Source organism: Triturus cristatus, chromosome 4_2, assembly GCF_964204655.1.
Source record: "Triturus cristatus chromosome 4_2, aTriCri1.1, whole genome shotgun sequence".
NCBI classification, from domain to species: domain Eukaryota; kingdom Metazoa; phylum Chordata; class Amphibia; order Caudata; family Salamandridae; genus Triturus; species Triturus cristatus.
In genome coordinates this window covers 981,030,269-982,183,701 of record NC_140586.1, presented here as the reverse complement: position 1 = coordinate 982,183,701, position 1,153,433 = coordinate 981,030,269, and the positions used below count along the sequence as shown (strand labels likewise).

General features: G+C 46.9%; 1 protein-coding gene across 2 annotated transcripts; it reads right to left on the bottom strand.

The window, feature by feature from the left end:
• Nucleotides 1-323,700: 323,700 nt before the first annotated feature.
• LOC146839206 (CD5 antigen-like) lies at nt 323,701-1,092,133 on the bottom strand. Of its 2 annotated transcripts, XM_085603219.1 has the most exons (8): nt 1,091,983-1,092,133; nt 974,335-974,408; nt 866,745-867,062; nt 721,170-721,484; nt 413,223-413,543; nt 394,504-394,536; nt 357,104-357,326; nt 323,701-324,248 (listed from the first exon to the last, which is right to left on the bottom strand). In XM_085603219.1, exons 2-8 carry the CDS (start codon nt 974,396-974,398, stop codon nt 324,197-324,199), a joined length of 1,326 nt encoding a protein of 441 aa, XP_085459345.1. In that variant the 5' UTR covers nt 974,399-974,408; nt 1,091,983-1,092,133; the 3' UTR covers nt 323,701-324,196. The 2 variants fall into 2 exon arrangements, with proteins under 2 accessions (XP_085459345.1, XP_085459344.1); XM_085603218.1 differs by lacking the exon at nt 323,701-324,248 and having other exon boundaries at nt 352,295-357,326.
• Between the last annotated feature and the right edge of the window lie 61,300 nt (nt 1,092,134-1,153,433).

Below are 1,153,433 nucleotides of genomic sequence, written 5' to 3'. Positions count from 1 at the left end.
ACTAATACCAAAACAAAGATTATCTAAACAAGAGCAACCAATGATAATCTACGAATTAAACCAGAGCAACAAAGAACAACCAAACTGAGCGTAACCCACTTAATACTTAACTGAAATGTGGAAGACGTCACCAAGGAGAACCCGTCTACGTCTCGCCGTACTAAGGTCTGCACCTCGGGTCCAAGACAGGGCGACAGTCAGGGCAGCGGTCCTCTGTAGCCGTCTGGGAACGGGAACCCTCGTGGAAGAGATCGTCGGGCCACTTTTACGACATGCAGGGATCGATGAAGCGGGGTACCTCCCTCCGGAATCTTCACACGAAACTTCTCGAACTTTTCAGGCTTTGGACCGGTACCGGATGACGTCGCCCAACGTTGGGCGCCAATTTGAGGTTCTGGACTTTTAAGAGTCCAGAGGTGTCAGGGAAACAACACCCAAAGACCCCTGAGTTCCTCCTGTCTCGGTGCACAAATAAACAGAGACACGGGCTTCTCGATGGTGGCGTCAAAGACCAAGGTTTATTTACTGCAGGGACACAGAAGTCATAGGAACCACACAGAGGCAGAATCTACGAGACTGTTCAAATTGCATTAAGTGGGTTACTCTTTAAATACACGCAAAATGTCTTTAGGCTACATTACACGAATATTTCTCATGCCCAACCCGGTATCCCAAACAAACAGTAAATAGACATCAAACAATAATTAGTCGTAGGATTTCGGTATTCGATCAGATCCCCTTGTCAGTTTTCCATTCTTTACCCGATCCTCCCCATCATAAAAATCGTAACCTCCCCATTGTAAAAGCCCAGAAGGAGAGGAGCAGAGCCAGGTGCAAAGGATTGAAAAGTAGGATAAGAGGCGTTTATGGATCATAAACGGGCATGGCTACCGTCTTCGGCCTTTCAGTCAGGACAACGGACACGAGAACCAGTATAGCAGGGCTGGCCTCAGGCAGGGGAGGCAGCTTGATTCTGCCTAGTCATGTAGTGTCAGCCTTTCTAGGGGCTCGGGCTTACGTGTCCTTAACAAGGTGACTCTGCCGGGGTCATCGCCCGTTCATTGACTATGTGAGGGCAAGAAACAAAATGGATGCCGTAACTAAAATGGATGCCATGACTGTACAACAGAATGCCCTATTTCTCAGTGAATTCATGCTAGTTGCGTAGCGAAAACACTGTCATGCATGTAATGGATCATTTGCGGTTCATTGGTACCAAAATCGTGTCAGTACTACGATACCGAATTCACGGGTTCGGATCGCTACAGAACCTCACAACCCCAGGGAGTGGTGAAAAACCGAAGGGGCTTCAGTGCTCATGCACCTCCACAGAGTGGTGTTGACCCGGTCCAGTAATGGAGCGCAGCCTTGAGCAGCCACCAGTAATCAGTACTGGCCTGGACAAGCCTCCCAGGAAGACCCACATCCCAGCAGGTGGTCCACAACCTCAGGAGGGAGGAGGAACTGTTCACAAGAGATTCATTTGACTAATACCTTCCTATGCTCACACTCTTGGGGCCAAAATGTCAGGGCGTTTGTCGGGTCAGAGAACAGGCCTGGGGCTTGAAGTCTTACAAGCCCTGTCCAGCTGTGCCTGGCCTTCTGCCATCTTAGGTTCTTCTTGGTGTCCTCAGCAGCTTGGTCACAATATGTTTGTTGCTGCCCCAGGTGGGCCACAGGTTCCAGGATGGTGCACATCGAGGGATCTGGATTCAGTTAACCCGGCCCTGACAGACGAAGAGCTCTAGGTCACAGCCGCCATCTTTACACACTCCCATGGTAGCAACCTGTCTATAGCTGCATAGTGAACACGTCTCCTGGGCCAAAACTTGCATCAAGCACCTCAGACCCCCCAGGGGTAGGAAGGGATCATGGGTGAAGGAATTCAAGTATGTCAGCACAAAGCATACACAATGATCATGCAGGAGTGTCCGGGTGCTTAGCTCCAGGCATCCTCCATCTACACTGGCTTGGCCACGCCTACTAATATCTGCTTTACATGCAGTTGCTCAGCTAGGCCCTGGCACAACAATTCTGGTCACATCACTGCCATTCCTAAATACCTCACTCGGCTCTCCCTGCAAAATGGATAAGACTTCCAAATGTCATGATGTAAAGGCAGATGGTGAGCAGTCTAAATATCGAAACTTTAATGTCGACCTACAATAATATCGAGTTTAGAATATCGAAGGGACAGAATATCGATGTCAAGAATATCTATGGACAGAATATCGACCCTAAGGTAAGTAATATCGATTTCATTTATATCGATGTTAGTAATATCGAAATTAGTAATATCAATATGAAATATATCGATGTTACTAATATACATGTCACTAATATCTATATTTATAATATTACTATGTGTTTTATTATGTATGTAATATGTATGTGTTAATTATTTTTTGTTAAGTGTTCTACTGGTTTAAAAATATATGGATACAATTTTTATATGTTAATAATGGTTTTTTAAAGTTAATTTTGTGTTTTAGTACTGTAGCGGGTTGTGGGTTTATAGGGGAATAGGGTGGGAAGTAATTTAATTATATGAATTTAATTATACATTTTTGGGAATTATAAATTAATTTTAAATAATTTTAGCGTTTAAATTCTGTAGCGGGTTGTGGGTTTATAGGGGAACAGGGTGGGAAGTAATTTAATTATATGAAATTAATAATAAATTATTAGGAATTATAAAATAATTTAAAATAATTTTTGCGTTTAAATTCTGTAGCGGGTTGTGGGTTTATAGGGGAATAGGGTGGGAAGTAATTTATTGTAATTAAGTAATATTTTTATTTATTTATTGGTATTGATAATTATATTATTGTTAATTAAGTATTAATTGGTAATTAATTATTATTAATTGGTAATTAGTTTTTATTAATTGATTAATTGATAATTATGTTAACTGTATTATTTTATTATTTGAGTGTTTTGTGTGTTTATAGGGGAATAGTGTTGGAAGTAATTGAAATCTAATTAAGTAATTATTACATTTGTTGTTGGGTATTGATAAGTAATTAATTGGAGATTAATTATTAATTGGTAAATATTTTAAATTATAATAATTTGGTTATGAAAAATAATTTATTGTTGATTAATAATCAATTGGTAATTAAACATGTTTAAATATTATTTATTGATATTTCTAATTAATATACTAAGAAGTAATTAATAATTGGTAAATAATGTATAATAACTAATAATTTGTGTATAAAAAATATGTAATTGTTCAATATATTTTAATTGGTAGTAATGTTTTTAATAAATATCTATTGGTATTTGTAAGTAATTTTGAGTTATTTAATAATTAAATTATTAATTATTTTAAAGAAATATTTTATTTATAAGTATGATATTTTTAACTTCTGAGCTATCCAACACTTGCCCTACTGTTGCACTCTCTGGAGTTAGAATAGTAATTTTCAACCCTACGCTATCCAACACTTTCCCTGCTGTTGCACTCTCTGGAGTTGGAATAGTAATTTTTACCCCTACGCTATCCAACACTTTCCCTACTGTTGCACTCTCTGGATTTGGAATACTAATTTTTACCTCTACGCTATCCAAAACTTTCCCTGCTGTTGCACTCTCTGGAGTTGGAATAGTAATTTTTACCCCTACGCTATCCAACACTTTCCCTGCTGTTGCACTCTCTGGAGTTGGAATAGTAATTTTTACCCCTACGCTATCCAACACTTTCCCTACTGTTGCACTCTCTGGATTTTGAATAGTAATTTTTACCCCTACGCTATCCAACACTTTCACTGCTGTTGCACTCACTGGAGTTGGAATAGTAATTTTTACCCCTACGCTATCCAACACTTTCCCTACTGTCGCACTCTCTGGAGTTGGAATAGTAATTTTTACCCCTACGCTATCCAACACTTTCCTTACTGTTGCACTCTCTGGAGTTGGAATAGTAATTTTTACCACAACGCTATCCAACACTTTCCCTACTGTTGCACTCTCTGGAGTTAGAATAGTAATTTTTACCCTTACGCTATCCAACATTTTCCTTTCTGTTGTTTTTTTTGGAGCTGGAGTAGTAGTTTTATTGTCTCTGCTATTTAATATATTTTTTGTTATTTTAGCTAATGTAGTATATAATTAATTTTAACAATATTAAAATTAAATGTAATTTTTTAAATTTGTTATACATAATTATTTAATTTTTATTTATGTTATTGTTTTATGTGTGTAATGTTATTGCAATTGTTAACATTTTTAAATAATTTATAATTTATTAAAATAATAATTAAAACATTATTAAGTAAGTATATATATTATATATTATATGTCTATGTTTAATTAATTTTTTATTAAATTATATTTATTAATTATTAATTTTTAACATTGTGAAATATATTTAATTATGTTTATTTTATTTATAAGTATTATTATGTTTATTTTACATATTTTTTATCACTAAAAAAATCCGATATTTTTAAAAACGATATTTTTGACATCTATATTTTATTTTCGATATTTTTGTACTTACCATGTTGTAGATAGGATGTCGATATTCTTGACATCGATATTAGTGTTGCGATATTTTTGTAGGTCGAATTTCTGACCTTCGAAATTTTGTCAGAGAACCAAGGCAGATAGCCTGAATGACAAGCTTCAACTCATTGCAGGAATACAATGAACAGAAGTGAACTAATCCTGGAAATCTCAGCATTCGAAACCACAAATATATCCAAAGAGGCTTCACCGCGCCGAGCTGTCAGGCTTTGGGACACTGTGCTCGATCCCATTAGACTAAATCTGAACCTCTCGGTCTTACTCAAAGATATGAGGAAACATCTCTTCAAAATGCATTTGCCAATGAATAGCAGTCCCATCTTTTCTTCTTCAACCCTAATATGAATGTAAGTGATATGTATCCTTTCCAGGTTGTGGGTAAAGTGTAAGGTGCTTGAGGCCTCCCTTGCAGACTGTCCATGATGTCACACCAGGTCTGTGAGGTCGCCTGCCGTTGAGCTGCTCTCAGGACGGCTGCCCATAGGGCTTGGTAGAAAGAGTCTAAGTGCTGTCAAAGGTTTTCCTCGGAATCGCTAGTTAACTTCTTTTTATTCATGTTTTGTTAACTGCAAGACATTGTAAAAAAAAAAAAAGCATTTGGTCCAACACAGATCCCGCTTCCTACTCCAGCATCTACTTACAGCAGTAATTAATAAAGGCGGTCTAGGAGCAATGTGCGGCTACAGGTACACATCCAGGTACAGACACCGACCCCCACTTCGTTCCCATCGAGGGCCATTCCCCCTCTGTGGGACCTGCTATCACTGGCGGCTTCAATCCATTTCATGGTAGTCCCCCCATTACCACCACATCCCCATCATTACCAGTGCTGGGTAAGATCTATACCTGTCTCTACCACCGATGAAACTGTCCCCACCGGTGTCCACAATACTCATATACTTGGGCAGACAATACGCTGCAGATGAATGTCCTGGGTTGACCACTGCCTCTCACGCGTTTGTCATTTTATCTGCTTTCACCATGTAGGAATCCTAGTCCTGGTCATATATGCATGATGCTATACCTGAAGCTGCACAAGATGGAGCCGCCTCATGTGCACAGCGAGAGGCTTCCTTCCCCCTCCTCTAGGGTTCCTACATCTCTCTCTCACCTATCCTTCAATGACTGTGGGGGGGGGCTGGGTATTTGTAATGAGTGTTCTATATATCTGGGACACTGCATGTTCACTCAAGAGGCTGCCTGGAGCCCACATTCCAAAGGCGCCTCCACATCTGTCTCCTCATGTTTGTCACTGAGGTCATGGTGTAGTTGTAAGTATCAGAAGAGTTGGCTGTATTTGAGTGGCCGCTATCGCAGGACGTTTCCCAGATGGAAGAATCCTGTGTGTGACCCTGGTCTCTCCCAAGTTAGAGATCCCCCCCATATCCCATTGTCTCCATCCCGCTGGATTCTTAAGCTGCACCAAGACAACAAATTGCAACAGAGGGGCTTCCAGTGCCTTCCCCCCACCCCCATTCCCATCTCATGGGTCTTATCGCCTTCCTCCACATTTCAGTCACTAAATCCATCAGGAACAGGGATGTAATCAGGCAGCCCTTGTTGTACAGTTGATACACATAACCCCACCCCCCCAGGTCCATCACCCTTCTGTCTTCTATCATGGCCAGTTCCTTCTAGAAGGGGATTGCCCACTCATTCACCACATGCATCCGGCCAAGCAGTAGTAAAACTTCACGTCAAGGAGCGCTATGCCCCCCTCACGCTAGCTTCTAGTCAGTGTCGTCAATAGCTCGCATCTTGGCATGAAAGGTTAGGGGCTGCACATACCAAACTTGTTTGTAAAGTGCAGAGCTCACTTCAGCGAAAGGGGAGACCCCATCAGTGCTCCAAATATTTACTGTACCCCTGCAGGTTCCACCAAGCTTTTTATTATGGTAAATGTTACATACACAGCCATCTTTGCTTATATCAGGGCAATCTCCCAGCCCGCCGGTGACTGCCACTGATTTATGCCATTTAATCCAGAATACTGAGTGTTTTCTGAGTATATGAAGAACTGAGAAATGAGTCTGCGAAGTAAAGCAGCGTCTCATCTGTGTGTAGGGAGATCGGTCTGGGTCGGGTCTGGTGGCTTATTGGACTAATGTGTCCACGGTAGAAGCCTGTATTTGATCTCATGGTCACAGGTTCAATCCTGGTAGGACCACTCAGCCTTTCATCCTTTTGAGGTCGATAAAATAAGTACTAATGAGCTGGGTAATGATCAATATCTATGAATCAGCGCCAAGATGCCCTTGGGTGAAGGTGCGTTTTTCAAATACACTGTTATGTGATCAGATGCCCAGTCTGAGACCCAGCTCACTCCCTGAATCTGGGTGTCTATCCATACCCAATGTACCAGCAGCTCCAGTGCCCAAACAGTGGGGAACATGGGCTACCTACCTGGTCCCTCTCATCAGACCAAACACCCTCGAAAGCACACGTATACATGGACCCTAGACAGATGTCTAGTCTATAAGAAGCATACAAAGGAAAGAGACCCCAGACCAGTTCATGGTTTCTGCAAATATCAAAGCTTAGGTCACTCCACAGAGCCTAATGTCCCGTGTCCATCTAAAGACATTATTATCGCTGGTTCTGATCTGCTGAATGACCACCTAAGGCTGTGACATGTGGACCCAGGGGCACGAGGACGGATGTGTTTATGAGCTGTGTGCTTCTCTCTCACCTGCTGGAAGCATCTGCAAGGTCCATGTTGAGGGATCGCCCTGTCTGTGATGAAGGACCCTCGTGGCCGATGGAATGTCCTTGTGAAGGCGTCCCATGCAGCATGACTCTCAGTGCTCCAATCACCTGGGGTCTTACTTTCTTGGATTGCCTTTGAGAATTCTTCCTCTTACAAGCCCATAGCAAAATGTCTGAATATTTGGCCCATTCCGAAGTGAGGTGGGTTTGTCATTGATGAAGTTCTGTAGCTCCTCCAAGGCATGTCCTGCCCTGTAGTGCTATACATTGCCCAGGACTGCTATAGGTCAACCAGGTGTATAGCAAAGGTTTAGGTTATGGCAGCAGCTGTGGTGGCCAGTAGTCCTTCTTCAGTTTCTACTCTTAGGATCCACCTTTGTCCCTCTTCTCTTTTGAAAGCCATGTGAGCTGTTTCCCCTCCTTATTCCGCATCTCATATAGCTGTGCTGTTTTATTCTATACTGGTTCTTGGATGCATCTTAACTAGTTACTGCACCATCAACTAGTTGTTTTCACCTATCCCTGGTGAGGTCCATCTGATGGGAGTGTTCGGGGGTGGGTCTGACTCCCTTCTGCAGGTGCTTTATAAAGCCAATATTTCCTTGATTTTTTCCCTGTTGTGTGTGAGGCCAATTGGTCCCTTGAGACCGTTTTATGTGTTTTATGTGCTTCCCAGATTGCCACTCTGGATGACACAGATTTTGTGTTGTCTTTTAACTGCAGCTCTGTGTCACTGGACAGGAGTTTCCAGCTGCTCCTGTCCATGAGCCCCAGGGATCAATGTCTCACTCTGTTCATGACCCAGGTAGTAAGCACAGTAAGTTGTGTGCATTTCAAAGAGTGCTCGGATATCACCTGGCCGGTATTGTGTGTCCTAAATATGTATCTCTGTGCCATCGGGACTAAGACTTCTGCGTATCCATCCGCTGTGACCGGACCGGTCTAGATATTGCCTGACCAGAGATCCATAAGGCGAGTGCTGAGGTAAAATGTGGAAGCCCCCTGTCCCCCCTTCAAGTGTCAACCCTCGGTAGATGTGGTTATCTCTTCTCTCATTGTTAGGATGACGTCACCCTTATTATTAATAGTGACTCCTTTACTCTAGCCAATCCCACATTTTTCCCAGTGTAGTGGTTTGTAGTCCAAAGGGTGAGTACCAAGAGGCCACCCATGAGTTAGTCTCCATTCCAGGTGCCTTCACTGCTGTGTAACATCCTCCCTGTCCATCCATGTGTCTCTGTCTGTCAACAGGAGAGACATGCACACTAAAGCACCGAGTGCACAGAAGCCGGAGACCTTGGATTTTATTCTTCGCAGCATGCAAAGAGGAAGATGGCTGCCAGTTCTGTGTGTGTATGCATGTTCAGTGTTCTAATTCTATTGTTTATAGGTTGCTGCTGTCTGGGGAGCAATAAAAGGGTAATTGTCTATTCTCTCAGTCTCTAGATGAGGGTTACTAGAGGGGTCTGACCTTCACACAGGACTGCGCAAAGGTGCTTGCCGCCTCCCTCATCTACTTTTTAACACCTACTGCTGCTATCAGTGGTGCTATCACTCATATATTGCTTTTATTTGATTTTACTTCTGTCACCATTGTTTTTACTTGCGGAGCTGTGTTTAATGCTCCAGGGGGAAGTGAGGGAATTTGCACTTGACAAGGACTCATGCTGGGCTGGCGCCGGGTCAGCATTCTAGCTACTCAACCCGACGCACAGCTGACGGCATAAATACGCCAGATGATGCAACCACGCCTCAATCACTAGAGGGATCTGACCTTCATACAGGATCACACTAAGGTGCTTGCCGCCTCCTTCATCTACTTTTTAGGTCTCGCCTAGGCAGCGCATGCGCTGTCTCGTCGAGAGATGCTGTATACAGTATTGTGGGGGGAGCTCCGCCCACTTTCTGCCCATGCTTTTGCTTGGCTCAAAACTGAAATGCTGCATTCTGATTGGTTGTCAGCGTATTAGTCCCGCCTCCTTACTGCCATGACGTTATGTCTATCCTTCCATGGCTATCAGTCCCTTTACTTCAGCTACTGTTTTGTTCCCCTGCCTCCCCCTGTTCCCTCCCGCAGTCTGTGACTTCACTGGCCACCACCACCCACCCACCCACTCCCGTTCCTGCCTTCTTCGGCGCCAGCCTTTTCGTTCACAATGCAATAGGACTCGCGTAAATACGAGTCCTATTGCATTTGTAAATGATTTTTTTTCATATCATTGGTTTCCTGCATTTGCACTTTCTTTTGCCTGACCTGTCCAGACGGCTATGTTGCGCATGCGTCGTCCCGCAGCCGCTAAACAGGCGCTCATGCGCATGAAGACAAAGGTGTTTACCACGAGAGCCTGGAGAGCAGTGCCCCCGACGGCAGAGGCGGGATCCGCACGCTTGTTTATATCCACTTCAACTGCTGCTGAGAGATGACTGCATACAATATGACGGGAGGGAGGCTGCGTGAGTCGTCCCTTCCCCGCCCCCGTGTGCAATGTGGCCACTTTAAAGTCCATTTTCCTCTTGCATATAGTATAACAGCTTTGCCCTTGTTGAATAGTTTTCCCGCTAAACGGATGAATGTTTTGCTCTTGTGAATATATTCAAATCCTTCCCACCTGGTGCAGCACTCTCAACACTCCCACCTCCCCCGCACTGGGGGGCGCATCGTGCTGCAGGGAGATGCGAATCCATCACATCAGGAACCGCGCGCTCCCTAGTCTGAAAGAGGCAACATCTCCTCTCCATCTTCAAAGAAGCACCTGGAGACGATTCCGTTTTTTGTCAGCGCTATGAAATCATTTCCGTCATTCATTGTGTGTAGTATAGCCACAAATTAACATCGAGGGTAAAACACCATATTATACGGTTTTCCAACTAGTGGCTTATTTACAAGCACCTTGCGCCACTTTTGCGTCACTTTTTTAGCGTGGGAAAAGTGACGCAAAAGTGGCGCAAGGGACTTGTAAATCTGCCCCTAGGTACGGACAGTGGCGTAGTGTAAAATGATTGCCCCCTTGCAAAATGTAAAGAGGGGCCATTTTGTCTCCCATAACTCACAGGCCTTGGACTTAATAGGGTCCCCTGAAGGGTTGTCCCCTGACGGGTGGGGGGAGGGGGTCTGTACTGCAGGGGCTGCTGCTGCTCGGGCCTGCGTTAAGTCCCTGGTCCATCTGTTTCCACGGATTGGGTGGTTTATAAGTGTATTAATTCTCAACTGAAATTTCTGCCTTTAATTCACAAGGCATTTTGATTCTCAGGACTCAGGTGCAGATTTACAATAACTGGCACATCCCTGTATATCAGCAGGGATGCGGCAGTTATTGTGCGCCACAGCCCCGCCACCATGGATGCACCTCATTTACAATGCGGCGCACCATGGGGCAAAAAACGGACAGATGCGTGACGCATCTGTGCCGTAAAGGCAGCGAATTGCTGGAGTTGCGTCGCAAGCGCGACGCAGTTCCAGCAAGGCTGTGGGGTGCCCTATCTTCACAATGCTGCATCAATCCTTACGCCTGCTTTAGGCAGGCGCAGGGTTTTGACGCAGCATGGGCCTAAAAGTGACTGAGTGAAATCTTGTAGATTTCACTCAGCAACTTTTAAGAGGCCTTCCTGTGCCGGAACGCCCCCCCCTGCGCAGGAACGCCTACTTCTGGCGCAGGGCTTTACAACGTGATGCGTCTCCCAGATGCGTCACGTTGTAAATATCCCGCAGCATGGCGCTAGTTTTGCGCCGCCGCTGCGTCACAAAAGTGACGCAACAGCGGCGTAAAAGAGGCACAAGGGGCTTGTAAATCTGCCCCAATGTTTCTGGCTCAACTATTCTCAAGGATGGATGAAGGGAGGGCAGCTTCATAATTTCAAGGGACTCATTACCAAATGCTGCAAAGTTGGCAGCCTCGCTACGCCTGACAGCGCCCCCGGTGGCGCTCTGGCTGCAGTGCTTCGCTCACTTCTGACAGCCCACTCGGCACCTCATCCGCATGGTATTTGGGTTTGGCTCTATTTTTGTTTGGGGTTTGGCAGTGAAACAGCAGCCGAGAGTTGTTTGTACACGTATTTCACAGATTGGTGGACACCGCTCTGAAGTCTGCGCGCGGGATAAGCACATTGTAAGGACATTGCACCTTCTTGTTTCAGCGAGCGTGTGTTTTGGGGGCCATTGGGGCCAATTGCAGGACCCCTGGGTCGTGCATGGTCGGGTCGTTTATTTAATATTTTTGGAAAGAATGCCATTATCTGTTGTGATCTCAATGAATGGGCAGACCTGATAACAGAGGGGCCACAGTGCGCCCAGTCGCAGGCCTCCTGTGAGTGACTTAATAACTCTCCAGTACAGCACGCTGTTCTACCGCAGACTTTAAAAACATTGCCAAAGCCAATAGCTCTAGCTAAGCACTTATGAGGTCCCGAAGGCGAGACCTATTGGGTATGCCAATGCTTTTTCTTTTATTTTAACTGTTGGAACTATAAACCACATAGGTAGTTCTGGCAGACACAGACCTGTGCTTTAACAATTTCACACTAACTTGCCCAGCAGGCGCTCAACCCATTGAGCCACTACAGTGCACATCCTTTTTGTTAAGCATCTTTTTCTTCCTTGCAGTTATGCTCTGTTTCCAAACTGAGCTGCGCAGCAGGTGCGTAATCCACTGAGTTGCCGTAGCAGACACCCTCTTTATAAAGCATCTCTTGGATGGTGGGTTCAAAGGCAGCAAGCAAGAGAGAAGCTGCTAGAATGAGATAGATACGTGGGCACAACCATTGAATGTCTGTGTTTAGTAATCGTTATTTCATTTCTAACAGCAGACCCTAATTGAAAGCATGCGTGTTCGTTGCCACTAGGGGCGGGCGGAATTTGCGAAATTCACTTTCGCAAATTATCGCGAAAATGTTAAAAATCTCCGCAAACACGCGGAAATATCGCGAAGATGCGGAAGTTTTTTTCCCGCCCGTTCGCGGTATTTTCTGCGTGGTCGCGGCTCGCCAACTTACCCATGCGGTCGCTCGCAGGCGCGGCCATCTTGTTTTCACTTGTCTCGCGGTGCATGGTCGCGAGAAGAAAGATGTGATCGCGCGACGAATGAGGTTACTGCGGGCGCGAACTGTCGCGAGAAAGCGCAAATGGCTACCAACAATCCAACATCTCGTGGAGAACGCGACCGGATCGGTAAAACTTGTCGGCGAACGCGGGGATTCAGGTAAGGCGATCGAGCGCACGCGAGAATGTATTATCTTACAGCGCGAGCAAGCAACAATTTTCCGGTAAAATGCGGATTGCGGGCTCTTTGACATTGTCGCACTCTCCACGGAATGCGAAAATGTCAAATTATCGCAATTTCCGCAAGCGGAACGGATTTTTAGCCCAGGCCTAGTTGCCACACTAAATGAAACAAAGGTGATATCGCTTACACAATCGATGCCCGCAGCAGATCTTGTCTCAGCTGCACTACATACAATAAATGTTGCTGATATCGTTTTAAAGGTGTGTAAAAACAGGTTTGCATGTTTGCAGTATGTACAGAAATACATTTTTCTTTCTTTCTTTAAAGGATGCTTAAAATGCCTTCTCCTTTAAGAATGTATGAAATTCTCTGCTAGAGTTAATATGCACAATATCTTAACGATTCGGTTTCAGCACATATGGCAATGCTAAATACTTTTAAAAGCGGTCCCAAGATAAAAAAAAACCAGCAGTTTGTTGCGGCATGCAAAATTATTTTAATTATTATAACATATTTGCTGGCCTATGCCTACAGCCTGCGTGTTAATTGGTTGATTCCCCGCCGCATTGCCCCCTTCGCAGTCTCTGCATTTAGTCACTCCAATTGCCGAGACCAATTGGCTATGCCAATGCTTGTTAACACAAACTGCTGCTATCACTTGTATCTAGTTTTTAATTGATTTTACTTCTGTCACCATTGTTTTACTTGCAGAGCTGTGTTCAATGCTCCGGTAGGGAAGTGAGGGAACTTGCACTTGATAAGGGCTCACGCTGGGCTAGCGCCGGGTCAGCGTTCTAGCTGCTGAACCCGACGCATAGCTGATGGCATATATATGCCAGATTGTTAGAATCCGGGGTCTCTGGTTGGCGCAGGTATGCACTTGCGACAAGCAGGGACCCTTTTCATCTAAGTCAGGGCAAAGGATCACCTCTTTAAAAATAACCCCTGCTCACCCTCTAGGTAACGTGGCGCGAGCAGTCAGGCTAAATTTCCAGAGGGCATGAGGTTAAGCGTTCAAGTTGTCCCACACAATAATCACCTCCCCACCCCACAAAGACACAAGGCTGTATTTCTGTAAAAATATATATTTTTATATAAGGATTTCTTGCAGGCAGGTTGCTCAAATACAGTTGTCTTGGTTACTCACAGTTCCAGTTACTTGCAAAGGCTTAAGGGCAGTCCACAGGTCTTTAAATGCCACAGTTCTGTGTAAAATAAGGTCTTTTGGGGGGTTGTGCGTTTCGTAGCGCTTTAAATCCGCTCTTTGGGGTTATTTTGGTACGTCGTGCCGTTTCCCACGCTTCTCGCGTGAGGTACGCGTCGCCAAGCCTTGAGCCAGACGGGCCGTACTGGATGGGGGCGCGTCGAACGTACGTTTGGCTTTGCGTGCTGAGTCTCACGCTTCACGTGTGAGCGCGGCTGATGTTATCCAATGCTGTACGGTCCGTACAGCCCAAGACACGCTCTGTACCCAGGCAGCAGCTCTCGCTGGTACGGGGCAGACTTCAGGGCCAGCACTCAGAACAGTACGGGGCGAACTTCCGCACCAGAGTCCCCAAGTATCCCCAAGGCATGTACGGGTCGTACAAAGGTAGTACGGACCGTACGTTCAGCGCGAAGGGGCGCAAAGGATTATTTCTTCACCGGGAATGTTCGTGGCGGGCTGCAGAGGCTGTACACGAATGTCCCACGTCGGGTCTGGGTCCTGGCTCCTCCGTGGACCGCGATGCTTCGTGGGGGCATTCTTCAGTGGCTCCACACACACCAACGAGGGCAGGAGCCGAGGGGGCAGCCTGGGGACAAGATCACAGCGCAGCGCGCTGTCGGCTTCGTCTGGTTGGGGCGAACAGTGCCCCACGTCCTCACGGTGATTTCTGCGGCCCGGGGGGGGGGGGTTGCAAAGCTCGATTTTCAGATAGGGGATCTCCTCCTCACTTTGCGAGTGACGGCTCACGGGGGTAGTTGCTCACGTTGTTTAGGCTGGTGGGCCCTCACGATGTTTACAGTCACTCCAGCGGCAGATGATCGCGTTGTTTAGGGAGACCAAGGCACAAGGTCTCTCCAGAGTCAGCGGTGTAGGTTCACCCACAGCAGTCTCTTCTCCTTAAAAAGGGGGGGTAGCGCCCAATGTTCCTGGGGCGCAGTTCAGGAGGCAAGTTCTCTAGCAAGCCCTTGGAGATAGTTCGGCACAAATTAAAACCAAGTCCTTTCTTTAAGTTCTTTTCCTCTCCTTCCAGCAGACAGGCACCCACTGCAGGCCAGTCTCTCAGGCAGAGAGACAGTACTCCTCCTTCAGCTTCTCCAGGTCCTTCTCCTTCAGGCAGAGGTTCGTCGTTGCGTAAACAGGACCTGATTTCTTAGGAGCCAGGCTCCTACTTTTATAGCACAATTCTTTTGTTCTTTAGTGCCAGGGGGCCTGGGCCTGGCTCAGTCCAGTTCTGGAGTACTTTGTTGTGGTGACTCTGCTCTTTCCTTTCAGCAGCAGGGCAGAGACATCAGCCGCTCCACAGGGGGCGGAGCCGGCTTTGTGCTGGCAGGGCACAGCCCTATTCAGAGTCAAGGTGTACTCCTCCCACCCATCCTGGTGTAATCTCTCTACCCACCACCTGGCAGCCAGCCTGTCTCTTGGAATTCCCCAGCCCTGCTCCTTCCCTGTTGCTAGGCAGAACACACACACACAGCGCAGAGGTGGACTGAATGGCCAGATCAGTAAATACTAACTTTCTAAAAGTAGTATTTACAAACGCAGGATATTAAAATAAACTTTACTAAAAGAAGTATTTTATTATTCTGAGTTCAGGCATACTAAACTTGACACTCTACCATGCTCTCTGAGTCCACTGGGGTCACAGCGTGTAGTGACTCCAGCAGCCCATTCTGTCCTATGGAGAGCAGGTAGCCTTCAATAGTGAAAAACGAAAATGGCTGTAATTCACTATTAAGACATGCCAAACACATCAGGGCATGTCCTACCTTATGCCAACAATGCACCCTGCCCTTGGGCCTACCAGAGGGGTGACTAATATGTAGTTAAGTGAAGGTTTGGGGACTGGCAAGTAGGTGCACTTGCGCAATCAGCGCGACAGTACCAGACTGCACGCAGGTTCTGCAGTGGCAGACCTTGGACACATTTTACTAGGCCGCTTCTGTGGGTGGCACAACCAGTGCTGCAAGCCCACCAGCGGTATTTGTATTTACAAGCCCTGGCACTCCTGGTGCACTTTACTAGGGGCTGACAGTAAACCAAATGAACCAATCATGGACGCCAATCAATGTATACATGTTACTATAGGGAGAGCATATACACCTTAGCACTGATCAGCAGTGGTAAGGTGCCCAGAGTCATAAATCAGCCAACAACAGGTCAGGAAAAATACAGGAGGAAGGCAAAAAGTTTAGAGATGACCCTGCAAAAAGGGCCAGGTCCAACACAACCCCCTTCCAGCCAAAACGCAGGGTAGACCAATCACCACCGTGATGGTCTTCCCTGCTTGGGGTGATAGAACAAGGACCTGGCCCGCAACTGCAGGGGCAGACTCCAGTTGTACGCCAATCTGAACCTATTGGACTCCCTCTGTCCATACTCTCAGGGCCCACCAAAGCAATCCATGGGGAACCCTTCTCCTCACCTGTGGACATCACCTGTGCAGCACCTAACCTTAACTGGCCCACAGGTGTGTCCCAACAGATAGACAGCAAAATGCTACAGTGGCCACTGACAGTAGTCTGGGATGAGACCCAGGCCTTATGCCTCTCAGGGCTCTCAATCCTCTGTGGTGCCAGGGAGAAGGGGGCAGTAGCCCCAGGTGCCTGGCACCCTTTGTCCAGTCTCCCTCCTGTCAGGCCAGGTATGACATCCTGGCACTGACCCACCTGCCCCAGGCCTGTAACCGGCGGCTGGACCAAAGACTGGGGTGGCCTCTCCCACACCCGGTCCTCCTCCTTGGGGCTCTGTACCCTCCCACCTGGAGTGGTACCCCCTTCCAGAATTGCCAGGGCACCTGTGGCAGGTGTCCTGCGCAATTCGCCCACCAGTTCAGGGGTTCTATCCTGCAACTGGGCGTCCAGGTCAGGGGGGACACCCTGAACCTGGCCCTCCAACCTAGGGTAAAAACCCTTCAGTTGAGCCGGGGTCAGAGGCGAGGACTCCCTCCCTCTGCACCCCCTTCCAGATGGCTGTACCCTCCCACCTGAAGCGGTACACCAAGAAGTCAGACTGGTAGGGACACTGATTACAGATGTCCCTCCCTCCAGGTCAGACAACACCTGAACCTGGCTCTCCAGCCTAGGGTCTAAACCCTCAGGCTGCACCGGGGTCAGAGGCGAGGACTCCCTCCCTCTGCACCCCCTTCCAGAGTACTGCACACTCCCAACTGGAGTGGTACCCCTAGAAGCAACTTGGGTCAGGACACTGATTACAGTTGTCCCACCCTCCAGGTCAGACAACACCTGAACCTGGCTTCCCAACCCTGGGACCAACCCATGCGGTTGAACGCTCACCTGGCGCACCAGGACTTCCCGGGGGCACACATGCCCCCCTGAGGGTGACACATAACTCATGTGTCGTGTGATAGTCTGCCTGGCACAGATCTCCCCACCCCTGTCCATCTGACAGTGCGCGAAGATCCCCCAGGACAGAAGGGGTGTCACCATGGTCATTCACTGGTGACGCAGCCCTTCTGGCTGGCCCCTGACCCACTGGTTCTTCCACTGGGGACTCTCTCCCCCTCTCACCCCTCAATCTGGACTTCTGCACCCTCCCAACTGGAGTGGTACTGCCAGACAACAGAACTGATGGAGGTCCGATTACAGACACTCCCAGCTCACCAGACACTAGGGCATCCCCCTCAACGGGCGGCCCATCAGGACAGCCTAGGCTCCCCGCCTGGTGTTCCCTTAAAGAACCATCCAGGCTCTGAGACTGGGTTTCGGGCACCTGGGGGCACGCAGCCCCACACTCACTCCTTCTCCACTGAGACAGGACGTGAGCCCCTATACCCCTCCCACTACCATGGGACCTAGCTGGGCTACTCTGCACTACTTCCACCACCCTGGGTTGGAAGATACCTGAGCCACTCCCCACGGGGTCTCTCCCCAATGCCTCTCCAGACCCCCTGGAATCCACCAAAAGGTCTGCCTCCAATGTGAGCTCCCTGCGGTCAGAGAACTCACTCTCCAACAGGCGTTGACATAGCTCTGGAAAACAGGGACTTAAAATATGCTCTCCCACAATTGGATCACACAGCCCCCTAGCCGGGTTAACCAAACTAGCCTACACCTTACCATCCAGTGCCTCACACACGTACTCCACACCACTCTCCTGAGACTGGCAAGACAGTATCTGACTGTCTTTGTCACACAACCCACACTCTTCTGGGCGGTCTTCACAGTCACCTACCAGGACTTCAATTTTGGGGGAACCCCTCTCCCTGCGCCTCTCATCTAGAGTCAGTAGAGTGTCCCTCCCTCCACTAGGACTATGAACCCCTGCGCCAGTTACCCTATTCGCTTCAGGGATACTGCGCACTACTGGAGCTACCTCATGCCCTTGAACCTCCTGGTGTATGTTAACCCCCTCCTTCAAGTCAGGCGCCATATCTCTGGGTGTGCGTACTACTCTCCCAGCACTAGAACATTCAATATTGCTGCCACCATCTGAGCTGGATTCCTCCTCCCACTCAGAAAAGCTCAACCTCTGAGCTACGCACCTTTCTTGCTGCTGGGCTGAGACACTCATGGCCTCAAGCCTCTCGAGCTCCATATCATATGTCTTCATTAAAAAGTCATGCTCCATTTGCATTTTCTTTTCTTCAAGAGACAGCTTCTTCTCTTCCAGAGCCAGTTCCAGTTTCGCCAAAGTGACCTCTTGTTCTCTTGCAGCCTATTATATAATATAACTATTAACTTGGAAACTGCGTATCAACTGAGCTCATCTCTCTCTGTTAGGGAGGTCGAAGTGGCATTGACACAGGGTACTCCCGCAAAAGCCCCGGGGCCAGATGGGGTACCCCTAGATATGTTTAAAGGCAATCCCCAATTATGGGCTCCATTGATGACAAATGTATCTAAATCAATAATAGTGGGTCGTATCCCTACTACATGGAAAGAGGCCGTGGTGGTACAAATATACAATAAAGGTAGCAGGAATGACCCTGTAGCAGGAATGCTACAGGCCTATATCCCTAATTGATGCAACATGTAAAGCACTGGGGAGGGTAATTCACGCTCATCTGGAAACCTGGGCTAATGACTCTGGTCTGGTTAGACATATTTTACCAGGCCACTTCTGGGGGTGGCACAACCAGTGCTGCAAGCCCACCAGCGGCATTTGTATTTACACGCCCTGGCACTCCTGGTGCACTTTACTAGGGGCTGATAGTAAACCAAATAAGCCAATCATGGAATCCAACCAACATATACATTTTACATAGGGAGCACTTGCACTGTGACACTGGTTGGCAGTGGCACAGTGCGCTGAGCGGCCAACACCATAAAAACACATGAGGCACAGCGACAAAAAGTGAAAGGGAGACTCACACCAAGGTGCCAGGTCTAACAATGCCTACTTCTTTTCAGTCCAGGGATCACCTTTGGGATAAAGAAAGTCTGTACTGAAATATTTGCTGATTCACCCACACTCGGGGACCTCACATACATATGGAATCCGTCTCCTTGCAATTCTTGACAGCCCATCTCCTAACTCATCTCATTGTAAGGACCCTTTCATGTTCTATGTCATCAAACCAGTGAAGTTACAGGGTAGGTTGGCTGTAGAATGACATGGCATATCAGCCCTTCATAAATTACACATTTGTATCATCCAGAGGTTTACAAATAGAAGAGGGTAGACAAACCTTGGAGATATTTCAATACAGACTAGATAGCAGAGTCTTGACAAACCATTGAATATGCCCTGGACTGTCTTTGAAACGTTGCTAGATCTCAAAACTACATGTAAAATCTCTTTAAGTGGTCCACCGCTGTCAGGTGAACCCCTCTGAGGGAGACTGACTATAGATGAGAATGGAAGAACATAAAGGAAAGGGTTACTAGATCAGTTATGAGGGAAATGTGCAATACAATTTTCCATGACTTGATTTCAATGTACAGAATAAACTTTAAATGCCTTCACTTTTGGCATCTTGATCTTAAAGACTAATGAATATATACTCAGTTTCTGGAGGTATTTTTGAAGGAAAGTGTGGGGATGTTTGTACTGGGTATAATCTTGCTTTGATGCAATGTTTAGTTTTAGATAAAAGTCCTTGAGGGGGAGACTGAGGAAGTTGCTTTCCACTGTCATGACCCACTAGCCTTGGAACCATATTAAATCAGGAATAAAATGCCCACAAGTGTATAACTCTCAATCGAGGTGTGGGAGAGCTATGTTGTCGCACGTGATTTTTAAAAGTTTGGCCTCTCTCTTCATCAACTTATGGGTCTGTTTGCCTCTTTGGGCTGCTCTCCACCTCCCTGCCGACCTGCAATAGAAAAAGGTTGTGAACTCTCCACAGCACAAATCTGGTTGCGACCTTTGCCTAATACCCAATCTGAGATACCAGGCAAACCGCTGAGGGCACTTATGAGACCACAATGTAATGATGAAAATACAGAATTGCATGATACACACTAGAATCCATTAGGACAGAGTTACCATGAAATAAGAGGGGTCCTGTGATCCTTGTGAACCATAATAAATCTCATGGGTGAGACTCTTAAACCCACTGGATGTAGCTCACACCGGCACAGAAACCGTGGGATCCCCCATCTGTTGTGTCCTGGTCCCTGTCCCTTAAAGGGCACATCACCCGCTGTGAATATTTATAGTGGGGGACTGGAAAGAGACTTTGAGAAGTCCCCAAGTCTAGACTGCATCCTGAGTGGAACTGGGAATCCACTGCCCAACACCTCACTCTGAGCTACATGACCTCCGAAATGTTACAAGTCTGCCTGCCTGGGATATTGGGGCCCCCCTGTAATCTGTATAAGTGGAAAAACCACATGGCTGAAATTATAAGCAGACTGGTGATGAACACTGGGGTGACCTGGGGGCTGGAAAAGCCATAAGACCATCCACCCACGAGTAATGCATACTCTCTCTTCCCAATACCAACCAATAAACAGGTGGCCCAGCAATTACTATTCTCCGAAGTAGTGGACCACTCTAAACCCACCCAGAAGACAAATGCTGTTGACCCCTCAGCTCCTGTTATGGATGGCCTGTCTAAGAAATCACAGCCATCGGCTCAACCCTAACCACCATGGACAGCAAGGTGACAGCCCTCACAGCAGAGGTCCAATCAAGGAGCCAGGAGGTCTTCATATTCCAAACCAGGGTAGACCCGGTTAACCAGAGACTGCACCAGATCAAATTCCAGTATTTAGTTTGTCCCAAAAAAGAGTCAGTTTGAGCTGACTTTCCACTTCTCCACTGGTTACCCATTGAGAAGCACATTCATTTTAAAGCCCTATGTATCGCTCCCAGGGCTCTTCATGGGGAAGGTCCTCAATTTTTTAGGCATAGTTTTCACTGGTACCTCCCGCTAAGATCTCTTCGCTCAGAATCAGCAGTTAACATCATTATCCCTAGAGCAAAGAGCAATGGGGTGGGAGACACTTCATAGGTAGCACTTCCCGTCTCTGGAACAGACTCCGCTTCCTTTTAAAAAAGGAAACAGACTAGGCCTGGACTAAAATTCTGTTCCGCTCGCGGACATTGCGATAATTTGACATTCTCATGTGCGCTCGATCGCCTTACCTGAATCCCCGCGTTCGCCGACAAGTTGTTGGATTGTTGGTAGCCATTTGCGCTGTCTCGCGACAGTTCGTGCCCGCAGTAACATCATTCGTCGTGCGATCCCGTCTTTCTTCTCGCGATCATGAACCGCGAGACAAGTGAAAACAAGATGGCCGTGCCCGCGAGCAACCGCATGGGCAAGTTGTCGAGCAGCGCAAAAAATACCGCGAACGGGCGGGAAAAAAACTTCCGCATCTTCGCGATATTTCCACGTGTTTGCGGAGATTTTTAACATTTTTGCGATAATTTGCGAAAGTGAATTTCGCAAATTCCGCCCACCCCTAAAACAGACCTCCTCACTGAACACATGGCTCTTTAAATTACAAGGATTCTTTTCAATCTCAGCCAGCCCGTTAGGGAGCCTGTGCACCTAGACACCCTTGGGTAGTAGTGTGTGCTTTATAAATCATTATTTCATTTCATTATTTCAATATGAGAATCCATATGATCGGGTCTGAGACAGTGATTTTTTGCAGGATAAGTTCACAGACATGGGAGATAGAGCATGATGTGAGAACTTCTGCATCTCTGGTGCCCTGAAAGACACAGAAAAAGTCATCATGCTCACTTTTGTGCGGGACCTGCTGCTTAAGCTCCATCATCGCCTTGTCTTTGCTTTGTTTGCTCTAAGTTGGTAGGGTATGCCCAGACGTGGGTCCCTTATTCACTTTGCCACTGGATTCAAGCTAGCCTGGCTGATGAGGGGTGTTAACCTGAAACTGGTCCCAGGATGCTTGTTTCCGGTCCAGGAAAGACATGGCAGTTCAGGCTGGACTGTTCCCATGAGGCACAGGGTCAAGACTGATTTGCATATAACTGTGTCTGAACGGGGGTGGCGTAGTGAGCTAAAGAATGATGATGGATTCAACCCAGATCTGTGACTGGAGGGGAGTGTCTAAAAAGATTCAGCGCTCCGTCCATCATCTCCTTGTGTTTGTTAAGCTCCTTTCCACTTCAACAGTTCACAGGGGCTGACACATTGACTTGATTGCTCTATGAACCCTTGACACTGATCTCCGCATTGCAAACCTCGCCAACAGGATCCTCAAAGCATTCCTAAACTTTGGATCTATCTGGCTCCCTGTACCCAGCCTCTGCTCCGTTGTGGTCGGCCTGAACTTTTGACTTTGTCCTGGCCTGTGGTGACCAGATATCCATTTTAACGCTTTACGCTCCGTTGCAATTTTTTTTTACTTAAAACCTTCAAAAATCAATATCTCAAGTACTACTTATCGGATTTTTGTCATTTTGGTCTGATTTTATTTATTAAAGTCAGAACTATTTTTCTAACTCGGTGTTGTATCTTTTTATCTGGTGTTTTCACTGTATTTCTGTTTGATGTTGTGCACAAATACTGTATACTCTGCCTTTAAGTTAAGCCTGACTGCTCTGTGCCAAGGTACCAGAGGGTAAGCAAAGGTAATTCAGAGTTTGCCTGTCACTTACCCTGACTTGGATTCTGGTTGCAGTTTGAACAAGATTCATATCCCAGTCAACTAACAAACCAATTTCTAAAAATGCTCCTCACAATTACTTGACATTTTGTGGTAATTACAACTTATTAAGCTTGAGACAATTACTTGGGCTGCACCCACCCCTACTGTTCATCCTGTTAATGCAAATGTTATACATCATGGCATGTAAAATATTCTTTGCCTCCCATTGCCTCCCTCTGGCTCTCTTTGACTCCCTTTCTCTCCCATTGCCTCCCTCTGACTCTCTTTGACTCCCTTTCTCTCCCATTGCCTCCCTCTGACTCTCTTTGACTCCCTTTGTCTCCCATTGCCTCCCTCTGACTCTCTTTGACTCCCTTTGTCTCCCATTGCCTCCGTCTGGCTCTCTTTTACTCCCTTTGCCTCCCTTTGCCTCCCTCTGACTCTCTTTGACTCCCTTTCTCTCCCATTGCCTGCCCTGGCTCTCTTTGACTCCCTTTCTCTCCCTCTGACTCTCTTTGACTCCCTTTCTCTCCCATTGCCTCCCTCTGACTCTCATTGACTCCCATTGCCTCCCTCTGCCTCTCTTTGACTCCCTTTGCCTCCAATTGCCTCACTCTGAATCCCTTTGACTCCCTTTGCCTCCCATTGCCTCCCTCTGACTCTCTTTGACTCCCTTTCTCTCCCATTGCCTCCCTCTGACTCTCTTTGCCTCCCTTTGCCTCCCATTGCCTCCCTCTGACTCTCTTTGACTCCCTTTGCCTCCCATTGCCTCCCTCTGATTCTCTTTGACTCCCTTTCTCTCCCATTACCTGCCCTGGCTCTCTTTGACTCCCTTTCTCTCCCATTGCCTCCCTCTGACTCTCTTTGACTCCCTTTCTCGCCCATTGCCTCCCTCTGACTCTCTTTGACTCCCTTTCTCTCCCATTGCCTCCCTCTGACTCTCTTTGACTCCCTTTGCCTCCCATTGCCTCCATCTGACTCTCTTTGACTCCCTTTGCCTCCCATTGCCTCCCTCTGACTCTCTTTGACTCCCTTTGCCTCCCATGGCCTCCCTCTGACTCTCTTTGACTCCCTTTGCCTCCCTCTGACTCGCTTTGCTGTTTTTTACAGATTGAAATTAGCTGGACCAAAAGCAATGAGGAAAGTATTTCTAGGTGCAGCAAGTCCTTATGTTGTGCTTCAAGTTTGTGGTATCTTTCGCTTGGTCTAAAGAGCACACATGGGCAGCATAGCGTTATACACTGAATAAGCATTGCATCAGGAGGTATGCTAGCTTTTAGAATAGGTAATGGGTAAAGACATAAATATGAATATGTCTGTTTGCAAATGTTTTGGGATGTCACTTGAGGATAAGTACCATATAGGCGATATGTGAGTCCCTGCTGTTTGTAAGGAGGACCTTGTAAGTCTGTGTGGATTTCTGTGACACAATACTAGATCAAGGTCAAAGGCTGACTTCCTTTATCATGTTAGGGACCTCTGAGGAAACTCCCTCTTCCTTATGTGTGGTAATGGATGTATTGTGTTCTTCTTATATCTTCCACAGAGCCACATGTTATATCCACAGTCTCCATCCTTCTAATAAAAGAGATCTGAAAACAGAAGCAAATGTGGAACTTTTATTTCTAAAATAGCTGCAATTGGTAAACACTTCATTCTAAACATCTAATGAATGTGGATTTTGAGGAAATTAAGTTAATAAAAACAGGTCTGAAATTCAGTCCACTCTCCAGCTATGTGCTCAGTGACCTGCGTTTCTGTCTTTCGGTCTTTGTGATGTGATACTGTAGACTGGCTATGCCATTGTCCTATTACAGGTGCCTGGTGGTGTCAGAAGTACAATGTAATACCAATATTACAGAGCAGACTTTCATCAGGCAGTGCAAGCTACCAGAACCTATAGAGACAGACAGATAAAAGCTGAGGCTAGGTTGGTGGTTGAATAGGGCAATGGGTTGCACAAAGGTTGTTCCCATATGAAAGGGAGGATTATTTTAGAGGTGGGCCCTTTGGAGGAGATGGACACCCTACTTACTGTGGAGATCCGGATTCATGAGAGGGCTCAGTCTGAAAGGAAAGGTTTCTCAGCTAGGAGAGCAGAGTAGTGGTGCGGAGGTTCATGAAGAGAGTAACCTGAAGGTGATACCTGCTGGCAGGGAGGGCCAGTGATGCTCCTGGCAGGTGAGTGCTTGCAGGATGGCCTCAGAGGCAGAGGGGGTTCCATGTTCTCCCCATAGACTGAGTGAATGCCTTCAGTGGCATGGTCAGTGGAATGCATGCCCTTATTAGGAGAATGGATTTGGAGTGGTTTATGCTCCATTAATCCTCATAGATGGTAACACTCTCAGTCACCTCTGAGTTACTCAATTGTCTGTATAGGCAGCGCCCGGATGTCAGTGCACATCATTAAAGAAGGCAATTGGTGGGTAGAAGAATGGGAATGAGTCAAAGTGTTTCTACGGGAAAGGTTCTGTGTAGGGAATGCTGCCTCTCAAAATAGCATAAACCAGGGGAAGATATTGAGGAGGCAATGCCCACACTGAGCAGGAGAACGCGTATGCAGGATACATACCACCAGTCGATTCCTCCCTAAAACATGTGTGTTCTACCCACCAGCAGTGTTAAAAAGCAGTATGTTACTTATAACGACTATGTCTGTCCGCAGTCCACAAGGGTCAGCGGGAGCGTAATCTCTCTGGGAAGGCTCCGACTCCTGTGGTTTGTGGTTAATATGTGTATCACAGTCAGAGACTGTAACCTTTAGCAAAGCAGAGCGGGTGCACATTTTACAGGTACCTGGTCTTTGGGGTCAAGAGGCATGAACTGACCACACATTATTTGGAATGGAAAAATTGTAGATAACTATAGAATCTTAGCTTCATTTAAGGGCTATTGAGACTGCACATGGAGATCTCTGGCCTGCACACTAGGCACACTGGGTAAGACCATGTGGTTCACCTCCCCTTTCAAGTAAAAGCCAATGGATGGTGTCCCTGGGATGCGATCGGCTTGAGAAGGGGCCGCTATTCCCCTCCTCCTAATTAACATACAGGGTCTTAGGGATGGAGCCCCAAGGCCATGACCAGCATGGGGAGGGGGCCCATGGAACCTCCCCTTATTTAAGGTAACCAGCCCCACAGGATGGTTGTCCCTGGGACCTTCAGAGGCCAGGGAAGGGGGCTGTGCACCCTCCGCCCCTTTTTAAAAAAATTGACTCTCGGAGATGAGCTTCCTGCACCCCAAAACGGAGTCAAGGAGGGGGCCCCACAAACCCCCTCCTCAAAAACATTTTGAAAAACAATGCCCAGAATTCCCCAGGAGTCCTATAGGATCATGACACAATCGCATCATTGTTCCCTATCCCTGCATCCCTAGTCTGCTGCACGTGTTTTTTGTTTATTTCAGGATAGTGGACTGTAATGGATGCCAGCTGAAGATTTCTCCATGTTGCTGATAGCCTCCTCTTTTCTCTGCCCTTGCACGAAGGATCACCCCAAAAATGTCAATGCTCAAATAAAAAAAAACACTTTTTGGGAAAATTCATCAAATTGCCCTAAGGTTATTAATAAAACAAAAGAGCATTTTCTAGTGAAATTCTGACCTAACTATAGCTCCATATGTTCACTGAAAAAAGCAAAGGTCAGTTGCGTGTCCAAGTGACTGCACTTCTCTGGAGCTCCTCTGCATGTCACTCGGGGCAGAAGCTGCTCTCCCCTGAGCCCTCACCATTAGATTTCAAACCAAGAGCGGCTCCTGAGTACTGCCCACCAATGACCAGAGGAAGCCCTTGAAGATGGGGTCCTGGACTGACTGATCAGTTGCACGGCCAAGATGGTGACCTCTGGGCAAGACAGCTCCAATGAGCAGGAATCTTCTCCTTGATTTCCCTCCTCCTCCACTGGACTTGAGGTGAGCGCCGCTCCCCACATCATTGGTGTTGCTTCCAGGGGCTCTGCCTGCATTCAACATGAAGCCTGCTCCCCTCTGGGGCCAATGCTGGTGCTGGTGCTGGTCCATGGCTACTGGCTACTGGTGATTGTGCGTTGCCCCCAGATCTTAGGACTTGTGACAACCAGGGTAGGGCCAGTGCGGGACCCGTGCCTCAGTGTCCACGACTAATAGCAGCTGTGCCTGGGCCAATGGGCCAAGGGGTATGAGAGAGCCCTGCTGTCAAACACCTCTTCTTGTGACCCAAGCCACCACCGTTGATAGCGCCTCCTCCTCTGCTCATCAATAGATGTATAGACTTGCAGTGTGCCACCTTCCCATGACCACCCCCTCTTTGTATCCAAGCCTCACAGGTTACTGCTGTACCGTTTGGCACTGTGGTCTCCCTCGCTGCTACTACAACGCCCCTCTGACCCACCGCCTCTGCCTAGACCCCTGCTCTCTTCTTATTTTGAGTAAGACACAAATCTTTGAGCAGCCGGCTTACCTGTGTGGGACTAGTGGCAGTGGCAAAGCACTTGACGAGCACTTCCTCCACTGGACCCGGAGCCCACTCATGATCCCACAATGTAACCCCCCCCAAAAAATGTCACTCTGAAGGATATGTTTGCCAACCATCTGGAGAAAAGACCAGATGAGGCCGGAGAAGCGCCTCTCACCGTTCCTCTCACTGTGGCGGAGACAAGGGCATTCTTGTAGCATTCATTTGGGACCCTTCGGGAAGACATTGCAGCCGTTAAGCAAGACACAGCAGCTACTGGAAAGGATTTCCGGTTGTCAAGATCTGTCTGACTACCCACCATCCAGTAAGATTGAAAAAGAAGATAAACACATGTTGGAGAACTGGCAAGAGATGTTATCATAAAAAGAACAAATTGTTAATTACAAGACTGTTCCTGAAACAGTGTAGTATTACATTGCAGAAATCCAACATGGCGGAAGCTGACTCCATCAGTGAGTTGGGTCAGTGGTCTAGACCTTCCAGGCTCTCGGCAACCCAGGTGCTTAATGCGCGGGTTCTGGAAAAGAACTGCGCACTTCAACCGTCTGCATGACGAAGCAGGTTGCTTCGTATTCGTGCGTCCCGGTTGTTATCACAGAAATTTAGTTACTCATAGCCTTAGTTTTGAGTAGCGTCTGGCGTCTCTAGTTTTTGTCAAGAGAACCTCCGTGTAGGTGAAAATTCTTCACGCATGCGCTACGTGGGACGAAGTAATTAATCTCCTCAGAAACAGCAAATAGAAGACTCCGAAAATACTCTACGTGTCAAGAACTCAAATATTTGAAGCGCTAGTAGCAGAGCTTAGTTCCGGTTGTTGCGGTGGTAAGAGGTGTCTTGAGACACCAGAAGGCTACCCGACATTGCCATTTTTCAATTAAAAGAGAAACACTCTAACAGGGACTACTTCATACTCTGCGTTGTCCACCCTGTGGTGTTGAAAATAGATGAGAATAATTAATTCCTATCTCCAACTAAATAAGCAGAAAACCTATTACCAAGAACTAGTTTAATAGCTGCTAATTGTACCTTGGGGTGAATACCTTTTAATAAATGAAATAATAAGCAGAATTCACGCTAGGAAACAGGAAATGTGTTCATAGTCTAACTTTCATTGCAGGTGCAGAATACACACTTCCCAAACCCCTACATAGATAGAGAGATGCAATAGCCTTGGGCCAAAGGGTAATCTAATAGTGCATTATATGAAAACAAAGATTACTTTACTGTGTAGTATTGTTGTTTATGAGACTTATTTATCCACTGCAGGCACAGCGTGTAGAACTGCCCGGACTCAGCTGATCCAACAGCGGGTACAACATATCATCATCGTCAGGCTTTCTCTCTTTGTTTTCCACTTCCTCTTTCCCTCCTGTTGGTGCGCTACCTGGAAGGTTGAAGTTTTTCAGGTGGTGGACTGGTAGTGGGGCATTGGGACTCATCTTCGGCCCCTGTGGTCCAGGTCTTGGCTCGTGACACCGGTGGGACTTTGGTGAGCTTGGTCAGAGAGTAGGCTCCTAGGAACAGACCATTGATTCCTGAACAAAGGAGACATTGGGAACTTCTGAAGCGGAGAGATGAAAATGATAGACATTCAATACCAACTAGAAGACTTTGAAAACAGATCTAGGTGGTCTAAAATGTGCATAAAAAGGGGTTTCCCTGCAGGCAGCCCCCGGCTATTTAGAAGACTATGCTGTTTGCTTGTTTCGCCATGTGGTCCCGGAACTGGCTGACCAAGCTAACACCCTCCCCTCCTTATCATACTTGACTGTACCCATGGGGCTGGATCCCAGCACGCTCTCTGAGGCAACCACAAGATATACTCACCTGTCTCCACTATTGTATCAGAAGGACACCATCAGGTCTGCGGTGTGCAAGAGAAACGCTATAGATGAGCCAATAGGCGTGAGCTTATTCGTGATCAGTCCTTTAATTTCTTTCTTTTCAAAATATGGAAATGCACAGAAAAACAGCCAACGCGTTTTGTTCCCCTTAATGGAACTTCATCAGGGCTGTAAGTAACAGATACAACATATAAATATTAACACGTATATCACATACAAATCAATATATACAAACATTTAAAAACATTTAAAAAAACATTTAGAAAACATTTAAAACACACACCACATAGATGACACTTAACCTAAACAAATCATATACACTCGAATACTATAAAGGAGAAATGATTTTACCAAACCAGGAGCATACTACATAACATATATAAATATACCAATACAATAAAAGTGCATAGTATAAACAGAAAAGAAAAGAGAAGAAAAAGGTGAGGGAAGGCGGGTGGAGGGGGGGGAGAGGAAGTAGGGAGGGGAGGGGGGGAGAGGAAGGGGAGAGAACAAGAAGAAACGAAAGAGGGGGGAAAAAAGACATATACAGCCACATATTATATGTAAACGTACAATAGGCTTTGAAATAACACATGTTGTGAGTACATTGACCCAGTTGTACATGAAGAATGTACCCAAATAAGATAGATCAAAAAAATATATATATATGTATGAGATGACTGTATAAACTCTCACCATAGTATGGTAACGGTTAGGTTTTTTACTGGTACTAGTCAGTGTAGTGGTCATCCGATAGTAACCAACGAGTCGAGTATAATTCGATATATCTAGAGGTAAGTGATTGACATATATTACAATCTCAGTTATTCCTTAGAAATAAATCCATTCCAAGCTACTTGACTGATCATCTTTGTGAAAAAGATGTCAGATATAAGTGGGGCCAGCCTTTCTGGCTTCAGTTCGTCTGTAACAACTATATACTATTGAAGAAGTGCAAATTACTACTGGATATGGAGACCCTTCTCAGAGAATCCTCCGTGCACTCCCCATCCCGTGGTCTGGCCTCCTCTCTCCCAGATCTGTGCCATTCTACTCATCTGAGAAAGAAGATGGTGCGCAAAACCCTCAGAGACAGAAAGCTGCAAAAAAAGAGTGGCATTGCTCCACCAACTGCAACACCGGGACAGTGCTTCGGGCCAGACAGGGAACCCTGAATGATTGAGCGTCTGCTGGCTGTCCTTGCACAGGTGAATTGGCAGAAGTTGGGGTCCCCTCCCTTTGAAACTCCAGGCCCCATGATTTGCAGCTGGCTGTCCTTGCACATTAAACTGATTACACATTCTGGTAGCGCATGTAGGTCTGGGCTGATAAGGGACAGAGGTGGCTCTCGACTTTGACTGGACATAGTGTGGGCCATTATGTAAGTGTGCAGTGCGCATGCAGTGTTCAGATTTGCTGAGTGTTGACATGTAGCACCTGACTCTGTGGTATTTTGGGAATGCACACCACTCCGGCCTAACGTGTGTTTTATTATGGCCAATCTCCTCGGACTTTTTGTGGTATCGTTGCCTATCTGAGGGATCGATCTGGGTTTTCCTTGTTCGCACAATTATCAATGGGCTAAGTGTAACCCTACCCGTGACCTTTCAATTGGTGGTTTTGGGTTTGGGTTGCAGGGCCTGCCTTGCCACATATTTCTGACTCTGGGTTGATGGGTAGGTCAACTTTGGTAGATTCAGCAGAAATGAAGCGAGTTTGTTCTTAAGTGTACATATAACATTAGATGAATTCAGGCCTCAGCCAGGCCCAAAGGGTACAAAGGGTACTCCCCTTCTACATACAAAGTACTAGAAGGAAGTTGGCACGGAAACTGCAAAGTACAAAGACAAGATTTATTAACCCTTAAGGGTGGTCCTACAGCCTACTCAACACTCTTCAGTATTGCATAGGGTAGCACAAAGAACTATCGAGCATGGTCCCCTTTTATACACAACAGAGGGGCTCATAAGTAGGCGGGTACAACATAGCACAAGATTTGTTACCTTTTATGGACATTTTCAATACAGAATCAATACATGGGTGGAGTTAACAATTCTGAGCCCGCGAAAACATGGTCAAGCAAGGACTAACTGATAGCAGATGTGGTCAAGTCTGGGCATGCGCCAGACGAACAAAGGGGCTATTTATAGACTGTTGCTGGGCAGATTGCAAGGGTAACTATCAAGGAGGTAGGACTTTTCTCGTGCAGAGCACGTGGAAGCATGACTATACAAAATTGAGTCCAGACATTAGTCAACATAAGGAGGAGAACTCGATTCAAGCAGAAATAATTCATGTCTTCAGTAAATGCTTAATCAAATCACTATTTTAGTTTCAACAGACGACCCTTTCAGCATTTGCTGAAGACATTCGGTTTACTAGGATAATCATCGTATATATCGATTTTCATCATTTCCGCCACCTCCTGATTTAGATCCTTCTGATAAGTAACATTGGCCACAGTTTTCTTATCATGAATACAAAAGGAAACACACATAGAACAAATCAAAGGACCACACTGTACACAAAGGCAGCAAGTGAATAAAATAGTTACAATAACACAAAGACCAGTTAGGACTTTCCATCCCCATGTAGTGATTAGTGTCCAAAACCAGCCAGAAAAGGTCCAAGTACCATTTTCAGTATGAATATCGGCAGCAATTTTATGCAATTTGTTTATGGCTGTATAAACTGATGGCGTGTGGTCAGGAATGAAAACACAACAACTACTTCCTATAATTCTACATGCTCCACCTCTATCGGCTAACATAACATCTAACACCATACGATTTTGTATGGCTAGAATTCGAGTAACTTGCAATTCTTCCGTAAGATTCCCAAGAGCAGTGGCAGCCTGATTTGTCACAGCTTCCACGACCCTTGTTAATCGTCGAACCTTTCTACTGTTTAGGGCAGCTACCACAAAGAAGAACAGTCCTAAGTTGAAATCAACATATTGCTGTAGGCTGGTGTCTGTCTGATCAACATCATCAATAGATAGAGTACGTTTATACCTATTTACAGTCACATTGTTTAATAACTTTAGGTCTTTGTGATAGGATGCAGGTGCTAAGAATACAGGGGGTAACAGAAATGCTACATAGCATACTCCGGACCAGCCAGCAGGTAAACGATAGTAGCCTTTATTTCCACACACAAAATAAGTATTGTGTGAGGCTAGAAAGGTACTGTTGTTTAAACCGTCTATATTTAATACAACAATACAATCACTAACACCAACAGGAATATAACCAAAACTCTGGACGCACAGATCTGCCTGTGCTTGGGCTACTAAGATAACAAACTTCTCGCACCCAACAGTGTCTCTAATGTTCGTAAAAATATAGGGAGTTGATTCATTATCCGGTCGATATTCTTCCCACTCTCATATTGTTCCATTGGCTTGTGGTTAGCCTTCTTTATCTTGGTGACATTCTTTATTAAGTCTAAAAAGTAATCGTCCCACAGTAGGCTTCCGAGTAGCAAAAAGCAAAGTATACCATGCTCTACAAGAGCCATTATGAGAAAAGGGAAGAGGTATAAACGGCGTTCCTCCTTTCTTCTGATGAGCTGGCATCATACCACATATCCAACAGTTCATAGCATTCGTAGCAACATGAGTATGATGCAACATCTGGATAAACGTATTGTTCAAATAAGACTGGCGATGCTTCAATTCTTGATACGGAAGGGTGTAAAAATAGTGCTCCTCCGGCACTGGAGTAGTCAAGACAAGTAACTCACGGGCTGGAGTCACTTTCTCAACAAACCATGTGGTTATGCCAACAGTAGCAACAATGATGAGAAAACTCATCGCACAAGAGATCTTCTTCTTCTCCATTTCGCAGCAATATCTTCCTGTAACTAAAAAGGTTGTCAGAACGCTTTTCCTTAAGCAGCCGTTGATTTCTTCACCAGCGGGCCAAGACAGGTGTCACTACACTAATGCAGGGCTGATCCCCCCCCTTGCCTCATTGGCTCTCCGTTTCACTAACTTAAGGGCTGTTCTGACAACATGTCGAAAAAAAAATCACTTCCTCAGCCTAAGATGATACCTCCTCACTCCAGGAGTCGCTTGGTCCGAGAAAAGCTCCTCAGTGTCGTTCGGTTCCGCAGCACGGCCTTTCTCCGCAGTCAGGATTTCTCGATGGTCGGTCAATACCGCAGGTTCCACCAATCCGGATGGCACTTTCCTGCAATGCGTCGAATGAATCCAGTTCTTCCGATTGGAAACTCGTACAGCTGTTCTCGTCGCCAATAGGACCTGCTCAGGACCGGACCATCTCGGCTCCAGGCTGTTCGTCCTCTCAAACACTTTGATCAGGACATGGTCACCAGGTCGAACATTATGACCTTCACCAGTGGACTGATCAGGGAGCGCTTCTCGAATCTGTTGATGAATAGAAACCAAGTTATCAGTTAACTGTGCGAAGTAGTCACTCATCATTATGCAAGGTATGTCATACACTAACTTTGGTTTCGGTGGACCCCAAATATTCATTGGGCGTCCAAACACGATCTCGTAAGGCGTGAGATCTGTCCGAGAATGCGGTATCGATCTGATTGACAATAATGCCAGAGGTAAAGCATCTGGCCAAGTCAAAGAAGTGGAAGCTTGGATCTTAGCGATCTTGAGCTTCAACGTCCCATTGTACTTCTCGCACTAATCCTGCAGACTGAGGGTGAAACACTGCGTGAAATTTCTGGGAAACTCCCAGTCCTTTCAGAACATACTTGATAACGTCTGCTATGAAATGGGGACCGTTATCACTCCACAACAGTCTACAAACCCCATATCGAGGAAAAAACTCCTTCAACAGCACCTTGGCCGTAGTAATTGCAGTATTGTCCTTCGTAGGGTATGCTTTATCCCACTTGCTGAAAGCACAAACCACTACTAGAACATATTTCAGATTATTACAGCGTTCAAACTGAATATAATCCATTTGCAGTATTTCAAAAGGTGCAGTGGGTGTTGCAAACCCTCCTGCTGGAGTTCGTGTCCCTTTCCCAGGGTTGTACTTCAGACAAATCATACAAGTCTGTACCACCCTCTTTGCTGTGCTAGCAATCTCTGGATGCTCCCAAACTTGGGTAAGCAATTTTACAATTGCGGAAGCTCCAACATGTGCTAGCCCATGTGCCATCTGAACCATAGGTTGTACAAAAGCTGTGGGTAACTTCCATTTATCCATCTGCTTATTTCTCCAACAACCTTCATCATCCAATTTCCCATCATTGGACCATTGCTCCCGCTCCTTATCAGAGACGGTACTCTGCATCTCTAGCACCTCTCTCCTAGCATCGTGCCATCTCTCCGTCTGTGACTTCACAACATACATTGCAGTTGAGCCGGGTTGCATCGCAGTCTCTCGTGCTACCCGATCTGCCATAGCATTCCCTTTTCCCACTTTATCAACCACCTTTCTATGTAAATTGCATTTAACTATAGCAATCTTCTTTGGATATGTGAGTGCAGTCAAAAGATTATGCACTAACTCTCCATTCATTATCTGTGTTCCATGTGACGTCAGAAACCCTCTCTCCTTCCAGAGTAGGCCGAAGTCATGCGCTACTCCGAAGGCATAGCGACTATCTGTATAAACATTCACACACAATCCTGCACTAAGCTCGCATGCTCGCGTTAATGCTATCAGTTCCGCTGCTTGGGCTGATTTCTGTGGTATGCGTGCTGTCTCCACTACTGTTTGTAATGTGGTAATTGCATACGCTGCTGAAGTCGTGCCATCTGGTAGCCTCAGACATGATCCATCCACCCACAATTCTCCATCTACATCTGTATTGGGCGTATCCTGGAGATCAATACGACCCTTTGTCTGTTCCTCAGTCACAAGGATACAATCATGTGCTGTTTGTGCTTCAGACTGAGTTTCCGGGAACGGCAACAATGTGGCTGGGTTTAACGTTGCACATCTCTTTAACGTAATATGAGGAGCCAGCAACGTCAGCTCATATCCCGTTAAACGAGCGCTAGTCAAATGCTGCGTCTTTGTTTGATTAAGCAGGGCATCAACAGCATGGGGGACTAAAACCAGCAACTTATGAGATAACACAATTCCCTCACTTTGACGTATTGACACAGCTGTCGCCGCAACTGAGCGAAAACAACCTGGCAATGCTCGGGCGACAGGGTCAAGTACTGCCGAGAAATATGCACAAGGGCGTTGCTTGTCACCGTGCATTTGAACTAAAACTGATAATGCACATCCATCTCTCTCATGTACATAGAATGTGAAGAGTTTTGTGTAATCAGGGGTGCCTAACACTGGTGCTGAACAAAGGGCTTGCCGTAATTGCTGAAAGGCAATTTCACACTCATTTGACCTAGGAAGAGGAATTGGGGTATCTTTAGTCAAAAGTACTAACAATGGCTTAACTATATAGGAGAACCCCAATATCCACTGCCTACAAAAAGAAGCAAGACCCAAAAATGCACGCACGTCCTTCTGCGTGGAAGGTACTGGCGTATCCAAAATCACTTGAATACGATCTGGTGTGAGTGCACGCCCCTCCTTAGACAAAAGGTGACCCAAATAAGTCACCTTTGGTCTACAGAATTGCAATTTCTTTTTAGACACTTTGTGATTATGAGAGGCCAAAAAGGAAAGCAAGGCTAACGTGCACTTTTCGCAAAGTTCAGGAGTGTCGGCCGCCAACAAGATGTCATCGACATATTGTATAAGGACTACACCATCAGGCAGAACAAAGGAATCCAATTGTCTTTTCAACGCTTGGCTGTAAATACTAGGACTCTCTGTATAGCCTTGAGGAATTCTACAAAATCTGTAAGATCGATTATTCAAAGTAAAACCGAAAAGATATCGACTATCTGGATGAATAGGAATGGAAAAGAAAGCATTTTTCAAATCTATCACAGAAAATGTGGTCGCCGTTGGCGGGACCAGAGTAAACAACGTCGTAATGTCAGAAACCACTGGATATTGAGGGATCACTATCTTATTCACTTCCCTTAAGTCAACAATAAAACGATAAACCCTAGCATCAGTGTCTTTCTTGAGAATGGGGAGAATAGGACTATTACAAACATTGTAGGAAACTTCCTCCACTACTCCCACAGCAATTAAATCCTGCACGATGCGTGTGAGTGCCTCCTCCCCCTCCTGTGAAATACGATATTGAGGGAGGCGTGGCAACACAGCACCCTCCTTGACACTAATGCGTACGGGCGGAATCACCATCCGTCCCACATCAGTATCCGAGGTAGCCCACAAAGTACTGGGAAGGGAAGCTAATGCAGTTTCCTCTGCCATTACACACATCCTCTCTGCCATGGGATTATTGTCATTTAGTATCACACGTACTCCATCAGGAGAACAACGGATCGTAGCTCGAAAATATTTGAGCATATCAAGACCCATTATGTTGTCAGGTGTGTTCGGGGCAAGCAAAAACGGACAGGGTGCAGAAAAGTGATCAACATGAAATGCAAGGGGTTGGGATAGAGGGCTTCGAGAGAGTGTACCATCAAACCCTACCGATGTAACCATTAAGCCAGATGGGGGAGCCCTCGGAACTAATTGTTTGGACAGCGCACTGCGAGTAGCTCCTGTATCAACCAGGAACCGATCAGTAGAACCCAGAACATTTGCTGTAACATACGGACCCTTCTGATCAACTGGCACTTCAACTGGTTCCAAACCCCACCCAACGCAATCCTATGCATGCTGCGAATCATGGTACCCAGAGCGGTCATGCCCAGACATTTGATACTGGTTTTGCCGATCAAATACATTAGGTCTATCTCGTTGCTGCACGTTAGAATCAAATCGAGCACGATCATTGGAATTCCCTCTGAAATTCGAAAAACCCCCTCTTCCTCTCGGCGGTCCCTGACCACGTCCCTGACGAGATGCATATAATACCGGACAATCCCTGGCCCAATGTCCCAACTGCTTACAATACGCACACTGATTCCTATTAACATCTGACCGACCCGAAGGGGAACCATAAAATCCTCCTCTACCTCTCTCATTACCCCGACGAGGCGGCCCATACACTTGCGCTAACATCACCTTAGTTTTTAAGTCTTTCGACTTCTTTTCTTCAATACCCTTCGCCTCTTGTTCCTGACGCTTGTAATACTAAGCCATAGTCAGGAGGGATGCCGGAGTCGATGTAGACCAAGAGCTTTCACTCGCTTTTAATCGAGCTGCTATTCCCGGTAATAAATTCGCCACATATTTGTCTACAAAAAGATGTCGACCTGTATCATCTGTAAGAGACTGACCACTTAAATCATGAAATGTCTCCTCAAAGCGCGTAAAGAAATCTGAAACTGATTCATTAACCTTCTGTTTACACGACGCTAACATATTCCAGTCAATCTTTTTAGGGGGGATAATCGTTTTCAATTTAGTTAAAATAGCGACTGGGAGATCTAAAATGATTTGGTGCGGTTTTTGCGCGGGCTTTCTCTCCCTATCTTCATCTTCAAGCTCGGACCATTTAACTTTAAACACACCTAAATCATCTACTTTCCGCACAGAGCGCCACATATCTGGTGGCAGAATAAGACCGAAGAACAGATCTTTATCTGCCAAAGTCATACTACACGAATTTAAAGCCCCCTCAACTTCCTCATAGAAAGCTGTGGGGTTCTTTTGGGGATCAGGCAACGTGTTCTTCAATGCCATAACATCAGCCCTATGCCAGGGAGTATAAACCCAATTATACACCAAATACCCTTTAGCATCGGGGAGGACGTATCTGAACTATTTCCTGCTCCCTTAGGGGGGACATACAAAGGCGCTGCTTCTCGCATTGGTTTAGCATGCACTAGATCGGTCTTATCTGAATGGGAGGCAGACGCCTGCTGGTCCTCCGCCTGCAACCTCAACCGCTCCTCCTCCTTGCATTGGCGCGCTTTTTCTCGCAGTCCAAGCATCACATCCCGTAACGAAAACAGCCGTTGAACCGCATCAGATACCTGGGAGGGGGAAAAGGTACCGTTACGTAATGCTCTAGAATCTAACACAACCTCCTGAGGTTCAAAAACATCTGAATATTTCCGAAAGGCCTCTACCACGTCATCAGAAAATGTTTCAACAAAATATAACTTCTCCTTATCCTGCCATTCCTCCAAGAATGATAATAATTCTACGCAAGATACTTTATTGTTGAGCGCACGTGAAGAGATTCTCCGAAGCTCAGCCATGCGTTCAGCCGATAACATAGACCGTGTGGTTACCTTATCCGAAGCCGACCCAGAATCCTGTGGCCGCGGAGCAGACGCGCCAACATAAGGGGGTGGAGAGCGATCTAGTAAATAGAAATCATCTTCAAGATTAGTAAGGACAGGATAAAGCGGCTGACAGACAGCATATTGGAACGATACTTGTAACCTACGGTCTTTCTCTTGCTTTTCCGCCAATTCTCTTTCCTCTCGACGCTTCGCGTCCTGCGCTCTCACATGATCATTCTTCCGTTGCTCTTTATCAACCAGCGCCTTCTCACGCTTCTCACGCTCACGCACTTCTTTCACCCATGACCGTACACACTCAAACATATCTTGTCTAGCACGTCGCTTACACATACACTGTTCCACATACTCAATCTTACGCATATCAAACGATCCATACAAAGGCCATCGCAACTCAGGATCCTTTTTGGTGTATTTCCTCCATAATGCGCTGTACATGATAGAGGAAAGACCATGCTTCACATACATATCCCTATTAGGAGTCCCCTCTGGAGGGGCTGGTGCAGATTCCTCAAGACTTAACCGGCTCCCAAAACAGCAGCACCACTTACGGAGTGCTGTTAAAGCAGGCATGCTCAAAAATAATGCAAAATGTGCAGTATTATCAAAAATGGCACTTAAACGTTGCGCCGTTCAAATTCAAACAATTCCGGAGAAATATCTCCACATTACCTGCCTATATGTGTTGCAACGCATATATTCTCACAGTAATCAACACAAAATATGACCGGTCATCACAAATCAAACTCAAATAGCCAACCCAGGCTTCAAAACTCGGAGCAAGTACCGTACAACCGTTCTTACCAATCAAGAGCGTCCAGGTTCCAACTGCCAAGTTCCAAAATTCGCCCAAACGGCTATCGCACGGCAAGCCGACAGAAGAGGTCTCAGTCGAGGACCGGCGCCACCCAGATGGTCAGTTCGGAAGGGAAGGAAGAAAAACCTCGGATGCCAGGACTAAAAGACGCCGCTAGCAGTGATCACATCCCCGGCCAAATTCCTCACCTTCGTCACGACCAGTCCTTTGAGCATCCGAGTCGCCGATGAGCCCCACGTGACGGGCGCCAGTTGATGAATTCAGGCCTCAGCCAGGCCCAAAGGGTACAAAGGGTTCGCCCTTCTACATACGAAGTACTAGAAGGAAGTTGGCACGGAAACTGCAAAGTACAAAGACAAGATTTATTAACCCTTAAGGGTGGTCCTACAACCCACACAACACTCTTCAGTATTGCATAGGGTAGCACAAAGAACTATCGAGCATGGTCCCCTTTTATACACAACAGAGGGGCTCATAAGTAGGCGGGTACAACATAGAACAAGATTCGTTACCTTTTATGGACATTTTCAATACAGAATCAATACATGAGTGGAGTTAACAATTCTGAGCCCGCGAAAACATGGTCAAGCAAGGACTAACTGATAACAGATGTGGTCAAGTCTGGGCATGCGCCAGACGAACAAAGGGGCTATTTATAGACTGTTGCTGGGCAGATTGCAAGGGCAACTATCAAGGAGGTAGGACTTTTCTCGTGCAGAGCACGTGGAAGCATGACTATACAAAATGGAGTCCAGACATTAGTCAACATAAGGAGGAGAACTCGATTCAAGCAGAAATAATTCATGTCTTCAGTAAATGCTTAATCAAATCACTATTTTAGTTTCAACAGACGACCCTTTCAGCATTTGCTGAAGACATTCGGTTTACTAGGATAATCATCGTATATATCGATTTTCATCATTTCCGCCACCTCCTGATTTAGATCCTTCTGATAAGTAACATTGGCCACAGTTTTCTTATCATGAATACAAAAGGAAACACACATAGAACAAATCAAAGGACCACACTGTACACAAAGGCAGCAAGTGAATAAAATAGCTACAATAACACAGAGACCAGTTAGGACTTTCCATCCCCATGTAGTGATTAGTGTCCAAAACCAGCCAGAAAAGGTCCAAGTACCATTTTCAGTATGAATATCGGCAGCAATTTTATGCAATTTGTTTATGGCTGTATAAACTGATGGCGTGTGGTCAGGAATGAAAACACAACAACTACTTCCTATAATTCTACATTCTCCACCTCTATCGGCTAACATAACATCTAACACCATACGATTTTGTATGGCTAGAATTCTAGTAATTTGCAATTCTTCCGTAAGATTCCCAAGAGCAGTGGCAGCCTGATTTGTCACAGCTTCCACGACCCTTGTTAATCGTCGAACCTTTCTACTGTTTAGGGCAGCTACCACAAAGAAGAACAGTCCTAAGTTGAAATCAACATATTGCTGTAGGCTGGTGTCTGTCTGATCAACATCATCAATAGATAGAGTACGTTTATACCTATTTACAGTCACATTGTTTAATAACTTTAGGTCTTTGTGATAGGATGCAGGTGCTAAGAATACATGGGGTAACAGAAATGCTACATAGCATACTCCGGACCAGCCAGCAGGTAAACGATAGTAGCCTTTATTTCCACACACAAAATAAGTATTGTGTGAGGCTAGAAAGGTACTGTTGTTTAAACCGTCTATATTTAATACAACAATACAATCACTAACACCAACAGGAATATAACCAAAACTCTGGACGCACAGATCTGCCTGTGCTTGGGCTACTAAGATAACAAACTTCTCGCTCCCAACAGTGTCTCTAGTGTTCGTAAAAATATAGGGAGTTGATTCATTATCCGGTCGATATTCTTCCCACTCTCATATTGTTCCATTGGCTTGTGGGTAGCCTTCTTTATCTTGGTGACATTCTTTATTAAGTCTAAAAAGTAATCGTCCCACAGTAGGCTTCCGAGTAGCAAAAAGCAAAGTATACCATGCTCTACAAGAGCCATTATGAGAAAAGGGAAGAGGTATAAACGGCGTTCCTCCTTTCTTCTGATGAGCTGGCATCATACCACATATCCAACAGTTCATAGCATTCGTAGCAACATGAGTATGATGCAACATCTGGATAAACGTATTGTTCAAATAAGACTGGCGATGCTTCAATTCTTGATACGGAAGGGTGTAAAAATAGTGCTCCTCCGGCACTGGAGTAGTCAAGACAAGTAACTCACGGGCTGGAGTCACATTCTCAACAAACCATGTGGTTATGCCAACAGTAGCAACAATGATGAGAAAACTCATTGCACAAGAGATCTTCTTCTTCTCCATTTCGCAGCAATATCTTCCTGTAACTAAAAAGGTTGTCAGAACGCTTTTCCTTAAGCAGCCGTTGATTTCTTCACCAGCGGGCCAAGACAGGTGTCACTACACTAATGCAGGGCTGATCCCCCCCCTTGCCTCATTGGCTCTCCGTTTCACTAACTTAAGGGCTGTTCTGACAACATGTCAAAAAAAAAATCACTTCCTCAGCCTAAGATGATACCTCCTCACTCCAGGAGTCGCTTGGTCCGAGAAAAGCTCCTCAGTGTCGTTCGGTTCCGCAGCACGGCCTTTCTCCGCAGTCAGGATTTCTCGATGGTCGGTCAATACCGCAGGTTCCACCAATCCGGATGGCACTTTCCTGCAATGCGTCGAATGAATCCAGTTCTTCCGATTGGAAACTCGTACAGCTGTTCTCGTCTCCAATAGGACCTGCTCAGGACCGGACCATCTCGGCTCCAGGCTGTTCGTCCTCTCAAACACTTTGATCAGGACATGGTCACCAGGTCGAACATTATGACCTTCACCAGTGGACTGATCAGGGAGCGCTTCTCGAATCTGTTGATGAATAGAAACCAAGTTATCAGTTAACTGTGCGAAGTAGTCACTCATCATTATGCAAGGTATGTCATACACTAACTTTGGTTTCGGTGGACCCCAAATATTCATTGGGCGTCCAAACACGATCTCGTAAGGCGTGAGACCTGTCCGAGAATGCGGTATCGATCTGATTGACAATAATGCCAGAGGTAAAGCATCTGGCCAAGTCAAAGAAGTGGAAGCTTGGATCTTAGCGATCTTGAGCTTCAACGTCCCATTGTACTTCTCGCACTAATCCTGCAGACTGAGGGTGAAACACTGCGTGAAATTTCTGGGAAACTCCCAGTCCTTTCAGAACATACTTGATAACGTCTGCTATGAAATGGGGACCGTTATCACTCCACAACAGTCTACAAACCCCATATCGAGGAAAAAACTCCTTCAACAGCACCTTGGCCGTAGTAATTGCAGTATTGTCCTTCGTAGGGTATGCTTTAACCCACTTGCTGAAAGCACAAACCACTACTAGAACATATTTCAGATTATTACAGCGTTCAAACTGAATATAATCCATTTGCAGTATTTCAAAAGGTGCAGTGGGTGTTGCAAACCCTCCTGCTGGAGTTCGTGTCCCTTTCCCAGGGTTGTACTTCAGACAAATCATACAAGTCTGTACCACCCTCTTTGCTGTGCTAGCAATCTCTGGATGCTCCCAAACTTGGGTAAGCAATTTTACAATTGCGGAAGCTCCAACATGTGCTAGCCCATGTGCCATCTGAACCATAGGTTGTACAAAAGCTGTGGGTAACTTCCATTTATCCATCTGCTTATTTCTCCAACAACCTTCATCATCCAATTTCCCATCATTGGACCATTGCTCCCGCTCCTTATCAGAGACGGTACTCTGCATCTCTAGCACCTCTCTCCTAGCATTGTGCCATCTCTCCGTCTGTGACTTCACAACATACATTGCAGTTGAGCCGGGTTGCATCGCAATCTCTCGTGCTACCCGATCTGCCATAGCATTCCCTTTTCCCACTTTATCAACCACCTTTCTATGTAAATTGCATTTAACTATAGCAATCTTCTTTGGATATGTGAGTGCAGTCAAAAGATTATGCACTAACTCTCCATTCATTATCTGTGTTCCATGGGACGTCAGAAACCCTCTCTCCTTCCAGAGTAGGCCGAAGTCATGCGCTACTCCGAAGGCATAGCGACTATCTGTATAAACATTCACACACAATCCTGCACGAAGCTCGCATGCTCGCGTTAATGCTATCAGTTCCGCTGCTTGGGCTGATTTCTGTGGTATGCGTGCTGTCTCCACTACTGTTTGTAATGTGGTAATTGCATACGCTGCTGAAGTCGTGCCATCTGGTAGCCTCAGACATGATCCATCCACCCACAATTCTCCATCTACATCTGTATTGGGCGTATCCTGGAGATCAATACGACCCTTTGTCTGTTCCTCAGTCACAAGGATACAATCATGTGCTGTTTGTGCTTCAGACTGAGTTTCCGGGAACGGCAACAATGTGGCTGGGTTTAACGTTGCACATCTCTTTAACGTAATATGAGGAGCCAGCAACGTCAGCTCATATCCCGTTAAACGAGCGCTAGTCAAATGCTGCGTCTTTGTTTGATTAAGCAGGGCATCAACAGCATGGGGGACTAAAACCAGCAACTTATGAGATAACACAATTCCCTCACTTTGACGTATTGACACAGCTGTCGCCGCAACTGAGCGAAAACAACCTGGCAATGCTCGGGCGACAGGGTCAAGTACTGCCGAGAAATATGCACAAGGGCGTTGCTTGTCACCGTGCATTTGAACTAAAACTGATAATGCACATCCATCTCTCTCATGTACATAGAATGTGAAGAGTTTTGTGTAATCAGGGGTGCCTAACACCGGTGCTGAACAAAGGGCTTGCCGTAATTGCTGAAAGGCAATTTCACACTCATTTGACCTAGGAAGAGGAATTGGGGTATCTTTAGTCAAAAGTACTAACAATGGCTTAACTATATAGGAGAACCCCAATATCCACTGCCTACAAAAAGAAGCAAGACCCAAAAATGCACGCACGTCCTTCTGCGTGGAAGGTACTGGCGTATCCAAAATCACTTGAATACGATCTGGTGTGAGTGCACGCCCCTCCTTAGTCAAAAGGTGACACAAATAAGTCACCTTTGGTCTACAGAATTGCAATTTCTTTTTAGACACTTTGTGATTATGAGAGGCCAAAAATGAAAGCAAGGCTAACGTGCACTTTTCGCAAAGCTCAGGAGTGTCGGCCGCCAACAAGATGTCATCGACATATTGTATAAGGACTACACCATCAGGCAGAACAAAGGAATCCAATTGTCTTTTCAACGCTTGGCTGTAAATACTAGGACTCTCTGTATAGCCTTGAGGAATTCTACAAAATCTGTAAGATCGATTATTCAAAGTAAAACCGAAAAGATATTGACTATCCGGATGAATAGGAATGGAAAAGAAAGCATTTTTCAAATCTATCACAGAAAATGTGGTCGCCGTTGGCGGGACCAGAGTAAACAACGTCGTAATGTCAGAAACCACTGGATATTGAGGGATCACTATCTTATTCACTTCCCTTAAGTCAACAATAAAACGATAAACCCTAGCATCAGTGTCTTTCTTGAGAATGGGGAGAATAGGACTATTACAAACATTGTAGGAAACTTCCTCCACTACTCCCACAGCAATTAAATCCTGCACGATGCGTGTGAGTGCCTCCTCCCCCTCCTGTGAAATACGATATTGAGGGAGGCGTGGCAACACAGCACCCTCCTTGACACTAATTCGTACGGGCGGAATCACCATCCGTCCCACATCAGTATCCGAGGTAGCCCACAAAGTACTGGGAAGGGAAGCTAATGCAGTTTCCTCTGCCATTACACACATCCTCTCTGCCATGGGATTATTGTCATTTAGTATCACACGTACTCCATCAGGAGAACAACGGATCGTAGCTCGAAAATATTTGAGCATATCAAGACCCATTATGTTGTCAGGTGTGTTCGGGGCAAGCAAAAACGGACAGGGTGCAGAAAAGTGATCAACATGAAATGCAAGGGGTTGGGATAGAGGGCTTCGAGAGAGTGTACCATCAAACCCTACCGATGTAACCATTAAGCCAGATGGGGGAGCCCTCGGAACTAATTGTTTGGACAGCGCACTGCGAGTAGCTCCTGTATCAACCAGGAACCGATCAGTAGAACCCAGAACATTTGCTGTAACATACGGACCCTTCTGATCAACTGGCACTTCAACTGGTTCCAAACCCCACCCAACGCAATCCTATGCATGCTGCGAATCATGGTACCCAGAGCGGTCATGCCCAGACATTTGATACTGGTTTTGCCGATCAAATACATTAGGTCTATCTCGTTGCTGCACGTTAGAATCAAATCGAGCACGATCATTGGAATTCCCTCTGAAATTCGAAAAACCCCCTCTTCCTCTCGGCGGTCCCTGACCACGTCCCTGACGAGATGCATATAATACCGGACAATCCCTGGCCCAATGCCCCAACTGCTTACAATACGCACACTGATTCCTATTAACATCTGACCGACCCGAAGGGGAACCATAAAATCCTCCTCTACCTCTCTCATTACCCCGACGAGGCGGCCCATACACTTGCGCTAACATCACCTTAGTTTTTAAGTCTTTCGACTTCTTTTCTTCAATACCCTTCGCCTCTTGTTCCTGACGCTTGTAATACTAAGCCATAGTCAGGAGGGATGCCGGAGTCGATGTAGACCAAGAGCTTTCACTCGCTTTTAATCGAGCTGCTATTCCCGGTAATAAATTCGCCAAATATTTGTCTACAAAAAGATGTCGACCTGTATCATCTGTAAGAGACTGACCACTTAAATCATGAAATGTCTCCTCAAAGCGCGTAAAGAAATCTGAAACTGATTCATTAACCTTCTGTTTACACGACGCTAACATATTCCAGTCAATCTTTTTAGGGGGGATAATCGTTTTCAATTTAGTTAAAATAGCGACTGGGAGATCTAAAATGATTTGGTGCGGTTTTTGCGCGGGCTTTCTCTCCCTATCTTCATCTTCAAGCTCGGACCATTTAGCTTTAAACACACCTAAATCATCTACTTTCCGCACAGAGCGCCACATATCTGGTGGCAGAATAAGACCGAAGAACAGATCTTTATCTGCCAAAGTCATACTACACGAATTTAAAGCCCCCTCAACTTCCTCATAGAAAGCTGCGGGGTTCTTTTGGGGATCAGGCAACGTGTTCTTCAATGCCATAACATCAGCCCTATGCCAGGGAGTATAAACCCAATTATACACAAAATACCCTTTAGCATCGGGGAGGACGTATCTGAACTATTTCCTGCTCCCTTAGGGGGGACATACAAAGGCGCTGCTTCTCGCATTGGTTTAGCATGCACTAGATCGGTCTTATCTGAATGGGAGGCAGACGCCTGCTGGTCCTCCGCCTGCAACCTCAACCGCTCCTCCTCCTTGCGTTGGCGCGCTTTTTCTCGCCGTCGAACCGCATCAGATACCTGGGAGGGGGAAAAGGTACCGTTACGTAATGCTCTAGAATCTAACACAACCTCCTGAGGTTCAAAAACATCTGAATATTTCCGAAAGGCCTCTACCACGTCATCAGAAAATGTTTCAACAAAATATAACTTCTCCTTATCCTGCCATTCCTCCAAGAATGATAATAATTCTACACAAGATACTTTATTGTTGAGCGCACGTGAAGAGATTCTCCGAAGCTCAGCCATGCGTTCAGCCGATAACATAGACCGCGTGGTTACCTTATCCGAAGCCGACCCAGAATCCTGTGGCCGCGGAGCAGACGCGCCAACATAAGGGGGTGGAGAGCGATCTAGTAAATAGAAATCATCTTCAAGATTAGTAAGGACAGGATAAAGCGGCTGACAGACAGCATATTGGAACGATACTTGTAACCTACGGTCTTTCTCTTGCTTTTCCGCCAATTCTCTTTCCTCTCGACGCTTCGCGTCCTCCGCTCTCACATGATCATTCTTCCGTTGCTCTTTATCAACCAGCGCCTTCTCACGCTTCTCACGCTCACGCACTTCTTTCACCCATAACCGTACACACTCAAACATATCTTGTCTAGCACGTCGCTTACACATACACTGTTCCACATACTCAATCTTACGCATATCAAACGATCCATACAAAGGCCATCGCAACTCAGGATCCTTTTTGGTGTATTTCCTCCATAATGCGCTGTACATGATAGAGGAAAGACCATGCTTCACATACATATCCCTATTAGGAGTCCCCTCTGGAGGGGCTGGTGCAGATTCCTCAAGACTTAACCGGTTCCCAAAACAGCAGCACCACTTACGGAGTGCTGTTAAAGCAGGCATGCTCAAAAATAATGCAAAATGTGCAGTATTATCAAAAATGGCACTTAAACGTTGCGCCGTTCAAATTCAAACAATTCCGGAGAAATATCTCCACATTACCTGCCTATATGTGTATATCGAGCATGTTCCCCTTTTATACACAACAGAGGGGCTCATAAGTAGGCGGGTACAACATAGAACAAGATTCGTTACCTTTTATGGACATTTTCAATACAGAATCAATACATGGGTGGAGTTAACAATTCTGAGCCCGCGAAAACATGGTCAAGCAAGGACTAACTGATAACAGATGTGGTCAAGTCTGGGCATGCGCCAGACGAACAAAGGGGCTATTTATAGACTGTTGCTGGGCAGATTGCAAGGGCAACTATCAAGGAGGTAGGACTTTTCTCGTGCAGAGCACGTGGAAGCATGACTATACAAAATGGAGTCCAGACATTAGTCAACATAAGGAGGAGAACTCGATTCAAGCAGAAATAATTCATGTCTTCAGTAAATGCTTAATCAAATCACTGTTTTAGTTTCAACAACATGGTGCGCATTAACATCGCATTTACCCACATTCTCATTGTATGCATACATGTATCATGGCATACATTGACATTGAATTTACTGATATTAACACAACCTAGGCTTTTCTCCATATACTACAGATGCCACACTTTGGCCGCTTTATTGGGGACACACCCAGGCTCTCTGGAAACGCCACATTTTTATGGCCTTTCTTACACCTGTAAGTTCATGATCGCAATACTAAGCATAAACGCTCCATGAAACGCCTAGTTCTCTTCAACTTGATAAGAGACGCTAAGTGCGATACAGGCCTTATCCTTGAAATTCACCTGCTTAACGTTGTCTGCAAACATTTGCAATCACGGTGGTTTGACCACCAATACTTTTCCTTGGGACCGGGGAAGATGGCGGGGGTGGGATTCTCCTGGCTACTCATTTCCCAGGAAATATTAATCTGAACTGCCAGGAAGAACCTCAGCACTCCAAGTAGAAATGAAGGGTCGCACTTTCACATTTGCAACCTTATGTGCCCTGAAAGAACACCAGAAGCCTTTTTTAGAGATGCAATAGACCATGTTGTTGAGACCCCGGACGCTGATTTTATCATAGGGGGAGACTTCAACATAATAGGACTGCTGCCCACATTACTGCAATGCAAGGTACAGCTCAATCTTTGGAAAGCATTTTTTGCAGAGCAAAGAAAGCCATGAGCTCCCCTGATCTTACTCCCCTAATCCGATGAACGGGGGCTCATGTTCTACCATCAGTAGCCCATGGAGCAATTGCCTTCAAAGATAAGATGACTACATGGCTGGATAGAGCACAGCCGGCCTGTTTCCGTAAAGTGTTTTTCTTGCCGACTGCCACCGCTCATGCTCAATTTCAGAGAGAATCCAATCTTTCCTCCCAAAAATGGATCCTGCAGGTGCAATTTATTGCATATTGTGTAAAGGCTAAACAAGCCTGGGAAAACACCTTTCAACGACATATCTGGACAATGATAAACACCGAGGGTCCACATGGTGTGAATATCTAGCTCATTGTGTTGAGGTATTGGATGCAAAAGAAATATGGTCTGCTTCAATATCCACACCAGCGGACTCAAGACTTTTAACAAAACAGGCAAATTTGCTGTCTGCCGACTGTGATCATGCAAACACTAAAAAAGTTAAAGCCTGCAAGCAGGCCTCGACCTTCTATGCCAATGTGTCCTTGCCATATTACCTGTCCTCTCCTTTAAAACCAATGCAAAAGCGACACTGATGAGGACGCGGTTCAGCCTGATCCCACTGTTCGCATACAAATACGGGCAAGGGTATAAAGAGTCTGTAGCTACCAAGTGCCGAGCTTGCGGAGCAGCAGAGGAATCATTAATTCACATATTGTGCATTTGCGAGTAATTGCGTCCACTGAGAATATACTGGCTCCGTCTAATTTGGCATCCTTTAAATTTACGAACATGTCACGCCGCTTTAGTTGAGTGCATAAGAGGTGAATCAGCGCAGAGGCCCGGGTCTTGAAATATTTGATGGCAATAAGGGCTTCTCTGGACTAACTTGGAAAGCTGGGACATCTTATGCACTCATTTAAGGTTTTTATGTTTATAGCAATAAGCAGTCACCTAAAGCCGTGTTTTCAGCACTTATCTGTGCATACTGTGAACAGTAAATAGAAATAGGACGCGCTTTAATTGTGTTCTAGGGCTGCTCGAATGATCCACGACTGATAATTAAAGGGAACCAAGACAGAAAAGTCACATTACAAATAAATACATACATTTTTATTTATAACCCTATTTAGTGTCAAGACAAGGTCTTTCAGGGTCTTTAAACAACACATGGCTGGCATTTTTCTTTTGGCAACCCTACTTTATATTCCTTTTCATGTAAATTTCAACTGTAAGGAATAGGCAGAGTGGGGGCCCTCTTTTTTTGGTCACAGCATGCCGAGGCTTTCAGGTGTCCACCTGCCGCAGGCCCATGGTTTGTGCTGCTTGCCTTCTCTTGTTATGCCTTACTGGCCTACGCTCTCCTGCTCCCACCTACCTGCACTCGCTGAAGCTACCTTGGTTGTACGGATGCTGCATCCTTCATGTTTGTCCATGGCATTACCCTGCATATGTCTCAGAAATCAACATGTTTATCTCTCTTTAGCTGTCTCCCCTCTCTCTCTCTCTCTCTCTCTCTCTCTCTCTCTCTCTCTCTCTCTCTCTCTCTCCTACCTCCCTCTCTCTCTCTCTCTCTCTCCCCCTCTCTCTCTCTCCCTCTCTCTCTCTCTCTCTCTCTCTCTCTCTCTCTCTCCTACCTCCCTCTCTCTCTGTCTCTACCCCCTCTCTCTCTCTGCTCCTCCTTTCATGGTATCACCTTGCCTGTTTTACCCCATCTTACTCTGGATTGCTTGCTGGCCTGAACGTCTGCATGTAGAGGCCCCCCGTTCCCACCACATCAAATGCCGTCCTTACCAATGGATTGCAGAGTCTTACAGTCTCCCAAAGGGACTTCCTGTACTTTACTGCCTCCGGTTATAAAGGTACATATTGTCTCAGCGACTCCTGTTGTCATGTCATTTCAAGGTATGGTAGACTGCATGAATTTATGCTTGCTGCAGTGCAAAGTTAGTGGTAGTATAATGGATATCAACAGTGAAACCCATAAGCCCACTCTCTGAGGTGTCACATCTGCTCTTTTGGGGACAGTACTAGCAGTGGGAGAGGCAAGGAAACAGAAAGCTCTTAGCTGAAGGCTGCCACGTGTTTAGCAAGAAATGTGCGACTGTGTTTATTTAAGGATACTTCAGGCAAGGTTTGTTGTATTATCCAAAAATCACCAGTAAAACCCAGAGCACCAGAACATACAGGCTGAAACCCAGAGCACCAGAGCACCAGAGCACACGGTCTGAAACCCAGAGCACCAGAGCACACAGGCTGAAACCCAGAGCACACAGGCTGAAACCCAGAGCACACAGGCTGAAACCCAGAGCACCAGACCACACAGGCTGAAACCCAGAGCACACAGGCTGAAACCCAGAGCACCAGAGCACACAGGCTGAAACCCAGAGCACCAGAGCACACAGGCTGAAACCCAGAGCACCAGACCACACAGGCTGAAACCCAGAGCACCAGACCACACAGGCTGAAACCCAGAGCACCAGACCATACAGGCTGAAACCCAGAGCACCAGAGCACACAGGCTGAAACCCAGAGCACCAGAGCACACAGGCTGAAACCCAGAGCACCAGAGCACACAGGCTGAAACCCAGAGCACCAGACCACACAGGCTGAAACCCAGAGCACCAGACCACACAGGCTGAAACCCAGAGCACCAGAGCACACAGGCTGAAACCCAGAGCACCAGACCATACAGGCTGAAACCCAGAGCACCAGAGCACACAGGCTGAAACCCAGAGCACCAGACCATACAGGCTGAAACCCAGAGCACCAGAGCACACAGGCTGAAACCCAGAGCACCAGAGCACACAGGCTGAAACCCAGAGCACCAGAGCACACAGGCTGAAACCCAGAGCACCAGAGCACACAGGCTGAAACCCAGAGCACCAGAGCACACAGGCTGAAACCCAGAGCACCAGACCATACAGGCTGAAACCCAGAGCACCAGAGCACACAGGCTGAAACCCAGAGCACCAGAGCACACAGGCTGAAACCCAGAGCACCAGACCATACAGGCTGAAACCCAGAGCACCAGACCATACAGGCTGAAACCCAGAGCACCAGACCATACAGGCTGAAATAAGTCACCTGACACACTGACCTGCAAAGCTACCCCACAGGACTGTACGGCACAGGTGGCAGGCCGGCAATGAAAAAGGAGGCTGCCACCCATATGCTCTATATATGTTTTATAACTTAGGTATGAGAGATGTCGACTCTGCATTTAAGCTTGCTCCGGCAAGGTTTATACAGCAGAGAATTAAGCAAGAAAACACTATGCACAATGTAATGTAATTTTATTTTTGTAAAGCGCGACTTACACTCCACGGAGCATCTTGACGCTGACCACTCATGTCTAAGAGGTGATTGGCCAGGGAGCTAGTGAGGCACCGGTAAGACAGTATCTGTGTCTCTGCGGGTTGGGTTTAGACTAGGGCTAAACAGGCTGTGTCTGTGAGTTTAAAAATCCATGTTTTTAGAGCCTTTCGGAAAAGGTTATCTGACGGGATCTGGCGTAGTTGGAGTGGTAGTTTATTCCAGGCCCTAGCACCCAGCACTCCAAGGGATTTTCCTCCTTTCGTGGCAGGTTGTGGTTGGAAGATCTGAGTGAGCGAGAAGGCACATATCTTCTAACCCTTTTTGACAGGTAGGTGGGACCCAGCTGGTGGTAGGACCTAAAGGTGATTACTAAGATTTTGAATAGTATCCTTTTGTGGATGGGCAACCAGTGCAGGATCTTGAGTGCTGCTGATGCAGACGACTTCCTGGGCCATCTCAGCACGAGGCGGGCGGTGGCATTCTGGACCATCTGCAGTCTATGCAGTACTGCTTTACTGGAGCCTGCATATAGACTGTTGCAGTAGTCCAGGCGAGATGTAATAAGGGCCACCGCCACCGTCTTTCTGGCTATCAGTGGGAGAAGGTCGAAGCATCTTCTGAGGCCTTTGATTATGCTAAAGCAGGACCCTGCCACAGCACCTGCTTGTTGCCTAAATGACAGGGCCTCGTCAAACCTAATCCCAAGGTTGCCGGCCGTAGTAATGGTGTTAGGGGGGACTTCTGCATCTTGTGGCCACCATGATTTGGGGGAGAAGAGGTTTTGTTGTCCGAATGGTAAAATTTCGGTCTTGCCCGAATTACATTTGAGATGGTGTTTTCTCATCCAATCTAATGTGGCGGTAAGACAATCTCTCAGATTTTCCTCTGCCTTTGTTGTATTGCTGTCTAATACGAGGATGAGCTGAGTATCATCAGCATAAGATATAGTGCTGATGTTAAAAGAAGTAATAAGCTCTATCAGGGGGGTCATGTACAGGTTAAATAGTACTGGGCTAAGACTAGAGCCCTGTGGTACCCATATTTTTAATGCTTTCTCCTCTGAGCAGTATTTCCCTAGTACCATGACTTGCTTCCTGTGGCTGAGGAAGTTTTTTAGCCATTCAAGAGGAACTCCCGCTATTCCTGATTCAGCTAGGCGGCCAATTAATACGGAGTGTGAGACCGTATCAAAGGCCGCCGATAGGTCGAGCAGCACCAGAACCGCCTTTTGTCCTTGGTCCATGGCCGTCTTCAGGGTCTCCGCCGTGTGTAGTAGTGCTGCCTCTGTGGAGTGTTTAGCCATGAACCCCGCTTGGTTGGGATGCAAGATGTCGTTTTCCTCCAGATACCTAGTTAGTTGCTTATTCACTGCTGCTTCCGTAAGTTTGAAGAGAATTGGGAGCAGCGAAATAGGACGGAGGTTTGAAAGTATAGTGGGGTCTGCTAGGGGTTTCTTTTGCAAAGGTTTGACAGCGGCTAATTTCCATTCGGGTGGGATGGCGGCAGTAGCCAGGGATGAATTAATGATGGCATTTATGCTCGGGTTTACTGTGTCCACAAGAGCATGTAGCAGCAAGGGAGGGCTGGGATCAAATGGGGAACCGGATTTGCTGGATAGAATAGCCTGACGGGTTTCTTCCAGACTAACATGGGTGAATTTGTTAAGCTGGATCTTCTCATTGTTAAGTCTTATGACTTCTACGAGGGGGGGTACTGGTGGATCTTGGAAGTCTTTGGTGAGATCGGATATGTTTTGTTCGAAGTAATTAGCGATTGAGTTACATAATGGAAGCGAAGGGGGAATCTCTTGTCTAAGAATCCTAGGGTTCATGAAGTCATCGACTAATTTAAAGATTTCTTTTTGTTTGCTGTTGGAGGAGTTTATGGCTTCTTTTGGCACTTTTAATCATTGCATGGTACTGTCTTCTAGATGTGTTATAGATTATGAGTTCTTCCTTTTCATATGCACGACGCCATTTCCTTTCTAGGGTTCTGACCTCTTTTTGTTTTTCCTTTAAGGGGAGGGAGAACCAGGGGGCGGACCTTTTATTCCGCTTTTTGCTCACTTTACCGGAATCCTCAGGCCCGCAAAATCCTGTGACCCATTTACAGAAGCTGTTATAATCTGTCTCCGTGTTTCCAGTCGGAGGGGGTTTACTATCCTCGGCAATTAGGTACAGGTTGGGAGTGTCCCTAATCTTTTCCCAGTCTTTCTTTGTGTGGACTTCGATTTTTATATGGTCCGTTTTGATCCCTTTCCTTTCTACAGTCAGTTTAAAGGGGACCAGCAAATGGTCAGTCCAGGTCTGGATACGGGGGGAGTCAGCTTTCATGGATTTGGTATTGGTGCAGATGCAGTCTAAAATGTGCCCCGCTTTGTGTGTGGGTTCTTTAGTCAGTATTATGAGTCCCAGGACACTGGTTAGATCTCTCAGCCATACTGCGTTGGGGTCCTCAGCCTCATCAAGATGGAGATTTAAGTCACCTAGTAAGGTAAAATGAGCAAATACGAGAGTGAGGTTGCTGAGTGCTTCTCCAAGACTTTCCAAGAAGTCATTCTGTGATCCCGGTGGACGATAAATTAAGGCTCCTGAAAAGGTAGTCTCCTCGTTTATCTGGATGCAGAAGCCCATGCTTTCTGCCCCCTTAATATCCGAGAGTTCGAACATGGTGCATTTAATGGAATCGCGGTAAATGATGGCAAGACCACCCCCTCTCTGTTCCTGTCTGTCCACCCTTTGAATAAGATAGCCTTGAGGAACTGTTAGGGCTATTACCGGATTACACCAAGCTTTGAGCCATGTTTCTGTCACGAAAAGCATGTCGAGATCAGTATCCGTAATTAAATCATGAATATGCGCCCCATTTTTGCACATCGATCTGGCATTGATCAGTCCTCCTTGAAGGAGGATTTTTTGTCCCGTGTTGGGTGGCCATGGTTCTGGGGTAAAATAAGTTCTACACTTGCAACAGCAGATTGGTCCTAGCCAGTTTTCAACGTTTATGGATTTGTGGCAGTATTCAGACTGAAAGTTTAAGGAGAGAATCTCTTCCCTGGTAAGAGTCGAAAAGTTCGCTATGGTGGACGAGGGTTGAACAACGTGGCTAGCCGTAGTCCCGGCCGCGGCACGGACGGGCACAGACGGGCTTGCCTTAGGCGCGCCTTCAGCGCGCAATCGGCGCGCCCGCTGCGCTCGCCCGCTGCGTGTCTGGAAAAGGCACATATTTATAGGGGTAGGATGACGCCTAGGGAGGGCGTGGCCTCAGAAAAGGGGCGTGGCCGTGGTTAGCGCCGGTAATGGCGGGAATGAGTTTTGTTGTTTTCGTTCCCGCAGCAGCGCTAAGATCCGCTGCGCGGGTGATGAGAGGAGCGTGAAATGCGGGTAAGAGAAGTCTTTGGTTTTAAAATTACACACAATAATAGTGACACTCAAATCTTAAAATGCGACAAACAGCCAAAACAAATCATCCCACACTGTGACCTGTCACACATAGCCTTTGGGGACGGACGTTATCGGCAGTGGGCGAGGCAAGAAAATAAGATAGCTGCCTTCTACCACTTCATACACGTTATAGGTGTTTGCACTTTTCAGTAATCACGCCGTGCATTCGAGCTTGCTTCAGGGTTTGCTGTAAGATCGGCCTACAGACTGCCAGAATGAACCAGCCCACACACTGACCTCCACAGCTACCCTTCAGGACTATAATGCACGGGCAGTGGGTGCGGCAATGAAAAGGGAAGCTGCAGTCCACTGGCTCAATATAAGGGGCCAATCAACACACTGCATAGATGTAGCTATGTTTTTCACCACACAAGGCGTTGATAGGCCAGGTGGTATGATTGAAGGAGAAACCAGACACGGCTTGTTTAAATCCAAGGGTCAGGGTCAGCGATCTCGGCCAGTAACTATAAAGTCAGTGCATTGGCCGGTCAGATGTAAGTAAAGGTCAAAGTATCTTTGAGACAGTGTGTGTCCTGTAGCGTGCGTGGGGTCGTCAATGATCTGGGTCAACCCGAGATTGCTCATGCTGTCGAGGAGGTGGGCGGTGTTGTTGTCTTTGGGGTTATTGTTGTGGAAGTTGAGGTCGCCAAGGAAGATGTAATCCTTGGAGTCCAGGGCTAGGGGTGCAAGGACGTCTGTGATGCTGTTGCAGACGTTAGAGTGCGTGTCCAGAGGTCGGTATGCCAGGGTGCGTCTGATGGTTTTCCTGCTGTCCGTGTGGAGCTTTAAGTTGAGATGTTCCATGGGGGTGGTGGCATTATCGGTGGTGGTGGTGATAATTAACACTGAAACATTGGATGAACCCTGGTGAACATTAAAAAGATTGTTCTCCTCCCTTCCTTCCCACTCAGGGGCATAACACAGGGCCGATAACCCCTGTGGGGCAGGAAACTCCAACCCTTCAAGGGTCCGCATCCCTTCAGGGAAGCCCCATTCAACCTAAACCCATGATTATCTAGGAGCTATAGGAGATTTAGGAGCCCCTCTCACATTCTGGGGGGGCCTATAGTTTTGCGTTAAACTACTGTTACTGCTAGAATACCTATGGATTTGACTTTTTATTTCCTCAGCAGCATCATTATGAAGCGGCCCTCTGGGCAAAGCCGCCTCTCTCCTACAAAGAGCACAGCTTGCAACACGATGAGCCACAAACAACCTCTCTAACCTTTCCACATTAAACAGACAAGCAGCTTCGAAAAAAAACATGGATTAATGTGTCAGCCTAACAATCCAGCGGCAAAACCAGAGATGTCCTGCCTTTCTAATTTCGAGCACTTCGGGTCTCACGCTTTCTGTTTAAAGACATGATTGATTTTGCATGGGAATGGCATGAGGTTTTATTAGCGCTGAATGAAAATAAACATAAAGAAAATACTAAGAAATCAATGTATACAACGTAATTCCACAGGTATGCATTAGCAGGTTTGTTAGTTTTTAAACATATTCCTGGAACAGGATAAAAAGCTTCTTTTGTTTTTTTTAGACCAAAAGGACACAGAGCTGCCCTCACTAAAATGATGAACACCCGAAGTGTACTTAGACATTTATCTGTCGCAGGTGCTTTCCTATTAGTGTAGCTTTCAGAAGAGCTATCTACCAATCAGAGCTCTCCGTTTCGTTTTATGGTAGCAGGTTCTGTGGAGATTATCATACCTTTGAGTGGAGCAAGTAATTGAAAGATTGTGTAGTAGATTAGCTACTAGGGGCAAAGAGGCCCTTCCCCAGATAGTTACAGTGAATTGGCTTGACGTGCTGTATTATCTCAAGAGGCGAGAGTAGAGGTGGAAGGAGGTGGGGGGCTTGGGGGCTGATATGATGAGTAGGATTGGGTGAGGGAGATTATTTAGCTTCAGAGCTGAGCTACAACTACACAGGGAGGTAATTACAAATTGAATGACATGTGATTTTGTAATTTTTTTTATTAAGGGTGCAATAGCTGCCAAAATGTGTGCTTAGTCTTGTGGAATTAGAAAATATTGGGCAACAGGGTTCAAGGCACGCATGGTGGTGAAAATAAAGCCCACACTGCAGGAGTCCACTTTTATGGCCAATTTCCTCTAGTGTCCAAATAGCAAACATGAAAGAAGCTGGAACAGTCCCAGGCCTCATCCCCGGCTTTGTTTTAATATGGTTCTGGGCGCAAACGTGAGTTTCTGCCCACGCTGGTATTACTAGAAGTGCGGTAATGCCACACACTTTGGGATTTCCACACACACACATTTCACCAGATGAAACCTGACAGAATGGGTCCATAAATGATATCTGAAATGTCAGAATCTCGGTCCACATCCTCTGTTTCCTCATTCGTCAGTCGAAGACTTGTAATATCAGGTTACATTTACGTTACAGAATTACTGAACACCTGCAGTGTTGGAAATTTTTGCAGAATTACAGTAGCCCTGCTCCTGCATCCCACGTGATAGTGTCTTTAGTGGCCAGTGAAAGAATGGGTTGATACTGTCCACACTACAGTCAGGAAACCAACAAACATCTTGATGTCGCACATTTTTTGCACCATCTGCTCTGTTTACACTGATAGAAGCAAGAGTGAAAGAATACATGCTAACGCCTGCTACGTCAGTGCGGCCACATTGCAGAACAAACTTTTTTTTTTTTTTAAGATTTTTTTTACCGGTCGGATTTTTTTTAAGAGATATTTGATTGCACAGACAATGGAGTAAATATATTTCTAAAGGGCGTAAAGGTGATATAACATCAAACCCTGGCAAGTTTTTTCTAGAAATGTACCGTTTCGTGGCAGCACAGCAGCAACAGTTGTACATAACAGTAGCAGGACACGGACATTGCAGCCAGCGGTAGGTGTCGAAAGCGACACATCAGCCACAGTCTTACCAGCCGGCCCGGCTCCAGGATTTTTCTTTGGGTGGGCCAAGGATGCGTTTGGGTGGGCCCACTGCGGCCCCAATTTGTCGTTTCTTGTGGTAGCCTACATGCCCTAGATTACATCATATCTACTTGCAAACAGTCATCATGATACAATGGATCGATTCTGTGTGCATACAGAGCATGTGGAGAGTAATTTGAAAGTAAGAGCAATGTCTGAACCTAAGTGCAAGGTGTGGGAATCACATCTCATCCATACTGGTGGGCAGGATATTTAAAGAGGGTTTGGCTGGGGAGGCACAAACTCAGGATTTAAAGCATAGCCTAGTGGTTGGGGGCTGGCTTTACTAATAAAAATGTATATCGGCCCAAACTCTTTTTACACAATAATCTCTGTGACAAAGGCAGTAACCCACTGAGCTATCCACATAAAATACAGCCTATCTGCATTCCAAAACTACCAACAGGCAAAGGATTGCTCTCCATCAGGATAATTAATCACCAGTAATCTGGACATTTTTATTGTTGTCTTGCATCCATGGCCATGATGATGATACAAACTATTTAAATGAAGCATACACGAAGCATGTGCAGATTTAAAAAATAAAAGCAAATAGTAACACATTCTCTTACCTACTCCATTGGTTAAACTTTGTGTCACAGCCTGATCTGATAAGCAGCTGCAGGGGTCAGGAAACGTGAATAGGAATAAACAAACCTATTTTCTCTAGCGCTGAACAGAAAAGGAAATATCCACACAGCAGGACGGTAGGCAAAAGTGGCAAATAAAGAATTTGGCCTTTCGCTATGCCCCTATTGTACATGCAGGACACAGCCCACCTTCCTAAAAGGAGTTGGGTGATTGGGGATGGGTGTGAGAAAGAGCCCAGGCCAAATCACTCAACCCCCAAAACAGGAAAGAAAACAACGTTAGGAGTAACGTTTTAAATTAAAGATGTCATTTTGTATTGGCCTTTGCGATGTCACTGCGAGGGCCGAGGCTCACGTTTGGGTGGGGTGGGCCTGGCCCACCCGGCCCCCTCTCTAGAACCGGGCCTGCTTACCTGTGAAGCGTAGCAATTTCAGGGGCCCCCAGGTCCGCTTTTGTTTTATTTCCACTTGTAGTCTTCACAGATTTTTTATCATCCCGCGCGCCGCACGCGGCAAGAAGTGAAAGTCCCTCGGTGGGCCGGGCATGCGCGTGCGCACCACCATACCAACCAATGAGAGGCCACGCCGCCGCGGTACCAAAAACGGTACCATTTATATAATGGAGAGGCCGTGCGGCTGACCGTGATGTGCACGGCGCGCACCATTTAATTTATGATTGAACTTCAATCATGAATTAAATGGTGCGCGCACAGACTTGAGGCTTGCTTCGATGGCCCTGCTGAGACTGAGTGAGGGGGCCCCTGGAGTGTGGGGGCCCCCCCACACTGCAGGGGCTGCGGGGGCCTGTGTTACGCCCCTGTTTGGTGCCATAAACACCCAGGTATGCATGCCTACACTTTCTTTTCCACGGCACACCACACTTCTGCAAGAATTGACTTCTTTCTCAGATCTCCCCGCATTAGAAGCACAAATACGGCAGCCTCCTTGACCCCAGAAGTTTCATCTGGAGAAGTCTCCCCAATGAATCCCATCAGGGGTCCAAATGGGCACATATTGCTGTAAATCCTAATCTATCTACTTTGGCGCAGGCCCTTACTCCTGCCTTGACAGGTAATACAGGATTAGATTCATGTTTATTTCAGTCCTGGATATCCAAAGTATGTAATACACTCTCCCCCCAGGAGAAGTGGAATAGGCATAAAAAACCTAAAACTTTAAAAATTCCTTGGTTTACGCCCCTACTGGCCCAAACGTATTTGCTTTGTAAACAACATGAGCGACAATGGAGAAAGTCGTATAATGTTGAACAAAAAACAGTGTTCAAAAAGAGCAGGAAAGCTTACTTTCGCCAGATTAAACTGGCAAAAAAATAATATTTTACTAATAAAATAAATGCAGCTAAGGAAGATCAGAAAACTATCTTTTCAATAGTGATGTCATATACAAAACCTAAAGCGGAACAGAAGGAGCTTCCGGCCTCGCAGAAACTGTGTGATAGTATTTCACTATTTTTTGAGGAAAAGAGATTTTCCAGTCTATAATCAGGATTCTGTTTTTGATCCTCTTTCGGTGGAAAGCTCTATCCCTATTTGCACTTTTGAATCAGTCCCATTGCAGCTGACTCTTGCGGCAATAGAAAGGTGTAAATCAGGCTCGCCATTGGATGCCTGTCCCCCGACGATTCTTCATAAAATACTTGAGACAGTGAATCCTATCATCAATCACATAGTCAATTCCTCCCTTAGGACAGGCATTGTACCAGACGAGTGGAAGCTTGCGCTGGTAAAGCCGCTAAAAAAGAAACAAAATATTGATTTGTCTGTACCTTCAAACCTTCGTCCGATCTCTCTCCTTCCCCTGTTAGGTAAAATAACAGAGACATTTGTTCATAAGGAACTAACTAAGTTCATTGAAGAGCAACAAATCCTCCATCCACTACAATCTGGTTTCGCCCAAAACACTCTACAGAATCGGCTCTCATGGAAATATCTGACACTCTTAAAATGATTGCCGATAAAGGTAAGCAAGCGGTCCTGATTCTTTTGGACTTGTGGGTTGCATTCCACACCATCTCCCATGATATTCTTTTGAAACGTCTCGATTGCAGCGGCATTTCCGGTACGGTATTCGAATGGATTAAGTTGTTCCTTTCTAACCGGAGACAAGCAGTTACCTTGGGTACGTTCCTTTCTATAGAACGTAACCTAACGGCAGGGGTTCCTCAAGGGTCCTCTTTAAGCCCATTATTGTTTAATATATATATGACCCCTCTTATCTCTTTGATTGGATCATTTGGGATAGAGGTCACATCATATGCGGATGACACCCAGATGATCCTCTCCATAGAGAATGGCTCCGTGGAGGCTGAGAATAACTTTAAAAGTTGTCTTACCACCGTTCTTCAGTGGATGAGGAATAATCAGCTAAAATGCAACACGGACAAAACAGAAATTTTCCCGATAGGGAAAGATGTCCTCTTCCAGCCCTCCAATTGGTGGCCCGAAGGCGCGACTCCCCCACCTGATGTGGTAGAAGTCGCTAAGAATTTGGGAGTACAATTTGACACCTCTCTCTCCTTCCAACCTCATGCCAAAGCAGTGGCTGGAATGTGCTTCACCCTGATTAAATCTTTAAAAAACGTTTTAATTTCCTCCCTTTGGCAGCAAGGCAATCTGTGGCTGTGGCTTTGATACTCTTGCGCCTAGACTATTGTAACGGTCTCCTTGCAGGAGTTAATAAAGCTATTTTAAAGAAATTACAGGTGGTGCAACATGCAGCAGCACGATTAGTGCTTAAACTTCCAAGAAGATCTTCAGCCTCTGCTGCCTTGAATAGTCTTCATTGGCTCCCGGTGCATAAGAGAATTCTTTTTAAGATTCTCCTGATCACCTTTAGAGCTAAGCTTAATGTGAGACCCAAATACCTGATGGCACGCTTTGTCCCATACACAACAACGAGACTCCTTAGGTGTTCTTCAGCAAATCTGCTTAAACTCCCCAATTTTAGATACAAATTGAAAGGAGGTAAGACTGCGGCTTACCTGGGTGCCAAAGCCTGGAATTTGCTTCCTGCTCATCTTAGGTTATGCAACACTGAATCTGTATTTAGGAAGGCCTTGAAAACCTGGGTTTTTAGTGCCTCTGACGAATGTTGTGTAGCTTTGATCTAATCTCTTGTAGGGCTCATGCTCACCGCTACTCCAGTGCCAGGATACTCCTCACAGAGTGATAGTTGCGCTTTACAAGTACTTCATCAAATTACCCCATCTGTTTTCCTCGTAACAGGGCACCACCCCCGTACCTGTGTGCCTTGATGGCAAACTCCTCATCTACACAGAAACAGTCACTGAGATCATGAACACCGTCAACTCCTTTTTAGCTACTAATGACACCCCTGTAACACCTATGGCATTGCTGTGGGAACTGTTAAGGGCAGTGATACTTGGACAGTTTATAGCTATAGCTGCCTGCCTCAATAAAGACAGACGCAACGACCGAGCTCACTTGAAAACCAAATTAAAGGACTTAAAAGGGGCTTATGGGCCTATATGCGATGTGATACCAACTTACTGAGGCGTGCAAGCAACTTAAGGCCCTGGACATAGATAGGGCAGAGTATGCTCTGCTTCACACCAAGCAGAAATATTACACTGAGGGGAGTTAAGCAGGCCGCCTGCTGTCTACCACCTTCGCTCCCAGCCTGTCCACCACAGAGGGGAGAGCCTTATGGGCTCGGAAGGTACCAATATCCATCAGGACAAACTTATTGTACGGGAGTTTGAATGCTTTGACACTGCCCTCTACACAGCTTGTCTCAGGTCCCACTGATCCACATCCTTATGGGAGACAGCTCCACCTTAGATAATTACTCCCCAGAACATCCTCATGGTTATACATTTCCTCCAGCTTGGCAAGGCTCCTAGGTAAGACAGCTATAGCGCAGGCTTTTATAAAACCTTTAGTTCAGTGCTAGCTCCCATACTGGTGCAATTATATAACACTTTTAGCAACACTGGTACTCTTACGGACACCATGCGACCTGCCACGATTACCGTAATCCCCAAGCCTGGTAAGGGCCCTGTGTACTGCTCCTTCTACAAACTTGATTTCACCATACTGTCTTGCTCCCTGTATGCAAGGTCTAGTGGATACCAATCAGACTGGCTTCATTCCTGAGAGAGGGTGTAGCAAAAACACAAAACTTATTTGCCATTTGCTGGACAAGACTGAACGCTTTCATATCCCGGCCCTCCTCCTTGCTATAGACGCAGAGAAGGCCTTTCATCGGGTGCACTGGCCATATCTTTACTCTGTGCTAACTCAAATTGGCCTAGGCTCATGGCTCTGTTGGGTCATGGCTGGAATAACCAAACTCTATATATTTTGGACTTTCCGTATTTGTGTAACATGTGTTATAAGTAGTGTAAAATGCGGCAGAACAGCTAATGTTCCAAGTGACTAAGAGATCCCACGTGAGACCCTTGTTTCCATTTAAGAACCTTGTTCCATGCCACACCCTTGTTCTATGCAGCACCTTTATTTCCATGTCACACCCTTGTTGCCAGGCGACACTTTTGTTGAAATGATTTCAGCATCTCGCAGTTATGCAAAGGAAACAGTTTAAAGATGCTACTTACCATTGAAGGTTCTGCACCGAATGGCTTCAAAATTTGTAGCTAAGCGCATCATTCTATAGGTACCCACTCTTTCTGTCCATCATAGGCAAAGTACTTAATAAAGCCTAGATATGAAAAAGAGAGTTCTGGAGGTCACAGCTTCTCTGTGCAAGCGCCAGCACAATGGAACTCTTGTCCAGATCACTTACGAATGTGAGACTTATCAAGCCTCGCAAGGCTGCATTGCATGGCCCTGCATGGTTTGATAGATCCAGAGTCACGCAAGAGCACCCTGCATGGCCCTGCATGGCTTGATAATTCTGGAGAAACGCAAGAGCACTCTGCGTGGTCCTGCATGGCTTGATAAATCTGGAGTAATGAAAGAGCACCCTGCGTGGCCCTGCATGGGTTGATAAATCCAGAGTAACGCAAGAGCACCCTGCGTGTCCCTGCATGGTTTGACAAATCTGGAGTAATGCAAGAGCACCCTGCGTGGCCCTGCATGGCTTGATAAATCAGGAGTAACGCAAGAGCACCCTGCGTGGCCCTGCATGGCTTGATAAATCTGGAGTAATGAAAGAGCACCCTGCGTGGCTTGATAAATCTGGAGTAATGCAAGAGCCCCCTGCATGGCTTGATAAATCTGGAGTAATGAAAGAGCACCCTGTGTGGCCCTGCATGGCTTGATTAATCTGGGGTAACGCAAGAGCACCCTGAGTGACTCTGCATGCCTTGATAAATCTGGAGTAACGCAAGAGCACCCTGCGTGGCCCTGCATGGCGTGATATTCTGGAGTAACGCAAGAGCACCCTGCGTGGCCCTGCATGGCTTGATTAATCTGGAACAACGTAAGAGCACCCTGCATGGCCCTGCATGGTTGATAAATCTGGAGTACGGCAAGAGCATCCTGCGTGGCCCTGCATGGCTTGATAAATCTGGAGTAAGGCAAGAGCACCCTAGGGGGCCCTGCATGGCTTGATTAATCTGGAGTAAGGCAATAGCACCCTGTGTGGCCCTGCATGGCTTGATTAATCTGGAATAACGCAAGAGCACCCTGCGTGGCCCTGCATGGCTTGATTAATCTGGAGTAACGCAAGAGCACCCTGCGTGGCCCTGCATGGCTTGATTAATCTGGAGTAACGCAAGAGCACCCTGCGTGGCCCTGCGTGGCTTGATAAATCTGGAGTAATGCAAGAGCACCCTGCGTGGCTTGATAAATCTGGAGTAATGAAAGAGCACCCTGTGTGGCCCTGCATGGCTTGATTAATCTGGGGTAACGCAAGAGCACCCTGAGTGACTCTGCATGCCTTGATAAATCTGGAGTAACGCAAGAGCACCCTGCGTGGCCCTGCATGGCGTGATATTTTGGAGTAACGCAAGAGCACCCTGCGTGGCACTGCATGGCTTGATTAATCTGAAACAACGTAAGAGCACCCTGCATGGCCCTGCATGGTTGATAAATCTGGAGTACGGCAAGAGCATCCTGCGTGGCCCTGCATGGCTTGATAAATCTGGAGTAAGGCAAGAGCACCCTAGGGGGCCCTGCATGGCTTGATTAATCTGGAGTAAGGCAATAGCACCCTGTGTGGCCCTGCATGGCTTGATTAATCTGGAATAACGCAAGAGCACCCTGCGTGGCCCTGCATGGCTTGATTAATCTGGAGTAACGCAAGAGCACCCTGCGTGGCCCTGCATGGCTTGATTAATCTGGAGTAACGCAAGAGCACCCTGCGTGGCCCTGCGTGGCTTGATAAATCTGGAGTAATGAAAGAGCACCCTGTGTGGCCCTGCATGGCTTGATTAATCTGGGGTAACGCAAGAGCACCCTGAGTGACTCTGCATGCCTTGATAAATCTGGAGTAACGCAAGAGCACCCTGCGTGGCCCTGCATGGCGTGATATTTTGGAGTAACGCAAGAGCACCCTGCGTGGCCCTGCATGGCTTGATTAATCTGGAACAACGTAAGAGCACCCTGCATGGCCCTGCATGGTTGATAAATCTGGAGTACGGCAAGAGCATCCTGCGTGGCCCTGCATGGCTTGATAAATCTGGAGTAAGGCAAGAGCACCCTAGGGGGCCCTGCATGGCTTGATTAATCTGGAGTAAGGCAATAGCACCCTGTGTGGCCCTGCATGGCTTGATTAATCTGGAATAACGCAAGAGCACCCTGCGTGGCCCTGCATGGCTTGATTAATCTGGAGTAACGCAAGAGCACCCTGCGTGGCCCTGCATGGCTTGATTAATCTGGAGTAACGCAAGAGCACCCTGCGTGGCCCTGCATGGCTTGATTAATCCTGAGTAATGCAAGAGCACTCTACCTGGTCCTGCATGGCTTGATAAATCTGGAGCAACTGAAGTTCGCGGAAATTGCTGCCTTGTGTTTCTCTGCTCCAGGGACGCATTTCAAGGGTGGTGCGTGGGTGTTTTCACTCATCCACTGTTAGACCAGTCATCTTTTGGTGTGTTTCCCCTGGCTTTGCCTCTGGTTTTGCTGGTTTAGTGTCTCTGCGCACTTTCTCACTTCTGTTCAGTGTTATAGTGCAAGTGCTCCTGTTGTAAATTGTGTTATGGGTTGGTGTTTCCATGATTGGCATATTGGATCAACTAGTAAGCCCCTAGCAAAGTGCACTGAGTGTGCCAGGGCCTGTAATTCAAATGCTGCTAGTTGGCCTGCAGCACTGGTTGTACAACCCACACAAGCAGCCCTTCAAAATGGTTCTCAGGCCAGCCACTGCAGGGTATGCACGCAGTTTGTAACTGCTATGTTGACCTTGTAAGTGCACCCACTTGCCAGGCCCTAATCTTCCTTTTTCTTACACGTAAGTCACCCTTCTGGTAGGCCCAAGGTACCCCTGTGGGCAGGGTGCTATGTATGTTAAAGTTAGGAGATGTACTTATAAGCATATCTTCCCTTTGGCATGCCTGGACTCAGAATGTAAAAATGCATCTTCTAGTAAAGTTGATTTTTATGTTCTGTGTTTGAAAATAACAGTTTTAGGAAGTAGGTATTTACTTGCTTAGCCATCCCGTGGGCCTCTGCTGGTTTATGGATTGACTATCTGGCTTTGGAGTGACAGGGGCTGGGGATGGGCATTCACTGTAGACAGCCACTGGGGGGGTAGAGGTGTCTCCTGCCTTGCCTGGATGAGTCAGGGCTGGGCTGAATAGACCTGGGCTGCATTTAGAGTAGTGGGAGGAGATTTCCGTGCACCTAAATGAGCTTGGTCTGCCTTACACTCTTCTGTATCCACCTCCTGCTGGGAAGTTGGGCCAGAGAGGACAGAACTGGTTTGGTCTGAGCCCAGAGTCTCTCTGCATGGGAGAACAAAGAGAACGTGAGTATTAGTATTGAGACCCAAACCCCAAACCTTTAGAACTTGCTGGAATCAAGGACCCTGCCAGGAAGAAGAGCTGGAAATACTGCCAGGAGGACTACTGCCCCTTTGCTTTGTTGTTGCTTTGTTTGGTTGGCCTCAATTTGCTATCTCTGCTTTGGGCAGTGAAAGGACTGGATTGAACTTTGTTTACTTGTGCTCAGTATTTCGAAGGGTTTGAATTGAGCTTGCCTCCTGTTCACGTCTCTGGAACAGCAAAGACTTCACCGACCTCTGGGTACCGCTTCTGGAACTGTTGTTTCAGTTGTCACATGGGGGGGGGGAAACTAGGCGATTCCCGTTACCAAGTCTGTTGCTGGCTCCGTGTCCTGAAGGCACTGCATAGGGCATCAACCACATCTCGCAACACAACCCTTGTCTCACCAATGATGACCATCGCCCTCAAGCCGCTTCTTGCACCGTGAACTTGGGGTACCGCACTCCGCACCACTTTCCTTCATTCAGCCGCCCTGGTCTCACCAACTCCGTCGCTGCACAGTGACTGCAACGTCCGTAACCACATCATGGTTTGGGGCAATGCTCACAAGTCTCACGATGCAGAGCCTCATCCCACACCGCAGTCTGAACCAACCAATGCCAGCTACCCGCAACAAGCGCTGTTGCCTGCACAGTGATCTGTTAGCACCGCAACGAGAACTGGCGTCACTCTGCAACGCAGCCCTGGTCTTACTGACGCCGCTGGACGACTGTCACCGACTCACTGACTGCACTGCGACTTGAAGACACCTTACGCTGCACCGCTCCACTTCACATCACAGCCACAACAGTTGCCACGACCGGCTCAAACCACTGAGTCAGAGGCAACACAAAGAGTACTGTCTACAAGTATGTTGATGCTCCTGACTGGCGTGGTCAGAGAGAACTGTTGGATTCTGTCATTTTCAGTGCCGCTGTATTACCGGACAGAGCTACCGACTTCAAGGAACTATGGGGCTCATTACGATGGCGGAACGATCGCCACCGCCGGGCCGGCGGTAGTGATCATTCCGCCATCGTAAGATTTACTGTTGGACAGGCCACACGAAGGGCTTGCTCCCTCCCCGCCTGACAGGGCCCAAGCCCCGGCCCACCAGGCGTGACCCCCGAGAATCACCCGCACCCCGTCTCCCGGCGGGACTCCTGCCCTCGGACCTCCATGTATCACGGGCCAAGCCACCACCGGCTCCCTCGGCCGGGTCAAGCCGCCATCTTGGGCCCTGCGCCACGAGGCCGCGTGGCCTCCCCCCGACCCTAACCCTGGGCCTGGCCGGTCCCGACATCCCGGCACCACCATCCACCCAGGAGGTGAGCGGACCACTTGGCAGGTCAATGGGAGAACGAAGCGCCAAGGACTCTCCCCCGCCAGGTGACGATCGCCTCCAGCTCCCCCAGGCACCGGCTCCACCCCCCCGCTGGGTGTCTGGACACCTTCATCCCGGACCCTCCGACCTCCAAGTGCGAGGGTCCGGACATCAAAGGGCACCTGCCCTATAACTGGAGCAGCTCCGGAGCAGGAAGGCAGTTGTATCCTGGAGTCGAGAGACACCGAGAGAACTCAGCCTTGACGGACTACTGGCGCTGCCGTAGTCCTATCTTGTGAACTATCGTCCTGCCGGCTGGCGCTGCCGCGGCCTTCTGCAACATCCTTCCTCGTCGGGACCTGCTGGCGCTGCCGCGGCCCGTTGTAACGACCATCTTCACCGGGACCTGCTGGCGCTGCCGCGGACCGTACATCAACCATCTTCACTGGGACCTGCTGGCGCTGCCGCGGACCGTGTATCGACCATCTTCACTGGGACCTGCTGGCGCTGCCGCGGCCCGTACCAGATAGACCACCAAGCTCGAGGATTGTGAGCTACCCACCATACCACCTCAACTACCAGACTGGTAACCGGACTATCCCGCTACCCCCTTTTCCCACTTTGAGAGACTTGAATCGAGGGGACCCCTGAGTCCAGACCTCCTTGTACCTTTCTATCGTACCGTAAGAAGTGCTTATAAAGAACGCTAACTCATCTCCTTGTGTGGTATCTGTCTGTGGGGGGGAAGTTATTTATCTGTACGATCGCTGGAGACGGCTCTCCTCGGAGACCTCTCCCCTTGTTCTCGGCCGACCCTCCCGGTCCGTCTAACATTTACCCACCACATATTAGGATGGTGGTGGGTATCGCGGCAGACAAAAAGTCCGTCCACCGCTTTTCCGCCGTTGGACTATGGTGGCCGTGCCTAGCAGGCACCATCTGCCATAGTAGGATCAGGGTAATGTATATGCCTTTCCATGGCCGCGATGCCACCATGGAAAGGCTGGCAGGGATTGGCTTTGGGGGCCTGTTATGGGCCCCCTCTGGGGGGATGGGAGGGGTACACTTGGGGGTACCCATGGTACTTCCCTGCAGTTCCCTGCACCACGTGGCAGGCACCGCGTGGTGCCTGCCACGTGGTGCAGGGGAATGCTGTGCATGCCCTTTTACCATTGCGGACGGTGCTGCAGCCAGCAGCAGCGTCCGCAATAGTAAAATGCCAGGATGGGCCCGCCATATTGACGGGTGCATCCTACTTGGGCCGGTGGGACCACCGCTCATCTGGCAGGCGGTCCATTCACCATATGATGGTGGCAGACTGATGTCCACCCGCCATCATAATGAGCCCTATATTTTTAAAGTATTCTACCATTAGTGAAAGACCTGGGAACACTTCAAAATAGCCTTGTTTTTCCTCTTTCTACATGTGCTTCATTCACACATAGCGAGAGGAAAATGCCTCTGAGGTGCAAAAAAAGTAATTTGTCAGGCCATCCTGTAGGGGTATACTCTTAAGCAAATATCCTTTAGTAAAGGCACATGAGCGAGTTCAAAGATTACACTTCCTCAGGCAGATGTTTCTAAAGTAACAGAATTTGTGTCAAATAGTCCTTGTATGTGAGTGGGAACACTTGAAATAAAACATAGTTTCAATTCACTTGGAAAACATAGAAAACATTTTCCTAAGAAGGAAGTCGAGCAGAACAAAGAACATGCGTGCAAACAAGCAGGACTGCATTCAATTTAGGCCAATACAAGCAAAGAATATTAAGTATGGAAATATACAATTTCATGGAGAAATAAAAGATTCAAACATTGTTTTCAGCTTATTTCCACTTAGAAAGAAGGCTAACGTCATTGGAAACAGCATGTGTAACTATTACGTATTACTGTATTTCCAAAGTACCAATGTGTGAAATTATTTCAAATAACTAATATTGTATCAGGTGAGTTACATTAGTACATATATGAAGATCATTCTCTGAAAATGTCAAAGCATTAGATTTAAATACATAGGTGCAGCACCATTTTCTCATTTCTCTTGGTGCCGTTTTCACAGAAGCAAAGATGGAGTTTTAGAATCAAACTCTCCATTAGCACATAATGGTGCCGATTCCGATCCGTTAAAAATATATTGCGTACGACCCGTGTCCGTATTTTTTTTACATACGAGTCGTACAAGTACCGCACAAATGGGCAAGTACGATTCGTACGTGAGAAATAACTACGAATAGCGTCGGGAAAAGTGTACGAGAGTGCGTCGGATAGTTTTTACGTCCGAATACCGTTGGTAAAAGTGTACGAGAGTGAGCCGGACATTTGTACGTGCAAATCGTAAAACACAAGTCCGAGCGCGCAAGTAGGATCCCAACCGTCCGTCCGAATACACAATCGCACGGAAAATGGCCCGTACGGAGCCAACGCTGTAGCACACATGTACACGGGTAAACGCATGCCCGTGTACGATCCGTACAGCCCCCCCACCCCCAAATATGTCAGCACCGTACACCACCCTGTCCGCACTGTACCCCAGCCCCGCTACTGTACGCGCCGTACCCCCCATGTACGCGCCGTACCCCCATGTATGCGCCGTACCCCCCATGTACGCACGTACCCCCCCATGTACGCGCCATACCACCGCATGTACGCGCCGTACCCCAGGCCTGCACGTGTACGCACCATACCCCCCATATACGCGCCTCCCCCCATGTACGCTCCGTACCACCGCATGTACGCGCTGTACCCCAGGCCCGCACGTGTATGCACCGTACCCCCCCATGTACACGCCGCAGGTACGCGTCGCACTCCAACACCGTACCCCAGCACCCTTACACAGCATCGCATATGTACGGATCGTACCTACGCGAAAAAGACTCATACAGACCCAGGACACTGTAAACCAGCACAAGGAGGGTCAATACAACTCGCAAAACACCACCAAACACGTCTACATGACTAAATACATCTCAATGACTGACCTGGCACATCCAAACAGGCAAACAGTGGCCCTAAATCACAACCACCTCTTATAACACACCCACCAAAATTCAAACACAGCCACACCCACAAATGGACCAATCAAAAGGGCCCACACTCACAAACCATGAGCCTTTGCAACAGACCCACTGCGGCCAGACCCCACACACAAACAACTCTACATTACTCATACCTTCACTACACCTTCACTCACACACCTTCACACAACCTCCTTCACAAACATCCCTCTCTTCACATTCACACACACACCGTCACATTCACACCCACACACCCACAACCATCCACACCCACACCCACACCCCACACCATGCCCACAGATAAGAATCCAAAGCACACAAGGGCGGAGCTGGACTTCCTTGTCTACGAAGTCATCAGAGTCGAGCCACAGCTCTTTAGAACATTGGTCAGACAGACCAGCATATCTCAAAAATCTGCCATGTGGCAGAGGATTGTCGATAATGTCAATGCTGTTGCGCCCATCCGAAGGACCAGGCATGAATGCCAAGCCAGGTGGTACGATCTGCGCAGGGCGGTCAAGAGGAAAATGAACAAAGAATATGCCCAGAGTAACATCACTGGAGGTGGGCCGCCCCGCAGACCCGTACACTACCATCCCTGGGAGGAGAAGGTGATGGCCCTGCTACCGCCGGTGGGAGTACACGGAGTCTAAGGAGTCGCAGAGCCTGGTGAGTACACAAACAACTTACGTAACATGGGGGCAATGGGGTCCACACCACATATACACCAAATGCACACAACTTCCCCAAAGCACTCACCGCACACAACCACAGTCAAAAACCAAGCACATTCCACTAACGACACCATGCACCCTTCACAAATCAAGGCAAAGCCATGTCCAAGGCTACAACAACCACAAACACAAGACTGGATGCCCGGGAGGGTGGGCCCCACAAAACACATTGTGAAAATGACACGCAGACACCAATGCCCTCAGCCCATATGGCATAGGTACACACCCATGCACAATGCACAGGGGCTGGCAAAGTACCGACAAGGTAGCTGACACTTGGCCCTGCTGTATGCAGCACAAGGCCCTCCTGGGACCACTGTACACTCAAACAACAACTCCACAAGCACAGGTATCTAGCACAGGAACTCACACTCACTGTCATGCCAGCATGCACCATGAGGGGACAGACACCTCAACTGGGAGACCCAATGACACTTCACACTACACACAACAGCAGGCCCGGTCACCCCCCCCCTAACACAAGCACACACCCCCGGGGCAGGCAACGGATTTACACACTCCCACAATGGACATGTGACACAACAAGACCAATCCATAGCCAAATAAGCATCATAGCCAACAATCTACAGGTCAAACACTCAGGAGAACCTCCCAATCTGTCCCCCGCAACATACCCATCCCCAAGTGGACATTGAGAGGAATGCTAGGCACATCCAACTACCTGGAGGAACTGTGTCAACTTGAAAATGAATGAAACATAGATGTTGCATGAAACACCATTAACATTGTCTCTCTCTCAAACACAGGGCAACGTTGTCGATCTCCCCCCAACCCTGGGGGGGAAGAATCACAGTCCCCAGCTCGGCGTGAAGATGACCCCACCGGCAGCGACGACTCTCAACACTCCGTGGATGACCCCGACCAACCTGGACCCTCTGGTGCCAAAGCCCCTGCAACACCTGCGTCAGGTATATCTGTGCCAACCACCACCCCCATTCCTGCCACATCCCAGGACACACCCAGGAGCCCTACTCGCACTGAACAACACAACCAGTCTGACCAGGAGGGACAAGGTTCTCCGGGAACCCAGGAGGAGGCAGCCAACCGTGCAAATGCCGTCCCGTAGACCCGATGTGCCCACAACGGCAGGCCAGGCTCAAGTGGGCAGGGGTGGTGGGAGTGGAGGCAGGCGGAGGCGAGAACCTGACCAGCCAGCTCAGGACACCGGTTTTTCACACATACGCAACCTCCTGGACTCATACCGGCGTGACAACAGAGGCATCAACCAGGTCGTGTCCAGACTCTCAGAGATGCAGGGGACCCTCGATAAGATAAAGAACCTGCAGGTCGAGCATCATGCCAGTCATCAACAACACCAAGGACGGATGGAGGCAAGACTGGCTGAGCTCCTGGCGGTGCACAGGGACATGAGCTAATCACTCCGTCAGATCACCCAAAGCATGGCCAACCCTCCCTGTGCCACCAGGCGTAGACCAGCACCAGACACAGGGAGGGAGGAGGAGGAGGAGGATTCGTCAGACGGAGCGTCCCAAACATCGTCAAGGCCTGCATCTGAGGGACCCCGGAGGAAGGTGGGTCGTCCACGGAAAAGACCGTGAGAGTCAGCGGACCATCCACATCTCCCAGGTCACCTGGCCTGGCACCTGGCCCTCTGGCGCAACAGCAGCACCTCATACAATGACATTCTCTGCCACATGGCCTTGCTGGTCACAGTCTGACCAATGATCACCAACACTGTGCCCTGGACTCTGATGACTTCCAATGCCAAGGATACCATCTCCCCCTGTGAACTTTGGATTCTATTCCCCTGGCAGAGCACCTAATTGCATCTACCAATACATGTACCCCACCGCAAATAAATATATTCCTTTGGTCATGAGATGTTCCTGTCATTTTGCATTCTTCAACCACATATGTGTGTGGAAATGTCAAACTATGCCTGAGTGTTGAACTAACTCCAGCCATCCATACCCTGGGATCAGAGTCTGGTACAGGACACACATGGGTCACAAGGTATCATTTAATGTAGGCATGGAGCACAACACTCACCTGTGATGGCCTCTGGCTGCTGAGGGGGGGCTTGCTAAACTGTGCGGACACACCTATGTGGTAGAGTATCATCAAGGCGTAGAGGTAATGGCTCATGTGGAGGTTCCCGTGGAGGGAGTCCCAGGTATGTGTGGCCAGGTGGGAGAACAATGTCCTGTATGCTGGAGTACAGTGGATGTGAAGAACGGTGGCAAGGGCAAGGTTGGATGCACGGAGATGGCCCAACGGGATCTAGGATGACAGACGTACAAGGTTGTTTTGGGGTTGGGGTTGTGGACTGCCTCCTGAGTGTGGGTGGGGAGTGTGGAGGTCATCCTGCAGCAGACAGTGATCCATTGCAGCTATCTATGGTGGACGGTGATGTGCCTAGGACGCAGGGTGTTGGAGCTGAGGTGTGCAGATGCACCCTGGATGTGGACAACTTTCCTGGGAGTTTGGATGTACTTGCTCCGTAGAGGGCAGGGCAGTATTTGACACAGATGTTGTCATGGACCTGGGGGATGGTCTGTCTTTTCTTGGAGTGGATCTATCTGTGGATCATGTGCATAATGCAGAGGGCATTGCAGCATGAGGTACAGATGCTGTGGACTAGCATGGCAAATGTGAGCGAGCCAAACATGATGCACACCATCTTGTGTGTGTGGCCACTGGGTGCTTGTGCAGGGCCCGCAGCAGCACGCTCCATCTCCTTGCAAAATGTCCAATTCTGCACACAAAGACTAGGATGTCAGAAGGACAACTGCAACAGGAGCGTGTGTAAAGTAAGGAGTGTCCAGTGTCACTTGGCACACCCAGAGACAATGCATGCACAATCACCAAAGAGGCATGACACCGGATCAGGAAACTGAAGGCCGACCTGCGCACAGGAGACACACCCTCAGCAGCTGTTGATGGCCCATTGTGTGGACCAACATGCAAAAAAACATACACGACCATGTACTCCATGCCCAATAGGGAGCCCAATCCATGAGCAACTGCATGCATGTTGCTAAACTACACATGGACTCCTATGCATAATCTACAACAACTATGCCAGATATGCCGCATGCAAAGTGGCAAGAGACCTGCATTGACAGAGATGAGGCACCTTGGAGTGTGACGAACACCTTTATTACTCAGCCTCACACTAAGGGAAATGCATCAATTGGAACAGACTCACAGGTCATTTGGCTGAACATGTGTGACCTACACTGGACACCCCCTTCAACACACAGATGTGGTAAATCCTACTGAGCTGGCACACAAGTGAAAGGGTTGAGCCTAACACCCCTTGCTGCACACGGAGAGTCTGCAATTCCCCAATGAGCCTCATGTGGGGAGGTCCCACACTATGTCCACCATTAGCATCCCGTATGTATCTGAGGGACGTTTTACACACATTGATGCCTTCATCAGAATCCACAAACCATTACAGATGACTGTCAGGAAGGGTGACTATCAATTCATGGGAGCCATGCAGAACATCATGTTGCCCATGGTGAGTCGACATGTATGCATGGTAACACAACATGCACAGGAACAGTCCCCACATATCACAAACACATACCACCCACAAAAGGCCTTGCTGCACTCCTTACCAAAAATGACTTTTCACCATGTCTGTGCATGTAACTCTGATCCAGCACACGTAGCAATACTCATGACGAATAGCAGGAGGGCAATGATGAAATGAGCAGACAACAACCGCAAGAACCTGGGGAGGACAGACACACAACAAGTCAGCGACGAGCTAGTAATCCGCAGAGATGTACATGTACTCTACAGGAATGATGTTGTCACCATGCTCTTAATAAATTTATTGTCCCAGCAGAAATGTGTGGAATGACATCGTCACTTTAATGACACATCAGAACACAACTCCAAGTCACTTAGCACAGTCAGCCAAACACACACATTGCAACACATGCCACACAAGGCTCCAAGCGTGCACACTCAGACACAGGGACTCACCATCATGAGAAGAAGTTGCGGATGTCCTCATCCTCATCCTCATCCTCATACTCACTTGCCCCGTGCCCAAGCCCTTCATCCTCCACGGGTGGATGATCCTGCTCATCGGGATCCAGGATGAGTGGCACGGCCTTCTCCACTGCCATGTTGTGCAGCATGCAGCACACGAGGAAGATTTTGCAGACCTTCACCGGGGCATATGGGAGTGCGCCGCCGGTCTTGTGGAGGCACCGGAAACTGCTCTTCAGGAGTCCAAACGTCCTCTCAATCACGCGCCTCGTCTGCCCATGGGTGTCGTTGTACCGGTGTTCTGCGGCTGTTCTGGGGTTGCGGAGAGGCGTCATCAGCCAAAGCATGTTGGGATAGCCAGAGTCCCCTACATGGAAATGACATGTGAAGAAGTGGGTCAGGAGATGCCGTAAGATACAAAGATAGCGCTAAACACAGGACTAACAGAGTATACCCACCAACAAGACATGCTCGTTCCGCGTGCAGCTGCAGCATCATTTCTGGCACCCTGCTACGCCTCATGATGTATGCATTGTGTGCGGACCCTGGAAAACCGGAACAGACATGGGATATCAGCATGTTAGCAAGACACACCACAAGGGCATTAATGGAGTGATAATGTTTCCTGTTCCGATAGACTACCTCCTGTGCCTGTGGTGGTACCAAAGCCACATGTGTCCTATCAATGGCCCCAATTACATGAGGCATCCCAGGGCATAGAACTGACCCTTGACACGTGTCAACTGCTCACGAGTGGGAAAGTGGATGAAGTCATCCAGGTGCACCAACATGGCTTCTAAAACATCATGCAGGACACAGCTGAACATTGTCTGGGACATGCCACCAACATCAGCTATGGTCAATTAAAACGTGCCGGTGGCAAAAAAATGTAGGGCTGCCATCACCTTCATCTTGGGTGTCAGAGCCGTAGGATACCTGTGTTGTGGTTTGAGGTGTGGTGCAAGCCAGCGGGTCAAGTCCTCTATCAACTCTTGCGAGAAGCGGTATCTGCGTATGCAGTCATGTTCATGCATGGCATCCAGGTCTGGCATTCGTCTGGGGAGAGGCAGTGCCCTGCAGAGATTTGGAAGGTATAACGAAGAGTGAGTACAGTACCACACCAATATCACTGAGGTGAGCACATGTTCAACAGCTAATACACATCTGCTTAATACAGAGTCTGGGCTGTGCAATACATCCAGGGACACGTAGGCCAGCCAGGTGATACTCCTACGAAGAGCCAGCCACAATAGTTGCATGGCAATGTTGACGTGACATGCCTTTAAAAAAGCTGTGGGCCAGTGTAAGTGACAAGCCAGACACATTACAGGAGTGACAGACATCCACATATCAGCATTTGAAGGATGTCATCTCATACAGACGGCTGGCGGGAGTCTAGACGCACAGGTCACATGCCATCAGAAAAAGGAGAGATAACACACATTTCCATGAAGGGGTACATGTCACAAAATGATAACACAGACATTGAGAGAACGCAGATATTGCCTCATGTCAGGAAGTCATCTTCGAACCATCATGACACATGTAACGTGTGAGTCCACATGTGGCATGGTGTGCATATATGTGTATCATGCACATATGCACACAGACACATGTTGGATGCTGCTACACCAACGGCAAGCTCATGGGAACACATGACACACACATGACATAGTCACATCATGGCACGCTGGTAATCACATGTCAGGTGCAATTACCCGTGTACCTGCCATCAGGGGACAGTTGCGGGTGTTGGTGACTGTGCCATGCCAGTGATGCAGTGCTTGACAAGTTTGAACTACATGAGCACATGTACAAGGTGTAAAGGGGAAGTGCACCACACAGTGCCCCATCACACATGACATGTGTACACAGGTCATCACACAACTATTGGGTTAACACATGAGGAGACATGTGCCACATCACTGCCTGGCTCACCTAGGCCCTACACATGAAGGACTGCACTGACAATGACTTGATGTACATCCTTGTGCGAGTCTGACACCTCCATTCCTTTCCTGTGCGCCTACTATCACCAGTGTAAGCTGTGAAATGCACCGTACACACGCTCTGATGGCGTGTGTACGGACTGTAGCACTTTGTCCTACGCCTATGGCACCACTACCATAGTGCTACGATCCATACCCGCGTGTGTACAGACCGTAGCACTATGGTAGTGGTACCATATGCGTACGCCATAGTGATACAGACCGTACTCACACATGTACGGCCCGTACATGCGCGAGTATGGTCCGTATCACTATAGTTGTGTTACTGTAGGCCCTAGTGATACGGCACGTACTCACGCGTGTACGGGCCGTACACGCGCGAGTACGGTCCGTATCACTATAGTTGTGTTAGCGTAGGCCCTAGTGCTACGGCCCGTACTCACGCGTGTACGGGCCGTACACGCGTAAGTACGGTCCATAGCACTATAGTTGTGTTACCATAGGCCCTAGTGCTACGGACCGTACTCGTGCGTGTACGGCCCGTACACACGTGAGTATGTGCCGTATCACTAGGGCCTACGGTAACACAACTATAGTGATACAGACTAAACTCACGCATGTACGGGCCGTACACGCGTGAGTACGGTTCGTAGCACTAGGGCCTACGGTAACACAACTATAGTGCTACGGACCGTACTCGCGCGTGTACACTACAGTCCCCTGTCACAGCCTGCCCTCTTACTCATGTGTGTCATCCAACACTGTGCACATTCACTGTGGGTTCATAATGGCTCTGCCTCTGTGGCATTGTTCCCTGGCCTAGGTAGTAGTTTTCACACGTGTGATACATTTGCCCACTGGACAGGGATACACCAGTTTGCTTGTGCAAACTCACACTGGGCAGTGCCTGTGTGGCTATTCACAACAATCTGTTGATGTTTGTTTGTGACCAATATGTTTTGCCAGCCATACAAGGTGATGTCGTGTTAATGAAGCTAGTTTTCATGCACAGTTATTGTAACCCTGAATAAGAGCTTTCACTTCTTGATTGGTATCAGTCACATTGACTCAGGTATGGGTGGGTGTGCGCGGGAGGGGTGTACATGTTCAACCCTGATGTTTCATTGCCAGTTCTGACTTATGTGTGATGATTCGCAGTACAGAAAGTCATCGAGCAGTGCCCCCGTGATGTTGGCAAGTGCTTGCTGTTGGTGCTTCATTGCCTGTGTCAGTTCTTGGCAATCATGTATCTTGCTTGGACATTTTTGGCACCTGTGTGTGGTTCAGATGCTACACAGTTGTGACTTTGTGTGCTGACATCTGTGGGTACATTCTGGCTTGCCATGAGGGGGAACCCACAGTACAGCTAGGCTTTTTTGATAAACAATTGCAGGCCCATTAGCTTATGCATTGTCCTGGGTGTGGACATGTGTGCCACGCCAGATGACAGTCAGGTCATATGTGTAGCCAACTGTGTGATCAGGTGACGGATAGTCATGTGACAAATGACATTATTCAAGTTGTTACTCTGGGAAAATGTACATTGGCACTCACTACACCTGTCAACATGTCTCAATGTTTCATATGCTTGACCTTGTTGTTTGGTTGTGAAGGACAATGATGTGCCTGCATGACAGATGTCTCCCAAGGAAGTGCACAAGACACCACCTTTACACATTCCAGGGACACGCTGGCACATTTTAAAGTAAGGCACAGTTTGGACAACACTTGTTTGGAGTTCATACATATACATGTTCCCACAGTGTGCTAGCATTTGGGTTAGTCCTTGGTTGTTGCCGATACCAACTTACGAGTGTCAAGTCATCCAGACCACCGTGGTGCCATGTATATATACTTACTGATACGCCATTTCTGCCTACCAGTGGCTGATTTGAATGAGTCTGGCAGCTCCGACAATGACTGTGTACATGTAGTTTGGTGTGCACCTCTTTGTGTGACTTCTGCTATACAGACACATGTGTGTTGTGTTCACAGAGTGCCACATTCACACATGCTAGACATGTCCATTGTGTAAAGGGTTGTGATTCTCCAGGAGTCACAATGTGTTTCTTTGGGGTGTCAAAAGTACTCACAGGTCTCTGAGTGTGGGGACACCTTCTGCATTGGCATGTGGTATTTGGCCTTGTGTGCGACAATACTGTTTGGTTCACAGTGAACAAGAGGTGGCATGCCTTCATAGTCTTGCTGTGCTCAACTGATCCCAGATACTAGCTTCTCATGATCTTGGGATTTCCAGTTTTTTGCTGTTGTGCCCAATTTTCATTGTTTCCTAGTGGCATGGTGGGTCAACCAACTGGGGAGTGCAGGGCTTACATATGTGAGGAGTATCCTAGATGTTACTCATGATGCCTTTCCTGATATGCACTGTTGGCTATTTTGTTTGGACTCATGTGTCAGATGTATCCAGGTGACTGATTTTTTCCTGTCTCTTCACCTTGCCCAAAGCATCATCGGAGGACACCGAGGGAGACACCGGCACGGACGTGTAGGAGGGATCGAGCACTGGTGCCACCACTGCTGGGGAGTCGGCGGAATCAAGTGGCACGGAGGGTGATGGGAGTGAGGCGGAGGACCTGCCCAGTACCAACACTGACTACGAGGCAGACGGGTCCGAGGCTGAGCTCCCAGAGGGGGCAGAGGCTGCTCCCACAGCTGAAAGCAGCAGTACTTCTCTTGCTACCCCCTCCATTCCCATCCACGCCCTCCCACTTGCTCGGGTCCCTTCTGTCCATGCTAGGCCACACCGTGTCTCCTTCGTGGCAGGCACCGCACCCCCTGCCCCTGTCCCCCCTGCTGCCCTCACTGCCGAGTCTGCGGACATTCAGCGGCAGTTGCAAGTTGGGCAGACATCGATCCTGACTGTCCTCCATGGCCACACCAGACTGCTGACCCTGATGGTGTCGTACATACAGGGCATGTCATCAGCGATGTCTGACCAACGGATGTTGCTGAGGTCCCTGAACTCGTCACTGACGGCAGTAGCGAGTCACCTGCAGCGCTGCGTCCCCCCCTACCCCTGCCCCATCCACAAGTCCCACACCCATGCCTGTCCCAGGCACACCAAGACATCCACACACACGCACCCCACCAGACAGAAGCAGCACACCACCACGTAAGGGCAAGCGCACACCTCCTGACACGCACACTCAGGGGGAAGCAGGCACACCCACTGGGTCTGGGGCGCACAGGCAGGCACGCAGCCACAGTCCTCGTCCACATGACTCACTCCCCAGTCCCTCCGATGTCACTCCCCTTGGCTCCCCTGCCCCAGATTCGGAGAAGGAGGCCTACTTTGCTGGGCTGGGCCTCAGCCCCACTAGTTCACCTGGCCGGAAACGGTCAAGGCACTCCACGGGTAGGGGAGTTAAGTTCCCCAGCCTATCCACCACCTCCCCCAGTAGCGCTGCAACCCATCCCTCCGACTCCCCCCCCCTCCTTGGGGCCTGTTGTTTCTCCGGGTGCAGGGGAGACACTTGAAGAACTGGCAGAAGTGTGCAGCGCCAAGCTCACCTCCACCTTTGGCGCTGCCCCACCCCCTGTGGTGGAGTCGTCCGTCCCTGCACCCACCACACCTACCCTTCCCCCTCCTGTCCCTGCGGTGCCTGGTCCTTCCCCATATGATGCCCTCCCCCAGTCGACGACACTGAGTCTTCTGTTGTGCAGACAAGCTAGGGGAGACGCATGGCCATATGTCCCCCCCAAGGACTGATGATATGGACTGGCCATTGGCCTTTGTGAATAGTCTCGTTTCCACATTATTATTTTCATGCTGAATAAAGCATTTTCTTTTTCTTTGGAAAAGTCTTGCATTTCAGGTATTGATGTTGATGCTGATGCTACAGGAGTTGGGGTTGTGGGCATGTGTTATGTTTCAGGGACATGTTGTAGTCTGCTGCTCATGGGGTGGAACCTGGTATCTGCGTGCCATCACAAGGTCTCTGCAAAGATTCTTTGTCGTGTATGCTCTTTGCGTTTGGAGACATTGTCCAAAGGAGTGTTCCTTCCTCTGTGGCACCTGACATCTTCCCTGCAGAGAGTTGCACAATAGTTGTGTCGCCCTGTGTCTATATTTCCTTTGTTGGTGATGGATCCCTTCAACTCTGGCCATGCCTGCTCTGCAATGTCTCCGGCTGCATCGTCTGTGCCATCCTTGGTACTCACTGTACTTGTGTATAGAGTATTTTGCCATGCCTTCATGGTGAATTTGTCCCTTTTCCGCACAATGCATGTGTGTAATTCCAGCCTAGCACACATATGGGACTTGTTCTGCTGGGTATTTGAACACCTGACTGACAATTGTGGGCATTGTATCTGTGGGAACTCCACATTCCTTCCATGACAGACAACATCTTGGTGGCTGGCCCAGCACCTGAACATTCCTATCAGTCCTGGGATGTGCGTGACAGTGTGTGTTTGCTTTGGCTCTCTCTGTTTGGTGGGCATTGACATGAGTATACAGTGTTGTTGCATGATCTCAGTGTGTGTATTGTGCTGCATCTGCCAGGGGTGGGTATGCATGTGGTATTTGTTCTCACACCCACATGTGTTGTGTCATGCAGTGGGGGAAAGACATCCATGCTCCTGGGAGTGGGACACTGCTGTCAGTGATATGTTGTTATGGCACTATCATCATTGTCCACAGTTAGGGATGCGTACATACACCCATGGAGTTGTGGTCATCTGATAATGATGTACAACCCCCCATGTCTCTGTCCACTGCTGGAAGTGATAGGCACCCACCCCTCATATATCTGGGCACTGCTGGGAGTGATAGGCACCCACCCCTCATATGTCTGGGCACTGCTGGGAGTGATAGGCACCCACCCCTCATATGTCTGGGCACTGCTGGGAATGATAGGCACCCACCCCTCATATGTCTCTGTCCACTGCTGGGAGTGATGGGCACCCACCCCCATGTCTCTATCCACTACTGGTATTCCTCTGTACCCACACACCCACCCACTTGCGCCCTTGCTGTGGTACACTGCTGTCCTGGGCATACACCACCCCCAAATTTACAGCTGATGTGCTGCACCAAGCCGTACACCTACATCCGTCGCGTGTGTACGCCTTATATCGATCATGTAATGGGACTGTAGGGATACGCGTGGTACGGCCGTACCCATGCTCTGGGGGGCGTGGGTATGGTCCGTTCCACCATTGTGGCGGTGACGTAGGGTTCCGCATCTTTATGCAACCAGTTTTCTGTCAAGAACAGGGCATCCGGCTGTTCATCACTAAGTAATACGTTAATTTCTGAGGCATGTTTTGGCAAAGACCTACAATTGAGGAGGAGCATTTTTAGCTGTGTCGTAGTCTGCTTTATGGCATACCACTGCGGGGAGTAGCCTAGCTTAAAGGGGCAGTTAGAACAAGCTCTGGGTCCAGTTATTAAACTAATCGAGTGCCAACACTTGTCTTTGTCGGGTTTACGTAATGCATACAACTGGGGCACTGGGTATATTAAAAGACCCGTAGTTGGGCCAGGGGTCCTGGCCCCAGATGGGTGCTGATGATGCAGACGGGCTTGCCTTAGGTGCGCCTTCGGCACACCAGCGGCATGCCTTCTGCACGCTTCCGTGCTGCCATTCGAATGAAGTAGTCAGTGACTCCGCCTCCTGGCCTGTGCCCCGCTTCCTTTCGCCGTCTCCCTCCACACAACCAGAACTTTCCGTGGTGGACCAGGGAATTGGCGTGAATGGCGTGACAGCGGCACATTTCTAAAGTGAGTAAAGCCTATATATAGCAATCATTTCAGCATCTACTGCCAAGAATATACCAGCAGTGTCAGTAGAAAACTTGTCTGCTACAATAGATATTTTTAAAATTTTGTGAGAATTCCGTTTCACTCTAACAGGTAGTATTAAAGCTCCCAAAATATCTCTCATTTTTCTCCTGAACTTGCATGTCTTTTAAGTCTTTGTGAGAGTCCTTTCATCAGACTGACCCTCATGATATATTTTAGTAAAAACTATTCCCATGTATCAGGACCATACCATTTTTAGACAGCCTGTAATTGGCATTCTTCACACAGATGTAAGAAACTCCAGGGAACACTGAGTCTACACCTGCCAAAAACATTCCCCAATTTCCCATAACTTGGAATGTGTGGTCACATTCGTTGGATCCAGCAAAGTTTACATTCGCTTCAGTTCTACTATTTAATATACATAGCGTTCCTCTATGTTGCCAATCTAAAACTATAGCAACTTTATTTCCTGTCATTTTGAAGTGGTATTTTTGTATGATTTGCAGCTCTAGCTATGATGTCTCTATGTTCATCTTCTATTGATTCTGCAAACTCCTTTTCTTCCTTGTCTAAATTGCAAGTTAAATTATCTTGATGTGCATAAGCAGTATCTAGGTTTTGCAAAGGCTGAAAGAATTCTCCCATCATTCCATTTGTGTTTGCATCTGACCCAGGGTTCATGTATTTCCCCACAGGCACTTCTGAAACTGTTAGGTCATAGTTAGAATAATAATACTGGTGTTGTCCTTTGTCACATAATAAGCTAGTTAATACACTGCAAGAATATCTATATGTTACAGGCAGGCGATGATAGGTCACCCTCTTAGAGACTGAAGAAGGCAATTGCAAGCATACATAGGGATCTCCAGCCTCCATTGACTCAACATGTTCATACAATAGCTTAGTAAATACATTCATTGAGAAATCACCAGTAGACAGAGCTCCATGCAGTGCCTTGTCAGCTAACATGCTCAGTCCGTTATGAGTTGACAAGGATGTCTTAGGCACCAAAGTAGACTTAGTCCTTGTTATATATACATGACGTGGCAAATTTAGACTGATAAGAAATACTACAAGTGTTATCGAAAACATAACAAATATACATGCACATATGAGTTTGCGTTTTAATGATACCGTCTACGGATCTATTGTTTCTTTGGAATCAGACCTCACAACTTTATTTGGTAAATTGAGATAAGATGTTAAAAGCATTTGCAGCAAATTCAAAAGTTTATTTCTGGTAAGGCTTCATTATGTTTCATATTAACACAGTTCACGTTTTTACTCACATTCTTGTAAATCCAGTCTCTATGTAGATGCGCAGTTTCTTTAATTCGGTAAAATTTCCCCAACACAGATTGACTCAGTCCTTCAGATTGGAATTGACTTCAAAGGTTAACTGGAACACAACATTTACACAAGGTGGCTCATGCAAACTTGGATTGTTGAAGCAAAAGGCGTGATATGCTTTTTCCCAGTCATTAGTGCCAAGTAGGTCCAGTCAGGTGCAGCGTGTGTTTGACTTGGCACCTTTGCTCTTTCGGACCTTCTCACTGACGGTCCTTCACCATCCTTGTCGCCTTGTTCAGACTGGTTAGAGACTTCTGTGATGGTTTGTGGTACTTTGCCTTCAGTTAGGATATGTCTCAGTCTGTCTTGTCTTCTGGGCCAATGGTCTCTGATTACCACTTGCATTTCAGGTGCACTGTTCCCTTTGGTGGGGTCAAATTCATGCCTAGTCAGCCCTTCCTCTTGGAAACCTTTGGTACTCATAAGAGGCGACTCTCTTGGACCCCTCTCAAGACCAATGCTCCATAGCGTGAGTGTCCTCCACAGCTCGGCTAACCTGAGACTGCTATGCCACTGTAAGCACCGGCACAACTGAAACAGGTGCTGTCTTCAAGAGGACATGGGACTCTGAAGGTGTATGTGGCATGCACTCAGTTCAGTAGAGCATCACATTTAACAGCAGTTGTGGTTACCAGAATAAGTTAGGATGGCCCACGCAAATGAGGCTCCAGAACCAACTTGCGTACGTGTTTCTTCACCAAGACCCAGTCACCAGGACTGAGGTCCTGGCACTGCTCCTGTTGAGGCAAAGTTTCAGTGTCCCCAACCTGCTGAGACACAGATCGTGCCACGTCAGCTAGTCCTTTTCAGTCATCGAGCATCAAATCATATGTAATATTCACCAATTGATTGGCAGGAACTGAAAGCTATTTCATAGGCCTTCCCATAAATATCTTGTGAGGGGCAATCCCATACTTCTGTCTGGGGCACTTCTCAGACTCAAGGGGCAATGCATCAAGCCATTTCAGAGAAGTTGAAGCACCCATTTTTGAAAACCTGGAATTCAGTGTTCCATTTATCTGATCCACTATTCCATAAGCTTCTGGACGATAAGAACAATGGAACTTCTGATCGATGTGTAATGCTGCACACAGCATCTTTAGAACCTCACTATTATAATGCGTCCTTTGGCCTGACTCCAAAGAAGTTGGAAATCTGAAATGTGGTATGAGCTTCCTCAACAACAATTTGTCTACAATTAAACTGTAATTTTGTCTTGTGGGATAGGCTTCCACCCATTGGGAAAATATGCAAACAATTACAAGCATGTACTTCAAACCGTTGCACATGCGCATCTCGATAAAATGAAGCTGCATTTGATTAAAAGGACCTCCCTATACGACTCATTGTGATTTGTGTCTTTTTCATGGGTTTTGTTGTTGACATACCACACAGCGATGATACAACTCCTTAGCTACTGGGTTTAAACCTAGGGTTGATCCATGTCTGGTAAAAGAGACGCATCATAGCATCCCTCCCGACATGTGCAGGACCATGATAGTATTGCGCAATGGGAGGCAGCAAACGCTCTGGTAACACAGGCCTTCCATCAGTGTGGACCCACACCTCATCTTCCTGCTCTGACCCATCTTTGTTTCTCAGTTTCTGTCACTTCATCCTGTAAATCCTTTCCTTCCTCTCATGTGTCTATGGTTGACAGCAGCAGTCTGCAATCTGTGACATCAGTGTTCTCTCCCAGGGGATCTCCATTGAATTTGAGTGCAATAGCGCACAGTCTCATCCGCATAGTGGTTGCCGACTATGACATCATCTTTGCCCTGCTGATAGGCAGCACACTTCAACACGGCAATTTGTGCAGGCAGTTGTAATGACAAGAAGAGGTTCCTCACGCTTTCTCAATTCTGAATGGGGGACCGAGATGAAGTCATGAATCCCAGATGGGACCACACCTGCCCTAATTTATGAATGACGCCAAATCCGTACTGACTGTCGATGAAGATAGTAACTCTCAATTGGTTGGAAATATTACAGGCATGTAACAAGGCAACCGACTCACCCACTTGAACAGAAAACACACCTTGCAGCAGTGAACTTTCAATCACACCTGCATACGCAGCTTTCAAATTTCCTTCAGCATCAAGCGAATAAGATCCATCAACAAACCACACATGTTCAGACAAAGGAGTATCGAGGACATCTGGTCTGGGTTATTACGTAATTCAGTCACATCCAAGCAATCATGATCAGCTTCATCGACCACAATCTCATTTCTAGGAAGAGGCATCAAAATCGCAGGATTTGAACTTGTGCATCACGTCAGTGTCACATTCTCAGTCCCCGAGAGGATCTGCTCATACTTGGTAAGACGGCGTCTAGTTAGATGTTGCGTTCGAGTATGAGTAAGCAACACCTGAACTGAGTGTGGTACATATACTTTCAGCAGATGTCCCATCATAATGTTCTCACTCTGTTCCAAACACATTCATGTTGCAGCACTAGCTTTTAAGTGGTGCATAGACAGAATATAGAGTTGGAAAAGTTGGCATACACAAATATCGAGTTGGAAATATCGTGATGCAGAAATATCAACAGCAAGAATATCGTGGTCAAGAATATCGACTTAGAGGTAAGAAATATTGCTTTTGGCAATATCGAAGTCATTAATATTGTTTGCAAAATGTTTATGTTTAAAATATCGATGTTGTAATTAGTGTTATGTATTTTAGAATGAATTTTAAATGTACGTGACTTCTTTTTTTGTATAAGTATTTTTTTTAAATATTTGTCAAATTTTTAGTAGTTATTAATTTTATTTTAATTACATTTCGCATTTTTTTAGTTCTGTAGTGGTTTGTGGGTTTATAGGGGAATAGGGTGGGAAGTGATTTAATTATAATGTATTAATATTTTTCTGATTTATTAATATTTATGTAATTAATATTTGTTAGTGTTAATTGTGGGAATTGATTTATTATTAATTAATTATAATTTTTTTTGGTTACTATTAAATAAATGGTCATTATGTTAATTGTGTCATTTTATGAGGCGTAGGGTGTAGGTTTATAGGGGAAAAGGGTTGGAAGTAATTTAATTATGATACATTTTAAAATATTTTGTATTTATTAATATTTATTTAATTTATATTTTCTAGTGTTAATTGTGGGAATTGATTTATTATTAATTAGTTGTTAATTACTATGAATGATTTATTTAATTGGTAATGATGTTAATTGTATCATTTTATAAGGGAATAGAGTGGGAAGTAATTTATTTATAATTCATTGATAATTATTTGTTAATTAATGCTAATTAATTATTTAACATTTAAATATGGAAATTTGTGTAATTCATTTTAGATGTGAGTTGTGGGGTTTATATTGGTAAAGGGTGGGGAGTAAATTATTTTAAAATAATTAATAAGTTCTCATTAATTGTTAATAATTTATTAATGTAAAATTAGTTATGAAAATTGTGTAATGATTTTTAGGTGTGGGTTGTGTTGGTTATTGGGGTATGGGGTGGAAAGTAATTTATGTTTCATTAATTATTTATTAGTTGATCAGTAATATGAATTCATTAATTGATAAATATTTATGGTAATTGTTTATTTTTATTGTGTGTGTTGTGGTTTTATAGGGGTAAGGTTTGGTGAGTAAATACATTTTTCTCTCTTTTATCATAATTTTTGTTAGATAACAATATTTGTTTAATTGATAATTAATTATGTTAATTATGGAGGTACACTTTTTAAAAATGTAGATGTGTTGTGAGTTTTGTGGTGTTAAAGGGTAGGAAATAAAAAAGATGAAATTAATGCTGATAAATAATTTCTGTGAAAAAAGTTATTTGTTTGTAAATTATTTTTGTGTCATTATAATATGCTTCTATCTTTTGTAATTTTTTATATTTTTATATATGTTATCTTTTTTTGTTTTTTAAGAATTTTGGGGTCCTTTAGGATGTAGGGTGGTGGGACCACCGCTGGTGCTGGCGGTGCGGAAAAATGCCTTTTTCCGCCCGCCAGCAGCGGACATCACCCCGCCATATTAGTATGGACAAACAAAGGCCAATTCCCAACCACCGTGGTGTAACGCGCACCGCCATCAAAGTGCGCCCGCCACCGCAGCGATGGGAGCCAATGCAGACTCACCGCCGTGTGGAACGACGTCCGCCCCGCTCCACAAATCAGGATGACTCAAACAAGCAGATGCACCGCAGCAGAGACACCGCCCAACCAGAGACGGCGGAAGCTCGACAGCGGAGCGCAAAACCAGAGCCCTGTTATGTTATGTTATGTCAATTTATAACGCGCACAGCTACTCAACAGAGTGTCCCGACGCGATCCAAGAAAAGGGGCCATAGGCTAAACTTTATCCAAAAAGATGAATTTGTAACTTTTTTTAAAAGATCACAGGATCATGAGTAGAGCGAAGCGCCAAAGGCAGAGCATTCCAGGCCAGTGCGGCCTTGCGCACAAAAGAGCTCCCATCCAGCCTCTGACATGTAAATCTAGGTGTCAACATCAGAAATTGGGAGGAGGACCGCAGCTGACCTGGTCACGACCGCCATGGACCCAGCTCTACACGTCTTTCTGGTGCTGAACCTGCTACATCACCAGGAACTCATGGACTGCCGGGAACGCCGCCACAGGTATGCAACAACACAACACACAGCACACGGTCTGACACAGGGTCCAAATCCTCATCAGACACCCTAGGGGGACAGGGACACATCCACAAGGGCACCTACACATCACCCACCTGCCACAAAGTCACCCTGCTGCATCCTGGACACACAGCTACCGCCACCATGCAGCAATGTCCCGGTCACCGCAGCGGCGAACACAAGCAAATACATGCACACAATGCAAAAGGCAGGGCTAGTACTAGGCATGGGCAGGGCACAAATACCACAGGGCCACACCCACAACCACCACACACTAGCACACTCCATGAAGGCACATGCCATATGCCCCTCCTGTGCACCCCATGCACAACAAGAAGTCATGGCAATACACACCCTGCACCACACAACAAGCAATCATGGAGACAGACAATGCAGGACTGGCTGCACAGGAACACACAACACACAGCACAGTAGCACAGGGCCAGGAAAACACACACAACACCACACTCAGGGAAATATCAATGAGGACAAGCAACAAATGAACACATACAAGGAATTAACATCCAAATGGACACACAGCCTGCACAGTCACACATACATACCACAGACTGACACACACACACATACACACCCCATATGCCAACAGCAATGGAGCACAACAAATAGGGAAACCAAAGTAGGGTGCACACAAATGGAAGGCCATGGAGACACACAACAAGCATGTGTACATCACATCAACACAAGGAACAGAGCACACCACCCTCACACCATCAAAGCACACATGGCTGGCACAGTCAGTGAACTCAAACCAGAGACAGCACAATGCAACAATACAGGGAGACAGCAAGGCAAACCACGTATAGGCACAAGGATGAAAGGAAGGCCCTGAAGTCCAACTGGTAACAGCCACACATCCATACAACTACCCCACAGGAGCACAACAGCAGCACTACACACAGGGTCCATTTACATACCTCAGGACTGACAAACTCCAGTAAAAAACTACACACATACCCCTCTCACATCAACCTCACACAACACCAGTGACAAACACACTGAAGGCTGGCAATACTTGACAGACAATACACACACAAACAACCACACACCCTGGGCTAAGCCACAGACATCACATACACACACACAGGGATGCCACCACAAATGTGGAAACAAATACAACAGACAAACACATAGCCCAACAGAAACACACATAGAGAGAGCCACAACAACATACATGCCCTGTGCAGCTAAACTGGGGCAAGGCAATGGGAGCACAGACACAACAGGATTGTACAACCTCATTACTCAGGAACAATGCACATACAACATACCACAACACACACAAGAAGTGCACCAGCACAGAACACAGTCACAGCAAACAAACAACAGATGCACAGGCAGAACAATCACATAGCAAACAAAGCACAATATCGGGGGATGCACACCAGGCAATCATAAGGCAACATACACACACTGCTCTGCATGCACAACAAGCGGTGTGTGCACACCAAGCATACCATACACACACAGACATCAGTGACAGAACAGCAAGCCATACAACACCATACAGCACAGCACAAAGACAACAGCACACCCAGGAAGTGAAGCAAAAACACAAACAACACACATACATACAACACAACACCCAATAGATGCACAAGTCTGGGACACAAAGGTGGAAACAACTTGACCACAGGACTGGGCAGCACACACAGTTGAACTGCATAGGAGCAACCATGACTAACAAAGAGCACCAGAACATCACACATGACCCATTGGGAAAATGCCCTGAGTGACACATTGACCCTGGACAAAGAACTGCACCACAAAGCACAGTGCCACAAATGAAGTCATGGGGAGGCACACACACATGCAAACCAAGGGGACAGCTCACACCAAAGTGAAGTGTACTGCATGTCAGTAGGGGACATGGCAGGAGTGTACCATACACAAAGAGATGGAGTACAGACCCACAATGGGTAGGCAGCTAAATGCACATATAGGGGAGGGCATGACAACACACACAACATGCCACACTGGAGGCAAGAAGGCACCATGTGACAGCAAGGCATGAGAAAACACAACCACAATGGCAGGGTGGAGCAGCAGGTCTGCACAGTCCCCACAAACAGCAACAAGACCCATGTATGTGCAGCAAAACACAACACTGACTTGCCAGTAACACTCTCTGCATACTCATAAGTGACAAAAACAACAAGTAGGAGTCAGACAGAACTGCAAGGACACACCAACACACTGTACAGTGCACAACATACAACTCACACATGGGCATACAACCACATCCACAGGGATGAACAATCAAATCAACAGGCACACAACACCTGGGTGACACATGTTTGTAGTTGACATTGCAGAGGCATGCACACATCAACACTCCCCACAAACTCACCCCCTTCACACTGCACACTGCCTGGCCATCCAAGAGCACAAACTGACAGTAAGCCATGGGACTAGGATGACTGGCCATCACAAGATGACCACACACATATACCACTGGGCACAGATAAAGGAAGAACACACATACATGATGACCCTGGACAGCCTGCCTGCAATACTGTGTGCAGAAACCCACTCTGTGCTGGCAGTGACCCCCCCTGACATGTGTACAATAGAGCCAACTTGAACCAATCAAGGAAATGACTACTGCTAACCATTCGAAATTGACACCATTGCCACCACAAGTATCTGGGTCAAAAAGAAATGAAAACCCTGTCACCCCTAAAAAAAAGAGAGTAAGTGAGCTCAACCATTGACCATTTTGAAGTGCCACACAGATCATGTGGCACAGTAAACCATATACACACAGAAAAAGAACTTTATTCAGTAAGGACACTGACAAAATAGACAACAGGAGCAACTGTCTTTATTCACATATTGCACAGATAGGTACCATGAGAAAAGAAGAGCAAGGCACAAGATCCAGAGCATGTCCATGAGAAGCTGCACAGGCAGGGGGCACAAAGCAGTGAACGACAAGGCCAGTGGGCCGGACAAAGTGCAGACTGAGTCCATGAGAAGCTGCGCATACAGGGGCAAAACAGAAAGGCCAGTAGCCAGTCCGAGGTGCTGAGTGAGTCCATAAGAAGCTGCACAGGCAGGGGGCACACAGCAGTGAACGACAAGGCCAGTGGCCAGTCCAGGGTACAGATTTAGTCCATGAGAAGCTGCACAGGCAGGGGGCACACAGCAGTGAACGACAAGGCCAGTGGCCAGTCCAGGGTGCAAACTGAGTCCATGAGAAGCTGCACATGCAGGGGGCACACAGCAGTGAACGACAAGGCCATTGGCCAGTCCAGGGTGCAGACTGAGTCCATGAGAAGCTGCACAGGCAGGGGGCACACAGCAGTGAACGACAAGGCCAGTGGTCAGTCCAGGGTGCAGACTGAGTTTATGAGAAGCTGCACAGGAAAGGTCCAATACAGCAGTGAAGGACGCGGCCGGTGGCCAGGACAAAGTGCAGACTGAGTCCATGAGAAGCTGCACAGGCAGGGGGCACACAGCAGTGAACGACAAGGCCAGTGGCCAAGACAAAGTGCACACTGAGTCCATGAGAAGCTGCACAGGCAGGGGGCACACAGCAGTGAACGACAAGGCCAGTGGCCAGGGCAAATTGCAGACTGAGTCCATGAGAAGCTGCACAGGCAGGGGGCACACAGCAGTGAACGACAAGGCCAGTGGGCAGGACAAAGTGCAGAGTGAGTCCATGATAAGCTGCACAGGGAAGGGTCCAACACAGCAAAGAGCAACAGGGCCAGTGGCCAGTCCAGGGTGCAGCCTGAGTCCATGAGAAGCTGCACAGGGAATGTGTGCGACTGTACCTTTCCATGGTCAGCAACACAGTCAGGGGGCAACAATGTGCAGTACAGGCCCACCTGTGTGAGACACAGGTGTGTGAGAGTGACTAACACTCAGACTTGGCTGTCAGGAGGACTGGGAGCTGGCTGTGTCTCTGGGACTGTTGAGGCACTTGATGGGGGAGAGAGCGGAACAGCTGAGGTAGAGCTATCAGTGGCTTGGCAAGCCGGAGGGCTGCTTGGACCAGGAGGTGTAGTGGCCCGTGGAGGTGGAGTTATGCAGGCGGGAGTCATGGTGTGGCTGGGAGATTGTGGAGGGGTGCCCTTCCACTTCAACAGGCACACTCACCACCACTGCTGCAGCAGGTGCAGGTGCTGACAGCCCCTCTGCTGATGTGCTGGATCCAGCGGAACGCTTTGCCTCTGGCCCCCTTCCCCTGTTTACTAGGTGTTACCCCTACAGTGCCCTCCGGCCCCTGCTTCACTGGGCTTGGAATGAGAGTCGAGGTGGTTGGTCCTAGGTGTAGCCTTGGCATGCACCACCTCCTTGGTGGGCACAGACACTGTATGATTATCTTTGTGCAATGCTTTAGGGGCAGGAGAGTCCTTGGATGGGGATGCCACTGAGGCATTTGTGCCTGAGGTCTGCTGCTTTTCTATTTGTCCACTGGTGTAGCCTGACAGGCTTTTCTCCCTGTGCTCTGGGGTGCCTTTGGTCTTCTGTGGGGATGGTGTCTGCGCCCAGGACTGCTTGGGTTGAAGCTGCTGTGTGATCCATGTGCTGTATCGTGACTTTGATGTATGTGGACCATGGTCACTATCGTCAGACGTGGCCACTGCCAGGGGGGTGAACAAACGGACTGGAGCTGGACTGTGAGTATGTGCCTGTTGCAGGGCAGATGTCACTGTTGATGACAAAGCCTGGACTGTCCGGTGCAGCCCACCCAAATCGGAATGTATGCCCTCCATGAAAGCAACCACCTGGGCCAATTTCTTGTTGTGGTCAATGAAGGCATTGAGGAGAGATGTCTGGCCTACACACAGCTGTCGCAAAAGGTCCACAGACTCAGCACTGATGGCAGCAGGGGGGACAGGGGCAGGGGCAGCAGTACCTTGGGTGAAGGACACTCTTCCCTTCCTACTGAGGCGGACACAGGCAGCACCAGAGGAAGTGGCTGGGAGGGTGGGCAATGGCCGCTGTGTGGTAGAAATTGATGCACAGTCCCCGTTCCCTGTGCCCTCAAACATGGATGCATACCCGCTGGCATCAGATGATGTGGTGCTTTGCGTCTCAGGCTGGGACTCCTCCAGCAGACTGCTGTCCCCCTCTTATGCGCTGGTGACATCTGGGTCACTGGGCTCCTGGGCAGCTGTGGTGCTACTTTTCACCCCCACTGGTGTCCGTCTCCTGTCCCTCCGTAACCACAGGTGATTCTGCATGGGAGAGAGAGATGTAGGGTCAGGTCAGTGGCAGCAACAGAACAAACATATGCAAACAATGCATGACAAAAGTTGACCAATCTACATGTTGCACACCACCCTGTGCAATCACATCGTGCCAACTCACTACATAGACTCAAGCAGTGCATGGAAACAGGATACTCAGGCATGAGTGAGCCATGTGATGACCACACAGCACAACACCCTGCTTGTGGCTCTGTTCAAACAGACACACAACTAGTTCTGAGCACACCTAGGGACATGATGGGGGCGCACTACTTGTTGCCAATGACAGAACTGGATGGAACAGGAGGGGAGAACACAGACCCAGACTACTACATGACAGTCCACAATGGACATTAGACCATGCCACCCACCATGTTGTACCTAAAGGGACAATATAATGCTGCACATTGCTGTCAGCTGTGTAGGCCTCCCCAATCTGGGTGCATGCAATGGACGCATTGATGTACGCACAGTCAGATTGGGCACACTGCAGTTCCCTCCCATGGGATTCCCAAGACTACACCAATGCAGAAGAAACCTTAAGAGCACAACTAAGTATGTAATGTGAAGGCACAGCATCCAAATCACCTTTGTAAGTACAGGTAGAGCACATGCATGCCACAGGCACCCAGGCCAGCAGCCACTTACATGCCACAGCATCACACTACCAACATCATAGGTGCAGGTGCCAGCACTGGCACAGGCTCTGTACACATGCAGCCACTCCCAGCCCAATTCAGACTCCCCAAATGCTCACCCCTGGCTTGCTGCTGATGCTGCTTCAAATGTGCAGCCAGCTCAGGCTGGGTCACCGCCAAGAAGTGCCGCATTAGTGGTGTCATACTGCAAAGTGCCAGATGCCCAGTGCGAGGACGCAGCCCCAAGGTCATCTCCGTCACATTCTTTGCCAGCCGGCTTATGTCATCCCATCTCTTGTGGCAGTGGGTGTGCCGTCGGTTTGAGCCCCCAGGTCTCGCACCTTCTCTGCAATGGCCCTCCACACGCTAGTGTACCTTGAGCTGCAGGCATGGGAGACAAGAGAGGGAAATGATCAGTGACACAGTGCCATGTACCAACATCTAGCAGTATAGCAGCAAGATCAAAATCATCACATGTCCAATGAAATTGGCAATCAGACTATAGTACAGCTCACATGGGACAACCGCATGGGAAAAGCTGATGTTAAAGCATGCAGGTATGAGGGGCAACACAGTCCCTGCACATCTCACGCACATGCAGGATGCCAGCACTGAAACACCCATGTAGCCTGCCATACTCCAATCCATTTTTGGCTTGAGCAACACATACATCACATGTCAACCTGTGTTTGGGGGTGGACTCACTGTGTCCAAGACTGCGCAACCCTCAATGTCCCTGCCCTGTGAATAGATGAATGTGTCACTGGTGTCACATTGAGGGACATGATCACACAAATACAAAATGCAATTCACAAGGGCAGTTGTGTGCAAAATACAGTGCTGAGATGGCCTATAGCTGGAGTGCAATGTGAAAAGGCTGATGTCATACTCTGTAAGTTGAGTGAGGTGTCCTTGTCTTTGTAGGCAGGGACTGTGCAGGCCAGCTGGGCTCACACTGAGAAGGACTACAGTGGCACACACAGCCATCCAGCCAAGCAATCACTGTCCTGACTACAGCATGAACAACCTACTGTGTCACTGTATGTCTGACAACACAACACAGGTCCCTCATACATACATGTGCAGGTAGGGATAGCTGTGGCATTGGGTACACACACCCTCCCACTGGAGACAGCATGTCAGGCAGTGCATGACACTACCCCACACTCCCAGGCACCAACTGCATCAGTCCAACTACATGTGTGGCCCCCTGCCCTACCCCACCACTGTTGAAGACTTACCATGACATTTGGGGCACCATATAGCCTTGTGTACTGTGTGAGCACCTCGTCCACCAGGACATCCAGCTCCTCACTCGTGAAGGGACTGGCACGGATCTTCTCTGTCCTTGCCATCACTGTGGACATGAGACAACAGCGGCAGAATTGGGTGGTGACGGTTCTCAGGCAGCAGTCCCTGGAGGCAGCAGCAGGTGAGGGGTCTCAGGCAACAGTCCCTGGATGTGGCAGCAGGTGAGGGGTCTCATGCAGCAGTCCCTGGAGGCATCAGCAGGTGAGAGGTCTCAGGGAGCAGTCCCTGGAGGCAGCAGCAGGTGAGGGGTCTCAGGCAACAGTCCCTGGAGGCAGCAGCAGTTGAGAGGTCTCAGGGAGCAGTCCCTGGAGGCAGCAGCAGGTGAGGGGTCTCAGGCAACAGTCCCTGGAGGCAGCAGCAGGTGAGGGGTCTCAGGCAGCAGCAGGTGAGAGGTCTCAGGGAGCAGTCCCTGGAGGCAGCAGCAGGTGAGGGGTCTCAGGCAACAGTCCCTGGAGGCAGCAGCAGGTGAGGGGTCTCTGGCAGCCGGCTCTGGTAGCAGCAGCAGGTGAGGGGTCTCTGGCAGCAGGCTCTGGAGGCAGCAACAGGTGAGGGGTCTCAGGCAGCAGTCCCTGGAGGCAGCAGCAGGTGAGGGGTCTCAGGCAGCAGTCCCTGGAGGTAGCAGCAGGTGAGGGGTCTCAGGCAGCAGTCCCAGAAAGCAGCAGCAGGTGAGGGGTCTCAGGCAGCAGTCCATGGAGGCAGCAGCAGGTGAGGGGTCTCAGACAGCAGTCCCTAGAGGTAGCAGCAGGTGAGGGGTCTCAGGCAGCAGTCCCAGGAGGCAGCAGCCAGTGAGGGGTCTCTGGCAGCAGTCCCTGGAGGCAGCAGCAGGTGAGAGGTCTCAGGGAGCAGTCCCTGGAGGTAGCAGCAGGTGAAGGGTCTCAGGCAGCAGTCCCAGGAGGCAGCAGCAGGTGAGGGGTCCCAGGCAGTAGTCCCTGGATGCAGCAGCAGGTGAGGGGTCTCACAGAAGTCCCTGGAGGCAGCAGGAGGTGAGGGGTCTCAGGCAGCAGAGTCTGTTGAGCAGTGGAAATGTGAGGCTCACTCCCACACATATATAGCCCTCTGGGGTCGTTTCAAAGGTGCCAAGCTGCAGCAATTCGTGGTCCAGGTCTGCCTCTTTCAAATGCATCCAATGGCCGCCCCGCGGTGGCGGAGCACGCCTACCGCGATCTTTAAAATTGCATCATGCCACCGCAATCATGGCTCCCATTGACTGTAAGGGCATGCTCCATGGCGGTGACACAATGCAGGGGTCCGAGGTGCGCTACCGTGATTTCAGTGCAGAGCATGCCGACCGCCATTTCCACATGTCTCCATGGCTCTCACTACCACACTTGTGTGAATGGATGTGCTGGTGACACACCGCCGGGGCTAGGCTGTAGCTACCACGATTTGGGTGCCATACAATGGCGATGGCCATCTGTCAAACATCAACAGTGCACAGTGCCAACATGTTCAATGGCACTTCATTGTGCACACGATGCCAATGTTTAATTTACTCCACTGATGGCTACACATGCCATGTTTGTGTGTGTGTAACGTAGATTTGCCTGTACCCACTCACATGTCACTTATAGATTTGATGTTGGTGTAGGCAGGACAGTGTTGTTCTGGACTGTACAATATGTACACATGTCAATGTGTTGAGGTCCAGTGACAATCACAGCAATGCTCGTCTCAATGAATGATGATCTATTTAGCATTGCCTCTCATGTCTGCTCATGAACACATTCGTCATTCCAGCGCCGAGTGTGGTCATTGTGTGGTGGATGTGTGCCAGTTTGTAATGACGCATTAAGGTGTGACTGGTACAGCAGCTAGGTATGAGACAGTGGTTTTGATTAGTTACACATATGCCGCATGCTATACTCCCAGGCGTGCCCATGTGAACTTTGGCCATATCCCTATGTGCATTCACATTGACCAAGGTGGTGTTTGAGGTACTTGTCTTGTGTAAGTTGACACGTGTGCCCTTTGTGTAGCTGAAGGTGTCCCTCCATGTAAGCTAGTCTCTTAGTCACTATAGATGTCAGTCATTGTTGTTGTTGTGTCATCCAGAACGTGATATTCTGTGTAAGCCTGGGCGTTGAACTACGCTCCGTTCGCGGAGCTTGCGAAGTTTTGGTAACTTCGCGCTTCGCGTAGAGCGCGAAGTTGCAGATTGCTACGCAATCTAGCGCGTAGCGTAGTAAATTTGCTTCCTCGCGCGCTCAATATTCATTCTCGCGCGCGCGGTAATGTCTTACCTTGATTCTGCGATCGCCAACTTGCTTTTCTGTCTGTTTGCGAGCGCCACGAGATTTGTACTATGGCTGCCCAAGCCCGCGAGAGTGTGCGCCCCCGAACACGTCATTGGTGCGCGCGAACTGACTTCCGGCGGCTGTTTTGGTAAGATCGCGATCCCGAACATGGAAAAACTGCAATCTGGCAAAGAATATCTCGCGAGCTTCATAAAACCTTCTCTAAAATGATCATTTTGCTCAGAAAACTCCTCAGATTGTGATCTTGCTGTAGTCTTTGTGTAAGAAAGAGTCCTTTAATTTTTTTAACACTTTTTTTTCAAGAGGAAGGAAGTGCCCCTGACACTGCAACTTCCTGTTCCTGTCCAGCAGGCTCCTCCCACGTGCTTTGTGCATGTGTTGTTCACTTTCATTTGGATTTGGAGCTGGAAGGATCACTTTTTGTGTCTGTCTGCTGCATCACACCATTTTTTTGGATTTATTTGAGGAATTTTTGATTTGAGATTTAATTTACGACAAGTAAGTTGGAGAATTGGTGTGATTGTTTCATTGGGGCTTGTTTGTACCTACATTTTTCTGGGATTTTTATTGTTTTTAAAAATTATTGTTGTGGTGGGTGGCCTGTACTACTTTCAATATGGGCCTAGTTGTTTTTCTCTGCAATTTCAGCCAGTAGGGTACCCATAGGTCCATGTTTTGTGGTGTCTGTAGAATTTCTACATCATGTAGGGCATGGATGGCATAGGATTGAAATGCTAAACGTGGCTGTGGTGTATTTCACTGTTGGTGTGTGTGTGTGATTTACCTTTGTTGGATGTGTGTGCTTGTGGCCTAGTAGTCTTCCACTAGGCCCAGAGGTAGTCAGCCTCCAAGCTGTGGTGCGTGATTTTGAATGTACAGTTGGTGTTGTCTGGTGATTTTCCTTTACTCCGCGGATGGCTTTGGATTTTGTTGCAAAAGGTGTGTTTGGGGTGCAATAGCATTTTTTGGGTGTGTGCTAAACAAATTGGGCTATTTTGGCCTGCATTTAAGGCAAGGGATTCAGCTCGCGAACTTTCGGTAACTCTGCACAGCGCGACAACGCGGACTTACAGTTTTCGTCATTTTTGCGCTCGCAATATGCGTGTTCGCGCACGCGAGAAAGCCTTTTTGTACAGTTCGCGATCCCGAACACGCAGCTTTTGCAATCTGGCAAACAATATCTCGTGAGCAACATAGACCCTTCTCGAAAACGCTTTTTTGTGCATTTCTGCACAAAAAACTCCTCAGGCTGTCATTGAGCTGTAGGTTTGGAGCAGGGAGAAGCTGTTATTTGTCTGGAAAACATTTTTATGAGAGGGATTAAGTTCCACAGACACTACAACTTCCTCTTCCTGTCCTTTCCAATCACTTTTTGTGTGTTATTGTGGTGGGGGGGCTGGGCATGTGTGTGGCGGCCATTTTGGGAAGGCATGCATTGTGCCTTTGCCATAGGCGTCCATTGACTGTCTCCCATTTCTTGTGGTTGTTGTGGGTGTGTGGCAGCCATTTTGTGAAGCCATCCAAGCAGTGTGCTTGCTTTTGCCATCCGGTTCCAAGCTTGTGGCCTAGTAGTCTTCCACTAGGCCCAGAGGTAGTCAGCCTCCAAGCTGTGGTGCGTGATTTTGAATGTACAGTTGGTGTTGTCTGGTGATTTTCCTTTACTCCGCGGATGGCTTTGGATTTTGTTGCAAAAGGTGTGTTTGGGGTGCAATAGCATTTTTTGGGTGTGTGCTAAACAAATTGGGCTATTTTGGCCTGCATTTAAGGCAAGGGATTCAGCTCGCGAACTTTCGGTAACTCTGCACAGCGCGACAACGCGGACTTACAGTTTTCGTCATTTTTGCGCTCGCAATATGGGTGTTCGCGCACGCGAGAAAGCCTTTTTGTACAGTTCGCGATCCCGAACACGCAGCTTTTGCAATCTGGCAAACAATATCTCGCTAGCAACATAGACCCTTCTCGAAAACGCTTTTTTGTGCATTTCTGCACAAAAAACTCCTCAGGCTGTCATTGAGCTGTAGGTTTGGAGCAGGGAGAAGCTGTTATTTGTCTGGAAAACATTTTTATGAGAGGGATTAAGTTCCACAGACACTACAACTTCCTCTTCCTGTCCTTTCCAATCACTTTTTGTGTGTTATTGTGGTGGGGGGGCTGGGCATGTGTGTGGCGGCCATTTTAGGAAGGCATGCATTGTGCCTTTGCCATAGGCGTCCAAACTTGTGGCCTAGTCGTACAGTAGGCCCAGGGGTACAACTCAGCAATCATCACGGCGGTTTTTTTTTCCTTGCTATTCTTCTTCCTAAGTGTACACTACACAGTACAAATACAACAGGATCCCTGGCCTTGTCAGTCTCTTAATGGCTGGCTATACTGTTGATGTTGTTCACTGACTGCATGAAATTTAATAATTGTGATGACCACCCACGAGACAATAATAAATTATATATTATATTATGGATCTTTTGACTGATGTTCTTCTGGCTTTTTTGCTTTTAGGTGCACAAAAGACAGAGGTGTGTCATCATCATCCACTGTTGTGGTGCCAGACCGACGTCCTGCTGCTGTAGTGTACACAACGTGACGTGTCAGCGACCTGACCAGGCATCTCTGCAACTTGTGCAACTGAGTGCTGTTTTGACATCTGTTGAAGATGCCCCCAAAGAAAGCAGGTAGCAGGTCCTCCGGTACCAAGAAAGTTGCCATGGAGAAGAAGGAACAGAAGAAGAAGGAAGTGTCACTTAAGTCTGGTGTGCCTCCCAAAACCTTTTTTGGTTCAACAAAAATGAGGCCTGCAGCAGCGGTGTCGGGGGGGCAAGCTGGGGGCAGCACCTCCACATCAGTGGGCCCAACCCACCAACCCATGCCCAAGCAGATGAGTGTGGAAGAGGTAGCCAGCCTTATGGTAGAAAGCAGTGATGCTGAGCCTGAACTAAACTTATCGCTATCTCAAAGTAGTACACAATCCACGCAGGAGGGAACATCATCAACACAGCAGATAAGTGGTCAACAGCCGCAGCTACCGCCCGCAATAGTAGCTGTTCCTCCTGAAGTAGGGGCAGTTCAGGAAATTGAGCCTCATGCAGAGGAAGAAGAGGAAGCCACTCCTTTAGAAGTTGCATTGGCTTTTAAATCCCCAGCAAGGAAAAGGAGGGTTAGTACATCAAGTTCTTCACCAAGCCCCCCTTCTGATGATCTAGATGTCACTTGGAAGCCACAAACAGAGTCTGAGAGGGAAACACATCACAAGAGCAGGCATGGCAAAAGGAAGGTTCCAGAAAGCCTTACACTTATGGATGTTGATGTAGAAGAGCAGGTTGATGATGATGATGAGCCAGTCATCACAAACATCACTCCCGGGCCTGAGGAGATGGAGAGCAACATTTTTACATTATCCAAAATGGATGCGAGGGATGTAGCACGCATACCTCCAACACAGGTAACACCAACACGACCTCCAGCTTCCATATTTACATTAGCAAAGGGCCGGCAGCGTCCTACATCCAGCACAACAAGCACCACCTCAGCAGAAGTAGGTAGTGGTCCTGCACAGAGTCAAATTCAACACACACCCTCCAGTTCATCCGGCATTGGAAGTGGGAGTGGCACCTCCAGCAGGAGACAAAAGTTAAGCTCCCCAGTGTGGGACTACTTTACGGTTAGCCCAAAGGAGGAGAACATTGCTGTATGCTCCGTTTGTCATTCCTCTGTTAGCCGTGGAAAGCTTGGTACAAACTATGGTACCGGAGGCCAAATGACCCATCTGAAAAAACACCACGCAATCCAGTGGGAGGAGCACCTTAGGCTCATCAAAACTGGAGCCATTGCTGTTGGGCATAAACGAGTAGAAAGTCCGCTCAAGGTGGAACAGGAAGAAGAGGGAGACATTCTCTGTGCTAGTGGTACACAAAGTAGCCCTGTCCCCAGCACTGCAGTGGTAACGCCCACATCCTCAGCCACATCTCATTGGCACAAGAGTAAGAGCCAGCCTGAGACACCAAGGAGTACTGCTGGGCCAAAAAGTGCGACGTCAACCACAGGAAGGAATACCATGCAGCCTACCATTCTTAGCATGTTTAGTAGGCCGGAGGGGCAGTACGAACGCAATCACCCAATAGCACGTTTGTACAATGCTAAGCTGGCAAAAATGTTAGCACTGGACCTTCTCCCTTTTTCTTTTGTTGAAGGGGTGGGTTTTCTTGAGTTTGTGACCACCATCTGCCCAAAATGGAAAGTTCCCAGCCGCTACTATTTTGCAAGAGTTGCTGTTCCAGCACTACATCACGATGTGCTGGAATTGCTTGGAAAAGCCTTAAAACAGAGTGCTGTTCAGAGTATACACCTGACAACAGACATGTGGACCAGTTGCCAAGCCACTGATTACATGTGCATCACTGCACACTGGGTCTCTTTTTCGGGTGTTAAAGATAAGATATCTGACGGCGTTGTTGACACCGCTGAGATTTTTAAAGACACTCGCAAACATGCAACTGTAGCCATGTTTGCAATGGAGAAATCTCATACTGCTGCTAACATTTTGGATGAGTTTAACAGCAAGGTGTTGGAGTGGCTGCGTCCAAGAGGTCTTACCATTGGTTTTGTTGCCACGGACAATGGCAGTAATGTAGTTCGGGCCATGAAAGATGGTGGGTATTTCAGGGTGCCATGTTTGGCACACTGCATTAACATTGTTGTGCAAGACTTTCTGAAAAATGAAAGCAAAGTCAGCAGCTTACTGACCACCTGCAGAAGAATATGCACACATTTCAACCATTCTTTTAAAGCCCTGAAGGAGCTGAGGGTGATTCAACGTGAGCATAAAATGCCAGTCAAAGCACTCATCCAAGAGGTGCCAACACGTTGGAACTCAACGTATTACATGCTTGAGCGTCTGTTTGAGCAGTACATACCACTTAATGCTTATGTCATGAAAAGGTCAGGGGATCCTACAGTGAAAGGCATGAGAGTTGAGATGACCCAATGGGACCTTGTCAAAAGCCTGACAGAGATGCTACTTCCTTTTGAGGTCTTCACCCGTGAAGTGAGCCGGGAGGACTGTACTATGGGCCAAGCTATCCCATTGTTGTACATGCTAGAGCAACAGCTGAAGGATGTGGCAGAAATGTACGCAGATGTGGATGACAAAGTAGAAGCACATTCTTTGGCAGACACCTTATCCGCTCGCTTATCTCACAATACAAGGCTTCAAAATAACATTCTGTCAGATCCACATTACATTACTGCCTCAATTTTGGATCCACGTTACAAATTATTGCTGCGCAGTAATGAAGTCATTCCTTTTTCAGAAGTGAATGTTGCCCAGTACAAAACTTGGATAGCTGAGGAAGCCACTGAGTTTGAAAACGAAAGGATCTTCATTAAAGGCCCGCCCCTCCAGGTCAGAAAAAGTACTGCAGGGCACCCAGAACGAAGTTCTACTTCAGAAGCCAAGAGCAGTGCGTTTGCCTCCCAGCAGTCAACACTGCCAGCAGCAATAACATCAACAGCACCAACAGGATCATCAGGCACATTTCCAAAAACGGCAGGTGATTGGTTTCTACGGAAAGGGTATTGCACATCAATGACTGATGCAAAGGCAAAAGAGGCCCAGGAAATCGGAGCACCCCTGAACATTGAGCGGATGGTTCAGGCCTATCTAGATGACACAACAGAGGTCTACATGGAGCAAAGCCCATTGGTGTATTGGTATGGGAAAAGAAGCCAATGGCCAGTGCTCAGCAGGCTGGCGATAAAGTATGTGGCTTGCCCTGTTGCAAGTGTCTCTTCAGAGCGTGTTTTCAGTGCTGCTGGTGCCATTGTTACTGTCAAAAGGACCAGTCTCTCGCCCAAAAGTGTTGAGAGGTTAACCATGATCAAAATGAATCAACACTTTATACCACCGGAGTACAAAATACGTGAATCACAGGAGGAAGAGGAGAGTGACTTTGATGACATAAGTAGTGGATTGTTAGACGTACTGCTGTCCGAACCACCAGAGTTTGAGGACGAGCTCCTCTTCCCTGGCAACTAGGCTTTCAAATTGTTCTCCCTTCCTTTATTTGTGTGTGACTGTGTGTATCTGTTTTTCTGGTTCAAAATCTACATTCACAACAAAGCCATCAACAGTCTCCTTTTTTTATTTCCCTATTGGAGTTGCACGTCTGTGCATAACTGTCCACTCCACTCCTCAGGGTCCTGCTCCATGTTCCTTACTCTCCCTAAGTACATTTCAAGCAAGTCAGACATTGGATGGAGATGGAGAATAGTACAATACATGTTGCCTCTAACAGTCCCTCCATAAGAAGTGAAACGTGACTCCACCTATATTCCATTTTGTTTCCAATCCGAAAGAAACTCATCACTGACTGCCAGAAGGCTAGGCAGGCATCAGATCAGACAGCCAAAGAGAACACCAAGACAGGTAATGAGTGATTATTGTGAATGATGGTGGCATGCATTGCATTGGATGCTGGCTGACTACGAAGAATTGTGCATGCCATGAAGTAGAACTATACTAGTTTACCGACAAAGTACAAGTGACTCAGGTGTGGTGACAGTTAATGTTTCCTTGCTGTTTAATAATGACCACATTGTACTCCTACCACTGCAGGTGCCGGCCAATATCCGTTGCAATTTGGTAATATGGAATATATTATAAACTTAATCAGTCACTACAGACTGAGTTGGTGTTGGAGAATACGTACCACACGGTCACCATCATTGAGGATGCTGAGCATACTATCTTTGCACACAGTCAGTTGGATTGGAGAAAATGTATGGAATAACGGCGTTTCATGGGCTGACATAAAAGGTAAAAAGTTTGAACAAGAACCACAGCAGACCTAGGCTAGATGTCCTTGTAGTGGTGTGGACTGGAGTAGAGTGTAGTGGTATGACGGACAGTGGCGCATTGATTTAGTCACTTCATTGGGAAAATTCTAGGTTGCTGCAGTGCATTTGACATTTCTCTGGCTCGGTCAAAATGTAAGTAAGGGGTAGGGTGCCTGGCCTGTGCCGCGGTTCTCCTGTCCTGTGGCTGTGCTGGCTCCTGAATCCTGTCCCGTTGTTGTTGTACCTTAATGCTTGCTGTAGAGTAGACACACTATGTAGCCTATCCAAGCTGCCTCAGTCTGAAAGTGTTCTCTCCAGAGTGTTGTCTTGCACTCCACTGTAATTGAGTTTATTGTTGTAAAGGCTGTAATTTTTCAATACCCAGTTTGTTTTTCCATCTACACTTACAGGCCGGCCTTTACCCTGTGCTACAGTGGGAGAAACGACTCACACGTACCTTACCAATACGCATCAGGCTTTTGATGGGCTGACATAAAAGGTAAAAAGTTTGAACAAGAACCACAGCAGACCTAGGCTAGATGTCCTTGTAGTGGTGTGGACTGGAGTAGAGTGTAGTGGTATGACGGACAGTGGCGCATTGATTTAGTCACTTCATTGGGAAAATTCTAGGTTGCTGCAGTGCATTTGACATTTCTCTGGCTCGGTCAAAATGTAAGTAAGGGGTAGGGTGCCTGGCCTGTGCCGAGGTTCTCCTGTCCTGTGGCTGTGCTGGCTCCTGAATCCTGTCCCGTTGTTGTTGTACCTTAATGCTTGCTGTAGAGTAGACACACTATGTAGCCTATCCAAGCTGCCTCAGTCTGAAAGTGTTCTCTCCAGAGTGTTGTCTTGCACTCCACTGTAATTGAGTTTATTGTTGTAAAGGCTGTAATTTTTCAATACCCAGTTTGTTTTTCCATCTACACTTACAGGCCGGCCTTTACCCTGTGCTACAGTGGGAGAAACGACTCACACGTACCTTACCAATACGCATCAGGCTTTTGATGGGCTGACATAAAAGGTAAAAAGTTTGAACAAGAACCACAGCAGACCTAGGCTAGATGTCCTTGTAGTGGTGTGGACTGGAGTAGAGTGTAGTGGTATGACGGACAGTGGCGCATTGATTTAGTCACTTCATTGGGAAAATTCTAGGTTGCTGCAGTGCATTTGACATTTCTCTGGCTCGGTCAAAATGTAAGTAAGGGGTAGGGTGCCTGGCCTGTGCCGAGGTTCTCCTGTCCTGTGGCTGTGCTGGCTCCTGAATCCTGTCCCGTTGTTGTTGTACCTTAATGCTTGCTGTAGAGTAGACACACTATGTAGCCTATCCAAGCTGCCTCAGTCTGAAAGTGTTCTCTCCAGAGTGTTGTCTTGCACTCCACTGTAATTGAGTTTATTGTTGTAAAGGCTGTAATTTTTCAATACCCCGTTTGTTTTTCCATCTACACTTACAGGCCGGCCTTTACCCTGTGCTACAGTGGGAGAAACGACTCACACGTACCTTACCAATACGCATCAGGCTTTTGATGGGCTGACATAAAAGGTAAAAAGTTTGAACAAGAACCACAGCAGACCTAGGCTAGATGTCCTTGTAGTGGTGTGGACTGGAGTAGAGTGTAGTGGTATGACGGACAGTGGCGCATTGATTTAGTCACTTCATTGGGAAAATTCTAGGTTGCTGCAGTGCATTTGACATTTCTCTGGCTCGGTCAAAATGTAAGTAAGGGGTAGGGTGCCTGGCCTGTGCCGCGGTTCTCCTGTCCTGTGGCTGTGCTGGCTCCTGAATCCTGTCCCGTTGTTGTTGTACCTTAATGCTTGCTGTAGAGTAGACACACTATGTAGCCTATCCAAGCTGCCTCAGTCTGAAAGTGTTCTCTCCAGAGTGTTGTCTTGCACTCCACTGTAATTGAGTTTATTGTTGTAAAGGCTGTAATTTTTCAATACCCCGTTTGTTTTTCCATCTACACTTACAGGCCGGCCTTTACCCTGTGCTACAGTGGGAGAAACGACTCACACGTACCTTACCAATACGCATCAGGCAGGCAGTGATACCCAAGATTGATGTGCGGAGTGTCCATGGAAGGGAGGACCAAGAAGAATGACGAGAATGATGCAACTCCTCATTTGGACCAGGATAATACAGTAACTTTAGTATCATCATTCGTCTTTACATTTATTTGCTTGCTTTTTTCTCTTTAATCATTACGACTGTGTGTTGTGGTTTGTTTGTTAATTGATCCAACTTTTTTTTAGTTTCCTTAGCTAGCTTGAAAAATGAAAGTAAGCCCGGTAGAGCAGGTAATTGGGTTCGGTCTGAGCTCTGAGGGCGTCAGACAGGCAAGGCAAATTTCAATTTCGTCCCTGACTGTACTGTCTCATTGGGTCATAGTAGTTATAGTACAACTCATTATCTCATTAACCATCAAGTTATCCTCCTCAGCATGCATGCATTTGCTTTCTCTCACTTCATACTTTGATTTCTTTGATAATGGATCATGGTCGTCTTACAAGATTGTGTTTTACTTTTGTTGTGTCCATGCATATTGTCTGTTTTTCTTTCTCAAACCTTTCCCAAAACCCCACTTCCCATCCAATCATCAATCCCTAACCCTCTTCCCCCGGGCTGTGTGATTTATATTGAGGTGTGATGTGATGACTATGTACACCAATTGATCACACGCTTGCTGGGGCAGATGTGGTGAAAGCAACAGTAATTGAATTTCAACTAAGGCAGGGCAAGGATCTTCTTCTGCTTGACCACCCATGCTGTAGTTTACTTTGTGTTCTGTTCCACTCCTCCTCCCTGAGTCTCAGTCAAGTGACTTTCTCTTTCTTTTTTCAAACGCTATTGCCAGTGTCTACTACTACCACCACTATAATGGCATCTACTCCGTCAATTTGGGAAACCAACCATGCAGCCATCAGTGTGCCGAACTTCATCATCAATCACAGGTAAGATAAGTTTGGTGGGAGGTATGGACTAGGAGGAGAGACTGACAGTACTATGACAATTAAAAATAACTCAGTGAGGGGTACTGCATCTATCGGTTTGTGTGTTACAAAATCGGCAGATCTTTTAAATCAAACACTGGCTGTGGGCATGCAGCAGCACGGAAACAAAGTAAACAACCATGTAACTTACATTGAATTCGGAAAACTGTAACCCACCACAAAAAACATTAACATCATATAAATAAATAGTAAGTATATTTTTAATATCCCCTAACAAAAATAAACTATCCCGCTCTGACCTAACCCACCCCCCTCCCTAACCCCAACGAAACGAAAGTCCAAAGTCCCAATGTCCGTTGAAATCCCCAACGCCCACAAACCCACCCACCAACAAAAGGAATTAAAAAAGGGGCAAACGACGAGGTCCTCTACTGTCGGCGGGCCTTAAGGTGTTTGTCCACCAGGATCTTGACCCGCTCCTCCATGTTCTCCTCCCAGCGGGCCATCCGGCGGAGCAGCTGGCGGCGAAATGCCCTAAAGTTGCTTCCAGGGTGGGGGGCAGCAGTGCTGGAAATCGAGGCGCGGCGGCGGGCAAATGCCGGACCACGGCGACGTGAAAGTGGAGGCCGGGCCTGACTGGGGCCCGGGGCATTGGAGGAGGCTGCAGCTTCAGCCGCCTCCTCCTCCTCCTCCTCCTGAGCCACCAGCCGGCGATAATGCTCGCAGATGGCCTCCAGTTTCCGGCGCCGGGCCCTAGCGGCCAACTCCTTCCTTGATGGTTTATTGGAAGGAGTATCATCTATATCAAAAAAGAAAAAGAACATGTTGGAGCCAATACTCTTAGCAAAACAGGAACACTAATCATTCAACACATAGTGTCACAGTATCACTAGCAAGCACAGTTCATAACATTTGGGATTTGGTGCTGGGGTAAGTATCTCTAATCCTACTTCCTTGGACTCTAACATTTGTGACCGTTTCAGACATTATTTATAAATATAATCGTACTATGTATGTACTGCGGTACACCAGTCGTGCTGTTCTTATCTGTAGTTTAGCCCAATTACATAACCTTGTTGTAGGCGGCATGCCAGGTCTATCAGCTAAGCTTGCACCCAAGAGAAACAGATATGAGCCACATGATGATGCAGACTCACGTTACTTTTATTTACTACTACTGTCTGCAGGTGGGGAAGCTCATCTTTTTGTCTGACGCCTTACGGCCGTTGGCACTGGTCATACTCTGTTACATGAGGGCAAATGGCATGCACAATTTCACTTACACCCTACCATGGGTACTACAAAAAGGCTGATTATTTATTTATCGGATCCAACGATCATTGCTTATATTCATATTATAGATGCTGCTAGTGCTAATACGATATACGACATCAGGTCGGTAGCGGTCGGTGGTGGGAGTGCTGCCGGTCGGTGACGTGGGAAGGTGCAGGGTGGGGATAGTAAACGATGGATTAAGGACATTCACAGGTAATTAAAGAATACATAAAAAAAAAAACATTGCTGCACACAGTAGCACACACTGCATCGCATTCGGCGGTGCAGTGCTCACCTTGAAAATAGTTTAATTTATTTTTATGTTGATTACCTGTATTTGGCCGTAACAGTAATACACAGTTTACTCGCCAGTGCCACCCACCCGTCCCCTCCCCATGTCGCCGCCCGCCAACAATCCCACCACCAACCGCTACTGCAGAGGGTACTTTGCTTTCATTGCTTGTGTAACCAATATACATAAACATTAAACAACAGATAGGCCACCCTTTGCAGGCTGGCTGCCCCAATCGAAAATACATTAATAATAATAGGTAGGGAGTGGTCCCCAGAGTGGGAGGAAGGGGTTTCCGCTTGATAATATATGACGTGCTTGCAAACTACTGCAAGTGTACTGTATGCTCATAATACTACCTTGATTCCTCTAGGCTTTGCTACTGTCGCGCAGTTTCTGTTACATTTTCTTCAAAGTTAGAATCTCCAGTGACACTTTCCACCTATACTGTCTCTTGGTGATAGTACATCCAGGCATACATCCATTAAAGTAAACGTCTATCCTTTTGTATATATCTCTTAACAAACCTTAGTTGGTTTCACCAACAAACACCCATGCTTCTGCTCCTTCCTTCCTTGCCTTGGCTTTGAGTTTGAACCAAAAACACCGCTGATTCTTGCTATCTAGTACTATCCACCCATACTGTGTCGCCCACCCAGGCAGGCATTCTTTCACCTTCCACCCATCCTTCAACAACCCATGCATCTGATCTTATTACTATCAGACTCCTATACATGCTTCCAACAACATATCCTTCTCTGCCGGTCAGTCATATTGTTTATCTCGCCCGTCCTTCCACCCTTAGTGCTTTCCCTCTATGTTCAACACATCCATGAAGGTCATCTGATCTGAGTTTGTCTTCTCCATAAAACATTCACAGCTGATTTTGGAATCAAATAGAAGAGGCCATTGGTTACTCTACTCACGCTGGTAATGCTACGTAAAGGGTGTCTTCTTCAACCGTTGTATAATGTCGCACAGTACAGTGAAATAGTGAACACAGTTCCATCTAGCTGTAATGTCAAGAAGTAATGAATATAACTTACCGCCGCCGGCCACTGCTGCTGGATCCCCCCTGGGCCCTGTGTCTCCTGCAGGTGCCGCCAGTTCGCCTGCCCCCTCCGGAATGGCTGCATCGCTGGCCCCGACGGCACTGGTGGATGGTAGTGTGCCTAGAAAAAAGCATCAAATTTTTTAGATGCCTGTAAACCTCCCCCTATTTTAAGTGTTCACTTGGAACATTGAACAAAAAGTTAATGCGATGCAACATACATCAGCACTAGACAGTAAGTACAGTCAGTAGACAGACACTAGTAGGATATGGTTCCACTTCCTAGGGTCATCTAGTCCTACTCTACTCTTTTGAAAGTTAGCCTGAGCCATGAGTAACCCTTTTAGATTCATCATGTCGACTACTACTCTTTTGGTGCATATTATACCTGCCAGCGTATTCATGTGCAGTAGATGCCTTTAAGGCCGCTTGACTGTTGCGTACAAGTGAAGAGGTCGAAAAAAAAACAACATATTGACTTTGTTTAGTTTATATTGCTTAGCCATCACACATACATGTTACACTTTTTGGCATGACTGCAAAATGCTAGCATCATTCACCAGTATACTATCTAACGGCTAACTCGCAGCGTTTTTCTCATATATCATAGGCGAAAGATTCCCTTCTACAAACCAGAGATTTACAGAGCATAGTGGATGCAAGATGATGTAACCAGTATTTCTACGTTCTACGGTGAGGGATCTTCCACAATTATAAAGATCTTGGCTCTTGTTCTTGTTGTCAATCATGCACTTGTAAATGTTTACTGTTTTAATTTTAGGCTTTTTGCTGGCTTATTGACTATGGCTGTCGTAAATTAAATTTCATATTAACGATGTACAGAGTTTGATACTTGTTTCAAATAAACCTTTTGAACTTACACATAGACTCTGTGGTATTTGGTGTGGTGGAGTGGACTTACACAAGTGTGTGAGCAAAATGGTGTTTGTTATTATGTTTTGGATTGTCTCTGTCTCCGTCATCATCAACATTGTGTATCGTCTTCGTGGGGGGGTCGGGAGTGGGACCCTAATGTGAGACACTATAGCTAGTCTGTTAGGGGATCCTGGGTTTTTCGGACTGAGGTGTGATCAGTAAGATCCAACCTCCCATCAGCACCATCCTATTTTGTTGTGCATAGTTCTGTATGTGGCTCTGCAGAATCCTAGACAATAGTAGTATCATGTACTATCCGATCAAAAATACTAGTCAAATATCTGGTTGGGCATTTTGTTTGTGGTAATTGTCAAAGCCTCAACATTGAGAAGACTTGAAGAGGACAACCCAAAGGACAGGACCCAGTGGCTAGAGCTATTGGTCAATCAGAGTTTTATTGTTGCAAAGAAAACCTTCTATTAAAGAGTGGGCAACTGTGCAAGCTTCGCTACACACAGAGTAATAATAGTAATAGTAGTAGTAGTATTAGTAGCACAGAGAGTCATAGCAGAGGGAGTTAGAAGCAACTTCGAGGCAGGGATAAACAGAATTAGTAAACAGATAGTCAAGGTCAAAGAAGTAAGCTTTTGTAAAAAAGAGATTCAGAAAGTGGAACCATAATTTAGAGTTTGGGAAAAAAAAGATGCAGTAACATAACATTTAGGGAAATATAAATGTCAATCTAACCAATGGAGGACTTACTGGGGCCAGCTGCAGGAGCCTCAGTAGAGGAGAGGTCCTGGGGTTCCCCCGCCGACTCCGACCCCGTCTTCTTGCCCCTGGGTGGTGCTGATGATCATGTAAAATATAATAAAGAAAGAGACCAACATTAAGGAGTGCTGTGAGAAAAATAATAAATCATTTGGAAAAACAATAAGTCAAAGAACATTTTAGGAAACAACAAGTGCAATAAAATTGACCTATCTAATCAGATGGATCGACTACTGGCTGCTTCCTAGTGCATTTACGGATCGTCTACTTATTTATGAACACTCCAGTGTTCCTTGATCATTCTGATTCCAAATACTAACAAAGCCTAGTAAGTACCACCTGACCTACACCACCTATTCCAGACGGGCCAATTGTTCACTAAGTCTGCACTTCAATTTTTTTCAGCCATCAAATGCATAGATGATGAGATGGAGGACACATGCATAGTTGCATACATTAGTGCATACATACAACAAATTGTGGGTTGGTTGCATAATGCTGATCTAGTTCTGCTACTGACTGACCATGCTAAGCCTACCACACACTAAACAAAGTACAAAAGGTTCGACGGAGGACTGGGGTAAGCAGCACTCAGTGACAGAGGATGCGTCACGCAGACCGCATAAAACAATTAGTAACTACTACTAACAAACTAAACCTAGTATCCAATATCCATCCACCACTATTTCACAGTAGGACAATGGAAGGACTAGAGTCTCTCTAGCAAATCGCATTACCTAACTTCAGTTCTGTAAAGTAAACTCTTACATAATCAGCATCAGCACAAGCTAGCGCAAACTACGTTGCAAACAAGTAAGAGTACCACCGTGCACCTGGGTCCTTAAATCAAAGAACATTTTGCTTTTTGGAACGTAATACCAGCAACGCTTGGCACGCAGCAGTAATCTTGTTGTTCATCTAATTTAATATACACAATCAGTTACTCACCAAGCCCGATGACCTCGACACCTAGCAGGTCCAACAGGTCCTGCTCCCGGTCCAGGATGTCGGACCACCGGTGAGCTAGCTGGTTGTGGGTGCGCCGGATCCCAGTGCACCGGAACACGGCCCGGCGCACCTTCGCCCACCGACGGTGCCGCTCCTGGGTAGCGTACCCGGAGCCGGGCCTGCCGCCTGCTGCCAAGGTCAAGGGGAGGAGGCGCTGGATGAAAAAAACAAGAGCCGCCACCTCCTCCTCCCCAAACAGTTGCCGGGCCTGCACCCCTGCAGGACGCATTCTGCCGCAAGGCAGGCGGCGCTTCTCTGCGCCTGCAGGTCCCTTGCCCTTGGGACTTGGTGTGCCCTTGGCCATGGTTCTGGGGTGGGTGGGAGGCGGAAAAGAAAAGTCCGAAGGGGAAAAAAAGTTAGGGGGAAGAAGATAGAAAGAACTTTATAAAAGTAACAAAAACACAGTAAAAGTAGAAATAAAATGCAAAATATAAACTGAGGCAAACAGAGAGATAGATAATAACTAAAAAAAGTCAGGAAAAAGGCTTTAAAGACAAAGGATTGCTGAGATAAAGGGAGGATACAAAAGTAGGCCCAGAAACATGGCATAGAGTGAAAAACAAGATGGCCGCGCCCATTCGCGACCGCGTGGGTAAGTTCGCGCGATATTTCTCGCGAACATGTACAATTTATCGCGAACAAGTAAAATGCGCTCCCGAACACGTCAATGCACATCGCGAACACGCTATCCGCGACCCGGAACAGGAAATAAGGCATCGCGAGCGGGCGGGACTATAGAAAAACAAGATGGCCGCGCCCATTGGCGACCGCATGGGTAAGATCGCGAGATATATCCCCCGAGCATGCAAACAGTTCCCCGAACATGCTTACCGCGCTCGCGAACAAGAAAAAGCCATCGCGAACAGGTTGCCACAAGCAACTACGCAAGCTCGCGAAGCTTCGCGAAGGTCGCGTAGCGCAATGACATCTTCGCGAAGCTTCGCGAAGCGCGACTACGCGAACTACGCCCAGGGTTAATTCTGTGCACATCTCATGATGTATTGCATTGACATGTGTCCACTATCATCTCAAATAGGAGGAGACCAAATTTGACTTGTCACTTGACGGTGCTGGAGGACATGGAGGATGTTGCGATCATATGGAAATGCCGCCTGGACAGAGCCACCCTGAAAACCCTGTCTGATCTGTTGGGGCCCCACCTGCAGCCCAGCAGGACATATCCAACAGCTTTCACCCCTACTTATAAGGTGATGGCAGCCCTGCATTTTTTTGCCACTGGATCGTTCCAGGAGACTGTGGCCAGCGCTGGTGGTATGTCACAACCCATGTTCAGCATGGTGCTGCGTACTGTCCACCATGATGCAATACAAGGACAGATACATCCATTTCCCATGGGGTGCTGAATTGTCAGCTGTGAAGGGAGACTTCTATCCCCTTGGACACATCCCCAATGTTGGTGGGGCCATTGATTGCACCCATATCGGTCTTGTGCCACCACAGGCAAGTGAGCACAATTACTGCAATCGCAAGCATTACCACTCCATCAATATGCAGGTGGTGTGCCTGGCAGATATGACCATCTCGCACGTGTGTGCCAAATTCCCAGGCTTGGCCCATGACTCCTACATCCTGCGGAACAGCATAGTGCCCCAGCTGATGGCTAATCTTCTTCCCGTGCGTGCATGGATTGTGGGTGAGTATGCCTAGTCGTGTGGCGTGCTGTGTGTGTGATCTGCTGCCCTGAGCCTCAGCGACGTTGCAATGTCTATTTGTGTTTGTCATACCTAGGTGACTCTGCATATCCCAACTGTCCCTGGTTACTGAGCTGTTGGAACCGGCCTTGTGGCATGGTCCTGACCCCCCTCTCCAGGCCGCCCGGGGACCACTTCACCTCGGGGCCCCCCTTTGGATTGTACGTGATTCCCCGCACCAGCCTACGCCACCCGGTTCACCCCGGCCTCGGCCCCAGCGAAGCCCCGACATCGAGGCACCAAGATCCGGCCAGGGGGCACCACGTGGCCACTCCACCGCTCCCGGAGGAGGGGAGTATCGATGGGACCCCCAACCGTCCTCCAACACCGAGGTGCGATCGCCTCCGGCCTTCCTGGGCCTGGCGCCTCTCCCGCTGGGCGTCTGGCCTCTCCCAGCCCGGCCTCTCCGCCCCCCCCAGGCGCAAGGGTCCGGACATCAAAGGGCTCCAGACCTATATCTGGGGCAACCCCGCAACCTGACGGCAGTTGTATCCCGGAGTTAAGAGCCCTGCTGATCGGATCGCGGCTTACCCTACGGAGAAAGACTCATCCTGGAACTGTACTCTGAGCCCTGCTGACTGCGTCGCGGCTCCACCTTGCTGAGAACAAGATCCTCACGGAACATCGGGGCCCTGCTGACGCCGTCGCGGCCCATCCTCGCTGAACGACCATCAGAGCCCTGCTGACCTCGTCGCGGCTCGACCGAAGCTGAACTACCATCAGAGCCCTGCTGACCTCATCGCGGCTCGACCGAAGCTGAACTACCATCAGAGCCCTGCTGACCCCGTCGCGGCTCGACCTCCGCTTGAGGCTTAAGAACTGGCGCAGAGTACTTCCATACCAGGCTGGTACTGAGACTGTCCCGCTACCCCGTCCCTACTAAGACATTGAGACTCTTTTGGATCCCTCGATCCCCCTGTAAATATTGCTTAAGGAACCGGCTATTATTGATAAAAGTGTATATACGTGAAACCGATACCGAGACCTGTGTGGTGGTGTTACTGAGCTAGTACGATCATAGGAGAAGGACCTCTCCTAGGAGGCTTCTCAGCGGCGCTCGGCTACTTCTTTGCAGTGGAAGGCTTCCCGGGGTGGTCCCCCTGACTCCCCGGCGGTCCGCCCTCCAACATTTGGTGGCCAGCGACGGGATCCGAGCCGGACGCAAATCGTACAAGCGAGTAACTCACCCACTACCTAGCCAGACGAAAATAGCCATGAGCAGCCAAGAGACCACCGCGACCGCAGAGTTCCAACAAGATTGGTTGAGAGAATACACCCACAAGGAACTGAAACAGTTCTGCAAGGACAAAGGTATTTCGACCACCGGATTGGGCACAAAAGAGGACATGCAAAAAGCCCTAAGAACCTGGGCAGAGTCCGAAGCCACTTCGCCCCAAGGTGACGGGACATCGGCCTTAGACGTAACACTGCAACCGACCGCGGCCCCGGCAACTGGGGGAAGAAACAACGCGGAAGCCGGCCTATCCCCAGAAGAAATACGAGAGCGGGAGCGGGTCCGGACCCATGAGTTAGCACTCGCACGACTCCGGCTGGACGGCGAACTCCTGCTGGCAGAAAAGAAATTGGCCCTAGAGCAACTACGGTTGCAAGATGAGATCGAGGAGAAGAAGCGGCACAGAGAACTGGAGGAGAAAAGGCTAACCATCGAGCATGAGCGGGGCCTCAAGGAGCTTGAACTTAAGTCCAAAAAGGGGGAGACCGGCACCCCCGGAAACAGGGACACTCCCCCGCTAACCGAGGCAAAAGTCCATATTCCCAAGGATGTCGTCAAAGAATACTACAAGAACGACGACATCCAGCAATGGTTCAAAGCATACGAAGTGGCCATGACCTCCCATCGGGTACCCCGGAAGGATTGGGGTGCCGGCCTATGGGGGCGGTTCCTCAGCGAAGGCCGAGACACCCTGATGCAGCTCCCGGACGACGTGATGACCTCGTACGACCACATGAAGGAGGCCCTGCTCACTCGCTACGGCCTAACCGCAGAAATGTACCGCCAGCGCTTCCGGGACTGCAAGAAAATCCCCGGTACCACTTGGGTGGAGTACGTAGACTTTTTCAGCAGAGCCCTGGAAGGGTGGATAAAGGGCAGCAAGGTTACCTCCTACGAGCAGCTGTTCGACCTCATTGTCTGGGAGCACCTCTCCAACAACTGCTTCGTCGAGCTAAGGCGGCATCTCCTCGACAGCAAGCTGACCGAGCCACGGAAGCTCGCCGCCGAAGCCGATCGGTGGGTGAACACTTGGGTCCCCCGGAACTCGATGGGGGATTACCAGTGAAGCACCGCAGGACCACCTCGCCAGCGCGGCGGAGGAGGAGGCTCAAACCGGAATCGAGAATTCCCAGCCGGGCCGCCCCAGAGCCCACCTCGGGGGCCGCCCGCAAACAACACTTCCCCAACCCTGGCCCGAAGGGGGACAACCCCCGCCAGACACGGAACCCGGCCAACAGTAACCTGCTACGGATGACAACAACCAGGCCATTATGCCAGCGACCCAACCTGCCCCGTGAACAGACGAAGCGGGACCACTGGGCCCCCTCCCCGACAGTTGGCCACCGCAGCCCTGGGGGAAGGTGACGGAGAGGAAGAAGACCCCGACGCTGGGTCCCCCGAGTGGGAGCCGGCTGCCATGTCTCTAGTATGCCTGGGCAGCCGAGAAATGGTGCCCCGAACACCCATCCCGAGCAACACCCAGAAGTATCAGCAGTGGGTCACCATTAATGGGCAACGGGCCGAAGCCCTCCTTGACACTGGAGCCAGTGTGACCGCTGTCCGCTGCCACCTGGTGACCCCCGAACAGATCTTGCCGCATGTACTGTGCCCCTTCCGGACAGACGACAACACCAAGAGCATGTGCCGGATGGCCCGGATTCCCTTCGAGTGGGGAGGAGTGACGGGCATGCTGAAGGTAACCGTCCGCGACGACGCTCCGGTGGACTGCCTCCTGGGGAACGACCTGGAGAGTTCCCCCTGGGCCCAGGTGGAGCGCCGGGAGCATCTCGGGATGCTGGGACTGCCCGAATGGGCCTGCGCCACCACCCGGTCCATGACTGCCCAACCAACCACAGCAGTGACTCCCGTCGAACTGGAGGGTCCCGCACCACCACCTCCCTCCGTCGGGGAGGAACCCGAAGAAGATGCCGGGCTAACCGAACTTCCCCCGGACGAGGTCGCCTCCCTCAGCGAACTCCCCGAATTTGCCCAATGGCGCCACGACGGGGGCCCCACCAGAGAACAGTTCCAGCAGGAACAGAAAACCTGCCTGTTAGAAGGCGACCTCAGAGGAGCCCGGAAGGGGTCCTGACTACCCTGAGACCCACCCTCGAGGTATCGTAGCCGGGCACTGGCGGGAGACTCCTCAGGGGGAGGAATCTCGTATCTAGGATCGTACACTTGGCACCACACGACAAAGAGACGCCAGACCGTGAGTTCTCAGGACTCAATCTTTATCAAATCAGATTCGTAGGATCTTTATGATCAGCACAGCAAAGCAAATATGTACAAGTAGAGCACGGGCTCACTGAGTCTCGGAAGGGGTAGGGGGTAGCGGGACAGTCTTTGATGATATGGATCAAATGCAGGGGCGTACCCGGCGCACAGCTCACAATCCTCGAGCTGGGGGGATACGATTGTCGTCGTTGGGGTCCGGCGGGACCGGGAGAGTCTGTGGGAGCCGCGAGTCACTCAGCAGGGCTCAGGCACAAGTTGGGAGGTCTTACGATCTTCAGGGAGCCGCAAGTCACTCAGCAGGGCTCAAGCACCAGTTCGGAGGTCTTACGATCTTCAGGGAGCCGCGAGTCACTCAGCAGGGCTCAGGTGTTTCCAAGGTCCAGGGGAGCCGCGACCACGTCAGCAAGGCTCTCGTCGTTCCAGAGTCGAATCTGCCGGATAGTCCCAGAGCACCCCTTGTTATAGGTCCACCCCTCTCTGATGTCCGGAGTCTGTACAGGCAGGGGTCTTGCCACCTGGGGGTCACTTGTCGGGGTTTCCTGCCATTGTCTTTTGATCCTTTCAGGGCCGGGTCGGGAGGAGTCCCAGACACCCAGCAGGCGTGGAGCCAGCCCTCAGGGAGGCCGGCGGGCCGATCGAAACCCATCGACCCAGGGGAGCTCAGAGGTGCGATGGAAACTGCTCCTCCTCTCTCATCCCATGGGAGCGCGGTGTCCTCCAGCCGGAGTGGCGCCTCTAGGCCCGGGTCGCGCTGGGGCCGGGCAGCCATCTTGGTGCATGAAGTGGGCACGCGGGCCCGGTGTGGCCGAAAGGAGGGAGGCCACGGACGGGGATGTGTGTGCGCTGGTGGGAAGGATCGGCTAGGCCGTGCGCTCGGGGGCTGCAGGGGTCAGGCTAGGTGGCGCGGGGACAGGGATGGCCATGCTATGAGGCCGGGTCTAACATGCGTCCCCCCCAGCTGAAAGAAGGAGAGAACTACCCATCTTCTTGGGGGTTCTCTTCGCTGAGGCGGAAGAACCGGGAGAGGCCGTCAGCGTTGGCGTGGTCAGTACCAGGGCGATGTTCTACGGTGAAATCCATCCCCTGGAGGGAGATTGACCACCGCAGTAGCTTGGGGTTTTCTCCTCGCATCTGCATGAGCCATCGCAAGGGGCGATGGTCAGTTTGGATTTTGAAATGGGTGCCGAACAGATAGGGGCGTAATTTCTTGAGGGCCCAGACTACGGCGAACGCCTCGCGCTCGATGGTGCTCCATCTCTGTTCTCTGGGCACCAGCCGCCGGCTGAGGAAGGCTACGGGCTGGTCTAGGCCTTGGTCATTTACCTGGGACAGGACTGCCCCAATGCCATGCTCGGAGGCATCAGTCTGGACCACAAATTCCTTGGAGTAGTCGGGGGCCTGGAGGACGGGAGCGGTACACATGGCCCTCTTTAGGGCATCGAACGCCTCTTTGCAGGCGGAGGTCCACTGCACTCTCTTGGGTTGCTTTTTGGACGTGAGTTCTGTGAGGGGACCGACAAGGCTGCCATACCCCCGGATGAATCTCCGGTAGTAGCCAGTGAGGCCCAGAAAGGCTCGGACCTCCGTTTGGGTAGTGGGTGGTTCCCAGGCTAGGATGGCGTCGATCTTGGGCTGTAGAGGGGCGACCCGGCCGCTTCCGACCTGGTGCCCCACGTAGACTACCGAACCTTTCCCAATCTGGCACTTGCTGGCTTTTACGGTGAGGCCTGCCTGGCGCAGGGCGGTTAGCACCCTCCGGAGGTGCTGGAGGTGTTCACTCCATTCGGAACTGAAAACTGCGATATCGTCTAGATAAGCAGCGCTGAACGTTTCAAGCCCGGCCAGGACTCTATTTACCAGTCGCTGGAAGGTGGCTGGGGCATTTTTCATCCCGAAGGGCATTACGCGAAAGCAATAGTGCCCATCCGGGGTGGAGAAGGTGGACCGCTCCTTGGCTCCCTCTGTGAGCGCAATTTGCCAGTAGCCGCAGGTGAGGTCGAAAGTGCTGAGGAACCGAGCGGCCCGAGTCGGTCAATGAGCTCGTCGGCTCGGGGAATGGGGTGGGCATCGGCTCGGGTGACGTCATTGAGTCCCCGGTAGTCCACGCAGAAGCGGAGCTCTGGGGCGACAACGGGGGCAGCTGCTTTTGGGACCAGGACCACGGGGCTGGCCCAGGGACTATCAGAGGGCTCAATTACCCCCAAGGCCAACATCTTCGAGACCTCGGCTTGAATGCAGGACCGGACCCGATCAGGGACTCGGTAGGCTCGGTGTCTTACCGGCGGGCTGTCCCCGGTGTCCACGTCATGGACACACCAGTCGGTGACTCGGGGGACCAGGGAGAATAGGTCGGAAAACTGCCCTAGGAGCTGGCGGCAGTCCTCTCGTTGCCGGGAAGTGAGGGGTGGGGAGAGGTTCACTCCTTCTACGGAGCCATCCTTCTCTTTGGTACACAGGAGATCCGGGAGGGGATCCGACTCCTCTTCGGCCCCGTCATCGGTGGCCAGCAGGAGGCTCAGTTCCGTCTGCACGAAGTGAGGCTTGAGGCGGTTCACGTGGAGGACCCGAACGGGGTCCCGAGGTGACTGAACGTCCACCAGGTACGTGACTTGGCTCTTCCGCTCAATCACTTTGAAGGGCCTGGTCCATTTATCCTGGAGGGCGCAAGGTTTCACTGGGGCCATGACCCATACCTGCTGGCCCGGCTGGAACTCGACCAGAGTGGCATTCTGGTCGTACCAGCGCTTCATCTCTTCCTGGCTCGCCTCCAGGTTGGCCTCGGCCAGCTCTCGGAACTTCCTGGTCTGGTTCCGGAGGGTCAGAACGTATTGGAACACATCTCGTGGGGTGTTCTGGGGCGCCGCCTCCCACCCTTCCTTAACCAAACTGAGGGGCCCTCGGACGGGGTGTCCATAGAGTAATTCAAACGGGCTGAACCCCAAGGACTTCTGGGGGACTTCCCGGTAAGCGAACAGGAGGCAGGGGAGCAGGACGTCCCACTTACACCAGAGGGGCTCTTCTAGGCCCGTGATCATCCCTTTCAGAGTCCGGTTAAACCGCTCCACTAGGCCGTTTCCTTGGGGATGGTACGGGGTGGTGAACTTATAGGACACTCCACATTGTTGCCACAGGGACGTCATGTATTTGGAGATGAAGTTGGTGCCGCGATCGCTCACGACCTCGCGGGGAAAACCCACCCGGGAAAAGATCCCCATCAGTGCCCGGCCCACCACGGGGGCCATGATGGTGCGTAGGGGAATGGCCTCAGGGTATTGGGTGGCGTGATCCACCAGGACAAGGATGAAGCGGTGACCTTGGGAGGGTGGGGGGTCCAGGGGCCCCACGATGTCGATCCCGATCCGTTCGAAAGGGGTACTGACGACAGGGAAGGGTTGGAGGGGAGCCTTGTGCTTTCCTCTGCTCTTCCCACTAGCCTGGCACGTGGGACAGGACTTGCAGTGGGCTTCTACATCTGCTTTCATTCTAGGCCAGTAGAAAGTGAGTCACGAGGCGGCTGTAGGTTTTGTCCTGGCCCAGGTGGCCTGCGAGGGGGACGTCGTGGGCCAAGCCCAGGAGGAAGTCTCGGAAGCGTAGGGGTACCACCAGCACCCGGCCGGATCCTAGCTCCACCGACTTCTGCTCACTGTACAAGAGGTCATTCTCCCAATATACTCGGTGCGTTCCGGTTTGGTCGCCCGCGGCCTGGGCCTCTGCTTGGTGCCGCGGCCCGACCAGGGAAGGACAGGTAGCTTGCTCTCGGCAGAACTCCTCATGGGTGGGGCCCCCCTCGTGGCGCCACTGGGCCAACTCGGGTAGATCGCCTAACTCGGGGACCTGTGCGGTGTCGGAAGGTGAGGGTTCATCGCTGGCGACTGACCCTCCCGGTGGGGAGACGGGGGGACCCTCGGCGGGGACCATTCTGTCTTCGTTGGTCGGGGCGTCTTCGACTTCCCCAAGGGGGGTTAGTCGGGCCGCCATAGATCGGGTGGTGGCGCACACCCACTTGGGGAGACCCATCATCCCTAATTGGCTCTTGCGCTCGATGTGCTTCCAGGGAGAACTCTCCAGGTCGTTCCCTAAGAGACAGTCGACCGGCTGGGAGGTTCTCACGGCGACCTTCAGTTTACCGACCACCCCTCCCCACTCAAAAGGCACCAGGGCTACCTTACACATACTTTCTGTATTGTCTGCGGAAATTACAGGGCAAAAGACATTGGGGAGGACCTGGTCTTCGTGGACTAAATGACTGAGGACACCGGTGATGCTGGCCCCGGTGTCCCGAAGGGCTTCTACTTGGTGGCCATTGATTGTGACGAGCTGCCCATATTTCTTCGTGTTGGAGGGCAGGAGGCTACCAGGGACCATCTCTCTATCTCCTAAGGATACTAGGGCCATGGCTGCGGGTTCCCACTCTACGGTTTCCTCAACCTCCTCCCCCAGGGCTACGTTGGCTATCTGTCTAGCGGGGGTTGCGGCAGAGGGGAAGTGGGGGGCCATGGGGCACTCAGGGTCGTTGGCGTAATGCCCGGGCTTCTGACAACGGAAACAAGTGATGGTCACCCGGTGCCCCCGTCTCCCGGGTGGTCCGGATACTGGTGGTGGGGGTGCCGGGAAAGGCGGAGGTTGGGTCTTCGGGGGACTAGACTGTGACTCTTTCTGCCCTCCCTGGTTCCCTCCCCCTCTCTGGCGGGGTGGTCCCTGACTGGCTCGGGGGTACTTTCCTACAGGGCCCCGGGAGACCCGGGTGTTGGTCCAGCGATCCGCTTCAACAGCCAGCTTCCTGGGATCTGTGAGCTTGCTGTCGAGCAGATGCTAGCGTAGTTCCACAAAGCAGTTCACAGCCAGGTGTTCCCACAACATGAGGTCGGTTAGTTCATCGAGGGTGGTGACTTTGCTGCCCTTGATCCACCCATCGAATGCACGGCTGAAAAAGTTTACATACTCCACCCAGGTGGTGCCCTGGATCTTCCTGCAGTCTCGGAATCGCTGGCGGTACATCTCTGGGGTGAGGCCGTACCTTGTGAGGAGAGCCTCTTTCATGTGGCTGTAGGAGGTCTGCAGGGAGGTTGGTAGGTCGAGCAGGGTGTCTCTTCCTTCGCTCAGAAACCATACCCACAACCCGGCCCCCCAATCCTTCTGCGGGACCCGATGGGAGGTCATGGCGACCTCGTAGGCCTTGAACCACTGTTGGATGTCATCATTTTTATAATATTCTTTGACCACGTCCTTGGGGATGTGGACCTTCTGCTCCGCCGGGGAGGCCGCCTCTCGGTTTCCCGGGGGCCTCCCGTCCTCGCTTCTTGCTTTTAGCTCGATTTCCTTCAAGCTGCGTTCGTGCTCCAGTTGGAGCTTTCTTCCTTTGTGCTCCCGTTGGAGTTTCTTTTCCTCTAGTTCACCTTGTACTCGCATTTGTTCCAATGCCAGCTTCTTCTCAGCTAATTTCAATTCGCCCTCGATTTTAAGTTTGGCTAATTCGAGTTCGTGATTGCGACTTCTCTCTCTGTCTGCGAGTTCTTCCGGGGATAGGCCCCCGTCTGGTACGAAGCCTCGCACCTGGTTGCTGCTGCTTTCGCCTGGGGGGGTCCCGCTTTGTCGTGGCGCTCCACCGCCCCTTCCGGGCGGGGGGCCCCGGAATCCACCCAAGCTTTCAGTGCTTTCTGCATATCTTCTTTGGTGTTGAGACCGGTGGTAGCGATTTTAAGTTCTTTGCAGAATTGCTTCAGTTCTTTGTGCGTGTACTCTTCTAGTTGTTCTGCCTGGAACACACTGCTGGTGTCGGTTTCCGCGGGACTAATGGCGCTTCCTTCTGCCATCTTTGTCGGTAGTGCATCAGCCGTTCACGGTACGATCTCTAGATTATGGGCCCGAATCCCACCGCTGCCACCAATGTTAGAAGGTGACCTCAGAGGAGCCGGAAGGGGTCCTGACTACCCTGAGACCCACCCTCGAGGTATCGTAGCCGGGCACTGGCGGGAGACTCCTCAGGGGGAGGAATCTCGTATCTAGGATCGTACACTTGGCACCACACGACAAAGAGACGCCACACCATGAGTTCTCAGGAATCAATCTTTATCAAATCAGATTCGTAGGATCTTTATGATCAGCACAGCAAATATGTACAAGTAGAGCACGGGCTCACTGAGTCTCGGAAGGGGTAGGGGGTAGCGGGACAGTCTTTGATGATATGGATCAAATGCAGGGGCGTACCCAGCGCACAGCTCACAATCCTCGAGCTTGGGGGATACGCTTGTCGTCGTTGGGGTCCGGCGGGACTGGGAGAGTCTGTGGGAGCCGCGAGTCACTCAGCAGGGCTCAGGCACAAGTTCGGAGGTCTTACGATCTTCAGGGAGCCGCGAGTCACTCAGCAGGGCTCAAGCACGAGTTCGAAGGTCTTACGATTTTCAGAGAGCCGCGAGTCACTCAGCAGGGCTTAAGCACCAGTTCGGAGGTCTAAAAATCTTCAGGGAGCCGCGAGTCACTCAGCAGGGCTCAGATGTTTCCAAGGTCCAGGGGAGCCGCGACCACGTCAGCAAGGCTCTCGTCGTTCCAGAGTCGAATCTGCCGGATAGTCCCAGAGCACCCCTTGTTATAGGTCGACCCCTCTTTGATGTCCGGAGTCTGTACAGGCAGGGGTCTTGCCACCTGGGGGTCACTTGTCGGGGTTTCCTGCCATTGTCTTTTGATCCTTTCAGGTCCGGGTCGGGAGGAGTCCCAGACACCCAGCAGGCGTGGAGCCAGCCCTCAGGGAGGCCGGCGGGCCGATCGAAACCCATCGTCCCAGGGGAGCTCAGAGGTGCGATGGAAACTGCTCCTCCCTCTCTCATCCCATGGGAGCGCGGTGTCCTCCAGCCGGAGTGGCGCCTCTAGGCCCGGGTTGCGCTGGGGCCGGGCGGCCATCTTGGTGCATGAAGTGGGCACGCGGGCCCGGTGTGGCCGAAAGGAGGGAGGCCACGGACGGGGATGTCTGGGTCGGGTGTGTGCGCTGGTGGGAAGGATCGGCTAGGCCGTGCGCTCGGGGGCTGCAGGGGTCAGGCTAGGTGGTGCGGGGACAGGGATGGCCATGCTATGAGGCCAGGTCTAACACTGCCCCTCCCTCGAAGGGGCCCGACGGCAGGCGGCCGCACAGGCCACGGGGGACCCAACGGGAACCCACTGGGTCTATTGGGACAATGACCTACTTTACAGCGAGCAGAAGATCGCAGAACTGGGGGCCGGTCGAGTGTTGGTGGTCCCCCTCCGATTCCGGGATTTCCTCCTGAACCTGGCACATGACGTGCCCCTCGCCGGGCACCTGGTGCGAGACAAAACCTACAGCCGCCTGGTGACCCACTTCTACTGGCCCCGAATGCGGAGGGAAGTGGACAACCACTGCCGGTTCTGCCCGACCTGCCAAGCCAGCGGGAAGACCGGGGGACGAGTCAAGGCCCCTCTCCAGCCCTTCCCAGCGGTCCACACCCCGTTTGAACGGGTGGGGATCGACATCGTGGGGCCCCTGGACCCCCGAACCGCCCTGGGCCACCGCTTCATCCTCGTTCTCGTTGACCACGCCACCCGATACCCGGAGGCCATCCCTCTCCGAACTGTGACAGCCCCCGTGGTGGGCCGGGCCTTGATGGGAATCTTCTCAAGAGTAGGGTTCCCCCGGGAAGTGGTGAGCGATAGGGGTACAAACTTTATATCCAAGTACATGCGGTCCCTATGGCAGCAATGCGGGGTCACCTACAAATTCACTACCCCTTACCACCCCCAGGGGAACGGACTGGTCGAGCGGTTCAACAGAACCTTGAAGGGGATGATCAAAGGCCTGGAAGAGCCCCTGAGGCGGAAATGGGATGTCCTGCTGCCTTGCCTCCTGTTCGCCTATCGGGAGGTCCCGCAGAAATCCCTGGGCTTCAGCCCCTTCGAACTCTTGTACGGGCATCCGGTCCGAGGGCCCCTCAGCCTGGTCAAGGAGGGCTGGGAGGCGACCGTCCAAGATGCCCCCCCCGACGTCTACAGGTACCTCCTGACCCTGCAGAACCAGACTCGGAAGTTCCGGGCACTGGCCGAGGCCAACCTCGAGGCCAGCCAGGAGGACATGAATCGCTTGTATGATCAAAATGCCTCGTCTGTTGAGTTCGAGCCAGGCCAGCAAGTCTGGGTCATGTCACCCGTGGATCCCTGCGCCCTTCAGGACAAATGGACCGGGTCCTTCAAGGTGGCGGCGAAGAAGAGCCCCGTCACCTACCTGGTTGACATGGGGTCACCAAGGAACCCCCTCCAGGTTCTACACGCAAACCGCCTCAAGCCCCACTTTGACCGAACAGAACTAAGCCTGCTGTTGGCGACCGACGATGGGGGTGAAAGCGACTCCGAGCCCCTACCCGACCCCCTGGGGTCCTCCGACCAAGACGGCTCAGTGGAGGGCATCAGACTCTCCACCACTCTGACCTCGGAGCAGAGCCATGACTGCCAGCAGCTGCTGCAACCCTTCGCTGCCCTCTTCTCCCTCACGCCCGGGGTGACTCCCTGGTGCGTCCACGATGTTGATACCGGGGACAGCCCCCCCGTGCGACACCGCGCCTACAGGGTGCCCAACGGAGTGCGAGCCTGCATCCAAGCCGAGGTCTCTAAGATGCTCGCCCTCGGGGTCATCGAACCGTCCGACAGCCCGTGGGCCAGCCCCGTGGTCCTGGTGCCAAAGGCCGCCGCCCCAGGCAACGCCCCGGAACTCAGATTTTGTGTGGACTACCGGGGGCTGAATGCTGTCACCAAGACCGATGCCCATCCTCTGCCGCGGGCAGACGAACTGATCGACCGCCTGGGAGCAGCCCACTACCTGAGCACCTTTGACCTCACCGCCGGGTACTGGCAAATCAGGCTCACCCCCGGCGCCCGTGAGCGCTCCGCCTTCTCCACCCCCGATGGGCACTACCACTTTCAGGTGATGCCCTTCGGCATGAAGAATGCCCCAGCGACCTTCCAGAGACTGGTGAACAAGGTCCTGGCCGGACTGGAAGCCTTCAGCGCCGCTTACTTGGATGATATTGCGGTGTTCAGCAGCCACTGGGCCGAGCACCTGGGGCACCTCAAGGAAGTCCTGGCCGCCCTCCAAAAGGCCGGGCTCACAATAAAATCCAGCAAATGCCAGATCGGCCAAGGATCCATGACCTATCTGGGCCATCAAGTGGGGAGCGGCCAGGTGGCTCCCCTCCAGTTGAAAGTAGATGCTATCCGGGCTTGGGAGTCCCCCGCCACCCAAACAGCTGTCCGGGCCTTCTTGGGCCTCACGGGCTACTACCGGCGGTTCATCAAAAACTATGGAGGCATTGTGGGCCCCCTCACAGAGCTCACTTCCAAGAAGCAGCCCAAGACGGTGCACTGGACACCCCGCTGCCAGACTGCCTTCGAGACCCTCAAAACGGCGATGTGTGCTGCCCCTGTGCTGCAGGCCCCTGACTACAGCAAGGAGTTCGTGGTGCAGACCGATGCCTTGGAGTACGGAGTCGGGGCGGTCCTAACCCAGGTGGACTCAGAGGAACTCGACAGGCCAGTGGCCTTCATCAGCCGCCGGCTGCTGCCTCGGGAACAGAGGTGGAGCACCATCGAGCGGGAGGCCTTCGCCGTGGTATGGGCCCTCAAAAAGCTCCGGCCCTACCTCTTCGGCACCCACTTCCGGGTCCAGACCGACCACCGGCCCCTGCGGTGGTTGATGCAGATGAGAGGCGAGAACCCAAAGTTGTTGCGATGGTCCATCTCTCTGCAAGGGATGGATTTTACCGTAGAACACCGGCCCGGCAACGACCAGGCCAACGCCGACGGCCTGTCCCGATTCTTCCGCCTTGGCGAGGAGAATCCCCAAGGAAATGGGTGACTCTCCCTGCCTTCAGCTGGGGGGGACGCCTGTTGGAACCGGCCTCGTGGCATGGTCCTGACCCCCCTCTCCAGGCCGCCCGGGGACCCCTTCACCTCGGGGCCCCCCTTTGGATTGTACGTGATTCCCCGCACCAGCCTACGCCACCTGGCTCACCCCGGCCTCGGCCCCAGCAAAGCCACCACATCGAGGCACCAAGATCCAGCCAGGGGGCTCCACGTGGCCACTCCACCGCTCCCGGAGGAGGGGAGTATCAATGGGACCCCCAACCGTCCTCCAACACCGAGGTGCGATCGCCTCTGGCCTTCCTGGGCCTGGCGCCTCTCCCGCTGGGCGTCTGGCCTCTCCCAGCCCAGCCTCTCCGCCCCCCCCCCAGGCGCAAGGGTCCGGACATCAAAGGGCTCCAGACCTATATCTGGGGCAACCCCGCAACCTGACGGCAGTTGTATCCCGGAGTCAAGAGCCCTGCTGATCGGATCGCGGCTGACCCTACGGAGAAAGACTCATCCTGGAACTGTACTCTGAGCCCTGCTGACTGCGTCGCGACTCCACCTTGCTGAGAACAAGATCCTCACGGAACATCGGGGCCCTGCTGACGCCGTCGCGGCCCATCCTCGCTGAACGACCATCAGAGCCCTGCTGACCTCGTCGCGGCTCGACCGAAGCTGAACTACCATCAGAGCCCTGCTGACCTCGTCGCGGCTCGACCGAAGCTGAACTACCATCAGAGCCCTGCTGACCCCGTCGCGGCTCGACCTCCGCTTGAGGCTTAAGAACTGGCGCAGAGTACTCCCATACCAGGCTGGTACTGAGACTGTCCCGCTACCCCGTCCCTACTAAGACATTGAGACTCTTTTGGATCCCTCGATCCCCCTGTAAATATTGCTTAAGGAACCGGCTATTATTGATAAAAGTGAATATATGTGAAACCGATATCGAGACCTGTGTGGTGGTGTTACTGAGCTGGTACGATCATAGGAGAAGGACCTCTCCTAGGAGGCTACTTCTTTGCAGTGAAGGCTTCCCGGGGTGGTCCCCCTGACTCCCCGGCGGTCCGCCCTCCAACATGAGCCCACTGCGGAATCCCAGGTCCCCGGCTGAAGTCCGCTACAATGAGGCCCATGGGAGGACACATTGTGTGGTGGAGCGTACTTTGGGTCTGCTCAAGTCACATTTCCGCTGCCTAGCCAAAACTGGAGGTGCACTGGCATACTCGCCCAGGAAGGTATGTCAGATTGTTGTGTCATGCTGCATGCTCCACAACCTAGACATTCGCAAGGAGATTCCCCACCTCCTGGATGATGGTGAGGACCCAAGTCCCCAGCCTGCAAACCAAACCGTGTCCGGTGATGAGGACAGTGGAGAGGAGGAAGGTGTTGACCTGCGTGAACAGCTCATCACCTGCTACTTCACTTGACGGTGGGTGTCAATGTGCAACATACCCATTGTCTGATGAGATTGCTGTTGTTGTGAAGGGGCATGTGAGAATTGTAGCATCAGCCAGTTGTAGACTCAGTGGTGGTTGGAAATGTTTCTGGGACATATCATTTGGGAACATCAGCAGGACGTGTATGTTGACACTTGGTGGCCATTGCGACATGTGCATGTTGGGTTATCCTGATGGTAGGGGTTGTGTGGTTGATGCCACACCCAGACCAGTGACAGTTGTTCTGTTGTGTTTCCCTAGGTGCCTTCGACTTTCATTGCCTACATACAGCCCATGCTCCTGATCATGTTGAAGACTGTACATCCTTCAATAAAGACGGAGCAGACACGACAACATGTGTGTGAGGATATTTTATTTACAATAGTGAGATGCGAGGGGGGTGTACATTTCCATTGGGGGGTGGGGTTTAGCAGTGAGTTGCCAGTTGTGGTAGATGAGATAGTCGAGTAGTCACCACATTGCTGTGGTGACCCAGTCCAACAGACAGATGCCATTCACAAGGCAGTGTGGGGAAGGACAGTACAAAAAGTCAATGCAGTGGTGGAGAGGGTTGCCATTATGGCTGGCTCCGTGACTGGCATCTGGCAGGTGCTTGGCCTCCAGATACTCCCAGGGTCTTCTTAGGACGGCCCCTTCATCGTTTGGCAGGGGGGGGCCCTGCTGCAGGACCAGTGGGGTCTGAGGACTCTTCCCTCTCTGTGGGCGCAGGGGAGGATGGTGAACTGTCATTGTGCGTCCCACCAGAGAGAGGTGGCGGTGTTGTCTGTGGCGCATGCCTGTCCCTCAGTACCGCCACTTGCTGGCCCAAGAGGTCCATGATTTGTCCCATGCAGGTGTCGATGGAACTCATAAGCAGGATGAGCTTGTGCAACAGTTCGTCCGACTGGCCCGTTCATCCCTGGTCCATTTTGTATGCACCCAGGACTCTGGTGATGTGTTCCAGGGAGTGGGTCCCAGCCTCCTGGTGTCGCTGGGTGACCCTGCCCCTCCCACTTGCCCTGCTCCCACAGACCTGTTGCCTCACCACTGTGGGCACCCGCATCCTCTCCCTGCCATCCTCCATCGATGGTGTGTGCTGGTCATCCTCTGGGACAGGGAGGGTGTTGAAGGCAGCACTGGTGGTGGTGGTGGTGGTGGCCGCACAGGCCGTGACAGCAGGGGTCTGCTGTGGAGTTGTTGTTGGCACAGATGTGGTGGGGGGACGATGGGGTCCTGGGACCTGTTGCTCCCTGGCACACCAGATGGGCCGGCCTCAAGCTCATCGTCCATGGAATCCTGGGAGTCAACATCCGCGAGTCCTTGTACCGGGTGTGGAGACTGGCTCTGCAGGTTGCTGGTGTTGTCCTCTGCAGTAAGTTCTTGGTCAACTGTGGGTCAGATGTGAAATGGTCATTGCAGTGCACCCAATAAGCTTTGTGTTAGCTGTGTGTCATTCACTTTTTGTACACTGCACAATTGTCATATCATTACATTTTTGACTGTGCAGTACTGTGCTTCCTGACATGATACAGTGGTACAGGCATTACTTGTCCATGGTGTGAGCTGTCTAGGCATAACATGCGACCTGTGCACTATTGAGGTTTACAGGGACTTATTGCCATCTAGGGCCTGGCACAACATGTGTTTAATTAAGAACTCGTTGTTTATTTGTCTGACCTAGCAGACGTCACATCTGGCCATGGGCTGGCCATTGTCATCTCCTGCATCCCTTTGTCCTGTCATGTGCATATCTTAATTTCTGCCACCACATATGCTTTCATATTTTTTGAATGGTCCTTGTTGCACTTGCCTCATGGTGATGGACATGTAACTAGGTGCTCTGCATGATTGTGACCTGACTTTCTACTACTTGTGCATTGGTGTGTCACACTTTGGTGACTGTGACAGTTTCCTTAGCTTACCTGTGTGCACACTGTGCTTGGCAATGGGGTAGGTATGCCTCTTTGTGCAATGAGAGGGCTGGTGTTGTCCTATGGCACCATTTAATTTGTGAAAAATGGGTGGGTGCACATACTGGCTACTTACCTGTAAGTTTGTTTGGTTACTGCAATGGCTTCCAACTGCTCCTGGGTGGGGGAGTTCTCCATCCTGGTGAGGTGTGGGACATAGGGAATGTTGGGAGAAGAGGTGCAGGCCTCCCACACACAAACACCCTCCCTGGGAAGATGTCTACCTACCTGTGAGTTTGATGTGGATTGTGTAATGGCCGACACATGTTTCTAGGTGGGGTGGGGGAGGGATCCATCTTGCTGATGCTGTGGGACAGGGGTCCTGGTGGGAGTTGTAGTGCTGTCTGTACGGATCACTGACATAATATCGACTACAAAAATATAGACTTACAAAAATATCGATGCCAAAATATAGAATACCAAAATATCGACTCCCTATCTCCAAACAGGAAAATACAAAAATATAGAATCCAAAATATCGTTGTAAATAATATAGTTAGTCAAAATATCGAATTTTTTAAATGTTTTAAAAGTAATGTAAAATCAATGAAATAATACATATAATTAACTGACACATACTTAAAAATACTTAAATAACATTAAAATGAATAAATAATTAATGTAAGTAAAAAAAAAAATTAATACATATATATTAACGTAATATTTATTAAAAATATTCAATATTTTCTGCGTAGGATAGCGGGCGGGTAAAATTTACTATTACCACTCCAGTAAGTGCAATAGTAGGGAAAGCGTTGGATAGCGGGAGGGTTAAAATTACTATTCCCACTCCAGAGAATGCAACAGTAGAGAAAGCGTTGGATAGCGGGAGAGTAAAAATTACTATTCCCACTCCAAAGAGTGCAACAGTAGAAAAAGCGTTGGATAGCGTAGGGGTAAAAATTACTATTCCCACTCCAGAGAGTGCAAACGTAGGGAAAGCATTGGATAGCGGGAGGATAAAATTTACTATTCCCACTCCAGTGAGTGCAACAGTAGGAAAAGCGTTGGATAGCGTAGGGGTAAAAATTACTATTCCCACTCCAGAGAGTGCAACAGTAGGGAAAGCATTGGATAGCGTAGGGATAAAAATTACTATTCCCACTCCAGAGAGTGCAACAGTAGGGAAAGCGTTGGATACCGGGAGGGTAAAATTTACTATTCCCACTCCAGTGAGTGCAACAGTAGGGAAAGCGTTGGATAGCGTAGGGGTAAAAATTACTATTCCCACTCCAGTGAGTGCAACAGTAGGGAAAGCATTGGATAGCGTAGGGGTAAAAATTACTATTCCCACTCCAGAGAGTGCAACAGTAGAGAAAGCGTTGGATAGCGTAGGGATAAAAATTACTATTCCCACTCCAGAGAGTGCAACAGTAGGGAAAGCGTTGGATAGCGGGAGGGTAAAAATTACTATTCCCACTCCAGAGAGTGCAACAGTAGGGAAAGCATTGGATAGCGTAGGGATAAAAATTACTATTCCCACTCCAGAGAGTGCAACAGTAGGGAAAGCGTTGGATAGCGGGAGGGTAAAATTTACTATTCCCACTCCAGTGAGTGCAACAGTAGGGAAAGTGTTGGATAGCGTAGGGGTAAAAATTACTATTCCCACTCCAGTGAGTGCAACAGTAGGGAAAGCATTGGATAGCGTAGGGGTAAAAATTACTATTCCCACTCCAGACAGTGCAACAGTAGGGAAAGCGTTGGATAGCGTAGGGATAAAAATTACTATTCCCACTCCAGAGAGTGCAACAGTAGGGAAAGCGTTGGATAGCGGGAGGGTAAAATGTATTATTCCCACTCCAGACAGTGCAACAGTAGGGAAAGCGTTTGATAGCGTAGGGGTAAAAATTACTATTCCCACTCCAGAGAGTGCAACAGTAGGGAAAGCATTGGATAGCGTAGGGATACAAATTACTATTCCCACTCCAGAGAGTGCAACAGTAGGGAAAGCGTTGCAAAGCAGTAGGGTAAAAATTACTATTCCCACTCAAGTAAGTGCAAAAGTAGGGAAAATAATAAATTAATATTTTGTTAACAATTAATTAATTATTAATACCAAAACAAGTATTACAATTAATTACCAATCACACAAGATTTAATAATTGATTATTTATAAATAACAATATATTTTTGTTTAATTAATTACCTATTAATAATTAATTAACAACCAATTGTTTTTCAATAACAAACATTAATAAATGCTAATAATACCAATTAATCATTAATTAATAATATATTGATTAACGATATACACAAATTATTTAAATAATTAATTTTTTACAATTATATTACTTCCCACCATATTCCCCTATAAACACACTACCCACTACAAATATTAAATAAATACAATTAATATAATTATCAATTAAACAATTAATACAAATTAATTACCAATTAATACAAATTATTTACCAATTAATAATTAATCAACCACCAATTAATTTTCAATACCAATTAATAATTAACTAATAACAATTAAATTACTTCCAACCCTATTCCCCTATAAACCCACAACCCGCTACAGAAGTAAAACGCTAAATTAAATTAAAGATATATTAATTAACAATATACACACATCAATTAAATAATTAATTATTTACAATTATATTACTTCCCACCATATTCCCCTATAAACACACTACCCACTACAATTATTAAATAAATACAATTAACATAATTATCAATTAAACAATTAATACAAATTAATTACCAATTAATACAAATTATTTACCAATTAATAATTAATCAACAACCAATTAATTTTCAATACCAATTAATAATTAACTAATAACAATTAAATTACTTCCCACCCTATTCCCCTATAAACCCACAACCCGCTACAGAAGTAAAACGCAAAATTAAATTAAAAATTATTAATAATTCCAATAAATTATTATTTAATGTATTATAATTAAATTACTTCCCACCCTACTCCCCTATAAACCCACAACCCGCTACGGAATTAAATGACACAAAAATAAAATAACATAAAATTCATTACTTTAAAAATATTCTAACATACATTACAATATTAATACATACTTTTAGCACATATACTAACACTTAAAACACTATAAAAAATTCGATATTTTTAACAACTATATTATGACTGTCGCTATTATTTACTTCTATATTATTGCAATCGATATTTCTTACCTGTTTTTCGATATTCTTCACCACTATATTTTGGTAATTCGATATTCTGTCCATTCTATATTTAAAACTCGATATTCTGTCCACTCGATATTTTTTTTTCGATATTATGTCTATTTACCGTCTGTACACATGCCCCCATGGTAATGTTGGTATCTATGTTTGGGGTGAATGGGAGTGGGTGAATGTTGGATCTGTAAGCCATGTTTTGGTGAGTGTGTGGTGCAGATGGATGGTATGTATTCTAGGTGGTGTAGCTTTGTAGTTGTGCAAGGCAGTACATTGCAGAGTGGTGGTAGTCATTTGTTTGTACTTACCAGACTCCACTCCGCCGGCTACTCCTGTGAGACTCTCTGGATGCAGTATGGCAAGCACCATCTCTTCCCATTGTGTGAATGGTTTTATTGGAATGGGAGGGCCACCGCCAGTCCTCTGAGCCAGCTCACGGTTCTTGCTCCTCCTCTCGTTGACCACCCTCTTCAGATCATGCCAACGCTTCATGATCTCCTTTTTTGATCTTGGGGTGGTCCCTACTGCATTGGCCATTTGGACTATTCTTGCCCACATTTGTGTCCTTGTGACTAATGGTGTCTGTTGGACCAGGGTACCAAAAAGCTGTGGTTCCACTCTGACTATCTCATCTACCATGACCTTCAACTCACTCTCAGTGAATTTGGGCATTTTCTGTGTGGCCATGGTGTGTGGTGTGCAAAGTGATTGTGGGTGCAGGAGTGTGAGTGGTGGTTGTGGTTGTACTGTGTATGGTGTGTGTTGTGCAGGGGGTTAGTTGTGCTGGTTTGGAGGTGGTGGTGGTGCTGTGTGTGGTGTGGCTGGTGATGTTGTGCCCTTTGCCTCTCCTGTCAGCTTTGGTATGTGTCCCTTCTCTTCTGGAGTTTTGCAAGGGATTGTGGTCAGGGAAGAGGCTGGTGTTTTACTCAGCTATGTGGGTGTGTCCAATTGGGGTGTTGCTGACAGGTGTGTTGTCCTGGAATTTGTATTTTTCGTTTTGCCATGTGGTTGTGTCATTGGGGTGTTTTGTGTATTTGGGGGGCATGGCTTGTTTTCTGTTTGCACTTTTTGGCCTTTTTGTGGGGTTTTGGCTTTGTCTGCCATATTTGTTACGGTTCGTCCGACGCGGTGGCTGTGCTTCAGCTCTTCCGCTGGATCTTCCATTCATCCCATTGTGCGACGGTCTGAGACAGTGGTACGTACCGCGGGATCGTCGGGGTATCCTAATTTCCGGTGTGGTGTCTCCGCTATACTTGCGGCGGGTTGGTGTTTTTCCACCACTATTCCGACCGCCGTGGACGGATTTTGGCCATCTGCACCCGCTACGGGTGGTTTTTCTTGGCTCGTTCCGCCACGGTCGGAATATTTTGGCGGTTAATCCTCATTTGGCCGCCGGTTTTCCCACAGTGCCGGTGTGCGGATGTTTTCCGCTTCCATGGTGGTCAGGGTGTTTTTCTGCCCGCCATCCTAATGGATCTTTTTGTGTTGTTGATATTTTTATTATTTTTTATTTTGAATTGACTCCAGTGGGAATATACATTTTTACCCCTCTGCTATCCAACACTTTCCCTATTTTTGCACTCACTTGAGTGGGAATAGTATTGTTTTACCCCTGCGCTATCCAACACTTTCTCCTCTGTTGCACTAAGTGGAGTGGGAATAGTAAGTTTTACCCCTCCGCTATCCAACACTTTCATTACAGTTGCACTCAGTGGAGTGAAAATTGTATTTTTTACCCCTCTGGAGTGGGAATAGTAATTCTTACCCCTCAGCTATCCAACACTTTCCCTACTGTTGCATTCACTGGAGTGGGAATAGTCCATTTTACCCCTCCAGTATCCAACACTTTTCCCTCTGTTGCACTAAGTGGAGTGGGAATAGTAAGTTTTACCCCTCCGCTATCCAACTCTCTCCCTACTGTTGCATTAACTAGAGTGGGAATAGTAATTATAAGCCCTCAGATATCTAACACTTTCCCTACTGTTGCACTCAATGGAGGACAAAATGTACGTTTTAATTTATAATATTTTTTTTATTAGATTTTATGTTATAGGTGTATATATACATTTATATATTCACTGAAAAAAACATAGGTTTTAGGAAAAGTTATAGTTAGTTGGACATTTCACTCATACAAAACCAGAGAAATACTCCTGTTATAGATAGTTCAGCTAACTATAACTCACGCCCCCACAATGCACTGCTGATGACGTCACATATTACATCACTCATGACATGGTCACATGGCCTCCCTCCTTAGGCCATTTATAGCCCCGGGGACCACATCCCCCGGGGCTGGCCTTTGCGTGTTTTGTTTATTTATTTATTTTAATTATTATTGGGGAGGGGAACCACGTGGCCCCCCTCCCGGGCCACTCCTTGCCCCGGGGACCCCATCCCCTGGGGCCTGTCCTCTCATTGAGGTCCGTGGGGGGAGCCCTAATGAGCCCATGGTCCCAGCCAGCTCCCCGCTCCTGCGGGAGCCGGCATTGCTTTTCCAAATGGGCAGCTGCTAAGATGCAGCTCCCCATGTGGAAAAGCAATCTGGCTTGAATTTTGGAAGAGAGAGCAGGTTTCCTGCTCTTGCTTCCACAATCCAAACCACAGTTTTCTATGACAGGGAGGGATTCGCGGCTCTCGTCCTGCCATAGCAAACTGCAGTGTGCCGGGGGTGGGCACCCCAGTACACTGCAAGAGCCGGCCCTGGGGGTGACGGTCCCCAAAGGGCCATCACAGGCTCCAGGAGGGGGCCCGCACAGCCCCCCTCCCTCCTAAAGCACAGCCCCGGGAGTGGTGGTCCCCCAATTAGCATTTTAGTGCCCCAGGTAGCTGGCGGTCCCCAGGGCGTGTGGAGAGGCTTGAGCCCCCATACAGGTTTCATTATATATTTAAAAAGCCCTGGGGGTGGTGGTCCCCAGGGCAGCACATTTTTTTTTACTTTCTCGGCCGGATTTGCGCACCCAGGTAAATTCAGCCGATTTAAAAAAAAGGCTTTTTTGGGCCCTGGGGGTCATTTTGGGACCACCTGAGCAGGCCTAGGAGGTCAGGGTGCTTCTACCCTTCCCCCTCTTCTTGTTTTGCGCATTTGTTTTACTGTTTTCTTGAGCCTCGGTTCTACCGATGCACAAGATGGCTGCCAACACTTCCTGGTTTGGAGTGTTAACAGCCAATTAGAATGTAGCTCGTGATCGGCAGGGTGACCGGATCCACTGCAGCCAGAGATATCGAAACTTTTATTTTTTGATTTTCTCAACAACTACTGAATGGATTTACACCATGTAAGAAAAAGAGTGCTTTTTGAGTCAAGCACTACTTTTTTGATAAATTTGGTGTAATTCCGTCCAGCGGTTCAAGCTGTAGATGTATCTAAAGTTTCCTATGGGAAATTGATTTTTTTACCTCTTTTTCTTGAATTTCTCAGGAACTACTGAAAGGATTGACACTATTTAACAAAAAGAGTTCTTTCTGCACCAAGGGCTACCTTTATGCCAAATTTGGTGTAATTTTGTTCAGCAGTTCGGGCTGTAGCCGTGTCCTACGGAAAATAACATGGAGGAAACACATTTTGGGACCCCCCTTTTTTCTGGCCCCCACTTGGCGAATCACCCCGAAACTTTCAAGATAGAAGCTGACTGGAACAGGCCATAAGTTTTGGAAATTTCGTGAAGATTCGTCAACCGGCGCCAAAGTTATTGGGAAAACAAAAATATATATCTCTTTTTGTCAATTTTTATATATTTATAAAATGTTAAAATAAATTCAAATTATTAGTTTATTCATTATTATATATATATATATATATATATATATATATTCACTGAAAAAACCATGGGTTTCACACACGTTATAGTTAGGAATTAGCATTTAAAAAACCTTAGAAATTCAATGAAAAAACCAAAGGTTTCACACATGTTATAGTTAGCTGGACATTTCACTCGTAAAAAACCAATGAAATTCCCCCGTTATAGTTAGTTCAGCTAACTATAACACGCGCGCCCGCAATGCACTGCTGATGACGTCACATATTACATCACTCATGACATGGTCAGTGACATCACTCATGACATCACTGATGACATCTCAAATGACATCACTGATGACATCACTGATGACATCATCCAGTGAACGGCTATTTTTCTGAAAATTAAATATGTTTTATATATGTATATCTCAAGGTCGATGGAAGAATAAATGGGTATATAAGTGTCTAAATGGATGATTTGTTTTTGAAAAATTGATTGTGTAACTCACTGATTAAGTGTATCATAGTGAATACATGGCTTAGTGAGTAATGTTTAAATATGTAAATATCTGTATCAGTCTCTCACTTTGTGTATAAGTAGCTGCATGGGTTGGTGAGTAGCTACATGGGTGTCTACATAGGTTATTAGTTGGTTTTTTGAGTATCAGTCTGAGTGTCTGCATGGTTCGGTGGGGGGTATTACGTAGTGCATAGGTGCATGAATGAGTGACTCACTGTTTGTATGTGTTGAACATAGCATGTGTGCAGGACTGTATGGGTGGATGAGTGTGTGTATGGGTGTGTTACTGAGTGAATGACTGTCTCAATAGTGTCTTTTTGAGTAACTACATATGTTTTAAACTAGTATATGTGACTATTGGTGTATATAAGTGAGTATATGTGAGAGTGAGATATTGAAAGAGTTCCTGTATGAATAAGTATGTGTTTCTATAAGTGATTGTTTAAAAGACTAAGTATGTGTAAGTTTCCGTAGAAGTAAGTGTGGTGGTGTGTGTATAACTGTATATGCAAGTAAATGTATGTTTGATTCTTTATTAGCATGAGTGACTATGTGGGTGAGTAACTCTATGGATGAGTGGCATTGTGTAACAGGATGTATAGGTGTATGAGTACATATGATGAGTGAGTACATGTATGAGTGACTGTACAGGACTGTTGGTGAATGAGTGGATGTGTATGTGGATCTTAGAATTACTGAAGAGGTTGTTGTAACTGGTATTGGTATGTCCATTGTTTTTACAATTTTAATTTCTATTTTTGAATGTGTGTATCAAAGGTTATATTAGGGGCAGAGGTGGTCTGCCACTCTATCACTAGGATGATGTCATCAGTGATGTCATCAGTGATGTCATTTGAGATGTCATCAGTGATGTCATGAGTGATGTCACTGACCATGTCATGAGTGATGTAATATGTGACGTCATCAGCAGTGCATTGCGGGCGCGCGAGTTATAGTTAGCTGAACTAACTATAACGGGGGAATTTCATTGGTTTTTTACGAGTGAAATGTCCAGCTAACTATAACATGTGTGAAACCTTTGGTTTTTTCATTGAATTTCTAAGGTTTTTTAAATGCTAATTCCTAACTATAACGTGTGTGAAACCCATGGTTTTTTCAGTGAATTTGCAAGGTTTTTTAAATGCTAATTCCTAACTATAACGTGTGTGAAACCCATGGTTTTTTCAGTGAATTTGCAAGGTTTTTTAAATGCTAATTCGTAACTATAACGTGTGTGAAACCCATGGTTTTTTCAGTGAATTTGCAAGGTTTTTTAAATGCTAATTTTTTTATTTTCTTCTATTTTTTAAACATATTTTTTTTTTAAATTTTCTATCCATTTTTTAAGACTATGGTTAAATTTTTAAAATTCTATAATATGTTTTTTTTTAAATATTTTATAAAATAAACAGGTAAAATTTATTAGCAATACATTTTTTCCTTTTTTTTAAATTTTTTTTTAGTACGCGTACCGTAAGCTTACGGTAAGCGTACGGTTTACGCAATGCCCGTAATTTATCTACGCTGTTTGCGTATAGTTACGCAATTTGCGTAGCCGCGCATACTCCGCGTGGGACGCGTACGCGTGTACGCTACACGCGCACGTTACGCGGAAGTGTCGGGTAGTGACTGTTATGCGCATGCGCGCAAGCGCGTGTCTTTTTTACGCGCATGCGTACTTTTGCCGTAAGCGCACCGTAAGCGTACCGTAAGCGTACGGTAGGTCATGTGATCATGAAACACAACTTTTGATTGGATGAAACTACTTTCAGTTCTAGAACTCTCCTACACCACACCCATTCCCCTCATTTCTGCTTGTGATCCCTTAGGAGAAGGAGCTGGGTTGTCTTTGTGATACGATGGCAGAACAGCAGAGCCCTTCTGAGAGTGAGGCTAGCACTAGCAGCACTACCTTGAGGCAGAGAGCGAGGAAACAAAAGACCTCTTATGTATGGGATTATTTTACTTTTCCTGAAGGCCAGCTAAAGGTAAATGCACCCTTAGTGACTTGCAAGCTGTGTCAGCGTGTACTTTCAAGAGGTAATCCTGACAGGAGGTATTCCTTTGGGAATCATACCATGATGAGGCACCTCAGGGATGTACACAAAAGGACACATGCTCGACTTACTGGAGGTAACCCTTCAGTAAGTCAACCAAGCACATCCACAGCAGCTCAGCCTGGACCATCATCTGCAGGGCTGAGTCCTTCTTCTGCAGGTCAGGTGAGCCCTTCATCTGTGGGGGGAGCATCTCCTTTTGCTGGCCCTCAGGAAATTAATCCTCGATTTCTGAGGGTTGATATTCGATGCGCCTCTTGTCATGATCTAATTTGTCATAGGGAGACCAGTGTTTCCCTAGTGAACAACAAAATAGATCAGCACACTTGTCGCAGAGACTAATTTTCCCAATCTTTCTTTCCTCTGTCCCTGCATGAACACAACGGCTCTTTTAAGAGCCAACCTTATCTTTCATCTTTTTTTTATATATGTTTTTAAAAACTTTTTTTTTTTTTTACCGTACGCGTACGGTGCGCGTAATTTTTTTTTTTTTTTTTTAAAAAACACTAAAAATCAATTATCACATTACAAGGTCCTTGAGAGACTACAATTATTATTATTGACTTACCATACCCACTCAAAAAAGCACCAAAAAATCGCTCCCCCTTTTTCCTACTAATGCAACTGTGAAATCACCAGAGCAAAACGCAATAAATCTCTGCCTGTAATTCCTATTTGCACACAGAGTCATGTTTTCACATTAGTCACAAAACAAAATTTCTTTGCCAATTTGAATGCACACTTACTGCTCTTTTTTTTTGGCAAGTGATAATCACTTTTACAGACTGACACATTATGAATCCACTTTTCAGATTTTTTTAAATGCACATGTCCAGACTGCTTCTTCAGACCACCACCATGTGTATCCTGGGTGACTGCCTACACTCCAGCAAGGGCAACCAGCCTTAGTGATGCTGAATGTCTTTGCATTACAGACTAAAACCTCAAACCCCACTCGCTTGTAAATACTGTGCATGATTATACATGGAAAGGAGCTGGGTGTGTGTTAAGAGTCTGCTTCTGCACCAAAAAATCGCTCCCCCTTTTTCCTACTAATGCAACTGTGAAATCACCAGAGCAAAACGCAATAAATCTCTGCCTGTAATTCCTATTTGCACACAGAGTCATGTTTTCACTTTAGTTACAAAACGAAATTTCTTTGCCAATTTGAATGCACACTTACTGCTCTTTTTTTTGGCAAGTGATAAACACTTTTACAGACTGACACATTATGAATCCACTTTTCAGATTTTTTTAAATGCACATGTCCAGACTGCTTTTTCAGACCACCACCATGTGTATCCTGGGTGACTGCCTACACTCCAGCAAGGGCAACCAGCCTTAGTGATGCTGAATGTATTTGCATTACAGACTGACACCTCAAACCCCACTCGCTTGTAAATACTGTGCATGATTATACATGGAAAGGAGCTGGGTGTGTGCTAAGAGTCTGCTTCTGCACCAAAAAATCGCTCCCCCTTTTTCCTACTAATGCAAATATAAAATTACCAGAGTTGTACACAATAAATCTCTGCCTATATTTCCCAACATGTGTAACCTGGGTGACTGCCTACATTCCACCAAGGGCAACCAGCCTTAGTGATGCTGAATGTATTTGCATTACTGAGTCCAACCTCAAACCCTTAAACTATTCATTTTTTATACCAATACACCTTAATTTATCGTGAAAACATAGTCCATATTATTTTACATGTTCCTCACATTTAAATTTCTCCCAAAACAGAAAATAATAAACGCAACTTCAACAAAAAGAATTACATTTCTATTATTCATTTCTTAATTTACCATATACATCCCCTCTCAAACTCTAACCTCACCTTTAAAATTAGTTAGTTGTGAAAGAAATGTGGCACTCAAACAGCAGATTATCAGAGCCAGGATCTCTGTTCTCTACACCTCTCTCCTCTCAGCAGAACCAGATAATGGCAAAGTTTCCCTCTCTTTTTCCACACATATACATGTAAGTTTCAAATCTCAGTGCTTCCCCCTTTTTTCCAAATGTAATCACACATTTCTATTGGTTGAAAACCAACCCTTTTCCAAAAGTACCCTGCCCCCAACTTGACTTCTGCCTAGTACCCTTCCCCCAACTTGACTTCTGCCTGCTACCATAGCAACAGCTCATGGAACACTGCTGTGTGGAGTCAGTTCAGAAGTTCGCCACACAATGTTTCAATTCCACAGAGCAAGAGTGCTTGACTTTTCAAACCTAACAGCAAATCCATAGTACTGTTCTTTGGTAACACATTTTTCTGTACCAATACAAAACATGCTTCTATTAATTTACACATACAGCCTAGTTTTTATTCTAGAATGGTATGAAACAGCCAATCAGTTCTTTTTGTTTTGAAAAAAATATGTATGCCTCCATTTCCAAACTGTCTTTCTTTTCATATTGCCATTCTACTGAAAGACACCTCCTGAGTGCATCCAGTTCTCCTTTGAAGATGTTCACAGTGTGGATTGTAGGGCACAGCTATGTCTTCTGGAGTGAAAAGTTTGCAGAGAAAACAGGTATGGTGAGAGACCTTGCTTTGCCAAATGTAGACATTAAATGGATTGGTCAGAGAGGGTTAAAGTGGCACCAATTGATGCCATTGGTGAAATCCTTCATGCAAATCCAACACCCTGACCTCATAATAGTGCACTGTGGTGGCAATGACCTAGGCACTTTGACTGGGGTAGGTCTGGAAATGCTTATGAAGGAGACCTTTGCACAACTGTTTTCACTTTTCCCTAAAACTGCCTTTGTGTTTTCTAACATATGCCAAAGGCAAAAATGGAACTGGTCCAATCATTTCTGTCCGCAGATTGACAAAGCAAGAAAGCACGTCAACAAATCTGTTTCTGCTTTCCTCCGTGACTATGGTATGGGTTCCATTTACCACAACAACTTGCGTTACGACATGCAAGACATTTATAGAGGAGATGGTGTGCACTTCAATGATGAAGGGAACAGAGTCTTCCTCTTGAACCTTAGACTCTGCATCGGTACTTACTTGTAGGTACCACAAAAAAATCACTTAATAAACACAACGGCTCTTTTTAGAGCCCCCTAATATCTAAACACTTAAATCTGAATTTCATTTCTTTTCTGTATTTTTTTTTTACTGTACGCTTACCGTAAGCTTACCGTACGCGTACCCCGTGATTTTTTTTAAAATCAATAAATGTTTTCTTTGTACTTTTATATATTATATTATTATATTACCACAGTAGGTAATATATATATATATATATATTACCTACTGGCGGTCGCCAGTAGGTTGTTATAGTTAGGACCCTGTTTCCATAGGAAATCCGCAACATTCTATTTGGAATAACTTTGGCGCCGGTTGACGAATCCTCGCGAATTTCTCAAAATAGGTGGGGCGCTACGCTCCGCTCCTACCCTGAAAGTCTCGGGGGGATTCGTCAAGCGGGGGCTGAGATAAAAGGGGGGTCCCAAAACGTGTTTTTCCCATGCATTTTTCCATAGGACCTTTAGACAGGGCTACAGCCCGAACGGCTGAACAGAATTACTAGAAATTTGGCAGAGAGGTAGTCCTCAGGTCAAGGAAGTGCCTTTTGTAGGTTTGGTGTAAATCTGTTCAGTAGATTCTGAGAAAATAGCCTTTAAATCAATATATATATCTGAGCCAGCTTACGGTACGCTTACCGTAAGCTTACCGTACGCGTACGGTGGCGTGCGCGAGCGCGATTCTGATTGGCTGTTAGATCTTAGTAAACATTCGAATCGGCCGAAACCAGGAAGCGGCGGCCGCCATTTTGTGTATTTCACTCCGGTAAAAAAGAGTGATATCTTGAAAAGGGGGCAAGGGAGAGAGTTACAGACCCCCTAACATTTGTAAGGGGGTCAAAGAAGGACAGAAAAGTACAAAGAAAACATTTATTGATTTTAAAAAAAATCACGGGGTACGCGTACGGTAAGCTTACGGTAAGCGTACGGTAAAAAAAAAAATACAGAAAAGAAATGAAATTCAGATTTAAGTGTTTAGATATTAGGGGGCTCTAAAAAGAGCCGTTGTGTTTATTAAGTGATTTTTTTGTGGTACCTACAAGTAAGTACCGATGCAGAGTCTAAGGTTCAAGAGGAAGACTCTGTTCCCTTCATCATTGAAGTGCACACCATCTCCTCTATAAATGTCTTGCATGTCGTAACGCAAGTTGTTGTGGTAAATGGAACCCATACCATAGTCACGGAGGAAAGCAGAAACAGATTTGTTGACATGCTTTCTTGCTTTGTCAATCTGCGGACAGAAATGATTGGACCAGTTCCATTTTTGCCTTTGGCATATGTTAGAAAACACAAAGGCAGTTTTAGGGAAAAGTGAAAACAGTTGTGCAAAGGTCTCCTTCATAAGCATTTCCAGACCTACCCCAGTCAAAGTGCCTAGGTCATTGCCACCACAGTGCACTATTATGAGGTCAGGGTGTTGGATTTGCATGAAGGATTTCACCAATGGAATCAATTGGTGCCACTTTAACCCTCTCTGACCAATCCATTTAATGTCTACATTTGGCAAAGCAAGGTCTCTCACCATACCTGTTTTCTCTGCAAACTTTTCACTCCAGAAGACATAGCTGTGCCCTACAATCCACACTGTGAACATCTTCAAAGGAGAACTGGATGCACTCAGGAGGTGTCTTTCAGTAGAATGGCAATATGAAAAGAAAGACAGTTTGGAAATGGAGGCATACATATTTTTTTCAAAACAAAAAGAACTGATTGGCTGTTTCATACCATTCTAGAATAAAAACTAGGCTGTATGTGTAAATTAATAGAAGCATGTTTTGTATTGGTACAGAAAAATGTGTTACCAAAGAACAGTACTATGGATTTGCTGTTAGGTTAGAAAAGTCAAGCACTCTTGCTCTGTGGAATTGAAACATTGTGTGGCGAACTTCTGACCTGACTCCACACAGCAGTGTTCCATGAGCTGTTGCTATGGTAGCAGGCAGAAGTCAAGTTGGGGGAAGGGTACTAGGCAGAAGTCAAGTTGGGGGCAGGGTACTTTTGGAAAAGGGTTGGTTTTCAACCAATAGAAATGTGTGATTACATTTGAAAAAAAGGGGGAAGCACTGAGATTTGAAACTTACATGTATATGTGTGGAAAAATAGAGGGAAACTTTGCCATTATCTGGTTCTGCTTAGAGGAGAGAGGTGTAGAGAACAGACATCCTGGCTCTGATAATCTGCTGTTTGAGTGCCACATTTCTTTCACAACTAACTAATTTTAAAGGTGAGGTTAGAGTTTGAGAGGGGATGTATATGGTAAATTAAGAAATGAATAATAGAAATGTAATTCTTTTTGTTGAAGTTGCGTTTATTATTTTCTGTTTTGGGAGAAATTTAAATGTGAGGAACATGTAAAATAATATGGACTATGTTTTCACGATAAATTAAGGTGTATTGGTATAAAAAATGAATAGTTTAAGGGTTTGAGGTTGGACTCAGTAATGCAAATACATTCAGCATCACTAAGGCTGGTTGCCCTTGGTGGAATGTAGGCAGTCACCCAGGTTACACATGTTGGAAAATATAGGCAGAGATTTATTGTGTACAACTCTGGTAATTTTATATTTGCATAAGTAGGAAAAAGGGGGAGCGATTTTTTGGTGCAGAAGCAGACTCTTAGCACACACCCAGCTCCTTTCCATGTATAATCATGCACAGTATTTACAAGCGAGTGGGGTTTGAGGTTTCAGTCTGTAATGCAAAGACATTTAGCATCACTAAGGCTGGTTGCCCTTGCTGGAGTGTAGGCAGTCACCCAGGATACACATGGTGGTGGTCTGAAAAAGCAGTTTGGACATGTGCATTTAAAAAAATCTGAAAAGTGGATTCATAATGTGTCAGTCTGTAAAAGTGATTATCACTTGCCAAAAAAAAAGAGCAGTAAGTGTGCATTCAAATTGGCAAAGAAATTTCGTTTTGTGACTAATGTGAAAACATGACTCTGTGTGCAAATAGGAATTACAGGCAGAGATTTATTGCGTTTTGATCTGGTGATTTCACAGTTGCATTAGTAGGAAAAAGGGGGAGCGATTTTTTGGTGCAGAAGCAGACTCTTAGCACACACCCAGCTCCTTTCCATGTATAATCATGCACAGTATTTACAAGCGAGTGGGGTTTGAGGTTTCAGTCTGTAATGCAAAGACATTCAGCATCACTAAGGCTGGTTGCCCTTGCTGGAGTGTAGGCAGTCACCCAGGATACACATGGTGGTGATCTGAAGAAGCAGTCTGGACATGTGCATTTAAAAAAATCTGAAAAGTGGATTCATAATGTGTCAGTCTGTAAAAGTGATTATCACTTGCCAAAAAAAAAGAGCAGTAAGTGTGCATTCAAATTGGCAAAGAAATTTCGTTTTGTGACTAATGTGAAAACATGACTCTGTGTGCAAATAGGAATTACAGGCAGAGATTTATTGCGTTTTGCTCTGGTGATTTCACAGTTGCATTAGTAGGAAAAAGGGGGAGCGATTTTGTGGTGCTTTTTTGAGTGGGTATGGTAAGTCAATAATAATAATTGTAGTCTCTCAAGGACCTTGTAATGTGATAATTGATTTTTAGTGTTTTTAAAAAAAAAAAAAAAAAAATTACGCGCACCGTACGCGTACGGTAAAAAAAAAAAAAAAAAGTTTTTAAAAACATATATAAAAAAAAGATGAAAGATAAGGTTGGCTCTTAAAAGAGCCGTTGTGTTCATGCAGGGACAGAGGAAAGAAAGATTGGGAAAATTAGTCTCTGCGACAAGTGTGCTGATCTATTTTGTTGTTCACTAGGGAAACAATGGTCTCCCTATGACAAATTAGATCATGACAAGAGGTGCATCGAATATCAACCCTCAGAAATCGAGGATTAGTTTCCTGAGGGCCAGCAAAAGGAGATGCTCCCCCCACAGATGAAGGGCTGACCTGACCTGCAGAAGAAGGACTCAGCCCTGCAGATGATGGTCCAGGCTGAGCTGCTGTGGATGTGCTTGGTTGACTTACTGAAGGGTTACCTCCAGTAAGTCGAGCATGTGTCCTTTTGTGTACATCCTTGAGGTGCCTCATCATGGTATGATTCCCAAAGGAATACTTCCTGTCAGGATTGCCTCTTGAAAGTACACGCTGACACAGCTTGCAAGTCACTAAGGGTGCATTTACCTTTAGCTGGCCTTCAGGAAAAGTAAAATAATCCCATACATAAGAGGTCTTTTGTTTCCTCGCTCTCTGCCTCAAGGTAGTGCTGCTAGTGCTAGCCTCACTCTCAGAAGGGCTCTGCTGTTCTGCCATCGTATCACAAAGACAACCCAGCTCCTTCTCCTAAGGGATCACAAGCAGAAATGAGGGGAATGGGTGTGGTGTAGGAGAGTTCTAGAACTGAAAGTAGTTTCATCCAATCAAAAGTTGTGTTTCATGATCACATGACCTACCGTACGCTTACGGTACGCTTACGGTGCGCTTACGGCAAAAGTACGCATGCGCGTAAAAAAGACACGCGCTTGCGCGCATGCGCATAACAGTCACTACCCGACACTTCCGCGTAACGTGCGCGTGTAGCGTACACGCGTACGCGTCCCACGCGGAGTACGCGTGGCTACGCAAATTGCGTAACTATACGCAAACAGCGTAGATAAATTACGGGCATTGCGTAAACCGTACGCTTACTGTAAGCTTACGGTACGCGTACTAAAAAAAAATAAAAAAAAAAGGAAAAAATGTATTGCTAATAAATTTTACCTGTTTATTTTATAAAATATTTTAAAAAAAAACATATTATAGAATTTTAAAAATTTAACCATAGTCTTAAAAAAAGGATAGAAAATTTTAAAAAAAAATATGTTTAAAAAATAGAAGAAAATAAAAAAATTAGCATTTAAAAAACCTTGCAAATTCACTGAAAAAACCATGGGTTTCACACACGTTATAGTTACGAATTAGCATTTAAAAAACCTTGCAAATTCACTGAAAAAACCATGGGTTTCACACACGTTATAGTTAGGAATTAGCATTTAAAAAACCTTGCAAATTCACTGAAAAAACCATGGGTTTCACACACGTTATAGTTAGGAATTAGCATTTAAAAAACCTTAGAAATTCAATGAAAAAACCAAAGGTTTCACACATGTTATAGTTAGCTGGACTTTTCACTCGTAAAAAACCAATGAAATTCCCCCGTTATAGTTAGTTCAGCTAACTATAACTCGCGCGCCCGCAATGCACTGCTGATGACGTCACATATTACATCACTCATGACATGGTCAGTGACATCACTCATGACATCACTGATGACATCTCAAATGACATCACTGATGACATCACTGATGACATCATCCTAGTGATAGAGTGGCAGACCACCTCTGCCCCTAATATAACCTTTGATACACACATTCAAAAATAGAAATTAAAATTTTAAAAACAATGGACATACCAATACCAGTTACAACAACCTCTTCAGTAATTCTAAGATCCACATACACATCCACTCATTCACCAACAGTCCTGTACAGTCACCCATACATGTACTCACTCATCATATGTACTCATACACCTATACATCCTGTTACACAATGCCACTCATCCATAGAGTTACTCACCCACATAGTCACTCATGCTAATAAAGAATCAAACATACATTTACTTGCATATACAGTTATACACACACCACCACACTTACTTCTACGGAAACTTACACATACTTAGTCTTTTAAACAATCACTTATAGAAACACATACTTATTCATACAGGAACTCTTTCAATATCTCACTCTCACATATACTCACTTATATACACCAATAGTCACATATACTAGTTTAAAACATAAGTAGTTACTCAAAAAGACACTATTGAGACAGTCATTCACTCAGTAACACACCCATACACACACTCATCCACCCATACAGTCCTGCACACATGCTATGTTCAACACATACAAACAGTGAGTCACTCATTCATGCACCTATGCACTACGTAATACCCCCCACCGAACCATGCAGACACTCAGACTGATACTCAAAAATCCAACTAATAACCTATGTAGACACCCATGTAGCTACTCACCAACCCATGCAGCCACTTATACACAAAGTGAGAGACTGATACAGATATTTACATATTTAAACATTACTCACTAAGCCATGTATTCACTATGATACACTTAATCAGTGAGTTACACAATCAATTTTTCAAAAACAAATCATCCATTTAGACACTTATATACCCATTTATTCTTCCATCGACCTTGAGATATACATATATAAAACATATTTAATTTTCAGAAAAACAGCCATTCACTGGATGATGTCATCAGTGATGTCATCAGTGATGTCATTTGAGATGTCATCAGTGATGTCATGAGTGATGTCACTGACCATGTCATGAGTGATGTAATATGTGACGTCATCAGCAGTGCATTGCGGGTGCGCGAGTTATAGTTAGCTGAACTAACTATAACGGGGGAATTTCATTGGTTTTTACGAGTGAAATGTCCAGCTAACTATAACATGTGTGAAACCTTTGGTTTTTTCATTGAATATATATATATATATATATATATATATATTCACTTAAAAAACCATAGGTTTCACACATGTTATAGTTAGCTGGGCATTTCACTCGTGAAAAACCAATGAAATTCCCCCGTTATAGTTAGTGCAGGCAACTATAACTCACGCGACCGCAATCCTCTGCTGATGACGTCAGATATTACATCACTGTATTTAGACACTTATTTACCCATGTCTTCTTCCATTAATTTTTAGCTATACATATATTACAAAATAATTTTTTTCAGAAAGACACATATGTCATCAGTGATGTAATATCTGACGTCATCAGCAGAGGATTGCGGTCGCGTGAGTTATAGTTGCCTGCACTAACTATAACAGGGGAATTTCATTGGTTTTTCACGAGTGAAATGCCCAGCTAACTATAACATGTGTGAAACCTATGGTTTTTTAAGTGAATTTGCAAGGTTTTTTAAATGCTAATTCCTAACTATAACGTGTGTGAAACCTATGGTTTTTTCAGTGAATTTGTAAGTTTTTTTAAATGCTAAGTTATGTATTTATTTATTTATTTTTAAGGTTTTTCACCGTGCGCGTACCGTGCGCGCGCTGTGGATCACAGAATTTTACCGTTTCTACCATGCGCGTACGGTACGCGCACTCCGTGAGTTTTCATAAAAAATTTAAAATACATTTTTGCCCTTGGGGGTCCTTCTGGGACCCCCTGACCAAGGCTAGGGGGTCAGGAACTGTCCAGCCTGCCCCCTTTACACGTTATCCACCTTTGTTTTTCACCCCCTCTGAGTGCGAGAGACAAAATGGCGGCCGACACTTCCTGGTTTCGACCGATTCGAATGTTTACTAAGATCTAACAACCAATCAGAATCGTGCTCGCCCACGGCGGCGTGCGCATACGGTAAGCTTACGGTACGCGCTCGGAGCGCGCCTATAGATATATATATTGATTTAAATGCTATTTTCTCAGGAAATACTGAACAGATTTACACGAGACCTTCAAAAGGCACATCCATGACCTGAGGGCTATTTCAAGTAATTCTGTTCAGCAGTTCGGGCTGTAGCTCGGACTAAAGGTCCTATGGAAAAATGCATGGGGAAAACGCGTTTTGGGACCCCCCTTTTTCTCAGCCCCCGCTTGACGAATCCCCCCGAGACTTTCAGGGAAGGAGCGGAGCGGAGCGCCCCACCTATTTTGAGAATTTCGCGAGGATTCGTCAATCGGCGCCAAAGTTATTCAAAATAGAATGTTGCGGATTTCCTATGGAAACACGGTCCTAACTATAACTATCTACTGGCGACCGCCAGTAGATAATATATATATATATATTCACTGAAAAAACCATAGGTTTCACACACGTTATAGTTAGGAATTAGCATTTAAAAAACCTTGCAAATTCACTGAAAAAACCATGGGTTTCACACACGTTATAGTTAGGAATTAGCATTTAAAAAACCTTAGAAATTCAGTGAAAAAACCATAGGTTTCACACATGTTATAGTTAGCTGGACATTTTACTCGTAAAAAACCAATGAAATTCCCCCGTTATAGTTAGTTCAGCTAACTATAACTCGCGCGCCCGCAATGCACTGCTGATGACGTTCCATATTACATCACTCATGACATGGTCAGTGACATCACTCATGACATCACTGATGACATCTCAAATGACATCACTGATGACATCATCCCGTGAATGTGTGTTTTTCTGAAAATTAAATATGTTTTATATATGTATATCTCAAGGTCGATGGAAGAATAAATGGGTATATAAGTGTCTAAATGGATGATTTGTTTATGAAAAATTGATTGTGTAACTGACTGATTAGGTGTATCATAGTGAAGACATGGCTTAGTGAGTGATGTTTAAATATGTATATATCTGTATCAGTCTTTCACTTTGTGTATAAGTGGCTATATGGGTTGGTGAGTACCTACATGAGTGTCTATATAGGTTATTAGTTGGTTTTTTGATTATCAGTCTGAGTGTCTGCATGGTTCGGTGGGGGGTATTACGTAGTGCATAGGTGCATGAATGAGTGACTCACTGTTTGTATGTGTTGAAGATAGTATGTGTGCAGGACTGCATGGGTGGATGAGTGTGTGTATGGGTGTGTTAGTGAGTGAATCACTGTCTCTACAGTGTCTTTATGAGTAACTACATATGTTTTTAACTAGTATATGTGACTATTGGTGTATATAAGTGAGTATATGTGAGAGTGAGAGATTGAAAGAGTTCCTGTATGAATAAGTATGTGTTTCTATAAGTGATTGTTTAAAAGACTAAGTATGTGTAAGTTTTTGTAGAAGTAAGTGTGGTGGTGTGCGTATAACTATATGCAAGTAAACGGATGTTTGATTCTTTATTAGCATGGGTGACTATGTGTGTGAGTAACTCTACGGATGAGTGGCATTGTGTAACAGGATGTATAGGTGTATGAGTACATATGATGAGTGAGTACATGTATGAGTGACTGTATAGGACTGTTGGTGAATGAGTGGATGTGTATGTGGATCTTAGAATTACTGAAGAGGTTGTTGTAACTGGTATTGGTATGTCCATTGTTTTGTAAAGTTTAGTCTCTATTTATGAATGTGTGTATCAAAGGTTATATTAGGGTTAGAGGAGGTCTGTCACTCTATCACAAGTATGATGTCATCAGTGATGTCATCAGTGATGTCATTTGAGATGTCATCAGTGATGTCATGAGTGATGTCACTGACCATGTCATGAGTGATGTAATATGTGACGTCATCAGCAGTGCATTGCGGGCGCGCGAGTTATAGTTAGCTGAACTAACTATAACGGGGGAATTTCATTGGTTTTTTACGAGTAAAATGTCCAGCTAACTATAACATGTGTGAAACCTATGGTTTTTTCACTGAATTTCTAAGGTTTTTTAAATGCTAATTCCTAACTATAACGTGTGTGAAACCCATGGTTTTTTCAGTGAATTTGCAAGGTTTTTTAAATGCTAATTCCTAACTATAACGTGTGTGAAACCTATGGTTTTTTCAGTGAATTTGCAAGGTTTTTTAAATGCTAATCCCTAACTATAACGTTTTTGAAACCTTTGGTTTTTTCAGAGAATTTGTATGGTTTTTTATATGCTAAGTTATGTATTTTTAATTAAAGATATTTTTTTTTATTTAAATAAAATTACTTTATATTCATTTATATATTATCTGTATTTTTTATAAATTATTTTTTTTAAAAATTCAATTTGGTTATTTTTTTTTTATTTAATTTTTTAAATTATTTTATGTCCACTTTTTTTTTTTTTTTCATAAATTCTTGGGGTGCGCGCTCTGAGCGCGCACCTAGTACTATTTCGTAAGTTTTTTATGAATTCCGGCGTACGTTATTTACGTACGCAAATATACTTAATGGTGCGCGCTGGGAGCGCGCACCCAGTACGTATGCGTACGTACGTACGCATGCGTCCTACGCCCTCGACGCGGTTTACTTCCGCATACGCTAAAATTATGCGCAATAACGGTCGCGTATACGCGTGTTCAACGTATGCGCGCTAGGTACGCGTATATGACGTATGCACCTGCGCGTTTACGCGTTCGTGCATACGTCATCACGGGGTGCGCGCACGGAGCTTGCGCAGTGCGCGCACCTCGGGTTTATACATAATAAAACAATATTTCTTATTGGTTATCATTACTTTCAGTTTCTGATTGTTTCAACACCACACCCAATCCCCTCATTGCAAGTCATGTGATCAAGAATCATCACTTTTGATTGGTTTGAAGTACTTTCTGTTCCAGATTCTTCCCAAACCACACCTACTCCCCTCATTATTAGTTCTGATTCCTTTGGAGAAGGAGCTATTCTGTTGTTGAGAGACAATGGCTGAACAGCAACCTACTTCAGACAGTGACCAGGACACTCTTGAGAGGCAGAGGAACAGGAAGCAGAAAGACAGCTTTATATGGCAGTTTTTCACTTTTCCAGAGAATGAGAAAAAGGTAAATGCACCGAAAGTTACATGTGTACTTTGTAAAAAAGTCTTATCTCGTGGGAATCCTAACAAGAAATATTCTTTTAGCATTCACACTATGTTGAGACATGTTTACAAAATGCATCCAGTATCTTATCGTCGAGCTTCTGGAGAAAACCCTCCACCTGCTCAGCCGACGACATCAGCAGCAGCTCAACCGAGCACATCTTCGGCAGCTCAGGGGAGCACTTCAGCTGCGATGGTGCCTTCACCTGTTTCTTTACCTCTTGTTGGTCCACCTTGTTTGGCGAGGTTGTCTACACGGTGCACTGATTGCGGTTCTCTTATTTCTGTGGAGGAGACCAGTCTTGATCTCCTTCAGAGAAAATTTGATGCGCATTCGTGCACTAGGCCATAGATGTTTTTTCTTTTTTTGCGTTTTTCTCTTCCTGTTTCCCTCCATTAACTCAAGGGCTCTTTTAAGAGCCACTTATAAACTTAACCAAACAAATTTTTTTTTTAGAAATTTTTTTTGAAATTTTTTTGAGGTGCGCGCACCCTGCGCGCACCCATGTTTTTTTTTTTTTTTTTTTTTTGAGAGACTACAATTAAAAATTGAAAATGTGATTGTAGAGAAGTAGAAAAAAAGGAACCATGATATTGGTGACTTACCATACCCACTCAAAAAAATATTTTTTCATTTATTGTTCTAAAAAATTGCTATAAAAATGGTTCTAGTTTTCGAAAATTTTCTATATCAATCTGAAAAAAAAGAAAAAAGTGCATAATTATACATGGAAAGGAGGTGGGTGTGTGCTAAGAGTCTGCTTCTGCACCAAAAAAATCGCTCCCCCTTTTTCCTACTAATGCAACTGTGAAATCACCAGAGCAATACGCAATAAATCTCTGCCTGTAATTCCTATTTGCACACAGAGTCATGTTTTCACATTAGTCACAAAACGAAATTTCTTTGCCAATTTGAATGCACACTTACTGCTCTTTTTTTTTGGCAAGTGAAAATCACTTTTACAGACTGACACATTATGAAACCACTTTTCAGATTTTTTTTAAAAAGCCCATGTCCAGACTGCTACACTCCAAAAAGGGAAACCAGCCTTAGTGATGCTGAATGTATTTGCATTACAGACTGAAACCTCAAAACCCCACTCGCTTGTAAATACTGTGCATGATTATACATGGAAAGGAGGTGGGTGTGTGCTAAGAGTCTGCTTCTGCACCAAAACAATCGCTCCCCCTTTTTCCTACTAATGCAACTGTGAAATCACCAGAGCAAAACGCAACAAATCTCTGCCTGTAATTCCTATTTGCACACAGAGTCATGTTTTCACATTAGTCACAAAACGAAATTTCTTTGCCAATTTGAATGCACACTTACTGCTCTTTTTTGTTGGCAAGTGAAAATCACTTTTACAGACTGACACATTATGAAACCACTTTTCATATTTTTTGAAATGCACATGTCCAGACTGCTTTTTCAGACCACAAACCATGTGTAACCTGGGTGACTGCCTACACTCCAGCAAGGGCAACCAGCCTTAGTGATGCTGAATGTATTTGCATTACAGACTGAAACCTCAAAACCCCACTCGCTTGTAAATACTGTGCATGATTATACATGGAAAGGAGGTGGGTGTGTGCTAAGAGTCTGCTTCTGCACCAAAAAATTCGCTCCCCCTTTTTCCTACTAATGCAACTGTGAAATCACCAGAGCAAAACGCAACAAATCTCTGCCTGTAATTCCTATTTGCACACAGAGTCATGTTTTCACATTAGTCACAAAACGAAATTTCTTTGCCAATTTGAATGCACACTTACTGCTCTTTTTTGTTGGCAAGTGAAAATCACTTTTACAGACTCTCACATTATGAATCCACTTTTCAGATTTTTTGAAATGCACATGTCCAGACTGCTTTTTCAGACCACCACCATGTGTATCCTGGGTGACTGCCTACACTCCAGCAAGGGCAACCAGCCTTAGTGATGCTGAATGTATTTGCATTACAGACTGAAACCTCAAAACCCCACTCGCTTGTAAATACTGTGCATGATTATACATGGAAAGGAGGTGGGTGTGTGCTAAGAGTCTGCTTCTGCACCAAAAAAATCGCTCCCCCTTTTTCCTACTAATGCAACTATGAAATCACCAGAGAAAAACGCAACAAATCTCTGCCTGTAATTCCTATTTGCACACAGAGTCATGTTTTCACATTAGTCACAAAACGAAATTTCTTTGCCAATTTGAATGCACACTTACTGCTCTTTTTTGTTGGCAAGTGAAAATCACTTTTACAGACTGACACATTATGAATCCACTTTTCAGATTTTTTAAAAAGCCCATGTCCAGACCAATACACCTTAATTTATCGTGAAAACATAGTCCATATTATTTTACATGTTCCTCACATTTAAATTTCTCCCAAAACAGAAAATAATAAACACAACTTCAACAAAAAGAATTGCATTTCTATTATTCATTTCTTAATTTACCATATACATCTCCTCTCAAACTCTAACCTCACCTTTAAAATTAGTTAGTTGTGATAGAAATGTGGCACTCAAACAGCAGATTATCAGAGCCAGGACCTCTGTTCTCTACACCTCTCTCCTCTCAGCAGAACCAGATAATGGCAAACTTTCCCTCTCTTTTTCCACACATATACATGTTAATTTCAAATCTCACTGCTTCCCCCTTTTTTTCAAATGTAATCACACATTTCTATTGGTTGAAAACCAACCCTTTTCCAAAAGTACCCTTCCCCCTACTTGACTTCTGCCTAGTACCCTTCCCCCAACTTGACTTCTGCCTGCTACCATAGCAACAGCTCATGGTACACTGCTGTGTGGAGTTAGGTCAGAAGTTCGCCACACAATGTTTCAATTCCACAGAGCAAGAGTGCTTGACTTTTCAAACCTTACAGCAAATCCATAGTACTGTTCTTTGGTAACACATTTTTCTGTACCAATACAAAACATGCTCCTATTATTTTACACATACAGCCTAGTTTTTAGTGTAGAATGGTATGAAACAGCCAATCAGTTCTTTTTTTTTATAAAAAAATATGTATGCCTCCATTTCCAAACTGTCTTTCATTTCTTTTTACCATTCTACTGAATTACACCTCCTGAGTGCATCCAGATCTCCTTTGAAGATGTTCACAGTGTGGATTGTAGGACACAGCTATGTCTTCTGGAGTGAAACATTTGCAGAGAAAAGAGGTATGGTGAGAGACCTTGCTTTGCCAAATGCAGACATCAAATGGATTGGTCAGAGAGGGTTAAAGTGGCACCAATTAATGCCTTTGGTGAAAACCTTTCAACATCTCCAACAGCCTAACCTTATTATTGTGCACTGTGGTGGTAATGACCTAGGCACTTTAACTGGGGTAGGTCTGGAAATGCTTATTAAGGACACCTTTGTGCAATTGATGTCGCTTTTTCCACAAACTGCCTTTGTATATTCTAACATATGCCAAAGGCAAAAGTGGAACTGGTCCAACCAATTTTGTCCGCAGATTGACAAAGCAAGGTAGCACGTCAACAAATCTATTTCTGCTTTCCTCAGAGACTATGGTATGGGTTCCATTTACCACAACAACTTGCGTTACGACATGCAAGACATTTATAGAAGAGATGGTGTGCACTTCACTGATGAAGGCAACAGAGTCTTCCTCTTGAACCTCAGACTCTGCATCGGTACTTATTTGTAGGTACCAAAAAACAAACAATAAACACAAGGGCTCTTTTTAGAGCCACCTTATATCTAAACACTTAAATTCGTTTTTTTTTTATTTTGTTTTATTAAGTTTTTTTCGGGTGCGCGCTGGGTGCGCGCACCCGGCGATATTTTTTTACAAAATATTAATCTTTTTTTTTTCCCTACAAGGTCCTACTTTGACCCCCTTATAATGCCTACTGGGTCTATTTCTACCCACTCTGCCCCCTTTTCAAGTTCTCCCCCTTTGTTTATCACCCCCTCTTTATGCGATAGACAAAATGGCGGCCGCCGCTTCCTGATTTCCACCGATTCGAATGTTTACTAAGATCTAACAACCAATCAGAATTGCGCTCGCGCACAGCGAGGTGCGCGCACCCAGCGCGCACTCTGCGCGCTTACAGATATATATATTGATTTAAATACTATTTTCTCAGGAAATACTGAACAGATTTACACCAGACCTGCAAAAGGCACTTCATGGACCTGGGGACTACCTCTCTGCCAAATTTCTAGTAATTCTGTTCAGCCGTTCGGGCTGTAACCCTGTCTAAAGGTCCTATGGAAAAATGCATGGGAAAAACGCGTTTTGGGACCCCCCTTTTATCTCAGCCCCCGCTTGACGAATCCCCCCGAGACTTTCAGGGAAGGAGCGGAGCGTAGCGCCCCACCTATTTTGAGAAATTCGCGAAGATTCGTCGACCGACGCCAAAGTTATTCCAAATAGAATGTTGCGGATTTCCTATGGAAAAGGGGTCCTAACTATAACTACCTACTGGCGACCGCCAGTAGGTAATATATTCACTTAAAAAAACCATAGGTTTCACACACGTTATAATTAGGAATTAGCATTTAAAAAACCTTGCAAATTCACTGAAAAAACCATAGGTTTCACACATGTTATAGTTAGCTGGACATTTCACTCGTAAAAAACCATTGAAATTCCCCCGTTATAGTTAGTTCAGGTAACTATAACTCGCGCGACCGCAATCCACTGCTGATGACGTCACATACTACATCACTGTATTCACTAAGATACTGTTAATAAGTCAGTTATACAACTACTTTTACAAAAAAAACATCCATTTAGACACTTAGGTGCCGATTCTGATCCTGGAAAAATTTTCCCTGTACAAATCGTATCCGTATTTTTTTCCGTACGAATCATACAAGTACCGTACAAACTGGCAAGTACGATTCGTATGGGAAAAAGTCCATACGAATCGCATTGGGAAAATTCCCCCACACGTCCTCGGGTAGGAAAAAGTGTCCAACATGTCCCCGGAAGATGATCCGTACGAATCGGAAAACTGAAGTCCGAGCGCGCAAGTACGTTCCGTCCCGTCCGTCCGATTGTACAACCGTATGGAAAAAACACCGTACGGAGCGAACTTCAATAGCAACCATGGAGACATGTGCCCGCATACGCGCCAGCCCCCCCCAGCCCCCGTAGGTATGCGCTGAACCCCCCTAGCCCCCGTATGTTTGCTCTGAACCCCCAGCCCCCCCGCGGATGTATGCGCTGAACCCCCAGCCCCCTGCGGATGTTCGGAGCGTACCCCCACCCGTGTATGTACGGAGCGTACCCCCACCCCACCCATATATGTACGGAGCATACCCCCACCCGTGTATGTACGGAGCGTACCCCCACCCCACCCGTGTATGTACGGAGCGTACCTCCATCCGTGTATGTATGGAGCGTACCCCCACCCGTGTATGTACGGAGCGTACCCCCACCCGTGTATGTACGTAACGTACCCCCACCCCACCCGTGTATGTACGGAGCATACCCCCACCGTGTTTGGCGCGTACATCAGTGGGGGGCTGGGGGTTCGGCACGTACATCCGCGGGGGGGCTGGTGGTTCGGTGCGTACATCCGCGGGGGGGGCTGGGGGTTCGGCGCGTACATCTGCGGGGGGCTGATGGTTCGGCGCGTACATCCGCGGGGGGCTGGGGGTTCGGCATGTACATCAGCGGGGGGCTGGGGATTCGGCGCGTACATCCGCGGGGGGGCTGGGGGTTCGGCGCGTACATCCGCGGGGGGCTGGTGGTTCGGCGCGTACATCCGCAGGGGGGCTGGGGGCTCAGCGCGTACATCCGTGGGGGGGCTGGGGGTTCGGGGCGAACATACGGGGGCTGAGGGGGGTTTGGTGCGTACTTACGGGGGCTGGGGGGGTTCGGCGTGAACATACGGGGGCTATTGGGGTTCGGCACATACTTACGGGGGCTGGGGGCGGTTCGGTATGAACATACGGGGGTTGGGGGGGGTTTGGTGCGTACCGGGCCCCCAATTCCGCTCGCATCGCGCCGTACTTCGCTTTCCCGGCACTTTTTGGGTGCCGTAAAAATATTGCCGTCCGGACTGTTGTTGGTACGTATCGTACTTCCTGGTTCATGAAACGCAGCCTGCATGCGTCCCGACGTCACGTCGGCGCTGTCCTGGATCACATTGGTATGTATTTTTACAGACGGTCGGTGTTTTTTCCGACTCGTACGGAAAAGGTCTTTCCGTACGAATCGTACTTGCAAGTTTGTAGGGTTTTTTTACCGGGTACGAGTCGGACGGAGAAAACGCTCCGACTGACGGTTCTTACCCGGTTTTTCCAGGATCAGAATCGGCACCCTATTTACCCGTTTATTCTTCCATTAACCTTTAGATATATATATATAAAAAATATTTATTTTACAGAAAGACAAATATTCACTGGATGTTGTCATCGGTGATGTAATATGTGACGTCATCAGCAGTGGATTGCGTTCGCGCGAGTTACAGTTACCTGCACTAACTATAACGGGGGAATTTCAATGGTTTTTTACGAGTGAAATGTCCAGCTAACTATAACATGTGTGAAACCTATGTTTTTTCAGTGAATTTGCAAGGTTTTTTAAATGCTAATTCCTAACTATAATGTGTGTGAAACCTATGGTTTTTTTAGTGAATTTGTAAGGTTTTTTAAATGCTAATTTATATATGTATTATTATATTTTTTATATATTTATGTTACAATAAAGTACCTATGTATATAGTTATGGATTGACTGTATCCTGTAATATGGAATGGCTCAGCACGGTGCGCGCCTATAGATATTTATGTACTTTTAACTGCATTTTTCTCAGAAACTACTGAACAGATTGACACCATATATGCAAAAGACACATGCCTGACCTGAGGACTACCTCTTTGCCATATTTCTAGTAATTCTGTTCAGCCGTTCGGGCTGTACCTTCGACCAAAGGTCCTATGGGAAAATGCCTGGGAAAAACGCGTTTTGGGACCCCCCTTTTTTCTCAGCCCCCGCTTGACGAATCACCCCGAGACTTTCAGGGTAGGAGCTGAGCGGAGCGCCCCATTAGTTTTGAAAAATTCACGAGGATTCGTCAACCAGCGCCAAAGTTATTTAAAATAGAATTTTCAGATTTCCTATGGGTACTCGGTCCTAACTATAACTATCTACTGGCGACAGCCAGTAGATAATATATATATATATATATATATATATATATATAGACAACAGAAAATGAGAAAGATCAATATGTTGCTTAATTTCAACTCAGAGTTCACGGATTACTGTTTGGAGTGCCCCTGTCTTAAAAGATATGTGGGCAGCACCATCCATCCAATGAGAAAACTAATTTTGGAGCACATGCGTTCAATAAGTAAAAAGGAGCCTACATATCTAGTAGCACGCCATTTCGAAAGCTTCCATAACAGTAACAGTAACCGTGATCTCATAAGATTCTTCTGTATAGACCAGGCCGCCAAACACGAAAGGGGAAGGGATAGAGTAAAAACCCTATGTAGAATGGAGTCGAGGTACATTATAGAAATCAATACCATGACACCCATAGGTCTCAATACAACAGAAGAACTCTGGTCACATTTAGAATGAGTGCTGACATTTAAGAACACCATCTCACGCGTAATCCTTAAAATAAGATCTTTTCAAAAAGGATTAGGATTTTCTGTACATGAGGGAGATTGATTTATTATTGATTCTTTTATTTTTATTTTTATTTTTTTCTGTGAAATATTTCAATATTGAGAGGTCTTGGACTAATTATCTTGAGAGGGACTGTTTTCTTTATTTAAAAGAGGGCGGGCCGGTTTCCTGGGTATTACTGCAGAATTGTATCAGTATCACCTGTGATGTCCCATTCAGGGCTTAATTAAGATGTCCAGCGTTTTACCAGAAATACAATGTTGTGTTATATATTACTTACATTTCTCTGATATGTTGGGAACTATCTGCATATGTATAAAAACATTGATTAAATCGCATGAAAGGAACGTTCTAAGATGGCCGCCACAAAAATAATGAATTTTAGGTAAAATGAGGCCATCTTTGCTGTTTACGAATATTGTTTACATGCACTGAACACTTTAAAAATGGTGAATTGATTCATGGCAGCCAACACCGAGGAACGCCGAAACGCGTCTGTTGGCAGGGGAGAGCATTTCTGCACTTTAAAACATCACATAAGAATTCCCGTGGGTGCCGTCTCTTGTTTGGGCCTTGGATTGTCTGAACTGTGCTTCCATATATATATACATATTATCTACTGGCGGTCGCCAGTAGGTAGTTATAGTTAGGACCAAGTTTCCATAGGAAGAGCATTTTCTGTTTTGCCGATAATTTTTGGCGTTGTTTGATGAATCTTCATGAAATTTTCCAAACTCATTCTTTGTTCATATCAGCTCCTATGTTGAAGGTTTGGGAGTGATTCGTGAAGGGGGGGGGCTGAGAAAAAAGGGGGTCCCAAAAGGTGTTTTCTCCATGCAATTTGCATAGGACACTTTAGACAAGGCTACCGGTCGACCGGGTGAACGGAATTACCCCAAATTTGGCAGGGAGAAGGGTCTTGGTCTAGAAAGCACGATGTGTTTATTTGGTGTAAATCCGTTCAGTAGTTTTGGAGAAATATCGATATTTACAGATATAGATATTTGGGAATTCTGCCATCTGATTGGCTGAGGCGTTACGAGCACGAGCTTGCTGCTTATTGGCTGCGAGCGGTACGAGCGGTTCCAACTAGTATGTGTTGGCAGGCATTTTGTGATTCTGTTGAAGTGAGTAAGGGGAAAAAAGGGAGAAAAAAGCAGGAAAGAGGAGGGTAGGAGCATTTTAACCTCTTTGGGGTGTTTAGGGTGTGCTATACAGGGTTTGCGAAGCAAACTACTCATCCTTACCAGTCTGAAAGTGCTGGGCTATGGAAATTAAGTGAGGTATTGCCTAGAGTCTGATGCTGCTAAGGTGAGCTGCTGCGGGACTCGGGGATTAAAGCGTGAGTCCAAACTGTGTCTTATGCTGTGAAGTCATGTGCTCTGGCCGCTGTGCCACATCTGTCCAAGTAGTGTCAGCATGTAGTCATACCTACTCGGAGGAACTTTTGTTTTGAACATTGTAACTGGTGTGTGGTGCTTAGGGGGTGTTATAAAGGGAATGCAAAGGTAAATTTGCACGTATCAAATCAATTCGGTGTTTGTAAAGTGCAAACTACTCACTCCTATGGGTATGATGGCACTGGGGGCATAAGCTGAGCTGCTGCTGGACTCGGGGATAAAGCCGCTGAACTACTGACCCCTACCGGTCTGAAAGTGTGGGGTACAGAAATTAAGTGAGGTATTGCCTAGAGTGTCATGCTGCTAAATTGAGCTGCTGCTGGACTCGGGGATGAAACCGTGAGCCCAAACTGTGTGTTCTATGCTGTGAAGTCATATGCTCTGGGCGCTGTGCCACACCTGTCCAAGTAGTGTCAGCAATATTTTATACGTAGTAGTAGGAAGTTTTGTTTGGAACACGGTAACTTGTATATTGTGCCTAGGGGGTGTTCTACAGGGAGTGCGAAGGTAAATCAATACGGTATTTGTAAAGCACAAACTACTCACTCCTGTGGGTCTGAAGGCCCGGGAGGCCGGCGTGGAAATTAAGTGAGTTATTAAGTGAGCTATTGCTCAGAGTCACATGGTGCTGAGCTGCTGCTGGAGCAGGGGATTAACCCGTGAGCCCTGTGCTCTGAACTCATGTTTTCTGGCTGCTGCGGCATACCTGTCCAAGTAGTGTCAGCATGTGTGCATACTTACTAGGAGGAACTTTTGTTTTAAACAGTGTGATGTCTGTAGGGTGATTGGGGGGTGCTACAGAGGGAGTGTGAAGTTCAATTGTGCCGTTTCGAATCAATCCGGTATTTGTAAAGTGCAAACTACTCACTCATACGGGTCTGCAGGTGCTGGGGGCTGGTGTGGAAATTAAGTGAGCTATTGCGCAGAGTCACATGGTGCTATCCTGAGCTGTCGCTAGAGCCGGTGATCAAAGCGAGGGCTCTGTGCTCCAAAGTCATAAGGTCTGGCTGCTGCGCCACAGCTGTGTGGAGAATAAATTTTGGCGAGGGTCCGGGAGTTGCCGTTACCTTGCCCTAAAATAGTGGGCCTAAGTTGTCAGTTATAAGGCGGCTCTAAAAAGAGCCCTTGAGTTTATTAGTTGGAGCTACATATAAGTGCGGATGAGCAGCTTCAGGTCATTCAGAAAAACTTGAGTTCCCTGATCTGTGTCGTGTACTCCATCACTTCTGTAGATATCAGCCATATCAAAACATATGTTGTTGTTGTAGATCGACCCCATTCTATGGTCTCTGAGGTATGCAGACACAGCTTTGTTGACATTCTTCCTAGATTTTTCAATCTGAGGACAACATTGGTTTGACCATTTCCTCTTCTGTCTTTGGCATATATTGGAATATACAAAGACAGTTTGAGGCAAAAGCAACATCGATTGACGAAAGGTGTCCTTCATTATCATATCCAAACCTACCCCAGTCAATGTGCCTAGGTCGTTTACACCACAGTGCACAATCATGAGGTCAGGGTGTTGGAGATGCAAACAGGTTTTAACCAAAGGCAACAATTAGTGCCACTTTAATCCTCTCTGTGCAAACTATTTAATGTCCACATTTTGTAAACCTAGGTCTAAGTCAATATGTCTCTGTTCTGCATACCTCTTGCACCAGAATACATAGATATGTCCTACAATCCACAATAGCATTTTGAAGGTATGGAAAGATGTCTGTAGCTCATGCAGTTCCTTCGTAGAGTAAGAGATATAAGTAAAGATGGGGAAAAATCATTTTTTTTCCCACAGAAAACGATAATTGATTGGGAGAAAAGAAGCATTGGGTACTAAAAACTAGGGTGCATATTAGTTGTGTGAAAAAGGCTGTTTGTCATTGGTTAATAAAAAACAGTCTAAACGTGGAGTACATCCGATAGGATGAAATGTGCTCAGCTCAACCAGACGTGCTACTTGTATTTGGAAGGTACATTTGGAACTTAAAACAATGCTGAACTTTTAACCCACAGGTGATGTTAAATGTTTGAGAATATGCTGAAAAAAAAAACTAACGTTAAGAAAATTTATGAACTTTTAACTTGCAGGTGTCGTAGAATGTTGCAGAAAGTGTGGTGATAAAATAGGTTGAACTTCTGACCTGTATGTGGTGCGGAATATTAAGAAGCTTTTCATATGGAAAATTCAAAATTAACCAATGGAGATGAGTTTTGGAATGTTGATGAAGGAATGGAGTATTCTGATTTGTTCTTTACAAGTATTTACATGTGGAGCGACAGATAAATTGTGCCATTACTGGTTCCATTCTTGATGAAAGCGGTGCATTACATGTACTGTGTGACAAATAAAGAATTGCATGCGTGTGTGACATTTGAAATCTGCATACCAAATACAAAGGTGAGGTAGAAATGAACAAGGTGTGTTCTGTAGTAGTGATTAAGTATTTGAGGTGACATTTTTTAGTTTGAAAGTATTTTTTATTTCAAAATAATTTACTGTTAGTAAAGTGTGGTGTTTCATATTGGTTATAAAATATGCATAAAGTTTGACCTGTTGTTAAATAAGAAGAAGTTTAGTTTGTCATCTTTAAAGGACTGTATGGTTTTGAAAATGAGGTACAGCGTTAATTTGGGTTTGCTAATGTATTCAGGCGAGATAAACAAAATGTCCCACGTTTGCAAATTAAACTTTTTGTGCAAATAGTGGGGAGGGGGGGGGGGTAGGAGATGTATGTGTTATTAAGTTAAAAGCGATAAAACCAAACCCAGAAATGTGATGTGGACAGGTTGTGGTCTCATTTTTGACACTCAGAGGTAGATTTGAATATAAGTCGAGGTAGGTTGTTGAACTGTGAGGCCGTCTACAGTGTTTGGAGATTACATGCAGAGGAGATGGAGATAGTAAAAGTGATACGTTACTTTTATATGTACGCATGGTTTGAATCATTTGATCATAGGTTGAGATATAATATGAACATGGTTTCCGGTTTGCATTTGGGTGTAGTTAATAGTTATAGTAGTTTATGACTAGTGAATAATAAAAAGGTAGATATACAAAAATATATGGTAGTAAACGTATTAATGATTGTCTGTTCTTATGAAATAGAAGTGATTGGGGAGTGTTTCTTTAGAAGAGATGTTTTATAAATGTGTGAAAGATAAAAAAGAAATGAAATTGTTCGGTGTATTTTCTGTATGACTTTCTTGACATTAGTAAACTACACGTGATTATAAGTGATACTAATTGTCAGGCTGTGTCCCTGTACTGAATATACGTAGGTGTTTAAGTGGTCCAGGTTTTACCGATGCTCAGCTTCACGAACCCTTTTGAGACAATTTTTTCATTCCATTTAATGTCCTTAATATACATAGAGTAAAGGGACGGTATATCAAAAGTTTGGGAATTACAACTTTGTTTACTCTCCCTCTCCCCATCCCCTGATGTACACTCTACAGAGTGTTTAAATGACTTTAGTAACATACAGATGTCTAGCTAGTAAAGGTGGTGTAGTGCCACTGGGTTCCTTTATAAACCGTGCTATGGGATGGTTTATGTTTTACCGGCCAAATTCCATGTTTGAATACTTTATGCTGATAAGCGTTCCGGCAGACACCTGTTAAATTTAAACCCGTGCATGGGTATAGTGGCGCTATTAGGAATGATGGGGGTTTCTGTTTGATTTTGTACGGTTAAGCAAGAGCGGGGTGGGGGTGGGGGAGGTGGGTATGTTGGTGATTAAAACACAGACTTTAGTAACGTGCAGATATCTAGCTACTAAAGGTAATGTAGTACCACTGGGAACATTAATAGAGCGGCCTATGGCATGGTATATGTTTTACCTGCAAATTTGCATATTTTAATACGGTTTGCTGATGAGCGTTTCGGGAGACATCTGTTGAAATAAAGCCTCTGTATGGCTATAGTGGCGCTTCCAGGTTTGCTGGGGCTCTTTGTTTTATTGCGTAAAGTTAAGCAAGGGCGGGTGTGGAGGTGGTGTAGTGGTACTGGGACTATTTTTAAACCGCCTTATGGTAGGGTGTATGTTTTACTTGCAAAATTGCAGGTTTTAATACCTTTTGCTGATGAGCATTATGGCAGACACCTGTTGAAATTAAGTCTATGTATGGCTATAGTGGCGCTAACGAGAGTGCTGGTGCTCGTTGTATGATTTCGTAAGGTTAAGCAAGGGCAGGGGTGGGGTGGGGGAGCTGGGTATGTTGCTGATTATAACACAGACATTTGTAACGTGCACATGTGTAGCTAGTAAAGGTGATGTAGTGCCACTGGGTCCATTTATAAAGTGCTCTATGGCATGGTATATGTTTTATCCGGAATTTGCATGTTTTAATACCTTTTGTTGCTGAGGGTTCCGGCAGACACATGTTGAAATATAAGTCACTGTATTGCTACAGTGGCTGTACCAGGTTTGCTGGTGCTCTTTCTTTGATTTTGTAAGGTTAAGCAAGGATGGGGATGAGGGTGGTGTAGTGGCACTGCGCCCATTTATGAACCGCTTTATGGTATGGTATATGTTTTACTGACAAATTTACATGTTTTAATACCTTTTGGTGATGAGTGTTCCAGAAGACAGCTACGCAACCCACACAACATTTCTGTGGATAACAAATCTTCGTGCTGATAGACACTGATAGACACTCTTGCACTGTCATAGAAGGCTGCCAGTGTTGATAGCAAATTATGAAACTTGGTGCCATTGTAGATTTAAATAGAATCTTGGACTATTTTTTTGTTACTATGGTGCAGTCAGGGCTTTAAATGGGAAAAAAAACTGGGGGCTGCTCTAAAAGGGGCGGGGCAAACATCTTAAAGGGATGTGGGCTATCCAAATAGGGGCATGGTCTAAATCAAGATAACTAGCATTGTGTGCTTAAGAAAATCTCCTCCAATTATCCTACCTTCGGAAAACACACTCTTTAAAGGATATCCCTTCCTCCTACAGCGTGGATCACCAAGCATGATGTCTCCACTTCTCAGTAGTGAGCAAAATGAGCATGTGCACATCGATGTGCATGCTCTCACTGCAGTCCAATAAAAATAAGAAAACTGACTACCTTTGCGAGGGCCGAAAATAGAGCCCGATAGAGACTCTTTTCGAGGCCCCCTGAAAATAACTGCTGGAGCTCAGACCCAACCCACTTAAAGCCCTGCATCCATCCATCCTAGGCACTGCGCCATCCAACCATCCTTCAATTCATCCACACTTTCCTACCTACATACATCTGTCCCTGCACTTATCCTAAGCATCTATCAGCCCACTCGCCTATGGTAAGCACTGTGCCATCCATCCAGCCATAAGCCCATATAGCCATACATACATCTGTCCCAGAACCAATCCTAAGCATCTATCAGCCCACCCATCTATCGTAAGTACTGGTCCATGCATCCATACATCCTTCCATCTATTCATACATCCATACATCCATCCATATAGCTTTCCATTCATCCATCTGGCCATCCATCCACTCGCCCTGTATTCAACTATCCGTCCTTATTTCCGTGCACCCTCCGCCCGTTCCTAAATACTGTGTATTATAGTCATCCACCCAGCCTCTTAAGGGGCCGAAAAGGCTGGCAATAAGCATTGACAGGCAGATGTTTCTGATAAAGAACAAGAAAGCTTTGAGTTGCTCTTTGTGGACCATAGTTCACCACCCTTCTCTGGTGGTATTTTAAACAAAGGTTGATCCAGCGAAAGAAATGTAAAGCAGCTTTTCAGTGTAAGACGTTAATTTAAAACATAAAGTTTTGTCTATTTCTGTATAGGAACACTGCTTTTAACTGGCCGTGACTGACAGATACTGAATACCTGTAGTTCTTACATTTGAGAGAGTATACCAGACAGCTAATTTGGGGTGGTGAGAACCTGCACTTCTATATTTTCATGTGAAGCACAGTATAGGAATATAAAGGTAATTCAGAAGCTACTATCTTCATATAAAAGGGGGTGTGAGAACTAAGTGAGCCAGGCAAAGCGTGAGTTTTTGTAGCACTAAAACAAGACACTGTGAAAGGTCAGAGCAGGGTCCTGCTGGAGTTGGCTGCCTATGGTTGTCTCCAGAGGCGCAACTAGAGCGAAATTTCGGGGGAGGCAAATTCTTTCAGCAATAGGCAGAGTGGGGATGTAGGGGCTCTAAAAAGGGGTGAAAAAGAATAGAGGTTCATTTACAAGCAAATGGTCTTTTGAAGACCTGTGAAGTACTCGGGTGCGGCTCTCTGTGTGCGCCCGGGAAGCTGTCTCAGGGAGTTCGGGGCAATGGGCGTTGCGCGCCTGGTGGTCTCTCTGCTAATCACCCCACGAAGATGTTGCTCCATGCGCTGCAAAAAGAGAAGGGATATCCTGAGAGAAAATGGCTCTCTTTAAAGGATTTCCATTCTCCTATAACGCGACTCACCTGGCATGATGTCTCCACTTCTCAGTAGTGAGCAATGTGCATGCTCTCACAGTCTCACTGCAGTCCAATAAAAGAAATTAAAAAACAATGGACTACCTTTGCGAGGCCCGAAAATAGAGCCCCATAGAGACCCATTTCGAGGCCCCCAAAAAGAAACTGCCGGTGCTCAGACCACCACAGACCCCCCCACTTAAAGCCGTGGGTGCAGTGTTATGTTTACAAAGTTCTAGACAAAGAATATGTGATCAATGTTTCTGTGGAACTGCCATCTTTCGAGCAATGTGGATGTCATGACAGGCACGTAGTGTTTCTGTGGTATCTCTCGTATTAATTTTTTCGTAAGAAACTAAAGTGATAGTATTGATTTGATAAAGGGTAACCACGAAACAGTTAAAAAGCGCACAGTATGGCAGGAATGAAAAAAGTGTAAACGCGTTAATAGGAATATTTGCTCATGCTAAGATGGAGCTTACTATTGTTTTCACTTACAATGCACACAGACTTATAGTCCTCTTTCTATGATTATGACAGGCAAACAGTATGTAATGGTGTCTCTTGCATTTCTAACGCTGTATGAACAAGCCACGGTGGTGGCGAAATGTGTCACGGCGGGTTTATGACTGAATTAAACCCCCAGTTTCATTTGGAATGAAGTCCGTTGTTTCTACGTTATTTGCTGTCTGAGAGCGCAAGTGGTACTTCGTTGTTGGGACATGTTAATTACCGGTTCTGCTCCGCCGGTCTCGCGCCACCCCTCAATAGATTGAGGACACCGTAAGGAGGATCTTGGATTACATATATATATATATGTTCTTTTCCCCCTTCTTTTTTTTTTTTTTTACCTTATTCATGTGATAATCGGTGATCAAGAGTGCGCATTGTTTAGATTTCATCAATGAATTGTTGCTTTATTTCAGAAACATGTAAACCCTGGCTATGATTTGTTATTAGCATTTCAGCATTAAGGGGCACTTGCCTTGTACTTTGTTTGCTATGATTTGCTTCGCTGTATATTATGTATCAATTTGATACATCAGCCTGGTTACTATTGTTTCTGATTTGTTTTCTTAACACCCTCAAGAGGACACACTCTAGGTTTGAAGTATTTTATTTATGTCTATTACCACTGAGCAATATGATTGGGTGAAGTTGGTTTTTTAATGGAAGGTCCGGCATCAGCGCGTCAGGTGATCAAGATCGCGGAGGCGATCGAAACGCGTCTGAGGCAGACACTTGTCTGACAAAAATGAAATAAACGTCGGAATTGAAACTTTGGAACCGCTTGGTGTTTTTCATTTGGACGACAGCATTGTGCATGGTGGAGAGGTCCATACCTGTATCCAACTCCCTTTGTTGAATTGGGGAGGTCAGGACTTTGTTTATATGTATATATATATATATATATATATATATATATATATATATATATATATATATATATATATATATATATATATATATATATATATATATATATATGAAATCTAAAAATTCTATTTTGAATAACTTTGGCGCCGGTTGACGAATCCTCGCGAAATTTTCAAAACTAATGGGGCACTCCGCTCAGCTCCTACACTGAAAGTCTCGGGGTGATTCGTCAAGCGGGGGCTAAGAAAAAAGGGGGGTCCCAAAACACGTTTTCCCATGCATTTTCCCACAGGATATTTAGTCGAAGGTACAGCCTAAACGGCTGAACAGAATTACTAGAAATTTGGCAAAGAGGTAGTCCTCAGGTCAGGCATGTGCCTTTTGCATATATGGTGTCAATCTGTTCAGTAGTTCCTGAGAAAATTGCAGTTAAAAGTACATAAATATCTATAGGCGCGCACCGTGCGTGCACGGTGCCGTGCGCGAGCGTAATTCTGATTGGTGGTTAGATGTCAGTCAACATTCGAATCGGTGGAAATCAGGAAGTGTCGGACGCCATTTTGTGTGTGGCAGTGAAAAAGAAAGATGGAGAACGTGAAAAGGGGGCAGGGTAGAGAGTTCCTGACCCCCTAGCCTTTGTCAGGGGGTCCCTGAAGGACCCCGAAGGGTGAAAAAAACACCGCACGGTGCGCACACGGGGAAAAACCCTTATAGAAGATATTAACTATGCTGTTCAACTTATCCAAATTCAACAAAAAAAAGCTGAGCCATTCCATATTACAGGATACAGTCAATCTATAACTATATACTTAGGTAGTTTATTGTAAAATAAATATATAAAAAATATAATAATACATATATAAATTAGCATTTAAAAAAACTTACAAATTCACTAAAAAAAACATCGATTTAACACCTATTGCCATATTTTCCGATTCTTTGTTGGTACACCATGTACTAGAATGACTACAGCCTCATTTTCCTCTTTCTCTCCAGGAATAGTTTCAATATTTTTCTTAAAATCCAAAGGTAAGTTCACCACTCGTCCTTTCAGCCCTCTTCGCAAGTCTGTTGGTGACAGTTTACCTGTTTTAGGCTCCATCCGAATTACAGTTTGAAAAGGATGAACAGATTGAATTAGAACCGGCTAATATGTATTCAATTCTGCCAGTTCCTCCGGAATAGCTACTAATTCTAAGTTATTATGTATTGCTCTAGCAGGCATTTTGTTCTCTTTTAAATTGGTGTAACAATACGTTGATCACTACCTAACTCACATCGACCTTCCACCAACAAGTAAGTTGCAAATTCTTCCCACTTACCATTGTTCTCCTTTTCACTTTTCAAATACAAATCAACATTCCTAGTTTGACTTTTAGAATGAGCACGTCGACAACATAGTTTGGTATTTCAGAACACACTACATTAAACTTTCCAATTTCATCTTCAAACTGAACAGTGGTAATCACTTTCCCATCTCCTTCAACATATGTAATTGTCAAACATTCACTTTCCATGGATTATTCTTCTGAACCAAAATATCTCATTTCAATGTCATCACACTTTTTTTGAACATCTGATAAAGAACCATGTAAAAGACCTGTATTCAGTTCACTTAAACATAATGCAGGACTTTTTACATAGTTTCCTTACAAACTTCTGCATTTCTGAAAGGTGTACTGCTAACATCCTCAAGTGAGAAAAAACACTTTAAAACACTTTTCTTGAAAGACAAGCCAGAGAATGCCAATGCTTCTCAGTATATTTTCTTACATTACATGGATCTAGTCCTTGTAACAAGGTAGAGGAGGACAGTGGCAGTGTCTCCCTATCCCGCTTGGCGTCAGGCTTCATTGCTCATAGCGGAGTATGTGGAGAGAGTTGTAGAACTTCTTTTAAAAATTTTTGCCACCCTCAAATAGTTGTTTAAACATTCCTTGTACTCTTTTTCATTTTGCACTATAAGTCACTGGCTGTTTTTAATATATTTTAAAATTGTAATTGTACATTGTTTACATAGCATTTTACAGACATACACTTACTCGCCATTGAACAAATCTTCTCAGATCTGCAGGGGCACTAGGGGCTGAATCGCGGTCTGTGCTCAGTGTTCAAGCCTGCCCGCCTGGGTCCGACTCGGTATCCATTACCGTTGAGCGGAGGGCGGGGCAGGTGAGAGCCAGACACGCCCACCAACACCGAGGCAGTCGAGCGGTTAGCGCTCTAGCAGCACTGGAGAAGGACTATTTAGCCAGTCGTCGACCCTAGCGTGCAGCGGTTGCGCGCAGAGGGGCACCTTCGACGGCGCCAAAGACTAGCCTAAGACCTGCCCGTCTGCGCCCGTCCGTGACAGGACGAGGCAAGGGGCAATGGGATCTAACATCATCAACTCATCAACGCCCCCTATGATAAGGAAAACCTACTCAGCTCAGGTACTACGACAACTGTGTGGGAATCAAGAGCTAAAATGTGGAATGGGAGGTAGTGTTAAATTAGAAGGTCCGTTTTCCTGCCGCCATTGTCGAGCCCAGTTTACTACATTCAGTCATAAGGCTTGCACTCATGAGGGTACAACTGTTCATACACCTGCTGTTAATACTAGTAAGAGTACAATTACAACTCCTACAGGAAGGAAAAACTTACTGTGCAATATAAGGTCGCTACCCAAGCATACTTCAGAGGTATGGGACCTAATCTCCTCTAGCGACCCGGATTTATGTTTCCTTACGGAAACTTGGCTTAAACCTCACTCAACTCCGGCCATTGCACTGGCAATTCCCACCGGTTATAAAATAATTAGACTAGACCGTCCCACGAAAACAGGAGGTGGGATTGCTATTATTCACAAACAAGAAATTAATTGTACCATGGTAACTGAGCTAACTACACCGGACATTGAACTACTGATTTTTAAAATCTCCTCTTCCCCTAAGAATATACAGATGGGTGCCCTAGTATATCGCCCCCCGGATCCATGTACGAACTTCTCCAACATTCTACTTGAGATCCTTGCCCCATATATCAGCAATGATAGAGATTTCCTTTTGGTAGGAGATTTTAATATACATAGGGAACAAAAAGATTGTAAAGAAGCACAGTCTGTACTACATGACCTTTCCCTACTTGGGTTAATACAACTTAATTCAGGGCCAACACATCAGGCAGGGCATACCCTAGACTTGATATTAGCTAACTTTCCTACAGTCACATGTCTATCCCCCATTCAAATCAGCTGGACTGATCCTTTTTTAATTGAATTTTATACTTCTCAGCACAAACATACTGTCCATGGACCGACCTCCCTTCCCAGCAAACGGCGTCAATGGCATAAAGTCAATAACTTCGGAGAATATTGAATGTGCCCTAAGGAAGTATGAATTAGCAACTAGGTTGACTATAGATAACATAGCTCCTTTGAAACAATTTAAACCTCGGCCTGCCAACCAACAAGAAATTTGGTTCTCTGATGATCTCAGGGCATTAAAACAAGCCGCTAGGAAGCTAGAGCAAGAGAAAATTGAGAGTGATAGGAATCACTATTGGGATTCTCTGTCTATTTATCATAAAGCCATTCGTGGGGCACAAAAAACTTATATAGCATCTCAAATTGCAGCTGCAGGAAATTCCCGAGGGTCCTTTATCAGGTATTACAATCTTTTGTCAAACCGGCTGCCTGTGAAAGCTCTGAGTTGGCGTTTCAACAGCTTTGTGATAAAATATCTTTATTGTTTTCAAATAAAATAGACACGATTTATGAGAAAATAGTCGATTCTAACAATGCCAACACTATTGACACAGCTCTTGTCTTTCACGACACAGAACATGTTCACAATGTACACTCTCTAGATACTTTTCCCCCTATCACTTCTAAGGACTTATTAGCATTAACCACTCAGATTAAAAGTGGTAGTCCAGATGACACTATCCCTGCCAGACTAATGCCTATTCTATCTGAACTACTATATCCTATGATTGGGAAACTTGTTAATCTGTCTCTTAATTCGGGTTCCGTCCCCAGAGAATGGAAGCGTGCGCTAGTAAGGCCCATTAGGAAAAATACTGCTATTCCATGGACTGAACTAGCCAACCTTAGGCCCATCTCACTGCTACCTTTTCTGGGGAAATTGACAGAAAAATATGTCAATAGACTCTTATCCGGCTACATTGAAATTGCGGGAGGCCTAGACTATTCTCAATCTGGGTTTAGGCCGAAACATAGCACTGAGTCCACCCTTCTGTCTGTAGTGGATGACCTACACATGTTCCAAGACAAAGGCTATTCTGTGATCTTAGTACTACTTGACTTGTCAGCAGCGTTCGACCCCGTGTCACACAACATTCTTATTAACCGGTTGTCGAACGTAGGAGTTAAGAATAAAGCCCTTGCCTGGCTGAGGAGTTTTCTTTCTGATCGTACCCAGACTGTCACCATGGGCACATACCGTTCTAGGGAGGTAGAAATTACGAAAGGGGTGCCACAGGGCTCCTGTCTGAGCCCAACACTCTTTAACATCTATGTGGCACCCCTGGCAAGAGTGATGCGCAAATTTGGTTTCATCCCCGTGTCATATGCTGACGACACGCAGGTCCTCTTTCCTTTCAAAACCCTTACTACGGAAATAAAGAACTCCTTCTCTGCAGGCATGAAGGCTGTAGGACAATGGATGTCCACTAACTACCTACAGTGCAACGTCAGTAAAACTGAGATTATGCTGTTCGGGGAAGCCAAGATATTGTGGACACCTGATTGGTGGCCTTCTGATCTTGGCACTGTCCCAGAACCTAAACAGGTCGTTAAAAATCTGGGGATCCGCCTCGATCAGGATCTGTTGTTAAAACAGCACACTCACTATGTTGCAGGCGTATGTTTTCATACCATTAGCCTGCTACGCAAGGTTTTCCCTTTGTTGCCGGACTCTTTTAGAAAAACCTTAGTGCAGGCCCTTGTTTTGAGTCGGATCGACTATTGTAATGGCCTGCTCCTCTCAGCCAACGAGGGAGTGTTTGCCAAATTACAGGTAATTCAAAACACTGCGGCTCGCCTGGTCCTCAATGCCCCGCCAAGAACAGCATCAAAGCCACTTTTAGAAAAATTGCACTGGCTCTCAATCCGTCAAAGGACAAAATTTAAAACATGCTGTTTCATTCACAAAAGCATAAATGGGCAAGGCCCCTCCTATCTGGAAAATAAATTTATTCCTTACACCCCTTCCAGGACCCTCAGATCGAGGAATGGTCATCTGCTGGCAGTGCCACGTGCCAAGAAGGCTAGACATGGTGGCAAAGCCTTATCAGTGGTGGGACCAACATTGTGGAATAGTCTCCCGCTAACCTTACGACTATGTCCCGAACATCTGAAATTTAAGAAACAACTTAAAACTTTGCTGTTTAAAAATGAGATCTAGCTCAGCCCTCTCTTGCTCTGTAATGAATGTTGGACAACTTGGCCCAAAAGCGCAGAGATACTCCAGTAGGAGTCGATTCCAGCGCTATACAAACCCATAAATAAATAAATAAATAAATAAATCTTCTGTTTAATACTTTTCTGTGTATATTCTCGTAGCAAATTTTGAATTATATCAATAGATTCCTGTCGAATACTACAAATAATGCTACAACCCCACTTATACACAGGAGCTTGTGTATGTTTCCCTTGCACTTCTTCAGCTATTAACTCTTCTGCACTTTTACCAACCATTTCCTCTTTCGGAAGGGGATAACCATCCTGAGCTGCGTAGTAACGACCTCCAGTATCAACTGCAAATGGTAAACTATTTTCCTGGAAGTAACTTTCGTCATTAAAAAAAGGTTCACTAGTAGAAGTATGTTTCCAATGTCCATTAAAGATTTTGCAAAAGTTGGTTCTGTTCACAAGTCTTTTTCTTCTACTTTTCTCTTTCAACACTTTCATTATTTTTTCCAACACTTTCATCCTCTGTCAATGAATAACTTCTGTTTTAAATTGAAAGCAGTATCCACAATACTTTCAATTCGCTGCTTCTGTGTGAATTGCAGCACTTTCTTTTTATATTTGCAGCATGTTTTCATTAAATTCTGAATCACTCTAGTTCGAAAAAGTCTCTGATGAATTTCTTGAAATTGTTTTTCTCTCCGGGTAACAGACACTGTTTCTTTATCATGTTCTCTTTTCCTGGTATTTGAAATTGAAGTCTGCTTCTATTACTTGAAAAATTCTTCTTTTTGCTTTGTGTCATGTTATTTTCATTAAATGTTCGTAATATTTTTTCAGAAATTGTCTAGTGTTTTTACCAGAAGAAACTGTTTGTGTAGTACTCTCATTTTTTTCTAATTGAAAATCTTTCCTTTTGTTCAAAAATATATATTTTTTCTCTTTCCTTTTTTTTCAGTTCTTCTAGGCATTTTCAAATTTTAATCCAAATGAAATGATTTTCTGAAAAAGAAACAATAGATTCAATTATTTTTGACTTCTCTTCAATATATTAAAATAATAACATACAATTAAATAAGTTCTACTGACGGCTTCCAGAGGCAATGCTGCAACATGATGGAGCAGGGCAGGGGAGCAGTAGGATGACGGGTAGTGCCATAGAACATACAGCAAGTATTTATTTAATTATTTACATACACCGTTACAATTTATATGTAACTGCACTACCTCGTACTTTCCACCTCTCCGCCACACCCACCACCCCACAGCACTCCCTCTGCAACCCACTGCAGACAACTTTATAGATAGTTTTTTTAAAAATTGTAATCTATGTACTTAGGATGATATTATCAACCAAACGGCACACACAAAAATGACCATTTATTAGCCTAACAATTTTATCTAGAACTTTGTGAACATAACACTGCACCCAGGGCTTTAAGTGTGGGGGGTCTGTGGTGGTCTGAGCACCGGCAGTTTCTTTTTGGGGGCCTCGAAATGGGTCTCTATTTTCGGGCCTCGCAAAGGTAGTCCATTGTTTTTTAATTGCTTTTATTGGACTGCAGTGAGACTGTGAGAGCATGCACATTACTCCCTACTGAGAAGTGGAGACATCATGCCAGGTGAGTCGCGTTGTAGGAGAATGGAAATCCTTTAAAGAGAGCCATTTTCTCTCAGGATATCCCTTCTCTTTTTGCAGCGCATGGAGCAACATCTTCGTGGGGTGATTAGCAGAGAGACCACCAGGCGCGCAACGCCCATTGCCCCGAACTCCCTGAGACAGCTTCCCGGGCGCACACAGAGAGCCGCACCCGAGTACTTCACAGGTCTTCAAAAGACCATTTGCTTGTAAATGAGGCTCTATTCTTTTTCACCCCTTTTTAGAGCCCCTACATCCCCACTCTGCCTATTGCTGAAAGAATTTGTCTCCCCCGAAATTTCGCTCTAGTTGCGCCTCTGGAGACGACCATAGGCAGCCAACTCCAGCATGACCCTGCTCTGACCTTTCACAGTGTCTTGTTTTAGTGCTACAAAAACTCACGCTTTGTCTGGCACACTTAGTTCTCACACCCCCTCTTTTATATGAAGATAGTAGCCTCTGAATTACCTTTATATTCCTAGACTGTGCTTCACATGAAAATATAGAAGTGCAGGTTCTCACCACCCCAAATTAGCTGTCTGGTATACTCTCTCAAATGTAAGAACTACAGGTATTCAGTATCTGTCAGTCACGGCCAGTTGAAAGCAGTGTTCCTATACAGAAATAGACAAAACTTTATGTTTCTAAATTAACGTCTTACACTGAAAAGCTGCTTTACATTTCTTTCGCTGGATCAACCTTTGTTTAAAACACCACCAGAGAAGGGTGGTGAACTATGGTCCACAAAGAGCAACTCAAAGCTTTCTTGTTCTTTATCAGAAACATCTGCCTGTCAATGCTTTTTGCCAGCCTTTTCGGCCCCTTAAGAGGCTGGGTGGATGACTATAATACGCAGTATTTAGGATCGGGGGCGGAGGGTGCACGGAAATAAGGACGGATAGTTGAATACAGGGCGAGTGGATGGATGGCCAGATAGATGAATGAAAAGCTATATGGATGGATGTATAGATGTATGAATAGATGGAAGGATGAATGGATGCATGGACCAGTACTTACGATAGACGGGTGGGCTGATAGATGCTTAGGATTGGTTCTGGGACAGATGTATGTATGGCTATATGGGCTTATGGCTGGATAGATGGCACAGTGTTTACCATAGACGAGTGGGCTGATAGATGCTTAGGATAAGTGCAGGGACAGATGTATGTAGGTAGGAATGTGTGGATGAATTCAAAGATGGTTGGATGGCGCAGTGCATAGGATGGATGGATGCAGGGCTTTAAGTGGGTTGGGTCTGAGCACCAGCAGTTATTTTCAGGGGGCCTCGAAACGAGTCTCTATCGGGCTCTATTTTCGGCCCTCGCAAAGGTAGTCAGTTTTCTTATTTTTATTGGACTGCAGTGAGAGCATGCACATCGATGTGCGCATGCTCATTTTGCTCACTACTGAGAAGTGGAGACACCATGCTCGGTGAGCCACGTTGTAGGAGGAAGGGATATCCTTTAAAGAGTGTGTTTTCCGAAGGTAGGATAATTGGAGGGGATTTTTTTAAGCACACAATGCTAGTTATCTTGATTTAGACCATGCCCCTACTTGGATAGCCCACACCCCCTTTAAGATGTCTGCCCCACCCCTTTTAGAGCACCCCCAGTTTTTTTCCCACTTAAAGCCCTGACTGCACTTTAGTAACAAAGAAATAGTCCAAGATTCTATTTAAATCTACAATGGCACCAAGTTTCATAATTTGCTATCAACGCTGGCAGCCTTCTGTGACAGTGCAAGAGTGTCTATCAGCACGAAGATTTGTTATCCACAGAAATGTTGTGTGATTTGCGTAGCTATCTTCTGGAACACTCATCACCAAAAGGTATTAAAACATGTAAATTTGTCAGTAAAACATATACCATACCATAAAGCGGTTCATAAATGGGCGCAGTGCCACTACACCACCCTCATCCCCATCCTTGCTTAACCTTACAAAATGAAAGAAAGAGCCCCAGCAAACCTGGTACAGCCACTGTAGCAATACAGTGACTTATATTTCAACATGTGTCTGCCGGAACGCTCAGCAACAAAAGGTATAAAAACATGCAAATTTCCGGATCAAACATATACCATGCCATAGAGCGCTTTATAAATGGACCCAGTGGCACTACATCACCTTTACTAGCTACACATGTGCACGTTACAAATGTCTGTGTTATAATCAGCAACATACCCAGCTCCCCCACCCCCACCCCTGCCCTTGCTTAACCTTGCGAAATCAAACAACGAGCACCAGCACTCTCGTTAGCGCCACTATAGCCATACATAGACTTAATTTCAACAGGTGTCTGCCATAATGCTCATCAGCAAAAGGTATTAAAACCTGCAATTTTGCAAGTAAAACATACACCCTACCATAAGGCGGTTTATAAATAGTCCCAGTACCACTACACCACCTCTACACCCGCCCTTGCTTAACTTTACGCAATAAAACAAAGAGCCTCAGCAAACCTGGAAGCGCCACTATAGCCATACAGAGGCTTAATTTCAACGATGTATCCCGAAACGCTCATCAGCAAATCGTATTAAAATATGCAAATTTGCGGGTAAAACATATACCATGCCATAGGGCGCTCTATTAATGTTCCCAGTGGTACTACATTACCATTAGTAGCTAGATATCTGCACGTTACTAAAGTCTGTGTTTTAATCACCAACATACCCACCTTCCCCACCCCCACCCCGCTCTTGCTTAACCGTACAAAATCAAACAGAAACCCCCACCATTCCTAATAGCACCACTATACCCATGCACGGGTTTAATTTTAACAGGTGTCTGCCGGAACGCTTATCAGCATAAAGTATTCAAACATGGAATTTGGCCGGTAAAACATAAACCATCCCATAGCACGGTTTATGGCACTACACCACCTTTACTAGCTAGACATCTGTATGTTACTAAAGTCATTTAAACACTCTGTAGAGTGTATATAAGGGGATGGGGAGAGGGAGAGTAAACAAAGTTGTAATTCCCAAACTTTTGATATACCGTCCCTTTACTGTAGGTATATTAAGGACATTAAATGGAATGAAAAAATTGTCTCAAAAGGGTTAGTGAAGCTGAGCATCGGTAAAACCTGGACCACTTAAACACCTACGTATATTCAGTACAGAGACACAGCATGACAATTAGTATCACTTATAATCACATGTAGTTTACTAATGTCAAGAAAGTCATACAGAAAATACACCGAACAATTTCATTTCTTTTTTATCTTTCACACATTTATAAAACATCTCTTCTAAAGAAACACTCCCCAATCACTTCTATTTCATAAGAACAGACAATCATTACTACGTTTACTACCATATATTTTAGTATATCTACCTTTTTATTATTCACTAGTCATAAACTACTAAAACTATTAACTACACCCAAATGCAAACCAGAAACCATGTTCATATTATATCTCAACCTATGATCAAATGATTCAAACCATGCGTACATATAAAAGTAACGTATCACTTTTACTATCTCCATCTCCTCTGCATGTAATCTCCAAACACTGTAGACGGCCTCACAGTTCAACAACCTACCTCGACTTATATTCAAATCTACCTCTCAGTGTCAAAAATGAGACCACAACCTGTCCACATAACATTTCTGGGTTTGGTTTATCGCTTTTAACTTAATAACACATACATCTCCTACCCACCCCCCCCCTTCCCCACTATTTGCACAAAAAGTATAATTTGCAAACGTGGGACATTTTGTTTATCTCGCCTGAATACATTAGCAAACCCAAATTAACGCTGTACCTCATTTTCAAAACCATACAGTCCTTTAAAGATGACAAACTAAACTTCTTATCATTTAAAAACAGGTCAAACTTTATGCATATTTTATAACCAATATGAAACACCACACTTTACTAACAGTAAATTATTTTGAAATAAAAAATACTTTCAAACTTAAAAATATCCCCTCAAATACTTAATCACTACTACAGAACACACCTTGTTGATTTCTACCTCACCTTTGTATTTGGTATGCAGATTTCAAATGTCACACACGCATGCAATTCTTTCTTTGTCACACAGTACATGTAATGCACCGCTTTCATCAAGAATGGAACCAGTAATGGCACAATTTCTCTGTCGCTCCACATATAAATACTTGTAAAGAAAAAATCAGAATACTTCGGGGCATATCAACAAGGGCTTTATCTCTGCCTTTTTGGCTTTAAAAGCCAAAAAAGCAGAGATAAAACTAGCACCCTATCAACAACAGGGTGCTAACACGCAAATTTGCATGTTAGCACCCTTTTACTCTACACTTCCCCTTGCATCTCTAATGAGATGCAAAGGGGGCGTTCCAGAGAAAAATAATAGGAGAAATGTCGCTAAGCGACATTTCTCCTATTATCAAGAATGTCGCTAACCCTGTTAGAGACAAAAAAGGCACCGCTAACCGCGGTTAACGCTGCTTTTTTACGTCTGGTAATTTTCCGACTTAGCCATGATATCCTATGGAAGGAGGATATCATGGCTAAGTTTGCCTGTCCCTAACAACAAGGTAACGTGAGATTATCGCTGGGTTTCCAGCGATAATCTCACGTTAGCCTGTTAGCGTGAGGATTTTTTTCGCTATTGAGATAAGCGTTGCTAATAGCACGCTATCTCAGCGATAAAAATTCACGCTAGCCGGCGATAATTATCCTCACGCTAAGAGCGCTGAGCGATAATTATCGCCGGGTGTTGTTGATATGCCCCATAATTTCTTCATCAACATACCAAAACTCATCTCCATTGGTTATTTTTGAATTTTCCATATGAAAAGCTTCTTAATATTCCGCAACACATACAGGTCAGAAGTTCAACCTATTTTATCACCACACTTTCTGGAAGATTCTAAGTCACCTGCAGGTTAAAAGTTCATAATGTTTTTTAACGTTAGGTTTTTTTTTCAGCATATTCTCGAACATTTAACAGCACCTGTGGGTTAAAAGTTCAGCATTGTTTTAAGTTCCAAATGTACCTTCCAAATGCAAGTAGCATGTCTGCTAGAGCTGAGCACATTTCATCCTATCGGATGTACTCCACGTTTAGACTGTTCTTTATTAACCAATGACAAACATGCTTTTTCACGCAACTAATATGCACCCTAGTTTTTAGTACCCGATGCTTCTTTTCTCCCAATCAATTATCATTTTCTGTGGGAAAAAAATGATTTTTCCCCATCTTTAAACATATCTCTTACTCTACGAAGGAACTGCATGAGCTACAGACATCTTTCCATACCTTCAAAATGCTAGTGTGGATTGTAGGACATAGCTATGTTTCTGGTGCAAGAGGTATGCAGAACAGAGACATATTGACTTAGACCTAGGTTTACAAAATGTGGACATTAAATGGTTTGCACAGAGAGGATTGAAGTGGCACTAATTGTTGCCTTTGGTTAAAACCTGTTTGCAACTCCAACACCCTGACCTCATGATTGTGCACTGTGGTGTAAACGACCTAGGCACATTGACTGGGGTAGGTTTGGAAATGATAATGAAGGACACCTTTCGTCAATTGATGTTACTTTTGCATAAAACTGTCTTTATATATTCCAATATATGCCAAAGACAGAGGTGGAAATGGTCAAACCAATGTTGTCCTCAGATTGAAAAATCTAGGAAGAATGTCAACAAAGCTGTGTCTGCATACCTTAGAGACCATAGAATGGGGTCGATCTACAACAACAACATATGTTTTGATATGGCTGATATCTACAGAAGTGATGGAGTGCACGACACAGATCAGGGAACTCAAGTTTTTCTGAATGACCTGAAGCTGTGCGTCTGCACTTATATGTAGCTCCAACTAATAAATTCAAGGGCTCTTTTTAGAGCCGCCTTATAAATGACAACTTAGGCCCACTATTTTAGGGCAAGGTAACGGCAACTCCCGGACCCTCGCCAAAATTTATTCTCCACACAGCTGTGGCGCAGCAGCCAGACCTTATGACTTTGGAGCACAGAGCTCTCGCTTTGATCACCGGCTCTAGCGACAGCTCAGGATAGCACCATGTGACTCTGCGCAATAGCTCACTTAATTTCCACGCCAGCCCCCAGCACCTGCAGACCCGTATGAGTGAGTCGTTTGCACTTTACAAATACCGGATTGATTCGAAACGGCACAATTGAACTTCACACTCCCTCTGTAGCACCCCCCAATCACCCTACAGACGTCACACAGTTTAAAACAAAAAATCCTCCTAGTACGTATGCACACATGCTGACACTACTTGGACAGGTATGCCGCAGCAGCCAGAAAACATGAGTTCAGAGCACAGGGCTCACGGGTTAATCCTCTGCTCCAGCTGCAGCTCAGCACCATGTGACTCTGAGCAATAGCTCACTTAATAACTCACTTAATTTCCACGCCGGCCTCCCGGGCCTTCAGACCCACAGGAGTGAGTAGTTTGTGCTTTTCAAATACCGTATTGATTTACCTTCGCACTCCCTGTAGAACACCCCCTAGGCACAATATACAAGTTACCGTGTTCCAAACAAAACTTCCTCCTACTACGTATAAAATATTGCTGACACTACTTGGACAGGTGTGGCACAGCACCCAGAGCACATGACTTCACAGCATAGAACACACAGTTTGGGCTCACGGTTTCATCCCCGAGTCCAGCAGCAGCTCAACTTAGCAGCATGACACTCTAGGCAATACCTCACTTAATTTCCGTACCCCGCACTTTCAGACCTGTAGGGGTCAGTAGTTCAGCGGCTTAATCCCCGAGTCCAGCAGCAGCTCAGCTTATGCCCCCAGTGCCATCATACCCATAGGAGTGAGTAGTTTGCACTTTACAAACACCGAATTGATTTAATATGTGCAAATTTACCTTTGCATTCCCTTTATAACACCCCCTAAGCACCACACACAAGTTACAATGTTCAAATCAAAAGTTCCTCTGAGTAGGTATAACCACATGCTGACACTACTTGGACAGATGTGGCACAGCGGCCAGAGCACATGACTTCACAGCATATGACACACAGTTTGGACTCACGCTTTCATCCCCGAGTCCGGCAGCAGCTCAGCTTAGCAGCATGAGACTCTAGACAATACCTCACATATTTTCCGTACCCCAGCACTTTCAGACCAGTAGGGCTCAGTAGTTCGTCCTAGTAGGTATAAACACTTGCTTACACTACTTCCACAAGTGTGGTGCAGCGGCCAGGGCACATGACTTCACAGCATAAGACACAGTTTGGGCTCACGCTTTAATCCCCGAGTCCCGCAGCAGCTCACCTTAGCAGCATCAGACTCTAGGCAATACCTCACTTAATTTCCATAGCCCAGCACTTTCAGACTGGTAGGGATGAGTAGTTTGCTTTGCAAACCCCTGTATAGCACACCCTAAACACCCCAAAGAGGTTAAAATGCTCCTACCCTCCTCTTTCCTACTTTTTTCACCCTTTTTTCCCCTTACTCACTTCAACAGAATCACAAAATGTCTGCCAACACTTACTAGTTGGAACCGCTCGCACCGCTCGCAGCCAATAAGCAGCAAGCTCGTGTGCGTAACGCCTCAGCCAATCAGTTGACAGAATTCCCAAATATCTATATCTGTAAATATCGATATTTCTCCAAAACTGCTGAACGGATTTACCCCAAATAAACAAATCGTGCTTTCTAGACCAAGACCCTTCTCCCTGTCAAATTTGGGGTAATTCCGTTCACCCGTTCGACCTGTAGCCTTGTCTAAAGTGTCCTATGCAAATTGCATGGAGAAAACACTTTTTGGGACCCCCTTTTTTCTCAGCCCCCCTTGACGAATCAACCCCAAACCTTCAACATAGGAGCTGATATGAACAAAGAATGAGTTTGGAAAATTTCATGAAGATTCATCAAACAACACCAAAAATTATAGGCAAAACAGAAAATGCTCTTCCCATGGAAACTTGGTCCTAACTATAACTACCTACTGGCGACCGCCAGTAGGTAATATGTATATATATATATATGGAAGCACAGTTCAGACAATCCAAGGCCCAAACAAGAGACGGCACCCACTGGAATTCTTACGTGATGTTTTAAAGTGCAGAAACGCTCTCCCCTGCCAACAGACGCGTTTCGGCGTTCCTCGGTGTTGGCTGCCATGAATCAATTCACCATTTTTAAAGTTCTCAGTGCATGTAAACAATATTCGTAAACAGCGAAGATGGCCTCATTTTACCTCAAATTCATTATTTTTGTGGCGGCCATCTTAGAAAGTTCCTTTCATGCGATTTAATCAATGTTTTTATACATATGCAGATAGTTCCCAACATATCAGATAATTGTAAGTAATATATAACACAACATTGTGGTGCCGATTCGGATCCGTAAAAAATTTCCCCCTTACGAATCGTATCCGGATTTTTTTCCGTACGAATCGCACAAGTGCCGTACAAACTGCCAAGTACGATTCGTATGGGAAAAAGTCCATACGAATTGCATTGGGAAAATTCCCCCACACGTCCTCGGGTCGGAAAAAGTGTCTGACACGTCCCCGGACGATTTTACGTACGAATCGGAAAAATGAAGTCTGACCGCGCAAGTACGATCCGTACCGGCCGTCCGATTGTACAACCGTATGGAAAAAACACCGTACGGACCGAACTCCCATAGCAACCATGGAGACATGTGCCCGCATACGCGCCGAACACCCTCCCCCAGCCCCCGTATGTACGCTCCGAACACCCCCCCCAGCCCCCGTATGTACGGAGCGCACCCCCACCCGTGTATGTATGGAGCGTACCCACACCCCACCTGTGTATGTATGGAGCGTACCCCCACCCGTGTATGGAGCGTACCCAAACCTGTGTATGTATGGAGCATACCCACACCCCACCCATGTATGTACGGAGTGTACCCCCACCCGTGTATGTATGGAGCGTTCCCACACCCCACCTGTGTATGTACGGAGCTTACCCCCACCCTACCCGTGTATGTACGGAGCGTACCCCCACCCGTGTGTGTATGGAGCGTACCCACACCCCACCCGTGTATGTACGGAGCGTACCCCCACCCATGTATGTACAGAGCATACCCCCACCCGTGTATGTATGGAGCGTACCCACACCCCACCCGTGTATGTACGGAGCGTACCCCCACCCATGTATGTATGGAGCGTACCCACACCCATGCATGTATGGAGCATACCCACACCCCACCCATGTATGTACGGAGCGTACCCCCACCCGTGTATGTATGGCACGTACCAACACCCCATCCGTGTATGTACGGAGCGTACCCACACCCCACCCGTGTATGTACGGAGCGTACCCCCACCCGTGTATGTACGGAGCGTACCCCCACCCGTGTATGTATGGAGCGTACCCACACCCGTGTATGTATGGAGCGTACCCCCACCCGTGTATGTATGGAGCGTAGCCCCACCCGTGTATGTATCGAGCGTACCCACACCCCACCCGTGTATGTACGGAGCGTACCCCCACCCGTGTATGTACGGAGCGTACACCCAGCCCCCCCTGTATGTACGGTGCGAAACACCACGACCTATGGATGGTGCGGACCAACACCCTGGCCGTGTCTGTACGCACCCTACCCCAGGCCTCTACACCAGCACCCTCACCCAACATCGCGCATGTACGAGTCGTACTAAGACATAGCAAAGGTCAGCACTGTACATCAACATGGCCGATGTACGCACCGTACAGACGCTAAAAACACTCGTACTCAACCAGGACAAAGCAAAACAACACAAGGCGAGTCAATTCGAATCGCACAACACCACAAAACATGTCCAACAAGCACAAATACAACCTATACACTGACCTGCAACTGCCAAACACATAAACAGAGGCCCAAAACACAACCACTCCTTATAACACACCCACCCAAAGTTCAAACACAGCCACACCCACAAATGGACCAATAAAAAGGACCCACACACACAAACCATGATCCTTTGCAACAGACCCACTGCTGACAGACCACACATACAAACAACTGCACCATACTTCAACCTTCACTACACCTTACACTTGCACTCCTTCACACAACCACCATCACAAACACTGAGGTTCCGTAGCGATCCGAACCCGTGTATTCGGTATCGTAGTACTGACACGATTTTGGTACCAATGAACCGCAAATGATCCATTATATACATGACAGTATTTTCGCTACGCAACGAGCTTGCATTCACCGAAGAATAGGGCATTCTGTTGTTAAGTCATGGCATCCATTTTAGATACGGCGTCCATTTTGTTTCTTGCCCTCACATAGTCAATGAACGGACGATGACCCCGGCAGAATCACCTTGTTAAGGACACGTAAGCTCGAGCCCCGAGAAAGGCTGACGCTACATGACTAGGCAGAATCAAGCTGCCTCCCTTGCCTGAGGCCAGTCCTGCTATACTGGTTCTCGTGTCCATTGTCCTGACTGAGAGGCCGAAGACGATAGCCATGCCCGTTTATGATCCATAAACACCTCTTATCCTACTTTTCAATCCTTTGCACCTGGCTCTGCTCCTCTCCTTCTGGGCTTTTACAATGGGGAGGATACGATTTTTATGATGGGGAGGATCGGGCAAAGAATGGAGAACTGACAAGGTGACCTGATCGAATACCGAAAACCTACGACTTATTATTGTTTGATGTATATTTATTGTCTGTTTGGGATACCGGGTTGGGCATGAGAAATATTCGTGTAATGTTGCCTAAAGACATTTTTCGTGTATTTAAGGAGCAACCCACTTAATGCAATTTGAACAGTCTCGTAGATTCTGCCTCTGTGTGGTTCCTATGACTTCTGTGTCCCTGCAGTAAATAAACCTTGGTCTTTGACGCCGCCATCGAGAAACCCGCGTCTCTGTTTATTTTGTGCACCGAGACAGGAGGAACTCAGGGGTCTTCGGGTGTTGTTTCCCTGACACCTCTGGACTCTTAAAAGTCCAGAACCTCAATTTGGCGCCCAACGTGGGGCGACGTCATCCGGTACAGGTCCAAAGACTGAAAAGTTTGAGGAGCTTCGTGTGAAGATTCCAGAGGGAGGTACCCCGCTTCATCGATCCCTGCATGTCGTAAAAGTGGCCCGACGATCTCTTCCACGAGGGTTCCCGTTCCCAGACGGCTACAGAGGACCGCTGCCCTGACTGTCGCCCTGTCTTGGACCCGAGGTGCAGACCTTAGTACGGCGAGACGTAGACGGGTTCTCCTTGGTGACGTCTTCCACATTTCAGTTAAGTATTAAGTGGGTCGTGCTCAGTTTGGTTGTCTGGATACGTTTGTTTTGGATTCGTAGATTATCATTGGTTGCTCTTGTTAGGATAATCTTTGTTTTTGGTATTGGTTCATTTTGGTAGGCCTAAGTTCTCTGCGCATTTTGGTTGGAATTTGTCTTCGTTTGTCATGACTAAAAGTAGTAATTGTTTCTTGTCCTGGTTACGTTGCAACGGGGATTCCCGGTTGGAGGATTCGTGTTCGGTTCCTCCGATTGGAACTCCTACATATGAGCTCTATTGTAAACATGGTGTGGGTCCTATTGCGTATAATGAAGTATGGGTTCGTTATACCAGAAAAGATGGTGTCCTTAGTTGGCCGCCACATGGTAGCTTCGAAAGTGAAATACTAGACAATCTAGAAATGAAGTTGTTTAAGAGAAAAGCCCGGCCGGCAATGTTTGATTCTTTTCGCGTATGGCGTAAAGAAGCCATACAGAGAGAATTTAGGAAGACGAAGAAAGAACAGAAAGAGAAAGGGTTGACTTTAATGGAGTCTGCTAGGCAGCTGCATGTCAACGAGACTGAGAAAGCAATGGAGATGGCGAATAGAAAATATAATTTGGCAATTGATAAATGTTACCCTGTATTGCCATCTTGTCCTGCTAAGCCGATAGAGGACCTTGAAAAGGATCCTCTGTTGTCTTACCTGTTGAGCTCACCTCCACCGTATGCACAGGGTATTACAGCACCACAGTTACTACCTGTTGTACAGCCAGCTGCTGGTCAGCCTGGAATAGGTGCTCCATTTCCTTTGATTCCAGCTCCTGTCCTTCCCGTGGTTAATGATCCCACGGCGCCCCCTCTTCCTGGGTCACCTATTCCGCCTTTGCCTGTTGTTTCGCAAACTGCTTTACCTACTACTCCCACCCTTACTATATCATCTGCTCCAGATGCCCTGTCCCCAAGCCCTGTCATTCTGACTCCGCTTTCCGTTCGTCGGAAGATAACCGACTCTGTAACTAACATCTTAACTCCTCTCTACAGGTCTTTAATTGGGACCCCCGTTTCTGACTCTATACAGAGACGTAGCCAGCTTCCTGGTCCCCAGGAACGAGAAATGTTAGATTCGACAGCTCTTAGGTGGATGTCGAAAGCTGCGAAGTATGATGCACGAAGAGTGTTAGACACCTTTATGCAATGGAACGAACCAACTCAACATTATGTTTTTGACGTGATGTGTTCTCTTGTGCGTGAAGAATGGGATGATGATGACTTAGATTCTGTCCCCTCTGATCTGATAAATGTTCAGCAGAAATTCGCCGCAGGAATGGTGATAGGTTCAGAAGTAGGGAAAGCGATAGAACTGATTTTAGCGTATAGGGATGATTCCCCTCTTCGAATGCCAAGGGACCATGATGGTTCACCGATTACTAGGAAAAGACGAGGTCAGTATCCGATGAGGGAAGTTCCGCCCATATGGCGTGACGCAGTTCAAGCTGATGCGAACTTGGGTATTTTAGCTGCTCCAGCACAATTCCAGAGAGTGTGGATACACATCCCTTGGAAGCGAGCTGAAGTATTAGCAGTAAAACAAGCGTTGCCAGACCCGCGTAAAAATCCTGGCGGTTATTATAAAGAGTTGACGCAAACAGTCCAAGCGTGTGTCATGAATTTGGCAGATATTGAAATGCTATTTGGCAACGTAGTGCCACAGCCTATATGGGCCAAGATTCGGCAAGAGAACCACCCAGTCGCCTTAGGAGGTGATTGGCCAGCTATTGTAGCGGCAGACGCACAACAAGTTGGTGGTGCTAAACCTGAACCTCTGATTGCTGCCTTACCTGGCAGAATAATTAATCTGATGAAAACGCTGATGCCAGCGTTACGGGTAAATTGGGATAAACTATCAGCATGCAAACAGAAGAAGGACGAAATCGTCTCCGACTTTTTCACTAGATTTGAAGAGACCTTCGTAGACCACAGTGGGCAAGATGTGAGTACTGAGGGAGGTCAGAGGTTGTTTGTCGATAAGTTCGTGTTTAATTTACTACCTGAGCTTAGTAATAAATTAAAGGATTCCGAAAGCGCATGGGCAGTATCGACGACAGCACAGATACTTGCAACTGCTCAGTATTACGAGAATAGAGAGAAAGAAGAGAAGGAAAAGTCAGAAAAGAAAACAAAAGATTTAAAGACTAAAGTACTATTGCAACAGGCATATCCGCCTCGCTCGAATCAGTCAGATTTACAGCAGCGATCCCCGTTTCAGCAACAGCCGCAATTCCAGCAAGGGACGTCCCAAAGATTTAATTATGGATTTCCTCGACAACAGTTAGCATGGAATCAGTGTGCCTATTGTAAAAAGGAGGGCCATTATAAGAACGAGTGTCCAGTACTGCACGCACAGACCAGTGGTGTCCCAGCTCAGAGAGGTAGTGTTGGGTCTATGCAAACTCCTAGAGGTAGAGGACGTGATACTATGATACCACAGGCCGATCGCCCATCAAATTATTTCGATCAGCGAAATGTACAACCTGCACAACCAGGTAGATCTTCACAGTATCATGTTGAGGATTACTATGATCATAATGAACAGATTCAGAGAAGCGAGTACTAGGACAGCCACAGGCAAAGAGAGGGAGCAGTATCAGTTCCAGTTGATCAGAGTGGACCTTATGTCGCAGTAGTTACATCAGGCGTGGTCGAACCGTTTCTGTTGGATACTGGTGCGGCAAAAAGTTCAATCATGCGTGCGAAACTCCCTGGCGCACCTTTGTCTGGCTTAACGAACACTTCAGTAGGTTTCTCAGGCGCCCCTGTTCACAATCCCGTTTCTAGTCCTTTATCAATCTCTGTTGGGCCATGCGAGCTAGAAGCACCCCTTATCCTAACAACCGGTTGTAATGAGAATCTGCTTGGTTTAGATCTGTTGAAACGCCTGCATGCGACACTGTACTGTTCTCCTTCGGGAGTACAGCTCACATTAGGCAAAAGAGTCATCTCTCCAATGTACATGTCGATGGATAAGCTCCCACCGGAGCTGCGTTCTCTCCCTGATACTCTTTGGGCGACTGGTCCTAACGATGTAGGCCTTTTGGAAATTCCCCCTTATGTGGTAAGTCTAAAAGCGAATGTTAGATTCCCACGAATCCCACAGTATCGGATTTCGAATGAAGGTGAACGAGCACTCTTACTGATCGTGAAAGACCTAATACAGAAAGATGTGATAGAGGAAACGAGAGGAAATGTCTGCAATAGTCATGTCCTGCCGATTTTGAAACGCACTGACCCTTCCAAACCTCCAATGTACAGATTTGTGATCGACCTCAGAGAGGTTAACAAAATTGTGATTCCGCAGTTTCCAGTGGTACCAGATATCACTGCATTATTGACGTTGATTCCTGCCTCGGCCTCATGGTTTACAGTAATTGATTTGAAAAATGCCTTTTTCAGCATCCCGATAGCCGAGGAAAGTAGAGACATTTTTGGTTTCTCCTTAGGAGGTCGCAGCTTTAGGTTCAAACGCGCTCCACAAGGCTATTGTGAGAGCCCTTCAATTTACAGCCAAGCATTGAAAAGTCAATTAGATGCCCTTGTACTTCCTCCTGGTGTTGCTCTGATCCAATATGTAGATGATCTTTTACTAGCTGCCGATGACAAGGAAACTTGCAAAACAGCTACAATTTCTTTATTACGCCATTTGTCCGACTTACATCACAAGGTGTCACCTTCTAAACTGCAATATTGTTGCCAAGAAGTGACCTACTTAGGTCATCTTTTGTCAAAGGAGGGAAGAAGGTTGACCCCAGAGAGAATCAAAGCAATTTCGCAGATGACTGTACCAAGCACACAGAGAGATGTGCCTGCGTTTTTGGGTATTACGTCATACTGCAGGCAATGGATCCCACATTTTTCTCTCATGGCAAAACCATTGGTAGCTCTGACTGGAAAAGGTGTTCCGAGCCCTTTGCCATGGTCTGATGAATGTCAACAGAGTTTCTCCAACTTACGTGATGCGCTGTGTTCAGCTCCTGTGTTGGGTACTCCTGACTACAGTAAGCCGTTTACACTATATGCCCATGAAAGAGAAGGTTGTGCATTAAGTGTATTAACACAACAATTTGGTGACAAACAGCGGCCTTGTGCGTATTTCTCATCCACATTAGATCCGGTAGCCAGAGCATTGCCAAATTGTTTGAGAGCCACAGCAGCAGCTGCAGTGTCTATTCGACAGTCTGCTGGACTAGTCATGAACAACATGTTAGTAGTCATGGTTCCACACGCTGTGGATACACTCATGAATCGAACGAAAACTCAGCACCTCACCAGTGCTAGATTATCAGGCTATGAGCTGACACTTTTGGCAAGCCACATTCAGATCAGGCGATGCAACACACTGAATCCAGCAACGCTGTTGCCGACTACTCAGGAGTCGAGTGATTCAGAGCCCCATGACTGTTGGTTCAGAACTGAGGAAGAGACAAAAGGTCGGATTGATTTAAAAGATACTCCGTTACTAGATCCAGACGGCATTTTATATGTCGATGGGTCGTGTTTCAAACTACAGAATGGTGATGTGACGGCCGCGTATGCAGTTACGACTTTGAGTACAATTGTGGAGACCGCAAGAGTGAGTCAGAATTCTGCCCAGGCTGCAGAATTAATTGCATTGACAAGAGCGTGTGTTTTAGCTGAGGGAAAGAGAGTGAATGTGTTTACTGATAGCCAATACGCCTTCGGCGTAGCACATAGCTTTGGACGCCTGTGGAAAGAAAGAGGTTTTCTCACGTCCCATGGGACTAAAATCCAACATGGACAGTTAGTCAGCGATCTATTGGAATCCCTGACCCTACCGAATGAAGTTGCGATTGTGAAGTGCAGTGCACACCGAAAGATTACGGATGATATTGGCCGTGGGAATGCGTTTGCTGATGAGGGCGCTAAAGAAACGGCCAAGAACATGACGAGCCGAATGTACGTTGCAACGTCTGCAAGATGGATTGCTGAGTCAGGGATGTGTGAGAATACGATTGAAAGTGTGAAGGCAATCCAGAATTAAGCAACTGAAAATGAGAAGAATGCGTGGAGGGAGAAAACGGGTAAATTGGATTCGAGTGGATGTTGGGTTGATCTGTCTGAACAGCAGCGTTGGATGTTACCTGATGCGTATGTGCTTGCAGTAGTCACGATGGCGCACGGAGCGGCGCACATCAGTTCGAAAGGGATCTGTAAAATGTTAGCTCCAGTATGGAAGAATGATGGAATCACTAAGTGTGCGGAAAGAGTGGTGAAAAATTGCATGATATGTTTGATGCATAATCCTGGTAAGGGAACCCCGACCCCAGTCGGTCATTTTGCTCCCCCTTCTTGCCCCTTTGAAGTGATTCAGTTGGATTATATCCACATGGACAGGTGTAACAATCTTAAGTATGTCCTGGTGGTAGTCTGTGCCTTTTCAAGATGGGTAGAGGCATACCCATTAAAGGATAACACTGCTATATCCACTGCCAAAATCCTCCTCAAAGAGTACTTCCCTAGGTATGGTATGCCACGGATTGTTTGGTCAGACAACGGAAGTGAGTTTGTAGGGAAAGTTATGAAGAGTGTGTGTGCGGGTCTGGGGATTGTACAGAAGTTTCATAGTGCGAATCACCCACAGTCAGCAGGTTTGGTTGAAGGGTACAATGGTACCTTGAAGCTGAAACTTGCTAAAATTCAATCTTCCACTGGTCTTTCCTGGCCAGACGCACTGCCTTTAGCTCTACTGTCCACCAGAGCGACTGTACACTCTCGAGTAGGGCTTAGCCCATATGAGATTGTGTTTGGTCGTCCTGCCAATGTTTGGGGAGTCCCTAGGCCAAAGGAATTCAAACAGATCGAATATCCTATGTTAATTGATTACCTTTTTGATCTGACTACTAAATTAAGCCTTATTCGTCAACAGGTATTTGAATCCTTGCCTAAACTGCCAGAGAGTCCAGGCCACACGCTGAAACCAGGAGACCAGGTGGTTGTACGGAATTTCGAACGAACTCGGAACCTCCAGCCAAGATTTGTGGGCCCGTACCAGGTGCTCCTGGCAACGAGAACTGCTGTACGACTAGCTGGGAAAAAGAACTGGGTACACGCTAGCCATACGAAACGTGTCCCTCTCCCACTCCCCTACGACAACTGGGTTAGACAGGGATTTGGTGTATCCGAGACAGAACCTGTTCCTAGGCTCATCCCTTTCAGTGATGCAGAGTACATAACGGACAAACAAACTGAAACGCAAAACTCTGACACCTCAGCAGGAACTGCTCTTTCAAACCCTGAACAGAGTGTTGTACAAAGTGAACAGTTATCACCTGTGGAGTCGAACATTTCTGCACCTGTAGACCAGCTATTTCAAGATCAGACAAGACCTGGAAAGTACAGATATAATCTACGTTCTCATGCTATGAACTAATGACGTTGCTTAATTACTTTTCTGTTTGAAAACTGTGTTGATCTTGTTGCATTCCATTCAGTCAGGAAGTTTGCTTTAATTTTTTATCTTTTTGTTTTTGCTGTTCTCTCACCTTGCCGTCTGGGTTACCGTAGGGTCGTAACGTGTGCCTTGTTTTAATTTGCAGGGAACCAGACACAAGGTCGGTTTCTTCTGTTTATTTTGGGAACTCCCAGGGTAAACAGAGGCAAGTTTTTTAACAGGTACAAACCATCCGTTGCGAACGGTTGTAGAAGATGGAGCTTCCTGAACTGCGACGGGTTAACGTCATAAATGTGCACAAGACCAAACTATATGATATATTATATAGCAAATGTTTCCTAATGCAATGTGCCCTGACACTTCTGATTGTTTTTATAACTTTGGTAGGCGGAATTATTTTTGGTATTCAATTGATCTTTGCACCTGTTACATCTACAGTATCTCCCCACATTTCTGTTTCCCCGACTATTGTTTCTATTCATTCTTTCCATCCTTTTCCTGCACACGAGCAAGCTCGACGCTCCGAGTTTATAAATAACACTTTCATTCAGCTCTTGCACCAACATCAACTAGTGGTAAACACAACGAACTGTTGGGTATGTGGCTTGATACCACATACCATGGATAAGGGTATCCCTTATCTAGTTCTGCCCTTTAGTTATAATGGATCATTCTGGGCATTTCAGACCATGTTCGCCTATGCTCTAGAGACCTATCCCCCACGTCCTCCGCGTTCCACTAGGTATAACTCCGCTAACAGAGCCTTGGTAAAGGGAATTACTGACATGGTTAGAGACGTCAATAACACTCCGTTTATTCCCAAGGATGAATTGTGAGTTTACATGGGGTGGAACATTACGGAATATGGCATTACTTTGGGTGAGAACAAACGTAAAAGCTCGACTCCGATCTGGGTCGTACCCCACCAAGGTCAAGTCTGCTTGCAAGGAAATGGGAGGAATCCGAAAGCTCGACTAGGGAAGAGTGACTGTATCGAAACATACGTTTTCCCGTCACAGTCTTCCCCTGCATTTTTAGCTGCTAAGGGTACCTACTTTGTTTGTCAAGACAGAGCATACACATGGCTGCCCGCTGATTTCTCAGGCTCATGTTATATCGCTCAACTGTTACCTCCGACATACACTGCTGCACCGGACTATCACAAAACCAGAGTTGTGAGAGGTGTTTTCAGTAAAGAAGATACTGCTGGCCAAGAAGCAGGAGACTTCTTCAAAGGTTTCCTTCCATTCTGGGGGCCTATGGCCAACAGTAGAAACTTACGTCAACTAACACGGGTAGTTGAATCCACTATCATCGAAACTGCGGGTGCCCTTAGTAACCTAACAGCTGAGCTTCAACCGGATCGCCTCATGACGTTACAGAACCGTATGGTCCTTGACGTGTTACTTGCAGATCGAGGTGAGGTATGTAAGATGATCCAATCAAGTTGCTGTGTTTTTATCCCAGATAATGCGCCAACGGTATACAAGGCCATCTCTAAGTTACACAAAGTCTCTGACTCCATTCATGTAGAGGAAGGTGACTGGTCATTAATGGGATGGTTCTGGAGTCTGTTATCTGCGTGGGGATGGAAGGTTCTGATGGTCACTGGTGTTGCGTTGGTATTTTTATTTTCGTGCTGTCTCATCATTCAGTGTGGTCCTGCCTTATGTAGCATTTGTGTTTCGTCATGCGTAAGAAGACCACCTGTTTTTAGAGATACGCCACGGGATAGAGTAATGCTACAGCAACATATCAGTGACCTGATGAACATAGAAATGGACTCTGACATAGAGTAAGCTATTGCCTATGTAAGGGCAAAAGGACGGTCTGAGGTTCCGTAGCGATCCGAACCCGTGTATTCGGTATCGTAGTACTGACACGATTTTGGTACCAATGAACCGCAAATGATCCATTATATACATGACAGTATTTTCGCTACGCAACGAGCTTGAATTCACCGAAGAATAGGGCATTCTGTTGTTAAGTCATGGCATCCATTTTAGATACGGCGTCCATTTTGTTTCTTGCCCTCACATAGTCAATGAACGGACGATGACCCCGGCAGAATCACCTTGTTAAGGACACGTAAGCTCGAGCCCCGAGAAAGGCTGACGCTACATGACTAGGCAGAATCAAGCTGCCTCCCTTGCCTGAGGCCAGTCCTGCTATACTGGTTCTCGTGTCCATTGTCCTGACCGAGAGGCCGAAGACGATAGCCATGCCCGTTTATGATCCATAAACACCTCTTATCCTACTTTTCAATGCTTTGCACCTGGCTCTGCTCCTCTCCTTCTGGGCTTTTACAATGGGGAGGTTACGATTTTTATGATGGGGAGGATCGGGCAAAGAATGGAGAACTGACAAGGGGACCTGATCGAATACCGAAAACCTACGACTAATTATTGTTTGATGTATATTTATTGTCTGTTTGGGATACCGGGTTGGGCATGAGAAATATTTGTGTAATGTTGCATAAAGACATTTTTCGTGTATTTAAGGAGCAACCCACATAATGCAATTTGAACAGTCTCGTAGATTCTGCCTCTGTGTGGTTCCTATGACTTCTGTGTCCCTGCAGTAAATAAACCTTGGTCTTTGACGCCGCCATCGAGAAACCCGCGTCTCTGTTTATTTTGTGCACCGAGACAGGAGGAACTCAGGGGTCTTCGGGTGTTGTTTCCCTGACACCTCTGGACTCTTAAAAGTCCAGAACCTCAACACCCCCTCATCACATTCACACACACACCTTCACAACCACACTCACACACCCACAACCATCCACACCCACACCCCACACCATGCCCACTAACAAGAATCCAAAGTTCACTAAGAAAGAGTTGGAGATCCTTGTCGACGAAATCATCACAGTCGAGCCACAGCTCTTTGGAACATTGGTCAGACAGACCAGCATATCCGAAAAATCTGCCATGTGGCAGAGGATCGTTGATGCTGTGAATGCTGTTAGGGACACCAGAAAGACCAGGCATGAATGCCAAGCCAGGTGGTACGATCTGCGGATGACGGTCCGCCGTAAAATGACGGACGAGAACAACCAGGCCAACATCACTGGAGGAGGGCCGGCCTGCAGACCGGTACACTACCATCCCTGGGAGGAGAAGGTGATGGCCACGCTGCCGCCGGTGGGAGTGCACGGAGTAGAAGGAGTCCGAGAGCCTGGTGAGTACACAAACAACTCACCTCACATGGGGGGAACGCCATCCACAACCCAAATCCCAATAATGCACGCAACCACCCAAAAGCCATCACCAGACACAACCACACTCCAAACACACGCACATGCCACTAGCGGCTCCATGCCCCATGCACCAAGCAAGGCCATGCCAAGTCACAGGCCACACAAAACACCAACACAAGACAGGATGTCCCCAATGCCAGGAGGGTGGCCCTCAAAATTAACATTGAGCAACTCAGAAGCAGACAACAATGCCCCCAGCCCATATGGCCTAGGGCACAGCCATACAAACAGTGTGTCCCCACACAGTACTGTGTTGCCTGCAAATGGTGGCCGCGTTGCACGATTACATGGGTATGAAGGCACAATTTGCACACAACAGCAGTTAATGAACAGGCATCACTTCAAAAGAGTGTCAGCACACACCACCACAGCAGCAGCGCAGACTCAAACACTCCGCCCAAAGGGTGCCTGGAGATTAGAAACAAAGCCACATGAACAAGTCAATGGCCTTTGAAAGACCTGCAAAATGTGTGTGCCCAGGAAGCTGGGCTGAGGTGACAGACAGAGTGAGGGAGAGGGGGAGAGAGAGGGAGGGAGAGAGACGGGGACACAGGGCGACGGACAAAGGGCGGAGGCTGACAGAGGGAGGGAGAAAGGGAGACACAGGGAGACGGACACAGGGAGGAGGCTGACAGAGGGAGGGAGAAAGGGAGACAGAGGGAGAACAAATCACCCTTGGGCGGTGTGGACATGTCCGCTCGTCAGCAGGTGGACTGTGTGCATGTAGACAAGGTTTGGCAGTGTTGTAAAGTGAAGCAACGATGTGATTAAGCATTTACTAAAGACATTAATTCCCCTCTTATAGATCATGTTTTCCCTGTTATGTTGACCGAAGTTCGGACTCCATTTTGTATTGTCATGCTTCCACGTGTTCCCCACGAGAAGAGTCCAACCTCTGTGTTAGTTGCTCTTGTAATCTGCCTAGTAACAGTCTATAAATAGCTCCTTTGTCCATCTGGCACATGCCCAGACTTGACCACATCTGTTATCAGTTAGCCTTGCTTGACCATGTTTTCGCGGGCTCAAGGAGTGTGTTAGCTCCGCCCACATATTGACTCAGTATCGAAAATGACCATAAATGGTAATGTTCTTCAGCCTCATGTTGTATCCACCCACTTATGAGTCCCTCTGTTGTGTATAAAAGGGGACTGTGTACGCAAGTTCTTTGTGCTACTCTATGCAATACTGAAGAGTGTTGTGTGGATTGTAGAACCACCCTTAAGGGTTAATAAATGCTGTCTTTATACTTTGCAGTTTCCGTGCCAACTTCCTTATAGATTCCATTACAGGAGAGCGAACCCTTGTGTCCTGCGGGCCTAGCTGGGGCCTGTATTCATCAATTGGCGCCCGTCACGTGGGGCTCATCGGCGACTCGGATGCCCGAAGGACTGGTCGCGACGAAGGTGAGGAATTTGACCGGGGACGTGATCACTGCCCGCGGCGTCTTAGCCCTGGCATCCCGAGGTTTTTCTTCCTTCCCTTCCGAGCTGACCGTCTGGGTGGCGCCGGTCCTCGACTGAGACCTCTTCTGTCGGTCTTGCCGGGAAAGCCGTTTGGGCGATTGTGGAGCTTGGCAGTTGGAATCTGGACTCTTGATTGGTAAGAACCGGTGTACGGTACTTGCTCCGAGTTTTTTGGAGCCTGATCTGGCTATTTGAGTTTGATTTGTGATGACTAGTCATATTTTGAATTTGTCTTTGTGAATATATATGCGTTGCAACACATATAGGCAGGTAATGTGGAGAGATTTCTCCGGAGCTGTGTAACTTTGAACGGCGCAACGATTAAGTGCCATTTTTCTATAATATTGCATATTTTGCATTATTTCTGAGCATGCCTGCTTTCAGCGCACTCCGTAAGTGGTGCTGCTGTTTCAGAAACCGGTTGAACCTCGAGGAATCTGCTCCAGCTCCCCCAGAGGGGACTCCTAATAGGGATATGTATGTGAAGCATGGTCTTTCTTCCATAATGTACAGCACAGTATGGAGGAAATATACAAAAAAAGATCCTGAGTTACGATGGCCTTTGTATGGATCGTTTGATATACGTAAGATTGAGTATGTGGAACAGTGTATGTGTACGCGGCGTGCTCGTCAGGATATGTTTGAGTGTGTGCGGTTGTGGGTGAAGGAGGTGCGTGAGCGAGAGAAGCGTGAGAAAGCGCTGTTTGATAAAGAACAACGGAAGAATGATCATGTGCGAGCACAGGAAGCGAAGCGTCGGGAGGACAGAGAGCAGACGGACAGGCAAGAGAAGGAGCGTAGGCTACAAGTTTCGGGTCAATACGCTGTTCGGCAGCCACTTTATCCTGTCCTTAATAATCTTGATGATGATTTTTATTTACTAGATCGCTCTCCGCCCCCTTATGTTGGCGCATCTGCTCCGAGGCCACAAGATTCTGTCCCGGGTCCGGGTAAGGTAGATACGCGGTCCATGTTATCGGCTGAGCATATGGCTGAGCTTCGGCAAATTTCCTTCCGTGCACTTAAGGGTAAGGTGTCCGTGGATGAATTGTTCCATACTTGGGGGTCGTGGCAGGATAGAGAGAGATTGTATTTTTTGAACCATTTCGCTGAGGAAGTGATTGCTGCTTTTCGGAAATATTCTAGTGTCTTTGAGCCTGAAGAAGTGACATCGGATGCCAAAGCATTGCATGATGGTGTTTTTTCTCCCTCTAAGGCTCCTGATACGGCTCGGCGGCTATTCGCCTTGCGGGACGCGGTGCTGGCCCATAGAGAAAAAGCGCGCCAACGAGCAGGGGAGGAGACGCAGTCGGATTCGTGTACTGCAGAAGGCCACTCATCCACCTCTCAATCAGATAAGAGCGATCTAGTGCATGCTAAGCCAATGCGCGAGGCGGCGCCTTTGTATGTTCCTCCTAAAGGAGCGGGGACTAGCTCGGACATTACCTCCGCCGATGCTAAGGGATATTTTGTGTATAATTGGGTTTATACTTCGTGGCATAGAGCTGATGTGATGGCATTAAAGAATGCGCTGCCTGACCCCCGCAAGAATCCAGCGGCCTTCTATGAAGAAGTCGAGGGGGCCTTGAATTCTTGCGTCATGACTTTAGCAGACATAGATTTGTTCTTTGGGCTTATTCTACCACCAGACATGTGGCGATCTGTGCGGAAGGTAGATGATGTTGCCACTTTTAAGGCTCGATGGTCTGAATTGGAAGATGAGGATAGGGAGCGGAAGCCTGCGCAGAAACCGCCCCAGAGTATTTTAGATCTCCCTGCTGCTATTGTGACTAAGTTGAAGACAATTATCCCCCCTAAAAAGATTGACTGGAATATGTTAGCTGCATGTAAACAGAAAGTTGACGAGTCAGTTGCGGACTTTTTTACGCGCTTTGAGGAGACGTTTCATGATTTTAGTGGCCAGTCGCTTACTGACGATACGGGTCGCCACCTTTTTGCGGATAAATATGTGGCTAATCTGCTGCCGGCAGTTGCGGCCCGTCTAAAAGCGAGCGAGAGTTCTTGGTCCTCCGCTACACCGACGGCCCTCCTGACTATCGCCCAGTATTATGAGCGTCAGGAGCAAGAAGCAAAGGGCCAGGAGGAAAAGAAATCGAAAGATTTGAAAACAAAGGTGATGTTGGCACAAGTCTATGGCCCGCCCCGACGGGGTAGTAATAGAGGTAGGGGAGGATCTTATGGTCCTCCCTTGGGCCGATCTGATTTAAATAGGAACCAATGTGCGTATTGTAAGCAATCGGGTCATTGGGCTAGGGACTGCCCGGTGTTGCATGCATCGCGTCAGGGGCATACCTCTAGTGGCCCGGGAGGTAGAGGGAGTTTCTCGAACTTTCGAGGGAATTCTAACGAACAGGCTCGTTTTGACTCTGCTGGGCAGCACCGAGATAGATCGAATGTTTTCGATCGCCAGCATCAGTATCAAGCATCAGGAATTGACCGGTCGGGGTACCATGACTCTCAGCATGCATAGGATTGCGTTGGATGGGGGTTAGAATCAGTTGAGGTGCCGGTCGATCAGAAGGGCCCTTACGTATCGGCAGAGGTTTTGGGCTCTACTGATCAGTTCCTAGTGGATACAGGAGCGACACGTAGTGCGCTATCTAAGCAATTGGTTCCGGGGGCTCCCCCATCCGGCTTAATGGTCACATCGGTAGGGTTCAATGGTACACTCTCCCGAAGCCCTCTTTCACAGCCCCTCATGTTTAACGTTGATTCTTTTTCTGCACCCTGTCCGTTTCTGCTTGCCCCGTACACACCGGACAACATTATGGGTCTTGATATGTTAAAGCATTTTAGGGCTACGATCCGTTGCTCCCCTGCTGGTGTACGGGTAATATTGAATGACAATTACCCCCGATCAGAACGGATGTGTACGATGTCAGAGGATGCGCTGTTAGCTACCCTCCCTCGTGCTTTGTGGGCAACTTCGGATACTGATGTAGGACAAATGGTGATTCCACCGGTCCACATCAGCGTCCAGGAGGGGGCGGTGTTACCTCGCCTCCCACAGTACCGTATTTCCCAGGAGGGTGAGGAGGCTCTCATACAGATAGTGCAGGATTTGATAACGGTTGGGGTAGTCGAGGAAGTCCCCTACAACATTTGTAACAGTCCGATTCTTCCTATACTGAAAAAGGATACGGATGCCAGAGTTTATCGGTTCATAATTGATTTGAGAGAAGTGAACAAGATCGTGATACCTCAATACCCAGTGGTTTCCGATATCACGACGTTGCTTACCTTGGTCCCGCCTACGGCGACCATGTTCTCAGTAATTGATTTGAAGAATGCCTTCTTTTCCATTCCCATTCACCCTGATAGCCGATATCTTTTTGGGTTTACATTGAATAATAGATCTTATCGTTTCTGTAGGATTCCCCAGGGCTATACAGAAAGCCCTAGCATTTACAGTCAGGCTTTGAAACGACAATTGGATTCTTTTGCTCTGCTCGAGGGGGTCGCCCTCATTCAATATGTCGATGACATCTTGCTGGCGGCTGACACCCTGGAGTTGTGTGAAAAAAGTACGTTATCCTTACTTTCCTTTTTAGCGTCCCACAATCATAAGGTATCTAGGAAGAAATTGCAATTCTGTAGACCAAAGGTGACTTATTTGGGTCACCTTTTGTCTAAGGAGGGACGTGCACTCACACCGGATCGTATCCAAGTAATTTTGGATACACCGAGACCATCCACACAGAAGGATGTGCGTGCATTTTTGGGCCTTGTTTCTTTTTGCAGACAGTGGATATTGGGGTTTTCGCACATAGCTAAGCCATTGTTAGCCCTTTTGACAAAGGACACGCCTATCCCAATCCCTTGGTCAGATGAGTGTGATACTGCTTTTCAGCAACTACGACAGGCCCTTTGTTCAGCACCAGTGTTAGGAACCCCTGATTATGCAAAACCCTTTTCGTTGTATGTGCATGAGAAAGATGGATGTGCATTGTCAGTTTTAGTGCAGATGCACGGCGATAAGCAGCGCCCATGTGCATATTTTTCGGCTGTACTTGATCCTGTTGCCCGAGCATTACCAGGGTGTTTTCGCTCGGTTGCGGCGACAGCTGTGTCAATACGCCAAAGTGAGGGAATTGTGTTATCTCATAAGTTGTTGGTATTGGTCCCCCATGCTGTCGATGCCCTACTCAATCAAACGAAGACGCAGCATTTGACTAGCGCCCGTTTAACAGGATATGAGTTGACACTTTTGGCTCCTCATATTACGTTAAAAAGGTGCGTAACGTTAAACCCGGCAACATTGTTGCCATACCCCGAAACCCAGCCTGAGGCGCGGAAAGCGCATGATTGTATTCTCGTGACTGAGGAACAAACAAAGGGTCGTATTGATCTCCAGGATACACCCTTTCCAGATGTAGATGGGGAACTGTGGGTGGATGGATCCTGTCTGAAGCTACCAGATGGTACGGCTTCAGCAGCATATGCAATTACCACATTACAAACGATAGTGGAGACAGCACGCATACCACAGAAATCAGCCCAAGCAGCGGAACTGATAGCATTAACACGAGCATGTGAGCTCAGTACAGGACTATGTGTGAATGTTTATACATATAGCCGCTATGCCTTCGGAGTAGCGCATGACTTCGGCCTACTCTGGAAGGAGAGAGGGTTTTTAACGTCACATGGAGTACAGATAATGCATGGAGAGTTAGTTCACAATCTTTTAACCGCATTGACATACCCAAAGAAAATTGCTATCGTTAAGTGTAGCGCCCATAGGAAAGTAGTTGACAAAGTTGTAGAAGGGAATGCGTTGGCAGATCGAGTAGCACGGGAAACTGCGATGCAGCCCGGTACTACTGCCGTGTATGTAGTGAAGTCACAGGTGGAAAGATGGCATGATGCGAAGGAGGAAGTGCGAGAAATGCAAAGGACCGCTTCTGACAAAGAGCGGGAACAATGGGCTACTGAGGGAGAATTGGATGATGAGGGTTGCTGGAGAAATAAGCAGATGGATAGATGGAAATTACCTACGGCTTTTGTACAGCCTATGGTTCAGATGGCACATGGGCTAGCACATGTTGGAGCTTCCGCAATTGTGAAATTGCTTACCCAAGTCTGGGAGCATCCAGAGATTGCTAGCACAGCGAAGAGGGTGGTGCAGACCTGTATGATCTGCCTGAGGTACAACCCAGGAAAGGGTACTCGAACTCCAGCAGGAGGATTTGTGACACCCACTGCACCCTTTGAGGTTCTGCAGATGGATTACATCCAGCTTGAGCGCTGTAATAATCTGAAGTATGTTCTAGTAGTGGTCTGCGCTTTCAGCAAATGGGTTGAAGCGTACCCTACGAAAGACAATACTGCGATGACTACTGCGAAGCTGCTGCTGAAGGAGTTTTTCCCCCGATATGGTGTTTGTAGACTTCTGTGGAGTGATAATGGCCCTCACTTTGTAGCGGACGTTATAAAGTATGTCTTGAAGGGTCTAGGCATCACCCAGAAGTTCCACGCCGTGTTTCACCCTCAGTCTGCAGGCCTAGTTGAGAAGTATAATGGTACACTGAAGCTTAAGATCGCCAAAATTCAAGCTTCGACGTCTTTGACTTGGCCAGACGCTCTGCCACTGGCGTTATTGTCAATTAGATCGGTACCACACTCTCGAACTGGCCTTACACCTTACGAAATTGTTTTTGGACGCCCAATGAATATTTGGGGTCCACCAAAACCTAAGGCTGTGTATGATGTACCTTGTGTAATGATGAACGATTATCTGGCACAGTTAACGGATAACTTGGTTTCTATTCATCAACAGGTCCGAGAGGCGCTCCCTGATCGGTCTACCGGTGAAGGACATGGTCTCCGGCCTGGTGACCATGTCATGGTGAAAGTTTTCGACAGGACGAACAGCTTGGAACCGAGATGGGTGGGCCCTGAGCAGGTCCTCCTCGCAACGAGGACGGCTGTGCGAGTCTCCAACCGAAAGAATTGGATCCACTCTCTGCACTGTAAGAAGGTGCCGCCCGGATTGGTAGAACCTGCCGTGCTGACCGATCAACGAGAAATCTTGGCTGCAAAGACAGGCCGTGCTGCGGAGCCAAACGCCACTGAGGAGCTCTTTCCGGACCACGCGACTCCTGGAGGAAGGCGATATCATCTTCGACCAAGGAAGTGAGTTTTCCAGTACCGGGACATACTGTCAGAACGGCCCTTGGGTTAGTGAAACGGAGAGCCGATGAGGCAAGTGGGGGGGATCAGCCTTGCATTAGTGTAGTGACACCCGTCTTGGCCCGCTGGTGAAGAAATCAACCGCTGCCCAAGGGGAAGAGTTCTGACAGACTTCTAGTTTCAGGAAGATATTGGGTTTTATTTTTGCTTTGATATGGAGAAAAAGAAAATACTTTGCGCATTAGGGTTCATGTTGACAGTAGCCATTGTTGGGATAACCACATGGTTCGTGGAGGATGTAACTCCCGCTCGGAAAATTTTTGTGTTGACAACTCCGGTGCCTGAGGAGCACTACTTTTATACATTACCGTATCAAGAATTGAAGCATCGACAATCTTACTTGAATAACACTTTCATCCAGATGCTGCATCATACCCACGTTGCTACGAATGCTACGAACTGTTGGATATGTGGGATGATGCCAGCTCATCAGAAGAAAGGAGGAACGCCATTTATACCACTTCCTTTCTCTCATAATGGCTCTTGTAGAGCATGGTATACCTTGCTTTTTGCTACTCGGAAACCAACAGTGGGACGATTGCTCTTCAGACTAAATAAGGAATGCCATCAAGACAAAAATGGGTATCCACAAGCGAATGGGACAATTTGGGAGTGGGAAGAGTACCGACCAGACAATGAATCCATTCCCTACATCTTTACGAACACAAGAGACACTGTGGGAAAGGACAAGTTTGTAATTCAAGTAGCACAAGCTCAAGCGGACCTGTGTGTCCAGAGTGTGGGTTTTATTCCTGTTGGTGTTAGTGATTGCATTACTGTTTTGAATATTGATGGGTTGAACAATAGTACCTTCTTAGCCTCCCATAATACGTACTTTGTGTGTGGAAATAAAGGTTATTACCGTCTGCCGGCTGGGTGGTCTGGGGTATGCTATGTATCATTTCTATTACCTCCAGTATTCTTAGCTCCCGCATCTTATCATAAGGATTTGAAATTATTAAATAATGTGACTGTAAATAGGTATAAACGTACTTTATCAATTGATGATGTAGATCAGACTGACACCAGTCTGCAACAGTATATTGATTTTAACTTAGGACTGTTTTTCTTTGTTGGAGCTGCCCTGAACAGTAGGAAGATCCGAAGGTTGACAAGAGTGGTAGAAGCTGTGACAAATCAGACTGCTGCTGCTCTTGGGAATCTTACGGAGGAATTACAGATTACTAGAATTGTTGCATTGCAGAATCGTATGGTATTAGACGTTATGCTAGCTGACAGAGGAGGAGCATGTAAAATTATTGATTATTGGAAGTAGCTGTTGTGTGTTTATTCCTGATCATACGCCATCAGTTTATAATGCCATCAATAAACTGCATAAAATTGCAGCTGAGATCCATACAGAAAACGGCACTTGGTCCTTTTCTGGATGGTTTTGGGCGTTAATTACTGCCTGGGGATGGAAGGTTCTAACTGGTCTCTGCATTATTGTAGCGGTTCTGTTTTCATGCTGTATCTGCGTTCAGTGTGGTCCTTTACTCTGCTCATTATGTGTATCATTTTGTATCCCCGATAAGAAAGCTATTGCCAATGTCACTTATCAGAAACGTTTAGCTAAGGAAGTAGAAGAGATGATGATAATTGATATATATGATGATTATTCTAACAAGCCGGATGTCTTCAGTAAATGCTGAAAGGGTCGTCTGTTGTAAAGTGAAGCAACGATGTGATTAAGCATTTACTAAAGACATTAATTCCCCTCTTATAGATCATGTTTTCCCTGTTATGTTGACCGAAGTTCGGACTCCATTTTGTATTGTCATGCTTCCACGTGTTCCCCACGAGAAGAGTCCAACCTCTGTGTTAGTTGCTCTTGTAATCTGCCTAGTAACAGTCTATAAATAGCTCCTTTGTCCATCTGGCACATGCCCAGACTTGACCACATCTGTTATCAGTTAGCCTTGCTTGACCATGTTTTCGCGGGCTCAAGGAGTGTGTTAGCTCCGCCCACATATTGACTCAGTATCGAAAATGACCATAAATGGTAATGTTCTTCAGCCTCATGTTGTATCCACCCACTTATGAGTCCCTCTGTTGTGTATAAAAGGGGACTGTGTACGCAAGTTCTTTGTGCTACTCTATGCAATACTGAAGAGTGTTGTGTGGATTGTAGGACCACCCTTAAGGGTTAATAAATGCTGTCTTTATACTTTGCAGTTTCCGTGCCAACTTCCTTATAGATTCCATTACAGGAGAGCGAACCCTTGTGTCCTGCGGGCCTAGCTGGGGCCTGTATTCATCAGCAGTGCGTTAACCCCCCCCTTTTTCCTTTGCTAAACACTGGGCCATGTGTCAATCTGTGCACGAGTACATCCCTGCTGCAGCCACAAACCTAACCTTACACCCAGTATACCCACTCACTGTGTTTGTTAATACACAGCCACAAATGCTTACGTTACCTACCTGCATCCTCAAATAGCATGGAAAATACACCATTTGCCCACGTACAGTGCAACACATAAGGCGCATCTGCATGGCTCGCTACGCCCGCTCACTACACTGCTGACTGCGTTAAAAAATGATGCATCAACTAAGAGTGTGTCACACATAGGTAAAGTGTTGAAAGCTGTGGCCAAGGGACATACCCATGCACAAGTGCACTGTGAGAGGAATGCTAGACATATCCAACTACCCAGAGGAACTGTGCCAACTTAAGTATGAATGACACATGGATGTCGCATGGAACACAATTAACATTGTCTCTCTCACACACAGGTCAACGTCATCGATCTCCCCCCAACACTGGGGGGGAAGACTCACAGGACCAGGCTCTGCCTCAAGAGGATCCCACCGGCAGCGACGATTCTCACCACTCCGTGGATGACCCCGACCAACCTGGCCCCTCTGGTGTCCAACCACCTACAGCACCTGCATCAGGTACAACTGGGCCAACCACCACCCCCATTCCTGCCACATCCCAGGAGACAAGCAGGAGCCCTGCCCGCACACCACAACGCAGCCAGTCTGACCAGGAGGGACAAGGTTCTCCGGGCACCCAGGAGGAGGCAGGCGACACCGCAAATGCCATCCCTCAGGGGTCCCGGAGACCCGATGTGCCCACAACGGCAGGCCAGGCGCAAGTGGGCAGGGGTGGTGGGAGTGGAGGACGGCGGAGGCGCGAGCCTGACCAGTTGGCTCAGGAACCGGTAATGTCACACATCAGCAACATCCTCGACACATACCGGCGTGACACCAGGGGCATCAGCCAGGTTGTGTCCACCCTCAACGAGATGAAGGGGACCCTCGAGGAGATGAAGACCCTGCAGGCCGAGCAACATGCCAGTCAACAGCAACACCAAGGACGGATGGAGGCAAGACTGGCTGAGCCGACGGTGCACACGGAAATGAACCTTTCACTCCGTCGGATTGCCGACACCATGGGCAACCCTCCCTGTGCCACCAGGCGAAGATCATCACCAGCCACAGGGAGGGATCAGGAGGAGGAGGAATAATCCGACGGAGCATCACAAGCATCGTCACAGCCTGCTTCTGAGGGTCCCCGCAGGAAGGTGGGTCGTCCACGGAAAAGACCGTGAGAGTCAGCAGAACATCACCATCTCCCAGGTCACCTGGCCTGGCACCTGGCCCTCTGGCCCAACAGCAGCACAGCAGCAAATAACATTCTCTGCCACATGGACTTGCTGGTCACTGTCTGACCAATGTTGACAAAGACTGTAGCATGGACTCTGATGATTTCCAATGGCAAGGATACCAACTCCCCCAGTGAACTTTGGATTCTACACACCCGGAAAGCACCTCTTGTCATCCCCCCCAACACGTACCCTAACACAAATAAAATTCATCACAATCAAGAGATGATGCCGTCATTTTGCTTTATTCCATTACATGTGTGTGTTGTAAAGTCAAAACATGCCTGAGTTTGTAAATAACTTCAACCATCCATACCCTGGGCTCTGAGTCTGGCACAAGACACACATGGGTCACAATGTATCATCCAATACAGACATGGAGCACCCTACTCACCCGTGATGGGCCCAATCAGCTCAGGGGGTGCCCGCACAACTGTGCCGACAGACCTATTAAGAAGAGCAACAGTCATGCGCAGAGGTCAGAGATCATGTGGAGTGTCCTGGAGTGCTACTCCCAGGTATGTGTAGACAGGTGGCAGAACCATGTCCTGCATGCTGGAGTCAGGTGGATGTGGAGAATGGTGGGCCGGCCAAGGTAGAATGCATGGAGATGGCACCATGTGGTCTTGGATCACAGTGCCACAAGGTTGTGTTGGGGTTGTGGGCTGCATCCTGAGTGTGTGCGTGGATTGAGAAGGTCATCCTGCAGCTGCCAGTGATCCATTCCCCTCATCTCTGTTGGACGTTGATGTGGCTTGGTCGCCGTATGTAGAAGCTGAGCTGTGCAGATGCACCCTGGATGTGGACAAGTATCATGGGAGTTGTAACGCACATGTCTGTAGAGTGCAGGGTAGGATTAGACACGGATGTTGTATTTGACCTGGGGGATGGTCTCACTTGCCTTGAGGTGGATGCAACTGGGGATCTTGTGCATAATGCAGAGTGTGCTGCAGCATGAGGCACAGATGCTGCTGAGCAGCATAGCACATGTGAGCAAGCAATCCATGATGAACATCAGCTCGTGTGCGTGTACACTGGGTGCCCTTGCTGCAGGGCCTGCAGCAGCATGCGCCATGTCAAGAAAACAATGCCACAAGTTGCACACAAAGACAAGGATCTCAGGAAGGAACCATGCAAAAGGTGTATGTCAAGGAAGGAATGTCTGGTTCAACATGGCACACACACACAATGGATGCACATGCAGCACAGTGGCCGTCGTGGAGACTGAAATGCCACAATACCTACACAGCCATGTACTTCATGCACAATACAGATCATAATCCCTGACAAACAGCTTGCATCTTGCTACTCTACACATAGACTCATAGGCACTATCCCTGATAACTATGCCAGACATGCCGCATGCACAGTGGCAACAGACAACCATTGACAGAGATGAGGCACCTTGGAGGCAGAGGGACACCTTTATTAGTCATGTGTGTCGGAATGCAAATGCAACTCTGTGAACACATACACAGGTCATGTGGATGAACATGTGGGACCGACACAGGCACCCCTCTTTGCCCCACAGATGCTGGAAATCCATAGAACTGGCACACAAGTGACGGGTTACAGCTAAACACCCCCTGCTGCTCACGGAGAGGCTGCTATACACCATTGCGCCACTAATGGGGAAGTCCCACACCATGTCAACCTGGTGCAACCCGTATGTTTCCGCGGGCAGTGTTACACACATTGATGGCTTCATCACAATCCACTATCCCATTACAGATGACTGTCACCAAGTGTGACTATCAATTCAGGTGAATCCAGCTCCATGTCATGTGCCCCATGGTGATTCTACATGTATGCAAAGTAACCAAACATGAACAGGAGCAGTGCACACACATTCAAAACAAATACCACACCCAAGAAACAGTGCTGCATCCCTTACCCTAAGGAAATTTTCAAACTTGTCCGTGCATGTAACGCTGAGTCAGCACATGTTGCTGTGTTCATGAGGAATCGCAGGACCACAACAATGCCACCAGCAGGCAGCATGCGCAAGTACCTGGGGATGAGAGACACACAAGAAGTCAGCCAAAAGAAGCACATCCACATGCATGGGCATGTACTCGACAAGTATAAGGATGGCAACATGCCAGCTGACAATGATGACTCTGGAAAAACATTCATCTATTGCACCATCACTCGAGTGACGCATCCAAACACACCTCTGACTCACTTGGCAGACATGCAGATGGACACACACATTGCAACACATTCCACACACAGCCCAATGCGTGCACACTCAGACACTGGAACTCACCACTAAGCAAAGAAGTTGCGTATGAGCCGACTCCGGATGTCCTGTTCCACCTCCTCCTCCTCCACATCACTAGCCTCGTCACCAAGCCCTTCATCCTCCACGGGTGGATGGTCCTGATCATCTGGATCCAGGATGAGTGGCACAGCTTTCTCCACTGCCATGTTGTGCAGCATGCAGCACACGAGGAAGATTTTGCAGACCTTCACCGGTGCATATGGGAGGGCGCCGCCGGTCTTGTGGAGGCAACGGAATCAGCTCTTCAGGAGGCCAAACGTCCTCTCTATCACTCGCCTGGTCCACCCATGGGCATTGTTGTAGCGGTGCTGGGCAGTCGTGCTGGGGTTGCGGAGAGGCGTTATCAGCCATGGCATGTTGGGATTGCCAGCATCCCCTACATGGAAACATCATGGACAAAGGTGGGTCAGGAGAAGCAGTAAGACAGGAAGATGATGCTAAATACAGGACTGACAGAGTATACCCTCCAACAATACATGCTCGTTCGTTGCGCAGCTGCAGCATCATTTCAGGCACCCTGCTACGCCTCATGATGTGGGCATCGTGTGCTGATCCTGGAAAACGAGCACAGACATGGGAAATCACCATGTTGGCAAGACACACCACAAGGGCATTAATGGAGTGGTAATGCTTGCGGTTCCTGTACACTACCTCCTGTGCCTGTGGTGGTACCAAAGCCACATGTGTTCCATCTATGGACCCAATGACATGGGGCTTCCCTCCCACGGCATAGAACTCACGCTTGACATCTGTCAACTGCTCAGGAGTTGGGAATTTAATTAACTCATCCAGGTGATCCAACATGGCCTCTAAAAAATCATGCAGAACACGGCTGAACATTGTTTGTGACATGCCACCAACATGAGCAATGGTATATTGAAAGGTACCCGTGGCAAAGAAATGTAGGGCTGCCATTACCTTCATCTTGGGCGTCAGTGCCGTAGGATACCTGTGTAGTGGTTGGAGGTGTGGTGCCAGCCTTGCCGTCAACTCCTCAATCAACGGACGGGGGAAGCGGTAGCGGCGTATACAGTCATTTTCCCTCAGGTCGGCCAAGTCCGGAATTGGTCGGGGGAGAGGCGGGGCCCTGCAGTAATTTGGAAGGGACAACGAAGAGTGAGTACAGTACACCAACAATGTCAATGTACTGAGCACATGTTCAACAGGCAATACACATATACTACATACAGAGTCAGGTCTGTGCAATATGCCCTGGACACGTATGCCAGGCAGGTGACACTCCTACCAGGAACCAGCTACAAACGTGGATTGTGAACCTCCACATGCCATGCCATTAAACTAGCTGTGGGCCACTGTTAGTGAACAGGCAGATGCATTACAGGAGTGACAGACATCCACATATGTGCAGCAGAAGGATGGTTATCGTACAGACAGGTTGCGGAACACTAGAGGCAGAGGTCACATGTCCTTGAAAAAGGTAAGACCACACACCTTGCCATGAAGGAGTACATGTCAAGACTGATCACACAATCATTGAGAGTACGCAGATATGTCCTAGTGTTGCAAGTCCATGTTCAATGCATACATACACACCTTACGTCGGATGACACATGTGGGATGGTGTGCGTAACAGTGTGCCATGCCCATCTACACACAGACACATGTTGGTTGCAGCAACTGCAGATGCATGTGCGGGAACACCAACAGCAAGCTTATGGGAACACATGACACACACATGACATAGTCACATCGTGCAACGCGGGTAGTCACATGTCAGGTATAATAATCCCTGTGTATGTACTAAGAGGGTAACTGTTCCTAAGAAAATAGAGAAAATCTAATGAATAGAGTGTGTGTCTGGTAAGTCAGGTCGGGTGTAGAGTGGATGTGGGGAATTTCTTCTTTGTAATATAGTGCCCTCACACACCCTTTCGGGTGTCATGCTTCATCATCGGGCGTTGCTCCTCGTGGGGGTGGCGCTGCAGTCCCTCACGGGCCCCGCGAGAGGGCTCTTTATCGGAGATCTTTTATGGAGATGCCGCAGTTGTGCATGCAGGTGTGTGGGCCTATAAAAAGGGAGGTGAGTGGGTGCGTTAAAAAATGCTATGTGGAGCCCAGAACCAAAGTATTTATTCACGGCCCCGTGTAGCACAGATTAAAAATAATCCTGGAGCTCCTCTTTGGAAAAAATAAATGAGGGCAGGTGTGTAGATAACTGCTGCTCTCAGGATGAGTGAGTGGGAATCCTATGAATATAGGGTCAACATGTTTCACGCATGAAAGCTGGTCTTTAAGGGATCCGTTCGCGCTTCGTCAGGACCGGGTAAATGGTGAAAAATAAATACACAAAAGAAAAATATTCTTAAGACAAGGTTCCAGGGAAGTGCTCTAATGTGAACCTATAGTACCTTATTGTTAAAGGGATAAAGCGTCCTCGCGCTGATAGGAACTCCTTCTTTTAGGAACCTATACCCAACCTGGTGAGATAAAAAAGAGACAAAAAAGGACACACATATGGACATACCGGAGACAAACACAACATTGCTGTAAATCATTGGTTCAGCTGTAGTTTCAAGTCTACAGGTTGTATTATGTCGCCAGGAATCACGGTGAGTATTCAATCACACAGGCATGCTCACATTAATAATAACATGCAGGAGAAAAGACCAGGTGCAATCGCATCATGGTCCCTGTGCAGTTCGCCGCTGTGTTGGGGTACAAGTTCTACAGGCAGGTAACAGTGATCTTGTGCCTATACAACCAATCCCGTTATGGCCAGCTGCTTGTGAACATAATCCTACAACAGAGCCGTGTGGGTGGAACAATATCGATGGTGGACAGAGATCGGGAGAAAGATGTCTATAAGCACGCTAAGTGTTAAAAGTGTGGAGCAAAGCTGGCGGTGTGTCTGTACCGTATTGAGCTAAAACGTGCTTCTTCCCATGATATGGGAAGTGGTAGTCATGCTAATTCTGAAAGGGGTATGCCTACCCTTCAAGTGCAGGGACTGGGCTCCGTCGGCGCCCCGGAGTTGGCAATCGGAGAGACTGTGGAAAGGGGACGAGGTTACTCTCCACCCATGTCGAAGCTGATCGTAAGCAAAAAGCTGGATACCAATTATTAATGGAAAAAGTATACTCACAAGTGCTCGATTAACCAAGGTGTGGAAACCTACCCCTCCTCCGTGTGCGCCGGGATTGATAAGGGAGGGTGGGAAAGGTGTTGGTTTAAATACACTACTTAATTGGTAATCAGCCCGGTGGTGGGGGCGGGTCTCAGCGTCTATGGGGGACGAGATGGCGTGATGATGTCAGAGTACAAGTGTGGAATGTCCAGTGAGACTGTTTAAAAAGTAGCGGCCATATTAGGAGGGTTACACCGCTGGGCGTATGCATAGCGCGGTGACGTCACACTGCATGTATGCGTGTTGGTTTCATATCGATGATATGTTAAATCAAGGTGGTGAGAAGGCGGCGGCCATCTTAAGCGGGGTATATCTCGCAAAAACGGGCTGGGATGTAATGATGTTGTGAATGGAAATAAATCCTCATATACAATAACTGTGTTCCGGTGATTAACGTTATATCCCAGAAGTTGTCAAACAGGCATATGCATAGCGAGGGTAGTTCCCTAAGTGTGTGACGCGGTGACGTCACTCTGCACATATGCGTGTTGGTTTTATGTCGATGATGTGCTCAATCAAGGTGATGGGAAGGCGGCGGCCATCTTGAGATGTATTTATCTCGCAAAACGGGCCGGGATGCACTGATGTTATGAGTGGGAAAATCCCTCAAATACAATAACTGTGTTTGGGTGATTAACGATATATCCCAGAAGTAGTCAAATATGATAAGCAGTGCGTGTGGGTCTGAAAGTTCCTTGGTTCTGAACATTATAACTGATCGGCAAAATACGCCTAATCAGGGTGATGGGAAGATAGCAGTCAGACAGGTTGTGCAGATTCCTTGGTTCTAAATCTTAAAAAGCACAATACTCTTCATGGGAGTGGTATCACAAAAAGGTTGGGGAGAAAAAGGTTGGGGAGAAAAAGGTTGGGGAGAAAAAGGGGGTCAAGGAGAAACCCTTATACAGGTAGTAGGGTTCATTCAGTAAACCTGTGACCCGACCTTTATCTAAGTGGTCTGTTTATGGTGTCAGGTTAGTTCGACCCATGGTATTTCATCGTTCAAGCCTATGGTGTCGCATTTTAACCTGTGAACCCATCGCTGTTCTTGCTTGAACAGAGTGTCTTTTGTCCAGTTGGGATTGGAGATGATGATGGTCCATCTCAAACTATTCGCAGTGTGTCCTTGTTCAGCAAATTGTGTTAATAGTTTGGTATGAGTCTTTCTGCGTCTTATTGTGCTCTTGTGTTCCCCTATGCGTATTTTGACTGCTCTGGTGGTCATGCCCACATATCTCTTATTGCAAGGGCAGAGTATTGTGTAGACACAGTTGGTGGTGTTGCAGTTTGTGTGTTTAGTTTGTCGCCAAGGTGTACTCAGGCCCAAGTCGATTTCTTTAGAAGTCGTGGTTTCTGCACAAGTAGAACTGGAACCGCAAGGGTAATGGCCTACTACAGGTGGTAAGGACCATAATGTGGGTTGACGCGTTAATTGTGGTTTGGGTCTCGTATGTACGAGATGGTCTCGTAGATTTTGCGTACGTTTGAATGCAAAGAGTGGTGGTGGGCCTGGTTCGAAAGTGCCCGAATTCAGTATTCCCCAATGTTTCCTGATGACCTTCTGTATATTGTTGGAACTGGGCGTGAATGTGGTGACACAGGTAATAGTGTCAAGTTCAGATCTTGCCTAAGTCTCTAAGAGGGCCGTTCTAGGATTGTTCCTAGCTCTCTTCTGTGCTTGGCGTATGATGTTATTCGGGTAGTGTCGTTTCTCGAGGTTCTGTCTGAGGAGATTAGATTGTATTTCAAATTCCTTGACAGTATCACAGTTCCTGCGGAGGCGTAGGAACTGGCCTACTGGGAGGTTGTTTCTGAGTGCCCGAGGATGGTGGCTTTCGTAGGTCAAGAGACTGTTTCTGTCTGTGGGTTTCTTATAGTTCGTGGTGTGTAAGTGGCCATTGTCCAATGAGATTAGTAAGTCTAGGAAAGGGATCTCATTTCGGGATCTAGTACTCGTGAACTTGAGGTACGGGTTCAGAGTATTGACCCAGTTGCAGAATGCGATGCATTGTTCTGCATCTCCTTTCCAAAATAGGACAATATCGTCGATGTAACAACGCCATAATAGAATGTGATCATAGTATGGATTAGTTACTCCGAGGATGTGTCGTTCTTCAAAATCGGCCATATATAGGCAAGCTAAACTAGGAGCGAATGTGCTTCCCATGCTCGTACCTTGTATTTGATGGAAAAGCTGTGATTTGAAGGCAAAGAAATTTTCTTTTAGAGCTAGGGAGGCACAGTCGCAGATGAATGAGATAGGTGTAAGGAAAGGCCAAGGTTCGATGTTACGAAGAGTGTTTTCAAGAACCTCTAGTGTGGCGTCCTGTGGGATGTTTGTATATAGGGCTTCTACGTCCATGGTCACTAGGAAATCTATTTTATCAGGATCAGGGAAGTGTTCTATAAGATTGAGAACCTCGGTGGTATCCCTAAGATAAGTGGGAGTTTTGCTCACCATGGGGCGTAGATAGAAGTCGCAGAACCTACTCAATGGTTCCAGGATAGAGTCAATGCCTGAAACTATCGGGCGGCCCGGTGGAGGGGTGACCCCTTTATGGATTTTGGGTAGTGTATAGAAGTAAGGGGTACGTGGGTCTTCAGTGATGAGGAAATTGGCTTCCTGTTGCGAAATCCAACCCTCAGCTGATGCTTCGGTGATCATGCTCTTAATACGAGTAGAAAGGCGTTTGGTAGGGTCCTCAGTGATTGGTTCATAATATGCAGTATTTGCCAATTGGCGGGTGCATTCTCCGTCATACGTATCTTGATCTTGGATGACGATGGCGCCGCCTTTGTCTGCTGGTTTAATTATTATGTCGCGGTCTTCTGTGATGGTTTGGAGGATAGTTCTTTCTTTTTTTGAAAGGTTGTTGTAAGGTCGCTTCTGATTCATAGCTCCTACGTCTTTTAGGACGGCTTGTTCATAAGTCAGGATCTCATGTGGTGTCATGGCCGCTGTAGGGGTAAATTTGGATGGTTTCTTCAGGCCAGTCTCTGTCGGTGGAGTATCAGGTTTGCCCTGAAAAAAAGCCTTGAGTCTGACTTTCCGAAAAAATTGGTGTAGTTCTTGATGTAACCGGAAAGAGTCTTCCTTGGGTGTAGGGACGAATCCCAAGCCTTTCTCTAGAAGTGTGGTTTCTCCTTCTGTCAGTTGCCTGGAGGAGAGGTTGACCACTAAGGTCTCTGTCCTCTCGCCTGACTCCGTAGCGTCATCGGTTCCTGGTCTTGCCATTGCACCGTCTTGTAACCTCCTCTTCTTCTGCCTCTTCCTTTGCCCCTCCCTCTGTTGTGAAAAGGGGGGTTCGGGAATTGGTGGAAATGAGTCAGTTGGAGATGGTGAGTTGGGGGTACGTGCCACATAGATGGTGGTCCCATCCATTGTCCTGGGTAGATCGGTGGTTGAAAGGATTAATGTGTAAATGGTGGTGGTGGAGGGTTCTGAAAGAAAGGAGGGCGTGTTGGTTGTCTCCCTCTGGCGTGCGGTGTGTACCGTTGCCCTTCACGACTAGAGTCACTACCGAATGATCCTGTTCTACTGGATCGATTACTGCTCCCTTCATCAGAAGTTCTTTCTCTTTGTTGAAACGTTTCAAGTCTTTTTGTAATTTAGTGATCTTTTGCTTGGTGAGAAAGTCTTTGTGCTCGTTCATTTCTTCGGTAATTTCGGCTAGTCTTGACTTAAAGGATGTAATCGAGATCCCTGTTTTAAGCCCGTTCTCAGCTATGGTTATCTGGATGAGAAGTTCGTCCGAGAGACGTTTTGCCGTGTTAATAATTAACACCAGCCAGTCTCGTGTGCATTTCCATGCAATTTGTGACCATTCTGTACGAAAGGTCAGGTCTTCTAAGAAAATCCTGGGAGGAAGGGTAACCAGGAGGCCATTAGGTGCTATATTTGCCCTCAGATACTCAGTCATCATCAATCCATGTAGGGCTGTCTTGATCTGTAGTTTCCTTAGTGAGAGTAAGGATTTCCAATCGTCTGCTTTGCTGCTTGTGGCTGCGCTGCCATCATCTGCTAAGAGTGATGGTGCACGTAAGATCTCTGCTATTGTGTCATCATCGAAACTGAGACCCACGGTGTCCATTGTAGGTAGTGGTCACAGGTGTTGTTTAATAACTCTCAAAGGGTTGTGAATGAAGAGAGCTGTAGTGTTGGTATGGATGAGGCTAGAGGAAAATATAGAAGAATTGGTCCCACGGCTAGCTGCCGTTCGTTAACTCGTAATACAAATAGAAGGGCAGTCCCCCCTTCTATTTGTATTACGACGTAATAATCCCTGTACCTGGCATCAGGGGACAGTTGCGGGTGTTGGTGACTGTGCCATGCCAGTGGTGCAGCGCTCAACAAGTCTGTACTACTGCACAGACAATGCCTTGATGTCCAGCCTTGGCCAAGTATGACTGCTCTATTCCTGTCTGTGTGCCGCCTGTCACCACTGTCAGGTGTGAAAGGCACCGTACATACGCTCTGAGGGCGTGTGTACGGTCTCTATCACTATGGAAGTGCTCGCGTATGTGTACGCCATAGTGATACGGACCGTACATGCGTGTGTACGGTCCCTATCACTATGGGAGTGCTCGCGTATGCATACGCCATAGTGATACGGACCGTACACGCGTGTGTACGGTCCCTATCACTATGGGAGTGCTCACGTATGCGTACGCCATAGTGATACGGACCGTACACGCCTGTGTACGGTCCCTATCATTATGGGAGTGCTCACGTATGCATACGCCATAGTGATACGGACCGTACACGCGTGTGTATGCTCCCTATCACTATGGCGTACGGATACGTGAGCACTCCCATAGTGATAGGGACTGTACACACGCATGTACAGTCTGTTTCAATGCATTTGGGGTGCCCTAGGGCCGTGGAACGCACCGTACCTGTGTTTAAACTTTGAAATCACATAGGGGACACATGAGGGACAAGTATAAGGGCCTAAATGCATGGTGGTTGTCATGGAGACCCAGTTTAAAGTTTGAATTTTTGCATCAGGTGGCCAGCAAAAGTTGGTTGTAGACAATATACTTTGTTGCAAAGTGGTTGTTGACTTGACATCATTCTCAATTTTTAAACCATGCAAAGCCACTCACTGTGGTAGGTTTAAAGGGATTGGAGGAGACGTAGGATGCAAATGTGACTGACCAATCACTCTGTACTCCTGTAAATGAAACAGGGCAGCAAGGTAGATATAAGGCAGCCAGGACCCATGAGAGAGCACTTGCCTGTACATCCTTTCATTCCACAAGACTGCTGCTGCTCGTGATTCCTCTGGCACTATGTCCAGGTCTGTGGAGAGGGCCCAGTCTTTCACCCAAGAGGAGAATGAGGTGTTGCTGGACGTCATCCTCCCACAGTACACCATGCTGTATGGTTGACCAGGGGAGCAGGTGAGTGCTGAGTCCACTAGCTTAGACTGTGCCCCTTTTTTGTGACTGTGACTTCTGGCATTGTGTCCAGGTGTGACAGACATGCAATGGTCTTTATAGTGGGTCCCAGGGGGGGAAGGCCTCATGTCTCCCATGCAGAGCATGCTGTAGTTCCTGTGTGCACTCCTCACTTGCATAGTGATTACTGTGACGATCACTGCATGGTGCATGCCACATTCAGCCTGCCTAATCCTCCCGGGAAAGTTGTTTCTACAGTCCTGATGTGATTATGTGGTCCCCCCAGTGGGACAGGTGGCAGTACCCACAGATGTGTGTTTGTTCAGTGTACCTGTGGTGAGAGTGTCCAAATGATGTGTTCGTCCCCTGGACATTGGTGTGTGTGTGTAAGTCCCCTGTCATGTGGGTGAGTGCATATGTGGAGTGATGCACCCCAGCTGCATGAGGGATGGATATACCCTGGCCATCTGATGTGAGCAGGGAGCAGTGCTGTGTGTCTGCCGTGCTGAGCCAGCCCCACACCTGTGACACCCCCCAGTCTAGTGGCACATGTGCAGAGTGAGGTTTGTAGCCGCAGTTGCCAATGGCAGGTGATTATTCTGTGCCTGTGTGTGTCTGTGTACTCTGCTGAGGTTGCGTCAGTGGGCTGGGGCATGTGACTGCTTAGAGGTGCTGTACATAATCCTGGTGTAGCTTGTGATGCACAGTGTGAGCCTGGATCATTGATTGTGTCGCACCCCTCCTGCCACCTGTGTACTTTCAATGCCACCTAGTTCATTTGCCATTCCCCAGGGGATAATGTCACTATGACAAAGGTGCAATGAGTTGGCTGCATACTATGGCCTGTTCAAACATGCATAATTTGTAATATGTGTGTCTCTGTGACATTGATCAGGTGGATTAAAGTATTGTCACTTTTGCATCCTCACAGGTAGGCGTCTATGCCAAGGGGAAGATCTGGAAGCAAGCCGTCAGTGCCGTGAGGAAGACGGAGGGTCGGAAGCGGCGCCTAGCCTAGGTGAGGAAACGCTGGCAGGCTATCCGGTGCTGGACGAGGAGGATCGCACGGGTTCTGCTGGGGGACTCACCTGAGAGCCACAAGAACCGTGGGCGCCGGCGTCTGACCCACATCCAGAAGCGTGCGCTGGCGGTGGTCTTCCCCGACTTGGATAGGCGCTAACAGGAGAAGCAGCAGCAGGAAGGGGGTAGGTACATGTGTGTTTGTTGTGTGTCACCAGCTTTTGGAAGTGCGCAGTTGCATGGATACACTGCCAGGGTTTAAATGTGCAGTGCAGATCCTGTTCCCCAAAGTAAAGCGGTGCTGTTCTTCCTCCATTCCCCTCCTTGCCATGTGTTCCCTGGTCTGTGTGTAGTCACTCTTGCACAAGGTTATCTAGGCTGACAGTTTATCCAAGTGCACAATGCTTGCAGCATCATGTTTGGGGGTGGTGTGTAACAGGTTTTGGGACCTTGCCTGTGCCATGTCCAGTTCAGTCATTGTGGGCTCCATGTTAGTTGGCACTGATGCTGAGTCCCGACATAGGAGTGTGTCTTAAGAGTGTATTGCCTTACTGCATGCATGTCCAATGTTGTGCCCTCTGACATGATGTGCTTGAGTGTGAGATATGCATAATGCAGGGATGGTGGCTTGTGTTGCAGTCATATCCATACAGGACCATGGAGGAGTGTGGACACTACAGTCCCCTGGGGCACCTTTTCCTAGGTATCATGTGTGTCATCCAACAATGTGGACATTTTCTGTTTCTTCGGCATAGGTTGGGCTCCGTGGCATTGTACCCTGGCCTCATTTGTATTTACGTAAACTGTGCTACATGTGTCCACTGTACAGGGTGACCCAATTTTGCTTGTGCATAATCACAGTGGCCAGTGCCTGTGTGTGTTGTTACGACTATCTGATGATGTTTGTTTGTCAATGATATATGTGGACAGGCGCACCAGGGGTATTTTGTGTACAATCAGGATTTATTGCAGGCCATGTGTTTTTATCCCAGAGTAAGAGGTGTAAGTACTTCCTCTGTCTCAATCACATTGTCTCAGGTAGAGGGTGGTTGGTGCGGGCAAGGCCTACATGTCAAAACCTGAAGTCTCCTTGCTAGGTCTGGCAAGTGTGTGATGTTTGTCTGGACATACACTCAAGGTGCAGTGACCCAGTCATGTTGGGCATGGTTTAGTGTATTACCTTTGCAGCATGTGCCAAAAATAAAAAGACATGGTTCCTGCTCATCCCTTTTTTGGCAACGCTGTGTGGTGCAGATGCTGTGCTCGATTGTCCACAGAGCCTGCCTCCTCTGTCCAATTTGATATCAAGTTATTTGCTGTTGTGTCATGCTCTCCATTGTTTCTCAGTGGCATTGATGAGTACAGGCCTCAGCCAGGCCCGAAAGTACAGAGGGTTCGCCCTTCTATATACGAAGCACTAGAAGGAAGTTGGCACGGAAACTGCAAAGTACAAAGACAAAGTTTATTAACCCTTAAGGGTGGTCCTACAACCCACACAACACTCTTCAGTGTTGCATAGAGTAGCACACAGAACCAGAGCACACAGTCCCCTTTTATACAACATAGAGGGGCTCATAGAGTGGGTGGGTACAACATAGAGCAAAATTCATTACCATTTATGGACATTTTCAATACAAGATCAATATGTGGGCGGAGTTACAATTTCATGAGCCCGCGAAAACACGTTCAAGCAAGGACTAACTGATAACAGATGTGGTCAAGTCTGGGCATGCGCCAGATGGACAAAGGAGCTATTTTTAGACTGTTACTAGGCAGATTACAAGAGCAACTAGCAAGGAGGTAGGACTCATCTCGTGCAGAGCACGTGGAAGCATGACCATACAAAATGGAGTCCAGACAATAGTCAACGTAAGGCAAAAGGACTCGATTCGAACGGAAGAATACATGTCTTCAGCGAATGCTTAATCAAATCGCTGTTTTAGTTTCAACAGACAACCCTTTCAGCATTTGCTGAAGACATTCGGTTTGCTAGGGTAATCATCATGTATATCAATCGACATTATTGATTTGACTTCCTTATCTAAACTCTTTTGGTAAGCAGCATTTTTATCGGGAATACAGAATGAAACACATAAAGAACACATCAGTGGACCACAGTGTAGGCAGAGGCAGCATGAAAACAAAACTACAACAATGATACAGAGGCCTGTCAAAACTTTCCATCCCCATGTGGTAATTAGTGTCCAGAACCATCCAGAAAAGGTCTAAGTACCATTCTCAGTATGAATATCAGCAGCAATTTTATGCAATTTGTTTATGGCTTTATAAACTGATGGCGTGTGGTCAGGAATGAAAACACAACAGCTACTTCCTATAATTCTACATGCTCCACCTCTATCTGCTAACATAACATCTAACACCATACGATTTTGTAGGGCTACGATTCTAGTTATTTGCAGTTCTTCGGAAAGATTCCCAAGAGCAGTGGCAGCCTGATTTGTCACAGCTTCCACGACCCTTGTTAATCGTCGAACCTTTCTACTGTTTAGGGCAGCTCCAACAAAGAAAAACAATCCTAAGTTAAACTCAACATATTGCTGCAGACTAGTATCAGCCTTATCGACATCATCAATGGATAGAGTACGTTTATACCTATTTACAGTCACATTATTCAATAGCTTCAAATCTTTATGATAGGATGCGGGTGCTAAGAATACAGGGGGTAACAGAAACGCTACATAACATACTCCGGATCAGCCGGCAGGCAAACGATAATAAGCTTTATTCCCACACACAAAGTAAGTATTATGGGAGGCTAAGAAGGTACTGTTGTTAAGCCCATCTATATTCAGAACAACAATGCAATCTCTAACACCAACAGGAATATAGCCCACACTCTGGACACACAGGTCCGCTTGGGCTTGAGCCACTTGAATTACAAATTTCTCATTTCCAACAGTGTCTCTAGTATTCGTGAAGATGTAGGGAGTCGATTCATTATCTGGTCGATATTCTTCCCACTCCCAAATTGTCCCATTAGCTTGTGGATAGCCTTCTTTATCTTGATGACACTCCTTATTGAGTTTAAAAAGTAATTGTCCCACTGTAGGCTTCCGAGTGGCAAAAAGCAAAGTGTACCAAGCTCTACAAGAACCATTGTGAGAGAAAGGAAGAGGTATGAACGGTGTTCCTCCTTTCTTCGGATGAGCTGGCATCATACCACATATCCAACAGTTTGTAGCATTCGTAGCAACATGGGTATGATGCAACATCTGGATAAAAGTATTGTTCAGATAAGACTGGCGATGCTTCAATTCTTGGTATGGAAGGGTATAGAAATAGTGCTCCTCAGGCACTGGAGTAGACAAGACAAGCAACTCACGGGCAGGAATCACATCCTCGACAAACCACGTGGTTACAGCAACAACTGCTATAGCACCAATGAAACCTATAGCACAATAAGTCTTCTTCTTTTCCATAGCACAAAGAACTCCGGTATCTTCCTGAAACTAAAAATGTTGTCAGAACTCTTTCCCCATAGGCAGCGGTTGATTTCTTCACCAACGGGCCAAGACGGGTGTCGCTACACTAATGCAGGGCTGATCCCCCCCCCTTGCCTCATTGGCTCTTCGTTTCACTAACCTAAGGGCCGTTCTGACCACATATCCCAATACTGAAGAATTCACTTCCTTGGTCTGAGGTGATATCTTCTTACTCCAGGAATCGCTTGGTCCGGGAAGAGCTCCTCACTGTCATTCGGTTCCACCTCACGCCCTTTCTCCGCAGTCAGGATTTCTCAATGGTCGGTCAACACAGCAGGCTCCACCAAACCTGGCGGCACTTTTCGGCAGTGCGTAGAATGTATCCAATTCTTCCGATTGGAGACTCGCACAGCCGTTCTCGTGGCCAACAAGACCTGCTCAGGACCAGACCACCTCGGCTCCAGACTGTTCGTCCTCTCAAACGCCTTGATCAAGATATAGTCTCCAGGTCGGAGAGAATGGCCTTCACCAGTGGACCGGTCAGGGAGCACTTCTCAAACCTGTTGATGAATAGAAACCAAATTATCAGTTAACTGTGCCAAGTAATCGCTCATCATTATACAAGGTATGTCATATACTGATTTCGGTTTCGGCGGACCCCAAATATTCATTGGGCGTCCGAAGACAACTTCATATGGAGTAAGACCTGTTCGAGAATGCGGTATCGATCTGATTGACAATAATGCCAGAGGTAGAGCATCTGGCCAAGTCAGAGAAGTGGAAGCTTGGATCTTACCGATCTTAAGCTTCAACGTACCATTGTACTTCTCGACTAATCCCGCAGACTGAGGGTGAAACACTGCATGAAATTTCTGGGAAACTCCCAGTCCTTTCAGCACATACTTAATAACGTCTGCTATGAAATGGGGTCCATTATCACTCCACAACAGTCTACAGACGCCATATCGAGGGAAGAACTCCTTCAATAGCACCTTAGCCGTAGTAATTGCAGTATTGTCTTTCGTAGGGTATGCCTCAATCCATTTGCTGAAGGCACAAACCACTACTAAAGCATACTTCAGATTGTTACAATGTTCAAACTGGATATAATCCATTTGCAATACTTCAAAAGGTGCAGTGGGTGTTACAAACCCTCCTGCTGGAGTTTGTGTCCCTTTTCCAGGGTTGTATTTCAGGCAAATCATGCAAGTCTGTACCACCCTCTTTGCCGTACTAGCAATCTCTGGATGCTCCCAAACTTGGGTAAGCAATTTTACAATTGCGGAAGCTCCAACATGTGCTAGCCCATGTGCCATCAGAACCATAGTTTGTACAAAAGCTGTGGGTAACTTCCATTTATCCATCTGCTTATTTCTCCAACAACCTTCATCATCCAATTCTCCATTGTTAGACCATTGCTCCCGCTCCTTATCGGAGGCGGTGCTCTGTATCTCTAGCACCTCTCTTCTGGCATCGTGCCATCTCTCTGTCTGTGACTTCACAACATACATCGCAGTGGAATCGGGTTGCATTGCAGTCTCCCGTGCTACCCGATCTGCCATAGCATTCCCTTCTCCCACTTTGTCAACCACCTTTCTATGTAAATTGCATTTAATTATAGCAATCTTCTTTGGATACGTTAACGCAGTCAAGAGATTATGGACTAACTCTCCATGCATTATCTGTGCTCCATATGATGTTAGAAATCCTCTCTCTTTCCAGAGTAGGCCGAAGTCGTGCGCTACTCCAAAAGCATAGCGGCTATCTGTATACACAATCACACACAATCCTGCACTAAGCTCACATGCTTGTGTTAATGCTATCAGTTCCGCTGCTTGAGCTGATTTCTGAGGTATGCGTGCTGTCTCCACCACTGTTTGCAATGTGGTAATTGCATACGCTGCTGAAGTCATACCATCTGGTAGCTTCAGGCATGATCCATCCACCCACAGTTCTCCATCTACATCTGTAAAGGGCGTATCCTGGAGATCAATACGACCCTTTGTCTGCTCTTCAGTCACAAAAATACAATCATGTGCTTGTTGTGCCCCAGGCTGAGTTTCCGGGAACGGCAACAATGTGGCTGGATTTAACGTTGCACATCTCCTCAGTGTAATATGAGGAGCCAACAGCGTCAACTCATATCCCGTTAGACGAGCACTAGTTAAGTGTTGCGTCTTTGTCTGATTCAGCAGGACATCAACAGCATGGGGGACTAATACCAACAACTTATGAGATAACACAATTCCCTCACTTTGGCGTATTGACACAGCTGTCGCCGCAACTGAGCGAAAACACCCAGGCAATGCTCGGGCGACAGGGTCAAGTACTGCCGAAAAATATGCACAAGGGCGCTGCTTGTCGCCGTGCATCTGTACTAAGACTGATAATGCACATCCATCTCGTTCATGTACATATAATGTAAAAAGTTTCGTATAATCAGGGGTGCCTAGCACTGGTGCTGAACAAAGAGCTCGTCGTAATTGCTGAAAAGCAGCTTCACATTCATCTGACCAGGGAAGAGGGACTGGAGTATCTTTTGTCAAAAGTGCTAGCAATGGTTTAACTATATATGAGAACCCTAATATCCATTGCCTGCAAAAGGAGGTAAGGCCCAAAAATGCACACACATCCTTCTGTGTGGAAGGTACTGGCGTATCCAAAATTGCTTGAATACGATCTGATGTAAGTGCACGCCCCTCCTTAGACAAAAGGTGACCCAGGTAAGTCACCTTTGGTCTACAGAATTGCAATTTCTTCTTTGACACTTTGTGATTATGCAATGCCAAAAAGGAAAGCAAGGATAACGTGCACGTTTCACATAGTTCAGGAGTGTCGGCCGCTAACAAGATATCATCGACATATTGTATAAGGGCCACACCGTCAGGCAAAACAAAGGAATCCAATTGTCTTTTCAACGATTGGCTATAAATACTAGGACTCTCTGTATAGCCCTGAGGGACTCAACAGAATCTGTACGAACGATTATTCAAAGTGAAGCCGAAAAGATACCGGCTATCAGGATTAATAGGAATGGAAAAGAAGGAGTTTTTCAAATCGATCACAGAGAATGTGGTCGCCGTTGGCGGAACCAGGGTAAGCAATGTCGTAATATCAGAAACCACTGGGTATTGAGGGATCACTATCTTATTCACTTCCCTTAGATCAATAATAAAACGGTAAACCCTAGTATCAGTGTCTTTCTTGAGAATGGGGAGAATAGGACTATTGCAAACATTATATGGAACTTCCTCCACTACCCCCACATTGATTAAATCCTGCACGATGCGTGTGAGCGCCTCCTCCCCCTCTTGTGAAATACGATATTGAGGGAGGCGTGGCAACACAGCTCCCTCCTTGACACTAATGTGGATTGGGGGAATAACCATCTGCCCCACATCAGTATCCGAAGTAGCCCACAAAGTGCTCGGAAGGGAAGCTAAGGCAATATCTTCCGTCATTACACACATCCGACCCTTCATGGGATTATTGTCATTTAAAATCACCCGTACTCCATCAGGGGAGCAACGCATCGTAGCTCGAAAATGTTTGAGCATATCAAGACCCATAATGTTGTCAGGCGTATTTGGGGAAAGCAAGAACGGACAAGAGGTAGAAAGTCTGTTAACATGAAACGCCAAAGGTTGAGACAAAGGGCTACGGGAAAGTGTGCCATCAAACCCTACCGCTGAAACCACTAAGCCGGATGGGGGAGCCCTCGGAACCAATTGTTTAGACAGCGCACTACGAGTAGCTCCGGTATCAACTAGAAACGGATCAGTACAGCCTAAAACAGTAGCTGAAATATAAGGGCCTCTCTGATCTACAGGCACTTCAACTGATTCCAACCCCCATCTAACGCAATCCTATGCATGCTGCGAATCATGATACCCGGGCCGCTCATACCCTGACATTTGATACTGATTTTGACGATCAAACACATTTGGCCTATCACGTTGCTGTACGTTAGGATCATACCGGGCACGATCATTTGAATTCCCTCTAAAGTTCGAAAAGCCCCCTCTACCTCTCATCGGCCCCTGGCCGCGTCCCTGACGTTGCGCATGCAGGACCAGGCAATCTCTGGCCCAATGGCCCGACTGCTTACAGTACGCACATTGATTTCTTGTGACGTCCGACCGACCCATAGAGGGGCCATAAAATCCTCCTCTACCTCTCTCTATGCCTCGATGAGGCGGATCATAAACTTGAGCTAACATCACTTTCGTTTTGAGATCTTTCGCTTTCTTCTCCTCATTACCCTTCGCTTCTTTTCTCCTGACGCTCATAATATTGAGCCATCGTCAGGAGAAATGCCGGCGACGATGTTGACCAGGAGCTTTCACTCGCTTTCAGTCGAGCTGCTGCTCCCGGTAATAAATTCGCTACATATTTGTCGACAAAGAGATGCCGACCCGTATCATCCGTAAGCGACTGACCACTAAAGTCATGAAATGTCTCCTCGAAACGCGTAAAGAAATCAGAAACTGATTCATCAACTTTTTGCTTGCATGATGCTAACATATTCCAATCTATCTTTTTAGGGGGAATAATCGTTTTTAACTTAGTCAAAATAGCAGCTGGGAGATCTAAAATAAGCTGGAGCGGCTTTTGCGCAGGCTTTCTCTCCCTGTCTATATCTTCTATGTCAACCCATCTGGCTTTAAAAGTAGCCAAATCGTCTACTTTCCGCACAGATCGCCACATATCAGGTGGCAGAATGAGGCCGAAAAACAAATCTATATCTGCCAAAGTCATAATACATGAGTTGAAAGCCCCCTCAACTTCCTCATAAAAGGCGGCTGGATTCTTACGGGGATCAGGCAATGCATTCTTTAATGCCATGACATCAGCTCTATGCCAGGGAGTATAAACCCAATTATACACAAAATACCCTTTAGCATCAGGGGAAGATGCATCCGAACTAGATCCCGCTCCCTTAGGAGGGACATACAAAGGAGCAGCCTCCCGCATCGGTTTAGCATGCACTAGTTCATCCTTATCTGACTGGGAGGAAGACGGCTGCTGTCCGTCCGCCTGCGAGTGCAACTGCTCCTCCTCCTTTTTCCGACGCGCTTTTTCCCGGAGCTGGAGCATCTCATCCCGTAGCGCAAACAATTGTCGAACCGCATCAGGCACCTGAGAGGGAGAAAAAGTACCATTACGCAATGCTCTAGAATTCAACACTACCTCCTGGGGTTCAAGAACATCAGAATATTTTCGAAAAGCAGCAATCACTTCATCAGAAAAAACAGCAGCAAAATACAACTTCTCCCTATCCTGCCACCCTTCCAAAATCGACAATAATTCTGCAGGGAATATCTTATCTGCGACCGCACGAAAATAAAGTTTCCGAAGCTCACCCGCGCGTTCAAGGGATAACATGGACCGCGTGTCTACCTTGTCTTTACCCGCTCCAGAATCCTTAACTGCCGGAGCAGACGCACCAACATAAGGGGGCGGAGAGCGATCTAATAAGAAAAAATCATCATCAAGATTAGTAAGAACAGGATAAAGAGGCTGCCGAACAGCATATTGACCCGAAACTTGCAACCTATGCTCTTTCTCTTGCCGTTCCGTCAATTCCTTTTCTTCCCGACGTTTAGCTTCTTGTGCTTTCACATGATCACTTTTCCTGTATTCCTTATCACTCAGCACTTTCTCACGCTTCTCACGCTCACGCACTTCTTTCACCCATAACCGTATACACTCAAACATATCTTGTCTTGCAGGCCGTTTACACATACACTGCTCCACATACTCAATCTTGCGAATATCAAATGATCCATACAAAGGCCATCTCAACTCAGGATCCTTTTTGGTATATTTCCTCCACAATTCGCTGTACATTATAGAGGAAAGACCATGCTTCACATACATATCCCTATTAGGAGTCCCCTCTGGGGGAGCTGGTGCAGATTCCTCAAGACTTAACCGGTTTCCAAAGCAGCAGCACCACTTACGGAGTGCGCTCAAAGCAGGCATGTTCAGGAATAATACAAAATATGCAATATTATAAAAAAGGGCACTTAAGACGTTGTGCCGTTCAAATCCAAATAACCCCGGAGAAATATCTCCACATTACCTGCCTATATGTGTTGCAACGCATATATTCACATTACTCATTCCAAAATATGACCGGTCATCACAAACAAAATCAAATAGCCAACCCAGGCTTCAAAGCTCGGAGCAAGTACCGTACAACGGTTCTTACCAATCAAGAGCGTCCAGGTTCCAACTGCCAAGTTCCAAAATTCGCCCAAACGGCTATCATACGGCAAGCCGACAGAAGAGGTCTCAGTCGAGGACCGGTGCCACCCAGACGGTCAGTTCAGAAAGGAAGGAAGAAAAACCTCGGGATGCCAGGACTAAAAGACGCCGCTGGCAGTGATCACATCCCCGGCCAAATTCCTCACCTTCGTCACGACCGATCCTTCGAGCATCCGAGTCGCCGATGAGCCCCACGTGACGGGCGCCAATTGATGAGTACAGGCCTCAGCCAGGCCCGAAAGTACAGAGGGTTTGCCCTTCTATATACGAAGCACTAGAAGGAAGTTGGCACGGAAACTGCAAAGTACAAAGACAAAGTTTATTAACCCTTAAGGGTGGTCCTACAACCCACACAACACTCTTCAGTGTTGCATAGAGTAGCACACAGAACCAGAGCACACAGTCCCCTTTTATACAAAATAGAGGGGCTCATAGAGTGGGTGGGTACAACATAGAGCAAAATTCATTACCATTTATGGACATTTTCAATACAAGATCAATATGTGGGCGGAGTTACAATTTCATGAGCCCGCGAAAACACGTTCAAGCAAGGACTAACTGATAACAGATGTGGTCAAGTCTGGGCATGCGCCAGACGGACAAAGGAGCTATTTTTAGACTGTTACTAGGCAGATTACAAGAGCAACTAGCAAGGAGGTAGGACTCATCTCGTGCAGAGCACGTGGAAGCATGACCATACAAAATGGAGTCCAGACAATAGTCAACATAAGGCAAAAGGACTCGATTCGAACGGAAGAATACATGTCTTCAGCGAATGCTTAATCAAATCGCTGTTTTAGTTTCAACAGCATGGTGGGTAAACCAACTGTGTGTTGCAGGGCCTTGTATTGTAGATGTTACTCATGTTGCTTTTCAGGCTATGCACTGTGACCTATGTAGATTTGACTCATGTGACATGAGACAGGAAATAATCAGACACCTATACACCTATTATTTCCTGTCTCTTCACCTTGTCCACAGCATCGTTGGGGGACTCCGAGGGAGACACTGGCACGGACCGTGAGGAGGGAGCAAGCACCAGTGCCAGCAGTGCTGTCTTGTCTGGCACATCGAGTGGCACGGAGGCCGAGGGGAGTGAGGCGGAGGACCTGTCCAGTCCCACGACCGACTATGAAGCTGACGGGTCCGAGGCTGAGCTCTCAGAGGGGGCGGAGGCTGCTCCCACAGCTGAAAGCAGCACTCCATCTCTACCCGCCCCCTCCATTCCCATCACCGGCCTCCCACTTGCTTGTGTTCCTTCCTGCCGTGCTAGGTCACCACGTGTCTCCTTCTTGCCAGGCACCGCACCCCCTGCCCCTGTCTCCACTGCTGCCGTGAATGCCGAGTCTGTGGACATCCTGCGGCAGTTGCAGGTTGGTCAGACAGCGATGCTTAATGTCCTCCATGGCCACACCCGAGTGCTCACCCAGATATGAGGCATACATGGAGGGCATTTCAGCTGCGCAGTCTGACCATCGCAACTTGCTGAGGTCCATAGACTCGACACTGACTGCAGTAGTGGGTCTCCTGCAGCGCTGCGTCCCCCCCCTACCCCTGCACCATCCACACTTCCCACTCCCATGCCTGTCCCAAGCACACCCAGACGTACCCATGCACGCACCCCACCAGACACAGGCACCACACCACCAGGGAAGGCCAAGCATACACCTCCTGTCACGCACACACAGGGTGAAGTAGGCACACCCACTGGGTCGGGGGGCAAACGGAAGACACGCAGCCAGAGTGGGAGTCCACATTACTCACAACCCACTCCCTCCAAATCCACTCCCCTCAGCTCTCCTGGCCAAGATTCAAACAAGGATTCCTTCTTGGCCGCTCTGTCCCTGAGCCCCAGTGTGACACCACCCTGCAAGCGGTCAAAGGAGTCCCCAGTCAGGGTAGTTGAGTCCCCCCCTGTCCACACGCTCCCCCAGTAGCGCTGCAACCCATCCCTCTGACCCCCCCCTCCTTGGGGCCTGTGGTTCCTTCGGGTGCAGGGGAGACGCTGGGGGACCTTGCAACCATGTGCAGCGCCATTCTCACCACCACCTTTGGCGCTGCCCCACCCCCTGTGGTGGAGTCCTCCGTCCCTGCACCCACAACGCCTACCCTTGCCCCTCCTGTCCCTGCGGTGCCTGATCCTTCCCCCCCACATGATGCCCCCCCCTGTGGAAGACAAGGAAGTCTAACATGTGCAGGCAAGCTAGGGGACACGCGTCCCAATGTGTCCCCCACCAGGATTTGAACTATGGACTGGCCTATGAGCCTTGTACATATTGAACTTTTAAAAGAAAAATATTTTGATCATGCTAAATAAAGCTATTTTTTTTTCCTTTGAACACTACTGCTTTTCTGGTATTGCTGTTGGTGGTGCTGCTCCATGATGTGGGGTGGTGATAATGTGTTAGGTGTCTGGGAAATGTAGTGCTGTGCTGGTCATGGGGTGGCCCCTGGTATCTGTGTGCCATCACAAGGTATTTGCTAAATATCTGCATGGTGACATTGTCCCAAGGTGTGTTCCTTCCTCTGTGGACCCTGACATCTTCCCTGCAGGGTGTTTTCAATATGTTGTGCTGAGTTGTGTCTACATTTGCTGGGTGTGTGACAAACCCCTTCTACTTTGCCATGCATGCTGAGCAATGTCTCCACCTGCATCATTAGTGGCATCCTTGGTGGTCACTGTACTTGTGTATGGAGTATATTGACACGACTTCATGTGGACATGTTCCCTTTTATGCACTATGCATGTGTGTACTCCCAGCCTCACACACATGTGTTACGTGTTCTGCAGGGTCGTTGTGCACCTGCCTGACAATTGTGGGCATTGTATCTGTGGGTACTCCACCCTGTTCTTTCCATGGGCACTGCTGGGAGGACTCTGCACCCACCCCTCCTATGTCTGGGAACTGCTGGGAGGGCTCTGCACCCACCCCTCCTATGTCTGAGCACTGCTGGGAGTGATAGGCACCCACCCCTCCTATGTGTGGGCACGGCTGGTGGGACTCTGCACCCACCCCTCATATGTCTGGGCACTGCTGGGAGTGATAGGCACCCACCCCTCCTATGTCTGGGCACTGCTGCGGGGGATAAGCACCCACCCCTCCTATGTCTGGGCACTGCTGGGGGGACTCTGCACCCACCCCTCCTATGTCTGGGCACTGCTGGGAGGACTCTGCACCCATCCCTCCTATGTCTGGGCACTGCTGGGAGGACTCTGCACCCACCCCTCCTATGTCTGGGCACTGCTGGGAGTGATAGGCACCCACCCCTCCTATGTCTGGGCACTGCTGGGGGGACTCTGCACCCACCCCTCATCTTCTGGGCACTGCTGGGAGCGATAGGCACCCACCCCTCCTATGTGTGGGCACTGCTGGGGGTGATAGGCACCCACCCCTCCTATGTCTGGGCACTGCTGGCGGGACTCTGCATCTACCCCTCCTATGTCTGGCCATGTACGCTCGGGACATACACGGGTGGGGGTACGCTCCGTACATACACTGGTGGGGTGTGGGTATGCTCCATACATACGGGGGTGGGGGTACGCTCCGTACATGCACGGGTGTGGGTACGCTCCATACATACTTGGGTGGGGGTACACTCCGCACATACACTGGTGGGGTGTGGGTACGCTCCATACATACGGGGGTGGGGGTACACTCCGTACATGCACGGGTGTGGGTACGCTCCATACATACATGGGTGGGGGTACACTCCGTACATACACGGGTGGGGTGTGGGTACGCTCCATACATACGGGGGTGGGGGTACACTCCGTACATACACGGGTGCGGTGTGGGTACGCTCCATACATACGGGGGTGGGGGTATGCTCCATACATACACGGGTGGGGGTACGCTTCGTACATACCCGTACCCACGCTCTGCAGGCCTGGGTACGGCCTGTACCCATGCCTTTGGAGCGTGGGTACGGTGCGTACCCCCATTGTTGGGGTGCCGTAGGGGTCCGCACTGTACCCCAGCCTTCAGAGCGTGGGTACGGGTCGTACCACGCCCACCCCTACGTCACTCCAACAATGGCGGTACGGGCCGTACCCACGCACTGAAGGCCTGGGTACGGTGCGGACCCCCAATGTTGGGGTGCCGTAAGGGGTAGGCACCGTAACCAGGCCTTCAGTGCATGGGTACGGGTCGTACCACGCGTACCCCTACATCACCCCAACAATGCAGGTACGGTCCATACCCAGGCCTTTAGAACGTGGGTACGGGCCGTCCCGCCATTGTTGGGGTGACATAGGGGTGCGCGTGGTACGACCCGTACCCACGCTCTTAAGGCGTGGGTACGGTACGTACCAGAATTGTTGTGTTGGCGGTTCGCGTCAACATCCACTTCTGTAGTGGCGGACGCAGGCGTTGCTGGACACGCCCCCACCCCCTCGAAGTGACCAGGCCCTGAAAGTTCAGGTATGTCCAGGGCATGTTTGATTTGTGACTTGGGTGGGGGTTATGTGTCCTGCCCCTGCCCCCCCTTTGCCCCTGCATGTTGTTCTGACCTTCTGCGGCATCTGCGTCAGTTCCTGTAGAGCAGGTGGACTGCTATGAGGGCCGGGATGACACGTAGGTTCGGGTCCATGGCTGTCCATCATGTACAGGTGCTCCTTGTGTGCGTCGTCCTGATTTATATAATCCGTGCGGGGTGACTTCGGTATGGATCGTGCTTCCTAGTTTGTGAAACGCAGCCTGAATGCGTCCCGACATCACGTCGGCGCTTTTCCGGATCACATTTCTATGTATATTTTAGTCGGTCGGTGTTTTGTACGATTCGTACGGAAATAGTGTTTCCATACGAATCGTATTTGCATATTTGTAATGTTTTTTAACCGGGTACAAGTCGGACGGAGAAAATGCTCCGTCCGACGGTTCGTACCCGGTTTCTCCAGGATCAGAATCGACCCCTGTGTGTCTGGTAAAACGCTGGACATCTTAATTAAGCCCTGAATGGGACATCACAGGTGATACTGATACAATTCTGCAGTAATACCCAGGAAACCGGCCCGCCCTCTTTTAAATAAAGAAAACAGTCCCTCTCAAGATAATTAGTCCAAGACCTCTCAATATTGAAATATTTCACAGAAAAAAATAAAAATAAAAATAAAAGAATCAGTAATAAATCAATCTCCCTCATATACAGAAAATCCTAATCTTTTTTTAAAAGATCTTATTTTAAGGATTACACCTGAGATGGTGTTCTTAAATGTCAGCACTCATTCTAAATGTGACCAGAGTTCTTCTGTTGTATTGAGACCTATGGGTGTCATGGTATTGATTTCTATAATGTACCTCGATTCCATTCTACATAGGGTTTTAACTCTATCCCTTCCCCTTTCGTGTTTGGCGGCCTGGTCTATACAGAAGAATGTTATGAGATCACGGTTACTGTTACTGAAGCTTTCGAAATGGCGTGCTACTGGATATGTAGGATCCTTTTTACTTATTGAACGCATGTGCTCCAAAATTAGTTTTTTCATTGGATGGATGGTGCTGCCCACATATCTTTTAAGACAGGGGCACTCCAAACAGTAAACCGTGAACTCTGAGTTGAAATTAAGCAACATATTGATCTTTTTCATTTTCTGTTGTCTATATATATATATATATATATATATTCACTTAAAAAACCATAGGCTTCACACATGTTATAGTTAGCTGGACATTTCACTCGTAAAAAAACAATGAAATTCCCCCGTTATAGTTAGTTCAGGTAACTATAACTCACGCGACCAAAATCCACTGCTGATGACGTCAGATATTACATCACTGTATTTAGACACTTATTTACCCATTTATTCTTCCATTACCCTTTAGCTATACATATATTACAAATATTTATTTTACAGGAAGACACATATGTCATCAGTGATGTAATATCTGACGTCATCAGCAGTGGATTGTGGTCGCGTGAGTTATAGTTACCTGAACTAACTATAACGGGGGAATTTCATTGGTTTTTTACGATTGAAATGTCCAGCTAACTATAACATGTGTGAAACCTATGGTTTTTTAAGTGAATTTGCAAGCTTTTTTAAATGCTAATTCCTAACTATAACGTGTGTGAAACCTATGGTTTTTTCAGTGAATTTCAAAGGTTTTTTAAATGCTAATTTATGAATGTATTATTATATTTTTTTAATATTTATTTTACAATAAGCTACCTATGTATGTAGTTATAGATTGGCTGTATCCTGTAATATGGAATGGCTCAGCTCTTTTTTTTTATTTTGATAAAGTTGAACAGCATAGTTAATATCTTCTACAAACTTATAAACACTTTAATTTTTTCTTTTTTTTTTTAAGGCTTTTTAACCGTGCGCGCTCGGTGCGCGCACTGTGCTTGCACCGTCATCGTACGCGCTCGGTGCGCGCACGGTGTACGCATGCGTACGTGCTCCGTGTGCGCATGCGTACGTGCTCCACGCACTCATGCATACGTCGTGCGTGCTCCGCGTGCGAGTGCTCCGTGCGCTATGTACGCGCGCTACGTACACGCGTGCTCCGTTCGCGCATGCACGCGTGCTCCGTACGCACATGCATGCGTGCACCGTACGCGCATGCACACGTGCACCGTACGCGCAAGCGCGCATGCACCGTACGCGCATTAGCGCGTGCTCCGTGCGTGCTCCGTGCGTGCACCGTGCGCGCACGGAGCGTGCTCGGCAAGTCATGTGATTAAGAAACAACACTTTTTATTGGTTCATAATAGTTTCACTTCCAGAATCTTCCAACACCACACCCATTCCCTCACTTTCTCTTCTGATTGCCTGGGAGAAGGAGCTGATCTGTTTTTGGGATACAATGGCAGAGCAGCACTCATCTTCTAGCAGTGAGGAGGAGACCTCTGTTCCACAAAGACAGAGGAAACAGAAGGATTCTTTTATATGGAGGCATTTTACATTTCCAGAGGGCCAGAAAAAGGAGAATGCTCCTAAGGTCACCTGCACTCTTTGTGGAGTTCTTTTATCTAGGGGAGACCCTACGAAAAAATACTCTTTTGGTATTTTTTTTATGATTAGACACTTCAAAAAACTGCATCGTGTCCATTATGCACGGGAGTGTACTCGAGCTGCAAGAGACAACCCTCCAGCAGCTCAGCCGAGCACATCTTCTGCGCCGGCACCAGCAGTACAGCCGAGCACATCTTCTGCGCCGGCACCTTCACCTTCTTCTGGACCTCTGGATCTGCGCCCTCTTTTTCACAGAGTGCAGATACGGTGCAATGCCTGCCATGCTCTACTCTGTATTGGTGAAACCAGTATCAACCTAACAGAGGAGAGGATACGGCAGCACACTTGCACCCCTCCATAATTTTTTCCTTTTTGTCCCTCTGTTCCTCTATCAACACAACGGTTCTTTTCAGAGCCACCTAACATCTGAACACTTAAACTTGATTTTTCATTCTACTTTTTTTTCAATTATTTTTACCGTCCGCGTACCGTGCACGCACGGTGCGCGCACCTCGCGAATTTTTGAAAAAAATAAAACTTTTTTTTTTACCCTTCGGGGTCCTTCTGAGAGCTCCTCACAAAGGCTAGGGGATCAGGAACTCTCTACCCTGCCCCCTTTTCACGTTCTTATATGTTTTTTTTGTGTTTTAAGGGTTTTTCACTGTGCGCGCATGGTGCGCGCACCCCGTGATTTAAAAAAAAAAAAAAAATGTTTTTTTCACCCTTCGGGGTCCTTCTGTGACCCCCTGACAAAGGCTAGGGGCTCAGGAACTCCCTACCCTGCCCCCTGTTCACGTTCTCCACCTTTCCTTTTCATTGCGACAGACAAAATGGCGGCCGACACTTCCTGATTTCGACCGATTCGAATGTTTACTGACATCTAACAACCAATCAGAATTTTGCTCGCGTACAGGCTCCGTGCACGCACGATGCGCGCCTATAGATATTTATATGCTTTTAAATGCAATTTTCTTAGAACATACTGAACAGATTTACACCAGACCTGCAAAAGGCACTTCCCTGACCAGAGGACTACCTTTCTGCCAAATTTCAAGTAATTCTGTTCAGCCGTTTGGGCTTTACCTTCGACTAAAGGTCCTATGGAAAAATGCATGGGGAAAACGCGTTTTGGGACCCCCCTTTTTTCTCGGGCCTCCGCTTGACGAATCACCCCGAGACTTTCAGGGTAGGAGCTGAACGGAGCGCCCCATTAGTTTTGAAAATTTCGCGAGGATTCGTCAACCGGCGCCAAAGTTATTCAAAATAGAATTTTGAGATTACCTATGGAAACACGATCCTAACTATAACTATCTACTGGCGACCGCCAGTAGATAATATATATATATATATATAAATATATATTCTAACTCAAAGTGCCCAAGCATATCTGGAGGCACACACCACTGCTGTTAACCACTGAAACACACCAACGGTTTAATTAAAATACAGCAACCAGCAAGATCCGGGATTACAGTCTTTTCGCCGACGCGTTTCGAGGATGTCACCTCTTCTTCATGGGCGACTGCATTACAAAGTCAATTTCGGAATGACCAGCACACCATTTTGTAGAGTTCCCGCCCTGAGTGGGTGTTGCTTAGTGCACAGGAGGATGCTGGTACAAGTAGTTAATTCCCTGAGTGGGGTTCCGATGACTTCTTTTCGAAGTTTACCCTGAATAGGGTTCCGAATGAAGGCACTGGTCTTGTTCTGCTACAGCAGTGGCGCCGAATAGGCAAGGATCAGTTCCCACCACGGCCTCTCCTCGTTTGAGACGGTGCTCTCCAGCGCGGCAGGGCTGCCGCGGTTTACATTCTAACTCAAAGTGCCCAAGCATATCTGGAGGCACACACCACTGCTGTTAACCACTGAAACACACCAACGGTTTAATTAAAATACAGCAACCAGCAAGATCCGGGATTACAGTCTTTTCGCCGACGCGTTTCGAGGATGTCACCTCTTCTTCATGGGCGACTGCATTACAAAGTCAATTTCGGAACGACCAGCACACCATTTTGTAGAGTTCCCGCCCTGAGTGGGTGTTGCTTAGTGCACAGGAGGATGCTGGTACAAGTAGTTCATTCCCTGAGTGGGGTTCCGATGACTTCTTTTCGAAGTTTACCCTGAATAGGGTTCCGAATGAAGGCGCTGGTCTTGTTCTGCTACAGCAGTGGCGCCGAATAGGCAAGGATCAGTTCCCACCACGGCCTCTCCTCGTTTGAGACGGTGCTCTCCAGCGCGGCAGGGCTGCCGCGGTTTACATTCTAACTCAAAGTGCCCAAGCATATCTGGAGGCACACACCACTGCTGTTAACCACTGAAACACACCAACGGTTTAATTAAAATACAGCAACCAGCAAGATCCGGGATTACAGTCTTTTCGCCGACGCGTTTCGAGGATGTCACCTCTTCTTCATGGGCGACTGCATTACAAAGTCAATTTCGGAACGACCAGCACACCATTTTGTAGAGTTCCCGCCCTGAGTGGGTGTTGCTTAGTGCACAGGAGGATGCTGGTACAAGTGGTTCATTCCCTGAGTGGGGTTCCGATGACTTCTTTTCGAAGTTTACCCTGAATAGGGTTCCGAATGAAGGCGCTGGTCTTGTTCTGCTACAGCAGTGGCGCCGAATAGGCAAGGATCAGTTCCCACCACCGCCTCTCCTCGTTTGAGACGGTGCTCTCCAGCGCGGCAGGGCTGCCGCGGTTTACATTCTAACTCAAAGTGCCCAAGCATATCTGGAGGCACACACCACTGCTGTTAACCACTGAAACACACCAACGGTTAGATTAAAATACAGCAACCAGCAAGATCCGGGATTACAGTCTTTTCGCCGACGCGTTTCGAGGATGTCACCTCTTCTTCATGGGCGACTGCATTACAAAGTCAATTTCGGAATGACCAGCACACCATTTTGTAGAGTTCCCGCCCTGAGTGGGTGTTGCTTAGTGCACAGGAGGATGCTGGTACAAGTAGTTCATTCCCTGAGTGGGGTTCCGATGACTTCTTTTCGAAGTTTACCCTGAATAGGGTTCCGAATGAAGGCACTGGTCTTGTTCTGCTACAGCAGTGGCGCCGAATAGGCAAGGATCAGTTCCCACCACGGCCTCTCCTCGTTTGAGACGGTGCTCTCCAGCGCGGCAGGGCTGCCGCGGTTTACATTCTAACTCAAAGTGCCCAAGCATATCTGGAGGCACACACCACTGCTGTTAACCACTGAAACACACCAACGGTTTAATTAAAATACAGCAACCAGCAAGATCCGGGATTACAGTCTTTTCGCCGACGCGTTTCGAGGATGTCACCTCTTCTTCATGGGCGACTGCATTACAAAGTCAATTTCGGAACGACCAGCACACCATTTTGTAGAGTTCCCGCCCTGAGTGGGTGTTGCTTAGTGCACAGGAGGATGCTGGTACAAGTAGTTCATTCCCTGAGTGGGGTTCCGATGACTTCTTTTCGAAGTTTACCCTGAATAGGGTTCCGAATGAAGGCGCTGGTCTTGTTCTGCTACAGCAGTGGCGCCGAATAGGCAAGGATCAGGTACCACCACGGCCTCTCCTCGTTTGAGACGGTGCTCTCCAGCGCGGCAGGGCTGCCGCGGTTTACATTCTAACTCAAAGTGCCCAAGCATATCTGGAGGCACACACCACTGCTGTTAACCACTGAAACACACCAACGGTTTAATTAAAATACAGCAACCAGCAAGATCCGGGATTACAGTCTTTTCGCCGACGCGTTTCGAGGATGTCACCTCTTCTTCATGGGCGACTGCATTACAAAGTCAATTTCGGAACGACCAGCACACCATTTTGTAGAGTTCCCGCCCTGAGTGGGTGTTGCTTAGTGCACAGGAGGATGCTGGTACAAGTGGTTCATTCCCTGAGTGGGGTTCCGATGACTTCTTTTCGAAGTTTACCCTGAATAGGGTTCCAAATGAAGGCGCTGGTCTTGTTCTGCTACAGCAGTGGCGCCGAATAGGCAAGGATCAGTTCCCACCACCGCCTCTCCTCGTTTGAGACGGTGCTCTCCAGCGCGGCAGGGCTGCCGCGGTTTACATTCTAACTCAAAGTGCCCAAGCATATCTGGAGGCACACACCACTGCTGTTAACCACTGAAACACACCAACGGTTAGATTAAAATACAGCAACCAGCAAGATCCGGGATTACAGTCTTTTCGCCGACGCGTTTCGAGGATGTCACCTCTTCTTCATGGGCGACTGCATTACAAAGTCAATTTCGGAATGACCAGCACACCATTTTGTAGAGTTCCCGCCCTGAGTGGGTGTTGCTTAGTGCACAGGAGGATGCTGGTACAAGTAGTTCATTCCCTGAGTGGGGTTCCGATGACTTCTTTTCGAAGTTTACCCTGAATAGGGTTCCGAATGAAGGCACTGGTCTTGTTCTGCTACAGCAGTGGCGCCGAATAGGCAAGGATCAGTTCCCACCACGGCCTCTCCTCGTTTGAGACGGTGCTCTCCAGCGCGGCAGGGCTGCCGCGGTTTACATTCTAACTCAAAGTGCCCAAGCATATCTGGAGGCACACACCACTGCTGTTAACCACTGAAACACACCAACGGTTTAATTAAAATACAGCAACCAGCAAGATCCGGGATTACAGTCTTTTCGCCGACGCGTTTCGAGGATGTCACCTCTTCTTCATGGGCGACTGCATTACAAAGTCAATTTCGGAACGACCAGCACACCATTTTGTAGAGTTCCCGCCCTGAGTGGGTGTTGCTTAGTGCACAGGAGGATGCTGGTACAAGTAGTTCATTCCCTGAGTGGGGTTCCGATGACTTCTTTTCGAAGTTTACCCTGAATAGGGTTCCGAATGAAGGCGCTGGTCTTGTTCTGCTACAGCAGTGGCGCCGAATAGGCAAGGATTAGGTACCACCACGGCCTCTCCTCGTTTGAGACGGTGCTCTCCAGCGCGGCAGGGCTGCCGCGGTTTACATTCTAACTCAAAGTGCCCAAGCATATCTGGAGGCACACACCACTGCTGTTAACCACTGAAACACACCAACGGTTTAATTAAAATACAGCAACCAGCAAGATCCGGGATTACAGTCTTTTCGCCGACGCGTTTCGAGGATGTCACCTCTTCTTCATGGGCGACTGCATTACAAAGTCAATTTCGGAATGACCAGCACACCATTTTGTAGAGTTCCCGCCCTGAGTGGGTGTTGCTTAGTGCACAGGAGGATGCTGGTACAAGTAGTTCATTCCCTGAGTGGGGTTCCGATGACTTCTTTTCGAAGTTTACCCTGAATAGGGTTCCGAATGAAGGCGCTGGTCTTGTTCTGCTACAGCAGTGGCGCCGAATAGGCAAGGATCAGTTCCCACCACGGCCTCTCCTCCTTTGAGACGGTGCTCTCCAGCGCGGCAGGGCTGCCGCGGTTTACATTCTAACTCAAAGTGCCCAAGCATATCTGGAGGCACACACCACTGCTGATAACCACTGAAACACACCAACGGTTTAATTAAAATACAGCAACCAGCAAGATCCGGGATTACAGTCTTTTCGCCGACGCGTTTAGAGGATGTCACCTCTTCTTCATGGGCGACTGCATTACAAAGTCAATTTCGGAACGACCAGCACACCATTTTGTAGAGTTCCCGCCCTGAGTGGGTGTTGCTTAGTGCACAGGAGGATGCTGGTACAAGTAGTTCATTCCCTGAGTGGGGTTCCGATGACTTCTTTTCGAAGTTTACCCTGAATAGGGTTCCGAATGAAGGCGCTGGTCTTGTTCTGCTACAGCAGTGGCGCCGAATAGGCAAGGATCAGTTCCCACCACGGCCTCTCCTCGTTTGAGACGGTGCTCTCCAGCGCGGCAGGGCTGCCGCGGTTTACATTCTAACTCAAAGTGCCCAAGCATATCTGGAGGCACACACCACTGCTGTTAACCACTGAAACACACCAACGGTTTAATTAAAATACAGCAACCAGCAAGATCCGGGATTACAGTCTTTTCGCCGACGCGTTTCGAGGATGTCACCTCTTCTTCATGGGCGACTGCATTACAAAGTCAATTTCGGAACGACCAGCACACCATTTTGTAGAGTTCCCGCCCTGAGTGGGTGTTGCTTAGTGCACAGGAGGATGCTGGTACAAGTGGTTCATTCCCTGAGTGGGGTTCCGATGACTTCTTTTCGAAGTTTACCCTGAATAGGGTTCCGAATGAAGGCGCTGGTCTTGTTCTGCTACAGCAGTGGCGCCGAATAGGCAAGGATCAGTTCCCACCACCGCCTCTCCTCGTTTGAGACGGTGCTCTCCAGCGCGGCAGGGCTGCCGCGGTTTACATTCTAACTCAAAGTGCCCAAGCATATCTGGAGGCACACACCACTGCTGTTAACCACTGAAACACACCAACGGTTAGATTAAAATACAGCAACCAGCAAGATCCGGGATTACAGTCTTTTCGCCGACGCGTTTCGAGGATGTCACCTCTTCTTCATGGGCGACTGCATTACAAAGTCAATTTCGGAATGACCAGCACACCATTTTGTAGAGTTCCCGCCCTGAGTGGGTGTTGCTTAGTGCACAGGAGGATGCTGGTACAAGTAGTTCATTCCCTGAGTGGGGTTCCGATGACTTCTTTTCGAAGTTTACCCTGAATAGGGTTCCGAATGAAGGCACTGGTCTTGTTCTGCTACAGCAGTGGCGCCGAATAGGCAAGGATCAGTTCCCACCACGGCCTCTCCTCGTTTGAGACGGTGCTCTCCAGCGCGGCAGGGCTGCCGCGGTTTACATTCTAACTCAAAGTGCCCAAGCATATCTGGAGGCACACACCACTGCTGTTAACCACTGAAACACACCAACGGTTTAATTAAAATACAGCAACCAGCAAGATCCGGGATTACAGTCTTTTCGCCGACGCGTTTCGAGGATGTCACCTCTTCTTCATGGGCGACTGCATTACAAAGTCAATTTCGGAACGACCAGCACACCATTTTGTAGAGTTCCCGCCCTGAGTGGGTGTTGCTTAGTGCACAGGAGGATGCTGGTACAAGTAGTTCATTCCCTGAGTGGGGTTCCGATGACTTCTTTTCGAAGTTTACCCTGAATAGGGTTCCGAATGAAGGCGCTGGTCTTGTTCTGCTACAGCAGTGGCGCCGAATAGGCAAGGATCAGGTACCACCACGGCCTCTCCTCGTTTGAGACGGTGCTCTCCAGCGCGGCAGGGCTGCCGCGGTTTACATTCTAACTCAAAGTGCCCAAGCATATCTGGAGGCACACACCACTGCTGTTAACCACTGAAACACACCAACGGTTTAATTAAAATACAGCAACCAGCAAGATCCGGGATTACAGTCTTTTCGCCGACGCGTTTCGAGGATGTCACCTCTTCTTCATGGGCGACTGCATTACAAAGTCAATTTCGGAACGACCAGCACACCATTTTGTAGAGTTCCCGCCCTGAGTGGGTGTTGCTTAGTGCACAGGAGGATGCTGGTACAAGTGGTTCATTCCCTGAGTGGGGTTCCGATGACTTCTTTTCGAAGTTTACCCTGAATAGGGTTCCAAATGAAGGCGCTGGTCTTGTTCTGCTACAGCAGTGGCGCCGAATAGGCAAGGATCAGTTCCCACCACCGCCTCTCCTCGTTTGAGACGGTGCTCTCCAGCGCGGCAGGGCTGCCGCGGTTTACATTCTAACTCAAAGTGCCCAAGCATATCTGGAGGCACACACCACTGCTGTTAACCACTGAAACACACCAACGGTTAGATTAAAATACAGCAACCAGCAAGATCCGGGATTACAGTCTTTTCGCCGACGCGTTTCGAGGATGTCACCTCTTCTTCATGGGCGACTGCATTACAAAGTCAATTTCGGAATGACCAGCACACCATTTTGTAGAGTTCCCGCCCTGAGTGGGTGTTGCTTAGTGCACAGGAGGATGCTGGTACAAGTAGTTCATTCCCTGAGTGGGGTTCCGATGACTTCTTTTCGAAGTTTACCCTGAATAGGGTTCCGAATGAAGGCACTGGTCTTGTTCTGCTACAGCAGTGGCGCCGAATAGGCAAGGATCAGTTCCCACCACGGCCTCTCCTCGTTTGAGACGGTGCTCTCCAGCGCGGCAGGGCTGCCGCGGTTTACATTCTAACTCAAAGTGCCCAAGCATATCTGGAGGCACACACCACTGCTGTTAACCACTGAAACACACCAACGGTTTAATTAAAATACAGCAACCAGCAAGATCCGGGATTACAGTCTTTTCGCCGACGCGTTTCGAGGATGTCACCTCTTCTTCATGGGCGACTGCATTACAAAGTCAATTTCGGAACGACCAGCACACCATTTTGTAGAGTTCCCGCCCTGAGTGGGTGTTGCTTAGTGCACAGGAGGATGCTGGTACAAGTAGTTCATTCCCTGAGTGGGGTTCCGATGACTTCTTTTCGAAGTTTACCCTGAATAGGGTTCCGAATGAAGGCGCTGGTCTTGTTCTGCTACAGCAGTGGCGCCGAATAGGCAAGGATTAGGTACCACCACGGCCTCTCCTCGTTTGAGACGGTGCTCTCCAGCGCGGCAGGGCTGCCGCGGTTTACATTCTAACTCAAAGTGCCCAAGCATATCTGGAGGCACACACCACTGCTGTTAACCACTGAAACACACCAACGGTTTAATTAAAATACAGCAACCAGCAAGATCCGGGATTACAGTCTTTTCGCCGACGCGTTTCGAGGATGTCACCTCTTCTTCATGGGCGACTGCATTACAAAGTCAATTTCGGAATGACCAGCACACCATTTTGTAGAGTTCCCGCCCTGAGTGGGTGTTGCTTAGTGCACAGGAGGATGCTGGTACAAGTAGTTCATTCCCTGAGTGGGGTTCCGATGACTTCTTTTCGAAGTTTACCCTGAATAGGGTTCCGAATGAAGGCGCTGGTCTTGTTCTGCTACAGCAGTGGCGCCGAATAGGCAAGGATCAGTTCCCACCACGGCCTCTCCTCCTTTGAGACGGTGCTCTCCAGCGCGGCAGGGCTGCCGCGGTTTACATTCTAACTCAAAGTGCCCAAGCATATCTGGAGGCACACACCACTGCTGATAACCACTGAAACACACCAACGGTTTAATTAAAATACAGCAACCAGCAAGATCCGGGATTACAGTCTTTTCGCCGACGCGTTTAGAGGATGTCACCTCTTCTTCATGGGCGACTGCATTACAAAGTCAATTTCGGAACGACCAGCACACCATTTTGTAGAGTTCCCGCCCTGAGTGGGTGTTGCTTAGTGCACAGGAGGATGCTGGTACAAGTAGTTCATTCCCTGAGTGGGGTTCCGATGACTTCTTTTCGAAGTTTACCCTGAATAGGGTTCCGAATGAAGGCGCTGGTCTTGTTCTGCTACAGCAGTGGCGCCGAATAGGCAAGGATCAGTTCCCACCACGGCCTCTCCTCGTTTGAGACGGTGCTCTCCAGCGCGGCAGGGCTGCCGCGGTTTACATTCTAACTCAAAGTGCCCAAGCATATCTGGAGGCACACACCACTGCTGTTAACCACTGAAACACACCAACGGTTTAATTAAAATACAACAACCAGCAAGATCCGGGATTACAGTCTTTTCGCCGACGCGTTTCGAGGATGTCACCTCTTCTTCATGGGCGACTGCATTACAAAGTCAATTTCGGAACGACCAGCACACCATTTTGTAGAGTTCCCACCCTGAGTGGGTGTTGCTTAGTGCACAGGAGGATGCTGGTACAAGTGGTTCATTCCCTGAGTGGGGTTCCGATGACTTCTTTTCGAAGTTTATCCTGAATAGGGTTCCGAATGAAGGCGCTGGCATTGTTCTGCTACAGCAGTGGTGCCGAATAGGCAAGGATCAGTTCCCACCACCGCCTCTCCTCGTTTGAGACGGTGCTCTCCAGCGCGGCAGCGCTGCCGCGGTTTACATTCTAACTCAAAGAGCTAGAGCAAAGAGGCTGACAAGGACCATGAATGTGGTGGGAGCATTGTCGAGTGCATATCCAGAGCGCAAGGGCGTTGTTGAAAAATTTTGGAATGCGGCTGCCCGAGCCGCGGTAACAGGAAGTGCACCACTTCAAATGGAAGGGCTTAGGTAGGCAAGATTCCTATCTGTGGCACGATGTTCCAGTGCTGAAAATAGCATGCAACCCCAGAGTGCCAACCTACTATAGGATATCACAAAGGTTTTAATGTAACAGAGGCTTAGAGCCTACTATAGGATGAACACTAATACTCACCTGAACTGCAAGTACCAACATGCACTTTGGCGATTACTGCAAGCCAGGCCCAATGTGGGTGGAGTCATTCAATAAAAAGGAGTGATTCAGCAGGTGAGCCTTCCTTGCCTCTGTTTAAACTCATGATGAAGAGGCGTTTACCTCGAAACGCGTCCAGTATCATTGCCAATGTGGGACAAAGGGCAAGCATGCTGAAAAGAGGCTGACAAGGACCATGAATGTGGTGGGAGCATTGTCGAGTGCATATCCAGAGCGCAAGGGCGTTGTTGAAAAATATATATATATATATATATATATATATATATATATATAAAAAAAAATATATATATACATATTCACTGAAAAAACCATAGGTTTCACACACGTTATAGTTAGGAATTAGCATTTAAAAAACCTTGCTAATTCAATGAAAAAACCATAGGTTTCACACATGTTATAGTTAGCTGGAAATTTTACTGATAAAAAACCAATGAAATTCCCCCGTTATAGTTACTGTAGGCAACTATAACTCATGCGACCGTAATCCTCTGCTGATGCTAATACTGTATTTAGACACTTATTTGCCCATGTCTTCTTCCATTAAATTTTAGCTATACATATATTACAAATATTTTTTTTTCATAAAGACACATATGTCATCAGCAGAGGATTGCGGTCGCGTGAGTTACAGTTGCCTACAGTAACTATAACGGGGGAATTTCATTGGTTTTTTATCAGTAAAATTTCCAGCTAACTATAACATGTGTGAAACCTATGGTTTTTTCATTGAATTAGCAAGGTTTTTTAAATGCTAATTCCTAACTATAACGTGTGTGAAACCTATGGTTTTTTCAGTGAATTTGTACGGTTTTTTAAATGCTAAGTTACTTTACACGCCCACTTAACGCAGTTCGTTCCGTGCGCGCACGGTGCGCTTCGCGCGCCGTGCGCGCACAGTGAGCACGCGGTGCACTTCGCGCACCGCGCGCCCACTTTATACGCAGTTAGTGCCGTACACGCAAGGTGGGCACGCAGTGCGCTACGCGCACCGCGTGCCCACGTTACGCACCGTGCGCACATGGAGGACATATTATGCGCTTCCTTGTGATAGGTAATCTGTTAAATTTCATTTGTAAGTGATGACAATAATATGCCATGCACAGAGAGTGTTTTTTTTTTTTTATTAAAATTTTTAGCGTAAGTGCACCGTACGCGTACGGTAAGCGTAATCGGCGAAATTTTCCAAAAATAAAAATTTACCGTTTTTGGCCTTGGGGGATCTTTGAGGACTCAACTAACATGGCTATGTGCATGGGCGCTGTCTAAACAGCCCCTTTATATGTTTTTTGCCTTTGTTTACAGCCCCCCCCTCAGAGTGCGAGAGAGAAAATGGCGGCCGCCGCTTCCTGGTTTCGACCGATTCGAATGTTTACTTAGATGTAACAGCCAATCAGAATCGCGCTCGCGCACGCCACCGTACGCGTACGGTAAGCTTACGGTAAGCGTACCGTAAGCTGGCTCAGATATATATATTGATTTAAAGGCTATTTTCTCAGAATCTACTGAACAGATTTACACCAAACCTACAAAAGGCACTTCCTTTGACCTGAGGACTACCTCTCTGCCAAATTTCTAGTAATTCTGTTCAGCCGTTCGGGCTGTAGCCCTGTCTAAAGGTCCTATGGAAAAATGCATGGGAAAAACGCGTTTTGGGACCCCCCTTTTATCTCAGCCCCCGCTTGACGAATCCCCCCGAGACTTTCAGGGTAGGAGCGGAGCGTAGCGCCCCACCTATTTTGAGAAATTCGCGAGGATTCGTCGACCGGCGCCAAAGTTATTCAAAATAGAATGTTGCGGATTTCCTATGGAAACAGGGTCCTAACTATAACTACCTACTGGCGACTGCCAGTAGGTAATATATATATATATTATCTACTGGCGGTCGCCAGTAGATAGTTATAGTTAGGATCGTGTTTCCATAGGAAATCTCAAAATTCTATTTTGAATAACTTTGGCGCCGGTTGACGAATCCTCGCGAAATTTTCAAAACGAATGGGGTGCTCCGTTCAGCTCCTACCCTGAAAGTCTCGGGTTTATTCGTCAAGCGGGGGCCCGAGAAAAAAGGGGGGTCCCAAAACGCGTTTTCCCCATGCATTTTTCCATAGGACCTTTAGTCGAAGGTACAGCCCAAACGGCTGAACAGAATTACTTGAAATTTCGCAGAGAGGTAGTCCTCAGGTCAGGGAAGTGCCTTTTGCAGGTCTGGTGTAAATCTGTTCAGTATTTTCGGAGAAAATTGCATTTAAAAGCATATAAATATCTATAGGCGCGCACGGTGCCGTGCGCGAGCGAAATTCTGATTGGTTGTTAGATGTCAGTAAACATTCGAATCGGTCGAAATCAGGAAGTGTTGGCCGCCATTTTGTCTGTCGCAATGAAAAGGAAAGGTGGAGAACGTGAACAGGGGGCAGGGTAGGGAGTTCCTGACCCCCTAGCCTTTGTCAGGGGGTCACAGAAGGACCCCGAAGGGTGAAAAAAACATTTTTTTTTTTTTTAAATCACGGGGTGCGCGCACCGTGCGCGCACGGTGAAAAACCCTGAAAACTAAAAAAAAACATATAAGAACGTGAAAAGGGGGCAGGGTAGAGAGTTCCTGATCCCCTAGCCTTTGTGAGGAGCTCTCAGAAGGACCCCGAAGGGTGAAAACAAAAGTTTTTTTTTTTTTAAAAATTCGCGTACGCGGACAGTAAAAAAAATTGAAAAAAAAGTAGAATGAAAAATAAAGTTTAAGTGTTCAGATGTTAGGTGGCTCTGAAAAGAACCGTTGTGTTGATAGAGGAACAGAGGGACAAAAAGGAAAAAATTATGGAGGGGTGCAAGTGTGCTGCCGTGTTGAAACTAAAACAGCAATTTGATTAAGCATTCACTGAAGACATGTACTCTTTACGCTTGAATCGAGTTCTTTGTCTTATATTGACTAATGTTCAGACTCCATTTTTTATGGTTATGTCTCCACGTGCTCTGCACGAGATGAGTCCTACCTCTTCGTTAGTTACTCTTGTAATCTGCCTAGTAACAGTCTATAAATAGCTCCTTTGTCCGTCTGGCGCATGCCCAGACTTGACCACATCTGTTATCAGTTAGTCCTTGCTTGACCATGTTTTCGCGGGCTCAGGATATTGTTAACTCCGCCCATGTATTGATTTTGTATCGAACATGTCCATAAATGGTAATGAATTTCACTCTGTGTTGTATCCACCCACTTATGAGCCCCGCTATTGTGTATAAAAGGGGACCATGTGTGCTGGTTCTGTGTGCTACTCTATGCAATACTGAAGAGTGTTGTGTGGGTTGTAGGACCACCCTTAAGGGTTAATAAACTTTGTCTTTGTACTTTGCAGTTTCCGTGCCAACTTCCTTCTAGTACTTTGTATATAGAAGGGCGAACCCTCTGTACCTATGGGCCTGGCTGAGGCCTGTATTCGTCATTTGGCGCCCGTCAAGTGGGGCTCATCGGCGACTCGGATGCTCGAAGGATCGGTCGTGACGAAGGTGAGGAACTTGGACGGGGATGTGATCACTGCCAGCGGCGTCTTTTAGTCCTGGCATCCCGAGGTTTTCTTCCTTCCCTTCCGAACTGGCCGTCTGGGTGGCGCCGGTCCTCGACTGATACCTCTTCTGTCTGCTTGCCGTGTGATAGCCGTTTGGGCGAATTTTGGAACTTGGCAGTTGGAACCTGGACGCTCTTGATTGGTAAGAACCGTTGTACGGTACTTGCTCCGAGCTTTGAAGCCTGGGTTGGCTATTTGATTTTGTTTGTGATGACCGGTCATATTTTGTAATGAGTAATGTGAATATATATGCGTTGCAACACATATAGGCAGGTAATGTGGAGATATTTCTCCGGAGCTTGTTTGAATTTGAAGGGCACAACGTTTAAGTGCCATTTTTGATAATACTGCATATTTTGCATTATTTTTGAGCATGCCTGCTTTTAGCGCACTCCGTAAGTGGTGCTGCTGCTTTGGAAACCGGTTAAATCTTGAAGAATCTGCTCCAGCTCCCCCAGAGGGGACTCCTAATAAGGATATGTATGTGAAGCATGGTCTTTCCTCTATAATGTACAGCGCATTATGGAGGAAATACACCAAAAAGGATCCTGAGTTGCGATGGCCTTTGTACGGATCATTTGATATTCGTAAGATTGAGTATGTGGGGCAGTGTATGTGTAAGCAGCGTGCAAGACAAGATATGTTTGAGTGTATATGGTTATGGGTGAAAGAAGTGCATGAGCGCGAGAAACGTGAGAAAGCGCTGAGTGATAAGGAACACCGGAAAAGAGATCATGTGAAAGCACAGGAAATGAAACGTCGGGAAGAAAGAGAATTGGCGGAAAAACAAGAAAAAGAGCATAGGTTGCAAGTTTCGGGTCAATATGCTGTTCTGCAGCCTCTTTATCCTGTCCTTACTAATATTGATGATGATTTTTTCTTATTAGATCGTTCTCCGCCACCTTATGTTGGTGCGTCTGAGGCAAAAACATTAAGGATTCGGTGGTGAATGCATACTTGGACACACCTAAACAACCTGACCTTAGGGATCTCCTGGGGCTGGCACCTGTATCTGGGCACCACAAATGTGGGCAATGCAAGGCATGTGACTTATGCTATGAAGGAACTACATTTACATATACTGGTAGAATATACAAACTTTCCCAGTTTACCAATTGCAACAGCATGAATGTTATATATGCCATCCAATGTCCCTGTGGACTCACATATGTTGGACAAACAACTCAGAAAGTGAAAGTCAGAATTTTGCAGCACATGAGTAAGATAAGATGTAAGGTACACGGGGCACCTATGGCTGAACATTATGCATCAAACAATCACTCTCCCAACAACATCACATGGTGGGTACTGGAAAAAATCATCCCTAGTAGCAGAGGTGGGTCGATTGCGAGGATTCTGAACTACAAGGAGTGTAGATGGATCCATTTGCTTAACTCGGTCCAGAATGGGTTGAACGAGATGGAGGAGATCTCGAAACAAATGGGCCTACTTTGATCAGCCCCCTATGCTCAGTCAGACCCATATCAGTATACATGAGTTTTTGACTAAAACATAGAACTGTCTGAGTCCTTCACTTATGTACGAACTTGCACCTTCTGGAATTTTCAAACTTCAGAGTACATCTTTGTAATTTCTATTTGCTCACATGAATGTACGACTTTATGTTATATGAATTACTGTTGTGAACCGTACAATGTAGCACGAATTACTGGTGTTATTGGTATCATGTTTTCGTACCTCGGCAAATTACCCGAGCACACTGTGAACCATGTATGGAGACTTGAATCTTATGCTGACCTTTAAGAGCAGGTGTTCGCACGGCGCCTTTCTTGCAAGGTATGGAGCTCTCTATACATCAGGATGCGTGCACCGGGAATCACTATTTTAATCATTGTGTTGTACTCCAAATGCTAGCAACTGCTAACACTTACTCTGTACCTCGATCTTTAACTGTGCCTCGATACTCTGCAATTGGTGTATGAGTTTCCACGAAGCCGAATTTCCTTATGTGACGTATTTGTTTACTTTGTTACCTTGGTAACACATGATGATTAGTCACGTTCGTTGGCGCCAGCGCCACGCGTTGCCTAGCAACCCACAGCGTTCGGCGTACACGAGCACGTTACTCTCGGCCTTTTATGCAGACTCACTCCGGACGCTGCTGCCGATTCAATCAGACGAGCCAGGACCCCCGGCCTGCCGCCCGATCTTCCGAATGAGGTAATTGAGATTCCCCAAGCGCCCGTATATTCTTAGTCCTTGCTCCCAGTTGGCTCTCAGGCTTTTAATTTTAATTTAAAGCTGATTATTGCTTCTTTGCAGTTAACTTCGGTTGAAGAGCCAATTTTGCCTATTACCCGCACTAAGGGATTAGAAGCGCCTGGATTTTAGACAGCACTTCGCATGAAATTAGGTGAGCGCCTACCCTGCACTATTCGACCCATTAATCGGCCGAGTTACAGCGGTTGTTTACTCTGATTATTCTAACGTCCCGTTATTTATGATTTCCTAGATGCAACCAATTTTTAAATACAACTGTGGAGCCCCGAATGCTACGGGACCAGTGACTCAACTGCTCTTGCATGCAACATAGGTGAGCAAGTCAGGCTCCCTCCTCACATTGATTGTGCTCCCCCCCCCCTTTTTGGGATATAATGATTTTAATTGATCCCGAATTATTTACAGGCCCTTCACCAACACAGAATACTTAACTGGAACCACATCCTGAGATTTTTGATGGATGTTTACCAACTCCACAGGCCCAGACTATTTTGAATTTCTATCATACTAAGGTGAGTTACCTGCCTCCCTTAGTACTTAGGTCCTTTCACTGATGCCAACACACCTGACTAAGTCCTTTTGTTACTCACAGGCCGTCACCCTTTATCCAAGTCCTGATGAAGACCCGCACTGACCTATCAAGAGTGCAGTACTAGGGTTGAAACGTCGACTATTATGTGGACCTTTAAATAGAATCTGCGCCACAAGGAAATCTTCCATCACGCAGCTTTACTATTGAACCCTCTGGCCACTTTCGAATATTCTCGATTTTAAACTACTGTACATATCACGTACACTGTCACCGAGCACTTATTATTCACTGTGTCACTTGTATCATTACACTATTGCTTGACGGCCTTTCATGAAATATCGATGCATACATATATGAATGACGTAATTTATATATAAAGAATTTGATTTGCATATGAACTGTCTTGTGTGTTGCTTACAGTAGAATATCGTATATTATCTGAATAATGCTTGACTATACCCAATGCGTAAAGTAATTTTTTCACCCAACGGAACCACTGTTTACCTTATAAGGTGCGTCTGCTCCAGCAGTTCAGGATTCTGGATCGTGTAAAGAAAAGGTAGACACGCGGTCCATGTTATCCCACGAACGCACGGGTGAGCTTCGGAACATTTCTTTTCGTGCGGTCACCAATAAGTTATCTTTTGCCGAATTACTGCCGTCCTTGGAAGGATGTCAGGATAGGGAGAAGTTGTATTTTGCTGCCGTTTTCTCTGATGAAGTGATTGCCGCCTTTCGAAAATATTCTGATGTTTTTGAGCCACAGGAGATAGTGTTAGATTCTAGAGCATTACGTAATGGTACCTTTTCTCCCTCTCAGGTGCCTGATGCGGTTCGACGGCTGTTTGCGCTACGGGACGAGATGCTCCAGCTTCGGGAAAAAGCGCGCCAGAAAAGAGAGGAGGAGCAGTTGAACTCGCAGGCGGACGGACAGCAGGCGTCTTCCTCCCAGTCAGATAAGGATGAACTAGTGCATGTTAAACCGATGCGGGAGGCTGCTCCTTTGTATGTCCCCCCTAAGGGAGCGGGAACTAGTTCGGACACGTCTTCCCCCGATGCTAGAGGATATTTTGTGTATAATTAGGTTTATACTCCCTGGCATAGAGCTGATGTTATGGCATTAAAGAATGCTTTACCTGATCCCCGAAAGAATCCCGCCGCTTTCTATGAGGAAGTTGAGGGGGCTTTAAATTCGTGTACTATGACTTTGGCAGATATAGACCTGTTTTTCGGCCTTTTTCTGCCACCAGACATGTGGCGCTCTGTGCGGTGAGTAGATGATTTAGCTGTTTTTAAAGCAAAATGGTCTGACATAGAAGATGGGGCTAGAGAGAGAAAACCAGCACAGAAGCCGCGCCAGCTTATTTTAGATCTCCCAGCTGCTATTTTGACTAAGTGAAAAACGATTATCCCCCCTAAAAAGATAGAGTGGAATATGTCAGCATCGTGTAAGCAAAAAGTTGATGAATCAGTTTCTGATTTCTTTACGCGTTTTGAGGAGACATTTCATGACTTCAGTGGTCAGTCGCTTACAGATGACACGGGTCGGCATCTTTTTCTTGATAAATATGTGGCAAATTTATTACCGGGAATTGCAGCTCGATTAAAAGCGAGTGAAAGCTCCTGGTCAACATCGTTGCCGGCATCTCTCCTGACTATGGCTCAATATTATGAGCGTCAGGAGCAAGAAGCAAAGGGTAATGAGGAGAAAAAGGCGAAGGACCTTAAAACTAAAGTGATGTTAGCACAAGTATATGGTCCGCCTCGTCGAGGTATAGAGAGAGGTAGAGGAGGATCCTATTGCCCTCATATGGGCCGGTCGGATGTAACTAGAAATCAATGTGCGTATTGTAAGCAGTCGGGGCATTGGGCCAGAGATTGTCCGGTACTACATGCGCAACGTCAGGGACGTGGCCAGGGACCGATGAGAGGCAGAGGGGGCTTTTCGAACTTTAGAGGGAATTCAAATGATCGTGTCCGATATGATCCTAATGTACAGCAACGTGATAGGTCTAATGTGTTTTGATCGCCAACACCAGTATCAAATGTCGGGATATGAACGGCCTGGGTATCATGATTCACAGCATGCATAGGACTGCGTTGGATGGGGGTTGGAATCAGTTGAAGTGCCAGTAGATCAGAGAGGCCCTTATATTGCAGCTACTGTTTTGGGTTCTACTGATCCATTTTTAGTTGATACCGGAGCTACTCGTAGTGCGCTATCCAAACAATTGATTCCGAGGGCTCCCCCATCCGGCTTAGTGGTTTCATCGGTAGGGTTTGATGGCACACTTTCCCGTAGCCCTTTGTCTCAACCTTTGGCATTCCATGTTAACAGGCTTTCTGCATCTTGTCCGTTCTTGCTTTCCCCGAACACGCCTGACAACATTATGGGTCTTGATATGCTCAAATATTTTCGAGCTACGATCCGTTGCTCTCCTGATGGAGTACGTGTGATATTAAATGACAATAATCCCATGGCGGGGAGGATGTGTGTGATGGCGGAGGACATTGCATTAGCTTCCCTTCCCGGTACTTTGTGGGCCACTTCGGATACTGATGTGCGACAGATGGTTATCCCCCCAGTCCACATTAGTGTTAAGGAGGGTGCTGTGTTACCACGCCTCCCTCAATATCGTATTTCACAGGAGGGGGAGGAGGCACTCACATCCATTGTGCAGGATTTAATCAATGTGGGGGTAGTGGAGGAAGTTCCATATAATGTTTGTAATAGTCCTATTCTCCCCATTCTCAAGAAAGATACTGATACTAGGGTTTATTGTTTTATTATTGACTTAAGGGAAGTGAATAAGATAGTGATCCCTCAATATCCAGTGGTTTCTGACATTACGACATTGCTTACCCTGGTCCCGCCAACGGCGACCACATTTTCTTTGATCGATTTGAAAAATGCTTTCTTTTCTATCCCTATTCATCCTGATAGTCGATACCTTTTCGGCTTTACTTTGAATAATCGTTCGTATAGATTTTGTAGAATCCCTCAAGGTTATACAGAGAGTCCTAGTATTTACAGCCAAGCGTTGAAAAGACAATTGGATTCCTTTGTTTTGCCGGACGGTGTGGCCCTTATACAATATGTCGATGACATCTTGCTGGTGGCCGACACCCCTGAGCTTTGTGAGAAGTGCACGTTATCCTTGCTTTCCTTTTTGGCATCCCATAATCATAAAGTGTCCAGAAAGAAATTGCAATTCTGTAGACCAAAGGTGACTTATCTGGGTCACCTTTTGTCTAAGGAGCAGCGTGCACTTACATCAGATCGTATTCAAGCAATTTTGGACATGCCAGTACCTTCCACGCAGAAGGACGTGCGTGCATTTTTGGGCCTTACCTCTTCTTGTAGGCAATGGATATTAGGGTTTTCGTACATAGTTAAACCATTGCTAGCACTTTTGACAAAAGATACTCCAATCCCTCTTCCCTGGTCAGATGAGTGTGAAGCTGCTTTTCAGCAATTACGACGAGCTCTTTGTTCAGCACCAGTGTTAGGCACCCCTGATTAGACGAAACTCTTTACATTGTATGTACATGAAAGAGATGGATGTGCATTATCGGTTTTAGTACAGATGCACGGTGACAAGCAGCGCCCTTGTGCATATTTTTCGGCAGTACTTGACACTGTTGCCCGAGCATTGCCAGGTTGTTTTCGCTCAGTTGCGGCGACAGCTGTGTCAATACGCCAAAGCGAGGGAATTGTGTTATCTCATATGCTGTTGGTACTGGTTCCCCATGCTGTTGATGCTCTGTTGAATCAGACAAAGACGCAACACTTAACTAGTGCTCGTCTAACGGGATATGAGTTGACGCTGTTGGCTCCTCATATTACACTGAGGAGATGTGCAATGTTAAATCCAGCCACATTGTTGCCATTCCCGGAAACCCAGTCTGAAGCGCAACAAGCACATGGTTGTATTCTTGTAACTGAAGAACAGACAAAGGGTCGTATTGATCTCCAGGATACGCCCTTTACAGTGGGTGGATGGATCATGCCTGAAGCTACCAAATGGTACGACTTCAGCGTATGCAATTACCACATTACAAACAATAGTGGAGACAGCATGCATACCACAGAAATCAGCTCAAGCAGCGGAACTGATAGCATTAACACGAGCATGTGAGCTTAGTGCAGGATTGTGTGTGAATGTTTATACAGATAGCCGCTATGCCTTCGGAGTAGCGCATAACTTTGGCCTACTCTGGAAGGAGAGAGGATTTTTAACGTCACATGGAGCACAGATAATGCATGGAGAGTTAGTGCATAACCTTTTGACTGCACTCACATATCCAAAGAAGATTGATATAGTTAAATGCAATGCACATAGAAAGGTGGTTGATAAAGTGGGAGAAGGGAATGCTATGGCAGATCGGGTAGCACGGGAGACTGCGATGCAACCCGGCTCAACTGCAATGTATGTTGTGAAGTCACAGACGGAGAGATGGCACGATGCTAGGAGAGAGGTGCTAGAGATACAGAGTACCGCTTCCGATAAGGAGCGGGAGAAATGGTCTAATGATGGAGAATTGGATGATGAAGGTTGTTGGAGAAATAAGCAGATGGATAAATGGAAGTTACCCACAGCTTTTGTACAACCTATGGTTCAGATGGCACATGGGCTAGCACATGTTGGAGCTTCCGCAATTGTAAAATTGCTTACTCAAGTTTGGGAGCATCCAGAGATTGCTAGCACAGCAAAGAGGGTGGTACAGACTTGTATGATTTGTCTGAAGTACAATCCGGTAAAAGGAACACGAACTCCAGCAGGAGGGTTTGCAATTACCACTGCACCTTTTGAAGTATTGCAAATGGATTATATCCAGTTTGAACGCTGTAATAATCTGAAATGTGTTCTAGTAGTGGTTTGTGCGTTCAGTAAATGGATCGAAGCATACCCTATGAAGGACAATACTGCAATTACTACGGCTAAGGTGCTGTTGAAGGAGTTTTTCCCTCGATATGGGGTTTGTAGATTGTTGTGGAGTGATAACGGACCACATTTTATAGCGGACGTTATCAAGTATGTTCTGAAAGGGCTGGGAGTTTCCCAGAAATACCACGCAGTGTTTTATCCTCAGTCAGCGGGATTAGTCGAGAAGTACAATGGCACGTTGAAGCTTAAGATTGCTAAGATCCAAGCTTCCACTTCTTTGACTTGGCCAGATGCTCTACCTCTGGCATTGTTGTCAATTAGATCGATACCGCATTCTCGATCAGGTCTCACACCGTATGAGATCGTGTTCGGACGCTCAATGAATATTTGGGGTCCACTGAAACCGAGATCAGTGTATGACATACCTTGTATGATGATGAGCGATTACTTGGCACAGTTAACTGATAACTTGGTTTCTATTCATCAACAGGTTCGAGAAGCGCTCCTTGATCGGTCCACTGCTGAAGGCCACACTCTTTGACCTGGTGATCATGTTCTGATCAAGGTGTTTGAGAGAACGAACAGTCTGGAGCCGAGATGGTCTGGCCCTGAGCAGGTCTTGTTAGCGACGAGAACAGCTGTACTAGTCTCCAATCGGAAGAATTGGATTCATTCTACCCACTGTCAAAAAGTGCCACCAGGCTTGGTGGAACCTGCGGTATTGACCGACCATCGAGAAATCCTGACTGCAGAGAAAGGCCGTGATGTGGAACCGAATGACAGTGAGGAGCTCTTCCCGGACCAAGTGATTCCTGGAGTAAGGAGATATCATCTCAGACCAAGGAAGTAAAGTTTTCAAGTATCGGGACATGTTGTCAGAACGGCCCTTAGGTTAGTGAAACGGAGAGACAATGAGGCAAAAGGGGGAGATCAGCCCTGCATTAGTATAGTGACACCTGTCTTGGCCCGCTGATGAAGAAATCAACGGCTGCCTAAGGGGAAGAGTTCTGACAGCCTTTTAGTTTCAGAAAGATACCGGAGTTCTTTGTGACATGGAAAAGAAGAAGATTTTTTGTGCGATAGGTTTCATTGGTGCTATAGCAGTTGTTGCTGTAACCACGTGGTTTGTCGAGGATGTGATTCCTGCCCGTGAGTTGCTTGTTCTGTCTACTCCAGTGCCTGAGGAGCACTATTTCTACACTCTTCCATATCAAGAATTGAAGCATCGTCAGTCTTATCTGAATAACACTTTCATCCAGATGTTGCATCATACCCATGTTGCTACAAATGCTACAAACTGTTGGATATGTGGTATGATGCCAGCGCATCAGAAGAAAGTAGGAACGCCATTCATACCTCTTCCTTTCTCTCATAATGGCTCTTGTAGAGCATGGTACACTTTGCTTTTTGCTACTCGGAAGCCTATAGTGGGACGATTACTTTTTAGACTTAATAAGGAGTGTCATCAAGATAAAGAAGGCTATCCGCAAGCTAATGGAACAATTTGGGAGTGGGAAGAGTATCGGCCGGATAATGAATCAACTCCCTACATTTTTATGAACACTAGAGACACTGTTAGGAGCGAGAAGTTTGTCATCTCAGTAGCCCAAGCACAGGCTGATTTGTGTGTGCAAAGTGTTGGTTATATTCCTGTTGGTGTTAGTGATTGTATTGTTGTCCTGAACATAGATGGATTAAATAACAGTACCTTTTTAGCCTCACACAACACTTATTTTGTGTGTGGAAATAAAGGCTACTATTGTTTGCCTGCTGGCTGGTCCGGAGTATGCTATGTAGCATTTCTGTTACCCCCTGTATTCCTAGCACCCGCATCCTATCATAAAGACTTGAAGTAATTGAATAATGTGACTATAAACAGATATAAACGTACTCTTTCAATTGATGACGTTGATCAGACAGACACTAGTCTGCAGCAATATGTTGATTTTAATCTAGGATTGTTTTTCTTTGTCGGAGCTGCCTTAAACAGTAGAAAGGTTCGACGATTAACAAGGGTCGTAGAAGCTGTGACAAATCAGGCTGCTACTGCTCTTGGGAATCTTACAGAGGAATTACAGATCACTAGAATTGTTGCATTGCAAAATCGTATGGTACTAGATGTTATGTTAGCAGATAGAGGTGGAGCATGTAGAATTATAGGAAGTAGTTGTTGTGTATTCATCCCTGACCACACGCCATCAGTTTATAAAGCCATTAACAAATTGCATAAAATTGCTGCCGATATTCACACTGAAAATGGTACTTGGACCTTTTCTGGCTGGTTTTGGACACTAATTACGACATGGGGTTGGAAAGTTTTGACAGGCCTCAGTATTATTGCCGTCAATTTATTTTCATGTTGTCTCTGCGTACATTGTGGCCCTCTGATGTGTTCTTTATGTATTTCATTTTGTATTCCTGATAAAAAGGCTACTGCGAATGTTATTTATCAAAAGAATTTAGATAAGGAAGTAAATGCAATAATGTCAATTGATGTACATGATGATTATCCTAGAAAACCGAATGTCTTCAGCAAATGCTGAAAGGGTCGTCTGTTGAAACTAAAACAGCGATGTGATTAAGCATTCACTGAAGACATGTACTCTTTACGCTTGAATCGAGTTCTTTGTCTTATATTGACTAATGTTCACACTCCATTTTGTATGGTTATGTCTCCACGTGCTCTGCACGAGATGAGTCCTACCTCTTCGTTAGTTACTCTTGTAATCTGCCTAGTAACAGTCTATAAATAGCTCCTTTGTCCGTCTGGCGCTTGCCCAGACTTGACCACATCTGTTATCAGTTAGTCCTTGCTTGACCATGCTTTCGCGGGCTCAGGATATTGTTAACTCCGCCCATGTATTGATTTTGTATCGAACATGTCCATAAATGGTAATGAATTTCACTCTGTGTTGTATCCACCCACTTATGAGCCCCGCTATTGTGTATAAAAGGGGACCATGTGTGCTGGTTCTGTGTGCTACTCTATGCAATACTGAAGAGTGTTGTGTGGGTTGTAGGACCACCCTTAAGGGTTAATAAACTTTGTCTTTGTACTTTGCAGTTTCCGTGCCAACTTCCTTCTAGTACTTTGTATATAGAAGGGCGAACCCTCTGTACCTATGGGCCTGGCTGAGGCCTGTATTCGTCAGCCGTATCCTCTCCTCTGTTAGGTTGATACTGGTTTCACCAATACAGAGTAGAGCATGGCAGGCATTGCACCGTATCTGCACTCTGTGAAAAAGAGGGTGCAGATCCAGAGGTCCAGAAGAAGGTGAAGGTGCCGGCGCAGAAGATGTGCTCGGCTGTACTGCTGGTGCCGGCGCAGAAGATGTGCTCGGCTGAGCTGCTGGAGGGTTGTCTCTTGCAGCTCGAGAACACTCCCGTGCATAATGGACACGATGCAGTTTTTTGAAGTGTCTAATCATAGAAAAAATACTGAAAGAGTATTTTTTCATAGGGTCTCCCCTAGATAAAAGAACTCCACAAAGAGTGCAGGTGACCTTAGGAGCATTCACCTTTTTCTGGCCCTCTGGAAATGTAAAATACCTCCATATAAAAGAATCCTTCCGTTTCCTCTGTCTTTGTGGAACAGAGGTCTCCTCCTCACTGCTAGAAGATGAGTGCTGCTCTGCCATTGTATCCCAAAAACAGCTCAGCTCCTTCTCCCAGGCAATCAGAAGAGAAAGTGAGGGAATGGGTGTGGTGTTGGAAGATTCTGGAAGTGAAACTACTATGAACCAATAAAAAGTGTTGTTTCTTAATCACATGAATTGCCGTGCGTGCTCCGTGCGCGCACGGTGCACGCACGGAGCACGCACGGAGCATGCGCGCATGCGTGTACGGTGCACGCGCGCATGCGCGTACGGTGCACGCGTGCATGCGCGTACGGAGCACGCGTGCATGCGCGAACGGATTACGCGCGCATGCGCGTACGGAGCACGCGTGTACGTAGCGCGCGTACGGAGCACGTGCGCATGCGCGTACATAGCGCGCGGAGCACTCGCACGCGAAGCACGCACGACGTACGCATGCGTACGTGGAGCACGTACGCATGCGCACACGGAGCACGTGCGCATGCGTACAACGTGCGCGCACCGAGCGCGTACGATGACGGTGCAAGCACCGTTCGCGCACCGAGCGCGCACGGTTAAAAACCCTTAAAAAAAAAGAAAAAATTAAAGTGTTTATAAGTTTGTAGAAGATATTAACTATGCTGTTCAACTTTATCAAAATAAAAAAAAAAGAGCTGAGCCATTCCATATTACAGGATACAGCCAATCTATAACTATATACATAGGTAGCTTATTGTAAAATAAATATTAAAAAAATATAATAATACATTCATAAATTAGCATTTAAAAAACCTTTGAAATTCACTGAAAAAACCATAGGTTTCACACACGTTATAGTTAGGAATTAGCATTTAAAAAAGCTTGCAAATTCACTTAAAAAAACATAGGTTTCACACATGTTATAGTTAGCTGGACATTTCACTCGTAAAAAACCAATGAAATTCCCCCGTTATAGTTAAATCAGGTAACTATAACTCACGCGACCACAATCCACTGCTGATGACATCATATATTACATCACTGATGACATATGTGTCTTCCTGTAAAATAAATATTTGTAATATATGTATAGCTAAAGGTTAATGGAAGAATAAATGGGTAAATAAGTGTCTAAATACAGTGATGTAATATCTGACGTCATCAGCAGTGGATTGTGGTCGCGTGAGTTATAGTTACCTGAGCTAACTAAAACGGGGGAATTTCATTGTTTTTTTACGAGTGAAATGTCCAGCTAACTATAACATGTGTGAAACCTATGGTTTTTTAAGTGAATATATTATCTACTGGCGGTCGCCAGTAGATAGTTATAGTTAGGACCACGTTTCCATAGGAAATCTGCAACATTCTATTTGGAATAACTTTGGCGCCGGTCGACGAATCCTCGCGAAATTTTCAAAACTAATGGGGCGCTATGCTCCGCTCCTACCCTGAAAGTCTCGGGGGGATTCGTCAAGCGGGGGCTGAGAAAAAAGGGGGGTCCCAAAACGCGTTTTTCCCATGCATTTTTCCATAGGACCTTTAGACACAGCTACAGCCCGAACGGCTGAACAGAGTTCCTTTAAATTTGGCAGAGAGGTAGTTTACAGGTCAAGGAAGTGCCTTTTGTAGGTTTGGTGTAAATCTGTTCAGTAGATCCTGAGAAAATAGCCTTTAAATCAATATATATATCTGAGCCAGCTTACGGTGCACTTACGGTAAGCTTACCGTACGCGTACGGTGCCGTGCGCGAGCGCGATTCTGATTGGCTGTTTGATCTTAGTAAACATTCGAATCGGTCGAAACCAGGAAGCGGCGTCCGCCATTTTCTATCTCGCACTCTGAGGGGGAGGAGGAAAAACAAAGACAAAAAACGTGTTAAGGCGATGTTTAGACTGCTACCAACCACCTAATCTTGATGAAGGTATCCCCTACGAAAAAAAAATTCTAATTGAAATTTTTTTAAAAATCGGCAATTACGCTTACCCTACGCGTACGGTAAAAAATTGTTACAAAAAAACAAATTATCCACACACTCCACACCCCGTGTGCAAATGGTGCTTGAAGGGCTCCATTTGTGCATGGCATATCAATTTCCAATTAAAAATTCAAACATTACCTTTCACAAGGAAGCGCATAATATGTCCTCCATGTGCGCACGGTGCGCGAAGCGCATCGTGCGTACATGGCCCATCCAGCGTAACGTGGGCCCGCGGTGCGCGTAGCGCACCGCGTGCCCACCGTGCGTGCACGGCACTAACTGCGTAAAGTGGGCGCGCGGTGCGCGAAGCGCACCGTGCGCGCACGGAACGAACTGCGTTAAGTGGGCGCGCACGCCACGAATGGCGTAAAGTGACTTAGCATTTAAAAAAACTTACAAATTCACTGAAAAAACCATAGGTTTCACACACGTTATAGTTAGGAATTAGTATTTAAAAAACCTTGCAAATTCAGTGAAAAAACCATAGGTTTCACACATGTTATAGTTAGCTGGACATTTTACTGATAAAAAACCAATGAAATTCCCCCGTTATTGTTAGTGCAGGCAACTATAACTCACGCGACCGCAATCCTCTGCTGATGACATATGTGTCTTTATGAAAAAAAAATATTTGTAATATATGTATAGCTAAAATTTAATGGAAGAAGACATGGGCAAATAATTGTCTAAATACAGTATTAGCATCAGCAGAGGATTGCGGTCACGTGAGTTATAGTTGCCTGCACTAACTATAACGGGGGAATTTCATTGGTTTTTTATCAGTAAAATGTCCAGCTAACTATAACATGTGTGAAACCTATGGTTTTTTCACTGAATTTATATATATATATATAGACAACAGAAAATGAGAAAGATCAATATGTTGCTTAATTTCAACTCAGAGTTCACGGTTTACTGTTTGGAGTGCCCCTGTCTTAAAAAGATATGTGGGCAGCACCATCCATCCAATGAAAAAACTAATTTTGGAGCACATGCGTTCAATAAGTAAAAAGGATCCTACATATCTAGTAGCACGCCATTTCGAAAGCTTCCATAACAGTAACCGTGATCTCATAACATTCTTCTGTATAGACCAGGCCGCCAAACACGAAAGGGGAAGGGATAGAGTTAAAACCCTATGTAGAATGGAATCGAGGTACATTATAGAAATCAATACCATGACACCCATAGGTCTCAATACAACAGAAGAACTCTGGTCACATTTAGAATGAGTGCTGACATTTAAGAACACCATCTCAGGTGTAATCCTTGAAATAAGATCTTTTAAAAAAAGATTAGGATTTTCTGTACATGAGGGAGATTGATTTATTATTGATTCTTTTACTTTTATTTTTATTTTTTTCTATGAAATATTGAAATATTGAGAGGTCTTAGACTAATAATCTTGAGAGGGACTGTTTTCTTTATTTAAAAGAGGGCCGGCCGGTTTCCTGAGTATTACTGCAGAATTGTATCAGTATCACCTGTGATTTCCCATTCAGGGCTTAATTAAGATGTCCAGCGTTTTACCAGACATACAGGGGTCGATTCCGATCCTGGAGAAACCGGGTATGAACCGTCGGACGGAGCATTTTCTCCGTCCGACTCGTACCCGGTTAAAAAACATTACAAATATGCAAGTACGATTCGTATGGAAACACTATTTCCGTACGAATCGTGCAAAACACCGACCGACTAAAATATACATACAAATGTGATCCGGAAAAGCGCCGACGTGATGTCGGGACGCATTCAGGCTGCGTTTCACGAACTAGGAAGTACGATCCGTACCGACGTCACCCCGCACGGATTATATTTTCCGGCAGCCAAAAACTGCCGGGAAATCAGGATGATGCACACAAGGAGCACCTTTACGTGATGGGCAGCCATGGACCCGAACCTACGTGTCATCCTGGGCCTCATAGCAGTCCACCTGCTCTACAGGAACCGACGCAGACGCCGCAGAAGGTCAGAACAACACCCAGGGGCAAAGGGGGGGCAGGGGCAGGACACATAACCCCCACCCAAGTCACAAATCAAACATGCCCTGGACATACCTGACCTTTCAGGGCCTGGTCACTTCGAGGGGGTGGGGGCGTGTCCAGCAACGCCTGCGTCCGCCACTACAGAAGTGGATGTTGACGCGAACCACCAACACAACAATTCTGGTACGTACCGTACCCACGCCTTAAGAGCGTGGGTACGGGTCGTACCACGCCCACCCCTACGTCACCCCAACAGTGCCAGGACGGCCCGTACCCACATTCTAAAGGCCTGGGTATGGGCCGTACCAGCATTGTTGGGGTGATGTAGGGGTACGCGTGGTACAACCCGTACCCACGCACTGAAGGCTTGGGTACGGTGCCTACCCCTACGGCACCCCCACATTGGGGGTCCGCACCGTACCCAGGCCTTCAGTGCGTGGGTACGGGTCGTACCACGCGTACCCCTACATCACCCCAACAATGCTGGTACGGCCCGTACCCAGGCCTTTAGAACGTGGGTACGGCCCGTACTGCCATTGTTGGAGTGACGTTGGGGTGGGCGTGGTACGACCCGTACCCACGCTCTGAAGGCCTGGGTATGGTGCGGACCCCTACGGCACCCCAACAATGGGGGTACGCACCGTACCCAAGCTCCAAAGGCATGGGTACGGGCCGTACCCAGGCCTGCAGAGCGTGGGTACGGGTATGTACGAAGCGTACCCCCACCCGTGTATGTATGGAGCATACCCCCACCCCCGTATGTATGGAGCGTACCCACACCCCAGCCGTGTATGTACGGAGCGTACCCCCACCCCCGTTTGTATGGAGCGTACCCACACCCCACCCGTGTATGTACGGAGCGTACCCCCACCCGTGTATGTATGGAGCGTACCCACACCCGTTCATATACGGAGCGTACCCCCACCCCCGTATGTATGGAGTGTACCCACACCCCACCAGTGTATGTACGGAGCGTACCCCCACCCGTGTATGTCCCGAGCGTACATGGCCAGACATAGGAGGGGTAGATGCAGAGTCCCCCCAGCAGTGCCCAGACATAGGAGGGGTGGGTGCCTATCACCACCAGCAGTGCCCACACATAGGAGAGGTGGGTGCCTATCACTCCCAGCAGTGCCCAGAAGATGAGGGGTGGGTGCAGAGTCCCCCCAGCAGTGCCCACACATAGGAGGGGTGGGTGCCTATCACTCCCAGCAGTGCCCAGACATAGGAGGGGTGGGTGCAGAGCCCTCCCAGCAGTGCCCAGACTTAGGAGGGGTGGGTGCAGAGTCCTCCCAGCAGTGCCCAGACATAGGAGGGGTGGGTGCAGAGTCCCCCCAGCAGTGCCTAGACATAGGAGGTGTGGGTGCCTATCACCCCCAGCAGTGCCCAGACATAGGAGGGGTGGGTGCCTATCACTCCTAGCAGTGCCCAGACATAGGAGGGGTGGGTGCAGAGTCCTCCCAGCAGTGCCCAGACATAGGAGGGGTGGGTGCAGAGTCCTCCCAGCAGTGCCCAGACATAGGAGGGGTGGGTGCAGAGTCCCCCCAGCAGTGCCCAGACATAGGAGGGGTGGGTGCCTATCACCCCCAGCAGTGCCCAGACATAAGAGGGGTGGGTGCCTATCACTCTCAGCAGTGCCCAGACATATGAGGAGTGGGTGCAGAGTCCCCCCAGCAGTGCCCACACATAGGAGGGGTGGGTGCCTATCACTCCCAGCAGTGCCCAGACATAGGAGGGGTGGGTGCAGAGTCCTCCCAGCAGTTGCCAGACATAGGAGGGGTGGGTGCCTATCACTCCCAGCAGTGCCCAGACATAGGAGGGGTGGGTGCAGAGTCCTCCCAGCAGTGCCCATGGAAAGAACAGGGTGGAGTACCCACAGATACAATGCCGGGGGATTGTCAGGCAGGTGCACAACGACCCTGCAGAACACGTAACACATGTGTGCGAGGCTGGGAGTACACACATGCATAGTGTGTAAAAGGGAACATGTCCACATGAAGTCATGTCAATATACTCCATACACAAGTACAGTGACCACCAAGGATGCCACTAATGATGCAGGTGGAGACATTGCTCAGCATGCATGGCCAAAGTAGAAGGGGTTTGTCACACACCCAGCAAATGCAGACACAGCTCAGCACAACATATTGAAAACAACCTGCAGGGAAGATGTCAGGGTCCACAGAGGAAGGAACACATCTTGGTACAATGTCAACATGCAGTAACAGCTTACATGAACAAAGATATTTAGCAAATACCTTGTAATGGCACACAGATACCAGGGGCCACCCCATGACCAGCACAGCACTACATTTCCCAGACACCTAACACATTATCACCGCCCCAAATCATGGAGCAGCACCACCAACAGCAATACCAGAAAAGCAGTAGTGTTCAAAGGAAAAAAAAATAGCTTTATTCAGCATGATCAAAATATTTTTCTTTTAAAAGTTCAATATGTACAAGGCCCATAGGGCAGTCCATAGTTCAAATCCTGGTGGGGGACACATTGGGACGCGTGTCCCATAGCTTGCCTGCACATTTTAGACTTCCTTGTCTTCCACAGGGGGGGGGCATCATGTGGGGGGGAAGGACCAGGCACCGCATGGACAGGAGGGGCAAGGGTAGGCGTTGTGGGTGCAGGGACGGAGGACTCCACCACAGGGGGTGGGGCAGCTCCAAAGGTGGTGGTGAGAATGGCGCTGGACATGGTTGCAAGGTCCCACATCTTCTCCCCTGCACCCGAAGGAACCACAGGCCCCAAGGAGGGGGGGGGGTCGGAGGGATGGGTCGCAGCACTACTGGGGGATGGTGTGGACAGGGGGGGGACTCAACTACCCTGACTGGGGACTCCTTTGACCACGTGCAGGGTGGTGTCACACTGGGGCTCAGGGACAGAGCGGCCAAGAAGGAATCCTTGTTTGAATCTTGGCCAGGAGAGCTGAGGGGAGTGGATTTGGAGGGAGTGGGTTGTGAGGAATGTGGACTCCCACTTTGGCTGCGTGTCTTCCGTTTGCACCCCGACTCAGTGTGTGTGTTCCTGCTTCACCCTGTGTGTGCGTGATAGAAGGTGTGCGCTTGGCCTTCCCTGGTGGTGTGGTGCCTGTGTCTGGTGGGGTGCGTGCATGGGTACGTCTGGGTGTGCTTGGGACAGGCATGGGAGTGGGAAGTGTGGATGGTGCAGGGGTAGGGGGGACGCAGCGCTGCAGGAGAACCACTACTGCAGTCAGTGTCGAGTCTATGGACCTCAGCAAGTTGCGATGGTCAGACTGTGCAGCTGAAATGCCCTCCATGTATGCCTCATATCTGGGTGAGCACTCGGGTGTGGCCATGGAGGACATTAAGCATCGCTGTCTGACCAACCTGCAACTGCCGCAGGATGTCCACAGACTCGGCATTCATGGCAGCAGTGGAGACAGGGGCAGGGGGTGCGGTGCCTGGCAAGAAGGAGACACGTGGTGACCTAGCACGGCGGGAAGGAACACGAGCAAGTGGGAAGCGGGTGATGGGAATGGAGGAGGCGGGTAGAGATGGAGTGCTGCTTTCAGCTGTGGGAGCAGCCTCCGCCCCCTGTGAGAGCTCAGCCTCGGACCCGTCAGCTTCATAGTCGGTCGTGGGACTGGACAGGTCCTCCGCCTCACTCCCCTCGGCCTCCGTTCCACTCGATGTGCCAGACAAGACAGCACTGCTGGCACTGGTGCTCGCTCCCTCCTCACAGTCCGTGCCAGTATCTCCCTCGGAGTCCCCCGACGATGCTGTGGGCAAGGTGAAGAGACAGGAAATAATCAGACACCTGTATACATATGTCACATGAGTCAAATCTACATAGGTCACAGTGCATAGCCTGAAAAGCAACATGAGTAACATCTACAATACAAGATACATATGTAGGCCCTGCAACACACAGTTGGTTGACCCACCATGCCACTGAGAAACAATGGAGAGCATGACACAACAGCAAATAACTTGATATCAAATTGGACAGAGGAGGCAGGTTCTGTGGACAATCGAGCACAGCATCTGCACCACACAGCGTTGCCAAAAAAGGGATGAGCAGGAACCATGTCTTTTTATTTTTGGCACATGCTGCAAAGGTAATACACTAAACCATGCCCAACATGACTGGGTCACTGCACCTTGAGTGTATGTCCAGACAAACATCACACACTTGCCAGACCTAGCAAGGAGACTTCAGGTTTTGACATGTAGGCCTTGCCCGCACCAACCACCCCCTACCTGAGACAATGTGATTGAGACAGAGGAAGTACTTACACCTCTTACTCTGGGATAAAAACACATGGCCTGCAATAAATCCTGATTGTACACAAAATACCCCTGGTGCGCCTGTTCACATATATCATTGACAAACAACCATCATCACATAGTCGTAACAACACCACTGTGATTATGCACAAGCAAAATTGGGTCACCCTGTACAGTGGACGCATGTAGCACAGTTTACGTTAATACAAATGAGGCCAGGGTACAATGCCACGGAGCCCAACCTATGCCGAAGACACAGAAAATGTCCACATTGTTGGATGACACACATGATACCTAGGAAAAGGTGCCCCAGGGGACTGTAGTGTCCACACTCCTCCATGGTCCTTTATGGATATGACTGCAACACAAGCCACCATCCCTGCATTATGCATCTCTCACACTCAAGCACATCATGTCAGAAGGCACAACATTGGACATGCATGCAGTAAGGCAGTAAACTCTTAAGACACACTCCTATGTCGGGACGCAGCATCAGTGCCAACTAACATGGAGCCCACAATGACTGAACTGGACAGGGCACAGGCAAGGTCCCAAAACCTGTTACACACCACCCCCACACATGATGCAGCAAGCATTGTGCACTTGGATAAACTGGCAGCCTAGATAACCTTGTGCAAGAGTGACTACACACAGACCAGGGAACACATGGCAAGGAGGGGAATGGAGGAAGAACAGCACCGCTTTACTTTGGGGAACAGGATCTGCACTGCACATTTAAACCCTGGCAGTGTATCCATGCAACTGCGCACTTCCAAAAGCTGGTGACACACAACAAACACACATGTACCTACCCCCTTCCTGCTGCTGCTTCTCCTGTAAGCGCCTATCCAAGTCGGGGAAGACCACCGCCAGCACACGCTTCTGAATGTGGGTCAGACGCCGGCACCCACGGTTCTTGTGGCTCTCAGGTGAGTCCCCCAGCAGGACCCATGCGATCCTCCTCGTCCAGCACCGGATAGCCTGCCAGCGTTTCCTCACCTAGGCTAGGCGCCGCTTCCGACCCTCCGTCTTCCTCACGGCACTGACGGCTTGCTTCCAGATCTCCCCCTTGGCATAGATGCCTACCTGTGAGGATGCAAAAGTGACAATACTTTAATCCACCTGATCAATGTCACAGAGACACACATATTACAAATTATGCATGTTTGAACAGGCCATAGTATGCAGCCAACTCATTGCACCTTTGTCATAGTGACATTATCCCCTGGGGAATGGCAAATGCACTAGGTGGCATTGAAAGTACACAGGTGGCAGGAGGAGTGCGACACAATCAATGATCCAGGCTTACACTGTGCATCACAAGCTACACCAGGATTATGTACAGCACCGCTAAGCAGTCACATGCCCCAGCCCAATGACGCAACCTCAGCAGAGTACACAGACACACACAGGCACAGAATAATCATCTGCCATTGGCAACTGCGGCTACAAACCTCACTCTGCACATGTGCCACTAGACTGGGGGGGTGTCACAGGTGTCTGGCACGGCAGACACACAGCACTGCTCCCTGCACACATCAGATGGCCAGGGTATATCCATCCCTCATGCAGCTGGGGTGCAACACTCCACATATGCACTCACCCACATGACAGGGGACTTACACACACACACCAATGTCCAGGGTAGAACACATCATTTGGACACTCTCACCACAGGTACACTGAACAAACACACAGCTGTGGGTACTGCCACCTGTCACACTGGGGGGACCACATAATCACATCAGGACTGTAGAAACAACTTTCCCAGGAGGATTAGGCAGGCTGAATGTGGCATGCACCATGCAGTGATCGTCACAGTAATCACTATGCAAGTGAGGAGTGCACACAGGAACTACAGCATGCTCTGCAATGGAGACATGAGGCCTTCCCCCCTGGGACCCACTATAAAGACCATTGCATGTCTGTCACACCTGGACACAATGCCAGAAGTCACAGTCACAAAAAAGGGGCACAGTCTAAGCTAGTGGACTCAGCACTCACCTGCTCCCCTGGTCGACCATACAGCATGGTGTACTGTGGGAGGATGACGTCCAGCAACGCCTCATTCTCCTCTTGGGTGAAAGGCTGGGCCCTCTCCACAGACCTGGACATGGTGCCAGAGGAATCACGAGCAGCAGCAGTGTTGTGGAATGAAAGGATGTACAGGCAAGTGCTCTCTCATGGGTCCTGGCTGCCTTATATCTACCTTGCTGCCCTGTTTCATTTACAGGAGTACAGAGTGATTGGTCAGTCACATTTGCATCCTACGTCTCCTCCAATCCCTTTAAACCTACCCCAGTGAGTGGCTTTGCATGGTTTAAAAATTGAGCATGATGTCAAGTCAACAACCACTTTGCAACTAAGTATATTGTCTCCAACCGACTTTTGCTGGCCACCTGATGCAAAAATTCAAACTTGAAACTGGGCCTCCATGATAACCACCATGCATTTAGGCCCTTATACTTGTACCTCATGTGTCCCCTATGTGATTTCAAAATTTAAACACAGGTACGGTGCGTTCCACGGCCCTAGGGCACCCCAAATGCATTGAAACGGACCGTACATGCGTGTGTACAGTCCCTATCACTATGGGAGTGCTCATGTATGCGTACGCCATAGTGATAGGGAGCATACACACGCGTGTACGGTCCGTATCACTATGGCGTACGCATACGCGAGTACTCCCATAATGATAGGGACCGTACACAGGTGTGTACGGTCCATATCACTATGGCGTACGCATACGCGAGCACTCCCATAGTGATAGGGACCGTACACACGCGTGTACGGTCCGTATCACTATGGCATATGCATACGCGAGCACTCCCATAGTGATAGGGACCATACACACACGTGTACGGTCCGTATCACTATGGCGTACGCATACGCGAGCACTCCCATAGTGATAGGGACCGTACACACGCCCTCAGAGCGTATGTACGGTGCCTTTCACACCTGACAGTGGTGACAGGCGACACACAGACAGGAATAGAGCTGTCATACTTGGCCAATGCTGGACATCAAGGCATTGTCTATGCAGTAGTACATGTGTCAGGCACAGGTGTGTCAGGCTGTGATGTGGCACTTAACTCCTGAGGTGTAAAGCCAATAGATGTGTGATGAGCTGTGTACACATGTCATGTGTGATGGTGCACCAAGTGCCACTCATCCCCTTCACTCCTTTGACATGTGTGCATGTAGTACAGACTTGTTGAGCGCTGCACCACTGGCATGGCACAGTCACCAACACCCGCAACTGTCCCCTGATGCCAGGTACAGGGATTATTACACCTGACATGTGACTACCCGCGTTGCACGATGTGACTATGTCATGTGTGTGTCATGTGTTCCCATAAGCTTGCTGTTGGTGTTCCCTCACATGCATCTGCAGTTGCTGCAACCAACATGTGTCTGTGTGTCGATGGGCATGGCACACTGTTACGCACACCATCCCACATGTGTCATCCGACGTAAGGTGTGTATGGATGCATCGAACATGGACTTGCAACACTAGGACATATCTGCGTACTCTCAATGTATGTGTGATCAGTCTTGACATGTACTCCTTCATGGCAAGGTGTGTGGTCTTACCTTTTTCAAGGACATGTGACCTCTGCCTCTAGTGTTCCGCAACCTGTCTGTACGATAACCATCCTTCTGCTGCACATATGTGGATGCCTGTCACTCCTGTAATGCATCTGCCTGTTCACTAACTGTGGCCCACAGCTAGTTTAATGGCCTGGCATGTGGAGGTTCACAATCCACGTTTGTAGCTGGTTCCTGGTAGGAGTGTCTTTTGGAAATAACAAGGACCCCCTGTAAATATTTAGGTCAATTCCTAGGACAGGGCAACAAACACAGTGAAAAGTATATTCCTAGGCAATCACAATTGATACAAATATCAGCCACTAGGTCAATTGATATAAAACTGAAAAGTTTTAAATCAATTGACCTAGTGGCTGATATTTGTATCAATTGTGATTGCCTAGGAATATACTTTTCACTGTCCTGGTAGGAGTGTCACCTGCCTGGCATACATGTCCAGGGCATATTGCACAGACCTGACTCTGTATGTAGCATATGTGTATTGCCTGTTGAACATGTTCTCAGTACATTGACATTGTTGGTGTATTGTACTCACTCTTTGTTGTCCCTTCCAAATTACTGCAGGGCCCCGCCTCCCCCCCGACCAATTCCGGACTTGGCTGACCTGAGGGAAAATGACTGTATACGCCGCTACCGCTTCCCCCGACCGTTGATTGAGGAGTTGACGGCAAGGCTGGCACCACACCTCCAACCACTACACAGGTATCCTACGGCACTGACGCCCAAGATGAAGGTAATGGCAGCCCTACATTTCTTTGCCACAGGTTCCTTTCAATATACCATTGCTCATGTTGGTGGCATGTCACAAACAATGTTCAGCCGTGTTCTGCATGATTTTTTAGAGGCCATGTTGGATCACCTGGATGAGTTAATTAAATTCCCAACTCCTGAGCAGTTGACAGGTGTCAAGCGTGAGTTCTATGCCCTGGGAGGGATGCCCCATGTCATTGGGTCCATAGATGGAACACATGTGGCTTTGGTACCACCACAGGCACAGGAGGTAGCGTACAGGAACCGCAAGCATTACCACTCCATTAATGCCCTTGTGGTGTGTCTTGCCAACATGGTGATTTCCCATGTCTGTGCTCGTTTTCCAGGATCAGAACATGATGCCTACATCATGAGGCGTAGCAGTGTGCCTGAAATGATGCTGCAGCTGCGCAACGAACGAGCATGTATTATTGGTGGGTATACTCTGTCAGTCCTGTATTTAGCATCATCTTCCTGTCTTACTGCTTCTCCTGACCTACCTTTGTCCATGATGTTTCCATGTAGGGGACGCTGGCTATCCCAACATGCCATGGCTGATAACGCCTCTCTGCAACCCCAGCACGACTGCCCAGAACCGCTACTACAATGCCCATGGGTGGACCAGGCAAGTGATAGAGAGGACGTCTGGCCTCCTGAAGAGCCGATTCCGTTGCCTCCACAAGACCGGCGGCGCCCTCCCATATGCACCGGTGAAGGTCTGCAAAATCTTCCTCGTGTGCTGCATGCTGCACAACATGGCAGTGGAGAAAGCTGTGCCACTCATCCTGGATCCAGATGATCAGGACCATCCACCCGTGGAGGATGAAGGGCTTGGTGACGAGGCAAGTGATGTGGAGGAGGAGGAGGTGGAACAGGACATCCGGAGTCGGCTCATACGCAACTTCTTTGCTTAGTGGTGAGTTCCAGTGTCTGAGTGTGCACGCATTGGGCTGTGTGTGGCATGTTTTGCAATGTGTGTGTCCATCTGCATGTCTGCCAAGTGAGTCAGAGGTGTGTTTGGATGTGTCACTCGAGTGATGGTGCAATAGATGAATGTTTTTCCAGAGTCATCATTATCAGCTGGCATGTTGCCATCCTTATACGTGTCGAGTACATGCCCATGCATGCGGATGTGCTTCTTTTGGCTGACTTCTTGTGTGTCTCTCATCCCCAGGTACTTGCGCATGCTGCCTGCTGGTGGCATTGTTGTGGTCCTGCTATTCCTCATGAACACAGCAACATGTGCTGACTCAGCGTTACATGCATGGACAAGTTTGAAAATTTCCTTAGAGTAAGGGATGCAGCACTGTTTTTTGGGTGTGGTATTTGTTTTGAATGTGTGTGCACTGCTCCTGTTCATGTTTGGTTACTTTGCATACATGTAGAATCACCATGGGGCACATGACATGGAGCTGGATTCATCTGAATTGATAGTCACACTTGGTGACAGTCATCTGTAATGGGATAGTGGATTGTGATGAAGCCATCAATGTGTGTAACACTGCCCTCGGAAACATACGGGTTGCACCGGGTTGACATGGTGTGGGACTTCCCCATTAGTGGCGCAATGGTGTATAGCAGCCTCTCCGTGAGCAGCAGGGGGTGTTTAGCTGTAACCCGTCACTTGTGTGCCAGTTCTATGGATTTCCAGCATCTGTGGGGTAAAGGGGGGTGCCCGTGTCGGTCCCACATGTTCATCCACATGACCTGTGTATGTGTTCACAGAGTTGCATTTGCATTCCGACACACATGACTAATAAAGGTGTCCCTCTGCCTCCAAGGTGCCTCATCTCTGTCAATGGTGGTCTGTTGCCACTGTGCATGCGGCATGTCTGGCATAGTTATCAGGGATAGTGCCTATGAGTCTATGTGTAGAGTAGCAAGATGCAAGCTGTTTGTCAGGGATTATGATCTGTATTGTGCATGATGTCCATGACTGTGTAGGTATTGTGGCATGTCAGTCTCCACGACGGCCACTGTGCTGCATGTGCATCCATTGTGTGTGTGTGCCATGTTGAACCAGACATTCCTTCCTTGACATACACCTTTTGCATGGTTCCTTCCTGAGATCCTTGTCTTTGTGTGCAACTTGTGGCATTGTTTTCTTGACATGGCGCATGCTGCTGCAGGCCCTGCAGCAAGGGCACCCAGTGTACACGCACACGAGCTGGGGTTCATCATGGATTGCTTGCTCACATGTGCTATGCTGCTCAGCAGCATCTGTGCCTCATGCTGCAGCACACTCTGCATTATGCACAAGATCCCCAGTTGCATCCACCTCAAGGCAAGTGAGACCATCCCCCAGGTCAAATACAACATCCGTGTCTAATCCTACCCTGCACTCTACGGACATGTGCGTTACAACTCCCATGATACTTGTCCACATCCAGGGTGCATCTGCACAGCTCAGCTTCTACATCCGGCGACCAAGCCACATCAATGTCCAACAGAGATGGGGGGAATGGATCACTGGCAGCTGCAGGATGACCTTCTCAATCCACGCACACACTGAGGATGCAGCCCACAACCCCAACACAACCTTCTGGCACTGTGATCCAAGACCACATGGTGCCATCTCCATGCATTCTACCTTAGCCGGCCCACCATTCTCCACATCCACCTAACTCAAGCATGCAGGACATGGTTCTGCCACCTGTCCACACATACCTGGGAGTAGCACTCCAGGACACTCCACATGATCCCTGACCTCTGCGCATGACTGTTGCTCTTCTTAATAGGTCTGTCGGCACAGTTGTGCGGGCACCCCCTGAGCTGGTTGGGCCCATCACGGGTGAGAAGGGTGCTCCATGTCTGTATTGGATGATACATTGTGACCCATGTGTGTACTGTGCCAGACTCAGAGCCCAGGGTATGGATGGTTGGAGTTATTTACAAACTCTGGCATGTTTTGACTTTACAACACACACATGTAATGGAATAATGCAAAATGACGGCATCATCTCTTGATTGTGATGAATTTTATTTGTGTTGGGGTACGTGTTGGGGGGGGATGACAAGAGGTGCTTTCCGGGGGTGTAGAATCCAAAGTTCACTTGGGGAGTTGGTATCCTTGCCATTGGAAATCATCAAAGTCCATGCCACAGTCTTTGTCAACATTGGACAGACAGTGACCAGCAAGTCCATGTGGCAGTGAATGTCATTTGCTGCTGTGCTGCTGTTGGGCCAGAGGGCCAGGTGCCAGGCCAGGTGACCTGGGAGATGGTGATGTTCCGCTGACTCTGACGGTCTTTTCCGTGGACAACCCACCTTCCTGCGGGGACCCTCAGAAGCAGGCTGTGATGATGCTTGTGATGCTCCGTTGGATGATTCCTCCTCCTCCTGATCCCTCCCTGTGGCTGGTGATGATCTTCGCCTGGTGGCACAGGGAGGATTGCCCATGTTGTCGGCAATCCGAAGGAGTGAACGGTTCATTTCCGTGTGCACCGTCAGGAGCTCAGCCAGTCTTGCCTCCATCCGTCCTTGGTGTCGCTGTTGACTGGCATGTTGCTCGGCCTGCAGGATCTTCATCTCCTCGAGGGTACCCTTCATCTCGTTGAGGGTGGACACAACCTTGCTGATGTCCCTGGTGTCACGCCGGTATGTGTCGAGGATGTTGCTGACGTGTGACATTACCGGTTCCTGAGCCAACTGGTCATGCACGCGCCTCCGCCGTCCTCCACTCCCACCACCCCTGCCCACTTGCACCTGGCCTGCCGTTGTGGGCACATCGGGTCTCCGGGAACCTTGAGGGATGGCATTTGCGGTGTCGCCTGCCTCCTCCTGGGTGCCCGGAGAACCTTGTCCCTCCTGGTCAGACTGGCTGCGTTGTGGTGTGCGGGCAGGGCTCCTGCATGTCTCCTGGGATGTGGTAGGAATGGGGGTGGTGGTTGGCCCAGTTGTACCTGACGCAGGTGCTGCAGGTGGTTGGACACCAGAGGGGGCAGAGTCGTCGCTGCCGGTGGGATCCTCTTGAGGCAGAGCCTGGTCCTGTGAGTCTGTGTGAGAGAGACAATGTTAATTGTGTTCCATGCGACATCCATGTGTCATTCATACTTAAGTTGGCACAGTTCCTCTGGGTAGTTGGATATGTCTAGCATTACTCTCACAGTGCACTTGTGCATGGGTATGTCCCTTGGCCACAGCTTTCAGCACTTTACCTATGTGTGACACACTCTTAGTTGATGCATCATTTTTGAATGCAGTCAGCAGTGTAGTGAGCGGGCGTAGCGAGCCATGCAGATGCGCCTTATGTGTTGCACTGTACGTGGGCAAATGGTGTATTTTCCATGCTATTTGAGGATGCAGGTAGGTAACTTAATCATTTGTGGCTGTGTTCTAACAAACACAGTGAGTGGGTATACTGGGTGTAAGGTTAGGTTTGTGGCTGCAGCAGGGATGTACTCGTGCACAGATTGACACATGGCCCAGTGTTTAGCAAAGGAAAAAAGGAGGGGGGTTAACGCACTGCCAAACATTGTCTACATGCACACAGTCCACCTGCTGACGAGCGGACATGACCACACCCCCCAAGGGTGATTTGTTCTCCCTCTGTCTCCCTTTCTCCCTCCCTCTGTCAGCCTCCTCCCTGTGTCCATCTCCCTGTGTCTCCCTTTCTCCCTCCCTCTGTTAGCCTCCACCCTGGGTCCGTCTCCCTGTGTCTCACTTTCTCCCTCCCTCTGTCACCCTCCTCCCTCTCTCTGTCTCCCTGTGTCCCCGTCTGTCTCCCTCCCTCGCTCTCCCCCTCTCCCTCACTCTGTCTGTCACCTCAGCCCAGCTTCCTGGGCACACACATTTTGCAGGTCTTTCAAAGGCCATTGACTTGTTCATGTGGCTTTGTTTCTAATCTCCAGGCACCCATCGGGCTGAGTGTCTGAGTCTGCGCTGCTGCTGTGGCGGTGTGTGCTGACACTCTTTTGAATTGATGCCTGTTCATTAGCTGCTGTTGTGTGCAAATTGTGCTTTCATACCCATGTAATCGTGCAACGTGGGCACCATTTGCAGGCAACACAGTACTGTGTGGGGACATACTGTTTGTATGGCTGTGCCCTAGGCCATATGGGCTGAGGGCATTGTTGTCTGCTTCTGAGTTGCTCAATGTTAATTTTGAGGGCCACCCTCACGGCATTGGGGACATCCTGTCTTGTGTTGGTGTTTTGTGTGGCCTGTGACTTGGCATGGCCTTGCTTGGTGCATGGGGCATGGAGCCGCTAGTGGCATGTGCGTGTGTTTGGAGTGTGGTTGTGTCCGGTGATGGCTTTAGGGTGGTTGCGTGCATTATTGGGATTTGGGTTGTGGATGGCGTTCCCCCCATGTGAGGTGAGTTGTTTGTGTACTCACCAGGCTCTCGGACTCCTTCTACTCCGTGCACTCCCACCGGCGGCAGCGTGGCCATCACCTTCTCCTCCCAGGGATGGTAGTGTACCGGTCTGCGGGGCGGCCCTCCTCCAGTGATGATGGCCTGGTTGTGCTCGTCCGTCATTTTGCGGCGGACCGTCCTCCGCAGATCGTACCACCTGGCTTGCCATTCATGCCTGGTCCTTCTGGTGTCCCCAACAACATTCACAGCATCAACGATCCTCTGCCACATGGCAGATTTTTCGGATATGCTGGTCTGTCTGACCAATGTTCCAACGAGCTGTGGCTCGACTGTGATGATTTAGTCGACAAGGATCTCCAACTCTTCCTTAGTGAACTTTGGATTCTTGTTAGTGGGCATGGTGTGGGGTGTGGGTGTGGATGGTTGTGGGTGTGTGAGTGTGGTTGTGAAGGTGTGTGTGTGAATGTGATGGGGGTGTTTGTGATGGTGGTTGTGTAAAGGAGTGCAAGTGTAAGGTGTAGTGAAGGTTGAAGTATGGTGCAGTTGTTTGTATGTGTGGTCTGTCAGCAGTGGGTCTGTTGCAAAGGATCATGGTTTGTGTGTGTGGGCCCTTTTTATTGGTCCATTTGTGGGAGTGGCTGTGTTTGAACTTTGGGTGGGTGTGTTATAAGGAGTGGTTGTGTTTTGGGCCTCTGTTTAGGTGTTTGGCAGTTGCAGGTCAGTGTATAGGTTGTATTTGTGCTTGTTGGACATGTTTTGTGGTGTTGTGCGATTCGAATTGACTCTCCTTGTGTTGTTTTGCTTTGTCCTGGTTGAGTACGAGTGTTTTTAGCATCTGTACGGTGCGTACATCGGCCATGTTGTTGTACAGTGCTGCCCTCTGCTATGTCTTAGTACGACTCGTACATGCGCAATGTTGGTTGAGGGTGCTGGTGTAGGGGCCTGGGGTAGGGTGCGTACAGACACGGCTAGGGTGTTGGTCCGCACCGTCCATAGGTCGTGGTGTTTCGCACCGTACATACAGGGGGCCTGGGTGTACGCTCCATACATACACGGGTGGGGGTACGCTCTGTACATACACGAGTGGGGTGTGGGTACGCTCCATACATACACGGGTGGGGGTACGCTCCGTACATATATGGGTGGGGTGTGGGTACGCTCCATACATACACGGGTGTGGGTACGTTCCATACATACACGGGTGTGGGTATGCTCCATACATACACGGGTGGGGGTGAGGTTCCGTGCGAGACAGAACAACACTTTTTGGGTGTTGTCGAATATGGACGAGTTTGGTATCTATGAACCGCAAATGACGAGTTTAGTGGGTGTGCGCGTTTTCGCTGCGCAGCCACGTATGGTTCGTCTCATTTTTGGGTTTGTCCATCCGAACCCTCGGGTTCCATTTTAGATACGGCATCCATTTTGTTTCTTGCCCTCAAGTAGCCAGCGAACGGACCTTGTCCGCTCTGTGACCCTGGGATTCCCAAGCTTACACGAAGGACACGTGTTTCTTTGAGGGTGACTTTTATGATAGGGGAATGACACGGCGAAGGCAGATGGCCCCGCTCGAGGCTCATCTTACCGTGCTGATCTATTGTTTCAGTCGTGCATGCATTGGGCACGAGGTCTTTGATCCTGCAATCAAGTTCCCGGTATCACCCTCTACACTGTTTTCTAAACTGTTATACATTCTTGTCTTTTACTTTGCATCTGTTTCTGTCCCCTCCTCTAATTCGTTATGGTCAGAATGGAATGTGCTTAATGTGCTTTTACAGTTGGGAACCGGCAATGCTGCTGTAATTATGTTCCGGCCTCCTGAAACATGAACACGACTCTTTTGAGGTTTATTGTGGGAACTGAGTTGTAACCTTTTTTTACCATGTTGTGCAATGGCAAAAACGTGTATAAAAGGAGCGATCCACTTTTACAATTTGAAGCAGTCTCCGAGAACCTACACGTTGTGTACTTCTTGTGATTTCTGTATCCCTGCAGTAATAAACGCTGATCTTTGACGTTGCTGGAAGTGTCCCGTGTCTCTGTGTTTTGTACGCCAGAACAGGTAACCCACGAAGGGTTCAGGTGTTGTCCCCTGGCACGGCTGGGTCTTGGAATAACCCAGTCCTTCAGTTGGCGCCCAACGTGGGGCGACATCAGCGGTACCGGTCCAAAGCCCGACGATCGTGAGGAACTTCGTGTGAAATCTCCGAGGGAAGGTGCACCCCGCTTCATCGATCCAGTTGTCGAAATAAGTGGCCCGAAGTCTTTTCCCGCGAAGATTCCCGCCTCCAGACGGCTGTGACGGACTGATGCCCTGACTGTCGACCTGTTTTGGCACCTGGCGTAGTCCTTTTGTACGGCGAGACGATAGACGGGCCTTCCTGGTGACGCCATTGATCTTTCAGTTAAGTATTTGTGGGTCGCTCCCAGAGTTATTTTGTTGTTTGCATGGTTCCATTGCATTTGTGGTTCTTAGTTGTTGGTTCTTAGTTGTTGGGTTTTATTTGATGATTGCAATTGCCAAAAACCGAGGGTCTTGCATTTTTGTGCGAGGACATCATAATTCGATAGCCCTTGAAGTTTGTAAACTCGGTTAGTGTGCACGATGCCTGGCCGTAGTACTTTGTTTGGTTTCCTTAAATGTTGCAGAACGGATTCCCGGCTGGAGGATTCATGCCCGATACCTCCGGTTGGAACTCCAATTTATGAGCTCTATAGTCGCCACGGCGTAGGTCCTATCGTATATAATGAATATTGGGTTCGTTACACTAAAAATGATGGCGTCCTTAGTTGGCCATCACACGGTAGTTTCGAAACTGCCGTCTTAGATAATCTTGAAGCTAAACTGTTTAAAAAGAAGGCTAGGCCAGCCATGTTTGATTCCTTCCGGTTATGGCGCAAAGAGGCCAAGCAGAAAGAAATCAAACAGACTAAGAAAAATAAGAGAGAAGGTGTTATTACGGTGATGCGAAATGCAGAACAGTATCAGCGAGACAAAGATGAGAAGGAGCAGGAAGTCAGTGCTAGACTTCAACATATGGCGGTGGACAAATGTTATCCGGTGTTACTGTCTAATTCTGATAAGACGGGAGAGGAAGTGATAGAAGATTCGTTATTGTCCTATCTATTGAAATCACCACCTCCCTATGCTCCAGATACCGTGGGTCCTATGATTCTTCCTATTCCTCAACCTGCTGTTCTGGCGGCTGCAGGTCAGCCCGTTGTTCCTCCTGCTCCCCCGAATCCTCTTGTGCCGCCAATTGTTCATCCTCCTTTACCGGCTTTTCTTCCTACTGCTCCTTTGCCAGTCCCTCCCCAGCCTGTCGTTCCCGCTACTCCTGCTACCCCGTCCACTTCTACTGTCTCTACTCCTACTGTTGTTGCTCCTGTACCTCCTTCTTCTTCTCCTTCTGTTCGTTGCCGTCTCCTTAATGCTGTTGCTACTCTTTATTCTCCGCTTTTTGGGCCAATACTCGAATCGACTCTTTCTGATGTTGCTCAGAGGCGCAGTCAGATTCCTGATGGTAGGGAACGTGAGTCATTGGTAAAACTGGCACGTAGATGGATTCGCCATCCTGTAAAGTACACTTCGCGTATAGTGTTTGAGACATTTTCTCAGTTTAATGCGCCCACACAAAGATTCGTGTTCGAGGAAATGTGTAAATCTTTGAGAGAAGAGTGGGATAATGATGCGGTTGATAATGTACCGCCCGAGGTCTCTGAGCTCCAGAATCAATTTACGACTGGTGTGATTGTAGGTGATAATGTTCGATGTGCTCTAGAACGCCTGTTATCTTTTCGATGTACAGTGCAACCTCGAGCATTATTTAAGGATGAGACTGCAGAGTGGATGTCAAAACCTGGTCAGTATCCTATGCGGGAAGTTCCCCCGTTGTGGATGCCAGGTGATCCTAATGCTAATCCTGCTGTTCCAGGACGTTTTCAGAGAGTTTGGATACATCTCCCCTGGAAGCGATCGGAAGTTTTGCAGGTGAAGCAAACTTTGCCCGATCCCCGTAAAAATCCTGCGGGTTATTATAAGGAGTTGTCCCAACTGGTGGATGCTACCGTTATGAACCTTGCCGATATTGACATGTTGTTTGGTAATGTAGTGCCTCAGCCGATTTGGGCGAAAATCCGTCATGAGAATCACGCGGCTGAGTTAGGCGGTGACTGGGCTGCTCTTGTGGCGGCAGATGCCCAGCAAGTTGGTGGGGCTAAACCTGAGGATAATTCTCCTTATGAAAACACTTATGCCAGCAATACGCGTTAATTGGGACAAGTTGTCTGCGTGTAAACAAAAGAAGGACGAGTGTGTCTCCGATTTCTTTACGAGATTCGAGGAGGCATTTATTGATCATAGCGGTCAGGACATGAGCTCTGAGGGAGGTCAGCGGTTGTTTGTTGATAAATTTGTATCGAACTTGTTGCCTGAACTCAGCAACAAGCTGAAGAATTCTGAGAGTTCGTGGGCTGTTTCTACCACTGCTCAGATCTTAGCCACGGCCCAATACTACGAAAACAGAGAGAAAGAAGAAAGCGAACGCGCGGATAAGAAAACGAAGGATCTTAAAACTAAGGTCTTATTGCAGCAAGCGTATCCTCCGCGCTCGAATCAAAATGACTCACAACAGCCAAGTCGATCACAATCGCAGTTTTCTAGATCACAGGTGCGTAATGACTCTTCTGCACCTCGCTTTGTGTTGGGGTATAATCAATGCGCATATTGTCGAGGTGAGGGCCATTTGAAGTTTAATAGTCCAGTTTTACATGACAGGAATAATGGTGTACCGGCTCGAGGAGGTTGTGGTGGTCCTCAACAGGCTTCATGTGGTAGAGGTCGCGGTGTTACTCAGAATCAGGCCGAGCGTTTTGCAACTTCGTTGGACTCGCAGAATTGTTTCGATCAACGCTATCTCTCGTCTGGTAGCTCTGCACAGTATCATGTGGATGACTATTATGTCGAGCGTGATGTTGATGCGGACGGTATCTACTAGGACAGCCGTAGACAGAGGAAGGGAGAAGTATCAGTTCCGGTTGATCAGAGAGGGCCTTATGTCGCAGTTGCTACATTGGGCGTAGTTGAGCCTTTTCTGTTGGACACTGGTGCAGCGAAAAGTTCCATCATGCATTCGAAACTCCCTGGCGCGCCTTTGTCTGGCTTAACGAATGTTTCCGTTGGATTCTCTGGCGCCCCCGTTAGCAATCCAGTTTCTAGCCCTTTGCCCCTTACAATTGGGTCTCATGAGCTAGAAGCTCCTTTGATTTTGACTACTGGTTGTGGTGAGAATCTTTTGGGCTTGGATTTGTTGAAACGGTTACATGCGACTCTGTATTGCTCTCCTGCAGGAGTGGAGCTTACATTGGGTCAGCGAGTGATCTCTCCTTTGTATTTGTCGATCGATAAGCTCCCACCGGAATTGAGTTCTCTTCCGACTTCTTTGTGGGCGACAGGTCCCAATGATGTGGGCCTGCTGGATATACCACCTTATGTTGTTCAATTGAAATTCAACGCGCGATTACCGCGCATTCCTCAGCATCGTATCTCCCTTGATGGTGAACGAGCACTATTAGCGATCGTTTACGATTTGATTGATAAAGATGTTATTGAGGAAACACAAGGTAACGTGTGTAATAGTCCTGTGTTGCCTATTTTGAAGCGAACTGATTCCTCTAAGCCTCCTGTGTACCGTCTCGTTATTGACTTAAGGGAGGTAAATAAAATTGTTGTCCCACAGTTTCCCGTGGTACCAGACATTACAGCTTTACTGACTCTGATTCCAGCCTCTGCATCATGGTTCTCGGTAATCGATCTGAAGAATGCGTTCTTTAGCATTCCGATTGCTGAGGAAAGCAGAGATTTGTTCGGCTTTTCATTAGGTGGTCGTAGCTTCCGGTTCAAACGCGCACCTCAGGGCTACTGTGAGAGTCCATCAATTTACAGCCAAGCTCTTAAGAGTCAACTCGATGCGTTCGTGCTGCCAACTGGTGCGGCCTTGATTCAGTACATTGACGATCTGTTGGTAGCTGCAGACACTGAACAGACTTGCAAAACTGTTACAGTGTCACTGTTACAACATCTTTGTGACTTACATCACAAAGTGTCACCTTCTAAACTGCAATATTGTTGTCAAGAAGTAACCTATCTCGGTCACTTATTGTCAAAGGCGGGAAGAAGGTTGACCCCTGAAAGAATTGCAGCAATTGCTCGAATGACTGTGCCAACAACTAAGAGAGACGTGCGTGCCTTTCTAGGTATCACGTCATACTGCAGACAGTGGATCCCGAACTTTTCACTGTTAGCGAAGCCATTGATAGCTCTCACGTGCAAGGGCGTTTCCACTCCCTTGCCATGGACGGAAGAATGTCAGAAAAGTTTTTCTGAACTTCGTGATGCGTTGTGTTCGGCTCCTGTGTTAGGCACTCCTGATTACAGTAAGCCATTTACACTATACATCCATGAGAGGGAAGGTTGTGCGTTGAGTGTTTTGACGCAACAATTTGGTGGTAAGCAGCGTCCATGTGCATATTTTTCCTCGACCTTAGACCCGGTAGCTAGAGCGTTGCCGAGTTGCTTGAGGGCGACGGCGGCAGCTGCAGCGTCTATTCGACAATCCGCAGGTTTGGTCATGGATAATATGCTCATAGTGATGGTTCCGCATGCAGTTGACACTCTCCTGAATCGGACAAAAACTCAACATCTGACGAGTGCAAGATTGTCTGGGTATGAGTTGACCCTTTTGGCAAGTCATATACAGATCAAGCGTTGTAATGTACTGAATCCGGCGACATTGTTGCCGACTAATATGGAATCAGATGATGTACCACCACATGATTGTTATTTACGAACTGAGGAAGAAACAAAGGGTTGTGTGGACCTGAAAAACACCCCATTGACAGATCACGATGGCAGTTTGTATGTTGATGGTTCTTGCTTCAAATTGCCGAATGGCGATGTGACGACTGCGTATGCTGTAGTGACGTTGAGCACGGTTGTGGAAACTGCGAGATTGAATCAGAATTCGGCGCAAGCGGCAGAGTTGATTGCGTTGACAAGAGCATGTGTTTTATCTAAGGGAAAGCGAGTGAATGTGTTTACCGACAGTCAGTATGCATTCGGCGTTGCGCACAGCTTTGGACGACTGTGGAGAGAAAGAGGATTTATGACATCGCATGGTACGAAGATCCAGAACGGACAGCTCGTGAATGATCTTTTGGATGCACTTACATTGCCTAAACAGGTGGCTATTGTTAAATGTAGTGCACATCGGAAAGTGACGGATGATGTTGGTCGTGGTAATGCATTTGCGGATGAGATTGCTAAGGAAACGGCTAAGAATCTTGCAACTCGAATGTATGTGACAAGTTCAACGAGATGGTCGACGGAAACTGGTATGTGTGAGGACACTGTCGAGAGTGTGAAAGCAATTCAGAACGAGGCCACTGAAGCTGAAAAGACCAAATGGAAAGAAGCACGGGAAAGTTGGATATGCATGGATGTTGGGTTGACTTGACGGAACGTCAGAGGTGGATGTTACCGGATGCGTACGTATTAGCTGTCGTGACGATGGCGCATGGGTTGTCACATATTAGTGCGAAAGGGATATGCAAGTTCTTGTCCCCCGTATGGAAAAATGATGGTATTACTAAATGTGCTGAGAGAATGGTTAAAAATTGCATGGTGTGTTTGATGCATAATCCTGGCAAGGGCACCCCCACTCCACCTGGTCATTTTGCTCCCCCTGTTTGTCCCTTTGAGGTTATCCAATTGAACTTTATCCATATGGAGAGATGCAATAATCTGAAGTATGTTTTAGTTGTGGTTTGTGCGTTCTCCAGATGGATCGAGGCCTATCCTCTTAAGGATAACACTGCTCTGTCCACAGCGAAAATCCTACTGAAGGAATACTTTCCTCGGTATGGAATGCCATGCATTGTGTGGTCAGATAATGGAAGTGAGTTTGTGGGAAGTGTGATGCAGAGTGTATATAAGGGCCTTGGAATTCGGCAGAAATTCCATAGTGCTAATCATCCTCAGGCAGCGGGTTTAGTTGAAGGGTACAATGGTACCCTGAAGCTGAAGCTTGCAAAGATACAAGCTACGACTGGTTTATCATGGCCTGATGCCTTGCCTCTGGCTCTCCTATCAACCAGGGCGACTGTACACTCTCGAGTAGGGCTCAGTCCATATGAGATTGTGTTCGGCCGCCCTGCAAACATTTGGGGAGTACCGAGACCTAAGGCCTTTGATAGTCTTGAGTATCCAATGCTAATTGATTATCTTCATGATTTGACCACTAAACTAAGGTTAATTCACCAACAGGTCTTTGAAGCTCTACCGGCGCAGACAGAGGGTCCTGGACATCAGCTCCGGCCAGGCAATTGGGTCGTTACCCGAAATTTTGGTCGAAAACGTAACTTGGAGCCTAGATTCGTGGGACCCTTTCAAGTCTTATTAACAACGAGGACTGCAGTTCGATTGGAAGGCAGGAAGAACTGGGTTCACGCCGGCCACACGAAAAAAGTACCGGTCCCCTCACCAACGGATGGTTGGGTGAGAACTGGGATTGCGGCAACGGAAACTGAGACCCCTTTAAGCTTTGTGCCGTTTAGTGATGCTCAACCTGTAGGAGACAATTTGTCGCTGCCAGACACACTTGTGGAGTCATCAGTTGTAGAGAACTCAAGGTCCGAATCATCTGATACACCAGCTGAACAATTGTTTGTAGAGCAGACTCGACCTGGAAGAAATCGATACTTTCTTCGTCCACGTAGCAAGGACTAATAAAATTTAGTTTTATATTTTTTTCCTTTTCTGTTGCTATCAACATTATGGACAATTACATCCTTACTTTTTGAGTCTTTTTATGTGCTTTTCACTGCTAAGAGAATTGTATTAAAACTGAACGTTTTGAGAAAACCTATCATCCGGGTTACCGTAGGGCCGTGCGGGTACTCCTTTCTGTTTAGCAAGTTTCTGACACTAGGTCGGTTACTTTTGTCGATTCCTGGGAACTCCTGGGAATTGATAATCGCTACTCAGAACGAAGTGCGTCAAGAACGTACGGACGGTTTTTAGAGGATGGCATTCTCTAAGCTGTTAGAAGTAGAAAGGATGTCGACGCAAAGATCAAGGTTGCGTAAGATCATGCGCACAAAATGTTTTCTGTTTCAGGTATTCCTACTGTTTCTGACTGTGTCTATGTTATTGGTGGGCGGAGTGTATTTTGGAATACAGTCGTTATTGCCTTCTGTTTCACCTACTCTTTCTCCTAAACTAAGCTCCGTCACCACTGTTTCCCCACATTCTTTTCATCCCCTGCCTCAACACGAACAGGTTAGACGTGCTGAATTTATGAATAACTCCTTCGTTCAACTCCTACATCAACATCAGTTGGTGATAAATACCACCAACTGTTGGGTGTGTGGGTTAATGCCACATACCATGGATAGAGGTATTCCGTATCTGGTTCTTCCTTATAGCTCCCAAGGGTCAGCTCGAGCATTCCAAACTATGTTTCGTAGTGCACTAGATTCCTACCCCAGTCGAGAGCCACGCTCTGTAAACTTCGGTCCTGGTCCGTACCACAAGCCTTTGGCGATAGCGATTGCGGATTTAGATAGAGATGTTTTTGATGCATCGCTTATTCCAGATGAAGAGGTGCAAGCCTATAAGGATCTGAGTGAGGCTGAGTATAGTACGTCAGTGGGTGATAGACAGCTCAAGAGTTCGTCTCCAATATGGATTGTACCACACCTTGGTAATTTCTGCTTGAAAGGGTTGGGTCGAAATCCGAGAGCACAACTTGGGAACAGTGCTTGTACTGACACGTATGTTCTACCGATGCTCTCTTCCCCTGTTTTTCTGACTGCTAAGGGCACTTACTTCATATGTTATGAACGCGCATATACATGGTTACCCCGTGATTTTTCGGGTACCTGTTATATTGCGAATCTTTTACCACCGACTTTTACAGTTGCCTCAGACTACCACAAGACTAGAATTGTGAGAGGCGTTATTAGCAAAGAAGAAACTGCGGGTCAAGAAGCAGGAGACTTCTTTAAGGGTTTCTTGCCGTTTTGGGGACCTATGGTCAATAGTAGAAACCTGAGACAGTTGACCCGTGTGGTAGAATTGACTGCTAACATAACTGCGAGTGCTCTTGGTAATTTAACAGCTGAACTTCAGGCGGATAGACTCATGACGTTGCAGAACCGTATGGTTCTAGACGTTGTTCTCGCAGATAGAGGGGGTGTGTGTAAAGTTATCCATTCGAGTTGTTGCATTTTCATCCCTGACAACGCTCCAACTGTCTACCAAGCCATCTCGAAGTTGCACAAGATTTCCGAGTCCATACACGTGGACGAAGGTAATTGGACACTTTTAGGATGGTTTTGGGGCTTGATATCCACTTGGGGTTGGAAAATTCTGATGGTTGTAGGGGTTGTTGTAACGTTTCTGTTCACGTGTTGTCTTTGTGTACAGTGTGGTCCTGCCTTATGTGGCCTTTGTGCTACAACGTGTATAAGACGGCCATCTGTTACCAAGGAGACATTGATGGATAGAATGATGTTCCAGCAGCAGCTGAACGACCTGATGAATATTGAAATCGATTCTGACATTGACTAGTGCTTGCCTACATGAGGGCAAAAGGAGCGTCTGAGGTTCCGTGCGAGACAGAACGACACTTTTTGGGTGTTGTCGAATATGGACGAGTTTGGTATCTATGAACCGCAAATGACGAGTTTAGTGGGTGTGCACGTTTTCGCTGCGCAGCCACGTATGGTTCGTCTCATTTTTGGGTTTGTCCATCCGAACCCTCGGGTTCCATTTTAGATACGGCATCCATTTTGTTTCTTGCCCTCAAGTAGCCAGCGAACGGACCTTGTCCGCTCTGTGACCCTGGGATTCCCAAGCTTACACGAAGGACACGTGTTTCTTTGAGGGTGACTTTTATGATAGGGGAATGACACGGCGAAGGCAGATGGCCCCGCTCGAGGCTCATCTTACCGTGCTGATCTATTGTTTCAGTCGTGCATGCATTGGGCACGAGGTCTTTGATCCTGCAATCAAGTTCCCGGTATCACCCTCTACACTGTTTTCTAAACTGTTATACATTCTTGTCTTTTCCTTTGCATCTGTTTCTGTCCCCTCCTCTAATTCGTTATGGTCAGAATGGAATGTGCTTAATGTGCTTTTACAGTTGGGAACCGGCAATGCTGCTGTAATTATGTTCCGGCCTCCTGAAACATGAACACGACTCTTTTGAGGTTTATTGTGGGAACTGAGTTGTAACCTTTGTTTACCATGTTGTGCAATGGCAAAAACGTGTATAAAAGGAGCGATCCACTTTTACAATTTGAAGCAGTCTCCGAGAACCTACACGTTGTGTACTTCTTGTGATTTCTGTATCCCTGCAGTAATAAACGCTGATCTTTGACGTCGCTGGAAGTGTCCCGTGTCTCTGTGTTTTGTACGCCAGAACAGGTAACCCACGAAGGTTTCAGGTGTTGTCCCCTGGCACCGCTGGGTCTTAGAATAACCCAGTCCTTCAGTGGTACGCTCCGTACATACACGGGTGGGGGTACGCTCCGTACATACACCTGTGGGGTGTGGGTACGCTCCATACATACACGGGTGGGGTGCGGGTACGCGCCGTACATACACGGGTGGGGGTACGCTCCGTACATACACGGGTGGGGTGTGGGCACGCTCCATACATACATGGGTGGGGGTACGCTCCGTACTTACACGGGTGGGGGTATGCTCCGTACATACATGGGTGGGGTGTGGGTATGCTCCATACATACACGGGTGTGGGTACGCTCCATACATACACGGGTGGGGGTACGCTCTGTGCATACACGGGTGGGGTGTGGGTACGCTCCATACATACATGGGTGGGGGTACGCTCCGTACATTCACGGGTGGGGGTACGCTCCATACATACACGGGTGGGGTGTGGGTACGCTCCATACATACATGGGTAGGGGAACGCTCCGTACATACACAGGTGGGGTGGGGGTTCGCTCCGTACATACACGGGTGGGGTGTGGGTACGCTCCATACATACACGGGTGGGGGTACGCTCCGTACATACACGGGTGGGGTGTGGGTACACTCCATACATACACAGGTGTGGGTACGCTCCATACATACACGGGTGGGGTACGCTCCGTACATACACGGGTGGGGTGTGGGTACGCTCCATACATACATGGGTGGGGGTGCGCTCCGTACATACGGGGGCTGGGGGGTGTTCAGAGTGTACATCCGGGGGCTGGGGGGGTGTTCGGCGTGTACATACGGGGGCTGGGGGGGTGTTCGGTATGTACATACGGGGGCTGGGGGGTGTTCGGAGCGTACATCCGGGGGCTGGGGGGGGATGTCTAGAGCGTACATACAGGGGCTGGGGGGGGTGTTCGGCGCGTATGTGGGCACATGTCTCCATGGTTGCTATGGGAGTTCGGTCCGTACCGTGTTTTTTCCATACGGTTGTACAATCGGACGGCCGGTACGGATCGTACTTGCGCGGTCGGACTTCATTTTTCCAACTCGTACGTAAAATCGTCCGGGGACGTGTCGGACACTTTTTCCGACCCGAGGACGAGTGGGGGAATTTTCCCAATGCGATTCGTATGGACTTTTTCCCATACGAATCGTACTTGGCAGTTTGTACGGCACTTGTGCAATTCGTACGGAAAAAAATCCGGATACGATTTGTACGGGGGAAATTTTTAACGGATCCGAATCGGCACCACAATGTTGTGTTATATATTACTTACATTTATCTGATATGTTGGGAACTATCTGCATATGTATAAAAACATTGATTAAATCGCATGAAAGGAACGTTCTAAGATGGCCGCCACAAAAATAATGAATTTTAGGTCAAATGAGGCCATCTTCGCTGTTTACGAATATTGTTTACATGCACTGAACACTTTAAAAATGGTGAATTGATTCATGGCAGCCAACACCGAGGAATGCCGAAACGCGTCTGTTGGCAGGGGAGAGCGTTTCTGCACTTTAAAACATCACGTAAGAATTCCCGTGGGTGCCGTCTCTTGTTTAGGCCTTGGATTGTCTGAACTGTGCTTCCATATATATATACATATTACCTACTGGCGGTCGCCAGTAGGTAGTTATAGTTAGGACCAAGTTTCCATAGGAAGAGCATTTTCTGATTTGCCTATAATTTTTGGCGTTGTTTGATGAATCTTCATGAAATTTTCCAAACTCATTCTTTGGTCATATCAGCTCCTATGTTGAAGGTTTGGGGGTGATTCGTCAAGGGGGGCTGAGAAAAAAGGGGGTCCTAAAAAGAGTTTTCTCCATGCAATTTGCATAGGACACTTTAGACAAGGCTACAGATCGAACGGGTGAACGGAATTACCCCACATTTGGCAAGGAGAAGGGTCTAGAAAGCACGATTTGTTTATTTGGTGTAAATCCGTTCAGTAGTTTTGGAGAAATATCGATATTTACAGATATAGATATTTGGGAATTCTGCCAACTGATTGGCTGAGGCGTTACGAGCACGAGCTTGCTGCTTATTGGCTGCCAGCGGTGCGAGCGGTTCCAACTAGTAAGTGTTGGCAGACATTTTGTGATTCTGTTGAAGTGAGTAAGGGGAAAAAAGGGTGAAAAAAGTAGGAAAGAGGAGGGTAGGAGCATTGTAACCTCTTTGGGGTGTTTAGGGTGTGGTATACAGGGTTTGCGAAGCAAACTACTCATCCCTACCAGTCTGAAAGAGCTGGGCTATGGAAATTAAGTGAGGTATTGCCTAGAGTCTGATGCTGCTAAGGTGAGCTGCTGCGGGACTCGGGGATTAAATCGTGAGCCCAAACTGTGTCTTATGCTGTGAAGTCATGTGCCCTGGCCGCTGCACCACACTTGTGGAAGTAGTGTCAGCATGTGTTTATACCTACTAGGACGAACTACTGACCCCTACTGGTCTGAAAGTGCTGGGGTACGGAAAATATGTGAGGTATTGTCTAGAGTCTCATGCTGCTAAGCTGAGCTGCTGCCGGACTCGGGGATGAAAGCGTGAGTCCAAACTGTGTGTCATATGCTGTGAAGTCATGTGCTCTGGCCGCTGTGCCACATCTGTCCAAATAGTGTCAGCATGTAGTTATACCTACTCGGAGGAACTTTTGATTTGAACATTGTAACTTGTGTGTGGTGCTTAGGGGGTGTTATAAAGGGAATGCAAAGGTAAATTTGCACATATCAAATCAATTCGGTGTTTGTAAAGTGCAAACTACTCACTCCTATGGGTATGATGGCACTGGGGGCATAAGCTGAGCTGCTGCTGGACTCGGCGATGAAACCGTGAGCCCAAACTGTGTGTTCTATGCTGTGAAGTCATGTGCTCTGGGCGCTGTGCCACACCTGTCCAAGTAGTGTCAGCAATATTTTATACGTAGTAGGAGGAAGTTTTGTTTGGAACAGGGTAACTTGTATATTGTGCCTAGGGGGTGTTCTACAGGGAGTGCGAAGGTAAATCAATACGAAATTTGTAAAGCACAAACTACTCACTCCTGTGGGTCTGAAGGCCCGGGAGGCCGGCGTGGAAATTAAGTGAGTTATTAAGTGAGCTATTGCTCAGAGTCACATGGTGCTGAGCTGCTGCTGGAGAAGAGGATTAACCCGTGAGCCCTGTGCTCTGAACTCATGTTTTCTGGCTGCTGCGGCATACCTGTCCAAGTAGTGTCAGCATGTGTGGATACGAACTAGGAGAAACTTTTGTTTTAAACAGTGTAACGTCTTTAGGGTGATTGGGGGGTGCTACAGAGGGAGTGTGAAGTTCAATTGTGCCGTTTCGAATCAATCCGGTATTTGTAAAGTGCAAACTACTCACTCATACGGGTCTGCAGGTGCTGGGGGCTGGCGTGGAAATTAAGTGACCTATTGTGCAGAGTCACATGGTGCTATCCTGAGCTGTCGCTAGAGCCGGTGATCAAAGCAAGAGCTCTGTGCTCCAAAGTCATAAGGTCTGGCTTGTGCGCCACAGCTGTGTGGAGAATAAATTTTGGCGAGGGTCCGGGAGTTGCCGTTACCTTGCCCTAAAATAGTGGGCCTAAGTTGTCAGTTATAAGGCGGCTCTAAAAAGAGCCCTTGAGTTTATTAGTTGGAGCTACATATAAGTGCGGATGCGCAGCTTCAGGTCATTCAGAAAAACTTGAGTTCCCTGATCTGTGTCGTGTACTCCATCACTTCTGTAGATATAAGCCATATCAAAACATATGTTGTTGTTGTAGATCGACCCCATTCTATGGTCTCTGGGGTATGCAGACACAGCTTTCTTGACATTCTTCCTAGATTTTTCAATCTGAGGACAACATTGGTTTGACCATTTCCACTTCTGTCTTTGGCATATCTTGGAATATACAAAGACAGTTTGAGGCAAAAGCAACATCGATTGACGAAAGGTGTCCTTCATTATCATTTCCAAACCTACCCCAGTCAATGTGCCTAGGTCGTTTACACCACAGTGCACAATCATGAGGTCAGGGTGTTGGAGTTGCAAACAGGTTTTAACCAAAGGCAACAATTAGTGCCACTTTAATCCTCTCTGTGCAAACCATTTAATGTCCACATTTTGTAAACCTAGGTCTAAGTCAATATGTCTCTGTTCTGCATACCTCTTGCACCAGAATACATAGATATGTCCTACAATCCACACTAGCATTTTGAAGGTATGGAAAGATGTCTGTAGCTCATGCAGTTCCTTCGTAGAGTAAGAGATATATTTAAAGATGGGGAAAAATCATTTTTTCCCCACAGAAAACGATAATTGATTGGGAGAAAAGAAGCATTGGGTACTAAAAACTAGGGTGCATATTAGTTGCTTGAAAAAGCCTGTTTGTCATTGGTTAATAAAGAACAGTCTAAACGTGAAGTACATCCGATAGGATGAAATGTGCTCAGCTCAACCAGACATGCTACTTGTATTTGGAAGGTACATTTGGAACTTAAAACAATGCTGAACTTTTAACCCACAGGTGCTGTTAAATGTTCGAGAATATGCTGAAAAAAAACCTAAAGTTAAAAAAAACTTATCAATTTTTAACCTGCAGGTGTCGTAGAATGTTCTAGAAAGCGTGGTGATAAAATAGGTTGAACTTCTGACCTGTATGTGGTGCGGAATATTAAGAAGCTTTTCATATGGAAAATTCAAAATTAACCAATGGAGATAAGTTTTGGAATGTTGATGAAGGAATGGAGTATTCTGATTTTTTCTTTACAAGTATTTATATGTGGAGCGACAGAGAAATTGTGCCATTACTGGTTCCATTCTTGATGAAAGCAGTGCATTACATGTACTGTGTGACAAAGAAAGAATTGCATGCGTGTGTGACATTTGAAATCTGTATACCAACTACAAAGGTGAGGTAGAAATGAACAAGGTGTGTCCTGTAGTAGTGATTAAGTATTTGACGGGATATTTTTAAGTTTGAAAGTATTTTATATTTCAAAATAATTTACTGTTAGTAAAGTGTGGTGTTTCATATTGGTTATAAAATATGCATAAAGTTTGACCTGTTTTTAAATAAGAAGAAGTTTAGTTTGTCATCTTTAAAGGACTGTATGGTTTTGAAAATGAGGTACAGCGTTAATTTGGGTTTGCTAATGTATTCAGGCGAGATAAACAAAATGTCCCACGTATGCAAATTATACTTTTTGTGCAAACAGTGGGGAAGGGGGGGGGGGGGGTAGGAGATGTATGTGTTATTAAGTTAAAAGCGATAAAACCAAACCCAGAAATGTGATGTGGACAGGTTGTGGTCTCATTTTTGACACTGAGAGGTAGATTTGAATATAAATCGAGGTAGGTTGTTGAACTGTGAGGCCGTCTACAGTGTTTGGAGATTACATGCAGAGGAGATGGAGATAGTAAAAGTGATACGTTACTTTTATATGTACGCATGGTTTGAATCATTTGATCATAGGTTGAGATATAATATGAACATGGTTTCTGGTTTGCATTTGGGTGTAGTTAATAGTTTTAGTAGTTTATGACTAGTGAATAATAAAAAGGTAGATATACAAAAATATATGGTAGTAAACGTATTAATGATTGTCTGTTCTTATGAAATAGAAGTGGTTGGGGAGTGTTTCTTTAGAAGAGATGTTTTATAAATGTGTGAAAGATAAAAAAGAAATTAAATTGTTCGGTGTATTTTCTGTATGACTTTCTTGACATTAGTAAACTACACGTGATTATAAGTGATACTAATTGTCATGCTGTGTCCCTGTACTGAATATACGTAGGTGTTTAAGTGGTCCAGGTTTTACCGATGCTCAGCTTCACGAACCCTTTTGAGACAATTTTTTCATTCCATTTAATGTCCTTAATATACATAGAGTAAAGGGACGGTATATCAAAAGTTTGGGAATTACAACTTTGTTTACTCTCCCTCTCCCCATCCCCTGATGTACACTCTACAGAGTGTTTAAATGACTTTAGTAACATACAGATGTCTAGCTAGTAAAGGTGGTGTAGTGCCATAAACCGTGCTATGGGATGGTTTATGTTTTACCGGCCAAATTGCGTGTTTGAATACTTTTTGCTGATAAGCGTTCCGGCAGACACCTGTTAAAATTAAACCCGTGCATAGGTATAGTGGCGCTATTAGGAATGGTGGGGGTTTCTGTTTGATTTTGTACGGTTAAGCAAGAGCGGGGTGGGGGAGGTGGGTATGTTGGTGATTAAAACACAGACTTTAGTAACGTGCAGATATCCAGCTACTAAAGGTAATGTAGTACAACTGGGAACATTAATAAAGCGCCCTATGGCATGGTATATGTTTTACCCGCAAATTGCGATTCTCCTATTACCATGACTAGAGAATCTGGATTTCATTAAAGACACGGAGGCTAACATTATGCATATTTCTTTTAATGCAGACTCCAAGCCGCATATATCGTAAAGCAAAAGTTCCAGAACGTTGACAATAATAAAAGGCATGAGACCATAGCAATCTGCCTCTTTTAAATGAAGTGTAGGGCAGGATAAGTTCTTAATATATAAGTTCCAGGAAAGTAGATAACTTCGATAATCTTCAGAGAAAGAAGGGGAACAGTAGAGATGAACATCCGAGCATCAGTAACTTGAAGATTAAGAAAGATTATCTGTAAAAAAGAGAGAGATGCAAGTAAATCTGGAATAAAGAAAGATGAAGTGAGGAAGTAAGCAAATTTGGTTAGGCATAGATACAACAAAGGTCAATCAACAATACAGTTCGCAAAACATTGATTGTAAAACATTAGAAATGTATGTATATAAATATCATAAAAGTATGAACTTAAGATATAATCTAATGTTAAAGAATCAAAGGGAAGCGGAGGGGGGGTATAATGTTAGCCTCCGTGTCTTTAATGAAATCCATATTCTCTAGTCATGGTAATAGGAGAATCGCAATTTCATTACAAGACCGGAGGCTACCATTATGCATGTTGGTAGCTTTGTAAGACAACGTCAGACATGTGAGAAATTGGTTTGCAATAATGTTGAGCGAAGGTACTAGCATTGGACCAATCGGCAGCTTTGAGAATATCGTCCAACTTACCTCCGGACCAGAAGGACTTACTGGCCATGGCACCTCGGATGGAATGGGGTTTGAATAAATCTAAATTTATACCTGCTAAGCTCATAGCAATTTTAACCCATCTAGCGATAGAAGCCGAGGAGATAGCCTTGTGAGGTTTAATGAAGGAGATAAGGAGCTGATTAACGTCAGGGGGACAAAGAGGGTTCATTCTGTGGTCATACTCTTTCAAACAACCTACAACACAAAGTCTTGGGCATGAGTCAAAACACGGGTAAAAAATAGAGTCAGACATCGTCTTGGTTCTTCTGAATATATCAAAATTGACACCAAACATGTTGTAGGACCTATTGGAGATTTCAAGGGCTTTAACATCCGAGACCCTATGGCAAGAAACTAGGCAAAGAAGGGTTGCAAGTTTAATAGAAAGATTCTTATTATTCAAGAGAGAATTATCAGGCCAGTTAGAGAAGAGATTGAGAATCAAATCCACATCCCAAAGAGATTGATATCTAGGTTTAGGAGGTCTCCTAAGTCTAATACTTTTGAGAACTCTACAAATAATATTATTTTTACCAATGGTTTTACCATTAACGAGAGCATGACCAGCGGAGATAGCAGATCTATAACAATTGATAGATCTATAGCTAAGCCCCTTTTCGAATTGTTCCACGAGGAAGTTAACTATGTCAACAATAGGTGCCTCCACGGACTCCAGGTTCCTCTCCAGGCACCAACGAACCCATAATTTCCAGATGTTATTATACCGGTAGTGAGTGCCGGGGGCCCAGGATTCTCCGAGGAGTGTAGAAGCTGTTGATGAAAGTCCTGTGAGATGGTTGGATCGCCTGACACTCTCCAGGCAAGAAGGTTCAGATTCCCTGAAAGAACCAGGGGATGAATTTGACCGTCTACGTCTGTAAGAAGGTCCCCGAGGGGAGGAATTAGGAAGGGAAGGTCGTAGGCAAGCTCCAGCGTTGTCGGAAACCAGGCCTGGGAGGGCCAGAAGGGAGTAATTAGGACGATGGAACAGCGTTCGTGTCTGATTTTCTGGAGTACTCTCTGAATCATGGAGAAAGGTGGGAAAGCATAACCGTTGGTCCCGATCCAGGGTTGAAGAAAGGCATTTACTGCTAGAGCACCGGGGTCTGGCATCCAGCTGTAGTAGTTCTTTAGTTGGGAAGTTAGTCTGCTTGCAAAGAGATCTAATTCCAGGGGGGCCCAGGTTATGTTGAGGGAGTTGAAAACAGAGGGATTGAGTTTCCAATCGGTGTGGTCCAGGAGGAACCTTGAGTTCCAATCCGCCGAGGTGTTTGTCTTCCCTGGAAGGTATTCGGCTCTTAGTGATATCTTGTGTTCTAGACAAAACATCCAAAGTTTCTTGGCTAGGTTTGAAAGATCTACAGATTTCGTCCCGCCTAGGCGATTTACATACGCAACTGCGGACATATTGTCCATCTTTAGAATGACAGATCTCCCTTGAAGCGAATGTTTGAAGCTCATTAAGGCATAGAGTCCCGCGGTTAATTCTAGGAAATTTATATGATGGGAAGATTCTTCCAGAGACCAGACTCCGCCCGTGTTCTGATCTAAGAAACAGGCACCCCAGCCATGGAGACTCGCATCGGATTCTAAGACAAATTCGGGGGTTGAGCCAAATATTGCTTTACCATTCCAAGCATCCAGGTTTTCCAACCACCAATTCAGTTCTAAAATCGCTTCTTGATCTAGGGAGACGCGATCTCCGTACCAGAGGCCCGAACGAAGGGCTTTCGACTTTATTCTCTGAAGAGCACGATAGTTTAATGGACCCGGGAAGATAGCTTGGATAGAAGAAGAGAGAAGACCGAGTAACCTGGCTAGATATCTTAGGGATAAGAACTGTTGATTCAGAACATATCTTATCTCCTTCTTGATTTTGGTTATTTTTTTCAGAGGAAGAAGAAGGAGACATTTCGTGGTGTCCACCGTGAAACCCAGGAATTCCAAAGATCTTGAGGGGGAGAGTATAGACTTTTCTTTGTTTATAATGAAACCCAGGTTTTCTAGTAAGTCTATTACGGTCTTCAGGTCCTGAATGATTTGAGACTGGTCTTGTGAAAGAATAAGAATATCGTCGATGTAAATGATCATCCGAATACCCTTTTTTCTTAGTGAAGAGGCGACCGACCTCATCACTTTGGTAAAGCAGCATGGTGCTGAAGATAGACCGAAGGGGAGAGCTTGGAATTGAAAGAGATGGTTTTTCCACAGGAATTGTAGGAAAGGTTGATGACATTTGGCCATAGGGATGGTAAAGTAGGCATCTTTTAGATCTAATTTCACTAACCAATCTCCCTGAGGAGGTGAATACCTTCCATTTTGAAATGCCTGTAGACAAGGTATCTGTTGAGTTCCCTTAAGTTTATGACGGGTCTCCATCCCTTGTCTTTTTTCTTCACAAGAAAGAGTGTGCTTATGAATGTTAACATTTCTAAGGGTACTTCTCTGATGGCGCCTTTCTGAAGCATTGAGGAGATCTCCTCTTCTATTATCTTTTCCTGATCTATGGTGAGAGGGATATCTCTCGGAAAAAAAGACTGAGAAGGGATTTGTGTAAAGTCTATTTAAGACCCATGGGTCTTGGGTTAACAATTTCCAATTCTGAAGGAAGAATCTGAGTCTCCCTCCCACTTTGATAGGAAGGTGAGCGGAAGGGGAAGAATGTAAAATTATACTTACTTTGAGTGGTGCTGTCGTTGGAGCAACCGCGTGATCTGAAGCTTCTGGATCGAAATCCTCTTCCTCTTTGTGGAAAGAACTGAGGGATGTTGGAGGGTTGGTACCCTCTTCCTCCATATCCTCTGGATTTAGGGTAGGGCCTTCGGTTGAACCGGCCGGAAGGAAGGCCCCTTCTTCCGGCCCTTCCAAAAAGGTTGTTGCTATTAAAAACCCCTTTCATGTTTTGCTGGGCCTTATCTAAGGCCGTGAAAGTAGACACGTATTTGCCCAGAGTCTTTATAAGGTGTTCACCAAAAAGAAGCCCTCTAGGGTTGAGAGAGGGTTCTTTATCAGCTAGGTCGCTTAGTTTAGGGGAGATTTTATTAAGGACTACTCTCCTTCTTTCTGAGTTAAGGCTGGCATTGGCGTTACCCAAAAGAATCAATGCTCTGATTAACTCAGTATTGAGGGGGGTCCCATTAATGGGGCTGACTTCCGCTATATCAGTAATCCTGGCTAATGGACCAAGGATATCAAGGACCCGGTCTTGGCATCCCTTTAGGGATCTTTCCATCCCTTTCCTCGGGTCCCTTCCGAGCTTGAATAAGTATTTGATAAGTTCAGGGTCCAAGTTTGGAGTTTGGCAGGTTTTATCATCTATTGCGGGTCTTGAGCATTCAGCCCTCAATAAGTTACGGGTATTTCTTTCTAGAGGAAATCTTAGCCATTTTTTAATGAACTTACTAACGTGTTCTTGGGGAAACCATTCGGAACTCCTAGGATGTTTTAAGTTGAGAGGAGAAAACATCTCTTCACCAAGGGGGTCAGTAATGTTGTCATTAGAAATAGAGGGTGTCTCTTCCTCGAAAGGTTGTGAATTAAACTCTTGGTCATCCTCGTCGAGGTCCAGGATATATTCATCTGGGGGGGGTAGATGAATCGTCATCAGTATCCTGAAATTCCTCATCTCCAAATTGGAGATCATTTTTATGAGCATTTCGATAGTTTGTGCCGCGAGGGACACTTTGATAATTTGTGCCGCTGAGGACACCTTTAGGATTTGTGCCGCTAAGGACACCCGCTGAGTTTGAGGTGCGGTGACCTCCCGTAAGAGTAGAGGTGCTGAGACCTTCCATAGTGCTCTTGGGGGTTGCATGATCAATATTTTTATATTTCTTAAGTCTTTTCCCCCTTATTTCGCTGAGATCTTCGTTAGGTAAGGATAGATCGATCTCAGTAGTATCGTATTCATGAGATCTTTTAGAGGTTATGGCACTAGAAAGGGTTTGAAACATACAGGATCTCATTTCTTTGTGGATCATGCTTTTAATTTTGTCGTTGTCAATGACAGGTATAAAGTTACCTTCATCAGATTCAACGTCAGACATTATGGAGATGACCAGGAGTATTGATATTGTAGCCCCTTTTTTTTAATTTTTTTTATTTTTTATTTATATAATATATTATTTGGCGATATTATTTTATTTATTCTTCTTATTTTAATCAAGTTTGGGTAATTAATGTTGGTAAAGGATCTCAAGAAACGAATAAATGAAGGGTTTTAGTCAAATAGGATGACTAATATGATTAAGTAATATAATAGTTAAAAATAGTTAGTCTCCGTGTAAAGTGAGGCCCAAAACGAGTGGAGAGCTAAGTTAAACAAAGTGTCGGTGAGGGATTTCTCAGATCGGGTATTCAACTGTCAAAAGCTTCACGAAGAGAGTAAAGGAGGAATGCACCTTAGCGGAGTTGCTGCGCAACGCGTGCGTTGCTAAGGTGCATTCCTCAAAGCAGCATTGACCGTGTTCAGAAATCGGCGCTCAAAGATCTGCGCTTACGGAGGGTTATCGATGCAGGAGACACGGAACGAAGGCTGAGGAAACGAGGGGGAGAACCATCGTTGGGGTGAGGCTCTCCCCCTGGAGAAAGGAAATAAATAAAGGCGCAGATTTAATTTTTAAAAAAGTCGGAAACAGGTATAGCCGATCTCCATAAATTGGCGATCAGTTGAAGGAAGAATATAGACAGGTAGGGGAGTTATGCCCAGAAAGGAGAGAGAGATAGCGAAGAGTATAAGGCAAAGTACGAGCGCGTTTTAGAGAGACATAATCACAACGATCAAGTAATAAAGGCAATATTATAAACAATATTCAGTATTAAACAATATGGCATGAATAATAAACAGTTTTAAACATTATCAGATTGAATTTAAACGTTAACAGATTGAATAGGAGTAGCGAGAAAATATAAAGTACTTATCTGCTTGGAGCCGCATTTAAAAGAGGCAGATTGCTATGGTCTCATGCCTTTTATTATTGTCAACGTTCTGGAACTTTTGCTTTATGATGTATACGGCTTGGAGTCTGCATTAAAAGAAATATGCATAATGGTAGCCTCCGGTCTTGTAATGAAATTTGCATATTTTAATACGGTTTGCTGATGAGCGTTTCGGGAGACATCTGTTGAAATTAAGCCTCTGTATGGCTATAGTGGCGCTTCCAGGTTTGCTGGGGCTCTTTGTTTTACTGCGTAAAGTTAAGCAAGGGCGGGTGTGGAGGTGGTGTAGTGGTACTGGGACTATTTATAAACTGCCTTATGGTAGGGTGTATGTTTTACTTGCAAAATTGCAGGTTTTAATACCTTTTGCTGATGAGCATTATGGCAGACACCTTTTGAAATTAAGTCTATGTATGGCTATAGTGGCGCTAACGAGAGTGCTGGTGCTCGTTGTTTGATTTCGTAAGGTTAAGCAAGGGCAGGGGTGGGGGTGGGGGAGCTGGGTATGTTGCTGATTATAACACAGACATTTGTAACGTGCACATGTGTAGCTAGTAAAGGTGATGTAGTGCCACTGGGTCCATTTATAAAGCGCTCTATGGCATGGTATATGTTTTATCCGGAAATTTGCATGTTTTAATACCTTTTGTTGCTGAGCGTTCCGGCAGACACATGTTGAAATATAAGTCACTGTATTGCTACAGTGGCTGTACCAGGTTTACTGGTGCTCTTTCTTTGATTTTGTGAGGTTAAGCAAGGATGGGGATGAGGGTGGTGTAGTGGCACTGCGCCCATTTATGAACCGCTTTATGGTATGGTATATGTTTTACTGACAAATGTACATGTTTTAATACCTTTTGGTGATGAGTGTTCCAGAAGATAGCTATGCAAATCACACAACATTTCTGTGGATAACGAATCTTCGTGCTGATAGACACTCTTGCACTGTCGTAGAAGGCTGCAGGCGTTGATAGCAAATTATGAAACTTGATGCCATTGTAGATTTAAATAGAATCTTGGACTATTTCTTTGTTACTATAGTGCAGTCAGGGCTTTAAGTGGGAAAAAAAACTGGGGGTGCTCTAAAAGGGGCGGAGCAGACATCTTAAAGGGGTGTGGGCTATCCAAGTAGGGGCATGGTCTAAATCAAGATAACTAGCATTGTGTGCTTAAAAAAATCCCCTCCAATTATCCTACCTTCGGAAAACACACTCTTTAAAGGATATACCTTCCTCCTACAATGTGGATCACCGAGCATGATGTCTCCACTTCTCAGTTATGAGCAAAATGAGCATGCGCACATCGATGTGCATGCTCTCACTGCAGTCCAATAAAAAAAAAGAAAACTGACTACCTTTGCGAGGGCCGACAATAGAGCCCGATAGATACTTGTTTCGAGGCCCCCTAAAAATAACTGCTGGTGCTCAGACCCAACCCACTTAAATCCCTGCATCCATCCATCCTATGCACTGCGCCATCCAACCATCTTTCAATTCATCCACACATTCCTACCTACATACATCTGTCCCTGCACTTATCCTAAGCATCTATCAGCCCACTCGCCTATGGTAAGCACTGTGCCATCCATCCAGCCATAAGCCCATATAGCCATACATACATCTGTCCCAGAGCCAATCCTAAGCATCTATCAGCCCACCCGTCTATCGTAACTACTGGTCCATGCATCCATTCATCCTTCCATCTATTCATACATCTATACATCCATCCATATAGCTTTCCATTCATCCATCTGGCCATCCATCCACTCGCCCTGTATTCAACTATCCGTCACTATTTCCGTGCACCCTCCGCCCCGATCCTAAATACTGCGTATTATAGTCATCCACCCACCCTCTTAAGGGGCCGAAAAGGCTGGCAATAAGCATTGACAGGCAGATGTTTCTGATAAAGAACAAGAAAGCTTTGAGTTGCTCTTTGTGGACCATAGTTCACCACCCTTCTCTGGTGGTGTTTTAAACAAAGGTTGATCCAGCGAAAGAAATGTAAAGCAGCTTTTCAGTGTAAGACGTTAATTTAGAAACATAAAGTTTTTTCCATTTCTGTATAGGAACACTGCTTTCAACTGGCCGTGACTGACAGATACTGAATACTAGTAGTTCTTACATTTGAGAGAGTATACCAGACAGCTAATTTGGGGTGGTGAGAACCTGCACTTCTATATTTTAATGTGAAGCACAGTCTAGGAATATAAAGGTAATTCAGAAGCTACTATCTTCATATGAAAGAGGGGGTGTGAGAACTAAGTGAGCCAGACAAAGCGTGAGTTTTTGTAGCACTAAAACAAGACACTGTGAAAGGTCAGAGCAGGGTCATGCTGGAGTTGGCTACCTGTGGTCGTCTCCAGAGGCGCAACTAGAGCGAAATTTCGGGGGAGACAAATTCTTTCACCAATAGGCAGAGTGGGGATGTAGGGGCTCTAAAAAGGGGTGAAAAAGAATAGAGCTTCATTTACAAGCAAATGGTCTTTTGAAGACCTGTGAAGTACTCGGGTGCGGCTCTCTGTGTGCGCCCGGGAAGCTGTCTCAGGGAGTTCGGGGCAATGGGCGTTGCACGCCTGGTGGTCTCTCTGCTAATCACCCCACGAAGATGTTGCTCCATGCGCTGCAAAAATAGAAGGGATATCCTGAGAGAAAATGGCTCTCTTTAAAGGATTTCCATTCTCCTACAACGCGACTCACCTGGCATGATGTCTCCACTTCTCAGTAGTGAGCAATGTGCATGCTCTCACAGTCTCACTGCAGTCCAATAAAATAAATTAAAAAAACAATGGACTACCTTTGCGAGGGCCGAAAATAGAGCCCCATAGAGACCCATTTCGAGGCCCCCAAAAAGAAACTGCCGGTGCTCAGACCACCACAGACCCCCCCCCCCCACTTAAAGCCCTGGGTGCAGTGTTATGTTTGCAAAGTTCTAGATCAAATTGTTAGGCTAATAATGGTCATTTTTGTGTGTGCCGTTTGGTTGATAATATCATCCTAAGTACATAGATTACAATTTTAAAAAAAACTATCTATAAAGTTGTCTGCAGTGGGTTGCAGAGGGAGTGCTGTGGGGTCGTGGGTGTGGCGGATAGGTGGAAAGTACGAGGTAGTGCAGTTACATATATATATTGTAACGGTGTATGTAAATAATTAAATAAATACTTGCTGTATGTTCTATGGCACTACCCGTCATCCTACTGCTCCCCTGCCCTGCTCCATCATGTTGCAGCACTGCCTCTGGAAGCCGTCAGTATTTATTATTGTTATTATTTTAATATATTGAAGAGATATCAAAAATAATTGAATCTATTTTTTCTTTTTCAGAAAATCATTTCGTTTGGATTAAAATTTGAAAATGCCTAGAAGAACTAAAAAAAAAGGAAAGAGAAAAAATATATATTTTTGAACAAAAGGAAAGATTTTCAATTAGAAAAAAATGAGAGTACTACACAAACAGCTTCTTCTGGTAAAAACACTAGCCAATTTCTGAAAAAATATTACGAACATTTAATGAAAATAACATGACACAAAGCAAAAAGAAGAATTTTTCAAGTAAGGAGAAGCAGACTTCAATTTCAAATACCAGGAAAAGAGAACATGATAAAGAAACAGTGTCTGTTACCCGGAGAGAAAAACAATTTCAAGAAATTCATCAGAGACTTTTTCGAACTAGAGTGATTCAGAATTTAATGAAAACATGCTGCAAATATACAAAGAAAGTGCTGCAATTCAAACAGAAGCAGTGAATTGAAAGTATTGTGGATACTGCTTTCAATTTAAAACAGAAGTTATTCATTGACAGAGGATGAAAGTGTTGGAAAAAATAATGAAAGTGTTGAAAGAGAAAAGTAGAAGAAAAAGACTTGTGAACAGAACCAACTGTTGCAAAATCTTTAATGGACATTGGAAACATACTTCTACTAGTGAACCTTTTTTTAATGACGAAAGTTACTTCCAGGAAAATAGTTTAACATTTGCAGTTGATACTGGAGGTCGTTACTGCGCAGTTCAGGATGGTTATCCCCTTCCAAAAGAGGAAATGGTTGGTAAAAGTGCAGAAGAGTTAATAGCTGAAGAAGTGCAAGGGAAACATACACAAGCTCCTGTGTATAAGTGGGGTTGTAGCATTATTTGTAGTATTCGACAGAAATCTATTGATATAATTCAAAATTTGCTACGAGAATATACACAGAAAAGTATTAAACAGAAGATTAAGTTTTTACAAGGACTAGATCCATGTAATGTAAGAAAATATACTGAGAAGCATTGGCATTCTCTGGCTTGTCTTTCAAGAAAAGTGTTTTAAAGTGTATTTTATCACTTGAGGATGTTAGCAGTACACCATTCAGAAATGCAGAAGTTTGTAAGGAAACTGTACTATGTAAAAAGTCCTGCATTATGTTTAAGTGAACTGAATACAGGTCTTTTACATGGTTCTTTATCAGATGTTCAAAAAAAGTGTGATGACATTGAAATGAGATATTTTGGTTCAGAAGACTAATCCATGGAAAGTGAATGTTTGACAATTACATATGTTGAAGGAGATGGGAAAGTGATTACCACTGATCAGTTTGAAGATGAAATTGGAAAGTTTAATGTAGTGTGTTCTGAAATATCAAACTATGTTGTCGACGTGCTCATTCTAAAAGTCAAACTAGGAATGTTGATTTGTATTTGAAAAGTGAAAAGGAGAACAATGGTAAGTGGGAAGAATTTGCAACTTACTTGTTGGTGGAAGGTCGATGTGAGTTAGGTATTGATCAACGTATATGTAAATATTGTTACAACAATTTAAAAGAGAACAAAATGCCTGCTAGAGCAGTACATAATAACTTAGAATTAGTAGCTATTCCGGAGAAACTGGCAGAATTGAATAAATATTAGCCGGTTCTAATTCAATCTGTTCATCCTTTTCAAACTGTAATTCGGATGGAGCCTAAAACAGGTAAACTGTCACCAACAGACTTGCGAAGAGGGCTGAAAGGACGAGTGGTGAACTTACCTTTGGATTTTAAGAAAAATATTGAAACTATTGCTGGAGAGAAAGAGGAAAATGAGGCTGTAGTCATTCTAGTACATGGTGTACCAACAAAGAATCGGAAAATATGGCAATTGGTGTGAAACCTATCGTTTTTTAAGTGAATTTGCAAGGTTTTTTAAATGCTAATTTCTAACTATAACGTGTGTGAAACCTATGTTTTTTTAGTGAATTTGTAATTTATTTATTTATTTATTTTATGCGATTTTTAGAGCGCGCAAATACCCTTAGGGTGTCTCGGCGCTGTAGTTGCAGGACTCTCCGGAGGAGGGGGGGGGGGAATTAGGCAGGGAACAACCATGTCTTTAGTTGCTTTCTGAAGTTAAGAAGGGTCGGAGCGATCTTAATGTTTAGAGGAAGGGCGTTCCATATTTTGGCCGTGGCAACAGCAAAGCGTTTGTCGCCCCAGTTGGCCCTTCTTGTACGGGGTACCATGAGTAGGTGCGCTGCGGATGACCGCAGAGTTCTAGTATGTTCGAGCCGTCGGAAGGCTTTTCTTAAGAATAAGGGTCCTTGATCGTGAATGGCCTTATATGCAATGCATAAAGCCTTAAACTTGATGCGGCTCCTCACCGGTAGCCAATGTAATTGTCTGATGTAGGGGGAGACTGATGCAAATCTCGGGATTGATAGCAGTGTTCTAGCGGCAGCGTTTTGGACAGTTTGCAGTTTATTAAGAACCTTTTGTTGTGTATTGAGTAACAATGCATTGCAGTAATCAGTTTTCGAGAATACTAATGTACTGACCAAGGTTTTACCTGCATGTGACGGAAGGTATGGGATTAGTTTTTTTATCCTTTTTAGTACGTGGAAGGAAGAAGAAACCACAGCATTGACGTGTTGCCGGAATGTCAATTTGTTATCGAAGATAACGCCCAAATTGCGTACCTTCGTCACAGGTTCTGGCGGTTGTCCCATCTGGTGAGGCCACCATTGAGGGGACCAGGTGGGTTGAAGCCTCCCGAATGTCATCACTTCTGTCTTATCGGAGTTGAGTTTAAGACAGTTGGATGACATCCAGGAGCTTATTGCCTTCATTCCCATTTGGAAATTGGCTGCTACTGAGATTCCGTCATTATGTATCGATAACACCAATTGGGTATCGTCAGCATAGGTAGTGAGGGAGATTCCACAGGATTTTATGACCCTCGCCAGGTCCGACACATAGATATTAAATAGTGTCGGACTTAGCGAGGATCCCTGAGGTACTCCACATGGCAAGGAGAAGGTCTGGGATGTGAAATTACCTAATTTCACTGTTTGTGGACGGTTCGACAGGAATGAGGCCAAGAGGTTTTTTGCTTTGCATGTGATTCCTATGGCTTCGACACGGTCGATCAAGGTGGCGTGATCGACCGTGTCGAAGGCCGCAGATAAGTCCAGGAGTACTAGAACTGCGGCTCCTCCATTATCCATTGTGGACCTAATTTCATCTGCTGCTTTCAGCAGTGCCGTCTCTGTTCCGTGGCCCTGTCTAAACCCAAATTGGGTATCATCCAGTAGATTATTGTGATGGATGTAATTTGACAGCTGAATATTCATGATCTTTTCAAAGATCTTTGCAGGGAATGGGAGGCAGGCAATAGGCCTATAACTAGCAGGAAGGAGAGGGTCTAGACTAGGTTTTTTTAGCAGCGGTTTGATTATTGCTTTTTTCCACTGCGGGGGGTATACACCGGATTCAAACATTGCATTGCAGATGGTGGTTAGGGGAAGGGCAATAACCTCCGAAATGAGGCTAAGGATGTTTGGAGGGCAAGGGTCCAAAGGTGAGCCGGATTTGGTTCGAGCAATCAGTGGTTGAATAAATTCACAGGAGGTAGGTTCAAAACCTGCGAATGAAGGGCCGGTGTCAACTGAGGAATGAGAGGGAATGGTCGCTACCACAGGTGTAAATGTGTTAAAGATAGCTCTAACCTTGTCCTCAAAAAAATTAGCTAATGTATCAGAAAGGGCTTGAGACCCTTCTGACTGAGGAACAGAAGGATTGGACAGGTAGGTTACTACTTGAAATAAGGTTTCTTAAATGCTAATTTATATATGTATTATTATATTTTTTATGTATTTATTTTACAATAAACTACCTATGTATATAGTTATAGATTGACTGTATCCTGTAATATGGAATGGCTCAGCTTTATTTTTTTAATTTGGATAAAGTTGAACAGCATAGTTAATATCTTCTATAAGGGTTTTTCACCGTGCGCGCACCGTGCGGTGATTTTTTCACCCTTCTGGGTCCTTTAGGGACCCCCTGACAAAGGCTAGGGGGTCAGGAACTCTCTACCCTGCTCCCTTTTCACGTTCTCCATCTTTGTTTTTCACTGCCACACACAAAATGGCATCCGACACTTCCTGATTTCGACCGTTGCTCGCCTAGAGATATTTATGTACTTTTAACTGCAATTTTCTCAGGAACTACTGAACAGATTGACACCATATATGCAAAAGGCACATGCCTGACCTGAGGACTTCCTCTTTGCCAAATTTCTAGTAATTCTGTTCAGCCGTTCGGGCTGTACCTTCGACTAAAGGTCCTATGGGAAAATGCATGGGGAAAACACGTTTTGGGACCCCCCTTTTTTCTCAGCCCCCGCTTAACGAATCACCCAGAGACTTTCAGGGTTGGAGCTGAGCGGAGCGCCCCATTAGTTTTGAAAATTTCGCGAGGATTTGTCAACCGGCGCCAAAGTTATTCAAAATAGAATTTTCATATTTCCTATGGGAACTCGGTCCTAACTATAACTATCTACTGGCGACAGCCAGTAGATAATATATATATATATATAACGGTGGAATTTCATTGGTTTTTTACGAGTGAAATGTCCAACTAACTATAACATGTGTGAAACCTATGGTTTTTTCAGTGAATTTGCAAGGTTTTTTAAATGATAATTCCTAACTATAACGTGTGTGAAACCTATGGTTTTTTCAGTGAATATATATATATATATATATATTCACTGAAAAAACCATAGGTTTCACACATGTTATAGTTAGCTGGACATTTCACTCGTACAACACCATTGAAATTCCACCGTTATAGTTAGTTCTGCTGACTATAACTCGCGCGCCCGCAATCCACTGCTGATGACGTCACATATCACATCACTCATGACATGGTCAGTGACATCACTGATGACATCACTGATGACATCTCAAATGACATCACTGATGATGTCATCCATTGACTATGTGTTTCTGATTTGTTTTTATATGTTTAATATTTAAAGGAAAAGGCCTGTCGAAGAATAAGTGGGTGTAAAAGTGAGTGAATGGATGATTTTCTGTAGTGCGTAAGTGACTCTATAAGTGAGTCATTAAATGAATCTTACTGCAGACTAGTGATTAAACTGTGTGAATGTCTGTATCTGTTTGTTTGTTGGTGTATATGTGGCTGCATGGTTTTGTGTTTAGCTATATGATTGACTATATGTGTTATTGATTGGTTGTATCTGTATGGGTGCTTGAGTGTATGAGTGGATGAGGTGTGTGTGACTTTGTGCATAGATGTGTGAGTGGGTGATTTTTTTGTTACATGGTTTTAAGAGTGCAACTGTGATGTATTGTATGATTGGGTGAGTGTATGTAAGGGTGTGTTTGGGATTGAATGTATATGTTAGTTGTACATTTTTTACAAACTACATTTGTGAAAGACAGTATATATATGTGTAATAGTATATAATTGGGTATATGTGAGTATGTGTGATTGTGACATTGACTTTATAAATGATTTTGAGAGTGACTGTATGGATGAGTGTGTGCTTGTAGCAATGATTCTATATTAGTGTAAGAATATGGTACTATTTTTATGAGAAATTGAACTTGAGTGGGTATAACTGCATAGGTGTGTAAATTTGAGTTTGTTAATTTGCATGACTGACTAGGTGTGTCAGTACCTCAATGGATGATTGGTAGTGTGTGAGTGTCTTCATAGGTGTATAAATGCATATGATAGTCTTGTACGGAGTGACTGTAAGTATAAGTGTCTGTATAGGTGAGTGAGTGGAGGTGCATGTAGTTCAAGAGTCAATGAATATGTTTTTTTTTTAGAGTATCTATGGTTTTAAAATTAGCCATCTGTAATTGTGAGATGGTGTTTCTTAATTTATATTATGGTGGGAGAAGGTGAACTAATTCATTACATTTTTAACGTCATCAGTGACGTCATCAGTGATGTCATTTGAGATGTCATCAGTGATGTCATGAGTGATGTCACTGACCATGTCATGAGTGATGTAATATGTGACGTCATCAGCAGTGGATTGCGGGCGCGCGAGTTATAGTTAGCAGAACTAACTATAACGGTAGAATTTCAATGGTTTTGTACGAGTGAAATGTCCAGCTAACTATAACATGTATTTTTTTTAACTTTAGTGAACCTTCAGGAACTCCCTGACAAAGAGAGGTGATGAAAATGAAGTAAGAGAAGGAAGGATTGAGAAATTCAAATATTTTTAACTTACCAGACTATCAAAATAACTTATTTAGAAATAAACATTTCTACTAATTTGCAAGGAAACAGTATTTCATTTTTTTATTTTCCTTTCTAGTTCTGTAAAAAAAGAAAAAAAGTATTAATATTCATCCATACATTTTATTAAACAGTACATTTTTTTACATATTTAACAAATCAATTTTTTGCCCTTTTTTTCTGTTTTCAGAATTTTTTAATTTTCACTTAAAATAGTGAAAACATTTGTATTCATCATTTAACAGCGGGCAAAAAAAAAACAATCTGAAAGATTGTTTAAAAAAGCCCCAAATCTATCCTCACTAAAACATACCTTGATAGAAATGTCACATACATATTATAAATATCTTTTAAGATCAATAACAATTTTCAAGAAATTACGTCTGTAAACCTTGTTGCAAAAGAACATATGCCAAAATAATATCTGTCAAAGAAGTCCACATTTGTTTGTTTAACTTTTCCTTGAGGCCAAATAGTTATTTTAAAATCCTTTTTCAGTGAAATCTTCAATTTTAATCCTTTAAAATTAAAATAATGCTTTCTTCAGATGCAGATTTTAGCATTTAAAATTTGGGTTTCAGAAAAATTAAGTAAGAATTGGGTAAATCATAAGGCAAACGTTGCTTAAAAATCAATTGGGAATCATTACACTGTGTCCATCCTTTTTCACATTTAAGATAAACTGTGTAATGACCAGAAGTTATAGAAGAACCGTCATGAAAAATTATTGCAACTGCTACAAAAGTTTTTCCAGATATTGATAATTGATTAGCAACAAACTTCTTCAGTAAAGTTTCCAATTTTGTTCCATCAGCTCTACAACGTTGTACCATTAAAATTACATACTGTCCATAATTTTTTTTAAATAACGTTGACAAAATTTCTGATTTACATTCAGAACATTCCTTGTTGTGATTAGCATCTTTAACTAATTTACTAAAAGACACTGATTTACTTTCTGGTAATGGTAAATATATGAATCTTTCAGAATCAACATTACTACTGCATGTGTTCATACAGTTTTCACAACAATGTTCCCATTTATAAGAGACACCAAATAAATGTTCTACTTCTACACCTTCATCTTCCAGTACCATCAGCAAATACATTAAGAATTCCTGTGCATCTTGCTGGACATTTTCTTTAAACTGTGTAGATCTAGAACATACATCTAAAAGATTTCTAACATCAGAAGCACTTTCTATTTTAGTTTTATCATTAGTCAGCTTCTCATAAAGGAGACTCAGCAGAGAACAGAATTTTTTTCCCTGATTTAGTATTATCTGCACTTGCAACATTTCAAGATAAAATATAACATTTAGCACTACATTTGCGTAGCAGTTGACACCAGAGCTATTTTCAAAATGACAACCAACAACCTCTTCAAAACTGTCCTTTTTCTTTTTCCTTGCAATCACAACACTCTCCTTTTGTTTTCTGTTCTGTACTCCCACATTACAGATATTCTCAATTCTCCTTTTCCGAGAAACAACACGTTTTTCAATCACAGGATACTGACCTAAATGAGGAGCATAGGTTCTTCGTAATCTATTATACTCCTTTACACAATTCGCAGCAGCACTAACTTTTGAGTCATCAAAGTCTATCATGAATAAACCAGATAATGTTTTCACTCGTGACAAAGCAACATATGCCATACCTTCTTTGAACACAGTAGAACCAATGTTTACAAAAGCACTATCTACAGTCAATCCTTGAGATTTGTGAATAGTTACAGCATATGCTAGAGAAAATGGAAACTGCTTCCTAAGTACATATAAGTCTTTCACTAGCAAAAAACGAACTGAACAACGACTAATGTCTTTAACCTCTTTAATCTGATCAAATTTTATTTTTAAAAATTCAATTCCATCTTTTTTCTGGTACTTCTCAAAACCCACATATTTTCCCATAGCTCCATTTACTAAACCTTTTTCTACATCCAAATTTCTCCTTAAAATTACTCGAGAGTTCATGCAAACATATAGATTTTTTTTTTAATCCAGCTGTTTTTGAAATGTTCTTCTCTAGAGAATCCAATTTATTTTTCAGTTTGCCTGTTAATGTAATAGTAATTCCTTCATGCTGAATTTTGTCCACTGCTTCCATTTTCTTAATCTCTTCCTTTTCCAATTTCAAAAGTTCCTCATTGAATATCGAGCATTCACGTAGTGTTGGCATTAAGCAGATTACAATATTTTTTTCAGCAATGTTCTTGTATATTTTCTCTGCAACTATTTCTTCCTTTGGAAATAAATTATGTAGCAACCGACTCTGTAATGCTTTTCTGCCAACTTCTGTGAGTAGTCCAATTCTGATATCTTTCAGAATATTTGCATAATCTTCATCGTTTGCTTGCCTCATATTGGTAGTAAGTTCTTTGTACTCAAAGAACGACCAAATATTCGCATTACCAATGCTTCCTAATGACTTCTTCGTGTCTTCATGTGTCACAGTATTAAACACTGGTTGTCCTTTAACTGGAGTGAGCTGTAGAAGATCCCCAAATACTATGACGTGTTTTCCTCCAAATAACACGTCATAGTCTCTCTTTAGAATTTGCTGCATTCTTAAATGCACAAAGGCAAGCATTAAGTTTGATACCATGCTTACCTCATCAATAATGAGAAGTTGCATCTTCTTCAACACTCTTGAAACTTCAAAGCATGCTTCTCCTGTTAGCTTGTGATATTGTATTTTGTTCTCATGCTCCACTGGTAACATTAGCAAGCGATGTAAGGTAATTCATTTTATGTTATATGCTGCTAACCCAGTTGGAGCAGTAACAACACAAGACAAAGTTGAATCTGTTTTTTGCTGTAGGTAGCTTCTAATGACTTTAATTAAGAAACTTTTTCCAGTTCCAGCTTGTCCACTCACATACATCCTGATTGGTTCAAATGATGTGCATGAGCACTCTTTATTTTCATGTAGTAATCCGTGATCAATTTTTTTTGTGACTTCTTCGTAAATTTGTTTTTGTTCTTCATTCAGTTGTTGTTCCAAATTTGGTAAGTCTATTGAATCTTCCTGAGCTTGATTCATAGCCGTTTCCACTTCAGTCATGGATATTGCAGCTTCATTTTCAACGATTGGTTGTCCAAGGGGATCTTGACTTAGCGTTCCTGAACTTTGGCTGTCTTGAGAACTGTCTCTAGCTACTTCAGCTGCAATTGTAGTTTCCTGTTCAATTTCTTCATTTAACATTTGCACGTAATTTGTGAAAGTACTGCATTCAATCGTATCTTTACATGCATTAAACGAATCTTCATAGCTATGAAATTCTCCAAGTAGTTCGTCCTCTGAACGCCATGGTTTAAACAGCTGTAAAAGTGCCAAGTAGTAAAATTCCTTTTTCTCAGTAGTGTCGCAACTCAGCTTCCTGTGATTAATCAAACTTCCTTTTGTTTGCTTCACCAAACATCCTTCCTCACCAATGACTTTATATTTTCCATTGTTGATGTCTTCTGTGGCTTTCCGTGAAAAAATGTAGTTCTGCAGTACTTCATAGAGACACATGTTCTCAAGATGACGACTTCTTTTTGGGTAATACGTGTCTAACATGTTTGATTTCAAAATATCTGTACTTTCCAGGTCGTTCTCTGCCAAATATTTAATTTCTCCAACAGATTTCAGTACCCGATTTCGCATTCCTGCAAGGCCTAAACTTACCCAAATTATTCTTCTGGATTTCGAGTACAGACTTGCAGATGATAACCTATCTGAGCATTCGTAGGATCCAATTTCTCGATGCGATAACATCTTTAAACTGAAACTGTATAGCTTCTTACTGACAGTCTTCTCGTGAGAAATCTCTTCCCACATTTCCTTCAATTCCGTTTTCTCAGATTTAGTGATGTACGATGTGACATACCGAGCAACAGCAATATAATTGTCAGCCACATACTGAATATCCATGTTAGCATTCCACATGGATAAAATGACTGGGTTGTAGTCATTTATATATTTTGACTCTTCTTTTCTTCTTAGGTTGTACGTATTGATCGGAGATTTTCTTGTAATGGTATGTCGCACAGCTGACATAAAACTGTTTACTCTTCCTTTTGAAAGAACAGGTCTTGGAAATCCAAATCGACATTTTGTGTAGAATTTATCTTTGCTCTTGTACTTTCGCCGACAGTATTTTCCACACCGATGACTTTGAAAACGTAAAACTTGCTCTTTTAACTTTTTCTCTTCTGTGCTTTTAGGTATAGCACATGTTGCATATTCTTCAATGAAACTTAAAACTGCACCATCAGAATCTGTTCCAAATTTTGAGGCATCCTTGATCCACAACAGCATATGAATATGAGGAGCACCTCTTGCTTGGTACTCTTTTCTCCAAAAGAAATCCACAACTTCTCCAAGAGGTGGATTTTTTTATTGCAGATGAAGGACATCATAGTCTCAAATCTATGATTGAAATATCTGCAAACATTAACCGGATACAATGAGCACAATTCTCCTGCTGTCTTGTATTGGATGTTTTTAATGTTGGAATTTGCCTCTCACAGAAAATCCAGTAAATCATCCCAAGCATACTCGGCACAGCTTAGGGTAAGGAACCATGTTGGAGTTCCTAAATTCCGTAACATGCATTTCAATTCTCCATGGCGTCGGTACCAATATTCATTTGTTCCACGCTGACAAGCCATCAGGTTGATTAATTGTGATTCCAAATGATCATCTCGCTGCTGCACTTTTTCCATAAAATCCTTAGCAGACACATTATGTAGATGTACTCCACTTTTTAAAATGTGATTTACTGCATAAGATAGTGCAGACAAGTCGCTTTCAAATAACAGATGGAACAAATAAGGAATACTTTGACGAAATCTTGAATCTTCTGCATATAATCTAGTAGTCCGATACTCAGAAGCTGGAATCTGTACTGGGCGTTCATCGTATCGTCCACCTTTTCCTGTAGGAAACAGCTGTGGAAAACATTGAGCTTCCAAGCTCTCCTCCCATACACTCACGGGAGTTCCTTTTGCTTTCTTCATCTGAAACAGCTCAATAGTATTTGCCATAACTTCTTTTGAATGAAGAGGATGTATGCTGAAATGTTCATAAATTGCTTCTTCCTTTGATTTGTCCACTTTTTCAATTTGTCCAGTTGGTGTTTCTGCGTCTTCTTGTAAATCTTCTTCATCTTCCTCTATATAAATTGATTTATACCATTTATTATTCCTTTTCAAATATAAATTTGCTCTTTGTACTTTCCGTACATCTACCAGCTCCTGCCAAATATTCTTATTCTTTGTAGGTACACAATTAACCAGAATAACTAATGGTTCAAATTTCCAAAGTATTGTTAAATGGTAGCGGCAGTTTCAGTCGATAACCTTCAAGTATTGCCCCGCGGTAATCGCCTCTTATACCCTTCGATAATTAACCAACAAAAGAGGCAGGCACCGGAGACTGGAAGGCAGGAAACAAAGTTTTATTCCGTCGGAGCTGAACACGTCAGATCGGACAGCAAGGTATCGTCTCGAGGTGCTCTAACCGCATCTCTCAGACCTGGTCTCTTATACACCATTTTATTACTTTATTACCGGTTTATCATACATGGCACATTCTTGAGATTGCTTTGATACATGAAAGAACATCCTCGGAATCCCCGGCTCAGATCCTCTCCCACACATAACTACAGTGGAAGTCCCCATCCCACCCACAGTAGGAGATGGCTATCACACAGCAGGACATTCCGCCAATTCCCGGGGGTGTGTGCGACTGGTCGGGTCTCAGGGGGTGGGGGCCTTGATCTACTGTAATCCCTTTGATGTGAGGTGTTTCCTTTACAGTAGGGGCAATAAATAGCATCCGCGGGGCTAGGTGATGGCCTGGGATCGGCCCAGACAATCGGGTGCAGAGGAAGGGGGTTATCAAAAGGATGTGTGACCATGTATGGGATGAAAGGAGGTGTTGGTCAGGCACGGGATGCGGTTCCAGGGCAGGGTCGCGCAGAAGGAGAGGTTTTATGGCTCATGCATGAGAGAGCGGGGGTGGCCAGCGTGCGGGGGGATGTTCGCAGCGCCTGGGGGACACGCTGGCGATCGGCAATGAGCGGGGAGAGAGACCAGGGTGCCTAAAATGGCTGCCGTGCGTTTTCTGTGTGTGGCGCTGGGGAGAGACAAGATGGCGCAGATAATGTTCAGTTACGAACTACATTTCCACAGTATCTGCATCAATAGTTTCCATATTTTTTTTCAAATCCACAGGCAAATACACCACTCTTCCTTTTAAACCTCTCAGTAAACCTGAAGGAGGTAATTTTCCGGTTTTGGGCTCCATACGTACTATAGTCTGGAACGGATGAACACATTGAATGAGTATAGACTCATACGTATTTAAATCAGAAAGTTCGGCTGGAATAGAAACCAATTCTAAATTATTATGTACAGCTCTAGCTGGCATTCTATTTTCTTCTAACTTGTTATAACAGTATTTACAAATACGCTGATCTTCGCCCAATTCAAAACAATTTTCCAGAAATATATATGTTGCAAAATCTTTCCACTTATAATTATCTTCATTTTCACTTTTTTTATACAGATCAACATTCCTTGTTTGAATTTTATAATGGCTTCTGCGGCAACAAATACAAGTAATATCTGGTCTTTCATTAGAGATGATAGTAAATTTTGTCATTTCATCTTCAAAATTTTTACTAACAGTGAGTTCTACATTCTCTTCCACATTTTCCTCAATAACTGTGTCCTTTTCTGCACTTTCTTGTTCTGGACCAAAGTAACAAAACTGAATCTCATAAGTAACCTTCACTACATCTGATACAGATCCAAGGAACAGAGCATTATTCAACTCATTTAACTTTACTGCTGGACTTTTAGCAAAATACAATGTTCTCACAAACTTTCTCATTTCAGTATGATGTACTGCCAGCATCCTAAAATGGTGAAAAACACTTTGACAAACTTTCCTAGATAGACAAGCCAGAGAATGTCCTTGCAAACCAGTATTCTCTCTCACTCTGCATGGATCTAGTCTTTGAAGAACCTTAATCTTCTGTTTAACACTCTTTTTACTATATTCTCTTAGAAAGTCACGTAATTTATCAATAGGATGTATGACGTTACAACGCACGCTTTTACAACACATGCCGTTACAACGCATTTTTTACAACGCAAAATCTGTTACAACGCAAGTCTTTACAACGCAAGTCTTTACATCGACTTGCAGTAGATGGCGTGCTAACATTAAAAAAGGGTAATTTACTATTCTAACTCCAGTCCACGTTGCAGTAGGGAAGGTGTTTGGATAGTAAACTACACTATTTTTAATGTTAGCACGCCATCTAGTGCAAGTCGATGTAAAGACTTGCGTTGTAATAGCATGCGTTGTAACAGATTTTGCGTTGTAATAGTTTCGTTGTAATGGTAGTGCGTTGTAAAAGTTGCGTTGTAAAGGTTGTTTCCCTTATCAATAGATTCCTGACGCACAGTACAAATACTACTACAATTCCAAGTGTACACTGGGGCTTTAGGACGTCTCCCCATAACCTCAGCAGCCATCACTTCTTCCTCATTTCTTGGAACCATTTTTTCCTTTTCCATCACACAACCTTCTCTAACTTCATATGCTCTACCATTGGTGTCAACTGCATGCAACAAATTATTACTTTGAAGATAACTCTCTTCATTAAAAAATGGTTCAGTACTTGAACTATGCTTCCATTCTCCCAAGAACACTTTACAAAAGTTACCTTTTTTCACTTCTCTTTTCCTTTTGCTTTGTGACTTCATTGCATTGACTAATTTATCTAATCTACGCATCCTATTCAAAATTAAAATGAAAAGTTTTCTTTTTATTTCCAAAGCCTTAGTAACAATGCTTTCTATGAATTTTTTTTTTTTAAATTAATTTGTTTTTTTTCTTATATTTTTTCACATCCTTTAGCAAATTTAACATCACTCTTCTCTGAAACATTTTTCGACGAATGTTTTTAAAATCTAATTTTCATGTTAAGTCACTCTTACTTACTTCTGATTGTACATTAGCCTTTGGTTTTTGCTGTTGACTCTGTTGTTGCTTTGTTCATGAAACACTGTTTGTTTTACATTTATTTTTTCCATTTTTTGTTTTTTTGAAGATATTTTTTAAGAAATCCTTAGTTCGCTTACCAGAAGACTTTTTCTTTTTGCCATCACAAGCTTTTCCTCCTATTTTTTTTTCCAGTTGTGTCCAAATATAGTTGTTGTTGCTTTTCTTTTCTCTTTCTTGTCTTTAAAGGCATTTTTTTATTTTTTCACTGTTGCTCAGCAATACCTGCAAGAAACTTAAAAAAAAAATACCTTTTTGTAATTATAATTCATTATATATTTTTTTTCTGCTTTTCAAATCCTATCATATGAGCTGACCCTTTCCTATGAGTGCATGTCTTATTAAATAACAGAAACATTCATTAAATCCTTGACAACAATTCCTGTGCGCACACAGCCTCATGGTGTGATCTAGGCAGAACACAGTATTTGATTGGCAATTTCAAAGCACATTTACTACTGTGGTAGAGCAAGTGATAAATACTGTAACAGCCTGACACATTTTCCTTATAGTTTAGAGAGGCAGAAAAGAGCACATTTCCTAACAGCTACTTCATACCATGAGCATGTGCAACCTGGGTGAGTGACTAGACTAGAGCAAAGGAAATGAGCCTTGGTGACGTTGAATGTGTTTGCGTTACACACTGCTATCTGAAACACCACACAGAGCTGAGTACTACGCATGGGAGTGTTGGAGAAGCTGCTGCGTGTGTGCAAAGAGTGTGTTTCTGGAGACTGTGTATTGTCTGGTGCAAGAGAGATGTGCAAGGAGACTTCCACAACTGCATTAGGGGTGGGCGAGATTTCCGTTCCGGCCGCGGAAATTGCGAAATTTCGACATTTTCGCGTTCCGCGCGGAACGCGAAAATGTCGAAACTTCTGCGATCCGCGGCCGGAATGGACATATGCAGGACAGGATTCATTCTGGCACGATGCTCCTGTCACAAAAATTAAACCTCAACAGGAAGCACTTACAGATATAAATAAAGCAGGTGCCCGAGTTGAAGTTCAAATTCAAGTAACGCATTAATCAGCACAAAACATTCGGGAGCTAGGTCGAGGCTGGGTAGGTGTGCTTTTCTCCCCATATCTACCCTCAAAAATTAGCTGTGATCCTTGATGGAGCTCTGTGCATCCGTGACTTTCTCGAGCGCTATCCCCGTGCAGTTCCTGACACCAGGAGGTTCTGTCTCCATCTGCTGCTCTGATCGGTCTCTGGCCCTAAATAAACAAGAGGCATGTGAACTGCATGGGAGCCCCGCTCGTTTGGCCCCGCTCCACACACCAGCGGTGTGAAACGTCTTCCCGCCCTTTCCCCCACTATGATGGACAGCTGACTCGAGGGGGCCCGTAGGCGCCGCGGCAACGTTACAGACACACATGGTCACTGTAGACAACTCTTGTGGCCCTTTATGCCCGGTCACAAAAATTAAACCTCAACAGGAAGCACTTACAGATATAAATAAAGCAGGTGCCCGAGTTGAAGTTCAAATTCAGTAACGCATTAATCAGCACAAAACATTCGGGAGCTAGGTCGAGGCTGGGCAGGTGTGCTTTTTTCCCCATATCTACCCTCAAAAATTTGCTGTGATCCTTGATGGAGCTCTGTGCATCCGTGACTTTCTCACGCGCTATCCCCGTGTAGTTCCTGACACCAGGAGGTTCTGTCTCTTCATCTGCTGCTCGGATCGGTCTCTGGCCCTAAATAAACAAGAGGCATGTGAATTGCATGGGAGCCCCGCTCGTTCGGCCCCGCTCCACACACCAGCGGTGTGAAACGTCTTCCCGCCCTTTCCCCCACTATGATGGACAGCTGACTCGAGGGGGCCCGTCGGCGCCGTGGCAACGTTACAGACACACATGGTCACTGTAGACAACTCTTCTGGCCCTTTACGCAGCTGTAATGTAGGAAAAAGCACTATACATTTACCCAACGAGGTAGCACTTACTGATTAGCCAGGACTCGGAGAAAGTACTCCTGTTGAGTAGAGGTATTGCACAAAACGGTGGCATCTTCTTGGGTAAATATGCAGGGCAGGATTCATTCTGGCACAATGATCCTCTCTCAAACGCGAACCGGAAGCACTAATCTCCGCGATCACGCGAAATATCACGAGATCGCAGAGATTTTGTGCCGTTCCGCGATATTTTGCGGAAGGCACTTCCGCAAATTCCGCCCACCCCTAAACTGCATGAAGACTGCAGGGATGTATGTAACAGTGCATGTGCGGTAAGGGTTAATTTGAGTTTTGAACATGTGGCAACTACCTGTGCATTTGCAAGTTTGAAAGGAAAATCTACCCTGTTGGTTTCAAATGTGTTAGCATTTGCCTCTCATTTGTGATTTAGTGATTTCTGCTGTGTGCTAACCACCACAGTTGAAGAACACAAGCTGTCCCTTTCCTGCAAGTGCATGTTTTACAGAACAACTGCAACACAAATTAAATCTCTGCCCACAATTCCTGTGCGCACACAGCCTCATGGTGTGATTCTAAGCAGAAAACATTATTTGATTGGCAATTTCAAAGCACATTTACTACTGTGGTAGAGCAAGTGATAATTACTGTAACAGCCTGACACATTTTCCTTATAGTTTAGAGAGGCAGAAAAGAGCACATTTCCTAACAGCTACTTCATACCATGAGCATGTGCAACCTGGGTGAGTGACTAGACTAGAGCAAAGGAAATGAGCCTTGGTGACGTTGAATGTGTTTGCGTTACACACTGCTATCTGAAACACCACACAGAGCTGAGTACTACGCATGGGAGTGTTGGAGAAGCTGCTGCGTGTGTGCAAAGAGTGTGTTTCTGGAGACTGTGTATTGTCTGGTGCAAGAGAGATGAGCAAGGAGACTTCCACAACTGCATGAAGACTGCAGGGATGTATGTAACAGTGCATGTGTGGTAAGGGTTAATTTGAGTTTTGAACATGTGGCAACTACCTGTGCATTTGCAAGTTTGAAAGGAAAATCTACCCTGTTGGTTTCAAATGTTTTAGCATTTGCCTCTCATTTGTGATTTAGTGATTTCTGCTGTGTGCTAACCACCACAGTTGAAGAAAACAAGCTGTCCCTTTCCAGCAAGTGCATGTTTTACAGAACAACTGCAACACAAATTAAATCTCTGCCCACAATTCCTGTGCGCACACAGCCTCATGGTGTGATTCTAGGCAGAAAACAGTATTTGATTGGCAATTTCAAAGCACATTTACTACTGTGGTAGAGCAAGTGATAATTACTGTAACAGCCTGACACATTTTCCTTATAGTTTAGAGAGGCAGAAAAGAGCACATTTCCTAACAGCTACTTCATACCATGAGCATGTGCAACCTGGGTGAGTGACTAGACTAGAGCAAAGGAAATGAGCCTTGGTGACGTTGAATGTGTTTGCGTTACACACTGCTATCTGAAACACCACACAGAGCTGAGTACTACGCATGGGAGTGTTGGAGAAGCTGCTGCGTGTGTGCAAAGAGTGTGTTTCTGGAGACTGTGTATTGTCTGGTGCAAGAGAGATGAGCAAGGAGACTCCCACAACTGCATGAAGACTGCAGGGATGTATGTAACAGTGCATGTGTGGTAAGGGTTAATTTGAGTTTTGAACATGTGGCAACTACCTGTGCATTTGCAAGTTTGAAAGGAAAATCTACCCTGTTGGTTTCAAATGTGTTAGCATTTGCCTCTCATTTGTGATTTAGTGATTTCTGCTGTGTGCTAACTACCACAGTTGAAGAAAACAAGCTGTCCATTTCCTGCAAGTGCATGTTTTACAGAACAACTGCAACACAAATTAAATCTCGGCCCACAATTCCTGTGCGCACACAGCCTCATGGTGTGATTCTAAGCAGAAAACAGTATTTGATTGGCAATTTCAAAGCACATTTACTACTGTGGTAGAGCAAGTGATACTTACTGTAACAGCCTGACACATTTCCTAACAGCTACTTCATACCATGAGCATGTGCAACCTGGGTGAGTGACTAGACTAGAGCAAAGGAAATGAGCCTTGGTGACGTTGAATGTGTTTGCGTTACACACTGCTATCTGAAACACCACACAGAGCTGAGTACTACACATGGGAGTGTTGGAGAAGCTGCTGCGTGTGTGCAAAGAGTGTGTTTCTGGAGACTGTTTATTGTCTGGTGCAAGAGAGATGAGCAAGGAGACTTCCACAACTGCATGAAGACTGCAGAGATATATGTAACAGTACATGTGTGGTAAGGGTTAATTTGAGTTTTTGAACAGGTGGCAACTACCTGTGCATTTGCAAGTTTAAAAGGTAAATCTACCCTGTTGGTTTCAAATGTTTTAGCATTTGCCTCTCATTTGTGATTTATTGATTTCTGCTGAGTGCTAACCACCACAGTTGAAGAAAACAAGCTGTCCCTATCCTGCAAGTGCATGTTTTACAGAACAACTGCAACACAAATTAAATCTCTGCCCACAATTCCTGTATGCACACAGACTCATGCTGTGATTTTAGGCACAAAACAGTATTCCTGGATAGTACCAGCACACCTTAAATTATGGGGAAGACATACTCCAAAACATCTTACAAATTCAAGGCAGATACATATCTTCCACAACATAAAATGTAATACACAACTTTTAAAGTAGAACGAAAATCTACCATGCTAATTTCAAATGTTTTGGCATTTGCCTCTCATTTCTTTCAAAGTGATTTCTGCTAAATGCAAACCATCACAGTTAAAAAGAAGCTGTCCTTTTCCTTCAACTGCAAGTCTTACTTTTCAACAGCAACTCAAATTAAATCTCTGACAACAATTCCTGTATGCACACAGACTCATGGTTTGATTGTAGGCACAAATCAGTATTTCTCATTGTTACCAATACACCTTAACTTATGGTGAAGACATACTCCATAATATTTTTCATATTCAAGACAGTTAAATATCTCCCAAACACAAAATGTAAAACTCATCTTTAAAACAAGTATCAAATTTCTATTATTTATATCAAAAATCACCACATACATCCCCTCTCAAACTCAAAACTTACCTTTAAAATTAGTTAGTTGAGAAAGAAATGTGGCAGTCACACAGCAGTTTATCAGACCAGAATCTCTGAGCTGAACACCTCTCTCCTCTCACCAGAACCAGTAAATGGCACAGTTTCCCTCTCTTTTTTCACACATATACATGTTAACTTCACATCACATTCTTTCCCACATTTTTTCAAATGGAATCACACATTTCCATTGGTTGAAAATGTCAACCCTTTTCCAAATGATCCCTTCCCCCAACATGACTTCTACCTGCTAGCATAGCAACAGGTCATGGAACTCTGGTGTGAGCAGAGAGATCAGAAGTTCAGCACACAATGTTTCAAATCCAAAGAGCAAGAGTGCTTGACTTTTCAAACCTAACAGCAAATCCAAACTAATGTTCTGTGGGTACACATTTTTTTGAACCAATACAATACATGCTTGTAAAAATGTAAACATGCAGACTAGTTTTAACTGTAAAATGATTTGAATCAACCAATGAGTTCTTTTAATTAAAAAAAAGTATGTTTGCCTCCATTTTTCATCTTTCTTTCTTTTCATACTGCCATTCTACTGAAAGACACCTCCTGAGTGCATCCTGATCTCCTTGGAAGATGTTCACAGTGTGGATTGTAGGTCATAGCTATGTCTTCTGGAGTGAAAAGTATGCAGAAAAAAGAGGTATGGTGAGTGACCTTGCTTTGCCTAATGTAGACATTAAATGGTTTGGTCAGAGAGGGTTAAAGTGGCACCAATTAATGCCCTTGGTGAAATCCTTTCTACATCTCCCACACCCTAACCTTATTATTGTGCACTGTCGTGGAAATGGCCTAGGCACTTTAACTGGGGTAGGTCTGGAAATGCATATTAAGGACACCTTTGTGCAATTGATGTCACTTTTTCCACAATCTGCCTTTGTATTTTCTAATATATGCCAAAGGCAAAAGTGGAACTAGTCCAACCAAATTTGTCCACAGATTGACAAAGCAAGGAAGCACGTCAATAAGTCTGTTTCTGCTTTCCTCAGAGACTATGGTATGGGTTCTATATACCACAACAACTTGCGTTACAACATGCAAGACATTTATAGAGGAGACGGTGTACACTTCAATGATGAAGGGAACAGAGTCTTCCTTTTGAACTTGAGACTCTGCATCGGTACTTACTTGTAGGTACCGTAAAACACTCAATAAACACAGGGACTCTTTTTAGAGCCACCTAATATCTAAACACTTAAACTTTTTTTTTTTAACTTTTTTTTTTTAATGTTTTTTCTCGAGTGCGCGCAGGGTGCGCGCACTCCGCGATATTTTTTTAAAAATTAAATATTTTTTTTTTGCCCTTCGATGTCCTACTATGACCCCCTGACAATGCCTAGGGGGTCCAGAACTCCCTACTCTGCCCCCTTTTTACGTTGTCCACTTTTGTTTTTAACCCCCTCTGACTGCGAGAGACAAAATGGCAGCCGACACTTCCTGATTTCGACCGATTCGAATGTTTACTAACATCTATCCACCAATCAGAATTACGCTCGCGCGCGGCGAGGTGCGCGCACAGGACTTGCAGAGTGCACGCACGCTGCGCGCTTATAGATATTGATATGCTTTTAAATGTTATTTTCTCTGAAAATACTGAACAGATTTACATCAGACCTGCAAAAGGCACTTCCTTGACCCTATGGCTATCTCTCTGCCAAATTTCATGTAATTCTGTTCAGCCGTTCGGGCTGTAGCTGCGACTAAAGTCCCTATGGAAAAATCCATGGGGAAAACGCGTTTTGGGACCCCCCCTTTTTCTCAGCCCCCGCTTCACGAATCATCCCGAGACTTTCAGGGAAGGAGCGGAGCAGAGCGCCCCATTAGTTTTGAAAATTTCGCGAGGATTCATCAACCGGCACCAAAGTTATTCAAAATACAATTTTGAGATTTCCTATGGAAACTCGGTCCTAACTATAACTATCTACTGGCGACCGCCAGTAGATTATATATATATATATATATATATATATATATATATATATATATATATATATATATTCCAATCGCAAATGCTCACACGTGTGAAGACGCCACACCCAACGTCAAGTTTTAACCCTTTTATTCAGTTGGCCCAACGGATGTTATTGAGTGGAAGGCAGAGCGGAACAGCATTTCGAATCAAGAACACCTACCTGATCCTGAATATCACCGTAACACGAACTACGAGTACCACCGTGCATAGCAAGTACACGCCCAGTGGGGCGGGATTAGAAACACCTGAAATCAAGAAACGAACATTGCACCTTGTTCCTGCCTCCAGAATACGCCAAGCCAGTGAACAAGGAACTCTTCTGAAACGCGTTTGGCAGATATTGGCGTTATTTTTCAACTGTGTAAGCTGGTTCCAGATTTGCTGCTGCCAACTGAATAAAAGGGTTAAAACTTGACGTTGGGTGTGGCGTCTTCACACGTGTGAGCGTTTGCGATTGGAATATATGTGGCCCGCTCTGGCCACGAAGATGCCCCCCTGCAGCAGTGCAGGTCCGTGTGCTTCGTTGGAGAGGCACCGTAAGGAACAACGCACCCATTCAGCGAGGCGCAAATAAAGCAGCCATCTGACCCCGCAGACCACAGTGGCCCAACGGATGTTATTGAGTGGAAGGCAGAGCGGAACAGCATTTCGAATCAAGAACACCTACCTGATCCTGAATATCACCGTAACACGAACTACGAGTACCACCGTGCATAGCAAGTACACGCCCAGTGGGGCGGGATTAGAAACACCTGAAATCAAGAAACGAACATTGCACCTTGTTCCTGCCTCCAGAATACGCCAAGCCAGTGAACAAGGAACTCTTCTGAAACGCGTTTGGCAGATATTGGCGTTATTTTTCAACTGTGTAAGCTGGTTCCAGATTTGCTGCTGCCAACTGAATAAAAGGGTTAAAACTTGACGTTGGGTGTGGCGTCTTCACACGTGTGAGCGTTTGCGATTGGAATATATGTGGCCCGCTCTGGCCACGAAGATGCCCCCCTGCAGCAGTGCAGGTCCGTGTGCTTCGTTGGAGAGGCACCGTAAGGAACAACGCACCCATTCAGCGAGGCGCAAATAAAGCAGCCATCTGACCCCGCAGACCACAGTGGCCCAACGGATGTTATTGAGTGGAAGGCAGAGCGGAACAGCATTTCGAATCAAGAACACCTACCTGATCCTGAATATCACCGTAACACGAACTACGAGTACCACCGTGCATAGCAAGTACACGCCCAGTGGGGCGGGATTAGAAACACCTGAAATCAAGAAACGAACATTGCACCTTGTTCCTGCCTCCAGAATACGCCAAGCCAGTGAACAAGGAACTCTTCTGAAACGCGTTTGGCAGATATTGGCGTTATTTTTCAACTGTGTAAGCTGGTTCCAGATTTGCTGCTGCCAACTGAATAAAAGGGTTAAACTTGACGTTGGGTGTGGCGTCTTCACACGTGTGAGCGTTTGCGATTGGAATATATGTGGCCCGCTCTGGCCACGAAGATGCCCCCCTGCAGCAGTGCAGGTCCGTGTGCTTCGTTGGAGAGGCACCGTAAGGAACAACGCACCCATTCAGCGAGGCGCAAATAAAGCAGCCATCTGACCCCGCAGACCACAGTGGCCCAACGGATGTTATTGAGTGGAAGGCAGAGCGGAACAGCATTTCGAATCAAGAACACCTACCTGATCCTGAATATCACCGTAACACGAACTATGAGTACCACCGTGCATAGCAAGTACACGCCCAGTGGGGCGGGATTAGAAACACCTGAAATCAAGAAACGAACATTGCACCTTGTTCCTGCCTCCAGAATACGCCAAGCCAGTGAACAAGGAACTCTTCTGAAACGCGTTTGGCAGATATTGGCGTTATTTTTCAACTGTGTAAGCTGGTTCCAGATTTGCTGCTGCCAACTGAATAAAAGGGTTAAAACTTGACGTTGGGTGTGGCGTCTTCACACGTGAGAGCGTTTGCGATTGGAATATATGTGGCCCGCTCTGGCCACGAAGATGCCCCCCTGCAGCAGTGCAGGTCCGTGTGCTTCGTTGGAGAGGCACCGTAAGGAACAACGCACCCATTCAGCGAGGCGCAAATAAAGCAGCCATCTGACCCCGCAGACCACAGTGGCCCAACGGATGTTATTGAGTGGAAGGCAGAGCGGAACAGCATTTCGAATCAAGAACACCTACCTGATCCTGAATATCACCGTAACACGAACTACGAGTACCACCGTGCATAGCAAGTACACGCCCAGTGGGGCGGGATTAGAAACACCTGAAATCAAGAAACGAACATTGCACCTTGTTCCTGCCTCCAGAATACGCCAAGCCAGTGAACAAGGAACTCTTCTGAAACGCGTTTGGCAGATATTGGCGTTATTTTTCAACTGTGTAAGCTGGTTCCAGATTTGCTGCTGCCAACTGAATAAAAGGGTTAAAACTTGACGTTGGGTGTGGCGTCTTCACACGTGTGAGCGTTTGCGATTGGAATATATATATATATATATTATCTACTGGCGGTCGCCAGTAGATAGTTATAGTTAGGACCGAGTTTCCATAGGAAATCTCAAAATTCTATTTTGAATAACTTTGGCGCCGATTGACGAATCCTCGCGAAATTTTCAAAACGAATGGGGTGCTCAAATCCGCTCCGGTCCTGAAAGTCTCGGGGTGATTCGTGAAGCGGGGGCCGAGAAAAAGGGGGGGCCCAAAACGCGTTTTTCCCATGCATTTTTCCATAGGGACTTTAGTCGCAGCTACAGCCCGAACGGCTGAACAGAATTACGTGAAATTTGGCAGAGAGGTAGCCATAAGGTCCATTTGGTGCCTTTTGCAGGTTTGGTGTAAATCTGTTCAGTATTTTCTGAGAAAATAGCATTTAAATCCATATATATATCTATACGCGTGCAGCGTGCGCGCCGAGTGCGCGCACTCGGGCGTCCGCGAGCGCACTTCTGATTGGTTGTTACATCTTAGTAAACATTCGAATCGGTCGAAACCAGGAAGTGTCGGCCGCCATTTTATCTCTCGCACTGAGAGGTGGCTGAACAACAAAGGCATAAAACATGTAAAGGGGGCATGCTGGACAGTTCCTGACCCCCTAGCAGAGGTCAAGGGGTCCTTGAAGGTCCACCAAGTGCAATAATTTTTTTTTTAAAAAAATCGGAAATTCGCCGAGTGCGCGTAGCGTGCGCGCACTATAAAAAAGGAAAAATTCCGGGAAGATAGCGCAGCGTGCGCGCACGGTCTAAACGTAAAAAAACAAATCGCATATACCCTTCACCCCGTGTGCGCATGCTGCTTGAAGCGCAGAGCCCGTGCATGGCATATTAGAGATTAGCATTTTCTGAAAAACCTCAAACAACAAAGCCCTTCATTTGTCCTCCGTGTGCGAACGGTGCGCGATGCGCACCGACCGTACATGGCCCATGAAGCGTAATGTGGGTGCACGGTGCGCGTAGCGCACCGCGTGCCCACCGTGCATGCACGGTGCTCAAAGTGCACCGTGCGTGCACGGCACTAACTGCGTAAAGTGGGGGCGCGGTGCGCGAAGCGCACCACGTGCTCACTGTGCGCGCACGGTGCGCGAAGAGCACCGTGTGCACACGGAACGAACAGCGTGAAGTGGGCGCGCACGGCACGAACGGCGTAAAGTAACGAAGTGAGCATTTTGTGAAAAACCTCAAACAACAAAGCCCTTCATGTGTCCTCCATGTGCGGACGGTGCGCGAAGCGCACCGCGTGCCCACCGTGCGTGCACGGTGCGCAAAGTGCACCGTGCGTGCACGGCACTAACTGCGTAAAGTGGGTGTACGGTGCGCGAAGCGCACCGCGTGCTCGCCGTGCGCACACGGAACGAACTGCGTGAAGTGGGCGCGCACGGCACGAATGGCGTAAAGTAACTTAGCATTTAAAAAAACGTACAAATTCACTGAAAAAACCATAGGTTTCACACACGTTATAGTTAGGAATTAGCATTTAAAAAACCTTGCAAATTCACTTAAAAAACCATAGGTTTCACACATGTTATAGTTAGCTGGGCATTTTCCTCGTAAAAAAACAATTAAATACCCCGTTATAGTTAGTGCAGGCAACTATAACTCACGCAACCGCAATCCTCTGCTGATGACATATGTGTCTTTATGAAAAAAAAATATTTGTAATATATGTATAGCTAAAAATAATGGAAGAAGACATGGGTAAATAAGTGTCTAAATACAGTATTAACATCAGCAGAGGATTGCGGTCGCGTGAGTTATAGTTTCCTGCACTAACTATAACGGGGTATTAAATTGGTTTTTTACGAGGAAAATGCCCAGCTAACTATAACATGTGTGAAACCTATGGTTTTTTAAGTGAATATATATATATATATATATATATATATATATATTCACTGAAAAAACCATAGGTTTCAGGCACGTTATAGTTAGGAATTTGCATTTAAAAAACCTTAGCAATTCACTGAAAAAACCATAGGTTTCAGGGACGTTATAGTTAGCTGGACTTTTCACTCGTACAAAACCATTGAAATTCCCCCATTATAGTTAGTTCAGCTAACTATAACTCGCGCGCCCGCAATGCACTGCTGATGATGTCACATATTACATCACTCATGACATGGTCAGTGACATCACTCATGACATCTCTGATGACATCTCAAATTACATCACTGATGACATCACTGATGACATCATCCAGTGAATGTGTGTTTTTCTGAAAATTACATATGTTTTATATTTGTATATCTCAAGGTTGACTGAAGAACAAATGGGTATTTGTTTTTGAAAAATTAATGTTTAAATATGTAAATATCTGTATCAGTCTCTCACTTTGTGTATAAGTGGCTGCATGGGTTGGTGAGTAGCTACATGAGTGTCTATATAGGTTATTAGTTGTTTTTTTGAGTATCAGTATGAGTGTCTGTATGGTTCGGTGGGGGGTTTTACGTAGTGCATGAATGAGTGACTCACTGTTTGTATGTGTTGAAGACAGCATGTGTGCAGGACTGTATGGGTGGATGAGTTTGTGCATGGGTGTGTTAATGAGTGAATGGCTGTCTCAATAGTGTCTTTATGAGTAACTACATATGTTTTAAACTAGTATATGTGACTATTGGTGTAAATAAGTGAGTATATGTGAGAGTGAGAGATTGAAATAGTTCCTGTATGAATATGTATGTGTTTCTATAAGTGATTGTTTAAAAGACTAAGTATGTGTATGTTTCTGTAGAAGTAAGTGTGGTGGTGTGTGTATAACTGTATATGCAAGTAAATGGATGTTTGATTCTTTATTAACATGAGTGACTATGTGTGTGAGTAACTCTATGGATGAGTGGCGTTGTGTAACAGGATGTATAGATGTATGAGTACATATGACGAGTGAGTACATGTATGAGTGACTGTATAGGACTGTTGGTGAATGAGTGGATGTGAGTCACACACACCCCACCCACCCACCCACACAGACAATCAGGCACCCATACAGATACTCAGACCAGCAATAAATAACTCATGTAGACACTCATGTAGCTACTCACCAACCCATGCAACCACTTAGACACCAACAGGCAGACTGATGCAAATATTCACACAGTTCAGTCACTAACCCATGCATTCAGGAAGACACGTTTAATCACTCACTTATACAGTCAGTCACACACCTACTAAATCATCCATTCAGACAGTCATACACCCACTCATTCTTCAATACACCTTGACCTATATATATATATATATTCACTGAAAAAACCATGGGTTTCACACACGTTATAGTTAGGAATTAGCATTTAAAAAACCTTAGAAATTCAGTGAAAAAACCATAGGTTTCACACATGTTATAGTTAGCTGGACATTTTACTCGTAAAAAACCAATGAAATTGCCCCGTTATAGTTAGTTCAGCTAACTATAACTCGCGCGCCCGCAATGCACTGCTGATGACGTCACATATTACATCACTCATGACATGGTCAGTGACATCACTCATGACATCACTGATGACATCTCAAATGACATCACTGATGACATCACTGATGACATCATCCAGTGAATGTGTGTTTTTCTGAAAATTAAATATGTTTTATATATGTATATCTCAAGGTCGATGGAAGAATAAATGGGTATATAAGTGTCTAAATGGATGATTTGTTTTTGAAAAATTGATTGTGTAACTGACTGATTAAGTGTATCTCTCACTTTGTGTATAAGTGGCTGCATGGGTTGGTGAGTAGCTACATGGGTGTCTATATAGGTTATTAGTTGTTTTTTTGAGTATCAGTCTGAGTGTCTCTATGGTACGGTGGGGGGTATTACGTAGTGCATAGATGCGTGAATGAGTGACTCACTGTTTGTATGTGTTGAAGACAGTATGTGTGCAGGACTGTATGGGTGGATGAGTGTGTGTATGGGTGTGTTAGTGAGTGAATGACTGTCTCAATAGTGTCTTCAGGAGTAACTACATATGTTTTAAACTAGTATATATGACTATTGGTATATATATGTGAGTATATGTGAGAGGGAGAGATTGAAAGAGTTCCTGTATGAATAAGTATGTGTTTCTGTAAGTGATTGTTTAAAAGACTAAGTATGTGTAAGTTTCCGCAGAAGTAAGTATGGTGGTGTGTGTATTACTGTATATGCAAGTAAATGTATGTTTTATTCTTTATTAGCATGAGTGACTATGTGTATGAGTAACTCTATGGATGAGTGGCATTGTGTAACAGGATGTATAGATGTATGAGTACATATGATGAGTGAGTACATGTATGAGTGACTGTATAGGACTGTTGGTGAATGAGTGGATGTGTATGTGGATCTTAGAATTACTGAAGAGGTTGTTGTAACTGGTATTGGTTTGTCCATTGTTTTGAAATTTTTAGTCTCTATTTTTGAATGTGTGTATCAAAGCTTATATTAAGGTGAGAGGAGGTCTGCCACTCTATCACAAGGATGATGTCATCAGTGATGTCATCAGTGATGTCATTTGAGATGTCATCAGTGATGTCATGAGTGATGTCACTGACCATGTCATGAGTGATGTAATATGTGACGTCATCAGCAGTGCATTGCGGGCGCGCGAGTTATAGTTAGCTGAACTAACTATAACGGGGCAATTTCATTGGTTTTTTACGAGTAAAATGTCCAGCTAACTATAACATGTGTGAAACCTATGGTTTTTTCACTGAATTTCTAAGGTTTTTTAAATGCTAATTCCTAACTATAACGTGTGTGAAACCCATGGTTTTTTCAGTGAATTTGCAAGGTTTTTTAAATGCTAATTCCTAACTATAACGTGTGTGAAACCCATGGTTTTTTCAGTGAATTTGCAAGGTTTTTTAAATGCTAATTCCTAACTATAACGTGTGTGAAACCCATGGTTTTTTCAGTGAATTTGCAAGGTTTTTTAAATGCTATTTTTTTTTTTTATTCTGCATTTTTTTCAAACATATTTTTAATTTAATTTTCTTATCTTTTATAAAGACTATGCTTAAATTTTTAAAATCCTTAAATATTTTTTTTATATATATTTTTTAAAATAAACATGTAAAATTTATTTCCAGATTTTTGTTTTTTTATAGTACGCGTACCGTAAGCTCACGGTAAGCGTACGGTTTACGCAACGTCCGTAATCTATCTACGCTGCTTGCGTATAGTTACGTACTTTGCGTAGCCGCGCGTACTGCGCGTGGGACGCGTGCGCGCTTACGCAACACGCGCACGTTACGCGGAAGTGCCGGGGAGTGACTGTTATGCGCATGCGCGCAAGCGCGTGTCTTTTTTACGCGCACGCGTACTTTTTGCCGTAAGCGCACCGTAAGCGTACCGTAAGCGTACGGTAGGTCATGTGATCATGAAACACAACTTTTGATTGGTTGAAAGTACTTTCAGTTCTAGAACTCTCCTACACCACACCCATTCCCCTCATTTCTGCTTGTGATCCCTTGGGAGAAGGAGCTGGTTTGTCTTTGGGATACGATGGCAGAACAGCAGAGCTCTTCTGAGAGTGAGGCTAGCACCAGCAGCACTGTCTTGAGGCAGAGAGCGAGGAAAGTAAAGCCTTCTTATGTTTGGGATTATTTTACTTTTCCAGAAGGCCAGCAAAAGGTGAATGCACCCTTAGTTACTTGCAAGCTGTGTCAGCGTGTACTTTCTAGAGGTAATCCTAACAGGAAGTATTCCTTTGGGAATCACACCATGAAGAGACACCTCCAGGATGTACACAGAAGGACACATGGTCATCTTTTTGGAGGTAACTCTTCAGAAAGACGAGCCAGTACATCCACAGCAGCTCAGCCTGGACCATCACCTGCAGGGCAGACTCCTTCTTCTGCAGGTCAGGTGAGCCCTTCATCTGTGGGGGGAGCATCTCCTTTTGCTGGCCCTCTGGAAATGAACCCTCGATTTCGAAGGGTTGATATTCGATGCACCTTTTGTCAAGATCTAATTTGCCATAGGGAGACCAGTGTTTCCCTAGTGAACAACAAAATAGATCAGCACATTTGTCGCTTTGAATAATTTTCTTATGCTTTCTTTCCTCTGTCCCTGCATGAACACAACGGTTCTTTTAAGAGCCAACCTTATCTTTCATCTTTTTTTTACATATGTTTTTAAAAACTTTTTTTTTTTTTTTACCGTACGCGTACGGTGCGCGTACTTTTTTTTTATTTTTTAAAAAAAACACTAAAAATCAATTATCACATTACAAGGTCCTTGAGAGACTACAATTATTATTATTGACTTACCATACTCACTCCAAAAAATATTTATTCATTTGTTTTTTTTAAAAATAGCTTTAAAAATGGTTCTAGTTTTCGAAAATTTTCTATATGAATCTGAAAAAAAAGAAAAAAATATTAATATTTTTAAAACATTTTATAATACAGTACACATATTTACATTTTTTTCCCAAAAATATTTTTGCCTTATTTTTGCTGTTTTCAGAATATATTCCATTTCACTATAAATTGTGAAAGCAATTGCATTCATCATTTTACAGCGGGCAAAAAAAAATAACAATCACAAAGATTGTAATAAAAAAGCCCAGAATCTCTTTTTACTTAAACTTAACATTATAGAAATGCATAATATTCTAAAAAAATATCATCTAATACCAATAGTTATTTCTTTAAAATACCGTCTGATATGTTTGTTTCAGAAGTATATTCACAATATTATATCTCAAAAAACTCCACAATACATGTGATTCCATTTTCTTTAGGCCAAATAGTAATTTTAAAAAAATTTTTGGAATAAATTTCCAACAGTAATCAAATAAAATTCTAAATTTTAATTTGTCCAGATCTCACCGATTCTCTGTTACATTTTGGTTCACGAAAATTTTTTGAATAATTTATTAAGTCCACAATAGAATTGGTTACTTTTCCGCATGGCCAAATAGTAATTTTTGAAATCATTTTTGAAAAAAATTCCAATGGCAGTCCAATAACATTCCAAAATTTAAATTGTGCAGATGTTACCGATTATCTCTGAATTATTGGTTTTACAAAGTTTCATTAAAAATTAAAAAAGTCCACATTACAATTGGTTATCTTTCCATTAGGCCAAATGATAATTTAAAAAATCTTTTTTCTACAAAATTGCAATGGTAATCCAGTAAAATGGTAAAATTATTTTGTCCAGATCTTGCCAAATCTGTCTAAAATTTAGGTTTCAGGAAGATTAGATAGGAATTTGCTAAATCAAAAGGCAAACGTTGTTTGAAAATCAATTGGGAATCATTACACAGTGTCCAACCTTTTTCACATTTAAGATAAACTGTGTAATGTCCAGAAGTAACAGTAGGTCCATCATGGAAAATTATTGCAACAGTTACAAAAGTTTTTCCTGAAATTGATAATTGCTGTCCTGTAAACTTCTTTATTAAAGTATCCAATTTTGAACCATCAGCTCTACATCGTTGCATCATTAAAATTACATACTGTCCGTATTCCTTTAAAATTAATGTTGAAAACATGTCAGATTTACACTCACCACATTTCATGCTATGATTAGCATCTTTAACTAATTTTGCAAAAGTAACTGTTTTACTTTCTGGCAATGTCAAATAAATAAACCTTTCATTATCAACATTAGAGCCACATATATTATAACAATTATCACAACTATGTTCCCATTTATAGGAGAGACCAAAAAAATTGTCAATGGGAACTCCTTCTTCTTCCACTACCTGAAGAAAATACATCAAGAATTCCTGTGCGTCTTGCTGTACATTTTGAGAAAACTGTGTTCGTCCTGAACATACATCTAAAAGTTTTCTAATTTCAGTAGCACTTTCTATTTGAGTTTTATCTTTACTCAGCTTTTGAAAAAGGAGACTCAGCTCTGAACAGAATCTTTTTCCCTGATTTACTATTATCTGCTCTTGCAAACTTTCCAGATAAAATGCAACATTCAGCACTACATTTGCGTAGCAATTGACACCAGAGCTATTTTCAAAATGACATCCTACAACCTGTTCTTCATTTTCCTTTTTCTTTTTGCTTGCAATTACATCACTCCTCTTTTTTTTCCGCTTCTCTACATCTTCATTACAGATATTGTCATTTTTTCTTTTACGAGAAACTACACGTTTCTCTAACACAGGATACTGACCTAAATGAGGAGCATAGCTTCTTCTTAATCTATTATACTCCTTTACACAGTTTGTATCAGCACTAACTTTTGAATCATCAAAGTCTATCATGAATAAACCTGATAATGTTTTCACTCGTGACAAAGCAACATATGCCATACCTTCTTTGAACACAGTTGAACCAATGTTCACAAATGCACAATCTACAGTCAATCCTTGAGACTTGTGAATAGTTACAGCATATGCTAGTGAAAACGGAAACTGCTTCCTACGTACATATAAGTCTTTCACAAGCATGAAACGAACTGTACAACGACAAATATCTTTAACTTCTTCTATCTGATCAAATTTTATTTTTAAACATTCAATTCCTTCTTTTTTCTGATAATTAATAAAACCCACAACTCTTCCCATAGCTCCATTAACTAAACCTTTTTCAACATCCAAATTTCTTAATAAAAATACGCTACAGTTCATGCAAACATATAGATTTTTTTCTAATCCAGCTGTTTTGGAGATGTTCTTCTCTAGTGAGTCCAATTTATTTTTCATTTTGCCTGTTACTGTGACAGTAATTCTTCCATCCTCAATTTTGTCCACTGCTTCCAATTTCCTGATCTCTTCCTTTTCCAATTTCAAAAGCTCCTCATTGAATATTGAGCATTCACGTAGAGTTGGCATTAAGCAGATGACACTTTTGTTTTCTGCAATGTTCTTGTATATCTTCTCTGCAACTATTTCTTCCTTTGGAAATAAATTATGTAGCAGCCGACTCTGTAATGCTTTTTTGCCAACTTCTGTGAGTAGTCCAATCCTGATATCTTTCAGAATACTTCCATATTCTTCATCGCTTGCTTGCCTCATATTAGTAGTAAGTTCCTTGTACTCAAAGAAGGACCAAATATTTGTATTTCCGATGCTTCCCAATGACTTCTTTGTGTCTTCATGTGTGACAGTATTAAATACTGGTTGTCCTTTAACTGGAGTAAGTTGCAAAAGATCTCCAAAAACTATGACGTGTTTTCCACCAAATAACATGTCATAGTCTGTCTTCAAAATTTGCTGCATTCTTAAATGCACAAAGGCAAGCATTAAGTTTGATACCATGCTCACCTCATCAATAATGAGAACTTGCATCTTCTTCAATACTCTTGAAACTTCCAAGGATGCTTCTCCAGTTAGCTTGTTGAATTGTATTTTGTTCTCATGCTCCACTGGTAACATTAGCAAACGATGTAAAGTGATTCCTTTTATGTTATATGCTGCTAACCCAGTTGGAGCAGTAACCACACAAGACAAAGTAGAATCCGTTTTTTGCTTTAGGTAGCTTCTGATGACTTTTATTAGGAAACTTTTTTCCAGTTCCAGCTTGTCCGCTTACATACATCCTGATTGGATGAAATGATGTGCATGAGCACTCTTTTTTTTCATGTAGAAATCCGTGATCAATTTTGTTTTTGATCTCTTCATAAATTTGTTGCTGCTCTTGATTCAGTTGTCTTTCCAAATTTTCTAAGTCTATAAATTCTTCTTGAGCTTGATTCATAGCCGTTTCCACTTCTTTCATGGCTATTGATGCTTCATTTTCAACGATTGGTTGTCCTAGGGGATCTTGACTGAGTGTTCCTGAACTTTGGCTGTCCTGAGAACTGTCTCTAGCTATTTCTGCTGCAATTGTAGTTTCCTGTTCAATTTCTTCATTTAACATTTGCAGATAAGTTGAGAATGTACTGCATTGTATACTGTCTTTGCAAGCATTAAAAGAATCTTCATAGCTTTGAAATTCTCCCAGTAGTTCATCCTCTGTACGCCATGGTTTAAACAACTGTAAAAGAGCCAAGTAGTAAAATTCCTTCTTGTCAGTAGTGTCACTACTCAGCTTCCGGTGATTTATCAAACTTCCTTTTGTTTGCTTCACCAAACATCCTTCTTCACCAACGACTTTATATTTTCCATTGTTGATGTCTTCTGCAGCTTTCCGTGAATAAATGTAGTTCTGCAACACTTCATAGAGACACATGTTCTCCAGATGATGACTTCTCTTGGGATAATAAGTGTCCAACATGTTTGATTTCAAAATATCTGTACTTTCTGGGTCATTCTCGGCCAAATATTCAATTTCTCCTACAGATTTCAGTACCCGATTTCTCATTGCTGCAAGGCCTAAACTTGCCCAAATTATTCTTCTTGACTTCGAGTAGAGACTTGCAGAAGATAACCTATCTGAACATTCGTAGGATCCAATTTCTCGATGCGATAACATCTTCAAACTGAAACTGTACAGCTTCTTACTGACAGTCTTCTCGTGAGAAATCTCTTCCCACATTTCCTTCAATTCTGTTTTTTCTGATTTCGTAATGTAAGACGTTACATATCGAGCAACAGCAATGGAATTGTCAGCAACATACTGTATATCCATGTTAGCGTTCCACATGGATAAAATGACTGGGTTGTAGTCATTTATATTTTTTGATTCTTCTTTTCTTTTAAGGTTGTAGGTATTCTTAGGTGATTTTCTTGTGATAGTATGTCTCACAGCTGACATAAAACTGTTTACTCTTCCATTTGAAAGAACAGGTCTAGGAAATCCAAATCGACATTTAGTGTAGTATTTTACTTTGCTCTTGTATTTCCGTCGACAGTATTTTCCACACCGATGACTTTGGAAACGTAAAACTTGCTCCTTTAACTTGTTCTCTTCTGTGCTTTTTGGTATAGCACATGTTGCATATTCTTCAATGTAAGATAACACTGCTTCATCAGTATCTGTTCCAAACTTTGGGGCATCCTTGATCCACAACAGCATATGAATATGAGGAGCACCTCTTGCCTGGTACTCTTTTCTCCAAAAGAAATCCACTACTTCTCCAAGAGGTGGATTTTTTTTATTGCAGATGAAGGACATCATAGCCTCAAATCTATGATTGAAATATCTGCAAACATTAACCGGATCCAATGAGCACAGTTCTCCTGCTGTCTTGTATTCGATGTTTTTAATGTTTGAATTGGCCTCTCGTAGAAAATCCAGTAAATCATCCCAAGCGTACTCGGCACAGCTTAGGGTAAGGAACCATGTTGGTGTTCTTAAATTCCGTAACATGCATTTTAGTTCACCATGGCGTCGGTACCAATATTCATTTGTCCCACGCTGACAAGCCATCAGATTGATCAGTTGTGTTTCCAAATGATCATCTCGGTGCTGCACTTTCTCCATAAAATCCTTAGCAGACACATTTTGTAAATGTACTCCACTTTTTAAAATGTGATTTACTGCATAAGACAGTGCAGACAAGTCGCTTTCAAATAAAAGATGGAACAAATAAGGAATACTTTGTCGAAATCTGGGATCTTCAGCATATAGTCTTGTAGTCCGATACTCAGAAGCTGGAATCTGTTCTGGACGTTCATCGTATCGTCCTCCTTTTCCTTTAGGAAACAGCTGGGGAAAACATCGAGCTTCCAAGCTCTCCTCCCATACACTCACGGGAGTTCCTTTTGCTTTCTTCATCTGAAAGAGATCAATATTGTCTCCCATAACTTCTTTTGAATGAAGAGGATGTATGCTAAAATGTTCATAAATTTCTTCTTCCTTTGACTTGTCCACTTTTTCAATTTGTCCAGTTGGTGTTTCTGTGTCTTCTTGTAAATCTTCTTCTTCTTCTTCTATATAAATTGATTCATACCATTTGTTATTCCTTTTCAAATACAAATTTGCTTTTTGTACTTTCCGTACATCTACCAGCTCCTGCCAAATCTTCTTATTCTTTGTAGGTACACCATTAACCAGAATAATTAATGGTTCAGTTTCCAAAGTATCCGCATCAATAGTTTCCATATTTTTTGTCAAATCCAAGGGCAAATACACCACTCTACCTTTTAAACCTCTCAGTAAATCTGAAGGAGGTAATTTACCAGTTTTGGGCTCCATACGTACTATGGTCTGGAACGGATGAACACATTGAATGAGTATAGACTCATATGTATTTAATTCAGAAAGTTCAGCAGGAATAGCATCCAATTCTAAATTATTATGTACAGCTCTGGTCGGCATTCTATTTTCCTCTAACTTGTTGTAACAGTATTTACAAATACGCTGATCTTCACCAAATTCAAAACAATTTTCTAGAAATATATATGTGGCAAAATCCTTCCACTTATAATTATCTTCATTTTCACTCTTTCTGTAGAGATCAACATTCCTAGTTTGTTTTCTATAATGAGTTCTGCGGCAACAAATACAAGTAAAATTTGGTCTTTCATTAGAGACTATTGCAAATTTTGTTATGTGATCATTAAATGTGTTAGTTACAGAGGGTTCTACATTCTCTTCCACTTCTTCCTCATTTACTGTGTCCTTCTCTGCACTGTTTTGTTCAGGACCAAAGTAACAAAACTGAATTTCATCAACAACCTTCTCTACATCTGATACCGTTCCTCGGAACAGAGCCCTATTCAATTCATTTAACTTTATTGCTGGACTTTTAGCAAAATACAACCGTCTCACAAACTTTCTCATTTCAGTATGATGAACAGCCAGCATCCTAAAATGATGGAAAACACTATTGCACACTTTTCTAGATAGACAAGCCAGAGAATGACCCTGCAAACCAGTATTCTCTCTCACTCTGCATGGATCCAGACTTTGAAGCACCTTAATCTTCTGTTTTATACTTTTTTTACTATATTCTCTTAGAAACTCTCGAAATTTATCAATAGATTCCTGACGCACAGTGCAAATACTACTACAATTCCAAGTGTACACTGGGGCTTTAGGACGTCTCCCCATTGCCTCATCTGCCATCACTTGTACCTCATCTCTTGGAACCATTATCTCCTTCTCCATTATGCAACCATTTTTTACTTCGTATGAACGACCTCTGGTGTCAACTGCATGCAGCAAACTATTACTTTGAAAATAGCTCTCTTCATTAAAAAAAGGTTCACTACTTGAACTATGCATCCACTTTCCTAAAAACACTTTACAAAAGTTTGTTCTGTTCACTACTCTTTTCCTTTTGCTATGTGATTTCAGTACATTAACCATTTTATCTAATGTACGCATCCTATTCAAAATTAATATGAATAGTTTCCTTTTTAATTCTAATGCCTTTGCTGCAATGGCTTCAATTTCTTTTTTTCTCTTATAAAACTTTGCCTTTTGCTTATATTTCTTCACATCCTTTATCAAATTGGACATAACTCTTCTCTGAAACATTTTTCTACGTATCTCTTTAAACGCTGTTTTTCTGTTTAAGTTTAACTTTTTAGTTGCAGAAGGTATATTTGCATTAACTAAATTCTCAATTTTTTCTTGTCCTTTTTGTTTGAAATCATTCTTTCCTGTACAGACATTTTGTACATTTTTCCTTTTTTTGAATATATTCCTTAGAAAATCTTTTTTTTGCTTACCAGAAGATTTTTTCTTCCTCCCAACATCAGCATCTTCTACTAACTTTGATCCTCTAGTTGTCTTCAAATATAGGGTTTTTTTTAGCGTTTTTTGAACTCTGGATTTTGTAGGCATCTTAAATTTTGTTCACTGCTCTTCAGCAAAACCTGAAAAAAACTAAAAAAAAAATTCCTTTATTATATTTAAATATATTACTACATTTCTTTTCACAATACTCACAAAACGAAATTTCTTTGCCAATTTGAATGCACACTTACTGCTCTTTTTTTTGGGCAAGTGAAAATCACTTTTACAAACTGACACATTATGAAACCACTTTTCAGATTTTTTAAAAAGCCCATGTCCAGACTGCTACACTCCAGCAAGGGCAACCAGCCTTTGTGATGCTGAATGTATTTGCATTACAGACTGAAACCTGAAAACCCCACTCGCTTGTAAATACTGTGCATGATTATACATGGCAAGGAGATGGGTGTGTGCTAAGAGTCTGCTTCTTCCCCCAAACAATCGCTCCCCCTTTCTATCTAATGCAACTGTGAAATCACCAGAGCAAAACGCGATAAATATATATATATTACCTACTGGCGGTCGCCAGTAGGTAGTTATAGTTAGGACCACGTTTCCATAGGAAATCCGCAACATTCTATTTTGAATAACTTTGGCGCCGGTTGACGAATCCTCGCGAATTTCTCAAAATAGGTGGGGCGCTACGCTCCGCTCCTACCCTGAAAGTCTCGGGGGGATTCGTCAAGCGGGGGCTGAGATAAAAGGGGGGTCCCAAAACGCGTTTTCCCCATGCATTTTTCCATAGGACCTTTAGAACGAGCTACAGCCCGAACGGCTGAACAGAATTACCATATTTAAACATTACTCACTAAGCCATGTATTCACTATGATACACTTAATCAGTCAGCTACACAATCAATTTTTCAAAAACAAATGATTTAGACACTTATATACCCATTTATTCTTCCATCGACCTTGAGATATACATAAATAAAACATATTTAATTTTCAGGAAAACACACATTCACTGGATGATGTCATCAGTGATGTCATTTGAGATGTCATCAGTGATGTCATGAGTGATGTCACTGACCATGTCATGAGTGATGTAATATGTGACGTCATCAGCAGTGCATTGAGGGCGCGCGAGTTATAGTTAGCTGAACTAACTATAACGTGGCAATTTCAATGGTTTTTTACGAGTAAAATGTCCAGCTAACTATAACATGTGTGAAACCTATGGTTTTTTCACTGAATTTCTAAGGTTTTTTAAATGCTAATTCCTAACTATAACGTGTGTGAAACCCATGGTTTTTTCAGTGAATATATATATGTATATATATACCAAGGTGTATTGAAGAATCAGTGGGTGTATAGGTGTCTGGATGAAGGATTTACTAGGTGCTTGACTGACTGTATAAGTGAGTGATTAAATGTGTCTTACTGAATGCATGGGTTAGTGACAAAACTGTGTGAATGTCTGTATCAGTCTGTTGTTGTGTAAGCTGCTGCATGGGTTGGTCATTATCTACATCAGTGTCTATATGTGTATTTGATTGGTTGCCTGAGTATTTGTATGGGAGATTGAGTGTGTCTGTGGGTGTGTGGGAGGTATGTGACTGTGTGAATAGATGTCTGAGTGGTTGATTCACTGGGTGTATGGGTTCAAGAGTGCATGTGGAAACAGCTGTATGGGTGGTTGAGTGTGTGTATGGGTGTGTTGGTGAGTGAACGGATATCTCAGTGGTACATGTGCAAGTAACTACATATGTAAAAGGCAGTGTATGTGAGAGTTGGAGTATATAAATGACTATCCGTGAGAGTCAGTGATTGTGAGAGTGACTGTATGGATGAGTGTGTACTTGTATGAGTGATTGTATAAGAGAGTAAGTATGTGTTAGTATATGTTTGAATAAGTGAGGTGGTGTGTTTATAACTGTATAGGTAAGGAAATGGGAGTATTAATGATTCTTTGCATGACTGACTAGGTGTGTGAGTAACTCCATGGATGAGTGGCGGTGTGTGAGTGTCTGTATAGGTGTATGAGTGCATATGACAGTATTGTATTGATGAGTGACTATATGTATGAGTGATTGTATGGGTTAATGAGTGGATGTGTTTAAACCTAAGAATCAATGAGTGCGTATGTAGTAACTGGTATTGGTGTGTCGATGGTTTCGAAAATGGTAGTCTGTATTTTACAGTGGGTGTATCAAAGATTATATTAGAGTGTGAGGAGGTGCATCAGATTTTGACGTGGATGATGCCATCAGTGATGTCATTTGAGATGTCATCAATGATGTCACTGACCATGTCATGAATGATGTAATATGTGACGTCATCAGCAGTGCAGTGCGGGGGCGCAAGTTATAGTTAGCTGAACTAACTATAATGGGGGAATTTCTATGGTTTTGTACGAGTAAAATGTCCAACTACTATAACGTCCCTGAAACCTATGGTTTTTTCAGTGAATTTCTATGGTTTTTTAAATGCCAATTTCTAACTATAACGTGCCTGAAACCTATGGTTTTTTCAGTGAATTTCAATGGTTTTTTAAATGCTAATTTCTAACTATGCCTACAAAGGTAGGACATGTGAAGAAAGAGGAAGAAAAGCACAGAAAGAAGCAAGACAAATGCAGAAAGAGGCAACAGAAGTCCAGAAAGACGAAGAAAAGTGCAGGAAGAAGCAAGAGATGTGCAGAAAGAACCAACAGAGGAGCAGAAAGTCCTCCTGTGCCCCCAACTTTTTAGTGACGGATACTGGTGGTAACTGACTCTGACTAACCAGGACCGGAGCCAGTGCTATGCTAAAAGACACTTAGAATACAGTGAAAACACCTACATACACTAGGGAACACTATGCTTTGGGATACCCCTGTAAAGAGCATGACCTCCTCTGTATTTGCCTGTGTCATTGCATGAGTACATGGGTTGTGACTGGATGATTAGAGTGCTGCAAGGACAGTGCATGGTGATTTTATCACTGCTTGGGTTTTAACTGAGTCATTGGATAAGTACATGATGCTGGATGGTTGATTGGAGGAGTGCATGGGTAGTGACAGAGGGATTTCTGGAGTGCATTGGTACCACCTGGGTAATTGGAGGATTGAATAAGTACTGTGTAGGTGGTTAGAGGTCTGCATGGGTAGTGCACAGGGGATTATAGTAGTGCATGTGTTAATGCGTGGGTCACTCCATGAGTACATGGGCACTGACTGGAAGATTAGAGTACTGCAAGGAGAGTGCATGGTGAATTTAGAATTGCCTGGGTTTTGGTGGAGTGATTGGATAAGTACATGGTGCTCGCTGGGTGATTGGAGGAGTGCATGGGTAGTGACAGGGCAATGGCTTGACTGCATGGGTACTGCCTAGGTTATTGTAGCAGTGCATGAGTTAGTGCATTCATTGCATGACTGCATGGGTAGTGACTTGATGATTAGAGTGCTGCAAAGAGAGTGCATGGTGAATTTATAAGTGCTTGGGTTTTGATGGGGTGATTGCATAAGTACACACATGTCCCATCAGGCCCCACCCCCTCCCTTCACCACTGTGCAAACACGCCCCCTGGTGGGTTTTAATTTGGGGGATTAATTCCCCTTGAATCCTGAGGGTTCCTGGGGGCCAAGTAGCCCACCATGTACCTCCAGTAAGCACGACAGAGCTGCGGTGCAGAGAGGTGGTCCGAGGCCACGCCCCTTTTTACACCTCTCTGCCACGCAACTCTGTGGCCCTTACTGGATGTACCTAGTGGGCTAGTTGGCCCCCAGGAACACTCAGGATTCAAGGGGACCTAATTCCCCAACTTAAAATGCGCCACAGGGCACGTTGGCATACTTATCAATCAGGCCACGCCCCCTCCCTGCACCACTGTGCAAACGCACCCCCGGTGCATTGTAAATTGGGAGATTAAGTCTCCTTGAGTCCTGAGAGTCCCTGGGGGCCAACTAACCCACCAGCTACCTCCAGTAACGCCACAGAGCTGCGTTGCAGAGAGGTGTAAAAAGGGGCATGGCCTCTGAACACCACTTTGCAACGCAGCTCACTGGCGCATACTGGAGGTACCTGGTGGGCTAGTTGGCCCCCAGGGACCCTCAGGATTCAAGGGGACTTAATCACCCAACTTAAAATGGGCCACGAGACGCGTTTGCACAGTGGTGCAGGGAGGAGCGGGGCCTGATGTGACAAATGTGCAAATGCACCCTGTGGTGCATTTTAAGTTAGGGGATTAAGTCCCCTTGAATCCTGAGGGTCCTTGGGGGCCAACTAGCCCACCAGGTACCTCCAGTATGCGCCAGGGAGCTGCTTTGCAGAAAGGTGTTCAGAAGCCACGTCCCTTTTTACACCTCTCTGCAACGCAGCTCTGTGGCGCTTACTGAAGGTACATGGTGCACACAAGAACATTTCTATCACTTAGTGGTACTGTTGATGACTTCTCACAAACAGCACCTCTAAAACACAGCAGACAACTTTCTCAGCGTATTCCACACTAAGATCGCCTGTACGTGTATGTATCTATCCAGGGATCTTAGGGCACCTTGGACCTGACAACAACTTTATCGTCTTTGCATAAAGTGCATCACCTAACCATGGACTCTAACCACTTCCCATAACCTCACACATCCAAATCACTTCCCTGCAATTTAAGCGTGGGCATTTGTAATGCGAAACCCTGTTGATACTCACACCACTGTTTTAAATCGTCTTCGCCTCAATCCTCCAGTACTGGCATCTTCAACAAAACATGTAGCTTTGGATTTGGGCAATACGGGCAAAAATGTGCTTTACGGATCTCAAAATATGGATCTTAGTGGAAACCCCCTCTTATCCTCACTTCATTCGACAGAAAACTATCTGATACGCTACCAGAATTACTGTTCAAGCATTTTGGGCCCTTTTTGTCATCTCTTGGTCCTCCAATGGACCTTGCTTTGTGCCGAGAGGGGTATGATATAGGGGGCTCTATCAGCCATCGAATGAGGGCCAGGAATTGGATAACTGCTCTTCAAACTGATAATTAAATTCATATATACGACTCTCAAAACTACAATATAAAAATAAAGGATTAGGTCTAGTGACCAAATCTCCTGAAGAAATTTAGATGGGCCAATATCATACAAACCAGTACTTCAGTTAAAGATATTTAGAACAACAACATTAGTACTCGATATCCAGAGATTTCTCTAATGCGATCCCTTCCAGTCGTCACTAAATCATATGATATGCACAATCAAATGAAAATAAACCATAGTAAGACAGAGGCAGTCTGATTTAGTTCACTTTTATCAAGATTTAAGGAGGCATTAGTACTTATGCATGATTCAGAATGCACAATAGCTTAATTAAGTCAAATTTGGCATAAAGTGACCAAAGCTCTGGAAAGTTGAGGAGGGGCCATGAGCTATGCAGGCTCAAAGCATTCCCCCACGAGGAAAAGAGACCACCAAGGTGCACACAGCGTGTGCGTCAGTCCGGAGTCCACAAAGGCACATCTGGATCCAAAGAATGGATCAGCAAAGGAAAATCCACAGGAATGAAAGCTCTCCCGAGAAAGGAGGATGAGAGTTCTTCTGTTTACGTCAAATCCGTGTATAATATAATCCACGCCTCCTTGGTCACCTCACTTGGTCAGACCGCTCAGTCCATTGGTCAGTTTGTATAGGGTGACTTGTCATGCGACATAAAGAAGACACACATTGTAGAAACATAGGCGGGTCAGAATATGTAAGTTGTCAGGCAATCCGGGAGGGGTAAACTGTTAAACAAAGATCCTTTAGTAAAGGCACGTGAGCAAGTTCAAGAGGACAGTTTCTCAGGCAGATTTTTCTTAAGTAATTGAATTTATGTCAAATAGTCCTTGTATGGGAGTGGGAACTCTAGACATAAAACATAGTTTCAATTCACTTGGCAATCTTAGAAAACTTTCCCCTGAGAACAAAGTCGAGCAGAACAAAGAACATGCGTGCAAACAGGCAGGACTGCATTCAATATAGGCCAATACAGGCAAAGAATATAAAGTATGGAAATAAACATTTTCAGGGAGAAATAAAAGAGTCAAACTTTGTTTTCAGCTTATTTGCACTTAGAAAGAAGGTTACTGTCACTGTAAATAGCATGTGTAACTGATGTATTACTGCATGTTCAATTATCAGGTGATTTACATTAGTACATATATGAAGATCATTCTCTGAAAGTTTCAAAGCCTCAGCTTTTAATACATAAGTGCAGCACCATTTTCTCTTTTATCTCTCGGTGCCGTTCTCACATAAGCAAAGATGGAGTTTTAGAATGAAACTCTTCATTAGCGCATAATATGTCATGTAGACTCAGTATTCTTTAATTCTTCACATACATTAATTCTTTAATAAGGATGGTTAATAAAATCTCCATAACTCGCTATTATCACTTTTCGATAATGCATCAAAAGAACACCCCATTGCAACTTAGTGAAATTGAACCTATGTTATTTTATTTATTATTTGTGTCTAGTCGACACTCTTCTGCAGGCTTTTATGATGCAGTACCCGATATTTCTTGAGATTTTCTCTAAGGTATAATTTGTGCACGTCTATCATGGTTTGTTCATAAGGTGTCAAAGTCGGTTTATTTGTCGTTTGCACGTTTAGCAGTTTTCCCACTGTATCACTACAGCGCAGGCGCCCTAGCGCCATGACGCAAGGGTGCCCGCATTGGAGCTTTGCAGCCAAAAGTGCGCCAGTGCAAGGAGAGGACAGGAATGCGTTGCATTATGTAAAATATGGTGCATTCCTGCACTTTCCCTTTCACTCAGCGCAGCACGGTGGCTCGCGGCGCTGCGTGAACGTATTATAAATCTGGGCCTGAGTCTCTTTTAGATTTTCCTTGTTGCTGCATCTATTTTACAAGCTTCGAGCCTCCATGGCAAATCATTTTTTATGCTTTATTGAACGGGCTATATTTAACTTATATATTGTACCTTTATATTTTAATAAAGCTTCATAGTTTACTCTAATTTACTGCTCTCAAATTCTCTTTTTGAGTCAGTCTTTTCTTTATGAATTTTGTTCTTATATGTTATTTTGAACATTATTCATAGAACACCATTCCCAACTATGCAAACTGGGGGCCACCAGATACAGATTATCTAAGCGCCATCACAGTCACAACTCCATAGCTGATGGTGTAAACTCTTCCAAACGGTTATGGTTGTCTCTAACTAAGGATACAAATATGGAATATACGCAATGGGCTCAAAGGCGTCGAATCCAGAGGCTGCACAGAGGTGGGTGGAACGATCTGAGTGGAATAGGAAGTCACATCTATTGGAATAGTGTGAGGAGTTTAGTACTTAACGTGGTTTACTCACTGAATTGAACTATCAAGTGACTAAAGGACTGATATTTGATATAGTACTACTTGAATTTGGAACTTGAATTTATAAAGTGCATAAAACCAATAGGCATCGAGCCGCTGTCGCCAAGTAAGGAACCAGAGGAGGGGACAATCCTAGTAAAGAGGATGCATAAAAACATCGGAAGGTCGCCCGAGACAATGAAATTCTACAGATAACTGAAAATGAAAAATAGAGTGTAATTCCAGCCTCCTAATATTTCCACAACTTGGGGGCATATGTATCAAAACCCGAATTTGCGAATCTCAAATAGCGATTTTTTGAGAATCGCTATTTGAGAATCGCAAAATGGGATGTATTTAAAAGATCGCTAATATTTAGCGATTTCTTAAAATTCCTTAATTGCGATTAGCAAATTGCGAAATCGCAATTAAGGAATACCTGCCCATTCATTTCTATGGGCCAGGAGACCCATAGGAATGAATGGGAAGTAATTCTCAAATTGCGATTCGCAATTTGCAAATCGCAATTTGAGAATAATTTCAAAGGTGCAAGGGTGTCAAGATGACACCCTGATGCACCCCTGAAATCAGCTTGTGTGGACATATGGCGCACATACATGCCCTAAGGGCATGTATGTGCGCCACGTGGCACTTATTAAAATTTAAAATAGTGCATGTTTAAAAGAATTCGCAAATTACCACCAACTAGAAGTTGGTGGTAATTTGCGATTTCTTACGGATTTTTCGCAAAACTTTGTTGCCTGTTACATTTCATTTAAGAAATCGCAATTTGCTATTTCTTAAATGCTTGCGAAAAGTTAGGAAATCGCAAAATTAGCGATTCCTTAAATTTGCGCTGAAAAATGGCTCATACATACCGTTTAGCGATTTTTTTATTCGCAAACGCTGTTTTTTGCGAATCGCAGCGTTTGCGAGTAAAAAATCGCTTGATACATATGCCCCCTGGTGACTACGACCGTGAAAGCTCGTTCTCCATCTCGCTTTCCAGAGCCTAGGAACTATCACCTTTCTCGGTCCTGCTGATCTCAAGGTCTAGTAGGAGCAGACCGGGTGAAGGTGGTCCTAAGATCACATGAGTCCTGTTGATGGCAAGCCTTACGTACAAGGCACAGGGATTTAAAAGCCGCCTGAGAGCCCTACAGCCCTCCCTGACTGAGGTTTTTTCAGGCAGATCCAAGACCACCGGATATCATCTGCATTTTGGATGACCTGAAGCTTATTCAACGAATACTGATTGGCATTGAATAAAGTTCATTAAAATAATCAAGGTGAGATGTAATAAGAGCTATGGATACTGACACCCTTAGCTCCCCAGGAAGAAAGGGAAACATTTTCTTCCAGGTCTTAATGATCCAAAAACAAGAACACAAACTCACCGTTCTATTGACCTGGGTATCAAATGCCAAAGTATTGCCAAAGATCACCCCAGATTCTTTGTCGGGGCCACCGCAACAGGCAGAGTGCCGCAGGTTTTCAGCCACCAACAGTCGGTCCAGATCAAATTTTCCATGCCAAAAACCACAATCTCAGCCTTCTCCCAGTTTTTGTTTAGCCAGTTCTCCCTCATCAAAATGCTGACTTCATCCATACAGGACCTAAACCTCCTGCCTTGCCTTCCCAATCATCAGAGATGAACACGATGATTTGGGTGTCATCTGCATAGGACAACACGTGGGAACCGAAGGAGTACACGAGTTTTGCATGAGGGGCGACACACAGGTTAAATAGAGTAGAGGGAAGAACCCTGCGGGACTCCACAGGGAATTTGGAAAGGTTTCGCTCTAAAGTCTGTGCAGCTGACTGTGAGAGTTCAGTTCACTAAAATGACTCCAGCAGCCTCAGCCCAGCATGAAACCAGTCTTGATGGTGTCAAAGGCTGCGGACAGATCAAGCATAGGTAAACTACCACTGCTGACAAAATAGAAAGGGGTGTTATTTCTGAACAAAATAGAAGTTTCTTCTTACACAAAACATGAAAGCCGCTGTGGCCTGCAGGTTACAAAGTGATTTCTGCAGCAAGCGCTTGACCCAATGAGCTATATTCTACCTTAAGTCTCAACGTCTAGCAGAAATGAAGTGATCCATGGGCTGAATGGACCTGACAGTATGAGTGCTGATGTGTGAGTGATGACAACAGACTTGCACGATCTGTAAACTAGCACATCATTTGTTTTAAGCATTGAAGTGGCAGAAACAAATGTCTGTTACTTTTGTATACATGTTGTAGCAACTTTCAGCATGTACCAAAACACATGAATAATTCAAATCCAAACACCCGCATATTTATAAATAGAAATTACTGCCTTGAAATAGGTAAATCAGTTCTGAACATGATTTACAGCAGCTCTTCCTCTAAGGAAGTGAATTCTAGAAATGATCAAAGACACACATCTACAGGCCTGCTCCTCCGCTGTTTAACTCAGCTCTATGGCTGTGGACATGTAGCTACAAACCACAGGAAAGACCTTCTCTGTGAAGGTATCTGTGTAGGTGAAGAGGTGCTCCTGGGTCTCAGCATTGAAGAAGGACACCAGCTCCCCCTCGTAGTCCAGGTAAACTCCAATGTGACTTACTAATGGTAGTGGTCTGGAAAGGTCAACAGGCATGGAACGAATCTTAGTAAGAAATTCATAGCGTGCCAAAACCCAGAAACCAATTTCTGGTTGAACTTTCGGTGTATTTGCATTCCTAGTAACAGACTGCCTGGCCACCCCCACATACCACAATAAAATAGAAAAAGCTTCAAGACTGTGTTTGGGCACCATCAGCTCCCAGTAATGCTTCCCAGAGGTGAAGCCTACAGTTCCAAGAACACAAGAAGGGCGCCGAAATCTCTCTGCATTCTTGGAAACATTTTGTTTAACGGGAAGCCCTGTGACTCGCTTTCCATCTGCAGAGATGTTGAGTGCAGGATGAGCTGTGCTCGGATCCAGGAAGATGGATTCTGAGGAGAAAAAGACAAGGTCACTCTGATGAGCTGTCAGGAGGACCTCCTTTTTTATCTGTCTTCACACCACTGAGCCCAGAAGCTTCCTTCTGTCATCCATCCTTCCATCTGTCTATCATCCCCCATTGTTCATCTGTGCATCCTCCTGTCTGTCCAGCTCCCATGTATGTCTGTAATCTATCCTTCCATCATCCCCCATTGTCCATCTACGCATCCTCCTGTCTGTCCATCTCTCAGGTCCGTCTGTCATCCATCTTCCCATCTCCCCATCATCCCCCATTGTCCATCTGCGCATGGTCCTGTCTGTCCAGCTTTCTCGTCCTTCTTATCCCTCTCCACCCTTCTGACCCCAGCAGCTTTCATCTGTCCATTATCCCTTCCATCTTCCCATCTCTCCATCATCCCCCATTGTCTATCTGCGCATCCTCCTGTCTGTCCATCTCTCAGGTCTGTCTGTCATCCATCCTCCCATCTCCCCATCATCCCCCATTGTCCATCTGCGCATGGTCCTGTCTGTCCAGCTCTCTGGTCCTTCTTCTCCCTCTCAACCCTTCTGACCCCAGGAGCCTTCTTCTGTTGTCCATCCTCTGATCTCTCCATTATCCACCATCTCCTGTCTGTCCAGCTCTCAGGCCTTTCTTTCTGATCTATCTCCACCCTTCTTAGCTCATCGACTTCCTTCTGTCAACCCTTTTACCTTGTATACACCACCCGTCATCCATCTGTGCATCCTCCTGTCTGTCCACCTCTTTTCATTTTTTGAGACAGTATAAATAAACACAAAGCATTAGAAACCTCTAAATCGAAAAATACTACCTTTACGATGACAAGAAAATCTGGAAATTCCTTCAGACATTTTCTATAAGAAAGATTATCTCAAGTTCACTGGGATCATGTTTGCTATATTTTTGTTCAGAAACAAATTCTCTCCCCAATGTTATCACATGACCTCTAGGTGGGTCAGACTTGAGGTATATCATTATTATCTACACTGGAAAAGATCAAGAGGAGGAGAAAAGACTGAAACAGGAGTGTGACTATGTCTAGATTCAACAGAAACACACCCTTGTAAATCCATGACTGAAAGGTATCTCTTGGTTCCTGTAGGAGTAACAAATCAAGTCAAATACTCTTTGTGCTCCATACAAGACCTCCTGAACCAAAGGGCAGGGCTGCATCCAAGACAGGCTCCCAATTACAACCATCTACGCAAAAGTGACTTCTATTACATCCAACCAACAATAGGCGACAGGACTTCATGCAGACACCGGCTTCCCATTACATTCATCCAACAATAAAGTACAAGACTACATGCAGACACTGTCTTCCTATGACATCAATGCAACAATAGGGTACAGGACTACATGCAGACACTGGCTTCCTGTTACATCCATCCAACAATAAGGGACAGGGCTGCATGCAGACCCCGGCTTCTGTTTGAATCTATCCAACAATAAGGTACAGGACTCAATGCGTTGAAGGTGTGCCGCACAAAAGAAGCAATGCATTGATTACGAGAGGCTGGGGTGCCAGGTCCTGTAGAGTTGTCGAGGATCCTGTCAACAAGGGCTTGCGATGCTGAGTCAGGCGTCGAGGATGAATTGCCCAGTCGAGGCAATGTGCCGGTTTTGAGGAGCTACGAGGTTGTGATACAGAGTCTGTCATCGTCATTGAGGCTGACATCGACAAGAGATGTGAGGGCCTGTGTCAAGGAAGCACTGAGCAGTGGCAGTACCGATGTGAAGACAGGCTTCCAAGTGATGTTGGTCTTAGCAACGGTTCCTATCCACGTGTCAACAGTGATACATGATATTGCTTTTTTCGAACATGATGAATACCCGAAGGCCTCTTGAAGCTAGTGTCTGCTATCCGACAGCACAAGTTAGGAACTTTAGTGAGAAAGTGAAAAGCCATGTCTTTAGTTTATTTCTAAAGGTCTCTAGATTGGACGGACCTCACAAAAATTGAGGCATCTGGTTCCCGAAGTGGGAAGTAGAGTAGACAAAAACTGCGCCGCCCAGGAGGCTCTGTAGACCCTTGGCACCACCACCTTTCAGGAGCCAGACAACCGTAAATGTCTATTTGGTGCACACCCACAAAATCTTCTCTTGAGGTACTCCGAGCCCTTTCAGTTAAGAGTTAAGAGTTAAGAGCTTTGTGAGCTACACATAAGGCTTTGAAAGCAACACTCTTTTTAATAAGAAGCTAGTGTAGTTCTTCCAAACTGTGCCTTTGAACTTGGGGGATAAGCTTCCATAAATTTCCCTGTGAGTTACCCAGGCATCATGCCTGCATCTCCCTGGCTCTTGTCTATCTACAGGGGGTATTCATTCTTTTGTGTGGAGGCAGCACATAGTCTATTGAAGTGTAAGTAGGGCTGGGTCCTGCTCCCTTCTCGCATCTCGCCAGTGATGGCTCATCCAGGTACACTTAAGCTCTCTCTTGTGTGTGGCTATCCAGGATGAATACACCAGGCCCAACTGTCAGCTGCACATACTCATGTGATCCAGAACAAGCTACAGGCAGTAAATGGCTAAGACAGGAAAATGCAACTTTATAAAAGTGGCATTTTCAAAATTGTAATTTAAAATCTAACTTTACCAAAAGTTAGGATTTTTCATTACGATTACAAGACACCAAACATAAACCACTAACCTGTTCCCATTTGGAAATAACAGCTTATTAAATGTTATAGGTTAACTCCAATGTTATCATACTGGAGGGTAGGACTTGCAGCAGTAAACAATGACAGTACCTGTGTACCTTAAATTCTGATTTGTGGAGCATTGCGGGTATCCACGCTGAAGATGCGCCGGGCAGCAGATACAATGCATTGGATCCGAGATGTGCAGAAACTCAGGTGTGATGTCCTGGCTTATCGTTTGGATCCCAGCAACAAGGGCTTGTGATGAAAAGTCAAGCATCGAGGGTGCATTGCACAATTGAGCTGATGCATCGGTTCCGCGGAGCTGCGATATGGAGTCTGGCATTCTCATTGCAGCTGCTGTTGATAAGAGATGCGATGGCCTGTACCTAGGATGCATCACGCAGTAAAGGTTCCAATGCATAAGACGAGCTGCGATGCAGGGTCTTTGCAACGGTTCCAATCCATGTAGTTGCGGCGATGCATCGGTTCTGCTCAGGGTTGCGCTGTGCAGAAGAAGAGATGAGTCAGTTCTCCTAGATCCACAGAGGCTTACAGAGCACCTTAGGCCCACTTCCAAGGGTCCAGGCCTGGGATGGCACCACTTGGCAAGGCAGACTCACAGAAGGCAGTGTCTAGTTGCAGGTGCAAGGTTGTTGGAAGTATATCGTGTCCCTGAGGCTTCAGATCAGGAACCCAGCCAACCAGCCTGAGGAGTCACTATGGTTTCTGGGTTCAAGAGATGCAGGTCCAGTCCTTTGCGCCCAGGCAAGAGGACAGCAGGCGGCAGGTCAGCACAGCAAGCCAGAAATCATTCAGAGCAGCATTTCAGCGGAATGGCAGTCCTTTCAGCAGCACAGCAGTCCTTCTTCCTGGCAGAGGATCCACAGGTCCAGAAGTGTATTGAAGAGTCTAAGGTCTAATATTTATACCCACTTGTGCCTTTGAAAGTGGGGCAGAAGCTTCCAAAGGTTTCCCTTTGAAGTCCCCAGGCATCATGCTTTTACTTCCTTGGCTCATGACTATCTGCAGGGGGTATGCATTATTTTGTGTGGAGGCAGGACATAGCCAATTCAAGTGTAAGTTGGGCTGGGACCAGCTCTGCCCTCCTATCCAACAAGTGATGGCCCATCCAGGCACACTTAAGCTCTCTTTTGTATGTGGCTGTCTCGGAGGAATAACCAAAACCCAACTGTTAGGGACATCCAGGCTACAGAAATAAATGGCTAAGACCGGAAAATGCCAAATCTATAAAAGTGACATTTTTCAAAATTGTAATTTAAAAGCTGACCTTATCATAATTTAGGAGTTTTCATTTCATTTTCCAAAGACATCAAACATGACCCAGTAACCTGTTCTCATTTGAAAATACAGCTTATTAAATGTAATAAGATAACTCCAATGTTATCCTAGGGGAGGTTAGGCCTTGCAGTAGTTGTAGGAAACTAGAGTATTATGTGGTGATGCTGAAGATGCCCAAAAGATGCTCCTTGGATTCATAATAATAAATCCTTAGCTCACTCCTGGTAGTGCAGCAGAGAGCAGTCAGGCTTTTCCAGAGAAACATGTGTTTAGCATTTTAGAGTACCAACATGGTAGATAAGTAATTGACATGGCTCAAATCCAACCCTAATTTATTAAAAAAACAGACTTTTATAAGAATTTAGAAATGAAAATGAACACAATTAGATGCATTGAACCTGAGTTATGGATTTTAGAAGAAATCATAAATCAGCCCAATTCGATGCTATAAACTTTGCCATTGCAGTCAAGGGGAAAAAGGTATGTATAACATTACAATGCAAACTAAACTATTCCCTGGTAATTCATATCTTCTAAGTAGAAAAACCTGGAAAGGCCATCTGCATTGGCATGGTCAGTCCCAGGGCTGTGTTCCACTGTAAAGCCCATACGGTGTTGGAAAATGGGCCACCTCAACAATTTTGGGTTCTCTATTCTCATCTGCATCAGCCATCTAAGAGGCATATGAATAGTTTGAACTTTGAAGTAGGTCCCAAACAGTTAGGGTCTCAGCTTCTTCAGGGATGAGACAACAACAAAGGCTTCCCTCTCAATGGCATTCCAACGCTGCTTTTTAGGGAGGAGTCACCTGCTGATATTGCCAACTGGTTGTTCCTGGCCCTCATCATTTCTTTGTGACCACACTGCCCCGATCCCATGTGCAGAAGGGTCTGTTTGGACAATGAACTCCTTTTCATAGTCGGGTGGCTTCAGGACAGGCGCAGACCACAAAGCCTCTTTTAGGGTGTCAAAGGCCTATTGGCATCCTGATTAACCCTGGGCAATTAACTTTGCTCCGGTAGCAGAGTTTGATGAGATTTGTTAACTATGCATTCATTTTTCAGTGTAATTATGAATGACATTTCAATAAATATGAGTGACACTTTCTTGTGAGCAAAATCAAGCACTGAAGAGGAGGGAAACATATAAATATTAGAAATTACGCCCATTTGAGCATCTAGAAACTATAAGAAAGTCACTGAACTAAAGTGCGCTAACAGCAGGCTACTGAAAACTGAGCAGAGTCAGACTGTGTGAATGTCATCCATTATTACAGTTAAATTATGAAAACGTCACACTTACCAATCTGAAACCTTGACATTTATGAGTGAATCAGTATGAAAATGTGCTCTAATCGAGGTGTATTCCTCTGCACCATCACGGTGACCAGCCTGCCAGGTGTCTTTGCAAACTTGCAAGCCCCAAGCAGTTTTCCATCAGTTACATGTTAATGTAACTATACAACATAAAAACATAGGATGTTCTCTGCAGAAATCAGAGGTTTGCCTGTGCCAGGTTACACTTACTCCAGCACTTTAAAAGTGGCACTTCATTCAAGGTCCAATCCGGCCTCCCATAATGTCTGGTTACTCTGCGTAGAAATGCTGCAAAGTTTTTTTTAAATGCTAATCTGTGGTCAGATTAAACCTTCCAAAAAGAGCTGCTTTCATCTATGAGTAATCAGTCTGTTTCTGGGATGCTAAAATCACAGTAAGATCCAGTGACCTACCCTCTAGTGCCTCCTCAGTGATCTTCTGTCTGAGGTAGGGTGCAACTGGGATCTAACATGTTTTAGGACTATGTGATCTAGACTGGCCTGGGCCGAAGTGTTTCGTCCATTTAGCCAGGAGTGTGAGGAGGGGAGATCCGAGCCTGAAGCAGTGTGTGCGGTGGTGCCTCTGATGCTCCCAGACTTAGGCCACAGCTCCCTGCGCCACCGCTCGTCTGCGGAGCAAGGTCTGTAGGTGCATTAATACAACACCTGCTGGACAGAAGGGGGATCTGAGGCCTCTTCTGTGTGTGTGTAAATTGGGCCTCACGGGCCTGCGACCAGCAGGCAGAGGCCCGAACTTGAGAGGCTGGATGAGGCAATATAGTAGACTGTTAGAGCATGCCTCTCGATGGACTCTAGTCAAAAGAGGAGCATTGAGGACCGCGGGAGGGCCAACAGGCGTTGGATGGCTGCGAAGGGACTGACCACAGTAACAGGTGGAACTACGAGAGATGACTGGAGCGCTAACCCTCTGAGGAGCAATAATTCATGGCAGTAAGGGGAGGAGAGATTATGTCTATGCACTCAGAGAGTGTATTGTGCGGTATCAATACAATGTCACCTGGGTATAGTAAAGCTTTCGGAAACCTTTGTCACTCATTTAGCAATTACTCATTGTAACACTCCCAATATTTGCGGGCTCTGGCTCATCTCTACCTGCCCTCTCGCGCGCTCCGCTCTGCCACTCAGGCGAAATTTTCGGTCCCAAGAGTTAGACGATTACGCATGGGCGGTCGCTCTTTTGCCTGCTTGGGGCCTTCCTTGTGGAACTCTCTCCCTGTGTCGCTTTGCACTGAAACTCTTTACAGCAACTTCCGTAAATGCCTAAAAACCTGGTTATTTAACCAATAATTTCTTTTCCTTCCCTTCTGTTCCTTACAGGCAGGCGTCGGGAAACCCTCTTTGGTAGCTGTTGCATCTGATAAATTCAAAAACCATAATATAATCAGTGCAGCTATATATCTATCTTGCATCTGAAGAAATCAACGCTCCGACACAGGTAAGAGTAACCAATACACCTAGGTCACAGGAGTTTCGGAACCTTCACAATTAACGTTTTTGTTTTTCATTCCGGTATGTCTGCTGCTGAAAGTAGCTTTTACCGCCATGTGAAAGTTTAGAAGAAAACAAGTAGGAATCAGCCTGGAAACATACTACCGCATGTTATTCCTTTAATACTTACTCATCGTTATTTCCGTTACCCCAACAACGAAACAGCAATGAAATTGGGCACTTAAGCGCTGTGGTGTCATCATGTTGGAATCTTAGACCCCGGCTTCTCCATGCAGAGCGGCTGTTTTTGCACATTGCTCCCAGTAGGGAGGCGGAGGTTATCCCGGTTCACAGCACCCACTCCAGAGCTCCGGTGTCCTTCTCAAGCCCCTAGCTCCCATCAAGAACCAGTCCTTGCATATGTCGCACTTGAAACAACTGACATCTTAGGGCTGCCGGTGCATGGCGCGCGCCTGCAACAAATCCTCGTGAGACCTAACTTATGGACATACCACGGAAATACGGCAAAATGTTGTGGGCATAGAAAAGGAACATTCATTACAGGAAAACCACACAGGGAGCTGTACTGCATAACGAAATTTACTGCATCGCATTTAGGAGACAGGGGAAGTGTAGGAAAGTGGGTTTCTGTTGCAGTAACCCCCCCCCCCCCACTGTTTGCCAGCCTACTGATGCACTTTTGCTTGGTGTGCCCTGGGTCCCTTCCAATCAGGTTCCCAGGGCCTGTGTTCTTTCCCCAAAACAAACCCAATAGGCATCTCTGAACACAGGTCAGCCCCTGGTAAATAGTACCACAGGTACCCAGGGCACTGTGACCAGGGAAGACCTCTAAGGGCTCCTGCACTTATTGGCCCACCCTTAGAGGTCCTGTATCCCACACTCATACACTGCCTTTGCAGGCTGCATGTTTTGGTGCAGAACTAAGTGAAGGGTTGACATGGCACACATTCCTGTGTGCCATGCCTACAACCCACTGCCCTGGCATAGATCACTCACCCCTCTAGTTGGGTGCACTCTACCAGTGTCGAGGGTACAGGTGCATGATCCCTGTAGTACCCCTATAGTGTCTAAGTCCATTCTTAGACATTGTAAGTGCAGTACTGCCATTTAGAGTATGTGGTGCTGGGAGTTTGGCATTACAAACCCCACAGCACCATAATGGCTACACTGAAAACTGAGAACTTTGGTATCAAACTTTTCAGCACATTAAACCCACACTGATCCAGAGTGGGATTTAATGAAAAATGCACACAGAGGGCATCTCAGAGATGCCCCCTGAAAACAAACCCACCTCTAGTGTCCCGACTGAGTGGCTGCTTAAGTTGCTATCAACAGACATGTTTCTGGACCCCGGGTCGAGAGCTTGCTGATCTCGGGGGTCTGAAACAATGCACATCCTGGGACGAGGTGCCGAGCCTCCTCCCCCAGGATGGGCAGGGTTCACGAAGGGGAAGCTTCAAAGGCCTGCTGCCTTTGAGAGCTACCCCAGACCACTTACTGCTTTCAGCAACTGGTCCCCACTGTTCCTCCCCTCAGGTGGGGGAGGCGAGATGAAGCACAACTCTGAGTCCCCGCCATCTTGAGGATGTGGGACCCAGCCAACCAGGGACAGGCTTGTGCCCGCCTACCACTGGAGGGTGGCACAATAGGGGGTGTACCCACCCTAGGGAAGGGACCCATTTGTCCCTGCCCTCTATCTACCTGTAACGCCCCTAAATCTAGTATTTAGGGGACACCCTGAACCTTGCTTCCTCAGATTCAGAAACGACAAGAAGAAAAGAAGAAGAAGAACGGAACAGCCGTGCAGTCAGCTAACAAGAGGAAGATGCCCACTGACTTGGTCCCAGCCCTACAGGCCGGTCTCCCCTTGAACTTGCTCCTCCGAAATCCCGGTGTGTCCTGCAGCCAGCAACCTCAAAAGCCCGGGGGACCTGCCTGCCTTCACTTCCAAAGACTGCTTCTCCCGTGAATACCGGATTTGTTCAACTGCAACCTCTGGCAGCAGCAGGAGACCACGAATCCAGCCCACTCTGCACACAACGAATACGGCCCAAGCTCGAGTGGGAAAACACCACGAGGAGGTCACCCCGGCAATCCTGAACCGAGATCCGTTGACCCCTGACCTGCCTCAAGCCTCCAGCTGACGCATGCAGTCTAAATCCAGAAGGCCCGCCTAACCGCACCCAGGAGCTGGTAAGAAGATCCGACCCCAAAAGGCACCCCTGCACCCGATGCCCCACAGTTTTGTGTGCCCAAACCGATGGTGCCTAACCAACCCCTAACTTCCCAACTTACCTCTCGAAGTGGTGGTCGCACCCAAAAGTCCTTCGTCTCCCTGCATGCAGTGCTTTTGCAAACCGGAGGTTCTCCATTGAAAACAACAGGGCGCCTGACGTCAAAACAGCACTCTGCGCCCGGCCGCCTCAGTGTCGCTGAGGGTGCACCTTTTGTGCTACTTTGTTTCCCCATTTGCCCTGACCTATACCCTAGGAGCTTTGCTCCCACAACCCAGTGGCCTGCTTGCCAGCAGCCACCAACCGGAAGCCCCCTATCCCCCTTGGGATAAAATTGAGCCTCAACACTCTGCACCTGGCTGCCCTAGTGCCACTGAGGGTGTAACAAGAGTGCATCACTGACCCTGGGTGACCCCTGAGTCTAACCCCAGAACCTGAACTCCCACAGTCGATAACTTACCTGTGAACCGATAACCTGTTTTTCCTCTATAGGATAACATTGACAATTTTCTTCCAAAAAGTTTCTAAGTGTGGAGTTTTGAAATCTAAAAATAATCTTTAAAAGTCACATGAATAACCAAAATGAATTTACTTACCTGTTTGCAGGAAATGTCCCAGTGGTGAATCTAGGTATCCAGCACTGAGTTAGAAAAGTAATGTAAAAAGTAACTTACATGTAATTTACTGAAAAAGCCTGTTCATTTCAATGTACTGTATTTACTAAGTATTGCAACCAACGGCATCCCCTGTGATTCGAACAAAGTACAATTCCTATTGCATTTTCAAACCGTTCTACAATTTACTGTAAAGTATTTAGGGGCATATTATCAAGGACCGGCGTTAAAATTATCGCCGCTTTATCGGCAGCAAACTGCCGCTAAAGCGGCGATAATGGGCTTGATAATATGCCCTTGAGAATTCCCATAGAAGCCCATGTTCTGGTGTCAACATGGGCTTCTATGGGAATTCTCTGCGGCATATTATCAAGCACATTATCGCCGCTTCAGCTGCAGTTTTCTGCCGATAAAGCGGCGATAATTTTAACGCCGGACCTTGATAATATGCCCCTTAATGCTTACCTGTGCTAGGCTTGCTTGGTTCAAAAAATAAAACAACAGTATATATTTTTATACAAAAACAATTCGCCTAGAGTTCAGTTCTTGAGTGTGTGAATTCCTTTATTGACTGAGTGTGTACATCAAAGTAAGGTTCTATCTAACTTTAACCTCTGCCTACCTCTGGGGTCACCTGGACTCTATACACACTATACCTCATTTTGATGTAGTATATGTAGAGCCAGTTTCCTACACGAAGCACTAGAAAACAGACGGCGACCACATGGAAATAATACTACACCAGCATTGATTAGCAGCACTGGTACCCGAGGAGTACCCGAGGAGGCGCGATGCCTGTTATGCGTGATTTTGCATTTCAGTGCGGTGATGCGGATCACCACACTGAAATGAGATAGTCTATCGGCAGATGCGTGGTACTTGGCAGGGCTGAATTAGGTGGCGTGGATTTAGACAAGCTGTGCACGCTACGGGTTTTATGTCATGGGGTATAAAGTGGACGTTTGTTTATTTTTCTATGTAAAAATAATATGGGCTGTTTCTTTACCTTCCAGTACATTTCTGAACAATTTGTTAAGCTAAATTGTATTGTTGCACCTTGTGCACATGCAGCAAAGAACAAGTGTGTGGCAGACATGCTAAAAATCATCCTAGGTCTCAGTATTAACTTCCAAAGCCCAACAATGCTGGCATAACCGAGAGCTAATGGCAGTGATTCGCAGAACCCTTTTCAGTATAGTTCTTATCAGTGTCTGGAAACAAACAGCTAAGGAAATTCTCATCCTAGAATGAGTTACTTGTTTGCTTTAAAATGACAGTTAGTAAAACAAGTAAGGGGCATATTTACTAGGACGGCGATAAATAAACGCAAAGGGCGCTTAGCGCTTGTTTATTTGTCGCCATCTATCGCAGGAGTTTATCGCCCCGGTAACGCGTTATTAACAACGCGTTACTCCAGGGCGATAATATTCCAGGAAAATGGGCCAACATAGCTGGAAAACCAGCGATGTTGCACCCAAAACGGAGATAGCCGTGGAGATATGACCCTGTGGTCGTATCACCATAATCCACCTCCCATGTTAGCTATGCCTTTGTCGGGAATTTAACAGACGTTAAATTCCTGCGTTAAGGCATAGTTAACGGGATTTAAAATATCGCTACCCCTCGTTGATGATATCACAAAGCTGTGGTAGCGATATTTTCCAATGGTGTTTTGTCAGGCACGCCTCCTTTGCATCTCATTAGAGATGCAAAGGAGGCGTGAACAAAACGGGAGTTGAAACAAGGAAACACATGCTAGCGTGTCCTTGCAAATAATGCGATATAATTATCGCTGCTTTTCGACCGAAAACGGCCGCAAAAGCGGCGATAATTATGTCTATAATTATACTATTCTAACACCTCCAGGTGCTCACCTCAGGGAAGGTGCTGGTCAGCGTTGTAATGGCTGCGTTGTAAAAGCATTGTGTTTTAATGCCTGCGTTGTAATGGATTTTTTCTAGGCAAACTGTATTAGTGACAATCGGTCGCCTGCAGGTCGAGTTATGTAAAACCCGCAGAGTGTTAAGGTGAGGTCCCAGTACCAAGCCACTACAGTCAGTTAAATTTTACCGGGCCTCAGAAGCCTCAGTGCAGAGTAGTCCTGGCTGTCCTTGGTGCTGCAGCAAAAGCCCTGGGAGAGCAGGGTTTATACCTCAAACAGCGCTAGCGAGAAAATTTGTGCAAAAGGTCAACAATGAGGCTACTGTCATGGTCAGTTGAAGGTGTTGCATGGTTCCCTCGTATTGCAGTGACGAGTAAAGGGAGTGGCAAACAGATTGGTCACCAAAAAGCCTTGGAGTGGAAAGGTCAGCAAATCAGTACTTCAGCGTCTGGAGGTACGGGGAGAACGTAGCCACCCTCAATTTCCTGGAGGTCAGGACTATGTTTCCCACAAACCATTGGATCATCTTTTTGGCGGTTCCTCTGGGGGCCCGATATCCAGCAATTGTTTGGTTACAGGAAAGTGTTTTACCTGTGTTTACAGGGGATTAGTGCCACAAGTCTAGGGGAGTCTGGAGGTACCTTTGACTCTCAAAGGTGTCCCTCTGTCTGGAGGAGGCGGTCTTTATTTCAGGACGAGTTGCAGTCTTGTATTTTCCCTAGTGTTGAGGCCAGAGCAGCATATCCTCCTGTCTCTTCTTTGCCTTTCATTGCAGTCTTCACAGATGTGTAAGCCTCTGGTGTTAGGGATGTCCCTTAAATCCTAGAGTTAGAGGCGTTAGGGGTGTGGGTGCAAGTGGCCAATGGGCTACTCCACCCCTAGGGTGACCACATCCAAGGATGTGTGTCACTCTTACAACCCAGGAATCCTCTATCCTGCTATTTCATAAAATGGCATAAACCTTCCTTGGCTGTACACACCAGGACCCCTACCTAGCGGTCTGGCTAGCCTTCTGGGGGTGTACGCCCTCTGGCTAACTAATCTTTCCATCAGCCTGGGTGCAAATACACCTGGGGATGGGGGGAGGGAAGATTCCTACTTTCGGAGTCGACCTGTGTGCATATCAGAGGCAGTGCATGCTTTGAAGCTCACCGCCTTGATGGGCCACTTCACCAGCCATCCTGTCAGGAAGGGAGGCATTACCTCTATAGCAGGGATTCTGCCCAGAAATAGCACTAAGTTTGGGACCATAGAACATCGGCAAGTAGGGACTGAGTCACCATAACACCTCAGTACCAATGAGCCGGTGCCTGAGTAGCTACAGTGCCCCACTTGCCCTCCTAACCTTACCAGAGAAACAAGTGAATTGGCACCCCAGAACACAACCCTCTCGACCCTCTCATGGATCACGGTAACAGGATACACCCTTTCGCTCTCTCACTCGTACCCGTCCACAGTAAGATAAATACAAGACACGAAGGAAGTTTACAATGTTTATTCAAACTATTGTGTCCTAAAATGCAGGATTTGTGCCTCGATTCGAAAACAATTACATATCAGATACACCATATAGGCCTGGGTGGTTAACTCAACTCCGTTCACAGAGTTTGCAGAGTTTTCTTCACTCCACGCTCTACGGAGCTTGAGGAGTGTAGAAAACTCACTGCTCGTGCTCACCAACGGTAAGATCAAGAGCATGAGCTGCCACTGGGGTAGAACTTCTACTCGAGCGGTAGGAAGATCAGTGCGAATGGCAGTTCACACTGCACTCCGCTACTTGCAGAACTCAGTAGAGTTTTTTTTGTCACTTCGCGGAGTTTCGTGCAGCAAAACTCGCGAACTGTGCCCAGGCCTGATTAGCATAGCTATTGAACCATATGCTTGAAAAAGCCCTGTCATGATATAAGACAGAGTAACCTAATCCCCCCTTGTCCTCCTGAAGCTAAATGATTATATATCAAAGATCTCTAGGATTAGTAGCGGACCCCATACCTTAGCATACACAGATGGACGTTCTACATCTCAGATGACGTAGTGATCCTGTCTCTGAACTCTCGCTCTATGAGTGTTTTCTTACTCTGTTATATGACAAGACATATGTGCTCCTAAACAGTAGCTGCGCTCTCATGCTATGTCATGGTGCTGGTGCCTGACCAGAGAGAATAACAAGGGGCATTGTTATTTGACCTTGCCTAGGATGTTCTAAATATCAGGAAAAGAACAGAACGTGAAGACATAGCAGGTTCCATGTTAAAGTAGAGTGTGGCACAAAGCAAGTGTGTTTACACAGTAACATGTGCAAGTGAAAATGCGGCCTACAACATGCACATTTAGGCTAACATAGGGAAAACTACAATGGGCCACGCAGGAAACACATGACACCTCCTTCCCAACCAGGCCTTTTTTTCTGACTCCTGGGAGCATTCACACTACCAGGCAGGAGCTCAGATTCCTGTATGGCAGCTGCAGACTGCCAGCCAGAGCAAAAGAAAGGTAGCGGCAAATAGGTGGGCAACTTCTAAAGTAGCAACCTGGGTGCATGCCACATAAGTCCTGACAGTAAAATCATGTCAGGTGTGAGGAGGCATGTTATTTGATACCACACATGACCCTATTTGACTATACCATAATGGAGCTGGCGACCTCCAGTGTGCCCGGACACCAGGTCATGTTATCCTATGTACTGCTGATCACTTTATTTAATGGAAAGGACTACAATAGGGACATATAAACTTGCATTTATATGTCCACACCTTTACTATACTGCACCCTGCTGTCTGGGCTTTTGAGACTTACCTTAGGTGACTGACATATATTAAAGACAGTGTTTTGACCTTGACACTCATTGTGGGTGCAAATTCAAGTTGGAGCAATTTGCACTGTTCCTGCAGTCTGCAATGACAGGCCTGGTACATCTGTTAACCTGGGTCACTCAGGGTGGCACATATAGTGGTTCAGGCCCTGGTGACCCCTTCAGCACCCATGCCCTGGGTACCCTTGTTACCCGTGGTAAAACATTTCTAGGGACTTATTAGGGGATTAAAGTCCTTGCCTACTGGGAGTACCAAGATGCTACTTCATGTTTAGGGAGAGAGCACTGGCACTGGGGCCTGGGCAGCAGGTTCCAGTGCACTCTCAGAGTCATAACCATCAGCATTGGGGCAAAAAGTGTGGGGGTGCTTTTCCCAGTTCACGGAAGGGATAGAAAACATCTCCAGATAATAATAGGGTTGACAGGAAGGTGCGATAGCAGAATATTGATACGTGTGGATCTGGTGAGGACTGCGGGCAGCAAGTCCTTGATACGCTATTTGCATAAGAAAATACTATACTTTTTTTTTCATTATCCTCCATTAGTTATTAGTAAGGAAGGGGGAAGAGAAGCGTTCACCGACAGCATTCAGTTAGTCTTAAGGAGACAAAGAATGCTGTGGTCTGTGGTAGATGCCGCCCAGAAGTCATAGGCATATGTATCAGGAGCTGCCATTGAAAGGAAGTGGAAATGCGCTTTAGATGTTGTCGGTATTGATTGCTACTGTGGGGTTGCAGACTACGCTGGGCTGACAGTGGGTGGGGAAATGCTACGTTGTCACTATAGGTTTAATTACATGAATCGCGCATTCTCTCTGGTGTTTGTCCTTGGGGTACTTGCTGACTGGTGTTTCACATGGGATCAGGTTTGCCTTTGACAGGAGGTATGGTCTAGTGGGGTGCATAGTGTAAATTAATGTTTGTGTGAGGAAACAAAAACTCGGACCCTTTGTACATTTAATATTATTGTGTGCATCATGCAGAGGATGAAAAGTAGCAGGAACAGCTTTGATGCCGTAGAGGCTAGCAGGAAGAACTGTTTTGGGGTGGTCAGTTGAAGAGATTGTTTAACATGTTTTAAACTACTACAGTGGCATTGGGGAGGGCAGCAGCTGAAAGGCTTTGTCTTTACTGGTAGGCAGTGGTTATATGGGGACAGGCCATCAGTCTTTCTGTCCGTGGTGGACAGGGGAGCAGTGGGCGGCGGTCACGGGTTCACAGTGACATCCGAGGGGTGGTTTTAAAGGCAGGTGGAAAAGCATAACTGCGGGTTTCGTAGGGGTGAGGGTACAGTTAATGGATGCGTTAGTAGCAGGCAATAAGGCAGTGGTCTGTGTTTGGAGGTGGTTAAATGAGCGGTCTTCGCTTGAAGGTGAGTCATCAAGTAGGAGAATGTGTTTGGTGGGCCGGCTGGAGGCAGTGTTATGTAACTTTGCTGGAGGGCGCAGCAGCAGTATTTACTGATGTATGTAAATCGCCTGATGAAAGGGCGGATGTGACCAATGGAGGAACCAGAATCCTTTTTTTATGGCTGGGGTGAGTCCCTGCAGTATGGTGGGTCGCTGACCTTAGAGCTCTTGACTGACACGGAGAATGGGGTACCCCTCCATGCACTTTGCAGGGGGGCCCCCTCAAGTTTTGTTACACCACTGAGACTGAATCATATGAACAAGAGAAATGCAGAGGTGGGATATATAAAGGATTTTTCCCCCGATATTTGCATGAGTCACATGAAGGTCAGATGAAGCAATGGAGAAGAGCTATGGTATTGAAGGTTTATACCCAGTGTTAATGGTTGAGGAGCAGTCAGGAAGCAAGTGTAAGGAGAAAACAAAACGTATGAATGTAACAGGATATGGTGAGTCAGATGATGAATTGTTGGAGGACATTTTAACAAAAAACCCTTCACTGTATCAATAAGGATCCAGTAAAGTCACCCCAAGTACACCAGTAATGGGAACGCCTTTAATTCCACAAATTTTACATGATACATCAGTTAATAGGGTGCTTCAAGATAAAGAAGTCATTTTAAAAATAAAATAGATAATATTTATGACTCCTTTCAGCCTTTACCAGAAATGTGTATTCTTCGCCGGTGAGATTGGAAGTGTTTGCAATCATTAGCAGGGAACAGGTGTTACCTTTATTGAAAGGCTTGAAGTCAGGCTCACCGCCTGATATAGCCCCTCCGTATGTGCTGGCGGAGTTAGCCATAGAATTTGTAAATCCCATAACGCAACTTTGCAATCTGTCATTAGTAACATCCTCTTTCCCAGCCAGCTGGGAAAAGGCTTTCATCAAACCTTTGCCTAAGAAACCATCGTTAGACTGCACCGATCTGCAGAATTACAGACACATCTCACTCCTCCCAGGATGCTCAAAAATCATGGAGACGCTGATAAACCACCAACTGTCGGATCATTTGGATCAGCATGGCCTGTTAGATCCCGCGCAGTCGGGTTTCCGGGCAGGTTATAGCACGGAGGCCGCTCTGGTGGAGGTAACAGATACCATCAGGTGCCTAGTGGATGGGGGGACCCCGACTGTGCTGGTCCTACTCGACCTGTCGGCAGCCTTTGACACCATCTCTCACAGAATTCTTTTGAAGAGGCTGCGGGAGATAGGTGTCATTGGAGGGGCATGGGAGTCGTTAAGGAGCTTTCTGTCAGATAGATCTCAGTGTGTACAGATGGACGTCTTTGATTCGCAGATCGCAGCGGTGGAGAAGGGGGTGCCGCAGGGCTCTATTTTGAGCCCCACATTGTTCAACATCTATGTGGCTTCGTTGGCTACCATTATAGAATCCTGTGGTTTTCAAACCATCTCCTATGCGGACGACACTCAGGTGTTAATCCCCATAGAAAAGGACCACTTGCTGACCAGAGAGAGATTTAAGAGCTGCATGATTAAAATCTCTAGTTGGACGAAAAACAACTATCTCCAACTTAACTCCAACAAGACAAAGATCCTTCTGTTCGGCAAGGCAGAAGAACTTTGGACGGATGAATGGTGGCCTGAAGCATTAGGCTCTCCCCCCGCCCACAAAAAATGGGTAAGAAATCTGGGCGTAACAATAGACAACAATTTATTCATGGAACAACAGGTTAAAACTTTAACACGAAAATGTTTTGGCCTGATGCGTACCTTGAAGAAGATTTTCCCTTGGGTTCCTCTCTCTACGAGAAGGGTTCTGATCCAGTCGCTGCTAGTCAGAAGACTGGATTATGGGATTGCGCTTCTGGTGGGAGTGAGGGATGATCTTTTATCGAGGTTACAAGTCGTGCAAAACACGGCGGCCCGTCTTGCTCTGAATAAACCTCCTCTCACGCCATCTGCCCCGCTCCTGAGAGACTTAAATTGGCTGCAGATCAGAAAGAGGGCTCTTTTTAAACTCCTCTGCCTAGCTTTCAAGGCACGGATAGGACAGGGTCCGGCATATCTCACGAATAAGCTGGTCTGGTACTCTCCGGTCCGTTGCCTCAGATCCAGTGGCCAAAGGCTGCTCCAAATGCCAAGAATCAGGAAAGTGAAGATGTTATGTTATGTTATGTTATGTTATGATAATTTATTTCTTCTATAGCGCTCGGCTACTCCCAGGAGCATCCCGGCGCTTTGCTGAAGAACATTGTCAGACACAACAGAAACGCAACCACAGAAAGGAGATAGAGAGAAGACCAGATTATCTGAAGAAATAAAGTTTATTTAGTGAACAGCCACGTTTTAAGCTCCTTTCTAAAGGCAAAGAGACTGGGAGCCTGTTTAAGAGAAAATGGTAGTTCATTCCACTCCTTCGGGACCAAGTAGCGGAAGGAGCGACCACCCATCCTTGTGCGCCTAATGACCGGGACTGTCATTTTGGATAGCAAAGATGATCGCAAGGCCCTACCCGGTACATATCGGGAGAGACGTTTCCTTAAGTACTTAGGGCCAGAGCCTTGTAGAGCCTTAAAGGCAAGAGTCAGGCACTTAAATTGAATTCTTTTAGCGATCGGCAGCCAGTGTAAAGCATTTAATAGGGCCGTAGCGCCAGTTCTTCTTGGGAGCCCGTAGATAGCACGGGCTGCCGAATTCTGGACCACTTGCAAACGTGTCAAAAGATATTTTGGAAGACCCAAAAGAAGCGCGTTTGCGTAATCCAATCGCGATCCGATCAGAGCCTGAACAATAGTCTTCCTATGCTGAATAGACAAAAGAGGAAGGAACTTTCTCAGCATCAGTAAGATGCCAAAACATTTACCTGAAAGGCACGAAACATGTGGCCCAAAGGACAATTCACTGTCCACAATCACTCCCAGGTTTTTAGCCTTAAGGGACACACTGTCAGGTGGAAACAAATCTTGAGGCCACCAGGCTTTCCAGTCTGGCTCAGAGGTGCAACCAAAAAAAAGCAATTCCGACTTGTCGGAATTGCACTTTAACCCATTGCACCTAAACCACTCGAAGACCGCTCCCAGACAATCCTTGATCTGTACGCCATCGAAAGTCCCGCCCCTGTCACAGGTGAAAAGGAGCTGGGTATCATCGGCGTAAGATATGATCTGGGCGCCAAAAGACTCCGCGACTGCTGCCAGAGGGGCCATAAAGATGTTAAATAGCAAGGGGCTAAGGATGGAGCCCTGCGGTACCCCTACCTCTAGCGGAGCCATATCAGCGGAAAAAGGGGGCGCCCAGATCATTTGTCGGCGGCCGCCTAAAAAGGATTTAAGCCAACTCCACACAGTCCCCCGAATGCCGCACTCCCAGAGTCTTACAAGGAGGCGGTCATGAGGGACTGTGTCGAAGGCCGCCGATAGATCCAACATTACCAGCATGGCCCTTCCTCCAGCGTCGAGCACTTCCCTGATGGCATCTGTGACCTCTAAGAGGGCAGACTCTGTGCTAAAATTAGCACGGAATCCAGATTGCGTGTCATGCAGCAAATCGTGCTCCTCGATGAAATTAGAAATCGTCCGATGTGCAAATTACTCGGCCACTTTCGCCAGAGCTGGGAGAAGGGAGATGGGCCTATAGTTGGCATGGATGAAGGGGTCCAAGGTGGGCTCCCGTTAGCAGTGAAGAATTCAAGAGTGGATTCAGCAGGGCATTTAAAGCAGGTGCCACTTTCCCCAGATGTTTAGCTGGGCACGGATCAAGTGGGGAGCCTGATTTCAAGCCTGACAAAAGCTCCAAAGAAGTGTCAAGGCAAAGGTGTGGAAAAAGTGAAAGAGAAGGGCCTAAGCTCTCCCTAAGTATAGGGGGGGATGAAGGACCCGTGGCCAACTGAGAGCTAGAGTGGAGAAGGGAGGCTTGAATAGTTGTAATTTTGCTGGTGAAGAAAGTTGCAAGCTGTTTTATCCATTCTTCAGAATGAGTATGAGATACAGTACAGATAGCAGGGGACGTAAAATCCAAAACTACTTGAAAGATTTCCTTGCAGCCATTTTCGGCCTCATCAATTCGTCGCTCAAAAGAAGCTTTTTTTCCTTCCAAATTGACTGATGGTAAGCTTTAGTTATTGCTCGGAATTTCGCTTTCTCAGTCAAGTCGTAGGCCCGTCGCCAGACTCTCTCCGCCCTTTTACAGCCCTGCCGCTGCTCCCTTAACTGAGAGGTGAACCAAGGGGCAGACGCTCTACGTTCGCCTTGTTTAATCTTAGTTTCGGGAATTAAGGTCTGGAGTCCTGCTGTCAGCCAATTCTGAAAGAGACTAAGATTCTCTTCCAAAGAACCCAAAAGAGGACATGGAAAGATAGCAAGGGCCTCAGATAGCATTTCCGCCGAAAGTAGATGGAAAGGGCGCGAGGTTCGCATGGTCTCTTTGGATTCTCTCACCCGAATAAGAGCAGTGGCAGGTACCGAGAAAGAGACCAAAAAGTGATCTGACCACAGTACAGGTTGTATAGATTTAATCACAATAGCTTTTGTAGAAAAAATCTGGTCAAGAATATGGCCTTTATTGTGCGTTGGCCTCATTAGAAACGGAGATAGTCCTAATGTAGTTGTAATGTCACTTAATTTTATTGCATCGGGGTCCTCTACAATATCCATATGGACATTGAGGTCCCCCAGAAGGATACAGTGCTCTGATCTAAGACAAGGGACAGAGAGAGCGACTTGTAGTTCATCAAAAAAAGACCCTACCGACCCCGGGGCTCTATACAAGAGGATCCCGGTACAAGCCTGGAGGGGGGAGAGCTGAAGGGTGAAGCCCAAGGCTTCGCATCCCTGAATATTTTCAACCGGAAAGGTTGAGCAGGGAATGTTTTTATTAACCACAAGAGCAACCCCTCCCCCTCTGCCAGATATTCTGTCCCTCCTGAAGATGTTATATTCCGGAGGGATGGCATTGGCTAAGTCAGGTGCAGAGCAATCACTCAGCCATGTCTCCGTAAGAAATAGGCAAGATATATCGGAATTATGTAATAAATTCCAAATATCAAGGGAGTGACCGATCATGGATCTAGTATTGAGAAGAAGGCATTGGTACGGGGGCGGAATATTGTCCGGCGCAGTTCTAGTAATGTGTGGAAGCCGCCACCCACAAGCAAGACAGCCTTTCCGAAAAGCACGGCTGCCCGGAAATGAGGGATGACATTGGCCACTAGGGGGGCGTAAGGCAAGTAAATCGGCCGTACTGTAACCTAACATATCCGCAACATAACACAGACGTATTACCTGCAGAGACAGCTATAGACACCTCTCTGTCCTGCCCCTGACACTCCCGAGACGCGGACGAGCGCAGACGGGCAGGACTCTGGCACGACTCCGGCGCAGGGAGGCGCACACCACTGCGCGTCACCGCTGCGTGTGCAGAAGGCTGGTTTAAATACACCGTCGGAGCCTGCACTGCCCGCCTACTCCCCCAAAATGGCGCCCAACATACACTTGGCAGTTCTCAAACCAAAATGGCTGTAAAGATCTCCCACACTTCCTAATAACGTGATCCGCCAAAGAGCGGTGTAATGCAAGATTTTTATAGTGCAGGTAAGCGGGTTCAGAATATGAATAAAATCAGGGAACAACAAAGAATATCAAATCAAATAGAGTACAAAGGGATTTGTATTTTAAAATAGCGCTAACGCTAACGCGTTCAAATCTGCAACAGGTATTGGTTCTGTCAGCTAATCAGCTGACGCGTGCAGCTGCCCGGTTTAAATACACCGTCGGAGCCTGCACTGCCCGCCTACTCCCCCAAAATGGCGCCAACATACACTTGGCAGTTCCCAAACCAAAATGGCTGTAAAAATCTCCCACACTTCCTAATGACGTGATCCGCCAAAGAGCGGTGTAATGCAAGATTTTTATAGTGCAGGTAAGCGGGTTCAGAATATGAATAAAATCAGGGAACAACAAAGAATATCAAATCAAATAGAGTACAAAGGGATTTGTATTTTAAAATAGCGCTAGCGCTAACGCTAACGCGTTCAAATCTGCAACAGGTATTGGTTCTGTCAGCTAATCAAGATGGGGGGGCGTGCCTTCTCTTTTCTGGCACGTAAACACTGGAATCTGCTGCCTTTAGATCTGCACTCTTGCACAGACCTAATTATCTTCAAGAAGCATTTAAAGACCTGGCTATTTAACTGAGCTGTTGGGTTCGCCGAAGTCTGCCTCCACTAGCGCCGAGAGATCCCTCTGGGGATGATTCATGCGCAATACAAATATAAATATTAATAATAATAATAATATTAAAGAAAGACAAGCATTAAATAAAAATAGAGAGGAATTAAAACAAAAAATAAGTCAATTGAATTTAAACAATTACATGTCCTGTTATCCCATTGTATGGAGATAAAATGAGCTGCCCAAAACCCCAAGCTGTAACAACTCCTTTGAGTAATCCTAGAAAGGAGATAGTAATATCTGATGATCAGGCCAGTTAGTGCGATTCAGTCATTTAATTAATGAACCTTCCAATAAGAGATCCTGTACTTGAAACCTCAAAAAGAACCACACCCAGTAGTTCAAAACAAAAGGGGTCTATGGTACCTACAGGAAGCAGAAGCACAACAAAGGTCACTCCAGAAGATTTAGAAAGGTGGGCACAGGGAATAGAAAAGCGAAGCTCAACTCCAAAGATTTTAGATATTTACCTACTGAAAATGGAAGTGGAAGCAATGAGAGCTGGAAATGTGGGAATAGAAAGGTTGAACCATTACAATGAAGAAGAATTGATGTTTATATGTAGGAGTATAACCAGAAATGCAAAATTATTTCATGAGAAATTGACAGAACTTGCTGCAGAGATTGGAGTAGATATAGGGAGATCGAAATTGGTACAGAAACCGTATCAAGTGGAGTTTACTGACAAGGATTTAGAGAATATGAATGCATCAGGTAAGAAGTTACAGGTAAAAGAGTTAATGAATATTTTGCAGAAATGGGGAGACATTGACAAGTGGAGAACTAGGAGGACAAGAAAGAAGGAGGAAGCGCAAGCAAAGGAAACATCATCTGCATTCTTGCTAAAAGAATCAGAAACGGCACTAAGATTGTGTCCCAAGAGAGAGGTTCCTGGAGGTGGTTATGTTCATGTTCCATGGAGTAGACAGGATATTTTGTCATTTACCAACGATTTGCCCAGGTTAAGAGAGATGCCCGTTGAATGGTACAAACAGGTTGAGAGGTTTGTGAAAGTTTCAAAGGTTCTGTTGAAGGATCTGGATGGGTTGTTTGATATTGTGGTAGCAGCTGAATTATGGACGGAGGTTAAGATCAAAGTTGAATGGCCAAATAAAGAGTATCTGGCAGATTCCAAAACAGGAGCACCATCAGAGGAGGTCATGAAGAAATATCACCAAGTAATTACTTTTCTGAAATTGAAAATTCCTCCTAGAGAGACAGATTGGGTAAAGATAGAGAGAATAACTCGAGAGCCACAGGAGCCTGTGCATGTATATTATGAGCAGTTGTTACAGGTGTTTAAGCAGTGCAGTGGTTTTGAGAATATTGGTGATAAGGATATGGGACATTTTGTGTATCGGTTTTTGTATGGTCTGAAACCGGAGATTAGTCAGATGATTCAGCAGCACTTGTTGTGCTGGCAGTGCAAGACAATAGATGACATTTTGAAATATGCAAAATATTGCGGAGACGACATTGAGGCAAGGCATAGAGAGCTAAAAGAGAAAATTATGTGGGCACACGTGAAATTGGCAGAACAGCAGGAAAATAAGTTGAACAGTCAGTGATAGTCGGGTGAAAGAGTAGGATCAAAATGATGATGCGGCGAATGGTGGTAAATTAAGAGGACGAAAAAATAGAGAGGAAGCGAAGAAGAAGTTTCCTTGTCATGCGTGCGGAAAGCTTGGACATTGGAAGAACAAGTGTATTCAGAATGGGCCAAATCAAAATTTTAATCCACAGACGCAGAATGAGGTGATTATTAATCAGCCGCGGCAGGTAGTCACTTCACAGTATCAGGTGCCACAAGCTCCTATGCCCAACTTTGTGAACCCTCAAAGATACAGTGTGAACACTGGATTTCAAGGAGAAAGTGGTAAGAAAAATTCTGCGGTTACGCAATATTTTTTGTAGAACAATGCTGATGAGACAGACTATGTACAATGACGGTGCCTGATGGGGAAGGTAGAGGAGTGCGTACTTGGCGCATCCTTGCTGGTAGATCAGCCAGGTCCATTTATTGATGGGAAAGTGGAAGGTAGTGATATCACCTTTCTATTGGATACTGGTGCTACCCGGTCTACTGTGATAACAGCAGACATCCCAAATCTTTCCCTCTCGGGAGAGTCAATCCAAGTTGTGGGAGTATCAAATCAGCAGATTAGAACCCCACTCACAAAGCCAATGGAAGTGCATATCGGAAACTTTAAAGACATGCATCAATTTGTAGTCTGTGACTCCACTCCAGTAAATCTGTTAGGTAGAGATCTATTGTGCAAAATGAACTGCACAATATAGTGCACGCCGGATGGTGTTGCTTTCCAAACCCCTGACGAAGATGTAATATATAAGATGATGCTTGCTAAGCAAGGCACTGAAGTAAATGAAATGTATGAATTGATGACTGAAAATGAATTACCAGAAGAGTTGAGAACAACAGTAAACCCAGAAGTGTGGGATTTTACAGGAAAAGTTATTGGGCTGATTTCAAATGTTGATCCAGTGAAGGTGATGGTAAAAGAGGGCGCAGTTTATCCAAACACCCAACAGTAAAAAATGAGTCCAGAAGTAAAAGCAGGAGTTGCTCCAGAAATTGACTGAATGATTAAACAAGGCATTTTAAAATAAATAAGGGGTAGTCCTTGTAATTCGCCTATAATGGTACTTAAAAAGCCTAGCGGAAAATACAGGATAGTGCAGAATCTGAGAAAGATCAACAAAATTGTAGTGCCTTGTTGCCCCATAGTGCCAAATCCAGCAGTGATTATTTATCAGATGCCCTGGAATGCAGGCTGGTTTACAGTAATTGATTTAGGCCAAGCCTTTATCTCCATTTCTTTGCACCCAGACAGACAATATTTATTTGCATTTAGGTTCAAAGACCGTGTCTTGGCATGGTGCCTAGTTCCCCAAGGGTATAGAGAGAGCCCCTCGATTTATATTCAAATCCTGAAAAAAATTCTAGAAACATTGGTCATGCCCAGAAATTCAGTCCTGGTACAGTATATTGATGACCTACTTGTGGCATCAAAATCACGAGAAGATTGTGTCACTGACACAATTGCATTACTGAATCATTTAGCCGATGGAGGACACAAGGTGTTTTTCGGAAAAATTACAGTTTTGTCAACAAGAAGTTAGATATTTAGGCCACAAAATAGAAGAGGAGTTAGAAAAGTGACTCTGGAAAGAATAAAATTAATCAAAGAAATGCAACTACCTCAGATGCAAAGGGAGATGAGAATGTTTTTCGGAGTAGTTGGGTACTGTAGGCAGTCGATTATTCGGTTCTCCCTGCGGGCAAAACCCCTGATTCAGTTAACACAGAAAAGAGCAAAGGACCCGATTGCCTGGAATGATGAGTGTGTGGAAGCGCTCGTGAAATTTCGAGATTGTCTTTGTAAGGCCCCAGCCTTAGGCCTGTCTGATTATATAAAAGAATTTGCACAGTTTTGTTGTGAGAGAGAAAGTTGTGCACTTTCAGTGTTGACTCAAAGACATGGATTAAGCCGATGTCCAGTCGCATACTTTTCTGCTACTTTGGATTCTGTGGCTTCAGCTTTACCTGGCTGCTTAAAAGCAGTAGCTGCTACTTGTATGAGTCTGGAGCAAAGTGAATCGATTGTGATGGGACATCCAGTCAAAGTATACGTCCCACATTCAGTTGCGATTCTTTGAACAAGAACTTGAACACAGCACCTCACCCCTAGTCGGATGAATAAGTATGAAAGAGTGATTCTGGGAGCAGAAAATGTGACAGTGATTAGATGTACAATGATGAATCCTGCCACATTATTGCCAGACCCATGTTGTGAAAAAGTGAAAGATGAAGTGGATCATGATTGTTTGGATGTGACTGAGATGTGTACTAAGCCCCACCCCGATATAAAGGAAGAGCCCCTGAAAGAGCCAGTTCATGAACTATTTGTAGATGGCTCCTGCATGAGAACAGAGGGAGGAGGACTCAGTGCAGCATACGCTGTTTGTAAGGTATCGGGGGTCATTGAAGCATCCTTCTTACCGGGAGTCAAGTCTGCAAAAGTGGCCAAATTGGTGGCCTTAACAAAGGCAGGTAAAATTGGGATAAATTTGAGAATAGCCATATTCACAGACAGTCAATATGGTTTCGGGGTTGTGCACGACTTCGGCCAGCTCTGGATGCAGAGCGGCTTTCTGACTTCTTCAGGATCTCCCATTAGAAATATAAAAAATTAATAGAATTGTTGGAAGCAATACAATTGCCAAAGGAAATAGCAGTGGTCAAGTGTGCTGCTCACCAGTCAGGAAGTGACTATGTGAAGGCAGGTAAAAGGTGTGCTGACCAAATTGCTCAATATTGTGCAATAAATAACATGGCACTAAACAGAAACGGTGAAACAAATAAAATCAGCTGCCGACTTATGCTTTTCTCACCTCGAGAGACATGGGATGAGCTTAGACAGTTAAAGGATAAAGTTGAGGCAAACGAAAAGGAAATCTGGATAAAATCAGGTTGTCAATGGAGGGCAGAAGATGATGTATGGGTATGCATCGATGGCAGACCGGTTATGCCAGACTGCCTACTCTCTCAAATGGCAAGAATGTATCATGGAGACACACATGTAGGTAGGGATGCAATGATTAGACTATTTAGACAGAATTGGTACAATCCAAAGTTCAGGGTAGTGGCAGAGAGTCTTTGCCAGAGATGCTTATTTTGTCAGCAGCAAAATCCAGGCAGGAAAACAGTGGTCAGTTGGGGAAAAATTGGAAAGGCAGAAGGACCATTCATAAGACTACAGCTTGACTTCATAGAGTTGCCTCTGAGCAATGGAATGAAGTATGTACTTGTCATAGTGTGCTTGTTTTCACGATGGGTGGAGGTACATCCCACTCAGAGAAATGTTGCTAAGTTACTGTTGAGGAAATTGATTCCTCGTTTTGGTTTCCAAGTCACTTTGGAATCAGATAGAGGACCTCATTTTAATAATGAGACAGGATTATTTGATTAATCTGTGAAACATTCAAAATTGAACAGAAACTACACTGTGCATACCGCCCAGAGGCTTCTGGAGTAGTTGAGCAACTAAATGGCACAATCAAGTCACGGTTAGGAAAAGTGTGTGCATCATCATCACTGTGTTGATGGGACTCCGAAGTATTCCTGACAGAAAAACATGATTGAGTCCCCATGAAATACTTATGGGATGGGCAATGAGACAAGCATTTATTCCTGGACATAAATTGATGAGTATAACTGATGATCTGGTATTGGACTATTGCAAAGGATTCGCTGACCTAGTGCGTTCTGTCTCTCACCAGGTTGGAGAAGATGCAGTTGCCAGGCAGCCAGCACAGGCGCATGATTTGAGTCGTGGAGATTGGGTGGTAGTGAAGAAACACGCCAGATAGTTGTGCCTAGCACCAAGGTGGGATAAACCACATCAAGTTATACTGGTCACTACAACAGCGGTGAAGTGTGCAGGTTTACCAAATTGGATTCACGCTAGCCATACAAAAAGAGATCCAGGCCCTACTGAAGAAGAACAACAACTGAGTGAACCATTTGAAACAGCTGAAGGTTGTTAAGTCAAAGACTCTAGAGTGATAGATTCTGAAGCAATGGATGAGGAATAACCAAGCACAAGTCAGGAAGGTTGGATACCAGTGATAGACATACCAGACGTTGTTATACAAACAAGTAGCAGAACCTAATTAGTGAGACAGGAAAATAGTGAGGACCAGATAGGTGTAGAAGAACACGCTCAGGAAGAAGTGAACAAAACTACTCGGGAACTTGAGCAGGACCAGACAGGGAAAGAAGAACAAACTCAAGCAAAGGCAAACAGACCTACCCAAAGACCTGAACAGGGACGGATAGGAGAAGAGGAACACGTTCAGGCAGCAGAAGAGCAAATTGCAGTAAGACCTGAACAGGACCAGTTAGGAGAAGAAGAACAAATTCAGGCAGAAGAATAACAACTTAAAATAAGACCTGAACAGGACCAGATCGAGGAAGAAGAACAAGTTCAGGCAGATAAAATCACAAATATAAGACCTGAACAGGAACAGTCAGTATGATTCAGAACAAGAACAGATTGTGCCTAAATATAACTAAAATAAAAGCGCTCTAGGAAAGACGAAGAGGGTGAAAGTGCAGTTCAAGTTAAAAGGGTCAGAAAAGGTGATAACCGTCTGAGTGGAGTCAGAGATTGAGATACAATCTGAGAAAAACAAATGAAAGACCAGAGCAGGTGAATGAGGTTACTAGTCAAACTCAGTCTGAACAGTCAACTGTGAAAAACACACGAAGAAGCGCAATACTAAGGATTTTGAACAATGAATACAAGAACCCTGAGTGAACCTATGAAATTAAGACGAGTTTGAGAATTTAGAATTAAGTGAGGAATCATGAGAAGTAGCTGCTGTACAGATTGATGAAAGAAAAGTGAGACCAACTTAAAATAAGAGCTTAAAACTCCAGCGTGAAGAAAGAGGAGATGCTATCTTTCAGATTAAAATGGCGAAAAATGAAGTCACTGAGCGACCGAAACGAAGTTTAACACGAAGATGCTGTAGAGCCTGCATATGTAGTATTTTATTAGTGATCTCAATATGGTTATTTCTATCGATAGCAGTACCTTTGTTAATGATAACAAATAAGAAAAATGACACACTTACTAATGGGAAAACAACTACAATAAAAGGAGATAGAGTAGAATTAGAAGCAGCAAATCAGACAGATTTTCATCACACAGTTTTAGATAATGACACGTCTTTAAATGTTTTCACAAAATTGTTATTTCAGTACGTAGATAAAATGGAGATTAGTGAGTGTTATGTCTGTATGAAATTTCCAGTGTCAGTATCAGAAGGAGTTACAGATCACCACTTACCATTAACATATGGTATTTCATGAAGCATTTTAGCCAGTCTGTTTTATGCAACGGGAAAACGTCAGTAATATTACTCAAACTTAGATGTAGTATTTTCAAAGCTTCCTATTAGAAAGAATATGAATCCAGTACATCTTAGTCAGGATGCACAGTTCATGGCTGAATTTTTCTTAACAATGAAGTCAATAGATGTAGTTAAGGCACACAAGAATAATTTAACATGTATATTGCGTGAAGAAGAGAAAGTGTTTATGAATTTAGTTAAGAAAAAGAGACAGGATTTCCCAAACGAAAGCTGCTGAACAGAAAACCCATGTACAACCATGGGCTGAGAAAGAGGTAATTTATGCAATTGGTAAAGCTCATGCTGCGATGTCCCTAGACTTTGTGAAGAAAGGGAAAACCTGCCTCCATAGATTAAAGAGATTATAATAATGTATATATTGGTTCCAGTGATTGTTCACATAACTTCCTAATTTTGGGAGGTTGGGGACTAAAAGAGGGAACGATCCAGTATTTCCTGGGGTTTACTACGTGTGTGGGAATATTGCTTACTATAGTTGCCTGCACGGTGGTATGGAAGCTGCTATTTTGGGATTGTATTTCCGAAAATTTACCATGTAAAAAGAATCACTGGAAACAATTAAAACACTAATGGACTAACACAGAGAAAGAGAGCTAGTTTTTTACAAATAGTAGGAAACATATTTGGTGCATTGATACCTTCAGTGGGAGTCATTCTGAATTCACAAGGAATCTGTCAATTGTCAACAGTAGTTAATCGTCTCTCGACTGATACTGCTGGGGGTTTCTTCATCATAAATGCAGAGATGGTTGCAATTAGGTCTGTAGTTTTACAAAATCAACTTGCGCTTGATATTTTATTAGCAAAAGAGGACGGAGTCTTTGGAATGCTGAAAGTTCAAAATTGGTGTACTTACATTCCTGTACAAAAGGGGGTGGTGATGGACGGAGAACCAGAACCAATCAAACACTCACACCCAGTCAACAGATCAGGGTTTGATCCATCACCGTTCTTTAGCCCACTCTGCCACGCCAGTTCAGACATGGCCATATGCAAATCAGTCTGACCCTGTGCCTCATGGAAACAGTCCAGCCCGAACTGCTAAGCCATGCCTTCCCTGGATCGGAAACAAGCTTCCTAGGACCGGTTTCTGGCATTTCAGCCGTCTTCAGCCAGGCTTGCTTGAATCCAGTGGCAAAGTGAGCAAGGGACTCACGTCTGAGCATACCCTGCCAACTTATGGCGAACAAAGTGGTACAAAAGGGGGTGGTGATGGACGGAGCATCAGAACCAATCAAACACTCACACCCAGTCAACAGATCAGGGTTTGATCCATCACCGTTCTTTAGCCCACTCTGCCACCCCAGTTCAGACATGGCCATATGCAAATCAGTCTGACCCTGTGCCTCATGGAAACAGTCCAGCCCGAACTGCCAAGCCATGCCTTCCCTGGATCGGAAACAAGCTTCCTAGGACCGGTTTCTGGCATTTCAGCCGTCTTCAGCCAGGCTTGCTTGAATCCAGTGGCAAAGTGAGCAAGGGACTCACGTCTGAGCATACCCTGCCAACTTATGGCGAACAAAGCGGTACAAAAGGGGGTGGTGATGGACGGAGCATCAGAACCAATCAAACACTCACACCCAGTCAACAGATCAGGGTTTGATCCATCACCGTTCTTTAGCCCACTCTGCCACCCCAGTTCAGACATGGCCATATGCAAATCAGTCTGACCCTGTGCCTCATGGAAACAGTCCAGCCCGAACTGCCAAGCCATGCCTTCCCTGGACCGGAAACAAGCTTCCTAGGACCGGTTTCTGGCATTTCAGCCATCTTCAGCCAGGCTTGCTTGAATCCACTGGCAAAGTGAGCAAGGGACTCACGTCTGAGCATACCCTGCCAACTTATGGCAAACAAAGCAAAACCAAAGGGAATGATGGACGGAGTGTTGAACATTGCAAGCACTCACCCCCAGTCAACTGATCTGGGTTTAATCCATCACCGTTCTTTAGCCCACTCTGCCACCCCAGTTCCGACATGGCCATATGCAAATCCGTCTGACCCTGTGCCTCATGGGAACAGTCCAGCCCGAACTGCCAAGCCATGCCTTCCCTGGACCGGAAACAAGCTTCCTAGGACCGGTTGTTGGCATTTCAGCCATCTTCAGCCAGGCTTGCTTGAATCCAGTGGCAAAGTGAGCAAGGCACTCACGTCTGAGCATACCCTGCCAACTTAGGGCAAACAAAGCAAAACCAAAGGAAATGATGGACGGAGTGTTGAACATTGCAAGCACTCTCCCCCAGTCAACTGATCTGGGTTTAATCCATCACCGTTCTTTAGCCCACTCTGCCACCCCAGTTCAGACATGGCCATATGCAAATCCGTCTGACCCTGTGCCTCATGGGAACAGTCCAGCCCGAACTGCCAAGCCATGCCTTCCCTGGACCGGAAACAAGCTTCCTAGGACCGGTTGCTGGCATTTCAGCCATCTTCAGCCAGGCTTGCTTGAATCCAGTGGCAAAGTGAGCAAGGCACTCACGTCTGAGCATACCTTGCCAACTTATGGCGAACAAAGCAAAACCAAAGGAAATGATGGACGGAGTGTTGAACATTACGTGGTGTAGTAGCACAATTTTTGCACTGTGCTATGTGCATCTTGCGTAGTGCCTAGTAGTGCATATTTTGCATGCTCTGTCAGCGAAGCGTAGTATTATGCCCACGCTTTGAAACCACTGGAGGTTGGCAGTATATGGGAAAGACAAACAAAAAGTATATTTTCAATAGCGACTTGGTTTTCTGATTCAGGGAAAAGTATTTTAGGTCAAAGAATTCTTCCAGTAGTTAGCATAATGTTGATAGTTTTAGTACTAATGATTTGGTACAAATGTTTTAGAAACAAAGGAGGAACATATGAAGAGAATGGAAAAGGAAAGAAAAGAAAGAGGGAATATGAGGAGATCCAGATGGGGGAGATGAATGGAAGGATATACAAAAAGATGAAAGAATTAGAAAATAAAGATGAAACTGAGAAAGAAAAAGGAGGAGACTGAGAATGAGAAATATTGAAAGTTGGCATCTGGTTAGGGATGGGCAATTTTGTGATGGCTCAAAAATGCCATCAGAGAGGGAATCAATGGAGCAAGGACTCGTAGAAATGAGACTTGCTCCGAAGCAATCCTCTTGTTTAGCTCACCAACATGTTATTAATTATGTTTTGTGTAAAACTAATGCGCACCAGATGAACACATGGGTTAGTGAATCTTGCCTATGTGTTTGTTAACACTAATAACACGAACGAAGGACTAGACAGCTTTTAACGAGGAAATCTTTATCGCGCATGCATCAACTGCATCTACGCACTGTGACGAAATATTGCTTGGAGGGAAATTGTTGCGCATGAGCAGAAGGCACAAAAATGAAGTCTTAAAGACTCGCGTGCAAGCCACCTGCTTAGCTGAAGCAAAAATAAGCTATTTTACTAATGCTAATGCGGGTAAGGTATTAATAAATAAAGTGAAATAGAGTAGAGATGGGTGGTATACAGTGAAACCATTTATTTTTTAAAGTAACATTTGTTTTTCTGACTTTATCACTAGTGCGCATTTGGGCCTCTTGTGTATAACTGAAATAAGCTGAGCCATGTGATGACTGCGCATGACTACTGAGAGTGAAACCGGAAGGATGACACAGAGTTTGAATAACAGTCAAGGTCGTAAAGTGTCCCAGCCTGAGAAAGGACGGTGAAAAGTTCAACTGAATGGACCTACATGTTAGATTTTTACCGAATGTTGCAGATGGAATGTGAATGCGGGCGGGAAAATAAAGCATGAATAACAATTAAGGGGATGGGTTTGTGAACAATGGTCTAATGGAGTAAAGTGATATGTAAGCATGGTGTGATGATCGTCCCCCTTGTAAGCATGGTGTGATGATCGTCCCCCTTGTAAGCATGGTGTGATGATCTTCCCCCCTTGTAAGCATGGTGTGATGATCGTCCCCCCTTGTAAGCATGGTGTGATGATCGTCCCCCTTGTAAGCATGGTGTGATGATCGTCCCCCTTGTAAGCATGGTGTGATGATCGTCCCCCCGTTCCTGACCAATTAGATTTCAAATTATTACGATATTGAAACTTTAGTGGGTGGTACATGAAGAACGAAAGGTATCATTGAGATAGCTTTAGTTAGTTAGTGAGCACAAGAGATGAAGATATGCTGAGCACGCGATGCTGTTTGTGAGCGGGAGATGCTGTTGCTGGGAGAGACGCTGTGAGATGCTGATGAAGAAGCCGAATGCAGAACCTTCTATCAGAATTTAATTGGTTTAGATAAGAAGATCGCAGAAGAATCTCGAGGAGGAAGAGAGTGTCAGAGACGGGTGCTACGCAACCGTCGGTATTAGCGAGGTCATCTATCCTGTCCTAAATCCTGTCCTGAAGTCTTTGTCACCTGATCTTTCCCGGGGGACCCTTAACAGCTATTTGGCCAGGGGGTTGGTCTTCACACCATTCTTGGTAATTATATTTTCACGTTATTTGCAGATGTTATTTTCTCTCTGTCTTCTCCGTTTCTGAGCATTTATCATTGTGTGAGTCCAAACTATGAGTCTGATGATTAATTCATTGAAATATTGTCTCCTAAGAATGATGGTGACTGCACTGTGTATTTGAGATGGTTGTGATTAAACAAAGAAGACTAGCTTAAGTTGACCAAAGTGATGCAGTACTCAAAGTAGTTCTGTCACAGACACCTTGTAGGTGTATTCATGAAGCCCTCACCCACCAACCTAGTTGGTGGCATGCTTCATCATCGGGCCCACCCAGTGACACCTAGTATGTCCCGGGTGTGCTACGACGCCTGATTACAGCGGAGCTGGTATATTGCTGAGAGTGCAGTGAGGTTGGGTGAATTGTGATTTAAAACGGCTTGGTGGTGGTCCCAGTACCCGAGGGTAAATTAAATTTTAATAACTGGGCCGACACCAGCGGTTAAAAGTAAGGCTACAGGACGTGTAAGGGTGGAGAGTTACTGCCCCCTGCGTCCTTCAGATGGTCGACATGTTTCAGCCAGTGCCTTAGAGTATTCTGGCTTTCCTCAGGACCGTTTTTAAAAGGGTGTGGTGAAAATAAAACAGACTTAGTGTTGTGGTACAGACTATGTGATACACTCACTAAGGCGTTTTTCTATGTGTGAGAGGGGGATTCCCTTCTCATGCATACCTGTACAAACAAACATTAAAAACAAGGACAAAACATTTGTAGAGAGAGTCAGTAGTCAATTTAGACATCCGGTCAACAATGCTTAGGTGGCCGGCACTATAGTGCATGGTGAGAGGACTGTAGTCGGCTAGGTGTGATGGTACTGGTGGTGCCATCAGAGTGAAAGTACGCCACTAATTAAGAGCGTGGTGTGGCTAAAACACGGAAATCACACTGAAGGTATGTGACTTAGTGTGGCAGGGTGCAAGGAAAATGTTCTTACGCTTTGGGTTATTAGCCAAGGCTTCCTGGAGGGAAGCGGTAAGGGGATGACCCTATGAGAGAAAAAGAGATAGGCTGTAGGGGTTAGGGACCTGTGAGGAAAGAAGCGCTTACCCAGTTTGTTGTTTGGAGGCTTGTCAGGATTGTCATACTCACAGTCTTTCTGGTCAGTGCCTGCCTTGTACCTGTTGTCCCGCCGTCGTCCTCCGGTAGAAAGAGCCTCTCGGCGTGTGGGCTTTTTATACTGAGGTTAACGAGGTAGCACCGCCCCTTGATGTAGTTGCTGCTCATGCTCGTAGTGAGATGGTTCACATGAATTTACTTTAGATAAAGGTTTTAAAATTTCCCAAGTCAGTGGTTATTTAGTTTAAATGAATAAGATGGAGTCAGTGTTAATTTTCACCATCAACTAGTTCAACTAATGGTCCATCGACCAGAGGAAAGAACTTTTTGATCAGTGAAAGGTTAGTTAGGAATAAGGAATAGCTAATTATGAATTGTGAAAATCATAAACTTTTACTCCAGCGGTATACTCAATTGTAAGTGTGTTTATGGGCCCAGGTGAGTATATGGTATTGGAGTATCTGTTATTGGTACGCCGCTGGATCACTACCATTAGACAGGGAAGAGTTCTGGGGGCCCTCGCCTGAGACGAATGTTGGGGGCCATTAGAAACCCCTTGTTTTTATCGTTGTTGTTGCTCGCCCCCTTCCCCTGCTGGTAGGTCTGAGCACCCTTCTTGTGGTCTTTCCCACCATAGGCATCTTTACACCCTGGTTCTAGCCCACCTGTCAGCTGCCTTCCCTAGCACTCTGGGAGAATACAACTTAGAATCCACCAAATGTTGATACAATTTCTCTTCGGTACAATTAGACAAAATGTGCTTGTTAGACCTGGAATCCTTGGCATGATTTCCCCTAACTGTCTGCCTTCAGAGCTCCTGTTTTTGCTGCTGACTTCATTTTTGCTGGAGTTAGGACTCAGTGCACTTTACCACTGCTAACCAGTGCTAAATTGCTTAAGTTCTTTCCCTAAAACATGGTAACATTATCATATATACAATTTGCATTTTCAATTTACCTATATGTCCCTAGTAAAGTGCACTACATGTGCCCAGGGCTTGTAAAATAAATGCTACCAGTTGGGCTGCAGCACTGATTATACTACCCACTGCAGCAGCCCTTCAAACATGTCTTAGGCCTGCCATTGCAGAGCCTGTGTGTGCAGTTTAAAGTGGCATGCGGACCTTGCAGGATAAGCCCCTGGCCAGGCCCAACAGTTCCTTTTTTATTACATATAATTCATCCATAGGGTAGGTTCTGGAAAGCCCCAGTGGCAGAGTGCAATGTATTTAAAAAGCTGGACAGATAGTTTAAAGTTTTAGAAGTTCTGAACACTTAAACTTATTTTCACTACGGCATGGCCTTTCTCTCCCACAGGTTGACATTAGGATTGCCTTATTTCATTTTACAAGTGTAATTTCTAATTGAGAAGAGATAAGACCCCCCAAAGTCTGGTGTCTCTTTTTTTAAAGCTTTATATAGCGCAAACCTGACCCTAAACTATTCGAGTGATTTACATGAGCACCAGTTACGTTACACAAGGACACATTCATTTTTGGTAAGCACAGGGATATTATTTGTTTTGCCCAGAATCACAGGATGTTGAGCCGAGACTACACCTGGTTCCCCAACTCCAAAGTTGGTAGCTCTGGCTGTTATACCACATTGTCTCTTGAATCACAATTTAAAATCACAAATTATGGTAAAGTTGCATTTTAAATTTCAATTCGGAAAATGCCACTTTTATAAAGTTGTCATAAATATAGGGGCTTGGCCCAAGACAGCTAGAAAGGGCCTAACAAAATTCAAAAACAAAAATAAACTAACCATCACTTTTTAATTGCTGTTAACATTTTCTAACAGACTAGAACAATTCAACAAATCAAATGGTCTGAAATATATATTTACTTGTTCATTTAGTTTTTGTCAAGAATATAACTCATGCATTTTTTGAGTCAGAACAAGGGTAAAGCCTTATATTTCCCGACATTAAACATACACTAGGGTTCACATTTCAAACATGAAAACACGACAGTTGTACAAAAACACATGATTTACAAACATTGGCCAAGTCTTGTTATTCTAAACGAGCAGCGCCCTTGGAGCTGATTTTACAGATAAATTCCTCCTCAAGATCACGGTGCTGCTAAACCACAAGGAAATATTACTGAGCCTAATAGGTAGTAGACATTTGATACAATTTCCTACGATAGACAAAATTAATTAACTACATGTCCCCAGTGGTCAATAATGCCGACGCGTTTCGAGTCCTATTATTATTGTTGGGATTCGCTTCAGGGCTTAGACTGGATACAAATCTAAAAGGAAAATTGAAAAATAAATCTGTGTTGGTAAATCTGGAAATACTTCAGAATCCATTGGTGGATGTGTGGTAACACCCTCGCTCCACCCATTGAATGCCTTCTCAGGGCAGTGTACCTCTGGGCCGTGACTTGCCCTTCGTTGTGTTACTCCAGAACCACCAAGCAATGCAGGGCCACACGAGGTGGGCTTGCGTGGCTCGTTGAACCTTATGTTAGCTTGCTTGATGCAAGGCCAAAGCAATCTATTAATATATGTGGCCCTTGGTTCCTAACTGCTCGTCAGCTTTCTGATGGAGCTGAAAAGCAGATATTCCAAATCTAGTAGAAGCGATTACACCACCGTTCATTCACAATCATGGCCACGTGCTAAGGGTGTGTCGGTAGGGACACAAGGGAAAGAGCTAAGCACTTATCAGTATGGTCAGTAGTATGAGCAAAACTGTGATAAGCTATTTAAGAAAAATGCAGAAACATTAATCAAAATATATCCTATGGCAAAACATGTGTAAATGTCTGCATATATTGTTGAAAATTAATTTACCTTTGTACATCTGTGGTTGAAGTTTCCTCTTCTCTATAAAGAGAAACAAATGAAGATACAATCATTAATCCTTGTTTTAAATAGAAATAGATGTCTGAACAATAAATGTGTATAAATGCAGACTATATCAGCAAAAGTCTCAGAGAATGTAGAGGAGAAATGATACAGTCTGTGCTGAGACGTTCCCTGGATCTCTTCACCAAACCAGCATGCTTAAGGATCAAAAGGTGCTTGTTCTAGACTCTCAGGCCCTGATTTACAATTTGTTAATGCAACACAACGCACCAAGACATCTTGCTGCACTGCATGGAAGGGAGAGGGCAGGAAGGCACCATATCTATCAAGATATGACGCATTCCAGTTCTCTGCCGAAGCTTTGCACACACTGCTGCCTAGTGTCAACGCAAACACCCTTACACCATGGTGCACGGGTGCCTGGTTTACAGGCAGGATTGTTTTTGTGTAGGAAGGTACACTTTCCTGCACAGAAACACTTGTCAGAGTTGTTTTCCTCTTTCTAAGTGTGCTGCAGAATGCTGCCCACTCAGAAAGAGAAAATAACGAGTAGAAGTAAAGATATTTCTTGTAGCATCTCCCCTGGGAAGGTATGGAATTCTGAGGCTTTCCCATGTCTACTATTATTGATTAATATTTTATGCCCTCCCATGACAGAATCATGCAGACAGCAACTTGCGCTACCTTGTCTTACTTCAGAATTACCAAGCCACTGAGGTCCACACATGGTGGCCTTGCGTGGCTTGGCAAATCTGATCTATGGATGGTGTTGCCCTTGCATCACCTTGTGTGACGCAAGGACAACTAATCTATTAATAAACCTGGCTCAATCAATCAATCATCGTCGTCGACAATCATTTCTAAACTCCAGTGTATTACAAAATTGAAATGTCGGAGTATGAAATGTTTTACTGACTTTTTGATAACAATTACCTTTGAGCACCAAAAAGTCACCTTTTAAATCACTTGCCTGGGTACCGGAAATCGGCTGATTTCCTATTACCCTGCCACCAACTCACTCACTGGTTTACTTTTCTCACTATTTACTGTAATCTTTTAGTTATTTTCTGCATTGTCTTCAAACATAAAACCCAATTTTTCATTGAACTAATTGTGGCACTTTAATTTACTCGAATTGAATGGGACCACTGTTCCTTTATAATAATCAATCAATCAATCAATCAATCAATCAATCAAGGCATTTGTATAGCGCGCTACTCACCCGGAGGGTCTCAAGGCGCTTGGGGGAGGGGGGTCCGCTACTGCTCGAACAGCCAGGCCTTGAGTTGCTTCCTGAAGGAGAGGTGGTCTTCGGTCAGGCGGAGGTGGATGGGGAGGGAGTTCCAGGTCTTGGCGGCCAGGTAGGAGAAGGATCTTCCTCCTGCAGTGGCTCTTCGGATGTGGGGGACGGCGGCGAGGGCGTGGCTGGTTGATCGAAGCTGGCGGGTGGGAGTGTAGAAGGTCAAGCAGTCATTGAGGTATCTTGGGCCTTGGTTGTGGAGAGCTTTGTGTGCGTGGGTGAGGAGTCGGAACGTGATTCTCTTGCTGACAGGGAGCCAGTGCAGGTTTCTCAGGTGTGCGAAGATGTGGCTGTGTCGGGGGATGTCCAGGATGAGGCGTGCTGAGGCGTTCTGGATGCGCTGGAGTCGGTTCTGGAGTTTGGCTGTGGTTCCGGCGTAGAGGGAGTTGCCATAGTCCAGTCGGCTGGTGACGAGGGCCTGGGTGACCGTCTTCCTGGTTTCGGTGGGGATCCATCGGAAGATCTTACGTAACATGCGTAGGATGTTGAAGCATGATGCGGAGACTGCGTTGACTTGTCTGGTCATGGAGAGGGAGGAGTCCAGGACGAAGCCCAGGTTGCGTGCGTGGTCTGTTGATTTGGGTGCGCTGCCAAGGGCAGGGGGCCACCAGGAGTCGTCCCAGGCGGAGGGTGATGATCCCAGGATGAGGACTTCCGTCATATCTGAGTTAGGTTTCTGGCGGCTGTTCATCATCCTCCGGCTACGTCTTTCATCCCTTCGTGTAGGTTGGTTCTGGCGGTGGCGGGGTCCTTGGGTGAGGGAGAGGATCAGCTGGGTGTCATCGGCGTAGGAGATGATGTTGAGGTTGTGTTGGCGTGCGATGGCTGCGAGGGGGCTCATGTAGACGTTGAAGAGGGTGGGGCTGAGTGATGATCCTTGCGGTACGCCGCAGATGACTTCGGTGGCCTCGGATCTGAATGGGGGGAGGCAGACTCTCTGTGTTCTTCCGGCGAGGAAAGGGATGATCCATTCCAGTGCCTTCTCCTGGATACCGATGTTGTTGAGGTGCTGTACTAGGGTGCGGTGGCAGACCGTGTCGAACGCCGCGGAGAGGTCCAGGAGGATGAGGGCCGTTGTTTCCCCGTTGTTGAGCAAACTCGGATGTCGTCGGTGGCTGCGATGAGGGCGGTCTCGGTGCTGTGGTTGGCCCGGAAGCCGGACTGCGAGTGGTCGAGGGATCCGTTCGTCTCGAGGAAGGCGGCCAGTTGTCTGTTGACGGTCTTCTCGATGACTTTGGCCGGAAAAGGAAGGAGCGAGATGGGGCGGTAGTTTTAGAGGTCGGTGGGGTCCGCTGATGGATTCTTCAGTAGGGCGCTGAGTTCGGCATGCTTCCAGCTTTCTGGGAAGGTGGCGGTGTCGAAGGAGTCGTTGATGATGTCCCGCAGGTGGGGTGCGATGACGGAGTCGGCCTTGTTGAAGACGTGGTGAGGGCAGGGGTCGGTTGGAGATCCTGAGTGGATGGAGTTCATCGTGCGGATGGTGTCTTTGGTGTTGACCGGGGTCCAGGCGCGGAGGGTGGTGGTGGGGGGCGTTGTTCCGGTCGTAGGGTGCGTCGGCTGTGTGCTGAAACTGTTGTGTATGTCTGCGATCTTGCTGTGGAAGAACGAGGCGAGCGAGTTGCAGAGGTCTTGCGAGGGCGTGATGTCGTTGTTTCCGGCGCTAGGGTTCGAGAGTTCTTTGACGATGTTGAAGAGTTCCTTGCTGTTGCGGGCGTTGTTGTCCAGTCGTTCCTTGAATGCGGATTTCTTGGTGCCGTGGATCAGCTGGTGATGTCTTCGAGTGGCGAGCTTGAGGGTGGTCATGTTGTCTGTAGTTGGGTCTCTGCGCCAGGCTTTCTTGAGGGCCCGGCAGTTCTTCTTGGAGTTCTTGAGTTCGTCGGTAAACCACGATGCTTTCTTGGTGCCGGGTCTGGCGGGGGGGGGTCTTCAGTGGAGCTAGGTCATCTGCGCAGTTGCTGATCCATCTCGTGAGGTTTTTGGCGGCTTGGTTGGGGTTCGTTGATCTGGCGGGGGGGTTCTGGCTCAGGGATGTGGTGAGCTGGTCGGCAGTGATCTTGTTCCAGCTTCTGCGGGGGACCATTTGCGGGTGGTGGTGAGTCGTGGTCTTTCTGAAGCAGAAGTGGACGCAGCTGTGGTCTGTCCAGTGGAGTCCGGTGGCGTGGCTGAAGGCGATGTCCTTGCTGGAGGAGAAGACGGGGTCAAGCGTGTGGCCGGCGTAGTAGGTGGTGGTGGTCACCAGTTGCTTGAGTCCGAGGTTGGCGAGGTTGTCCAGCAGGGTGGTGGTGTTGCGGTCGTTGTTGTTCTCCAGGTGGAAGTTGAGGTCCCCAAGGAGGATGTAGTCAGCGGAGGGGAGGGCGTGCGGGCTGATGAAGTCGGCGATGTCTTCGCTGAATTGTGTGCGAGGTCCCGGGGGTCTGTAGATGAGGGTGCCTCTGAGGGTGGTCTTGGGGTCGGTGTGGATCTGGAAGTGTAGGTGTTCGGCGGCTGTGAGGGTGTCTTCGGAGTTGGTCGTGATGCGGATGGTGTTCTTGTGGACGATGGTGATGCCTCCTCCAGTCTGGTTGGCGCGGTCCCTCCGGGTGATCTTGTATCCGTCCGGGATGGCGATGGCGATGTCGGGTGCTGAGGAGGCGTTCATCCAGGTTTCAGTGAGGAAGGCGACGTCTGAGGATGTGGTGTCGAGCAGGTTCCAGAGTTCCACGGCGTGTCGGTGGATGGAGCGGGTGTTGAGCAGGATGCACTTCAGGTGGGTGCTGCTGGTTCTCGGCTTGGCGGGTGCTGTGCCGGTCCTTATGCAGGTGAACTTGCAGGATTGGCAGGTGAAGGGTCCGTGGGTGCGTCTTGGGGTGGCTCTGCAGCAGCCGGGGATCCGGCCGGTGTTGAGTGCGATGAGAGTGGCGGTGTTGTAGGTCTGGCGGGTGGGCTGGCCTCTGCGGGGGCCAGGGGGTCCGGCGCTGGGTGGGGGCCAGGGATTCCGGCGCTGGGCGCGGGCCAGGCGCGGACGGGCGCAGACGGGCTTGCCTTAGGCACGCCTTAGGCGCGCCAGCGGTGTGCCCGCTGCGCGCGTCCGCAGCGCGGCCGCTGCGCGGCCTCCATATGAGTGGGAGAGGGAGGGAGGAGCAGCTGGGAGGTGGGAGCGGGGCGGCCAATGGGGTAAGAGTGGGCGGAGCTACGGGACGCGGTGGCGGGAATCGGGCAGCGAGGAGGGGGCACACAATCAGGGGTACAGAAAGCAAAAAAGTGGAACAGAAATCAGGGCACAAAAGGCAAAAGGCCACAAACACTCAGGGCACAGAAGGAAAAAGGGAGACAGTCAGTCAGGGCACAGAAGGCAAAAGGGGCGATGAGAGGCACAGAGACGACAGGAATATCGTCAAGGCAGAGGCAGACACGAGCGGCAGCGATCGAAATGCAGGTCACACAGGGGGCTGCGTGGCGGTGAGGGGAGCGACCTGCCTGGTGAACAGGCTCAGTCTATATACAAAGAAAGCCTGTTGAGTTGAACTGGCTTCCTCTGTAAGTCTTTAGATGTCCTGTCTGATCAATAATGTGCTCCGTGTAGTGCATACAAAATTAGAAAGATTGATTTAGAAGCAAGATACGCAAGTGTAGCTGCAAGGAATGTCTTATCTATCACGCAACAGACTGTCAATCAATCACTCTGGATGTATAAAGTGTGGCTAATCACCCAATAAGGTATCCTAGGAGAGGGAGGAGCGCAAGGTTCAAGCTACAGACGGGTGGGAAACCACAGTGGGAGAAGGCACGGGGGGAACAGGTAGAAGAGGGCGGAGGATGGATCCAGGGAAAGCGAGGGAGGGTGGAGGTAGTTCCTGAGGCAAAGGGAGAAGTGGGAGAGACAAGAGGAGCGAAAGCAGAAAAAGCAACAAGTCAATGCAACAATAACTGGCACAAATACAGGCACTAAACGACTAGGAAGGAACACAGAAGACTGAGCTGAGCTATGAAATGGGCACAAAAGACAAAAGGCACAAAATACAAACGGGCAATAAAGCAGGAAAAGCACAAAAGAGCACAAGAGCCAAAGCACAAAAGACAAAAGGGCACAGAAAACACATTTCAGAGACACCAAGCACAATACAGAAGAAAGGGCAGAAAAGGCAGAGTGCAAAGCACAAGTCCAAGCGAAGGTGGGAAGGATTTGGTGGAGCAGATTGAGAGTAGATGGAGAGAGAGAGAGGAGGAGCGCAGTGAGGTGAGGCCTCGTGGCAGAGAGTCGGGTCTGAGAAGGGCCTTAGACTGGTCGGATGCCCAGTCCAAAGTGAGTGTGATCTGGGGCCCAGGCACCTAGAAGAACAAGCAGTAAAAATACAATAGGTCTCGCCTTTTATTAAGTTAAAGCCATTTGGTTTGCTCTACAATACCATTAGCAAAGCAAATGGCTTTAACTTAATCAAAGGCGAAACCTATTGCATTTTCAATGCTTGTTATGTTATGTATGGCCCCTCAAAGTCATCTGCCCTTGTTTTTAACTGATCCTTCAGGACAGAGGAATACTAGGGCGAGCCATACATAACTTGGCTTCTCCGCCCTGATTTAAACATAAAAAACAAATCCGGCCTCTTGCTACCCTCTCTTACCCCCCTTTGGGCCCTCCCTCCCCCTCTCCCTGAGCTCTGCTCTATGGAGCAATCAGGTCACTTTGTTTCTCACTGTTGCCATGTCACAGCAGTGAATAACCATATTTCGGATACACTCTGCGTGATCCTGGCCCTGACATCCGTGCTTAGCAAGGACGTGAAGAGACACATCATTAAAAACATAAAATTGCCCCAATTCTCCAGGGAGCAGGCTCTTGTCTTTAAAGTTTATTTTAAACTGACAGTGCACCAAACACACTCTTCAGTTTGTGAACTCTGTGAAAAGAGCGTTGTGCTGCTTGTCATCAGATACGTCATGTGACCCGCCTGACACACATGTAATATTAATGGAGTATTCACCAGCCCAGTGAATGCCGCTGCCCGCGTCCCACGCAGTGGGACATCAGCAGGGCAGCTCTCTAGTGGCCGCCCGTCGCAGCCTTCCCCCTCTTCTGCCTCGCGCGCGAGGCTACGCCCAGGGAGGAGACCTCCCAATAGTGTGTAGGTGGAGGCGGGCCGTTGGGGGTGGGGGCGAGGCTAGCCCCCCTACTTAGGCGGCCCTCTCGCCCAGTTCCTCCTCTGCTTTCTGCGCGCCGCTCCAGCCCGGACACGCGTTCCCCGGTATGCAGGGGTCTCCTGTAATCTCGGCGTGAGGTCGGTGCGGTATTCTGAAGGGGTCGGCGCGGTATCCGGAAGAGGTTGGCGCGGTTGGAGTCTCGGCGCGGTTGGAATTCATTGAGGGGGCGCTGCCCCGCCCGTTGACCATGGGCCGCATGGGGTTTGAGGGGCATTTGCCCTGCTGGAGTGAAGCGCCCAGCGGTGGCTCCATGCGGGCCCGGTTTGCCAACTTATATCGGTGAGTGCATTTGTTGCGGCCGTTGGCTGCGGTCTTGTAGCAGGGCGCGGATATGTCTCGTTTAGCGGATTGGGCGTGGGGGGGACCGCATTGCATTGGTCACTGGTGAGCCCCCCCCCGCCTTTGAGCTTGTAAATTGGGAGATGCGTCGGGGTCGTGTTTGGGGCAGGCGGATGCCCAATTGTTAAGCGAGTGGTTGCGGGCACAAGAGTGGGTGGATTGGCGGCGGGCTCGAAGCGGATGGTCCGAGGTTTGCCAAATACTACTTCCGGGTGTTAATACATCCTGGGGGAGGAATACTCGATGTTAGCAGCATTCTCTTTCGTACTGGGCATAAAGATGTGCACTGATTGCGACAGCGAGGGTGGTTGAACGCACTCGGACTTGAGTGGCGAGATGCAGGATTCGTAGGGTGCGAAGGAGGATCGAAATATCAGGTGTGGCCATATAGGCCTATGTCGCAAGATGTAGTACCGACGCCTAGGGAATGGTGATTGCGAATCAGTTGTAGGGGTTCGTAGGCGCGGATATGTTGTCAGATTTGGGGGTCACTGATTAAGTAGCAGGAGGCTGGCTTCATTGGGGCTAATACGGTTTTTGTGAATTAGCAGGTGGCGTGGTGCAACGCAAATTTCGACGAAGTAGAGGGGTTCCGGGCGCTCGTGATGAGATAGGGCGCCGTTTTTCTGAAACACAGCTTCCTTTTATATATACGGATCCCAGCTTGTGAGTGGTGTGCTCGTGAGTAGCGTGAATGAAAACATGGGCAGGTTCCTTTCGTGTCTGCTTCTGAGGTGTGTGGGCACTGATGCTTCGAAGCAAACCCGAGCACGTTTTCTTGGGTATATTGTTCCCTGCGTGCGAGTGGGGTGAGCAGAAACTGCTACGAAAGCCCGAGCAGGTAGATTCCTCGTGTTGTAATGATCCCTGCTTCTGAGTGGTTTTTGTGTCTGTGCCGATATGTTGAAGGCATGAGATGTTTCCTTTGTTATTTTTTGCGATCCCGGCGTCCGAGGGGCATCAGTGGGGACGCGGTTACCTCGAAGTAAACACGAGCACGTGTTTCTTTGGTATAATGATCCCGGCGGGCGGGGTGTGTAGAGTTGACTTGTGTTTTGATCGCCCGTGATCTACCGGTGATGCTTGGCACCCACAATCCTCCCATGCCCAACTCTTCATTTTGGTGTGTCCCCTTGCGGCGGAGCGGGTGCTATGTGTAGCGCTCGGATGACGATTGGACTTGGGCGGGCTAGCGCGATGTCATAAGAACCTCAAGGGAGGTAAAGGAACAAGAGTGTGGGCGCTCTGTTGCCTGGTTGGTTCCGGCTCAGGTTCGCGCTGTATAGGCCCCGGATTGGGAAATTGCAGTGTTGGGTGTTTCTGGGATCGCTTGTTCGGGCTCCGGCCGAGCCTTCATGTTGGTTTTAGTATGTAGTTACGGTGCCCGTGTTCGGCGCTCCAGTGCCTTCGGGTCGAGCCTCGCTTTTTAAGATGTTCAAAAAAAAAAAAAAACCCTGCGGGCGCTTCTCATTATTCATGTAGGACAGGCAACGTAGTACTGTATGAAGTAATACTGGTTTCTTCAAGTAAGTGGTCTTTAGTGTGGTAATAGGACCGGGTCCGGTAGCTCAGCGAACTTCAGGGACCGGTGTCCGGCCTTTTGGTCATAGCTCCGATTACTCAGCCTTTCATCCAGGAGGTTGATTAATTGAGCACCACTGAGTTGGGTTACTAGAACCATCTGCTATTAAGTGCCAAGTAACCTAATTGCTCAGCCTTTCATCCACATGGAGTCTTAAAAATGAGTACCTTGGAGTTGGGTAACAATTGGCATGTTATTTAGTACCAGGTTACCTAATGGTTCAGCCTTGCATCCATTGGAGGTCGATAAATGGGTACCATTGAGTTGGGCAACAGGAACAATCTGTCTCAGTGCCAAGTTACCGTATTGCTCAGCCTTTCAGCCTCCTGAGGCGACATATGAGTTCCTTCGAGTTGGGTAATAAGGACCATTTATCATTTGCGCCAAGTTACCACGGGTGTACATGCTCCCTCGTTGTTATAAGTACTTGCGATTGGAGAGGTAGGGAAACCGTTTAAGATATGTCAAACAGTGTAGAATTCGTCTGGCTAGAAAGAAGGGATCGGGATTTCATTTTGCTCGTGTAAGCGCTCCACACTTTCTGGCCGAGTTAGCGCCATATTTACATGCATAAATTCCCTGTGGCTACAGAAGCTGCACACCGAAGGGAGAAGTGAAAAGGTAGGGAGCAGGGGTACAGAAAGGGCTTTGCAGGACTTGGCACTGTACACCTCCCTTAGGACAGGAGAGCAGGCCTTCTGTTACTGCCCAAAGGTGTGGAGGCTTCCAAGATGAGACTTGGCCCCTTCCACAACAAGAACTAATATTTGGAGTGCAATCATAATATGAATAGTCATTTTCAAGTGTTCTCTCCATGCCTACAGGCTTCTGGTTACTCTGTTCAGACACCAGCACCGTTACACACACCCCCGTTATATGTATACTGTATATTTACGGCGAAAGATGGCCATTTCTGGAAATTGTTGTATGTACTGCGTGAAGCCCTGCCCCTTGGCCACAGCATTACCGTTGTCCCCGCGAGAGTGTGAGTTTTACAGCATTTTAGTCATGTGAAGGAGACGAGCATAGTTGAGTAGACTGCCTCAAGTCGTTAGTTCTGACTAGGCACTTTTTTAAGAACTCTGCTTTTGTGTGTGAGATGATTTTCATCCGGCAAGGAAATATATGGGAAGATGGGAAGGGCCTTTAGGGGTCTACATATTCTGATTGGCACGAATTAGAAATAACCTTGACGAGGAAGGTAGGGGTCATGTTTATCATTGCCTTGTTTTTGTGATAGGTGATATTTGGCTTCATGAAACATGGGGCTGCATCACACAATTTGGTACTGAAGTAGTCGCAATGCAGCACAAACGGTGAACTGCAGCTATATGCAGGGGCTTTGAGTGGGAAGGCATTTGTGTAAATAGCTATTGTTAGATCCCTGGGAGAATCCAACATATTTGGAGAGGAAACCTTGCACATACCTCCATAAATTTCTTCATATTGGGAATATGAAGCAAGAAGTAGGGGTGAACTTTGTCTATATGCAGCAAGAGCTGCTCAGAGCCAAAAGTTGAACTGAAAGTAAATACAGAACATGGCCTCGCACGTCTCTTTTGGGACCCCTCGTGAGCCACCTGACCTCTTGGCAAACTGGAGCCACAGCTTCTTCGACTTGCACGTGGAAGATGGCCTGATGCTCTTGGGATTTTAACGTCGACTTTGCCTCGACACTTTCCAGTAATTAAGGAACGGTTTAGGTTGTCGGTGCCTCTATTCTAAAGTAGCGTGCTGGTGGTGAAGGGACAATAAATATGCCTTTAAAACTTGTTTTACCACATGTGCTGTGCATTCAAAGACAGGTCATGTGTCCCTTGTTGCAGTTTGGGTTAGCGGGGGTTTGATTTGCCTTCCTCCCATGCATTGACATGTCATGGCATTGTCGCTTGTCTTAGAGATTGGGTGGCGTTGCTTGAGTTCTACCGGGCGGGAACTGTCGGAGTACACGTGGTGAGTCGGCCACCTTGGAGGCATGCTCCTGAAGGGGTAATGTGTATACAGCATCCACCAAGGGGTAAGTGTCCTCCGCCACAGTAGATTACCTCGTGGGCCCGAATCGGGCATAGGGTGAGGGGCCCGTTTTGTTGTGTCCGTCAACGTCCCTTGTCCCGGAAGGAGATGTGATTTCCCGGTGATTGCCTGCAGTTGGCCAGGCAGGTTGACCTATTGTGTGATTTCTTGGTGGCCACTGCTTTACCAGCCTTTTGTGTACGTCGTTCATCGCCACCGGCCCAACATCGTACTCTGGTGGTTATGCATTGCAGATGTCCTTAACGTATTTGGTAACCCAGTAGATGTAGTAAATAGACCCTGGGAAGCAATGATCTGCCTGACTTTGCCTGGTCTCACCAACATTGACCACGGCTCTCACTGTGGGTAATGCACACCCTTCCTCGGGATGCGCTCGGGGCCCGTAGGTATCCCTGGTGCCTTCTGTTTCAAAAAATATTCACACTGAAAGGGCTTGGGAGTGTAAAACTTTAGTAAGTTTGGCTAGTAGTGTTGATGACCCGGCCTTACCATGCCTGAACGGAGGCATTTTTCAAGAGGATATGCCTGTTAGCCACAATGATGTCGCACTATCCTATGCACCATAGAGGCTTAGTCTACCCAGTACTGATGTGAGATGGGAGGTTGATTGGTAGTATTCCTGCCTCAGCGGCACTGGGGGGGGGTCTGGTTGCAATGCTCTGTTGCAATTGCAAATTAGGCCGAGTGGACTTGGAGCGCCTAGTGTTGAGTGAGTGTTAATGTTACCTGGTCGTTCTTGGCCTCCTGAGGGTAGGATGACCCAGCGGCAAGCAACAGCTAGGGTTGTTTTTGTGTGCTTCAGTGATCAAAAAAAAAAAAAAGCACGGGGGCCCTGGCTCACACGGTTGTGGGCAAAGATCACACACGCCACAGGTGCCGAGGCCTGCCCTGATGCCTGGCGTTGGGCTCCCAGGTTACCTCGGAAGGGCTAGGCCTTCAGATGCTGAAAGGATGTCCGTTGTTATTTACTCGATTGTTAAACGATGGGTTATTTCCTGGGTCATCCAGCGGGGTAGAGCATTAGGCGCTTGTCTTTCCATCGGGTCGGTTTGATGCGGGATGGTGGTTTTTGGGGCAGGTCACAGGCTGCTTCCTCTCGCTGTGTTTGTACTTCTAGGTGTGGTCGGGTCACGTGACGGAAGAGAGCAATCATCGCATGGTATAGCTGGGCATGAAGGAACGCCAGGCAAGATTGTAGCGTAGGCAGATAGTGGTACTTAACGGGGACTGGACGTTGCTCTCAATGGCATGCCGCCATGTTGGGGGACCATGTACCTAGGTCACGTACATCAGGCAGTGACAGGTGGACTGGGACCATGTGTACCAGAATATACAGGAGTGGTTCCCACCACGGTCGGTCAGATGGGAAGCTGTCATCTTGATTCTCACTGGATACCCTCACTCCATCACGCCTATTGTAAGCTGAGGATGCCTGGTGACGCTGTTAGACCTGCTATTAGTTAGTACACTCTCTGTTGTGCCTGGTCCGGTTTGTCTCGCATCAGGGTCAGTTTGGGGGTACTGGCAAGTTGTTTGCTCTACGGCTGAAGCGGGCGCTTCTAGAACAGGGCAAGATTGATTAGGCCAGGCAGCATGACAAAGGTCTTTTCGGCACTGACAGAATGGTGCAGGCTGCGAAGTAGTGCCATTACAGAACATGGATTTGTCAACATTCAGCTAGGAAATGATTAGCAGCAGGAAGGTATTAAACCATGGTGAGCAATTGGTTTTGGGTTCGTGCTCAACAGGAGCAAGGGAATTGCATTCTGTTCCATCAGGGTACGGGGAACGTCTATAGCACCAGATACTGTAAAGCTGCCATCTTCGCCCTGGGCTGGGGGATCAATGTCTTCCAACTTTGCAGCAAAACTCTGAGAAGGCAAAAGGCATACTTGCGATGGTGCAACGGGCACTCAGCAGTAGCGTTAGATGGGTCATCATACCCTGGTATGACGCAGTGATGAAACATAGGTTGTGGCCACACACGACCAGGCACTCGAGGGCAGCTGGGGGCGGGGGTGTGCCAGTGCCAAGAGGGTGCGGGTTGCCTGAGTATTGCTGCTGGCCTGGAGGGAGCACTACTCGGATCGCCACAAGGGCACGCTTTGTTTCATAGGAGGCTGAATTGTTACTCTTATGGCATGGTGCCAGTTGCTTTAGTTATGCGCATGTTTCTTGCAGTGTCAGAAACATTCAGAACGCAATGCTGGTGGTTAGCCTGTTGTCAGGCTGTTCAGAGGTATTTTAGCTCAGGCATGGCCAAGCATGGGTTATAGGCCGGTGGTCTGCCCTGGGATTCGTGTTAACAGGCAGGTGAAGCAGCAGAACTTGGAGGGGCTTGGGTTTGACCTCTGGATACTTGGGCGGAGCCTGGTTGCTCACTTAGTAGCCCGCCCTTGAGTTCGACGAAACAGGTACCTTTGATGTGAGTATCAGTACCGGGTAACTTCTCCCGCCCTCCAGCACTGGCTGGCAGCTATGCAGATTGTGGAAGTGGCCTTCCAACAGGGGCTTATGGTCCATATGATTAAGGGAAACACCGGGGTAACACTTTGGGTACTAATCTGCAGGAGAACACTTGGCTTTCCCAGTATTCAAATAGAGTAGCATTTTACACGTTGTTCTCCTCTGTGGTCACCCTGATCTGTCTCTCCCTGGTATACTAGCGGAATTTTGGGAGGGCAAGGCCTTACATTTGGTGGTGACTGATGGAATAGGATGGGCGTACTCCAACGGAGTGAAGGAGGAAGTAAGGCAGGCTTGTCAACCCTTACCTCCTCCCGCATGGGCACTGCCAGGCAGGAGTGTCTTGGCAAAGAGATTGTTATTTAGCCATGCAAAGGCAACCTTGGACCATCGCCTATTTTAGGTTTAAGGTCATTTCAGTCTAATCCACGGGGGAGTTAGAAAGGTCACGCCCTGGGCTGGTCACGTAGAAGGGTCAATAGGTCCATGCAAAAATTTATGGAGCGCAGGGGCATGGGCTTCATCAGACATGCATTGATCCAAGAGAAGGTTGAGGGGTACTACGAGAAGGATGGGGTGCACCTGTCCAGGGTAGGGATGGACATGTTCCTGCTCGACGTACAAGAGGCGCTAGCTAGCAAAGGATATCAGTAAAGCCATGGGGGGAAGGGGGGGCTCTGGCAGCGACGGTAGCCTCCCCAGAGCTGTGGCGGAGTTACAGGGCGATCTGGATGCAGACGGGTACAGTAAGGGTACCTCTGCGACAGGCGGTACAGTAAGGGTACCCCTGTCCGGCACAGTAAGGGTGCCCGAGCCAAGGTCCAGGAGCCGAAGGGGGTTCTGGGAAGACCGCGACGGCACCCCGTTAGCCCTTCGGGCGGTTGGGGGGCCTGACCAACCGGGGGTGTGCCACAACACGCTCCGCCCCTGTCAGAAGGGGCGGGAGTAGGAGACAGATCACGTGACCCAGTGGATGATCTGAAAATAATTATGTGCCACACTGCCGGGCATCGACCCACCGTGTGTGCTGGCTCACCAGGCGGGCGGAGCAGCTAGGGGCTGCTTGCCCTGGATTGCCCGTAAGATAACCCAATTTTATTGTCATACTATGTTGTATGAAATAAACCTGCAGCAGTTCTTCACCCACAAAGAATGTGTCAGTGTAATCATTGGGTGACGTCTGTGCATGCGTGTTGATTGAAGCGGATGACGGTGTGGTCACTATGCCGCTGCCCGCGTCCCACGCAGTGGGACATCAGCAGGGCAGCTCTCTAGTGGCCGCCCGTCGCAGCCTTCCCCCTCTTCTGCCTCGCGCGCGAGGCTACGCCCAGGGAGGAGACCTCCCAATAGTGTGTAGGTGGAGGCGGGCCGTTGGGGGTGGGGGCGAGGCTAGCCCCCCTACTTAGGCGGCCCTCTCGCCCAGTTCCTCCTCTGCTTTCTGCGCGCCGCTCCAGCCCGGACACGCGTTTTCCCACCCTTTCCGCTTACCCTGCGTGGCGCAGACAGCGCGTTATTGGAATATTTTAATATTTTCTTTTGCGTTGCAGGCGGAGTTACAGGGCGATCTGGATGCAGACGGGTACAGTAAGGGTACCTCTGCGACAGGCGGTACAGTAAGGGTACCCCTGTCCGGCACAGTAAGGGTGCCCGAGCCAAGGTCCAGGAGCCGAAGGGGGTTCTGGGAAGACCGCGACGGCGCCCCGTTAGTCCTTCGGGCGGTTGGGGGGCCTGACCAACCGGGGGTGTGCCACAACACGCTCCGCCCCTGTCAGAAGGGGCGGGAGTAGGAGACAGATCACGTGACCCAGTGGATGATCTGAAAATAATTATGTGCCACACTGCCGGGCATCGACCCACCGTGTGTGCTGGCTCACCAGGCGGGCGGAGCAGCTAGGGGCTGCTTGCCCTGGATCGCCCGTAAGATAACCCAATTTTATTGTCATACTATGTTGTATGAAATAAACCTGCAGCAGTTCTTCACCCACAAAGAATGTGTCAGTGTAATCATTGGGTGACGTCTGTGCATGCGTGTTGATTGAAGCGGATGACGGTGTGGTCACTATGTCCTGAGGGCACAGGAGACACAAATTGCGCCTTCAGCAAACTCTGTTGATAGCTCATTGGGTGAACGCACTGCTATAGGAACTCTTAGAGACTGGTAGTGTCAGATTCCAACAGTGAAAAATCCGTGCAGCACTTAGTGCTTTGAAGAGGAAATCAAACCGCTAGTAGTGTCTGGGTGGTGTATACCATCAGCTATTATGGCCACTGCTTTGAAGCCCTAGGCCGCCACAGTAAGCGCTATATTGAAAGTAGGCAATGATACTTTAACAACTTCAACAAAGGCATCAAACAACATATATTATTACAGCATTTTAATGTGGGGGTTTATTTAATCTGAGAACGGACCTTTCTTCAAATCATTACAAGTCAAGCGCTTACAATGACGAGGATATAAGAAGTGAATGGTTCCCACTCCCGGTTCAGTGGGACATGGGTGGACTTTCCATAAAATGTTAAAATGTGAGACCAATAATAGCTCCTAACAGCGCTCCGGAGGTGTCCCAGCGCCACCCCGCTAAGTTGTATTTGTGTCTTGTACTAGTACCGCAAATATCAGCCCTGGCAGAAGACATCTGGACTGGATGTACTGGTCACACTGCTAGAGGCCAGCCTGATGCTACTGTTAACTAAAGATATGTTCCCCCTTTCATCGACTTTATAAGGATGAAATGAGGTGGCTGTCACGGGCACTGATCTTCAGGATGTACACAACGCTGAAGCAAGTACCTAAACCCACTGAGGTATATTACCTGCTCATATGCGGTGAGAACATTTTGGGGGGACATTTGATGAAGCCATTGTGGAAATTACCTTCCTGAACCCCAAGACCCGCTGAGATTTGGAGGAGTGTTCCCAAAGCAGAACTGAAATTCTACACCTGGAATGCTCCTCCTTTCAATACCAACCCTCCCCCATCTGTTAGCCCCGCCCCTCTGCAGGGCCAGCAGATGCCCATTCACACTTTAACATTTCCATTTGCCCATTTCTGGATTTTCCATTTACAAGGAAGCGGACCCGGGCACTTCAGGGAAGTGAACACAGGTTACACCACCAGCACTCCGCGATGTGTGCTCCTGGGCTCTGTGAGTTGCCGAGTTCCTGTTTTCTCCCAGCCGTGTGCGCTCTGGCACTTCTGAAAGTGGGGAGGGCGCAGTCGGGAGGGGCCTGTCCGGCTGCGTGACACCTCTCCTGGTGGGAGTCATGGTCTCTCCACACCCCCTGAGTTGGGAGTCACTAACCAGCAGTGTCTTTGAAGGGAGGCTGCAGCAGCAGGGAGGGGCGAGACTTCCCACACCCCCATGCCCCCTGCCGTGCCCTTTGGAGCTGTGCACACCGCTTTTCACAAGTCCAACAATGCACGGTGGGAGGTGCCGGTGTGCCAGCCTGCCCGCTTGCCCAAACTTGTTACCTCCCACCCCCTTTTGAAATCAAACTCCCTGTCATGCGTAAGAGAACCCCGTGCCGAACTCTCGCCTGCCCTGCACCCAGCTCACATCACCAGGAGCAACGGTGCGTGGCAGCTCAGGGGATTCGTGCACCTGCTGCGAAGATCTGCCTCTAAGATGGCGCTAAGCAGGATCTGCAGGCCTCAGTATTGGCAGGACACCAGATTTCTTCTGCAAGGTTACTTATAACAGCGAAAATTGAACTACCTGCGTGCACCGATTTGTTTTACAAAACCCAGGCTCTACTGACCCAGAAGAACAGAAGCCCCCTACACTGTTAATGTTCTAACTGAAGGTGAGCTGCCACGGCCTGACACCACCCAATACTGTCCATACACTTACCAGGTTTGTGTAAAAAAGACACTCAGTGGCAGCGTTGTGAAGTTGTGAGTTTGTGGTAACAAGCACTGGTAATAAACAAGTGAGCTGGACAACCAACCAACAGGACCCTCAGCGAGAACAATGTGTTGTTTACATTGCATTTACATAGCGCTTATTACCCCAGACGAGGCGCTGCACTAGTCTCGTGTGTCCAGTGTTCATCTAGCCATTTGCGCAAAGAGCGAGATACACACAAACGCGGGGGCTAATTGTACTTGAGGTGATTTCACATTTTTGGGGCGCCAGTTTTGTGGGTGTGCTAAAGAAACAAGGAAGAGCCAAGTGTGTATGCTGAAGTCAGCGTATATTCATGATAGGTATAGGTGGTGTGAACGGAGGGGAACAAGCAGTCCTACCCAGGTATTGAAGGATGTGGGAGGAAAAAATGTTGATTCTCGGCTGCTTAGGAATGGTGTCTATGCCGTTGCTGACAGGCGGGTGAGGCCGATAGGTTTAAAGATTTTGGAAAGGAACATAAAGATTGCTGGAAGTTGCGTGCCGAAAAACAAAAGCGGGGCATCGGGTACATGCGGGTGTAACGGGTAATAATTGCAACAAGCACGCTCCGCTTTCACTTTCCTCCATCGCGAAAGCTTTCTTGTCCTTATGGGGCCATGTATTTGAAACACATTGCCCCATAAAGATAAGAAACCTTTTGCGATGAACGCAAAGTAGGCGAGGCAGTCCGAATGGGACGGCTGAAAAAGCTGAGCGAATACGTCACCAGGAGCTCTTTTCCAATGGCTGGCCACAGTTTAGCATAAACGGTAACACCGGCCAATGGAAAAGCGGAGCGTGGCTTAATGCCCCTTACAGAAAATACCTCATATCATTAAATCTCGCCAGCGAGACTGCGCGTGCGTGCAGCCTATGCTAGCGAGACCTACAAAACAATGGTCGGGCATAATTCTGGTCTTAATACTATTTCTTATGTCCATATTGGATGTGAGGCAAGAAATATGCTGAATGCAACAGAACATGAACAGTGAGCGTGAGCAGCCACTCACCAAATGTGCTTTAAGGTTCGGATTTTCCCCTAACTTAATCCATGTTTTAGCACTATTTTACTAACACAAAATGGATGTGAAGAAGCATTTTGTGTGTGGAATTTACTGAATGAAGCAGACTGTAAGTAGCGAGCGCAATCACCCACTGATGCTCAATAAATGTGCTCTCATGGCAGGATGTATCCTCCAAATTACGTGAGCTGGTGTACAGAAATTACTCCAATTACTCCGGCGTAATTAAAGTTCCGACACGGGCCTAGAAAACACCAATAAATAGAGGTAGGTAGATAAAAACAGACAGCTTCCTCATCATTATATAAACATTATTTTAAATAAAACAAATCAAAACAATTAAATGAAAAAAAAACACCTTAAAACTATTAACCCAGTTAAATAAAATCCCAGCCTTCCCAACTCTTTCCTTTCTGCTCACTCCTGTCTGTCTGTTCTGTCACTTATCCTTCTATCACCTTCCCTGTTGCTCCAACCATCACCAGCCCAGTTCACAAGGAAGCACGGATGCAAAGGGCTGAACATTCAAGGCCCCCAAACCTCCTTTCCAGATTTGGGGGTTTCTCCAGAAGTAGACAGTGTCTGACTGAAGATACCTGCTTGTTGATTGACTCTTGAAGCTCTGCTGCCTCCTCACATGCATGACCCAGTGAAGTTGTTGACATTTCCATTATATAGTAATTCCCTACCATGATGCTACAGTGCACAAGAAAGACACAGGCACTGTGATTGGCTGCCACTATCTGCCACTATCTGCATCCTGCATCACACTCTGGTATACCCATATTGATGTAAATCCAATCCAATCCTTCAGCAGTCATAGCATACTACATTCGTATCTTTTATGATATTAGTTTTCATAACCTAATTGTTCTTCTTGTATTTCTTCCTCTTACCTGCACATTGCACTCCAGCATCACTTCTCATGCGACAGGCGTTATGTCCCCACGCATCATGAGGACAGTCGAAGAAGGACGCCTCTGCTCCTGTGCATCGAATCTGACTCAGCCACACTGGGTGCCATCCTGCTCCAAACACTCTATTGCTATTTGGTGCTCTTAAAGCTGATCCGCATCCAAGATGTCTACAGACCACCTCAGCATCCTTCATATCCCAGTGAGAATCGCAGACCGTCCCCCATCGCTTCCCATGCCTGACCTCCACCCTTCCGTTGCATTCGTCACCAGCATTGACCAAGCGGATCTCATCGGCACCACCTGTGACCAGTGGAGAGAAGGGATCAGATATTGAGTACATTGACCACTTCTAGAAGGGAGACAATCAAAGCTCAGTAAAGAGATACAATATCTCATCGACACCACCTGTGACCAGTGGAGAGAAGGGATCAGATATTGAGTACATTGACCACTCTAGAAGGGAGACATTCAAAGGTCAGTAAAGAGATACAATATCTCATCGACACCACCTGTGACCAGTGGAGAGAAGGGATCAGATATTGAGTACATTGACCACTCTAGAAGGGAGACAATCAAAGGTCAGTAAAGAGATACAATATCTCATCGACACCACCTGTGACCAGTGGAGGGAAGGGAACAGATATTGAGTACAGTGACCACTCTAGAAGGGAGACAATCAAAGGTCAGTAAAGAGATACAATATCTCAACACCATCTGTGACCAGTGGAGAGAAGGGAACAGATATTGAGTACATTGACCACTTCTAGAAGGGAGACAATCAAAGCTCAGTAAAGAGATACAATATCTCATCGACACCACCTGTGACCAGTGGAGAGAAGGGATCAGATATTGAGTACATTGACCACTTCTAGAAGGGAGACAATCAAAGCTCAGTAAAGAGATACAATATCTCAACGACACCACCTGTGACCAGTGGAGAGAAGGGATCAGATATTGAGTACATTGACCACTTCTAGAAGGGAGACAATCAAAGCTCAGTAAAGAGATACAATATCTCATCGACAGCACCTGTGAACAGTGGAGAGAAGGGAACAGATATTGAGTACATTGACCACTTCTAGAAGGGAGACAATCAAAGCTCAGTAAAGAGATACAATATCTCATCGACACCACCTGTGACCAGTGGAGAGAAGGGATCAGATATTGAGTACATTGACCACCTCTTGAAGGGAAACATTCAAAGGTCAGTAAAGAGATACAATATCTCCTCGACACCACCTGTGACCAGTGGAGAGAAGGGAACAGATATTGAGGACATTGACCACTCTAGAAGGGAGACATTCAAAGGTCAGTAAAGAGATACAATATCTCATCGACACCACCTGTGACCAGTGGAGAGAAGGGAACAGATATTGAGGACATTGACCACTCTAGAAGGGAGACATTCAAAGGTCAGTAAAGAGATACAATATCTCATCGACACCACCTGTGACCAGTGGAGAGAAGGAATCAGATATTGAGTACATTGACCACTCTAGAAGGGAGACATTCAAAGGTCAGTAAAGAGATACAATATCTCATCGACACCACCTGTGACCAGTGGAGAGAAGGGAACAGATATTGAGTACATTGACCACTTCTAGAAGGGAGACATTCAAAGGTCAGTAAAGAGATACAACATCAGCAGTCAGCAGAGTTCACTGCTTCTCCCCCTGAGATCACAGATGGACAAACAGATCTGCGAAGCTGAGCATTGTCTCTGTAAATCCTGAATTTATAGCCCTAATAAGATCTAAAAATAGTCTGTGAATGAATCATGCCATTTAGAGATTCTGGCATATTAGCACAAGCTCACCATTAAATACATAATTATATTAAATGTGTATGAATAAGCGGTTGATAATACATGATGCAACATTAGTTACGGGTCTTAAACAATCATGTGCATCTGCAAAATAAAATCAGTTCCCTGAGGGATTTTTGGATGGATAACTTTAACAACATTAGAGTCTTTCCTAGAAGAAAATTAAAATATTATTAGACTATAAAATTCAGCAGTCTATAATTCCCACGCTGGTGGCTTGGTTTAGAGTTTGGCAGGTGGAGTAAAGGCAGCCAGGGTGGAATGCGCTGGAGTAAAGGTGGTCAGTGTGGTATGCGGTGGAGTAAATGCAGCCAGGGTGGAATGCGCTGGAGTAAAGGTGGTCACTGTGGTATGCGGTGGAGTAAAGGCAGCCAGGGTGGAATGCTCTGGAGTAAAGGCGGTCAGGGTGGTATGCGCTGGAGTAAAGGCAGCCAGGGTGGTATGCGCTGGAGTAAAGGCAGCCAGGGTGGTATGCGCTGGAGTAAAGGCGGTCAGGGTGGTGTGCGCTGGAGTAAAGGTGGTCAGGGAGGTATGCACAGGAGTAAAGGCAGCCAGGGTGGTATACTGCTGGAGTAAAGGCAGCCAGGGTGGTATGCGCTGGAGTAAAGGCAGCCAGGGTGGTATGCGCTGGAGTAAAGGCAGCCAGGGTGGTATGCGCTGGAGTAAAGGTGGTCAGGGAGGTATGCGCTGGAGTAAAGGCAGCCAGGGTGGAATGCGCTGGAGTAAAGGCCACCAGGGTGGTATGCGCTGGAGTAAAGGCAGTCAGGGTGGTATGCGCTGGAGTAAAGGTGGTCAGGGTGGTCTGCGCTGGAGTAAAGGTTGCAATGGGGTATGCGGTGAAGTAAAGGCAGCCAGGGTGGTATGCGCTGGAGTAAAGGCAGCCAGGGTGGTTTGCGGTGGAGTAAAGGCAGCCAGGGTGGTGTGCGCTGGAGTAAAGGCGGTCAGGGTGGTGTGCGCTGGAGTAAAGGCGGTCAGGGTGGTATGTCCAGCAATACTTCGCCCACCAAATTTAAAGCTCACTGTCGGCCCTAAGACCACTCTATGGGTTTACAAGAACCACCATTGCAGCGCTTTATACAAAGTCATTTAGAGTGGGAGTTTGTTAGTGGATAAGTGAAAACAAATAGCCCCGACACCAGGGAAGTTTTCTTCTCTCTCACAGTGTAGGTGTATTATTTTATTTTATATTTTTATTTTAATTGTCCCTCACTGCCTGGATATTTCTGAATTTGACAGACAGTTAAAAAAGCCATCTGACCACCCATTCTATAAAGGGTGGGTGGTTGAATGGCTTACCTCCAACGTCTCATGCTTTCTCTGGTCATCGCAGAAAGGTTTACTCTGAAGGAGTACATTTTGCTCCATTAGTGTAACCCTGGTGGTCCGCTTGGGTAAGCTGACTATGCGTTTGGCAGCCAACGTTTCTTATTTATTTTATTTTATTTATAAAGTTTTATATAGCGCGAACATGACCCACGGGGGTATCAGAGCGCTTTACAGTACATAATTCTCACAGGTTATACATACAGTCGGAAATCGCATGTAATACAAAAGAGGTAGACATTGGTGTTTGGATATAATTGGTGGCAAATAGGCAACAAAGTGTTAAATATTTAGGATGGTAATTTGTTCATTAGCAATTTTTTGAAGGTGGTAAAAGAGTAGATTCTACGTATGTCTGGAGGAAGGTTGTTCCAGATCTTTGGTGCGATACCTGAGAAAGCTCTGCACCCAGTTCTCTTTTTGTGGAAGGATTGAGGTTTTAGTAGTAGTGAGCTTGCGCTTCGCGTATGTCTGCAACCTCCCTTCTTACTGTTGCCCTTATTAATTCCTTTGTTTATAGCACTTATAGAATGCTTCATCCCATACATTCTGCAAATTTAGCTGTTGTTTACTATTACTTAGTTTATTGGTACTAAAATTATTCACCACAGAACCTGAAAAGCTGAGTTCCAGGTTCTGAGCTCATGATGTGTAGGGCACAGCAGACATCAGAGGTGAGCATTAATCCATTGCTGGGTGCTTCCACCTAAAGATAACACTCACTATGAATTTACAAAGTTAGAAAATTACAATTAGCCCTTGGGCAAGCCCTCACAAGTGGGCCATGGCCATTAAACTGGGTTGAGCTGAGGTTTCACAAATGAGCCTCACTGGACCCAGAACAGGTAGTGAGTTTATCAAAACTGTGAGGTCACACAACCGCACCCTATAATAAACCACATTCCTTGGACCGCACAGCAGAAAAGGTCACAAAGGTCAATTATTCCACTAAGGGCATGTTTTATATGTCGGTGGACAGGTTACTCCATTAAAATGGTGTTGGAAATCCCATTCGCCAAAATATAAATCCAATGGAACATAATGGAATTCATATGTTGGTAGACGGTTTATCAGTCATTTTTCTGATGGAGTAACCCGTTCTCCGAAGTATAAATGAGGCTCTTAATGTACCCTGGTGTTCCTATGCTGGAGGCACCTCGAACACACTGTGCAACAGCAAGCCATATCCCCTAAAACTACAGGATTCTCCTGAGTTCCTAATACAACAAGGAGAGCTGCTTTATGAAAAGGCCGATCAACAAGCTAGCCAGTCCCTTCCAGGCCTCCTGGGACACTGCAGTCCAATGTGCCATTTGTTTTGTGAGCATCAGACCCTAATGTGGCCCTTTGAATCAGCTGCTCGAGGTGGGTACATTTGTCTTTTTCTCCTTCCTTCTGTCGTGCCTCTAGTGGGCTCTTTTCTTAACAGGAGTGGGTGTTTCTACTGCACTTATGCGACACCCAAGGTTCCTAAGCCTACGCAGTCAAGTTGACTCCTGTCTACCAGGCATTTGCTCGTTTGCTGGTGTGGAAGCCAGCTGCTGCGGTCCTATCTTCCCCGTCCCACCTCACCTTCTCACACCATGGCTCTTTCAATTGTAAAGAGAGGGGTAGGAAACATGCAATCCGGATGCTCACTCAGGCTCTGGGGCTGTCATGTGCCCGAGTTAGGCCTGGAAGGAAATAGTGTCACTTTACATGTGCATGGTTCTTTCCTAAAGTTGCCTTCCCTTTGTCACATTGACCTTTGACACACATTTGCATTTACAATGCTTGGGTAAGTTTCTAAGAAACACTGACGTTGCTGACACAAAAGAACTTTGTGAGAACACTATCACACAGCCTTGGCATTAGGTGCAAGGCCCTCACATGCGTGATACAAATGTGTTTGTTATTTACGTCCATATAGCGACGCAGCTATCTGTAGAACGCAAACAATGGTTACCCGATCACAATCTCGGCCCGAGGCAAGGATGACATTTTCTATATATAGCCTTTTGTTTACTAACATAATGAGAGGAGACACTTCTGCTGACTTCGAGGGGTCCCTGCAAGCTGAGGTTTTCGATTAGCAGCTGACAGACACCTACCTGAGGGGTGTTCAGTTCGTGACCAAGATGGGCTCCAACATTGTTACCCACCAGGTAAAGGGGTTATATCCTCCAGAAGGGGGATTCGTGGAAGACCAGACATTCACACCCTAGAGACGTTGGTAAGGGTTTGCATTATAGACGTACACTGGATTGTTATAATGCCGTATTTGCATGCATATATCAGCTGTCTCCACAAGGTATTGGTTCTCTTTGTTTTATTCACTGTTTTGACACTCATCATAACCTTTGTCTGCTTCTGTCATATTTTCTACACAAGAATCACACCCTGGTGTTATTAGGCCTGGACCTAGCACATGTAGCACCAGTGGTGAAACACTGGCGTCTCAGCATGTTCTAATACAAACAGCGCCAGCTGCATCGATACCATCCTGAGAAAGAGAAATCTGTGCCTTCTCCCAATATTCTCTAGGCTAATGGAAAGACTGTGCTATTGGGCAATGTGATTTCGCCATTCATAAATAGGAACCCTCTCTCTGACTAGCAGTGATGCTTAGAAAAAAAGGTGCGAGCCCTGACAAAAAAGTATGCAAACCACCCTTCTCCATTGGTCCTACAACATCTATAAGTAACTAAACTGGCTCTAAACTTGTTCTTTACGTCCAAAGCGGAGTAAGCCCTACTGCATCTAAAAACCATAAGTGGATGAAAGAAATTGGCTTACTGGTTGAGGGGTTTAAAACTCTACTCAAGCAGCAACCACAATCCTTCTCAGAGTGAAGTCACAAGTAAACCCTAACTTAACCTGTACTTAACCCTCTGGTAGGTGGGCACAAAGCAGTCAGGCTTAAAGAAGAGGCAATGTGTAAAGTATTTATGCAGCAATAAAGTGAAAATACCACACAATAAGGATCCCACACAATTTAGAAAAATTGTGTAAAATGTATTAACCCCTTCGGTGCCCGCCCCTTTCCCCGCCCTGTGCCGGCCGTTGCATTAGCGGGCGGGGTTTGTGACGAGCTGGACTCGTCATGGGCACAGCGCCACCGCGGCCCATGACGAGTCCAGCTCGTCACGGGCACCGAAGAGGTTAAATAAATCAAGACCAAAACAATAATAATCCAATCTATAAAACAGCAGAAATGCAATTTTATAGATTTAAGTGAAAATCAAACCAAAAAGCACAAAAGAGCCAACTGTGGTAATCCGGTCACGCCAGACCAACCCATACTCACTAGTTCAGGCCGCGCATGATGGAGCGAGAATCACATGCAAAGTACGTTAGATCCAGGTTGCATAGTCAAACATCAAGGTTGCATCACGCAGCAGAGGAGTTCAAAGTTCAGTGCAAGGAGGTGCATTGTGCAGCATGGTTCCGATGGCCTTCGAGGAACGATGTGAAGAACTTGTGTGGAGATGTGTTGTGCAGATGCGGTTCTGATGGCTTGCTAAATGCAAAGTCTTTGCGTGGAGATGTGTCAGGCAGCGGCGGACCTGATGGGCTGCGGGCTGCGATTTCAAGTCCTACATCAGGGACACACCACACAGCAGAGGAGATACATTGATTCTGCTCTGGTTTGTGCTGTTCCGCACAGGTGATGTGTTGGTTCTGCTGGGACCACAGTTGGGTAGGCAGAGAACTTTTAGGCCCACTTACAAGGGTCCAGGAATGGGGTGGCACTACTTGGGAGTACCTGAATCACAGAGGACAGAGCCCAGGGTCAAGGTTGTTGGAGCCTGTCCTGTCCCTGATCAGGCGACCAGTCTACTAGCTCTTGCAGTCACTCTGGTGGTCCTGAGTTCAAGGTGCAGGTCCAGTCCCTTTCACTCATGCAAGAGGGAAGCAGAGCAGCAGGGCAGCAATCCAGCAGGGGAGTAGTCCAGTAGGGCAACAGTCTAGTAGAGTGGCAGTTCTTCAGCAGCACAGCCGTCCTTCTTCCTGGCAAAGTTTTCTACAGGTCTAGAGAAGTACAGAATAGGAGGTGTCTGATGTCCACCATTTATACATGGTGCCTTCTTTGAAGTGGGAGACGTTTCTAGAGAATTCCCATTGGTATGCTCACTTATCCTGCTTCCTCTTCACTAGATCCAGCCTAACTACAGTGGGTATGCTATTTTTCGTGAGAAGTCAGGACACAGCCTATTCAGTTGCAAGTGGGGCTGTGCCCAGCTCCGCACCCCATCCTGCCAGCAATGGCCCCTCCAGACACACCTAAGCTCTCTATTGTGTGTGGCTAGGTGGGAGTAAAGTTCATTTGCCAAATACACTAAGTCATGTTTTTTTTTTTTAAGAAGAAGAAGCTCTTTATTGTTTGATTTTAAAAACCATTTACAACTGTACATGCTAGTAATTTAAATAATCTGGTTTAGCTGTAATAAAATTTTAAAACAATTAATCAATAAAATACGGTTTGGTGATCGTAAATGTCTTAATAATTTTGTGATGCAATACGTAACCCTAGGTTTCATATAGTTTAGGATAAAACGTCTTTTAGTTCAGAATCTCAACTCTAACTGAAATGGAGTCTAGAAGTCTTGACGCTTTATGAACAAATTTCGCGAGTCCAATGTTTAACTTGGTGTTCACAGGGTTAAGGGCAGCCAATATTGCTTGACGGCAGGAGCGTACACCCAATTTTATACATTGGCCTCTCAATAACTGCCGTCTGGCTTGAAGTAGTACTGGGCATGCACAAACAATATGTTCCATTGATTCAGTTTGATAACCGCACAACCTGCATGCAATGCTACAGCCCAACTGGCGCCATGCCGGGAGATTCTTCAAAAAGGGCCATTCTCACATCCTCAAGGCTAAAAACTTTCGCTTCCAATAAAGTGCGTATGTGCTAGACAGATAGGGCAACTGGACACCCACTTCATAGTTGGCGATCACTGCCCAGGCATGTCCCCTCTTCAAAAGTGTTGTCCTGTCTGAATGAAAGGACCACAGCCTGACAGATTTCTTTATGACAGATTTTAACGCTGATGGGGAGAGATTTAAGTCCCATAGGTCTTTTGCGCCTAAAAGCTGCAAGCTATGATCCAAGTATTGTCGGTGTTTTTGACTGGTAGGCTTTTTCTGCATTTCCTGCCAGTAGGGCCTCCAAAGAACTCTCCCGGGCCTGACGCAGTCTATGGCACAGTTTAACAAAGGCACCTGCCTCCACACCGAGGTGATCTTGGAGTCCCAGTTCTAATCTCACCTGGGCTTTTGATGCAGATTTTGGCAGCCGGAATGCTCGTTTAAAGATTTTTATAATTAATTTGTTTATTAATTTACTGGTTGAGCCCTTGGTGATCTCATGACCATATGTTAGTGCGTTGGTTACTTTGGCTTTCATTACTTTCAGCATAGGTGTAAGACTGGGACCTAGTAGCTGGTTTGACAATTTAGCAGCGGCCACCTCTAGTGAGAGTGCTTTTGTTTGTAACGCTTCCTTGTGCTTGCCAAAGGAGCCGCTTGCCTCCAGGAAGATGCCCACATATTTATAACTGGAGGTTGAGTCCAGCTTTGTTTTATTGAAGAACCACCTTTCTGTTGTCCTTTTTTGCTTCCCAAAGGAGATAGTTTTGGTTTTTGACAGGTTTAGTTCTAGATGATTTTTTGTTGAGTATGGTAACAATTCGTCCAACAGCCTCTGTAGACCCACTTTTGTGTGGCTTAATAGCACCAGGTCATCGGCATAGAGTAGGTTAGTAATGCGGGTCCCGTCAAGTTTTGGGGGATGACAGTTTACTCTATCAAGTGCTGGGGAAAGATCCGATATAAAAAGGTTAAACAGGAGTGGAGCCAACACACAGCGCTGTTTAACACCGGTCACTGTTTGGATCTTCCTAGAAACATGGCGGCCTTCACCCAGCTTGATTTTAATCCAAGTTTCAGTATGAAGCTGAATTATTGCCTGCAGAAGAGACTGTGGTAATCCCCATAATTTTAATTTCTGCCATAACAGGCTTCTGGGTACGCGGTCAAAAGCTGCTTTGACGTCTACAAAGCAGCAATGTAGCTGTGTGTGTTGGCATGCTGCTTTATCCATCAAGACTGTTAGTGTTAGCAGATTGGTTATTGTCCCGGAGTTGGCTACGAAGCCCGTCTGATTGAAGGGGAGACGCGCGGTTGTTTCGGCCCAGGCCTGCAGCTCCTCTAATAAGATGTTTGCAAAATACTTGGACTCCACATCAAGAAGTGCAATCATTCGATAATTTTTTGGCTCGTTTCGATTTCCGCCTTTGTGGATCGGGTGAATGACTGCTCCTCGCCAGGATTCTGGAATCGTGTTGTTTAATCTGCAATGATGGAACAGCGGGGTTAAATAATCTGACCATAAATCGGTGTCGGATTTAAACATTGCTTGGGGGAGGCCATTCGGACCGGGAGCTCCATCCGCTCTTGCTTTCCTTATGTGGTTTGAGATTTTATTTTTTAGTACTGCAGGCAACACCGTAGGCTCAGGTTGAATGTCATTCCATTCCATAGGGTCCTTTTTTGCCGGGTCTTCTGAAGAAGTGGTTTCGGGCCGAGCTCTCCCCTGACTCTCTAGACTCAAGAGAGGGGACTTAAGGCATGCTGGGCTGGCAGAATCGGGACCAACTTTATTGTCGTGTATGTCTCCAAAATGGAGAGATAGAAACTTGCTCCAGTCTGCTTCGCTGATGTTTGCGCTGCAATGTCCGGTTACACTTTGGTTGTTCCTGTTCACTAAGGACCAGAATTGCTTCGGATTGGGATTTTTACTTTCGTGAATGAGCTTCAGCCAAAATCGGTCCGAGGCCTTTATTTTTTCCTTTTGAATGGTTGTTCTGAAAAGGGCTTGCGCTTGCTTGTAGTTATTAAAGTAGATTTTGTTGCTGGGGAACTTTCTTGAGAGACAGAGTGCTCGATTCCTCTCGGTTCTTAATTTCCTTGTGGCTTTTGAGATGAAAAATTGAGAGGTTTGGTTTCTCGGGCCCCTCCTTAGGGGAAATTCATTAAGAAGAAGATTTATGAGGGAGGCCCAGCCACTGACCACATGGTTATTTGTGTCTCGAGATTGATGTAACAAAACTCTACTTTTTTCCATCAGGGATGGAGCCATAGAATCTGACCACTTTAGCCGCTTGAGATCCTCTGAGTGGCTACCTAAGTGAGTGTGAGCCAATTCATGATGATATGGGTCGCCAGTGGATAGTGTTATTATTTGGGCCCTATGGTCACTGTCTCCCTGTTGGGCAATTTGGTAACTCTTGATCCTAGGCAGTATTTCTCTACTCCCTAAGGTAAAATCCAAAAAGGAGTGGGAACTTCCATTTGACTAAGTCCATGCGGGCGGAGTATCGAAAGGAAATCGCCCGTTCAATAAAGTAAAACCCAAGTTGTTGAACTGTGATCCCACATATTCCCCCAGTTTTGATGATTTGTTCCCAACGGGAATTGCCTGAGGTAGAAAGTGTGGGGGGGTTCTTGGAGGGTCCAGGCATATGTCGTCTACGTGATTAAAAAAGAGATTAGTGTTGAAGTCACCCGAGATGATGCTTGGTATGCTTCCATACTTGCTGATGAAATCGCAGATGGTATTGATCAGACTGTCCATTTTGGATTTTTTCTTTGTAGTGCCGGGGGGGATATAGACATTAAGAATTAGCAGCTGAGGGTCAATAATTGAGCTTCCCAGGTTTATTCCAGAGAGCCATTCCTCCGCGAAGTCAATCTGTTTGACACTTGTTGATATTTTTGTTGATACGTAGATCGAAAGACCACCCTTAAGACGGCCGAACTTGGACTGCCTGGAAGCAGATGTCCTAAACTCCAAGAAACCCACTATTGGGATACTTTCTCCTGCCCAGGTTTCCTGTAAAAGGATAACGTCGTGTTCTTTTAGAAAGTCAAGTATCGCTGGAGATTGTTTTTCCAAGCCAAATCCATTAAGTCATGTGATCCAGGAACAGACTGCAGGCACTGAATGGCTAAGTCAGGAACACGCCAAATTTCTAAAAAGTGACAATTTCAAAATTATCATTTAAAATCTGACTTTACCATTCAAGACAAATTATAATTACAATTCCAAAGACGTCAAACATGATCTGTGATCTGTTCCCATTCACAAGCTGGCCCTTAGAAAGTAAAATAATGCAATCCAATGTTATCCTATCGGAGAGACAAGCCTCGCAGTGGTGAGAAACAATTTTAGGAGTTTGTAAACATGTAAAACTTAAAAGAACATGTCCTAATTTTTAAATACACTGCACACTGTACTGTGGGCTGTGTAGTGCCTACCATACGTGCAATGTATATGTATTAAAAAGGAAGGTTTTGGTCTGGCATGTTTCTCAGACTGGTCTCGTCCAGGCATATGCTGGTCTCACACAGGCATTAGCTTTAATCTGCACTCACACACCGACAACTTTTGATCAGTAGATCATTTACCCTGCACTCACAAAGCCAATGTTATTCAGACATCCACACAGACGAGTTCCTCGCAATGCGCTCACAAAACATGGTGGATTGTGCACTCCCGCAAGGACATCGCTCACACACAGGTAAATCACTCACTAGGAAGGAGAACAGTTTGAACTTAGGCTGGCAGAGGAGGCACAGGTGGAGTATCTGGCGCCACGGATCACTGGTGTAATTCAAAGCTCTTGACTTAGGGTGGCAGAGGAGGCACAGGCGGAGTATCTGGCGCCACGGATCACTGGTGTAATTCAAAGCTCTTGACTTAGGCTGGCAGAGGAGGCACAGGTGGAGTATCTGGCGCCATGGATCACTGGTGTAATTCAAAGCTCTTGACTTAGGCTGGCAGAGGAGGCACAGGTGGAGTATCTGGCGCCACGGATCACTGGTGGAATTCAAAGCTCTTGACATAGGCTGGCAGAGGAGGCACAGGTGGAGTATCTGGCACCACGGATCACTGGTGGAATTCAAAGCTCTTGACTTAGGCTGGCAGAGGAGGCACAGGTGGAGTATCTGGCGCCACGGATCACTGGTGTAATTCAAAGCTCTTGACTTAGGGTGGCAGAGGAGGCACAGGTGGAGTATCTGGCGCCACGGATCACTGGTGGAATTCAAAGCTCTTGACTTAGGCTGGCAGAGGAGGCACAGGCGGAGTATCTGGCGCCACGGATCACTGGTGGAATTCAAAGCTCTTGAAGTAAGTTACACTAAAGCATCGGGGGCATATTTACTAACATTTTGTGTCATGGATGCACCACTTTTGTGGCTCATCAATGACGCAAAACGCTAGAAGATATTTACAAAGCCAATGGAGGGGCAATTTGCGCCGCCTAGCATGGCTTTGGAATAAAGAAAGTAATGCAGCTTGTGGTGCATTGCGTTACATTTCAATCTGGGAGTCTTTTCCTGGGTGGATCATGAGAGTTCCCATGCATCTACCTGTGGATTTCTCGCAATCCCAGATTTACAAAGGTTTGTAAACCTGGGATTGTTTGTACGCACTGCGCATCGCAGAAGGTTGGTGTAACAAGGAGAAAAATATTTTTTTCTCCTCAATATTTCCTCTTTCTGCAGCACACATAGAAAGAGGAAAATTCCTGTAGAGATTGTTTTTGTGCAGGAAATTAACTGTTCCTGCACAAAAACAATTCTCCTTGTAGGCAGGCACTGAGGTTCCGTGAAAACTGAACCCGTGTTTTGGAACTAATGGTACCGTGACGATTTCGGTATTAGTGGATTGCAAATGATGAGTTTAGTATGTGCGAGTGTTTTTGCAACACTGCACTTAAGGACTCGTCATGTATTGCTGGTTTTTGTGTTTGAACCTACGGGTTTCATTTTGTGCACGACGTCCATTTTGTATCATTGCCCTCACATAGTCAGTGAATGGGCGATGCCCGAGCGATAACCCTGGTCAGGTAACCTCATGAGGACACGTATTCCTTAGTGCGCGTTCTGCTGATTTCTGCATGACTTGGCTAAAACTGACTCTGCCGCCTGAGGCTGACCCTGCCACACTGGTTTTCTGCCTTGTTCTGCTTGAGCAAGATTACTGACCCTGGTACAATAGACCACGCTTCTTTTATTGCCCACAAATATGTCTTATCAGACTCTTCTATTTTCTGCATCTGTTTCTGTCTTTTCCTTTGCCCTTTTTATGATGAGGAGGTGACCAATTTTATTATGGGGCGGTCCGGCCTTTCGATAGAGGGATGTCAGAATTGCGTGATCGAAGGCTGGACACCTGGAGATGGGAATGCGATGTTGTGTGATCTTATTGTTTGTAATACAGAAACGGGAATAGTTGTAAACTTGTAGGAATGTTTGCCCGAAGCATAATATTTAGTATTTAAGGAGTGATCTGCTTTGTACAAATTGAGCAGTCTCCTTAGAATCTATCGTGCCTGATACTTCTGTGATTTCTGTTCCTGACTGCAGTCATTAAAGACGATCTTTGACGCCAGAGGAGGAGTCCCGTGTCTCTGTTTGTTTTGTACGCCAAAACAGGTAAACCCCGAAGATTTCAGGTGTTGTCCCCTGGCACCGCTGGGTCTTAGAATTAGCCCAGTCCTTCAGTTGGCGCCCTAGCGTGGTGCGACATCGAGCGGCACCGGTCCATGCTGGAAGATTGCAAGGAGCTTCGTGTGAAATTTCCAAGGGAGGTGCACCCCACTTCATCGATCCATGTATGTCGCATAAGTGGTCCGAAGGTCTTTCCCCGTGAAGGTTCCCGCTTCCCGACGGCTGCGAAGGACTGGCGCCCTGACTGTCGACCTGTTTTGGAGCCTGACGTAGTCCTTAGTACGGCGAGACGATAGACGGGTCTTCCTGGTGAGGTCATCGATCTTTCAGTTAAGTATAAGTGGGTCGCTCCCAGTCCTTAGGTTTGTTTCTTAGTTTTGTTTGGCGACTCGAGTCTTTGGTCCTTAGTTTTGGTTTGCATGGTTCCATTGCATTTGGTTTAGTTTGGTCCTTAGGATTATTTGGTAGCTGCAGTTCACAAAAACCGAGGGTCTTGTACATTTACGAGTGTATCGGTAGAGATAGCCCCTTGAAGTTTGAAACTCGGTTAATGAGCAAAGATGCCTAACCATAGTCTTGGTTTCTTGTCTTGTCTTGGTTGTTGCAACACGGATTACCGATTGGAGGACTCTTGTCCGATACCTCCGGTTGGAACTCCGACCTATGAGCTCTATTCGATGCATGGTGTGGGCCCTATCACGTATAATGAGGTGTGGGTCCACTATACAAGGAAAGATGGTGTTCTTAGATGGCCACAACATGGTAGTTTTGAAATTGCAATTTTAGTTAATTTGGAAGCGAAGTTATTTAAGAAGAAAGCCCGGCCGGCGATGTTTGACTCCTTTCGTCTGTGGCGCAAAGAAGCCAAGCAGAAAGGAATCAAACAGGCATAAAAAGATAAACGGGAAAAAGGTGTCACGATTATGCAAGCTGCTAGGCAGTTTAAGGAAAATGAAGAAGAGAAAGCGAACAAGATTTCCACTAGACAACATAACATGGCAATTGATAAATGTTACCCTGTTCTGCCATCATGTCCCGATAAACCAATAGAGGTCCCCGAAAAGGATCCTCTGATGTCCTATTTATTGAAGTCGCCACCTCCTTATGTACAAGGCGCTACAGCTCTTTTTCCCCCTGGTGTGCAACAAGCTGCTGGTCAGCCTTTGGTAGTTCCTCCTCCACCACTTGTTTCTGTTTCTGTTCCTGCCCCTGTTCCTCTGCTAGGTTCTGTTCCTCCGGCACCTCCTCTTCCTGGGTTGCCTCTTTTGTCTTTAGCCACTACACCTCACCTTACTACGTCTGTTACTCCTGTTTCGGTAACTCCTTTTGTTCCTTTGCTTTCATTGAATGCTGTCTCTCCTGCTCTTATGTCTCCTTCACCTTTTGTTCGTCGGCGAGTAACCGACACTGTCCCTAATTTTTTGACTCCTCTTCTTGGGTCGCATATTGCGCCCGTCGTTTCTGATTCTATGCAGAGACGTAGCCAGCTCCCTGACTCTGGGGAACGAGCATTATTAGATTCAATGGCTCATAGGTGGATTTTGAAACCCGATAGATATAGTTCTCGTATAGTATACGATACTTTTTCTCAATGGAATGAACCGACTCAGAGGTATGTGTTTGAGGAGATGTATAAGTTGTTGCGAGATGAATGGGATAATGACGAATTAGATTCAGTCCCTACTGAAATGTTCGAACTCCAGAGTCAATTTGCGAAAGGTATGATAGTGGGTTCTGCAGTTAGACATGCGTTAGAACGGCTTCTTGCCTATAAGTCTGTGCTACCCTCTAGAGTTTTGTTTGCGAATGATTCTTCGGCAACGAAGAAGTTAGGACAGTATCCCATGAGAGAGGTTCCGCCAGTGTGGCGTGATGCGGTACAGGCTGATGCGGCGAGAGGTTTTCAGGCCGCTCCAGCACATTTTCAGAGAGTTTGGATACATGTCCCATGGAAAAGGTCTGAAGTTTTAGCATTAAATCAAACTTTGCCAGACCCACGTAAGAATCCTGCCGGTTACTATAAGGAATTGTCCCAGACAGTGGACGCTTGTATCATGAACCTTGCAGATATTGAGATGTTGTTTGGCAATGTAGTGCCACAACCGATATGGGTGAAGATCCGCCATGAGAATCATCAGAACGAATTAGGTAGTACCTGGGCTGCTATTTTAGCTGCGGACGCTCTCCAAGTGGGAGGTGCAAAGCCTGAGCCCCTGGTATCGGAGTTACCAAATAGGATAGTTAATTTGATGAAGACTTTATTGCCAGCATTGAGAGTTAACTAGGATAAATTGTCGGCTTGTAAGCAGAAGAAGGATGAAAGTGTGTCCGACTTTTTCACGCGTTTTGAAGAGACTTTTGTGGACCACAGTGGTCAAGACATGAGTTCGGAGGGAGGCCAGAGACTATTTGTCGATAAGTTCATGTTTAACTTGTTGCCTGACTTGTGCAATAAATTAAAAGACTCAGAAAGTGCTTGGGCTGTTTCTTCGACGGCTCAGATTCTAGCTACGGCCCAATATTACGTGAACAGAGATAAGGAAGAAAAGGAACGAGTAGAAAAGAAAATGAAGGAATTGAAGACTAAGGTGTTGTTGCAGCAGGCGTATCCGCCTCGCTCGAATCAGAACGATTCGCAGCAACGTTCGCAATTTCAGCAACATACACAGTTTCTGAAAGTACAACTGAGACCGGAGAATTTTGCTCCTAGGCCTTTGTTAGGATTGAATCAATGTGCATACTGCAAGGAAGAGGGTCATTATAAGAACGAGTGCCCTGTTTTGCGACAACGAATGAATGGTATGCCAGTTCGGAGAGGTCGTGGTGGTTTTCAACAAGTCTCTAGAGGTAGAGGACGTGGTGTTGCGTTTTCTCAGAATGAGCATTCTCTTCCGTCACAGAAAATTGTTTTGATCAATCGAATGCGCAATCCGGTAGATCTCCACAGTACCATGTAGATGATTACTATGTCGAGGGCGAGAGGGTTGCGTATAATGATTGTTAGGATAGCCATGGACAAAGAGAGGGAGTAGTGTCAATTCCAGTCGATCAGAGTGGGCCTTACGTTTCAGTCGCTATGTTAGGTGTGGTTGAGCCTTTTCTGTTGGATACTGGTGCGGCAAAAAGTTCAATCATGCATTCTAAACTCCCTGGCGCACCTTTGTCTGGCTTAATGAAGGTCTCAGTAGGATTTTCTGGCGCCCCTGTTCGTAATCCAGTCTCTAGTCCTTTGTCCCTTTCAATTGGACCATGTGAGTTAGAAGCACCGTTGATTTTGACTACTGGTTGTGGTGAGAATTTGTTGGGTTTAGACCTGTTGAAACGATTGTATGCGACATTGCATTGTTCTCCTTCGGGAGTACAACTTACATTGGATAGGAAAGTGATCTCTCCTATGTATGTGTCGACAGATGGACTTCCACCGGAATTGCGTTCTCTCCCTGAATCTCTTTGGGCAACGGGTCCTAATGATGTGGGTCTTTTGGAAATTCCTCCATATGTTGTTCAGCTTAAACCGAATGTTAGATTACCGCGCATTCCACAATATCGGATTTCGAGCGATGGTGAACGAGCAGTCTTAGCGATCATCCATGATTTGATCCAGAAGGGTGTGATCGAGGAAACACGAGGTAATGTGTGTATTAGTCCTGTTTTGCCGATTTTGAAACGTACCGATTCTTCCCAACCTCCTGTGTATCGTTTCGTAATTGATTTTAGAGAAGTGAACAAGATTGTGGTTCCGCAGTTTCCTGTGGTTCCCGACATTACAGCTTTATTGACATTGATTCCTGCTTCAGCTGCCTGGTTCTCGGTGATTGACTTGAATTATGCCTTCTTCAGCATCCCGATAGCAGAAGAGAGTAGGGACATTTTTGGTTTCTCCTTAGGTGGTCGTAGCTTTAGATTCAAGCGCGCACCTCAAGGCTATTGCGAGAGTCCTTCGATATATAGTCAGGCTCTAAAAAGTCTGCTTGATACTTTTGTATTACCTGTCAGTGCTGCTCTGATCCAGTACGTAGATGATCTTTTAGTGGCTGCTGATGACAAGGCAACTTGCAAAGCAGCTACGATTTCTTTGCTACAGCATTTGTCTGATTTACATCATAAGGTGTCACCTTCTCAGTTGCAATATTGTTGCCAAGAGGTAACCTACTTAGGTCATCTCTTGTCAAAGGAGGGAATAAGGTTGACCCCTGAACGAATTAGAGCGAATTACTCAAATGACTGTGCCAAGCACTCAGAGAGAAGTACGTGCCTTTTTAGGTATTACATCATACTGCAGGCAATGGATTCCAAATTTTTCCTTGTTAGCGAAGCCTTTGTTAGCCCTCACGTGCAAAGATGTCCCGAATCCTTTGCAATGGTCTGATGACTGTCAGAAGAGTTTTTCTGAGTTACGCGGTGCGTTGTGTTCAGCTCCTGTGTTGGGTACTCCCGACTACAGTAAGCCATTTACACTATACGTTCACGAAAGAGAGGGTTGTGCGTTGAGTGTGTTGACGCAACAATTTGGTGATAAACAGCGTCCATGTGCGTATTTTTCTTCGACCTTAGACCCAGTAGCAAAAGCATTGCCGAGTTGTCTTAGAGCGACAGCGGCAGCTGCTGTGTCTATTCGACAGTCTGCTGGTTTGGTAATGGATAATATGTCAGTGGTAATGGTTCCACATGCAGTAGATACTTTATTGAACAGGACGAAAACTCAACATCTTACGAGTGCTAGGTTGTCAGGCTATGAGCTGACACTCTAGGCGAGTCATATTCAGATTAAAAGATGCAGTGTGTTGAATCCAGCCACATTGTTGCCGACTACTGTAGAGTCGAGTGATTCAGAACCACATGATTGTTGTTTGCGAACTGAAGAAAAAACGAAGGGTCGAATCGATTTGAAAGATACCCCTTTGTCAGATCTGGATGGTACTTTGTATGTGGATGGTTCGTGCTTTAAGTTGCCGAATGGTGATGTGACTGCTGCGTATGCTGTGACGACATTGAGCACGATTGTTGAGACTGCGAGAGTAAGTCAGAATTCTGCACAAGCTGCAGAGTAGATTGCGTTGACGAGAGCGTGTGTTTTGGCTGAGGGAAAGAGAGTGAATGTGTTTACAGACAGTCAGTATGCGTTTGGTGTTGCACACAGTTTTGGACGATTATGGAGAGAGAGAGGATTTTTGACGTCCCACGGGACAAAGATACAGCATGGACAATTGGTGAATGAGCTTCTTGAATCACTTACTTTGCCAAAGCAAGTTGCAATTGTGAAGTGTAGTGCGCATCGGAAGGTTACGGATGATGTTGGTCGTGGTAATGCGTTTGCAGATGAGGTTGCGAAAGAGACGGCAAACAACATGATGAGTCGAATGTATGTTGCGAGTTCTGCAAGATGGGTTACGGATGCTGGAATGTGTGAAAATACGATTGAGAGTGTGAAGTCAATTCAGAATGAGGCTACTGAGAGTGAGAAGAATGTGTGGAAAGACAGTACGGGTAAATTGGATTCGACTGGTTGTTGGATCGATCTGTCTGAACATCAAAGATGGATGTTACCTGATGCGTATGTGCTTGCAGTAGTTACAATGGCACATGGAATGGCGCACATTAGTACGAAAGGAATTTGTAAGTTGTTGGCCCCAGTATGGAAGAATTTTGGAATTTCTAAGTGTGCGGAGAGGGTGGTTAAGCATTGCATGGTGTGCCTGATGCATAATCCTGGCAAGGGAACTCCAACTCCAGCTGGTCATTTTGCTCCCCCGACTTGTCCCTTTGAGATCATCCAATTAGACTTCATTCATATGGAAAGGTGTAACAACCTTAAGTATGTCCTTGTTGTAGTTTGTGAATTTTCTTGATGGATTGAAGCCTACCCCTTGAAAGATAATACAGCCCTGTCCACAGCCAAAGTCCTTCTCAAAGAGTTCTTCCCTAGATTTGGCATGCCACGGATTGTATGGTCGGATAATGGAAGTGAGTTTGTGGGAAAGGTTATGAAGAGTGTGTGTGTGGGTTTGGGGATTAGACAGAAGTTACATAGTGCAAATCATTCACAGTCCGCAGGGCTTGTTGAGGGTTATAACGGGACTCTGAAATTGAAGTTAGCCAAGATCCAAGCAACTACTGGATTGTCATGGCCAGATGCATTGCCTTTGGCTCTTCTGTCCACCAGGGCGACTGTTCACTCTCTAGTAGGGCTTAGCCCATATGAAATTGTGTTTGGTCGTCCTGCGAATGTTTGGGGAGTCCCTAGACCTAAGGAATTTACCCAGCTCGAATATCCCATGTTGATCGATTACCTTTATGACTTGACTACTAAACTAAGTGCCATTCATCAACAGGTTTTTGAGGCTCTGCCAAAACCAACAGAGGGACCAGGACATAAGTTACAGCCTGGTGACTTCGTAGTCGTAAAGAACTTTGGGAAATCCAGAAACTTGGAGCCAAGATATATCGGACCATTCCAGGTCCTGTTGTCAACACGGACTGCTGTTCGATTGGCTGGAAGAAAGCATTGGGTGCATGCTGCCCATACGAAGCTTGTACCACTTCCTTTACCGTATGACAAGTGGATTAGACAGGGAATTGGCAATTCTGAGACAGAGTGTGTCCCTAGGTTTGTCCCGTTCAGTGATGCACAATTTGAAAGTCTTGACTCAACTAAACTGAAGAACACTGCTGTTTCACCTGGAACTGTGGCTTTGCCCCTGGATTTGAACATTACTCCATTTGAGCATTCACCTGAACAATTGAACACTGTTTTGTCATCTGGTCCTTTGTTCGAAGAGCAGACACAACCTGGAAGACATCGTTACTCTTTACGCTCTCATTCCAAGGACTAATAAAGTGAATACCCTTTCTTTGTTCTCTTGTGCCCCCTCTGCCCTGACAACTTGTTCTTGGACAATTGTATTCACCACAGCCAGGAAGTTTGCTGTATGTGTGTTCTTGAACCGGCCATCCGGGTTCGCCGTAGGGCCGTGACGTGTGCCTGGTTTTAATTTGCAGGTTACCAGACACTAGGTCGGTTTCCCCGGTTGGTCTTTGGGAATTCCCAAGGCTAACGGACGCATTTCTGAACAGGTACAAACCAACTGCCGCGGACGGCTCGAGTAGAGGATGGAGCTTCCTGAGCTGCGAGGTGTTAATACTGTGATTGAGCGTAAAGTGAAGATTCATGAAATATTGCACAACAAATGTTTCCTGATCCAGTGTGCCCTAATGTTTTTGGTTGTCCTGATAACTTTGGTGGGTGGAATGGTTTTTGGTATCCAGTTAATTTTTGTACCTGCCATATCTACGGTGCCTCCTCACGTTTCTTTTCCTGCTACTACTGTTTCTTCGCATTCTTTCCACCCTTTGCCTGAACACGAACAAGCTAGACGCTCTGAGTTTGTGAACAATTCGTTTATTCAACTCCTGCACCAACACCAACTAGTGATGAATATGACTAATTGCTGGGTGTGTGGTTTGATGCCGCATACCATTGATAAGGGTATCCCGTATCTAGTTCTGCCTTTTAGCTATAATGGGTCATCGTGGGCATTCCAGACTATATTCCTTTTTGCACTTGAGACCTATCCCCCGTGACCACCGCGTTCCACAAGATATAGCTCCAGCAATAAAGCCTTGGTGAGAGGAGTTGCCGATATGAGTAGAGATATCGATGCATATCCACCCATTCCTAAGGATGAGTTACGAGCTTATGTGGGTTGGAATGCGACTGGTTATAGCATTGGTCTGGGTGAGAAACAGCGCAAGAGTTCGTCTCTGATTTGGGTCGTACCCCACTCAGGTCATTTTTGTCTGCAAGGCAATGGTCAGAATCCGAGAGCCCAGCTAGGGAAGAGTGACTGTACTGAAACGTACGTTTTTCCATCACAGTCTTCCCCTGCGTTTTTGGCTGCCAAGGGTACATACTTTGTCTGTTATGATCGAGCATACACATGGTTGCCCCCTGATTTTTCGGGAACATGTTATGTTGCTAACTTACTACCCCCGACAAGATATAGCTCCAGCAATAAAGCCTTGGTGAGAGGAGTTGCCGATATGAGTAGAGATATCGATGCATATCCACCCATTCCTAAGGATGAGTTACGAGCTTATGTGGGTTGGAATGCGACTGGTTATAGCATTGGTCTGGGTGAGAAACAGCGCAAGAGTTCGTCTCTGATTTGGGTCGTACCCCACTCAGGTCATTTTTGTCTGCAAGGCAATGGTCAGAATCCGAGAGCCCAGCTAGGGAAGAGTGACTGTACTGAAACGTACGTTTTTCCATCACAGTCTTCCCCTGCGTTTTTGGCTGCCAAGGGTACATACTTTGTCTGTTATGATCGAGCATACACATGGTTGCCCCCTGATTTTTCGGGAACATGTTATGTTGCTAACTTACTACCCCCGACATTTACTGCTGCCTATGATTATCATAAGACCAGAGTTGTGAGAGGTGTTGTTAGTCAGGAGGATACTGCCGGTCAGGAAGTGGGGGACTTCTTCATGGGTTTCCTGCCATTTTGGGGACCTATGGTTAATAGTAGGAACCTGAGACAACTGACTCGGGTAGTTGAATCTACTGTTAATGTAACGGCTGGTGCCTTTGGTAATTTGACAGCTGAGCTTCAAGCGGATCGCCTTATGACGCTGCAGAACCGTATGGTTCTAGATGTTGTACTTGCAGATCGAGGTGGAGTATGTAAAGTGATCCAGTCGAGTTGCTGTGTTTTCATTCCGGATAATGCTCCGACAGTTTATGAGGCCATTTCCAAATTGCACAAGATCTCTGATTCTATACAGGTGGATGAAGGAGATTGGTCACTAACTGGATGGGTTTGGAATCTGTTATCTGCATGGGGATGGAAGATTCTGATGGTCATTGGGGTTGTTTTAGTTCTCCTGTTTTCATGCTGTCTCTGTGTACAGTGTGGTCCTGCCTTATGTGGCCTTTGTGCTGCAACGTGTATAAAAAGGCCGCCTGTTACTAGAGAGGTATTGATGGAAAGGATGATGCTTCAGCAACACCTCAATGATTTGATGAAAATAGGTATCGACTCAGATATCGATTAGTGCTTGCCTATGTAAGGGCAAAAGGAGGGTCTGAGGTTCCGTGAAAACTGAACCCGTGTTTTGGAACTAATGGTACCGTGACGATTTCGGTATTAGTGGATTGCAAATGATGAGTTTAGTATGTGCGAGTGTTTTCGCAACACTGCACTTAAGGACTCGTCATGTATTGCTGGTTTTCGTGTTTGAACCTACGGGTTTCATTTTGTGCACGACGTCCATTTTGTATCATTGACCTCACATAGTCAGTGAATGGGCGATGCCCGAGCGATGACCCTGGTCAGGTAACCTCATGAGGACACGTATTTCTTAGTGCTCGTTCTGCTGATTTCTGCATGACTTGGCTAAAACTGACTCTGCCGCCTGAGGCTGACCCTGCCACACTGGTTTTCTGCCTTGTTCTGCTTGAGCAAGATTACTGACCCTGGTACAATAGACCACGCTTCTTTTATTGCCCACAAATATGTCTTATCTGACTCTTCTATTTTCTGCATCTGTTTCTGTCTTTTCCTTTGGCCTTTTATGATGAGGAGGTGACCAATTTTATTATGGGGCGGTCCGGCCTTTCGATAGAGGGATGTCAGAAATGCGTGATCGAAGGCTGGACACCTGGTGATGGGAATGCGATGTTGTGTGATCTTATTGTTTGTAATACAGAAACGGGAATAGTTGTAAACTTGTAGGAATGTTTGCCCGAAGCATAATATTTAGTATTTAAGGAGTGACATGCTTTGTACAAATTGAGCAGTCTCCTTAGAATCTATTGTGCCTGATACTTCTGTGACTTCTGTTCCTGACTGCAGTCATTAAAGACGATCTTTGACGCCAGAGGAAGAGTCCCGTGTCTCTGTTTGTTTTGTATGCCAAAACAGGTGAACCCCGAAGGTTTCAAGTGTTGTCCCCTGGCACCGCTGGGTCTTAGAATTAGCCCAGTCCTTCAGCACCTTTGCACCATTGTGGAAGGGTGATTGTATTGGCACTAGGCTGCCTGAAGTAGATATGGCACTTCTCTGCCCTCTCCCTTTCACACAACGCAGCACAGCAGGTTGCCTTGGTACACTGCGTTGCAGGAATGTTAGTATATATGGACCCGAATGTCAACTGAGATTATCTAAGCTCCCATTAGCCACACTCAGACAAGCAATGCAGACTACGTGAGTCTGTTCTTAATGGACCTTTGCAAGGAATAGACTTGGCAACAACAATAAAAAAAATTGCCTTCTAAAAACCAAGGTGGTGATTTTGTTGTTTAGTGTAGTGCGAACATATGCTAAAAAAAATAAATAAAACTTTTAAGAAAAACAAAAGAAAAAAAGTTAAGTGAATGTGGATGGCATGTGCTTCAATAAAAAATTAAAACTAAAGCTTTACACTGGTCTGCCATCCTGGAACAGTAAAGAATGATGGAGTATGCAGAATGGTGGCACAGTTTTGAAACTTGCAGCAGTGACGCCTGGCGCTCTACAGAGGAAAGCTGTTGTCCAGTAGCAATGGAAGTGGAGTAGCTGGTGCTGTCACTACTCAATTATCACTAGTCTGCACTTGCAGATGAACTGCTGGGGTTGAACTTAACCCTGGGATTAGTGGGTATAGTGGGGCTATGTGGAGCGGCGCATGCGCGGACGCCCGCGCCTGCACATTTCTTACGAGAAATGCGCATGCGTGGGCGTCCACGCATGCGCATTTGTGAAAAGAAATTATCGGCAACGAGGAAGAGGGAGCCCCGGGACGCCGCGCTGCACTTAAGGCATTATGTTTAATTTTTCTATTATAGTTTACATTATTTTAAAAGGAGGGCAGGCAGGAGGCGGGTTGTGGGCGGCAGGCACCTCTGCTTCACCCTGGTGTGTGCGTAGAGCTGCCTGCTACGCCTACTTCGAAACCTGCGAAGCAGGCAGCGCTACGTACACTCCGTGGGCGAAGCGGAGTACTATGCCCAGGGTTAGTTGAACTAAAGGAAATTTCTCATGAGGTCAGACTTCTCTGGATGCAGAAGAACACAGAGTAAGCAGGCAAAATACTGTTACTCAGACTACCTGATGGCCCAAAGGGCAGCGATTATCTGCTAGCAGAGCCAAACACTGGTACAATGCCATCGGCTGAAGAGAGTTGATCCACTGCCCAGTAGTATGGATGCTGTTCTGAAGGGCTGAACTGATACATGAATGACACACAGTCTGATGAATAACCCTAGTGGGCTTACCTGAAGCCATTTTCTCTAAGCAATATTATGTACTAATTTTGAGAAAACATGAGACTGGTGAGACAGCTAAAACAGTCTTTTGGTCAGGCCTAAATCACACAGAAATAGATGGCGCACAGGGAGCAGGAGCGCAGGGACTCCTTCACTCACACGTTAGATGTACAGCACCGCTCAAGAGCATCACAGTCTCCCTTTAAAGACACGTAACAAATGTGGTACTACAGTACCACCAAGTATAAGCTTCCTTTAAAGACACGAACAAATGTGGTACTGCAGTACCGCCAAGTATAAGCTTCCTTTAAAGACACAAACAAATGTGGTACTACAGTACCGCCAAGTATAAACATCCTTTAAAGACACGTAACAAATGCGGTACTAATGTACCAGCAAGTATAAGCTTCCTTTAAAGACACAAACAAATGTAGTACTGCGGAGTTAGTTACAATTGGCACTGACAGCCTAGCTGTAAGTCCCAAATATATAGGGTATGTAGGTTTAGAGACCCACTGGACTTAATGCACTTAAGTGTGTACTACTGTGTTGCCTGCTGACATGTTAAAGGCAGAGCAGTTTTTTAGACTGCCTTTACATCATATTTATATACAAATTTGACTTTGAATTAAAAGGTACTTCCAACATTTCTACTACCTTATTTTTATATATATCACTCCTAACGTCTCCCCGAGGTGCCTCAGGGGTAGGGTGCCCTGTAATTATAAGCAGGGACATTATAAAAGATGTCTTATAAGCCTTAATGAGGGAAAAACTGCCAATTTCATTTCCCACCATTGTAGACAACTAGCTTCATAGGCTAACATTAAATATTTTGTTTAAGTATAAATATTGAAAGGAGTGAGCTAGAAATGCCATTTAAGGACTTAAATGATAGTTATGAAACAACCAACAGCTTGCCACTGTTTGATTTATAAAAACTACTACTGAAAATACGTTATAGAGCTTTCTTTTCCGTAAGCCAGAATCCAAGCTTCCAGCTGGCCTCTCCTGATTGGCCAGCCTCTTCCAGGCTGAGCCAGGCTCTTTTAATGAGGTGTGAAGTGGTCTGCTAGTGTGCGAGGAGAGGAGCACTGAAGCTGTAGAAGCAGAAGGTAGAATGAGGGTTGGGTGGCCAAACTGATATTCAAAGGGAGGATGACACTTTGGGATAGCACAGGCTTACCCCCGCTTCCTGCACCGCAGGCATAGGAGCCCATGAAAATAGATGAGTGAGGAGGTTGGAAGGAGAGGGTTAGAGAATGGATCTGCCTTAGCCACATCTAAATCTTCAGGAAAGACTTTCTCCATCTTGGATTTTGGAACAATAGTGCTTTCTGGGAAAGAAATGGAGGAAATGGTCTCTCCTGAGGGTGGCACCCTGTATTCCATTGGTCAGTGGTGCCCACCTGCTTGATGCCCAGGGACACAGCATAAATATGGAAGAGTTTCTAAGCAACTCAGATCTGGTGCCTGAAACACCAAGGAGAAGAAGGACACTCCTGCTTACACCCAAACGACTGAGCTCCGAAGGACTGCAGCTACTGCACAATCAGGTACTACAGCCCTAACGGCTTTTCCTGGCTTTACATGGATTAAGGAGTGGACTCCCTGAAATTTACAGGTTAAAAGAGCTCATCTGCATCATCTCCAGCAAGATGTCCCCATCCTGGAGTGCATTGACTGGACTTTTAAGGATTTGGCCAGGTGCATTGTGGGAATTGTTATCCCAAACTTCCCAGGACCATCTCAGAGCTTCATGACCCTTGGATTTCTGTTTTGGACACTTTGAACCCACAAGAGGAGCTTCAGGAAGAAGTTTCTGAAGTTCTGAGAAGTTTGGAGCAACTTTTGGAAGAAATTCTGTAAGGTGACCAATTCGACATCGAGAGTCAATCCGGGGACATCAAACCACAAATCAGCCTGAATTTTAAGTTCTTACTGCTGAAAGCTCCAGAGCTCAAGACCTTCAGGAGTTGACAAGGGTCTCCCTCTGGACCAAGTCGATGAAGCCACAGAGAATTCGGCCTGCTGGAGAGGCCCGCTCAACATCGAGAGAGAAAATCCTCAAGAACGGTTTCCAAGTGAAAGGTAAAATTTTGACCAAGGCTTCTCACTTAGTGTACCTGACCAGGGCTCCTTCGCAGTCAGCCTGAAACTTCGGCTTTGTCCCAGTCAAGTGTGACCAGATATCCAAAGTTTTACAACAAACAAATGATGGACGGAATGCTGACAATGCAGACATTCTCCCCCAGTCAAGAGATCTGGGTTAAATCCATCGTTCTTTTGCCCACTACACCACCCCAGTTCAGACATGGCCATATGCAAATCAGTCTTGACCCTGTGCCTCATGGGAACAGTCCAGCCCGAACTGCCAAGCCATGTCTTCCCTGGACCGGAATCAAGCACCCTAGGACCGGTTTCTGGCTATCAGCCGTCATCAGCCAGTATAGCTTGACTCCAGTGGCGTAGTGAGCACGGGACCCACGTCTGGGCATACCCATTCCACTTAGGGCGAAAGGCGTTACAACAAACAAAAGATGGACGGAATGCTGACAATGCAGACATTCTCCCCCAGTCAAGAGATCTGGGTTAAATCCATCGTTCTGCATTCTGTCCATCAATTGTTGTTTTTGCATTTGTCACCCCGAGTGGAAAGAGTATGCCCAGGCGTGGGTCCCTTGCTCTCCATGCCACTGGAAATCAAGCAAGCCTGGCTGAAGACAGCTGAAATGCCAGAAACCGGTCCTAGGATGCTTGTTTCCAGTCCAGGGAGGACCTGGCTTGGCAGTTCGGGCTGGACTGTTCCCATGAGGCACAGGGTCAAGACTGTTTTGCAAATGGCTGGGTTCAAACTGGAACGGCATGGTGAGCAAAAAAACGATGGATTTAGGCCCAGATCTCTGTACTGGGGTGAATGTATGACATTGTTCTGCAATCTGTCCATCAATTGTTGTTTTTGCATTTGTCACCCCGAGTGGAAAGGGTATGCCCAGACGGGGGTCCCTTGCTCTCCATGCCACTGGAAATCAAGCAAGCCTGGCTGAAGACAGCTGAAATGCCAGAAACCTGTCCTAGGATGCTTGTTTCCAGTCCAGGGAGGACCTGGCTTGGCAGTTCGGGCTGGACTGTTCCCATGAGGCACAGGGTCAAGACTGTTTTGCAAATGGCTGGGTTCAAACTGGAACGGCATGGTGAGCAAAAAACCGATGGATTTAGGCCCAGATCTCTGTACTGGGGTGAATGTATGACATTGTTCTGCATTCTGTCCATCAATTGTTGTTTTTGCATTTGTCACCCCGAGTGGAAAGGGTATGCCCAGACGTGGGTCCCTTGCTCTCCATGCCACTGGAAATCAAGCAAGCCTGGCTGAAGACAGCTGAAATGCCAGAAACCGGTCCTAGGATGCTTGTTTCCAGTCCAGGGAGGACCTGGCTTGGCAGTTCGGGCTTGACTGTTCCCATGAGGCACAGGTACAAGACTGATTTGCAAATGGCTGGGTTCAAACTGGAACGGCATGGTGAGCAAAAAACCGATGGATTTAGGCCCAGATCTCTGTACTGGGGTGAATGTATGACATTGTTCTGCATTCTGTCCATCAATTGTTGTTTTTGCATTTGTCACCCCGAGTGGGAAGGGTATGCCCAGACGTGGGTCCCTTCCTCTCCATGCCACTGGAAATCAAGCAAGCCTGGCTGAAGACAGCTGAAATGCCAGAAACCGGTCCTAGGATGCTTGTTTCCAGTCCAGGGAGGACCTGGCTTGGCAGTTCGGGCTGGACTGTTCCCATGAGGCACAGGGTGAAGACTAATTTGCAAATGGCTGGGTTCAAACTGGAACGGCATGGTGAGAAAAAAAACGATGGATTTAGGCCCAGATCTCTGTACTGGGGTGAATGTATGACATTGTTCTGCATTCTGTCCATCAATTGTTGTTTTTGCATTTGTCACCCCGAGTGGAAAGGGTATGCCCAGACGTGGGTCCCTTGCTCTCCATGCCACTGGAAATCAAGCAAGCCTGGCTGAAGACAGCTGAAATGCCAGAAACCGGTCCTAGGATGCTTGTTTCCAGTCCAGGGAGGACCTGGCTTGGCAGTTCGGGCTGGTCTGTTCCCATGAGGCACAGGGTCAAGTCTGATTTGCAAATGGCTGGGTTCAAACTGGAACGGCATGGTGAGCAAAAAACCGATGGATTTAGGCCCAGATCTCTGTACTGGGGTGAATGTATGACATTGTTCTGCATTCTGTCCATCAATTGTTGTTTTTGCAGATATCCAAAGTTGGCACTATTTTTTTCTAAGCACTAGAAAGTTTTTATATTTTATAAATTCATATCTCCGGTTGCCTACATTGGATGTTTGCTGTTTTTCTGTCTACTTGTTCATAAAAATATGACTTATTGTGTATTGTGTCTTATTTATTTAATGTATTGGTGTTGGATTTTCATTGTGTAGTGTGTCCTACTTATTTAATGTATTGGTGTTTTTAACTGCTTTGCAGCGGCGCGAATTCCCCCGCTGTGCGGGACAATTCCATGCGTGCGCAAATTGGACTGCCGCCGTCTATCCGACGCCCATGCCCACCGTGACGTTGGACGGCGGGGGCCGTCCTACGCATGGAAGAGGTTAAATGCTTTACATATCTGTTTTCTAAGTTATGCCTGCTGGCTTGTTGCCTGCTACCGTGTGTTGAGCAAAGGAATAATTTATTGAGACCTTTACTGACCCTTTTATTGCATAGTAGGTCCCTACTTATCACTATTATTAATCCACTTTCCAATGCACCTGCATTCTAGCTGGTTGCCATTTTGATTTTCAGATCTCCTTCCCTGGTGTAGCTCTGCTAATTTTCCTTCCCCCATCTGGCCACCCTGTTTCTCCTTTCTTTTGTAATCAGAGTCGGAGTTGCCTGAAGGTGCCTCTGGGGGGTACTGTGCCTGAGGATCTCGAGCCGTGAGACTAGTGAATGAATTACTCAATGTGAGACCAGAAAATCTGGGACCAATCCCGGCTTGGCCACTTGACCAAATTCTTTGATCTTAGGCAATTGTTTTACTGTATTTTACCTCCATGTTTATTTTCTTTTATATGTGAAAAAATGTATTTACATGAGGATCAGTGCTTTACAAAAATCTCTCTTGTGTTTGACTTAATTGACTATCAATCAATCAATCAATCAATCAATCAGATATTTGTAAAGCGCACTACTTACCCGTGACGGTCTCAAAGCACGGGGGTGGGGTGCTCCTACTGCTCGAATAGCCAGGTCTTGAGGAGTTTTCTGAAGGTTAGTAGGTCCTGGGTCTGCCGTAGGAGGATGGGGAGGGTGTTCCTGGTCTTGGCGGCGAGGTGGAAGAACGATCTGCTGCCGGAGGTTGCTCTTCGGATGCGGGGGACTGTGGCGAGGGTGAGGACGGCGGAGCTGGCGGTTGGGGGTGTAGAAGCTGAGTTGTCTCTTGAGGCATGTTGGACCGGTGTTGTGGAGTGCCTTGTGTGCGTGGATGAGGAGCTTGAAAGTGATCTACTTGTTGACGGGTCGCCAGTGCAGGTTTCTCAGGTGGGGTGTGATGTGGCTGTGGTGAGGGAAGGCAGGATCAGGCATGCAGAGGCGTTTTGTATGCGTTGCAGTCGTCTCGGGGGTTTGGCCGAGGCTCCTGCGTAGAGGGTGTTTCCATAGTCCAGCCTGCTGCTGACGAGGGCCTGGTTGACCGTTCTTCTTATTTCGGTGGGGATCCACCTGTAGATCTTGCGGAGCATGCAGAGTGTGTTGAAGCAGGAGGACGAGATGGCGTTGACCTGCTTTGTCATGGAGAGAGTGGAGTCGAGGATAAACCCTAGGTTGCGTGTGTGGTCGGGGGGTGTTGGAGGTGTTCCCAATGCGGTTGGCCACCAGGAGTCGTCCCAGGCTGAGGGGGTGGAGCCGAGGATGAGGACTTCCGTCTTGTCTGAGTTTAGCTTCAGTCGGCTGTTCCTTATCCACTCGGCGATGTCTTTTATTCCTTCATGGAGGTTGCTTTTGGCGGTGAGGGGGTCCTTGGTGAGGGAGAGGATCAGCTGGGTGTCCATGGCGTATGAGATGATGTTGAGGTCATGCATTCGGGCAACGTGGGTGAGCGGTGCCATGTAGATGTTGAACAATGTCGGGCTGAGGGATGAGCCCTAGGGTAAGCAGCAGATGATCTTGGTGGCTTCGGAGCGGAAGGGGGAGGCGGGTGCTCTGCGTTCTGCCGTAGAGGAAGGAGGTGGTCCAGTCTAGAGCCTTGTATCAGATCCCAGCATTGTGGAGGCGTGTGTGTAGGGTGCGGTGGCAGACTATGTCGAAGGCGGCTGACAGCTCCAGGAGGATGAGGGCCACAGTTTCTCTGTTGTCCAGCAGGGCCCTAATGTCATCGGTGGTAGCAATGAGGCCAGTTTTGGTGCCGTGGTTGCTGCAGAACCCGGACTGGGATGGGTCCAGGATGATGTTCTCCTTGAGGTAGCAGGTCTGTTGTCTATTGACGGTCTTCTCGAGGACCTTCGCCGGGAATGGGAGCAGGGAGATGGGTAGGAAGTTCTTGAGGTCCTTGGGGTCAGCCTTGGGTTCTTTGAGTAGGACGTTGATCTTGGCGTGCTTCCAGCTCTCCGGGAAGGTTGCTGTCTCGAAGGAGATGTTAATGGCTTTCCGGAGATGGCGTGCCAAGGTGGTGCTGGCTTTGTTGAAGATGTGCTGTGGGCATGGGTCTGATGGAGATCCGGAGTGGATGGTGTTCATGATTTTGATGGTGCTGTCGTCGTTTATGCCAGTCCAGGAGAGCAGGGGGTCGGTGCGGATGGTGGCCATGGGGGCGGAGGTCTCCGTGGTCTCCGTGGTTGTTGGGGCAGTCATGCCGTTGAAGCTGTCGTGGATGTCTGCAATCTTGCGATGGAAGAAGGTGGCAAGGGAGTCGCACAGGTCTTGCGAAGGTGAGATGTCGTTGGTTTAGAAGCTGGGGTTCGAGAGTTCCTTCACGATGTTAATGAGCTCTTTGCCATAGCTCCATGTAAAATAAGAACATAGCCCACACATATGGTGCACATGACATCTGACTTGGTTATTAATTCACTGGTGGTATTGTCATTGAAGTGGGGGATGGGGGCTGTCGGACTTACTTGTATCTAAGCAGCCAATACCAGTATCCTCAGGAGCGAAGAGAGGGCCCCAACTCTCCCCAGGGATACAGCCACCTCCAGTATGAGAATAATCCCTAGAACAGTGCCCAAGACCCCTCTGGAGGCAAGGGACAATCAGGGGACCACAGGGAGGACCACCAGCAAGGCCAGCGAATCCAGGAAGGGAGGAGCGGGATCATTAACCCAGTAAGCTGAAGTAGAGAAAATAACAAACAAGAGGCACAGAGACAGAAGCGAGCAACTCACTGATCCCTTATACAGTTAATATGACAGAAACAATGCTTGTCATTAAAGTGCGTCGTTAAGTTGTGTACCCTCTCATACTCACACAGGCACAATAGGGTGGAACGTGAAATAGCAGGTTTCCTCTGGAAGTATGCGAAGCAAAGTCCAGCCAAAATATCAATGAGCCAGGTCCTTCTAGAATATGCAGGATAATATTCAAAAGGCATACTTCTGCCAATAATGCCATACTTCAGTAGCTGCAGAATCTCTGTCAAAAACTGCTGGTTGAATAAAGTTTGTGTTGAATAAAAAATTTACTCTCTTCAAATAGCGAGAAATACTCGGGCAATTGTTCTGAAAATAAAGCGCTCTGTTTCCTCTATTGACGAAGGCAGAGCGTATTTCCTCTTGTTATAATCTTTCCGAGGGAAAGAGGAAATATCTTCGGAGTCCGTAATGGAAGTCGAACATGCAGCGCGAGCTTGAATATCTGCTCTTAATGTCAGCGGCTGTAATTCAGAATTGATGTGCCGGAAGAGACCTCCATCATCTGATTGTTAGTCAGTTACCGGGAGTGTTCCTTGAGCGCGCGCAGCGCGTCTTCTTGTTTTCAAGACAATGGGGGATTGCAAGTAAAGCCTCGGGAAGAAAGGGAAATCCAGCATACTCCCGGGGGCGTCTGAAAGGGGCGAGCAGGAAAAATTTCACGGGAACAGAGGACTCAACCTTGAAAGCGGGTCCAACAGAAATCCAACGGGGGAACAAGTCAATAAACCAGGTAGAAAAAGTCACGGTCAATTTCAGGTCAGGCAGAACGGCGTGGTCCACAAAACTCCAGAAAGCCAAGCAGAGAAGTCAGGGAGGAGCTTCATTTAAAAAGGGTCAATCAACCGAGGACCACCTCGCAGTGCAGTGTGGGAAGATACACAACCTTGTCTTCTTGAATGGTGCATTATGGGAGTGGTAGTGTCCTCACAGGAAGCAAGGACAGGGCACAGGTAGACTGATGGGTAACAGTGGCATGAATGTTTCTTAGCAGTAAAAATCAATTTCACTAAATGCCTCTCAATGCAGTGATGTAATCTGATGTACTAAGGTGAATGCTTGTCAAAGAAATATATTTTTTAATTTTGAAGACACTTTATCACATTTTAAATCATGGCTCAGTTTGTGCCTAGGCTCCTAGAGCCAAGATGGGCTCTTAGGGCAAATATGGGCTCCTAGAGCCAAGATTGGTTCCTAGAGCCAAGATGGGCTCCTCGAGCCACGATGGGCTCCCAGAGTCAAGGTGGGCTCCTAGAGCCAATGTGGGCTGATAGAGCCAAGAGTGGCTCTTAGAGCCAAGATGGGCTCCTAGAGTCACGATGGGTTCCTAGAGTCACGATGGGTTCTTAGAGTCATGATGGGTTCCTAGAGCCAAGATGGGCTCCTAGAACCAAGATAGGTTCCTAGAGTCAAGATGGGCTCTTAGGGCAAATATGGGCTCCTAGAGCCAAGATTGGTTCCTAGAGCCAAGATGGGCTCCTCGAGCCACGATGGGCTCCCAGAGTCAAGGTGGGCTCCTAGAGCCAATGTGGGCTGATAGAGCCAAGAGTGGCTCTTAGAGCCAAGATGGGCTCCTAGAGTCACGATGGGTTCTTAGAGTCATGATGGGTTCCTAGAGCCAAGATGGGCTCCTAGGGCCAAGATGGGCTCCTAGAGGCAAGATGGGTTCCTAGAGCCAAGGTGGGTTCCTGGAGTCAAGATGGGTTCCTAGAGCCAAGATAGGCTCTTAGAGCCAAGATGGGTTCCTGGAGCCAAGATGGGTTCCTAGAGTAAAGATGGGTTCCTGTAGCCAAGATGTGCTCCTAGAGCCAAGATGGGTTCCTAGAGCCAAGATGGGCTCCTAGAGCCAAGACAGGCTCCTAGAGCCAAGATGGGCTCCTAGAGCCAAGATGCGCTTTTAGAGCAAAGATGGGCTCCTGGAACCAAGATTGACTCTTAGAGAAACGATGGGCTCATGGAGCTAAGATGGGTTGCTAGAGCCAAGATGGGCTCCTAGAGCCAAGATGGGCTCTTAGAGCCAAGATGGGCTCTTAGAACCAAGATGGGCTCTTAGAGAAAAGATAGGCTCCTAGAGCCAAGATGGGCTCTTAGAGCCAAGATAGGCTCCTAGAGCCAAGATGGGATCATAGAGCCAAGATGGGCTCTTAGAGCCAAGATGGGCTCTTAGAACCAAGATGGGCTCATAGAGCCAAGATAGGCTCCTAGAGCCAAGATGGGCTCTTAGAGCCAAGATAGGCTCCTAGAGCCAAGATGGGATCATAGAGCCAAGATGGGGTCCTAGAGCCAAGATGGGCTCCTAGAGCCAAGATGGGCTCCTAGAGCCAAGATGGGGTCCTAGAGCCAAGATGGGCTCCTAGAGCCAAGATGGGGTCCTAGAGCCAAGATGGGCTTATAGAGCCAAGATGGGCTCCTAGAGCCAAGATGGGCTCCTAGAACCAAGATGGGCTCCTACAGCCAAAATAAACTCTTAACTCAGCTCTACTTGTTAATTTCTTGGCTCGCCCAGCTCTACTACAGTGCAGTAAGTAACAATTACTCAAGTTCCCTCCCTCTCAGTATCTCACTCTTGGGAGCAACATCTTGCTTAACGAGATTTAGGCTGGTTTCCACATTTTTCAGAAGAATAACGATTCAGGCTTCCAGATATAATGAGGAACAATTCTGCACCCCAAGCAGCTGCTTAAAGTTACCCCAACATTTTTCTTTAGCATAAAATTTAACAAATAAGACTCAAATCATTCATCATCCCTGTTCCAGCTCTCTGTCTTCAGTAGCTCTATGTTCTTTTTCTAACTTCCATTGTCTGCCCTCCACCCGTCAGGCTGAACAGTGATTACTGTCACTGTCTTGTCTTCAGAAGCCACCCAGCAGCATGGGCATGATGTCTTCTTTGACCTCTTCTGGTGTCAGGCAGCCTGGGCCGAACGGCTCCCTCTGAATTTACAAAAGTGAGCATGCGCACTGCTCGGCCATTGAGTGTGTGCGCAATGAGGCCTTTGCAGCTTCCCGCTGGGGCTTCAGTAGATTCTGCTGTTCAGAGTTTGACTTCTGCAGCTGAGGGGATTGGATGGACGGGGCTAACATGAAGCTCTCAGTGGTGTAAGAGCTCCTGTGGCCTGGTGGACAGTGTTGCTGGAACAATTTTGAGACTGTGGGTGCTGCCATCAATGTTACATCTCTGAGGTCATAGGGATTCCGAACAACCCAAGCATCACACAAAGTGCAAGTGTCACGATGAGCCACGCCCACTCAGCAGGAGAGAGTTAAGGGGGTAGTAGGTAACTGGTGTCGCTTTTAGGAGCGACCTGTCAGAAATATACTACTTAATCATGGTGTGGAGGCCACTGTCAGTTACAGACAGCACATGCTACATTGAAATGATCACTATATTTGCACAGACATACAATTTAACTGATACACTACAAAGCGCACAAACGATTATGTGTGGGAATTGGGTTGCAGCGAGCATTTGTCATTGGGGAATAATCAAGTAAAGTGTCTTGATTAGTTTTGACCCTTTTAAAATCTTTTTTTCAAGCACACTATAGAATTGGATAAAAAAGTGCTTCATTTGTGCCTTTCTGATCACTTATTTTTAAATATATGTCCAGTTCATTGATAGGCATTTATATGTTGTTGTGTGTTAAAAGAAAACTACCGCCAACGTCCTTTCCTTTCACACCAGCAAGATTTTCACATAGTTCACTTGCTCACACGTTACCGTAAGTGAAAGAAAAGTAATTACCAGTCTGTGTGTTAAAAGAATAAGTGAGCATTTGGCATTTGACCTCTCTTTCCAAACCACAGCAAGTGTGACAAGATAAAAACAAAATGTTCATTTTTAGTGCTGTCTTCACCTTTGGAAATCTAGCATGGGTATTATGTGCCCTCCCAGGGCTCAAGGGGCTGTGGTAGTGTGACCCCTCCCCCCTCTGGGCTCCTGTGCATTGCACCTGCTGCACCACTGGTAGCTCCACCACTGGCTGTTTAGTAAGCTCCTTTCTCAATTTGCGGAATGTAGGAGCAACATAAAAAGTAAGAAAAGAAGTCACATGATATCAAAGTGACTTCGCCTGGGGTTTCACGGGGGAAGAGACTGAGGAGAACTTGCTTCATGGCTGGTTCCTTCCATGGATGATATTCAGAGACTTATTCCACAGGAGGTGGCTGAGGCGTTTGTAGCGAAGGATCAGTCTAAAAGTAAGAATCCAGACGTGGAACCGGACAGTGGTGATGTTGACGCAGAAGAAGAGGTGAGAGGTGTGTTGTGCAACAAACTGATTATCAGAGGTTGTTCAACACATGAATGATAATCTCTCTTTACCTCAACCTGACTTAACTGGCCACGAAGATGACTTTTTCTTGCCGGATAAGAGGTGAGAACCAGAATCCCTTCCATTACATGATGCAATATGAAACATAGTGAGATAAGAATGGAGACAGATGGACACGCATATGTTTCCTTAGACCTCTCTTAAAGAAATATCTGATACAAGATTTTGCTGAGGAGTTTCCAGCCTCTGCAATTGAGGATTCAATGATGTCAAGTCTACAAACACAGGGATCTATTCTATTGGAAGATGCCTCCCTTTCTGACCCTCCACACAAAAACAATATAGACAGCTTTAAAAAGGACATACAATGCTTCTAACTTCTCCATAAGGGCAGATACATTTGCTAATTGATAGGTTCAGTCATTTCTCAGAGATTTGCTTAAGTTCTCAGAATACAAGGACCAGGGACATGAAGTTACACAAACCTTCTCCGTGATAAGGATGCCCTCAGATATATCTCACAACTCCCTCTCAGTGGCATCAGAATCAGCTAGAGAAATAGTTCTTACCCGGGGACACTTGCAGTTAAGATTGTGGTGAGCAGATGCCTCGTAAAAAGCACTACGTATGCCCCTGCCATTCACCGGGTAGAATCATTTTGGGTCACAGTTGAAAGAACTCCTCAAAAGATCAGTGAAGTGTTGGGGGCAAGTCCAAGAAAGCGCCCATGCGGTAGTACCTTCACAGAGCTTTGCCGCGCCGATTTCTACTTTGGCAGATCCTGGGGGAGTAGCCATCCCATAGTGCCGGCAATGGGTGAGAGATGCTTGAGGTGCTGACCTGGGACTCTGAACCCCCCCACCAAAAGGAGAGGCGGCACTAACCTGGCCTTCACCCAAAGCCCGGACTGGCTGAGAGGTAAAATGGCGGCTGAACAGCTGTGACCGAGCTTGAGTAAGGAACGAGACGGCATTGGAGATACATAAATACACCCGGGCATACCTGAGAACAGCAAGCACTGAAAGGCGCAAAGGTGAGATGGAGACTGAGGTGTGGGCGTGGGTACGTGGAGTGACTGCTGGCTGAACTGCAACACCCCCTCCCTGCGCAAGAGCCACATGAATACCGTGAGAGGCAGATGTCCCACTCTGCATCCATGGCGTTGAGAAGAGGAAACGAGCTAGCGGACTGTGACGGCTCAGATGCAGCCATTTGTAATGCAAAACTCCCCGCACAGCACATGGGCCGGCCCACACACAAGATGGCAGTCAGGCAATCTTGAAGCCTAGATTTACATGCAACAAAACATTGAACCAAGCCAGCACTGACCTGAAGCCCTTGCTGACTGAGGAGCATATTGGAGGTGGGGCGGTCCTGATCAGGAGGACCGTAAGCAAAAGGACCCGGAGGCCCTTAAGTGCATGCAGGGGCAGCTGTGACCTGGATGGACGCCGGTAGGTGCAAGAGCAACAGCGGAGTGGCTGGGTTGGGGGCATGAGGCCCACAGAGAGATTGCCCGCCCCATCTCCGCATCAGAACCAGGCTGGGATGCCTCAAGGCCTGCTGCCCCTAGCACTCCAGAGACACACAGTAGGAGAGGCAGCCCTAGGGCCTGGTGATAGCTCAACTGCAGCCGCCAACAGACAGTACAGCCTTCCCACAGCACCAAGGGTGAATAAACAAATAGTAACCGGACCCCCCTCTGCTACGACCACCACCGGAGACAGAGCTAGACACTGGAGGGTATTCAAGCACGGACGGGGAAGAGGAGGCCAATGCGTGGGAACAGTGTTATGGCTGTGGAACGGACTCCAGTCCTGGCCCCTCCCAGCAGAACAGTCCTTTGGTGGAATACCCCGGTGATAGCCCATACACGCATTGGACAAGTGTGGAGAGGAGAAAGGGACTGATCGAACAGGTAGCAGTCATGCCTTGGAGGCACGGACACCGAAGGGGCACTCCTGCGACCAGCAACGACACTTGGTGATAACACTGGATATAATTGGCTTACCTGACCCCCAGAGGGGAGCTCTAGCCAAAAGTGAGTCCACCATACTATATACAAAAAGGCCGGGAAAGCCCATTGAGGGGTAACTGCGAGCACACTGGACACAACACAGAGAGCATAATCTAGCCTGCCACCGCATAAAGTCCAGATACCATGGATGTCTCAATGGGCCCCTGAAAGGAAGGTGGTGGTAATGGGAACGGACCACCTGAGAGGCCACCCATCCTCGCTTCAACTTTGACCACTAATGCCATTCCAGAGGTGCAGGAGGGAACCGGCCAGGCCTCCAGAAGCAAGGGCAAAAGCACTCAACCAGGAACACACCAGAGAAGAGACACCAGAGTCAGAAACAATGACCTCAACCAGACCCAAAAAAGACACAACCACCATCAAAGACCTCCTAACCAAGGGCTCCACCAAGAAGACGAGGACGACGCCAGACCCGACTTCTCCGAATCGTGCTGCAGCTGGTCCTTCTGAGAGGCAAGAAATTAATGACGAGACCCCCATCACACGCACATTCATCAAAGCCCTTTTCAACACACTATGAGAGGAAATAGAGAACTTGTGTACAGAGGTGTCCAAAGAGGTCAAGGACTTACGCCATGAAATGAGTCAGTTGGAACAACAAGTGGACTCAGTGGAACAGTCGGGGGATGCTAGAGAGGAAGAACTGGAGAGTGCCACAGAGAGACCTTAGAACTTAAAGACCACAATGCCTACCTCAACTATCACTTGGAAGACCTGGAAAACATGCCCCGCAGATCCAACATCTGTATTAATGGCGTCCTGTTACAGGCTGATGCATGCCATCTGGAAGATTACGTACTGTGACTGTTCCGCCACATTGTTGCGGAATTAGGGGGAAGAATTGCCCTCTTAATCGTACACACAGGGTGGGACATCTTTCATCAGCGCCCAGCTCCCCACAAGACATTCTCACATGCCTCCACGGTTACGACAAAAGGAACTTATACTGGCTGCAGTATCAATCTCACATTGCATTAGAGGGAAATAAAGTCTGCCTATTCCAGGATCTGTCCACTATTACCCTACAACAACGTCCTCCTATGAGGCCCATAACAGAATTCTTGAGAGACAAGGGGGTGAGATACAAATGGGGGCATCCCTTTTGCCTAGTCTTTGCCTGGAATGGAGAAACTCAAATAGTCTGCACACCACCTGAAGCGGCGGAGATCCTGGGTCTAGAGCTGGAACATGCGCAGTCCTCCCAAGATGTGCAAATTAGGGGTTTGCTATCGGTGAGGGTGGTGAGGAGGAGAGACCATGGTGAGGAGGAGGGCAGCCCGGAGACACCAGAGCAGGTAAGTGATTTTCCTGTGTTTGGAAGTGGGCGCAGGGGCTAACTTCGATATGTCGCATCGTTGAAGTTTTTGCCTGACCTTCGCTTTCAAATGGAGTGCGGAGTTGGGAAAACTCCGCAAACTCCGCTGGCGGAGCGAAGTTTACCACACCCGGGCTGACTCAAGGCCTTTGACATGGATGCGGCAGAGCATGTGCTACTCTGCAAGCAACAGAGATATTACGCAGGGGGTAATATGGCTGGGAAGGTATTGGCCCATAGCTTGCGAGTGCAGGAACACTCCAGCCACATACATAGCCCGATAGACCAAGATCAAAAACTTAAAAGACAAGATGAAGACATTGCAAGGGAATTGCATAGATCAGACTCCACTGACAACACTATCTGAGCACACTGCAGCACCATTAGAGGCTGACATAACCAAGCAGGAGGTCCTGGATGCTATAGGGAAACTTAAGTTAGAGAAGGCAGTCAGACAGGATGGGTACATAGCCACCTTTTATATGCAATATGTAACACTATTGTCCCTGGTGTTTGTCCGGCTATCCAATTCCCTTAGCATTTCTGGGGAACTTACAGAGTCGATGTGCACAGCGATCATAACAGTCCTGCCGAAGCCACGAAAGGACCACCGGCGATGTGCGTCCTACTGTCCCATATCACTACTCAATGTAGATGCTAAGATTTTTACAGGAATACTGGCACACAGATTAGGAGAATACATGCCAGGACTGGTCGATCCTGACCAATCAGGATTTATACCCAGCCGTACATGTGGGGATAATACCAAGTGTCTCTTCCATTTACCAGATAAGGCCCAACAAGCTCAGACACCAACATTATTTCTGTCGATAGATGCCCAAAAGGCATTCTACTGGGTACATTGGCCATTTCTGCGAGTGGTGGTGGAGGCTTTTGGCCTGGGCCCTGTCTTTCGACAATGGTATTAAGGCTAGCTATGCGGACCCGTGAGTGCTGGTCTGAGTCAATAACTCTTTATTCCCTGCCTTCCCCATTTCCGGAAGGACGCTACAGGGATGTCAACTCTCACCACTCCTGTTTGTGCTCTACAAGGAGCCACTAGTGGAATGCATTCGAAGATACCCCCCTCATTGAGGGAGTATGGATGGGGGGCCAATCTCATAAGATAGCTTTATACGCAGATGGCGTTTTACTAGCCGTCACCAAACCTCGACAGTCACAGTCCCCATTGCCAGAGGAACTCACAGCATTCGGCGAGGTCTCTGGCTTCAAGGTGAATAACTCCAAGTCCCAAGCACTCAATATCACCATCCCGAAAGAGGAACAAGCATGTCTCGCTATAGACTTCCCCTTCACATGGACCACACGGGAATCCCATACTTGGGCATACACAAACTACACACTCTAGACAGCTCGGTATCCCACAACTACTCTGAATTATTGAAACCAGTGCAATCCCTTATCCAGTCCTGGCACGGGGCTCCATTTTCTGGTTAGGGCATATAGCAGCCGTCAAGATGTCTCTCCTACCAAAGATCCTATACCTTATGCAGATAATGCCACTGACACCGCCCATCTCCATTCTAAAGAAGCTACAGTCCACCATAGAGGCCTTCATAAGGGGCAGCAAGGACCGAGCATATCTCCAAGTGGCCAAAGGAGGACTGGGTACACCCCATCTCACAAGATACAACCAGGCCGCACAATTCCACTTCATGGTGAAGTGGCAATGCCCACTAACCAAGAAGCACTGGTGTTTTCTAGACCAGGCAGTAGCTGGGATACACATATGGAACATACCATGGCTCCCGCGTAAAAGTCGCCCGCTAGGAGTATATATGTCTCAAGTGGTCAGGGCCACAGTAGGAGTTTGACATAAGACCTGGTCTGCCAAACAACTCACAATACACAAACCTATATAAGGACTGATCCCTAGTTAGGTTAAGGGGCCGGGAGGAACTCGATGAGGGAGTGCACCCTCCCGTGTTTTAACACTATATCACTATAGGTACTCCCAAAGTGGACCAGTAGGCAAAAGAAGAACTTTTTTGCTATCAGTACAAGTGTTGGTATGCCCTATTTGAAGAAAATAACACCATCTAGGCGTGGGGAAGAAAGCAAGTCCTTTTGTTATTATTTTCCCTCACACACACTAGTGGTGTCCTGCTTCATCATTGGGACACCCCGACATCTAACAGTCAGGGTGGGCTCGACCAATATTTCAGGGAGCACTTGATGGATGTTTTTTTGGCCAGGGTGTATACAGATTAAAAATCGGCGTCAAACCCCAGTATCCCTTTATTCTTGGGTTTGGCACTGATGTTAAAAATATGATAAAGATAAGGGTTTTCTAGGGTTATTATGGTCCTAGGACCCTATTGCCAACATGTTTCTGTCCTTAATGCCCCGTAAAGGGTGCACGGACATTCATCAGGGCTTGTGCCCCCTGTGAAATTAGGGAAAAAAGACAGCAATTCTCTACACTATTGTATTTTAAGGGCAGATAGCTGCTCCTTATGATAATGTCATTCCGCATCGAAATCACTCCATCCTAATTTAGGAGAGGGTAAACGTCATGTGGGACCGCTACACTCAGGGTAGCCCTGTAGTCACACAGCCACCAAGGGTCCTGCCTCGTATGAACACCTAATCGGTATGGGTTCCCACAGCTTTCCAAGCCTGACTGTAGCGGTCTTACATGACGTTTACCCTCTTGTGCCCTTAACATACAATAGTGTAGGGAATTTCTGTCTTTTTTCCCTAATTTCACAGGGGGCACAAGCCCTGATGAATGTCCGTGCACCCTTTACGGGGCATTAAGGACAGAAACATGTTGGCAATAGGGTCCTAGGACCATAATAACCCTAGAAAACCCTTATCTTCATCATATTTTTAACATCAGTGCCAAACCCAAGAATAAAGGGATACTGGGGTTTGACGCCGATTTTTAATCCTTATACCCCCTGGCCAAAAAAACATCTCATCAAGTGCTCCCTGAAATATTGGTCGAGCCCATCCTGACCTTTAGACGTCGGGGTGTCCCAATGATGAAGCATGACACCACTAGGGTGTGTGAGGGAAAATAATAACAAAAGGACTTGCTTCCTTCCCCACGCCTAGGTGGTGTTATTTTCTTCAAATAGGGCATACCAACACTTGTACTGATAGCAAAAAAGTTCTTCTTTTGCCTACTGGTCCACTTTGGGAGTACCTATAGTGATATACTGCCAAACAACTCTCCACCCGATTTCCTCTCTCACCCCAATCATAGAAAACCCGAACTTCCCACAGGTGATGCAGGAACGGACCTACTCACGTTAGAATTTCAAATGCATTGGAGCTCTGTTCGATGTACAGGGCCTGATGGACTTTACAAGGGTGCAACAGGACTTTGTGTTCCTGTACACGGAGCACTAGCACCACATTGCAGTACAGCATTGGGTAACGCTACCAACAATACGGCTCTATGCAAGCAGGAAATTGACCCTATTCGAGTGCTGGCTTCTGTTCAGAAGAGATGACCGTCGCTTACTGTCGGATATATACACATTTCTAAACACCATAAGTAACCCCTCACACACACACTCGCCAGGAAAAGATGGGAGACAGAATGTGAATGCCAATTCACGGACATAGAGTAGACAGACATTTTACATCGCACCCGCATATTAGCCATTAGCGCCTCTGGTAATGAAACACTGCTAAAGATCGTCCACTACTGGCATTATACCCCAGCCCGCTTAGCTTAGTGGCAGAGAGGGAAAGATGACAAATGCTAGTGTCACTGCGCTCACACAGGCACACTCTCCTACCTGCTGTGGCACTGTCCCAAGCTTCACTGCTATTGGACGGACATCCTGGCGGATGTTGACCAGATGTTTAACACCGATATATCCCACTTCCCCAGCTATATGTTACTGAGACTGCCCAATGTTCAAACATATTCACTGCACTCTTCTAGGGGAAAGGCCATCACCCTGGTGCTATGCACAGCGAAGCAGATCCTGCTATCAAAATGGGGCACGGACACTGTCCCAATGCACACCAACTGGTTGCACAAACTCTGAGATGTATTAGGGATGGAAAAGTTAATGCCAGGTATAAGTCATTCTTAACCCAAATTTGAGAAAACATGGGGAAAGTGCATAAAACACCTATGCAACATATACTGCGAACTCATATGCCCAATATATATGCGTGTATTGCAACTCTGTTTTTCTTCCTATGTTGGACACATCCCTTGCCCCTCTCCCCCGTTTCCCCTCCCACTCTTCATATCATCTCGCCGGCCAGTGGATGTAGGCAAAGGAAGTTGTAGCAAAATCAATAAAAATGATACATCCCTAAAGGATCAGCGAAGGCCAGAAAATTGTTAATGTCAATCAAACCACAAAGTACGAGAAGGACATTTATTCACCAGATCATTTTTCCCCAACAATGCGAAAGAAAGCAGTTACAGCCCTTTTGAGGAAGGCGATGTGGCTGAGGAGTCCCTATCTCTGAAAAATCCTGGAATGACTTGAGCAGAACATTCACCTCCTCAGAAATGTTTAGTCTCTCTCAGAACATTTTTCAGCAAATTTGCCTGATATGTGGTCTCCCGAAAGTAGATAATTTTTCTTCAGACAAGAACAATCTCCTACCCAAATTTTGCTTCAGGTTTACAGCCCCATCAGTGTTGAAAGTGGATGTGTTATCAGTCAGATGGCCAAAGGGTCTACTACTTGTTTTCCCTCCTATTCCTTTAATCCAGACAGTTCAATTTGAACTTCAGAAGCAAAGAGTGGACGTTTTAGTTGTGGCCCAGAAGCGTTCCAGTAGACCATGGTTCCCTCTGCAGATTCAGACCTATTGATGCCCCACCTCTCCAGTTTTGCAAAATGTTAACTAAACTAGCTGGTATAGCATCCAATTTCATTTGTCCACAACAAGGGCTAAAGCCCTCCAATGCTTGGCATAAGATTTTGGAGTTGATGATCCCCTTGATGCTTGAGAAGTTGAGGCCAGTCCTCTGAGAGACCCTTTTCTCTCAAACCCCTCCTCTCAACCTGCAAGCCCTCAAATTAAGTTTCATTAATGATTGATGGAACTAACCAGAAATGGCTGAATCAAGAGAAGAAGGGAGAACGACTTAGAGGAGACCCACGTCCACCTGTGTGACAGGCTATTCACTGCCCTAGCATTTTCTCCTCTGCTGATCAGGCTCACAATTTCAAAATCTTTGTATTTGTCTCTGATGCACAAATGTCCAATACATGCATCCCCGATATCCAAAATACTTGACTGAAGATCCAAGGATGAATAGAAAAATGAACTAAAAAGAACATTTTCTGACTCACGCAGTCTGCTCACATTTTGTTGACTCCCTGAACGTGATGATGATGAACATATATAGCTTTTTGCGATTTTATATAAAATCATACAAGTAAACAAATAAATAACATTTCATCATATACATCCAAAAAAGAGCAAAATGCAGCTCCGCGTGCAAAAAGTCAGTAATAAAGCAGAATAAAAACATTTATAAAACAGTTTCATAGAAATACTTTACCAAATGCAAAAATCTATGATCTAATGTCACAAATTATAATGACTCCTTGGGAGAATGCTTAAAAATGGTCGGGAGGGATTACAGCAGCATGACCAAAAACAAAGGATACCCACTAAAAATGATCCAATATCTAGAACTAAAATCCCCAGGCAAAACCATAATACATTGAAACAACTTTTTGGTGTAGATAAAAGCTGTAAAGATAAAAAGGTGAGTCTAATTTGTCTCAATTCTGTGTATAAAAGGAAGGGCCTTATAAATGTATGCTGAAGGATATTAAATCTGGGGCAAATAAGAACAATGTGCATAGTGCCAGGGATTGAAACCTCGCCACCGACACATGGTGGTAAATCAATCATTTTAAACCAAACATCTTTTGTAAATAACAGCTGACGAAATATACCCAATCTAAAATATGTCTGCTGTTGGGCTGCCACCGCTGACTTCGCTTCCCTCCCCCTCCCCCTTTCCTATTTAATGGTGGCCGCTGCGAGTGTTTGCGAGCAAGGCCTCAGACCTCCTGACCAGAGACCTTCTCTCTCCCCAGCAGCTCCGCTGTTGGGCTGCCACCGCTGACCCTGCGTCACCTCTGCTAGTAGGTGATCAAGGCCCTCTGTCTGTCTCTCTGCTTGTGCCCGTTTTCTGTGCTGTCCTTGTTTGTGCCTGTTATTGTGCCCTTGGAGTCTTGTTATTGTGCTTTTTTTACTTTGTATCTTACTTTGTACTTTACTCTCTTTCCTATTGTTCAACCCCCGGAAGGAACAACAACTGCCAGCTGTGCAGGCTGAACTCCACCCATGGACAGTTCTCCTGCCCTCACTGCCGCCAGACCTTCACCACCCTCCGCACCATCACGGCCACCGCCCCCATGTCGTATGCCAACACCACCAAAGCCCTGAGGTGCATCCTCCTTAACATGCGATTCATGCACCGACATGCCGTAGAGATCTGGGACCTCCTCGACACCCTCTCGCCAGACGTCGCCTTCTTCACGGAAAACCTGGACCAACTCCACCTCCGCCCCGGACATCGCCACCGCCATCCCCCACAGGTATAAGATCAATAGGAAGGACCGCCCCAACTGCCATGGAGGAGGACTTGCCATCGCACACAAGAGCTTTATGATGGTTTATTTCCCTTATCGCCACTCTTTTTAGGGCTCTATGCTTTTTTATCTCACTACTATATCTGAATATTTTGTTTAAGACAGCAAGAAGAACCTTACAAGCCCTTGTCCAATTTTTATCAAGCCATCTACATGAAACTAAATGCTCAAGTGTCCAATTTTTATCAACCCATCTACATAAAACTAAAGGCTCCAGTGTCCCCAGCTTTGTAAGAGCAGAGTTAATATGAACACATACTGTGTCATAGGCCCTGATAGGGCTTAATGCCTTTTTATCTCACTATTATCTCTGGGTAATTTGTTTAAGATAGCAAGAAGCACCTTACAAGCCCTTGTCCAATTTTTATCAAGCCATCTACATTAAAGTAATGGCTCCAGTGTCCCCAGCTTTGTAAGAGCAGAGTTAATATATATATATGTTACCTACTGGCGGTCGACAGTAGGCAGTTATAGTTAGGACCAAGTTTCCATAGGAAGAGCAATTTTTGTTTTGCTTATAACTTTGGCGTCGTTTGATGAATCTTCATGACATTTTCCAAAATAAATTCTTTGTTCATATCAGCTCCTATGTTGAAAGTTTGGGGGTGATTCATCAAGGGGGGGCCGAGAAAAAAGAGGGGTCCCAAAACATGTTTTCTTCTTGCAATTTCCATATGAAACTTTAGACAAGGCTACATGTCGAACAGGTCAACGGAATTAACCCAGATTTGGCAGGGAGAAGGGTCTTGGTCAAGAAAGCACGTTTTTGTTTATTTAGTGTAAATCCGTTCAGTAGTTTTGGAGAAATACCGAAATTTACAGATATCGATATTCTGGGAATTCTGCCATCTGATTGGCTGAGGTGTTATGAGCACAAGCTTGCTGCTTATTGGCTGCGAGCAGTGCAACCGGTTGCAACTAGGAAGTGTTGGCAGCAATTTTGTGATTTTGTTGAAGTGAGTAAGGGGCATAAGGGCAAAAAAGAAGGAAGAGGAGGGTAGGAGCACTGTAATCTCTGTGCGGTGTTTAGGGTGTGCTATACAGGGATGCAAACTACTCATCCCACTGGGCTGAAAGTGCTGGGCTACGGAAATTAAGTGAGGTATTGACTAGAGTCTGATGCTGCTAAGGTGAGCTGCTGTGGGCCTCGGGGATTAAAGCGTGAGCCCAAACTGTGTGTCTTATGTTGTGAAGTCAAGTGCCCTCTACGTTGCACCACACCTGTGGAAGTAGTGTCACCATGTGTTTATACCTACTAGGACGAACTGCTGACCCCTACTGGTCTGAAAGTGCTGGGGTACGTAAAATATGTGAGGTATTGTCTAGAGTCTCATGCTGCTAAGGTGAGCTGCTGCCGGACTCGGGGATGAAAGCGTGAGTCCAAACTGTGTGTCATATGCTGTGAAGTCATGTGCTCTGGCCGCTGTGCCACATCTGTACAAGTAGTGTCCGCATGTACTTATACCTACTCGGAGGAACTTTTGTTTTGAATATTGTAAGTTGTGTATGGTGTTTAGGGGGTGTTATACAGTGAGTATGAAGGTAAATTTGCGTGTATCAAATCAATTTGGTGTTTGGAAAGTGCAAACTACTCATTTGTACTGGTCTGATGGTGCTGCGGGCATAAGCTGAGCTGCTGCTGGACTCGGGGATAAAGGCACTGAACTACTGACCCCTACCCGCCTCAAAGTGCGGGGTATGGAAATTAAGTAAGGTATTGCCTAGAGTCTGATGCTGCTAAATTGAGCTGCCTCTTGACTCGGGGATGAAACTGTGATCCCAAACTGTGTGTCCTATGCTGTGAAGTCGTGTGCTCTGGGCACTGTGCCACACCTGTCCAAGTAGTGTCAGCAATATTTTATACGTAGTAGGAGGAAGTTTTGTTTGGAACACGGTAACTTGTATATGGTGCTGGTAAGTGATCCGCAGCACTTGAAAAGGCAGTGCACCAAGGACACGCAGCAGACATGCAAGGTATAGGTAGATGTGAATGGAGTCAACCATGTGTTCGGGATGCCCTGCTATGCGTCAGTAGCTCCTCTTGTAGCTGCACTGGCTTGCCGTGTGCCAGTCTTGTGGATGAAATGGCACAGCTTCAGTGGCGTGATGAACATTGAGGGGGCACCCCTGCCACGTACATGGAGGGGCCCCACTCTGGATTTAATCCGGAGCTTTTGGATCTGAGTATTGTGCTGAGGGGGCCCCCTGCAGCTCGGGGTCCCCCTGCGCCACGGGGGCTGTGGGTGACTGTGTTACGTCCCTGCACAGCTTGGTGCAATGAACCAGGTCTGTGTGCAATGGGTGCAGGGCAGGGTTGTGGTGGGAGTACGTGTGAAGGCCATTTCACACACGCTAACTACGACAAAGGACTTTTGAGTGTGGGATGTCCACTTGTTTTTCTCAAATTGGGCAGAGGGTAGTGTGGGAGATGAATGCAAATATTATCGTATCTGTCAGGGGGGGCTGGCTACTTGAATGTTCCTGCTCAGAGAAGCAGATGTGTTAATGCAAGAAAGCTCAGACAAAGAACCTTTCATCTTTACAGTAACTTCTTTAGGTGCATTCATACAGGATGTGTACAAAGGCCGGATGTGGGTGTTGTGGGATGTCTGCCACCCTTGTCATCATGGATGAGATGCCCAGCACGTGGCACATGGGTGGGTTCACTGTGTGTTACATTGCCAAACAGCTGCTCCTCCCTCCAACGAGCCCTCACACTTTTGTACGCTGTTGTATCCCGTGCACTCCTACGGCACATCTTTGTAATGCCTATTTGCGAATGTCCATAGGCATTCCAATCACACCGTGACACTGCCGTTTGGAGGTGGTGCATGCCACGTTACAACATCGACTGCTGCGGCCCTTGTGGCGGCCACAGCAGAACACAGAGACACACTTACTGCACTTCTTGCACACGGACATGTGTGAGACACCCCGTTCCTTTTGCTGCTTGTGCATGGAGGAGGATGCCTGCGTAGCTACATCTCCAGGCTCACTATCAACACTGAGATGACATGGTAACGTCCGCAGAAGACAGCACACTGTGATGTTGCAGGGCCGGTGCCTATGATGCTAACACAATGACCACACGGACATACTTGCTCAAATGCGAGTTCAAGGGTGTTGGCGGTCCTGGGGTTATTGCGAGGAGTGTTATGGGCCTCTTGGGTATCCGTGTATCATGCTCATTGACTCTATGGCACCTGTGGGTGTTCATGTGTGGCTCTTGGCTGTGTTTCTTTTCATGCTGCAGGTAGTTGTCCTGTTTAACACCAGCAGAAAGCTGGTGCTAACGCGGCTTATCGCCGGAATTTGTTTTGCTTCATACTTTTTCTCTTTCGTTGTGAAAGTTGTGATGTGGTTTTTTCGTGTACAGAAAAATAAACGAACTGGGCAGTGTATCCCGTCAAGATCCAGCTCCTGACCCACTATTCCCAATCAATATAAATACAATAAGATTTCTTTATTGATTTTGTGTGTATACTGTAAATGCACCCACTACCACAGTGGAATTCAATAAAGGATTTTAGTAATTAGAATAGATCGCAAAGGTGAACCTTGTGTGTTTTTGCTCGGGAACACCTACTCTGCATCTCATTATCAGCACTTTAATGCAACTAAAGTTGAGATAAATCAAACACACTATTCAGAAGCTGGTGCAAACTGCAGACATCACCAGTATTCCCGCGATAACTGCCCCAAAATGTAACACCATGGTGGACACCACCACATAATAGTAATAAGAACGAGAAAGAGTGACACAGCACTTAAGTAACAAACAAAAACCTTATTGAAATTTAAAAAAACTCAACACAACAAGGTGGAAGACTCCTGTCGGGTCCATCAATGTCTACGACACAGTCTGGAAAATAAAGCACAAAATAAGGACGTGTGTAATGCGCATAGCAGAGGAGTGAGACATAAAGAAAGAGAGAAGGAAAAAAAAGCCAGAGAGAAAAAGAGAGGGAAGTAAAAAAAGGGAGTGAGAAAAGACGAAGGGAGAGATAGAAGGAAAGAAAGGAAGAGAGTGAGAGAGAGAGTGAAGAGAGGGAAGTGAAAGAGAGAGAGAGAGAGAGACACTGCCACCACTCCGCAGCCATGACCAAATAATTACCTGCTGCCACCAGAGTGTTTACCATTAGGTACTCCACGTGCCCGTCAAAGCTCCGCAGCCTGACAGATCGCACAGATGTCGCTGAGTCCTGAGTCATGAATGGCAGAGACCACATTAGCTTCTCCGTGGCCCGGCAGATTTCACACATGTCGCTGAGTCCTGAGTCATCGATGGCAGCAGCTTTTGGGGCCGCTAACCCTGTGCAACGCAAGTCAGCGCCACGTGGTGGTAGGCCGCTGACAGCCATACAACTTAGGGTGCGGCTAACCCTGTGCAACTCAAGTCGGCGCCACATGGTGGTAGGCCCCTGTCGGGCACATCAGCTTCAGGTGGCACTAACCCTGTGCAAGTCAAGTCCGCGTGACGTGGTAGTAGGCCCCTGATGGCCATGCAGCTCAGGGTGCGACTAACCCTCTGCGCAAATCTTCATGGACTCTTTCTGATTCAGACCCGTGGAGTGTCTGCCATCCAGTCACCACCAGCAATAAAGGATGTGACGTTGTCGATGCATTATATTTGTGTGGTTACATGGTCTGTGACGCATGTGCCGGATGGGTGTGGTGTGTGTGCAAACCTGCCCTCAGGGAGTGGCTGTGACATGTTGACACCCAGAGCACTGACCTGCACACCAACAGCGAGTACGCCTGCGTCAGGTAGGTAGGTGGGGGTGTGAAAACACGTTTTCTCAATGGATTTTCCATAGGAAACTTTAGACAAGGCTACAGGTCAAACTGCTGAACGGAATTACGCCAAATTTGGCAGGGAGCAAGGTCCAGAAAGCGGACTTTCCTGCATCAAGTGAAAATATAAAAGAAAGGTCTTGGGGCAATTTAATATACCAGAGCTCTGTTTCTGCAAGATAAATCTTTCAAACTGCCTCTTCCCAACATCACCACTTCGCAGCTATGCCGTTAGAAGCCAGTCCGTCAGCTCGCAGCTCTCTACCTTTGCGAGCTAGTACGCTACTGTGCCTGTACCTCTGCAAACTACTACGGTGCTGTTCCTTTGGGAGCAGACGGCTCGTAGTACTACATCTGTGAGTCGAGCGGACGGGCCGCAGTTGTCTCTCTGCAAGTCTGGGTGCAAACTGTTCATAACTCACACTACATAAGCATTGAAAAACCATTTTGTAGTTCAGTTCATCAGCTGGCATCTGTCTGGGGCATTTCTGAAAACATATTGGAGTTCTTTTTGTGAGAGATACCACTTTCACGCTACCTCTCCGCACATCAGCAGGTAATCTGGACTCTGTAATTAATGTATCAAGATTTAATTTTAATTGTGAGCCCTACTGACCGCAGTGCAGACGTATCATGAAAAGATGAAATATGTATAGAATACACTGTCAAAGTGTATGAGCCTGTGATGCTGCTTGGTGCGGATGGACCGCCGTGGGAGCTATGTCTCTTGCCTACTGCATCATCTGCAATCGTGACTGTATCTGAATTGTGAGTCCTGCTGACTGCAGTGTAGGCCAGATGTAGCGGTGACCAAGGGTCCACAGCCACATGCATAGGTTGGAGGTCACGTCCACGGACTTGGGGTCACTGCCATTCAGGATTCAGGACACAGTTACACATGTGGGAACAGCTTGTGTTGAACAGGGTTAGTAGCACCACGTGTCGCCGGCCTTGCATATGGAAATATGCCTAAATGATCAAAGGAAGTATGCTGCTGTGGTCGCTGCCACGGACTTGCGGTCACTGCCATTCAGGATTCAGGACACAGTTACACATGTGGGAACAGCTTGTGTTGAACAGGGTTAGTGGTACCACGTGTCGCTGGCCTTGCATATGGAAATATGTGTAACTGATCAAAGGGAGTATGCTGCTGTGGTCACTGCCACGGACTTGGGGTCACTGCCATTCAGGACTCAGGACACAGTTACACATGTGGGATCGGCTTGTGTTGAACAGGGTCAGTGGCACCACATGCCGCTGGCCTTGCATATGGAAATATGCCTAACCGAGCAAAGGGAGTATGCTGCTGTGGTCGCTGCCACGGACTTGGGGTCACTGCCATTTATGACTCAGGACACAGTTACACATGTGGGATCGATTTGTGTTGAACAGCGTTAGTTGCTCAACGTGCAGCTGGCCTTGCATGTGGAAATATGCCTAACTGATCACATGAAATATGCTGCTGTGGTCACTGCCACGGACTTGGGGTCACTGCCATTCAGGACTCAGGACACAGTTACACATGTGGGATTGGCTTGTGTTGAATAGGGTTAGTGGCACCACATGCCTCTGGCCTTGTATAAGGAAATATGCCTAACTGATCAACGGGAGTATGCTGCTGTGGTCGCTGCCATGGACTTGGGGTCACTGCCATTCAGGACTCAGGACACAGTTAAACATGTGGGATCGGCTTGAGTTGAATAGGGTTAGTGGCACCACGTGTCGCCGGCCTTGCATATGGAAATATGCCTAACTGATCAAAGGAAGTATGCTGCTGTGGTTGCTGCCACGGACTTGGGGTCACTGCCATTCAGGACTCAGGACACAGTTAAACATGTGGGATCGGCTTGAGTTGAATAGGGTTAGTGGCACCACATGCCGCTGGCCTTGCATATGGAAATATGCCTAACTGAGCAAAGGGAGTATGCTGCTGTGGTCGCTGCCAAGGACTTGGGGTCACTGCCATTTATGACTCAGGACACAGTTACACATGTGTGATCGACTTGTGTTGAACAGCATTAGTTGCTCCACGTGCCGCTGGCCCTTGCATATGGAAATATGCCTAAATGATCAAAGGAAGTATGCTGCTGTGATCACTGCCACGGACTTGGGGTCACTGCCATTCAGGACTCAGGACACAGTTACACATGTGGGATCAGCTTCCATTTTCCTGTCTGTTTTTTCCAGGTGAGTTATTAATGGCCATAGGAGATTTTTTTTTTTCTATTTTTCCAACACTCCCAGGCCGCTCGGGTTTAGTGTTATCAGCCACCTTCGCTACTTTTCTCTGTTCTTTTCCAATTGGGGGGAAAGTAGTACTACGTTTGTCTATGATACCTTTAGATGACTTTTCCAGGGCTTTTTTACCTGACATATTATTTGTTTTCGTTGAAATGCCACTGGTTGGAGGTTGTTCTGAGGGTTGTGTAAGAGGGGCGACTAGATCGACCATATTGTTTTTTTTCTGAGCCCTAATTAATTCATTTAAAGCCAGATTATTCTCTTGCTGTTGCTTACCCAGGTCGTCCAAATGTAGGGATATTAGTCTGGTTCTCTCTAATAAAGGAAGTAATAAAGACTTTACCATGGTCTCCATCTTAGTAAGTAATTCGCCCACCAAATCCTGACCAGAAAACAGCCCTGTAGTATTGGTAATTATAGGCAAATTAGTTGTTTCCAAAGATTCTAAAGCTATCGGCATTTGAGATTGAGATTTAGATTTTAATTTCTCCTTATTTGACAAAGATGGCATAGTGGGAGAATCTCGTCTCTTTCTTGCAGAGATGATTGTGCTAGATGTATGTTCACGAGGGGGAATCACGGAGGAATAAACACTCTCAAAATCCTTTGCCTCCCTTTCAATGGTAAAAAGGGAACTGGGATTGCCTGTGTCCTTTGCTACCGTCCCTGGGGAAGGTACATTCCCAATTCTACCCAAGGAAGATTGTTTACCAGTTAGCAAATCAAGTGAAAGGCGCTTCTCTGTATCCGCTATTTCTTTTTCCAAAACTGTAGACACACGTTTAAAAAAGTGATCAATAGTACCCGTTACCGGACCTTTAGAGGTATTGACTAATAGGGTGCGGGATTTCCCTCCATCTAAAGGCATGTTTCTAAACAGGTATATGGGGAAAAAGCATGAGATAGAAACAGTCACCGTATATAGTGGATATAATGCCAGCAGGAGGACACGGGATTGCCAAGTATGACGACAGACGGCCCGCCCTTTGGGACAGTGACCAGCAATAAGCTGTGGCGTGGGCGGGGCAGGCAGGGAGAGCGACCCAGGTGTTGCGGGTCTGGACCTCACGCAGGGACTCCTGGTACACTGAGTCCCTGCGGGTCAGCTCGCAGCCCTGTGGTCCCGTTCGTGCGCACACAGTCGCAGCAGCTGCACCACTGTTCGTTCACAGGAAGCAAGCAGGCCCAGCAGCAGTTGAAGAGGCCCAGCAAAAGTCGAGGAGGCAGAGGGAACGAAGCGGGACCCGCGAAGCGGGTCCGGCAAGGGGTAACGGCAAAGAGGTATGTCCAGGAAAAGATCTCCACTCGTTGCAAGCAGGACAATGATGACGGTTGCATAAGGAAATATGCCTAACTGATCAAAGGGAGTATGCTGCGGTGGTCGCTGCCATGGACTTGGGGTCACTGCCATTCAGGACTCAGGACACAGTCACACATGTGGGATCAGCTTGTGTTGAACAGGGTTAGTGGCACCACGTGCTGCCGGTCTTGCATATGGAAATATGCCTAACTGAGCAAAGGGAGTATGCTGCTGTGGTCACTTCCACTGACCGCAGTGCAGACGTATCATGAAAAGATGAAATATGTATAGAATACACTGTCAAAGTGTATGAGCCTGTGATGCTGCTTGGTGCGGATGGACCGCCGTGGGAGCTATGTCTCTTGCCTACTGCATCATCTGCAATCGTGACTGTATCTGAATTGTGAGTCCTGCTGACTGCAGTGTAGGCCAGATGTAGCGGTGACCAAGGGCCCACAGCCACATGCATAGGTTGGAGGTCACTTCCACGGACTTGGGGTCACTGCCATTCAGGACTCAGGACACAGTTAAACATGTGGGATCAGCTTTTGTTGAACAGGGTTAGTGGCACCACGTGCCGCTGGCCTTGCATATGGAAATATGCTTAACTGATCAAAGGGAGTATGCTGCTGTGGTCACTGCCACGGACTTGGGGTCAGTGCCATTTAGGACTCAGGACACAGTTACACATGTGGGATTGGCTTGTGTTGAACAGGGTTAGTGGCACCACGTGCCTCTGGCCTTGCATAAGGAAATATGCCTAACTGATCAAAGGGAGTATGCTGCTGTGGTCGCTGCCATGGACTTGAGTTCACTGCCATTTAGGACTCAGGACACAGCTACACATGTAGGATCGACTTGTGTTGAACAGGGTTAGTGGCACCACGTGCCACCGGCCTTGCATATGGAATTATTCGTAACTGATAAAAGGGAATATGCTGCTGTGGTCGCTGCCACGGACTTGGGGTCACTGCCATTCAGGACTCAGGAAACAGTTACACATGTGGGATCGACTTGTGTTGAACTCTATTATCTGGAGTATCACAACTTAATTTCCTTTGATTAATCAAATTTCCTTTGGCATTCTTTAAGAAACATCCATCAGATCCTATTACAGCATATTTCACTTTATTTATTTTCTCTGTAACATTTTTTATAAAACTATAATGTTGCAGTATTTCATATAGATGTATGATTTCCAGGTATGGATTTCTATTTGGATAGTATGCGAGGAACAGGAATTGAGTTATTTGCAACATGTTGTATGTCCATATTTGTATTCCACATCTTAACAATTACTGGATTGTAATCATTAATGTACTTTGATTCTTCTGTTCTCTTTATATTATAAGTATTTTTGGGGGATTTTCGAGTGATAGTATGCCTCACTGCTGACATAAAACTGGTCACTCTTCTTTGCGATGACTTATGGTGCATTGAGTTAGTAGTACCTTTGGCGCTCAGCATGTACCTACCCTGCGATGATGCGTTGTCCGGGAGGGCCGCATTCAGAGCAATTTTTTTGTCTATTAAATTCTGCTTCAGTAAGGCGAAGTGTCGATGTCTTGTGGTGCACTGAGTTAGTAGTACCTTTGGCACTCAGCGTGTACGTACCCTGTGATGATGCATTGTCTGGGAGGGCTGCATTTGGACCAATGTCTTTTGTCTATTGAATTCTGCCCCAGTAAGGCCACGTGGCGATGACTTGTGGTGCACTGAGTTAGTGGCATCTGAAGTAGTCAGCGTGGGTGCACCCTGCGATGATGCGTGGTGCGAGAGGGCCGCACTGGGAGCAATGTATCTTGCGTACTGCACTGCGTCATCTGCAATCGCTACTTCATCTGAATTGTGAGGCCTGCTGTCCACAGTGGAGATCGAAGACAGTAGTCTGTACAGACATAAGTCTGCGGTGCTGTGCTGCTGGGTTCACAGGGGGCCTGTGCCAAGGAGAGCCGCGGTCATGGCGGCAACCTCGTGGCAGGGTGAGGCCCGCCTCTCTGGCACAGTCGTTGGTCTTCACAGTTCACAAGTGAACCAAGCCCAGAGCCCCGGCCTATTTATTCACACTCTTACGCTGAAGTGGCATATGTGCCTCTGATCATTTGCTTTAGTTTATCTTGGTTGCTTTACTTTTTTTATCCCCTGATTTTACCTACCGCTCTGCTGGGCTTCTGTCCCCTCACTCGCACTTAATTTGTGGAAAACTCACCGCCATTCGGCGGGTCCGGGTCCCGGGGCTGGATAGCTGTGTGCGCCATCTTTGTTTGGGGTGAGTGTGTTCTTGCGCGGGCGCCATCTTGGAGCGTCCCGACGCTCGAGTTGTTTTGGGAGACGCCTATTTAAGGCGGACTTACATTGTCAATCGTTCTGATCATTGCTGCACTAGCGCAGGTCGCGCTGCCAGCGGGCTCTGATATTTTAAACTACCTTTAGTTTATCTTGGTTGCTTTACTTTTTTTATCCCCTGATTTTACCTACCGCTCTGCTGGGCTTCTGTCCCCTCACTCGCACTTAATTTGTGGAAAACTCACCGCCATTCGGCGGGTCCGGGTCCCGGGGCTGGATAGCTGTGGGCGCCATCTTTGTTTGGGGTGAGTGTGTTCTTGCACGGGCGTCATCTTGGAGCGTCCCAACGCTCGAGTTGTTTTGGGAGACGCCTATTTAAAGTCGTCCTCTCCCGCGCAGCGGGAACGTGCAGTGGGACGCCGTCGCTTAGCCGGAGTCGTGCCAGAGTCCTGCCCGTCTGCGCTCGTCCGCGTCGAGGTAGCGGGTGCGGGCTATGGACTCTGGCCTCCTGCCATTGCACCATCATGTGTAACATAGCGACACTCAGGTACGATCGTGCTGATCTCTTTTCCATAAGAGACAGTCTTCTGGCGTGTAACCATGTCCCTGTACCTCCTCTCTCGGGACCTTATGATTGTTCTTGCGGCTGTTTCTCCCTGGCCACACCCATGGGGGTGCGCCCTGCTGAAGGGACTGCCCGTGGCACTCACACGGATTGCACCGAGCAGGAACTCAATATATGGAGCTTGAATGTTAGATCTTTGGTCAAGCACCATCAGTCACTACGGGACATGATAGATACGGACCTTCCTGACATCATTTTTCGTACCGAAACTTGGTCACAGGACGCTGACACTGCCATTATAAATCTGGCTTTCCCCTCTACCTACACGGTGTTTACTCTGAACCGCTCGACTAGGGGAGGTGGTATAGCCATGGCGACTAAATCCTGCTTCCCAGCTGAGTGGAAGGCTTTGGATCTTCCAATGTGTGAAAGCGCCTCGTTTAAGGTAAAGGTCAGTCATCAATTTACCTTCAGTGGCGTGCTTATCTATCGTCCACCTGGGAACGACACTGCTTTCAAGGCCGCCCTTGCGGATGGGGTTAGCTCGCTGGCTCCTAGGTGTGCTAACTTTAACATAGTAGGTGACTTAAATATACATCTTGATCAGACGTCATCTCTATCCATCAGCTCCTTGTTAGCGGACCTGGAAGCGATGCAACTTAACCAACTAGTCACCTCCCCCACCCATATAGGAGGACATATACTTGACCCCTTCTTTACCACCTTAGTTCGGGCTAGATCATCTGACCCGATGGTGGTGGGTTGGACTGACCATCTGCTGGTTAAGGTGTCATGTCCCCTAGACAACCCGCAACTTAAACCTGTGGATAAACAGATCCTAAAGCGCAATTGGCGTAAACTCAAGTTGGAGGAGTTTGTCAGGATATTGGAGGCACAACCCCTAGGCAAACTGCAGAATGTGGAACAGGAATATGAACAGTTTTGCAACTGGGTCCTCACTGCCCTTGATTCTCTTATACCTCTGCGCTGGGCTAAATGTCACGCTAAAAATCGTAGCCCTTGGTATAATGAGACTCTTGCCGAGCACAAGAGAACCTGCCGGCAAGCTGAGAGGGCCTGGCGAAAATCCTTTGATCCCACGTTAAAATCGCTGTACTTTGCTCAGCTTAAGACCTATCACAGAGCTATCTGTCAAACCCGGGCCGCTTATTATGCAGCTGAGTTTTCCAACAGCCCTAACCCTTCTAAGTTAATCTTCAAGGTACTCAAAGACCTGATGGGGAAACGGGCCACCTCGCAAGAAATCTGCACGGACTCTCACTGTGAAAGTTTGGCATCCTTTTTCGTGGAGAAGGTGCAGACAATCTACCGAGGATTTATACCATCTGTTCCCGGGGATGCTCCTAGTGATGTGAAGGTCTCGGTGTCCGAAACTCTGTCCATCCTGCCGGCCATGTCTAACGAGGTATTTGACACTCTGAGCCTCAAAATTAAATCTGGCTCCCCCTTAGACCCACTGAAGCCGGAGTTCCTTACCCGTCTCCCGCCTCTCTGTCGTGAGCCCATTTTGGACTTGATTAATCTCTCCCTCAGTGAGGGCGTGGTCCCCCATCCTGGAAGCAAGCTGTGGTCAGCCCTATTCTGAAGAAACCCAACTCTGACCCCTTGCTCCTGGAGAATTACCGGCCCATCTCCCTCCTGCCTTGGACCGCCAAGGTCACTGAGGCACACGTGAATTCCATCCTGTCTGCCCACCTCTCTCGTAATAACATTCTTGACGAGAGTCAAAATGGATTCCGCGCTCAACACAGCACTGAAACTGCCTTGCTCTTTATGACCGAGCATCTGCGGTCAGTGCTGGATGCGGGGCAGACTGCGGCACTCCTACTGTTAGACCTGAGCGCCGCGTTTGACACGGTGTCTCATGACATTTTGATGCGGCGCTTGGAGGAAGTGGGTATTGGGCGGAAGGCTCTTCAGTGGTTCCGCTCCTTCCTCTCGGACCGGTTTTTCAAAGTAGCCATTCCACCTGGCCAGTCCTCTTTCCATTTTTTGGAACTGGGAGTCCCTCAGGGCTCTGCTTTAAGCCCCACATTGTTCAACTTGTATGTGAAACCGCTGGCTGCTGTCGTCAGGCAATGTGGCCTTACCATGACATCGTATGCCGACGACACGCAGCTGGCGGTGACACTCAGTGGGGACCCTGAGGTGACTGCGCCCAGGTTCCGTGCAGGACTTATAGCTGTGGCTAGCTGGATGCGTAGCAACTGCCTACAGCTCAATGCTAAGAAAACTGAGGTCCTGGTTGTAGGGAAGCAGGCGGAACTCTGGGGAGACCAGTGGTGGCCTTCCGAACTGGGGGTGTCCCCCATCCCAGCGGCCGAAGTTAAAAATCTGGGGGTTTGGCTGGATTCTAACCTTTCTTATACCAGCCATACAAAGAAGACAGCAGCTACCTGCTTTGGTATTCTGCGAGGACTGAGGCCAGTCCTCAAATTCTTTGACCCTCCCACTCGGCAACTGGTCGTTCAGGCCTCTATCCTTTCCCGGCTGGACTACGGGAGTGCCTTGCTACTTGGAGTCAACCAGGCTGAGGCTACTAGGCTTCAGAGGGTGCAGAACGCTGCTGCACGGGCCATTGTTGGCCTTCCGAGACGATGTTCTGTCTCTGCTGTTCTGACCTCCCTTCACTGGCTTCCGGTCAGACAGAGAATCAAATTTAAGGCTCTCTGTCTGACATTTAAGATTCTGAAGCTTTCCTCTCCCCCTGCTTTGGCGGGCCTTATTTCTTCATACGTCCCCACGCGGTCCCTCAGGTCTGAATCTTACCATCTGGCGATTAAGCCTAGGTTCAGGCTGAGTAGGATGGGAGGACGCTCCTTCCATGTTCTGGCAGCTGATCTATGGAATTCCCTTCCTTTACATATTCGCGCCCTAAATAGTCTGACTCTTTTTAGACGCGCCATTGAAACCCACCTGTTTGCCTCTGCTAATTGATTTCTCTTCTCCTCAGCTTTGACCTGTTGTGTTGTGTACTTGATCAGGCGCTAGGACGCCCCTTCGCTGGGGCAGCTGTGCGCCTAATAAAAGTTATTAACATAACATAACATATGTCGGACTAGCCCACTTCGGTTACCCTTACGCTTACAGGAGGGGACGATACAGCTACAAGACTGAGATAGTCCCTAGTGTTTGATGTAACATGGTTGGGTCTACTGTCCACAACACTACAAGCACCAGTAGTATTTGTGCACAGGGAGAGGTGTGTGTTCTGCATACTGAGAGGTGTCCATCACATCACCACTACACTTTGCATTGTTATTCATGGGTGAATTTCTTCCTTCACATATAGTTTGTTCACACTCATCCCAATATTCAGCTATTGTATGGCTGAGGGGCCATGCCATTTTCGGAAAGTTTGCTGTCTTTTCTGCACTGCCTCGGTGGTAGAGAAGTGGTCCTGAGGGGGGTGGTGGGTGTTGTGGCGTTCTTGGGCTTCATCAGTAGGTCTATGACATGTGTTGGTCTTCAGATGTGGCTCTGGGCTAGGCTCCATTTCATACTGTGTGTAGTTGTTTAATATTTCAGGCATTGTAATCAGAGAGGCCGATAAAGGTAGTAGCGTTGTGGTAATGAATCGCCTTAACTACATGACTGAAATAGAATGTCAATTGAGTAACAATCTGTGCCATAGGGAGATGGTTGGAAATCCCATCCCCATCCTTGCAGATATGATCATTGCAAGGTTAAATGAATGGAAAGATATCTGTCTTCTCACTGAGGACGAATTTCGATACCTGTGGATGGATTGTCCAACCTTCCACTGTATATATTTTTACCAAATATTCACAAGGGAGGGCAATTCCCCCCAAGGAGACCATCATGTCAGGGGTGGGATCACCCACTGAAAAACTGTCTGAATTCATAGACCTCAGATTACAAAAACATGTCCTCAATTTCCCATCGTATGTTAGGGACAGTAAAGATATTCTGGTGAAATTTAAATACTTTCAGTGGTCAGAGGAATTTATTTTTGTTACCTTTGATGTCGAGAGTCTTTACACTTGCATTGAGAGGAAATATGGACTGATGGTGGTGCAATCCTTCCTGGATATGGAGGGTGCTGAGCTATACGAATATTATGATTGTTGAGATGATGAACATTATATTGATGAACAGCTACTTCCTTCATGATAATCGCTGATTCCAACAGATATGGGCCCACGATGGGCTCCGGGTTTGCTCCCTTTTATGCCTGCCTCCGGGGGGTGGTATGAGAAGGAGCATGCCTGAGGCAAGGGTGCCTCCCCCTGGACAGAATTCATTGTGTTCAGGGGAGGTACATAGACGATGTCATCTGTCTATGGTCGGGGTCTGTGGACCAGTTGCAACAATATTTCTCCTTTATTAACAATAATGCATTTAATGTCAAACTCACTATGTCCTTCCACAAGGAGAGCATAATCTTTCTAGACATCAAATTCTACATTCAACATGGCACTATACAAAGTACACTGTATAGAAAGGAGACAGTGTGCAATGGAGTTCTGCCCGCTTCCAGTGCACATTCGAGTTCTGTCATTAGAAACATCCCCTTTGGTGAAATGACACGCATTATGAGAAATTGTAGCGAAGATGGTGCTTTTCAGGCAAACATCCTTGAGTCGAAAAAACGATTCCTAGGAAGAGGGTATGACTGTAGGATTTTAGAAAAAGCTGAATCTAGAATATATCAGACAGAAAGAGAGTGGACGCTTAGGGACAAACCCAGTGCCATGAAAGATACGACAACCAGCGGCAAAGCTAGGTGTGTCAGACAATATACTATGCATAGTGATAAGATATTCAATATCTTTAGAAAAAATTGGCATCTCTTGATGGAAATCCCTGGTCTCAAGAACTGTATCAATACCAAGCCAGCTATCACGTATAGAAGGGGGTTATCATTGAGGGAGTCATTATGCCCGAGCTATGTTACCGCACCTGTAAATAATGATACTTGGCTATCGCCCAAATCAAATGGCTTTTAGAACTGTGGAACATGCAGCATCTGTCCATGGGGCAGAAATAGAAGTAAGAACTTTTCGTACAACACTCCCAAAAGACATACTATTGGGCATTTTATAAATTGCAATGCTACCCATCTAGTGTATATTCTTGGCTGCCAATGCGGATTAATATACGTAGGCAGCACGATAATCTGCCTCAAGTTTCTTATACAGGAGCACCGCAGGGCATTAAGAAATAAGGATGACAGATATCCCATGACGGATCAGTACAATGGCAAACACCCTGAGGATGTCACCTTCTGGTTTCATGGTATCGACCATGTCCCTGTGAATAAGAGAGCTGGTAATAGGGAGCTATTACTCAGACAAAGTCAAAATGGATTTGCCGTTTGAAGGCTGCTATCCTTGGCCACAATACTAATGGGTAGATGCATTACTTTTTACAGTAAATTGCTGTTTTGATGTGCTTTATTATGATTATTGTAAGATTTCCCTTTTTAAACTTAACGTCTTTTCTGACAACTACCGCAACCCATTATGTTCTGTGGCTCAAGACCAAAAATGGCTAAATTCTGTATCCATATCTGTTTACTTTTTATCTTTCCTCTCATTTCGGGTGCATATTGGTCTATCCTTTTCTTCCTTCCATTTTGTACTCTCTGTGTCTACATTTGTAGTTCTTTGCATCACCTTGGGACAAATGTGTTCCTGGTCATGTATTTCATTTTATCTTGCTCTAACTCTCATTAGACTTGGAGCATATTCGAATAGTGGCCATTTACTGACTCCTGTGTATGTACTTAGGAGTGTATAGCCGCTTAATGGATACTCTCTTTAATTGTTTGATTGACCATGATTCCACATATATAATTTGGTTTTGCTATGACAGCAGTTAGCGGCCATACAAGCAAAGGAAGGTGTCATTTTGTTAAATTCTGTATGGCCAATTAGTTAGTTATGCCATTTGCTGTAATATTTCCATGACAGGTGTATTATGGATTTAACTGGATTCACATCTGTAGGAAGGTGGAATCTGACTGCATGGTTGCCCTCATTTTGTCCTGTTTTTTTAATGGTTTCTGACTAAGGGGCCGATTATGATGGTGGGCGGATCACACCCGCCAGGCCGGCAGAGCTCATCGCCGGGCCAGCGGGGGCGATCCGCCCGCCATGCTGACAGCAAAGACCCCCCCCCATATTATGATGGCTGGGGGGTCCGTGGCAGACGGAAAGGCTGTCTGCCGCTTTTCCGCCGGTCGACAATGTAAAATATACGGGATGCGCCCACCAGTGTGGCGGGTGCAACACAATTCGTATTGCGGGACCGCCGCACTTATGGCGGGCGGTCCCTTTTGCAGCTGCGATGGTGGGTGGACTTTGTCTGCCCGCCATCGTAATCTGCCCCTTATTTTGGCTGAGAACCTGCCATTCAGGTCCCCAGCCTATCTGCTTTCTCTGATAAATTGATTCCATGTCCTTTAGGTACACTCCAGATTAGATTCTGGGGAACCCTTGAGAGTTCCTAGTATATGGTATACTATGTACCCAGGGCACAGGTACCCCAGAGGCCTACCAGGGGCTGAAGCATGTATTATGCCACCCCTGGAAAGCCATGCAAAATGACACCACAGGTCTGCTACTGCAGCCTGGGTAAGGTGGTGCATGCAACCCTTACTGAGGTATAGGTTCACTGTACCTCACCTATCACTGCACATAGTAACCTATCAGTCACCGCTATGCAGGCCTTATCAATTCTGAAGGCAGGGTGCTTGGTTATATGTGCGAGGGTGCCCAGGCATGAGCTGAGCCCCTCTGCAGTCTTTGGCATCTCTTCTCCGGGGTTGTCAGTGGTGCAGCCTGACCATATACTCTTAAGTGCATTATAACCAAACGGTAAATGCTAACTTTGGACTGGCTGCACGGAAACATGTTATGTTTGGTGTCCTGGATGAAACTCTTAAGCTGAATCCTGGAACTTCAACACTCTACTAAAGACTAGAGGACTGAAGAAATCTCCCTTGGGGTCAAGGAGTGACTCCCCTGCTTGGCAGGCACCAATGAAGCATTTTTCCGGTCAACATCTCGAAAGCTCCCGCCAGACTCCCAGGAAGAGTATCTCCAGACATCTCAGAGTCTGACACGAGTCCCCAGCAAATCTGAGTCCCGCAACCCTTGTGAGTAGCATGGAACCGGAACTCCTGGTCACCGTGCACTTTTACAAGTACATTGACTTCTCGACATCTCTTGAAGTCGTGCTTGAGCTCACCTGTAGCCCCCACCTTGTGCTAAGAATCCACCAAAGATTGTCAGCCTAGTCACCAAGAGACACCCGTGGGCCACCATTTTATGTTTCGTCTTGAGGTCCCTTTGCGATCTCTGGTCTGTTGACTGGTGGGTCCCTGAGGGGGTAACTTTGATTTTCCTTGGGTTTCCCTGGTTGCTCCAGATGTGCCCCGACTCCCTACCAAGTGGTGAGTCCCTCAGACCTTACTGGTCTGCACCGAAGCATCTTTCTCCTTTCTGCATGGGTTGCTGTTGCCAAGGCTTGTTGTGTCCAATCCGGGCACCGATGCTGCAGAACTCGACATCCTTCGTAGGACAGCTCGCGTCCAGCTCCTGGTTGTCCTCAATGCCTCCTGGTCTTCGTGGCTGAAGAGTCAAAATTCACCTTCTTCACCTGAAATCACCCATCGGTTGGGATCCGCCTATCGCCTTCCTGGTCACTGGCAAGTGACCCAGACTCTGTTCTCTCTGCTTTCAGGTTCTTCTCAACTCTGATCCAGGCTTGGATGTATTAGGACACTTCGCATCTTCCCAGCAGCAGCATTTCTTTGCCAGCTCCCATTGAAATCGACGATGCAAACCGACACCATTTGACACCTATGCACCCGGCTTCCCTGTGTGAGGTAACACGAGTACTCCGGTGCTCCCGTGGGTATTGGCCCTAAAAATTCCTAAGTCCCAAAAGGTTTGGTCCTGACTCATTTTTAAGTGTCCCTAATCTTTAAAAATCCAACCGTGACTTTCCCCATAGAAGCTAACGGGAGCTCGCAGCTGTGTTCTCACACTGCACACGGCCCCCGTGCGTTCCCTGTGTCACTACTTTGGGTGGTTCCTTGGGGTCCCAGTGATTCTATGCGCTCTAGGCCTTGTGTCTAGTTAAGTCATGGTTCTTATACCACTATTTTGGTATATGCTTTGGCTCGTCCCTAGGGTCTGACGTGTATTTGTGCTTATTACTGTGATATTTGAACTGTAACTTATGTGTTTTGACCTCTATTCTCATAAAGAGTCTAGAAGGGTGTGTTTAGAAATAAATACATATATTTTATATATATACCTGGTATGATTTTCATTTATCCACGCAAGAGATTATAGACTGGTAAAACAAGCTGCTTTACATTCCTTCAAGACTTAGCCTGAAGGCTGCTCTCCATAGCTACCACTAGAATAGCTCTCAACAAAGGGAGTTACAGTTTGCGGTATACTTTGACGTGTTATGTTCTCTTTGACTTTCAGGTGACTCATGTTATACTTATAAATGAGGAACTTCCCCCTCAGGTCAGAAGCAGGTGGATATAATTTTATTATTCACCTCTAATCGTGATGTTTCGTGTTATTTTAACAAATTGTTTTTGTTTTAGTTTTTCTTTCCCCTTGGGATTATTGATGATCCGGACCACATTATTAATTGTACTAGTGTATTTACACTTTACTTCTATGTCGGTTGCAGTTAGAATTATCCATTAGATTTGGGTTGTTATATTTTGACATTGAGTGAAAGGGTGTTTTTGCAAGAATAAGATGGCGGCCATTCTCGTGGTCTTAACTGTTAAGGCTAGGCGAGCTTGATAGAGGTCTGACGTCATTACTTTGCGACGCGTTCATGCAACATTGCTTAAATTGATTTCGATATGGCTCATGGTTCAGACTTTACTTTGGGCGCACTTGCCGGACTTTGGGAAGGAGATTATCCAGATAAGCTGATTGGCGGTGCGGTGGCGCGTTGGTTTTGAGATTCTGTTCTGACATGGGTGCTCGCTTTTGCAATGTTTGTATTGGTGCTGGATGTTGGTGGGCAAAGACGATAAATGTGAGCAATGGTGGGATGGGGGCATTTAAAGTTTTTAAGCGTGGTCACTTTTCTCTATATTGGCCCCTCAGATCTTTGTACGGTGACATGGCTCCGCCGTGGGTTGTGCGGGACAATAATTGAATGTGGACTTTGTATGCATTGGCATACACGCTTTGTACATTTCTTATGTAACACTGTGCCCATCTTAATACAGACGGATATGTTTTATTCCATAAAGTGCTGCCACATATGACCTTTAGACTTTTATACTGCCTTATCATTGGCAGAAGGGATGAGCATCTATGTGTGGACATTGTGGTTACATGCCCTTATATGTACAAACAACATGGTTCTTACATTGCACTCTGCTTATTAAGGTACGGAAAGAATTGTCTTATAACCTTAAATATTGCCAGAAATGTCCCTTGTGCTTTTAGGTCATATAGTATAGGTTACAAGATATGTTCCTTTCTGCTTGCCTTTAATATTGGTCAATGTGGTGTTATTTACACAGACTGCAAAGCTGGATTTGATACATTTGGACCCGTATTGTGGGGCTCTCCTACGAATCTCTTCTTGTTGATCTCTGATATAAATTCAATAACGTGTTGATTATTGCACTCTTTATGCAAAGGTGAGACATGAGGCATAACGTTTTCAATTACTATTCTGAATCTTCCTGTGCTCTATTCTGTTCTTCTGTTTTTTCCCCTTTTCCTAAACATTGGCTTTTTGTGGTGTATGCATTTCCATTTATTTATTTAATCGGTAAAAATGTTGTATGTGTGGTGACAATACCATATGTTTATTAACTGTGGGTTCAATGTAAGTATTGTGTCTTTACATTTCTCTTTTTTCCTTTTTCTTTTCTCATTTGGATGTTATATGTGTGTGTATATATATGTATCATATTTGTATGTAATGCATATATATTTGTGGACCATCTTATGATGTTGTGATTTTAACTGGATAATGTGTGTCACTTTTCATGTAGCTTTTTTACCATTTTTTTTACATGTTTATGAATACATATGTATGTTATGTTTTGTCAGTTACTGTGTAAATTGTTTCAGCCCTGATGAAGTTCCTTCATTGGAACGAAACTCGATGGCTGATGGCCATTTTGTATTACCATGAATAATAAAAGAATTTGATGGACTTACTTCTATGGCTTTGACTTCTTTCCTGAAAATCACGGAGGAGTTTAATTACCATATACGTGAACAAAAAATATCCACAGGTTTCAGGGATGTTATAGTTAGAAATTAGCATTTTAAAACCTTAGAAATTCACTGAAAAATCCACAGTTTTCAGAGACGTTATAGTTAGGCTGACATTTCACCTGTACAAAACCAGAGAAATTCAGCCATTATAATTAGCTGAGCTAACTATAATTCATGCTCCACAATGCACTGCTTATGACCTCACATTTTACATCACTCAAGATATGGCCAGTGACATCACTGATGACATCTCACAAGACATCTCAAATGACATCACTGATGACATCACTGATGACATCATCCAGTGACTGTGAGTGTTTTTAAAAGTTGTTGAGTGTTAAATATATCTACCAAGGTGTATTGGTGAATCAGTGGGTGTATGAGTAGCTGTATGGATGACTCAGTGGCTGCATGACCAAGTTAAGTGAGTGATTAGGTATCTCGGTGAATGTATGGGTAAGTGACTGGTTATGTGAATGTGTGTATCTGTCTGTGAGTTAATGTTTAAGTGGGTGTATGAGTATGTTAGTGCGTATGTGAATAGCTATATGGGTGATTGATTGGTTGTCTGACTACGTCTATGGTTGTCTGGGTGTCTGTGTTTGTAGGTGAGGAGGTGTGTGACTGCCTGTTAGGATCAGTGAGTGGCTGTCAGGTGTCAGCAGCTCAAGAAGGAAAATAGAGCCCACTAACCTCTGTGTAGCAGCCAGCAGGGACGATGTCGCGAAGTATAAGCTTCCTTCGCCACCGGACACGTTCTCTCCCCAGGGTGTAATAGGATACAGCTATGAGGGAACGCACTCGGGGGACAAGGAACAGAAACACGGGTCTTCAGGGTCTTGGGCTTGAGGGTCTGGTCTATGAGGGAATCTCAACTTCCTGCATGAAGGACACAGAAAAACACATGTAGGGAAATGTAGCACTTATCTTACTCCTTCGCTCACCCTGTTTTCCCCCTGTCTAGTTCCCACTGTCATAGACGTACCTGAGAGTCTGGTGTCCCCTCTGCGAACCTTCTATGCTTATACTGTATACCTCACTGCAGACAAGAGAGCATCCTCTTGGCAATGTCGTCACTGTTAAATTCGGCACAGCGACCGGCAAACTGAATTACTGGTCTTAGCCCCAACTTCCACAGAGTCTAGGAAGCTGACATGTTCTGAAGCCCTTTGTGCAAGCGATAGTTAAATAGGAGAATGTAGGGGGGGTAATTTCACAATGCTCGAGACGGAGGACACAACGGGACCTGAGGGAGCTTGTGGAGCTCTAGAGAAACAAGAAGCGTGTACTTACAACTCGGCAACGAGTGAAATGCCGCCTGACCTCTTCAGAACGATGCGTGGAAAATCGGAGGCTCCTGTAGCAATCCCTCCGCTCTTGTGAAGTCCTCAAGGGTATGCCTTGACCGACCTCTGCAGAACGATGCGTGAAAATCGGAGGCTCCGGTAGGAATCCCTCCGCTCTTGTGAAGTCCTCAAGGGTAGTACCAGGGATAGTCCGCTTTCTCTCTTCGCGGGAAAGAGAGCGTCCGCTTGTAGCCAGGGTCCGGAACGGATTGTCAAGCGCCGTTTCGATGTTCCGGAAGTGTTTTTATGCACTTCCTGGGTTGTTGGTTCCTCACCCGGAAGCGGCCCAGCCTCTGGGAATTGTAGTCTTTCCACCCCTGTAGTGACGGAACGGGAGGGCGCGACCTTTGCGTCTTTGGTTTCGGCTCCGCGAGTGAAGGAGCATGACAGAACCCCCTCTTAAGGAACGCCGTCTCGGCAGTTGTCCTGGTTTACCTGGGTGAGCCTCATGAAATCTCACCACGAGATCCGGGAAGTGAAGGTTCTGTACAGGTTCCCAGGTTCTATCCTCGACCCCATAACCTTTCCAGTCTACCAAGTACTGAACCCTTCCCCTTATTAACCGGGAATCTAGGATGTTTTGCACATCGTATTCCTCTTGTCCTTCGATTTCCATTGGGGGGGGGGTCGTTCTGGCAATCGAATGTGGTTAGGGCACGGTTGTAGCAAGGACACATGGAATACGGGGTGTATTAGCCAAGATGGGGGTAAGGATAGTTTCATGGCTACAGGGTTGATGACTTCAACTATGTTATAGGGACCTATGTATTTGGGTTTGAATTTGTTGGCCCCCTTTAAATGTAATTTTTTTGTAGCCAGCCAGACCATGTCCCCCACCTGATATTCGGGTTCTTTTGTTCTTTTCCGATCTGCAAATCTTTTGTTTGCCGCCTGTGCCGTCTTGAGGTGTTGTTTCGCTTCCTGTAACACGGCGCGTAGATGAGCGTGATGTTCTTGTATGCTAGGGACCGGTGATTGGATAGGCCAATCAAAGGTGAGCATTTTGGGATGGTAACCGTACAAACAGAAGAAGGGAGAGCACCCCAACGTAGAGTGTTCAGAGTTGTTGTATGCAAACTCTGCCGTCCATAGAAGGGTGATCCAGTTGGTAGCGCTCTGAAGGGAAAAACAGCGAAGGTACTGTTCCATAGTCTGATTGAGGCGTTCAGTTTTGCCATCTGTTTGGGGATGGAAACTGGTGGACAGCCTGGCGTCAATGTTCATGGCCTTGCATAACTCTCTCCAAAACCTAGAGGTAAATTGGGATCCCCTGTCTGTGATGAGAACGTTGGGTATGCCATGTGGTCGCACTACATGCTGGAGAAAGACAAAGGCTAAGTCGGAGGAGGTAGGCAGCCCTTTCAGAGGTATGAAATGCCCCATTTTGGTTAAATGGTCCACCACTACTAGCACCACTGTGTATCCATTGCAGGGGGGCATTTCCACGATAAAATCCATAGAGACGGTGTGCCATGGTCTGGGAGGGATTGGCAAAGGGCGTAGGAGTCCCATGGGTTTAAAGCATCTCGCTTTTCCTTGAGCACATATCGAACACCCACTAATGTATTCCTTGATGTCTTTCTTGACTGTCGGCCACCAGAAGGAGCGTTCTATACTGGCAATGGTTTTGGAGGTTCCCAAGTGTCCTCCTAACGCTGTATCATGAGCCCATGCCAGGACCTGCCTCTGAAGACTCACCGTAGGTACGTATAGTGCTTGAGAGCGGTACAATAAGTCCTTAGTTATGACTCTGTTCTCGGGGTCCTCCTGGATCCAGGCCCGTACATCAATATCTACCAGGGACGTCTTTACTTCCTCGAGAAAGTTCTGGGAGGAGAGTACTGCTAGGGTTGAGTCTGCAATGGTACCCTCTGCTAGTATCAGGGGAGGTTCCTGCATTTCCGGGTCTCCCTGTTTTTCAAGGTCTTCAAAGCGGGAGAGCGCATCTGCCTTCCCATTTTAGGAGCCTGGTCTGTATTTAATGACAAAATCATAATCAGCAAAAAACAAGGTCCATCGAAGCTGGCGGGGTGTAAGCGCCCTAGCTGTCTTGAGGAACAACAGATTCCGGTGATCGGTGTATATTTCGATTGTGTGTTGTGCCCCCAAGAGATAATGGCGCCATTCTTCACAGGCTCGTTTGATGGCGAGCAATTCTTTGTCTGAGATAGAATAATTAAGTTCACTGGCAGTGAGCTTTTTAGAGAAGTAGGCCACCGGGTGTAACTGTCCCGTTTGGGGGTGTCGCTGGGATAATACCCCTCCAAGGGCGTACTGAGAAGCGTCCGTTTCCACCACGAATGGAAGAGAAGAGTCAGGATGTCTTAGGATGGGTGCCTGGGTAAATCTGGATTTCAACTCCTGAAATGAGTTTTCGGCCTCTTCTCCCCACACAAATGGGAAATGTTTTCTTAGCAACTGCGTTATGGATTGGATTACTTTGGAGAAATCTTTAATAAAATGCCTGTAATAATTTGAGAATCCCAAGAAACTTTGGACCGCCTTGACATGCTGTGTAGTCTTCCAGCGGGTGATTGCTTCCACCTTCGTGTCATCCATCTGAAAACCCTCTGCATTAATCACATAGCCGAGGAAGGCGACCTCCAGAATATGGAACAAACATTTCTCCAACTTTGCGTATAGAGAATGTTGCTGCAGTCTTTCTAAGACGGCCGTCACATGCTTGATGTGCTCCGTAAGACAGGGAGAGTAGATGAGGATATCATCTATGTACACCACGCAACAGACGTCCAAGAGGCCTCTCAACACCTCGTCCATAAAATATTGAAAGGCCGCTGGGGCGTTACAGAGCCCAAACGGCATCACCCTGTACTCAAAAAGCCCGAACTTGGATCGGAAGGCGGTCTTCCACTCGTCTCCGCTCCTTACTCTGACAAGATGATATGCACCCCTTAAATCCAATTTAGTAAAAAACCTGGCGCCTTTCAGCTGGTCCAAGAGTACCGGGATCAGAGGGAGAGGGTAGCGGTTTTTTACTGTGATTCGATTTAACGCTCGATAGTCTATGCAAGTCCTCAATTCGGCACAATCTTTCTTCGGAATAAAGAAAAGAGGGGACGATGCTGGTGAGGAAGAGTGTGTGATGAATCCGGATGCCAGGTTTTCGTCTAAGTAGTTTTTCAGGTATCGTGTTTCGGGCTCTGTCAGGGCGTAAACACGACTGCACGGAATGTCCGCTCCGGGAATTAAGTCAATTCGGCAGTCATGGGTCCTGTGTGGAGGTAGTTGAGTTGCCTTCTGTTTGTTAAAGTGAGACTGGTACTGCTGGTAGGCCTCGGGTAACCGGCTTGGTTTTTCAGGGATGGATGGGTTACACGCGTTGGCCATCAATACTGCGAGTGACGCGGAGTTGGTCTCTGGTCCGACAGTTTCTTCTGTGCAGTGTGCCTTGCAGTACTGGGAATTCATGGAGACCGTGCGGTCGGCCCAGCTGATCTGGGGGTCATGTAAAGTAAGCCATGGTATGCCTAATATGAGACGAAACTGGGGGGCATCGATTAGATCAAAAGAGATGCGTTCGTAATGCTCCTTCCCGAGTCGCATCAGGAGGCGATGGGTATGGCTTACGACGGGTCCGGATGTCAGTTCTGAGCCATCCACAGCTCTCACGTTGTCAGGGTACTTTTTTCGTTCACTTGCCACTCCAAGGTGTTGTGCGTATGTTTGGTCCATGTAGTTTCCCGTTGCCCCAGAATCTAGCAAGGCTTCTAATTGCACTGGTTTCGACCCTGTAATCCACAGGGAAATACCCACATTCAGATGTGCTACTGCAGGTTGCAGAGTGTTTGCGATGATGGATGAGATCGGTAAAGGTAAATGACCCGAACCAGAGATCTCTGGCTGACTCGGGTTTGCTAGTTTTCCGCTGGTTCCGGGCTCTCCATGGATGTGATGGTTTTTGGTGAGCTGCTCCGTTCGGGGAGTTGAGCTCGTGCTCGGCATTCCCGTATAAAATGCCCTCCTTTGCCGCAATATAAACAGAGTTTCATTTTTCTCCTTTTTTCTCTCTCCTCGGTAGTTACTAGTTAGGGGACCTCGGATCCCCCCAATTTGCATCGGTTCGGGTCCTTCAGTTCCTTTGGATCGTTCCTCCACGGTGTTTCTTGGGTGTGGAAAGAGAGGACGCATCTCTCCGCGACTCCGATCCCCTTTTCTCTCCTGAAGACGGTGGTCCAATTGGACTGTGAGATCTATCAGTTCTTCGCACGTGGGGGGCAATTGAACTACCTGAGCCAAAACGTCTTTCAGATCTCCTCTTAGCCCCTGGGTTGTTGGTTCCTCACCCGGAAGCGGCCCAGCCTCTGGGAATTGTAGTCTTTCCACCCCTGTAGTGACGGAACGGGAGGGCGCGACCTTTGCGTCTTTGGTTTCGGCTCCGCGAGTGAAGGAGCATGACAGTGGCTGAGTCAGTGGCTGTATGGGGTACTGTTGCATGTGTGGGAAGTTGTATGGGTGAGTGAGTGTCTGTATGGCTGTGTCAATGACTGAGTGCATGTGTCAGAATGGGTGAATAACTGAGTATGTGAAAGGCAGTATATGTGAGTGATAGGGTATATGATTGACTACATGCATGAGTGAGTGAGTGAATGTGAGAGTGGCTATATAGATGATTGCATGCTTTTGACAGTGACTGTATAGCTGAGTGAGTATGTGTTACTATTTGTATGAGTAAGTGGGTGGGTGTGTAACTGTTTGGGTGAGTAAGTGGCTATATTATTGACTGTATGGTTTAGTTTCTAGGTGTGTGTCTAGTATTTCTATTGGTGACTCACTCAGTGTGTGAGCAACTGTATGGCTGTATGGGTGGATATGTCTATGGCTGTATTAGTGAGTGATTGGGTCTATGAGTGGCAGTATGGGTGAGTGAGTGGATGTGTATATAGATAAATGAATCATTGAGTGGGTATGTAAGAATTAGTATGTCTCTGTGAATGGGTTTGTGAATGGTTGTGTGGGAGTGGAAGTGGGTGAATAAAAGATTGTATATGATTGTGAGTGGGTGCCTCGGAGTTGCTGTAGATGATGTCATCAGTGATATCATTTGAGATGTCACGCATGATGTCATCGGTGATGTCATGAGTGATGTAATATGTGAGGTCATAAGCAATGCATTGCGGGATGTGCAAGTTATGGTTAGCTCAGCTAACTTTAACTGCTGGTTTTGTACAAGTAAAATGTCAGACTAACTATAACGTCCATGTAACCTTTGTTTTTTTCCATGAATTTTGAAGTTTTTTTTAGCTAGCAGTCACATTTGCAGAGTCTGGAGAAAGGGCTCTTGTCCTCCAAGCAGTTCTCAGGAATTCTGTTGCATAGGACTTACAGGACATACCAGGAGGGCTTCTTGGCACCCAAGGTCCCTCTGGAGTAAAGTGGACTTCATTCCCCAACCAGTAGTGAGCCAGGAGGCACGTTTGCATGGTGGTGGAAAAAGGGGATGTGGCCCACAAAGACCTCTTAGCAATCCCACTGTGTGGAACTTACTGGAGGTAACAGGAGGGGTAATTGGCCCCCAAAGATTGCTGAGTCTGATAGCAGGCCATGCCCCCTTTGTCCACCACTCTGCAAACGTGCTTCCTGGTGCTCTTTTGGTTGGGGAAGAAGTCCCCTTCACTGCTAGGGATCCTTAGGGGCCAACCAGCCTACCTGTTACGTCCAGTAAGCCCCACACAGTGAGATTGCTAAAAGTTGGTTGCAGTCCACAACCCCTTTCTCCACCACTCTGCAAATGCACCTCCTCGTGTGCTCTTGGTTGGGGGATGAAGTCTCCTTGCCTTTGGAGGGTGTCTGGGGGCCAATTAACCATCCTGCTACCTCCAGTAACACCACAGAGCTTGATTGCTGAGAGGTGGTCCGAGGCCATGCCCTCTTTCTCCAATACTCTGCAAACGCGCCTCCTGGTGCACTGCTGCTTGGGGGATGACGTCCACTTTAGTCCTGAGGTCCTCAGGACACAAGAGGACCTCATTGCCCCACCAGCAGTGCACCAAGTGGGAAGTGATGAACAGTGGTGTAAAAAGGGGCGCAACCTTAACCACCCCTCAGCAATCCCACTGTGTGGGGCCTACTGGAGATAACAGGTGGGCTAGTTAGCCCCTAAGGACCCTCAGTATTGATGGTGAATTAATGCCCCAACCAAGTGCGCGCAAGGAGGTGTGTTTGCAGAGTAGTGGTAAAAGGAGGCAGGTCTCCCTGCGAGTTGCTGTCTTCATTTTTTTATTGTTTTAGGTGGGGGGCTGTGAGACCCCCCTTCCCTTTCTTCTTTTTGGGACCCGGAGACCCCATTCCCCATGGCCTGACCCATTTTTTTCATTAAATTAAAAATGGAGGGGATTCCTGCGGCCTGGCTAATTTTGTTTTAATATTTATTTTTAATGGAGGGGGAACCATTTTCATCCCTGGGGACCTAATCACCCAGGGCTTGCCCTTCAATTTATATATAAATATAAAATTTTGGCCCAGGGGACCCCTTCCCCTGTAACCAGGCCTTATCCATTTTTTTAAATAAGTAAAAAATGGGTATGGGGGCCGCACAGGCTGATATTGCCCCAAGGACCCCATTCCCAGGGGCATCGCCACGACATTGGGGACCACGAGGGAGCTTCAAGGTCCCTATGGTCCCTGCCAGCTCCCTGCCTCCTGCCGGAACCGGCATTACATTTTGGCAGAGGGAGCTGCCAACATGCAGTTCCCCTTGCCCAAACGCGATTCTGCTTTGCTTCATGGAAGTGAGAGCATTTTGAATGCTCTCACTTCCATGAAGTGAAGCAGAGTTTGCTATGGCATGGTGGGAGCAGTGCTCCTGCCATGCCATAGCAAATTGCAATATCCCGGGGGTGAGCACCCCGGAACACTGATGGAGCTGGCCCTGGGGGGTTTGTTTCCCAATGCCATTTACAGCTCCAGGAGGGGGGCCACGTGGCCCCCTCCTGTTTTCCACAGAGCCCGGGGAAGTGTCAGTTCCCAGGGCTCTGAGGAAGGGCTTGAGCCCAATCATGCACTCTAATTAAATATAGCACCGGGGAGGTGACAGTACCCTTGGCTGCACAGGGGGCCAAGTGCACCCCACAATTCTGAAAATTAGCCCGCGCGGGCCCCAGCATCATTATTTTTTATTGATCCAGGACCTGCCCCAACCGGACGGATTTGTGGATCCAACGTGAATCCTGTTGAATTTTATTTAAATAAAATGCTTTTTGTTGCCCTGGGTTTCCTCGTGGGACCCCCTGAGCAGGCCTAGGTGGTCAGGGTGTTTCTACCTTGATCCCTTTACTTGTTTTCTCACCTTTTTTTTGCCTTTTTTCTTTTGACTCAGTCACAAGATGGCTGCCAATGCTTCCTGGTTTGACAGCCAATCAGATTGCAGGCACGAGATCAGGAGGGATCGAGGATCCTCCACGTCCCAAGTTGGATATCTGAGAAATATTGAAATTTCCAAGGAACTACTGAATGGATTTACACTATTTAACAAAAAGAGTGTGTCTGAACCAAGAGCTACCTTTTTGCCAAATTTTAGCGTAATTCCGTTCAGCAGTTCAGGCTGTAGCCATGTCTAAAGATTGCTATGGAAATTAACATGGAGAAAGTGTGTTTTGGGACCTCCCTTTTTCTTGGCCATCATTCGACAAATCACCCCAAAACTTTCAAGACAGGAGCTGTGGAAATATGAATTTTTATGGTCAATTGTGTCCCCTATCTTAGACCCCAACGGCTCCATGTACATGCTATAAGTACATGTATGTTCCCTCCAGTTCCAGCTATGAAGACGCAAATACATGTGCGTCCAACGTCAACATGCCCTCTTTCAGATCCGCCATGAATGGGTCGAATATGCCATTCTTAAGTATGAAAGGCCACCGACTTTATGTGGTTCACTTTTCTAGTTTTGTAGTTCAGGCGAGTAGGCCCTGAATTCTGCCATCAAGCCTTTTTCTGCTTCTGCCTCTGAAATGCTCCAGCTTGGACCTGCATCCGTGTCCATGAACTTTGTCTTACTCCCTGCGCGGCTAACGGTGCCTGACACGGCCTGTTGCCTGCCAAAAACTGTATTCAGCCTTCAAGTTATCTGCTCCGCTCCTCATCCAATGCATTCCTGTCTAGTAGTTTAGGTAAACATCCTTCCAGCTACCGAGCAAAGGGCTCGGCCTCGCTGTCTTTTTGCAAGTAATTCATAGCCCCTGTTACTATGGAAGATTCCTGCCCCCTCGCATCGCATGTAGACACATAGACGCTTGTACACGCACTAACAGTCAGTATAGAATAGGATCTGTCCGAGAAGACCTTTCCTTCCAGATAATATAGTTCCTTAAACACAAGATATCAGATATGATTTAGGACTAGGTTGTCCTGACACCTCAGACTTCTGTCTCCACATGTAGGGCCAAATGTCAAGTTCCCTTCACCCTCTAGTTGTACGTCAATCACACGTCATGCGGCTGCGCGCGCATCTCTGCCAAATATTTCTGCTGACACTGCAGGATTCTCTTATGGATCCACCCACTTGTGACATCATTTTAGATGACGTTTCGAGTATACGCCTGTATTTACGCCTATTTTCATTACGTATGTGTATTCTTATCTGTATTATCAGCTGTTACGCCTCCTGCATCTGTCTTAATGCAATGCTTTTTATATATATATTGTTACTTGCCAATAATGTATTGCCTATCCCTTCCTGAACCTTCGTGGTGATGGAATAAGATTGCCTGGTTCGAACTATAATTCCTTTGTAAGGAATAAAGTCCTTTTTAGAACCTCTAATACCACGGATTCTGCCTCTTATTTTGACTGAGTTATTCTTACTAGACTTTACCGCATAAAAAATAGTACAGGTAATTTAAATATTTACCACATAAATTGGCGCCCGAACAGGGACACTTTCTCATCTCACGCGCCGGAGGTGCGTTGCAGGCCCGGTCTCCTGCCACAGCCGGACGGACAACAACGCGTACCCGCAGGATTTCCTGTATCTCCCTCTGACCAAGCGGGGGTGACTGAGGCTGCGATCAACACCCAGACGAGGCGGTGAGAAGTGCGAAGTATCCCGACCAGAGCCTAGCTGAGAGAGCAAGATCCGAGGTATACAGAGGCCCACCAGGTTCCGAAGTTCCGAGTCGCGTCGAGTCCAGTCCGGTCCAGTTCAGTTCAGTTCCGAGGCCTTCCGTTCCGTGCTACCCGGTGAGTACCGTTGCTGGGGAGGCAGTTAGACGTGCACATTAATTTGTGCCGGTCCTGACGGGTTTGGGTACACAGATCCGGTCTGCACTGTTTTAGCAGTGTATCTGTACTGTTTAGCAGTATATCCAGTATGTTCATGTATATAATTCAATATCATCTAGTATTAGTATTATGTCAGTAACTAGTTTTCTTCTAATTATCATTGTTCGTTAAAAGTTAAATGTTAAATGTTAAATGTTTTACGGTGTTCAAAAATTGTGGTATGAATGAGTGTTTATTATTGTGTTTATTGTATTCATTGTGTTCAAGTCCGGTTCAAGTAAGAATCAAGTAGCAAGGTTTAAAGATGCCGTTCTTTTCAAAATTAAGACAGATTAAAACTAGAAAAGGAGTACTCGAAGAAGCTGTTCCCATTCCACCTAGGGACACTCCAGGGTATTTTATGTATCATAAACATGGCCTAGATGCCGTATTATATCTTGACTTATGGGTGGACTACACCAAGGATCTAGCAGAAAGTCAGAGGTGGCCCGCAGCTGGGACATGGGATGCAGATTGCATCATGAGAGTAGAAGAAGAATTATGGAAAAAGAAAGCCAGACAGTCACAGAAAGATGCTATTGAGTTATGGCGTAAAGAATCGCATAGGCGCACAGAGAAAGCGCTCAGACTGGAAGAGAAAAGTAGAGAGAACTCAAATAGAGCCCGAGAAAACGTATTAGTTGAGGAAGGTATCCGAGTAAAAACAGAACAAGTAGACAGACAACGAAACACTTTTATGAATGGTATGTATCCTCTTTTGGCCGAAGGTTTACCTAAGGCCACCCCGGAAATACCGAAAGATTTGCCAACCCCATTACTCCCGATTAAAGTACATCCCAAGACCGCAAAAGATATTTTCCTTTCCTCCTATTTAAACGATGCAGCTCCCGAAAATGTTAATGATCCTCCACACACGCCACCTGTCGATGGTGCCCAACGCCGAGATCATCCGCCCCCACATCCGCAACAACAAACTCCTCCGCACAATCCCACAGGTCCATCTGTTTCCACCGCTTTTCCTGCATCCACAGTCTCTACCTTACACCCCACAAATCCTTTTGTGCTTAGTACCTCAGAAGGTGCGACAGCAATTTTTGCCACGCCACCATCACGAAGTAAATCGTCTCTTAGAGATTTAGCAAACCAATGTACACCCCAAATAGCAACGTCCGACATGTTTAAGGAACATCTTGTAGATTGTAGATATGATCCAGTGCCCGGTAAAAATGATAGAATGCTGCTATCATCACTACGTATACGACGAGCTTCACTATATTTAACGACGCTACCAGGAATGATTAAACATTTAGACAATATATATCGCTTTGTCCAAACAGGGCAAGGCCCTGAAAGTATTGACGAAGCCATGGAATACCAGAAAGCGGATATACAGAGACAACTGTTACGTTTCTTCATAAACTGCTTGATCAGAGACAGAGATAGGTCCGAGGTAGACCAGGATGAAATGCAAGTACTTACCCGAAGGGGTCAGAATATATCCGAGGGAAAACATGATAAACAGACATGTATAGCAGCTATGTGCCGAAAGATCCGCAAAGAAGTAGAGCGAACACATAAAGCCAGAATGGAGGCAGACAAAACTGAATCAGAGGGAGAGGAGGAGGAAGAATCAGAAATGCCCACAGGACAATTAGAAACGATAGCCTATGTAGGTAGGGGAAGACCTTGTAACAATACCAGATACTTTAATGACCCGACACGTCCAATACGTCCAGAATATAACAGACATTTTCAAGCCCCTATGTTAAATACTAAGTCCCCTGAACACTTATTCCAGGCTGCTGATAAATTACTCCGAGACCGAAGGGGGTATCATATGCTCGATTCTATGGATGAACAAGAATTAGCCAGGTCAGCAGTACAATGGGCTGACAGTTCTGAAAAATACAGTGAGGATGCGTTGGCACACACGTTTTTGAATCTTACCCCAGACGAACAGCGTTTAGCTGGTATATACATGATACAACACCTCCTTATATTATATAGAAGCCAACACTCCGATCCTGGTCCCCTACCTGATATACTGATAGAATTACTCACGAATAAATGGAGAGGTTCAGGTACTGATTTAATTAAAGAAATTCTAGAATATCGACACCAGTACATTGTCTTTGTATGCCCAGAACATGTTTCAGTTCCCCCCAAGTTGGAAAGAAAAACGTATCACATAGACAGACAGAATCCCTTACGCGAAGTGCACCCAATAAGAGGTGAAGACAATAATTTTAAACGCGTGTTTGTGTACGCGCCCATAACTAAAATTGAATTATTAGAAATGAAGAAAGTAGTGCCTAGCCATGACAAAGACCCAGCAGGTTTCCACCGTGAGATAAAAGACATGTTACTCATGGGAGAGTATACCTACCCTGACATTATGAAAATATTAAAAGTCCTATTACCCGCCGGTATTTACGAGAAACTCAAAGAAAAAGAATGGGAGGTGGGAGACCAAAAGATAGATTGGACAGCATTAGAAAACGAAGAAAAGGCCCGAGCTGCAGGTTCAGGGCTTGGGGAAAAGACTACAGCATTACCAGGATTATTAGTGCAGGTACTACCACGTTTATTAACCACGAAAAAGGAAGACTGGGGTGCAATCTCAGCCTGTAAACGAAAACAAGATGAAGACACTAGTGATTTCTATTCCCGATTTGAAAAATGTATTGGTATTAATAGTGGCATAAAAGCAAGTAGTGAGTCGTATCCACATCTGTTTGTGACAAAATTAGTTGAAAATTCCCTGCCCCAAGTTAAGAGTAGAGTATTAAAATTCGAGAGTACTTGGCAAGGTAACACACCGTCACAGATGTTACAAATGTTACAATATCATCACAATAGAATTAGAGAAGAACAAGAACATGAACAAAAACGTATGAAAGACACGAAAATGAAAATGCTTGAAGCTCAGTCAGTTCCAGCTGACGGTCATAAAAAGGGTATGACACAGTCCAATGACTCAGTAGGTCCTGTTAGAGGGACATGCAACTATTGTAAACAGCCAGGTCATTATATACACGATTGCGCAGGTTTGAAACATAATATCTCTACGGGTATAACAAAAGAGAGACCACGTCCGCCTAGACAGGATCAGATCCAACAACAATTACCTCAGAATATACAGCCTTTGCCAGCTGCACAACAGACCGAACCACAACAACAGCCACAGCCTATTGCTGCAATACAAAACACGACACAACAAATGTACCAGTATGCACAAAATGACTATCCAGAGTATCAACGCTACACAATAGCCTAGAGAGGGAAGTGGGCCTACCCCTTATCGAGGTTCCCGTAGATCAAGAGGGTCCTTACGTACAGAGTCAAGTATTAGGGAAAGACAGAAAGTTTCTACTCGATACAGGGGCAAGCAGAACCACTATCAGTCACAGCGAAGTCCCAGGGGCACCCCTCTCAGGCTCACAAAATATTTCCCTTGGTTTTTCAGGAAAGCCTACTATTAACGAAGTATCGCAACCACTTGCATTTACAGTCGGTCCATTAACACGGACTACAGATCTATTGCTTACGAAATCATGTCCAGAAAACTTGTTAGGTATAAAAACATTGAAGGCTCTAGGAGCTGTAATATGTTGTTCTCCGGAAGGAGTGCGACTCTTTTTGCGTGACTTTAAGGGTCACTACGTGTCTAGAGACATGGATCACCGGTTACAGAATCTACCTGCACATTTATGGGCACAAGGCCCCACTGATGTAGGTTGTATGCACATTACACCATATCGAGTCACACTCAAAACAGGAGTGATACTACCACGAATGCGACAATACAAATTACCGCCAGATGCTGTTGTGGCTTTACTGCAAATCATTGACGAGCACATCGCACAAGGAGTGGTTGTAGAAACCGACTCCAATATATGTAATTCCCCGATAATTCCGATTCTTAAACGAACTGATCCAAAAGCACCACCAGTATATCGATTAGATATTGATCTGCGAGAATTAAATAAATGCATTGTACCACAATACCCCGTGGTCCCAGATATCTCTTCATTATTAACGGCCATAGATTCAGAAGCAACGTTCTTTACTGTAATTGATCTTAAGAACGCTTTCTTTAGCGTCCCAATCGATCCGGAAAGCCAATATTTGTTCGGATTCAGTTTAAATGGACGAAGTTTTAAATTCACACGCGCACCTCAAGGATTCACAGAAAGCCCCAGCATCTATAGCCAAGCACTGAAAAGAGAACTTGACAGTATTCACATGCCAGCTAACACTGCCCTGCTTCAATACGTCGATGATCTGCTGATAACCGCACGAAGCGAACCTGAATGTGAAAAAGCATCACTGACGGTTTTACATTTCTTAGCCGACAAGGGGCACAAAGTGTCCCCTTCGAAGCTACAATTCTGTGTCCAGCAAGTTGTGTACCTGGGGCACTTGCTGTCCAAATGGGGGAGACAGCTCACACCTGATCGCATCCAGTTAATTGTAAACATGCCACCACCCAAGACACAAAAGGAGGTACGGGCCTTCATAGGCCTCACTTCGTACTGTAGGCAGTGGATCGCCCAATATGCATTTTTAGCTAAACCACTCATTCAGTTGACAACACAGGAGGCAGCGACACCGACTGTCCTCCCTTGGACTCAGGAACATACACAAGCTTTTGAAAACTTAAAGAAAGCTTTATGCCAAGCACCTGTTTTAGCAACGCCATGTTACAGCAAACGTTTTACACTTTTTGTTACAGAACGTGAAGGTACTGCTTTGTCAGTACTCACGCAGGAACAAGCTGGATCACACAAGCCATGTGCTTATTTTTCTAGTACATTAGATCCCGTAGCTCAGGCTCTTCCTGCGTGCCTGAAATCAGTCGCAGCAACAGCTTTAGCAATCAGACAAAGCGATGCCATAGTGTTAGGACATCAATTGACAGTACAAGTACCACACGCAGTAGAGGTTCTTCTGAACCGGACCCAAACACAACACTTGACTATAGCAAGACTGACGGGTTATGAATTAACATTATTCCAGCCACACATAGAAATCAGACGTTGTAGTACATTAAATCCTGCCACACTTTTGCCATTAAATGGAACAGACCCATTGGCACATGATTGTATTGAAGTTATTACTATTACGACGAAACCCAGACAAGACTTGACAGATATTCCATTATCAGATCCAGACCTGACATTATATGTAGATGGTTCATGCATGAGAACAAATACAGGAGAGTTAGTGGCCGCTTATGCAGTCACAACAGATACTGAAATTATTGAAACGAATTGTATCGATACCTTGTCAGCTCAAGCAGCAGAGCTCATCGCTCTGACACAAGCCTGTATTCAAGCCAAAAATAAGAAAGTCAACATATACACAGATTCACGTTATGCATTCGGAGTCGTCCATGACTTCGGCGTACTTTGGCGAGAGAGAGGTTATTTAACTTCTCACGGTGCCCACATCCAGCACGGTCCCCTTATTCAAGCTCTGTTAGATGCAATACATCTGCCTACTGCAATATCGATTATGAAGTGTAAAGCCCATACAAAAGTGACTGACATTATTTCTCAGGGTAACGACCTAGCTGACAGAACAGCTAAACAGACTGCTCAGAATCAGACTCATCCAACTGACACGACAAAGACAATAGTTCCGACACCAACACACTGCATGACAGTTAAGGATCCCGCCCTTGATGTAATTGACATACAGACACATGCTACACCAGAAGAAAAAAAGAGATGGACTGAATTAGGAGGGATCCAAACGGATCAAGGATGGATGACGAAGGGAAAATCTATATGGTTTCTCCTCGACTCAATGGTTCAGGTCATCATTAACACAATACATAGTCCAGCGCACCTAGGAGAGAAAGCTATGCTAGACAGTATTCAACACATTTGGTTCAATAAACACTTGCGAGCAGCAGCTAAACAGAAAGTACGTACCTGTATGATTTGTTGTCAGTTCAATCCAGGAAAAGGCGTACCTGTAGACCAGGGTGGATTTCAACCCCCCGATCACCCTTTTGAAGTCCTCCAGATGGATTATATCCAGATGGAACGTTGTCGAGGATTCAAATATGTCCTCGTAGTTGTATGCGCTCTTTCCCGGTGGACAGAGGCGTATCCCGTCTCAGATTACACTGCCCCGACTACTGCCAAACAGTTAGTTCGAGAATTCTTCCCACGGTATGGTTTGCCCCGTATCGTGTACTCAGATAATGGCCAGCCGTTCTCATCCGAGCTAATGAAACATGTTTCACTTCTGTTAGGCTACCAATGGAAATCCGACTGTGTCCGACATCCCGAGGCAGCAGGTCTCGTGGAGCGACATAATCAAACTCTGAAAATTAGACTGTCCAAAGTATGTAGAGAAAAAGGTGTCGACTGGATAGTAGCCTTACCAGTTGCGCTCTTTTACATGAGAATGGTAGCACATTCTCGAACAGGGCTATCCCCGTATGAGGTGATCTTCGGTAGACCACCAAATATGTGGGGGACGCCTATACCTCGTAAAATCACTGATGTTGACTGTAATATGCTGACAGATTACCTGGCTTCCTTGATGTCTGCACTACAATCTTGTCGTTCACAGGTAGCTGCAGCTTTTCCCGACAACACTGAGGTGAAGCCCCACGACGTGGTTCCGGGGGCCCTTGTGTTTGTGAGGAATTTTGACAGGAGGAGCCAGCTGGAGCCTCGGTGGCAGTCGCCGAAGCTCGTCTTATTGACCACAAGGACAGCCGTGAAGATTGAGGGACGTAAAGGGTGGTTGCACTCGAGCCACATCAAAAAATGTTATGGACTACCGTCCGACGTGAACCCTCAGCCCTGCATTCCCTCACAGACTGATTCAAAACTACCCCTGGTTGAAAAAACCGAGAGTGAAAACTATAAACTGAAACTAAGGTCTAGCAAGTCAGACAATTTGATTGTTTAAGTCCTCTCCAAGGTGAATCGGTTGAATTTGTCTCTGACATGTATCCTCTAGACCGAAATAGAGAGAGAAATAGACAGAAACATGCGTACTGTAAATCATTTCGTAGTCACTGCATAGTGACATTGTTAATTATGTTTTTTCTAAGTCTTCTGATTATTATTTCCAGTATATTATTACACATGTATTACCCTATTTCCAAGCGTGCTTTCAATGCTACTGCCGAACATTCTTTTAGTGAATTACCCCCGCATGAGTTGTCCTATAGATTTGCGCTGCGCAACAACACATTCATTAGTTTGTTACATCATTCTCATCAGATCAGCAATGCTACAAATTGTTGGATATGTGGCCGACTTCCTCCCTATCAGAAATACAAGGGAGTTCTGCCCCTCTTTCCGTATCCATTCACACACAATGGCTCCTGTGGAGCATGGTTTAGTTTGATTAATTCCCTAGATTCAAATACAGTAGTTTATCAAGACAATTGGGTATGGGGAAACCTGAACCTAGTTTTACTTAAAGTCTGCTACCCTAACAAGGAGGGACTTCCCAAAAGAACAGGAACTGATCTAGAAAATGAAGTATATGGATTAGGTAACTTTACACTTAATCTCATGATCCTGAATGTTGAATCCGAAGCCACATCAGTCTTGCCCACTATGTCAGTATTTCCAGTTAGAGGCGAATTATGTGTAAGAAAGAATGGTTCAATACACATGGGCCATAGTAAATGTACCACTGTAATAGAATTCAGTGATAAGGGCAAGTCTACATTTAGAGCTTCTCGTCACTCCTACTTCATCTGTGGTCACACCGCATACATACGCCTACCCCTAGATTGGGATGGTACCTGTTACATTGCATTCCTTCTGCCACCTGTTTTCCTAGCCCCGCCTGATTATCATAGGAACACCCATTTAGTACACAATAGACAGCAGAGAGATCTCCCGATTGTCGACTACACTGAAACAGCATGGGAAAAATACACAGATTTCAATAAAGGTTTCTTTCCCTACATAGGTACAGTCACTAATAGTAAGCTGATACGTAGATTAACTAGAACCCTTGAAGCAGTAGTGAATGAAACTACTTCCGCTTTGGGCAACTTAACAGAGGAGCAGTCTGCGATGCGGATTGTTGTTCTCCAAAATCGTCTTGTCCTTGACGTCATTCTGGCCGATAGGGGCGGAGCTTGTAGAGTCATCGGATCAAGTTGCTGTGTTTTCATACCAGAAAACGCGCCGTCAGTATATAAAGCCATAACTCGACTTCATAAGATCGTAAGCCAGATACACCAGAATCCAGGCACCTGGACTTGGTCCGGTTGGTTCTGGAGCGTGTTGTCAGCCTGGGGATGGAGGATCCTATCCTTCCTAGGTATTGGCTTTCTCATACTATTCAGTTGCTGCTTGTGTCTACAATGTGGGCCAGCGATTTGTGGTCTGTGTGCCACATCGTGTATCCCGCCTTCAAATTTTCATTCAAGATCTCGGAAGAAGAAAGAAGAACAAATGATGCTATATGAACAGATTGATGGATTGATGAAGATGGATATTTCATGAGGGTCCGTAGGGGACAAGGAGGGAATGTGGAAATATGAATTTTTATGGTCAATTGTGTCCCCTATCTTAGACCCCAACGGCTCCATGTACATGCTATAAGTACATGTATGTTCCCTCCAGTTCCAGCTATGAAGACGCAAATACATGTGCGTCCAACGTCAACATGCCCTCTTTCAGATCCGCCATGAATGGGTCGAATATGCCATTCTTAAGTATGAAAGGCCACCGACTTTATGTGGTTCACTTTTCTAGTTTTGTAGTTCAGGCGAGTAGGCCCTGAATTCTGCCATCAAGCCTTTTTCTGCTTCTGCCTCTGAAATGCTCCAGCTTGGACCTGCATCCGTGTCCATGAACTTTGTCTTACTCCCTGCGCGGCTAACGGTGCCTGACACGGCCTGTTGCCTGCCAAAAACTGTATTCAGCCTTCAAGTTATCTGCTCCGCTCCTCATCCAATGCATTCCTGTCTAGTAGTTTAGGTAAACATCCTTCCAGCTACCGAGCAAAGGGCTCGGCCTCGCTGTCTTTTTGCAAGTAATTCATAGCCCCTGTTACTATGGAAGATTCCTGCCCCCTCGCATCGCATGTAGACACATAGACGCTTGTACACGCACTAACAGTCAGTATAGAATAGGATCTGTCCGAGAAGACCTTTCCTTCCAGATAATATAGTTCCTTAAACACAAGATATCAGATATGATTTAGGACTAGGTTGTCCTGACACCTCAGACTTCTGTCTCCACATGTAGGGCCAAATGTCAAGTTCCCTTCACCCTCTAGTTGTACGTCAATCACACGTCATGCGGCTGCGCGCGCATCTCTGCCAAATATTTCTGCTGACACTGCAGGATTCTCTTATGGATCCACCCACTTGTGACATCATTTTAGATGACGTTTCAAGTATACGCCTGTATTTACGCCTATTTTCATTACGTATGTGTATTCTTATCTGTATTATCAGCTGTTACGCCTCCTGCATCTGTCTTAATGCAATGCTTTTTATATATATATTGTTACTTGCCAATAATGTATTGCCTATCCCTTCCTGAACCTTCGTGGTGATGGAATAAGATTGCCTGGTTCGAACTATAATTCCTTTGTAAGGAATAAAGTCCTTTTTAGAACCTCTAATACCACGGATTCTGCCTCTTATTTTGACTGAGTTATTCTTACTAGACTTTACCGCATAAAAAATAGTACAGGTAATTTAAATATTTACCACAGAGCTGACCTGAGTGGGCCATTAGTTTTGAAATTTTGAAAAAAAAAAAATATATAATAAGGCAATGCTATTTCGCAAATCCATGGCGATGCTGGAAGGGATTCGAAGCCGGGTGACCCCCGCTTCGATCGTGCCGGAGGACAGGCTTTGCTGCAGGTACTGCAAAGAACAGAGTACTGAGCACGACATAATCAGCATTTGACAGTTTTTGAAGGTTATACCCACTAATAGTGATGCCAGTATGATGAATAACTTTCGATATGAAGGCAGATGGATTTCACAAGATTCCCTGCAGTAAATATTCAATGAAATGCATCATGGGATTTGAAGTGCGAAACAAACTGTCACGTGACTTTTAATTGAAAAAAGCGCGCACGAATGCACTTTGCACATACAGACTCCAACCTGTGATCAAGGCGAAAGGTCGCCGAAACGCGTAAGGATATGGAACTTTGCTGCGCTGCTGTACCGGCAAATAAAAGCTTAACTCCGGTATTGGGCCTCACCTTTCTTTGTGATGAAAAGTCGATTAAGATGGGTCTCTCCGGGACCATTGCTGTGAGGCCGCCCTGAAGGGTCTGGGGCTCCTGTGCCTGGAGGTTTTGCTTTTGGATATTAATCTGGAGCTCGACTCACTCATCGCCAGGAACCTAACCAAGGCAATGCTATTTCGCAAATCCATGGCGATGCTGGAAGGGATTCGAAGCCGGGTGACCCCCGCTTCGATCGTGCCGGAGGACAGGCTTTGCTGCAGGTACTGCAAAGAACAGAGTACTGAGCACGACATAATCAGCATTTGACAGTTTTTGAAGGTTATACCCACTAATAGTGATGCCAGTATGATGAATAACTTTCGATATGAAGGCAGATGGATTTCACAAGATTCCCTGCAGTAAATATTCAATGAAATGCATCATGGGATTTGAAGTGCGAAACAAACTGTCACGTGACTTTTAATTGAAAAAAGCACGCACGAATGCACTTTGCACATACAGACTCCAACCTGTGATCAAGGCGAAAGGTCGCCGAAACGCGTAAGGATATGGAACTTTGCTGCGCTGCTGTACCGGCAAATAAAAGCTTAACTCCGGTATTGGGCCTCACCTTTCTTTGTGATGAAAAGTCGATTAAGATGGGTCTCTCCGGGACCATTGCTGTGAGGCCGCCCTGAAGGGTCTGGGGCTCCTGTGCCTGGAGGTTTTGCTTTTGGATATATATATATATATATATATATATATATATATATATATATATATATATATATATATATATATATATATATATATATATATATTCACTGAAAAAACCATAGGTTTCAGGGGTGTTATAGTTAGCTGGACTTTTCACTTGTACAAAACCATTGAAATTCCCCCGTTATAGTTAGTTCAGCTAACTATAACTCGCGCGCCCGCAATGCACTGCTGATGACGTCACATATTACATCACTCATGACATGGTCAGTGACATCACTCATGACATCACTGATGACATCTCAAATGACATCACTGATGAAATCATCCAGTGAATGTGTGTTTTTCTGAAAATTAAATATGTTTTATATATGTATATCTCAAGGTCGATTGAAGAATAAATGGGTATATAAGTGTCTAAATGGATGATTTGTTTTTGAAAAATTGATTGTGTAACTGACTGATTAAGTGTATCATAGTGAGTACATGGCTTAGTGAGTAATGTTTAAATATGTAAATATCTGTATCAGTCTCTCACTTTGTGAATGAGTGGCTGCATGGGTTGGTGAGTAGCTACATGGGTGTCTATATAGGTTATTAGTTGGTTTTTTGAGTATCAGTCTGAGTGTCTGCATGGTTCGGTGGGGGGTATTATGTAGTGCATAGGTGCATGAATGAGTGACTCACTGTTTGTATGTGTTGAAGACAGCATGTGTGCAGGACTGTATGGGTGGATGAGTGTGTGTATGGGTGTGTTAGTGAGTGAATGACTGTCTCAATAGAGTCTTTATGAGTAACTACATATGTTTTAAACTAGTATATGTGACTATTGGTGTATATAAGTGAGTATATGTGAGAGATTGAAAGAGTTCCTGTATGAATAAGTATGTGTTTCTATAAGTGATTGTTTAAAAGACTAAGTATGTGTAAGTTTCGGTAGAAGTAAGTGTGGTGGTGTGTGTATAACTGTATATGCAAGTATATGTATGTTTGATTCTTTATTAGCATGAGTGACTATGTGTGTGAGTAACTCTCTGGATGAGGGGCATTGTGTAACAGGATGTATAGGTGTATGAGTACATATGATGAGTGAGTACATGTATGAGTGACTGTATAGGACTGTTGGTGAATGAGTGGATGTGTATGTGGATCTTAGAATTACTGAAGAGGTTGTTGTAACTGGTATTTGTTATGTCCATTGTTTTGAAAATTTTAGTCTCTATTTTTGAATGTGTGTATCAAAGGTTATATTAGGGTGAGAGGAGGTCTGCCACTCTATCACAAGGATGATGTCATCAGTGATGTCATCAGTGATGTCATTTGAGATGTCATCAGTGATGTCATGAGTGATGTCACTGACCATGTCATGAGTGATGTAATATGTGACGTCATCAGCAGTGAATTGCGGGCGCGCGAGTTATAGTTAGTTGAACTAACTATAACAGGGGAATTTCAATGGTTTTGTACAAGTGAAAAGTCCAGCTAACTATAACAACCCTGAAACCTATGGTTTTTTCAGTGAATTTCTGAGGTTTTTTAAATGCTAATTCCTAACTATAACGTGCCTGAAACCTATGGTTTTTTCTGTGATTTTCAAAGGTTTTTTAAATGCTAATTTCTAACTATGCCTACAGAGATAGGACATGTGAAGAAAGAAGAAAAAATGCACAGAAAGAAAAAAAATAAGTGCAGAACGAAGCAACAGAAGTCCTCAAAGACGAAGAAAAGTGCAGGAAGAAGGATAACGTGCAGAAAGAACAAAAAGAAGAGCAGAAAGAAGCCTTGTTGCAAAATCATCCTGTACCCTCAACTTTTTCAGACGGATACTGGTGGTAACTGAGTCTGACTAACCAGTCCTAGAGCCAGTGCTATGTTAAAAGACACTTAGAATAAAGTGAAAACACCTACATACACTAGGGAACATTATGCGTTGGGGTCCCCCTGTGAATAGCATGACCTCCTCTGTAAGCCCCTAGTATATAATAGGGCAGGGGGATTAAAACTACCTCTTAAAACAGGCCACAGGGCGTTTTTGCACACGTTAACTCAGGCCCCGTCCCCTCCCTTCACCACTGTGTAAACACGCCCTGTGTCCGTTTTTAGTTGGGAGATTAAGTTCATTTGAATCCTGAGGGTCCCTAGGGTCCAACTAGCCCACTAGGTACCTCCAGTAAGTGCCACAGAGCTGCGTTGCAGAGAGGTGTAAAAAGTGGCACGGCCTGGACCACCTCTCTGCAATGCAGCTCAGTTGCGCTTACTGGAAGCACTTGGTGGGCTAGTTAGCCCCCAGGGGCCCTCAGTATTGAAGGGAAATTATATCCCCAATTTAAAACGTGCCATAGGGTGTGTTTGGACACGTCACCTCAGGCCCCGTCCCCTCCCTTCACCACTGTGTAAACGCGCCCTGTGGCTGTTCTAAGTTGAGAGATGAAGTCCCCTTAAATCCTAAGGGTCCCTAGGGTCAAACTAGACCACTAGGTACCTCCAGTAAGCACCACAGAGCTGCGTTGCAGAGAGGTGTAAAAAGGGGCTTGGCCTCAGAACACTTGTCTGCAGCGCAGCTCCCTGACGCATACTGAAGATGCCTGTTGGGCTAGTTGGCCCTCAGGGACCCTCAGTATTGAAGAGGAATTAATTCCCCAACTTACAACTCACCAGGGGGCGCATTTGCAGAGTGCTGCAAGGAAGGGGCGTGGCAAAATGCCAGTCTTTTATTTATTTTAATTTTTTAAGAAGGGGGGCTGTGTGGTTCCCCTTATTATTCTAATTTATTGGCCCTGATGACCCCATCCCCCAGGGCCTGTCTCCTAATTATATTTTTTTGACCCCAATCCCCAGGGCCGGCCACTGTTTTTTATTATTTTAAAAAAATATATATTTATAGACACACCTAGGACATGCTGGACAAACCGTACGTACCTATCACCATGACGATTTCCGTGATATTCATTAAAAGGCGACTATGCATACAATGAATCCACGTGGAATGTATTTACACCACTAGTGAAGCTCTGACATGTGTGATGCCCTACCGTGCCTAATCCCGGTAGACACCCTTGTCGTTTATTTATACAAACATGGGTAGCTATTGACGGGCACATTTAATACACATGCACACCAAGCCATTCAAAGGGGATTCGACAAAAATTCGACCAAAACTATGCTAGAAACGCCCCTCAAGGTTAATAAAACACACATCCACTGCCGGATGTATAATACTTTTTATTTTACTCTCTGGAAAGGGGACGAACATCACTTGAGAGTCACAGCGCGCTCCTGGCAGAGCCCAATGCTGTGTTACACCCACCATTGCCTGCTGAGTGCCACACACCTCTGTGTTGTATTCCACTAGCTAGTGCATATGCTATGACACTCTCTAGCCCATGTGCACTGTAACACCACCCCCGTGAATATGTCATGCACATTTGTCTTCGCACGGGTTATATTGCCCCATCTAACGTGCCTTCCTCGATGCCTATGTTATAACGCACAGTGCTATGCCATACATATTACAATCTGGGATCCATATCTTTGTCACAGTGCATATGCAACGTTACACTCCCCAGCACATATTTTATATTACAACTTTAGAGACTAGTTAGGTTACACAACACTGCCCTGTGCATATTACACTCCAAGGCGCATATCGCATAGCACGCGCTAGTGCCTGTGCTATTTCGCGCTCTCCAATGAATCTGTCATTGCGCACAATGTATTGCATATTATATTTCACGCCCGGTTCATCTTATATCACACTTTTTGGTGCATAGTTTATACCATACACTATATCTAGTTTTCATTTTCAATCGTGCTCTCAGGACTATGTTCTATATAACACTGTGTTCACCTACCCTTTTCACGGGCATTACATTTTGCGATTGGGGGTGGAGGGTCAGGGGGTGTTTCTGCCAAGTGAGCCCAGAGTCACAGTCACAAACGTCCTCTTCTTCCTGAATAAAAGTGAGATTATTCTGCATACTTGTTCATATTTTAAGTAGTTCGCACAGACACACGTTTTAAAAACAATAAAGTTCCTAATACCCGCCTTCTCTGAACAGTTAGCTTGCTGCCCCATCCCCCTCCTTCCTATCCTCTGTTGTGTGAATCCATGGACTAGCCTCCTCCTTCCTGCCATGCATGGTCTGATGTGCTGCCACTGCCCTCAATTTAGTATGATGTACCAGTCCACTCCTCCTGCCCTCCATTGCCCAATTCTATGCCCCATAATTGACCTCCTGCTTAAACTCTGTGCTTAGCTTGTTGCCCCTATTCTCCTTCCCCCTGCCCTCAGATGTCTTTGTGCATGCCCCTGCTCCATCCTTTTTGCCCACCATGTTCCATGGACCTGCCACTCCTATCTACTCTGAGTGTTCTGTTGAGCTAACACTCCCCTCCCACCTGCCTAGCATTGTCAGATGACTGTAACCTGTCCCTGCCACCTCCACCCTGCCTGTCCACATGCCATGCCCCTATCCTCTTCCTCCTGTCCTACATGGTCCATTGTACTACCACACCCTTCTGCCCTCCCTGGTCTGTTGTGCTGCAACTGCTCCTCCTGCCTGCCCCGTGCGGTCTGTTGTGAGGCCCCTTCCCCTGAACTTTCTTGTCTGTGCACAGGTCCTGACCCTCCCTTCTATCCTCCATCGTCCTTTTTGCATGCCCCTGCACCCTCCTTCTTGCCCATCATAGCCATTGTGCTGCCACTAACCCTCCCACTTGCCATGCATGGTCTTCTGTGCTGCCATGGCCCCTCCCACCTTCCCTGTGTGGTCAGTTCGCTGCCCCTGACCCCCTCCCACCTTCCCTCCATGGTCTGTGTGTATGCCATCACAGTCTCACTGTTGCTCTTCATGGTGTGTCTTGCTTCTAGTGCCCATCCTGCCTGACCTCCATGGCTATCTCGCTGCTCCTGCCCTGCCCCCTTGCCCCCAGCCCTCTGTTTACATGTGCAGACCCCTACTCCCTCCCTCCTGGCTTGTCTGTTCCATTGTAATGCCCCTGATCCGTCCCTCCTGCCCTTTATGGTCTGTTATGCTGCAGCTTTCGCTCCTGTCTGTCCATTATGTTCAGCTAGGTACCATTGCCTCTTTCACCTCTGTTCTCTGTTGTCCATGTGCATGGTCCTGTCCCCTCCCTATTGCTTTCTATGGATTGTTGTGCTGCACTCCCGTCCCGCATGTGCTGTGTGGTGTATTGTGCTGCTGCAAACCCTGATGCCTGCCTTGTAGGGTCAGTTTGGTGAACCTCTCCATGTCCCTCCTGTCCTCTGTTATCCGAGTTCATGTCCCTACCCCAATTCCTCCTGCCTACCATGATCCAATGTACCATACTTGCGAACATTTTGATCTTGGTAAGAGGGAGATTTTGAAAAAAACTGGGGTATTGATTTTCCCCTTTGAGTTACATTGAAAAAGAGGAGATTGTAGACAGGAGACAGATCAAATAAAGCCCATTTGAGCTTAAAAACATTGGACGTTTCCTGGCTGAATCTGGTCTGTTGGCATGTATGGTTGTACTACCATTGCCTCTTCCTTCTGCCCACAATGGTCTATTACATTGCCACAGCCTCTCTTGCAAGTCCTGTATTGTTGGTTTTTTGCCCCTGCCCCCCTTTCCACTGCCCTCCATAGTCTGTTGTGCTGTCACGGCCCTTCCTGCCTGCTCAGTGTGGTTAAATTGGTGCCTTTGCACCCTCCTACCTGCCTTCAATTTTCAGAGTCCGTGCCCCTGGCCTCTGCCTCTCAACAGTATCCTAATGAACAACTAGATTGTTAACATTCTATATTTATTACAAAAGTGTGGAACGCCTGACGTCATCTTGATGTAATCAAAACTGTAATACCTAGAGCATTTCCTTTAGAAATTACATATATGAGAGGGTCTTATTGGCATCAAAATTATGGTTAGTGCTCTAAAAGACTAAAATTAGGACATATTTTCTGAGTTTTCAAATAGCGACAAAGCACTTTTAAATTATTTGTTATTTTTATGTTTTTTTATCCAGTTGACAACTTGATTAAATGTTGCACTTAGGGGAGAGGATGTGGTGTTACTTCCAGAACTGCAGACTTTGCAACTGGGGAACCAGGTTGGAGTTTCTGCTTCAGCTCGACATTCTGTGATTCTGGTCAATTCACTTAGTCTCCCCATGTCCACAACCAAAATGAATTTGTTCTTGTGTGATGTAACCAATGCTCATGTAAAGCACTCCAATACCTGACAAGTCTGCACTATATAACACTGCAAAAACACAAAATAATAAGTGTTGTGCACACTTCTGTAATTGGGCTATATTTGGGCTACATCTGGGTGATTTTGGGCTACATTTGGGCTCTTTTGTCTCCGGTGGCCATCTTGGGAGATTTATTTGTTATGAAGTTTCCTAAGTTCCTCATGTACTGCAGTCTCCTCAGTAGGAAATGCTTTCAGTTTTTTACTTTCATTCCATCATGAAGGCATTCAGATGTGTCACACATTTGCCATAAATTCTGAATGTTAGCACTCTAGTTGCTCATTAGATCACTGTAGTAAAACTACTGTTCACCATGGAAGTCTGCTCCTGGTATTGAAAGTGCATGTTTCAGTCTGCATGTCAGAATTTTTTAATGAAATTGAAGAGGATTTGAGAAGTCACTCAAAATGTGCCCTACATTTTCTTTCTGCAGCACTAATCATACTTTTTATGGAAAAATTAACCCCCTCATTTTGTTCCTTTTTTAATTAAATGTTTTAAGAGTTACCACTTTAATCCAAGCAAGATTGCTTCAGGTGTGCCATACGTTTATCATAAGTAGGACTGTTAGCGCTCTAGTTGTTCTTTGGAACACTCTGGGAAGCTGCAGTAGAACACACAGGAATCAACTGACAGTCTCTGCCCTTGTTGGATGTACATGTTTTACTGAGAATGTCAGACTTCATTCTCACATGACTGAGAAAGATAATGTGAATTTACAGAAAATAAGCTCTCAGTTTAGCTTATAGATCACCTTCCAAACCTCTGTAAGAAAAGCATGAGAAAATATTTTTCTCTCAATCATGATATCTCAGCAGAAGGCTTTTTCACATGGTGAATTCACCTTAGAACATACCACAATTCCTAAAATGAGTATGGTACCATCAACAAATGATTTATAATGTAACTAAAGTCTTAAAACCTTCTATTAACTGCAATGCTTTTCAATGAGGTGCTATCATGTATATTGGTCCCAAGATGGCTGCCAACACTTCTTGGATGAAGTGCTGACAGCCAATCAGATCTCAGGATGAGATGTGGGGTTAGGCTCCGCCCACATATATATATGATTTTACTTTTGATTTTCTCAGGAAATACTGAACAGATTGACACCAGACCTGCAAAAGGCACTTCCCTGACCTGAGGACTAATTCTGTTCAGCCGTTCGGGCTGTACCTTCGACTAAAGGTCCTATGGAAAAATGCATGGGGAAAACGTGTTTTGGGACCCCCCTTGTTTCTCGGCCCCCGCTTGACGAATCACCCCGAGACTTTTTGGGTAGGAGCTGAAGGGAGTGCCCCATTAGTTTTGAAAATTTCGCGAAGATTCGTCAACCGGCGCCAAAGTTATTTAAAATAGAATTTTCAGATTTACTATGGAAACTCGGTCCTAACTATAACTATCTACTGGCGACCGCCAGTAGATAATATATATATATATTATCTACTGGCGGTCGCCAGTAGATAGTTATAGTTAGGACCTATTTTCCATAGGAAATCCGCAACATTCTATTGGGAATATCTTTGGCGCCGATTGACGAGTCTTCGCAAAATTTTCCAAACTTTTGGCCAGCTCCGCTCCGCTCCTTCCCTTAAAGTTTCGCATTGATTCGTCAAGCGGAGGCTGAGAAAAAAAGGGGGGTCCCAAAACACGTTTTCCCCATACAATTTCCCATAGGATCTGTTGTCGCAGCTACAGCCCAAACTGCTGAACGGAATGACACCAAATTTGGCAAAGAGGTAGTCCTCAGTTCAGACTCGTGCCTTTTGCATAAATGGTGTGAATCTGTTCAGTAGTTCCTGAGAAAATTAAGGTAAAAAAGTTAGTGACATCTATGGCCGTGGAGGATCCGCGAACCCTCCCGAGCACGAGCTGAATGCCAATCGGCTGCCAACACTCTGAATCAGGAAGTGTTGGCAGCCATATTGTGCCTCGGTAGAACCGAGGCATTGGAAAGTACAAAAAAAAGACGCAAAATGCAACAAGGGGGCAGGGTAGAAACACCCTGACCCCCTAGGCCTGCTCAGGGGGTCCCACAAGCACCCCCAAGGCCCAAAAAAATTGTTGTTTTTTTTAAATCGCGGGATGCGCATCCCGCTAACGAAAAAAAAAACGAAGCGTGGACTCCCGCGCTTTGTTTAGATTTAGCCCCCGGGGGGGCCAAGTCCCGGGGGCAATATGGTTTTATAATGGGGGGCCAAGAGGGGCCCCCCAGCCCCGGGGACCACCACCCCCTGGGGCTTATGTTAATGTATGCGGGGCATACTGGAGGTACCTTTTGGGCTAGTTGGCCACCAGGGGACCTCAGGATTGAAGAGGAATTAATTCCCCAACTTAATACGCGCCACAGGGCGTGTTTGCACATGTCACCTCAGGCCCCTCCCCCTTCCTTCACCATTGTACAAATATTCCTCTAAAATCAGCCGAACTACGAATTCCGATTTACTCAGCTGTAATCAGGAGAGAACCCAGTGCTACATCTTTTAGCCCAGCACTGACCCTGAAAAGTAATTCTAAGCGAACTTACCAGTAACTTGTATTTCCTTCCATAGGAATCCATTGTGTGGTTTTCACCAGAAAAGTTTCTAAGTGTCTATTTTCACAAACTAAAAATAGTCCTAAAAAATCATCTGTATGACTTAAACACATTCTTTCAACTGTTAACAGGAGGTTGGCCAGTGCTGGATTCAGGATCCACCACTGAGTAAGAAAAAGTAACAATAACACTACTTACCTGTTAGTGAATTTTCTGCCATAGGATAACATTGGTGATTCTATGGGAAAAAGTTTCTAAGTGTCAACTTTTAAAATACAATAATATTTCTTAAAAATCACTACTGTAACCAAAGCGCTTTTACTCAACTGTTTACAGGAGATGTCCAAGGACTGAATCTAGGATTCAGTCTTGTGGTTAGAAAAGTAATCCATAAAGTAACTAATTGCATTTAACTAGAAATTCACATTGAGCTCAATGTTGCTTTGTGTTTGAAATTGTGTTGCCCATTGCAACAACTGTAACTACTGTACTTAAAAGTCTGTTGCCTATTTGCCAAGTATTTAAACTAAAGTAATTAATTCTGAGAAAGTATATTTTGTATTGTAATGTATAATGTCATTAAAAAAATATATCTAAAAATAAATACTTTAAAAAATGTAGTAAATCAGTATAAAAAAAATCAGTATAACAATTAATACATTCAAAATTGTCATTTAGAAAACCTTTGAAATTCACTGGAAAAACCATAGGTTTCAGGCCTGATATAGTTAGGAATTGGCATTTAAAAAATCTTAGAAATTCACTGAAAAGACCATAGGTTTCAGGGGCATTATAGTTAGCTGGACATTTCCCTTATACAAAACCCTAGAAATTCCCCTGTTATAGTTAGTTCAGCTAACTATAACTCGGGCCCCCGCAATGCACTGCTTATAACGTCACATATTACATCACTGATGACATGGTCAGTGACATCACTGATGACATCACTGATGACATCTGAAATGACATCACTGATGACATCATTGATGGCGTCATCCATGTGATAAATTAATGCATCTTCTCACACCCTTTGATATACTCAATCAAAATTTCAGACGTCCATTCTCAAAACCATAGATACTCCAATACCAATAACTACATACCCACTCATTGACTCTTAGATCTACACACACATCCACTCACTCATCTGTACAGTCACTCATACTTACAGTCACTCAGTACAGGACTATCATATGCATTTATACACCTACATAGACACTCACACACCACCAATCATCCATAGAGGTACTCTCACACCTAGTCAGTCATGCAAATAATTAATCACACTCCCATTTACTCACCTATGCAGTTATACACACACAAGTTCATTTACTCATAAAAATAGTACCACATTCTTACGCTCTTATGCAATCACTGATACAAGCACACACTCATCCATACAGCCACTCTCACAATCACACACACTCACATATACCCACTTATATACTCTGGCACACATATATACTGCCTTTCACATATGTAGTTATTCACACATGTGCCACTGAGATATACATTCAATCACTAACACACCCATACATACACTCACCCAACCATACAGTCAATCACAGATGCACTCTTAAAACCATGCACCCATAGAATCACCCACTTACACATGTATGCACAGAGTCACACACACCCCACCAACACAAACACTCAGGCACCCAAACAGATACTCAGACAACCAATCAATAACCCATAGAGACACTCATATAGCTATTCACAAAACCATGCAGCCGCTTATACACCAACAGACAGACAGATACAAACATTCACACAGTTTAGTCACTAGTCTGCAGTAAGATACGTTTAATGAATCACTTATACAGTCAGTCACGCACCTACTAAATCATCCATTCACACACTTATACACCCACTCATTCTTCAATAGGTTTTTCCCAATATATATATTAAACATATTTAAAATTTACAGAAACACACACTCACTGGATGACGTCATCAGTGATGTCATCAGTGATTTCATTTCAGATGTCATCAGTGATGTCATCAGTGATGTCACTGACCATGTCATGAGTGATGTAATATGTGACGTCATCAGCAGTGCATTGCGGGGGCGCGAGTTATAGTTAGCTGAACTAACTATAACAGGGGAATTTCTAGGGTTTTGTATGAGGGAAATGTCCAGTTAACTATAACGCCCCTGAAACCTATAGTTTTTTCAGTGAATATATATATATATATATATATATATATATATTCACTTAAAAAACCATAGGTTTCACACATGTTATGGTTAGCTGGACATTTCACTCGTTAAAAACCGTTGAAATTCCCCCGTTATAGTTAGTTCAGATAACTATAACTCGCGCTCCCGCAATCCACTGCTGATGATGTCACATATTACATCACTCATGACATGGTCAGTGACATCACTCATAACATCACTGATGACATCATCCTTGTGATAGAGTGGCGTTTGCGCGACTTATAGTTATCTGAACTAACTATAACGGGGGAATTTCAATGGTTTTTTACGAGTGAAATGTCCAGCTAACTATAACATGGGTGAAGACCTATGGTTTTTTAAGTGAATTTGCAAGGTTTTTTAAATGCTAATTCCTAACTATAACGTGTGTGAAATCTATGGTTTTTTAAGTGAATTTGTAAGGTTTTTTAAATGCTAATTTATGTATGTATTATTATATTTTTTATATATTTATTATACAATAAACTACCTATGTATATAGTTATAGATTGACTGTATCCTGTAATATGGAATGGCTCGTTTAAAATGTGTTTTTTTTGTAAAGGTTTTTTCCCCATGCGCAAACTGTGCGTGCACGGTGTGCGCACCCCGCGAATTTTTGAAAAAAAAAAATGTTTTTTTCACCCTTCGGGGTCCTTCAGGGACCCTGACAAAGGCTAGGGGGTCAGAAACTCTCTACCTACCCCCTTTTCACGTTTTCCACCTTTCTTTTTCACAGTCACACACAAAATGGCGGCCGACACTTCCTGATTGCGACCGATTCGAATGTTGACTGACATGTAACCACCAATCAGAATTACGCTCGCACACGTTAAGGTGCACGCACGGTGCGCGCTTATAGATATTTATGTACTTTTAACTGCAATTTTCTCAGGAACTACTGAACAGATTGACACCATATATGCAAAAGGCACATGCCTGACCTGAGGACTACCTCTTTGCCAAATTTCAAGTAATTCTGTTCAGCCGTTCAAGCTGTACCTTCGACTAAAGGTCCTATGGGAAAATGCATGGGGAAAACGCGTTTTGGGACCCCCTTTTTTCTCGGCCCCTGCTTGACGAATCCCCCCGAGACTTTCAGGGTAGGAGCTGAGCGGAGCGCCCCATTAGTTTTGAAAATTTCACGAGGATTCGTCAACCAGCGCCAAAGTTATTCAAAATAGAATTTTCAGATTTCCTATGGAAACTCGTCCTAACTATAACTATCTACTGGCGACCGCCAATAGATAATATGTATATGTATGTATGTATATATATATATATATATATTTATATTATCTACTGGCGGTCGCCAGTAGATAGTTATAGTTAGGACCGTGTTTCCATAGGAAATCTGAAAATTCTATTTTGAATAACTTTGGCGCCGGTTGACGAATCTTCTCAAAATTTTCAAAACTAATGGGGTGCTCCGCTCAGCTCCTACCCTGAAAGTCTTGGGGAGATTCATCAAGCGGGGGCCGAGAAAAAAGGGGGGGTCCCAAAACACGTTTTCCCCATGCATTTTCCAATAGGACCTTTAGTCGAAGGAACAGCCCGAACGGCTGAACAGAATTACTTGAAATTTGTCAGAGAGGTAGTCCTCAGGTTAAGCATAATTCTGATTGGTGGTTACATGTTAGTCAACGTTCGAATCGGTCGAAATCAGGAAGTGTCGGCCGCCATTTTGTTTGTTTTCAGTGCAAGAGTGAAAAAGGAAGGTGGCGAATGTGAAAAGGGGGCAGGGTAGAGAGTTCCTGACCCCCAAGCCTTTGTCAGGGGGTCCCTGAAGGACCCCGAAGGCAGAAGAAAACATTTAAAAAAAAAAAATTTTAAATCGCGGGGGTGCGCGCACCGTGCGCGCACGGTGAAAAACAAAAAAAAAACAAAAAACATTTTAATACGTAGTTTATTGTAAAATAAATATATATATAGAAAAAAAGATAATACATACATAACTTAGCATTTAAAAAAACGTACAAATTCACTGAAAAAACCATAGGTTTCACACACGTTATAGTTAGGAATTAGCATTTAAAAAACCTTGCAAATTCACTTAAAAAACCATAGGTTTCACACATGTTATAGTTAGGTGGATATTTCACTCGTAAAAAAACAATGAAATTCCCCCGTTATAGTTAGTTCAGATAACTATAACTCGCGCGACCGCCACTCTATCACAAAGATGATGTCATCAGTGATGTCATGAGTGATGCCACTGACCATGTCATGAGTGATGTAATATGTGACGTCATGAGCAGGATTGCGGGCGCGCGAGTTATAGTTATCTGAACTAACTATAACGGGGGAATTTCATTGGTTTTTTACGAGTGAAATATCCACCTAACTATAACATTTGTGAAACTTATGGTTTTTTAAGTGAATATATATGTATATATATATATATATATATATATATATATATATATATATGTATATTCACTGAAAAAACCATAGGTTTCAGGGGCGTTATAGTTAGCTGGACTTTTCACTCGTACAAAACCATTGAAATTCCCCCGTTATAGTTAGTTCAGCTAACTATAACTCGCGCGCCCGCAATGCACTGCTGATGACGTCACATATTACATCACTCATGACATGGTCAGTGACATCACTCATGACATCACTGATGACATCTCAAATGACATCACTGATGACATCATCCAGTGAATGTGTGTTTTTCTGAAAATTACATATGTTTTATATATGTATATCTCAAGGTCGATGGAAGAATAAACGGGTATATAAGTGTCTAAATGGATGATTTGTTTTTGAAAAATTGATTATAACTGACTGATTAAGTGTATCTTAGTGAATACTTGGCTTAGTGAGTAATGTTTAAATATGTAAATATCTGTATCAGTCTCTCACTTTGTGTATAGTTGGCTGCATGGGTTGGTGAGTAGCTACATGAGTGTCTATATAGGTTATTAGTTGGTTTTTTGAGTATCAGTATGAGTGTCTGAGTGTTTGTATGGTTTGGTGGGGGTATTACGTAGTGCATAGGTGTATGAATGAGTGACTCAGTGTTTGTATGTATTGAAGACAGCATGTGTGCAGGACTGTATGGGTGGATGAGTGTGTGCATGGGTGTGTTAGTGAGTGGATGACTGTCTCAATAGTGTCTTTATGAGTAACTACATATGTTTTAAACTAGCATATGTGACTATTGGTGTATATAAGTGAGTATATGTGAGAATGAAAGATTGAAAAAGTTCCTGTATGAATAAGTATGTGTTTCTATAAGTGATTTTTTAAAAGACTAAGTATGTGTAAGTTTCTGTAGATGTAACTGTGGTGGTGTGTGTATACCTGTATATGCAAGTAAATAGATGTTTGATTCTTTATTAGCATGAGTGACTATGTGTGTGAGTAACTTTTTGGATGAGTGGCGTTGTGTAACAGGATGTATAGGTGTATGAGTACATATGATGAATGAGTACATGTATGAGTGACTGTATAGGACTGTTGGTGAATGAGTGTATGTGTATGTGGATCTTAGAATTACTGAATAGGATGTTGTAACTGATATTGGTATGTCAATTGTTTTGAAAATTTTAGTTTCTATTTTTGAATGTATGTATCAAAGGTTATATTAGGGGGAGAGGAGGTCTGCCACACTATTACAAGGTTGATGTCATCAGTGATGTCATTTGAGATGTCATCAGTGATGTCATGAGTGATGTTACTGACCATGTCATAAGAGATGTAATATGTGACATCATCAGCAGTGCATTGCGGGCGCGTGAGTAATAGTTAGCTTAACTAACTATAACGGGGGAATTTCAATGGTTTTGTACGAGTGAAAAGTCCAGCTAACTATAACGCCCCTGAAACCTATGGTTTTTTCAGTGAATTTCTAAGGTTTTTTAAATGCTAATTCCTAACTATAACGTGCCTAAAACCTATGTTTTTTTCAGTGAATTTCAAAGGTTTTTTAAATGCTAATTTCTAACTATGCCTACAGAGATAGGACATGTGAAGAAAGAAGAAAAAACGCACAGAAAGAAAAAAAAAGAAATGCAGAAAGAAGCAACAGAAGTCCTCAAAGACGAAGAAAAGTGCAGGAAGAAGGATAACGTGCAGAAAGAACAAACAGAAGAGCAGAAAGAAGCCTTGTTGCAAAATCATCCTGTACCCTCAACTTTTTCAAACGGATACTGGTGGTAACTGAGTCTGACTAACCAGTCCTAGAGCCAGTGCTATGTTAAAAGACACTCAGAATACAGTGAAACCACCTACATACACTAGGGAACACTATGCGTTGGGATCACCGTGTGATCAGCATGACCTCCTCTGTAAGCCCCTAGTATATAATAGGGCAGGGGATTAAAAATACCTCTTAAAACGCGCCAGAGGGCGTGTTTGCACATGTCACCTCAGGCCCGTCCCCTCACTTCCCCACTGTGTAAACACGCTCTGTGGCTGTTTTAAGTTGGGAGATTAAGTCCCCTTGAATCCTTAGGGTCCCCAGGGTCCAACTAGACCACTAGGTACCTCCAGTAAGCGCCACAGAGCTGCGTTGCAGAGAGATGTAAAAAGGGGCACGGCCTAGACCACCTCTCTGCAACGCAGCGCAGTGGTGCTTACTGGAAGCACCTGGTGGGTAGGTGGCCCCCAGGGTCCCTCAGGATTGAAAGGGAATTATTTCCCCAACTTAAAACGCGCCACAGGGCGTGTTTGCACACGTCACCTCAGGCCCCGTCCCCTCCCTTCACCACTGTGTAAATGTGCCCTGTGGCCATTCTAAGTTGAGAGATTAAGTCCCCTTGAATCCTAAGGGCCCCTAGGGTCAAACTAGCCCACTAGGTACCTCCAGTAAGCGCCACAGAGCTGCGTTGCATAGAGGTGTAAAAAGGGGCGTGGCCTCAGAACACCTGTCTGCAACGTAGCTCCCTGGCGCATACTGGAGATACCTGTTGGGCTTGTTGGCCCTCAGGGACCCTCCGTACTGAAGGGGAATTAATTCCCCAACTTACAACTGGCCAGGGGGCGCGTTTGCAGAGTGCTGCAAGGAGGGGGCGTGGCCTCCGGCGCGATGCCGGTCTTTTATTTATTTTATTTTTTAAGAAGGAGGGCTGTGTGGCCCCCCTTCTTTTTCTAATTTACTGGCCCTGGGGACCCCATCCCCCAGGGTCTGCTCCCTAATTATTTTTGTTGAAAAAAATTAATTTGGCCCTCCCAAGGTTTTAATCGGCCCAAGGGACCCCAACCCCCGGGGCATGGCCTTTTTTTTTTTTAATTCTTTAGGAGGGGGCTGCGTGGCTCCCTCCTCAGGCCACTTATGGCCCTTGGGACCACATACCCCGGGGCCGGCCTTTGGTTTTTAATATTTAAAAAAAAAATATATTTATAGAAACACCTAGGACATGCTGGACAAACCGTATGTACCTATCACCATGACGATTTGCGTGATATTCATTAAAAGGCGACTATGCATACAATGAATCCACGCGGAATGTATTTACACCGCTAGTGAAGCTCTGACGTGTCTGACGACCCACCGTGCCTAATCCCGGCGTCCCCGCCAGTGGGTACTCTCCAAGTAGACACCCTTGTCGTTTATTTATACAAACATGGATAGCTATTGACGGGCACATTTAATATACACGCACACCAAGCCATTAAAAGGGGATTCGACAAAAAATCGACCAAACTATGCAAGAAACCCCCCTCACGGTTAATAAAATAGACATCCACCACCGGATGTGTAATACTTTTTATTTTACTCTCTGGAAAGGAGATGAATCTCACTTGAGAGTCACAGCGTGCTCCGGGCTGAGCCCAATGCTGTGTTACACCCACCAGTGCCCGCCGAGTGCCTCACACCTCTGTGTTGTATTCCACCAGCTAGTGCGTATGCTATGACACGCTCTAGCCCATGGGCACTGTAACACCACCCCGTGAATATGTCATGCCACACTTGCCTTCGCACGAGTTATATTGCCCCATCTAACGTGCCTTCCTCGATGCCTATGTTATAACGCACAGCGCTATGCCATACATATTACAATCTGGGATCGATATCTTTGTCACAGTGCATATGCAACGTTACACTCCCCAGCACATATTTTATATTACAACTTTAGAGACTAGTTAGGTTACACAACACTGCCCTGTGCATATTACACTCCAAGGCGCATATTACATAGCACACGCTAGTGCCTGTGCTATCTCGCACTCTCCAATGAATCTGTCATTGCGCACAATGTATTGCATATTATATTTCAAGCCCTGGTTCATCTTATATCACACTTTTTGGTGCATAGTTTATACCATATACTATATCTAGTTTTCATTTTCAATTGTGCTCTCAGGACTATGTTCTATATAACACTGCGTCCACCTACCCTTTTCACGGGCATTACATTTTGCAATGGGGGGTGGAGGGTCAGGGGGTGTTTCTGCCAAGTGAGCCCGGAGTCACAGTCACAAACGTCCTCTTCTTCCTGAATAAAAGTGAGATTATGCTGCATACTTGTTCAAATTTTAAGTAGTTCGCACAGACACACATTTTAAAAACAATAAAGTTCCTAATACCCACCTTCTCTGAACAGTTAGCTTGCTGCCCCATCCACCTCCTCCCTATCCTCTGTTGTCTGAATCCATGGACTAGCCTCCTCCCTCCTGCCAAGCATGGTCTGATGTGCTGCCACTGCCTCCATTTAGCATGATGTACCAGTCCACTCCACCTGCCCTCCATTGCCCAATTCCATGGCCCATCATTGACCTCCTGCTTAGCCTCTGTGCTTAGCTTGCCACCCCTATTCTCCTTCCCCCTGCCCTCCGATGTCTTTGTGCATGCCCCTGCTCTATCCTTTTTGCCCACCATGTACCATGGACCTGCCACTCCTATCTACTCTGAGTGAATTGTTGAGCTGCCACTCCCCTCCCACCTGCCTAGCATTGTCAGATGACTGTAACTTGTCCCTGCCACCTCCACCCTGCCTGTCCACATGCCATGCCCCTATCCCCTTCCCTGCCCTCCCTTATCTGTTGTGCTGCAATTGCTCCTCCTGCCTGCCCCGCGTGGTCTGTTGAGAAGCCCCTTCCCCTGAACTCTCTTGTCTGGGCCAGGTCCTGACCCTCCCTTCTATCCTCCATGGTTCTTTGTGCATGCCCCTGCACCCTCCTTCCTGCCCATGATAGCCATTGTGCTGCCACTAACCCTCCCGCTTGCCATGCATGGTCTTCTGTGCTGCCATGGCCCCTCCCACCTTCCCTGTGTGGTCAGCTTGCTGCCCCTGACCCCCTCCCACCTTCCCTCCATGGTCTGTGTGTATGCCATCATAGTCTTGTTGTTGCTCTCCATGGTGTGTCTTGTTTCTAGTGCCCATCCTGCCTGACCTCCATGGTCATCTTGCTGCTCCTGCCCTGCCCCCTTGCCCCCAGCCCTCTGTTTCCATGTGCAGACCCCTATTCCCTCCCTCCTGGCTTGTCTGCTCCATTGTAATGCCCCTGATCCGTCCCTCCGCCATTTATGGTCTGTTATGCTGCAGCTTTCGCTCCTGTCTGTCCATTATGTTCAGCTAGGTACCATTGCCTCTTTCACCTCTGTTCTCTGTTGTCCATGTGCATGGTCCTGTCCCCTCCCTATTGCTTTCTATGGATTGTTGTGCTGCACTCCCGTCCCGCATGTGCTGTGTGGTGTATTGTGCTGCTGCAAACCCTGATGCCTGCCTTGTAGGGTCAGTTTGGTGCACCTCTCCATGTCCCTCCTGTCCTCTGTTATCCGAGTTCATGTCCCTACCCCAATTCCTCCTGCCTACCATGATCCAATGTACCATACTTGCGAACATTTTGATCTTGGTAAGAGGGAGATTTTGAAAAAAACTGGGGTATTGATTTTCCCCTTTGAGTTACATTGAAAAAGAGGAGATTGTAGACAGGAGACAGATCAAATAAAGCCCATTTGAGCTTAAAAACATTGGACGTTTCCTGGATGAAACGGGTCTGTTGGCATGTATGGTTGTACTACCACTGCCTCTTCCTTCTGCCCACAATGGTCTATTATATTGCCACAGCCTCTCTTGCCAGTCCTGTATTGTTGGTTTGTTGCCCCTGCCCCCCTTTCCACTGCCCTCCATAGTCTGTTGTGCCGCCACTGCCCTTCCTGCCTGCCCAGTGTGGTAAAATTGTTGCCTCTGCACTCGCCTACCTGCCTTCAATTTTCAGAGTCCGTGCCCCTGGCCTCTGCCTCTCAACAGTATCCCAATGAACAACTAGATTGCTAACATTCTATATTTATTACAAAAGTGTGGAACGCCTGACGTCATCTTGATGTAATCAAAACTGTAATACCTAGAGCATTTCCTTTAGAAATTACATATATGAGAGGGTCTTATTTGCATCAAAATTATGGTTAGTGATCTAAAAAACTAAAATGAGGACATATTTTCTGAGTTTTCAAATAAATTTTGAAATAAATTATTTGTCATCTTTATGTTTTTTTATCCAGTTGACCACTTGATTAAATGTTGCACCTAGGGGAGAGGATGTGGTGTTACTTCTAGAGCTGCAGACTTTGCAACTGGGGAACCAGGTTGGAGTTTCTGCTTCAGCTCAACATTCTGTGATTCTGGTCAAATCACTTGATCTCCCCATGTCTACAACCAAAATGAATTTGATCGTGTGTTATGTAACCAATGCTCATGTAAAGCACTCCAATACCTGACAAGTCTGCACTATATAAAACTACAAATACACAAAAAATAAGTGTTTTGCAAACTTCTGTCATTGGGCTACATGTGGACTACATCTGGGTGATATTTGTGCTGCATCTGGGCTCTTTTGTCTCTGGTGGCCATCTTGGGAGATTTATTTGTTATGAAGTTTTAAGTGTTACCAGTTTATTCCAATCAAGATGGCTTCAGGTGCGCCATTCTTTTGTCATAAGTAAGACAGTAAGCGCTCTAGTTGTTCTTAAGGACACTCTGGGAAATTCTGTCATCGGGCTATACTTGGGCTACATCTGGGTGATATTTGGGCTACATTTGGGCTCTTTTGTCTCTGGTGGCCATCTTGGGAGATTTATTTGTTATGAAGTTTCCTAATTTCATCATTTACTGCAGTCTCCTCAGTGGGAATACTTTCAGTTTTTAATTTTGGTGCCATCAAGAAGGCATTCAGATGTGTCACACATTTGCCATAAATTCTGAATGTTAGCACTCTAGTTGCTCATTAGATCACTGTAGTAAAACTATTGCTCACCAGGGAAATCTGCTGCTGGTATTCAAAGTGCATGTGTCAGTCTGCATGTCAGAATTTGTTTTTGAAATAGAAGAGGATTTGAGAAGTCAAAATGTGCCCTAATTTTTTTTTCTGCAGAACTAACTAATCATAATTTCTATGGCAAAATGAACCCCCTCATTTTGTTCCTTTGTAAATTAAATGTTTTAAGTGTTACCACTTTATTACAATCAAGATGGCTTCAGGTGCACCATACTTTTGTCATAAGTAAGACTGTTAGCGCTCTAGTTGTTTGTTAGAACACTCTGGAATATTCTGTCATTGGGCTATGCTTGGGCTCCATCTTGGTGATATTTGGGCTACATTTGGGCTCTTTTGTCTCTGGTGGCCATCTTGGGAGATTTATTTGTTATGAAGTTTCCTAATTTCATCATTTACTGCAGTCTCCTCAGTGGGAAACCTTTCAGTTTTTTATTTTGGTGCCATCAAGAAGGCATTCAGATGTGTCACACATTTGCCATAAAGTCTGAATGTTAGCACACTAGTTGCTTATTAGATCACTGTAGTAAAGCTACTGCTCACCAGGGAAGTCTGCTGCTGGTATTGAAAGTGCATGTTTCAGTCTGCATGTCAGAATTTTTTAATGAAATAGAAGAGGATTTGAGAAGTCACTCAAAATGTGCCCTAATTTTTCTTTCTGTAGCACTAATCATTCTTTCTATGGCAAAATGAACCCCCTCATTTTGTCCCTTTTTAAATTAAATGTTTTAAGAGTTACCACTTTATTCCAACCAAGATGGCTTCAGTTGTGCCATACGTTTGTCATAACTAGGACTGTTATCGCTCTAGTTGTTCTTTAGAACACTCTGGGAAGCTGAAGTAGAACACAAAGGAATCAACTGACAGTCTCTGCCCTTGTTGGATGTACATGTTTTATTGAGAATGTCAGACTTCATTCTCACGTGACTGAGAAAGATAATGTGAATTTACAGAAAATATGCTCTCAGTTTAGCTTATAGATCACCTTCCAAACCTCTGTGGGAAAAGCATGAGAAAATAGTTTTCTCTCAAACATGATTCATGATATCACAGCAGAAGGCTTTTTCACATGGTAAAATTACCTTAGAACACACCACAATACCTAAAATGAGTATGGTACCATCAAAAAATGATTTATAATGTAACTAAAGTCTTAAAACCTTCTATTAACTGCAATGCTTTTTAAAGAGGTGCTATCATGTATATTGGTCCCAAGATGGCTGCCAACACTTCTTGGATGAAGTGCTGACAGCCAATCAAATCTCACGATGAGATGTGTAGTTAGGCTCCGCCCAGATATATATGTGATTTTACTTTTGATTTTCTCAGGAACTACTGAACAGATTGACACCATATATGCAAAAGGCACATGCCTGACCTGAGGACTACCTCCTTGCCAAGTTTCAAGTAATTCTGTTCAGCCGTTCGGGCTGTACCTTCAACTAAAGGTCCTATGGGAAAATGCATGGGGAAAACGCGTTTTGGGATCCCCCTTTTTTCTCAGCCCCCGCTTGACGAATCACCCCGAGACTTTCAGGGTAGGAGCTGAGCAGAGCGCCCCATTAGTTTTAAAATTTTCACGAAGATAAGTCAACCGGCGCCAAAGTTATTCAAAATAGAATTTTCAGATTTCCTATGGGAACTCGGTCCTAACTATAACTATCTACTGGCCACCGCCAGTAGATAATATATATATATATATATATATATATATATATATATATATATATATATCATATATTATCTACTGGCGGTGGCCAGTAGATAGTTATAGTTAGGACCTATTTTCCATAGGAAAATCGCAACATTCTATTCCCAATAACTTGGGTGCCTGTTGACGAATCTTTGTGAAATTTTCAAAACTCATGGAGCGCTCCGGTCTGCTCCTAGCTTGAAAGTGTCGGGATGATTCGTCAAGCGGGGGCTGAGAAAAAAGGGGGGTCCCAAAACGTGTTTTCCCCATGCAATTTCCCATAGGAAACTTTAGCTGGGTCTACAGCCCGAACTGCTGAACGGAATTACACCAAATTTGGCAAAGAGGTAGTTTTTGGTTCAGAAAGAACCCTTTTTATTAAATGGTGTAAATCCGTTCAGTAGTGAGAAATTAAAATTTAAAAAGTTTTGATATCTATGGCCGTGCAGGATCCGTGTACCCTCCAGATCACGAGCTGAATTATAATTGCCTGTCAACACTCCAAAGCAGGAAGTGTTGGCAGCCATCTTGTGCCTCGGTAGAACCGAGGCACAAGAAAAGAGAAAAAATCCCACAAAAAATGAGAAAAGGGGCAGGGTGGAAACACCCAGACCCCCAGGCCTGCTTAGGGGTCCCAGAAGGACCCCCAGGGCCCATAAAAGCATTTAAAAAAAAGAAATCTGCGAGATTCGCGCACCCTGCGGGAATATAGGCCGAAATTTTAAAAAAGAAATAAGCGCGGTCTTCCGTGCTTTGTTAATATTCAGCCCCCGGGTGGGACAAATCCCGCGGCCAAAAAATGTATTGGGATTGGGGGCCCAAAGGGGCCCCCCAGCCCCGTGGATTGCCACCCCCGGGGCTTTTAAAACATATTGGCGGGGGCTCACAGCCCCCCCTGCCCCGGGTACCGCCATCCCCTGGGCTTATTCATTATGTGTGGGGGGCTCAAAGGCCCCCCAAGCCCCGGGGAATGCCACCCTGGGTCTTATCTAAAATATTTGCAGAGGGCTGATGGCCCCCCCAAGCCCCAGGGACTGCCACCCCTGGGGCTTGTTGTTTTTAAAAAAAACTTGTGGGGGGGTTCGAGCCCCCCACACACCCCGGAGACCACCACCCCCTGGGGCCTTGTAGATGTTGGGAGGGGGGCCGCGCGGCCTCCCTCCTGGAGCCTGTGGTGGCCCTGGCGACCACCAGCCCCCAGGGCCGGCTCCTGCAGTGTCCCAGGGTGCCCACCCCTGGGACACTACAGTTCGCTATGGCAGGGTGGGAGCCTCGCGGCTTCCGCCCTGCCATAGCAAACTCTGCTTTGGTATTTGAAAGAGAGAGCAGGAAACCTGCTCTCTCTTCCAAATACCAAAGCAGATTGCATTTCCACACGGGGAGCAGCTCCCCATGTGGAAAAGTAGTGCTGGCTCCCGCAGGAGGTGGGGAGCTGGCTGGGATCGTGTGTGCATTGGGGCTTACCCCACGGTCCCCAACGAGGTGGCCAGGTCCCAGGGGATGGGGTTTCCCGGCCAGAAGTGGCCAGGGAGGGGGGCCACGCGCCCCCCCTCCCGAATAATAATTATTTAAAAAAAGAAACAAACACAAAGGAGGGCCCTGGGGGATGGGGTCCCCGGGGCCATAATGGCCTTAGGAATGGGCCATGCAGCCCCCCTCCAAAAGAATATAACAAAAAAATGCTCATGCCCCGGGGAATGGGGCCCCCGGGGCACGGAATTGGGCATGAGAAGGGGGGCCCACGCGGCCCCCTTCCCCTTAATAATTTTTTTTTTAACATTGGGGGTCAGGCCCTGGGGAATGGGGTCCCCAGAGCCCAAACAAAGTAAAAAGAAGGGGGGCTACACAGCCCTCCTTCCAAAAAAATAAAGAAAAAAAGATACAAGATCGTGCCTAGGCCCCGCCCCCTCATGGATCCACTCTGCAAATGCCACCTGTGGCGCATGTTGGGGAATTAAATCCCCTTCAATACTGGGGGTCCCTGCGGGCCAAATAGCCCACCAGGAACCTCCAGTATGTGCCACCGAGCTGCGTTGCATGGCATGGCCTCTGAACATCTCTCTGCAACACAGCTCTCTGGCAAACACTGGAGGTACCTGGTGGGCTAGTTGGATAAAACATATGACACAACTAACCAGTGTAGCACGGGGGCTGTGATCCCATCTACTTTATAGCGCTTTGTCGCTTCAGAAGCAGCAACCCCAGCATAAGAAATCTACAAGTAAGTTTCTTAGTCGGAGGAGCAGGGATCAGTCCCATTTGTGAAAAAGTCAACCTTTTTGGCCCTGCTCAGCCCCATTTTTTGATAGGTGCTGGTAGTAACTGACTTCGATTGTACCCTGTGTTCCAGACCCAGAGCCAGTGCTCTGCTTTGAAGGCATATGGTGGAAAGGTATAATTATAATTGGCAATGACAGACCCCAGTAAGTCCTTTGCATATAGGGCAAGAGGGATTTAAAACTACCTATAAGTACCTAGTATATATTAGGGCAAGGAGGTTTGGAGTCCCCGTAGATTTCCCGCACTGGTGTGTGTACTGTTGTGTTGCCTGCTGTCATTTTAAAAGCCAAGCCTGCTTTGCAGACTGTCTTTAAAATGTAATTAGATGCAAATTCGACTTTGGATTTACAGGTACTTCCAAAGCCTCAAACTACTTATTGTTGCATACAAGTCACCCCTAAGAACTCCCCTTCGTGCCCCGGGGTAGGGTGCCTTTTACCTATAAGCAGGGATATTATAAAATATGTTTTATAATCCATGATGAGGGAAAATTTTGTTTTTCCCCCTTTGTATTAAATCGGTCAATAGCCTAACATTGGAATATTTTTTTAAAGAGTAAATATTGACAGGAGCAAGAGAAACCTGTAATTAGATGTATTGCAATGTTAGTTATGATAAATCCAACAACTTGCAACTGTTAGTTTTATAATAGCTATCACGGAAAATAAGTTAATAAACTTTTATTTCAGTAAGCCAAAATCCAGCTTCCCAGCTGCCTTCTCCTGACTGGCCAGATTCTGCCAGGCTTAGCCAAGCTGTCCTAATGAAGTTTGAAGTAGCCGCTAGAGAGAAAATAGATTTCCTGTGGGTGGAGAACTGTAGCTGCTGAAGCTACAGGCAGGAAGGGGGGAGGAGTAGCCAAGCTGGTCTTCAAAAAGAGAATGACACTTTAGGACAGGAACAGGCGAACTCCCAAATCCTGCTGCCCCAGCCATACAGGAGTCCCTGTAATTAGATTAGGGAAGGTATTTGTAGGAGAGGTTTAGAGATTCTTAGCCACATCAGTGGGTTGGCTAAGCCCCAAATAACTCTTCAGGAGAGATTCTTTCCATGTTGGATTTTAGAAGAATGGTGCTGTCTGGGGCAAGAATATGCCACAGTTTGTAGGAAGTGGTTATATCCCTGGGTATCACCCTGCACCCCATTGGCCAGGAGTTCCCCCCGCTTGACGCCCAGGAACACCAAATAATTATAGAAGAGTTGACAAGCAACTCAAATCTGCTGTCTAAATCTACAAGGAGAAGAAGGACTTCCCAGATGAAAATCTGATCTAAACCCCAAAGGTCTGCACTCTGAAGGACTGCACCTGCTGCACATTCTGAAACTACAGCCATAAATACTTTGCCTTGCTTCAAGAAGGATTAATGAGTGGGCTTCATGCAAGCTGCAGTTTAACAGAGCCCACCTGCATCATCTCCACCAAGAGTTGCAAGCCGGTAGTGAATCCAGTGGACTTTTAAGGATTTGGGCAGGTGCATTGTGGGAATTGTATTCCAGACATCCCAAGGACCATGTAGGAAATTCCAGGCCACTGGATTTGTGTTTAGGCCATTTGAACCCTCAATGAGACCTTCTGGAAGAAGATCCTGAGGTTTGTTGAAGTTTGGGAACTGTTTGGGTAAAAGCTCCATAAGGTGACCGACTCGACATTGAGAGTCAAGCCAATGACCTTCAATGGCAAACACCCCCAGATTTAAGGTTTTTCCCCCTGAAAGCTCCGGAGCTCCAGATATCCAGGATTTGACCTGGGCCTTGTGGAAAAGTCAAGTCGATGAACCTGCAGCAAATCCGGCCTGAAGAGGAGCTTCCACATCAAAGGGAAAAGCTCCAGAAACGTTTCTAAGTGCAACCCTTTCTCAGCTTCCTCACCTTCACTGAAGGTGGGGGTCCCACGGGGTTCGGCCCTGTTTAACATCTACCTCATTCCTTTAGCCGAAGGTGGCTTAATCACAGGGGGCCAACATCTTGTCCTATGCAGACGACACACAGTTGTTGTGTACGTGGAAGGCTAACGAGCCTTGCCTGGGTATGTTAATTAGTTCCTGCCTTGCAGCTGTCTTCGGTTGCTCGGCCTCTAACCAGCTGAAATGTAATGCTGGTAAGACAGAGCTACTCTTTTTTTGGTAAAGCGGCGGAGACTCCTTTACATGTCTTTTGACCAGCGGACGCTCCTGCCCCCTCAGCGAACAGCCTGGTGGTGAAAAATCCGGGGTTTAAATTGGACAACCTGCTGCTATTTCACTCTCAAGTTAATGCAGTAGTTGGTGCCTGTTTTGCTCTGTTACATCTTCTATGGAAAGTTTTGTTATTTCTGTCCAAAGCTTCCAGACAACAGGTGACTCAAGCTCTGATTATATCCAGGCTGGATTATGGGAACAGACTCTATCTTGGCATGCCTGGCTTTTTGCTGGACAGCTTCATCTTGTCCAGAGTGCAGCAGCCCATACCATCTTTGAGCTCCCTCAAAATTTGCATGCGTCAAACCATCTGAGGAGCCTGCACTGGCTCCCTGTAAGAAAAAGAATAATTTTTAAAATGTTGCTCATCACACAGAAAGCCCTTTAAGGGTAAGAACTAGGTTTCCTTAAATGTAGGATTTCCTTCTACTCTCCTCGTAGAAATCTGCGCTCTGCCAATCTGCTGTTGGCCAATGTTCCCCGTTTTTAAAAGTCCAGACTAGGAGGTAAGTCTCTCTGTTTCCTGGGGCCCTTCCACTGGAAGAAAATTCCTCTTCATCTGAGAAGCATTGAATCTACTCCACTGTTTCGGAAAAAAAATGAAAACATGGCTTTTCTCTTGCCCTTAAGTTTTCTTCTCCCATCCTACTATCGTTCAGTTTAGCGCCAGGACACTCTTTGGAGTAACAGTGCACTCTACAAGTACCCCCACATAGACATAGAAAGGTAACATTTTGACCAACGTCTCCTGATTAGTATTTCCTACCAGTGCTTTACCATGGTCAGCCTCAAACTTTGTCACAGGAAAGCATGACCAGATGTCCTAAATTGGCGCTATAGGTTTTTAAGCAGTGGAAAGTGCTTATTCTTTTAAGAATTCATATCTCCTGTTCCTTTGAGGAAATTCAATTTTCGATTTCGATCGTATTGACCCGCCATTTTGTAATCCGCCGCCATTTTGTGTTGCCCTCACTCAGGCAGCACAACGAACGAAGTCTTTTCTGGTTTTCCTGCAGTATCGTGTCAAAATAGCCTTCTGCCTCTGTTTACAAAGCTAGTGTTAGGGACTGGCCGAGTACACTAATCCCTGTCTGGTTTTTCTAATCCCTGTCTCAACTATCTGTTGGTTCACACTATTCTCTTCTGACTTTATCTTATCTTCTGGCCTTCGCTGTTCTCTGCTCGCATTCTCTCGTTTCACAACTGTCCTCCAAAACACACAAATGTATCTCGCCACCTGCAAGTCATTTGCAGATACGTTAATAAATTAACTCGTAAGGAGGAGAGGCTTCTTCGGGTTACTCGATACTTTATTTATACACTCTTTCTATTGGCTACATTTTGTTGTTATCCTTTTCTTATTGGTTCTTCATGTATGTATTGGGTGTATTTCTGGTTAATCTATATGCTATCTATATACTATATAAGATTGTGCGCCACGGAGTGAAGTGGCAGTCTCCTGAGAACATACCGTGTGTACTTCTAGGACAACTGTACTAGCTGCAGCTAATAAAATCTGATATTTTACGCCGACAGAGTGTCCCAGTGTCTCTGTTAGTTGAAGCAGGAGAACCCAGGAGATTAAGGCGTACCCTGCGCCGCCAGACCCATAAGGTTCTGGTTCTTCAACTGGCGCCCAACATGGGGCGGTTTCAGAGGTAGTGGTTCTGCCTGAAGGCCGTGAGGAACCCCGCAAGAAAATTCTGGAGGAATCGCGAACCACGTCAAGCGACCCCTGTATGTCGAAAGTTTTTCCGAAGGACTTTTGCAGCGTGGTTACTCCTTCCTGACGGCAACTGACGACTGCTGCCCTGACTGCCGCCCTGCCTTGGCCTTCTTTTTGGTGATGTATGGTAAGGCAAGATGATAGACGGGCCTCTGTTGGTGTAAGAAGACATCTTAGTTAAGTATTGGTGGGTCGCTCCCACAAGGTTCTTTGGTTCTTTGGTTCTATGTTTCTTAGGTTCTTTGGGTCTTTGATTCGGGTATTGCAATAACCGAAGCCGAGGGATAAGTACATTTGTGCCGTGTTAATTGATTTAACCCCCTTGATGTTTGTGAACAGTCCAGTGAAATAACTATGCCTGGTCTGACTAAGTTTAGGAAACTTTGTTGCTTTGGTTGTAATAGGGATTCCCGGCAGGAGGACTCTTGTCCGATTCCTTCGGTTGGAACTCCCACTTATGAGCTCTATTCCAAACATGGTGTTGGCCCCATTGCCTTTAACGAGGCATGGATCCGATACACAAAGAATGATGGTGTTTTAAAGTGGCCAGAAAATGGTAGTTTTGAGCCTGACATACTAGATAATTTGGAAGCTATTTTATTTAAAAGAAAAGCCCGGCCGGCAATGTTTGACTCTTTCCGCCTTTGGCGTAAGGAAGCCAACCAGAGAAAAATTAAGCAAGAAAAACAAGATAGGAAAGCACAGGGTATGACGATTATACAGGCTGCTCAGCAATTCAAAGATAATGTAGTTGATAATGCGATGGAAATTTCAGAGAGACAGCATCGTATGGCGATAGATAAATGCTATCCGATGTTGCCAGTTTCCCCTTCTGATAAAAGAAAAGATTTAGAGGAAGATCCCTTGATGTCTCACTTATTGAGATTGCCTCCACCCTATGTACAAGGTGCTAATGCACCCCCGTTGTTACAGCCTGTTCAGCCGCCAGCTGCGCCTCCACCTCCAGCGGCTCTTCCACATTTGCCCCCTCAAGTATTGCCGCCTCAGCCAGTTTTGCCTTCGACTCCTTTGCCTTCATCTTCTTTGCCTTCTGCTCCCCCGGTAATTACTGGTTCCTCTTCAGTCAGTTCGCCTAATACCTTGTCCCCTATACTTATATCCAATTCTCCGTCTATGTGTAAATGACTCACAGATACGGTCTCTGGTCTTTTATCACCTTTTCTTTGAGGCTTTAAATGTGTCTCTGGTTTTTTCTCGAAGACAGTCTCGTTGTCAGTTCCCAGCTTCCGAAGAACGGGAAAGGTTAGACTCTCTCGCTCGTAAATGGATTGAGAAGGGTCCCCAGTATAGTGTGCCCGACATTATACCTACCTTTTCACAGTGGAATGCGCCTACGCAGAGATATGTTTTCAATGTTATGTGTGATACTCTTGTTAAAGGATGGGAGGATATGGACTTGGGTTCGGTTCCTCAGGGTCTGTTAGATGTTCAGGCTGATTTTGATAAGGGACTCGTTGTGGGTTCTAAGGTTGAGGATGCTGTAAAGACACTTGTTACCTTTAGAACCTTATTTACCTCACAGACTTTTCTTGACTTCGATCCCTCGGTTAGGTTGACACTGAAAAATTACCCAATGAGAGAGGTTCCTCCAGTATGGAGAGAAGAGGTTGCAGCAGTAGGTGCTAATCAAGCTATTCCTGCTCACTTCCAGCATATATGGGTACATGTCCCCTGGAAAAGATCTGAAGTTTTGGTTCTTAAACAGCCTCTACCGGATCCTCGTAAGAACCCTGCAGGTTATTATAAAGAATTGTCACAAACTGTTGATGCCTGCATTATGAATTTAGCAGATATTGATATGTTGATGGGAAATGTTGTCCCACAAGCGTTATGGGCTAGGATTCGTAAAGAAAATCATGCCCAAGCATTGGGTGGCGATTGGGCTGCCATAACTGCCGTGGATGCAGCCCAAGTGGGTGGTGCGAAGCCTGATGCTTTGATTTCAGAACTCCCTGGTAGGATTATTACATTAATGAAAACGATGATGCCTGCCTTGAGAGTTAATTGGGATAAACTAGCCGCGTGTAAACAGAAGAAAGATGAGAGTGTCTCCGATTTCTTCACTCGTTTCGAGGAGACATTCATTGATCACAGTGGTCAGGATATGACTACGGAGGGTGGACAGCGGTTATTTGTAGATAAGTTCGTATTTAATTTGCTTCCCGAGCTTTCACAAAAGTTGAAAGACTCCGAGAGTTCATGGGCTGTCTCTTCTTCTGCCCAGATATTGGCTACTGCTCAATATTATGAAAATAGAGATAAAGAAGAGAAAGATAAGCAAGAGAAAAAGACTAAAGAATTGAAGACTAAGGTTCTCTTATCCCCCTCGTTATGCTCAGCCCCAGTTTCAACAGCCTCCACAGTTTCAGAGGGTGTATCAAAAGCCTGAGCCATATATTCCGCGACCTTTGTTAGGTCCTAATCAATGTGCCTATTGTAGGGAGAAAGGTCATTTTAAGAATAGTTGTCCGGTTTTATTGCAGCGCAATGGAGCACTATCTGCTCCACGAGGTCGTGGTGGCCTCCAGTCAGCAAATAAAGGTAGAGGTCGATGTATGTTGACCCAAGAACAGCGTTCCCTTCCTCCTCCTAATTCTGTGAACTACTTTGATCAGCAAAACGCTCGGTCTACACAGTATTACAATGAGGATTGTTATATTGAAGGCGAGAATGAAAGTCTTCATGCTAACTAGGACAGCCATGGACAAAGTAAGGGAGTTGTGTCGATTCCAGTAGATCAGAATGGACCCTATGTTAATGTCACTACAATAGGTGTTTCAGAGCCATTTCTTTTAGATACTGGTGCGATGAGAAGTTCTATCATTCATTCAATACTCCCTGGGGCAACTTTGTCTGGCTTAACAAATGTATCTGTAGGTTTTTCGGCGCCCCAGTTCGTAATCCGGTTTCTTGCCCTTTGCCAATTTCAATTGGCCCTTATGATATGTGTCTCTTAACGAATGGTTGTGGCGAAAATCTATTGGGCTTGGATCTATTGAAAAGAATACATGCCACAATATCTTGTTCTCCTTCTGGTGTATATCTTACTTTAGGACAGAAACTGACTTCTCCAATGTATTTGCCTAAAGATCAATTTCCACCCAAATTGCTCTCTCTTCCTGCAACGCTTTGGGCTACAGGTCCAAATGATGTTGGTTGTCTTGAGATCCCACCTTATGTTTTTACTCTCAAGCCCAATGCAGAATTGCCACGCGTTCCTCAATATAGAATCTCGACTGAAGGTGAAAGAGCGCTTTTGGAAATCATTCATGATTTGATTCAGAAGGATGTGGTTGAGGAAACGAGAGGAAACATATGTAATAGCCCTATTCTTCCTGTTCTTAAACGCACTGATCCTTTTCAGCCTCCTGTTTATCGCTTTGTAATTGATCTTCTCTTCGGAAGGTAATCAAAATTGTTGTACCACAGTTTCCTGTTGTCCCAGATATCACTGCGTTGTTGACAATGAAACCTTCTACAGCGGTTTGGTTTTCTGTTATCGATCTGAAAAATGCTTTCTTTAGTATTCCCATTGCCGAAGAGAGTAGGGATATTTTTGGCTTCTCTCTTGGAGGCCGAAGCTTCTGGTTAAGGCGCACACATCAAGGCTATTGTGAAAGTCCCTCTATCTATAGTCAAGCTCTTAAATGTCATCTTGCTGCTTTTTCTTTGTCGTCTGGTGCTGCTCTCATTCTGTACATGGACGACTTGTTAATCGCTGCTGATTCAGAAGATATATGTAAGAATGTGACTGTTGCAATATTGCATCACTTGTCTGATCTTAATCATAAGGTTTCACCTTCTAAGCTACAATATGTTCGCCGAGAGGTTACCTACTTGGGTCATCTCTTATCAAAGGAGGGAGACGATTAACCCCAGAACGTATCCAAGCAATTGCGCAAATGTCTGTGCCATCCACACAAAGAGAGGTACGTGCCTTTCTGGGCATTACTTCCTATTGTAGGCAGTGGATTCCTAAGTTCTCTCTGTTGGCCAAACCTTTGTTGGCACTTACTTTGAAAGATACACCTCAGCCCCTTCCATGGACTGACGAATGTCAGAGGAGTTTTACTGACTCACGTGCTGCTCTGTGTTCTGCTCCTGTACTAGGTACTCCTGATTACAGTAAACCTTTTACGCTCTATGTTCATGAAAGAGAAGGTTGCGCGTTGTCAGTCTTGACACAGCGATTTGGAGACAAACAGCGACCATGTGGCTATTTTTCGGCTACGTTAGATCCAGTAGCTAAAGCATTGCCTAGTTGTTTTAAAGCGACAGCAGCAGCAGCAATTTTCATTCGTCAGTCGGCTGGAGTGGTGCTAGATAATACTCTCATTGTTATGGTACCACATGCAGTGGATACTTTGCTAAACAGAACAAAAACACAGCATCTTACGAGTGCTCGTTTGACTGGATATGAGCTGACGCTCTTGGCTAGTCACGTGCACATCAAATGATGTAACACTTTAAATCCAGCTACTTTGTTGCCTCTTCCAGAAGAGAAAGGTGTTCAAGAACCACATGATTGTTTCCTCTGCACTGAGGAAGAGACAAAAGGTAGAATTGACTTAACAGATACACCATTAGTGAATCCGGATGGAACGCTATGGGTAGATGGTTCTTGTTTTAAGCTTCCTAATGGAGAGACAACTTCAGCCTATGCTGTTACTACCTTGCATACAGTCGTGGAAACAGCACGCATCAGACATAATTCAGCACAGGCAGCTGAACTGATAGCTTTAACCAGAGCGTGTGTGTTATCCAAAGGAAAAAGAGTGAACGTGTATACCGATAGCCAGTACGCTTTTGGTGTGGCGTTCAATTTTGGGCGTTTGTGGAAAGAAAAGGGATTCCTTACTTCCCACGGCACTAAGATACAACATGGTCAGTTGGTGACTGACCTTCTTGAGTCACTTGCTTTACCCACCCAGATAGCAATTGTGAAGTGTAGTGCGCATAAGAAGATTACTGACGATGTTGGTCGCGGGAATGCATTTGCGGATGAGGTAGCGAAAAAGACAGCCAGAGATGCTACAAGTCGCATGTATGTTGCAGGCCCTGCAAATTGGGTCAGAGAAAGAGGAATGTATGAGGACACAGTAGACAGTGTGAAATCAATTCAAGAAGAGGCTAAAGAGGAAGAATTGAGTAAGTGGAAAGAAAGTACAGGAATGTTAGATGAGATGGGATGTTGGGTAGAATTATCAGAGCACCAACGTTGGCTGTTACCAGATGCCTATGTACTACCTGTAGTTACTATGGCGCATGGTCCAGCCCACCTAAGTGCAAAAGGAATATGCAAGCTTCTGGCTCCAGTGTGGCAGAATGAAGGAATACCGAAGTGTGCAGAGAATGTAGTGAAACATTGTATTATTTGCTTAATGTACAATCCAGGAAAGGGAACCCCAACTCCAGCAGGTCATTTTGCTCCTCCGACCTATCCATTTGAGGTGTTGCAAATCGATTACATTCACATGGAACGATGCAACAATCTCAAATATGTTCTAGTGGTGGTATGTGCCTTTTCCAGATGGATAGAGGCTTACCCCCTGAAAGACAATACTGCTTTATCTACAGCCAAAGCCCTTCTAAAAGAGTTCTTCCCTAGATTTGGTTTGCCGCGCATTGTCTGGAGTGACAATGGGAGTGAATTTGTGGGCCAGGTCATGCAAAAAGTTTGTGCGGGTCTTGGCATCAAGCAAAAGTTCCATGCAGCAAATCATCCACAGTCAGCGGGTCTAGTGGAATGCTATAATGGTACTCTAAAACTCAAGCTTGCTAAAATACAAGCCAGTACAGGTCTTAGTTGGCCCGATGCCCTACCTTTGGCTCTTCTATCAACCAGAACAGCTGTGCATTCTCGTTTGGGACTTAGCCCTTATGAGGTGGTTTTCGGACGCCCAGCTAATATATGGGGAATCCCTCGCACTAAAAAGTATTCTGATATACCATACCCGATGTTAATTGATTATTTGCACGACCTCACAACTAAATTGCGTGTTCTCCATCAACAGGTTCAGAGCGCTTTGCCAGAGGCCTCCACAGACTCAGGTAATTCCATCCAACCAGGTGACTGGGTTTGTGTGAAGAATTTCCAAAGGACGAAGAATTTGGAGCCTCACTGGAGAGAACCTTGACAGGTTCTCTTAGTCACCCGTACAGCAGTAAAAGTTGAAGGAAAGAAGAATTGGATTCACGGAGTGCACTGCAAGAAGGTGCCTTTGCCTTTGCCCTTTGATCAGTGGGTCCGTAAGGGTACAAGTGACTCTGAAAGCGAGAAGGTTCCCCGATTTATACCTTTTAGTGATGCACGCTTGAATGGAACATTGTCAGAAAAAGAAAACGACAACATTCTCCAAGAAGCTGTACCGCCACATCTTCGTTTGAATACCACAAATCCACGAACATTGTTTCAGGATCAGACTGTACCTGATAAGGCTCACTACGATTTAAGACCTAGACTGAAAAAGAAAACTTGATATTCTCTCTTCTATGTAGTTTCTATCCTGGTTGCAGGGTCACGGTAGGAGTCTTGGTTGTGACCTGAGTAGTGACAATAGGTCTGCAGGACGTGCAGTGTCATAGGTCGGCAGATAATCATAACCAAGTGATTGAGGAAGATTGCCATGAGCATCCACTTAGAAGATGGAGACTACATTAGGAGTAAGAGAGAAGAAGAATAAGATGAAACAAAAATACTGTAAATTGATGTATAGTCGTTGTGATATAACTTTATGTGTTTTCATATTATTATGTATTTTATTGGCGTGTATTGGTTGGATTGTTCATGCTATGCAGCAAAAAGTTGTCCCTTCTTCTATCACTGTGCCTTCTTATTCTACTATCTCTCCACATCTATTTCATACAATTCCTCCACATGAACTCGTTAGAAGAACCAAATATTACAATAATTCATTTATCCAGTTATTACACCAACACCAATTAGTAATTAATACAACCGATTGTTGGGTGTGTGGACTTATGCCTCATACCACAGAAAAAGGGATGCCATATTTAGTCCTTCCGTTCTCTCATGAAGATTCCGCTTGGGCTTATTTTGTAGTATTCTCTAACGCCTATCAAAGCTGATTTAAACGACATGTCAGTTCTTATATTGGTGGACCAGATTTCAGTCATAGTTCATTGATAAAGGGAATGGTCGCTATGGCTAAAATCATGGAGAATAGTAACATTTCTATTGATGAGAGAAAAGCATATACTAATTGGAACGTCACTCATTATATCACTAGCCTTAGTGATAAGGTTAAACAGGGAAAATCTCCACCAATTTCGACTGTACCTCATCAAGGCAATTTCTGTTTGCAAATAAATGGCCAGACTGCTGACACCGTACAGAGAAAAAGCTTTTGTTCCCATACGTACATCCACTCATCTCAAAATTCGCCGCCGTTAGTACCATCCCAGGGCACGTATTTCATCTGTCACGATAGAGCCTATACCTGGTTGCCGACTGTTTTTTCTGGAACCTGCTATATAGCTTTTCTTTTTCCACCTACATACACTGCTTCTTCAAATTTTCATAAAAACAGATATGGCAGAGGAATTATTGATTCTTCCTTTTTGGGGTCCTATGGCAAACAGCAGGAATATGAGACAAATGGTTCGTGTTGTAGAGACTACCATAGACATCACTGTAGGGGCTTTGAGTAATATCACAGCGGAACTACAGGCGGATCGTCTTATGACATTACAGAACCGAGTTGCCTTAGATATTATTCTTGCAGACCGTGGTGGAGTCTGTAAATTGATCAAATCAAGTTGCTGTATTTATATACCTGACGATGCTCCGACAGTATACCAAGCCATCTCTAAATTACATATAATCTCCAAGTCGATTCATCAGGACGAAGGAGATTGGTCGTTATTGGGGTGGTTTTGGGGACTACGGTCTAAATGGGCATGGAAGGTATTAACATTCCTTGGAATGGTTTTGGCCATCATTTTCTCTTGTTGTCTCTGTATGCACTGTGACCCTGCCATTTGTGGCCTTTGTGCTACTATGTGCATCCCAAACCCTACGTCACAGAGAACACAGAATATTAAAATGATGTTGCAACAACAGCTTGATGACCTCATGGCCATTGACATCGACTCAGATTAACATGAGTCTGTGTATTATTGCCTGAGTTCTGGCAAAAGGAGGGTCTGAGGAAATTCGATTTTCGATCTCGATCGTATTGACCCGCCATTTTGTAATCCGCCGCCATTTTGTGTTGCCCTCACTCAGGCAGCACGAGGAACGAAGTCTTTTCTGCTTTTCCTGCAGTATCGTGTCAAAATAGCCTTCTGCCTCTGTTTACAAAGCTGGTGTTAGGGACTGGCCGAGTACACTAATCCCTGTCTGGTTTTTCTAATCCCTGTCTCAACTATCTGTTGGTTCACTTTATTCTCTTCTGAATTTATCTTATCTTCTGGCCTTCGCTGTTCTCTGCTCGTATTCTCTCATTTCACAACTGTCCTCCAAAACACACAAATGTATCTCGCCACCTGCAAGTCAGTTGCAGATACGTTAATAAATTAACCCGTAAGGAGGAGTGACAAACACAGTTGAAGGAGAGGCTTCTTCGGGTTACTCAATACTTTATTTTTACACTCTTTCTATTGGCTACATTTTGTTGTTATCCTTTTCTTATTGGTTCTTCATGTATGTATTGGGTGTGTTTCTGGTTAATAACTGTACTAGCTGCAGCTAATAACATCTGATCTTTTACGCCGACAGAGTGTCCCCGTGTCTCTGTTAGCTGAAGCAGGAGAACCCAGGAGATTAAGGCGTACCCTGCGCCACCAGACCCATAAGGTTCTGGTTCTTCACCTTACATTGGATTTTTTGTCATTTTGTTCTTACAAATATATCTATATCTATTTTCATAAATTGGAGTTTGGTTTTTATTGTGTGTTGTGTTTTACTTATTTAATGTATTGGTGTTCTTAAATGCTTTACACACCTGTCTCCTAAGTTAAGCCTGCCTGCTCTGAGCCAGCTATCAAGAGTTGAGTAAGGAAATAATTTATCAAGAGCTTGAATGAACCTTTTATTGTGTTTGTGGCCTTATCATTAGTGGTAGGTCCCTACTAATCACTGCTAAAAAAACACTTTTCAACACCCATGGGGCTTTTGGAACTTCCTAGCTAGTTGCCCCATTTACACTTTGCACCATTTCCCCCCAGTAAGGTAACAACAATGGGCAACTCCCCATGACATGAGCAAAGTCCACAGCAGGGGTTCCATACCTAGCACACGGGACAGATTGTGTGGTGTGTATGTTGTTCAATATCCTAGACGAGAGACACATTTGATGAATTTAAATATATTGTATTAGCTTGAAGCGTGCATTGGAGCTCACAGTGCGCACACCCATGGAGAGGGTCTCACCCAGCACCTCCTCCCATTTCCCATGTGCCTTAGGCACGATTCTCAACAGGTCCCCCCTCAGTGCACAGTTGGCGAGCTCCGGACAGTGTCCGTAGCATTTCCAGCATCCACAAGGGTAGTGGCTCTTCTGGAAAACAATTCCATATTTCTCAGGCATTGCCAATATCTTGGCATTTTGTAGGCCAATGCAAATGAAGCTATTGCTTCATCACGTTTGATAAATTGGGCGCCCATATAAAGATCTACTGATACCTTCCAACCCCCTTCCTGCCACTTCTTCACGGATATCACCTCTGCAGTAGTTGCAATGGCTTTAGCGCCCAAAGTGGTATATCATGCTCATTAGGTATGTGACACAGAACCAGTGCAAATCTTTGCTCCCACACCTGGCACCCATGTCATATCAGCATCTGCATCTCTGCTGGACCCGAGCTCCACACATTAGTAGCCCAGGGAGCTTATTGTCTCCATAAAAGCCCTTCAGAAGTCTCTTTTCGCAGTTATCTCCTTCATACAGGTAGTGTAACACATGTGGAAGGTGAGCTGCAAGATAAGAGAGCTCCCACCCATTTTCTCTTAGTGGCCCAGAGGAGGTCTACAATCAATTGATTTAATTCAAGAAAGTACGTCCTGAGGATCTCATGTAAAGTGACTGCAGGGTGTATAATGCTACCATCCTAACCAGTGAGGATCTGCCCATCAGCTGCTCCTAGACCTTTCAGCACTCTGCCCATATTTAAGTCCAAGAATGTCTGTTTTGAGTAGGCAATCTTGATGACCAGATAAAGTATCCCTTCCATTCCCCATGGAAGCCCCAGCACGGGCAATGCCTAAGGGTTAATTGCAGTCAGGCCACCTAATGGCAGCATACAAAGTTAGCTGAACTAACTATAACAATAGAATTTCTATGGTTTCGTATGAGTAAAAGGTCCACTAACTATAATGCCCCTGAAACCTATGGTTTTTTCAGTGAATGTCTAAGGTTTTTTAACTGCTAATTCCTAACTATAACATACCTGAAACCTATGGTTTTATCAGTGAATTTCAAAGGTTTTTTTTTTTTTTGAAAATTTTATTGAACAACAAATCAATTACAAGAATGGGCCTACAACCACCGGGGCCGGCCGCTAGATTCGGGAAGGATCATACAGAGTTTAAGGCAGTAGTCGACTCCCGGGGTCCAGCCCCGTACATGACTCCGGAAAGTCCTAGGGAAGCAGGATACATAGGTTTAACATAAATAACAAACAAAAACAAAAGGCGAGGCGTAAAGGCAAAAAAAGGTGGGTAAGGCTACATTCGGGGGACCCTACTTCTGATCTTCAAATAGCTACTAAAAGGCAGGAGTAATAATAGGTCGGGGGGGGGGGGCACGGGAGAGGAACGTCTATATTCGATCATCCCAAAAGTCGCAGGGAACCATCAAGGGTCAGGGGGACAAGGCAATGTCGGTGTCCACCAGGGGGGGAACACAGATACCCCCACGATACGCATTCCATTGCCCCCAGATTCTACCCCACGCCCCCGGCTTGCCACGAGCAACATACACAGTCTTCTCCCTGAACATGCACCAGTCCATGTTCTCCTTCCATACGGACACGGTGGGAGGCCGCTGGGAACCCCAAAGCTGCGCTATATCTCTCTTGGCAATCATGTTCCCCAGGGCCGCCCACCGAGTCTGAGCCGCGTTATAATCATTGGGCTCCCACACATTCAGGACACAGCGACGCACCTCCGGCAGCAGCACAACCCCGGTGACTTGTCCCATGACCACATGAATCCGACGCCAGTATTCCGCCACCTCGCGACACTCCCAAAGGATATGGAGAAAGGTGGCTCTGAGTCCACATCCCCGCTTACAGAGCCCGTCTTCAGAAAATCCCATCGAGACCAAACGGGGACCCGTCACATACACCCGGTGGAGAATCTTAAGTTGGACCAGACGGAGACGGGCTGGAATGGCCACTTCCTTGGGGGACGACAGTGCAGACTGCCAGTCCTCGTCGTCCAGTTCCACCCCATCCCCGCCTCCCGGAGGCGCACCAAGAGGTCAGCCCGATTATTGATAAGTTTTTTATAAATTAATGAAATAGTACTGTCGGGGACTTGACCATCGAGTATGCGGTCCTCGAGGGGCGAAGAAGCCGGGATATTGGTCCCCTCCTCAAAAACAGAGAGCAGGGCATGCCGAATCTGGGCGTAGCGGAAGAACTCCCTTTCCGTAAGTTCGTATTCGCTCTGGAGCGCCGCAAATGTTTTAACAGCACCCTTAACCCATAGGTCTCCCACTCTACTAATACCAATCGTGTCCCAACGTTCAAACCCCTTCGTTGTCCAGAGGCTTCCCAGGCGATCGGAGGCAAACAGAGGAGTAGCACATGTTACTCGCTCACTCCAGCCCAAGGCTACATTGGCCGCCTTCCAGATCCGTACCGCAATCTTAGTAGGGCCCGTAAGGGTCCGTCCCGCCGAGCTGGAGTAAAGTGCCCTGTTATAGTTCCCGCCGGGAAGCAGGAATTTATCCATTTCATACGCCGGATTCAAGCCAGGCGCATACGTGGCATGGTTTATGGCCGACAGCTGTGAGGCCCAATAATACCTGCGAATGTCGGGAAGCGCGATGCCCCCATCGTACCAGGGGAGAGTAAGCTTCGCCAGAGCGATACGCGCCCGTCCATCCCACACCAGTCTCCTCTGCAGGCTCTCCACCTCCCGAAAGTAGGACACCGGAATAACGTCGAAGGAGTTCTGGAGTGCATAGAGAAATCTGGGAAGGGACATCATTTTGAACAGCGCTGCCCGACCCAGCGGGGACAAGGGCAGCCTACACCACCGAGCCGTGTCCTCCCTCAAACGCCGAAGTGGAAGCAGGAGATTCTGCTCATAGCGAGCCACCGGGTCCATCGAGACGTATATTCCCAGGTATTTAAAGCCGGACAGAGATAATTGGATCGGAAGCCGAGGCGGCAAGAGAGGAGGGTCACCAGAGATAGGATAGACACAGGATTTAGACCAGTTGATCGTTAGACCCGAATTTCTCCCAAAGGAAGTCAGAACATCAAAGAGAACATTAAGCGACTGCCGCGGCGAGGTGAGATACAGGAGAATATCGTCCGCATACAACGAGATCCGATCCTCGAAGCCCGGGGCCCACCGGATCCCTCTGATCGAGGGCTCCCAGCGGAGCCAAACAGCGAGCGGCTCCAAGGCGAGAGCAAAGAGCAGAGGGGACAACGGGCACCCCTGCCTCGTACCCCTACCGAGATCGAAGGGCCGAGAGACCCGCCCATTAACTACCACCTGAGCCATGGGTCCCGTGTAAAGAAGCTTCACCCAGCCAAGAAATCCCTCCCCAAGCCGAATTTGGTCAAGACAGCCCAGAGAAATGGCCACTCGATGGTGTCAAAGGCCATCGTGGCGTCTAAAGAAACCAGCACGGCAGGTTCGGAGAGGTACTCCGCCCTGGCGAGGGCGCCATGAAGACGCCGCAAGTTAAGAGCTGTGTTACGGTGAGGGATGAAGCCGCATTGATCAGGATGAATCAAATCACAGATGACGCTCAACAAACGGTTGGCAAGGACTTTTGCCAGGATTTTAGGCTCTGCATTTAGCAGCGAAATAGGCCTGTAGGAGGCACAGCGGTCTCGGGGCTTACCTTCCTTAGGGATCACGACTATCGTTGCCAGACGTTGGTCGTCAGGAAGGGAACCCGCATCAAGGGACTCCTGAAACATACGACGGAGGAAGGGCGCGAGTTTATCCGGGCGCAACTTGTATAATTCAATAGGCAGACCGTTGGGACCCATCGCCTTGCCCGAACGAAGGGACCGAATCGCAGTTGCTATTTCATCTACAGACAAGGGGGCGTCCAGCTGCTCACGGTCTTCGACAGACAAGCCGGGCAAAGCAATATCCCTCAGCAGAAGGCGAGAGTCTTCTTCATCCCTATCAGTCACCGGGGAGTACACGGCCCGGAGGTGGTCAGCGAAACATTCCACAATCTCACCAGGCTCAGTCACACACACTCCATCCGCGACACACAGCTCCGGGACCACTCGGTTCACTCTCTCCTTCCTATCCAGCCATGCAATCAACATTCCCGCCTTGTCCCCGGCATCATACAATCGACCCTGCTGTTCCCTATACAACGTTTTGGCGGCGTCAGTGACAAGAGACCTGTATTCAAACTGTTTCAGGCTGAGGGCATGGAGCCCGCCCGGTGTGACACCCGCCTCCAAGGCCGACTCCAGCCCCGAAATGTCAGTCTCCAGCTTCACCACTGCCTCACTCTTGAGTTTCTTAGCCACCACTATCTGGGAGAGGGCGTGTCCGCGGATTACGGTTTTAAAGGCTTCCCACAGGGACATTGCGGACGACACCGACCCCTCGTTTTCAAGGAAGTATTGGTCCATAGCCTTAACCAGGCTGTCGCGAGTCATAGGGTCTCTCAGGTACCACGGGTTAATGGGAGCAATCCGCCCTGCAGACCGCGTCTCGGCGTCAAAGAGCAGCCACAGCGGGGAATGATCGGAAATACCCCGCGCCAGGTGCCTAACCTCCCGAATCCGACTAGTCTGTGCCGCGGGCATAAGGAAATAGTCTAACCTAGAAAGACTCCCATGTGCCCCAGAGTGAAAAGTGTACTGACATTGGGTCGGATGCATTAATCTCCAGCTATCTACCAGGCCGAAGGTATCCAGCAGGCCACCAAGCCATGCCTGGGCAGCGGGGAGGGCCCTGGGTGGGTGACGATCCAGGTCACCCGAAACCACTGAATTAAAATCCCCGCCCATAAGCAAAAGGCCATCCGGAAGTTCAAGCAGCATTCGACCCAAGTCCGCGAAGGTGGAGTTCTGGAGGCCCGGGGGGACGTAGACTGAGACCAGGGAAAGGGGCTGCCCCTCCCATCTCCCAGACAGACACACATAGCGCCCTCTGTCATCCGAGACTACCCTAGTGATATCCAACGGAAGTGAGGATCGCAGGAGAATGCCCGCCCCCCTGGAACCAGTTGTGAAACCAGAATGGGCCACGAGGCGGTATCCTCCCCTGTTCATTGCATGACAAACATTGCCCACCAGATGCGTCTCCTGGATAAACACCACATCAGGAGTAAGACGACGCAAATACTGCAGTACTATACCCCGTTTGATACGATCCCCCAACCCATTGACGTTCCATGACATCAGTCTCAACCCGTCCCCCCCCATCCCCTCCAATAGACCAAAGGCCTCCCCGTCAGTAGCACAGTTCCCGTATCTGGACAAAAATCAATACCTCGCCCTGTAAACGAAAAACACACAGCAAAACAGCCCCTCCCTCCCCCCAACCCCCCCCCAAAAATCCCAACTCCCCCCACCCTGCACCCCTGCGGGCCTGAAAACCCCCCCAACTTGCAGTGTGCCTGTCGCCCTACTAACCCCATTCTACGAAAAGACCCCGGAGGAGGAAAGGGATCCGTCCCCGCCCGCCCCCCACACTGGTCCTAGTGAGACAAAATGAACAAAAGAAGTAAAACCCAGATGAACAGTGCAAAATGGCAAAATCAAGGACCAAAAGTTACTCCAAAGGGGACCCGTCACCTACGACGCCCGCAGAGGGCCCGGGACGGTCACCTCTGTCCGGCAACGAGTCCAGCCAGTCACTCACGGCCACAGGAGAGTCAAAGAAGGCAGTCCGATCCTCATGTTCCACCCGGAGTTTTGCAGGGTAGAGCATAGAGTGCTTCAGGCCCAGTTCACGGAGACGGCGCTTCACCCCCTGGAATCCCATCCGCTGTTTCTGAACAAGTTGAGTAAAGTCCGGATAAAAGTTAATGGATGAGTTCTCATGACGCACCGGGCCGTGGACCCGTGAGGCCTGTAGAATCGCATCTCGGTCTCTATAGTGGAACAGTTTGGCCACGATAGGCCTCGGGGGGGCCCCCGGCCGTGGCCGACCGCCCGGAAATCGATGTGCCCGCTCCACGGCAAAGAACTTACTTAGGCCAGCAGGGGCCAACTGTTGGAGGATGAGTTCCTCAACCAGGAGGTCAACCGGTCGGCTGTCGGAGGACTCCGGTACGCCTATGACACGGATGTTGTTGCGTCGGGCCCGTCCCTCGAAGTCCTCCAGCCGCCGGGCCATCTGGTCGTTGACCGCCTTAATGTCACCAAGCGCGGCCTGCAGGTCCGACACATCCGTACAAAGGGTGGAGGTCCGCACATCGAGAGCCTGTACCCTCTCATTTGTTTTGGAGAGATCTGCCCAAATTAAGGTGACATCGATCGCCACCGTGTCGATTTTACGGGCCAGGGCCTCATATTGCGTGGCGATAGTTTCCCTGATGCCCTCAATGGCGCCCATGATGTCCTGCAGGGAGAGCTCCGGAGAGACGGTCGTGCCACCATCGACGGCATCCGGGGGGGGGCCGGTCGCTCCAGGGGACCCTCTGCCCTGAGTGTAACGGTCCATGTTGTTGGCCTGGACCGGTCCCCCGCGGAGAGAGGCCTTAGTCTTACGCCCCTCGGGGCCCCCCTTGCCCCCCATGTGGTCACGGACACCGAAGGGGATCGCCGATCAAGAGTCGTGGGGGGACCGGCACCACAGGCCAGCGCCTCACCATAGACCACAATATAGCGGTGCGGGGGGACCCAAGGCGACGGGCACTCTAGTGGCAGGTGGAGACAAGGCCTCGCGCAGAGGCCAGGGGAACACCCCGCCACATCAATTGCAGTCGCAGGCCAGCCCCCTGAAGTACGAAAGTGAAACCGAAAGTGGTAGAGCGGCCACTGGCACCGCACTGCAGCCGCTGTTGTTCAATTACGACACGGCTCCACGGTTCACCTTCGCCCCGGGCACCTCCGTCGGGTGGGTCCCAAAAGTTCGAACGACGACAACTCAGGATTCCCAGGTCCGATTCGAGTTCTGAAAAGAGATACGTGCTCATCCGGTCTTCATCTGCCAGATTCCACAAACCACATCAGGATATTCTCAGGATAAATTCCGAGGAGCAGCAAGGGTCCGGGGAGCCCTGTGCTCACGCGACCATCTTGGATGCGCGCTAGGCTCCTCCCTCTCAAAGGTTTTTTAAATGCTAATTTCTAACTATGCCTACAGAGATAGGACATGTGAAGAAAGAAGAAAAACGCACAGAAAGAAAAAAAAGAAATGCAGAAAGAAGCAACAGAAGTCCTGAAAGACGAAGAAAAGTGCAGGAAGAAGGATAACGTGCAGAAAGAACAAACAGAAGAGCAGTAAGAAGCCTTGTTGCAAAATCATCCTGTACCCTCAACTTTTTCAGACGGATACTGGTGGTAACTGAATCTGACTAACCCGTCCTAGAGCCAGTGCTATTTTAAAAGACACTCAGAATACAGTGAAAACGCCTACATACACTATTGAACACTATGCGTTGGGGTCCCCCTTTGATCAGCATGACCTCCTCTGTAAGCCCCTAGTATATAATAGGGCAGGGGATTAAAACTACCTCTCAAAACGCGCCACAGGATGTGTTTGCACACGTCACCTCAGGCCCCGTCCCCTCACTTCCTCACTGTGTAAACACGCCCTGTGGCCATTTTAAGTTGGCAGATTAAGTCCCCTTGAATCCTGAGGGTCCCTAGGGTCCAAATAGACCACTAGGTACCTCCAGTAAGCGCCACAGAGCTGCGTTGCAGAGAGATGTAAAAAGGGGCACGGCCTAGACCACCTCTCTGCAACGCAGTGCAGTGGCGCTTACTGGAAGCACCTGGTGGGCTAGTTGGCCCCCAGGGTCCCTCAGGATTGAAGGGGAATTATGTCCCCAACTTAAAACGCGCCACAGGGCTTGTTTGCACACGTTAACTCAGGCCCCGTACCCTCCCTTCACCACTGTGTAAACACGCCCTGTGGCCGTTTTTAGTTGGGAGATTAAGTTCATTTGAATCCTGAGGGTCCCTAGGGTCCAACTAGCCCACTAGGTACCTCCAGTAAGCGCCACAGAGCTGCGTTGCAGAGATGTGTAAAAAGTGGCACGGCCTGGACCACCTCTCTGCAACACAGCTCAGTGGCGCTTACTGGAAGCACCTGGTGGGCTAGTTAGCCCCCAGGGGCCCTCAGGATTGAAGGGGAATTATTTCTCCAACTTAAAACGTGCCATAGGGCGTGTTTGCACATGTCACCTCAGTCACCGTCCTCTTCTTTCCCCACTGTGTAAACACGCACTGTGGCCGTTTTTTAAGTTGGGAGATTAAGTCCCCTTGAATCCTGAGGATCCCTAGGGGCAAAATAGCCTACTAGGTACGGCCAGTAAGCGCCATTGCAGAGAGGTGTAAAAAGGGGCACGGTCTGCACCACCTCACTGCAACGCAGAGCAGTGGCGCTTACTGGAAGCACCTGGTGGGCTAGTCGGCCCCCAGGGTCCCTCAGGATTGAAAGGGAACTATTTCCCCAACTTAAAACGCGCCATAGGGCGTGTTTGCACATGTCACCTCAGGCCTCGTCCACTCCCTTCCCCACTGTGTAAACACGCCCTGTGGCCATTTTTTAAGTTGGGAGATTAAGTCCCCTTGAATCCTGAGGATCCCTAGGGGCAAAATAGCCCACTAGGTAGGTCCAGTAAGCGCCATTGCAGAGAGGTGTAAAAAGGGGCACGGCCTGCACCACCTCTCTGCAACGCAGAGCAGTGGCGCTTACTGGAAGCACCTGGTGGGCTAGTCGGCCCCCAGGGTCCCTCAGGACTGAAAGGGAATTATTTCCCCAACTTAAAACGCGCCACAGGGCGTGTTTGCACACGTCACCTTGAGGTTCCGTGTGGGACGGAACGACACTTTTGAGTGGTGACGAATATGGATGAGTTTGGTGTCTACGAACCGCAAATGACGAGTATAGTGGGTGTACGCAGTTTCGCTATGCAACCACGTATGGTTCGTCTTATTTTTGGGTTTGGTTCATCAGAACCCTCGGGTTCCATTTTGGATACGGCATCCATTTTGTTTCTTGCCCTCAAGTAGCCAGCGAATGGACTTTGTCCGCTTCGTGACCCTGGGACTCCCAAGCTTACACGAGGGACACGTGTTCCTTTGAGTGTGACTTTTACGACGAGGGAAATGACACTGCGAAGGCAGATGGCCCCTCTCGAGGCTCATCTTGCCGTGCCGGTCTATTGTTTCAGTCATGCATACATTAGACACGAGGTCTCTGATCCCGTTATCAAGTTTCCTTTATTACTCCTAACACTCTTCTCTAATCTGTTGTGCATCCTTGTCCTTTCTTTGCATCTGTTTTTGTCCCTTCTCCTAATGTGTTTACGGTCAGGATGGAATGTGTTTTATTGCAGAGAAGATATGTTTTTACAGTTGGGAACTGGCAATACTGTTGTAATTATGTTCCGGCCTCCTGAAACATGAACGCTACTCTTTGAAGTTTATTGTGGGAACTGAGTTGTAATCTTTGTTCACCATACTGTTCTATGGGAAAAACGTGTATAAAAAGAGCGATCCACTTTTGCAATTCGAAGCAGTCTCCGAGAACCTACACGTTGTGTACTTCTTGTGACCTCTGTATCCCTGCAGTAAATAAACGCTGATCTCTGACGTCGCTGGAAGTGTCCCGTGTCTCTGTGTTTCGTACGCCAGAACAGGTAAACCACGAAGGTTTCAGGTGTTGTTCCCTGGCACCGCTGGGTCTTAGAATAACCCAGTCCTTCAGTTGGCGCTCAACATGGGGCGACATCAACGGTACCGGTCCAAAGCCCGACGATCGTGAGGAACTTCGTGTGAAATCTCCGAGGGAAGGTGCACCCCGCTTCATCGATCCAGTTGTCGAAATAAGTGGCCCGACGTCTTTTCCCGAGAAGATCCCCGCCTCCTGACGGCTGCGACGGACTGATGCCCTGACTGTCGACCTGTTTTGGCGCCTGGCGTAGTCCTTTGTACGGCGAGATGATAGACGGGCCTTCCTGGTGACGCCATTGATCTCTCAGTTAAGTATTTGTGGGTCGCTCCCGGTGTTCCTTTGTTGTTTGCATGGTACCATAGCATTTGTGGTTCTTAGTTGTTGGGTTTTATTTGACGATTGCAATTGCCAAAAACCGAGGGTCTTGCATTTTTTGCGAGGATATCATAAATTCGATAGCCCTTGAAGTTTGTAAACTCGGTTAGTGTGCACGATGCCTGGCCGTAGTACTTTGTTTGGGTTTCTTAAATGTTGCAGAATGGATTCCCGGCTGGAGGATTCATGTCCGATACCTCCGGTTGGAACTCCTATTTACGAGCTCTATAGTCGCCATGGCGTGGGTCCTATCGTGTATAATGAATATTGGGTCCGCTACACTAAAAATGATGGTGTTCTTAGTTGGCCATCTCATGGTAGTTTCGAAACTGCCATTTTAGACAATTTGGATGCTAGACTGTTCAAAAAGAAGGCTAGGCCGGCCATGTTTGATTCCTTCCGGTTATGGCGGAAAGAGGCCAAGCAGAAAGAAATCAAACAGAGTAAGAAAAATAAAAGAGAAGGCGTTATTACGGTGATGCGAAATGCAGAACAGTATCAGCGAGACAAAGATGAGAAAGAGCAGGAAGTTAGTGCTCGACTTCATCATATGGCGGTGGACAAATGTTATCGGGTGCTACCGTCTAATGTCGATAAGACGGGAGAAGAAGCGATAGAAGATTCGCTATTGTCTTATCTGTTGAAATCACCACCTCCCTATGCTCCCGATGCTGTGGGTCCTGTGATTCCACCTCTTCCTCAACCTGCTGTTTTGGCGGCTGCTGGTCAGCCCACAGTTCCTCCTGCTCTCCCGAATCCCCTTGTGCCGCAGATCGTTCATCCTCTTTTACCGGTTTCTCTTCCTACTGCACCTTTCCAAGTCCCTCCTCAGTCTGTCGTTCCCGCTACTCCTGGTGCCGCGTCTACCTCTACTGCCTCTACCCCTACTGTTGCTGCGCCTGCATCTTCCTCCTCTTCTCCTTCTGTTCGTAGCCGTCTCCTGACTGCTGTTGCTACTCTTTATTCTCCGCTTTTTGGGCCAATACTCGGCTCAACTCTTTCAGATGTCGCTCAGAGGCGCAGCCAGCTTCCTGATGGTAGGGAACGTGAATCGCTGGTGAAAATGGCATGTAAATGGATTCGTAATCCTGTTAAATACACTTCACGTGTAGTATTTGAAACATTTTCTCAGTTTAATGCGCCCACTCAACGATTCGTGTTTGAGGAATTGTGTAAATCGTTGAAGGAGGAGTGGGATCATGACGTGGTTGATAATGTACCGTCTGAAGTTTCTGAGCTCCAGCATCAGTTCACAACCGGTGTGATCGTAGGTGACAGGGTTCGAGAAGCTCTAGAACGCTTGTTATCATTTCGATGTACAGTGCAACCTCGAGCATTGTTTAAGGAAGAGACTGCAGAGTGGATGGCAAAACCTGGTCAATATCCTATGCGGGAAACTCCCCCAGTGTGGATGCCAGGTAATCCTAATGCTAACCCTGCTGTCCCAGGCCGTTTTCAGAGAGTGTGGATACACCTCCCTTGGAAACGATCGGAAGTCTTACAGGTGAAGCAAACTTTGCCTGATCCCCGTAAAAATCCTGCAGGTTATTATAAGGAGCTGTCCCAATTGGTGGATGCTACTGTTATGAACCTTGCTGATATTGATATGTTGTTTGGCAATGTAGTGCCTCAGCCGATTTGGGCGAAAATTCGTCACGAGAATCACGCGGCCGAGTTAGGCGGCGACTGGGCTGCCCTTACGGCGGCAGACGCTCAGCAAGTTGGTGGGGCTAAGCCTGAACAGCTTATTGTGGATTTGCCCCAGAGGATAATTACCCTTATGAAAACGCTTATGCCAGCGATGCGCGTCAATTGGGACAAGTTGTCCGCGTGCAAGCAAAAGAGGGATGAAAGCGTTTCCGATTTCTTTACGAGATTCGAGGAAGCGTTTGTTGATCATAGTGGCCAGGACATGGGTTCAGAGGGTGGTCAGCGGCTGTTTGTTGATAAGTTTGTATCGAACCTGTTGCCCGAACTTAGCAATAAGTTGAAAAATTCTGAGAGTTCGTGGGCTGTTTCTACCACTGCTCAAATATTGGCTACGGACCAATACTACGAAAATAGGGAAAAGGAGGAAAGGGAGCGTGCAGATAAGAAAACGAAGGATCTTAAAACTAAGGTCTTATTGCGTATCCTCCGCGCTCGAATTTCAGTGATTCGCAGCAGCCAAATCGATCGCAATCACAGTTTTCCAGATCGCAGACACGAAATGACTCTCCCGCACCTCGTTTTGTGTTGGGATATAATCAATGTGCATATTGTCGAGGGGAGGGCCATTTAAAGTTTAATTGTCCGGTTCTCCGTGATAGGAACAATGGTGTGTCGGCTCGAGGAGGTCGTGGTGGTCCTCAACAAGCTTCACGTGGTAGAGGTCGTGGAGTTACTCAGAATCAGGCCGAGCGTTTTGCCACTTCCTCAGACTCGCAGAATTGTTTCGATCGACGCGAACCATCGTCCGGTAGATCTGCACAGTATCATGTGGATGACTGTTACGTCGAGCGTGATGTTGATATGGACGGTATCTACTAGGACAGCCATAGACAAAGGAAGGGAGAAGTATCAGTTCCGGTTGATCAGAGAGGGCCTTATGTTGCAGTAGCCCCATTGGGCGTTGTTGAGCCTTTTCTGCTGGACACTGGTGCAGCAAAAAGTTCCATTATGCATTCGAAACTCCCTGGCGCGCCTTTGTCTGGCTTAACGAATGTTTCCGTTGGATTCTCTGGCGCCCCGTTCGCAATCCAGTTTCTAGTCCCTTGCCCCTTACGATTGGGTCTCATGAGTTAGAAGCTCCTTTGATTTTGACTACTGGTTGTGGTGAGAATCTTTTGGGTTTGGATTTGTTGAAGAGGTTACATGCGACTTTGTACTGCTCTCCTATGGGCGTGGAGCTTACATTGGGTGAGAATGTGATTTCCCCTATGTATCTATCGATCGATAAGCTCCCACCGGAATTGAGTTCTCTTCCGGTTTCTTTGTGGGCGACAGGTCCCAATGATGTGGGCCTGCTGGATATACCACCGTATGTTGTTCAATTGAAAGTTGATGCGCGCTTACCACGCATACCCCAGTATCGTATTTCCCTTGATGGTGAACGGACACTATTAGCGATCATTTATGATCTGATCGATAAAGATGTTATCGAGGAGACACGAGGTAACGTGTGTAATAGTCCCGTGTTGCCTATTCTGAAACGAACTGATCCGTCCAAGCCTCCCGTGTACCGTCTAGTTATTGACTTACGGGAAGTGAATAAAATCGTTGTTCCGCAGTTTCCTGTGGTTCCAGACATTACAGCTTTACTGACTCTGATTCCAGCTTCTGCATCATGGTTCTCGGTAATCGATCTGAAGAATGCGTTCTTTAGCATTCCGATTGCTGAGGAAAGTCGTGATTTGTTCGGGTTTTCATTGGGCGGTCGCAGTTTCCGGTTCAAACGCGCACCTCAAGGCTACTGTGAGAGCCCATCGATCTACAGCCAAGCTCTTAAAAGTCAACTAGATGCATTTGTGCTGCCGACTGGTGCGGCTTTGATTCAGTACGTCGACGATCTGTTGGTAGCTGCAGACACTGAACAAGTTTGCAAGACTGCTACTGTGTCACTGTTACAGCATCTCTGTGACTTACACCACAAAGTGTCACCTTCTAAATTACAATATTGTTGTCAAGAAGTTACCTACTTAGGTCACTTATTGTCAAAGGCGGGAAGAAGGTTGACCCCTGAAAGAATCGCAGCAATTGCTTGAATGACTGTGCCGACGACCCAGAGAGATGTGCGTGCCTTTTTAGGTATTACGTCATACTGCAGACAGTGGATTCCGAATTTTTCACTGTTAGCGAAGCCATTGATAGCTCTCACGTGCAAGGATGTTTCGACTCCTTTGCCATGGACGGAGGAATGTCAGAAAAGTTTTTCTGAACTACGTGATGCATTGTGTTCGGCTCCCGTGTTAGGTACTCCTGATTACAGCAAGCCATTCACATTATACGTTCACGAGAGGGAAGGTTGTGCGTTGAGTGTTTTAACGCACCAATTTGGTGGCAAGCAGCGCCCGTGTGCATATTTTTCCTCGACCTTAGACCCGGTAGCTAGAGCGTTGCCAAGTTGCTTGAGGGCGACAGCGGCAGCAGCGGCGTCTATTCGGCAGTCCGCAGGTCTTGTTATGGATAATATGCTCATGGTGATGGTTCCGCATGCAGTTGATACTCTCTTGAATCGGACAAAGACTCAACATCTGACGAGTGCAAGGTTGTCTGGGTACGAGCTGACCCTTTTGGCAAGTCACATACAGATCAAACGTTGTAATGTACTGAATCCGGCGACATTGTTGCCGATTAATATGGAATCAGATGATGTGCCGCCACATGATTGTTATTTACGAACTGAGGAAGAAGCAAAGGGTCGTGTGGACCTGAAAAACACTCCCTTGACAGATCCCGATGGTACTTTGTATGTGGATGGCTCGTGCTTTAAGTTACCGAATGGCGATGTGACGACTGCATATGCTGTAGTGACGTTGAGCACTGTTGTGGAAACTGCGAGATTGAATCAGAATTCAGCACAAGCAGCAGAGTTGATAGCATTAACAAGAGCGTGTGTTTTGTCTAAAGGTAAGCGAGTGAATGTGTTTACCGACAGTCAGTATGCATTCGGTGTTGCGCATAACTTTGGAAGACTGTGGAGAGAAAGAGGATTTATGACATCGCATGGTACGAAGATTCAGCATGGGCAGCTCGTGAATGACCTTTTGGATGCACTTACATTGCCTAAACAAGTGGCGATTGTTAAATGTAGTGCACATCGGAAAGTGACGGATGATGTTGGTCGTGGTAATGCGTTTGCGGATGAGATTGCTAAGGAAACGGCTAAGGATCTTGCGACCCGAATGTATGTCACGAGTTCAGTGAGGTGGCCGACGGAGACTGGTATGTGTGAAAATACTATTGAGAGTGTGAAAGCAATTCAGAATGAGGCTACTAAAGCTGAAAAGACTAAGTGGAAAGAAGGTACGGGAAAGTTGGACATGCATGGATGTTGGGTTGACCTGACGGAATGTCAGAGGTGGATGTTACCAGATGCGTACGTATTAGCTGTTGTGACGATGGCTCATGGGTTGTCACATATTAGTGCGAAAGGAATGTGTAGGTTCTTGTCCCCTGTATGGAGGAATGAGGGTATTGCTAAATGTGCCGAGAGAGTTGTTAGGAATTGTATGGTGTGTTTGATGCACAATCCTGGCAAGGGCACCCCCACTCCACCCGGTCATTTTGCTCCTCCTGTTTGTCCCTTTGAGGTTATCCAGCTGGACTTTATCCATATGGAGAGATGCAATAACCTGAAGTATGTTTTGGTTGTGGTTTGTGCGTTCTCCAGATGGATTGAGGCCTATCCTCTTAAGGATAACACTGCCCTGTGCACAGCAAAAATCCTGCTGAAGGAATACTTTCCTCGGTATGGAATGCCACGGATCGTGTGGTCGGATAATGGAAGCGAGTTTGTGGGAAGTGTAATGCAGAGTGTGTGTAAGGGCCTTGGAATTCGTCAAAAATTCCATAGTGCTAATCATCCTCAGGCAGCGGGTTTGGTTGAAGGGTACAATGGTACCCTAAAACTAAAACTCGCCAAGATTCAAGCTACGACTGGTCTATCATGGCCTGATGCCTTGCCTCTGGCTCTCCTATCGACCAGAGCGACCGTACACTCTCGAGTAGGGCTAAGCCCATATGAGATTGTGTTCGGCCGCCCTGCGAATATTTGGGGAGTCCCGAGGCCAAGGGCTTTTGATAGTCTTGAGTATCCAATGTTAATTGATTACCTGCATGATTTGACCACTAAACTACGGTTAATCCATCAACAGGTTTTTGAAGCTCTACCGGCGCAGACAGAGGGTCCTGGACACCAGCTCCGGCCAGGCGACTGGGTTGTTACCCGAAATTTTGGTCGGAAGCGTAACTTGGAGCCAAGATTTGTAGGATCCTTTCAAGTCCTATTGACAACGAGGACTGCGGTTCGACTGGAGGGCCGGAAGAATTGGGTACACGCCAGCCACACGAAAAAGGTACCGATCCCCTTACCAACGGATGGTTGGGTGAGGACTGGGATTTCTGCAACGGAAACTGAGACTCCTTTGCACTTTGTGCCGTTTAGCGACGCTCAACCTGTGGGGAATGATTTGTCACTGCCAAACCCACATGTGGAGTCATCGGTAGCAGAGAACCCAAGGTCTGACTCCATTTCATCGAACACTGTTGCGCCAGCTGAACAATTGCTTGTAGAGCAAACTCGACCTGGAAGAAGTCGATACTTCCTTCGTTCAAGGACTAATAAAAATTAGTTGTATATTTGCTTTTTGATGCTATGAACATTATGGACAATTATATCCTTTCTTTTTGAGTTCTTATGTGCTTTTCCGCTGCTAAGAGATTTGTAATAAAACTGAACGTTTTGAGGAAACCTCTCCATCCGGGTTACCGTAGGGCCGTGCGGGTACTCCTTTCTGTTTAGCAGGTTTCTGACGCTAGGTCGGTTACTTTTGCCGATTCCTGGGAACTCCTGGGGATTGATAATCGCTACTCAGAACGAAGTGCGTCAAGTACGTCACGGACGGTTTGTAGAGGATGGCATTCTCTAAGCTGTTGGAAGTAGAAAGGATGTCGGCGCAGAGATCAGAGTTAAGGAGAGTTGTACGAACAAAATGTTTTCTGTTTCAGGTGTTCCTACTGTTCCTGACCGTATCTATGTTATTGGTGGGTGGAGTGTATTTTGGAGTACAGTTGTTATTACCTTCTGTTTCACCTACCTTTTCTCCTAAACTAAGCTCCCTCACCACTGTTTCCCCACATTCTTTCCATCCTTTGCCTCAACATGAACAGGTTAGGCATGCGGAATTTATGAATAACTCCTTCGTTCAGCTGCTACATCAGCATCAGTTGGTGATGAATACTACCAATTGTTGGGTATGTGGGTTAATGCCACATACCATGGATAGGGGTATTCCATATTTGGTCCTTCCTTACAGCTCCCAGGGTTCGGCTCGAGCATTCCAAACTATGTTTCGTAGTGCACTAGATTCCTACCCCAGTCGAGAGCCCCGTTCTGTCAATTTTGGTCCTGGGCCGTATCATAAGCCTTTGGCGATAGCGATAGCGGATTTAGATAGAGATGTTTTTGATGCATCGCTTATCCCAAATGAAGAGGTGCAGGCTTATAAGGATCTGAGCGAGGCTGAGTATAGTACGTCAGTGGGTGATAGACAGCTTAAGAGCTCGTCCCCAATATGGATTGTACCACACCTCGGTAATTTCTGCTTGAAAGGTTTGGGTCGAAATCCGAGAGCACAACTTGGGAACAGTGCTTGCACCGACACGTATGTTCTACCGATGCTCTCTTCCCCTGTTTTTCTGACCGCTAAGGGCACTTATTTTGTATGTTATGAACGCGCATATACATGGTTACCCCGTGATTTTTCGGGTACCTGTTATATTGCGAATCTTTTACCACCGACTTTCACAGTCGCCTCAGATTATCACAAAACTAGAGTCGTGAGAGGCGTTATTAGCAAAGAGGATACTGCCGGTCAAGAAGCAGGAGACTTCTTTAAGGGTTTCTTGCCGTTTTGGGGACCTATGGTTAATAGTAGGAACCTAAGACAGTTGACCCGTGTAGTTGAGTCGACTGCTAACATAACTGCGAGTGCTCTTGGTAATCTGACAGCAGAACTTCAGGCGGATAGACTCATGACGTTGCAGAACCGTATGGTTCTAGATGTCGTTCTTGCAGATAGAGGTGGTGTGTGTAAAGTTATCCATTCTAGTTGTTGCATTTTTATTCCTGACAATGCTCCAACTGTCTACCAAGCCATCTCGAAGTTGCACAAGATTTCCGAGTCCATACACGTGGACGAAGGTAATTGGACGCTTCTAGGATGGTTTTGGGGCCTGATGTCAACTTGGGGTTGGAAGATTCTGATGATCGTAGGGGTTGTTGTAACGTTTCTGTTCACGTGTTGTCTTTGTGTACAGTGTGGTCCTGCCTTATGTGGCCTATGTGCTACAACGTGTATAAGACGGCCATCTGTTACCAAGGAGACGTTGATGAACAGAATGATGTTCCAGCAGCAGCTGAACGATCTGATGAATATTGAAATAGATTCCGATCTTGACTAGTGCTTGCCTACATGAGGGCAAAAGGAGCGTCTGAGGTTCCGTGTGGGACGGAACGACACTTTTGAGTGGTGACGAATATGGATGAGTTTGGTGTCTACGAACCGCAAATGACGAGTATAGTGGGTGTACGCAGTTTCGCTATGCAACCACGTATGGTTCGTCTTATTTTTGGGTTTGTTCATCAGAACCCTCGGGTTCCATTTTGGATACGGCATCCATTTTGTTTCTTGCCCTCAAGTAGCCAGCGAACGGACTTTGTCCGCTTCGTGACCCTGGGACTCCCAAGCTTACACGAGGGACACGTGTTCCTTTGAGTGTGACTTTTACGACGAGGGAAATGACACTGCGAAGGCAGATGGCCCCTCTCGAGGCTCATCTTGCCGTGCCGGTCTATTGTTTCAGTCATGCATACATTAGACACGAGGTCTCTGATCCCGTTATCAAGTTTCCTTTATTACTCCTAACACTCTTCTCTAATCTGTTGTGCATCCTTGTCCTTTCTTTGCATCTGTTTTTTTCCCTTCTCCTAATGTGTTTACGGTCAGGATGGAATGTGTTTTATTGCAGAGAAGATATGTTTTTACAGTTGGGAACTGGCAATACTGTTGTAATTATGTTCCGGCCTCCTGAAACATGAACGCTACTCTTTGAAGTTTATTGTGGGAACTGAGTTGTAATCTTTGTTCACCATACTGTTCTATGGGAAAAACGTGTATAAAAAGAGCGATCCACTTTTGCAATTCGAAGCAATCTCCAAGAACCTACACGTTGTGTACTTCTTGTGACCTCTGTATCCCTGCAGTAAATAAACGCTGATCTCTGACGTCGCTGGAAGTGTCCCGTGTCTCTGTGTTTCGTACGCCAGAACAGGTAACCCACGAAGGTTTCAGGTGTTGTTCCCTGGCACCGCTGGGTCTTAGAATAACCCAGTCCTTCAACCTCAGGCCCAGTCTCCTCCCTTCACCACTGTGTAAACGCGCCCTGTGGCCGTTCTAAGTTGAGAAATTAAGTCCCCTTGAATCCTAAGGGTCCCTAGGGTCAAACTAGCCCACTAGGTACCTCCAGTAAGCACCACAGAGATGCGTTGCATAGAGGTGTAAAAAGGGGTGTGGCCTCAGAACACCTGTCTGCAACGCAGCTCCCTGGCGCATACTGGAGATACCTGTTGGGCTAGTTGGCCCTCAGGGACCCTCAGTATTGAAGGAGAATTAATTCCCCAACTTGCAACTGGCCATGGGGCGCGTTTGCAGAGTGCTGCAAAGAGGGGGCATGGCCTCTGGCGCGATGCCGGTCTTTTATTTACGTTTTTTTTTGTTAAGAAGGAGGGCTGTGTGATCCCCCTTCTTTTTCTAATTTACTGGCCCTGGGGACCCCATCCCCCAGGGCCTGCACCCCAATTTTTTTTGTCGAAAAAAATTAATTTGCCCCTCCCAAGGCCTTAATCGGCCCCGGGGATCCTAACCCTCAGGTCATGGCCTTTTTTTGTTTTTTAATTCTTTAGGAGGGGGCTGCGTTGCCCCCCTCCTCAGGCCCCATATGGCCCCGGGGACCCCATCTTCCGGGGCCAGCCTTTGTTTTTTATTATTTAAAAAAAATATATATTTAGAGAAACACCTAAGACATGCTGGACAAACCGTATGTACCTATCACCATGAAGATTTGCGTGATATTCATTAAAAGGCGACTATGCATAGAATGAATCCACATGGAATGTATTTACACTGCTAGTGAAGCTCTGAAGTGTCTGACGCCCTACCGTGCCTAATCCCGGCGCCCCCGCCGGTGGGTACTCTCCAAGTAGACACCCTTGTCGTTTATTTATACAAACATAGGTAGCTATTGACGGGCACATTTAATATACACGCACACCAAGCCATTCAAAGGGGACTCGACAAAAATTCGACCAAACTATGCAAGAAACCCCCCTCACAGTTAATAAAACACACATCCACTGCCGGATGTGTAACACTTTTTATTTTACTCTCTGGAAAGGAGACAAACCTCACTTGAGAGTCACAGCGTGCTCCTGGCTGAGTCCAATGCTGTGTTACACCCACCAGTACCCGCCGAGTTCCTCACACCTCTGTGTTGTATTCCACCGGCTAGTGCGTATGCTATGACACTCTCTAGCCCATGTGCACTGTAACACCACCCCGTGAATATGTCATGCCACACTTGCCTTCGCATGGGTTATATTGCCCCATCTAACGTACCTTCCTCGATGCCTATGTTATAATGCACAGCGCTATGCCATACATATTACAATCTGGGATCCATATCTTTGTCACAGTGCATATGCAATGTTACACTCCCCAGCACATATTTTATATTACAACTTTAGAGACTAGTTAGGTTACACAACACTGCCCTCTGCATATTACACTCCAAGGCGCATATCGCATAGCACGCGCTAGTGCCTGTGCTATCTTGCGCTCTCCGATGAATATGCCATTGCGCACAATGTATTGCATATTATATTTCACGCCCCGGTTCATCTTATATCACACTTTTTGGTGCATAGTTTATACCATATACCATATCTAATTTTCATTTTCAATCGTGCTCTCAGGACTATGTTCTATATAACACTGCATCCACCTACCCTTTTCACGGGCATTACATTTTGCGATGGGGGGTGGAGGGTCAGGGGGTGTTTCTGCCAAGTGAGCCCGGAGTCACAGTCAGAAACGTTCTCTTCTTCCTGAATAAAAGTGAGATTATGCTGCATAATTGTTCATATTTTATGTAGTTCGCACAGACACACATTTTAAAAACAATAAAGTTCCTAATACCCACCTTCTCTGAACAGTTAGCTTGCTGCCCCATCCACCTCCTCCCTATCCTCTGTTGTCTGAATCCATGGACTACCCTCCTCCCTCCTGCCATGCATGGTTTGATGTGCTGCCACTGCCCTCTATTTAGCATGATGTACCAGTCCACTCATCCTGCCCTCCATTGCCCAATTCTATGGGCCATCATTGACCACCTGCTTAGCCTCTGTGCTTAGATTGCTGCCCCTATTCTCCTTCCCCCTGCCCTCCGATGTCTTTGTGCATGCCCCTGCTCCATCCTTTTTTCCCATCATGTTCCATGGACCTGCCACTCCTATCTACTCTGAGTGTTCTGTTGAGTTGCCACTCCCCTCCCACCTGCCTAGCATTGTCAGATGACTGTAACCTGTCCCTGCCACACCCACCCTGTCTGTCCACATGCCATGCACCTATCCCCTTCCTCCTGTCCTCCATGGTCCATTTTACTGCCACACCCTTCTGCCCTCCCTGGTCTGTTGTGCTGCAACTGCTCCTCCTGCCTGCCCCGTGCGGTTTGTTGTGAGGCCCCTTCCCCTGAACTCTCTTGTCTGTGCCCAGGTCATGACCCTCCCTTCTATCCTCCATGGTCCTTTGTGCATGCACCTGCACCCTCCTTCTTGCCCATCATAGCCATTGTGCTGCCACTAACCTTCCCGCTTGCCATGCATGGTCTTCTGTGCTACCATGTCCCCTCCCACCTTCCCTGTGTGGTCAGCTAGCTGCCCCTGACCCCCTCCCACCTTCCCTCCATGGTCTGTGTGTATGCCATCATAGTCTCACTGTTGCTCTCCATGGTGTGTCTTGTTTCTAGTGCCCATCCTGCCTGACCTCCATGGTCATCTTGCTGCTCCCGCCCTGCCCCCTTGCCCCCAGCCCTCTGTTTCCATGTGCAGACCCCTATTCCCTCCCTCCTGGCTTGTCTGTTCCATTGTAATGCCCCTGATCCGTCCCTCCTGCTCTTTATGGTCTGTTATGCTGCAGCTTTCTCTCCTGTCTGTCCATTATGGTCAGCTAGCTACCATTGCCTCTTTCCCCTCTGTTCTCTGTTGTCCATGTGCATGGTCCTGTCCCCTCCCTATTGCTTTCTATGGATTGTTGTGCTGCACTCCCGTCCTGCATGCGCTGTGTGGTGTATTGTGCTGCTGCAAACCCTGATACCTGCCCTGTAGGGTCAGTTTGGTGCACCTCTCCATGTCCCTCCTGTCCTTTGTTATCCCAGTCCATGTCTCTACCCCAATTCCTCCTGCCTGCCATGATCCAATATACCATACTTGCGAACATTTTGAACATGGTGAGAGGGAGATTTTGAAAAAAAACTGGGGTATTGATTCTCCCCTTTGAGTTACATTGAAAAAGAGGAGATTGTAGACAGGAGACAGATCAAATAAAGCCCATTTGAGCTTAAAAACATTGGACGTTTCCTGGCTGAAACGGGTCTGTTGGCATGTATGGTTGTACTACCACTGCCTCTTCCTTCTGCCCACAATGGACTATTATATTGCCACAGCCTCTCTTGCCAGTCCTGTATTGTTGGTTTGTTGCCCCTGCCCCTATTTCCACTGCCCTCAATAGTCTGTTGTGCTGCCACTGTCCTTCCTACCTGCCCAGTGTGGTCAAATTGTTGCATCTGCACTCTCCTACCTGCCTTCAATTTTCAGAGTCCGTGCCCCTGGCCTCTGCCTCTCAACAGTATCCCAATGAACAACTAGATTGCTAACATTCTATATTTATTACAAAAGTGTGGAACGCCTGACATCATCTTGATTTAATCAAAACTGTAATACCTAGAGTATTTCCTTTAGAAATTACATATATGAGAGGGTCTTATATGCATCAAAATTATGGTTAGTGCTCTAAAAGACTAAAATAAGGACATATTTTCTGAGTTTTCAAATAGCGACAAAGAACTTTTAAATTATTTGTAATCTTTATGTTTTTTTATCCAGTTGACCACTTGATTAAATGTTGCACCTAGGGGAGAGGATGTGGTGTTACTTCCAGAGCTGCAGACTTTGCAACTGGGGAACCAGGTTGGAGTTTCTGCTTCAGCTCAACATTCTGTGATTCTGGTCAAATCACTTAATCTCCCCATGGCTACAACCAGAATGAATTAACATAAAGGAAACACTACGCCAACACTCGGCTGTACAGTGCCTCGCTACTAACATAATTGTTCATGTTCAACATCTCCCTTCCTTAACAAACAAATAACATAAAGCTGTGTCACTCCACAATATAATCATCATATCGTCTAGGCATTCTTATTTCTCTCCCTGATCTGTTAGAGGAGCATGTTCGTGGGCGCACTACGATTTGCGTGTTGATGGAACCTTGATTTCTGCTACACGCATGCTGATCTAATGCACACTTCCGCTTAGGCCTACTCCTAATTTGATCCATGGTGCTGGATGACTCACAGACTACAACACCGTCCTCCCCACCATTATTGTTTCTTGCACCATCATGGATGGACCTGCCCAGCTTGCTCTCCATGTCGTGCAAACCCTGGTCACCACTCATTGCGTCTTGCCATTCCAGAATGCTATCCTCGCACAAATCATCTTGCCCAACTTTCCCTCTCATTATTGTTTCTTCTTGGCCCTTTTTTAGCTTAACCACATGATCCTTACTCCACCATCCTTTGCCCTCCAAACAGACTGCTCCCTTGGTCACTTCCTGCACCCGTGTAGGGGGACTAAACACGGACTCTCCCTTCACTACCTTGTATGGTTTCTTTACCAGCAACCAATCGCCTTGCTCTATTTCTTTCACCTTGGCTTTATTTGCTGCATCCGCATACCTCTTAGCTTTTTCTTGTTTGGATATGACTCTCTCCCTGACATTTACCGCCTCATCTTGTATACCCTCTGTCTTTTCACTCACCTTGTACCACTAGTTGTATTTGGGCGTGAGAATACTGGTACAACTCCTTCCCCGCATCAGAGAAAATGGTGTGTGACCCGTGACATCGTGGGGAGTATTATGGTACGTGCATATTTTCTCACTAATGAATTCCTTCACAATTAAATTAGACGCAATGGCAAGCTGAACACCCTCCTTAATGAATCGGTTCATCTTTTCTACCTGTCCATTGCTCTTGGGACTATCCAACGGTGTTTTTCTCTTGTTTTATCCCCATTTTTGTGAAGAAATCAGTCATTCGTTTAGACACGAGTTGTGTCCCATTGTCCGACACTATGACCTTTGGCTGCCCTTCCATTGTGAAAATCTTTTGTAAAACCAGTGTCACTCACTCTGTGGTGACTGCTCGGACAAATTTATAGTGCACCCATTTGGAATAGTAATCAGTCAATACAATAAGGTACCTGCACTCCTCTGGTAGCAAAGTGAATGGCCCCGCAAAGTCTATAGCCACCTTTGTACAGGAACCTATCGGTATTTCCACCAACTGTAGCTCACATTTGTTCAATTTCCAGTGCTTATCAGCCTTCAAACACTGTTTGCATTTGTCTATGTATTTGCACACATCATCGCTCATTCCTGGCCACCAGTAATACATTTTTAAAAGATTTTTTGGAGCAGTGCTCCCTGGGTGACCTTTATGAGCTATAGTGATCAATTTCTCTCTCAGCCTCGCCAGAGGTATGAATAGATCATGTCGTTTCAAAAACCCGTTTTCAATCGTCAGCTTCTCGCTTACTTGTTGGAAGCTTTTCAGCTCGTGTTGCAGGTTCCGGATAGGGGGCCATTTGGACATCAGATGAGCCATCACTTTCTGAATAGTGTTGTCTTCCGTAAGACACTTCAACCATTCGTCTTCTGTGATTGAACCATTACACATCATTGCGGCATCCACCAATGCCACCACGCATTCGGTGTCATCAAGAGAAGTGTCATCTTGATCACCAACAGGCAGGCGTGACAGGCAATCTGCCCTGCTGTTCAGCCCACCTTTTATGTGTCTAATTGTAAAATGATATTCCTGTAGCTTAGACAACAATCGTATCAGACGCGAACTCGCCTTCCCGTTACCGCGGCCTTCTCCATCCATCATTGAAGTACTGGGAATTTTAAGCCCAGCGGTGCAGGGGAACACACCCTAAGACTTCGGGTTCTTCCTGTTTCAGACCTACAGAAACACAGAGTCTTCTGGGTGAAGTCAAAGATCAGTTTATTGGCTGCAGACCAATTACAGGTATCCGAGAAGTACAACACAATGTATGTTCTCAGGAGACTGCTTAAAATTACAGAAACGGGCTTCTCCTTAAATACAAAATATCATGCTTCAGGCATACATTCCTTGTTTTACGATATGGTCATTTACATGTATCTATTACAAACGAAAAGGCAGAGTCATGATGACCATCCCGCATTCCAGTTAAGCCAGCCCACAATTATTTACCCAGCGAGGCTCAGATCCCACATCAGATATCAATAGGCCCCAATAAACACGTGCATCTCCTGTTTGGAAAACAAGCCATAAAGCAGGAAGAGTCAGGTGTGAAAGAGATTAGCCGGAGGCTCGTGTGGGATGAAAAGGCTTTATGGTGTGTCAAACCCTGATGCTAATCACAGATGGCCGCAGGACGGGCAGCTCGTGGGACCGGACTGACCTGGGGCAGCGGAGCCAAGCTGCACAGGTCACAGAGAAGTCAAACAGAAAGTACACGTGTTCCAAAGGCCCGTACTTGTTTGTAATGTGTAGCCTATGTGAGGGCAACCCTAAGATGGCCACTGCTCTAAGAGGGAACCCACGTAGTCAATGTATAATATCGTATACACAGTGCATTCATAGCTAAAACGTTATACAAAGCACTTGTACATACCGCATTGACCATTCGCGGTTCGCTAATACCGGAATTGACAGGGGTAGGGCCCTGCCTCCTACGCGGTCCCAAATTTCAAAGTACGACATCATGTACACCAATGGCTTGTGGTCTGTGACAATCTGGAATACCTTTCCCCACAGGTAGTTTTTTAGTTTCTCCACAGCCCAGACACATGCAAGCGTCTCGCGTTCAATGGTACTATAGCTTTTCTCCGCCTCACTCAGCCTTCGAGATATGAAAGCAATGGTATTTTCACTCTGCCCTTGCAGCTGGCAGAAGACAGCTCCTATACCCTTTGCACTCGCATCAACTGTTACTACGTTCCTCAGGTCCGGATTGTACGGTTTCAGTGCTGGAGCTCCAGCAATGGTATCCTTAACAGAGTCAAACGCAAAGTCTTGCTCACCGGACCATGCGTACTTCTCGTTTTTGCGCAGCAACTTCCTCAAGGGCTCCACTTTGTTTGCGTACCCTTGGATGAACTTCGAGTAGTACTCACTTAGCCCCAAGAAGCATTTCAGGGCTTCCTTATCTTCCGGTCGAGGCGCATTCCTGATTGCGTTAACCAGGTTGTCCTTCGGCGCTATTTCTTCCGAAGTCAAGAAATGGCCCAAATACTCAACTTTGGGCTCCATAAACTTACACTTATCTTTGGATACTGTCATTCCTTTGTCTCCCAGAACTTCCAATGCCCTGCTCAGAAGTTCCAGGTGCTCTGCCCTACTTGCTGTATGAATCAAGATGTCATCCTGGAACGCCTCAACGCCCTTCATACCTCCAAACAACAAGTCCATCAACTTTTGAAAAACCCCTGATGCCGAGGCGAGCCCGAAGGGCAGCCTGACATACCTGTACGCTCCGAATGGGGTTATGAACGTGGTTAACCGTTTGGACTCCTCAGTCAAGCACACCTGGTGGTATGCCGACTTCAAATCGATTAACGTAAAGTATCTGGACCCCGAGGTAGACAACAGTATTTCCTGTATGTTGGGGAGTGGGTGGCAATTGACCAGTATGTTCTTATTCAAGGACCTAAGGTCTACACACAGCCTTATATCTCCAGTCCTCTTCTTTTTAGACACAACTATGGCCGACACCCATTCCGAAGCGTCCGCTACTTCAATAACGCCTTCGGATTTTAGGTCGTCCAAAACAGTTTTCAGCTCAGCCCTTACTGACAATGGTACGGTACGTACCTTATGTTTTACTGGCACTGACCCAACTTTTAGCTTTATTTCGTGCACAAAACCCTTCACCCAACCAACCTCATTCTTAAACACATTGGTAAAGGAGTTCAGAACCTTTTCAACGTCTTCTTGTTGTTTCTCAGTGTGCACATAGTTCACCCACTCTTCTCTCAACACTATAGGGTCGGAAGCCCCCGAAACCAAAATAACTCCAAATTTTGCTAGATCTTTCCAACCCACCAGATTCCTACCTTTTACTGCCACATATATTTTGGTGTCAATCGTCCTCCCTTTGAAGGTGAGCGTATCACAGAAGTAACCCTTCATATCAATTTCCTGCTCACCAAATGCTTTCGGGTTTACATCAGTCGCACATAAATTTACAGAGGGCCAACGTTTTTCGAACACTGTGTCAGATACCAAGGTTATGGGCGATCCTGAATCTGCTGTGAATGGCAACTCTACAGCCCCAATCAGAACAGAACCTATGGGACCCTTTATGTGACCGTCTGCCATATCTATAGACAAAACAATGTTTTCACTTTGATCTTGATCACAATCACTTAAAGCACTTATCCTCACATTCCCCCCAGATTTTCTCGTTGTACACAAGGCGGAATAGTGACCCATTTTCTTACATTTCATACATTTTTTACCCAGTGCGGGACATGTTTTGCAATCTGCCAGGTGGTCCTGCGAACCACACCTGAAACAACTCAAGGCCTTCCCTCCTGCTTTTTTGTCAGTCCAATTTCTTTCAGACTGCTTATGCTCATATTTTTTCTTTTCCTGCAAATAAAATACATTAGCGGTATTGCTAGTACTCGCTAATTCTTTAGTAGATAGTAGTGAACGCTCGATGCCCTTTGCGATATCCACTACCTCCTGCAATGTAGGATTTCGACAAGCCAACAACCGTTCCTGGACCTTTTTCGAATAGCAGTAAAACACTACCTGGTCCCTTATGTACGTGTCCGCCATGTCCTCAAATTCACAATCTTTCGACAGGACACGCAAACATGCTATATACTCTTCAATTGTTTCTCCTTCTTCCTGCCGTCGCAAAGCAAACTTGTGCCTTCCAACCATGATATTGATTTCCTCCGAGAACTCCTTTTCCAGCCGCTTGATAGCGTCCTGGTACTCAGTCAGAGGAATGAACACCCCTGGTGGACTTTCATACTTGGGAAGACTGTCAAAAATCTCTTGGCCCGCTTTACCTAGCAGCCCAAATAGTAAGGCCTTTTTGCGTTCAGCGTCGTACTTTTTTCCATCAATGGACACAATGTAATTTTCGAAGGCTCTCAGCCAACTTTTCCATTTCATACTAGGCCTGCCTGGTTCCTCAAGGAAAAGAGGCGGTACACAAATGTTATAGCTCTGAGCCATGGCACTGTAATTCCCTTGCAGCACCCCTTGGGCGCGGGAGTAGAGCGGAAAAGCACTCCGTCGCTCAACACACTCAAAGTAGAACAGTTTATTAACCCAACATGCAGCCCAGAGAGGCTTCTTGACGTGCTGTATAGATGAAAGCAAAAGCACTATGCCCAACAGCACTTATCACGTGCAAGCCAATCAAGTTCTACGCGCAGGGCAGGGAAGATGCACACCTCCATGCACCAGATTGAGCTGACGCTAATCTGCTCGGCACCCCGCAGGCACCGTCATGCGGCCCTGTGCGCCGTTACCTGGCGCGCATGCGTTAGGAAGCACACGTGCGCAGCACGTATTCTCCGGGAGATCACCCTCAGGTAAACCGATATGGCATCCGGAGCGCCCCAGAGCACGTGAGTGTGGCAGGGAAGCGTGGGAGTGGCCGGAATGGCGGTGATTGATCCCGACTGCAACTCTTCAGCTAGTAAAGCCGACCACGTGCTCCTCCTGGTATGCAGTCTACCGGCCGGCGTAATTCCCGCACCTCGGCAGCGATGCACTTATTTGAAGCAGAGGGGACTCCCAGTCAATCACGGAGTCGCCGCAGCACCGAAGGTAGTGTCCGCCTGTACGCGATGCCTCCAGCTCCGTCACCGGCTTAAAGACAACGGTCACCCCCGCCGTACATAGTCGTTTTTCCCTCGTGGCAGCCAAACCCTCGTCGCCAGTTGTTACGGCAGGAATTAGGAGATTACGCTGGTCATGAATGAACTTCTTTATTGAAGATAATGCACAGAGGCCCACGAGAGACCAGAACAATTGCAGCCGACTGGTGGATGCACAAAATGGCTACTAGTGACCTCCTACCGTGACGTCACATAAATACCTCCGAGACAGGGAGGGTACAAGCGGTGACGTGGTAGCAAACATAAAGGAAACACTACGCCAACACTCGGCTGTACAGTATCTCGCTACTAACATAATTGTTCATGTTCAACATGTGATGTAACCAATGCTCATGTAAAGCACTCCAATACCTGACTAGTCTGCACTATATAAAACTGCAAATACACGAAAAATAAGTGTTTTGCCCACTTCTGTCATTGGGCTATACTTGGGCTACATCTGAGTGATATTTGGGCTACATTTGGGCTCTTTTGTCTCTGGTGGCCATCTTGGGAGATTTATTTGTTATGAAGTTTCCTAATTTCCTCATTTACTGCAGTCTCCTCAGTGGGAATACTTTCAGTTTTTTATTTTGGTTCCATCAAGAAGGCATTCAGATGTGTCACACATTTGCCATAAATTCTGAATGTTAGCACTCTAGTTGCTCATTAGATCACTGTAGTAAAACTACTGCTCACCAGGGAAGTCTGCTGCTGGTATTCAAAGTGCATGTTTCAGTCTGCATGTCAGAATTTTTTTATTAAATAGAAGAGGATTTGAGAAGCCAAAATGTGCCCTAATATTTCTTTCTGTAGAACTAATCATAATTTCTATGGCAAAATGAACCCCCTCATTTTTTTCCTTTGTAAATTAAATGTTTTAAGTGTTACCACTTTATTCCAATCAAGATGGCTTCAGGTGTGCCATACGTTTGTCATAAGTAAGACTGTTAGCGCTCCAGTTGTTCGTTAGAACACTCTGGGACATTCTGTCAGTGGGCTATACTTGGGCTACACCTGGGTGATATTTGGGCTACATTTGGGCTCTTTTGTCTCTGGTGGCCATTTTGGGAGATTTATTTGTTATGAAGTTTCCTAATTTCCGCATTTACTGCAGTCTCCTCAGTGGGAATACTTTCAGTTTTTTATTTTGGTTCCATCAAGAAGGCATTCAGATGTGTCACACATTTGCCATAAATTCTGAATGTTAGCACTCTAGTTGCTCATTAGATCACTGTAGTAAAATTACTGCTCACCAGGGAAGTCTGCTGCTGGTATTCAAAGTGCATGTTTCAGTCTGCATGTCAGAATTTTTTTATTAAATAGAAGAGGATTTGAGAAGCCAAAATGTGCCCTAATTTTTCTTTCTGCAGAACTAATCATAATTCCTATGGCAAAATGAACCCCCTCATTTTGTTCCTTTGTAAATTAAATGTTTTAAGTGTTACCACTTTAATCCAATCAAGATGGCTTCAGGTGTGCCATACTTTTGTCATAAGTAAGACTGTTAGCGCTCCAGTTGTTCGTTAGAACACTCTGGGACATTCCGTCAGTGGGCTATACTTGGGCTACATCTGGGTGATATTTGGGCTACATTTGGGCTCTTTTGTCTCTGGTGGCCATCTTGGGAGATTTATTTGTTATGAAGTTTCCTAATTTCCTCATTTACTGCAGTCTCCTCAGTAGTAAATACTTTCAGTTTTTTACTTTGGTTCCATCAAGAAGGCATTCAGATGTGTCACTCATTTGCCATAAATTCTGAATGTTAGCACTCTAGTTGCTCATTAGATCACTGAAGTAAAGCTACTGCTCACCAGGGAAGCCTGCTGCTGGTATTAAAAGTTCAGGTTTCAGTCTGCATGTCAGAATTATTTTATGAAATAGAAGAGGATTTGAGAAGTCAAAATGTGCCCTAATTTTTCTTCCTGCAGCACTAATCATAATTTTTATGGCAAAATGAACCCCCTCATTTTGTTCCTTTGTACATTAAATGTTTTAAGTGTTACCACTTTATTCCAATCAAGATGACTTCAGGTGTGCCATACTTTTGTCATAAGTAAGACTGTTAGCGCTCTAGTTGATCATTAGAACACTCTGGGACATTCTGGCATTGGGCTATACTTGGGCTACATCTGGGTGATATTTGGGCTACATTTGGGCTCTTTTGTCTCTGGTGGCCATTTTGGGAGACTTATTTGTTATGATGTTTCCTAATTTCCTCATTTACTACAGTCTCCTCAGTGGGAAATACTTTCAGTTTTTTACTTTGATTCCATCAAGAAGGCACTCAGATGTGTCACACATTTGCTATAAATTCAGAATGTTAGAACTCTAGTTGCTTATTAGATCACTGTAGTAAAGCTACTGCTCACCAGGTAAGTCTGCTGCTGGTATTGAAAGTGCATGTTTCAGTCTGCATGTCAGAATTTTTTAATGAAATAGAAGAGGACTTGAGAAGTCACTCAAAATGTGCCCTAATTTTTCTTTCTGCAGCACTGATCATACTTTCTATGGCAAAATGAACCCCCTCATTTTGTTCCTTTTTAAATGAAATGTTTTAAGAGTTACCACTTTATTCCAAACAAGATGGCTTCAGGTGTACCATACATTTGTCATAAGTAGGACTGTTAGCGCTCTAGTTGTTCTTTAGAACACTCTGGGAAGCTGCAGTAGAACACAAAGGAATCAACTGATAGTCTCTGCCCTTGTTGGATGTACATGTTTTACTGAGAATGTCAGACTTCATTCTCACATGACTGAGAAAGATAATGTGAATTTACAGAAAATTTGCTCTCAGTTTAGCTTATACATCACCTTCCAAACCTCTGTGGGAAAAGCATGAGAAAATAGTTTTCTCTCAAACATGATTCATGATATCACAGCAGAAGGCTTTTTCACATGGTAAAATCACCTTAGATCACACCACAATTCCTAAAATGAGCATGGTACCATCAACAAATGATTTATAATGTAACTAAAGTCTTAAAACCTTCTATTAACTGCAATGACTTTTAATGAGGTGCTATCATGTATATTGGTCCCAAGATGGCTGCCAACACTTCTTGGATGAAGTGCTGACAGCCAATCAGATCTCATGATGAGATATGTGGTTAGGCTCCGCCCAGATATATATGTGATTTTACTTTTGATTTTCTCAGGAACTACTGAATGGATTTACACCATTTAAGTAAAAGGCACGAGTCTGAACTGAGGACTACCTCTTTGCCAAATTTGGTGTAATTCCGTTCAGCACTTCGGGCTGTACCTTCAACTAAAGATCCTATGGGAAAATGCATGGGGAAAACGTGTTTTGGGACCCCCCTTTTTTCTCAGCCCCCGCTTGACGAATCACCCTGAGTCTTTCAGGGTAGGAGCTGAGCGGAGCGCCCCATTAGTTTTGAAAATTTCACGAAGATAGGTCAACTGGCGCCAAAGTTATTCAAAATAGAATTTTCAGATTTCCTATGGGAACTCGGTCCTAACTATAACTATCTACTGGCGACCGCCAGTAGATAATTTAGTATACTATGTATACATGTGAAAATGTGTCGGTCCACCTGTTTACCTCGGTGGCACGGAAAAAATGGGTGAAGCTGACATCAGCACGCCGACGAGGTCCTCTTATGGCTCCTATTACGTCATACGGAGCCGTGCTATTATGACATCATCGTCGATGTGGGAGAGCTAGGAAAGAATTTCCGCAGAAAGCTGGCACAGGGTATATTCACCTAAGTGTTCAGGCTAGTCCTTTGGGAGCAACTGTTTATGTTGCCACTCCAGAAACCGAAACCAGTGATCTAAGGGCAGAGGCCCTGCAGATGGCACACAAGTTGGGGAGCCCGGTCGTGTGCACCGGCGGGGCAGCGAAGTGACAAGCACCACTACCCACAGAAAAATTAACAAGGGCACTGAATAACACAGGATCTTCTCTTTGTATCTGGCAGGAACAACAAGGTTAAAATGCCCTAGTTACAAAATGTCGAATTAGTGCTACAACGGTCTTCAATAGGATCTGCGATGGATGCCGCTTCTGCCTTCCGTACAGTGGAGGCGGCACATGGTTAACGGTCATACTGCGGTGGGACGCACACTCGTTGACCTCTCATGGCACTGCTCCACACTTCAGGGACAACGCTTTCCATTAGCTGTGTTTTCTGATGACGTGTCGTGCCTGCCCTGTCCAACAGCAGAACCCCTCTAGATCCAAACAGACTCTTCCACTCTCTCACCGGAAGTTTAGGGTAGTGCAGTGGTGTTAGTGCAATGGTGTTTGGGTAGCGTAGGGGGTTGTGCTGAAAGTAGTGTTTTAGGGTTCAGGGTAGTGCATTGGTGTTTGTGTAGTGTAGGGAGTCTTTCTGGGGGTAGTGTTTTAGGGTTTATGGTAGTGCACTGGTGTTTGGGTAAAGAACTGGGTCATGCTGGGGGTAGTGTTTTAGGATTTAGGGTAGTGCAGTGGTGTTTGGGTAGTGTAGGGGACATGCTGGGGTAATGTTTTATTGTTTAGGGTAGAACAGTGGTGTTGGTGTAGTGTAGGAGGTTGTGCTGGGGGTAGTGATTTAGGGTATAGGGTAGTACAGTGGGGTATGGGTAGTGTAGGGAGTAGTGCTGAGGATAGATTTAGGGTTTAGAGTAGTGCAGTGATGTTTGGGTAGGTTAGGGGGTCGTGCTGGGGGTAGATTTAGGGTATAGGGTAGTGCAGTGGTGTTTGGGTAGTGTAAGGGGTCATGCTGGGGGCAGATTTAGGGTTTAGGGTAGTGCAGTGGTGTTTGGGAAGTGTAGGGAGTCGTGCTGGGGGAGTGTTTAGGGGTTTAGGTAGTGCAGTGGTGTTTGGACAGTGTAGGGGGTCATGCGGGGGGTAGTGTTTTAGGGTTTAGGGTAGTGCAGTGTTGTTTGGGTAGAGTAGGGGGTCGTGCTGCGGGTAGTGGTTTAGAGTTTAGGGTAGTGCAGTGGTGTTTAAGCAGTATAGGGCATACTGCTGGGGTAGTGTTTTAGGGTTTAAGGTAGTGCAATGGTGTTTGGGTAGTGTAGGGGGTACTGCTAGGGGTAGTCGTTTAGGGTTTAGGGTAGTGCAGTGGTGTTTGGGTAGTGTAGGGGTTACTGCTGGGGGTAGTGTTTTAGGGTTTAGGGTAGTGCAGTGGTGATTGTGTAGTGTAGGGGGTAGTGTTTAAGGGTATAGTTTAGTGCAGTGGTGTTCGTGCAGTGTAGGGGGTCATGCTTGGGCTAGTGTTTCAGGGTTTAGGACAATGCAGTGGTGTTCAAGCAGTGTAGGGGGTCGTGCTAGGGTTAGTGTTTCAGCGTTTAGGGCAGTGCAGTGGTGTTTGGGCAGTGTAGGGGTCGTGCTGAGGCTAGTGTTTTAGGGTTTGGGGCAGTGCAGTGTTGTTCGGGAAGTGTAGGGGGTCATGCTGGGGGTAGTGTTTTAGGGTTTAGGGTAGTGCAGTGTTGTTCATGCAGTGTAGCAGGACGTGCTGGGGTAGTGCTTTAGGGTTTAGGGCAGAGCAGTGGTGTTTGGGCAGTGAAGGGGTCGTGCTGGGGGTAGTGTTTTAGCATTTAGGACAGAGCAGAGGTGCTTGGGCAGTGAAGGGGGTTTTGCTGGGGGTAGTGTTTTAGGATTTAGGGCAGAGCAGTGGTATTTGGGCAGTGTAGGGGGTCATGCTAATGGTGGTGTTTCAGGGTTTAGGACAGTGCAGTGGTGTTCGGGCAGTGTAGGGGGTCGTGCCGGGGCTGGTGTTTCAGGGTTTTGGGCACTGCAGTGGTGTTCGGGCAGTGTAGGGGGTCTTTCTGGGGCTGGTGTTTCAGGGTTTAGGGCAGTGCAGTGGTGTTTGGGTAGTGTAGGGGGTCGTGCTGGAGCTGGTGTTTCAGAGTTTAGGGTAGTGCAGTGGTGTTTGGGTGGTTTAGGGGGTCGTGCTGAGGCTGGTGATTCAGGGTTTAGGGCAGTGCAGTGGTGTTCGGGTAGTGTAGGGGGTCGTGCTGGGCCTGGTGTTTCAGAGTTTAGGGCAGTGCAGTGGTGTTCGGGCAGTAGTGTTTTGGGCGTGTAGGGGGTTGTGCTGAGGGAAGGTATTTAAGGGTTTAGGGTAGTGCATTGGTGTTTGTGTATTGTAGGGGGTGGTGCTGAGGGTAGTGTTTTAGAGTTTTGGGTAGTACAGTGGTGTTTGTGTCTTGTAGGGGGTCGTGCTGGTGATAGTGTTTAAGGGTTTAGGGTTGTGCAGTGATGTTTGTGTAGCGTAGGGGGTCGTGCTTGGGGTAGATTTAGGGTTTAGTTTAGTTCAGTGGTGTTTGGGTAGTGTAGGGCTTCATGCTGGGGGAGTGTTTTAGGGTTTAGGGTAGTGCAGTGGTGTTTGGACAGTGTAGGAGTCATTCTGGGGGTAGTGTTTTAGGGTTTAGGGTAGTGCAGTGGTGTTTGGGTAGTGTAGGGGTCGTGCTGGGGGTAGTGGTTTAGGATTTAGAGCAGTGCAATGGTGTTTGGGCAGTCTAGGGGTACTACTGGGGGTAGTGTTTTAGGGTTTAGGGTAGTGCAGTGGTGCTTGTGTAGAGTAGGGGGTCGTGCTGGGGTTAGTGTATTAGGGTTTAGGGTAGTGCAGCGGTGATTGTGTAGTGTAGGGTTTCCTGTTTTAGGGTTTAGGGTAGAGCAGTGCTGTTTGGGCAGTGTAGGGGGGTCATGCTGGGGCTAGTGTTTCAGGGTTTAGGGCAGTGTAGTGGTGTTCCGGCAGTGTAGGAGGTCGTGCTGGGGTTAGTGTTTCATGGTTTAGGACAGTGCAGTGGTGTTCGGGCAGTGCAGGGGTCGTGCTGGGGCTGGTGTTTAAGGTTTTTTTTGGCAGAGCAGTGTTGTTCGGGCAGTGTAGGGGGAAGTGCTGTGGGTAGCATTTTAGGGTTTAGGGCAGAGCAGTGGTGTTTAGGCAATGTAGAGGTCTTGCTGGGGTTAGTGTTTTAGGATTTAGGGCAGAGCAGTGGTGTTCGGGCAGTGTAGGGGTTGTGCTGGGGTAGTGTTTTAGGATTAAGGGCAGAGCAGTGGTATTCGGGCAGTGTGGGGGGTCATGCTGGGGGTGGTGTTTCAGAGTTTAGGCCAGTGCAGTGGTGTTCGGACAGTGTAGGGGGTCTTACTGGGGCTGGTGTTTCAGGGTTTAGGGCAGTGCTGTGGTGTTCGGGCAGTTTAGGGGGTCGAGCTGGGGTCGGTGTTTCAGGGTTTAGGGCAGTGAAGTGGTGTTTGGGCAGTGTAGGGGGTCGTGCTGGGGTTAGTGTTTCAGGGTTTAGGGCAGTGCAGTGGTGTTCGGGCAGTGCAGGGGTCGTGCTGGGGCTGGTGTTTAAGGGTTTTGGGCAGAGCAGTGTTGTTCGGGCAGTGTAGGGGGACGTGCTAGGGGTAGCATTTTAGGTTTTAGGGCAGAGCAGTGGTGTTTAGGCAATGTAGGGGTCGTGCTGGGGTTAGTGTTTTAGGATTAGGGCAGAGCAGTGGTGTTCGGGTAGTGTAGGGGGCTGTGCTGGGGTAGTGTTTTAGCATTAAGGGCAGAGCAGTGGTATTCGGGCAGTGTGGGGGGTCATGCTGGGGTTGGTGTTTCAGAGTTTAGGGCAGTGCAGTGGTGTTCAGACAGTGTAGTTGGTCATGCTGGGGCTGGTGTTTCAGGGTTTTGGGCAGTGCAGTGGTGTTCGGGCAGTGTAGGGGGTCTTACTGGGGCTGGTGTTTCAGGGTTTAGTGCAGTGCTGTGGTGTTCGGGCAGTGTAGGGGGTCGAGCTGGGGTCGGTGTTTCAGGGTTTAGGGCAGTGAAGTGGTGTTTGGGCAGTGTGGGGGTCGTGCTCTGGCTGGTGTTTTAAAGTTTAGGGCAGTGCAGTGGCGTTCGGGCAGTGATGTTTGGGTAGTGTAGGGAGTTGTGCTGAGGTTAGTGTTTTAGGGTTTAGGGTAGTGCATTGGTGTTTGTGTAGTGTAGGGGTCTTTCTGGGGGTAGTGTATTAGGGTTTAGGGTAGTGCAGAGGTGTTGTAGTGTAGGGGTCGTGCTGGGGGTGGGTATTTAGGGTTTAGGGCAGTGCAGTGGTGTTCGGGCAGTGTAGGGGGTCGTGCTGGGGCTCGTGTTTCAGGGTTTTGGGCACTGCAGTGGTGTTCGGGCAGTGTAGGGAGTCTTTCTGGGGCTGGTGTTTCAGGGTTTAGGGCAGTGCAGTGGTGTTCGGGTAGTGTAGGGGGTCGCGCTGGGGCTGGGGCTGGTGTTTCAGAGTTTAGGGTAGTGCAGTGGTGTTCGGGTGGTTTAGGGGGTCGTGCTGAGGCTGGTGATTCAGGGTTTAGGGCAGTGCAGTGGTGTTCGGGTAGTGTAGGGGGTCGTGCTGGGCCTGGTGTTTCAGAGTTTAGGGCAATGCAGTGGTGTTCGGGCAGTAGTGTTTTGGGCGTGTAGGGGGTTGTGCTGAGGGAAGGTATTTAAGGGTTTAGGGTAGTGCATTGGTGTTTGTGTATTGTAGGGGGTGGTGCTGAGGGTAGTGTTTTAGAGTTTTGGGTAGTACAGTGGTGTTTGTGTCTTGTAGGGGGTCGTGCTGGTGATAGTGTTTAAGGGTTTAGGGTTGTGCAGTGATGTTTGTGTAGCGTAGGGGGTCGTGCTTGGGGTAGATTTAGGGTTTAGTTTAGTTCAGTGGTGTTTGGGTAGTGTAGGGCGTCATGCTGGGGGGAGTGTTTTAGGGTTTAGGGTAGTGCAGTGGTGTTTGGACAGTGTAGGAGTCATTCTGGGGGTAGTGTTTTAGGGTTTAGGGTAGTGCAGTGGTGTTTGGGTAGTGTAGGGGTCGTGCTGGGGGTAGTGGTTTAGGATTTAGGGCAGTGCAATGGTGTTTGGGCAGTCTAGGGGGTACTGCTGGGGGTAGTGTTTTAGGGTTTAGAGTAGTGCATTGGTGTTTGGGTAGTGTAGGGGTTAGTGTTTTAGGGTTTAGGGTAGTGCAGCGGTGATTGTGTAGTGTAGGGTTTCCTGTTTTAGGGTTTAGGGTAGAGCAGTGCTGTTTGGGGAGTGTAGGGGGGTCATGCTGGGGCTAGTGTTTCAGGGTTTAGGGCAGTGTAGTGGTGTTCAGGCAGTGTAGGGGGTCGTGCTGGGGTTCGTGTTTCATGGTTTAGGACAGTGCAGTGGTGTTCGGGCAGTGCAGGGGTCGTGCTGGGGATGGTGTTTAAGGTTTTTTTTGGCAGAGCAGTGTTGTTCGGGCAGTGTAGGGGGAAGTGCTGTGGGTAGCATTTTAGGGTTTAAGGCAGAGCAGTGGTGTTTAGGCAATGTAGAGGTCGTGCTTGGGTTAGTGTTTTAGGATTTAGGGCAGAGCAGTGGTGTTCGGGCAGTGTAGGGGGTTGTGCTGGGGTAGTGTTTTAGGATTAAGGGCAGAGCAGTGGTATTCGGGCAGTGTGGGGGGTCATGCTGGGGGTGGTGTTTCAGAGTTTAGGCCAGTGCAGTGGTGTTCGGACAGTGTAGGGGGTCTTACTGGGGCTGGTGTTTCAGGGTTTAGGGCAGTGCTGTGGTGATCGGGCAGTGTAGGGGGTCGAGCTGGGGTCGGTGTTTCAGGGTTTAGGGCAGTGAAGTGGTGTTTGGGCAGTGTAGGGGGTCGTGCTGGGGTTAGTGTTTCAGGGTTTAGTGCAGTGCAGTGGTGTTCGGGCAGTGCAGGGGTCGTGCTGGGGCTGGTGTTTAAGGGTTTTGGGCAGAGCAGTGTTGTTCGGGCAGTGTAGGGGGACATGCTGGGGGTAGCATTTTAGGTTTTAGGGCAGAGCAGTGGTGTTTAGGCAATGTAGGGGTCGTGCTGGGGTTAGTGTTTTAGGATTAGGGCAGAGCAGTGGTGTTCGGGTAGTGTAGGGGGTTGTGCTGGGGTAGTGTTTTAGGATTAAGGGCAGAGCAGTGGTATTCGGGCAGTGTGGGGGGTCATGCTGGGGTTGGTGTTTCAGGGTTTAGGGCAGTGCAGTGGTGTTCAGACAGTGTAGGGGGTCATGCTGGGGCTGGTGTTTCAGGGTTTTGGGCAGTGCAGTGGTGTTCGGGCAGTGTAGGGGGTCTTACTGGGGCTGGTGTTTCAGGGTTTAGGGCAGTGAAGTGGTGTTTGGGCAGTGTAGGGGGTCGTGCTCTGGCTGGTGTTTTAAAGTTTAGGGCAGTGCAGTGGCGTTCGGGCAGTGATGTTTGGGTAGAGTAGGGAGTTGTGCTGAGGTTAGTGTTTTAGGGTTTAGGGTAGTACATTGGTGTTTGTGTAGTGTAGGGGTCTTTCTGGGGGTAGTGTATTAGGGTTTAGGGTAGTGCATAGGTGTTGTAGTGTAGGGGTCGTGCTGGGGGTAGGTATTTAGGGTTTAGGGCAGTGCAGTGGTGTTCGGGCAGTGTAGGGGATCATGCTGGGGCTGGTGTTACAGGGTTTTGGGCAGTGCAGTGGTGTTCGGGCAGTGTAGGGGGTCTTGCTGGGGCTGGTGTTTCATGGTTAAGGGCAGTGCTGTGGTGTTCGGGCAGTGTAGGGGGTCGAGCTGGGGTCGGTGTTTCAGGGTTTAGGTCAGTGCAGTGGTGTTTGGGCAGTGTAGGGGGTCGTGCTGGGGCCTGTGTTTCATGGTTTAGGGCAGTGCAGTGGTGTTCGGGCGGTGTAGGGAGTCGTGCTCTGGCTAGTGTTTTAAAGTTTAGGGCAGTGCAGGTGTGTTCGGACAGTGATGTTTGGGTAGCGTAGGGGGTTGTGCTGAGGTTAGTGTTTTAGGGTTTAGGGTAGTGCATTGGTGTTTGTGTAGTGTAGGAGGTCGTGCTGGGGTAGTGTTTTAGGGTTTAGGGCAGTGCACTGGTGTTTGTGTAGTGTAAGGGGTCTTTCTGGGGGTAGTGTATTAGGGTTTAGGAGAGTGCAGAGGTGTTGTAGTGTACGGGTCGTGCTGGGGGTCGTGATTTAGGATTTAGGGTAATGCCGTGGTGTTTGGGTAGTGTAAGGGGTCATGCTGAGGATAGATTTAGGGTTCATGGTAGTGCAATCGTGTTTGGGTAGTGTTGGGGGTCGTGCTGGGGGTAGATTTGGTGTGTGGGGTAGTGCAGTGGTATTTGGGTAGTGTAGGGGGCCGAGATGAGGGTAGATATAGTGTTTAGGGTAGCGCAGTGGTGATTGGGAAGTGTAGGGAGTCATGCTGGGGGAGTGTTTTGGGGTTTAGGGTAGTGTAGTGTTGTTTGGACAGTGTAGGGGTCATGCTGGAGGTAGTGTTCTAGGATTTAGGGTAGTGCAGTAATGTTTGTGTAGTGGAGGGAGTCGTGCTGGGGTTAGTGGTTTAGGGTATAGGGTAGTGCAGTGGTGTTTGGGTAGTGAAGGGCATACTGCTGAGGGTAGTGTTTTAGGGTTGAAGGTAGTGCAATGGTGTTTGGGTAGTGTAGGGGTACTGCTGAAGGTAGTGTTTTAGGGTTTAGGGTAGTGCAGTGGTGTTTTGGAAGGGTAGGGGGTACTGCTGAGGGTAGTGTTTTAGGGTTTAGTGTAGTGCAGTGGTGTGTGGTTAGTGCAGGGGGTTGTGCCGGGGATAGTGTTTTAGGGTTTAGGGTAGTGCACTGGTGTTTGTATAGTGTAGGGGGTAGTGTTTTAGGGTTTAGGGTAGTGCAGCGGTGCATTTGTAGTGTAGGGGGTCATTCTGGGGGTAACGTTTTAGGGTTTAGGGTAGTGCAGTGGTGTTCGGGCAGTGTAGGAGGTCGTGCTGGGGCAAGTGGTTCAGGGTTTAGGGCAGTGCAGTGGTGTTCAGGCAGTGTAGGGGGTCATGCTGGGGTTAGCGTTTCAGGGTTTAGGGCAGTGCAGTGGTGTTCGGGCAGTGTAGGGGTCGTACTGGGGTTAGTGTTTTAGGGTTTTGGGCAGTGCAGTGTTGTTCTGTCAGTGTAGGGGTATGTGTTAGGGGTAGTGTTTTAGGGTTTGGTATTCAAGCAGTGGTGTTCGGGCAGTGTAGGGGTCATGCTGGGGTAGTGTTTTAGGATTTAGGGCAGAGCAGTGGTGTTCGGGCAGTGTAGGGGATGGTGCTGAGGGTAGTGTGGGGGTCATGCTGGGGGTGGTGTTTCAGGGTTCAGGGCAGTGCAGTGGTGTTCGGGGAGTGAAGGGGGTCATGCTGGGACTGGTGTTTCAGGGTTTTGGGCAGTGCAATGGTGTTCAGGCAGTGTAGGGGGTCGTGCTGGGGCCTGTGTTTCATGGTTTAGGGCAGGGCAGTGGTGTTCGGGCAGTGTAGGGAGTCGTGCTCTGGCTGGTGTTTTAAAGTTTAGGGCAGTGCAGTGGTGTTCGGGCAGTGATGTTTGGGTAGCGTAGGGGGTTGTGCTGAGGTTAGTGTTTTAGGGTTTAGGGTAGTGCATTGGTGTTTGTATAGTGTAGGAGGTCGTGCTGGGGGTAGTGTTTTAGGGTTTAGGGTAGTGCATTGCTGTTTGTGTAGTGTAGGGGGTCGTGCTGGGGTAGTGTTTTAGGGTTTAGGGCAGTGCACTGGTGTTTGTGTAGTGTAGGGGGTCTTTCTGGGGGTAGTGTATTAGGGTTTAGGGTAGTGCAGAGGTGTTGTAGTGTAGGGGTCATGCTGGGGGTAGTGATTTAGGATTTAGGGTAATGCTGTGGTGTTTGGGTAGTGTAGGGGGTCATGCTGAGGATAGATTTAGGGTTCATGGTAGTGCAATCGTGTTTGGGTAGTGTAGGGGGTCGTGCTGGGGGTAGATTTGGTGTGTGGGGTAGTGCAGTGGTATTTGGGTAGTGTAGGGGGTCAAGCTGAGGGTAGATATTGGGTTTAGGGTAGCGCAGTGGTGATTGGGTAGTGAAGGGAGTCATGCTGGGGGAGTGTTTTGGGGTTTAGGGTAGTGTAGTGTTGTTTGGACAGTGTAGGGGTCATGCTGGAAGTAGTGTTCTAGGATTTAGGGTAGTGCAGTAGTGTTTGTGTAGTGTAGGGAGTCGTGCTGGGGTTAGTGGTTTAGCTCCTACCCAAAACGAGCCCAACTGCCGTACACATCGTAAAGTGGAAAAAGGCTTAACAATCAGCAGAGAGGGAGGAACATAGAGGAAGGCATTAATTTGTGGCCAGTGCAAACTCTGCTCGGGATTCAACGCCAGTACCTGTACCTGTTTGGAAGCTCCTCATCTCCCTCCCGCCGCCGCATTCACCAACTCCGCGGCCGCTGTGAGGAGGGAGACTCCATCTCCCAGGGTGCACAGCGCTAAAGGCGGAAGCCGACGTGACACCAAACGCGCCTGGACGCGCTACAAATTGCAGCACAGCCCCGGTGGAGCGGGCGTCTGCATTAATTTGTGGCCAGTGCAAACTCTGCTCGGGATTCAACGCCAGTACCTGTACCTGTTTGGAAGCTCCTCATCTCCCTCCCACCGCCGCATTCACCAACTCCGCGGCCGCTGTGAGGAGGGAGACTCCATCTCCCAGGGTGCCCAGCGCTAAAGGCAGAAGCCGACGTGACACCAAACGCGCCTGGACGAGCTACAAATTGCAGCACAACCCCAGCGTCGCGGGAAGCGCGCGGGCAGCGCCGGGCTAAGCCCGAGCAAAGGGCGGGCCGTCTGTGGCCGTCTGGGGCAGGAGGAGGCAGGGCTGGGCCACCCCTCTTGCGCGTTACCCAGTCCATCAAGGTACTGTGCCGCTTGTCTTATCCATCTTCTAACAAACAGTGTGACTGCTGCTTTCCATGCAGCGATAATCACTACCAAGGATTGAAAGTATTACTTTGTCACTATACTGTAGTATTGGTGTATTCTATAAGTATTGTTGGTATTGTCAACAACGTAAAATCTCATTTACTATCCGTGTATGGCCAAAAGGAAATCCATGGAGGGAGGTGGGGGTAGCTCCAACAAAAAGGGTAAAAAGGCCAAAAAAGCCACCCATGCGGCAGGCAATTGTGTGCTGGACAGGTATTGTCGATGATTGTCAAGTCCTATTGGAGGAAACTAGGCATCCATCTACTGTTGCGGGGGAACCAGTAGTAGATTCTCCTCCTAGCATCTGCAAGCGTAAGATCCCAAGTATGTTAAAAAAAAATAGACAAGTCCCATCTACAATATCTTCTCCCCCTATACCCAATGACCTCGAGCTTTGCCAAAAAGACCAGCAGGATATTTCGGATTCCATACTTAGTACTGAATCCCAATCCCTTATCACCCCACTTGAGCACTCATGCTCTAATAGGTTTGCTAATTTGGAAGGCTTAGATGAGGAAATCCCTGCATGCCAAGATCCCGGTCCACCAGTCTCTAAAGTAGTTCAGACTCCTAGTCCCCAGGGAATATCCCTGGAACAGAAAATTTACCAACTACTAAAAGAGATAGAACTGTTGAAAAATATAGTCTTGGAACTGAGTAAGAGGGTCTCTCCAATTCCTATGCAGATGACCATCCCAAGCAGCCCTAGGATTCCAACACCACTTGTACCCTCAATATCTGTTCAGCCCGGCCCTCTGCCAATCCCACACAGGGGGACCCACTTAGCTTGCAATACGACTGACCTTATTAGAAAGCCACCTTTGTCCTCTGTTAGTAGCAGTAAACCTTTGTATACGGACATTGTGAAATGTAAAAGAATTCATAACGAATTCCCTTCTATTTTGACTACATCTGAATCTGCTGGGCCTTTAAGACCCAGCCACCAGGAGGCCCAGGTTTGTTTTAGAGGCAATACTGCATCGAATTCTATCTCAGGTGGCCCTTTGGCCAATCCAAACATAGCTTACATGGTTAAGGTACCTAGACTTACTACCACCCAATCTTACGAAAATAAGGACTCCGTAAAGAATAAAGCCATACATTGGGTTAGGCATGTTAGGGGGTGGAGGTCAATCATTCGCGATGATATCATCAAGGCTAGAAGAATCTCACTCCACAATAGCCAACTCGATTGTATTGAGCTTACATTTTCTAGCACCATTCTGGCCGAAAACTTGGTCCTTTTGGAATACCGTACTTCAGCTCCAGACTATTCTTGTATTCAGATAAGGCGCACTCCACTCTGGGTTCTAAGAGGCCACGAGTCAGAGGGTAGAAATAGGGTTCTAAGCAACGATTCTAATTTGAACAGGGTAGACTGACTGGCCCAAGACTTATCCCTTGGTAATTCTGAGGAGTTGGATTCTATTGCTGCCGATCATACCAACGCACCACTCCAGAGCCCACCACCTTTTTCACTGTCCCTCTTGCCTTGTGAGATGCCCCTCTGCATCCCGGCAATTATAACTCCTGAAAATTCCATGCCATCTCTTAATTTTGTCTCATGGAACATTGCTGGGCTCCCCAAAAAAATCCTGATACCGGATTGGCACGACTTCATCAGTACGTTTGACGTTTGTGTATTCCAGGAAACATGGAGTATTATCCCTCTACACAAATCAGGATATACTACATATTACCTACCAGCTTCAAGCTCAGGGAAAGGCCGCCCATCGGGGGGACTACTTGTGTGGGTAAATATTAAGAATAACTGGTTGGTAGAGACCCACAATAGTGTTTCCCCCGATCTTCTACATTTGACTATAAAAGGTTCACTCGGCGGTCCCACCCTAGAACTATTTAACATCTATGCTAGAGGTACTGTGGGAGGACAGCCCTCCCAGACTGTCTCCGTCCTGGATCACGAACTAACTCTCGTCGATCCCCACTCTAGTATCATTATTTGTGGTGACTTCAATTGCACATTTGAACCCCTAGCCCTGGAAGATCTATTGGGGACCAGCGAGTCTGATCTCAATTGGGGCATTCCGCCCCTTGAGCTTACTCCAATTAAGAAATGGTCACAAAGGGCAATTCAATTGAATGCTCTCACCCAAGAGTTTAATTTACGAGCAGTGAACGGTAGATCTAAATCTGACAAGGGCGGTGCCTTTACATTCAATAGGCTAACCACCCCATCTCGCATTGACTATATCCTTGTTGATATTTATTTCTGGGGGAACATTGTCGACATGGTCGTAAAAAATACTATAGATAGCGACCATAACCCATTTTGCTTACAAATTAAAGATGTTTGGGTGACCCCGCACCATGCGAATAACCGACTTCCTTTGATGGCAACCAAAGAAGTATCATTGGCAGGATGCAATAGACGCCTCAAATGGCATGGGATCTCACAACACGAGGGGAAGCTCGCATCAATTAAAGAATTATTAGCCAGTAAACACACCGAGCTCTGTGAAGCCAGCAACAAAACGGATGATCCCCAACTCATATCTTCTCTCTATCATGATACTATCAATAAGATAGGGGAATTTTTTATTCTGGGTGAGAATTCTCGCTGTAAGGTGGACCCAGTGCGAGGCTCTAACCCATGGTATTCCAAAGAATGTAGAAGGGACAGAGTGACCTTGTCAAAAGCCCTAAGGAAACAAGATAGCAATCTAATCAAAAGGGCGAGACGCGACTATTCTAGATCTCTGACAGTCGCCAAACGAAATTGGGAGGAAATGCACTGGCAGGAACTAAAGGAGGCGACATTGAATCGAAATTCAACGGTCTTTTGGGACCTTCTTAACAGAGGCAAACGGGCCAAAATGACAAGTATCCCAAACCATATAACGGAGCTGCAATGGTTTAACCATTTCTCTGCTATATATGCGGGAGATACTGTCTCTGCAGTCCCTGTGGTGGCTGATTCGCCCCCTGCCGCAAATTTCCCAGCTGAGACTAATTTTGGGACTCAAGAAGTCATCTTGGCTATCAAAAGTATTGCGCCTGGTAAGGCGGCAGGCACAGATGGCCTACCAGGTGATCTTCTTCTACACGATCCAATCCCCTGGGCTTCTTTTATTTCCGTTGTCATGAACGCTATAGCTAAGGGTTCTTTAGTACCTGAGTCTTGGAAAGCTGCAGTGGTGATTCTCATTTATAAAAAGGGCAATAGGGAGGACCCTGCCAACTATAGACCTATTAGTCTAATTGACGTGATTCAGAAAGTGGTTGGCAGGGTTCTCCTTATGAGATTGAGGTGTTGGATTGAGAATGGGAATGTTTTATCGCATTTTCAAGCAGGTTTTAGACAAAAGGTAGGAACTATGGATCAAGTTTTTAGATTTTTTATGATATACTGGAAAGTGGTGATTTTAGGCAAAGGTACTTTATATTTAGCTTTTATAGACCTAAAGTCCGCTTTCGATTTAATTCCTCGTCAAAGACTGTGGCAGGTCTTATTCCAATTAGGTGTCCCCCAAGAGATCCTTGCGTTTTTAAAGCTTCTCCACGAGAACAATCATGCTAACGTTAGATGGGGTGCCCAGGGCCAGCTTACAGGGAGTGTCGCGGTGAACAGGGGGGTTCGCCAGGGCTGTGTTTTAGCCCCCACCCTGTTTTCTCTATATATCAACGGGGTGGTGGATTTCCTCAGAGAGGTCTCAGCTGATGCTCCAGTCCTGGCTGGCGAAAAAGTTCCCACTCTCCTGTTCGCCGACGACACTCTCCTGATTTCCAAATCCCCGGCTGGCCTACAACATTTTTTAAATAGGTTTGATTCCTTTTGCAAGTCCTATGGTCTCATCATAAATACAGAGAAAACCAAATTATTGGTTATTAATCCTCCAAGACGTTTTAGATATGCCTTTAGTCTGGATGGCACACCGCTAGACATCGTGGATTCCTTCGACTATCTAGGCATACGCATTGCAAAAGGGATGAAGTGGAGCTCGCACCTGACCAAGATGCTCCTATGCCACAAGAGGGTATCTGGTGCCATCATTAGAGAACAACATCTCTCTACCAGCCGACCAGTGGCACCGGCCCTCGTCGTATATGAAGCACAGGCATTATCTAGCTCTATGTATGGGGCTGAAATTTGGGGCTATGAAAATATCCATGACCTGGTCATGTCCGAGAATAAATTTATGAGGAATCTTATTTATGTTCCCACTTCATCACCACTAAAACCCTTGTTTTATGATTTAGGCAGACACTCCATTCAGAACATTGCACGCCTCCGACCTGTACTATTTTGGGCAAGACTCCGACGGACACCTGAACTTGCCAAATACGCTACAGGCTTAAGTGAACTTGCATTAGCGGACACTGGGAGGAGGTTAAAATGGATCTCCCATGAAAAAACAAATGCTGAGAACTATCGGTTATGATGACTGCTGGGAATCCCAGATACCCCCTTCGAAACAGGATCTTAAGAAGGCTTATTGGAGCTGGGTCAATGCAAGAGAGCTGAACATTGTAAAAATGGGGAAGTTGACCGAAGCATTTTTTGAGCATAAGCCTCTTTGTAAATTGGAACCCTATCTTGACTTCATTCAAACTCCTCTTGATAGATCTCTGTATGTGCGCTTCAGATTGGGGTCCCTTCCTCTTAATTGTGTTACTGCTGGCTGGAAGGGATTCTCTACTACATCTGCTGGTTGCCCGAGTTGTACAGCACCCAGAGAGTCTATTCCTCACGTTTTATTTGCCTGTTTCCACTACAGAAGAGCAAGAGCCAAGTGGCTGAGGCCGATCTGTAGAATGCTCGGTAGTCGTGACTACCGTATTGTGCTACGCATTCTACAAACAGATACCTCGTCCCTTACTATTGTCTGTGGCATTGCCAAGTATCTGGGTTGTGCTTGGTTATTGCGGAAGAAAAAACTTGCCCTTCATATGCACTAAATTACCTATGTGGTCAGTTTTTATTACTTGATATTTATCTACTATATGAATTTTGGGTCTTAAGCTTCCTGTACCTTGCACATATTGTTTTTATCTACTTTTATAGCCCTCTTATACTTACCCATGTTGATCAACTCTTTTATTGACTACTTGATCTCTTGTATATTATTGTATGTTGTGCTTTTATGATATGTTTTATTGAATAAAGCTTTACCTACCTACCTACCTAGTATAGGGTAGTGCAGTGGTGTTTGGGTAGTGTAGGGGTGCTGCTGAAGGTAGTGTTTTAGGGTTTAGGGTAGTGCAGTGGTGTTTTGGAAGGGTAGGGGGTACTGCTGGGGGTAGTGTTTTAGGGTTTAGGGTAGTGCACTGGTGTTTGTATAGTGTAGGGGGTAGTGTTTTAGGGTTTAGGGTAGTGCAGCGGTGCTTTTGTAGTGTAGGGGGTCGTGCTGGGGGTAACGTTTTAGGGTTTAGGGTAGTGCAGTGGTGTTCGGGCAGTGTAGGAGGTCGTGCTGGGGCTAGTGTTTCAGGGTTTAGGGCAGTGCAGTGATGTTCAGGCAGTGTAGGGGGTCGTGCTGGGGTTAGCGTTTCAGGGTTTAGGGCAGTGCAGTGGTGTTCGGGCAGTGTAGGGGTCGTACTGGGGCTAGTGTTTTAGGGTTTTGGGCAGTGCAGTGTTGTTCGGTCAGTGTAAGGGTACGTGTTGGGGGTAGTGTTTTAGGGTTTGGTGTTCGAGCAGTGGTGTTCGGGCAGTGTGGGGGTCGTGCTGGGGTAGTGTTTTAGGATTTAGGGCAGAGCAGTGGTGTTCGGGCAGTGTAGGGGATGGTGCTGAGGGTAGTGTGGGGGTCATGCTGGGGGTGGTGTTTCAGGGCTCAGGGCAGTGCAGTGGTGTTCGGGCAGTGAAGGGGGTCATGCTGGGGCTGGTGTTTCAGGGTTTTGGGCAGTGCAATGGTGTTCAGGCAGTGTAGGGGGTCGAGCTGTGGCTGGTGTTTCATGGTTTAGGGCAGTGCAGTGGTGTTCGGGCAGAGTAGGGTGTCGTACTGGGGCTGGTGTTTCAGAGTTTAGGGCAGTGCAGTGGTGTTCGGGCAGAGTAGGGTGTCGTGCTGGGGCTGGTGTTTCAGAGTTTAGGGCAGTGCAGTGGTGTTCGGGCAGTGGTGTTTGGGTAGTGTAGGGAGTTGTGCTGAGGGTAGTGTTTTAGGGTTTAGGGTAGTGCATTGGTGTTTGTGTAGTGTTGGGGGTCGTGCTGGTGGTAGTGTTTAAGGGTTTAGGGTAGTGCAGTGATGTTTGTATCATGTAGGGGGTCATGCTTGGGGTAGATTTAGGGTTTAAGGAAGTACAGTGGTGTTTGTGTAGTGTAGGGTGTCATGCTGGCGGTAGTGTTTTAGGGTTTAGGACAGTGCAGTGGTGTTTGTGTAGTGTAGGTTTTTTTTCTGGGGATAGCGTTTTAGTGTTTAGGGTAGTGCAGTGGTGTTTGGGTAGTGTAGGTGGTTATGCTGGGGATAGTGTTTTAGGAGTTAGGGTAGTGTAGTGGTGTTTGGGTAGTGTAGGGGTCATGCTGGGGTAGTGTTTAATGGTTTAGGGTAGTGCAGTGCTGTTGGTGTAGTGTAGGGGGATGTGCTGGGGTAGTGATTTTGGGTTTAGTAGTAGTGCAGTGGTGTTTGTGTAGTGTAGGTTGTCGTGCTGGGGGTAGTGTTTTAGGGTTTAGGGAAGTGCAGTGGTGTTTGGGTAGTGTAGGGGGTCGTACTGGGGGTAGATTTAGGGTGTAGGGTAGTGAAGGGGTATTTGGGTAGTGTAGGGGGTCGTGCTGGGGGTAGATTTAGGGTTTAGGGTAGTGCAGTGGTGTTTGGGTAGTGTAGGGAGTCGTGCTGGGGGAATGTTTTAGAGTTTAGGATAGTGCAGTGGTGTTTGGACAGTGTAGGGGTTTGTACTGGGGGTAAAGTTTTAGGGTTTTAATGTAGTGCAGTGGTGTTTGGGTAGTGTAGGCGTTCACGCTGGGGGTAGTGGTTTAGGGTTTAGGGTAGTGCAGTGGTGTTTTGGTAGTGTAGGGTGTACTGCTGAGGGTAGTGGTTTAGGGTTTAGGGTTTAGGGTAGTGCAATGGTGTTTGGGTAGTGTAGGGCGTACTGCTGGGTGTAGTGGTTTAGGGTTTAGGGCAGAGCAGTGGTGTTCGGGCAGTGTAGGGGGTTGTGCTGGGGGTAGTGTTTAGGATTGAGGGCAGAGCAGTGGTATTCGGGCAGTTTGGAGGGTCGTGCTGGGTGTGGTGTTTCAGGGTTTATGGCAGTGCAGTGGTGTTCGGGCAGCATGGGGGGTCGCACGGGGCTGGTGTTTCAGTGTTTTGGGCAGCGCAGTGGTGTTTGGGCAGTGTAGGGGGTCTTGCTGGGGCTGGTGTTTCAGGGTTTAGGGCAGTGCAGTGGTGTTCGGGCAGTGTAGGTGGTCGTGCTGGGGCTGGTGTTTCAAGGTTTAGGGCAGTGCAGTGGTGTTCGGGCAGTGTAGGGGGCCGTGCTGGGGCTGGTGTTTCAGGGTTTAGGGCAGTGCAATCGTGTTTGGGCAGTGGTGTTTGTGTAGTGTAGGGGGCTGTGCTGAGGGTAGTGTTTTAGGGTTTAGGGCAGTGCAGTGGTGTTTGTGTAGCGTAGGGGGTCTTTCTGGGGGTAGTGTATTGGGGTTTAGGGTAGTGCAGAGGTGTTGTAGTGTAGGGGTCGTGCTGGGGGTAGTGATTTAGGGTTTAGAGTAGTGCAATCATGTTTGGGTAGTGTAGGGTGTCGTGCTGGGGGTAGATTTGGGGTGTGGGGTAGTGCAGTGGTATTTGGGTAGTGTAGGGGTCGTGCTGAGGGTAGATTTAGGGTTTAGGGTAGCGCAGTGTTGATTGAGTAGTGTAGGGAGTAGTGCTGGGGGAGTGTTTTAGGGTTTAGGGTAGTGTAGTATTGTTTGGACAGTGTAGGGGGTAATGCTGGAGGTAGTGTTTTAGGATTTAGGGTAGTGCAGTAGTATTTGTGTAGTTTAGGGGGTCGTGCTGGGGTTAGTGGTTTAGGGTTTAGGGTAGTGCAGTGGTGTTTGGGTAGTGTAGGGGTAGTGCTGGGGTAAGTGATTTATAGTAGTGCAGTGGTGTTTGGGTAGTGAAGGGTATACTGCTGGGGGTAGTGCTTTAGGGTTGAAGGTAGTGCAATGGTGTTTAGGTAGTGTAGGGAGTCGTGCTGGGGGAATGTTTTAGAGTTTAGGATAGTGCAGTGGTGTTTGGACAGTGTAGGGGGTCGTACTGGGGGTAAAGTTTTAGGGTTTTAATGTAGTGCAGTGGTGTTTAGGTAGTGTAGGGGGTCAAGCTGGGGGTACTGGTTTAGGGTTTAGGGTAGTGCAGTGGTGTTTTGGTAGTGTAGGGGGTACTGCTGAGGGTAGTGGTTTAGGGTTTAGGGCAGAGCAGTGGTGTTCGGGCAGTGTAGGGGGTTGTGCTGGGGGTAGTGTTTAGGATTGAGGGCAGAGCAGTGGTATTCGGGCAGTTTGGAGGGTCGTGCTGGGTGTGGTGTTTCAGGGTTTATGGCAGTGCAGTGGTGTTCGGGCAGCATGGGGGGTCGCACGGGGCTGGTGTTTCAGTGTTTTGGGCAGCGCAGTGGTGTTTGGGCAGTGTAGGGGGTCTTGCTGGGGCTGGTGTTTCAGGGTTTAGGGCAGTGCAGTGGTGTTCGGGCAGTGTAGGTGGTCGTGCTGGGGCTGGTGTTTCAAGGTTTAGGGCAGTGCAGTGGTGTTCGGGCAGTGTAGGGGGCCGTGCTGGGGCTGGTGTTTCAGGGTTTAGGGCAGTGCAATCGTGTTTGGGCAGTGGTGTTTGTGTAGTGTAGGGGGCTGTGCTGAGGGTAGTGTTTTAGGGTTTAGGGTAGTGCATTGGTATTTGAGTAGTGTAGGGGGTTGTGCTGGGAGTAGTGTTTAAGGGTTTAGGGTTGTGCAGTTATGTTTGTGTAGTGTAGGGTGTCGTGCTTGGGGTAGATTTAGGGTTTAGGGTAGTGCTGTGGTATTTGTGTAGTGTAGGGGTCATGCTGGGATAGTGTTTTAGGGTTTAGGGCAGTGCAGTGGTGTTTGTGTAGCGTAGGGGGTCTTTCTGGGGGTAGTGTATTGGGGTTTAGGGTAGTGCAGAGGTGTTGTAGTGTAGGGGTCGTGCTGGGGGTAGTGATTTAGGGTTTAGAGTAGTGCAATCATGTTTGGGTAGTGTAGGGTGTCGTGCTGGGGGTAGATTTGGGGTGTGGGGTAGTGCAGTGGTATTTGGGTAGTGTAGGGGTCGTGCTGAGGGTAGATTTAGGGTTTAGGGTAGCGCAGTGTTGATTGAGTAGTGTAGGGAGTAGTGCTGGGGGACTGTTTTAGGGTTTAGGGTAGTGTAGTATTGTTTGGACAGTGTAGGGGGTAATGCTGGAGGTAGTGTTTTAGGATTTAGGGTAGTGCAGTAGTATTTGTGTAGTTTAGGGGGTCGTGCTGGGGTTAGTGGTTTAGGGTTTAGGGTAGTGCAGTGGTGTTTGGGTAGTGTAGGGGTAGTGCTGGGGTAAGTGATTTATAGTAGTGCAGTGGTGTTTGGGTAGTGAAGGGTATACTGCTGGGGGTAGTGCTTTAGGGTTGAAGGTAGTGCAATGGTGTTTAGGTAGTGTAGGGAGTCGTGCTGGGGGAATGTTTTAGAGTTTAGGATAGTGCAGTGGTGTTTGGACAGTGTAGGGGGTCGTACTGGGGGTAAAGTTTTAGGGTTTTAATGTAGTGCAGTGGTGTTTAGGTAGTGTAGGGGGTCAAGCTGGGGGTACTGGTTTAGGGTTTAGGGTAGTGCAGTGGTGTTTTGGTAGTGTAGGGGGTACTGCTGAGGGTAGTGGTTTAGGGTTTAGGGTAGTGCAATGGTGTTCGGGTAGTGTAGGGCGTACTGCTGGGTGTAGTGGTTTAGGTTTTAGGGTAGTGCAGTGGTGTTTGGGTAGTGTAGGGTGTTAGAGAAGGCGGCCTCAGAGGAGACAGGGAGGTTACCTGAGCACCCTGAGACCTACCCTCGGGGTATCGTAGCCGGGCACTGGCGGAAGACTCTTCAGGGGAAGAGTCTTGTGTCTAGGATCGTACACGCTGCACCACACGACAAAGAGACACCACACTGTATGTTCTTGGGAACAGATCTTTATCTAATCAGCTTCGTAGGATCTTTATGATCAACAAGGTGGATATGTACAAATAGAGCACGGGCTCAAAGAGTCTCGGTAGGGATAGGGGGTAGCGGGACAGTCTTTGGGGATCCGGATCAATGCAGGGACGTACCCGGCGCACAGCTCACAATCCTCGAGCTGGGGGATACGCTGTGGTCATTGGGGTCCAGCCGGACCGAGGGAGTCTTTAGGAGCCGCGAGTCACTCAGCAGGGCTCAAGCACAAGGTCGGAGGTCTTACGATCTTCAGGGGAGCCGCGAGTCACTCAGCAGGGCTCAAGCACAAGGTCGGAGGTCTTACGATCTTCAGGGGAGCCGTGAGTCACTCAGCAGGGCTCAAGCACAAGGTCGAAGGTCTTACGATCTTCAGGGGAACCGCGAGTCACTCAGCAGGGCTCAAGCACAAGGTCGGAGGTCTTACGATCTTCAGGGGAGCCGCGAGTCACTCAGCAGGGCTCAGGTGTTCCAAGGTTGCAAGGAAGCCGCGACCACGTCAGCAGGGCACTCGTCGTTCCAGAGTCGAATCTGCCAGATAGTCCCAGAGCACCCCTGTTATAGGTCAACTCCTCTTTGATGTCCGGAGTCTGTGTAGGCAGGGGTCTTAGCACCTGGGGGCCGCTTGTTGGAGTTTCCTGCCATGGTGTCCTCTGATCCTTTCAAGGCCGGGTCGGGAGGAGTCCCAGACACACAGCAGGCATGGAGACAGCCCTCAGGGAGGCCGGAGGGCTGATCGAAACCCATCTCCAAAGGGGAGGTCAGAGGTGCGATGGAAACTGCTCCTCCCTCTCTCACTCTGTGGGAGCGCAAAGTCCTCCAGCCGTGGTGGCGCCTCTAGGCCTGGGTTGCACTGGAGCCGGGCGGCCATCGTAGGTGCATGAAGTGGGCACGCGGGCCCTGTGGTGCTGGGAAGATGGAGGGCACGGACGGGGAAGTCTGGGTCGGGTGTGTGTGGGTCCTGACGGGAAGAACCGGCTAGGCTGTGTACTCGGGGGCTGAATGAGGTGCACGAGGTCAGGGGGTGTGGCTAGGGGTCAGGGATGGCCATGCCACGAGGCCGGGTCTAACATAGGGCGTACTGCTGGGGGTATTGTTTTAGGGTTTAGGGTAGTGTAGTGGTTTGTGGGTAGTATAAGGGGTTGTGCTGGGGTAGTGTTTTACTGTTTAGGGTACTGCAGTTGTGTTTGTGTAGTGTAGGGGGCACTGTCTTAGGGTTTAGGGTAGTGCAGTGGTGCTTGTGTATCGTAGGGGGTCGTGTTTTAGGGTTTAGGGTAGTGCAGTGGTGTTCAGGCAGTGTAGGGGGTCCTGCTGGGGCTAGTGTTTCAGGGTTTAGGGCAGTGCAGTGGTGTTCAGGCAGTGTTGGGGGTCGTGCTGGTGTTAGTGTTATAGGGTTTTGGGCAGTGCAGTGGTGTTCAGGCAGTATAGGGGTCATGCTGGGGCTAGTATTTTAGGGTTTTGGGCAGTGCAGTGTTGTTCGGGCAGTGTAGGGGGACGTGCTAGGGGTAGTGTTTTAGGGTTTGGGGCAGAGCAGTGGTGTTCGGGCAGTGTAGGGGTCGTGCTGGGGGTAGTGTTTAAGGATTTAGGGCAGAGCAGTGGTGTTCGGGCAGTGTAGGGGGTTTTGCTTGGGGTAGTGTTTTAGGATTTAGGGCAGAGCAGTGGTATTCGGGCTGTTTGGAGGGTCGTGCTGGGGGTGGGGTTTCATGGTTTAGGGCAGTGCAGTGGTGTTCGGGCAGTATAGGGGGTCGCACTGGGGCTGGTGTTTCAGTGTTTTGGGCAGTGCAGTGGTGTTTGGGCAGTGTAGGGGGTCTTGCTGGGGCTGGTGTTTCAGAGTTTAGGGCAGTGCAGTGGTGTTCGGGCAGTGTAGGTGGTCGTGCTGGGGCTGGTGTTTCAAGGTTTAGGGCAGTGCAGTGGTGTTCGGGCAGTATGGGGGGTCGCACTGGGGCTGGTGTTTTAGTGTTTTGGGCAGTGCAGTGGTGTTTGGGCAGTGTAGGGGGTCGTGCTGGTGTTAGTGTTATAGGGTTTTGGGCACTGCAGTGGTGTTCAGGCAGTATAGGGGTGGGGCTGGGGCTAGTGTTTTAGGGTTTTGGGCAGTGCACTGTTGTTCGGGCAGTGTAGGGGGACGTGCTGGGGGTAGTGTTTTAGGGTTTGGGGCAGAGCAGTGGTGTTCGGGTAGTGTAGGGGTCGTGCTGGGGGTAGTGTTTAAGGATTTAGGGCAAAGCAGTGGTGTGCGGACAGTGAAGGTGGTTGTGCTGGGGTAGTGTTTTAGGGTTTAGGGCAGAGCAGTGGTATTTGGGCAGTTTGGAGGGTCATGCTGCGTCTGGTGTTTCAGGGTTTAGGGCAGTGCAGTGGTGTTCGGGCAGTATAGGGGATCGCACTGGGGCTGGTGTTTCAGTGTTTTGGGCAGTGCAGTGGTGTTTGGGCAGTGTAGGGGGTCTTGCTGGGGCTGGTGTTTCAGGGTTTAGGGCAGTGCAGTGGTGTTCGGGCAGTGTAGGTGGTCGTGCTGGGGCTGGTGTTTCAAGGTTTAGGGAAGTGCAGTGGTGTTCGGGCAGTGTAGGGGGTCGTGCTGGGGCTGGTGTTTCAGGGTTTAGGGCAGTGCAGTCGTGTTTGGGCAGTGGTGTTTGTGTATTGTAGGGGGCTGTGCTGAGGGTAGTGTTTTAGGGTTTATGGTAGTGCATTGGTATTTGAGTAGTGTAGGGGGTTGTGCTGGGAGTAGTGTTTAAGGGTTTAGGGTTGTGCAGTGATGGTTGTGTAGTGTAGGGGGTCGTGCTTGGGGTATATTTAGGGTTTAGGGTAGTGCTGTGGTATTTGTGTAGTGTAGGGTTCGTGCTGGGATAGTGTTTAAGGGTTTAGGGCAGTGCAGTGGTGTTTGTGTAGTGTAGGGGGTCTTTCTGGGGGTAGTGTATTGGGGTTTAGTGTAGTGCAGAGGTGTTGTAGTTAACCCCGGGCGTAGCACTACGCTTCGCCCACGTAGTGTACGTAGCGCTGCCTGCTTCGCACTTTCCGAAGTAGGCGAAGCAGGGCAGCGCTACGCACACGCCGAGGGCGAAGCATAGCTGCCTGCCACCCGCCACCCACCTCCCGCCTGCCCTCCTTTTAAATAATATCAGCAATGAAAAATAAATTAAAGTAAAGCGACTTAACTTAAGCGCGGCGTTTCCGGGGCTCCCTCTTTCTAGTTTCTAGTTTCTTCTGGCAAATGCGCATGCGCGGACACCCGCGCATGCGCATTTCTTGCGAGAAATGCGCGGGCGTCCATGCATGCGCATTTGTCAGAAGAAATTAGAAACGAAGAAGAGGGAGCCCCGGAGACGCCGCGCTTAAGGTAAGTCTCTTTACTTTAATTTATTTTACATTGCTGACATTATTTAAAAGGAGGGCGGGCGGGAGGTGGGTGGCATGTAGTGGGGCTACGCGAAGCGCGTAGTGTGCGTAGATTTGGGCACACTACGTGCTGCTTCACGTAGCCCCACTACGCCCACTACGCTCACCCTTAGTTGTAGTGTAGGGGTCGTGCTGGGGATAGTAATTTGGGGTGTGGGGTAGTGCAGTGGTATTTGGGTAGTGTAGGGGGTTGTGCTGAGGGTAGATTTAGGGTTTAGGGTAGCGCAGTGTTGATTGGGTAGTGTAGGGAGTAGTGCTGGGGAGTGTTTTAGGGTTTAGGGTAGTGTAGTGTTGTTTGGAAAGTGTAGGGGGTCATGCTGGGGGTGGTGTTTCATGGTTTAGGGTAGTGCAGTTGTATTTGGGTAGTGTAGGGGGTCGTGCTGAGGGTAGATTTAGGGTTTAGGGTTGCGCAGTGTTGATTGGGTAGTGTAGGGAGTAGTGCTGGGGAGTGTTTTAGGGTTTAGGGTAGTGGAGTATTGCTTGGACAGTGTAGGGGGTAATGCTGGGGCTGGTGTTTCAGAGTTTAGGGCAGTGCAGTGGTGTTCGGGCAGTGTAGGTGGTCGTGCTGGGGCTGGTGTTTCAAGGTTTAGGGCAGTGCAGTGGTGTTCGGGCAGTATGGGGGGTCGCACTGGGGCTGGTGTTTTAGTGTTTTGGGCAGTGCAGTGGTGTTTGGGCAGTGTAGGGGGTCGTGCTGGTGTTAGTGTTATAGGGTTTTGGGCACTGCAGTGGTGTTCAGGCAGTATAGGGGTGGGGCTGGGGCTAGTGTTTTAGGGTTTTGGGCAGTGCACTGTTGTTCGGGCAGTGTAGGGGGACGTGCTGGGGGTAGTGTTTTAGGGTTTTGGGCAGAGCAGTGGTGTTCGGGTAGTGTAGGGGTCGTGCTGGGGGTAGTGTTTAAGGATTTAGGGCAAAGCAGTGGTGTGCGGACAGTGAAGGTGGTTGTGCTGGGGTAGTGTTTTAGGATTTAGGGCAGAGCAGTGGTATTTGGGCAGTTTGGAGGGTCATGCTGCGTCTGGTGTTTCAGGGTTTAGGGCAGTGCAGTGGTGTTCGGGCAGTATAGGGGATCGCACTGGGGCTGGTGTTTCAGTGTTTTGGGCAGTGCAGTGGTGTTTGGGCAGTGTAGGGGGTCTTGCTGGGGCTGGTGTTTCAGGGTTGAGGGCAGTGCAGTGGTGTTCGGGCAGTGTAGGTGGTCGTGCTGGGGCTGGTGTTTCAAGGTTTAGGGAAGTGCAGTGGTGTTCGGGCAGTGTAGGGGGTCGTGCTGGGGCTGGTGTTTCAGGGTTTAGGGCAGTGCAGTCGTGTTTGGGCAGTGGTGTTTGTGTATTGTAGGGGGCTGTGCTGAGGGTAGTGTTTTAGGGTTTATGGTAGTGCATTGGTATTTGAGTAGTATAGGGGGTTGTGCTGGGAGTAGTGTTTAAGGGTTTAGGGTTGTGCAGTGATGGTTGTGTAGTGTAGGGGGTCGTGCTTGGGGTATATTTAGGGTTTAGGGTAGTGCTGTGGTATTTGTGTAGTGTAGGGTTCGTGCTGGGATAGTGTTTAAGGGTTTAGGGCAGTGCAGTGGTGTTTGTGTAGTGTAGGGGGTCTTTCTGGGGGTAGTGTATTGGGGTTTAGTGTAGTGCAGAGGTGTTGTAGTTAACCCCGGGCGTAGCACTACGCTTCGCCCACGTAGTGTACGTAGCGCTGCCTGCTTCGCACTTTCCGAAGTAGGCGAAGCAGGGCAGCGCTACGCACACGCCGAGGGCGAAGCATAGCTGCCTGCCACCCGCCACCCACCTCCCGCCTGCCCTCCTTTTAAATAATATCAGCAATGAAAAATAAATTAAAGTAAAGCGACTTAACTTAAGCGCGGCGTTTCCGGGCTCCCTCTTTCTCGTTTCTAATTTCTTCTGGCAAATGCGCATGCGCGGACACCCGCGCATGCGCATTTCTTGCGAGAAATGCGCGGGCGTCCGTGCATGCGCATTTGTCAGAAGAAATTAGAAACGAAGAAGAGGGAGCCCCGGAGACGCCGCGCTTAAGGTAAGTCTCTTTACTTTAATTTATTTTACATTGCTGACATTATTTAAAAGGAGGGCGGGCGGGAGGTGGGTGGCATGTAGTGGGGCTACGCGAAGCGCGTAGTGTGCGTAGATTTGGGCACACTACGTGCTGCTTCACGTAGCCCCACTACACCCACTACGCTCACCCTTAGTTGTAGTGTAGGGGTCGTGCTGGGGATAGTAATTTGGGGTGTGGGGTAGTGCAGTGGTATTTGGGTAGTGTAGGGGGTTGTGCTGAGTGTAGATTTAGGGTTTAGGGTAGCGCAGTGTTGATTGGGTAGTGTAGGGAGTAGTGCTGGGGAGTGTTTTAGGGTTTAGGGTAGTGTAGTGTTGTTTGGAAAGTGTAGGGGGTCATGCTGGGGGTGGTGTTTCATGGTTTATGGTAGTGCAGTTGTATTTGGGTAGTGTAGGGGGTCGTGCTGAGGGTAGATTTAGGGTTTAGGGTTGCGCAGTGTTGATTGGGTAGTGTAGGGAGTAGTGCTGGGGAGTGTTTTAGCGTTTAGGGTAGTGGAGTATTGCTTGGACAGTGTAGGGGGTAATGCTGGAGGTAGTGTTTTAGGATTTAGGGTAGTGCAGTAGTGTTTGTGTAGTTTAGGGGGTCGTGCTGGGGTTAGTGGTTTAGGGTTTAGGGTAGTACAGTGGTGTTTGGGTAGTGTAGGGGGTACTGCTGGGGGAAGTGGCTTAGGGTAGTGCAGTGGTGTTTGGGTAGTGAAGGGTATACTGCTGGGGGTAGTGTTTTAGGGTTGAAGGTAGTGCAATGGTGTTTGGGTAGTGTAGGGAGTCGTGCTGGGGAATGTTTTAGGGTTTAGGATAGTGCAGTTGTGTTTGGACAGTGTAGGGGGTCATACTGGGGGTAACGTTTTAGGGTTTTAATGTAGTGCAGTGGTGTTTGGGTAGTGTAGGGGGTCAAGCTGGGGGTAGTGGGTTAGGGTTTAGGGTAGTGCAGTGGTGTTTTGGTAGTGTAGGGGGTACTGCTGAGGGTAGTGGTTTAGGGTTTAGGGTAGTGCTGTGGTGTTTGGGTAGTATAGGGAGTTGGGCTGAGGATAGATTTAGGGTTCAGGGTAGTGCAATCGTGTTTGGGTAGTGTAGGGGGTTGTGCTGGGGGTAGATTTGGGGTGTGGGGTAGTGCAGTGGTATTTGGGTAGTGTAGGGGGTCTTGCTGGGGCTGGTGTTTCAGGGTTTAGGGCAGTGCAGTGGTGTTCGGGCAGTGTAGGTGGTCGTGCTGGGGCTGGTGTTTCAAGGTTTAGGGAAGTGCAGTGGTGTTCGGGCAGTGTAGGGGGTCGTGCTGGGGCTGGTGTTTCAGGGTTTAGGGCAGTGCAGTCGTGTTTGGGCAGTGGTGTTTGTGTATTGTAGGGGGCTGTGCTGAGGGTAGTGTTTTAGGGTTTATGGTAGTGCATTGGTATTTGAGTAGTATAGGGGGTTGTGCTGGGAGTAGTGTTTAAGGGTTTAGGGTTGTGCAGTGATGGTTGTGTAGTGTAGGGGGTCGTGCTTGGGGTATATTTAGGGTTTAGGGTAGTGCTGTGGTATTTGTGTAGTGTAGGGTTCGTGCTGGGATAGTGTTTAAGGGTTTAGGGCAGTGCAGTGGTGTTTGTGTAGTGTAGGGGGTCTTTCTGGGGGTAGTGTGTTGGGGTTTAGTGTAGTGCAGAGGTGTTGTAGTTAACCCCGGGCGTAGCACTACGCTTCGCCCACGTAGTGTACGTAGCGCTGCCTGCTTCGCACTTTCCGAAGTAGGCGAAGCAGGGCAGCGCTACGCACACGCCGAGGGCGAAGCATAGCTGCCTGCCACCCGCCACCCACCTCCCGCCTGCCCTCCTTTTAAATAATATCAGCAATGAAAAATAAATTAAAGTAAAGCGACTTAACTTAAGCGCGGCGTTTCCGGGGCTCCCTCTTTCTCGTTTCTAATTTCTTCTGGCAAATGCGCATGCGCGGACACCCGCGCATGCGCATTTCTTGCGAGAAATGCGCGGGCGTCCGTGCATGCGCATTTGTCAGAAGAAATTAGAAACGAAGAAGAGGGAGCCCCGGAGACGCCGCGCTTAAGGTAAGTCTCTTTACTTTAATTTATTTTACATTGCTGACATTATTTAAAAGGAGGGCGGGCGGGAGGTGGGTGGCATGTAGTGGGGCTACGCGAAGCGCGTAGTGTGCGTAGATTTGGGCACACTACGTGCTGCTTCACGTAGCCCCACTACGCCCACTACGCTCACCCTTAGTTGTAGTGTAGGGGTCGTGCTGGGGATAGTAATTTGGGGTGTGGGGTAGTGCAGTGGTATTTGGGTAGTGTAGGGGGTTGTGCTGAGTGTAGATTTAGGGTTTAGGGTAGCGCAGTGTTGATTGGGTAGTGTAGGGAGTAGTGCTGGGGAGTGTTTTAGGGTTTAGGGTAGTGTAGTGTTGTTTGGAAAGTGTAGGGGGTCATGCTGGGGGTGGTGTTTCATGGTTTAGGGTAGTGCAGTTGTATTTGGGTAGTGTAGGGGGTCGTGCTGAGGGTAGATTTAGGGTTTAGGGTTGCGCAGTGTTGATTGGGTAGTGTAGGGAGTAGTGCTGGGGAGTGTTTTAGGGTTTAGGGTAGTGGAGTATTGCTTGGACAGTGTAGGGGGTAATGCTGGAGGTAGTGTTTTAGGATTTAGGGTAGTGCAGTAGTGTTTGTGTAGTTTAGGGGGTCGTGCTGGGGTTAGTGGTTTAGGGTTTAGGGTAGTACAGTGGTGTTTGGGTAGTGTAGGGGGTACTGCTGGGGGAAGTGGCTTAGAGTAGTGCAGTGGTGTTTGGGTAGTGAAGGGTATACTGCTGGGGGTAGTGTTTTAGGGTTGAAGGTAGTGCAATGGTGTTTGGGTAGTGTAGGGAGTCGTGCTGGGGAATGTTTTAGGGTTTAGGATAGTGCAGTTGTGTTTGGACAGTGTAGGGGGTCATACTGGGGGTAACGTTTTAGGGTTTTAATGTAGTGCAGTGGTGTTTGGGTAGTGTAGGGGGTCAAGCTGGGGGTAGTGGGTTAGGGTTTAGGGTAGTGCAGTGGTGTTTTGGTAGTGTAGGGGGTACTGCTGAGGGTAGTGGTTTAGGGTTTAGGGTAGTGCTGTGGTGTTTGGGTAGTATAGGGAGTTGGGCTGAGGATAGATTTAGGGTTCAGGGTAGTGCAATCGTGTTTGGGTAGTGTAGGGGGTTGTGCTGGGGGTAGATTTGGGGTGTGGGGTAGTGCAGTGGTATTTGGGTAGTGTAGGGGGTTGTGCTGAGGGTAGATTTAGGGTTTAGGGTAGCGCAGTGTTGATTGGGTAGTGTAGGGAGTAGTGCTGGGGAGTGTTTTAGGGTTTAGGGTAGTGTAGTGTTGTTTGGAAAGTGTAGGGGGTCATGCTGGGGGTGGTGTTTCATGGTTTAGGGTAGTGCAGTTGTATTTGGGTAGTGTAGGGGGTCGTGCTGAGGGTAGATTTAGGGTTTAGGGTTGCGCAGTGTTGATTGGGTAGTGTAGGGAGTAGTGCTGGGGAGTGTTTTAGGGTTTAGGGTAGTGGAGTATTGCTTGGACAGTGTAGGGGGTAATGCTGGAGGTAGTGTTTTAGGATTTAGGGTAGTGCAGTAGTGTTTGTGTAGTTTAGGGGGTCGTGCTGGGGTTAGTGGTTTAGGGTTTAGGGTAGTACAGTGGTGTTTGGGTAGTGTAGGGGGTACTGCTGGGGGAAGTGGCTTAGAGTAGTGCAGTGGTGTTTGGGTAGTGAAGGGTATACTGCTGGGGGTAGTGTTTTAGGGTTGAAGGTAGTGCAATGGTGTTTGGGTAGTGTAGGGAGTCATGCTGGGGAATGTTTTAGGGTTTAGGATAGTGCAGTTGTGTTTGGACAGTGTAGGGGATCATACTGGGGGTAACGTTTTAGGGTTTTAATGTAGTGCAGTGGTGTTTGGGTAGTGTAGGGGGTCAAGCTGGGGGTAGTGGGTTAGGGTTTAGGGTAGTGCAGTGGTGTTTTGGTAGTGTAGGGGGTACTGCTGAGGGTAGTGGTTTAGGGTTTAGGGTTTAGGGTAGTTCAATGGTGTTTGGGTAGTGTAGGGCGTACTGCTGGGTGTAGTGGTTTAGGGTTTAGGGTAGTGCAGTGGTGTTTGGGTAGTGTAGGGCATACTGCTGGGGATATTGTTTTTGGGGTTTAGGGTAGTGCAGTGGTTTGTGGGTAGTGTAGGGGGTCCTGCTGGGGCTAGTGTTTCAGGGTTTAAGGCAGTGCAGTGGCGTTCAGGCAGTGTAGGGGGTCGTGCTGGTGTTAGTGTTATTGGGTTTTGGGCAGTGCAGTGGTGTTCAGGCAGTATAGGGGTCGTGCTGCGGCTAGTGTTTTAGGTTTTGGGCAGTGCAGTGTTGTTTGGGCAGTGTAGGGGGACGTGCTGGGGGTAGTGTTTTAGGGTTTGGGACAGAGCAGTGGTGTTCGGGCAGTGTAGGGGTCATGCTGGGGTAGTGTTTAAGGATTTAGGGCAGAGCAGTGGTGTTCGGGCAGTGTAGGGGGTTTTGCTGGGGGTAGTGTTTAAGGATTTAGGGCAGAGCAGGGGTATTCTCACTGTTTGGAGGGTCGTGCTGGGGGTGGTGTTTCATGGTTTAGGGCAGTGCAGTGGTGTTTGAGTAGTATAGGGGGTCGCACTGGGGCTGGTGTTTTAGTGTTTTGGGCAGTGCAGTGGTGTTTGGGCAGTGTAGGGGGTCTTGCTGGGGCTGGTGTTTCAGAGTTTAGGGCAGTGGTGTTCGGGCAGTGTAGGTGGTCGTGCTGGGGCTGGTGTTTCAAGGTTTAGGGCAGTGCAGTGGTGTTCGGGCAGTATAGGGGGTTGCACTGGGGCTGGTGTTTTAGTGTTTTGGGCAGTGCAGTGGTGTTTGGTCAGTGTAGGGGGTCGTGCTGGTGTTAGTGTTATAGGGTTTTGGGCAGTGCAGTGGTGTTCAGGCAGTATAGGGGTCGTGCTGGGGCTAGTGTTTTAGGGTTTTGGGCAGTGCAGTGTTGTTCGGGCAGTGTAGGGGGACGTGCTGGGGGTAGTGTTTTAGGGTTTAGGGCAGAGCAGTGGTGTTCGGGCAGTGTAGGGGTCGTTCTGGGGGTAGTGTTTAAGGATTTAGGGCAGAGCAGTGGTGTTCGGGCAGTATAGGGGGTCGCACTGGGGCTGGTGTTTCAGTGTTTTGGACAGTGCAGTGGTGTTTGGGCAGTGTAGGAGGTCTTGCTGGGGCTGGTGTTTCAGGGTTTAGGGCAGTGCAGTGGTTTTCGGGCAGTGTAGGTGGTCATGGTTTAGGGCAGTGCAGTCGTGTTCGGGCAGTGGTGTTTGTGTAGTGTAGGGGGCTGTGCTGAGGGTTGTGTTTTAGGGTTTATGGTAGTGCATTGGTATTTGAGTAGTGTAGGGGGTTGTGCTGGGAGTAGTGTTTAAGGGTTTAGGGTTGTGCAGTGATGGTTGTGTAGTGTAGGGGGTCGTGCTTGGGGTAGATTTAGGGTTTAGGGTAGTGCTGTGGTATTTATGTAGTGTAGGGGGTCGTGCTGGGATAGTGTTTTAGGGTTTAGAGCAGTGCAGTGGTGTTTGTGTAGTGTAGGGAGTCTTTCTGGGGGTAGTGGATTGGGGTTTAGTGTACTGCAGAGGTGTTGTAGTGTAGGGGTCGTGCTGGGGGTATTGATTTAGGGTTTAGTGTAGTGCTGTGGTGTTTGGGTAGTATAGGGAGTCGTGCTGGGGGAGTGTTTTAGGGTTTAGGGTAGTGTAGTGTTGTTTGGACAGTGTAGGGGTCATGCTGGAGGTAGTGTTTTAGGATTTAGGGTAGTGCAGTTGTGTTTGTGTAGTTTAGGGGGTCGTGCTGGGGTTAGTGGTTTAGGGTTTAGGGTAGTGCAGTGGTGTTTGGGTAGTGAAGGGTATACTGCTGGGGGTAGTGTTTTAGGGTTGAAGGTAGTGCAATGGTGTTTGGGTAGTGTAGGGGTACTGCTGGGGGTAGTGTTTTAGCGTTTAGGGTAGTGCAGTGTTGTTTTGGTAGTGTAGGGGGTACTGCTGGGGGTAGTGTTTTAGGGTTTAGTGTAGTGCAGTGGTCGGTGGTTAGTGCAGGGGGTTGTGCTGGGGGTAGAGTTTTAGGGTTTAGGGTAGTGCAGTGGTGTTTGAATAGTGTAGGGGGTAGTGTTTTAGGGTTTAGAGTAGTGCAGCGGTGCTTTTGAAATGTAGGGGGTCATGCTGGGGGTAAAGTTTTAGGGTTTAGGGTAGTGCAGCGGTGTTTGTGTAGTGTATGGTGTTGTGTTTTAGGGTTTAGGGTAGTGCAGTGGTCTTCGGGCAGTGTAGGAGGTCATGCTGGAGCTAGTGTTTCAGGGTTTAGGGCAGTGCAGTGCTGTTCAGTCAGTGTAGGGGGTCGTGCTGGGGTTAGCGTTTCAGGATTTAGTGCAGTGCAGTGGTGTTCGGGCAGTGTAGGGGTCATACTGGGGCTAGTGTTTTAGGGTTTTGGGCAGTGCAATGTTGTTCGGGCAGTGTAGGGGTACGTGCTGGGGTAGTGTTTTAGGGTTTGGGCAGAGCAGTGGTGTTCGGGCAGTGTAGGGGTCGTGCTGGGGGTAGTGTTTTAGGATTTAGGACAGAGCAGTGGTGTTTGGGCAGTGTAGGGGATGGTGCTGAGGGTAGTGTTTTAGGATTTACGGCAGAGCAGTGGTGTTCTGGCAGTGTCGGGGTCATGCTGGGGGTGGTGTTTCAGGGTTCAGGGTCATGCAGTGGTGTTCGGGCAGTGTAGGGGGTTGTGCTGGGGCTGGTATTTCAGGGTTTTGGGCAGTGCATTGGTGTTCAGACAGTGTAGGGGGTCTTGCTGGGGCTGGTGTTTCAGGGTTTAGGGCAGTGCAGTGGTGTTCGGGGAGAGTAGGGGGTCATGCTGGGCTGGTGTTTCAAGGTTTAGGGCAGTGCAGTGCAGTGGTGTTCGGGCAGTGTAGGGGGTCGTGCTGGGTCTGGTGTTTCATGGTTTCGGGCAGTGCAGTGGTGTTCGGGCAGAGTAGGGGGTCATGGTGGGGCTGGTGTTTCGTAGTTTAGGGCAGTGCAGTGGTGTTCGGGCAGTGGTGTTTGGGAACTGTAGGGGGTTGTGCTGAGGGTAGTGTTTTAGTGTTTAGGGTAGTGCATTGGTGTTTGTGTAGTGTAGGGGGTCATGCTGGTGGTAGTGTTTAAGGGTTTAGGGTAGTGCAGTGATGTTTGTATCGTGTAGGGGGCATGCTTGGGGTAGATTTAGAGTTTAGGGTAGTGCAGTGGTGTTTGTGTAGTGTAGGGTGCCATGCTGGCGGTAGTGTTTTAGGGTTTTGGACAGTGCAGTGTTGTTTGTGTAGTATAGGTATTTTTTCTGGGGATAGCATTTTAGGGTTTAGGGTAGTGAAGTGGTGTTTGGGCAGTGTAGGTGGTCGGGCTGGGGATAGTGTTTTAGGATTTAGGGTAGTGCAGTGGTGTTTGGGTAGTGTAGGGGTCATGCTGGGGTAGTGTTTAAGGGTTTAGGGTAGTGCAGTGCTTTTGGTGTAGTGTAGGGAGATGTTCTGGGGGTAGTGATTTAGGGTTTAGTAGTAGTGCAGTGGAGTTTGTGTAGTGTAGGGGGTCATGCTGGGGGTAGTGTTTTAGGGTTTAGGGTAGTTCAGTGATGTTTGGGTAGTGTAGGGGGTCGTACTGGGGGTAGATTTAGGGTTTGGGGTAGTGCAGTGGTGTTTGGGTAGTATAGGGAGTCGTGCTGGGGGAGTGTTTTAGGGTTTAGGATAGTGCAGTGGTGTTTGGGTAGTGTAGGCGGTCATGCTGAGGGTAGTGGTTTAGGGTTTAGGGTAGTGCAGTGGTGTTTTGGTAGTGTAGGGGGTACTGCTGAGGGTAGTGGTTTCGGGTTTAGGGTAGTGCAGTGGTTTGTGGGTAGTGTAGGGGGTTGTGCTGGGGGTAGTGTTTTAGGGTTTAGGGTACTGCAGTGGTGTTTTTGTAGTGTAGGGGGTACTGTTTTAGGGTTTAGGGTAGTGCAGTGGTGCTTGCGTAGTGTAGGGGGTTGTGTTTTAGGGTTTAGGGTAGTGCAGTGGTGTTCAGGCAGTGTAGGGGGTCATGCTGGGGGTGGTGTTTCAGGGTTCAGGGCAGTGCAGTGGTGTTCGGGCAGTGTAGGGGGTTGTGCTGGGGCTGGTGTTTCAGGGTTTTGGGCAGTGTAATGGTGTTCAGACAGTGTAGGGGGTCTTGCTGGGGCTGGTGTTTCAGGGTTTAGGGCAGTGCAGTGGTATTCGGGCAGAGTAGGGATTCGTGCTGGGGCTTTTGTTTCAGGGATTAGGGCAGTGCAGTGGTGTTCGGGCAGTGGTGTTTGGGTACTGTAGGGGGTTGTGCTGAGGGTAGTGTTTTAGGGTTTAGGGTAGTGCATTGGTGTTTGTGAAGTGTAGGGGGTCGTGCTGGTGGTAGTGTTTAAGGGTTTAGGGTAGTGCAGTGATGTTTGTATCGTGTAGGGGGCATGCTTGGGGTAGATTTAGGGTTTAGGGTAGTGCAGTGGTGTTTGTGTAGTGTAGGGTGTCATGCTGGCGGTAGTGTTTTAGGGTTTAGGACAGTGCAGTGTTGTTTGTGTAGTATAGGGTTTTTTTCTGGGGATAGCATTTTAGGGTTTAGGGTAGTGCAGTGGTGTTTGGGTAGTGTAGGGGGATGTGCTGGGGGTAGTGTTTTAGGGTTTAGGGTAGTGCAGTGGTGTTTGGGTAGTGTAGGGGGTTGTACTGGGGGTAGATTTAGGGTTTAGGGTAATGCTGTGGTGTTTGGGAAGTGTAGGGAGTTCTGCTGGGGGAGTGTTTTAGGGTTTAGGATAGTGCAGTGGTGTTTGGGTAGTGTAGGGGTCATGCTGGGTGTAGTGGTTTAGGGTTTAGGGTAGTGCAGTGGTGTTTTGGTAGTGTAGGGGGTACTGCTGAGGGTAGTGGATTAGGGTTTAGGGTAGTGCAATGGTGTTTGGGTAGTGTAGGGCGTACTGCTGGGTGTAGTGGTTTAGGGTTTAGGGTAGTGCAGTGGTTTTTGGGTAGTGTAGGGCGTACTACTGGGGGTATTGTTTTAGGGTTTAGGGTAGTGCAGTGGTTTGTGGGTAGTATAGGGGGTTGTGCTGGGGGTAGTGTTTTAGGGTGTAGGGTACTGCAGTGGTGTTTGTGTAGTGTAGGGGTACTGATTTAGGGTTTAGGGTAGTGCAGTGGTGCTTGTGTAGTGTAGGGTGTCGTGTTTTATGGTTTAGGGTAGTGCAGCGGTATTCAGGCAGTGTAGAGGGTCGTGCTGGGGCTAGTGTTTCAGGGTTTTGGGCAGTGCAGTGGTGTTCAGGCAGTATATGGGTTGTGCTGGGGGTAGTGTTTTAGCGTTTAGGGTAGTGCAGTGTTGTTTTGGTAGTGTAGGGGGTACTGCTGGGGGTAGTGTTTTAGGGTTTAGTGTAGTGCAGTGGTCGGTGGTTAGTGCAGGGGGTTGTGCTGGGGGTAGATTTTTAGGGTTTAGGGTAGTGCAGTGGTGTTTGAATAGTGTAGGGGGTAGTGTTTTAGGGTTTAGAGTAGTGCAGCGGTGCTTTTGAAATGTAGGGGGTCATGCTGGGGGTAAAGTTTTAGGGTTTAGGGTAGTGCAGCGGTGTTTGTGTAGTGTATGGTGTCGTGTTTTAGGGTTTAGGGTAGCGCAGTGGTCTTCGGGCAGTGTAGGAGGTCGTGCTGGGGCTAGTGTTTCAGGGTTTAGGGCAGTGCAGTGCTGTTCAGTCAGTGTAGGGGTCGTGCTGGGGTTAGCGTTTCAGGATTTAGTGCAGTGCAGTGGTGTTCGGGCAGTGTAGGGGTCGTACTGGGGCTAGTGTTTTAGGGTTTTGTGCAGTGCAATGTTGTTCGGGCAGTGTAGGGGTACGTGCTGGGGGTAGTGTTTTAGGGTTTGGGCAGAGCAGTGGTGTTCGGGCAGTGTAGGGGTCGTGCTGGGGGTAGTGTTTTAGGATTTAGGACAGAGCAGTGGTGTTCGGGCAGTGTAGGGGATGGTGCTGAGGGTAGTGTTTTAGGATATACGGCAGATCAGTGGTGTTCTGGCAGTGTCGGGGTCATGCTGGGGGTGGTGTTTCAGGGTTCAGGGTCATGCAGTGGTGTTCGGGCAGTGTAGGGGGTTGTGCTGGGGCTGGTGTTTCAGGGTTTTGGGCAGTGCATTGGTGTTCAGACAGTGTAGGGGGTCTTGCTGGGGCTGGTGTTTCAGGGTTTAGGGCAGTGCAGTGGTGTTCGGGCAGTGTAGGGGGTTGTGCTGGGGCTGGTGTTTCAGGGTTTTGGGCAGTGCATTGGTGTTCAGACAGTGTAGGGGGTCTTGCTGGGGCTGGTGTTTCAAGGTTTAGGGCAGTGCAGTGGTGTTCGGGCAGTGTAGGGGGTCGTGCTGGGTCTGGTGTTTCATGGTTTCGGGCAGTGCAGTGGTGTTCGGGCAGAGTAGGGGGTCATGGTGGGGCTGGTGTTTCGTAGTTTAGGGCAGTGCAGTGGTGTTTGGGCAGTGGTGTTTGGGAACTGTAGGGGGTTGTGCTGAGGGTAGTGTTTTAGTGTTTAGGGTAGTGCATTGGTGTTTGTGTAGTGTAGGGGGTCATGCTGGTGGTATTGTTTAAGGGTTTAGGGTAGTGCAGTGATGTTTGTATCGTGTAGGGGGCATGCTTGGGGTAGATTTAGAGTTTAGGGTAGTGCAGTGGTGTTTGTGTAGTGTAGGGTGTCATGCTGGCGGTAGTGTTTTAGGGTTTTGGACAGTGCAGTGTTGTTTGTGTAGTATAGGTTTTTTTTCTGGGGATAGCATTTTAGGGTTTAGGGTAGTGAAGTGGTGTTTGGGCAGTGTAGGTGGTCGGGCTGGGGATAGTGTTTTAGGATTTAGGGTAGTGCAGTGGTGTTTGGGTAGTGTAGGGGTCATGCTGGGGTAGTGTTTAAGGGTTTAGGGTAGTGCAGTGCTTTTGGTGTAGTGTAGGGAGATGTGCTGGGGGTAGTGATTTAGGGTTTAGTAGTAGTGCAGTGGAGTTTGTGTAGTGTAGGGGGTCATGCTGGGGGTAGTGTTTTAGGGTTTAGGGTAGTTCAGTGGTGTTTGGGTAGTGTAGGGGGTCGTACTGGGGGTAGATTTAGGGTTTGGGGTAGTGCAGTGGTGTTTGGGTAGTATAGGGAGTCGTGCTGGGGGAGTGTTTTAGGGTTTAGGATAGTGCAGTGGTGTTTGGGTAGTGTAGGCGGTCATGCTGAGGGTAGTGGTTTAGGGTTTAGGGTAGTGCAGTGGTGTTTTGGTAGTGTAGGGGGTACTGCTGAGGGTAGTGGTTTAGGGTTTAGGGTAGTGCAGTGGTTTGTGGGTAGTGTAGGGGGTTGTGTTGGGGGTAGTGTTTTAGGGTTTAGGGTACTGCAGTGGTGTTTGTGTAGTGTAGGGGGTACTGTTTTAGGGTTTAGGGTAGTGCAGTGGTGCTTGCGTAGTGTAGGGGGTTGTGTTTTAGGGTTTAGGGTACTGCAGTGGTGTTTTTGTAGTGTAGGGGGTACTGTTTTAGGGTTTAGGGTAGTGCAGTGGTGCTTGCGTAGTGTAGGGGGTTGTGTTTTAGGGTTTAGGGTAGTGCAGTGGTGTTCAGGCAGTGTAGGGGGTCATGCTGGGGGTGGTGTTTCAGGGTTCAGGGCAGTGCAGTGGTGTTCGGGCAGTGTAGGGGGTTGTGCTGGGGCTGGTGTTTCAGGGTTTTGGGCAGTGTAATGGTGTTCAGACAGTGTAGGGGGTCTTGCTGGGGCTGGTGTTTCAGGGTTTAGGGCAGTGCAGTGGTATTCGGGCAGAGTAGGGATTCGTGCTGGGGCTTTTGTTTCAGGGATTAGGGCAGTGCAGTGGTGTTCGGGCAGTGGTGTTTGGGTACTGTAGGGGGTTGTGCTGAGGGTAGTGTTTTAGGGTTTAGGGTAGTGCATTGGTGTTTGTGAAGTGTAGGGGGTCGTGCTGGTGGTAGTGTTTAAGGGTTTAGGGTAGTGCAGTGATGTTTGTATCGTGTAGGGGGCATGCTTGGGGTAGATTTAGGGTTTAGGGTAGTGCAGTGGTGTTTGTGTAGTGTAGGGTGTCATGCTGGCGGTAGTGTTTTAGGGTTTAGGACAGTGCAGTGTTGTTTGTGTAGTATAGGGTTTTTTTCTGGGGATAGCATTTTAGGGTTTAGGGTAGTGCAGTGGTGTTTGGGTAGTGTAGGGGGATGTGCTGGGGGTAGTGTTTTAGGGTTTAGGGTAGTGCAGTGGTGTTTGGGTAGTGTAGGGGGTTGTACTGGGGGTAGATTTAGGGTTTAGGGTAATGCTGTGGTGTTTGGGAAGTGTAGGGAGTTCTGCTGGGGGAGTGTTTTAGGGTTTAGGATAGTGCAGTGGTGTTTGGGTAGTGTAGGGGTCATGCTGGGTGTAGTGGTTTAGGGTTTAGGGTAGTGCAGTGGTGTTTTGGTAGTGTAGGGGGTACTGCTGAGGGTAGTGGATTAGGGTTTAGGGTAGTGCAATGGTGTTTGGGTAGTGTAGGGCGTACTGCTGGGTGTAGTGGTTTAGGGTTTAGGGTAGTGCAGTGGTTTTTGGGTAGTGTAGGGCGTACTACTGGGGGTATTGTTTTAGGGTTTAGGGTAGTGCAGTGGTTTGTGGGTAGTATAGGGGGTTGTGCTGGGGGTAGTGTTTTAGGGTGTAGGGTACTGCAGTGGTGTTTGTGTAGTGTAGGGGTACTGATTTAGGGTTTAGGGTAGTGCAGTGGTGCTTGTGTAGTGTAGGGTGTCGTGTTTTATGGTTTAGGGTAGTGCAGCGGTATTCAGGCAGTGTAGAGGGTCGTGCTGGGGCTAGTGTTTCAGGGTTTTGGGCAGTGCAGTGGTGTTCAGGCAGTATATGGGTTGTGCTGGGGGTAGTGTTTTAGCGTTTAGGGTAGTGCAGTGTTGTTTTGGTAGTGTAGGGGGTACTGCTGGGGGTAGTGTTTTAGGGTTTAGTGTAGTGCAGTGGTCGGTGGTTAGTGCAGGGGGTTGTGCTGGGGGTAGATTTTTAGGGTTTAGGGTAGTGCAGTGGTGTTTGAATAGTGTAGGGGGTAGTGTTTTAGGGTTTAGAGTAGTGCAGCGGTGCTTTTGAAATGTAGGGGGTCATGCTGGGGGTAAAGTTTTAGGGTTTAGGGTAGTGCAGCGGTGTTTGTGTAGTGTATGGTGTCGTGTTTTAGGGTTTAGGGTAGCGCAGTGGTCTTCGGGCAGTGTAGGAGGTCGTGCTGGGGCTAGTGTTTCAGGGTTTAGGGCAGTGCAGTGCTGTTCAGTCAGTGTAGGGGTCGTGCTGGGGTTAGCGTTTCAGGATTTAGTGCAGTGCAGTGGTGTTCGGGCAGTGTAGGGGTCGTACTGGGGCTAGTGTTTTAGGGTTTTGTGCAGTGCAATGTTGTTCGGGCAGTGTAGGGGTACGTGCTGGGGGTAGTGTTTTAGGGTTTGGGCAGAGCAGTGGTGTTCGGGCAGTGTAGGGGTCGTGCTGGGGGTAGTGTTTTAGGATTTAGGACAGAGCAGTGGTGTTCGGGCAGTGTAGGGGATGGTGCTGAGGGTAGTGTTTTAGGATATACGGCAGATCAGTGGTGTTCTGGCAGTGTCGGGGTCATGCTGGGGGTGGTGTTTCAGGGTTCAGGGTCATGCAGTGGTGTTCGGGCAGTGTAGGGGGTTGTGCTGGGGCTGGTGTTTCAGGGTTTTGGGCAGTGCATTGGTGTTCAGACAGTGTAGGGGGTCTTGCTGGGGCTGGTGTTTCAGGGTTTAGGGCAGTGCAGTGGTGTTCGGGCAGTGTAGGGGGTTGTGCTGGGGCTGGTGTTTCAGGGTTTTGGGCAGTGCATTGGTGTTCAGACAGTGTAGGGGGTCTTGCTGGGGCTGGTGTTTCAAGGTTTAGGGCAGTGCAGTGGTGTTCGGGCAGTGTAGGGGGTCGTGCTGGGTCTGGTGTTTCATGGTTTCGGGCAGTGCAGTGGTGTTCGGGCAGAGTAGGGGGTCATGGTGGGGCTGGTGTTTCGTAGTTTAGGGCAGTGCAGTGGTGTTTGGGCAGTGGTGTTTGGGAACTGTAGGGGGTTGTGCTGAGGGTAGTGTTTTAGTGTTTAGGGTAGTGCATTGGTGTTTGTGTAGTGTAGGGGGTCATGCTGGTGGTATTGTTTAAGGGTTTAGGGTAGTGCAGTGATGTTTGTATCGTGTAGGGGGCATGCTTGGGGTAGATTTAGAGTTTAGGGTAGTGCAGTGGTGTTTGTGTAGTGTAGGGTGTCATGCTGGCGGTAGTGTTTTAGGGTTTTGGACAGTGCAGTGTTGTTTGTGTAGTATAGGTTTTTTTTCTGGGGATAGCATTTTAGGGTTTAGGGTAGTGAAGTGGTGTTTGGGCAGTGTAGGTGGTCGGGCTGGGGATAGTGTTTTAGGATTTAGGGTAGTGCAGTGGTGTTTGGGTAGTGTAGGGGTCATGCTGGGGTAGTGTTTAAGGGTTTAGGGTAGTGCAGTGCTTTTGGTGTAGTGTAGGGAGATGTGCTGGGGGTAGTGATTTAGGGTTTAGTAGTAGTGCAGTGGAGTTTGTGTAGTGTAGGGGGTCATGCTGGGGGTAGTGTTTTAGGGTTTAGGGTAGTTCAGTGGTGTTTGGGTAGTGTAGGGGGTCGTACTGGGGGTAGATTTAGGGTTTGGGGTAGTGCAGTGGTGTTTGGGTAGTATAGGGAGTCGTGCTGGGGGAGTGTTTTAGGGTTTAGGATAGTGCAGTGGTGTTTGGGTAGTGTAGGCGGTCATGCTGAGGGTAGTGGTTTAGGGTTTAGGGTAGTGCAGTGGTGTTTTGGTAGTGTAGGGGGTACTGCTGAGGGTAGTGGTTTAGGGTTTAGGGTAGTGCAGTGGTTTGTGGGTAGTGTAGGGGGTTGTGTTGGGGGTAGTGTTTTAGGGTTTAGGGTACTGCAGTGGTGTTTGTGTAGTGTAGGGGGTACTGTTTTAGGGTTTAGGGTAGTGCAGTGGTGCTTGCGTAGTGTAGGGGGTTGTGTTTTAGGGTTTAGGGTAGTGCAGTGGTGTTCAGGCAGTGTAGGGGGTCATGCTGGGGGTGGTGTTTCAGGGTTCAGGGCAGTGCAGTGGTGTTCGGGCAGTGTAGGGGGTTGTGCTGGGGCTGGTGTTTCAGGGTTTTGGGCAGTGTAATGGTTTTCAGACAGTGTAGGGGGTCTTGCTGGGGCTGGTGTTTCAGGGTTTAGGGCAGTGCAGTGGTATTCGGGCAGAGTAGGGATTCATGCTGGGGCTTTTGTTTCAGGGATTAGGGCAGTGCAGTGGTGTTCGGGCAGTGGTGTTTGGGTACTGTAGGGGGTTGTGCTGAGGGTAGTGTTTTAGGGTTTAGGGTAGTGCATTGGTGTTTGTGAAGTGTAGGGGGTCGTGCTGGTGGTAGTGTTTAAGGGTTTAGGGCAGTGCAGTGCTGTTCAGTCAGTGTAGGGGGTCGTGCTGGGGTTAGCGTTTCAGGATTTAGTGCAGTGCAGTGGTGTTCGGGCAGTGTAGGGGTCGTACTGGGGCTAGTGCTTTAGGGTTTTGTGCAGTGCAATGTTGTTCGGGCAGTGTAGGGGTACGTGCTGGGGGTAGTGTTTTAGGGTTTGGGCAGAGCAGTGGTGTTCGGGCAGTGTAGGGGTCGTGCTGGGGGTAGTGTTTTAGGATTTAGGACAGAGCAGTGGTGTTCGGGCAGTGTAGGGGATGGTGCTGAGGGTAGTGTTTTAGGATATACGGCAGATTAGTGGTGTTCTGGCAGTGTCGGGGTCATGCTGGGGGTGGTGTTTCAGGGTTCAGGGTCATGCAGTGGTGTTCGGGCAGTGTAGGGGGTTGTGCTGGGGCTGGTGTTTCAGGGTTTTGGGCAGTGCATTGGTGTTCAGACAGTGTAGGGGGTCTTGCTGGGGCTGGTGTTTCAGGGTTTAGGGCAGTGCAGTGGTGTTCGGGCAGTGTAGGGGGTTGTGCTGGGGCTGGTGTTTCAGGGTTTTGGGCAGTGCATTGGTGTTCAGACAGTGTAGGGGGTCTTGCTGGGGCTGGTGTTTCAAGGTTTAGGGCAGTGCAGTGGTGTTCGGGCAGTGTAGGGGGTCGTGCTGGGTCTGGTGTTTCATGGTTTCGGGCAGTGCAGTGGTGTTCGGGCAGAGTAGGGGGTCATGGTGGGGCTGGTGTTTCGTAGTTTAGGGCAGTGCAGTGGTGTTTGGGCAGTGGTGTTTGGGAACTGTAGGGGGTTGTGCTGAGGGTAGTGTTTTAGTGTTTAGGGTAGTGCATTGGTGTTTGTGTAGTGTAGGGGGTCATGCTGGTGGTATTGTTTAAGGGTTTAGGGTAGTGCAGTGATGTTTGTATCGTGTAGGGGGCATGCTTGGGGTAGATTTAGAGTTTAGGGTAGTGCAGTGGTGTTTGTGTAGTGTAGGGTGTCATGCTGGCGGTAGTGTTTTAGGGTTTTGGACAGTGCAGTGTTGTTTGTGTAGTATAGGTTTTTTTTCTGGGGATAGCATTTTAGGGTTTAGGGTAGTGAAGTGGTGTTTGGGCAGTGTAGGTGGTCGGGCTGGGGATAGTGTTTTAGGATTTAGGGTAGTGCAGTGGTGTTTGGGTAGTGTAGGGGTCATGCTGGGGTAGTGTTTAAGGGTTTAGGGTAGTGCAGTGCTTTTGGTGTAGTGTAGGGAGATGTGCTGGGGGTAGTGATTTAGGGTTTAGTAGTAGTGCAGTGGAGTTTGTGTAGTGTAGGGGGTCATGCTGGGGGTAGTGTTTTAGGGTTTAGGGTAGTTCAGTGGTGTTTGGGTAGTGTAGGGGGTCGTACTGGGGGTAGATTTAGGGTTTGGGGTAGTGCAGTGGTGTTTGGGTAGTATAGGGAGTCGTGCTGGGGGAGTGTTTTAGGGTTTAGGATAGTGCAGTGGTGTTTGGGTAGTGTAGGCGGTCATGCTGAGGGTAGTGGTTTAGGGTTTAGGGTAGTGCAGTGGTGTTTTGGTAGTGTAGGGGGTACTGCTGAGGGTAGTGGTTTAGGGTTTAGGGTAGTGCAGTGGTTTGTGGGTAGTGTAGGGGGTTGTGTTGGGGGTAGTGTTTTAGGGTTTAGGGTACTGCAGTGGTGTTTGTGTAGTGTAGGGGGTACTGTTTTAGGGTTTAGGGTAGTGCAGTGGTGCTTGCGTAGTGTAGGGGGTTGTGTTTTAGGGTTTAGGGTAGTGCAGTGGTGTTCAGGCAGTGTAGGGGGTCATGCTGGGGGTGGTGTTTCAGGGTTCAGGGCAGTGCAGTGGTGTTCGGGCAGTGTAGGGGGTTGTGCTGGGGCTGGTGTTTCAGGGTTTTGGGCAGTGTAATGGTTTTCAGACAGTGTAGGGGGTCTTGCTGGGGCTGGTGTTTCAGGGTTTAGGGCAGTGCAGTGGTATTCGGGCAGAGTAGGGATTCATGCTGGGGCTTTTGTTTCAGGGATTAGGGCAGTGCAGTGGTGTTCGGGCAGTGGTGTTTGGGTACTGTAGGGGGTTGTGCTGAGGGTAGTGTTTTAGGGTTTAGGGTAGTGCATTGGTGTTTGTGAAGTGTAGGGGGTCGTGCTGGTGGTAGTGTTTAAGGGTTTAGGGTAGTGCAGTGATGTTTGTATCGTGTAGGGGGCATGCTTGGGGTAGATTTAGGGTTTAGGGTAGTGCAGTGGTGTTTGTGTAGTGTAGGGTGTCATGCTGGCGGTAGTGTTTTAGGGTTTAGGACAGTGCAGTGTTGTTTGTGTAGTATAGGGTTTTTTTCTGGGGATAGCATTTTAGGGTTTAGGGTAGTGCAGTGGTGTTTGGGTAGTGTAGGGGGATGTGCTGGGGGTAGTGTTGTAGGGTTTAGGGTAGTGCAGTGGTGTTTGGGTAGTGTAGGGGGTTGTACTGGGGGTAGATTTAGGGTTTAGGGTAATGCTGTGGTGTTTGGGAAGTGTAGGGAGTCGTGCTGGGGGAGTGTTTTAGGGTTTAGGATAGTGCAGTGGTGTTTGGGTAGTGTAGGGGTCATGCTGGGTGTAGTGGTTTAGGGTTTAGGGTAGTGCAGTGGTGCTTTGGTAGTGTAGGGGGTACTGCTGAGGGTAGTGGTTTAGGGTTTAGGGTAGTGCAATGGTGTTTGGGTAGTGTAGGGCGTACTGCTGGGTGTAGTGGTTTAGGGTTTAGGGTAGTGCAGTGGTTTTTGGGTAGTGTAGGGCGTACTACTGGGGGTATTGTTTTAGGGTTTAGGGTAGTGCAGTGGTTTGTGGGTAGAATAGGGGGTTGTGCTGGGGGTAGTGTTTTAGGGTTTAGGGTACTGCAGTGGTGTTTGTGTAGTGTAGGGGTACTGTTTTAGGGTTTAGGGTAGTGCAGTGGTGCTTGTGTAGTGTAGGGGGTCGTGTTTTATGGTTTAGGGTAGTGCAGCGGTATTCAGGCAGTGTAGGGGGTCGTGCTGGGGCTAGTGTTTCAGGGTTTTGGGCAGTGCAGTGGTGTTCAGGCAGTATATGGGTTGTGCTGGGGGTAGTGTTTAAGAATTTAGGGCAGAGCAGTGGTGTTCGGGCAGTGTAGGGGGTTGTGCTGGGGGTAGGGTTTTAGGATTTAGGGCAGAGCAGTGGTTTTCGGGCAGTGTAGGGGGTTGTGCTGGGGGTAGGGTTTTAGGATTTAGGGCAGAGCAGTGGTTTTCGGGCAGTGTAGAGGGTCATGCTGGGTCTGGTGTTTCAGGGTTTAGGGCAGTGCAGTGGTGTTCGAGCAGTGTAGGGGGCCGTGCTGGGGCTGGTGAGTTTAGGGCAGTGCAGTCGTGTTCGGGCAGTGGTGTTTGTGTAGTGTAGGGGGCTGTGCTAAGGGTAGCGTTTTAGGGTTTAGGGTAGTGCATTGGTATTTGAGTAGTGTAGGGGGTTGTGCTGGGGGTAGTGTTTAAGGGTTTAGGGTAGTGCTGTGGTGTTTGTGTAGTGTAGGGGGTCTTGCTGGGGTAGTATTTTAGGGTTTTGGGCAGTGCAGTGGTGTTTGTGTAGTATAGGGGGTCTTTTGTGGGGTAGTGTATTAGGGTTTAGGGTAGTACAGAGGTGTTGTTGTGTAGGGGTCGTGCTGGGGGTAGTGATTTAGTGATTAGGGTAGTGCTGTGGTGTTTGGGTAGTGTAGGGGGTCGTGCTGAGGATAGATTTAGGGTTAAGGGTAGTGCAATCGTGTTTGGATAGTTTAGGGGGTCGTGCTGGGGGTAGATTTGGGTTGTGGGGTAGTGCAATGGTATTTGAAAAGTGTAGGGGGTCGTGCTGGGGTAGATTTAGGGTTTAGGGTAGTGCAGTGGTTATAGGGTAGTGTAGGGACCTGTGCTGGGGGAGTGTTTTAGGGTTTAGGGTAGTGCAGTAGTGTTTGTGTAGTTTAGGGGGTCGTGCTGGGGTTAGTAGTTTAGGGTTTAGGGTAGTGCAGTGGTGTTTGGGTAGTGTAGGGGTACTGCTGGGGGAAATGGTTTAGAGTAGAGCAGTGGTGTTTGGGTAGTGAAGGGCATACTGCTGGGGGTAGTGTTTTAGGGTTGAAGGTAGTGCAATGGTGTTTGGGTAGTGTAGGGGTACTGCTGGGGGTAGTGTTTTAGGGTTTAGGGTAGTGCAGTGGTGTTTTGTAGTGTAGGGGGTACTGCTGGGGTAGTGTTTTAGGGTTTAGTGTAGTGCAGTGGTGTGTGGTTAGTGCAGGGGCTTGTGCTGGGAGTAGTGTTTTAGGGTTTAAGGTAGTGCAGTGGTGTTTGTATAAGGTAGGGGGTAGTGTTTTAGGGTTTAGGGTAGTGCAGCGGTGCTTTTGTAGTGTAGGGGGTCAAGCTGGGGGTAAAGTTTTAGGGTTTAATGTAGTGCAGCGGTGTTTGTGTAGTGTAGGTGGTCGTGCTGGGGATAGTGTTTTAGGATTTAGGGTAGTGCTGTGGTGTTTGGGTAGTGTAGGGGTCATGCTGGGGTAGTGTTTAAGGGTTTAGGGTTGTGCAGTGCTGTTGGTGTAGTGTAGGGAGATGTGCTGGGGATAGTGATTTAGGGTTTAGTAGTAGTGCAGTGGAGTTTGTGTACTGTAGGGGGTCGTGCTGGGGATAGTGTTTTAGGATTTAGGGTACTGCAGTGGTGTTTGGGTAGTGTAGGGGTCATGCTGGGGTAGTGTTTAAGGGTTTAGGGTAGTGCAGTGCTGTTGGTGTAGTGTAAGGGGATGTGCTGGGGGTAGTGATTTAGGGTTTAGTAGTAGTGCAGTGGTGTTTGTGTAGTGTAGGGGGTCGTGTTGGGGGTAGATTTAGGGTGTAGGGTAGTGCAGTGGTGTTTGGGTAGCGTAGGGGGTCGTGCTGGGGGTAGTGGTTTAGTGTTTAGGGTAGTGTAGTGGTGTTTTGGTAGTGTAGAGGGTACTGCTGAGGGTAGTGGTTTAGGCTTTAGGGTAGTGCAATGGTGTTTGGGTAGTGTAGGGCGTACTGCTGCGGGTAGTGTTTTAGGGTTTAAGGTAGTGCAATGGTGTTTGGGAAGTGTAGAGGGTACTGCTGGGGGTAGTGTTTTAGGTTTTAGGGTAGTGCAGTGGTGTTTGGGTATTGTAGGGTGTCGTGTTTTAGGGTTTAGGGTAGTGCAGTGGTGTTCGGGCAGTGTAGGAGGTCGTGCTGGGGCTAGTGTTTCAGGGTTTAGGGCAGTGCAGTGGTGTTCAGGCAGTGTAGGGAGTTGTGCTGGGGTTAGCTTTTCAGGGTTTAGGGCAGTGCAGTGGGTTTCGGGCAGTGTAGGGGTCGTACTGGGGCTAGTGTTTTAGGTTTTGGGCAGTGCAGTGTTGTTAGGGCAGTGTAGAGGTACGTGTTGGGGGTAGTGTTTTAGGGTTTGGGGCAGAGCACTGGTGTTCGGGCAGTGTAGGAGTCGTGCAGGGGTAGTGTTTTAGGATTTAGGGCAGAGTAGTGGTGTTCGGGCAGAGTAGGGTGTCGTGCTGGGGCTGGTGTTTCAGAGTTTAGGGCAGTGCAGTGGTGTTCGGGCAGTGGTGTTTGGGTGGTGTAGGGGGTTGTGCTAAGGGTAGTGTTTTAGGGTTTAGGGTAGTGCAGTGGTGTTTGTGTAGTGTAGGGTGTCATTTTGGCGGTAGTGTTTTAGGGTTTAGGACAGTGCAGTGGTGTTTGTGTGGTGTAGGTTTTTAGGTCTCGCTGAGCCCCAGCGCTTGCGCTGGCTCGGAGAGACATTTTGTATCTGGGAATTTTCAAGTGCTGCCTGTGGCCTAAAGCTTGAGTGCACGCGAGTGTGCACGCGCGCAGCCGGCAATCACTGATGCGCACGCATCACTCGCATGCCGTCCCGTCCTAGCGATCGCGATCACTTTCGCTTTGATCGCGATCGCTATTACTTTCGCTTTCACGGCCGCGCGGCCGTTACTTTCACGGCCGCGCGGCCAATGCTTGTTAAAACTGGCGCTGTAATGACTACCTTGTACTTCCAGATTCGTTGTAAAGTCTTCTCGAGCTTTAGTCTTGATAGTAATAGATGTTTCCTGTCATTAATATATGACTAGCATGTAGTCAGTATTCTGTAGGACTTCAATAATAAATGCAGAAAAACAGTCAATTTATTCTCATGATTCTCCCGTAACGGATAAAATGCGTGCTGTATTACGTCAGATTTCCAGTATGTGCCGGGGTATCATCTAACCTAAACCAATGGACCCGATAAGGCATCGTGCAGCACACTCTTCAATTTTAAAATAAGATTGAAATCATAAAAGTTAAGGTAATGCGGCTATTGTAAACTTTCTGTACCACTGCTATCAAGGTCCATCATTTGTCTGGTGAATGTGAATGTCCATCTCAAGGGAGCAGCCAGAAAAATACATTACCCTCCCCCACACATGCACTTTTAACCATCTCCCAAATAGATCTGAGTGAAGGGGCGAGGCTAGTGAATCCAGCAGTAATTCAGGAGATTGCTCTTCTGAGGGAATTCAACAATTCTTTAATTTCCTTTCATTCTTCTCTCTCCGTTTCTAGTCCTTCTTTCTCTCTCTCTCTCTGTCATTCTTCCTGTCTTTTTACCTCTTGCTTTTCTGTCTTTTTCCATCCTTTTTGTGCTTTCTTCCATCCATCCATCCATTCATTCATCCAAAGACTCATACAGCCATACATCTATACATCCATTAACTTTCTTTCTGTCTTTTCCATCCACCCATCCTTACTTCTCTCCATCTTTTATTTTCACCCATCCTTTCTTCTCTACATCCTTCTTTGTCATTTTTCTTCATTCTTAACCCATCACCCATCCTTCGTTACATCCATCCACTCTCCATTATCCATCCATCCATCCATCCATCCATCCATTTCTTACCTTCCCTCTTTCCATCAGTCACTCAATCGCATCTTTCCATGCATTCATTCTTTTCTCCATCCATTCCATCCATATCCATCCTCCTCTCCATTATTCCATCCATTATCCATCCTACTTTGCATCCATTCATTCATTCATCCATCCTCTCTCTTTCTCTTTATCTCTCTCCCTCTCCTCTCCTCACCCTTCCGTCCTCAGACTGCAAGAAGTCTATTATATCAGCTCCTTGGACATCAGAGAACCCGATCATAGATAATGGAGCCATAAAAACAACGTAAAAGTTTCATTTTACACAGCATTGCCTAATGACATCCACCCCGGCTTAAGCTGCTAAAGTGGCGGGTTATTGACGCTTGTGGTACCTCTCCAGTCCTGCTAATGAGCAAATTCAACAGATTAAGTGCAGGAGAACAATCTACTACAGTAGTGCAGGGTCTATTTTCATAGACAACGTATCACTGTTGATTTTACAATACGGGGCAATACTCATAACATACTGGATGGCTTCCAATTTGCTTCTCTTATCTGGACTGTAAATAAATAATGCACTTGTAATTTACACCATATAATCTATGCTATTCTCCCTTGGCAAAGCTGCTCCCCCCCTCCTCCAGAGATTTATATCCGCAGCCCTACTGCTTCCAGCTGTTTGCCATGTTAGGTGTTTTGCTACGGATGGGGAGCGGAAGAGAGTGAGGGCAAAAGCCGTCGGATGCCGTCCTTTACTTTAATTTAGTAGGACTACTATAAGTGCTTTGGACCTAACAGGCAAAAGTGAATATATCCCTCCAATGAATGCAGTCGTATAGTCATATGTAAATATTTCGAATTGAATTAGCAAAATAAGCTGCAGCCTTCACAAACAAGTAAAATCAATGCGTCCTTTGCCGCAATGCTCCTTAATAAACCCGTCCACAGAATAATGTGAAAAAGCTCCAACTTCCTTAACGCTTTCCCTTCTACAAAATCATTAATTATGCAGCCTCTTTGTTATGGACTGGGCATACTATTATGGATACGCCAAGGCTGGAACACATACTCTTCCCATGAAGAGTCTAAGACCCTAACCACGATGGCCGCTCCCTCAGAGGGATGCAGAAATTGCCTGGCTTCATATATGCGATTCCTCAGTCTCCTCTGCTGGCAATCCATTCACTCAAGGTAACATTAATTAAGGATATGAATGCATAATACCAAGCAATATTTATGAGGATTGCATAGCTACTGCATGGAAGTTTACAGCCTTTTCATCACCATTGTTTATGTTGGCTATAAGAACAAGCATTGGCATAGCCAATAGGTCTCGCCTTTGGGACCTTATAAGTGTTTAGCCATGCAGCACTTGATGTTGTTGCACCAAGGATATTGTGCTGGATAACTAAACACTTATAAGGTCCCAAAGGCGAGACCTATTGGCTATGCCAATGCTTGTTTTTCTGGGGATTGCGTTTTAGGGTTTAGGGTGGTGCAGTGGTGTTTGGGTAGTGTAGGTGGTCGTGCTGGGGATAGTGTTTTAGGATTTAGGGTAGTGCTGTGGTGTTTGGGTAGTGTAGGGGTCATGCTGGGGTAGTGTTTAAGGGTTTAGGGTAGTGCAGTGCTGTTGGTGTAGTGTAAGGGGATGTGCTGGGGGTAGTGATTTAGGGTTTAGTAGTAGTGCAGTGGTGTTTGTGTAGTGTAGGGGGTCGTGCTGGGGATAGTGTTTTAGGATTTAGGGTAGTGCAGTGGTACTTGGGTAGTGTAGGGAGTCGTACTGGGATAGATTTAGGGTGTAGGATAGTGCAGTGGAGTTTGGGTAGTGTAGGGGGTCATGCTGGGGGTAGATTTAGGGTTTAGGGTAGTGCAGTGGTGTTTGGGTAGTGTAGGGAGTTGTGCTGGGGGAGTGTTTCAGGGTTTAGGATAGTGCAGTGGTGTTTGGACAGTGTAGGGGGTCGTACTGGGGGTAAAGTTTTAGGGTTTTAATGTAGTGTAGTGGTGTTTGGGTAGTGTAGGGAGTCATGCTGGGGGTCGTGGTTGAGGGTTTAGGGTAGTGCAGTGGTGTTTTGGTAGTGTAGGGGGTACTGCTGAGGGTAGTGGTTTAGAGTTTAGGGTTTAGGGTAGTCAATGGTGTTTGGGTAGTGTAGGGCGTACTGCTGGGTGTAGTGGTTTAGGGTTTAGGGTAGTGCAGTGGTGTTTGGGTAGTGTAGGGGGTTGTGCTGGGGGTAGTGTTTTAGGTTTTAGGGCACTGCAGTGGTGTTTGTGTAATGTCGGGGGTACTGTTTTAGGGTTTAGGGTAGTGTAGTGGTGCTTGTGTAGTGTAGGGGGTCGTGTTTTAGGGTTTAGGGTAGTGCAGTGGTGTTCAGGCAGTGTAGGGGGTCGTGCTGGGGCTAGTGTTACAGGGTTTAGGGCAGTGCAGTGGTGTTCAGGCAGTGTAGGGGGTCGTGCTGGTGTTAGTGTTATAGGGTTTTGGGCAGTGAAGTGGTGTTCAGGCAGTATAGGGGTCGTGCTGGGGCTAGTGTTCTAGGGTTTTGGGCAGTGCAGTGTTGTTCGGGCAGTGCAGGGGGATGTGCTGGGGATAGTGATTAAGGATTTAGGGCAGAGTAGTGTTGTTCGGGCAGTGTAGGGGGTTGTGCTGGGGGTAGTGTTTTAGGATTTAGGGCATAGCAGTGGTATTCGGGCAATTTCGAGGGTCGTGCTGGGGGTGGTGTTTCAGGGTTTAGGGCACTGCAGTGTTGTTCGGGCAGTATAGGGGGTCGCACTGGGGCTTGTGTTTCAGTGTTTTGGGCAGTGCAGTGGTGTTTGGGCAGTGTAGGGGGTCTTGCTGGGGCTGGTGTTTCAGGGTTTAGGGCAGTGCAGTGGTGTTCGGGCAGTGTAGGTGGTCATGCTGGGGCTGGTGTTTCAAGGTTTAGGGCAGTGCAGTGGTGTTCAGGCAGTGTAGGTGGTCGTGCTGGGGCTAGGGTTTCAAGGTTTAGGGCAGTACAGTGGTGTTCGGGCAGTGTAGGGGGTCGTGCTGGGGCTGGTTTTTCAGAGTTTTGGGCAGTGCATTTGTGTTCGGGCAGTGTAGGGGGTCGTGCTGGGGCTGGTTTTTCAGAGTTTTGGGCAGTGCATTTGTGTTCGGGCAGTGGTGTTTGTATAGTGTAGGGGGCTGTGCTGAAGGTAGTGTTTTAGGGTTTAGGGTAGTGCATTGGGATTTGAGTAGTGTAGGGGGTTGTGCTGGGGGTAGTGTTTTAGGGTTTAGGGTAGTACAGTGGTGTATATGTATTGTAGAGGTTTGTGCTGGTGGTAGTGTTGAAGGGTTTAGGGTAGTGCAGTGATGTTTGTGTGGTGTAGGGTGTCTTTCTGGGGGTAGTGTTTTAGGGTTTAGGGAAGTGCAGTGGTGTTTGGGTAGTGTAGGGGGTCTTGCTTGGGGTAGTGTTTTAGGATTTACAGTAGAGAATTGGTGTTTGGGTAGTTTAGGGGGTCATGCTGGGGTAGTGTTTTAGGGTTTAGGGTAGTTCAGTGGTGTTGGTGCAGTGTAGGGAGTCATGCTGGGGGTAGTGGTTGAGGGTTTAGGGTAGTGCAGTGGTGTTTTGTTAGTGTAGGGGGTACTGCTGAGGGTAGTGGTTTAGAGTTTAGGGTTTAGGGTAGTCAATGGTGTTTGGGTAGTGTAGGCCGTACTGCTGGGTGTAGTGGTTTAGGGTTTAGGGTAGTGCAGTGGTGTTTGGGTAGTGTAGGGCGTACTGCTAGGGGTATTGTTTTAGGGTTTAGGGTAGTGCAGTGGTTTGTGGGTAGTGTAGGGGGTTGTGCTGGGGGTAGTGTTTTAGGTTTTAGGGCACTGCAGTGGTGTTTGTGTAGTGTCGGGGGTACTGTTTTAGGGTTTAGGGTAGTGTAGTGGTGCTTGTGTAGTGTAGGGGGTCGTGTTTTAGGGTTTAGGGTAGTGCAGTGGTGTTCAGGCAGTGTAGGGGTCGTGCTGGGGCTAGTGTTTCAGGGTTTAGGGCAGTGCAGTGGTGTTCAGGCAGTGTAGGGGGCCGTGCTGGTGTTAGTGTTATAAGGTTTTGGGCAGTGAAGTGGTGTTCAGGCAGTATAGGGGTCGTGCTGGGGCTAGTGTTCTAGGGTTTTGGACAGTGCAGTGTTGTTCGGGCAGTGCAGGGGGATGTGCTGGGGATAGTGTTTAAGGATTTAGGGCAGAGCAGTGTTGTTCGGGCAGTGTAGGGGGTTGTGCTGGGGGTAGTGTTTTAGGATTTAGGGCATAGCAGTGGTATTCGGGCAATTTGGAGGGTCGTGCTGGGGGCTGGTGTTTCAGGGTTTAGGGCAGTGCAGTGGTGTTCGGGCATTGTAGGTGGTCATGCTGGGGCTGGTGTTTCAAGGTTTAGGGCAGTGCAGTGGTGTTCAGGCAGTGTAGGTGGTCGTGCTGGGGCTAGTATTTCAGGGTTTAGGGCAGTACAGTGGTGTTCGGGCAGTGTAGGGGTCGTGCTGGGGCTGGTTTTTCAGAGTTTAGGGCAGTGCATTTGTGTTCGGGCAGTGGTGTTTGTATAGTGTAGGGGGCTGTGCTGAGGGTAGTGTTTTAGGGTTTAGGGTAGTGCATTGGGATTTGAGTAGTGTAGGGTGTTGTGCTGGGGGTAGTGTTTTAGGATTTAGAGTAGAGAATTGGTGTTTGGGTAGTGTAGGGGGTCATGCTGGGGTAGTGTTTTAGGGTTTAGGGTAGTTCAGTGGTGTTGGTGTAGTGTAGGGGGTCTTGCTGGGGGTATTGATTTAGGGTTTAGGTTAGTGCAGTGGTGTTTGGGTAGTGTAGGGGGACGTGCTGGGGCTGGTGTTTCAGGGTTTAGGGCAGTGCAGTGGTGTTCGGGCAGTGTAGGGGTCGTGCTGGGGTGGTTTTTCACAGTTTAGGGCACTGCAGTCGTGTTCGGGCAGTGGTGTTTGTGTAGTGTAGGGGGCTGTGCTGAGGGTAGTGTTTTAGGGTTTAGGGTAGTGCATTAGTATTTGAGTAGTGTAGGTGGTTGCGCTGGGGGTAGTGTTTTAGGGTTTAGGGTAGTACAGTGGTGTTGGTGCAGTGTAGGGGGTCTTGCTGGGGGTAGTGTTTTAGGGTTTAGGGTAGTTCAGTGGTGTTTGGGTAGTGTAGGGGGTCGTACTGGGGGTAGATTTAGGGTTTGGGGTAGTGCAGTGGTGTTTGGGTAGTATAGGGAGTCGTGCTGGGGGAGTGTTTTAGGGTTTAGGATAGTGCAGTGGTGTTTGGGTAGTGTAGGCGGTCATGCTGAGGGTAGTGGTTTAGGGTTTAGGGTAGTGCAGTGGTGTTTTGGTAGTGTAGGGGGTACTGCTGAGGGTAGTGGTTTAGGGTTTAGGGTAGTGCAGTGGTTTGTGGGTAGTGTAGGGGGTTGTGCTGGGGGTAGTGTTTTAGGGTTTAGGGTACTGCAGTGGTGTTTGTGTAGTGTAGGGGGTACTGTTTTAGGGTTTAGGGTAGTGCAGTGGTGCTTGCGTAGTGTAGGGGGTTGTGTTTTAGGGTTTAGGGTAGTGCAGTGGTGTTCAGGCAGTGTAGGGGGTCATGCTGGGGGTGGTGTTTCAGGGTTCAGGGCAGTGCAGTGGTGTTCGGGCAGTGTAGGGGGTTGTGCTGGGGCTGGTGTTTCAGGGTTTTGGGCAGTGTAATGGTGTTCAGACAGTGTAGAGGGTCTTGCTGGGGCTGGTGTTTCAGGGTTTAGGGCAGTGCAGTGGTATTCAGGCAGAGTAGGGATTCGTGCTGGGGCTTTTGTTTCAGGGATTAGGGCAGTGCAGTGGTGTTCGGGCAGTGGTGTTTGGGTACTGTAGGGGGTTGTGCTGAGGGTAGTGTTTTAGGGTTTAGGGTAGTGCATTGGTGTTTGTGAAGTGTAGGGGGTCGTGCTGGTGGTAGTGTTTAAGGGTTTAGGGTAGTGCAGTGATGTTTGTATCGTGTAGGGGGCATGCTTGGGGTAGATTTAGGGTTTAGGGTAGTGCAGTGGTGTTTGTAAAGTGTAGGGTGTCATGCTGGCGGTAGTGTTTTAGGGTTTAGGACAGTGCAGTGTTGTTTGTGTAGTATAGGTTTTTTTTCTGGGGATAGCATTTTAGGGTTTAGGGTAGTGCAGTGGTGTTTGGGTAGTGTAGGGGGATGTGCTGGGGGTAGTGTTTTAGGGTTTAGGGTAGTGCAGTGGTGTTTGGGTAGTGTAGGGGGTTGTACTGGGGGTAGATTTAGGGTTTAGGGTAATGCAGTGGTGTTTGGGAAGTGTAGGGAGTCGTGCTGGGGGAGTGTTTTAGGGTTTAGGATAGTGCAGTGGTGTTTGGGTAGTGTAGGGGTCATGCTGGGTGTAGTGGTTTAGGGTTTAGGGTAGTGCAGTGGTGTTTTGGTAGTGTAGGGGGTACTGCTGAGGGTAGTGGTTTAGGGTTTGGGGTAGTGCAATGGTGTTTGGATAGTGTAGGGGGTACTGCTGGGTGTAGTGGTTTAGGGTTTAGGGTAGTGCAGTGGTTTTTGGGTAGTGTAGGGCGTACTACTGGGGGTATTGTTTTAGGGTTTAGGGTAGTGCAATGGTTTGTGGGTAGTATAGGGGGTTGTGCTGGGGGTAGTGTTTTAGGGTTTAGGGTACTGCAGTGGTGTTTGTGTAGTGTAGGGGTACTGTTTTAGGGTTTAGGGTAGTGCAGTGGTGCTTGTGTAGTGTAGGGGGTCGTGTTTTATGGTTTAGTGTAGTGCAGCGGTATTCAGGCAGTGTAGGGGGTCGTGCTGGGGCTAGTGTTTCAGGGTTTTGGGCAGTGCAGTGGTGTTCAGGCAGTATATGGGTTGTGCTGAGGGTAGTGTTTTAGCGTTTAGGGTAGTGCAGTGTTGTTCAGGCAGTGTAGGGGGTCATGCTGGGCTGGTGTTTCAAGGTTTAGGGCAGTGCAGTGGTGTTCGGGCAGTGTAGGGGGTCGTGCTGGGTCTGGTGTTTCATGGTTTCGGGCAGTGCAGTGGTGTTCGGGCAGAGTAGGGGGTCATGCTGGGGCTGGAGTTTCGTAGTTTAGGGCAGTGCAGTGGTGTTCGGGCAGTGGTGTTTGGGAACTGTAGAGGGTTGTGCTGAGGGTAGTGTTTTAGTGTTTAGGGTAGTGCATTTGTGTTTGTGTAGTGTAGGGGGTCATGCTGGTGGTAGTGTTTAAGGGTTTAGGGTAGTGCAGTGATGTTTGTCTCGTGTAGGGGGCATGCTTGGGGTAGATTTAGAGTTTAGGGTCGTGCAGTGGTGTTTGTGTAGTGTAGGGTGTCATGCTGGCGGTAGTGTTTTAGGGTTTTGGACAGTGCAGTGTTGTTTGTGTAGTATAGGTTTTTTTTCTGGGGATAGCATTTTAGGGTTTAGGGTAGTGAAGTGGTGTTTGGGCAGTGTAGGTGGTCGGGCTGGGGATAGTGTTTTAGGATTTAGGGTAGTGCAGTGGTGTTTGGGTAGTGTAGGGCGTACTACTGGGGGTATTGTTTTAGGGTTTAGGGTAGTGCAGTGGTTTGTGGGTAGTATAGGGGGTTGTGCTGGGGGTAGTGTTTTAGGGTTTAGGGTACTGCAGTGGTGTTTGTGTAGTGTAGGGGTACTGTTTTAGGGTTTAGGGTAGTGCAGTGGTGCTTGTGTAGTGTAGGGGGTCGTGTTTTAGGGTTTAGGGTAGTGCAGCGGTATTCAGGCAGTGTAGGGGGTCGTGCTGGGGCTAGTGTTTCAGGGTTTTGGGCAGTGCAGTGGTGTTCAGGCAGTATATGGGTTGTGCTGGGGGTAGTGTTTTAGCGTTTAGGGTAGTGCAGTGTTGTTTTGGTAGTGTAGGGGGTACTGCTGGGGGTAGTGTTTTAGGGTTTAGTGTAGTGCAGTGGTCGGTGGTTAGTGCAGGGGGTTGTGCTGGGGGTAGAGTTTTAGGGTTTAGGGCAGTGCAGTGGTGTTCGGGCAGTGTAGGGGGTCGTGCTGGGTCTGGTGTTTCATGGTTTCGGGCAGTGCAGTGGTGTTCGGGCAGAGTAGGGGGTCATGCTGGGGCTGGAGTTTCGTAGTTTAGGGCAGTGCAGTGGTGTTCGGGCAGTGGTGTTTGGGAACTGTAGAGGGTTGTGCTGAGGGTAGTGTTTTAGTGTTTAGGGTAGTGCATTTGTGTTTGTGTAGTGTAGGGGGTCATGCTGGTGGTAGTGTTTAAGGGTTTAGGGTAGTGCAGTGATGTTTGTCTCGTGTAGGGGGCATGCTTGGGGTAGATTTAGAGTTTAGGGTCGTGCAGTGGTGTTTGTGTAGTGTAGGGTGTCATGCTGGCGGTAGTGTTTTAGGGTTTTGGACAGTGCAGTGTTGTTTGTGTAGTATAGGTTTTTTTTCTGGGGATAGCATTTTAGGGTTTAGGGTAGTGAAGTGGTGTTTGGGCAGTGTAGGTGGTCGGGCTGGGGATAGTGTTTTAGGATTTAGGGTAGTGCAGTGGTGTTTGGGTAGTGTAGGGCGTACTACTGGGGGTATTGTTTTAGGGTTTAGGGTAGTGCAGTGGTTTGTGGGTAGTATAGGGGGTTGTGCTGGGGGTAGTGTTTTAGGGTTTAGGGTACTGCAGTGGTGTTTGTGTAGTGTAGGGGTACTGTTTTAGGGTTTAGGGTAGTGCAGTGGTGCTTGTGTAGTGTAGGGGGTCGTGTTTTAGGGTTTAGGGTAGTGCAGCGGTATTCAGGCAGTGTAGGGGGTCGTGCTGGGGCTAGTGTTTCAGGGTTTTGGGCAGTGCAGTGGTGTTCAGGCAGTATATGGGTTGTGCTGGGGGTAGTGTTTTAGCGTTTAGGGTAGTGCAGTGTTGTTTTGGTAGTGTAGGGGGTACTGCTGGGGGTAGTGTTTTAGGGTTTAGTGTAGTGCAGTGGTCGGTGGTTAGTGCAGGGGGTTGTGCTGGGGGTAGAGTTTTAGGGTTTAGGGTAGTGCAGTGGTGTTTGAATAGTGTAGGGGGTAGTGTTTTAGGGTTTAGAGTAGTGCAGCGGTGCTTTTGAAATGTAGGGGGTCATGCTGGGGGTAAAGTTTTAGGGTTTAGGGTAGTGCAGCGGTTTTTGTGTAGTGTATGGTGTCGTGTTTTAGGGTTTAGGGTAGTGCAGTGGTCTTCGGGCAGTGTAGGAGGTCGTGCTGGGGCTAGTGTTTCAGGGTTTAGGGCAGTGCAGTGCTGTTCAGTCAGTGTAGGGGGTCGTGCTGGGTTTAGCGTTTCAGGATTTAGTGCAGTGCAGTGGTGTTCGGGCAGTGTAGGGGTCGTACTGGTGCTAGTGTTTTAGGGTTTTGGGCAGTGCAATGTTGTTCGGGCAGTGTAGGGGTACGTGCTGGGGGTAGTGTTTTAGGGTTTGGGCAGAGCAGTGGTGTTCGGGCAGTGTAGGGGTCGTGCTGGGGGTAGTGTTTTAGGATTTAGGACAGAGCCGTGGTGTTCGGGCAGTGTAGGGGATGGTGCTGAGGGTAGTGTTTTAGGATTTACGGCAGAGCAGTGGTGTTCTGGCAGTGTCGGGGTCATGCTGGGGGTGGTGTTTCAGGGTTCAGGGTCATGCAGTGGTGTTCGGGCAGTGTAGGGGGTTGTGCTGGGGCTGGTGTTTCAGGGTTTTGGGCAGTGCATTGGTGTTCAGACAGTGTAGGGGGTCTTGCTGGGGCTGGTGTTTCAGGGTTTAGGGCAGTGCAGTGGTGTTCGGGGAGAGTAGGGGGTCATGCTGGGCTGGTGTTTCAAGGTTTAGGGCAGTGCAGTGGTGTTCGGGCAGTGTAGGGGGTCGTGCTGGGTCTGGTGTTTCATGGTTTCGGGCAGTGCAGTGGTGTTCGGGCAGAGTAGGGGGTCATGCTGGGGCTGGTGTTTCGTAGTTTAGGGCAGTGCAGTGGTGTTCGGGCAGTGGTGTTTGGGAACTGTAGAGGGTTGTGCTGAGGGTAGTGTTTTAGTGTTTAGGGTAGTGCATTTGTGTTTGTGTAGTGTAGGGGGTCATGCTGGTGGTAGTGTTTAAGGGTTTAGGGTAGTGCAGTGATGTTTGTCTCGTGTAGGGGGCATGCTTGGGGTAGATTTAGAGTTTAGGGTAGTGCAGTGGTGTTTGTGTAGTGTAGGGTGTCATGCTGGTGGTAGTGTTTTAGGGTTTTGGACAGTGCAGTGTTGTTTGTGTAGTATAGGTTTTTTTTCTGGGGATAGCATTTTAGGGTTTAGGGTAGTGAAGTGGTGTTTGGGCAGTGTAGGTGGTCGGGCTGGGGATAGTGTTTTAGGATTTAGGGTAGTGCAGTGGTGTTTGGGTAGTGTAGGGCGTACTACTGGGGGTATTGTTTTAGGGTTTAGGGTAGTGCAGTGGTTTGTGGGTAGTATAGGGGGTTGTGCTGTGGGTAGTGTTTTAGGGTTTAGGGTACTGCAGTGGTGTTTGTGTAGTGTAGGGGTACTGTTTTAGGGTTTAGGGTAGTGCAGTGGTGCTTGTGTAGTGTAGGGGGTCGTGTTTTAGGGTTTAGGGTAGTGCAGCGGTATTCAGGCAGTGTAGGGGGTCGTGCTGGGGCTAGTGTTTCAGGGTTTTGGGCAGTGCAGTGGTGTTCAGGCAGTATATGGGTTGTGCTGGGGGTAGTGTTTTAGCGTTTAGGGTAGTGCAGTGTTGTTTTGGTAGTGTAGGGGATACTGCTGGGGGTAGTGTTTTAGAGTTTAGTGTAGTGCAGTGGTCGGTGGTTAGTGCAGGGGGTTGTGCTGGGGGTAGAGTTTTAGGGTTTAGGGTAGTGCAGTGGTGTTTGAATAGTGTAGGGGGTAGTGTTTTAGGGTTTAGAGTAGTGCAGCGGTGCTTTTGAAATGTAGGGGGTCATGCTGGGGGTAAAGTTTTAGGGTTTAGGGTAGTGCAGCGGTTTTTGTGTAGTGTATGGTGTCGTGTTTTAGGGTTTAGGGTAGTGCAGTGGTCTTCGGGCAGTGTAGGAGGTCGTGCTGGGGCTAGTGTTTCAGGGTTTAGGGCAGTGCAGTGCTGTTCAGTCAGTGTAGGGGGTCGTGCTGGGGTTAGCGTTTCAGGATTTAGTGCAGTGCAGTGGTGTTCGGGCAGTGTAGGGGTCGTACTGGGGCTAGTGTTTTAGGGTTTTGGGCAGTGCAATGTTGTTCGGGCAGTGTAGGGGTACGTGCTGGGGGTACTGTTTTAGGGTTTGGGCAGAGCAGTGGTGTTCGGGCAGTGTAGGGGTCGTGCTGGGGGTAGTGTTTTAGGATTTAGGACAGAGCAGTGGTGTTCGGGCAGTGTAGGGGATGGTGCTGAGGGTAGTGTTTTAGGATTTACGGCAGAGCAGTGGTGTTCTGGCAGTGTCGGGGTCATGCTGGGGGTGGTGTTTCAGGGTTCAGGGTCATGCAGTGGTGTTCGGGCAGTGTAGGGGCTTGTGCTGGGGCTGGTGTTTCAGGGTTTTGGGCAGTGCATTGGTGTTCAGACAGTGTAGGGGGTCTTGCTGGGGCTGGTGTTTCAGGGTTTAGGGCAGTGCAGTGGTGTTCGGGGAGAGTAGGGGGTCATGCTGGGCTGGTGTTTCAAGGTTTAGGGCAGTGCAGTGGTGTTCGGGCAGTGTAGGGAGTTGTGCTGGGGTTAGCGTTTCAGGGTTTAGGGCAGTGCAGTGGGTTTCGGGCAGTGTAGGGGTCGTACTGGGGCTAGTGTTTTAGGGTTTTGGGCAGTGCAGTGTTGTTAGGGCAGTGTAGAGGTACGTGTTGGGGGTAGTGTTTTAGGGTTTGGGGCAGAGCACTGGTGTTCGGGCAGTGTAGGGGTCGTGCAGGGGTAGTGTTTTAGGATTTAGGGCAGAGCAGTGGTGTTCGGGCAGAGTAGGGTGTCGTGCTGGGGCTGGTGTTTCAGAGTTTAGGGCAGTGCAGTGGTGTTCGGGCAGTGGTGTTTGGGTGGTGTAGGGGGTTGTGCTAAGGGTAGTGTTTTAGGGTTTAGGGTAGTGCAGTGGTGTTTGTGTAGTGTAGGGTGTCATTTTGGCGGTAGTGTTTTAGGGTTTAGGACAGTGCAGTGGTGTTTGTGTGGTGTAGGTTTTTTTTCTGGGGATTGCGTTTTAGGGTTTAGGGTGGTGCAGTGGTGTTTGGGTAGTGTAGGTGGTCGTGCTGGGGATAGTGTTTTAGGATTTAGGGTAGTGCTGTGGTGTTTGGGTAGTGTAGGGGTCATGCTGGGGTAGTGTTTAAGGGTTTAGGGTAGTGCAGTGCTGTTGGTGTAGTGTAGGGAGATGTGCTGGGGGTAGTGAGTTAGGGTTTAGTAGTAGTGCAGTGGAGTTTGTGTAGTGTAGGGGGTCGTGCTGGGGATAGTGTTTTAGGATTTAGGGTACTGCAGTGGTGTTTGGGTAGTGTAGGGGTCATGCTGGGGTAGTGTTTAACGGTTTAGGGTAGTGCAGTGCTGTTGGTGTAGTGTAAGGGGATGTGCTGGGGGTAGTGATTTAGGGTTTAATGTTATGTTATGTTATGTTACTCCGCACTTTTTGAGCGCACGGCTACCCCAGAAGGGTGTCCCGGCGCTTTGGCAAAGTGACCCAGAGAAACACGAAACCAAAGGGAAAGACCTCCTACCGTCACACTAGATTACTTAGTAAAAAGCAGAGTTTTCAACTCCTTCCTAAAAGCCAGAAGATTATTCGCTTTCCGAAGGGAAAGTGGGAGCTCGTTCCACAGGCAGGCTGTCACATACTGGAAGGAGCGGCCTCCCATCCGGACGCGTTTAACCACCGGCACCTCCGTTTTAGCCAGGTCCGCTGACCTCAGCAGCCTCCGCGGCACATAGAAGACGATACGCTTCCTCAGGTAGTGAGGGCCAATCGCATGAAGGGCCTTGAATGCCAGAGAGAGGAGCTTGAATCTGATTCTCCCCAAAATTGGGAGCCAGTGCAGCCTAGCCAAAAGCGCAGAGGCACTAGCTCTCCTAGGCAACCCATAAATAACTCTGGCCGCCGAGTTCTGGACAATCTGCAGTTTGGATAACAAATACTTAGGTAGGCCTGCAAAAAGAGCATTTGCATAATCCAGGCGGGAGCCCACAAGCGCCTGGACAACCTTCCTACGATACTGCAGTGAAAGTAGGGGAAGAAATTTCTTAAGCATCTTAAGGATGCTGAAACATTTCCCTGCTAATCCCAGGATGTGTGGACGAAAAGATAGAACATCGTCAAACACCACTCCAAGATTTTTTACCTGGGAAGATGGCTTCTCTGGGGGGGACATGTCCTGGGGCCACCATGACTTCCAGCCCGGATCAGGGGCACAGCCGAAAAAAAGCAGCTCAGATTTGTCTGAGTTGCATTTCAGGCTGTGCCGCTGGAACCACGCAAAGACTGCACTCAGGCAGTCCTTAATTCTGCCGCCGCTAAAGGCCTCTCCCTTCCTGCAAGTGAACAAGAGCTGGGTGTCATCAGCATATGAGATGACCCGGGCCCCAAATGCCTCCGCTACCTCCGCAAGAGGGGCCATGTATATGTTAAAGATGGTAGGGCTCAGGATAGAGCCCTGGGGCACCCCCACCTCCAGCGGAAGCATTTCGGCCGAGAACGGTGGGGCCCAGATCACCTGTCGACGGTCGGCAAGAAAGGATTGAAACCAGTCCAACACCATCCCTCGCAGACCAATCTCCCTAAGTCTTGAGAGAAGGCCTGCGTGTGGGACGGTGTCGAATGCCGCCGATAGGTCCAACATAACCAACATAGCCTTTCCCCCATGATCGAGCGTCTCCCTGATGGCGTCGGTGACCTCAACCAGAGCCGTCTCCGTGCTGTAATTCGCACGAAAGCCGGACTGGGAGTCATGCAGCAGTTTGTTGTTCTCAATAAAGGTGGTCAGAGTATGCTGAACATGTTTCTCCAACACCTTCGCCAGAGCAGGGAGGAGGGAGATTGGTCTGTAGTTCAGTGGTGTTTGTGTAGTGTAGGGGGTCGTGCTGGGGGTAGTGTTTTAGGTTTTAGGGTAGTGCAGTGGTATTTGGGTAGTGTAGGGAGTCGTACTGGGGTATATTTAGGGTGTAGGACAGTGCAGTGGTGTTTGGGTAGTGTAGGGGTCATGCTGGGGTAGTGTTTAAGGGTTTAGGGTAGTGCAGTGCTGTTGGTGTAGTGTAAGGGGATGTGCTGGGGGTAGTGATTTAGGGTTTAGTAGTAGTGCAGTGGTGTTTGTGTAGTGTAGGGGGTCGTGCTGGGGATAGTGTTTTAGGATTTAGGGTAGTGCAGTGGTACTTGGGTAGTGTAGGGAGTCGTACTGGGATAGATTTAGGGTGTAGGATAGTGCAGTGGAGTTTGGGTAGTGTAGGGGGTCATGCTGGGGGTAGATTTAGGGTTTAGGGTAGTGCAGTGGTGTTTGGGTTGTGTAGGGAGTTGTGCTGGGGGAGTGTTTCAGGGTTTAGGATAGTGCAGTGGTGTTTGGACAGTGTAGGGGATCGTACTGGGGTAAAGTTTTAGGGTTTTAATGTTGTGCAGTGGTGTTTGGGTAGTGTAGGGAGTCATGCTGGGGGTAGTGGTTGAGGGTTTAGGGTAGTGCAGTGGTGTTTTGGTAGTGTAGGGGGTACTGCTGAGGGTAGTGGTTTAGAGTTTAGGGTTTAGGGTAGTCAATGGTGTTTGGCTAGTGTAGGGCGTACTGCTGGGTGTAGTGGTTTAGGGTTTAGGGTAGTGCAGTGGTGTTTGGGTAGTGTAGGGGGTTGTGCTGGGGGTAGTGTTTTAGGTTTTAGGGCACTGCAGAGGTGTTTGTGTAGTGTCGGGGTACTGTTTTAGGGTTTAGGGTAGTGTAGTGGTGCTTGTGTAGTGTAGGGGGTCGTGTTTTAGGGTTTAGGGTAGTGCAGTGGTGTTCAGGCAGTGTAGGGGGTCGTGCTGGGGCTAGTGTTACAGGGTTTAGGGCAGTGCAGTGGTGTTCAGGCAGTGTAGGGGGTCGTGCTGGTGTTAGTGTTAAAGGGTTTTGGGCAGTGAAGTGGTGTTCAGGCAGTATAGGGGTCGTTCTGGGGCTAGTGTTCTAGGGTTTTGGACAGTGCAGTGTTGTTCGGGCAGTGCAGGGGGATGTGCTGGGGATAGTGTTTAAGGATTTAGGGCAGAGCAGTGTTGTTCGGGCAGTGTAGGGGGTTGTGCTGGGGGTAGTGTTTTAGGATTTAGGGCATAGCAGTGGTATTCGGGCAATTTGGAGGGTCGTGCTGGGGGGTGGTGTTTCAGGGTTTAGGGCACTGCAGTGTTGTTCGGGCAGTATAGGGGGTCGCACTGGGGCTTGTGTTTCAGTGTTTTGGGCAGTGCAGTGGTGTTTGGGCAGTGGAGGGGGTCTTGCTGGGGCTGGTGTTTCAGGGTTTAGGGCAGTGCAGTGGTGTTCGGGCAGTGTAGGTGGTCATGCTGGGGCTGGTGTTTCAAGGTTTAGGGCAGTGCAGTGGTGTTCAGGCAGTGTAGGTGGTCGTGCTGGGGCTGGTGTTTCAGGGTTTAGGGCAGTACAGTGGTGTTCGGGCAGTGTAGGGGGTCGTGCTGGGGCTGGTTTTTCAGAGTTTAGGGCAGTGCATTTGTGTTCGGGCAGTGGTGTTTGTATAGTGTAGGGGGCTGTGCTGAGGGTAGTGTTTTAGGGTTTAGGGTAGTGCATTGGGATTTGAGTAGTGTAGGGGGTTGTGCTGGGGGTAGTGTTTTAGGATTTAGAGTATAGAATTGGTGTTTGGGTAGTGTAGGGGGTCATGCTGGGGTAGTGTTTTAGGGTTTAGGGTAGTTCAGTGGTGTTGGTGCAGTGTAGGGGGTCTTGCTGGGGGTATTGATTTAGGGTTTAGGTTAGTGCAGTGGTGTTTGGGTAGTGTAGGGGGACGTGCTGGGGCTGGTGTTTCAGGGTTTAGGGCAGTGCAGTGGTGTTCGGGCAGTGTAGGGGTCGTGCTGGGGTGGTTTTTCAGAGTTTAGGGCAGTGCAGTCGTGTTCGGGCAGTGGTGTTTGTGTAGTGTAGGGGGCTGTGCTGAGGGTAGTGTTTTAGGGTTTAGGGTAGTGCATTGGTATTTGAGTAGTGTAGGGGGTTGCGCTGGGGGTAGTGTTTTAGGGTTTAGGGTAGTACAGTGGTGTATATGCAGTGTAGGGGGTTGTGCTGGTGGTTGTCAAGTACCTGTCCCAGAAATTCAATCTTCCGCAGGAGCTGATGATAGTTCCGCAATTCCCAAACTCCGCAACCAGTGTCATATATTACTCTGACAGCGAAGAGGGGGAAAGGGGATTGGGAAGAAAAGAGAAACGCCACGTTTTCTTTCTGCGGACAGGACTGCTTCCTCTCAGGGGTGTTCTCCCTGTAAAAAAACAACTTTATCAATTTCTATATGTTCATTTCTAGTCTAATTTCCAGCCCCTAGAATAATTACCTGTCCTAGCTTGGTGGCTAATGCTTCTTTTGTAAATATGCTTTCTACTAAGCCTCCGTTAATCTGTAATTCTCCGGCTAAGTAGACATCTAAGGTAGAAAATACAAATACTAGATATTAGATTAAGTCTGGATATCTCTCTCTCATCTCTCCCTATCTTTAGTTCTTTATTTCCCTTACACTGCTAATATCTAACGATGCGTTGTATCTTCTTCTTTGGTTTTGTAGATGTTCGAGGTCATCAACTTGGCGAAGCTCCAAGATTGTTCATTCCATTAGGGTAAAACTTCGCTAATGTCGGTAAGTATCTTTATACATATTATCTACTGGCGGTCGCCAGTAGATAAAAACCAATTAAGAGAGGGGGACCCCTAAACACACAATAAGGAACCGGTATACACGGGGTAAATAGCAATTACTGAAGAACAAAACGAAACCGGTCCAGCAGATATATATTCGGGCCTAAAGAATAGGTACCTGATAAACTACAAAACTAGACTAGACTGGAAACGAATGGACAGATTGGATAACATAAAACACCCAACAAAGGTTATGGATATAAAAATATATATCTCTTATATTTGTTTATTTTTTAGTTGAATTATTATTATCAATTTTTACAAAAATTCAGTCAGGTAAATACATACATAAATATTGAACATACAATCAAAACAAACCAATGTACATACATATAGATCAAACACATATTTCAATGCCCCACTCAAGAATCAAATTCATACACACACGCAATCAATCCAGACAACATTCAACGCAACAATTCAGCTGGAAGATGGAATAAGCTATCCTTAGATGCTCCGATGGATGTTGTAGTTAGTGTATCATCCAGAGATAGCCAGATGGTACTCTAGGGAGAAAGAGAGGTCAGCGAATCAAGCGCCAACGCGCGTTTCGGGATAGGACCCACAGGGGGGCCCCAGCTTCATCAGGGCTAGACCAAGGGTAGTAGGGGGCAAGAACAAGACTAAAAACTAAACCCTCGATATGGGAGTAGTGACGTAGATATCAATCTGCGGAGAGTATATGCGAACGCGGTCATGCGTCAAGAAGTTGGAATCCAGACGAGTTCATATAAAAGAGATTCGCTCCATTTGGCTGGAGTGTGGGCGTTCGATGTATGCAACAGTCAGGCACACCGCATATTTAATCATCAGCAGTGGCGCCGTACAAGGAGGAGCGCAAGGGCTTCCAAGCTGGTCTCATGGAGCTCAGGAGCGTGAATATACAGGGTCTCCAATCGATAGATGGGCGGCCAATTACCGAAACCGGTGAGGCTTCTGAGACGTGTCAGCAACGCTTTGGCTAATAAAGGATCCGGATCCAATGTTTCCTCAATCCTGCGGAGACGGCAACAAGCAGCATCGGACATACCTTCGCTCAAGATGCCGCTTGTTGTCGTCTCCGCAGGATTGAGGAAACGTTGGATCCGGATCCTTTATTAGCCTGAGCTAATTACCTCCATCAGAGTTGCAAAGAGGATTGAAAGGAAGAGTTGTGTATTTACCATTAGATTTAAGGAAAAATGTTGAAACTATTGGTGTAGATCATGCAGAAAATGAGCCACTAGTCATTCTAGTTAATGGTGTTCCTACTAAGAATAAGAAAATTTGGCAAGAGTTAGTGGATGTTAGAAAAGTGCAAAAGGCATCATTGTATCTGTTAAAAAATAATGAGTACTATAGAAATGTGTTTGTAGGAGAAGAAGAAAAAGATTTAGCAGAAGATACTGAAACATTAAGTGGACAAATAGAAAAAGTGGACATGTCCAGATGTGAAGAGATCTATGAACATTACAGTGTACATCCACTTCATTCCAAAGAGGTGATGGGGAATACAATTGAGTTGTTTCAAATGAAAAAAGCAACAGGAAATCCCATGAGTGTATGGGAAGAGAGCTTAGAAACTCGTTGTTTCCCGTAGTTGTTTCCAACAGGAAAAGGTGGGTGATAGGTTGAACGTCCTGTGCAGACTCCTGCATCTGAATATCGGACAAGATTATATGCAGAAGATCCAAGATTTCGACAATGTATCCCTTATATGTTTCATCTTCTGTTTGAAAGTGACTTGTCTGGACTTTCATATGCAGTAAATCACATTTTAAAAACTGGAATGCATCTGCAAAATGTAACTGCAAAGGATTTTATGGATAAAGTGCATCAGAGAGATGATCATTTAGAATCTCAGTTGATTAATCTGATGGCATGTCAGCGTGGGACTAATGAATATTGGTACCGTCGTCATGGAGAACTGAAATGCATGCTACGGAACTTGGGAACTCCCACATGGTTTGTTACACTAAGCTGTGCTGAGTATGCTTGGGATGATTTACTTGAATTTCTTCGAGAGGCAAATTCCAATATAAATAATATTGAATACAAGACACCTGGTGAATTGTGCTCTTTGGATCCTGTCAATGTATGCAGATATTTCAATCATAGATTTGAAGCTATGATGTCTTTTATCTGCAATAAAAAGAATCCTCCTCTTGGAGAAGTTGTGGATTTCTTTTGAAGAAAGGAGTATAAAGCAAGAGGTGCTCCTCACATACATATGTTGCTATGGGTCAAGGATGCCCCCAAATTTGGAACAGATTCAGATGAAAATGTTTTGTCTTTCATTGAAGATTATGTTACATGTGCTGTACCAAATAGCAGAGAAGAAAAAAACTTAAGAGAACATGTCTTACGATTTCAAAGCCGTAGGTGTGGAAAATACTGTCGACGAAAGTACCAGTCAAAGGATAAACTCTATACCAAATGTCGTTTTGGATTTCCACGTCCTGTATTAGCCAAAGGAAGAGTGAACAGTTTTATGTCAGCTGTACGACATACCATCACAAGAAAGTCTCCGAAAAACACCTACAACTTAAGAAGAAGCGAAAAATCGAAATACATAAATGACTACAACCCAGTTATTTTATCCATGTGGAACGCTAACATGGATATTCAGTATGTTGCGGACAAGTCCATTGCTGTTGCTCGATATGTAACGTCTTACATTACTAAATCAGAAAAGACTGAATTGAAAGAAATGTTGGAAGAGATTTCTCACGAGAAGAGTCTAAGTAAGAAATTATACAGTTTCAGTTTGAAAATGTTATCGCATCGTGAAATTGGAGCATATGAATGTTCAGATTGGTTATCATCTGCAAGTCTATATTCCAAAAGTAGAAGAATCATTTGGGTGAGTCTAGGTCTTGCAGGAATGCGAAATCGGGTACTGAAATCTGTTCAAGAAATTGAATATTTAGCAGAAAATGACCCTGAAAGTACAGATATTTTGAAAACCAATATGTTGGACACATAGGGGCAGATTTACAAGGCCCTTGCGCCAATTTTGCGTCACTTTTCCCATGTTAAAAGTGACGCAAAAGTGGCGCAAGGGGCTTGTAAATCTGCCCCATACTATCCAAAGAGAAGTCATCATCTTGAGAACATGTGTCTCTATGAAGTGTTGCAAAACTACACTTTTAATCGGAATATTACAGAGAACATCAACGATGGAAAATATGGAGTGATTGGTTTGGAAGGATGTCTGGTGAAACAAAGGAAAGGAAATTTAATTAATCACAGAAAACTGAGTTGCGACACTGTTGACAAAAGGGAATTTTACTATTTAGCCCTTTTGCAAATGTTCAAACCATGGCGTTTTGAACTGGAATTACTTGGAGATTTTCCCAGCTATGAAGATTCATTTAATGCTTGTAAAGATAGCATACAATGCAGTGCTTTCGCAAATTATGTGAAAATGTTGAATGATGAAATTGATCAAGAAGCTACAATTGCAGCTGAGATTGCTAGAGACAGTTCTCAAGACAGTCAAAGTTCTGCTGCACTCAAGATCCACTTGGACAACTGTTGGACTTGGCCCTTCTGGCAGGTTCACCCCTGGACTTTTTGGCTTTTTATTGGTGACTTGGTGTGGTAATTTTTTTGGTTTCTGCGCACTTTCCCTGTGTCCCAGGGTAAAGTGCGTGCGTGCGCTGAGTGCATGTGGTGAGATAGGCCTGCCCTCCCATAGGAATGCATGGGGAATGTATGTGTCCCTAGTAGTTCCTGATGCGTGGGGTGTGCAGGCCCGAGTTTGGTATGTGCGGACTCGTGGGAGTGAATGCTGCGCGATGATGTGTGCGGCGTGCATGTACCTAGTGTGGAAGTGCCACTTCTAGAAGTGGGCACTTCTGTGTGCAGTGTGTCTGTCGCGTGATTGGCTGGTCGTGTCATGTGACGGGCTAGGGATTCCCCAATGTCAGGATGAGTCACCCAGTGGTGAATGGGGAGATCAGCAGCTAGATGGGTGGGAGGAGTCCACCTGGGTCCTGAATAGGACAGGGTTTTCCAAACACAATGCTGGCCCCGCCCCCTGTGGTGCGACTGACGACCCTAGCCCTGCCAGTCAATAGAGTGAGGGGCTGAGCACATCAAGGGTGCTCCCCAACCAGCTGCGACTGGTTTTCCCCCTCACCCTGAACCCAGAACAAAGGGTTTGCCTGTATAAAAATGGGGCTGTGTCCCCACAGAAACTGTTCTTTGCCAGGATCCTGCCTGAGGGGGGCTGCTGCTGCTGCTGGACCAGAGGACCGCCACTTGGACTACCTCCCTGCCTGGAGGCCCAGTGAGCTGGCTCTGGGTCCATCCTTACCCCCCCACCCCTGCCCTGCTGTATGCAGGGGAGAACTTGCCTGGACTTTTGCTGTTGTGTGCCTTAAAGCGCTGGGAGCGCTCTATTTTCCTCTAAGTGCCTGGAAGTGCTTCTCCCTGCCCTGCAGCGCTAGGAGATCTCGGGTTGGCCTCTAGCGCAAGGAGCGCTTTATTTCAACAAGCCGGTGCCCACCCGGCGTTGGCCCCGTGTTCGCTGACATTCACGTCCCCTGGCAGGTGCCCACCCTGCCAGGGACATTGGCGTTCGTTGGCGGGTGTCCACCCCGCCGCATATTACGTATTTCGAGGGAGCCTACCCCTCTCATTTGCAAAATCACTGCCGCGACCCGGCGACCAGGAAGTCAGGCAGCCGTGGGGACGACGTGGGCGTGCCCTTGAATCAGGAAGCGACGGGAGCCCACCCCACGCTCCTGCGACGGCGACCCGGAAGAGAAGCAGGAGTCCGGACGGAGGGCGGGAGCCTACCCCGTCTCCGTCGGCGAAGGAGAGCCTGCCGAAAACAAGAAGTCCCGGAGCGAGCAGGAGCCTACCCTGCGCCCTGGGAGAAGCACCGAGACCGGAGACGACGCGGGAGTCCCCGGAGAGCGCCCGGTAAGTACCAAGGGCTGGGGGACTCCGCGCCGGTGTGAGGGTCTCCGCCGGTAGACGGCATCTCTGTGTGCCTGCTCGCACCGAGGCACTACAAGTGCCGGGCGGCCCCGGAAGGCAGTGGGCCGCCCCCACGACATTGGGGGCATTGTTGTTTCGAGCACTAGGCGCCCCGACCACGGGGGCAGTGTTTTCAGAGCCGAGTGAGGCTCCAACAAAGGGGGCAGAGTCCTTGAGCCCTCGAGAGGCTCCAACGGAGGGGCCCATTGTTTCGAGAGCCCACGAGGCCCTCACGCTTGCGGGGGCATTATTTGTTAACGAGTCCCCCAAGCGGGACTCCAACGAACGGGGCACCAGTTCTTCCATGATAGAGCGGCCCCCGGTGGCAGCGGGCCGCTCCCCCCTTGCCCCACAAAGTTGTTTAGAGCCCTGACAGGCTCTAGGGGGCATTTCATTTGTTTAGAGCCCAGAGAGGCTCCAAGGGCGACAGATTGATTTAAAAGGCACAGTGGTGCCCACGCTCCCTGTTCACAGTTGCCCAGCACTTAGTGGGCAACTGCTACGTTTAGGTTGTGACCCCCTGAGTTTGGGACTGTGCCTCCTGCGCAGTCTTGCCCCTGACTTTGTTGGACGCCGGGCGTCCTTGCCCCTTCAAGGCCAGTTGGCCCAGGGACTGCCACAGTAGTGGCTAATGTGAGTTTTGGCGCCATTGTACCTTTCCTGCACCTCTGAATGTGTTTATGCGTCATGTGCTTTGCTTTACACCTCTGAATGTTATGCATCATGTGTTTATGTGCTTAGACCCCTACAGGTATTGTGATACTTAGGTGGTTGTTTTCTCCCTAGTACAGGTGGTGCTAGTGAGGTCCTGATTCCCTGCGCAATATTTGCCTAAGGTGGTTAGGGTTGCGTAGGTGGTACTTACCTGATACCAGTAGCTACTGGTTGGGTGCTACATGTTCTATTTTAGTGCTACAGTGATTGTAAGTGCTATGGTCTACAGTATTATTCCTATGTTCTAAAAAGTGCTAATTCCGGACAGTGGTCCATGTGGCCCTGTCCCCTGTACATATAATCCCTTGTAAATTCTGCCCGTGCCTGTTGGCACATTGTAGAGTGTGTGTTTTTATCTAATGTGTTGTGTATAATACAAAGGCTATTTTTTTATAGAATACCTTGTGTGGAGTTTCCTTTGTGGTGGGCCTTGGGTGTTGTTGCTGGGTGCGCGCGCAAACGCTTTACACATCGCCTCAGGGATAAGCCTGTCTGCTCGTGCCAAGCTACCAAGGGGGTGAGCAGGGGTTATCTTTGGTGTGTAACTCCCCAGCCCTGACTAGAGTGGTGGTTTCTGTCTGGCTTTGGCGCAAGCCCTAGCCAACCAGAAATCGCCATTTCTAACATTGGTGATCAGCGGTGGGATTTGGACTTGCGTTTGCGCTGTACCGCAGCGGCAACTGGCCGCACTACAAAACTCTGCATTTAGATAAATCACATGGTATAGGGATTATTGTTCTAAGTTTGTTTTTAATTGTCATTTCTTTGGAAATGTGGTTTTGTGCACTGTGAGTTAGGTGTCCCTAGCTCGGGAGGGTAGATCATCCCCCTTAGTGCATTGTGTTTCTGGATTCACCAGAGGGTGGGATCCAGTGGTGGCAGCGTAATAGTGTCCTGTACATTTGTCCCCCGCCCTGCGCCCAGAGTTGGTACCTGTGTCACGTGGTGGTCAGGTTGAGGAATCAGGGGTGGTAGAAACTGCCTTACCAGTCCGAGGGGAGGGTTGTGTGTGTGGATGAATGGTGTGTGGCACTAGGCAAGTGAGTGTGAGTTCTCTGGGTTAGAGAGCTTGCTGAATCTTTTTGTGAATTGTGTGCTCCTGTGTGAAACTCAGACCCCTAGGTTCCCTGTATAATTGTTACCATAACGTCCGCCAGAATGGAGCCTGCTTGTGATCCCTATGAGCTAGCTTGGCGCCAGAGGCAGGAGTTAGAAAGGTACTGTACAGAGGAAGAGTCAGAAGAGGAGGTAGAGGATGACAATACCTGGACGCCAGTAGAGAGTGAGGACCCCATAGGTAGGGCGTCCCTTGCTGGGTCCAGCGTAGGAGGCAGCGCCTCATCCCTTTCCCTGTCCCCAGAGGAGTGGGAAGATAGGAGGAAAGAAAGGGAGCACCAGCTGGCGTTAGAGAAGCTCAGGTTAGAGCATGCTCAGGCTATGGCGCAGCTGGAGGCCAGGAAGCAACAGCGAGAGACTGAGTGGGTCTTGGCACGGGAGAGGGTAGAGGAGGCTGAGAGGGCCTCCACCAGAGGCAAAGTAGCTCTGGAGGGTAGACTATCCCCTGCGCGCAGTTTTACTTTTATGGGCTCCCCAGGGAGGGTTGAGTCCAGTGGTAGTAGCGATGTAGATTCCAGTGTAGGAAATCCCAATCCCAGTCCCCCCAGTCTGGTACCTGTTCCCCAGGAGGAGGAGTTAAGGTTGAAGTTCAGGGGCAGTAGGAAACTGTCTCACCAGTCTTGGGAGGAGTTTGTGGATGAATGTGAGGATGCACTGTTTGATTGGATAAGAGTTCCCGCAGAATCTGATTATGATAAACTGTGTGATCTGATTCTCAGAGAACACCTGCTCAATTGTTGTGCACCGGGGTTGCGCCAACACCTGTTGGGGTGTGGGGTGTCTGCCCCATTTGAGCTTGGAGATGAAGCAGAGCGCTGGGAAAGGGCTAGAGGTTCTCTAGAGTCATTAGGGAGTGACTCCAAAAGTAGTGGGTCAGGTATCTTCCAGCCCAGCGTGGTGGAAGAGGCTCAGTGTAGCCCAGCTAGGTCCCAGGATAGCGAGGAGGGTGTAGGGGCTCACTGCCTGGCTCAGTGGAGCAGGAGTGAGAGGGTGACCGAGGGTCCCCTGACGTACGAAACCCTGCCTCAGGACTTGGATGGTTCCATGAGGGAACACCAAGTTGGGGACCTAGGCTGTCCTGTTAGCCCATTTGAGGGAGATCTCCTGGTGAGTAGAGGACCTGGAGCACCTGTAACCAGGGCTCCTGTGGTTCTAGAGTCTGGCAGTACCGCTCCGGTAGGGAGGGTACAGGAGTCCAGTGTGAGGAGTGATTGGGGGATGAGTTTCCCAGTGGAAGAGCCTGTGGGTCAGGGACTACCCAGTTGGGCTAGGATCCCGTGTAGTGACCAGGGTGGCACCACTTCTGTTCTGGGGGATCTCCGCGCACTGTCAGGTGGACAGGGGACGGGAGATCAGCGCCAGACAGACAGTCGCTCGACATATGTGTCCTTTGATAGCCTCAGGGGGATGGAGTGGAAATCCCCAGAAGTCCTGGAGTGCCAGGCAATTATTCCACCAAAGGTTCTAGGCCGGAGGTTGGGAGGCCAGGTTCAGGATCAGCCTGACCTGAAGGGTGGGACGTCTGTAATCAGCGTCCCGACCAGTTCTTCTTCCAGAGGTACCGCCCCAGTTGGTAGAGAGCAGGGTTCTGGAAGGGGGTGCAGAGGGTGGGAGAGCCCACCTCTGCCCCCGGTACAACCTGAGGGGTTAAACCCTGGGTTGGAATGGCGTTCTAGGTGTACCCCTCGCCAGAGGAGGAGGAACCCTAGGAGAAGAGGTAGGGGGAGGAGAGCCTTCCCTGAGACTCCTGGTCCGCCTGAGGGTGTAGACCCTAGGCTGGAGAACCAGTGGCAGTCTAGTCCTGTCTTTCAGAGAGGAAGAGTGGAGAATGGCCGCTATGTGCCAGGGGTTACTACCCCCCACTCTGTGGTTAGGCAAAGACCAGTGGCACCTGGGTGGCCTAGGGCCTGGTCTTGGCCGCGGACAGCTTGGGAGTACCAGTGGGGTAGCCCAGTTGGTCCAGACAGTGGTGTTAAAAAGAATTCCATGGGTTCACCGTGGCGTAGAACCGGAGGGTGTCCATGCAGTTGCGGGCCCGCGTCCGTGTTCTATCGCCCCAAGCAGGGAAGTCCATCACGGTGGTGATTGGTCTGCCCTGCGTTTTGGCTGGAAGGGGGTTGTGTTGGACTTGGCCCTTCTGGCAGGTTCACCCCTGGACTTTTTGGCTTTTTATTGGTGACTTGGTGTGGTAATTTTTTTGGTTTCTGCGCACTTTCCCTGTGTCCCAGGGTAAAGTGCGTGCGTGCGCTGAGTGCATGTGGTGAGATAGGCCTGCCCTCCCATAGGAATGCATGGGGAATGTATGTGTCCCTAGTAGTTCCTGATGCGTGGGGTGTGCAGGCCCGAGTTTGGTATGTGCGGACTCGTGGGAGTGAATGCTGCGCGATGATGTGTGCGGCGTGCATGTACCTAGTGTGGAAGTGCCACTTCTAGAAGTGGGCACTTCTGTGTGCAGTGTGTCTGTCGCGTGATTGGCTGGTCGTGTCATGTGACGGGCTAGGGATTCCCCAGTGTCAGGATGAGTCACCCAGTGGTGAATGGGGAGATCAGCAGCTAGATGGGTGGGAGGAGTCCACCTGGGTCCTGAATAGGACAGGGTTTTCCAAACACAATGCTGGCCCCGCCCCCTGTGGTGCGACTGACGACCCTAGCCCTGCCAGTCAATAGAGTGAGGGGCTGAGCACATCAAGGGTGCTCCCCAACCAGCTGCGACTGGTTTTCCCCCTCACCCTGAACCCAGAACAAAGGGTTTGCCTGTATAAAAATGGGGCTGTGTCCCCACAGAAACTGTTCTTTGCCAGGATCCTGCCTGAGGGGGGCTGCTGCTGCTGCTGGACCAGAGGACCGCCACTTGGACTACCTCCCTGCCTGGAGGCCCAGTGAGCTGGCTCTGGGTCCATCCTTACCCCCCCACCCCTGCCCTGCTGTATGCAGGGGAGAACTTGCCTGGACTTTTGCTGTTGTGTGCCTTAAAGCGCTGGGAGCGCTCTATTTTCCTCTAAGTGCCTGGAAGTGCTTCTCCCTGCCCTGCAGCGCTAGGAGATCTCGGGTTGGCCTCTAGCGCAAGGAGCGCTTTATTTCAACAAGCCGGTGCCCACCCGGCGTTGGCCCCGTGTTCGCTGACATTCACGTCCCCTGGCAGGTGCCCACCCTGCCAGGGACATTGGCGTTCGTTGGCGGGTGTCCACCCCGCCGCATATTACGTATTTCGAGGGAGCCTACCCCTCTCATTTGCAAAATCACTGCCGCGACCCGGCGACCAGGAAGTCAGGCAGCCGTGGGGACGACGTGGGCGTGCCCTTGAATCAGGAAGCGACGGGAGCCCACCCCACGCTCCTGCGACGGCGACCCGGAAGAGAAGCAGGAGTCCGGACGGAGGGCGGGAGCCTACCCCGTCTCCGTCGGCGAAGGAGAGCCTGCCGAAAACAAGAAGTCCCGGAGCGAGCAGGAGCCTACCCTGCGCCCTGGGAGAAGCACCGAGACCGGAGACGACGCGGGAGTCCCCGGAGAGCGCCCGGTAAGTACCAAGGGCTGGGGGACTCCGCGCCGGTGTGAGGGTCTCCGCCGGTAGACGGCATCTCTGTGTGCCTGCTCGCACCGAGGCACTACAAGTGCCGGGCGGCCCCGGAAGGCAGTGGGCCGCCCCCACGACATTGGGGGCATTGTTGTTTCGAGCACTAGGCGCCCCGACCACGGGGGCAGTGTTTTCAGAGCCGAGTGAGGCTCCAACAAAGGGGGCAGAGTCCTTGAGCCCTCGAGAGGCTCCAACGGAGGGGCCCATTGTTTCGAGAGCCCACGAGGCCCTCACGCTTGCGGGGGCATTATTTGTTAACGAGTCCCCCAAGCGGGACTCCAACGAACGGGGCACCAGTTCTTCCATGATAGAGCGGCCCCCGGTGGCAGCGGGCCGCTCCCCCCTTGCCCCACAAAGTTGTTTAGAGCCCTGACAGGCTCTAGGGGGCATTTCATTTGTTTAGAGCCCAGAGAGGCTCCAAGGGCGACAGATTGATTTAAAAGGCACAGTGGTGCCCACGCTCCCTGTTCACAGTTGCCCAGCACTTAGTGGGCAACTGCTACGTTTAGGTTGTGACCCCCTGAGTTTGGGACTGTGCCTCCTGCGCAGTCTTGCCCCTGACTTTGTTGGACGCCGGGCGTCCTTGCCCCTTCAAGGCCAGTTGGCCCAGGGACTGCCACAGTAGTGGCTAATGTGAGTTTTGGCGCCATTGTACCTTTCCTGCACCTCTGAATGTGTTTATGCGTCATGTGCTTTGCTTTACACCTCTGAATGTTATGCATCATGTGTTTATGTGCTTAGACCCCTACAGGTATTGTGATACTTAGGTGGTTGTTTTCTCCCTAGTACAGGTGGTGCTAGTGAGGTCCTGATTCCCTGCGCAATATTTGCCTAAGGTGGTTAGGGTTGCGTAGGTGGTACTTACCTGATACCAGTAGCTACTGGTTGGGTGCTACATGTTCTATTTTAGTGCTACAGTGATTGTAAGTGCTATGGTCTACAGTATTATTCCTATGTTCTAAAAAGTGCTAATTCCGGACAGTGGTCCATGTGGCCCTGTCCCCTGTACATATAATCCCTTGTAAATTCTGCCCGTGCCTGTTGGCACATTGTAGAGTGTGTGTTTTTATCTAATGTGTTGTGTATAATACAAAGGCTATTTTTTTATAGAATACCTTGTGTGGAGTTTCCTTTGTGGTGGGCCTTGGGTGTTGTTGCTGGGTGCGCGCGCAAACGCTTTACACATCGCCTCAGGGATAAGCCTGTCTGCTCGTGCCAAGCTACCAAGGGGGTGAGCAGGGGTTATCTTTGGTGTGTAACTCCCCAGCCCTGACTAGAGTGGTGGTTTCTGTCTGGCTTTGGCGCAAGCCCTAGCCAACCAGAAATCGCCATTTCTAACATTGGTGATCAGCGGTGGGATTTGGACTTGCGTTTGCGCTGTACCGCAGCGGCAACTGGCCGCACTACAAAACTCTGCATTTAGATAAATCACATGGTATAGGGATTATTGTTCTAAGTTTGTTTTTAATTGTCATTTCTTTGGAAATGTGGTTTTGTGCACTGTGAGTTAGGTGTCCCTAGCTCGGGAGGGTAGATCATCCCCCTTAGTGCAGCCTGTCTGCTCGTGCCAAGCTACCAAGGGGGTGAGCAGGGGTTATCTTTGGTGTGTAACTCCCCAGCCCTGACTAGAGTGGTGGTTTCTGTCTGGCTTTGGCGCAAGCCCTAGCCAACCAGAAATCGCCATTTCTAACAACAACCAATTGTTGAAAATGAAGCAGCGATTGCCATGAATGAGGTGGAAACAGCAATGTATCAAGCACGATAAAATGCAATATAGTTAAGAAACTTGGAAGAGCAACTAAATGTTGAACAGAAACAAATATATCAACAGGTGAAAGAGCAGATTGACCATGGATTACTTCATGAAAAGAAAGATTGCTCATGTGCATCCTTTCAACCTATCCGAATGTATGTGAGTGGTCAATCTGGAACAGGAAAGAGTTTCTTAATTAAAGTAATTACAAGTTATCTGCAAAAAAAAACTGAGTCGCATTTGTCTTGTGTTGTCACTGCTCCAACTGGGTTGGCAGCACATAACATTAAAGGAATTACTTTACATTGTTTACTAATGCTGCCAGTAGAGCATGAGAACAAATTGGAATACCACAAGCTATCTGAAGAAGCTTGTTGTGAAGTTTCAAGAGTTCTGAAGAAAATGAAACTTCTCATTATTGATGAGGTGAGCATGGTCTCAAACTTGATGCTTGCCTTTGTGCATTTAAGAATGCAGCAAATTCTTAAAACAGAGTATGACGTGTTATTTGGAGGAAAACCCGTCCTAGTTTTTGGAAATCTACTGCAACTGACACCGGTAAAAGGACAACCGGTATTTAAAACACTTGCCCATGAAGATACCAGAAAGTCTCTTGGCAGTGTTGGTAATGTGAACATTTGGAGTCATTTTGAATACAAAGAACTGACAACAAATATGCAACAGGCAAATGATGCTGAATATGGAAGTATTCTTCAAGATATAAGAATTGGAATTCTTTCATAAAAAGGGAAAGAAGCTTTGGAGAGTCGATTACTTTGCAATGTCTTTCCAAATGAAAATGCAGTTGCTGCAAAAGTGTACGTGGAAATTGCTAAAAATAAGTCAGTGATTTGCTTAATGCCAACACTGCGTGAGTGTTCAATATTCAACGAAGAATTATTAAAATTGGAAAATGAAGAAATTGTCAAAATGGAAGCCATCGATAAAATACTACATGAAGAATTCACTATTATTTTAATGGGTAAGTTGAGATCAAAACTAGATTGTTTAGAAAAAAAAATATCTAAAACTGCTGGATTGGAAAAGACACTGTATGTGTGTGTAAACTGTCAGGTAATTTTAAGGCGTAATTTGGATGTAGAGAAAGGTTTAGTTAATGGTGCAATGGGCAAAGTGGTGGATTTTGTTAATTATCAGAAAAAAGAAGGAATTTAATTTTTAAAAATTAAATTTGATCAGATTGATGAAGTTAAAGAAATTGGTCGTTGTTCAGTTCGTTTTTTGCTTGTTAAAGATTTATATGGCCGTAGGAAACAATTTCCATTTTCTCTGGCATATGCAGTGACTATTCATAAATCTGAAGGATTAAGTGTAGACAGTGCATTGGTGAACATTGGATCTACTGTATTTAAAGAGGGTGTGGCATATGTTGCTTTGTCGCGAGTCAGAACATTATCTGGTTTGTTTTTGATTGATTTTGATGAGACAAAGGTTACTGCAGATGCAAACTGTGTAAAAGAGTATAATAGGTTAAGAAGGGTGTATGCTCCAAATTTAGGTCAATATCCTGTATTTGAAAAGCGTATGGTTGGTCGAAAAAGAAGGTTAGAGAATATCTGTTCTGAAGGTATCAAGAAAAGAAAAGAACAAGATAATGTTGTGATTTCAGGTAAAAAGAAATTGGACATTGTTGAAGAGATTGTTGGTTATCGGTTTGAAAATAGTTCTGGTGTCAACTGCTATGCTAATGTAGTGGTCAATGTTGTTTTTTATCTTGAAGATTTCCAAGAGCAAATTATGGAGAATCGGCAAAAAAGATTTTGTTCTCTGTTGCACTCTGTTTATGAAAAATTGACGACAGATAAAAGTAAAATACAATCTGTTTCAGATGTTCGTAATCTTTTGGATGTGTGTTCGGTTCTACACAATTTACACAAAATATCCAACAAGATGCCTAGGAATTTTTAATGTATATGCTTACCATTTTTGAAAATGAAGGTGTGGAAATAGAAAATATTTTTGGCCTTTCTTACAAATGGGAACATCATTGTGAAAATTGCATGTATACATGTAGCACCAATGTAGACACTGAGAGATTTCTGTATTTAACATTACCAGACTGTAAATCAGTGGCTTTCAATAAATTAGTGAAAGGTGCAAATCAAAACAGGGAGTGTAGCCAATGTAAATCAGAAATGTTATCCACATTATTGTTAACAAAATATGGAAAATACATAATTTTAATGATACAACGTTGTACAGATGATGGAAGAAAATTGGATACTTTAATAGAACAATTTGTAGCAGCACAAATATTAATATCAGGAAGGACTTTTGTAGCAATTGCAATAATGTCATGTCATGAGTGATGTAATATGTGACGTCATCAGTAGTGCATTGCGGGCGCGCGAGTTATAGTTAGCTGAACTAACTATAACGGGGGAATTTCAATGGTTTTGTACGAGTGAAAAGTCCAGCTAACTAGAACGCCCCTGAAACCTAAGGTTTTTTCAGTGAATTTCTAAGGTTTTTTAAATGCTAATTCCTAACTATAACGTGCCTGAAACCCATGGTTTTTTCAGTGAATTTCAAAGGTTTTTTAAATGCTAATTTCTAACTATGCCTACAGAGATAGGACATGTGAAGAAAGAAGAAAAAACGCACTGAAAGAAAAAAAAGAAATGCAGAAAGAAGACACAGAAGTCCTCAAAGACGAAGAAAAGTGCAGGATGAAGGATAACGTGCAAAAAGAACAAACAGAAGAGCAGAAAGAAGCCTTGTTGCAAAATCATCCTGAACCCTCAACTTTTTCAGACGGATACTGGTGGTAACTGAGTCTGACTAACCAGTCCTAGAGCCAGTGCTATGTTAAAAGACACTCAGAATACAGTGAAAACGCCTACATACACTAGGGAACACTATGCGTTGGGGTCCCCCTGTGATCAGCATGACCTCCTCTGCAAGCCCCTAGTATATAATAGGGCAGGGGATTAAAACTACCTCTTAAAACGCACCACAGGGCGTGTTTGCACACGTCACCTCAGGCCCCGTCCCCTCACTTCCCCACTGTGTAAACACGCCCTGTGGCCGTTTTAAGTTGGGAGATTAAGTCCCCTTGAACCCTGAGGGTCCCTAGGGTCCAACTAGACCACTAGGTACCTCCAGTAAGCGCCACAGATCTGCATTGCAGAGAGATGTAAAAAGGGGCACGGCCTAAACCAACTCTCTGCATCGCAGCGCAGTGGCGCTTACTGGAAGCACCTTGTGGGCTAGTTGGCCCCCAGGGTCCCACAGGATTGAAGGGGAATTATTTCCCCAACTTAAAATGCGCCACAGGGCTTGTTTGCACACGTTAACTCAGGCCCCGTCCCCTCCCTTCACCACTGTGTAAACACGCCCTGTGGCCGTTTTTAGTTGGGAGATTAAGTTAATTTGAATCCTGAGGGTCCCTAGGGTCCAACTAGCCCACTAGGTACCTCCAGTAAGTGACACAGAGCTGCGTTGCAGAGAGGTCATCTTGCTGCTCCTGCCCTGCCCCCTTGCCCCCAGCCCTCTGTTTCCATGTCCAGACCCCTATTTCGTCCCTCCTGGCTTGTCCATTCCATTGTAATGCCCCTGATCCATCCCTCCTGCCCTTTATGGTCTATTATGCTGCAGCTTTCTCTCCTGTCTGTCCATTATGGTCAGCTAGCTACCATTGCCTCTTTCCCCTCTGTTCTCTGTTGTCCATGTGCATGGTCCTGTCCCCTCCCTATTGCTTTCTATGGATTGTTGTGCTGCACTCCCGTCCTGCATGGGATGTGTGGTGTATTGTGCTGCTGCAAACCCTGATGCCTGCCCTGTGGGGTCATTTTGGTGCACCTCTCCATGTCCCTCCTGTCCTCTGTTATCCAAGTCCATGTCCCTACCCCAATTCCTCCTGCCTACCATGATCCAATGTACCATACTTGCGAACATTTTGAACTTGGTAAGAGGGAGATTTTGAAAAAAACTGGGGTATTGATTTTCCCCTTTGAGTTACATTGAAAAAGAGGAGATTGTAGATAGGAGACAGATCAAATAAAGCCCATTTGAGCTTAAAAACATTGGACGTTTCTTGGCTGAAACTGGTCTGTTGGTATCTATGGTTGTACTACCACTGCCTCTTCCTTCTGCCCACAATGGTCTATTATATTGCCACAGCCTCTCTTGCCAGTCCTGTATTGTTGGTTTGTTGCCCCTGCCCCCCTTTCCACTGCCCTCCATAGTCTGTTGTGCTGCCACTGCCCTTCCAGCCTGCCCAGTGTGGTCAAATTGTTGCATCTGCACTCTCCTACCTGCCTTCAATTTTCAGAGTCCGTGCCCCTGGCCTCTGCCTCTCAACAGTATCCCAATGAACAACTAGATTGCTAACATTCTATATTTATTACAAAAGTGTGGAACGCCTGACGTCATCTTGATGTAATCAAAACTGTAATACCTAGAGTATTTCTTCAGAAATTACATATATGAGAGGGTCTTATTTGCATCAAAATTATGGTTAGTGCTCTAAAAAACTAAAATGAGGACATATTTTTCTGGGTTTTCAAATAGCGACAAAGAACTTTTAAATTATTTGTAATCTTTATGTTTTTTTATCCAGTTGACCACTTGATTAAATGTTGCACCTAGGGGAGAGGATGTGGTGTTACTTCCAGAGCTGCAGACTTTGCAACTGGGGAACCAGGTTGGAGTTTCTGCTTCAGCTCAACATTCTGTGATTCTGGTCAAATCACTTAATCTCCCCATGTCTACAACCAAAATGAATTTGATCTTGTGTGATGTAACCAATGCTCATGTAAAGCACTCCAATACCTGACAAGTCTGCACTATATAAAACTGCAAATACACAAAAAATAAGTGTTTTGCACGCTTCTGTCATTGGGCTATACTTGGGCTACATCTGGGTGATATTTGGGCTACATTTGGGCTGTTTTGTCTCTGGTGGCCATCTTCGGAGATTTATTTGTTATGAAGTTTCCTAATTTCGGTGGCTTGGAGCCGCGGATGGCGGCCGTCTAGCTCGCGAGCTCCGCATCGGAGCCCAAATTTCTCCTGCTTGAAAGCTGCCCGGGGCCCCCGCACGACTCAGCTGGTGGCGGAGTGGGCTGGGCTCACTCAGCGTTGCTCCGAAGACCCGTGGCGACCGATAAACGGAGATCTGCCGTGGGCGGATCTGGCGGGGTTGATCAGCGGCGAGGTGCCTAAAATGGCGGACTGGTGACGAGGCGGAGACCCGGAGCTGCCTGGAGCGGATGGGCGCTGGAGCTCGGCACAAGAGCTCAGAGGTCGGCGGATCGGGACCCCGTGAGTGCCGGGACGCGGAGATTGGCTGCCGGACGACAGGGGGCATTGCGCCCCTTTGCCCCGTGCCCGGCCCGTAACGGGACCTTGGAGGCGGTGCTGAGCCCGAGGGAGGTTGAGTGGAGACCGCGCCTGCGGGCCGCCTGGGGGCCCGTGCGAGGGAACTGACCCCTGACGGCGCCCGGAACCCTGACGTCCTCCTGGTCTATGAGGACCTGTGACCCGCCGTGGCCTGCCCACTGCGCACCCGGGGTGGATTGAGGGCCCCGTGTGGCCCCGAGGCCGGAGACCTTCGGAGCCCTGCTGGGGGCGACTGAGGTGAGGTGCGACGCGCTGCTGTGGCCGCCGGAGGCGGAGGGTGTGCTTTCCCGGGGGCCCGGCTCCCGCGACTGATGACGCCTGGCCTGTGTTGAGCTGGGGGGCCGGTGGGGTCCTTGTCACCAGGCGGACCTGCAGTGGGCGCCGCAGTGAGGAGACGGCGAAGCTCGACATGGCCGGAAGGACTGGTGCCTATGACGGGGGCTCAGCAGGCGGGAGTGGACGTGGCTTGCACGGGGACGGCTATCGGGCCGGGTGCGTCCGGCGGATCGGGGCTTTATGCGGTGGGGCTGATGAGGACAGAAGCCTAGGCGGAGATGGTAATCGGGGCCTGCACATCACCCCTGCAGTATGGAGCTGCCTGAGAGGTGTCGGGGGGGCCCGCACATCGCACTGCGCTCCCTGGCGGGGAGGCACGAGGCGAGGTCGCACGAGGACGGAGGGACCCCCTCAAGGATCGAGCTGCGGAGGGAGAAGGCACCCCGCTGCTCTGCCCCGCGTTGCCTGCTGCCCATCGGGGCTGGAGAGGTGGGGACAAATTAGGACGTGGTGGATTGAGGGCCCGCGGAGGGTCGTGCGGGAGGGGTGGCAGAGGAGAACCGTGAGAATTCGCTGTCGTCGGCGACCCCTCCCGGTGACGGCTTTTAGTGGCTCTACAGCTCCATAGAAGTGGGAGACCCCCCCTCCGCGGGGACACACTATGGGGAAGCCCAGAGGGAAGAAGGAGGGTGCACAGCAGCAATCAGACACTGAGCTCTCAGGTCAGGGCGAGCCGGAGGACCATGGCCAACTTCGCGACCCGCGCCTGCAACAACAACTCGATAACATCCTGGCGGCGATCGTAGACACCAAAACAACACTGCAGCAGGACATAGCACAGGTGGCGACGGGCCTCGGGCTCCTGAGAGCGGACCATGGCAAGCTGGTGGACAGAGTCTCGGAGGTGGAAAAGACGCTTCAGGCAGTGAGTCCACTGCAAACCACTCTTCAGGCAACTATGTCGGATGTCCTGGTCCGCGTTGGGGCGCTAGAGAAGAGAGCGGAGGAGGTGGAAGGGTGCAACCGCCGGAACAATGTCCGCGTCGTGGGGCTTCCGGAGAAAACGGAGGGAGATGATATGGTGGCGTACCTAGAAGATTGGTTCCAGACGGTGGTGGCTCCGGAGAGCCTGTCGTCCTTTTACTCGCTGGAACGAGCGCACGGGGTGCCTGCTAGACCTTCTCAGCAGGGCCGACCCCCCCGGCCCGGTGGTGGTGAGGCTCCTACATTACCGGGACCGAGACCTTCTACTCCAGAGAGCACGTACGCATGGGCCCTTCCAAGTAGGGTACAGCAAGGTAACTCTGTTCCCGGACTATACCTATGAAAACCAGCGGCGCCGCTCCACCGTCCTCGCAGTTAAAAGAGAATTACGAGAGGAGGGCCTGCAGTACGCGCTGCTGTTCCCAGCCAAGCTACGCATCATTCTGGATGGATCCTCGCACTTTTTTGAGATGCCAGATGACGCCTGTGCATGGCTGGAATTATACAGAGCAGGAAAAGATGGTACGGGGAGCTCTGCACGGACCCCGGAGGGGGCGCTACAGCAAAGAAGATCGCGGAGGCCCCGACGCAGCCGAGGAAGCGCGAGGGGCCCGCTTTCGCGGGAGGCGGAGGCAGAACGGAAAGATGCGCTGGATGCGGCAATGGCGCTGACGCGATCCCGGGGCCACTGCACTCCAGGGCGGACAGGCTCGGACACTGGCAGGGATAGCTCTGCTGATGCGGGCTCGGAGTCAGACAGTGTACACCTGCCATCGGTTACACCTGCCACGGCGGACAGCATGCTGGATGAGGCTTAGGCCTGATGCGGGACTTCCTCTTGTGGACCATCCTGGCCTCGCTGGACTTTCCACTGCAGGTTTGATGTAGGAGGGAGTATGAGGGGCGGCGGGGAGCAGGAGGGAGCGGCTGCCCGTACTGACAAATGGGCCGGGGAAGCCGGCCGGACTGTGAGACTGGACATGGCATGAGCTCCTGTGTATGGCCGGGTGGGATGGTTGAATGCTGCGCTGGGTGGAGGGGGGGCTGAAAAACGAAACAGACAATGGAAGCCGGGGAGCGTGGGGGGGGCCCGGGTGTGCTAGGCTGTTAGGGGCTCGGCGGGATACAGCGCTTTGGAGGACTTAAGGCGGCTGTCCGCTGGTAACTGATCCCCCCTCGTTGCCCATAAGGCATGCCCACAGTGTCTGCTGTCGGGTTTCACAATTGTTTCACTGGTATTATGGTTTGGATGGGAGCTAGATTGATGTTACTAGGTCCTGTTCTTGGGAGGGTGGGGGCGTTGGGTCTGTTGGGGAACTGTTGGGGAGGGATCCTCACTGACGGCATAGCGGCGGAAAGCTCTCGATTCAGCAGGATGCTATGGGAGAATGGCTGATTTAACGAATTTGAGATGTGTAACCTGGAATGTGAGGGGGCTCCATACTATGATGAGACGGCATAAGGTCCATGCTTATCTAATCCGTAGGGGAGTCCATGTAGCACTACTCCAAGAAACTCACCTGACAAAGGCAGAAGGGATGGCGCTGCAGCGTAGATGGAGAGGACAGGTTTTCAACACCACGTATTCTGCGTTTGCTAGGGGGGCGTTGATCTGGGTTAGAGCGGGTGTCTCGTTTCAGGTCACTAGGCAAGTGGTTGATCCTGAGGGCATGTACGTGGCTGTTGAGGGGAAGCTCAGGGGGAGGGATATTGCCTTTTGCAGTGTATATGCGCCCAATGTTGACCAGTTGGGCTTTCTGGCGAAGCTGTCCGGCGCTTTGGCTTCCTACCTAGCGAGCCCACTGGTGATGGGGGGAGATTTTAACTCTGTTATGGATGTCTCTCTTGATGGGTCTCACCACCTCTGGCCGACTCACCGGTGCATCGCTTGACCAAAGGTAGGCTCGACTGGCAGGTGCGTTGGGGCCTGATAGACGCTTGGAGAGCGCAGCACCCGAGAGATCGAGACTACTCGTATTTTTCTAGCATGCATGAACTACATGTACGCTTAGATGCGATATTGTGCTCCCCGACAGTAATGCCCGCTATAGTACGCACTGAATATCTAAGCAGAACACTCTCTGATCACAATCCTCTCCTCATCAGCATGGATTGGATGGCTGAGTCTCGTGTGTTCCTACTTGGAAACTGAGACCGGAAGCGCTGGACGACCCACTGTTCCAGGCAGCGCTGGAAGAGGGCATCACACAGTACTTTGCGGAAAACGCGAACACGGCTGAGACAAGGGCGACAGAGTGGGACGCCTTTAAAGTTGTAATCAGGGGGCTCTGCATAGGGAAACATGTGGGCATACGGAAGACGCTTTTGGACGACTTGGCTAAGGCGGACTCCGCACTGCGAGAGGCGGAAAAGGAGAGACCTGGCCATCCTGAACTACAGGAAAGGGTTGCCGCAGCTAAGGTAGCGGTGGCTGTTGAGGTGGAACGTTTGCGCTGCTTTGATCATAGACAATACATGATGAGGGCCCACGCGGAGGGAGATAAAGCGGGGACATTATTGGCTTGGTTAGCCAACCCCACCAGAAGGAGTTCCCCTATCCTGGCTTTGGAGAGAGCGGAGGGAGAGTTGGTTTACACCCAAACTGAAATCATGCAGTGTTTTAAGCGCTATTATGAGACGCTTTATAAGAGTAGATTGGAGGATGGGGACCCCGCCGGTGACACTTTCTTGGATGAGGCCACGCTGCCGGGACTGGACCGGGAGCAGGCTTTGGACTTGGGTAAAGACGTAGAACCGGGTGAAATACGAGCTGCCATCAAGCGCATGGCCCGCAACAAGACACCGGGGCTAGACGGATTGCCCATAGAATTCAATGGGAAATACATTGACTTGCTGGTTCCGCGGCTCCAGGAGGTCTATAGAGAAGCTAGAACATTGGGACGGCTACCCCAATCGATGCGCGAAGCACTGGTGATCCCGTTATTGAAGCCGGGTAGGGGAAGTAAGAATGTGGCCTCATATAGGCCATTGTCGATGCTAACCACCGACTATAAAATATTGAGTAGTGTACTGGCGGCCCGATTACTACAATATATGCCCAACCTGATTCATGAGGACCAAACTGGTTTCATACCACAGCGTAACACGACTGCGAACATCTGGAGACTGGTGCGGTTACTAGACGATGATCACCCAGAAGCCCCACAGCCTATGGTACTCTCGGTAGATATCGAGAAGGCTTTTGATAGCTTGGAATGGGGATATTTGTATAAAGTATTGCGAAGGTTTGGATTAGGGGCGGGCTACCTCCAATGGACGAAAGTATTATATACTTCGGCAGTGGCTAGAATGCGAGCGGTATCATTTGTTTCACCGAGATATCTGGTTGAACGCGGGACGAGGCAGGGTTGCCCGCTCTCCCCGCTACCGTTCGCCTTGGCGGTGGAGCCCCTCACGGCTAAGTTTCGGACGGGCCGATAATACGGGGGTTTAGATGGCAGAGACGGGCGACAGCATGTTTCGCTCTATGCTGACGACCTTTTGCTATTCCTCGAAGACGCTGGTGGGGCCCTAGCGGGGGCGGAGAGTTTACTATCAGATTTTGGGGACATATCAGGTCTACGAGTTAATTGGGCTAAGACGTGCCTGTTCCCGGTGCGACAGGGGGAGGCTAGGCCGGATGTGTCTAGAGCGGTCCGCTGGGAACCAACCTGTCTGAAGTACCTAGGGGTACATATTTATCATACGATGGCAGATATACTGGAGGGGAATGTGGGCCGCAGCGTACGGGCCCTGAAGGGGAGTATGGCCTTTTGGGCCACCCTCCCATTATCGGTGACGGGCCGCATCTCCCGTCTGAAAATGGTGGCGCTCCCTCGCTTATTATACTATTATAGGACGCTTCTGGTGTGGATACCCAACTCCATGTTCCGGTTGCTGAAATCGATGGTGGTGTCTTTTTTGTGGGGTACGGGCAGGCGTAGAGTGGCGCACGCAACGCTTCAACGGCCCAAGAATGAAGGAGGGCTGGCGGTCCCCGACTTTGAACTATATTACTTAGCGGCGCAATTGCAGATCTTCACCCAAAATGTGGCGCGGGTGTTCCGCGGTCCAGATGCCGGACGAGATGGGGGAACACCACGCCACGTCCTTTCCTACATTGCCCTGCAGCAGAGGCTCGACACCCGGGACCTCCTTACGGAGGAGATAACCTTTAGGCTCTGCTGGAATCGCTCCCAGAGACGTGCGGGGGTGTTACACCCGTATGCGCCGGAGATGCCACTGGGGGATGCTGACTGCATTGCCACACGGTGGAGACTGGTCGCAATTACAACTTTGGGAAGAAGCGGGACTGCAGGTGGCAGGAGACCTTTATGAAAACGGGGTTTTACTGCCCTACCAGACTCTCCAAGAGAGGTTTGATTTACCTCGGGGAGGCTTCCTGTTGCACGCAGCGCTTACCAGAGCGATGCAGGCACACTGGAGGGAGGGGCTGATGGAGCCTAAGACGTCGATGGCCTGCCAGTATGTTATGATGGCAGCAGGAACTGTTAAGGCGGTTACGTGCCTATACTCTAGAATGCTCCTCGAAAACCTACAGCCTCTAGCTGAACTTCGGGGGAAATGGGAGAGTGATCTCGGCAGAGCTATCCCTGAGACGACCTGGGCACAGATAGTGAGATGGGCTTGAAAGAGCACGAGATATATGCTGTGGTCTTGCCCAGCGCTGGGGCTTTACTGGACTGAGGTGGGAGATACCCTGAATGAGGTAACAGAGAGGGGATTGGAGTTTGATATGGCTGTTAGTGTACTGCACTGGTTCCCACACACGCCCAAAACTAAAATAACGAGCAAATTCATAGACATGGGCCTAATATTGGCAAAACGAGAAATTACGAAGAGGTGGAAGGCAACAGTGGGGCCCACTAGTAAACGATGGAAGGGGGAATTTCTTAAATGGGCCACCAGCGAGGGCGTGCTGCGGTATCAATGGGCCCATAGGCGCAACGATGAAAAGGCGCTAGAGGCGGCAGCTGCGTGGGAGGTGCTAGTGCAGGCACTGCGAGATTATGAGCCAGGCGCGGAGGGAGATGACCGCCCCGGGGTTGAGGTGGTGCCCCCGGAGCAAACTGGGCACATCACATAACTCGACACATTGGTATTCCTTGGGCTGTACGACATTAGAGGGCAGAGATGGTCGCATGCGTTGGTGAGGAGGACTGAGGGAGGGGGAGGGAATTTAGAAGTTTCGTGGGGGTTAAGGGTAGAGGTTTTGTTATGTAGCTTATTGGTCTATGCGTTGAATAGATAGGGAGGGAATTTTATGGCCCTGCTTTAAGTATTGTATAATGGGCGGGGGGTCTTGTACTTCATTTGTAGAACGTATGGTGAAACAAATTTTGCAAGGTTTTATATGTGGTTGTGTAAAAAAACAATAAACTATGTTTAAAAAAAAAAAATTAAGTTTCCTAATTTCCTCATTTACTGCAGTCTCCTCAGTTCGAAATTCTTTCAGTTTTTTATTTTGGTTTCATCAAGAAGGCATTCAGATGTGTCACACATTTGCCATAAATTCTGAATGTTAGCACTCTAGTTGCTCATTAGATCACTGTAGTAAAGCTACTGCTCACCAGGGAAGTCTGCTGCTGGTATTCAAAGTGCATGTTTCAGTCTGCATGTCAGAATGTTTTTTATGAAATAGAAGAGGATTTGAGAAGTCAAAATGTGCCCTAATTTTTCTTTCTGCAGAACTAATCATCATTTCTATGGAAAAATGAACCCCCTCATTTTGTTCCTTTGTAAATTAAATGTTTTAAGTGTTACCACTTTATTCCAATCAAGATGGCTTCAGGTGTGCCATACTTTTGTCATAAGTAAGACTGTTAGCGCTCTAGTTGTTCGTTAGAACACACTGGGACATTCTGTCATTGGGCTATACTTGGGCTACATTTAGGCTCTTTTGTCTCTGGTGGCCATTTTGGGAGGCTTATTTGTTATGATGTTTCCTAATTTCCTCATTTACTACAGTTTCCTCAGTAGGAAATACTTTCAGTTTTTTACTTTGATTCCATCAAGAAGGCATTCAGATGTGTCACACATTTGCCATAAATTCAGAATGTTAGCACTCTAGTTGCTTATTAGATCATTGTAGTAAAGCTACTGCTCACCAGGGATGTCTGCTGCTGGTATTGAAAGTGCATGTTTCAGTCTGCATGTGAGAATTTTTTAATGAAATAGAAGAGGATTTGAGAAGTCACTCAAAATGTGCCCTAATATTTCTTTCTGCAGCACTAATCATACTTTCTATGGCAAAATGAACCCCCTCATTTTGTTCCTTTTTAAATTAAATGTTTTAAGAGTTACCACTTTATTCCAACCAAGATGGCTTCAGGTGTGCCATACGTTTATCATAAGTAGGACTGTTAGCGCTCTAGTTGTTCTTTAGAACACTCTGGGAAGCTGCAGTAGAACACAAAGGAATCAACTGACAGTCTCTGCCCTTATTGGATGTACATGTTTTACTGAGAATGTCAGACTTCATTCTCACATGACTGAGAAAGATAATGTGAATTTACAGAAAATGTGCTCTCAGTTTAGCTTATATATCACCTTCCAAACCTCTGTGGGAAAAGCATGAGAAAATAGTTTTCTCTCAAACATGATTCATGTTATCACAGCCGAAGGCTTTTCACATGGTAAAATCACCTTAGAACACACCACAATTCCTAAAATGGGTATGGTACCATCAACAAATGATTTATAATGTAACTAAAGTCTTAAAACCTTCTATTAACTGCAATGCTTTTTAATGAGGTGCTATCATGTATAGTGGTCCCAAGATGGCTGCCAACACTTCTTGGATGAAGTGCTGACAGCCAATCAGATCTCAGGATGAGATGTGTGGTTAGGCTCCACCCAGATATATATGTGATTTTACTTTTGATTTTCTCAGGAACTACTGAACAGATTGACACCATATATGCAAAAGGCACATGCCTGACCTGAGGACTACCTCTTTGCCAAATTTCAAGTAATTCTGTTCAGCCGTTCGGGCTGTACCTTCGACTAAAGGTCCTATGGGAAAATGCATGGGGAAAACGTGTTTTGGGACCCCCCTTTTTTCTCAGCCCCCGCTTGACGAATCACCCCGAGACTTTCAGGGTAGGAGCTGAGCGGAGCGCCCCATTAGTTTTGAAAATTTCACGAAGATAAGTCAACCGGCGCCAAAGTTATTCAAAATAGAATTTTCAGATTTCCTATGGGAACTCGGTCCTAACTATAACTATCACCTTCCAAACCTCTGTGGGAAAAGCATGAGAAAATAGTTTTCTCTCAAACATGATTCATGTTATCACAGCCGAAGGCTTTTCACATGGTAAAATCACCTTAGAACACACCACAATTCCTAAAATGGGTATGGTACCATCAACAAATGATTTATAATGTAACTAAAGTCTTAAAACCTTCTATTAACTGCAATGCTTTTTAATGAGGTGCTATCATGTATAGTGGTCCCAAGATGGCTGCCAACACTTCTTGGATGAAGTGCTGACAGCCAATCAGATCTCAGGATGAGATGTGTGGTTAGGCTCCACCCAGATATATATGTGATTTTACATTTGATTTTCTCAGGAACTACTGAACAGATTGACACCATATATGCAAAAGGCACATGCCTGACCTGAGGACTACCTCTTTGCCAAATTTCAAGTAATTCTGTTCAGCCGTTCGGGCTGTACCTTCGACTAAAGGTCCTATGGGAAAATGCATGGGGAAAACGTGTTTTGGGACCCCCCTTTTTTCTCAGCCCCCGCTTGACGAATCACCCCGAGACTTTCAGGGTAGGAGCTGAGCGGAGCGCCCCATTAGTTTTGAAAATTTCACGAAGATAAGTCAACCGGCGCCAAAGTTATTCAAAATAGAATTTTCAGATTTCCTATGGGAACTCGGTCCTAACTATAACTATCACCTTCCAAACCTCTGTGGGAAAAGCATGAGAAAATAGTTTTCTCTCAAACATGATTCATGTTATCACAGCCGAAGGCTTTTCACATGGTAAAATCACCTTAGAACACACCACAATTCCTAAAATGGGTATGGTACCATCAACAAATGATTTATAATGTAACTAAAGTCTTAAAACCTTCTATTAACTGCAATGCTTTTTAATGAGGTGCTATCATGTATAGTGGTCCCAAGATGGCTGCCAACACTTCTTGGATGAAGTGCTGACAGCCAATCAGATCTCAGGATGAGATGTGTGGTTAGGCTCCACCCAGATATATATGTGATTTTACATTTGATTTTCTCAGGAACTACTGAACAGATTGACACCATATATGCAAAAGGCACATGCCTGACCTGAGGACTACCTCTTTGCCAAATTTCAAGTAATTCTGTTCAGCCGTTCGGGCTGTACCTTCGACTAAAGGTCCTATGGGAAAATGCATGGGGAAAACGTGTTTTGGGACCCCCCTTTTTTCTCAGCCCCCGCTTGACGAATCACCCCGAGACTTTCAGGGTAGGAGCTGAGCGGAGCGCCCCATTAGTTTTGAAAATTTCACGAAGATAAGTCAACCGGCGCCAAAGTTATTCAAAATAGAATTTTCAGATTTCCTATGGGAACTCGGTCCTAACTATAACTATCTACTGGCGACCGCCAGTAGATAATAACTACACCTACTAGTAGGATATTAAGACTTGATTCTCACTCGTTTCAGTCTCTGTAAATGTATTGTTTATTTCCAAAAACACAATGCTGATACTAGGTCTGCCCTATGCTGACTAAGACAGTCCTAGAAGTTTCTTCTTTGGTTGCCTTCTGGTGATTAATGTCTCTGTAAATGGTCACTCTACCACTGAGGTCTAGATAGTTACTAAGAAACGCTCTAGTTCCTATACTCCTTCTTCATGGTAGCCGGAACCTGAATCTGACTCGCTCCCTTGATTATGCTCTGACTCCGGAAGCTCAACAATGGATTTTTCTGGAATTCTCCTTGTCAATATTCGAAAACGTTGCACGTACCGCAGCCGCGGAAGCTAAATAACTGCCGTGAACCCCTTGCTCTACTCACGACTCTGGAATTTCTCACAAATGAAACGCCGCAAAGGAGATGCGACCGTTTCACAGGATTCTTCAGTTGAAGTGCGCAGTTTGCCGCGAGCGAGGTCGCGAGCACAGCTGCGCTTGAGTAGTGGAGAAACACTAGACATGCACATCACTCCGCCGGCGGCCATCTTGGAATTCCGCCGCGAGAGAAGCATTCGTCTATTGAACAAAAGGGAAGACCAACCATTAGGTAGGTATTTTTGTGATCTACCCAAACGGCCCTGATGACTCTTGCAAACTACAGGAAAGAACTTTAGACATATAGGTGGCTTGGTCTGAACAGTCCTGACAGTGGTAGTGTTTAAGGGTTTAGGGTAGTGCAGTGATGTTTGTGTAGTGTAGGGTGTCTTTCAAGGGGGTAGTGTTTTAGGGTTTAGGGTAGTGCAGTGGTGTTTGGGTAGTGTAGGGGGTCATGCTTGGGGTAGTGTTTTAGGATTTAGAGTAGAGCAGTGATGTTTGGGTAGTGTAGAGGGTCATGCTGGGGTAGTGTTTTAGGGTTAAGGGTAGTGCAGTGGTGTTGGTGCAGTGTAGGGGGTCTTGCTGGGGGTATTGATTTAGGGTTTAGGTTAGTGCAGTGGTGTTTCAGTAGTGTAGGGGGACGTGCTGAGGATAGATTTAGGGTTTAAGGTAGTGCAGTGGTGTTTGGGTAGTGTAGGGGGTCGTGCTGGGGGTGGTGTTTCAGGGTTTAGGGCAGTGTAGTGGTGTTCGGGCAGTGTAGGGGGTCATGCTGGGGCTGGTGTTTCAGGGTTTTGGGTAGTGCAGTGGTGTTCGGGCAGTGTAGGGGGTCTTGCTGGGGCTAATGTTTCATGGTTTAGGGCAGTGCAGTGGTGTTTGGGCAGTGTAGGGGTCATGCTGGGCCTAATGGTTTAGGGTTTTGGGCAGTGCAGTGTTGTATGGGCAGTGTAGGGGAGGTGCTGGGGGTAGTGTTTTAGGGTTTGGGGCAGAGCAGTTGTGTTCGGGCAGTGTAGGGTGTTGTGCTGGGGTTTGTGGTTTAGGGTTTAGGCAGTGTGGGGGGTCATGTTGGGGTGGTGTTTCAGGGTTTTGGGTAGTGCAGTGGTGTTCGGGCAGTGTAGGGGGTCTTGCTGGGGCTAATGTTTCATGGTTTAGGGCAGTGCAGTGGTGTTCGGGCAGGGTAGGGGGTCGTGCTAGGGATGGTGTTTCAGAGTTTAGGGCAGTGCAGTGGTGTTCTGGCATTGTGTTTGGGTAGTGTAGGGGCTGTGCTGAGGGTAGTGTTTTAGGTTTTAGGGTAGTGCTTTGATGTTTGTGTAGTGTAGGGGGTCGTGCTTGGGGTAGATTTAGGGTTTAAGGTAGTGTAGTGATGTTTGGGTAGTGTAGGGGGTCTTGTTGGGGGTAGATTTAGGGTGTAGGGTAGTGCAGTGGTGTTTGGGTAGCGTAGGGGGTCGTGCTGGGGGTAGTGGTTTAGTGTTTAGGGTAGTGTAGTGGTGTTTTGGTAGTGTAGAGGGTACTGCTGAGGGTAGTGGTTTAGGGTTTAGGGTAGTGCAATGGTGTTTGGGTAGTGTAGGGCGTACTGCTGCGGGTAGTGTTTTAGGGTTTAAGGTAGTGCAATGGTGTTTGGGAAGTGTAGAGGGTACTGCTGGGGGTAGTGTTTTAGGGTTTAGGGTAGTGCAGTGGTGTTTGGGTAGTGTAAGGGGTACTGCTGGGGGTAATGTTTTAGGGTTTAGGGTAGTGCAGTGGTGTGTTGGTAGTGTAGGGGATTGTGCTGGGGGTAGAGTTTTAGGGTTTAGGGTAGTGCAGTGGTGTTTGTGTAGTGTTGGGGTAGTGTTTTAGTGTTTAGGGTAGTGCAGTGGTGCTTGTGTAGTGTAGGGGGTCATGCTGAGGCTAGTGTTTTAGGGTTTAGGGTTGTGCAGCGGTGTTTGTGTAGTATAGGGGGTCGTGTTTTAGGGTTTAGGGTAGTGCAGTGGTGTTTAGGCAGAGTAGGGAGTCGTGCTGGGGTGAGTGTTTCAGGTTTTAGGGCAGTGCAGTGGCGTTCGGGCAGTGTAGGGATCATGCTGGGGCTAATGTTTTAGGGTTTTGGGCAGTGCAGTGTTGTAGGGGCAGTGTAGGGGAGGTGCTGGAGGTAGTGTTTTAGGGTTTGGGGCAGAGCAGTTGTGTTCGGGCAGTGTAGGGGGTTGTGCTGCGGGCTGTGCTTTATGGTTTAGGGCAGAGCAGTGCTATTTGGGCAGTGTGGGGGGTCATGCTGGGGTGGTGTTTCAGGGTTTAGGGCAGTGCAGAGGTGTTCGGGTAGTGTAGGGGGTCTTGCTGGGGCTGGTGTTTCAGGGTTTTGGGTAATGCAGTGGTGTTCGGGCAGTGTAGGGGTTGTGCTGGGGCTGGTGTTTCATGGTTTTGGGCAGTGCAGTGGTGTTCGGGCAGTGTAGGGGGTCGTGCTGGAGCTGGTGTTTCAGAGTTTAGGGCAGTGCAGTGGTGTTTGGGTTGTTTAGGGGGTCATGCTGGGGCTGGTTTTTCAGGGTTTAGGGCAGTGTAGTGGTGTTTGGGCAGTGTAGGGGGTTGTGCTGGGGCTGTTGTTTCAGGGTTTAGGGCAGTGCAGTGGTGTTCAGGCAGTGTAGGCGGTCGGTCTGGGGCTGGTGTGTCAAGCTTTATGGCAGTGCTGTGGTCTTTGGGCAGTGTAGTGTGTCATGCTGGGGGTGGTGTTTCAGAGTTTAGGGAAGGGCAGTGGTGTTCGGGCAGTGTAGGGAGTCATGCTGCGGCTGGTTTTTCAGAGTTTAGGGAGGTGCAGTCGTGTTCAGGCAGTGGTGTTTGTGTAGTGTAGGGGGCTGTGCTGAGGGTAGTGTTTTAGGGTTTAGGGTAGTGCATTGGTATTTGAGTAGTGTAGGGGGTTGTTCTGGGGGTAGTGTTTTAGGATTTAGTGTAGTACAGTGGTGTATGTCTAGTGTAAGGGATTGTTCTGTGGTAGTGTTTAAGGGTTTAGGGTAGTGCAGTGATGTTTGTGTAGTGTAGGGTGTCTTTCTGGGTGTAGTGTTTTAGGGTTTAGGGTAGTGCAGTGGTTTTTGGGTAGTGTAGGGGGTCATGCTTGGGGTAGTGTTTTAGGATTTAGAGTAGAGCAGTGGTGTTTGGGTAGTGTAGGGGGTCATGCTGGGGTAGTGTTTTAGGGTTTAGGGTAGTGCAGTGGTGTTGGTGCAGTGTAGGGGGTCTTGCTGGGGGTATTGATTTAGGGTTTAGGTTAGTGCAGTGGTGTTTGGGTAGTCTATGGGGACTTGCTGAGGATAGATTTAGGGTTTAAGGTAGTGCAGTGGGGTTTGGGTAGTGTGGGGGTCGTGCTGGGGGTGGTGCTTTTGGGTTTAGGGCAGTGCAGTGGTATGCGGGCAGTGTGGGGGTCATGCTGGGGGTGGTGTTTCAGGGTTTAGGGCAGTGCAGTGGTGTTCGGGCAGTGTAGGGGGTCGTGCTGGGGCTGGTGTTTCAGGGTTTTGGGTAGTGCAGTGATGTTCGGGCAGTGTAGGGGGTCTTGCTGGGGCTGGTTTTTCATGGTTTAGGGCAGTGCAGTGGTGTTCGGGCAATGTAGGGGGTTGTGCTGGGGCTGGTGTTTCAGAGATTAGGGCAGTGCAGTGGTGTTCTGGCAGTGTGTTTGGGTAGTGTAGGGGGCTGTGCTGAGGGTAGTGTTTTAGGTTTTAGGGTAGTGCATTGTTGTTTGTGTAGTGTAGGGGGTCGTGCTGGGGCAGTTAGGGTTTTATGGTAGTGCAGTGATGTTTTTGTAGTGTAGGAGGTCATGCTTGGGGTAGATTTAGGTTTTAATGTAGTGTAGTGGTGTTTGTGTAGTGTAGGTGGTCGTCCTGGGGTAGTGTGTTAGGTTTTAGGGCAGTGCAGTGGTGTATGGGTAGTGTAGGGTGTCATGCTGGGGTAGTGTTTTTGGGTTTAGTGTAGTGTAGTGGTGTTGGTGTAGTATAGGGGGTTGTGCTGGGGGTAGTGATTTAGGGTTTAGGGTAGTGCAGTGGTGTTTAGGTAGTGTAGGGGGTTGTGCTGAGGATCGATTTAGGGTTTAGGGTAGTGCAGTGATGTTTGGGTAATGTAGGGGGTTGTGCTGGGGGTAGATTTAGGGTGTAGGGTAGTGCAGTGGTGTTTGAGTAGTGTGGGGGGTCGTGCTGGGGGTAGTGGTTTAGTGTTTAGGGTAGTGTAGTGGTGTTTTGGTAGTGTAGGGGGTACTGCTGAGGGTAGTGGTTTAGGGTTTAGGATTTAGGGTAGTGCAATGGTGTTTGGGGAGTGTAGGGTGCACTGCTGGGGATAGTGTTTTGGGGTTTAAGGTAGTGCAATGGTTTTTGGGTAGTGTAGGGGGTACTTCTGGGGGTAGTGTTTTAGGGTTTAGGGTTGTGCAGCGGAGTTTGGACAATATAGGGGGTCGTATTGGGGGTAAAGATTTAGGGTTTTAATGTAGTGCAGTGGTGTTTGGGTAGTGTAGGGGGTCATGCTGGGGGTAGTGGTTTAGGGTTTAGGGTAGTGCAGTGGTGTTTTGGTAGTGTAGGGGGTACTGCTGAGGGTAGTAGCTTAGGGTGTAGGGTTTAGGGCAGTGCAGTGGTGTTCGGGCAGTGTGGGGGGTCGTGCTGGGGCTGGTGTTTCAGAGATTAGGGCAGTGCAGTGGTGTTTGGGTTGTTTAGGGGGTCATGCTGGGGCTGGTTTTTCAGGGTTTTGGGCAGTGCAGTGGTGTTCGGGCATTGTGTTTGGGTAGTGTAGGGGGCTGTGCTGAGGGTAGTGTTTTAGGTTTTAGGGTAGTGCTTTGATGTTTGTGTAGTGTAGGGGGTCGTGCTGGGGGTAGTTAGGGTTTTATGGTAGTGCAGTGTTGTTTGTTTGTTAGGGGGTCGTCCTGGGGGTAGTGTTTTAGGGCCCGATTCACAGAATTAACTTAAGATAAAATCCTAAACTTAGTACCATTTTGGTATTCACAGAATGCACTTACTACTTCTGGTATTCACAGAATGAACTTACTACTTTTGCGATTCACAGAATAAACTTACTACTTTTGCTATTCACAGAATGGATTTACGACTACTAACTTTACGTCCGCACTCGGGCCGGAGGTGGGGATTCCGGCCAGTGGCAGGGATTTAACCATGGCCAAAATCTCCACCTCTGGGCCGGAAGCTCCGCCTTTGGCCCGGAAGCCCCGCCTCCGGGCCAGAAGCCTCGTCTCCGTGCCGGAAGCTCCGCCTCCGGACCGGAATTTCCAGCCCGAGTGCGGACGTAAAGTTAGTAGTCGTAAATCCATTCTGTGAATAGCAAAAGTAGTAAGTTTATTCTGTGAATCGCAAAAGTAGTAAGTTCATTCTGTGAATACCAGAAGTAGTAAGTGCATTCTGTGAATACCAAAATGGTACTAAGTTTAGGATTTTGTCTTAGTTTGTTCTGTGAATCGGGCCCTTAGGGTTTAGGGCAGTGCAGTGGTGTTGGTGTAGTATAGAGGGTCGTGCTGGGGGTAGTGATTTAGGGTTTAGGGTAGTGCAGTGGTGTTTGGGTAGTGTAGGGGGTTGTGCTGAGGATAGATTTAGGGTTTAGGGTAGTGCAGTGATGTTTGGGTAGTGTAGGGGGTCGTGCTGGGGTAGATTTAGGGTGTAGGGTAGTGCAGTGATGTTTGGGTAGTGTAGGGGTCGTGCTGGGGGTAGTGGTTTAGTTTTTAGAGTAGTGTAGTGGTGTTTTGGTAGTGTAGGGGGTACTGCTGAGAGTAGTGGTTTAGGGATTAGGGTAGTGCAATGCTGTTGAGGTAGTGTAGGGCATACTGCTGGGGGTAGTGTTTTAGGGTTGAAGGTAGTGCAAAGGTGTTTGGGTAGTGTAGGGTGTACTGCTTGGGGTAGTGTTTTAGGGTTTAGGGTAGTGCAGTGGTGTCTGGGTAGTGTAAGGGGTACAGCTGGGGGTAGTGTTTTAGGGTTTAGGGTAGTGCAGTGGTGTGTTGGTAGTGTAGGGGATTGTGCTGGGGTAGAGTTTTAGGGTTTAGGGTAGTGCAGTGGTGTTTGTGTAGTGTTGGGGTAGTGTTTTAGTGGTTAGTGTAGTGCATTGGTGCTTGTGTAGTATAGGGGGTCATGCTGGGGGTAGTGTTTTAGGGTTTAGAGTTGTGCAGCGGTGTTTGTGTAGTGTAGGGGGTCGTGTTTTAGGGTTTAGGGTAGTGCAGTGGTGTTCGGGCAGTGTAGGGGGTCGTGCTGGGGCTAGTGTTTCAGGGTTTATGGCAGTGCAGTGGTGTTTAGGCAGTGTAGGGGGTCAAGCTGGGGTTAGTGTTTCAGGTTATAGGGCAGTGCAGTGGTGTTTGGGCAGTGTAGGGGTCATGCTGGGCCTAATGGTTTAGGGTTTTGGGCAGTGCAGTGTTGTATGGGCAGTGTAGGGGAGGTGCTGGGGGTAGTGTTTTAGGGTTTGGGGCAGAGCAGTTGTGTTCGGGCAGTGTAGGGTGTTGTGCTGGGGTTTGTGGTTTAGGGTTTAGGCAGTGTGGGGGGTCATGTTGGGGTGGTGTTTCAGGGTTTAGGGCAGTGCAGAGGTGTTTGGGCAGTGTAGGGGGTCTTGCTGGGGCTGGTGTTTCAGGGTTTTGGGTAGTGCAGTGGTGTTCGGGTAGTGTATTGGGGTCTTGCTGGGGCTGGTGTTTCAGGGTTTAGGGCAGTGCAGTGGTGTTCGGGCAGTGTAGGGGTTGTGCTGAGGCTAGTGTTTCATGGCTTTGGGCAGTGCAGTGGTGTTCGGGCAGTGTAGGGGGTCGTGCTGGAGCTGGTGTTTCAGAGTTTAGGGCAGTGCAGTGGTATTTGGGTTGTTTAGGGGGTCATGCTGGGGCTGGTTTTTCAGGGTTTAGGACAGTGCAGTGGTGTTCAGGCAATGTAGGGGGTTGTGCTGGGGCTGTTGTTTCAGGGTTTAGGGCAGTGCAGTGGTGTTCAGGCAGTGTAGGCGGTCAGTCTGGGGCTGGTGTTTCAAGCTTTATGGCAGTGCAGTGGTTTTTGGGCAGTGTAGTGTGTCATGCTGGGGGTGGTGTTTCAGAGTTTAGGGAAGTGCAGTGGTGTTCGGGCAGTGTAGGGAGTCGTGCTGGGGCTGGTTTTTCAGAGTTCAGGGCAGTGCAGTGGTGTTCGGGCAGTGGTGTTTGTGTAGTGTAGGGGGCAGTGCTGAGGGTGGTGTTTTAGGGTTTAGGGTAGTGCATTGGTATTTGAGTAGTGTAGGGGTTGTGCTGGGGGTAGTGTTTTAGGATTTAGGGTAGTACAGTGGTGTATGTGTAGTGTAGGGGGTTGTGCTGTAGTAGTGTTTAAGGGTTTAGGGTAGTGCAGTGATGTTTGTGTAGTGTAGGTTGTCTTTCTGGGGGTAGTGTTTTAGGGTTTAGGGTAGTGCAGTGGTTTTTGGGTAGTGTAGGGTGTCATGCTTGGGGTAGTGTTTTAGGATTTAGAGTAGAGCAGTGGTGTTTGGGTAGTGTAGGGGGTCATGCTGGCGTAGTGTTTCAGGGTTTTAGGGTAGTGCAGTGGTGTTGGTGCAGTGTAGGGGGTCTTGCTGGGGGTATTGATTTAGGGTTTAGGTTAGTGCAGTGGTGTTTGGGTAGGGTATGGGGACGTGCTGAGGATAGATTTAGGGTTTAAGGTAGTGCAGTGGGGTTTGGGTAGTGTAGGGGGTGGTGCTGGGGGTGGTGCTTTTGGGTTTAGGGTAGTGCAGTGATGTTCGGGCAGTGTAGGGGGTCTTGCTGGGGCTGGTTTTTCATGGTTTAGGGCAGTGCAGTGGTGTTCGGGCAATGTAGGGGGTTGTGCTGGGGCTGGTGTTTCAGAGATTAGGGCAGTGCAGTGGTGTTCTGGCAGTGTGTTTGGGTAGTGTAAGGGGCTGTGCTGAGGGTAGTGTTTTAGGTTTTAGGGTAGTGCATTGTTGTTTGTGTAGTGTAGGGGGTCGTGCTGGGGCAGTTAGGGTTTTATGGTAGTGCAGTGATGTTTTTGTAGTGTAGGAGGTCATGCTTGGGGTAGATTTAGGGTTTAATGTAGTGTAGTGGTGTTTGTGTAGTGTAGGTGGTCGTCCTGGGGGTAGTGTGTTAGGTTTTAGGGCAGTGCAGTGGTGTATGGGTAGTGTAGGGTGTCATGCTGGGGTAGTGTTTTTGGGTTTAGTGTAGTGTAGTGGTGTTGGTGTAGTATAGGGGGTTGTGCTGGGGGTAGTGATTTAGGGTTTAGGGTAGTGCAGTGGTGTTTAGGTAGTGTAGGGGGTTGTGCTGAGGATCGATTTAGGGTTTAGGGTAGTGCAGTGATGTTTGGGTAATGTAGGGGGTTGTGCTGGGGGTAGATTTAGGGTGTAGGGTAGTGCAGTGGTGTTTGAGTAGTGTGGGGGGTCGTGCTGGGGGTAGTGGTTTAGTGTTTAGGGTAGTGTAGTGGTGTTTTGGTAGTGTAGGGGGTACTGCTGAGGGTAGTGGTTTAGGGTTTAGGATTTAGGGTAGTGCAATGGTGTTTGGGGAGTGTAGGGTGCACTGCTGGGGATAGTGTTTTGGGGTTTAAGGTAGTGCAATGGTTTTTGGGTAGTGTAGGGGGTACTTCTGGGGGTAGTGTTTTAGGGTTTAGGGTTGTGCAGCGGAGTTTGGACAATATAGGGGGTCGTATTGGGGGTAAAGATTTAGGGTTTTAATGTAGTGCAGTGGTGTTTGGGTAGTGTAGGGGGTCATGCTGGGGGTAGTGGTTTAGGGTTTAGGGTAGTGCAGTGGTGTTTTGGTAGTGTAGGGGGTACTGCTGAGGGTAGTAGTTTAGGGTGTAGGGTTTAGGGCAGTGCAGTGGTGTTCGGGCAGTGTAGGGGGTCGTGCTGGGGCTGGTGTTTCAGAGATTAGGGCAGTGCAGTGGTGTTTGGGTTGTTTAGGGGGTCATGCTGGGGCTGGTTTTTCAGGGTTTTGGGCAGTGCAGTGGTGTTCGGGCATTGTGTTTGGGTAGTGTAGGGGGCTGTGCTGAGGGTAGTGTTTTAGGTTTTAGGGTAGTGCTTTGATGTTTGAGTAGTGTAGGGGGTCGTGCTGGGGGTAGTTAGGGTTTTATGGTAGTGCAGTGTTGTTTGTGTAGTGTAGGTGGTCGTCCTGGGGGTAGTGTTTTAGGGCCCGATTCACAGAATTAACTTAAGATAAAATCCTAAACTTAGTACCATTTTGGTATTCACAGAATGCACTTACTACTTCTGGTATTCACAGAATGAACTTACTACTTTTGCGATTCACAGAATAAACTTACTACTTTTGCTATTCACAGAATGGATTTACGACTACTAACTTTACGTCCGCACTCGGGCCGGAGGTGGGGATTCCGGCCAGTAGCAGGGATTTAACCATGGCCAAAATCTCCACCTCTGGGCCGGAAGCTCCGCCTTTGGCCCGGAAGCCCCGCCTCCGGGCCAGAAGCCTCGTCTCCGTGCCGGAAGCTCCGCCTCCGGACCGGAATTTCCAGCCCGAGTGCGGACGTAAAGTTAGTAGTCGTAAATCCATTCTGTGAATAGCAAAAGTAGTAAGTTTATTCTGTGAATCGCAAAAGTAGTAAGTTCATTCTGTGAATACCAGAAGTAGTAAGTGCATTCTGTGAATACCAAAATGGTACTAAGTTTAGGATTTTGTCTTAGTTTGTTCTGTGAATCGGGCCCTTAGGGTTTAGGGCAGTGCAGTGGTGTTGGTGTAGTATAGAGGGTCGTGCTGGGGGTAGTGATTTAGGGTTTAGGGTAGTGCAGTGGTGTTTGGGTAGTGTAGGGGGTCGTGCTGGGGTAGATTTAGGGTGTAGGGTAGTGCAGTGATGTTTGGGTAGTGTAGGGGTCGTGCTGGGGGTAGTGGTTTAGTTTTTAGAGTAGTGTAGTGGTGTTTTGGTAGTGTAGGGGGTACTGCTGAGAGTAGTGGTTTAGGGTTTAGGGTTTAGGGTAGTGCAATGCTGTTGAGGTAGTGTAGGGCATACTGCTGGGGGTAGTGTTTTAGGGTTTAAGGTAGTGCAAAGGTGTTTGGGTAGTGTAGGGTGTACTGCTTGGGGTAGTGTTTTAGGGTTTAGGGTAGTGCAGTGGTGTTTGGGTAGTGTAAGGGGTACAGCTGGGGGTAGTGTTTTAGGGTTTAGGGTAGTGCAGTGGTGTGTTGGTAGTGTAGGGGATTGTGCTGGGGTAGAGTTTTAGGGTTTAGGGTAATGCAGTGGTGTTTGTGTAGTGTTGGGGTAGTGTTTTAGTGGTTAGTGTAGTGCAGTGGTGCTTGTGTAGTATAGGGGGTCATGCTGGGGGTAGTGTTTTAGGGTTTAGAGTTGTGCAGCGGTGTTTGTGTAGTGTAGGGGGTCGTGTTTTAGGGTTTAGGGTAGTGCAGTGGTGTTCGGGCAGTGTAGGGGGTCGTGCTGGGGCTAGTGTTTCAGGGTTTATGGCAGTGCAGTGGTGTTTAGGCAGTGTAGGGGGTCATGCTGGGGTTAGTGTTTCAGGTTATAGGGCAGTGCAGTGGTGTTTGGGCAGTGTAGGGGTCATGCTGGGCCTAATGGTTTAGGGTTTTGGGCAGTGCAGTGTTGTATGGGCAGTGTAGGGGAGGTGCTGGGGTAGTGTTTTAGGGTTTGGGGCAGAGCAGTTGTGTTCGGGCAGTGTAGGGTGTTGTGCTGGGGTTTGTGGTTTAGGGTTTAGGCAGTGTGGGGGGTCATGTTGGGGTGGTGTTTCAGGGTTTAGGGCAGTGCAGAGGTGTTTGGGCAGTGTAGGGGGTCTTGCTGGGGCTGGTGTTTCAGGGTTTTGGGTAGTGCAGTGGTGTTCGGGTAGTGTATTGGGGGTCTTGCTGGGGCTGGTGTTTCAGGGTTTAGGGCAGTGCAGTGGTGTTCGGTCAGTGTAGGGGTTGTGCTGAGGCTAGTGTTTCATGGCTTTGGGCAGTGCAGTGGTGTTCGGGCAGTGTAGGGGGTCGTGCTGGAGCTGGTGTTTCAGAGTTTAGGGCAGTGCAGTGGTATTTGGGTTGTTTAGGGGGTCATGCTGGGGCTGGTTTTTCAGGGTTTAGGACAGTGCAGTGGTGTTCAGGCAGTGTAGGGGGTTGTGCTGGGGCTGTTGTTTCAGGGTTTAGGGCAGTGCAGTGGTGTTCAGGCAGTGTAGGCGGTCAGTCTGGGGCTGGTGTTTCAAGCTTTATGGCAGTGCAGTGGTTTTTGGGCAGTGTAGTGTGTCATGCTGGGGGTGGTGTTTCAGAGTTTAGGGAAGTGCAGTGGTGTTCGGGCAGTGTAGGGAGTCGTGCTGGGGCTGGTTTTTCAGAGTTCAGGGCAGTGCAGTGGTGTTCAGGCAGTGGTGTTTGTGTAGTGTAGGGGGCAGTGCTGAGGGTGGTGTTTTAGGGTTTAGGGTAGTGCATTGGTATTTGAGTAGTGTAGGGGTTGTGCTGGGGGTAGTGTTTTAGGATTTAGGGTAGTACAGTGGTGTATGTGTAGTGTAGGGGGTTGTGCTGTAGTAGTGTTTAAGGGTTTAGGGTAGTGCAGTGATGTTTGTGTAGTGTAGGTTGTCTTTCTGGGGGTAGTGTTTTAGGGTTTAGGGTAGTGCAGTGGTTTTTGGGTAGTGTAGGGTGTCATGCTTGGGGTAGTGTTTTAGGATTTAGAGTAGAGCAGTGGTGTTTGGGTAGTGTAGGGGGTCATGCTGGCGTAGTGTTTTAGGGTATAGGGCAGTGCAGTGGTGTTTGGGCAGTGTAGGGGTCATGCTGGGCCTAATGGTTTAGGGTTTTGGGCAGTGCAGTGTTGTATGGGCAGTGTAGGGGAGGTGCTGGGGTAGTGTTTTAGGGTTTGGGGCAGAGCAGTTGTGTTCGGGCAGTGTAGGGTGTTGTGCTGGGGTTTGTGGTTTAGGGTTTAGGCAGTGTGGGGGGTCATGTTGGGGTGGTGTTTCAGGGTTTAGGGCAGTGCAGAGGTGTTTGGGCAGTGTAGGGGGTCTTGCTGGGGCTGGTGTTTCAGGGTTTTGGGTAGTGCAGTGGTGTTCGGGTAGTGTATTGGGGGTCTTGCTGGGGCTGGTGTTTCAGGGTTTAGGGCAGTGCAGTGGTGTTCGGTCAGTGTAGGGGTTGTGCTGAGGCTAGTGTTTCATGGCTTTGGGCAGTGCAGTGGTGTTCGGGCAGTGTAGGGGGTCGTGCTGGAGCTGGTGTTTCAGAGTTTAGGGCAGTGCAGTGGTATTTGGGTTGTTTAGGGGGTCATGCTGGGGCTGGTTTTTCAGGGTTTAGGACAGTGCAGTGGTGTTCAGGCAGTGTAGGGGGTTGTGCTGGGGCTGTTGTTTCAGGGTTTAGGGCAGTGCAGTGGTGTTCAGGCAGTGTAGGCGGTCAGTCTGGGGCTGGTGTTTCAAGCTTTATGGCAGTGCAGTGGTTTTTGGGCAGTGTAGTGTGTCATGCTGGGGGTGGTGTTTCAGAGTTTAGGGAAGTGCAGTGGTGTTCGGGCAGTGTAGGGAGTCGTGCTGGGGCTGGTTTTTCAGAGTTCAGGGCAGTGCAGTGGTGTTCAGGCAGTGGTGTTTGTGTAGTGTAGGGGGCAGTGCTGAGGGTGGTGTTTTAGGGTTTAGGGTAGTGCATTGGTATTTGAGTAGTGTAGGGGTTGTGCTGGGGGTAGTGTTTTAGGATTTAGGGTAGTACAGTGGTGTATGTGTAGTGTAGGGGGTTGTGCTGTAGTAGTGTTTAAGGGTTTAGGGTAGTGCAGTGATGTTTGTGTAGTGTAGGTTGTCTTTCTGGGGGTAGTGTTTTAGGGTTTAGGGTAGTGCAGTGGTTTTTGGGTAGTGTAGGGTGTCATGCTTGGGGTAGTGTTTTAGGATTTAGAGTAGAGCAGTGGTGTTTGGGTAGTGTAGGGGGTCATGCTGGCGTAGTGTTTTAGGGTTTAGGGTAGTGCAGTGGTGTTGGTGCAGTGTAGGGGGTCTTGCTGGGGGTATTGATTTAGGGTTTAGGTTAGTGCAGTGGTGTTTGGGTAGGGTATGGGGACGTGCTGAGGATAGATTTAGGGTTTAAGGTAGTGCAGTGGGGTTTGGTTAGTGTAGGGGGTGGTGCTGGGGGTGGTGCTTTTGGGTTTAGGGCAGTGCAGTGTTGTGCGGGCACTGTGGGGGTCATGCTGGGGATGGTGTTTCAGGGTTTAGGGCAGTGCAGTGGTGTTCGGGCAGTGTAGGGGGTCGTGCTGGGGCTGGTGTTTCAGGGTTTTGGGTAGTGCAGTGATGTTCGGGTAGTGTAGGGGGTCGTGCTGGGGCTGGTGTTTCATGGTTTAGGGCAGTGCAGTGGTGTTGGGGCAATGTATGGGGTTGCGCTGGGGGTGGTGTTTCAGAGATTAGGGCAGTGCAGTGGTGTTCTGGCAGTGTGTTTGGGTAGTGTAGGGGGCTGTGCTGAGGGTAGTGTTTTAGGTTTTAGGGTAGTGCATTGATGTTTGTGTAGTGTAGGGGGTCGTGCTGGGGCAGTTAGGGTTTTATGGTAGTGCAGTGATGTTTGTGTAGTGTAGGAGGTCGTGCTTGGGGTAGATTTAGGGTTTAATGTAGTGTAGTGGTGTTTGTGTAGTGTAGGTGGTCGTCCTGGGGGTAGTGTTTTAGGTTTTAGGGCAGTGCAGTGGTGTATGGGTAGTGTAGGGTGTCATGCTGGCGTAGTGTTTTTGGGTTTAGTGTAGTGTAGTGGTGTTGGTGTAGTATAGGGGGTCGTGCTGGGGATAGTGATTTAGGGTTTAGGGTAGTGCAGTGGTGTTTAGGTAGTGTAGGGGGTTGTGCTGAGGATCGATGTAGGGTTTAGGGTAGTGCAGTGATGTTTGGGTAATGTAGGGGGTTGTGCTGGGGGTAGATTTAGGGAGTAGGGTAGTGCAGTGGTGTTTGAGTAGTGTAGGGGGTCGTCCTGGGGGTAGTGGTTTAGGGTTTAGGGTAGTGCAGTGGTGTTTAGGTAGTGTAGGGGGTTGTGCTGAGGATCGATGTAGGGTTTAGGGTAGTGCAGTGATGTTTGGGTAATGTAGGGGGTTGTGCTGGGGGTAGATTTAGGGAGTAGGGTAGTGAAGTGGTGTTTTGGTAGTGTAGGGGGTATTGCTGAGGGTAGTGGTTTAGGGTTTAGGATTTAGGGTAGTGCGATGGTGTTTGGGTAGTGTATGGCGTACTACTGGGGATAGAGTTTCAGGGGTTAAGGTAGTGCAATGGTGTTTGGGTAGTGTAGGGGGTACTGCTGGGGGTAGTGTTTTAGGGTTTAGGTTAGTGCAGTGGTGTTTGGGTAGTGTAGGGGGTACTGCTGGGGGTAGTGTTTTAGGGTTTAGGTTAGTGCAGTGGTTTTGTGTAGTGTTGGGGTAGTGTTTTAGTGTTTAGGGTAGTGCAGTGCTGCTTCTGTAGTATAGGGGGTCATGCTGGGGTAGTTTTTTAGGGTTTAGGGTTGTGCAGCGGTGTTTAAACAGTGTAGGGGGTCGTATTGAGGGTAAAGTTTTAGGGTTTTAATGTAGTGCAGTGGTGTTTGGGTAGTTTAGGGGGTCATGCTTGGGGTAGTGGTTTAGGGTTTAGGGTAGTGCAGTGGTGTTTTGGTAGTGTAGGGGGTACTGCTGAGGGTAGTGGTTTAGGGTTTAGGGCAGTGCAGTGGTGTTCGGGCAGTGTAGGGGGATGTGCTGGGGCTGGTGTTTCAGGGTTTAGGGCAGTGCAGTGGTGTTCGGGCAGTGTAGGCGGTCGTGCTGGGGCTGGTGTTTCAGGCTTTATGGCAGTGCAGTGGTTTTTGGGCAGTGTAGGGCGTCGTGCTGGGGGTGGTGTTTCAGGGTTTAGGGAAGTGCAGTGGTGTTCGGGCAGTGTAGGGGGTCGTGCTGGGGCTGGTTTTTCAGAGTTTAGGGCAGTGCAGTCATGTTCGGGCAGTAGAGTTTGTGTAGTGTAGTGGGCTGTGCTGAGGGTAGTGTTTTAGGGTTTAGGGTAGTGCATTGGTATTTGAGTAGTGTAGGGGGTTGTGCTGGGATAGGGTTTAACGATTTAGGGTAGTACAGTGGTGTATGTGTAGTGTAGGGGGTTTTGCTGGTGGTAGTGTTTAAGGGTTTAGGGTAGTGCAGTGATGTTTGTGTAGTGTAGTGTGTCTTTCTGTGGGTAGTGTTTTACGGTTTAGGGTAGTGCAGTGGTGTTTGGGTAGTGTATGGGGTCATGCATGGGGTAGCGTTTTAGGATTTAGAGAAGAGCAGTGGTGTTTGGGTAGTGTAGGGGGTCATGCTGGGGCAGTGTTTTAGGGTTTAGGGTAGTGCAGTGGTGTTGGTGCAGTGTAGGGGACGTGCTGAGGATAGATTTAGGGTTTAAGGTAGTGCAGTGGTGTTTGGGTAGTGTAGGGGGTCGTGCTGGTGGTGGTTCTTTTGGGTTTAGGGCAGTGCAGTTGTGTGCGGGCAGTGTGGGGGTCATGCTGGGGGTGGTGTTTCAGGGTTTAGGGCAGTGCAGTGGTGTTCGGGCAGTGTAGGGGGTTGTGCTGGGGCTGGTGTTTCAGAGATTAGGGCAGTGCAGTGGTGTTCTGGCATTGTGTTTGGGTATTGTAGGGGGCTGTGCTGAGGGTAGTGTTTTAGGTTTTAGGGTAGTGCTTTGATGTTTGTGTAGTGTAGGGGGTCGTGCTGGGGGTAGTTAGGGTTTTATGGTAGTGCAGTTATGTTTGTGTAGTGTAGGGGGTCGTGCTTGGGGTAGATTTAGGGTTTAATGTAGTGCAGTGGTGTTTGTTTAGTGTAGGTGGTCATCCTGGGGGTAGTGTTTTAGGGTTTAGGGAATTGCAGTGGTGTATGGGTAGTGTACGGGGGTCATGCTGGGGTAGTGTTTTAGGGTTTAGGGTAGTGCAGTGGTGTTGGTGTAGTATAGGGGGTCTTGCTGGGGTAGTGATTTAGGGTTAGGGTAGTGCAGTGGTGTTTAGGTAGTGTAGGGTGTTGTGATGAGGATAGATTTAGGGATTAGGGTAGTGCAGTGATGTTTGGATAGTGTAGGGGGTCGTGCTGGTGGTAGATTTAGGGTGTAGGGTAGTGCAGTGGTTTTTGGGTAGTGGGGGGTCGTGCTGGGGGTAGTGGTTTAGTGTTTAGGGTAGTGTATTGGTGTTTTGGTAGTGTAGGGGGTACTGCTGAGGGTAGTGGTTTAGGGTTTAGGGTAGTGCAATGGTTTTTAGGTAGTGTAGGGCGTACTGCTGGGGGTAGTGTTTTAGGGTTTAAGGTAGTGCAATGGTGTTTGGGTAGTGTAGGGGGTACTGCTTGGGGTAGAGTTTTAGGGTTTAGGGTAGTGCAGTGGTGTTTGGGTAGTGTAAGGGGTACTGCTGGGGGTAGTGTTTTAGGGTTTAGGGTAGTGCAGTGGTGTGTTGGTAGTGTAGGGGATTGTGCTGGGGGTAGAGTTTTAGGGTTTAGGGTAGTGCAGTGGTGTTTGTGTAGTGTTGGGGTAGTGTTTTAGTGTTTAGGGTAGTGCAGTGGTTCTTGTGTAGTGTAGGGGGTCATGCTGGGGGTAGTGTTTTAGGGTTTAGGGTTGTGCAGCAGTGTTTGTGTAGTGTAGGGGATTGTGTTTTAGGGTTTAGGGTAGTGCAGTGGTGTTTAGGCAGTGTAGGGGGTCGTGCTGGGGTTAGTGTTTCAGGTTTTAGGGCAGTGCAGTGGTGTTCGGGCAGTGTAGGGGTTATGTTGGGCCTAATGTTTTAGGGTTTTGGGCAGTGCTGTGTTGTTCGGGCAGTGTAGGGGAGGTGCTGGGGGTAGTGTTTTAGGGTTTGGGGCAGAGCAGTTGTGTTCGGGCAGTGTAGGGGGTTGTGCTGGGGTTTGTGTTTTAGGGTTTAGGGCAGAGCAGTGCTATTTGGGCAGTGTGGGGGGGTCATGCTGGGGTGGTGTTTCAGGGTTTAGGGCAGTGCAGAGGTGTTCGGGCAGTGTAGGGGGTCATGCTGGGGCTGGTGTTTCAGGGTTTTGGGTAGTGCAGTGGTGTTCGGGTAGTGTATTGGGGTCTTGCTGGGGCTGGTGTTTCAGGGTTTAGGGCAGTGCAGTGGTGTTCGGGCAGTGTAGGGGGTCGTGCTGGGGCTGGTTTTTCAGAGTTTAGGGCAGTGCAGTCGTGTTCGGGCAGTGGTGTTTGTGTAGTGTAGGGGGCTGTGCTAAGGGTAGTGTTTTAGGGTTTAGGGTAGTGCATTGATATTTGAGTAGTGTAGGGGGTTGTGCTGGGGGTAGTGTTTTAGGGTTTAGGGTAGTACAGTGGTGTATGTGCAGTGTAGGGGGTTGTGCTGGTGGTAGTGTTTAAGGGTTTAGGGTAGTGCAGTGATGTTTGTGTAGTGTAGGGTGTCTTTCTGGGGGTAGTGTTTTAGGGTTTAGAGTAGTGCAGTGGTTTTTGGGTAGTGTAGGGGGTCATGCTTGGGGTAGTGTTTTAGGATTTAGAGTAGAGCAGTGGTGTTTGGGTAGTGTAGGGGGTCATGCTGGGGTAGTGTTTTAGGGTTTAGGGTAGGCCTGGGCAAAAATTTCGTTCCGTTCGCGGAAATTGCGATAATTTGACATTTTTGCGTTCCGCGGAGAGCGCGAAAATGTCAAAAATTCCGGTTTCCGCAGCTTGGCGATAATTTGTTCCTTGCTCGCGCTGTAAAATGATACATTCTCGCGCGCGCGCGATCGCCTTACCTGAATCCCTGCGTTCGCCGACAAGTTTTCTTGATCCGGTCGCGTTCTCCATGAGATGTTGTATTGTTTTTAGCCATTTGCGCTGTCTCGCGACAGTTCGCGCCCGCAGTGACGTCATGCGTCGCGCGATCACGTCTTTCTTCTCGCGATCATGCACCGCGAGAACAACTCAAAACAAGATGGCCGCGCCCGCAAGCAACCACATGGGTAAGTTGGCGACCCGCAACCATGCAGAAAATCTCGCGAACATGCCGGAAAAAAACTTCCGCATCTTCGCGATATTTCTGCTTGTTTGCGATCATTTTAAACATTCTCGCGATAATTTGCGAAGGTTAATTCCGCAAATTCCGCCCACCCCTAGTTTAGGGTAGTGCAGTGGTGTTGGTGCAGTGTAGGGGGTCTTGCTGGGGGTATTGATTTAGGGTTTAGTTTAGTGCAGTGGTGTTTGGGTAGTGTATGGGGACGTGCTGAGGATAGTTTTAGGGTTTAAGGTAGTGCAGTGGGGTTTGGGTAGTGTAGGGGTCATGCTGAGGGTGGTGCTTTTGGGTTTAGGGCAGTGCAGTGGTGTGCGGGCAGTGTGGGGGTCATACTGGGGGTGGTGTTTCAGGGTTTAGGGCAGTGCAGTGTTGTTCGGGCAATGTAGGGAGTCGTGCTGGGGCTGGTGTTTCAGGGTTTTGGGTAGTGCAGTGATGTTCGGGCAGTGTAGGGGGTCTTGCTGGGGCTGGTGTTTCATGGTTTAGGGCAGTGCAGTGGTGTTCGGGCAATGTAGGGGGTCGTGCTGGGGCTGGTGTTTCAGAGATTAGGGCAGTGCAGTGGTGTTCTGGCAGTGTGTTTGGGTAGTGTAGGGGGCTGTGCTGAGGGTAGTGTTTTAGGTTTTAGGGTAGTGCATTGATGTTTGTGTAGTGTAGGGGGTCGTGCTGGGGTAGTTAGGTTTTTATGGTAGTGCAGTGATGTTTGTGTAGTGTAGGAGGTCGTACTTGGGGTAGATTTAGGGTTTAATGTAGTGCAGTGGTGTTTGTGTAGTGTAGGTGGTCGTCATGGGGTAGTGTTTTAGGGTTTAGGGCAGTGCAGTGGTGTATGGGTAATGTCGGGTGTCATGCTGGGGTAGTATTTTTGGGTTTAGTGTAGTGTAGTGATGTTGGTGTAGTATAGGGGGTCGTGCTGTGGGTAGTGAATTAGGGTTTAGGGTAGTGCAGTGGTGTTTAGGTAGAGTAGGGGGTTGTGGTGAGGATCGATTTAGGGTTTAGGGTAGTGCAGTGATGTTTGGGTAATGTAGGGGGTCGTGGTGGGAGTAGATTTAGGGTGTAGGGTAGTGCAGTGGTGTTTGGGTAGTGTATGGGGTCGTGCTGGGGGTAGTGGTTTAGTGTTTAGGGTAGTGTAGTGGTGTTTTGGTAGTGTAGGGGGTACTGCAGAGGGTAGTGGTTTAGGGTTTAGGATTTAGGGAAGTGCAATGGTGTTTGGGTAGTGTAGGGCGTACTGCTGGGGGTAGTGTTTTAGGGTTTAAGGTAGTGCAATGGTGTTTGGGTAGAGAAGGGGGTACTGTTGGGGGTAGTGTTTTAGGGTTTAGGGTAGTGCAGTGGTGTTTGGGTAGTGTAGGGGGTACTGCTGGGGGTAGTGTTTTAGGGTTTAGGGTAGTGCAGTGGTGTTTGTGTAGTGTTGGGGTAGTGTTTTAGTGTTTAGGGTAGTGCAGTGGTGCTTGTGTAGTATAGGGGTCGTGCTGGGGGTAGTGTTTTAGGGTTTAGGGTAGTGCAGTGATGTTTGTGTAGTGTAGGGTGTCTTTCTGGGGGTAGTGTTTTAGGGTTTAGGGTAGTGCAGTGGTTTTTGGGTAGTGTAGGGGGTCATGCTTGGGGTAGTGTTTTAGGATTTAGAGTAGAGCAGTGGTGTTTGGGTAGTGTAGGGGGTCATGCTGGGGGTAGTGGTTTAGGGTTTAGGGTAGTGCAGTCGTATTTTGGTAGTGTAGGGGGAACTGCTGAGGGTAGTGGTTAAGGGTTTAGGGTTTAGGGCAGTGCAGTGGTGTTCGGGCAGTGTAGGGGGTTGTGCTGGGGCTGGTGTTTCAGGGTTTAGGGCATTGCAGTGGTATTCGGGCAGTGTAGGCGGATGTGCCGGGGCTGGTGTTTCAGGCTTAGTGGCAGTGCAGTGGTTTTCGGGCAGTGTAGGGTGTCGTGCTGGGGGTGGTTTTTCAGAGATTAGGGCAGTGCAGTGGTGTTCGGGCAGTGTAGGGGGTCGTGCTGGGGCTGGTTTTTCAGAGTTTAGGGCAGTGCAGTCGTGTTCGGGCATTGGTATTTGAGTAGTGTAGGGGGTTGTGCTGGGGGTAGTGTTTAAAGATTTAGGGTAGTACAGTGGTGTACTTGTAGTGTAGGTGGTTATGCTGGTGGTAGTGTTTAAGGGTTTAGGGTAATGCAGTGATGTTTGTGTAGTGTAGGTTGTCTTTTTGGGGGTAGTGTTTAGGGTTTAGGGTAGTGCAGTGGTGTTTGGGTAGTGTAGGGGGCATGCTGGGGTAGTGTGTTAGGGTTTAGGGTAGTGCAGTGGTGTTGGTGCAGTGTAGGGGAAGTGCTGAGTATAGATTTAGGGTTTAAGGTAGTGCAGTGGTGTTTGGGTAGTGTAGGGGGTCGTGCTGGGGGTGTTGCTTTAGGGTTTAGGGCAGTGCAGTGGTGTGCGGGCAGTGTGGGGGTCATGCTGGGGGTGGTGTTTCAGGGTTTAGGGCAGTGCAGTGGTGTTCGGGTTGTGTAGGGGGTTGTGCTGGGGCTGGTGTTTCAGAGATTAGGGCAGTGCAGTGCTGTTCTGGCAGTGTGTTTGGGTAGTGTAGGGGGCTGTGCTGAGGGTAGTGTTTTAGGTTTTAGGGTAGTGCTTTGATGTTTGTGTAGTGTAGGGTGTCGTGCTGGGGGTAGTTAGGGTTTTATGGTAGTGCAGTGATGTTTGTGTAGTGTAGGGGGTCGTGCTTGGGGTAGATTTAGGGTGTAATGTAGTGCAGTGGCGTTTGTGTCGTGTAAGTGGTCGTCCTGGGGGTAGTGTTTTAGGGTTTAGGGCAGTGTAGTGGTGTATGGGTAGTCTACGGGGGTCATGCTGGGGTAGTGTTTTAGGGTTTAGGGTAGTGCATAGGTGTTGGTGTAGTATAGGGGGTCGTGCTGGGGGTAGTGATTTAGGGTTTTAGTGTAGTGCAGTGGTGTTTAGGTAGCGTAGGGGGTTGTGCTGAGGATAGATTTAGGGTTTAGGGTAGTGCAGTGATGTTTGGGTAGTGTAGGGGGTCGTGCTGGGGATAGATGTATGGTGTAGGGTAGTGCAGTGGTGTTTGGGTAGTGTAGGGGGTTGTGCTGGGGGTAGTGGTTTAGTGTTTAGGGTAGTGTAGTGGTGTTTTGGTAGTGTAGGGGGTCTGCTGAGGGTAGTGGTTTAGGGTTTAGGATTTAGGGTAGTGCAATGGTGTTTGGGTGGTGTAGGGCGTACTGCTGGGGGTAGTGTTTTAGGGTTTAAGGTAGTGCAATGGTGTTTGGGTAGTGTAGGGGGTACTGTTTGGGGTAGTGTTTTAGGGTTTAGGGTAGTGCAGTGGTGTTTGGGTAGTGTAAGGAGTACTGCTGGGGGTAGTGTTTTAGGGTTTAGGGTAGTACAGTGGTGTGTTGGTAGTGTAGGGGATTGTGCTGGGAGTAGAGTTTTAGGGTTTAGGGTAGTGCAGTGGTGTTCGGGTAGTGTATTGGGGTCTTGCTGGGGCTGGTGTTTCAGGGTTTAGGGCAGTGCAGTGGTGTTCGGGCAGTGTAGGGGGTCGTGCTGGGGCTGGTTTTTCAGAGTTTAGGGCAGTGCAGTCGTGTTCGGGCAGTGGTGTTTGTGTAGTGTAGGGGGCTGTGCTAAGGGTAGTGTTTTAGGGTTTAGGGTAGTGCATTGATATTTGAGTAGTGTAGGGGGTTGTGCTGGGGGTAGTGTTTTAGGGTTTAGGGTAGTACAGTGGTGTATGTGCAGTGTAGGGGGTTGTGCTGGTGGTAGTGTTTAAGGGTTTAGGGTAGTGCAGTGATGTTTGTGTAGTGTAGGGTGTCTTTCTGGGGGTAGTGTTTTAGGGTTTAGGGTAGTGCAGTGGTTTTTGGGTAGTGTAGGGGGTCATGCTTGGGGTAGTGTTTTAGGATTTAGAGTAGAGCAGTGGTGTTTTGGTAGTGTAGGGGGTCATGCTGGGGTAGTGTTTTAGGGTTTAGGGTAGTGCAGTGGTGTTGGTGCAGTGTAGGGGGTCTTGATGGGGGTATTGATTTAGGGTTTAGTTTAGTGCAGTGGTGTTTGGGTAGTGTATGGGGACGTGCTGAGGATAGTTTTAGGGTTTAAGGTAGTGCAGTGGGGTTTGGGTAGTGTAGGGGTCATGCTGAGGGTGGTGCGTTTTTGGGTTTAGGGCAGTGCAGTGGTGTGCGGGCAGTGTGCGGGTCATACTGGGGGTGGTGTTTCAGGGTTTAGGGCAGTGCAGTGTTGTTCGGGCAGTGTAGGGAGTCGTGCTGGGGCTGGTGTTTCAGGGTTTTGGGTAGTGCAGTGATGTTCGGGCAGTGTAGGGGGTCTTGCTGGGGCTGGTGTTTCATGGTTTAGGGCAGTGCAGTGGTGTTCGGGCAATGTAGGGGGTCGTGCTGGGGCTGGTGTTTCAGAGATTAGGGCAGTGCAGTGGTGTTCTGGCAGTGTGTTTGGGTAGTGTAGGGGGCTGTGCTGAGGGTAGTGTTTTAGGTTTTAGGGTAGTGCATTGATGTTTGTGTAGTGTAGGGGGTCGTGCTGGGGTAGTTAGGGTTTTATGGTAGTGCAGTGATGTTTGTGTAGTGTAGGAGGTCGTACTTGGGGTAGATTTAGGGTTTAATGTAGTGCAGTGGTGTTTGTGTAGTGTAGGTGGTCGTCTTGGGGTAGTGTTTTAGGGTTTAGGGCAGTGCAGTGGTGTATGGGTAATGTCGGGTGTCATGCTGGGGTAGTATTTTTGGGTTTAGTGTAGTGTAGTGATGTTGGTGTAGTATAGGGGGTCGTGCTGTGGGTAGTGAATTAGGGTTTAGGGTAGTGCAGTGGTGTTTAGGTAGAGTAGGGGGTTGTGGTGAGGATCGATTTAGGGTTTAGGGTAGTGCAGTGATGTTTGGGTAATGTAGGGGGTCGTGGTGGGAGTAGATTTAGGGTGTAGGGTAGTGCAGTGGTGTTTGGGTAGTGTATGGGGTCGTGCTGGGGGTAGTGGTTTAGTGTTTAGGGTAGTGTAGTGGTGTTTTGGTAGTGTAGGGGGTACTGCTGAGGGTAGTGGTTTAGGGTTTAGGATTTAGGGAAGTGCAATGGTGTTTGGGTAGTGTAGGGCGTACTGCTGGGGGTAGTGTTTTAGGGTTTAAGGTAGTGCAATGGTGTTTGGGTAGTGTAGGGGGTACTGTTGGGGGTAGTGTTTTAGGGTTTAGGGTAGTGCAGTGGTGTTTGGGTAGTGTAGGGGTACTGCTGGGGGTAGTGTTTTAGGGTTTAGGGTAGTGCAGTGGTGTTTGTGTAGTGTTGGGGTAGTGTTTTAGTGTTTAGGGTAGTGCAGTGGTGCTTGTGTAGTATAGGGGTCGTGCTGGGGGTAGTGTTTTAGGGTTTAGGGTTGTGCAGCGGTGTTTGGACAGTGTAGGGGGTCGTATTGGGGGTAAAGTTTTAGGGTTTTAATGTAGTGCAGTGGTGTTTGGGTAGTGTAGGGGGTCATGCTGGGGGTAGTGGTTTAGGGTTTAGGGTAGTGCAGTCGTGTTTTGGTAGTGTAGGGGGAACTGCTGAGGTAATGGTTAAGGGTTTAGGGTTTAGGGCAGTGCAGTGGTGTTCGGGCAGTGTAGGGGGTTGTGCTGGGGCTGGTGTTTCAGGGTTTAGGGCATTGCAGTGGTATTCGGGCAGTGTAGGCGGATGTGCCGGGGCTGGTGTTTCAGGCTTAGTGGCAGTGCAGTGGTTTTCGGGCAGTGTAGGGTGTCGTGCTGGGGGTGGTTTTTCAGAGATTAGGGCAGTGCAGTGGTGTTCGGGCAGTGTAGGGGGTCGTGCTGGGGCTGGTTTTTCAGAGTTTAGGGCAGTGCAGTCGTGTTCGGGCATTGGTATTTGAGTAGTGTAGGGGGTTGTGCTGGGGGTAGTGTTTAAAGATTTAGGGTAGTACAGTGGTGTACTTGTAGTGTAGGTGGTTATGCTGGTGGTAGTGTTTAAGGGTTTAGGGTAATGCAGTGATGTTTGTGTAGTGTAGGTTGTCTTTTTGGGGGTAGTGTTTAGGGTTTAGGGCAGTGCAGTGGTGTGCGGGCAGTGTGGGGGTCATGCTGGGGGTGGTGTTTCAGGGTTTAGGGCAGTGCAGTGGTGTTCGGGCAGTGTAGGTGGTTGTGCTGGGGCTGGTGTTTCAGAGATTAGGGCAGTGCAGTGGTGTTCTGGCATTGTGTTTGGGTATTGTAGGGGGCTGTGCTGAGGGTAGTGCTTTGAGGTTTGTGTAGTGTAGGGTGTCGTGCTGGGGGTAGTTAGGGTTTTATGGTAGTGCAGTGATGTTTGTGTAGTGTAGGGGGTCGTGCTTGGGGTAGATTTAGGGTGTAATGTAGTGCAGTGGTGTTTGTGTCGTGTAAGTGGTCGTCCTGGGGGTAGTGTTTTAGGGTTTAGGGCAGTGTAGTGGTGTATGGGTAGTCTACGGGGGTCATGCTGGGGTAGTGTTTTAGGGTTTAGGGTAGTGCATAGGTGTTGGTGTAGTATAGGGGGTCGTGCTGGGGGTAGTGATTTAGGGTTTTAGTGTAGTGCAGTGGTGTTTAGGTAGCGTAGGGGGTTGTGCTGAGGATAGATTTAGGGTTTAGGGTAGTGCAGTGATGTTTGGGTAGTGTAGGGGCTCGTGCTGGGGATAGATGTATGGTGTAGGGTAGTGCAGTGGTATTTGGGTAGTGTAGGGGGTTGTGCTGGGGGTAGTGGTTTAGTGTTTAGGGTAGTGTAGTGGTGTTTTGGTAGTGTAGGGGGTCTGCTGAGGGTAGTGGTTTAGGGTTTAGGATTTAGGGTAGTGCAATGGTGTTTGGGTGGTGTAGGGCGTACTGCTGGGGTTAGTGTTTTAGGGTTTAAGGTAGTGCAATGGTGTTTGGGTAGTGTAGGGGGTACTGTTTGGGGTAGTGTTTTAGGGTTTAGGGTAGTGCAGTGGTGTTTGGGTAGTGTAAGGAGTACTGCTGGGGGTAGTGTTTTAGGGTTTAGGGTAGTACAGTGGTGTGTTGGTAGTGTAGGGGATTGTGCTGGGAGTAGAGTTTTAGGGTTTAGGGTAGTGCAGTGGTGTTTGTGTAGTGTTGGGGTAGTGTTTTAGTGTTTAGGGTAGTGCAGTGGTGCTTGTGTAGTGTAGGGGGTCATGCTGGGGGTAGTGTTTTAGGGTTTAGGGTTGTGCAGTGGTGTTTGTGTAGTGTAGAGGTCGAGTTTTAGGGTTTAGGGTAGTGCAGTGGTGTTCGGGCAGTGTAGGGGGTCATGCTGGGGCTAGTGTTTCAGGGTTTATGGCAATGCAGTGGTGTTTAGGCAGTGTAGGGGGTCGTGCTGGGGTTAGTGTTTCAGGTTTCAGGGCAGTGCAGTGGTGTTCGGGCAGTGTAGGGGTCATGCTGGCGATAATGTTTTAGGGTTTTGGGCAGTGCAGTGTTGTACGGGCAGTGTAGGGGAGGTGCTGGTGGTAGAGTTTTAGGGTTTGGGGCAGAGCAGTTGTGTTCGGGCAGTGTAGTGGGTTGTGCTGGGGGTTATGTTTTAGGGTTTTGGGTAGTGCAGTGCTGTTCGGGTAGTGTATTGGGGTCTTGCTGGGGCTGGTGTTTCAGGGTTTAGGGCTGTGCAGTGGTGTTCGGGCAGTGTAGGGGTTGTGCTGGTGCTGGTGTTTCATGGTTTTGGGCAGTGCAGTGGTGTTCGGGCAGTGTAGGGGGTCGTGCTGGAGCTGGTGTTTCAGAGTTTAGGGCAGTGCAGTGGTGTTTGGGCTGTGTAGGGGGTCATGCTGGAGCTGGTTTTTCAGGGTTTAGGGCAGTGCAGTGGTGTTCGGGCAGTGCAGGGGGTTGTGCTGAGGCGGGTGTTTGAGGGTTTAGTGCAGTGCAGTGGTGTTCAGGTAGTGTAGGCTGTCGGTCTGGGGCTGGTGTTTCAAGGTTTAAGGCAGTGCAGTGGTTTTTGGGCAGTGTAGTGTGTTGTGCTGGGGGTGGTGTTTCAGAGTTTAGGGAAGTGCAGTGGTGTTCGGGCAGTGTAGGGGGTCTTGCTGGGGCTGGTTTTTCAGAGTTTAGGGCAGTGCAGTCGTGTTTGGGCAGTGGTGTTTGTGTAGTGTAGGGGGCTGTGCTGAGGGTAGTGTTTTAGGATTTAGGGTAGTACAGTGGTGTATGTGTAGTGTAGGCGGTTGTGCTGGTGGTAGTGTTTAAGGGTTTAGCGTAGTACAGTGATGTTTGTGTAGTGAAGGGTGTCTTTCTGGGGGTAGTGTTTTAGGGTTTAGGGTAGAGCAGTGGTTTTTGGGTAGTGTAGGGGTCATGCTTCGAGTAGTGTTTTAGGATTTAGAGTAGAGCAGTGGTGTTTGGGTAGTGTAGGGGGTCATGCTGGGGTAGTGTTTTAGGGTTTATGGTAGTGCCGTGGTGTTGGTGCAGTGTAGGGGGTCTTGCTGGGGGTATTGATTTAGGGTTTAGGTTAGTGCAGTGGTGTTTGGGTAGTGTATGGGGACGTGCTGAGGATAGATTAAGGGTTTAAGGTAGTGCAGTGGGGTTTGGGTAGTGTAGGGGGTGATGCTGGGGGTGGTGCTTTTTGGTTTAGGGCAGTGCAGTGATGTGCGGCCAGTGTGGGGGTCATGCTGGGGGTGGTGTTTCAGGGTTTAGGGCAGTGCAGTGGTGTTCGGGCAGTGTAGGGGGTTGTGCTGGGGCTGGTGTTTCAGGGTTTTGGGCAGTGCAGTGGTGTTCGGGCAGTGTAGGGGGTCTTGCTGGGGCTGGTGTTTCATGGTTTAGTGCAGTGCACTGGTGTTCGGGCAATGTAGGGGGTCGTGCTGGGGCTGGTGTTTCAGAGATTAGGGCAGTGCAGTGGTGTTCTGGCAGTTTGTTTGGGTAGTGTAGGGGGCTGTGCTGAGGGTAGTGTTTTAGGTTTTAGGGTAGTGCATTGATGTTTGTGTAGTGTAGGGGGTTGTGCTGGGGTAGATAGGGTTTTATGGTAGTGCACTGATGTTTGTGTAGTGTAGGAGGTCGTGCTTGGTGTAGATTTTGGGTTTAATGCAGTGCAGTGGTGTTTGTGTAGTGTAGGTGGTTGTCCTGGGGTAGTGTTTTAGCATTTAGGGCAGTGCAGTGGTGTATGGGAAGTGTAGGGTGTCATGCTGGGGTAGTGTTTTTGGGTTTAGTGTAGTGTAGTGGTGTTGGTGTAGTATAGGGGGTCGTGCTGGGGGTAGTGATTTAGGGTTTAGGGTAGTGCAGTGGTGTTCAGGTAGTGTAGGGGGTTGTGCTGAGGATAGATTTAGGGTTTAGGGTAGTGCAGTGATGTTTGGGTAATGTAGGGGGTCATCCTGGGGGTAGATTTAGGGTGTAGGGTAGTGCAGTGGTGTTTGGGTAGTGTAGTGGGTCGTGCTGGGGGTAGAGGTTTAGTGTTTAGGGTAGTGTAGTGGTGTTTTGGTAGTGTAGGGGGTACTGTTGAGGGTAGTGGTTTAGGGTTTAGGATTTAGGGTAGTGCAATGGTGTTTGGGTAGTGTAGGGCGTACTGCTGGGGGTAGTGTTTTAGGGTTTAAGGTAGTGCAATGGTGTTTGGGTAGTGTAGGGGGGTACTGTTGGGGGTAGTGTTTTAGGGTTTAGGGTAGTGCAGTGGTTTTTGGGTAGTGTAGGGGGTACTGTTGGGGCCGTGTTTTAGGGTTTAGGGTAGTGCAGGGGTGTGTGTGTAGTGTTGGGGTAGTGTTTTATTGTTTAGGGTAGTGCAGTGGTGCTTGTGTAGTATAGGGGGTCGTGCTGGGGGTAGTGTTTTAGGGTTTAGGGTTGTGCAGCGGTGTTTGGAAAGTGTAGGGGGTCGTATTGGGGTAAATTTTTAGGGTCCTAATGTAGTGCAGTGGTGTTTGGGTAGTGTAGGGGGTCGTGCTGGGGTAGTGGTTTAGTGTTTAGGGTAGTGTAGTGGTGTGTTGGTAGTGTAGGGGGTACTGCTGAGGGTAGTGGTTTAGGGTAGTGCAATAGTGTTTGGGTAGTGTAGGGGGTACTGCTGGGGGTAAATTTTTAGGTTCCTAATGTAGTGCAGTGGTGTTTGGGTAGTGTAGGGGGTCGTGCTGGGGGTAGTGGTTTAGGGTTTAGGGTAATGCAGTGGTGTTTTGGTAGTGTAGGGGGTACTGCTGAGGGTAGTGGTTTAGGGTTTAGGGTTTAGGGTTTAGGGTAGTGCAATGGTGTTTGGGTAGTGTAGGGCGTACTGCTAGGGGTATTGTTTTAGGGTTTAGGGTAGTGTAGTGGTTTGTGGGTAGTGTAGGGGGTTGTGCTGGGGGTAGTGTTTTAGGTTTTAGGGTACCGCAGTGGTGTTTGTGTAGTGTAGGGGTTACTGTTTTAGGGTTTAGGGTAGTGTAGTGGTGCTTGTGTAGTATAGGGTGTTAGAGTCGGGGATCTCTGGTTGGCGCAAGGTTGCCCTTGTGTCAAGCAGGAACCCTCTCCTCCACGTCAGGGCGCAGGATAATCCCTCGCGAATGACCCTTGCTCACCCTCTAGGTGCGTGGCGTGAGCAGCCAAGGCGATTCCTCAGGCGTTGTTGGTTAAGCACTTACAATCGTACACACAGTAAATACATCAATCCCCCCAGAAACGGACACCAGACTTGGATATATATAAAAATACGATCCTTTATGTAAAAATAAGGTATATATATCTCAACAGACTTATCACAAGACCAATACCGTTTTCGCTAGGCCACTAGGTTATACAGCAGGCAAATGTTCTGGGTTCGTAGTTTCAAATGGATACTTTGTAGTCTCTTTACTTGTAGTTCCAGTACTCACAGAGATCGACTCCTGCGAACGGGGAAATAAGGCGTTGCGGGCCCCGAGCCCGATACTGGAACTTCTTTCCTGATGTGGAGAGTCGGCACCGGTCGGTGCGACTCTCAGCTTGGGAAGTGTTCTTGGGTCCTCAATCAGCAGGTGTGGGCAAGTAGGCAGGCGCGGCCAGCGACCCTTTAGCACGGCGGTGCAGGAGGGTCTCCACAGCGGGGGCGGCGCGGCCTGAGATGTCCGGGGACAGCGAAGCGGGGCCGCAGGGCACAGTCAGTGCAGCTGGATGACCCGGCGTAGATCACAGTCGTCGGACGGCTTCCGGCAGGAGGGGTGATAGCGCGTTCAGCGCACTCCAATGGCAGGCGGTGACAGGGGCGCAGGCGGCCTGGCCCGGGGACAGAGAGCGGCTCCGGACGGAGCGGGGCTCTCACGGGATTGCGGCAGGCGAGCTCCTGAGTGTCACGGCCCTAGGAGGGGCGATGAGGGGCGCAGTCTCTTTTCCAGCGGGATGCCCACACGGCTCGGATTGGAGGATGAGCAAGAAGCACAGAGAACCCACTGTTCCTGGGGTTCAGTTCAGGGGGCAAGCTCAGATCAAGCCCTTGGAGAATGTTCAAGCACAAAGTAGCAAAGTCTTTTCAGTAAGTCTCTTCCTCTCCTTTCTCAGCAAGGCAAGCAGCAGGCCAGCTCCTCCAGCGTCTTCTTCTCCTTCTAGTCGGGCAGAGGTTCTTTGTGGTAAACAGGATTCTGATTTCTTAGGAGCCAGGCTCCTACTTTTATACCATGATTCTTTTGTTCTTTAGCGCCAGGGGGCCTAGGCCTGGCTCAGTCCAGTTCTGGAGCACTTTGTTATGGTGACTCTGCTCTTTCCTTTCAGCAGCAGGGCAGAGACATCAGCCGCCCCACAGGGGGTGGCGCCGGCTTTGTGGTGGCAGAGCACAGGTCTATTCAAGAGTCCAGGTGTACTCCTCCCACCCATCCAGGTGTCACCTCTCTACCCACCACCTGGCAGCCAACCTGTCTCTGGGGATTCCCCAACCCTGCTCCTTACTGTTGCCAGGCAGAACACATACACACAGCAGAGGCGGACTGAGATGGTTAGGTCAGTAAATACTAACTTTCTAAAAGTAGTATTTACAAACCCAGGATACTAAAATAGACTTGACTACAAGAAGTATTTTATCATCCTGAGTTCAGGCATACCAAACTTGACACTTCTACCATGCTCTCTGAGTCCACTGGGGTCACAGCGTTGGCGTGATCCCGGCAGCCCATTCTGGCCTATGGAGAGCATTCAGCCTTCAATAGTGAAGAACGAAAATGGCTGTAATTCACTACTAAGACATGCCACACACATCAGGGCATGTCCTACCTTATGCCTACAATGCACCCTGCCCTTGGGCCTACCAGAGGGGTGGCTAATATGTAGGTAAGGGAAGGTTTAGGGACTGGCAAGTGGGGGCACTTGCGCAGTCAGCGCGACGGTCCCGGACCGCGCACAGGGTCTGCGGTGGCAGACCCTAGACACACTTTACACGGCCGCTTCCGTGGGTGGCGCAACCAGCGCTGCAAGCCCACCAGCAGCATTGGCATTCACAAGCCCTGGCACCCCTGGTGCACTTTACTGGGGACTGACAGTGAATCCAATAAACCAATCATGGACATCAATTACAGGTACACTTTACTTAGGGAGCACTTGCACTGCGGCACGGATTAGCCGTGGCGCAGTGCCCTGAGCGGACAACACCAGCAAAACAGTCGAGGCACACTATCAAAAAGTGGGAGGGAAACTCACGCCAAGGTGCCAGGTCTAACACGTGTCCCCTCCAGCTGAAATGTGGGGAGAACTACCCTTGCCCAGGGGGTTCCTCGTCACTAAGGCGGAAATACCTGGACAGACCGTCAGCGTTGGCGTGATCTGTACCAGGACGGTGTTCCACCGTAAAGTCCATCCCCTGTAGGGAGATGGACCACCTCAACAGCTTCGGGTTCTCACCCCTCATTTGCATCAACCATCTGAGGGGCCTGTGGTCCGTCTGAACCCGGAAGTGAGACCCAAACAAGTAGGGTCTCAGCTTCTTCAGCGCCCAGACCACAGCAAATGCTTCTCGCTCAATTGCACTCCACCTACTTTCCCGTGGAAGTAACCTCCTACTGATGAAGGCTACGGGTTGGTCCCAGCCCTCCTCAGTCATCTGTGAGAGAACAGCCCCTACACCATGCTCTGAAGCGTCTGTCTGTACTAGGAATTCCTTGGAGAAGTCAGGGGCCAAGAGCACGGGCGCCGTGCACATGGCAGTCTTCAGGGTGTCGAAAGCTTTCTGACAGGTGTCAGTCCAAATCACGTTCCTGGGCTGCTTCTTGGAAGTCAGCTCTGTCAAGGGGGCAACGATCGTTCCATAGCCCTTGACAAACCTCCTGTAGTACCCAGTGAGCCCCAGGAAGGCCCTCACTGCGGTCTGCGTCTTGGGGGGTTCCCAAGCCAGGATGGTCTCGATTTTGGGTTGCAAGGGTGCCACCTTGCCACTCCCCACTTGGTGTCCCAAGTACACCACGGAACCCTGCCCGATCTGGCACTTGCTTGCCTTGATCGTGAGGCCTGCTCGGCGCAGAGCCATCAACACTTCCCAGAGGTGGCGCAGGTGTTCGGGTCAGGTGGCACTGAACACTGCGATGTCATCCAGGTAGGCGGCACTGAACGCATCCAGCCCAACCAGTACCTGGTTGACCAACCTCTGAAAGGTGGCAGGGGCATTCTTCATCCCAAATGGCATGACTCGGAACTGGAAGTGCCCATCTGGTGTAGAGAATGCGGACCTCTCTTTGGCCCCATCGGTCAAGGCGATCTGCCAGTACCCAGACGTTAAATCGAACGTGCTGAGGAACCGGGCAGCCCCCAGCCGATCAATGAGCTCATCAGCTCTGGGGATGGGGTGCGCGTCAGTCTTCGTTACTGAATTGAGTCCTCTGTAGTCCACACAGAACCGGAGTTCAGGTGTGGCTCCCGGCGCAGCAGCTTTGGGGACCAAGACCACGGGGCTGGACCAAGGACTGCTGGAGGATTCAACCACCCCTAGCGCAAGCATCTTGGAGACCTCCTCCTTAATGCAAGCTCTGACCCTGTCAGTTACCCTGTAAGCCTTGTGCTTTACAGGTAAGCTGTCTCCTGTGTCCACATCATGGACGCACCAATCTGTGACACCAGGAACCAGGGAGAATCGGTCGGAAAACTGTCCCAGCAAGTGGCGGCAATCTTCCTGTTGTTCGGGCGTCAGGGTGGGTGAGAGGTTAACTCCATCCACTGACCCATCTTTCTCAGAGACCACTAAGAGGTCAGGAAGAGGCTCGGTCTCCTCTTCCATTCCATCATCAGTGGCCAGCAGCATGCCCACTTCGGTCCTCTCTAAGTGGGGCTTAAGGCGGTTAACATGTAGGACCCTCAAAGGGTTCCTGGGAGTCTGCATGTCCACCAAGTAGGTGATAGGACTTTTGCGCTCCACAACCTCAAATGGACCTGTCCACTTATCCTGAAGTGCACACGGCTCCACTGGGGCCAAGACCCACACCTTTTGTCCAGGTTGAAGCTCTACCAGAGTGGCATTCCGGTCGTACCACCGCTTCATCTCCTCCTGGCTGGCTTCCAGATTTGCCTCAGCAAGTTGCCTGAAACGCCGAGTCTGGTTTCGGAAGGCCAGCATGTAACTATATACATTCTGGGGAGGTTTCCTGGGAGATTGCTCCCAGCCTTCCTTTACCAAACTCAGAGGTCCTCTTACCGGGTGACCATACAGAAGCTCAAAGGGGCTGAACCCTAGAGACTTCTGCGGCACCTCTCGGTAAGCGAAGAGCAGGCATGGCAAGAGGACGTCCCACTTACGCCTCATGGGACCGTCCAGGCCCATGATCATGCCTTTGAGGGTTCGGTTGAATCTCTCAACCAACCCATTTCCTTGGGGGTGGTAAGGAGTGGTGAACTTGTAAGTTACCCCACACTCCTTCCACAGGGATTTCATATATGTGGATATGAAATTGGTCCCCCTGTCGCTCACCACCTCTAGAGGGAATCCCACTCGGGAGAAAATTCCCATCAGTGCCCGTCCCACCACGGGGGCCGTCACTGTCCTCAGAGGGATGGCTTCAGGGTACCGGGTGGCATGGTCCACCAAGACCAGGATGAACCTGTTGCCCAGGGCTGTCTTGGGGTCCAGAGGCCCCACAATATCAATACCCACTCGTTGGAATGGCGTACCGACCACAGGGAAAGGTTGCAGAGGAGCCTTGTGCTTCCCTCCGCTCTTACCACTTGCCTGGCAAGTCTGACAGGTTCGGCAGTAGGAATCTGAATTCTTATGCATTTGGGGCCAGTAAAAGTGGGTGACAAGCCTGTCATAGGTCTTGTCCATCCCCAAATGTCCTGCTAAAGGCACATCGTGAGCCAGCCCCAGTAGGAAGGTTCTGAACTTCTGGGGTACCACCAGCACACGGGCTGACCCAGGTTCAGCAGCCTTAGGCTCGGAATACAGGAGGTCACTCTCCCAGTACACGTAGTGTGTTTTGGCCTGAACACCGTTGGCCTGGTCTGCAGCCTGCTGCCGCATACCTACGAGAGAAGGGCATTCTTTCTGCTCCCTGCAGAATTCCTCCCTGGAGGGACCTCCTTCTTGCTGCCAATGGGTCAGCTCAGGCAGATCTCCCAGTTCGGCAATCTGTTCCCCGGTAGGCTCCAGAGCATCCCCCTCAGGGTCTGCTTCCTCCTGGGCCGTGGGAACTTCGGGGGCCGGTTTCCCGCGCCTCCTGCGCCTTCTCCCTAAGGCCGGTTCCTGGACCTCTCCCTCAGGCTCCAGGACCCTCTCAACACCCCTACTGGCTGCCATGGACCGGGTGGTCACGCACGCCCAGTCGGGTAGACCCACCATCCTTAGATGCGTGGTCTTCTCCACCTTTTCCCAAGGGGAACTCTCCAGGTCGTTCCCTAGCAGACAGTCTACAGGCATGTCAGTTCTCACAGCGACCTGTAGAGTACCAGAGACCTCCCCCCACTCAAAGGGAACTTGAGCCATTGGACAACGACTCTCTACGTTGTCAGCATTGACAACCCTACAGTAGGCAATGGGGACAATTTGCTCTTGAGACACCAGGTGTTGCCTCACCGAGGTCACGCTGGCTCCTGTATCTCTAAGAGCCTCAACCTTCTTTCCATTGATGGTCACCACTTGCCCATATTTCTTAGTGTTAGAGGGCAGGTAGGTTACAGGGACCATCTCACTGTCTCCTAGCGAGACTAGGGTCATCTGCCCGGGACCCCCACCCTCCTGGACTGCTACCTCCTCCCCAAAGTTAACACTAGCTACTTGCCGGGGTGGAGCACCAGTGGGTGCGGTCTTACCAAACAGGCGACACTTAGGATCAGAGGCAATGTGACCCGGGTCACCACACTTATAACAATTGAAGGGCCCCTTTGGAACAGGTCTACCTGTCGGGGCCCCGTTCTGCTGCGGGGGTGGGGGAGGCTGAGAACCCTTCTGCTGGTTCCCTTGGGAATTACTTTGGGGGCCTTTTTGGAACCCCTTCTGTTTACCCTTGTCCCCCCCACTCTTCTGCTGGGGACCCTGCCCACCTTTGGCGGAGTCTCCCACTTGACCCTTGTGGACCCTGGTGCTGAGCCAGCGGTCCGCCTCCTCAGCAAGCTTCCTCGGGTTGGACAGCTTGCTATCAATCAGGTGCTGGCGTAGCTCAGGAAAACATTGACTGGACAAGTGCTCCCATGCAATTAAATCAAGCAGCCCTTGATAATCATTCACTTTGCTACCCTTCACCCAACCATCCAGCGCTCTGCAGAAAAAGGTCACATATTCCACATACGTACTCTCAGGGATCTTCTTGGTCTCCCTGAACCTCTGTCTATATAGCTCCGGAGTTAACCCATACCTGGTCATTAAAGCTTCCTTCATATGGGGGTATGAGGTTTGGAGATCTAAGGGTAAATCTAACAGTGTGTCACGCCCTTCAGCAAGGAACCTTCCCCACAACCCCGCTCCCCAGTCTTTCTCAGGGACCCGGTGTGAGGACATGGCCACCTCGTAGGCTCTAAACCACTGCCCTATGTCATCCTTTCTAAAATACTCCTTTACTACATCTTTGGGGATGTACACCTTGGACTCTACCTGCGCTGGTGGAGTGCTGCCACCAGAAGGAGCGGTGTCCAAACTTTTCGCCTTCAGCTCCAACTCCTTCAATCTGATATCATGATCCATTTGGCGTTGTTGTGCCTCCAGGGCCAACTTCTGCTTTTCCATTTCCATTTGTCCTGCCAACTTTGCCATCTCCATTGCATGCGCCCTGTCTGCTGCCCTGTCTGCCAGCTCCTCTGGCGACCGGACTCTGCTGGGCTCCTCCAGGTTGTCGGGTGGAACGATGTCCCCCGCATTCCGTGGGTCTCGTGACTCCTTCCAGGCTCTCAGCGCCTTGGCGTACTGGGTTCTCCTCTTGAATCCAGCATGGGGGACTCGGAATTTTACACTGTAGCCTTTCAATTGCTCTATCGTGTAGCCTTCCAGTCTCTCCCAATCCACCTCATCGATTCCAGAAATCACAGAGAGTGCTCTCCCAGCGGAGTGTGAGCCAGGCATGGTTGCAGTAATGGCAGATGTCTCAACAAAGTTCAACAAATGAAAACCTGTGGTTGCGTTATTTGGTCTGCTCTCACTATCTGGTGATTAATAATTCACTGTATGCAAATTACAAGTGCAAATCCGAAATCCCAACCGCTGCCAACAATGTTAGAGTCGGGGATCTCTGGTTGGCGCAAGGTTGCCCTTGTGTCAAGCAGGAACCCTCTCCTCCACGTCAGGGCGCAGGATAACCCCTCGCGAATGACCCTTGCTCACCCTCTAGGTGCGTGGCGTGAGCAGCCAAGGCGATTCCTCAGGCGTTGTTGGTTAAGCACTTACAATCGTACACACAGTAAATACATCAATCCCCCCAGAAACGGACACCAGACTTGGATATATATAAAAATACGATCCTTTATGTAAAAATAAGGTATATATATCTCAACAGACTTATCACAAGACCAATACCGTTTTCGCTAGGCCACTAGGTTATACAGCAGGCAAATGTTCTGGGTTCGTAGTTTCAAATGGATACTTTGTAGTCTCTTTACTTGTAGTTCCAGTACTCACAGAGATCGACTCCTGCGAACGGGGAAATAAGGCGTTGCGGGCCCCGAGCCCGATACTGGAACTTCTTTCCTGATGTGGAGAGTCGGCACCGGTCGGTGCGACTCTCAGCTTGGGAAGTGTTCTTGGGTCCTCAATCAGCAGGTGTGGGCAAGTAGGCAGGCGCGGCCAGCGACCCTTTAGCACGGCGGTGCAGGAGGGTCTCCACAGCGGGGGCGGCGCGGCCTGAGATGTCCGGGGACAGCGAAGCGGGGCCGCAGGGCACAGTCAGTGCAGCTGGATGACCCGGCGTAGATCACAGTCGTCGGACGGCTTCCGGCAGGAGGGGTGATAGCGCGTTCAGCGCACTCCAATGGCAGGCGGTGACAGGGGCGCAGGCGGCCTGGCCCGGGGACAGAGAGCGGCTCCGGACGGAGCGGGGCTCTCACGGGATTGCGGCAGGCGAGCTCCTGAGTGTCACGGCCCTAGGAGGGGCGATGAGGGGCGCAGTCTCTTTTCCAGCGGGATGCCCACACGGCTCGGATTGGAGGATGAGCAAGAAGCACAGAGAACCCACTGTTCCTGGGGTTCAGTTCAGGGGGCAAGCTCAGATCAAGCCCTTGGAGAATGTTCAAGCACAAAGTAGCAAAGTCTTTTCAGTAAGTCTCTTCCTCTCCTTTCTCAGCAAGGCAAGCAGCAGGCCAGCTCCTCCAGCGTCTTCTTCTCCTTCTAGTCGGGCAGAGGTTCTTTGTGGTAAACAGGATTCTGATTTCTTAGGAGCCAGGCTCCTACTTTTATACCATGATTCTTTTGTTCTTTAGCGCCAGGGGGCCTAGGCCTGGCTCAGTCCAGTTCTGGAGCACTTTGTTATGGTGACTCTGCTCTTTCCTTTCAGCAGCAGGGCAGAGACATCAGCCGCCCCACAGGGGGTGGCGCCGGCTTTGTGGTGGCAGAGCACAGGTCTATTCAAGAGTCCAGGTGTACTCCTCCCACCCATCCAGGTGTCACCTCTCTACCCACCACCTGGCAGCCAACCTGTCTCTGGGGATTCCCCAACCCTGCTCCTTACTGTTGCCAGGCAGAACACATACACACAGCAGAGGCGGACTGAGATGGTCAGGTCAGTAAATACTAACTTTCTAAAAGTAGTATTTACAAACCCAGGATACTAAAATAGACTTGACTACAAGAAGTATTTTATCATCCTGAGTTCAGGCATACCAAACTTGACACTTCTACCATGCTCTCTGAGTCCACTGGGGTCACAGCGTTGGCGTGATCCCGGCAGCCCATTCTGGCCTATGGAGAGCAGGCAGCCTTCAATAGTGAAGAACGAAAATGGCTGTAATTCACTACTAAGACATGCCACACACATCAGGGCATGTCCTACCTTATGCCTACAATGCACCCTGCCCTTGGGCCTACCAGAGGGGTGGCTAATATGTAGGTAAGGGAAGGTTTAGGGACTGGCAAGTGGGGGCACTTGCGCAGTCAGCGCGACGGTCCCGGACCGCGCACATGGTCTGCGGTGGCAGACCCTAGACACACTTTACACGGCCGCTTCCGTGGGTGGCGCAACCAGCGCTGCAAGCCCACCAGCAGCATTGGCATTCACAAGCCCTGGCACCCCTGGTGCACTTTACTGGGGACTGACAGTGAATCCAATAAACCAATCATGGACATCAATTACAGGTACACTTTACTTAGGGAGCACTTGCACTGCGGCACGGATTAGCCGTGGCGCAGTGCCCTGAGCGGACAACACCAGCAAAACAGTCGAGGCACACCATCAAAAAGTGGGAGGGAAACTCACGCCAAGGTGCCAGGTCTAACATAGGGGGTCCTGTTTTAGGGTTTAGGGTAGTGCAGTGGTGTTCAGGCAGTGTAGGGGTCGTGCTGGGGCTAGTGTTTCAGGGTTTATGGCAGTGCAGTGGTGTTCAGGCAGTGTAGGGGGTCGTGCTGGTGTTAGTGTTATAGGGTTGTGGGCAGTGCAGTGGTGTTCAGGCAGTATAGGGGTTGTGGTGGGGCTAGTGTTTTAGGGTTTTGGGCAGTGCAGTGTTGTTCGGGTAGTGTAGGGGACATGCTGGGGATAGTGTTTTAGGGTTTAGGGCAGAGCAGTGGTGTTCGGGCAGTTTAGGGGTCATGCTGGCGGTAGTGTTTTAGGGTTTGGGGCAGAGCAGTGGTGTTCGGGCAGTGTAGGGGTCGTGCTGGCGGTAGTGTTTTAGGGTTTGGGGCAGTGCAGTGGTGTTCGGTAGTGTAGGTGGTCATGCTGGGGCTGGTGTTTCAAGGTTTAGGGCAGTGCAGTGGTGTTCGGGCAGTGTAGGGGGTCGTGCTGGGGCTGGTGTTTCAGGGTTTAGGGCAGTGCAGTGGTGTTCGGGCAGTGTAGGGGGTCGTGCTGGGGCTGGTTTTTCAGAGTTTAGGGCAGTGCAGTCGTGTTCGGGCAGTGGTGTTTGTGTAGTGTAGGGGCCTGTGCTAAGGGTAGTGTTTTAGGGTTTAGGGTAGTGCATTGGTATTTGAGTAGTGTAGGGGGTTGTGCTGGGGGTAGTGTTTTAGGGTTTAGGGTAGTACAGTGGTGTATGTGCAGTATAGGGGGTTGTTCTGGTGGTAGTGTGTAAGGATTTAGGGTAGTGCAGTGATGTTTGTGTAGTGTAGGGTGTCTTTCTGGGGGTAGTGTTTTAGGTTTTAGGGTAGTGCGATGGTGTTTGGGTAGTGTAGGGGGTCATGCTTGGGGTAGTGTTTTAGGATTTAGAGTAGAGCAGTGATGTATGGGTAGTGTAGGGGGTCATGCTGGGGTAGTGTTTTAGGGTTTAGGGTAGTGCAGTGTTGTTGGTGCAGTGTAGGGGGTCTTGCTGGGGGTATTGATTTAGGATTTAGCTAAGTGCAATGGTGTTTGGGTAGTGTAGCAGGACGTGCTGAGGATAGATTTAGGGTTTAAGGTAGTGCAGTGGTGTTTGGGTAGTGTAGGGGGTCGTGCTGGGGGTGGTGTTTTAGGGTTTAGGGCAGTGCAGTGGTGTGTGGGCAGTGTAGGGGGTCGTGCTGGGGCTGGTGTTTCAGGGTTTTGGGTAGTGCAGTGGTGTTCTGGCATTGTGTTTGGGTAGTGTAGGGGCTGTGCTGAGGGTATTGGTTTAGGTTTTAGGGTAGTGCATTGATGTTTGTGTAGTGTAGGGGGTCATGCTGGGGGTAGTTAGGGTTTTTTGGTAGTGCAGTGATGTTTGTGTAGTGTAGGGGGTCGTGCTTGGGGTTGATTTAGGGTTTAATGTAGTGCAGTGGTGTTTGTGTAGTGTAGGTGGTCAACCTGGTGGTAGTGTTTTAGGGTTTAGGGCAGTGCAGTGGTGTATGGGTAGTCTACGGGGGTCATGCTGTGGTAATGTTTTAGGGTTTAGGGTAGGACAGTGGTGTTGGTGTAGTATAGGGGTCGTGTTGGGGGTAGTGATTTAGGGTTTAGGGTAGTGCAGTGGTGTTTAGGTAGTGTAGGGGGTTGTGCTGAGGATAGATTTAGGGTTTAGGGTAGTGCAGTGATGTTTGGGTAGTGTAGGGGGTCGTGCTGGGGTAGATTTAGGGTGTAGGGTAGTGCAGTGGTGTTTGGGTAGTGTAGGGGGTCGTGCTGGGGTAGTGGTTTAGTGTTTAGGGTAGTGTAGTGGTGTGTTGGTAGTGTAGGGGGTACTGCTGAGGGTAGTGGTTTAGGGTAGTGCAATGGTATTTGAGTAGTGTAGGGCGTACTGCTGGGGGTAGTGTTTTAGAGTTTAAGGTAGTGCAATGGTGTTTGGGTAGTGTAGGGGATTGTGCTGGGGGTAGATTTTCAGTGTTTAGGGTAGTGCAGTGGTGTTTCTGTAGTGTTGGAGTAGTGTTTTAGTGTTTAGGGTAGTGCAGTGGTGCTTGTGTAGTGTAGGGGGTCATGCTGGGGGTAGTGTTTTAGTGTTTAAGGTTGCGCAGCAGTGTTTGTGTAGTGTAGGGGGTCATGTTTTAGGGTTTAGGGTAGTGCAGTGGTGTTCGGGCAGTGTAGGTGGTCGTGCTGGGGCTAGTGTTTCAGGGTTTATGGCAGTGCAGTGGTGTTTAGGCAGTGTAGGGGGTCGTGCTGGGGTTAGTGTTTCAGGTTTTAAGGCAGTGCAGTGGTGTTTGGGCAGTGTAGGGGTCATGCTGGGGCTAATGTTTTAGGGTTTTGGGCTGTGCAGTGTTATACGGGCAGTGTAGGGGAGGTGCTGGGGGTAGTGTTTTAGGGTTTGGAGCAGAGCAGTTGTGTTAGGGCAGTGTAGGGGGTTGTGCTGGGGGTTGTGTTTTAGGGTTTAGGGCAGAGCAGTGCTATTCGGGCAGTGTGGGGGGTCATGCTGGGGTAGTGTTTCAGGGTTTAGGGCAGTGCAGAGGTGTTCGGGCAGTGTAGGGGGTCGTGCTGGGGCTGGTGTTTCAGGGTTTTGGGTAGTGCAGTGGTGTTCGGGTAGTGAATTGGGGTCTTGCTGGGGCTGGTGTTTCAGGGTTTAGGGCAGTGCAGTGGTGTTCGGGCAGTATAGGGGTTGTGCTGGGGCTGGTGTTTCATGGTTTTGGGCTGTGCAGTGGTGTTCGGGCAGTGTAGGGGGTCGTGCTGGAGCTGGTGTTTCAGAGTTTAGGGCAGTGCAGTGGTGTTTGGGCTGTGTAGGGGGGCATGCTGGGGCTTGTTTTTTAGGGTTTAGGGCAGTGCAGTGGTGTTCGGGCGGTGTAGGGGGTTGTGCTGGGGCTGGTGTTTCAGGGTTTAGGGCAGTGCAGTGGTGTTCGGGCAGTGTAGGCAGTCGTGCTGGGGCCGGTGGTTCAGGCTTTATGGCAGTGCAGTGGTTTTCGGGCAGTGTAGGGTGTCGTGCTGGGGGTGGTGTTTCAGAGTTTAGGGAAGTGCAGTGGTGTTCGGGCAGTGTAGGGGGTCGTGCTGGGGCTGGTTTTTCAGGGTTTAGGGCAGTGCAGTCGTGTTCGGGCAGTGGTGTTTGTGTAGTGTAGGGGGCTGTGCTGAGGGTAGTGTTTTAGGGTTTAGGGTAGTGCATTGGTATTTGAGTATTGTAGGGGGCTGTGCTGGGGGTAGTGTTTTAGGATCTAGGGTAATACAGTGCTGTATGTGTAGTGATGGGGGTTGTGCTGGTGGTAGTGTTTAAGGGTTTAGGGTAGTGCAGTGATGTTTGTGTAGTGTAGGGTGTCTTTCTGGGGGTAGTGTTATAGGGTTTAGGGTAGTGCAGTGGTGTTTGGGTAGTGTAGAGGGTCATGCTTGGGGTAGTGTTTTAGGATTTAGAGTAGAGCAGTGGTGTTTGGGTAGTGTTGGGGGTCATGCTGGGGTAGTGTTTTAGGGTTTAGGGTAGTGCAGTGGTGTTGGTGCAGTGTAGGGGGTCTTGCTGGGGGTATTGATTTAGGGTTCAGGTTAGTGCAGTGGTGTTTGGGTAGTGTATGGGGACGTGCTGAGGATAGATTTAGGGTTTAAGGTAGTGCAGTGGTGTTTGGGTAGTGTAGGGGGTTGTGCTGGGGGTGGTGCTTTTGGGTTTAGGGCAGTGCAGTGGTGTGCGGGCAGTGTGGGGGTCATGCTGGGGGTGGTGTTTCAGGGTTTAAGGTAGTGCAGTGGTGTTCGTGCAGTGTAGGGGGCCATGCTGGGGCTGGTGTTTCAGGGTTTTGGGTAGTGCAGTGGTGTTCGGGCAGTGTAGGGGGTCTTGCAGGGGCTGGTGTTTCATGGTTTAGGGCAGTGCAGTGGTGTTCAGGCAATGTAGGGGGTCGTGCTGGGGCTGGTGTTTCAGAGATTAGGGCAGTGCAGTCGTGTTCTGGCAGTGTGTTTGGGTAGTGTAGGGGGCTGTGCTGAGGGTAGTGTTTTAGGTTTTAGGGTAGTGCATTGATGTTTGTGTAGTGTAGGGGTCGTGCTGGGGGTAGTTAGGGTTTTTTGGTAGTGCAGCGATGTTTGTGTAGTGTAGGGGGTTATGCTAGGGGTAGAATTAGGGTTTAATGTAGTGCAGTGGTGTTTATGTAGTGTAGGTGGTTGTCCTGGGGGTAGTGTTTTAGGGTTTAGGGCAGTGCAGTGGTGTATGTGTAGTGTAGAGGGTCATGCTTGGGTAGTGTTTTTGGGTTTAGGGTAGTGTAGTGGCGTTGGTGTAGTATAGGGGGTCGTGCTGGGGGTAGTGATTTAGGGTTTAGGGTAGTGCAGTGGTGTTTAGGTAGTGTAGGGGGTTGTGCTGAGGATAGATTTAGGGTTTAGGGTAGCGCAGTGATGTTTGGGTAGTGTAGGGGGTCGTGCTGGGGTAGATTTAGGGTGTAGCATAGTGCAGTGGTGTTTGGGTAGTTTAGGGGGTCGTGCTGGGGGTAGTGGTTTAGTGTTTAGGGTAGTGTAGTGGTGTTTTGGTAGTGTAGGGGGTACTGCTGAGGGCAGTGGTTTAGGGTTTAGGGTTTAGGGTTTAGGGTAGTGCAATGGTGTTTGGGTAGTGTAGGGCGTACTGCTGGGGGTAGTGTTTTAGGGTTTAAGGTAGTGCAATGGTGTTTGGGTAGTGTAGAAGGTACTGCTGGGGGTAGGATTTTAGGGTTCAGGGTAGTGCAGTGGTGTTTGGGTAGTGTTGGGGGTACTGCTGGGGGTAGTGTTTTAGGGTTTAGGGTAGTGCAGTGGTGTGTTGGTAGTGTTCGGGATTGTGCTGGGAGTAGAGTTTTAGGGTTTAGGGTAGTGCAGTGGTGTTTGTGTAGTGTTGGGGTAGTGTTTTAGTGTTTAGGGTAATGCAATGGTGCTTGGGCAGTATAGGGGGTCGTGCTGGGGGTAGTGTTTTAGGGTTTAGGTTTGTGCAGCGGTGTTTGTGTAGTATAGGGGGTCGTGTCTTAGGGTTTAGGATAGTGCAGTGGTTTTCGGGCAGTATAGGGGGTCATGCTGCGGCTAGTGTTTCAGGTTTTAGGGCAGTGCATTGGTGTTCGGGCAGTGTAGGGGTCATGCTGGGGCTAGTGTTTTAGGGTTTTGGGCAGTGCAGTGTTGTACGGGCAGTGTAAGGGAGGAGCTGGGGGTAGTGTTTTAGGGTTTGGGCAGAGCAGTCCTATTCGGGCATTGTGGGGGTCATGCTGGGGTGGTGTTTCAGGGTTTAGGGCAGTGCAGAGGTATTCGGGCAGTGTAGGGGGTCGTGCTGGGGCTGGTGATTCAGGGTTTTGGGTAGTGCAGTGGTGTTCGGGCAGTGTATTGGTGTCTTGCTGGGGCTGGTGTTTCAGGGTTTAGGGCAGTGCAATGGTGTTCGGACAGTGTAGGGGTCATGCTGGGGCTGGTGATTCAGGGTTTTGGGTAGTGCAGTGGTGTTCGGGCAGTGTATTGGTGTCTTGCTGGGGCTGGTGTTTCAGGGTTTAGGGCAGTGCAGTGGTGTTCGGACAGTGTAGGGGTCATGCTGGGGCTGGTGTTTCAGGGTTTTGGGCAGTTCATTGGTGTTCGGGCAGTGTAGGGGCGTGCTGGGCTGGTGTTTCATGGTTTTGGGCAGTGCAGTGGTGTTCGGGCAGTGTAGGCAGTCGTGCTGGGGCTGGGTGTTCAGGGTTTATGGCAGTGCAGTGGTTTTAGGGCCGTGTAGGGTGTCATGCTGGGGGTGGTGCTTCAGAGCTTAGGGAAGTGCTGTGGTGTTCGGGCAGTGTAGGATGTCTTGCTGGGGTTGGTGTTTCAGGGTTTAGGGCAGTGTAGAGGGTCTTGCTGGGGGTAGTGTTTCAGGGTTTAGGGCAGTGCAGTGGTGTTCGTGCAGTGTAGGGGTTTGGGCTGGGGGTGGTATTTCAGGGTTTAGGGCAGTGCAGTTGTGTTTGTGCAGAGTAGGAGGTCATGCTGGGGGTAGTGTTTCAGGATTTAGGTCAGTGCAGTGGTGTTCGGGCAGTTTAGGAGGTCGTGCTTTGGGTGGTGTTTCAGGGTTTAAGGCAGTGCAGTGGTGTTTGGGCAGTGTAGGGGGTCATGCTGGGGTAGTGTTTTAGGGTTTAGGGCAGTGCAGTGGTGTTTGTGTAGTGAGCAGCACATGCGCTGTGTCGCTTGGCGAGACCTAAAAAGGATAGCACCAAGATGGCTGCCAACACTTCCTGGATTGAAGTGTTGGCAGCCAATTAGATCCAAGCTTGTGCTTGTGTAGTTATGTCGCCCCCCCAGATATATAAAGATTTTTTTCCTTTAATATCTCGAAAATTACTGAACGGATTTACACCATTTAAAAAAAAGTTCGCTTTATGAATCAAGCACTACCTTTTTGCCAAATTTGGTGTAATTCCGTTCAGCAGTTTCAATCAATCAATCAATCAATCAAGGAAATTTATAGAGCGCACTACCTACCCGTAGGGTCTCGAGGCGCTTGGGGGGGGGGGTGCCGCTACTGCTCGAACAGCCAGGTCTTGAGCTTCTTCCTGAAGGAGAGGTGGTCTTGGGTCAGGCGCAGGTCGGCCGGGAGGGAGTTCCAGGTCTTGGCGGCCAGGTAGGAGAAGGACCTTCCTCCAGCAGTGGTTCTGCGGATGCGTGGGACGGTGGCGAGGGCGTGGCTGGCGGATCGGAGGTGGCATCTGGGAGCGTAGAAGTTGATTCGGTTGTTGAGGTAGCTCGGGCCTTGGTTGTGGAGAGCTTTGTGTGCGTGGGTAAGGAGGCGGAAGGTGATTCTCTTGTTGATCGGGAGCCAGTGCAGGTCTCTTAGGTGTCCGGAGATGTGGCTGTGACGTGGGATGTCGAGGATGAGTCTGGCTGAGGCGTTCTGGATGCGCTGGAGTCTCTTCTGGATCTTGGCGGTGGTTCCGGCGTAGAGTGCGTTGCCGTAGTCCAGTCGGCTGGTGACGAGGGCCTGGGTGACGGTCTTCCTGGTCTCCGTGGGGATCCACCAGAAGATCTTCCGAAGCATGCGCCGGATGTTGAAGCACGATGAGGAGACGGCGTTGACTTGCCTGGTCATGGAGAGGGAGGAGTCCAGGATGAAACCCAGGTTGCGTGCGTGGTCTGTCGGTTTGGGTGCGGTGCCCAGGGCGGGGGGCCACCAGGAGTCGTCCCAGGCAGAGGGCGTGGAGCCCAGGATGAGGACCTCCGTCTTATCTGAGTTCAGCTTCAGGCGGCTCGTCGTCATCCACTCGGCTACCTCTCTCATCCCTTTATGCAGGTTGGCTCTGGCGGCGGCGGGGTCGTCGTTGGTCAGGGAGAGGATCAGCTGGGTGTCGTCGGCGTAGGAGATTATGTTGAGGTTGTGTTGGCGTGCGATGGCCGCGAGAGGGCTCATGTAGACGTTGAAGAGAGTCGGGCTCAGTGAGGATCCCTGAGGGACGCCGCAGATGACTTCGGTGGCCTCTGACTTGTACGGTGGTAGGCGGACTCTTTGTGTTCTTCCGTTGAGAAAGGAGACGATCCATTCCAGCGCCTTCTCCTGGATTCCGACGTTGCTGAGGCGCTGTACTAGGGTGCGGTGGCAGACCGTGTCGAAAGCCGCGGAGAGGTCTAGGAGGATGAGGGCCGCTGTTTCCCCGTTGTCCATCAGGGCTCGGATGTCGTCAGTGGCGGCGATGAGGGCGGTCTCGGTGCTGTGGTTGGCCCGGAATCCAGACTGTGATGGGTCGAGGGATCCATTCGTCTCGAGGAAGGCGGCCAGCTGTTTGTTGACGGTTTTCTCGATGACTTTGGCTGGAAACGGTAGTAGAGAGATGGGGCGGTAGTTCTTGAGTTCGGTGGGGTCTGCTGTGGGTTTCTTGAGTAGAGCGCTGAGTTCGGCGTGCTTCCAGCTCTCGGGGAAGGTGGCGGTGTCGAATGAGGTGTTGATGATGTCCCGCAGGTGGGGAGCGATGACAGCGTCGGCTTTGTTGAAGACGTGGTGAGGGCAGGGGTCTGTCGGAGATCCGGAGTGGACGGAGTTCATCGTGTGGACGGTGTCTTCGGTGTTGACCGGGGTCCAGGCGCGGAGGATGGTGGTGGGTGGCGTTGCTGCGGTCGTGGCGTGGGTCGGATGGGTGCTGAAGCTGTTGTGTAAGTCCGCGATCTTGTTGTGGAAGTAGGAGGCGAGGGAGTTGCAGAGGTCTTGCGAAGGGGTGATGTTGTTGCTTCCGGCGTTGGGGTTGGAGAGCTCTTTCACGATGTTGAAGAGTTCCTTGCAGCTGTGAGCGTTGTTGTCCAGTCGGTTCTTGAAAGCCGTCTTCTTGGCGATGCGGATCAGTTGGTGGTGTTTCCGGGTGGCAAGCCTGAGGGTGGTCCTGTTGTCCAGCGTGGGTTCCCTTCTCCAGGCTTTCTCGAGGGCGCGGCAGTACTTCTTGGAGCTCTTGAGTTCGTCGGTGAACCAAGGGGCTCTCTTGCTGCCGGGTCTGCTGGGCGGGGTCCTCAGTGGGGCGAGTTCGTCCGCGCAGTCGCTGATCCACTTCGTGAGGTTGTCGGCGGCCTGGCTGGGGTTCGCTGAGCTGGCCGGAGGGTGCTGGCTCAGGGAGGCGGCGAGCTGGTCGGCTGTGATCTTGTTCCAGCTTCTTCGGGCAGCCTGTTGCTGGTGGTGGTGGATCGTCGTTCTTCTGAAGGTGAAGTGGATGCATCTGTGATCCGTCCAGTGGAGTTCTGTGGCGTGGCTGAAGGCGATGTCTTTGCTGGATGAGAAGATGGCGTCGAGTGTGTGTCCGGCGAGGTGGGTGGGGGTGGACACCAGCTGCTTGAGTCCAAGGTTGGCGAGGTTGTCGAGCAGGGTGCTGGTGTTGCAGTCGTTGTTGTTCTCCAGGTGGAAGTTGAAGTCCCCCAGGAGGATGTAGTCGGCGGAGGGGAGGGCGTGCGGGCTGACGAAGTCGGCGATGTCCTCGCTAAATTGAGTGCGTGGTCCCGGAGGTCGGTAGATCAGGGTGCCTCTGAGGGTGGTCTTCGGGTCGGTGTGGATCTGGATCAGGTGTTCGGCGGAGGGTGGGGAGTTGTCGGTGCTGGTCGTGATGCGGATGGTGTTCTTGTGGATGATGGCGATGCCTCCTCCCACCTGGTTGGCGTTGCGATCCTTCCGGGTGATCTTGTATCCTTCTGGGATGGCGATGGCGATGTCGGGTGTTGAGGAGGCGTTCATCCAGGTCTCCGTGATGAAGGCGACGTCGGGGGCTGTGGTGTCGATGAGGTTCCAGAGTTCGATGGCGTGTCTGTGGACGGAGCGGGTGTTGAGCAGGATGCACTTGAGGTGGTTGCTGCTGGTGTTCGGCATGGCAGGTGCTGGTGTCGGGCAGGTCCGGATGCAGGTGAACTTGCAGGCGTGGCAGCTGAAGGGCCCGTGGGTGTGCTTCGGAGTAGCTCGGTAGCATCCCTGGGTTCCGCCGGTGTTGAGTGCGATGAGGGTGGCGGCGTTGTACGTCAGGCGGGTCGGTCGGGGTCCTCGGGGGCCAGGGGTCCTGGCACTGGGCGCGGTCCAGGCGCGGACGGGCGTAGACGGGCTTGCCTTTGGCGCACCTTCGGCGCACAATCGGCGCGCCCGCTGCGCGTTCGCACGGTCGCCATATATGGCGAAGTGCGCGGGTGGGCGGGGCAGCTGGGAGGCGGGAGCGGGGAGGGATACAGAAGGCAAAAAGGGGCGGGGCTTAGCGGCGGTGGCGGGAAGCGGGGAGCGGGGAGGGAACAGAGGGACGTAATATGACAAAACTGGCACTAAGGCAAAAAGACGAAAACACACACAAAAATGCAAACAGAACAAAATATGGAAAACAGACGACAGCAGGGCACAGGAGCAACCACGGACCTCGGGCTCGAGGGAGGGGGCGTGGTCAAGCGGCAGCAGCCGGGCAGCGAGGCACAAGCGGAAGGGGCACACGCAGCAGCTGGTGGCTGTGCGGCGCGGGGGTGTCCCACAAGTAGGTCACACTCACCTGCGTCGCACGGTCGCCATATATGGCCAAGTGCGCGGGTGGGCGGGGCAGCTGGGAGGCGGGAGCAGGGAGGGATACAGAAGGCAAAAAGGGGCGGGGCTTAGTGGCGGTGGCGGGAAGCGGGGAGCGGGGAGGGAACAGAGGGACGTAATATGACAAAACTGGCACTAAGGCAAAAAGACGAAAACACACACAAAAATGCAAACAGAACAAAATATGGAAAACAGACGACAGCAGGGCACAGGAGCAACCACGGACCTCGGGCTCGAGGGAGGGGGCGTGGTCAAGCGGCAGCAGCCGGGCAGCGAGGCACAAGCGGAAGGGGCACACGCAGCAGCTGGTGGCCGTGCGGCGCGGGGGTGTCCCACAAGTAGGTCACACTCACCTGCGTCGCACGGTCGCCATATATGGCCAAGTGCGCGGGTGGGCGGGGCAGCTGGGAGGCGGGAGCGGGGAGGGATACAGAAGGCAAAAAGGGGCGGGGCTTAGCGGCGGTGGCGGGAAGCGGGGAGCGGGGAGCGGGGAGGGAACAGAGGGACGTAATATGACAAAACTGGCACTAAGGCAAAAAGACGAAAACACACACAAAAATGCAAACAGAACAAAATATGGAAAACAGACGACAGCAGGGCACAGGAGCAACCACGGACCTCGGGCTCGAGGGAGGGGGCGTGGTCAAGCGGCAGCAGCCGGGCAGCGAGGCACAAGCGGAAGGGGCACACGCAGCAGCTGGTGGCCGTGCGGCGCGGGGGTGTCCCACAAGTAGGTCAGCTGTAACCTTGTCTAAAATTTTCTATGGCAAATTGATTTTTTTGACCTGTATTATTTGAATTTCTCAGGAACTACTGAACGGATTTACACCATTTAAAAAAACGCTCTCTTTCTGAACCAAGGGCTACCTTTTTGCCAAATTTGTTGTAATTCCATTTAGCAGTTCTGGCTGTAGTCGTGTCAAAAGTTTCCTATGGGAAATAACATGTTTTAAGACCCCACTTTTTTCTCAGCCCCCACTTGGCAAACCACCTCGAAACTTTCAGGATAGGAGCTGACCGGTTTTCAAAATTTCGCGAAGATTCGTCAACCGGCGCCAAAGTTATTGGGAAAAGAAAAAACTTTTTCCATATGGAAACTAGGTCCTAACCATAACAATCTACTGGCGACCGCCAGTAGATTATACAGATATATATATATTCACTGAAAAAACCATAGGTTTCAGGGCTGTTATAGTTAGCTGGACATTTCACTCGTACAGTGATGTCATCAGTGATTTCACTGACCATGTCATGAATGATGTGATATGTGACATCATCAGCAGTGGATTGCGGGCGCGCGAGTTAAAGTGAGTACAACTAAATATAACGGAGGAATTTCAATGGTTTTGTACGAGTGAAATGTCCAGCTAACTATAACAGCCCTGAAACCTATGGTTTTTCAGTGAATTTCTAAGGTTTTTTAAATGCTAATTCCTAACTATAACGTGCCTGAAACCTATGGTTTTTTCAGTGAATTTCGAAGGTTTTTTAAATGATAATATTTAAATGTAATAATAGTTATATGTATTTTTTATACTGATTTTTACAGTTTTTTAACTGTTTATTTTTACATATTTTAGTTTTTTAAATTACATTATATATTTTTAATATAAAATGGAAATAAAAATGTTTTTTAAAATATTGAAACTGAAATATTGTTTTTTTTGTTGAATGTATAAGTGCAGAACTATAGGTGGGTTTGTAAATTAGGATACTGCATGCATAGTGGATAGGGGTTTGAGGCAGTCCATGTGCTAATGCCTGGCTCGCTGTATGAGTATTTGCATACTGACTGAATGATTAGAGTACTGCAAGGAGAGTGCCTGGGTGAATTTATAAGTGTTAGAATTACTTTTCAGAATCAGTACTGGGCTGAAAGATGCACCTCTTAGGGCCCTCCTAATAACATGTGAGTAAATCGGAATTTGTAGTGCGGCTGATTTTAGATGAATATTTTAAAGTTCCAAAACTGCACACTTAGAAAAATTTGCAAGTTAAACCAGTCAATGTTAGCCTATGGTAAGAAATTCAAGTCACTGGTAAGTACGGTTAGAATAACTTTTCAGGATCAGTACTGGGCTCAAAGATGCAGCACAGAGGTCTCTCCATGTTCACGGGAGTACTATTAAACAGGAACAGTGGTGGGAGCACACCGCTACACCTCCCAGCAAGGTTCGCCCCTGGCATTGTTGTAAATGCAGTTTCAGTTACTTGCTTGCTTCAAGAGTGTTCGAGTGTTTTGTCACAGTTGGCGCAGATAGTGCTGCTCTCTAGACACGTGTTTCAGGTTCTTTAACCATCATCAGTAGAGATTACAGTCTTTCAAATGTGGAGTTTGCTGAGTAGGTTGCCAACATCTTTCTCAGGTCAGGTACGTCTCACAGGCATGTGGGTGCTTCATCCACGAGCTCGTCAGCTCAATGACTCTTGGGAGAACTATTAAACAGGAACAGGGATGGGAGCACACCGCTTCAAATCCCAGCAAGGTTCGCCTCTGGCATTGTAGTAAATGCAGTTTCATTTACTTGCTTGCTTCAAGACTGTTCGATTGTTTCGCGATAGTTGGCGCAGATAGTGCTGATCTTTAGACATGTGTTTCTGGTTCTTTAACCGTCATCAGTAGTGATTACAGTCTTTGAAATTTGGGGTTTGCTGAGTAGGCTGCGAACATCTTTCTCAGGTCAGGTACCTCTCACAGGCATGTGGGTGCTTCATGCACGAGCTCGTCAGCTCAATGACTCACAGGAATACTATTAAACAGGAACAGGGGTGGGAGCACACCGCTTCACCTCCCAGCAAGGTTCGCCCCCGGCATTGTGGTAAATGCAGTTTCGGTTACTTGCTTGCTTCAAGAGTGTTCGAGTGTTTCGCCACAGTTGGCGCAGATAGTGCTGACTGCTGATCTCTAGACACGTGTTTCTGGTTCTTTAACCGTCATCAGTAGAGATTACAGTCTTTCAAATGTGGGGTTTACTGAGTATGCTGTCAACATCTTTCTCAGGTCAGGTACCTCTCAAAGGCATGTGGGTGCTTCATCCATGAGCTCGTCAGCTCAATGACTCATGAGAGTACTATTAAACAGGAACAGGGGTGGGAGCACACCACTTCACCTCCCAGCAAGCTTCACACACTGGCATTGTGGTAAATGCAGTTTTGGTTACTTGCTTGCTTCAAGAGTGTTGAGTGTTTCGCCACAGTTGGCGCAGATAGTGCTGATCTCTAGACACGTGTTTCTGGTTCTTTAACCATCATCAGTAGAGATTACAGTCTTTCAAATGTGGGGTTTACTGAGTATGCTGTCAACATCTTTCTCAGGTCAGGTACCTCTCACAGGCATGTGGGTGCTTCATCCACGAGCTCGTCAGCTCAATGATTCACGGGAGTACTAGTAAACAGGAACAGGGGTGGGAGCACACCACTTCACCTCCCAATAAGGTTCGCCCCTGGCATTGTGGTAAATGCAGTTTCGGTTACTTGCTTGCTTCAAGTGTGTTCGATTGTTTCGCCACAGTTGGCGCAGATAGTGCTGATATCTAGACACGTGTTTCTGGTTCTTTAACTGTCAGAATTAAACATGAAGGGTACAGGTTGGGAGAACTTTTGGAATAACATACGAGGATGTAGAACCCCACAGAGGCCCAGTTGAAGCTTATTGGTCTCTCTTTTGGCCCTAAGACTCTGAGGCTTTACCTAAGGTACCCAGAGCAAACTTTCCCATGACCCCAAGTTGAGGTCCCCCTTCAGAATTGATTGAGTGGGCTGTGAGGACAGTAAAGAGCTAGTGGTGTTAGACATGGTATTACTTGGAATGCCCATCCCCAGTGTGAACTTAAATCTTGGGGGTGCACGAGAGCCATTAAAAACAACTTTGTTAGAAGGAACATCAAATAATCAGGGGTAAGAGAACGGAACAGAAATGTTTCTTGTTATCAGACTGCTCCTGTAGAGAGCCCACAAATTTCCCCACGGCCCCCACCATTTCCTCCACTTTGACCATTCTTTGAATAAGTGTCTCAAATATGGAAGAAATTTCAGTTTCCATATTATGGAGAAAGTCCTGTATCAGATAATTCTCTTGTGTACCTGTCAATTGACACCTTTCAAGACCTCTGTTAGCTTTATTACCAACTGGTGGATTATAAGGAGAGGGCCCCTTTTTATTTTTAGGCCTCGCCCCCTCTGCACACCCTCCCGTCTGTTTTAAAATTGGAACATGAACTTGTGTATGAGAGGGAGAAGCTGCAACCTGTGATTCCTGATATTGGAAAATTATTGGAAAATTCCTGTAAATTAATGTCCAAAAACATGCTATCCCTTTCTTCCAATGTCAGATCTGCCTCCTGGCAGGTTTGTATCAACTGTTTCGCAACACAATAAAGCACTCCGCATTATCTAAAAAAGATAACATGGTGCCGCTGGTTCTAGAGCTCCTATCAGTCACATTAATTACCTCCACTTTCCTCTTCCCCATGAGACAAAATAGAATTAATCAAAGCCTCAGAATTAAGGGCAGCAATCCAAAGATGGTTCGAGGTTGTAGGCTCCCCAGGATCCCAAAAAAGCAATAGGCCAACGATCGGGCATAAATGACCTGACAAAAGTCTTCTATGGCTTTTGTAAACATGTACAAAATCTGAGTCCATTGTCTCACATGTCTACTTCAAATGCAACTGATCAGTCAGAGAATTATAGCTTGTCCCAGACCTTACTTAAGAAGAGATAGCACGCTTGAAAGTGTAGTTGAGACAATGCACAAAGTCCACTATTGCACTTCTCCTCAATGCTCTTGATGAAGAGTGATCCAAAGATATACCAAAAACAACTGGAGGCACCTACTACTTCCCACCAAGGTGGGGAACCTGACCTGGCCTCTTCAGGCTGATGACTGTTGAAGATGGGTCTGCCTCGGCCCGATCTTGGATGGGGCGCATGCTTGAGCATGTCCCGGGTCAGGTGGCTCAGTGGACTAAGGTGTCTACTGCAGGGGCCTGTGTTTGACCTCATGGTCACAGGTTCAAATCCCGGCGGGTCCACTCAGCCTTTCATCCATCTAAGGTCAATAAAATGAGTACCATTGAGTTGGGTAACAACAAACATCTGTTATTCAGCGCCAAGATACCCATGGCGGTGAATGTGCGCTTTACAAATAAACATGTTATGTTATGTTATGTCCCGCACACATTCCGTGCCACTGTGAAACTGTGCCAGTTAAGTAATGCCAGATTGAGAATGAAATCCTTCCCCTGCCTCATTGTAGGGCTTACTGGGGCTTGTCGTGCTGTCCCAGCTTTGTTGTTGTGTCTTACACCACGAAGAAACTGTGCCAGTTAAGTAGCACTCGGATAGAGCTGAATTCCTCCCTCCTGCCTCCTCACAAGGCTTACTGGGGCTTGTAGTACTGTCTCAACTCCGTTGCTTCATCCCCTGAACATTACAGGCACAGTGAACACTGTATTCTGTGCCCGTGCAAAGACCTTGTCTAATATTTTTCTCACCAAGAGGGATCCTGTTCCCCCAATCTATTGATAAAAGCCCTGGACATGCTTGCCTCAAATGAATTTGGGTAAACTGTTCAAGGTTCTCATTAATGGCTCCCACTCAGTGGAGGATTTTTAACTTTGTGTTAGAGTCCAGAAATGTTTGCTGTAGACCCAACCAATGTCTCCAATATGTCAGACTTGTATCTGTGGTGACACCAGAGATGGAGTGGGAGATAATCAGACCCCTTTCTGTATGTTCTCGCTCACCAACCATCCTGAAAGATCTGGCTTCATCTTCTGACTCATTGTGACTCTCTTTCTGGGATCTAGCAAAGCTGAAGACCAATTGTTCAGCAGGAATCTCATTATTTGATGAAGAGGGAATCTTGACCAAGGCACAAGAAATAGAGTGACTTCTAAATCTCCTTGAAATTTCATCCAAGACACTATCCTTGGAGAATTTTGAAACATCAGGCTTTCTGCATGAGAGTGGATCTATTGAATTCTCCATTCTGGCAATGACACAACAGAACCCAGAGCTATTTGTAATCTGGCACCTATGAAGGATGGATCCTGTAAAGGGGATACGTTTGTTTATTCCCTGTTCACTAGAAATATATGTTTGTGTAAGATCCTGAGCACTTTTTCTGTATGACAAATCATTAGTTCCTCTGATACCGCTTGAACTCACCAGTCGACCAAAAATGGATGTATATAAACTTGCTCCTGATAGAAGATGTAGACAAGAGGTGCCAACACTTTTGCGAATACTCTAGTTGAGGATTCTAAAGCAAAATGGAGCACTCTGAACTAGAAGTGTTGATCTTTTATTGTGAATCAAAGAACTCATTGGTGAGATTGTCTGATTGAAACATGTCGATAGGCATCTTGCAAATCTATTGATGTAAGAAAATCAACCTTGTTCACTAAAGAAATGTTTGGCTGCAGAGTCACCATGCAGAACGTGTAGTTCTTACTCATGTATTTGCCTATTTTAAGTCTAGCACTTCTCTGAAAGCCTAGTTTCAGTCTAGCACTGGTCTGAAAGTCTCTAAAATGTTCTTGACTAGGAGCAACATTGAATAAGATCCTTTTTCTGGCTTTTTTTTTTTTAGACCAGCACTACTCTAGCTTTGTCTAGTAAAGGCTGTACCCCTTCTAGAAGGGCTTTCCTTTTGGTATTGTTCCTTGGATGTGGGTTACAACCAATCACGTGTCTGGAGTCCACTTCACATAATCCATAGCAGAGCCCTCTCTGATTACACCCAGAACCCATTGATCAGACACAGATTGCTTCCCAGATCATTAGAAAGTTCTGGATCTTTGCTCCCACAAAGTTCCTGCAAGATCCATTGTGATCAGGACTTCTTACAGTTTGCCCCATCTGCTTAGGGTATTCGCCATTGGTATAGGATTTTCTTGGCTGATACTTCTTCCTTAAATTTGAATTTTGTTCATAATTTCTCTTAAGTGAAAATCATTATCTGTAGGTCCAGGCCATCTGGTAAGACAACGATGTTTTGTTTTTGTATGGAAGCACATGCTTGTGATTTTTAAATACCTTAGTAATGAAGCTATCAAGCTGAGATCCAAATTGCATTTTGCTATCAAATGAAATCTTTAAGAAAGCAGTTTTCTGATGCTTCTGATTTCCACTTTCACTTTCATAAATTCCTTCACACTGAGTCCACAGACTCAGCTGACATTGCTCTAGTCTTGATTATGTCAAGTGAAATTGTGATTGTTGTTCCATTGCCATCAATAACTCTGCACAGTCCGTACCTTTATGAATGGCTTCTGATAACTTATCAAAGTCTCTAACCCTGGACTGCACCACATAAAAGTGTTGGTGCCATCTATCAGGGCACATTCTTGGTGGGAAAAAACCTTTCCCAAAGCTGAAACTACTTTCTTCTTTGTGGTCTCAGTTGGAAATCGATCCCCAGGATTCAGTGATGTTCTTCCAGTTAAGGTTGCCAGACTGGCATCCACCTTATTGGAATGAGCAAATGCATTATCTAATTGGTCCATCGTGTACAATTTCTGCAGGAACTTCGGAATTGAAGCCTTATCCAATTCCATCTATTCAGATAACCAGATCCCTAATCTTGCAGTGGGAAGGTATTGTGAGAGGTCGTCCTAACATCATGCGGGAACAAATCTCCTTCCTCCCCTCCCACTTGGAATGGAGGGAATCCCAAATTTTCACTCCAGTGAGCTGTGATGTTAGTATCTCCCTATAAAGACACACATATACCATACTATTTACCATATAATGTATGCTCTGGGGCCTTTTACAACAAACATTATTAGACACAGACATATTGAAAGAACATTTAGGTGTCATTTTCATCCAGGTGTCTACTGCCTGAGTCTGAGAGCTGTAGGACACATTTACTGTCATAATTGAGGACCACTTAATGGGATTCAGTGCTGAGCACAGGCTAATACTATGTGAATGTGTTTGGTTTACTGTGCTGCTTTGGTGCACTGTGTTTGGTGTACTGTGTTGGTTTGGTGTAGTGTGTTTGGTTTACTGTGTTGGTTTGGTGCACTGTGTTTGGTTTACCGTGTTGGTTTGGTGTACTGTCTTTGGTTTACCGTGTTAGTTTGGTGCACTGAGTTTGGTGTACTGTGTTGGTTTGGTGCACTGTTTTTGGTTTACTGTGTTGGTTTGGTGCACTGTTTGGTTTACTGTGTTGGTTTGGTGCACTGTGTTTGGTTTACTGTGTTGGTTTGGTGCACTGTGTTTGGTTTACCGTATTGGTTTGGTGCACTGTGTTTGGTTTACTGTGTTGGTTTGGTGCACTGTTTGGTTTACTATGTTGGTTTGGCGCACTGTGTTTGGTTTACTGTGTTGGTTTGGTGTACTGTGTTTGGTTTACTGTGTTGGTTTGGTGTACTGTGTTTGGTTTACCGTGTTGGTTTGGTGCACTGTGTTTGGTTTACTGTGTTGGTTTGGTGCACTGTGTTAGGTTTACTTTGTTGGTTTGGTGTACTGTGTTTGGTTTACCGTGTTGGTTTGGTGTACTGTGTTGGTTTGGTGTACTGTGTTGGGTTTACCACATGCATGACTAGGTGTTGTTTTCTGTGCTAATGATTGTAGTATTACAGCACTCTAAACAAACTGTTCTGGTATCCATAAATATAATTGTTAATCATGACGTGTATCAGACTCAATGTCTGTGTGAAGGGGAACAATAGAGAGCAATCCTAGCTACACAGCTGCTGATCACTGTACATGAAGGGAGGAAGTACAGTTTACTGTGGGGACCGGTAAATAGGTCACTCCAGGGATAAAATCCAGTGCTGCGACTATAAGAGGTGTCCATTCTGCAAGTCAAGAAGTTCCTTAAAGAGGTGACTCGTTACTTACTTTCAGAAGTGGGGGAATGATCATTCTAGACAGATCTGGGAGTGATCCCTCAGTACTCTGGAGAATCTAGCAGCCATGTGCAGAATGCTCTTCAGTGGTGCCAGATTGTGGGTAGATGCTGTGAAGTGAGTGCTCTGATAGTTTGGTGCAGAAGGGAGAGTCAGTGCCACTGAATCAGGGTGACTGTTGCCTATGCGTTGGGTGAGAATCTGTGAGTTTCTCAGAGGAAAGACAGGCTAGAACTTACACCTGTAGTTATTACAGTCAGACTATTGTTTGTTGTAATCTTTCACTTTGCATCTTGCCCGAGATATGTTCTTGCACTGTCCGTTCACTCCATTTTTTGAGCAAAGATAACTTTATTTCACTTGGATTCCATCCTTACCTGTACAGGTCACCCCAGCATCTCTTCCTGTAGGACAGGCATTGTGTTCCCCACCTTGTTGTGGGCACTTCCATAGAGCAACCTCATCTCCTGTGCATTGAACATTGCTCATCCTTACAGGCAGAGAACTCTTTCCAAATGTTGAATTGTACTCATGTTCTTGCACTGAAATACATCCGAGCTGTCTGCAGACAACTGAAGCATCCTTCAGATCCCAGGAATCATCACACACGGTCCCCCAAACTCCATTGTGCCTGACCTCCACTCTCCCAGAACAGACAGATGCGCCGTTCACCAACCGGACCTCATCAGGACCTAGAAAGACATGTGCAGAAGACACATCAAGCAACAGCGGCAACATCAGGTAATGTGTCAACATTTTACGTTTGTCTGAAAGGTTCACGGTACTTTATTTGTGCAAGATTAATAAAAAATCATTGCAAATCATCAGTCAAAACACTACATGTACAATGGGAATAGATCAATAAAAATGTCAAACACAAGAAACATAAGCCCAGTCCCTTTGTGCTTCATTGTAAATATTTGGGTAATAATTAGAGCAGGAACAGCAGGTAAAAGGTCATACTATTTGCATTCTATTCAAGCTCAGTTGAATTGTAGCTAAATAGTAAGAGAGTGGCATCTCCCAATGATAGTAAGAGTGCAGCTTCCCACAATAGTGAGCGTGCAGCATCCCACAATGATAAAAAAAAGTGTGGCATCTCACAATGATAGTGAGAGAGCAGCATCCCACAATGATAGTAAGAGTGCAGCATCCCACAATAGTGAGCGTGCAGCACTCCACAATGACAGTAAGAGTGCAGCATCCCACAATGATAGTAGGAGCTAGGCATCCCACAATGTGAGAGTGCAGCATCCAGCGATGATAGTAAGAGTGCAGCTTCCCACGATAGTGAGCGTGCAGCACTCCACAATGACAGCAAGAGTGCCGCATCCCACAATGATAGTAGGAGTGCAGCATCCTACAATGATAGTAAGAATGTGGCATCCCACAATGATAGCAAGAGTGCGGCATCCCACAATGATAGTAAGAGCGCGTCATCCCACAATTATAGTCAGAGTTCAGCATCCCACAATAATTTTTAGAGCCCAACAGCACCAACACCATAGCCCCCCTCAAGCTCCGACAGCACCAACACCATAGCCCCCCTCAAGAAGAACAACAACACACATGCCAAGAAATCCAGATGGTTTACCACCGAACTTTGAGACTCCAAACGCAAATGCCGCCACCTCGAAAAGGCCTGGAGGAACTCCAAATCCACAGAAGCCCACAACAACTTCAGAGCCGCCACCAACACCCACCACCAACTCATCAGAAAAACGAGGAAAAAAGCGATAAAAAAAAAAGACAGAATCTCCAAACACACGCACAACAGCAAAGAACTCTTCAGCATCATTAAGGAGTTCGCCCAACCCACCAGTGAGTCTACTGACTTTCTTCCCTCACAAAACCTCTGCAACAAATTCAGCACATTCTTCCACCACAAAATGAAGAACATTTACTACAACTTCGACGAAGGCAACCAACACACTGAGCCCTCACCAGCCACCCCCGACACCCTGAAGCCAGCAATTGACAATTGGACAGCCCTCACCACCGAAGACACAATGAAGACAATGAAGTCAATCCACTCCGGGGCCCCCACAGATCCCTGCCCCCATCACATCTTCAACAGAGCTGCCGACACCATTGCACCCATGCTCTGCCACACCATCAACCGCTCCCTGGTGAACACCTCATTCTTCAAGAAGCCCTTGGCAGACCCCACTGACCTCAAAAACTACAGCCCCATCTACCAGCTCCAGTTCCCAGTGAAAGTCATCGAGAAAGCCATCAACAGCCACCTTGCCAACTTCATCGACGAGCACAACATCCTCAATTCCTCCCAATCTGGCTTCAGAAAAAAACACATCACAGAAACCGCCCTCCTCGCTGCAACAGACGACATCCACTCCCTACTGGACAGAGGAGAAACAATCGCCCTCATCATCCTCAACCTCTCAGCTGCCTTCGACACAGTCTCCCACCGCACCCTAACACGCAGACTCCACGACCTTGACTGGATCCACTCCTTCCTCTCAGGCAGAACGCAGAGGGTCAGACTCCCTCCTTTCCTCTTGGACCCTACACCAACCACTTTTTGAGTCCCCCAGGGGTCCTCCCTCAGCCCCATGCTCTTCAACGTCTACATTGTTCCGCTCGACCCCATCGTCAGAACCCACGGACTCAACATTGTGTCATACGCAGCCGACACCCAACTCATCCTCTCCCTATCTAACAAACCCAACACAGCCAAACACATCTTTCAAGAAGGAATGGAAGCTTTCGCCAAATGGATGAAAAGCAGCTACCTACAACTCAAAACCGACAAAACAGAAGTACTCATCATGGGCCCAAACCCTAATGCCTGGATCGACACCTGGTGGCCTACCACCCTCGGAAGCCCACCTACCCCACACGGACCACGCATGCAACATTGAAATCATCCTGGACAAGCCATATCTCCCAGCACCTGCGCACACTCCAGCGGCTCCGCATCGAGGTTAAAATCATCTTCAAGATTCTCACCCATACACAAAAGTCCCTCTACAACATCGGACCGGCATACCTGAACAGCCGACTCAAATTCCACGCACCCCAAAGGACACTACGATCAGCCCAGCTCTCCAAACACCATGATCCCCCGCACCAGTTAGATCAGATCGGGAGGCCGATCCATTTCCTTCTTTGTGGCCAGAGCCTGGAACGCCCTACCGGCCCACCTCAGGAAGCCAACATCGCTCCCTACCTTCACGAGAAATCTCAAAACCTGGCACTTTGACAGACCCCCTCCTTGATGGACTGGATCCTGCACCCCACCCCAGTGCCTTGAGACCCTTACGGGTGAATAGCCGTGCTCATCAAACACCTGATTGATTGATTGATTGATTGATTGATTGATTGATTGATTGATTGATTGGGAGTGCGCCATCCCACAATGTTAGGAATAGCGCAGTAACCCACAATGATAGTAAGAGTGCTCCCATCACGTAATGTGAGTGCAGCATCCCACAATGATATTGAGAGTATTGCATCCAACAATGTGAGAGTGTGGCACCCCACAATGATAGTAAGAGGGCGGCATCCCACAAATTGAGAGTGTGGTGTCTCACAATGAAATTAAGAGTGCAGCATCGCACAACGATAGTGAGAGTGCGGCATCCGAAATGATAGTGAGAGTGTGGCATCCACAATGATATTGAGAGTGCGGCATCCACTAACGATAGGAAGACTGCAGCATTCTACAATGGTTTTAGAAGTGTGGCATCCCACAATGATAGTAAGAGTGCAGCATATCACAATGTAAGAGTGCGGCATCCCAAAGTGATAGTGATTGTGCAGCATCTAAAAATGTAAGTAAGAGTGCAGCATCTGAAATGATAGTCTGAATGTGTCATCCACAATAATAGTGAGAGTGTGGCATCCAACAATGATAGAAAGAGTGTGGCATTCTACAATGATATTAAGAGTGAGGCATCCCACAATGATAGTACGAGTGTGTTATCCCACAATGTGAGAGTACGGCATCCAACAATGATACTAAGAGTGCAGCATCCCACAGTGTGAGAGTGCCACATCCCACAATGACAGTATCAATACGGCATCCCACAATGATAGTGAGAGTGTGGCTTTCAAAATGTGAGAGTGGGGCATCCTGCTAAGATATTAAAAGTGCAGCATCCAACAATGTGAGAGTGCAACATCCCACAATGATAGTAAGAGTTCAACATGCCACAATGATATTAATAATGCAGCATCTCACAATGTGAGAGTGCGGCATCCCAGAGTTATAGTAAGAATGCAGCATCCTACAATGTGAGGGTGTGGTATTCCACAAAGATATTAAGAGTGTGGAGTCCCACAATGATACTAAGAGTGCAGCATCCCACAATTAGAGTGAGGGTACGGCAGCCCATAATGATATTAAGAGAGCAGCATCTCACAATGTGAGAGTGCAGCATTCTACAATGATAGTAAAAGTACAGCATCCCACAATGATAATAAGGGTGAAGCATCCCACAATGTGAGAGGGTGGCATCCCACAATGATAGTAAGACTGCAGCATCCCAAAATGATAGTGAGAGTGCAGCATCACACAATGAGAGAGTGCGACATCCCATAATGATAGTAAGAGTGCATCATCCCACATTGTGAGAGTGCAGCATCCTACACTGATAATAAGAGTGTGGTATCCCACAATGTGAGAGTGCAGCATCCCAGAATGATAGCAAGAGTGCAGCATCCCACATTGTAAGAGTGCAGCATCCCACAATGATTGTGATCGTGCAGCATCTGAAATTATAGTGAGAGTGCAGCATCCACAATGATAGTGAGAGTAATCAATCAATCAATCATAGCATTTGTAAAGTGCACTACATACCCGTGAGGGTTTCAAGGCGCTGGGGGGGAATGCTGCTACTGTTCGAAGAGCCAGGTCTTGAGGAGTCTCCTGAAGGTTAGAAGGTCTTCGGTCTGCCGTAGGCGGATGGGGAGAGTGTTCCACGTTTTGGCGGCGAGGTGGGAGAATGATCTGCCACCGCCGGTCACTCTTCGGATGCAGGGGAAGGTGGCGAGGGCGTGTTCTGTGGAGCGGAGCTGGCGGGTGGCGGTGTAGAGTCCGAGTTGTCTGTTGAGGTACGCTGGTCCTGTGTCGTGGAGTGCCTTCTGTGCGTGGGTAGGGAGCTTGAAGGTTATCCTCTTGTTGATGGGGAGCCAGTGCAGGTCTTTCTGGTGGGGTGTGATGTGGCTGCAGCGGGATATGTAAAGGATCAGGCGTGCGGAGGCATTCTGGATGCGTTGGAGTCGTTTCAGGAGTTTGGCCGAGACTCCTGCATAGAGTACGTTGCCGTAGTCCAGTCTACTGCTGACGAGGGCCTGGGTGACCGTCCTTCTAGGGGGAGGTGGACGCTCTGGGTTCTACCGGAGAGGAAGGAAGTGGTCCAGTCCAGGGCCTTCTCTTGGATTCCAGCATCGTGGAGGCGTGCTCTTAGTGTGCGGTGGCAGACTGTGTCGAAAGCTGCTGACAGGTCCAGGAGGATGGCGTCGGTGGCGGCGATGAGGGCAGTTTCGATGCTGTGGTTGCTGCGGAACCCAGACTGGGACGGGTCCAAGAAGTTGTTCTCTTCGAGGAAGCTGGTCAATTGTTTGTTGGCGGCCTTTTCGATGACCTTCGCCAGGAACGGGAGCAAGGAGATGGGTCGGAAGTTCTTGAGGTCTCTTTAGTAAGATCTCTGCGTACTTCCAGCTCTCTGGGAAGGTCGCTGTCTCAAAGGAGATGTTGATGGATATCTGGAGGTGGGGTGCGATGGTGCTGCTGGCTTTGTTAAAGATGTGGTGTGAACAGGGGTCTTCCGGGGATCCGGAGTGGACGGTGTTCATGATCTTGATGGTATCGTCATCGTTGATGTTGGTCCAGGCGAGCAGGCAGTTGGTGCGGATGGTGGTCGTGGGAGCGGAGGTGTCGTCTGTTGCCGGGGTGGTGATGGCGTCGAAGCTGTCATGGATGTCTGTGATCTTGCGATGGAAGAAGGTGGCCAGCGAGTCTCACAGGTCTTCTGACGGTAGGATGTCGTTGGTGTTGGAGCTGGGGTTGGAGAATTCCTTCATAATGCTGAAGAGCTCATTGATGTTGTGTGCGTTGTTGTCTAGGCGGTCTCTGAAGGCGGTCCTTTTGGCGGATCTGAAGAGTTGGTGGTGTTGGTGGGTGGTGTTTCTGTGGGCTGTGGAGCTTTCCGGTGTTCTTTCGCGGGTCCAGTTTTTTTCTAGTTTTCGGCAGGTTCGCTTGGAGGCCTGGAGGTCTTCGGTGAACCAGCTGGATCTCTTGCTGGTGTTGGTGTTGGGGGGCTTCTTGAGCGGGGCGAGGGTGTTGGCGCAGTCATTGATCCATTGTCTGAGGCTACGTGCTGCGGCGTCGGTCGGGTCAGCGGGTGGTCTCTGGGCGAGGGCGGTAGTTAGCTGGTCCTCGGTGATCTTGCCCCAGCTGCGGCGAGGCATCTGCTGGGTGCGGTGGTGTGTGGTGGGTTTCCGGAAGGTGAAGTGGATGCAGCGGTGGTCGGTCCAGTGGAGTTCGGTGGTGCGGTCGAAGGAGACGTGGGTGCTCGCTGAGAAGAAGGGGTCAAGCGTGTGGTCGGTGGACTGAGTGGGTGCTGTGACGAGTTGTCTGAGTCTGAGGTTGGCGAGGTTGTCGATCAGGGTGGAGGAGTTGCCATCGTTGTTGTTCTCGAGGTTGAAGTTCAGGTCCCCGAGGAGGATGTAGTTTGTGGAGGCGAGGGCGTGTGTGCTGACGAGGTCAGTGATGGAGTCGCTGAACTGCGGTCGGGGTCCGGGGGGGTCTGTAGATGAGGGTGCCTCTGAGGGTGGTGTTGGGTTCGGTGTGGATCTGGAAGTGCAGGTGTTTGGCAGTGCTGAAGGTGTCGTCGGGATTTTGAGAGTGTTTCTGTGGATGATGGCAATTCCTCCTCCTATTCCGTTGGTGCGGTCCTTGCGGGTGATCTTGTAGCCTTCCAGGATGGCTATGGTGATGTCAGGTGCTGAGGAGGGGGTCAGCCAGGTCTCCGTCAGGAAGACGACGTCTGGGGCATTGGTGTCGAGTAGTTCCCAGAGTTCAACAGCGTGTTTGCAATTGGAGCGGGTGTTGAGCAGGAAACATCTGAGGAAGTTGGTTTCCATGTTGGGCGGGTTGGTGGGCTGGATGCTGGTGAAGCTGCAGTTCCGGCAGGAGAAGGGTCCTTGGGTGCATTTCGAGGCGGCCTGGCAGCAGGTGCGAGATAGTCTGGTGTTGAGTGAGTGGAGAGTTCTGGAGTCGTAGAGTATAATTATGATTGTGGCATCCCACAGTGTGAGAGTGCGGCATCCAATAATTAAAGTAAGAGTGTGGCTTTCCACATTGTGAGAGTGTGACATCCCACAAAGGTATTAAGAGTGCGGCATCCCACAATGTGAGCGTGCAACATACCACAATGATGGTAAGGGTGCTGAATTCCACAATGATATTAAGAGTTTGGTATCTCACAGTGAAAGTAAGAGTGCGGCATCCCACAATGTGACAGTGCAACATCCCATAACGATAGTAAGAGTGCATCATCCTACAATGTGAGAGTGTGGCATTCCACAATGATAGTAAGAGCATGGCATCCCACATGTGAGAGTGCAGCATCCCACAATTATGGTGAGAGTGCAGCATCCCACAATGTGAGAATGCGGCATCCCACAATGATAGAAAGGGTGCTGAATTCCACAATGACAGTAAGAGTGCAACAACCCACAATGATATTAAGAGTTTGGTATCTCACAGTGATAGTAAGAGTGTGGCATCCAACAATGTGAGAATGCGGCATACCAGCGGCATACCACAATGATAGTGAGAGTACATCATCCCATAATGATATTAAGAGTGCAGCATCCCACAATGTGAGAGTGTGGCATCCCAGAATGATAGTAAGAATGCAGCATCATACAATGTGAGAGTGTGGCATTCCACAATGTTAGCAAAAGTTTGGTGTTCCACTATGTGAGAGTGTGGCACCCCACAATGATAGTAAGAGTGCACCATCCCATAATGATAGTAAGAGTGCATCATACCACAATGTGACAGTGCGACATCCCATAACGATAGTAAGAGTCCATCATCCTACAATGTGAGAGTGTGGCATCCCACATGTGAGAGTGCAGCATCCCACAATTATGGTGAGAGTGTGGCATCCCACAATGTGAGAGTGCGGCATCCCACAATTATAATAAGAGTGAAGCATCCCATAATGATAGTAAGAGTGCAGCATCTCACAATAATAGTAAGAGTGTGGCATTCTACAATGTGAGAATGTGGCATACCACAATGATAGTAACAGTGCACCATCCGACAAGGATAGTAAGAGTGCAGCATCCCGCTATGAGAGCGAGAGTATGGAATCCCATAATATTAGAGTGTAGCATCCCACAATGTGAGAGTGTGACATTCCACAATGATAGCAAAAGTTTGGTGTTCCACTATGTGAGAGGTCGGCATCCCACAATCATAGTAAGAGTACTGCATCCCACAATGATATTAAGAGTGTAGCATCCCACAATGTGACACTGCGACATTCCATAACGATAGTAAGAGTGTATCATCCAACAATGTGAGAGTACAGCATCCCACAATGATTGTATCAATGAGGCATTTACAATGAAAGTTAGAGTGTGACATCCCACAATGAAATTAAGTGTGTGGTATCCCACAATGATAGTAGGAGTGTGTCATCCCACAATGTGAGAGTGCAGCCTCTCACAATGATAGTAAGAGTGTGGCATCCTACAATGTGAGAGTGCGGCATCCAACAATTATAGTAAGAGTGCAGCATCCCACAATGTCAGGGTGTGGCTTCCCACAATGTTAGTATCAGTGCTGCATCCAGAATGATAGTAAGAGTGTGGCATCCCACAATGTGAGAATGTGGCATCCAACAATGACAGTATCAGTGTGGCATCCCAGAATGATAGTAAGAGTGGGGCATTTGACAATTGTAGTAAGGATGTGGCATCCCACAGTGTGAGAGTGCAGCATCCCACAATGATATTAAGAGTGTGAAATCCCACAATGATATTAGGTGTGCTGCATCTCACAATGATAGTAGGAGTGTGGCATTCTACAATGTGAGAATGGGGGATACCACAATGATAGTAACAGTGCGGCATCCCTCAAGGATAATAAGAGTGCAGCGTCCTGCAATGAGAGCGAGAGTACAGCATCCCATAATGATATTAGACTGCAGCATCCCACAATGTGAGAGTGCGGCATCCTATAAAGATAGTACGAGTGTGGCATCCTACAATGAGAGTGTGACATTCCACAATGATAGCAAGTGTGCGATGTCCCACAATGTGAGAGTGCATCATCCCACAATGATATTAAGAGTGTAGCATCCCACAATGATAGCAAGAGTCAAGCATACCTCAATGTGAGAGTATGACATCCCATCATGATAGTAAGAGAACAGCATGCCACAATGTGGGAGTGAAACATCCCATAATGATAGTAAGAATGTGGCATCCCACAATGATAGCAAGAGTACGGCATTCCACAATGATAGTAGGCATCCCACAAGGAAAGTGAGAGTGCAGCATCCCACAATGATAGTCAGACTGCGGGATTCCACAATGATAGTTACAGTACTGCATTCCACAATGATAGTAAGATTATGGCATCCCACTTGGAAGTAAGAAGCTCTGTAGTGTGAGATGTAATCACACTAAATGGAAAGGGAAGAAGTGCTGCAAAAGCAGATGTAATCACACTGGGCAGAAAGGGAAGACCTGCTGTAGGAGGAGGTGTAATCACACTTAATGGAAAGGGAAATAGTGGTGCAGTAGGAGGTGTAATCACACTGGATGGAAAGGGAAGAAGTGCTGTAGGAGGAAGTGTAATCACATTGGATGGAAAGGGAAGAAGTGCTGCCGGAGGAGGTGTAATCACACTGGATGGAAAGGGAAGAAGTGCTGCAGGAGGAAGTATCATCAAACTGGATGGAAAGAACAGAATTGCTGTAGGAGGAGGTGTAATCACACTGGATGGAAAGGGAAGAAGTGTTGTAGGAGGAGGTATAATCAATCAATCAATCAATACATTTATAGAGCGCGCTACTCACCCGTGAGGGTCTCAAGGTGCTGAAGGGAGGGGGGGGGTGTCGCTACTGCTCGAATAGCCAGGTCTTGAGGTGTTTTCTGAAGGTGAGATGGTCCTGGGTCAGTCATAGGTGCGCGGGGAGGGAGTTCCATGTTTTGGCTGCCAGGTAGGAGAAGGATCTTCCTCCGGTGGTGGTTCTGCGAATTCGTGGGCCGGTGGCGAGGGCGAGGCTGGCGGAGCTTAGCTGGCGGGTGGGGCTGTAGAATGAGAGGCGGTTGTTGAGGTATTCGGGGCCCTTGTCGTCTAGCGCTTTGTGTGCGTTGGTGAGGAGCCTGAACGTGATCCTCTTGCGGATGTGGAGCCAGTGCAGGTTTCTCAGGTGGGCGGATATGTGGCTGCAGGAGGAGGTGTAATCACACTGGATGGAACGCGAAGAACAGCTGTAGGAGGAGGTGTAATCACACTGGATGGAAAGAAAAGAAGTGCTGTAGGAGGAGGTGTAATCACACTGGATGGAAAGGGATGAAGTGTTGCAGGAGGAGGTGTAATCACAATGGATGGAAAGGGATGAAGTGCTGTAGGAGGAGGTGTAATCACACTGGATGGAAAGCGAAGAAGTGCTGGTGGAGGAGGTGTAATCACACTGGTTGGAAAGGGAAGAAGTGGTGGTGGAAGCGGTTTAAGAACACTGGATGTAAAGGGAAGACGTGCTTTAGGAGGAGGTGTAATCACACTGGATGGAAAGGGAAGAAGTGCTGTAGGTGGAGGTGTAATCACACTGGATGGAAAGGGAAGATGTATTTCAGGAGGAAGTGCCATCCCACTGGATGAAAAGAACAGAAGTGCTGCAGGAGGAGGTGTAATCACACTTGATGGAAAGAAAAGAAGTGCTGTAGGAGGAGGTGTAATCATACTCGATGGAAAGGGATGAAGTGCTGCAGGAGGAGGTGTAATCATACTGGATGAAAAGGGATGAAGTGCTGTAGGAGGAGGTGTAATCATACTGGATGAAAAGGGATGAAGTGCTGTAGGAAGAGGTGCAATCACACTGGATGGAAAGTGATGAAGTTCTGCAGGAAGAGATGTAATCACACAGGATGGAAAGGGAAGAAGTGCTGTAGGAGGAGGTATAATCACACTGGATAGAAAGGGATGAAGTGCTGTAGGAGGAGGTGTAATCACACTGGAAGGAAAGGGAAGAAGTGCTGCAGGAGGAGGTGTAATCACACTGGATGGAAAGGGAAGAAGCAGTGCAGGAGGAAGTGTCATCACACTGGATGGAAAGAAAAGAAGTGCTGTAGGAGGAGGTGTGATCACACTGGATGGAAAGGGAAATAGTGGTGCAGGAGGAGGTGTAATCACACTGGATGGAAAGGGATGTAGTGATGTAGGAGGAGGTGTAATCACGCTGGATGGAAAGGGAAGAAGTGCTGGAGGAGGAGGTTTAATCACACTTGATGGAAAATGAAGAAGTTCCTGTAGGAGGAGGTGTAATCACGCTGGATGGAAAGGGAAGAAGTGCTGTAGGAGGAGGTGTAATCACACTGGATGGAAAGAAAATAATTACTGTAGGAAGAGGCGTAATCACACTGGAATGAAAGAAAGGAAGTGCTGTAGCTGGAGGTGTAAACACATTGGATCGAATGGGAAGAAGTGCTGCAGGAGGAGGTGTAATCACCCTGGATGTAAAGGGAAGAAGTGCTGTACGAGGAGGTGTAATCACACTGGATGGAAAGAAAATAAGTGCTGTAGGTGGTGGTGTAATCACACTAGATGGAAAGGGATGAAATGCTGCAGGAGGAGGTGTATTCACATTGGCTGGAAAGGGACGAAGTGCTGTAGGAGGAGGTGTGATCACAATGGATGGAAAGGGAAGAAGTGCTGGTAGAGGAGGTGTAATCACACTAGATGGAAAGGGGAGAAGTGTTGTTGGAGGAGCTGTAATCACACTGGATGGAAAGAAAAGAAGTGCTGTAGGAGTAGGTGTAATCACACTGGATGGAAAGAAACGAAGTGCTGTAGGAGGAGGTGCAATAACACTGGATGGAAAGAAAAGAAGTGCTGTAGGAGGAGGTGTAATCACACTGGGTGGAAAGAAAAGAAGTGATGTAGGAGGAGGTGTAATCACACTGGAGGGAAAGAGAAAAAGTTCTGCAGTAGGAGGTGTAATCACACTGGAATGAAATTGAAGAATTGCTGCAGTAGAAGGTGTAATCACACTGGATGGAAAGGGAAATAGTGGTACAGGAGGAGGTTTAATCACACTGGATGGAAAGGGGAGAAGTGCTGGTGTAGGAGATGTAATCACTCAGGATGGAAAGGGATGAAGTGCTGTAGGAGGAGGTGTAATCACATGGGATAGAAAGGGATGAAGTGCTGTAGGAGGAAGTGTAATCACATTGGATAGAAAGGGAAAAAGTGCTGTAGGAGAAGGTGTAATCAAACTGGATGGAAAGGGAAGAAGTGGTGCAGGAGGAAGTGTCATCCCACTGGATGGAAAGAGAAGTTGTGCTGTAGGAGGAGGTTTAATCACACTGGATAGAAAGGGAAATAGTGGTGCAGGATGAAGTGTAATCACACTGGATGGAAAGGGAAGAAGTGCTGCAGGAGGAAGTGTCATCACACTGGATGGAAAGAACAGAGGTGCTGTAGGTGGGGGTTTAATCGCACTGGATGGACAGGGACGAAGTGCTGGTGGAGGAGGTGTAATCACAATGAATGGAAAGGGAAGAAGTACTGTAGGAGGAGGTGAAATCACACTGGCTGTAAAGAAAAGTATTGCTGCAGGAGGAGGTGTAATCACACTGGATGGAAAGAAAGGAAGTGCTGTAGGAGGAGGCGTAATCACACTGGATGGAAAGAACAGAAGTGCTGTAGGAGGAGGTGTAATCACACTGGTGTCGTACTTTAATATTCGGGACCGCGTAGGGGACAGGGCCCTACCCCTGTCTATCTTGGTATTAGCGAACCGCAAATGGTAAATGCGGCATGTACGAGTGCTTTATATATCGTTCTAGCTATGAATGCACTGTGTACACGTTATTCAGCTTCACTACGCGGGTTCCATTTTGGAAGCAGTGGCCATCTTGTCATTGCCCTCACATAGGCTATGATGGAGTTAATGCGGGCCTCACAGTACATGGGCTTTCCCTCTGACTTCTCTGTGACCTGGGCAGCTGGCTCTGCTGCCCCGGGTCAAACCGGTCTCACGAGCTCCCCTTCCTCCGTCCACCTGTGATTAGCATCAGGGTTTGACCCGTCATAAAACCCTTTCATTCTATACAATCCCCCGGCTAATCTCTTCCACACCTGCTTGTTCCTGCTTTATGACTTGTTTCCCAAAACAGGAGATGCTCATGTTTATTGGGGGGTCTATTTACTTCAAATGTGGGATCTGAACCTTACTGTGTAAATCATTGTGGGCTGGCCGAACTGGAATGTGGGATGGTCATCATGACTCTGCCTTTTTCTTTGTAATGTACACTTGTATATTGCCGTATCATAAAACCTAGGAATGTATGCTTGAGGCAGGGAAAAGCGTATTTAAGATGAAGTCCGTTCCTATGATTTTCAGCAGTCTCCTGAGAACATACACGCTGTTGTACTTCTAGGATATCTGTCATTGGTCTGCAGCCAATAAACGAATCTTTGACTTCACCCAGAAGACTCTGTGTTTCTGTAGGTCCGGAACAGGGTGAACCCAGAAGTCATAGGGTGTGTGCCCCTGCACCGCTGGGACTAAAATACCCAGTACTTCAGTTTGGCGCCCAACTCAGGACGATTTCAGCGGTACCAGTCCAAGCCAGAGGTTCGTGAGGAGCTTCGTGTGGAAATTCCGGAGGAAGGCCGCCACTTCATCGACCCCTGCATGTCGACGTGGTCCGAAAGTCTTTTCTGCGAGGTTCTCCGCGTCCCGACGGCTACGAAGGACTGCTGCCCTGATTAATCGACCTGTTTTGGACCCTTGACGAGTTTTGAGAGAGCGAAACAATCGAGAGAGTCTTCTGGTGACGCCATCGATCAGCAATATTCAGTTAAGTATAAGTGGAGCGTCTCCCATTTGTTTTGGTATCCTTCGGGATCATTTGAATTGGTACTTTGGAGTTTGCAAACGCCAAAACCAGAGGACTCGTGTATTCACGAGGCTATCGTAATCGATAATCCTTTGACGTTTGGATCTAGACTAGTGAGCGAAGATGCCTGGTTCTGGACTATTTGGTAGATTATTCTGTTTGGGTTGTGGAAAAGATTTCCAGCTAGATGAATCATGTCCGGTTCCTCCGGTTGGAACTCCAACTTATGAGCTCTATGTAAAACATGGCGTAGGCCCCATTGCATATAACGAAGTGTGGATCCACTACACCAGGAAAGATGGTGTTTTAAAATGGCCCCAAAATGGTAGTTTTGATACTGATATTTTAGATAATCTGGAAATTAAATTGTTTAAGAAGAAAGCCCGGCCGGCGATGTTTGACTCTTTCCGCTTATGGCGAAAGGAAGCCAAACAGAAGGAAATCAAGTTAGCGAAAAAGAATAAGAGAGAGAGAGGTATGTCAGTAATGCAAGCAGCTGTACAATTTAAAGACAATGAAGAGGAGCAAATGAATGAGCAATTGCACAGGCAGCGTAAGTTAGGGATTGACAAATGTTACCCAGCTTTGCCACATTCTAAGCAGGATGAGTCAGAAGAAAAGGAGAAAGATCCCCTGATGTCACATTTGTTGAGTTCGCCACCCCCGTATGCTCAAACTGCCACGGCGCCTCCACGGCTTGTAAATATGCCGCCTCCAGTGCATGTACTGCAAGCCTTGCCGCAACCGCCAGTTGCTTTGCAGCCGGTTCCTATTCCTGTAGCGCAGCCCTCTCAAGCGCTGCCAGTTGTGCTTCCAACTGCCCCCGCACTTCCTGCGACTTTGCCTAATCCAGTAACTGCCTCCCCTAACACTCTTCCTTCCACCACTCCAGTACCTGTCTCTACATCCTCTTTTCTTCCCTCTGTTTTTCCCCCTGTTCTCGCCTCAGCTTCTCCTTCAGCGCGACAGCGCTTAGCTAATGTGGTTACTACATTAATGTCTCCTCTCTTTGGGTCATCTGGTGCAACTCCTGGTGTACAGCGTAAGCAGTTGCGCAGCCAATTGCCTAACCCCGATGAGAAAAAGGTAATAGATCACATGGCGCGTAGATGGATCGTTTTTCCTTCACTGTATGATGTGGAATCAGTTGTCAACACTTTCCATCAATGGGATGCCCCGAAACAGAGATATGTGTTTGAGAAAATGTGCGAAATTCTCTGTGAAGAATTGGAGGATAGTGGTAGAAATCCAAATCCGCAGGAATTGTGTAGAGTGAGGTTCGATTTTGGAACTGGTATAATTGTGGACCGCGAAGTAGATAAAGCAGTTGCGGTTGTATTGTCCTTAAGGAATGACGATTGCCAACAGTCCTTGTTTGAGCAAGAGGTCCTTGTGGGGAAAAAGGCAAAAGCGCGACAATACCCTATGAGAGAAGTTCCCCCGGTATGGAAGGAAGCGGTTGCAGCTGTCGGTGGTAACCCCGCTGTGGCAGCGCATTTCCAGCGTGTTTGGGTGCATGTTCCATGGAAGCGCTCTGAGGTGTTAGCACTTAAGCAGTCCTTGCCTGATCCCCGTAAAAACCCAGCAGGTTATTATAAAGAGTTGTCACAGACGGCAGGGTCATGCATTATGAATCTGGCAGACATAGACATGTTGTTTGGTAATGTTGTTCCACAGCCTCTATGTGGGTCAATTCGTAATGTAGATCACAATGCAGAACTAGGGGATACATGGGCTAACATTGTTGCTGCTGATGCTAGACAAACGGGTGGTGCGAAACCAGAACCGTTAGTAGCTGAACTGCCTGGTAGAATCATCACGTATATGAAGACAATAATGCCTGCGATGCGTGTAAATTGGGACAAGTTATCTGCATGCAAGCAGAAGAAAGATGAGACAGTGTCAGACTTCTTTACTAGGTTTGAAGAAACGTTTATTGACCACAGTGGGCAGGATATGAGTACTGAGGGTGGCCAACGGCTGTTTGTGGATAAGTTCGTGCAGAATTTACTTCCTGACCTGTGTAAAAAGTTAAAAGATTCAGAAAGTTCTTGGGCTGTTTCTTCTTCAGCGCAAATACTGGCTACTGCACAGTATTATGAAAATAGAGATAAAGACGAGAAAGATAGAACAGAGAAGAAAACGAAGGAACTGAAGACAAAGGTCCTTTTACAGCAGGCCTATCCGCCACGTGGAGGTGGTAATAATTATAGGCAACCCCAAGGTGTCTATCACCAACCCCAACAGTTTCAGACAAACCAGCAAATGAACGGGTATTACCAACCACGTGTCCCTGTAGGTCCCAACCAATGTTCATACTGTAAAGAGGAAGGTCATTTTAAATACAATTGCCCTAAATTAATGCAGCGGAACGGTAATGCGTATGGCGCAAGAGGTAGGGGTGGTCAGCAAGCTCCTAGAGGCCGAGGGCGTGGAAGTGTTCCCCAGAACGCGCGTCCTCTGCCGCCTCAAAGTACCATCAATAGCTTTGATCAGCAAGCTAACGCGACTAGTAATACGGCACAGTATTATAATAATGATTATTATGCAGAAGACGGTGATGCAGAGAATAATGATTACTAGGACAGCCATAGACAGAGAGAGGGAGTTGTTTCAGTGCCAGTGGATCAGAGTGGACCGTATGTTGAGGTGACTACAGCAAATGTAACGGAGCCTTTTCTGCTAGACACTGGTGCTGCAAAGAGTTCAATCATGCATTCAAAACTCCCTGGCGCACCTTTGTCTGGCGATATAAATGTTTCAGTAGGTTTTTCTGGCGCCCCGGTTAGGAACCCGATTTCCAGTCCCATGTCACTTTCTGTTGGACCTTGCGAGCTGAAAGCACCCCTGATCCTGACAACAGGTTGTGGTGAGAATTTGCTGGGATTAGATTTGTTGAAAAGATTGCATGCTACATTGTATTGTTCTCCTTCAGGAGTACAACTCACATTAGGCAAGAAAGTGATTTCCCCAATGTATTTGTCTAAAAACACGATGCCACCTGAATTGTCATCCCTTCCGGATGCCCTTTGGGCTACAGGTCCCAATGATGTGGGCCTCTTGAAGATACCGCCATATGTGGTGACTTTAAAGGCTAATGTCAGACTGCCACGTATTCCCCAGTACAAGATCTCTAATGAAGGGCAGAAAGCATTGTTAGACATTGTCAGCGACTTGATTAATAAGGGTGTGATCGAAGAGACAAGAGGCAACGTTTGCAATAGTCCGATTTTACCTGTCTTAAAACGAACGGACCCTTCACAGCCACCTGTTTACAGATTTGTGATTGATCTTAGAGAGGTTAATAAGATTGTTGTGCCACAGTTTCCGGTTGTCCCTGATATAACTGCCTTGTTAACGATGATTCCAGCCTCTGCTGCATGGTTTTCAGTGATCGATTTAAAGAATGCTTTCTTTAGTATCCCAGTTGCAGAAGAGAGCAGAGATATTTTTGGTTTTAGTCTGGGAGGCCGAAGCTTCCGCTTCAAACGCGCTCCCCAGGGCTACTGTGAGAGTCCATCCATATACAGTCAGGCTCTGAAAGCGCAGCTTGATGCACTTGTTTTACCTAGTGGCGCTATCCTGATTCAGTACGTGGACGATTTATTGATCGCCGCGGATACTGAGAAGATCTGTAAAGAAGCCACATTATCACTGTTGCGCCATTTATCCGCTTTCCATCACAAAGTGTCTCTCTCTAAACTGCAATATTGTCGACAAGAAGTGACCTACTTAGGTCATCTCTTATCGAAGGAGGGAAGGAAACTGACCCCAGAAAGAATTCAAGCTATTGCACAGCTGAGTGTGCCGAAAACACAGAGAGAAGTGCGTGCTTTCTTGGGCATCACTTCATACTGTAGGCATTGGATCCCTAGTTTTTCCTTGCTGGCAAAACCTTTGTTAGCCTTAACATGCAAAGACACACCGAATCCTATCCCATGGTCTGAAGAGTGCCAGAAAAGTTTTGTGGAATTGCGTAATGCATTATGTTCAGCACCTGTGTTGGGTACTCCCGACTACAGTAAGCCTTTTACATTGTATGTTCACGAGAAAGATGGATGTGCGTTGTCAGTGTTAACACAGCCTTTTGGTGACAGACCGCGCCCATGCGCATATTTTTCATCTACCTTGGACCCTGTAGCAAGGGCATTGCCAAGCTGTCTGAGAGCGACAGCTGCTGCAGCGATGTCTATCCGACAATCTGCTGGTTTGGTAATGGACAACACATTGATTGTCATGGTTCCACACGCTGTAGACACATTATTAAATAGAACCAAGACACAACACTTGACCAGTGCACGATTATCGGGCTACGAACTTACACTGTTAGCTAATCACATACACATAAAGAGATGCAATACGCTGAATCCAGCTACATTGTTGCCAATTCCAGCAGACTCAGATGAGATTGAGCAACATGACTGTCTGTTCAGAACAGAAGAAGAGACGAAAGGGAGAGTAGATCTGAAAGATACTCCCCTGACTGAGTGTGATGGCACTTTATGGGTAGATGGGTCCTGTTTTAAACTCCCTAATGGTGACACGACTGCTGCATATGCTATCACGACTTTACACACGGTCGTGGAAACTGCACGAGTGCCACATAATTCGGCCCAAGCAGCAGAATTAATCGCCCTCACGAGAGCATGTGTGTTGTCTGAAGGAATGAGAGTGAATATATACACAGATAGCCAGTACGCCTTTGGCGTGGCTCATAATTTTGGGCGTTTGTGGAAGGAGCGTGGGTTCCTGACGTCACATGGAGCTAAAATTCAGAATGGCAAGTTAGTGAATGATCTCCTTGAGTCACTGACCCTACCGTTGCAAGTTGCGATCATGAAATGCAGTGCACACAGGAAAGTCACAGATGATGTTGGACGTGGGAATGCGTTTGCTGATGAGACCGCGAGAGAAACAGCACAGAATGTGAAGACTAGAATGTATGTTGCAGGTCCCGCAAGATGGGTTAATGATGTGGGAATGTGTGAGAACACAATAGAGAGTGTGAAGTTGCTTCAAGCTGAAGCCACAGAGGAAGAGTTAAGCAAGTGGAGAGAAAGTATGGGTAAGTTGGATGATAATGGTTGTTGGATTGATCTGACAGAACATAGGCGATGGTTGTTGCCTGATGCATATGTGCTTCCAGTGGTTACTATGGCACATGGAATGGCACATATCAGTACGAAAGGTATATGCAAGTTGTTGGCTCCAGTATGGCAGAATGCTGGGATTCCCAAGTGTGCAGAGAACGTGGTCAAGACTTGCATAGTATGCTTGAAGTACAACCCTGGTAGGGGAACCCCAACTCCGGCTGGTCACTTCGCACCCCCATCATGTCCATTTGAAGTTTTGCAGCTGGACTTTATTCACATGGAAAGATGCAACAACCTGAAATATGTACTGGTGGTTGTTTGTGCTTTCTCAAAATGGATAGAGGCTTATCCTCTGAAAGATAACACTGCCCTATCCACAGCCAAAGCCCTTGTGAAGGAGTTTTTCCCTAGGTTTGGGATGCCAAGAATGGTGTGGTGTGATAACGGAAGTGAGTTTGTGGGTAAAGTGATGAAGAATGTATGTGAAGGGCTAGGGATAAAGCAGAAGTTCCACGCTGCAAATCACCCCCAATCAGCTGGATTAGTAGAACGCTACAATGGAGCCTTAAAGCTCAAGCTGGCTAAAATCCAGGCGAGCACCGGTCTTAAATGGCCTGACGCTCTGCCTTTAGCACTCCTGTCCACCAGAATGACCATACACTCACGAGTGGGGCTTAGCCCTTATGAGGTCGTCTTTGGCCGCCCGGCTAATGTATGGGGCGTGCCAAGACCGGCGAAATTTAGCGAAATAGAACATCCAGTACTGCTCGATTACCTGTATGATTTGACTGTTAAACTGCGTGTTTTGCACCAACAGGTACATGATACTCTCCCTCAAGCCTCTGAGCCTCCTGGACACCCCATCAACCCTGGTACGTGGGTGCTAGTCCGAAATTTCCAGCGCAAGAGCAACGACGAGCCTCGCTGGATCGGCCCTCATCTTGTTCTTCTTTCGACAAGATCAGCAGTGCGAGTGAAAGGGAAGAAGCACTGGATTCATGGTACTCACTGCAAGGTAGTCCCCTTGCCTCTGCCATATGACCAGTGGGTCAAGGAGGGTATCGCCGACTCTGAGACAGACATTGTACCTCGCTTTGTACTATTCAGTGACGCACGCATAAGAGGCACAGTTTCAGACCAAGAGAGTGACAATATTCTGCAGGAAGTTGTGCCACCATCGAGTCGACTGGACACCACTGAGCCTGAACTTTTGTTCCGAGACCAAACAGCACCTGGCCGTCTCCGCTATAATTTGAGACCTAGGCCCATGGACAAATAAAGATTTCCTCATTATTTCCCTTTTGACATTTTTTGCTCTCCCATCTGAAGGACTTTCTTGATTTTTGTTTTTCGAACCACCCTCCGGGTTCTGCCGCAGGGTCGCGGTGCCAAGACTTTGGGGTACAGGCCGAAGACGCAAGGTCGACGGTTCTGGTTGGTCTAGGGCGTTTCCCTGGACTGACAGGCGTACTCCTTAGCAGAAGAAACTCATCCACCGCGAGCGGCCCGAGTAGAGGATGGAGTTTTTTAAGATGGAGAGACCGATTGAGGAAATGAACTTTAACGCAAGGATGTGTAGAATTGTAAAAAGTAAATGTTTTGTCTTTTTGTGCCTTCTTACACTGTGTAGCATAACGATGTTTATTGTAGGATTTGTGTTTTTCTCCGCTCAAAAGCCCATTGCACCCACTCAACAGCCTATATTTCTTTCTACTGCCTCCTCTCACTCTTTTCACCCTTTGCCTGAGCACGAACAGACCAGACGATCAGAGTTTGTAAATAACTCGTTTATCCAGCTCTTGCACCAGCACCAACTGGTAATGAATACGACCAATTGCTGGGTGTGTGGGTTAATGCCACATACCATTAACAAGGGTATTCCCTACCTGGTGCTGCCGTACAGTTACAATGGATCGTCATGGGCATTCCAAACCATGTTTCTCTATGCTCTAGATACATACTCCCCTCGCCAACCGCGTTCCATCAGACCCATCACCAATAATAAGGCTTTGATGAAAGGAGTTGCCGATATGAGTAGGGATATCAATGCATACTCATCTATTCCCAAAGAAGAGTTGAGACCTTATGTAGGATGGAACGCGACGGGGTATAGTATTAGTCTGGGTGAAAGACAGCGAAAAATCTCATCTCCAATCTGGGTCGTACCCCACATGGGTCGGTTCTGCTTACAGGGTAATGGTCAGAATCCTAGAGCTCAACTGGGAAGGAGTGACTGTACTGAAACGTACACCTTCCCGTCGCAGTTTTCCCCTGCGTTTCTAGCTGCTAAGGGCACATATTTCATCTGTCATGACCGAGCATATACATGGCTGCCCCCTGATTTCTCGGGCACATGTTATATTGCGAACTTGCTACCGCCGACATTTACTGCTGCCTCTGACTATCACAAGACCAGAGTTGTGAGAGGTGTGATTAATAAGGAGGACACTGCCGGTCAGGAAGCAGGAGACTTCTTCTTGGGTTTCCTGCCGTTTTGGGGACCTATGGTCAATAGTAGGAACCTGTAACAGCTGACTCGTGTGGTTGAATCCACTGTCAATGTAACGGCTGGTGCCCTTAGTAATCTGACAGCTGAGCTCCAAGCGGATCGCCTCATGACTTTACAGAACCGCATGGTTCTAGACGTTATTCTTGCAGACCGCGGTGGGGTATGCAAGGTCATCCAATCCAGTTGCTGCATTTTCATACCAGATAATGCTCCAACAGTGTATCAAGCCATCTCCAAACTCCATAAAATATCTGAAGCCATACACGTGGATAAGGGAGATTGGTCACTGGTGGGGTGGTTCTGGGAATTGCTATCTGCCTGGGGATGGAAAGTTCTGATGGTCATTGGAATGATCTTAGCCATTCTTGTCCTGTTCTGTCTGTGTATACAGTGTGCTCCCGCGATATGTGGCCTCTGTACTACCTTATGTGTAAGGAAATCTGTATCGAGGGACGAGCTAAGTAATAGGATGATGCTACAGCAACATCTCCATGACTTCGTGAACATTGACCTAGACTCGGATTAAGATGAGTATAGTGATTGCCTATGTAAGGGCAAAAGGAGGGTCTGTCGTACTTTAATATTCGGGACCGCGTAGGGGACAGGGCCCTACCCCTGTCTATCTTGGTATTAGCGAACCGCAAATGGTAAATGCGGCATGTACGAGTGCTTTATATATCGTTCTAGCTATGAATGCACTGTGTACACGTTATTCAGCTTCACTACGCGGGTTCCATTTTGGAAGCAGTGGCCATCTTGTCATTGCCCTCACATAGGCTATGATGGAGTTAATGCGGGCCTCACAGTACATGGGCTTTCCCTCTGACTTCTCTGTGACCTGGGCAGCTGGCTCTGCTGCCCCGGGTCAAACCGGTCTCACGAGCTCCCCTTCCTCCGTCCACCTGTGATTAGCATCAGGGTTTGACCCGTCATAAAACCCTTTCATTCTATACAATCCCCCGGCTAATCTCTTCCACACCTGCTTGTTCCTGCTTTATGACTTGTTTCCCAAAACAGGAGATGCTCATGTTTATTGGGGGGTCTATTTACTTCAAATGTGGGATCTGAACCTTACTGTGTAAATCATTGTGGGCTGGCCGAACTGGAATGTGGGATGGTCAACATGACTCTGCCTTTTTCTTTGTAATGTACACTTGTATATTGCCGTATCATAAAACCTAGGAATGTATGCTTGAGGCAGGGAAAAGCGTATTTAAGATGAAGTCCGTTCCTATGATTTTCAGCAGTCTCCTGAGAACATACACGCTGTTGTACTTCTAGGATATCTGTCATTGGTCTGCAGCCAATAAACGAATCTTTGACTTCACCCAGAAGACTCTGTGTTTCTGTAGGTCCGGAACAGGGTGAAACCCAGAAGTCATAGGGTGTGTGCCCCTGCACCGCTGGGACTAAAATACCCAGTACTTCACTGGATGGAAAGGGAAGAAGTGCTGGTGGAGGAGGTGTAATTACACTGAATGGAAAGGGAAGAATTGCTGTAGAAAGAGATTAAATCACACTAAATGGAAAAGGAATGAAGTGCTGTAGGAAGAGGTGTAATCAACCTGGATGGAAAGGGAAGAATTGCTGTAGAATGAGGAGTAATCACACTGGATGGAATGAAATAAAGTGCTGTAGGAGAAGGTGTACACAATGGTTCGAAAGGGAAGAAGTGCTGCTGGAGGAGGTGTAATCACACTGGATGGAAAGGGAAGAAGTGCTGCAAGAGAAAATGTCATCCCACTGGATTGAAAAAACAGAAGTGCTGTAGGAGGAGGTGTAATCACACTGGATGGAAAGAAAAGAATTACTGTAGGAAGAGGTGTAATCACACCGGATTGAAAGAAAGGAAGTGCTGTAGGAGGAGGTGTAAACACATTGGATCGAAAGGGAAGAAGTGCTGCAGGAGGAGGTGTAATCACCCTGGATGTAAAGGGAAGAAGTGCTGTACGAGGAGGTGTAATCACACTGAATGGAAAGAAAAGAAGTGCTGTAGGAGGAGGTGTAATCACACTGGATGGAAAGGGATGAAGTGCTGCAGGAGGAGGTGTAATCACTTTGGCTGGAAAAGGACAAAGTGCTGTAGGAGGAGGTGTGATCACAATGGATGGAAAGGGAAGAAGTGCTGGTAGAGGAGGTGTAATCACTCTAGATGGAAAGGGGAGAAGTGTTGTTGGAGGAGCTGTAATCACACTGGATGGAAAGAAAAGAAGTGCTGTAGGAGTAGGTGTAATCACTCAGGATGGAAAGGGATGAAGTGCAGTAGGAGGAGGTGTAATCACACGGGATAGAAAGGGATGAAGTGCTGTAGGAGGAAGTGTAATCACATTGGATGGAAAGGGAAGAAGTTCTGCAGTAGGAGGTGTAATCACACTGGAATTAAATTGAAGAATTGCTGCAGGAGGAGGTGTAATCCCACTGGATGGAAAGAACAGAAGTGCTGCAGTAGGAGGTGTAATCACACTGGATGGAAAGGGAAATAGTGGTGCAGAAGGAGGTTTAATCACACTGGATGGAAAGGGAAGAAGTGCTGGTGTAGGAGATGTAATCACTCAGGATGGAAAGGGATGAAGTGCTGTAGGAGGAGGTGTAATCACACAGGATGGAAAGGGATGAAGTGCTGTAGGAAGAAGTGTAATCACATTGGATGGAAAGGGAAGAAGTGCTGCAGGAGGAGGTGTAATCACACTGGATGGAAAGGGAAAAAGTGCTGTAGGAGGAGGTGTAATCACACTGGATGGAAAGGGAAGAAGTGCTGTAGGTGGAGGTGTAATCACACTGGATGGAAAGGGAAGATGTGTTTCAGGAGGAAGTGCCATCCCACTGGATGAAAAGAACAGAAGTGCTGCAGGAGGAGGTGTAATCACACTTGATGGAAAGAAAAGAAGTGCTGTAGGAGGAGGTGTAATCACACTCGATGGAAAGGGATGAAGTGCTGCAGGAGGAGGTGTAATCATACTGGATGAAAAGGGATGAAGTGCTGTAGGAGGAGGTGTAATCATACTGGATGAAAAGGGATGAAGTGCTGTAGGAAGAGGTGTAATCACACTGGATGGAAACTGATGAAGTTCTGCAGGAAGAGATGTAATCACACAGGATGGAAAGGGAAGAAGTGCTGTAGGAGGAGGTATAATCACACTGGATAGAAAGGGATGAAGTGCTGTAGGAGGAGGTGTAATCATACTGGATGGAAAGGGAAGAAGCAGTGCAGGAGGAAGTGTCATCACACTGGATGGAAAGAGAAGAAGTGCTGTAGGAGGAGGTGTAATCACACTGGATGGAAAGGGAAATAGTGGTGCAGGAGGAGGTGTAATCACACTGGATGGAAAGGGATGTAGTGATGTAGGAGGAGGTGTAATCACGCTGGATGGAAAGGGAAGAAGTGCTGGAGGAGGAGGTTTAATCACACTTGATGGAAAATGAAGAAGTTCCTGTAGAAGGAGGTGCAATCACGCTGGATGGAAAGGGAAGAAGTGCTGTAGGAGGAGGTGTAATCACACTGGATGGAAAGAAAATAATTACTGTAGGAAGAGGTGTAATCACACTGAAATGAAAGAAAGGAAGTGCTGTAGGTGGAGGTGTAAACACATTGGATCGAAAGGGAAGAAGTGCTGCAGGAGGAGGTGTAATCACCCTGGATGTAAAGGGAAGAAGTGCTGTACGAGGAGGTGTAATCACACTGGATGGAAAGAAAATAAGTGCTGTAGGTGGTGGTGTAATCACACTAGATGGAAAGGGATGAAGTGCTGCAGGAGGAGGTGTATTCACATTGGCTGGAAAGGGACAAAGTGCTGTAGGAGGAGGTGTGATCACAATGGATGGAAAGGGAAGAAGTGCTGGTAGAGGAGGTGTAATCACACTAGATGGAAAGGGGAGAAGTGTTGTTGGAGGAGCTGTAATCACACTGGATGGAAAGAAAAGAAGTGCTGTAGGAGTAGGTGTAATCACATTGGATGGAAAGAAATGAAGTGCTGTAGGAGGAGGTGCAATAACACTGGATGGAAAGAAAAGAAGTGATGTAGGAGGAGGTGTAATCACACTGGAGGGAAAGACAAAAAGTTCTGCAGTAGGAGGTGTAATCACACTGGAATGAAATTGAAGAATTGCTGCAGGAGGAGGTGTAATCCCACTGGATGGAAAGAACAGAAGTGCTGCAGTAGAAGGTGTAATCACACTGGATGGAAAGGGAAATAGTGGTACAGGAGGAGGTTTAATCACACTGGATGGAAAGGGGAGAAGTGCTGGTGTAGGAGATGTAATCACTCAGGATGGAAAGGGATGAAGTGCTGTAGGAGGAGGTGTAATCACATTGGATAGAAAGCGAAAAAGTGCTGTAGGAGAAGGTGTAATCAAACTGGATGGAAAGGGAAGAAGTGGTGCAGGAGGAAGTGTCATCCCACTGGATGGAAAGAGAAGATGTTCTGTAGGAGGAGGTGTAATCACACTGGATAGGAAGGGAAATAGTGGTGCAGGATGAAGTGTAATCACACTGGATTGAAAGGGAAGAAGTGCGACAGGAGGAAGTGTCATCACACTGGATGGAAAGAACAGAGGTGCTGTAGGTGGAGGTTTAATCGCACTGGATGGACGGGGAAGAAGTGCTGGTGGAGGAGGTGTAATCAAAATGAATGGAAAGGGAAGTGTTAGACCTGGCACCTTGGCGTGAGTTTCCCTTCCACTTTTTGATGGTGTGCCTCGATTGTTTTGCTGGTGTTGTCCGCTCAGGGCACTGCGCCACGGCTAATCCGTGCCGCAGTGCAAGTGCTCCCTAGGTAAAGTGTACCTGTAATTGATGTCCATGATTGGTTTATTGGATTCACTGTCAGTCCCCAGTAAAGTGCACCAGGGGTGCCAGGGCTTGTGAATGCCAATGCTGCTGGTGGGCTTGCAGCGCTGGTTGCGCCACCCACGGAAAGCGGCCTTGTAAAATGTGTCTAGGGCAGGGGTCTTCAAACTGTGGGGCGCGACCCCCAGGGGGGCCATGGAGTGATGCAAAGGGGGTCGCGCCTTCCCAGTCACACTTCTGCCCAGGCCCAAGGGCTTCAGCACCCCCACCCCTCCCCCCCCTTCCCCCGTCCTGTGTCTCAGCCCGGGCTGCTGCAGTGAAACTTGAGCTGCTGGGGGCTCAGCTGGGCAGTGTCTGGATTCCTATCTCGGGCACCCCCATGTTTTTTCACAGGTCTTTAAAGACCATTTAACATGCCTTTGTAAACTGCTTACAGAGGCTTAGGTTTTTTTGCTGGTTCCAGTACCCCCTGGGTCCCCACTGTGCCGTTTCCTTACATTTGGATTTTACATTCACTGTGGTAGTGTGAGAATGCATTTCATGGAAAGGAATACAAAGTTGGCTTTCTGGGGGCGCCGGCCGTGTGTGAAAGTTTATTGTGCTTTTGAAGCACCTGCTGCAGCGTTTCTTTCCCCGGCAATTACCAGGCCTCACATAAATGTCAAGATAACTCCTGTGATTAATTATCTTCCTGGAGAGAGATCAGAATGTTGTATAGTTGAGGTTTTGACTTGGGTGATGTTAGTGCAGAGGGTTAATACGCCTGCTGCAAAGAACGTGTACCAAGTAGATTACAGAGTGCGTATGATGTGAAGAGATCAGCAGGTTACTGCTTTCAAAAGAGACATCCTTTTGTTACTTGCAATTTATAACTTAAAGTCCTAATAGAGAATAGTGAGCTATTAACTTTCATCCTAGAACAGCATGCACACTACAAAGAATACATTATTAGACCATTGATTAATGTTGCAAAAAGGGTTAATTTGGCTAGAAATCAATTCTTGTTATTAAAGGAAACTCCCAACTATGCTGTTTCTTTTTCGACTCTGAGTTTGTGCTTCTCCACACCAAGCACTCTTGAACTATACTGCCTACCAGTATGGATGACATGTGACTCCTATACTTTTAGTCCTTTGGCTTATGTAACATTTCCTATACACTGATTTACACACTTATGATTGATTGTCTCTGTGTAATGTGTGTGTGATGCAAAGTGCTCGGACACCCTACACTGGTATGAGTGGCACTATATAACTAATTCAATGCATCTGAGAGTGTGGGGTTATGGAGACTTGGTCACTGTTAAAGGGTGCTAGTGAGAGAATCCGTGGTGGGGGTGGTCATTGTGGGGGGCACCAACAAACATGGTCGCACAGGGCACCACCAGCACTAAAGCCGGCCCTGGGAAGTATGCACAGATAAGCGCTGAAAATACCGCTTTAGGTGACTGTTTTTTTTTGTACCGACTGGGCCACCAAAATAATCTGCTGGCAACCCTAACCATAGGACTGGAATTTTGTTGCAGGATCAGCACATTATTTATTTCCTTCACCCTCGATCCCCGATTAATGCCGCAATAGTTTCACTTAGATCTTAAAGTCTACGCCCCGTCAATAACATGCTGAGTTACTTCATGGGTCTGGGAATGCACCCTGCATTCAGACAACTCATTCCTCATTCTCGCCCTTCATTGTCACGCTCACCCTGCACTCACAGTGATCACAATGCACTCACACTGATCACCATGCACTCGCACCATTCACCCGCTCACCCTGCACTCACAGTGATCACTCTGCACTCAAAATGCACTTGTCCTGCTCACACTATACCTCAACCTGCAGTCACACGAGTACACTACTCATCCTGCACTCATGTGACACTTCACTCACCTGTCCCCCTCACTACTCAATATGCAACTCACTCAAACAAGCCCATCAGTAATCATACATTCATTCATCCCATTCTGAACTTGCATCCGCACCCAAAATGAGAGAGGACAGCAAGGGAGTGAGAGAATTTGATTGAAGAGGTCAGGGATGAGGAGAAATGTGAATTGCCGAAGAGAAGTGTGGACACGCAAGAAGTGAGTGTGATCCAAAGGTGAGGGCTTCTGTTAGAACAAAGGGGAGATGTGAAAGAGGAATGGGGGGACTGGAGAGGTGTAAGATACAAATAGACAAAAATTTGAATGAAGAGACGAGGTGAATGAGAAGTGCTGAGGGGCACGAGTGGTGACAGGGCCAGAGAGGCCATGAGATAAATGTGAGAGACTGTTAGAGATGAGGGCAGTGAAAGGACAGAATGGCAAGAGGTGATTAAAGGTGAAGTGAGAGGTTGAATGGGGAGAGTTCAGAAGTTGTAAAAAGGGGTGAAAGAAAATGACCTGCAAAGTGAGAGAGGGATCCGGGGTTAGGAGAGGAGAGAGGTATGGAAGGGAGGGGGTGAGAGGGAAGCTGCATGGGTAAAAGGCTTAACTCTACACAAAACCGCCAGGGTTTTAAGGGACCCCTGCTTCTTCCGGTCAGGGCCAGGTGAGCTTCTAATGTGGCAGCACGTATTGCTGCAGAGTGGAAGGCCCTTCACAAAGGTTGACTTGAAATCTTTCTGATATTAATTGCTGTATTTTGGTTATAAATGGGTACTGATTGGGTGAAATCTTTCCTCAGCGTTACTGTGTGTAACAAATATCAAAATAATGAAGCAATGCTATCCCAAAATCCGCTGCATAACATAATATTATTTACATTTTCATCCCACGCAATTTAGTCAACAGGTTTAGACATTTTTGTCAAGAGGGGGTCCTTACGCCTCAAAATGTTGACAGGGGGGTCTCGGCATCCAAAAGTTTGAAGACCTCTGGTCTAGGGTCTGCCACCGCAGACCCTGTGCGCGGTCTGGGACCGTCGCGCTGACTACGCAAGTGCCCCCACTTGCCAGTCCCTAAACCTTCCCTTACCTACATATTAGCCACCCCTCTGGTAGGCCCAAGGGCAGGGTGCATTGTAGGCATAAGGTAGGACATGCCCTGATGTGTGTGGCATGTCTTAGTAGTGAATTACAGCCATTTTCGTTTTTCACTATTGAAGGCTACTTGCTCTCCATAGGCCAGAATGGGCTGCTGGAGTCACTACACGCTGTGACCCCAGTGGACTCAGAGAGCATGGTAGAATGTCAAGTTTAGTATGCCTGAACTCAGAATAATAAAATACTTCTTGTAGTCAAGTTTATTTTAATATCCTGGGTTTGTAAATACTACTTTTAGAAAGTTAGTATTTACTGACCTGGCCATTTCAGTCCGCCTCTGCTGTGTGTGTGTGTTCTGCCTAGCAACAGTAAGGAGCAGGGTTGGGGAATCCCCAGAGACAGGTTGGCTGCCAGGTGGTGGGTAGAGAGGTGACACCAGGATGGGTGGGAGGAGTTCACCTTGACTCTTGAATAGACCTGTGCTCTGCCACCACAAAGCCGGCGCCGTCCCCTGTGGAGCGGCTGATGTCTCTGCCCTGCTGCTGAAAGGAAAGAGCAGAGTCACCATAACAAAGTGCTCCAGAACTGGACTGAGCCAGGCCCAGGCCCCCTGGCGCTAAAGAACAAAAGAATCATGGTATAAAAGTAGGAGCCTGGCTCCTAAGAAATCAGAATCCTGTTTTACCACAAAGAACCTCTGCCCGACTAGAAGGAGAAGGAGACGCTGGAGGAGCTGGCCTGCTGCTTGCCTTGCTGAGAAAGGAGAGGAAGAGAATACTGAAAAGACTTTGCTGCTTTGTGCTTGAAACATTCTCCAAGGGCTTGATCTGAGCTTGCCCCCTGAACTGAACCCCAGGACCAGTGGGTTCTCTGTGCTTTTGCTCGTCCTCCGATTCGAGCCGTGTGGGCATCCCGCTGGAAAAGAGACTGCGCCCCTCATCGCCCCTCTTAGGGCCGTGACACTCAGGAGCTCGCCTGCCGCAACCCCGTGAGAGCCCCGCTCCGTCCGGAGCCGCTCTCTGTCCCCGGGCTAGGCTGCCTGCACCCCTGTCACCGCCTGCCACTGGAGCGCGCTGAACGCGCTATCACCCCTCCCGCCGGAAGCCGTCCGACGACTGTGATCTACGCCGGGTCATCCAGCTGCACTGACCGTGCCCTGCGACCCCGCTTCGCTATCCCCGGACATCTCAGGCCACGCCGCCCCCGCTGTGGAGACCCTCCTGCACCGCCGTGCTAAAGGGTCGCTGGCCGCGCCTGCCTACGTGCCCACACCTGCTGATTGAGGACCCAAGAACACTTCCCAAGCTGAGAGTCGCACCGACCTGTGCCGACTCTCCACATCACGAAAGAAGTTCCAGTATCGGGCTCGGGGCCCGCAACGCCTTATTTCCCCGTTCGCAGGAGCCGATCTCTGTGAGTACTGGAACTACAAGTAACATTTGCGAGAGACTCCAAAGTATCCATTTGAAACTACGAACAAAGAACATTTGCCTGCTTTATAACCTGGTGGCCTAGCGAAAACGTTATTGGTCTTGTGATAAGTCTGCTGAGATATATGTACCTATTTTTACATAAAGAAGCGTATTTTTATATATATCCAAGTCTGGTGTCCGTTTCTGGGGGGATTGATGTATTTACTGTGGGTGTGATTGTAAGTGCTTAACCAACAAAGCCTGAGGAATCGCCTTGGCTGCTCACGCCACGCACCTAGAGGGTGAGCAAGGGTCATTCACAAGGAGTTATCCTGCGCCCTGATGTGGAGGAGAGGGTTCCTGCTTGACACAAGGGCAACCTTGCGCCAACCAGAGATCCCCGACTCTAACATTGGTGGCAGCGGTGGGATTTCGGATTTGCACTTGTAGTTTGCATACAGTGAATTATCAATCACCAGATAGTGAGAGCAGACCAAATAACGCAGCCACAGGTTTTTATTTGTTGAACTTTGTTGAGACATCTGCAATTACTGCAACCATGCCTAGCTCACTCTCCGCTGGGAGAGCACTCTCTGTGATTTCTGGAATAGATGAGGTGCATTGGGAAAGACTGGAAGGCTACACGATGGAGCAATTGAAAGGCTACAGTGTAAAATTCAGAGTCCCCCATGCTGGATTCAAGAGGAAGACCCAGTACACCAAGGCGTTGAGAGCCTGGAAGGAGTCACGAGACCCACGGAATGCGGGGGACATCGTTCCACCCGACAACCTTGAGGAGCCCAGCAGAGTCCGGTCGCCAGAGGAGCTGGCAGACAGGGCAGCAGACAGGGCGCATGCAATGGAGATGGCAAAGTTGGCAGGACAAATGGAAATGGAAAAGCAGAAGTTGGCCCTGGAGGCCCAACAACGCCAAATGGATCATGATATCAGATTGAAGGAGTTGGAGCTGAAGGCGAAAAGTTTGGATACCGCTCCTTCTGGTGGCAGCACTCCACCAGTGCAGGTAGAGTCCAAGGTGTACATCCCCAAAGATGTAGTAAAGGAGTATTTTAGAAAGGATGACATAGGGCAGTGGTTTAGAGCCTACGAGGTGGCCATGTCTTCACACCGGGTCCCTGAGAAAGACTGGGGAGCGGGGTTGTGGGGAAGGTTCCTTGCTGAAGGGCGTGACACACTGTTAGATTTACCCTTAGATCTCCAAGCCTCATACCCCCATATGAAGGAAGCTTTAATGAACAGGTATGGGTTAACTCCGGAGCTATATAGACAGCGGTTCAGGGAGACGAAGAAGATCCCTGAGAGTACGTATGTGGAGTATGTGACCTTTTTCTGCAGAGCGCTGGATGGTTGGGTGAAGGGTAGCAAAGTGAATGATTATCAAGGGCTGCTTGATTTAATTGCATGGGAGCACTTGTCCAGTCAAGGTTTTCCTGAGCTACGCCAGCACCTGATTGATAGCAAGCTGTCCAACCCGAGGAAGCTTGCTGAGGAGGCGGACCGCTGGCTCAGCACCAGGGTCCACAAGGGTCAAGTGGGAGACTCCGCCAAAGGTGGGCAGGGTCCCCAGCAGAAGAGTGGGGGGGACAGGGGTAAACAGAAGGGGTTCCAAAAAGGCCCCCAAAGTAATTCCCAAGGGAACCAGCAGAAGGGTTCTCAGCCTCCCCACCCCCGCAGCAGAACGGGGCCCCGACAGGTAGACCTGTTCCAAAGGGGCCCTTCAATTGTTATAGGTGTGGTGACCCGGGTCACATTGCCTCTGATCCTAAGTGTCGCCTGTTTGGTAAGACCGCACCCACTGGTGCTCCACCCCGGCAAGTAGCTAGTGTTAACTTTGGGGAGGAGGTAGCAGTCCAGGAGGGTGGGGGTCCCGGGCAGATGACCCTAGTCTCGCTAGGAGACAGTGAGATGGTCCCCGAAACTTACTTGCCCTCTAACACTAAGAAATATGGGCAAGTAGTGACCATCAATGGAAAGAAGGTTGAGGCTCTTAGAGATACAGGAGCCAGCGTGACCTCGGTGAGGCAACACCTGGTGTCTCAAGAGCAGATTGTACCCAATGCCTACTGTAGGGTTGTCAATGCTGACAACATAGAGAGTCGTTGTCCAATGGCTCAAGTTCCCTTTGAGTGGGGGGAGGTCTCTGGTACTCTACAAGTCGCTGTGAGAACTGACATGCCTGTAGACTGTCTGCTAGGGAACGACCTGGAGAGCTCCCCTTGGGAAAAGGTGGAGAAGACCACGCATCTGAGGATGGTGGGTCTACCCGACTGGGCGTGCGTGACCACCCGGTCCATGGCAGCCAGTAGGGGTGTTGAGAGGGTCCTGGAGCCTGAGGGAAAGGTCCAGGAACCGGCCTTAGGGAGAAGGCGCAGGAGGCGCGGGAAACCGGCCCCCGAAGTTCCCACGGCCCAGGAGTAAGTAGACCCTGAGGGGGATGCTCTGGAGCCTACCGGGGAACAGATTGCCGAACTGGGAGACCTGCCTGAGCTGACCCATTGGCAGCAAGAAGGAGGTCCCTCCAGGGAGGAATTCTGCAGGGAGCAGAAAGAATGCCCTTCTCTCGTGGGTATGCGGCAGCAGGCTGCAGACCAGGCCAATGGTGTTCAGGCCAAAACACACTACGTGTACTGGGAGAGTGACCTCCTGTATTCCGAGCCTAAGGCTGCTGAACCTGGGTCAGCCCGTGTGCTGGTGGTACCCCAGAGGTTCAGAACCTTCCTACTGGGGCTGGCTCATGATGTGCCTTTAGCAGGACATTTGGGGATGGACAAGACCTATGACAGGCTTGTCACCCACTTTTACTGGCCCCAAATGCACAAGAATTCAGATTCCTACTGCAGAACCTGTCAGACTTGCCAGGCAAGTGGTAAGAGCGGAGGGAAGCACAAGGCTCCTCTGCAGCCCTTCCCCGTGGTCGGTACGCCATTCCAGCGAGTGGGTATTGATATTGTGGGGCCTCTGGACCCCAAGACAGCCCTGGGCAACAGGTTCATCCTGGTCTTGGTGGACCATGCCACTCGGTACCCTGAAGCCATCCCTCTGAGGACAGTGACGGCCCCCGTGGTGGGACGAGCACTGAGGGGAATTTTCTCCCGAGTGGGATTCCCTCTAGAGGTGGTGAGCGACAGGGGGACCAATTTCATATCCACATATATGAAATCCCTGTGGAAGGAGTGTGGGGTAACTTACAAGTTCACCACTCCTTACCACCCCCAAGGAAACGGGTTGGTTGAGAGATTCAACCGAACCCTCAAAGGCATGATCATGGGCCTGGACGGTCCAATGAGGCGTAAGTGGGACGTCCTCTTGCCATGCCTGCTCTTCGCTTACCGAGAGGTGCCACAGAAGTCTCTAGGGTTCAGCCCCTTTAAGCTTCTGTATGGTCACCCGGTAAGAGGACCTCTGAGTTTGGTAAAGGAAGGCTGGGAGCAATCTCCCAGGTAACCTCCCCAGAATGTATACAGTTACATGCTGGCCTTCCGAAACCAGACTAGGCGTTTCAGGCAACTTGCTGAGGCAAATCTGGAAGCCAGCCAGGAGGAGATGAAGCGGTGGTACGACCAGAATGCCACTCTGGTAGAGCTTCAACCTGGACAAAAGGTGTGGGTCTTGGCCCCAGTGGAGCCTTGTGCACTTCAGGATAAGTGGACAGGTCCATTTGAGGTTGTGGAGCGCAAAAGTCCTATCACCTACTTGGTGGACATGCAGTCTCCCAGGAACCCTTTGAGGGTCCTACATGTTAACCGCCTTAAGCCCCACTTAGAGAGGACCGAAGTGGGCATGCTGCTGGCCACTGATGACGGAATGGAAGAGGAGACCGAGCCTCTTCCTGACCTCTTAGTAGCCTCTGAGAAAGATGGGTCAGTGGATGGAGTTAACCTCTCACCCACCCTGACGCCCGAACAACAGGAAGATTGCCGCCACTTGCGGGGGCAGTTTACAGATAGGTTCTCCCTGGTTCCTGGTGTCACAGATTGGTGCGTCCATGATGTGGACACAGGAGACAGCTTACCTGTGAAGCACAAGGCTTACAGGGTAACTGACAGGGTCAGAGCTTGCATCAAGGAGGAGGTCTCCAAGATGCTTGCGCTAGGGGTGGTTGAGTCCTCCAGCAGTCCTTGGTCCAGCCCCGTGGTCTTGGTCCCCAAAGCTGCTGCGCCGGGAGCCACACCTGAACTCCGGTTCTGTGTGGACTACAGAGGACTCAATTCAGTAACTAAGACTGACGCGCACCCCATCCCCAGAGCTGATGAGCTCATTGATCGGCTAGGGGCTGCCCAGTTCCTCAGCACGTTTGATTTAACGTCTGGGTACTGGCAGATCGCCTTGACCGATGGGGCCAAAGAGAGGTCAGCATTCTCTACACCAGATGGGCACTTCCAGTTCCGAGTCATGCCATTTGGAATGAAGAATGCCCCTGCCACCTTTCAGAGGTTGGTCAACCAGGTACTGGTTGGGCTGGATGCGTTCAGTGCCGCCTACCTGGATGACATCGCAGTGTTCAGTGCCACCTGGCCCGAACACCTGCGCCACCTCTGGGAAGTGTTGATGGCTCTGCGCCGAGCAGGCCTCACGATCAAGGCAAGCAAGTGCCAGATCGGGCAGGGTTCTGTGGTGTACTTGGGACACCAAGTGGGGAGTGGCAAGGTGGCACCCTTGCAACCCAAAATTGAGACCATCCTGGCTTGGGAACCCCCCAAGACGCAGACCGCAGTGAGGGCCTTCCTGGGGCTCACTGGGTACTACAGGAGGTTTGTCAAGGGCTATGGAACGATTGTTGCCCCCTTGACAGAGCTGACTTCCAAGAAGCAGCCCAGGAACATGATCTGGACTGACACCTGTCAGAAAGCTTTCGACACCCTGAAGACTGCCATGTGCACGGCGCCCATGTTTTTGGCCCCTGACTTCTCCAAGGAATTCCTAGTGCAGACAGACGCTTCAGAGCATGGTGTAGGGGCTGTTCTCTCACAGATGACTGAGGAGGGCTGGGACCAACCCTTAGCCTTCATCAGTAGGAGGTTACTTCCACGGGAAAGTAGGTGGAGTGCAATTGAGCGAGAAGCATTTGCTGTGGTCTGGGCGCTGAAGAAGCTAAGACCCTACTTGTTTCGGTCTCACTTCCGGGTTCAGACGGACCACAGGCCCCTCAGATGGTTGATGCAAATGAGGGGTGAGAACCCGAAGCTGTTGAGGTGGTCCATCTCCCTACAGGGTATGGACTTTACGGTGGAACACCGTCCTGGTGCAGATCACGCCAACGCTGACGGTCTGTCCAGGTATTTCCGCCTTAGTGACGAGGAACCCCCTGGGCAAGGGTAGTTCTCCCCACATTTCAGCTGGAGGGGACACGTGTTAGACCTGGCACCTTGGCGTGAGTTTCCCTTCCACTTTTTGATGGTGTGCCTCGATTGTTTTGCTGGTGTTGTCCGCTCAGGGCACTGCGCCACGGCTAATCCGTGCCGCAGTGCAAGTGCTCCCTAGGTAAAGTGTACCTGTAATTGATGTCCATGATTGGTTTATTGGATTCACTGTCAGTCCCCAGTAAAGTGCACCAGGGGTGCCAGGGCTTGTGAATGCCAATGCTGCTGGTGGGCTTGCAGCGCTGGTTGCGCCACCCACGGAAAGCGGCCTTGTAAAATGTGTCTAGGGTCTGCCACCGCAGACCCTGTGCGCGGTCTGGGACCGTCGCGCTGACTACGCAAGTGCCCCCACTTGCCAGTCCCTAAACCTTCCCTTACCTACATATTAGCCACCCCTCTGGTAGGCCCAAGGGCAGGGTGCATTGTAGGCATAAGGTAGGACATGCCCTGATGTGTGTGGCATGTCTTAGTAGTGAATTACAGCCATTTTCGTTTTTCACTATTGAAGGCTACTTGCTCTCCATAGGCCAGAATGGGCTGCTGGAGTCACTACACGCTGTGACCCCAGTGGACTCAGAGAGCATGGTAGAATGTCAAGTTTAGTATGCCTGAACTCAGAATAATAAAATACTTCTTGTAGTCAAGTTTATTTTAATATCCTGGGTTTGTAAATACTACTTTTAGAAAGTTAGTATTTACTGACCTGGCCATTTCAGTCCGCCTCTGCTGTGTGTGTGTGTTCTGCCTAGCAACAGTAAGGAGCAGGGTTGGGGAATCCCCAGAGACAGGTTGGCTGCCAGGTGGTGGGTAGAGAGGTGACACCAGGATGGGTGGGAGGAGTTCACCTTGACTCTTGAATAGACCTGTGCTCTGCCACCACAAAGCCGGCGCCGTCCCCTGTGGAGCGGCTGATGTCTCTGCCCTGCTGCTGAAAGGAAATAGCAGAGTCACCATAACAAAGTGCTCCAGAACTGGACTGAGCCAGGCCCAGGCTCCCTGGCGCTAAAGAACAAAAGAATCATGGTATAAAAGTAGGAGCCTGGCTCCTAAGAAATCAGAATCCTGTTTTACCACAAAGAACCTCTGCCCGACTAGAAGGAGAAGGAGACGCTGGAGGAGCAGGCCTGCTGCTTGCCTTGCTGAGAAAGGAGAGGAAGAGACTACTGAAAAGACTTTGCTGCTTTGTGCTTGAAACATTCTCCAAGGGCTTGATCTGAGCTTGCCCCCTGAACTGAACCCCAGGACCAGTGGGTTCTCTGTGCTTTTGCTCGTCCTCCGATTCGAGCCGTGTGGGCATCCCGCTGGAAAAGAGACTGCGCCCCTCATCGCCCCTCCTAGGGCCGTGACACTCAGGAGCTCGCCTGCCGCAACCCCGTGAGAGCCCCGCTCCGTCCGGAGCCGCTCTCTGTCCCCGGGCTAGGCTGCCTGCACCCCTGTCACCGCCTGCCACTGGAGAGCGCTGAACGCGCTATCACCCCTCCCGCCGGAAGCCGTCCGACGACTGTGATCTACGCCGGGTCATCCAGCTGCACTGAATGTGCCCTGCGACCCCGCTTCGCTATCCCCGGACATCTCAGGCCGCGCCGCCCCCGCTGTGGAGACCCTCCTGCACCGCCGTGCTAAAGGGTCGCTGGCCGTGCCTGCCTACGTGCCCACACCTGCTGATTGAGGACCCAAGAACACTTCCCAAGCTGAGAGTCGCACCGACCTGTGCCGACTCTCAACATCACGAAAGAAGTTCCAGTATCGGGCTCGGGGCCCGCAACGCCTTATTTCCCCGTTCGCAGGAGCCGATCTCTGTGAGTACTGGAACTACAAGTAACATTTGCGAGAGACTCCAAAGTATCCATTTGAAACTACGAACAAAGAACATTTGCCTGCTTTATAACCTGGTGGCCTAGCGAAAACGTTATTGGTCTTGTGATAAGTCTGCTGAGATATATATACCTATTTTTACATAAAGAAGCGTATTTTTATATATATCCAAGTCTGGTGTCCGTTTCTGGGGGGATTGATGTATTTACTGTGGGTGTGATTGTAAGTGCTTAACCAACAACGCCTGAGGAATCGCCTTGGCTGCTCACGCCACGCACCTAGAGGGTGAGCAAGGGTCATTCACAAGGGGTTATCCTGCGCCCTGACGTGGAGGAGAGGGTTCCTGCTTGACACAAGGGCAACCTTGCGCCAACCAGAGATCCCCGACTCTAACAGGAAGAAGTACTGTAGGAGGAGGTATAATCACACTGGATGTAAAGAAAAGTATTGCTGTAGGAGGAGGTGTAATCACACTGGATGGAAAGGGAAGAAGCAGTGCAGGAGGAAGTGTCATCACACTGGATGGAAAGAGAAGAAGTGCTGTAGGAGGAGGTGTAATCACACTGGATGGAAAGGGAAATAGTGGTGCAGGAGGAGGTGTAATCACACTGGATGGAAAGGGATGTAGTGATGTAGGAGGAGGTGTAACCACGCTGGATGGAAAGGGAAGAAGTGCTGGAGGAGGAGGTTTAATCACACTTGATGGAAAATGAAGAAGTTCCTGTAGAAGGAGGTGTAATCACGCTGAATGGAAAGGGAAGAAGTGCTGTAGGAGGAGGTGTAATCACACTGGATGGAAAGAAAATAATTACTGTAGGAAGAGGTGTAATCACACTGAAATGAAAGAAAGGAAGTGCTGTAGGTGGAGGTGTAAACACATTGGATCGAAAGGGAAGAAGTGCTGCAGGAGGAGGTGTAATCACCCTGGATGTAAAGGGAAGAAGTGCTGTACGAGGAGGTGTAATCACACTGGATGGAAAGAAAAGTATTGCTGTAGGAGGAGGTGTAATCACACTGGATGGAAAAAAAGGAAGTGCTGTAGGAGGAGGCGTAATCACACTGGATGGAAAGAACAGAAGTGCTGTAGGAGGAGGTGAAATCACACTGGATGGAAAGGGAAGAATTGCTGGTGGAGGAGGTGTAATTACACTGAATGGAAAGGGAAGAATTGCTGTAGAAAGAGATTAAATCACACTAAATGGAAAAGGAATGAAGTGCTGTAGGAAGAGGTGTAATCACACTGGATGGAAAGGGAAGAATTGCTGTAGAATGAGGAGTAATCACACTGGATGGAATGAAATAAAGTGCTGTAGGAGAAGGTGTACACATTGGTTCGAAAGGGAAGAAGTGCTGCTGGAGGAGGTGTAATCACACTGGATGGAAAGGGAAGAAGTGCTGCAAGAGAAAATGTCATCCCACTGGATGGAAAGAACAGAAGTGCTGTAGGAGGAGGTGTAATCACACTGGATGGAAAGAAAAGAATTACTGTAGGAAGAGGTGCAATCACACTGGATTGAAAGAAAGGAAGTGTTGTAGGAGGAGGTGTAAGCACATTGGATCGAAAGGGAAGAAGTGCTGCAGGAGGAGGTGTAATCACCCTGGATGTAAAGGGAAGAAGTGCTGTACAAGGAAGTGTAATCACACTGAATGGAAAGAAAAGAAGTGCTGTAGGAGGAGGTGTAATCACACTGGATGGAAAGGGATGAAGTGCTGCAGGAGGAGGTGTAATCACATTGGCTGGAAAGGGACAAAGTGCTGTAGGAGGAGGTGTGATCACAATGGATGGAAAGGGAAGAAGTGCTGGTAGAGGAGGTGTAATCACACTAGATGGAAAGGGGAGAAGTGTTGTTGGAGGAGCTGTAATCACACTGGATGGAAAGAAAAGAAGTGCTGTAGGAGTAGGTGTAATCACACTGGATGGAAAGAAACGAAGTGCTGTAGGAGGAGATGCAATCACACTGGATGGAAAGAAAAGAAGTGATGTAGGAGGAGGTGCAATCACACTGGAGGGAAAGAGAAAAAGTTCTGCAGTAGGAGGTGTAATCACACTGGAATTAAATTGAAGAATTGCTGCAGGAGGAGGTGTAATCCCACTTAATGGAAAGAACAGAAGTGCTGCAGTAGGAGGTGTAATCACACTGGATGGAATGAAATAAAGTGGTGTAGGAGAAGGTGTACACATTGGTTCGAAAGGGAAGAAGTGCTGCTGGAGGAGGTGTAATCACAATGGATGGAAAGGGAAGAAGTGCTGCAAGAGAAAATGTCATCCCACTGGATGGAAAGAACAGAAGTGCTGTAGGAGGAGGTGTAATCACACTGGATGGAAAGAAAAGAATTACTGTAGGAAGAGGTGTAATCACACTGGATTGAAAGAAAGGAATTGCTGTAGGAGGAGGTGTAATCACACTGGATGGAAAGGGATGAAGTGCTGCAGGAGGAGGTGTAATCACATTGGCTGGAAAAGGACAAAGTGCTGTAGGAGGAGGTGTGATCACAATGGATGGAAAGGGAAGAAGTGCTGGTAGAGGAGGTGTAATCACACTAGATGGAAAGGGGAGAAGTGTTGTTGGAGGAGCTGTAATCACAATGGATGGAAAGAAAAGAAGTGCTGTAGGAGTAGGTGTAATAACACTGGATGGAAAGAAACGAAGTGCTGTAGGAGGAGATGCAATCACACTGGATGGAAAGAAAAGAAGTGATGTAGGAGGAGGTGTAATCACACTGGAGGGAAAGAGAAAATGTTCTGCAGTAGGAGGTGTAATCACACTGGAATTAAATTGAAGAATTGCTGCAGGAGGAGATGTAATCCCACTGGATGGAAAGAACAGAAGTGCTGCAGTAGGAGGTGTAATCACACTGGATGGAAAGGGAAATAGTGGTGCAGGAGGAGGTTTAATCACACTGGATGGAAAGGGAAGAAGTGCTGGTGTAGGAGATGTAAACACTCAGGATGGAAAGGGATGAAGTGCTGTAGGAGGAGGTGTAATCACACGGGATAGAAAGGGATGAAGTGCTGTAGGAGGAAGTGTAATCACATTGGATGGAAAGGGATGAAGTGCTACAGGAGGAGGTGTAATCAAACTGGATGGAAAGGGAAAAAGTGCTGTAGGAGAAGGTGTAATCAAAATGGATGAAAAGGGAAGAAGTGGTGCAGGAGGAAGTGTCATCCCACTGGATGGAAAGAGAAGAAGTGCTGTGGGAGGAGGTGTAATAACACTGGATAGAAAGGGAAATAGTGGTGCAGGAGGAGGTGTAATCACACTGGATGTAAAGGGATGAAGTGCTGAAGGAGGAAGTGTCATTACACTGGATGGAAAGAAAAGTATTGCTGTAGGAGGAGGTGTAATCACACTGGATGGAAAGAAAGGAAGTGCTGTAGGAGGATGCGTAATCACACTGGATGGAAAGAACAGAAGTGCTGTAGGAGGAGGTGTAATCACACTGGATGGAAAGGGAAGAAGTGCTGGTGGAGGAGGTGTAATTACACTGAATGGAAAGGGAAGAATTGCTGTAGAAAGAGATTAAATCACACTAAATGGAAAAGGAATGAAGTGCTGTAGGAAGAGGTGTAATCACACTGGATGGAAAGGGAAGAATTGCTGTAGAATGAGGAGTAATCACACTAGATGGAATGAAATAAAGTGCTGTAGGAGAAGGTGTACACATTGGTTCGAAAGGGAAGAAGTGCTGCTGGAGGAGGTGTAATCACACTGGATGGAAAGGGAAGAAGTGCTGCAAGAGAAAATGTCATCCCACTGGATTGAAAAAACAGAAGTGCTGTAGGAGGAGGTGTAATCACACTGGATGGAAAGAAAGGAATTACTGTAGGAAGAGGTGTAATCACACTGGATTGAAAGAAAGGAAGTGCTGTAGGAGGAGGTGTAAACACATTGGATCGAAAGGGAAGAAGTGCTGCAGGAGGAGGTGTAATCACCCTGGATGTAAAGGGAAGAAGTGCTGTACGAGGACGTGTAATCTCACTGAATGGAAAGAAAAGAAGTGATGTAGGAGGAGGTGTAATCACACTGGATGGAAAGGGATGAAGTGCTGCAGGAGGAGGTGTAATCACTTTGGCTGGAAAAGGACAAAGTGCTGTAGGAGGAGGTGTGATCACAATGGATGGAAAGGGAAGAAGTGCTGGTAGAGGAGGTGTAATCACACTGGATGGAAAGGGGTGAAGTGCTGCAGGAGGAGGTGTAATCACATTGGCTGGAAAGGGACAAAGTGCTGTAGGAGGAGGTGTGATCACAATGGATGGAAAGGGAAGAAGTGCTGGTAGAGGAGGTGTAATCACACTAGATGGAAAGGGGAGAAGTGTTGTTGGAGGAGCTGTAATCACACTGGATGGAAAGAAAAGAAGTGCTGTAGGAGTAGGAGTAATCACACTGGATGGAAAGAAACAAAGTGCTGTAGGAGGAGATGCAATCACACTGGATGGAAAGAAAAGAAGTGATGTAGGAGGAGGTGTAATCACACTGGAGGGAAAGAGAAAAAGTTCTGCAGTAGGAGGTGTAATCACACTGGAATTAAATTGAAGAATTGCTGCAGGAGGAGGTGTAATCCCACTGGATGGAAAGAACAGAAGTGCTGTAGTAGGAGGTGTAATCACACTGGATGGAAAGGGAAATAGTGGTGCAGGAGGAGGTTTAATCACACTGGATGGAAAGGGAAGAAGTGCTGGTGTAGGAGATGTAATCACTCAGGATGGAAAGGGATGAAGTGCTGTAGGAGGAAGTGTAATCACATTGGATGGAAAGGGATGAAGTGCTGCAGGAGGAGGTGTAATCAAACTGGATGGAAAGGGAAAAAGTGCTGTAGGAGAAGGTGTAATCAAACTGGATGGAAAGGGAAGAAGTGGTGCAGGAGGAAGTGTCATCCCACTGGATGGAAAGAGAAGAAGTGCTGTGGGAGCAGGTGTAATCACACTGGATAGAAAGGGAAATAGTGGTGCAGGAGGAGGTGTAATCACACTGATGGAAAGGGATGAAGTGCTGAAGGAGGAAGTGTCATCACACTGGATGGAAAGAACAGAGGTGCGTAGGTGGAGGTTTAATCGCACTGGATGGACAGGAAAGAAGTGCTGGCGGAGGAGGTGTAATCACAATGAATGGAAAGGGAAGAAGTGCTGTAGGAGGAGGTGTAATCACACTGCATGTAAAGAAAAGTATTGCTGTAGGAGGAGGTGTAATCACACTGGATGGAAAGAAAGGAAGTGCTGTAGGAGGAGGTGTAATCACACTGGATGGAAAGAACAGAAGTGCTGTAGGAGGAGGTGTAATCACACTGGATGGAAAGGGAAGAAGTGCTGGTGGAGGAGGTGTAATTACACTGAATGGAAAGGGAAGAAGTGCTGTAGAAAGAGATGTAATCACACTAAATGGAAAAGGAATGAAGTGCTGTAGGAAGAGGTGTAATCACACTGGATGGAAAGGGAAGAATTGCTGTAGGATGAGGTGTAATCACAATGGATGGAATTAAATAAAGTGCTGTAGGAGGAGGTGTACACATTGGTTCGAAAGGGAAGAAGTGCTGCTGGAGGAGGTGTAATCACACTGGATGGAAAGGGAAGAAGTGCTGCAGGAGAAAATGTCATCCCACTGGATGGAAAGAGCAGAAGTGCTGCAGGAGGAGGTGTAATTACACTGGATAGAAAGGGTGAAGTGTTATTCGAGGAGGTGTAATCACATTGGATGGAAAGAAAAGAACTGCTGTAGGAGGAGGTGTAATCACACTGGATGGAAAGAAAGGAATTACTGTAGGAAGAGGTGTAATCACACTGGATTGAAAGAAAGGAAGTGCTGTAGGAGGAGGTGTAAACACATTGGATCGAAAGGGAAGAAGTGCTGCAGGAGGAGGTGTAATCACCCTGGATGTAAAGGGAAGAAGTGCTGTACGAGGAGGTGAAATCACACTGAATGGAAAGAAAAGAAGTGCTGTAGGAGGAGGTGTAATCACACTGGATGGAAAGGGATGAAGTGCTGCAGGAGGAGGTGTAATTACTTTGGCTGGAAAAGGACAAAGTGCTGTAGGAGGAGGTGTGATCACAATGGATGGAAAGGGAAGAAGTGCTAGTAGAGGAGGTGTAATCACACTGGTTGGAAAGGGATGAAGTGCTGCAGGAGGAGGTGTAATCACATTGGCTGGAAAGGGACAAAGTGCTGTAGGAGGAGGTGTGATCACAATGGATGGAAAGGGAAGAAGTGCTGGTAGAGGAGGTGTAATCACACTAGATGGAAAGGGGAGAAGTGTTGTTGGAGGAGCTGTAATCACACTGGATGGAAAGAAAAGAAGTGCTGTAGGAGTAGGTGTAATCACACTGGATGGAAAGAAACGAAGTGCTGTAGGAGGAGATGCAATCACACTGGATGGAAAGAAAAGAAGTGATGTAGGAGGAGGTGTAATCACACTGGAGGGAAAGAGAAAAAGTTCTGCAGTAGGAGGTGTAATCACACTGGAATTAAATTGAAGAATTGCTGCAGGAGGAGGTGTAATCCCACTGGATGGAAAGAACAGAAGTGCTGCAGTAGGAGGTGTAATCACACTGGATGGAAAGGGAAATAGTGGTGCAGGAGGAGGTTTAATCACACTGGATGGAAAGGGAAGAAGTGCTGGTGTAGGAGATGTAATCACTCAGGAAGGAAAGGGATGAAGTGCTGTAGGAGGAGGTGTAATCACACGGGATAGAAAGGGATGAAGTGCTGTAGGAGGAAGTGGAATCACATTGGATGGAAAGGGATGAAGTGCTGCAGGAGGAGGTGTAATCAAACTGGATGGAAAGGGAAAAAGTGCTGTAGGAGAAGGTGTAATCAAACTGGATGGAAAGGGAAGAAGTGGTGCAGGAGGAAGTGTCATCCCACTGGATGGAAAGAGAAGAAGTGCTGTGGGAGGAGGTATAATCACACTGGATAGAAAGGGAAATAGTGGTGCAGGAGGAGGTGTAATCACACTGGATGGAAAGGGATGAAGTGCTGAAGGAGGAAGTGTCATCACACTGGATGGAAAGAACAGAGGTGCTGTAGGTGGAGGTTTAATCGCACCCGATGGACAGGAAAGAAGTGCTGGCGAAGGAGGTGTAATCACAATGAATGGAAAGGGAAGAAGTGCTGTAGGAGGAGGTGTAATCACACTGGATGTAAAGAAAAGTAATGCTGTAGGAGGAGGTGTAATCACACTGGATGGAAAGAAAGGAAGTGCTGTAGGAGGAGGTGTAATCACACTGGATGGAAAGAACAGAAGTGCTGTAGGAGGAGGTGTAATCACACTGGATGGAAAGGGAAGAAGTGCTGGTGGAGGAGGTGTAATTACACTGAATGGAAAGGGAAGAAGTGCTGTAGAAAGAGATGTAATCACACTAAATGGAAAAGGAATGAAGTGCTGTAGGAAGAGGTGTAATCACACTGGATGGAAAGGAAGAATTGCTGTAGGATGAGGTGTAATCACACTGGATGGAATTAAATAAAGTGCTGTAGGAGGAGGTGTACACATTGGTTCGAAAGGGAAGAAGTGCTGCTGGAGGAGGTGTAATCACACTGGATGGAAAGGGAAGAAGTGCTGCAGGAGAAAATGTCATCCCACTGGATGGAAAGAGCAGAAGTTCTGCAGGAGGAGGTGTAATTACACTGGATAGAAAGGGTGAAGTGCTATTCGAGGAGGTGTAATCACATTGGATGGAAAGAAAAGAACTGCTGTAGGAGGAGGAATAGTCACACAGGATGGAAAGGGATGAAGTGCTGCAGGAGGAGGTGCAATCACACTCGATGGAAAGAGATGACGTGCTGTAGGAGGAGGTGTGATCACAATGGATGGAAAGGGAAAAAGTGGTGGTGGAGGAGGTGTAATCTCACTGGGTGGAGAGGAGAGAAGTGTTTTTGGAGGAGCTGTAATCAATCTGGATGGAAAGAAAAGAATTGCTATAGGAGGAGTTGTAATCACACTTGATGGAAAGAAATAGGAGGAGGTGTAATCACACTGGAGGGAAAGAGAAAAAGTTCTGCAGTAGGAGGTGTAATCACCCTGGAAGGAAAGCGAAGAATTGCTGCAGGAGGAGGTGTAATCACAATAGATGGAAAGTGACGAAGTGCTGCAGGAGGAAGTGTCATCCCACTGGATGGAAAGAGCAGAAGTGCTGCAGGAGGAGGTGTAATTACACTGGATAGAAAGGGTGAAGTGCTATTCGAGGAGGTGTAATCACATTGGATGGAAAGAAAAGAACTGCTATAGGAGGAGGTGTAATCACACTGGATGGAAAGAAAGGAATTACTGTAGGAAGAGGTGTAATCACACTGGATTGAAAGAAAGGAAGTGCAGTAGGAGGAGGTGTAAACACATTGGATCGAAAGGGAAGAAGTGCTGCAGGAGGAGGTGTAATCACCCTGGATGTAAAGGGAAGAAGTGCTGTACGAGGAGGTGTAATCACACTGAATGGAAAGAAAAGAAGTGCTGTAGGAGGAGGTGTAATCACACTGGATGGAAAGGGATGAAGTGCTGCAGGAGGAGGTGTAATTACTTTGGCTGGAAAAGGACAAAGTGCTGTAGGAGGAGGTGTGATCACAATGGATGGAGAGGGAAGAAGTGCTAGTAGAGGAGGTGTAATCACACTGGATGGAAAGGGATGAAGTGCTGCAGGAGGAGGTGTAATCACATTGGCTGGAAAGGGACAAAGTGCTGTAGGAGGAGGTGTTATCACAATGGATGGAAAGGGAAGAAGTGCTGGTAGAGGAGGTGTAATCACACTAGATGGAAAGGGGAGAAGTCTTGTTGGAGGAGCTGTAATCACACTGGATGGAAAGAAAAGAAGTGCTGTAGGAGTAGGTGTAATCACACTGGATGGAAAGAAACGAAGTGCTGTAGGAGGAGATGCAATCACACTGGATGGAAAGAAAAGAAGTGATGTAGGAGGAGGTGTAATCACACTGGAGGGAAAGAGAAAAAGTTCTGCAGTAGGAGGTGTAATCACACTGGAATTAAATTGAAGAATTGCTGCAGGAGGAGGTGTAATCCCACTGGATGGAAAGAACAGAAGTGCTGCAGTAGGAGGTGTAATCACTCTGGATGGAAAGGGAAATAGTGGTGCAGGAGGAGGTTTAATCACACTGGATGGAAAGGGAAGAAGTGCTGGTGTAGGAGATGTAATCACTCAGGATGGAAAGGGATGAAGTGCTGTAGGAGGAGGTGTAATCACACGGGATAGAAAGGGATGAAGTGCTGTAGGAGGAAGTGTAATCACATTGGATGGAAAGGGATGAAGTGCTGCAGGAGGAGGTGTAATCAAACTGGATGGAAAGGGAAAAAGTGCTGTAGGAGAAGGTGTAATCAAACTGGATGGAAAGGGAAGAAGTGGTGCAGGAGGAAGTGTCATCCCACTGGATGAAAAGAGAAGAAGTGCTGTGGGAGGAGGTATAATCACACTGGATAGAAAGGTAAATAGTGGTGCAGGAGGAGGTGTAATCAAACTGGATGGAAAGGGATGAAGTGCTGAAGGAGGAAGTGTCATCACACTGGATGGAAAGAACAGAGGTGCTGTAAGTGGAGGTTTAATCGCACTGGATGGACAGGAAAGAAGTGCTGGCGAAGGAGGTGTAATCACAATGAATGGAAAGGGAAGAAGTGCTGTAGGAGGAGGTGTAATCACACTGGATGTAAAGAAAAGTATTGCTGTAGGAGGAGGTGTAATCACACTGGATGGAAAGAAAGGAAGTGCTGTAGGAGGAGGTGTAATCACACTGGATGGAAAGGGAAGAAGTGCTGGTGGAGGAGGTGTAATTACACTGAATGTAAAGGGAAGAAGTTCTGTAGAAAGAGATGTAATCACACTAAATGGAAAAGGAATGAAGTGCTGTAGGAAGAGGTGTAATCACACTGGATGGAAAGGAAGAATTGCTGTAGGATGAGGTGTAATCACACTGGATGGAATTAAATGAAGTGCTGTAGGAGGAGGTGTACACATTGGTTCGAAAGGGAAGAAGTGCTGCTGGAGGAGGTGTAATCACACTGGATGGAAAGGGAAGAAGTGCTGCAGGAGAAAATGTCATCCCACTGGATGGAAAGAGCAGAAGTTCTGCAGGAGGAGGTGTAATTACACTGGATAGAAAGGGTGAAGTGCTATTCGAGGAGGTGTAATCACATTGGATGGAAAGAAAAGAACTGCTGCAGGAGGAGGAATAGTCACACAGGATGGAAAGGGATGAAGTGCTGCAGGAGGAGGTGCAATCACACTCGATGGAAAGAGATGACGTGCTGTAGGAGGAGGTGTGATCACAATGGATGGAAAGGGAAAAAGTGGTGGTGGAGGAGGTGTAATCTCACTGGGTGGAGAGGAGAGAAGTGTTTTTGGAGGAGCTGTAATCAATCTGGATGGAAAGAAAAGAAGTGCTATAGGAGGAGTTGTAATCACACTGGATGGAAAGAAATAGGAGGAGGTGTAATCACACTGGAGGGAAAGAGAAAAAGTTCTGCAGTAGGAGGTGTAATCACCCTGGAAGGAAAGCGAAGAATTGCTGCAGGAGGAGGTGTAATCACAATAGATGGAAAGTGACGAAGTGCTGCAGGAGGAAGTGTCATCCCACTGGATGGAAAGAACAGAAGTGCTGCAGTAGGAGGTGTAATCACACTGGATGGAAAGGGAAATAGTGGTGCAGGAGGAGGTTTAATCACACTGGATGGAAAGGGAAGAAGTGCTGGTGTAGGAGATGTAATCACACAGGATGGAAAGGGATGGAGTGCTGTAGGAGGAGGTGTAATCACACGGGATAGAAAGAGATGAAGTGCTGTAGGAAGAAGTGTAATCACATTGGGTGGAAAGGGAAGAAGTGCTGCAGGAGGAGGTGTAATCACACTGTATGGAATGGGAAAGAGTGCTGTAGGAGAAGGTGTAATAAAACTGGATGGAAAGGGAAGAAGTGCTGCAGGAGGAAGTGTCATCCCACTGGATGGAAAGAACAGAAGTGCTGCAGTAGGAGGTGTAATCACACTGGATAGAAAGGGAAATAGTGGTGCAGGAGGAGGTGTAATCACACTGGATGGAAAGGGAAGAAGTGCTTCAGGAGGAAATGTCATCACACTGGATGGAAGGAACAGAGGTGCTGTACTAGGAGGTGTAGTCGCACTGGATGGACAGGGAAGAAGTGCTGGTGGAGGAGATGTAATCACACTGAATGGAAAGGGAAGAAGTGCTGTAGGAGGAGGTGTAATCACACTGGATGTAAAGAAAAGTATTGCTGTAGGAGGAGGTGTAATCACACTGGATGGAAAGAAAGGAAGTGCTGTAGGAGGAGTTGTAATCACAGTGGATGGAAAGAACAGAAGTGCTGGCGGAGGAGGTGTAATTACACTGAATGGAAAGGGAAGAATTGCTGTAGGATGAGGTGTAATCAGACTGGATGGATTTAAATAAAGTGCTGCAGGAGGAGGTGTACACATTGGTTCGAAAGGGAAGAAGTGCTGCTGGAGGAGGTATACAAACACTGGATGGAAAGAGCAGAAGTGCTGCAGGAGGAGGTGTAATTACAATGGATGGAAAGGGAAGAAGTGCTATACAAGGAGGTGTAATCACATTGGATGGAAAGAAAAGAAGTGCAGTAGGAGGAGGAATTGTCACAAAGGATGGAAAGGGATGAAGTGCTGCAGGAGGAGGTGTAATCACACTGGATGGAAAGAGATGAAGTGCTGTAGGAGGAGGTGTGATTACAATGGTGCAAAGGGAAGAAGTGGTGGTGGAGGAGGGGTAATCTCACTGGGTGGAAAGGAGAGAAGTGTTTTTTGAGGAGCTGTAATCAATCTGTATGGAAAGAAAAGAAGTGCTATAGGAGGAGTTGTAATCACACTGGATGGAAAGAAATAGGAGGAGGTGTAATCACACTGGAGGGAAAGAGAAAAAGTTCTGCAGTAGGAGGTGTAATCACACTGGAAGGAAAGGGAAGAATTGAAGCAGGAGGAGGTGTATTCACACTAGATGGAAAGTGACAAAGTGCTGCAGGAGGAAGTGTCATCCCACTGGATGGAAAGAACAGAAGTGCTACAGTAGGAGGTGTAATCACACTGGATGGAAAGGGAAAAAGTGCTGTAGGAGGAGGTGTAATCACACTGGATAGAAAGGGATATAGTGGTGCAGGAGGAGGTGTAATCACACTGGATGGAAAGGTGAGAAGTGCTGCAGGAGGAAGTGTCATCACACTGGATGGAAAGAACAGAGGTGCTGTAGGTGGAGGTTTAATCACACTGGATGGACAGGGAAGAAGTGCTGGTGGAGGAGTTGTAATCACAATGAATGGAAAGGGAAGAAGTGCTGTAGGAGGAGGTGTAATCACACGGATGTAAAGAAAAGTATTGCTGTAGGAGGAGGTGTAATCACACTGGATGGAAAGAACAGAAGTGCTGTAGGAGGAGGTGTAATCACATTGGCTGGAAAGGGAAGAAGTGCTGGTGGAGGAGGTGTATTTACACTGAATGGCAAGGGAAGAAGTGCTGTAGAAAGAGATGTAATCACACTAATTGGAAAAGGAATGAAGTGCTGTAGGAAGAGGTGTAATCACACTGGATGGAAAGGGAAGAATTGCTGTAGGATGAGGTGTAATCACACTGGATTGAATGAAATAAAGTGCTGTAGGAGGAGGTGTACACATTGGTTCGAAAGGGAAGAAGTGCTGCTGGAGGAGGTGTAATCACACTGGATGGAAAGGGAAGAAGTGCTGCAGGAGAAAATGTCATCCCACTGGATGGAAAGAGCAGAAGTGCGGCAGGAGGAGGTGTAATCACATTGGATGGAAAGAAAAGAAGTGCTGTAGGAGGAGGAATAGTCACACAGGATGGAAAGGGAGGAAGTGCTGCAGGAGGAGGTGTAATCACACTGGATGGAAAGAGATGAAGTGCTGTAGGAGGAGGTGTGATCACAATGGATGGAAAGGGAAGAAGTGGTGGTGGAGGAGGTGTAATCTCACTGGGTGCAAAGGAGAGAAGTGTTTTTGGAGGAGCTGTAATCAATCTGGATGGAAAGAAAAGAAGTGCTATAGGAGGAGTTGTAATCACACTGGATTGAAAGAAATAGGAGGAGGTGTAATCACACTGGATTGAAAGAACAGAAGTGCTGCTGTAGGAGGAGGTGTAATCACACTGGATAGAAATGGAAATAGTGGTGCAGGAGGAGGTGTAATCACACTGGATGGAAAGGGAAGAAGTGCTTCAGGAGGAAATGTCATCACACTGGATGGAAGAAACAGAGGTGCTGTACTAGGAGGTGTAGTCGCACTGGATGGACAGGGAAGAAGTGCTGGTGGAGGAGATGTAATCACACTGAATGGAAAGGGAAGAAGTGCTGTAGGAGGAGGTGTAATCACACTGGATATAAAGAAAAGTATTGCTGCAGGAGAAGGTGTAATCACACTGGATGGAAAGAAAGGAAGTGCTGTAGGAGGAGGTGTAATCACACTGGATGGAAAGAACAGAAGTGCTGGTGGAGGAGGTGTAATTAAACTGAATGGAAAAGGAAGAATTGCTGTAGGATGAGGTGTAATCAGACTGGATGGAATTAAATAAAGTGCTGCAGGAGGAGGTGTACACATTGGTTCGAAAGGGAAGAAGTGCTGCTGTAGAAAGAGATGTAATCACACTAATTGGAAAAGGAATGAAGTGCTGTAGGAAGAGGTGTAATCACACTGGATGGAAAGGGAAGAATTGCTGTAGGATGAGGTGTAATCACACTGGATTGAATGAAATAAAGTGCTGTAGGAGGAGGTGTACACATTGGTTCGAAAGGGAAGAAGTGCTGCAGGAGGAGGTGTAATCACACTGGATAGAAAGGGATATAGTGGTGCAGGAGGAGGTGTAATCACACTGGATGGAAAGGTGAGAAGTGCTGCAGGAGGAAGTGTCATCACACTGGATGGAAAGAACAGAGGTGCTGTAGGTGGAGGTTTAATCACACTGGATGGACAGGGAAGAAGTGCTGGTGGAGGAGTTGTAATCACAATGAATGGAAAGGGAAGAAGTGCTGTAGGAGGAGGTGTAATCACACGGATGTAAAGAAAAGTATTGCTGTAGGAGGAGGTGTAATCACACTGGATGGAAAGAACAGAAGTGCTGTAGGAGGAGGTGTAATCACATTGGCTGGAAAGGGAAGAAGTGCTGGTGGAGGAGGTGTATTTACACTGAATGGCAAGGGAAGAAGTGCTGTAGAAAGAGATGTAATCACACTAATTGGAAAAGGAATGAAGTGCTATAGGAAGAGGTGTAATCACACTGGATGGAAAGGGAAGAATTGCTGTAGGATGAGGTGTAATCACACTGGATTGAATGAAATAAAGTGCTGTAGGAGGAGGTGTACACATTGGTTCGAAAGGGAAGAAGTGCTGCTCGAGGAGGTGTAATCACACTGGATGGAAAGGGAAGAAGTGCGGCAGGAGGAGGTGTAATTACACTGGATGGAACGGGAAGAAGTGCTATTCGAGGAGGTGTAATCACATTGGATGGAAAGAAAAGAAGTGCTGTAGGAGGAGGAATAGTCACACAGGATGGAAAGGGAGGAAGTGCTGCAGGAGGAGGTGTAATCACACTGGATGGAAAGAGATGAAGTGCTGTAGGAGGAGGTGTGATCACAATGGATGGAAAGGGAAGAAGTGGTGGTGGAGGAGGTGTAATCTCACTGGGTGCAAAGGAGAGAAGTGTTTTTGGAGGAGCTGTAATCAATCTGGATGGAAAGAAAAGAAGTGCTATAGGAGGAGTTGTAATCACACTGGATTGAAAGAAATAGGAGGAGGTGTAATCACACTGGAGGGAAAGATAAAAAGTTCTGCAGTAGGAGGTGTAATCACCCTGGAACGAAAGGGAAGAATTGCTGCAGGAGGAGGTGTAATCACAATAGATGGAAAGTGACGAAGTGCTGCAGGAGGAAGTGTCATCCCACTGGATTGAAAGAACAGAAGTGCTGCAGTAGGAGGTGTAATCACACTGGATGGAAAGGGAAATAGTGGTGCAGGAGGAGGTTTAATCACACTGGATGGAAAGGGAAGAAGTGCTGGTGTAGGAGATGTAATCACACAGGATGGAAAGGGATGAAGTGCTGTAGGAGGAGGTGTAATCACACAGGATAGAAAGGGATGAAGTGCTGTAGGAGGAAGTGTAATCACATTGGGTGGAAAGGGAAGAAGTGCTGCAGGAGGAGGTGTAATCACACTGTATGGAAAGGGAAAGAGTGATGTAGGAGGAGGTGTAATCAAACTGGATGTAAAGGGAAGAAGTGGTGCAGGAGGAAGTGTCATCACACTGGATAGAAAGAGAAGAAGTGCTGTAGGAGGAGGTGTAATCACACTGGATAGAAATGGAAATAGTGGTGCAGGAGGAGGTGTAATCACACTGGATGGAAAGGGAAGAAGTGCTTCAGGAGGAAGTGTCATCACACTGGATGGAAGAAACAGAGGTGCTGTACTAGGAGGTGTAGTCGCACTGGATGGACAGGGAAGAAGTGCTGGTGGAGGAGGTGTAATCACACTGAATGGAAAGGGAAGAAGTGCTGTAGGAGGAGGAGTAATCACACTGGATATAAAGAAAAGTATTGCTGCAGGAGAAGGTGTAATCACACTGGATGGAAAGAAAGGAAGTGCTGTAGGAGGAGGTGTAATCACACTGGATGGAAAGAACAGAAGTGCTGGTGGAGGAGGTGTAATTAAACTGAATGGAAAAGGAAGAATTGCTGTAGGATGAGGTGTAATCACACTGGATGGAATGAAATAAAGTGCTGCAGGAGGAGGTGTACACATTGGTTCGAAAGGGAAGAAGTGCTGCTGGAGAAGGTGTAAAAACATTGGATGGAAAGGGAAGAAGTGCTGCAGGAGAAAATATCATCCCACTGGATGGAAAGAGCAGAAGTGCTGCAGGAGGAGGTGTAATTACACTGGATGGAAAGGGAAGAAGTGCTATACAAGGAGGTGTAATCACATTGGATGGAAAGAAAAGAAGTGCAGTAGGAGGAGGAATAGTCACACAGGATGGAAAGGGATGAAGTGCTGCAGGAAGAGGTGTAATCACACTGAATGGAAAGAGATGAAGTGCTGTAGGAGGAGGTGTGATTACAATGGTGCAAAGGGAAGAAGTGGTGGTGGAGGAGGTATAATCTCACTGGGTGGAAAGGAGAGAAGTGTTTTTGGAGGAGCTGTAATCAATCTGGATGGAAAGAAAAGAAGTGCTATAGGAGGAGTTGTAATCACACTGGATGGAAAGAAATAGGAGGAGGTGTAATCACACTGGAGGGAACGAGAACAAGTTCTGCAGTAGGAGGTGTAATCACACTGGAAGGAAAGGGAAGAATTGCTGCAGGTGGAGGTGTAATCACACTAGATGGAAAGTGACAAAGTGCTGCAAGAGGAAGTGTCATCCCACTGGATGGAAAGAACAGAAGTGCTGCAGTAGGAGATGTAATCACACTGGATGGAAAGGGAAATAGTGGTGCAGGAGGAGGTGTAATTACACTGGATGGAAAGGGAAAAAGTGCTGTAGGAGAAGGTGTAATCAAACTGGATGGAAAAGGAAGAAGTGGTGCAGGAGGAAGTGTCATCCCATTGGATGGAAAGAGAAGACGTGCTGTAGGAGGAGGTGTAATCACACTGGATAGAAAGGGAAATAGTGGTGCAGGGGAAGGTGTAATCACACTGGATGGAAAGGGAAGAAGTTCTTCAGGAGGAAGTGTCATCACACTGGATGGAAGGAACAGAGGTGATGTAGGAGGAGGTGCAGTCGCACTGGATGGACAGTGAAGAAGTGCTGGTGGAGGAGGTGTAATCACACTGAATGGAAAGGGAAGAAGTGCTGTAGGAGGAGGTGTAATCACACTGGATGTAAAGAAAAGTATTGCTGTAGGAGGAGGTGTAATCTCACTGGATGGAAAGAAAGGAAGTGCTGTAGGAGGAGGTGTAATCACACTGGATGGAAAGAACAGAAGTGCTGGTGGAGGAGGTGTAATTACTAGGCCTGGGTGAAAATTTCGTTCCGTTCGCGTAAATTGCGATAATTTGACATTTTCGCGTTCCGCGGAGAGCGTGAAAATGTCAAAAATTCCGGTTTCCACAGCTTGGCGATAATTTGTTTCTTGCTTGCGCTATAAAATAATACATTCTCGCGCGCGCGCGATCGCCTTACCTGAATCCCTGCGTTCGCCGACAAGTTTTCTTGATCCGGTCGCGTTCTCCATGAGATGTTGTATTGTTTTTATCCATTTGCGCTGTCTCGCGACATTTCGCACCCGCAGTGACGTCATGCGTCGCGCGATCACGTCTTTCTTCTCGCGATCATGCACCGCGAGAAAACTCAAAACAAGATGGCCGCGCCCGCAAGCACCCACATGGGTAAGTTGGCGACCCGCAACCATGCAGAAAATATCGCGAACATGCCGGAAAAAAACGTCCGCATCTTCGCAATATTTCCGCTTGTTTGCGATAATTTTAAACATTTTCGCGATAATTTGCGAAAGTTAATTTCGCAAATTCCGCCCACCCCTAGTAATTACACTGAATGGAAAGGGAAGAAGTGCTGTAGAAAGAGATGTAATCACACTAAATGGAAAAGGAAAGAAGTGCTGTAGGAAGAGGTGTAATCACACTGGATGGAAAGGGAAGAATTCCTGTAGGATGAGGTGTAATCACACTGGATGGAAAGGGAAGAATTGCTGTAGGATGAGGTGTAATCACACTGGATGGAATGAAATAAAGTGCTGCAGGAGGAGGTGTACACATTGGTTCGAAAGGGAAGAAGAGCTGCTGGAGGAGGTGTAATCACACTGGATGGAAAGGGATGAAGTGCTGCAGGAGGAGGTGTAATCCCCCTGGATGGAAAGAGATGAAGTGCTGTAGGAGGAGGTGTGATCACAATGGATGGAAAGGGAAGAAGTGGTGGTGGAGGAGGTGTAATCTCACTGGGTGGAAAGGAGAGAAGTGTTTTTGGAGGAGCTGTAATCAATCTGGATGGAAAGAAAAGAAGTGCTATAGGAGGAGTTGTAATCACACTGGATGGAAAGAAATAGGAGGAGGTGTAATCACACTGGAGGGAAAGAGAAAAAGTTCTGCAGTAGGAGGTGTAATCACCCTGGAAGGAAAGGGAAGAATTGCATCAAGAGGAGGTGTAATCACAATAGATGGAAAGTGATGAAGTGCTGCAGGAGGAAGTGTCATCCCACTGGATGGAAAGAACAGAAGTGCTGCAGTAGGAGGTGTAATCACACTGGATAGAAAGGGAAATAGTGGTGCAGGAGGAGGTTTAATCACACTGGATGGAAAGGGAAGAAGTGCTGGTGTAGGAGATGTAATCACACAGGATGAAAAGGGATGAAGTGCTGTAGGAAGAGGTGTAATCACACTGTATGGAATGGGAAAGAGTGCTGTAGGAGAAGGTGTAATCAAACTGGATGGAAAGGGAAGAAGTGGTGCAGGAGGAAGTGTCATCCCACTGGATGGAAAGAGAAGAAGTGCTGTAGGAGGAGGTTTAATCACACTGGATAGAAAGCGAAATAGTGGTGCAGGAGGAGGTGTAATCACACTGGATGGAAAGGGAAGAAGTGCTTCAGGAGGAAGTGTCATCACACTGGATGGAAGGAACAGAGGTGTTGTACTAGGAGGTGTAGTCGCAATGGATGGACAGGGAAGAAGTGCTGGTGGAGGAGGTGTAATCACACTGAATGGAAAGGGAAGAAGTGCTGTAGGAGGAGGTGTAATCACACTGGATGTAAAGAAAAGTATTGCTGTAGGAGGAGGTGTAATCACACTGGATGTAAATAAAAGTATTGCTGTAGGAGGAGGTGTAATCACACTGGAAGGAAAGAACAGAAGTGCTGGTGGAGGAGGTGTAATTACACTGAATGGAAAGGGAAGAATTGCTGTAGGATGAGGTGTAATCACACTGGATGGAATGAATGAAAGTGCTGCAGGAGTTGGTGTACACATTGGTTCGAAAGGGAAGAAGTGCTGCTGGAGAGGGGGTAAAAACACTGGATGGAAAGGGAAGAAGTGCTGAAGGAGAAAATGTCATCCCACTGGATGGAATGAGCAGAAGTGCTGCAGGAGGAGGTGTGATTACACTGGATGGAAAGGGAAGAAGTGCTATACAAGGAGGTGTAATCACATTGGATGGAAAGAAAAGAAGTGCAGTAGGAGGAGGAATAGTCACACAGGATGGAAAGGGATGAAGAGCTGCAGCAGGAGGTGTAATCACACTGGATGGAAAGAGATGAAGTGCTGTAGGAGGAGGTGTGATCGCAATGGATGGAAAGGGAAGAGGTGGTGGTGGAGGAGGTGTAATCTCACTGGGTGGAGAGGAGAGAAGTGTTTTTGGAGGAGCTGTAATCAATCTGGATGGAAAGAAAAGAAGTGCTATAGGAGGAGTTGTAATCACACTGGATGGAAAGAAATAGGAGGAGGTGTAATCACACTGGAGGGAAAGATAAAAAGTTCTGCAGGAGGAGGTGTAATCACCCTGGAAGGAAAGGGAAGTATTGCTGCAGGAGGAGGTGTAATCACAATAGATGGAAAGTGAGGAAGTGCTGCAGGAGGAAGTGTCATCCCACTGGATGGAAAGAACAGAAGTGCTGCAGTAGGAGGTGTAATCACACTGGATGGAAAGGGAAATAGTGTTGCAGGAGGAGGTTTAATCACGCTGGATGGAAAGAGAAGAAGTGCTGGTGTAGGAGATGTAATCACACAGGATGGAAAGGGATGAAGTGCTGTAGGAGGAGGTGTAATCACACGGGATAGAAAGGGATGAAGTGCTGTAGGAGGAAGTGTAATCACATTGGGTGGAAATGGAAGAAGTGCTGCAGGAGGAGGTGTAATCACACTGGATGGAAAGGGAAGAAGTGGTGCAGGAGGAAGTGTCATCCCACTGGATGGAAAGAGAAGAAGTGCTGTAGGAGGAGGTGTAATCACACTGGATGGAAAGAAAGGAAGTGCTGTAGGAGGAGTTGTAATCACACTGGATGGAAAGAACAGAAGTGCTGGCAGAGGAGGTGTAATTACACTGAATGGAAAGGGAAGAATTGCTGTAGGATGAGGTGTAATCAGACTGGATGGAATGAAATAAAGTGCTGCAGGAGGAGGTGTACACATTGGTTCGAAAGGGAAGAAGTGCTGCTGGAGGAGGTATACAAACACTGGATGGAAAGGGAAGAAGTGCTGCAGGAGGAGGTGTAATCACAATGGATGGAAAGGGAAGAAGTGCTATACAAGGAGGTGTAATCACATTGGATGGAAAGAAAAGAAGTGCAGTAGGAGGAGGAATTGTCACACAGGATGGAAAGGGATGAAGTGCTGCAGGAGGAGGTGTAATCACACTGGATGGAAAGAGATGAAGTGCTGTAGGAGGAGGTGTGATTACAACGGTGCAAAGGGAAGATGTGGTGGTGGAGGAGGTGTAATCTCACTGGGTGGAAAGGAGAGAAGTGTTTTTGGAGGAGCTGTAATCAATCTGGATGGAAAGAAAAGAAGTGCTATAGGAGGAGTTGTAATCACACTGGATGGAAAGAAATAGGAGGAGGTGTAATCACACTGGAGGAAAAGAGAAAAAGTTCTGCAGTAGGAGGTGTAATCACACTGGAAGGAAAGGGAAGAATTGAAGCAGGAGGAGGTGTATTCACACTAGATGGAAAGTGACAAAGTGCTGCAGGAGGAAGTGTCATCCCACTGGATGGAAAGAACAGAAGTGCTGCAGTAGGAGGTGTAATCACACTGGATGGAAAGGGAAAAAGTGCTGTAGGAGGAGGTGTAATCACACTGGATAGAAAGGGATATAGTGGTGCAGGAGGAGGTGTAATCACACTGGTTGGAAAGGTGAGAAGAGCTGCAGGAGGAAGTGTCATCACACTGGATGGAAAGAACAGAGGTGCTGTAGGTGGAGGTGTAGTCGCACTGGATGGACAGGGAAGAAGTGCTGGTGGAGGAGGTGTAATCACACTGGATATAAAGAAAAGTATTGCTGTAGGAGAAGGTGTAATCACACTGGATGGAAAGAAAGGAAGTGCTGTAGGAGGAGGTGTAATCACACTGGATGGAAAGAACAGAAGTGCTGGTGGAGGAGGTGTAATTAAACTGAATGGAAAAGGAAGAATTGCTGTAGGATGAGGTGTAATCACACTGGATGGAATGAAATAAAGTGCTGCAGGAGGAGGTGTACACATTGGTTCGAAAGGGAAGAAGTGCTGCTGGAGAAGGTGTAAAAACATTGGATGGAAAGGGAAGAAGTGCTGCAGGAGAAAATGTCATCCCACTGGATGGAAAGAGCAGAAGTGCTGCAGGAGGAGGTGTAATTACACTGGATGGAAAGGGAAGAAGTGCTATACAAGGAGGTGTAATCACATTGGATGGAAAGAAAAGAAGTGCAGTAGGAGGAGGAATAGTCACACAGGATGGAAAGGGATGAAGTGCTGCAGGAAGAGGTGTAATCACACTGAATGGAAAGAGATGAAGTGCTGTAGGAGGAGGTGTGATTATAATGGTGCAAAGGGAAGAAGTGGTGGTGGAGGAGGTGTAATCTCACTGGGTGGAAAGGAGAGAAGTGTTTTTGGAGGAGCTGTAATCAATCTGGATGGAAAGAACAGAAGTGCTGCAGTAGGAGATGTAATCACACTGGATGGAAAGGAAAATAGTGGTGCAGGAGGAGGTGTAATTACACTGGATGGAAAGGGAAAAAGTGCTGTAGGAGGAGGTGTAATCAAACTGGATGGAAAAGGAAGAAGTGGTGCAGGAGGAAGTGTCATCCCATTGGATGGAAAGAAAAGACGTGCTGTAGGAGGAGGTGTAATCACACTGGATAGAAAGGGAAATAGTGGTGCAGGGGAAGGTGTAATCAAACTGGATGGAAAGGGAAGAAGTGCTTCAGGAGGAAGTGTCATCACACTGGATGGAAGGAACAGAGGTGATGTAGGAGGAGGTGCAGTCGCACTGGATGGACAGTGAAGAAGTGCTGGTGGAGGAGGTGTAATCACACTGAATGGAAAGGGAAGAAGTGCTGTAGGAGGAGGTGTAATCACACTGGATGTAAAGAAAAGTATTGCTGTAGGAGGAGGTGTAATCACACTGGATGGAAAGAAAGGAAGTGCTGTAGGAGGAGGTGTAATCACACTGGATGGAAAGAACAGAAGTGCTGGTGGAGGAGGTGTAATTACTAGGCCTGGGTGAAAATTTCGTTCCGTTCGCGTAAATTGCGATAATTTGACATTTTCGCGTTCCGCGGAGAGCGCGAAAATGTCAAAAATTCCGGTTTCCGCAGCTTGGCGATAATTTGTTTCTTGCTTGCGCTATAAAATAATAAATTCTAGCGCGCGCGCGATCACCTTACCTGAATCCCTGCGTTCGCCGACAAGTTTTCTTGATCGCGTTCTCCATGAGATGTTGTATTGTTTTTAGCCATTTGCGCTGTCTCGCAACATTTCGCACCCGCAGTGACGTCATGCGTCGCGCGATCACGTCTTTCTTCTCGCGATCATGCACCGCGAGAAAACTCAAAACAAGATGGCCGCGCCCGCAAGCAACCACATGGGTAAGTTGGCGACCCGCAACCATGCAGAAAATATCGCGAACATGCCGGAAAAAAACGTCCGCATCTTCGCGATATTTCCGCTTGTTTGCGATAATTTTAAACATTTTCGCGATAATTTGCGAAAGTTAATTTCGCAAATTCCGCCCACCCCTAGTAATTACAATGAATGGAAAGGGAAGAAGTGCTGTAGAAAGAGATGTAATCACACTAAATGGAAAAGGAAAGAAGTGCTGTAGGAAGAGGTGTAATCACACTGGATGGAAAGGGAAGAATTGCTGTAGGATGAGGTGTAATCACACTGGATGGAATGAATGAAAGTGCTGCAGGAGTTGGTGTACACATTGGTTCGAAAGGGAAGAAGTGCTGCTGGAGGAGGGGTAAAAACACTGGATGGAAAGGGAAGAAGTGCTGAAGGAGAAAATGTCATCCCACTGGATGGAATGAGCAGAAGTGCTGCAGGAGGAGGTGTGATTACACTGGATGGAAAGGGAAGAAGTGCTATACAAGGAGGTGTAATCAGATTGGATGGAAAGAAAAGAAGTGCAGTAGGAGGAGGAATAGTCACACAGGATGGAAAGGGATGAAGTGCTGCAGGAGGAGGTGTAATCACACTGGATGGAAAGAGATGAAGTGCTGTAGGAGGAGGTGTGATTACAATGGTGCAAAGGGAAGAAGTGGTGGTGGAGGAGGTGTAATCTCACTGGGTGGAAAGGAGAGAAGTGTTTTTGGAGGAGCTGTAATCAATCTGGATGGAAAGAAAAGAAGTGCTATAGGAGGAGTTGTAATCCCACTGGATGGAAAGAAATAGGAGGAGGTGTAATCACCCTGGAAGGAAAGGGAAGAATTGCATCAAGAGGAGGTGTAATCACAATAGATGGAAAGTGATGAAGTGCTGCAGGAGGAAGTGTCATCCCACTGGATGGAAAGAACAGAAGTGCTGCAGTAGGAGGTGTAATCACACTGGATAGAAAGGGAAATAGTGGTGCAGGAGGAGGTTTAATCACACTGGATGGAAAGGGAAGAAGTGCTGGTGTAGGAGATGTAATCACACAGGATGAAAAGGGATGAAGTGCTGTAGGAGGAGGTGTAATCACACTGTATGGAAAGGGAAAGAGTGCTGTAGGAGGTGGTGTAATCAAACTGGATGGAAAGGGAAGAAGTGGTGCAGGAGGAAGTGTCATCCCACTGGATGGAAAGAGAAGAAGTGCTGTAGGAGGAGGTTTAATCACACTGGATAGAAAGGGAAATAGTGGTGCAGGAGGAGGTGTAATCACACTGGATGGAAAGGGAAGAAGTGCTTCAGGAGGAAGTGTCATCACACTGGATGGAAGGAACAGAGGTGTTGTACTAGGAGGTGTAGTCTCACTGGATGGACAGGGAAGAAGTGCTGGTGGAGGAGGTGTAATCACACTGAATGGAAAGGGAAGAAGTGCTGTAGGTGGAGGTGTAATCACACTGGATGTAAAGAAAAGTATTGCTGTAGGAGGAGGTGTAATCACACTGGATGTAAAGAAAAATATTGCTGTAGGAGGAGGTGTAATCACACTGGAAGGAAAGAACAGAAGTGCTGGTGGAGGAGGTGTAATTACACTGAATGGAAAGGGAAGAATTGCTGTAGGATGAGGTGTAATCACACTGGATGGAATGAATGAAAGTGCTGCAGGAGTTGGTGTACACATTGGTTCGAAAGGGAAGAAGTGCTGCTGGAGGAGGGGTAAAAACACTGGATGGAAAGGGAAGAAGTGCTGAAGGAGAAAATGTCATCCCACTGGATGGAATGAGCAGAAGTGCTGCAGGAGGAGGTGTGATTACACTGGATGGAAAGGGAAGAGGTGTAATCCCCCTGGATGGAAAGAGATGAAGTGCTGTAGGAGGAGGTGTGATCACAATGGATGGAAAGGGAAGAAGTGGTGGTGGAGGAGGTGTAATCTCACTGGGTGGAAAGGAGAGAAGTGTTTTTGGAGGAGCTGTAATCAATCTGGATGGAAAGAAAAGAAGTGCTATAGGAGGAGTTGTAATCCCACTGGATGGAAAGAAATAGGAGGAGGTGTAATCACACTGGAGAGAAAGAGAAAAAGTTCTGCAGTAGGAGGTGAAATCACACTGGAAGGAAAGGGAAGAATTGCTGCAGGAGGAGGTGTAATCACACTAGATGGAAAGTGACAATGTGCTGCAGGAGGAAGTGTCATCCCACTGGATGGAAAGAACAGAAGTGCTGCAGTAGGAGGTGTAATCACACTGGATGGAAAGGGAAAAAGTGCTGTAGGAGGAGGTGTAATCAAACTGGATGGAAAAGGAAGAAGTGGTGCAGGAGGAAGTGTCATCCCACTGGATGGAAAGAGAAGAAGTGATGTAGGAGGAGGTGTAATCACACTGTATAGAAAGGGAAATAGTGGTGCAGGGGAAGGTGTAATCACACTGGATGGAAAGGGAAGAAGTGCTTCAGTAGGAAGTGTCATCACACTGGATGGAAGGAACAGAGGTGCTGTAGGAGGAGGTGTAGTCGCACTGGATGGACAGGGAAGAAGTGCTGGTGAAGGAGATGTAATCACACTGGATGTAAAGAAAAGTATTGCTGTAGGAGGAGGTGTAATCACACTGGATGGAAAGAAAGGAAGTGCTGTAGGAGGAGGTGTAATCACACTGGATGGAAAGAACAGAAGTGCTGGTGGAGGAGGTGTAATTACACTGAATGGAAAGGGAAGAAGTGCTGTAGAAAGAGATGTAATCACACTAAATGGAAAAGGAAAGAAGTGCTGTAGGAAGAGGTGTAATCACACTGGATGGAAAGGGAAGAATTGCTGTAGGATGAGGTGTAATCACACTGGATCGAAAGGGAAGAAGTGCTGCAGGAGAAAATTTCATCCCACTGGATGGAAAGAGCAGAAGTGCTGCAGGAGGAGGTGTAATTACACTGGATCGAAAGGAAAGAAGTGCTATACGAGGAGGTGTAATCACATTGGATGGAAAGAAAAGAAGTGCAGCAGGAGGAGGAATAGTCACACAGGATGGAAAGGGATGAAGTGCTGCAGGAGGAGGTGTAATCACACTGGATGGAAAGAGATGAAGTGCTGTAGGAGGAGGTGTGATTACAATGGTGCAAAGGGAAGAAGTGGTGGTGGAGGAGGTGTAATCTCACTGGGTGGAAAGGAGAGAAGTGTTGTCGGAGGAGTTGTAATCACACTGGATGGAAAGAAATAGGAGGAGGTTTAATCATGCTGGATTGAAAGGGAAGAAGTGCTGATGGAAGAGGTGTAATAACACTGGATGGAAAGAAAATAAGTGCTGTAGGAGGAGGTGTAATCATACTGGATATAAAGAAAAGAAGTGCTGTAGGAGGAGGTGTAATCACATTAGATGGAAAGAAAAGAAGTGCTGTAGGAGGAGATATAATCACACTTTGTGGAAAGGGAAGATGTGCTGCAGGAGGAGGTGTAATCACAATGGATGGAAAGGGAACAAGTGCAGTAGGAGGAGGTGTAATCACACTGGATGGAAAGGGAAGAAGTGCTGCAGTAGGAGGTGTAATCACACTGGATAGAAAGGGAAATAATGGTGCAGGAGGAGGTTTAATCACACTGGATGGAAAGGGAAGAAGTGCTGGTGTAGGAGATGTAATCACACAGGATTAAAAGGGATGAAGTGCTGTAGGAGGAGGTGTAATTACACGGGATAGAAAGGGATGAAGTGCTGTAGGAGGAAGTGTAATCACATTGGATGGAAATGGAAGAAGTGCTGCAGGAGGAGGTGTAATCACACTGTATGGAAAGGGAAAGAGTGCTGTAGGAGGTGGTGTAATCAAACTGGATGGAAAGGGAAGAAGTGATGCAGGAGGAAGTGTCATCCCACTGGATAGAAAGAGAAGAAGTGCTGTAGGAGGAGGTGTAATCACACTGGATAGAAAGGGAAATAGTGGTGCAGGAGGAGGTGTAATCACACTGGATGGAAAGGGAAGAAGTGCTTCAGGAGGAAGTGTCATCACACTGGATGGAAGGAACAGAGGTGCTGTACTAGGAGGTGTAGTCGCACTGGATGGACAGGGAAGAAGTGCTGGTGGAGGAGGTGTAATCACACTGAATGGAAAGGGAAGAAGTGCTGTAGGAGGAGGTGTAATCACACTGGATGTAAAGAAAAGTATTGCTATAGAATGAGGTGTAATCACACTGGATGGAATGAAATAAAGTGCTGCAGGAGGAGGTGTACACATTGGTTTGAAAGGGAAGAAGAGCTGCTGGAGGAGGTGTAATCACACTGGATGGAAAGGGAAGAAGTGTTGCAGGAGAAAATGTCATCCCACTGGATGGAAAGAGCAGAAGTGCTGCAGGAGGAGGTGTGATTACACTGGATGGAAAGGGAAGAAGTGCTATACGAGGAGGTGTAATCACATTGGATGGAAAGAAAAGAAGTGCTGTAGGAGGAGGAATAGTCACACAGGATGGAAAGGGATGAAGTGCTGCAGGAGGAGGTGTAATCCCCCTGGATGGAAAGAGATGAAGTGCTGTAGAAGGAGGTGTGATCACAATGGATGGAAAGGGAAGAAGTGGTGGTGGAGGAGGTGTAATCTCACTGGGTGGAAAGGAGAGAAGTGTTTTTGGAGGAGCTGTAATCAATCTGGATGGAAAGAAAAGAAGTGCTATAGGAGGAGTTGTAATCACACTGGATGGAAAGAAATAGGAGGAGGTGTAATCACACTGGAGGGAAAGAGAAAAAGTTCTGCAGTAGGAGGTGAAATCACACTGGAAGGAAAGGGAAGAATTGCTGCAGGAGGAGGTGTAATCACACTAGATGGAAAGTGACAAAGTGCTGCAGGAGGAAGTTTCATCCCACTGGATGGAAAGAACAGAAGTGGTGCAGGAGGAAGTGTCATCCCACTGGATGGAAAGAGAAGAAGTGCTGTAGGAGGAGGTGTAATCACACTGGATAGAAAGGGAAATAGTGGTGCAGGGGAAGGTGTAATCACACTGGATGGAAAGTGAAGAAGTGCTTCAGTAGGAAGTGTCATCACACTGGATGGAAGGAACAGAGGTGCTGTAGGAGGAGGTGTAGTCGCACTGGATGGACAGGGAAGAAGTGCTGGTGGAGGAGATGTAATCACACTGAATGGAAAGGGAAGAAGTGCTGTAGGTGGAGGTGTAATCACACTGGATGTAAAGAAAAGTATTGCTGTAGGAGGAGGTGTAATCACACTGGATGGAAAGAAAGGAAGTGCTGTAGGAGGAGGTGTAATCACACTGGATGGAAAGAACAGAAGTGCTGGTGGAGGAGGTGTAATTACACTGAATGGAAAGGGAATAATTGCTGTAGAAAGAGATGTAATCACACTAAATGGAAAAGGAAAGAAGTGCTGTAGGAAGAGGTGTAATCACACTGGATGGAAAGGGAAGAATTGCTGTAGGATGAGGTGTAATCACACTGGATCGAAAGGGAAGAAGTGCTGCAGGAGAAAATGTCATCCCACTGGATGGAAAGAGCAGAAGTGCTGCAGGAAGAGGTGTAATTACACTGGATCGAAAGGGAAGAAGTGCTATACGAGGAGGTGTAATCACATTGGATGGAAAGAAAAGAAGAGCAGCAGGAGGAGGAATAGTCACAGAGGATGGAAAGGGATGAAGTGCTGCAGGAGGAGGTGTAATCACACTGGATGGAAAGAGATGAAGTGCTGTAGGAGGAGGTGTGATCACAATGGATGGAAAGGGAAGAAGTGATGGTGGAGGAGGTGTAATCTCACTGGGTGGAAAGGAGAGAAGTGTTGTTGGAGGAGCTGTAATCAATCTGGATGGAAAGAGAAGTGTTATAGGAGGAGTTGTAATCACACTGGATGGAAAGAAATAGGAGGAGGGTTAATCATACTGGATTGAAAGGGAAGAAGTGCTGATGGAATAGGTGTAATAACACTGGATGGAAAGAAAATAAGTGCTGTAGGCGGAGGTGTAATCATACTGGATGTAAAGAAAAGAAGTGCTGTAGGAGGAGGTGTAATCACATTAGATGGAAAGAAAAGAAGTGCTGTAGGAGGAGGTATAATCACACTTTGTGGAAAGGGAAGATGTGCTGCAGGAGGAGGTGTAATCACAATGGATGGAAAGGGAAGTGGTGTTTCATGAGGAAGTGTCATCCCACTGGATGGAAAGAACAGAAGTGCTGCAGGAGGAGGTGTAATCACACTGGATGGAAAGAAAAGAAGTGCAGTAGGAGGAGGTGTAATCACACTGGATGGAAAGGGAAGAAGTGCTGCAGGAGGAGGTGTAATCATACGGGATGGAAAGGGATGAAGTGCTGTAGGAGGGGGTGTAATCACACTGGATGGAAAGGGATGAAGAGCTGTAGGAGGAGGTGTTATCACACTGGATGGAAAGGGAATACCTGCTGTAGGAGGAGGTGTATTCACACTGGATGGAAAGGGATGAAGTGCTGTAAGAGGAGGTGTTATCACACTGAATGGAAAGGTAAGAAGTGCTGCAGGATGATGTTTAATCACACTGGATGAAAAGGGAAGAAGTGCTGTAGGAGGAGGTGTATTCACACTGGATGGAAAGGGATGAAGTGCTGTAAGAGGAGGTGTTATCACACTGAATGGAAAGGGAAGACGTGCTGCAGGATGAGGTTTAATCACACTGGATGAAAAGGGAAGAAGTGCTCTAGGAGGAGGTGTGATCACACTGGATGGAAAGACAAATTGTGGTGCAGTAGGAGGTGTAATCACACTGGAAGGAAAGGGAAGAAGTGCTGCAGGAGGAAGTGACATCACACTGGATAGAAAGACCAAACGTGCTGTAGGAGGAGATGTAATCACACTGGATGGAAAGGGATGAAGTGCTGTAGGAGGAGGTATAATCACACTGGATGGAAAGGGAAATAGTGGTGCAGGAGGATGTGTAATCACACTGGATGGAAAGGGAAGTAGTGATGTAGGAGGAGGTGTAATCACACTGGATGGAAAGGGAAGAAGTGCTTTAGGAGGAGGTGTAAACAAACTGGATGGAAAGGGAGGAAGTGCTGTAGGAGGAGGTGTAATCACACTGGATGGAAATGGAAGAAGTGCTGTAGGAGGAGGTGTAATCACACTGGATGCAAAAGGGAAGAAGTGCTGGTGTAGGAGATGTAATCACACAGGATGGAAAGTAATGAAGTGCTGCAGGAGGAGGTATGATCACATTGGATGGAAAGAGAAGAAGTGCTGTAGGAGGAGGTGTAATCACACTGGATAGAATGGGAAATTGTGCTGTAGGAGGAGGTGTAATCACACTGGATGGACAGGAAAGAAGTGCTGGTGGAGAAGATGTAATCACACTGAATGGAAAGGGAAGAAGTGCTGTAGGAGGAGGTGTAATCACACTGGATGTAAAGAAAAGTATTGCTGTAGGAGGAGGTGTAATCACACTGGATGTAAAGAAAGGAAGTGCTGTAGGAGGAGGTGTAATCACACTGGATGGAAAGGGAAGACATGCTGGTGGCGGAGGTGTAATTACACTGAATGAAAAGGGAAGAAGTGCTGTAGGAAGAGATGCAATCACACTGGATGGAAAGGTAAGAAGTGCTGTTGGTAGAGGTGTAATCACACTCGATGGAAAGGGAAGAATTGCAGTAGGAGGAGGTGTAATCACACTGGATGGAATGAAATAAAGTGCTGCTGGAGGAGGTGTAATCACACTGGATGGAAAGGGAAGAAGTGCTGCAGGAGAAAATGTCATCCTACTGGATGGAAAGAGCAGAAGTGCTGCAGGAGGGGGTGTAATTACACTGGATGAAAAGGGAAGAAGTGCTATACGAGGAGGTGTAATCACACTGGATGGAAAGGGAAGAAGTGCTGTACGAGGAGGTTTAATCACACTGGATGAAATGAAAAGAAGTGCTGTAGGAGGAGGTGTAATCACACAGGATGGAAAGGGATGAAGTGATGCAGGAGGAGGTGTAATCACACTGGATTAAAAGGGATGAAGTGCTGTAGGAGGAGGTGTAATCACAGCTAATGGAAAGGGGAGAAGTGTTGGAGGAGCTGTAATCACACTGGATGGAAAGAAAATAAGTGCTGGAGGAGGAGGTGTAATCACACTGGATGTAAAGGGAATAAGTGTTTCTGGAAGAAGTGTCATCCCACTGTATGGAAAGAACAGAAGTGCTGCAGCAGGAGGTGTAATCACACTGGAGGGAAAGAGAAAACGTGCTGCAGTAGGAGGTGTAATCATACTGGATGGAAAGGGAAGAATTGCTGCAGGAGGAGGTGTAATCACACTAGAAGGAAAGTGACGAAGTACTGCAGGAGGAAGTGTCATCCCACTGGATGGAAAAAACATAAGTGCTGCAGGAAAAGGTGTAATCACACTGGATGTAAATGGAAATAATGGTGCAGGAGGAGGTGTAATCACACTGGATTGAAAGGGAAGAAGTGCTGGTGGAGGAGATGTAATCACACACGATGGAAAAGGAAGAAGTGCTGTAGGAGGAGGTGTAATCACACTGGATAGAAAGGGATGAAGTGCTGTAGGAGGAGGTGTAATCACATTGGATGGAAAGGGAAGAAGAGCTGCGGAGGAGGTGTAATCACACTGGATGGAAAGGGAAAAAGTGCTGTAGGAGGAGGTGTAATCAAACTGGATGGAAAGGGATGAAGTGGTGCAGGAGGATGTGTCATCCCACTGGATGGAAAGAGAAGAAGTGCTGTAGGAGGAGGTGTAATCACACTGGATAGGAAGGGAAATAGTGGTGCAGGAGGAGGTGTAATCACACTGGATGGAAAGGGAAGAAGTGCTGCAGGAGGAAGTGTCATCACACTGGATGGAAAGAACAGAGGTGCTGTAGGAGGAGGTGTAATCACACTGGATGGAAAGGGAAGAAGTGCTGTAGGGGGAGGTGTAATCACACTGGATGGAAAGAAAGGAAGTGCTGTAGGAGGAGGTGTAAACACATTGGATCGAAAGGGAATAAGTGCTGCAGGAGGAGGTGTAATCACACTGGATGGACAGGGAAGAAGTGCTGGAGGATGAGGTGTAATCACACTGGATGGAATGAAATAAAGTGCTGTAGGAGGAGGTGTACACATTGGTTCGAAAGGGAAGAAGTGCTGCTGGAGGAGGTGTAATCACACTGGATGGAAAGGGAAGAAGTGCTGCAGGAGAAAATGTCAAACCCACTGGATGGAAAGAGCAGAAGTACTGCAGGAGGAGGTGTAATTTCACTGGATGGAAAGGGAAGAAGTGCTATACGAGGAGGTGTAATCACATTGGATGGAAAGAAAATAAGTGCTGTAGGGGGAGGAATAGTCACACAGGATGGAAAGGGATGAAGTGCTGCAGGAGGAGGTGTAATCACACTGGATGGAAAGAAAAGAAGTGATGTAGGAGGAGGTGTAATCACACTGGGGGGAAAGAGAAGAAGTGCTGCAGTAGGAAGTGTAATCACACTGAATGGAAAGAGAAGAAGTGCTGCAGGAGGAAGAGTCAGCCCACGGGATGGAAAGAACAGTAGCGCTGCAGGAGGAGGTGTAATCCCACTGGATGGAAAGGGAAGAAGTGCTGTAGGGGGAGGTGTAATCACACTGGATGGAAAGAAAGGAAGTGCTGTAGGAGGAGGTGTAAACACATTGGATCGAAAGGGAATAAGTGCTGCAGGAGGAGGTGTAATCACACTGGATGGAAAGGGAAGAAGTGCTGTACGAGGAGGTGTAATCACACTGGTTGGAAAGAAAAGAAGTGCTGTAGGAGGAGATGTAATCACACTGGATGGAAAGTGAAATATTGGTGCAGTAGAAGGTGCAATCACACTGGATGAAAAAGGGAAGAAGTGCTGCAGCCGGAAGTGTCATTTCACTGGATGGAAATATAAGAAGTGCTGCAGGTGGAGGTATAATCACACTGAATGGAAAGAAAAGACGTGCTGTAGGTGGAGGTGTAATCACACTGGAAGGAAAGGGAAGAAGTGCTGTAGGAGGAGGTGTAATCACACTGGATGGAAAGGGAAGAAGTGGTGCAGGAGGAAGTGTCATCCCACTGGATGGAAAGGGAAGAAGTGCTGTAGGAGGAGGTGTAATCGCACTGGATGTAAAGAAAAGTATTGCTGTAGGAGGAGGTGTAATCACACTGGATGGAAAGAAAGGAAGTGCTGGTGGAGGAGGTGTAATTACACTGAATGGAAAGGGAAGAAGTGCTGTTGGAAGAGATGTAATCACACTAGATGGAAAGGGAAGAAGTGCTGTAGGTAGTGTGGTACTGTAAATTTTCTGAACCATGTTGGAGGCATGGTCCTACCGTGCCGATTTTGGTATCAGCGAACTGCAAATGACTAACGCGGTATGTACGAGTGTTTCCGCCATGTTTCACTGATGAATTCACCGTATATGCGATACTACATATCGAACCCGCAGGTTCCATTTTAAAGCGGTAGCCATTTTGTGGTTGCCCTCACATAGGCTGCACTGAGGCCATGCCTAGGCCTAAAGGACACGTACACCTTCTGATGACTTCTTTGTGACCTGTGCAAGCTGACTCCAATGCCCGAGGTCACTCATGTCTGGCCGGTTCCTTTTACTGCGGCCAAATGAGATTAACATCAGGGCTTGACACACCATAAAGTCGCTCTTCCCACACAAACCCTAGCTAATCTCTTTCACACCTGACTCTGTTTCCTACTTTATGGCTTGCTTTACAAGGAGGAGGTGCCGAATTTATTGGGGGCTGCTGATATCTGATGAGTGTTCTGAGCCTCGCTGGGTAAATAATTGTGGGCTTACTGAGCTGAAATGTGGGAACATCATCATGACTCTACTGTTTCTTTGAAGCGAAAATATGCGAATGACCACTTGTAAAATAGGGGCGGTGTTGCCCAGAGCGTAATTTTGTGTATATAAGTAAAGACTGGTTTTTGGTTCGGGGGCAGTCTCCTGAGAACATACACCGTGCTGTACTTCTCGGATACCTGTGATTGGTCTGCAGCCAATAAATACGATCTTTGACTTCACCTAGAAGACTCTGTGTTTCTGTAGTCTGAAACAGGAAGAACTCGAAGTCTTCGGGTGTGTCCCCTGGCACCGCTGGGTTGGTTCTGAAAAACCCAGTACTTCAGTTGGCGCCCAATGTGGGGCGATTTCAGCGGTACCGGTCCAAGCCAGAGGTTCGTGAGGAGCTTCGTGTGAAAATTCTGGACGAAGGCCGCCACTTCATCGACCTCTGCATGTCGACGTGGTCCGAAAGTCTTTACCACGAGGTTCTCCGCGTCCCGACAGCTACAAAGGACTGCTGCCCTGAGTATCGCCCTGTTTTGGACCCTTGATGATTTGGTAGAGCGAAACAATAGACAAGTCTTCTGGTGACGTCATCGATACCTCAGTTAAGTATAAGTGGAGCGTCTCCCAGTTCTTAGTTTTGGTTCTTGGTTTGGTATCCCTTCGGGATCGCTTTGATTTGGAACTTGCAAGTGCCAAAGCCGAAGGACTCGTGTTTTCACGAGACTATCGTATTCGATAATCCTTTGAAGTTTGAAACTAGACTAGTGAGCGACGATGCCTGGTTCTAGTATATTTGGAAATTTGTTTTGTTTGGGTTGTAAAAGGGACTCCCGATTAGAGGATTCGTGTCCGGTTCCTCCAATTGGAACTCCAACTTATGAGCTTTATGTAAAACATGGCGTGGGCCCCATTACTAAGGGTGGGCGTAGTTCGCGAAGTAGCACTTCGCGAAGCTACGCAAAGTGAAGTTCGCACTACGCGAGCTACGCGTAGCACTTCGCGAACTGCGAAGTAACATGTTCGCACTGTGCAAGATGTTGTTTTCAATGATTGCACAGTGCGGACAAGCAACCGGCACTGTGCAATCATTGAAAATGGCATCTTGCACAGTGCGAGCTGTAGTTTTCTGCTGCTCGAGTAGATTTTTCCTCGAGCTGCAGCTTTCTCAACGCGAACTGGTAGTTTCTCATCGCGAGCGGTCGCGAGCATACGCGACCCCTCGCAATGAGAAACCTGACCTTCTCGCGTTGGGAATCTCGCCGGGAGGTTTATTTTCCATGCTCGCGATCGCGAACAAGGAAAAAGTCTCGCCAGGATGTCATTTTGCTTGCTCGCGGTCGCCAACTTGACGTTGAGGACCGCGAGCAAGCAAAAAATGACCGCAGCACTACGCAACACTACGCTACGCGTGTTCGCACTGTGCTACGTGCAGTTCGCGTAGTGCGAAGTAGCGCGAACTTCGCAAACTACGCGAGCGTAGCGTAGTGCTTCGCCCAGGCCTACCCATTACGTATAATGAAGCATGGATCCGATACACCAGAAAGGATGGTGTTTTAAAATGGCCCCAAAATGGTAGTTTCGACACAGAGATCCTAGATAACTTAGAAGTTAAATTATTTAATAAGAAAGCCCGGCCGGCGATGTTTGATTCTTTCTGCCTATGGCGAAAGGAAGCCAAACAGAAAGAAATTAAATTGGCAAAAAAGAATAAAAGAGAGAAAGGTATGTCCGTAATGCAAGCAGCCTTGCAGTTTAAAGATAATGAAGACGAGCAAATGAATGAACAGTTGCACAGGCAACGTGAATTGGTGATTGATAAATGTTACCCAGTTTTGCCACCCCTTCAGCAGGATGCGTCAAAAGAAAAGGAGAAAGATCCCCTAATGTCACATTTGCTGAGTTCGCCACCCCCGTATGCGCAGAGTGCTACAGCGCCTCCGCAACCTTTAAATGTACAGCCTCTAGTTAATTTGCCACAAGCTTTACTGCAGCCGCCAGCTCCTCCTCAGCCGGCTCCTATGCCTACGGTGCAGCCCTCTCAAGAGCCGCCGATTTTGCTGCCTATCTCTTCTGCACTTACTGCAATTTTACCTGGTGCATCAGCTGCCTCCCTTGGCGCTCTTCCTGATACGACCCCTGTACCTGTACCTGCACCCGTTTTTCTTCCCTCTGTCTTTCCCCCTGTTCTTCCCTCCCCTTCTCCTTCTACATGACAACGAATAGCTAGTGTGGTCACTAGCCTTACATCGCCTCTCTTTGGGTCATCTAGTACGACCCCTGGTTCACAACGTAAGCAGTTACGTAGTCACATGCCTGGTCCGAGAGAGAAAGAAGAACTGGACCGCATGGCACGTAGATGGATTGTTTATCCATCTAGATATGATGTAGAGTCTGTTGTGAATGTTTTTCATCAATGGGAAGCACCACAACAGAGGTACGTTTTTGAGAAAATGTGTGAATTCCTCTGTGAGGAATTGGAAGATAACGGTTTAGACTTAAGCCCGCAGGAGTTGTGTCAAGTAAGGTTTGAATTTGGAAAAGGCACGATTGTGGGTTCTGATGTTGAGAAAGCAGTGGCGACATTGTTGTCCTTCAGGAATGGGGACTGTCAATAGTCGTTGTTTGAACAGGAATTCCCTGTAGGGAAACAGGTAAAAGCGCGCCAATACCCGATGCGTGAGGTTCCTGCAGTTTGGAGACCAGGTGATGCGAATGCTAATCCAGCTGTTCTGCCTCATTTTCAGCGTGTTTGGGTACATGTCCCTTGGAAGCGATCAGAAGTTTTAGCGCTTAAGCAGACATTGCCTGACCCCCGTAAAAATCCTGCAGGATATTATAAGGAGTTGTCACAGACTGCAGAATCGTGCGTCATGAACCTAGCTGACATAGATATGTTGTTCGGGAATGTTGTTCCGCAGCCTTTATGGGGATTGATTCGTAATGCAGATCATGTCGCAGAACTAGGTGGCACATGGGCTAATATCATTGCTACAGACACTGCACAAGTTGGTGGTGCAAAACCTGAGCCCTTAGTAGCAGAACTCCCTGGTAGAATAATTAATTATATGAAAACTTTGATGCCGGCAATGCGTGTGAATTGGGATAAATTATCCGCATGCAAACAAAAGAAAGATGAAACGGTGTCTGTTTTCTTCACCAGATTTGAAGAGACATTTATCGACCACAGTGGTCAAGACATGAGTACGGAAGGTGGTCAACGATTATTTGTTGATAAATTTGTGCATAATTTGCTTCCCGAGTTGTGCAAGAAGTTAAAAGATTCAGAGAGTTCTTGGGCTGTTTCCTCATCAGCGCAAATACTGGCTACTGCACAGTATTATGAAAATAGGGATAAAGATGAGAAGGATAGAGCAGACAAGAAAACAAAAGAGTTAAAGACGAAGGTTCTCTTACAGCAGGCTTACCCGCCACGTGGAGATCAGAATAACTATAAGCAAGGTCAGAGTAACTATCAACAACCCCAACAGTTTCAGAGTAACTCGCAAAGGTTCGGGTATTCCCAACCGCGTGTTCCTGTGGGTCCCAATCAGTGTTCGTATTGCAAAGAAGAAGGTCATTTTAAGTATAGTTGCCCTATATTGTCGCAGCGCACGAATAATGCTTATGGCGCGAGAGGTAGAGGTGGTCAGCAAGCTCCTAGAGGTAGAGGGCGTGGGAATGTTCCCCAGAACGCGCGTCCTCTTCCGCCTCAAAATACGATGAACAGTTTTGATCAGCAGGCCAATGTAACTGGTGGGACAGCTCAGTACTATAATAACGACTATTATGCAGAAGATGGAAATGAAGAAGGTAATGATTACTAGGACAGCCATAGACAGAGAGTGGGAGTTGTTTCAGTGCCAGTGGACCAGAGTGGACCGTATATTAAGGTGACTACAGCGGGTGTGTCAGAACCCTTTTTGTTGGATATTGGTGCTGCAAAATGTTCAATTATGCACTCAAAACTCCCGGGCGCGCCTTTGTCTGGCGAAATGAATGTTTCAGTAGGTTTTTCTGGCGCCCCAGTTAGGAACCCGATCTCTAGTCCTATTCCCCTTTCCGTTGGACCCTGTGAGCTGAAAGCACCCCTCATCCTAACGACAGGATGTGGTGAAAACCTGTTAAGATTGGATTTGTTAAAGAGATTACATGCAACATTATATTGTTCCCCCTTGGGAGTACAACTTACACTGGGAAAGGAAGTGATTTCTCCAATGTATTTGTCGAAGAATAAACTGCCAGCTGAATTGTCGTCTCTTCCGGATGTCCTTTGGGCTACTGGTCCTAATGATGTGGGTCTCTTGGAGATACCGCCATATGTGGTCACTCTGAAAGCCAATGTTAAATTGCCACGCATTCCCCAGTACAAGATCTCTAATGAAGGTGAGAAAGCGTTGTTAGCGATCATCTATGATTTGATTGAAAAGGATGTAATTGAAGAGACAAGAGGCAACGTTTGCAATAGTCCGGTTTTGCCTGTTTTAAAACGTACTGACCCTTCTCAGCCACCTGTTTACAGGTTTGTGATCGATCTTAGAGAGGTTAATAAGATAGTTGTGCCACAGTTTCCAGTTGTCCCTGATATAACTGCCTTGTTAACTATGATTCCAGCTTCCGCTACTTGGTTCTCAGTGATCGATTTAAAGAATGCTTTCTTTAGCATTCCGATTGCAGAGGAAAGCAGGGATATTTTTGGTTTTAGTTTAGGAGGCCGCAGCTTCCGCTTTAAACGTGCTCCACAGGGCTACTGTGAAAGTCCATCAATATACAGTCAGGCTTTAAAAGCAAAGCTTGATGCGATTGTCCTACCTAGTGGTGCTACCCTTATCCAGTATGTTGACGATTTACTAATCGCCGCGGATACTGAGGAAATTTGTAAAGAAGCTACATTGTCATTGTTGCGTCACTTGTCTGCCTTTCATCACAAAGTGGTGCCAAGAACACAGAGAGAAGTGCGTGCTTTCTTGGGTATTACTTCATACTGTAGGCAGTGGATCCCAAGTTTTTCTTTGTTGGCAAAACCTTTGATAGCATTAACATGCAAAGATATACCGAATCCCGTCCCATGGTCTGAAGAGTGTCAGAAAAGTTTTTCAGAATTGCGTAATGCATTATGTTCAGCTCCTGTGTTGGGCACCCCCGACTACAGTAAACCTTTTACATTGTATGTTCACGAGAAAGAAGGTTGTGCGTTGTCAGTGTTGACACAATCTTTTGGAGACAGACAGCGTCCATGCGCGTATTTTTCGTCGACTTTGGATCCAGTAGCTAAGGCATTGCCAAGTTGCTTGAGAGCCACAGCGGCAGCAGCTGTGTCTATTCGACAGTCTGCTGGGTTATTAATGAATAACACGTTGATTGTAATGGTTCCACATGCAGTGGACACATTGTTGAACAGGACCAAGACACAGCACTTAACTAGTGCTCGATTGTCAGGGTACGAGTTGACACTGCTAGTGAGTCATGTGCAAGTAAAGAGGTGCAATACGTGGAATCCAGCTACATTATTACCGATTTCAACAGACTCAGATGAGATTGAACAGCATGATTGTCTGTTCAGAACAGAAAAAGAAACAAAAGGGAGAGTGGATCTTAAAGATACTCCCCTGGTTGAGTGTGATGGTACCTTGTGGGTGGATGGCTCGTGCTTCAAGCTTCCGAATGGTGATACGACTGCTGCATATGCTATCACAACTTTGCACACGATTGTTGAAACCGCACGTATACCACATAATTCGGCTCAAGCTGCACAATTAATTGCACTTACAAGAGCATGCGTGTTGTCGAAAGGAATGAAAGTGAACATATATACTGACAGCCAGTACGCCTTTGGCGTGGCCCATAGTTTTGGGCGCTTGTGGAAAGAACGTGGGTTCCTGACTTCGCATGGAACTAAGATTCAGAATGGTCAGTTGGTGAACGATCTCCTTGAATCACTGACCTTACCGTTACAAGTTGCGATTGTGAAATGCAGTGCACACAAGAAGGTTATTGACGATGTTGGTCGTGGTAATGCATTTGCTGACGAAATCGCGAAAGAAACAGCAAAAGATGTGGCGAATCGAATGTATGTTGCAGGCCCTGCAAGATGGGTTGGTGATGCTGGAATGTGTGAAGACACGATAGAGAGTGTGAAGTCCCTTCAAGCTGAAGACACAGAGAAAGAACTGAGAATGTGGAGAGAAAGTAAGGGTAGATTGGATGAAAATGGTTGTTGGGTTGATTTGTCAGAGCACCGGCGATGGTTGTTACCTGATGCATATGTGCTTCCAGTGGTTACGATGGCACATGGAATGGCGCATATCAGTGTGAAAGGGATTTGTAAGTTGTTAGCTCCAGTATGGCAGAATGCTGGAATTCCCAAGTGTGCAGAGAATGTGGTCAAAAATTGCATGGTATGTTTGAAATACAATCCTGGTAGGGGAACCCCAACTCCAGCTGGTCATTTTGCGCCTCCAACGTATCCGTTCGAGGTTCTGCAGCTAGATTTCATCCACATGGAAATGTGCAACAATCTGAAATATGTACTTGTTGTTTGCGCTTTTTCAAGGTGGATAGAAGCATATCCCCTAAAAGACAATACTGCGTTATCCACCGCTAAAGCCCTTGTCAAAGAATTCTTCCCTAGGTTTGGAATGCCGAGAATGGTCTGGAGTGATAATGGGAGTGAATTTGTGGGCCGAGTGATGAAGAATGTATGTGAGGGATTAGGCATTAAGCAGAAATTCCACGCTGCAAATCACCCCCAATCAGCTGGACTAGTAGAGTGCTATAATGGCACGTTGAAGCTCAAATTGGCCAAAATCCAAGCGAGTTCTGGTCTCAAATGGCCTGACGCCCTGCCCTTAGCACTCCTATCAACAAGAATGACTGTGCATTCACGAGTGGGACTTAGTCCGTATGAAATCATGTTTGGCCGTCCGGCCAATGTATGGGGAGTGCCAAGGCCGACAAAATTCAGTGAGATCGAACATCCAGTACTGCTTGATTACCTGTATGAATTGACGGCTAAATTGCGTGTCTTACATCAACAGGTCCATGATACTCTGCCTCAGGCCTCTGAAGCTCCAGGACATACTATCAATCCTGGATTGTGGGTGCTAATCCAAAATTTCAAGAGGACGAAAAATGATGAGCCCCGCTGGACCGGCCCTCACCTCGTTCTTATCTCGACAAGATCAGCTGTTCGAGTGAAAGGGAAAAAGAACTGGATTCACGGCGTACATTGTAAGAGGGTCCCTTTGCCTCTGCCGTATGACCGGTGGGTCCAGAAGGGTATCGCTGATTCTGAAACTGACACTGTGCCTCGTTTCGTGCCATTTAGCAATGCACGCGTGAAAGGAGCAAGCTCTGAGCAGGAAAGCGACGACATTCTACAAGAAGCCGTGCCACCATCACATAGATTGGACACCACAGAGCCTGAACTCTTGTTTCAAGACCAGACAGTACCTACAAGAAATCGCTACAATTTAAGGTCGAGGCCTATGGACGAATAAAAAATTATTTTCCTTTGATATTTTTTTTTATAGTACAGCTCTCTCATCTAAGACACTCTTTATTTTTTGTTTTTCAAACCACCATCCGGGTTCAGCTGCAGGGTCGCGGTGCCAAGACTTTGGGGTACAAGCCGGAGACGTTAGGTCAAAGGTTCTGGTTGGTCTAGGGCGCTCCCTGGACTGACAGGTGTACTCCTTAGCAGAAGACAATCATCCGCCGCGAACAGCACGATTAGAGGATGGAGTTTTTTGAGATGGAGAGACCTGATAAGGAAATGAATGTTAAGAGCAGAATATGTAAAATAATGAATAGCAAACGTTTTGTAATAATATGTCTGTTTGTACTATTTAGTATGATGATGTTTTCTGTAGGTTATGTATTATTGTCTTCTCAAGTGCCATTTACACCCACTATACAGCCCATACCTCCTCCTACTGTTTCCTCACACTCTTTCCACCCTCTCCCTGAACATGAACAAGCTAGACGTTCTGAGTTCGTAAACAATTCGTTTATTCAACTCCTGCACCAGCACCAACTAGTTATGAATACAACAAATTGCTGGGTGTGTAGTTTGATGCCACATACCATTAATAAAGGTATCCCATATCTAGTACTGCCGTTTAGCTATAATGGGTCATCATGGGCATTCCAGACTATGTTTCTCTTCGCACTTGAGACCTACTCCCCGCGACCACCGCGTTCCACTAGACCTAGCACGAACAATAAGGCCTTGATGAAAGGAGTTGCTGACATGAGCAGAGATATCGATGCATACTCATCTATTCCCAAGGATGAGTTGCGAGCTTATGTAGGTTGGAACGCGACGGGGTATAGCATTAGTCTAGGCGAGAAACAGCGTAAGAGTTCATCCCCAATTTGGGTCATACCCCACGTAGGTCGGTTCTGTTTACAAGGCAATGGTCAGAATCCAAGAGCTCAGCTAGGGAAAAGTGACTGTACTGAAACGTACAGCTTTCCATCACAGTTTTCCCCTGCGTTTTTGGCTGCCAAGGGTACATACTTTGTTTGCAATGATCGAGCATATACATGGTTGCCCCCTGATTTCTCGGGCACCTGTTATGTTGCAAATTTGCTGCCGCCGACATTTACTGCCGCCTCTGATTATCACAAGACCAGGGTTGTGAGAGGCGTTGTCAGTACGGAGGACACTGCCGGTCAGGAAGCGGGAGACTTTTTCTTGGGTTTCCTTCCGTTTTGGGGACCAATGGTCAATAGTAGGAACCTGAGACAACTGACTCGTGTCCTGGAAACCACTGTTAATGTAACGGCTGGTGCCCTTGGTAACTTGACAGCTGAGCTCCAAGCGGATCGCCTTATGATGTTGCAGAACCGTATGGTTCTAGATGTAATACTTGCAGAACGTGGTGGGGTATGTAAGGTTATCCAATCCAGCTGTTGTATTTTCATACCAGATACCGCTCCGATAGTCTATCAAGCCATCTCCAAACTGCATAAGATTTCCGAATCCATTCATGTGGATAAAGGAGATTGGTCGATGATGGGGTGGTTCTGGGGACTGATATCAGCTTGGGGATGGAAGATTCTAGTAGTCACTGGGATGATCTTAGCCATTCTTTTCCTGTTCTGTCTATGTATACAGTGTGCTCCTGTTATATGTAGCCTCTGTGTTACATCATGTGTAAGGAGACCTGTATCAAGGGACGAGCTAAGCAATAAGATGATGCTACAGCAACATCTCCATGACTTCATAAATATAGATCTGGACTCAGATTAGTATAGTTATTGCCTATGTAAGGGCAAAAGGAGGGTCTGTGGTACTGTAAATTTCGGAACCATGTTGGAGGCATGGTCCTACCGTGCCGATTTTGGTATCAGCGAACCGCAAATGACTAACGCGGTATGTACGAGTGTTTCCGCCATGTTTCACCGATGAATTCACCGTATATGCGATACTACATATCGAACCCGCAGGTTCCATTTTAAAGCGGTAGCCATTTTGTGGTTGCTCTCACATAGACTGCACTAAGGCCATGCCTAGGCCTAAAGGACACGTACACCTTCTGATGACTTCTTTGTGACCTGTGCAAGCCGACTCCGCTGCCCGAGGTCAAACCTGTCCGGCCGGTTCCTTTTACTGTGGCCAAATGGGATTAGCATCAGGGCTTGACACACCAAAAAGTCGCTCTTCCCACACGAACCCTAGCTAATCTCTTTCACACCTGACTCTGTTTCCTACTTTATGGCTTGCTTTACAAGGAGGAGGTGCCGAATTTATTGGGGGCTGCTGATATCTGATGAGTGTTCTGAGCCTCGCTGGGTAAATAATTGTGGGCTTACTGAGCTGAAATGTGGGAATGTCATCATGACTCTGCTCTTTCTTTGAAGCGAAAATATTCGAATGACCACTTGTAAAATAGGGGCGGCGTTGCCCAGAGCGTAATTTTGTGTATATAAGTAAAGACTGGTTTTTGGTTCGGGGGCAGTCTCCTGAGAACATACACCGTGCTGTACTTCTCGGATACCTGTGATTGGTCTGCAGCCAATAAATACGATCTTTGACTTCACCTAGAAGACTCTGTGTTTCTGTAGTCTGAAACAGGAAGAACTCGAAGTCTTCGGGTGTGTCCCCTAGCACCGCTGGGTTCTGAAAAACCCAGTACTTCAGTAGAGGTGTAATCACACTCAATGGAAAGGGAAGAATTGCTGTAGGAAGAGGTGTAATCACACTGGATGGAATGAAATAAAGTGCTGCTGGAGGAGGTGTAATCACACCGGATAGAAAGGGAAGAAGTGCTGCAGGAGAAAATGTCATCCTACTGGATGGAAAGAGCAGAAGTGCTGCAGGAGGAGGTGTAATTACACTGGATGGAAAGGGAAGAAGTGCTATACGAGGAGGTGTAATCACACTGGATTGAAAGGGATGAAGTGATGCAGGAGGAGGTGTAATCACACCTAATGGAAAGGGGAGAAGTGTTGGAGGAGCTGTAATCACACTGGATGGAAAGAAAATAAGTGCTGGAGGAGGAGGTGTAATCACACTGGATGTAAAGGGAATAAGTGTTTCAGGAAGAAGTGTCATCCCACTGGATGGAAAGAACAGAAGTGCTGCAGGAGGAGCTGTAATCACACTGGAGGGAAAGAGAAAAAGTGCTGCAGTAGGAGGTGTAATCATACTGGATTGAAAGGGAAGAATTGCTGCAGGAGGAGGTGTAATCACACTAGAAGGAAAGTGACAAAGTACTGCAGGAGGAAGTGTCATCCCACTGGATGGAAAAACATAAGTGCTGCAGGAGAAGGTGTAATCACACTGTATGTAAATGGAAATAGTGGTGCAGGAGGAGGTGTAATCACACTGGATTGAAAGGGGAGAAGTGCTGGTGGGGGAGATGTAATCACACACGATGGAAAAGGAAGAAGTGCTGTAGAAGGAGGTGTAATCACACTGGATAGAAAGGGATGAAGTGCTGTAGGAGGAGGTGTAATCACACTGGATGGAAAGGGAAAAAGTGGTGCAGGAGGAAGTGTCATCCCACTGGATGGAAAGAGAAGAAGTGCTGTAGGAGAAGGTGTAATCACACTGGATAGGAAGGGAATATGTGCTGGTGGAGGTGATGTAATCACAATGGATGGAAAGGGAAGAAGTGCTGTAGGAGGAGGTGTATTCACACCGGATGGAAAGGGATGAAGTGCTGTAAGAGGAGGTGTTATCACACTGAATTGAAAGGGAAGAAGTGCTGCAGGATAAGGTTTAATCACACTGGATGAAAAGGGAAGAAGTGCTGTAGGAGGAGGTGTAATCACACTGGATGGAAAGGGAAGAAGTGGTGCAGGAGGAAGTGTCATCCCACTGGATGGAAAGAGAAGAAGTGCTGTAGGAGGAGGTGTAAGCACACTGGAAGGAAAGGGAAGAAGTGCTGCAGGAGGAAGTGTCATCACACTGGATAGAAAGAACAAATGTGCTGTAGGAGGAGATGTAATCACACTGGATGGAAAGGGATGAAGTGCTGTAGGAGGAGGTATAATCACACTGGATGGAAAGGTAAATAGTGGTGCATGAGGATTTGTAATCACACTGGATGGAAAGGGAAGTAGTGATGTAGGAGGAGGTGTAATCACACTGGATGGAAAGGGAAGAAGTGCTTTAGGAGGAGGTGTAAACAAACTGGATGGAAAGGGAGGAAGTGCTGTAGGAGGAGGTGTAATCACACTGGATGGAAATGGAAGAAGTGCTGTAGGAGGAGGTGTAATCACACTGGATGCAAAAGGGAAGAAGTGCTGGTGTAGGAGATGTAACCACACAGGATGGAAAGTAATGAAGTGCTGCAGGAGGAGGTGTAATCACACGGGATAGAAAGGGATGAAGTGCTGTAGGAGGAGGTATAATCACATTGGATGAAAAGGGAAGAAGTGCTGCAGGATGAAATGTCATCCCACTGGATGGAAAGAGAAGAAGTGCTGTAGGAGGAGGTGTCATCACACTGGATGGAAAGGGAAATAGTGGTGCAGGAGGAGGTGTAATCACACTGGATTGAAAGTGATGGAGTGATGTAGGAGAAGGTGTAATCACACTGGATGGAAAGAAAAGAAGTGATGTAGGAGGAGGTGTAATCAAACTGGAGGGAAAGAGAAGAAGTACTGCAATAGGAGGTGTAATCTCACTGAAAGGAAAGGGAAGTAGTGGTGCAGGATGAAGTGTCATCCTACTGGATGGAAAGAACAGAAGTGCTGCAGGAGGTGGTGTAATCACACTGGATGGAAAGGAAAGAAATGCTGTAAGAGGCGGTGTAATCACACTGGATGGAAAGAAAAGAAGTGCTGTAGAAGGAGGTGTAATCACACAGGATGGAAAGGGATGAAGTACTGTAGGAGGAGGTGTAATCACAATGGATGGAAAAGGAAGAAGTGCTGGTGGAGGATATGTAATCACACTGGATGGAAAGGGAAGAAGTGCTGCAGGTGGAGGTGTAATCACACTGGATGTAAAAGGAAGAAGTGCTGTAGGAGGAGGTGTAATCCCACTGAATGGAAAGGGAAGAATAGCTGCATGAGAAGGTGTAATCACACTGTATGGAAAGGTAAGAAGAGGTGCAGGAGGAACTGTCATCCCACTGGATGGAAAGAGAAGAAGTGCTGTAGGAGGAGGTGTAATCACACTGGATGGAAAGGGAAATCGTGGTGCTGTAGGAGGTGAAATCACACTGGATGGAAAAGGAAGAAATGCTGCAGGAGGAAGTGTCATGACACTGGATGGAAAGAACAGAAGTGCTGCAGGTGGAGGTGTAATCACACTGGATGTAAAAGGAAGAAGTCCTGTAGGAGGAGGTGTCATCACACTGGATGGAAAGGGAAATAGTGGTGCAGGAGGAGGTGTAATCACACTGGATTGAAAGTGATGGAGTGATGTAGGAGGAGGTGTAATCACACTGGATGGAAAGAAAAGAAGTGATGTAGGAGGAGGTGTAATCAAACTGGAGGGAAAGAGAAGAAGTACTGCAATAGGAGGTGTAATCTCACTGAAAGGAAAGGGAAGTAGTGGTGCAGGATGAAGTGTCATCCTACTGGATGGAAAGAACAGAAGTGCTGCAGGAGGTGGTGTAATCACACTGGATGGAAAGGAAAGAAATGCTGTAAGAGGCGGTGTAATCACACTGGATGGAAAGAAAAGAAGTGCTGTAGAAGGAGGTGTAATCACACAGGATGGAAAGGGATGAAGTACTGTAGGAGGAGGTGTAATCACAATGGATGGAAAAGGAAGAAGTGCTGGTGGAGGATATGTAATCACACTGGATGGAAAGGGAAGAAGTGCTGCAGGTGGAGGTGTAATCACACTGGATGTAAAAGGAAGAAGTGCTGTAGGAGGAGGTGTAATCCCACTGAATGGAAAGGGAAGAATAGCTGCATGAGAAGGTGTAATCACACTGTATGGAAAGGTAAGAAGAGGTGCAGGAGGAACTGTCATCCCACTGGATGGAAAGAGAAGAAGTGCTGTAGGAGGAGGTGTAATCACACTGGATGGAAAGGGAAGAAGCGGTGCAGGAGGAAATGCATCCCACTGGATGGAAAGAAAAGAAGTGCTATAGGAGGAGGTGTAATCACACTGGATGGAAAGGGAAATTGTGGTGCTGTAGGAGGTGAAAAAATCACACTGGATGGAAAAGGAAGAAATGCTGCAGGAGGAAGTGTCATGACACTGGATGGAAAGAACAGAAGTGCTGTAGGAAGAGGTGTAATCACACTGAATGAAACGGGATGAAGTGCTGTAGGAGGAGGCATAATCACACTGGATGGAATGGGAAGAAGCGGTGCAGGAGGAAATTTCATCCCACTGGATGGAAAGAGAAGAAGTGCTGTAGGAGGAAGTGCAATCACACTGGATGGAAATGGAAATAGTGGTGCAGGAGGAGGTGTAATCACACTGGATTGAAAGGGATGTAGTAATGTAGGAGGAGGTGTAATCACACTGGATGAAAAGGGAAGAAGTGCTGGTGGAGGAGGTGAAATGTCACACTGGATGGAAAGGGAAGAAGTGCTTTAGGAGGAGGTGTAATCACACTGGAGGGAAAGAGAAGAAGTGCTGCAGTAGGAGGTGTAATCACATTGAATGGAAAGGGAAGAAGTACTGCAGGAGGAGGTGTCATCCCACTGGATGGAAAGAACAGTAGTGCTGCAGTAGGAGGTGTAATCACACTGGATGGAAAGGGATGAAGTGCTGCAGGAGGAGGTGTAATCACACTGGATGGAAAGGGAAGAAGTACTGGTGGAGGAGGTGTAATCACACTGGATGGAAAGGGAAGAAGTGCTGGTGGAAGAGGTGTAAACACACTGGATAGAAAGGGAAGACGTGCTGTAGTTGGAGGTGTAAAAACATTGGATGGAAAGGAAAGAAGTGCTGCAGGAGGAGGTGTAATCACACTGGATGGAAAGGGAAGAAGTGCTGCAGGAGAAAATGTCATCCCACTGGATGGAAAGAGCAGAAGGGCTGCAGGAGGAGGTGTAATCACACTGGATGGAAAGGGAAGAAGTGCTGTGCGAGGCGGTGTAATCACACAGGATGGAAAGAAAATAAGTGCTGTAGGAGGAGGTGTAATAACACAGGATGGAAAGGGATGAAGTGCTACAGGAGGAGGTGATATCACACTGGATGGAAAGGGATGAAGGGCTGTAGGAGGAGGTGTGATCAAAATGGATGGAAAGAGAAGAAGTGCTGGTGGAGGTAGTGTAATCACTCTGGATGGAATGGGGAGAAGTGTTGTTGGAGGAGCTGCAATCACACTGGATGGAAAAAAAAGAAGTGCTGTAGGAGGAGGTGTAATCACACTGGATGGAAAGAAAAGAAGTGCTCTAGGAGGAGGTGTAATCACACTGGATGGAAAGGAAAGAAATGCTGTAAGAGGCGGTGTAATCACACTGGATGGAAAGAAAAGAAGTGCTGTAGAAGGAGGTGTAATCACACAGGATGGAAAGGGATGAAGTACTGTAGGAGGAGGTGTAATCACAATGGATGGAAAAGGAAGAAGTGCTGGTGGAGGATATGTAATCACACTGGATGGAAAGGGAAGAAGTGCTGCAGGTGGAGGTGTAATCACACTGGATGTAAAAGGAAGAAGTGCTGTAGGAGGAGGTGTAATCCCACTGAATGGAAAGGGAAGAATAGCTGCATGAGAAGGTGTAATCACACTGTATGGAAAGGTAAGAAGAGGTGCAGGAGGAACTGTCATCCCACTGGATGGAAAGAGAAGAAGTGCTGTAGGAGGAGGTGTAATCACACTGGATGGAAAGGGAAGAAGCGGTGCAGGAGGAAATGCATCCCACTGGATGGAAAGAAAAGAAGTGCTATAGGAGGAGGTGTAATCACACTGGATGGAAAGGGAAATTGTGGTGCAGTAGGAGGTGAAAAAATCACACTGGATGGAAAAGGAAGAAATGCTGCAGGAGGAAGTGTCATGACACTGGATGGAAAGAACAGAAGTGCTGTAGGAAGAGGTGTAATCACACTGAATGAAACGGGATGAAGTGCTGTAGGAGGAGGCATAATCACACTGGATGGAATGGGAAGAAGCGGTGCAGGAGGAAATTTCATCCCACTGGATGGAAAGAGAAGAAGTGCTGTAGGAGGAAGTGCAATCACACTGGATGGAAATGGAAATAGTGGTGCAGGAGGAGGTGTACTCACACTGGATTGAAAGGGATGTAGTAATGTAGGAGGAGGTGTAATCACACTGGATGAAAAGGGAAGAAGTGCTGGTGGAGGAGGTGAAATGTCACACTGGATGGAAAGGGAAGAAGTGCTTTAGGAGGAGGTGTAATCACACTGGAGGGAAAGAGAAGAAGTGCTGCAGTAGGAGGTGTAATCACATTGAATGGAAAGGGAAGAAGTACTGCAGGAGGAGGTGTCATCCCACTGGATGGAAAGAACAGTAGTGCTGCAGTAGGAGGTGTAATCACACTGGATGGAAAGGGATGAAGTGCTGCAGGAGGAGGTGTAATCACACTGGATGGAAAGGGAAGAAGTACTGGTGGAGGAGGTGTAATCACACTGGATGGAAAGGGAAGAAGTGCTGGTGGAAGAGGTGTAAACACACTGGATAGAAAGGGAAGAAATGCTTTAGAAGGAGGTGTAATCACACTGGATGGAATGGAAAGAAGTGTTTTTAGGAGGAAGTGTCATCCCACTCGATGGAAAGAATAGATGTGCTGCAGGAGGAGGTGTAATCACACTGGATGGAAAGAAAAGAAGTGCTATAGGAGGAGGTGTAATCACACTGGAAGGAAAGGGATAATGTGCTGTAGGAGGATGTGTAATCATATTGGATGGAAAGGGATGACGTGCTGTAGGAGGAGGTGTAATCACACTGATGGAAAGGGAAGAAGTGCTATAGGAGGAGGTCTATTCACACTGGATGGAAAGGGATGAAGTGCTGTAGGAGGAGGTGTAATCACACTGGATGGAAAGGGAAGAAGTGCTGGTGGAAGAGGTGTAATCACACTGGATAGAAAGGGAAGAAGTGCTGTAGTTGGAGGTGTAAAAACATTGGATGGAAAGGAAAGAAGTGCTGCAGGAGGAGGTTTAATCACACTGGATGGAAAGGGAAGAAGTGCTGTGCGAGGCGGTGTAATCACACAGGATGGAAAGAAAATAAGTGCTGTAGGAGGAGGTGTAATAACACAGGATGGAAAGGGATGAAGTGCTGCAGGAGGAGGTGATATCACACTGGATGGAAAGAGATGAAGGGCTGTAGGAGGAGGTGTGATCAAAATGGATGGAAAGAGAAGAAGTGCTGGTGGAGGAAGTGTAATCACTCTGGATGGAAAGGGGAGAAGTGTTGTTGGAGGGGCTGCAATCACACTGGATGGAAAGAAAAGAAGTGCTGTAGGAGGAGGTGTTATCACACTGGATGGAAAGAAAAGAAGTGCTCTAGGAGGAGGTGTAATCACACTGGATGGAAAGGGATGGATGAAGTCCTGCAGGAGGAGGTGTTATCACACTGGATAGAAAGGGAAGAAGTGCTGGTGGAGGAGGTGTAATCACACTGGATGGATAGGGAAGAAGTGCTGGTGGAAGAGGTGTGATAACACTGGATAGAAAAGGAAGAAGTGCTTTAGAAGGAGGTGTAATCAAACTGGATGGAATGGAAAGAAGTGTTTCAGGGGGAAGTGTCATCCCACTCGATGGAAAGAATAGAAGTGCTGCTGGAGGAGGTGTAATCACACTGGATGGAAAGGGAAGAAGTGCTGGTGGAGGAGGTGTAATCACACTTGATGGAAAGGGAAGAAGTGCTGGTGGAAGAGGTGTAATCACACTGGATAGAAAGGGAAGACGTGCTGTAGTTGGAGGTGTAAAAACATTGGATGGAAAGGAAAGAAGTGCTGCAGGAGGAGGTGTAATCACACTGGATGGAAAGGGAAGAAGTGCTGCAGGAGAAAATGTCATCCCACTGGATGGAAAGAGCAGAAGGGCTGCAGGAGGAGGTGTAATCACACTGGATGGAAAGGGAAGAAGTGCTGTGCGAGGCGGTGTAATCACACAGGATGGAAAGAAAATAAGTGCTGTAGGAGGAGGTGTAATAACACAGGATGGAAAGGGATGAAGTGCTACAGGAGGAGGTGATATCACACTGGATGGAAAGGGATGAAGGGCTGTAGGAGGAGGTGTGATCAAAATGGATGGAAAGAGAAGAAGTGCTGGTGGAGGTAGTGTAATCACTCTGGATGGAATGGGGAGAAGTGTTGTTGGAGGAGCTGCAATCACACTGGATGGAAAAAAAAGAAGTGCTGTAGGAGGAGGTGTAATCACACTGGATGGAAAGAAAAGAAGTGCTCTAGGAGGAGGTGTAATCACACTGGATGGAAAGGGAAGAAGTGCTGGTGGAGGAGGTGTAATCACACTGGATGGAAAGGGAAGAAGTGCTGGTGGAAGAGGTGTAATGACACTGGATAGAAAGGGAAGAAGTGCTTTAGAAGGAGGTGTAATCACACTGGATGGAATGGAAAGAAGTGTTTCAGGGGGAAGTGTCATCCCACTCGATGGAAAGAATAGAAGTGCTGCAGGAGGAGGTGGAATCACACTGGATGGAAAGAAAAGAAGTGCTGTAGGAGGAGGTGTAATCACACTGGATGGAAAGGGATGAAGTGCTGCAGGAGGATGTGTAATCATATTAGATGGAAAGGGATGACGTGCTGTAGGAGGAGGTGTAATCACACTGGATGGAAAGCGATGAAGTGCTGTAGGAGGAGGTGTAATCACACTGATGGAGAGGGAAGAAGTGCTATAGGAGGAGGTGTATTCACACTGGATAGAAAGGGATGAAGTGCTGTAGGAGGAGGTGAAATCACATTGGAGGGAAAGGGAAGAAGTGCTGCAGGAGGAGATGTAATCACTCTGGATGGAAAGGGATGAAAGACTGCAGGAGGAGGTGTAATCATACTGGAAGGAAAGGGATGAAGTGATGTAGGAGGAGGTGTAATCACACTGGATGGAAAGGGAAGAAGTGCTGTAGTTGGAGGTGTAAACACATTGGATGGAAAGGAAAGAAGTGCTGCAGGAGGAGGTGTAATCACACTGGATGGGAAGGGAAGAAGTGCTGTACAAGGCGGTGTAATCACACAGGATGGAAAGGGATGAAGTGCTGCAGGAGGAGGTGATATAACACTGGATGGAAAGGGATGACGTGCTGTAGGAGGAGGTGTGATCAAAATGCATGGAAAGAGAAGAAGTGCTGGTGGAGGAGGTGTAATCACTCTGGATGGAAAGGGGAGAAGTGTTGTTGGAGGAGCTGTAATCACACTGGATGGAAAGAAAAGAAGTGCTGCAGGAGGAGGTGTAATCACACTGGATGGAAAGGGAAGATGTGCTGTATGAGGCGGTGTAATCACACTGGATGGAAAGAAAATAAGTGCTGTAGGAGGAGGAGTAATAACAAAGGATGGAAAGGGATGAAGTGCTGCAGGTGTAGGTGATATCACACTGGATGGAAAGGGATGAAGTGCTGTAGGAGGAGGTGTGATCAAAATGGATGGAAAGAGAAGAAGAGCTGTGGAGGAGGTCTAATCACTCTGGATGGAAAGGGGAGAAGTGCTGTAGGAGGAGGTGTAATCACACTGGATGGAGAGGGAAATAGTGGTGCAGGAGGAGGTGTAATCAGACTAGATGGAAAGGGAAGAAGTGCTGGTGGAAGATGTGTAATCACACTTAATGGAAAGAAAAGAAGTGCTGTAGGAGGAGGTGTAATCACATTAGATGATAAGAAAAGACGTGCTGCAGATGGAGGTGTACTCACAAGGCATGTAAAGGGAAGAAGTGCTGCAGGAGGAGGTATAATCACACTGGATGGAAAAGGAAGAAGTGTTTCAGGAGGATGGTGTAATCATAATGGATGGAAAGGGATAAAGTGATGTAGGAGGAGGTGTAATCACACTGGATGGAAAGAGCAGATGTGCTGCAGGAGGAGGTGTAATCATGCTGGATGGAAAGGGAAGAAGTGCTGTACAAGGCGGTGTAATCACACAGGTTGGAAAGAGATGAAGTGCTGCAGGAGGAGGTGATATAACACTGGATGGAAAGGGATGACGTGCTGTAGGAGGAGGTGTGATCAAAATGCATGGAAAGTGAAGAAGTGCTGGTGGAGGAGGTGTAACCACTCTGGATGGAAAGGGGAGAAGTGTTGTTGGAGGAGCTGTAATCACACTGGATGGAAAGAAAAGAAGTGCTGTAGGAGGAGGTGTAATCAAACTGGATGGAAAGAAAAGAAGTGCTCTAGGAGGAGGTGTAATCACACTGCATGGAAAGGGATGAAGTGCTGCAGGAGGAGGTGTTATCACACTGGATGGAAAGGGAAAAAGTGCTGGTGGTGGAGGTGTAATCACACTGGATGGAAAGGGAAGAAGTGCTGGTGGAAGAGATGTAATAACATTGGATAGAAAGAAAAGAAGTGCTTTAGAAGGAGGTGTAATCACACTGGATGGAATGGAAAGAAGTGTTTCAGGAGGAAGTGTCATCCCACTCGATGGAAAGAATAGAAGTGCTGCAGGAGGAGGTTTAATCACACTGGATGGAAAGAAAAGAAGTGCTGTAGGAGGAGGTGTAATGACACTGGATGGAAAGGGATGAAGTGCTGCAGGAGGATGTGTAATCATATTGGATGGAAAGGGATGATGTGCTGTAGGAGGAGGTATAATCACACTGGATGGAAAGCGATGAAGTGCTGTAGGAGGAGGTGTAATCACACTGATGGAAAGGGAAGAAGTGCTATAGGAGAAGGTGTATTCACACTGGATAGAAAGGGATGAGGTGCTGTAGGAGGAGGTGTAATCACACTGGAGGGAAAGGGAAGAAGTGCTGCAGGAGGATGTGTAATCACACTGGATGGAAAGGGAAGAAGTGTTTCAGAAGGAAGTGTCATCACACTGGATGTAAAGAACAGAAGTGCTGTAGTAGGAGGTGTAATCACACTGAATGGAAAGGGAAGAAGTGCTGCAGGAGGAAGTGTCATCCAACTGAATGGAATGAACAGAAGTGCTGCAGGAAGAGGTGTAATCACACTGGATGGAAAGGGGTGACATGCTGCAGGAGGAGGTGTAATCACACTGGACGGAAAGGGAAGAAGTGCTGGTGGAGGAGGTGTAATCACACTGGATGGAAAGGGAAGAAGTGTTGCAGGAGAAAATGTCATCCCACTGGATGGAAACAGCAGAAGTGCTGCAGGAGGAGGTGTAATCACACTGGATGGAAAGGGAAGATGTGCTGTATGAGGCGGTGTAATCACACTGGATGGAAAGAAAATAAGTGCTGTAGGAGGAGGAGTAATAACAAAGGATGGAAAGGGATGAAGTGCTGCAGGTGTAGGTGATATCACACTGGATGGAAAGGGATGAAGTGCTGTAGGAGGAGGTGTGATCAAAATGGATGGAAAGAGAAGAAGAGCTGTGGAGGAGGTCTAATAACTCTGGATGGAAAGGGGAGAAGTGCTGTAGGAGGAGGTGTAATCACACTGGATGGAGAGGGAAATAGTGGTGCAGGAGGAGGTGTAATCAGACTAGATGGAAAGGGAAGAAGTGCTGGTGGAAGATGTGTAATCACACTTAATGGAAAGAAAAAAAGTGCTGTAGGAGGAGGTGTAATCACATTAGATGATAAGAAAAGATGTGCTGCAGGTGGAGGTGTAATCACAAGGCGTGTAAAGGGAAGAAGTGCTGCAGGAGGAGGTATAATCACACTGGATGGAAAAGGAAGAAGTGTTTCAGGAGGATGGTGTAATCATATTGGATGGAAAGGGATAAAGTGATGTAGGAGGAGGTGTAATCACACTGGATTGAAAGCGATGAAGTGCTGTAGGAGCAGGTGTAATCACACTGGATGGAAAGTGAAGAAGCGCTGGTGGAGGAGATGTAATCACACTGGATGGAAGTGAAGAAGCGCTGGTGGAGGAGATGTAATCACACTGGAGGGAAAGGGAAGAAGTGCTGCAGGAGGAGGAGTAATCACACTGGATGGAAAGGGAAGAAGTGTTTCAGGAGGAAGTGTCAACACACTGGATGGAAAGAACAGAAGTGCTGTAGGAGGAGGTGTAATCACACTGGATGGAAAGGGAAGAAGTGCTGGTGGAGGAGTTGTAATCACACTGAATGGAAAGGGAAGAAGTGCTGTAGGAGGAGGTGTAATCCCACTGGACGGAAAGGGAAGAAGTGCTGTAGGGGGAGGTGTAATCACTGGATGGAAAGGGAAGGAGTGCTGGTGGAGGAGGTGTAATCACTCTGGATGGAAATGGATGAAATGCTGCAGGAGGAGGTGTAATCATACTGGATGGAAAGGGATGAAGTGATGTAGGAGGAGGTGTAATCACACTGGATGGAAAGGGAAGAAGTGCTGTAGGAGGAGGTGTAAACACATTGGATGGAAAGGGAAAAAGTGCTGCAGGAGGAGGTGTAATCACACTGGATGGAAAGGGAAGAAGTGCTGTAGGAGAAAATGTCATCCCACTGGATGGAAAGAGCAGAAGTGCTGCAGGAGGAGGTGTAATCACACTGGAAGGAAAGAGAAGAAGTGCTGTACGAGGCGGTGTAATCACACTGGATGGAAAGAAAATACATGCTGTAGGAGGACGTGTAATAACACAGGATGGAAAGGGATGAAGTGCTGCAGGAGGAGGTGATATCACACTGGATGGAAAGGGATGAAGTGCTGTAGGAGGAGGTGTGATCAACATGGATTGAAAGAGAAGAAGTGCTGTAGGAGGAGGTGTAATCACACTGGATGGAGAGGGAAATAGTGGTGCAGGAGGAGGTGTAATCACACTAGATGGAAAGAAAAGAAGTGCTGTAGGAGGAGGTGTAATCATACTGGATGGAAAGAAATGAAGAGCTGTAGGAGGAGGTGTAATCACACTAGATGATAAGAAAAGAAGTGCTGTAGGTGGAGGTGTAATCACACAGGGTGTAAAGAGAAGAAGTGCTGTAGGAGGGGATGTAATCACACTGGATGTAAAGGGAAGAAGTGCTGCAGCAGGAAGTGTCATGACACTGGATGGAAAGAAAAGAAGTGCTGAAGGAGGAGGTGTTATCACGCTGGATGGAAAGGGATGAAGTGCTGTAGGAGGAGGTATATTCACACTGGATGGAAAGGGAAGAAGCAGTGCAGGAGGAAGTGTCATCCCACTGGATGGAAAGAACAGAAGTGCTGCAGGAGGAGGTGTAATCACACTGGATGGAAAGAAAAGAAGTGCTGTAGGAGGAGGTGTAATCACTCTGGATGGAAAGGGATGAAATGCTGCAGGAGGAAGTGTAATCATACTGGATGGAAAGGGATGAAGTGATGTAGGAGGAGGTGTAATCACACTGGATGGAAAGGGAAGAAGTGCTGTAGGAGGAGGTGTAAACACATTGGATGGAAAGGGAAAAAGTGCTGCAGGAGGAGGTGTAATCACACTGGATGGAAAGGGAAGAAGTGCTGCAGGAGAAAATGTCATCCCACTGGATGGAAAGAGCAGAAGTGCTGTACGAGGTGGTGTAATCACACAGGATGGAAATAATATAAGTGCTGTAGGAGGAGGTGTAATAACACAGGATGGAAAAGGATGAAGTGCTGCAGGAGGAGGTGATATCACACTGGATGGAAAGGGATGAAGTGCTGTAGGAGGAGGTGTAATCACACTGGATGGAAAGGGATGAAGAGCTGTAGGAGGAGTTGTAATCACACTGGATGGAAAGAAAAGAAGTGCTGTAGGAGGAGGTGTAATCACACTGGATGGAGAGGGAAATACTGGTGCAGGAGGAGGTGTAATCACACTGGATGGAAAGGGAAGAAGTGCTGGTGGAAGATGTGTAATCACACTTAATGGAAAGAAAAGAAGTGCTGTAGGAGGAGGTGTAATCATACTGGATGGAAAGAAACGAAGTGCTGCAGGAGGAGGTGTAATCACACTGGATGGAAAGTGAAGAAGCGCTGGTGGAGGAGATGTAATCACACTGGATGGAAAGGGAAAAAGTGCTGGTGGAGGAAGTGTATTCACACTGATTGGAAAGGGTTGAAGTTCTGTAGGAGGAAGTTTAATCACACTGGAAGGAAAGGGAAGAAGTGCTGCAGGAGGAGGTGTAATCACACTGGATGGAAAGGGAAGTAGTGTTTCAGGAGGAAGTGTCATCACACTGGATGGAAAGAACAGAAGTGCTGTAGGAGGAGGTGTAATCCCACTGGATGGGAAGGGAAGAAGTGCTGTAGGGGGAGGTGTAATCACAGTGGATGGAAAGAAAGGAAGTGCTGTAGGAGGAGGTGTAAACACATTGGATCGAAAGGGAAGAAGTGCAACAGGAGGAGCTGTAATCACACTGGATGGAAAGGGAAGAAGTGCTGAAGTAGAAAATATCATCCCACTGGATGGAAAGAGCAGAAGTGCTACAGAAGGAGATGTAATCACACTGGATGGAAAGGGAAGAAGTGCTGTATGAGGAGGTGTAATAACACGGTATGGAAAGAAAAGAAGTCCTGCAGGAGGAGGTGTAATCACACAGAATGGAAAGGATGAAGTGTTGCAGGAGGGGGTGTAATCACACTGGATGGAAAGGGATGAAGTGCTGTAGGAGGAGGTGTGATCACAATGGATGGAAAGGGAAAAAGTGCAGGTGGAGGAGGTGTGATCACACTTGATGGAAAGGGAAGAAGTGCTATAGCAGGAGGTGTAATCACAGTGGATGGAAATAAAAGAATTGCTGTTGGGGGAGGTGTAATCACACTGGATGGAAAGAAAGGAAGTGCTGTAGGAGGAGGTGTAAACACATTGGATCGAAAGGGATGAAGTGCTGTAGGAGAAAATGTCATCCCACTGGATGGAAAGAGTAGAAGTGCTGCAGGAGGAGATGTAATCACACTGGCTGGAAAGGGAAGAAGTGCTGTACGAGAAGGTGTAATCACACTGGATGGAAAGGGAAGAAGTGCTATAGGAGGGGATGTAATCACACTGGATGTAAAGGGAAGAAGTGCTGCAGCAGGAAGTGTCATGACACTGGATGGAAAGAAAAGAAGTGCTGAAGGAGGAGGTGTTATCAAGCTGGATGGAAAGGGATGAAGTGCTGTAGGAGGAGGTATATTCACACTCGATGGAAAGGGAAGAAGCAGTGCAGGAGGAATTATCATCCCACTGGATGGAAAGAGAAGAAGTGCTGTAGGAGGAGGTGTAATCACACTGGATGGAAAGGAAAATAGTGGTGCAGGAGGTGGTGTAATCACACTGGATGGAAAGGGAAGAAGTGCTGTAGGAGGAGATGTAATCACACTGGATGGAAAGTGAAATATTGGTGCAGTAGAAGGTGCAATCACACTGGATGAAAAAGGGAAGAAGTGCTGCAGCAGGAAGTGTCATGACACTGGATGGAAAGAAAAGAAGTGCTGTAGCAGGAGGTGTAATCACGCAGGATGGAAAGGGATGAAGTGCTGTAGGAGGAGGTATACTCACATTGGATGGATTGGGAAGAAGCAGTGCAGGAGGAAGTATCATCCCACTGGATGGAAAGAGAAGAAGTGCTGTAGGAGGAGGTGTAATCACACTGGATGGAAAGGGAAGAAGTGCTGAAGTAGAAAATGACATCACACTGGATGGAAAGTGAAGAAGTGCTGGTGGACGAGATGTAATCACACTGGAGGGAAAGGGAAGAAGTGTTTCAGGAGGAAGTGTCAACACACTGGATGGAAAGAACAGAAGTGCTGTAGGAGGAGGTGTAATCACACTGGATGGAAAGGGAAGAAGTGCTGGTGGAGGAGTTGTAATCACACTGAATGGAAAGGGAAGAAGTGCTGTAGGAGGAGGTGTAATCCCACTGGACGGAAAGGGAAGAAGTGCTGTAGGGGGAGGTGTAATCACTGGATGGAAAGGGAAGGAGTGCTGGTGGAAGAGGTGTAATCACACTGGATAGAAAGGGAAGAAGTGCTTTAGGAGGCGGTGAATTTAACACTGGATGGAAAGGGAAGAAGTGTTTCAGGAGGAAGTATCATCCCACTGGATGGAAAGAAAAGAAGTGCTGTAGGAGGAGGTGTAATCACTCTGGATGGAAATGGATGAAATGCTGCAGGAGGAGGTGTAATCATACTGGATGGAAAGGGATGAAGTGATGTAGGAGGAGGTGTAATCACACTGGATGGAAAGGGAAGAAGTGCTGCAGGAGAAAATGTCATCCCACTGGATGGAAAGAGCAGAAGTGCTGAAGGAGGAGTTGTAATCACACTGGAAGGAAAGAGAAGAAGTGCTGTACGAGGCGGTGTAATCACACTGGATGGAAAGAAAATAAATACTGTAGGAGGACGTGTAATAACACAGGATGGAAAGGGATGAAGTGCTGCTGTAGGAGGTGATATCACACTTGATGGAAAGGGATGAAGTGCTGTAGGAGGAGGTGTGATCAACATGGATGGAAAGAGAAGAAGTGCTGTAGGAGGAGGTGTAATCACACTGGATGGAGAGGGAAATAGTGGTGCAGGAGGAGGTGTAATCACACTAGATGGAAAGAAAAGAAGTGCTGTAGGAGGAGGTGTAATCATACTGGATGGAAAGAAATTAAGAGCTGTAGGAGGAGGTGTAATCACACTAGATGATAAGAAAAGAAGTGCTGTAGGTGGAGGTGTAATCACACGGGGTGTAAAGGGAAGAAGTGCTGCAGGAGGAGGTATAATCACACTGGATGGAAAAGGAAGAAGAGTTTCAGGAGGATGGTGTGATCATATTGGATGGAAAGGGATGAAGTGATGTAGGAGGAGGTGTAATCACACTGGATGGAAAGTGATGAAGTGCTGTAGGAGAAGGTGTAATCACACTGGATGGAAAGTGAAGAAGCGCTGGTGGAGGAGATGTAATCACACTGGATGGAAAGGGAAAAAGTGCTGGTGGAGGAAGTGTATTCACACTGGATGGAAAGGGTTGAAGTGCTTTAGGAGGAAGTGTAATCACACTGGAGGGAAAGGGAAGAAGTGCTGCAGGAGGAGGTGTGATCACACTGGATGGAAAGGGAAGAAGTGTTTCAGGAGGAAGTGTCATCACACTGGATGGAAAGAACAGAAGTGCTGTAGGAGGAGGTGTAATCACACTGGATGGAAAGGGAAGAAGTGCTGGTGGAGGAGTTGTAATCACACTGAATGGAAAGGGACGAAGTGGTGTAGGAGGAGGTGTAATCCCACTGAATGGAAAGGGGAGAAGTGCTGTAGGAGGGAGTGTAATCACACTGGAGGGAAAGGGAAGAAGTGCTGCAGGAGGAGGTGTATTCACACTGGATGGAAAGGGAAGAAGTGCTGCAGTAGAAAATGTCATCCCACTGGATGGAAAGAGCAGAAGTGCTGCAGGAGAAGATGTAATCACACTGAATGGAAAGGGAAGAAGTGCTGTATGAGGAGGTGTAATAACACTGGATGGAAAGAAAAGAAGTGCTGTAGGAGGAGGGGTAATCACATTAGATGATAAAAAAAGAAGTGCTGCAGGAGGAGGTATAATCACACTGGATGGAAAAGGAAGAAGTGTTTCAGGAGGATGGTGTAATCATATTGGATGGAAATGGATAAAGTGATGTAGGAGGAGGTGTAATCACACTGGATGGAAAGCGATGAAGTGCTACTATAGGAGCAGGTGTAATCACACTGGATGGAAAGTGAAGAAGCGCTGGTGGAGGAGATGTAATCACACTGGATGGAAAGGGAAAAAGTGCTGGTGGAGGAAGTGTAATCACACTGGAGGGAAAGGGAAGAAGTGCTGCAGGAGGAGGAGTAATCACACTGGATGGAAAGGGAAGAAGGGTTTCAGGAGAAAGTGTCATCACACTGGATGGAAAGAACAGAAGTGCTGTGGGAGGAGGTGTAATCACACTGAATGGAAAGGGAAGAAGTGCTGTAGGAAGAGGTGTAATCACACTGGATGGAAAGGGAAGGAGTGCTGGTGGAAGAGGTGTAATCACACTGTATAGAAAGGGAAGAAGTGCTTTAGGAGGCGGTGAATTTAACACTGGATGGAAAGGGAAGAAGTGTTTCAGGAGGAAGTGTCATCCCACTGGATGGAAAGAACAGAAGTGCTGCAGGAGGAGGTGTAATCACACTGGATGGAAAGAAAAGAAGTGCTGTAGGAGGAGGTGTAATCACTCTGGATGGAAAGGGATGAAATGCTGCAGGAGGAAGTGTAATCATACTGGATGGAAAGGGATGAAGGGATGTAGGAGGAGGTGTAATCACACTGGATGGAAAGGGAAGAAGTGCTGTAGGAGGAGGTGTAAACACATTGGATGGAAAGGGAAAAAGTGCTGCAGGAGGAGGTGTAATCACACTGGATGGAAATGGAAGAAGTGCTGCAGGAGAAAATGTCATCCCACTGGATGGAAAGAGCAGAAGTGCTGTACGATGTGGTGTAATCACACAGGATGGAAAGAAAATAAGTGCTGTAGGAGGAGGTGTAATAACACAGGATGGAAAGGGATGAAGTGCTGCAGAAGGAGGTGATATCACACTGGATGGAAAGGGATGAAGTGCTGTAGGAGGAGGTGTAATCACACTGGATGGAAAGGGATGAAGAGCTGTAGAAGGAGGTGTAATCACACTGGATGGAAAGGGAATACGTGCTGGTGGAGGAGATGTAATCACAATGGATGGAAAGAAAAGAAGTGCTGTAGGAGGAGGTGTAATCACACTGGATGGAGAGGGAAATACTGGTGCAGGAGGAGGTGTAATCACACTGGATGGAAAGGGAAGAAGTGTTGGTGGAAGATGTGTAATCACACTTAATGGAAAGAAAAGAAGTGCTGTAGGAGGAGGTGTAATCATACTGGATGGAAAGAAACAAAGTGCTGCAGGGGGAGGTGTAATCACACTAGATGATAAGAAAAGAAGTGCTGTAGGTGGAGTTGTAATCACACGAGGAGTAAAGGGAAGAAGTGATGCAGGAGGTGGTATAATCACACTGGATGGAAAAGGAAGAAGTGTTTCAGGAGGAGTTGTAATCACAGTGGATGGGAAGGGAAAAAGTGCTGGTGGAGGAAGTGTATTCACACTGGATGGAAAGGGTTGAAGTGCTGTAGGAGGGAGTGTAATCACACTGGAGGGAAAGGGAAGAAGTGCTGCAGGAGGAGGTGTAATCACACTGGATGGAAAGGGAAGAAGTGTTTCAGGAGGAAGTGTCATCAAACTGGATGGAAAGAACAGAAGTGCTGTAGGAGGAGGTGTAATCACACTGGAAGGAAAGGGAAGAAGTGCTGCAGGAGGAGGTGTAATCACACTGGATGGAAAGGGAAGAAGTGTTTCAGGAGGAAGTGTCATCACACTGGATGGAAAGGGATGAAGTGCTGTAGGAGGAGGTGTGATCACAATGGATGGAAAGGGAAGAAGTGCAGGTGGAGGAGGTGTGATCACACTTGATGGAAAGGGAAGAAGTGCTATAGGAGGAGGTGTAATCACAGTGGATGGAAATAAAAGAATTGCTGTAGGGGGAGGTGTAATCACACTGGATGGAAAGAAAGGAAGTGCTGTAGGAGGAGGTGTAAACACATTGGATCGAAAGGGAAGAAGTGCTGTAGGAGAAAATGTCATCCCACTGGATGGAAAGAGTAGAAGTGCTGCAGGAGGAGATGTAATCACACTGGATGTAAAGGGAAGAAGAGCTGCAGCAGGAAGTGTCATGACACTGGATGGAAAGAAAAGAAGTGCTGAAGGAGGAGGTGTTATCACGCTGGATGGAAAGGGATGAAGTGCTGTAGGAGGGCGTATATTCAAACTGGATGGAAAGGGAAGAAGCAGTGCAGGAGAAATTATCATCCCACTGGATGGAAAGAGAAGAAGTGCTGTAGGAGGAGGTGTAATCACACTGGATGGAAAGGAAAATAGTGGCGCAGGAGGTGGTGCAATCACACTGAATGGAAAGGGATGTAGTGATGTAGGAGGAGGTGTAATCACACTGGATGGAAAGGGAAGAAGTGCTGTAGGAGGAGGTGTAAACACATTGGATGGAAAGGGAAAATGTGCTGCAGGAGGAGGTGTAATCACACTGGATGGAAAGGGAAGAAGTGCTGCAGGAGAAAATGTCATCCCACTGGATGGAAAGAGCAGAAGTGCTGTACAAGGTGGTGTAATCACACAGGATGGAAAGAAAATAAGTGCTGTAGGAGGAGGTGTAATAACACAGGATGGAAAGGGATGAAGTGCTGCAGGAGGAGATGATATCACACTGGATGGAAAGGGATGAAGTGCTGTAGGAGGAGGTGTAATCACACTGGATGGAAAGGGATGAAGAGCTGTAGGAGGAGGTGTAATCACACTGGATGGAAAGGGAATACGTGCTGGTGGAGGAGATGTAATCACAATGGATGGAAAGAAAAGAAGTGCTGTAGGAGGAGGTGTAATCACACTGGATGGAGAGGGAAATACTGGTGCAGGAGGAGGTGTAATCACACTGGATGGAAAGGGAAGAAGTGTTGGTGGAAGATGTGTAATCATACTTAATGGAAAGAAAAGAAGTGCTGTAGGAGGAGGTGTAATCATACTGGATGGAAAGAAACAAAGTGCTGCAGGAGGAGGTGTAATCACACTAGATGATAAGAAAAGAAATGCTGTAGGTGGAGTTGTAATCACACGAGGAGTAAAGGGAAGAAGTGCTGCAGGAGGTGGTATAATCACACTGGATGGAAAAGGAAGAAGTGTTTCAGGAGGAGTTGTAATCACAGTGGATGGGAAGGGAAAAAGTGCTGGTGGAGGAAGTGTATTCACACTGGATGGAAAGGGTTGAAGTGCTGTAGGAGGGAGTGTAATCACACTGGAGGGAAAGGGAAGAAGTGCTGCAGGAGGAGGTGTAATCACACTGGATGGAAAGGGAAGAAGTGTTTCAGGAGGAAGTGTCATCAAACTGGATGGAAAGAACAGAAGTGCTGTAGGAGGAGGTGTAATCACACTGGATGGAAAGGAAAATAGTGGCGCAGGAGGTGGTGCAATCACACTGAATGGAAAGGGATGTAGTGATGTAGGAGGAGGTGTAATCACACTGGATGGAAAGGGAAGAAGTGCTGTAGGAGGAGGTGTAAACACATTGGATGGAAAGGGAAAAAGTGCTGCAGGAGGAGGTTAATGTTAATGTTAATCCGCACTTTTTGAGCGCACGGCTACCCCAGAAGGGTGTCCCGGCGCTTTGGCAAAGTGACCCAAAGAAACACGAAACCAAAGGCACAAAAACCTACTACCGTCACACTAGGTTACTTAGTAAAAAGCAGAGTTTTCAACTCCTTCCTGAAAGCCAGGAGATTATCCGCTTTCCGAAGGGAGAGTGGGAGCTCATTCCACAAGCAGGCTGTCACGTACCGGAAGGAGCGACCTCCCATCCGAACACGTTTAACCACAGGCACCACCATTTTAGCCTGGTCCGCCGACCTCAGCAGCCTCCGCGGTACATAGAAGACAATACGCTTCCTCAGATAGTAAGGGCCAATCGCATGAAGGGCTTTAAATGCCAAAGTGAGGAGCTTAAATCTAATTCTCCCCAAGATTGGGAGCCAGTGCAGCCTAGCCAGAAGCGCAGAGGCACTAGCTCTCCTGGGCAACCCATAGATAGCTCTGGCCGCCGAATTCTGGACAATCTGCAGTCTAGATAACAGGTACTTAGGTAGGCCTGCAAAAAGAGCATTTGCATAGTCCAGGCGGGAGCCCACAAGCGCCTGGACTACCTTCCTACGATACTGCAGTGAGAGTAGGGGAAAAAATTTCCTAAGCATCTTAAGGATGCTGAAACATTTCCCTGCTAATCCCAGGATGTGTGGACGAAAGGATAGATCATTGTCAAACACCACTCCGAGATTTTTTACCTGGGATGATGGCATCTCTGGGGGGGACATGTCCTGTGGCCACCATGTCTTCCAGCCCGGATCAGGGGCACAGCCGAAAAAGAGCATCTCAGATTTGTCAGAGTTGCATTTCAGGCTGTGCCGCCGAAACCACGCAAAGACTGCACTCAGGCAGTCCTTGATTCTGCCGCCGCTAAAGGCCTCTCCCTTCCTGCAAGTGAACAAGAGCTGGGTGTCATCAGCGTATGAGATGACCCGGGCCCCGAACGCCTCCGCTACCTCCGCAAGAGGGGCCATGTATATGTTAAAGATGGTGGGGCTCAGGATAGAACCCTGAGGCACCCCCACCTCCAGCGGAAGCATTTCGGCCGAGAACGGCGGGGCCCAGATCACCTGTCGGCGGTCGGCAAGAAAGGATTGAAACCAATCCAACACCGTCCCCCGCAGACCAATCTCCCTAAGTCTTGAGAGAAGGCCTGCGTGTGGGACGGTGTCGAATGCCGCCGATAGGTCCAACATAACTAACATAGCCTTTCCCCCATGATCGAGCGTCTCCCTGATGGCGTCGGTGACCTCAACCAGAGCCGTCTCCGTGCTGTAATTCGCACGAAAGCCGGACTGGGAGTCATGCAGCAGTTTGTTGTTCTCAATAAAGGTGGTCAGAGTATGCTGAACATGTTTCTCCAACACCTTCGCCAGAGCAGGGAGGAGGGAGATTGGTCTATAGTTAGCGCATTGCAGGGGGTCGAGCAGAGGCTTCTTAATCAGCGGCAGAATAAGTGCGTGTTTCCATTGGCATGGAACCACCCCGGAGCTCAATGAGAGATTAAGCAGGGGGTTCAGCAGACTGTTCACCGCCGAAGCCACCTTGCCCAAGCATTTCGCCGGACAAACATCCAAAGGCGAACCAGATTGCAGCCTGGATAGCAGCTCAAGCGATGTCTCACAGGACAACTGGGGAAAAGCATGTAATAAGGGTCCAGTTTCAGCCTGCAAGGGTGTTAAATAGGTCAACTTGTCCCCTAACACAACGTCAGCCGATTGAAAATCCACCGTTGGAAAAGTGGCCTGAATCTTTGTGATTTTAGTCACAAAAAAGTCGGCGAGCTGTTTGATCCATTCTTCCGAATGAGAATGGATCGGGGTCCCTACTACCGGATTGACAAACTCCTTCACAATCCTAAAGAGTTCCCGGCTCGTATTATCCGCTTTATCAATTCTCTGCTCCAGATAGTTCTTTTTGGCTGCGGCAATCTGTTTATAATAGGATTTAATCGCACCTCGGTAATTCATTCGCTCCACAGGATCGTACTTGCGCCGCCACTGCCTTTCCAACTTTTTGCAGTCTTGTCGCATAGTACGTAAGGTGGACGAGAACCAAGGAGCAGAAATGAGATGAGGTGCTGTTCTAGTAAGCCTCAAAGGGGCCAACTCCTCGAATCTTGCCTGCATCCAGTTCTGTACCAGGATGAGATCAGTTTCCAGAACCCCTGTCACCGGACACGGATATTGGCAAAGAGCCTCGGATAGCATATCTGCTGTCACAAGATGGTAGGCTCTGAAATGCCGGGGACCTTCCTCTCGAGCCCTTTGACTAAGCCTCGCTTCAAGCACCAAGCCAAAGTTTATCAGATAATGATCTGACCAAAGGACCGGGAGTGGAGAGGACACCTCAATAGGTTTGGAGGCAAAGATCACATCTAATGTGTGGCCTTTCTCGTGAGTGGGGCTGTGGATAAAAGGGGCTAGCCCTAACATCTCTGTAATCTCGCGGAGTTTAATAGCCTCCGGATCTGTAAGGCAGTCCATATGCAAGTTTAAGTCGCCTAGTAACAAGCAGTGCGCCGAACGCATACAAGGTACAGATAAGGCCGACTGTAGGTCCTCAAAAAAGGATCCAATGGGTCCAGGGGGTCTATAGAGGAGAATACCAGTACAGGTCTGAGACGCCGATAGGTGGAGTGTAAAGCCTAATGCTTTACATCCGGCAATATTGCTCACCACAAAGGAGGAACAGTCAAAGACCTTATCCACTACCAGAGCCACCCCGCCGCCTCTTCCCTCAGTTCTATCCCTCCGTAAGATGGAATAGTTAGGAGGGACAGCACAGGCGATGTCGGGTTCAGAACCCACTCCCAGCCAAGTCTCAGTTAAAAATAAACAAGAGATCTTGGAGTGCGCGAGAAGATCCCATATATCTGAAGTGTGGCGAGGCAGGGACCTAGTGTTGAGCAGCGCGCAATGACAGTATTGCGGAGGGGTAGATGGACTATGGGTAGATGACAATGTGGGGAGCCAATTACACACGGGGCATCCCCTACCCAAACGGCGACCGCCAGGGAAGAGAGACAGACAAGCAGAGCGTGTAGGGCGCAAAGCATACAAAGACGCAGCGCTGTATGTAATCATCCTGAAGCTACAGGTAGGCACCTCTAATCCAGCAGACACCAGAGCCGTATGCCAGAGTCCGACCTCGTCCGCCGCCCAGACGCTGACGAGCGCAGACGGGCAGGACTCTGGCACGACTCAGGCGCAGGGAAGGCGCTCCGCTGCGCGTTACCGCTGCGCGAGACCAGCGAGCATTAAATAGCGTCGTCTCGGCGTCCCAGGTGACCTGGACGCTCAAAGATGGCGCTCGCGCTTTCTCCCCAATGCAAGATGGCGCTGAACTCAGTGAAACCCACAAACCTCCCGGTAACCCGGACCCGCCAAACAGCGGTGGTGATGCCAGATTATGGTGCAAGGTAGGGGCCAGGAGCGCGTTATAAAAGCAGGGGAGAAGGCAAAAATAAAAGAAACAAAACTCCACAGAACGGGGTATTTTAAAATCTAGGCTGAGCAAAGATGACACGCGACCAGCGCGACCAGCGCGAACAGCAGTGGGGCACCGATAGTATTCTAGCCCTCCAGGGCACTAAGCAGACTCACCTGCCGCTCAGCTCGCCCTAAATAGCTTCGTCTCGGCGTCCCAGGTGACCTGGACGCTCAAAGATGGCGCTCGCGCTTTCTCCCCAATGCAAGATGGCGCTGAACTCAGTGAAACCCACAAACCTCCCGGTAACCCGGACCCGCCAAACAGCGGTGGTGATGCCAGATTATGGTGCAAGGTAGGGGCCAGGAGCGCGTTATAAAAGCAGGGGAGAAGGCAAAAATAAAAGAAACAAAACTCCACAGAACGGGGTATTTTAAAATCTAGGCTGAGCAAAGATGACACGCGACCAGCGCGAACAGCAGTGGGGCACCGATAGTATTCTAGCCCTCCAGGGCACTAAGCAGACTCACCTGCCGCTCAGCTCACCCTAAATAGCGTCGTCTCGGCGTCCCAGGTGACCTGGACGCTCAAAGATGGCGCTCGCGCTTTCTCCCCAATGCAAGATGGCGCTGAACTCAGTGAAACCCACAAACCTCCCGGTAACCCGGACCCGCCAAACAGCGGTGGTGATGCCAGATTATGGTGCAAGGTAGGGGCCAGGAGCGCGTTATAAAAGCAGGGGAGAAGGCAAAAATAAAAGAAACAAAACTCCACAGAACGGGGTATTTTAAAATCTAGGCTGAGCAAAGATGACACGCGACCAGCGCGAACAGCAGTGGGGCACCGATAGTAGTCTAGCCCTCCAGGGCACTAAGCAGACTCACCTGCCGCTCAGCTCGCCCTAAATAGCGTCGTCTCGGCGTCCCAGGTGACCCAGGAGGTGTAATCACACTGGATGGAAAGGGAAGAAGTGCTGCAGGAGAAAATGTCATCCCACTGGATGGAAAGAGCAGAAGTGCTGTACGAGGTGGTGTAATCACACAGGATGGAAAGAAAATAAGTGCTGTAGGAGGAGGTGTAACAACACAGGATGGAAAGGGATGAAGTGCTGCAGGAGGAGGTGATATCACACTGGATGGAAAGGGATGAAGTGCTGTAGGAGGAGGTGTAATCACACTGGATGGAAAGGGATGAAGAGCTGTAGGAGGAGGTGTAATCACACTGGATGGAAAGGGAATACGTGCTGGTGGAGGAGATGTAATCACAATGGATGGAAAGAAAAGAAGTGCTGTAGGAGGAGGTGTAATCACACTGGATGGAGAGGGAAATACTGGTGCAGGAGGAGGTGTAATCACACTGGATGGAAAGGGAAGAAGTGTTGGTGGAAGATGTGTAATCACACTTAATGGAAAGAAAAGAAGTGCTGTAGGAGGAGGTGTAATCATACTGGATGGAAAGAAACAAAGTGCTGCAGGAGGAGGTGTAATCACACTAGATGATAAGAAAAGAAATGCTGTAGGTGGAGTTGTAATCACACGAGGAGTAAAGGGAAGAAGTGCTGCAGGAGGTAGTATAATCACACTGGATGGAAAAGGAAGAAGTGTTTCAGGAGGAGTTGTAATCACAGTGGATGGGAAGTGAAAAAGTGCTGGTGGAGGAAGTGTATTCACACTGGATGGAAAGGGTTGAAGTGCTGTAGGAGGGAGTGTAATCACACTGGAGGGAAAGGGAAGAAGTGCTGCAGGAGGAGGTGTAATCACACTGGATGGAAAGGGAAGAAGTGTTTCAGGAGGAAGTGTCATCAAACTGGATGGAAAGAACAGAAGTGCTGTAGGAGGAGGTGTAATCACACTGGATGGAAAGGAAAATAGTGGCGCAGGAGGTGGTGCAATCACACTGAATGGAAAGGGATGTAGTGATGTAGGAGGAGGTGTAATCACACTGGATGGAAAGGGAAGAAGTGCTGTAGGAGGAGGTGTAAACACATTGGATGGAAAGGGAAAAAGTGCTGCAGGAGGAGGTGTAATCACACTGGATGGAAAGGGAAGAAGTGCTGCAGGAGAAAATGTCATCCCACTGGATGGAAAGAGCAGAAGTGCTGTACGAGGTGGTGTAATCACACAGGATGGAAAGAAAATAAGTGCTGTAGGAGGAGGTGTAATAACACAGGATGGAAAGGGATGAAGTGCTGCAGGAGGAGGTGATATCACACTGGATGGAAAGGGATGAAGTGCTGTAGGAGGAGGTGTAATCACACTGGATGGAAAGGGATGAAGAGCTGTAGGAGGAGGTGTAATCACACTGGATGGAAAGGGAATACGTGCTGGTGGAGGAGATGTAATCACAATGGATGGAAAGAAAAGAAGTGCTGTAGGAGGAGGTGTAATCACACTGGATGGAGAGGGAAATACTGGTGCAGGAGGAGGTGTAATCACACTGGATGGAAAGGGAAGAAGTGTTGGTGGAAGATGTGTAATCACACTTAATGGAAAGAAAAGAAGTGCTGTAGGAGGAGGTGTAATCATACTGGATGGAAAGAAACAAAGTGCTGCAGGAGGAGGTGTAATCACACTAGATGATAAGAAAAGAAATGCTGTAGGTGGAGTTGTAATCACACGAGGAGTAAAGGGAAGAAGTGCTGCAGGAGGTGGTATAATCACACTGGATGGAAAAGGAAGAAGTGTTTCAGGAGGAGTTGTAATAACAGTGGATGGGAAGGGAAAAAGTGCTGGTGGAGGAAGTGTATTCACACTGGATGGAAAGGGTTGAAGTGCTGTAGGAGGGAGTGTAATCACACTGGAGGGAAAGGGAAGAAGTGCTGCAGGAGGAGGTGTAATCACACTGGATGGAAAGGGAAGAAGTGTTTCAGGAGGAAGTGTCATCACACTGGATGGAAAGGGATGAAGTGCTGTAGGAGGAGGTGTGATCACAATGGATGGAAGTGAAGAAGCGCTGGTGGAGGAGATGTAATCGCACTGGATGGAAAGGGAAAAAGTGCTGGTGGAGGAAGTGTATTCACACTGATTGGAAAGGGTTGAAGTGCTGTAGGAGGAAGTGTAATCACACTGGAAGGAAAGGGAAGAAGTGCTGCAGGAGGAGGTGTAATCACACTGGATGGAAAGGGAAGAAGTGTTTCAGGAGGAAGTGTCATCACACTGGATGGAAAGGGATGAAGTGCTGTAGGAGGAGGTGTGATCACAATGGATGGAAAGGGAAGAAGTGCAGGTGGAGGAGGTGTGATCACACTTGATGGAAAGGGAAGAAGTGCTATAGGAGGAGGTGTAATCACAGTGGATGGAAAGAAAGGAAGTGCTGTAGGAGGAGGTGTAAACACATTGGATCGAAAGGAAAGAAGTGCTGTAGGAGAAAATGTCATCCCACTGGATGGAAAGAGTAGAAGTGCTGCAGGAGGAGATGTAATCACACTGAATGGAAAGGGAAGAAGTGCTGTACGAGGAGGTGTAATCACACTGGATGGAAAGAGAAGAAGTGCTGTAGGAGGGGATGTAATCACACTGGATGTAAAGGGAAGAAGTGCTGCAGCAGGAAGTTTCATGACACTGGATGGAAAGAAAAGAAGTGCTGAAGGAGGAGGTGTTATCACGCTGGATGGAAAGGGATGAAGTGCTGTAGGAGGAGGTATATTCACACTGGATGGAAAGGGAAGAAGCAGTGCAGGAGGAATTATCATCCCACTGGATGGAAAGAGAAGAAGTGCTGTAGGAGGAGGTGTAATCACACTGGATGGAAAGGAAAATAGTGGTGCAGGAGGTGGTGCAATCACACTGAATGGAAAGGGATGTAGTGATGTAGGAGGAGGTGTAATCACACTGGATGGAAAGGGAAGAAGTGCTGTAGGAGGAGGTGTAATCAAACTGGTTGTAAAGGAAAGAAGTGCTGCAGCAGGAAGTGTCATGACACTGGATGGAAAGAAAAGAAGTGCTGTAGGAGGAGGTGTAATCACCCTGGATGGAAAGGGAAGAAGCAGTGCAGGAGGAAGTATCATCCCACTGGATGGAAAGAGAAGAAGTGCTGTAGGAGGAAGTGTAATCACACTGGATGGAAAGGAAAATAGTGCTGCAGGAGGAGGTGTAATCACACTGGATGGAAAGGGAAGAAGTGCTGTAGGAGGAGATGTAATCACTCTGGATGGAAAGTGAAATATTGGTGCAGTAGAAGGTGCAATCACACTGAATGAAAAAGGGAAGAAGTGCTGCAGCAGGAAGTGTCATGACACTGGATGGAAAAAAAAGAAGTGCTGTAGGAGGAGGTGTAATCACGCAGGATGGAAAGGGATGAAGTGCTGTAGGAGGAGGTATACTCACATTGGATGGAAAGGGAAGAAGCAGTGCAGTAGGAAGTATCATCCCACTGGATGGAAAGAGAAGAAGTGCTGTAGGAGGAGGTGTAATCACACTGGATGGAAAGGAAAATAGTGGTGCAGGAGGAGGTGTAATCACACTGGATGGAGAGGGATGAACTGATGTAGGAGGAGGTGTAATCACACTGGATGAAAAGGGAAGATGTTCTGGTGGAGGAGGTGTAATCACACTGGATGGAAAGGGAAGAAGTGCTTTAGGAGGAGGTGTAATCAACCTGGATGGAAAGGGAAGAAGTGCTGTAGGAGGAGGTGTCATCACACTGGATGGAAAGTACAGAAGTGCTGTAGGAGGAGGTGTAATCACACTGGATGGAAAGGGAAGAAGTGCTGGTGGAGGAGTTGTTATCACACTGAATGGAAAGGGAAGAAGTGCTGTAGGAGGAGGTGTCATCACACTGGATGGAAAGTACAGAAGTGCTGTAGGAGGTGGTGCAATCACACTGAATGAAAAGGGATGTAGTGATGTAGGAGGAGGTGTAATCACACTGGATGGAAAGGGAAGAAGTGCTTTAGGAGGAGGTGTAATCAAACTGGTTGTAAAGGAAAGAAGTGCTGCAGCAGGAAGTGTCATGACACTGGATGGAAAGAAAAGAAGTGCTGTAGGAGGAGGTGTAATCACCCTGGATGGAAAGGGAAGAAGCAGTGCAGGAGGAAGTATCATCCCACTGGATGGAAAGAGAAGAAGTGCTGTAGGAGGAAGTGTAATCACACTGGATGGAAAGGAAAATAGTGCTGCAGGAGGAGGTGTAATCACACTGGATGGAAAGGGAAGAAGTGCTGTAGGAGGAGGTGTAAACACATTGGATGGAAAGTGAAATATTGGTGCAGTAGAAGGTGCAATCACACTGAATGAAAAAGGGAAGAAGTGCTGCAGCAGGAAGTGTCATGACACTGGATGGAAAAAAAAGAAGTGCTGTAGGAGGAGGTGTAATCACGCAGGATGGAAAGGGATGAAGTGCTGTAGGAGGAGGTATACTCACATTGGATGGAAAGGGAAGAAGCAGTGCAGTAGGAAGTATCATCCCACTGGATGGAAAGAGAAGAAGTGCTGTAGGAGGAGGTGTAATCACACTGGATGGAAAGGAAAATAGTGGTGCAGGAGGAGGTGTAATCACACTGGATGGAGAGGGATGAACTGATGTAGGAGGAGGTGTAATCACACTGGATGAAAAGGGAAGATGTTCTGGTGGAGGAGGTGTAATCACACTGGATGGAAAGGGAAGAAGTGCTTTAGGAGGAGGTGTAATCAACCTGGATGGAAAGGGAAGAAGTGCTGTAGGAGGAGGTGTCATCACACTGGATGGAAAGTACAGAAGTGCTGTAGGAGGAGGTGTAATCACACTGGATGGAAAGGGAAGAAGTGCTGGTGGAGGAGTTGTTATCACACTGAATGGAAAGGGAAGAAGTGCTGTAGGAGGAGGTGTAATCCCACTGGATGGAAAAAGAAGAAGTGCTGTAGGAGGAAGTGTAATCACACTGGAGGGAAAGGGAAGAAGTGCTGCAGGAGGAGGTGTAATCACACTGGATGGAAAAGGAAGAAGTGCTGTAGGAGGAAGTGTAATCACACTGGAGGGAAAGGGAAGAAGTGCTGCAGGAGGAAGTGTCATCAAACTGGATGGAAAGAACAGAAGTGCTGTAGGAGGAGGTGTAATCACACTGGATGGAAAGTGAAGAATCGCTGGTGGAGGAGATGTAATCACACTGGATGGAAAGCGAAAAAGTGCTGGTGGAGGAAGTGTATTCACACTGATTGGAAAGGGTTGAAGTGCTGTAGGAGGAAGTGTAATCACACTGGATGGAAAGGGAAGAAGTGTTTCAGGAGGAAGTGTCATCACACTGGATGGAAAGAACAGAAGTGCTGTAGGAGGAGGTGTATTCCCACTGGATGGAAAGGGAAGAAGTGCTGTAGGGGGAGGTGTAATCACAGTGGATGGAAAGAAAGGAAGTTCTGTAGGAGGAGGTGTAAACACATTGGATCGAAAGGGAAGAAGTGCTGCAGGAGGAGGTGTAATCACACTGGATGGAATGGGAAGAAGTGCTGAAGTAGAAAATGACATCCCACTGGATGGAAAGAGCAGAAGTGCTGCAGGAGGAGATGTAATTACACTGGAGGGAAAGGGAAGAAGTGCTGTATGAGGAGGTGTACTAACACGGGATGGAAAGAAAAGAAGTCCTGCAGGAGGAGGTGTAATCACACAGAATGGAAAGGGATGAAGTGTTGCAGAAGGGGGTGTAATCACACTGGATGGAAAGAGATGACGTGCTGTAGGAGGAGGTGTGATCACAATGGATGGAAAGTAAAGAAGTGCAGGTGGAGGAGGTGTGATCACACTTGATGGAAAGGGAAGAAGAGCTATAGGAGGAGGTGTAACCACAGTGGATGGAAATAAAAGAATTGCTGTAGGGGGAGGTGTAATCACACTGGATGGAAAGAAAGGAAGTGCTGTAGGAGGAGGTGTAAACACATTGGATCGAAAGGGAAGAAGTGCTGTAGGAGGCAGTGTAATCACACTGGATGGAAAGGGAAGAAGTGCTGCAGGAGAAAATGTCATCCCACTGGATGGAAAGAGTAGAAGTGCTGCAGGAGGAGATGTAATCACACTGGATGGAAAGGGAAGAAGTGCTGTGCGAGGAGGTGTAATCACACTGGATGGAAAGAGAAGAAGTGCTGTAGGAGGGGATGTAATCACACTGGATGGAAAGGGAAGAAGTGCTGCAGCAGGAAGTGTCATGACACTGGATGGAAAGAAAAGAAGTGCTGAAGGAGGAGGTGTTATCACGCTGGATGGAAAGGGAAGAAATGCTGCAGGAGGGTGAGCAGTCTATATATCGACTTTTTAATATCGAGGGACATAAATATCGAGTCAAAAATATCGAATGTACAAAATATCGAAATAGATAATATCGATGTGAAAAATATCGTTTTTTTTTTTTTACTTATATGTCGATGTAAGTAATATCGTTAGTAATAATATCGACATGTGAAAATATCGTCATTGTGTGTTTAGTAAATATTTTGAAGTTGTTTGTATAAATAGTTAAAATGTATATAATATGAGAAATATTTATATTGTTTTAGGGGCGGGATGTTGGGTTATAGGGGATAAGGGTGGGGAGTGTTTTAAAAAAGTTAATTAATTTTTTTAATATATTGTAAAATTTAATTAGTAAATTTTATTTAAAATGTGAAATGTATATTTAATTTTAGGAGCGGGATGTTGGTTTATAGGGGATAAGGGTGGGAAGTGTTTTAAACATGTTTATATATTGTTTAATTTTAAAAAAAAATAATTAAGAAATTGTAAATTAAATTTAGAATTTTACAAATAATTTTAGGAGCGGGATGTTGGTTTATAGGGGATAAGGGTGGGAATTGTTTTAAAAATGTTTATATATTTGTTAATTTAAAAAAAAAATATTTTAGAAACTGTAAATTAAATTTAGAATTTTACAAATATTTTTAGGAGTGGGATGTTGGTTTATAGGGGATAAGGGTGGGAAGTGTTTTAAAAATGTTTATATATTGTTTACATTTTTTTAAAATTTATTTAGAAATTGTAAATTAAATTTAGAATTTTACAAATATTTTAGGAGCGGGATGTTGGTTTATAGGGGATAAGGGTGGGAAGTGTTTAAAAAATGTTTATATATTTGTTAATTTTTTATTAAAATTATTTAGAAATTGTAAAATAAATTTCGAATTTTACAAATATTTTTAGGAGCGGGATGGGATGTTGGTTTATAGGGGATAAGGGTGGGAAGTGTTTTAAAAATGTTTATATATTGTTTAATGTTTGTAAAAATTTATTTAGAAATTGTAAATTAAATTTCTAATTTTACAAATAATTTTAGGAGCGGGATGTTGGTTTATAGGGGATAAGGGTGGGAACTGTTTTAAAAATGTTTATATATTTGTTAATTTTTTATAAAAATTATTTAGAAATTGTAAATTAAATTTAGAATTTTACAACTAATTTTAGGAGCGGAATGTTGGGTTATAGGGGATAAGGGTGGGAAGTTAATTAAAAATGTTTATATATTTTTTAATTTAAAAAAATAATTATTTAGAACATTTAAATATAATTTAGAATTTTACAAATCCCATAATTTAATATAGATTTGAGTCAGAATAGTAAATTAATTAAGTTCAGTGTCCAGCACTTATCTTAATTAAATATAGACTGGAGTGGGAATAGTACATTTATTCAGTTCATTGTCCAGCACCTACTGTAATTTAATATAGTTTGGAGTGAGAATAGTAAATTAATTAAGTTCAGTGTCCAGCACTTATCTTAATTAAATATAGACTGGAGTGGGAATAGTAAATTAATTCAGTTCAGTGTCCAGCACATACTATAATTAAATATAGGTTGGAGTGAGAATAGGACATTAATTAAGTTCAGTGTCCAGCACTTATTTTAATTTAATATAGACTGGAGTGGGAATAGTAAATTAATTTAGTTCAGTGTCCAGCACCTACCCTAATTTAATATAGGTTGGAGTGAGAATAGTAAATTAATTAAGTTCAGTGTCCAGCAGTTATCTTAATTAAATATAGAGTGGAGTGGGAATAGTAAATAATTAAGTTCAGTGTCCAGCACCTACTCTAATTTAATATAGGTTGGAGTGAGAATAGTAAATTAATTATGTTCAGTGTCCAGCACTTATCTTAATTAAATATAGACAAGAGTGGGAATAGTAAATTAATTAAGTTCAGTGTCCAGCATCTACCCTAATTAAATATAGATTGGAGTGAGAATAGTAAATTAATTAAGTTCAGTGTCCAGCACTTATCTTAATTAAATATAGATTGGAGTGGGAATAGTAAATTAATTAATTTCTGTGTCCAGCACATACTCTAATAAAATATAGGTTGGAGTGAGAATATTAAATTAATTAAGTTAAGTGTCCAGCACTTATCTTAATTAAATATAGACTGGAGTGGGAATAGTTAATTAATTAAGTTCAGTGTCCAGCACCTACTCTAATGTAATATAGGTTGGAGTGAGAATAGTAAATTAATTAAGTTCAGTGTCCAGCACTTATCTGAATTAAATATAGAGTGGAGTGGGAATAGTAAATTAATTCAGTTCAGTGTCCAGCACATACTCTAATTAAATATAGGTTGGAGTGAGAATAGTAAATTAATTATGTTCATTGTCCAGCACTTATCTTAATTAAATATAGACTAGAGTGGGAATAGTAAATTAATTAAGTTCAGTGTCCAGCATCTACCCTAATTAAAAATAGATTGGAGTGAGAATAGTAAATTAATTAAGTTCAGTGTCCAGCACTTATCTTAATTAAATATAGATTGGAGTGGGAATAGTAAATTAATTAAGTTCTGTGTCCAGCACATACTCTAATTAAATATAGGTTGGAGTGAGAATAGTAAATTAATTAAGTTCAGTGTCCAGCACTTATCTTATTTAAATATAGACTGGAGTGGGAATAGTTAATTAATTAAGTTCAGTGTCCAGCACCTACTCTAATGTAATATAGGTTGGAGTGAGAATAGTAAATTAATTAAGTTCAGTGTCCAGCACTTATCTTAATTAAATATAGACTGGAGTGGGAATAGTAAATTAATTCAGTTCAGTGTCCAGCACATACTCTAATTAAATATAGGTTGGAGTGAGAATAGTAAATTAATTTAGTTCAGTGTCCAGCAGTTATCTTAATTAAATATAGACTGGAGTGGGAATAGTAAATTAATTAAGTTCAGTGTCCAGCCCATACTCTAATTAAATATAGGTTGGAGTGAGAATAGTAAATTAATTAAGTTCAGTGTCCAGCACTTCTCTTAATTAAATATAGACTGGAGTGGGAATAGTTAATTAATTAAGTTCAGTGTCCAGCACCTACTCTAATGTAATATAGGTTGGAGTGAGAATAGTAAATTAATTAAGTTTAGTGTCTAGCACTTATCTTAATTAAATATAGACTGAAGTGGAATTTATTAATTAATTCAGTTCAGTGTCCAGCATATACTCTAATTAAATATACGTTGGAGTGAGAATAGTAAATTTATTAAGTTCAGTGTCCAGCAGTTACCTTAATTTAATATAGACTGGAGTGGGAATTGTAAATTAATTAAGTTCAGTGCCCAGCAGCTATTCTAATTTAATATAGGTTGGAGTGAGAATTGTAAATTAATTAAGTTCAGTGTCCAGCACTTATCTTAATTAAATATAGACTGGAGTGGGAATAGTAAATAAATTTAGTTCAGTGTCCAGCAGCTACCCTAATTTTATATAGGTTGGAGTGAGAATTGTAAATTAATTAAGTTCAGTGTCCAGCAACTACTCTAATTTAATATAGGTTGGAGTGAGAATAGTTAATTAATTATGTTCAGTGTCCTGCACTTATTTTAATTAAATATAGACTGGAGTGGGAATAGTAAATTAATTAAGTTCAGTGTCCAGCAACTACCCTAATTAAATACAAATTGGAGTGAGAATAGTAAATTAATTAAGTTCAGTGTCCAGCACTTATCTTAATTAAATATAGATTGGAGTGGGAATAGTAAATTAATTAAGTTCAGTGTCCAGCACATACTCAAATTAAATATAGGTTGGAGTGAGAATAGTAAATTAATTAAGTTCAGTGTCCAGCACTTATCTTAATTAAATATAGACTGGAGTGGGAATAGTTAATTAATTAAGTTCAGTGTCCAGCACCTACTCTATTGTAATATAGGTTGGAGTGAGAATAGTAAATTAATTAAGTTCAGTGTCCAGCACTTATCTTAATTAAATATAGACTGGAGTGGGAATAGTAAATTAATTTAGTTCAGTGTCCAGCACCTACTATAATGTAATATAGGTTGGAGTGAGAATAGTAAATTAATTAAGTTCAGTCTGTAGTCGGAGTAGTATGTTAATTAAGTTTGGAAAATAGCAAATATTAGAAGTAAATATAGAATTGATTAGGAACAGTTAAATTCATTTGTTTTAATTTACTAAAAATCTGTAGATTTTAGTTTTGGTTGGATAAAAGATAGAAGTTATATCAGAATGCAAATTCCAATTTTTTTAATAAAATAGTAGAAAGGAAAATAAGATTTGTTTTATAGTTGTTGGAATGTATATTCATTAGAGAGAAAATATTGTTTATTATTACGCATATTCTAATAATTAAATCATTGAAATAAACATGTAATAAAATAATTAATATTTAACATTTGTATTATAGTCATAATTTTTTTATAATGGATATATATTTGTTTAATGTATATTTTGGACATGAATATATGAACACACAAAATAATTAAAAATAAAAAAATATGATTTTTATAGCTATTTAATATTTTTAAATTTATATTGTGTGCTCTCAAAATTTTTAGACTTTATTTGAATTTATAAGAAATTGTATGTTTTGAAATATATGATTAATATATTTTAATTAATAATATTTATATTACATAATTAATATTGAAATTCTTTACATTTTAGAATATGTATTTTTTTTTTTTTTGGTATGTTGTAGATACAATATATTAATTATATCATGTTCATCAATTTATTTTGGTAATATATACAGTTTTATTATTATATTAATAAAAATATTTTATTTATTATATTTATTTTTATACGTTAAATAATTTTCACATAGATAAAAAAAATAGGTATTCTTTTTGAGTATTTTATTTTAATGTTTTACTAATTTTTAAAGTAATGTGTAATGTTAAATAAATAGTTAGGGCATTTATTGGTATTTTTTTAGTTGTTATGTTTGTTTGGGTCTTTTATTTTGTAACCGCTCGCTGTTGTTTTGGGTTATTTTGGTCGAATCCAGGTCGCGGTCGGGAGCTGTTTCGCGTTTGAGAAGGTAAGAGTTATTTTCTTTATTATTAAATAGTTTTAAGTGTTTTGTGGAAGTAGTAATGTTGTAATAAGTGTGTATGGATTGATGTTTTAGAAGTTAGGGTGTTAGTAATAGTTTGTATACGGTTTTATAATTTACGTTGTGTTCCGTGTTTGTGGCTTTGTTAGTGTTTTGTTATTTCGGTGTGTTAAAGTTTTATAGTGTTTGAATAACGTTTGTAGTGATGTTTTTAGGTGCCTTATGTGTGTTTGTGTGTGGGTGGGAATGTTTGTTTCTCTTTTGTAGGTTTTACGGAGAAGATATTTTCGTCGGTTTCAAACACCTTATTTTTTTTAAAGGAAGTGTGTATTAGTTGTGTTTACTAATCTTTATTTTACACTTCCTTTATTGTTCGGGTTTCCAGGAGCGGTTATTTACCTTTTTAATATTTTTCGGGATTTTTATGGTTAATGGATAGTCGTTATTTTGGCGTACACGTTGTTTTCGATAAACAGTTGTATTTTTACATTTTATTTGGATTTTTTTTTTATACCTATGGATTTTGAACTATCTGGATTTATTTGGAAGGAATGTTATTATCCCATTGGAGCAACTACACAGGTAAGTTCATTTAAATATTTTAATTGTTGGTGGCCAAACCTTATATATTTAATATTGTTGTTGTGTACTTGGTTTGTTTAATTATGTTGTCTAAATATATGTCGATGTAATTGATTTATATATTTTAGACCACATAATTAAATATGTGATATAATAAAGTGGTTTATTTATGTTGTGATAGTTGTTTTAGTAGAATTGTGGGTTAATATTTAGGAAAGGGTTTAGAAGAGAGTTTGAGCTATTATATTTAAGTACTCAAGTCCTCTTGTGGATGGGTATAGCTGTACCTGTTGTTGTGGGTAATCATACATTTGAGTAGTTTGTCTAGATTGTTTTGGTTTTAATTGTAGGACAGATTGTTGCATTCTTAATTCTTGGAAACTTTGTTCCTTTTATATGGCAATTAGTAGTTTTTGTAGTGTTGGAGTTGTTCTCCCAGTATAAGTTAGGAATGCATTATGCCAGCCCTCGACGGCGTTGTTAGTTTTGGCTTGTTGGTTGAGTGTACTTACATATACATTCCACCAAGGTATTTGGAACTTGGGCTGACGTCTATGGCCTGATCTGTGTAGTCTCCCCACCCAGGTATCCTCAAAATAATCTAAGAGGGGAGATAACTTTACTTCATTTTGTTTGTAGAATGGACTTTCTAATAACAGATTGTAATGTTCTGCAACATCTGTGGTTGGTACATAAGCTAGTGCTGTTAGAAGTTTTATTTGATGTGCAAAACTTATGTTAGTGGCATATTCTACACTTAGTGAAGATTTTTGTAAATGTCTCCATATACATTGGTTTAGATGGAAGTAACATCCTTGGATAGCTGTATGGGGGTACAGTTTTAGAATGCAATTTATCATGGCTTGCTCAAAGTCTATGATAATTCTTTGAGGGTAAAAATCATTTGATTCTTGTTTTAGTTTTCCTAGCATTTCATTATATGTTGTGTTTTGTTTGTTAGGTAATAGTGCATAAATTAAAGGTATGGAAGTGTTGTGATATTGACCGTGTATTGTGTAAAGCTGGTAGAATGGTTTTGGGCATATTGTAAAGGTGCCATCCATCATCCATGTTTGGCATTGTTGCAGTTTAGTTATATTGTTTGCAGTAGCAAACATTATGATTCTTTTTTCTGTGCTTTTGTTATAAAAAAAATAAAAGGTTCATTATTGTGGGTGATAGTTAATTCTGGTGGAATAATGATCTCTTGAAAAGTTTTAGGGGATGGTATAGTTGTCGTGGTTGCTTTTTTGGTCCTAGCAATAGTTCTTTTTATAGAAGCAATTGATGGTAATTGGCCTCTTGCTTCTTTGGGCACTCTAGGTAATAGTTCTTTTAGGATTACACTTGTAGCAGTTTGTGAACCAGTGCTTAATTCTTTGATATTTTCAAGGGTTGATCTGACTTCTATGTCAGAGAGATTGGGTGGATGGTTATGCTCTCTTGTATATACTACAGTTGTTTCTCTTGTTGTTGCTCGTCCGTAGCATTTGTTAGAATAATATTTAGAATACTTCCAGTTCACTTTTCGGTCCGTCTGCTTTTCTCGGGTGTATGTGTAACCCATGTAACACAATAGGAATTTTCCTTTCTGCGAAGTTATAAATTGGGCTTCTTCTGTCATCGTGATGTGTTAGAAATCTGGAAAAAATGTATATGATAATATATGCAATAGTACTTTATATATTTCTATAAAAATAGGAAACAAAAAACTTTTTTATATATACTTACCAAGTGTTTTTGGTTGTATTTGAATGAAGATGTTGTTTGTAGACAAAATGCTGTTTAGTTGATGTAGTCTCTGAAAGTTAAAGAACATATATTGTTTTGGTTGGTTTAGTTTTTTAAGTGGGGTGGTATTGCTGTTTGGTATAGACTATATTTTTTTTGTTGAAACGTATTTTATTGTTTTACAAATCAACAACTCAAAAAACATTCCCCCGCCTTCACCTGTCCCGGTAGTACCACACATTTATCATCAAGACCAATTATTCAGGAGAAGGAACAACCTTCCCACCCAGTTATCTACCCCCCCTCCCCCACCCCATGTCAGTGTACCCCCGTCCCCTACCCCTCTTCCTATGTGCCCCTCCTCCCTAATAAATAAGATGTAGGAGCCCAACCTCTCCCTAAGCAAATGGAGCCTTCCCTCATGCCGAGTGGTATAGACTATAGGTGTTAATTTATACAGGTTTTTTTAAACTTAAAAAAGAGAACATGGATTTGTTTAGGGGTTTAGGATGTTTTGGGGTTTGAGTAGGATTTAATTAATATTTTATAAAGTATTTTGATAGTATACTTACTTTTTAGTGAGTCTTTTCTGGCAATCTTCAATATTTTCTTTAGCTGTTTGGAGTAATATCTGTAGTGGAAACATAAAGAGATGGAATATATAAGTAAGTTATTTATTTGAGTAAAGATAAATTAGTGTTTTAGTTTAATTTGGCAGTTTAGTTAGAAAAGAATATTTACTTACGTTTTTAGAATAGTAGTAGGATGTAGGTTTCTTCTGTTTAGCAGAGTTTCTTCTTCGTTCAATGCTTTGGTTTAAGGCACAGTAGAAGACTTGTTTTAATTGGTTTATATAGTGGTTTTAAATTGTTTCTTGAATGTTATTGGTTGTTTTCTGTATGTGGCCTTTCTATTGGATGGTTTAAATTTTTTTTAGTTAATTGGTTTCCTTTTATGGAAAATGCTAAGTAACAGTATATTTAGTTTTAAAGGAGGAGAGTTTTAAATCATTATATATAAAAAGATTGTTTATAATGTGTAGTAATTTTTTTTAAATGTGTTCGAAATGCAAATGTGATAATTATTTCAGTGTTTTTTTATTATGTTGTTAAATATTGAGATCGCTATAAATGTTATGTTTATGTTTAAGTAGAATCTCATTTGAAAATGTATGTTTTCGGAAAATATTGTCTTTATGTTGTTTAAAGTATTGGTTTTATTAGTATTAGAATTGTCGATATATTTAAAAAAACGATATTATTGATGTCTATATTTTGGTTATCGATATTTGTGACATGTGTCATATTTATTTACTCATGTCGATATTTAGGATTGCGATATTTATGTGTGCGATTTTTGTGTGATCGATATAATTGTATTACGATATTGTAGTGTCGATATTAGTGTAGTTTTTTAAATAAGTATACAATGTCGATATTTTTGATGTCGATAATATATTTGATGCGATATTTGTGTAGTTCGATAATGTGTCTGTCGATAATATGTCAGAGATCCCTGCAGGAGGAGGTATAATCACACTGGATGGAAAGGGAAGAAGTGTTTCAGAAGGAAGTGTCATCACACTGGATGGAAAGAACAGAAGTGCTGTAGGAGGAGGTGTAATCACACTGGATGGAAAAGGAATAAGTGCTGGTGGAGGAGTTGTAATCACACTGAATGGAAATGAAAAAAGTGTTGTAGGAGGAGGTGTAATCACACTGGATGGAAAGGGAAGAAGTGCTATAGGAGGAGGTGTAATCACAGTGGATGGAAAGAAAAGAATTGCTGTAGGGGGAGGTGTAATCACACTGGATGGAAAGAAAGGAAGTGCTGTAGGAGGAGGTGTAAACACATTGGATCAAAAGGGAAGAAGTGCTGCAGGAGGAGGTGTAATCACACTGGATGGAAAGGGAAGAAGTGCTGTACGAGGAGGTGTAATCACACTGGATGGAAAGAAAAGAAGTGCTGTAGGAGGAGATGTAATCACACTGGATGGAAAGGGATTATTGGTGCAGTAGAAGGTGCAATCATACTGTATGGAAAGGGAAGAAGTGCTGCAGCAGGAAGTGTCATGACACTGGATGGAAAGAAAAGAAGAGCTGTAGGAGGAGGTGTAATCACGCAGGATGGAAAGGGATGAAGTGCTGTAGGAGGAGGTATACTCACACTGGATGGAAAGGGAAGAAGCAGTGCAGGAGGAAGTATCATCCCACTGGATGGAAACAGAAGAAGTGCTGTAGGAGGAGGTGGAATCACACTGGATGGAAAGGAAAATAGTGGTGCAGGAGGAGGTGTAATCAAACTCGATGGAAAGGGATAAACTGATGTAGGAGGAGGTGTAATCACAGTGGATGGAAATAAAAGAATTGCTGTAGGGGGAGGTGTAATCACACTGGATGGAAAGAAAGGAAGTGCTGTAGGAGGAGGTGTAAACACATTGGATCGAAAGGGAAGAAGTGCTGTAGGAGGCAGTGTAATCACACTGGACAGAAAGGGAAGAAGTGCTGCAGTTGAAAATGTCATCCCACTGGATGGAAAGAGTAGAAGTGCTGCAGGAGGAGATGTAATCACACTGGATGGAAAGGGAAGAAGTACTGTACGAGGAGGTGTAATCATACTGGATGGAAAGAGAAGAAGTGCTGTAGGAGGGGATGTAATCACACTGGATGGAAAGGGAAGAAGTGCTGCAGCAGGAAGTGTCATGACACTGGATGGAAAGAAAAGAAGTGCTGAAGGAGGAGGTGTTATCACGCTGGATGGAAAGGGAAGAAGTGTTTCAGAAGGAAGTGTCATCACACTGGATGGAAAGAACAGAAGTGCTGTAGGAGGAGGTGTAATCACACTGGATGGAAAGGGAAGAAGTGCTGGTGGAGGAGTTGTAATCACACTGAATGGAAATGAAAAAAGTGTTGTAGGAGGAGGTGTAATCACACTGCATGGAAAGGGAAGAAGTGCTAGAGGAGGAGGTGTAATCACAGTGGATGGAACGAAAAGAATTGCTGTAGGGGGAGGTGTAAACACATTGGATCAAAAGGGAAGAAGTGCTGCAGGAGGACGTGTAATTACCCTGGATGTAAAGGGAAGAAGTGCTGTACGAGGAGGTGTAATCACACTGGATGGAAAGAAAAGAAGTGCTGTAGGAGGAGATGTAATCACACTGGATGGAAAGGGATTATTGGTGCAGTAGAAGGTGCAATCATACTGTATGGAAAGGGAAGAAGTGCTGCAGTAGGAAGTGTCATGACACTGGATGGAAAGAAAAGAAGTGCTGTAGGAGGAGGTGTAATCACGCAGGATGGAAAGGGATGAAGTGCTGTAGGAGGAGGTATACTCACACTGGATGGAAAGGGAAGAAGCAGTGCAGGAGGAAGTATCATCCCACTGGATGGAAAGAGAAGAAGTGCTGTAGGAGGAGGTGTAATCACACTGGATGGAAAGGAAAATAGTGGTGCAGGAGGAGGTGTAATCACACTGGATGGAAAGGGATGAACTGATGTAGGAGGAGGTGTAATCACACTGGATGAAAAGGGAAGATGTTCTGGTGGAGGAGGTGTAATCACACTGGATGGAAAGGGAAGAAGTGCTTTAGGAGGAGGTGTAATCAACCTGCATGGAAAGGGAAGAAGTGCTGTAGGAGGAGGTGTCATCACACTGGATAGAAAGAACAGAAGTGCTGTAGGAGGAGGTGTAATCACACTGGATGGAAAGGGAAAAAGTGCTGTAGGAGGATTTGTAATCCCGCTGGATGGAAAGGGAAGAAGTGCTGTAGGGGGAGGTGTGATCACACTGGATGGAAAGAAAGGAAGTGCTGTAGGAGGAGGTGTAAACACATTGGATGGAAAGGGAAGAAGTGCTGCAGTAGAAAATGTCATCCCACTGGATGGAAAGAGCAGAAGTGCTGCAGGAGGAGATGTAATCACACTGGATGGAAAGGGAAGAAGTGCTGCAGGAGGAGGTGTAATCACACAGAATGGAAAGGGATGAAGTGTTGCAGGAGGGGGTGTAATCACACTGGATGGAAAGGGATTAAGTGCTATAGGAGGAGGTGTAATCACACTGGATGGAAAGAAAAGAGTTGCTGTAGGGGGAGGTGTAATCACACTGGATAGAAAGAAAGGAAGTGCTGTAGAAGGAGGTGTAAACACATTGGATCGAAAGGGAAGAAGTGCTGTAGGAGGCAGTGTAATTACACTGGATGGAAAGGGAAGAAGTGCTGCAGGAGAAAATGTCATCCCACTGGATGGAAAGAGCAGAAGTGCTGCAGGAGGAGATGTAATCACACTGGATGGAAAGGGAAGAAGTGCTGTACGAGGAGGTGTAATCACACTGGATGGAAAGAGAAGAAGTGCTGTAGGAGGAGATGTAATCACACTGGATGGAAAGGGAAGAAGTGCTGCAGCAGGAAGTGTCATGACACTGGATGGAAAGAAAAGAAGTGCTGAAGGAGGAGGTGTTATCACGCTGGATGGAAACGGATGAAGTGCTGTAGGAGGAGGTGTAATCACACTGGATGGAAAGGAAGATAGTGGTGCAGAAGGAAGTGTAATCACATTGAATGGAAAGGGATGTAGTGATGTAGGAGGAGGTGTAATCACACTGGATGAAAGGGGAAGAAGTGCTTTAGGAGGAGGTGAAATCACACTGGATGGAAAGGAAAGAAGTGCTGCAGCAGGAAGTTACATGACACTGGATGGAAAGAAAAGAAGTGCTGTAGGAGGAGGTGTAATCACGCTGGATGGAAAGGGATAAAGTGCTGTAGGAGGAGGTGTAAACACACTGGATGGAAAGGGAAGAAGCAGTGCAGGAGGAAGTATCATCCCACTGGATGGGAAGAGAAGAAGTGCTATAGGAGGAAGTGTAATCACACTGGATCGAAAGGAAAATATTGGTGCAGGAGGAGGTGTAATCGCACTGGATGGAAAGGGATGTAGTGATTATAGGAGGAGGTGTAATCACACTGGATGGAAAGGGAAAAAGTGCTGTAGGAGGATTTGTAATCCCACTGGATGGAAAGGGAAGAAGTGCTGTAGGGGGAGGTGTAATCACACTGGATGGAAAGAAAGGAAGTTCTGTAGGAGGAGGTGTAAACACATTGGATGGAAAGGGAAGAAGTGCTGCAGTAGAAAATGTCATCCCACTGGATGGAAAGAGCAGAAGTGCTGCAGGAGGAGATGTAATCACACTGGATGGAAAGGGAAGAAGTGCTGTATGAGGAGGTGTAATAAAACTGGATGGAAAGAAAAGAAGTCCTGCAGGGGGAGGTGTAATCACACAGAATGGAAAGGGATGAAGTGTTGCAGGAGGGGGTGTAATCACACTGGATGGAAAGGGATTAAGTGCTATAGGAGGAGGTGTAATCACAATGGATGGAAAGAAAAGAATTGCTGTAGGGGGAGGTGTAATCACACTGGATGGAAAGAAAGGAAGTGCTGTAGAAGGAGGTGTAAACACATTGGATCGAAAGGGAAGAAGTGTTGTAGGAGGCAGTGTAATCACACTGGATGGAAAGGGAAGAAGTGCTGCAGGAGAAAATGTCATCCCACTGGCTGGAAAGAGCAGAAGTGCTGCAGGAGGAGATGTAATCACACTGGATGCAAAGGGAAGAAGTGCTGTACGAGGAGGTGTAATCACACTGGATGGAAAGAGAAGAAGTGCTGTAGGAGGAGATGTAATCACACTGGATGGAAAGGGAAGAAGTTCTGCAGCAGGAAGTCTCATGACACTGGATGGAAAGAAAAGAAGTGCTGAAGGAGGAGGTGTTATCACGCTGGATGGAAACGGATGAAGTGCTGTAGGAGGAGGTGTAATCACACTGATGGAAAGGAAGATAGTGGTGCAGAAGGAAGTGTAATCACATTGAATGGAAAGGGATGTAGTGATGTAGGAGGAGGTGTAATCACACTGGATGAAAGGGGAAGAAGTGCTTTAGGAGGAGGTGAAATCACACTGGATGGAAAGGAAAGAAGTGCTGCAGCAGGAAGTTACATGACACTGGATGGAAAGAAAAGAAGTGCTCTAGGAGGAGGTGTAATCACGCTGGATGGAAAGGGATAAAGTGCTGTAGGAGGAGGTGTACACATACTGGATGGAAAGGGAAGAAGCAGTGCAGGAGGAAGTATCATCCCACTGGATGGGAAGAAAAGAAGTGCTATAGGAGGAAGTGTAATCACACTGGATCGAAAGGAAAATAGTGGTGCAGGAGGAGGTGTAATCACACTGGATGGAAAGGGATGTAGTGATTATAGGAGGAGGTGTAATCACACTGGATGAAAAAGGAAGAAGTTCTGGTGGAGGAGGTGTAATCACACTGGATGGAAAGGGAAGAAGTGCTGCAGGAGAAGGTATAATCACACTGGATGGAAAGAACAGAAGTGCTGTAGGAGGAGGTGTAATCACACTGGATGGAAAGGGAAGAAGTGCTGGTGGAAGAGATGTAATCACACTGAATGGAAATGAAAAAAGTGGTGTAGGAGGAGGTGTAATCATACTGGATGGAAAGGGAAGAAGTGCTATAGGAGGAGGTGTAATCACAGTGGATGGAAAGAAAAGAATTGCTGTAGGGGGAGGTGTAATCACACTGGATGGAAAGAAAGGAAGTGCTGTAGGAGAAGGTGTAAACACATTGGATCAAAATGGAAGAAGTGCTGCAGGAGGAGGTGTAATCACACTGGATGGAAAGGGAAGAAGTGCTGTACGAGGAGATGTAATGACACTGGATGGAAAGGGAAGATGTGCTGTACGAGGAGGTGTAATCACACTGGATGGAAAGGGAAATATTGGTGCAGTAGAAGGTGCAATCACACTGGATGGAAAGGGAAGAAGTACTGCAGCAGGAAGTGTCATGACACTGGATGGAAAGAAAAGAAGTGTTGTAGGAGGAGGTGTAATCACGCAGGATGGAAAGGGATGAAGTGCTGTAGGAGGGGGTATACTCACACTGGATGGAAAGGGAAGAAGCAGTGCAGGAGGACGTATCATCCCACTGGATGGAAAGAGAAGAAATGCTGTAGGAGGAGGTGTAATCACACTGGATGGAAAGGAAAATAGTGGTGCAGGAGGAGGTGTAATCACACTGGATGGAAAGGGATGTAGTGATGTAGGAGGAGGAGTAATCACACTGGATGAAAAGGGAAGAAGTGCTTTAGGAGGAGATGTAATCACACTGGATGGAAAGGGAAGAAGTGCTGTAGGAGGAGGTGTAATCACACTGGATGGAAAGAAAAGAAGTGATGTAGGAGGAGGTGTAATCACACTGGAGGGAAAGAGAAGAAATGCTGCAGTAGGAGGTGTAATCACACTGGATGGAAAGGGAAATAGTGGTGCAGGAGGAGTTGTAATCACACTGGATGGAAAGGGAAGAAATGCTGGTGGAGGAGATGTAATCACACTGGATGTAAAGGGATGAAGTGCTTTAGGAGGAGGTGTAATCACACTGGAGGGAAAGGTAAGAAGTGCTGCAGGAGGAGGATTAATCACACTCGATGGAAAGGGAAGAAGTGTTTCAGGAGGAAGTGTCATCACACTGGATAGAAAGAACAGAAGTGCTGGTGGAGGAGTTATAATCACACTGAATGGAAATGAATGAAGTGTTATAGGAGAAGGCATAATCACGCTGGATGGAAAGGGAAGAAGTGCTGCAGAAATAGGTGTAATCACATTGGATGGAAATGGAAGAAGTGCTGTAGGAGGAGGTGTAATCACACTGGATGGAAAGGGAAGAAGTGGTGCAGGAGGAAGTGTCATCCCACTGAATGGAAAGAGAAGAAGTGCTGTTGGAGGAGGTGTAATCACACTGGATGGAAAAGGAAATAGTGGTGCAGGAGAAGGTGTAATCACACTGGATGGAAAGGGAAGAAGTGCAGCCGGAGGACGTGTCATCACACTGGATGGAATGAAAAGAAGTGCTGTAGGAGGAGGTGTAATCACACTGGATGGAAAGGGAAGACGTGCTTTTGGAGGAGGTGTAATCACACTGAATGGAAAGGGAAGAAGTGCTGTAGGAGGAGGTGTAATCACACTGGATGGAAAGGAAAGAAGTGCTGTATGAGGAGGTGTAATCACACTGGATGGAATGAAAAGAAGTGCTGTAGGAGGAGGTGTAATCAAACAGGATGGAAAAGGATGAAGTGCTGCAGGAGGAGGTGTAATCACACTGGATGGAAAGGGATGAAGTGCTGTAGGAGGAGGTACGATCACAATGGATGGAAAGGGAAGAAGTGCTGGTGGAGGAGGTGTAATCACACTGGATGGAAAGGGGAGAAGTGTTCTTGGAGGAGCTGTAATAACACTGGATGGAAAGACAAGAAGTGCTGTAGGAGGAGGTGTAATCACACAGGATGGAAAGGGATGAAGTGCTGCAGGAGAAGGTGCAATCAAACTGAATGGAAAGGGATGAAGTGCTGTAGGAGGAGGAGGTGTGATCACAATGGATGGAAAGGGAAGAAGTGCTCGTGGAGGAGGTGTAATCGCTCTGGATGGAAAGGGGAGAAGTGTTGTTTGAGGAGCTGTAATCACAATGGATGGAAAGAAAAGAAGGAGGAGGTGTAATCACACTGGATGGAAAGAAAAGAAATGCCGTAGGACGAGGTGTAATCACACTGGATGGAAAGTGTTAGAAATGGGGGTCTCTAGTTGGCAATGGCTGGCCACTGTCCAAGTAGGGACCCTTCTTCCTAAGTCAGAGTAAGCAGCCTACACCCTTTGACAACCCCTGCTCAACCCTGTGGTAACGTAGCACGAGCAGCTAGGCTTATCTCAGAGGCAGTGTGTGAAGCATTTATGACCATACACAGTAATATAATGAGGAACACTGCAAATGGACACCACTCAAGTAGTTATAAAAAATAGGTATATTTATATATCATCAAGAAGGCTTTATTTCGATATAATGAATATCTTTAAAAGCAATAGAAAAGGTAATACACAATAAAACAATAAAAAGGAGCCAATACGTAGAGAAGTAACATACAATTCATACTACAAGTGACACCAATAAATTAGATAAAAAGCCGTTAAAATACAAATTAAACAAGGTAAAAAAGCCTAATTGATCTGATGCGCCAAGCCCATCCTAGGAACTTTGCTAAGCCACAAGCAAAGAGAGGCCGTGGATCGATTTTCAGAATTCGTAGGGCCTCCTTGAAATGTCTTGTTCCAAGTTCTCTACAGAGTGGCTTTAACCATCTACTGCGGGGGACTACATAGGCCGGACATTCGAACAACAAATGGGGAACTGACTCTGTCCTATTCTCACAGAATGGGCAGCAAGAAATTGTCTGGGCCGGGGCTTTCCACCTAGAGGTCAGTTTCCCAACGGGAAGTAGACCTATCCTGAATTGCAAATATAGAGCCCTATCCCTGCGGTTTGTAATAACATCCAGGTATGGTTCGCAAAAGGGCACCTCCTTAACCAGAAGGAAATCCATGGTGGTCCTACACAAATTAGCATTGCTACTTCTACCATCGGCTACCCATCTCCAATATATCTCCTTCAGGACAGACTTGGGGGGGCAGTTCTGTTGTTCCAGGCTTCGCCAAGGCCAAGGTTGCCGAGGAGGCGCTTGACTTCCCTCAGCCAACAAATCTTAGGCCAGCCTGGCGACCCCAACACATCGGTTAAGCCATCCGCGTAGCTAATCATTTCTGGTACTCTCCAGATTCGTGCCCATAGAAGGAGGGGACGAAGCCTAGCCTGGTCACTAATTGGCCGAGTACCCATATCTAGAAGCAGTGGAAGGGTTGGGGTACTGTAGGGGAGCCCCATTAGATCTTTATGAAATTTACTTTCTGAACGGGATAGCTGGTCCACATTATGAACACCCCACTGTTCGGCCCCATAAAGTGCTGCACTAACACCCCGAGCCCTGTAGATATCCAGCATAGGAGCAATGGGTTTGAGGGTTGAGGCACGTTGTTCCTTAAGAAGGGCACCCACCACCCTCTTGTGGGTCAACAGCATCTTTTGGTGGTGACATTTCCAACTCATAGAGTCACTGAGACGAATACCAAGGAAATCGAACTCCGTAACCCTTTCGAGAGAAACGGAATCTAGAGTCGGTGGTTTAGCTATCTTTTTCGGTGGGTTAAGGACCATATACTTGGTTTTCCCTGCATTAATAACTAACCCCCTTGCATCACAGAAGGACTTGAAGCTAGTTAGCAGGCTCTTCAGGCCTACCGGGGTTTTAGAGATCAGGAGGGTATCATCTGCAAATAGGAGGGTAGGTATTCTTCTGCCAGCCAGGGATGGTGCATCTGCAGGATGATGCAGCAGGTGCTCCACCACTCCATTTACATACAATGAAAACAGAGTGGGGGCTAAAAAACATCCCTGGCGTACCCCTCTATTTACAGGTATATGTGCTGTTTTTTGCTCCTGGTTGCCCCACCTGATCTGCGCAAAGTTATCAGCATGCAGTTTTATCAGCATGCTTAATAAGTATGGCGGGATACCCTGTTCATCAAGCACCCTCCAGAGTTGGCTACGTGGGACCAGGTCAAAGGCAGTCCGCAAGTCTATAAAAGCGAGGTACTGCCTTTGCCCAGTACAACCACTTTCCAATACAGCATCATAAGCCGAAAAGATTGCTCTATCGTCCCCATACCCGATCTAAAGCCGGACTGGAAGTCGGATAAAATACCCTTTTCCTCAACCCACTGCAATACCCTGCCCAAAACCACTTTTCCCGCCACCTTCTGCGAGGAGTCTAAGAGGCTTATGGGGCGGTAATTTGCTGGGTCGTTCCGGCTCCCTTTTTAAAAAATTTGGAAGACCTCGGCGCCCTTCCATGAAGCCGGAAGGGTTGCCCCATCAAAACTAGCATTTAGTAGGGCAGCGATGAGTTTTCCCCACTCCTCCGGGTTAATACGTAGTAAGTCCCCTGGTATGCCATCCGGGCCGGCTGCTTTGTTGGGGACAAGACATTTAATCACCCCCTCCACTTCCTTGGCTGTGAACAGGAGCTCATCATTAAACTCACTGGATACTAAGGGGTGCCATACTGGCAGACTTTCCCCCTTACCCGGGACCGTTGTGTAGAGCTGGGAGAAACGGTCAAACCACGCGCACTCCGGTATGTTACATGTTATCATTGTGTCCACGGGTTTATCCCTGGCTCTTAGTAGTTCCCAGAAACCCTTCGCATCCTTCCTTAGGCTTGCGACCTTCAGGTCGTACCAAAACTGGTTCTCCCATTCTACCTTTGCCTTAGCTATAGCCCTCCTGTAATTGCCCCTTGTAGCACTAATCAGGGCTCCAATCTTGGATTTCACTGCCTTTATTAATTCCCTTTTGGCGTCGCCACATGCAGGTGAAAGCCACCCAGCATTGCCCTTCCTGCCGCCTCTCTTGTTTTCCCTTTTTCCCGCATTGTGGGCTAAAAATAAATCGCCTAATGCGTTCGTGGTTTGGGCAAACAGTGTGGGCACCTCCTGCGCACTGATGGAGGGGGAATCTAAACGAGGTATGACATTAGCCATTATGGATTTTACCTCCAGAATCTTTCCCTCATTACCAACAATATTCTTCCATTTCAGGCGCCTACCACAGTTAGAGGGGCAAACTTCATGTGTTGATCTCCACACATGTGAGATTGGGGGTAGGGAACTTCCCTTCCACAAAGGGGACAGAGACAGAGGATTGTGGTCGCTGTCAATGGATGGCAGGACCACCATATCCGCCAGGTAAGCCCACAGACGATAGTTCAGCAGAATGTAGTCAATCCATGAGGAATGCCCTACTCTGTTGAACGTATGGGCCCCCATTTGGTCTGAGTTAGATCTGCCATTAGTTGCTCTAAGGCCATGTTTCAAGCAGAGGGCATTAAGATCGATGGCACTTTGAGTCCATCTTCTAATTGGCGCAAGTTGCAACGGTGGGATACCTCTCCTTGCATCATCATCACTGGTGCCCAGCACGTCGTCCACAGCAAGGGGTTCAAATGTACAGTTAAAATCCCCAGCTAGCATGACGAAGGAATCAGCGCTACAATTTCTGAGTTCCTCGTCAATGCCAGTTGGGGAGAGAGTGGACGAGCCGCCCCTTGCACCTCTGACATAAATATTGAAGATTTCAAGGACTCTCCCTCCACAAGGCCCTCTCACTGATAGTCTCTGGAGGTCACTTAGTGGCCAAACATTTGATAGAGCATCGCAGGGAGATGCTTGCCCAAATTAGTAACCCTCCCGAGGGGCGCCCCTTCCCTCCACTTAATCGTATTGCAGGTACAAAATAGGTGGTATAGTCCATCTTATGCTGTGGTTCCAAGCACCATGTTTCCTGGAATAGGCAAATCCCAAACGATTCAATAAATGCATTCCAATCTGGTAAGCTTATATTCCGTGCAAGACCTGCTATATTCCAGCTAACTACCTTCAGGGACACACTGCCAGCTCCTCCCCACCCCATAGCTAGTTCACTTACCAAAGGGGCACTAGCAGTGGGAGTAGCCACCTCAATGGTGGGCGACGCCACAACATTCGAGGTTAAAATGACCCCTTCGAGCAGCTCCCTGCAGGGCAGAGGCGGCTCGAATACTTCGAGGCAGACCACCTATGAGTGCCCCCTAGAGATACTTAGTGGCAAGAGGGTGCTAGTGGTTAACCTCGCCGACTCCTCTTCAAGTATTGGACTATCAATTAGTGTCTCCCCAGGTGCCTCGTTATGCATCTCCCATATTTGACAGGTTGCGTGTCAATAATTTTGCCAAAACCGAACATGTGGCTGGCATGGGGTATTATTAAGTAGGCTAGGTTGGGAGAGGCTTCCACGAGTCTGTCTGTCGTCCCGGTCCTCCCACATAGGGGTTCCGACTAGCCTCGCTGGAAAAATTGGGGGATTAAAATAACTAAGGTCGCAAATACCAATTGGTCCCCCGCTACCTATTAGGCTATGCTCCCTCACAGGTCCGCTGCATACATAGCTAGCAACCCTTGGATCCTCAAAGTTTACTCTGATGCAATCCCCACTTATATTTTTTTTCCTAGTGCCAATCCAGCCAACTCTCCTTACGTGAATGATCCGACCCTCCCAAAATTTGGGCAAGGGTCTATTTTCTTTGAGCCAGAAAAGGGTCTTGTTATACAGTTCATCGAATGACTCACACTTACCCGGGCTAAGCACAGGCACCCCAGTCAACACAGCTACAAAGGGCTGGCATTCAGGGGGGAGATTAACATTGAGGACCCTCCCACCCTTAAGACCCTCACCTGTCTGCTGCATGTGGGCCTTTGCGGGTACAACTGGTTTAGATAATGGGATCTCGGGTGCACTAGAGGCTCCTGGGGTAGCGACTGTGGTAATAGGATTTGCTTTGCCAGGGAAGCCAGAGGCTGTGGAACGTGATGTCTTTTTATCTGAGGTGTTGATAACGGCCTTAGAGGGCTTTAATTTCTCTGCAGACTTGGTTACTGACTGCCCAGAGTTCCTGACTGTCCCTGCAGCCGTTGCAGTAGGGAGCAAATTACGGTCAGTCGCCTCAGATACAACTGTAGTAGTGCCGGCTGTAACAGATGTACCTTGTTGAGCTATAGGGGTCTCCCTGCTATCAGGTCCCCCCCTAGCCCATCCTCCCTAATTCTTAGCTGCAATTTAATAAATGATCTTAGGGAGAAAAAATTATCTAGAGTTGCCTGCTCCATTTTGTCCACCCTCTCTGATAGCCCCCTGATTTTGTCTAACACCGGAAGGAGTAAGGTTTTCATCATTTTCTCCATGTTTACAGTTAGGAGAGAATCTGGGGGTAGAGGCACTGCAGGGCCACCTGTCTGTTCTTTACAGAAACTAGCCACTAGCCATCCAGTTATACCCACCCCCTTCTCTTCCTGTAACGAGCTGGAAACCCGCCCTACTGCCTTGAGTGAGCCACCCGACCTAACACCAACCCACCTGGGTCTCTTGTGGTCTTTAGTCAGTCTACCTTTCCGTGGAGTGGGCAGTCTTTTCCTTTTAATGGGGGCTGGGTGTATTTCCGCCTGCACCACAAGGGTCGATGGGGGGGCGACATCGGTTGAATCGAAGGATTAGCCAGGGGCAACAAGGGGATGGCTGTCTTGCTAGCCATTAAATCTGGGGCCGCATTATTTTCAGCATGGAATGCCGTGGCCGTCAAAATTTCCAGTCCATCTATATTAGCTCTTAGGGCGGCCACCCGAGGGTGGTCCAGGGGATAAGGGGCAGGGACAGGTAGATCCAGTGCTCGCTCTGGAGAGGGAGCCAAGGCTATCGGGCCCAACGATGATCGTCTATCACCAGATGGACCTCGAGATAACCTCCGCTCAGCCATGGCGATTTCTTTGTCGATAACATTAGCCACACGGGTAATAAACTGATCCATGGTGCCAGCCATATCCCCCCCGCCCCTCCTCAGACCTTTTCCAGAGCGGGTTGACATTGTTAAGACGAGAACCAGCCCAGATGTAAAAACAAGCTCCCCAGCAGTGACCAAGGACCGCTGGGGACAAGTAATGATATGGGCTGCCTGATACCAACAGTCGAGATTTCAGGGGGGTGGCCCAGCCCAGCCTCCACTGGCCTCGGACGGCCACAGACGGCCCGCCCTTTGTCCGGGCTTCGTCCGGCTCGCGTCCCGCGTAGCGGATGCCGTCTCGTCTTAATGATGCGTCAAGAGTCTGTGGCGGGTGGGCGGGGAGGAGCACAGGTGATATAACGCACGGGCTCCTGGGATCCGGAGTCCCGTGCGATGCCTTCTCCCCGGAACAGCAATTTGTAGTAACTGAGGAGTCAATGGTATCGGAAATCGTGGTTTATTGTTGAAGATAAACAGAGGAGGCAGCAGACTGGAGAAACACCGCTTACAACAAACAGCTTTTTGTATGTATTCCAACAGTTACTAAGAATGCCCACACAACTTTCCCAGGCAACTGCACTAACATTCTGTTCTTAAAGAACTACACCATGCAAATGTAATCTAACACTAGATGAAGTACAATGTGGGGTATAACATATCCCCTTTTCTTCACTAAAAAAAAATAAATAAAAAAAATAAAAACAAAACATCAAACAGTCATCAAAAATACCAAATTGTACATTATAAACTATACAAACCACAACATAAAATCACTTGCAATTACGTCAAATTAATTTTCACTCCGGGAATACTCCTGTAATACTCCCAAACGCAATAACGTCCAGGAAATCTTCAATCAGAAATTTTCCTAAACGCTATAACGTTTAGGAATCGTTCTCATCCTGGTACTCCTTCTCAGAGAAGCTTGAGCATCAATAGTTTGATGAGATAGAGAAACATCAGCACCATTAGCACCAGTTCCCCTATTGCAAGAGGTCTCTTTAACTCGAACTCTAACGATTTTCCCTACATTCCACCAATTTCCATCCTCGACCTGTACCGCATTTTTACCGATACGAATAACCCGGACAGGTGGTCCGAATTTACTCATCCCCTTCTTTACATGAAAAGAGGATTTAATACGAACAAAATCTCCCACATGTACTTCAACCAACCCAGTACACTTCTTCCCATCAAACCATTTTTTTTGCTTGGCCTGTGACACATCAACATTTCTTTTAACAATGTTCATGAGATTATTCACATCATGAATCGATTTGATCCACTTATTCATCCACCCTGGTTTAAAACTGGTATTGGCTTTACGTCCTCTCAATAGCTCAAAAGGCGATACCTTAGTTGTAGAGTGAGGAGTCGTTCTATAGAACCAAAGCATGCTGTCAATCGAACCCTGAATGTTCACATTGTTATACTTTGCCCATCTAATACATTCTCCTACCACTCTATTCATGCGCTCCACCTGACCATTAGACTGTGGGTGATATAGCGAACTCCGCACATGTTTGATGTTGCACGATCCCATCCTCGTCGCCAATAATTTTGTAGTAACTGAGGAGTCAATGGTATCGGAAATCGTGGTTTATTGTTGAAGATAAACAGAGGAGGCAGCAGACTGGAGAAACAACGCTTACAACAAACAGCTTTTTGTATGTATTCCAACAGTTACTAAGAATGCCCACACAACGTTCCCAGGCAACTGCACTAACATTCTGTTCTTAAAGAACTACACCATGCAAATGTAATCTAACACTAGATGAAGTACAATGTGGGGTATAACATAATGCCTCACACAGCAGCACACCACAAGCAGAACCCCTCCTGGGGCAACAGCAGAGCAGCCAACAGGGAATGGCAAGGTAGGAACAATAACGAAGCGGGTTACTTTAAAAATGCTGCAAAAATAGTTCAAGATGCACAAAATGATGTTCAGTTCAATGCAGTGGTCTCTGCGACCCTTTTACTCACAAAGTATCTGGATTCCGTAGCAAAGCAACAAAAATGTCGCTAAGTAGTTGTAGCGATAAATTTCCTCACGCTAACCAGTGATGCGTTGAATCCTTACCGCAAGGGAAGATGATGCGCTGGGTTGCGGGCAGGAGAAAGCGACAAACTTCTTCACACTGAGCCGGTGATGCGATAAAATTCTTGCCGCTAAGGGAGGATGATGCACCGAGCCTGTTGCGTGTGCGATCTTGCTGCGATGAAAGAAAATGGTGCTCTGCGAGGGAGCGATGATCCTGATGCGATGCGGGGAAAATGGCGAACGCTCGGCGTCCGCGCTGCGATGAGCTTGATGCGACAATTTGGGATTAGCGAGCGCTTTGGGGCCCGCTAACAAGCAATGCGACAATCTTCGGGATAGCGGGCGTTTTCAGGCCCTCAGACAGGTGCTGCGACGAACTTCGGGATAGCGGGCATTTTCAGGCCCGCTGACGGGTGATGCGACGATCTTCGGGATAGCGGGCGTTCGGCGACAGCAGAGCGACGATTTTTCTCACGCTCACCAGCTGCAGCGGCCCGCTAACGGGGGTTAGCGACGATTTTCAGCACTCTTTTCTCAGCAGTAGAACTAGAGGCCCTGGAACTCACAGGAGCCTCACCTGCAGATAGGAATCCTCGCTGGGAGGACACAGGAGACTGGTGGTGAAGTTTGATGTGCCTGAGACTCCTGCAGGAGGCTAGCTCTCTTCTAGCCCTTGGGTGATTGCTGTAGCCACAAAATAAAAGTTCCTTCAAAGTCCTTTTCCTCTTTTTCCAAGTCCAGTAGTAACCACTGCAGGCCAGTCCCAGAAACAGCACACAAGCACAAGGACAGTCCTTCTCCTGCAGATTCGTGTAGTCACACGGACAGATGTTCTTCTTGTTGTCCAGGAGCAATACAAATTGTAGGGGTTTGGGCACAAATATTTATAACCCCAAAGTCTTTGTTCTTAGGGGTCACAAGTCTCTGAATCCAGTCCGAACCAGTTCTGCCCAGCCATGGAGCACTTTGTTTACCAGGCTGCGTCCTTCCTTTCAGAAAGAGGGGGTCTGCCCTCAGACGCACAGTGGGAGGTGGAGCCAGCATTCACCTTGCCAGGCACAGCCCTATTCAGGTTCCAGGAGCTACCCCTCCCCTCAATCCAAGGCAGATCTCTCTATTCAATCCAGGTCTGACTCAGCCAGCCCTGTCCCTCCAAAACCAGACAGCCAATACACATAATAGCAGAGCAACTGGAAGGCTTAGGCAAGAAAGTACCTATATTCTAAAAGTGGTAGTTTCAAACACAGAATATAAAAATAACCTTCACTAAAAGATGTATTTTAATATTCTGAGCTCAGGCATACTAAATTCGTTTTTCTACCATGTTCTGTGGGTCAGTTAGGACTATAGAATGTAATAGCCCAGACCTCCCATTCTGGCCTATGGAGAACAGGTAGCCTTACAGTAGTGAAAAACGAAAATGGGTGTAATTCACTACTAGGACATGCTACACACATCAGGGAATGTCCTACCTTACACATATAATGCACCCTGTTATAAGGGGGGCTTACAGGATGCCAAGGGAAGGTTTAGGGGCTGGGAAGTGGGTGCACTTCACTGCCAAGCTGGCAGTTCTGGACTGCACACAGACACTGCAGTGGCAGGTCTGAGACACACTTTACAAGCTGCTTCTGTGGGTGGCACAAACCAATGCTGCAGGCCCACCAGCAGCATTCGGTTTACCAGCCCTGGGCACACATGGGCCACGCTACTAGGGACTAACAGGTAAACCAAATAAGCCAATTATGGATGTACCAATTCACATGTCATCTTTACAAATGGAGCATTCGCGCTGTGGCACTGAATGGCAGTGGCACGGCGCCCAGAGCATATATAACCAGCAAAAACAGAGGAGACACAGCAAAAAATGAAAGGGAGACTCACGCCAATGGTGCCAGGTCTAACACGTGTCCCCTCCAGCTGAAATGTAGCGAGAACTACCCATCCCCTGGGAAGTTCTCATCACTAAGGCGGAAAAATTTGGACAGACCATCAGCATTGGCGTGTTCTGTACCAGGGCGATGTTCCACCGTAAAGTCCATACCCTGTAGAGAAATGGACCACCTTACCAACTTGGGATTCTCACCCCTCATCTGCATCAACCATCTGAGGGGCCTGTGGTCTGTCTGAACCCGGAAGTGTGTCCCAGACAGGTATGGTCTCAGCTTCTTCAGTGCCCAGACCAGAGCAAATGCCTCACGCTCAATTGCACTCCACCTCTGTTCCCGTGGAAGTAACCTCCTACTGATGAAGGCTACAGGTTGGTCTAGTCCCTCCTCACTCATCTGTGACAGAACAGCCCTCACCCCATGCTCTGAAGCGTCTGTCTGGACCATAAATTCCTTAGCAAAGTTGGGCGCCTGGAGTACGGGTGCTGTACACATGGCAGTCTTGAGGGCATCAAAAGCTTTCTGACAGGTGTCAGTCCAGTTCACAATCTTTGGCTGCTTCTTGGAAGTCAGCTCAGTCAAGGGGGCAACAATGCTGCCATACCCCTTGTCAAACCTCCTGTAATAACCTGTGAGTCCTAAGAAGGCCCTCACCTGGGTCTGGGTCCTTAGGGGCTCCCAAGCCAGGATGGTTTCAATCTTGGGCTGTAGAGGTGCCACCTGGCCACTCCCTACCTGGTGTCCTAAGTACACCACCGAACCCTGCCCAATCTGGCACTTACTGGCCTTGATTGAGAGGCCTGCTCTGCGCCATCAACACTTCCCAGAGGTGGTGTAAGTGGTCCTCCCATGAGGAACTAAATACTGCAATGTCATCCAGGTAGGCGGCACTGAAATCCTCCAGCCCAGCCAACACCTGGTTGACCAACCTCTGAAAGGTGGCAGGGGCATTCTTCATTCCAAAGGGCATCACACGGAACTGGTAGTGCCCATCTGGGGTGGAGAATGCTGACCTCTCCTTTGCCCCATCAGTTAAGGCGATCTGCCTGTACCCAGACATTAGATCAAACGTGCTGAGGTGCCGGGCAGCCCCTAACAGATCTATGAGCTCATCAGCTCGGGGATGCGGTGCGCATCGGTCCTCGTGACCGAATTGAAACCTCGGTAGTCCACACAGAACCTAAGTTCTGGAGTGTCACCAGGCGCTGCAGCCTTTGGCACCAAGATCATGGGGCTGGACCAAGGGCTGCTAGAGGACTCAATCACCCCCAGGGCAAACATTTTGGAGACCTCCTCCTTAATGCAGGCCCTTAACCTATCAGTCACTCTGTAAGCCTTGTGCTTGACAGGAGGACTGTCCCCGGTGACTACCTCATGGACGCACCAATCAGTGACACCAGGTACCAGGGAAAATAAATCCGGAAATTGCCCCAACAGCTGGTGGCAATCTCTCTGCTGCTCTGGGGTCAGTGTGGTGGAGAGGACCACACCCTCCACTGACCCATCCTTCTCTCCTGCACACAGGAGGTCAGGAAGAGGTTCACTCTCCTCCTCCATCCCTGCATCTGTGGCAAGAAGCATGCCCACTTCAGACCTCTCAAAGTGGGGCTTTAGGCGATTCACATTCAGGACCCGCAGGGGGTTCCTGGGAGATTTAAAGTCCACCAAATAGGTAACTTGACTTTTTCGCTCCACCACCTCAAATGGACCGGTCCACTTATCCTGGAGCGCACAGGGCTCCACTGGGGCCAGTACCCAAACCTTCTGACCAGGTTGAAACTCGACCAGAGTGGCATTCTGGTCGTGCCAACGTTTCATCTCCTCCTGGCTGGCTTCCAGAATTGACTCAGCAATGTTTCTGAAACGCTGAGTCTGGTTCCTGAAGGCCAGGATGTAGCTAAATACATCATGGCGAGGTTTCCTGGGAGATTGCTCCCAGCCTTCCTTGACCAGACTCAGAGGCCCTCTTACCGGATGGCCATAGAGCAGTTCAAAGGGACTGAACCCTAAGGACTTCTGTGGCACTTCACGGTATGCAAAAAACAGGCATGGCAAGAGGACATCCCACTTATGCCTCAGGGGCTCTTCTAGGCCCATGATCATGCCCTTCAAGGTCCGGTTGAACCTCTCAACCAGACCGTTACCTTGGGGGTGGTACGGAGTGGTGAACTTGTAAGTCACTCCACACTCCTTCCACAGAGACTTCATATACTGGGAGATGAAGTTGGTCCCCCTGTCGCTCACCATCTCTCTGGGGAACCCCACACGGGAGAAGATCCCCATCAGTGCCCGTCGCACCATGGGGGCCGTCACTGTCCTGAGCAGGAGGGCTTCAGGGTACCGGGTGGCATGGTCCACCAAGACCAGGATGTACCTGTTGCCCATGGCTGTCTTGGGGTCCAGAGGCCCCACAATGTCAATGCCCACTCGCTTGAATGGGGTACTAACAACTGGAAAGGGCTGGAGTGGGGCTTTGATCTTCCCCCCACTCTTCCCACTTGCCTGGCAAGTCTCACAGGTCCTACAATACGTATCTGAACTCTTGCGCATCTGGGGCCAATAAAAGTGGGTGACCAGCCTCTCAAAGATCTTGGTCTGCCCCAGATGTCCTGCCAATGGAATGTCATGAGCCAACCCCAGTAGGAAGGCTCTGAAGCACTCAGGGACCACCAGCACACAGGCTGACCCCGGCTCAGCAGCCTTAGGCTCGCTATACAGGAGACTGTTCTCCCAATAAATCAGATGTGAACCGGACATATCACCTGCTGCCTGGGCTGCAGCATGTTGCCGCATACCCTCAAGATAAGGGCAAGTTCTCTGCTGCTCACAAAACTCCTCCCTGGTGGGGCCCCCTTCCTGCTGCCACTGGGTCAGCTCAGGCAGGTCCACCAGGTCGGTACTCTGCTCCCCGGTAGGCCCCAGGGCATCCCCCTCAGGGTCTGCTCCTTCCTGGGCCGTGGGAACCAAGGGGGCTGGCTTCACGTGCCCCCTGCCCCTTCTCTCTAAGGCAGGGACTTGGGCCATACTTTCAGGCTCCAGGTCTCTTTGGCCGCCATGGACCGAGTGGTAGCACATGCCCACTCAGGCAGACCCAACATTTGTAAGTGAGCTCTCCTCTCCACCGTAGCCCACATTGAGTTCTCTAAATCATTGCCCAACAGACAGTCCACAGGCATGGCGGGCCTCACAGCCACCTGAAGAGTTCCTGAGACCCCCCCACTCAAAGGGAACCTGAGCCACCTCACATTGGCTCTCTGTGTTGTCTGCAGACACTACTTGGTAGAATGCATGGGGCACAACCTGCTCTTTGGACACCAACCAGGAGCTGACAGCAGTTACACTGGCTCCTGTGTCCCTCAGAGCCTCTACTCTATGGCCATTGATGGTTACCCACTGCCTGTATTTTTTAGTGTTATCAGGCAGTGCAGGCTTAGGAACCATTTCAAAGTCTCGTAGGGAGACAAGGGTCAATTCTACGGGGTCCCACCCACCTTGGGCACCCATCTCCTCCTCCCCCAGGGCTACACTAGCAAGCTGGCGGGGCGGTGCACGGGTGGTGCAGGAGTATCCCTTTGGGGACACTGGGGATCAAAGTATCTGTGGCCCACCTGGCCACACTTAAAACAAGTAGGGTGCCCCCTTGGAACAGGCCTACCTGTTGGGGGCATTGGCTTCTAATCCTGGGGAGGCTGGGACACCACTGCCTGGTTCCCTTGGGAATTATCTTGGGGCCCTCGGTGGAACTCCCTCGGTTTACCCCTGTCCCCCCCACCTCTCTGCTCGGGACCCTGCCCACCTTTGGCGAAGTCTCCCACTGGACCCTTGCGAACCCGGGTGCTCACCCAGCGGTCCGCCTCCTCAGCAAGCTTCCTAGGGTTAGTTAGCTTGCAATCTATCAGATGCTGGCGTAGCTCAGGAAAACAATTACTAGAGAAATGCTCCCATGCAATCAAGTCATACAGTTGCTCAAAAGTTTCTACTTTGCTGCCTTTTACCCAGTGCTCCATTGCTCTGCCAAAAAAAGACACATATTCAACCCACATGGTACCCTCTTCTTGCAGGTTCTAAATCTCTGCCTGTACATTTCAGGGGTCAAACCATAGCGGGTAATCAAAGCATCCTTCATGTGGGCATAAACCATCCTACTTTCTGGGGGCAGGTCCAACATGGTATCCCTCCCCTCACTCACAAAGCGTCGCCACAACCCCACTCCCCAATCCTTCTCAGGGACCCGGTGGGACACCATAGCTAATTCATAAGCGGCAAACCATTGCCCAATATCTTCACTTATATGAAAATCTTTAATAACCTCTTTAGGTATATGCACTCTACTCTCAGTATGCACTACTGGTATACTGCCACCAGAGGGGGAGATCTCTATACTCTTCGCTTTAATCTCCAACTCCCTCAAAATTCTCTCATGTTCAAGTTTCACTTTCATCAATTCAAATTCTAACTTCTTATTCTCTAGGTCTCTCTGACCATCCAATTTAAGCTTAGCCATCTCCATATTATGCCGCCTATCTCTCTCCCTGTCCTCCATCTCTTCTGGAGTCAGGCCCCTTGAGGACACACTAGTGCCCGGGCTGGACACTGCTAAAATTTCTTTCTGCTGCTCTCCTGCATTCTCTCCCCCCTCCACAGGCCCTTCCATATTCCTAGGGGCATCCGTGGCTTCTAACCAGGCCTTCAGCGCCTTGTAATACTCTTCCCTTCTAGTGAGACCTGTGATAGGGACTGTGAAGCGTTTGCAAAAATATTTGAGCTGCTTGGCATTGTAGGTTTCTAATTTCTCTTCTTCCCAGGAGAGATCCTCAGAGGCATTGGATCTGGGCTTGCCCATTGTAGCAATAACTGGCAATAACGATCAAAAATATAATCAAAAATCTCAAAAAGGTATGTGGTAATGTTATTGTCTGCACTCACTAGTAGTGTACACTATAATTACTGTATGCAATCATAAATGCAAGTCCAGATTCTCACCGCTGACCACCAATGTTAGAAATGGGGGTCTCTAGTTGGCAATGGCTGGCCACTGCCCAAGTAGGGACCCTTCTTCCTAAGTCAGAGTAAGCAGCCTACACCCTTTGACAACCCCTGCTCAACCCTGTGGTAACGTAGCACGAGCAGCTAGGCTTATCTCAGAGGCAGTGTGTGAAGCATTTATGACCATACACAGTAATATAATGAGGAACACTACAAATGGACACCACTCAAGTAGTTATAAAAAATAGGAATATTTATATAGACTTAATCACAAGACCAATAACAGTGAAACTCCACAATACTAGAAAAATAGGGCTACTTTAAAAATGCTGCAAAAATAGTTCAAGGTGCACAAAATGATGTTCAGTTCAATGCAGTGGTCTCTGCGACCCTTTTACTCACAAAGTATCTGGATTCCGTAGCAAAGCAACAAAAATGTCGCTAAGTAGTTGTAGCGATAAATTTCCTCACGCTAACCAGCGATGCGTTGAATCCTTACCGCAAGGGAGGATGATGTGCTGGGTTGCGGGCAGGAGAAAGCGACAAACTTCTTCACGCTAAGCTGGTGATGCGATAAAATCCTTGCCGCTAAGGGAGGATGATGCACCGAGCCTGTTGCGTGTGCGATCTTGCTGCGATGAAAGAAAATGGCGCTCCTCGAGGGAGCGACGATCCTGATGCGATGCGGGGAAAATGGCGAACGCTCGGCGTCCGCGCTGCGATGAGCTTGATGCGATGATTTGGGGTTAGCGAGCGCTTTGGGGCCCGCTAACAAGCAATGCGACAATCTTCGGGATAGCGGGCATTTTCAGGCCCACAGACAGGTGCTGCGACGAACTTTGGGATAGCGGGCGTTTTCAGGCCCGCAGACGGGTGATGCGACGATCTTCGGGATAGCGGGCGTTCGGTGACAGCAGAGCGATGATTTTTCTCACGCTCACCAGCTGCAGCGGCCCGCTAACGGGGGTTAGCGACGATTTTCAGCACTCTTTTCTCAGCAGTAGAACTAGAGGCCCTGGAACTCACAGGAGCCTCACCTGCAGATAGGAATCCTCGCTGGGAGGACACAGGAGGCTGGTGGTGGAGTCTGATGTGCCTGAGACTCCTGCAGGAGGCTAGCTCTCTTCTAGCCCTTGGGTGATTGCTGTAGCCACAAAATAAAAGTTTCTTCAAAGTCCTTTTCCTCTTCTTCCAAGTCCAGTAGTAACCACTGCAGGCCAGTCCCAGAAACAGCACACAAGCACAAGGACAGTCCTTCTCCTGCAGATTCCTGTAGTCACACGGACAGAGGTTCTTGTTGTTGTCCAGGAGCAATACATATTGTAGGGGTTTGGTCACAAATATTTATGCCCCCAAAGTCTTTGTTCTTAGGGGTCACAAGTCTCTGAACCCAACCAGAACCAGTTCTGCCCAGCCCTGGAGCACTTTGTTTACCAGGCTGCATCCTCCCTTTCAGAAAGAGGGGGTCTGCCTCAGACGCACAGTGGGAGGTGGAGCCAGCATTCACCTTGCCAGGCACAGCCCTATTCAAGTGCAGGAGCTACCCCTCCCCTCACTCCCAGGCAGATCTCTCTATTCAACCCAGGTCTGACTCAGCCTGCCCTCTCCCTCCAAAGCCAGACAGCCAATACACATAATAGCAGAGCACACTGGAAGGCTTAGGCAAGAAAGTACCTATACTCTAAAAGTGGTAGTTTCAAACACAGAATATAAAAATAACCTTCACTAAAAGATGTATTTTAATATTCTGAGCTCAGGCATACTAAATTCGTTTTTCTACCATGTTCTGTGGGTCAGTTAGGACCATAGAATGTAATAGCCCAGACCTCCCATTCTGGCCTATGGAGAACAGGTAGCCTTACAGTAGTGAAAAACGAAATTGGGTGTAATTCACTACTAGGACATGCTACACACATCAGGGCATGTCCTACCTTACAAATACAATGCACCCTATCATAAGGGGGGCTTACAGGATGCCAAGGGAAGGTTTAGGGGCTGGGAAGTGGGTGCACTTCACTGCCAAGCTGGCAGTTCTGGACTGCTCGCAGACACTGCAGTGGCAGGTCTGAGACACACTTTACAAGCTGCTTCTGTGGGTGGCACAAACCAACGCTGCAGACCCACCAGCAGCATTCGGTTTACTAGCCCTGGGCACACACGGGCCACGCTACTAGGGACTAACAGGTAAACCGAATAAGCCAATTATGGATGTACCGATTCACATGTCATCTTTACAAAGGGAGCATTCGTGCTGTGGCACTGAATGGCAGTGGCACGGCGCCCAGAGCATCTATAACCAGCAAAAACAGAGGAGACAGAGCGAAAAATGGAAGGGAGACTCACGCTAATGGTGCCAGGTCTAACAGAAAGAAAAGAAGTGCTGTAGGAGTAGGTGTAATCACTCTAGATGAAAAGGGATGAAGTGCTGTAGGAGGAGGTATAATCAAACTGGATGGAAAGGGAAGAAGTGTTTCAGGAGGAAGTGTCATCCCACTGGAAGGAAAGAACAGAGGTTCTGCTGTAGGAGGTGGTGTAATCACAGTGGATGGAAAGGGAAGAAGTGCTGTAGGAGGAGGTGTAATCACAATAAATGGAAAGGGATGAAGTGCTGTAGGAGGAGGTGTAATCACACTGAATGGAAAGGGAAGAAGTGCTGTAGGAGGAGGTGTAATCCACTGGATGGAAAGGGAAGAAGTGCTGTAGGAGGAGGTGTAGTTGCACTGATAGTTCATACAACTTTAGTTGGGAGCACTCTATCAAAACCTCCAAGAGAAGGGTGATCATGAGGTTGTAGATGGGGTTGTCCTGTACTCTCCATTGCCTGTTTTCTATTGAGTTTGGGTTCCATGGCAGTTGGAAGTGGTTTTGTAGTTCTTACCTGTGCAGTTCACTGCTGCATACCTCCTGTGATAACAAAAGCTCTGAACCTTTTTGGTGTAAGGACACTGCAGCAGGTTCTCTTCATCGCCTTTGCACTGGACATCAGAAATCACAACTCTGTCATTCTTTTGTGCCCCGAAGGCTGAGGCTGGAGGGACTGAAATTGGAACTCCACAGTCCAGCTCTTTACACACCACAGTGGCATCTTTCATGTCCCATTGCATGTCACAGACTCTTTCCCAGTCGTTAGTCACCGACACCTGTACAATCCCAGCACAGGGGGTTTTGGATCCTGTCAGTCGAACACTTGCTGTGTCTTAAAAGAAAGAGATACTATTTATAGATAAACAGTAATATTTATTAAACAATATCAAGACCTTTTTTCCACTGTCTACCATGATTAAAGGAATAGAGAGACAGCAAAAGAAAGAGGTATTAATCATACTTATGCAGACACTGATTACTTCTGAGGTCAGAGGTCAGTTCCTATCACACTGTTCTGTGTTAAAGAAGTGCCTCTAAAGTTTTGACACTTAAATCTTATTACATGCAATTAACTAATTTTCCAGCTCATGCAGAAAGCGCATGATCGGGAAAAAAGCCAGTAGACACCATCCAACAGATTAGTCCAACAGGATTTGTGACATAATCTTGGAATCAGTGGTAATTCTCTGATGCAGAAAGAAGATTTCATTCACAAACACATTTCTTATGTAAGGTTGGATAGACAATGGGCCTAAGGATGGAGAATGCACCTTCTGGATTCTCTTCAAGGCATGATTGTACCTTGTCCTTGTCAGTGGTTGAACATCCGTCAAATTTACATATTTGCATTATAATAACACCAGCAGCAACTGGTCTGGATCAATTTCCATCAATGATGCACAGTCCTTGGCAGAGGATTTTAACAATTTTTTTTCGAACTCATATTAACGATTTTTAGTGCATCAGACAGACAAATAAAATACAAAAATGTGCAACACAAAAAAGTTAATTTGTGACACACTAGTTTTAGAAACTAAATCAAAGACAGGGGTTAGGGATCTGTTATTCTTAGGAGTTCAGCTGCAGCTCTGAGAGAGAAAGCAAGTATGTTGACAAGAAGAGCGGGGAATGAACTTTCAAAACTACTTTTCAAGTGGAGAAAAAACGTATTCAATGGAATGGACATTATAACCCCATGTTGGACATGACCGTTTTACAGGGTCAGCCCCTAAGTTTTTGCTTTCACCCTCCTGTTTTCTGAACCCATTTCTGTAGGTTGTTAGGACTCTGAACACTTTACATCTGCTAACCAGTGCTAAAGTGCTTCTGGTCTCTCCCTTTAAACATGGTGAAATTGCCTACACCCGATTGGCACATTTAATTTACTTGCAACTCTCCAGTAAAGTAGTGTAATATATTCCCAGGGCCTGTAAATTAAATGCTACTAGTGGGTCAGAAGCACATGACAGGCTTTTCCCACATGGTGTGGGGCTGCCCAGTCATCCAACGATACTGGCTTAACATATCCAGGATCCTCCTGGAGGTGTGGGTCTGACAATTGAGGCCTCCTCCAAAATTGCCCTTCTTGGTCTCCTGGATGACATGGGTGGCCAGAGGGCTGACAGAACTCTGTAGGGCTGGGAAAGCTACTGGCAAAATGTGACATCGCCAAGCATTGGAAGGCGCTGTATGCCCCACTCCCCTTCATGAGGGAATGGAGAGCAGGTGTGGACAGATGTGTTAAATTAGAAGAACCCATCTACTTAGCACGTGGATGCCCCAAGAAACGTTCTGAACTTTGGGGCCGATGGTGGGCATACTACTGAGTCAGCATGGGGAGAGCCCAAGTTGGGGCAGAGGTTCCATGCAGAGGGGGGTTTATTGTAACTGGCCCCTCGGGTCCCCTTGAATTGATTGCAAAGTGTGTATCTTTTATGTGCTGAGTTTTCCAAAAGCAATAAAATGTTATAAAAAAATCTGAATGCTTTGTGCCAAACTAGCAGTGGGTTCAGCACAGGTTTATTTGGGATGTGTGTGTGACTTTACCCAAACACCAATGTTGGTTGCTGCTTGTGCACCACTTGTGTGCATTCCTTGGAAAGACAGTGATAGAGTGTGAGGGTAGGTTGTTATGTCAACAAGCAGATATCAGCTCTCCCTATTTTTATTCAGGTTCAGCACAATTACACACCAGCAATAAGTTTATGTTACGGATCTGAAAGCATTAGCACGTGAACTGTGTATAACCTCCTCCTCTGTAAGAAATAAACAACAAAGAGATAAAAGCAGTTCTACCCTTCACATCCCTTTCCCTCTGATTCAGTACCAATGTGTGCCCTTTTCTGTGTGTCGTGGAGCTGGCATGAAGAAGCAGGTAGGGCCCATCTGGCACCCAAAAAGCCGGATCCCCTCAGTATTCTTGGAGACCCCGCATCATTCCCTCCTACAGTGGGGTCTCAGTGTGGACCGGCGATGCGGGCTCCCAACGGGGAGTGTATAGGAGTGTCGGATTCAGGAGATATGAAGGTGTCTGTGTGATGGCAAGGATAGGTGCCCAGGCTCTGGCCATATCCAAAGTGCCCACTCTGCACCTGGCTTCTTGGAGTAGCATCCTCCCCTCACAACCCACCCATTGCTTCATCTCCCTCATCAATGTTGCTATTTGGCACCCCCGGGGGTCTTCCCATTTCTCACCCTCTCTTGCTCGGCTAGAATAAACACATCCTGAAATTTACTTGTGGCTTTGGTTTTGGCTGTGTGTGTAAACCGTCCTAGGAGGCAATGGCCTTGGGAATTAGGAATCTCCCTCCCTGTGACATCGGCATCAGTGGTTATGATTTCCACCCAGTAAGCCGCAAGCGAAGGACACGACCAGAACATGTGGAAGATGTGGGCTCCCACTTCGCCACATCTGCGGCAGGCCGCATCCGCCAAGTGAAAGTATCTCATGGTGGGCTCTGGTGTTAGGTATGATCAGTGACGGATATAATATGGGATCGGCTTAAAACATGCATTCCCAGACACCTTCAAAGTCCTCTATGGTGTGGTAGCCCAGTCCTGTGCCTCAATCGGGGTTCCCAGATCCTCCTCCCGTTGGAAGCGCAGGCGCTCCAGCAGATGCTGGAGGTTCTCCCGTATGGCCTTGTACTAACATAAGTAAATAAATAAATAAATAAATAAATAAATAAATAACTAAAACATGAGACCGCCTTTATGATGCTAGCTGAGAGAGCCGAGTGATGGCAGGTTCGCAGCACCCTCGGCGACAGCACCTCATTGTTTCCGTAACAACGACGTTAGTGCTCTGTGTAAGAGGAAATTGCCTTGCGGTAGATTGAATTCTGCTCAGAAGTCCTCAAACAGAAGCATTGTAGAGTCTTGAAATAGGGCTCCTACTTTTGTTGGCCCTTCTTTCAATCAGGAGTCCCGACCTCTCCAGCTTCCACCATGGAGCTGTTCTCTTAGCAGTAGAAGGGTTATATCCTGAGAGGAAGGAACCCCGCTATGTGTTTTTTGCAAGCATCGGTTTGAACACCTAGTGATCACTTGCAGCTATTTATTAAATATTAAAGATTTTGTCCCCCTTGCACCACACAAGGGAAAACAAGAGCGACACACCTCTTAAATAGATTTATCAAGCCACGCAAGGCCACCTTGCATGGTCATGCGTGGCATGATGAATCTTGAGTAACACAACACAAGGCAAATCACTGCGTGGTGTTACTCTGCCCAGGGAGGTATTCCATGGGTGGAGCGTAGGTGTTCCCACGCTTCCACCAATGGATTTCAGCACATTCCAAGATTTACCATTACTGGTAGACCTGGGAACGCATCAAAATGATACACATTCCAGGGTGAGGCATAACGAGGAAATATATCTTTATTCTGCAGCACACTTAGAAAGAGGAAAATGTCAATCAGGATTATTTTTGTGCAGGAAGATGCCCCTTCCTGCACAAACAGATTCCTGCTTACAATGCAGGGACCCTTGCACCATGGTTCAAGGGTGACTGCTTTGGCTGTAGGCAGCCCATTGCGAGCCAGAGCAGGGAATGTGCCGTATCCTATTAGATACATTGCATTCGTGCCCTATCATGCTGCACTGCGCGATTTTTAGGTCTCGCCTACGCAGCGCGCATGCGCTGCATAGGCAAAAAGACGTTTAGCCATCGCTTCGGCTTTGCAGCCAAAAACGTGCAAGCGTTCCATTGCCTTCAATGGCAACATGTGCACGTGTGGTGATTCACTTGCGGGAGCGCGCGGCGCCATATGGTAGCAATCAGCGCTCCAGGTGCTGCTCGCTCTCGCAAGTGAAATGCTTTCACTTTTGCCGACACTTTTTTTGTGTACAGCTTTTGATGCTCTCAGCCTACCTCTCCTGCTGAAGGCCAAGGCTGCCGGATCTTGATTCTCGTTTCTTCCAAGACATTTTGCGTACACGAAGACCGATTGTGTCTCTGGTATGTCGTAATCACTGTGGATTTTAATTTTAAAAGGTGCATCTGGCCTCACATATCAGGACCGGCAACGCAGAGCTTTCTTGTGTTTAGTCAAGAGCGCCATCAAGTGGGAAGTGAATGTTGAGCTGTATTTTCTGCAATTGAGAAAATACGAGAATATGTGCACTGTTTAGGTGGAGAAGCTGCTCAGCAAGCGCCTGATTCATACTTAATGAACATAAACATTGCAGAGTGATTTAAAAATATAGATGAACTACAGGATATCCGGGACGCCTAATTATGAAAAGTGTGTTCACAAACGCAGTCTAGAAAATAAATACGCGCCGGGATTCAGCACACGGGGAATGCCTATGATCGAAAAAGAGAAGACCAACAAAAACCAACACACAGTCCAAAGCTGCATCTACACATTCTTGGACTCATACAAATGCTGCATACAGTTACACCTCTAACACCAAAAATAGGTAGGATTATTCAGGTTGCAAAATTGCTCGTTAGCATATTGATGAAGCCCTCAAATATTACATGGCATGACCTTTGTTTACTGTGTTAGTGATATTATTGTAAATCACATTATGAATCGGGATTTCACCGCGGTTTAAAGTCAGGTTACGATGCAGATAGAGAGCATTGGCTGTGGGGCTAGACCTGGTAACCAAAAGCAGGCCTGGCAAAAATGCTCAGAGCAGCCCCGCTCCCGTTGTCTCCTTATTCGATTTCTCTCTTTCTCAGTCTCCCTTCTCTCTTGTCTTTCTTCTCCCTCGCTGATCACTTTCTCTTTACCCACCCATCTGTCTCGCTCTTGAAGCCTGCCCGTGCCTTTTGCAATTAACCTCCAGGAGCTGCATAAGTGACAGAGGCACCATTAATGGCCCAGGGCTTTCAAACCAAGCCTCCCAGGGTTTCAGCCCAACAGGAAAATGCCCGGTGAAATAAAAGGCCTGTCCGGCCCTGATTGGCTGGCATTGTGTCCTCACTGTACTCCCCAACCCTACACGTGCCCCTTCCTTTCAATTGACTTGTGTATGTGGGCAAGCACACACCTACCTGTGTGCCACTTACCTATGTGTTGCAGGTTTTCGGTCCTGCTTATGGGACCGCACCCAGATGTGCACTCACCACATCTGGCCAGGCGTGGCCAGAGGGGTTAAAATAAAAGGGGGTACACTGCTTGTGCTCTCTCTCTCACACAACTGCATCCCTGTGTTGTGTGCCAGTTATTGGAGGTCAGTAATTGCTACAATGTGTTCTGTCGGGTCAAAGAGTTGCTTAGTATCAAAGATATTAAATAACAATCACTTAAAGCTTGTAAGTTCAATAGATAAGTCCATTAAATGTCTCATGGTATATATGGCTGTTGTACAGTTAAATCACAGGACAAACAACGTAATTCAACAAGCATTGGCATAGCCAATAGGTTCACTTTTGGGACCTTATAAGTATTTAGTTATGCAGCACAATATCCTTGGGGTGACAACATCAACTGTTGCATGGCTAAACACTTATAAGGTCCCAAAGGCGTGACCTATTGGCTATGCCAATGCTTGTTTAATAATGCCCCGAGCTGTATCCTCGACAGATACTTTATAAATGACATGCCTTCTGTTTGGATGAAAAGCTCCCCATTTGTGACGGTTGTCTGCACAGCCACAGCCAGGACATCGTTATATAATTGAGTGCAAAAAAAGGCAAACAAGCATTGGCATAGCCAATAGGTCTCGCTTTTGGGACCTTATAAGTATTTAGTTATGCAGCACAATATCCTTGGTGCAACAACATCAACTATTGCATGGCTAAACACTTATAGAATCCCAAAGGCGTGACCTTTTGGCTATGCCAATGCTTATTTTTTATTATTGTTTTTTTTATTCTCCCCTTCCTTCGCGACCCCTATGCTCCCCCACCCCACCAACCCGCCCGCCACAATCGTAGCAGACACAGTGCAATACTGATTGTGAGGGAGCAGCAAAGATCGCAAAACTTTTCTCCCATTTGTTAGAAAGTGCAGTGCCTAATTATTCAACCACTGGGAGCGGTGATGCTTGCTTGTTCTTGGGGTTTTGAACGGTTTAAAACATCTAGGGGGTAACAGTTATTTTTTCTTTTTTAACTGGAGACCGACAAAGTTTGACATCTTTGGAGTGTGAATGATGTAAATGTGATCAGAGTGTGGTGGCATGTGCATACAGAAGAATGCACCATAATGTATGGGAGAGTATGTGGGAAGAGTTTGTTGTGATGAAGGGCTCTGGGTAGATTTTAGGAGATGAACCAAACAAAATCAGAGAACTTCAGTATTTCTACAAAGTTGAAGATTAGTTGTAATGGAGTGGGAATCTGTTATTGTGGTCAATCTGTCCCACATGCACTTGGAAATATTTTTGTAATAGTGTGCTGAAATAAAAAATAAAAAATAAAATAAAAGACAGCAAGATAGGACTGTCACTTAATGTGCCACATAATGGGGCAGAACTTGCCTTTTCTTGCCACATAAGCTTAGCAAACCCCTGCTGCATAAAAGCATGATCTGGTTATCCACTGCCACACAATCCAAGTGGACCTGATTGCAATGTGTGGGGTTTATGCCCCCAGATGGTTACGGGGAAATACATGTGGTCAAAGGGAATCATTTAGTGATCAAAAGGGGTCGCTGGGATGTGTAACAATGAAATAGGAACAACAAAAATCATTAGGACTGCCGAAAAGACATTCACGAGACACAGGTTAAGGGAGGTTATTTGACAAGAATTAAGAAAAGCGCTTCAATGCCTCGTCAGGGGTAGTAAGCGCTATATAAATGCAATTACAATACAATACAATGTTGGTGTTTATATGCAAACTTTGTCCCTGTAGATGTTATAGCTATTTGCAGTGTAGTTGTAATAGCATAATTTGCAAAATCGACGGTGAAGGTTTGTGGCATGATGTCGTAGCTGTGATCACAAAAGGCCCTTATTTTCTGCCGGTGCTCTGGATGTGAATTGCGGCGGTTGAAATTCGGATGCTGTTCAGTCTAACGCTCACTCTTGATTGTTCCCTTTGCCTTTGTGCTAAGTAAATAGGGCCATATCAGCAATGACCAGTATCGCGCTCATTATTGCGGTCGCAGCCGTTTTCTCAGAATGTTTCCAATTGCTGTTTTCAGCAAAAATGGCATGGTATGCACTTGTTGGCTTTTCCCCCTTTTTTTCTCTCATCGCTTCTTGGTTTGTGTGTGGAGGATGCTTCATAATGGAGTTCATTATATTGCTAAATATTTAATTGATTAGACACTGTTCTTGGTATTCTTCAGGTGACTCTATTGCCTGTCGCCTGTGTGAATTATGTGGAATAGTTTGACTCCTGGCTGCTGGTCTATGGTGTTTTTTTCACTCTTCCTTTATGGGCAGATTAAAGCTGCAGTTTGAATTTCCACCTAAAATACAATCTACTACGACTTCTATTAGTAGCTCCAACAGCGACACTGGAGAGATGGCTACTTCTGCTGCTCCACATACCTCTTCCATGCAGCCCTTCTGGAGTAAAACTCAGTCCCCCTCTTCAGCTACAAAGAGGTTAAAGCAAGACCCTCCTTCGCCTAACAAATCTCCATCTTCCGCCTCTTTAGAAATATTGCTTGAGGAGATGCGAGCATTGCTCCCTTTGTTGAGGAGACTAACAAGCGTATTTAGAAACCAGATGATAAATTTTAATTAATGGAAAATCATGTCTCCTTTGTGGAACAGCAGGTAGTGGACTTACAGGAGGAAACATCTAAAATTCCTCATTTGGAGCAGGAGGTTGGTCAGCTTAAAAAAATGTGGAGGATTCGTAAAACAGGAATAGGCAAAATAACCTCCGTATTTATGGTCTCCCAAAGCACTTGAAGGGGATTATTGTGTTTCCTTTTTTACCTCCTTTCTTCCAAAACTGCTGGACATGCCATCTTCTACCTCGCTCAACATCCAGAGAGCTCATAGCTAAGGTCTTTGTCTTACTTCTACTATATTACCTGCAAAACCAAAGAGGAATCATCATATTATTTCTAAAAAGTATATATTGGCTATTGGTGCTTGCTGGTTTTTGCTGCGGCCAAAGCTAAGAGACAAGTGTCCTGGTTGGGTCAAGGATCTTTCTGTCTCAGGACGTTTACAATGTCACTGCGGCCAGGAGAAAAGAGTTCCTTAATCTTCGTCCTTCTTTTAGAGCTTTAGGTGCCGGATATTGAAATTTTTGTCCCTGCATTCTTAAACTGACTTATCAGAACAATGCTGCTATATTTGAGGATCCAGCAGAACTCCAAAAATGTACACAAGTCCACACATCAGATGCCATGAAAACTGGTGGTCCTTCTTCATGTTGATTTCTTTAAGCCTGGGCGTTGAACTACGCTCCGTTCGCGGAACTTGCGAAGTTTAGGCAACTTCGCAGTTCGCGTAGAGCGCGAAGTTGCAGATTGCTACGCAATCTAGCACGTAGCGTAGTACTTTTGCTTCCTCGCGCGCTCAATATTCATTCTCGCGCGCACGGTAACGTCTTACCGTGATACTGCGATCGCCAACTTACTTTTCTGTCCGTTCGCGAGAGCCACAAGATTTGTAATATGGCTCCCCAAGCCCGCGAGAGTGTGCGATCGTGAACACGTCATTCGGGCACGCGAGCTAACTTCCGGCGGCTGTCTTGGTAAGATCGCGATCCCGAACATGCAAAAACTACAATCTGGTGAAGAATATCTCGCGATCTTCATAAAACCTTCTCTAAAATGATCATTTTGCACAGAAAAACTCCTCAGATTGTGATTTTGCTGTAGTCTTTTGTGTAAGGAGGAGTCCTTTAATTTTTTTTACTCTTTTTTTCAAGAGGAAGGAAGTGCCCCAGAGTCTACAACTTCCTGTTCCTGTCCAGCAGGCTCCTCCCAGTGCTTTGTGCATGTGCTGTTCACTTTCATTTGGATTTGGAGCTGGAAGGATCACTTTTTGTGTCTGTCTGCTGCATCATACCATTGGATTGGATTTATTTGAGGACTTTTTGATTTGAGATTTAATTTACTACAAGTAATTTGGAGAATTGGAGTGTTTGTTTAATTGGGGCTTGTTTGCACCTACATTTTTCTGTGATTTTCATTGTTGTTTAAAATTATTGTTGTGGCGGGTGGCCTGTACTTTCAATAGGGGCCTAGTTGTTTTTCTCTGCAATTCCTGCCAGTAGGTTACCCATGGGTCCATGTTTCGTGATGTCTGTAGAATTTTCAACATCATGTAAGGCATGGATGGCATAGGATTGAAATGCTAAATGTGGCTGTGGTGTATTTGACTGTTAGTGTGTGTGTGTGTGTGTGTGCGTGTGTGTGTGTGTGTGAAATACCTTTGTTGGATGTGTGTGCTTGATGTGTAACTTCTTTCCAATCCTTTCGTAGCCCTGTTGATTTTCATTTTTGGATTAAAGCTGTGTTGTTTAGCAGGCCTCCTTTGTCCCGTATTCTGTTATAGGCCTGCTTCAGTTCATTTTTTTCCATGGCCTGTTGTGACTGTGAGTGCCCATGTGGCTTGTGGCAATTTTGTGGTGGTAGTTTAGTAGTGTGTGCTTCTTTTTCCATAAATTTTCGAAAAGCAATGGGGTAACCCAGTATCCCTCAGAACCTGGGCAGATTTATATCAAAATTACAATAGTTCTGTCGGGTAAAACCATATCCTGCATATCCAATTGGATATGGTTTTACCCGACAGAACTATTGTAATTTTGATATATATCTTTTTCCATAAAGGCCTGCATTTCTTTTCTTTATTCCCCTTGGCTTATGCTTGTTGTTGTTGTGTCCTCCTGGCCATGTGTGTGGCGGCCGTTTTGTGAAGGCAGGCATTGTGCTTTTGCCGTAGGCTTACATTGATTGTTCCAAGCTTGTGGCCTAGTCTGCCAGTAGGCCCAGAGCTAGTCAGCCTAAAATCTTTGGTGCGTTATTTAAATTTACAGTTTGTGTTGTCTGATGATTTTTTTTTACACCATGGATGGCTTTGGATTTTATTGCAAAAGGTGTTTTTTGGGGTGGAATAGCAGTTTTTGGGTGTGTGTTAAATAAATAGGGCTTTTCAGCCAGTAGGTAACCCTAGGGATTCAGCTCGCATACTTTCGGTAACTCTGCACAGCGCGACAACGCAGACTTACAGTTTTCGGCATTTTCGCGCTCTCAATATGCGTGTTCGCACACGCGATAAAGCATTTTTGTACAGTTCGCGATCCCGAACACGCAGCATTTGCAATCTGGAAAACAATATCTCGCGAGCAACATAAATCCACCTCGAAAACGCTGATTTTGTGCATTTTGCTAAAAAAACTCCTCAGGTTGTCATTCAGCTGTAGTTTTGGAGCACGGAGAAGCTTTTATTTTTTTTTAAATATTTTTTATGAGAATAAGTAAGTTCCACAGACACTACAACTTCCTGTTCCTGTCCTTTGTAATCACTTTTTGGTTATTATTGTGTTGGGTGGCCTGAGCATGTGTGTGGCGGCCATTTTAGGAAGGCAGGCAATGTGCTTTTGCCATAGGCGTACATTGACTGTCTTCCATTTCTTGTTGTTGTGGGTGTGTGGAGGCCATTTTGTGGAGCCATCCAAGCAGTGTGCTTGCTTTTGCCATTCTGTTCAAAGCTTGTGGGCTAGTCTGCCAGTACGCCCAGAGGTAGTCATCCTCAAATCTTTGGTGCATTATTTAAATTTACATTTTTTGTTGTGTGTTGAATTATTTTTTTACACCGTGTATGGCTTTGGGTTTCATTGCAAAAGGTTCTTTTTGGGGTGGGATAGCAGTTTTTGGGTGTGTGTTAAATAAATAGGGCTTTTCAGCCAGTAGGTATCCCTAGGGATTCAGCTCGCGTACTTTGGGTAACTCTGCAAAGCGTGACAACGCGGACTTACAGTTTTCGGCATTTTCGCGCTTTCAATATGCGTGATCGCGCACGCGATAAAGCATTTTTGTACAGTTCGCGATCCCGAACACGCAGCATTTGCAATCTGGCAAACAATATCTCGCGAGCAACATAAATCCATCTCGAAAATGCTGATTTTGTGCATTTTGCTAAAAAAACTCCTCAGCTTGTCATTCAGCTGTAGTTTTGGAGCACGGAGAAGCTTTTATTTTTTTAAAAATATTTTTGAGAGAGGAAGTAAGTCCCACAGAGACTACAACTTCCTGTTCCTGTCCTTTGTAATCACTTTTTGGTTATTATTGAGGTGGGTGGCCTGAGCATGTGTGGTGGCCATTTTGTGGAGGCAGGCATTGTGCTTTTGCAATAGGCCTGCATTGTCTGTCTTGTATTCCTGACCTTTTCTTGTTTTTGTGAGTGGCCTGGCCATGTGGTGGCAGCCATTTTGTGGTACCAGCCACTGTGCTTTTTCCATAGGCCTCCAAGCTTGTGGCCTAGTTGTACAGTAGGCCCAGGGGTACTACTCATCAATCATCACGGGTGCATGGAATTTAAACAACTGTTTTTGTGTTGTGCGTTAAATTTCAACATCATGTATGGCTTTGGATGGAATTGTAAAATATGGCCTTTACTTTTTTTTGGGGGTAGATTTCACTTTTTGGGTGTTGTAAATAAATGCCTTTAGTTTTTATGTGTATATGTTCGTTGTTGTTGCTCCCTGAAGCTGCATCCATCCCATAAGATGCACACATTTTTATTTAGGGCAAACAGGCTGGACTACATTTATGTTTTTGTTCTTTGCTATTCTTCTTCCTGAGTGTACACAGTACAAATACACCAGGATCCCTGGCCTTGTCAGTCTCTTTAATGGCTGGCTATACTGTTGTTGTTCACTGACTTCATAAAATGTAATAATTGTGACCACCCACCAGACACTACGAAGTTATATATTATATTATTGATCTTTTGACTGATGTTCTTCTGGCTTGTTTGCTTTTAGGTGCACAAAAGACAGAGGAGGTGTGTCATCATCATCGACCGTTGTGGTGCCAGACCGACGTCCTGCTGCTGTACACGACGTGACGTGTGAGTGACCTGACCAGGCATCTCTGCAACTTGTGCAACTGAGTGCTGTTTTGACATCTGAAGAAGATGCCCCCAAAGAAAGTAGGTAGCAGGTCCTCCGGTATCAAGAAAGTTGCCATGGAGAAGACGGAACAGAAGAAGAAGGAAGTGTTACTTAAGTCTGGTGTGCCTCCCAAAACCTTTTATGGAACACCAAAAATGACACCTGCAGCAGCGGTGTCTGGGGGCCAAACTGGGGGTAGCACCTCCACATCAGTGGGCCCAATCCACCAACCCAGGCCCAAGCAGATGAGTGTGGAAGGGGTAGCCAGCCTTATGGTGGAAAGCAGTGATGTTGAGCCTGAAGTAAACTTATCGCTATCTCAAAGTAGTACACAATCAACGCAGGAGGGAACATCATCAACACAGCAGATAAGTGGTCAACAGCCGCAGCCACCGCCCGCAATAGTAGCTGTTGTTTCTCCCGAAGTATGGGCAGTTCAGGAAATTGAGCCTCATGCAGAGGAAGAAGAGGAAGCCACTCCTTTAGAAGTTCCATTGGCTTCCAAATCCCCAGCAAGAAAAAGGAGGGTTAGTACATCAAGTTCTTCACCAAGCCCCCCTTCTGATGATCTAGATGCCACTTGGAAGACACAAACTGAGTCTGAGAGGGAAACACGTCACAAAAACAGGCATGGGAAAAGGAAGGTTCCAGAAAGCCTTCCACTTATGAAGGTTGATGTAGAAGAGCAGGATGATGATGATGATGATGATGATGATGATGATGAGCCAGTCATCATAAACATCACTCCCGGGCCTGAGGAGATGGAGACCAACATTTTTACACTATCCAAAATGGCTGCGAGGGATGTAGCATGCACACCTCCAACACAGGTAACACCAACACGACCTCCAGCTTCCATATTTACATTAGTAAAGGGCCGGCAGCGTCCTACATCCAGCACAAGCACCACCTCAGCAGAAGTAGGTATGGTACTGCACAGAGTCAAATTCAACACACACCCTCCAGTTCATCCGGCATTGGAAGTGGGAGTGGCACCTCCAGCAGGAGACAAAAGTTAAGCTCCCCAATGTGGGACTTCTTTACGGTTAGCGGAAAGGAGGAGAACATTGCTATATGCTCCTTTTGTCATACCTCTGTTAGTCGTGGTAAGCTTGGTACAAACTATGGTTCCGGAGGCCAATTTACCCATCTGAAAAAACACCACGCAATCCAGTGGGAGGAGCACCTTAGTCGCATGAAAAAACTGGAACTATTGCTGTTGGGCATAAACAAGTAGAAAGTCCGCTCACGGTGGAACAGGAAGAAGAGCGAGACATTCTCTGTGCTAGTGGTACACACAATAGCCCTGTCCCCAGCACTGCAGTGGTAACGCCCACATCCTCAGCCACATCTCATTGGCACAAGAGTAAGAGACAGCCTGAGACACCAAGGAGTACTGCTGGCCCAAAATCTGCGACGTTGACCACAGGAAGGAATACCATGCAGCCTACCATACTTAGCATGTTTAGTAGGCCGGAGGGGCAGTACGAACGCAACCACCCAATAGCACGTTTGTACAATGCGAAGCTGGCTAAAATGTAAGCACTGGACGTTCTCCCTTTTTCTTTTGTTGAAGGGGTGGGTTTTCTTGAATTTGTGACCAGTATCTGCCCAAAATGGAAAGTTCCCAGCCGCTACTATTTCGCAAGAGTTGCTGTTCCAGCACTATATAACGACGTGCTGGAATTGCTTGGAAAAGCCTTAAAACAGAGTGCTGTTCAGAGTATACACCTGACAACAGACTTGTGGAAAAGTTGCCAAGCCACTGATTACATGTGCATCACTGCACACTGGGTCTCTTTTTTGGGTGTTAAAGATAAGATATCTGAGCTTCTTGTTGACACCGCTGAGATTTTTAAAGACACTCACACACATGCAACTGTAGCCATGTTTGCTATGGAGAAATCTCATACTGCTGCAAACATTTTGGATGAGTTTAACAGCAAGGTGTTTGAGTGGCTGCGACCAAGAGGGTTTACCATTGGTTTTGTTGCCACGGACAATGGCAGTAATGTAGTTAGGGCCATGAAAGATGGTGGCTATTTCAGGGTCCCATGTTTGGCACACTGCATTAACATTGTTGTTCAAGACTTTCTGAAAAATGAAAGCAAAGTCAGCAGCTTACTGACCACCTGCAGAAGAATATGCACACATTTCAACCATTATTTTAAAGCCCGGAAGCAGCTGAGGGTCATTCAACATGAGCATAAAATGCCAGTCAAAGCACTCATCCAGGAGGTGACAACATGTTGGAACTCAACGTATTACATGCTTGAGCGTCTGTTTGAGCAGTACATACCACTTAATGCTTATGTCATGAAAAGGTCATGGGATGAGAGTTGAGATGACCCAATGGGACCTCGTCAAATGCCTGACAGAGATGCTACTTCCTTTTGAGGTCTTCACACGTGAAGTGAGCAGGGAGGACTGTACTATGGACCAAGCTATCCCATTGTTGTACATGCTAGAGCAAGAGCTGAAGGAGGTGTCAGAAATGTACGCAGGTGTGGATGACAAAGTAGACGCATATTATTTGGCAGACACCTTAGTCGCTCTCTTATCTGACAATACAAGGATTCAAAATAACATTGTGTCACATCCACATTACATTACTGTCTCAATTTTGGATCCACGCTACAAATTATTGCTGCGCAGTAATGAAGTAATTCCTTTTTCAGAAGTGGATGTTGCCCAGTACAAAACTTTGATAGCTGAGGAAGCCACTGACTTTGAAAACGAAAGGATCTTAATTAGAGGCCCGCCCCCCCAGGGCAGAAAAAGTACTTCAGGGCACCCAGAGTCAAGTTCTACTTCAGAGGCCGAGAGCAGTGTGTTTGCCGCCCAGCAGTCAACAACACTGCCAGCAATAACATCAACAGCACCAACAGGATCATCAGGCACATTTAAAAAAAACGGCAGGTAATTGGTTTCTACGGAAAGGGTTGTGTACGTCCATGACTGATGCAAAGGCAAAAGAGGCCAAGCAAATCGGAGCACCCCTGAACATTGAGCAGATGGTTCAGGCCTATCTAGATGACACAACAGAGGTCTTCATGGAGCAAAGCCCATTGGTGTATTGGTATGGGAAAAGAAGCCAATCGCCAGTGCTCAGCAGGCTGGCGATAAAGTATGTGGCTTGCCCTGTTGCAAGTGTCTCTTCAGAGCGTGTTTTCAGTGCTGCTGGTGCCATTGTTACTGTCAAAAGGACCAGTCTCTCACCCAAAAGCGTTGAGAGGTTAACCATGATCAAAATGAATCCACACTTTATACCACCGGAGAACAAAATATGTGAATCACAGCAGGAAGAGGAGAGGAACTTCGATGACATAAGTAGTGGGTTGTTAGACGTACTTATGTCCGAACCACCAGAGTTTGAGGAAGAGCTCCTCTTCCCTGACAACTAGGCTTTCAAATTGTTCTCCTTTCCTTTATTTGTGTGTGACTGTGTATCTGTTTTTCTGGTTCAAAATCTAATCACAAGAAATCCATCAACAGTCTCCTCTTTTTATTTCCCTATTGGAGTTGCACGTCTGTGCATAACTGTCCACTCCACTCCTCAGGGTCCTGCTCCATCTTCCTTACTCTCCCTAAGTACATTTCAAGCAAGCCAGACATTGGATGGAGATGGAGAATAGTACAATACATGTTGCCTCTAACAGACCCTCCATAAGAAGTGAAACGTGACTCCAGCTATATTCCGTTTTGTTTCCAAGCCGAAAGAAACTCATCACTGACTGTCAGAAGGCTAGGCAGGCATCAGATCTGACAGCCAAAGAGAACAGCAAGACAGGTAATGAGTGATTAATATTGTGAATGATGGCGAGCATTGCATCGGATGCTGGGTGACTACGAATAATTGTGCATGAAGTAGAACTATACTAGTTTATCGACAAAGTAAAAGTGACTCAGGTGTGGTGACAGTTAATGTTTCCTTGTTGTTTAATAATAACCACATTGTACTCCTACCACTGCAGGTGCCAGCCAATATCCGTTGCAATTTTGTAATATGGAATATATTATACTTAATCAGTCACTACAGACTGAGTTGGTGTTGTAGAATACGTACCACATGGTCATCATCATGATGCTGCTGAGCATACTATCTTTGCACACAGTCAGTTGGATCGGAGAAAATTGATGGAATAAATGCGTTTCATGGGCTGACTTAAAAGGTAAACAGTTTGAACAAGAACCACAGCAGACCTAGGCTAGATGTCCGTGTAGTGGTGTGGACTGGAGTAGAGTGTAGTGGTATGAGGGACAGTGGCGCATTGATTTAGTCACTTCATTTGGAAAATGCTAGGTTGCTGCAGTGCATATGACATTTCTCTGGCTCGGTCAAAATGTAAGTAAGGGGTAGGGTGCCTGGCCTGTGCCACGGTTCTCCTGTTCTGTGGCTGTGCTGGCTCCTGAGTCCTGTCCCGTTGTTGTTGTAGCTTAATGCTGTAGAGTAGACACTATGTATCCTATCTAAGCTGCCTCAGTCTGAAAGTGTTCTCTCCAGAGTCTTGTCTTCTCGTCTTGCACTCCACTGTAATTGAGTTTATTGTTTTAAATGCAGTAATTTTTCAATACCCCGTTTGTTTTTCCATCTACACTTACAGGCCGGCCTTTAACCTGTGCTATAGTGGGAGAAACGAAACACACTTACCTTACCAATCCGCATCAGGCAGGCAGTGGTACCCAAGATTGATGTGCACAGTGTCCATGAAAGGGAGGACCAAGAGGAATGACGAGAATGATGCAACTCCACATTTGGACCAGGATAATACAGTAACTTTAGTATCATTCATCATTCGTCTTTAAATTTATTTGATTGATTTTTTCTCTTCAATCATTACGACTGTGTGTTGTGGTTTGTTTGGTAATTGATCCCTACAACTATTTTTTAATTTGCTTTGCTAGCTTGAAAAATAAATGTAAGCCCGGTACAGCATGTAATTTGGTTCGGTCTGAGCTCTGAGCTCTGAGGGCGGCAAATTTCATAATAATAATTTCTTACCTGTACTGTCTCATTGGGTAATAGTAGTTATAGTAAGTACAACTCATTATCATTAACCATCAAGTTCTCTTCCTCAGCATGCATGCATTTGCTTTTTCTCACTTTATACTTTGATTTCTTTGATAATGGATCATGGTCGTCTTACAAGATTGTGTTTTACTTTTGTTGTGTCCATGCATACTGTCTTTTTTTCTTTCTCAAACCTTTCCCAAAACCCCACTTCCCATCCATTCATCAATCCCTAACCCTCTTCCCCTGGGCTGTGTGATTTATATTGAGGTGTGATGTGATGACGACATTAAATGTACACCAATTGATCACATGCTTACTGGGGCAGATGTGGTGAAAGCAACACTAATTGAATTTCAACTAAGGCAGGGCAAGGATCTTCTTCTGCTAGCCCACCCATGCTGTAGTTTACTTTGTGTTCTGTTCTACTACTCCTCCCACAGTCTCAGTCAAGTGACGTTCTCTTTCTTTTTTCAAATGCTATTGCCAGTGTCTACTACTACCACCACAATAATGGCATCTTCTCCGTTAATTTGGGAAACCAACCATGCAGCCATCAGTGTGCCGAACTTCATCATCAATCACAGGTAAAATAAGTTTGGTGGGAGGTATGGACTAGGAGCAGAGACTGACAGTACTATTATGACAATTAAAAATAACTCAGTGAGGGGTACTGCATCTATCGGTTTGTGTGTTACAAAATCGGCAGATCTTTTAAATCAAACACTGGCTGTGGGCATGCAGCAGCACGGAAACAAAGTAACAAACCATGTAACTTAGATTGAATTCTGAAAACTGTAACCCACCACAAAACATTAACATCGTATAAGTAAAAAGTATAACATTTAATATCCCCTAACAAAAATAGACTATCCCACTCTGACCTAACCCACCCCCTCCCTAACCCCAATCAATGTCCAAAGCGAAACAAAAGTCCAAGATTCCCAATGTCTTAACAAATCCCCAACGCCCAAAAACCCACCCCCCAACAAAAGGAATTAAAAAAGGGGCAAATGACGAGGTCCTCTATTTTCGGCAGGCCTTGAGGTGTTTGTCCACCAGGATTTTTACCCGCTTCTCCAGGTTCTCCTCTAAGCGGGCCATCCGGCGGAGCAGCTGGTGGCGAAATGCCCTGCAGTTACATGCAGGGTGGGGGGCAGCAGTGCTTGAAATGGAGGCGCGGCGGCGGGCGGCTGCCGGACCTCGAAACTGGAGCCAGGGCATGACTGGTGCCCGGGGCATTGGAGGAGGCTGCAGCTGCAGCCGCCTCCTCCTCCTCCTCCGCCTGAGCCACCAGCCGGCGATAATGTTTGCAGATGGCCTCCAGTTTATCGCGCCGGGTCCTAGCGGCCAACTCCTTCCGAGTGTCAGGGTCTATCAGGTGCTCACCTGTTTGTTTCTGCAGAAGCGCTCTGAAACTGAAGACAAGGTCCACTACGTCCCCAACCTATACCGAGCCTATCAAACTCTAAGCCACAATGTAACGACTGGGGAAGAAGGGAAATAAAACAAGGAAAGTAGGGAAGAATCTCTCAGCTTATGGCACCAACCAGGAGTTATTCACACAAGTAGAACTAAAATGAGAAAACAAACAATAAATAACTCTACGGTCTGGACCTATACTAAACTACACCAACCCCCTTCTTGGTGAGGACCTTAAATCCACCCTTCTTCTAGCTATACCAGGAGACGTTCCACCACTCCGGGATTATAAACTACAATGGGAAAGGAGGGAGAAGTGAGTAACAACTACACTCTGCCTTTAGACCTTAGAATGATACCTATAAATGCTCATGCTTACCGGGCTAGTCCGGCGTGGTTTGTCTTTAACTTGTACATCCAGATATAAATAATAAATGAATTCAGGCTAGTCTTCCATTTGAGAAATACTTTCTTAGGTCATGCAAGAAGCCACTTGTATACACAACAGTACCTAATAAATGAAAAGAAAAGAAGGCAGCGAATCCTCGCTGTTACCGTAGTCCCACAAGTAATAGAATTGTCCACAGTTTCTTGACTCCTCCGTCAAAGGTGAGATGCTTAGTGGGAATAAACGGGGGGCGATAGGAACGGGAAATGACCTCCAATAGTCGATGGACACTAAAAAGGTAGGTCGTATGTAGCACGTGCTGATTTACACGGGATCCTGTACTATGCCCCGTAGCCGACCCCAACGCGAGTAGCAGTCTCACAACAAATGAGAGCAAACCCCGCGCAGTCCGAACGGCCGCCGGAACACCAGTCTGGCTGAAGTGCGAAATACTCGACGAGCCCCACACCTGCCTCCAGAACTACTCTCGCCCTGCAGTGCGCCACAAGGAACAACACAGAAACCGCCTGAGGTACCAAAGGGTAAGGGCCAACGGCAGCTATTTCGTAGGCACCAGAAACCTATTGTCCTCGGCTCAATAGGCGATCCAGCAATGAAACGAAGCTCTCGGGGTTCCACAGGATTGACTCTTCATTCGGAATTGCAGAGACACAACAACAGAACTCTATGGCTCAGGAAACGGAATTGACGCAAAGCGCAGTTTCCCGCGGAAGTCAGGCTTTTATAGCTTGCCTGACTTCCTCGCGCATGCGTGCTGGTTCGCCGTCCTCTGAAGACAACTGAGACGGCAATTGTGACAGTACACCCCTCCCAATGAGCCCTCCACTGGCCTAGGTTTGTCTGGATGTCTTCTGTGAAAGAGGCGCACCAGGCGAGGGGCATGCACGTTGCTGGCTGGCTCCCAAGTGCGCTCTTCTATGCCATACCCCTTCCAGTGTATCGAATATTGGAGTTTACGTCGAACTCTCCGGGAATCTATGATCTTCTCCACTTAAAATTCAAGTTCACCATCAATTGCCACTGGCATAGGGGTAGTTGGAAGCTGGGTACCTGGCTCCGCAGGCTTTAATAAAGACACATGAAAGACAGGATGTATTTTCAGAGATAGAAGGAGGTCTAACTTCATGGCTACAGGATTGATTACTTTGCAAAAAGAACAATCCTGTGCACACATACAATTAATTAAATCAAAATTGACATGAGTAAGTACAACTTGACAAAAGAAACATCCGCATATATATTAGTAATTCTGTTTAATATGCGTATCCAGCCGACACGTGTTTCATCGTGGGACGAGTAAACCACGACTCTTCAGGGCTGAAAAGAATACAAAACATTTCATGCTAAGACATGTGCCACAAGCCAAACGATTGCAAAAATTATATTACATAATCCAAACGTAGAATACCACGCCAATGCAGAGATAAAAAAGAAGAAAAACACCACTGCTTCAAGAAGGTACTGAAGTGCTGATAAGACAAAGGTATAGAGTAAGCCTGCACCACCAATCGGTGAAAAGACACAAAGAGAGGGAAGGAAGGAAAAAAGAACGAAATTATCCCCAATGCACCAAAATCGAATGAAAGGTACAAAGGCTATGTTCCCTGTGAGTACAAATTCCACAAAAATAAAATAAAACGTCCATACCTGAAGCTAATGCCAAAATGACAGTAGATACTGAAAAATAGAACAGTACGAACAAATAGTAAAACGAATGTGTGTTCATAGGTGCCAAGACAATAATCCAAAAAGCAAGTCTAAAAAACAGTAAACAAGAGTATCTTACCCCTCCACCGGTGATAATTCCAACCCGGTAGGGTAACGCAAAATGTAAGCGATGGGTCAGTAGATCTGAGCAAATAGGTATAATCTCTGTACAAATTAAAAATAACACACCCGATATAGATTGCACGAAAAATCGTATGTGATACGTAGGTCAGAAACCAAATACATAAATATTTCTTACCTCCAAAAATTCAGCAAAAACAAGGGTCTTAGATAGCTTCCAGCCGCCAGTCACGTAAAAATCAGTGGTAAAGACAACGTATCCTTAAATAGTAATTCCAGCCCGTAAGTGTCAGGCAACGATTTCTGCTAGAAAACGTCTATGCAAACAAGTGTCTGAAATAAAGACAAAAGCAGGAGCCAAAGTCAGGTAACGATAATGCCTCCCACAATGTTTAATCAAAGATAGAAAAGGTACCAAGTCAGCATCTATGTCGGAATCAAAAGAAACAAACAAAATTAGAAATTAATTCGGTACTTACAAGTAGAAAGATGTATCAAAACATCCTGGCGGCATCCATTCCGTATGCGAGTGAATTCGAGACCCGTAACCCGGAAGTGCTTATATATCAGGAAACGCCCAAACACTAGAACGTTGAATACGTATATTGAGTAGCACCGGAAGAGGACGGACCGTAGTGCGCTGTAGCCGATCGAGACCGAAGTGCCGGAAATAAAGGAAATTAAATCTACTCATAATTTATTTTTATTAGGATGACCCCCACAATATTTACATGATCAAGGCACCACGCACAATGTGTCGCAAGCTATTGTTTACCCGCCGTATGTATAAAAGAGAAAAACATCACAAAATACCACAGCTGCAAAACGCGAGTGGTACAAAGTAATCCCCTAAAAGAGACACGGTTCTCTAACCTCGATATAAGTCTCTAATGATCAAACAAGGGAAAAACAAAACTCGGAGCATACGGTGTAAAACAATCCATTAAGCTCATCTGAAAAATGTCAATCACAACCTGGAGCCAATCTAGTCTACGATAAAAATATCTGATTCAATCCCCTCAATAGAGGATAGAAAAGAGGGAGGTTAAAAGAGAGAGGCAGAAGAAAGAGAGAAGGAGGTAGGACAGTGAATACCAGTGGCATCCCCGTCCAGCATTAGTAAAACAAGAAACTAGTCAAAATGTATCACTATTTGTATATCCTAGACTAACACAAAGGTCAACTGAAACACGAAGTGTATGACATGTAGCGCATTCAATCACACATGACTGGACAGACAGTTATCAAACATTACACCAGTCAATGAAAAAATATATGAATACAGTAAGAAATTATACAGGATAAAACACAAGTGCCAAATCATAGGCACTAAAAATAGTTCAACAACAAGAGAGAGTATGTACTGAAGCACAGAGCACTTAAAACGTCATTGTTCTGAATTACATAAAATGAAGTAGAAAGTTCAATCCACAAGATATAGCAGAATTAAGAGAGTAAGAGAGTACATAAATTACAGCAACATTTACAAAAACTCAAACTTTCAAAGGCAATAGGCAGGCCGGAAAAAGGCAAGTATATGGAAGTGGGGACATGACAAATTTCGAATACAGTTGATGTCACGAAAACCAAATCACAGAAATAAAATAGCTAGATGGCATTTATCAACCCACATGTATATTGCATTTTGAGACCCAGCTATTATTATGTTACAAAATCAAAACTTATACAGGGCAAGGGAGCAACACACAGTATTGCAAACTAGCAGAAGGAGCAAAAGGAGCAACATCACATTACATCATTGACGGAACGGCTAGAGAGCCGAGACAAAATCATTGTGTGTATGTTCGTCTCAACCCAAGAAATATTGCATTTCTGAGTCATAATTGAGCCCGTGCTCACCCGTCTGTAGGCGCATTATCCACATAGCCTCACACTGTCTCAGGCGAAGTTCTCTGTTGCCCCCTCGCACCCCTACATCAATAGTTTCTATCCCAAAGAATTGGAAACCTTTCCGGCTATTCTGTGTAGAGCAGCTAGCAGTGTGTAGAGCTACTGGGTATCTGGCATCTCCCTCGTGAATTGCCCTGGTGTGTTCACCAATTCTTTCCTTAAGCGCCCTGATGGTGCTACCCACATATTGTTTCCCGCAATTGCACTCTATAATATAGACCACAAATTTGGTAGTGCAATTGATGTTGGATTTGATAGTGTATATGTTACCATTATGTCCAGCAAAAGATAGAGTCTTATGTTTCGCCCATCTACACACTCCGCAGCAGCCACATTTGTGAAAGCCCAATGTCAGAGGTGTAAACCAAGACTGTTTCCTTTGAACTTTTGGTACAGTAGGACTCAGTCTACTACGTAGATTGTAGCCTCGTCTGTATGTAATCTGTGGGTAACTGGTCAGGAATTCACGAAGAGAGGTGTCTGTTTGGAGAATACCCCAGTGTTTGTTGAGGCTCTTCCTCATGATGTGACTTAATGCATTATACTCAGTTATCATACGTATGTTGCGCTCTGTAGTAGCCTTATTGGTGGTTTTAGGTAGTAGGGTATTAGTGCGTTTCACCCTGGCTATTCTGTTTTCTGATTTTTTAAGAATTGAAGGTGAATAGCCCCGTTTCTGAAATCTCTGTTTCATATCTTTAATGCAATCTGCAAATTCCAACTCATCACTACAGTTGCGTCTGGCTCTTAAAAATTCTCCATAGGGAATTGCGTTCACCTGATGAAATGGGTGGTTACTGTGTGCATGTAATAAAGAATTGCAAGAGGTGCCCTTACGGAATAATCGACTGTTTAATTTGTCATCCTTTACAAAAAGTTCAACATCAAGGTATGTTACACTAGTAGTGCTATACTCCATGGTGAATTGTATTCCAAAGCTGTTGGTGTTAAGATAGGTGCAGAACCTCAACAGCTCATTCTCACTACCGGACCACACTAAAAGACAATCATCTATATAGCGGCCCCAATAGATGATGGAATTGATCCATTCTGTTCCATTAGGGCCCCAAATCCATTCCTTCAGGGCTGGAAAGAATACAAAACATTTCATGCTAAGACATGTGCCACAAGCCAAACGATTGCAAAAATTATATTACATAATCCAAACGTAGAATACCACGCCAATGCAGAGATAAAAAAGAAGAAAAACACCACTGCTTCAAGAAGGTACTGAAGTGCTGATAAGACAAAGGTATAGAGTAAGCCTGCACCACCAATCGGTGAAAAGACACAAAGAGAGGGAAGGAAGGAAAAAAGAACGAAATTATCCCCAATGCACCAAAATCGAATGAAAGGTACAAAGGCTATGTTCCCTGTGAGTACAAATTCCACAAAAATAAAATAAAACGTCCATACCTGAAGCTAATGCCAAAATGACAGTAGATACTGAAAAATAGAACAGTACTAACAAATAGTAAAACGAATGTGTGTTCATAGGTGCCAAGACAATAATCCAAGAAGCAAGTCTAAAAAACAGTAAACGAGAGTATCTTACCCCTCCACCGGTGATAATTCCAACCCGGTAGGGTAACGCAAAATGTAAGCGATGGGTCAGTAGATCTGAGCAAATAGGTATAATCTCTGTACAAATGAAAAATAACACACCCGATATAGATTGCACGAAAAATCGTATGTGATACGTAGGTCAGAAACCAAATACATAAATAATTCGTACCTCCAAAAATTCAGCAAAAACAAGGGTCTTAGATAGCTTCCAGCCGCCAGTCACGTAAAAATCAGTGGTAAAGACAACGTATCCTTAAATAGTAATTCCAGCCCGTAAGTGTCAGGCAACGATTTCTGCTAGAAAACGTCTATGCAAACAAGTGTCTGAAATAAAGACAAAAGCAGGAGCCAAAGTCAGGTAACGATAATGCCTCCCACGATGTTTAATCAAAGATAGAAAAGGTACCAAGTCAGCATCTATGTCGGAATCAAAAGAAACAAACAAAATTAGAAATTAATTCGGTACTTACAAGTAGAAAGATGTATCAAAACATCCTGGCGGCATCCATTCCGTATGCGAGTGAATTCGAGACCCGTAACCCGGAAGTGCTTATATATCAGGAAACGCCCAAACACTAGAACGTTGAATACGTATATTGAGTAGCACCGGAAGAGGACGGACCGTAGTGCGCTGTAGCCGATCGAGACCGAAGTGCCGGAAATAAAGGAAATTAAATCTACTCATAATTTATTTTTATTAGGATGACCCCCACAATATTTACATGATCAAGGCACCACGCACAATGTGTCGCAAGCTATTGTTTACCCGCCGTATGTATAAAAGAGAAAAACATCACAAAATACCACAGCTGCAAAACGCGAGTGGTACAAAGTAATCCCCTAAAAGAGACACGGTTCTCTAACCTCGATATAAGTCTCTAATGATCAAACAAGGGAAAAACAAAACTCGGAGCATACGGTGTAAAACAATCCATTAAGCTCATCTGAAAAATGTCAATCACAACCTGGAGCCAATCTAGTCTACGATAAAAATATCTGATTCAATCCCCTCAATAGAGGATAGAAAAGAGGGAGGTTAAAAGAGAGAGGCAGAAGAAAGAGAGAAGGAGGTAGGACAGTGAATACCAGTGGCATCCCCGTCCAGCATTAGTAAAACAGAAAACTAGTCAAAATGTATCACTATTTGTATATCCTAGACTAACACAAAGGTCAACTGAAACACGAAGTGTATGACATGTAGCGCATTCAATCACACATGACTGGACAGACAGTTATCAAACATTACACCAGTCAATGAAAAAATATATGAATACAGTAAGAAATTATACAGGATAAAACACAAGTGCCAAATTATAGGCACTAAAAATAGTTCAACAACAAGAGAGAGTATGTACTGAAGCACAGAGCACTTAAAACGTCATCGTTCTGAATTACATAAAATGAAGTAGAAAGTTCAATCCACAAGATATAGCAGAATTAAGAGAGTAAGAGAGTACATAAATTACAGCAACATTTACAAAAACTCAAACTTTCAAAGGCAATAGGCAGGCCGGAAAAAGGCAAGTATATGGAAGTGGGGACATGACAAATTTCGAATACAGTTGATGTCACGAAAACCAAATCACAGAAATAAAATAGCTAGATGGCATTTATCAACCCACATGTATATTGCATTTTGAGACCCAGCTATTATTATGTTATTATGTTACAAAATCAAAACTTATACAGGGCAAGGGAGCAACACACAGTATTGCAAACTAGCAGAAGGAGCAAAAGGAGCAACATCACATTACATCATTGACGGAACGGCTAGAGAGCCGAGACAAAATCATTGTGTGTATGTTCGTCTCAACCCAAGAAATATTGCATTTCTGAGTCATAATTGAGCCCGTGCTCAACCGTCTGTAGGCGCATTATCCACATAGCCTCACACTGTCTCAGGCGAAGTTCTCTGTTGCCCCCTCGCACCCCTACATCAATAGTTTCTATCCCAAAGAATTGGAAACCTTTCCGGCTATTCTGTGTAGAGCAGCTAGCAGTGTGTAGAGCTACTGGGTATCTGGCATCTCCCTGGTGAATTGCCCTGGTGTGTTCACCAATTCTTTCCTTAAGCGCCCTGATGGTGCTACCCAGATATTGTTTCCCGCAATTGCACTCTATAATATAGACCACAAATTTGGTAGTGCAATTGATGTTGGATTTGATAGTGTATATGTTACCATTATGTCCAGCAAAAGATAGAGTCTTATGTTTCGCCCATCTACACACTCCGCAGCAGCCACATTTGTGAAAGCCCAATGTCAGAGGTGTAAACCAAGACTGTTTCCTTTGAACTTTTGGTACAGTAGGACTCAGTCTACTACGTAGATTGTAGCCTCGTCTGTATGTAATCTGTGGGTAACTGGTCAGGAATTCACGAAGAGAGGTGTCTGTTTGGAGAATACCCCAGTGTTTGTTGAGGCTCTTCCTCATGATGTGACTTAATGCATTATACTCAGTTATCATACGTATGTTGCGCTCTGTAGTAGCCTTATTGGTGGTTTTAGGTAGTAGGGTATTAGTGCGTTTCACCCTGGCTATTCTGTTTTCTGATTTTTTAAGAATTGAAGGTGAATAGCCCCGTTTCTGAAATCTCTGTTTCATATCTTTAATGCAATCTGCAAATTCCAACTCATCACTACAGTTGCGTCTGGCTCTTAAAAATTCTCCATAGGGAATTGCGTTCACCTGATGAAATGGGTGGTTACTGTGTGCATGTAATAAAGAATTGCAAGAGGTGCCCTTATGTCAGGATCAGCAGAGCAGGCGCTACAGTGATCCCCAAGCTAAAAGGAGTAAGACTGGAATCTAAGATGGCCGCCGCTGTTGGAACGCGTGAGCAGCAAGTTAGCGCTCTAGCGTTCCAGGACAATTAGTAGGATCCAGGTGTCAGCCCGGTGGAGAGGCGCACTTCACCGGAGTCGTGAGGAGAAAGAGTCGTTATTTGTGCCACGCGTCTGAGAAGAGAATTCATCGTCAAGTTTTGAGAGGAAATCAAGTCCAAGTTTCCAGAGCACTAAGTAAGACTGTTCCGTAACTCCCCTCGGAGTATTAGTGAGAGTTACTTGCCTACGAAAAACGAACTTAGCGGAAGAAGACAAAACTCATGTTGTATCTCGTCATCCTAGAATAATATGTCATAGTATTAGTACCTTTTACTGTAATGAAGTTTGTGAGGAGAATTTTCAGTGACAACGAGAAATATACCTCTTACGTACCTCAGTAAAAAATCCAGTCAGCAGTCAGAGAAAGTTCCCGACTTTCAACCCACAGTGAATTGCCATTTTGAACTGATATTACCTCAGGGTAGTGAATAAAGAGAACCGTGCCTAGAATCATTATAGTGGGGCAGAACTCCCTCTTTAGTAGCGATTGACACGAGGAGGAATGAGAAAAGAGAAACATGGTAGCAGCATACAATAAGTAGAAGAAGAAGAAGAACCAGAATCCAGTTAGAGGAGCCGTCAGTGGTATCTAGGGTAAGCTAGTCTGTAGAAGCAAGAAATAAAAGCCTAGTAGAGGGAGAGAGAGTAGGATAACTAAGAGAGATCATTTGTATTGCAGAAAAAACTACACCACAAGGCGACACCACCACCACACAACAGAAGAGGAGCATCGGTCACTAAAAGTTAGGGTGGGTATAACCTAGGAATAGTCACTTAGGGCAGAGTAGAGATGAGAGTAGAGTAGAGCGCTTAATTAACGATTATTCTTTTCCTCACAGTACATCCACTTCAATCACAGCAGTGGAAGATAGGAAGAGCGACAACCCTCAAGAAAGAAAAAGACGTAGTGACTGTCTCTTCTCTGTCCAATTCCCCTTTCCCCCCACCGGTTCACTTGGGCTTACTTGTATCAATCGGCGAGTGGTCCAGAGAGCTGGGAAGGGGCGTTGGGAACATTCTGCTCCCGAGCGAAACCGAAGAGCACAGAACCTGACAGAGTGAAGTGCCCACGTTTTTTATTCGCTCTTGAGCAGAATGGCTGAAGGTTTGGACTTGAAAAAATTAGGAGAGGTTTTAGAAGGAATCCAAAGAGAGTTAATTTCCGTTAGAGAGGAGAATAGGGAATTGCGAAAGGAAACCACAGATTTAAACTTAAAAATGAGTGGCATAGCCTCGGACCCAAGTTTTAGGTACCCAGTTAATTCAGAAGGAGCTTCCAGTGAGTCTTCGGGCACTCAGCCTAAAGTTACGACACAAGTAATTCATTCCTTGTCACCTGTAATCCCCTTGGCGCCCCCAGAGCGTTTTAGTGGAGATCCCCAGAAGGCACAGGTATTTTTGACCCAATGTACGTTACATTTTATGTGTCGTCCGGCATTATTTCCCGATGCGCAGTCTAGAGTGGCCTTCATATTGTCGTACTTAAGTGGAGATGCGGCGTCTTGGTCAATGCCTCTGGTCACCTGCAACGCTCCATTGTTATATGATCTGGACGAATTCAAGAAAGAATTCCTTCGCATTTTTGACAGAAGAAGAGTATCCCAGGCCACAGACAATGAACTATTGGAAATTAGACAGGGAAGCAGAGACCTAGTAGCTTACTTGGCTCAATTTAATAAGTTGGTGGTAGAAACGGACTGGCCAGAGAACAAGAGAGCTGCTGTGTTTTATCGAGGCCTAAAGGACGAGTTGAAGGACGCATTAGCACAAGTACCCAATCGACCCACGGAGATATCAGCATTGATCGATCTAGTTTTAGAAATTGACTTCCGTCAAGGAGAGAGAAGAGGAGAAAGGAGGCGAGATTATCGTCCAAGTGTGCCTCGGTTTGATCGGGTGAGAACAGAAGGCAGTAAGGAAGGTGACGTTGCCCGTGGGGGAGAGCCCATGCAGATTGGGACAATTCGAGGTCCACTTTCCAAGGAGGAGAAGGAAAGAAGGAGGCTGAACAAGCAATGTTTATATTGTGGAGGATCTGGGCATTTTGTTCGGGATTGCCAGAAGAAGCCCAAGCAGAAGCCGGCGGGAAACGCCTTGCACCACCAGTAAGCGGAGTTGGACTGGTGGTTGCAGATGAAGAAACAGCTCCAAATGCTCATACCCTGGCGAATACCTTGCAGTCTGCAGCTTCCCACTTAATCTTAATGATGACGCTGCGTTACCGGGAACAAACATTACGGCGAGTCGCAGTGATGTTAGATTCGGGAGCAACAGGCAATTTCTGTGACCTGAAGTTCGCGGAAAAAATTGGATTGAGGGCCATCAAAAAGGAAAGAAGTGAGGCTGTTCGAGCAGTAGATGGCACAAATCTTTCATCTGGACCCATAGTGAGTCATACTGAAATCGTGGAGTTGGAATCTGAAGAAGGTCATCGAGAAGATATCCAATTCAATTTAATCGATGCTCCGCAGTTCCAATTAATCTTGGGGTTACCTTGGCTAACCGAACACAACCCAACGATAGACTGGGGAGCTCGAACGGTGTCCTTGAACTCAGAGTATTGCAAGGAACACTGTTATTTGGGAGGTCTCGGACATCCAGAAAAAACCCAGGCCCTTCTTTTAAGCGAAGGAAAATCCACAATCTGTGTGATCAACACCGTAGAATTACCTGAGGAATATGAAGAGTACCAAGATGTATTTAGTGAAATGGAGGCGGAAAGACTTCCTCCGCATCGAAACTTCGATTGCAAGATAGAATTGGAACCCGGATCCAATCTTCCATGTAGTAGAATCTATGCTCTAACTGAGAAGGAGGATGAGCACTTGAAGGAGTATCTGCACAAATATCTGGAGAACGGGTTCATAAGACCGTCGCAGTCCCCCGTGTCATCGCCACTTTTTTTTATTCCAAAAAAGAATGGGGAATTAAGAACCTGCATTGACTACAGGGCAATAAACAGAATAACGGTTAAGAATCGGTATCCCTTGCCCTTGATTTCTGTATTACTGGATCAGGTGAAGGAGGCAAAAATTTATACAAAATTGGATTTGAGAGGGGCCTACCACCTGGTCCGAATTCGGGAAGGGGATGAGTGGAAGACGGCATTTCGGACAAAACATGGCCTATTTGAATATCAAGTGATGCCGTATGGCCTATGTAATGCCCCAGCAGCTTTTCAGCATTTCATCAATGATGTCTTGAAGGAGTTTATCGATCGGCATGCATTGGTGTATATAGATGACATCCTCATTTATTCGAGCAATGTGGAAGAACATGAAGAGCATGTCAAGAAGGTGTTGCGGAAACTGCGAGAGCACCGTCTTTATGTCAAGCTGGAAAAATGCGCCTTTGGAGTATCATCCGTGGAATTTTTGGGTTTTGTGCACGCCCCCAGTGGGGTGACTATGGACGAGAGTAAAATCAAGGCAGTTCTGGAATGGGAATCTCCGAAATCTGTGAAGGAAATCCAAAGCTTTATCGGATTTGCCAATTTTTACAGGAGGTTCATTCAAAATTTCTCTCAGAAGTTAATTCCAATGACAAGGCTGCTAAGGAAAGGTGTCAAATTTGAGTGGTCAGAGGAGGCAGAAGAGTCATTCAAACAGTTAAAAAGAGATTTTACTTCCGCCCCAATTCTATTGCATCCAGATCCATCAGAGCCATTTTTTGTAGAGACAGATGCCTCCAATTGGGCCCTAGGAGGAGTGCTATCACAGAGACACAAATCAACTGGTCAACTGCACCCAGTGGCCTATCGTTCGAGGAAGTTGACGGCACCAGAAGTTAATTATACCATCACTGAGAAGGAGTTGTTGGCCATTAAGGATGCCTTCAAGGACTGGAGACACTACCTAATGGGGGCCAGACATGTGGTAACCGTTTACACAGATCACCGAAATCTGAAATTCTTGAAGTCTGCGAGAACTTTGTCACCAAGACAGTTGTGATGGTCATTATATTTTGCGGACTATGACTTCATAATTACTTACCGTCCAGGGGCTCAGAATGGTAAGGCGGATGCCCTATCTAGGAGAGGAACTGAAGAAGTCATGGAGGAGATGAAGGATCAGACCATCATCCCATCCGAGAAAATAATTGGAGCAGTTTTACGAGAATCACAGGACAAGAAGAAGCAATTCTCTATGACCAAAGAGGAATTGGAAGAATGGGTGAGAGAAGATTCTGGTCGAGAGGTTCGGGAAGGTTTACCATATCATCATGGGGTCCTTTACTTGCCGACAACAGAAATGCAGCAACAGGCCTTGAAGGAAAGTCACGATGATCTGTTGGCAGGCCATAAAGGAATAACTAAGACCGAAGATCTAGTGAGGCGACGCTTTTGGTGGCCCAGTTTGGCAAAGGATGTGCGACAATATGTGGCCACTTGTGACATTTGCGCTAGGGGAAAGCCGGAAAGGCAAGCTCCGCAAGGGTTACTTCAACCTTTGCCTACACCACCACACCCATGGCACACGATAACCTTGGATTTAATAGTAGATTTACCATCCAGTAAGGGTTATGATACTATTTTGGTGTGTGTAGACGCATTTACTAAGATGGCACATTTTGTACCATTGAAGGGAGTACCCACGGCAGTAATTCTGGCGCATGCCTTTAGCCAACACATAGTTCGAGCCCATGGCATACCCAGGGTGGTGATATCCGATAGGGGATCCCAATTTTTATCCCATTTCTGGAAGGCCTTCACTAAAAAATTAAGTATTGACTCTAGGTACACGACTAGTTATCACCCAGAGACAGATGGCCAAACGGAGCGCACAAACCAAGAGTTAGAGCAGTATCTAAGGCTCTGCTTATTAGAACAGGAAGGAGATTGGCCGGATTATCTGTGGGCAGCGGAGTTTGCTCACAATAATGCAAAAAACATGTCCACAGGTTATTCCCCCTTTTATTTAAATACAGGAAGACATCCCCATCAAGCTGTAGATTTTCAAGAGGTAGATGTTCCAGCAGTAACAAATTTAGTTGATCACATGACGAGAGTGCATTCACTAGCCACAGACAATTTAACCAAGGCAAAGGCGACTTACAAATTCCATTCTGATAAAAGAAGAAGGAAGGAACCTGATTTACTAGTTGGAGAGAAGGTTTGGCTAAACACAAAAAACCTTAGGCTCAAGGGGGTTAGGAAGTTTCAACCCAGATTTATAGGGCCTTATGAGATTGAGAAAAAACTAAGTACTGTAAACTATCAGTTGAAGTTACCCAAAGGATTGCGGGTGCATCCCGTTTTTCATGTATTCCTTATTGAAAAAGGTTTCAAGAGACCTACGAGTTAAAATACCCCCAAAACCAATCCAAACTGAATTGGGGGAAGAATTTGAGGTACAGCGAGTCTTGGACTCCAAGATACGAAATGGCCAAATGTACTATTTATTGGATTGGAAAGGTTATGGGCCCGAAGAAAGAGCGTGGGAAGTTTCTTCAAACATCCATGCTCCTCGTTTAATTAGGGAATTTCACAGGAGATTTCCTAATAAGCCTAGGATGGTAGGACGCCCTTTGAGAGGGGGTACTGTCAGGATCAGCAGAGCAGGCGCTACAGTGATCCCCAAGCTAAAAGGAGTAAGACTGGAATCTAAGATGGCCGCCGCTGTTGGAACGCGTGAGCAGCAAGTTAGCGCTCTAGCGTTCCAGGACAATTAGTAGGATCCAGGTGTCAGCCCGGTGGAGAGGCGCACTTCACCGGAGTCGTGAGGAGAAAGAGTCGTTATTTGTGCCACGCGTCTGAGAAGAGAATTCATCGTCAAGTTTTGAGAGGAAATCAAGTCCAAGTTTCCAGAGCACTAAGTAAGACTGTTCCGTAACTCCCCTTGGAGTATTAGTGAGAGTTACTTGCCTACGAAAAACGAACTTAGCGGAAGAAGACAAAACTCATGTTGTATCTCGTCATCCTAGAATAATATGTCATAGTATTAGTACCTTTTACTGTAACGAAGTTTGTGAGGAGAATTTTCAGTGACAACGAGAAATATACCTCTTACGTACCTCAGTAAAAAATCCAGTCAGCAGTCAGAGAAAGTTCCCGACTTTCAACCCACAGTGAATTGCCATTTTGAACTGATATTACCTCAGGGTAGTGAATAAAGAGAACCGTGCCTAGAATCATTATAGTGGGGCAGAACTCCCTCTTTAGTAGCGATTGACACGAGGAGGAATGAGAAAAGAGAAACATGGTAGCAGCATACAATAAGTAGAAGAAGAAGAAGAACCAGAATCCAGTTAGAGGAGCCGTCAGTGGTATCTAGGGTAAGCTAGTCTGTAGAAGCAAGAAATAAAAGCCTAGTAGAGGGAGAGAGAGTAGGATAACTAAGAGAGATCATTTGTATTGCAGAAAAAACTACACCACAAGGCGACACCACCACCACACAACAGAAGAGGAGCATCGGTCACTAAAAGTTAGGGTGGGTATAACCTAGGAATAGTCACTTAGGGCAGAGTAGAAATGAGAGTAGAGTAGAGCGCTTAATTAACGATTATTCTTTTCCTCACAGTACATCCACTTCAATCACACCAGTGGAAGATAGGAAGAGCGACAACCCTCAAGAAAGAAAAAGACGTAGTGACTGTCTCTTCTCTGTCCAATTCCCCTTTCCCCCCACCGGTTCACTTGGGCTTACTTGTATCAATCGGCGAGTGGTCCAGAGAGCTGGGAAGGGGCGTTGGGAACATTCTGCTCCCGAGCGAAACCGAAGAGCACAGAACCTGACACCTTACGGAATAATCGACTGTTTAATTTGTCATCCTTTACAAAAAGTTCAACATCAAGGAATGTTACACTAGTAGTGCTATACTCCATGGTGAATTGTATTCCAAAGCTGTTGGTGTTAAGATAGGTGCAGAACCTCAACAGCTCATTCTCACTACCGGAGCACACTAAAAGACAATCATCTATATAGCGGTAGATGATGGAATTGATCCATTCTGTTCCATTAGGGCCCCAAATCCATTCCTTCTCCAAACAGCCCATAAATAGATTAGCAAACGATGGTGAAAAACGTGAGCCCATTGCTACTCCTTTCACCTGTTTGTACCATGTGTTCTCAAATAGAAAGAAATTGTTATGAAGTATGAGCTGCATCATGGTAATCAGCATGTTATTGTGTAGCCAGAGTGTTGCTGGCCTATTTTCAAGAGTTTTAGTGACTGCTCTAAGACCTATTTCAGGATCAATACTGGTGTACAATGACACTACGTCCAAGGTGGCCAAAATCATGCCAGGTTGCCACTGAAAGTCAGACAAAATGCTAAGAATATGTTTAGTATCTTGTATGTAAGATGCTAGATTCCGTACCAACGGGCCCAAAAATAAGTCGACATACTCAGACAGTCTCTCTGTAGGTCCTATGCCAGAGACAATAGGTCTTCCAGGAGGAAATGGAAGTCTAGTGATAGTGAGCATGACACTGATCCTAACACCAAGAGGCAGGAGTCATCTTTTTTAAGGGAAGTAAGGACCATTCGGAGAGGAAACAGAGCCTCAAACACACGCACCACACAGGTCACAAAATACGTAGAGGGAGGAGAGGCGGAAAAGGGAGAATACAGGAGAAAACTATGTTCGGGCAACGAGCGGAACCCACTATAGATTCTATCTCTGAGGTTCAGGTTGTCAACTTATCATCCATGACACTCACTGCGGACATGAACTCATTGCTTAGCAAGGGCCTTAATTTCAATCCCACGGTCTCTGGCGATTTCTGTAGACTCAAAATAGATTTGTTTAAATTTGTTAGAGCTTTGAAATTGAAATTTTTTTTTTCTGATAATCCAAAAGCCAATAAAAGAGCTACTACAAAGTATTGTGAAGATGTCTTTGGTGTTCCCACTATTTGTGATATACAGGCCACTAAATTGCTCCTGTCTCTGACAGACATAGAAGAGTCTCCTTACACCATGGTCCAACTGCTAGATGAGCTCAATATAGATATTTCTAGTACTCCTGGTAGTGGTCTAAAAAATAAGTCCAAATGGGTACCCACACTTTCAGGGGGGAATGTGATTGATATCTTTTACAAAAGGGTGTTAGAGGATCTAAACTTGCATGAATCAAAAAGGAATAAGAGCAAGTGTGTTTTCAATGACAATCTAACATCAGGTGAACGTCAGGCACTAAAAGAACTTGTGGATAATGAAGACATCCTTATCAGGGAGGCGGATAAGGGTGGGAATGTTGTTATCATGAACCGGGTAGACTATAACAATGAGATTCTATCACAGCTTAGTGATCACTTATGTTATCATACTGTCACTCACAATCCTATGGGACATTTGACTACATTGATCAACAAACATCTCTCAGAGTGGCATACTGCAGGCCTTTTAGATGCAGATGAGGTGGCCTATCTGAAGGTCTTTAGACCTACTTTTCCTGTATTATACACATTGCCAAAGATACACAAACATCTTCCATTTCCTCCTGGAAGACCTATTGTCTCTGGCATAGGAGGACCTACAGAGAGACTGTCTGAGTATGTCGACTTATTTTTGGGCCCGTTGGTACGGAATCTAGCATCTTACATACAAGATACTAAACATATTCTTAGCATTTTGTCTGACTTTCAGTGGCAACCTGGCATGATTTTGGCCACCTTGGACGTAGTGTCATTGTACACCAGTATTGATCCTGAAATAGGTCTCAGAGCAGTCACTAAAACTCTTGAAAATAGGCCAGCAACACTCTGGCTACACAATAACATGCTGATTACCATGATGCAGCTCATACTTCATAACAATTTCTTTCTATTTGAGAACACATGGTACAAACAGGTGAAAGGAGTAGCAATGGGCTCACGTTTTTCACCATCGTTTGCTAATCTATTTATGGGCTGTTTGGAGAAGGAATGGATTTGGGGCCCTAATGGAACAGAATGGATCAATTCCATCATCTATTGGGGCCGCTATATAGATGATTGTCTTTTAGTGTGGTCCGGTAGTGAGAATGAGCTGTTGAGGTTCTGCACCTATCTTAACACCAACAGCTTTGGAATACAATTCACCATGGAGTATACCACTACTAGTGTAACATTCCTTGATGTTGAACTTTTTGTAAAGGATGACAAATTAAACAGTCGATTATTCCGTAAGGGCACCTCTTGCAATTCTTTATTACATGCACACAGTAACCACCCATTTCATCAGGTGAACGCAATTCCCTATGGAGAATTTTTAAGAGCCAGACGCAACTGTAGTGATGAGTTGGAATTTGCAGATTGCATTAAAGATATGAAACAGAGATTTCAGAAACGGGGCTATTCACCTTCAATTCTTAAAAAATCAGAAAACAGAATAGCCAGGGTGAAACGCACTAATACCCTACTACCTAAAACCACCAATAAGGCTACTACAGAGCGCAACATACGTATGATAACTGAGTATAATGCATTAAGTCACATCATGAGGAAGAGCCTCAACAAACACTGGGGTATTCTCCAAACAGACACCTCTCTTCGTGAATTCCTGACCAGTTACCCACAGATTACATACAGACGAGGCTACAATCTACGTAGTAGACTGAGTCCTACTGTACCAAAAGTTCAAAGGAAACAGTCTTGGTTTACACCTCTGACATTGGGCTTTCACAAATGTGGCTGCTGCGGAGTGTGTAGATGGGCGAAACATAAGACTCTATCTTTTGCTGGACATAATGGTAACATATACACTATCAAATCCAACATCAATTGCACTACCAAATTTGTGGTCTATATTATAGAGTGCAATTGCGGGAAACAATATCTGGGTAGCACCATCAGGGCGCTTAAGGAAAGAATTGGTGAACACACCAGGGCAATTCACCAGGGAGATGCCAGATACCCAGTAGCTCTACACACTGCTAGCTGCTCTACACAGAATAGCCGGAAAGGTTTCCAATTCTTTGGGATAGAAACTATTGATGTAGGGGTGCGAGGGGGCAACAGAGAACTTCGCCTGAGACAGTGTGAGGCTATGTGGATAATGCGCCTACAGACGGTTGAGCACGGGCTCAATTATGACTCAGAAATGCAATATTTCTTGGGTTGAGACGAACATACACACAATGATTTTGTCTCGGCTCTCTAGCCGTTCCGTCAATGATGTAATGTGATGTTGCTCCTTTTGCTCCTTCTGCTAGTTTGCAATACTGTGTGTTGCTCCCTTGCCCTGTATAAGTTTTGATTTTGTAACATAATAATAGCTGGGTCTCAAAATGCAATATACATGTGGGTTGATAAATGCCATCTAGCTATTTTTTTCTGTGATTTGGTTTTCGTGACATCAACTGTATTCGAAATTTGTCATGTCCCCACTTCCATATACTTGCCTTTTTCCGGCCTGCCTATTGCCTTTGAAAGTTTGAGTTTTTGTAAATGTTGCTGTAATTTATGTACTCTCTTACTCTCTTAATTCTGCTATATCTTGTGGATTGAACTTTCTACTTCATTTTATGTAATTCAGAACGATGACGTTTTAAGTGCTCTGTGCTTCAGTACATACTCTCTCTTGTTGTTGAACTATTTTTAGTGCCTATAATTTGGCACTTGTGTTTTATCCTGTATAATTTCTTACTGTATTCATATATTTTTTCATTGACTGGTGTAATGTTTGATAACTGTCTGTCCAGTCATGTGTGATTGAATGCGCTACATGTCATACACTTCGTGTTTCAGTTGACCTTTGTGTTAGTCTAGGATATACAAATAGTGATACATTTTGACTAGTTTTCTGTTTTACTAATGCTGGACGGGGATGCCACTGGTATTCACTGTCCTACCTCCTTCTCTCTTTCTTCTGCCTCTCTCTTTTAACCTCCCTCTTTTCTATCCTCTATTGAGGGGATTGAATCAGATATTTTTATCGTAGACTAGATTGGCTCCAGGTTGTGATTGACATTTTTCAGATGAGCTTAATGGATTGTTTTACACCGTATGCTCCGAGTTTTGTTTTTCCCTTGTTTGATCATTAGAGACTTATATCGAGGTTAGAGAACCGTGTCTCTTTTAGGGGATCACTTTGTACCACTCGCGTTTTGCAGCTGTGGTATTTTGTGATGTTTTTCTCTTTTATACATACGGCGGGTAAACAATAGCTTGTGACACATTGTGCGTGGTGCCTTGATCATGTAAATATTGTGGGGGTCATCCTAATAAAAATAAATTATGAGTAGATTTAATTTCCTTTATTTCCGGCACTTCGGTCTCGATCGGCTACAGCGCACTACGGTCCGTCCTCTTCCGGTGCTACTCAATATACGTATTCAACGTTCTAGTGTTTGGGCGTTTCCTGATATATAAGCACTTCCGGGTTACGGGTCTCGAATTCACTCGCATACGGAATGGATGCCGCCAGGATGTTTTGATACATCTTTCTACTTGTAAGTACCGAATTAATTTCTAATTTTGTTTGTTTCTTTTGATTCCGACATAGATGCTGACTTGGTACCTTTTCTATCTTTGATTAAACATCGTGGGAGGCATTATCGTTACCTGACTTTGGCTCCTGCTTTTGTCTTTATTTCAGACACTTGTTTGCATAGACGTTTTCTAGCAGAAATCGTTGCCTGACACTTACGGGCTGGAATTACTATTTAAGGATACGTTGTCTTTACCACTGATTTTTACGTGACTGGCGGCTGGAAGCTATCGAAGACCCTTGTTTTTGCTGAATTTTTGGAGGTACGAATTATTTATGTATTTGGTTTCTGACCTACGTATCACATACGATTTTTCGTGCAATCTATATCGGGTGTGTTATTTTTAATTTGTACAGAGATTATACCTATTTGCTCAGATCTACTGACCCATCGCTTACATTTTGCGTTACCCTACCGGGTTGGAATTATCACCGGTGGAGGGGTAAGATACTCTCGTTTACTGTTTTTTAGACTTGCTTTTTGGATTATTGTCTTGGCACCTATGAACACACATTCGTTTTACTATTTGTTCGTACTGTTCTATTTTTCAGTATCTACTGTCATTTTGGCATTAGCTTCAGGTATGGACGTTTTATTTTATTTTTGTGGAATTTGTACTCACAGGGAACATAGCCTTTGTACCTTTCATTCGATTTTGGTGCATTGGGGATAATTTCGTTCTTTTTTCCTTCCTTCCCTCTCTTTGTGTCTTTTCACCGATTGGTGGTGCAGGCTTACTCTATACCTTTGTCTTATCAGCACTTCAGTACCTTCTTGAAGCAGTGGTTTTTTTCTTCTTTTTTATCTCCGCATTGGCGTGGTATTCTACGTTTGGATTATGTAATATAATTTTTGCAATCGTTTGGCTTGTGGCACATGTCTTAGCATGAAATGTTTTGTATTCTTTCCAGCCCTGAAGAGTCGTGGTTTACTCGTCCCACGATGAAACACGTGTTGGCTGGATACGCATATTAAACAGAATTACTAATATATATGCGGATGTTTCTTTTGTCAAGTTGTACTTACTCATGTCAATTTTGATTTAATTAATTGTATGTGTGCACAGGATTGTTCTTTTTGCTTGGTTTTAGGTCAAATTTTATTTGTCCTACACAATTCGAGGGGTTTCAGGGGTCTCCCCTCCCTGTTTTGCACCATACAGACATTGAAGTTCACATTACCTACGTTTATGAGCAGAGCGCCATTTCTTCCTAATTTTTGAATACCCCGTTCTAACTTTTTAGGATTGATTACTTTGACAATGTCAAAAGGGCCAATGTATTTAGGTTTGAACTTGCAAGACCCTCTTAATTTTAAATTCTTCGAGGATAACCAAACCTGATCTCCTGGTGTATATTTAGGTTCTGGCCTTCTATGTGCATCAGCCCCTTGTTTATACCTAGCCTTGGCCTGTTCTAAGGCTAAATGGGTATTTTAGTGTATCGTTTGCAGTTCTTGTACTAACTCTATGGCTGCTGGGGTTGTACAAGAGGAGAATTTGGGGCAAGGTACAGTACGGGGATGATAGCCAAAGTTGCAAAAGGAAGGTGTGGATTTGATGGATACATGATAACCATTGTTATAAGAGAGTTCAGCTATCCACACCAATTCATCCCAATCTTTAGATGCTTGCAATACTTGGCTTCTGATATATTGCTCAAAACACTGGTTTACCCTCTCTGTTTGTCCATCTGTCTGAGGATGGTGACTAGACAACAATCTGACATCTACTTGTAACAGAGTACACATCCCTTTCCAAAATCGTGAAATGAACTGAGTGCCTCTATCTGAGACGAGGACTGATGGAAGGCCATATAAGCGAACTATTTGTTGCAAAAACACTGAAGCTAACTTGTTTGCTGTAGGAAGACCATGTAAAGGTATGAAATGGGCCATTTTAGTGAATAAATCAACTACCACTAAAAGTGTGTTATGTCCTTGTGCGGTGTGACGGAGCTCTACTATACAATCCAAAGACACTGTGTGCCAAGGATGAACAGGAGTAGGGATGGGCTTTAGCAACCACACTGGTTTTTGATGCGACACCTTGGTTTGAGCACATACATGACATTGTTGCAGAAAGCGTTTTGCATCCTTTCCCATGGTTGGCCACCAGAAATGTCTTTGTAGGTATTCTAGGGTCTTCTTGTAACCTGGATGACCTGCTATTGGGTAAGAATGGCACCATTCTAATGCTTGTGTTTGTAACTCCACAGTCGGAAGAACCAAACCTCCTTCTATGCAAATGTATCCAGATTCGGAACTGGGTATGTGTGTCCCTCTTAACTTGTCTATGTGTGTCATATCTTGCTCTTGCTTGACCTTGGCTAGAAACTCATCCTCAGAAAACAACCCTCCTATCACTTGGTTCTTAGGTATAATAAGAGGTGGCTCTGTCCTTGTTTCTTCAGGATCAAAACTAAGACAGGACAATGCATCTGCCTTTCCATTCTTCCTACCGGATTGGAAGCGAATTTCAAAATCATAGTCACTGAAGAATTGAGACTATCTTAACTGTCTAATGGAAAGTGCTCGTGCAGATTTCAGAAATTGCAGGTTCCTATGATCGGTTAGTACCGTTACAGTACGATTAGCCCCCAATAAGTACTGCCTCCATGCTTCAAACACCTTCTTTATGGCAAGCAGTTCCTTATCTCCTATGGTATAGTTTGCTTCCGCAGGAGTAAGTTTCCGCAAAAAAAAGCCACTAAGTGTAATTGTCCAGTGCTGGGGTCTGTTTGTGAAAGGACTACTCCCACTGCCACTTGGGAGGCATCAGCCTCAACAACGAATGCGTGAGCAGGATTCAGATGTACTTAAACCGGAGCCTGAGTGAATGCCTTTTTTAACGCCTGAAAGGCCTCCTCAGCTTCAGGGGTCCAGATGAATTTTACTCCTTTTCTCAGTAACTTAGTAATAGGGGACACCAAACCCGAGAAATTGCAAATAAACCGCCTATAAAAATTGGCGAATCCAATAAAACTCTGTGTTTCTTTGACTGACCATGGGGCCAGCCATCGATGAATGGCTTTCACCTTTTGGGGGTCCATACTTAGACCCTGTGGAGAAATGATGAATCCCAAAAAGGCTACCTGTTGTACGTGAAATAGACACTTTTCTAGTTTGCAAAACAACCTAGTCTCTCTCAGCCTTTCTAATACGTTTCTCACATGCTTTTGGTGTTCTTGAAGGGAGGATGAGTAGATTAACAAATCATTTATATAAGCTACGACATAATCGTCAATCATCTCTTTCAGTGTTTCATTGATAAAAAATTGGAATGCTGAAGGGATATTACAAAGCCCAAAAGGAATCACCAAATACTCATACAAACCGTATTTGGTGCAAAAGGCAGTCTTCCATTCATCCCCCTCCCTGACGTGGACTAAATGATATGCTCCACGCAAATCTAATTTAGTGAAGATGGTGGCATCCTTTATGCGGTCAAGAAGGGAGGAAATTAACGGTAAAGGATATTTATTCTTTATGCTCACGTTGTTTAATGCCCTATAATCAATACAGCATCTCAGACCGCCTTCCCGCTTAGGAATGAAAAACAAAGATGAAGAAGCAGGAGACCGTGAAGGTCGGATAAACCCTATCTGAAGCATCCTGTCCAGATATTCTCTCAAATAGAGCGTCTCCTTTTCTGTCAGCGAAAAAACCCTGCTACACGGAATACGTGCCCCTACCTGTAAATCAATGCGACAATCATACTCCCGATGGGGAGGGAGAGTCGTGGGTTCAGTTTCATCAAAAATGGATTGGAGATCCTGGTACTGTGATGGTAAAGATCCCTCTTCTGTGACAGTAGAGGCCACCTTATTGGATACCCGGTTCTCTAAGACCGGAATATGAGAACTGCAGTGGTCTGCACGGAATTCTAGAGTCATCTTTTTCCAATCAATTAAGGGGTTATGTAGACGTAACCAGGGTATTCCTAGTATGACAGGAAACTGAGGTGAGCTTATTAAATCAAAGCCCAAAAGTTCTTGGTGGCAAGGTTTTATATCCATAACCAAGGGAACCGTATTGTGAGTTATGGGGCCTGACTTTAAGACGCTCCCATCTATGGTCGTAACTTCTTCCCACATTTTCTTCTCCAAACTAGGAATATGTTTACTCTGTGCCCACAGTGCGTCCATAAAATTACCCGACGCACCAGAGTCTATCATGATCTGGACCTCTTGTACTCTATCGTTCCAAGAGAGAAAGGCCGTAATAAAGAAATGACGGGTACGACCCTCATATGTTTCTAAGGAGGAGACAAATAACCCAGAATTACCCGAGAACCCTGTCTCTCTAGGCCTCGGGTCCATTAGTTTTCCGATTTCTTGGTTAGCTTGGGCTTCACTGAACATTCTCGAAGAAAATGGCCTTGTTTACCACAATACAGACACGGTTTGTTATCTCTCCTTCTCTGTCTTTCCTCCGCACTTAAAGGTCCCTTCAATATGCCGATCTGCATAGGTTCTTGGTCTTCACTATTCTTTTCTGACTCTGCTTTTCTGTCCTTATACATGACCAGCCTATTGTCACTCTTACCACTTTCACGTCGCCTCTCACTGAGTCGATGATCTAGCTTAACGACTAAATCTATTGAGGCGGAACAAGACTCTGGAGGAACCACTACCTGGGACAGGGCATCTTTTAACTCCTCCCTCAAACCCTTATGGAATAGAGCGCTTCTCTTCTCTTCCGGCCATCCCGATTCTGCTACCAATCTATGAAATATGGTGATGTAGGCTGTGATATCTTTGCTTCCTTGTTTTAAATTCAGAAGTTCAGTGTCTACCGAATGAGTGAAGGTATGCCTATCAAAAACTTTTTAAGCTCTCTACAAAAGGCACTATAGTCATGTAGAAGCGGGTCGTTTCGTTCGATGAGAGGAATGGTCCAATTGGCTGCTGAACCACCCAAATACGATATAACAAAAGCCACCTTGGCTTGTTGTGTAGGGAAACAGGCGGCCCTACACATAAAGTGTAATTGACATTGGCTGATAAATGCGGCGAATTTAGCCGTGTCACCTAGGAACCTTTCAGGAGGGGCTAGGGGAATTGTCTGTGGAGTAGAGACATGTATTACAGATGATGACGCACTAGCACCTGGTCTGCTTGTATAGGTATCCGCTCTCCTCCCTCTCTGTAAGGCGTCTACTCGGGAAGCTAAAGATTGAGTTTCTGCTTGTAAGTTCCCAATCATATTAGCCAAATCGGCTAATGTCACTTGACTCGGGCAGAATATATATCTATTCTGTTGGGCTTTGCGTTCTGTCAGGGTCTATCAGGTGCTCACCTGTTTGTTTCTGCAGAAGCGCCCGGGAACTGATGACAAGGTCCACTACTTCCCCAACCCACACCGAGCCTATCAAACTCTAAGCCACAATGTAAGGTCTGGGGAAGAAGGGAAACAAAACAAGGAAAGTAGGGAAGAATATCTCAGCTTATGGCACCAACCAGGAGTTCTTCACACAAGTAGAACTAAAATGAGAAAACAAACAATAAATAACTCTACGGTCTGGACCTATACTAAACTACACCAACCCCCTTCTTGGTGAGGACCTTAAATCCACCCTCCTTCTAGCTATACCAGGAGACGTTCCACCAACTCCGGGATTATAAACTACAATGGGAAAGGAGGGAGAAGTGAGTAACAACTACACTCTGCCTTTAGACCTTAGAATGATACTTATAAATGCTCATGCTTACCTGGCTAGTCCGGCGTGGTTTGTCTTTAACTTGTACATCCAGATATAAGTAATAAATTAATTCAGGCTAGTCTTCCATTTGAGAAATACTTTCTTAGGTCATGCAAGAAGCCACTTGTATACACAACAGTACTTAATAAATGAAAAGAAAAGAAGGCAGCGAATCCTCGCTGTTACAGTAGTCTTACAAGTAATAGAATTGTCCTCAGTTTCTTGACTCCTCCGTCAAAGGTGAGATGCTTAGTGGGAATAAACGGGGGGCGATAGGAACGGGAAATGACCTCCAGTAGTCGATGGACACTAAAAAGGTAGGTCGTATGTAGCACGTGCTGATTTACACGGGATCCTGTACTATGCCCCGTAGCCAACCCCAACGCGAGTAGCAGTCTTACAACAAATGAGAGCAAACCCCGCGCTGTCCGAACGGCCGCCAGAACACCAATCCGGCTGATGTGCGGAATACGCGACGAGCCCCACACCTGCCTCCAGAACTACTCTCGCCCTGCAGTCCGCCACAAGGAACAACACAGAAACCGCCTGAGGTACCAAAGGGTAAGGGCCAACGGCAGCTATTTCGTAGGCACCAGAAACCTATTGTCCTCGGCTCAATAGGCAATCCAGCAAAGAAACAAAGCTCTCGGGGTTCCACAGGATTGACTCTTCATTCGGAATTGCAGAGACACAACAACAGAACTCTATGGCTCAGGAAATGGAAATGACGCAAAGCGCAGTTTCCCACGGAAGTCAGGCTTTTATAGCTTACCTGACTTCCTTGCGCATGCGTGCTGGTTCGCCGTCCTCTGAAGACAACTGAGACGGCAATCGTGACACCGAGATGGTTTTGTTGATGTGGAAGGAGTATCTATATCAAGAAAGAAAAAGAACATGTTGTAGCCAATACTCTTAGCAAATCAGAAACACTAAAATCATTCAACACATAGTGTCACAGTATCACTAGCAAGCACAGTTCATAACATTTGTGATTTGGTGGTAAGTATCTCTACTCCTACTTCCTAGGACTCTAACATTTGTGGGAGTTTCCGACATTATAAATATAATCGTACTATGTACTCCGGTACACCAGTCGTGTTTTTCTTATCTTTAGTTTAGCCCAATTATATAACCTTGTTGTAGGCAGCATGCCAGCTCAGTCAGCTAACCTTGCACCCAAGAGAAACAGATATGAGCCACATGATGCAGGCTCATGTTAGTTTTATTTACTTCTACTGTCTGCAGGTGGGGAGGCTCATCTTTTTGTCTGACGCCTTACGGCCGGTGGCACTGGCCAGACTCTGTCTGTTACATGAGGGCAATGCACAATTTCATCTACACCCTGCCCTGGGTACTACAAAAAAGGCTCATTATTAATCTGATCCAATGATCCTTGCTTATATTCATATTATAGATACTAATACGTTACGACATCAAGTCAGTAGCGGTCAGTGGTGGGAGTGCTGCGGGCGGTGACGTGGGAAGGTGCAGGGTGGGGATAGTAAACTATGGATTAAGGACAATCACAGGTAATTAAACAATACATTAAAAAAAAAAAATTTGAACGCACTGCATCGCAGTCGGCGGTGCAGTGCGCACATTGAAAATAATGTTATTTATTTTTATGTTGATTACCTGTATTTGGCCGTAATACACAGTTTACTCGCCAGTGCCACCCACCCGTCCCATCCACATGTCACCGCCCGCAAACACTCCCACCACCAACCGCTACTGCAGAGGGTACTTTGCTTTCATTGATTGTGCAACCAATAACCATAAACAACAGATAGGTCACCCTTTGCAGGCCGGATGCCCCAATCGAAAATACATTAATAATAATAGGTAGGGAGTGGTCCCAAGAGTGGGAGGAAGGGGCTTCCGCTTGATAATATATATATATATATATATATATTCACTTAAAAAACCATAGGTTTCACACAGGTTATAGTTAGGTGGACATTTCACTCGTAAAAAACCAATGAAATTCCCCCGCTATAGTTAGTTCAGATAACTATAACTCGGACGACCGCCACTCTATCACAAGGATGATGTCATCAGTGATGTCATGAGTGATGCCACTGACCATGTCATGAGTGATGTAATATGTGACGTCATGAGCAGTGGATTGCGGACGCGCGAGTTATAGTTATCTGAACTAACTATAACGGGGGAATTTCATTGGTTTTTTAAGAGTGAAATGTCCACCTAACTATAACCTGTGTGAAACCTATGGTTTTTTAAGTGAATTTGCAAGGTTTTTTAAATGCTAATTCCTAACTATAACGTGTGTGAAACCTATGGTTTTTTAAGTGAATATATATATATATATATATATTCACTGAAAAAACCATAGGTTTCACACATGTTATAGTTAGCGGAAATTTTACTGATAAAAAACCAATGAAATTGCCCCGTTATAGTTAGTGCTGGCAACTATAACTCACGCGACCGCAATCCTCTGCTGATGCTAATACTGTATTTAGACACTTATTTGCCCATGTCTTCTTCCATACATTTTTAGCTATACATATATTACAAATATTTTTTTTTCATAAAGACACATATGTCATCAGCAGAAGATTGCGGTCGCGTGAGTTATAGTTGCCAGCACTAACTATAACGGGGCAATTTCATTGGTTTTTTATCAGTAAAATTTCCGCTAACTATAACATGTGTGAAACCTATGGTTTTTTCAGTGAATTTGCAAGGTTTTTTAAATGCTAATTCCTAACTATAACGTGTGTGAAACCTATGGTTTTTTCAGTGAATTTGTACGGTTTTTTAAATGCTAAGTGACTTTACGCCATTCGTGGCGTGCGCGCCCACTTAACGCAGTTCGTTCCGTGCGCGCACGGTGCGCTTCGCGCACCGTGCGCACACAGTGAGCACGCGGTGCGCTTCGCGCACCGCGCACCCACTTTACGCAGTTAGTGCCGTGCCCACGTTACGCTAGATGGGCCATGTACGCACGATGCGCTTCGCGCACCGTGCGCACATGGAGGACATATTATGCGCTTCCTTGTGATAGGTAATCTGTTGAAATTTTTTGGGAAAATTTTCTGTGCTCTGATAAGCCATGCACAAATGGTGGCCTTCGGCCACCATTTGCACAAGGGGTGGAGAAAGTGTGGATAGTGTTTTTTTTATTTTTATTTTTTTACCGTACGCTTACGGTAAGCGTACGGTAAGCGTACCCCGCGAAATTGCCGAAAAAAAAATAATGCCGTTTTTGCTCTTGGGGGATGTTTGAGGACTCCCTCAACATGACTATGTGAGAGGGAGTTGTCAAAACATCCCCGTAACATGTTTTTGGCCATCATGTTTGATACATAACACTCAGTGCGGTAGACAAAATGGCGGACGCCGCTTCCTGGTTTCTGCCGATTCGAATGTTTACTAAGATCTAAGAGCCAATCAGAATCGCGCTCGCGCACGCCACCGTACGCTTACCGTAAGCGTACGGTAAGCGTACCGTAAGCGGGCTCAGATATATATATTGATTTAAAGGCTATTTTCTCAGAATCTACTGAACAGATTTACACCAAACCTACAAAAGGCACTTCCTTGACCTAGGGACTACCTCTCTGCCAAATTTCTAGTAATTCTGTTCAGCCGTTCGGGCTGTAGCTCGTTCTAAAGGTCCTATGGAAAAATGCATGGGAAAAACGCGTTTTGGGACCCCCCTTTTATCTCAGCCCCCGCTTGACGAATCCCCCCGAGACTTTCAGGGTAGGAGCGGAGCGTAGCGCCCCACCTATTTTGAGAAATTCGCGAGGATTCGTCGACCGGCGCCAAAGTTATTCAAAATAGAATGTTGAGGTTTTCCTATGGAAACGTGGTCCTAACTATAACTACCTACTGGCGACCGCCAGTAGGTAATATATATATATATATATATATATATATATATAAATATATATGACGTGCTTGCAAACTACTGCAAGTCTACTGTATTCTTCTGATAATACTACCTATATTCCACTACGCTTTGCTACTGTTGCGCAGTTTCTTTTACATTTTCTTCAAAGTAAGAATCTCCAGTGACACTTTCCACCTACACTGTCTATTGATGATGATAGTAGTAGTAGTACATCCAGGCATACATCCATTAAAGTAAACGTTTATCCTTCTTTTTTATATATCTCATACTTAGTTGGTTTCACCAACAACCACTTATGCTTCCGCTCCTCCCTTGCTTGCCTTGGCTTTGAGTTTGAATTTGAACCAAACAACGCTGATTCTTGCTATCTAGCGCTATCCACCCATACTGTGTCACCCACCCAGGCAGGTATTCTCTTTCACCTTCCACCCATCCTTCAACAACCCATGCATCTGATCTGATTACTATCAGCCACCTATGCATGCTTCCAACAACATATCCTTCTCTGCCAGTCAGTCATATTATTTATCTCGCCCGTCCATCCACCCTTAGTCCTTTCCCTCTTTGTTCAACACATCCATCAAGGTCTTCTGATCTGAGTTTGTCTTCTCCATAAAGCCTTCACAGCTGATTTTGGAGTCAAATAGAAGAGGCCATTGGTTACTCAACTCACGCTGCTAATGCTAAGTAAAGGGTGTCTTCTTCAACCATTGTATAATGTTCACTACAACTTAAAAAGTCGCACAGTACAGTGAAATAGTGAACACACTTCCATCTAGTAGTAATGTCAAGAAGTAATGAATATAACTTACCGCCGCCGGCCACTGCTGCTGGCACCCCCCCTGTCTCTCCTGCAGGTGCCGCCAGTTCTCCTGCCCCCTCCGGAATGGCCGCCTCGCCGCTGGCCCCGCTGGCACTAGTGGATGATAGTGTGCCTAGAAAAAAACAACGCACATTTTTAGATGGCTGGAAACCTCCCCCTATTTTAAGTGTTCACTTGGAACATTGAAAAAAAAGTTAATCCAACATACATCAGCACTAGACAGTAAGTACAGTCAGTAGACAGACACTAGTAGTGATATGGTTCCTAGGGTCATCTAGTCCTACTCTGCTCTTTTGAAAGTTAGCCTGAGCCATGTGTAACCCTTTTAGATTCATCATGTCGACTCCTACTCTTTTGGCGCATATTTAATTATACCTGCCAGCTTATTGACATGTGCAGTAGATGCCTTTGAGGCCACTTGACTGTTGCGTACAAGTGAAGAGGTCGAAAAACAACCCACTTATTGAGTTTGTTTAGTCCATATTGCTTAGCCATCACATACATGTTACACTTTTTGCCATGACTGCAAAATGCTTGCATTCACCAGTATACTATCTAACGGCTAACGCGCAGCATTTTTCTCATATAATAGGCGGAAGATTCCCTTCTACAAACCAGAGATTTACAGAGCATATTATATGATGCAAGATGATGTAACCAGTATTTCTACGTTCTACGGTGTGGGGTCTTCCAGAATTCAAAAGATCTTGGCTCTTGTTCTTGTTGTCATGCACTTGTAAATGTTTACTGTTTTAATCTTAGGCTTTTTGCTGGCTTATTGACTATGGCTGTAGTAAATTAAATTTCATATTAACGATGTACAGAGTTTGATACTTGTTTCAAATAAACCTTTTGAACTTACACATAGACTCTGGGTATTTGGTGTGGTGGGGTGGACTTACACAGGTGAGTGTGCAAAATGGTATTATTATGTTCTGGGTTGTCTGTTTCAGTCATCATCAACATTGTGTATCTTCTTCCTGGGGGGGGTCGTGAGTGAGACCCTAATGTGAGACACTATAGCTAGTCGGTCAGGGGATCGTGGGTTCTTCGGACTGAGGTGTGATCAGTAAGATCCAACCTCCCATCAGCAACATCCTATTTTGTTGTGCATAGTGGCTCTGCAGAATCACTAGACAAGCGTAGTATCATGTACTATCCGATCAAAAATACTAGTCAAGTATCTGGTTGGCCATTTTGTTTGTGGTAATTGTCAAAGCCTCAACATTGAGAAGACTTGAAGAGGACAACCCAAAGGACTGGACACAGTGGCTAGAGGTATTGGTCAATCAGAGTTTTATTATTCCAAAGAAAACCTTCTATAAAGTGTGGGCAACTGTGCAAGCTTCGCTACAGACAGAGTAATAATAGTAATAGTAGTAGTAGTAGTAGTACAGAGAGTCATAGCAGAGGCAGTTAGAAGCAACTTAGTTAGAGGCAGGGATAAACAGAATTTGGAAACAGATATTCAAGGTCAAAGAAGTAAGCTTTTGTAAAAAATAGAATTAGAAAGTGGAACCATAATTTATAGTTCGGAAAAAAAAGATGCAGTAAAAGTTAGGGAAATATAAATGTCAATATAACAACTGGAGGACTTACTGGGGCCAGCAGCAGGATCCTCGGTAGAGGAGCGGTCCTCCTGTGGTTCCCCCGCCGACTCCGACCCCGTCTTCTTGCCCCTGGGTGGTGCTGATGATCATGTATAATATAATAAAGAAAGAGACAAACATTAAGGAGTGCTGTGAAAGAAATAATAATAAATCATTTGGAAAAATAAGTCAAACAACATGTTAGGAAACAACTATTGCAATAAAATTGGCCTATCTAATCAAATGGATCAACTACTGGCTTCTTCCTGCATTCACGGATCGTCTACTTATTTATGAACACTCCAGTGTTCCATAATCATTCTGATTACAAATACTAACGAAGCCTAGTAAGTACCACCTGACCTACACCACCTATTCCAGACGGGCCAATTGTTCACTAAGTCTGCATTTCCATTTTTTTTCAGCCATCAAATGCATAGATGAGATGGAGGACACATGCATACATTAGTGCATACATACATACAACAAATTGTGGGTTGGTTGCATGATTCTGATCTAGTTCTGCTACTGACTGACCATGCTAAGCCTACCACTCACTAAATAAAGTACAAAAGGTTCGACGGAGGACTGGGGTAAGCAGCAATTAGTGACAGAGGAGGCGTCACGCAGACCGCATAAAACAATTATTAACTAATACTAACAAACTAAACCTAGTATCCAATATCCACCCACCACTATTTCACAGTAGGACAATGGAAGGACTAGAGTCTCTCTAGCAAATCGCATTACCTAACTTCAGTTCTGTAAAGTAAACTCTTACATAATCAGCATCAGCACAAGCTAGCGCAAACTAAGTTGCAAACAAGTAAGAGTACCACCGAGCACCTGGGTCCTTAAATCAAAGAACATTTTGCTTTTTGGAACTTAATTTACCAGCAACACTTGGCACGCAGCAGTAATCTTGTTGTTCATCAAATTTAATATACACAATAAGTTACTCACCAAGCCCGACGACCTCGATACCTAGCAGGTCCAACAGGTCCTGCTCCCGGTCCAGGATGTCGGACCACCAGTGGGCTAGCTGATTGTGGGTGCGTCGGACCCCAGAGCACCGGAACACGGCCCGGCGCACCTTCGCCCACCGACGGTGCCGCTCCTGGGTAGCGCACCCGGAGCCGGGCCTGCCGCCTGCTGCCAAGGTCAAGGGGAGGTGGTGCTGGATAAAAAAAAACAAGGGTGGCCACCTCCTCCTCCCCAAAAAGTTGCCGGGCCTGCAACCCTACAGGACGCATTCTGCCGCAAGGCAGGCGGCCCTTCTCTGCTTCTGCAGGTCCCTTGCCCTTGGCACTCGTACTTGGTGTGCCCTTGGCGATGGTTCTGGGGTGGGTGGGAGGTGGAAAAGAAAAGATAGAAGGGGAAAAAAAGTTAGGGGGAAGAAGATAGAAAGAACTTTATAAAAGTAACAAAAACACAGTAAAAGTAGAAATAAAATGCAAAATATAAACTTAGGCAAAGAGAGAGATAGATAATACCTAAAAAAATTCAGAAAAAATGCTTTAAAGACAAAGGATTGCAAAGATAAAGGGTAGATACAAAAGTAGGCCCAGAACCATAGCATAGAGTGAAAAACAAGATTGCCGCGCCCATTCGTGACCGCGTGGGTAAGTTTGCGCGATATTTCTCTCGAACATGCACTATTCATCGCGAACAAGTAAAATGCGCTCCCGAACATGTCAATGCGGATGTATGTCGTTACAACGCACACTTTTACAACGCATGCACTTACAACGCATTTTTTACAACGCACAATCCATTACAACGCATGACATTACAACGCAGGACACTACAACGCATTTTTAAAAACTACCTTTACAACGCATTTCCATTACAACGCATACTACCTTTACAACGCATACCATTACAACGCATAATATTAAATTGCATTTAAGGTAAGTATTAGATAGTATAGGGGTAAAAATTACTATTCTAACTCCAGGGGGTGCAACAGTAGGGTAAGTGTTGGATAGTATAGGGTTAAAAATTACTATTCTAACTCCAGGGGGTGCAACAGTAGGGTAAATGTTGGATAGTATAGGGGTAAAAATTACTATTCTAACTCCAGGGGGTGCAACAGTAGGGTAAGTGTTGGATAGTATAGGGGTAAAAATTACTATTCTAACTCCAGGGGGTGCAACAGTAGGGTAAGTGTTGGATAGTATAGGGGTAAAAATTACTATTCTAACTCCAGGGGGTGCAACAGTAGGGTAAGTGTTAGATAGTATAGGGGTAAAAATTACTATTCTAACTCCAGGGGGTGCAACAGTAGGGTAAGTGTTGGATACTATAGGGGTAAAAATTACTATTCTAACTCCAGGGGGTGCAACAGTAGGGAAAGTGTTGGATAGTATAGGGGTAAAAATTACTATTCTAACTCCAGGGGGTGAAACAGTAGGGTAAGTGTTGGATAGTATAGGGGTAAAAATTACTATTCTAACTCCAGGGGGTGCAACAGTAGGGTAAGTGTTGGATAGTATAGGGGTAAAAATTACTATTCTAACTCCAGGGGGTGCAACAGTAGGGAAAGTGTTGGATAGTATAGGGGTAAAAATTACTATTCTAACTCCAGGGGGTGCAACAGTAGGGTAAGTGTTGGATAGTATAGGGGTAAAAATTACTATATTATGCGTTGTAATGGTAGTGTGCGTTGTAATGGAATGCGTTGTAAAGGTAGTTTTTAAAAATGCGTTGTAGTGTCATGCGTTGTAATGTCATGCGTTGTAATGGATTGTGCGTTGTAAAAAATGCGTTGTAAGTGTAGTGCGTTGTAAAAGTTGCGTTGCAAAGGTTGTTCCCCTGTCAATGCACATTGCGAACACGCTATCCATGACCCGGAACAGGAAATAGGCATCACAAGCGGGCGGGACAATTGAAAAACAAGATGGCCGCGCCCGTTGGCGACTGCATGGGTAAGATCGTGAGATATATACCCCGAGCATGCAAACAGCTCCCTGAACACGCTCACCGCGCTCCCGAACAAGAAAAAGCCATCGCGAACGGATGCCCCAAGCAACTACGCAAGCTTGTGAAGCTACGCGAAGGTCGCGTAGTGCAAGTACATCTTCGCGAAGCTTCGCGAAGCGCGGCTACGCGAACTACGCCAGGGGTTAGATTTCTTTTTATCTGATACTGTTTTGTCCAGCTGATCTCAAACGTCCATATATTCTTATATGTTGGTTATTGTGTATATGATGGATTAATCTACGAGTTGATTTATTCGTCCAACATGTTCTTTAAATGTTTGAATAATTTCTCTTTGTTCTTTATTTTTTGTGTAAATCATCATAATTTGTACTGTAATTTATTATAGTATCCCCTTTTCTTCCCACTGATTTCTTTTGTTCATCTGCATATTACCGCAGCCCTCATGAGTGTATATTGTCCTGATGTGGTGTGGACTCCTTCAATCCGGGTGTGTCATCTATTCTTGTATCGTCACCACCCAATTCCCTTCTGTTCCCTTTTTCTTAGGTATGTATTCTCAGTCGGCCTGTTTGGACATGTACTGTCTTCTCTTCTTGTTCATTGTTTCCTTTTCATATTTTCCCTCTTACCTTCCTTCCTTGTCTTTTTCCTTCTCTGAAGTTTTTTTTCTCTCCCTTTAATCTTTCCCTCTCATTCCTACATTATGCTTCTTCTTTTCTGTCTTCTATGTTGGCTTTTTCTTATATCCGTTAATGTTTCTAAACAGTAATTCTCTTTATTGTGCATAGTTATTAGTGATAACATGGAATATTAAAGGGATCTCTTAATCCTGTTAAGCGACAGAGAGTATATCTCATCTAGGTAAATCTAATCTTGATCTGGTTCTTCTTCAAGAAACTCATCTTGTTCACTCTGAAGCATCGGAATTTAACCGGGCTCGGGCTGGTCATATTTTTGCTTCCCCATCACTGAATAGAAAGAATAGTGTTGTTATATTGTGTAAAATCCCTCAATATCTCTATGGTTTCTCAAGAAGTAGATGATAAGGGAAAGACAGATTATTGTGAATCATAATATAGATAATGTCCTCTTACTATAATGAATGTTTGTGGCCCTGCATTGCACAGAAATGTACACAATTCCAGGATCGATATTTTATCGCAGGAGGAGACTGTAATCAAATTATGGATCTGTTTATAAATAGACAATCCTTGGTTCAATTTGTGCCACATAAAATATATACGCAATTTCATTTTGCTATCTCCAAAGCAGTGATCCTCTAAGTACGGCCTGGGGGCCGCTTGCAGCCCTCTTGGTCTTCACATGTGCCCCCACCCCTGGTGAACAGCAGCTTGAGCAGCTCTTTAGTTTCTGAGCACTAACATTCAGAAAAACATGTTCAATAAATGGGCACGCATTAATTAACCTGGAAATAAATGCTTGCCTGTTTATTTAGCATTTTTTAGACCCCTGAACACAATCCCTGACCCACCCAGGCCCCCTACCACCACCCTGCTGGCATCAGTGTGGCTCTCGTTTACACCACAGACCATATTTTGTGGTCCCCGGGCAAATGTTTGCGAGTACCCATGCTCTAAAGGAACCTTGGTAGACTCCTAGAGATTGTCTAACTTTAACAGTGGCATATCACTGGCCTCCGTGGTTCCTGCGGAGCGTGGGGTCCCCCAATCTCCAGGGGACCACCTCAGCACAGTGCTCTGGCCGGAAAGCTCCTGATCGAGTCTGGAGGGGGCTCCTCAACGTGCCTTGCAGGGGAGCGCCCTCAAGTTTTGTTATGCCAGTGACCTCCACTGTGCAAGATTTTACTTTTTATTCAACTTCCCATGGCACTCTTTCATGATAAGACCACATATTTCTTTCTAAATCTCTTGCACAATACATCATACAGTCTTATATCACTCAAATTGTACTTTCTGATCAACCTATGGTTATTACAGACATGGATTTGGTTCCCCCTCATTCTCCTTTGCATAGATGGAGATTTAATAATTCTATATAGGGGACAGGAGTTGGCCTAACCGCTAGGGCGGTCGACCTCTAACCTGGGGAACTGGGTTCGAGTCTCGGCAATGACGCTGAACATCCTGTGATTCTGGGCAAATCACTTAATCTCCCTGTGCCTACCAAAAATGAGTGTGTGTCCTCATGTAACGTAACTGGTGCTATGTAAAGCACTCGATACCGATTCGGGTCAAGTTTGCGCTATATAAAACTCTGCAAAAAAAATAATATATATTGCAGGATGCTCAGTTTTCTAGTTTGTGTTTTTCTTTTGCCTCTGAATTCTTTTTCATTTAATGACAATGTAGATGTCTCTCCTTCCTTACTCTGGGATACGTTCAAAGCCTGGCACGAGATTTCATTTTAAATGATGTAGTCAAGAAACAGAAAAGTTGTTTACGAGAACATACGGTGTTGCTTTTGTCAATTAAATCTTTGGAAAATGAATATTTTTCCTCTAAATTGTCTTCTGACCTCAAAGCTTTGCTTCAAGGCAATTGCAATTTAATACTATTTCCACTGAGGAAGCTGACTCTATACTTCTTACGAATAATGGCCGTTGTTATGGTGGAAGAAATAAAGCTGGTATATTATTGGCATATATACTTTGGAAGAAAGGAGAGATACATTATTGACTCGATTTCAACATCATTGGGGCAATCCACGGCTAATCATCAGCCCATTTTAGAAGAATTTGTTATATTTAAAAAAAATCCCTTTATGCTCCTGAATTAGCTTCTCATCCTCCCACAATTGTGGAATATTTAGATCACACCCCTCATTCTGTTCCCGATGGACTTTGCATCTTTATACAAAACCTTAGTTCTGGAGAAATTGCTACAGCCTTAGGAATGCTAAGGTTGGAGAAAACTCTATGACCTGATGGTTTCACAGTGAAGTTTTTTCTTGACTGTTCTAATATTCTTCTTCCTTAGTTGTATTGTTTTTTTTTAAATCATTTTATTGTATTCTCTTCCACCTCTGGTACCTTTCAGGAAGCTATAAGTTGTCTTATTCACAAGAACGGTAAAGATCCTCAAGAATGTAAGAATTATAAACCTATCTCTTTGTTGAATGTTGATTATAACATTTTTGAAAAGCTCTTAGCTCTTTGTTTGGGATCTTTTCTTCCTCATTATATAGGGAAAGAACAATCAGGGTTTATCAAAGGGAGACATATCAGATAATGCTAGATTATTTCTTAGTGTTCTAAGTAAAGCTCCACCATTTAAAACTTCCCTTGCAGCTATGATGATAGATGCTGAGAAGGCATTTGATAGAATTAATTGGAAGTTTGTGTTTCATTCGTTACCATGGCATGGATACGGCCCTAACTTTATAGCAATTATTTCACTTTTGTATCATACCCTTCGGACTTCCGTACTTGTAAATGGTGTTGTATCTTCATATTTTCCTCTGTATAGAAGAGTAAGACAAGGTTGCCTACTTTCTCCTTTATTATATGTTTTAGCTCTACAGCTCGTTATCTCTTGAATCCGTCTTAATTCTTCTGTTTCTGGTTTTCCTTATGGTGATCGTCATCCAAAATTCGCTGCTTATGCAGATGACATTCTTCTATTTATATCTGACAGTTCTTTACCTCCTCTCTTCCATCAAATGTTCTTGTTTTGAAATGTTTCTGGATATAAAATTAATAAGGAGAATACGGAAATTCTTCCGCTTAATAAATATACTTTGAGTCCTTCTTATTCTGTTACTGGTTATCAATGGTCTACCTTTGCTAAGATCAAATATTTGGGTGTTTAGTTCACAAATTCTATTCCAGATACTGTAAAAAATTATTTTAAAGAGCTTAATATCAAAATCGATAATATACTCTCCTCTTGGAATCCTTTATTTTTATGTTGGTGTGGTAGTTCAAATTCTATTAGAATGTTGATGTCCCCTTTATTATTATATCTTCTTTCTATGTTGTCAATTCATATTACAAAATATTTTTTAGAACATTCATTCAATACTTCTTACATTTTTGTGGAAATATAAAAAGCCAAGAGAAGCTTTAGTAACTTTACAAAAGTCAAAATTAACGGGGGCGACATTTTCCACATTTGTATTACTATCATTGAGCTTTTGATTTACGTCAAGCAGCTCTTTGGACTCATCATTGTCTCCATTATGATTAGATATTGAAAAAGCTTCTCTTCTTCCTTTTACTTTTAAATAAGTGTTATCTCTCTCTTCTACCAAATTGTTTCTTCACTCTCCTCTTTTACTGAACACTGTATCGGTGATCAAATCTACATTCTTCCCACTATGACAACATATTTGTTTTGAAAATGCTGATATGGTACAACTCCTAAATTAAGATGAATAATATGCCTTTCTTTTGGGGTACTTGGAAGGACAATTGTCGGATGTGGGTATCTCAACTTTTTAATAATGATTCTCCTATTTCTTTTCCTCAATTTGTTCTTATGCATCAATGGCCTAAGTCTTTTTATAATCATTTTTTATCATTAATGAATGTGGTTCTTGATGTTCATTTTTCTTTACAGAATTCCTAAAGTTTAGTTGCTTTTGCTTCCGGAGTTACTGAAATTCTGAAAACAGGTCCTTAAGCATCGGCTATTGGTAAGTGTCTTTCCCTTCCAGATCCCTCAGAAACAAAATCCAAGTGTGAGGTTTTATAGGAAAGGGATCTAGGGGTTTCTTGGACTATCAGTTTTTTATTTATCACCAACTTAATTTTACTCCTTTGCAATACTTCACTTCTCCTTGATAATTCCTGTTAAATGTTGGCCTTGCAATTTTCCTGAGGCAAATTTTATACATAGACTAATTCATTGTCTTAACACACTTTCTTTCTGGCACATGGTTTTGTCTCAAGTCAAAAAGATTTTCAACGTGAATCACTCTTTTAATATTCCTTATGTTTTTTAGGAACATTGACAAATTATCTTATTCCTTTTTTCAGAAAGATCACTTATTAGATATTTTATTAGTGATTGTTTTTTTAGCTCCGCAGTTTTAATTGGAAAATGTCAGCTAAGTTATCATATACGGTATGGTGGGTTCACGTCATAGGTTGGATACCATGTATACTATGCCATGTTAACCTTCTCATAGTGTGAAATTGTTATGGTTGTGGTTACCTCTTAGTACGTTTCTTACCCAAGTTGACAGTGGTGTCCCAAGTGCTTTACCTATATTATCTGAAACCTTTTATCCTCCAGGAATATTCTATCTCTCTGTCCTCCTTTTACATGTAAATGCAATTTTAATGTTCTATTTATACAGGTGCTCTTTAGTTTTAGAGGCTAAAATATAGATGGGAGTGACGTTATTCTTTGCCATAATATTCATGATGTAGCATAAGATGTTTTCTTTTATCCTTTTATGTTTTCCTGTTCCCTCCTTCCCTCTTTCCCTCCTTCACTCATAAAATTATAAAGACTTTAATGGTTTTTCCCTAGCTTTTCAATACAGAATGTTCATTGGTGACTCATTATTTTTAAATTAATTTTTATTTGTGTTATGCTGTATATAACAGATTAAAAAAAGTCTTTTAAATACAAACTGAGGTAGGTCGGAACTTGCAACCCATTAGGTATCACAGTCATCACAGGGATGGTCGGCTGCTAGGCTTAACAGACCACCATGTCTGTGAAAGCTTTTTATTGAAGCAGTCTTTTGTTGTTAAAAACACATCCCATGTTCCTTAAAGGGAAATGGGATGCGTATGAAAAGAAAAAATGACATTTTGTGGTTAATTTTTAGTAGTAAGCAGTGGTCCATGGGACTACTGTCTGCTCTTAAAAATATTATTTACATTCTTAAAGTGGAAGGGGTTTGAATCGGTGGTAAAGTATTACAGTTTTGCAACCAGAATACAGTCACAAAACAGTAATACAAACTGTTAGACCTGGCACCATTGGCGTGGGTCTCTCGTGCATTTTTTTGCTGTTGCCTCATGTGTTTTTGCTGGTTATAGATGCTTTGGGCACTGTGCCGCTGCTGTTCAGTGTCACAGTGCAAGTGCTCCCTGTAGTAAATTAAAGTATGGATTAGTGACTCCATGATTGGTTTGATTGGTTTACTTGTCAGACCCTAGTACAGTGTACTGCATGTGCCCAGGGCTTGTAACCAATGCTGTTGGTGGGTTTGCAGCACTGATTGTGCCACGCACAGGAGCAGCTTGTAAAGTGTGTCTCAGGTCCGCCATTGCAGAGTCTGTGTGCAGTCTGGTACTGCCATGCTGACTGGGCAAGTGCACCCACTTGCCCGGCCCTAAAACCATCCCTTTTATACATATTAGTCACTCCTATGGTAGGCCCAAGGGCAGGGTGCATTGTATGTAAAATGTAGGACATGCCCTGGTGTGTGTGGCATCTCCTAATAGTGAATTACAGCCATTTTCATTTTTCACTATTGCAAGGGTACCTGTTCTCCATAGGCCAGAATGGGCAGTTTGGTTATTACATTTTATATTCCTAACTAACTCAGGTAACATGGTAGAAATTCGAGTTTAGAATGCCTGAACTCAGAATGATACAATACATCTTTTAGTGAAGTTGGTTTTAACATTCTGTGTTTGAAAATGCCTCTTTTAGAAATTAGGCATTTTCTTGTCTAACCATCCAAACCTGCCTCTGCTAGGTTGTGTATTCCTTGTCTGGAGTTTGAGTGACAGGGCTGGGGAATTCCAGGAGACATGGTGAGTCAGCCCAGTGGTGAATAGAGAGATCTGCATCTAGATGGGAGGGAGGAGTTGCACCTGGGACCTGAATAGGGCTGTGCCTTCCCTCCACAATGCTGGCTCCACCTCCTGTGGTGTGACTGATGTCTCTGCCTTGCACTCTGAAAGGAAAGAAGGAGACATGTCAACAAAGTGCTCCAGGACTGACCAGAACTGGTTTGGACTAGGCAAAGCCTCTCTGCCTTCAGAGAAGAAAGGGAAAAGGAGTATAAATATTGCGACCCAGACCCAAGAACTTTAGATCACTTCTGGGAATCAAGACGAAACTTTGCTGAGGAAAAGAACCAGGAAGCTGAAGGAGGAGACTACCTCTGTGCTGTGTGTTTGGGGGTTGGCCTGCAGTGGTTGCTTCATTGCCAAAGAAAGGAGAAAAGGACTGAGTGTGCTTTCTATCAACTTGAAGAAGAATCTCCAAGGGCTTGAACTAGAGCTTGCCTCCTGCCTGAAGTCTCAGGGATACAAGACTTGACCAACCAGCTCTCCCCTGAATTCCCTTGCTGGGAACTGAAGTGCCTGCTGCTGTGCTGGGCCTTCTGAGAGACTGCGTGTTGCTGGAGCTGGAAGCGAGACACAACAACGATAAGCGTGTCGCCGCTGCAGCCGCTATCATCGCATCGCCGAGGAAATGAGCCGCTGCTGCCGCTGTCATCATCGCATTGCCGAAGCGCGGAGCATCACCGGAGAAGCGGGACGCTGCCACAGAGGTCATTGTCGCATCACCGGAGAAGCGCGTCGCAGAGCCTGTCGCGGCTCCAAAGATCATTGAGTTGCCGCACGGCCATCTGGCTTGTCGCATCACACCAACGTTGTGGCATCGCAACCAAGGCGCCATTTTGTCGCATCGCACCGGAGGAGATTATCGCATAGAGGTGCCGGCGTGTCGCATCGCACCGGAGAGCAGTAAGAAACTGATGCATCAACTCCCCACACAGTAAGTAAAGCGAGCATCAACTCCCCACAGCAGTAAGGATCCAACACATCCACTCCCCTGTGTGTAAGGAACCGACGCATCACCTTCCCTGTAACCCTTTTGTTTTCGTTGCGCTACACATCTAAGGTACATTTAAAGTAAAGTGTTGCATTTACAACTTAAGAGATCCGAGCTATTTTATAACATTTAAGAGATTATGTTTGAGTACAGTATTGTGGATTTTTGTCATCTGGTTTTGTGTTAAGTCTATATAAAAATACTTATTTTAATAATACAACCTGTGTGGTGTCCATTTGTAGTTTTGTCACTGTATTACTGTATGTTTTTACAAATGCTTTACACACTGCCTCTGAGATAAGCCTGCCTGCTCGTGCCAAGCTACCAAGGGGGTGAGCAGAGGTTATTTTAGGAGTGTAGCCCCTTACCCTGACTAGACGCAAGGGTCACTATTTGTCACAGGTACCTATGCCAACTAGAGACCCCCAAATCTAACATTGGTGGTCAGTGGTGAGGATTTGGACTTGCATTTGTGATTCATATACAGTGATTGGTGTACACTACTAGGTAGTGCAGACCATAATGCAACCACATACTTTGAGAGAATTTTTCCTTGGAACTTCTTTTCTATTTTTGATTTCTGAGATCTACCAGTCTTTTTGCTACCATGAGCAAGTCAGCATCCATAGTATCTGTAGACATTGTGTTGGAAGAAGAGAGAATTGATACTTACACTGTGCCTAATCTCAAAGCTTTGTGCAAGAATTTAAAAATCTCTGTGAAGGGCCTCACCAAGAAGGAGGAATTCCAAAAGGCGCTGAGGGCTTGGGTGGAATCTAGGAAAGCCACTGTGCATCCTGAAGAGCCAACAGTGGAGGCAGAGAATTTAAATTGGCAGCTTGATAGGCCAGTGGGCCTAGCTGGAGGGAAAGCACCTTCAGGGGCGGGCAGCAGTGTTTCTTCTAAAGGATTGTCCCCAGGAGAGCTGGAGGACAGAGCAAAAGAGAGAATGCGTAAGTTGGAGCTGGATGGGCTAAAAATGAATGAGCAGAAAGACATAGAGAGCAAGAATATAGAGTTTGAAATGGAAGTAGAAATGAAGAAGTTAGCCTTAGAACAAAAGAGGATGCATTTTGAGCATGAGAGAGGATTGAGGGAATTGGAACTCAAGGCCAAAAGTTTAGAGGTTCCTCCCTCTAGTGGCAGCATACCGCCAGCGCAGGTAAGCAAGAGGTTACATCCCCAAAGATGCAGTAAAAGATTTCCACAAGAATGAGGATATTGGTCAATGGTTTAGGGCTTATGAAGCTGCAATGTTGGCCCACCGGGTCCCTGAGAAGGATTGGGGAGCGGGGTTGTGGGGCCGCTTTGTTAGTGATGGGAGGGACAATTTGTTGGATTTGCCTACAGAGGAGCAGATGTCCTATACCCACATGAAGGGAGCCCCAATGTCCAGATTTGGTTTGACCCCAGAGTTATACAGGCAAAAGTTTAGAAATTGCAGAAAACTGGAGTCTACCACTTGGGTGGAATATTTGTCTTTCTTTTGCAGAGCATTGGATGGTTGGGTGAAGGGTAGCAAAGTGGATAAGTTTGAAGCGCTCTATGATTTGTTAGCATGGGAGCACTTGTCTAATAACTGCTTTCCAGAGCTACGCCAGCATCTTATTGATAGCAAGCTGACTAACCCTAGGAAGCTTGCTGAGGAAGCGGACCGCTGGGTGAGCACCCGGGTCCAGAAGGGTCATTTGGGAGACTTTGCCAAAGGTGGGCAGGGTCCCCAGCAGCAGAGTGGGGGGAACAAGGGTAAACAGAGGGAGTTCCAGAAAGGGACCCAAAGTAATCCCCAAGGGAACCAAGGGAAAGGTTCCCAGCCTCCCCCTGAGAAGAAGGCAGTGGCCCTGACAGATAAACCTGTTCACAAGTGGTCCATGACCTGTTTTAAGTGTGGCCAGGTAGGCCACTGTTCTTATGATGCTAGATGTCCCTTGTATGGGAAGATAGCACCCATTGGTGCACCACCCCAGCAGTTGGCAAGTGTAGCCCTGGGGGAAGTGATGGGTGCCCAAGTTGGGTGGGGTACCGCAGAGATGTCCCTTGTCTCTTTAAGAGACTGTGAAGTGGTCCCCAGGACCCAGCTGCCTGATAACACTAAGAAATACAGGCAGTGGGTGACCATAAATGGCAAGATGGTATAAGCTCTTAGAGACACCGGAGCCAGTGTGACAGCTGTCAGTTGTCGGCTGGTGTCTGAGGAGCAGGTAGTCCCAAATGCATTCTACCCAGTTGTTGCCACTGACAACACAGAGAGCCACTTTGAGTGGGGGGGTCTCGGAAGTGCGGTAGGGAGGCAAGATGGCGGTCAACTGAGACCGTAGTGCGGTAGACCAGTGCTGGTGCTGAGCGTGGAGTAACAATTCAGAAGGGAAAGGCCCCCTATGGATTATTGATGGCATGAGGAAAATAAGTAGGCACTAACTGAATGTCTCAAAACGAATATACCCGCTAAAAAAATTCCCCGATGGTGCTGCAAACTATCAGAGCGTTAAGCTCCGTTTCAAAGTGGCACTCAGGAGCTTACCTAAAGACACTCGGAACACTCATCGGCCTCTCCGTTATCCGTTTCCTCTGTCGTGAGCAGCTGCTGGTCTCAGAGGGGCCGAAGGAGCTCTGTGGTGTCCGAACCAAAATAAACACTGCAGACGCAGGGCAGCTTTCACGACACAACGGCAAACAGGTGAACTCAGCGATGCCCCCAAAAAATGCTGGCCCCACCGCCGCTGCTAAGGCAAGGGCTGTAGCAGTGGCAGCGGCAAGACAGGCACAGCGCGAGGACGTCGCGAATGGAAAGCGAGTCGCTAAGGAAAGAGACGCGGGTCCCAGCGTCAGCGGCAAGGCTCTAACGAGGCAAGGAGCTGTATCGATGTGGAAGGGGAGTTTGATCACTCCGACGGTAGCTGACCTCCTTCTCCGCCACGCTCCGGGTGAAGTGCTTCCAGGTCAATCAAGTTTGCCAGGGAGCGCGGAGGCCGTGCCTCAGAATTCTGTGGCGAGTTCAGAAATCCTTGGAGCCACAGGTAACGAAGCAAGTATAAAAAGCTTTGATCAAGCCGTGGGGGAGATGATGGAGGATAATCTTTTTCTCAGAGCTGATTCACCAAATGCTAAGGAACCTCCTCAAGATGCCCCCTCTACTGCAATTCCAATTCAGACAACTCAGACAAACTTAGTCATAAATAGAAATTCAGAGAAAATGCTTCAAAATGTCTCCCCTATGCCTACTCTACAACATTTGAGCACAGCTAAAATCAACGATAAGGCTAAGGGACACGGGCCAACTCCTGTAGAAGTACCCGAGGCATCACCCAAGGAGACCGCGGCTGGCCCCGTTGGTAGAAAAGTGACCGTACAAAATCAAACGGCTATCATGCCCACTTTGGAGGGATTGAACCACTTAGTTGGTGTCCAAGATTTAACTATTGATAAAGCAGATTGTGCTGCTGTGACAAACAACAGGAAAACTGCAGATACGGATGCAGAAAAGGATCCAAGTGACTTCTACTCTTTCTCAGATGAGTATGAAGAATCAGACGGGACGAGCTCCATCTCTACTTGTAGCGATAATGAGGATGACTCTGGAGCTCAAAAAACAGTAGTCAGGAAAAGAAAAGGCCATCATGGTGCAACTGACTTGGCATGGGATTATACTCCTACTATACATCCTACACCGCAACAACTACAACAACAACTAACAGAATATACCCCGACTAATGCCTTGTGCCCCCCCACCAATCGGCTCCTCCTAGCTCTATGGATCTGCCCTCAGGCTCAGCGGCGACTTTAAATACAGTAATGGAGACTGTCCTGCAAGCTATCGCAGCACATAGAGAAGACACTGCACGGGATGGGCGCAAGGCCCAAAATGCTCTTCGTAAAGTACAAGGGGTCGTACGGAGATTAAACAAAACTGTTAGCACATTCGGAGATCGGCTGACTGACCTAGAGTCTCGCATAGTGTCCAATGAAACTGAGATAGCTACAAATCACGAACTAACAGAGGCACATGAAGCAGAGATCTCTGACGTTAGATGGAAGTTAGAGGACTTTGAGAATCGCCTACGCAGAAACAACCTTCGCGTTCTTGGAATCCTGGAGTATTCAAAAGGTGAGGATGTTCGGTCTTTCATTATCAGATTATTTCATGACTCCCTACCAGAACTGTCCTCATGGAATTGGGATATTGAAATACAACGGGCGCACCGGGTGCCTCTGCATCTAAAAGAGCCCACACGCCTGGGGGGGGGTATCCTCGAGCAATTCTGGTATACTTTGGTAACTTTCTCTTGAGGCAGGCAATTTCAGAGAAAGCAAGGCCAGAGGCAAAGCGTGTTAGTGGCACTATTTCCTATTTTGTGCGTCCTGATTTTTGCCACGCCACTGAGGAAAGAAGGTGGCGTCTTCGCCAGCTGATTAAACCCTTCCAAGAGAAGAAAGTGGTGGCATATCTGAATAACCCAGCTCGTCTCAAAGTAATTAATAAGGCGATAACAACATTTTTTACATCTGAGATCAAGGCTAAGGAATACTTGGATGGCTTATGATCTATATTTCTTTCTAAGATTAGTTTAGGCTTCTATTAAAGTCAAGTAAAGTCTCTGTGACATTGGTCACATTCATTACTGAAACAATATCTAAAATTAAGGTGTAAGATGTAAGATATGCATTTCAGCCACTTTTTTTAAGTATTATTAAAAGGCCGAGTATTAGGCTTTTCTAAACATAATGAGCTACTGATTTTTTTTTTTTTTTTTTGCAAAGGTTAACATGATGACGTGAAACTCCAGTGCCGGTCCATGGAACGCACATTCATCACATAAACTCTTATTGAGTCTAATAGCCTCACTTAGGGTGTGGGGAGTGGGGTGGGGGGTGGGGGTGCTGGGCCTAGGGGGTGGTAGGCGGGGTATAAGCTGGAAGGGTGGAATAAGCAGGGGGAAAAAAAGACAACTCCTTACGTACAGTGCTTTTAGAAGCAATAAAGACTATGCTATCTTTCTTTTATTATGAAGAGCGAATCTCTGAAATTAATTTCTTGATGCTATGGGGAAGCTAAAAATATGCTCTTGGAATGTGGCTGGGCTAAATGACAGAGTTAAAAGAGCCAGTATCTATGAATTAATTAAACAAGGGCCCTATGATATTCTTTGCTTTCAAGAAACCCATATTACATGGGAAGACAAAGATTTACTAAGAATCCCAGGGTACAATTTGGTAGCAAACACTTCACAGACTTCCAAAACACGTGGTGTGGCTATTTTCGCTAGAGGCTTCTTGGGACAAGCTAAACGTAAGCTAGTAGATGCTTCTGGAAGGTGGGTCATCATTGAACTAGAACCGGGAATTACAATCTGTTCAGTTTATGCTCCTAACTTAGATGATCCGCAGATATTTGAAGACTTAGAGCTTGAGCTCGCTTCTTGGCCCAAGGTATTGATATTGTGTGGCGATCTCAATATTTCTTTTAAACACGTAGGAATGGCATATAATCAGTATATGTCCACCTATACAGGAAGAAAACTTAAAGCTTATAGAGCGTTCTCCCAACTCAGAGAAAGCTTGGATTTAATAGATATCTGGGCTCTCAAACATCAATCGGATCCTGGATACACGTATTTTTCATTTCCACACAATAAATACGCACAAATTGATTATATGTGGGTGGTCAGCGATCAGTCATCTGGTGCAGAAATTGAGAAAAGTCCTAAGGTACTCTCTGACCACAATATGCTCACTCTAACCATAAAACTGTTTAATTTGCATAGGCCCCGATTCAATTGGACATTTGACAGAAAACTTCTGGCAAATAAAGAATATATTGATCACATAAAGATGTGGGTACAGGGATACTTTGACTGTAACCGTTATAGTACATCAAGGGTTATGGTCTGGGATTGTTTCAAGGCTGCTCTCAGGGGGGAAACTATGAGCTTTGTAGCCAAACTAAAGAAAGAGGCAGCCCTGGTTAACCAGCAGCAGATGTTGGAATTAGCCAAAGCAGAGCAGGAACACACAACCACTATAATTAACGGTGATAACGGCCAAGTCACATTACGTAAACTGATAATTCTGAAAACTGCGATTAACAGCAAGATCAATCAGAAAGCCGCAGAAACTTTCCAAACTAACCAAAATAAATTATACAAGGACGGTGAGAGGGTTGGAAAGCAATTCGCTCTTCGTACCCGACAAAAACAATCATTCAACAAAATCAATAATATCCATGCAAACGGTTTGATATATAGCGAACCTGCTAAGATAGTAGAGGTCTTTAAGGGATACTACGAAAACCTTTATAAGAACGAAGACTCTCTCGAGCTCGACGACTTGCAAGAATCACTACGGGGTTGTGGAGGGAGTAATATTCTTGACGCAAATACTAGAGAAGAATTAGATAAGGACTTTACTCTTGAGGAAGTACAAGTGGTGGTAATGGATCTTGCAGCTGGCAAGGCCGCCGGCCCCGATAAGATCCCCGTAGACCTTTCTAAAATTCTGGCATCAGTAATCATACCATTTATATTAGATCTCTGTATAGGAATTCAGGGGAATGGAATTATGCCTGTATCTTGGAAGGAGACTAATATAATGTTATTTCTCAAGAAGGGTAAGTCTCCGGAACTTCCTACCTCGTATCGCCCTATCTCTCTAATTAACTCAGATTCAAAAATATATGCAAAGGTCTTGGCTAATCGGCTCAGGAGGGTGGTTGAGCATCTGATCTCCCTGTGGCAGCATGGATTTATTCCTCATAAAAGAACCACGGATCATAACCGTAGGGTTATCTCATTATTTGATATTATGGCTGCGACGGGGGGGCGGATGTCCATGATCCTCCTTGATGCTGAGAAGGCCTTTGACCGAGTGTTTTGGAGATATTTGTGGGCAATAATGGACTTTAATAACTTTGGGCCCGGCTATGTTAAAGCAATTCAAGCAATGTATCAAGAACCAATTGCGAAAGTTCTGACGATGGGCCTAGAATCAAGAACATTTCAAATCCAAAGGGGCACAAGACAGGGGTGCCCCTGCTCCCCAATATTATTTGCCCTTTATATAAATCCTCTGATTGATAAAATATTGGCAAGTACTGCGATAACACCAATTAAAACAGGCACGCACGAAACCAAGATATTGGCTTATGCCGATGATGTGGCGGTTGTAACACCAAACCCCATTGAGGCAATAGAAGAAATCGAAAAAATAACTCCGTCTTTTGGAGTCATGTCCGGATACTCTTTGAATCGTGATAAAACTGTTGTTCTCTGTACCAATAACATTTTATTCAATGATCCCAGAAAGGCAACCAACGCAGTCTATTTGGGTGTCTGTATATCCCCACAAATTGAAAACATTAACAAACTTAATTACGACCCCATGCTCGCAAATATAAAAAAGGACCTTCTGAGGGTCAACAGCCTAAATCTCTCAATTATTGGTAGGGCCAATTTTGTAAAAATGAGCATTTTCCCGAGGATATTGTATTTCTTCAGCGCGATTCCTATTTTGTTTGAGGATAAGATGATTAAAGCTCTAGAAACACAAATCTCTAAATTTATCTGGGGTTACGGTAAAATCAGGAGATCCTCAAAATTCTTATCCCTTCCACAGGAGAGAGGGGGTCTGGGGCTACCGAACATAACTTTATATTTTTGGACTAGCCTTCTTCAAGGGATGTTTCCCCTATTTAGCATAAATCCATTATACTGTAATACAACCAGGACACGTATCCCCTCTATATATGAGTTAGCTGTAGGGGAGAAAGCAAAAGGGTTATTGTTGAGACAAATTGAGCCATCGTATTACAAGAAGGTTAAGTTCAAAATTATAGACAGCGCTTGGAGGGTATGAAAGAAAATTGTCAAACATTTTGATATCTCCAAAATCAATAGATATACACCATTATGGCATTCTTTCCTTCTCTCTAGGCAAGTCAATGATGATATTGCTAAAAGGTGGGAGGCCCTCGGGCTGGTATCAGTGGGTGACTTTCTAGACGCTCCGCCCAGCACGAGGTTCTCCAATCTTCAATTTAAATTTAATATTCCGACCTCAGATCTTTTCAAGTATATCCAAATAAACTCTATTCTCTCCACGAAGCTTTCAAACATTTCAATGACGAATGTTTCTATTTTCAAATTTATTGGGGGAAAGAAAAAATCTAGTATAAGCATACTTTATCAGTTGTTGTTGGAACAATACCAGGATGACTTGGAGAGAAAGGAATCACGCTGGGCATCCAAATTGAATAATCCAAATGTCGATATAGATAAGATCCTTTCCCTTGCCGATAAGGTTTTTCTAACATCAACTCTTAAAGCCCAATTTTATAAGACCTTATACAACTTATATTTTACACCGGCAAAATTGTTTTCATGGGGAAAAAGAATAGACGATAAATGTCCCAAGTGTGGTATAGGCCCGGCCCATTTAATAAATATGCTCACTGAATGTAGTAAACTAACTACTCTTAAAGTTAAAATATCAGACTTCTGGGAAGAGGTTTTTGGGCATAAAGTTCATATGTCTCCGACTCTTTTTCTGTTAGGCTATGATAATACCCTTGGCCACAGTATGGAGGAAGAGGTATGTTTGTTTCTGGGTGTGGCAGTATATAGATTAATATTGGCTACACGATGGAAGGATATCGATCCCCCTAACTTCCAAGTTTGGATAACCCGTTTCTTGGGAACAGCTAATCAAGAAATGGCAATTTATGTAGCCAAGGGTAAGAAGGCTAGACAACGGGGTGCCCAAATTTGGTTGCCTATCACCTCTTGGAAAGACAGGTTCTAGCTTATATTTTTCTGATTTTTTTTTTTTTGACTAAATGAAACGTAATATGGATCTGTGATATGCCTAAGCCACTTATGATCTAGTTGTTTCATCCCTTAGCAATGACTTATCATGTACTTCCTAATGTATTCTAAAAACGGAAATTGTGTTTTATATATTTTGTACGTAATGAAGTTGCCTAATAAAAAATTGAAAAAAAAAAAAGTGGGGTGGTCTCAAGGACTCTTCAAGTAGGCGTGAGGCCAGCCATGCCTGTTGAATGTCTGTTAGTTAACGATCTGGAGAGCTCCCCTTGGGCTAAGGTGGAGCGGAAAGCTAATTTAGAGATGTTGGGGTTGCCTGAGTGGGCCTGCGTGACCACTCGGACTAGGACAGCCGGTAAGGGTATCGAAGAGGACCTGGAGCCTGAGAAAATGGCCCAGGTACCTGCCTTTAAGAGAAGAGGTAGGGGGCTCAGGAAACTGGCCCCTGAGATTCCCACGGCCCAAGAGGAGGCAGACCCTGAGGGGGATGCCCTGGAGCCTACCAGGTAAGAGATTGCTGAAATGGGAGACCTTCCTGAGCTGACCCATTGGCAGCAGGAAGGAGGTCCCTCCAGGGAGGAGTTCTGTGAGGTGCAGAACAAGTGCCATTCTCTTGTGGGTTTGAGGCAGCAGGCTACAAACCAGGCAGCAGGTGATCAGTCTGGATCTCATTGGATCTACTGGGAGAATGGTCTCCTGTAGAGTGAGCCTAAGGTTGCTGAGCCTGGGTCAGCCCGTGTGCTGGTGGTACCCCAGCACTTCAGAGCCTTCCTACTGGGGCTGGCTCATGATGTGCCTTTAGCAGGACATTTGGGGCAGAACAAGTACTTTGAAAGGCTTGTCACCCATTTCTATTGGCCCCAAATGCGCAAGAGTTCAGACACTCATTGCAGGACCAGACAAGTGGAAAGAGCAGGATGAAGCACAAGGCTCCTCTCCAGCCATTCCCCGTGGTCAGTACCCCCTTCAAACGGGTGGGTATTGACATTGTGGGGCCAGTGGATCCGAAGACAGCCATGGGCAACAGGTTCATCCTGGTCTTGGTGGACCATGCCACCCAGTACCCGGCCCCCGTGGTGGGACGGGCACGGATGGGAATTTTCTCACGAGTAGGATTCCACAGAGAGGTGGTGTCTGACCGAGGTACCAACTTCATTTCTAAGTAAATGAAGTCCCTGTGACAGGAGTGTGGTGTGACCTACAAGTTCACCACTCCTTACCACCCCCAAGGAAATGGGTTGGTTGAAAGGTTCAACCGAACCCTAAAAGGCATGATAATGGGTCTTGAGGAACCTATGAGGCTTAAATGGAACGTACTCTTACCATGCCTTCTCTTTGCATACCGTGGGGTGCCACAGAAATCTCTAGGGTTCAGTTCATTTGAGCTTCTCTATGGACACCCAGTGAGAGGACCTTCAAGTTTGGTCAAGGAAGGCTGGTAGCAATCTCCCAGGAAACCTCCCCAGGATGTATATAGCTACATGCTGGCCTTCATGAACCAAACTAGGCGTTTCAGAAAAATTTCTGAGGCGTATCTGGAAGCCAGCCAGGAGGAGATGAAGCGGTGGTACGACCAGAATGCCACTCTGGTAGAGCTTCAGCCTGGTCAGAGAGTGTGGGTCATGGCCCCCGTGGAGCCCTGTGCGCTCCAGGATAAGTGGACCAGACCATTTGAGGTGGTGGAGCGCAAGAGTCCGGTTACCTACTTGGTGGACTTGCGGTGTCCCAGAAACCCCTTGTGGGTCCAGCATGTCAACCGCCTGAAGGCCCATTTAGAAAGGTCCGAAGTGGGCATGCTCCTAGCAACAGATGCTGGAATGGAGGAGGAGACTGAGCCTGTCTGCAACAGAGCAATATGGGTCAGTGGATGGAGTAAACCTCTCTGCCACCCTGATCCCTGAGCAACAGAATGACTGTCACTAGTTGCTGGGACAGTTTTCTGACCCCTAATTTCCAGTGTCACTGATTGGTGCATCCATGATGTAGACACCGGGGACAGTCCTCCTGTCAAGAACAAAACTTACAGAGTGACTGACAGGGTGAGAGCTTGCATCAAGGAGGAGGTCTCCAAGATGCTTGTGTTGGGGGTGATTGAGTCCTCTAACAGTCCTTGGGCCAGCCCAGTGGTCTTGGTCCCAAATGCTACCGCACCGGGTGTCATGCCAGAACTGCGATTCTGTGTGGACTACCGAGGGCTCAATTCAGTCACCAGGACTGACGCGCACCCCATACCCAGAGCTGATGAGCTCATTGATTGGTTAGGGGCTGCCGGGTACCTCAGCATGTTTGACTTAACGTCTGGGTACTGGCAGATCGCCTTGACTGATGGGGCAAGAGGGAGGTCAGCATTCTCCACACCAGATTCTCGCACTACCAATTCCGGGTTATGCCTTTTGGGATGAAGAATGCCCCTGCCACCTTTCAGAAGGTTGGTCAACCAGGTGTTGATTGGACTGGATGAGTTCAGTGCCGCCTACCTGGATGACATTGCAGTGTTCAGCGCCAGTTGGGAAGAACATCTGCACCACCTCTGGGAAGTGTTGATGGCGCTGCCGAGAGCAGGCCTCATGATCAAGGCAAGTAAGTGACAGATCGGACAGGGTTCCGTGGTGTACTTGGGACACCATGTTGGGAGCGGCCAGGTGGCGCCCCTACAGCCCAAGATTGAAACCATCCTGGCTTGGGAACCCCCGAAGACCCAGACAGAAGTGAGAGCCGTTTTAGGACTCACCAGGTAATACAGGAGGTTTGTCAAGGGGTATGGCAGCATTGTTGCACCCTTGAGAGAGCTGACTTCCAGGAAGCAGTCCAAGAGAGTTATTTGGACTGACACCTGTCAAAGAGCTTTTGATGCCCTGAAGACTGCCATGTGCACGGCGCCTAGGCTCCTGGCACCCAACTTCTCAAAAGAGTTTATTGTGCAAACAGATGCTTCAGAGCATGGTGTGGGGGCTGCTCTATCACAGATTAATGAAGAGGGCCTAGATCAACCTGTAGCCTTCATCAGTAGGAGGTTAATTCCACGGGAACAGAGGTGGAGTGCAATTGAGCATGAGGTATTTGCTGTGGTCTGGGCACTGAAGAAGTTGAGACCATACTTCTTTGGGCCTCTCTTCCGGGTTCAGACAGACCACAGGCCCCTCAGATGGTTGATGCAGATGAGGAGTGAGAATCCAAAGCTGCTGAGGTGGTCCATTTCCCTAAGGGGGATGGATTTCACGGTGGAACACCGACCTGGTACAGAACACGCCAACGCTGATGGTCTGTCCAGATTTTTCTGCCTTAGTGATAAGAACTCCTAGGAGGTAGGGTAGTTCTCCCCACATTTCAGCTGGAGGGGACACGTGTTAGACCTGGCACCATTGGCGTGGGTCTCCCTTCCATTATTTTGTTGTTGCCTCATGTGTTTTTGCTGGTTATAGATGCTTTGGGCAAGGTGCCACTGCTGTTTAGTGCCACTGTGCAAGTGCTACCTATAGTAAATTAAAGTAAGGATTAGTGACTCCATGATTGGCTTGATTGGTTTACTTGTCAGACCCTAGTACAGTGCACTGCGTGTGCACAGGGCTTGTAACCAATGCTGCTGGTGGGCTTGCAGCACTGATTGGGCCACCCACCGGAGCAGCTTGTAAAGTGTGTCTCAGGTCTGCCATTGCAGTCTGTATGCAGTCTGGTACTGCCATGCTGACTGGGCAAGTGCACCCACTTGCCAGTCCCTAAAACCTTCCCTTTTATACATATTAGTCACCCCTATGGTAGGCCCAAGGGCAGGGTGCATTGTAGGTAAAAGGTAGGACATGCCCTGGTGTGTGTGGCATGTCCTAATAGTTAAATACCGCCATTTTCGTTTTTCACTATTGCAAGGATACCTGTTCCCCATAGGCCAGAATGGGCAGTTTGGCTATTCCATTTTATAATCATAACTGACTCAGGGAACATGGTAGAAATTCGTGTTTAGTATGCCTGAACTCAGAATGATAAAATACATCTTTTAGTGAAGTTGGTTTTAACATTCTGTGTTTGAAAATGCCACTTTTAGAAAGTAGGAATTTTCTTGTCTAACCATCCAAACCTGCCTCTGCTAGGTTGTGTATTTCTTGTCTGGAGTTTAAGTGACCGGGCTTGGAAATTCCAGAGACAGGGTGAGTCAGCACAGTGGTGAATAGAGAAATATGTATCTAGATGGGAGGGAGGAGTTGCACCTGGGACCTGAATAGGGCTGTGCCTTCCCTCCACAATGCTGGCTCCACCTCCTGTGGTGCGTCTGATGTCTCTGCCCTGCACTCTGAAAGGAAAGAAGGAGACATGTCAACAAAGTGCTCCAGGACTGACCAGAACTGGTTTGAACTAGGCAAATGCCTCTCTGCCTTCAGAGAACAAAGGGAAAAGGAGTATAAATATTGGGACCCAGACCCAAGAACTTTAGATCACTCCTGGGAATCAAGACGAACCTTTGCTGAGGAGAAGAACCAGGAAGCTGAAGGAGGTGACTACCCCTGTGCTGTTTGTTTGGGGGTTGGCCTGCAGTGGTTGCTTCATTGCCAAAGAAAGGAGAAAAGGACTGAGTGTGCTTTCTATCAACTTGAAGAAGAATCTCCAAGGGCTTGAACTAGAGCTTGCCTCCTGCCTGAAGTCTCAGGGATACAAGACTTCACCAACCAGCTCCCTCCTGAATTCCCTTGCTGGGAATTGAAGTGCCTGCTGCTGTGCTGGGCGTTCTGAGAGACTGCGTGTTGCTGGGAGCTTGAAGCGAGACGCAACAACGATAAGCGTGTCGCCGCCACAGCTGCTATCATCGCATCGCATCGCCGAGGAAGAGAGCTGCTGCTGTCATCATCGCATCGCCGAAGCGCGGCGCATCACCGGAGAAGCGCGTCGTAGGGCCTGTCTCGGCTCCAAAGACCATCGAGTTGCCGCACGGCCATCGGGCGCGTCGCATCACACCAACATTGTCACACCAGAGAGCAGTAAGAAACCAACACATCAAATCCCCGCACAGTAAGGAAGCGAGCATCAACTACCCTGCGCAGCACTAAGGTACCAACGCATCCACTCCCCTGCGTGTAAGGAACCGATGCATCACCTTCCCTGCAACCCTTTTGTTTTTACTTTGTGATACGCATCTCAGGTACATTGAGAGTAAAGTTTTGCATTTACCACTTGAGAGAACCTAGCTAATTTATAACATTTAAAAGACTTTTTTTGAGTACAGTATTGTGGATTTATGTCGTCTGGTCTTGTATTGAGTCTATATAAAAATCCTTATTTTTATAATACAACCTGTGTGGTGTCCATTTGTAGTGTTGTCACTGTATTACTGTATGTGTTCATAAATGCTTTACACACTGCCTCTGAGATAAGCCTGCCTGCTCATGCGAAGCTACAAAGGGGGTGAGCAGGGGTAATTTTAGGAGTGGAGCCCCTCACCTGACTAGAGGCAAGGGTCCCTATTTGTCACAGGTACCTACCTATGTCAACTAGAGACCCCCAAATTTAACACATACCATACCAATTAATGTATTTGGAAGACATGTCTCTTCCAAATACCAAATTACAAAAGCAAAATGTGATCCGGTAACTTGGTACCGAATCGTCTGATGGCCTTTGTATACTGGAAAAATACTTTGTACATCTATCTCCATGATCTTCAAGTGGCTTCCCTAGGACACAAGATGCTCTGTCACCCAAACCCTAATCATCAGCAGACTGGACTATGGCAACACCCTCTACTCAGGGATCCCCACTCACCTTCTACAGAGACTTCAGACCATACAGAACATTGCAGCCACACTCATACGTCTGCAACAAACCCACATCACCCTCCACCTCAGAAAACTCCAGTGGCTTCCCATACAGAAGAGTTGTCAATTCAATCTGATGATCAATGCGTACAAGGCACTACACAACCAGGGACCCATCTGAGCTTCCATCAAAGTTCTAGACACCTACCTTCCGCATCACTCTCCCTCACGCATACCCCCACCATCCACTGAAGCAGAAGTGGAGGACGCTGATTCTCCTGCCTCACAGGGCAGACATGGAACAACCCCCTCCTGCAGCTACAAACCTCTGCCTCTCTCCTGGAAATTTGAAGGGCACTAAAGACCTGGCTTTTAGATTGAGCCTTTGGGCCCCACCAGCGCCGAGATAATCTCCAGGGTTATTAGCTGCACTAAGGACATCCTCTGATTGATTTTTTCCCAGCACGCTAGAGCACTGATGCAGATAAGGGCCATGATTACCATAATATAAACATAAATTATGCTCCGGTGGTGTTTTTTCCCTCTGAAGAGGACTGGTTCATTACGCTGTGGTGGAAGACTGTAGTGTAAACCATCGTCGCTGTGACATCTCTCTGTCTTCCTTGTTTCAAAGCTGTTCTTGTTCTTTAATCTGAACAGTCAGATCAATTACAGCCAAAGTCTTAGGTGATCAATTTATCACAAGAAAAAGGCGTATTTTAATTCTTCCCTTAACCCCTTGTCAAATGATAATGGTGAGCAATGGCTGCTGGCATGAAGTGCTGGAAGTTTACCTAAATCAAAGTAGTATATCTTATTCTCTTAAGATCACGGGAACTGTCTAAGTTGATCAGAATTTGGCACACTCGGGAGACAGGACCTGCCATGGAGCAAGATGGCAGATTCTTGATTACACTCCTTCCAATAGGAGGCCGGTGGGCTACATGAAAGAGACACCAGGTAGAGAAACTGAGATAAACTACCACATGCGCAGGGGATAAAGACACATCATCCTTTGTGGGCCACCTACAGCACAAAAGAGATTGTGGGAATGTAAGGGAAATCCAGAGGTTGGTGAGACACTGCTGCGCACTGTAGGCAGAAGGAACAAAGTCTGCTGAGTCGCGTAGAAGACAGAACCACCTCACGAACGTCAACTCAATTATCCATTTGACCACTTGTTTTTTTACTATGTTCTATATTACACTTATTATGTTATCCCCAGCCCTGAAGAGTCACGGGTGATTTCCCACATAACTAAACACATGTCGGCTGGTTTTCCTATGATGTTACTGTCTGAAGAAAGTCACTACTACATTAAAAAAAAGCATCCACTGGTGTCAACCGTTGTCATTATTTTGTGCTTGCGATACGATTATGATTAATTGACAGTCTTTAACATTTCCATAAACGTGTGCCCAGGATTTGGTCAGAACCAGGCAGGGTTATGTTATATGTATTTTGTAAAGTGTACTATCACATGCAATATTTGTGACACTATATTTGTGTCCACAAAATATGGATTTCCTTGATATTCTGTCAGACAACCAGGCCAGTCGCACAAAGAATGGTTCACTCAGTAATAAACCAGGTTTGACATCCACCAGAAAAACATTGCAAAAAATACCCCCCACAACATTGGCATAGTGACACAAAAAAACTCAAGGGGGACAACGTTAATGTTTTTATTACCAAATTACAACATAATATGTCAAGCCATGCTATAAGGAGGTCAAAGAATGAAAGCAACAGACGTGAGGTACAAAATCTGGATAAGTGGGTTTGACTGTCTAACAGAATGTAGGGAACCTGCTCAAGATGGTGGGTCCAAAAAATATCTTGATAACCAAGGGCCCTCCTAAAATCATAGGGGATGAACCGAGTCACTGGATGCCACTTTCAATGCAATGACAGATACACAGTGTACAAGCCATCTGTCTTATGACATCATCCAAGTAGTCCAGCTCACATGGTTGGATCAATTGATCGTACATTTCTCTATCACATCCACCCTCAACACCCCCCTAGACCAGACCAGCACCTCACAGGAATTGGAACGAGGAGGCCAAAAATCTTTGGACCACACACTCACTGCCTCTGCCCCTGATGCCTCTTCCACCTTTGAGGTGGCTGTCTAAACCTCCACTTATGGATCACTAATTGCACCAACATTGCCACCCCCTCAAAGCCGGCAGACCAGGGAGACCCAATGAATACACCTGCTGGACCACCCTGGAACTTAAGTACAAAAAAGTACATGCAAATGACTGGAAATGATCTGGCACACCAGCAAGGAGACAACTTCAAACTGTCTATCAACAAATACCACTGTCTCCTGGGGAAAGCAAAAACAGACTCCCTGGCCACCATCCTCAAAGCCAGCTTCAACCACAGCAAGGAACTCTTCATCAAAGAGTTCTCATACCCCCTAGCATTCGAACACACCATCAATCCCTCTCAGGAGCTGTGCGATACCCTTGCAGACTTCCTTCACAGCAAAATCTCTACCATCTATGAACATTTCAACAACGACAACCCATCACTAGTATCCACAGCCTTCTCAACCACACTGACTTAAACTCAAACCCAAAGATCAAAAAGTGGGATCATCTCACCACGCAGAACACCACTACCATCAATAGCTCAATTAACTTAGGAGCACCCAGGGAACCCTCCACCAACCACACCTTCAACCTGGGGAACAGCATAATCAGCAAGGGACTCACCTCAATCCTCAACACATCCATCACCTCTGCCTCCTACCCAGTGGAACGGAAACTCTTAGAAGTCAAGACACTCCTCAGAAAACCTTCTGCAGACCTGGAAGACCTCAAGAACTATCAGCACATCTCCCTGCTGCCTTTCCCTGCAAAGGTTCTGGAAAAAACAATCTGTAGGAGAGTAGGATCTGCTTCACATGGGTACCCTCACTTTTTTCTGGTGTTTCACTGTTTTTCAACCTTCGTCTGGCTGTGGCCCTGCTAATCAGGACCACAGCCTAGCTGCTTCCTCTCTAAAATGGTTTCCATGTACATTAGGTACATATCTAATTGGATTCTGGAGTGCCTTATAAGCCCCTAGTGTATGCTATACTATGTGCCTAGGGCATAGGTACCTCAGAGGCCTACCAGGGGCTGCAGCATAGATTATGCCACCCCTGGGAAATACTCCAAAATGACACCACAGATCTGCTACTGCAATCTGGGTAAGTGTGTGCTTGCACCCCTTACTGTGGTATAGGCTACCTATATCCACATATACATACAGACACATTTAATCTATAAGCCACTCCGATGGCAGGCCTTGACAATCCTGAAGGCAGAGTGCTTGGTTTTATGTGAGAGGATGCCCAAGCATGAGCTGAGCCCCTATGCAGCCTTCAGAAATACTTCCTTACGGCTGTTCTGTGATGCAGCCATAACATATACTTTTAAGTGCACTATAACCTCGGGGGTAAATGCTACCTTTGGGATGGCTGCATCAAAACATGTTGTGTTTGGTGGAATACTACCCACCCCACCAATGCTGGTGGCGGGGGTAGCATTCCACCCTTCTAGAGACATGTTCACACTGGCTAAACCCGGTAGGACTTTCCTGAGCCCTAGCATCACAAAATGGATGCCTCTGCCACAGACACGGGTCTGGCCTCCTGATGATGACCGAAACTCTGGCAGGGGAGGACTGGACAGTAGGTTTCCTGTCGAGGGGAGGTGTACCCACCTCCCCAGACAGGCTGATGTGTATTGGGGCTGGGCGGGAGCACTCTCTGGTGCTTTGAAGTCCTGCACTGGGGGCACACTCGGTGTCCCTGTGCATACTCCAGTTCAAACCGGTTGCAGGGGCTGCCTGCTGCTGCTCTGGCATGAAACTGGACAAAGGAAATGGGTGTAACCACCCCTCTTTCCTGGCCCACCCGTAGGTGGAGACTTAGAGTTAGTCCATCCCCTAAACTTAGTATAAGTATAGGAATCCAGTCCCTAGGACTTTAGATTACCCTGGACGAAACTCTGCAATGTACATCCTGGACCATCGACATTCTATCCTGACTAGAAGACTGAAGAGATCTCCCTTGGGGTCAAGGAGTGACTCCCCTGCTTGGCAGGCACCAAAGATGTAACTGACCAGTCTGCAATTCTTAGCTCCCGCCGGACGCCACAGTCTCTGCATCCCCAGAGGTAGGTTTCCAGACTTTCCCAAGGCTACCCTGAGTCCACAGCAAAGCTGAGGCCCATGGCTATCCTGGGTGACGTGGAACCATGACCCCTGGACACCATAAACTTTTGCAGCAACACTATCTTCCTGGTCCTCCTTGAAGTTGTGATTTGGGCTCTGAGTAGCTCCAGCCTTGAGCACCTCCTGCACTGAAGATTGTTGGCCTCCACTCCACGAGTGACCCGTGGGTCAGCTTCAAGTGCGACCGCTCAAGGCTCCTTTGCGATCCCTAGCCCGTTGGCTAGCAGGTCCCCATGAAGGCGACTGGTTCTCTGCTTGAGCTTTCCTGATTGCTCCAGACGTGCCCTTACTTTTCCTCACTGGGTGAGTCCATCAGACCTTGCTGGTCTGCACCGCAGTCCTTTCTCTGATTTCCAGTGACTTGCCATTGCCAAGGCTTGTTGGGTCCAATCTGGTCGCTGATACCGCAGCACTCGACAGACTTTGTGGGACAGCTCGAATCCAGCTCGTGGACTTCATCGACACCTCCTTTACCTAGTGGCTGAAGAGTCAAGACACCAATCAACTCACCTGAAGCACCCGACATCTGTGGGCATTGGTCCATCCTACCATAGGTCACTGGCTAGTGACACAGACTCTGTCCCCTCTGCTTTCAGGTTCCTTATATCCTAGATCCTGGCTTGGATCTCTCCGGACACATCTCCTCTTCACGGCAGCAGCAGTTCTTTGCAGGCTTCCATTGGAATCGATGACGCGACCCGACACGAAAAGACACCTATGCACCCAGCTTCTCTGGATGAGGTATCTCGAGTACTCTGGTGCTCTCATGGGTGCTAGCCCTAGAACTTCCTAAGTCCAAAAGGGTTTGTTCCTGACTCAATTAGAAGTGTCCCTAATCTTTAAAATTCCAACCGCGACATTGCCCGTAGAAGATAATAGGAACCCGTGGTTGTGTTTCCACACTGCATACAGCTCCAGTGGGTCCCCTGTGTCACTACCTTGGGTGGTTCCTTGGGGTCCCAGCGATTCTACAGGCTATAGGCCTAGTGTCTATTCCAGTCGTGGTTCTTATATCACTTTTTTGGTATATGGTTTGGTAGGCCCCTAGGGCCCAAACGTGTATTTGTGCTTTTACTGATGCTTGATCACTTGTAACTAAAGTACTTCGAACTCCAGTCTAATAAAGAGACTAGAGGGGTGTGTGTTAACCTAAATACATATATTTTAAATATATACCTGGTGTGGTTGTCATCAGAGTTTTAAGAACCTGGCACCCTTTCTGGACCACATTCTCACAAATTAAATGGTCATGACATAAAACAAACTTGGCACTAGACACTCCGATTGAGGAGGTCCAAGTAGAATGGTGGAGGGGATAGACATAGCATTCTCCTTTGAAAGACAGACCACATACTTGAGGAAGGAGCAATAAAAACTATCAACACCCATTGATCGATGCCTAAGGAAAATATTCAGACTTGTAGTTATTTTTGGTGTTTGATTGTTTTTTATTTCAAGAAGTTTGTATATTGTTGGTTAATCCCTAGATGGCATTAGTACAGGACCATACAGGGGAGTCAACTCTGATACTAATCAAACAACACTAAACACAATGCAGAGAGAGGATGGACAGTCAGACATGGTTGAACCCAAGCAGGACATAAACACTGGAACTGCGGCAAAATGTTCTTGTCACGCACTATTAAGCATACATCCTCATTAACAGTCGAATGTGTCATAATTCTTGAGCAGAACAAAATCAAACATAACACCCGAATATCACACTGACAGCCCTAGTCCTAGGTTTGAGCGTAGGCCTAAAAGCACTGAGAGTGGGTGACATGGGACATATACCCACAGTTAAAAGTAAAGGAGTACATCTGGTGCATAATGAAAAGATGTGTATAGCTACATATTGACAAGAGTAGAGAGAAGAATCCAAATACCACCAACTTAAAACATCTGAGTCACATAATCCCGATCAAATAACAGGAGGAATGTGGAAATAATGCTCCTTTCCCATCCCCTAGATTACGAAGACTCCTAAGGTACCCGCATTGCAACCCTTTGCACACACAGTCCACAGACAATCATGAAGCACCAAAAAAACAGGAGATTGTGACCTAACCGCTAAGGATACTGAGTAGGATCTTTAATGGCATGTTCAGCAGCAATATTCTAATAATAAATGCTTAGATGAAGCCTTAATTCAGGAGAAGCACCTACTCCACTGTGGAATGAGATTGAAAGGGCAGGGTAATTAAAATGTGCAGACACATCTACGCACACACAAACAGGCCTGTGGCAGAAAATATGGAGTGGCTATGCTAATTATGAACACTCTCTTCCATAAAGTACAGATGCCTTGGACAGACCTTGAAGGATGATACATGGCTGCAAAGCTCAGAACAATGGGGAAGGTCCTAATAGTGGGTACAGTATACCTAGCTAATATACAGAAGAAAACCTTTTTAACACAACTCATTAGACATATGATAGAGTTCAACAGAACCACAGCTGTGATAGATGGAGACTGGATCCTAACTTTAGATCCTTTACTTAACAAGACGCCCCCAGACCCACCAACAGATGACACAGGACAGTGTTAGAAGGACCGGATCCAGGCCTCCAGACCCACCAATAGATGACACAGGACAGTGTTGAAGGTCCAGGTCCAGGCCTCCAGACCACCAATAGATGACACAGGACAGTGTTAGAAGGATCAAATCCAGGTCCCAGACACACCAACAGATGACACAGGACAGTGTTGAAGGTCCAGATCCAGGCCTCCAGACCCACCAACAGATGACACAGGACAGTGATTTTGTACGTTTTGTATGTGTTGTTAGAGCTGCTGTCGCCACCGCGCTGCTTTGATTAAGAAAGTGCGCATATTTTAACAGATTGAGGAAATTGTTGTGTGCTTCCACATTGTGTTATATTTTAAAATACCTGAAAACTACCTCCATACTCGAACCGCGATCCCCGAGCAGATCCAGTTGTCCCCCTGCTCTCTCCCCTCAGGCCTCAGCCAATCGGCCTTCTAGGGGTGGAGACTGGAGGGGGGGGGGGCACAAGGGCCAAATGCAAAGGCAAGCCCGTCTGCGCCAGGTCGGGACCAGGCTGCCCAGCCGCTTTTCTATTTAGGTAAAACCCTGAGACAGCTACGATTCCCGGTCATACCACCTTCCCCCCCGGCACGGTCAAACAAGCCCTAGGGGCAGGTATCTCTTATTGTCCCTTTGGCGGGAGGGAGCATGAAGTTCCCTTTTCCTCCCACGACCATTGGCCACTAGCCCCGAGGAACGACACCCCGCTCCGGGTGACATACCTCAACACACGATCTATGGTGAAACATCAGCTAGACATTTTTATCTTACTGACCACTGAAAGGCCTGATGTGCTATTAGTCACGGAAAGCTGGCTCACCGCTGACTCCCTCCCAGACATCCTTGCTGCTCTCCCCCCAGACTATTACATTCTTAGCGCTAATCGCTCGTCTAGCTGCCCGGGGGGTGGGGTAGCAGCCATCATACGGAAGCAATTCAAATTTATTGCCACTGCCTCGTTAGTCCTGCCAGATGTAGACAACTTGGTCATTCATCTTGAAACTGAGACAGGTGCCCTCTTGCTTATACTCATTTATCGTTCCCCTAACCCCATGCCCATGTTCCCTATCTCCTTAAGCGAACAAATGACAAACTTGCTGATGCACCATACCAGAGTCGCTCTATTTGGGGACTTCAACTATTGGTTCAATGATGTTCGAGCCGGACCACATGCCACAGAATTATTTGAAGCCCTTTCTAGTCTCAATCTGCCTCAACATGTCACTGATTCCACTCACTCGAAGGGTCATACCCTCGACCATATCTGGACACATGATGTAGCCCTAACCAACCTTGTCATTTTCCCCCTGCATCTGGTCGGACCACCACCTGATCGACATTACCATCATAGTTAAAGGCAGGGTCAAAGCCCCCACTCTGGCAGGTGGGATATTGCGTAAATGGAGCTCCTATGATCGCCAAGGTTTCATGGATTTTCTGACTAGCACCTCTCCCATCTTTTATCCCGACTCTAGTATTGACGTGATGGAGGGCGATATCACCAATTGGCTACAGATAGCTAGTGACCGGTTCGCCCCTCTCACCAAATTTGCGCGCACCAGGCATGGCAACGCGCAAAGATGGTTCTCAAGTGACCTTAAGGTTCAGAAATTGAAGCTCCTCCAGTTAGAACGTAATTGGAGACGTGATTACTCGAACCCTGACGACTGCTCTATATAGCGGCCCGTAAAGAGTATAAAGGTGCGATATCTAAAGCCAAAGCCGCACATGTCTCTGACAGGATCCTTTTGGGCCATAACAAACCAAAAGAAATCTTCAAAATAATGAATGACTTCACCTCTGATGACAGAACTCTACCTACCTAGCTTCCCACCCAAGAGACCTGCAATGCATTAAATACCTTCTTCATTGAGAAAATTGTGGACATCAAGAACACCATCTCGCCCCCTATGCCTAGTGGATTGCTGGATGTCCCCGTCTATAACCCTCTGTCCCTTATCCACTTTCCGGCCCTTACCCCTAGTACCCTCTCCGAGCTCTCTACCCGCATTAAATCGGGGTCCCCCAACAACTGCTGCCCTCCCTCTGTTCTCAGGGAAATCTGTCTTTCCCTACCAGATAGCATCCTCTCCTTCCTGAACGCCTCCCTTAACTCTGGCAAGGTCCCCAGGGCCTTCAAGGAGGCTATATTGGTCCCCCTCCTAAAAAAAACAAGAGCGGACCCTGCTACTCTCTCTAATTACCGTCCTATCTCCCTCTTGCCCTATCTGTCTAAGAACCTTGAGGCCCATGTAACCACCTGTCTCTCAAAATTTGTCGAGAGCTCCAGCTACTGGGAACCTAACCAAGCTGCTTTTAGGCCGGCCCATTCCACCGAGTCCGTCATTCTAGCGGTGATGGACGTTTTGAGAGGGAATGCAGACAGAGGAACCGCGCAGGCACTCGTGCTCCTGGACTTGTCGGCAGCGTTTGACACGGTGGACCATAACATTCTTCTCCACCGTGTCGAGCAGGCCGGCGTCCATGGCCTCGCCCTCGAATGGGTTAAATCCTTCCTCACGGGCAGAGGACAGGCGGTTCGCCTGGGCCCTTATACTGCACCCAGGGCATCCACAGTTTGCGGGGTCCCAAAGGGCTCTTCCCTCTCCCCCCTACTGTTCAACCTATACCTCCGCCCTCTAATTCACTCGCTAAAGAGGTGGAAGATCACCGTCTTCAACTACGCAGATGACCTGCAGATTATTTTTCCCCCGGACTCCCCCGACTCCGCTGCTGTACTCCAAGCAGCAATGCTTCATATACAGCTGTGGAGGAACCAGAACCAATTAAAGCTCAACCCCGAGAAAACTGAGCTTATTCTGCCAGGAAAGAGCCTAGCACACTGGGGCCCTCAGTTCTGGCCAAGTGAGCTGGGTCCTGCCCCTACGCCTGCTAGCTCGGTCAAGAGCCTAGGAGTGCTTATTGACTCCGACCTCTCCCTCAAATCTCAGGTAGGCGCTGTGGTCTCATAAAGCATGTTCCAGCTACGAAAAATCCGCAAGATTTCCCATCTGTTGTCACATGCGGCGCTGGTACAAGTTGTGATCTCGCTGGTATTATCCCGCCTCGACTTTTCCAATTCCCTCTATCTCGGCTTACCTATAGTGTTGCTACGCCGCCTCCAAATGGTGCAGAACCAGGCAGCGAGACTTATCTACAAAACCCCGAAGTGGCAATCCGCAAAGCCTCTGCTGCACAAACTGCATTGGCTACCTATTGCACAGAGGGCAGCCTTCAAGGCCGGCTGCCTGACTTTCAAAGCCCTCCATGGCAACAGCCCAGACTTCATTAAAGCTCTTATTACGAAGCACCTTCCGGCTCGCAACCTTTGGTCGGCCCATCTCCATCTGCTGGCTGCCCCAACCTTTAAACAAAAAAAATTGGGCGGACGCAGATTTGCCCACCAGGCACCCAAGCTATGGAACCCCCTTCCTCTGTCGATCAAGACCTGCGGCTCCCTACTTAACTTTAGAAAATCCCTAAAAACCCTGCTCTTCACCACTCTGTACTCTGCTAGCGCCAGGAAACTTATGGTGTCAGTGCGCTTTATAAATGCTGCTTAAAATAAGATAAGTGTTTGGAGGACCAGATCCAGGCCTCCAGACCCATCAACAGATGACACAGGACAGTGTTAGAAGGATTTGTTCCAGGCCTCCAGACCCACCAACAGATGACACAGGACAGTGTAGAAAGACTAGATCCAGGCCTCCAGACCCACCAACAGATGACACAGGACAGTGTTGAAAGACCAGATCCAGGCCTCCAGACCCACCAACAGATGACACAGGACAGTGTTGAAAGACCAGATCCAGGCCTCCAGACCCACCAACAGATGACACAGGACAGTGTTAGAAGGACAGATCCAGGCCCCAGACCCACCAACAGATGACACAGGACACTGTTGAAGGTCCAGATCCAGGCCCCAGACTCACCAACAGATGACACAGGACAGTGTTGAAGGACCAGATCCAGGCCTCCAGACCACCACCAGATGACACAGAACAATGTTGAAGGAGCAGATCCATGTCCCCAGAGCCACCAACAGATGACACAGGACAGTGTTGAAGGTCCAGATCTAGGCCCCAGACCCACCTAACAGATGACACAGGCCAGTGTTGAAGGACCAGATCCAGGCCCCCAGACCTACCAACAGATGACACAGGACAGTGTTAGAAGGATCAGATCCAGGCCCCCAGACCCACCAACCGATGACGCAGAACAGTGTTGAAAGACCAGATCCACGCCTCCAGACCCACCAACAGATGACACATGACAGTGTTGAAGGACCAGATCCAGGCCTCCAGACCCACCAACAGATGACACAGGACAGTGTTGAAGGTCCAGACCCAGGCCTCCAGACCCACCAACAGATGACACAGGAGAGTGTTGAAAGACCAGATGCAGGCCTCCAGACCCACCAACAGATGACACAGGACAGTGTTGAAGGTCCAGATCGAGGCCTCCAGACTCACCAACAGATGATACAGGACAGTGTTGAAGGACCGGATCCAGGCCTCCAAACCCACCAAAGATGACACAGGACAGGGTTAGAAGGGCCAGATCCAGGCCCCCAGACCCACCAACAGATGACAAAGGACAGTGTTAGAAGGACAGATCCAGGCCTCAGACCCATCCAACTTATGATGAGGACAGTGTTGAAGGACCAGATCCAAGCCTTCAATCTGACTGACAAGGAATTTATTTCCAACAACACAGATACCAGGATGACACCAGATAGAATATTGGATTTATTACTGGACACTTCTCCCCCGCCCCATCCTCATGGAGAATGCAATCCACCCAACATAGGCTCCCTGGAGAGAAGTGACTTCTGAATACACACATAAGTACTTACACACATACACGTAAAAGTCCTTGCATTCAACACAACTATTATTTAGGCCTGGGCTGAGTTCCTCAAGCAGCGGAGTGAGGTAAGTTGCGCTGCTTGTGCTTATTTTTAGCACTAGGACTTTGTTATGTGCTGTAAAATCAGCACAAACGGCACCACTCACAGCGCAAGAGGGTGCATCTTCTTTCTGCCTCTCGAGTAGATTTTCTACTTGATCAGCAGCTTTCTCAATGCGAGCGGCAGGTCTCTCAATGCCAGCAGTAGTGACCTGCTGCGACCGCCCGCATTGAGAAATCTCACCAGGAGGTGGTCTAGCACGAGATTTTCCTTGCAAGCTAACTTAATGTTGGTGAGCTGCGTGAGAGGAATAGCTCCACTCCACGCCACTACGTGGGTGCTTTTCCGAACTCCGGAGCATATTATCCAGCAATTTATTGCTGCATTAGCGGCACTTTTATGGCGCTAACACAGTTTTTTCTGAATAATCGTTTACCAAGCTGTCGCTAACATGCTTTATCGACAGCTTTCCGGCGATAGCAGCCAATTTTATTATCGCCTTGTATGCCAGCAATAGTTATCGCTAATGACATGCAAAATAGGTGTTCCCTCTCAAAATTACTGAAAAAATGTTGCTAACACAACATCGCACTATTGGCAATGATGGCCCAGACTCGCAAAGCGATAAAAAAAGTCGCGCTAAGGCCCTTTAGCTGCAGGAACTTAAGACCAGAAAAAGCTGGTCCAAAAATGGTGATAAAGGGAGGTATATAAGGGAGACTAGCGCAGAGCCCCATCTGAAGACCGACTGAAGCCATGGAGGTACTAATCATTCATCTTTGAGCACCATGAAGGCAACAACCACCACCTCCCCTACCACCTCCCCCAGGACCACCACCGAGTCAGCGCCGCAGAAGACAGCAGGCCCTGGGCAGACATCTCAGCCTCGCAGACCTAACGCCAGAAGATGTCATTGCCCACTACAGGCTCAAAAGGACATCCATCCAACACATCATGAACCTGATAGCCCACAGGCTGACGCCACCAACACAGCGGAGAACCAACATCCCTCCGCAGACAAATCTGGTGGCTGTGCTGCACAACCAACAACGGCCAGAGTCAGCTGAGTTTCACAGGCAGACTTTTCAATCTTCCTCTCCACTGTCTTGGATGGCATACTCAGCCTGATACCCCAGCACCTTCACTTCCCCAACACTGTGCAGGAACAGAATGAGACAAAGCAAGGCTTTCATGCCTTAGCTGGATTGCCACAGGTGCTGGGGGCAGTTGACTGCACACATGTCCTATTTGTGCCCCATGTGGACAGCGCACACACATAAAGCAAAAGAAAGCACACCCATTCTATTAGTGTGCAGGCAATAGTGGACCACCGGGGCATGTTCACCAATGTTATAGCCAAGTTCCCAGGGAGAGTGCATGATTCCTACATCTTACGACAGTCCATCATAAACCAGCGCTTCCAGAATGGCACACATGGAAATGCAGTTCTTGTTGGTAAGTAATAACTGAACACACCACATCCCTCAACACCACATTCATGCAACTCACAATTGTGGGAATGTACATTTAACAAAATAACATACAAGATGTCAATCAACATGCCCACTTACCAGACACAACAACACAAGTTACTGTGGGAACTGTGGCTAGCTATGTAGACATACCATCCCCAAAGGCCTAGCCCCTCCGCCACTCATTTGCAAATGCGGGAGAGGTGGGAACTAAGTATTTGTGACGGAGGGACTCGACCCATAAGGAAAGTACGTACACAAGGCCCAGTGTGTCGGTGTTGTGCTGGACAGTCAGGAGTAAGCTGAACGCAGACCTGCCCATGTGGGCATATAGTGTGTTTCCGTAGTCCAGCCTGATGGCAATGTCTGTGTGGGTGACTGCCCTACCTGACAATGGGGGATCAATGTGAAGGTTGCATTGAGGATGCAGAGACAGCTGAAGCAGCTGCAGGGCACTGCGTAGACCTGTTGGTTCATGGAGAGGGAGGAGTCAAATACGGTGCTTAGGTACCTAGATTTGGGGAGGCTTGCCGAAGGTGTTGGCCCACCAGGTGATGTCACATGCTGATGGGTTGCTTACGAGGATGAGGACTCATGTCTCCTCTGCGTATAGCACCCCCCAGCTGTTGATCATCCATGTTGCAACTTACAGCAATACGTCCTGGAAGCCCAGTTTTGTGTGTGGACATATTTTTGATGGAAACTATGAGCTAGGTGTCCTTGTAGGTGGTGATGTTTAATGGTATCCTCAGTGTTGCACCAGTTCTTCTCCATGTGTCAGCAGATGCATCTGCCAACTTAGATTTTTTTGGGTGACCGAGGTGGCATTTATTGCACGCTGTATGTTGGAGTTGCATAGTGGGGCAAGTGTGTATGCGCAGTTTGAGATACATGTCTGTAATTTACGGTCTAGCGCTAGTGGTGCCGACTGCAGTGTTATGTGTGTTGCTGTTGATAGTGTTGGGTAGCATCTCCTCATTGACTCATCTCCAATAACTTTGTGTGGTTCCGGATGTGGTTTAGGGTGGCTTGGGGTTTACCGACGAGGAAGTGTATGTGTTTGTGGTCACTACAGGTGAGTTTTGTGGGGTTGATGAAATGGACGAACTTTACACATGCGAAGAAGGTGTCAAAGGTGTGCCCTGCCTAGTGGCTCAGTGTGGTGAAGATTTGGGACAGTCTGATGTCAGCAAACATTTCCCAGAGTGTAATGGATTTTGAGTAATCGTGGTATGTGAGTTGGAGGCTCCGCTTAGGAATGAGTACGCAGTGCAGGGAGTGGACGGAGTGGTGTCTGATTTTGTTGATGGTGTGGGTGAAGCGTTCCTGCCCTCAGTGGCCCCTGCAGGCAAGCGTGCGGCTGAGTGTTGCTTTGTGGCAGGTCTGTCCATGAAACTGCATGTGTTGTGCTGTGGGGCAAGTCTGGTGGCAGCAGCAGAACTGAATGTGAGCCATGTCTGTTGTGGCCTTTTGGCAGTTCAACGTTCTCATGGCGTTGACTGTGAGGAGGGCGGATGAGTGCTATCTCTAGATGGTAGCAGAGCCAGGGTGCCTGCTGGTGTTCATGTTATGCATGCGGATTTGCGCAGATGGCCTTAATATTGTTGCACAGAAGGAGTGCTAGTGAGGCTACCGAGCAGCGGACACAATCAAACAGGCTCGGGGGAGGGAGGATCAACTGTGAGGTAATGTAATTAGCATTGATGCTGGTAAATAGTCAGAGTTGACACATGGCTAACATGAATTCAAAAAGAGCACTAATCACACACCACAAAACTATCAACACTACCAACACAGCATGCATAACCACTAATGGACACATCTCTCCATCACATGTTACAGGTGATCAAGGATATGCACTCTGCCCATGGATGATGACACCCCTCCGAAACTCCACCACACAGGCCCAAAGGCAGTATAATGCGGCCCAGAGATGCACGCGGTCAATTGTGGAGCGCACAATTGGCGTGCTAAAGTTATGTTTTCGTTGCCTGGACATCACAGGTGGCAGACTGCTGTACAGCCCCGAAATGGTGAACAAAATCAAAATAGCATGTTGTGTACTGCACAATATCTATGTGCGCACCAATGCCCCATGGATTCAAGTGCCTGCTGCACCGGACGATGACCAGGATGATGATGAAGATAGGGCAGGAGCGATACACCCCACAGTTAATGCAGCAGGAACGGCCCGAAGGAACAGAATAATAAACAATTTCTTCACCTGAGCAAGTCAAATGTATATCAGTGCAAAATGACCCCAATCACGGTTTGTGCAAATAAAAAATACAACACACATACCCTGCCTGCATGTTATTCTCCTGATAAGTACATAACTCTGAAAATTGTGCGTTGCACAATAAGTGCAAATAATATCACAATAGTCAATTAATGGTGGGTATGTCCCTCAGTACAGAGATGCTTTTTAGTGTGTCAATTGTGCAAAAGTAGAGTTTTCAAAAATGTTGCTGTCATTTTGTGTAAATCATTAATCATAGGGTGTCCTCTGTGCTAAATTCATAATTGTAGTGTGTTGTTTGTGGTAAATGATTTACTTGAGTGTGTCTGGTGTGGTAAATAATGAAATGTGTGTGAAATGGGGTATAAGATGAAAATGGGCGTGAAATGGGGTAAAAGATAAAAAATGGGCGTGAAATGTTACTTAGCAAGATGTATTGGTATGCAGACTCACTAGATGCTTCCCCACTTGGTGTACACAGGGCTGCATCTCATGAACAGGCAAGGGGGCACATTGCATCTCAAGTTAATGTGCCACTTTGCCATTTGATGCAGCACTTATTTTGTGGTCTGATGTTGATCTTGGACTATATTGGGCTGAGTTTTCTGTGCACATTTCCAAATATGTGCGCCCGCAAATATATGTCTTGCAATGTATTGTTTGAGTCGGATGATATGTGCCTATGCCACCATGGACAAGTGTATCCTATTGTAGGGATTCTGCACATACACAGAACTATGCACAAGAAAACAGGACCTCAGTGAACAGGTGTGTACCACCTATCACATTAGTACCCAAAAACCCAATCGACTAGCTATAGTGTCTCATTCGGTCTCCTACAAACATCAAGGAGATACGAAATGATTAGACAACCCAGAACATAAACACTCCTGACTCACCTCAGGAGTTGCGGGAACAAGACACACTCTTTCGCTCACTCACACTTGTCCACAATAAGAATTGACAGAGTCACTGAAATAGTCCATCATTTTTATTTTAACTATTGTGCTCTGCAATGAAGTACACGAGCCACTACCAGTAGAAAAATGCATGAACTTAAAACAGTACGGATGTTTACAACACCATAGAATACGAAAGGAGAAGTCATTTTATAAAGACTGGGGAAACGTTAGGCTATTAGGCCAGGCCCCCCCTCCCCTTGGTAAGAAGTAGTTTATTTTATATAAAGGTAGATCTCTAGGCGCTGTCGGCAGACCCCCTACCTGAAAGCCTGGATATAAAGGTTACATCATAGGAACAGCAAAGCTCTTCTCCAACAGCTTTCTCTCAGTGTCTCAAAAAACATGTTGCAGTGCAATATTAAAGCACGAATCTCTAGCACTGCAGCTATGAGCACAATGTAAATCTAGGCACGAAGGACTGACCAGAACAGTATAATCAGAAGGAAACAACAAGAGGCATTGCTGATCGACTTTGCATATTATGTTCAGACCGTGCTCATGGAGAGGCAGAGAACATTAAAACAACTTTTAACATGCGAAGGGTGCAGACAGAGTGTCACAAAAACAAAAGCATTTAGTAACGTGTGCAAAATAAAAGCACGAGGCAAGCTAAGATTCTGCTAACTTAGCAAAGTCGACAAGGATACTAAGAAACACACGACACCCTCCCCCTGGTAGGTCCTTAGGACGTAGAGAAAAGAGACCAAACAGAGTTCACAATTTTGGAGTAGAAAAAAAACAAATTGGGAAAAAGTGAAAGTTCTCCCCAGAAAATGTATTCGTACTATGGCATAAGAGAATAACATATATCCATGACAGCCGAGTTGTGATGAGTAAGGCAGTCAATCCATGAAGGTTTGGGTGCAGAAGAATGTAATCCCTTCCGATAGATCTTCCCTGTCATCGGTGGAAAAAAGTGAGGACATCCAATTGAGTAAGTTGAAGGAACAAGCGTGCTCCTCTTAAGCAGGCGCTCCCATAGGATGGATCGGTAAACTTGCTTGGTATTCGATGAAACTATGTCACAGGAAGTGCTGCGCTGCTGCACAGATATCCCATTCATCCAAGATTCCTAGTAAAGCTGCACGTGTCTGTTGACCATCCACAAAACAAGCCTTGTCTACGGGACCCATCAAACGCCAGAAATCAGGGATTGAACACCACACCGTTTGATAGGCATAAATCCATCGTCCAATCGAAGGCGTAACTTCGACAGTAAAGGACAGGCTGAACGCAAGTATATTATGCAAAGCGAAAAGTCAACGTGTAACTGACGCTAAGCGTTGCCAAAGGCAAGCAACCAAAAGGCTGGTGAAGGCGTTCACGGTACAGTTGCAGCTGGACGGGTCTGTGTTGTGCCACAAAGCGAGCAGCCATTTCAAAGCACTATTATGAGAATCCGGATACCAGCTGCTAGCGCTAATATTAAGGGTAAACCTCCAAAGGAGCTAGAAAAGATGCAATGAATAAAAGCAGGTATTACTCCAAATATAGCCTAAAAGGAAAACACAAGACCAGATTCCACACATTTAAAAAAATGTGCAAGGCCCGTAGTGCCAGATGCATTAATTATTTTGTGTATGAGCTCCCGAAAATGGAGTGGGAGGCTGGTATTTAGAAGGGACTGTATTTCGCCAGAGGTCCGAGCCACCTGTACCTCGAAGGTTTCACGGGCGGAAGTCAGGGCCACCTCCTGTTGGAATAGCAAAGCTTTGAATCTGCTCAAATTTTCGGACTCTGTTTTCAAAGTCAGAATGGAAGGCCAAGGTGAGCTATCTAGACTCTCCCGCGGGGGTGCAAAAAGCACATTGCTACAGAAAGTCACGTGCTGGGAAACTGTTACTAAATACGGGATCCCGGCTTTTAAACCACTGCAGTCTTGGTTATTTAAAATAAGGCAACTGCCATTTGTAAGCAGAGTAAAAACAGGAATTATTGATGGCATTGGAGTCCAGACAGAAGAAACAATATTATCCAAGGTGTAAATGCGGGAAAAAAGCGTGTTAATACTATTGTCCACTAAAGCAAGGACTTTTTCTAAAGTTGCTTTATCAATTTGGTGCAGTCGGTAGGCTGCTTCCATCTGTGAAAGTTTCCAAATTTCATTGTAAGAGGCATTCATAAATCTCTACACCCTCGGATTATGAGGAGCCAAGAGAAAATCAGCTAAATCGTTATCATCTAACAAGAGGGAAAGATGTTGTTTCACAGATGCTAATATGGATCGTTCCACCCATTGTCGGCATAATTTGCCCACTGAATATGTTGTTACCGAATGTTTAAGAGTATAACGAGGGTCAGGTCGAGTTAGCATGAAACCAGGCATTACATTATTAAAACGCAACTGGCATGCATTTGTATGTATTGGTCAAACTATCCACCCCGATGGCTCAAGCTCAGAGACATTAAAAATGTTATTGGCAAGCAACGCTTATGCTAACTTAGCAATGTCGACAATGACCATAAGAAGCACGTGACAATCCGGGACATGATCCACCGTAATTGTGGGTATGCACTGCAATGTATTTAATTGTGCATGAGTGCCATTGGGCCCGTCCACCCCCGTCCCCCAAGTCCCTGGTTGTTACTCACCCACTTGTTGTTCTGTCTGGTCACGTTCAGCAGTATCCTGGCCCACAACTCCGACACTGCCTCATCCCTGATGAATCGGGACACCTGCTCCTCCAACTCATCCAGCTCCTCCTGTGGCGCTGGACTCCCGCCTCCAGTCTTCTTTGTTGCTTTCAGGTTGGCTGCTAGTTTCTCCTTGGTCTTGCGCTTAGTATCATGCCAGCGCTTCTTGCAGTCGTCCACTGTTCTCCTCCTCTCTCTGACGGCATTCATCTTGGACACACTGTCCTGCCTTCTTTCTTTTTTTTCTTTCCAATGTCACTGTGGAGGTGACAAACAGTTCTTGTTGGTGTTCAGTCACCTCTGCAATCAGGACCTGGTTTTCCTGCTGGCTGAACTTGGGTTTCCTCTTGGCCTTCACATGGGTCTCTGGCTGGTCCTCCTGGGAATTTGTGGGGTTGTTTGTGTCCTCTGCACTGGTCCCAGCTTCATCCATGGCTCCTCTGCTATTTCACAAATCTTTTTCTTTTTTTTCTGCTTGGCAGGCCTTTTGTAGTGTATTTTCACGCTGAACGTGAGAGATGCAGGCCTGGTGTCAATTACCGATCCGATTCAGGCGCTAATTGGCGCATCGCCACTTTTTTTACGTTAGCGTGAGGATTTTTATCGCCTTCGCGCTAAATCTCTCGACGGCCATTTCCACCAGAAAGGGAAGCTATCGCCTGTTGGCGGCGTGTTGCTAATACACCGCTAACATGGCGATAGATTCTAGTGTTCAACGGCGATAAAAATTCTCGCGCTAAACAATGATTGGCGATAAATATCGCCATTTGTTGCTAATATCCCCCTCGGTGTTTTCCACAGAGTGGGAAAAACTCAGCGAGCAGAGCAGAATTTTACCCCCAGGTCGACAACATGGCAGGAGCAAATGATGTGTGACTAATTTGCAGTTATCACTATGGGAAAGGGTGCAAGCAAAAGGGTTGTCACCCCAGATAAAATGATGTCCTTGGTATGCACCTTGTTACCTAGTAAAGCCCTCATGAACCAGATAGACACAGGGAACGTCATCTGGGGGTGGGAACCAAGACTGAAAAGTGACAAACTGTACAGCCATTCAAGTTATGGCACGCTGAGTGCGTGTCAAAAGGAGTTGCACAGCAATATGCACATAAGTGAACAATATTCACGAGTATTCCATGGTTTTATCAAATTCATCCATTTTATTCAATGGACAATCTCAGATCATGAAGAAGCTTGAAATACAGAAACTTTTTGCCCCTGACGTGATGGTTAAAAACGTATGATGATATTTTGAATAAAATGGATGAATTTGATAAAATCATGGAATACTCGTGAATATTGTTCACTTATGTGCATATTGCTGTGCAACTCCTTTTGACATGCACACAGCGTGCCATAACTTGGATTCATGATAATTGGCGTTTTTTTGGGACGGGGCGCACAGGAGTCCTGCACGCTAAACGGAAGAAAACAATGATGAAACTAAGCATTAAGACGATGAGGGTGTGCTTCAGGATTAACTTTTGAAACTGTACAGCCAAACAGAAGCAGGGACCTATGCCTCCCTGTTGAAAAATAAAACAGCGATATGATTAAGCATTCACTGAAGACATGCGCTCTTTATGTCTGAAACGTGTTCCTTGTCTTATATTGACCAATGTTCAGACTCCATTTTGTATAGTCATGACTCCACGTGCTTTGCACGAGAAGAGTCCTACCTCTTTGCTAGTCACTCCTGTTATCTGCCCAGCGACAGTCTATAAATAACTCCTTTGTCCGTTTCACATATGCCCAGAGCTGACCACATCTGTTACCAATTAGTATTTCCTTGACTATGTTTTCGCGGGCCTTGGAAATTGTTAAACTCCGCCCATGTATTGATTTTGTATCGAACATGTCCATATAAGGTAATGAGTCTTGCTTCGCGTTGTATCCGCCCACTTATGAGCCCTTCTGTTGCGTATAAAAGGGGACCATGTGCGCACATTCAGTGTGCTACTCTGTACAATACTGAAGAGTGTTGTGTAGGTTGTAGGACCACCCTTAAGGGTTAATAAACTTTGTCTTTGTATTTGCAGTTTCCGTGCCAACTTCCTTATAGTATTTTGTACGCAGAAGGGCGAACCTCTTGTACTAGCGGGCCTGGCTGGGGCCTGTACCCATCAATTGGCGCCCGTCACGTGGGGCTCATCGGCGACTTGGATGCTCGAAGGATTGGTCGTGACGAAGGAGAGGAACCTGGCCGGGGATGTGATCACTGCCAGTGGCGCCTTTTAGTCCTGGCATCCCGAGGTTTTCTTCCTTCCCTTCCGAGCTGACCATCTGGGTGGCGCCGGTCCTCGACTGAGACCTCTTCTGTCGGTTTGCCACGTGATAGCCGTTTGGGCGAATTTGGGACTTGGCAGTTGGAACCTGGATGCTCTTGATTGGTAAGAACCGTTGTACGGTACTTGCTCTGAGTTTTTTGAAGCCTGGGTTGGCTATTTGATTTGATTTGTGATGACCGGTCATATTTTGTAAAAAGTAATGTGGGAATATATGCGTTGCAACACATATAGGCAGGTAATGTGGAGATATTTCTCCAGAATTGTTTGAATTTGAACGGCGCAACGTTTAAGTGCCCTTTTTGGATAATACTGCATATTTTGCATTATTTTTGAACATGCCTGCTTTGAGCGCACTCCGTAAGTGGTGCTGCTGTTTTGGAAACCGGTTAAGTCTTGAGGAATATGAACCAGCCCCCCCAGAGGGGACTCCTAATAGGGACATGTATGTGAAGCACGGTCTTTCCCGTATAATGTACAGCACATTGTGGAGGAAATATACCAAGAAGGATCCTGAGTTGCGATGGCCTTTGTATGGATCGTTTGATATACGTAAGATTGAGTATGTGGAACAGTGTATATGTAAGCGGCGTGCTAGACCAGATATGTTTGAATGTATACGATTATGGGTGAAAGAAGTGCGTGAGCGCGAGGAACGTGAAAAAGCGCTGATTGACAAAGAGCAATGGAAAAATGACCATGTAAAGGCGCAGGAAGCGAAGCGTCGTGAGGACAAAGAATTGGCGGAAAAACAGGAGAAAGAGCATAGGTTGCAAATCTCGGGTCAATATGCTGTTCGGCAGCCTCTTTACCCTGTCCTTACTAATCTTGAAGATGATTTTTCTCTCTTAGATCGTTCTTTGCCACCTTATGTTGCTCCATCTGCTCTGGGAGTTAAGGATTCTGGTTCACTTCAGGAGAAGGTAGATACGCGGTCCATGCTATCATCTGCTCGCATGGGTGAGCTTCGGAAACTTTCTTTTCGTGCGGTCCAAAATAAATTATCTTTTGCAGACTTATTGCCGTGGTTACTGCCTTTCGGAAATATTCTAATGTTTTTGAACCTGATGATGTAGTATTAGATTCTAAAGCATTACGTAACGGTGTCTTTTCTCCCTCTGAGGTACCCGATGCGGTTCGACGGCTGTTTGCGTTACGGGACGAGATGCTTTAGCTCAAAGAAAAAGCGCGCCAAAAGAAAGAGGAGGAGCAACTGAATCTCCGGGCGGGCGGAAAGCAGTCGTCCATTTCCCATGCAGATAAGATTGAACTAGTGCATGCTAAACCGATGCGAGAAGCAGCACCTCTGTATGTTCCTCCTAAGGGAGCAGGAACTAGTTCGGATACGTCTTCCCCCGATGCTAAAGGATATTTTGTGTACAATTGGGTTTATACTCCCTGGCATAGGGCTGATGCCATGGCATTGAAGACTGCATTGCCTGATCCCCGAAAGAATCCTGCTGCCTTTTATGAGGAGGTTGAGGGGGCTATAAATTCCTGTACTATGACTTTAGCAGACATAGATTTGTTCTTTGGGCTTATTTTGCCACCGGATATGTGACGATCTGTACGGAGAGTAGATGATGTAGCTGTTTTTAAAGCAAAATGGTCTGACATAGAAGATGAGGATAGAGAGAGAAAAGCAGCGCAAAAGCCGCCCCAGCTTATTTTAGACCTCCCAGCTGCTATTTTGACAAAGTTAAAGACGATTATCCCCCCTAAAAAGATTGATTGGAATATGCTAGCCTCGTTCAAGCAGAAGGTTGATGAATCAGTCTCTGACTTTTTCACACGATTTGAGGAGACGTTTCATGATTTTAGTGGTCAATCACTTACGGATGATACGGGTCGACATCTTTTTGTTGATAAATATGTGTCGAATTTGTTGCCAGGAGTAGCAGCTCGATTGAAAGCGAGTGAAAGCTCTTGGTCCACATCGTCTCCGGCATCTCTCCTGACTATGGCTCAGCATTATGAGCGTCAGGAACAGGAAGCAAAGGGTAACGAAGAGATGAAGTCGAAGGATTTAAAAACTAAGGTGATGTTGGCGCAAGTGTATGGTCCGCCTCGCCGGGGTATTGAGAGAGGCAGAGGAGGATTCTACGGTCCCCCTTTTGGTCGGTCAGATGTAACTAAAAATCAATGTGCGTATAGTAAACAGATGGGTCATTGAGCCAGGGATTGTCCTGTATTACACGCACCACGTCCGGGACGTGACCAGGGGCTGACGAGAGGTAGAGGAGGTTTTTCAGGCCCTAGAGGAAATTCAAATGATCGTGCCCGATATGATCCTAATATGCAGCAACGTGATAGGCCTAATGTGTTTGATCGTCGAAACCAGTATCAAATGTCTGAGTGTGACCGCCCTGGGTATCATGATTCACAGCATGCATAGGATTGCGTTGGATGGGGGATGGAACCAGTTGAAGTGCCAGTAGATCAGAGGGGTCCTTATGTTACAGCAAGTGTTTTGGGTTCTACTGATCAGTTCCTGGTTGATACAGGAGCTATTTGCAGCACGCTGTCCAAGCAATTGGTTCCGAGGGCTCCCCCGTCTGGCTTAATGGTTACATCGATAGGGTTTGATGGCACACCTTCCCGTAGCCCTTTATCACAACCCCTTGCATTCCATGTTAATAAGTTTTCTGCACCCTGTCCGTTCTTGCTTTCCCCGAACACGCCTGATAACATTGTGGGTTTGGATATACTTAAACATTTCAGAGCCACGATACGTTGCTCCCCTGAAGGAGTGCGTGTGATTTTAAATGATATCTATCCTGTGACAGGGAGGATGTGTGTGGTTGCAGAGGATACCGTATTGGCTTCTCTACCCCGTACCTTGTGGGACACTGATGTGGGACAGATGGTTATTCCCCCAGTGCACATCAGTGTCAAGGAGGGGGCTGTGTTGCCACGCCTACCTCAATATCGCATTTCACAGGAGGGGGAGGAGGCGCTCGTGCAGATCGTACAGGACTTGATTAAGGTGGGAGTAGTGGAGGAAGTTCCATACAATGTCTGCAATAGCCCCATCCTTCCAATTTTGAAGAAAGACACTGATACTAAAGTTTATCGTTTCATCATTGATTTAAGGGAGGTAAATAAGATAGTGATACCTCAATACCCAGTAGTTTCAGACATCACGACATTGCTTACTCTGGTCCCGCCAACGGCGACCACATTCTCTGTTATCGATTTGAAGAATGCTTTCTTTTCAATCCCTATTCATCCTGATAGCCGGTATCTTTTCGGCTTTCCTTTAAATAATCGTTCATACAGGTTTTGTAGAGTCCCTCAAGGCTACACAGAAAGTCCTAGTATTTACAGTCAAGCATTAAAACGACAGTTGGATTCTTTTGTTCTACCTGAAGGGGTGGCCCTTATACAATATGTCGATGACATCTTGTTGGCGGCCGACACTCCTGAGCTATGTGAGAAGTGCACGTTATCCTTGCTTTCCTTTTTGGCATTGCACAATCATAAAGTATCGAGGAAAAAATTGCAATTCTGTAGACCAAAGGTAACCTATCTGGGTCACCTTTTGTCTAAGGAGGGGCATGCACTCACATTAGATCGCATTCAAGCAATTTTGGATACGCCAGTACCTTCTACACAGAAGGATGTGCGTGCATTTTTGGGCCTTACTTCTTTTTGTAGGCAATGGGTATTGGGTTTTTCACACATAGTTAAACCATTGCTAGCACTTTTGACGAAAGATGCTCCAATTCCCCTTCCCTGGTCAGATGAGTGTGAAAATGCTTTTCAGCAATTACGACAAGCCCTTTGTTCAGCACCAGTGTAAGGCACCCCTGATTATACGAAGCCCTTTACATTGTATGTACATGAAAGAGATGGATGTGCGTTATCAGTTTTAGAGCAGATGCACAGTGAAAAGCAGCGCCCTTGTGCATATTTCTCGGCAGTACTTGATCCTGTTGCCCGGGCATTGCCTGGTTGTTTTCGCTCGGTTGCGGTGACAGCTGTGTCAATACGCCAAAGTGAGGGGATTGTGTTATCTCATAAGCTGTTGGTACTGGTTCCCCACGCTGTTGATGCCCTGCTGAATCAGACAAAGACACAACACTTAACTAGTGTAGGATATGAGCTGACGCTGTTGGCTCCTCATATTACACTAAAGAGATGTGCAACACTAAACCCAGCCACATTGTTACCATTTCCGGAAACTCAGCCTGAAACACAAGAAGCACATGAATGCATTCTTGTAACTGAGGAACAGACAAAGGGTTGTATTGATCTCCAGGATACGCCCTTTACAGATGTGGATGGGTCGTGCCTGAAGCTACCAGATGGTACGACTTCAGCAGCGTATGCAATCACCACGTTACGAACAATAGTGGAGACAGCACGCATACCACAGAAATCAGCTCAAGCAGCGGAACTGATAGCATTAACACGAGCATGTGAGCTTAGTGCAGGATTGTGTGTGAATGTTTATACAGATAGCCGCTATGCTTTCGGAGTAGCGCATGACTTTGGCCTACTCTGGAAGGAGAGAGGGTTTCTAACGTCACACGGAGCACAGATAATGCATGGAGAGTTAGTCCACAACCTCTTGACTGCATTAACATATCCAAAGAAGATTGCCATAGTTAAATGTAATGCGCATAAAAGGGTGGTCGATAAAGTGGGAGAAGGGAATGCTCTGGCAGATCGAGTAGCACAAGAGACTGCGATGCAGCCTGACTCCACTGCAATGTATGTTGTGAAGTCACAGGCAGAAAGATGGCACCTTTTGAAGTCTTGCAAATGGATTATATTCAGCTTGAACGCTGTAATAATCTGAAATATGTTCTAGTAGTGGTTTGTGCCTTCAGCAAATGGGTTGAGGCATACCCTACGAAAGACAACACTGCGATTACTACAGCTAAGGTGCTATTGAAGGAGTTTTTCCCTCGATATGGTGTTTGTAGATTATTGTGGAGTGATAACGGACCTCATTTTATAGCGGATGTTATCAAGTATGTCCTGAAAGGACTAGGAATTACCCAGAAATTCCACGCAGTGTTTCACCCTCAGTCTGCGGGATTGGTTGAGAAATATAATGGCACGTTGAAGCTTAAGATAGCTAAAATTCAAGCTTCCACTTCTTTGACTTGGCCGGATGCTCTACCTTTGGCATTATTGTCAATCAGATCGATACCGCATTCTTGAACCGGCCTTACACCGTATGAAGTGGTGTTTGGACGGCCAATGAATATCTGGGGCCCACCAAAACCAAAATCAGTGTATGATGTACCTTGTGTAATGATGAGTGATTATCTGGCACAGTTAACTGATAACTTGGTTTCTATTCATCAACAGGTTCGAGAAGCGCTCCCTGATCGGTCCACAGGTGAAGGCCATAATCTCCGGCCTGGCGATTTTGTCCTAGTGAAGTCGTTTGAGAGACCGAACAGTCTGGAGCCGAGATGGTGCGGTCCTGAGCAGGTCTTGCTTGCGACGAGAACAGCTGTTCGGGTCTCCAATCGCAAAAATTGGATCCACTCTATACACTGTCGTAGAGGGCCACCTGGATTAGTGGAGCCTGCCGTATTGACCGACCATCGAGAAATTCTGACTGCGGAGAAAGGCCGTGCTGTGGAACCGAATGATACTGAGGAGCTCTTCTCGGACCAAGCGACCACTGGATCAAGAAGGTATCATCTTAGACCAAGGAAGTGAGTTTTTCAGTATCAGGACACGTTGTCAGAACAGCCCCTAGGTTAGTGAAACGGAGAGCCAATGAGGCAAGGGGGGGTATCAGCCCTGCATTAGTGTAGCAACACCCGTCTTGGCCCGATGGTGAAGAAATCAACCGCTGCCTAGGGGAAGAGTTCTGACAACCTTTTAGTTTCAGGAAGATATCGATATTTGTTTGAAAATGGAGAAGAAGAAGATTTTTTGTGCGACAGGTTTTATTGTTACCATAGCAATTGTTGCTACAACAACGTGGTTTGTTGAGGATGTAATTCCTGTCCGTGAGTTGCTTGTTATGTCTACCCCAGTGCCTGAGGAGCACTACTTCTACACCCTTCCATACCAAGAATTGAAGCATCGCCAGTCCTATCTGAATAATACTTTCATCCAGATGCTGCATCATACCCATGTTGCTACAAATGCTACAAACTGTTGGATATGTGGTATGATGCCAGCCCATCAGAAGAAAGGAGGTACGCCATTCATACCTCTTCCTTTCTCTCACAATGGCTCCTGTCGAGCATGGTACACTTTGCTCTTTGCCACACGAAAACCTACTTTTCAGACTTAATAAGGAATGTCATCAGGATAAAGAAGGCTTTCCACAAGCCAATGGAACAATATGGGAATGGGAAGAATATCGACCAGATAATGAATTGACCCCCTACATCTTTACGAACACTTGAGACATTAATATAAATGAGAAATTTGTAATTTCAGTGGCACAAGCCCAAGCGGACCTGTGTGTCCAAAGTGTCGGTTATATTCCTGTTGGTGTTAGTGATTGTATTGTTGTTTTGAATATAGACGGATTAAATAACAGTACATTTCTGGCCTCCCACAATACCTATTTCGTGTGTGGAAATAAAGGCGACTATCGTTTACCTGCCGGCTGGTCCGGGGTATGTTATGTGGCATTTTTATTACCCCCTGTATTCTTAGCGCCTGCATCCTATCATAAAGACTTGAAGTTATTAAACAATGTGACTGTAAATAGGTATAAACGTACTTTATCTATTGATGATGTTGATCAGACGGATACCAGTTTGCAACAGTTTGTTGATTTTAATCTAGGATTATTTTTCTTTGTTGGAACTGCCTTAAATAGTAGGAAGATTCGACGATTAACAAGGGTCGTAGAGGCTGTAACGAATCAAACTGCTGCTGCTCTTGGGAACCTTACAGAAGAATTGCAGATCACTAGAATTGTTGCATTACAGAATCGAATGGTATTAGACGTTATGTTAGCAGATAGAGGTGGAGCATGTAGAATCATAGGAAGTAGTTGTTGTGTGTTCATCCCTGATCACACACCATCAGTTTATAAAGCTATTAACAAATTGCATAAAATTGCTGCTGACATTCATACAGAAAATGGTACCTGGACCTTTTCTGGATGGTTCTGGACCTTAATTACTACATGGGGATGGAAAGTTCTAACTGGTCTCTGTATTATTGTAGCAATTTTGTTCACATGTTGTATGTGTATTCAATGTGGTCCTATGATATGTTCTTTATGTGTTTCACTTTGTATCCCCAATAAGAAAGCTATTGCCAATGTCACCTATCAAAAGAACCTAAAAAAGGAAATAACTGAGATGATGAGAATCGATATACATGATGATTATCTTGATTATCCTAGTAAGCTGAATGTCTTCAGCAAATGCTGAAAGGGCCGTCTGTTGAAAAATAAAACAGCGATATGATTAAGCATTCACTGAAGACATGCGCTCTCTATGTCTGATTCGTTTGCTTTTGTCTTATATTGACCAATGTTCAGACTCCATTTTGTATAGTCATGACTCCACGTGCTTTGCACGAGAAGAGTCCTACCTCTTCACTAGTCACTCCTGTTATCTGCCCAGCGACAGTCTATAAATACCTTCTTTGTCCGTTTCACGCATGCCCAGAGCTGACCACATCTGTTACCAATTAGTATTTCCTTGACTATGTTTTCGCGGGCCTTGGAAATTGTTAAACTCCGCCCATGTATTGATTTTGTATCGAACATGTCCATATAAGGTAATGAATCTTGCTTCGTGTTGGATCCGCCCACTTATGAGCCCTTCTGTTGCGTATAAAAGGGGACCATGTGCGCACATTCAGTGTGCTACTCTGTACAATACTGAAGAGTGTTGTGTAGGTTGTAGGACCACCCTTAAGGGTTAATAAACTTTGTCTTTGTATTTGCAGTTTCCGTGCCAACTTCCTTATAGTATTTCGCACGCAGAAGGGCGAACCTCTTGTACTAGCGGGCCTGGCTGGGGCCTGTACCCATCATCCCACACATGAAGCTTACACTGCTCATCCCATCTCCACATAGATACACATGGATCTATCACCCTGCCCCTCCCCCACTATGGATACCGTTAGAAAAAGGAATACTGAGCCACAGTAGAGGATTAAAATCAGATAAAGGGCCTGTACTCCATGACTATAGATCAAACGGCATCAACTATTAATCATCCAATGGCCTAGTTAGGTGGATGTTAACCAACCATGATAAAAGGAGTACTACGTTGGATGCACCAACTGTGTCCAACTCCGCCTAGAAGTCTTGCAGAGCCAAACAGAAATCACAGAGAGCACTTGTCACACAAGTCATCAGCATAATCTAGCTAGATGAGCAGAATGTTGAAATGAGGAGCACAACAAAATGTGGTGATGATGTCAGTTATGATAGACTATGAGAAACACTTTTCTTTCAACAGCTTGAAGTCAAAGATGTTCAAGATTCACTGACACGTCTCACTCAGTGTGGGCTTTCTCAGTGTGAAATATTTAATTAGTTCACTTATAGTTTTAGAAAGTTTGAGCCAGACCTGCAAATTTAAGAGATGCTAAAGAAGCAGATGGCAGCCTCCTCGGCAGCCTAGTTAAACAATGAAAGGGGGCTGAGGGGACATAGTCAGTAGAGTTTGGCTTCAGGACCTTTAGGATGGATCCAGACAAAAACTGTTTTAGACACAGTTCATCATTTCTTCTGGACTTGTCAAACCTTGGCTTCCCTTGCAGGGTTCACCTCCATGGACCATAAATAAGCCCCAGGAGGGGCATCTGCAAGTCAATGACAATGTAATTATACATTCATAATAAGCACTTCATTAGAAGAGATAAAATACCCCACTTGTTCTTGGGAGCACTTTAAGATTAATTAGCCCCAGAGTGGAAAGACATGAAGACCATGTGGGTATCAAGGCCCGGGTGCCTGCTGAGGGACGCCACTTTTAGGGATAGAGGGATCGTCCTAGGAGTGGATGGACATGCAGATCGTGTGGGTATCAAGGCCCGGGTGCCTGCTGAGGGAGCCCATTTCTAGGGATAGATGACTTTAGGTAAAGCCATGGTGCACGGGTGCCTGGGTTGGTGCTATGCAGCATATTATACACCAGTGCAAGGAAAAGACAGGAATGTGCAGTACTGTCTTAAATATGGTGCATCCCTGCCCTTCTCCTGTCATGCAGCACAACGCATTAAGGTGATTTGCTGCACTGTATGACATATTGGTAAATATGCCCCCAGTCTCTGAGTGGGGAATGTGCAGAGTGGAAGCGACAGCTCATTAAAAGCGTTTCTTGTGCTCCAGGTGCTCCTTGGGGTCTCAGGTGTGAATGGTGTTGGGCTTGTCTGGAAGCGTTACTTGATGAATTACTAGTACAAACAAGCCGTCTCGCTTGCACAGTCCTGGAGTCTCTTCATCTGAGGAAGCAGCTCAGATACATGCACTGCAGCAGACACTAATCTTATAGTTTAATGTTTTACATATTTCTTCACTCGGATTGGACTTGCATCACCAGTTCTGTATCACTGGATGACATTTAGATGTTAGGGGCATATCAACAAGGGCTTTATCTCTGCTTTTTTGGCTTTAAAAGCCAAAAAATCAGAGATAAAACTAGCACCCTATCAACAACAGGGTGCTAACACGCAAATTTGCATGTTAGCACCCTTTTACTCTACGCTTCCCCTTGTATCTCTAATGAGATGCAAAGGGGGCGTTCCAGAGTAAAATAATAGGAGAAATGTCGCTAAGCGACATTTCTCCTATTATCAAGAATGTCGCTAACCCTGTTAGAGACAAAAAAAGCAGCGCTAACCGCGGTTAACGCTGCTTTTTTACGTCTGCTAATTTTCAGACTTAGCCATGATAGCCTATGGAAGGAGGATATCATGGCTAAGTTTGCCTGTCCCTATCAACAAGGTAACGTGTGATTATCGCTGGGTTTCCAGCGATAATCTCACGTTAGCCTGTTAGCGTGTAGATTTTTATCACTATTGAGATAAGCGTTGCTAATATCACGCTATCTCAGCGATAAAAATTCACGCTAGCCGGCGATAATTATCCTCACGCTAAGAGCACTGAGCGATAATTATCGCCGGTTGTTGTTGATATGCCCCTTAGTGAGCTATATGTTGCACACTTTACCTCTGTGGTTAAGGTTAATTTCAACAGCCTATGATCTTCATTACATGACATTAATACCCTTCCTCAGACTGAGTCCGTACTCACCGAAGGCAGGCTGAAGGGCAACAACAATCAGGATCTGAAGAAAGCAAACACTCTTCACCAGCATCTTGGAGGCTCTGAAAAAAGAATGAAAAGACTAGTTTACTCTAGACTGACCTGGTTCATTCTCCATCTCTCAGTAACCCAGGATTTATGTGACTGCCAGTACCTCACTTTCAAACATTTTAGTCATAATAAAAATGAAGAATGGGCTGGACATTGAGGAACAAAAATGTGCATCTCACTCTTTTGACATGAAACCTGGACCATATGTGGAGCAGCATTAACCTTAATGCACTGACGCTCAGAAAAGAGAAGCATTTAAAACGAGATGGGAAGGGTAAATCCTTCAATCCCAAGCACGTATTACAGAAAAGTGGTTATTAGTTGAGAAGGGCATAAGGCCTTAACTTGTAATAAATCTACATGTGTTTCTTTACTGGGAACCAGTCAACTCATAGCAGCACTTGATTGTCTCAGTGCAGAAAATCAGAGAAGTCTAAGGCCTACTCAAGGGGAAGGTGTGGACTTGTAATCTCAATCCACTGGCAACCAACAATAACACTCAATAAATGTTTAGCCAAACAGTGCTGTTTCTTAGATTTATTTTATTTTATTAGAAATATACTTCTAATGCTGTGGATGAAAATTTCTTTGGATCCTGAACCTTCGATAACAACACTCGCATATATACTTCTTGCAACATCACAATATGAAGGATATTTAAATGGGGCAGGCCTACTGCCTTTATCAGGGTGTCACCACATTAGTAAAACCAGACATGCCATATTTTGAAATATCAACACCAATAAAATGAATATGGACAGCAACCATATTCAAATGGTAACCATTGCACTCTCAATACAATTAATGTCAATAAAACATGTTCCTACTACAGGCTGTGATGATAGCCTTGTATTGCATGCAAAATAGATGTTATTATTCCTCTGCATGTGCCTGCTGCTGGCTCGGGTGGCAGTGGCTCCTGGAGTCCAGTCCCATGAAGCCAGACACCTTCCATTGTTCTCATCTACCTTATTTTAAGCCATATTCTTGACCACCATTTTTGTGAATTTGTGCGTGTCTGACATGATTAATATATTATGGTGGGAGAATTTCCAAACTTCATTTCATTTTCAGCTTTGTCATTGCTTGTAGTGGATAAAGAGCAGCTGCGTGTGTGGGCAGAGACAGAACGGGTAAATAATATCTTTGCAATCATTTGCCTGCCATGTAGTAAGTTGTTTCTTCATGGGAGAGGACAGTGGTCTGACAGAACAGGGCAACCTCTTCTTTGTTATCCATGTCCCTGTCTTTGCTGGTGTCAAGAATTCCTGTCATACAAGGGAAACACGCCCTTATGTAAACAGGAGAGCTGTTACATAACTCAAGGAAAACACGCCCTTATGTAAACAGGAGAGCTGTTACATAACTCAAGGGAAACACGCCCTTATGTAAACAGGAGAGCTGTTACATAACTCAAGGAAACACGCCCTTATGTAAACAGGAGAGCTGTTACATAACTCAAGGAAAACACGCCCTATAAAGGGAGGAACCGGGAGGTACAACGCTGTCGGATATTGTGTTCACACCGACGTACCTGCTTCGTGAAGAGCAGTGTTCCGGAGTGGTGCTCCAGTAAGGCAAGAACGGAGGTAGGTCGAGTCGTTACTCCCTGGGCCGTGTCTTGCCCCATCGTCACCTGTGAAGGACCCGGAAGCTCTACCGGTCAACCATTGAGCTTCGCTTTTTGACTCGGCTGAGTCCAAGCGCAGTGGCGCTTTTGCTGGTTGGAGTCGTAACTCCCAGCCCGACCAGAGACACAGGGACTGCCAGCTGTAACGCACACCAGGAGGTGTTTGCCGCGTTACAGACTCGGAAGTCCACAGGATCGATCGAGCGGCTGCTCTCGGTTCAGTCTTCTTGCTTGTGATTGGGGTATCGGGGACGCATCACCAGGAGGTGACTCCGCGTCCCGGTGCAGTCTGAGGAAGAGGTTGAGCGGCTGCTCCCTTCAGGTAGAGACCCCGGCTGGGTGTTTCCCTGACTCCTCGATTCTCCCCAACACTCTTTGTGCCCCTCACAGCCTACCGATTGGCATTGTCGGCCATTTCATTTCTGCCCTCTGTTGGCATACGCCGGGATCGGCGTATATGCAGAGGACGGTTAGGACCATCCGTGCTGTGGGCTGGTAACGTACTTAGCCTGGAGGATTCCAGTGACTATAACTTTTGTTTGTTCTTTGTATTTTATTTGCCTTCATTAAAAGAACTAACCCTTCACAAGTGGTTGCGTCCTCATTGTCGTGTCTGTTAAACGATCCTGAGACGTTCAGGGCGTTACAAAATATCCGACCTTAATAACACTAACTGTCTCCCGGTCGATAACAGACATGGCAACACTTGATGATGTGCTGGCTGCTTTAGCGGCCATGCAAGTTGAAGTGGCTGCCTCTAGGCAAGAAACAGCCGATGTAAAAGCCAGACTGGATGCTATCCAATTGGACCCGCTCACGCCCAGCACCTCCCTGACGAACCAGACCCCTGCGGTAGTAGTGGAAATGCCGGTAGCCATCCCCTTGGCAACACCAGAGAGGTACAGTGGGGATCCTAACACAGTGCAGGTATTCCTCACACAAGTGGCGCTACATTTATCGTGCAAACCAAAGGCGTTCCCCACGAGTCAGGCTCGTGTGGCTTTCCTTATATCCTATTTGGCTGGAAACGCGGCACAATGGGCCGTACCTCTGGTGAGCAGGGACGACCCCCTCTTATGTGATTGGGGTGCTTTTCGCGAGGAATTCCTGAAGGTATTCGACAGAAGGGCTGACTCGTACACGGCGGACCGTGAAATGCTTGAGTTGAGACAGGGATCCAACGACCTGGTGCAGTATCTCAACGCGTTCCGAAGGCTGGTTGCGGAAACCAAGTGGCCTGTTGCTAAACAGACGGCGCTCTTCCATCACGGGCTGTGCGATGAGCTCAAGGACGCTGTGGCTCATATTGACCCTCAACCCAAGACATGTGAGGGCCTTATCAACCTGGTATTACGGCTGGAACATAGGCTAAGTGAAAGAAAGGGGGATCATGGGAGAAAAGGAAAATCCCTTCCATCCTATGTGACGGTGGGAAGTCCTGAAACTTCCACCGCATCCAAGGGAGAACCCATGGACATCAGCGCAATACGAGCGAGCCTCACAGCCACGGAGAAAGAGTCACGCCGTAAACAAGGATTGTGCCTATATTGTGGCAAAAAAGGCCACTACGTACGTGAATGCCCTGCCAAACCGAAGACGTCACGTTATCGGGCCAACCGGTCGGTAACAGCCGTGGTGGACATACCGGCGGAAAACTAGAGGACTCCAAGACCAGAGAAGGGGCATCTCGGAGTCACTCATCCATCCCTTCACTTACCAACTCGGTCACTAAGGGACAACGACACCTGTTTATCACGGTGCACGTGGGAGTGCATGACCAGTGGATACCCGTTGTGGCCATGGTGGATTCAGGGGCCACTGGCATGTTTATGGACCACAACGAGGCATGCAGGCTAGGGCTAGTGCTTCTTCCCAAAGCTGTACCCGAAGACGTCTATGCTGTAGACGGAAGGCGATTGGTGACGGGGCCCATCGGGCAGCACACGGGGGTCCTTCCGATGAGATATGGGTGGAACCATTTGGAACAAATCGATTTTAACATCATCCGAGCGCCCCAATATGGCGTCATATTGGGATTGCCGTGGCTACAGAAACACAACCCCTTTGTGGATTGGCCAACACATCGCATCGAAATGACGTCACCGTATTGCATCCTGCATTGTGGAATAAGAACGGAATCCCTTGACGCAGATGAGAGCCGGAGTCAGACGGTGGCTACAGCGGCAGAAAAAGATGTGGCTCTCCCCCAGGCTTATCACAGTTTTGAGGATGTATTTGATGAGGTGAAGGCGGAAGTGCTACCACCACATAGACAGTTTGACTGCCAGATCGACCTGGTGCCAGGGGCCAGCGTTCCCAGCGGCAGGCTGTATGCCCTGACGGAGCCTGAAAACGTGCATCTCCGGGGGTACCTGGATAAACTCCTCAAGCTAGGATTCATCCGCCCGTCCAAGTCTCCGGCCGCCTCGCCACTCTTCTTCATCCCGAAGGCTAATGGGGAGCTGAGAGCCTGTGTGGACTTTAGGGCATTGAATGCGATAACCATAAAAAATCGGTACCCCTTGCCTCTCATCAGTGTACTTCTGGAACAGGTCAAGAAAGCTCGTATCTACACCAAGTTGGATTTGAAAGGGGCATACCATCTGGTGCGCATGAGGGACGGAGACGAGTGGAAGACCGCCTTTAAGACCAGGTTCGGCCTTTTTGAGTACCTCGTCATGCCGTTCGGTCTGTGCAACGCCCCGGCAGCCTTTCAGTACTTTTTGAATGAGGTATTCAGAGAGGAGTTGGATATCTACGTGGTCGTATATATCGACGACATCCTCATCTATTCGTCCAGTGTGGAGGAGCACGTACACCACGTCAAAGCTGTGCTCCAAAAGCTGAGGGAAAACATGCTGTTTTGTAAACTCAGCAAGTGTGACTTCCACGTCACATCCGTGGAATTCCTCGGAGTGATGCTGAGTCCAGAGGGACAGGAGATGGCAGAACGAAAGATCAAGGCGGTGAAAGAATGGCCGGTGCCCCAAAGCGTGAAGGACGTCCAAAGTTTCATTGGCTTCGCCAACTTTTACAGGCGGTTCATAGATGGATTTTCAGGAGTGGTGGCCCCAATCACACAGCTACTGAGGAAGTCCAAGGAGTTTGTCTGGTCCCCTGAAGCGAACAAAGCCTTTGAGGCCCTGAAAAGCGCCTTTGGTAAGGCGCCGGTGTTGGCTCACCCCGATCCGGATCTCCCCTACGTGGTGGAAGCGGACGCGTCGGATGTGGCGCTGGGGGCTATCTTGTCCCAACGCAACCACGACACAGGGGTGCTTCATCCCGTTGCGTACATGTCCCGCAAACTCAACGACGCCGAACGCAACTACCATATTGCGGAGAAGGAGCTTCTCGCAATCAAGGACGCCTTCACCGAATGGAGGCATTGGTTGATGGGGGCAAGACATGTGGTATCGGTGTACACGGACCATCGGAACCACAGTTCATGACTGCCACTAGACACCTTTCTCCCAGGCAGCTGCGGTGGATGATCTTCTTTGCGGGGTTCAACTTCCGCATCACATATCGGCCGGGGACGGAAAACCGAAAGGCGGACGCCCTGTCCCGTCAATCTGCAGTTAAGGAACCATTGCCTGCGACCGAGCGTTCCATCATTTCCCCGAGGATGGTATTGGGGGTTATCCAACCGGATACTTTCCTGAGGGGAATAAAGAGAGGGATCAGGTCATTCGCATGGCGGAGGTGGCTCCTCAGTCACAGAGAATGGCAGCTGAAGGACGGGATACCCCTGAAGGGCAGGTGCCTATTGATACCCACGCCTAGGCTAAGGAAACAAGCATTCATCTGGTGCCATGACTCTCCATGCGCAGGTCATTTGGGCTTTGAAAAAACGGTGGCTAGCATGGGACGGCATTTCTGGTGGCCAACCATGAGAGTGGATGTCAGGAGGTGGGGACAGGAGTGTCCTACGTGTGCTACCATGAAGGCCGACCATGGCCGAACCCAAGGGCTCTTACATCCACTTCCAACCCCGGATAGACCATGGGATAGCATATCACTGGACTTCGTGGTGGGCCTACCGGTAGACCAGGGGATGACGGCAATACTGGTGGTGGTGGATTACTTGACGAAAATGGGGCACTTCATCCCCTGCAAGAGAGTCCCTACGGCCGGGGAATTGGCGTCACTACTCCTAAAGAATGTGGTACGACTGCATGGATTACCTGGGGTGATCGTGTCGGACCGGGGGTCGCAGTTTACTGCGCAATTCTGGAAGACTTGGTGCACTGCGCTGCATGTTAAGACCGCCCTGTCCACCAGCTACCACCCTCAAACGGACGGCCAAACCGAGCGCCTGAACCAAACGCTCAAACAGTATCTGCGATGTTTTGTGGACCAGGGCAGGGAAGAATGGGTCGACTTGCTATGGGTTGCAGAGATAGCCTATAACAACGCCCCTCACAGCTCCACACAGTCATCTCCGTTCTATAGCAACTATGGCCAACATCCCAGGTTCTTGCCATTTCTACATCCGTTCAGAGAGGACAGGATTCCCGCCACAGCGGACAGGGTGGCACACATAAAAGACACATTGATGCGCTCAAGGGCTGTCCTAATAGAGGCCAAGAGAAGATACAAGGCTGCGGCAGATAGGAAGAGAAGGCCCGGGCCACTGTACCGCACTGGAGACTACGTCTGGATATCCACAAGAAACATGAGGTTTCGAAAGAACAGTGTGTTCCATCCCAAGTACATGGGCCCCTATCGAATTACCAAGTGTATGGGTCCCGTGAACGTGAAGGTGTGCTTGCCCCAGTCATTGCGGATACACCCTGTCTTTCATGTATCATTGCTCAAACCAGCACCCTCCAAGCCGTCTGGGACACCTCGGCCGGTATGCGTGGAGTCGGAGGTGGAGTATGAAGTGTCGGGCATACGGGCGTCCAAATGGCGCAGGGGGAAGCTGTGGTACCTGGTTGCGTGGAAAGGCTATGGCCCGGAGGAGCATTCATGGGAACCGGCTGAAGGGGTTCATGCTCCGCGCTTGGTCTCCTTGTTCCATCGGCGTTTTCCTGCCAGCGCTGGACCCGTGGGGAGCCGCTGAGAGGGAGGATGTACTGTCAAGAATTCCTGTCATACAAGGGAAACACGCCCTTATGTAAACAGGAGAGCTGTTACATAACTCAAGGAAAACACGCACTTATGTAAACAGGAGAGCTGTTACATAACTCAAGGGAAACACGCCCTTATGTAAACAGGAGAGCTGTTACATAACTCAAGGAAACACGCCCTTATGTAAACAGGAGAGCTGTTACATAACTCAAGGAAAACACGCCCTATAAAGGGAGGAACCGGGAGGTACAACGCTGTCGGATATTGTGTTCACACCGACGTACCTGCTTCGTGAAGAGCAGTGTTCCGGAGTGGTGCTCCAGTAAGGCAAGAACGGAGGTAGGTCGAGTCGTTACTCCCTGGGCCGTGTCTTGCCCCATCGTCACCTGTGAAGGACCCGGAAGCTCTACCGGTCAACCATTGAGCTTCGCTTTTTGACTCGGCTGAGTCCAAGCGCAGTGGCGCTTTTGCTGGTTGGAGTCGTAACTCCCAGCCCGACCAGAGACACAGGGACTGCCAGCTGTAACGCACACCAGGAGGTGTTTGCCGCGTTACAGACTCGGAAGTCCACAGGATCGATCGAGCGGCTGCTCTCGGTTCAGTCTTCTTGCTTGTGATTGGGGTATCGGTGACGCATCACCAGGAGGTGACTCCGCGTCCCGGTGCAGTCTGAGGAAGAGGTTGAGCGGCTGCTCCCTTCAGGTAGAGACCCCGGCTGGGTGTTTCCCTGACTCCTCGATTCTCCCCAACACTCTTTGTGCCCCTCACAGCCTACCGATTGGCATTGTCGGCCATTTCATTTCTGCCCTCTGTTGGCATACGCCGGGATCGGCGTATATGCAGAGGACGGTTAGGACCATCCGTGCTGTGGGCTGGTAACGTACTTAGCCTGGAGGATTCCAGTGACTATAACTTTTGTTTGTTCTTTGTATTTTATTTGCCTTCATTAAAAGAACTAACCCTTCACAAGTGGTTGCGTCCTCATTGTCGTGTCTGTTAAACGATCCTGAGACGTTCAGGGCGTTACAGCTGGCCACGTGGTGGTGGCCATTTTGAGTAATCAGTGCGTGTGTTTGCCGTAGGCTGCATGTGTTCTTTCTTCTCCGTCCCTGCTCTTTTTGCTGCCATGTAGTAAGTTGTTTCTTCATGGGAGAGGACAGTGGTCTGACAGAACAGGGCAACCTCTTCTTGTCTCCATGTCCCTGTCTTTGCTGGCCACGTGGTGGTGGCCATTTTGAGTAATCAGTGCGTGTGTTTGCCGTAGGCTGCATGTGTTCTTTCTTCTCCGTCCCTACTCTTTTTGCTGCCATGTAGCAGTGACTATTCTGTGGCCAATGTGTGTGTTTGTCATATGCAGCCATTAGTTCTTTGTTTTCCTTGACTTCTTCTTTGCTGCTCATGCAGAGGTGGCCACTGTTTGCAGCCAGTGTGTGTGTTTGTCATATGCAGCCATTAGTTCTTTGTTTTCCTTGACTTCTTCTTTGCTGCTCATGCAGAGGTGGCCATTGTTTGCAGCCAGTGTGTGTTTTTGCCACAAATGCCGCCATTTTGACTTTGTGCTCCATGCCTCCTTCTTTGATGGCCATGCGATGGTGCGTCCATTACTTACTGATAAAGGCATTGCTCCTTGTCCTACTGCCTCGCCTTCCTTCTTAACCAATCAGGATCCCTTGCCTCCAATAGACCCCTCCCCTCTTTAAATTAAAACACCACCCACCCCCTCCCCGTCCTGTACATAAACAAGCCAAACCAGACACACAGCTGTTCTGTACTGGGAGAGCTGGAGGGACCATGAAGGAAGGCGAGGGAGTAGGACTAGTAGTAATGCCATTATCGGTAAGTAATGGACGCATTACCTCCCGTCCCTCCCTCGCCTTCCTTCTTAATCATTGAGACGTAGCAAGTAGATGGAAAAGGACAACTGAGTATTAAACACGCAGCGTAATAGAGTGCCCAGATCAAATACAGATTAAAACTAGGGAAAGAACGCACCACTCCAGTAAACAAGGACAACGGTTCTTGGAAAAACCTAGGGATCAAACCAAGAGCCACGAAAAGCCTAAATTGCTGCCCTGAACGCACACAGTACTGACTGACAGACCCATGTTAGCTCTATTCTGCAAAGACTGCATAGTCATAAAAAGGTTAAAGTAGGAACCACCTGTGTCCCCTAACACCAGATTACAAAGGCCTTCAATGCCTGGCAGAAGAATGCAGAAAAGATGACAACACCGACTCCTGCAAAATCTCGACCAGGCAAATCTCTCCATTGAAGACCCAGCCTGACAAGCGCAACTTTCTCAATGACCCCAGGGGAAGAGCCAGAAAGAATAGAGGAGACAGAACAACTGGAAGAGTCCACTTCAGACCGCTCCACAGCAACTCCAGGAGAGAGAGCCAATGCGCATGGGGCCATTGTAAAGCAATCAAATCACCTAAGCTCAGTCCTTCCCGACCCTCACCAGAAATGCCTTGAGCAACAGAAACGGCGGAAAAGGACACATCAAATGCTGAGGCCAATGACAAGTCAACCCGGCAAATGCCCAAGCCTGAGGACACCATCCCCAAGAACAAAACGTCTGCACCGAGGCATACTCTGGAGAAGCAAACAAGTATAACTCGGGCAGGCCCCACTCAGAAAAAACATAACAAACAGATCCAGGTTCTGGGAGAAATTTTGGGAGAATGGAAATCCCCTGCAGAAACGATCCGCCAGGACATTTGCCTCCCCCTGAATGAACAGAGCACTCAGCGAGAGAGCAGCATCCTGTGCCCACAAGAAGAGCTCCTGTGCAACAAGATCACGGACTTGGACCGGGTACCACCCTGCCCGTAGACATAAGGCTCTGCCACTCGATTGCCAGAACAGAATCCCTGGACCCACTCAGACTCCAGCAAAGACCCCTCACCCAGAGAGGGAGGCTCCCAATGTCACCAACAGCAGAGCAAAAAAGGGAGAACCCCTTACTCAAGATGATCCCTTTCCAACCACCATAGCAGATCCCTGCAGATCTGTGCTAATCACTGGAAATGGACCAGCAGATCGTGTGCCCCTGTTGACCAAACGTAGAGAATCCGGATGACCAAGCAGTGCAGGTAAACCTGGCCCAAGGACCCATGAATAAAGCCAATGCCAACAGACCCTGCACCCATAAGCAAACGACTGCCTGTGGTGCTGCCAGGGCCACCAACGACAGGACCTGATCCTGCAAGCCAACCAACTTCCAACCTGAAAGAGTCACTAGACCCCTGTGAGCCAGAAAATGTGCAAAGGACGAACATGAAATCCTGGGAGAGAACCAACGAAGAATTCACCCAATACATCAACAATCCATGCTCACTTAGGACTGCTACACCCCTTCCACATGAACCATCTATTGGGACTCTGTAGAGGACTTCACCAACAGACTGCCTAAAATAGGGAAGAATGCACACTTCCTTTACATGATTAATAGCCATCAGAGGAGCCACATATATACTCAGCGAGATGACATGAACCAAAGGAAAGTCCAAAAATTGGAAATTACCATCCCCAGTGCAAAACACAGAAACTGTAGAGAGGGGACTGTGACAGAGACAGTCAGTGAGTGTTAGACCTGGCACCATTGGCGTGAGTCTCCCTTCCATTTTTTCGCTGTGCCTCCTCTGTTTTTCTGGTGACAAATGCTCTGGGCGCTGCGCCACTGCCATTCAGTGCCGCAGCGCGGATGCTCCCTGTGTAAAGATGACATATGAATTGATGTATCCCCGATTGGCTTATTTGGTCTACCTGTTAGTCCCTAGTAATGTAGCCTGTGTGTGCCCAGGGCTGGTAAACCAAATGCTGCTGGTGGGCCTGCAGCGTTGGTTTGCACCACCCACAGAAGCAGCTTTTAAAGTGAGTCTCAGACCTGCCACTGCAGTGTCTGTGTGCAGTCTAGAACTGTCACCTTGGCTGTGAAGTGCACCCACTTCCCAGCCCCTGAACCTTCACTTGGCATCATGTAAGCCACCCCTATGGTAGGGTGCATTTTATGTGTAAGGTAGGACATGCTCTGATGTGTGTAGCATGTCCTGGTAGTGAATTACACCCAATTTCGTTGTTCACTACTGTAAGGCTACCTGTTCTCCATAGGCCAGAATGGGAGGTTTGGGTATTACATTCGATAGTCCTAACTGACCCATAGAACATGGTAGAAAAACGAATTTAGTTTGCCTGAGCTCAGAATATTAAAATACATCTTTTAGTGAAGTTTATTTTTAAATTCTGTGTTTGAAAATACCACTTTTAGAAAGTAGGTATTTTCTTGCCTAAGCCTTCCAGTGTGCTCTGCTGTTATGTGTATTGGCTGTCTGGTTTTGGAGGGACAGGGCAGGCTGAGTCAGACCTGGGTTGAATAGAGAGATCCGCTAACTCCAGTTTTTAACGCCTGATAAAAACCTGACTTAAACTGGAGATAAGTGGGTGTATATAAGGGAGAGTTGGCCCAAGCCTTCCCAGAACAGCCACAGAAGCCATGGAGATAGTCATCATGCAGCTCGGACTCCCACCAATGCTGCAGCAGCAACAACAACCACCACCGCCAATGCCACCACCACCAGGACCACCACCACCCATGCAGCGACGTAGAAGACAGTGCTCACTGCGCAGATGTGTCTACCTCACAGACTTAAGGCCAGAGGAAGTCATAGCCCATTACAGGCTCAAAAGGACATCCATCCAGCACATCCTGACCCTCATTGCCCACAGGCTGACGCCACCAACACAGCGGACAACCAATATCCCTCCGCAGACAAAACTGCTCGCTGTGCTGCACTTCTTGGCCTCTGGGACATTCCAACCAACAACAGACAGAGTCGTTGGAGTATCACAGGCATCCTTCTCAACCTTCCTCCCCACTGTCTTGGATGGCATATTCAGCCTGATTCCCCAGCACCTACACTTCCGGAACACTGTGCAGGAGCATATTGCCATCAAGCAAGGATTCCATGACATTGCTGGCTTACCACAGGTGATCGGTGCAATTGACTGAACACATGTACCATTTGTTGTGCCCCCTGCGGACAGCGAACACATCTACCGCAACAGGAAGCACACCCATTCAATGAATGTGCAGGCAATAGTGGACCACCGTGGACTGTTCACAAATGTCGTTGCCAAATTTCCAGGGAGTGTGCATGATGTATTCATCTTCAGACAATGCATCATAAACCAGAGCTTCCAGGATGGCATATATGGAAATGCATTGCTTGTCGGTAAGTACCAACTGAACACACCACATGCACAAAAAACACTATCATGTTGACCCATCTAGAGGGAGGATGTAAATACATTGCCTAGGTACTGATTGTGGGGGTGCACAAAATGCATGGGCTCATGTTAATGTATTGTGTATGAGGATGAGGTATACAGGCTCCACTGTGTAGAGCACGGCTACTCATAGTATGGCCCACGTGCTGCCAGCGGCCTGGCAAGCCTTTCTTGTTGGGCCATGGACCTTGCAGACATTGTACCTGTGTGTCATGTCTGCAGATTTCATAAGAGTGCCACCAAACACTGCCGCACCAGCGCAGACTCCGAGAGACTCTGCACCATGCGGGCTGTGCGAGTCCAGCGATAGTCAGAGTGGAGATGCATGTGCACCAAGAGGTGAAATATAACAAAAACATGTTAACAAGTAAATTGTCCATGAAAGACCTGTGAAGTACTGGGGTGTGTCTGTGTGTGTGTGACCAGGAAGCTGTCCCAGCCCAGGCTGCCAGGGGAGGAGGTGACAGAGGGTGACAGAGGGAGAGAGAGGCAAAGAGACAGAGGGAGGGAGACAGAGGATAGAGACAGAGGGATGAGTGCGACAGAGGGAGGGAGACCGCGGGCGACCGAGGGAGGGAGACAGAGGGAGGGAGAGGTAGAGAAAGGGAGGGAGAGACAGAGCGAGGGACGGAGACAGAGAGAGGGAGGCAGAGAGAGAGAGAGAGAGAGAGAGAGAAAGAGAGAGAGAGAATGTGCGTATGCCAGGTCTGGTGGCTCAGTGAACGAGGGTGTCCAGGGTCTGTGTCCAACCACATGGTCAGTTCCCTTACTCACTAGCCCTGCCCCGTTCCCCACTGACCCCGCCCCCACCGTGTGGCACATGTAGGAGGGTAGGATCTGCTTCACATGGGTACCCCCACTTTTTGCAGGTGTTTCACTGTTTTTTACTTTAGTCTGGCTGTGGCCCTGCTAATCAGGACCACAGCCTAGCTGCTTCCTCTCTAAAATGGTTTCCATGTACATTAGGTACATACCTAATTGGATTCTGGAGTGGCTTATAAGCCCCGAGTATATGGTATACTATGTACCTAGGGCATAGGTACCTCAGAGGCCTACCAGGGGCTGCAGCATGTATTATGCCACCCCAGGGAAGCACTCCAAAATGACACCACAGGTACGCTACTGCAACCTGGGTAAGAGTGTGCTTGCACACCTTTATTGTGGTATAAGCTACCTATATCACTACCTTATACAGACACATATAAACCTATAAGCCACTCCTATGGCAGGCCTTGACATTCCTGAAGGCAGAGTGCTTGGTCTTTTGTGAGAGGGTGCCCAAGCATGAGCTGAGCCCCTCTGCAGCATTTGGAAATGCTTCCTTATGGCTGTTCTGTGATACAGCCATACCATATACTCTTAAGTGCATTATAACCTCGCGGTAAATGACAACTTTGGAATGGCTGCATCAAAACATGTTGTGTTTGGTGTCAAACGCTTTGGAATGCTAACCCCCGCCAGTTCTGGCAGCGGGGGTAGCATTCCACCCTTCTAGAGGGGTAGACATGTTCACACTGGCTTTACCCGGTTAAACCCTTTCAAAGCCCTGGCATCACAAAATGGATGCCACTGCCACATACACGGGTCTGGCCTCCTGCTGTTGGAGGAAACTCCGGCAGGGGAGGCCTGGACAATAGGTTTCCTGTCAACACCTCCCCAGACAGGCGGATGTGTATTGGGGCAGGGTGGGAGCACTCTCTGGTGCTTTGAAGTCCTGCACAAGGGGCACACTCGGTGTACCTGTGCATAGTCCAGTTCAAACCAGTTGCAGGGGCTACCAGCTCCTGCTCTGGTGTGAAGCTGGACAAAGGAAAAGGGTGTAACCACCCCTCTTTCCAAACCCTCCCATAGGTGGGTCCCCAGAGTATGTCCAACACACTAACTTAGTATAAGTATAGGAACCCAGTCCTTGAGACTTTAGATTACCCTGGACAAAACTCTGCAACATATACCTTGGACCTTCAACATTCTATTTCGACTTGAAGACTGAAGAAATGTCCCTTGGGTTCAAGGAGGGACTCTCTTGCTTGGCAGGCACCAAAGAAGCAACTGTCCGGTCTGCAACCCTGGAGCTCCCGTCGGACGCTGAAGTCTTTGCATCACCAGAGGTGGATTTACAGGCTTCTCCGAGGCTACCCTGAGGCCACAGCAAATCTGAGGCCCGTGGCTATCGTGGGTGACGTGGAACTATGACCCCTGGACACCGTGAACTTTTGCAGCAACAACACCTTCCTGGTCATCCTAAAAGTTGTGCTTTGGGCTCCGAGTAGCCCCAGCCTTGAGCACAGAATGCTTTTGAGACACTGCCTGGGGCACACAAGGTGTCCCTGTCCATAGCCCGGTTCAAACTGGTTGCAGGGGCACTCAGCCCCAGTCCTGTGCCAAAATTCCGTTCCGCTCGCGGAAATTCCGATAATTTGGCATTTTCGCGTTCCCCGGAAAGCGCAAAAATGTCAAAATTTCCACAATCCGCATCTTCCTGGTAATTTTTTTCTTGCTCATGCTGTAAAAAAATACATTCTCGCATGCGCGCGATCGCCTTACCTGAATCCCCGCGTTCGCCGACAAGTTTTCCCGAATCCGGTCGCGTTCCCCACGAGATGTTGGATTGTTGGTAGCCATTTGCGCTGTCTCACGACAGATCACGCCGCATTAACGTCATTTGTCGCGCGATCACGTCTTTCTTCTCGCGATCATGCACCGCAAGAGTATGAGAAGATTGAGATCTCGAACACGTCATTCTCCACCGCGAGCGAGAGCGTGAGCACGCGGGCACGTCATATCGAACGCGAAAAGGAGAAAGAGACCCCGAACAAGTCATATCCAACACGACAGGGAGCGAGAGAACGCGATCAAGTCATTTTGTAAACGCCATCGTAAAGGTCCAAGCTATAAACTTCCTGTTCCTGTCCAGCAGGCTCCTCCCAGTTCTTTGTCCATCTCCTGCTCATTCTGCCTTTCGATTTGGAGCTGGAAAGATCACTCTTTTTGTCTGCTGCATCATTGCAATTGGATTTGAGGATTTTTGGAATAGGATATTTTACAAGTAAGTGGTTGTTGTGTCTGTTTGATTGTGGGCATTGCAGTTGTAACTACAATTTATTTTTGATAACTATCATCATTCCTTTTTATTTAAAATGTTGTGGGTAGGAGTAGTAGGCCCGAGCTAGTCATGGGCATGGCCTCATGGGTGTGTGCATGACGAAGCAACTGTTCCTTTGGTGTTTTTTGAATGTATTTAATTTTCAAGCATCATTTAGGGCATGGATGGCATTGGATTTAGTTCGGAAATGTGTTTTTTGGGGGTGGCCTTTGTGATGTTGTTGGGCCTGGCCTTGTGGCTGGTGGCCATTTAGAAGCCTAGGCCTGCAAGCTTGTCTGGCCTTGTCTGCCAACAGGCCTGCTTTCATACAGTAGGATCAGAGCAGGTAGCCACAGCTGTATTAATCAAGTGTTTCTGTGTGGTCTGTTGAATTTAGACATCATTTAGGGCATGGATGGCATTGGATTGAGTTGGGAAGTGTGTTTTTTTGGGGGTGGGCTTTCTGATGTTGTTGGGCCTGGCCATGTGGCTGGTGGCCATTTTGAAGCCTAGGCCTGCATGCTTGTCAGGCCTTGTCTGCCAACAACAGGCCTGCTTTCATCCAGTAGGCTCAGAGACTGAGCAGGTAGCCACAGCTGTATTAATCAAGTGTTTCTGTGTGGTCTGTTGAATTTAGACATCATTTAGGGCATGGATGGCATTGGATTGAGTTGGGGAAGTGTGTTTTTTTGGGGTGGGATTTTTGATGTTGTTGGGCCTGGCCATGTGGCTCGTGGCCATTTTGAAGCCTAGGCCTGCAAGCTTGTTGTCTCTTGTCTGGCCTTGTTGTCTGCCAACAGGCCTGCTTTCATCCAGTAGGCTCAGAGTAGGTAGCCACAGCTGTATTAATCAAGTGTTTCTGTGTGGTCTGTTGAATTCAGACATCATTTAGGGCATGGATGGCATTGGATTGAGTTTGTGAAGTGTGTTTTTTTGGGGTGGGCTTTCTGATGTTGTTGGGCCTGGCCATGTGGCTGGTGGCCATTTTGAAGCCTAGGCCTGCAAGCTTGTCTGGCCTTGTCTGCCAACAACAGACCTGCTTTCTTCCAGTAGGCTCAGAGGCTGAGCAGGTGGCCACAGCTGTATTAATCACGTGTTTCTGTGTGGTCTGTTGAATTTACACGTCATTTAGGGCATGGATGGCATTGGATTGAGTTGGCAAGTGTGTTTTTTGGGGTGGGCTTTCTGATGTTGGTTGTCTTAAAGACATGCTTTTGTTGTGTGTGTCTGGTGTGTGTTGGTGTGCAATGCATGCACCCTGGAGACCTTTTTGGGGCCTGTGAATGTTCGTATTTGCGTTTTGTTGCATTAAAAAGGCAGAGCAGTGTGCTTTAGCATGCATCCTTTACCTGGCTTTTATAGGCCTTTTGTCAGCTCCTGGTGTATCCCCGGCCCCCTGCTTGTTTGTGATTTGTGAGTGTCCATGTGGCTGGTGGCCTTTTTATGTGTTGGGGGTTATTAGTGTCCTGCTTTTGCCATATAGGCCTGCATGGTTTTCCTATTGGCTTACTGCTTCCATCCATCCACCCCCTTTGCCAGCAGCAGCTCCATGGATGATGAGATGCTCAAATAATTTAATGGCAAATAGGGTCCTCCCCACTTCCATTACATTTTTATTTTGGTGGTTCTAATTAACTTTCCTATCCTTCCTGAGTGTGTAGTGTGTGACTGTACACAGTAGTATAACATAGCCCTTGTGTAAAAAAAGTCAGAAATGCCTAGACTATATCTTTTGTTTGCACTAGTACAGTAGTAAGTAACTGAACCACAACAACAAATGCAACATTTCACTGATGTTTTTCTCCTGGCTTATTTTCTTTTAGGTGCATAAAAAGCCAGAGGAGGAGGTGTCATCATCATCATCACCCGTTGTACTGCCAGCCAGACAGAAGTCCTGCTGCGCATCACGTCCACGTGTGACCAGAACTTGTTGTGCATCTGCGTCCTGCCTGACATCTGAAGAAGATGGCCCCAAAGAAAGGTACCAGGTCCAGTACCAAGAAAGTTGCCGGTGAGAAGAAGGAACAGAAAAAGGAAGTGCCATTAACCACGACTGGTGGTGTGCCGGGCAATGTTTTTTTTGGCACCAAAGCGTTGTCCGGGAACCAAGCTGGGAGCAGCACAGCGGTCCAACCCCACCAACCTAGGCCCAAGGCCTTGAGTGTCGCAGAGGTAGCCAGTCTACAAACGAGCAGCGATGTTGAAATGTCATTATCGCAAAGTAGTACACAATCAACGCAGGTGGAAACTCCGCAGATAAGTGTGCAGCCGCAAGAAGAACAGCAGCAGCCGCAAGAAGAACAGCAGCAGCCGCAAGAAGAACAGCAGCAGCCGCAAGAAGAACAGCAGCAGCCGCAACAGGAACAGCAGCAGCCGCGACAACTGCCCATCATAGTAGTTGTTGCTCCTGACGTAGGGGCATTTCAGGAAATCGAGCTTCCTGCAGACAAAATGGAGCAAACCACTGTTTTGGAAGATCTATTATCTTCCAGACCATCAGCAAGGAAAAGGAGGCTTAGTCCATCATCTTCTTCTTCAAGCCCCGCTTCTGATGATCGTGATGCCACTTGGCAGCCACCAGCTCAGTCTGAGAGTGATGCACGCCACAAGACAATGCTTCTAAAAAGGAAGGTCCCAGAAAAACTTAGAGTTATGTAAGTAGATGTAGAAGAGAAGGGTGATGTTGATGAAGACGAGACAGTCATCACACACATCACTCCCACCCCAAAGGGATTGTAGACCAACATTCTCACCCTATCCAGAAAGGCTGCTACTGAGAGGGATGTAGCTGGCTAAAATGTTACCGCTGTACCTTCTCCCTTTTTCATTTGTGGAAGGGGTGAGTTTCCTTGAATTTTTGTCAACCATCTGCCCTAAATGGAAGGTTCCCAGCCGGTCCTATTTCGCAAGAATTGCTGTTCCGGCACTACATCATGATATGCTGAAATTGGTTGGACAAGCTTTGCAGCAGAGTGCTGTTCACAATATCCACCTGACAACAGACATGTGGACCAGTTGTCAAGCCACAGATTACATGTGCATCACTGCACACTGGGTCTCTTTTGTGGGGGTTAGAGATAAGCTATCTGAACGAGGTGCTGTTGACACAGCTGCGATTTTTAAAGGTACTCAGAAACATGCAACTGTAGCCATGTTCGCCATGGAGAAATCTCATACAGCTGCAAACATTTTGCAAGAGTTTCACAGCAAGGTTTTTGAATGGCTGTGCCCAAGAGAGCTTAGTATTGGTTTTGTTGCCACAGACAATGGCATTAATGTACTTAAGGCCATGGATCTTGGTTCCTATTTCAGGGTTCCGTGTTTGGCTCACTGCATAAACATTATAGTTCAAGACTTTCTGAAAAAAGAACCCATAGTCAGCAACTTACTGGCCATGTGCCGAAGAATATGCACTCATTTTTTTAAAGCTTGGAAGCAGCTGAGGATCATTCAACGTGAATATAGGATGCCAGTCAAAGCACTCATCCAGGAGGTGGCAACGCGTTGGAACTCAACGTATTACATGCTTGATCGTCTGTTTGAGCAGTACAGGCCACTCAATGAATATGTCTGGAAAAGAGGGGATGCTACTGTTAAAGGCATGAACCTTCAGATGGAGCAATGGAGCCCAATTAAATGCCTGACTGAGATGCTTCGTCCTTTTGAGGTCTTCACACGTGAAGTCAGCAAGGAGGACTGTACAATGGGCCAAGCTATCCCATTATTGCAAATGCTAGAGCATCAGCTGAAGAAGGTGTCTGAATCATACAAAGGTGTAGAGGACAAAAAGGAAGCCTATGACTTGGTGGAGAGCTTAGCCCGTCGCTTAGCTGAAAATACAAGGATAGAAAATAAAATGTTGTCACAAGAACATTACATTTGTGCCACAAATCGGGATCCACGTGCAAAATTTGGACTGAAGACATTCTTTGCTTTTTCAGAGATTGATGTTGCCCGCTACAAAACTTGTACAGCTGAGGCAGCGAGTAAGCTGGAAAAAGAACGGCTGCTAATTAAAAGCCCGCAAGATCAACCCACAAGAAGTACTGCAGCAGGGCATGCAGCATCAAGTGCAACTTTGTCGGCTGAGGGCAGTGCGTTTGGATCACAACACTCACCATCACTATCGACAACAGCAACAATAACTGGATCATTAGGCCCAGTAGAATCGTTAGACGATTGGTATGTACAGTTAGGCATTAATAAGCAGAGTGCTGATGCACAGAGAAAAGAGCCCGAAAGCTTACCAGCAGCACCCCTGAACATTGAACGGATGGTGCAGGCCTATCCTGACGACCCAATAGAGGTGTACATTGACCAAAACCCATTGCAGTATTGGTATAGGAAAAGGTCTGAATGGCCACTGCTCAGCAGGCTGGCGATAAGCTATCTGGCTTGCCCTGTCGCAAGTGTCTCTTCCGAACATGTTTTCAGTGCTGCTGGTTCCATTGTAACAGTGAGAAGGACCAGTCTCTCGCCCAAAAACGTGGAGAGGTTAACAATGATCAAAATGAATCATCACTTCATACCACCGAATTATACAATAAATGAAGCAATGCAGGAAGATGAGGACAGCGGCTCAGGTGACGGAAGTAGTGTGTCACATGATTACCTACTACTGGCTGAACCTCCAGAGTTTGAGGACGAGCTATACTTCCCTGACAATTAGGCTTGCACTTACTGTCTTCATCCCTTTTTTCCCCCTTTATTTGTGTGTCTGTCGTTCCGGTTACAAACTTGTGAATCACAACAAATCCATTACCACCGTCTTCTACTCTTCTTATTTAATATACAAGTTTCAGGTGTCTGCAATTTGACAGTACAGTCCTCTGAATCCAGCTCCTCCGCTCCATCATACTGAATCTCCCGCCTAAATCCGTTGCCCTCATGAATGATGATTGGATGATGGAAATTAGAAGAAAAAATAAAAACTTTCCTAGTCCCGCCAAAAGAAGTGGAGCATGAATCAGATGACTACTATAGCTATCCTCCTTTCGTCATTGTGCACTAATCATCTTTCTGCGGTACACACTAAACGTAACTCAAGGTGAATTTTCCCCTTCTTGCAAATCAGATATTTGTACTTCTCATGCAGCTTGATACATTGCTTTTAATTGAATACGGGAAGGGAACTCAATCTGCGCACTGAGTATGATTGACAACAGCACTGTCCATGATGATGATGGCGAAAAAGACGGCCCGTTAACTTAAGATGAGAAGGAACAGGTAATGACAATTAATGGCATGCATTGGACACCTGACTCTGAGCGATTGGTCTTTGTGTTTTCGTTGTTTGTTTGTTGTGCACAAAGTGAAGTCAAAGTGTACTAGTAGTCTTACTGTACACACTAAAGAGTGACTCAAGTCAATAATATTTCTACTCTTGTTGTGTAATAACAACATTTTACTTCTACTGCAGGCCGATCTTCACAGTCAGTCAGTACAAGTATCGGAGACGATTGATGGAATAATAACAAGTCAGGAGGACGTTTCATGAGTGGCATTAAAGCCTAAAGGTAAACACGTCAACAACAACCACAGCAGACCCAAATGACTGTATAGAAGTGGAGTCGAGTGTAGCGGTGGGATGACTGCGGTGCATTGATTTACTAACCTAAATTGTAAAATGCTATGTTTGGAATGGATATGTGCTTTGCCTTTGTCCAACTCTTTTAAAAAAAAAAAGTACTCTAAACGTAGGATGTGCTAAGCAACGTGCCGTCAGGCCTGTCACTGTGGGCATGCTCTCTCCTGTTGTTGTTGAAGGTCAATACTGGAAACAGACTTGAGTAGAGATGATGCATACATGCCGCCTCGGAAAGTGTTCTTGTTTCACTACACCATAACTATCCCCTTTGTTTTTCCATCTACAATTACAGGCCGGGCCTTGCCCTATACTTGGGAAAACATTACAATGCACACTTACCTTACCTATAAATTGACATTTTTTTCCAGCCGGGCAGTGGCGAGTGGCGACACCCAAGATTGATGGACGAGAGGACCAAGAGGAATGCAGAGATGCAAATCCAGTCCACATTTTTGACCAGGATAACACCGTAACAGTATCAACTTTCATCTTCTTTTAAATAATTTGATTCATTTTTTTGTCCACAATCTTTTCAACAGTGTGTTCTTGTTGTTGTTATTATGATCATTATGTTTGCTCTCTGTTTACGATTCATCCCTACCAATATTTAAAATTTCTATTTGCTATCTGTAAAAGTAGTAAGGGTGGAACAACAGAACAAGAAGTGTATGTAATCCGGGTCTCCTTATCAATCATCATCATGCATGCATTTCCTTTTTCTCCCTTAACATATGGATATGGTAGTCTTCAAAGATTGTCGTTTGTTTGTACTGTTTTTCACTGTCAAACCTTTCCCCAAACCCTCTTCCCATCCATTCAACAAACCCTAACCCTCTTCCCCCGGGCTCTGTGACTTATTGTCGAGGTGTGACTAAATTAAATGTACACCAATACTTAATCACACGCTTGCTGGGGCGGATGTGGCAAAAGCAACAGTACTTCAATTTCAAGGCAGAGCGACGATCTTCTTCTGCTTGCCCACCCATGAGTAGTATATTTTAGAGGTGATTTTATTTAACAAAGGAACATATACCTCAGCATTAATTGCCGGCATTGATTGGATTTGTTGTCATTCCTCATACACTGTAGGCCTAGTCAAGTGACTCGACACAACTATAGTTTGTAACTCTGTCTAGTAGGCTATCCCAACCACCATTATGTTTTGTTAAAATATTTTAGCATATTATTGTTGCTCTGTAAGTTCTGTACTGTACTTCCTTCTACTACTCCTCAAACAGTCTCTCAAATGCGACTGACTGTCTCATTTTCTTTTTTTGCAAATGCTGCTGCCCAGCCAGTGTCTACTACTACTACTATACTACCACCACCACCCCAATCATGGCATGTTAGAAAAAGGAAACCATCTTCACCATGCAGCCATTGCTGTGTCTAAGTTAAACATCAAGCAAAGGTAAGAGAATTTTGGGGGAGGCAGAATTAATAATGGACATGTTTTCAATTAATTCAATTTCACACACCCCTTTGAGTCCAGATAAAGAATGCATAGACTAGAGGAGAGACTGAAAGTACTAGTAGGACAACTCAATCAGTGAGGGGTGTCGCATCTATCTGTTTGTGTCTTACACAGTCAGCCAATTATTTAAATCAAACACTGGCTATGGGCGGGCCTGCACCAGCAAGGAAACAGTGTGATGTGAAACAGTAACCCCACCTACAAAAAATTAACAACATTGCATGTAACGTAGAAAAATAGATTTAATTTACCCTAACAAAAATAAACTTAAAACCCACAAAAGCTGACCCACCCCCCACCCTAACTCCAACCAATGTCTGTAAGAAAGTGCAGAAAATAGTCCAAAAACCAACGCCCAATTCCCACCCACCCAACCAAGAATTAAAAAAGGGGCAGAAGACAGGGACATAGGTGTGGGGCGGGATTGCAGGAGGACACGCATCTGCTCCTCTAGACGGGCGACGCGGCGTCTGAGGGCGCGGCAGTTGCAGCCACAGTGGGGGGGCACCAGACATGGTATTGCGGTGGCGGCGGGCAGCCGCCACACGGTGGTGCTGTACCACTGGAGTGCGGTGGCTGGGGCCCGGGGCACTGAAGGAGGCTTGAAGTGCTGCTGCAGTCTCCTCGTCCTCCTCTGCCAAGACCACCAGCCGCCGATATTCCTGCTGGATTGCCTCCAGCTTCCGGCCCGCGTTTTGGCGGCCAACTCCTTCCGATTAACTTTGGAAGGAGTAGCTGTGAATCAAAAAGAAAAAAACCAAGACAATTGTAAAATATACTCTTAGAAAAACAGTAAGACAAGTTAATTATACACATAGTGGCATGGTAGCACTATAAAGCACAGTACATAACATTTTAAATCTCGCCCGTCCTTCTTCCTTCCACCCGTCTTTCACTTTTTAGTTGAACACCAGGTGATCTGATCTGACTTTTAGTCTTCTCCATAAAACTTTCAATGAGGAGTTGAAATCAGATAGATGAGGCCATTGGTTATTCAATACTCCCGCCCCTATGCCAATTAAAGGGTGTCTGGTTCACTCTTCAAACGTTCACAACAACTCTTACTTACTTAGGACATCGGATGGCGGGCGGACTTTATCCGCCAGCCATCCTCACGCTAAAAAGGGCGGGGGTCACTTGGGGACAATTAGGATGCGCCCGCCACAGTTTTCTTACATTCTGGTGGGCGGTGCCGAAAGCCATGCTAAAAATACATGTTGTGCTTTTCCAAGCACAACGTGACAGGCCCCACGCAGAGCCTTCCACGTTGTGGTTTGAAAGGCAGGAGGGTACCATAACATAGGTACCCTCCATGGGGGCCCCCAAGCATACTCTGCGTGCCTTTCCGTGGCGGCCGGCTATACCGCCACATAAACGCATTCCAAAATGCAGATTATATGGCTGGCGGTGTGTTCAGACACCGCCACCATATTGAACCCTTTTCCGACTGGTCGACATGTTGGAGGTCTGACTCTTTTCTACAGGGATGGCGGTAGATTTGCCCCTGTGGGGTCGGCGGTGACTACCGCCGGCCTGGTTGGGGCAATCCGCCCGCCATACTAATGGGGCCCTAAGTCTCAACAGTACAGTATACATACAGTACACCCTTGCAGTGAGTGTAGTGTCAACAATAGTTAAGGATTATGAATCTAACTTACCACCGCCCGCCACTGGTGCTGGCCCTCCCCCTACCGCTCCATCATCGGTATCGGCAACTGACGCATCCTCCCCCTCCGCGTCGCCTTCACTGGCCACGGCAATGGTGGTTGTGGTCAGTAGTGCACCTAGAAAACATTACACATTTATTAGGCGTCATACACCTCCCCCTATTGGTCAGTAGCAAGATTGAAAAATGAGTTAATAGTATATAACACACATCACTAGTACAAATCAGGTAGTAGGAGAGAAGACACTAATAGTTATATATGGTCCACCCTAGGGTCATTCTAGCCTTTGCTTAGTTAGCCCGAGCCATGCAACCATTTTACCTTTGTGTCTTTTATTTTTGCACATGTGACGTTACCTTGCAGCTTGTTGTATAAGACACCTTTGAGCCCACATGACCTGCCTCACACTGCTACTGTCTACGCGCTGCGTACAAGCGGTCAACAAAAACATTAACAAGCCACTTTTTTTATGAATTACTGGTGTACTGTTAGTCCATACTGCTTATCCATAAATGCTACACTTTTTGGCACGGCTGAGAAATGCTTGCAAGTTACAATATACTAACGCGCACCATTTCATTTTTCGCATTACAGACACAAGATTGCCTTCTACGAACCAGAGCTTTGCAGAGCTTATGATGCAGCAACTACCAGTTCTAGGTTCTTCTAAGGTGAGGGTTCCCTTCACTCAGAGATCTTCATTTATAAATGTATATAAACTAAATTCCTAGGGGATGGTGGTGCTGCCTTCCACCACTGTTCAGTTATCATGATTTCCAACTGTATAAGTGTAACAATGTTTATTGTTTTAATGTTATTGATTTTACGGTTGGTGCTGCATTATATAATAGAACAATGTACACAGCTTCTCAATTCAAAATAAACATTTTGAACTTACATAGACTTGGTGGTATTTGGTGTGGACTTACACGAGTGAGCAAATTAAAGGAAGGGTGTGCATGTGCATTGCTTCCACGACTGAGAGGTTGGGTGTGTTATGTTCTGGGTTGTCTACTTGTTGGGTATCTTGGAGGGAGGGTTCGGAGACCTAATAGTTATGACAAGACACTACTATAGTCGTGCAGGGGATTGTGGTGGGTTCTGAATTTCTGATTGAGGTGTGTGAGGAAGTTCCAACCTACCATCACCAACATCCTATTTTCTTGTGCAAAGGTCTGTATGTGCAAAATCCCTACAACAGTAGTAGTATGTCCTATAGGCTCTCATATCAAATTAGTAATAAATCTGGTTGGGCATTTGTTGGTGTGAATTGTCAAAGCCTCAAGATTAACAAAGACTCAAGATCAATAAGACTAGAAGTAGTACAAGAGGACGACCCAAAGGACTGGACTCTATGGCTAGAGCTACTGGTGAATCTGAGTTTTATTTACAACCTTTCATATAAAGAGTGGCACTGGCCAACTGGGCAAGCTTAGCTACTACAGTACCGACAGACTGATAGTAGTAGTAGTACAGAGAGTCATCATAGCAGAGGCAGGGATAACAAGATTTTTGAAACTGTACAGATCGAAGGATAATTGTTGGTAAAAAATAGCATTGGGAAACTGAAACAATAGTTAGTGAAAAATATGGTGCAGTAAAAGCTATGGAATAAGAATTATTATTAAAAACAAGAAGACTTACTAGGGCCAGCAGAGGAGCCCTCGTTGGTGTCCTCCTGATGGTGTTGTTCTCCTGCCGACTGCCCACTCCCTGTCTGCCTGCCCCTGGGTGCTGATGAATAGGAAAGATATAAGAAAGAGACAAACATTGATAGATGGTGTCAAACAAATAAAATATTTTTAAAGAACGGTCAAAAAACACTTATGTAAACAACAATTGCAATAACTAAATTGACCGATCTCATCTGGTCAACAAGTAGTATCAGGGGATTCGCGGATCGACTACTTAAGTTACTATTTATCAACAGTAATCCAGTCTTCCATTCTGATTCCAGAATACTAAGTTACAACTAAGCCTAAGTACGACATACCACCCAACCTAGCCCACCTATTCCAGGCATGCCAATTGTACATTAAGTATGCATTTCCACTTCTTTTAGTCCTCAACAATGCATATGGTCCAATGGAGGACACATGATTACATTTTTTGTATACACCAAATTTTGTGTTGATTGATTGACGCTGATGTTCTGCTAGTGTTAAGCCAATTACCACCACTCATTGAACAAACTAGAAAAGGTTCTAATAAAGACTGGCGTACTAGCAGCACGTGACGTAACTGAGGGGGCATCACGCACACCACTAAAAAATTACAAAGTACCTAAACCTAAGTAGCAATCCGCCCCTATCTCTTAGTGACAGGACAAAGTAAGGACTAAAGTCACTATAGCATTACGTAACTAAATTTCTCTAAAATAAACTCTTACAGAATAACGCTAAGCAAGCGCAAATGTAAAGTTGCAAACAAGTAAGATTAGTAGCAGCGCAGAGGAGCACCTGTGTCATAACAATCATAGAAGACTTTTAAACGCAATTAACCTGGAATGTAAGCAGCAACATTCTAGCTTGTGGAAGAAAAAAAAGATATTCGCAAAATATAACACAGAGCAGAAGAACAGGCTCAAAGTAGTAATAATTAAATAGTTACTCACCAAGACCCTGGACCTCCACTCCTAGCAGGTCCAGCAGGTCCTGCTCACGGTCCAGGATGTCGGACTACCGGTGCGTCAACAGCGCCTGGATGCGCCGGACCCCAGAGCAGCACAACACTGCCCGGCGCACCTTCCCCCACGCTGTCGATGCTCCCGGAGGCCATACCCGGACCCAGGCTTGCCACCTGCTGTCAGGGTTGAGGGGAGGTGCGCTGCACAAAGAAAATGAGTGCAGCCAACTCTACCTCCCCAAATAAGGCCTGTGCCTGCACCCCTTGTGGGCGCCGCCTTCCACAAGGAAGGCGGTTGCGGCTTTGGCTGCGGTGAGCCCTACCCTTTGACATGGTTCTGGGGATGAGAGACGGGGTGGGAAAGAAAAGGTAATAAAATTTAAAAAGTTAGTAAAGGAAATAAATAGCAGGCAATAGAAAGAGTGAAAAAGTAGCTAAAAAACAAAAAAAAAGAAGACAAAAACAAAAAATATATAAGCAGGAAAATAATAAATAAAAAAGATTAAAAAAAAGTGGCTTCAAACAAAGGATTGGAAAGATGCAGGGAGGATTGAAAATCAGGCCACAGAACCATGCAATAGAGTGAAAAACAAGATGGCCACGCCCATTGCGACCATATGCGCAAGTTCGCATGATATTTTCTCCCCGAGCACGCAAAAAGCAACGCAAACAAGTAAAAGCGTTCGCAAACAGTAAATACGTACCGCGAACGGGCGCCAGCATGTATTGCGCGACCCGGAACAGGAAGTTAGCATCGCGGGCGGGCGGGACAAGTGAAAACAAGATGGCCGCGCCCGTGAGCAACCGCATAGGTAAGTTGGCGATCCGCGATCACGCAAAAAATCAAGCAAAAAATTCCAAGAACAGGCGGGAAAATAACTTCCGCATCTTTGCGATATTTCCGGTGTGTTTGTGGTGATTTTCAACATTTTTGCGATAGTTTACAAAAGTGAATTTCGCAAATTCCGCCCACCCCTACGCAAGCCCCTGCTCTGGTGTGAAACTGGACAAAGGAGAAGGGATGTAACCACCCCCACCCCAAGCCCACCCATAGGTGGAGCGTTAGAGGTAGTCTATCACCTAAACTTAGTATAAGTATAGGAACCCAGTCCCTAGGACTTTAGATTACCCTGGATGAACCTCTGAAACATATATCCTGGACCTTCGACTTTCTATCACGACTAGAAGACGGAAGAAATCTCCCTTGGGGTCAAGGAGTGACTCCCCTGCTTGGCAGGCACCAAAGAAGCAACTGACCGGTCTGCATTACTGAAGCTCCCGCCGGACGCTGAAGTCCCTGCATCACCAGAGGTGGATTTCCTGACTTCCCGAGGCTACCCTGAGTCCACAGCAAAGCTGAAGCCCGTGGCTATCGTGGGTAACATGGATCCGTGACCCCTGGACACCATGTACTTTTGCAGCAACAACACCTTCCTGGTCATCCTCGAAGTTGTGCTTTGGGCTCCCAGTACCCCAGCCTTGAGCACCTCCTGCACCGAAGATTGTTGGCCTCCACTCCACGAGTGACCTGTGGGCCAGCTCCAAGTGTGACCGCTTGAGGCTCCTTCACGATCACTAGCCCGTTGGCTAGCAGGTCCCCACGGAGGCAACTCTACTTCTACTTGTGCTTTTCTGGTTGCTCCAGACTTGTGCTTACTTACCCTTGCTAGGTGAGTCCATCAGACCTTGCTGGTTTGCACCGCAGTCCTTTCTCTGATTTCCTGCGACTTGCCGTTGCCAAGGCTTGTTGGGTCCTTTCTAGTCGCCGACACCGCAGCACTCGACAGACTTTGTGGGACAGCTTGTGGACTTCATCAATGCCTCCTGGACCTTGTGGCTGAAGAGTCAAGACACTCAACAACTCACCTGAAGCACCCGACATCTGTGGGCATTGGTCCATCCTGCCCTCACTAGCACATGACCCAGACTCTGTCCCCTCTGCCGTCAGGTTCCTTACATCCTAGATCCAGTCTTGGATCTCTCCGGACACTTCTCCTCTTCTCGGCAGCAGCAGTTCTTTGCAGGCTTCCATTGGAATCGACGACGCGACCCGACACCAAAAGACACCTATGCACCCGGCTTCCCTGGGTGAGGGTTTTGTCCTAGTTCGATTTGAAGTGTCCCTAATCTTTAAAATTTCAACCGTGACATTCCCCATAAAAAGTAATAGGAACCCGCATGTGTGTTTCCACACTGCATACGGTTCCCGTGGGTCCCCGACGTCCCTACCTTGGGTGGTTCCTTGGGGTCCCAGTGATTCTAGAGGTTATAGGCACTTTGCCTATCTCAGTCGTGGTTCTTATACCACTATTTTAGTATATGGTTTTGTATGCCCCTAGGGCCCAAACGTGTATTTGTGCTTTTACTGATGCTTCGACACCTGTAATTAAGTACTTCAAACTCCAGTCTCATAAAGAGACTAGAGGGGTGTGATTTATCTTAAATACATATGTTTTGAATATATACCTGGTGTGGTTGTCTTTTCATTTGATCATTCAAGAGATTATAGACTGGTAAAACAAGCTGCTTTACATTCCTTCAAGACTTAGCCTGAAGGCTGCTCTCCATAGCTACCACTAGGATAGCTTTCACATAAGGTTGTCTTTAACCTATCACCATAAGGGATTGTTTGGACTGATACGAGGTGCCCACTAGAACTAGTGGACAGCATATATCAGGCCACCTTCTCACAGCACACTGACACAAACCACACAGCAAATTTGGGACCAGAGAGAAAGTATGTGAGTACCCATTGTGTAGAGTAACCCCCAGTACCTGGCCATCTATTTACCTAATTAAAGTCATCTGGACTGGTATCCCAGTCCGGTGTGTGGTCGCATTGTTGATGAAGATGATCATGTTGCAGTTCTTGTTGCTGGTGACCTATTAGGGTGAGCCAACGTTTCATAAGTACTCACACAATTCTGAGGTTTGTCGTGACCAAGGTTGTAACAATGCACTTTGATTGTAGGAAGTTCAGAGTGTGGCAAATATGCATGCATATGCCGGAAAATGTGTCATGAAACCACCATACAGCTCCATTGGTGTTGACTGCAGTGTTGTTGATGCTGCTGTTGATGGTGTCTAGAAGCATCTCCTTTCTCACTCTGCCACACATATTTCTCATTCTCAACGCTGTTTTATGGTGTGTCATGTGGTTGCCCGATGAGCAAGTGGATGTGTATTCGGTCACTACTTGTGTGTTGTAATTGATCTGTCAAATGCTAATCCATTACAAATGCTAAGAAGTGTGCAAAGGTGAGCCATGCCATGTGTATCAGCGTGGCGAAGTTTGTGGACAGTCTGATCTTGTCGAATAAACCACATTGTGAATATGATTGTGAGAAGTTGTGTCATGTGAGTCTTATGCTCTGCTAGTGACAGATTACGCAGGCCAGTAAGTTTACGTTGTGTCACAAGTTATTGTTGATGGTGTGTGCCAACCTTCACTGTCCCCATTGGGCCCTGCAGGTGAGGTGACTGTGGTCTGTTCCTCCGTTTTAGCTCTGGACATACAATTGCATGGCTAGTGTGGTGTCACAGGTCTGCCATCAGCATGAGATGCATGTCTGAATGTCAGCTGTGCCATGTCATTTGAACATTCACATGGCGGTGACTGCAACGAGTGTGGATCAGTGCCAATGGATAGATGTAAGGAGAGCCAGGCTGCCTGTTGATGTCTGTGGTTTTTGTGCAGGTATCATTCCCATTTTGTACACTTGTAAATACACTTATGCAACCGTGCAGCAAACACCAGCAAAAAGGATGGTTTGAGGATCAACACTGAGGCAATGTAATCAGCATTGATGCCGCTAAATAGCCAAAAGCAACACATGTCTAACCAAGTCAAAAAATAGTAAAAATCACAATAGAAAAATATGTCAACACTGCCAACATAGTATGCCTAATGAATCATGTACACATCTCCCTATTGCATCTCATAGGTGATCAAGGATATGCTCTCTGCCCGTGGATGATGACACCAATACAAAACCCAACCACCCAGGCACAGAGGCAGTACAATGCTGCACATCGACACACACGTGGTATCGTGGAGCGTACATTTGGCGTGCTCAAGTCACGTTTCCGTTGCCTGGACATTACAGGTGGCAAACTGCTGTACAGCCCAGAAATGGTCAACAAAATCATACTAGCATGTTGTGTCTTGCACAACATTCATGTCCGCACAAATGCCCCCTGGATCCAAGTGCCTGCAGCACTGGGCGATGAACAGGATTATGATGAAGATCAACGAGGTGGCCCACACACCACTGACACTGCTGCTGGAATTGCCCGAAGGGACAGGATCATAAACAATTTCTTCACTTGAGCACATCACATTGTGACTGACAAAAACAAAGACGTGTATATGTAAAATTACCTCAAGAACTGTTTGTGACAATAAACAAACTCAACACACATACCCTGTCTGCAAGTTACTTTCCTGCATCAGTATATCACTATGAAATGTTACCATTGTACAATAATTGCAAGTAAGAGTCCAAAACTAAAATCCTGGTGTGTATGTTTCATCATCACAGAGATTTAATAGTGTGTCAATCGTGCACAACTTGACTTTACAAGGAGTAAAATCTGGCACACAATTCATCAATGTTTGTGTCAAATAGCATGCAAACCCTGATTCACAGGGTGTACTTTTCATTAAAAATTGAAACTTCATGTGTTTGTAAGTGCCAAATAATGAATTTCATGGTTAATTCGGTGTTAAATTTTCTGGACAAATCTGAAAATTGGGTGTGGAATGTTGCTCAAATCTGAGCAGTGGGTGTTGAATGCTGCTCAAATTGGAAATATTGGTCAAAGTGGGTTTGAAATGGAGCCAAGCCTGAAAATATATCTCTGCATGCATCCAAGACATTGAATGAGCCACCAGCAGAGCTCACATGCACACCATCTCTGGACACCTTCAGGAAGACCGTCAAGACCGGTCTCTACGTTGAACAAATCAGCTCATTGGCAGTATGACCCAACAGACAAGACGAACTATCTGACCATCTCCCTGCAACCCATGGTGGACAAAGTCACTGAGAGACACATAAACACCCAGCTGACTGGTTACATTGAAGAGAACTCCATCATTGACCACTCCCAGTCTTGTTTGGGTATCAAGCACAGCACCAAGAACGTACACCATGCTGACAATGCTTCAATATGCATGCCCATTGACCTGTGTCCCATTGTGGACAACACATCCTACTACACCTCTATGCAGCCACAAACACCCTCTCGCACACCACGCCCCAGATGCCAGAAACCACCACAAGGGGATACTAGGAACAGCCCTCATCTGGATCCACTCCTTCTTCCCTGCCATAAGCCAAAGGGCCCTCACCCACCCCTATCTCCTAAACCACAGGCAACAACTGCAGAGTCTCCTCCACCAGCTTCAACACCCGCTGTATGCTCACCAAGATCTACAGATCCCGACAGACACAAGGAAAACAGACATCTAGGCCCTCGTCAGCAGCAGACTTGACTACGGAAACGCACTCCATGCCAGAGCCACCAGCAAGCTCATCAACAGACTGCAAATAATCTAGAATGCCTCTGCACGCCTGATCCTCGATGTCCCGCGCTGCATACACATCACCCCCCACCTGAGGAACCTGCACTGGCTCCCCTCCGATAAAAGAATCTCCTTCAAACTCAGGATCCACGTACAAAAGGCACTCCACAAGACCGGACCGGACTATCTCAACAGTCGACTTTCCTTCTACGTACCCAACAGGAAACTCCGCTCCGCAGAACTCTCCCTGGCTACCATCCCATGGATCCGTAGAACCACAGCTGGAGGCAGATCATTCTCACACCGCACCGCCAAGACCTGGAAGACCCTCCCCCTCAACCTACGACAAACCGAAGACCTTCTAACCTTCAGGAGACGACTCAAGACCTGACTGTGTGACAAGTAGCAACAGCATCCCCACTCTCCCCACCCTCAGCGCCTTGAAAATCTTGCGGGTATGTAGTGCGCTTGAAAAATTCTTTGATTGATTGATTGCTTACTTGAGTACCACATGGAGCGTCACTAAGACACATGTTTTGCTATATGCACATGTCCCCACTCACTGCCATTGCTAGACAGCACGGGGTAAGCATATCATCCCACACAGACAACACACAGCTCATCCTCCCCCTCACGAATAACGCAGAAGACACAAAAGCCAGGTCCCAGGAATGAACGTCGCAGATCGGATGACACACCTCTGCATAAAGATCAACTGTGAGAAGACTGACCTCCTCATCTCCGCTCCATCCACATCCGCATGGGACAACCTCTGGTGGTTGTCTGCCCGCCCTCACTGACAGACCATGCACGCAAGTTTGGCATCATCCCAAATCCACCATCACCCTGCCCAGCCAGATCTACTCCATTGAATGCTACAGCAGTCTACAGATCTAACCAAATCCATCACAATGTCAAGTACCAATACCAAACTGTAGCTTCCACAGGAGCCGATGCGTATTCCTCAAGCCTCAAGCAGTTCAGAAATCAAAGGTAGAGGGTATCGATTTTTCTTAGTGACTGAATTTAAGGCCTGATAGTCGATACACGTTCTCAACTTGCCATCGTTCTTCGGAATAAAGAAGAGGGGAGATGAAACTGGAGATTGGGATGGACGGATAAAACCGTTTGCCAAATATTGCTCCACACAGGTGTTGATTTTCCACTTCAGAAAGCGCATATATTCTACTACACAGCAACAATGCTCCTGGCTCCAACTCGATCCTACAATCATACTCTCGATGTTACGGTAATTTCTTGGCTTCTTGTTCGTAAAAAACTGAGATTAAATCCTGATATTCTTGTGGAATCCTGGGAGTCTCCAATGCACAGATGGTCTGAGTAAGACTGGCCAAACTCATCGATGTTGTTGTCTCTTGATTCACACCTTCCTTTCCAAAACAATGTTGCTGGCAATAATCAGAACCCATTTCAATGGATCTTTTGGCCCAATCTATCCTTGGGTTGTGTTCCGTCAGCCAAGGTAGCCCCAATATAAGTTGAAACTGGGGGTCATCGATGAGACTAAATTGTAAAATGCTGAGATGATTGCCCGGACCCCACAAATAAATTTCTTCAGTGTCAAATATTATGGGGCCAGAGGACAGATCAGTACCATCCACAGCCCGAACGGCTTCTGGTTTATCCTTCTTCAAAAATTGAATCTTAAAAGATTGAGCAAACCTAATATCACAAAATTTTCCAGTTGCTCCAGAATCAATCATGACCGATATCTTATTGACTTCTGAATTTCCAAATCTTATTTGAACTGAAATTATTAAATGGAGAGCAGACGACTGCAACGTGTTAGCAATGAATTGAGAGTCCGTAGTTGACTTATCAATCGCTTCCACCAGAGCAACTCATCCTACTGGTGGAGCCTGTCTTTTACCAAAGTGTTATTTTTAGGCTTATTTGGACACTCTCTAACAAAATGCCCCGAATTTCCACAGTACATACATAACTTGCCCACTCTTCTCTTCTCTCTTTCCTCCTTTGACAAAGGTCCCCGCACTGACCCAATCTGCATGGGTTCTTCTTCATTTGAACCTTCTCTGGGCTTGGAACATTCAGATCTCATTCTGTCGAAACGTGGAGGAATATATTTCACATCTTTGCGCCTCTCATTCTTTCTTTCACATTGACGCTGGTCAATCTGCAAAACCAGATAAATTTATTCTGAAACTTCCGTAGGACGCTTGGGAATTTGCGCCAGCCTATCCTTCAGCTCATCCTTCAAACCACTATAAAAGATGGCGGCTCTCTTTGCTTCAGGCCAATTGGTCTCAACAATCAGTTTGTTAAATTGAGCCAGGTATGCTACCAAATCCCGATTACCCTGCTTTAAATCTAAAAGTTTGTTATCTGTGGTTTGTGATATAGATCGTCTATCAAAAATACGTAGAAATTCTTTCTTGAAGGCATTAAAGTCATACAAAATGGAGTCGTTGTTATTCACCAAAGGCATCAACCAAGCCGCTGCATCTCCACTCAGGTAAGACAATATGAAGGCCACCTTAGATTGGTCTTCCTTAAATATGATGGGTCTACACAGGAAGTGTAAAGAGCACTGAGTGACAAAAATTTGGGCCTTATGAGGATCCCCACTAAACCGTTCCGGGGCTGCCAAGGGAATTGTGGGGGAGATAGCATGAATGTCCTGAGTAGACAACTCAGTAGCAGATGGAGCTGGAGAGAAGGATGGAGTTTTACTCTCCTTAGACATGGAAGGGGTACTTAGAGAGAACTCTTCAAACTGCTGATGCAAGAACAAAACCTCCTGACGAGACTTCCTTACTTCTTCTCTAAGAGATTTACTTTCTTCCATGGTATCGCCCAATTGCTTCTGTATGCCATCCAAAACTGATGCCAAAGCCTTAACATCTATCCCCTTCGTCATCTTGCTCGGGTGGAAGTTTGGGAGGGCACTTCAATCTGTCAAGTACCTATACCAAACTGTAGCTTCCACAGGAGCCGATGCGTATTCCTCAATTCCCGACTACCCTAGCTGCGAGTTTCAACGCTCACAACTAGAAGAAAGGGGGAAAGGGGAGTTGGAATGAGAAAGCGAGACTGCACTGCTTCTTCTTCTTCTGACTGGATTCTATCTTCTTGGTGTAGAACTCTGTAACAAATAATATCATTTAACCACAGTAGTTTACTCTCTACTTACTATTTCTTCCTATAGCACTCTTATGTTACCTGTCATCCCACAGTGATTTGCCGCTCTCTTGTTAGTGCTGATCGATACTTCTGATCTAGCTCAATTTTACTCTGGTTAGGTGTTTGTGCTGTCCTGTCGAATTCTGTAAGACAAACTATATGTAGTTTCTGTCCACTAATGATCCCAACCCCCCTATTATTCCTTGGTTACCTTTCTTACACCTGAACCATGTGTTTGATATTTCCTTCTGTACTTGTTCTTTAATGTCCTACTGCTTGCTGTTAGTAGAACAGTTCTGATAACCCTTTTCTTCTTGTAACTCAGCAATGAAGTCAATGGCGAGTGAAGGTAAGTACAATTATATATATATAATTATATCTACGTACTTTTCTATTTATTTCTATCTCCAAAGTTAGTGGACAATATCCATATGCAAATTGACAATTGCCTACTTGACTATAGTTATTCAGTGTCTCCAAAAGTGCAATCAAATGCAGAAATGGTATCCCTTTAATAAGAGATACCCGTTGCTTCCATAACTAATTCTCCCAAAGAGTTATGCTGAATTGAATGTTTAGTTCAATCAAAAAATAATTGTGCAACGGTAAGTATTAACACTCTAGTGTAACTTAGCTGTCCATCTTCTTGCTGCCGAAGCCCAAAAGTCGTCGAATCTTCTCAGGAAGGCTGCGCTCACAATAACGCTGCCTTTTCTCACAGGAATACAGTTGAAGTGCGCAACGGTACTCGCGAGCGGGCGCTATCACAGCTGCAGTCGCTCGTGAGTGAAAAACTAGACCAATAACCTCTGCATCGGTCGAGCACGGCCATCTTGGAATTCCGCGACCATGTTCCTAAGAATTCTCATCAATAGGGAAACCAGAGTCAGGGGAAGGACTCGGCGCAGCCTCCCATAGACGAGAAGTGTGTACTGAGGTCTGATTTGGTGTCTTTCTTGCCTAGATGCCCATCTGACCCTTTCACTCCTGACACACAATGGATAACCCCAGGATGCATTAAAATTGGCACAAACGCACTCATCCCCAGCAGACTGGACTACTGCAACAAAATCGAGGCAGGGAGATACAAAATGCCACTACACAAGTTCTAACACAGCCTGAAAGCTGCAGACACACCTGTCTTCAGAAACCCACATCCCAAACACAAGAGGCAACACATACAGAACATCCTATGTAGCACCAACAAGGAGAAAGTAAGCAGCTAACTACTCACACACACATTCAATTCACTACACATCATCAGCCAGAAAGACATCCATGACAGAGTCAACCTCAACATCCCCAAGAGGAACAGCTGTTCTGACAACCTTGCCCTTGCAGACTCGAACGGGGTCGGAAAACCACAAGGCAGAGGGAGAGCTGCCACCTACGCCGCCAGCAAAGCCATGGACGAGATGAAAGTCAAATTCCAACAATCTCACTCGCAACATGCTTACATGCGGAACGACAAGACATGGCTATTTGGCTGAAGCGGAGCTCCATTTCCACTCCCTCACAGCGACTTGGGAGCCTCACGTGTGAGTAGGGCACATCATGCCCACCCTTATTGTCGGATTGATCTGCACACTTACTCATCACCTACAGACCACCCCAGGTGAGTACTACCCTTACAATTCACATCTCTTTTTTGAATGAATGTCTGTGAAATTAACAAAAGATGTAGGGATGAGTAATGTCACATGCCATTTTGGGTGTTGACTGTCTTGGTACATAAAAGGTACTCTGTGTATACCCCTGAGTAAGTGTTCGCTATGGAACAACAATTCCCATTCTGTTGGGTGCAGGGGGATACACAGTACCTGGGCCTACAACGTGCTCCGACTCTTGCCTGTACAGCGAAGCTCAAATATTCAACACTGTTGGATGAGACGGATAATTCGCTGGACGCCTGCTCAAAAATGAGCCTCACATGGTTTTGAGGCATAGCGGGAGGGTAAATGTTGAGTCATCCACGCATTTCCTATGTATGTCAATTTGGACACATGGTGTCCCACCCCCGTGCACTCACACAATTGCAAGCCATCGATTAATAAGTCTGTCAGGGAGGGCAAGCGGACTTGCCTGTCACTTGTGCAGCTTACACGGCTGAAAATTCAAGGTTGCCTGGGATTGCCCCTCATTGGTGGCTACTAACAAGCCACATGCCTTTGATATATAGTTGAATGGAATACGCTGCTATGGGAGAAGCAATGTAACTTCATGGACCAGTCTGTGGCGGGCAAAAACATCTGGATCTAACTGTGGCTAGCTCATAAGCGCTGGCCCTGGGGCTTGTACTCATTGCTGGTTAGGGTGCCCACCCACAAGGTCTTGGACAGGGTGGCAGTATGGAAGGGGTGGGCCTCTTTCCCCTCACCGACAAACTACAGCGTGGATAACCCGGACTTACCCCTGGATCAGGAATCAGAGATATTCCATCGCTGGCAAAAACAGGTCTGCAAGAGCATAGGGTCTATCTTTGATCTAGAAGGGCTTGTGCCATATCTGTGGCCCATACAGGATTATGAATTTCCCGCTGCTGTTGTGTATTCATAATACCAAATAACACACTGGGTCACGGGACTCGACTTTGGTTACATCATATGCGAAGTGGTTAGCGCGTAAGGAGGACAAACATTCCCTCATATCTGAGCTGAACAAAATGCTTTTCATCAGTCAGAGTGGTCAGTGCACAAAAGTGCAGGTTTTGTGGGAAATGTAGCTGGTGAGGCCAATTTCAGACAAGGAATGAGAACGTATCCTGTATTGCGCATACCACACTGCGCACATTGTAGCGGGGGCTGGAACCCCCTTCAAGGTTTGCTCTCGTTGGTGTTTCACACCTGTGCAACTACATGTCTGGGATAAAAGCAAGCCAGATCGCTGCTGTCGGGGATGCAGGATGACTGGTACCCTCGTGCACTTACTCTGGCATTGTCCAAAATTGTAGAGATATTGGGGTGAGTCCTTAGATAACATAGATACAGTGTGCGACATTGCAATGCCCGGCGCACCGGAGTGCACTCTAATTGGCCTCTCACATCCGAAGGCCTTCCCACTAACATCCCTCAGGGGTAGGCAAATAGTCCCAGCGTTGCAGGTGGACAGGCCAGTTATCCACGCACAGTGGGGTACAGTGGCAGTTCCAGGGCTCCTGTCCTGGTTACAACGTCTAAGGAACCTATTAGCTCTGGAGCGTCTGTCTTATCGCAAACTCGATGATATGTCCCCCGCGCATTTAAAAGGACATGGCTGGACACACTCCCCAATACTGTATCAGCATCAGACCAGTAGCAGCCTCTAAGCGTGAAGAAACCCATTGCAAACTTTGAAACATGCCACATGCACATGACAGTAAGCCTATGGACATTAGCGGGCCCTTAGCGTGCAGATTCTGATTGCATGTATTCAGCCTCCTGACATTAGCTGCCCTTAACGTGCAGATTCTGATCGCATTTCATTAAACTGGACGCATACACATTACAGTAGGCCTATGGACATTAGCGGGCCCTTAGCGTGCAGATTATGATCGCATGTATTCAGCCTCATGACATTAGCTGCCCCTTAGCGTGCAGATTCTGATCGCATTTCATTAAACTGGACGCATACACATTACAATAGGCCTATGGACATTAGCGGGCCCTTAGCGTGCAGATTTGGATTGCATGTATTCAGCCTCATGACATTAGCTGCCCCTTAGCGTGCATATTCTGGACGCATACACATTACAGTAGGCCTATGGACATTAGCGGGCCCTTAGCGTGCAGATTCTGATCACATGTATTCAGCCTGATGACATTAGCGGCCCCTTAGCGTTCAGATTCTGATCGTATTTCATTAAACTGCACGCATACACATTACAGTATCAACCTGAGTACATTAGCGGCCCCTTAGCGTGCAGTTTCTTGTCGCTTTGTATAAAAAATGCCTCTAACACACAGGAAGTGATGTATGCCTGCTTCCTGTCTCCTTGTGTGTGGCATTCACTTTCACTTTCTGTTTTGAGCACATTGTGTTTGATTTGGCTGAGTGAGGTGGTGTTTTGGGGATTGTGCTGGTGGAGAGTGTATTTTGGAGTGTTGCTGTGTTGCTGTGTCCTGTCTAACGTGTATTTTTGGATTATTTCACATTTTAATTACTTTTTACTGTCTACTGTCCTCAGTCTTGTTGTGTTTGTTGTGGGTTATTTTCCTATATTGTCATTATTGGGTATTCTTTTTGTAGTCTGGGGTGAGAACTGGGGTGTGTGGAGATGCCGGCGGTGGGAAGGACAGGGCGGATGTCAGAGGGGGCATTGGGGGGCTTCCTGTGGCTGGTGCGGTGCTACCTGACTCTGATGCTGGAGAGGGGATGACGTATCCTCCAGGGCTATGGTGTGGCTGTGCGTAAGTTGCGGTGGGAGCATGTGCGGGCACAGATGCTCTGCTGCTTCAAGCTCAACAGGACCGTTTACCAGTGGAAGCACCGCTGGCAGGACATGCTGGCACGGGAGGCGAACCTGCTAGAATACACCGGAGTCATGCCTGGCATCCAGGGTGGTAAGTACCAATTCCCTTGTTGTCCACAACTAATGTTACGTACATATATGAGTGACGTGTGAGAGAAGAAGATATGATGTCTTAATGCTGTTCCAAGACCGTGACACTGTAACAACGTGGTTAATGCAATGCGACTTGCAAAAAGTATTTGCGCATGAATGCCTTGAACTTGGATTTGCATGACTCACTCTTCCCACTACAGTGTGTGCAACAGTACGGAAGGTGTTGTGATAGTCAATCAAAATACCCATTATTGATGTGCGCCATACAGTGCAAGGTGGAGTGACGATTGGCGTTGCAATGACCGTGTAGATTACGTTTGCCACTGGAAATACCACATAGGAATGGAGATCCCGGTGTTAAACATCCCAAAAATACACATGCTTAATGTGAGCAAGGAAGGGTTGCAGGGGCTTGGCGGTGTTTGCATGTTGAAGTATAGCAAGGGGTGTGTCTGTTGAAGAGCAATGTTCAGAGTTAGTGCTTGGAGATGGGGAGCAACGTTGCCTGTCAGATGTGTAGCGGAAGGTTGACACAGGCCATATCTGCAAGGTAGGAAAAGGAGCAGACTCACAATCTGGTCTCTCTGGGGCGGGGGAACACAGCATAGGCCAGCTGGTCAGATCGCCGGGTCCTTTGATGTGCCATGAACGAGAGTTGTACGTTAAGGTATGTTTGCCCAGTGTTGTGGATGGCTGTGTGAGCCTGGGTGCACATCTTGAATGTGACTCTAGCTTTGATGTGGAGACAGTGGAGTGTGCGCAGGTGGTGGGAGGTGTGACAGGGTCGTGGCAGTGTGAGGATCAGTCCTATGGCTGCATTTGAGATGTCCTGCAGCTTGCAGATGTGGTTCACGTAAAATCTGTCATGGACTGTGGTGCCGTAGTGGGGTGACATCACTTAACACACATTTCATAGCCATGCATTAGCTCTGCATCATTTTATGTCAGATGAGCTAATCAGGACTGCGGAAACAATATCTGTGTGTACGCATTAGCCATAACAATTACAGAATCCTCATGACCCCAGGGTGACATTACAAAGTGTAATCCATTGTAACAGTTTGCGTAGTTGATGCATGCGTGTTCATCTCTACTATGGAGTGAGATTGGGAGTTACAACACATGCATGACTGGCAGTTGTGGGTCAATGGTGTATCCCCCTCGCAGTGGATGACTATCACCAATTGCATAGTAATGGTGGAGTGAGTAAGTGCCTAAGTCCGCATTCATACCCTAAACATGTTTCCATGTGTGCGGCATGATGCAGCATGATTACAAGTGTGAGTAGGGCAGTCCCAGGCCTGTTATTGTGCATGTAGTGTGAGACTACAATAGGTAGTTATTCACACCTGCACACATACACCCTTGCCTGTCTTGGCACTGACTTGATGTACTGCACACAGTTCCTGGGGGACACACATGGCTGCTCATGTGCATTGTACTTCTGATGCAGCTGTCTGTCACAGGATGGGAGATGGTTGTTCTGTGCACGCAGGGGTTATGCCTCCCGAATAAAGTAAATTGAACATGTCACCCACAGCCCGGTTGTCCAATGGTGCCATGTTTGTAGCATATCCTTAGCTTTCAGTTGTGTCAGTGCATGTACCATGCCATGCACTGTCATGCCAGTCTCAACAGCATGTAGTTATTGAATCGTACGTAGACATTGAGTTTAACAGGTCAGTCCTTGACTTAACATTTTGTTTTCAACTTGTGATACAGATCTCATGTTGGATGGTTTCATAGTGTAGGGGACAGAAAACTTTCATCGATTTTTTTTCTCTCAGACAACATGACACCTGAGGAACAGCACTGCTTCCAGGTCGTCAAGGACCGGTACCTCCACGTGCGTAAGGTACACAAGGGATTTAGATTGATGGCAAGGAGGTACCGGCCAAGAAGAAGGCAGGGACCTGGCCGTCGCTGCCGGAATGCATCATGACTGGCAGCGGCACAAGACCAGCAACCTCAGGTGTCAGTGTGGGCTCCCAACATGTCAATCCCCCTGCCGCCACACCCACACCGGTGCCAGGCCACCATGCACTGCCACCTGCACCAGCACCAGCACCGGCACTGGCACCAGCACCAGCACCCGCACCCGCACCGGCCCCCATGGATCATGGACTGGCCCAACTTATGCGGATGGTCCAGGGCCATACCAACATCCTCCAGGACATCCGCCGTGAGTTCCTGTACCTAAACCGGCAGATACATGAGATCCGGGCCCACCTTGGACTGCCATGAGCACTGCCCCTGTTCTCACCACCCCACCTCTTCTCCCTTCCCACACTGTCCCCCTTTTAGTATTATGTTGTGTAATGTCCTAGTTGTGTGTGTTATTTAGCATAGTTTTAGTGTAGGCTTAGTTGGGGTTAGTTTTAGACTTTTTTACTTATTGAATGTTATAGGATTTGGGGATAGGTTTCATTTATCTGTGGGGGGGGTTAATGTATTTATTCATTTTCTGTGTTTGTAAATAGTTAGGTAAGATACCTTTAGTTATAATAATTAATTGTAGTTAGTTTAGGGCTAGAGTTATGGACATAGATTAGTGTAGGGTTGTTTTATATATATATAATTGTAGAATAAATCTTGTTAATTATAGATTTCTGCTAGCACTTATATCATGGCTGATGCGGGGGAGTAGGGCTTGCCCCATCGTGTGCAACTCATACCATCACTGGAGTAATCAGTGTATGTGTAACTATGGTCCTGACCTGTCACTCTGCAGGATGGATTGAGCCCAGATACCTTAGGTGTGAGCACAATGACCTTGCATGTCTGATAGCTTAGCAATTATGGTTTACGGCCTACTCTGGTGACAGTTCATTGTGACTGAAGTACTGGGTTTTTCGGAACCCAGCGGTGCCAGGGACACACCCGAAGACTTCGAGTTCTTCCTGTCTCAGACCACAGAAACACAGAGTCTACTTGGTGAAGTCAAAAATCGTATTTATTGGCTGCAGACCAATCACAGGTATCCGAGAAGTACAGCACGGTGTATGTTCTCAGGAGACTGCTCCCGAACCAAAAACCAGCCTTCTCTTTTATACAGAATATTACGCTCCGGGCAACACCGCCCTTACTTTACAAGTGGTCGTTCACATATTTTCACTTCAAAGAAAAAGCAGAGTCATGATGACAATTCCACATTTCAGTTCGTTCAGCCCACAATTATTTACCCAGCAAGGCTCAGAACCCTCATCAGATATCAGCAGACCCCAATAAAAACGGGCACCTCCTCCTCGTAAAACAAGCCATAAAGTAGGAAACAGAGTCAGATGTGAAAGAGATTAGTCAGGGTTCGTGTGGGATGAAAGACTTTATGATGTGTCGAGCCCTGATGATAATCTCATTTGGCCGCAGTAAAAGGAACCAGCCGGACAGGATTGACCTCGGGCAGCGGAGTCAGTTTGCACAGGTCACAAAGAAGTCACAGAAGGTGTACGTGTCCTTTAGGCCTATGCATGGCCTTAGTGCGCAGCCTATGTGAGGGCAACCACAAAATGGTTACTGTTCTAAAATGGAACCCGAGAGTTCAATATGTAGTATCGTATACACAGTGAATTCATCGGTGAAACATGACGAAAACACTCATACATACCGCATTTGTCATTTGCGGTTCGCTGATACCAAAATCGGCATGGTAGGGCCATGCCTCCAACGTGGTTCCGAAATTTACAGTACCACAGACCCTCCTTTTGCCCTTACATAGGCAATAACTATACTCATACTAATCTGAGTCCAGGTCTATATTCATAAAGTCATGGAGATGTTGCTGTAGCATCATCCTATTGCTTAGCTCGTCCCTTGATACAGGTTTCCTTACACATGATGTAACACAGAGGCTACACATTACAGGAGCACACTGTATACATACACAGAACAGGAAAAGAATGGCTAAGATCATCCCAGTGACTATTAGAATCTTCCATCCCCAAGCTGATATCAGTTCCCAGAACCACCCCATCATCGACCAATCTCCTTTATCCACGTGAATAGATTCGGAAATCTTATGCAGTTTGGAGATGGCTTGATAGACTGTTGGAGCATTATCTGGTATGAAAATACAGCAACTTGATTGGATAACCTTACATACCCCACCCCGGTCTGCAAGTATGACATCTAGAACCATACGGTTCTGCAACGTCATGAGGCGATCCGCTTGGAGCTCAGCTGTCAAGTTACCAAGGGCACCGGCCATTACATTAACAGTGGATTCAACTACACGAGTCAGTTGTCTCAGGTTCCTACTATTGACCATTGGTCCCCAAAACGGCAGGAAGCCCATGAAGAAGTCTCCCGCTTCCTGACCGGCAGTATCCTCCTGACTAGCAACGCCTCTCACAACTCTGGTCTTGTGATAATCAGAGGCAGCAGTAAATGTCGGCGGTAGCAAGTTTGCAACATAACACGTGCCCGAGAAATCAGGGGGCAACCATGTATATGCTCGATCATTACAAACAAAGTATGTACCCTTGGCAGCCAAAAACGCAGGGGAAAACTGTGATGGAAAAATGTACGTTTCAGTACAGTCACTCTTCCCTAGTTGAGCTCTTGGATTCTGACCATTGCCTTGTAAACAAAAACGACCTATGTGGGGTACGACCCAAATCGGAGATGAATTTTTACGCTGTTTTTCGCCCAGACTAATGCTATACCCCGTCGCGTTCCAACCCACATAAGCTCGCAACTCATCCTTGGGAATAGATGAATATGCATCGATATCTCTACTCATATCTGCAACTCCTCTCATCAAGGCTTTATTGTTCGAGCTAGGTCTATTGGAACGCGGTGGTCGCGGGAAATAGGTCTCAAGTGCAAAAAGAAACATAGTCTGGAATGCCCATGATGACACATTATAGCTAAACGGCAGCACTAGATACTTATCAATGGTATGCGGCATCAAACCACACACCCAGCAATTTGTTATATTCATAACTAGTTGGTGCTGGTGCAGGAGTTGAATAAACAAATTGTTTATGAACTCAGAACGTCTAGCTTGTTCGTGTTCAGGCAGAGGGTGGAAAGAGTGTGAGAAAACAGTAGGAGAAGGTATGGGCTGTATAGTGGGTGCAAATGACACTTGAAAAGACAATAATACATAACCTACAGAAAACATCCTCATACTAAATAGTACAAACAGACATAATATTACAAAACGTTTGCTATTCATTACTTTACATACTCTGCTCTTAAAATTTATTTCCTCAGCGGGTCTCTCCATCTCGAAAAACTCCATCCTCTAATCGTGCTGTTCGCGGCGGATGAGTGTCTTCTGCTAAGGAGTACACCTGTCAGTCCACGGAATGCCCTAGACCAACCAGAACCGTTGACCTAACGTCTCCAGCTTGTACCCCAAAGTCTTGGCACCGCGACCCTACAGCTGAACCCGGATGGTGGTTCGAAAAAACAAAAATCAAAAAGTTCTTCAGATGGGAGAGTTGCAGTGTCAAAAATAGCAAATGAAAGGGATTTTTTATTTGTCCATAGTCTTTGACCTCAAATTATAACGGCTTTTTCCAGGTACTGTCTGGTCCTGAAATAAAAGTTCAGGCTCTGTAGTGTCTAATCGAATTGACGGTGGCACAGCTTCTTGCAAAATGTCGTCGCTTTCTCGGTCAGAAATTGTTCCTTTTACGTGTGCATCGCTAAATGGCACGAAACGAGGCACAGTGTCAGTCTCAGAATCAGCGATACCCTCCTGGACTCACCGGTCGTACGGTAGAGGCAAAGGGACCCTTTTACAATGTACGCCGTGAATCCAGTTCTTTTTCCCTTTCACTCGAACAGCTGATCTTGTCGAGAGAAGGACGAGATGGGGGCCGGTCCAACGGGGCTCATCATTTTTCGTTCTTTTGAAGTTTTTGACCAGCACCCACGATCCAGGATTGATAGGATGTCCTGGAGCTTCAGAGACCTGAGGCAGAGTATCGTGAACCTGTTGGTGTAAGACACGCAATTTAGCCGTCAATTCATACAGATAATCAAGCAGTACTGGATGTTCAATTCCGCTGAATTTTGTCGGTCTTGGCACACCCCATATATTGGCCGGACGGCCAAACACAATCTTGTACGGACTAAGTCCCACTCGTGAATGCACAGTCATTCTTGTTGATAGGAGTGCTAAGGGCAGAGCGTCAGGCCATTTAAGACCGGAAAAAGCCTGAATCTTAGCAGACTTAAGTTTCAAAGTGCCATTGTAGCACTCTACTAGTCCAGCTGATTTGGGGTGATTTGCAGCGTGGAATTTTTGCTTAATACCTAGTCCCTCACATACATTCTTCATCACTCGACCCACAAATTCACTCCCATTATCACTCCATACCATTCTTGGCATTCCAAACCTAGGGAAAAATTCTTTGACAAGGTCTTTAGCTGTGGATAAGGCAGTATTGTCTTTTAGGGGATATGCTTCTATCCACCTTGAAAAAGCGCAAACAACAACAAGTACATATTTCAAATTGTTGCACCTTTCCATGTGGATGAAATCTAGCTGCAAAACCTCAAACGGATACGTTGGGGGGCGCAAAATGACCAGCTGGAGTTGGGGTTCCCCTACCAGGATTGTATTTCAGACATACCATGCAATTTTTGACCACATTCTCCGCACACTTGGGAATTCCAGCATTCTGCCATACTGGAGCCAACAACTTACAAATTCCTTTCACACTGATATGAGCCATTCCATGGGCCATTGTCACCACTGAAAGCACATACGCATCGGGTAACAACCATCGCCGGTGTTCTGACAAATCAACCCAACAACCATTTTCATCCAATTTACCCTTACTTTCTCTCCACATACTCAATTCTTTCTCTGTGGCTTCAGCTTGAAGGGACTTCATACTCTCTATCGTGTCTTCACACATTCCAACATCACCAACCCATCTTGCAGGGCCTGCAACATACATTCGAGTTGTCACATCTTTTGCTGTTTCTTTCGCGATTTCGTCAGCAAATGCATTACCACAACCAACATCATCAGTAACCTTCTTATGTGCACTGCATTTCACAATCGCAACTTGTAACGGCAAGGTCAACGACTCAAGGAGATCATTCACCAACTGACCATTCTGAATTTTAGTTCCATGTGAAGTCAGGAACCCACGTTCTTTCCACAAGCGCCCAAAACTATGGGCCACGCCAAAGGCATACTGACTGTCAGTATATATGTTCACTTTCATTCCTTTCGACAACACGCATGCTCTTGTAAGTGCAATTAATTCTGCTGCTTGAGCCGAATTATGTGGTATACGTGCAGTTTCAACAATCGTGTGCAAAGTCGTGATAGCATATGCAGCGGTCGTATCACCATTCGGAAGCTTGAAGCACGAATCATCCACCCATAAGGTACCATCACACTCAACCAGGGGAGTATCTTTAAGATCCACTCTCTCTTTTGTTTCTTCTTCTGTTCTGAACAGACAATCATGCTGTTCAATCTCATCTATGTCTGCTGAAATCGGCAATAATGTAGCTGGATTCAACGTGTTGCACCTCTTTATGTGCACATGGTTCGCTAACAGTGTCAATTCATACCCTGACAATCGAGCACTAGTTAAGTGCTGTGTCTTGGTCCTGTTTAACAATGTATCCACTGCATGTGGAACCATTACAATCAACGTGTTATTCATCACTAACCCAGCAGACTGTCGAAAAGACACCGCTGCTGCCGCTGTAGCTCTCAAGCAACTTGGCAATGCCATAGCTACCGGATCCAAAGTCGACGAAAAATACGCGCATGGACGCTGTTTGTCTCCAAAAGACTGTGTCAACACTGACAATGCGCAACCTTCCTTCTCATGAACATACAATGTAAAAGGCTTACTTTAGTCGGGGGTACCCAACACAGGAGCTGAACAAAATGCCTTACGCAATTCCAAAAAACTTTTCTGACACTCTTCAGACCATGGGACGGGATTCGGTGTATCTTTACATGTCAATGCTATCAAAGGTTTTGCCAGCAAAGAAAAACTCGGGATCCACTGCCTACAGTATGAAGTAATACCCAAGAAAGCACGCACTTCTCTCTGTGTTCTTGGCACGCTCAATTGTGCAATGGCCTGAATTCTTTCTGGGGTCAGTTTCCTTCCCTCCTTCGATAAGAGATGACCTAAGTAGGTCACTTCTTGTCGACAATATTGCAGTTTTGAAAGAGATACTTTGTGATTCAAATCAGACAAATGACGCAATAATGACAAAGTAGCCATTTTACAAATTTTTTCAGTATCTGCTGCCATCAGTAAATCGTCAACATACTGAACAAGGGTAGCACCATCATGTAAAACAATTGCATCAAGCTGTGCTTTTAAAGCCTGACTGTATATTGATGGACTTTCACAGTAGCCCTGTGGAGCGCGTTTAAAGCGGAAGCTTCGTCCTCCTAAACTAAAACCAAAAATATCCCTGCTCTCCTCGGCAATCGGGATGCTAAAGAAAGCATTCTTTAAATCGATCACTGAGAACCAAGCAGCGGAAGCTGGAATCATAGTTAACAAGGCAGTTATATCAGGGACAACTGGAAACTGTGGCACAACTATCTTATTGACCTCTCTAAGATCGATCACAAACCTGTAAACAGGTGGCTGAGAAGGGTCAGTACGTTTTAAAACAGGCAGAACAGGACTATTGCAAACGTTGCCTCTTGTCTCTTCAATTGCATCCTTTTCAACCAAATCATAGATGATCGCTAACAACGCTTTCTCACCTTCATTAGAGATCTTGTACTGGGGAATGCGTGGCAATTTAACATTGGCTTTCAAAGTGACCACATATGGCGGTATTTCCAAGAGACCCACATCATTAGGACCAGTAGCCCAAAGGACATCCGGAAGAGACGACAATTCAGCTGGCAGTTTATTCTTCGACAAATACATTGGAGAGATCACTTCCCTACCCAGTGTAAGTTGTACTCCCGAGGGAGAACAATATAATGTCGCATGTAATCTCTTTAACAAATCCAATCCTAACAGGTTTTCACCACAACCTGTCGTTAGGATAAGGGGTGCTTTCAGCTCACAAGGTCCAGCAGAAAGGGGCATAGGACTAGAGATCGGGTTCCTAACTGGGGCGCCAGAAAAACCTACTGAAACATTCATTTCGCCCGACAAAGGCGCGCCAGGGAGTTTTGAATGCATAATTGAACTCTTTGCAGCACGAGTATCCAATAGAAACGGTTCCGACACCCGCTGTAGTCACCTTGACATACGGTCCACTCTGATCCACTGGCACTGAAACAACTCCCTCTCTTTGTCTATGGCTGTCCTAGTAATCATTACCTTCCGCATTTTCATCTTCTGCATAATAGTCATTATTATAGTACTGAGCTGTCCTACCAGTTGCATTGGCTTGCTGCTCAAAACTATTCATCGTATTTTGAGGCGGAAGAGGTCGCGCGTTCTGGGGAACATTTCCACGCCCTCTACCTCTAGGAGCTTGCTGACCACCTCTACCTCTTGCGCCATAAGCATTATTCGTACGCTGCAACAATATAGGACAACTATACTTAAAATGACCTTCTTCTTTGCAATACGAACACTGATTGGGGCCTGTAGGAACACGTGGTTGGGAATACCCGAACCTTTGCAAGTTACTCTGAAACTGTTGGGGTTGTTGATAGTTACCCTGACCTTGCTTATAGTTATTCTGATCTCCACGTGGCGGGTAAGCCTGCTGTAAAAGAACCTTCGTCTTTAATTCTTTTGTTTTCTTGTCTGCTCTATCCTTCTCATCTTTATCCCTATTTTTGTAATACTGTGCAGTAGCCAGTATTTGCGCTGAAGAGGAAACAGCCCAAGAACTCTCGGAATCTTTCAATTTCTTACACAACTCGGGAAGCAAATTATGCACAAATTTATCAACAAATAACCGTTGACCACCTTCCGTACTCATATCTTGTCCACTATGGTCGATAAACGTTTCTTCAAACCTGGTGAAGAAATCGGACAATGACTCATCTTTCTTCTGCTTGCATGCGGATAATTTATCCCAATTCACACGCATCGCGGGCATTAAAGTTTTCATGTAGGTGATAATTCTAGCAGGGAGTTCTGCTACCAAAGGCTCAGGCTTGGCACCACCAAGTTGTCTAGTGTCTGCAGCAATGATATTAGCCCATGTGTCACCTAGTTCTGCAGCATGATCTGCATTACGAATCGATCCCCACAAAGGCTGCGGAACAACATTCCCAAACAACATATCTATGTCAGCTAGATTCATGACACACGATTCTGCAGTCTGTGATAACTCCTTATAATATCCTGCAGGGTTTTTACGGGGGTCAGGCAATGTCTGCTTAAGCGCTATTACTTCAGCTCGCTTCCATGGAACGTGTACCCAAACACGCTGAAAATGTGGCTGAACAGGTGGATTAGCATTCACATCACCAGGTCTCCAAACTGGAGGAACCTCACGCATCGGATATTGGCGCGCTTTTACCTTTTTCCCTACAGGGAACTCCTGTTTGAACAACGACTGATGACAATCCCCATTGCTGAAGGACAACAATGTCGCAACTGCTTTATCAACATCGGGGCCCACAATCGTGCCTTTTTCAAAATCGAACCGTACATGACACAACTCCTGCGGGCTTGAGTCTAAACCATGATCTTCCAATTCCTCACAGAGGAATTCACACATTTTCTCAAAAACGTATCTCTGTTTTGGTGCTTCCCATTGATGAAAAACATTTACAACAGACTCCACATCATGTCTTGAAGGATAAACAATCCATCTATGCGCCATGCGGTCTAATACTTCTTTCTCTCCAGAACCAGGCAGCTGACTACGCAACTGCTTATGTTGTGAACCAGGGGTCGTACTAGATGACCCGAAGAGAGGCGATATAAAACTAGTGACCGCACTAGTTATTCGTTGTCGTGTAGAAGGAGAAGTTGAGGCAAGAACAGGGGGAAAGACAGAGGGAAGAAAAACGGGTGCAGATACAGGTACAGGGGTAGTATCAGGAAGAGCGCCGAGAGAGGCAGTTGATGTACTAGGTAAAGTCGCAGGAAGCGCAGAAGAGATAGGTAGCGAAATCGGCGGCCCTTGAGAGGGCTGCGCCGTAGGGATAGGAGCTGGCTGAGGAGGAGCTGGCGGCTGCGGGAAAGCTTGCGGCAAATTAACTGGAGGCTGTACATTTAAAGGTGACGGAGGTGCTGTAGCACTCTGCGCATACGGGGTTGGCGAACTCAGCAAATGTGACTTTAGGGAATCTTTCTCCTTTTCTTTTGACGCATCTTGCTGAAGGGGCGGCAAAACTGGGTAGCATTTATCAATCACTAGTTTACGTTGCCTGCGCAACTGCTCGTTCATTTGTTCTTCTTCATTATCTTTAAACTGCAAAGCTGCTTGCATTATCGACATACCTTTCTCTCTTTTATTTTTCTTTGCTAATTTAATTTCTTTCTGTTTGGCTTCCTCTCGCCATAGGCGGAAAGAATCAAACATCGCCGGCCGGGCTTTCTTTTTAAATATTTTAACTTCTAAGTTATCTAAGATTTCTGTGTCGAAACTACCATTTTGGGGCCATTTTAAGACACCATCCTTCCTGGTGTATCGGATCCATACTTCATTATACGTAATGGGGCCCACGCCATGTTTCACATAAAGCTCATAAGTTGGAGTTCCAATTGGAGGAACCGGACACGAATCCTCTAATCGGGAGTCCCTTTTACAACCCAAACAAAACTAATTTCCAAATATACTAGAACCAGGCATCTTCGCTCACTAGTCTAGTTTTAAACTTCAAAGGATTATCGAATACGATAGTCTCGTGAATACACGAGTCCTTCGGCTTTGGCACTTGCAAGTTCCAAATCAAAAGCGATCCCAAAGGGATACCAAACTAAGAACCAAACTAAGGACTGGGAGACGCTCCACTTATACTTAACTGAGGTATCGATGACGTCACCAGAAGACTCGTTTAATCGTTTCGCTCTACCAAATCATCAAGGGTCCAAAACAGGGCGATAGTCAGGGCAGCAGTCCTTTGTAGCCATCGGGACGCGGGGAACCTCGCAGCAAAGACTTTCGGACCACGTCGACATGCAGGGGTCGATGAAGTGGCGGCCTTCCTCCAGAATTTTCACACGAAGCTCCTCACTAACCTCTGGCTTGGACCGGTACCGCTGAAATCGCCCCAAGTTGGGCGCCAATTGAAGTACTGGGTTTTTCGGAACCCAGCGGTGCCAGGGACACACCCGAAGACTTCGAGTTCTTCCTGTCTCAGACCACAGAAACACAGAGTCTTCTTGGTGAAGTCAAAGATCGTATTTATTGGCTGCAGACCAATCACAGGTATCCGAGAAGTACAGCACGGTGTATGTTCTCAGGAGACTGCTCCCGAACCAAAAACCAGTCTTCTCTTTTATACAGAATATTACGCTCTGGGCAACACCGCCCTTACTTTACAAGTGGTCGTTCACATATTTTCGCTTCAAAGAAAAAGCAGAGTCATGATGACAATCCCACATTTCAGTTCGTTCAGCCCACAATTATTTACCCAGCAAGGCTCAGAACCCTCATCAGATATCAGCAGACCCCAATAAAAACAGGCACCTCCTCCTCGTAAAACAAGCCATAAAGTAGGAAACAGAGTCAGATGTGAAAGAGATTAGTCAGGGTTCGTGTGGGATGAAAGACTTTATGATGTGTTGAGCCCTGATGCTAATCTCATTTGGCCGCAGTAAAAGGAACCGCTCGGACAGGATTGACCTCGGGCAGCGGAGTCAGTTTGCACAGGTCACAAAGATGTCACAGAAGGTGTACGTGTCCTTTAGGCCTATGCATGGCCTTAGTGCGCAGCCTATGTAAGGGCAACCACAAAATGGTTACTGTTCTAAAATGGAACCCGAGGGTTCAATATGTAGTATCGTATACACGGTGTATTCATCGGTGAAACATGACGAAAACACTCATACATACCGCATTTGTCATTTGCGGTTCGCTGATACCAAAATCGGCATGGTAGGGCCATGCCTCCAACGTTGTTCCGAAATTTACAGTACCACATGACCCTCAACATCTCACATGTTCCTAGGCATGGCCAATCGATCTCCATTCCAGCAATGCTGTTGGTCATTTGTCTGCCGCCGAGGGCTCACTGACCTGATCATCTCCCGCACGTTTGCGGGCCTCAAAATTATCGCTAAAGCCTAAAAAGTATCGCTACAGCTATGGAGCATCAGGAAAATCACTGCGTCGCTGCCGCTGAGGGCTCGCTGGCCTGATCATCGCCCCGCACGTTTACGGCCCGAAAATCATCGCTACAGCCGCAGAGCATCAGGAAAATCATCGCATCGCTGCCGCTGAGGGCTCGCTAGCCTGATCATCGCCACGCACGTTTGCGGCCCCGAAAATCATCTCTACAGGCACGGAGCGTCAGGAAAATCGTCGCATCACTGCCGCTGAGGGCTCGCTGGCCTGATCATCGCCCTGCCCGGTTGCGGGCCCCAAAATTGTTGCTAACCCCCGTTAGCAAGCGGCTGCGACCAAGAGCGTGAAGAAAAACATCGCTAACCCGCCGGAGCGGTATTTTTTGGTGGATTATTTGACAACATCTCAGAACTGTGAGTAAAAAGGGTCGCAGAAACCATTGCCCTGAACTAAGATTTGCATTCCCCATTGGAACTATTTTTGCAGCATCCAGAGAGAATTATTTTTGTACAGTATTGTGGTTTCCTCGTTATTTGGTCTTGTGATAAGCCTCTATATAAAGATAACTATTTGTTTAATACCTACCTGTGTTGTGTCCCTTTGTAGTGTTCCTCACTGTATTACTGTGTATGGTCATAAACGCTTAACACACTGCCTCTGAGATTAGCCACTGCTCGTGCTACGTTACCACAGGGTGGTGCAGGGTTGTCAAAGGGGTGCAGCCCTTCACTCTGACTTAGAAAGAAGGGTTCCTGCTTGGACCGTGGCCATCCACTGCCAACCAGAGACCCCCATTTCTAACATTGGTGGTCAGCGATGGGGATCTGGACTTGCCTTGGTGACTGCATACAGTAATTATAGTGTACACTACTAGTGAGTGCAGACCATAACGTGCCACATACGTATTTGAGGATTTTTTTTAGAGTCTATTTTTGATTAAGAGTGCCAGTTGTTGACACAATGGCCAAGCCCTGAGTTGTTGACCCAGAAGAGTTTTCCTGGGAAGAGGAGAAGATCGATACCTACACGTCCAAGGAGCTAAAACATGTTTGTGAGAAATTTACAGTCCCTACCACAGGGTTCACCAGTAAAGAAGAATTCTGCAAGGCACTGAAGCCCTGGCTAGCAGCCAGGGATGCCCCTAGGAATATGGAAGAGCCTGTGGAGGAGGGGGAAAATGTGCATGAAGTGATTGATGCAGGAGGTAGCAAAGCGCTTTCCAGCCCGGGCACGAGTGTGTTGGCTTGGGGTCTGTCCCCAGAGGGGATGGAGGACAGGGAAAGAGAGAGACCTTGAGAGCAAGAAGCTAGAGTTAGAAATGATGAAAATGAAGCTTGAGCATGAGAGAGCATTGAGGGAGCGGGAGATTAAGGCAAAGAATGGACAGACCTCCAGTCCCTCCGGTGGCATCATACCAGTAGTGCAGACAGAGAGAAGAGTATACATTCCTAAAGAGATTATTAAGGATTTCCACAAGAGTGAGGATATTGGGCAATGGTTGCCGCTTATGAAATAGCTATAGTGTCCCACCGGGTCCCTGAGAAGGATTGGGGAGCGGGGTTGTGGGGACGGTTTGTGAGTGAGGGGAGAGACACCTTGTTGGATCTGCCCCCAGAAAGTAGAATGGTTTATGAACACATGAAAGAATCGCTGATGACCCGCTATGGGTTGACCCCTGAGATGTACAGACAGAGGTTTAGGTCCTGTAAGAAGTTGGAAGGTACCACATTGGTGGAATATGTGTCTTTTTTTTGCAGAGCAATGGAACGCTGGGTAAAAGGTAGCAAAGTAGAAACTTTTGAGCAACTGTATGATTTGATTGAATGGCAGCATCTATCTGAAAACTGTTTTCCTGAGCTACGCCAACACCTCATTGATTGCAGGCTGACTAAACCTAGGAAGCTTGCTGAGGAGGCAGACCGCTGGGTCAGCACCAGGGTCCACAAGGGTCCAATGGGAGACTTTGCCAGAGGTAGGCAGGGTCCCCAGCAGAGAAGTGGGGGGACAGAGGTCAACCAAGGGAGTTCCACCGAGGACCCCAAAGTAATACCCAAGGGAACCAAGCAGTGGTGTCCCAGCCTCTCCAAGAAAGGAAGTCAATGCCCCCGACAGGTAGGCCTGTTTACAGGGGGCCCCCTACTTGTTATCATTGTGGCCAAGTGGGCCACCAGTCCTTTGATCTCCAGTGTCCTCAGAGGGCTACTGCTGCACCCGCCCCATGCACCACCCCGCCAGATGGCTAGTGTAGCTTTGGAAGGAGAGGAGATGGATGCCCAAGAGGGGTGGAACCCTGTACAGTTAACCCTTGTCTCCCTAGAACACTGCGAGATGGTCCCTAAACCTGCACTGCCTGACAACACTAAAGAGATTGTTAGGGATAGCAGTAGAGGAGAAGTTAGCTTGGGAGGGTAGATTGTCCCCTGAGCGCAGTTTTAATTGTCTGGACTCACCATTGAGGGATGAGGTCCAGTGGTGGCAGTTATGTAATGATGACAGTGTAGTACACCCACCCAGAGATGTGTCACCTGACCCGAAGAAGGGGGTTGATCTACACCATGGGATTCAAGGATATGAGGTAGCTCTATTGGTGTGCAGTGTCCCTGAGGGGGATTGGGGAACTAGCGCAGGGGCCCATAGTCCTAGTGAGGGGAAGGACACCCTGCCGACTCTAGATGTGAGGTGCAGGGAGATGGGTTCCCCCATGGTTGAAGTCTTGGTGCATGAGTGTGAGAAACGCCCAGAAGAGTGTGGGTTGAGTGATAGAGACAGTCATGTACTGTCTCGCCCATTTCAGGAGAGTGGGGTGGGGTACGTATGTGAGGCACTGGATTGTGAGGTGAAGGTTAGCACCTACGTGGAACTGTTTAATCCAATTGTGGGAGAGCATATTGTGAGTTCCTGTTTTCCAGAACTAAACCGACACCTGTTAGAGCGCGAGTTCCCTGATCCTAGGGAGATGGTACAGGAGGCAGACCTCTGGGTGAGTATCAGAGGCTCTGTAGAGGCATTAGGGAATGACCCTAATAGGAGTTGTTCAGAGGTCTTCCAACCCAGAGGGGTGGGAGAGGTCCGGAGTGATGCAGCTAGGTCCCCTTGTTGTGAGGAGTTTGTAGGGCCTCACATTCTATCTCGAGGGAGCAGGAGTGAGACTGGGATGGGTCCCGAAGTGCCCCCACCTCAGTCCCCAGTACTGGAAGGTTCCATGAGGGAACACCAGGTAGATAAGATAGTCTGTCCGGATGGGCAGTCAGTTGTGGGGACTCTCCCGTGTTGGGTGAGCTGGGAGTGCCCGTAGTCAGGCCTCCATCAGATCTTGTGTCTGGCTGTGCCACTCCTAGGGGGAGGGTGCAGAAGTCCATTTTGAGGGGTGAGAGGGGGAAGGAACCCCCAGTGGGAGAACCAGTTGGTCAGGGGCCAGTCAGGAGGGCTGAGCTCCAGAGGAATGACCATGGTGACACCACTTCTGTCCTGGGAGATCTTCGCGCACTGTCAGGTAGACAGGGACCGGGAGATCTGCGCCAGGCAGACTGTCACGCAACACAGGAGTTCTGTGTTACCCTCGGGGATGGTGATTGTACTCCCCAGGAAGTCCTGGTTCGCCAGGCAGTTGTTCAACCGTGGGGGTTGGTCTCTGAGTTGGGAAGTCAGGTCCAGGTGTTGTTTGACCTGGAGGGAGGGACAACTGTAAGCAGTGTCCCAACCATTTATTTTTCTAAGAGCACCACTCCAGGTGGGAGGGTGCAGTATGCTGGAAGGGGGTGCAGAGGGAGGGAGTCCTCGCCTCTGACCCCAGTGCCACCTGAGGGGTTTTCCAGGTTGGTAGATCGTTTGCAGGGTCAAGGCCCTGAACTGGTGGGGGGTATGTTTCCCTCAAGGGGGGCCTGGGTGCTCCCCAGGAAGTCCTGGTGTGCCAGGCAGTCTGTTGCCCAACTCTAGAGGAGTGTGTTGTCCATGGGGGGAATTTTTGTACTCCTCCAGAAGTCCTGGGTTGCCAGGTACAAGGCCATCCTAAGAGTACAGACCCTGGGTTGGAGGGCCAGGTCCAGGGTGTCGCCCCTGATCTGGAGGAAGGGGCAACTGCTAACAGTGCCCCTACCGGTTTGTGTTATGGGGGCACCTCTCTAGGTGGGAGGGTGTAGGGCCCCAGTAAACGTTGCGGGGCGAGGGCAGCCTCAACCCTGACCTCCGCCCAGTCTAAGGGTACAGACCCTATGTTGGGATGCCAGTTGCAGGATAGAACCGCTGAACTGATGGGCAAATTGTGCCGGACACCTGCCACAGGTGCCCTGACCATTCTGGAAGGGCGTACCGCTCCAGGTGGGAGGGTACCGAGCCTCAAAGAAGAAGACCGGGTGGGGGGAAAGCCACTCCAGTCTCCAGCCAAGCCGCTGGGTAACGGCCCAGGGCTGGTGGGCCAGTGTCAGGGTATGCCTGACCTGATGAGAGGGAGATTGAACAAAAGTTGCCAGGCACCTGGGGCTCCTGCCCCCGCGCTCTGATGCCACCGAGATTTGAGAGCCCTGAGAGGTATAGGGCCTGGGTCTCATCGCTGACTACTGTCAGTGGCAACTGTTGTTTGCTGTCTCTCTGTTGGGACACACCTGTGAGTAAGCTTGGGTTAGGTACTGCACAGGTGGTGCCCACAGGTGAGGGGAAGAGTTCCCCATTGGTTGTTGTAGTGGGCCCTGAGAGTGTTGACCAGGGAATCCCAAAGGGTTCGGAGTGGCATAGAACTGGAGTATGCCCCTGCAGTCGAGGGCCAGATCGATGTTCTATCGCCCAAAGCAGGGAAGCCCATCAAGGTAGTGATTGGTCTCCCCTGCGTTTTGGCTGGAAGGGGGTTGTGTTGGAAATGGCCCTTTTTGCAGGGTCATCCCTAAACTTTTTGCCTTCCTCCTGTATTTTTTCTGACCTGTTTGTGTTGATTTTTTGACTCTGGGCAATTTACCACTGCTGATCAGTGCTAAACTGCATTTGCTCTCCCTTTGTAAATATGACATGTGAATTGGTATATCCATGATTGGCTTATTTGGTTTACCTGTTTGTCCCTAATAAAGTGGCCTGTTTGTGCCCAGGGCTGGTAAACCAAATGCTGCTGGTGGGCCTGCAGCCCTGGTTTGCGCCACCCACAGAAGCTGCTTGTAAAGTGTATCTCAGACCTGCCACTGCAGTGTCTGTGTGCAGTCTAGAACTGCCATCTTGGCTCTGAAGTGCACCCACTTCCCAGCCCCTGAACCTTCCCTTGGCATCATGTAAGCCACCCCTATGGTAGGGTGCATTGTATGTGTAAGGTAGGACATGCTCTGATGTGTGTAGCATGTCCTAGTAGTGAATTACACCCAATTTCGTTTTTCACTACTGAAGGCTGTTAGACCTGGCACCTTGGCGTGAGTTTACCTTCCACTTTTTGCTGATGTGCCTCATTGTGTTTTGTTGGTGTTAACTGCTCAGGGCACTGTGCCACTGCCAATTAGTGCCACAGTGCAAGTGCTCCCAATGAAAAGTGTATACATTGATTGGTGTCCATGTTTGGCTTATTTGGTTTACTATCAGCCCCTAGTAAAGTGCACCAGGAGTGCCAGGGCTTGTAAACACAAATGCTGCTGGTGGGCTTGCAGCACGGGTTGTGTCACCCACAGAAGAGGCCTAGCAAAATGTGTCTAAGGTCTGCCACTGCAGAACCTGCGTGCAGTCTGGTACTGTCGCGCTGACTGCGCAAGTGCCCCCACTTGCCAGTCCCCAAAGCTTCACTTAACTACATATTAGTCACCCCTCTGGTAGGCCCAAGGGCAGGGTGCATTGTAGGTATAAGGTAGGACAAGCCCTGATGTGTGTGGCATGTCCTAAGAGTGAATTACAGCCATTTTCATTTTTCACTATTGAAGGCTACCTGCTCTCCGTAGGCCAGAATGGGCTGCTGGAATTACTACATGCTGTAATCCCAGTGGACTCAGAGAGCATGGTAGAAAGTCAAGTTTAGTATGCCTGAACTCAGAATAATAAAATACTTCTTTTAGTGAAGTTTATTTTAATAGCCTGTGTTTGTAAATACTACTTTTAGAAAGTTCGTATTTACTTGCTTAGCCATTTCAGTCCGCCTCTGCTGTGTGTGTGTGTTCTGCCTAGTTACATTGAGGGGCAGGGCTGCGGAATTCCAGGAGACAGGCTGGCTGCCAGGTGGTGGGTAGAGAGATTACACCAGGATGGGTGGGAGGAGTACACCTTGACTCTGAATAGACCTGTGCTCTGCCATCACAATGCTGGCTCCGCCCCCTGTGGAGAGGCTGATGTCTCTGCCCTCTGCGCTGAAAGGAAAGAGCAGAGTCACCACAACAAAGTGCTCCAGAACCGGACTGAGCCAGGCACAGGCCCCTGGCGACAAAGAACAAAAGAAACTTGCTATAAAAGAAGGAGCCCTGCTCCTAAGAAATCAGATCCTGTTTGCGCCAAGAAGAACCTCTGCCCGAAGAGAAGGACCTGGGAAAGCTGCATGGAGGAGTACTGTCTCTAAGCCTGAGAGACTGGCCTGTGGTGGGTGCCTTGCTGCTGAAGGAGAGAAGGAAAAGACTGAAAGACTTTGAAATTCAACTTGTGCTTTTAAACAATCTCCAAGGGCTTGCTTGTGAACTTGCCCCCTGAACTGCGCCCCAGGAACACTGGGCGTTACCCTTCCCTGGAAGAAGAGGAAGCTGCTGTGGGTGGATTTGCAACGCTGACCCCCGAGAACCTGTGTGCCTCCTCTTTCTGAGCAACGCGACTCCTGAATCGTTTGTTCTGCTGTGAGCACCGTTAAGGCCTGCCCTGTCTGGCCCGAGCAAAGTAAACAACTGCCCCCTCGAGCCACAGCTCGCAACGAAAGGAAGAGACTGCTGTGCCCAAGCGCCGAGCCTCTGCGACCCTCTGGCCGTAGAGACCACTGTGAGGACCGGCGGCGCACTTGTTCACCTATCTGGACGAAGCAGACAGCGCGCCTCGCTGAAAGATCACCCCCGAGCTGCCCCTCCTGCTTCTGACCTCCGAGATGCCCTGTGAAGTCTTGAAGCGCCCCACAAAGCATCGCCGTCCACTGACCAAGAGGGACAGCAACGTGACGTGGGACACCCCTCGACGGACTTCTGAGGCCGCCACGAACATTGCCCCCAAGGGAACAAAGGTACTGTGAGCCCGCGCGCCTTGGTACGACACGTACTTTTCTTCGTACGGTCCGTACCTGCGCTGTCGTCCCGCTACGCGACTCACGCGGGAAGCGTGAGCCTTGGCACGGTTCGTCCCAGCTTGTACGGCGTGTCCCTGCGCCTGTACGGTCCGTCCAGCGTTCAAGATATACACGTTGCTCACGCGGGAAGCGTGAGGTGTGGCAAGAGGCGTACCGGACTCGTATGACGCGTACCTACGAAGGTACGGTCCGTACGGCTTGAGTCCTAGTACGCGTGCTCACGCGAGAAGCGTGAGAAACGGCACGACGCGTCCAAATAGCGGTACGAAGCATACGGAAGGCCCTACAAGTCAAACAGGCCCCCAGAAGGTGCAGATTGACCCAAAAGTGACCATTTTGAGAACTGTGGACTGCCTAAAAATCCTTACAAGTAACTGGAACCTCATTTTAAGGGAAGAACTGTATTTCTAAGCCTGCTTGAAGAACTTTACATAAAGAACTTTATTTTTATAAATACAGCCTTGTGTCTCTGTGTGGTGGGTTGGTGGTTATTGTGGGACACCTTGAATGCTTAGCCTAATGCCCTCTGGAATCTAGCCTGACTGCTCGCGCCACGTTACCTAGAGGGTGAGCAGGGGTTATTTTCTTAGAGTAATCCTTCGCCCTGACTTAGAGGAAAGGGTCCCTGCTTGTCGCAAGTGCATACCTGCGCCAACCAGAGACCCCGGATTCTAACAAAGGCTACCTGTTCTCCATAGGCCAGAATGGGAGGTCTGGGCTATTACACCCTATAGTCCTAACTGACCCCAGGAACATGGTAGAAAAACAAATTTAGTATGCCTGAGTTCAGAATATTAAAATACATCTTTTAGTGAAGGTTATTTTTATATTCTGTGTTTGAAAATACCACTTTTAGAAAGTAGGTATTTTCTTGCCTAAGCCTTCCAGTGTGCTCTGCTGTTATGTGTATTGGCTGTCTGGGTTTGGAGTGACAGGCCTGGGGAATTCCAGGAGACAGGGTGAGGTGTCCCAGTGGTGAATGGAGAGATCTGCGTCTAGATGGGTGGGAGGAGTTGCACCTGGGACCTGAATAGGGCTGTGCCTTCCCTTCACAATGCTGGCTCCACCTCCTGTGGTGCGTCTGATGTCTCTGCCCTGCACCCTGAAAGGAAAGAAGCAGCCTGGTAAACAAAGTGCTCCAGGACTGAGCAGAACTGGTTCTGGCTGGGTTCAGTGACTTGTGACTCTTTAGAACAAAGACTCTTGGGGTATAAATATCTGTGCTGGAACCCCTACAATTTGTATTGCCCTGGATCTCAAGGCCAACCTCTGTCCATGGAACTGAAGGAAGCCGCAGGAGAGGACTGTCCTTCTGTTGTGTGCATTCCCTGGATTGGCCCGCAGTGGTTTTCATTGGACTGGAAATAGGAGGGAAAAGGAGCTGTAAGAGAACTTTTTAATCTTGAACCTGCAATCACCCAAGGGCTAGAGAGAGAACTAGCCTCCTGACTGAAGTCTCAGGACCAGTAGACTTCATTTAGTCGCTAAAGCCTCAAAATTATCGCTAACAAGAAAATCATTGCATCGCTGCCGCTGAGGGCTCGCTGGCCTGATCATCGCCTTGCCCGGTTGCGGGCCCCAAAATTGTCGCTAACTGCCGTTAGCGAGCAGCCACCACCAAGAGCGTGAGGAAAAACATTGCTAACACGCCGGAGAGGCATTTTTTTGTGGATTATTTGACAACATCTCAGAACTGTGAGTAAAAAGGATCGCAAAAACCATTGCCCTGAACTGAGCTTTGCATTCCCCATTGGAACTATTTTTGCAGCATCCAGAGAGAATTATTTTTGTACAGTATTGTGGTTTGCTCGTTATTTGGTCTTGTGATAAGCCTCTATATAAAGATAACTATTTGTTTGATACCTACCTGTGTTATGTCCCTTTGTAGTGTTCCTCACTGTATTACTCTGTGTGGTCATAAACGCTTAACACACTGCCTCTGAGATTAGCCTAACTGCTTGTGCTACGTTACCACAGGGTGGAGCCGGGGTTGTCAAAGGGGTGCAGCCCTTCACTCTGACTTAGAAAGAAGGGTCCCTGCTTGGACCGTGGCCATCCACTGCCAACCAGAGACCCCCATTTCTAACAGCCAGGCTATCTTGAATCCAGTGGCAAAGTGAGCAAGGGACCCACGTCTGGGCATACCCTGCCAACAAAGCGATTCCAAAGGGGATGATGGATGGAGCGTTTGAGCAAATCAAACACTCTCCCCCAGTCAACTGATCTGGGTTTAATACATCATCATTCTTTAGCTCACTCCACAAGCCCAGTTCAGACATGGCCATAAGCAATTCAGTCTGACCCTGTGCCTCCTGGGAACAGTCCAGCCCAAACTACCAAGCCATGTCTTGACCTGGACTGTAAACAAGCATCCTGGGACCTGTTTCGGGTTCATAACCCTTATCAGCCAGGCTATCTTGAATCCAGTGGCAAAGTGAGCAAGGGACCCACATCTGGGCATACCCTGCACACTTAGGGCAAACAAAGCGATACCAAAGGGGATGATGGATGGAGCGTTTTAGCAAATCAAACACTCACCCCCAGTCAAATGATCTGGGTTTAATACATCATCATTCTTTAGCTCACTCCACCACCCCAGTTCAGACATGGCCATATGCAAATCAGTCTGACCCTGTGCCTCATGGGAACAGTCCAGCCCGAACTGCCAAGCCATGTCTTGACCTGGACCGGAAACAAGCATCCTGGGACTGGTTTCGGGTTCATAACCCTCATCAGCCAGGCTATCTTGAATCCAGTGGCAAAGTGAGCAAGGGACCCACGTCTGGGCATACCCTGCCAACTTAGTGCGAACAAAGCGATACCAAAGGGGATGATGTACGGAGCGTTTGAGCAAATCAAACACTCACCCCCAGTCAACTGATCTGGGTTTAATACATCATCATTCTTTAGTTCACTCCACCACCCCAGTTCAGACATGGCCATTTGCAAATCAGTCTGACCCTGTGCCTCATGGGAACAGTCCAGCCCGAACAACCAAGACATGTCTTGACCTGGACCGGAAACAAACATCCTGGGTCCGGTTTCGGGTTCATAACCCTCATCAGCCAGGCTATCTTGAATCAAGTGGCAAAGTGTGCAAGGGACCCACGTCTGGGCATACCCTGCCAACTTCTGGCGAACAAAGCGATACCAAAGGGGATGATAGACGGAGCGTTTGAGCAAATCAAACACTCACCCCCAGTCAACTGATCTGGGTTTAATACATCATCATTCTTTAGCTCACTCCATAAGCCCAGGTCAGACATGGCCGTATGCAAATCAGTCTGACCCTGTGCCTCATGGGAACAGTCCAGCCCGAACTGCCAAGCCATGTCTTGACCTGGACCGGAAATAAATATCCTGGGACCGATTTCGGGTTCATAACCATTATCAGACAGGCTATCTTAAATCCAGTGGCAAAGTGATCAAGGGACCCACGTCTGGGTATACCCTACCAACTTAGGGCGAACAAAGCGATACCAAAGGGGATGATGGATGGAGCGTTTGAGCAAATCAAACACTCACCCCCAGTCAACTGATCTGGGTTTAATACATCATCATTCTTTAGCTCACTCCACAAGCCCAGTTCAGACATGGCCATATGCAAATCAGTCTGACCCTGTGCCTCCTGGGAACAGTCCAGCCCGAACTGCCAAGCCATGTCTTGACCTGGACCGGAAACAAGCATCCTGGGACCGGTTTCGGGTTCATAACCCTCATCAGCCAGGCTATCTTGAATCCAGTGGCAAAGTGAACAAGGGACCCACGTCTGGGCATACCCTGCCAACTTTGGGCGAACAAAGTGATACCAAAGAGGATGATGGACGGAGCGTTTGAGCAAAACACTCACTCCCAATCAACTGATATGGGTTTAATATAGATCAGACATGGCCATATGCAAATCAGTCTGACCCTGTGAGCAAGTGCATTTGTCACCCCGAGTGCGAAGGGTCATACCATCATCTGTGCGAGCCTGTCGAAAAGGGGAGTTGAAAAAACATTTCTTCTTGTCATCACTAATGCCACTTTGCCTTGAAGGGTTAGAACAGGTAATTGTAGGAAGGTGGATATCTGACTATGGTTACCCCCAACTTTTTGCCTAGTATCTAGCTGGTTTTTCGACTTAGTGGCCTGAGATCCTGCCATTCAGGGTCTCAGGCTGTCTGCTCTCTCTTTAAAATGGACTCCATGCACCCTAGGTACATACCCAATTGGTAAGGATCACCTTATTGGACCCTGTACAGTGTACCCTAGGTACCCAGGGCATAGGTGTACCCTAGGCCTACCAGGGGCTGCAGCATGTATTATGCCACCCCTGGCCTGGCCTTCCATTATGACACAACAGGCTGATCACTCAGCTGGGGCAAGGTCGTGTAATCACCCCTTGCTTAGGTGTAGTATTCCTATACCTACCTTACATATAGACACATGTGTACCTATCAGCCACTCCTATGGCAGGCCTTAACAATCCTGGAGGCAGAGTGCTTGGTAACATGTGAGGTGGTGCTCTAGCATGAGCTGAGCCTGTCTGCAGCTTTCGGAACCATGTCCTTATAGCTGTTCTATGATATAGCCTACCATATACTCTTAAAGTGCCTTATAATCTTAAACGGTTATGGTAACTATGGTTTGGCTTTATCAAAACATGTTGTGTGAGGTGTCTAACACTTTGGAATAATACCCCCATACCATTTCTGGTGATGAGGATATTATTCCTCCATTCTAGAGGGAGAGACATGTTAAAATCCTACTTTGCTGTTTAACTCTCACCAAAGACTCAGCATCACAAAATGGATGCTGCTGCCACAGACACGAGTCTGACCTCCTGCTGCTGGGAGCCCTCCCAGCCAGGAAGGCCTGGACAATAGGTTTCCTGCTTGGGGAGGTGCTAGCACCTCCCCAGACAGACTTTAGTGTATTGGGGCAGGGAGGGCTGAAAGAAACGAGACATGCCTGGGGCACACAAGGTGCTCCATGCATAGTCCAGTTCAAACCGGAGCTGGGGCACCCCAGCCCCAGTCCTGGCGCGAAACTGGACAAAGGGAAGGGGGTGTAACCACCCCCCTCCCAGGTCCCACCCATAAGGCGTGACCTAGCAGGTAAACCAGCCCCCCAGATTAGTATAAGAGTGGGAGCTGGGTCCTTAGGAGATTAGATTATCCTGAACCTGCATCTTGAACAGAAACTCTGGACCTTCAACATTCTACGAAAGAAGAAGACTGAAGAATCTCCCTTGTAGCCAAGGAGTGGCTACCCTGTGCAAACAGGCACCATCAAGAGACTTACCCTTTGCTTTGCTGAAGTTCTACGAGGGACCGACTGCAGAGCCCGACCAGAGCCTTGACTTCCAGACTTCTCTGACCCTACTCCACATCTACAGCCGAGCTGAGATCCGTGGAGGCGACGAGAGACGTGGGACCGGCTACCTGGGAAAAGTGGCGAGTATCTTCCAGCGCAGCTTCTGAGGCACCCTCGAAGTTGTGCTCCGGGGATTGAGAAGCCCCAACCCCAAGCACCATCTGCACCGAAGATCAGCCCCCCACACTCCACGAGTCCTGCTTGGGGCCCTTCTGCATTTTCCTGCTTGCCGCGTCTGTCCGGTGGCTTGCCCGTTGGCTAGCAACCTTTGCGACAACACACCTTTGATTTTCCACTGCTGGTTTGGCTCCTCCAGACTGGCCCCTGCTCCTCTGTGAAAGAGAAGCACCCCAGACCTTCCTGGTCTGCACCAGAAGCAAGTCCTCCATCCTGCGTGGGTTCCGCTTGCCCCGGCTTGCTGGGTCCTGACTCGACATCGACGCTGCCGACAGCAAGAGCCTTTGTGGGACAGCTCACCTCCTGGTCCTGGTCGTCCTCGATGCCTCCTGGTCCTCGTGACTGCTGCGACAAGCTTCACCTCTTTACCTGCATCTGCACGACATCACCTGGTTCCTTCCTGGTTCCACGTGGTCACTGGCTAGTGACCCAGACTCTGTCCCTTCTGCTTGCAGGTACCCTTCCTTCTGGATCCCCACCTTGGTATCCACCGGACACTCTGCACTGACCGCCTGTCAGCAACTTTCCTTCAGGCATCCATAGAAGTCCACGACGAAACCCGACGCAAGTTCACACCTATGCACCCGCAGCCCGTGGGCTAGGTAACTTCAGTACTCCGGTGCTCACAAGGGTATTGACTAGCCTAGGGTCTAGTTTCCGAGTCTCGACTTTCTAGCTATACCAGAAGTGTTCTAAAACTGTTATTTTCTAACTGCTAGTAATTCTATCGACTTTTACGCATTACGCGTGAGTGTTTCCACTCTGCACACGAATCCCGTGGGCCTCCCACTTCCTAACCAAAGCTAGTGTAGTGTAGCCCCAGCGATTCCCTAGGCCTAGGCCTATTCTATTTCCGTAACAGTGGTCCTTATACCACTTACTTAGTGTATGGTTTGCGTGGCCCCTAGGGCCTAACTGTATTACTTACTTGTGTGACTTAATGTATGCTTAATAATACTGTGTTGTACTTACCTAGAATCTCATAAAGAGTGCTGAGGGTTTGATTTGAATAAATACATTCTATTTTTATATATATCTGTTGTGGTGTCCTTTCATTTGGTATTCAAGGGGTTACATATGGTATCACAGCAGGCTTCACATGCCATTCAGAGTTTAGCCTAAGACTGCTCTTGTCCATGCTACCACTAGGATAGCTGGTCTATAAGGTTGACTTTACAACCAATCACCATAAGGGTTGTTTGGACTGATACAAGGTGTACACTAGAACTAGTGACATCATATATCAGGCCAACTTCTCACATTGGTGAGCAGCGGTTGGGATCTGAGCTTGCTGTTGTAATACCATTGTAATCTTGAGATACTAAATTGAAAGATCACACAGATATTGTTTAGGTACATATAACATAGTTTAAAATACTTAAGTCCTACTGGACGTAGTTGTTGTAGGTTGAAGGGCCTAGCACACCCTGACTACAACTACTAGTAAGGTTTAGTAGATACAACTAGTGTAGGTAGGTGCACACACCACACCCTCACAAGATCATGTCTCTGGGAGCAGATCAAGCTGATGCTCTCTCAGGAGGGGTAGATCCTAGAAAGATCCCCTCTAGATATGATACCCTAACTTTTCAGGAGATGAGACAATTGTGTACCTCCAGAAAGTTAAAACAGGGTTCAAACCCTACCCTCATTCAGCAAGTAGAGATCCTAGAGGAGTATGATACTCGTAGGGCCTCCCAGGCTAGTACCCTAGGTACAGGTGAGGGTCTACCCACTACAGATGAGTCAGATGGGACTTCAGAAGATGAGGTAGACAGCCAGGTCAAAGTTAGGAGACTTAGCCAGGCTAACTTAAGCCTACATGGGAGTCTGACTGGGGTCCCCCCATTCAGACCCCCAAGTGGACTTAACCAGTGAAGCAGGAGAGACAGATCCCCTTCAAGGGAATCCATCCACTCCCATGTCTCTAACAGCTCCAGTGCCTCTTCTCACAGGGGAATGACTTCCCCCCAGAGGAAAGAGCATGAGGCCAGAATGAGGGAAGCCAATCTGAGGATTGAGAGGGAAGAACTTGCCCTTGCCAAAGAGAGGCTGGCTCTGGCCAGAGAGCAAAGGTTAAGTGGATTAGATCCCACTGGTGGCAGCAATTTCCCTAGGGATAGGTCTTATGACCATAGAAACCTAAGCAAGATAGTCCCCCCATACAAGAATGGGGATGACATCCACAAGTGAATGACTGCTTTGGAGAGGGCCTGCAAAGTACAGCAGGTACCCCAGAGTCAGTGGGCAGCTATCTTGTGGCTCTCCTTTTCTGACAAAGGTAGAGACAAGCTCCTCACAGTTAGTGATGAGGATGCTAACAATTACAAAGTCCTGAAGAGTGCTCTGATAGATGGGTTTGGCTTAACCACTGAGCAATATAGGTTGTTGTTCAGAGACACCCAGAAGACACAGACACAGGACTGGTCTGATTTTGTGGATTGTGCCACTAAGGCTTTGGAAGGTTGGTTGACTGGCAGCAAGGTGCAGGACTATACAGGATTGTACAACTTGATTATGAGGGAGCAGATCCTTAGTAATTGTCAGAACCAGCTTCTCCATCAACACCTGGTAGACTCAGATTTGACCTCTCCCCAAGAATTGGGAAAGAGGGCAGATAAATGGGTCAGGACCAGGATTAGGCCTAAAAATCAGGGTGGTGACCAAAAGAAAGATACCACCAAGCCTCAAGAGAAGCGTGGGGATAAAACAAAAGAGAAATCTTCCTCAGGGCCCCAAAACTCCACACAGGGTGGTGGGTCCCAAGCTCCCTCCTCTACCACAGTTAAAAAGCCTTACTGCCATGAGTCTAACACTCCTGGGCATTGGAAAACTGACAGCAGTTGCCCAAAGGCTAAAAACAAAACTGTTCCTCCAACTACTCCTGTCACACCACCTATTACTGTCAGCAGTAATCCCCCAGGTGGTGGGAGTGCCCCCAGAAATTTGGTTGGGTTTTCTTGGGGAACACAGGGGGATCCTGGCTTAGCTAATTCCCCTACAGCAGCTACTCTTGTCTGTGATGGTGGCATGGGGTTTGCCAACTTTACTGCCTGTCCCAACACTTTGGGTAGGTACAGACAGGAGCCCTACATCAATGGTAGAAAAGCTGAGGCCTACAGAGACACTGGAGCTAGCATCACTATGGTGGCCCATAGGCTAGTTCCCTCTGAGCAGCTTTTGCCTGGTTTCTCATACCAGGTAACTAACATTGATGGCAAACAGAACAGTCATCAATTGGCAGAGGTATGTCTCAGCTGGGGGGGGGGTGTCACTGGCCCTAAAATGGTGGCAGTGTCTCCAACCTTGCCTGTGGACGGCTTACTGGGGAATGACTTAGAACTCTCAGCTTGGGCTGGAGTTGAACAAGACACCCATTCTAAAATGGTAGGCCTTTCACAAAAGGGTAGTGGGGTTGTGCCAGCCACAACCCCTGTCCAAGTAGATTTCCTCCCTGAAAAGGTTGGAAGGGCAGTGGTAGCCACAGCCCAGGCAAAGACAGGATTCCCTGTAGATATTGGCAGAGCTGTGACAGTCACAGATCAAACCCAAACTGAGTGCCTCCCTGGAAGGGATGGCAAGGGTGTAATGTTCTCAGACTATACTCAGACTGACATAGGTGTAGTGAAGCCTGAAACTATGGATCACTCCACACAAACAGAGAGTAGTGGGGAGGAAGAAAAGTCTCCCTCTCCCCAGACCTTAGGAAAAGGTCAGCCTCCTCAGGGATCTGACCTCACCCCTTGTAAAGGAACTGCCCCAGAGGTAGCCAGGCCTGGCCTGGCAGAGCCTCTGATGTCAGTGGCCCCTTCCAAGGTGGGACCCAGTCTGGTGCAGGTAGCCTGCCTCTCTCTACCCTGCCTCAGTCAGCCCAGGGCTGTAGAGGTCAGGGAGGCCAGTGGACCCCAAGAGGGCCCCTGTCCACAAAGACCCCCATCAAAAGAATGAGGATTGCCTGGCTAGTAGCCCTAGCCAGGTGATGGTTAAAAACATTCCTGAGGGGTCCCCTTTACAGGTAGTTAGGGACCTCCCCCAGAGGGATTCTGTTGGGCACAGGCAAACATGGGACCTTAGGGCCCCAAACCTGACCTGTCCCTCCAGTAAGCCCACAAAAGGGACCCAGCCTCCAGCTTTAGGTAGCCAGAGGCTGACCCTGAGAGCACAGTGCAACTCAGTTAGAGAAAGAAAGGCATCCATGGTGGAGGATGATTGGAGGAAGCTGAGGCCTCACTTTGAGGACACCCACTTCAGTACTCCATCTCAACACCAGCCTTTTACTTTGTAAAGATACACCAAAGGTAGAGATTCCCTATGGTGGAGACCCTATGATACCTTTAGGGTGAGGGATTGCTTAGTGGACCATGAGACAGGGGGTAACCATGCCAGTGCTGGTTCTTCCTTATATGGCCACTTAGGCAATATAGGCTTACCTTGTCAAGGACAGCCTTATCTCCCTTCGTTTGGGGGGGGTTGTGTAGGAAGGTGGATATCTGACTATGGTTACCCCCAACTTTTTGCCTAGTATCTAGCTGGTTTTTCGACTTAGTGGCCTGAGATCCTGCCATTCAGGGTCTCAGGCTGTCTGCTCTCTCTTTAAAATGGACTCCATGTACCCTAGGTATATACCCAATTGGTAAGGATTACCTTATTGGACCCTGTACAGTGTACCCTAGGTACCCAGGGCATAGGTGTACCCTAGGCCTACCAGGGGCTGCAGCATTTATTATGCCACCCCTGGCCTGGCCTTCCATTATGACACAACTGGCTGATCACTCAGCTGGGGCAAGGTCGTGTAATCACCCCTTGCTTAGGTGTAGTATTCCTATACCTACCTTACATATAGACACATGTGTACCTATCAGCCACTCCTATGGCAGGCCTTAACAATCCTGGAGGCAGAGTGCTTGGTAACATGTGAGGTGGTGCTCTAGCATGAGCTGAGCCTGTCTGCAGCTTTCGGAACCATGTCCTTATAGCTGTTCTATGATATAGCCTACCATATACTCTTAAAGTGCCTTATAATCTTAAACGGTTATGGTAACTATGGTTTGGCTTAATCAAAACATGTCGTGTGAGGTGTCTAATACTTTGGAATAATACCCAAATACCATGTCTGGTGATGAGGATATTATTCCTCCCTTCTAGAGGGAGAGACATGTTAAAATCCTACTTTGCTGTTTAACTCTCACCAAAGCCTCAGCATCACAAAATGGATGCTGCTGCCACAGACACGAGTCTGACCTCCTGCTGCTGGGAGCCCTCCCAGCCAGGAAGGCATGGACAATAGGTTTCCTGCTTGGGGAGGTGCTAGCACCTCCCCAGACAGACTTTAGTGTATTGGGGCAGGGAGGGCTGAAAGAAACGAGACATGCCTGGGACACACAAGGTGCTCCATGCATAGTCCAGTTCAAACCGGTGCTGGGGCACTCCAGCCCCAGTCCTGGCGCGAAACTGGACAAAGGGAAGAGGGTGTAACCACCCCCCTCCCAGGTCCCACCCATAAGGCGTGACCTAGCAGGTAAACCAGCCCCCCAGATTAGTATAAGAGTGGGAGCTGGGTCCTTAGGAGATTAGATTATCCTGAACCTGCATGTTGAACAGAAACTCTGGACCTTCGACATTCTACGAAAGAAGAAGACTGAAGAATCTCCCTTGTAGCCAAGGAGTGGCTACCCTGTGCAAACAGGCACCATCAAGAGACTTACCCTTTGCTTTGCTGAAGTTCTACGAGGGACCGACTGCAGAGCCCGACCAGAGCCTTGACTTCCAGACTTCTCTGACCCTACTCCACATCTACAGCCGAGCTGAGATCCGTGGAGGCGACGAGAGACGTGGGACCGGCTATCTGGGAAAAGTGGCGAGTATCTTCCAGCGCAGCTTCTGAGGCACCCTCGAAGTTGTGCTCCGAGGATTGAGAAGCCCCAACCTCAAGCACCATCTGCACCGAAGATCAGCCCCCCACACTCCACGAGTCCTGCATGGAGCCCTTCTGCATTTTCCTGCTTGCCGCGTCTGTCCGGTGGCTTGCCCGTTGGCTAGCAACCTTTGTGACGACACACCTTTGATTTTCCACTGCTGGTTTGGCTCCTCCAGACTGGCCCCTGCTCCTCTGTGAAAGAGAAACACCCCGGACCTTCCTGGTCTGCACCAGGGGCAAGTCCTCCATCCTGCGTGGGTTCCGCTTGCCCCGGCTTGTTGGGTCCTGACTCGACATCGACGCCGCCGACAGCAAGAGCCTTCGTGGGACAGCTCACCTCCTGGTCCTGGTTGTCCTCGACGCCTCCTGGTCCTCGTGATTGCTGCGACAAGCTTCACCTCTTCACCTGCATCTGCACGACATCGCCTGGTTCCTTCCTGGTTCCACGTGGTCACTGGCTAGTGACCCAGACTCTGTCCCTTCTGCTTGCAGGTACCCTTCATTCTGGATCCCCACCTTGGGATCCACCGGACACTCTGCACTGACCACCTGTCAGCAACTTTCCTTCAGGCATCCATAGAAGTCCACGACGAAACCCGACGCAAGTTCACACCTATTCACCCGCAGCCCGTGGGCTAGGTAACTTGAGTACTCCGGTGCTCACAAGTGTATTGACTATCCTAGGGTCTAGTTTCCGAGTCTCGACTTTCTAGCTATACCAGAAGTGTTCTAAAACTGTTATTTTCTAACTGCTAGTAATTCTATCGACTTTTACGCATTACGCGTCAGTGTTTCCACTCTGAACACGAATCCCGTGGGCTTCCCACTTCCTAACCAAATCTAGTGTAGTGTAGCCCCAGCGATTCCCTAGGCCTAGGCCTATTCTATTTCCGTAACAGTGGTCATTATACCACTTACTTTGTATATGGTTTGCGTGGCCCCTAGGGCCTAACTGTATTACTTACTTGTGTGACTTAATGTATGCTTAATAATACTGTGGTGTACTTACCTCGAACCTCATAAAGAGTGCTGAGGGTTTGATTAGAATAAATGCATTCTATTTTTATATATATCTGTTGGAAAACCACTCCCACACTAGAAGGGGTGGTGGTGGTCTTCCGGACACACTGTGGTAGCTTGGCTCGAGTGGTCAAGAATCAGGCTCCGTGCTAAGCATACAACATACCCAAACAATAACCATGCGTGCATCCGTTCCAAAAACGACTCTACACCGTAAAAAAATTATGAAAATAACTTTCTTTATCTGCTTTTTCTCTTAGTTGCTGATTGGAGAAATTAAATAACAATCACAATATACAAACTTTTTAGAAAGTGCAGGACAAATAAATACTGGCTTAATGATTCAATAAGTAGGGGTGATCATAAATACTGAAGGCATAAATAAAAGTGCAATACAGACAGGCAATTAAATATTCTGAGGCAATAAATACTGTAACCAATAAATATTGTGCATCAATAAATACTGTGGACCAATAAATACAGTGGAACAATAAATAGGTTAAATACAATAAATACAATGCCCCTAATAAATACTTAAAAGCTGACAGTGACACTCATGGATTCAGATCACTTTTGAATTCCTAAGGGCTGATTTGGCCCAGGCACAGCTTGTGGGGATGTGGAAGGCTTGGGGGGGTCTACTCCCTGGCTTGGTCAAGGCTGAGGCCTAAACTGAGGTAGATAAAGGGGGAAAATACCAGAGACCTGGCTCTCTCTCTCCACACAACTTCTCTAGATTAGTCCCAGTTCACCCCTGGCACAGTCAGGTTGGTTCCAGCACCTCCCTAGCCCCTTAGAGCAGTCTCTCAGGTCTCCACAGGGCCTTAGGCGCCCTCTACTCCACTTACTGCCCTTTTTCTGATGCTCCGACGCCGCTGGAGTCGGGTCGATGCCGTGAGGCGGTTCCAGCTCGATGTCGGCGGCCTCGGCACAATGTTAGTTCTTTGACGACGCCGGCAGGCAGCTCCGGTCTCGACGTCAGCGGCCTCGGTTCGATCTCGGCCTCCGATTCGATGGCGTCGGGCAGTCTTACTCGATGTCGACTTCGGGCGGCTCCGGTCCGATGGCGACCTCGGCTTCGATGACGTCGGCCGGCCTTGCCTCGATGTCGACTTCCGGCGGCTCCGGAGTGCGATCCTCGCTCCCGACCTCCGGTGCTCCTCACAGGTTTCCGGCGACTCCGGAGTGCGACCTCCACTCCCGACCTCCGGCACGATTCTCACAGGTTCCGGCGACTCCGGAGTGCGATCCTCACTCCCGACCTCCGTTACCCTTCACCTCGGTCTCCGACGACTCCGGAGGGCGAACTTCACTCCTCCGATGACGCCGCTCACTCGACCTCGGGTGACTTCCTCCTCGACCTCTGGTATTCCTCACGACCTCTGACGGCGCCCTCTCTCGACCTCTGGCGGCTCCGGGTACGACGTCTGCTTTTCCAGTCAGCGCCGCTTCTCCACCTCGGGCTCCAGGTCTTAGGCTACTCGACGTCAGACTTCAGGCAAACCAGCTTCCAGGTCAGGATCTTGCTGTTTCTAAGGCCTGTTCCTGCTGTCCAGGTCCTCAGGATGGTTTTTCTGACTTCTTCCCACACAGGGCTCTAGGCTGGGCTCCGTCAGTAGGGACTAGTATCAAGGGTGGGTTTATGGACCCCACTCCAGGCACAAGTTTCCACCCCTGCTGCTTCACTCCTTCCTCCTTCACGTTTGTGCTGCTCACTCTTCACCAGTCAGGTGCCAACTGCCAGCTCCAACTGCCAACTCTCTCTCTTAGCTTCCCAACATTCTAAACCGCCTCCAACTGTCACAGGGTTCTGGAATGTTCTGGAAGGTGCTGGTAGGTTCCAGTGGATGCTGGTGATGTCACAGGTGGCCACCATTTTGTGCTCCAGGCCCTCAGACAGAAGTTTCAGGGGTAGATAAAATGGCTCCCTGAATCTGCAGCAACACTAAAAAGTCTGGTGGTTCCCAAAAAGGAAAAATTCAAACAGGGTTTGAGGCAAAAGTGGGACAAAATAAATAATGATGAGGAGGGACCACCCAAAGGGCTGACAGGTCTAACACGCGTCCCCCCCAGCTGAAAGTGGGGAGAGCTACCCAACCCCTTGGGAGTTCTCATCACTAAGGCGGAAATACCTTGAGAGACCGTCTGCATTGGCGTGGTCCACTCCAGGCCGATGTTCCACCTGAAAGTCCATCCCCTGTAGGGAAATAGACCACCTCAACAACTTGGGATTCTCCCCCTTCATTTGCATCAGCCAACGAAGGGGTCTGTGGTCGGTCTGAACTAGGAAGTGCGAGCCAAACAGGTATGGCCGCAACTTCTTCAGAGCCCATACCACTGCAAAGGCTTCACGCTCTATTGCACTCCACTTCTGTTCCCTGGGAAGTAGTCTCCGGGATAGGAAGACCACGGGTTGATCCAGACCCTCTTCGTTGAGCTGCGATAACACTGCCCCAATGCCATGTTCTGATGCATCTGTCTGGACAATGAACTCCTTGGAAAAGTCTGGGGCCCTTAAGACCGGGGCCTCGCACATGGCTTTCTTCAATCTCTCAAAGGCTTGCTGACAAGCCTCCGTCCAGACTACCCGTCGAGGTTGTTTCTTGGACGTGAGCTCCGTGAGGGGGGTTACGATGGTACCGTACCCCTTCACGAAGCGGCGGTAGTATCCCGTGAGGCCCAAAAATGCTCGGACCTCAGTCTGTGTCTTGGGGGGTTCCCAGGCCATGATGGCCTCGATCTTCGCCTGGAGGGGTTGCACCGCTCCCCTACCCACCAAGTGTCCAAGGTACACTACCGACCCCTGCCCGATCTGGCACTTGCTGGCCTTGATCGTCAATCCAGCTTGTCTCAGGGCCTGGAGAACAGCTTGCAGGTGACGCAAGTGATCCTCCCAGCTGTTACTGAAGACGGCTATGTCATCCAGATAAGCAGCAGAGAAACTCTCCATTCCGGTGAGGATCTGGTTTACCAGGCGCTGAAACGTGGCAGGTGCGTTCTTGAGCCCAAAGGGCATCACACAGAACTGGTAGTGGCCATTGGGCGTGGAGAAGGCTGACCTTTCCCTTGCTCCATCAGTCAAAGAGATCTGCCAGTACCCAGAAGTAAGGTCAAAGGTACTTAGATATTGGGCAGCTCCCAGCCGGTCAATCAATTCATCCGCCCTAGGGATCGGATGAGCATCAGTTTTGGTCACTGAATTCAGTCCCCGATAGTCCACACAGAATCTCAGTTCTGGTTGGGCACCCGGTGGTGCAGCTTTTGGTACTAACACCACCGGACTGGACCAGGGGCTGCTAGAAGGTTCGATCACTCCTAGCTCCAGCATCTTAGTGACTTCACTATGAATGCTGGCCTTCACCTTGTCTGACATCCGGTAGATCTTGGACTTCAAAGGTGGGCTGTCTCCTGTGTCCACGTCATGGACGCACAGGTGAGTCCTACCCGGGACAAGGGAGAACAACGAGGAGTACTGCCCCAGGACCTGGCGACAGTCCTCCTGCTGTTCAGGAGTTAGAGATGGGGAGAGAATCACTCCCTCCACCGACCCATCCTTCTCTTGAGACGCAAACAGATCAGGGAGAGGCTCGCTTTCCACGTCCTCTCCTCCGTCAGTCACCATCATCAAGATGACTTCGGGCCTCTCATGGTGGGGTTTGAGGCGGTTGGCATGCAGCACCCGCAGGGGCTGACGAGGGGTCTTCAGGTCCACCAAGTAGGTAGCCTTACCCTTCTTCTCCAACACCTCAAAGGGTCCTGACCAGCGATCCTGGAGGGCACTAAGCTCTCCCGGTTCGATCACCCACACTTTCTGGCCAGGCTCCAACTCCACCGGGTGAGCATTGTGGTCATACCACGCCTTCATTACTGCTTGACTGGCTTCCAAGTTGTCAGAAGCTTGCTTCCACAACTTAGCCATTTGGCTCCGGAAGGCCAGCATGTAGCTCACCACATCCTGGGGAAGCTTTCTGGGAGTTCTTTCCCATCCGTCTCTCACCAGGTTGAGAGGTCCACGTACAGGGTGCCCATACAGAAGCTCGAAGGGGCTGAAGCCCACTCCCTTCTGTGGCACTTCCCTGTAGGAAAAAAGTAAACAGGGTAGGAGGACGTCCCATTTCCTCCGCAGGCTTTCAGGCAGACTTCTGATCATGCCCTTCAAGGTTTTATTAAACCTCTCCACCAGACCATTGGTCTGGGGGTGGTAAGGAGTTGTGAACCGGTATGTCACTCCACACTCCTTCCACATTGCCCGCATATACGCTGACATGAAGTTGGTCCCCCTGTCGGACACAACTTCCTTGGGAAAACCCACTCGGGTAAAGATTCCCATCAGGGCCCTTGCCACAACAGGTGCTGTTATGGTCCTCAGAGGTATTGCCTCTGGGTACCGTGTGGCATGATCCACCAGAACCAGGATAAACCTGTGACCAGCTGTAGTCGGCGGATCTAATGGACCCACAATGTCGATGCCCACCCTTTCAAAGGGGGTGCTAACGACAGGAAGTGGTTCCAGGGGAGCTTTCAGCTTCACTCCTGTTTTCCCACTGGCTTGGCAAGTCACACATGTCCGGCAGTAGGTATCGGACGACACTTTCATCTGAGGCCAATAAAAGTGTGGGACAAGACGGGCGAAGGTCTTGTCTTGCCCCAAGTGTCCTGCCAATGGTATCTCGTGAGCCAACTCCAGAAGGAAGGCTCGATAACGTTGAGGAACTACCAAGGCTCGTGACGATCCGTGTAGGGGTGCCTTGGGTTCACTGTAGAGGAGGCCATCCTCCCAGTAAACACTGTAGTTCCCTTCAACGTTCCCTGCTGCCTGGGCTTCGGCCTGTCGCCTCAGCCCCTCAAGGGTAGGGCACTCCCTCTGGCCCTGGCAGAATTCCTCCCTGGACGGGCCTCCCTCCACGTGCCACTCGGCCGGGATGGGTAGGTCCTCCAGGTTGGTAACGTCCCCCACCGCAGACTCCTGGTCCACCACCTCCGGTGGCCTATCCGTCCTACGGGGTGGGGACGCCGAGGCAGGCTCCTCCTGTCCTCGGTTCTTCCCTTGACTGGCAGCTGGCTGGGCCTTTGTTCCAGGCTCCAGCCGAAATGAACTCCCTCTTCGGGTAGTCGTGGACCTTGTGCTAACACAGGCCCAGTCAGGTGTACCCAGCATCTCGGTGTGAGTCCGGTATTCCACCTCCTTCCAAGCGTTGTGCTCCATGTCATTCCCCAGCAGACAATCGACTGGCACGGCAGGGCTTACGGCAACTCGAAGTGAACCTGCAACCCCCCCCATTCAAAGGGAACCTCGGCCACTGGATAGTGGCCTGTTCTGCCGTCAGCCATCGCGGCTGGGTGGAGTACATCGGGAATTACCTGCTCTGGAGACACCAGTTGGCTACGCACCATAGTCATACTGGCTCCTGTGTCTCTCAGAGCCTCCCCTCTTTGGCCGTTGATGGTGACCCATTGCCCATACTTTGCGGTATTTGCGGGCACCTGGATCTTAGGAACCATCTCCCGTTCTCCCAGGGACACTAAAGTGACACCCGCCCACTCCCTTCCCTTAGTTAAGGGCATCTCCTCCCCGAGCACTACACTAGCTACTCCGGGGGTCTTTCCTCCAGTGGGAGGGGGTGGTCGTTTCAAGCACTTCGGATCTCCTTTATAGTGTCCAACGCCACCGCACTCATAGCAATGGACAACCCTTGGCTGCTGACTCTGGCCAGGATTAGGGTTTCTGGGCGGGTTAGCCTTAGGGGTGAATCCTGTTCCCTTCCATTGGAAGTTATTTTGGGGGCCTTTGGAGAACTCCTTTTTCTTTTCCCCTCCCTCTTTCTTCTGGGGGGCGCCCTGTCCGGCCTTTTGAGTATCCCCTCCAGTCCCCCTTGTGGACACCCGGGTACTAGCCCAAATGTCCGCCTCCTCAGCAAGCTTCCGGGGACTGGTCAGCTTGCTATCCACCAGGTGTTGCCGCAGTTCAGGGAAACATTTCTCGAGCAGGTGTTCCTTTAGTACCAGGTCAAACAACCCCTCGTAGTTCCTCACTTCACTGCCCTGAATCCAACCTTCCATTGCCTTCTTCGCATAGTCCAGGAAGTCCACCCAATTCTGCGTGCCCAGTTTGTGACTACCCCTGAACTTCTGTCTGTACTTTTCAGGTGTTAGTCCAAACTTTCTGATGAGCGCCAGTTTCATGGTGGGGTAGTGGGTCTGCTCATCCTCCTCGAGGGCCAATAAAGCATCCCTACCCGCTGGAGGCATGTACTTGTACAATCCCCCTCCCCAGTACTTCTCTGGAACCCCATGGGCCCTCAATGAGACCTCATAGGCCGCTAGCCACTTGGCGATATCGTCGCCCACTCCATAGCTAGCTACCATGTCCTTTGGCAGGTATGGTTTAGGTTCCCTGGTGATCTCTTGGGTTTGGCTGCCACCATTAGGAACAGGTTGTGCCCCGATTCTCAAGATCTGAAGATCTATTTCTTTCAGTCGTAATTCATGGGCCATCCTCTGCTCCTCCTTCTCCTTTTCCAGCCTTGCTAAGTCCCATGTGAGCTGTCTTTTCTCCCTCCGGTCTGTTAGCTCCACTTCAGACAAGCCACCGCTAGAGGCACTGCTGCCCTTCCTAGAAATGGTTCTGGGCCCTGCTGACAGGTTCCCCACCTCAGGTTGGTACATCTCAGCCCCCTCGGGGTCAGGCTCTCCATCCCTGTCTTCCTCCTCAGCCTTGCTTTCTCGGCGTGCCTCCCCCCAAGCCCTTAAGCTGGTTTGGAGTGCACCCTTCTTTGCTCCTGGGGGACAGTACACCCCCTCCCGCTGGCAAAACTCCCTGAGTTGGGCCACAGTGTACGTTTCTAGATTTTCTAGGACAAACTCCATCTTGCCCACTCAGGTTAGAGGACAGGTTTTTGTGCAGTAACTATGCAGGGGGGTACCTTTAATAATACCTCCTCCCACCACCAGAGTAAATTTGGAAAAAACAAAAACCCACAATTAGGAAGGCCGCTCTTGAGAAAACTCCCGGTGTAGGCCTATGGACTACCCACATTTATTGTTGAGTATGCGTAGGCACAGCTCTATCCCACCACTGAACACCAATTTATGTTGGAAAACCACTCCCACACTAGAAGGGGTGGTGGTGGTCTTCCGGACACACTGTGGTAGCTTGGCTCGAGTGGTCAAGAATCAGGCTCCGTGCTAAGCATACAACATACCCAAACAATAACCATGCGTGCATCCGTTCCAAAAACGACTCTACACCGTAAAAAAATTATGAAAATAACTTTCTTTATCTGCTTTTTCTCTTAGTTGCTGATTGGAGAAATTAAATAACAATCACAATATACAAACTTTTTAGAAAGTGCAGGACAAATAAATACTGGCTTAATGATTCAATAAATAGGGGTGATCATAAATACTGAAGGCATAAATAAAAGTGCAATACAGACAGGCAATTAAATATTCTGAGGCAATAAATACTGTAACCAATAAATATTGTGCATCAATAAATACTGTGGACCAATAAATACAGTGGAACAATAAATAGGTTAAATACAATAAATACAATGCCCCTAATAAATACTTAAAAGCTGACAGTGACACTCATGGATTCAGATCACTTTTGAATTCCTAAGGGCTGATTTGGCCCAGGCACAGCTTGTGGGGATGTGGAAGGCTTGGGGGGGTCTACTCCCTGGCTTGGTCAAGGCTGAGGCCTAAACTGAGGTAGATAAAGGGGGAAAATACCAGAGACCTGGCTCTCTCTCTCCACACAACTTCTCTAGATTAGTCCCAGTTCACCCCTGGCACAGTCAGGTTGGTTCCAGCACCTCCCTAGCCCCTTAGAGCAGTCTCTCAGGTCTCCACAGGGCCTTAGGCGCCCTCTACTCCACTTACTGCCCTTTTTCTGATGCTCCGACGCCGCTGGAGTCGGGTCGATGCCGTGAGGCGGTTCCAGCTCGATGTCGGCGGCCTCGGCACAATGTTAGTTCTTTGACGACGCCGGCAGGCGGCTCCGGTCTCGACGTCAGCGGCCTCGGTTCGATCTCGGCCTCCGATTCGATGGCGTCGGGCAGTCTTACTCGATGTCGACTTCGGGCGGCTCCGGTCCGATGGCGACCTCGGCTTCGATGACGTCGGCCGGCCTTGCCTCGATGTCGACTTCCGGCGGCTCCGGAGTGCGATCCTCGCTCCCGACCTCCGGTGCTCCTCACAGGTTTCCGGCGACTCCGGAGTGCGACCTCCACTCCCGACCTCCGGCACGATTCTCACAGGTTCCGGCGACTCCGGAGTGCGATCCTCACTCCCGACCTCCGTTACCCTTCACCTCGGTCTCCGACGACTCCGGAGGGCGGACTTCACTCCTCCGATGACGCCGCTCACTCGACCTCGGGTGACTTCCTCCTCGACCTCTGGTATTCCTCACGACCTCTGACGGCGCCCTGTCTCGACCTCTGGCGGCTCCGGGTACGACGTCTGCTTTTCCAGTCAGCGCCGCTTCTCCACCTCGGGCTCCAGGTCTTAGGCTACTCGACGTCGGACTTCAGGGAAACCAGCTTCCAGGTCAGGATCTTGCTGTTCTCTTGTTTCTAAGGCCTGTTCCTGCTGTCCAGGTCCTCAGGATGGTTTTTCTGACTTCTTCCCACACAGGGCTCTAGGCTGGGCTCCGTCAGTAGGGACTAGTATCAAGGGTGGGTTTATGGACCCCACTCCAGGCACAAGTTTCCACCCCTGCTGCTTCACTCCTTCCTCCTTCACGTTTGTGCTGCTCACTCTTCACCAGTCAGGTGCCAACTGCCAGCTCCAACTGCCAACTCTCTCTCTTAGCTTCCCAACATTCTAAACCGCCTCCAACTGTCACAGGGTTCTGGAATGTTCTGGAAGGTGCTGGTAGGTTCCAGTGGATGCTGGTGATGTCACAGGTGGCCACCATTTTGTGCTCCAGGCCCTCAGACAGAAGTTTCAGGGGTAGATAAAATGGCTCCCTGAATCTGCAGCAACACTAAAAAGTCTGGTGGTTCCCAAAAAGGAAAAATTCAAACAGGGTTTGAGGCAAAAGTGGGACAAAATAAATAATGATGAGGAGGGACCACCCAAAGGGCTGACAGGTCTAACAGGTGTCCTTTCATTTTGTATTCAAGGGGTTACATATGGTATCACAGCTGGCTTCACATGCCATTCAGAGTTTAGCCTAAGACTGCTCTTGTCCATGCTACCACTAGGATAGCTGGTCTATAAGGTTGAATTTACAACCAATCACCATAAGGGTTGTTTGGAGTGATACAAGGTGTACACAAGAACTAGTGACATCATATATCAGGCCAACTTCTCACCATAACTTTGAGGGGATATTTTGTAACAGTGCATGTTTGAGGCCATTGGAACAAATAGTTATAAGTTCATTGCCAAAAGAGACACTACGTCCCCATTACCCCATCCTAGAACGCGCTAAAGCACTGTGTACCACGTGCTGACTTTTTTTTTGTTTTACAATGTCTGCTTCACGTGTCCCGGCTGTATGCATAATAAATGCACTCGTTTTGTTTAAAATATAATTTTCGGTCATCTAGTGTTTTACATTTTATTTGAAAACTTAAGTGCATATAATCTTTAAAACCAAATGCAAATATCTACAGATTATTAAATGTTTTAGTTTGCTAAAAATATTTATTATAATAGGAGCCTTTACCCGTTTCTTTAAATTAATCTTTTTGTGGGATGCTATTGTGAAACAAAAAGACTCCCAGTGAAGTTTACAGATAGCTTCCTGTTGGGGGTATTAAAAAGATTCTGCACGCACTTGTCGCCCTCTTCAGTTAATGAGTTTCACATACTTCACGCATGTGGCCCGCACTAATCATGGCCGGACTACCTACCTGACGTATCAATGCCGTCACTGTTTGTAGTACTTTTCTATTAGAGAGCTCCGGCGATTTTGTGGTTTATTTTTTAAAACAGTTGGGCGCTGTTTAGGATGCAAAGAACTAAGATGACTTATCCTAGTCTGTGTTGAATTTTCAAAGGCCCCTTGAAGCCGCCATCTTGTTTGAAGCGAGCCTGGGTTCTGTTTATGGAAGAGTGGCGTGTAAGTGGCTTCGATGTTGTCCACAACTAAAATTTTCAGCTGGCTTCCCTCTGCTTTCAAAAACCAAAAGCCAAATTAGTGAAAGAGGTGGACATATTTTCGGAAATTTCGAAAGCGAGCCATCTTGCCTGCGCTAATGAGCTTTTTACACCTTTACCGAGTTGGATGTTTTTTTTACACTCCATATGACTGTTTGTTAGATGACATTGGATTTAGATGAGTGTTTAATAGTTTTGTGGGATCTAACCTAAACAGGCGTTTGGCCCAAAATAAAACATTTTAAACGCACCCTATTAAATGAATTCCTGTAGCGATTGAATAACGGACATTGCCGAAATTCGTGGTACTTGTTCCCCCTTGGAGGAAACAAGCGCCAAGTTGGACCTGTCAGGATTATAGCATTGTTTACAGCGACCTTAAAAGACAGGGGAGGAGGGGGCTGTCTTACTCTACAATATTTAATTACAACTATTTTGTAGTCGATCCAATCGCAACTTTACCTATTTTGAATTTGTAATGTATGGAGTTTATGTTGCAGCTGTGAGGTTTTCTCTGGAGATTTGGGTAAGTGATGCACGTGTCTGAGGCGAAGTCTTTAGTAAATGTCCGTGGGGGGTTAGTGTTCAATCAAAGTATTGATTTAAAATTAAATGACGTGAGGCTGGAATCTGCAGAGAGGCGGAGCTTTCCAACATCTTAGCGGGTCGGCTTGGGGTTGTCACTTAAGTTCAAGTCCTTCCCTACATGGGTCCTTACACCCCAGCTTCCTTAATCAGTGTCACGAGTGCCCCAGCTTATGATGTGACCTCGTTCTGACTCTTCCACTGGCTGAGGTCATCTGAGAGCCTTGTCGACAAAGTTTTATTGAAGATGGTGGGACTTCTCCAATCCGTGCTACGGCTATGTCCCCCTCCCACAGGTGGAGGGCATAATAGAGGGTATAGACTCCCCAAGTAAGGGGCCCAATGGCCACTACCTGCCACTACCCTGTAAAAGCTCCTAAATTTAGTATTTAGTTGGCATCCCCAGACCAATAAACTAGTATCCATGGACACAAGAAGAAGATGAATGAAGAAACGCTGTTCGACTAAGAATGTAGAATTCATGAAGGACTTTTGGCACAAAATCCTGCCTGCCACCACAGAACTCAAGACTCGCCATCCTCCAGCTTGTCTCATTGCTGTGTGTCCTCCACAAACTCCAGAGGGTAATTAGCCCTTGCAAATTTCCAAAGAGCTCCCTCTAGATAGAGGTACTATCTCCCTGCAGCCACAGACACTGAAAACAGCGAATTCTGGTCCAGCATCTTCCAGGTCCCCATCCCGACCAACTTCTCTGGATACCAGTGAAAGGTACACCTGCTCTGGAGGGTCAATTCAGCCTCTGCACCAAGTCTTGAGGCCCCAGGACCCACCGAAGCTGAAAGACACGAATACCCATGGTACTAGACCCCCTGCAGCAAAAATCTACAAAGCAAAGGCAGGCAGAATCCAAATTTACAGCATCCCAGCACCTGATGAGAGACATCAGGACTCTGGAGACCCGCCTCAACAGTGGCTCAGCAGCTCCCAAATCATCATTCCATGGTGCCAGCCCCTGACCATGAAGTTCATCTCAGCGCACCTTTGCCCAGCTGCACATCTTCACTGCACCCAGCCCACCCAGCAAGAGCATCTTCAAACCAGATGAGCTCCTGAGGCCCCAGAGCCCTAGCCTCCTCTACTCTACCTTGAGAGCCTTCGATCTTGCCTGAAAGTCCCCCTTTGCTTTGAATTTACAGGTGGCCCCCTCCCTTTGTCGCGCTCCAGCTACAAAGTTTCTTTGTTCCTCCCTTCCGGTGAAATCCGGGTAGCTCCCGAGAACGTGGCCTTGGCACTTTGGACCTTCGCCCTGAACCTTCCGATTTCTTAAAGGGTAACGAAACCAATACCTACTGCATTGCTTTTTCTAATTGCCTTTTTCTGTCCATATGAAATGCAATGTGCGTAACTGCACGCAAGTTTAAATATTGCATTAACTGTGATTTTCTCATATTGTGAAAAGTATTTACCTGGTACCCTAAGTCTATGTCTAAATATATATAAAAAAACAAGATCTTTGTTTGTAATTCGGTCTTGAGTGTGTGTACCATTTATTGCCTCGGTGTGTACGACAAATGCTTAACACTACCCTCTGATAACCTTAACTGCTCACCCACACTACAACAAAAATAGAGTGTTAGTATTATCTACTTTTGCCACTGTAAACCAGTAAGTGTTGCGCCTACCTCTCTGCACCATATGGAGAGGTGGGATTCCTACAATGGTGGCAGTGGTGGGATCTCCAACTTTGCTTTTGCTGAACCACTGTGACAATAAAGTGATCACTCCAGTGAAGTCACAATTGCCTTTAGTTACATTGTATTTTTCAATTTAACTATATTTAGCATTTTTTAGATTATTTTCAGGGCCCTGTTTAGGCCCCTTTTAGTAAAACTGTTTTAAAAATCCAAATATTACTGTAGTTAGGAAGCCAGTGTTCTTAGGTTTCATATGCCTCTCCAAAAATGTTCCCATCTTAGTAGACATAATGAGTACTAGAAACAGTACTTCAGAAGAGCTGGTACAGGGGGAGTAACTCGACCTCACGCCTTACCTGCCTCTGTCAATGAGACAGCTTAGAGGCTTGTGTAAAACTTATGGCCTCAAGACTGGCTCAGACCCTATCAAATCCCAGCTCTGCGACCTTTTGGACAAAGAGCATCCAGAGGATTACACTAATCATGCAGAAGATCATAATACAGATAATGAGAGTGATGACACAACACTGCAAGACAGAGGAGCACTTCTAGATGAAGTAAGGAAAATAATTATGGCCGTACTCTGCTGTGGATAAGAAAGAGGGATTAGGCTGGGTAGGTGGACATTTCACTGATCATCATCAATCATCACGTGTCTAAGCTTTGGCTAGTAGTGAGTCGCTTTGTTTGTCAAATGTTGAAAGGGAAACAATTGAGCGGACATAATCCATCATGGAAGCCATCATAAAATATATCCCTTGGCCAGAGGAAAGTGGTGCATTCAAAGAATTTTCTTTCAAATTTTACGGAAGGCTAGGACAGAAGAAACTTAGGAAAGGAGTTATGTTCTAGGAAGTGACTCAGTGGGCACTGAGAGTGAAGGGAAGCACAACTATTTTTCACATTGCCATGAAATTTGTAAATAGGCCTACACATTATTGAGGCAGACGCACATTGCACAGCCACCAATGCAGTGCCGCCGATGTAACCATGCAGCCGTTAGGTCACCATGGATGTCACCATTCCAAGCAAGTAAAGGCAAGAAGAACGCCACTCCAGAGGATCACCCTAGTCCATTGTTTTTTTTCTTAATTCAAAGGATTTTTCCACTCATCATTGCGTTGTTCTTCTAGTATTAATATTCTTCACCCTTGGTTTTGCTGCTCACCTTTTAAGTTTTATATTCAAATTCAAATCACTTTATTCGATCAATAAAAATATCAATCATAAAAGTACAAAGTACAAAAATGCATCACAAGTTGATAACCAGAGAGACCAGGGAAATTCATAACAGCGAATGGTCAGTTTTCTAATTCTCTAGATGGATATAAAAAGTAAACAGGGCTAAAAAAAAGGCTAAAAATAGATCAAGCCATAGGTAATATATACATTAAAAAACCACATAACAGTATAAAAAAAAAAAAAAAAAACCCATCCAGAAGAAAAGGGCTCGGTGGACAAAGCTCACAACATTTCATTTAGCTAATTTTCCCTTGACGAGCCTTTGCCTAATCCTCCAAGCGTGTCCCAAAAACTTTGCTGTACCACAGATAATACTTGGGATTAACGTCTCATAAGTTAAAATGCGTAAGGCCACCCGATGGGAAGAACAGCCCAAATTGGAACAAACCGGTTTTAGCCACCTGGACCTCACTTGGCTGTATGCCCTACAAGCAAAGAAAAAATGTGCTATAGATTCCGTAGGGCAAGCACAGCCCGGACAGCCCTCAATATTTCCCGAGTGGCCACTCCAACCATACTGAAAATCACGGAGAGGGAGTGTGCCATACCTGAATTTCAGGTAGAGCACTCTGTCCCCCGGGGACTCGATGAGGTCAAGGAAGGGTTCCAATTTTAGGGTGGGCTTAACATCCAAAAATCTCTCCGACAAAATGCCATTTTGATTTTTGTTGGACATGGCGGAGATCCAGTCCCAGTAAAGCTTTTTCACAAGAGGTTTGGGCGGGGGCATCTGGCTCTCCCAAGCCTGGTCCAGACCAATTTCGACCACTAACTTCATCAAGTTAGACACCCAACCAACCTTGTGACCTGCGCCCAAACTTATCAGTTCTTTTAGTCCGGATGCATAATGGCATAGGTCAGAAGACCTCATAAGCCGGGTCCAGTATAACAGGGGGCGCAGCCTCGCCACTTCGTTTATTGGGTGCCTCCCAAGGTCGTAACGGAGAGGTAATAGAGGGGTGGAAGGGGGGAGCAAAACTAGGTCACGAAAAAATTTGTTTTCTGATTTTACTAATTCAGAAAGATTATCGAACCCCCAAAGTTCCGCCCCGTATAAGCACCCAGGCAAGGCCTTACCCTCGTATACTTTGATGGCTGGGGCTACAGGGCGACTATAGGAGAGTCTCTGGTGCCTCGCTATGGCCCCGGAAATCCGTTTATGGTTTAGGACCATTTTGGTCAGATGAGGTGCCCATTTTAGTTTGTTGTTCATCCTTACCCCAAGATAATCAAAGGCCTCTACCAGCTCCAGCGGGCTGTCATTCAAGTTAAATTTGTTCCTGAAGCTTTTAGATGGTGCCAAAGCCATTAGCTTGGTTTTAGCTATGTTGATTACCAAGCCTCTGTCAACACAGAATGAGGTGAAGCGATCAAGAAGTTTTTGCAGGCCCATAGGGCTCTTGGAGACCAGGAGGGTGTCATCCGCAAATAATAGGGTTGGTAGTTTTTCCCCGCACAGGGTTGGGGCATCGGCCGCGTCCTCTCTCAAATGGTCTGCCACCCCATTTATATAGAGAGAGAACAAGGTCGGCGCCAAAACACAACCCTGGCGTACTCCTCTCTGGACAACTATTTTCTCTGTGAGCTGGCCCTGCCCCCCCCCCACCTTACTCTGGCAAAATTGTCTTCATGCAGGCGTTTAACAAGAGACAGGATCAGGGGAGGAATTCCTAGATCAAACAAGACTTGCCAAAGCTTGGAGCGGGGGACCAGATCGAAGGCTGTCTTTAAGTCTATAAAGGCCAAATACAGGCTACCCTTCTTGATGGTTACAGTTTTCCAGTGGATCAGGCAGAGTCTAAATACCTGATCCATTGTGCCAACACCACATCTAAATCCAGCCTGAAAGTGGGACAAAACACCCTCCTCATCAATCCATCCCTTCATCCGTGTTAAGAGGACCCTGCCAACTATTTTTTGAATGACATCGATCAAACTAATCGGTCTATAATTTGCAGGATCCTCTCTATCCCCCTTCTTGTAGATGGTCACCACCTCAGCCCCTTTCCAAGATTCGGGTACAGGGTGACCAATTGCTATGAGGTTTAGGGATCTACAAATAAATTGTGCCCAAAGGTTTCTCTCGTGGATCATAAGATCGCCCGGAAGGCCGTCGGGACCGGCTGCTTTACCGGGCGCAATTGAAGCAATAGCTCTAAGAACCTCATTAAGGCCAAAAAGCTCGTTCACAGAAGGTACCACTGGGGGCTCTAATTCATACCCTTGCTCATGCGGTGTGCACCCTTCATCACCCATGTATAATTTCTGAAAGTGCTCGAACCAGTCTCGCCCCGAGATGTGGTTCGGTAATGGATCAGCCCCCCTCCTTGTGCCAACATTAATAAGATCCCAAAATAATGTTGCATCCTTCAGCTGGGCAGCAGATTTCAGATCTTGCCAGTGGGCTTCTTCCCAAGCTCGTTTGGCTAGAACAATGGACCTGTAATATAATTTCCTTGCAGACAAGATGTTACTCTGGACCTTGGTTTTTAGAGCTTTCGAAAGGTCCTGCCTCCGTGTTCTGCACTCGTTAGAGTACCACGGATTTTCGCCTTTAGGAAGTGGGCGCTTACAGCCCCGAGATATTTTGTCCACAGTTGAGAGGTATATTTCCTTAAGCTCTGAGCAGTGCGTAGGAGAGGGGGGAGTGTCGGAAACGTCGTTAAGTAATGAAATGTTATCATTAATGATCTCCCTAATGCCCTCCAGTGATAATTCGCTTTCGGCAACCTTATGCCATTTAAGGCGCCGATTGCAGTTGGAGGGGACAATTTTCCTCATCCGAGTAGTCTTGGGAATAAGAGCAAGATTACATTGAAAGTGCATGGACAGGGGATTGTGGTCACTTTCGCATCTTTGGACCACTTCCATATCAATAAGGTCGCCCCAGGAACCAACGTCCAACAATATATAGTCAATGCGTGAGGGCACCTTGGTTCTAGTAAATGTGGGGGCTCCCATTAAATCGGATTTAGATCTACCATTGGTCGCCCTCAAATTATGCTCAAGAGTCAGAGCATTGATTTGTATGACTCTAGGGGACCATTTCTTTATTATAGGGAGGTCTAGACAGGGAATTTCCCACTTGGCATCCAGATCCCTTGTGCCCTGGATATCCTCATTGCAGAGTGGCTCAAAGGTACAATTTAGGTCTCCTGCGACGATTGTGCCTACTGCAGAGGTGATGGCCGTGAGCTCAGTATCCAGGGTTGATATAATGGGGCTTGCTTGTCCACCAGGGGTTCCTCTGGCATATACATTAAAGATCTCCAGGCCAGCTTTGGAGTCTGGCCCAGTAATGGAAATATGAAGAATGTCCGGTGAGGGAATTTCCCGGATTCTAACAGACCAATTCAAGTGAATGTTGACCCAAGCAAGTAGTCCCCCCGAGGGCCTGCCTCTGGGTGAGCTGATGGCCGGGACATGAAAGGTGGTATAGCCTGACCTATAAAGGGGGACTAGGCTCCATGTCTCCTGGAACAAAAGGATATCGAATTTGTTGATAAAATCGTTCCAAAGGGGGTCGGCAAGATTTTTATCCAGACCCGCAATATTCCAGGATAAAAGATGGAGTGATCTTGCGCAATTAAGGGGAATGTCTTTATTTACATCCACCACCTCACTTAAGACGTTTGCTTCACTTGGTAGTTGGGGGGGAGCCAAAGTAACACTACTAACCCCACCCGGGACCATGGGCAGAGAGTGTACTAAAACAGTATTAACCACTTGGGAGAGGCATTCCGAGACAGGAAGAAGGTTATCTTGTTGGTTGTGAATCAGTCAATCAACCTGTCTGAGACCTGAATCTCCGGACTCATGCAGGAATGACCAAGAAGGGGAGGGACGGATCTGGATCGAGGAAAACTCCGGCGGAGATGTCCTGAGTTCCAGTAATAGGAGGTTTTCTGCTAGGGAGGGGTCACTAAGTTCAATCTCAATGCAATCTGCCTGAGCATCTGCCCTAGAAATCCTATTTGCTCCAACCAGATCGTCTCGAATAATGGATCTACACCCCCTTACGTAACGCAACCAATGGATAGCTTTATTGAGTAGTGAGTCCCTACCTTCATAGCCCCCTTTGCTGGCAATTTTCGGAACGTTGGTCATATACACCTTGGTCCTAATAGGTCGATGGGGTGGACGCTGGCCATAGGTGGTTCTGTAGGGGGGTGATACAATGGGTACTCGTGGCAGCGAGGATATAGTGTGGATATGGTGATCCATTGGCATAGGTCTAGTTTTGGGTACCACAGTACGGGGCTCACCTCTCATGATGTCTGCATAAGAAGAACCAGCCTTGTCATTTGTGGCCTTCTTCTTAGCAAGCCCCCTCGTTCTTTGGTCTTGGGTTGAGGGTGAACAAGTATTTGGAGTGTAGATTGTGGGCCCCTGTGTGACCCTCCCAGTGGGTGCAGAAACCTCCCTTGATGGAAGTGCTAGGGAGGTAGTAGTTAAAGGAGCTTGACCCTGGGCTAGACTATCCAATCTTGCAGTCAATAATGCAACCATATCCTCCAACTTCTTAATCCTAACCAACAAAGCCTACTCAGAATGCCCAGCCTGTATGCCGACGGCTAGCCTTTCACTTGGAAATAGTACCATAGATTCCTCTGGGGCCGATATAGTGGTAGTGCTAGTGCGTGGAGCAAGTAGGGAAAATCTGTTTGAGCATAGAATGGGAGTAAAAGTAGGAGATACCTGGGCTTGTTGCTGCACCAACCCTAGTTCTATAGGAGGGGGTAAAGGACTGGGAAAAACAGCGTCCACGAGTGGGTTGTGTGTAACCGGTAAGGGAGCTAGCATGGGCTTGTTGCAACTAGACTGATTAATAAACATTGTGGGGATGGTTTTCCTGCGTGATTTATTACAAGTTTTGCCATCCATCTGTTCCACGTTTCCTATATCTTTTTCAGTGGCGTCACCAAGAACCTCCTCACAGTCGTTAACAATTCCCTCAATTCTTTCCAGGACACAATTAAGACCAGCATGAGCGATCTTTTTAGCTTTTTTCCCTTTTTTTGTGCCAGCAACAGCGCCTCCCTCCATAACTTTCCTCTTCCCCATATTCAACCCGCACAAAAGTTTTACAAGCTAATGTGATGCACAAGAAATATAAAAATGTCTAACAAAACGAAAATTGCTAAAATGTTTAAAAACATAAAACCAAATCGTCGCGGGGTGTAAAGTAATTAACGCTCAGGACGATATGCACATGTAGCAACACGAAAAATCTAGGACCTACTACAGACCCAATGTGATGGTACAAGCAGCATAACATCCACCCCGTAGGGACCACCAGGAAACAGAGTCAAGGGACAGCAGTGAAAGCAGTTCCCACCGGCCAAAGTACCTGTATCTGGGCTCGTACAGGACGGAGAGTGTAAGGGAGGGGGCCCAGCCCAGCCTCTGCCGGCCTTGGACGGCCGTAGACGGCCCACCCTTTGCCCGGGCTTAGCCCGGCGCGTCCCGCGCTGCGGGATGTATGACTGGGTTAAGAGCCAACGTTGACCAATAGGCGTGGGGCAGCAGCGACACACCTGGAGGGCCTCCCGCACTCCTGGGGGATGTAGTCCAGTGCCTCTCCTTCTCCTCGATGTGTTTAATGGCAGTCCGGCGTTCCGTGGTCAAAGGCAGCCCCTGCACGAACAGCAGCAACAGGGCAGAGGAAAATAGCCCAGATGGCGAAGCGGGACCCGCGCTAGCGGGTTCCGCGAGCTTTTAACTGCTTGTGGGCGTGGGGCAGCAGCGACACACCTGGAGGGCCTCCCGCACTCCTGGGGGATGTAGTCCAGTGCCTCTCCTTCTCCTCGATGTGTTTAATGGCAGTCCGGCGTTCCGTGGTCAAAGGCAGCCCCTGCACGAACAGCAGCAACAGGGCAGAGGAAAATAGCCCAGATGGCGAAGCGGGATCCGCGCTAGTGGGTTCCGCGAGCTTTTAACTGCTTGTGGGCGTGGGGCAGCAGCGACACACCTGGAGGGCCTCCCGCACTCCTGGGGGATGTAGTCCAGTGCCTCTCCTTCTCCTCGATGTGTTTAATGGCAGTCCGGCGTTCCGTGGTCAAAGGCAGCCCCTGCACGAACAGCAGCAACAGGGCAGAGGAAAATAGCCCAGATGGCGAAGCGGGATATTCTCTCAATCCAGTCTTCACCATTGAAAAACCATCCATCCATCCATATACCTATCCATCCAAACAATGCTCTCAGTCTCAACAAACCTTTCACTAACACACATTTACCCACCCATGCATCCTTTTACCCATCAAACCCATCCAAGGATTTATTTCACCCACCCAGGCTGGCATCCTTTCACCCATACACCTTCAACCCCCCCAGGCAGGCATCTTTCACCTGTATACCCTTTCATCCATCCCTTACCCATGCATGCATCCTCTCAGCCATCTATATGCATCCTTTCACCCACCCATCCTTCTCTTCTAATCATATTACATTTCCCTCGTCCTTTCTCCTTCCATCCTTCATTCCCTTTCCATCAACCCATCATAATTTAAGGTCTTTATGAAAGTTGTCTGCTGATTTTCAGGTAGAAAAGTGAATTACTCAACTTCCGCTCTATATGCTGAAGAGGGGAGTGTTCAATTGTTCACAAGTCAACAGTGCATTCTTGCAGTGTGTATATAATTAGGTGTCAATAAGAAAGCAATATGACTCACCACCGCCCACCTCTGTCGCTGGCCCACCCTCTTCTACCACTGCTGCATCTGCTGCTTGTCTGTCGCCGCCACTGCAGGCCCCGGCACTGGTGGTCGATGTGGCTCAAAAAAACATTACACATTTCTTAGATGCCAGAAAAGCAAAATAAAACCACACACATCACTACAATTCGGTTATAGTATCTTCTATCAAAAATATCAGACACGCAAAACAGTGTTTGGACATGGCCATGTACGTTTGTGTGTGCGCAAACGGGTCCCAAACCCGTTTGTGAACGCAAAAACAGATCTGACATCTGGCCCAGAGTAAACGAGATTTTGAAATTACTAATAATTGTAACAATTGATGTTTGTTTCTCATTTCATTCGCAATCTCTCAACTCCCTCTGATGGGCCAATCCACGAAGTTAGCATTTTTTACCAAACTGGTTGCTTGACATTGTACAAGCTACAAAAAAAAAGTCTTTAAGAACAGAAGTGAAAGAACAAGCACTACTAAATTACTAATACTAACTACCACTATCTTAGTGACAGGACAAAGGAGTCTCTGCATTACTTCTTACCGAATCAGCCCAAGCGAGTGCCAACAAGTACGATTAGGTACCTCCGAGCACCTGTCTAGAATATCAATCCCATAATATTTGTAAACTTAACTTACTTGAGTGTGAGCAGCATGCTTGCTATTTAGGAAATAATGTTACCAATACCATATAAGACAAGTAATAATAATATTAACAATTACTCAGCGAGTCCCGCAACCTCCACTCCTAGTAGGTCCAGCAGGAGCATCAGCTGCTGTTGGGTGCGCCAGACCTGAGAGCAGCGGTACACCGCTGGACCTCTGTGAGTACTTTCCTGGACCCATGCTCGTCGCCTGCTATCAGGGTGGAGGGGAGCTGGAGCTTCCCCTTCCACCTCTGAAAACAAGGAACAGAAGGCGGCTGCTGCTCTTTTTTTGCAACCTGCTGGGCCATGGTGCTGGGGGTATAGGGATGGGAAAAAAGAAACAGGAAAAAGAAGGAAGTAAGGTAAGATTAAGGAGTAAAGCTCAAAAAATTTAAAATAGAGACTCACAAAGACAAAAAATAGGATAATAAATAAAATGAGGGGGAGAAGGTTTTATAAGACAATGATTAAATAGATTGAGAAAGGATGAAAAAATAGGCCCCAGCACCATAAACACAGTGAGAAACAAGATGGCCGTGCCCATCCGAACGGCTTTGTGCAGTTCACTCGATATTTCCACCCTAGAACGCACTTCACGTTGACGTATGGTGTAAACATCACGTGAACAGGTGTGACAAGGGAACTCCATCTGATTTCAGAACTCAGCATAGCGTGGTGGAGTTTTTTCCCAACTTCGAGGAGTTCCGCGTAGTACGGATGCGCAAACTCCACCCAGGCCTGCTGAGGAGCAGAGAACCAAGATTTTCCTTTGACTAAAATTTAAGTTTGACAGGGAAAATCATCGGCGAGTGCTGTTACATTATCAAAATATATTCACCTAGCTTGTGATTCTTAAATATAATCCGGAAAGCTCAAAATGGAATGATGCTCAGACTGTAGTAGGTCACCCAGGTGCCCCGTCAGGATGATTGTACCCCTGTCTCTGAAGTTCAGAATACATGCTATTTTGGGCTGTGATTCCTTCACAGGTTTTTTCGGGTTCCTGGCGCAGACTCCTTTTAAGCTTTTCCTTCTGAACGCAAAGATACACAGACTTGTGGCCTCTCCGAATATTCACTAATATTAATGTGCAGTGGTTCCCTTAACCTTATGGGCACTAGACAAACCAAACCCTCCAAGGTAATGTACAGAGTCTTTTGACTTTCACTAGAGTCCTCTTGAATTCTGTCACATACACCGGCAGCTGTGCGGTTTCTTAAAATATTGGATATGTTACTCTACATACCATAACTACTTTGAACAACTTTTGCTGGTCCAATAATACTTTTTTATGGGACTTTTTCAACCGTAATAAAACAAAACCCAAGGATAAAGCATGTGTAGATATACAGTTCTACAGCCACACATCAGAAAGAAAATGTGTCTTCTTAATACTAATCAGCATTAAATATCAAATACATAGGGCCCGATTCACAGAACTAACTTAAGACAAAAACCTAAACTTACTACCATTTTGGTATTCACAGAAGGCACTTACTCATTTCGGTATTCACAGAAATTAGGAGTCCTAACTTTAGGACTCCTAAATGCCTTCTGTGAATACCGAAAGTCTTAAAATTAGGATTTATCTCAGAGTAGTAGTAGTATAGTTAGGACTCCTAACTTTAGGACTCCTAAATGCCTTCTGTGAATACCGAAAGTCTTAATATTAGGATTTTTCTCAATTTAGTAGTAGTAAAGTTAGGACTCCTAACTTTAGGACTCCTAAATGCCTTCTGTGAATACCAAAAGCCTTAAAATTAGGATTTTTCTCAGTTTAGTAGTAGTATCATTAGGACTCCTAACTTTAGGACTCCTAAAAGCTTTCTGTGAATACCGAAAGTCTTAAAATTAGGATTTTTCTCAATTTAGTAGTAGTAAAGTTAGGACTCGTAACTTTAGGACTCCTAAATGCCTTCTGTGAATACCAAAAGCCTTAAAATTAGGATTTTTCTCATTTTAGTAGTAGTAAAGTTAGGAGTCCTAACTTTAGGACTCCTAAACTGAGAAAAATCCTAATTTTAAGACTTTCGGTATTCACAGAAGGCATTTAGGAGTCCTAAAGTTAGGACTCCTAACTTCTGTGAATACCGAAGTGAGTAAGTGTCTTTTGTGAATACCAAAATGAGTAAGTGCATTCTGTGAATACGAAAATGGTAGTAAATTTAGGATTTTGTCTTAAGTTAGTTCTGTGAATTGGGCCCATATACTTCTGGACTGCTCTTGGATTACACAAAAAGTCACTTTAGGTGCTCCGATACGCAATTTTCCTGCTTGGTGGAAGCATTTTATTATGAAGTGTGTAGGTAGGTCTTTTGATTTTTTTATTGTGTGTGCAAAGTTCTTGATGAAGCTTTCTACTTTTATGTCCCCACTTTTTCTGACAAGCTCACCATCCATATGTTGTTATGGCTGGATCTCCCCTCAACATCTTCCACCCTGGTGTGCAGTGATGGGAGTCTCTTGAGTATCCTTAAGTTGTCTCTCTTCCTTCTGCAGTATTCGAATGTATTCAGTTTGCTTGTTGATCATGCTCTCCACCATGGAGACTCTTGCTGCAATTTTCCTGAAATCTGTCCGGAGCGAGTTAATGCTCACTGACACTATGCCGAGTTTATTTTCCAGGGCTTATCTGGACTCTCCAGTTGCCAGCAGCAGTTCCATGAGTCTAGATCTTGTTTCTCTCTGTCCACTTGCCCGGAAGGTCCTCCCATTTCTTTGTCATGCATGATTTTTCCACTCTGGAACGCACACCTTTTCAATTTGTGACTGTGCTCATTTTATTTTCACTCCTTGTCCCAAATCATGATTGTCCCCTAACCACAAGGTCAGCCTGTCTCTCACACTGGTACCGCTCTGATGGTGGCTCTGTTACTGCTACTTATAGTATAAATGACTGAGAAAGCGAGAGGTGTACAGAGGCCAACACCGCCCAAACACCGGATCCCTTCTTGAGACACATCAAGTTCTTATGTGTTTACTTTGCTTCACATGCATAGGGTTCTTCTACAGGTTTTTAAAAGTTCCTAATTAGTGTCTTACACATCTGCCCAGTGATTGTTTTGACGGCCTTCACAGGAAGCTTTCAAGATTGGACTCCACCTCTGTGCTCCTTCGCTCCCGAAAGGGAATTAAAGGACCCGCTGAGATGGTGCTGTTACCAGCTGTGGTGTGTTGGACCCAGTCTTTTGGTGGGTCCAGTGGCCTAAAGGATCACAGCCTGTTTGCTTTGCAGCCATCTTGACAATTGCTGTTATCAATGCCCGTCCACCATCTTGGTCATCAAACTCGCTCCAAGCAGCACATCAGATGGATAATGTTATTTGTCTCCCCATGACAATCCCAGCAGGCCCTGTGGTTTTCCTCACTTGTTCCGCCAGATCCTGCCTGTCATGCTCTAGAAACTACAGGAAAGTGCTGGTACCAGGCCTCATGGGCCGGCACTGCACGGGGCGCACCATCTTCAGGGTTCCAGACATATCCCCATGCTTTTAATCTCTTGACTTAAAATGAGAGGAACTATGAAGCCTGAAGGGTGATCCAGTTAAGATGAATGGATTTCAAACTCTTTTTTGTATGTTGTCCAAGGATTAAAAAGGGGAGACCCCATTAAAGTCTATTGAGGAATTTCATAATTTAAGTTAATGAATGATAGTAAAAAGAGGGCTTGACAGATATATTACGTGGCTACCACCTGTCAAAAATTATGTCCATTATCACTCGATTGATGATAGAACATTGAGTCCACATTTAGCTTGTTGGATTTCTTCAAGTCCACAAACTTTATTTATTGCACACCGTCACAAAGACTGGACGATGTCATCAGTGATATCATCAATGATATCATTTAACATGTCATGAGTGATGTAATGTGTGAGGTCACAAGCAGTGGCTGATGGAGGTGCAGTTAGAGTTCGTTCACTTAACTATAACTGGCGAATAGCAGTGTTTTTTTGGTCTCCAAATCTTATTCAAACACTTAACTATAACATCACTTTAGCCTTTGTTTTTTGCAGGAAATTTCAGTTTTTAATATATTTTAAGATCCTATTCCATTCCTTGGTATAACGTCTTTTTTTCAGAGCATTTCTGTGTTTTTAATCATGTTTAAAGTTTAACGTTCACACAACTCCCCGGGGGAACTTGTGCTCATCCCCTCCAGGCTCCCAATCACCTGCTGTGCACAGCATTTTTCCAGGTGCCACAGTAGGTTAGACACAGGTCCTGTCCTCTAGCCAGGCTCTGTGCCCAGACCCCTGTTGATCCCCAATCCATAGCAGGCAGCCAAACCCCACAGCCCTTGGCTTTGGGCAGTGATGGTTGACTGCAGGGCTCTGGCTTGAATTTGGATCCTCTCTGCCCATACCCCTGTTGATCCCCAATCCATAGTAGGCAGCCAAACCCCACAGCCCTTGGCTTTGGGCAGTGATGGTAGACTGCGGGGCTCTGGCTTGAATTTTGATCCTCTGTGTACCAGACCTCTTATTGCATGCTTTCCTGTTCAGTCTTTTGCTTTAACCAGAGCCTGTGTCTTGTTCCAGTGCCACATTTTACAGAATTCTCTCACCTTTGCCTTGTTTTTGCTTTACTCCTTTGTCTACCTTTACTCTTCAGTCAGATGTAGCCCCTGGCTTGCTTCCTTTCTAATTTTTCTTAGTTTGTTTCTTCTGTTTCTGCTATTAATTCCCTTTGCATATTCCTTTGTTTATCATAACTCCTATATGTTCTCCTCAGTTGCCTAGATTTTTCCCTTTATTTTTATTCCTTTACTCAGTGTTTCTCTTATTCCCGTGTAGTTCTAGTCATTTACTTGTTACATTTCCTAGAATGCTACTGCTTGTCCTGCCTCATTTATTCTATGTTTTTTCTCTTGTATGCCATGATACTCACCCTCTGCTACATCTCTTACAATACTTTCTAGTGCATACTCTGTGTTCTCTTCTTGGGTCTGGAAAGTGAGATATTATGTACTCACCTGTGTGGAAGTGTATTTCTTTGTACAGGTGTTGGCATCTGGTTTCCAGGAAGCACTTACTGTCACACTCTGTGTCTTATTTTGCATGTAGTCATTCCCTGTTGCTGTGGGATGATCTTAGTCTTACCTGTGAACAACCCTAGTTGTAGATCAGTCTCTTTGCCTTCTCTTCCTTGCTCCTGTGCTTTTTGTGCCTGTTCTTTTGTGGAAATATGGATTTTTATGGTCAGTTATGTCCCCTATCTTGGACCCCAACGGTTTCATGTATAAACCATAAGTACATGTATGTTTCCTCCAGTTCCAGTTATGAAGACGCAAACACATGTGCGTCCACCGTCAACATGTCCTCTTTCAGATCCGCCATGAATGGGCCGGATATTCTATTCCTAAGTATGAAAGGCCACCGGCTTTATATGGTTCACTTATCCCATTTTGCAGTTCAGACGAGTAGGCCCTGATTCTGCCATCAAGTCTTTTTCTGCCTTCTGCCTCTGAAAGCTCCAGTCTGAGCTCACATCTGTACCCATGAACTTTGTCCTACTCCCTGCGCGGCTAACGGTGCCTGACTCCAGCCTGTTGCCTGCCAAAAACTGTATTTCACCTTCAAGATTATCTGCTTTGCTCCACTCCCTATCCAATACATTCCTGTCTAGTAGTTTAAGTAAACATTCGCCCAGCTACCGAGCAAAGGGCCCGGCTTCTCTGTCTTCATGCAAGTAATTCATAGCCCTATTACTATGGAAGATTTCTGCCCTCGCATCTCGTGTAGACACTTAGACGCTTGTACACGCACTAACGGACAGTATAGTCAGTATAGAATAAGATTCTATCCTAAGAGACCTTTCTTTCTAGATAACACAGTTCTTTAAAACATAGGATATTAGATATGATTTGGGATTAGGTTGACATAACCCCAGACTTCTGTCTCCACATGTAGAGCTAAATGTCAAGTCCCCTTCATCCCCTAGTTACACGTCAATCACACGTCATGCTGCTGCGCGCGCATCTCTGCCAAGTATTTCTGCTGACATTGCGAAATTCTTTCATGGAACCACCCATTTATGACATCATACCTGATGACGTTCTTTAGTTACACCCACTTTAGTTACGCATGTATGTTCTTATCTTTGTTATCAACTGTTACGCCTCCGGCATCTGTTTCACTGTAATGCCTATTGTATATAAATGATTACTTGTCAATAAAGTGGGGTCCTTCACTTCCTGAACCTTCGTGGTGATGGAATATGGAGTCCTCAATTCGAATTGATTTTGGAATAAAGCCCGTTCTGAACCTCTAATACCACGGATTCTGCCTCTTATTTTACTGAGCTATTATTATAGATTTTCCGCATCAAATTAAGTCCCGGTAATTAAATTATTTACCACATATATGGCGCCCGAATAGGGACACTTTCTCATCTCACGCGCCGGAGGTGCGTTGCAGGCCCGGTCTCCTGTCACAGCTGGACGGACAACAACGCGTACCCACAGGATTTCCTGTACCTCCCTCCTGCCGAGCGGGGGTAACTGAGGCTGCGATCAACACCCAGACGAGGCGGTGAGAAGTGCGAAGTATCCCGACCAGAGCCTAGCTGAGAGAGCAAGATCCGAGGTATACAGAGGCCCACCAGTTCCGAAGTTCCGAGGTTCCGAAGTATCGAGTCGAGTCCAGTCCGGTCCGAGTTCAGTTCAGTTCAGTTCCGAGGCCTTCCGTTCCGAGCTACCCGGTGAGTACCATTGTCGGGGAGGCGTTCTGACGTGCACATAGGTTGTGCCGGTCAAGACGGGTTTGGGTACACAAATCCGGTCTGCACTGTTTCAGCAGTGTATCTGTACTGTTTAGCAGTATATCAAGTATGTCTAGTATATGAAGTCAGAATTATCTAGTTAGTATCGAGTATTATGCTTAGTGAACGGCCATCATTGTTGTTCATTAAATGTTAAATGTTAAATGTTTTAAATACGTTCTGCATATTGTGGTGTGAATGACTGTTCATTATTGTGTTTCGTTGTATTAAACGTGTTCAAAATTAGGTATCAGATCAGATCAGTTCTCAAAATGCCGCTCTTTTCGAAATTAAGACAGATCAAAACTAGAAAAGGGGTACTCGAAGAAGCTGTTCCCATTCCTCCTAGGGACACTCCAGGGTACTTTATGTATCATAAACATGGCCTAGACGCCATATTATTTCTTGATTTATGGGTAGACTACACCAAGGAATTACCAGAAAGTCAGAGGTGGCCCGCAGCTGGGACCTGGGATGCAGATTGCATCGTGAAAGTAGAGGAAGAATTATGGAAAAAGAAAGCTAGACAATCACAGAAAGACGCCATTGAATTATGGCGTAAAGAATCGTATAGACGTACAGAAAAAGCACGTAGACAGGAAGAGAAGAGTAAGGAGAATTTAAATAAAGTTCGAGAAAATATATTAATTGAAGAAGGTACTCGAGTAAAATCAGAACAAGTAGACAGACAACGAAATGCCCTTATGAATGGTATGTATCCTCTCCTGGCCGAAGGATTACCTAAGGCTACTCCGGAGATACCAAAAGACTTGCCACCCCCATTGTTTCCGATAAAAGTACATCCCAAAGGGCATCCCAGAACCGCAGAAGATGTTTTTCTTTCCTCTTATTTAGACGACGCAGCTCCCGAGTATGCTAATGCTGCGCCACATATACCGCCTGCAGAGGGGGTTCAACGCCAAGACCCTCTTCCGTCTGTACCTCCGCAACAGCAAACTCCGACACAAGTTCAGGCAAGCACATCTGCTTCGACATCTGTATCCACACCTATAGTTGCTATATCACGTTCGACGAATCCTTTCACATCCAGCACCCCAGGTACATCAAACATTTTTTCCACGCCACCCAGAGTAAATAAACTTTCCTTTCAAGAATTAGCCCACCAACGTACGCCCAAACTAGTAACTCCCAACACGCTCAAGGAACTTCTAATAGATTGTAGATATGACCCTGTGCCCGGAAAAGGGGACGAAATGATGCTAGCATCATTACGTATCCGACGAGCTGCTATATATTTAGGGAAGCTACCAGGAATGATTACACACTTAGAAAATATATATCACTTTGTCCAGTCAGGGCGAGATTCTGAGAGTATTAACAAGAGCCATGGAGTACCAAAAAGTGGAAATACAGGGGGAACTGTTACGTTTCCTCATAAATTGTGTGATCAGAAATCAAGACCAACCAGGGGTAAATCCGAAAGAAATGCAAATTCTTACCACATGGAGTCAGAATATATCAGAGGGGAGACATGATAAACGATCATGTATAGTAGCTATGTGCCGAAAGATCCGCAAAGAAATAGAACGAATACACGAAGAAAGATTAGCAGTAGACGAACCTGAACAAACCGAAGACGAGGAAGAATTAGAACTGCCCACAGGACAGTTAGAAACCATGGCCTATGTAGGTAGAGGAAGATCTTGCAATAATACTAGATGCTTCACTGATCCGATACGTCCGGTACGTCCAGATAATAGCAGAAATTTCCAAACTCCTATAATAAATATAAGGTCCCCCGAACATTCGTTCCAAGCCGCTGACAACCTACTCCGAGAACGAAGGGGTTATCATATACTCGATTCTATGGACGAACAAGAATTAGCCAGGTCGGCCGTTCATTGGGTTGATAGTCCCGGAAAATATAGTGATGATACATTAGCACACACGTTTTTGAACCTCGCCCCAGATGAACAGCGTTTAGCTGGTATCTATATGATTCAACAACTCCTTATATTATATAAAAGCCAACACTCCGACCCTGGTCCCTTACCTGATATATTGACTAAATTACTCACGAATAAATGGAGAGGTTCAGGTACTGAGCTAATTAGAGAAATACTAGAATCCAGAAAGCAGTACATTCTTTTTGTATGTCCCGAACATGTTTCACTGCCCATCAAGGAAAGAACGACGTATTATATGGATAGACAAAATCCCTTACGCGAAGTCCACCCGATAAAAGGTGAGGACAATCAGTTTAAACGTGTGTTTGTATACACACCCATATCTAAAATAGAACTATTGGAAATGAAGAAGGTGGTACCCAGTCATGACAAAGACCCAGCGGGTTTCCACCGAGAAATTAAAGACATGTTGCTCATGGGAGAGTATACCTACCCCGACATTATGACAATATTGAAGGTATTAATGCCTGCGGGCATTTATGAAAAACTCAAGGAAAAGGATTGGGAGGTGGGAGACCAAAAGATAGATTGGACAGCATTAGAAAACGAAGAAAAAGCTCGAGGTCCAGGTGCAGGGCTTGGGGAGAAGACCAAAACACTACCAGGTTTACTAGTACAGGTACTGCCACGTTTATTAACTACGAAAAAGGAAGACTGGGGTGCAATATCAGCCTGTAAACAAAAGCAAGATGAGGACACTAGTGATTTCTATGCCCGATTCGAAAAATGTTTTGGTATAAATAGTGGAATAAAAGCAAGTAGCGAGTCATATCCACATCTGTTTGTGACAAAGTTAGTTGAAAATTCTTTGCCCCAAGTTAAGAATAGAGTATTGAAATTCGAGAGTACCTGGCAAGGTAACACTCCGTCACAAATGTTACAAATGCTACAGTACCATCACAATAGAATTAGAGAGGAACAAGAACATGAACAAAGACGCATGAAAGACACGAAAATGAAAATGCTAGTTTCCCAGACAGTTCCAGCTGACGGTCATAAAAAGGGTATGACACAGTCCAGTGTTTCAACAGGTCCTGTAAAAGGGACATGCAACTATTGTAAACAGCCAGGTCATTATGTACACGATTGTCCAGTTTTAAAACATAATATCGCCATAGGTAATACAAAAGAAAGACCACGGCCACTTAGACAGGATCAGAACCAACAAGGAGCTCCGCAGCATGCACAGGCCATGCCAGCTCCGCAACAGTCTATGCCGGCTCCACCACCGCAGCCTATTGCTGCCACACAAACAACGACACGACAGATGTACCAGACCGCACAGTATGACTATCCTGATTATCAACGATACTCATGAAACAGCCTAGAGAGGGAAGTTGGCTTACCCCTTATTGAGGTCCCTGTAGATCAAGAAGGACCTTATGTACACAGTGAACTATTAGGCCAAGATAGAAAATTTTTACTTGATACAGGGGCAAGCCGAACAACAATAAAACGTAGTGAAGTTCCAGGGGCACCCCTCTCAGGCTCACAGAATATTTCCCTTGGCTTTTCAGGAAAACCTATCGTTAACGAAGTATCACAGCCTCTTCCCCTTACGATTGGTCCTTTGACACGAACTACAGATTTATTGCTTACTAAATCATGCCCAGAAAACTTGTTAGGTATAAAAACTTTGAAAGCTCTAGGAGCTATAATATGTTGTTCTCCGGAAGGAGTAAGATTGTTTTTACGTGATTTCAAAGGGCACTATGTGTCCCGAGACATGGATCACCGACTGCAGACTTTACCCACACATTTATGGGCACAAGGCCCTACAGATGTTGGTTGCATGAACATTACACCATATCGAGTCACACTAAAGGCAGGAGTGGTACTACCACGAATGCGACAATACAAGTTACCACCAGATGCTGTAGTGGCTTTACTGCAAATCATTGACGAACTTATTACCCAAGGAGTGGTTGTGGAAACAGACTCCAATGTATGTAATTCACCGATAATTCCGATTCTTAAACGAACTGATCCAAAGGCCCCGCCAGTATATCGATTGGTTATTGATCTGCGCGAATTAAATAAATGTATTGTACCACAATACCCCGTAGTTCCAGACATTTCTTCATTACTGACAGCTATTGATTCCGAAGCAACTTTCTTTACTGTAATTGATCTCAAGAATGCCTTTTTCAGCGTCCCAATAGATCCGGAAAGCCAATACTTGTTCGGATTTAGTTTAAATGGACGAAGCTTTAAATTCACACGCGCACCCCAAGGATTCACAGAAAGCCCCAGCATCTATAGCCAAGCACTGAAACGAGAACTTGACAGTATACACATGCCAGTCAACACTGCCCTGCTTCAATATGTCGATGATCTGCTGATCACCGCTAGAAGCGAACCTGAATGTGAAAAAGCCTCACTGACAGTTTTACAATTTTTGGCCGAAAAGGGGCACAAGGTGTCCCCTTCTAAGCTGCAATTCTGTGTCCAGCGAGTTGTTTACCTTGGTCACTCGCTGTCCAAGGAGGGAAGGCAGCTTACACCAGATCGCATCCAGTTAATTGCTAACATGCCAATACCCAAGACACAAAAGGAGGTGCGGGCTTTTATAGGCCTCACTTCATATTGTAGGCAGTGGATCCCTCAGTATGCATTTCTAGCAAAACCACTCATTCAGTTGACAACACAGGAGGCAGCCACATCGACTGTCCTCCCTTGGACACAGGAACATACACAAGCTTTTGAAAGCCTAAAGAAAGCTTTATGTCAAGCACCCGTTTTAGCAACACCATGTTACTATAAACATTTTACACTCTTTGTTACAGAACGCGAAGGTACTGCTTTATCAGTACTCACACAGGAACAAGCAGGATCACACAAACCGTGTGCTTATTTTTCTAGTACATTAGATCCCGTAGCTCAGGCTCTGCCTGCGTGCCTGAAATCAGTGGCAGCAACAGCTTTAGCAATCAGACAAAGCGATGCCATAGTGTTAGGACACCAATTGACAGTACAAGTACCACATGCAGTAGAGGTTCTCTTGAACCGCACACAGACACAACACTTGACTATAGCACGACTCACTGGTTACGAATTAACATTGTTTCAGCCACATATAGAAATCAGACGTTGTAGTACATTGAATCCTGCCACACTGTTACCAGTAAACGGAACAGACCCACTTGCACATGATTGTATTGAAGTTATCACTATCACGACGAAACCTAGACAAGACTTGACAGACGTCCCATTGTCAGATCCAGACCTGACGTTGTATGTAGATGGGTCATGTATGAGAACAAGTACAGGAGAGTTAGTGGCCGCGTATGCAGTCACAACAGATACTGAAGTTATTGAAACAAATCGCATAAATACCTTGTCCGCTCAAGTAGCAGAGCTCGTCGCTCTGACACAAGCCTGTATTCAAGCTACGAATAAAAAAGTCAACATATATACTGATTCACGTTATGCATTCGGAGTTGTACATGACTTCGGCGTGCTGTGGCGAGAGAGAGGTTATTTAACTTCTCACGGTACCCACATTCAGCACGGACCCCTTATTCATGCCTTACTAGATGCAATACATCTACCCACTGCAATATCAATTATGAAATGTAAAGCTCATACGAAAGTTACTGATATCATTTCCCAAGGCAATGATTTAGCTGACAGAACAGCTAAACAGACTGCTCAAACCCACACGTCTGACATGACAAAGACAATAGTTCCGACACCAACACATTGCATGACGGTTAAGGATCCCGCTCTTGACGTAATTGACATACAGACACATGCTACACCAGATGAAATACAGAAATGGACTGAATTAGGAGGGACCCAAACGGATCAAGGATGGATGACGAAGGAAAAATCTGTGTGGTTCCTTCCTGATTCAATGGTCCAAGTTATCATTAACACTGTACATAGTCCAGCGCACCTAGGAGAAAAAGCTATGCTAGACAGCATTCAACACATTTGGTTCAACAAACATTTACGAGCAGCAGCTAAACAAAAAGTCCGTACCTGTATGATCTGTTGTCAGTTTAACCCAGGTAAAAGCATTCCCGTAGAACAGGGTGGATTTCAGCCTCCTGACCACTCTTTTGAAGTCCTCCAGATGGATTATATCCAGATGGAACGATGTCGAGGATTCAAATATGTTCTCGTAGTTGTCTGTGCTCTTTCCCGTTGGACAGAGGCATACCCGGTTTCAGATTACACTGCCCCGACTACTGCCAAACAGTTGGTTCGAGAATTCTTCCCACGATACGGTTTACCACATGTTGTCTACTCAGATAACGGCCAGCCGTTCTCCTCCGAACTAATGAAACACGTTTCACTTTTGTTAGGCTATCAGTGGAGATTTCACTGTGTCCGACACCCCGAGGCAGCAGGTCTCGTGGAACAACATAATCAAACTCTGAAAATTAGATTGTCCAAAATATGTAGAGAGAAAGGTGTCGACTGGGTAGTAGCCTTACCAGTTGCACTCTTTTACATAAGAATGGTAGCGCACTCTCGAACAGGGCTATCCCCTTATGAGGTGGTCTTTGGTAGACCACCAAATATGTGGGGGACGCCTATACCACGAAAAATAACTGATGTTGACTGTAACATGCTGACAGATTACTTGGCTTCCTTGATGTCTGCACTACAATCTTGTCGTTCACAGGTAGCTGCAGCCTTTCCCGACAACACCGAGGTGAAACCCCATGACGTAATTCCAGGGGATTTGGTGTTAGTGAGGAATTTTGACCGGAAGTCCCAGCTGGATCCTAGGTGGAGATCGCCTCAACTCGTACTGTTAACAACGAGGACAGCCGTGAAGATCGAAGGTCGAAAAGGCTGGATACATTCAAGTCATATCAAGAAATTTCATGGACTACCGTCCGATGTAAATGACACACCTTGCGTGTCTTCACCGATTGACTCAAAGCTTCCTTTTGTTGAACTGAATGACAAAGAACAATACAGACTAAAATTAAGGTCTACCAAGTCAGACAATTTGATTGTTTAAGTCCTCTCCAAGGTGAATCGGTCGAATTTGTCCCTGACATGAATCCCCTAGACCTGAATAGAGAAAGACACCGAAGGAAGCGAATGAAACAACATGCGTACTATAAATCACTGCGTAGTCATTGCACAGTGACGTTATTAATTTTGTTTTTCTTATGTCTTTTAATAATAGCTGCAAGTATATTGTTGCACATATATTACCCTATTTCTAAACATGTTCATAATGTTACTGCTGAACATTCTTTTAGTGAACTTCCCCCGCATGAGTTGTCATATAGATTTGCGCTGCGCAACAACACTTTTATTAGTATGTTACATCATTCCCATCAGGTTAGCAATGCTACAAATTGTTGGATATGTGGCCGACTCCCTCCCTATCAGAACTATAAAGGAATTCTGCCTCTCTTCCCATACCCGTTCACACACAATGGCTCCTGTGGAGCATGGTTTAGTCTAATTAATTCCCAAGATTCGAATTCCGCAGTTTATCAAGACAACTGGGTATGGGGAAACCTGCACTTAGTTTTACTTAAAGTCTGCTACCCTGACAAGAAGGGACTTCCCAAAAGAACAGGAACTGATCTAGAAAATGAAGTATATGGATTAGGTAATTTCACGCTTAATCTCATGATCCTGAATGTCGAATCCGAACCTGCACCAATTTTGCCCGCTATGTCAGTATTTCCAGTTAAAGGTAAATTATGTATAAAAAAGAATGGCTCTATACACATGGGCCACAGTAAATGCACCACTGTAATAGAATTCAGTGATCAAGGCAAGTCTACATTTAGAGCTTCTCGCCATTCCTACTTTGTATGTGGTCAGACTGCATATATACGTTTGCCTCTAGATTGGGATGGTACCTGCTACAGTGGATTCCTTTTGCCACCTGTTTTCCTAGCTCCTCCTGATTATCATAGAAATACTCATTTAGTACACAATAGAGAATGGAGAGATCTCCCAATAGTCGATTACACTGAGACAGCATGGGAAAAATACACAGATTTCAATAAAGGTCTCTTTCCCTATATAGGTACAGTTACCAATAGTAAGCTGATACGTAGATTAACCAGAACCCTTGAAGCAGTAGTGAACGAAACTATTTCCGCCTTAGGCAATTTAACAGAAGAGCAGTCTGCTATGCGGATTGTTGTGCTTCAAAATCGTCTTGTCCTTGACGTCATCCTGGCCGATAGGGTCGGAGCTTGTAGGGTCATCGGATCAAGCTGTTGCATTTTCATACCAGAAAATTCGCCATCTGTATATAAAGCCATAACTCGCCTTCATAAGATTGTAAGCCAGATACACCAGAATCCAGGCACCTGGACTTGGTCCAGTTGGTTTTGGAGTGTATTATCTACCTTTGGATGGAGGGTCCTATCCTTCCTAGGTATTGGCTTTCTCATACTATTCAGTTGCTGTTTATGCCTACAATGTGGACCAGCGATTTGTGGTCTGTGTGCCACCTCGTGTATCCCACATCCAAGTTTTCATTCAAGATTCCGGAAGAAGAAAGAAGAACAAATGATGCTATATGAACAGATCAACGGATTGATGAAGATTGATATCTCTTAAGGGCAAGTAGGGGACAAGGAGGGAATGTGGAAATATGGATTTTTATGGTCAGTTATGTCCCCTATCTTGGACCCCAACGGTTTCATGTATAAACCATAAGTACATGTATGTTTCCTCCAGTTCCAGTTATGAAGACGCAAACACATGTGCGTCCACCGTCAACATGTCCTCTTTCAGATCCGCCATGAATGGGCCGGATATTCTATTCCTAAGTATGTAAGGCCACCGGCTTTATATGGTTCACTTATCCCATTTTGCAGTTTAGACGAGTAGGCCCTGATTCTGCCATCAAGTCTTTTTCTGCCTTCTGCCTCTGAAAGCTCCAGTCTGAGCTCGCATCTGTACCCATGAACTTTGTCCTACTCCCTGCGCGGCTAACGGTGCCTGACTCCAGCCTGTTGCCTGCCAAAAACTGTATTTCACCTTCAAGATTATCTGCTTTGCTCCGCTCCCTATCCAATACATTCCTGTCTAGTAGTTTAAGTAAACATTCGCCCAGCTACCGAGCAAAGTGCCCGGCTTCTCTGTCTTCATGCAAGTAATTCATAGCCCTATTACTATGGAAGATTTCTGCCCTCGCATCTAGTGTAGACACTTAGACGCTTGTACACGCACTAACGGACAGTATAGTCAGTATAGAATAAGATTCTATCCTAAGAGACCTTTCTTTCTAGATAACACAGTTCTTTAAAACATAGGATATTAGATATGATTTGGGATTAGGTTGACATAACCCCAGACTTCTGTCTCCACATGTAGAGCTAAATGTCAAGTCCCCTTCATCCCCTAGTTACACGTCAATCACACGTCATGCTGCTGCGCGCGCATCTCTGCCAAGTATTTCTGCTGACATTGCGAAATTCTTTCATGGAACCACCCATTTATGACATCATACCTGATGACGTTCTTTAGTTACACCCACTTTAGTTACGCATGTATGTTCTTATCTTTGTTATCAACTGTTACGCCTCCGGCATCTGTTTCACTGTAATGCCTATTGTATATAAATGATTACTTGTCAATAAAGTGGGGTCCTTCACTTCCTGAACCTTCGTGGTGATGGAATATGGAGTCCTCAATTCGAATTGATTTTGGAATAAAGCCCGTTCTGAACCTCTAATACCACGGATTCTGCCTCTTATTTTACTGAGCTATTATTATAGATTTTCCGCATCAAATTAAGTCCCGGTAATTAAATTATTTACCACACTTTCCTGGTGTATGCCCCTGCTGCTCTTCTGCCTTGCTACACTACTTGGATAGGCTGACATTCCTTGACTTTGAGTGTTACTCTGCCTAGAGTCTGGCATTATCCTCTGACCTAACCATACAGTCATCACAAATAAAATCAATAATTTAGATTGTGACCAAATACCATTACATTTGTATATAAAGCACAAGCAGTGGTGCCATGGCATCAAAATAATGCAGGACAGGTCCTTCATGTAACCTCCAACTTAAATAGATACATGAGAAAACCACATTTTAAAAACATCTTGTGAAATAGACCCATTTGAAGGTCTGATTCACCACAGTATCATGTGGAGGTGCAATCCCAGGTAGTATTTGAGCGGGGTCGATGAGAGCATCCAGCTTCAACTCTTTTCCATGGATGAACTAACTCTGTTAATGTCCTCTCTAAACAAGAAACTCACTATTTTGAACTTCTCATCGGATCTTTGTTACATTGTCCCCACCACAGAGAGTAAAATACACCAGAAACTGCAAGGAGTTTACAATCTCTAACACAGGCGACTCCATAGAGAGTAAAATACACAAACTGCCTGGAGTTTACAATCTCTAACACAGGCAAATCCTCGGAGAGTGAAATACACAAACTGCCTGGAGTTTACAATCTCTAACACAGGCGACTCCTCAGAGAGTAAAATACACAAACTGCCTGGAGATTACAATCTCTAACACAGGCGACTCCTCAGAGAGTAAAATACACAAACTGCCTGGAGATTACAATCTCTAACACAGGCGACTCCTTAGAGAGTGAAATACACAAACTGCATGGAGTTTACAATCTTTAACACAGGCGACTCCATAGAGAGTGAAATACACAAACTGCCTGGAGTTTACAATCTCTAAGACAGGCGACTCCTCAGAGAGTAAAATACACAAACTGCCTGGAGTTTACAATCTCTAACACAGGTGACTCCTCAGAGTGTGAAATACACAAATTGCTTGGAGCTTACAAACTCAAACACAGGCGACTCCATAGAGAGTGAAATACACAAACTGCCTGGAGTTTACAATCTCTAACACAGGCGACTCCTCAGAGAATAAAATACACAAACTGCCTGGAGTTTACAATCTCTAACACAGGCGACTCCAAAGAGAGTAAAATACACAAACTGCCTGGAGTTTACAATCTCTAACACAGGAGACTCTTCAGAGAGTAAAATACACAAACTGCCTGGAGTTTACAATCTCTAACACAGGCGACTCCAAAGAGAGTAAAATACACAAACTGCCTGGAGTTTACAATCTCTAACACAGGCGACTCCTCAGAGTGTAAAATACACAAACTGCCTGGAGTTTACAATCTCTAACACTGGCGACTTCATAGAGAGTAAAATACACAAACTGCCTGGAGTTTACAATCTCTAACACAGGCGACTCCTCAGAGAGTAAAATACACAAACTGCCTGGAGTTTACAATCTCTAACACAGGCGACTCCAAAGAGAGTAAAATACACAAACTGCCTGGAGTTTACAATCTCTAACACAGGCGACTCCTCAGAGTGTAAAATACACAAACTGCCTGGAGTTTACAATCTCTAACACAGACGACTCCAAAGAGAGTAAAATACACAAACTGCCTGGAGTTTAGGCGACTCCTCAGAGAGTAAAATACACAAACTGCCGGGAGCTTACAATCTCTAACACAGGTGAGTCCTCAGAGAGTGAAATACACAAACTGCCTGGAGTTTACAATCTCTAACACAGGCGACTCCATAGAGAGTAAAATACACAACCTGCCGGGAGTTTACAAAGTCTAACACAGGCGACTCCTCAGAGAGTAAAATACACAAACTGCCTGGAGTTTACAATCTCTAACACAGGCGACTCCATAGAGAGTAAAATACACAAACTGCCTAGAGTTTACAATCTCTAAAACAGGCGACTCCTCAGAGAGTAAAATACATAAACTGCCTGGAGTTTACAATCTCTAACACAGGCGACTCCATAGAGAGTGAAATACACAAACTGCCTGGAGTTTACAATCTCTAACACAGGCGCCCACATAGAGAGTAAAATACACAAACTGCCTGGAGTTTACAATCTCAAACAAAGCTGTCTCCTGAGGTAGTGAAATACCCAAACTGCCTGGAATTTACAATCTCTAACACAGGCGACTCCATAGAGAGTAAAATACTGAAACTGCCTGGAGTTTACAATCTCTAACACAGGCGACTCCATAGAGAGTAAAATAAACAAACTGCCTGGAGTTTACCATCTCTAAAACAGGTGACTCCTCAGAGAGTGAAACACACAAACTGCCTGGAGTTTACAATCATTAAAACAGCTGCCTGCTCAGAGTGTACAATACACAAACTGCCTGGAAATTCCAATCTCTAACACAGGCAACTCCTCAGAGAGTGAAATACGCAAACTGCCTGGAGTTTACAATATCTAACACAGGCGACTCCTCAGAGAGTAAAATACACACACTGCCTGGAGTTTACAATCTCTAACACAGGCGACTCCTCAGAGACTGAAATACACATCTTGGTTGGAGTTTACAATCTCTAACAGAGCTGTCTCCTCAGAGAGTGAAATACACAAACTGCCTGGAGTTTAAAATCTCTAACACAGGCAACTCCTCCGAGAGTGAAATACACAAACTGCCTAGAGTTTATAATATCTCACACAGGAGACTCCATAGAGAGCGAAATACACAAACTGCCTTCAGTTTACAATCTCTAACACAGCTATCTCCTTAGAGAGTGAAATACACAAACTGCCTGGAGTACACAATCTCTAACACAGGCGACTCCTTGGAGTGTGAAATACACATCTTGCTTGGAGTTTACAATCTCTAACAGAGCTGTCTCCTCAGAGAGTGAAATACACAAACCACCTGGAGTTTAAAATCTCTAACACAGGCAACTCCTCCGAGAGTGAAATACACAAACTGTCTAGAGTTTATAATATCTAACACAGGCGACTCCATAGAAAGCGAAATACACAAACTGCCTTCAGTTTACAATCTCTAACACAGCTATCTCCTTAGAGAGTGAAATACACAAACTGCCTGGAGTACACAATCTCTAACACAGCTACCTCCTCAGAGAGTGAAATACACAAACTGCCTGGAGTTTACAATCTCTAACACAGGCGACTCCTCAGAGAGTAAAATACACAAACTGCCTGGAGTTTACAATCTCTAACACAGGTGACCACATAGAGAGTAAAATACACAAACTGCCTGGAGTTTACAATCTCTAACACAGGCGACTCCTCAGAGAGTAAAATACACAAACTGCCTGGAGTTTACAATCTCTAACACAGGCGACTCCTCAGAGAGTAAAATACACAAACTGCCTTGAGTTTACAATCTCTAACACAGGCGACTCCATAGAGAGTGAAATACACAAACTGCCTGGAGTTTACAATCTCTAACACAGGCGACTTCATAAAGAGTAAAATACACAAACTGCCTGGAGTTTACAATCTCTAACACAGGCGACTCCATAGAGAGTAAAATACACAAACTGCCTGGAGTTTACAATATCTAACACAGGCGACTCCTCAGAGAGTGAAATACACAAACTGCCTGGAGTTTACAATCTCTAACACAGGCGACTCCTCAGAGAGTAAAATACACAAACTGCCTGGAGTTTACAATCTCTAACACAGGCGACTCCATAGAGAGTGAAATACACAAACTGCCTGGAGTTTACAATCTCTAACACAGGCAACTACATAGAGAGTAAAATACACAAACTGCTTGGAGTTTACAATCTCTAACACAGGTGACTCCATAGAGAGTAAAATACACAAACTGCCTGGAGTTTACAATCTCTAACACAGGCGACTCCTCAGAGAGTGAAATACACAAACTGCCTGGAGTACACAATCTCTAACACAGGCGACTCCATAGAGAGTGAAATACACAACTTGCTTGGAGTTTACAATCTCTAACAGAACTGTCTCCTCAGAGAGTGAAATACACAAACTGCCTAGAGTTTACAATATCTAACACAGGCGACTCCATAGAGAGTGAAATACACAAACTGCCTTCAGTTTAAATTCTCTAACACAGCTATCTCCTTAGAGAGTGAAATACACAAACTGCCTGGAGTTTACAATCTCTAACACAGGCGACTCCTCAGAGAGTAAAATACACAAACTGCCTGAAGTTTACAATCTCTAACACAGGTGTCTCCTCAGAGAGTAAAATACACAACCTGCCGGGAGTTTACAAAGTCTAACACAGGCGAATCCTCAGAGAGAAAAATACACAAACTGCCTGGAGTTTAAAATCTCTAACATAGGCGACTCCATAGAGAGTGAAATACACAAACTGCCTGGAATTTACAATCTCTAACACAGGCGACTCCATAGAGATTAAAATACACAAACTGCCTGGAGTTTACAATCTCTAACACAGGCGACTCCTCAGAGAGTAAAATACACAAACTGCCTGGAGTGTACAATCTCTAACACAGGCGACTCCATAGAGAGTGAAATACACAAACTGCCTGGAGTTTACAATCTCTAACACAGGCAAATCCTCAGAGAGTGAAATACACAAACTGCCTGGAGTTTACAATCTCTAACACAGGCGACTCCTCAGAGAGTGAAATACACAACTTGCTTGGAGTTTGACAATCTCTAACACATGCGACTACATAGAGAGTAAAATACACAAACTGCCTGGAGTTTACCATCTCTAACACAGGTGACTCCTCAGAGAGTGAAATACACAAACTGCCTGGAGTTTACAATCATTAAAACAGTTGCCTGCTCAGAGTGTACAATACACAAACTGCCTGGAATTTACAATCTCTAACACAGGCAACTCCTCAGAGAGTGAAATACACAAACTGCCGGGAGTTTACAATCTCTAACACAGGCGACTCCTCAGAGAGTAAAATACACAAACTGCCTGGAGTTTACAATCTCTAACACAGGCGACTCCATAGAGAGTGAAATACACAAACTGCCTGGAGTTTACAATCTCTAACACAGGCTACTCCTCAGAGAGTAAAATACACAAACTGCCTGGAGTTTACAATCTCTAACACAAGCGACTCCATACAGAGTAAAATACACAAACTGCCTGGAGTTTACCATCTTTAACACAGGTGACTCGTCAGAGAGTAAAATACACAAACTGCCTGGAGTTTACAATCTCTAACACAGGCGACTCCATAGAGAGTGAAATACACAAACTGCCTGGAATTTACAATCTCTAACACAGGCGACTCCATAGAGATTAAAATACACAAACTGCCTGGAGTTTACAATCTCTAAAACAGGCGACTCCTCAGAGAGTAAAATACACAAACTGCCTGGAGTGTACAATCTCTAACACAGGCGACTCCATAGAGAGTGAAATACACAAACTGCCTGGAGTTTACAATCTCTAACACAGGCAAATCCTCAGAGAGTGAAATACACAAACTGCCTGGAGTTTACAATCTCTAACACAGGCGACTCCTCAGAGAGTGAAATACACAACTTGCTTGGAGTTTGACAATCTCTAACACATGCGACTACATAGAGAGTAAAATACACAAACTGCCTGGAGTTTACCATCTCTAACACAGGTGACTCCTCAGAGAGTGAAATACACAAACTGCCTGGAGTTTACAATCATTAAAACAGCTGCCTGCTCAGAGTGTACAATACACAAACTGCCTGGAATTTACAATCTCTAACACAGGCAACTCCTCAGAGAGTGAAATACACAAACTGCCGGGAGTTTACAATCTCTAACACAGGCGACTCCTCAGAGAGTAAAATACACAAACTGCCTGGATTTTACAATCTCTAACACAGGCGACTCCATAGAGAGTAAAATACCAAAACTGCCTGGAGTTTACAATCTCTAACACAGGCGACTCCATAGAGAGTAAAATACACAAACTGCCTGGAGTTTACAATCTCTAACACAGGTGACTCCATAGAGAGTAAAATATACAAACTGCCTGGAGTTTACAATCTCTAACACAGGCGACTCCATAGAGAGTAAAATACACAAACTGCCTGGAGTTTACCATCTCTAACACAGGTGACTCCTCAGAGAGTGAAATACACAAACTGCCTGGAGTTTACAATCATTAAAACAGCTGCCTGCTCAGAGTGTACAATACACAAACTGTCTGGAAATTACAATCTCTAACACAGGCAAATCCTCAGAGAGTGAAATACACAAACTGCCTGGAGTTTACAATCTCTAACACAGGCGACTCCTCAGAGAGTAAAATACACAAAGTGCCTGGAGTACACAATCTCTAACACAGGCGACTCCTCAGAGAGTGAAATACACAAACTGCCTGGAGTTTACAATCTCTAACACAGGCGACTCCTCAGAGAGTGAAATACACAACTTGCTTGGAGTTTACAATCTCTAACACAGGCAACTACATAGAGAGTAAAATACACAAACTGCCTGGAGTTTACCATCTCTAACACAGGTGACTCCTCAGAGAGTGAAATACACAAACTGCCTGGAGTTTACAATCTCTAACACAGGCGACTCCATAGAGAGTAAAATACACAAACTGCCTGGAGATTATAATCTCTAACACAGGCGACTCCTCAGAGAGTAAAATACACAAACTGCCTGGAGTTTACAATCTCTAACACAGGCGACTCCATAGAGAGTAAAATACACAAACTGCCTGGAGTTTACAATCTCTAACACAGGTGACGCCATAGAGAGTAAAATACACAAACTGCCTGGAGTTTACCATCTCTGACACAGGTGACTCCTCAGAGAGTGAAATACACAAACTGCCTGGAGTTTACAATCATTAAAACAGCTGCCTGCTCAGAGTGTACAATACACAAACTGCCTGGAAATTACAATCTCTAACACAGGCGACTCCTCAGAGAGTGAAATACACAAACTGCCTGGAATTTACAATCTCTAACACAGGCGGCTCCTCAGAGAGTAAAATACACAAACTGCCTGGAGTACACAATCTCTAACACAGGCGACTCCATAGAGAGTGAAATACACAAACTGTGTAGAGTTTACAATTTCTAACACAGGTGACTCCTCAGAGAGTAAATGTAAATGTGCAGATATTTATATAGCGCAAATCACCAACCGGTCTCTAAGCGCTTGCTTAGGGAACCCGTCCTGGTATTCCCCTGTGAGATAACCCAGCAGGGCATCCACAAGGTGAAAGCCAGGCATCCCGCCACGAGGGGCCATTGTGGAGATTAAGCAAGCTATTGCCCAGAGTCGCAGAGTGTGAACCCATGAATTGAGTATGCACTGGAGCGAGAATTATCGAGTCCATGGACAATTTATGGACTCAAGACCCAGTCGAGCCGGGAATTGAACCCTGGTCCCGGGCTGACCTCTGCTTCCAGGTCTGCCTACTCTAACCAGTGAGCCACACTTCTCCACAAGTGAAATACACAAACTACCTGGAGTTTACAATCATTAAAACAGCTGCCTGCTCAGAGTGTACAATACACAAACTGCCTGGAAATTAAAATCTCTAACACAGGCGACTCCTCAGAGAGTGAAATACACAAACTGCCTGGAGTTTACAATCTCTAACACAGGCGGCTCCTCAGAGAGTAAAATACACAAACTGCCTGGAGTACACAATCTCTAACACAGGCGACTCCATAGAGAGTGAAATACACAAACTGTGTAGAGTTTACAATTTCTAACACAGGTGACTCCTCAAAGAGTTAAATAAACATCACTCACTGTCTGAAATCACAGGTACGTCCGGTATACAGCCGTGTGTTTTGTCTTCTGGGACAATCCTGTTTTGCAAGTTCTTTTTCTGCAAATTTTAAGTACAATATTTATTCAGTTAGAATTGTGATGAACAAAACCCTTCTATCCATCGACTTGTAGCTCTGAAGAGAGGGAACTGATGATTTATAGTCATGTTTGTTATAGTCTCCACCTGCTCTCCACCCCCTCTCCACCCACCTTATAATGCCTTCTCTTCCTTGGTAAATGAAAATGACTTGTTTTTTCTCTGGATGTACACAAATCTAAAAGTGAGCACATGCGGACCATTCTAAATACACCCAAACATGTATACACAGAGAAGAAGGCAAACAGAAACAACACCCATGTATGTAAACAAACACAATACAAAAATATAAAGGTGCAAGCAGATTCACACATATGTATACACTTGCACATACTAACCTAAACAAAAACACAGTCACAATACAGCTGACGGGTAAACGGCACACATACTCACATATACAAACACATTAATTCACATAAACAGACCAGCAGAATCAAACACACACATATACATATACTACACACAATCACTCTGTTCTCATATTGTTTATTTAGATACAAGCACAGAGTAAGGATGTATCTGATGTTCAGTATTATTCATTTACAGAGTCGCCTGTTTAGCATAGCCATTCTAATACTTATACTTCACAAAAGAATTATTCATACAACTTTGATGCCCAGCCAGCTGTAATTGAGGAAAGAAAGATGTAGTATTCATTTTGCAACACATATTATTTTCTCCCTCCAGGTTTTTAGGGAGTCTAAGTCGAACATCAGACCTGCCCCCTTTCTTACATTTAGATTAATCATCCAAAATCGTTTTTCACCGGGATACATGCTGCCCTCCAAAAGATAGAAGAAGGTACATGGTATTCACCAAAAAGGGACAATAAGATACAGGCTTTACACCAAAGGAAGAACATTTATCACAGGCTAACCACTGAAGAAGGAACACCACAGTACAGACTATCCACTGAAGATGGAACAGCACAACACAGACTCCCTACTGAAGAAGGAACAGCACAACACATGTTATCAAACCCACAAGGACAACCACAGCACAGTCTATGCACTGAAAGAAGAACACTGCATCACAGCTATCCACAGAAGGAACAACACTCACCAAAGGACATGCTATCTACTGAAAAAGGAACACCACAGTACAGGCTGTCTACTGAAGAAGGAACACCACAACACATGTTATCAACCCTAAGAGGAATACCTCAGCACAGGCTATCCAATAAAGAGGGACACCACAACACAGCACTGCTGTCTACCAAAGGGAGAACTCCACACAACAGACTGTCTATTGAAAGGAGAGCACCACAGCACAGGTTATACACCAAATGATGAACACCATATCACAGCACAGGCTGACCACTATAAGATAAACATGGCAGCATAGATTTTCCAAAGAAGGGTCAACATAATGATACAGCCTATCAATCAAAGGACCACCACCATAATTCTGCATATCTCCTGAAGAAAGAGCACCAGGTCACAGGCTGTTTTATGTATCAGAAATACCATAGTGCAAACTACACACCCGAGGAAATACACCATGGCAAGAACTATTTACGGAAGAAGATCATGGTACAGGCTGTCTACCAAAGGAACAATAGCACAGGTTATCTACCTCATGAGGAATGCCACAGCACAAGGAATACGCCAAAGGAGGAACACCACAGCATAGATTGTCTACCAAAGAAGGACGAGCACAGCACGGACTATTCACTGAAGGAATAACACCACAGCAGAAATTATACACTGAAGGAGAAACACCACATCAAAGGCTGTCCATCACAGGAAAAACATGACACCATAGGCTCTAAACGTAAGGAGGAGCACTTAGCTGCAGTCTATCTACCTCATGACCAAAGGAGGAACAAAACAGCACAGCCTATACACAAGGGAACATCTAGTTAGAAACTATCTATCAAAGGCAAAACACAACAGCACAGTCAATACACTGAAGGAGCACACAACATTACAGGCTATCCACCAAAGTCAGAACACCACGGCACAGGTAATACATTGAAGGAGCAACACCACATCACCAGCTAATTATGAAAGGAGGAACACCACGGCACATGTAATACACTGAAGGAGCAACACCACATCACCAGCTAATTATGAAAGGAGGAACACCACGGCACATGTAATACACTGAAGGAGCAACACCACATCACAAGCTATTCATGAAAGGAAGAACACCACGGCACAGGTAATACATTGAAGGAGCAACACCACATCATCAGCTAATTATGAAAGGAAGAACACCACGGCACAAGCAATACACTGAAGGAGCAACACCACATCATCAGCTAATTATGAAAGGAAGAACACCACGGCACAGGTAATACACTGAAGGAGCAACACCACATCATAGGCTATTCATGAAAGGAAGAACACCACGGCACAGGTAATACATTGAAGGAGCAACACCACATCAAAGGCTATTCATGAAAGGAAGAACACCACGGCACAGGTAATACATTGAAGGAGCAACACCACATCATAGGCTATTCATGAAAGGAAGAACAGCACGGCACAGGTAATACACTGAAAGTGATCAGCGGAAATAATAGGAATACATTTTGTAGACACATACACACAAACATAAAATCCCAAGCCACAATATAGACATTTCAGAAGAGGGATAGTCTTAAACCTATGTAAGTAGTGAACTTTCTAAGGCCAATACATGGATGTGCTGAAAAGGATAACTGAGGGTGCCGCAGAAATACATAGGTCGCAGTGCACATTAATTTTAGGGACGACACATAAACGTTACATGGAAAATTTGGCTCTGCTGAAACACACAAATATATTATTTCTTTGCAGATTCAAAATGATAGGTTATCAATAATTAATATAGATGTCACAGAAAAGGTCACCACATTTATATATCTTAAACAAACACTACCAGAGGCTAACAGTATACATAGGGGTATATTCTTAAGAACGCGTGATAATCATCGCCAAAATATGTTTAGGCACTGTTTCATATCGCCGCCTATTCACAATACGGTGGTAACATGCGATAGACTCCCGATAACACGTCAAATATCTGCGATAGAATTACCGGGACGGCGATAAAAATCTATCTACGAATGTAAAAAAATGTTTGAGTGGGCTTAACAGCTATAAAAATACAGCGAGAAGCAGTGCCACGCCTGCAAGTCCCACAAGTCAGGCGGGAAAAAATCACTATAAAAACGGCAGCAAAAAACACAAACAAAACACATACAACTGAGAAGCACCATGGAGGTAGCCAAAGTGAGAACAGAGGACAACCAGAACCCCACAAGCCCCACGGAGGACCAGCCGGGGATCATCATGGTGATGGTGGCAGGAGCTGGGGGACCGGACACTGCACAACAGGACCTGAGTCAACAGCAACAGGGTGAGCAACGGTGAGGGACTGGGGGGATGGGGTAGATGGGCACAATGGCACACATGCATAACTAAGTATAGCACATCTGCGGAAAAAACATGCCCAAGAGTCACAACTCAGACCTGTAGAGACATGCCATTTTGGGACCATCCGTTGTCCTGTTCTGCGCTGCCTCGGTGGTAGTACGGGGGGTGGTGGTCCGGTGAGGCATGGGGGTGGTGGCGGTGGGTGTTGTGGACCTCTTGGGTCTTGGAGCTGCATAATCAGTGTCTTCATGCCATGTGTTGGTCTTCAGATGTGGCTCTGGGCTGGGCTCCCTTTCATGCTGCAGGTAGTCATCCTGCTTACACCAATTAAAGGCAGGGGTTGCATCCCTGCTGCTAACGCGCCTTATACCTGTTTTAGGTTCGCATCGCAGATCTGGCTGGTTGTTGGGAATATCGCAAAGTGGTGTTTTTGTGTGTTTTTGCACGGGAACGCCTACTCTGCATATCATTAGCGTTAGTTGTCACTCTCATTTCTGGTGATGTTTTTTGCGGAAGCTATCGCTGGAAAACTGGCGATATCGGCTGTTTGCACCAGCTTGAGAATGAAGAGTTAATTCTTTTGCCATTTTTGCTGCGCTAAAGTGCCAATAACTCGGCGATTAATACTTGAGAATATGCCACATAGTTTTTTTGATTTGTCATGGATAACTGAGTTCAGGATGTACAAAGGGTGGATTCTGCCTTAACCCAAGCCTCTTGAGAATATGTTAAAGTTGGATAGGCTGGGTTGGGCCCATTAAGGTCAAACAAGAGATAAGCACTCACTATGCAGAAAAACTAAAACATTTTTCCAAGATTATCTCACCCTTAATCTGAGAAGAAAAAGAAAAACCACCCAAGAGGGGGTTTCTGCTAAGCATAGGCATGTACAGTGTTTAGGTACTATTTTATTTGCCCAGCTTGGTATTTGCATCACAGAGGAATTTGTAACCCGTGTTTTTGTCGCTTTCGCATTTATACACTACTGTGTGTAATCATGAACTTTGAACTTCAGACTTTGGTCTCTGTTTGAGACTGGCTGATGTTTCCGAATTGATTTATTGGTTAAAACCATATCATTACTTAAAATTGTTCTGTCTTACTTTAATAGATTTTTATCCTACACATTGACATGCCAGACAGGACCTCTGCTTGACCTCATTAACTGCCAGCCCAGAATACTGCCTCTCCCCTTAAAAGTGACTTGCTCACCTTTTAAAGGTAAACGAGACACCATTGTTCAGTAAAAGTCTCTGCATTTCTAAGGGCCAGGTAGGACTAGGGTGCATGGCTTTTATTTAAGGTGGGAACAGTGTGAGGTCCATTCCTTTTTATATGTAAAGACTTTAGCAATTATTACAATAATATATTATTTCATTGTTCGCATACAAGATTATGTATTGACACAATATTGAGGGATCCGAGTGGTAAGACCGGAAGATACTAGTGACTCAACTAAATAAGTCAAAAGTGGTCAAGGCAGAACAGGGTTTAAGGCTGAGTAATCAGTGTATGCTCTGCAAAATAGTGAAATGCTGTCCTCTCTATGAATCCAGAGAGAAGTGACCAGTAATGTTTTGTTTGCCTAGTATGTAATTTAGGATTGATGAAGTAGTGTTTTGGTTGCCAGGTTATGAAATTTGGTATTGATGTATATGTACATGTATGAAATGTGGATGCATAATAATGTTAGTATATACGTTTAGGCTATTTAGTGTATATTTTAGGGATAAGAATTAGCTTTCCTATTCTTTACAGTTATAATATTATACATGAAAGTTTAAAGTAATTGACTGAATTAGGTTTATACCCCAACAGTTAACTAATCAATTATAACAGACCCCCAAATTAATTATCCATTGTTATAATGGTCAGGCTGTTGCCCTCTCTAAAGGAACTGACCTTAGTAGACCAGTAATAGCAATACCATTGAATAACCTCTTAATGTTAGGATTTTATGAGCGCCTAGGTATTAACCCCTTCTGTGCCACGCCCTTTCCCCCTCCTGTGCCGGGCGTTTCATTAGTGGGCGGGTTTCATGACGAGTTAGTCTCGTCACGGGCACAGCGCGACCGTGCTCCATGACGAGACTAACTCGTCATGGGCACAGAAGGGGTTAATAGTATATCACCTCGAGGCCTTAATACAACTTACATTGACATAACAGAAGCACCCCTGCCAGACACATTAAAAAAGAACCATCCGGGGCGTGGCTTGGTGAGCCAAGATGGTGGACGGGCTCTGAGTCGGCTCACGCCCACCCGTGTAAGATATCCTGCTGAAATATCCTGATTCCCCAGGGCTGGGGTGCCCTGCGCGACGGTGACGGTGGCGGCGGACAGCGGTGACAGCCTGATTGATTTTTGAGGGCCAGAGTCCCGCGCAAGCAGCCAGACACCTGAACGGCGCCCGCAGGCCTAGCGTGGCGTGGTGAGCCACAGTCTCCAGTACGTGGAGAGGCGGGGCTTGGCCTCCGAGCACGGAGACGCGGCGAAGACCCGCATCGTGCCCCGACGTGGACGGACGGGGGTGGTGGTGCGGTGCCCTGGGTGGAGACGCCTCAGCCTGGCCCCGGGGGTGACCCGCAGAGGATTTTTGGGGCGTCCTGGCCCGGAGTGCTACGAGTGGCAGAGAGGTGCGGTGAGTGATCGGGCCCTGCATCGGTGTCGCCCCCTGGCCTTCTGGGCACCGCACTCTCTTTCTTCCCCCCCATTGCATCTGAGACTTGGGGGTTCGGCGGTCGAGTCGGACCGCAGGAGGGTGAGGAGACTGGATGGGGGTGGCAGGAACGCACGGACAGTGATTCGGCCCGGTCAAGACGGGCGGTGGCCTCCTGGACCCCCGCGACAGAGGGACCTGCTACGGCTGACTGGTGGGGTGGGTGCGGATGTTGAGCCCCTCCCCCGAGGGCCCTACTCGAGTGGTGGCGATTGGATCCTTCTGGCGGCGATCGGGCCTAGGCCAGATTGGCCGGGGACCCGCGGACCAGGCGACTGCGACTGGGTGCCTGGGGCGGGGTGGTCAGGACCCTGATTTAGGTGGCTCTGGCCGGACACTTGGCACCTAAGAACACTTGGCAGAGGCAGCATCCCAGAGGCAGCATCGTAGGTGGTGGGGGTGGCCCACCCTCAGGTCCCCTGGGTCTTGAGCGGCTGTAATCTAGGAGTGGGTCTGCAACAATGACCAAGGACAAGCATGGTGGAGGTGCGGCGAAGCAGGGGCCGATCGATAAATTTACCGGCCCGGGCCTGGTCGGGGCTGCCCTCCTAGCAGCAACTGTAGTGGAAATATGCTCGGACTCACATTGTGAGGGTTTGGCCTCTTTCTTCCATGAAAAAGTGCAAGCCATCTATCGCACTTTCCCAACGGGTTCCCTGAAGCTAGAGCAGGTTGGTCGCACCTTAGGTGAGGGGGAATGTCTTTCAATCTTACCCCCCTTATCTCTGGAGGTGTTTGACTTTCTCAGCGCCAAAATCAAGTCTGGATCTCCGGCAGACCCCCTGAAACCGGCCCAACTCAAAACCCTGGCACCGGTTTGCCATACCCCGGTGCTGTCCTTGATCAACCTGTCTCTCTCTTCTGGAGTGGTTCCCGTTAGATGGAAGCAGGCAGTAGTCACGCCAATTCTGAAGAAGGCAACCCTTAACCCCCTTAAACCTGAAAGCTACCGCCCTATCTCCCTTCTCCCTTGGGCCATGAAAATAGCGGAGGCCCATGTGAATGCCACTCTTACAGATCATCTTGGTAGGCTTAACATTCTCGACCCTACCCAGAACGGGTTCCGTGCGGGTCACAGCACGGAGACGGCCCTTCTCTCGATGGTCGAGCATCTGCGTTCCGTGCTGGATTCCGGTCGGACGGCGGCACTATTGTTATTAGATCTTAGTGCCGCCTTCGACACGGTCTCGCACGGGATTCTGATTCGGCGTCTTGAGGAGGTGGGCGTTTCTGGCTCCGCCTTGCACTGGTTTCGTTCCTTCCTTACGGATAGGTCATTCCAGGTGGCGATCCCGCCCGGTAAGTCGTCATCCTACCTGCTAGACCAGGGAGTCCCACAGGGGTCTTCACTGAGTCCCACCCTTTTCAATCTGTATGTGAGACCGTTGGCTGCGGTCGTCAAGCGGTGGGGCCTGACCATGGTCTCTTACGCAGATGACACGCAGCTGGCGGTCACACTGAGTGGGGACTCAGACCTGGAGGCTCCCAGGTTCTGTGATGGTCTGCGGGAAGTGGCTAACTGGATGAATTCCAACTGTCTTCAGTTAAACACCAAGAAGACGGAGATTATGGTGGTTGGTAAACAGGTGGCTTTGTGGGATGACAAATGGTGGCCTTCGGAGTTGGGTGTGACTCCCCTCCCAGCGTCAGAGATAAAAAACTTGGGGGTGTGGCTTGATCCTTCTCTGAGTTTCATCTGTCATACCAAGAAGGTGGCAGCTTCTTGCTATGGCATCATCAGAGGACTTCGACCCATCCTCAAATTCTTTGATGCACCCACAAGACAGCTGGTGGTCCAAGCATCTGTGCTGTCCAGGTTGGACTATGCCAGCTCCCTACTGGCGGGGATAAACCAGTCAGAATTTCTGCGGCTCCACCGGGTTCAAAACGCTGCGGCCCGACTGGTGACAGGTCTGCCTAGGCGATGCTCGGTGTCCAATACTCTGCGCTCTCTCCACTGGCTCCCTGTGCAGCAGAGGATTAGATTTAAGGTTCTCTGCTTTGCATTTAAAATCCTAAAGGGTACTCCCCCACAAATCTTGGAGAAATTGATGATCCCCTATGTCCCCTCTCGCACTCTTAGATCGCTAGGCCAGAACTTAGCAGTGGTCCCGCGTTTTAAGTTGAGCAGAATTGGTGGCCGCTCCTTTCGAGTCCTGGCAGCGAGTTGGTGGAATTCTCTTCCTCCACAAATCCGGGCCATCGATGAGCTCCTTCAGTTTAGACGGGCTATCAAGACCTGCTTATCTGTTGTGTCTCGTCTCCTTTTTGTCCGCTTTTAGTGCTGTGTTGTGTTCACCTTCTCAAAGCGCCAGGACGCCCCTTTGCTGGGGCAGCTGTGCGCGGTATAAATAAAAATAACATAACATCACGCAGTCCCGGGACATGTTGGATGCCAAGATAAGGGCCATGGGCTCGGATGTGATGTTTCTGCGCCAGGATTTACGCAACTCGGTACGCCGCATCACAAGAGACTGAAACGAGGGTGTCGGGTGTGGAGGACGAGATGGTGACGCTGAGGAAACGGGTGGCGGACTTGGAGTCGACCCAGCGGGGTCTGGCGGGCAGGGTCGAGGACACAGAAGGGCAGGCCCGCAGAAACATCTTGCACTTTGTGGGTGTTCCGGAGGGCTGCGAGGGGAATAGCAGGGAGCACTTCCTTTCCCAATGGCTGGTGGGCTGGCTCCCGCCGGTTTCATTGTCCCGTTGCTTTGTGGTGGAGCGGGCGCATCGTGCACTCATTCAGAAGCTGCCAGTGGGGGCCCGTCCGCGGCCAGTTATTGCCAGAATTCTTAACTATCATGATAGGGATGTCATTCTCCACCAGGCCAGAGAAAAGGAGCCTCTACAATTTGAAAATTCCCGTATCCTTGCCTTCCTGGACTACACGCGCATGGTCCAACAGCAGCGCCAATCTTTCCTGGCGGCCAAGGCCCGGCTGCGAGAGCTTCATCTATCCTATGCTCTTCTTTATCCTGCTCGCCTGAGGGTGGTCTACGAGGCTCGTACATTGTTCTTCGATTCGCCTGAGGAGGTCTTCAAATGGATGGATGAGACAGTAAAGTTGCGCCCCCATACGCCCCCGGGTAGGGAATCGGATTTGTCCCAGAATGAGGCAGCGGGAACTAATGCAAAGAGACAATGGCGATCCAGATCCCGCCGTCGCAATAGGCCCGGGGGGGCCCTGCGCAGGGCGGACTCTGAGGCTGGCCATCCGCTGTCTGGTTCTTGAGGGTGCGGGAGCTCCATGTGCCCGGGCGTTTGTTTGCTTCTGCTCTGTGGGAGGGCTGCTGGCCGGTTCGTCCTCCTGTTGCGTGGGATGGCCTCGGCCCCGGAGAATATAGTGAAGGGCAAATACCACCGTAGCATGTTGCGGGTGGGGTCTCTGTGATTTAGTTGTGGGGGGGTAAGTTGGGGATCCATTGGTTGGGAACTCCTGAGGTTCATGGTTGGGGCCCTGGGATACTTCTCACAGCGACAGGTACTTCAGCGTTGGTGAGGTATGGGGTGGGGGAGGCGGGATTGGGGGGGACATTGGGGAATGGGGTTTGTGGGTTGGGGGTGGACCGCACTTTTGTACAGAGTTGGGCTTGGGCAGAGATGGACGCCGGGGTCTTTTTGTTAATATTCTACCATTGTCATTCCTCCCATGGCGGCAGATTTCCGGGGGACTAGTGAGCGAGTAGCCACACTTAAAGTGTTGAGTTGGAATGTCCGGTGTGCCTTAGACAAAATCAAGAGGGGGGCTATCCTGCAATATGCAAAGAGGGCAGGGTTGGACGTACTGCTCCTACAGGAGACGCATTTATTGGGGACGAAAGTTTTATGCCTCCAGCGCTATGGCTACACGCAAGTGTTTCACTCGGGGTTTGTTTGGGGTTCCAGGGGCGTAGGCATATTGGTACATAGGCGGGTCCCATTTACGCATCACCGGACCTGGGCAGACACATATGGGAGATATATCTTTGTCCTGGGGCAGATAGGAGCGGAACAGTTGGTGTTTGGTAGTGTACATGCCCCCCCCTCCCCTGTCCAGGATATTTGCTGAGCAACTCATGGCGTGCTGGGGACACGTCCCAGAGGCTCTGGGGATTATAGGGGGAGACTGGAATGATGTGATGGATCTCTGCAGGGACCGGCAGTCGGGGGGTCGAGGGCGAGGGGAAAGTGGGCCGACTAAACTTAATGCTCTGATCGGGGGCCTAGCATGGGTGGATGTCTGGCGGCGCTGCCATAGCTCTGCCCGCGAGTATACATTCTTGTCAGCAGTTCATGGCTCCTTCTCCCACCTCGATTAAATTTTCCTCTTGGGGTCCACAGAGTCCCGTCTGGAGGAGGCAGAGATTCATCCGTGAGGACTCTTGGATCATTCCCCAGTGTCGGCGATCTTACGTATGGGGGGCTCGGGGCGGCCGTTTTGCTGGCGACTCTCGGGGTGGCACCTGCAACAAAGCGACTATAGGGCGCACATGACTAAGGCACTAGATCAATATCTGACACTGAATGTGGGTTCCGTGCCCGGGGCGGATATGTTGTGGGAGGCGTTGAAGCTGACACTTCGTGGGGCGGATATTTCATACTGTGCGGCGGCTCGCCGTGAGTGTCGGGCGGGGTTGGTCTGGGCGGAGGCCGAGGTGGCAGATTTGGAGTGTTGGGCCGGGTGGACGGGGGGGAGATATCCCGCCGGCGGCTACTATATGCACAGCAGACATACGGCTCTTTATTGATGGACGAGGCACGTCAGACTTGGCTGGCCACTAGGAGTCGGATATACCAGTGGGGGATAAAATAGGTGCAATGCTACACAGGCTGTGTCAGGGGGTACATCGTACCCAGGATCTCCCGGGAATAGTAGACTCTGAGGGCTTGCCTCTCACGGAACCAGGTGCGCTCGCTAATAGCTTCGCAACATACTACGCAGGCCTATATAGTTCCTGAGAATGGCTCACGGGAACGGAGGTGGAGCGATTCCTCCATGACCACCCTATTACGGCCTTATCGGAGGCGGCTAGGACTAAATTGGATCTCCCGCTCACGCTGGAGGAGTTTGGGGAGGCGTTGGGAGGCCTCAGCCCAGGAAAGGCCCCGGGCCCCAACAGGTTTCCCGAGTGAGTTTTATAAGAAGTACTTCCTCCAATTGGGTCCACATTACACGACGGTGGTAGAGGAGGCTCGAGACAGTGGATTGCTGCCTTGGGACCGGAGGCATGCTGAAATTGTGGTGTTCCACAAGCCAGGCAGACCCCCGGAGGAGCACGCCTCGTATCGTCCGATCTCCCTCCTCAATGTGGAGGCAAAGATCCTGGCGAAGGCCCTGGCCAACCGCCTTCTGCCCTACATCCCCTCGCTGGTCCACCCGGATCAGGCGGGGTTAATGCCATCCCGCGCTACACGACATAATATCCGGCGGGTCCACGTTGCGGTTGCTGCAGTACAGTGATTGGGGGTTCCAGCAGCCCTGCTGTTGGCGGACATGGACCGGGCATTTGACTCTCTCAGCTGGCGATATCTGTTCTTGTTACTGCAGCATTTGAACTTTGGTCCGCGGTTCCGGTCTTACGTGCGGCTTCTATATACGGAGCTCACGCCCTCGGTCAGGGTGGCAGGGGTGACGTCGGTGACCTTCCTTGTGCAATGTGGAACGCGCCAGGGGTGCCCCCTGTCCCCTCCGTATTATGCAGATCTTCGGTGAGAATTCGGGTCTCTTCATGAATCCCCGGAAGTCTACCCTGTGGGTATTGGGGTGTCCGGCTCAGATTGGGGAGTAGCCCTCCTCGGTGCGGATGGCGGCGGGGGGACTCAAGTATCTAGGGGTGTTTCTGTCTCCCACCCCGGCGGTCTCCTGGGAGCGTAATTTGCCAAGATATCAAACTGTGGGCCCGGATGCCGCTCACAATATTTGGTAGGTCTGCGATTTTCAAGATGGTGGCCCTCCCTCGTCTTTTGTATCAGCTACAGAATCATCCGTATACGATTCCGCCAGGCTGGTTCCGTCGGGTGAATTCGACCTTAGGTCAGTTCCTATGGGAGGGTGGGGCGGCTCGGGTAGCCCTGCGGACGTGCTTCCTCTCAACGTATGGAGGGGGACTGGCCACGTCGGATATGCTCTCCTACTATCAGGCCTCCCACCTGCCTGTTCTGAATGAGTGGTGGTACGGGGATAGGGGAGATCCGGCCTACGCGGTGGAGCGGCGACTCATGGTTCCACACACGATACACACCCTTCTATACTCCGCCTCACTCCAGTCACGCCTGCCCTCGGCTTGGCAGGTAGTCTTTCAGATCTGGCGCCAGGCACTGACACGAATTGGGTGGTGGAATGTACTCACGCGGGAAACCCCCCTGTGGCATAACGGGCAACGACCTCAGATGGCGGCCTTGTCCGGGTTTGAGGGGTGGGATCGGATAGGCATTTCCACAATAGGAGATGTGGTATGAGACTGAGCCTTGAAGTCCTTCCAGGATTTACAACAAGAATACAGAATGTCCCGGACACAATTCTACAGGTACCTCCAGTTCCGTCATGCACTGTCCCCTAGCCTGGCGGGCTTAGATTCTATAGCCGATTTTAGCCCAGTGGAGGCGAAGCTTTTCATGGGGGATCTCCTCAAGCGAAAAATTTCCAAGATATATAGAACACTCATTTTTCACAGTTCCCCCTCACTCCAGTGCCTAAAGGGGTCTTGGGAGGGCGGTGTTGGGCCCCTTGACGAGTCGGACTGGACAGAGGCGCTAGCCTCGCCCCGGGGGGCAGCAATAGCCATTCAACTATGCCTCATTCAATTTAAATACTTACACAGGGCTTACTATACCCGTAGGAGGCTGTGGCAGGCTGGGCTGATCGCATCCCCAGAGTGCCTCTGATGTGGGCGGGCTGAGGGCTCCTTCTATCACACGGTATGGTTATGCGTGTCATTGTCTCGGTTTTGGAGGGGGGTGCTGTCCTGCCTGTCTGGGGTACTGGGGTGGGATCTACCCATGGACCCTAAACTGGTACTCCTACACATCATGGATGTATTGGTGGAAACATTTACAAGAGACACTTGCTATTGTTGGGCCTTACACTGGCCAAGAGGGATATCGCCCGGGCTTGGAAGGCTCCGGTGGCTCCTTCTCTAAACTTGTGGATGAGGGGTCTGGATTTTAGCATGGGCTTGGAGCTCCCTTTCTTTGCTGCCAGGGGGTGTCCCCGCAAACACTATAAGATATGGAAGCGATGGGCAGACTACAGGGGTATCCTACTGGAGCCACCCCCGGAGGAGCGGGAAGAGGGTTCCCTTTAGTTCTCATGGGACGGGATGGCTCATGCTAGGCCCGGGCCGGAACTGTCTAGCCTATGCTCCTACTGGTTGTTGTTTACTGGTCATGGTATAGTGCGGTCGGGGAGGGATCCAGGAGTTGGGGGGGGGCAGGGGGGGTTCTTGTTTTTCAGATGTAGTGCATCTTGCAGTGTTTTCTTAATGTAAAAGGTCAATAATATTATGATTGCAACGACTTGGCAGATTCCTCTGGGTTTGCAGGGGCCGCATTCGATGTGCTTGTTGACGAATAAAATATTTTCTTAAAAAAGAACCATCCAAAGAACAAATGCAAGACCATTGTCCTCATGGTAGAAGTAGTAATAGACTCATGGACCCCATAATAGCTGCTGACACTACTAACTATTATCCCCAGTATGAAAATATGGATCCTCCAGATCGGAGGCTAGGAGTATTATCATACAGTATAGACTGGGGCTTACACACATTTGTTGAGGGTTTACGGACAGAAGAAGAATTATCAGCTACTATAAATAGGAATATAATTGACTACCTTTCAGTAACTACAAACAAGACCTTTGCATACTCACAATACAGGAGTTTGTTTTAAAATCTATAAAATCTGTTGCAGTTGTTTTCCCATGATTAAGGCATCCTCTTGAAGGCCTCTAAAAATAATTGACCAATCCCCAGGAGTAGTGAGAGAAGTTGTCTAGAAATAAATATTCTTGATGTTCACCTTCACAGACTAATAAAGGTTTATTTGAAGTTTGGAAATACCCTAACAATTTATTAAAAGTCCATGTACAGTGTAATATATAGTACATAACACTGGGCCTTCTTTAGAACACATGGTTAAGGTGTTCTCAGGAGACAAGGACCGGATAAAGAAATATTGCAAAGAATCGCCCAAAAGCAACATTAAAACTTGCATATTCCTAGCCCAAGAGGGCACATTCGATACTACAATGGTGGAACACCTGGCTACCTTCCTACAAAGCAAATTCAAGGGAAGTAAACTAGAAAAAAGGAGGCCCACATTAGACCGATGGAAGGTCTTTTGTGAAACAAGTATGAGAGAGTCAAAGACAAAGCCTCAGACCACTCCTTCGGCTTCTCCATCTCTCTCCCAAGATGTGAAATTCCGTTTAGAGTAAAGGTACGGGGCATGTACACGATGCAACCTGGTACATTGCACTTGGTAACCACCTCTTCACATTCCCCTGCTGTGGGATATACAGACCCTAAGTATGGCCCACCATCAGAATCTTCTTCTAAGCATGGAGAGTACATTTGTATATCTTCATGAACTAGAATGGCTAATACTCCATCGGAGATAGTTTCTAGAGATGGGTAGTGAGGTTTTTTTACTGCGCAACATCTAATGGTTTGGATCTCAACAACTAATTCATAAAGTTTGCATCAAAAGGGAAATGAAAACAGCCACCACCCCACGCTGTTGAATTACAATTGTAGACAATTGCTAAGTCAAATCAAAAGTTATTTCCCTGAGCAAATGACAATCAATATAAATCTCAGTAGCATAAATATTTCAAAACATCAGTTCATTGAAGGTAGAGGATATCCAATGTTCATTTCAAGCCTTTATTTTCAATATCTGTCGTTTTTTCATCAAGGGCTTGTTGGAACAAAAATTCAATTCTTGAATCATACAGCCAAACAGCCAGCACGTGTTTCGTCTATGGTTACAAGTTTCCATAAAGACTTCCTCAGGGCTTTTTACAACTGTTACTATTAAGTAAATCCTTGAGTCATCCGTAATTACAATAAATTCCTAAAATCATATGTCAAGCAAGTTGTTTCAAATTTCAAGCGTAATGTTCGCAGTTAATAATCTTATTCACGGACAGCGTGTCCCAAACTTCTTCTTAATTCATATCTCCTCCAATGTCGAGGCGTCCCTCTTGGCGTATTATGCTGAGCAACGAATACGGCGTGCTGCCGGAGATGTTGGGTGGGACAGTACTAAATATGTAGGGACGGAGGAAGCCACATTTACTCTTCATTTGGAGGATAAGATGCCCCCCTCTAGGAACGATGGGTGTGGAATTAATGAAGAGTCAAGGGACTCACAGAGAACGGCTGGTGCTAGACAACAGGAATCAAGGGTGTCACAGGGGAACAAGGGTGCTGCATGGAATCAAGGCTGTCACAGGGGATCAAGGGTGCTGCATGGAATCAAGGGTGTCACAGAGGAACAAGGGTGCTGCATGGAATCAAGGGTGTCACAGAGGAACAAGGGTGTCACAGAGGAACAAGGGTGCTGCATGGAATCAAGGGTGTCACAGGGGATCAAGGGTGCTGCATGGAATCAAGGGTGTCACAGAGGAACAAGGGTGCTGCATGGAATCAAGGGTGTCACAGGGGAACAAGGGTGCTGCATGGAATCAAGGGTGTCACAGGGGAACAAGGGTGCTGCATGGAATCAAGGGTGTCACAGAGGAACAAGGGTGCTGCATGGGATCAAGGGTGTCACAGGGGAACAAGGGTGCTGCATGGAATCAAGGGTGTCACAGGGGATCAAGGGTGCTGCATGGGATCAAGGGTGTCACAGGGGAACAAGGGTGCTGCATGGAATCAAGGGTGTCACAGAGGAACAAGGGTGCTGCATGGGATCAAGGGTGTCACAGGGGAACAAGGGTGCTGCATGGAATCAAGGGTGTCACAGGGGAACAAGGGTGCTGCATGGAATCAAGGGTGTCACAGGGGATCAAGGGTGCTGCATGGGATCAAGGGTGTCACAGGGGAACAAGGGTGCTGCATGGAATCAAGGGTGTCACAGAGGAACAAGGGTGCTGCATGGGATCAAGGGTGTCACAGGGGAACAAGGGTGCTGCATGGAATCAAGGGTGTCACAGGGGAACAAGGGTGCTGCATGGAATCAAGGGTGTCACAGGAGAACAAGGGTGCTGCATGGAATCAAGGGTGCTGCATGGAATCAAGGGTGTCACAGGGGAACAAGAGTGCTGCATGGAATCAAGGGTGTCACAGGGGAACAAGGGTACTGCATGGAATCAAGGGTGTCACAGAGGAACAAGGGTGCTGCATGGAATCAAGGGTGCTGCATGGAATCAAGGGTGTCACAGGGGAACAAGGGTGCTGCATGGAATCAAGGGTGTCACAGGGGAACAAGGGTGCTGCATGGAATCAAGGGTGTCACAGGAGAACAAGGGTGCTGCATGGAATCAAGGGTGCTGCATGGAATCAAGGGTGTCACAGGGGAACAAGGGTGATGCATGGAATCAAGGGTGTCACAGGGGAACAAGGGTGCTGCGTGGAATCAAAGGTGTCACAGGGGAACAAGGGTCTTGCATGGAATCAAGGGTGTCACAGGGGAACAAGTGTGATGCATGGAATCAATGGTGTCACAGGGGAACAAGGGTCTTGCATGGGATCAAGGGTGTCACAGGGGAACAAGGGTCTTGCATGGAATCAAGGGTATCACAGGGGAACACGGGTGCTGCATGGAATCAAGGGTGTCACAGGGGAACAAGGGTGCTGCATGGAATCAAGGGTGTCACAGGGGAACAAGGGTGCTGCATGGAATCAAGGGTGTCACAGAGGAACAAGGGTGCTGCATGGAATCAAGGGTGTCACAGGGGATCAAGGGTCTTGCATGGAATCAAGGGTGTCACAGAGGAACAAGGGTGCTGCATGGAATCAAGGGTGTCACAGGGGAACAAGGGTGCTGCATGGAATCAAGGGTGTCACAGGGGAACAAGGGTCTTGCATGGAATCAAGGGTGTCACAGGGGATCAAGGGTGCTGCATGGAATCAAGGGTGTCACAGGGGAACAAGGGTCTTGCATGGAATCAAGGGTGTCACAGGGGATCAAGGGTGCTGCATGGAATCAAGGGTGTCACAGGGGAACAAGGGTGCTGCATGGAATCAAGGGTGTCACAGGGGAACAAGGGTGCTGCATGGAATCAAGGGTGTCACAGGGGAACAAGGGTGCTGCATGGAATCAAGGGTGTCACAGGGGAACCAGGGTGCTGCATGGGATCAAGGGTGTCACAGGGGATCAAGGGTGCTGCATGGAATCAATGGTGTCACAGGGGACCAAGGGTCTTGCATGGAATCAAGGGTGTCACAGGGGAACAAGGGTCTTGCATGGAATCAATGGTGTCACAGGGGAACAAGGGTCTTGCATGGAATCAAGGGTGTCACAGGGGAACAAGGGTCTTGCATGGAATCAAGGGTGTCACAGGGGAACAAGGGTCTTGCATGGAATCAAGGGTGTCACAGGGGAACAAGGGTGCTGCATGGAATCAAGGGTGTCACAGGGGAACAAGGGTGCTGCATGGAATCAAGGGTGTCACAGGGGAACAAGGGTGCTGCATGGAATCAAGGGTGTCACAGGGGAACAAGGGTGCTGCATGGAATCAAGGGTGTCACAGGGGAACAAGGGTGCTGCATGGAATCAAGGGTGTCACAGGGGATCAAGGGTGCTGCATGGGATCAAGGGTGTCACAGGGGAACAAGGGTGCTGCATGGAATCAAGGGTGTCACAGGGGATCAAGGGTGCTGCATGGGATCAAGGGTGTCACAGAGGAACAAGGGTGCTGCCTGGAATCAAGGGTGTCACAGGGGAACAAGGGTCTTGCATGGAATCAAGGGTGTCACAGGGGATCAAGGGTGCTGCATGGGATCAAGGGTGTCACAGGGGAACAAGGGTGCTGCATGGAATCAAGGGTGTCACAGGGGAACAAGGGTGCTGCATGGAATCAAGGGTGTCACAGGGGATCAAGGGTGCTGCATGGAATCAAGGGTGTCACAGGGGAACAAGGGTCTTGCATGGAATCAAGGGTGTCACAGGGGAACAAGGGTGATGTATGGAGTCAAGGGTGTCACAGGGGAACAAGGGTGCTGCATGGAATCAAGGGTGTCACAGGGGAACAAGGGTCTTGCATGGAATGAAGGGTGTCACAGGGGAACAAGAGTGCTGCATGGAATCAAGGGTGTCACAGGGGAACAAGGGTGCTGCATGGAATCAAGGGTGTCACAGGGGAACAAGGGTGCTGCATGGAATCAAGGGTGTCACAGGGGAACAAGGGTGCTGCATGGAATCAAGGGTGTCACAGGGGAACAAGGGTGCTGCATGGAATCAAGGGTGTCACAGGGGAACAAGGGTGCTGCATGGAATCAAGGGTGTCACAGGGGAACAAGGGTGCTGCATGGAATCAAGGGTGTCACGGGGGAACAAGGGTGCTGCATGGAATCAAGGGTGTCACAGGGGAACAAGGGTGCTGCATGGAATCAAGGGTGTCACAGGGGAACAAGGGTGCTGCATGGAATCAAGGGTGTCACAGGGGAACAAGGGTGCTGCATGGAATCAAGGGTGTCACAGGGGAACAAGGGTGCTGCATGGGATCAAGGGTGTCACAGGGGAACAAGGGTCTTGCATGGAATCAAGGGTGTCACAGGGGAACAAGGGTGCTGCATGGAATCAAGGGTGTCACAGGGGAACAAGGGTGCTGCATGGAATCAAGGGTGTCACAGGGGAACAAGGGTGCTGCATGGAATCCAGGGTGTCACAGGGGATCAAGGGTGCTGCATGGAATCAAGGGTGTCACAGGGGAACAAGGGTCTTGCATGGAATCAAGGGTGTCACAGGGGAACAAGGGTGCTGCATGGGATCAAGGGTGTCACAGGGGAACAAGGGTCTTGCATGGTATCAAGGGTGTCACAGGGGAACAATGGTCTTGCATGGAATCAAGGGTGTCACAGGGGAACAAGGGTGCTGCATGGGATCAAGGGTGTCACAGGGGAAGAAGGGTCTTGCATGGAATCAAGGGTGTCACAGGGGAACAAGGGTGCTGCATGGAATCAAGGGTGTCACAGGGGAACAAGGGTGCTGCATGGGATCAAGGGTGTCACAGGGGAACAAGGGTCTTGCATGGAATCAAGGGTGTCACAGGGGAACAAGGGTGCTGCATGGGATCAAGGGTGTCACAGGGGAACAAGGGTGCTGCATGGAATCAAGGGTGTCACAGGGGAACAAGGGTCTTGCATGGAATCAAGGGTGTCACAGGGGAACAAGGGTGCTGCATGGGATCAAGGGTGTCACAGGGGAACAAGGGTCTTGCATGGAATCAAGGGTGTCACAGGGGAACAAGGGTGCTGCATGGAATCAAGGGTGTCACAGGGGAACAAGGGTGTTGCATGGAATCAAGGGTGTCACAGAGGAACAAGGGTGCTGCATGGAATCAAGGGTGTCACAGGGGAACAAGGGTGCTGCATGGAATCAAGGATGTCACAGGGGAACAAGGGTGCTGCATGGAATCAAGGGTGTCACAGGGGATCAAGGGTGCTGCATGGGATCAAGGGTGTCACAGGGGAACAAGGGTGCTGCATGGAATCAAGGGTGTCACAGGGGATCAAGGGTGCTGCATGGGATCAAGGGTGTCACAGGGGAACAAGGGTGCTGCATGGAATCAAGGGTGTCACAGGGGATCAAGGGTGCTGCATGGAATCAAGGGTGTCACAGGGGATCAAGGGTGCTGCATGGAATCAAGGGTGTCACAGGGGAACAAGGGTGCTGCATGGAATCAAGGGTGTCACAGGGGATCAAGGGTGCTGCATGGAATCAAGGGTGTCACAGGGGAACAAGGGTCTTGCATGGAATCAAGGGTGTCACAGGGGAACAAGGGTGCTGCATGGAATCAATGGTGTCACAGGGGAACAAGGGTGCTGCATGGAATCAAGGGTGTCACAGGGGAACAAGGGTGCTGCATGGAATCAAGGGTGTCACAGGGGAACAAGGGTGCTGCATGGAATCAAGGGTGTCACAGGGGATCAAGGGTGCTGCATGGAATCCAGGGTGTCACAGGGGATCAAGGGTGCTGCATGGAATCAAGGTTGCCACAGGGGAACAAGGGTGCTGCATGGAATCAAGGGTGTCACAGGGGAACAAGGGTCTTGCACGGAATCAAGGGTGTCACAGGGGATCAAGGGTGTCACAGGGGATCAAGGGTGTTGCATAGGATCTCTTAGGCACTTTGAAGATGAGCCGTGATGCTGCATTTTACACTACTTGTAACATAGATACAACATGTTTGCGAAGTCTCCAATATGTAGAGTTTGGGTATTCCTGCCTTGAACTAACAAGAACTATGATTGCCATGTTTAGAGCTTCCAAACATAAAAATGATGCTAACTTCCAAATCGTTCTCAGGAAGAAGATGAATTTTGAGGCCACAGAGTCAATCTGGGGTTTCATTGAGGGGCTGCTGCCTGTAATCACACCCGGAATTTTACTGAGTCCCTGAGTCTAGGAAGTGAACCCATGTCTAAGGACCAGTGTTCATGAGTCCAGAGGTCGAATCTATTCTTCATGACTGCCACCCCTGTCTTTTCAGCATTTAGTTTCAAATGTTTGTTTCACACCAAACTCCATATGAAGCGCTTTACGTGTTGACAGTTCAGTTTTGGGGATGTTTTACCATCCAAGCAGGTCATCTACTAACCCCTTCAGTAAAGGCTGAGTCTTTCTGTGCATTGTTACTGTTGGAAGGCGGACCCCGAGGAGTCGGTGAGACCACCAAGGGGGGCCCTCTCACTGCACGAAGTAGCCGAGCGCTGCCGAGAAGTCTCCTGAGAGATCCTTCTCCTATCCCGTACTAGCACAGTAACACCACCACACCGGACTCAAGGAGGTTGTCTCAAGACAAGCAATTCTTTATCATCAATAAAAAGGTTACGAGCTCAATATTTACACGAAGGGATCGAGGGATCCACCAAAAGTCTCAATGTCTCTTTGGAAGGGTAGGGGTAGCGGGACAGTCTTTGGCAGGAATGTGGTACGAGGGTACCTGGGGCCCAGTTCTTATCCTCACGCTGGAGGACCTCCGATCTCGGAGGGGTCGAGCCGCGACGGCGTCAGCAGGGCTCTGGCGTACAGTTCGTGAAGAGCCGCGATTCAATCAGCAGGGCTCTCAAGATGGTCTCTGTTCAGCTCGAGCCGCGACGTCGTCAGCAGGGCTCCGAGGAAGGTTCCAGCGAGGTGGGGCCGCGACGGCGTCTGCAGGGCTCCGATGTTCCAGGTGGTTCAGAAAAGGGTTCACAGGAGGGAGCCGCGACGCAGTCAGCAGGGCTCGTGATGGTTCCGACAAGAGTTCTTCTCCGTAGGGTCAGCCGCGATTCAATCAGCAGGGCTCTCGACTCCGGGATACAACTGCCGAGCTGTGGTGGGGTCGCCCCAGATATAGGTCTGGAGCCCTTTGATGTCCGGACCTATGCGCCCGAGGGGGCGGAGTGGCCGGGTGGAGGTGGCCAGACGCCCAGCAGGAGAGGCGCCAGGCCCATGGGAGTTGCAGGGCGATCACACCTTGAGAGGGGAGGACAATTGGGGGTCCCATCGATACTGTCCTCCGCCGGGGCGATGAATGGTTCCTGCGGCACCCCCTGGCTAGTTCGTGGTGCCTCGATGTCGGGGCTTCGCTGGGGTCGAGGCCGGGTTGAGCGGGGTCGCGCCGGCTGGTGCACGGTGTGACGTGGATGCCAACAAGATCGCGGAGCCACGAGGAGTATGCGTCCACGTGCAGCTCCGGGTGAAGGGCCTTGGTGCAGTTCAGACGGGTGGCCCGTGACGGCCGGGGCGGGGAACGGGCACAATCCAGGGGGTTAAGGACCACGCCACGAGGCCGGGTCCAACAGGCGTCCCCCCCAGCCGAAGGCATGGAGAGTCACCCATCTCCTTGGGGATTCTCCTCGTCAAGGCGGAAGAAGCGGGACAGGCCGTCGGCGTTGGCGTGGTCATTGCCGGGCCGGTGTTCGACGTCAAAGTCCATCCCTTGTAGCGAGATGGACCACCGCAGCAGCTTGGGGTTCTCGCCCCGCATTTGCATTAGCCATTGCAAGGGCCGGTGGTCGGTCTGGACCCGGAAGTGGGTGCCAAAGAGGTAGGGCCGGAGCTTCTTGAGGGCCCACACCACAGCGAAGGCCTCACGCTCAATAGTGCTCCAGCGTTGCTCTCTGGGCAGTAGTCGTCGGCTGATGAAGGCCACTGGTCGGTCGAGCCCCTTTTCGTCGGCTTGGGATAGGACGGCCCCGATCCCATATTCGGAGGCGTCCGTCTGTACCACGAACTCCTTCTGGTAGTCCGGGGCCTGCAGCACCGGAGCAGTACACATGGCTGTCTTTAGGGTGTCGAAGGCTGTTTGGCAGCGGGGTGTCCAGTGTACCTTCTTGGGCTGCTTTTTGGACGTTAACTCTGTGAGGGGGCCAACAATGCTCCCATAGTCCCGGATAAACCGCCGGTAGTATCCGGTGAGGCCCAGGAAGGCCCGGACAGCGGTCTGGGTAGTGGGGGGTTCCCAGGTCTGGATGGCATCTATCTTTGCTTGGAGGGGGGCCACCTGCCCGCTCCCCACTTGATGGCCCAGGTAGGTCACGGATCCGTGGCCGATTTGGCATTTGCTGGCCTTGATTGTGAGCCCGGCCCGCTGAAGGGCGGCCAGGACGGCCTTCAGGTGGAGAAGGTGCTCGGCCCAGTGGTTGCTGTATACGGCAATGTCATCTAAGTAGGCCGCGCTGAAGGCCTCAAGCCCGGCCAAAACCTTGTTCACCAGTCTTTGGAAGGTGGCCGGGGCGTTCTTCATTCCGAAGGGCATCACCCGAAAGTGGTAATGCCCATCCGGGGTCGAAAAGGCGGATCTTTCTTGGGCGCCGGGGGTGAGCTGGATTTGCCAGTACCCGGCGGTGAGGTCCAGCGTGCTCAAGTAGCGAGCGGCCCCTAGGCGGTCGATCAGTTCGTCGGCCCGGGGTATCGGGTGTGCGTCTGTCTTGGTTACTACATTCAGGGCTCGGTAGTCCACGCAGAATCGCAACTCCGGGGGGTGACCGGGAGCTGCGGCCTTGGGCACCAGGACGACAGGGCTGGCCCACGGGCTGTCGGAAGGCTCGATGACCCCCAGGGCCAGCATCTTCGCTACTTCGGCCTGGATGCAGGCCCGCACTCGGTCAGGCACCCGGTAGGCTCTGTGTCGTATGGGGGGGTTCTCCCCGGTGTCGACGTCGTGGACGCACCAGTGGGTCACCCCCGGGGTGAGAGAGAAGAGGGCTGCGTAGTCCCGCAGTAATCGCTGGCAGTCGTTGCGCTGCTCCGGGGTCAGGGACGAGGCGAGTTGGACCCCTTCGATCGATCCATCGTGACTGTCGGATTGCAAGAGGTCGGGCAAGGGCTCGGAGTCGTCCTCGCTCCCCTCGTCGGTCGCCAGCAGCAGGCTCAGTTCGGTCCGGGCGAAGTGGGGTTTTAGCCTGTTCGCATGTAGGACCCGGAGGGGGTTCCGGGGGGACTCCAGATCGACCAGGTAGGTGACGGGACTTTTCTTCTCCACCACCTTGAAGGGCCCGGTCCACTTGTCCTGGAGGGCGCCGGGTTCGACCGGGGCCATGACCCATACTTTCTGACCTGGCTCGAATTCTACCGTAGAAGTGTTGCGATCGTACCACCGCTTCATGTCCTCCTGGCTGGCCTCGAGGTTGGCTTCGGCTATGGCTCGGAACTTGCGGGTCTGGTTTCGGAGGGTCAGGAGGTATCGGTAGACGTCAGGAGGGGCGCCTCGGGGCTTCATCTCCCAGCCCTCCTTGACCAGGCTGAGTGGTCCGCGGACCGGGTGCCCATACAATAGTTCAAACGGGCTGAACCCCAGGGACTTCTGCGGGACCTCCCGATAGGCAAACAGGAGGCAGGGCAGCAGGACATCCCATTTCCGCCTGAGGGGTTCTTCCAGGCCCTGGATCATCCCTTTCAATGTTCGGTTGAACCGCTCAACCAGCCCGTTCCCCTGAGGGTGATATGGGGTCGTGAACTTGTATGTGACCCCGCATTGTTGCCACAGGGACCGCATGTACCTGGAGATAAAGTTCGTGCCACGGTCGCTCACCACTTCGCTGGGGAATCCCACTCGGGAGAAGATCCCCATCAAGGCCCGGCCTACCACAGGGGCCGTTATAGTTCTGAGCGGGACCGCCTCCGGGTACCTGGTGGCGTGGTCCACGAGGACCAGGATGAAGCGGTGGCCCAGGGCGGTTTGGGGGTCCAGGGGTCCCACAATGTCGATTCCGACTCGTTCAAACGGGGTGCTGACGGCGGGAAAGGGCTGGAGGGGGGCCTTGACCCGACCCCCCGTCTTCCCGCTGGCTTGGCAGGTCTGGCAGGACCGGCAGTGGTTGTCCACATCTCTCCGCATCCGAGGCCAGTAGAAGTGGGTCACCAGACGACTGTACGTTTTGTCTTGCCCCAAGTGTCCGGCGAGGGGCACATCATGGGCCAGGTTGAGAAGGAACTCCCGGAAGCGGAGGGGGACCACCAACACGCGGCCGGCCCCGAGTTCTGCCACTTTCTGTTCACTGTACAACAGGCCCTCGGCCCAGTAGATCCAGTGGGTGCCGGTCTGGTCACCGTTGGCTTGCGCGGTCGCCTGCTGTCGGACCCCTTCGAGAGAGGGACAGGACTGTTGCTCTTGCTGGAACTGCTCTCGGGTGGGGCCCCCTTCATGTTGCCATTGCGTCAGTTCTGGTAGGGCGCTCGGAGAAGCCATCTCTTCGGGGGAGGATTCGCTGGGCCCGGGGTCGGTGTCCGCCTCCTCCTCGCTGCTGGCGGGAGGGGGTGTGAGCCCCTCGGGTCGGGCCGTCCCGGAGGTCGAGGAGGAGCGGGGGGCCTGGGCGGTCATGGACCGGGTGATGGCGCAGGCCCAATCAGCCAGTCCCAACATTCGGAGGTGCTCTCGTCGTTCTACTTGAGCCCAGGGGGAACTCTCCAAGTCGTTCCCCAGGAGGCAGTCAACCGGGGCGTCGTCGCGCACCGTCACCTTCAGCAGGCCCGTCACCCCTCCCCACTCGAAGGGGACCAGGGCCATCTGGCATAGGCTTTCACTGTTGTCGGCCGTCCGCACCGGGCACAGCACATTCGGTAGAATCTGTTCAGGGGTCACCAGGTGGCAGCGGACAGCGGTGATACTGGCGCCGGTGTCGCGAAGGGCTTCGGCCCGTTGTCCGTTGACCGTGACCTGCTGCCGGTACTTCTGGGTGTTGGTTGGGATGGGGGTGCAGGGTACCATCTCTCGGCTACCCAGGCAGACCAGGGACATGGCTGCCGGCTCCCACTCAGTGTTTTCTCGGTCGAGGGCCTCTTCTTCCTCCTCTCCTCCCAAGGCGGCGGCTGTCAGCTGCCGGGGCGGGGGCCCGCCGGCCCCGTTTCTTCGGTTCAGGGGGCAGGCCGGGTCGCTGGCAAAGTGTCCGGTTTGTTGGCAGCCATAGCAGGTCACGGGTGGCCGTGGTCCGGGTCGGGCCGGGCCCACCCTTCGCGCTAGGCTCGGGGAGAGATGTGGCTGCGGTGGCCCTCGAGGGGGGCTCCTGGGGGCCCCAGCGGGAGGGTCTCGGTTCCTGTTCGGCCCTCCCCCCCACCGCGCTGGCGTGGGGGTCCGTTGGGGTTCCTCTGGTACTCCCCCATTGAGCTCCGGGGGACCCGGGAGTTGACCCATCGATCGGCCTCGACGGCAAGTTTTCTCGGGTCGGTCATTTTGCTGTCGAGGAGGTGCTGCCTCAGTTCCACGAAGCAATTATTGGAAAGGTGTTCCCAGACGATGAGGTCGACCAGTTGTCCGTAGGTGGTTACTTTGCTGCCTTTGATCCACCCTTCTAGGGCCCGACTGAAAAAGTCCACATATTCCACCCATGTGGTACCCGGGATTTTCTTGCAGTCTCGGAACCGCTGGCGGTACATCTCCGCTGTTAGCCCGTATCGGGTGAGCAGGGCCTCCTTCATGTGATCGTAGGAGGTCATCACCTCCTCCGGTAGCTGGAGCAGCGTGTCCCGCCCTTCACTCAGGAATCGCCCCCACAGGCCTGCGCCCCAGTCTTTTCGGGGCACCCGATGGGAGGTCATGGCCACCTCGTAGGCCTTGAACCATTGTTGGATATCGTCATTCTTGTAATACTCCTTGACGACCTCCTTCGGGATATGCACCTTGGCCTCGGGGGGCGGTAGAGTGTCTCTAGTACTGGGGGTGTTGGTCCCTCCGTTCTTGGCCTTGATCTCGAGCTCCTTGAGACTGCGCTCGTGCTCAAGAGTTAGTTTCTTTTCCTCCAACTCCCGGTGTCGTCTCTTCTCTTCTATTTCTTCTTGAAGGCGTAGCTGCTCGAGGGCCAGTTTCTTTTCTGCCAGCTGGAGTTCGCCGTCCAGCCGCAGTCGGGCGAGCTCTAGTTCGTGGCTCCGGACCTTTTCCCGCTCTCGTATTTCTTCCTCGGAGAGGCCGGTTTCTAGGCTCTTTCTTCCTCCGGTTGCCGGGGTCAGTGCGGTTGCTGTGGTCTCCGTCAGGGGCAAGGGCCCTTCTTCCTGGGAGGGGCCTGCCCCAGCCTCCAACCATGCCCTCAGAGCTTTCTGCATCTCTTCCTTGGTACCGAGGCTGGTGGTTGCAATGCCTTTGTCTCTGCAGAACTGTTTTAATTCTTTGTGCGTATATTCTTCCAGCCGTTCGGGCTGGAACTCCATTGTCGCGTTGTTTTCCTGGCTGCTCATGATGCTATTCGTTTGGATGGGTAGCTAGTGGGTACTGGCTGGTACGTACTGCGTTCGGCTCGGATCCCGTCGCTGGCCACCAAATGTTGGAAGGCGGACCCCGAGGAGTCGGTGAGACCACCAAGGGGGGGGCCCTCTCACTGCACGAAGTAGCCGAGCGCTGCCGAGAAGTCTCCTGAGAGATCCTTCTCCTATCCCGTACTAGCACAGTAACACCACCACACCGGACTCAAGGAGGTTGTCTCAAGACAAGCAATTCTTTATCATCAATAAAAAGGTTACGAGCTCAATATTTACACGAAGGGATCGAGGGATCCACCAAAAGTCTCAATGTCTCTTTGGAAGGGTAGGGGTAGCGGGACAGTCTTTGGCAGGAATGTGGTACGAGGGTACCTGGGGCCCAGTTCTTATCCTCACGCTGGAGGACCTCCGATCTCAGAGGGGTCGAGCCGCGACGGCGTCAGCAGGGCTCTGGCGTACAGTTCGTGGAGAGCCGCGATTCAATCAGCAGGGCTCTCAAGATGGTCTCTGTTCAGCTCGAGCCGCGACGTCGTCAGCAGGGCTCCGAGGAAGGTTCCAGCGAGGTGGGGCCGCGACGGCGTCTGCAGGGCTCCGATGTTCCAGGTGGTTCAGAAAAGGGTTCACAGGAGGGAGCCGCGACGCAGTCAGCAGGGCTCGTGATGGTTCCGACAAGAGTTCTTCTCCGTAGGGTCAGCCACGATTCAATCAGCAGGGCTCTCGACTCCGGGATACAACTGCCGAGCTGTGGTGGGGTCGCCCCAGATATAGGTCTGGAGCCCTTTGATGTCCGGACCTATGCGCCCGAGGGGGCGGAGTGGCCGGGTGGAGGTGGCCAGACGCCCAGCAGGAGAGGCGCCAGGCCCATGGGAGTTGCAGGGCGATCACACCTTGAGAGGGGAGGACAGTTGGGGGTCCCATCGATACTGTCCTCCGCCGGGGCGATGAATGGTTCCTGCGGCACCCCCTGGCTAGTTCGTGGTGCCTCGATGTCGGGGCTTCGCTGGGGTCGAGGCCGGGTTGAGCGGGGTCGCGCCGGCTGGTGCACGGTGTGACGTGGATGCCAACAAGATGGCGGAGCCACGAGGAGTATGCGTCCACGTGCAGCTCCGGGTGAAGGGCCTTGGTGCAGTTCAGACGGGTGGCCTGTGACGGCCGGGGCGGGGAACGGGCACAATCCAGGGGGTTAAGGACCACGCCACGAGGCCGGGTCCAACAGTTACCATGGCCTCAGGACTCATTTTCTGCCATTTGAACTTTACTTTGGATTCGGTTGGACTCATACGTCGTTGATCCGGAGCTGGTGGACCGAATTTAATCATAAAAGTATCTGATTATGATGTCCAAATTAAATCTAAAGTTTGGCCTTCATTATCCCAACCACTTTGGAGGATGCGGGCACTTGGAGTTTGCTTCTGCTCCTGAGGACCAAGGCACCGGGTTAGTCCTGAAGGCGACTCGATGCTCCTGTAGGGTCATAGCCTCCACCACCCTAGAAGATCTCTGCCCACCATATTTAAAGTTTGTTGCTTGCTTGGTGGAGGTCTCTGTGCTTTTAGTGGAGCCCCCACCGGTGCTCTGTGGCTTTGCTGAGCAGGTACAATATTTCAGGAGGCCGCTTAGCACAGTTTTATGATTCTTAAATCAAACCCTCACGGTGGGAGTTTGTTTTGGAAAATCAAAATTAAAAACGTATGTCCTAACATGCTGGTCTAGCTGTGCACCCCTTTATCCAATGGAAGTCTTGCTACTGTTTCAAGTACAGCTCACCCTGCTGATGCTGGGCCTGGCATGCCTGAATCTTGCTCTTTTACCTCATTATTGCATTTCATGATTTTAAATACTTTTTAAGTCTACGACTGATGGATTTACAGTCTGAAAAGTATATTGTTACCATGGCTCATCATCTAGTCCAGGCCTTGGCTCGACCCATGCTACTCATGTCTTTTAGCATCAGAATACCCTTTCAGGATAGACGTTCATTCTACAAATAACATAACATAACAAAATATAACATAACCTAACATTACATAACATAACATAACAAAATATAACATAACATAACATAATAATCCATAACTTAATATAACATAAACTAACGTAACAAAACATTACACAACGTAACATAACATAACGTAACGTAACGTAACATTACACAACGTAATATAACATAAACTAACGTAACATAACATTACACAACGTAACATAACATAATGTAACGTAACATAACATTACATAATGTAACATACCATGACATTACATAACGTAACATAACATAACATAATGTAACGTAACATAACATAACATATCACAGAATAACATAACATAACTAACAAAATATAACATAAGATAACATTACATAACATAACAAACTATAACAAAACAAAATATAACATAACATATCACAGCATAATATAACATAACATAACAAAATATAACAAACCAAAATATAACATAACTTAACGCAACATAACATAACATATCACAGCTTAACATAACACAACATAACATAATACAACATAACATAAAATATAACATAACATAACATAGCATAGCATTGCACAGCACACCACATTACAACACAAAAATACATAACAAAAAATAACAACATAACATTACATAACATAACGTAACGTAAAAGCATAATTTAATATAACACACCATACCAAAACACAACATAGCATAACATAGCATAACAGAACACAAGATAAAAAATATAACATAACATAATTTACCATCACATGGCATAGCATAGCATAACAAAATATAACATAAAATAACATTGCATAACATAACGTAACATAACGTAACATAACATAACATGCCATAACATAACCTAACGTACCGTAACATAGCATAACATAACATAGCATAGGATAACATAACATAACATAGCATAGCACAGCACACCACATTACAACACAAAAATACATAACAAAAAATAACAACATAACATTACATAACATAACATAACGTAAAAGCATAATTTAATATATCATACCATACCAAAACACAACATAACATATTCATAACAGAACACAAGATAAAAAATATAACATAACATAATTTACCATCACATGGCATAGCATAGCATAACAAAATATAACATAAAATAACATTGCATAAAATAACGTAACATAACGTAACATAACATAACATGCCATAACATAACCTAACGTACCGTAACATAGCATAACATAACATAGCATAGGATAACACAACATAACATAACATAGCATAGCTTAGCATAACATAACATATCAAAATATAACGTAACATACCATAGCATAACAAAATATAACAATGATGAACTAACGAAGGCTACAAAAAGGTGTAAAAAACCAGAACGAATCTGGAGGAAAATCTATTGTAACAGGTCCAAAGAAGAATAAAAAAGGAACTAAAAGTTTATCATTCTCTGAATAAGAAAACCAGATGTGAATTCTATACGGATGAAATAGAAAATGGTGCTTCCAAAAACGGCAAATGGTTCAAAACGCAGCGGCACGCTTGGTTCTGATTCTTCCAAGGAGAACCAATACAAAGAAAGCCCTGACTACCTTACACTGGCTGCCAGTGGAGAAGAGAGTCGTGTTTAAGGCGATGTGCTACTGTCATCGCATCCTTTCACAAAAAGGTCCTAGATACCTTCAACCACTACTGACCAAATATACCCCAGGACGACATCTGAGATCCATGGGTATGGCATTGGTGACTATCCCTAGAATATTTAGAGCCCGAATGGGGGCCCGCTCTTTCAGGTACCTAACAGCTAAAATTTGAAATACCTTGCCAATCACCACCAGAACGGAACCCAGCGAAAGTATCTTCCGCAGACAGCTGAAGACGTGGCTGTTCACAAAAACTGAATAAAGTACAGCTCAAGAGCCACTTAGGTACAGCAGTATACTCATCTGGATGTGTCTCAGCACGGGGACACACCGTTGGTATAACCAGGCGCTCTACAAATGAATAAATAAATAAATAAAATAAATATCACAACATAGCTTAACACAACATAACGTAACACAACATAACCTAACAAAATATAACATAACGTAACATAGCACAGCATAGCATAGCATAGCATAGCACAGCACAGCACAACACAACACAACACAACATAACCTAACAAAATATAATAAAATAGCATAAAATAGCATAATTTAACATAACATAGCATATCAGAACATAACATAACAAAACATAACAAAATATTACATAACATAACAGCATAACATGGCACAGCATAACATAGCATTAAAATATACATGACATAACATAGCATATGTATATAACATAGCATAACAGAGCACAGCATAGCATAACATAGCATAGCATAACATAACATAACAAAATATAGCATAACATAACATAGCATAGCATAACATAACAAAATATAACATAACATAGCATAACATAACATATCATAGAATAACATAACATAGCATAACATAACAAAATATAACATAACATAGCATAACATAACATAGCATAACATAACATAGCATAACAAAATATAACATAACATAGCATAACATAACATAGCATAACAGAATATAACATAACATAGCATAACATAACATATCATAGAATAACATAACATAGCATACATTAACATAAGTTATAACAGGCAAAGGAGGGGACAGCAAAGTTAGAGGTTTTAGGTCTGTCCTAACCTCTAAGAGGCATATTTATCAAACTATCATACAGTGCAGCACAGTGAGCCATCTCCCTGTGCTGTGCTACGCCACAGAGAAAGAGCAGAAATGCAGGATATCCTTTCCCGTGCGCTGGAGCCCTTTCGGCAGCCTAGCACCCAGGCAGGCACTGCCTGTGTTGTACGCAGGGTTATTTTTGTGTAGGAAGGGGCACCTGAGGCATATTCCTCTTTCAATGGGTGTTGCAGAATGCAGCGCACATGGAAAGAGGAAGGAACATGGAGAAATAAAGGAATTTCTCCGTGTTACACCTCTCCTGGTAAGGTGTAAGATTTAGACGCATTCCCAGGTTTATAAGTTCTTGAAAATCTGGAAACATCAAAATCCATGGGAGTTGTGTGGGAACACCCACCGCAACGCCCATGGAATGCCTACTACGGGCAGAGTTGCACAACGCAGTGATTTGCGCTGCGTTGTGCCACTCCAGATTCATTAAGCCACTCAGAGCTATAGAAAGTGGCTTTGAGTGGCTTCATAACTCTATCTTAGAAGGTTTGCATCACGCATGTGCAACATTGCATGGTGCAAATGTGACAGAGCCCTCTCATAAATATGCCCCCAGATAAGGAGTTGTGCTGCATAGAGAATTGGTATGGAAGAAGCTCCAAACTGCTGTAGTCGGATAGCCAAAGGAACAGCCGCTAAGTCGAGCTCTCCTAATATGAGGGAAAGAAGGAAGCCTGAAGGAGAACCAAGTGAGTGTGAAGGAGTATATTCCTGAAACAGAGCTTGCAAGCAGGCGGGACCTTATGAACGAACAGCGTGATGGCAAAGACTCTCTTTTCCGAAGGAAAGGCGGTGTAGTTCTCCCATGTAGGGGGCTATGAGTCACATTTTGTAATGCCCAGGAGCAGTCGTGCCGGAGCATTTTGAACTAGTTGTAAACATCTGGTCTGTTCTCTTGGCCCTGAAGGATCAAATTAGAGTAGTTGAGTCTTGCAACAAAGGGGGATTGAAGTAGAGTTTTCCCCTGCCCCAGAGCGATGAATGAAAGGTCTTTGAGTAGGAGATAGCAACAAGCCCCTCTTTTAGAAATCTGATCTTGAAATGAAATTCAGTCAAACATTATGCCTAGAATCTCTGCAGACTGAGTAGGGCTGGGGCACTTCTTCTAGCCTCCAGATTCAGATTAAAGGATTAACACAAAGTCAAGATTATGGTCTTTGCATTTAGTTTTAGGCAATTATTAGAGAACTGATGTGTCCCCATTTATCTTGAAGATCAATCAAGTGCCCCCTCCCTGTGTATAATAGGAGAAGCCAAAGGAAGGAATGAGTAGCCAGGAGAGCCACTTACAGAGAACACAGATATACAGAGCTACTCAAGAAGTACACAGAGTTACAGAGTCACTTACAGAGTACACAGAGTCACATAGCTACTTACAGAGTACACGGAGTTACAGAGCCACTGACAGAGTACACAGAGTTACAGAGCTACTCAAGAAGTACACAGAGTTACAGAGTCACTTACAGAGTACACAGAGTCACATAGCTACTTACAGAGTACACGGAGTTACAGAGCCACTTACAGAGTACACAGCGTTTCAGAGCCACTTACAGAGTACACAGAGTTACAGAGCTACTTACACAGTATACAGAGTTACAGAGCCACTTACAGAGTACACAGAGTTTCAGAGCCACTTACAGAGTACACTGAATTACAGAGTACACCAAGTTACAGAGTTACTTACAGAGTACACAGAGTTACAGAGCTACTTACAGAGTACACAGAGTTACAGAGTAGAAAGGGTGGGGGGGTCTGAGAATATGATGAAGGTGGTATGTGGAGATAATAGGGTATGTCTAGGAATATGATTATGTGTGTGCATATCATGGTGGGAGAGTGGGCGTTTATTTGAGGACATTTTGCCATATGATGGTGGGTGGATGTATGGAAATCGGATAGTGGCTTTGTTGGTATATGATTTCATTACAAAACTGGAGGCTAATTCTTTTTTTCTAGGGAGAGGCTTTGAGAGCCTGTGCTCGCACAAGCTACTTACAGGGTACACAGAGTTACAGAGCCACTTACAGTGTACACCGAGTTACAGAGCTATGTACAGAGTACATAGTGTAATAGAGCTATGTACAGAGTCCACAGTTACAGAGACACTTACAGAGGACACAGAGTTACAGTGCTTCTTACAGGCTACGCAGAGATATAGAGCCACTTAGAGCATACACAGTGTTAAAGAGCTACTTACAGAGTGCACAGAGTTACAGAGCTATTTACAGAGTACGCAGAGTCACAGAGCTACTTACAGAGTACATAGAGTTACAGAGCTACTTACAGAGTTACAGAGCTACTTGCAGAGTACACAGAGTTACAGAGCTACTATACGCTACACAGAGTTACAGAGTTACTTACAGAGTGGAGAGTTACAGAGCTACATATAGAGTACACAGAGTCACAATGCTACTTACAGAGTACATAGAGTTACAGAGCTATTTACAGAGTTACAGAGCTACTTACACGCTACACAGAGTTACAGAGCTACTGACAGAGTACACAGAGTTACAGAGCTACTTACGGAGTACGCAGAGTCACAGAGCTACTTACAGACTACATAGAGTTATAGAGCTTATTACAGAGTTACAGAGCTACTTACACTCTACACAGAGTTACAGAGTTACTTACAGTGTAGAGAGTTACAGAGCTACTTATAGAGTACACAGAGTTACAGAGTTACTTACAGAGTACAGAGTTACTTACAGAGTACAGAGCTACAGGGCTACTTACAGAGTACATCGAGTTACAGAGTAGATCGGGTGGTGGTCTGTTAATATAATGTAGGTGGTATGTGCTGATAAAGAGGTCTGTATAGGAATATGATTATGTGTGTCCGGGGATGTGTGTGCATATCATTATGGGTAACTTGGGCGTATGGTTGAGCATGTTTTCCTATATCATGGTGGGTGGATGTATGGACATCGAGTAGTGGCTATGTTGGTATGTGATTGTAGTACAAGACTCGAGCCTAATTTTTTTCCAGGTCAAGCCTGGGAGATCTAGTGCTAGCTCAGGCGCTCTCGCTTGCCAGACTCTTGTATCCAATAATGGGCTTGGAACCCACCCACAGCTTGCCATTTGTTTGCATCGTTGTTGCTGTCCATGAGTCACTTCCTTTTCTTCACATGGTGCATGGACCAAGTACAGATTCATTTTCTTTGATTGCTGCCCCTGTGCTGGCCATCTGCTGCTTGCTCTGGAAGCCATGTACTACTTCTGATCTATGATGCAGTCAACACTGGTTGCGTCATAGCTCTTTTTTTCACCTTATTTAACTTATACCAGACCCCTCCCTGCTTCTTCTCCTCTCTCTCCTGTCCCTGTTTGTTTTCAGATCTCCCACCCGCCCAGTCTTTCTTTTCATAATTCTACTTATCCCCACCCCCTCCCTATTTCTTTTCATCCCGTCCCTGGTTCTTCTCCTCTCACACACACTTCTGGCTCTCCATACTCGATCTCAAAAGCACTGTAAAGCGGGCAGCATAGGCCACCTCATATAGCTTTTTAAAATAATTTCATTCAAAATCAACACCACCCGCCCCACCCCTCCTGTTAGCCAGGCCCAGCCAATAGGCAAACGTTTTTTAAATCAAATCCTCGACCAGAGTAATGCTGCTCCCACCATTAATGCATGCTCCAGAGGGCATTATCATTGAGATATTTGACCTTTCTCCATGCTTGTGCACTGCCCCCTTGAACTCAAAGTGCATAATTATATGACCTCTGGACTTTCTATTAATGCAGCAGGTACTTCATTCAGGTGTGCCCCACCTTCTGTATCTCAGCAGTGTATAGATGATTGATTGATTGATAGGTGTTGATCGTAATTGGTCTAAAGATGTACAATATCTTCAGGCAGGTTTCATTTTGTTGGACAGTTTGATGTATCCATTAATGTCCTGTGGAGACTGTTTACATCACAGAAACAGACAGATGTGGCACCAACTCCCTCCCTCCAGGCATGGCCCCACAGCTCTCTTCACAAAGACTTTGGTTCGTATTTACTTTTAACAGCTTCAGCACACATGGCATTTTACTGCCATTTACTAGGGCAGCAGGGTCCAGTTTACAGCTGCGTGGCACTTTCATGGCCTCTTCAGAGCTCTTGGGCTCTGCCTGGAAAGGCCCTTGCCTCAGAGTGACGTGAAGCTTGTCAGCTGCCATTTTGTACAAACAGTGAAAGAGCGAACGCCACAGGTAAATGACACTGGTCAAGCAGCCACTTAGCACAGTAGTTCTTTTTGGGATCTTTAAATAGTATTGTATACCTCTTTGTTCATTTTGACTCACACCCTAGTGTAAAGTAAAATGACTCCAGCTACAAAGGCGGAGCCTTCGAGAGCATGAATTTAATTACCTTATCCCCCTCCCTGTTTTATATCACTCCCTCCCAGTTTCTTCTCACCCCGTCCCTGGTTCTTCTCATCTTCTCCTTGTTGTTTCTCATCCCCTCCTTGTGTCTTCTCATCCCCTCCTTGTTTCTTCTCATCCCCTGCCTGTTTCTTTTCATCCCTTCCCTCTTTCTTCTCATCCCCTCCTTGTTTCTTCTAATCCCCTCCCTGTTTCTTATCATCCCCGCCCTGTCTCTGCTCATCTCGTCCTTGTTTCTTTTCACCCCCTACTTGATTCTTCTTATCCCGTCCCTGTTTCTTCTTATCCCGTCCCAGGTTCCTCTGAAGCTGGGTTTCTCCTAGTGATTGATGCTTCCTCTGTGGTCTTTGAAGAGCTTCTTCTTTTAAGACCAATGCTTCTTTGGACACTTAGAAAGCTCTGTTTAGCAGTGCAAGCTCCCGGGGTTACTGGAGGCCACGGTTATGGCAGTCACGGCTCACATGACTCGCGTGTGGGGGAGTCACGCGGGGATTGGCACGGGGGTTAAAAAATAAATAAATAAAACTTATTTGACCATGTTCCGCGCCGCCTCCGCTCCTGGTCGGGTCCTGCGCTCAGCAGTGACAGGAATCATGCATCCTTCCTCCCCTCCTCTAAGCCAATCACAACACTGCAATGGTAGCGTTGGGATTGGTGTGGACGGTGCCAAGCCGGGCACCTGTAGGGAGGCCATTTTATCTATGTAGGCTGCATGCAGCCTACATAGAGAAAATGTAGAGTGCCCATGACTGGTTTGGCTGGCCCCAGAGGGCCGATCAAACAGTCAGGGCCCACAACAGTGGGCAAGCCACTCCTCCCAGACCCGTCCACCCACCCACTCTCAATTAGGCAAACCCTCCCACCCGCCCCAACCAGGAATAAAGTGGTATTTAAAATACCATTTTATGTTTCTGCTTCTCGCACTGCAAGAAAGCAGTGGGCGATGCTCCTTCGCCCTAATGGAGGAGCCGCCCCTGGGTTGTGGGCAACGATATCCAAATCCTTCATTGCGCTGTAATATTAGTTTCTCTTCAGAGGCTTTTCAGAACTGTAGTGCTTTGAGGCAATAGTGTTTCCTTAGATAACACACCTTTAGCTAGTTGGAAAGGTGTCCCTGACATCTTCTATGGTTGGTTTAGTTATGCGGTAGTGTTTACATTTGGAAAAAATTTCAAAAAGAAGAAAGACAAGCATTGGCAGTTAACCTTAAACTAGCAGTGTTGGCCAGAGCCTGGCGAAGAGAAGCCTCTGCCTAAGCTTTACAAGGGGGTCCATTCGATGCTGAGCACCATCATGAAGACAACGAATGAGCGGATGTGAGTTCAGACTCATCCTCCTTCGATAGCCTTACACCCCCACTCCCACCATGCACTACTGATGATGCTCTTTCATCACAGGGACGTCCTTCACCTGCCAGGTGTTTGGAGGAATCAAAAAAGTACTCAAAAAGAGAAGACACACACCTGAGGTGTTTCAAATTTATAAAAAGCAATTATTTTGGCCAGTGTGGGAAGGTGGGTTTCTGTTGCAGTAAACCCCCATGTTTTGCCAGATTTCTGATGCACTTTTGACTCGATGTGCACTGTTTCCCTGCCAATCAGGTTCCCAGGGCCAGTGTTCTTTTCCAAAGCTGTACTCAGGATTGACACCTCTTTGGCCACATGTAAGTCCCTTGTAAAAGGTACCATGGGTACCAAGGGCGCTGCAACCAGGAAAGGCCTCTAAGGGCTGCAGCACTTATTGTGCCACACAGAGAGGTTCTGTACCTTAGCACGCTCACACTGCCATTGCAGGCAGCCTGTTTTGGTGCAGAGAAAAGAGTCAACATGGCACACATACCTGTGTGCCATGCCTGCAACTGACTGCCTATGGTATAGGGAAGCCACCCCTCTCACTGGGTGCACTATGGTGAGGGTACAGGTGCATGAGCCCTGTACCCCTACAGTGTCTAAGTCCATTCTTAGACACTGTAAGTACAGTAAAGCCAGAAAGAATACATGGTCATTACGAACTCCACAGCACCATAATGGCTTTACTGAATTCTGGGAAGTTTAGTAGCAAACCTCTCAGCATAGTAAACGCACACTGATGCCAGTGTGGGCTTTATTAGACTATGCACTCAGATGGCATCTTAGAGATGCCCCTGAAAAACTATCAGCCTCTGGTGGGTTCCTTGACTGGTACACACCAGGCTGCCACCACCAGACATGTTTCTGGACCCCTAGGGTGGGAGACTTTGCTCCCTGAGTCCAGAAACAAAGCCTTTCCTGGGCAGAGGTATTCACACCTCCCCCAGGCCTGGAAGAACCATCTGTGGCTGGGCAGCTTCAAATGCCTGGCAGCCTTTGTAATGTGACCCCCAGCCTCTCCTGCCATCAGGAGCAGTCCCCCTTTCTGTCTCACCCCCTTTTCGACGGGAAGATAGGGGAGGCGAGGTGAAGCCCACAATTAAGTGCCAGCCATCTTGCAAATGGCAGTTACTCTCCAAACAGGATTAGGTATTTTGCCCACTCCCTCACGTGGGGTGGGCACACCAAGGGTAAAGTCACCCTAAGGTCAGTAGCCCTTTGGCTACTAACCCTTGACCCCTAAAATGACCCTGAATACTGTACTTAGAGGGTAGCCCTGAACCCAACAGGCAGATTCCTGTAAACTACGAAGAAGAAGATGGAAGAAGTCGCACAGCAGTGTAGACTACATACAAGTACTGACGTGGCCATTGCACTAGCGGCCTGTCTGCAGTTTCTGGAGACCCTGCACAAAAAGTTGACTTGTCATGCAGCCAGTGACCTCCAAAACCCCTGGGAGGACTGACTGCCTTCAACAAAGACTGGATCGTCTGCAAACAGCTGCTATGTTCACAAGACACTCCAAAAACGGACTCTGAGCCTGCTGAGGAAGAAGAAACTCAATGCTGACCCCCAGCACTCCTGAGTCCAACTCCACCATGGGTTGACCCCTCCAAGACTCTTTGACATCGCCTGCAGATAGGGGTGGGTGGAATTTGCGAAATTCACTTTTGCAAATTATCACGAAAATGTTAAAAATCTCCGCAAACACGCGGAAATATCGCGAAGATACGGAAGTTTTTTTCCCGCCCGTTCGCGGTATTTTCTGCATGGTCGCGGCTCGCCAACTTACCCATGTGGTTGCTCGCGGGCGCGACCATCTTGTTTTTAGTTGTCTCGCGGTGCATGATCGCGAGAAGAAAGACGTGATCGCGCAACGCATGCGTCACTGCGGGCGCGAACTGTCGCGAGACAGCGCAAATGGCTACCAACAATCCAACATCTCATGGAGAACGCGACCGGCTCAGGAAAACTTGTCGGCGAATGCAGGGATTCAGGTAAGGCGATCGCGCGCACGCGAGAATGTATTATTTTACAGCGCGAGCAAGAAACAAATTATCGCCAAGCTGCGGAATGCGGAAATTTTGACATTTTCGCGCTTTCCGCGGAACGCGAAAATGTCAAATTATCGCAATTTCCACAACCGGAACGAAATTTTAGGCCAGGCCTACCTGCAGACCCCTCAACACTGAGTGGACCAGTGAAATCCGGCCTCAAAAGGCACCCTTGCTTCCACCCACCCTGTGTCCTGGAGAAGAGAACCTGAGGTGCACCTATGTTCCAGAACCCTCCAACTTACCTGCCCTGCTCTTGGTTCCTCCAGGAAGACTTCCTGGACCGAGCTTGCAGCCAAAATCCAAAACCAGCAATCTCCATAGGATTGGGCTCCCCACCCCTCCTAAGCACCCTGCAGCTGGCCGCCCCTGCGCCGCTGGTGGTGTGAACTTGGTGCTGACCTAGGACCCCCTTTGCCCTGACCATAACCTTCTGAGCTTGGCGCCAAAGAAAAGTGGCCTGTCTGTGAGCAGCCCCTAACCGAGTTGCCCCTTAGCCCCATTGGCTAACATTGGCATCCTGTATTCTGTCATAGTGCCGCTGGTGGGGCAATTTGAGTGACTACCTGGACCTTGGGGAACCTTGTTCCTAACCCCAAAAACTCTCACTTGTAAGACATTTACTTACCAGTGAAATCACTAACACTTTTCTCCCATAGGAACCCATGTTAATAGATTTAGGGTCTAAAGTGTTCAAAGTGGTTAACTGATGTTTGTGTGGAGAAAAGAGAAGTAAACAGCAAAGCATAAAAAGTCTTATTTGCCATGTATTGTGAGCTCCTAAGGTGTGGTATCTAGGCATACCAGCCCCAGTACTCCAAGTAATCCAAAAGTAACTCAAAAGTAATCAGAAATTACTTACTGTATAATTCAAACTGCATTTTAAAGTAATAAAAACCTGTAACAATTACAAATTCAACCGCAAATGCATTTCTTTGAACAATCTTGCATTTGACAGTATATTTTAATCACCTGTGCCAAGTCCTGCTTGATTCTAAAATTAAACACAAGTATATCTTTTTATAGTTACCTCATTGGTCTGGAATCTGTCTCTGAGTGTGTGAAATCAGGGTAGTGGCCAGTTCTTCTGGCCTCCAGGTAGAGTTTCAGATTGAAGAATTAACAAAAAGTCAGGATTATGGTCTTTGCATTTAGTTTTAGGCAATTATTAGAGAACTGATGTGTCTCCATTTATCTTGATGATCAATCAAGTGTCATCTCCCTGTATATAACAAGAGAAGACAAAGGAACAAATGAGGAGTCAAGAGAGCTACTTACAGTATACACAGAGTCACAGAGCTGCTTACAGAGTACACAGAGTTACAGAGCCACTTACAGAGTACACAGAGTCACAGAGCTGCTTACAGAGTACACAGAGTTACAGAGCCACTTACAGAGTCTACAGAGTCACAGAGTTACAGAGCCACTGACAGAGTACACAGAGTCACAGAGCTACTCACAGAGTACACAGAGTTACAGAGCCACTTACAGAGTCTACAGAGTCACAGAGTTACAGAGCCACTGACAGAGTACACAGAGTCACAGAGCTACTCACAGTGTACACAGAGTTACAGATCCACTTACAGAGTACACAGAGTCACAGAGCTGCTTACAGAGTACACAGAGTTACAGAGCCACTTACAGAGTCTACAGAGTCACAGAGTTACAGAGCCACTGACAGAGTACACAGAGTTACAGAGCTACTCACAGAGTACACAGAGTTACAGATCCACTTACAGAGTACACAGAGTTACAGAGCTACTTACAGAGTCTACAGAGTCACAAAGTTACTCACAGAGTTACAGAGCCACTTACAGAGTACACAGAGTTACAGGGCTACTTACAGAGTACACAGAGTTACAGATCCACTTACAGAGTACACAGAGTCACAGAGCTACTTACAGAGTCTACAGAGTCACAGTTACTCACAGAGTTACAGAGCCCACAGAGTTACAGGGCTACTTACAGAGTACACAGAGTTACAAAGTCACTTACAGAGTACACAGAGTTACACAGCTACTCACAGAGTACACAGAGTTACGGGGCTACTTACAGAGTACACCGAGTTGCAAATTCACTTACAGAGTACATGGAGTTGCAAATTCACTTACAGAGTACACAGAATTACAGAGCCACTTACAGAGTAAACAGAGTCACAGAGCTGCTTACAGAGTACACAGAGTTACAGAGCCACTTAAAGAGTCTACAGAGTCACAGAGTTACAGAGCCACTGACAGAGTACACAGAGTTACAGAACTACTCACAGAGTACACAGAGTTACAGATCCACTTACAGAGTACACAGAGTTACAGAGCTACTTACAGAGTCTACAGAGTCACAGAGTTACTCACAGAGCTACAGAGCCACTTACAGAGTACACAGAGTTACAGGGCTACTTATAGAGTACACAGAGTTACAGATCCACTTACAGAGTACACAGAGTTACAGAGCTACTTACAGAGTCTACAGAGGCACAGTTACTCACAGAGTTACAGAGCCACTTACAGAGTACACAGAGTTACAGGGCTACTTACAGAGTACACAGAGTTACAAAGTCACTTACAGAGTACACAGAGTTACAGAGCTACTCACAGAGTACACAGAGTTACAGGGCTACTTACAGACTACACAGAGTTGCAAATCCACTTACAGAGTACATGGAGTTGCAAATTCACTTACAGAGTACACAGAGTTACAGAGCTACTCACAGAGTACACAGAGTTACAGAGCTACTCACAGAGTACATAGAGTTACAGGGCTACTTACAGATTACACGGAGTTACAAAGTCACTTACAGAGTACACAGAGTTACAGAGCTACTCACAGAGTACACAGAGTTACAGAGCTACTCACAGAGTACACAGAGTTGCAAATTCACTTACAGAGTACACAAAGTTACAGAGTATAAAGGATGAGGGTCCATGAATATGATAGTGGTGGTATGTGGAGATAATGGGGTCTGTCTAGGAACATAATTTTGTGTGTCTGGGGATGTGAGTGCATATCATGGTGGGTGAGCGGATGTGTGATTGAGGATATTTTGCTATATGATGGAGAGATAATATATGGCAATCGGATAGTGGTTATGTTGGTATGTGATTCCACTACAAGACTGGAGGCTCGTTTTTGTTTTTCTAGGGAGAGCCTGGGAGAGCCTGTGCTAGTGCATGCTACTTACCGGTTACACAGAGTTACAGATCTACTGACAGAGTACATAGAGTTACAGAGCTACTTACAGGGTACACAGAGTCACAGAGCTACTTACAGAGTCACAGATCTACTTACAGAGTACACAGAGTCACAGAGCTACTCACAGAGTCACAGAGCTACTTACACAGTACACAGAGTCACAGAGCTACTTACTGAGTCACAGAGCTACTTAAAGAGATACTTACAGAGTACACTAAGTTAGAGAGCTACTTTCAGACTATACAGAGTCACAGATCTACTAACACTGTACATAGAGTTACAGAGATACGTATAGAGTAGATAGAGTTACAGAGCTACTCATAGATTACACAGAGTTACAACGTCACTTACAGATTACACAGTGTTAAAGAGCTACTTACAAAGTACATAGAGTTACACAGCTACTTACAGGATACACAGAGATACATAGTTACATACAGAGTACAGAGTTACAGAGCCACTTATAGAGTACACAGAGGTACAGAGCTATGTACAGAGCGCAGAGAGTTACAGAGCCACGTACAGAGTACACAAAGTTACCGAGCTAGTTACAGAGTACACAGAGTTACATAGCTACTTACAGAGCACATAGAGTTACAGAGCTACTTACAGAGTAAGCAGAGTCACAAAGCTACTTACAGAGTACACATAGTCACAGAGCTACTTACAGAGTACACAGAGCTACTTACAGAGTACACAGAGTTACAGAGCTACTTACAGAATACATAGAGTTACAGAGCTACTTACAGAGTAAGCAGAGTTACAGAGCTACTTGCAGAGTTACAGAGCTACTTACAGAGTACACAGAGTTACAGAGTTACAGAGCTACGTAAAGAGTACACAGAGTTACAGAGTAGATCAAGTGGGGGTTTGTGAATATGATGGAGGTGGTATATGCTGATAATGGGGTATGTATAGGAATATAATCATGTGTTTCTGGGGATGTTTGTGCATATCATGGTGGGTGACTGGGCGTATGGTTGAGAATGTTTTCCTATATCATGGCGGGTGGATGCATGGACATCGGGTAGTGGCTATGTTGGTATGTGGTTCTATAACAAGACTGGAGGCTCATTGTTTTCAAGTAGAGCCTTGGAGAACCTGTGCAAGCTCGGGCACTCTCACTTGCCAAACTCTGTCCCTGGCTATTCTCCCCCTCACCCCCACTTCTGGCTCTCCAAAGTCAATCTAAAAATAACTCTGAAGCGGCCAGCATAGGCCACCTTATATCTCTTTTTAAATTTAAATCCTCCCATTAAAAATCACCACCACCCGCCCCCACCCCTCCCGTTTGCCAGGCCCATCGGACAGGCAAAAGCTTTTAAAATCAAACCCTCGACCAGAGAACTGGTGCTCAGAGAGTTGATGCACATTCTGCAGGGCATTATCATTGAGATAGTTTCTAAGTCTGGGCAAAGCACTATGCTACGCTCGCATAGTTTGCGAAGTTTGCGCTACTTCACACTACGCGAATTGCACGTAGCACAGTGTAAACACACGTAGCGTAGCGTAGTGCAGTGGTCATTTTTTGCTTGCTCGCGGTCCTCAACGTCAAGTTGGCAACCGCGAGCAAGCAAAATTACATTCCGGCGAGACTTTTTCCTCGTTCGCCATCAGCAACATCAAGTTGGCGATCGCGAGCGTGGAAAATAAACCTCCCTGCGAGATTCTCAATGCGGGGAGGTCAGGTTTCTCATTGTGAGTGGTCGCGTATGCTCGCGACCGCTCGTGATGAGAAGCTACCAGTCCACCTTGAGAAAGCTGCCGCTCGAGTAAAAATCTACTCGAGCGGCAGAAAACTACAGCTCGCACTGTGCAAGATGCGGTTTTCAATGATTCCACAGTGCCGGATGCTTGTCCGCATTGTGCAATCATTGAAAAAGGCATCTTGTACAGGGCGAACATGGCACAACGCAGTTCGCAAAGTGCTACGCGTAGCTCGCGTAGTGTGGAGTGCACTTTGCGTAGCTACACATAGCGCTACTTCGCGAACTACGCCCAGGGTTAATATTTTCCCTTCGACATCCTTGTGCACCCTCGCCTCGAACTCAAAGTGCATAATTAGATGCCGTCTGGACATTTTATTAATGCGGTAGGTGTTACACTCAGTCGTGCCCCACCTTCTGTATCTCAGCAGTGTATAGATGATTGATTGACAGCTGTCGATGTACACGTAATAGAACTAAAGATGAACAGTATCTTGGAGCAGGGTTTATTTTGTGGGACAGTTTGATGTATCCTTTAAACTCCTGAGGAGACTGTTTACATCACACAAACAGACAGACGTGACGCCAACTCCCTTCCTCCAGGCAAGGCCCCACAGCACTCTTTACAGAGACTTCAGTTTGTATTTACTTTGAACAGCTTCAGTACACATGGCAATTGCCTGCCAAGTACTGGGGCAGCAGGTTCCAGTTTCCTGTTACTTGGCACTTATACAGCCTCTTCAGAGCTCTTGGGCTGTGCTTACAAAGGCCCTTGCCTTAGAGTGACGGGGAGCTTGCAAGCTGCCATTTTGTACAAACAGTGACAGAGCGAACGCCACAGGTAAATGACTCGGGGCTAGCAGCTAGCGGGCCTCTTATCACAGACGATCTTTTTGGGAGCATTAAATAGTTTTTTATACCTCTCTGTTCATTCTGACACACACCCTAGTGTAAAGTAAAATGACTTCAGCTCCTAAGATGGAGCCTTCGAGAGTTTGCGTTTAATTTACCTTATCCCCCTCCTCGTTTCTTCTAATACCCTCCCTGGTTTTTCTCACACCTCCCTCGTTCTTCTCTTCCCCTCCGTCATTCTTCTCATCCCTCCCTTGTTCTTCTCATCCCCTCCATGTTACTTCTCATCCCCTCTCTGTTTCTTCTCATCTCCTCCTTGTTTCTTCCTATTCCCTCCTTGTTTCTTCTGATCCTCTCCCTCGTTCTTCTCATCCCCTCCTTGTTTTTTCTCATCCCCTCCTTGTTTCTTCTCATCCCGTCCCTGGTTAATTGCATCCCCTCCTTGTTTTTTCTCATCCCCTCCTTGTTTCTTCTCATCCCCTCCTTGTTTCTTCTCATCCCGTCCCTGTTTCTTCACATCCCCTCCTTGTTTCTTCTCACCCCGTCCCTGGTTTTTCTCATCCTCACCTTGTTGCTTCTCATCCCCTCCCTGTTTCATCTCAACCCCTCCCTGTTTCATATCGCCCCCTTCCTTTTTCTTCTCCTCCACTCCTTATTTCATTTCATCGCGTTACTCGTTCTTCCCATCCCCTCCTTGTTTTTTCTCATTATCTCCCTGCATCTTTTAATCCCGTCCCTGGTTCTTTTCATCCTCCTTTTGTTTCTTCTCAATCCCTCCCTGTTTCTTCTCATCCCATCCCTATTTCTTCTAATCCTGTCCCTGTTTCTTCCTATCCAGTCCCTGTATGTTCTCATTCCCTCCCTGTTTTATCTCATACCCTCCTTCTTTCTTCTCATCCCCCCTTGCTCCTTCTCATCCCCTCCCTGTTTCTGCTTATCCCCTCCCTGTTTTTTCCCATCCCCTCCCTGTTTCTTCTCATCCCCTCCTGGTTTTTACTCATCCCTTCCCTGTTAGGTCTCATCCCCCATTGTTTCTTCTCATCCCGTCCTTGTTTCTTCTCATCTCATTCCCTTCCTGTTTCTTCTCATCCCCTTCCTGTTTTTTCTCATCCCCTCCCTGTTTCTTCTCAACCCCTTCCTGTTTCTGTTCATACCGTCCCAGGTTCTTCTCATCCCCTCTCTGTTTCTTCTCATCCCCTACTTGATTCTTCTTATCCCGTTCCTGTTTCTTCTCAACCCGTCCTAGGTTCCTCTGAAGCTGTGTTCCTCCTGGTGATTAATGCTTCCTCTGTGGTCTTAGAAGTGCTTCTTCTTTTAATACTCACACCTCTTTTGACACTTAGAAAGCTCTGTTTGGCAGTGCAATCTATACACACACAAAAGAACTGGGGGTCTAATAGCAGACAGCACAAAAGAAGTGGAAGAAGGAAGTTGGTGTATGGAACCGATCAGACCCGAACGTTCTTAGAGCAGAGCATGGATAACCATCAACCTTACTCATTCAATGAAGCATATGGTGAGAACAAAATTGCTCTCTCGATTGTTTATATCATCTGGTATCCAACTTAGGCAGAGGTATGTCTCTTGATCATAGAGACTGCCTTGCAAGTTAGAAGCTCTATTGCTCACTCGACTGATGAGTGTGAGTCAAAGGACACGTGAAAAACTGTGGTATCCAAAAAGAATAATCATATAAAGTGCAGCGCGAAGAAAAACATTGAAATCTAAAAAAGGTTGTGTAGAGAGAAAGATCCTGCAAATTCAATTCACTCCGCACACCTTGATTAAAAAGTGTATAAAAATGTATAGCAGTCCTATCTAGTTACTGCTATATATGGGTCGACATGTTTCAGCCATCCGGGAATATTGCCCACGGCTTTCTTCAGGACCTTAGTTTTTCTAAATCATGCTACTGCATTCGATTAGTACACTTCCAATAGTGAAACGTGCCCACACATATACACTCTATGTGAAAATAAATGTGAAAACAAACAAACAAGGTTGTAATAAATACAACCTCAAAATGTCCTAATCCTCTAAATCAGGCCTCCCACCCTGCTCGGTAATACTTGGGGCAACGACAGACAGAGCGGGGCCTCCTTCACCTGAGCCAGGTTCCAGGGTAGGTGAGGTGCAATCCCAGATCACGTGGGGTGATGCTTGCACCCTGTGATTCAGAGGATTAGGACATTTTGAGGTCGTATTTATTACAAGCCCTCTCTTCATTGCCTTTCAGTCTTGCAGATGGTAGGCACTCTCAGGATTAGGGATTGCGCTCACTCCCCCATGTGGGGTGAGCACACACAGGGTATAGTCACCCTAAGGTCAGTAGCCGATTGGCTACTAACCCTTGACCCTTAAAATGCCCCCTAAATATAGTATTTAGGGGCAGCCCTGAACCCAGCAGTCAGATTCCTGCAATGTACAAAGAAGAAGGATGGAAGAAGTCGCACAGCAGAGGAGACTACATACAAGTACTGACTTGGCCCCAGCACTACAGGCCCATCTGCAGTTTCTGGAGATCCTGTCCCAAAAGTCAACTAGTCCTGCAGCCAGCAACCTCCAAAACCCCTGGGAGGACTGACTGAATTCAACAAAGACCGGATCTCCTGCAAACAGCAGCTCCGTTCACAAAAAACTCCAAAGACAGACTCTGAGCCTGCTGAGGATGAAGAAACTCGATGCTGACCCCCAGTGCTCCAGAGTACAAGTCCACCGTGGGTTGACCCCTCCACGACTCTCTGACGTCGCCTGCAGACCCCTCCCAACCCTGAGTGGACCGACGAAATCCAGCCTTAAAAGGCACCCTTGCATCCTGCCACCCTGTGTCCTGGAGAAGAGAACCTGAGGTGCACCTATGTTCCAGAACCCTCCAACTTACCTGCCCTGCTCTTGGTTCCTCCAGGAAGACTTCCTGGACCGAGCCTGCAACCAAAATCCAAAACCAGCAATCGCCATTGGATTGGGCCCCCAACCGCTCCTAAGCACCCTGCAGCTGGCCGCCCCTGCGCCGCTGGTGGTGTGAACTTGGTGCTGACCTAGGACCCCCTTTGCCCTGACCATAACCTTCTGAGCTTGGCGCCAAAGAAAAGTGGCCTGTCTGTGAGCAGCCCCTAACCGAGTTGCCCCCTAGCCCCATTGGCTAACATTGGCATCCTGTATTCTGCCATAGTGCCGCTGGTGGGGCAATTTGAGTCCCTACCTGGACCTTGGGGAACCTTGGCCCTAACCCCAAAAACTCCCACTTGTAAGACATTTACTTACCAGTGAAATCACTAACACTTTTCTCCCATAGGAACCCATGTTAATAGATTTTGGGTCTAAAGTGTTCAAAGTGGTTAACTGATGTTCGTGTGGAGAAAAGAGAACTAAACAGCAAAGCATAAAAAGTCTTATTTGCCATGAATTGTGAGCTCCTAACGTGTGGTATCTAGGCATACCACCCCCAGTACTCCAAGTCATCCAGAAGTAACTAAAAAGTAATCTGAAAGTACTTACTGCATAATTAAAACTTCATTTTAAAGCAATAAAAACCTGTAACAATTACAAACTCATTGGTCTGGACTCTGTCTCTGAGTGCGTGTTCAGGCCTTGATTGAGTGAATACAATAAATGCTTAAAACACCCGCTGGATAAGACTAACTGCTTGTCCACACTACCAGAAAGAGAGCTGTTAGTACTTACCTAATTTAGCCTGTGCTACACCTCTGGGGACTCCCTGGACTCTGTGCACATTATACCTTGCTTTGCTGTAGCATATGCAAAGCCAGTGTCCTACATTGGTGGATCAGAGGTGGGATGTTAAGCCTCTGGGGACTCCTTGGACTCTGGGCACACTATACCTTACTTTGGTACAGTATATACAGAGCCAGCCTCGTACATTGGTGGATCAGTGGTCGGATGTAAAGCCTCTGGGGCTCCCTGGACTCTGTGCACATTATACCTTACTTTGCTGTAGCATATGCAGAGCCAGTGTCCTACATTGGTGGATCAGCAGTGGATTGTGAAGCCTTGCATGTATTAGACTAACTTAGTCAACCTCTGATCACATGACAAGAATCCAAAAAATGTCTTCAGTACATATTATTTTTGGAATTGATTATTTTTCTTAAACTTTAAAAGTCTTATTAGGGCTTCGTGTTAAGCTCCTGTAGCATTTTCTAGAGAAGTAAAAGTCACTGAAGTTGGGGGGGGGGGGTAGAATCTAGACCTGTTAGTATAAGTCTTCCAAAGAAAACCCCTCTTTAGAAAAATAAGGAGCAATCCAGGGAATATGGCTGAGGGGCTCAAGCTCACCCCTAATACTTGGGTAGCGGCTGAGTGAATGGAGGAGTGCATAGATAGTGTCAGAGGGGCCGATTCACAGAACTAAGCTGAGATAAAATCTGGAGTCCTAACTTTACTACTACTACATGCCTTCTTGAATACCAAAAGTAGTAAGTTTAGGATTTGATCTCAGTTTAGTAGTAGTAAAGTTAGGAGTCCTAACTGTACTACTACTAAATGCCTTCTGTGAATATCAAAAGTAGTACATTTAGGATTTTATCTCAGATTAGTTCTGTGAATCAGCCCCTGGGTGATTGGATGATTGCATGGGTACTGTCTGAGTGAATGCATGATTGCATGGATAGTACCTGAGTGATTGGATGAATGCATGGTTAGTGACTGGGTGACTAGACAAGTGCGAGAGTACCAACTGGTTGATTGGATGACAGCATGGGTAGTGTGTTATTAAATGAATGAGGCCAACGGTAGTGCCTCAGTGATTGGATGAGGCTATGGGTAGTACTGAGTGAAGGCATGTGTGCATGGATAGTCCCTGAGTGATTGAGTGAGTATATGGGTAGTATGTAAGTGAATGAATGAGTGCATGGGTGGTGTATGAACAAATAGATAAGTGCAAGGATTAGTGTATGATTGTTGGAATGAGTGCAAAGGTAGTCCTTGGGTGAATGCATGAGTACATGGGTAGTGCTTGAGTCAATGGATGAGTGCATAGGCACTGGCTTTGTAAATGGATGAGTGCAAAGCTAGTCACTCTGTGATTCATCAGTGTACAGGTAGTGGCTGAAAGGATGGGTGCATGGGTTGCTCCATATTCAGCAGATTCTATCATTTAAAACTTAGGCCTATGAACTAAATGATATATGTTAAAATACTTGTTCATATGAGAAGATAAATTAAACTTCAAAACTGTAAAATTTCAAATATAATACAAAGCACTTTCAGTTTCAAGCATAGATATTAGTATATATACTACTGCAAGTGTACCTTTGTGAAGAATAGTATAAGTTACAATAGATGTAAATACAGTTTCGAACATGTTTTAAAAGTCACATAAGAATACTAGTTTGTTAAAAGCAGAAGCAGTTTGGTCCTAGGACCAGTGAGGATGCTTTTTTCCAGTCCAGGGAAGACCTGGCTTGGCAGTTCGGGCTGGACTGTTCCCATGAGGCACAGGGTCAAGACTGATTTGCATATGGCTGGGTTTAAACTGGAACGGCATGGTGAGCAAAAAAACGATGGATTTAGGCCCAGATCTCTGTACTGGGGTGAATGTATGACATTGTTCTGCATTCTGTCCATCAACTGTTGTTTTTGCATTTGTCACCCCAAGTGGGACAGGTATGCCCAGACGTGGGTCCCGTGCTCTCCATGCCACTGGAATCAAGCTATCCTGGCTGAAGAGGGGTGAAACCCCGAAACCGGTCCTAGGATGCTTGTTTCCAGTCCAGGGAGGACCTGGCTTGGCAGTTCGGGCTGGACTGTTCCCATGAGGCACAGGGTCAAGACTGATTTGCACACGGCTGGGTTTAAACTGGAACGGCATGGTAAGCAAAAACGATGGATTTAGGCCCAGATCTCTGTACTGGGGTGAATGTATGACATTGTTCTGCATTCTGTCCATCAACTGTTGTTTTTGCATTTGTCACCCCAAGTGGGACAGGTATGCCCAGACGTGGGTCCCGTGCTCTCCATGCCACTGGAATCAAGCTATCCTGGCTAAAGAGGGGTGAAGCCCCAAAGTCGGTCCAAGGATGCTCGTTTCCAGTCCAGGGAGGACCTGTCTTGGCAGTTCGGGCTGGACTGTTCCCATGAGGCACAAGGTCAATACTGATTTGCACATGGCTGGGTTAAAACTGGAATGGCATGGTGAGCAGAAAATTATAGATTTAGGCCCATATCTCTGTACTGGGGTGAATGTATGACATTCTGCATTCTGTCCATCAACTGTTGTTTTTGCATTTGTCACCCCGAGTGGGACATGTATGCCCAGATGCTGGTCGCGTGCTCTCCATGCCACTGGAATCAAGCTATCCTGGCTGAAGAGGGGTGAAACCCCGAAACTGGTCCTAGGATGCTTGTTTCCAGTCCAGGGAGGGCCTGGCCTAGCAGTTCGGTCTGGACTGTTCCCATGGGGCACAGTGTCAAGACCGATTTGGTTATGGCTTGGTCCAAACTCGGGGGGCAGAGTGGGCAAATGAATGATAGATTTAACCCCAGATCTTTTGACTGGGCGAGAATGTTTGCATTGTCAGCATTCCGTCCATCATTTGTTTTCTGTGCAAAAATATCGCAGCAAGAATATCGAAGTCAAGAATATCGACATCCTATCTACATTATGGTAAGTACAAAAATATCGAGAAAAAAATATCGATGTCAAAAATGTCGTTATTAAAAATATAATTTTTTATTTAAGTTAAAAAAATAATGTAAAATAAAGTACATAATACATATAATTAAAACAAACATAGTTAAAATTATTTCAAAATGTTTAAAAGTTATAAGTAATATATATATAATGGAAAAATAAAGTGTTGGATAGCGTAGGTGTAAAAATTACTATTCACACTCCATGGAGTGCAACAGTAGGGAAAGCGTTGGATAGCGTAGGGGTTAAAATTACTATTCACACTCTAGTGAGTGCAACAATAGGGAAAGTGTTGGATAGAGTAGGGGCAAAAATCTCTAATCCAACTCCAGTTAGTGTGGAAAATGAAGGATAGCGTAGGGGTTAAATTAACATACTTATCAATTAAATAATTTTTGTAAAATATATAACATATTCATAATTAATTAACACAAATAATAAATAACAATAACATTAAATTAATATTTATTTAATTAAAATAAATTACTTCTCACCCTATTCCCCTATAAAACGCACAACCCGCTCCACATAAAAAATAGCACAATTAATTTAATTATCAACTAATCAATTAATAAAAAGTAATCACCAATTAATAATAAATTAACAACACATTAATTAACAATAAAAATTAATAATACATTAATTAAAACTAATAAAATTATAAATTAACCAATTATCATTAATAATCAACAACAATAAATAAAAACATATTAATTAATTATTTATAATTTAATTACTTCCCACCCTACAGATAACCGATGTGTCCCCATTTATCATGATGATCAATTGAGTGTCATCTCCCTGTGTATAACAAGGGAAGCCAAAGGAAGGAATGAGTACCCAAAAGATTTACTTGCAAAGTACACAAAGTTACAGAGTCTGTGAATATGATGGAGGTGGTATGTGGAGATAATAGGGTCTGTCTAGGAATATGAATATGTGTGCCCGGTGGATGTGTGTGCATAACATGGCGGGTGAGTGGGAATAGGGATGGGAAAGTTTTGCTTTATGGTGGTGGATGGATGTATGGACATCGGATAGTGTCTATGTTGGTATTTAATTCTGTCACAAGACTGGAGGCTCATTGTTTTTAAGTCGAGCCTGCAAGGGCATGCACTAGGGCAGGCGCTCTCGCCTGCAAGACTCTTTCATGCAATAATGGGCTTAGAGATCACCCACAGCTTAACCATTTGTTTGTGCCATTGTCGCTCTTCTTTGCTGCCTTCTCATTGGGCAGTACTTGCCATGCGTCATTTCCTTTTCTTTGTGTGGTGCACGGACCAAGCACAGATTCATTTTCTTTGACTAGTGCCCTCTGCTGGTCATCTGCTGCTTGTGCTGGAAGTCAGGTACTATTTCTGAGCTATGACGTGGTCAGCACTGGCTGCGTCACATTGTTTTTCACCTCTTTTAACTCATACATAATCCTTCCTGTTTCTTCTCCCCTTCTTCCCGTCCCTGTTTGTTCTCTCATCTCCCGCCGGCCCGCTCTCTTTTGCTTGATTTTATTTGTCCCTATTTCTTTTCATCCTCTCCCTGGTTGTCCTCCCCTTCACACCCACTCCTGGCTCCAGGGCCAGCTCTAGGGCGGTGCGACTGCTGCCTCTGCACAAGGAGCTCACTTCCGGGTGGGGCATGTGTTTGCAAGTTCATTATGGTTTAAAACCATCTGCAGCCACATTCCTTTCCTGCAGCAATTTCCAGGCAACAAAAAAATGTCAAGATAACTCCTGTAAATAATGTTCTTCCTGGAGTTTTATCTAGTTGAGATTTTGATTCACTATAAAGTAGCGCAAAGGGTTAATATGGTTGATGCAAAAAACATGTATCATGCAGATTACAAAGTGCATAAAATGTGACTAGTTCAGTGGGTTATTGCTTTTAAAAGAGACATCCTTTTCTTACTTGCAATTTCTAAGGTAAATTCCTACTATAGAGCAGTGGTCTATAAACGTTCATCGTAGAACTTCATGCACACTGCAAAGTATAGATTAGAGCACAGATGAATGTTACAAAAAGGGTTCATTTGGGTAGAAATCATTCTTGGTTACTTTTCACATTCTGAGTTTGTGCTTCTCTGGACCAAGCACTCTTAAACTACACTACTTACCAGTAGGGATGCCTTGTCACTCCTACGCCTTGTAAGCCTCTGTCTTATGTAACATTTCCTATACGCTGGTTTATAAACGTATGATTGATTGTCTCTGTGTAATGTGTGTGTAATGCAAGATGCTCTGACACCATACGCATTTATGAGTGCCGATATAAAACTAATTGAATGCATCTGAGAGAGTCTGGTTATGGATACTTTGGTACTGGTAAAGGGTGGTGGTGAGGGAATCCGTGGTGGAGGTGGTTATTGGGGGGCACCAACAAACACGTCACACCGGACGCCACCAGCGCTAAAGCCAGCCCTGCCAGGCTCCCCAAAGTCTATTGAAAAAGCGCTATGGAGCGTAGGCCATTTATATCGCTCTTTAAAATCATCACATTAAAAATCAACACCATCTGCCCTCACCCCTCCCATTGGCAAAGCCCACCCGATAGGCACAAGCTTTTCAAATGAAATAATCCATCAAAGTACTGCTTCTCCCAGCATTAATGCATGCTCCACAGGGCATTATCATTGGGATATTTGCCCTTTCTCTATCCTTGTGCTGCTTCACCTCGAACCAAAGTGCATAATTAGATGCCCTCTGGACCTTTCAATAATGCAGGAGTTGTTACACTAAGGTGTGTGCCCCAGCCTCTATCTCAACAATGTATATATGATTGATTGACAGGTGTCAGTGTATACGTAATAGAATCAGAAGACGAACCGTAGCTTCGATCAGGCTTCATTTTGTGGGACCGTTGTTTGACTTATCCTGTGATCTCCTGAGGAGACTGCTTACATGACACAAGCAGACAAAGGCGGCGCCAACTTCCTCCCTCCAGACGAGGCCCGCAGCGGTCTCTACAGAGACTTCGGTTAATATTTACTTTGAACAGCTTCAGCTCACATGGCAGTTTTCTGGCACCTACTGGGGCAGCAGGTTCCAGTTTATGGTTACGTGGCACTTCCACAGCCTCTTTAGAGCTCTTGGGCTCTGCTTGGGAAGGCCCTCGCATCAGAGTGACGTGGAGCTTGTCAGCCGCCATTTTGTACAAACAGTGACAGAGCGAACGCCAAATGTAAATGACACTGGTCAAGCAGCTTGTTTGCCTTTTAGCACAGAAGATCTGTTGAGATAATACCCTGGGCAGTGGTATGTTCAAGATCTTTATTCCATCAACAGCAGACACAGCTTAGACACAGCGTCCTTGCTTATTCTCCCGCCAGCTGCCCACTAACTCTCTCAACATCCCACCAGTTTCTACAGTACCTTTGGAGCATAACTGGATGGAACACCAGGCCAGGGATATTCCAAGAGCAAGACACAACACATCTCCCTCCTATGGATATTAAAGATCCACTCACTACAATAATGTACAAAAACAAGCACGAAAAACAAAAGTCTAAACATATGGAAATAAAAGCAAAACAGAGGAAACTGGTATACGCTTTAAAACTCACTCTTATTACTTGTGGGTTTATACAGCACAACAAGTGCTCAAAGAGTGTCCCGGCGCTAACAGTCAAATCTAGCCCAACAAATAAAAGAACTAAAAGGCTGACCCAAAGAGCTAAGCTTTGAGACGTTACTTGAAGGGGAAAATGTCCCCGGTGGCACTGAGTTGTACTGGAAGAGCATTCCACTCGTTGGCAGCCACATAAAAATAAGAGCTGCCTCCCCATTTGTTACTTCTAAATCGAGAGATGACCACCAGCAAGGGATTGGAGGAAGGAAGAGACCTGACCGGTTGATGCAGAATAAATCTGTTGGACGGGTACGGAGGGCCTCTGCGATTAAATGCGCTATGAGTTAGAACCAGGCCTTTGAACCTGACACTTTCTTTCACAGGCAGAGCTGGTTGGATGTGAACCCTCCAGGGGAGATGCAGCAAGAGTCGAGGGGTGGTATTCTGCACTAGTTGCAATCTCCTCAGGAGGTAGGCAGGCAGCCCCCAGTAGAGTGAGCTGGCCTAGTCCAACCTAGAGGTGATCAATGCCTGGATCACTGTTTTTTGCTGCACGAGGAGAAGCAGATATAGAATGTTTTTAGCATTTGTAGCACGCCAAAACAGGTAAAATGAGATCTAGGATTAAAAATGCTTTGAAGCAGCTAGCATGGTTTGATGTATGGAGAGATAAAATGAGGAACAGGAGCGGGCATACTTTTCATAACAAGAAATATGACCACAAGTCCAGGTAAGATCTCTTCTTGTTGAGTCAGGATTTGAAGAGATGGGTGCAGGATAAAAAAACATTTGGGGGATCATCTCTCGGATCATTTGGCAGTAACTTTATCCATCAACGTGCCAGCAAAGTTGATCCACAGAAGATGGACCCTAGATTGTGCTATTTTTTTGGAGGACGAGGTAATTGAGAATTTAATAGTGGATACAAAAGCTTTTTTTTTAACTAATATGCACACTGCTCCAATGGAAGTTGTCTGGGACACGTATAAAGCTTTTTTGAGAGGTCATAAAACGTCACTCAAATTGTCAGACAGAAAAAGTACAGAGCTGAAGTGGAAGGGATAGAGCCCACAATCCAAAGGCAGAGCAGAACCTTATTTCTCATGGAAGTAATCTGACGGACAAAGTGATTTCAGCAAACCTCCAGTCTCTTAAATTAGATGTGACTGTGGTGATCGATTCTAGGCTGAAAAAGAGATGACAACCTAGCACGCTAGCTCACTTCGAGTATGGGGAGGGCTTCAAGAAGCTTCTGGCATAGAAGACCAAACAAGATATTTCCAGAGGATCCATCAAAGAAGTAAACTCTGATATCTCTGGGATTTTACATATGAGCCCTGTAGAAATTGAAGAGGCTTTTCAGAAACATTTTGAAGAGGTATATCGTGAAGATCTGACTGTCCGGGAGGAAGCAATTAGGGCCTGGCTGGGCCAAGATCTCCCAAATAAAATCACTGAGGATGAATCTTATAACTTGGATAGCTCAATAACAAGTACTGAGATCAAGAAAGCATTAGCAGCTGGAAAATCTGGTAAAGCTGCAGGACCAGATGACCTGCCTGTGGAACTGTATAAAGCGCTAATGGAAGCCCTTATTGCCGTTATGGTGAAGTTATTCTCCCATACTTTTTAAAAGGGCGGGAATATGCCGCTATCTTGGAATGAAGCTACAGTCGCCTCGCTCATGTGATTCATACCGACCCATCTCTCTGCTAAATCTTGATTACAATATTTTGGCAGAGAGGTTGAATGGAGTGATAAAAGGGGGGCTGTTGCAAGGGATCAAAAAAGCTTAATTCGAGGGAGAGAAATTTGAGATCTTACTTATAATTTGATTGGGGCAATCGATTTAGCAACACTTTATAAAACACCACTGGCCTTTATTACCTTGGATGCCACAAAGGCTTTTGACAGAGTTGACTGTGCCTACTTGAAGTATATACTGAGATTATGTAATCTGGGGGGAAACCTTTGTTGGACAGTTACTCCTATTTATCAAACTCCTATAGCCAGAATCTTAGTGAACCAGAACCTTTCTGCTCAAGTTAAAATCTGAAGGGGCACAAGGCAGGGTTGCCTGTTATCCCAGTTGCTTTTTAATCTATATATTGAGCCCCTAGCTGAAAAGATTAGAAGAAATCCCAGAATGCTTCTGCTTAAATATAAATCCTGGGAAAGGAAGGTGGCTCCATACACCGATGATCTGATGGTTTTTACATCAGATTTAAACACTTCAATACCAATAATTTACAAGGAGGCTCAACAGTTTGGTCAGGTTTCTGGTAATGAAATCAATGCGTCAAAGACTGAGGGTAAGGCCTGGAACCTAGACACAAATGTCCATTCAACAAAAAAAGTGATAAGGTATCCGGGCATAATGATTACACCCAACATTAAAGATATTACTGATACAAATTTCTACAAGATTAGCAAAGATTCACATAATTCCTTAACGAGCTGGGCTTACCTACCTCTAACATTAATAGGTAGAGATAATTTAGTAAAAATGTTGGTTCTACCTAAACTCATTTTTTTATTCCAAAACATCCCCCTGTCATTTAAAGAAGGGACTGAAAAAACTCAAGTCAAAAATAAACAGTTTTATATGGGCCTCAAATGGCATTAGGATATCATGGAAGAAACTACACAGAAAGAAAAACAAGGTAGGGCTGTGTCTGCTATATCTAGTTTCTTATGCATGGGTATTCCTATGAGGGCCAGGAAAATGCTCATTAATGTACCAGACAGCTCAGACATAGGTGCAATGTTTAAGAAGATGCTGCTAGATTTTAAGGGAGAGGACCAGGGCTTTTTATATAAATTTGATGACCCAAGATGTTTTAGAAAGGTTCGCCTAAAGATCTTAAATGGTCTAGCCTCTACATGGTTCAAGGTTAGGAAGTTGTTGAATATCGGTTATTACAGCGCATTGGCACCCATCTGGGACGCTCCGGGCTCGCTTGAATGGACTACGAACTCTTTGGTAACCCCGTTGAAAATAGCTGGAATATTACGTCGGGAACCTGAGGGTTCTCTGCTCTCTTGGCATTCTCTGAGTACACTTATGGATAATGGATTATCCAAATTTAAGTATTTGCAAATTAAGAGCTGGCATCAAGCCGTTGGTACGATAGTTGGCGCGTCTAATAAATTGGAGACGACACTGAGGAAGAAAATTACGAAAAAGAAAGAGGTGGCGATTTTATATTGGCTGTTGGTAGACTTGGCAGAGGAGGAATTTAAACTTCCATCGGAGCTGTGGGGAGAGTGTTCGCCTGGCGCCTATCCAGAAGACTTATGGTAAGTATCGTATAACATCTTGTATACCACATTCCAAGCTGCAAACCTAAGGAGAAATCATATATTTTGTCTCCACAGGGTGCACTGGTCTCCCTTAAAGCTATCCACATTCACAAAGGGTCCTACTCCAAAATGTCCAACATTTGTCCAGGCTGAAGCAGATGATGCCCATATGTTTTAACTTGTCCAATGTTACACCATTTTTGGGTCGCTGAAAGTAGAGCAATGGAAGGCATGTTTGGTCCTGGAATCCAGGTGAGCACAATTTTGGTCTTTTTTTAGGTTGTCTCCTTATTACGAGTCAATGTCCCTGGAGGAAAACAAGTTAACTTTTTATTTAATTTTACTTGAACGGAGAGACATATGTAAACTGTGGGTTAAAAGTACATCTCTCATGCTTCTAGAGTGGTTACTCTCTAATTAATACACGATGAAGCTTGATAGAGCCTTATTAGAAAAAAGGAGCAAGACAAATGATTTTTTGGGCACCATGTGAGGAATGGCTGGGTACCTCTGATCATCAGGGGGAATCAGTACCATGATTATGCCTCTACACTGGGTTACTTCACCTCTCTGGTTGCTCTGCGAGATGCACAGAGAGAAACAGAGCAGACCGAAAGGGAGGTTCTGTGTATCGTGCATTCATTTAGCTCAGAGCTCTCCAGTCGGTGCCAATTAAGTGGGGGGCCGCGGAGACAGCTGAATTCCTCTCAGTTTATCTAATGGCGAATGAGGACCTACTAAATAAAAAAATAAAAAAGAACTACTAGGGCCAAACACTCTGAGGACTCTATCTCTCTATCTCCTCATTTACCTCCAATTATATCAACCTGTTCAACTCATATTGCAAAGTCTTAATCATGTGACTGGCCACCTTCCTTGCCTGATGCACCACTGGCGTGGTGATTTTTGATAGATGATTTTATGCTTAATCCACCGAAACTGTGAGGCTTTTGCCTCCTATTTCAACCTCATATTCAGGCATCGTTATATGGTCATTGTCAACTATATCGTCCACCTGATTAACATCTGTGGAGGAAGACACCACGTTCAAAAATCCCACTCCGGCTCCCCTCAGGCACGTCCAGCACCTAATCCACCATCGTTCTCTTGCAAAACTGGGTAAAATGCCCATTTGGTCCACAATTACAACACACAGAATTCCGTGCAATACAATTAGGACTTTCTGAAAGATGGTAAATACTGTTACATTTAAAACAATTAAGTTTAGATTTTTTCCAGAATTGGGACTTCCATTGTAAGATTCCGCACCTTCACCACCCTTGGTTTTCTGAGGAATGTTCTTCTGATTGCCCCCAGGTGCCTGTCAACAGATGCCTTGTCAGGAAATGTAGCCACGCTGTGCACCGGATGGGGTGTGTTCCCCTGCATTTCCTTCACCCACCCAGAAGCATGCTTCATGCCCCCCACTATCTCCATTGCTTCTTTGAGTGAGGGACGTGCATCATACCAATTAATCCCTGAAGAGGGAACCAGTCAATTTGCCAAATTTACAGATCAGTGCAAGATTTTTTAGAGACGCCACATAGTTGACTGCCTGTTCTTATTTAGTCTGGGCCCTCATAAAATACGTGTGCCTTTCCATCACCACATGTATGCGCGGGCCAAAATGTTTCTCCAGCATGGTGAGAGACATCTCAAAAACATCCCTTGGTTCACCTTGCCCATTGAAAGCTCTTCCAGGGTCTCATAGATATTGCATCCCTCAATGTCCAGATTGTGAAGAAGTGCGGCCTGTTTCCTTGCTGCTGAGAATTCTCCCCCCAATTGCTATCAAATAGGAGTCAAAAAGACGCTTCCCTCATATCAGGTTTTGGAATGCTGATGGTGCTGCCGACCTTACACATCAAAGTCTTCTTCATTTCTCTTCTGCTTTTCAACACACACCCTAGTATAAAGTAAAATAGCTTGGTTACTCACCAGTAATCATCACTATTCCAATTCATAGTCTTCCTCGCAACAGTCACCCCGGAGCACTATGTGTTTGGGGCACAGCATTCATCCATATAAAAAAATCCCCACCCAACATGGTGGCCAGACAGTAAGTACCTGTAACCTGACCAATAAGGGTGGGGTAAACCCACACCATATCCTGCAATACCCGACCCCCCAAAATAAGAACTTAACCAAAGAAGAGAAGCAAAGAAGACCCAAGAACCAGTGCAGCGACCAAAAGGACCATTTAAACTGACCAAGAACCTTGAGAAGTCAGAGTTTGAGGGTGGCCACCCAACCATAAGAGCTTGAATCAGTTGTCAGGAAACAGGGCACAGGAGAATCCAAGGGAACTACCTTCACCAGGATTTCCAGCAGCAACCACCACTGTAGCTGAAGAGAATGGTGGGAGACACTGGAACTAGGGCATCATAATCCTGGGACTTCAGATTCCAGTGAGACAAAAGGTGATACACCAGATGGAAGAGATGCCTGTGAGCCTAAGGAACCAGGAAAAGGAAATCAGACATTTCCTACCTGAAACCTCAACCAGTCCCTTGCGGAAGCTGATTGAGCAGTTAGGAGGGACTTCAGATGAGACCTCAGCCAAAGCTGGTGAGCGGTTGGAAAAACACATTTACCAACAGAGTTTTGGATTAATTGGAGCTCCTGAGATTGGATGAGGTGGGACCTGCTGAGTTCCACAATGAACC

Coding starts and splice junctions, on each gene's coding strand:
- LOC146839206 (XM_085603218.1), bottom strand. CDS start 974,398: ATGCTGGTGAAGAGTGTTTGCTTTCTTCAGATCCTGATTGTTGTTGCC. Junction 721,485..866,744: donor TGCAGCAGTGAACTGCACAG/GTAAGAACTACA, acceptor ATGTCTTTCTAG/GTCCTGATGAGGTCCGGTTG. Junction 394,537..413,222: donor TGCTGGAGTGCAATGTGCAG/GTAAGAGGAAGA, acceptor TTCTCTTTATAG/AGAAGAGGAAACTTCAACCA.